At 40.2% G+C, this 1,153,433-nt stretch overlaps 2 protein-coding genes, 1 long non-coding RNA gene and 1 pseudogene across 4 annotated transcripts; 3 read left to right on the plus strand and 1 right to left on the minus strand.

The window, feature by feature from the left end:
• The first annotated feature begins 131,260 nt into the window (after nt 1–131,260).
• Nucleotides 131,261–131,377, plus strand: LOC140739635 (U6atac minor spliceosomal RNA; annotated as a pseudogene).
• Nucleotides 131,378–145,866: 14,489 nt separating this feature from the next.
• On the plus strand, nt 145,867–831,963 carry LOC140739343 (pro-neuregulin-2, membrane-bound isoform-like). Of its 2 annotated transcripts, XM_073067557.1 has the most exons (11): nt 145,867–146,438; nt 716,490–716,652; nt 724,651–724,769; nt 787,099–787,225; nt 803,033–803,091; nt 814,906–814,929; nt 816,508–816,610; nt 816,822–816,945; nt 820,126–820,253; nt 826,640–826,858; nt 830,022–831,963. In XM_073067557.1, exons 1-11 carry the CDS (start codon nt 145,880–145,882, stop codon nt 830,668–830,670), a joined length of 2,274 nt encoding a protein of 757 aa, XP_072923658.1. In that variant the 5' UTR covers nt 145,867–145,879; the 3' UTR covers nt 830,671–831,963. The 2 variants fall into 2 exon arrangements, with proteins under 2 accessions (XP_072923658.1, XP_072923659.1); XM_073067558.1 differs by lacking the exon at nt 814,906–814,929.
• LOC140739597 (uncharacterized) lies at nt 174,343–177,300 on the plus strand. Its single transcript, XR_012101682.1, has 3 exons — nt 174,343–174,530; nt 175,571–175,729; nt 177,213–177,300. It is a non-coding gene; the product is annotated as an uncharacterized lncRNA (long non-coding RNA).
• Nucleotides 831,964–957,090: 125,127 nt separating the features above from the next.
• Nucleotides 957,091–1,125,210, minus strand: LOC140739344 (PH and SEC7 domain-containing protein 2-like). Its single transcript, XM_073067559.1, has 15 exons — nt 1,125,110–1,125,210; nt 1,090,687–1,091,390; nt 1,078,823–1,079,320; nt 1,060,385–1,060,579; nt 1,055,317–1,055,397; nt 1,045,994–1,046,106; nt 1,041,066–1,041,124; nt 1,022,047–1,022,136; nt 1,013,687–1,013,730; nt 1,008,924–1,009,114; nt 1,003,131–1,003,201; nt 1,000,401–1,000,558; nt 992,328–992,472; nt 969,990–970,133; nt 957,091–959,011 (listed from the first exon to the last, which is right to left on the minus strand). The coding sequence occupies exons 2-15, from the start codon at nt 1,091,289–1,091,291 to the stop codon at nt 958,796–958,798; spliced, it is 2,610 nt and encodes an 869-aa protein (XP_072923660.1). The 5' UTR covers nt 1,091,292–1,091,390; nt 1,125,110–1,125,210; the 3' UTR covers nt 957,091–958,795.
• Between the last annotated feature and the right edge of the window lie 28,223 nt (nt 1,125,211–1,153,433).

Genomic DNA, 1,153,433 nt, shown 5'->3' on the forward strand with positions numbered 1-1,153,433 from the left:
TCTGCGCCTTCTTCCTGACCGCAGCAGCAGAAGAGAGCATGATCTGAGTGGGTCCCTAATGCTACTTAACTTAGGTAAACTACAACATTTTGTTTTATTTTTAGCTTTCCTTAGCAGATGCTGATGCCGTCCTGTCAGATACAGCAGGTGGTGTAAATATTTCATTCTCTTCACTGACGAGACACTTCAAATCCCCTCAGAGTCCCATTTATGTAATAGGAACCTCCAGTTCTTACCTACCACCAATGTCTATTAATGCAATAGACTCCTATATGACACTTCATCCACACACATGTGGCACTGGTGCAAGTCTTCCTACTTGGACACACTACAGAGATATTCCTCCATGATTCACATTGCCCAGACATATTGGTCAAAGCTCAGTGATGTACATCCCACTCTTTTGGTAGAGATGGCCCATAGCTGAAGACATTTGGGTTGATTTTCATGGGAAAGGCACATATGTATAACCCAGCCTGCCTGGAACAAGTGGTGATGGCCTTTGTTGGAACGTGTATCACTGAGGATGTGAGCAATGGAATGGCTGGAACTTTCAAATAAGATTTTATCTTCATGATTCATACCTAATCCTTGTTCTCACCTCTTCCTCCTCATCCCATGATCTCTTGTGAATTGCAGGGTGTAGATGCTGTAAGCATGCATGGTGTTGCAAGCATGCAACTCCTACTTTCCACACACCTATTTCTTTTTCAGCACTCATATAGATACCCATATGTACAACCTGGTCAGATAGTACAAGATCATTTACTTAATTTCACATTGACCCATCAGCTCCAATACAACTCTGCAAGTAATTTAAAAGACAGGAGCCAGTTAGAACCTGTATTTTGTGTGACGTTGGTGATATGCAGCTAGGGCAGGGGGCAATATAGGCAGTGGTGCCAGTTCAACAGATGACACAAGGATTCCTCTACATAGGTTCCCATGAGATATTCTGTAAAGAAAAGCCAATAAGCACAGACTACAAAATATCTGTTGTACTTCAAAGCCTGCCAGACTGCATCAAAAACCATTGAGGAGCCTGGCACAGACTTGGTGCAGGGCCATGTGCACAGCTTGGTCACTTCGTCAGCGACTGATAATGTAATCCTAGCTCCATTTTGAGATTGCAGTTGTGTCTGGAGAAGGCAGCAGATTTCAATAAGGACATGTTTATTAAAGCTTGGATATCATAGTTGTTTGTTTCTGTGGTCCAGACAGGAGAAATGTTCACTAAGTACTCTGAGTGCATATAGCCAAGTGGTGAAAACCATACTCCTTTCTTTGTACTCAATTACTTAAGACACCCAGCCTCATAATTTGTTTTTGTTGCCCTTTCTCCTTCTAAATGTTTGGGCTGTATTCCAAGTTTAGACCGAAGGGAACTATCTAGTTAAGTGTCCATTATGTCCGCTTAAGTATCAGTGCAGAAGCTTTGAAGTTAGCATCTGGCACAGCAATCTCTGAAAACAATTACAAGTTCAAATGTCAATGAAATGCATAAATGCTCATCACATTGCAACAATTTCTGTTCAATTCTGGTTCCATCGACTTCAAACCAGATTTTTAGGATCTTATGCTCTTGCATTTATCAGAGATTTGAGACTTGCGTGTTTCCAATCAGGGTTGACCTCTGACTCGAGAATGACATGATATTATTCTGTATTTCCTTGTTTTCCTCAACATGCATTTATCCCATACAGACCAAAAGCATTTATATTTTACAATATAATAAAATGCTTTGATCCAAGTTTTTAACAGAAATATTTGTATAGATAAAATTATAATTGTCACATTTTAACAAGTGTTTGTACTTCAATGGTATCAAATGGAATACAATAAACAATGCGTTTATCATGCAAAATATTTATTCCCAATAAATTTATAGAAATAAATATTCCTCAAGGAATCTCATATGTACATGTTTTGTAAGTTTATTGAAACCCTTACAAACTTTATAAATAATAACATATCAGCTAGTGCAATAGTCAAGTTGAACAATATAATAAATACAATTTGCATGTCATAAAATTACCATGTCACAGAACAGGAGGAAATATCAAGCTCAGTTAAGCTGCAGCTGCCAAAGTTATTTTCTCCACAGGTCATTAAGAAGCAGGAAAGAGTCTAAGCATTGCAAGAAGCACAGAAAATGAAATGCAATTTATTATTTTGTGGAAGCATTGCTGAGGACAGTTGACAACCTCAGTGACTTTTTGTATTGGGAAGTTCTGCTCCATCAGCCTGCGACTCCGCAGCTTTCAGCAGAGTTTAATCTGTCATAGAGGGTGCATCACTGCAGGGAGGACATGCTGACATTTTCCACTTGAGAAAATCAATCCTGTCAGTTACTGATAGGTTCCAGCTGAATCTGCTGATAAGAAAACTGCTGGAGGGAAAAGAACAGCAGAAGCACACTAGAAGCAATGGAAAGTATATGTCCTTCAAAGGCTCAGGGGGCAGGTTTTTTTGATGCAGAGGCGTAATTAGTAATAGTTATGCTTTACGTGGAATATTTCACATCTAAAACATTGTTTGGTTCTTTAATATATAATATTTTCAGAAATAAATTTAGCATTTCCCCCCTAAAATTCATTAAAATAATATATCAAAGTTTGAATTTCAATGTCGAGGCTGCTTTGTTCAATTGAACATTTACTTGCACAAATTTCTGTTGATAATTCTTTTAATTTAAAATAGGAATGTATCCTCACTATTCAAATACTTCTATTTATTTTATTTCCTGTCTTAGTAATGAATAGTTTAGCATGAATATAGTAAGAGAATTGAATACAAAGGAGTAACAGAAATTATGCTGAATGTGTGGAAATTGATTTCTGTATTTTTGCAGCAACACTTTGGCCAAAGTCCTTATGGAATTTATTTCCAAAACATATAATGTGATAAAACTGGAAGTACTGAGCCATAGCTTTCACATCTGTCTATCAGCAGGTATACATACTCCTGAAGTATTTTGCTTATTTTCCTATATTACTGCATAATTACACATTGAATTACCTCACTGGCAGTATAGTGGTTTGAAAGTAAGGTGCAAGGAGTTGAATAAATTTACATCTCCCTACTTTTCTATCCTTTCCTGCCTCCCACTCTCCTTTGACCTTTCTAGAAAGCCTAAGCCTGGCCAACATCCCTTTTCCCAGTAGTATGTTTGAAAGTAAAAATGCTTGATTTCCTAAAATATATAACGAGCAGGTTTCTCGCCCCAAGTGTAGTTGTTTCGCTGCATTTCTTATATTTTACTTATATGGAGAATATTAGAGGGCTTTATAAATATTAATTTTTTTAAACTGAAAGCTTATCTGCACATACAGAGAAGCACAATCAGATATGCTGGCCATGCTGACAATGAATGTGTGTTAGGGTCCAGTCCGGAGCCCGCCTTCCGGGTCTTGTTCCAGTCCGTGGACTCCGGACTCTGGGCCTTGCAGTCAGCCCTCCTGTCACCCAGAGCCATTGGATCATCTTGGCTTAAGGAGGTACACCTGTCGCCTATTAGGGAGCAGGTGTTTATAAGAGGCTCAGCGACTGAGCCTAGTTGGGGGGGTGTCGTGTCACTCTGAAGCTGGTTTAACCCGTTCTGTACCTGGTCCGCCAGCTCTGAATCCCGCTCTGTACCTGGTCCGCCGGCTCTGAATCCCGCTCTGTACCTGGTCCGCCGGCTCTGAATCCCGCTCTGTACCTGGTCCGCCGGCTCTGAATCCCGCTCTGTACCTGGTCCGCCAGCTCTGAATCCCGCTCTGTACCTGGTTGCTGGCATGCTCTGTATCCTATTCTGCCCTGGTTGACGCCCTGCTCTGCATCTGTTCTGTCTGGCTGGTCTTGTTCCCCTGCTTCTCTCGTATGCGCTGGTCCCGCTGTTCCGCCTTATTCGCCTTGCCCATGCTGTCACACTGTCGGTTGCCTTTCCCAATTTACCGGTGTATCACGGTAGTCATGCTGCTCACCCTGGACCCAGCTCCCTTCTGTTCCCTCGCCTCCGTCGGGTAAGCCAGGCTGTCGCCGTTACCCCTCGGGTGGTTCTGTCTCTTCCTGTCCCTTGCCCCCGTCAGGTAAGCCAGGCCGTTGCCGTTACCCTATGGGTAGGTTCTGCCCCTTCTGCCCCCTGCCTGCATCGGGGAAGCCAGGCTGTCAGCCATTGTCTGGCAGAGGGACTCCGTTCCCTTCCTACCCCTCACCTCAGATGGGTTGTGCCCTGCACCTGCCCAGGCCTCCGTGTCTCCGCCTGGGAGGTGGTCCTGCCCAGGATGCGGCCTGCCCTGAGGACTCCTACCCTTTCCTCCCCTCATTCCGAAAGGTTGTGCCCCGCACCTGCCCAGGTGTCTGCGCCTTGTCCAGGCCTCTGTGCTTCTGCCTGGGAGGCGGCCCTGCCCGGGATCCACGCGGCCCACCCTGAGGACTCCGACCCTTTCCACCCCTTGCTCCCTACGGGTTGTACCCGCACCTGCCCAGGGTTCTGCGTTTTGCCCGGGCCTCCAAGTTCCTGCCTGGGAGGCGGCCCTGCCCAGGAGTTATGCGCCCGCCCCAGGGGGCTCTTCTGCCTGTCTGAACTCTGGGATCCTCCTGCCTCGCCTGACCTCCGGGATCCAGCCCCACCTGCATTACCCCTTGCGTGCCATGACATCCCCATCCTGTCCTACCCCTAGTACTTCAGTGCCTGCGTCCTGCATTTGGGTCCATTCCATGTCCGCTCATAACAATGTGAGAGAACTTTAGTGATTATTTTAAATGTCCAAACAATATTGATCTAGAGTTTCCTGGGAAATGTAATAGTGTATGCATGCTACTCTCCATTATTACAGATTTATAGAATGATAGAGTTGCACAGCACAGAAATGAGCCCTTTAACCCACCAAGTACATGTCAACCTTTCTCCCATTTAAAGTAATCCTATTTGCCCACATTAAGACTTTGTACCCTATCTAAGTGTCTCATTAAATGTCTCTCTAATGTAGTATCTATATTTGATCCCACTACCTCCTCCGGGAGTGCGATACAGACACGAACTGTTTTCTGCAAAAAGCTACTCTACCCCTTTAACACATCTGAAAACAATGCACTCTTGATTTTGATACCGATAACACGAAAATAGTTTTGACTATCTAAATTGCCTATGCATCTGCTAAACCTTTGTACTTGTATCAGGTCACCCTTTAGCTCCTTCATTCCAACAAAAACAAGTGCAACGTATTCACTCTCTTCTGAACTCCAGTCCAGATAACATCCTGCTAAATCTCTTCTGCACTCTCTCCAGTGCAATCACATCCTTCCTATAGCTGGGCAATCAGAACTGCACACAACCAGTGTTTTTTCAAAATTGCAATGCAACATAATGTCCCCACATCTATACTCTATGCCCCAAATCTATGGAGGCAAGAATGCCATATGTCAGAAACTACAGACTTTGCTATTTTCTTCTCTATTCCAAAATGTCATTAATTAAAGAGATGAATATTGGTGCCTTTACAGAATGCCAGCACTGGGAGATCTCAAAATAAATACAGATGGGTTACAATTCTAACCTTTATGACCAAACTCCAGTAACTTTTCTGCTTTTATTCTTTCCCAGCAAAAAACATCGAATTGCATTTTTCGAAAAACAATATTTTAGCTTGTTTACACACAGAACATAAGAAATAGGAGCAGGAATAGGCCATTTGTTCCATCGAGCCTGCTCTGCCATTCAATAAGATCATGGCTGATCCGGCCATGGACTCATCTCCACCTACTTGCCTTTTCCCCATAACCCTTAATTCCCCTGCTATGCAAAAACCTATCCAAACTTGTCTTAAATATATATACTGAGGTGGCCTCCACTGCTTCATTGTGCAGAGAATACCACAGATTCATCGCTCTCTGTGAAAAGCAATCCTCCTTATCTCCATCCTAAATCTACTCCCCAAATCTAGAGGCTATGCCCACTAGTTCTAGTTTCATCTACCAGTGGAAACAACTTTCCTGCCTCTATTTTATCTATCCCTTTCATAATTTTATATGTTTCTATAAGATCTCCTCACATTCTTCTGAACTCCAATAAGTACAGTCCCAGGTGACTCAGTCTCTCCTCATAGTCTAACCGTCTCATCTCTGGAATCAACCTGGTGAACCTCCTCTGTACTGCCTCCAAAGCCAGTATATCCTTCCTCAAGTAAGGAGACCAGAACTGCACACAGTACTCCAGATGCAGCCTCAACAGTGCCCTATAATGTTGCAGCATATCCTCCCTGCTCTTGAATTCAATCCCTCTGGCAATGAAGGCCAACATCCCAATTTGCCTTCTTGATAGCCTGTTGCACCTCCAAACCAACCTTTTGTGATTCATGCACAAGCACTCCCAAATCCCTCTGCACAGCAGCATACTGCAATATTTTACCATTTAAATAATAATCTGTTCTTCAATTTTTCCTTCCAGGTGGATGACCTCACATTTACCTACATTGTATTCCATCTGCCAGATCCTTCCCCCCTCACTTAACCTATGGCTGTATTTCTCTGCAGACTCTCCATATCTTCTGCACTATTTACTTTTCCGCTCAATTTAGTGTCATCAGCAAACTTAGATATATTACATTCAGTCACCCTTCCAGATTGTTAATGTATATCGTGAACAGTTGTGGGCCCAGCACCGACCCCTGTGACACACCGCTCACCACTGATTGTCAACCAGAGTAACAGCCCTGTATCCCAACTCTCTGCTTTCTATTAGTTAACCAATCCTCTATCCATGCTAATACTTCACCCCCAAATCTATGCATCCTTATGGATGAGTTTTTTATGCAGCACCTTATTGAATGCCTTCTGGAAATCCTAGTAAATAATGTTCATCTGTTCCTCTCTATCCACTGTGCTTGTTATATCCTCAAAGAACTCCAGTAAGTTTATCAAACAGGAAATAAAATATTACACACTATTTTACAAGTGAAACTTTGGATAGAATATATTTATTTAACTCCAAAGAGCAACAGGAACAGTGAAAAAGAGGTAGGCATTAAACTATTACTAACATTTACAATATGAAAGTAATTTATTTTGCACAAGCTTCTGGTTGAATAGTTGGAGAGACAAGCCACTTGGAATTCCCTCTATGATATTTTCCCCTCCGGGTTCTTAAAAGTGGGGATGGAGCATTTTGGATTTGAGTGAGAAGCACATGAACAATGAATGTGACTGTTAGTTTCCTCATCTGATCAGGATTAAGGGTTTGTGAAAGTAACAGCATATAGTTTGACAAAGAATTATGCTAATAGTAAAATCTGTATCAAATCAAGTAGAGAAAGAGAAATAAAGCAATGAAAAGTAACAAGGATATATCATTTATTTTTAACAAAAAAAAGGAATCCTGAGGGAATTTGATTTTGTGTTTATAACAATTAACTTTGTGTCAGAGTGGTTGTTTGATAGTACTTAACATTATCAATTTGTCAATAAGGGACACACACAGTAGCAGGTAAACTCTAGCTTTGTGGGGTAAGCTTTGTTTGTATGCAACATGCATTCCTCCTTGAGTCTCTAGAGAAAATTCATTATGCCTTCTCTTTCCCTTTTATGCTGTCTTTGTCAGCCACAAATGAGTCATTTTCTCTTTAGAATACTTCCTCATCTTTGGGATGTATCTATCCTGTGCCTTCCAAATTGCCTCAGAAACTCCAGCCATTGCTGTTCTGCCATCATCCCTGCTAGTATCCCCTTCCAATCAACTTTGGCCAGCGCCTTTCTCATGCCTCTGTAATTCCCTTTGCTCCACTGTAATACTAATACATCTGAGTTAGATTCTCCCTCTCAAACTGCAAGGTGAATTCTATTATAATCAATTGATAATTATCAATTATAATCAATGGCTCCTAAGGTTTACTTTACCTTAAGCTCCCTGAATAAATCTGTTTCATTACACAACACCCAATCTAGAACAGCCTTTCCCCCAAGTGGGCGGCTCAATCACAAGCTGCTTTAAAAAGCCATCTCGTAGGCATTCTACAAATACTCTCTCTTGGGATCCAGCACCAATCTAACATTCCCAATCTACTTGCATATTAATTGCCCCACAACTATCATTGACCTTTTTACAAAACTTTTCTATCTCCAATTGTAATTTGTATCCCATATCCTGGTTACTGGCTGGAGGGCTGTATATAAATTCCATCAGGATCTTATTACCTTTGTAGTTTCGTAACTCTACCCTCAAGGATTTTACATCTTCTGATCCTACAATATCTCGCCTCTTTCTAAGGATTTTATTTTATGTTTTACCAACAGAGCCACCCCGTGCTCTCCACCTACCTGCCTGTCCTTATGATAGAATGTGTATCCTTGGATGCTGTTTTCAACTATAATGTTCTTTCAGCCATGGCTCAGTTTTGCTCTACAACATCATACCTGCCAATCTTTAATGATGCTCATAATATACTTTCCTCTGTATATTGCGTGCGTTCAAATACACCTTCAGCCCTGTATTCATCACTTTTCTCACTTCTCCTTGAACCCATCCACGAAAACAGAGGAGTGCCCCAAGGAATGAATGACAGTTAAATGTTAGAACCCCAAAGTCCCCCCCAGCTACCCTCCCTCCCGTGCGTAAACGGCAGCAACAATCCCCCCTCACTCCACCAGCAAAAAAAAGCATTGACACCCGCTACCGAGCACTCAAGTGTGAGCAAAGCAATAGCAAAGACACAGACTTGCAGTTACCCCAGAGACTTTGCATTTCACCTGGTGTTCGACACACCAAAGGCTCTCTCTTTCCCTAACAAGGGAGATGGAGGTGTCTCTGTTTTCACAGCGGGCGGAGCGACTACAAGCAATTCACGAGTTTACGATGTTAAACGTCTGTTATGTCACCTTTTTTGAGTTCTGTGCCCAAAGATCTGGGCACACAGCTGTAGATATTCTAACTTCCCTGACAACACACTTGTCTCCTGCCATGACAACAACCTTCACTCTGTTTAACTCTAGGGCCCCGAGATCCTAGGCTTCCAAAGTTCCCAGTACCTATTAAAATATCCCAATGGTATGCATCTCATGTGAGGCTTAGCTACTAATCCTGGCAGAACTGTTTCTACTTACAGGAGAAAGGGCAAAGGTGGGTTACTGCTGCCTTAGAACCTGTCACTTTGAGCAGATGGAAGCTCATCTAGGAGAAGGAGAACTCCTCATCTCAAACCTCCGCTGCATTGTACTCACTCACGGGGAAGGCTTTGGGAGTAAACGCAGAGGGAAAATTTTGGAGCTGAAGTCCATACTCAATCTACCATTGAGTTCAATGCTAATTGGCAACTCCTGCCAATGATGCTAAACTGTACCTGTCTCTGCTCTTCCTTTGGGGTCATCAGCTGTGTGGAGAGGGGGAGCCTCCTGCAAGGGCAACAGCCTGCTCTCCATATCACACTCTCCTTGCCTGCGTATCACATAAACAGCAAGGGTGCAATATTCATGGGCAACCGCAAGCAACAGAGGGCCTCACTGCACTCCTCCTCTCCCCACTTCCCTTCTGAGGGAAGAACAGAGCCAGACTCAGTCCCAAAACCTTTCCCTGGTAGACCTTCCTCCAACAGTATACAAAGTGGTACGCTTTTTATTGAGGGGATGGGCCACAGGGGTACTCTGCACTGGCTACGTCCTCCCTTTCCCTCTCTTGCCCAAGATACCTGCCTCCTGAAACCTAGGGGAGACTACCTCCCTACAGCTTTTACCTATCACATACTCATTCTCCTGTGCAAGCCAAAGGTATCCAGCTGCAGCTCTAGTTCCTTAACACAGTCTCTAAGGAGCTGCAACTCGATGTACTTCATGCAGGGGAGAATGGAGTTCTCATATTTCATACAAAGAACCTACCACTAACTATGGACCCATTCAAAGTTCATTAGCTATGTACTAATAGACAGAGAAAAAAATGACCAGAAAACCTACTTAGAACCCAAGCCTGCTTTCACCTAAGACTGTCAAGCCAAAGCCTGACCACTCTAACACTGGTCACTCACACAATAACCGCTTCACTTACAGCTCACTTCTTTTTATAGGCCTTTGCTTAAAATATCATTATGATTGCAGCCCGTTGGAAATCTCCAAAATTCCCTGAGCTCTATTAAACCTTGCCACCTCAGCCAATCAAGCGACTTCTCTTGATGACTGCAGCTTGCTGAAAAGTAAGGACGAAGGGATGAAGCAAATCAAATTAACAGCAGCAATGCAAAGATTAAATTCCTGTATAGATCTTTTGATCAGACTGGTGAGGAATTGACACTGGATCAGGCTACTTTAGGTCTAATACTGTAAAAAGAAATTGGGCTAAGGAATTATCATGCTGTAATGGGTTCCCTAGGAATAATGGCCATAATATGGCAGAATTTTACATTAAATGGAGAGTGCTGCAACTCAATCTAAAGAACAAAATCTCTGCAGATATAGGAAGGAAGTTGGCTATGTTAGATTGGGACACTACTTTGAAATATGTGACTGTGAAGAGGCAAGGGCTAGCATATAGATGTTTCTTTAAGGAATAGGAAAATATATTCAACCATGGATTACAAAATAATTAAGAAAGATATTAAATCTATGGAAAAGATTATACCATTGCCAGAAATATAGTGTTACGTACCCCGTAACTGGGTCACTTACCAGCAAAGATAGAGAGGTCTGTTGAAGTCTGATGATACTATTTTTAACAGTATTTATTGGTAAAAATACACAAAAATAATATCAATGCAAATATACAGATAATATATGTCATCAATACTAAATCTAAAAGTGCGGGTATAATAATAATCAATAAGAAATAAGCTCTATCGTTGTCTAGGGGATAATGTATTGTCCGATGGAAATATAAAAGTCACTCAGTTCATTCAGGCTGCAGCTTTTGGGGACCGCTGGGTGGCAATGGTTGGAGAGAGAGAGAGATTTGGGAGAAAAACTTGCCGGCTTTCCTTTTATGATTTCAATCCGTCAGGAGTCCCGTTGGTGTGGCCGTTCACTTGTGGCCTCTCCTTTAGCTAAGCCGTTCTTCCGTGGTGAGTCCACCAACCCAGGCAAGGGAGGACGCACACGAGCCCCCATCGGCTGTCGCTATTAAACACTGTCATGGGATTTCTAGCGTTTCTCCTGGTGCGTCTAAAGGGGTTGTTCCCCAGACCCTCTTTTATCCTCACTCACGGGGTCTCAGATGTCAATCAGGTTGGGATGATGCAATCCCTCAACCAGCCCACTCTGGTTGTCCCCTGAGGGGTTTCAATGAATAGTACAGTACTCAATACACAATTCCTTCTCCAAGAGACAATGGCCGTTATCAGTGGTTTCGTTTCGCTGAGGCCAGGACACATTCCAAACCTTGTGTATTCTGGACATCTCTTTCTCATTTCTTGGGTCCCAGACCCGAATTAATAGCGATCTTGCGATTCTCAAAAAGGAGGGGGCGACTTTATACCCTTCGGCCCCTCAGAGTTGCGTCACATTCGTAACAATAGCAACTCCAAGAAATGTTTTAGCATCCACCAAAGAATGATTAAGAAATTTACAGGAGAAATAGAAAACAGAATATGAGGGTAAACTAATAAGAAACATTAAGAATTTCCATAGGAATGTAAAATGAAATTAGGCAGATCATAAACACAAGAGATTCTGCAGATGCTGGAAATCCAGAGCAACACACAAAGAGTGCTGGAGGATCTCGGCAGGTCAGGCAGTATCAGTGGAGAGGAATATATTTTCTGCCTGACTTCATGACATAAAGTACAAAAAAATCCCAGAGATGCTGGAGAACCAACGGTCAAGCGTGATTGAAGAAGTGAAAGAAATCTGTGATTTGTATAGAAATTCTGATAGAGAAATCAAAGAGCTTGAAAGCCAATATATCCCAAGAGCCTTATGATTTACATTCTCAAGTTAGAAAGAGGAAGGGGAGGAATTCAGTAGAAAATAGTCGATGTAGTATTTATCAGGGTAGTATAGTAGTTAGCACAACACTATAATAGTGATAGAGATCAGAGATTAGGGTTCATTTCCTGTCGTTGTTTGTAAGTTCATATGTTCTTTCCATGGGATTCCTGCAGGTGATCTGGTTTCCCCCCACATTCTAAAGACTTACGGGCTAGGGATAATGAGTTGTGGACATGCTATGTTGGCAATGGAAGCACGGTGACACTCTGTGTTGTCCCCAGCACACTCATGATACAAACAACACATTTCACTATATGTTTTGATATACATGTGACAAATAAAGCTAATGTAATCTAATCTATCATTTTCCAAAGTTCTTTTGATTCTGAAATGATTCTTGCAGCATGGAGGATGGCAATAAAGAGATTAAGAATATTCTTAAGAGAGAAATCTAGAGGGCAAAGAGAGGGCATGAATCTGGCAGGAAGCATGAAGGAAAACCCCAAAAGGTTCTATATCTATATTAAGACTATTAAGAGAGATAATTCACATTATCAGGGAGGAGCCTTTCACCACATTAAGCTAGATAACTCCCCAGGGTCTGATTGAAAGCATCCTCAAACTTTGTGGGAGGCTAAATGAGGCATTGCCTATCCCCTTCATCATTAGCTACTGGTGAAGTTCACGAAGTCTAGAAAGTGGTTAACATTGGTCTATTGTTTAAATAGGGTAGCAAGACAAACTAGGGAACTATGGTTGGTCAGTCTGACATCATCTGTGGGGAAGTTACTGGAGGGAATTCAGAGGGACAGGATCTACTGGGATTTGAATAGATAAAGTCAGCATAGATTAGGAAGAGTCAGCATGGCTTTGTGAATGGGAAGTTGAGCTTGACAAACATTTTAGAGTTATTTGAAAAGGTAATCAAAAAGATAGATGAGGGTAGGGCAGTAGGTGTTGCCAATATGGACTCCAGCAAGGCTTTCAACAAGGTCCCACATGTTAGGCTGGTCTGGAAGGTTAGTTTCCATGGAATCCAGTAAAGGCTAATTTGGTGGATTCAAAATTGGCTCAGAGGTTGGAAGAAGATGGTAGATGAAGGTTGTTTCTCTGAATTAAAGCAGGTGACTTGTGCTCTGCCAAGAGCTCAGTATTGGGACCCTTGTTATTTGTTATTTCTATAATTGATTTGGATCAGTAAGCTTGTGGGTGACATGAAATTAGGAGGTATTGATAGTGAAATAGATTTTTGTAGATTACAATGGACCTTGATTCGTTAGAGAGTGGGCTGAGGAGTGGTTTCGGTACAGATAAGTGTGACGTGATGCATTTTGGAAAGTCAAACCAATATAGGAGTTATACTATGAACTGTAGGACACTAGGGAGTGTAATGAAACAGAGGAATACAGAAGTACAATTGCAAAGTTCATTAAGAATGGCATCACAGGTAGACAGGGTAATGAAAAAGGCATTGAGCGTGTTGGTCTTCAATAGTCGGGTCATCGAATATAGGAGTTGGGATATTATATTGCAGTTGTTTAAGTTGTTGTTGAGGTTGCACTTGGAGTACTGTGCACAGTTTTATTCACCCTGTTATAGGAAATACATGATTCAATTGGAAAGAATGCAAAGATGATTTAAGAGGATGCTGCCAGGATTAAGGGTTTGAGTTATGGGGACAGGATGACTAAGCTCACTCTTTAGAACTCCTTGGATGTAGGAGAATGAGGTGTAACTTTAGAGAAGTGTTGGAAATTATGAAAGCCATAGACAAGTCTTTACCTGGGGCAGAGAATCTTAAAACTAGGTGGCAGAAATTTAGGGTGAGATGGGAAAAATTTAAAAAGGACTTTTTCCACCAAAAAATAAGTATATGGAATGAGCTGCCAAAGGAAGTGATTGAGGCTTGGGCAATAGTATCACCTAAGAAAGACTTGCATAGGTACATGGAGGGACGGGGCTTAGAGAGAAATAGGGACAAAATGCAAGAAATTGAGATTTGCTGGGTGGGCACCATGACTGGCATGGACCCATTAGGCCAAGGGGCCTGTACCCTTGCTGTACTGTATTGCTCTATGTCTCTATAATATAAAGTATGACAGAAAATACCTATTCAAGAAAAATAACATTTACCTCACAAACTTCAGGTGTGCTCTGTAAATGACACCTTGGCTTGGAACACTATAGAATATTGCAGTGGATAGATCAGTAGATTGCTGCCAAACAGGTCCACTTTAATCTTTTGAGGGACCAATGAACTGCACAGTCAGGAAGTGTATAATAATGACACCTTATAATTGTTTACACAGTTTTCCAAGGTTTGTGGAATCTTACCTTCAAAGTTCTAGTAAAAGTCTTGGAAACGGGTAATACTACTCAAAATGTATTTATTCACTAACATCAATCACCAGTGCTGATATTGCATTTTTACCTGCATGGAAAATTAAGCAGCTTCCATTACAAAGTATCCTTCAACTCACCTTTGAAATTCCATTGCTATCTCATCGCATATAAACATACTGTAATTCATAATTTGATGTTACAAATAAATGTGATTTTATTGTGTCTTAGTGACTAGAAATAGTGTTGCAAAATCAATAATGGTATTGTCTTTAATTGTCAAGAATTTCCTTAGGGTTAAAAAAGAAAATCTGTATTTTGTATGGACTCTGCCATACCCAACCTTAGTTTAAAATAAACGACAGAAGCAAATATCCACTGAAATGTAAACAACAGTGAAGCACATTTAAAACTTCAGATATGTGGAGATTCTGCAACAGTGGGATATTGGCCTGGATTCTTTTTTCTCTTTGTTCGGTGTTATAGCAGGTTGGCATTGTGCCTTTGTTATGACATTGTCACATTATCCAAGACCATGAGCCATTAATTATGACTGGGAAGTTCTCTGCCACCAAATGGAAGTTTGTTACTGAAAGGTCACATGATTCCTGTGGTGCCATAGGAACCCTGCTTCTACAAGACTTACGTTCAGGAGTCGCTTTATTAGGCACAGCTGACAACCTGCTCGTTAATGCGAATATCTGATCAGTCATTCACATGGCAGCATAAAAGCATGCAAACGTGGTCAAGAGGTTCAGTTGTTGTTCAGACCAAATATCAGAATTGAGAAAAACTGTGGTCTAGGTTACTTCTGACTGTGGAATGATTGTTGGTGTCAGACGGGGTGGTTTCAGTATCTCAGAAACTGCTGGTCCCCTGTGATTTTCACACACAGTCTCTAGAGTTTACAGTGAACATTGCAAAAAAAAATCCAGTGAGCGTCAGTTCTGTGGGTGTGAATGCCTTGTTAATGAGAGAGGTCAGAGGAGTATGGCCAGGCTGGTTCAAACTAACAGGAAGGCAACACTAACTTAAATAGTATTACAATAGTGCTGTGCAGAAGAGCTTCTCAGAATGCGCAGTATGTTAATCCTTGAGGAGGATTCGCTACAACACAAACATACACTGAACGGCCATTGAGTGTATGTAGGCAGCCCTAAATTTGAAAGGCATGAAAGAGACCTTATGTTGGTAGGTGGATATTTTAAACCATTGATTTAGTTTGGAAGCCACGGCAGTGATAAGAATCTTTCATGCACAATGGAGAATAAGTATGTAGCTGTGCAGAAGAAACATCTGGCATGCAGTCTGGTTGTTCAGTTTTACCAAAGATGAATTGAAAATTTGACAGGAATTTATCAGGCAGAGGACAGCTTGATGAACTTCGTGGGTTTTTATGTCCAGGCATTGCAAGTCTTACTTTGTCTTCATCATACTGATTGCTGAGAATGTTGACTTTTACAAGACACATCGGATCTGTCCCTGCTTGCCTGCCTGAATTTGATTACATACTCTTTGCTTCTTGCTGCGAGATGACTTGTTCTTTATTGTGTGTGCCTCGTTCCTTTCAGCAGGACTGAAAGGTCCAATTGATTCTTATCATGGTGGCAGTTTCTCTCTGCATGCAACGTGCTGTTGGGGACAAAGGGTAAGGAAATGAGTTGTGATTGTGATCAACCTGGTCAGGTCATTATGCATTTCCCTGCAATATGTGACCTTTCTAGTTATGGTGTGGGTTATGCCCACAATTTTGCCACATTTGTTCATAAAGTTTGAAACACCCATTTAAGGTACTTTTTACTAAGCTCCCAGGACACTGTTGTTTGGGTATCTCATTGAAATGCCAAAGTGCCCTTGATCACACTGTTCCCATGATGATATGTGGTAGGAATTATTACATCCAACTACAATGAAGGAAAGGAAAAGAATCAGTTGATACTTAATTGCAGGAGAGCTTGGAGGTGATGATTAAATCTTTCTTTGGTGCTGGGAATGTTAGAATATAAGAGCAATCAATTTTAACCCCTACTACGGCAATCAATCCAAATGAATTCAATAAACTTTTTTTTTACATTTCTGGGACAGGTTTGGAAATGTGTGGGAATGATGTAAAAATAGACCTGGATTATTAAGATCCTTGTGGGAAGGAAACTGGCTCAGAATCACACTATTTGCTGGAGTCTTAATATTGCTTGATGTGGTGTAGCAAGCCAAATGTTACTGCAAATTTTCTAAAGGTCAGTGCTTAGCAATAGCCCCAAAGGTTTCATCAGTTCCAGTGGAGATTAGATAATTTTTGAAATGGCAGTCCAACACATATGAACCGATGAAAGGAAAGGAAAGAATTGTTTGTTTGATTCAACCTTCGTCAAAGTATTGATCCATTCCCTTAAAAAAATACAAAACTAAGTTAATGTCACATTGAGTAGAGAGTGATAGGAATGTATAGGTAATGTGCAGCTTCTTCCTGTCCAGGAAAAGATATGATTTCAAGGTATATGCCTAATTTTTCATTTGGTGGTTGTCACAGAAATCAGTTGGTACATTTTTAAATTCTGCTCTGATCTTTGCTAAATGTAAATTTTGAAAGCATTCCTACTGAACATTTCATCAGTAGTTACATTCGAAAACTTTCCACATGGGATTACTGCATATGAAGACTTGGTAAATATATGCAAATTTGATTTAATTATGATTGATGTGGAGGTATTTTTAGATAATGTATTTAATTAAGTACATCCAATATGATAATTGAAGTATATGAATAGCAACTTCACAGTCAGGTTGTAAACATTGTTTTAGATGGTGAAAGCAATGCCCAGCTAAATAGCCTATCTATACAGTATATAGTCTTCATTAATTCTGCAAATCAGAATCTGATAAAAAATCATTGGCATACATTGTGAAATTTGTTGGTTTGCAGCAGCAGTACATTACAAATTCATAATAATAATAAACTATAAATTACAATAAGTATATATTCAGAAAAATAAATTAGATAAGTAGTCAAAAAGAGAGGAAAATGGTGAGATCTGATGGCAGAGAGGAAGAAGCTGCCCTAAAGCATGGAGTGTATGTCTTCAGGCTTGTGTACCTCCACAGAATCAGAATCAGAATCTTTCTTTTGCCAGCATGTGAAACATACCAGAATTGACCATGGTTCGGTGCCAAGCATAAAACACAGGACAATATCATAATAGACAACACAATAGCAACCAATAAGTTACAACACAGTAGTGCAAACAGCCATGAAAAATTAATTAGCAAGTAACCATTAGTAGAATGGTTACATGCGCAAAGTCAATGATCAACTTAAATAAATGTGAACATAGGAGCAGACTCAATAATTATCAACAGAACAAGGAGAGCAGGAAAGATCAGTTAACAGATGTTGTGCAGGGACAGTTATGGTATTACACCTGAGTGAGTTATATTTGGTGCTGGATAGCTACAGGAAAGAAGCTTTGGAGATGACGTGTAGCCCTGGTGGTGATGGACTTGGGGTGTCTCCCTAATGGCAATTTGGTGAATAGGTGGCTGCTAGGGTGGGTGGAATCAGCAGTAATTTTTTCAGCCAAAGACCTTCTCTGCTGAGTGGACTACTCACTGCGACCTGAACGTGGAGAGGGGGGAGGCAGTGGGAGACCGAACCTTGATAGAGGTGTTCACAACACGCTCAGCTATGACTGAGTAAAAATTCATTAGATTACGCTCTGAGACATTAAGTTCCCTAAGCTGGTGTAGGAAGAATAGTCTCTGCTGGGCTTTCCTAGTGATGACTGTAACATGCTTGTCCCACTTCAATGGTAGTCCCCGGGAATATGACCACAGACACAGCCTGTTATGGTCCGGTCCAGAGCCTGCATGCAAGGGCTTGATCCGGTCCGCAGACTCCGAACTCCGGGTTTTGTGGCCGTCCCTCCTTTTGCCCTTGAGCCCAATTAGTCACACCTGTGGATCATCATGGCTTGTTGGGGATCAAGGAGACACACCTGATGCCCATTGGCTGGCGGTGTATATAGGGGGCTCTGTGAGTGAGTGGAGTTGGGGGTTATTCAGCTCTGGAGTCACCATCATTAAAGATGAGTTCTTTGAGTAAGTCTGGCAATCACTCTGGACCTAGTTCCCTTCCTATCCCTTGCCTCTGTTGGGCAAGCCTGGTTGGACTGCTGTTGCTCGGTGGGGGACTCCGTCCTTTTCCCTTCCTTGCTGCTGATGGGTTGTGCCCCACAACCTACCCAGGAGCCCCATGACCTGCTCAGGCCCCTGTGTTCCTGTCTGGGAGGTCTGGGCCCTGCCCAGGAGTTATGTGGCCTACCCAGTGAACTCCTAGACCTTGCCTGAACTCTGGGATCCTCCTTTCCTGAACTTTAAGACTCTCCCAGAACCCCAGAATCACCTTAAATGTCATGTCCCTCACGCACACCATGGTCACCACATCTTGTCTATTGTTTAGTTGTTCCTGTCCTGCCCCTAGTACTTCAGTGCCTGTGTACTGTGCTTGGGTCCAGCCTCCTGTCCCCTTATGACACAGCCTGATGATTAATTTCCAAGGGAGTGGGGATAGCAGGTAGAGAATTGTCAGCAGAAGTCAATCCTGTTTTCTACTCTTATTAGACAGATCTTCAGAGATATTGATACCCAGGAACTTGAAAGTTCCACTGCTGATTGCTTGATGAGGACTGGTTTGTGTTCCCAATTTTTTTTTGTGACCCAAAGTGAATTTCTCTGTGGAAATCTAATGTAAACAAACTGTAGCCTGATTGTAGTTAATGTGCTTTGTTTTAAACTCTGCTAGACAAATTTCTGACCTACATCAATATTTTCTGGAGATTACTAAATTAATTCAGTCATATTAAACAGAAAAAATATATAAAAATTAACAATCTGTACCAAATGAAACAGCAGTCATATGAAGTTCCCCAAATTATTCTGTTCTCTATCTGAGAGGATTAATTTCTGGTTTAAAGAAGTTGGGGTAAGAATGGTACTATTGGTAGATCATATGGCAGTGAACATTTTTTTTTCTTGAAACTTATTAATATGGCCTCTTTTGGGTAGAGCAGGCCTGACAAGAAAGATGGGATAGGAGAAGCTCTGGCAAAATTCCAGTTTCGTGATCTCCCTCCAAATCCTTGATCAAAGTGCAAACCAATTCCTCCTAAAACACCCCATATTTCTTCTCAGTTACTGCTACTAAAAATACGCCTGAAGAGATGTCAGTGCTGGGTCCATTGCTGATGATTAGGTGGAAAGAGTTTGAAGAAATGAGGAGTTACACATTCACACATACTGCTTGTTCTTCCTGTCAATAATGTTGAAATTGTGAATATTCAAAGGACACCCTCTGAAAGATCTTGACATCCTAAAGTAATGTAATGCCATTGATAATATGATACCATTACTTTGAAGAGGATGATAGTGAACATCGAAATAGTTACTCAACATTCAGTGGATGGTATATTTAGTGAAGTGGTCTCAGCATAGGTAAAGATAGAAATGGCTGACCACCAAGCAGAGTAGAGCAAGACAGGTAGTGCAGGGCAATATATCTCTTTGGATGGAGTTGAGAAGATGGCCACTAAGTTGACAGATGTACCATGGAGAGTATTCTGATAGGCTGCACCACTGTCTGGTATGGGGAGGGGGGCTACTGCATAGGACCAAAAGAAGCTGCAGAGAGTTGTAAATTTACTCAGCTCCATCTTGGGTACCAGTCTACAAAGTACCCAGGACATCTTCAAGGATCAATGTCTCAGAAAGGCAGTGCCCATTATTAAGGACCTCCAGCACCCAGGGCATGCTCTTTTCTCACTGTTACCATTAGGAAGGAGATACAGAAGCCTGAAGGCACACACTCAGCGATTCAGGAACAAACCTTCTTCCCCTCTGCCATCCGATTCCTAAATGGACATTGACATTGAACCCATGAACACTACCTCACTTTTAAAAATATATATTATTTCTGTTTTTATGCACAATTTTAATCTATTCAATATACATAAACTGTAATTGATTTATTTATTTATTATTTTGGGTTTTTTTCTTCTATATTATGTATTGCATTGAACTGCTGCTTAGTTAACAAATTTTATGACACACGCCAGTGTGTAATTCTGATTCTGAATGTAACAAAAGGTCAAGTTCATGGCATTATAATGGAATTGTTGCACAGCAGGGGAATAAAAAGAATAATAGTGCTATAGTGATAGGGGATTTTAATGTCATGGGAAAAACTAAACATTCTTTGTGACTAGAATGCAGGGACCTAGGATGCCAAAGCAAGGCTAAAGAGCATCCTAAAGGGGGAAGGTGAATAGTTAATGGTTGTGGTACATGTCAGGATTAACACAATAGGTCATGAAAGGGATGGGGTCCTGCAAGATAAATTTCAGGAGATAAATTGGAAGAGTAATAATTCAGGATCTCTTTGAGTCATGTGCTAGTGACTATAAGTACAGGGGAATAGACTAGATGAATATAGCATAGAAGAAGTAGTGTAGAAATTTATTTTATTTGTTTTTATTTTATTTTAGAAATATAACATGGAACAAACCATAGGACATAGGAGCAGAATTAGGCAATTTGGCCCATTGAACCTGCTCTGTTATTTTATCATGGCTAATCCATTTCCCTCTCAGCCTCAATCTCCTGCCTCTTCCCTATAACCCTTCATGCCCTGATTAACCAAGAATCTCTCAACTTCCACCTTAAATATACCCAATAATTTGGCCTCTACAGCCACCTATGTCAAAGAATTCCATGGAATTATCACTCTCTGGCTAAAGAATTCCTCCTCATAACCATTCTAAATGGACCTCTTTATTCTGAGGCTGTGTCATCTAGTCCTAGACTCTCCCACCATAGGAAACATCCTCTCCACACCAACTCCATTAAGGCCTTTCAACATTGAATAAGATTCAATGATATCTACCCTCATGCTTCTGAATTCCAGTGAGTACAATCCCAGAGCTATCAAACCTCCTCCTATGATGAGGCTTTCAATCCTGGAATCATTTTCCTGAATTTCCTTTGAAACCTCTCAAATGGCAACACATTCTTTTTTAGAAAGGGGGCCTAAAACTGCTCACAATACTCCAACTGAGGCCTCACCAGTGCTTTATAAAGCCTCAACATTACATCCTTGCTTTTATTTTCTAGTCCTCTTGAAATGAGTGCTAACTTTGCATTTGCCTTCCTCACCACAGACCCAACCTGAAAACTAACATTTAGAGAATCCTACACAAGGAATCCCAAGTCCCTTTGCACCTCAGAGTTTTGAATTTTCTCTCCATTTAGAAAATAGTCAACCCTTTCACATCTTCTACCAAAGTGCAAGACCATACACTTCCCAACACTGTGTTCCATCTGTCATTTCTTTGCCCATTCTCCTAATCTGTCTCAGTCCTTCTGCAGCTTCTCGGCTTCCCCAACACCTCTCCAGCTAACTGTGTGTTGTCCACAAACTTGGCCACAATGCCATCAATTCCATCATCCAAATCATTGACTGCTAACGTAAAAATGATTGGTCCCAATACAGACCCCTGTGGAACACCACTAGTCACCGGCAGCCAATCAGAAAAGGCTCCCTTTATTCCAACAAATATTTCCAACAAATTTGTCAGGCAAGTTTTTCCCTTGAGGGAACCAAGCTGACTATGGCGTATTTTATCATGTGCCTCCAAGTACCCTGAGACTTCATCCTTAATAATCAGCTCCATCATCTTCCAAACCACTAAGGTCAGACTAACCTGCCTATAATTTACTTTCTTCTGCCTCTCACCTTTCTTGAAGAGTGGTGTGACATTTGCAATTTTCCAGTCCTCTGGAACCACGCCAGAATCTATTGATTCTTGAAAGATCATTACTAATGCCTCCACAATCTCTTCAGCCACCTCTTTCAGAATCTGGGGCGAAGACCATCTAGTCCATTTGATTTATTTACTTTCAAACCTTGCAGTTTCTCAAGCACTTTCTCCTTCATAACAGCAACTTCATTCACTTCTGCACCCTGACAATCTTGTACTTCCAGAGTAATGCTAGCGTCTTCCACAGTGCAGCCTGATGCAAGACACTTACTCAGTTCGTCTGCCATTTCTTTGTCTCCCATTACCAGCTCTCCAGCATTATTTTCTGGCAGTCTGATATCTACTCTCACCTCTCTTATCTTCTTCATATGTCTGAAGAAACCTTTGTTTACTTTTTAATATCATTGGCTAGTTTAACTTTGTATTCTATCTTTCCCCTCTTTACGACTTTCTTAGATGCCTTCTGTTTGTCATACGGGGAGCGTTGAGACATGACCCAAATGCAGGGTGCAGACACTGAAGTACTAGTAACAAGATGGGACAAAACTAAAGGACGGGACAGGACGCAGACAGGGCTGGGGAAGCAGGACCGGGACGAGGGACTGGGAACAAGGAACCTGGGGTGGACTCTGAGCTCGAGACTGGACACAAACCCAGAACCTGGGCCTTGACTCGGGCTCGGACATCCAACCTGGTGAAGACGTGACAAGGCCTGGGTTTCAGGAGTTGGAGACTTGGGTTCCTGGAGTTCTTGGAGACTTGGATTTCGTGGAGGCTTGGAGTACTTCGCGCTAGCCTCCTGGGCAGGCCGCGGGAGTCTTGGTCAGGTCGTGGGACTCCTGAGCAGGACGCAGGACACAACCCGACAGAGGCGAGGGACAGGAAGGGAGCTCGGTCTGGGGTGGCTTCAAGACTCGAGGCGTCTGGTAACCTCGGCGGGCTACGGAACAGCTAAATCCATAACTCACTGAATGAACTAGCCTTCCACCGGTGGGTTACTCCAAGCGGAGACTGACGTGACAAGACGACTCCACCCCCAACTACACTCAATCCCAGAGCCACTTGCATGCCCAGCCAACAAGATGAGCATCAGGTGCAAATGCTTGAGTCCAACTGAAACAAGGGACAGTCGGAGGACCCGGAGTATGGAGTCCGCGGACCGGAACGTGAACCGGAATGCAGACTTTGGACCGGACCATGACACTGTTGCTTTTTAAAAGCTTTCCACTCCACCAATTTCCCAATATTTTTTGCTCTATTATATGCCCTTTCTTTGTCTTTTATGCTGGCTTTGAATTCCCTTGTCAGTCATGGTTGTGTCATCCTGTCTCGAGAATGGTTCCACTTTTTCAGGATGTATCTGTCCCAAAGAAGAAGAAGCATCCCAGATGTATCTTCCAGCTCACCGAGCCGCGGTGCCCAGCACAATCACCCACCATTGATTTAACCCAAGCATAATCAAAGGGCAATTTACAATGACTAGTTAATCTGCTAATGGTATGTCATCTCTGTGGGAGGGAAGCAGAGCAACCAGCAGAAACTGCATGCGCATGGAAAGAAGGTACAAACTTCCTCACAGAGGATGCCAGAATTGAACTCCAATGCTCCGAGCATGTGTGATATTGACAGTAGTTCCGGGAAAGTTGATAGCTGCATAAGGGGAACAACTTAGCTCACAAGCAGGCCCATGACGGAGGTCCTCACAAGGGATCTGCTTATACTACAGGGGAAAGTTTAATCTATAATGGCAGGTGGACGGCAACTGAGAGAGTGAAATGATAGAAGGAACAGCAGAACACACATTTGGAAGGCAGGGAATTCCAGAAAGTGAATTAAGCTGGATCAGGGCACAAAAGGAATCTGTGATGAATAAAAACAGCAAAATAGCAAGTGTAAATTCTTTATATGTTAATGCACAAAGTATTTGTAACAAGGCAGATGAACTAACAGCATAAATATTATTTGCAAGGAGATTAAAGCAGAAATATTTATCTTTCAGGAAGGCTAAGTGAGAAGAAAAAGGTGCTGGGGCAGCACTGAAACGATGAATTAATGTGTTCAGAAAATGTTGTAAATAAAAACAGCAAGGGGAAAAAACACTGGCTGGAATAGTGTATAGACCTCCATACTCAGAAAGGGCATAGATTTTTAAAAAAGTGCCTGTGCAATAATTATGGGAAACTAGTTTTCATGGTTGTGTTAATCAAGTTGGAAAGAGTAGCTTTTTGAATAGGGAACAGACCATCTTGGATCTGGTAATGGGTGAAAAGACAGATTTAATAAGTGAGCTCAGAATTAAACATCTTGAGGAAGTAATGATCATAACTTAATAGAATCTTGTATTTCACTTGAGAGCAGGAAACTTGGTCAGAAACAAATGTGTATAACTTACATAGCAGAATTACAAATGAGGATAGATTTGGCTAAAGTGGGCTAGATTAGCAGAAAGATGCCAGGAAAGCTGTAGTAGATGTTCAAGGAATTAATTCATGATGCTAGGCATAAATGTGTTCCAATGAAGATGAAAGATCTTATGGAAGTATTAAACAACCTTTTCCCTCCCTTGGAATCTTTCATCCTCATTGTAATCAATTATTATGGAAGTTAAAAAGAGTATTAAATGAAAATATTGAAACAGATGTAAATTAGCAGTAGACTTGACGACTGCGATAAAGGTCAAAAAAGATAATAAACCATGAGGACAAACTGCTGAGGAGTATAACAAGAACCAGTAAGAGTAGCTTTAAGTACGGTATATAAAAAAAGAGAGGTTCAAGTGAATCCAAAGAGCAAACACGAGGAAATCTGCAGATGCTGGAAATTCAAACAACAACACACACAAAATGCTGGTGGAACACAGCAGGCCAGGCAGCATCTATAGGGAGAAGCTCTGTTGACGTTTCGGGCCGAGACCCTTTGTCAGGACTAACCAAAAGGAAAGATAGTAAGAGATTTGAAAGTAGTGGGGGGAGGGGGAAATACGAAATGATAGGAGAAGACTGGAGGGGGTGGGATGAAGCTAAGAGCTGGAAATGTGATTGGCAAAAGTGATACAGAGCTGGAGAAGGGAAAGGATCATGGGATGGGAGGCCTCGGGAGAAAGAAAGGAGGGGGGGAACACAAGAGGGAGATGGAGAACAGGCAAACAACTAAGTATGTCAGGGATGGGGTAAGAAGGGGAGGAGGGGCACTAACGGAAGTTAGAGAAGTCAATGTTCATGCCATCAGGTTGGAGGCTACCCAGCCGGTATATAAGGTGTTGTTCCTCCAACCTGAGTTTGGATTCATTTTGACAATAGAGGAGGCCATGGATAGACAAATCAGAATGAGAATGGGACGTGGAATTAAAATGTGTGGCCACTGGGAGATCCTGCTTTTTCTGGCGGACCGAGCGTAGGTGTTCAGCGAAACGGTCTCCCAGTCTGCGTTGGGTCTCACCAATATATAAAAGGCCACACCGGGAGCACCGGACGCAGTATACCACACCAGCCGACTCACAGGTGAAGTGTCGCCTCACCTGGAAGGACTGTCTGGGGCCCTGAATGGTGGTGAGGGAGGAAGTGTAAGGGCAGGTGTAGCACTTGTTCCGTTTACAAGGATAAGTGCCTGGAGGGAGATCGGTGGGAAGGGATGGGGGGGACGAGTGGACAAGGGAGTCACGTAGGAAGCGATCCCTGCAAAAAGCAGAAGGGGGGGGGGGAGGGAAAAATGTGCTTGGTGGTGGGATCCCGTTGGAGGTGGTGGAAGTTATGGAGAATTATACGTTGGACCTGGAGGCTGGTGGGGTGGTAGGTAAGGACAAGGAGAACCCTATCCTGAGTGGGGTGGCGGGTGGATGGGGTGAGGGCAGATGTGCAGGAAATGGGAGAGATGCGTTTGAGAGCAGAGTTGATGGTGGACGAAGAGAAGCTCCTTTGTTTAAAAAAGGAAGACATCTCCTTCGTCCTGGAATGAAAAGCCTCATCCTGAGAGCAGATGCGGATCCGCACTTCCCGTTTCTACCTCCTACCTGAGATCCACAAACCTGCCTGTCCAGGCTGACCTATTGTCTCAGCTTGCTCCTGCCCCACTGAACTCATTTCTGCATACCTTGACACTGTCTTATCCCCCCTTGTTCAATCTCTTCCCACCTATGTTCGAGACACTTTTCATGCTTTGAATTTTTTCAATGATTTTAAGTTCCCTGGCCCCCACCGTCTTATTTTCACCATGGACGTCCAGTCCCTATATACCTCCATCCCCCACCGAGATGGTCTCAAAGCTCTTCGCTTTTTTTTGGATTCCAGACCTAACCAATTCCCCTGTACCACCACTCTCCTCCGTCTAGCGGAATTAGTTCTTACTCTCAACAATTTCTCCTTTGGCTCCTCCCACTTCCTCCAAACCAAAGGTGTAGCCATGGGCACCCGTATGGGTCCCAGTTATGCCTCCCTTTTTGTTGGCTTTGTGGAACAGTCCATGTTCCAAGTCTATACGGGTATCCATCCCCCTCTTTTCCTTCGCTACATCGACGACTGCATTGGTGCTGCCTCCTGTACGCATGCTGAGCTCGTCGACTTCATTAACTTTGCCTCCAACTTTCACACTGCCCTCAAATTTACCTGGTCCATTTCCGACATCTCCCTCCCCTTTCTTGACCTTTCTGTCTCCATCTCTGGAGACAGCCTATCTACTGATATCTACTATAAGCCTACAGACTCTCACAGCTACCTGGACTATTCCTCTTCCCACCCTGTCTCTTACAAAAATGCTATCCCCTTCTCACAATTCCTCCGTCTCCGCCGCATCTGCTTTCAGGATGAGGCTTTTCATTCCAGGACGAAGGAGATGAATTCCTTTTTTAAACAAAGGGGCTTCCCTTCATCCACCATCAACTCTGCTCTCAAACGCATCTCTCCCATTTCCCGCACATCTGCCCTCACCCCATCCACCCGCCACCCCACTCGGGATAGGGTTCCCCTTGTCCTTACCTACCACCCCACCAGCCTCCAGGTCCAACATATAATTCTCTGTAACTTCCACCACCTCCAACGGGATCCCACTACCAAGCACATTTTTCCCTCCCCCCTCTTTCTGCTTTTCGCAGGGATCGCTCCCTACGCGACTCCCTTGTCCACTCGTCCCCCCCATCCCTTCCCACCGATCTCCCTCCTGGCACATATTTGTAAACGGAACAAGTGCTACACCTGCCCTTACACTTCCTCCCTCACCACCATTCAGGGCCCCAGACAGTCCTTCCAGGTGAGGCGACACTTCACCTGTGAGTCGGCTGGTGTGGTATACTGCGTCCGGTGCTCCCGGTGTGGCCTTTTATATATTGGTGAGACCCAACGCAGACTGGGAGACTGTTTTGCTGAACACCTATGCTCGGTTCGCCAGAAAAAGCAGGATCTCCCAGTGGCCACACATTTTAATTCCACGTCCCATTCCCATTCTGATATGTCTATCCATGGCCTCCTCTATTGTCAAAATGAATCCAAACTCAGGTTGGAGGAACAACACCTTATATACCAGCTGGGTAGCCTCCAACCTGATGGCATGAACATTGACTTCTCTAACTTCCGTTAATGCCCCTCCTCCCCTTCTTACCCCATCCCTGACATATTTAGTTGTTTGCCTGTTCTCCATCTCCCTCTGGTGTCCCCACCCCCCTCCTTTCTTTCTCCCGAGGCCTCCCGTCCCATGATCCTTTCCCTTCTCCAGCTCAGTATCACTTTCGCCAATCACCTTTCCAGCTCTTAGCTTCATCCCACCCCCTCCAGTCTTCTCCTATCATTTCGCATTTCCCCCTTCCCCCACTACTTTCAAATCGCTTACTATCTTTCCTTTCAGTTAGTCCTGACGAAGGGTCTTGGCCCGAAACATTGACAGCGCTTCTCCCTATAGATGCTGCCTGGCCTGCTGTGTTCCACCAGCATTTTGTGTGTGTTGTTGTTCAAGTGAATCCAATCCCTTAGAAAAAGAGGCTGCGGAGAAAGTAATGGGGAAGAAGGAAACAGATATTTTTAGGTAGAAGATAATGTAAACGTCTCATTTAATTGGAATAATGGTACAGAATAGCATCTCATTTGTGTTTAATTTCTTTTAAATTGATCTGGGTTATTGCAGGACCTGGTAAATTACAAAGTCAAAATCAATTCATGTAAAATTAGATGTTTGGCAAAGACAATGCAAAACACAAATTTTTGTGTTGATGTGACTGTTACAGTCCAATTGAATTTTGATTGATTTGGTGTACTCATAGCTTAATGGAATTGGCCAAGAAAGACCGGCCTTTGCATAACAAAACAGGGAGAGAAAACATTACTCTGCTGTCTTTTTAAGAGAACTGGCTCATCAATTTTCACAAAATTCAAATCTGTATAATCGATCTTACCCAAGCATAAATTCTCTAAAATTCTGTGACTGCTATGTTTAGATGTTAATGTTCTTATTACCAGATGAATATTTAGCAGTGCAATGTATGCAGACAGAAAATACACAGGTAGAAATTGTAAGCTTGAAGGCAGAGACTTAAATTATTTAAAAACATTTGGATTAAAAGATTCCTTTGTGACATTAAATTCTGCTATGTGGAATGAGCTGACACATCACTTGATATTCATATTTCCTTACCTCTTCATTAATGTGATTAAGATAGTCTAACATATAAATATTTTTTATCTTTTTCACATTGTCATCTTCCTTTTCACCACTCTCTGCTTCTTGTCAGTATGATGGACCTACAAAAGCAGGAGAATGAAGATGCAGTGGCAAGTATCTAGGCATCCATCTAGTTATTTTAATAAGCTACTTTCCATCAATTCCATCAGTCCCCATGATTAGGCTAGCGTGCCACTCCATCAAGTGTTATACTGTATAAATGAAACTGTTCTTTCCTAGAGAATGCAAGTTTTAGTAATAAATTATTCATATCCACATGCATATTATGGTGAACAAAACTTCTTCCTTGATATACTACAGAATCCTGGTAAATTCATGTAATTTAATGTTGTCATTTACTTAAATTTCAAGAGGTGTAGATATAGACAAAGCCCTGCATTCAAGTTCAAGTTCAAGTTCAAGGTCTTTCTTTTAAATCATAGGCATATAGTACATGACGAGGACAAACATTATTCAACATAAACTCAAAGTAACATAAATGATACGTAATTCACACATAACTTGTGTTGCTGTTCTACCGACTGTGGCAGGATCTAACCAAAACAGAAGTCAGCGTGAAGTATTTGAGCAGATAATATTGCATTTTTGCTGAAATCCTTCATACTAATAGGTTGGCTTTTTCATTGTTTTAATATTCTGACTGGATAAAGAAAAGATTATCATCAACAAATTGTATTGTTGCAACGGTGGTCATAATTGTAAAGGATATTGGAATCAAACCTCTAAGAAAATTGGCACTATCTTACAGAGGTAATCGGATTATTTGGAATGGATGGATCTCCTAGCTAATGATGCTCATCACTGACATATCATGAGATAAGTCCATAAACCTTTGGAAGGTTTCATCGGCAATAGACTTTTTTTTTCGGAAATAGCCAAAGCCAACTATAAATCTGTTCCAATTGGAAGACCGTGAATAAAACCTAGGCTACAAAGCAAAGAGAATTAAAGGAATTCAGTGACTGTGAATCCCAAATAAGAACCACATATCCAGACAATATAAATGTAAGGAATGATCTGACAGGTTTAACTGGAGTTTTCATTGTATGTAATTGTCCTTGATCTTTTTCTGAAGCATAAGGCTGTTATACCATGAAGCACATTGGCTGATTTCATCAAATGAAGAAGAAATCTCCCCTGAAAATCTGTAGTCAAAACAGGTAGACAGAAATATAATATAGCAATGGTGGATGGGGTAGGTAATTAGGTGGTGTGGTGTCTTCAATGAAGAGAAGGTTCAGGCATATTTCCCATAAGAGGGAAGGAGGGAGTGTGAAGCAAAGCCAGAGGTCCCACACCCTGGATGATAAAGAGGTTTGAGAGTAAAGCAATCCAAGAACATGACCTTAATGATGCAAGATAAATTAAGGCTAAATATAAGAGATCCTGATGGGAAAAAGAAATAATAAAGCAAGTACGAGTATAGCATAGGAGTAGCTATGCAATTCACATGAAAAAGTCAGATTCTCTCCAGTCACAAGAAGTTTATCAGAGAAACAGCAGAGCTGATCTGGTGGAGGTTAAAAAGCATGGGTAAGTTTAAAAAAAAATGAGGTTAAGCATATGGAAGTATAGAAGACTACAGATATGAAGGGATCACAGAGATTCTAATGAGATACAAACCGATAAAGAAGAGGGAGTTCCTTCTTCTTCTTCCGTTGCTTTTTTTGGCGGCTGGCAGACCAACTAAAAAGGTGAATTGCCGCGGTAGTGTCTGTGCACAATAAAAGCATGCATGTGGGAGATGGCACTGACCGGTGTGTTCATGTTGCAGTGAGAGCGAGAGAGCAATGAGGTGCAAGAGAAGTGCTGCAATAAACCTGAAGGTCTCACACACTGGCATTGAGGTAAGGGTGGGCCGGAGGGCGAGGGTGCAGGATGCAGTTGAACAAGCCAAAGCACGTGTGCTGGTGGGCTCAGTGGCTTTGGGTTGGGAGGGCTTGGGTTGCTTCCCAACAGTCTGCTACGATTATGTGCAAGGAAGAGCAAGACACCATTTGGTCCAGCAGGAGGAGCGAGCTTCTGTGGAGGAGCTACGAGCCAGCAAGATTGCTGGTATGTGGCAACAAGGCATATGGTCAAGATGGAACCAGGTAATGGAGCACAACATCTCGTGGGGGCAAACTTAGCAACTGAACCCCACTGCATCAAGTTCCTGATCCAATTGGTCTATGATGTCTTGCCAAGCCCAGCGACCTTCTACTGAAGGGGCAAGGCTGAAACACCAGCATGCTCCCTGTGCCGAGGGAAGGGGACACTCAAGCACATCCTCAGATGCTGCCCAAAAGCCCTGGGGGAGGGGCATTATCAATGTTGCCATGACCCGGTGCTGAGGACAGTGGTTGACACCTTGTGCAACAGCCATTGCCCAGGCCAAACACAATCGCTCAGCAAAGCAAGCAATTGTTTTTATCAAGGCTCAAACCCAATCCAAGGAGCATACCAGCCTTCTAGGAACAGCAAAGGACTGGCACTTGAGAGTTGACCTAGGGAAACAGCTCATATTCCCTGAGCACATCTCCTTGACCATGCTTAGGCCAGACATGGTGCTGCTGTCAGAGTCATCTGGACAGGTGGTCATGTTGGAACTGACCGTTCCCTGGGAAGACAGGATGGAGGAGGCCCGTGAAAGGTAGAAGACAAAGTCCCAAGACTTAGTGGAGGTGTGCAGCAGCAAGGGGTGGTGGGCACACTGTAGTCCCATAGAGATGGGGTGCAAAGGGTTCACTGGTAATCGCTCTGCTGAGCCTACAGCTGGATGCGTCTCAGGAGACCAGAAGAGGAAAGCCATCAGGAACACATAGAGGCAGTAGAGCGAGCTTTGGGATGGCTGTGGATCCGGAGGAGTGATCCATGGCAGAATGCTACTCAGACACAAGTTGGGGCCTGATCAACCCTAGCAGGGTCTTCCGGGCAAGGGTGTCTGTTGTTGTAAGACGGTTACATCACTGATGGTGCGTCTGAGTGCACTGCAGGATGTATAATACTATCTATGTACTAAATTAAAGCACGCATGTGGGAGATGGCTTTAACTGGTGTACTCACATTGCAATAAGAGAGAAAAAACAATGCACATGCTCAGACATCAGATCAATACATAGTGCAAAGGGCGGGAGGGGTCATTGCTCTAAAAGAAATAAATCTGTACATTACAGCCACCACTCCTGAACTGGAGTATGAGGAGTGATACTAACACCTACCACCACCCCAGGAAGAAATAATATTATAAAGATAATAATTTCAATAAATGAACACCCAATGCTATTGACTTAAATTGTATTAACGACCCAGTAAGTTTCAAGAATTTAAAAACTCCTCCAAACTAAGCACCAATATTGCTTCCCAGGGTCTGCTGTCTCTCCCACTCAGATGCCCTACATTCCAATAACACATGGGAGACTGTCTCTGGAAGATGACACTGTCTGCATTCACCTGTAGCATGCTTACCAAGTCTAAACAATGTGGCATTTAAACCAGTATGGTCAAGACTAAGCCAAGTAATTATAACTTCCCTCCTTCCAGGCCCTCCTCCCCTCCAAAGTGAAGTAACCCTTTTCTGAACTCCACATAAATGTCTCCCCTTCAATTATGTGTACCACAGTCCCTGGCAGAGTGAGAGAACATGGTCCTTAATTAAAACCTTTGCCTCCCCCTTACTTAGTGGGATATCAATATCAATAGCATAGATATTCATAGATTGTTTAGTTAGCCTATCAAATACTTCATTTCCTTCCACCCCTATACGAGCTGGGACCTGTAAAAAGCAGACATACACTCCTAAATACTGCAGTTTAATGATAATGTTTCCACAAAGAGGAGAAAATCTGCAGATGCTGGAAATCCGAGCAACACACACAAAATGCCGGAGGAACTCGGCTGGCCAGGCAGCATCTGTGGAAAACAGCCCTTCAGCGGGACTGGAGAAAAAAGCTGAGGAGTAGATTTAAAAGGTGGCCGGGGTGGGGGGGGGGGGGGAGGCGGAGAGAACCACCAGGTTATAGTTGAAACCTGGACGGGGAAGGATGAAGTAAAGAGCTGGGAAGTTGATTGGTGAGTTGAGGTGAGAGAGGGAAAAGGGGATGGGAAATGGAGAAGGGGGGGATGGCATTGGTTTTTCAAACTTCCAGTAGTGCCCAACCCAACCCAACCTAATGGGCCAAATGATCCATTTACTAAAACAAATAACCTGACTCTTTGCCACTGTCTACCCCATTCGTCCACTTCCCGTACAGTAGGCCGAACCTTGTTAATGACAACATTTAGATTCCTGCCCTGTCCTTTTTCCATACAGCCCTCCATCAGCATACAAGGACTTAGAAATGTCAGGATCAACTTCAGAAAAGATTTCATTTATTCTGATCATTTGTCAGGATAGGACTACAAACACTCCCTGTGGAGTACCATTATCTATAGGATAAACCTCAGAATGCTCCTTACCCACCCTTACCTGTACGATCATCTGAAACAAAATAATCTTTAACCCAATTATATGTAACCGGGTGACTATCGAACGCTATTCAGTATCAGTAAAAGTGTACATAGGCATTCATCCGGGTAATGCTACAATAGGTGTCTGTGCCTTTAAGTGGAGACGGTGACATCATTATGCACGTGCAGGATAGTGGGGAGACCATTTTGCTTTCTGCTGCAGGAGCTGGTGGGGCTTCAGAATCAAGTTCCCCCAGAGGTGCTAGGCATGGTGAGGAAAGGTGAGCATTAATTGATGATATCCATGTGAATTTGTTTATGCTTGTTGGCGAATTGAGAATATCGGTAATATGACATGTTTTTCATGTGGATGCTTTAAATTTTCACGAGTAAAGAACTCGACACTGGATAGCGTGGCTTGCAAAGTTCCTCACCGGCCAAGTAGGTCAGTCTTCCAGTAATTTAACTACCAGGCAATATCTTGTAAAAGTTGTGCCAAAGTGTACCTTTTGTCTAACTTTATTGTATCATGAATGATTGTGCATGTAACAGGGTAACGTGAATGTTTAGTCTCCGTTCGGAGGTTCAGCACGTGTGTACTAAAAAGTAGTAGACTTCTTAGATGAGGTGTATTCGCTTACATCTTTCGCTGCTACGTATAAGGTACAGGGTTGGGGGGATTCTAATGTTGTTTGCATTGTGTTCTTTCAGAATTGCCACAACTTATTAGTACTGTATTAGTTTTGTGTGATTTTCTTTGTATTTTTATACTGCATACACAATTGGTCGAGACACAAGTGTGTGGATTGAATGTTATACGGAGATCGTAATGGCAGGGTCTGATTGTAAAGTTTGTTTGTTTTGTTTTAAGACCCTCTTCTGGCACTTAAACATCTAAAACAGATAAAGGAATTAAAACCTGAAAAAGTAGTTGTTGTCCTGAGTGTGTACTTTTCCCCGGGCTACAACATATACATTTGTTTACCAATCCTAGGACTTTCCAGCTTTATCAACAGTCTCTCCTTTCAAGGCATATCATAAGCCTTCTCAATATCAAAGACTGCCACTAGAACCCCTTTATTAACCTGTATCTTTCTGATATTAGATTTCAGACACAACAGAGTCTAGAGCCATCTTACCTTTACAAAAGCCACATTGATATGGCAATAGTCATCTTCTACTTTCCAGTAAAATATGAACCTATCATTCACCATTCTCTCCGGAAGTTTACACTCATTTGATGTCAAAGAAATTGTCCTGTAACTAACAGGATCTGACTGTTCTTTGCCTGGTTTCAGGAGTGGAATTATTACTGCTAACTTCCATGCTGATGGAGGGCGTCCAGTAGTCCAAGTTTGATTGAACAGATCTATAACCATTTGAAGCTTGCTATCCAACTTGTGGGAAAACATGCAATAACAAAACCCATCTTTTCCTGGTGATGTATGTTTAATAGAAAATGCTTGTTTGAGTTCAGATACTGAAAACTCCACATCAAACACTGAATCAATGCACTGCCTATCCTTGTTAACCTGGAGATTATTGTCAAGAAATGCTCTCTCTATTTTGCTTAGCCTCTTCAATTGATTTTTCAGAACTGTGTACTTTCACAGAAGCTTCAGCCAAAAATTCTACCTTTTCCAAATCTGTAACAGCTCTTTTCTCCCCAGAACATAAGACTGGAAGGACTCTGCTCCATCTCACGCCTCCCATCTTCTGAAACAGATTCTACACTTCGCCTACTGGGATCTCCCTGCCAATAGTGCTACGGCATTGCCTACAGAACTCTTTTTGCACACTTTACAGTTTTTACAACCACCGTGCCCTTTTATACAGAGCCAAATATTCCATAGGATAAAACTTTTTAATTTTCTTAAAAGCCTTATTTCAATCTTTCACTTTCTGAACACAGATATCTGTCCACCAAAGCACAACCTTTCTCCTGCCATAATCAGCTACTTTAGGAATCATGTCTGCATCTATTTGCTATAGGACAGTATTAAAAAGTTCAAAATTATTATCAATATCCCACTCTAAAAGACTATACTGTAACTTCTCCTCACACAATTTATGTCATTCTGCATGCCTAAAGTTCCACCTAAGAACAGAAGAGCTCACAGTCCTCCTATACAACTCCACACCTACCACACCTTGATCAAGAAATGATCACTCCCTAACAAATTCTACTTGTAAAGATCCCACTTTGCGAATCCTGGATTAGTATCCAAGACCAATGTGAGATCAACAGCAGATACTGAATAATTGCCAAATGTCAAATCTAGTTCCTTTACCACCATTGAGAGTCACCAAAAAATGACTATCCAAAAAAAAATCCTCCAACACTGAACCATTAATGTTTGTTCTACTGCTACCCCATAGTGTACTGCGCACATCGGGGATTTCCCTCTTTTGCATGCTCCTTTTCCTACCCGTCTCCAATTCAGTCTCACCATTACCCTGAGATAGCCAGAATGAGTTTGGCAGGTCTATTGAGTAAAGGCTGCTGTGTGTACAGGAAGTGATTGTGCCTCAGGGATTGCCGTTGAGTAATAAAAATATCATGAATTGCACAACAGTACCGACAAAGAAAATAGTTGCTGTCAGTACAACTCATTATCGTAAACAATGACCCTAACAATAATGTGCTGCCTCTCATTTAATTGCAATTGAAATAAATTCCAATGGTCCAGTAAGTGAACAGCTTTACTGAGACTATTATTTCTCTGCAGGAAAAGCATTAAATATAGATCGGGCTGGCAAACTCCGGATTACTTTCTAGGTTACTTTGACTCAGTTTCAATAGGTATTGATCATGGCTTCAAGAATGAGAGCTCAGGGGAATGCTTGTTTTTTTTGGATAATGTAGATTAGGGAAAACAATCCTTCTCTGAAGGTGAAAGATGAGAAAATACAATGATTTGTGCAATATGTCAAAGCAAAAGGTATGTACGGTCTGTATGGTAAAATCATCCACAACTGCAGTTTATTTTACCGGCACGTTATTGCGCTTAACATATATTCTTAAAAAAGTGGTAAATCCAAGAAATATTTTTTTTTCATCTCAAATGCTTCATTAGTACTTTTAAATAAATATTTCAGGTGAAAAACTATTCATGATTTTTTTTATGATGTCCTTTGTTAATTCCTTCTCCTGTGGAACATACAATTGCATTTTTTTTGCATAGTGTGGCTGACAGCACACAGACAGGAGTGCACAGTAGTACTGAGTGTTTGGATCCAATGCTGTAACTCAGTATCACAGTCCAACCTTACTGTGCCAAGTAGCAGACATTTGAAGGGGATGTTGTGAAGATGCTTCCCGGAGATTAATGCATTTTCAGCCTGGGAGATCTGCCTGGGGTATGAAGATGGTTTAAATGTTTGGATTGAATGTGTACTTAGTTGCTGAAACAAATAAGGGTGAAATTTGTGAAAGTGCTTACAAAAAAACTTACAGTTTTTCTAAGATAAAAAAATTTGTGCAAGGGGACAAATGTTACTCTCTTACTCAAAAAAATGGAAAGGGGATGTAGGATGAATTTTGAAAATAATCACAGCAGTTTAATAACAGTTTGAAAGAAGATAAAGAGTCACTTAGGAATGAGACCTAGGATTCAACAACTCCCTCCACAACTGGATCCTTGATTTCCTGACCAACAGACTACAATCAGTAAGCACACCCTCTCCACAATTGTCCGCAACATTGGTACCCTGAAATGCTGCATCATCAACCCCTAATTTACTTTCTAATCCGGCTTAGCTGTGTAGACAAATTCTGCTTGAACTCCATTTACAACTTTGTAGATGACACCATCATAGCCTGCTGCATTTCAAACAATGATGAGACAGAATACAGGAAAGAGATAGAGAACCTAGTGCTAAGGTGTCAACATGACAGTCTCTCCTTCAACAAAGAGATATAGTTACAGAGAAAGTGCAGTGCAGGCAGTCAGAAAGGTTCAAGTCAGAAAGGTAGATTGTGAGATAAAGAGTTCACCTTTTCATACTAGGGAACCATTCAATAGTCTTAAGACAGAAGGATAGAATCAGTCCTGGTGGTACGTGCTTTCAGGTTTTGTATCTTCTTCCCAATGGGAGTGGGGAGAAGAGGTACATCTGGAGTGTGTGATTATGTTGGCTGCCTTACTGTTGGAGTGGAGAGGGGATGTTGGTTTGTGTGATGTGCTGAACTCTGCAGAGTTGTACTAGGTTTTCTTGATCTCCCAATCTATAGTACTTCTTTATAGATCCTGCATTTTACTTATTTACCTACACTTCAGTTTCTCTGTAGCTGCTGCATTATTTGCTTTCTTTTTACTATCTTAATATATTTACATATGCATGCCCTGCCTGGCTTCACATGACTACAGTAATAAACCAATAGACTGATAAAGGGTAGATGGGAAGGATATAATAGTGAAATGGACATTTACATGTCCATAAGAACATAAGATATAGGAACAGAGTCTGCTCTGCCACTTCATCATGGTTGATCCAATTTTCTTCTCAGCCTCAATCAAGAATCCAATCAAGAATCAATCACATCTTTGCCTTAAATATACATAAAGACCTGGCCTCCAGAGCTGCCTGTGGCCAACCAAGAATTCCACAGATTCACCATTCTCTGTTTAAAGAAATTTCTCTTCATCTCCATTCTAAATGGAAGCCCCTTTATTCTGATGCTGTGTCCTCTGGTCTAAGACACTCCCACCACAGGAAACATCCCCTCCACATCCACTCTATCAAGGCCTTTCACCATTCAATAGGTTTCAATGAAGTCACTCATTATTCTACTGAGTTCTAATGAATACAGGCCCAGAGCCATCAAATGCTCTTCATATGTCAAGCTATCAATCCTAGAATCATTTTCGTGAACCAGAAACCTCTCTGGTTTCAGCACATCCTTTCTAAGATAAGTGGCCCAAATCTGCTCACAATACTCCAAGTGAGGCCTCACCAGCGTTTCAACATTACATCCTTGATCTTATATTCCATTCCTCTTGAAGTGCTAACATGGCATTTGTGCTCCTCACCACAGACTCAAGCTGCAAATTAACCTTTAGGGAAACCTGCACAAGCACTCTCAAGTCCCTTTGCATCTCATTTTTTTGTATTTTCTCTCCATTTAGAAAATAGTAAACCTTTTCATTCCTTCTACCAAAGTGCATTACCATACACTTCCTGACACTGTATTCCATCTGCCACTTTATTGCCCCTTCTCCTAGTCTGTTTAAATCCTTCTGTAGCCTCTCTACTCCCTCAAAACTACCTGCACCTCCACCAATTTTCATATCATCTGCAAATTCTACAACAAAATCCATCAACCAAATCATAGACAGAAAACGCAAGAAGAATTAGTCCCAACACAGACATCTGTGGAATACCACTAGTCATCAGCAGCCAGCCAGAGAAGGCTCCCTTTATTCCCACTCTTAGCCTTTTGCCAATCAGCCGCTGCTTTATCCATGCTAGAATATTTCCTGTAATACCATGGGCTCATAGCTTATTAAGCAGTCTCACATGTGGTACCCTGTCAAAGGCCTTCTGAAAATCCACGTACACAGTATCCACTGATTCTCCTTTGTCTATCCTGCTTGTTATTTCTTCAAAGAATTCCAACAGATTTGTCAGGAAAGATTTTCCCTTGAGGAAACCATGCTGACTATGGCCTATTTTATGATGTGCCTTTAAGTACCCTAAGGCTTCATCCTTAACAATCAACTCCAACATCTTCCCAACCACTGAGGTCAGACTAACTGAGCCATAGTTTCCTATCTTCTGCCCCTCTCCCCTCTTAAAGAGTGGAGTGACATTTATAATTTTCCCATCTTCTGGAACCATTCCAGATTCTAGTGATTCTTGAAAGATCATTATTTCCTTCATTATTTCTTCAGCCACCTCTTTCAGAACACTGGGGTGCACACCATGTGTCCAGGTGACTTATCTAACTTCAGACCTTCCAGTTTCTCCTCCTCTCTAGTTATGGTTATTTCACACACTTAATAACACCTGACGCTTGGAACTTCTACCATACTGCTAGTGTGTTCCGCATTGAAGAATGATGCAAAATACTTATTCAGTACGTCTGCCATTTCATTGTCCTCAGTACTAGTTTGTTTTCCAGCAGTCTAATATCCACTCTCGCCTCTCTTTTACACTTCATGTAGCTGAAGAAACTTCTGGTATCCTCTTTAATATTATTGGCTAGCTTACTTTTGTATTCCATCTTTACCTTCTTAATGATATTTTTGTTGCCTTGTGGTGGTGTTTAACAGCTTCCTAGTCCTCTAACTTCCCACTAATTTTTGCAGTATTATTTGCCCTCTCTTTGGCTTTTATGTTGGTTTTGACTTCACTTGTTAGCCACAGTTGTGTCATTGATGCACCATCAATAACTCTCGGAGACGTGAGGCGAGATATAGGCTTTTATTTGCTGGAAGAGAGCAGTCAGCAGCAAGAGACCACCACACAACATCCTGGAGACTGAGGGAGGAGCAGTGCCTCCAATCGCCTTTATACAGGGGTCTGTGGGAGGAGCCACAGGAGCAGTCAGCGGTGGGGGGGGGGGGGGTGTCCAGACAGGTATATGTAGTTCACCACAGTCATCTTGCCTTTAGAATACTTCTTCCTGTTTGGGATGTACATATCCTCTGCCATCTGAATTGCTTCCAAAAATTCCAGCCATTGCTGCTCTGCCATTATCCCTGCCAGTGTACTTTTCCAATCAATTCTGGCCTACTCCTCTCTAATGCCTCTGTAATTCCCTTTATTCCACTGATACATCTGACTTTAGCTTCTTCTCAAATTTCAGGGTGAATTCGATCATGTTATGTTCACTTGCTCCGAAGCTGCTCTGAAAAAACATCTCATATGCACTCTAGAAGTTCCCCCTTCTGGAATCCAGCAGCAGCCTGATTTTCCCAATCTACCTGCACATTGAAGTCCCTCATGACTATTGTAACACTGCGCCATTTGGCATGCATTTTTTATCTACCTTTGTAACTTACAGGCCACATCCTTACTACTGTTTGGTGGTTTAGATACATCAGTGTCTTTTTACTTTTGCAGTTCCTTAGCTCCATCCACAATGATTCAACACCTTCCAACCCAATGTCACCTCTGTCTAATGTCAATCTGCAACTGTGCTACAAGTTCATCTACCTCATTCCGTATACTGCGTGCATTGAACTACAACACCTTCAGTCCTGTATTCACCCCTTTCAATTTTGTTTGATTTTTACATTGCAACTCATGCTGTTGACTACAATTTTGCCCTAGCACTAGCTTCTCCTCTCTACACATTGCCTCTGTTGCAAAACAGTTACCTCATCTTCAGCACTATTATCCCCCTTTCGTATGATACTTCTTGCATTGAAATATATGCAGTTCAGGACACTATTCGTACCATGCTCAACCTTTTGATTCCTAACTTTGTCTGAGGTCTTTTCATTATCTGCCTCCACAACCTCTCCACTAACTGTTCTGACATTATGTTTCCCATCCCCCTGCAACTCTAGTTTAAACCCCACTGTGCCACATTAACAAATTGCAGGCTTCAGAAACAAATTTTAGAAAGATGTATGTTATTGCTAGATCTTTGTGAGTAATATATTTCATAGGCAATTGTGACATGCCATTACTTTGCCACTTACTGTAAGTTCTAGATAAAGACAGACAGAGACCGATTGTGCATCTGGGATCTGAATGAGTAGAATAACAGACTGGTATTACTTTAATCAAAAGAGATTGAACTATGGGAGATAAATAACAGAAGATTTGTTAAGACAGCAGTGGTGGTCATAGGGTGTGTGTGGAAAGAAGGTGGTGATTAACAAAATTAATGTTAAAAGAAGTTCAGAAAGATACAGAGAGGGAAAGATGCACTGGAAATAGAAAATGAAAACTAAAAGGAAGGAGGTGAGAAACAAACTTTTAAATCTGAAGATTTCTTCTTATCTTTAAAAAACGAGTCATTTCTTTGTGGGCTTGAGATAGCCCACATTTAATAGTGAATTTTCAGTGACAAAGAGGTTGATTGGCAGTCATTAATATTCATTACATCATTCAATGTCTGCTGGGGGATTAGTTTGTATCCACCAAGAAAAGACAGCATCTTCACAACATTTAAACATTTCAGCACTGATGCGGACAGCAACATTTTGCAAACCTAGTGGCAGAAAGCATAAATTGGACTGCAGATTTTGGATATTTGCCTGAGTTTTTAGTCCTGATCACAAATATTTATGGCCACTTTCCAATTGTCTCATCATTACTTCGTATTTAAGATTGTCCAATTCAACTTAGTCATGGTAATATGAACTGGGTGTCCATTTTATTAGGTACACCTGCACCCCGCTCATTAATGCAAATATCTAATCAGCCAACAGCTCAATGCATATATACATGCAGACATGGCCAAGAGATTCATTTTGTGGATAGAGCCATTCCACTTAGCAAATCAGAAGCTAACGGGTTGGTGGGGTTAAGAGTTAGCAGATTATGGCAATAGTTGTGGGACCATAGGCATAAGGGGAGACACCTTTACAGAATACATAAAACTATCAGATTGATGGGAGAAGGAGGCAAAACAAGAAGGGAAGGAATTATATTGACTTGACTTAGAATTGGGCATACTATGTTTAATTATTCCTTGTATTTTGTTGGAAACCATCACTTTGGGGTGTGTAGGTGTTGTCATCATTATGAAACAGTTGAACACATTCTTTTACAATATGAAGCATATAAGGGTGAAGGAAAACAAATGCAACTGGTACTACTATCTTATGGGTGTTGACAGTTTTCAATTAAAAACTTTAATAAGTTATGGAAGTGCCTTTCATTTAATTTACAATATTGTCTTTCATTATTTATAATCTATAGGGCTTTTTAGGGTAACTTAGTTTTCATTTGATAAAGAATTGGGAGGGATTTTATTTCCCAACTCTCTACACCACACTCGAGTTCAGTTGGTGGTGGTAATGCAGCTTTAAATTGGACTGCCAACCACCATTGAAAGGAGGAATGACAAGGAGAAGGAAAAGGAGGAAAAACAGAAGAAGAAATAGCTGTTCATTTGTTATTCAGACCAAACATCAGAATGGGAAAGGAATTTGATGTCAGTGACTTTGAACGTCGAATGATTGTTGGCGCCAGGTGGGATGGTTGAGTATCCCAGAAACTGCTGATCACCTGGGACTTTCACACACACCAGTCTCTGGATTTTGCAGAGAACGATGCAAAAAACAAAATACACCCAGTGAGTGATAGTTATGTGGGCAAAAAATACCTTGTTAATGAGAGAGGTCAGAGGAGAATGGTCAGACTGGTTCAAACTGACAGGTTGCGACAGTAACTCAAATAACCATGTGTTACAACAGTGGTGTGCAGAAGAGCATTTCTGAATGCACAATATGTTCGACCTTGGAGTGGATGGACTACAGCAGCAGAAGAGAGTCTGTGGTCACTTTATTAGGTAAAGGAGGTATCCAATAAAGTGTCCACTGAGTGAATTATTCTTGTTAAGATACAATCATCAAAGAGAGGGACATCACTTTGAAGGAATGGTCATCTTTCACTGCAAGCATCCACTATCGACATTGAATATTCCAAGGGCAGATGCAGGGAATCTCTAGACACAAGAACTCCACTGCCAAATTTAGAATCTTCTTTTGCACCAGTATTATATTTATACCTACCTCGTAACAACTGTCTAACTCACCAGAGCAGCAAGGGGCAAATTAAGTTTTGCTCTATTCTGTACATCTGTAGAAACTGGATGAATCACTTAAGATGTTTCATAGGAACCTTATATGTACTATTGGGTCTCCGGAGAAGCAAAGAAAAGACCTAGAGAGACTATCTTCAATAATCTTATGTCATACAGCTCTAGCAGTTTATGGAAATGTTTCCTATCCTCTCATTTTCTGCTGTTCTAAAGAAATCCTCTTGGGCTTTCCAGTCAATCGAACCATTATTTTAGGCCACCAGTGATTTGCTTTGCCATTATCCCATTGTTTTATGGGCTTCATTATAGTGTGATGTTGATGGAAGGCAGTTGATATAAGGACAGCCATACTCTGCTGGGAATATTGGTGCCTTTCCTTAAGTCGGGAACAATTGGAGTGCAGCTGAGCAAGGGAAAGATGCTGAGCCAATGGAGCCATAAAATCACAAATAATTTCATACAAGACAGGAGACAGATGTACACATACTGACTCACTGGAGGATTGCCTCCCACGCGCTAGTCCCATACATATCAGTCTCCGTCCCATGTCTATCAACTCTACTTGGAGAGGAAGTCTCCCACATTGACTCTTAATGGATGATTGGTCTTTGGGTATTGACTCACTGGAGATGTGTCCCTCAGATGCTGATTAATACAATCTATTTGATTGAACTCGGTTGCTGAATTCATTAATTTCTCATTGTAGATCTCAAATAATATAATAAAATACATGAAACTAGGAAAACTGCATAATAATGTACCCAACAGGCTGAGTATCAAGACATTAGGGATGCAGGATCAGAAAGGATAGCAAACACGGTACTCCAGGTGTATCCAAATATGCGTAATATGAGAAATAAGGTGGATGATCTTGTTGCACTATTACTGATTGTCAGTTATAATGTTTTGGCAACCATGAATTGTGGCTGAAGGATGGTTATAGTTGGGAGCTGAATGTCCAAGCTTACATGTTATATTGGAGGGATAGGAAGGTAGGCAGAGAGGGTAGTGTGGCTCTACTGGTAAAGAAAGGCATCAAATCAGCAGAAAGATGTGACATAGGATTGGAAGATGTTGAATCCTTGTGGGTTGAGTTAAGAAACTGCAAGGGTAAAAGGACATTGATGGCAGTCATATACAGGCCTCCCAACAGTGGCTGGGAGGTTGACCACAGATTACAACAGGAAATAGAAAAGGCATGTCAAAGGGCAATGTTATGGTAGTCATGGGAGATTTTAACATGCAGGTAGATTGGGAAAATCAGGCTGGTAATTGATCTCAAGAGAGTGAGTTTGTTGAATGCCTAAGAGATGGCTTTTTAGAGCAGTTTGTTGTTGAGCCTACAAGGGGATCAGCTATACTGGATTGGGTGTTATGTAATAAACCAGAGGCAATTAGGGAGCTTAAGGTAAAAGAACCCTTAGGAACCAGTGATAACAATATGATGGAGTTCAACTTGAAATTTGATAGGGAGAAAGTAAAGTATGATGTAATGGTATTTCAGTGGAGTAAGGGAAATCACAGTGGTACGAGAAGAGTGTTGGCCAAAGTAAATTGGAAGGAGATGCTAGCAGGGATGACAGCAGAGCAGCAATGGTGTGTGTTTCTGGGAAAAAATAAGGAAGGTGCAGGATTTATGTATTCCAAAAATGAAGAAATACTCAAATAGTGAAATAGTACAACCATGGCTGACAAGGGAAGTCAAAGCTATTGTAAAATCAAAAGAAAGGCCACACAGCAAAGCAAAAATTACTGGGAACATAGAGGATTAGGAAGTTTTTAAAAACTTACAGAGAGCAACTGAAAAATCATTAGAAGGGAAAAGATGAAATATGAAAGCAAGCTAGCAAATAATATCAAAGTGAATAGTAAAAGTTTTTTCAAGTATGTTAAAAATAAATGAGAAATGAGAGTGGATATAGGACTGCTAGAAAATGAGGCAGAAGAAATAGTAATGGGGGACAAGGAGGTGGCTGATGAAATAAATGAGTATTTTGCATCAGTCTTCACTGTGGAAGACACTAGCAGTATGCCTGATGTTGTAGCGTGTGAAGGAAGAGAAGTGGGTGCAGCTACTATTACAAGAGAGAAGGTGCTCAAAAAGCTAAAACACCTAAAAGTACGTAAGTCACCCAGACCAGATGAACTGCACCCTAGGGTTCTGAAAGAGGTAGCATAAGAGATTGTGGTGGCATTAGAAATAATCTTTTAAAAATCATTGGTCTCTGGCATGGTGTCAGAGGACTGGAAAATTGCAAATGTCACCCATTCTTTAAGAAATGAGGGAGGCAGCAGAAAGGAAACTATAGACCAGTTAGCCTGGCCTCAGTGGTAAGGAAGATGTTAGAGTTAATTGTTAAGAATAAGGTGATGTGCTTAAAGAGAAACACTTATTAGAAAAACAAGATTTTTATCGGTATTTACAGAAGCGACAATATGTTAATAAGACGCTTAAAAATGTAACCAAGGCAAGTACATGCTTGATAGAGCTCTTTAGAAAAGCATATAATTCAGATAATGGTAGTAGAATAATTTCAAGCATGTATAAAGGGTTGTCAAATCTTAAAACACATTCGACTTCATACATTAAAACAAAATGGGAGAAGGAAGGAGGGATAATTATATCTGAGGAAGAATGGACAACAATATGGAGATATCAATGGAAGTGTACCAGTTCACAGAAATGGAGGGAGTTTGGATGGAAAAACTTGATAAGATATTTTATTACACCTTCTCAGAAATCCCATGTTTAGTAACCTCCCTGTTTGCTGGAGAAATTGTGGAAATCAAAATGCAAATCATTATCATATTTTTTGGGACTGCCCTGTTATCAAAAACTATTGGCAGGGAATACACAATGCCCTACAAGACATCTTTAAATGTGAAATACCCTTAGAATATAAGACCATATATTTTGGATATATACCTCAAGAATGGTTGAAAAGAGATAAATATTTAATGAATATACTGTTGGTGGCTGGTAAAAAGACTCTTACTAGGAAATGGTTATCACAGGAGAGCCCAACTTTAAATACATGGATGAAAATTACAATGGACATTTACAAAATGGAGAAGATAACAGCATCTGTTAATCATAAGCTGGAACAATTTGTTTCATACTGGGAAAAATGGTTTAACTACTTAATGCCTCATAGGCCTGATTTTATTCTCACAAATCAATGAATCTGTCGTAAAAAAAAGATCACTCCCTACTTGTACATAGTTCTTTCCTTTTGCTTGTTTTTTTCTTTCCACTCTTTTCTATAAGTGTATACCTCAGATAAATACTTTGTGGAGATTTGTGATATATATGATTATATGATATATATGTACAATGTTTGAAATACATCTTATGGAAATGTTTGTTTGATGATGAACTTCAATAAAAAAATGAATTACAAAAAAAAAAGAATGAGGTGATGGAGTACTTGGTGACACAGGACAAGATAGGACAAAGTTAGAATGGTTTCCTTCAGGGAAAATCCTGCCTGATGTACCTGTTGGAATTCTTTGAGGAGCTTACAAGTGTATAGATAAAGGAGATGTAGTGGATGTTGTATATTTGGACTTTCAGAAGGCCTTTGACAAGGTGCCACATATAAGGCTGCTTACCAAATTAAAAGCCCATGGTATTGCAGGAAAGTTACTAATGCAAGACTCATTGCCTCAGGTGGCATGATCTCGGGGGTGGTGCCTCCTCCTCAACCAAACTTTAGCACTCTTGTTTGGGTGGATGCTGTGTGTTGTGTCTCCTGTGTAACATCAATACCCTGAAATAACATTCAGTCCACAATGTGCGGTTAAATGATTAAGATTTTATATTTAAGTATCAGGTTAGTAGAGAAACAAAAGAAAAGGAAAACAAATAAAAGGTACCAATAATCTCTTAAACATGTCCAGTGCTCAAACGTTGGATCTCACGGATTCTCCTTCGCTGATCCTCCTCCGCTTGTCGTCGACCCCTGGGCTCCTGCCTCGCGCCCAGGCCCAGCGGGTCCGGCAACCGTCTCCTCAAGCTACGTCTTCTCTCTTCATCCTCCTCGCGCCTTCTCCCCCAAGCCCGTGCAAACTAACAGCTTTCACACAGACAGAAAGAATAACATCTATCCCAGTTGGTTAGCAAATGAATTCAAGTCTCGTTATCACTAATCATAACCCAAACATGCTGCTATAGAGAACCACTGCCTCAGCAATTAACATTACAGAGAAGCCATTTTATTAGCCTTAGCAAGTAACATGAAAGAAGAAACCTCTTACACTAACATGGTTGGAGCATTGGCTGATTGGTAGGAGGCAGTGAGTGGGAATAAAAGGATTCTTTTCTGGTTGACTGCCAGTGACAAGTGGTGTTCCACAGGGGTTGGTGTTGGGACCACTTATTTTTATGCTATACATAAATGATTTAAATGATGGAATAAATGGTTTTGTTGCCAAACTTGCAGATGGCATGAAGATTGGTGGAGGGGCAGGTAGTGTTGAAGAAACAGGTAAACAGGTAGGATGCAGGAGGATTTAGACAGATAGGAGAATGGGCAAGAAAGTGGCAAATTAAATACAACGTTGGAAAATACATGGTCATGCACTTTGGTAGTAGAAATAAATGTGCAGATTATTTTCTAAACGGGGAGAAAACCCAAACATCTGAGATGCAGAGGGACTTGGGAATCCTTGCGCACAACACTCTAGATAGATAGATAGATAGATAGATAGATACTTTATTCATCCCCATGGGGAAATTCAACTTTTTTCCAATGTCCCATACACTTGTTGTAGCAAAACTAATTACATACAATACTTAACTCAGTAAAAAATATGATATGCATCTAAATCACTATCTCAAAAAGCATTAATAATAGCTTTTAAAAAGTTCTTAAGTCCTGGCGGTAGAATTGTAAAGCCTAATGGCATTGGGGAGTATTGACCTCTTCATCCTGTCTGAGGAGCATTGCATCGATAGTAACCTGTCGCTGAAACTGCTTCTCTGTCTCTGGATGGTGCTATGTAGAGGATGTTCAGAGTTATCCATAATTGACCGTAGCCTACTCAGCGCCCTTCGCTCAGCTACCGATGTTAAACTCTCCAGTACTTTGCCCACGACAGAGCCCGCCTTCCTTACCAGCTTATTAAGACGTGAGGCGTCCCTCTTCTTAATGCTTCCTCCCCAACACGCCACCACAAAGAAGAGGGCACTCTCCACAACTGACCTATAGAACATCTTCAGCATCTCACTACAGACATTGAATGACGCCAACCTTCTAAGGAAGTATAGTCGACTCTGTGCCTTCCTGCACAAGGCATCTGTGTTGGCAGTCCAGTCTAGCTTCTCATCTAACTGTACTCCCAGATACTTGTAGGTCTTAACCTGCTCCACACATTCTCCATTAATGATCACTGGCTCCATATGAGGCCTAGATCTCCTAAAGTCCACCACCATCTCCTTGGTCTTGGTGATATTGAGACGCAGATAGTTTGAGTTGCACCATATCACAAAGTCCTGTATCAGATTCCTATACTCCTCCTCCTGTCCATTCCTGACACACCCCACTATGGCCGTGTCATCAGCGAACTTCTGCACATGGCAGGACTCCGAGTTATATTGGAAGTCTGATGTGTACAGGGTGAACAGGACCGGAGAGAGTACGGTTCCTTGCGGCGCTCCTGTGCTGCTGACCACCGTGTCAGACCTACAGTCTCCCAACCGCACATACTGAGGTCTATCTGTCAAGTAGTCCACTATCCAATCCACCATGTGAGAGTCTACTCCCAGGTTGAGTTGGTGGTGAGGAAGGCAAATGCAATGTTAGCATTCATTTCAAGAGGTCTAGAATACAAGAGCAAGGATGTGATGCTGTAGCTTTACAAGGCACTGGTGATGCCTCACCTTGAGTATTGTGAACAGTTTTGGGCTCCTCATCTTAGAAAAGATGTGCTGGCATTGGAAAGGGTCCAGAGGAGGTTCACAAGGATGATTCCAGGAATGAAAGGGTTATCATACGAGGAACGTTTGATGGTTCTGGGTCTGTACTCGCTGAAATTCAGAAGGGTGAGGGGGGATCTCATTGATACCTTTCAAATGTTGAAAGGCCTAGACAGAATAGATGGTGGGAGAGTCTAGGACAAGAGGGCACAGCCTCAGGATAGAGGTGCACCCTTTCAAAACAGATGCGGAAAAATTTCTTTAGCCAAAGGGTGATACACTTGTGGAATTTGTTGCCACATGCAGTGGTGGAGGCCAGGTCATTGGGTGTATTCCAGGCAGAGATTGATAGGTTCTTGATTGAACATGGCATCAAAGGCTACGGGGAGAAGGGCGGGAACTGGGGTTGAGGAGGAGAAAAAAAAGATCAGCCATGATTGAATGGCAGAACAGACTCAAAGGGCCAGATGGCCTGATTCTGCTCCTATGTCTTATGGTCTTATACATAGAAGACTACAGACTTTGTTCTCTATAATGCAATGAAGTGAAATATATCTTACTTGGGGCCACGATAAGACCCGTGGCTGACTCAAACTCATGAATCAATGAGGCATGTTATATTGAGGTTGCACTTCATATTGTCCTTCAGCTTTTATCCTGATCAGATCTTGAACACCAGTAAATGGAGAACTTGCTAAAAAATAAAGCTGATTTGTGCTCTCGATCTGAAGAATAATGTGCAAATCTAAAAATGCAGAAATATTCAGTAATTTGTACATTTTGCTTTCTAGGTTCCTTAGGGAAATTGCATCGATGATGTGGCACATTAGATTTTGTAAAACAACGAATGAATGTCTGTCATGACAAATGACAGCTTAACTCTTGCTGAGCTGTTAACTTGTGGTCTCTGCACATCTGTAGAATGTTTGTTAGGTGGCTTGCTAGCTAGATTTTTTTCCCTCTGGCCTTATCACTTATATGTAAACGTTAATGCCCTTTTGTAAGTCCAAGGAATGCAAGGAGTGACCATTAACATGTCTAATTGATTTATGAGATTATGCTGAATGCTGTGTTAATGGACTAGAACAAAAAGTTTGGTTGCTCTGCACTTGTGGATCTTGTCTAAATGAAAGAGTTTTTCATTCCTTCTTTGGACTTCACCAAGGGCCAGGTTGTGACTAAGGGTTTCGGAATTTTCCCTGACAACAGCAACGATGAAATGGTAACTAAGAATCGTGAGCCTAGAAATCTTTGTGACTTGCTATATAGTATTCTGTGTGGTTTATTTGTGATTTGAGTTGTGATAATAAATTAGGCTTAAGTTACTTTGTTGTGCTTGTAAGCTTATTACCAGATCTCCTGGACACTCAAATCATTGGGTCTGATTAACCCAGTCCATTACAGGTAGTAGATCAATTTAGAAAAGGATTCTGATTTTGGTATAGGACCTTTATTGGTATATTTGAAAGATGCTTGTATGGTTTCTGTAAAGCAGTAAGGATGTCTACTGAATGCCAAAACAAATAGTATGTCAAAGGCACTTTGAATACGAACTCACTGCAGAATACTGCACTACAGAACTCAACAACACGGTAGCTCTTTTAAACACATAACAAAATGCTTAATAGTCACTACCCCAACTTGAAAACTTGTTACACAACAGCGTAAGAAATATGGAAATTACCTGACTAGCTCCCTCTGCTGGTTTAGTTGCAATTTACTTTCTCACTTTGCACACTTGCAGCAGGTGAAACTGGCAGCAGAGATGGGCAAATATGTAATTCAGAAAAAGAAAGATAATAATATACCCTTGAATGGTTATTTTATTTTGATGACAACATATTAATTTGGTTCTGTCTATTGTGAACCTGGTTCTTATTAACCATTCTGCTGATCTTCAACAAGCTTTAACTTTAGGTTGCAAAAGCAAAAGCAGGACTTGTATTCAAATGAAAGCCCCTGACTCTCTTTGATGTGCAAGTGCTATTGACCGAAAGTAACATAATTTTCCAGCTTGGCAGAAGAGCATGGAAAATTTCTGGAAGGGTAAAAAGATGTTCATTTATACCATGTCTTCCAGAATCTAAGGACACACTAAAGGTGTTATTGTTTTAAAGTACTTTTTCAAGAATAGTCACTTCAGTTTTGTAAGAAAAGTAGCAGTTCCCAAAAGTGATCATGTGATCAAGACTAATTATATATTTTTTCTCATGCTAAGAACTTCCACACTAAGAAATTTTACAATGAGAACCCCACTGTCTCATCAAGAGGAATTTATAATTCCCAACACAGTACCTTAGTTACACACCTTTCCGAATAAAATCTATAGAAAACCTCCAAAACAATCTTCCATTCTTATCTCCAGACTCCTGCATCTCTAATCACTCCTATCACAACTACCTAAACTCTTTATTGTAAACAACATTCTTATTTACTCAACTAAAATACAATGTAGAAACAAAAAAGGAAATATCAGGTTGTTCAGATAATGGCTGGACAGAGAAGAAGGAGAATTTGTTCTTGATTTCTTGTGCTAAATCTTTGTACATAGTTACGGCTGTACATTGTACAAGGCTCCAAATTTTGTTTCATTGACCTTCATGGAGCCAATTTTTATAACATACATTTAGGCAGAAATGTACATTCAGTTAATGTAACCAAAAATGAATTTGATCTGTCATTAGAGTCAGCAATGTTTAGAGATATAGCTGGTTTTAAACAAAAACAGAAACAGAGGAAGAGAAAAGGTGGAAGGAAAGAGCGATATAATGGGAAAATCTGCAATGGATTTGAAAGCAGGACTGATTAAATAATAATAAGGATGATGAACCAAAGCAAGTAGGGATGCAAGTAGAAGATAAAGAAACACGATAGAAGTCTAGAAGCGCTGTAAATAGCAGCAATGACAGCTTGTATTTATATAGCACCTCTAATACAGTAAAACATGCCAAGTTGCTTTATCACAAAGAGAATGATGTAAGGATAATGGAATATAACCAAAAACTTGGTTTAAAAAAATCAAGCTTATGATTACAGTTTACACTTGGTAGACTGTCCAGGCCTGTTGATAAAAAGGAAGTTTTGAACAAACTTGATCAATTTCAGACAGTTTCCAAAGATGGAGTCAGTATCAGGAAACAAAGTCTGTCACAAGGATCAAAGAAAACAGATTTTGCCTTCCCACTACTTGGTTGGAAGTTTAGTGCTCATTGAGTACTGGTGACAAATACTTTATACGCCAGTGTGGAAACAGTGGCAAGACTGAGAAAGGCAGTGGTGAGATTCAGCTGAATGGAGCATACTGTACATGTGGACATCTGTCAAGGGACAGGACGCAGATGAGAAAGTGAGGTAGCCAAGTATTGATCCTTGGGTGACACCAGTGCCCATGGTGCGGCGGCAGGAATATATAGTGATTCTGTTTCCTGCGAGGTAAGAATGGAACAATGTGTGCAGTCACACTTTAGAGGATAATATTGGCAAAGCATTGGAGGAAGGAGATGTGTTCACCACTTTTCCTGTCTGTTCTAGTTTTATCATTCATTTTTCTGCTCTGACAATTCCAGCCTGAGCCATTAACTCCATAGTAGTGGTTAGCACCATGCTTTACAGTGCAGGCGACCTGGGTTCCGTTTCCACCGCTACTTGTAAGGAGTTTATACATTCTCCCTGTGACCACGTGGGTTTCTTCAGTTACCTCCCACAGCCCAAAGACATACTGGTTGGTAGGTTAATTGGCCATTGTAAATTGCCCCGCAGTTAGTCTACGATTATATTGGGGGGAGGGGGTTGCTGGGCAGCGTGGTTTGAAGGTCAGGAAGGGCCTATTCCATGCTGTGTCTCAATAAATAAATAATTTACAAATCTCTTTCTCCATAGATGCTGCCTGACCAGCGAAGTAGTTCCAAAACTTTATAATTCAATTTCAGCTGTTCTGCTTCTGCAGTATTTTTAACACAAGCAGAGGTAGAGCACTGGAGGAGCAGTCTTCATATGATGATTGACACTGAAAATGGGGGCTAATGATAGCATGCTTTGGCCGAGTGTACCACCCAGCATCTACAATATCATCCTGGTGTTCCAACTACGTCAAAGCTTCATATCCTCATCTCTAGTCTGAGAAGTGGTTGTGGAAAAGCACTGTGTGTTTTGGAGAGAGAGAGAACAATGGCAAAATGACACAAATGCTGCAAGCAAACACTGTGGCTATTGCATGCAAAACAAGGTCTTTGTAATGTGAAACATTATCAAATGCATCATTGGTTAAATTTTTTAAGAAATGAATAAACAATTATACATAAAGAATGACACATTGACTTCATCATATACCGTTCCAAGACATTGTTTAACTATAAACACCCAAAGGTTTCATTTTAGTGGTTTTCCAAAATCATAAGTGTCACTAGCATTTCCTGCATGTTGACAATCAAATAAAACTAATAGTGCTGCTTCACATGAGTAAAATGGGTGCATTTCAAGTTCATTTTGCCTTGTTTGAACATCTTCCTGGACAGAAGCCATGTTGTAAATCTCAGTGAATCTCTTTCACCCAAGGAGTTTAGTTTCTGTATGATTTAATTTGTTGAGCACAGGCACAGAACACAATGAATCATCTTAAAACAAGAAGTTAATTGTATTGAGGTACTGCCAAAGCTTTTGTGTTCAATTGACTATTTGCAATTGATTTCAAAGAAGGATCTTTGATCAGTATTCCAGAATATAGAGTGCATTTAATATTTGAATAGAAATTACAATTGAGGTTGTGCTCCAACTGCATGAGAAAAATATCTGAAACATCAGGAGGTAACAATTATTGCTTAAGAATCAGGGGTCTTATGTAATTAGCACTTACAAGGAGAGTTTAGTTTTGAGCTTCTTTATTCAATGTTTTCTAGACTTGTAGGAGGACATTTGGGTTGTTAACTGGCAACACCGTTGCACAGTTCAGCCTGCAACATTGCGATTTGCCATGTGATATAGCAAATGCCACAGGTCCTGGTTACATTCTGATGTTGTTTCTTAAGTTTTAACAAACAAAGCCATTTGGTTCACTGGTCATGCTCTTCCTGGACAGTTGAAAGAGTGGCATCTTCGACACAATGAGAAAGACTTCCCTGGTATGTCTAATACATCAATTCATCATAGTCAATTATTAAGCTAATAGACTCCTCCTAAATCATTCATTGTTAACTGCCTAATATATATCCACCAAATAGCTGTGGTTACCATATGAGGATTTGTTGACTAATGTAGCCGTAAATAATCTATATGATAATCCATATCTGTAATAAATCCATGTAGTAGAATGCTCTGTTAAGATATGAATGCATGTGAATTATATATTTTTCTTAATTTTTGAAGAAGTTGTCTGGATTTAGCTCCGAAGTCTAACATCCCAGGGGCTGCCAACATTTTTTTATGCCATAGACCACTACCATTAATCGAAGGGTTCATGGATGACAGATTGGGAACCCCTGCATTAGACTATCTGGACAACTAACAAATTGAATTTGGAGACATTACAATGCATTAGTTTACATAAAAATTAAATAAAATGTAATACAAACTTTTTACTTCCCAGAACTTAGGTATGTGAAAATGTTTCATGACAATTAATTATGTACTTTCCTGTGAATCACATTCAACTTCACTTTGCCCAGGATGAAAGCAACATTTATCTTCCTTTTAATCTTTTCAAATGCTTCCTCATTTTATGAATTGTAAATGTACCTAAATGTTGAAAGAAGAAAGGTAGATTTATTTTGATTGTTCTTTAACCATTAAAATGTCTAAACTTTATCAAGGCAGTGAAGTACAGTTGTTCCCTCGAGGTTCTGCTACATTTAATAACTCCACAAATTCTCATATGCAAATATTCCAATTTTCCAGTTATCTACCTTCTTTTAGGATATTACAAAACAGTACAAATTTATTCATGAGGAATAACAGGTGGTCTGATGCAATCTTTTTTCTATTGGCCAATTTTGAAAACATTGCAGAAGAAATACTAGGTGTGAGTTTTCAGGCCATTCTTTGGAATCAAAGATGATTTGCTTTCACTCCAGTTCTATAGGTTCTGAGGTGGCAGTAGAGGCCAATGTGACATCTGCAGACTCCTCCATAGATGAAGCAAGTGGGGCTTGACAGAGTGGGTAGGTAGATAACTTGAGTGTTTCTCAGCATTCAGAATACTCTTGATGACTCTAGATTCCACCCTGAATGCTCCTTCACCATTTTGACCTGCCATAGGCCAGGAATTTCCAAGAGCTGGTGTAGCTGTTACAATTTTTCAATCCTGAATCTTCTCCTCTGGTAATATCTTGTTGTCAGTAGCTCTGATTCAGTGTCTGGTATGTGAATGACATCACTTACCTATTAGTCTGTAAGTGGTTATGGTGTGAATGCTGTGGATGTTGGCTTGGGAGAAACATTGACATTGGTTTGCTTTTCCTGCCAATGAATTTGAAGGTGACAAAATTGTTTGCACTTCATTACTGGATTAGACATGAATTTTAGAACAGGAGGAAAAGAAATCCACATTTGTAAAGAGCCTATTTCTACCTTGACTTGGCTGGTGAACAATATATTTACAGGCTCCAATTTTTGAAGTCTGACATGAAAGCAAAAGTATGCATGAATACTTTTGGAAGTGCTCTCATGGCTGGATTTCTCTCTCTCTGGAGATCAAGATGATGGTAACTCTCATGTTCCTGTCACTAGGTCAGTCCAGACAGAAGAAGCAGATCTATGCCATACCTCTCATTTGGCTGCTAACCACAACATTGGGGAGGACATGATGGCTTCCTCATCTTCTTTCTTTATCAAAGGAAGTAGAGAATGACATCTTGGACATTAGGATTTTTGCCAGCATTTCTAGTTTCCCAAGAGTAACAAAAGCTGCACTTCTGGGTCTGTTCACGCCTGTTTGTACTCCAACCAAATTGCAGAAATGTTATAAACTGGTTGGAATTATTCCTGGATATCAGTGGTGCTGAGAAAGAGGATTAACTATGATCCTACTGATTGGTGGAGCAGATGGAAGGGCAGAAAAACTCACTCCTGCTTCTGCTTGTGACGATCTTGTTCAAAATCCATTTTACCCACAGGTAATCTCTGAGTTAAATTGCACATGTATCTGGTTTCGAGCTATAATATGTGCATGAGCTTTACCTGACCTTATAACATCAATATTTCCACAATACATGTTTCTGCTTGAATCTAATGGATAACAAGAACTTTAAGTGAATCAACACAGAAGATATTTGTTCTGTCCATTCAGATATCTATTCATTTTTATCAACAGACCTAGATATGAATATCGCGCTCAATATCAGTAAGACCAAGGAATTGATTGTGGACTTCAGGAAGAGGAAGCCAGTAGAACACATGCCAATCATCACAAAGGGGCCAGTGATGGAAAGGGGTTAGCAGCTTCAAGTTCCTGGGAGTCAACATCTCAGAAGTCATATCCTGTGTCCAACCCAACATATTGATGCAATTATGAAGAAGGAATGGCAACAGTTCCAATTCATTGGGAGTTTGAGATTTGGTATGAGAATTCGGACTGGTTACATCACTACCTGGTATGGAGCCTACAATGCACAAGATTGAAAGAGGCTGCAGTGATTTGTAGACTCAGCCAGTTCTACCAGGGGCACAACTCTCCCCACCTTTGAAGACATCTTCAAGAGTCAGTGCCTCAGGAAGCGTTCATCATGAAATACCCTCACCATACGGGATACATCCTCTTCACAATTTTACCATCGGGGAAGGCACAGAAACTGGAAGACCCACTCTTGACATTTTAAGAACAACTTTTGCCTTCAGATTTTTCAATGGTCCATGAACCCATTCACATTACTTCATTATTTGTTGTTTTGTAGTATTTATTTGTTTTGTAACTTATAGTAACTTTTGTGTCTTACCTTGTACTGTTGCAACAAAACAACAAATTTCATGGCGTGCGTCAATGATAATAAACCTGATTTTATTCTGATTCTTTTGACCCATTACTGGCACTGTGGAAGAATTCCTGTTTTGCCGGGATAGCATGTCAATAGATAAATTCCACTTCTAAAAAGCAGAATTACTTAGCTGGTCAAAACCATCACTGCCTTGAAATTCTTTGCAATGGAATTCTTTCAGACAATATCCCATAGAACTTTGTCACATGAGCCAAAAAGCAGCTTCTCAATATTGTGTTCAGAGAGACAGTGCACCTCATTTACTCCCGATGGAAACAAGAACAAAGACAGTCTACTATTCAGTTCTCCAGACTGGCAGAGTTTCTACAGGTACAAGGAATTAACAGAACATATGTGCTACTCAAAGTGCCATATGACAAATCCTCACTTTCGTTCAATTAATGTGCTACTTGTGTGTGATGCCAGTCATCTTATCCTGCTACCCAGGAAGCTGTCAAGATACTTTCAATGTGTGACAATCTGCTTTCAAAAGCATGCATGAAGATTGTTGCTTAGTGATCAGTGTAATCCTTTCCAACCATGACTTAAGATTTCCAAAATCAGTGTTGGATAAAAGAAACTAAATGGTGTTCAGGTAGAGTATATTGCAATCTATAATCTATCGTTCTAAGGGTTATTTTTGATATATAAGATAAATTTGCTGGAGTCTATTACTCCCTTGAGAGATGTTAAAACATTGCAATTTAGTGCATACTGTACAACATTATAGTTAGAAAGGTTCATCGAATCTAGAATCACTGGGACTAATGGATGTTGGGAGGTATACAACATCCAACAACAACAAGCTAAAAAGACTGTGGAATAAAAGAGCCATCAGTTAGCACCAGAGAGAAGACATAAATTACAGTTCTGGTTTCAGTGAACAGAAATTGACATAGAAGTTATTCACCTCAGACCAATTTGTACTTTTCACCCACCCTAATAGTCCATCAATCCTCCACCTGTTTTCTTTATAGGATGGGTGCTTTTTGAAATTGTTTGATAGTAAGCATATTTTTCTTACTATCAACCAATCTTATATAAAAACTACGACAAATTCACAGCTTTATTTACGTTATAGATCAACATTCACTGAACGTTATGAACAAGTCCCAGATGATCTGAACTGCAGGTCATGTCTCTTAGTGTGTCAGCTAACTTAATTGTTCCAGAACCATTCCTTTTCTTGAAGAGGAAAAGGTCAGTAATGCTGGAGTCCTAGAAATTTGAGGGAAATTTTATCTTCCCAGGATGACAAACTATGGTTTTGTGGCTGGACTGAAGAGGCTGGGGTTGTTCTTCTTGGAATTAAAGATTTTGTGAGGGGGCCTGAAAAAGGATTTAAAAACATGAAGAGGACAGAGCGACTAGATCATGAGGTACTGTTCCCATTGATAGGAACATTATGACCAAGGCATGCAGAATGAAGTTTTTATTTTATAACAGAAATTCAGGTATTCAGCAATCTGTGGAAGGGAACAGTTGACATTTCAGGCTGAGATCCTCCATCAGGACTGGAAATTAAGGGAGTAGAAGCCAAAATAAGAAGGTGGCTTCTGCCCACTTCCATTCTAATCCTGATGAAGAGTCTTGACCTGAAATGTTAAAACTCTATTCCCCTCCATGGATGCTGTCTGACTTGCTACATTCCTCCAGCATTTTGTAAACATTGCTCAAGATTTTCAGCTTCTGCAGTATGCCTTGTGTTTGTGGAGGATAGGTCTAGGGTGAATGATGAGCTGAAAGAAATTAGCATGACTAGGGAAATAGTATTAAAAAATTCAATGGAACTGAAAATAATAAATGTCAGATGCTATGATTTGCACCCTAATGTATTGAAAGATGTGTGAATACAGATAGTTGATGCACAGCTGTATTCTTGCCAAATTCTATAGATTCTAGAAGGGTTCCGACAAATTGGAAGGCAGGAATTGTAATCCCATATTTAAGAAGGGTTCACAAGAAGTACTTAGTAATAACACTTTCCTTAGACAGTTGGAATGCAACAGACTGCTACTGGGATAGCATCAACTCTACATATTTTCCAGACAATAACTGAAGAGTTTGTTCTTAGATTAGAATGACAGAACATGGAGGCACCTTCACAAATTCCAATAGCCCATGACAAACTTGTGATTTCGGTCTCTGAGGCTGACGTGTGCTTAACAAAAGTCACACCCCTTTACTTCCATTACAAAGAAATAAAAGCAGTCACCGATGTCGTTATGCCAGACACCATCTCTTAAAGTGAACACAACAACTGAATGATGGTGGTTGTGAACTTTGTAGAACAGTTTCTATTTTGGGCAATGCCAGTTTTGAGCAGTTACCCATTACGCTACCCTACACAGGTCCCTCCAGAATTCACCAAAACTGGCATTGTGAGTTTGTCTGGAGCTCATACAAGTCGCCTGGCTCGAGTCCTATGAGCCTTGATTGGAGGAACAGCAGATGCCTCTGGTTTGTCCAGGGGTGTGCTGACATTCACATCGCCATGTCGTGATGCAGGGGATATGGTGGTGGAACCGTCTAGGTCTTGGTAGGTTGGATTAAGGCGATCGACTGAAGTACATTAAGGTTTACCCTTCCTAGCTATAGTAAAAATCTTTTTGCCCCATTCTGAAATACAGAACGGGCCATCATAAGGGGGCTTAAGGGGCGTTGATGTGCATCATGGCGAACAAGAAAGAACGAGGCAGAACGTAGGTCAACTGGAACTCAAGACTGCTGTACACCACGATGGGAAGTAGGAGTAGGCGTAAAAGAACTGAGTTTACTGAGGAGGGTGGAGCGCTGCTGAGATGCTGGCCAGGCAGTCATTTCTCAGGGAAAAAAATCACCCGGCACCTGCCGCTGCTGCCGATATACCACCTCAGTTGTAGAGGATTGCAGGTCCTCTTTAGGAGCCATTTTGAGGGCCAGGAGGACCCATGGGAGACAATCTTGCCAACAGTCATCCATTGTGGAGGCCATCAGAGCAGCCTTTAAGGAAGGGTGAAACTGTTGGCGTGGTCCATTGGACTGCTGGTGATATACCATGGCGTGCTGTAACTTAAACCCGAGGTTCTGGGCCATTGTGGCCCAGAGGTCTGAGGTGAATTGGGGGTCCAGAATTGGAAGAAATATCAGATGGGGTGTGGAATGAGTTAATTAGGAGTTGATGAATGCCTGAGCCACGTCCGTGGCCATTGCTGATGCTAGAGGGACAACCTCTGGTCCCCTGCTGGTTCAATCCACCGTAGTAAGGAGATATGTGAAACTGCAGTCCACATTGACGTGGTCACTATCAGTCAGGGACCTCGAAAGATGCCGATGGTGCCTGAAAGTGATGGTTAATTTTCATTCACTCTCACACAACACAGGCAGCACTCCAGTCTCACACAACCTTCCTAAGGCCATGCCACATAAGCTTTAAAGCAACCAGTTTCTATGATGTCCTCCTACCCAGGCATGTGAGAGGCTGTGAATGGAGTTAAAAGCAGAATGCCTCCAGTTGGCAAGCACTATGGGGCAAGGGTGACCAGTTGGGACATCACACAGGCGAGAAACTCCCGCGTCCCTGAACTTGACGTCAGCCAACCGCAGGCCCATGAGCTGTCCTATGAGCCTTGGGGTCGATAGTTTGGTGTGCTGCCAATCTGGCATAGTCAAGTCCAATCTGTATAGCATCAATGGTGGGCCGTGAGAGGCAATCAGCTACAGCATTATTGTTCCCTTCGATGGGTCAGTTGTGAATTCTGAAATGTAGGCCAGGTGGTGTTGCTGCCGTGCAGACCAACGGTCTGATGCTTTGTCCATCGCGTACACAAGAGATTTGTGGTCAATGAATGCTTCAAAATGTCGACCCTCCAGTGGAAAACAGAAATGGCGGACAAACAGATAGAGACCGAGAAGCTCATGGTCAAACATACTGTACTTCTCGGGGATCGGAGCTGGCAGCTGCCTCACGCCTCCAAACAACTGTTTGTGCACAGCACCCACAGCGTAGTCTGAGACATCAGTAGTTTGGCTATGGGTGCACTGGGGAGTGGGTGCACCAGTATTGCTGTGTACAAAAGAGCTTATTTGGTGTCATTTCTAGTCATGTCCACTGACCACTCAAGCATGCAATTAGGGGCACTGCCTTTAAGGGCACTATACAAGGGGAGCATAAAGCAGCTTGCAGAATGAAATGGGAATAGTAACAATAGTAATGGTAACAACCTTTGCAATGTTTTGGTGGTGCAAGTCCATAACAGCAATGAATTTTGACGGCAGTGGAGTCACACATTCTGCAGAGATGCCGTGGCCGAGAAAGTCAACAGTAGACAACCCGAACTGGCACTTAGTGGGTTTAATAACCAGCCGATATTGGCATAAGGACTTGAAAAGTGTGCCGGGGTGTGATAAGTGTTCAGATTTGGATGCACCAGCGACAAGTATTTTATCCAGATAAATAACAAGAATATCTAAGTCTTTTAACACAGTCTGTTAGTTGCTGGAAAGTCTGTGCTGCATTTTTCAGCCCAAACAACATGTGCAGGAACTCAAAGGGGTTATAACAGAAGTTTTGGGAGCATCCTCAGCACACACAGACACTTGATGGTAGCCCAATAGTAGACTAAGTACACTTTACAAAAAATAATCTTCCCGGCTAAATTGCTGAAAAGTTTTGAATATGTGTGACTGGGGTTGGTGGCCTCGTTAAGGTAAATCACTACATGGATGGTGGCCACCGTTGGGCTTAGGGACCATGTTGGGGAGTGTAGCCCAAGAGCTATTCACCTGTGTACAGTGCATTTCCATGTTGGCAGACTCAACCCTCATGCTGGTCAGCTTTTCTGAGTCCAGTCAATGCACACAGACATGGATCAGTGAGCCAGTGCTTGACTCCATGCTTTGCCACTGTAGTAGAAAGTGTGGGCTTGGTGAGGTTTGGGAGTTCACCCAGAAGCCTACACAGAATTGTCATAGGGAGCTTACCGGGGGTAGAGGGTAACGACCCAAAGTCCCTTGTATCTCCAAGATCTCCATAGGATCTATTTACAGTCCTTTGGTGCACAGGAAATCTGTGCCAAGCATAGGTCTAGCAAAATTTAACCAAGACAAAGTCCCGTGTTTAACGTCATCCACTGAAGCAGAGAGTCACTTGTCATGTTCCTGTTGCCATCGGCAGCCTCCAGTGAGGGTCCGTCACTCTCTGACATATAATCAAAGGGTGATGCTGGCAGAACACACAGTTGAGCGCCGTGTCACACAGGAAGTGTCGCCCTGAAAGGCTGTCTGTAATGAACAGTAGGCGACCCTGGCAGCTGGAACCCTCGGTGTCCTGATGCGTGGCACTGTCAAAGTACGTGACAGTTGGTACTTCTTTACATTCGCGCTGAAGCATACATGGCATAAACATAGACCTGGCGGTGTCTGGTTCGGAGCCTTGGGCATGAGTTATCTGAAGGTTCTGCTGACAGGGCTTGTTGAGACAGGGAAAGGAGGAGGAACGATGCACCTCTGCCTGGCTGAGTGTAAGCTACCAGCCATTTTAGCAAACTTCGATTTGTCCTCCTATTTGTGAGTGCGGTGTGAACCCAACCATGCATTTGTTGCATAAAGAGTTCTTTAAAAATAAAGCAAGGATAGAGATTGCCCAGGAGAGAAAGCACGTGGTCCATTAGTTCTGAAGGCCTTGTGTCACCCAGGCCAAGCAAGGAGAACAATTGTTCAACACACTCAGCCACAGTCAGTCCGAAAGTCTGTGATAGGTGAGTTTTCAGAGTGATAGATTTATCATATGCAGGCGGGTCTTCTAATTATCTCACCATTCCGGCTGCAGTGGAATTGCTTATGATGTAGTAAAATCTGATATTCCTCCTCGTCTCTGTTCTGAGGTCCTGTAGTCCTAGACTCTCCCACGAATGCAAACATTCTCTCCATATCCAGTGTACCCAGGCCTTTTGTTATTCAGTAAGTTTCAATGCGATCTTTCCTCATTCTTCTAAATTACAGTGAGGACAGGCCCAGAGCCATTAAATGCCCTCATGCATTAAGCCTTTCATCCCAGGATCATTCTCATAAATCTCTTCTGGACCTTCTCCATTGCCAGCACATCCTTTCTCCATTCACTACAGCTACCCATATTTATGGTCCATGTGTTTTTCCTTCCACTCTACTTCATAAAGTAGATTATCCTATTCCCTTCTCCCTTGTGCACTCAGTTAACTTTCTGTTGAATGGGTTTAATAACATTTGATTCAACTTCTTACGTTAGAAACATCCACAGTTTAATCACTGTTTGAATAAGGCAAATTTATTGATTTAGAACTGAATATCTTACACCATAGCCTTATAGTTTTATATAAAACTAAAGTTTCCATTCAGAAATGATTTTTTTATTCCAACCCTCTCAGACACCATTATAATTTTAACCATTCCAAGTAGATTACACCCACTTCAACTTACATTCCTCCAATCACTTTCCCATATATTAGAAGAGAAGTAATCCTCCCCACCCCCATCACACCACCACACACTTCTCCAGCAAAAACAAGCTGACTATTGACTTGCTGACTATTTCGTTTTGAATGTAACCCTGTCGTTTCTGGTATCACACTTGTAAAGAATGCATCTTCTCCTGCGCCTCTATTTCCTTTGTGTAAAGACTGCAAAATCAAAATTGGGTTTAATATCACTGGCATATGACATGAAATTTGTAGTTTTGCAGCAGCAGTACATTGCAACACATAATAATAAAAATATATAAATTAAGTAGTGCAAAGAGAGAGGCAAAAGTAGTGAGGTAGTGTTCATGGGTTCGTTGTTCATTCTGAAATCTGATGGCAGGGAGAAGAAGCTGTTGCTGAAACATTGAGGACGTGTCTTCAGGCTCCTGTCCCTCAGAGAAGAGGGCATGTTCTGGATGATGGGGGACCTTAATGATATATGCTGCCTTTTTGAGGTCTTGCATTTTGAAGATGCTGGGGTGGCTAGTGCCCATGATGGAGCTGGCTGGGTTTACAACTTCCTGCAGCTTTTTCTGATGCTGTGCAGTGGCCCCTCCTACCCTAGTGGTGATGGAAACAGTTAGAATGCTCTCCGTGATACATCTGTAGAAATTTGCAAGTGTCTTTGGTGACATATCAATTCTCCTTAAACTCCAAATGAAAAATATACCTCACCCTTTTCACTTCTGATCCTGCGATGAGGTGTGTATTCCCTTGACTTCCCCTTCCTGGTCCGCAATCAATGTTTTGGTCTTACTGACGTTGATTGCAAGGTCGTTGCTGCAACACTGCTCAACCACCTGATCTCTTGTGCTCCTGTACCCTTCCTCCATGCCATCTGAAGTTCTGCAACGATAGTTTTGCTGTCAGCAAACTTACAGATGGCATTTGAGTTGTGGCAAGCCACACAATCGTGGGTGTAGAGAGAGTAGAGCAGTGGGCTAAGCACACATCCATGAGGTGCACCAGTATTGATTGGTCAGCAAAATGAGCCCAGCTCTCTCAGTACCATCCAGATTCCTAAATTTGACAAACTTTGTCCTGGAGTCATCAGTTCCTCCCTTGTTATTTATATCGCAACTTATTAACGCTCATTAGCACTCATGAAATCATTTCACTGATCATCTGACGCAGTTTGTTTAAATTTCACAAGCCTGGGATATTTCTGGAACTGCTTTCTTATGTTTTTGGAGTCACTGCACAACTGACAATTTAGAATGTTAGTATGGAAAGCAAGTAAAAATAAATAATGTAATGAGCATTTTCTGTGTTTCTGAGGATATCGTATTATGCTGTTTTAAGAGTCAGCTGTAATGAGATTTGAAAGGATTCACTATTAATCTACTCTTGCATCCACACTGAAATATAGCTCCACAGCAACTTTTCTCAAATGTCATTATTTATTTGTGAGGGTTGATTCCGATTGTGGCAGACTACTGACTTCTGAAAATATTGCAGCTGAACTCAATTTAATTCTCACTTGATTTCTGTGTGCCTACAATTCTAGATCACCGGATTCTAAGTCACTGGATAGAAATTCTCATTTCTCCCCTTGTTAGAAACTAAATAGCAGGATATTTGAAAGGTATGTTCTACCAACTTTTTCTCAATTGATTTGCGATTTTAAAGAATTTGATTACTGAGGCATATGGGATACTTGCCTGAGAGGTTCATGCATCAATGCAATTTTTGGCCAGAATATTTCGAAATGATCAGGACACCAATCTACAGCAAATAGTCTGGTCAAATTTTAGAGGAGTAATATACGGTAAATTCTATTCTTTATTCCTTCCCCATATTCTACAAAATGGTTTGGGGCCTTGTCTGTTCAGACATTTACAGCTTGTATCTTGAAACAATCACTGTCCAAAATCATAGTCCTCCCAATGCTTTTACTGTAAGTCTGACAGGAGATTGCTTGGTCCTCATTGTTTTCTGAAGATCTTCTGATCATTTTGGTTGAGCAATCAGCTAACAGCAAGTCAATGCGGCCTCATACTTCTGTCCCAACTGTTCAGTTAGATACTTTCTTGTCTTATAGTTACAATTTCCATATGTAATTGGGAAGTATATTTGCTTTCTCCTTTAAAAATCCTAGGGACCGAGATAAATCCAGTTTAATCACAGGAATTCCCTTCTGAACAGTGTAGGGCTGATTCTTCTGACTTCGATCCACTGCGATTTGGATCTTCAACATCTTGTTTCCTCTTACTGCTGTTCCCAGGTGCAGTATATGTTTTCTGTTAATCTCAATGGCTGAACCTTGGACTATATAGAAATCAAAATCAGAATCAAGTTTATTACTACTGACATATGTCATAAAATATTTTGTTCTTGCAGCAGCAATACAGCACAAGACATAAAAAATTGCTGTAACTTATAATAAAAATAAATAAATTGTGCAAAAGAAGAAAAGTGACATAGTGTTCGTGGAATGCTCAGAAATCTGATAGCAGAAGTGAAGAAGCTACTCCTAAAACATTGAGTGTGCATCTTCAGGCTCCTGTATCTCCTTCCTGATGGCTATAGAAAATCTGAAAGGATGCGTTCCACCACTACTTGTAAGGAGCTTGTCTGTTCTCCCCGTGACAGTGTGGATTTCCTCCAGGTGCTCCAGTTTCCTCCCACATTCCAAAGATGTACTCTTTGGTAGGTTAATAGGTCATTGTAAATTACCCCATAATTAGGCAAGGGTTGACCCTGCAAGATTGTGGGCAGTGTGGCTCGAAGGGCCTACTCTGTGCTGTATCTCAATAAGTAACATATAAATAAATAAACATTAACATATTTTTGGCAGTGCATTTCTAAGCAGGTTGATTTTTTTTAAAAATCAATAGAAATTCAATATTTCAGGCAAAAGTTTCCACTGAAGGTTATATTGACAGGGTCCCTGGTGCAAACACTTTTAGCTATTAATAAACTTCCTCCATCTTAGGGCCCAGTGGAACATTTAATTGATTCATTGCAGTATACTGTTGCATTTGCACTCCTCCATGTTATGTTGGTAATGAAATGAATAATACTAGGAATGGTATCAGAAGAGCATTTTGATAAAAATATGAAATTTTGGTCTGGATTTCCTAGCAAATAGTCTTCTATGGAACGGAGGCAAATATATTGCACAACAGTTGGATTATGATGTAGGAAGTAGAAGGCGAATAGTTGGAGACTGGAGTCTGGAGACCTGTCCTGGGGTTAGAACACTGTCCGTGTGAGTTGGTGGGAGGGAAGGGGCTTGTCTTGACGTTGTTTAGTTGCTTGTTGCATTCTGCGTTGTTCTGCTAAGCATTGTGGACATGCAGTGTTGGTTCAGAATGTGTGGCAATGCTTGTGGGCTGCCCCAGCATGTCCTGCATGTTTAGATATACTTATGGTAAATGAATGAATATGAATGTGAATATGAAATTCTCCATTTTGACTGGAAGAATAAAAAATAATCACTGTATTATTTAAATAGTGTCAGATTATAAAGCTCTCAGAAGGATTTGGAAGTCCCTATCCATGATTGCCAAAAGTTTTGACTGCAGCTGCAGTAAACAATTAGTAAAACAAATTAATTTTTTTTTGCTTAACGATGGGGGGGGGGGAATTGAATATAAAAATAGGGTGAGTGTATTGGTCATTGGCAAGATCACATCTGGAGAATCATGTACAGTATTGGAATTCTTATTTTGGCAAGGATGTAAATGCATTGGCTGCTATTCAGAAGGTTACTTGCATTATACCTGGAACATGCAGGTTATCATACGAGGATTGGTTGATCAGTTAGGTACATCTTGGCTGGAATTCAGAAGAGTGAGACAGGACCTGATTGAAACATATAAGATCCTATGAATTTGAGGATGTTTCCTCTTTTGAGAGAATCTAAAATTAGGAGTCACTGTCTAAAAGTAAGAGGGCTCCCATTCAAAACAGAGAAGCGACTACTTCTTTTCTCAGAATTTTAACTCACTTTCTCAAAGATTCATATAAACAAAATGTTTGAATATTTTAAGCCAGGTGTAGATGGATTTCTGCTCGCCATGGCGATGAAAGGGTTACCAGGAATAGATGAGAATTTGAAGAGGAGGTCAGATGCAGAACTGAGAACAGCTATGACATTTTAAATGTTGGAAAGGATTTGAAGAGCAAATTCAACTTCCACTTCTAATTCATATGTTTGAAACATAGAACAAACTGTTTAGAGTAGCTGAAAAGCAGTGCCCTGCAAAGAGGAAAAAGCACACATAATATGGATTGGAAAAGTATTTCTGCATGTAGCATTTGGGAAAGTAGATGAAAATGGAATGGATGTAATGAGCCATGGAGTGACAGAAATAGGATACAGTACTAGTTGAATACAATGTATCTGGTGCCTGATAAGTCCAATTTTGTAAAAGGAACACTCACTAACTGTATCTATGCCAAGATGTTGGAGCAAGGGCAATCCGTGATAATTCAACTGAATTTGGGAGTAACCTGTAATGTCCTCCTGAAGCAAGTCAATGGCATTGAAGTAGTGCAGTTAAAATGAACCAACGGGTACTATTGATGTGTATGACTTCAGTGAAGACATTTAGCTCTCTGAAAGTGGTGTTCACAATACCTTCAACATAGCAGGCATGAAAGCTCATCCTTGGAAATAGTACGGCACAGGAGGCATAGCAACACACAAGATACTGGAAGAACTCAATAGGTCAGACAGCATCTAAGAAGCGTCAATGCTTTGGGTCAAGACCCGAGATGGGACTGGTAAAGATAAATCATGAGATGATCATAAAGATTACTTTAACATGAGCAATTGTTTCAGCTGTTTAATATAAAGATTAATATAGATGTTGTTCACTCAACAGAGAAACAGAAATGCAAAGAATGCAGGAAGATAAATGGAGACAACAAAACAAAACATTGCCAAAACCAGAGGTTCCAAAGACCTATCACTGCCATGATTTGAAGACAAAGTGAGGATCAGTTCCAACTGTGAATGGCTGAAGGCATTGGATACTCAACACACACTGCACCCTGGAACACATGTGCAATGACCACATCTGCAACAAGTGTTAGTTGCTCAAGGAGCTCAGGCTCAAAGCTGATGACATGGAACATGAGCTCCAAACACTGTGATGCATCAAGGAGCGGGAGAATTACCTGGGCACTGCGTTTCAGGAGATGGGCACACCCATTAGATCAACTACTTCAAATTCGGTCTGTGACCAGGGACAAAAGGAGTAACTGTGAGTGAGGCAGGTAGGGGAATCCAAGAGGTAGTGCTGGAGAAGCTTTAGCCTTTGAACTTGTTCAAGGATTGTTTCTCCCTTTGAGGATAACTATGGGGGTGTAGGAAGAATAAGTTGGGAATGTAACATCCAAGAATACATATTGTATCGAAGGGAGAGGCAAGTGGGCAGAGGGGGTGGGGTGGCTTTGTTGGGGAAAAAATCCTTAGAAAAAAGTGACATTAGATTAGACGATATAGAATCTTTGTTGGTAGAGTTAAAAGTCTGCAAAGGTAAAATGACCCTGATAAGAATGATATACAGGATTCGGAACAGTAGCCGGGGTGTGGAATGCAAATTACAATGGGAGATAGAAGAGGCATGTAAAGAGGGCAATGTTACAATAGCCATAGGGGATTTCAATATACAGGTAGATTGGGAAAATCAGGTAGGTGCTGGAATCCAAGAGAAGGAATTTGTTGAGCACCTATGAGATGGCTTTACAGAGCAACTTAAGGTCAAGTCCACAAGAAAAAATCTGGCTTGGGCATTGTGTAATGAACCAGATAAGAGAGGGCATGGAATAAAAACAAAAAATTAGTAGGAAGCTTTTTAAAACCAACAGAAATGAGAGAAAAGATGAAATATGAAGGTAAACTAACCATCAATATAAAAAAGGACACCAAATGTTTTTATCAGAAATATATAAAGAGTAAAAGCGAAGTGAGAGAGGACATCAGGCCACTGGAAAATGACACTGGAGAGGTGGATATGGGGAACAAAGAAATGGCAGACAAACTGAATAAGAATTTTGTGTCAGTCTTCACAAGCAACATGCCAGAAATTCAAGAGTGTCTGAGGGCAAGGGTGAATCTAGTTGCTATTACTAAGCAGAAGGTGTTTGAGAAGCTGAAAGGTCTGTAGGTAGATAAGTCACTTGAAATAGAGGGACTACAACTCAGGGTTCCAAAAGAGGTAGGTGAAGAGATTGTGGAGGCATTAGTAATGATCTTTCAAGATTCATTGGATTCTAGAATGGTTCCAGTGGACTGGAAAACTGCAAATGTCACTCCACTCTTTATGAAGTGTGGGAGGCAGAAGAAAGGAAATTATAGGCCAGTTAGCTTGACTTCAGTGGTTGGGAAGATCTTGCAGTCCATTATTAAGGATGAGGTTTTGGGGTACTTGGAGGTACACGATAAAACTGGCAAAAGTTGGGATGGTTTCCATTCAGGAGAAATCTTACCTGGTAAATCTGTTAAAATTCTTTGAAGAAATAACAAGCAGGATGGACAAAGGAGAATCAGTGGAGTTGTTTACTTGGATTTTCAGAAGGCCTCTGACAAGATGCCACACTTGATACCACTGCCTATGGTATTACAGGAAAGATACTAGCACAAACAGAAGACTGGGTGACTGGCATGAGGCAAAGATGGGACTAAAGGGGATCTTTTCTGGTTGGCTGCCAGTGACTGGTGGTGTTCTGCAGGGGTTGGTATTGGATCCAGTACTTCTCACATTAAATGTTAAAAATCTGAATGATGGAATTGACGGCTTTGTGGCCAGGTTTGTGAATGATAGGAAGATAGGTGGAGTGGCAAGCAGTGCTGAGGAAGCAATGAGTCTGCAGAAAGATTTGGATAAATTAGGAAAATGAGCAAAGAAGTGGCAGATAGAATACAATGTAGAGAAGTGTATGACCATGTACTTTGGTAAAATAAAATAAAGGCATAGACTATTTTCTAGACTTGCAAAGCACTTGGGGCCCTCGTGTAGAATTCCCTAAAGATGAACTTTCTGGCTGAGTCAGTAATGCAATACTAGCATTCATTTTGAGTGGACTAGAATGTAACCACACAAAGTATTGTGAAGAGTTTTGGCCCCATATCTAATAAGCAATGTGCTGGCATTGGAGATGGTCCATAGGACATTTACGAGAATGATTCCAAGAATGAAAAGGTTAGCAATTGAGCAGCATTTGATGGTGCTCAGCCTATAGTCAGTAGTGTTTCAAAGAGCGAGGAGCACTCTTATTGAAACCTACCTAGATAGGGTTGATGTGGAGACGATGTATCCATTAGTTGTAGAGTCATGGACCAGAGGGCACAGCATTAGAATTCTTTAGAACAGAGATGAGGAGGAGCTTTAGTCAGAGTGGTGAGTCTGGGAAATTCATTGCCACAAATGGCTGTGGAGTTCAAGTCACTGGATATAGTTAACACAAGAGTTTTATAGGTATTTTGGTAAGGGTGTCAAAGGTTATGGAAGGAAGGCAGAAGAATGAGGTTGAGAGGGAAAATAAATCAGAATCAGGTTTAATATCACTGGCACAGGTTTTGAATTTTTTTTGTTATGTGGCAGCAGTATATATCAATATAATAATAAAATATGATGATTATAATTATAGTAAGAAGTTTGTATGTATTATAAAAGTTAAATAATTCTGAAAGAGAAAAAAAGTAGTGAACTAGTGTTCATGGGTTTAATGTCCATTCAGGAATCGGATGGCAGAGAAGAAGAAGCTGTTCCTGAATCGTTGAGTGCGTGTCTTCAGATTCCTGCTCCTCTTCCATGATGGGAGTAACGTGAGGATGGCATGCTTGGGTGATGTGAGTCCTTAATCATGGATGCGGCCTGTTTGAGACGTCACTCCTTGAAGATGTCCTGGATGCTGGTGAGGCTAGTGCCCATGATGGAGCTGACTGAATTCACACCTTTCTGCAGCTTGTTTTGATCCTGTGCGGTTCCCCCCTCCCCCCCCCCACCCCCATGCTGGATGTTGATGCAGCCAGTCAGAATGCTATCCATGGTAGATGTGTAGAAATTTGTGAGTGTGTTTGGCGACATACCAAATCTCTTCAAACTCCTAATGAAATGTAGCCACTGTCGTGCCTTCTTTGTAATTTCATCGATATGTTGGGCCCAGGCTAGATCCTCAGAAATACTGACACCCAGGAACTTGAATCTGCTCCATTCCATTTCTGATCCCTCTATGAGGACTGGGGTGTGTTCCCTTTCTGAAGCCCACAATCAACTCCTTTGGTCTTACTGACGTTGAGTGCAAGGTTGTTGCTGTGATATCACTCAACCAGATGATCTATCTCACTCCAGTACGCCTTCTCGTCACCATCTGAAATTCTTCCAGCAATAGTTGTGTCCTCAGCAAATTTATAGATGGCACTTGAGCTATGCCTGGCCACAGTCATGGGTGTAGAGAGAGTAGAGCAGTGGGCTAAGCACATGAAACACTCCAGTTCCGTTGGCTGTGCAAGTCGAGGGAAGACAATCTCTGGCCCCGCCAAACCTGGAAGACTGAAGCGCAAGACACCCTGTTTGTGTGGATGCTGCGTGATTCGTTATCCTGTTACAAATGAGTACCACAAAATAACGGACAATGCATCGCATACAATTAAACAATTTCTCTTTATAATTCTTAATTTGACTAAAGGGTTCGTAAAGAAAAAGCAAAAAAAGAAAAGGGCCCATTTTAATGAAGCATTCTAATGTGCACAGGTTGGAGCTCACGGTTTCCCCTTCGCCGATCCTCCTTCGATCTCCCCGGGCTTCATTGAAACGTGGTCCTGTTCCGGTTCGAGTTCTACGACCTCTTCTCTCCGGTGTTTTCTCCCTTCATCTTGCACTGAGTCAAACACCCAACTCACACCGGTGTCAGGCACATGACACGGAAAACACACTCCCTTCATTGGACAGCTCACATTCCAAATCATCCATTATCTCTAACCATAACCCAAACACTGCTTCTACAGATAGACCATTATGTTAGCAGTGAAACCTTTCCCAGGGTGTTACACACACATCCACTGTTGATTACAAGCGAGGTGGAGATGTTATTTCTGATCCACGCAGACTGTGCTCTTCTGGTGAGGAAGTTGAGGATCCAGTTGCAGAGAGAGGTACAGAGTCCCATTTTGGAGCATTTTGAACAGAACTGTTGGAACGATTGTGTTAAACGCTGAGCTGCAGTCAATAAACAGCAGCCTGATGTATGAATTAGTGTTGTCCAGGTGACTTAAGGCCACGTGAAGAGCCAATGAGATCGCATCCGCTGTAGACCTATTGTGGTGATAGGCAAATTGCAGTGGGCCCAAGTCTTTGCTCATGCAGGAGTTGATTCGAGCCAAAACCAACCTCTCAAAGTACTTTGTCACTGTAGATATGTGTGCCACTAGATGACAGCCATTCAGGCAGCTCACCCAGCTGTCCTTGGGCACTTATATGTTTGGAGTCCTTTTGAAGCAGGTGAGAACCTCCAAACATAGCACTGAGAGATTGAAAATGTCTAAACATGCCTGCTAGTTGGTTGACACAGATTTTCTGAGCCCTACCAGGTACACCATTGGAGTCTGTCGTTTTGCAAGAGTTCACTTTCTTGGCCTCCAAGATAGAGATTTCAGGATCCTCATAGCTGTAGTTTTGTTCTCCGTTTCAAAGCATGCATGATCAGCCATGACCAATTGGCAGGACAGACTCAATGGGCCAAATGGCCAAATTCTGCTCCAATGTCTGTGATGAAAGGAGGAAGCATATACTGGATAATGTGCTGACATGTTGTCTATTTAAAGAATTTTGTTTGGAGTAGAGACTGGGCAATTATCTTGGATGAGTTTCTCCATTTTTGTCATTGTTAAAGGAGGACATAAACACATTTAATCTTGGTGGTAACACTTTAAGAATTGAAGCATGTGATTAGCCGCACTCTCTATGTAGCTACAAATGTTTCAGTGTAAGGATTTCAAGAGATCTGTTTATGCCTCAGGGGAGAAGGTGCCTGCTTGCGTGGTTGTAAGCACGGAATAGTGAGATGTTGGTTTACAAAATGAAATTTTTTTATATAAATTATTAGTTCAGATTACTTGATATTCCCCAGTACCTTAATGACTGAATATGGATAGGCTGTCAAGGCTTCCTTACTACGATGCAGAAAATCCCTAGCCCTCTACCATCTGCAAGACTTTGATGGTGTCTCACATAGAAATAAATGATCTACTTGCCAGATAGAGGGAGTGCAGTGAACATTCAATAGACTGGTTGCAGGAATTCGTGAGTCATAGTCATACAGAACAGGAGCAGAATGTTTAGCCCGCTAGGTCTGCATCGAACATCAAACGTCGGTTTACAGAAACCGTACACTGATTTCATTTATCAATCTTACATTTGGAATTTGGAAGGATGGAAAGTAATCTCACTGAAGCTTACAAAAATATTAAAGTGTTTGGCATGCTCAATGAAGGGGGGATATTTCCCCAGACAGTGGGTTCTAAGGCTAGGGGCACAATTTAAGAAAAAGGGGGTAAGCTGCTGTGGATTAAGATGAGGAGAAATTTCTTTCCTCAGAGGGTGGTCAACCATTCGAATTCTCTGGCCTGGGACTCTGTAGAAACTCCGTGGTTATGTTGATTTGGGACAGAGTTCAGTCAAAGGCTGGGGTTATTGCTGGAAATTGAGGTTGAGAATCAACCATGATCTTAATCAATATTGAAGAAGACTTAAAGGGCTACACTCAGTGGCACTTTATTAGGTACCTCATGTTCGTGGCCTTCTGCTACTTTAGCCTATCCACTTCAAGGTTTGACATGTTGTGCATTCAGAAGTGCTCTTCTACACTGTTGTAATACATGGTTATCAGAGTTACTGTCACTCTCCTGTCAGCTTGAACCAGTCTGGCCATTCTCCTATGACCTCTCTCATTAACAAGGTATTTTCGCTTATCAAACTGCCACTCACTGGATGTTTTTTTTGATTTTTGCACCCTTTCTCTGTAAACTCTAGAAACTATTGTGCATGAAAATCTCAGGTGGTCAGCACTTTCCGAGATAGTCAAACCACCTTGTCTAGCACCATGAATCATTCCACACTTCTTCCAAATTTTGATGTTTGACCTGCACAACTGAACCACTTGACCATATCTCCAAGTCTTTTTGCATTGAGTTGCTGCCACATGATTGACTAATCAGATATTAGTATTAACAAGCTGGTGTACAGATGTACCTAATAAAATGGCTACTGACTGTATATGGCCATTGGCTTACTGCTCCTATATTGTAAAGTTCTTGACGACAAAGTCAGCAATTGTTTTGGTGGTCGTAGTATCGGCAAGGTGGATGCCAAGTTATTTACCACTCTAAAATTGAACTATACAGACCTTTCCATCTGCTCATTCATTCACCAAGTTGTACCAGTCCACCCGGTATCACTGTGCTGATGGCTCCTTCACCACAAAAACTGCAGCAGAGCAAGAAGATGAATTCTCCTTACTTTTTAAAACAACTAGGGATTCTCAATTCATGCTGATGTCCTTGTGGAGCTCATCTCCCATGGATGCTTATGAACAAATAAACCCAAATCTCCCGAGCAACACAGTTCCGAATTCTCGATCTTTGTTTTTGTTTATCTTATTCTCTGCTTGAGCACAATTAAACAAAAGCACTGGACAGATAATGGTTTCTGTTTCATCCAGTACTCCCGTAGTGGCTGCTGCCCAGCCAGTAAATGGAGCGAAAGGCAGCCCTAAGTCGTTTCAGGCCCAGATGCATTTTCTCTCTGAACTGGAGCAGTCTGAGCTATCTGACTGTCAGGCTTCACAGTTAGAGAGTCCTACTGTTGTGCACATGCAATCATCCTGACAGAAGTCAACAAATTACTACAACCGGTTTGTCTGCTGAAGAGATCCTCATAGTTCTTACCAGCCAGGGAGTTCATAGGCATGGTGGCTTTGATTGCACAGTGACATTCATACATAGATGGATTCTGATTGTACTGGAAGCTAAACTATTAAACAGCAGAAGTTGTACTATGGCTGGCACTGCAAATGTGAATGTGAAGTTGCCCACCACTCCCAGACTGGAAGGAATGGGCTTAGGTTCTACCCAATATCATTCGGGAAGCTGGAATTGTATTCCAAAGAGACACAACCATCTTCAGCTATTTCGTCACTGACCTTCCTTCCATCGTTTGGTCAGAATTAGGGATGTTTTTTAATGTTTGCACTGTGTTCAATTTCATTTACAATTCATAAGCACATGAGCAGCTCAGACAGCAATATGTAAACAACATTCTGTCAGGAACTTCAGAGGAGGCTTGGCCCAAAATGAGAGCAATGGAGACGATTCAGCAATGAGTGATAATTTTAATAATAGACTTCAAAAATAATAAGTCATAAGTGACCACAAATGAGAGAGAACAAATACTAAGTACCACAGGAAACCAAATACAGAAGTCTAGGAGCAACTGGATGATGCTGTCTGGTTCGATGTTTGAACAAAGACTGTAGGTGAGAGTTAGGTTTCAATAGGCTGCAGGTGATGAGTTAGAAATGACTGGCAGGTGACTCCTGTTAGCTGGGTGGAGGCACTTGCCTGTGCAGGCCTGACAGGACCCTCCCTCCACCACCACAGCCAACACTTGATGGTCCAGGACAACCTGGTGGATCCAGAGGAACTCCTCGAAGATTGATGGATCCAAGATGAAATTGATTGGCATCCGAGATCTCACTCCCAGACCATACCCTTCCCAGTTGATCAGATAATACACATCCCAGCCACGATGATGCAAATTCATAAAATGGCGAGCTGTATACACTGGGCCACCTCTGTCATCCTAGGTTCCAGAGGTGCAGGCTCAAGAGGGTTGAGTGGCCCATAGACAACAGGCTTGAGGCAAGACATGTGGAAGGTAGGTGTGATTCTGAGGGATGGTGGCAGATGGAGATGGTTAAGTGACTGGATTGATGTAATGGGTAATCTTGAAGGGACCAATGAACAGGGGCGAGAACTTGCAGGAGTCCATGTGCAGGGGCAGTTCTCAGATGGACAACTAGACAGGGTCCCCAGGCCAGAGTAGACTCGCTGGGGACTGTCAGCAGTTGACCTGGCAGCTGTAGGCATGGTAGGTGGCTAGGATGTCCCTCTGTACCCCCTTCCAAGCATCCCAGCAGTGGCACACCAGGGACCTGGCAGATGTGTTCTCCACCATTAGCTCTTCTGCAGGGAACAATGAGGGTTGGTAGCCATGAAACACTTCAAAGGGTGACATACCCGTGACAGGGGAGGTGCTTAGGTCGTGGGACAGTTTAGCCCAGAGCAGATACGTGGAATGGTTATAGGGATGAAGCATCGCAGAAACTTCTCCACTTGCTGATTGGCTCATTCTCACTGACCCTTATCTGTGGATAATAGCAAGAAGATAAACTCACTGAGGTGGGGAGGAGGGATCAGAAGCCTCAACTGAGGTGAGAGATGAATTATGGACCCCTTTCTGACACAATGTCCTGAGGGAAGCTGTGGAGGCAAACTACATGTTGGAGAACCAGGTCTGCTGTCTCAGCAACTGACATTAGGTTGGCAAGAGCAATGAAGAGAGCTGTCTTGGAGAACCAGTCCACCACTGTCATGATCACCATTGCCCCATCGGAAGGTGACAAACCTTTAATGAAGTCTGTGGAGATGTGGGAATAAGTGTCGAGGGAATAGTAGGGGCCACAGGAGCCCAAAGAGCCTCTGTTTGGCTGTATACCTGGTATACGTACATATTCAGATGAAAGAGAATTCTAGAAGGATATTCAAGCAATGAATCTGTTTCTTTGTCTCTATGCAAATAGCAGAAGACTTCACTTGGCAGGTTGTGGCTTCTTAATACTTGAGCATCTTCTGAACTGCTGTTACCAATATGTCATGAAAAATTGTCCCCCATTAAAGTCTGCGTGCACAGACTTCCAGTAAGATGGCGATTGTTTAGCTGCTCTGAACTTTTGTTCCGTTATTGTCGCTATCTTTGCACTAAATGTCTCCATTTTTTAAACCTTAGGAACTTTTTTGGTTTCTTTTACTTGCCTGTGAACACATCTACCTTACAATGTCTAGCAAGAGTTCTAAATCCGGGAGAAAGGAAGCTACGGCTCTCTCAGACGAGACCCTGGCTGCGCTTGAACAGCTCCGAGATGATATTTTAAAGGAATTTAGAACCGCTTTCAAACAGCTGGAAGCCAAACTGGATCGGATCAACGATAGAGTGGATGAACATGCTGAACACTTATCTCGCATCGATTCGACTTCTGAAGATTTAGAAAGTCGTATTCGATACTTGGAGATTCTTTGTTCCAGCCTAGAGGGAAAATGTAACAAACTCCTTTCCAAAATGGTGGATCTCGAAAATTGCAGCAGACGTTGTAACCTTCGAATTCTTGGGTTGCCAGAGGCCACCGAACAGGGATCAACTGTGAAGTTTTTCGCCGAGTTTCTCTGAGAGATATTCGGGAAAGATTTGCTTCCGAACCCGCCTGAGCTCGAAAGGGCACACAGGGTCTACGTTCCCCCCGGAATTCTGGGCTCCCGCCCGTGACCAGTAATTTTGTGCTTTCATCAATACCAGGTAAAACACCGTCTGATTATGGAGGCACATCGCAGAGGTACTTTTACTTTCCAAAATACAACCATTCGCTTTGTGGAAGATTTTGCACCCCAGACCTTAAAGATGCGCGCTGAGTTTAAAGGCGTAATGAAAGTGCTTTTTGATTGTGGTTTTAAACCCTCTCTTCGCACTCCTGCCGATTTACGAATCACGCTTAATACTGGAAAATATAAGTGGTTTAAGTCAATGAAGGAGGCTGAAGCATTTGTTGCAAGTCTTCCGGCTATCCAGTCATCTTCGGAAGCCGATCGGACCTCCTAAAATGATGGATAAGTACTTCTCGTAGCAAAATTACTTTTTCTGGACTCAGACTTTACTTGAATCACTCAGACATTATTCATTGAAACTCTAAGGGCTGTTGACAATCTCTCCCTGGATTTGGTGTGTCTTTTTTAAATAGACATTCTGTGCTTAATGTTTCCCTATGGACGTTTAAATAGTACTTGTGTAATCTATTTTATTCTTCTATAACTTTATCTATAGAGTTCTACAATTGACTCTAACTTGTTTTGGAGGTTTGAAGTCTTTATGGAAGGCCCTGTTTGTTGGTTCACAGTTTAACTGCTGATTTTTTATTTATTTATTTATTTTTTCACCTTTTTTTAAATCTTTGATTTTTTTTCTCCTCTCTGTAAATGGTTGATAAGTACTCTTCTTGAATTTATAATTTCCCCCTTCCTCCTTTTTTTTCTTCCCTTTCTCTTACTTTATTCTTCCATAATTTTTCGCGGGTAGGTTAGTTTTGGTTTTCTTCCGATTTTCTCTGTACTAAGTTTTATATTTCTGCAGAAGATGTTCCAATTTGTAGTTATGTTTTCTAGTGCATAAACTAGTTACTATTTGCTATAGTATTTATATGGAACTGCTGTTAATGACACAGATCTGGAAGTTATATTTGGGTTAATTTTTTTGGTAGAGCTAGCTGCTTTTTTTGGTAGCCGTCTAGTTTTGGGTTGTGTGGGTGGGGTGGATTTTCCAGTTCCAACATCACTCACTGTATTTATTGTTTTTCTTTATTGCTCAGGACATGTTTATGTTTTGATTTTATGAATCTATGTTTACATTTCTGCTCCCAGACTGCTATTGTATTGCTTGACTTTTTATATGCCTGCTGCCTTTTATGCATTAGTAATTGATAATGGCTAGTGCACTTAAATTCGTGAGCTGGAATGTAAAGGGATTGAATCACCCTGTTAAAAGGAGGAAGGTATTCTCACATATTAAACAACTCAAAGCTGACATTGCTTTCCTTCAAGAAACTCATATTTGTTGTTTTGATAACTCCCGGCTTCTGTCAAAGTGGGCGGGTCAGCATTTTCATTCATCCTTTGCCGCTAAAGCTAGGGGAGTCTCCATTCTTATTAACTCAGATATTCCTTTTGAACTCCATAATAAAATATCTGATACAAATGGCCGTTTTATTATTGTTTCTGGTAAACTATATAACACTAAAGTTGCGCTAGCAAACCTGTATGCCCCCAACTTTGATGATGTTAACTTTTTTGAACTTTTTTTTCCTCACTACCAGACTTAAACTCATACTCTCTTATACTGGGTGGTGACTTCAACAGTTGGTTAGATCCTAATCTGGATCGATCGTCCTCTGTTACCAGATTACCTACTAAATCTGCCTTAGCTATCCAATCGTTTCTCTCTAATTTTGGTATCTCTGATATATGGCGTTTCCTTCATTCTACTGAAAGAGATTATTCTTTTTTTTCACATGTTCACCATACCTTCACTAGAATTGACTATTTCTTACTCGATAACCAACTTATTCCATTTGCCTACTCTTGTGACTATCAGAGTATACTGATATCTGACCATGCCCCAATTACTCTCTCTCTGAACTTTCCTGGTCTCCCTCAGAGGAATAAACACTGGCGGTTTGATTCAACTTTATTATCGGATGATGATTTTTAAAAATTTATTAAGGATCAGATAACCTTTCATTTTAACACTAATACATCACCTGAAGTGTCATCCCAGGTTGTCTGGGATGCCATGAAAGCATATCTGAGGGGTCAAATAATCTCTTACACAGCAAATCTCAACAAAAGATCCTGTGCAGATCGATTAGACCTCATTAACCAGATTAAAGAATTGGATCAACTATATGCTCAAACTAAGAACCCTGAACTATACAAGAAGCGTGTTGAACTCCAAACTAAATTTAATCTTCTGACTACTCAACCTGTCGAATGCCAACTTCTCAAAAACAAGAGTCGCTTTTACATTCATGGGGATAAGTCTGGTAAATTTCTAGCCAATCAGCTGAGGCATTCCAAAGCCAAACAACATATTACAAAGATCCGGAAGGAGAACAGAGACTTTACATCGGATCATTTAGAAATTAATGACACATTAAAAAATTTTATTCTCGGCTTTATTCCTCTGAATCTTTGAATGACAATATCTCTGTTGATCAATTTTTAAAGAATCTGAATATCCCTTCACTTTCATCTGATTTTAAAGCCAAACTTAATGCGCCTATATCATCAGAAGAAATATCTTTTGCAATTTCTGCACTGTCCTCAGGGAAATCTCCTGGACCTGATGGGTTCCCTGTAGAATTTTATAAATCATTCTCTTCACTTCTTTCTCCTCAGTTACTTTCAATATTATCTGACTCGTTTAATTATGGCAAATTGCCACCCTCTTTCAATGAGGCATCTATTCTTCTTCTATTAAAAAAGGGCAAAGACCCAACAGAGTGTTCCTCGTATAGGCTGATTTCTTTGCTCAATGTTGATGTAAAGATCTTAGCTAAAGTTTTGGCTCATAGATTAGAAACCGTTATTCCCTCCATTATCTCTGATGACCAATCAGGTTTTATTAAGAACCGTCTCCCTTTTTTTAACATTCGGCGTTTATTTAATATCTTATACTCACCTCCAAATGGGATTCCTGAATGTGTTATTTCCCTCGATGCGGAGAAAGCATTTGATCATATAGAGTGGAACTACCTTTTTGCAGTCTTAGAAAAATTTGACCTTGGATCAAATTGCTGTACCTGTGTCCTACTGCTTCTGTTTTAACTAATTTTCAGAAATCCCAGGTATTTAATCTCAAACGTGGCACCCATCAGGGATGCCCCTTAAGTTCCTTTCTCTTTGATTTGGCTATAGAACCTTTGGCGATAGCATTTCGAAATTGTCCTGAATTGACCGGGATTTGGAGAGGGGGTGTTGAGCATAAAGTTTCTCTTTATGCTGATGACTTATTACTCTTTCTCTCAAATCCATCCACATCCTTACCTCTAATATTTTCACTTCTTGACCAGTTTAGCCAGATCTCTGGCTATAAACTTAATTTACATAAGAGTGAACTTTTCCCAATTAATAAAGAAGCACAAGAACTAACATTTCGTGATCTCCCTTTTAAAGTAGTCCATAATCAATTTACTTATCTTGGAATTACAGTCACAAGGAAGTTTAAAGATCTCTTTCGTGAAAACTTTGCCAATCTTTCATATACTATAAAACAGAGTCTGGTACAATGGTCACCTCTATCTATGTCTTTGGTAGGTCGTATTAATGTTGTTAAAATGTATGTTCTCCCCAGATTTTTATACTTATTTCAATCTATCCCAATTTTTATTCCTAAATCTTTTTTTGATTCCTTAGACTCTATTATTTTGTCATATCTGTGGAAGAATAAGCACTCTAGAATTAATAAAATTCATCTCCAAAAATCTAAAAAAGAGGGTGGCATGGCTTTACCTAACTTTCATTTATATTATTGGGCAGCTAATATATGTTGTGCTACCTTTTGGTCTTTCTTCCATGGCCAACCCGAGTGCCCTAATTGGGTGGCAATGGAGTTGAGCTCCACTAAAGAATTATCTATCTCTGCACTTCTTGGCTCTGCATTCCCTAGTAGTCTGTCCAGATTAATAGCTAATCCTCTTGTTAGACACACTTTGCATATATGGGCTCAGTTTAGGAAATGCTATGGTTTCCATGGTTTTTTTGTTTCCAGCCCTGTCGTACATAATCACCTTTTTTTACCTACTACGTACGATTCAGCATTCCATGTTTGGTATAGGAAGGGCATTAGACATTTTGAAGATCTTTTCATTGATAATCGCTTCGCTTCTTTTCAGCAGCTCTCTGTTAAGTTCAATCTGCCCAATGCTCATTTTTTTAGATATCTCCAAATTAGACACTTTATTGCTCCTTTAATTCCTAACTTTCCTGAAATGCCTGCGAAAAATGCTATGGACTTATTTCTTTCCATTAATCCACTAGGTAAAGGTTTAATATCAATTATTCGAGATAAATTAGCAGCCTTATGATGGGCTCCTGTGGATAAAATTAAAATGGCCTGGGAGCAGGATTTAAATACCTCCTTATCCGATGAGAGCTGGGACTCAATTCTCAAATCGGTTAACTCAACCTCTCTTTGTGCTCGCCATTGCCTTTTACAGTTTAAGATTGTTCATAGAGCCCATATGTCTAAATCTAAACTATCTCGAATCTACCCTAACATTAGTCCGCTCTGTGATAAATGCAAGAGGGGCGAGGCCTCTCTCATTCATATGTACTGGTTCTGTCCTAGCTTGGAGAAATTTTGGAAAGATGTCTTCACTACATTATCGTATATTCTGAATCAGCACCTAGAACCAAACCCCTTAATTGCTTTGTTCGGTTTCTGGGGCGAGACAGATTTCTGAGTCCGACCAAATGCCGAATATTATCCTTTGCCTCTCTCCTGGCTAGACGCTTGATCCTCCTTAGATGGAGAGATGTTGCCCCGCCCACTCATGCTCAATGGCTTAACGATATCATGGCCTGCTTGGACCTCGAAAAAATTCATTATTCAGTTCTCAATTCGGATCTAAAGTTCAATAAGGTCTGGGGACCTTTTATCGAGTACTTTCATAACCTTCCTCTTGACTAGGGTTTTTTTTTTTCTTTTTGGTCCCTTGCTTTCAGCTCCCTTTTTTTTCTGGTAGTAGGCATTAATATCCTCTGTTGCTAAGTGTATTCACAGTCTGGGAGTTTGATTGTCCTGATTTATATTCTCTATATTGTGTTGTGGCTGGTCTGGAGTTTTTTTTTGTGTTGTGGGGCTTGGGGAGGATACTAAGTTTACTTGTCTTCAATTTAGGTGCTTTTTTGTTAAATTCTCTTCCTTTGTAGCATATTGTCATTGTATGCTTAATTTTGCACTGTATTAATGTTCCTCATTGTGATTTGGGTTTTTTTAATTTGTAAAATGTATAGAAAAACTAATGTTAAAAAAAAGTCTGCGTGCACAGCATGGCATCTGCCCTCCAGAAATCCTCTGTTATTTGAGAAGCAGCCTGCTGCAGTTCCCGAGGTTCTTGCAGAATTGCAGTGCCCCAGTGGGGAGCTGGAAAGTGAATTGGACAAGTGGGAACTGAAGTTTGGGAATGCGTACAGCAAGATCTACTAACTTAGCTTATGATAACTCTGGCAAAGGAACAGCAAGTAACTTCAGATTCTGGAAATTTGCAGGTTATTGAGTCATAGAGAAGTACAGAACAGAAACAGGCCCTACGGCCCATCTAGTCCATGCATCCCATTTAAACTGACTAAGTCAAACTGCATCTGTGGAAGAGGACCATGTATTTTGATGAAAGGCCTTTAATGTGGGGCATGTAAGAGATGCCTTGTGTAAAAAATGGATCTATCAAGTGCGAAGGAAATTGACATGTGCTGATTATGACAAGTGCTCTCAAAGTAAGTCTGCTATGATGGAATGGTGGAGCAGACTTGATGGGCGAAATGGCCTAATTCTGCTCCTATGTCTTATGGTTTTTTTTAGTAAAAACATCAAAGGTTATGGGGAGAAGGCAGGAGAATGGGGTTGAATGCATAATAAGTCAACCATGATGGGATGCCAGAGCAGAGATGATAGACCTATTCTGCTCCTATGTCTTATGATCTTACGGTTTTAAGTATGGATTCCTTAGTCCATCTTGCAGTAGGTCATATTATAAAAAGACACAACCTGCCAAATGAAGTCCCCTGCTATTTGCATAGAGTCAAAGAAAGAGATTCATTGCTTGAATATCCTTTGTGTTGGATTAACCGCCCTTCTGGAATTCCTTTTCATCTGAATTTGTACGTATTCCAGGTGGTCGCTGATGCTACATCTGCGGCTGCTTCTCCCCTTGTGAAACTTGTGTAATAAAATCCATCGTAAGCAAATAAAGCTTATGGAATGCAACAAGAGATATAAAGAAACCAGGAAGAAACAATCCAAAACCTGGAAACTTTGCTGAATATCCAGGTCTCCTATAGTCCTCTTGGCTTCAGGTGAGTATCTCTGTTGGTGCTATTTCAATGACTGGACCAGGTAGTGGATGGAAGAGTGAAGCCCCATGAACCTTTTGGACCAGTGAGGGTCACCAGGTAGCGGCAGGTCTTGATACACCTGAACATCATTTATTTGAGTTTATTAGTAGCGTAGTGACTGCTTTTATCACTAAGCTGTTGCTGTGTTTTTTGTATCACTCATTATCTGGATACAGTTTCCTTATGCTTCTTAAGTGATTAGATTTTTATTTCAACCCACCCAGTTTCCTGTGTTTTATGTTTTATTTAAAGCTATTCTGGACCAGTGCTCATATCTGAGTGCTAGATTGGAGTTCTGTGTGCCCAGGTCCTGAGTAAGTGAGCTCTTAGTTTGATTATTCCCTGTAGTATTTCTGAATAAATCGTCATCATTAATTTCTACTGTCAAGGCCTGAGTTTGCTCCTCACCTGGGCCCGCTCAACTGAAGATCATTACAGCAGGACTCAGCCAATCAAGGACCAGGCAGGCATTAATCAATCTTGCATGGCATTGGCCTGCCAAAGTCAGGCAGATGGACAGCATGAGCAGTTTCTCCAAAAGATACTTGCACCATTGCAGAAGAACTCTGAGACCAGTAAGCGGGATTTACGTTCCTCAGGGTTGGACTCTGCTTTCAAGCATTCTCTTGTGTGTCCTTCTATATATTCCCGGAACTGCCATGGAGAGTCAATTAACCTGCCAGCCCCAGAGCAGTACATTGGGAATCCATGGGTTCTTAAATCAATGCTCCCTAGTCTTTGAATTACAGCTCCCAAAGATCCCCGGAACAGGAATTAGGTGGCCTATATATTTCCCATCCAATCGGGCAGGGGCCTTCTATTGACAACAGCTTTATGTGAGAAGGATGTTTCTGTGTGTTCTGATATAAATTTATTTCTAAGAATGATGAGGAGCATATTCATTCATGCTGCGGAGGACTCAGAGACAGCAGACCACTCCAGCTGTGTCAGGGAGTGTGATTCTTGGCCAACTATTCCATTGATTTCTGAGAGGCCTTTCTAAGGTTCCCAGATGCCTGAATGAGTTCCCAAGGTGCCTATCAGTGTTTTTAAGATGTCTGCCTGAGTTTCGGACTGACCTGCTGTGAACCATTTTGAGTTGTCAGTTAAGTTGCTTCCTGACTCCTCAGGACTGGACTTGAACTTAATGGAGTTATATGAAGTGCCTTCTGAGTATTTTCATTTGTAGGAGGTGCTCAGCAAGAGAAGAGCCACTATACTTCCCCCACATAGGATCTACGATTGTGCCATCAATTTACTACCTGGTTAGAGTCCTCCCCAGAGAAGGCTTTATATTTTGCCTGCTCCTGAGTGGCAAGCTATGGAGGATTACACTAAGGAGGACTTAACACCTGGAGTTACCTGACTGTCCACTTCATCTCCCGGACTGGGGTTCTTTTTCATATCCAAGGACGGTGGACTAAGGCCATGTATCGATTACAGAGGTCTAAACAGAATTACCACTAAGAACCAATATCCACTTCCTCTAATGAACAAGGCATTTGAGTTAAGGAGCCATGGTCTTCACTAAACTAGACCTCTGGAATACATGAAACCTGATCCAGATTCAAGCAGAAGATGATTGGAAAACAGCCTTCAACACTTGATGCACCATCAATAACTCTCGGAGACATGAGGCGAGATATAGGCTTTTATTGGCTGGAAGAAAGAACAAGCAGCAAATGACCACCACACTACATCCTGGAGACTGAGGCCGGGGCTGTGTCTCCAATCGCCTTTATACCGGGGTCCGTGGGAGGAGCCACAGGAGCAGTCAGCAGGGGGCGTGTCCAGACAGGGATATGTAGTTCACCGCAACACTCCTATCAGATATTATGAGTACCTGGTGATGCTATTTGGGTTAGTTAATTCTTTCAGAACTTTAGTAGTCTTTCAGAACTTCATTAACAAAGCATTCTGGGAGATGCTTAACCACTTTGTCTTTGTTTATTTGAATGATATATTGCTTTTTCTTGGCTGCTTCAGGAACATGTCTCTCATGTATGGAGTGTACTAGAGATCCAACTTTTTGTTAAACTTGAAAAGAGTGAATTTCACATCTCTGAAATTTCTTTTCTTGGTTTTGTCATTTCCAATGGGAATTTACAGACGGAGCCTGAGAAGACCCAAGCGGTATGAAATTCACCACAGCATATATCAGTCAAACAGCTCTAATGCTTTTTAGGGTTCACCAATTTATATCAACTCTTCATACACAAATTCAGTGCAATCGTAGCCACTTACCAACCTCACTAAAATATCTACTGGGCCTTTCTGTTGGACTCCAGAGGCAGAAGCTGCTTTCTGTGATCTGAAGAACAGATTTACCACAGCACCTTCACTTGCTTCTCCTGACCTGGTCCTCCATATTGTAGTGAAGGTTGATGCCTCGAACATCGGTGTTGGAGCTGTGCTATCTCAACAAACCATCTCAGACCAGAAGCTACACCCATTTCTCTCCAGATGCCTCTCTCATGCCGAAATGAACTATGAAATCAGCAACAGGGAGTTGCTTGCTGTCAAGCTGCTACTTGAAGAATGGAGGCATTGACTGGAGGAAACCAAACACCCCTTTTTGGTTTGGATTGATTGCAAGTACCTAGCTTATATCCAGAAAACCAAGACACTGCGTCTCAGCAGGTACTGTTCTTCAATAGGTACAATTTTATCAATACATACTGACCTGGTTCCAAGAACTGGAAACCGGACACTCTTTCTGGGCAGTTTGAAATGACAGATAAGGAGGAAGTTCCAGAGACCATTCTCCCCAAATCAAGGCTGATGTCTCCCATTAGATGGGGGATCGATTCCAAGGTGTGGAGAGCCCATGAATAGGTCATTCCCTGCAAAGGGTCACCTAGTTGTATCTTCGTCACTGAGGTGGTCCAGACTAAGATACTGAAGTGAGGGCATGTCTCCAACATGGTTGGTCACCCAGGAGTTTAATTGGAGTTTGGAGTTTGGAGTCACTCTGGAGTTTATAAAGAGGTGGTTTTGGCGGCCAGGCTCAACCAAATATATCAAAGACTACATTTCGGCATGTGATGTGTGTGTTTAGAATAACCCAGAGCACTGCCCTAAGGGCTCTTACAGCTTCTACTCATTCCTACTTGTCACTGGTCGCATATTTCAATGGATTTTATCACCGGCCTTCCTCTGTCCCAAGGGAATACTGTCATTATGGTTGTGGTGGACTGGTTCTTGAATGCTTGTCACTTTGTTCCTCTTCCCAAACTACCCACGGTCCGGAAATAGCTGAGCTGATGATGCAAAATATCTTCTAGATTCATGGCTTCCTCCGGGATATTGTCTCAAACTTTGGAGGGCTTTTTGCCTTCTCATTGGAGCAACTGTTAGTTTATCCTCAGGATTCCACCTGACAACTAATGGGCAGACAGAGAGAGTGAATCAGGGTTTGGTGAATCAGTGCTGCCCAATACATCAACTGAACTTTTTTCTCATGGATGCTATCTGGCTTGCTGGATTCCTCCAGCAGTTTGTGTGTGTGGCCAGGAGTTGGAGACATCTCTATGGTACCTGGTCTCAGGAAATCCAACCACATGGAGTGACCATCTTACTTGGGCAGAATTTGTGCATAATAACTTTTTTCACTCCTTCATTCGGTTGTCCCTTCTTGAATGTCAGTTAGGCTACAGTCCACCACTACATCCAGAGCAGGAATCCAAGGTGGATGTCCCCACCACTGATAAATTGGTTAAGAGATGCCAGCAGACATGATCTAAGGTAAGATCAACTTTAATGGCCAACTCTCAACAGCAGCAGCTACAGCGCCACCAGGTTCTTTGTTCTGTCCAGGCCAGCGGGTTTGGCTTTCCACCCGGGGCCTTTCCGTGAATTGTATTTGAATTGACTTTATTTCTTACATCCTTCACATACATGAGGAGTAAACATCTTCATGTTACATCTCCATTTAAATGGGCCATGTGCAATCATTGTAATTTATAATAAATAGAAACAGTCAATGTAATATAGAGTACACTCAAATCAGCATGAGTTCATCAATCTGATGGCCTGGTAGAAGAAGCTGTCCTGGAGCCTGTTGGTCCTGGATTTTATGCTGTAGTACTGCTTCCCGGATGGTAGCAGCTGGAATGGATTGTGGTTGGGATGACCTGGGCCCCCAATGATCCTACAGGCCCATTTTTCACACCTGATTTTGAAAATGTCCTGAATCATAGGATGTTCACAACTACAGATGCACTGGGCTGACTGCACCACTCTCTGGAGAATCCTGTGATTAAGGGAGGTACAGTTCCCATACCAGGCAGTGATGCAGTCAGTCAGGATGCTCTCAATTGTGCCCCTGTAGAAGGTTCTTAGGATTTAGGGGCCCATACCAAACTTCCTCAACCATCTGAGGGTGAAAGAGGCGCTGTTGTGCCTTTTTCACCACACAGCTGGTGTGTACAGTCCACATGAGATCCTCGGTGATGTGGATGCCGAGGAACTTAAAGCTGTTCACCCTCTCAACCCCAGGTCTATTGACATCAATAGGGGTTAGCCTGTCTCCATTCCTCCTGTAGTCCACAAGCAGTTCATTGGAGGTGGGGTGTGGCTTGTCACAAACTCTTTGGACCAGTAAGGGGCTCAGGGTAGCAGCAGGTCTCAGTGCACCTGAACGTTATTTATTTGAGTTTATTAGTGTTGTTTAATGAGTACTTTTATCATTAAGCTGTCACTGTGTTTTTTGAGATGCTCATTATGTGGATACAGTTTCCTTATGCTTCTCATTCTGAAGTGAATGCTTTTGATTTTGAGCCATAGGTGTTTCCTGTGTTTTATGTTCTACTTAAGGTTATTCTGGACCAACTTACATCGCTGAGTTCTGGATTCAAGTTCTGTGTGAACCATCGTTCTGTGTGCTCAAGGCCCGAGTTAGAGAGTTCTTAGTTTGATTATTCCCTGTATTATTTTCTGAATAAATATTCATCCTTATTTTCTGCTATCAAGTCCTGAATTTGCTCCGCACCAGGGTCTGCTTGTCTGAAGATCGTTCCAGTGAAGAGTGTGATTTGGAGTTAAATCATTCCAATACCAATACCAACACTCAGTTTCTATGTTCTCACAAAGTCTGCCTCTAGTGGCCCCCTGCCCCATATTTGAAAATTGTGCAGTTAGAATGGTGATGAGAGCATCATGGTAAGTACTATTACTATCCAATCAGATGGGCAGAGTTAAAACAAAGAGACTATCTTCATGATATTAATGTGGTAGAGGGACAAAGTGGATGGGATAAGAAAATCCACAGTGATGGGCCTCATTATGGATTGGCAATGATCCAGCGTTTTAGTCCTGTGAAGGTTGTTACACCCGGGTATAACAAAAATTATTTTTTTTCAACAGTCTAGACAGTAAGATCATTGATAGCCCGCTTCAGAATGTAACTAAGGATTTGCATTCTGAATCAAACAGTTGGTGGGGCACGTCGGATGCATACAAAGAGCCCTTCTTTTATCAGATACAACGCTTGTGAGCAATGCAGGCTGCTTATTGCTGTATTGCTTCAGAAATCTATAGATGGATCTACAGCAGTTACCCATTATATTGACACCTAACCCTTTGGCATGGCAGGATTCTCTAATCTCCAATAAAATTCTGCAATATCAGCAAGAACTTTATTTTATTGTTTTAATTTTGTAGATGGTTCAATTCTCTATTATGAGAACATCAAAATTCTGCTGCATCAGACTTGAATCAATATCAAGATCAATAACAAAAATATTTTTTGTAATTAATCTTTTAGGTACGTGCCTGTTGTAATGTGTTGTTCAGTAACTCATCTGAAAAAGGTTTGGGGTTTGCTCACATATAAGGTACATTCTATTGCAATTCAATGATTAGTAATTTCTTTCTTTCCGCTCAGCAGTTTGATGGCAATTGTTCTCCAGCTAGGTGGTCCTAGATTGAAACAAAAAAGGTACCAGGAGGTTAAAACAGTTTATTGCAGAAACAAAATTAATTTTCAGCAATTTTCCAGAAGCACAACACTGCATTCACATTTGACCTTGATTATTCGGCATTCAGAGCTTAATGGAATAACTAAACCAATTAAAAAGAAATTTCTGGAGGAACACAGTGGGGGAAGCAGCATCTGTCAGGGTAGAAGGATAGTTAATGTTTCAGATCAGGATTGAGCAAGTAAAGGGGGAATAGTGAGATTAAGGAAGTGAGTGTGAGGGGTAAGACTGGAGGTGGCAGAATGATAGGTGGTTTTAGGTGAGGAGAGGTTGATGGTAGATAGAGCCAGGTGGGGAAGGAAAGTATGGAGGCAGAGACAGGAGGCTGGGATATATCAAAGGGCTGAAGACAGGACACAGTCATAGAGTCAAATTACATGGAAACAATCCCTTCAGGCCATCTTGTCCATGTCAATCAGAGTACCTACCTGAGCTATTCCGATTTGCCTCCATCTGGCCAATGTCGCTCTACATTTTTTTCCATGCATCTGTCTAAATGTTTTTAATCATTATAGTTGTATCCACATCTACCACTTCCTGGGGCAGTTAGTCATATACCCAACCCTCAGCCTGTTACACTGCAGGGAAAACAGCACCAACCTATCAAGTCTGTGCTTATAACTCATGCTGCCCAGTTCTGGCAAGATCCTTGTGGACCTTTTCCAGCTTAATGAAATCCTTCCTCTAGCTAGTCGACTCAAACTGGACACAATACTTCAAGAGTTGTCTCATCATCTTCCAGGATGAGACCAAATGCAAACTTAAGGAACAGCACCCCATATTCTGCCTGGGTAGGCTACAACCCAATGAAATTCTCCAATTTCAGTTACCTGCAACTCGAGTTTCTTTCTTTCTTCTGCTCTATCCAGGTCTCCTCATCCATCCCCCACTTTCTTTTGAACACACAAAGCCCCCCGTTACCTGGATTTTCCCCCTCCCTCACCTGATGTTCCAACTATCATCCACACTCAGCTTGCTCACTTCCTCCTCAATTGTTCCCATTTCCCCATCATCATTCCCTTAGCTAGTTCAACTTACCACCTTCCATACAACAAATTCCCGAATCTGTACCACTTGTCTCCACATCACCTCCCAGCATGGCCTGTCACTAGCTCTATTCTTCCTCCCCACTTCGCTCCGTTTACCCATCAATCCCAGCTCACCTGTAGCCACCTCTGGCTTGCTCGCTCCTGCCTCTCCACTCCCCCTCACCTTTTCACACTGTGTATCTCTCTTCTGCTCTCAGTCCTGATACAAAAGACATTTCTGACAAACATTCTTTAATTACAATCTGATAATGTCCAGAAAGTGTTCTTTCTCACAGAGTTAAAGACAGTATAAATATTGGCCAATATTCCAGGAACAACTCCCTTGTCTTTGCTTCTTTCTTCAGCACTGCAGGATCTTACACTCTCTTCTGAGAGAATAACCAAACATTTGAACTTGTCTGAAAAACCGTGCAGCCTTTTGTTGTACTGCTCTGAAGTGATGGTTTGCAGTATACAGTGTATTTAAGTCTCGACAGTGGCACTTCAACCTGTAGGCTTCAGATTCAGAAGCTAGAGAGCTATCTTGGAACTGTGATTGGTACATAGAAAGTTAGCTATCAAGCAGGGGACTGAATGGGGAATATCCCTTGTCAAAAGGACATCTCACTCCCTTGATAGGCACTCCACTATACCCAATACTTCACAGTTGCAATTCACTTTTTGATGGATGTATTCTGAAAGTTCTCATGTGTCCTCTGGAGCAGAAACAGGATATGGCCCTGAATCGTGATTGCAAAGAAGTTCACTGTTGCCCCCTGGTCAATCATTACATTTCTTTCCAGAGCACTATGCCATAAGCATTGGTACTGTACTGCCTCAGTCAAAGGCATGGGCAGCTTAGTTTGGTAACTTTCTCAAAACTCAACAGACACCCCTGAAGTGGCATTTGAAATCTGATAAGTTATTCTGCACATTCTTTCAAGAGGCACAGGCCAGCTTTGAGTTTCTTTGCACCCACCCACGTTCTTTCAATCCTTAATGGACAAAGTATCCATAAAGCAACTCTTTCACACTGTCCAGTTTGCTCATCATATTGAAATGAAGTAGGTGTCCATAACTGGTTAGTACCTGCATTAACATCATCAGGCAAGCAACATGACCACTTAGATATTGCACCCATTTCAAGTAAAACTATTCCTCTTAATCCAAGGCAATATTGACCCAAGACTGGCTCTTCTGTTATTTCAGTTGTTTAAGCAAATGGAAAAAAAATAAAAATGTCTTTATGTCAAAGCTTGTCCATTATACACTAATATTTATTTACATGAAAACCATTGAAATGCTCTCCTGAGTATACATATTAGTCAGTGAAAATAGATCTCAAGTTCTTTAGGGCAGGAGGGTACTAATAGCATTTAATTAAGTAATGGGTCTGTGCTGTGAACTCCAATATGCAGACAATTATACATAACCTATAAATATTTTGCTGGAGATTATGGATTAATCTTTTGCACTTATGAATCAGTTTTGCACATATAATAATCACATACAAGGATTTATAACAAGAGTGGGATATTTTGTTTTGGGTTCATTGTTCATACTGCATAGAGCTGGTCCTAATTAAAAATGGATGCTCCTGGCTACAAGATACCATTGTGTGCGAGCTAAATCAATAATCTAAATTGCTTTAATAAAGTAATTTAGTTTTAAAATGCAATAAATTGTTCATAATTTTATTGTTTCTCTGTATTTTGTTAAAGATTAGCTGCATATTTGTCATATGTACAGTACATACAGTGAAAGGCATCATTTGTATCAATGGCCAACACAGTCCAAGAATTGTTAGGGCCAGTCCACAAGTGTTGCTATGCCTCCAGTGTGAGATACATACACCAGGATGCCTCTTATCAAGTACAGTTCAGCACTCAATACTATCATCCCCTTAAAACAAATCAACTAAGACTTTGACCTTGATACCTCCTTGTGCAATTGGATCCTTGATTTCCTCTTTTGCAGACCCCAGTCAGTTCAGATTGGCAATAATCTCTTCTCTACAATCTCCATCAGCATAGGTGCACCACAGCACTGTGTGCTTAGCCCCCTGCTCTACTCGCTTTATAGTTATGATTGTGAGGCTAAGCACAACTCCTTTGCCATTTTCCAGTTTGTTGACAGCACAGAGTCTTTGCCAGATCAATGGTGGTGATGAATTAGCATATAGGAGGGAGATAGAAAGTCTGGCAGTGGTGCCACAACAACAACCTCTTACTCAATGTCAACATTGCGGATTGACTTCAGGAGGAGAAAACCAGAGGTCCATGAGCCGATCTTCAGCAGTGGATCAGAGCTGGAGAGGGTCAGCAGCTTTAAATTACTTGGTGTTACATTTTCAGAGGACCTGTTCTGGGCCCAGCATGTAAGTGCAATTATGAAAAAAGTATGGCAGTAGCTCTACTTCCTTAGGAGTTTACTAAGATTCAGCATGACATCTAAAACTTTGATAAACTTCTATAGATGTGTAGCGGAGAGTATACTGAACAGCCTGGTATGAAAACACCAAAGCCTTTGAATGGAAAATCCTACAACAAGTAATGGATACGGCCCAGTCCATCACAGGCAAAGCCCTTTCATCCAATGAGCACATCTAGATGAAGTGTTGTCACAGGAGAGCAACATCCGTCATCAGGGACCTTCACCACCCAGGTCATGATCTGTTCTTGCTGCTGCCATCAGGAAGAAGGTACAGGAGTCTCAAGATGCACACCAGCAGCTTACTACCCCTCAAGCATCAGGCTCTTAAACCAGAGTGGATGACTTCACTCAACTTCACTTGTCCCATCACTGAAGTGTCCCCATAACCTATGGACTCACGTTCAAGGACGCTTCATCTCAGGCTCTTGATATTTATTGCTTGTTGATTACAATTTCTTTCTTTTTGTGTTGCACTGTTTGTTGTCTTTTGCACACTGCTTGAGCACCCAGTTGGTGTGGTCTTTTATTGATTCTGTTATGGTTATTATTCTATTATGGATTTATTGAGTATGCCTGCAGGAAAATGAATCTCAGTGTTGTATATGGGTACTTTGATAATAAATTTATTTTGAACATAGCTTGCCTACTACTGACCTAGACATCTTTGGACTGTGGGAGGAAACCGGAGCACCTGGAGGAAACCCATGCGGTCACTGGGGGAAACGTACAAACACATTACAGGCAGCACTGGGAATTGAAGTCTGATTGCTGATCGCTGTGCTGACCACTATGCTACTGTGCTACCAGACAGTTATACATTAATGCATATATAAAAAACTAAAATATTCATTGTAGTTACTGACAGAGGCCTAGAATGATAAGTGCTTGGCAAAACAAATACCATGGCAAATTGCCATTGTTTATGAAGGTCCAGATGAACCCTTTAACCCTTTAACATGTTTAAAGGTCATCACATTGTTCATTCTGAAAGCAGTAAATTCTGAAGTCTGGATAATGGGTGACTGGTTGCAATATTAATAATGTAAAGGTTTGCACTGAATCTAAACATCTGGTCGTAGGAGGGTTAAGACATCATTTGGAAGGGGAATCATTTGTTTAGGACATGGGATCTCTTCTCCTCGTTCCAACCCACTGGTATCAGTTTTATTGTGGCTCTTTGATGATCCCCACCAGAAGGAGTCTCAACACCCATTCACCTCTAGAATTGAATGTTCCAAATTCTGGTTGAACCAAGACTGTACACATCAGTGTCCACTTTATTAGGTACCTCCATACCTAATAAAACGGCCACTGAATGTGTGTTAATGGCCTTCTGCTGCTGTAGCCCAGCCACAGCCAATTCAGATGTGCTCTTCTGCACACCACTGTTGTAACATTTGGCCATCTGAGTTACTGTTGCCTTCCTGTCAGTTTGAACCAGCCTGGCCATTCTCCTCTGACCTCTGTCATTAACACGGCATTTTTGCCCACAGAACTGATGCTCACTGGATGTTCTTTTTCACACCATTCTCTGTAAAGTCTATGGACCGTTGTGTGAGAAAATCGCCAGGGATCAGCATTTTCTGAGATACTCAAAATCACCCTGTCTGGCATCAATAATCATTCCATGGTTGAAGTCACTTAGATCACATTTATTCCCCATTCTAATGTTTGGTCTGAACAACTACTAAGCCTCTTGACCACATCTGTATAGCTTTATATGCATTGAGTTGTTGTCACACGATTGGCTGATTAGATATTTGCATTGATGAGCTAGTGTACACATGTATCCAATAAAGTGGCCACTGAGTGTCTAACGATGAGTGGACCAAGTAGCTCTGAAGTAACACAAGTTATGCTTCCAACTAAAAGATTTATTTCTTTGATCCAGAATTTGAAAGTGACCATAGGCAAAGAACCATGTAGTAGAGTGATTGCTTTAACCTTAATCATAATGGTTTGCGTTCCTACCAGTCCTCCTAAGGTTGAACAAATCATTGAGATTTTACAATATTAGTTCAGCTTTCTGGAAAGATAAGGGGTGTTTCTTAGTACTTCCTAACACTACTTCAACCATTCACAAACTACTAAAGGGAGAAACACCAGAGGAAGAAGATTAAGTGATGAATAGCAAGAAGAAAACCTAGTAATGGAAGATACAGACATGTAGTTCAGTCCAACCAGATAGAATACAAAAATAACTGGAAAGAAATCTTGAACCAAATTCCACAGAAATGATCTAGAAATCCCCAAATAGTAGAACTTCATGAAAATTATTCCTATAATATTAAGAATATTAAAAAAATCATCAACAATAAAATATTTACAAAATACTTCATTGTTCTTCAGTTGACACAGTCACTTCAATTTACCTAAAGAAATAATAATTACATTTGTAACCCAGACATTTATTAAAGCACTTATGAGCTCAATGTTCTTTTTTTTTGTTTTGATTGACAGGGAGGCACCTTCTTGAACTCCCACAGTCCACGGTGACTCTATGATTTCAGTGTCTGAGGCCAAATGCTTCTGGAGGACGAACCGATGAAAACATTTGACCCAGATGTTGTACCTGGGTGAGTACTTGAAGACCTGTGCTAATCAGCTGGCTGGAGTGTTCACTGACATCTTTAAACTCTCACTTCAGTAGTCTGAGGTTCCCACTTGCTTCAAGTAGGTTTCAATAATACCAGTAGCACATACATCCAACTGCAATGAAGCATATCAACTCCTGCCTGATTGGATTTGCTCCAATTTGCCTACTGTTACAACAGGTCATCTGCAGATGCCATTTCGTTGGCTCCCCACTCAACTTTGTAACATCTGGATAGTGAAGATGCAGATGTTAGAATGTTCTTCATTGACTACAGCTCAATATCTAACACTATTATCACCCCCAAAACCTGCTCTGCTCACTTTATACTTGAGTGTGGGCTAAGTACAGCACCAAGGCATATTTAAGTTTGCAGACACCATCATTGTTATCCGCCAAATCCTAGGTGGTGGTGAGTCGGCATATAGGAGGGAGAATGATTTATTTACTTATTATTGCTTCCTTTTGTATTTGCACAGTCTGTTAGCCTTTGTTTGAATGTAGTTTTCTATTGATTCTATTGTACTTCTTTGTTCTACTTCATGCTACAATCAACAACCTCTCACTCAACATCAGCAAAACCAAAGAGCTGGTTATTAACTGCAGGAAGAAGAAATTGGGGGTCCATGAGCCAGTGCTCATTAGGCGATCAGAGGTGGATGGGGCCAGTAACTTTATCTTCCTGGGTGTTACCATATCAGAGGATCTGTCCTGGGACCAGCATGTAAATGGCATTTTAAAGAAAGCCCAGCAACGCCTCACTTTCTTAGAAGTTTGTGCAGATTCGGCATGACTTCTAAAACTTTGACGAACTTCTATGTATGTACAGTAGAGAGTATCCTGACTGGTTTCATCATGGCTGGTATGGAAATACCAATGTGGAAGAACAGAAAAGCCGACAAAAAGTGATGGATACAGCTCAATTCATCACAGCAAAAACCCCTTCCCACCACTGAGCACATCTACAAAGAGCACTGCCATAAGAAAGCAGAATCCATCATCCGTTCCCTAATGAGCTCTGGCTGATGAACACCAAATGTCTTCCTCCTGTAGTCAATAACCAGCTCTTCAAGAAACCCACCATCCAGACCATACACTTTTCTCACTCATCAGGAAGGAGGTACAGGAGCCTTAGGACCCATACCAGCAGGTCAGGAACAGTTATAACCTTTAACCATCAGGCTCCTCAACCAGTGTGGACATCTTCAATCACCACAATACTGAACTGATCACTGAAGACATCTATGGGTTCACTGCCTCGGCATTATTTATTTATTTATTATTGCTTCTTTTTGTATTTGCACAGTCTATTGGTCTTTGTATGTAGATTTCCATTGATTCTATTGCACTTCTTTGTTCTACTATGAATGCCTGTGAGAAAATGAATCTCAGGGTAGTATTTGGTGACATATACATACTTTAATAATATATTTACTTAGGACTTTGAAAAGTTCAGACTGGAGTGGTGGGTGTGGGTATGACGATTGCTTTTGTGATCAGCATGCCTATAGCCCATTGGAATACACTTTGGGTCGTGTGGTTGTCGGGAGTAGAGATTGCATGCAGGGAGTGCAATAATTTGGGTGATGTGAGGAGCTCAGAGTTTAGAACAGACCTGGTGGTTTGTGCAGGTAGTTATAAATCACAGGTAATGAACAGAATGTGGAGGAAATTGGAGAGATGGGTGTTGGAGATGGCGGTTCAGTCGTGGCAGTTTTCAAGAATAGACGGTAGTTAGAGATGGGATGAAATCTCTTTGGTAATCACAGGCATGTCAGGGATCATGTAACGAGTTGATAATGGAGGGGTGTTTTGAGGAATTTTGGCTTGTAGGATCTATAGAAATCAAGTCTGCTCTTCCTGTCACGTAGACAGTGCAGTTAGGCCCGTTATAAAGCACTGGCCCTTCTGTGCTTCCTTTTATCTAATAGGTTTCTTACGGTTCAGTCAAACTGGTTAAGAAAAGCCTCCTTAAATTATATGGCTCCTCCTTGTGGATAGATTAGTTGTTTTTTCCCTTGCCCTATATCTGTTAGCGTTTGACAACTTCGTGTTGGTGGGATGAAGTGGGGTGAGGATGGGGTCTTAATTTATCACAGGTGCACGGGTGCAATGAAAACGTGCTCACAGCAGCATTACAGATGTATCGCATCATATAAGCAGCCTTCACAGGAATAAACATAAATTAAACCCAATTTGTATATGAAAGAACAATTAGAAGAACAGCTAAACAGTGCAAGTTGATGATAGTGTCACTGAACTACAGTGATGAGGCTCTGCCAGTTGGTTCAAGAATCAAAATTCATTACTTACTCTCTGGCATAGTTTGGGAAATGAGTGTAGGTGTAAGTCTTCTAAAGCTGGTGAATAATTTAATCGGTGTGCTGGGGTCAGACATCAAGGTCAACCTAGTTGACTGTATTCATTTTCTGCAAATTTTCTAGCAGAATCATTGCAGTATTGAATAGGATCAATGAAGCAAATGCAAAATATCTAATTCCAAGCACATTGTTTCCAGTTAAATTCTGCAATGCATGCTACCACCAGACTCTGGAAAGTACAAGTCAGTGGCCGCCAGTACTAGTTAACACTGATCCTTCAAGCATTCACAAGAACTAAGTTATGCAGAGCAAGGGTGTATGCATGAATGACAACCCAGACTTCCCCGTTACCAAGATTTAAGACATTGGTAACTTAACCCACATTGTCTCCCAGGAACTTGTGAACATATGTACAAACTCTTATAGGATGTGAATAACCTTAAAGGAAACCCCTGAAATGAAGCCTTTATATAGAATGAATATCTGATTTGCAAAACAACAATGAACCATTAGGTTTTGACTTGCCACAGGAAAATTAGAAGGCATTTCATCTGGGCTTAGCGGCTGCAATATAAGTATCATGCCCAAAACCTGTGTAAGAATTTGTGGAGAATGCGACTGTAGCAATACTGATCCACTTCATAACACTCCATCCGTTACAAACAATGATGGTGACATCCTAGAGATACATTTTCTTCCCTCAAGAGCATTGAACTAGTTAACTGCAATTGTAATTGTTTCTCCCATCAGTCTAATCAAAAAAGAAGAATGAATTTGGTAATTGTTTTCTAAACTCGGGAGTGATTTTAATCCTTTGTCTGCCAGAATCAGCCTAATTGACCCTCTGGATATGTAACAGGAACCTGTCATTCTGAATTTTATCTTGACGGCGAGGGAACCCCACAGTCAGCGGAATCTTTGTTAGCTATGCAAGGCAAATTCCATCAACATCATCGGGAACCACCATCAGTTTCAAATGAAAACCTGAGTGGACATATCCTTGAAGTTTTTCATTGACCAAAGAGGTTAATTTGTTTTACTTTATTTCTTAGGTCAAAAGAAGCAGGTGAGGTCCCCAGGAGTTCAAATGGAAGGAGCACATCTCTAATGTTGCTGTAAACTGTAGAATGTCAAATCTAGCAAAATGGTTCACAGAAGCAAATCCCATTATGCATCAAGTAGACAGTCTTGAGTTCACTCTATTTTCTGAAGCTGTTCATCACATAGAAAGCACAACAAATGGGAAATTGTCCTCTGGGAATTAATGGAGGTTTGAGAGTTAAAATAACTCATTTATAACTCACATTGCGTTTTCTCAACCTGAGCAAAACAGCCACAGATAAAATCAGTTTCCCATTTTAATTGGATTTTTAAAATCATCTTTAAACTGTAGAGATTATTATATTCTTTGCTGGAATTTTTTCATAATTAAAAAAACATTGCAGTTCTAATATTTAATATTTAAATAGGCACATAGTCAACAGAATTTTGTACAACAAAGGACTGAAATGAAATTTTTAAGAATTAAGACAATATGATTATCTTAAACCCTTGACAAAAACACAACTGCTCTATTTGATGTAGATCGAAAAAGGCAGAGCTCACTGAAGCTCATATGATAAGAGTCTTAAATGTAGCCTAAATGGAATAAGCTAATAAGTGAAGTTCCAGAGCCACTGAGTTTATACGAGTTCTGAATTGAACAGCAGCTCTGTGTTATTTTAAGTGCTTATATATTTTCTTTGAGATGTCTATTTTTATCATTGATCTCCTAAAAGCTAAAATAGCTAAAAATGTTGATCCACATGTGGGAGCATAAATTATAGAGAGTTAGCACGGCATACAACTGCAGTGGTAGGGCACAGTATCACTCCAAGTTATCACAAGATGTGTTTATCAAACTAGATATTCATCAAGCTAAAATCTTCCCTTTCATACCTGCTGTGCCTTGTTCTTAATAAAATCACAAAGGGGAATAAACAGGAGTTATTACATTTTCACTTACTAAATCATATTGAAAAACAAATTGGACATATTAATAATTCTAATGAACTTCCATAATTTCTAAATATGAAGAAGAAATATCAGCTAATGGCTTATGGATTTTAATGGTCTAGGTTGCAGGTAAAGCATAATATAATTCTGCACAGACTGAAGAAATTTAAATATAAGAAAGTACTTGCGATGAAAGGAAGCAAAACCTAGGTAAACTCACATTTATTATTTCAAATTAATAAAAAACATACTATTATGGTATGAACTTAATCTCCATGAAGTCCACAACCTTGTCATAGGGTCTGGAGGCTTGAGTCCCTCAATAACCTGGAGAGTTATGTTACCTGGAGCAACACACACAAAATGCTGGTGAAACACAGCAGGCCAGGCAGCATCTATAGGGAGAAGCAGTGTCGACGTTTCGGGCCGAGACCCTTCGTACGTCAGGCTGACAGATACAGGTTTCAATTGGGAGATGTGCAACGTGGGATGAATGTGCATGGATCCGGGCAGTTTGAGTCTGACCACCTGACACTCTCAATCTCGAATGGTCCCAGATAGCGAGGGGCGAGTTTCTTGGGTTCATTCCTGATGTCTTTTGATGAGAGCCAAACCTTCTGCCCAGGCCAATAATTTGGTACAGGAATCCGATGGCGATCGACAGTCCTCTGATTGCGGTCGGCTGAGCAGAGCAGGGCCATGCGTGCATCCTTCCAGATCTTGTGGCACCAGCGGAGATGGGCCTAAACTGAAGGCACAGCAATGTCATCTTCATCTGTGGGAAACAGAAGAGGTTGATAGTCGAGGGAGCATTTGAAGGAAGACATTCAGGTGGCAGTACTGACCAGGGAGTTGTGGGTGTACTCGACCCAAGCGAGATGGGTGCTCCAGGAAGACGGGTTGCTGGCGTTTATGCTGGTTTGCTCGTTCTGTTTGACCATTAGTCTGTGGATGGAAACCGGAAGACAGGTTTACTGAGGCTCCAAGGGCTTGACAAAAGGATCTCCAGACTTGAGAGGTGAATTGGGAGGCCCAGTCAGAAATAATGTCAGAGGGAATTCCTTGAAGGTGGAAGACGTGATGAGGCTGGTGAGCCCTTCCTTTTGGCCAAAGGGGACAGGTAGCTCGGAAGTGGCCGGACTGGCTGCAATAGAGATACACCCCCGCTCTCAATCTCCGAAGTCATTCTGTGTGAGAAAGACGGTTCCGTCCCTGCTGCATGGGTTCCTCTCCCGGGGCGGTGGAAATGGCCGGGCTGGGAACTATTCTAGGAGCAGGAGGAAAAGAGAGGCTTGTGGTGGTGGGAGACGGTAACGAGTGCTGTGGAGTGGCCAAAGGTGGTGGACGACCAGTTCTTTCTCCATGGCGTTCTCGAAGACGATTGTCCAACCTGATGGCTAGGGAGATCAAGGAATCCAGGCTGTCAGTGTCATCTCGTGCCGTCAGTTCATCTTTCACCATGTTGCTGAGACCATTCTGAAATACCCCTTGGAGTGCCTCATCGTTCCACCCCGAGTTGGCTGCTAACGTCTGGAACTCCACGGAATATTCGGCAACACTGTGTGAGCTCTGATGGAGAGTAAGTAGACACTTAGCGGCATCTTTATCACGGACGGGGTGGTCAAAGATCTTTCTCATTTCCGCGATAAAGGTGGGGAAAGAAGAGTAGATATCTGGATGATTATCCCAAACAGCTGCAGCCCACGCTAAGGCACTTCCCCGCAAGAACCCCATGATATAAGCAATCTTTGACTTATCCGTGGAGTACGTGGATGACTGCTGTTCGAACACCAAGGGGCATTGCAGAAGGAAGGCCCAGCACTTCCCCAAATCCCCAGTGTAGTGTTCTGGATCCGGTATTTGTGGCTCTCTTGGTGGGGGTGTTGCTGACATGTAGGGGGTTGGCACTACAGGCTGTCTGGGCTGGTTAGACAGAGTTCCAGGAGGGGATGAGGTAAAATGAGTGGATACACGGTCCACCTGCTTTCACATTACGTTAACAGACAGGGAACGGAGGTTCTACATGACATCCCAGAGAAGCTGATTGTGCAGACCGAGAAGGGAGCCCTGGCTGGTGAGGGCTCATTGCAGGGTATTCGTGTCCACTGAGTCCATTGTGGCCAGATCGAGAAGGATAGGGAATTAAGGATTGGGACCGTGACAGAAAGACTGGTGGAATTCTGTGCCATGAGCAATCCAGTCATGGGAAGGATTCTCTTTCCACACTGCGCAATCTACAACAAGAACTAGACTAACCACTTGATGATTAATGGTACATGGAGATGATCCTTGCAGGATGTAAAGATAAAGAGAGAAACAGATACAGGAAGTGATCACCACTTTCTGCTCTTAGGATGAGGCTTTTCATTCTACAACGAATGAGATGTTCTTCTTTTTCAAAGAAAGGGACTTCCCTTCCTTCACCTTTAATGCTGCCCTCACCCGCATCTCTTCCATTTCATGCACATCTGCTCTTACCCCATCCTCCTGTCACCCTACCAGGGATAGGGTTCCTCTTTCCCTTCCCCGCACTTCCTGCTTTCAGCAGGGATCGCCCCCTATGCAACTCCCTTGTCCATTTGTCCCTCCCCACAGATCTCCTTCCTGGCAATTTATCCTTGCAAGCAGAACAAATGCCACACCTGCCCCTACACCTCCTCCCGCACTACCATTCAGGGGCCGAAACAGTGCTTCCAGGTGAGGCGACTCTTCACCTGTGACTCTGTTGGGGTCCTATACTGTGTTCGGTGCTCCCGGTGTGGCCTCCTGTATATCAGTGAGGCCTGTCGTAGATTGGGAGACCGACCATACATGCTCCATCTGCCAGAACAAGCGGGATCTGCCAGTGGCCACCCATTTTAATTCCGCTTCCCATTCCCATTCCAATATGTCCATCCGTGGCCTCCTCCACTGTTGTGATGAGGCTACACTTAGCTTGGAGGAACAACACCTTGTATTCAGTTTGGGTATCCTCCAACCTGATGGCATGAACATCGATTTCTCAGACTTCTGATAATGCCCCCCCAAGCGACCACCCCCTCACCTTATTTCATCCCCTTTTCCCTCCCTCATCTTATCTCCTTGCCCACCTATCACATCTCTCTGGTACTCCTCCCCCCTTTCCTTTCTTCCATGGCCTTCTCTCTCCTTCATCCCTCCTTCTCCAACTTTCACCTATCACCTGCTGTTTCTCTGTCCCATCCCCCCACCTTTTAAATCTACTCCTCAGTTTTTTTTCTCCAGTCCTGCTGAAGAGTCTCAGCTCGAAACGTTGACTGTACTTTTTTTCCCATAGATGCTGCCTGGCCTGCTGATTTCCTCCAGCACTTTGTGTGTGTTGCTTGGATTTCCAGCATCTGCAGATTTTCTCTTGTTTGTGATCACCACTTGTTGTAGCAGTGATGAAACCCAAGCTGCAAAGCACTGAGACCAGAACACATGTACAAAGATGTTTTGATGTTGAGAAGCTCAAGAATACCAGTCTGAGATCTACCATCACCATTCATCTTAAGAATAGATTTCAGGCCTTGCAGGACCTTGATGAGAGTGTGCCAGTAGACAAGATTGGCACAATGTAGAAATGGATTGCCTCAGTCTTCAAGGATACAGAGCTGGAAAGAAGAACAAAGAATGGATACAGCAGGAAACATGGACAGTCTTAGAAGAAAGGTGGAGAATTCAGAAGAAAGTGCTATATGCGAAGTCAACATGAATTAAGGAGAAACATCAACTAACATACACAGAAGCTAACAAGAAAGAGAAGAGACTTGGAAGAAAGATTAAGAAAATCTATATGGAAGATGTTGCAGTGGAGGTCAAAGCAGCAGCCAGCTGAGGTGATCAGGAAAAAAAATATAAGATTCCAAAACTGGTATAGCGCAAAGCTCCAGGCCAGATCTAGTGGTCTCGTGAGAGATAAGAACAATCTGCTTCTGACATCTGAGGAAGAGCAAGAAGCACGATGGACAGAGTATTTCAGAGAATTACTGATTAGATCACCACCACAGGAAGGACCTGACATAGAAGAGGCAACAGAGGACCTCAACATCAACACAGATGCACCCAAGAATGAGGGGATTGTTGCTCCGATTAAGCTCCAGGACATGACAATTTGAACACAGAACTATTCAAAGCTGAACCAAACATTGCAGCAGCCATCCTGCAACCACTGTTTACTATCATCTGGGAATGGGGACAAGTACCCAAGAGTGGACCAAGAGGGTAATTGTTAGGATCCCCAAGAAAGGAGAACTAAGTGATTGAAACAACCGGTGGGACGTCACACTTTTGTCAGTGCCCAGCAAGATTCTTGCCAAAGTCACTGTCCAATGGATTACGGATGTTGTCGATGTGTGCCTGAGGAAAGAGAAAGCTATCTTCAGGATCAGAGGCTGTGTTCACCAGAGCTTCATTCTGTGTAATATCATGGAGCTGTGCACAGGGCGGCAGAGACAAGTGTATGTGAATTTCATGGACTTTCAAAAGGTTTTTGATATTATCCACAGGGAGAGCCACTGGTAAATTCCTGAATCATATGGGATCCCTTCCAAAATTGTCCAATTTATCCCGAGTTTCTATGCTAATTTCACCTGCACAGTTGGGGATAGCAATTTGTCAGGAGTCGGGCAAGGGTGTATGATGTTGGTAATATTGTTTAACCTGGTGATTGACCAGATTATGAGACAAACAGTGAAAGATAAGCAGAGGGACACAAGGTGGACTCCATTCTCTAATTTAGAAGACCTAGAGTTTACGGATAACCTCGCATTACTATCACATACACATCAGCACAAGTAAGAGAAAACTCAGCCACCTTTGGTGGACATATTGGACTCAGAGTGAGCCAGAGAAAGACCAAGACCATGATCCTCAATGTAGGGTCTTCTCCTCCCATCAAGGCATATGCTGATTTACCCAGCATTGGCAGATTTACCTCCCTAGGCAACTTCATTTGGCAAGATGGTAGAATGAAAGACAACATCCCATGCAGACTCAGCAAAGCTAGAAATGTCTTCAGATTGATGAGCAACATTTGTGGATCAGCCAAGTACTGTGTCAACACCAAGGTGAACCTGTACCAGAGCTGTGTTCTGTCCACCCTCTTGTACAGGTCAGAATGCTGGTACATGACAGAGAATGGTCTTGCCAAGCTGTTGTCATTTCACATCATGAGCCTCAAGAAAATCCTCTGTATTTTCTGGCCAAGAAAAATCTCCAATCATGCCTTACTCCTTCAGAGTCATCTAGAGGACATAGCCACAATCATCATCAGCAAGCACTGGAGATGGATAAGGCATGTGATGAGAAGACATGCCAATTCCATCATCAAGACAGTACTTCATTGGATCCCTGAAGAGTGGTAGAAACACTGGAGACCAAAGACAACTTGGCACCATACCATAGAGATAGAAATCAGAACCCTGAACCACAACTGGAGCACAATAGAGAAGATGGCCAAGGACAGACAGAGATGGAGGACCTTTATTGCTGTCCTAAATGCCAGTGGCTTAACAGTGAGTAAATAAGTTAATCAGCAGTATTTTCAGTCTATTTCCAAAGAATATAATTTGCTGCAAAAACAGTTATTAAGAATTATTTTTAATATACTTATTTTATTATTTCTTTCTCTCATTTCCTGTCTCAAGAAAGATCTCTTAAATTTTAAATAATCTTCTCTCCGAAGGAATTATAGTGAAGCCTAGGATTGGTCAGTGAATTTCTATACATTAGAGCAAAACAAACAATGGAAATATTTTCCTCTCCTCATATAAAAAGATTTGCAAATCTCTCCAACTACTTGCTTGGCAATAAAAACTAAGGAAACTCATTCCAACCACAACAGATGGATTCACAAGTCTATAGTCTTGGTATTTGAAATCTGTGGCCATCTGGTTGACATGCTGTGTTGTGACTATTAAGTTACGAGAGTTTTCAAAGTCTTTTTGTTAAGTAATTTCACAGTCAGAATCTTAACTCACCAAGCCCAGTAAAAATAGGTTAAACATGAACCCTGTCAATTCACCAACTTCTCTAGTCCCAGTTTCAAGATCAATGTGCAAACTCAGCGATGGGGGAAATCAGATTTGAAGGAAAGTTGAATTACTAAAGATTTAGTAGCATTTTCAATATATATCAATAATACATCTTTGTCTTCGGTATATTGAGACCAGTTGTTTGGTAGGAATAGAGACAAGGGATTAGAGGTAGGTCTCATGAACCAGTTAGCTTAGAGAAGGCAAGAAAGGAAAAAAGAAGAGAAAGTCAAGAAGGATTTTGAGTGGAACTGTATTAAATGTGGCTGCAGGTATATCTCCCATGTGGATGTCTCACTGTTCACATGGAGAAGACTCCAGAAAAGAGTAGCTGAGGTCTTAGAAATGACCGTAAGTGTGACTGGTCAAGGTACCTCTATAATGTAACAGGCAGCAAAGCTCTTTCTGTCATGGTCCCGATTGTTAATTTCCCAAATTGCTTCCAATTCTCTTTGATGATGGCACATCTGGTTTCCATCAAAGACTCAGTATAAGAACCCTTACGTCACAACCACTAGTTACCAGTTCGTTAGTCTTTTTTCCTGTGAATAAACTATGTTTCCCGACCGCTTAGAACTGTTTGTTCCAAGTTTAGTTCCAGCTTCAAGGTTTACCTATGAGACTCCATTTCTCTGAGGCAAGGTTCTGTGTCAAGGTTCCATATCAGGGCTCTGTGTCAAGATCCCTCCTGCTTGTTGTTCGGCGTTCATGCCTGTGTAAACATCCAAACTCAATCTCCGCACCTGTGTCCTGCACTTGGGTTTGCTCCAGTTGCTCACTGCAACAGAAAGGACTGGCCACTATGGACCCAGCAGACACAAAGATCCTGCAACAAGTCCTTGCCAGCCAGGGCTCCCTACTGGGCCTGCATGATCAACTCCTCCGGGATGTCGTGGACAACCTCTGTTCCCTGTCCGGTAACATAACGAAGATTGGTGACCAGGTGGACCGTGTATCCACGAATCTTACCCCATCCTCTCCTGGAACTCAGTCAAACCAGTCCAGACAGTCTGTAGTGGTAAACCCCTACGTGTCAGCAACATCCCCGCACATACCGGAACCTGAACACTACGCTGGGGATCTGGGGAAGTGCCAGGACTTCCTTCTGCATTGCTCCTTGGTGTTCAATCAGCAGTTATCCACTTACTCCATGGACAAGTCAAAGGTAACCTACATCATGGGGTTGTTGCGGGGAAGTGACAGCGTGGGCTACGGCAGTCTGGGATAATCAGCTGGCTATCTGCTCTTCATTCCCCACCTTTATCACAGAAATGAGAAAGATCTTTGACCACCTCGTCCATGGTAAAGATGCCACTAATCGTCTACTCACCCTCCGTCAGGGCTCCCATAGTGTCACTGAGTATTCTGTGGAGTTCCGGACGTTAGCGGCTGACTCGGGGTGGAATGATGAGGCGCTCCAAGGCGTTTTCTGAAATGGCGTCAGCAACATGGTGAAGGATGAGTTGCGGCAAGGGATAACACTGACAGCCTGGATTAATTGATTTCCCTAGCCACTAGGCTGGACAACTCCCTTCGAGAATGCCATAGGGAAAGCTCTATCCCCCTGGGAGGGGATCTCCTGCAGCTGGGATGGAACCACCTCTCTCCCGCTGAGTAACTCCGGAGATTGAGAGTGGGTGAGTGTCTATATTGCAGCTAGTCCGGCCACTTCCGAGCTACCTGTCCCCTTTGGCCAAAGAAGGAAAGCTCACCAGTAGAAAGGGGGACCATGATGAGCCAGACAACATTCCCTTCCATTCCCAGATCCCAGCAACTTTATGTTACAACCAACAATCCCTGCTTCTGTCAGCTCTAGTGGACTCCGGTGCTGAGGGCAATCTTCTGGATAAAGACATAGCTTCCCAGGCCGGAATTCCTCGGGAGCCATTGACCGCTCTTCTGGAGGCCCGGGCACTGGATGGCAGACTTCTGGCCCGGGTCACATGCTGCACACCACACCTGTCTCTAATTCTCTCCGGGAACCATTGGGAGCACGTACAATTTAACTTAATTTCCTCCCCTCAATCTCCTATAGTTCTTGGGTATCCCTGGTTGGTCCGGCATAATCCTCACATCGACTGGTCTACTGGGAAGAAAGCCAGCTGGAGCCTGTTCTGTCACTCCACTTGTCTTTAATCGGTCCTTTCCCCTGTGAAAGTCACCATGACTTGGTCTGCCACTGAGACCCCCAACCTATCCAAGGTTCCAGCAGAATACCACAATCGGGAGAAGTATTCAGCAAACAACGGGCCCTTTCCCAGCTGCCACACCACTCTTATGATTGCGCAATTGACCTTCTCCTCTCTACCCACCAGTTGGCTGTATAACTTGACCTGGCCAGAAAGGGAGGCAATGGAGGCGTACTTAAATGAATCTCTCGTGGCGGGCATTATCTGGTCCTCGGTGCAGGTGTCTTCTTTGTGGGGAAGAAGGATGGCTCACTGTGTCCCTGCATTGGTTACCGAGGCCTAAATAGCATAACCATAAAGAACAAATATCCACTGCCCCTTCTCAACTCTGCTTTTGAACCACTTCACGAAGCCACCATCTTCTCCAAATTGGACCTACGAAATGTCTATCATCTGGTCAGGATAAGGGAGGGAGAAGAGAGGAAAACAGCGTTCAACACCCCTCTCGGTCACTTCAAATACCTGGTCATGCCATTTGGCCTCACCAATGCCCCTGCCGTTTTCCAAGCCTTGATAAACTATGTCCTTAGAGATTTCATTAACCACTTCGTGTTTGTTTATTTGGATGACATTTTAATCTTCTCCAGCAATCTTCAGGAACACACCCACCATGTCCGTCAGGTTCTGCAGAGGCTTTGGGAGAACAAACTATTCGTAAAAGCCAAGAAGAGCAAATTTCACGTTCCTTCAGTCAGTTTCTTAGGATACATCATCGAGAGCGGGCAAGTGAGAGTGGATCCCAAAAAGATCCGGGCGGTAGCGGAGTGGACAACACCTACGACACTCAAGCAACTCCAGCGATTTCTGGGGTTCGCAAACTTTTATCGTCGTTTCATCAGGGATTACAGCCGGGTGGCAGCGCCCCTTACTCTACTCACCTCTGCAAGACCCCTTTTCACTGGGACCCTGAAGCGGACGCTGCCTTCTCGGAGCTGAAGAGGCGTTTCACCTCCGCTCCCATCCTGGTTCAACCAGACCCCTCTTGTCAATTCATTGTCTCTGACTCTGGGGTGGGAGCAGTCCTCTCCCAACATTCAGGCCCTGACCAAAAACTTTATCCCTGTGCCTTCTTTTTTCACCGGCTGTCTCACGCTGAAAGAAATTACGACTTAGGGAACTGGGAGTTACTGGCGGTCAAACTTGCTTTAGAGGAGTGGAGGCACTGGCTGGAGGGAGCTGAACATCCATTTATCATCTGGACCTATCACAAGAATCTTGCATACATCCAAACCGCGAAACGTCTGAATTCCCGCCAGGCCTGTTGGGCATTATTTTTTGGTCGGTTCAGATTTACACTCACCTATCTTCCGGGGTCCAAGAACGGGAAGCCCGATGCCCTTTCCCATCAATACATTTCCAAGGAGGGCCTTCCCAACCCTGAAACCATCCTTTCGCCTTCCTGGGTAGTGGCTGCCCTCACCTGGGAGATTGAGGCCATAGTCAATTAGGCCCAATGGACTCAGCCAGACCCAGGCAATGGACCCTCCAATCGCCTTTTCATGCCCAATTCCATTTGGTCTCAGGTTCTCCAGTGGGGACACACGTCTCGTTTTGCCTGTCATCCTGGGATCGATCAGACTCTGTCCCTCCTGAAGAGATATTTCTGGTGGCCCTCCATGGACACTAACACCTGTTCCTTTGTATCTGCCTGTTCTGTTTGTGCCCACAGAAAAGCCTCCCACCAACCACCTGCTGGGTTGCTTCATCCTCTACCTGTCCCTAGCTGCCCCTGGTCACACATTGCACTGGATTTCATTATGGGACTACCCCCTTCACATGGTAACACTGCTGTATTCACCGTGGTGGACCGCTTCTCCAAAGCCGTGCACTTTGTAGTCCTTCCCAAACTCCCTACAGCCCATGAAACAGCCCACCTTCTCGTCCATCATGTCTTCTGCCTTCACGGGATTCCCTCGGACATTATTTCTGACCGGGGCTCCCAATTCATCTCTCAAGTTTGGAGATCTTTTTGTCAAGCCCTTGGAGCCTCAGTAACTCTGTCATCCAGCTTTCATCCGCAGATGAACAGTCAGACAGAATGGGCAAACCAGGATTTGGAAGCAGCACTGGGCTGTGTAACCACCAACAACCCGTCTGCCTGGAGCACCCATCTCGAGTACGCCCACAACTCCTTGGTCAGCACCGCCACCGGAATGTCTCCTTTCGAATGCTCCCTCGGTTACCAACCCCCTCTGTTCTCCGTTCAGGAAGATGACATTGCTGTGCCTTCTGTTCAGGCCCAGCTTCGCCGGTGCCACAAGATCTGGAAAGACACATGCGCAGCCCTGCTCCGTTCAGCTGACCGCAACCAGAGGATTGCTGATCGCCGTTGGATTCCTGCACCTGATTATCAGCCTGGGGAGAAGGTTTGGCTTTCTTCTAAGGAAATCCCTGTCAAGAACGAGCCCAAGAAACTCACCCCCCCCCCACCGGTTTCCTGGGACCATTCAAGATTAAGAGTATTACCTCTCAGCGGTCCGACTCAAACTACCCAAATCTATGCACATCACCCGACATTCCATGTTTCCCAATTGAAGCCGGTATCTGTCAGCCTTTTATGCCCTCCTGCCAAACCCTCTCCACCTGCCCGGGTCATTGATGACTACCCAGCATACACCATCTGGCGATTACTAGATGTGTGCTTCCAATACCTGGTTGACTGGGAAGGATGTAGCCCAAAGGAACATTCCTGGATTCCCCGCTCCTTCATCTTCCTCATTCGTGATTTCCACTGGGGCCATCTGGACAAGCCTGGTGAGTTGCCTGGAGACTCCCGTTGAGGGGGGTGGGGGGTACTGTCACAGTCCCAATCATTAATTCCCTATCTTGCTCCTAATTTTCTTTGATTATGCCAGGTTCCCCGTCATTAATTTCCCAAATTGCTTCCAATTCTCTTTGATGATGGCACACCTGGTTTCCATCAAAGACTCAGTATAAGAACCTTTACATCACAACCCCTAGTTGCCAGTTCGTTGGTCTTTTTTCCTGTGAGTAAACAACGTTTCCTGACCGCTTAGAACTGTTTGTTCTAAGTTTAGTTCCAGCTTCAAGGTTTACATATGAGACTCTGTTTCTCTGAGGCAAGGCTCCGTGTCAAGTCTCTGAGTCAAAGCTCCGTGTCAAGGTTCCATATCAGGGCTCCATGTCAAGATCCCCCCTGCATGCTGTTCGGTGTTTACACCCGTGTAAGTATCCAAACTCAATCTCCGCACCTGTGTCCTGCACTTGGGTTCACTCCAGTCACTCATTGCAACACTTTTAGCTGAGAACATAGTGAAATTTTCCCTTGAAGAAATTACTATAAACTACAGAACCACTGCTATGCTTCGAGAAAGCCCAGAAAGAAGAATGGAATGCCACACAGCCCCTTTCAACCTTCTTTTACCTGTTTACCCTCTGCTGCTTATGCTCCTGTTGATTAAAACTACATATTGCAGAATCAGATAGTTTTCTTCAAAATTGCTGGTTTTTCCCTTTGGAGGGTGGAAAGAAAGTTGCTTAGATATTCAGCAGGCCAGGCAACATCTATAGGAAGAAGCACTGTCGACATTTTGGCCGAGACCCTTCGTCAGGACTAACTGAAAGAAAAGATAGTAAGAGAAATCTCTCACTATCTTTTCTTTCAGTTAGTCCTGACGAAGGATCTCAGCCTGAAACGTCGACAGCACTTCTCCCTATAGATGCTGCCTGGCCTGCTGCGTTCCACCAGCATTTTGTGTGTGTTGCTTGAATTTCCAGTATCTGCAGATTTCCTCGTGTTTCCTTAGATATTCAATTGTGTTGCTATGTTTTTTTTTCAGTGTTGTATAATTGAGAATTGATTTGTTTTCAGAGTGCAACAAGCCAACAACCATATCTAGGTCATTTTGTTCCTCATGGAAAAATCCACTGGACACTTGTTTTGAAGGATCCATGCAATTCTGATAGGAGTTCCGTGTTATTCTTTGCACAATGTTCCTCATAGTGTATTGCAGTGGACTTGGATTAGATCACCTATAGTTAAGCACTCCATGGAAACTTATGAGGTAATGTGGAAAATCTGCACATCCCAGGTACATTAAAACAACTTACTAAACACACCTGGTGATCCCAGATGATTCCTCCAACCACCAAACCCCTGCCAATATGCCCTCACCTCCACAACCACACATACCTTTTGTTCACTACTGATCCCAGCACACTTACCCTATAACCTCCTAGCCTCAGATATTGCCTCAAACTCCACTCTAGTCTTGTCCACCAATCCCACCCAACAGCTTCCAAGTCCATACTCCAAATTGCTCTACTTCCAATTCCTACTCATCAGCCCTATTCCTAATTCTCTCTCACAGATCCCTGCATCTGATCCCTGCATCTCACCCTAAATTCCAGGCTCTATTACCACCCCCCCCCCCATCCAATTGCAAAGCTGCTTGGCTTTGGTCTCAATCATGGTTGGGTCAATAACCAAAGTGGTATCTGTCTCACTGTGCCCCTACCATTTTAGTACGATATAATGGGTGCACTGGAATTTATGGGCAAATAATAAGGCATCAGAACAGAAGTAGACTATTTAGACTATTGAGTTCGCTCTACTATTCCATCATGGCTGATTTATTATCCCTCTCAAACTCATTCTCCTACCTTCTCCATGTAACTATTAAAGAACGTACTAATCAAGAACCTATCAAATGCTGATTTAAATATGCCCAATGATTTAGTCTCCACTGCTTTATGTGGCAATGAATTGCACAGATTCATCCTCTGGCTAAAGAAATTCCTCTAATCTCCATTCTAAAGGGGCATCTTCTATTCTATAATTGTGCCCTCTGGTCCAAGACTCCCCCAATAGAGGAAAAACCCTTTCCATATCCACTCTATCTAGGCCTTTCAATATTCGATTCATTCTTCTAAACATTCTTCAGGATTATAGGTGTAGATGAAGCCACAGCTCATGAGAAGCTAGCCGTCAGTAGCTTACACCACAGACGACAGGTTGCTGCAGCTACTGTGTATACAAAATGCACACCAGCCACAGCCCTCAGACCTTCACACCACGCTGCCTTCATCTAACGAGAGATGGCGCATCACACGATCAGGTTTATCTATGCCTGCTCGTGCTGTTTCTATGCCTGATGCGAGAACCTACACACTGCATAGAAGCCTCCTTCACTGTGCTATCAGAATTTGGAACAGCCTTCCAGATGCTGTGGTTGGAAACATCTGCGACATTGGGGTCCAAGCCTTCAAGAGTCAAGTGCACAAACATTTATCACCTCTGGGAGGGAAGTCACATGCTTCTTCATAAGCTATCATGAAGGGGATCAGGATGGCAATTCTTCGTTGTTGGCAGGTAGGGTTAATACCTGACTTTCAAGAGCACTTGTGAGTTATGTTCCGGCTGGACTTAGTCCTTAAACTGCTGGAGAACAGTGTGGAAAGATCAGGTGCTGGTTTCTCCTGGTAGGGATTAGTTTTCAGTTCCAAGTGCTCCTGCCATGTGTTGTCACCCTGTAACCTTATCCTTCAATCTCTCTGAATTATGGAGGACAGCATGTGTATAAACGTCTCTCTCCAGCAGACTTCATCATGATCATCATGACTCCAGTATTTCTACTATTTTTTAAAGTTTCTTAATTGTACGTATAATCTTTTTAATGTTCTATCGCTGAGCAGCAGTGAACCATCTGATTGGCCTATCAGTGTTCTCTTTGGGAACTAGTTGACTTGATCATCATTTCTGATCTGGCTATCGTTCATGATTGCATTTAATAAAAAAAAAACTGTAACAAGCATAGGCTCAGAGCCATCAAACGTTCCTCATACACTAACATTTTCATTCGGGACATCCTCACAAACCTCCTCTGGACCCTCTGCACTGTCAGCACATCCTTTCTTAGATGAGGGGCCCAAGTATACTCACAATAACGTAACATGCTGATGTGATGTCTTGCCACAAGAGATAAGGCTTACCATGAAGATGAACAGCAAAGGTAATTTGTTTCACTGCAGTGAGGTCTCCTGGAAGATTATCAGCATTCATTACAGACAGTAATATGAGAAGAATTTTGTATAAAGAAGAGACTTGAATGTGAAGTAAAGTATGTAAACAGATAAGACGAGCTGCCTTGCTGTTGGAAGGTGTGGACTTGCACCAGTGCTCAAACAACCTTTGCTCCTATGAACATCTTCCTGTAAAATAAAGAAGTCCCTGGTAATGTGGTGGTTTTATTAACTACTAATACCATGTGAAGTTAAAATAGCCCCTCTTGGAACCTCCTGACCTTCTGTAGAGTCCCTTTGGCATTTCAGAAAATGTTGGCACCTCCTATCTGAGGACATATTAGAGGATACAATTTCGATCACTATTATTCTGTAAAATGATGAAGCCCATAGGCCAACTTCAGCCTTTTAATTGCTGCATCCAAGCTATGTTTCACCGTCACTCAGCAAACAGCATGTATTTTATGGTCTCCAGACTGTAGTGAATGGTTAATAAGGAAGACATTGCAATGAGTTTTATGGTGGCTACATTCTGAAATCAAATCACAAAAGTGAATGCAAATTGGCTCAAGAGATTCGCAAAACTCAACTTCTTTGACTCGAGATTTTGAGAAAATAGCACCGTAAATAGTTTAGTATAAACTTTTTATTTACAAGTGGAAAAAAGTACAGTGTTTATCATGGATGGTGCAGCTTTAAGTACATGAGATCCAGTGGCAATAGTTACACACTTGATTTGAAATTATGTATGACATCCATGAAACAGGGCTCTGCTTCAAGATCTATTGTAGAATGTTTATGCCAAGAAATAGGGTTTCACCTGCTATTGGTAAACCAAAACAAGATCATGTTTAGTGATAACAACAGAAAATAGATTAAACTGCTCAATTTAAGAGCATAATTTGTGTTTCTCATGGATTCTATTCTATTTAAGGCCGTAAGATATAAGAGCAGAATTAAGCCATTTGGTCCATTGAGTCTGCTCTGCCATTTCATTATAGCTGATCCAATTTTCCTCTCAGCCCCAGTCTCCTGCCTTCTCCCCGTATCCCTTCATACCCTGACCAATCAAGAATCTATCAAACTCTGCCTTAAACATACATAAAGTCTTGGCCTCCACAGCCACCTATGGCAAAGCATTCCACAGTTTCAACACACTCAAACATCCTTGCCACAGCCACTTTATCAAGGCCTTTCACCATTCAAACAGTTTCAATGAGATCACCCCTCATTCTCCTGAATTCTAGTGAATACAGGCCCAGAGCCATCAGATGCTCTACATATGACAAGCCATTCAATCCTGGAATCTTTTTTGTGAACCTCCTTTGAATCCTCTCCAGTTTCAGCTCATCCTTTCTAAGATAGGGGCCAAAACCCTGCTGACAATATTCCAAATGAGGCTTCATCATTGCTTCATAAATCCTCAACATTATATCCTTGCTTTTATATTCTAGTCCTCTTGAAATGCTCACAGTGCATTTGCCTTCCTTACCACAGATTCAACCTGCAAATTAATCTTAGGGAATCCTGCACAAAGACCCTCAAGTCCCTTTGCACCTCAGTTTTTTTTTTGTATTTTCTCACCATAAAGTAAATAGTCAACCCTTTCATTTATTTTACCAAAGTGTATGACTTCCTGACATTATATTCCGTCTGCCATTTCTTTGCCCATTGTGCTAATCTGTCTGTCATTCTTCAGCCTCTCTACTTCCTCAAAACTATCTGCCCCTCCACCTATCTTCACATCATCTACAAACCTTGCAGCAAAGCCATCAATTCCATCATCCAAATCATTGACATACAGTACTGTATAACATAAAAAGAATCAGTCCCAACACTGACCCCTGTGGAACATCACTAGTCACCTGCAGCCAGTTCATAAAGACTCCCTTTATTCCCACTCTTTGCCGACTGTAAATAAGACACTGCTTTATCCATGCTAGAAACCTTCCTGTAATGCCATGGACTCCTAACTTGCTAAGCAGCTTCCAAGTACATAACATCAACCAATTCATCTTTGTCTATTCTGCTTGTTATATCTTCAAAGAATTCCAACAGATTTGTCAGGCAAGGTTTTTCCTTGAGGAAACCATGCTGACTATGGCCTAATTTATCATGTGCCTCCAAGTACCCTGAGACCTCATCCTTAACAATCAGCTGCAACATCTTCCCAACCATTAAGTTCGGACTAACTGGCCTTTAGTTTCCTTTGTTACGAATGTGACGCGACTCTGAGGGGCCGAAGGGTACAAAGTCGCCCCCTCCTTTTTGAGAATCGCAAGATCGCTATTAATTCGGGTCTGGGACCCAGGAAATGAGAGAGAGACACGCAGAATCCACAAGGTTTGGAATGTGTCCTGGCCTCAGCGAAAATGGAACCATTGATAACGGCTATTGTCTCTTGGAGATGGAATTGTGTATTGAGTACTGTACTATTCATTGAAGCCCCTCAGGGGACGACCAGAGCGGACTGGTTGAGGGATTGCATCACCCCAACCTGATTGACATCTGAGACCCCGTGAGTTAGGATAAAAGAGGGTCTGGGGAACAACCCCTTTAGACGCACCAGGAGAAACGCTAGAAATCCTGTGACAGCGTTTAATAGCGACAGCCGGTGGGGGCTCGTGTGCGTCCTCCCTTGCCAGGGTGGTGGGCTCATCATGGAAGAACGGCTTTAGCTAAAGGAGAGGCCATGAGTGAACGGCCACACCAACGGGACTCCTGACGGATCGAAATCATAAAAGGAAAGCCGGCAAGTTTTTCTCCCAAATCTCTCTCTCTCTCCAACCATTGCAAACCCAGCGGTCCCCAAAGGCTGCAGCCTGCATGAACTGAGTGAACTTTATATTTCCATCGGACAATACATTATCCCCTAGACAACGATAGAGCTTATTTCTTATTGATTATTATTATACCTGCACTTTTAGATTTAGTATTGACGACGTATATTATCTGTATATTTGCATTGATATTATTTTGTGTATTTTTACGAATAAATACTGTTAAAAATAGTATCGCCAGACTTCAACGGACCTCTCTATTTTTGCTGGTAAGTGACCCAGTTACGGGGTTCATAACACCTTTTCTTCTACCTCTCTCCCTTCTTGAAGAGTGGAGTGACATTTGCAATTTTCCAGTCTTCTGGAACCACTCCAAGATCTAGTGATTCTTTAAAGATAATTACTAATGCCTCCACAATCGTTTCAGCCACTTCTTTCAGAACTCTGAGGTGTACATCATTTGGTCCAGGTGACTTATCTACCTTCAGACCTTTTAGTTTCCCAAAAACCTTCTCTTGTAATGGTAACTTTACACACTTCATGCCCCAAACACTGGAAATTCCATTGTCCTGCTAGTGTATTCCACCATGAAGACTGATGCAAAGTACTTATTCGGTTCATCCACCATTTCACTGACCCCATTGCTACCTTGCCAGCATCATTTTCCAGTGATTTGATATCCACTGTTGCTTCTCTTTTACTCTTAATGTATCCGAAGAAACTTTTCGTATCCTCTTCATCCTTACCTTCTTAATGAATTTTTTAGTTGCCTTCCATTGGTTTTTAAATTTTCCCAACCTTCTAACTTCCCACAAATTTTTGCTCTATTATATACCCACTTTTTGGTTTTTCTGTTGTCTTTGACTTGTTTTGTTAACCATAGTTGTGTCATCTTTCCTTCAGAATACTTCTTCTATGGGATGTATATATTCTTTGCCTTCTGAATTGCTTCTAGAAATTCCGGCCATTGCTGCTCTGCCATTATCCCTGCCAATGTTCTTTTCCAATCAATTCTGGCCAACTCCCCTCTCAGGCTTCTGTACTTCCCTTTACTCCACTGTAATACTGATACATCAGACTTTAGCTTCTCCTTCTCAAATTTCAGGGTGTATTTGATTATATTATGATCATTACCCCTAAGAGTTCTTTTACCTTAAGCTCTCTGATCAGTTCTAGTTCATTGTACAACTCACTGTATGTCCAACTTAAACACTGTATATCCAATAATCTGGCCTCCACTACACTTGGGGGCAGAAAATCCTATACATTCACTACCCACTGAGAGAAAAAAATTGCAATGCAACTGCGTGCAATGCCACTACAGTTGACATCTTCTGGACAGATCATGAATTTCACTTTTATTTTTTTTACATTTGTTTTTTGTCTTGAATGTGATTCTAGAGCTGTTGGAGCCTGTGGTTTGTGGTTTGGAGATCGTTTGAGTGTTTCAGCCCTTTGCAGTCTCCAAGAGGATTCTGGGAGGGAGAGACATCATGCAGGAACTCATGGCAAGATGGCTGCAGCTGTAGGGCATGAGCCGATGTTTAACTCAATTTTGCCAATTAAAGCTTTCAATGCTTGCCGATTAAAGCAATTGAAAGATCAAGGCGAATGCGGGTGGTGAGCGCCAGCTGTCTGCCTTTTGATCGCTGGTGACATCACTTTGCTAGGGAGAGCGGAGACTGCCTTTTGATTGTTGGTGGGTTCACTCACTTCCAGTGAGGAAAAGGCCTGCAGCTGTGCCCAGCTTGCTCTTTTTTTTGTACAGAGAGGAGAGATTTGGGAGTTGATGATAATGAAGCCGTTCTTTTCTGTCTTGGTTTTTTGGCTATCTGGAGAAGAAGAATTTCAAAGTTGTATACTTTAATAATAAATGAACCTCTGAACTTTTGTGTGAAGAACTTGCTCTATAGGTCACATTGAAATTGCCCCCCTCACCTTAAACCTACGCCTTCTAATTTCTAATTCCTTTTCCATGGGAAAAAGACCATAAGACTAGAAGACATAGGAGCATAATTAGGTAATTTGTCCTATTGAGTCTGCTCCACCATTTGATTGTGGCTGATTTATTTTCCCTCTCAATCCCAATCTGCTGCCTTCTCACCATAACCTTTGACACACTGACAAATTAAGAATTTATCAAGTTCTGCTTTAAATTTACTCAATGATATAGTCTTCACAACTGTCCATGGCAATAAATTCCACAGATTCACTACCCTCTGGCTAAATAACTTCCTCCTCATCAAGACCACGTGCATTCACCCTACTTATACCCTTCATGATTTTATACACCCATTTATGGTCACCCCTTAGTCCCCTATGCTCCAAAGAATGAAGTCCTAGTCTGTCTAATGTCTCTCTGTATATCAGGCCCTCGTAAATTTCTTTGCAGTTTAATGGTGTTTTTCCTATAACAGTACACAATACTCCAGATCCTGCTTCACTAAAATCTTGTACAACTGCAAAATAAAGTTTCAACTCCTATACTCAGGACCCTGACTGAATGATGGCTGAGTTGTGACAAATGTCTTCTTTGCCACTCTGTATATCTGTGACTCCACTTTCAGGGAACCATTTACTGTACTCCCAGGACCTTCTGTTCTACAACATTTCCCAGGGGCCACTACAATTGTCCTATCCTGGTATGATTTTCCAAATTGCAACACTTCACTGTTATCTGATTGAGAATGCCAGAGTGAGTTGCAATGAAGAGAAAAGGTGGAATAGTGGTACAGGAAAGGAGAAATTTTGATTGGAAATTAGTAGGCATCTGGCTCTACTAAATCAATCTCATATTTTGATACTGTGGTTCTACCAGAAATGGCAAGGGGCTCTTTTGGCATTCACCTGCCCTTTCCATTCTGACATCACAGGACAAGTCAAGATGATATCAGCCATCTTAAATCTTCATATTTCCCCCATTATATGATGTGAAAGCATAACATAGGTATACATTACAGGAGCTGAATTTTGCTTATGGTAGCCAGAGTTCAGTAGGAAATCACTGACTGGAAACAGGACAGTTCATTTGGAATTTAATGAACTCTGAAACTTCATGAAGGTCAGATTCTGGCATGTCTGACCTTATGTTCTGCCATTGATTCCAGGAACAGCGATGACATAATGAAGATAGGGACCAGAGAAATTTCACATCCAAGCAGATCACCAATATCTGGAGATAGGTAAGTGCATATAAGTGCTTGTATTATTTGTTTTATTTAATATTTAAAAGCTTTTTGTTTAGAATTTTGACATGTTTCAATCATTTTAATTCCTTATTTTTATCTGAATGGCTTTAAAATGTTTGTCAGAAGATATTTAAAATAATTTCCTCTGCCTCATAAGACACTCTTCAGTGCCAGACCAGAATCATTAGAAAGTGGACCTGGACTCAAGTTATAGTTTTATTAATCAACACCGTACCTGTTTTTGGATTTCTGTATAACTCATAGGAAAATTTCCAAAATATTCCTGCTATTTTTATCCATAAGGAAAAGACTTTTAAGTTTGATGATAAATGTTTCATCAAGTTGGATATCCAAGTTTTCAAAGGTGCCCTCTTCTGCTATATTCTGTGCATGCTCTCCCACAGAAGTCATTTGAAGAAATCTTCATGGCAAATCATAAAGATCAGCCAAAATGAATTACATCAATTTTTCGATGCCTTAAAGCTGTCACAAGCATAAATGGAAAATGGAAATTCACAGATGAAGATTTCAGGCTGTGATGTTCTCCATCTGGAGTGAACACTGCCCCCACAGTTTTATTTTAATAATAGTTACACCATCCTGCCGTTTTCAGTGACACTCTCTTCTGCTTCTACAGTTTGTGATATGTAGCAACAGAAAAATTGGCAGTATAGAGTGTTTGAATTCCTGCTTCTGCTGAGCCTCTTGACCTGCTAACTACAACACTGCTGTTACCTTAACACCAGCCTTTGCTATTAATCAGATTTTCTGCAGTGTTTTTTATACTTCAAAACATTCAGAGGTCTTACACTTCACATTTTGATTTTCAGATAATGAAATATTTTATTTTGCTTTTTGTACTTTCAATCAACAATATTTTAAACAATGAATTTTTAACAATGCACAGTAACTTATGTTACCTTATTCCAGTAGTTCACATGCAATGCATTAATTTATCCAGGCTTAATGATGATGTTCCTATTTTAATTATGGGCATTTTGGGAGGGCAGATTGCCTGTACTCTCTGATTAAGTCAAAACAAGTTGAATGGCCTCATAAGAGTATCAAGTGTGAGCTCTTCATTGCTCCATTCTCTTTCAGCAGAAATTCACAACTCTTCTTTTAACTTGTCTCGTCAAGAAGCTATTCCCTTCCATTACTTTGTGCAAGTTTATATTCCTACTTTAATCTCTAACTTTGAACTTTGAACTTATTACAAGCACATAATGAGTTCAAACTTCCTTTCCCTGGGCATCCATGTCACTATTTTCTTCATGAATTCAATCACCAGCTCCTCTCCCATTCCTGCTTTAGTTCACATCACACACACTCAGTTCCTTTTGTTATGCTTTGTAACTCCAAAACTAATTGGAATAAAAGCATGGGAGTAAGAAGATGAATATCTACTTTGTTTTACTTTTAGCAAGGCACTCCCTTATGGTGTGGTGTCCTTAATATTTCCAAGTACCCACTTTTGAGTAAGACCCTGCAGTGGATAGTGAAGTCAGCTGAGAAGATCATCGGGGTCTCTCTTCCCGCCATCACGGACATTAACACTACATGCTGCATCCGCAAAGGAATCAGCATTATGAAGGGCCCCATGCACCCCTCATACAATCTCTTCTCCCTCCTGCCGTCTGGGAAAAGGCTCCGAAGCATTCGGGCTCTCACGACCAGACTATGTAACAGTTTCTTCCCCCAAGCTATCAGACTCCTCAATACCTGAAGCCTGGACTGACACCTTGCCCTACTGTCCTGTTTATTATTTATTGTAATGCCTGCACTGTTTTTGTGCACTTTTGCAGTCCAGTGTAGGTCTGTAGTCTAGTGTAGCTTTCTCTGTGTTTTTTTTTTATTACGTAGTTCAGTCTAGTTTTTTGTACTGTGTCATGTAACACCATGGTCCTGAAAAATGTTGTCTCATTTTTACTATGCACTGTACCAGCAGTTATGGTTGAAATGACAATTAAAGTTGACTTGACTTGTAGTCCCTCACTAGGTTTGCTTGTACAAAAGTGAAATGTCCAACCTCCTTGTTTGAGGAGCCCTGAATTTGCCTCAGCTGTTTTCCTGCATAGTCCTTCTGAGATTGGGTTTGAGGAGCTCTAAGTGTGAGCGCCAGGGACTACCTAGGGACAGCATAGCTGATGAGCTGTTAACTATGGAGTGTGTTATACAAGTAAGAAACTGGTAAGCATCTGATTCAGTGTCAGTGTAGTGTGTTCTGTTGACATTCCCTGCAGTGCCTTCTTTAGACTCTGGACAAACCTTTTCCCCAAGCCATTTGTAGCTGGATGGTATTGTGCAGATAAATATGTCTTATTCCATTCATTTCCAAATGTCTGAAATTGTTCCACAACAAACTGTAGTCCATTTTCACTGACCAAATGTTCTGGAACACCTTGAGAAGAGGCTACTCAACATATCAGCAGTGTGTGAGTCTGCAGTGGAGGCTATTGGGAACATTTCTGGCTACTCAGTAGCTGCATCCACTACTACCAAGAAATTTGTACCCATGAGTGGTCTGGCAAAATCCACATGAATCCTCTGCCAGGGCAATGCAGCCCATTCCCAGGGATGTTGAGGCATTGCTCTTGGCATCTTCTGGACATGTTGGCATCCCAAACAGTGCATGGCAAGCTGCTCAATCTGCAGATCTATTCCAGGCCACCAGATAAAGACTTGAACCAAAGCTTTCATTTTGACTATGCCCAGATGACCGGGATGTAACTTTGTGAGTGTTTATGGTGAGAAACATCTTGGACTCTTCTTCCATCTCCATCTGTTGTAGCCGTCAGCTAAGTTCACTTTGAAGTGTTTTCCTCTAGAAATTTTGGAAATATGTCCTCTTGATCTACTTTCAGCATAGAGTTGATGATTACCTTAAAATCACCACAGATCCTGACAGACCCATTCTTCTTGGCTTCTGGGACCACCAGCATTGCCCATGCTCCACTCAGTCTTGGAAATAATTCCTTCAGCCTCCATGCAATCTATCTCACTGGCTACTTTATCACAGATGGTCTCAGGAACTGGAAGGGCTTTGGAAAACTGGGGTGTGGCATTTTCATTTAACACTATTTTATGCTTGATATGTTTGAGTTTTCCAATGGCAACTTGAATACTGCTGTGGCATCATCCAATACCTTTCTTAATCTGCAATCATTTGACTCTATTGCAGGAAATGGGGCATGCAAATGGTGGATGGATCTCCAATCAAGTCTCAGCCAATTACGGCCCCACAATGTTGCCCCTCCTATTTTTTTTTACCACATACACACCCAATGTGGCTGGTTGATTGTTGCATTTCACTGTTACAAATGTCACTTCCACAGGAGTTTTCTTTCTTGTCTAGTATAAGTTCTTAGTTAGATATCTGTAGATATTTGGTTCAGTATCTTTGAAATGCCATTCACTCCCTTTATGGAATGACTGAAACAGCCAAGCCGGCGTCCAATTTCATTTTAATCAATTTGATGTTTACTTGTGGTGTAAGCCACATTGCTTGTCTCCTGTTAGTTTTCACATTGTAAATCTTAAGGTACCCAGTTTTTTTTCTCTCACTGCAAGATTATGTATTGCATTGAACTGCTGCTAAGTTAACAAATTTCATGTCACATGCCGGTGATAATAAACCTGATTCTGATTCTGATTCTGTGTCACTCTCATCATTATCTGATTTTTCAACAACAGCTGCATACTAGTACTCTTCTTGAAACTGCAACTTGACTTTTTAGTTTTTTCTCTTCCCCATGCAATCCATTTATTTTTGTCTGCCTGACATGCTCTTTGCACTCAGCCTTTTTTCTTGGAGCGACTGAGGATGGGAGGTGACTTGATAGAAGTGTATAAGATGATGAGAGGCATTGATCGTGTGGATGATCAGAGGCTTTTTCCCAGGGCTGAGATGGCTAGCATGAAAGAGCACAGTTTTAAGGTGCTTGGAAGTAGGTACAGAGGAGGTATCAGGGGTAAGTTTTTTACGCAGCGAGTGGTGAGTGTGTGGAATGGGCGCCAGTGACAGTGGTGGAGGTGTATACGATAGGGTCTTTTAAGAGGGTAATCCTAGATAAAATCTAAGGTAAGAACATGTTTGGCACAGCTTTATGGGCTGAAGGGCCTGTATTGTGCTGTAGGTTTTCTATGTTCTATGTTTTTTCATTTTCTGCAAGTTTCACCTTTAAATCTACATTGGTCTGGTGTATATGTGCCCCTGCTACAAGGGTAACACAATTTATTTGGCCAGGCTGACCTGTGCAGATGTTGCAATTTTGTTCACATTTAGTTTCATTCCTGACTGCAACTCTATTGCCTGTCTGGCTGCGCTTTCCATTGACACAGTAATTTCAGCTGCTCCTTTTGTATGACTGGTGCTTCAGTTAGGAGCCATGTTTGAATACTTTCTTGTAAGATTCCACAAACTAAACGATCTCTCAGTGTGTCATTGAACCCATCACTGAACTAGCAATGCTCAGACAACTTCTTTAATTCACTCACATAAACTAAAATGGTTTTCACTTCTTTAATTCACTCACATAAACACTTGCCTTTTGATTCCACTTATGAAACCTAAAGCATTCTGCAATCAACAATGTTTTGGTTCTAAATGTTCCTGCATTATGTTCATGACATCAGCAAAGTTCATTTCAGCTGTTTTGGTTGTAGCAATCAAACTTCTAAGCAACCTGATTAATCTTCCATCAATTGCACTCAGCAAAATTGGCTATTTCATTTGCTTCAAGATACTGCCCAATTCATTCACTATTCACTATACATCAGCCATTTATCTGTTGTGCAATCAAATGCATCTATCTTTCTGATATATGCAGCCACTTCTGCTCTTTTTTATATATGATTATTTTCACCTGTTACTCACTACTTATGAATTCATTAATTTCATCTGTTTTCTGCCTTTTTTCAACTTGACTATCCATGTCTCCTTCCAAAGAACACATGCCATGCTTTTTAAAACTTGAATGTCTCCAAGGAAGAAACCATGTTGCGCTTTTTAAAAAGCTCGAACATCTCTTTGCACTTCAATGGGTAGGTAATCATCTCAGTTTCATTTTAAACATTACTCATCACCACTGTTACATTTTGTAACTGCAAAAGTAATTGAAAGAAGAACACAGTTGTGTCTACTTCAGTTTTCTATTAGCAAGGTGCTCCCTTATGATGTGATGGTATAATGACATATGCCATTCACATACTCTTTACATGTGCACAGAGAATGCTTGATCAAACAATATGTTTACAACATTACTTAAATATTCCTGAAACATTAAATTCCCAACAACTTTTACATTCATCACATCCCTATTCCATTTCCATTTCAGTGCCTTATCTTTTAGCCTATCTATTTTTAAAATATATACAGACATACAAACATTTATCATTAACACAGGAGCACAGGAGATTCTGCAGATGCTGGAAGTTTTGAGCAACACACACACACACACACACACACACACACACACACACACACACACACACACACACACACACACACACACACACACACACACACACACACACACACACAAGTCATGGAAGGGAATGTACAAGTTGATATTTAAGATGGAGACCCTTCATGAGGACTGAAAGGAAGAGGGCAGAAGCCACAATAAAAAGGAGGGGGCAGGAGGGGAATGAGTCCAAGCTGGCAGGTGATAGGTGAAACCAGATGAGAGCAATACTCCTGCTCCATTTGCGATGGAGCTTGTGCATTTCACATTGGCCTCATCTGTGGCTTCAGAACGCACAGAACCATCGTTAAAATCAAGTTATCTTCCATATAAAGGGACTACTCAGAAAGAATACAGAAGAAAACAAACCATATTTACCTTTTCAAAGGGCAGCCGATAAGTTGCCACACCTAAATATGTTCTATAGTGTAAGCACACTTGAAGTTGGAGGTGCCATATTGGCATGGAGAGAGGACTGACTTTCATTAAAAGAATTCGTTATTCAGGATTCGGGCAACAGGAACAAAGATTGTATCCTTGATCTGTCTCTAATGGTGAAAATGGTGGTGAGACTTCTTAAAGTGCTAAAATCTTATTGAGAGACTCCTACAGTCATGTGGGTTATTGTGTTCCAGGACTTTGGCCAATGGTGTTACACTGCAAGTTGGGGTGGAACGGGGCTTGGAACAGAAGCTCCAGTTCATGGTGTACTCACGAGCGTGTGGTCCTTGAGCTTATTGTTGGAGTAACCTCTCTCAGTAAACGTGGTATATTTTGTAGATATTATCCACCATTACCATAGTGTGCAGTCATAGTCCCGAGCAGTGCTTCAACCCAAAGCATCAAGAATTCATTTCTTCCCACGGATGCTGCTTGACCAATTGGGTTCTTCCGGCATATTTTTTGTTTGTTGTGCACACAGATAAAGCACTACATGATTAAGTTGATTATGGTAATTCTTAACAATAGAAATGCAAAAGAACATAGTAGGAACACTTGGCAGGTCAGAATGGAGAAAGAGTAGAGTTAACTCTTAGGAAAAAAGACCCTCCGTCGATATTAACTTTATATATCTGTGCACAGATATAGCCTGTCTATGTAGACTTTCCATTATCTTCCATGCTCTTATTTCCAGTTTTCATGATGTGCACTCATTGTCACATGACTTTAACTGACCGCTGGTTTGTGGCAGGAATCCACACTGCCTACTCCATTTCAAAAGGCATAGTTGTTTATGAAGATTCAAGAAGCCAATTCACAATCCACCTTATATATCCAGTTTTGTCTTTCAAAGTGCTCACAATGATGAAAGAATGGTGCAAGGAACAAACTGCTGGAGGAACTCAGCAGGTCCAATAGCATCTATGGAGGTAAAGGGACAGTCAATACTTCAGGTTAAGATCCTGCATCCAGAGTGTGGGGGGGGGGGCAGGGAGATAAGAGTAGAGGGGGAGGAGTGGTGCAGGACCTGCAAGTGGGGTGGATCCAGATGAAGAGGGTTAAATGGGTAGATGGAGTTATTTGGAGGAAGGAGGTGGAGGTAGCAAGTGGCTGGAACCAGATACTGTAAGAGTGGGATGCTGGGTAAAAGGGGAACAGTTGGGAGAAGGGATAGGGAACTGGGGATTGAGTGATAGGAGATCGAGGTGGGGCGGGGGAAGAAACCGAGGCCTGAGGGGAGAAGGAGGTGTGGTTTGAGCAAAATGAGTTTGTGAGAGGACCTAGGTGGAATGGAAGAAAGAAACGGTGAAACGGGGTGCGGCCTATCTGTGAAGCTGGATAATTCAATATTCACACCTTCCAGTTGTAGATTCGTGTGCAGAATATGAAATGAAGTTTCTTTAATTTGTGTCTGGCCTCGACCTGACAGAAGAGGAGGTGAAACACTGACATGTTGGTGTGAGAGTAGGGAAAGGAGTTGAAATGAGTTGCATCTGGGGGATCCGAATGGTCAATGAGTACAGAGTACAGATACATGGCGAAACAGCTGCTACATTGAGAGTTGTGAATGCAGCAGACAAGGTTGGGGGAGCGGCATGAGAATCTCTGCCAGGTAAAACATAAGGACCAAGAGAACTTTATGGTTGGAGGTGCGGTGAAAGTAGAGGTGCTGGAATGGAAGGATTAGAGTTGAAAGAAGTGGTGCTGGTTAAAGAGCAGCAAGTCTGATAAATGATATACCTGCACATTGGAATCTCTACTGGAAAAAAACACCATCAGACAATGAAAGGCAGCACATTTGTACTTAGACAATAAATTTACTTAGAATTCTGTTCAAGTGCCCTTTCCAGTCCCAGTTGTCTTCTATCAGCGGATTTTCCTGCATGCAAGCTCCATAAATTTGGAATACCCCTTAAAAGTACGTATCATGTTACTGTGTCTATTTTATGTTTTGCATTTATAATCAGATACCTCCTGGAGTTATTTTCTCCACAATAACAACCATATAAAGAATAAGGTGGAAACAGCCATAAGTGATTATTGCATCTATGGAGTGAAAAATTCAAAAATCAAAGGTGCAAAGGGATTGTGAATCATCATGCAGGATTCCCTAAAGGTTAGTATGCCGGTGGGGTCAGTGATGAGGAAGGCAGATGTGATGTTAGCATTCATTTTGAGAGGACTATAATATAAACACAAGGATGTAATGTTGAGAATTTATAAAGCACTGATGAGGCCTCAATTGAAGTATTGTGAGTAGTTTGGGCCCCTTATTGAAGAAAGGATGTGCTGACATGGAGAGCATTCAAAGGAGGTTCAGGAAAATGGTTCCAGGATTGTACAGTTTGTCATATGAGGAGCATTTGATGGCTCTGGGTCTCTACTGACTGAAATTCAGATGAATGAAGGGTGACCGCATTAAAACTTACCAAATGATGAAAGGCCTTGATTGAGTGGATGTGGACATAGTCTCAGAATAGAGGGGTGTCCTTTTTGAATGGAGGGATTTCTTTAGCTAGAGAGTGGTGAATCTGTGGATTTTGTTGCTACAGGCCAAGTCACTTAAGGCCTATTTAAGGTATATTTAAGGCAGAGGTTGATAGATTCTTGATTGGTCTGGGCATGAAGCAATATAGACAGAAGGCAGGAGATTGGAGCTGAAAGGAAACATGGATCAGCCATGATGAAATGCCAAAGCAGGCTCAATGGGCAAATTGGTCTAATTCTTCTCCTATATTTTATGGTCTTATGAGGTCAATTAGAATCCAAAAAAAAGGCTTTCACAAGTATTATTTTCATGTGTTGGTCTTTCATCTGAATGAAAATAATTAGTGTAATAGGACAAATGTAATGCAAGTAAGATGTTTAGTTTCTCATTTCACCACAATCAACTATTCTAACTGCAATTCAATCAGAAGCAGGACAGAAACAATGCAGAGTCTCACTTAACCATTGAGTCAAAGAGGTCGCAGAGCAAATATATAACTGAATGTTATTTGCAATTGCTTTAAGAACTTCACAGCAGATCGACACAGTGCTAAGTTTTGTAGTAACATTTTGCTTTATTTTGTTATCATATCAACTCTCAATTGGTCTCATGATTCTACTCAGCAGCATTCCATTTGCATAGACCAAGATATACAAATTTTATTAAAAACACTTGGTGGAATTTTGTATATTACATATAACATTATTACTGGAAATGTTAAGTAAATATTTTAGGGGTGTTGTGCAAACTTTTGTAGAATTACTTGAGCAATAATTTAAATATTTGCTGTGTTCCGAAATGATTTTGCTCTTAGCAAAAGCACAGTGGTATCCAATGGTGTGGATTCTTCTACATTTTCCCACAAGTGAAAAAGAGATGGCCAATCAAAATCACCCCGTTATACACTACTAAGTTAGACTAATTTCACCCCTTCTTTGCAATTAATTCAGTTGTTACATTTGCTCCCTTCATATTTTACATAAAAAAAGGTGGAGTACAAGACTGTGTGCATTGAAAATATAATGCTTAACACCTAAACAAATCAAATATACCAGTTAGTATTCTGGAGTAAAATATTGTTTTGCTGAAGTTCTGCTGACAAGAACTTATTGCAAAAGAGTCTGTATTTAATGCTACCCCAGTGGTTCAGGAAAATAAATGAGTGAAGGCAAAGTGTGTTGGAAAATGCTCAGATATGTTATTTCATCAGTTTATGAATAACATGAGGAGCTGACAGGCATTGGGACAGAAACATTAATTCTTTTTCTCTTTCCATAGAAAGACACCCACTCAGTGTTTCAGTACTTTATTTTTTTATTTCAGTTTTTCAGCATTTGCAGATTTTTTTCATTTCCAGCTAATGCTAATAAAGGGCTTTTGGTTTTATAAAGCCTTTTAACTGTTATGTAGTTATTGCAAATTTATTGCAACATTTTGACACACTTGATTAAGGAAAACACTTTTGTAAATACTTTTATTCTAGCACAAAAGGCTACCATACTATCAGTTAGCAAAGAGGCAAAAAATGTGGTTACTGGAATTCTGAACCGAAAAGAGAAAACACAACAAGGATTACTGACCTCAAACATTAATTCTTGTTTAGCTCTCCTCAGATGCTGCCTGGTCTGTTGGATTTCTTTAGCACTGACTGTTTGTATAATTAAATAGCTCAGTTTGCCCTCTACAATCATATGAAAAAGATGACTGATGCTTTGCTCTTTATTTATTTATTCATTCACAGGCTGCAGACAATGCTGTTGCTAATTCATACTGAATCGAGGAACAGTTAAGAGTGAACGACACTGCAAGATCTGTGGTTACACTGTATATAGGCCAGTCTGGCCAGCAATTTCTACTGTGAAAGACATTTGTGAAACTGATGGATTATATCAACAACACAGTAATGACAAGGTTACTCTTACTGGAATTAGCTCTTTCTAAAAGTAATGATTCTGGCTGTTGCTCCAGTAACTTAACTATTATACTATCTAATCCATTTGAGAAATCTCTTGTTTCCTGTTGACCAACAATGCAGCATAATATATGTGTCCAGATCTGTTCAACTGCCAACTTTCTTACAGAACATAATTAGAATGTTATCCTTTGCTCAAACAATGCAAATCAGACAGAAATTTTGAATGGAAAATCGTATTGTTAATATTCTGTTAAATTCTCCAAAGCGTTGCTAAATAATTTTAACTATTTGGAAAGGAGACAAGGTTTGCACTACCCTTGATGAGGATGGAGAAGATCCCAATGGCTTTACAACACACACAGTTTTAAGGCCTTGCAATCTATTTAGACCCTAAGATATAGGAGTAGAACTAGGCCATTTGGCCCATCACATCTGCTCCACCATCTCCTCATGGCTGATCCAAATTTCTTCTCAGCATGAGGCATTTAAGTACAGACATTCCATGAGGAACATGGCAGACAATAACTGGTACTCTAAGTCTTAGAGATAACCATGCTCCAGGGAATTGGAGTGCCGAAACTTGGGTGCCAGTTGGGGCCATGACAGAACCCTGATGGCCTGGGCGATCAGGAAGGTGCTGGTGAGTGTGTTCTGTCAAGGTAGGATCCTAGATGACCCGTGAAGGAATCCAGCTTCTTTCTTCTGGGCCCTCCCAATCCACAAAGTATTGCCTTTTACCTTGAACAATGTGAGAGTCCAAAAGTGATCGCATTGTGTAGGCAAGTTATCCTTCAACAACTCTGGGAGGTGGAGGAGGTTTGGGAACCAGAGCCAAGGGGTTGGTTTTCAAGGGCTGAGGAAGGATACATGGAATGTGGGTGAATCAGCATGATGCTCAGGAGTTGGAGACTGTTGTTGATGCATCGCAGGATTTTGAAAGGACCGATGTTAAAAGCGGCCAATTATCTGAATTCAAACCACATGGAGAGATCTCTAGTTGAGAGCCAGACCTGCTGACTGGGAAGAAGTGCTGGTCCCTGTCTTCTCTAATGGCGTGCTTGGTCTGTTGTTGCCATGAATTGGCCAAGAACGTCTCTCTCACCTTAACCCATCTCCGGTGACATCTCTTGACTGTTGGTCTGCTGATTGAACCCCCACTTCCGCTTCTTGTTCTGGGAACAGTGGAGGATGATACCCAATCTGACATTTGAAAAGGGACATTTGCTGAGTTGTGGTGTGAGCAAGCTCTGTCCAGATCAGGTTGTCACTCCAGGTGGTAGGATTCCGAGGCTAGACATCTGACTGTTCTCTCTCTGAAGTTGCTTCGCAGAGGTGTGTCGCGGCAAATTCTGCGTGGCCTAGGTGTTATCAGGGTCCACTTGTAAATATAACAAACCCAAGGAAGGAGACTGGCTACTTGGAATTCACTCTTCTTGAGCTTGATGAATAGTTGTTTCTCAAGAACTTGTTATAGAACCTGCTGGACATGCTTGACGTGTTCCTGAGTGGACAGGAGAAAGTGAATTTATTGTCTAGGTAGACAAAGGCAAGGTGGTGTAGCATCTTCCAGAGCACATCACTGATGAATGCTTGAAATACTGCTGGAACGTTTGCGAACCTAAAAGGCATGAACTGGTATTCATAGTGGCCCCGAGGTGTGTTGAATGCTGTTTTCCTTTCGTCTCCCTCACAAATTTGGATTAGGTTGTAGATGCAATGGAGGTCCAACTTGCCAAATACTGTTGTTCCTGGAGAATCTCTAAGGCCTGTGTTCATGAGAGGGAGAGGATACAGGTCTTTAACAGTGATCTTATTCAGACACCTATAATCTTTGCAGAGCCCTACTCCACCATCCTTCTTGGTCACAAAGAGAAACCCGGTCCCAGTGGGAGATTTGGATGGTTGTATAAACCTAGACGTCAGAGCTTCTCAGATGTAGTCCTTCATGGATTTTCTCTCTGGGGTCGATAGAGAGTGGATCCTTCCCCGAGCAGGACAAATACTCAATAGCAGATCGATGGTGCAATCATGCTCCCGGTGAGGTGGTAGAGCGGTGACCTTTTACTTGCTGAAGACCTCCAGCAGGTCTGAACATTATGGAGGTACTTTAGGCAAATCAGACGCACTGGGGTTAGAGGTGAAAGGTTGGGAAGCGTGTCGGAGGTTGAACAGCCCAGGAAAAAGTCAGTGGTCTGATTGACTCTTGGGTTGTGGGATGACAGCCAGGGATGACCCAAAATGAGTGGTATATCTGGGAGCGAATGAGATGGAGCTGGATTGATTCCACATGCCTGGGCCTCTGTACCTCCCTCTGGAACTGGATCCTCAACTTCCTAACCAGAAGACTACAATTTGTGCGGATTGGTGATAACATGTCCTCCTCGTTGACGATCAACACTGGTGCACCTCAGGGGTGTGTGCTTAGTCCACTGCTCTACTCTCTGTATACACATGACTGTGTGACTAGGCATAGCTCAAATACCATCTATAAATTTGCTGATGATACAACCATTGTTGGTAGAATTTCAGAAGGAGATGAGAGCGCATACAGGAGTGAGATATGCCAACTAGTGGAGTGGTACCACAGCAACAACCTGGCACTCAATGTCAGTAAGACAAAAGAGCTGATTGTGGACTTCAGGAAGTGGAAGATGAAGGAACACATACCAATCCTCACAGAGGGATCAGAAGTGGAGAGAGTGAGCACTTTCAAGTTCCTGGGTGCAAGATCTCTGAGGAGCTAACCTGGTCCCAACATATCGATGCAGCTGTAAAGAAAACAAGACAGCAACTATACTTCATTAGGAGTTTGAAGATAATTAGTATGTCATCAAAAATGCTCAAAAATTTCTATAGATGTACCATGGAGAGCATTCTGACAGGCTGCATCACTGTCTGGTGGGAGGTGGGGGTGGGCTACTGCATAGGACCGAAAGAGGCTAAAGAAGGTCGTAAATTGGGTACTAGCCTACAAATTATCCAGGACATCTTCAAGGAGCTGTGTCTCAGAAAGATAGAGTCCATTATTAAGGACCCCAGCACCCACGGCATGCCCTTTTCTCACTGTTATCATTAGGTAGGCACACACTCAACAATTCAGGAACAGTTTCTTCCCCTCTCCCTACTGGTTCCTAAATGGACTTTGAACCCATGAAGACTACCTCAGTTTTTCGATATATATTATTTCTGTTTTTGCACTATTTTAAATTTCCAATATACATATAATGTAATTGATTGATTGATTTTTTTCTTCTGTATTATGTATTGCATTGAACTGCTGCTGCTAAGTTAACAAATTTCACAACACATGTCAGTGATAATAAGCTTGATTCACGGTCCAGTCCGTGGACTCTGGACTCCAGGTATTCCGGCTGTCCCTTGTTCCAGCTGGGCTTAATCACAGGCACCTGATGCTTGTCTTGAGGCCGGGAATATAAGTGGCCGTCTGCCACTCTGAGCTAGATATGGATTTGGCTGTTTTTGTAGCCAGTCAAGGTTGCTGGCTGCCCTGAGACTCGGAGCCACCCTGGATTGAGCTCCATTCCTGTCCTTGCCTCTGTTGGGTAAGTCAGGCTGTCTTTGCCTTTACCCTATGGTTGGATCTGTCCATTCCTGTCCTTGCCTCTGTTGGGTAAGTCAGGCTGTCTTTGCCTTTACCCTATGGTTGGATCTGTCCTTTCCTGTCCTTACCTCTGTGGGGTAAGTCAGGCTGTCTTTGCTGTTACCCTGAGGCAGGACTGTTCTCTTCCCTTCCCCATATGAATCCCTGACAGTTTCCTCGGCGGTTTACCTCGGCAGTCATCCTGGCCTGGCGTCCAAAGAAGGGACCAGGCCCTGCAGAAGCATCCCAGCCCTGCCGTCCTAGGAAGGGTCCTGGCCCTGTGTTCTAAGAAGGAGTACCTCATCATGCCCAGGAAAGCCTCGAAAAACCCTAGCCTCATCCAGTCCTGTAGCCATGTCATGCCCTTGCCTAGTTCTGGGGTCCGAGCCCGAGTCGAGACCCAGGTTCTGGGTCCTTGTCCAGTCTCTGGCTTGGAGTCCAAGCCCAGGTTCCTAGTTCCCAGTTCCTTGTCCTAGTCCTGCTTTCCTAGCCAGTCCTAGCCCAAGTCTGTGTTCCTGTCCCAGCTCCTAGTGTGTCCAGTCCCGTCCCTAACTCTAGTCCAGTCCAGTTCCCAGTACTTCAGTGTCTGTGTCTTGCATTTGGGTCCATTCCCAACACCCCCTGTATGACAACCTGATTCTGATTTGGACATGCTGCCTAATCTTGAGCTTCAGTGGGGATATTTGGTGGTTGATCTGCCCTGTTACTGAAGGTATCCTATCTAGGGCTATGGCTGGTTAAGAATCAGAAAGGGGATTTTCAAACATCTGCCCAGTCTGAGCTCCCAAAAATTCCCTGCTGCACTGCGGTCAATAAAGGTGTTTAGGGAATCTTTTGGGTGTCCCCGTGAAAGCAACACAGAGAACACCACTCTGGAATGAGCTGAACCGATAGTGAAGTTCACAACTGTCACAGCCCTCCCTATGCTGGACAGTCCTGTGTTTCCAGGTAGCTAGGACCAAGAAGTCTGATCATGTTCAGCCTCTCCAGAATAAATGGAGCACCTCTCCCTCCATCTTTCTTTCTGAGCTTGAGAAGGCCTGGTCTGGACTATTTGCGTAGGCTTCTTGGAGGCTGGGATTGGTGCAGTTAAGGAAGGGTTCTAAGCTGGGGAATAGGAGAGGATGGAAGATTGTCAGGGGAAAGAATCTCTTCGGAATAATCCTCTTTATCTTTCTCCTTTCTATTAATTGGTTATCAAGATGGATCACCAGGTCTCTAGATCATCCACCAGGTCTCAGGCTGCAAGGACATCCTTTAGCTCGTCACTCAATCCCTTATTGAATAGAGTGCTTAGTGCTTCCCATATTCCAACTCCTTTCTGCTACCAAGCTACAAAATTCTATGGCATAATCAGCCACAGTCCAATTCCCCTGGTGCGAGTTGAGGAGCTTTATTACTGCCCCATGTCCTCTGGTGGGGTGATAGAACACCCTCCTGAAGGTCTCTGAGAAGAGATCTGCACTGACAAGAGAATCCTTCTCCCAGAGTGCAGTGGCCCAGGCAAAGGTTCTTCCAGTAAGGAGTGAGATGATATAGGTGACCTTACTGTGTTCCGACAGGAACCTGGCTGGCTGTAACTTGAAAGGCAAGGAGCATTGTACCAGAAGTCCTTGGTATACTTCAGGGTTACCATCATCCTGCTTGGGAGTTATTAGGTGCAATGATCCCTCATGAGTATTGATGGAGTCTCCAGCTTGAATACACGTGGAACTAATTTCCTGCCAACGGAGTCAGAGAGTTTCTGGAAAGTGGCGTGGATCTCCTGAAGCATGTTATCATGTCTGCCTACAGCTGCTCCCTGGTGGGCCAATGCGGTTCAGTAACATTCATATTCTGCTGGCTTCATAATGGCTCAATCGTGCTGTAACGAGGAAGCAATGGATGGTGGAGGACACAGGTTTAGAGTAAGGTCCAGACTCAGACTCAAAATAAACAAGATTATACAAACAAAATTGAAAGGACCAATCACAAAGCATAATGGAGCTCTTACAACTGAGCACAGAGTGCTCAGCATGAGGCTTTTAACTACAGACTTCCTATGAAGGAATGTGGCAGGCAATACCAGGCAGTCAGAGTCTTGAAGGGGCAGTGGCAGCTAACCATACTCTGGGGAACTGGAGAGTTGAAACTTGGATACCTGCTGCTGTTCAGTCGGGACCTTGACAAGCGCCAGGCATAAGCTTAATTTATGATATGTCACCATCACTGTTCCCACAACCACATCATTCCTGAGAGATTGTTGCTGGATCCAACTGGTCTAAATCAGTTGGATTTAGACCAGTGAGTCAAAAGTCATCTCTACCTACAAACTTTTAGAAAAATTACGCACTACCATCAGAGCAGCCTACACAAAGTGACATTACATAAAAAGTGTGTCTTGCTGCCATTTTTGCCTTCAGAAGCATTTACTCCTGATACTGCCATTGGGATCTCATACTGTCATCCTGTTGTAAGTGTGCAGATCACCTGCAAATTGACACCAGCCTGTCAGCTTCAGAAGCTGCCTGCAGAATTTCATGTGACCTTTGTATTGACACAAACATGTGTTAATCTATACCTGTATATCTTTATGGGATGTAATTGTATTTGGAGACAAATTCCTCTAAATTTACAAAAATGGTCATACCTATCTCAACAATGATATGGGACAGAGGAAGTAATGGACAGCATAAATCCACATTTCTCAGTTGGTCTTGATTTCCACTTGATCCCATTCACTCAATCCCATTAAGTTGTTACTACAATCAGTGCTTTGAAAAATTATCTTAATTGGAGTTGGTATTAAATAATTAAATGGCCTTTGCATATGCTTATATAACAATAAAGATAATTGCATTAAATTCATTTCATGTTTTGACATATGATCTAAGAGTAAAACTATTGTTCATCTATCTTAGCATCTGCTTGGATGTTTAGCTATGAATCGCTGCCAAGTATCAATTAAAATAACTTTTGTAGGTTAAGTTAATTATGTCAGATATAGTACTAATGTACAGTGAAATTTTATTTAACTATATTAGAAGACCAAAGGAGAAGAACCAGGTGAATCTTAGGATTGATCTGCACATTATTGGCATAATGGAAAACTTAATATTACAAATAACCTTTGCTGCTGGAACAGTTGATACCTAATATTGTAAGGCAAAATATATTTGGATTTCCAGATTTATTGTTTTGCATTTGGTGTATAAAAAGGGATTAACCTTGTATGAAGCTTATAAATCTGAATCATCTAAGTTATACTGCTAACTGGTTCTACAATTTACATTAATACATCTCCACAATAGGCAATGTATTCTCATCAGTCTTAGCTGAAATAAATATTACTGTACATAAACTAAATGATCATGAACAAATCTTACTGATTAAAGCTGTTAATAATGAAACAGATTAAAAGATATAATTGCTAAAAATATAAATGCATAGTATTAAGCATTCTATCTTCACATTTATAGAATAAAATTATTTGCGCCTGACAAATGAAGGCAAAATAAAATGCAGATGCTGGAAAACTGAAATGAAAGAAAAAGTGAAGATGCAGGAAAGATTCAGCAGACCAGAAAACATCTGTAGAAAGAGAAGCAGAGTTATTGTTTTGGGCCAAAGACTAACTTGTTTGTACCAGGGATGCATCAAAAAGGTAAATTCTGCAATAAAAATTGTATTATGTATGTCTATGTTCATATGGTATATTTATCTCCTTCCTTTATATTTTAACTAGTATACTTCTCTAAACATTCTGCATTATATCTGCTTAGATAATTTTATAAACTATAAGGGATTCTGCAGATGCTGTAAATCTTCAGCAAAACACATACAAAATGCTAGAGGAACTCATTCAGAAGGTCAGGCGGCATCTATGGAGGGGAAGAAACAGTCGATGTTTTGTGAAGGGTCTCAGCCTGAAATGTCGACTATATATTCCTCTCCATAGATGCAGGTTAGTTTATATTATTTTTCCTTGTATGAACCTTCCTAAACCTTTGACTGTTTCCATATTTTTTTGAGTGCCCCACTGAGAAGATTCACGGAGTTTTTTGCTCTTCTATCTATGGGTTGCTTAATTCATTTTGTATGAGTCATCTGAAACATATGGTTAGCATAGCATGCTTGACAAGAATAGGTTTCGTTGTGACCCTAGTTCCCAATGCTTTCCACCACTGGGGTTCTATTTGCAGCATTTCTGGATCTGCAGTAGACTAATAGGATGTCATAATTAGTCAACAGTTCTCTTATTGTGTGTTCAAAGGGTATTAGAGAGGAACTAATCTGGTCTTAGTCTGGCCATTTTGCAGTTGCTGCTTTCCTATAAATATTCTGTTTATAATTATTGCAATTGTTCTCATTTCCTCCTACCATTTTTTTCAAATCCTCCTTGCTTATCATTTAGCTTTCTGTATGACAGATTAACTTGCATGTTTTTGTCTTTGAAGCTACTGATTGATTTACTGTGCATTTTAGCACTTTTACTTCAGAATAGAAATATCTCTCTACTTGGAAAAGACACGTTTGGGATGCGATTGTTGCTTGCACAATCAGTAAATGCCCATGGAAATGTAGTAATGAGCTAGTTTTCTTGAACCATTCCAAATAAAACTATTACTAGAAAGTTGGTGAACAAGTGATTTCAGACATATTAACCTGGCAACAATGATAAGATCAAGTCAAGAAAATGTGTGATTCAGAGAACCTGAAGTGACTTCCATGTGCTGTTCTTAATAAACTAAAAGTTACAGGTAAATGTAAGAGGTTTAGGTAGTGTCTAGGTAAGTAACTGCTGTGTATTTTGTAGATGATATACACTGCTGTTAGAATATCACTGTGGTGGAGAAAGGGAATGCTGAGTTGGTCGATGGGACACCAATCACGTGGACTCTTTGTCTGGATAGTGTTGAATCTTCAGCTCGAAAGCTCTTAACTTTAAATCAATATGTAATACTGTGATCTTAGAATCAGTTTGTTTTCTATATAATATATTAAAGCATTTTTACAATTATCATGAGATAAATCTAGAATTACAAATTGGTTATACACTTAATATAAACAAAGAACAGATGATGATAATGAAATGACAAAAATGATGGTCACTGACAGAAAAGTTACTTCTATCTTATGAATTGTTTTTATTTTTATCTTTCAGAAATCACAGACTAAATAAAGTACTTCTTTTTAAAAAGTGACATACATCTGATAAGAGATGGGTTACAATGCACTAGAAGTCAATAAATAATCCTTTTCTTTTCGTTAATTCTGAGTGTTGCTTTTTTTTGCCTAGCAGGGGAATGAAGTGTTATGGGGAAAAAAGGCAGGCAGAAGCTGAGATGATGGTCAGATTAACTATGATCTTATTGAATGGAGAAGCAGGCTTAATAGGTCAGATAGCCTACAAGTGCTCCTATTTTTCATGTTCTTATAATTTCTGTGTACACCTCTGATATATTCATAGTATACAGTACGGAAAAGAACAAGGATGGTAAAGTGTTTTTTAGTGGTAGGACCAAAAGGAAAATTGACCTGAAATGACCAACTTCAACAAAAGATTGAGGAGGTACATGAACAATAGGGTACCTGGAAGCAGAACAGTCCAAATTATTTGATCACTTTGGGGAATTGATGTCTGTGGCTGTGAACCAAGGAACTATTTTCTGTTAGCTGAATGGATTCTAATAGCAAATGGAGATCTGGAGTCTGTGTGTGCTCAAGGGGTTGGGTATATGTTTTAGAGAGTACAAGATAAGGGAGAAAGAAAATAATTTGGTGGGGTAAATACTTAAGATGCAGGAAGCATGTTGAAACCAAACTAATGGCAAAAGGACCTGAGAAACAAGTTGTGAGTAAAACATAGCAATAAAGATAATTCAGCTTGTTGAGAGTGAATTGTTTCTTGCTAGAAAATGTAGTGGAGACTAAGGATGGGAGCCCTCATGCAATGTCTGCAGATGTATGAATTTGACTTTGAAATTAATGAGATGAAAACAGAGCAAGTTCACAACTTTATAATCCAACCATTGAAAGTAAAATTTACTTCCAGTTTTTAGTAAATGTAAAGAAACATACTTCTCCTATTTTCACTATTATGGTCTTATGGCTTGTCATATGAAGAGCGTTTGATGGCTCTGGGACTTTGTTCTCTGGAATTCAGAAGAATGAGGGGTGACCTCATTGAAAGTTATCAAATGGTGAAAGGCCTTGATAGAGTAGATGTGTAGAGGATGTTTCCTATAGTGGGGAGTCTAAGACCAGAGGACACAACTTCAGAAAAGAGAGGCGTTCTTTTAGAACGGAGATGGGGAGGAATTTCTTTTGCCAGAGAATGGAGAATCTGTGGAATTCTTTACCATAGGCAGCCGTCGAGGCCAAGTCTTTCTTTCAAGGCAGAAGTTGATTGGTCAGGGCATGAAAGAATATGGGGAGAAGGCAGGAGATTGGGGTTGAGAAGAAAATTGGATCAGTCATAATGAAATGGTGGAGCAGATTCAATGGGCCAAATGGCCTAATTCTGCTCCTCTGTCTTATGGTCTATTCTCTCTAGAACCCATGTTTAACTATATCAGTTAACAGCACAACAACTGATTGATATTGACTAACCCTGAAAACTTTGCTGAGAAGTTGGACAAAATTAAGTAGTTTCCTCTGGATCAGAGGAGGATGAAGGAAGACCTGATATAAGTTTATAACATTATGAGAGGCAGTCTGCCAGTATCTTTATCCCAGGGTTTAAATGTTTAATACCAGAAGGGATGCATTTAAGGTGAGAGGGGAGAAGCTCAAAGGAGGTGTGCGGGCAAGGTTTTTATTTCCATAGAGAGTGGTTGGTGCCTGGAATGCCCTGACAAAGGTGTTTGGGAGGCAAATATGATAGAGACGTTTAAGAGACTGGTAGTTAGACACATGAATGTGCAGAGAATGGAGGGATACTTACATTGTGTGGCAGGAAGGATTAGTTTAGTTAGGCACTTAATTACTATTTTAATAAGTTGGGCATAACATTGTGGGCCAAAGGACCTGTCCCTGAGCTTCACGTATCTTCTGTGTATCGGAGGAATACGGAGGCAGAGATTTCACAGTGAGTGTTAACAGCATGGGCACACTGCTGGGGGTGGTAGGAGAGACAGATATATTACGGACATTTCAGAGATTCTCAGATAGGGTAGGAACATAGATGAAAAAAATGGAGCGTTATGTGGGAAGGAAGGATTAGATTGATCCTGGAATAGGCTCAAAGGTCCGCAAAACTTTGTGGACAGAAGGGCCTGTACTATGCAGAACTGCATTACGTTGTATGTATAAAATATAAACCTAAAGATTTCGCTTTCATGATTTTGATGACCTAAGCATGCAATCAGTGGACTCCCTTATGCAGATACTCAAGGCCTAGGACAAAGCAGTTCGGGTTTTAATGAGAAAAAGTGGATATGTTTGGACTATTAGTTCCACATTTCTCTGGAAAATAAATCAATTTACTTCTTTGTCACAGAGTAAGGACAGAAGCAAATCTTTTGTAACAAGAAACTTGATAACCACTTGGAGTATCAAGTGGTCTGGAAATCTAAAACTGGTGTGAGTGGATTTTCCACCATGCTGAAGGCATTTGCTGATCATACACTGATGATCAGACTCGGAGACTTGTGAAGAAGTTTATTGGATGGTTAACGTGTACTCTCCCTGGAGAGTCTAGTCTCTACCAGAGAAGCAGACAGTTGCTGTTGAAGCATTGGAGATGTTTGTCCTGCAGAGTTATTTGTATGTCTATGCAGTTATTAGGAACATGATGGAATAAGCATAACATTAAGTGAAACAGTCGTCTTAATTATTTTCTGTTTTTTGATAGCTCTAACCTAACTTTGGTGAGAGAAATGCAAGGAATCTTTGTTCACTTTGGGCTAAATTGGTTCCAACATGGCATGTATACAGGCAGAAGACTGAAGTAGATTCCAAGATGGTGGTAGACATAATATATCACACCTGGACCTTAGCAAACATCCAGTAACTCTGGACACTGTCACTGATGAACCATTGTTCATGAAAATGGTCCCGGCAATGAAAAGGCTGACATATGAGGAGCATGTGATGGCTCTGGGCCTGTACTCGCTGGAATTTAGAAGGGGGAGGGGAACATATCAAATATTAAAAGGCTTAGATAGAATGTTTCCTAGAGTGGGGGAGTCTCAGACCAAAGGGCACAGCCTCAGAAACAGAAGGACATTGCTTTGCGCCAGAGATGAGGAGGAATTTCTCTAGCCAGACGGTGATGAATCTGTGCAATTCATTGCTATAGATGGCTGTAGGGGCCGAGTTAGTGGAGTTTGATAGGTTCTTGATTAGTACAGGTGTCAAAGGATATGGAGAAAAGGGTGGAGAATGGGGATAAGAGGGATAATAAATCAACCATAATGTCTGTACAGACTTGATGGGCGAATGCCTGAATGCTGCTTCTATATCTTATAGCATCCTGACTCATCCAAACGATTCTGTTTGACAGCCAATATTCAATCCCTTTAGGTCCAGATCATGCTGTGAATCAAGCCTCTTAAGTGGAAGGTGATCCTAACTGGACAGACAACTTGAAGAGTTGAACTGGTTAATCTTTAAGTCTTGAATTTACATAATTTATTTCACTACACCTGGATGTCTCATCTGCTCTGTAACTAACAAAATACTTCTGAAATGTGGGAGGAGCAGCAGATAATTTGCCCGCAACAGGCTTGCAGCAATGTAATGAGCCCTGATTATCTGTTTTATTGATGCAGATTGAGAGGTAAATATTGACCAGAACTCTGGGGTTATTCCCTTGTCAATGACAAAATATGTGATATAGGTGAGGGAGCTGCTGGGGTCTTAGTTTCATTCTTGTCTGTGGGATGGTATATCTGAAATGCAGAGCTTCCCCCAGTGCTGCACTCGAATATCAATCATGATTGTTGTGTTTGGATTATTGGATTGAGATTTGAATCCAGGGTCGTCTGACTGTTGGGTGAGAGTGCTCCCCACCGAGTCACTGGTAAAATTCCTGTGCTTTGGTCTTTGCCCACTTGAGTGAAACTCGGTTAAAGATATGCAGGATGCAAACTTGTAGAGGAAGCCTACACTCCACACTTAGTATCAGCTTACAGTAGTTAATCAGATTAAATTGGATTCTTGACCTTCTAACTGGAAGGCCACTGCTCTACTCTCTGTATACCCATGACTGCATGGCTAGGTATAGCTCAAATGCCATCTTTGAATTTGCTGACGATACAACCGTTGTTGGTAGATTTTCAGATGGAAACAAGTGGGTGTACAGAAATGAGATATACCTACTAGTTGAGTGGTCTTGCAGCAGCTACCTTGCACCCAATATCAGAAAGACCAAAGAGCTGATTCTGGACTTCAGGGAGGGTAAGATGAGAGAACACAAACTAATCCTCTTGGAGGGATCAGAAGTGGAGAGAGTGAGCAATTTCAAGCTCCTGGGTATCAGGATCTAACCTGGTCCCAACATTTCAATGCAGCTATAAAGAAAGCAAGATAGCTATATTTCATCAAGAGTTTGAGGAGATTTGGTTTGCCATCCAAAACACTGGCAGACCTCTGCAGATGTACCATGGAAAGCATTCTGACAGGCTGTATGGGGGGAGGGGGAGCTATTGCACGGCATCGAAAGAAGCTACAGAAAGTTGTAAAATTAGTCAACTCCATCATGGGTGCTAGCCTCTGTAGTATCCAAGACATCTTCAAGGAGCCCTGCCTCAGAAAGGCGGCGTCCATTATTAAGGACCCCCATTGCCCAGGACATGTCCTCTTCTGGTTGTTACCTTTTGGAAAGAGGTACAGAAGCCTAAAGGCACACACTCAGCGATTCGGGAACAGCTTCTTCCCCTCTGCCAACCGATTCTTAAATGGACATTGAGCCCCTAAACGCTACTTCACTTTTTAATATTATTTCTGTGTTTGCACTTTTATGTAGCTATTTAATATAAATATAGATACTTACTGTAAATGACTTATTTATTTTTTCTATATGATCATGTATTGCATTTTACCGCTGCCGCTAAATTAGCATATTTCACGACATATGCCGATGATACCTGATTCTGATTCTTAATTTGGAGTATTTTAAACAATTTAGTAAATTTCGAACTGATATCCTACAGACCCTCAGAAAATTTCCCGCTCATTGATACAGTTTCTGTGAAGTAAATGAATTCTCTTTGTATCAGTCCCAAATCAAGAGTGTAGCCTCCGGGCAGGGTTGGTCCACCGATTTTCGGTGTTCTGACCATTTGAAGGAAACACTTTGCCTCGGAAACGCAAATTGCAACCCTTACGCTAGGTGTCGCTGTGCATGATTAAAACAGCTCACTGGTGGTCCGCAGTCATCAGCTGTGTAACCTATCAAACCTGTGCTCCACACTCCACTATAGTGTTCATAGGAATATGATTTAAAATTAAAAACAGATATAATCCAATACCGAATAACCAATTTACATGTGTACTCTCCGCGTTTATAAAACAACAAAGCGCTGCATTAAAAAGTGCGGTATTTTCATGTAGTCATTTACATGAAAACCCGTGCTTCTGTTTCGTGGCTGTACGGTTGCATTTTTAAACACTCCTCCTATATTTATTGTTTTCCATAGCTTGTGCTACATTTTCTGTGCAGATGTGAAACGGCTAAGATCCCATACCCATAGGTCTGTGGTACATCGTGGATGTGATCAGAATGCATCCAAGTGGGAAACAGATCAGAGAAAAATATACGTGGAGATAAATAAATATTTACAGCGAAAAGATACCGAGCCTTAGCCGGATCCATGTTAAAATCACTTGAAGGATTTTCCCCTTGCCATCTTCCAGAAAAATGAAGGTTTGAGTGCAAGCCCTTTGATTTGGTTACCTTCGGATTTGAGATGTGCCTATGCAGAGCCGCAGAGCAACTGTCGACTATAACATCTAATGCAACGATCCACTGCCGCCGCTGATTTGAGATTCAAGGAATATAGAAGCTTCAGTCCTAGGAAACTAGTTGTCAGTTTAGTTACTATAGCGACAGCATTATTAGCATCATTTGAACTTAATAGAACTGGAAATCATAAGGCGATGTGGTAGGTGTTCGGGATCTCAGCGGGATCCAGAGACTGCGCCGGCTGCATGGCCAACATTGAGAAGGAACCGCTGTTCTTAACGAATGACGGTAAGTGCATTGTGTTCGATTAATAATAAAAGTGGATCTTGATGATATTTGCCAGTGGTTGCAGTGACAGGTTTAAGCAGCAGTACAGTATTACGCCGTTTCCGGTTCCGAGCGGTGTTTCCCTATGCAAACATCCAAATGCCATGGACACTTACGCAAGGTCTCTTGCTCAGCCGTGCAACTCGAGGCGATTTGCAGTCCACTTTGTCACAACTCTGCCTCCCAACTCAGCAACGCTTCCCCTCACTGCAGCCGAGCGCGGGCGTGCATTTCAACGATGAGGCTTGGTGCTATCCATTTTGCCATGCTAGTCGTCGGGGTGTCGCTTGCCTGCTATTCCCCGAGCTTAAATTCTTTGCAGGACCAAGCCTACCGTTCAGCGGTGGTGATCGAAGGCAAGGTGCAGTCTGTCCCAAATAATGCCACCGAGCCCTACAGTGTTAATGTCAAAGTGTTGGACGTGTGGCCAGTCAATAGCGGGGGACTCGAGAAGGATCAGCTCATCACAATCGGGGATTTCGGATCAAAAGCACCATGCACCAAAGTAAAGATGAACCAGAAATATATCTTTTTCATGGACCCAACAGATGAGCCGTTAGTATTCAAGACATCATTTGCTCCACTAGACACTGGCAGGAAGAACCTTAAAAAAGATGTTGGGAGGATCTTGTGTGAGGACTGCGGTAAGTTTTTTTCCTCTCACATATTTTGCTGATGCCTATTGAAATCATTTTTACTTCGCACCAGGACTGTTTTAATTGCATATAAAGTGGTTGCTGCTTGAGTCAACCTTCAGCGCAAGTGTAATATCTTTTTCACTGATAATAGGATGGACTGAGGCTATATAACAGGGAGCTCTGTGTTGGTGGGGTGGTTTCGTCATAATCTTAGCGTGTTGATATCGCAATAATTTAATGCCTATGTGAAAACTTTACCACAATTTCTCTTGTGTATTTCGACTCCGGTCTTATTTTCTGTTTAAGAACTGCTTTCCGTTACAATGACTTTGTGCGACTCACTGTTTTGAAAGTAGGAAGAAATGGCATTTCAGCATTAAAACAGACACTTGTTAAGTTTCGAACCGTATGTTTTGTTTTGGATATCTTGCTGGAAGAATGCTGTTCAGCTGCAGACTGTGGGGCTTTGAATGAGCTTAATAGGACACTGCATCTGGTCGGTGTTTGTATCCATTGTTTATCATTATGCAGGTGGGTGGCTCGAGAGCGCTAACTAGACCGTGAGCATTTCACAGTGTAGCGTCCGGATTAAATTAGCAATTGGTGCTTGGAAAAAACAACCACCAGCTATTGGATAAGGGCGGGAAAAAAACTGGTGCAGTTCTCCTTTATGGATTTTGTTTAGTGCGGTCCTGGTGGAGATACAGGGATTTCAGGGATGTTTTGTTGCATTCTGTTGCACTTTAAGAATGTATTCAGGACAGTTTGTAGCAATGTGATTAAATGTAAATAGATGCGAGTCTTACATTTTTATCAGGTTCTATTATTAGCAGATGCACTGGCTCTACAAACACTTAAACTTGTATTATGTGTATGTAGCTTGTTGTAATGTTGATCAAGGTATCCTTTTAAGTAAAGTTCTGTGACAAAATCCCAGTGACTAAAAATGGAGTAGAAATATTTAGATTGACCTAAATGGCTGGCACTAAGATTTCGTTTACAAGCCAATCACTGCATTTCATTGCCCACATTACTTGGTGTACCCATGGCGCATGGTGAGTGGAATTAATACCTTTAGAAAAAGCTCTAATGTTCTTTAGTGTCACGCACCACATTAATTTTCTCTAAATCCTATCATTTTGTACAGGTGACCCATTTTTCGAGTATAAATGAGTAATTATATGTAATAGCTAAGGGCTTTAGGATGTCTAGCCATAACACCTCAATGCTTCTGCACCCTTTCATATTTAATCTTTCTAATGCAACATTCATCTTTATATTTAATTACTTGGTTCACGCTCAGCGTGCACAATTTTTTCCTCAATTCCTTAAACATGACTTTAAAATACACAGTATCAAATTGGTCAACTGAAACATGAAGTATTTGGCTCACTTAATGATGTCCATCTTTATTAAACTAAAATTCATATGTTGTGCAAGGTTTTATAGTTGACATTGAGTCAAATTTCCATGGTTTATCTCTGTGATGTTAATCATAGCAAATGACTATACACTGTAAAGAAAATAGTTCGACATGGTCACATCATCCTTTCAGCTTAAAGGGGGAGAGGTTTCATGGTAACAAAAAGTAAGTCCAGGTAAATCTTTATACTGAACTCCATATAATCATTCATCATTGTTAAAAAGTAAGGCGTACAAGTGCATCATAATAACTAAGCCAAGGTTACCAAGATGAGATTTAACAATTTGTAATATAAATTTTAAGTTCGTGATTATATACAAATGTGTTGTTAACAGAAAGCTGCATGATGTAATTTTGTCACTTCATTTGAAAATATATATGCACTGTTATCTTTCTATAGTGTCTGCATTTACCTGCGGTTAAAATGCAAACTTAATAATCTTATAAAGCAGGGCATTATAAGGAGCAGTTTAACTTTTAAGATTTTTTGCAAATTTGTATTGTGTCATAGTTACATGACAAAAATTGTGTGTTGTACTTGCGAAGTATCTCTGATCCTTGAGGTGATGTATTTGGGGCTGGAAAATAACTTTATTCATGGCCTTTTTTTGATTTTGAAAGTATTTATGATAGATGATTATATTGCATTGAAGTAGTTTTGGAAGATTGTGCAAGCAGGCTAAGTTAGTTTTGCGTGCTGTACTTAAGATGATATGATCTTCACACTGAGACAGTTAGCTGCTGCTGTTTGGATTATTTCTGAACTGTGCTGATGATAGTGTGTATATTCTGCGCTACCAGTAAGAAGAAACGAGTGTCACAATTTAATATTTTATCCTGCCTGAAAGATAACTGTCATTGGGCAAGTTGTATGTTGCAATCTTCAAATAACAATTTTTAAAAGAATTATTGGTGCATCTCTTGAAAGGTTTGAAAAAGGCAGAAACATGATATAAAATACTATTAAGTTCACTTACTTTGTAATAACGAGGTTATGTCAATATTATCAAATTGTAAAGAAAATTGTTCAGCCAGTTGACTAATGTTAAATTGTGGCTAATATTCTTCATCAGATTGCCTTTTAGAATGCTTTACTTGTTGATTCTGCATGTTCTCAAAGTTGATACTCTTTCATCCAAATATCATTATTTTTAACATCAGCAATGCCCATTACATCATAAAAATGTAATACAATTGGTAGACGTGAAACGTATGCTGAATCTTTCATCATGCCTACCATCCCCTGCAAGCATTTGCAGAATAATTTCTGGAAACTTCATTATTCAATTCTTCCGTATTTCTTCAGTGTTTTAATTTTATTTTCAGCATATCCACATGTGATACTGACACTATAATAAGAAGCCATTTTCAGTTATTTTGAATAATTTTTCAAATTAATTCAGATACATTACTTCAAAGAGAATGTATTTTTAATATTTTGCAAAAAAAAATCTTAAGTATTTTCTGTTAAGATGTTCTTGACCAATTGAATCCATAATTGGTTTATAATAAAATTTAGTCCTTCAATTATTCAGTTGTCCAATTTATTTTATTGATGAATAGATTGACTATAGCTTCTGCTTCATTTCATCTGTGACTCCTGTTTCACTAACATTTTATCTTGAAAGCAATTTTCAATGTCAGGGGAGAACAATGGGCTCAAGATGTTACTGTGTTTTATACCTTTGTGCAAGGTTGTCCTTGATTTTACCTTGAATTGCATTGAATGAAATAAACAGAAATGGGCCATTGAACCCAACTAATCCCAGTTAAAGTTTAGACATGATGAAATACCCTTTTCCATCTATTGCATTTAAACTTACAAATACGGTTAGAACACAAAGCAGCATAGCAGAGAAACAGGCCCTTCGGTCCACAATATTGTACCAAACCAGTTAAATTAGTAATCAAATGGCTAACTAAACTAATATCTTCCCCCTACACAATGTCCATATCCTTGCATGTTCCTCTCATTCATATGCCTAATAAAATGTCTCCATTGTTTTTGGCTCTGCTACCACCCCAGGCAGCACATTCCAGGCACCCAACTTCCTCTGTTTTTTTAAAAAAAAAACTTGTCTCCCACATCTCCTTTGAAATTTCCCCCTCTCACCTCTGGTATTAGATGTTTCTATCCTGGGAAAAGTGTACTGTATGTCTTCCTTTTCCATGCCTCTCATTATCTTATAAGCGTCGATCTGATCTGCCCTGCTCCAAAGAAAACAGTCCAAGTATGTCAAATCTCTGGTTACAGCTCATGCCCTCTAATCCAGGCAACATCCTGGTAAACCCCTTCTGCACTCTCTCCAAAACCTCTATCTTTTGTTCTTCTCTTTGTTTTTCTTTTTTTGTTCAAGAACATCTATCTTATTTGTCTCATGTGGTGGAAAGTGCCACATTCAATCCATTCGCTTGTTAGGAAAATAAAGTAAGTGCTGTTGCTGGAAATCTGAAATAATAAAAAAAAGAACATGCTACAAAATCTGAGCAGGTCAGGAAGCATCTATGAAAAGATAAGCATTCAATATTTCATGCCCAGGAAAATAGAAGGAGAAAACTGGTTAAAAAATGAACCTATATTCCTTACTGGATTCTTTTTAGCAACATTTTATTATTCAGAACCCATTCTTTGTTTCTTCCACATGTAGCAGCATCTTTCCCAAATTTGCTATTTTGTAATGTTACAGACTTTCATATGACAGTCTATTTCAAGTTTTATCATGGCAAGAGATACCATGTGGCAGATGAAAAGATTCAAGGATGATTTAATAGCCACCTTAAAGGAATGCATTATTCCTATTAAGAATGCCTGGGCAAAAAAAAAATGCACAGATAAGGAGAAGTATATGGGATGTGACTGGTAATCCTGAGGCCATGGGAGCACATAGATGACCTACATAAGCATGAGGAAGACCAGATGCTCATCTCACAAGCCACTGACCCTGTCAGCCTCATCTGCCCCAATATTCCAACATTGGTTTCATTATTCACCTCAGAGTTCAGAACAAATGCATGTAATTCATCCTTCATGCTGAGGTCTGTTGTGGAAGATATTATTACATTCATCTTTACTCTTGCATGGAAAAAAGTACCTTTTTGTTCTTTAATAGAGTGTAACCTTCACACTTCGCAATTCTTTTTGAACCTTCACCAATGGCATCATATGCTTATGGAGAGCAGGACTATACAGAGTATTCCAAGTATGCTGTGTAATCAAGGTTTAATATAGGTTTAATATGCTAATAATTCTATTTGAGCAGGCGTGAGCACCTCTGCATTTTATTTGTTTGCTTATAGTGGTTTATCTATATGAACTTGAAGATCCTTACTTCCCTTTATCCTGCTCAGATTCTTAGAGTAGGATGTTTGGATTATCCTAGCTCGAAAAGACATGGTCAACTCACTTTTCTTGCCATAATGTGCTTTTTCAGGCTTGATTAATTTGCTTGTGATTTGGTCATTTTGCAAGTTTATTAATATCTTTATATTTTGTTTTAATCTCTCTTTTTATAAACCATGTCTCTAATTTTTTGTCATTCGTATGTCTTAAAGTAGAGGTCGGGATGCAAGTCATGCAGATATCAAGCAACATTGATCCCTGGCACTGATCCTTTGATGCTTTCTATTCCACCATCAATTATTTTTGCCAGAGATTCAGTCCACATGCCTTGACTTTGCATGCTCTGCCCTCAATTCATGAGTGGACTATAAAATACTGGATGTGAAGGTTTTGAAATGCACAAATATAACATCTTCTACAACCTTCACCTTGCCAACTGGTTTAGTTCTTCAAAAGGGACTGCTAAAAAATCATTGCTATCTACAAATGCATTTTTATCCTCTAGGTATTTTGTTTTGAATAAAGATTCTATCTTTCATGGCATTGAACTTGATGGTCAATAGTCTATGGACTTGGTCATACGTCATCTTATGTAAATGAATTGTGTTAGCTGTCTGTTATGAATAGATGGCTCTATTCCCCATTTTTGATGGTGCCTGTTTTTTTAAAATATGAAAATGATAAAATGAATAGGACATTTTTTGGATTAATTAATAAGGAACACTATGGTACATTTTGATTGAATTGTATATGAAAAAACATTTAAATTGAAGCTTAAGAATAGTTCAAAGGTAAGGGACTATTTTCAGACATGGCTACTGACCTTGGCTAGATTTAGATCTAAAAGCTTTAGGTTTTCATCTGACATATCAAATTAGGAAAATGTGTAGCTTTGTTCAAGAACTTCATGATTGTGTGTTTGGTTTGCTCACTGCAAGGTTCTAAACTCAAATGAAGGCCTTAATCCCTTACTGGATATAAATACCCATGAGAACCCACACTATAGACAGGTTATACTGTAACCACACAATCTTCAGAAACTAGTTTACTTCCCTGTTTATTCTCCACAGTGAGTTTAGCTGCCAATATCTACTATTCAAGTGATGAGTCCTCCTCCCTACCAAGGAAGAGATGCTTCCAGCTATCAAAATAAATTAAAACACTCTTCACCTATTTACAGTGATCCATGTTTAAATCCAAACAACTTTCTTAAAGCACATCTGAAACTCAGATTTCTGTCTTAAGCATTTGCAAATTACAAAACACAAAGGATTTCCAAAACACAGGTACAATTCCTATAATCTTAAAAGGACATACTAATGATCCAGACAAATGAATCATCTATCACCGAAATCAAAGCCAGAGGAATGGATTCAAGTTCACCCTGTGTTTCGTCTATTCTTCTTGATGTTCTTTACCCCATTCCTAATAAGCCTGAACTGCTCTTTACATCTATACAATTTCTTTGCCACGGGTGGCTTTACACATACAAGATACTTCCTCAGGTACCTTTTTTATTGCTGTGAAGCTAACTTCCCTGAGTACATATATCTTCCAACTATAACCATCAGTTAATTATACGTTAAATAATAATATCCATTTGGTCTGCAAGCTTCTTTGAACTAAGCAACTTAGTCAGCTTGCCTGTTTTGAAACAAGCCAAATGGAATAACCTTATGCTGATCCTCCTGAGCAGTAATAACCAGGTGCGGTGAGCAACACCCTACTTTTGACAGACAGAGCTTGTTTGCAAAGGTGTTCTATAGACAATGCTTTATTTTAACTTCAAACTGATTACTACTTTCCATTTTCAATTTAAGAACTGAAGACTGGCTCCTATTTATGAACGGAAGCTAAAAATAAATGCTTATAGTTGGAAGTTAAACTTACACTGCTTAGTCTTACAAATGGCAGCTGCTGTGTTGAGAAAGCTGAGCTTGGCAAATGTGAGAGAACCTCCCCCAGCTCAGGAAGTGAATATAATCACACTAGAAAGTGTGGATGTATTCAAAATCAGACACAAAAATTGACATTTTCACTATTGAGCAATATTACCAAAGATAATACTTGTAATTTTCAGCCATAGATTTTCTAACTCCAAGATTTAATAACTTTTTGAGGAAATTAGTTCAAAAGGTTTAATTTATAAATATTTAAATTTGATTAATATGTTACTACTGTACATGGAAAGCATTTCCATAGGAATTTAAGTTTGTCACAAGAATATTGTTTGCCATATGATATGGCAAAATGATATATCTTTTGTATTGCAGTGTTGCCTGATTGTACAGAGAGAACACCAAAGTAAAATTCCCAATTGTAATTGAGGAGGAGCAAATGTAAAAAAAAACCAGTATTAAATATATGGAGGGAAATTTCTGATTTCAGCTATTTTATGAAAAGGTGTGTGTGTGTTGTGAATGGTTTTCTGACTAGTTAGATCAGAAAGTTATACGTAACTGCAATCCTCGTGGAAATATTTTTCAAAAAGTTAGTTACACAGGTGAAGTGTTCATGGTGTTCTAACATGTGGGTAAAGATAAATCTTAAATGCATATAAATTCATCTCCATTTATCATTTGAAGTACTCTATATGGTAGTAATGGCATGTTCTGAGCTTCATATGAAATTTAATTTCATTAACCATACACAATTCATATTGACTTAAATAGAATTTTAGGAGCAGCATGTGTAGCACATTTCATGATACTGATTGTGGGTGTATTTGGAATCTATATGGAATTCTGAATGTGTTTTCATGGTAAGTATAAACATTTTTTTTATTCTTGAAGTTGTAACCTTTCTTACACTATGCATGCTGAATAACCAGTAATATTTTGGAATTGTCTGAGTAGCAAAACACAACACAATTTCATTTTTTGTGGCATTCTCTAATGTGTTTACTGGTTTGAGTTTAGCTGTGTGAAACCTGTATCTGACTTTTGAGCAAACAGTTATCAATGCAATTCCATTTAAAATTGCTACTATTGACACTGCCTATGGGCAGTGAAATCTTATTTCGGGCTTTTGTGGGTAATAGTATATTGTCACTGGCAGAAAAGTTAAATCTTCTCATTCATTTAATAAAGAAAATGCAATGTTTTATTGATAATGTCACACATGATTTCTTAGAAGATCTTCCTAATAAGAAGTGTATAGATATTTTCTGAAGGGGATAAAATATTATATCTTATGACTAGAAGCTATGCACTATTGGAGCCAGAATTCTGAGTAATTGATTCACAACCCTATACTTGTACTGGCTCCGAGTCACTGACATATTCCTAAAGCTATGAATTGGAAGCAGCAATTCAAATAGCAATAAAAATATTGAATGGAACAGCAGGTGATTTTTGAATTTAGTTTTAGAATAGAGCATTTTCTTGTTTTATGCAAAAAATTTTTTCTGTTGATTTTCAATATTCACTGTGCAACATGTGGACGCAGGAAAGTAGGTAACCCAAAATGGAATGTATAACTTTCTCTTGAAAGACAAAGCAAAACTAGAACTGGAGATATCCCTGGGGCCATGTGCTACATCAAGCTTAAAGCAGGAGGGAAAACTGACCCATTATTTTCCCACATCTCCGTATTATGGAAGATATGTGACATTCCAGAAGTTTAAAAACATTTTAACTCATCTGTAGAAGGGTTTTGGCCTGAGTTACTGAATTACTGATAGTTGCAAATTGGAGTTATTAGAAAATTACTTTGATTAAGAGTATCTTGCTAAATAAAATGCTTTTAAAACAGAGATCTGTTGCAGACAGTGTTACTGGGACAGCGCGGTAGCAAAGTGGTTAGCACAACTCTTTACAGTACCAGCAACTCAGATTCAATTCCCGTTGCTGTCTGTACAGAGTTTGTATGTTCTGCCTGTGATTGCGTGGGCTGCTTCTCAGTGCTCCGGTTTCCTCCTACAGTCCAAAGACCTACCAATGGCTAGGTTAATTGGTCATTGTAACTTGTCATGTGATTAGGCTAGGATTAAAGCAGTGGTTTGCAAGGTGGTGCAGCTTGAAGTGCCGGAAAGGCCTATTATGTGCTCCATCTCAATAAATTGATCAATAAACCATAACATTAGAGTTTCTAGTCCATTCAGAGTATCCATTGTAGGTATGTGCACTAACCTTTGACATATAAAGTAACCTAACTCAAATAATCAGTTTTTTCTTTTACTTCTGGTTTCTTACCAGATAGACCAAATAGTTCTCTTCCTTGATGTTATCGCTGATGTGCAATGTTCATTCTTTTAAGAGTGTTATAATCATAGATTGTTATCATCAATGCAGAGGCAATGGCGTGGTATCATTATCACTAGAATAGTATAGATGATACCAAGGAAGTTTGTCATCCTTAGCTGGTCTGGCTTGCATGTGACTCTGGATACATAGTAATGTATTTACTTTTAGTTGCCTTCTGAAGTGGCCTAGCAAGCTATTCAGTTGTAATGAAACTGCTAAGCAACCACAAGGTAATGAAACCAGACAGACAGTTCACTTAGAATTGTCGTAGGTATTAGAAATGATAATGCAAAAACTATCCCGTCAGCCCTCTGAAGTCCTCCTTGCCAACGTCTGGGTGCTCTCCCAAAATTGGGGCGCTGACTCAAAGGCAAGTCAATCATGAGCTTGACATACTCACAGAATCATTTGTTACAGTCAAAGTTCAAGACTGGGACTTTGACTCTAACATGGATATGTTTGTGTTTATCTCTTGTCCCACTGTCAAGACATCAGGCTAAACTTGGGCAAGGAAATCTTCTGTTAATTGCTGCCAACCAACTTCCTTTGATTGAGGAATCAGTATTTCATATTGAAGGAAGTAGTGAGAGTGGCAAAGGTACAGGATGTACTCTGAGTGAGGGATTTCAGCATTCTACTCAACAGTGCCACGGCAGCATCACAACATATCAAGCTGGTCAAGTGCTAAAGGGCATTGCTGCTAAATAGGGATTGAGTCCTGTGGTGAGAGAACTGCAAGAGGGAAAGTCCACTTGGTCTCATCCTCTATAATATATCTATGGTTGATGCATTTGTTTTTGACTGCATTGATCGATGTGACAACTGTGCAGTTCTTGTGGAGATGAATTTCTATAATTTCCAAATGCACTTCATCGTGTTGTATGGCTCTGCAACCTTACTGTATGAGGCAGACTTCAAACTGATCTAGCATCTCAGTATTGGACATCCATGAGACTATGGGCCATCAGTAGCAGCAGGATTATACTCGACCACAATCTTCAACTTCATGGCCCACTCTACTATCTTCATCAAACCTGGGGATCAACCCTGGTTCAATGAAGAATTCAGGAGGAAGTATCAGGAGCAGAACCAGGCAATCAACAGGAATGAGCAGCCAGCCTGGTGAAGATAGGACTATTTCATGCTAAACAGCATAAAAAGCATGTTATAGACAGAGCCAAGTGATTCACAACCAATGGATCTAAGCTTTGATGTTCTGCCACACCGTGTTGCAATTAGTGGCACTTAAAGAACAGACCTGAGGAACAGGCCCCACAACTATTTCTATTCTCAGGTATGGAGATCCTTGCGCAGCAGTGCAAGTATCTTCAGCCAGAAATGCTGAATGGATAATCCTTCTCAGCCTCCTGCAATGATCTCCAGCCTGATAGATGCCAGTCTTCATTCAATGGGATTCACTCCATGGTATCAAGAAATGGCTAACGTCATTCAACAAAAGTTACAGGACCTGAGAGCATTCTGGCTTCTAACTGAGCCAAACCGTTTCAGTATAGTTACGACACTGGCACCCAACAGTGCAGAGCATTTCCCAGTTAGGTCCTGTCCACAAGAAGCAGGACAAATCTAATTCGGTCAGTTACCACCCCTCTTTTGATCATTAGCAAAGTGATGCAATAGATCATTGATCGTGCCTTGCAACAAATTGTTTATGGAAGCTCAGCTTGGGTTCTTCCCAAGTCACTCGGCTCCTGACACATTTACAACCATGTTCCAGGCATGGACAAAAAAGCTGAACCCCAGAGATGGAGCGAGAGTAACTGCCTTTGATATCAAGGCAGCATTTAATGGAGTTTGGTGTCAAGGAGCTCTGGCCGAACAGGAGTTGGTGGGAATTGGAGGAGGAGGGAATTCTTTACTCTTGGCATAAAGGTAGATAGTTTTGTTGACTGGCAGTCAATCATCTTGGCCACAGCACATCTCTGAAGGAATTGCTCAGTGTAGTGTCTTAGCCCCAACCATCTCAGCTGCTTCATCACTGGCCGTCCTTCAAGGCCAGAGATAAAAAGTAAGCATGTTTGCTAATGATTGCACAAAGTTCAGCATCACTTGCAACTATTAATCCACTCTTTAAAGAGTGAGGGAAGCAAAAGGCAGGAAATAATATACCAGTTTGCCTGATGTCAGTGGTTGGGAAGATATCGGAGTCCATTGTTAAGGATGTAGTTTGGAGTACTTGGTGGCACATGATAAAATTGGCTGAAGTCTGCATGGTTTCCATAAGGGGAAAACTTGCCTGAGAGATCTGCTGGAATTCTTTTGAGGAAATAATAGGCAAGACAGACAAAGAGTTGGTGGATTTTGTTCACTTGAATTTTCAGAAGGCCTTTGCCAAGGTGCCACACATAAGGCTGCTTAACAAGGTAAGAGCCTAATGTATTACAGGAAAGATAGTAACACCGATAGAAGATTGGCTGACTGACAGGAGGCAGAGAGTCTGAATAAAGGGGACTTTTCTGGTTGCCTGTCGATGTCTAGTGTGTTCCACAGTAATCAGTGTTGGGGTTTGCTATTTTCAAATTGTACATTAATGATCTGGATAGTGGAATGGATTGCTGCATGGCCAAGTTTGTGATGTTATAAAGACAGGTGAAGGGATAGGTAGTGTTGAGTAGCAGGGAGTCGGCAGAAGTACTTGGATAGATTGAGACAATGGGCAATCAAGTGGCATATGGAAGAGAGTGTAAGAGAGTATCTGGTCATGCACTTTGGTAAAAGGAATAAAGGTGTAGACCCTTTTCTAAACATAATGTGAATTCAGAAATCGGAGGTGCAACAGGACTTAGGTGTCCAAGTGCAGGATTCCCTAAAGGCTAACTTGTAGGTTGGGTTGGTGGTAAGGAAAGCAAATGCAATCTTGTCATTCATTTGAAGAGGAACAGAATATAAAAGCAAGGATACAATGCTGGGACACTATAAGGCATTGATCAGATAGCATGTGGGGTATTTAAAGAAAAGGATGTGGTGGCATTTGAGAGGCTTTAAGAAAATGATTCTGGGAATGAAAGAGATAACATTTGTGGAATGTTTGATGGCTCTGGGCTTGTGCTCACTGGAATTTAGAAGGATGTGGGGAAAGGGGAAATCACATTGAGACCTACCGAATATTGAAAGGCCCAGTGGATGTGAGGAGGATCTATCCAAAGGTGGGTGAATTTGAAACGAGGGCAGAGCCTAGAATAGATGGAAGTTCCTTTAGGACCGAGATGAGGAATTTATTTAGCCAGAGGGTGGTGAATCTGTGGAATTCATTGCCAAAGACGGCTGTGGAGTCCAAGTAATTGGGTATATTTATTGATTTGTAACTGTGTCAAAGGTTATGGGGAGAAGACCCGAGAATAAGTTTGAGAGGGAAAAATAAATCAGACATTGAATGATATCACACTCGATGGGTTGAATGGTCCAATACTGCTCGTTAGTTGTCTTATGGATTCAGATAATGAAGCAACCAAATGCAGCAAGCACTGGATGATATTCAGGCCTGGACTGAGAGATGGCCAGTAACATTTGTGTCACACAAGTGCCAAGCATTGATGATATCCAACAAGAGAAAATCCACCTGGCATTCAATTGCATGACCAACACTGAAACTAGTATTATCCATATTCCAGGAATTTCTATTGGCCAGAAACTGAACTGGATTCACTAAATACAGTGTATGTACAGGGACAGGTCAGATGTTGGAAGTATTGTGGCAAATAACTCGCCTCCCAACTCTCCAAAGCCTGACTGCCATCTGCAAATCTCAAGTGAGGAATGTGATGGAATACTCTCCTCTTGCAACTTCAATAACATTGACAAACTTGATATTGTAGAAGACATAACAGCCAGTTTGATTGTCACCCCGTCTCCAAGCATCTATTCACTCCCACCACGACACACGATAGCAGCAGTTAGTACTATCTCTGGATGCACTGGGACAACTCACGGGGTCCCCTTTGAAAGCACTTCCCAAGTTTATGACCTCTACAAGCTGGATGGATATGAGCACCAAAAGTATAGGAACACCAGCACTTGAAAGTTGTCCTCTAAGCCACAGATCTCCCTGACTTGGAAACGTGTCACTGTTCCTTCACCATTACCGAGTCAGGCAGCCAGAAGTTGACCCAAAGGCCAATCAGAAGTCTGGAAAATGATGTGGGGTGGCTGGAGCTCTGGGTCTGAGAATGTCTGCGAGTGCTCTGGGGAAGTTGAAGGTGCAGTGTCTGTGAATCCACATGTCTGAACTCGAAGAAGACATCCTGTACTAGAGTTAGAGGACTTGTATGTGGGTGGAAGGAGTAACTGGGCTTGTTACTTTGTCGCTTGGTATTTTCTGTTTGTTGTGTTCTGCTGAAAACTGTGGGCATGCTACGTTGGTGCTGGAATGTGTGGTGACGTCTGTGGACTGCCCAGAACTTCCTTGGGTGTGTTGGTCGTTAACACAAACAATGCATTTCACTGTATGTTTCAATGTACGTATGGTAAATGAATCTGAATCTGATGTCCCTCACAAGCAGCAATATGGCTAAGTCCACACTTGGGGGACTGCAGCGGTGTGAGAAGACAGCTCAGCCCTACCTTCTCAAGGGCAGTTAGAGATGGACGATTAAATGCTGGCTCAGCCTGCAGTGCTCGCAAGCCTTGAGTGAATAAATAAAAATTGTGGAGTGCCATTGAAAATATTTTGTTCCTTTATTCATTTTAAATGGAGTTACATAATTTATCTACTCAAACAAAATTTAAAGCAATTCAATACATTTTAATGAATAGCAATGATTACAATCAATACACCAAGCTCAGCTAATGAGAAGATGGAACTCAAATGTTGCTGTAACATAGTTAAAAGCAATGTAATCCCTAAGAAGCACAGAATGCTGCTATTATATTTCTGAGTATTTAGATATTAGTGGTCAATGAGTGACTTGCTTAAAAAAATCAGATAAGTTGAGGCAGTATGATAAGTGGAAAGAAATTCCCATCAGTAGGGCAAAAAGCATTAGCAGCACTGATTTTGAGTATGTCCTTTACTCAGTGATGTAGCCAAGTCTCTAAAGACATATTCATTATATTTAAAAATAAGTTACTAACGAATAATGTCTGAACCTTTAACCTTGTGCGGTTAGTAGTTGCCTTTTCAAAAATTTAATCATGTTCATGTCACCCTAATGCATTTAGTTGTCTGATGTCCAGGAAGAGAGCAGTATCTTGAATGTTCACATGAACCTAATCCTCATTCCAGTTTGCTGTTCCTTACAGTGATGTTGCACGAATAAACAAGAAAATGCAGTACTTATTCTTTGCTCTATGCTGCCGACTTCTGAATATCATTTTATTCGTGACTTAGAGATTGAATCCTCATGGCTGGGCTGTTTCATTTATCAGTGTTTAATAAATGTTTGCAGCGATGCTTTTCAGTGTCTACAGCATCTGCATGTTTTATTTTCCAGCTTTCATATGAAATGGATTGTGCTATAAAGAATGGGTGGTCAGAATTAGAGTTTACCTCCCCATAAGGGAGGTAACAATTTATGTAGACAGATTGTGACTTACCTTGGAGTTCTAAGGTTGATCAAAATACTCCCTGAACAAATAAATAAATAAATACAGACTTTTCATTTAAAACTATATTTTTGCATTAAGGTACTAAAAACAAATGGAATGCAATGACAGTACTATTGCCAAGAGTTGTACCAAAATAGTTTTCCTTATTGTTCTGTTGTCTACAGTACTTTTCCCCTTGCCTACTGCTTTCAAATTGACTTCTTGAGAATGCAACCTTTTTATAATTGACCACTTGGACCCTGTCCCTGAGTTCAATGCACCACTTTATTTGGCAATTTTATTTTAAGTTGCATGGAATGTTGCATTTACTGATAGTATTGTGAGCAAAGTAACTTTCTGCAGTGAATATATTACGTTAATAGTTAGAATACATTTCCTGTTGTGTAAAATTGTGAAATGTGGATGTGGTTTTATTGGAGGTTCATGAATCAAGAATATACTGCTTAGAATAAGACCCAGACATAGGATTCATATGCCACTGAGTATCTTTTAAGACTATTTCATGTCTACCCTCTCTTTCAAGGCTGTTGTGAGGTGTCTGCTGACGAAATAGTATTAGCTGGCATTTGCATTAGAACTGCATTGCAGCAATGCAAGTGACATCTGCCTGAAATATTTTGCCCCTGAGTCTTTCCAGGTAATCCTTTTCCTTTTTTTTTGGTCAGGGAGCACTCTCTCTCTGTCTAAAGGAAGTAAGATAAACATTGCATTTTCCTACCATATCTATGAAATATTTCAATAGAGATGTACTCATATAATTCTGTATATTGGCAAGGCTTTCACAGGTGCATGGATCAATTGGCAGAGCAAATGTGGCCTTTCCATCTGATACGACTACTTCAACTCATTAATCACAAATGCTTCTATTTATTAATGATCAATCTGGTGTGTATACCATCATACATATTAATACATATTATCCACAATTGGCCATGGAATCTTTTAGCATGCCACTGTTCAAAATAGCATGCCTGGTGACTGAGAATTATTCATCAGAATTTTTTTGTGTAAAAGGCATCTCTTGCGTTTGGTCTGAAACTGCATGCTCGGACAGGAGCACACAAGAACTACAAGGAAGTCTCTGGAAAAGATCATTGATATTTTAATAATTCATATCAGATCCCTGGTGGAAATCTGTATATGGTCCTGTTAGTATTTGCATAATTATTGCAACTTCTATTACTGCACAAAGGTGTTGCTACCCCTAGAATCTGAATATTAGTTATCTATTTCTGTTACAAAGAGGTTATATAGCAATGAAATCATAGAGCAAGCAAGGTATACAGCTATGGAGATGCAAAAGACTGCAAATACTGGAATCTGGAGCATGATATGCAGCTGTAGTCTGATAAGAGACAGAAGTTATAATTGAGTAATTTTTCTCATTGCAGAATTAAGTATGATTTCTGTTCCATGAATTCTTTACCTGGCACATTAATAATGGCTTTATAAGATGATATTCCCAGATATTTCTGGAGCTCGCCTCATTAATAGAAAAGTATGACTGCAGTTCATGGATGTCAGCTTGAATGTATGCATCACTTTTTGTTCACAGAAATTAGACCCACCTCTGCCACTTCTGTGGGCAGCTGGTTCCACACTCATGCTATCATTGCATGAAGTTTCTCCTCAAAATCCCCTTAAACATTTCATCTTTCATCCTCAACCTATGACCTCTAGTTCTAGTCTCACCCATCCTGAAGGGAAAAAAGCTTTTTTCATTCGCCCCATCCATATCCCTCAATTCTGTGTGCCTCTATAAGATCTCCCCTCATTCTTCTCTGCTCTAGGGAATATAATCTATTCAACATTTTTCTCTCTCTCAGGTCCTCAAGTCCATGTAAATCTTTGCTGCTCTCTTTCAAGCTTATTGATATTTTTCCTGTAGGAAATATGATGCAGAAGATAAACAGAAATTTTGGAAACTATGAATCTTTAGAAATATTTTTCTTAATTTCCATGTTTTTTTTAAAAAAAAAAGCAAAATTCTACCAAAATCAGTTTTATTTGAAATGGTTCTTTGATATGTTTTATTGCATTTTTTGCAAAAAGTAAATACAAAATGAAGTTTGGATTCTACGCCAAAATTTGGCACAAAATATTGAAGGCTGAACTTCTCCAGTGTCATCCTTGGTTCATACGTTGTCATTGAGCTTTTGTCCAGACTGTCGAAATCACCGCACAAGATGATTGCCAGGATGTCATGTCGAAGCAGAACAAAGGTCCTGGGACGGCGACACAGCTGCTTTTCCGCACCACCTAACCAATTTAAGTGTAAGTAGTCAAACCTATGTCTTTCTGAAGTGTGAACCGGTATTAGAGTAATGGGTAGATGTGAATGTTCTGCTTAATGGAGAATAGTTTTGTGTTGATAGTTAGTACAGTAGGAATGTTTGGTGTGGTTCAGCAGTTGCATGGTTTAAAAATCTCTTGAACTTATTCAAATCTGCAAAGCTTCAATGAGATCTTTGAAGTACAGTAGATCAGACTGTGGATTAAATGATGTTAATATATTGCTCATTCCAAACAAGGTGTATTGTAAGGCTGGAAATTGCAGATATACACTACATTAGTCATTCAAACTGTATTCTATATGCTGCAAGGAACATCGGCTGAAGCAATGATTTGCAAATTTTTCTGCAAGCCAGTTGCTTTAATTGTAGTTTAAATTGTGTTTGAAGGAGCAAGTTTATGCAGGAGATAATTAAGGATATTTTACATATGCTTTAACTGAAGCATACTCTTGTAAAATTTGTTGCTGCTTTAATCCAGTTTTAAAGTTTATCTCCAGAAATATGTGGTTCATATTGTACCTGTATTGAGAAATCTAGCTAAGTAGCCTAGATTCTTAGCAAATAACCACTCCTCACTGGGGAGCAGAAAGGACAAATAAAGACAGGGAGTTCTAAATTGTGATTTTAAAAGCCATAGATTGTTGAAAGAAAGGCTGACTAAAGAAGAGAAGCTTTTTGACCTGAGTGGCAGTGCATCAAGAATGGCATTTTTTTGGGTACTGGCCTAAAAGGGTATCTCTGCTGCAAGGTTGAAAAACAGGCAGCTCTTTTCTCTACAGACTAGGCTGAGAACTGACCTGATACTGATCTGTGCAGTTACAAGCGTGCCCACTATGTAAAAGGGTGTGCTTTGCCCCTCTGGGTGGCCCCAGCTATTGAATCATATGAAAAGAAATGTGTTAAATATTAGTGAAGACCAGTTTTTCCTTAAAGTAGATAAGAAAAGCAACAGAGGTCTAATGCAAAAGAAAAATCTGCTGTGGTTGTGAACGGTTATATTCTTATGGTAATACTCTGTATCAGAGGGATTCTTTAATCAAGCTATTTATCGTTAGGCATCAAGAAATACCTTTCTGTTGTCCTAATTCATTTCTTATTTGAATACAATTGATTTGTATGATCCAATTGGGATCTGGAATTGTTGCCCAAAATTTTTTATCTTCAATACAAAAAATACCTTTTTCCTAGTCCCTCAAAAAACAACAACCACCAATAAACTCATAATTTTGATCTTTCATTTTATGAAATCTACCAGAGTTCATTTAAAAATGAAAACTATCACTGAATACCAAGGCTTCCTGACTTGCTCTTTAATTCAGGTCCAGTTTAACTAAGCAGAACAGGTATTGTCAGAAGTTTGACTTCTCAGTCTGATAACATTGAATCATTGGCCTCTATATTTAAGTGGGTCACCTTCCTCTGGGCAGCATGAATGTTTGACCTATTTCTGCTGGTGAATCTGAATTATGCATATTTTGGACTTTGATTTCATTTCTATGAGAAACATGGGCAATGTGCTGTTGTCTACTCCAGAAATGGCCTTAAAACCTTTTTCCAAACTGTACTTTTACTCATCTTTATAATTCAAAAATTGTTTACCCTCTTGCTGGTGCTTGCTTGCCCTCTTGCACCGTACATCTCCTGACCCTGGCCAATATCACTTACTGCTGTAGGCATAAGCACATAGCATACAAAAATAAAGCTAAGGTATCTGTCTCAGATGACCTGAGGCAGGAATGCATGGTGATTGTTGTTTTCCAAATGTTAAATATACCCTGTTGTTTTCCAAAAGTTAATGTTACTTGGTCAAGAAATAGGAATATTGCCAAATTGTACTGATATTCTACATATGGAGTACAATGTGGAGATGCTGTGCCCTTTAGGGTCCATAAAGCTCAAGCCCATGACATACCATTGAGCGTTTCCCTGGCATAGTACCATATTGGTACAATTGATCATGGAATACTTTTCATGTGTTTCCTTTAATCACATTCTGTTGGATCTGTAATATAATTCATATGAGTGCCATTGTCAATTGGAATTTAATTCATTGTACTCAAAATTGCCTGATTCAGTCAATTCTTTTGAACCAGAGTTACGTCCAAATGATATTGGCAATTTATATTGTGTTTTGAATTGAACAAATCTAAATTTGAAGGAATGACTAGCAGTCAGTGTGTGCCTGAATTCTATGGTGCCCATGAACCACTGGGTGTGGAAGATTACTAGGTAAAGTTTCCACAATTCTCCAACAGTTGGAGAAGTAGTAAAACCACAACAGGCAGGCTGGTTCCACAAAGCTCTTCAGTTATTCTAGAACAGGTGTTCCACAGACCCCTCAGATAATGCTAGGGGTCCCTGGCATAAAAGAAGTTTGTGAATCCCCTGTTCTAGAAGAAAGGATAGATACAAGTGACTATAGTTTTACATTGACATTGGTATTTTCCTGTTTTCTTACTGTGATGATGGAAACCTCCAACTATTACTGTTGGGCGGTGGTACTTGTACTTGAGAAAATTGACCACAGCATTGTAGTCGGTTGGGAACAAATTCTGTAGATAGTTTCTAGGTTCCCAAATGCATAATGGTTAACCTTGCCTTTAAATAGGCACTCTGGGTAATCATTGAATATCCAAACCAACACAAAATGCAGCATTAACAAGGCATGGAACAAGTATGTTTGTACTGTATCCTAATTATGTCCTTTTCAGGGTCAGTGTACAATATAGAAAATTAGTATAATCCAACCTAATTTCTTGGTTTTTAAAATTTATTTGGTAGTGTTATGTTTTGTTACTCCAAAACACAAAACTAGCTGAAAGGAAAACATGGAGCCAGGAGACACACATGCTTAGTTTTGTTTCACTTGTAGTGAGGTGCACATTTATGATGTGTTGGCATGATGACATATGCCATTCACATACTTTTACATATAACCTGTAATGAATTATTTAAACAATAAAGAATGCTTAATCAAGCAATGTATTTACAATATTACTGAAACTTTAAAAACACAACATTCCTCCCTACTTAGCTACAAACTCCAATTCAGTACAGAATGCATGTCAGGTGGATGGTACAACAACTCTCAATCCCCATATAAGGCCATCTTCATCAAGGGCAAGTTCACCCTAGCACTGGTTAAAAATATGGGAAGTGGAATTTCTGCTGGTCTTTCCAGCCATTTTGTATTGTCATGTAGACCTGAATCAATGTGGAATCTTTTCTGGTTTCCCTTTGCATCATCTCTGCCTTAATAGGGAGAATGCATAGAGGAATGTCCACTTTTGTAAATTTTTCAGGTATTTACTTTTCCCAGTGTAAATGGGGCAATCAGTCAGCATTTCCATGATTAGTTGTCCTGTTGAATTCGATCTTGTACTTGTGTCCTCCAAGAAAAAGAGTGCATCTCTGAATCCCTGCTGCTATTACTGAAACACCCTTCTGTGGTTTGAAAATGGAGACCGATAGTTGATGATCAGGACTGAGAGTAAGCTCTCTCCTATACAAGTACTGATTGAAGCCTTTTACACCCCAAACCAGACCCTGGGACATCTACCACTGCTTGAATTTTCTGATCACACATTTAATACTTCTGTGTCAGTGGTGTGGCATAGTAACAAATTGACATTCTTAGTGAAGAATTGGTTTAAAGAATTGGCATTTGTTGCATCTTGCGCTGAGCCCATAATCTTCTCAGCTTTGAAATACTGTCTTGTGATTTTGGAGATGTTTCTTGTCATCCTTACTGATAACACTGATGTCATCCAGGTAACGCTGAGTGCTTAGGCAGCCATGCAGCACCTGGTCCATAGCTTTCTGTCAGAATACAGCTGCAGATATTACTCCAAATAAAAGCCTGTTATAGTGATAAAACTCTTTGTGAGTGTTTATGGTGAGAAACACTTTGGACTCCTCTTCCATCTCCATCTGTAGGTAGACCTTGGCTAAGTCCACTTTTCTGAAGTGTTTCCCTCCAGAAAAGTTTGCAAAGATATCCTCAATCCTGGGCAAAGGGTATTGATCTGTCAGTATTGAGTTGATAGTAACTTTAAAAGCACCACAGATCCTATCAGACCCATTTGTCTTAGCTACTGGGAACACTGGCATTGCCCATGATTTCCCCTCAACCTTGGAAAGAATTTCTTCAGCCTCCATGTGATCTAGCTCACTGTCTGCTATATCACAAATGGTATAAGGAACCTGATATAGGCTTTGTAAAACTTGGGTGTGGCATTTTCATTTAACACTATTTTACCCTTGATGTGCTTGAGTTTTTCCAATGCTGACCTTGAACGCTGCTATGGCATCTTCCAGTACCTTTGAGTTGCTTTCAGTTGACTCTTGCAGGAGATGAGGCACGCAACTGGTGGATGGGACTCCAATCAAGTTGTAGTCACTCACGACCTGACAATGTTGGCTCTTCTGTTTTTACCACATCCAAGACCAATGTGGCTTGTTGGTCATTGTATCTCACTGTAACAAATGTTATTATTCCAACAGAAATAATTTTCTCCAGTAGAGGTTTTTCATTGGATATCCACAGGTGTCTATGTAGTAGCTTTGAAATGCCGTACAAACTCACTTTGTGGAATGACAGAAGGAGCCGAACCAGTGTCCAATTCCATTTTATTAATTTGCCATTCATTTCTGGTGTAAGGCATATTACATATTCTTTCTTGTTAGTTTTCATATTATAAATCTCAAGACTACATTATCACAATGTCACTATTGTGATAATCAGATTTTTCATCAATAACATGCAGATTGGTGCTCTCTTTGAAACTGTAACTTGAATTTTTATCTTTATCTCTTTCCAGTGCAGTCCACTTATTGTTGTCTGCCCTGTATGCTCTTAGTATTTGTCCTGCTTGTAGCATTTTCTGCAAGTTTTGCCTTTAAACCTGCATGGGTCTGGTATATGTGAGAGCCTGCCACAATGGTAACACAATTTGTTCAGCCAAGCAGGTTTCTATTTAGATGTTGCAATTTAGTTTACACTCGCTTTCATTCCTGACTGCAACACAATAGAGTCTCTACTGTTTCTATTGATACAGCGATTTCAATGGCTCTTTTAAATGTGTTTTGTGGTTTAGTTAGGAGATTGTTTGATTGCTTTCTTGTAAGATTCCACAAACTAAATAATCTGAGTGCATCATTAAGCCCACTACTGTACTGGCAATGCTCAGATAACTTCTTCCATTCAGCTACATAAATTGAAATTGACTCTCTTTGATTCCATTTCTGAAACCTAAAGCAATCAACAATGGTTTTGGCTCTAAATGTACCTATACTACTTAGATGACATCCACAAGACTCATTTTGTCTGGTTTGGTTGGAACAGTTTAAGCAGTCTATATGCTTTTCCACCCAATGCAATTCAGAAAAATTGGCACTCACTTTCCATTGATTATTTTATTTGCTTCAAATTATTGCTCAATTCACTCAGTATCCAGTCAACTTCTCTGCAATCAAATATAGCCAGCCATTTGCTTTTTTAATTTATAATTATTATCTCCTGGTGCTCACTGTATATCAACCCATGAATTCATCAGTTTTCTGACTTTTTAAAAAATTCTACTGACTCTTGTCTTTTCCCGAAGATGTGCGTGCTAACCTTTATTTTAAACGCAAATGTCTCACTGCACTTACAAAGGTAGGTAGTCATCGCAGGTATGTTTTAAATCTCACTTGTGCCCACTGTTATGTTTTGTAACTCCAAACTTAAAACTAATTGAAAGAAAATCATGGAGCCGGGAGATACATATGCTCAGTTTCACTTTACTTTTTGTGTAGAATGCACTTATGATTTGGTGAGTGATAACATGTGCCAATCATGTACTTTTACAAATAGCCCATAATGAATTATTTAAGCAACAGAATGCTTAATCAAATAGTATTTTTATGATATTACTTAAATATTACTGAAATATTAAATACACAATAGGTAGACTAACTCATGTCGTGTTATCGATGTGGAAGTAAAAATTTGAACTAAATTGATTATAGAGTTAATTTGGTTGTTAGGAAATGTTTATAATTTTGTTAACTTCCAACTAAATTTAAATATCATGTTGCTCTTAATTGCCCAGACAAAATGCACAATCCATTTGAATTTCAGAAAAGGATTACCCTATACATATTTTGTGTTTAGCATAGGAGATGAAAGAGATTCTGCACCTTGACATTTTGTCTTAAAAAGCAGAAGAAATTTGGAATTTACAATCAAATGCAGAACTTCATGACCTTCATGCGAAGGTTGAACACCTTAGCATAATCAAAAAATTGCAGATGCTGGAAATCCAATGTTGCAAATACTGAGCATTTTCTGTTTTTTCTTATCATGATGTTAATTTCTGTGACCACAGCATAATTGTTATCTTGCATATTCAACTATTTGCTAATTTTTAAAATCCTTAATTGAACTTTGCAAGTTCATATAGAATAAAATGTACTTAATAATCAGAAGAAATTCTGCAGATGCTGGAAATCCAAAGGAACAGACAAAAATGCTCAGCAGAACTGGCAGCAACTGGAAGAAACAGTTGACGTTTTGGACTGAGACCCTTTTTCAGGACTGCAAAGGAAGCGGGAAGATGCTTGGAAAAAATGGTGGAGGATGGGGAGGAAGGATATCTAGAAGGTGATAGATGAAGCCATGTGGGTGGGAAAGGTATAGGGCTGGAGAGGAAGGAATCTGATCGATGGTGAGTGAAAGGGAAGAAGGAGGAGCACCAGGAGAAGGTGATAGGCAGGTGAGAAGAGATCAGAGGCCAAAGTGGGAAATAGAAGAAGACGGATGGGAGAGAGAAAAAGAAAACAGGAATGAGAAATAGATGTTCATGCCATCAGGTTGGAACCTACCCAGGCAGAATATAAGATGTTGCTCCTCTATCCTGAGAGCTGTCTCATCTTAGCACAAGAGGAGACCATGGACTGGCATGTCGGAACGGGAATGGGAATAGGAATAAAAATGGTTGGCCACGGGAAATTCTGCTTCGGCAGATGAGGTGGAGTTGCTTGTCAAAGTGGACCCCCAGTTTACAACAGTTCTCACCCATGTCAATGGAGGCCACGTTGGGAGCACTGGATACAATAGACAGATTCACTGCTGAAGTGTTGCTTTACCTGGAAGAACTATTTGGGGCCTTGAATGGATGTACGGAAGGAAGTAAATTGGCAGGTGTAGCACTTTGGCTGCTTGCGGGGATAAGTTGCAGGGGAGATGTCGAGATGTGTTTAGTGACAGGATCCCTTTGGAGATGGCAGAATGTATGGAAAATTGTGTTGGATGTGGATGTTCATGGGGTGGTAGGTGAGGACAAGAGGAACAGGCAGCATGAAGATGGGGTGAGCATGGAAATGGAGATGCGGGTGAGGACAGCATCGATAGTGGAGGAAGAGATAGTGGAGGACATCTCTAATGTCCTGGAAGGGAAAGCTTCATCTTAGGAACAGATGTAGTGGAGATGAAGGAACTGAGAAAAGGGAATAGCATCTTTACAGGAGACACTGTGGAAGGAAGTATAGTCAAGATAGCTGTGGGAATCAGTTTATAAAAGATGTTTGTAGATAGTTGTCAAAAATAGACCAAGTGAATTTAAGGGCAGGGTGGAAGTTGGAGGCAAAGTTGATGAAATTATGGCCTTAGTATGAGTGCATGAAGCAGTATCAATGCAGTTGTCAATGTAGTGGAGGAAGAGTTGGGAAGCATTACCAGGGAGGGCTTGGAACATGGACTGTTGTATGTAGCAAGTGAAAAGGCAGGCATAGCTGGGGCCCATGCAGGTGCCCATGGCTACTCCTTGAGTCTGGAGAAAGTGGGAGGAGCAGAAGGAGCAATTGTTAAGGGTGAAGACCAGTTCTACTAGATGGTGGAGGGTCGTGATGGATGAGAACTGGTCTATTGTTTTGTTGAGAAAGAAGCGGGGCAGGAACAGGCAGAGACAATAGGCCAATGCAGACAGTCAAGCGTGTGGATCTTGGGTAGGAGGAAGAAGCAAGCAATGCAGGGTAAGAGTACTGTAAGTTGGCAGTGGGTGGGAGTTCTCCAGAGTCAGTGATGTCAGAGACAATTTTCTGATGATCGAGAGTGGGGTTCTCTTCAAGAGGTAGGTCAAAAGAGGTGACTGAGAATTGCTGCTTGGCCTCAGCAGGGTGGAGGTCAGTCAGTCACACTACAGCAGCACCCCATTTGTCTGCAGGTTTGATAGCTAGATTGGGATTGGTGTGGAGAGAGTGGAAGACAATGCTTTCTGAGAGGGTAAGATTTGAGGAGGAATGAGGAGTTCTGAACTTGAACTGGTTGATGTCACATTGGCAATTAGTGATGGAGAGGTCTAGGGCAGGTGTATTTGCTGTCATGTAGGTAATTTGGACTTCATGGCATGATGATTAGAGACCAACAGAAGAACACATTTTTAATATGCGAAGGAAGCATTTGACTAAGTGTGACCTTCTGGCGAAACTGAAGTCAATGGACATTGATGTGAAACACTTTTTTTTTTGAAGTGATAGCTCACACAATGAAGATGGTTGTTACTGTCAAGAGTTTAAATTTTCTAGACCTAGGATGTCACGACAGTAATTCTTCAAGGCAACATTATAGATCCAATAAGCTTCAGTTGCTTCATTGATGATCTTCCTTCTGTTGTAAAATCAGATGTGAGACTGCTTCCTTATGATATACTGTTTGGTTCAATTCATAACTCCTTAGCTAATGAAGCAGCTTATGCCTTCATGTAACAAAGTCTAGGGAACATTAGTGACATTTTGATAAGGGTCAAGTAGCAATTGGACCAGAGAATTATCAGGCAGTGACCAAGCCAGCACAATCAACACAATACCATTGCAGAGTCATCCAGGTTAAAGAACCTGAAAGTAACCATTTATTAAAAACTCACCTGCCCAGTCATATTTTGTGGCTATGAGCAAGGCACTGGCTAGGTTTCCTGTGGGGAAAAAACACATCTCCTGATACTGCAGTCTTTCTACCATCTGCAAGGCATGTCAGGAGTGTCAATGAATACTTTCCTCTTGCTTGAATCATTTATTGCAGATCCAGCAATTCTCAAGAAGCTTGACATTAACTAGGATAAAACATTCTGCTAGGTTGCTATCCCATCAATCGCCCTCATTACCTCCGTGACTGTCACAGTGCATACCATTTACAAAATGCATGGCAGGCCATTCTGAGATTTGTTTCCAAGCACCAGCAGCAAAAGCAGCGGGTGCATAGGCACAAAACAGCCACAGTTTCTTTTGACTTGGAAATGCATCATCACTGGGTATCAATCCTGGAACGTTACCTAACAGCACCCAAAGGCTGCAATCATTCAAGGACGTGCCTCATTGCCACCATTTCAAGGGCAGCGAAGGATGGACATTAAATGCTGTCCTTGAAAGTGGCAACTAGATTCAAAAATGAATTAAAAGAATGATGTCTTAAAATTTGATCATGAAGCACTCTCTTTTTCTGCATCAGATGTGCAGCTGAAAGCAGTAATTTTCATACATTGCTACTCTTCAGCAGTTATGAAATGGATTTCCCAGGTCCAGGAAACGTTTAGTGTTTATGAATTTAAGCATAATGCTGCATACTCTGAGGCAGAGGTTCTCAACCTGGGGTGCATAGACCCTTTGCCTGATGGTATTGGTCCGTGGATTAAAAAAGATTGGGAACTTCTGCTCTAAGGGATAGTTGGATTATAAAAGGAAACTTCAATATACAGCTTTAGGGTTCCCTAGAATATGCTTTTAGACAATTCAGTCAGTTGTATTGAAACATTTGCACTTGCATTGTGTTTCTTAGTGGGCCAATTAACTCAAGTGCCTAACGGCCAACTATGGTCCTTCATAGAGCTACAGAAGCATCATTCCATTATGCTATTGCCCGAGAGGCTAGAGGCACATGTGCCACTTCAATGATAGCCTTGAAGAACAATGCCCAATTAACCTATTGTCACATCTTTGGTATGTGGGAGGAAACCGATGGAAACCCCTGTGATTACTGGGAGAATGTGCAAACTCACAGAAGTACTGTAGATCCAATGTCAGAATTGAACTCAGTTCTCTGGAGATGTAAGACAGCATCTTTAACTCTGATATCACTGTGCTGAGGTTAACAATGCTAAAGTATGGTGGTAGTGTCACATCACCAGAGTATCAACAGATCTCTCAGGAGACAATATTGCAATTTGCTGTGACCCAGTTTGTACTAGAATTGACTCTTGCTGTCACTGTCAACACCTGCAGATCTCCTTGACCAGTGGTTTGTTGCACCTGGCGAAGTTTCTAAATGTGAGGTTTTTCCATGTCTTTGGTAAAGACGACGAGCTTGCTGGTGGCCTGTTTCGGTTGTTGCTGAACAGCAGTCTGCCCATTTGGCCTTCCTCTGCTTGACTAGAGAAAGGAGCTGATAAATAGCATCACTTTGTAGGTGATGAACAACAATTTACTTCTGAGTGACATCTTAACATCCATGGGAAATGGCAACCTGGTCCTGGGGAATGGTGGGCAGGCCTCCATTTTGTAATGGGATTTGTGCTCTAACCTTGAATTTAGCTGAGCACTGAACTTGTGCAGAACAGGGCACGTTCACCTGCATTACGCTGGGGAACACCAGCAGGTTACTGCTCAACTTTTGAACTCTTCATGAACTACATAGATTGAGGGGTATCATGACCAATATGACATAGCCTAGATTCATCAAGGAGCAGTTTTAAGTTTGCAGCCATCACGTGTTGGAGCTGCCATGGAGAGTGTCTCTTTTAAGGGTGACGACCTCCCATAATTTTGTAAATTTAAATGCCAGTTGCTGCCTGAAGTTCAAAAAGAAAATGGGAGGTTGCACAAATCGCACATACAAGCATTCTCAAACATAATCTTGTTTGTATTTTCACATGCTACCTATGGTCTAAAGAGGCAATACAGGAGCACCAAATACCAACTTTATAATGTTCCAGAAATAAAATGGGAACTTCTAGCAATAATCATGAAATAAAATAGTATCAGTTTTATTTATTTATTCATTCATTTACAGGATGTGAGCATCGCCAGCTAAGCCAGCATTTATTGTCCATCCTGATTGCCCTTGAGAAGGTGGTGATGAGCTGCCTTCTTGAACCGCTGCAGTCCCTGAGGTGTACGTACACCCACAGTGCTGTTAGGGAGGGAATTCCATGATTTTGACCCAGCAACGATGAAGGAACGGTGATGTGTTTCCAAGTCAGGATGGTGAGTGACCTGGAGGTGGATTTCCAAGTGGTGGTGTTCCAAGGTATCTGCTGTTCTCATCCTTCCAGGTGGTAGTGGTCGTGGGTCTGGAAAGTGCTGCCTTAGGAACCCTAACATCTAATGTTTATCTTTTTTTCTATAGTTGTTATAATTTCAATAAGAAATAATTCAACTGTGTACACATTAACCAGGAAATTCAATGGCTAAAAATGTAACTATTTTCAGGCATTGAATGCAAATGTATCCATTTCTGGTTTAAATGGCACCACTCTGGAAATTCGATCAAGCACTTCTGCTTTAAATCCATTTCTACAAATCTGATGTGATTTCAGTGTCAAATGCATAGCAATTGATATAATTCCTCATGCGATACTTTTTATGTTCTTCTTGTTCTGAAAATGGACCAAGCACCGATGATATAAAAGCATAATTCTGGCTGGAACCCCACTGGGTTAATTTCTATTCTTACCATTTCTTTTTCTGTTACACCGCCCTCCCTGATGGCCATTATGTCCCCTGAGACTCCCTTACTTTTTTCCCCTCAGCTTCCCCTCATCATAGCTCCAGGTTCTGATCATCAGCAAGCAACACTCTTCTGTATCTCCTCTGTCCCACCCTCCTGTCCCCACACCTGCACAGACAAAATGATCCATCCTTGCTTCCTCAAGATTCTTTCCATCATAGAAGTTGTCTTCAGGCTTTCAGTAAGTTTGAATTGCTGTTTGTGATGTTAAAAAATGTCTGAAAGCATTGGATGCTGCATAGACTATGGAAGTAGTCAGCTCCCTGCCTGCCTTGCTGAAGATTTGGACTTCAAGAATAGCTATTGCTACTAATCAAGTACTTCCAAGAGAGTTGCACATTTACCCAGCAGTGCAGAAAATTGTCCAGGTATGTCCTGTCCACATTAAAAAAATCTACATAATTAAACTTTCTTCAATCATTAGCAAAGTGATGAAAAGAGATGTTACAGTATTCTACTGAGCAATACCTATTCTAGTTTTCAATAGACAGCTCACCAAAGTCCATTTGTTTTCCAGGAGACCTAGGGGCAGAATTAGGCCATTGAGTCTGCTCCACCATTCAATCATGGCTGATCCTTTTTCCCTCCTCAACCCCATTCTCTGGCCTTCTCCCCATTTTCAATAAGGTTCTCATCACAAATGTGGACCGGGATATATCAGAGTTCTAATCTAGAGGTGAGATGAAAGTTGTTGCCCTTGACATCATGGCATCATTATCCTAATGTGTCATAATGGAGTTTGGGTAAAACTAGTCTATGGCCATCAAGAGGAAGATATTCCAGTTATTGGAGTGACACCTCATAAAGGCAAATAGCTTTGATTGTTAATCATCCAAGCCATAGGATGTGACTGTAGGAGTTCCTTAGTGCAGATTCCAAATCCCAACCACATTTGGCTGCAACATCAATAACCTTCCTTCCATAATAAGGTCAGAAATTGAGATCTTCTTTGATGATAACACAATGTTCTGTTCTATTCACGTACTGTTGGCAAATCACTCAGTCCAAGTTCACAAACAGCAGGACCTAGACCATGTTCTAGGTCTAAAATGCACACAGCTTTCTGAGCACAAATCTGATGGATAGTGCTCATCTTCAACAAACAAATTTGGCTGCCTAGCCTTAATATTTATTCAGTGTCATCACCATCACTGTCTACATTCTGTGGTCATCATTGATGAGAATCTCAAGTGGATCATTCAATTCATGCAAATTCTACAATCACACTAGATAGTCGGACAATAGTTATTTTGCATTGATGTCACTCCTTTGACGTTCAGACAGACAGACATACTTTATTGATCCCGAGGGAAATTGGGTTTCGTTACAGTCGCACCAAACAAGAATAGTGTAGAAATATAGCAATATAAAACCATAAATAATTAAATAACAATAAGTAAATTATGCCAAGTGGAAATAAGTCTAGGTATTTTCCGCCATCTCAAAGGTTCAAGTTAGGAACATTCTGTGCTTACTTGGTTGAACGAAGCTTAAGCAACACTGAAATTTTAAGACCAACCGGGACATTCATTCTTTCCAACACCAGTGCACAAAGGCCAAAATTTGCCTAGGCTATCCTTTCACCAGACAGTCATGGTGCAAGATGGCAGTTTATTGTCACCTTGTCCATGAGGTTTACTGAAGGGCACCATATGCTTACACTGTTAGCACATCCCACATCCCAAATATTGAATCTATGAATTAAAAGAATTCTTTCATGTACTCCTATACCAGTGGTTTGAGCATGAATGAAGTTTACAGTGGCAGACCCATGGTTAGCACTGTTGCTGACAAGTGCACAATAATCCTATCCTATATCTTTATGGATGCACAACTATTTCCAGGTGTAAAGAAATTTGTCCTTTTTCATATGAACATTAGATGTCTGTTCTGTAACTCTTTGGCACATTCATGTAAGAATGGCCACTGAAAGCACTTTATCCAACACACTTTTCAGCTAATGAAATGTGTACATATTATTTATATTAATAAGTCAATGATGTTAAAATATTTGACTATACTTTGGTGATTTGTACTGAGGATAAGACTGTGTCAATGCACATTACATCTAGAGGTACTTGGAAAAAGAAATTACTGTATTTTAGTTTTGAAAAGCTGTTTTTAAAGATGTAAGCTTATTCACCGGTTCTTTCTTACAGTGCTTAGGTTACGGGTCATGGTGAAAAACAGCTTTTCTCCAGCAAACAGTAGTACTTCAGCACCAGCAGAATCAGCCCATTATTACAGTGAGTAACCACATATGCAGATCTAATATCAAAACAAGTATAATCTGTGCTAGATCCACATTGCATTATGTGTGACACCAGCAAATTGCCAGAAGACAGAAGTTTACTTTTGATGTGAATGAAGTTATTTGTATTTCGGTACCAAGGCAATATTAAAACTAGCTCCAGTCATAAAGAGGTATTTACATTAAACTTTCCAGTTTTAGGTAACCCACATCTTATGTTACTTTCCTGTTGCTATCTGTCCCCCATTTCCATAACCACATTCCACTGGCTCCCACTCAGATTCATTTACCATTGTTCCCATTCTCATCTGGCTCCACCTATCACCTACCAGCTTCTCTCCAACCCTTCTTCTGCACATCTATATATGGAGCATTTTCCCCTTATTTCTCCCCAACCCCAAACCCACCAATTTTAATGCAGGAGTTCGACCATAAACATTGACGCAACCCCCTTTCTTTCATGGTGCTGTTTGATCTGCTGGGTCTTCCAGCAATTTTTTTTGTTCCAGATTCCAGCATCTGCAGAATTTTGGGCTTCTAATCACACAATGCACTGTGCATTTCTGTTCGCAATTCCTTCCAAAATTTCCAGTGGCAAATAGAGTTTTCAGTAGCGATGTGCTTGAGGTAGCAGTTCATTATGTTCTCAGAGTAACAAGCTTGTTCATTGAGTTACTTGACAAGCATTATGAGGTGCAGGAACCCATATCTTCCATTTATTTCCTTCGTGTTAATATTATTGAATAGAAGAGTTCATGCGAATTGTTCTTCGTAGTTTTGCATCTACCAGGAATTGGCTTGAGATTGGCCAAGCTAATTTCACTCTGGGCACTTTCAGACAAGATTAGCATCTTGCTTGACTGGATTGGATTAATGCCAGCACGGGAATAATGGATTAAGATTTATGTTTGTGCCTAGGATTTATTGAGGCACTGAAATTGGCTCACCCTTTGAGTCATTTCTAAACAACCTAACATAATTACAGGAACTTTCAAGTCACGACTTTCTGAATGATACAGCACAGTTTGATGTATAACTAAGTTTTTATCCTTGCCATATTCCTAAGGATAAGTGAATTGTTAATTGAATGACCATGAAGCAACAATTTAATTCAAGAATTACAATCAGACAATCATGACTGTCTTGTATATTTTATCTTAATTTTGTTCAGAAATGCAGAAAAGCAGGTTAATCTCATATTAATGTAGTAGATAGTCATTGCCTAGCTTGAAAGATTGTGATTAATTTATTTGTTTGGAAGAAGTAAATGATGTATACTGTCAATATCTACATAGTATTAATAAAAAAGTATTTCGATTTACCAGTAGCCAAGTGTGGAAAACTAATTTATTTTAATTTGGATCCTTTATGTAACGTTTGCAAGGAAAGGAAAGAAGGTGCTTATTGAAAACTATCTTATAATGTGGCGTCCGTGCATGGTTGGGAGCTGACCTCTTGCATCAGTGCTGCCCTCCAGTGTTCGATAGGTGGAATTTTGTCTGTGGACTTCTGGGAACTGTACCATAAATTTACGGGACATGTTTGGCTGTATTCGTGTATGGTCGAATGATAATTAAACTTGGATTTGATTTGAACCTTTAAATTTCACAAAGTGCTTTATGCACAGCGAAGTACATTGCTGTCACCCGCTGCGGTGTAAGATACCCATGGCAGGCAATTTGCAGAGAGCAAGGTGAAAGTAAACAGATAATTTGTTTTTTTTGTGATATTGGTTGAAAAAATGACATGGGTTCTTTTGCATTCACCTGAGTAGGATCTGAAAGACTTCTTCAATACTGGACTGGAGTATCAGTTTGGGGCTTTTGTTCACGTCTCTGGAATGGAACATTCTCTCAGAATGTCTGGTCTTCATTGTAGGATATAAAGAGAACTAATATAGGGTAGGTTTGATGCAACATTGCAGAACACTGGTGTACAGTTTTGGCCTCCATTTTTTTTTTTTAGAAGAAATGTGCCTGCATGTACGCAGTGCAAAAAGGATCACCCAGTTCTTTCTTGGGATGAAGAGTATAATCATTGTATTTTTCAGGAGAGCGCTTGGAACAGGGGAATCAAATGGGAAATTATAGACATGTTAGAGAAGTATCTCATTGGTCAGGACTGTTTCAGATACAATTGAATGGAGGTACAGGAAAATGAAAAGGGCTAATGCATGTGCAACAGTCAAAACTTGCATTTTATGACATTTTTTATACAGTAAAATTACACAAGGTGCTTCACAGAATCAGTGTCAAACAAAATAGATACTTAGCCATATGGGACAAGAATGCGTTTTGCATTAAAGGGAAAAATGAATGTAGAGAAATGAAGAAATGCGGGGAAGGAATTCTGTAATCTCAGGCCTCAGGAAGGAAGGCATTGCAATATTGAAATAATTAATGTTTGGGAAATGTAGGAAACTGGACTTGGGGGAAACAATCTCAAGAACATGAAAATCTTAAGGTTGTTAGGCTAGAGAAAGCTGCAGAAGCATTGGAGACATTTGAAAGACAAAGGTGTAATCCTGGGACGATATGAATCAGCAAACACAAGGGTCAATTGATGAGTGGATGCAGTTAGGATGCAGACTGCAGGATATTGAATGCAACTTGTGTATGTTCAAGTTTAAGAAGGTGAAAGGCCAGTCAGCAAAGCATCAGGGAGGTTAACTCTAAAGATACAGTGTCATTGATGTTGGTTTCAGGAGCAAAGGCTGAATGTGTTTATTATAAAATAGAAGTAGACAATCTTGGTTATGCAGCAAGTATGAGGTCATAGGCTATGAAGTTTCATAAATACTGGTTCAGGCCAGGTTATTAAACAGGAAGTTCAGAGCTATGGGTGGAATTTGTGTAAGGGACAAAAAACTGATTTTGCACTTTCTAATATGTAGAGATCAGTTCTTCTCATTTATGACTGGATGTCAGACGAACAAGATGATAGATTTGAGATGTTGAAGGATTGAACAAGTTGGAGATAATGTCAGAAAACAAAATGAATTTGAAAAAGATCCATCAATGTTGCTGCATTTCATGTTAACATCTCAAACCACAGTATTGTAGTAACACTGGACAATGATATTTTTTCAAAACTGTTGCTTTCTCAGATTTTTTTTCTTTATGATAGACTTCTTGAAGCTGAACACAAAATATAATTTCAGACTACTTGTATCATGTAGGAATTTGAAGAAACAAGAAATTAATTTTATTGAATATAATGCTTATAATTGAATAATGGTGCTGACGCTTTGCAATAGTTCAACTGTGCTAAAAATGTTTTGTTGATAATTTTTGTTTGTACTCAGTGTCTGAGGCTTCTTGCTTTAAGTGTCCAACAGTAATCAGCCATCATTGGTAGATTCCAGTTGCCCTGATATCATTTCTCCATGACAGAGCCAGGATTTGCAGGGAGGAATTCTAAAGGGGAATGCGGAAAATGAACGTTTAGTGACATGTTGCACTTCATGGTTTTGTATGCTTGTAGCATGTTGTCAACTGGCCTACATGTAGGTTGGTGCTCTGTAGTTACCATGAAAAATTTCAACAATATCCTTGAATGTTTTCCCCATGATTTTCTCCGGTCCCACTAGAAGTTCTTCGAATTGTCTGTAGCTGATGGACTGTTTGATTTGTGAACCAACAAAAATGCCTTCCTTAATCTTGGCATCAACTATTCTGACTTGAATTATGAATTGAAATTGTTGTGTTGATGTAATCACCTATATTAACATATAGCTGATTTTAATAAATGGTGTGTGATAAGGAAATTTCATGATGATTTTCATGATCAGCAGCCCAAAATCCATAAGATACAGCCAAAAGTATTCAGGAAGCAAAATCTTTGTTGTTAAGTGTAATCTGTAAAACCAAAAGCAGAATGTTTCTGTAGCAACAGTTTACAAGAAGTCTTCATAAAGCTCTAGGTAGTTCTGGTCAGATCATATCTTAAACACTATGTCCAGAGATGGTTCTTATGATGTAAAGCAGACAGTGAAAGTAATGTATTGTAAAGCCCTAAGTTTGTTCTGCGAACTAACTTTGCTGACAGCTCTCAGCCTTGAATTGATGCATCAGTGAGCAGAAAAATATGGAAATTTATTTTAAATTGCTGACAAACAAGAGAAGCAACGTACAAAATTGCATGTCATATTTGGGACAGTTCATGATATTATGAAATTGTACTTAATTCACACATGTCAAATAACGCGTAAAAACCTGGTGCAGATGTGGTTGCAAATGTCCTCATTGGTCAGTAGTTCACCAGAACAGATGTATATTGTTACACAGGCATGGTTTCTTTTACAGTAGAGATGAAATGTACTTCAGGGCACCATGTTTGAGATTGATGGGGTAGGGGAGTTGGAGATGACCTTGAAGTTCAGAATTTAGTGGGTGTAATGGGAATATTGCAGTTGGGAGCAAGGACAGGATTTTGGTGTATCGGTGAGGAATAGATAGTGGAGACTTGCATGGTTTTGTTTAGGCAGGTTGGGGCAGAGATTTGGATTGGGAGTGTTACACTTGTGGAGTGCTAAAAGTGGATTAATTATGAGTGGGGACTGGTGGATACAGATAAAGGTGGTGAGCATGATGGGAGTTACTGAGAAACAAAGAACTTGATGTTAATGTGCGAACAAATGGTGAACTGGTGGCACGCATGTTTAGGACTTCATGTAGAATAGAAAGTAAAAAGTAAAATCCCAGGTGATTTGTTGTAAAAGTATAAACAGAAAGATATTCTGAAGGCAGTGTCACTTACAAGAACATTGAGAAATATTACTTAAAATGTGGTTTTAAAAAACCCCCCGAAAAGTTGTTTTGTCAGACAATGTCAGCAATGTTACCTACAGAATAAAACTCAAAAGTTTTATCTGCATTTCAGGAAAATGAAGCATATCAGCTGTCATAGGAGCAATGCTCATGAGTGACAGCTGTCTTTTTTTTAAAGCTTTTTCTTCTTTGAAGCTGTCCATCTCCACTATCTACACCTCTCTTCAGTTTCCTGATCACTGTCAGTTAGAAATTCAATTACATAACACTGTTATTTTCAGCATTAAGTAATTGAATTTTTTGCTGCGTAACATGAAATCAAGAATTACTGGGCTGTTTTGACTACTTATATGTATCCTGCACACTTTTAACTCTGTACAAGGCAATTTTCCCTGTCCTAGTCTATGGGAAGGAGTAAAACTTTTATTTTCAGTCCTTGAAAGCTTTTGTTTGATATATTCATTTTCCCTTCCAAAATCTTGATTAAATTTACTTTTGTAATTGCCTTGGATTGCTCTCCCCAACACTTGAGCTCAAGCTAATTGTGCACTAGATTAACATCGTGAGATTATCTTTAAACAAAATAAGATGAGAAATAAAAAGAAATGTGGCAAAATGGTAGTAAACACGAGTTTCTGCAGATGCTGAAAATCCAGAGAAACACCTACAAAATGTTGGAGAGACTCAGCAGGTCAGGCAGCATCAACGGAGAGGAATAAAGAGTCATTGTTCTGGCCTGAGCCCCTTCATCGGGACTGAACAGGAAGACGAAAGAAGCCTGTAGAAGGAGTACAAACTGGAAGGTAGTGCTTGAAGCCAGGTGAAGGGAAAGGTAGGAGAGCTGTCGGGGGAGGGGATGAAGTGAGAAGCTGGGAGGTGATAGGTGGAAAAGGTAAAGGTCTGAAGAAGAAGGAATCTGATAGGAGAGGAAGGAGGTAGGCAGGCGAGGAGAAGAGAAGAGGTGAGAGGAGAGTCAGAATGGGGAATGGAAAAAGAGAGAATGGGAAGGGGGAGAAATTAATGGAAGTTATAGAAATTGATGTTCATCCCATCAGGTTGGAGGCTACCCAGATAAAATATGAGGTGTTGTTCCTCCATTCTAAGAGTGGCCAGATTGTGGCAGTAGAGGAGGCCATGGACCGACATGTCGGAATGGACATGAGGAGTGGAATTAAAATGGTTAGCCATTGGGAAATCCTGCTTGTTGCAGAAAACGTGAAGGTGCCTGACAATAGTAATATCAATTTAAGCTGTTAGTTCTCATTTCAAACTTGGAGGTTGCAGTTTCTAGTTCAAGCACGGAAACAGGCAGAATTCTGATGAGAGGATATCAACCTGGAGTGTAAATTATTTTCTTTTTCCATGCTTAATCTAGGAATTTCTTTTTTTTCCCTATTTTATTTCTAACATCATTATCTCGTTTTAAAACTGGACAAATGGTGCTTGAAGAAAATTCTTAATTATTACTTGTGTTTTTCTCTGAACGTGATATTAAATTGTGATCTTTTCTACGTGTTGTGAGCATGCCAAAGATCTCATTTGCAACTAAAAGAGGAATAGACTGTTCTTTCAATCGTCAGGTCAGTATTCACTCTTCAAATAATGCTACACAAATTCAATTCTTGTTCACTTTCTTGGGACTTCAGTCATACAGTAACTAAAAGTAAAAGCAGTTAACATTCTTGTACATCACCAGGGCAGGAAGCTGGACAGGTACAAAGTGTACCAACAGGAGAACATCTTAAACTTGGTGATCGCTATTTAGTATTAAGAGCAAAGAGAATCCTGAAACAAATGATTCTTAATTGGAGTAAGGCCAGTTTTACTAGGCTGCAATATGATTTGGCAGAAATGGGCATGAAACAGTTGCCTGAAGGTAATTAGGTTTTGGAGGGGTGGAAGTCTTCGACAAATGAGATGTTGAAATTTCTAAACAAATACAGTATATGCTAATAAGGTAGGATATCCTAGACATATCAATGAGCCTCCTTTATTTTCCTGTTCACTAACGTACCCCCCCACCCCCACTATTGCTAGATGTTAAAAGGCATGTATAAAGATAAGGCTCGATAGATACCAAGAGATCAACACTGCAGAAAGCTAAAAACATTATAGAAATTTTAGAGCTGAAATTAAGAAAAAACTTAGGCATGTAATGTGAAAGTGAAAATGATGGTGGGTAAAGAAAAGTAAAGTTCTTCTGATACTTTCTTAAGTACTTAAATGAAAGAAGAGCATGTCCTAGATGTTTTTTTTAAAAAGGGGAACTTGAATATGGAGATGATAAATGTTTGCATTCAGAGGACCACTTAATCTGTTTTCATAGAAGAGAGGCCTATACAAAGAATATTTCAGGAGGAAGGTTCCTGTGTGTATGTGTATGTGTATATGTATATGTGTCTTGTACAAACATATATTGCAAATAAATGTCTATATACATTATATAGTATAGAGAGAAGTGGTCAAGCATCTTTAAAAGTGAATAAACCACCATGTTCAAACAAAATGAAGAACAAGGGAGGAACTAGAAGAGGCACTGATCATCATCTTAGATTACAGGCAGTGACAGTGGATTGGAAGTTCACTAGCACATTGAAGGACAGGCCACAATACTTCTAGTCAACATAATGATCCTGGTGGGAAAATTATTGGAAAGACACCCCGAGGGCCAATATAAATCATAAATTAAGAAGATACAGTTTAATTAAGGCACACGATGATTGATTAAGGATTGAATTAATTTGTAGCGATAACAAGAAGAATTCAGGAGTGTGAGGTAGCTAGTGTAGTTTAATTTGGATTTAAGCAAGGTAATTCACAGGGTGAATTATTGAAGAGAATCTTTTGGGAACGTGGCAGCCTAAAACAAAGGTAATAGTGGATTGTTTAATGTGTTCTCTGGACTTCAGTGCCAGATATGTTGTGCTTAATGGCATACAAGAATAATTTAGATTAAGTAGAGGAGTATTAATTAATATGTTTACTGATAATACCAAAATTCAGTAAAACATTGAAATATACAAAAGCTGGGAGGCTAAACCAATTAGGTCACAGCTGGAGTTCTCAGTGCAGTTCCAGTTACCCAACTGCCTAGAGGATGTGAAGCATTGAATAAGGAAGCGGTATACTACCAGGTTATTAGGGAGAATTTTTGTTAGAAGTTGAGACTGGCAAAGATGAGAATAAATTTATTTGGGGTGTCTAAAACTAAAAGAAGCTTGTAAGTGGTATTCAATCTTACCAGACAGGTCAATTAACAAAGGGATGTAGATTTGGTAGAGAACTATAGGGATTTAGTTACAATCTTTTCACCTGTTGAATAGCTGGATTGGAGGGAGAAAGCATTATTGCATCTAAAAAATAACCTGGGCTAAAACAAGAATTACTGCACCCTGAGCAGCATATGCAGAATCTTAGAGGAACTCAGCAAGTCAGACAGCATCTGTGAAGGGGGAAAATATAGTTGACGTTTTGGGCCAAACCCTTCCAGCATCTGCAGAATTTCTTGTGATTATGATTACCGCGCCCTACAGGGTTATGGACAGAGGACTAGCCAGTAGGATCTGGCTGAATAATGTTCTTTGTGCTCAGTGTGAAAACAGTAGACGCAAAAGCCACCTTGTGAGTCAAACATGTGTGAGTTATTATTTCGGACTGACCAGCTTGTTATTTCACCCCTGCAAGTTTTATCTGCAACAAACTGTTACTGTTCCGTCTAGCAATCTCATCAAAATCTGTGTTTAACATTTATTTCTTGTATTTATTCTTGTGTATTTCTTTTCAAATAGTCCCTGATCCTCTCTACATAATAGTTGTCTAGCAGGGGTATTTACAGTATTGTATACCCTCAGGTTCTGTGAATGTCACATCCCACAGATCCATTGGTCATATGCAAGTAGCACCTTCAATTAACAGGCGAACCTCAACAGTACTATGCTACTTGGTTCGCATTCACAGTAACAATTCTAAACTGAATCTGAGTTTTTTTTTCTGTCACTACTTTCTAAAAGTTAACCTTTCTTCTGGTTCATGGCCAAAAATGTGGCAAAATTGCCACAGGTCAGGATGACTTAGACTTCCTATCCAGTGGGAATCTGTGTTCAGGGCTTAGGAGCAAACTGATATCAGAGATAAATATTTTTGATAAGTGGACTTTTCTCGTGTTCATGGACACATATCCTGAATATTGAAATAAAAATTGTGGGCTGTATGCTCTGTGGTACAGCCGATTAGTAAATTTCTTACTAAAGGCAGTCGACACTCAAGCAATTACAGTGTATCAAAAGTCATACCACATGTTTCACAGAGTTCTTAAAGAAACATCTTGGTAGATATTGCACAGCCTTTGTTTTAGGGAAAACTTAAAAGTAAATTTATACCAACAGTCACTATTATTAGATTAATGCATCAGTCAACTATTTATATATATGTATACAATTAAATCTTAATTAATGTTTTAATGATTTCAACTAAAGGCTCTACTGCAAAGACTAAGTTTAATCTATTGACAATATCTGATATTAATATCACAAACAAGAGAAAATCTGCAGATGCTGGAAATCCGAGCACCACACACAAAATGCAGGAGGAGCTCAGCAGGCCAGGCAGGATCTATGGAAAAAAGTACTGTTGACTTTTCGGATCAGTATCTTTTCTCCAGTCCTGCCGTACTGTTTCAGCCCGAAGCATCGACTGTACTTTTTTCCATGGATACTGCCTGGCCTGCTGAGTTCCTCCAGCATTTTGTGTGTGTTGCTCAGCTATTAATGTTCCTGGTACTGAGAATCTAAATGGATCTCCTCTTCAATTTGCTTTATGCATAACAATTTTCACATTCAGTATATTAGTTGTTACAATATACGCTATTGCATAGATTTTCTGAATGTTAATTATAAGTCCAAAACACCATTAACATTACATTAGCTAGAATTATATGTTGTTTCTAAATACATACGAATATCAACACAATCCTCCCACAACCCATCCAGCTCGAAGCAGCCCATTTCAGCATCCTTGGGCACTATAGGAAGTCAGTGGACACCAAGCTGTTTTCAAAAACTTGCTTGTATTGATTGAAGTGGACAAACACCATCCTATGTTTGCCTTCTGCCTTATCTTTGGATTCTAGCAAAAGCTGAACTCTGATCCTGATATGCCTGTGCATTGGCTGTTTTGGTTCAACCAGACAAGTACTGACATCTCTAATGAGACTGGGGTGTGTTCCCAATTTTCTAGGAAAGTAAAATCACTGTCCAAGTGGAATTCTAAATTTGTCTGCTCCATGTGGCGTGTGCTTCATTTTAGGACATCTCACCACAGCCCACTCTTCCTGCTCAGTGGATGATTTGCTCTGCAGATTTGTCTTTTTGATGGTGGCTTCTGGTGACACTCCTATCACGTACTGCCCATGCGCTCAGCTCTCACTTAAACACAGCATTTTCCTTACTTGGTGTTTTGTAGTGACATGTTTTCAGCACTTGCTACCTGATACCTTAATACCAAAAACCTCTTGGTCTTGAAAACATTCTTAGGATATTTTTAATATCCCAAAGATTGCATGACAATTCTAATTCTGGGAATATCACCATCATATAATTTAATAACTGTATATCACTTGATCTTTTTGGAAGTTTGTTGGTGTGTAGATACTGCATTATATGCACTACCCCAATTTCTGGCTTCTTCCTTGAAGAGTCACATTTAGTTGCTCGGTTTGCCTTCTACCCAGGCTGTAGTCTTCACTTCTGATAGGCTTTCTTGCACATGATCTGTAATGGCAATGGTGGGTTGCTAACTCTATCTTGATCCATTGTCTCTCCTCCCAACTACACTGCACTGTTCCAACAAGTTATACTTCCCACCACCTTCTTCGGTAGGGGAACAGACTGCCTGATCATCTTGTTTGAATTGCAGCCAGCAGTCTTGGTCAACTGCATCAGTAAGCTCTTAACCCCTTGGTGTTTCTTAAGCCTACCATCCCAATTGGGTCAACAGTACAAGGCTTGAATGGCTATTGGATTTCTTTGTTCCCCAAAGCTTGATTCTTTGAAACACACAGTTCCTCAACCTGAGTGATGTATTCAAGTCAAATTCCATAATCACTACTTCATGCTTTAGCTTATTAATGTGATATGTAAAAGTTTGAAGGTATTATCTTTTTTTATCTTTTAGTCAGTGACTTTATCTGACAACAGCAAAGTTTCTTTCAGTCCCTGATTGCAAACTTGTCACTCTCAAAAGTTTTTGAGGCCATCAGGTTAAAAAGTTTTTCTGCAGTATTGTCCGTGTAAGGAAATCTTGTCCATGGTTCATGCCTGAGCCCAAAAATATAATGTTGATTTCCTGTTGGAATGTATGGCCTATTACACTCATCTGTGTCCTTTCCTGAGACTTAGTGACATTGGTTTCTCTTGTAGTATCTCCACTTGTCTCATGTACAAAGTAAATGCCTGAACCCTTTTGAAATTCACCACCTTTCCAAAGTATGTTGTATCTTCACTGGTTGCCATCAATGCTCTCCAGAGAACAGTTTTCATTTTTCCTTGTACTTGATTACAACCTTGCTATTTCCTCAAGTGGAACATCCTATTCTCATCAGCACTGTAGCAGACCAAGTAATGTGATAGAGCTACAGGTGTGCATTATTGAAGGTAGTTTTCACTCTTCTAAAAACAGATTGGAACAGCAATTCAAAGGAAAAGCATGGTATGTGTGATTCTTAAAGGTACATTCAGATTCAAAAAATAACTTTTAAAGTGTTCATTACTGTTTGCAGGTTCTTTGTTCTTACAAAGCTTTATCTCCTCCAATTCGTATAAAGAGCTCATAATTAAAAATAGTGCTGTTTACTGAAAGTACAAAGCAATTGTTACTTTTGTTTATTTTTAAACTTGTGTTTGGCATTGGAAGAGTTTATAACCAGTTTGGTGGAAGCATTATTTTATTGCTATTAGGCTAAGTTTGTCTCAGAATTAGTCATTTGCCTGAGTCAAGGCTTTCATTTTCAATGTAAACAGTGATGCATTTTATTTATTTGTATATTTATTTGGCATTTCTTCTGGAATGCAACAAAAAAACCTTGAAGGTAATTCTGAACTCAGTTTGCATGCCTAAGCTCCATAATATTAAATTATTACCTCATATTAAATTAAAGATAAAATTTGAAGGAAAGAACAGATGCAATTTTAAGACCATTTTTCTCTCAGTTCAGAGTCATTCATCCAATAGATTTATACATCATTGTGAAAGGTTGTCTACAAATTGGACAATATAGTGCTGTCTTTTTTTTCCCAGAGCTCTGCAATTTAAAATCAATTCAACCTGGAATAAATTTTATTTGCAACTATTTCCTGATCAAATCATACCAAACATGAAATTTGCCTGAGGGATCCCTGTCATAATTGTATTTGCTATATCGCTAAGATCTCTGTGTCAGGGATATCCACAATGATGTGATTTGCGGTGCCACCCATTCCTCGGAGAACTGAAGGTGATTTGGCCATTTTGTCCCCTGGCATCTGCTGTTAGATGCTTCTGAAATAATGATGTCTTAAAGGACTGTGTAGCCAATTGCCAGATAAGTGAAATGCTTGCCTCTTTTCCATTCTTCTCAGCACTAAATCAAATCTGCGATTGAATTTTAGCTTACTGTGTGAACCCCACCCCCACCCCCCAATCTATGGCTCCTCAACTCTGCAATCTCTGTGCATTTTTTTTGTGGCTGCTCTCCTTATTTCCAACCAGCACTGTGTCCGATCCCTCCAACCTCAATGACATCTCAATCTTTCCCCCGGCAGATGATGACTATCTGGTTCTCATATGCAACTTCCTTTCTTCCCCCACTCCATCCATCACACGAACATGCCAAGACGCTACAATCTTCTACCTCACTGACCGCAAAAAGATATCGCTGTTACGGATGCTAAGTGTATGGCCCCTCAGCCCCTCTCTTTTAGGGTTTAGTTCCAGTCAGGTTTATAGCTGTACTCTTGAGTTATATATTTTTATTTTTTAAAATGTATATATTTTAAATGGCTATCACCATTTTATTCTGTCCAATTAAGCACATATTGTATTTTGTAGTGGGTAATCAGTTGGAAATAGGCAAATTCAGACCACAAAGCCATTTCAATGCCTGATATTATAGCCCCATCTTGTGATCACAGCGACGTTCTGTGGGCTATGTACAATAATTCTAAATATACTTCTGTATTACTCTTGCTGCAGTCTGCAGTGTGTAATTTCCTTTTAAGCAGTTACTTTTAAATGGACTTAACGGACTACAGATTTCACGATTTTTTTTGACTCTTCATCTCTTGTTCTCAATATTTATTGCTTGTTTATTTATTATGCCTTTCTTTTTGCGTTTGCACTGTTAGCTGTCTCTTGCACACTGGTTGAACATGGAAGTTGGTTCTAATTCCAATTCATTGATTCTAATATTGTTCTTATTCTATTAGGGATTTATTGAGTATGCCTGCAAGACAGTGAATCTCAGGGTTATACATGATGACATATGTGTACTTTGATAATACATTTACTTACGACTTTATTTAAGATGAATAAATTCAATCACCATATCGCTTTTTGTATGAATATGGCTCTTGGGTATTTCAACTCTGTGCGTGTTCCACGTAGGGGATGGCTGGTAGGGGCTCATTACTTTTACTGTCATGAGTTTCGTTTAATTTGAGTGGTATTGCCCACTTTCAATTGCTTGCTATAATATCTGGAGGTAAATGGATTAAGTATAATATTAGTGCCCCAAAATCCAAGAAATTATGGGAATAGCTAACCCTGTATAATAAATTGAATGACCATTATCAAATTTTGACAGCTTCTGGAGTTTCGTTAACAGCAGAAGATCTTGTATTGTGTTTTAACCAGATGTCCAGTTTATGATATCAATTTCTGTAAATCACAGGAAATGACATAAGATAGGTAGCTCTCAGTACTTTGTAATTGACTGTGACCCAATTAGGTAACTGTTGCCTTTTGCCACTTCGTCAGTAAAATCCACAGTACTCTTAATGCAGTATTCAATTGTAAGACAGGTGTGCCGTCAAGGGTGCTAACTTTTGCATGTTTACTGATAAGAGCCTCAGCTACATTCTCAAGATGGCAGTTAAAGATCCTGAGGTACTTGTGTGTATTTAATATTTCGGTAATGTTTGAGTAATATTGTAGATACGTTGTCTGATTAAACATTTTTTGTTTGCATAATTCATTATGGGTTATCTGAAAAGGTATGTGAATGGCATACACCATCACACCACCACGTTATATATGTGCACCTCGCTAAAGTAAAAACGAAGTTTACACACATCTCTTGGGCTCCTTTGTTTTTCTTTCAATTAGTTTTATGTTTTGGAGTTACAAAACATAACAGTACTGTCATACAAATGAACTGGAAACTTCCTGACATACTGCTGCTAATTATCTCTCTATCAACTTTCCTAACAGTTTATTGACCATTAGCGTGTTGCGGTTTGTGAGGCTTGCCTGTAGACAAAGGAACAATTCTGTAATTCTGTTTCTTACATTTCCACAGTGACTGCATTTTCTAATGCACCTCATTATCTGAACATTGCAATATAGCCGTGACTTTTTATTTTTTTAGTACACATGTTGTGGTGAGCTACATATACCTGTCTGGACACGCCCCCTGCTGACTGCTTCTGTGGCTCCTCCCACGGACCCCGGTATAAAGGCGATTGAGGCCTGAGCCTGGCCCTCAGTCTCCAGGATGTAGTATGGTGGTCAACTACTGCTTGTTCTTTCTTCCAGTCAATAAAAGCCGATAACTCGACTTCACGTCTCAGAGAGAGTTATTGATGGTGCATCACATGTTGAGCATCCCTTATGTGAAATTCCAAAATCCAGAAACCTCCGAAATCTGAAGTTTCTTTGAGTGCTAACATGACATCACAAATGGAAAATTCCATAAGGTGCTGGGAAGGTTCCCAGGTGATGTGCAGATCTCTGTACTCCACGGACAGTTCTGAGAAATGACCTCGTGTAAAGAAGAGGTTAATGAAAAATAGAAAAACACTGCATAAAGTGAAAAATGAGGATTTTGACCATGTATTCAAAGAGTGAATTTGTCAGCTTTGGAGTGAACACGTGCAGCTTAACGGTATGCTGATTATGAAACAAGCAAAGATCTGTCACAACAAACTGAAAATTGAAGGTAACACACAAAATGCTGGAGCAATTAGCAGGCCAGACAGTATCTATGGAAAAGAGTAAACAGGTGACATACCGGGCCAAGACCCTTCATCAGGACTGGGAAAAAAAGATGAGAAGGACCCCAGACTGACCTGCTGAGTTCCTCCACCATCTTGTGTGTATTGCTTTGCATTCCCAGCATCTGCAGATTTTCTTTTGTTTGAAAATTGAAGGTAATTATGAATATTTAGTAGATTGGTTACAACAATTTAAGAAAAGGCATGGCATTAAATTTTTAAAGATTTGTGTCTATAAAATGTCTGTTGGTGACAAGGCAGCAGATAAATTCATTGATGTGTTTGCTAAGATCGTTGCTGATGAAAAGCTTACCCATTGAATGGCTACATCAGTACATATGTCTGATGAGCAGCAGTAAGACAAGACTACTCGATGATAGCACATAAATTCAGAGTTGTTAATAATGGTGATGCCAAACAGCTACTGACTGTCCACCTGGGCAGCCGAGGTAGTGGTATTAATATTTTTAATTATTAAAAGTGTTTTATAAAACTACCTTCAGGGTATATATACAGAATAAGCTGTATATGTAATGGAAATGGATTTTGTATTTAGATTTGGGTCCCATAGATGGAAGTATTCCAAAATCCAAAATCTGAAACAGTTTCAGCCCCAAGCATTTGGATAAGAGGTGTTTGACCTGTAATAGAAAGTCAGACATCATAAATTTGTGCCTTTGAACTTGGTGGCTGGCAAATAACTGAGGAATTCAACTTTTCCTTGATTCATGTTTTATATAATAGTGATCAAGTACATACTTCCTTAGTCATTATGAGAAAGACTCTCTGTATAATGCTACAATAGTTCAACTATAACAATTTCCTGATTGCTTAATGATATTTGAAGTACCTTACTAGTGTGGTGATATTTTATCACACAGTCTCCACTTTTGTTGTAGTTTGATCTCATCAATTTTAGTGTGAAAAATATCCAGTGAAGTCAGGTGCCTCAAAAATGATACAGTTTCCAATATGTTTGAGTTCCATGACAAGTAATTCAGTTTTTTTAAAACTGGATGAATCTCTGTTGTCGTACTAGTTCATTGGAAGTTCAAAACCCACCTTTAGATGTGGAAAGAGTAGCTCAAAACATTTTTTTTTAAACCACGACGTTTTTTTTGAAGAATGAGTATAGAAATTGCACAAACTATTTTGTGGCTTCATTATTCGGCAGGCTATCCAGCATTTGTGGACAAGAATCATGACTTTTCAAATTGGAATTAATAGCTTATCATGAAACAGAGATGAAAGGGCTTCAACCTAGAAGTTGAACGTTATTTCTCTGTTCAGAGATACCCCTATCCTGTGGAGTATTTTATGTCTCTGTTCTGAGATACCCCTGTCCAGTCAAGTATACTGTGTCTCTGTTCAGAACCCTTGTCCTGTGGAATATCTCTGGCATCAGCAGCCTTTTGCTTCTTGCTTCATTATTGTTTGTTGGGAGATGATAAATGATCAATGTGTCATTCCTCTATGCCAGCTATTCCCATTCTGAGTTTGCATTACTCTCAGATTAGTATGCTTAGTTTATCTATTAGAGTTTCTTGAATATAGTATCCATATGGAATACTATGACCCTTCACCGTGTTCACTTTCTGCTGCAGTGTCACAGTGCAAATACTCTCTCGAAGACTTCAAGTCAACATGTTAATGACGAAGTTGGTTGTTCTTCATTAGATTTGTATCTTAATTACATTAGCAGTTCGTTCCTCCTACTTTCTTTGTTTGAAAACCTCATCAGGCCATAGAAGGAAAAAAAGGAACAAATTCTACATAAGTATTCAAGCAGAGGCTCATCCTGCAGTGTTTGAAAAGCAGGGTTTCTAAAGGCTTCTGTTGTGGACACATCAACTATTGCAGCCTGGTGCAGGACACTGCTCCCTGCTATACCTTGATCCATAGTTTGGTGGTGGCTGTGAAAGTTATGTAAATAAACATTCTCTATAATTACAAGAACTAGTATGAGAGGGTAGTTAGATTTTAGCCTCTGATTAGCCATCCTCAGATAGCATAGGAGAATGAGGGGAGATTAGATAGTTGTACATAAATAGGAGAAGTATAGATAGGGAAAATGCAAGCAGGCTTTTTCCACTGAGGTTGGGTGAGACTAGAACAAGAGGGCGTATTTTGGGGTTGAAAGGTGAATATTTAAGGGGAACCTGAGGGAGAACATATTCACTCAGAGGGTGGTGAGAGTGTAGAATGAACGCTAGCAGAAATCATGGATATGGGTTCAATTTCAACATTTAAGGGAAATTTGGTAAATACATGGATGAGAGGGGTATTTGGAGGCCATGGTCCAGGTGTGGGTTAATGCAGCTGGGCAGAATAACATTTTGCCTGGGCTAGATGGACATATGCTCTATGACTCTAGCAGAAGGATCCCACTGACAACATGTAATTGGGAACTGGAGCACCCAGAGCAACCAGGACAATGGCAAGGGAGTTCATTTCATCACAGTCAGTTGGCTTATAACCATGGAAAAGTATTCATGCAGCTTTGTGTCTGATATTCTTGGTTCTGCTGTGACATCCATAATCTGTTCAAAATCTAAAACCAGTCTTAAAGGGAGTGGTATTTAACAGATTGAAAAATACCCAATTAATCTTGACTGATGATGGTTGAGTGAATTTGGCCTTTTCTCCATGGAGTGACAGCGAATGAGAGATAACCTGATAGAGGTGTATAAGATGATGAGAGGCATTGATCATGTGGATTGTCAGAGGCCTTTTCCCAGGGCTGAAATGGCTAACATAAGGGGGATAGTTTTAAGGTGTTTGGAAGTAGATACAGGGGGGATGTCGGGGTAAGTTTTTCACACACAGTGTGATAAGTGTGTGGAATGCACTGTTTTCACACACACAGTGATAAGTGCGTGGAATGCACTGCAGGCACCAGTGGTGGAGGCGGATACAATAGGGTCTTTTGTGAAACTCTTAGATAGGTAGATGGAGCTTAGAAAATGTGGTAGGGTAATTCTAGGCAGTTTCTAGAGTAGGTTACATGGTCGGCACAACATTGAGAGCCAAAGTGCCTGCAATGTGCTGTAGATGTCTATGTTTTGTGTTTTTTGTTCATGATACTGGGTGAACACAAGAAACGCTAATACAGGGTGTTACTGAAGAATGTCAGGAGCATGACTATGTTTTGTTTGAAGTACCTCAGTAGATCTGGAGATGGTCAGGTCCTCAGGGTCTCTGGAAGAATCATTTGATGTTGTGCTCTGATGAACAAGTTATTTCTGAGGAATTGGAGTAGCAGAGAGAACAAGCTCAGTGAAGATTCCAGTGAAGACCTGGTGGAAACATACGGTGAGGAAATTTATAAATTTAAGGAGAAATGTTGAGATGAGGGAGCTTAAGAGAAGTGAGAGAGATCTGGTAATGTTACTGTGATGAATAAGATGAAGTATGGAAAAAATGGCCAACAAATGAAAATTAGGCCTCCATTCAAGTACAGAAGACATTTGTAGCATGATAAATGAATTAAGAGAACAAATAAAGATGAATGGGTCTGATCTAATGGTTGTTAGGTGATGAGGTTGCATGCTAGGCAAGATAGTGAATTAAATATTCCCAGATATATGTTTCAAAAGGCTGGACTCCACAATGGACAAGTTACAAATTAAAAATGAGGGGAGCACTGGCAGTAAAGCATGAATTGGGGCAACCGAGAGAATTATCTTAGCTTGTGAAAAAAGGGATTCTCAATACAGTAGTTGGAAGTAGGAGATAATCCAGGATGTAAACTTAGGTGGGAGTAATTTTTTTGGCTCTCCAAGAGTATGTGTTCTTGATAGACCAGTATTAAAGAACAAGGTATTTGACTAATAGAATTCAGTATCATCTCCCCTTCCACTGTTGGGTATATTTGGCCCAGTGGAGGAGAGTAGATCAGTCAAGTCCAGTGACATCATAGTATCTATCACTCTTTTAAGGCTTGGGTTGGTATCTATGCCTACCAGACATTAGATCATTAAAGGGAGTGATGATTGTACCATGATTCAAGTTCCACAGTTGGTCCTCCTCTCAAAAGGAGACTATTTATCAATGACTTGCAGAATCTTTCCACAAATCTTTGAAATCTGATGCACTCTGGGAGGCTGCCTTCAACGTCAATGTACTTCATATATTTGGCATTGACCCGTTATTACTTTCTTAACTGATGGTTCCTCTGCTTCAGCTCTTTCTTTACATGATTGGTAAGGAGAACGTGTATTATGCTGCAGGATATACAGTAGGTGGATGTACAAATAAGTTAGCTTTCAGTATCTTGGCTATTGAAATACGTACAAACAAGAACAACTTACTAATAGGTACAGCCTTTCCAAATACACATGGCATACAGAAATCAATAAGTGAAAAACACCAGAAATATGCTGAATTAAAAGAGGAAATTGAAAGACTTTGGAACATGAACAGGGTATATATCGTCCCAATCATAATATCTACAACTGGTATCTTCACAGGAGCACTACACAATGGGCATTAAACAATTGCTACACAGCAATATCTATGTAAATTTTCAGAGAGCCACAATACTAAACACCACGAGAATAGTCCTAAAGTTCCTAGCAATTGAGAAATGAGTGTGCTTGACTATGCCTGTACCTCAAATGTTACCTGTTTGAGCTGAGAAAAAATAAACAACATTAAAAACTTATTTATAGAGCACTTTTCATACAGACAATGTGTTTCAAAGTGCTTTGCAATGGGATAAAGTGCAAATATGGTTCTTTCCTTTTGCTTGTTTTTTCTATCCACTCTTTTCTATAAGGGTATACCTCAGATAAATACTTTGTGGAGATTTGTGATATATATGATTATATGATATATATGTACAATGTCTGAAATACATCTTATGGAAATGTTTGTTTGATGATGAACTTCAATAAAAAATAAATTACAAAAAAAACAAAATTAAAGGGAAAAAGCAGTTAAAAGCCAGGTTAAATAAGTACTGTAGGTTTTGAGCTAGTGTTTGTAGGTATCAACTGAGTCTGCATTCATTAAGAGTTTTAGGTCTCTAATTCAACAGGTTGGGAGTGTAGAGGTGTTGCATAAAGCTTTAAACGAAAATAAAAGGTTAGTTAATACCTCAAGGTAACATTCCATCTGTGTGTTGCACATTTACACTCAGTTGCCACTTTATTAGGTAGCTCCTGTAACAAAACAAAAGCACCACTTAGTGTATATTCATGGTCTTTTGCTGCTGTAGCCCATTCACTTCAAAAGTCCACGTGTTGTGCATTTAGAGATGATATTATGCATACCACTGAGTTACTGTTGTCTTCCTGTCAGCTTAAAACAGTATGGCCATTCTCTGCTAACCTCTCTCATTAGGAAGGTGTTTTTACCCACAAAACTGTCACTCACTGGATTTTTTTTTTGTTTTTCTCACCATTTTCTGTAAACTCTAGAGTCTGTTGTGTGTGAAAATCCCAGGAGATCAGCAGTTTCCGAGATATTGCCTAGGACCAGCAATCATTCCACAGTCAGAGTTACTTAGATCACATTTCTTCCCCATTCTCATGTTTGGTCTGGACATCAGTTGAACCTCTTGACCACGTCTGCATGCTTTAATGCATTACATTCCTGCCAAGTAATTGGCTGATTGGATATTTGCATTAATGAATAGGTGTACAAGTGTACCTAATAAAATGGCCACTGAGTGTATGTCTCTTACTTTTACATCCATTATTCTTTTTATTGTATTTGTCCATTCTGAATTTTTTTTACATGATATACAACCTCTACTGAGTACTCTTCCTAAGGTTTTGGCTCTTCTGTTTCTATAGTTACTTGTAACTATTAAGTGTTTTGCACTGTCTATAATTCTAGGTCACTTTTGTTTACCAGAACATGAGAAATCTCATGGGACTCTGTGAACTCAGTACCTTCTCCCATTGTGAATTCCATCTACTTTTATTTTTATACAGGAGATTTATTTTACTTATTCCTAAAATAATTGATTTGGACGTGTGCTCTGACTAGCTGCTGATGCGATTTAACTAACCCCTCAGCAATCTATTTCAACCCTTAAAATGGTTTCGACTTGCATTCTGATTTGCCAGATAATTTTGTATGCAGCTCACTGACTATGCTTGTGAATGCTCCACATTATTCTCTCCAGTTTGGAGCATAGTTGGGGGGAAAAAAACCTGTACCTCACCAATCCATAGCCCTCAAAATTTCAGCAGCCATTAGTTATGAGTTAGGTGTTGCCTCTCTTGGTCATTTGACTGTAGATGATGATTGCAAGTTAGGTCTTTTTCTCACCCATTATTTTCTCTTTTTCAACTTAAATTCAGTGTTTTTTTCTCTTCTTTTGGAGCTGAAATACTTTTCCTTACTATTCTTCTTTCCCTTCATGGACTATTTTATTTTCACTATTTTTGCACTTGCACCTGGAAATGCTAATGTTATGCAAATAATCTAACCCATAAAATTTGAATGCTACCTGCATATTATAATTCTAATAAGATTTGCACCTCTTCTAATCATTTTTAACAATTTACATTACTAATACTTGTTTTTTTAAGCCTGTATCTTAAATAACTAAAGCTAAATCACCATATATTTTAATCATGTTCATATTGTTGTGGTTATATTTTGTTTCATATTGGCTTCTGTGTTTATTGTGGAACAAAACTTCTTTCAGAAGTGCAAGTCTATAATTTTAGAAGAGTGAGGGGAGATCTTGTTGAAACTTATCGGATATTGAAAGGCCTTGATAGAGTGGATGTGGAGAGGATGTTTCTTATAGTGGGAGTGTCTCTCTGCCATCAGATTTGTGAATGGACAATGAACCCATGGATACTGTCTCACTTCTTTCCCTCTCTTTTTGCACTTATTTAATTTGATTTTTCATGTGTGGGATTGTGTGTGTATATACTTGTTGTGATGTTTAGTTTTTAAATAATTATGCATTGCAATGTACAGCTGTCACAAATCAACAAATTTCATGATGTAATGTTTGCCAGTGATATTAACTCTGATTCTGACATCTCCTTTGGGACAGAGACGAGGAAGAGTTTCTATCGCCAGAGGATATCGAATCATTGCCGCAGATAGCTGTAGAGGCCAAGTTCTTGGGTATATTTAAAGCAGAGGATGATATGTTTTTGATTAGTAAGAGTGTCAAAGATTACGGAAAGAAGGGGTTGAGATGGGGCAATAAATTAGCCATGATGAAATGGTGGAGCTGACTCGATGGGCTGAATGTTCTTCACCCTGCTCCTGTGTCTTATGGTCTTAATGAAAAGTGTAAAAAATCTGAGTTTACCTTTGATCACTAATCATAGAATTTTCTACTTGCATTGAAGTTGTATACGTATACAGTATTTATCAGACACTACAATGCCAAACTATTGTAAATATGTGGTGCATCAAGGATAAAAATACCATGTGTTTTGTTCATTATACATTTATTAGAAGGAAATATTTTGTCTTGAACATCACAGTAATTAAGAGGATATGCCAAGTATGTGTTGTTATTACTGATACCTGTTTTATAGAAATGCTGCAACTAAAAAATAAAAACAATTAAATTGATAAAGTTCTTCATTTCATAAAGCCTTTCTTTACAGCTTTTGTCTTCAGTCTTCAATTTCTTGTGGTTATTGGTAATAACTTACGGAATAATTATCATGACAGGGGAGTTAATATGCCTGGGAATGATAAAATTGTCTGGTTTTCCCAATGGCATCAGTGGCACAGCTTTTCTATGAAGCTTCTTTAAAAAAGAAAAACAGTTCTTTACGTGTTTGACGTTTTTTAATCCATGATCTGAGAGATCTCATATGGTGTTATTTTTGAAACCAAGGCTGCAGTTTTACTGTTTACTGCAGTGCTACTGCAGCCTCATTGTAAGTATGGCTTTCCCAATGCTGCTATACAGCAATTTACTGAAGAGGTATGTTGCTAACTGTGTACAGTGAATATACCCCTTATACCGAAAATAACAGTCTTACAAATATAAAATAACAATAGATGTCTTGTGTATGTAGGAGGAATATTATAAATGCCAGATTTTATTGCATAAGAGCCTTATGCAACTTGAGATGCAAGTTTTTTTGTTTTATATTTGTATCTGCTCTTATAAGTTACCATCTCAAAATATTCCTGCAGTGAATTTAGGTACTCTAATCTCTAGCTTTCCTTTCTAAAATCTCTTTTTAGTTATTTACTTGAAATTAAGAGCATTTTTTCTTACCTCTTAAAATAAATATAACTTTTTGTGAATATAAAATGCAAATTTATGACTTGTAACAATGTACACCTTTTATTTTAGCACCTTGCTATTAATAACTAAATTAATGCTGAGCTGGTGATTTTCTGGGATTAAGAGAACATCTCCATAAGGTGTAATGCTTATGTAAGCCTGGTAATTACAACTATTTTCTGTTTCATTTTCATCTCCTGTGGGTTTTCAACTGTAGATGGTTTGAATTTCATGGGCTGCAGGTTTCACAAGATAATTACAAGTGAAAAAAGAGTTTTTCATCTTAGTTCATCCTTCCAGAATGACCACAAAATTTCCATTGCATCACCTGATTAATTCCTAAATGATTTCTTTAGAGTTCACTACCAATTTTGGAACTTTATGTATTGATTACTCTGTACATGAAGAACTTTTTAGTATCAAATTTGTCTTTTACTTACTTGAACCTTTGCATCATTGTCCAAAAAATCTTAATTGAAAGTAATTTTACAGAGTAATCTTTTTGATGTAATTTACTATCTATATTCTATTCCATGAAGTACTTATTAAACACTAATTGCATTTTTGCCAATCTGTGGAATAATTGTTCCTGAGAGTCCAGAAATAAAAAGAATTATTTCCATTGATGTTTCCTTGGACAATGGGGCTGAGGTATTAGAAGGGAAGCAGTGTAATTTAGCGCTATGTGATTAATAATAATTATTAGACAGGGTGAAATTAAGTAACACCGTCTCTAGATTATTTTCTGCCATGGTGCTAGCATCTGCTAGGCATTTTTTGGTGTGAATCACCCTTGTTCTAAAGTCAGATGTAGATGATGTTAAAATACAGTAGAGCATCAATAAATAACAGAACATGTGCACAGGAATTATGGTCATTAATCACTTCCTGGATAAAATGTGTTTTCTTTATTTATTTATTTTTTCTTTATTTATAATATTTATTCGTGCCTTCATCCTTTCAGCATCTCCTATAGTACTAATTGTTTCCACTCCTTAGTCATCACCATACCTCTGAGTTGACTTGAGCTTCCCAGGACATGGATTCAGATCGCCAAACCCTTTGATCCACCAAGGACCATGAATCCCCGCATCCCACTAATGGCAAGCACCCTGCCAGATCATTGACTTGGACTGCTCCCATCCTTTTATGTGATTTCAGACTCCTCAATCTTCATCACTGAACTGATCAGCCTGCCCCATATCATCTTTATTATATTAGCAAAACTACCACCCAATCCCTCTATGTATACTGACTTTCCTGATTACCAACTCAGTTTATCTCTTGTCTTTCTACATGCTTACAATCTTTTTTGATTACCATTAAATAAACTTACTTTTAGTAATAATAAAGAGCAATAAATGCTCAGAAGCATAAAGCATAAAAAACTACACTACAACAGTAAATTGTACATATTACAGTTGAGAACTGCAACCTTTACATTTGTTCTATTTTAAATCATAATTAAGGGAATGAAAAAGTGTGCAATCTTGGGTACAATTAATATGTCAAGTTCACTGTTTAGGAAGCCAAAACTGCAGAAAATGAAACAAAAGACATAGTAATAATAAGCTTAGAGCATTTGATTCTGAGGCTGAAGATGAGAGAAGTAATAACTTTCTTCATCAGCAGAGAGCCAGATGTGATTGAAAAGAGATGGCGAAAATATTAAGACGATAAGATATAGGAGCAAAGTTAGGTCCTGAGTCTGCTCTGCCATTTCATCATGATTGATCCACGTCCCTTTCAGCTGCAATCTCCTGCCTTCTCCCCGTATGGCTTCATGCCCTGACAATTCAAGAAGCCTTAAATACACCCAATGACTTTGCTTTCACAGCTGTCTGTGACAACAGATTCCACAGAATCACCACTCTCTGACTAAAGAAAATCCTCCTCATCTCCATTCTAAATGGACGTCAGTTTATTCTGAGGATGTGTCCTCTGGTCTTAGACACCCTATCATAGGAAACATCTTCTCCACGTTCATGGTATCAAGGCCTTTCAACATTCAAAAGGTTTCAAAGAGATCCCCACCCTCATTCTTCTGAATTCCATTGAATTACAGGCCCAAAGGCATCAAACCCAACTCATATGATAAGTCCTTCAATCTTAGAATCACTTTTGTGAACCTCCTTTGAAACCTCTCCAATTGCAGCACATCCTTTCTTAGATAAGGACCTCAAAACTGCTCACAGTAGTGCAAGTGAGGACTCAGCAGTGCCTTATAAAGCCTCAACATTGTGTAACACCTATCCAACAGGCTGGTATATGTCTAGGGGAAAAGGAGATCCAGCCACTCACCAACCCCACCTCCCGTACACGCAGGTGCTGTGGGAATCAAGTTTATGCCACACGCACACACACCATATCAAACTCACACCAGATACCGTTATGGAATACACTTTAAAGATTTTACTAAAACTAAAAGAGTACTATGCAATACAATATATATGAAGGAAGAGAAAATAAAGTAAAAGGCGCCAACTTATCAAAGTTCAGTCAGTTTAGTGCACATCGTTGGAGCTCAACCATCGAACCATTCAAACCCCTCGTCACTTTCCTCCGACCTCCACGTCCTCGCACCTGGGACCACCTGGGTGGTTGATCGAACGGTGCAGCGCACGTCCACCTTCCTCGGCGTCTCCTTCCCGCCTCCCCTGAAAAGACCGCAAAACCCCCAAGCTCCCAGCCTCACAAGACAAAATAACATTCCCCATTGGTCAACAAATGAATACAATCCCGATATCGGCAAGTCTAAAGCTAAACAACTGCGAGAGAAAGCACTTATCATACAAAGAAGCATTCCTACTCTTAACAAAACAAAGAAGCCATTTTGATTAACATACACAGTGCATTGTACAATTGTATCCTTGGTTTTATATTCTAGTCCTCTTGAAAAGAATGCAAACATTGCATTTGCCTTTGTTACCACTGACTCAACCTGCAAATTAACCTTTAGGGAATCTGCACAAGGACTCCCAAGTCCCTTTGCACCTCAGAGGTTTGAATTTTCTCTCCTTTAGTAATAGTCCACACTTTTACTTCTTTTACCAAAGTGCATGATTATGCAGTTCGTGACACTATAACATCTGTCAGTTCTTTGCCCATTCTCCTAATCTCTCTAAGTCCTTCTGTTGCATTTCTGCTTCCTCAAAATTACCTGCACCTCTAGCTATCTTCGTATCGTCTGCAAACTTGGCCACAAAGCCATCCATTCCATCATCCAAATCATTGATATATAATGTTAAAAGAAGTGGTACGACCACTCTCCGTCACCGGCAGCCAACCAGAAAAGGCTCCCTTTTTTCCCTGTGTTTGCCACCTGCCAATCTGTGAATACCCTATCTGTGCTGGTATCTTTTCTCTAATACAATGGGCTCTTAACTTGTTAAGCAGCCTCATGTAGTACCTTGTCAAAGATCTTCTGAAAATCCAAGTATAAAACATCTACTGATTCTCCTTTCTCTATCCTGCTTGTTATTTATTTAAAGAATTCCAACAGATTTTTCAGGCTGACCAGCCTATTTTATCATGTGCCTCCAAATACCCTGAAACCACATCCTTAGCAAATGACTCCAACATCTTCCCAACCACTGAAGTTAAATTAATTGGACTATAATTTTCTTTCTTCTGCCTCTCTCCCTTCTTGAAGGGTGGGATGACATTTGCAATTTCTCAGTCCCCTGGAACCATGCTAGAATCTATTGATCTTTGGAAGGTCATTCCACAGTCTCTTTGGGCACCTCTTTCAGAACCCTAGAGTGTAGACCAGCTGGTTCAGGTGACTTATTTATCTTAGACCTTTCGGTTTGTGAAATACCTGCCTAGTAATGGCAGCTTCACACACTTCCACCTCCTAACTCACTCGAACTTCTTGCATACTACTAGTGTGTTCCACAGTGAAGAGTGAAGCAAAATATTATTCAGTTCATCTGTCATTTCCTTGTCCCCCATTACTATCTCTCCAGCATCATTTTCCATCGGTCCAATATCTACTCCCACCCCTCTTTTATACTTTACATATCTGAAGAAACTTTTTGTATCCTCTTTAATATTATTGGATATGTTACCTTCATATTCCATATTTTGTTTCTTTACAACATTTTTAAAAACTTCCTAATCCTCTAATTCCTCACTAATTTTTGCTCTATTATATGCCGTTTCTTTGGCTTTTATGTTGGCTTTGACTTCCCTTGTCAGCCACGATTGTGTCACCCTGCCTTTAGAATACTTCTTTGGTATGTATCTATCCTGCACCTTCTGAATTGCTCTTAGAAATTCCAGCTATTGCTGCTCTGCCATCATCCCTGCTAATGTTCCCCTCCAACTCTGTAATTCTCTTCACTCCATTGTAATACCGATACATCTGACTTCAGCTTCTATTTCTCAAATTGCAGGGTGAATTCCATCATATTATGATTACTGTTACCCCAAGGGTTCCTTTACCTTAAGCTCTCCAATCACCTCCGGTTCATTGTACAAAAACCAATATCGAATAGCTGATCCCCTAATGGATTTACCCATGAGCTGCTCTAAAAAGCCATCACCTAGGCATTCTGGAAATTCCCCCTCTGGGTTCCAGCATCAAACTGATTTTCCCAATCTACCTGCACATTGAAATCTCCCATGACTATCGTAACATTGCCCTTATGATATACATTTTCTATCTCCCGTTGTAATTTGTGCAGCACACCTTTACTACTCTTTGGAGGTCTCTATTTAACTTTCATTGGGGTGTTTTTACACTTGAAGTTCCTTTGCTCTACCCATAACAATTCTATTCCTTCCAATCCTCTATAATCTCTTTCTAATGATTTGATTTTTTTTACCAGCAGAGCCACCCCACCCCCTTTCATGCCTGTCCTTTCAATACAATGTGCACCCTTGGTGTTAAGCTCCCAGCTATAGTCTTCTTTCAGCCAGGAGGGAGTGATGCCCATCTCCTGGCCATTGTCCATCACCAAAATTTTTTTAAAAGGCAGGAAAATATTTTTTATGTTTTTTAGGATGTAGGCTAACTTAAAAGTTTCAAAAGCAAGTGGAGTGGAGAAAATATGGCATATGACAGTACCCTTTACAGAGAACTACTAAACTGGTTTTCTTGATTCTGATCCATGTGGTACAGTTGATCTTACCTTGTCCTTGTGTAATCCTGATCATGTAGATGGTTGATCCATTATGTAAACTGCTGAATTTCATAAGACACCAAAAATGTTTATATTGAAGAAACATAAAAATAAATTGTTTAGTATGTTTACACTTCTTAATGGAAAAATGAGGTTAATGACATGCTGTCTGCAAAGATGCACCTGATTTTAATAATCTCACATTTCTAACTTGAAGAAGATTGATTATATCAATTCAGAGTATTTCTTATAAGCAGTCAGAGGTCAGATGTTGGGAGGTTAACTTATGCCAAAGATACTGTATGTTCTTCCATTCAAAGTGAAGAGAGAATACTTGTATGGCAGAACTGGCTGGACAGTTGCATATTCTTGTACCTTGGGCCAAATGCAGTGAAGGGCAGACATTAAGAGTTGGGTAGGCTGGCTCGTGCATGGCATCCTAGGTAAATATTCATGTGCTAATAGGATGGGAAAAGGGCTTAGAAGTTCAGAGGATATCTTCAGGATGGGAAGGATTCTTACATATTTGGCCAGAATTGCAAAGAAAATAGATAGCTTCCATGATTGTGTTTTGAGTCCATTAAACTTGTTCTGTCAATTTGTTCATTCATAATGTGGCTTTGGGATAGAATGCGATGGCCACAAAGTATTTCAAATGATTGGATGACCTGCTCATTTTTATTATAATTTTATTACATTACCTGTGCCATATTCTCTTCTATTTATTTGAAGATTATATCCACAAGTAGGCTAGTCAAACTTTCCTCACCATTCACAAACCCATCTTGCTTTATAACATAAGCAAATACATGCCATTTTGTTCCTGTGGGCAAAAGGATGGTAGTGCTCATGAATAACCAAATCCTGTGGTGCTACGTTAGTCACAGCCTGCCAACTTCTTTTAAATTCCACTTTTTTGCTTTCTGTCTTTTAAGGAGTTCTCTCTGCAAGTCAGCGTAATATTTCCAAAATATGTGTGCTTTAACCTAATTGGCCATCCTTTTGTGTGGGATCTTATCAAAAGCCTTCTGAAAATCATATCCTGTGGTCTTCCCTTATCTATTCAACCAGTCATATCCTCAAAGAACTCAGCCAAGTATGATTTTCCTACCATAACACCTTGAATAGAATGATAGGATTGACCAGTATTAGCATGGATATCTTGTATTATATCCTTCAGAATAGATTCTAGAATTTTCTTTGCTACTGAATTCGGGTGAGCTGGTCGGTAGTCTGCTCTTTTTCTTTCATTTTCTGAAATAGTGGACATACGAATTTGCTACCTTTCCAGACTTGAAGAAATTGTAATGACCTCAATTCATTCTCTTTTATAGCTCTGGGATATAAGTTATTGAGTCCTTGGGATTTATTGGCTTTTAGCTTTACTAACTTCTCAAGCACTAATTTTACTTGTGAAATTTCCAATTATGTTTCCAGTACTGTATTATTAAAGGCTCCCAGACTCCCAGTAATCCTCAGAGTCCTCAACCTCCTGTAATGGTTGTGAACCCCAAGATGTGAGCCACTTCTTCAGACACATCTCTTGTTTCCTTATTTGTCATCTTTTGTAATGCATTTTGTCATTTTGTCTCTTCTGCATTGCACCTTAGCATTCATTTTCTCTTCGTTCTTACAGTTTTCTTTATCTGTCTGTGTATTTGCTTAAAACCTGAAACATTTTGAATCTTTTCTAGTTTTGCTGAAAGGTTAATTGATTTAAAACATTAATCCAACTTCTACCTTTGCAGCTGCAGCTTGAATTGCTCAGTACTACATTAAAAATTTTTTTTTATCTTTAAAATAGCTTCCTGTCTTGGGGTAATTCTCTTTTTAGAGCCACTTCTTCTGATTCTTGAACTGACCATTTTAGTTTTCATTTTGCATCTTTGGCTGAAATACAACAGTTTGGGGAAATTTTGGGAACTGAGTTGCAGTGTAAAACTATATTAAAGCTAAACTGAACAACAGGATTAAAACAAATGTCTAAACTGTAGAAGACAAAAACTGGTTTTAGAGGATTAATAGATTGTTCTATTTAAATGTAAAAAGATACTCATTATAGGTAAAACATGAGTTGGACCCAATTAAATTTTTTTACCTATTAAAAGAAATAATGATGGTAGAGTATGCAAGCGTTTGGCATACACTAACATGATGTCATTCACAAGAATTTAGTATCTGCCAGAAAACAGCACCAAAATTCGTCAAATTCTGCTTTATGGATTAGACTTGTATTTTTTTAAAAAACCGCTTTCCTGTAGAAAGTTAGAGTTAATGTTATAAATACAATTTTAATTATTATAAAAACATTAGCTAAAAATCTGAGAACACTTTGTGATTGTGTCACTACTAATAGGATGTTTGATCAGGTCCTTTGATGGAATGACATTAGTGCACTTGAGGCCATTGGGGTTTTTTGTGCACATCTGTTGAATGCATGATGCTACATTTAAGTGCCTTATGTCTATCCAATTAACAGCATTTTTGTTGCAACCAATTAAAGATAATTTTCTTGCATCGTTTTTGCACTTCTGTTTGCATAATAAATTGAATGAAGTCTGGTGTTTTGAAAACTGGTAAATGGACATGTTTGTTTTTGGTTCCAATTTAGCAGTTTAATTATGAACTGGAATATATTGTATACAGTGTCTTTATAATGCAAAATAGGCAAAAAACAAATAGCGGGCACACATGCCCTCGGATAAGTACCAATAAACAGTCAGCTGTTCAGATTTAAATTCTGCCTGTGTTTGATGCAGCTGAAATGATTATGTGATCTGTGACTGTGAAATATTTTACAGCAGTGGTATTGTATTCAGTCATTCTGGATTCACATCCATTGAAGTAGCATTCACATTGTATGAATAAGAAAAAAAAAGAACTGAGTACGTTGATTGGTGTGCATATGTTTGCTGAAATCTCCATTTCTTTTATAGTTCCGGGTAGTTAAACTAGTGAAATTTTGCTTGACGTTTTTGTAAAAAGGGCGAGGCAGATAATATGCTTGTGAGAGTCATGCAGACCAACAGCACGGAAACAAGCCCACCATGCCATGCCAGTCATTGTTCCAAACTATACTTGTGCCAAGTACCTGCACTTGGACGAGATCCTTCTGTTCATCGCTGACTCATGTACCTATGGATTCTTCCAGCTTACTTCTTGTAATTACGTTATGCAGATCCTATGTCTGGTTTAGGTGATGATATATTAATTAATTGTTCCATTGTGTTAAAGCCGTTAAGGACAATCTGTTGGTGTGATATTTTAACATTTAAGTTTTGAAGAGAATAATGGTTTTACAATGTTGTTGAGATCTATGTTTGCTTTTGCATGTGCTAATACACTGCATTTTGATCTGATAGATATTTATAACATGCTAGAGATCTAGATAGTCACCTCATCCACTTGTACTTTGTACAAACACATTATCTGCCCAACCTTTCTTTTGAAAATGCGAGGCAAAATTCTCCAGTTTAACTATCTGTAATTATAAAATAAATAGATTCCAGTATTGTGCATCAATCAATATATTCAAGTTATTTCTTTCAATTGTTCATAGGATTTGTATGTCACTGGTAAGATCAGGTTTTTTTTTGTTTATTGTAATTACCTTCTATGTGGAGCGAATGTGTCTGGGGCAATTTTCCACATCACTGGGTAGATTTTTGTGTTGGAGGGAGACACTCTTTAACATTACAGCCACAAAGTTTTCAGGTCTTTTAGTGTTTGCTTAATTTACTATCACTTTCACTTGGGAGAAGCAAATTGGCCAAATATTGCAATTGTGATGGTGGAAACTTCCAGGAGGGAACAGATAAATTTACTTGAAACTTCTGGCTGAGAATTGGTGCAAATCCTTGAACATTGTCTTTTGTGCTTGTTGATGATGGCAGAAACCAAAACACAATGGGATTGATTTTGGCTTTCCTTTCCCTGAGAGTTTTGTAATTATCTGCCACTATGCGTGACAGAGTGTGGCAAGACTGTTACAAGGGAGTTTGGGGGTTTAAGCGCGGTAGGATCATTTACCTCTGTTGTGCTGCTCAAACATTTAAAATGGCGTACAACTTTTCCAGATTGGCAACTTAATTTTTGCTATTCCAGAAAGCATGTATGCATTGTTCTTTGAGTCATGATTGGTTCCTCAGCTTCTAAGAGTTGAGCATGGGATATACCACGACACGGGATTCAGCATTGTGTGAAGAAATGGACGTGCTGTTGATGCTGCTGCCTCATGGATTCCCAGATTAGAGTTCCTTTTCCTTCTCACATTATCCAGTTTTGCAGTATGATGGTTCCACATTAAGTAATAAAGGACTGAGGCAGGACTTTGACTCTGCAAGGTCTGAGTGCTGGGCTCTGCTGTCTCTACTTCAGTGCATCTGCAGTATGTGATTTTATTTTTGGAGTATCAAGTCAGTGCACTTCCTCATTGATTCATTTGCTGCCTGTCATAGATCCAGGCTTCTCTGCCCTTCTAGACAATGCCTGCCAGAACAGCGGATGTGCTACCAAACCAAGGTTCGTTCGTGAGCTTTGGACTTCCACCCAGCATATTTTCTGTACCTTCGCTGCTCAGACATGCAAATGTTAAACATGGAGGAATAATGGCCTAGCAACTGAGAGATTGTAGCTGGTAATATTCGAGATGACTCCTTTGCTCACGTTTAACCTGATGTTGTGAGATTTCATGGTATTTAAGTCAAATTTGAAGGAATCACTTGGCGCTACCCTCCCATCTGAATGCTGCTGTACAGCTGTCCCTGGTGGATGCGACTTGCTGTTGGACAGGACATATTGTGACAGCGTGGTAGTGTAGTTTCTTAGCACGCCACTATTACAGCTTGGAGCATTAGAGTTTGGAGTTTAATTCAGAATCAGAATCAGAAACAGGTTTAATATCAGCAGCATATGTTAGGAAAATTTTCCGGCGTCCTCTGTAAGCAAGTCGGTACATTCCTTCCCATGTGCGCGTGGATTTCCTCTGGGTGCTATGGCTTCCTTCCACAGTCCAAAGACTTGCCAGTCGGTAGGTTAATTGATAATTGCTAATTGTCCTGTGATGAGGCTCGGTGCATTGCTCGGTGGTGGTCTGTTCCATGTTGCATCTCCAAACTGATCAAATGAAATATGTAGGTTGTGATGGAACGGGCTGTAAGGTACAAGTTTGTAAGTGCCACTATGTTGAGTATTCTGTGGAACAGCACTTCCAATTTCAAAATCGACCCCCCCCCAAGTATTTAAGAAGAGGACCTTGCAAGGTGTGGAGGATTGATAATGAAATTGCCTTAATCTGAACAGGGTATGTAGGTCAGTGCCAATGTCTGGTTTTCTTATTATTTTGTTTTAATCCAATAGTTTTGATTTCACAGCTCTGTTTAAAAAAATAAGCATATTTCTTTGGATCTGGAGTTAAATATAAGCAAAATTTCCAACCCTAAAGGATTAACCAAGTCCATAATGCAAGTTCACATCTATTCCAGGATTTTTGTGATCTCTCTGTTTGGGGAGTAATCACCTGTGTTCTCCATCCCAATGTCTGTGCATCCCACCACTAAGTGAAACTGTACATCAAGTGAAGTATTGTCCTCAGAGCAGATGGCTGAGTGTGTCAGACTGAGTAATGTCATGTCATTGTGGTTGCAGTCTGGCGGCTCTGGCATTGATCCCTACCTTGTTGAGGGTTTTTGGATCGTATTGTGAGAACAAAGTTTGAGCATGTGCGCTTTGGAAATACATAGTTCAGGTCTGGTGCCAGAAGGTTTCCTGCCTGACATGGATTGAGTTTTTTCAACCAGACTCTTCAGAGTAGAAAAGAAAATATTTCTCAAAGGTAATTGTGTCCTGTCCCTCCATATCTGGCCTGTCATATCTTCAACCTAACTGCTAAATCATGAGGAACGACTTCCCTAACCAATTGCAGCTACAGGTCCCCTCCTATTTAATGTATGACTTGGCTTTTATCATCATTGGGTCACATGAGCTAAAGCTGGTCCCCACTGTCTACTAAACACTGGACACTAAAATTATGTTAATGAGATTGCAGTGGTAACCTTTTCACTGAGTTAAATAGAATCATTCTGTATTCTGATCCCAGAGCCCATTTTCCCAGCACCATTCAGTTTCACATCCGTAGTTTTCTTAGGAGTACTAACTGCAAAGTTATTACTTAAGGTAATCTTTAAATTAGGTATAATTCAGAAAAAAATGTGTTTTAATATTTGCTCACTGTCACACTGGCAACAGTGGAGCAGAGGTTCCCTTCATACGGATGGGAAAGAAGTAGAAGTAATGGGTGGTAGATTGTTTTACACATTCAGAGCAAATGTCATGGTTCACAGTGCAGAACACATATAAGGTTAGAGAAGACTCAATAATTCAAGTATTAATGATGAGATGACATGGCAAATAGATTTTAAAATCCTTAAAACTGAGGGGGTTTGAGACCTCCATCATCATGAAAGAGCAAATAGTTTTGAATAATTGACTGTGAGAGCAGAAACAGTGCATCTGTTCAGCTTGGAAGAAGCCATAGAGAAAAGCTGGAGAAACTCTTGTAGAATAGAGATTGTGTAACCAGGAAAAGAAGAAAACTGAAGAGAAAGAATTGGTGGTGAGTGAGTGAGGTTGAAGGCTTGACATGCAAGAAGAGTTAGATACGCCACAGAGTTTTGTTTTACTTGGCTGAGTGCACAAGTATTGTAGAAGCTTTTCTACGTATTCAAGTAGCACTCAAAACTTTGGCTTTGTGAAAATTGGAGTGATAACAAGGACAAGGGAGTTTAGAATGAGCAGGGAAGCCAAGGAGGTCATATAAGTGTTGTTGCATAATTGAAATGGTTTTGGAATCAATTATCATCTGATGGTTGTGGAACCCATCTATTTATCACCCAATAGGCTGTGGTCAAGTGAAATGGCAAAGCCAAGGGCAGTGATGGATTAAGTTGGTTTCAAGGATGAATCAACCATAAAAGGTTGAAATCATAGTGACATTAGCATTAGAAGCAGGAATTGATCACTTGACATTTACATCTGTATTGTTATTCAATAAAATGTTTTACCTCCATGCTATTTCCCAGTATTAAAGATGTATCTCTTGATTTTTGTAATTTCAAAAATCTATCTTTTTTTTGTATGGAACTTACTTGGTGTTTGTGCCTCCACAGACCTCAGATAAGCCGTTTCAGTGATTCACTTCCCTCTGGGTAAAGAACCTGCTCTTCATCTACGTCTTGGAAGGCTGATATCTTGCTTTATTCATCCAACCTGTGGTTCTACATGCCATGTAGTGTGCATCTATCTACTAAAACCCATAATAACATTATGTACACTAATGAGCTTGCTTCTCATTCATCAAATCTGGAAATCAAATGGCTAAGGTTACTGAATTTCTCATACAACAATACCCCCTATCTCAGGAGACAATTTGGTAAACCTTTACTGCACTCCTTAATGTTGCAAGGATATCCTTCCTTGGGTTGGGAGACCGGAACAAACATAACATACCAGGCATTCAGAATAAGGTGGATGAACTCGAGGTACAATTAGAGATTGTTCGGTATGACACTGCGGGCACTAATGTAGGTAAGAGATGAAACTATTTCTTTAGAAGGAGGTGACATAGGGTCAGAGAATGTTGAATCTTTGTGGGTGGAGTTAAGAAATTGTAAGGGTAAAAACACCATTATGGGAATCATATAAAGGCGTTCAAATAGTAGCCAAGATGTGGGGTTGAGATTGCAAAGGGAGTTAGAAAAGGTACGTAATAAGGGTAATGACAGTATTGTAATTGGGGACTTCAATATGCAAGGGGATTGGGGAAATCAGGTTGGTATTGGATCGCAAGAGAGGGAATTGGTTGAATGCCTACAAGATGGCTTTTAAGAGCAGCCTGTGCTTGAGCCTACTCAGGGGAAAGGCTGTCTTAGATTGGGCGTTGTGTAAGAACCCAGATCTTATTAGGGAGCTTAATGTAAAGGAACCTTTAGGAGACTGTAATCATAATATGATTGAATTCATATTGCAATTTGAGAGAGAGAAGCATAACCCACATGTATCTGTATTGCAATGGAATAAAGGGAATTACAGAGGCATGAGAGAGGAGCTTGTCCAGGTGGATTAGAGGAAGATACTTGCAGGGAAGATGGCAGAGCAGAGTTGGCTGAAGTTTCTGGGACTAGTTCACAAGACTCAGGATAGATATGTCCCACAGAGGAGGAAGTTCTCAAATGGCAGAGGTAGGCAACCATGGCTGACAAAGGAAGTTAAGAGCGGCATAAAAGCCAAGGAAAGGGCATATTAAGTAGCAAAAGTGAGCAGGAAGTTGAATGATTTGGAAGCTTTTAAAGTCCAACAAAAGCAACTAGAAAAGGGAAAAGATGAAATATGAGGGCAGAATGCCAATAATATAAAGCAGGATACTAAAAGCTTTTTCAGTTATATAAAGAGTAAAAGGAAGGTGAGAGTTGAAATTGGACCATTGGAAAATGATGCTGATGACGCAGTAATGGGGGACAAGGAAATAGCAGATGAACGTATTGAGTACTCTGCCACTGTCTTCACTGTGGAAGACACTGGCAGTGTGCCAGAGATCTGTGAGTGTCAAGGAGCAGGATTGAGTGCCATTGCTATTACAAGGGAAAAAGTGCTAGGCAAACTGAGGGTCTTAAGTTAAGTCACTTGGACCAGATGGACTACATCCCAGAGTCCTGAGAGAGATTACTAAAGAGATAACAGATGCATTGGTCATGATCTTTCAAGAATCATGTGATTCTGGCATGGACCCAAGGACTGGAAGATTGCAAATGTCACTCCACTCTTTAAAAAGGGAGGAAGCAACTTAAAAGATCTTCTGTTAAAATAGGAATGCTCTGTCTGTGTATGCACTACTATTCAGTTGGTGGGGGGAGAGGGAGGGGCGAGGGGTGGAGAGGGTGGATGAGGATGAGGGGTGGAGGGGGGATGGTGATGAGGGTTGGGGGTGGCTGGGTTAAACAGTCAAAATGTAATCGGCAACTGGTTGTATTGAATGTAATTTGTTGGTGTTGCAATAAAAATTAGTGATTTAAAACAAGAAAGGAGGAAGGCAAAAGAAAGGAAATTACAGGGCAGTTAGCTTAACCTCAGTGACTGGGAAAGTGTTGGAGTCTATTATTAAGGATAAGCTTTCTGGTTACTTGGGGACTAATGATAAAATAAGTCAAAATCAGTATGGTTTCTGTGAAGGGAAATCTTGCCTGAAAATTTGTTAGAGTTCTTTGAGGAAGTAACAAGCAGGGTTGACAAAGGAAAGGCAGTGGATGCCATTTACTTGGATTTTCAGAAGGTACCACAGATGAGGCTGCTAAACAAGATAAAATCCTATGGCATAACAGGAAAGGTACTGACATGGATAGAGGAATGGCTGACAGCCAGGAGGCAGCAAGTGGGAATAAAAGAGACCTTTTCTGATTGGCTGCAAGTGAGTAGTGGTGTTCTTCAGGAGTCAGTATTGGGACCGTTACTTTTCCCATTGTTTGTCAGTGTTTCGGATAATGGAATTGTTGGCTTTATGGAAAAGTTTATAGACGATACAGAGACAGGTGGTGGGATAAGTAGTGCTGAGGAAACAATGCAATTGCAGCAGTACTTAGACAAATTGGAAGAATGGACAGAAACAAGGTAGATGGAATAAAGTTGGGAAATGTATGATAATATATTTTGGCAAAAGGAACAATAGCACGAACTACTATCTAATGGGGAGAAAGTTCAAACATCAGAGATGGCGAGGGGCTTGGGAGTCCTCATGCAAGACTTGCAGAAAGTTAATTTACAGGTTGAGTATGTGGTGAAGAAGGCAAATGTAATGATGGCATTTATTTCAAGGGAATAGAATATAAAAACAAGGAAATAATGCTGAGGCGTTATAAGACACTGGTCAGGCCACCCTTGGAGTATTGTCAACAGTTTTGTGCCCCATATCTCAGAAAGGATGTGTTGTCTTTGGAGAGAGTCCAGAGGAAGTTCATGAGGATGATTCCAGGAATGAAAGGGTTAACATATGAGGAGCGTTTGGCAGCTTTGGGTCTGTACTTACTGGCATTTAGAAGAATACATGGGGATCTCATTGAAACCCATCAAATGTTGAAAGGACTAGAAAGAGTGGATATGGAGAGGATGTGTCCTCTGATGGGGGTATCCAGAACTAGAGGGCACAGCTTCAAAATTGAGGGGTGACCTTTTAGAACAGAGGTAAGCAGAATTTTCTTAGCCAGACAGTGGTGAATCTGTGGAATGCTCTGCTGCAGACTGCTGTGGAGGCCAAGTCACTGGGTATATTTAAGGCGGAAGTTGATCGCTTCCTGATTGGTCTTGGTACCAAGGGATATGGCAAGAAGGCAGGTGTATGAGTTTGAGTGGGATCCGAGATCGCAGAGCAGACTCAATTAGCTGAATGGCCCAATTCCGCTCCTATGTCTTGTGGTCACAGAATTGCCGTAGGGCTTCTTTAGGCTTATAATTCATTTGTCTTCCTGATTGGTTGCTACACATGCTGAAACTAAAAAACGTAATGTCAAAGATGGTTATCAGGAATTATAGAGGGATCTTGACCTCTGTAAGTGGGCTGAAGAATGCCAAATGGAGCTAAATTCCTGTAAGTGTGGGGTGTTAAGTCAGGGTAGGCTTTGGACTCTGAATGGTAGTGCCTTGAGTGTGTTGTAGAGCAGAGGGACTTGGGACTATAAGTACATGTAGCCCTTCATTTTATTTTTGCCTTCAATGTTCTTCTTACACTTGTCCCCCCCCCCCCCCAATTTGGTACTTTTGCTTCCACCCCCTTTCCCTCTTCCTTTCCACCTTCCTTCCACTTTCCTTTTCTGTACACCTTTCTTCACATTTTGCTCTCTGTTCATAATCTCCTCCTCACTTCTCCTGCAGTTACTCTTACCCAGCTGCATCACCCTGGGCACTCCTCTGTAATATGGCATCTTTTGCCCTATCTGAAGTCATGAGATTTTTGTTTTATTTTCCCCATGCTGAAGTTTTGTAGTACTGCAGAGAGACTGAGATAAAAGTGGAACAGCATGATTGTTTCTGTGCACTGCTAAAGGGTAATAATAATAAAGTCCAAGCCAGCCAAGGACTGTAACCATCAGGGCTGAATGCAAGTTTACCTAAGAGTGAGCAGTCTGCTGACCTGCAACAGGTAGAAGTGATCAGGACATTCATGCAACAAACAATTCTTTTCATTTTTGGTGCCATTTGAGACTGTGCCCTTTAAAATAAACAATGAACAGGTTTTCCAGAGCTTAAATCCAAGTGACTGACCCATGGTCTTCAACAAAAATCTCCTATTCCCACTGAAGAGAAGATTCTAAATGGAAATTTACTTTTAAGTGTTAATTGGGCAGAGGATGGTTGACTTTTTAGTTCATGATGTGAGCCATTACCCTTATGGTGCCCAAGTGGGATCAAGAAAATTTAGATAGTAAGTTCATTTTCATGGTTCCAGAAACCTAACTTGTTGTTACTTGGTATGATGATACAAAGATGGGCAGGTTAGTAAGTTGTGAAAGAGGATATGGTGAGTCTGCAAAGGGACAGAGATAGTTTAAGAGAGCGGGCAAGAATTTGGAAGATGGAATATAAGTGGAAAAATGTGAATTTGCCCACTTTGGAAGGAAGAATGAAACTGAAATTGCTATTTCACTAGAGTGAAACTGTGAAGTGTGGGTACAAAAGGAGCTGGGATTTCCAAGAAAATGGTTGGCAAAAGGGTAGAGGAAATAATTTACACAGTTGAATGAAATGACCTACATTGCAAAGGGTATGGAGTATGAAAGTATGGAACTTTTGCATGGTATAGTCCAGGAATATTCACACCTAGAGTACTGCACACAGTTTTGAATCCTTATTTAAGGAAGGATGGATTCTTGCATTAATGGACATTCAGAGTTAATTCTGAGTTGGCATTAACAATGGTACAATCTATTTACATTTGATCTCTTAAAGTGCAGCTCTTAACATTTGGCCAGGTTAAACTCTATGTATCATTTCTCTGCCCAAATCTGAAACTGATCTGCTGTGTCCTTTGCTAGTCCCCTACGCTATCCACAACGAGCTCTCGATGTGTAGCTGATGGAGATAGAGCAGGAAAGTGATGCTGAAGGCAAGGTTGGATCAAGTAATCTCATGTAATGGTGGAGCAGGCGTGAGGGGTAAACCAACCGACACCTTCGATTTCTTTTGTTCTATAAGCGGGAAAGAATTATTTCAGTAAATAAATCGAAGAGCTGCTGACTGAAGTAGTATATTAGATTATAATGTTTTGACATCTGGATCAGAAAGGGCAGATTGGCTGCTAAATATTCTAAGCTGCGCAATGTTTTAGCAAGAATTGGAAAGAGCAGAGTCGAGATTGTGTAGCAACACCGAAGAGAATTTTACAGTATTGGATGACTTGAGTTCTGGGTGTGGGGGGACAGAGGTGGTCAAGGACAGAATTGACATGATCAAATTTACAAAAACAATTGTTGCGTGGTGACAGAGCTATGTATTCCAGAGGCCAATGAAGGTGAAGTAAATATAGGGGGAGTTAGAGAACTATTGAGCAATAATAATACGCTATTCTAATGCAATGTGAGGCATTTGTAGCATGAAAGGTAAAAAGGATTTATGAAGCAAGCTTGGGGCAGTACCAGGGCATAGCAGTTAGTGTAATGCTTTACAGCTGTAAGATTGAAGTATGATTTCTGCCGCTGTCTGTGAGGAGTTTCGTACATTCCCCCGTGACTGCATTGGTTACCTCCCACATTCCAGAGACATACAGTTTGGGCTAGTGAGATGGGTGCATGGTATGATGGTGCCAGAAACCTGGCTACACTTGACGGGCTGTCCAACGCAATCCTCACTCATTTGATTTGACACTGTATATTTCAATGTACATGTGACATAGAAAGCTAATCTTTTAGCTCAGAGAAACATCTTTGATAAGTACATCTGCTTCGGCAAGAAAGCAATCTTGTTCTGCTTTTGGGGAACGTGATGGATCATACAACCCAAGTGCTAGTGGGAGCGTTCAGGAAATGTGATTATGGAAAAGAAACAATGAGAAAGGAGTTAGTGCAGGCAAGAAAGAAAGTGTGTAATTAATTATTTAATTGGTGGCCAATTTGTAAAATGGTCAAGACTCAATGGGCGCAAATTTAAAACAATTGGAAATAGATGAGCAGTAACTTAAGGGGAAAAAATAGTGCAGTGAGTAATTATGACATGTAATTTATTATCTGAATGAGTGGTGGAAGCAATTGAATTGTCACTACAAAAATGACAGTAGATAAATATGTGAAGGACGAATAGACCGTGGAGAATGGGACCATTTTGTTTGCTCTTAACTTGGCATAGATGGATAGGCTCTTTCCATGCTTTAACGATTTTAAGATGCTGTGAATTTTAATTTCCAAGCCAGCGGTTATGGGTTGAGGTTGGGCATCAAAGCTTGAGAATATGTCAAGCATGACTTCAACCTTTATCTGGCTGGTGTGTTTCATGGGGATGGGACATGGCAAGAAGCATGTCTGGTGTGCTGCCAGGAGGTAGGCTGGCATATTCAAATTTTCTAAAAGCTGGCAATCTCTTAAGCTGCTTTGTCCAGCTGAGATATCGTGCCTGCAAGAAGCATTGCAGCAGACAAAATGAAAAGAGCTTTGGTGAAAAGATTGGGTGTCAAGGCCACTCCAGACTTACCCTTCACATCTCCTGCCCTGTTGGATTGTAAGTTGAAGCTTCCTTCCCACATTGCCACCCGTGGACACAGAAATTGGCAGAGGAATATTTTATATCTTTGGAGGCAAGATACAGCACGTGACCAACAATGATCTTCAGAAAAACTTAGCACCCTGTCATTTAGCTGCCCACAACCGTGCATGCATCTCAGCAGGATCCTGTGCTAGCTAGATTGGTAGCCAGTCGGGCTGGAATGCCTGTTTCCAAATGCTCTTTCTTTAACTTCTTAAGGATGGGATTTTGGGGTATTTGGAGACACATGATAAAATGCTCCAAAGTCTCTTGAGAGGAAGTCTTGCCTGACAAATCTGTTAGAATTCTTTGAGGAAATAACCAGCAGGATAGACAAAGGAGAGACAGTAGATGTTGTTTACCGTACTTGGATTTTCAGAAGGACTTTGACAAGGTGTTTCACATGAGGATGCTAAACAAGATAAGATCCCTTAGTATTACAGGAAAGATACTTGCACGGATTGGAGATTGGCTGACTAGGAGGAGGCAAACAATGTGAATAAAAGGGACTTTTCTGGTTTGCTGCTGGTGACTAGTGGTTTTCTGCAGGAGTCAGTGTTGGGACTGCTTTTCACGTTGTATGTCAATGATTTGCATGATGGAATTGATGGGTTTGTTGCCAAGTTTGTGGATGATGTAAATATAGGTGGAGGGGCAGATAGTGTTGAGGAAGCAGAGTCTGCAAAAGGGCTTAAACAGATTAGGAGGATGGGCAAGGAAGTGGTAGATGGAATACACTGTGTGGTCATGTACTTTGGTAGAAGGAATAAAGGCATAGACTACTTTCTGAAAGGGAAGAAATTCAAGAATTAGAGGTGCAAAGTGACTTGGGATCCTTGTGCAGGACTCCCTGAAATTTAACTTGCAGGTTGAGTCATTGGAAAGGAAGGCATTCACGTTGAGAGAACTAGAATATAAAAGCAAGAATATAATACGGACGTTTTATAAGCCATTTGGTCAGAAAGCACTTGGAGAATTACAGACCAGAGGGCACAGCCTCAGGGTAGAGGGATATCCATTCAGAACAGAGATAAGGAGAAACTTCTTTAGCCAGAGGGTGGCGTTTCTGTAAAATTCTTTGCCGCAGATGGCAGTGGAGACCAAGTCATTGGGTAAATTTAAAGCAGGGCTTGATATTTCTTGATTAGTCAGGGCATCATAGGTTATGGGGGAGAAGGCAGGAGAATTGGGTTGAAAGGGATAATGAGCCAGCCATGATGGAGTTGAACAGACCTGATGGCATTGAATGACCCAAGACCCGCGTCTTAAGTTTTTAGTTCTAGGTCCCACCATTTTCCCCCGATTCTCATCTGCACAGGATACTTGATGTTCTTTGCTCCATTATTTATAACTAACCACACCAACAGCTGCCTCAATTTGAAGCTGCAAAATTCATTTCCTAAACATTTTTGTCTCCCCATCTTTAAGAAGCTTTCTAAATTCTATTCCCTGATTAAACTTGCAATTACTTGCAATCATGACCGTGTCAAATTTTTGTTGATCCACACTTTGATGAAGAATCTGAAGACACTTTATTGTGTTGAAGTTGCTACATACCTGTGTACTTTTGGTAGCTCTCTTTTTCCAAAGTGAAGATCAGTAACAAAAAAAAATCTTAAACACTAAAGGAACATTGAAATCTTATTAGGTGTTTTATCTTCTTGAACTGCTTCCATTACTTAATGGCTCATCCATGATGCAGCTACTTTTTCTCAGTACCCTTTATGAAATTACATTTCTAACCAAATTTAAAATCTACTAAGCATTAACCAAGTAAACTGGAAAACTTTTCCAAGAATTACCTACTCTTGGCATGCAGTATTCATTATTTAATTGAAACAAGGTTGGCCTATTAGAATTAGAACTTGGCTTTATAATGAAACATCAACTCTAAGAGCTTGTTGCAATGTTTTAGATGCCATTTTGTTCAGGGAACTTAATGGAATTATTTATATTGAATGGTTTTATGGAGAAAGCAAAAAGCACCAATGAGCTGGAAGTATTTATTTCCATTTTGGTTTTGATGTCCCTTGAGGACAAGAGCTTGCAATTATTTCAAAGGTCGGAATTAAATTAAATTGCACAGACCTATTTCACCGTCATGTGTCCCTTTCAAAAAATGGGCCACTGTCTGGACCTAAATTGCAGCTTTGCCATATTTTCTTTTTGTGTAACCTCAATAGTTATAAAATATAGGACATCGCACTAACTTTGTGTATCTGGAGTAAAATTGGTACACACTCTCAAAATGAACACTATCACTCTTGTCTAGCTATTAATAATTCAACATTTTAAGGTGGAGAAATAAAGTATTCATATTCAAGCATTGGGTATATGTACAGGGCCATCATTAGCTTAACCTTTAATCCACTGTTACATACCATGAAATCTAATTAAAGTAACAATATATCAGGGCCAGACTTCTGTGAATATCTGCTAACTTTGTGCCTGGGGTTTTTTGTGTCGGATATCCCTCTGTACCCGGTCCTCAATGTGTCACACAAGTAGACATTATATGAGGTTGTGTAATTAACATTATCTTTTGGCAAATTGTTACTACTGTTTGCAGTGACTTGTAAAACCCATGGCATAGTCTATTGCCTTTAGTAATCTTTTTTTTATTGTCCATGTTAGCGTTCTCACTTTGTCCACAAGCTTAGTTCATGTGACTGTGTAATGTATTTGAATACCACACTAATTGATATCTGGTGGGATTGGAAAATATGACTGTTCTCTTCTGAACTTTATGTTCTGTTCTGCTAATTAGTCATCAGGTATTGTTTTAAAAGATTAAGATGTATGGAATTTTAAATTTTCTTAGTTTTTAATCATATTTAATTTATTCGATATTTCAATAATTGAAGGGAGAAAAATAAATGGGGAAACATTCTGAAAGGAATTGGCTACTGCTGTGTTGCACAGTTTGATATCTTCCATTGAAAGTATTTAGCACAGTGTATAGAGGCACGTAATTGACAATTGCATGACATTTCAGCCTTGGCTTTGTTCATAGGTCAAACACCAGTAAATTTAATAGTATCATGGGTTTATGAAGGTCCAAGAACTGCAGGGAAGAGGCTGCAGGTTTGTGGGGTCATCAGTGAGATGGTGATAAGAGGCAAGAATCAAGTGGTTGATTATGAATCTGTGATCAGCTTCTGGAAGAGGGGAGGATGTCAGTGTATCAGAGCAACACACACAAAATGTTGACGGAACTCAGCAGGCCACGGAGCATCTATGGAAAAAAAATGAACAGTCAATGTTTCAGGCCGTGACCCTTCATTAGGACTAAGCAAAGATCACAGAGGGGGAGCAGTGAGAGAGGGTTTCAATGAACTCCCATCATGAAGGGTCTCAGCCCAAAATGTCCACTGTTTACTCTTTTCCATGGATGCTGCCTGGCTTGCTGAGTTCCTCCAGCATTTTGTGTGTGTTGCTTTGAGTTCCAGCAGGATTCTTTGGCAGGTGACGTTGGAGATTGGTCAATGAGTCAGCAAATGGTTGGGGAAAGGTCAGGTTGAGGGAATTGATGATGGGGGTTTCAGGTTGGTTGAGACAAGGATTTTTAGAATTTGACTGATGATTGTACTCAGGTGATTTGGGTAACTGGAAGGTATTGGGAGGTGGTCATGCATTTGTTGGGTGTGTTAGATGAGAATCATAACTGTTGTGTATTTAATATTTCAGTGATATTTGAATAATCTTATACATACAGGTCTACTTATTGATTAAACATTTGTTTAAATAATTCATTATAAGGTATATGTATAAATGCGTGAATTGCAATGTCATCTTGCTACCACGTGATATATGCGTGCCTCAGTTAAAGTAAATACAAATTAACACTTCCATTTCTGACTCTTAATTTCTTCCTTTTAATTATTTTAATGCTTTGGAGTTATAAAACATAGCAATAAGCTTGGTAGGAGAGGAGAGGTCCAAGAGCAATGAAGGCTCCTTACCTGATGGGCTTCTCAACACCACACAACTGCAGGTCAACAGCATTATGATTGGCTGAGAATGCACTGTTATGGGCTCACTTTGAACCAAGCTGATGCAGTTTTTTCTTGATAATATCCTGAATAGGGAGTGAATACGGAAATGACACCATGACATGAACAACGGTGATTCTTCACCTGATAAATCCAGCAGATTTTCTCGTGTGGCGGCATAGATCACAGAGGGCGAACAGTGAGAGAGCATCATTCCTTTCCACTTAAGGCTGTATATATTTTAATGCATGGGTTCTGTAAAAAGAAAAAAAAGGGCTGAACCAGGGAATTTTTCCATTTTAAAAGTTTCAAAGATATTTCAAGAAAAACAATACCATATTATTAAATTTAATCCATAATTCTTAATTCCTAAGTGACACAAAAAGTGAATGATCGGGTGTGATTGTAATGAATAGTGAAGTGGTCCTGCTCCTGTTGTTTTGGGTGTTACTATGCTTCTATAAATGAATTTCAAATGTCCACAATAGTGATATTAATTGATTCATTGAAGTACTTGGGTTATCCTTGAGTCCTGTACGCCAGGTTCTGTGGAATTTGAGTAAGAAAATGAAAATGAAGCTTGTGACCATATAAGGTGAATTAGAAATTGGGGGTAAATTATTTGTACAGCATTTTATTCAGACTTTTGAAAGATGGATATGGTAATACTGAGATTCCACAAAAACTGTAGTTGACATTGGAAGTTCAATATTCTTGAATTAATGTAGGACATTGAACACTTTACACAGCCTTGGTGATTTTGTTCTCTCTGGCCTTCATACATTCTGATAGGTATTGCATTGAAAAATGTTACCACAAGTGCAGTTAATTTAGCCTTCGTTTTGCAATCACCAATAAAAGAAAAGCAATGCTAATATTTTTCTTAAGCCTATTATCCCTTCTTGGTATTCAAATTCTATATATTATCATATTTTAATTAATTGGAAGATGAACACTATGCTTACACATCTTCAGCTTCCAGCTTCAAGGTTGTCCTTGAGAATAAATACCACAGCAATTTAGGATGGCAATGTTAAGAATACTATTCAATTCTTAAGCGCAGTCGCAGCAAATTTAAAATGAACTTTTCGAGCTATAGTTAAGGGAGACACTGATTAGAAAATCAGTGAGTAAATGTCGTGGCTTGTGTCCAGGTAAATGTAATGATGGATGTATAATAGTTTAAAATCAATTGCATCATTAAATGACTTACTCCATTTTTCTTTAATGGCTGAGCAAACTATTATCTGTTTTACTCATCAGTATTTACTTATAGGATAAAAATTCCTATTGTCTTTTTTAAAATAGAGAAGATGTGTTACATACATGGAAGATATCATTCTTTTGATGGTTCTGAAATTTAATTTATTAGTATGTAGTTATTTCTTCCTTTTAATGAAAGCTACATTTCAGAGCTGACTACCGAAGGCAGAATTTACTAAGTCTCCTCTGTATAATCTAGCATTTGGATCAATGACCTTGATTGTAAGAGCTGAGCTGCCCTTCCCCTAGTCACCTTGCAATACCTGGGAGAGGTGCTAGAAATCAAACGAGATTCACACTTGTTGAACATTGAGGACCTTGTGTTTCTTTGAAGTTATGCACTAAGACATTGATGATTGTAAAGAGCAATGTATGTTTGATTGCATGCGTTATGGCCAAGGTCCTTATAGCCTAATACTGATCCTATGTCCCATAACCATCTGTGGACAATCCTTGCAGAAATATAGTGGTCCAGAAATTCAGTTGTATGATGCTCTTAGTTAGCATAATGTAGCAGAAATTGATTTCAGAGTGAAATGCAACAGCAAATGTATCCAGGTCCATAAGACCATCAGACATAGGAGCTGAATTAAGCTCATCAGGTCTGCTCTGCCTTTCTATCAAGGCTGATTTATTATCCCTCTCAACCCTATTCTCCTGCCTTCTCCCCATAATCTTTGACACCGTTACTAATCAAGAATCTATCAACCTCTGCTTTAAATACACCCAATGACTTGGCTTCCACAGCCATCTGTGGCAATGAATTCTGGAGCTTCAACACCCTCTGGCTAAAGAAATTCCTCCTCAGCTCTGTTCTAAAGGGATGTCCTTGAATTCTGAGGCTATGCACTCTGGTCCTAGACTCTCCCACTACAGGAACCATCTTCTCTGCTCCCAATCTGTCTAGGCCTTTCAATATTCAGTTAGGTTTCAATGAAATCCCCCCTCATTCCTCTAAACTCCAATGAATACAGCCCCAGAGCTATCAAGCTCTCATATGTTAACCCTTTCGTTCCTAAAATAATTCTCCTGAACCTCCTCTGGATCCTCTCCAATGCCAGTACATTCTTCCTTAGATATGGGACCCAAAATTGCTCTCAGTACTCCAAGTGCTGTCTGACCATTGCCTCATAATGTTTCATCATTACATTCTTGCTTTTGTATTCAGAACCTCTCAAAATGAATGCTAACATTGCATTTGCCACTAACTCAGCCTGCAAGTTAATCTTCAGAGAGTCCTGCACGAGGACACCCAAATCCCTTTGCACCTCTGATTTCTGAATTTGCTCCCCATTTAGAGAATAGTCTATGCCTTTATTCCTTCTACCAAAGTGTATGACCACTGTTGGAATCCTCTGTTTTTTAAAAAATAAATGTTTATAAGTTATTAGATGAATTAATGTAAGACAAAAGTTGTAGTTTATTCATAATTTGCACTTTATTTTAACAAACTCAGTATGTGGTGGGTCATCCCCACTTACTGGCAGAAAGTGGTATAGCAGTTACATAACGATTTATCACCTTTCTCATTTTTCATTGACATTTTTCAAGTGTTGGTATATTACCCACATCATCTAATTGTTCAATGATTGATTGGTTTATTCTTCTCCAAGGAATTTCTATTCACTGGATTGTAAAGGTGATGGATTTTTCAGAAGCACCATGTTATCTTTTTCTTCATCTTTTCATTGAATCTATGCTTTGCTTCTTCAATTAGTTTCAAATGTCTGTATCTTTGTTTAAATTTTAAAATAAATGCTTGTTGACAATTAAAACCCCTTGCCAACCCCCGGAAGAACCCCAAGGATCAGAAAAATAACAGAGATACAACACCACACTGTATTCCATCTACCACTTCACCCATTCTCTTAACCTGTCTGCCTTTCTGCAAACCTTCTGCTTCCTCAACACTACTTGTCCCTCCACCTACCTTTGTTAGTTTACATCACACTGGAAATTGGTCAGCTTTCACCTGGATTTTCCGACCAGTGATAATGTTATTCCTCATTCAATCCTATTTTTGAACTAAATTATCCTGGCATCATCATTGTTGGTCAAACCAGGAGGAAAATGGATAGTCCCAAACCAATGTTAGAATGAGACCTCTTAAGTTCCCTGCTTTCATCCTTCCATCCCCACCATTGCTGACCAGATAGTCATTCTAAACTTTATTCCCATGCCATACGTGAGTTCATGTATTATAATAGCCTGGGTTTATTGGGCTTAGATGCATCACCGTCTAGTCCTGGAATTGCAATGCATCGTACCGTAAGATCCTACAAAGGATTGTGAGGACTGCTGCAAGAATCACTGGGGTCTTCCTTCCTCCCATCCAAGATACCTACCAGAAGTGCTGCATACACAGGGTTCTTAGCAATGTCAGTGATCCCTCCCACCCATCCAACAATCTCCCCCCCCCCCACCATCAGGCAGGTGGTGCCATAGCTGACAAGGGCTGTTAGGATGGGAAGTAGCCTCTTCCCCAGGCTGTGAAATGACTACACTCCCTGCCACCATCCCAGGTCTCACTACATATGAAGCCCCAGTCATGTTATATTGATTACTTTTTAACTTGTGACATAAGTGCACCTTATTATCTGTGAATTTATTTGTGGTGTGTGTGAGTTATACGTACAGTGTTGTGCACCTTGACCTAGGGGAATGCTTTTTTGTTTGGTGGTATACATGCATATGGTTGAAGTGAAAATAAACTTGAACTTGTAAATGACAATCTCTATACCATAGCAAAAGACACAAAATGCTGGAGGAACTCAGCAGGTCAGGCAGCATGGAAAAGAATAGACAGTCGATGGTTCAGGCCAAAACCCTTCTTCAGAACTAGAAAGGAAAGGGGAAGATACCAAAATAAAAAGGTGGGGGAGAGGAAGGAAATTAGCTAGAAGGTGATAGGTGAAGCCAGGTCGGTAGGAAAGATAAAGAGCTGGAGAGGAAGGAATCTGATAGGAGGGCATAAACCATTTTTTTTTAGTGTAATTAACTTGGAACATCTTGGGCTATTTCTCACCTGCAATCTCAACTGGGCAAATGTCTTAATTATAAAATTTTATGTAACTTTTCTCTTTGATCTTTCTGCAAGTAGAAAAGACAGTTCTTATTCTGAATTCGGGTCTGGCTATTTCCTTTTGTAATAGTCTTTACTTTCCAGTTATCCTGTTTTTAAAGTTCTTAAAATATACTGTCTAATAGTTCTTCAGTCTGCTCCCCTTTCTGCTAAGCTGGCAATACACTTCCAAAATCTTTTAGTCCATCTTTCCATTGCCTGACCCCTCAGTTTAGTGATGGTACTGATTGCTTTCTGCAGTCAAACTCATAGGTAAGTGGTTCAGTGCTCTGCTTGAAGTACATGACTTCAGACCTTCTGCTGAGGCAACCCCATTAGTCTTAATCCTTTGCTTCCTTTCTAAATTGGACCCTGTGGATTGATGTAATATTTCCTTTCTTTGTATCCTAGATTTAAGATTTAATAACTCCTTATTCAAGTATTTTCTTAGACTATAGGGAAGTAACAATTCTTTTAGTGTAATTCTAAGTTGGCTTCAATTAGGCTGGAGTCTGTGCCAAGTCTTTGATGCAAGTTGTGTGAAACTGAGTGATTTCCTACCTTATTCGTGAAGGAAAGTGCATTTTCAATCCATATTAAATGACCCTTTAGAAATATTACTTTATATTTATTACTCTTTAGTAATAGATCTTGTATTTTGAAGAGAGAGAATGCTCATGTAGCTGGTGTGTGTATATAACTGAAGTACAAATTTCCCAAATTGGAAATCTAAAATAGGAGCCATATGTGAGCCAGCATTTGTAGTAAACAATCCATTCTTTCTTCAGTATGTTCTAATAGCTAGAATGATTTTCTGAAACAAATACTTAATATAAATATTGGGTTAATTGAGCATAAAAAGAATATACATTTGTACAATGTTAGAATACCCAATGCACCATGAAATATGTGTAATATCTTGATGATTCATTTCATGGATTAATATGTATTGATGATGAGATTTAAGTTTTAGTCATAAATTCATTTGTAATGATGGATAATCTTGCATTTAACATGCTAAAATTCCTCCCACTTCCAGTTATTCCTTAACCAAAGTTAAGTAACGCTGCTGTGACTATCGTTAAGCTGCTGAGATAGATGAGGCCCACCAAACTTGTGGCATTAGAATCCAGCAAGTTAGCATGGCTTCAGAAGATGAGGTCAAACCTTAAAGTCAAATCTGCTTACCTGGCTAGTCTTCAAGCGATTGGCAAAGTACCTTGACGTAAATTTTATGTGGTGCCCATTTTCTTCAAAAAGCAGGTTTGCTTGAGCTAACATAACTGTGTACCATGTGTTGGAAACCTGCACAATGGAAAAGTGAGGAACCTACTGACTTTGTAATCATGACCATATTTGCATCAGATCTAACAGGGGCAAGAACTTGGATCACTCAAAACAACAGATTTGTTTTTGCTGCTGTATCATGTACCCCTAATTCACTGTGAAACAAGTTGGTGGGATTAGGTCTAAATACCTTCTGAAAACTAATCAAGTAGCATGTAAAAATCCCTAATTGAACTCATCCCACTATGATGAAGCCCCGATGGTGTACCTGGCAGGGTACTTAAATCCTGTGCCAACAAACTGGCTAAAATGTTCAAGGACATCTACAACTTCTTACTACTGCAGTCAGAAGCACCAATCAATCTGGTGACCAAGAGAGCAGTGACCATCACCCAGTAGCACTCACATCTACTGTATCAAAGTGCTTTGTGAGGTTGCTGATGTCTCGAATTAACTCCTGCCTGAGCAAGAACCTGGCCCTACTGTTATTTGCTGAACCCCATAGCAGAGCTACAGAGGGCATAATCTCATTGGCTCTCTATGTAGTCTTGGATCTTCTGGACAGCAACAATATCCATGACAGGCTGCTGCTTATTGATTACAGCTCAGCGTTCAACACCATCATCTTCTCATTAATTAACAAACTTCAAAACTTGGGCTTCTGTATCTCCCTCTGCAACTGGATCCTTAACTTCCTCATTGGGAGGCCTGAAATCAGAGCAGCCTCCATATAATCAACAAAGGGAAACATCACGGATGCCGGTGTAGCCTACTGCTCTACTCACTCTACTCTGCACTCAGGACAGTGGCTAGGTGCGGTACAAATTCATCAGTGACACCACTGTTGTTAGCAGAATCTCTGATGGCAACGAGGGATGTACAGAAGTGATAGACTGGCTGCTTGGGTGGCATCACAACGACAACCTTGCACTGAATGTCAGAAAGACCAAAGAATTGGCTGTGGACTTTAGACCTGGGAAGTCTTGTGAACAAACACCAATCCTTACTGAGGGGTCAGCAGGGGAACAGGCAAGCAGCTTCAAGATCCTAGATATCAACATCTCAGAGGATCTCTCCTAGGCCCAATATACTGTTGCAATCGTGAAGAAGGCACGCCAGTGACTCGACTTAATTAGGTGTTTGAGATGATTTGATATCTCACTAAAAACTCCAGCAAGTTTCTACAGATGTACTGTGGAGAACATTCTGACTGGTTCAGACCTGTGCCAGCCAACTGGCTGGAGTGTTCAAGGATATCCTCAACCACTTACTGCTGCATTCAGAGTGAGCAATTCTGTCATCCAGCATCACCGGCTGGTATGAAGGCTCCAATACACAAGAGCAAAAGAGGTTGCAGAGGGTTGCAGAACTCCCCACCATTGAAGACATCTTCCAAAAAGGGGTGCCTTAAGAAGGCATCGATCAGTAAGGACATCAGCCATCCAGGACATTCCCTCTTTTCATTATTACCATCAGGGAGGAGGGGTAGGAGTCTCAAGGTGCACATGCAATGTTTTAGGAAAAACCTCTTCCCCTTTTATATGCAGCCCATGAACACTATCTCACTATTCCTCTTCTGCATTGTTTACTTACTTGTTTGAATTGTATCGTTCGGGTGTCTACGGCAGATGTGAGTGCAGATGCGATTACTAAGTAGAAGTGCTTGGGAACCTGAAAGATGTGAAGGTAGATAAATCACCTGGATTAGATGGACCACACCCCAGGTTTCTGAAAGAGGTAGTTGAAGAGATTGTGGAGGCATTAGTAATGATCTCTCAAGAATTCTGAGAGATTCTGAGAGGCTGCATCACTGTCTGGAATGGTGGGGCTACTGTGAAGGACTGAAAGAAGCTGCAGAGGGTTGTAAATTTAGTCGACTCCGTCTTGGATACTAGCCTACAAAGTACCCAGGACATCTTCAAGGAGTGATGTCTCATTTAGGCAGTGTCCATTATGAAGGACCTCCAGCACCCAGGGCATGCCCTTTTCTCACTGTTACCTCAGGTAGGAGGTACAGAAGCTTAAAGGCACACACTCAGCAATTCAGGAACAGCTTCTTCCCCACTGCCATCCAATTCCTAAATGGACATTGAACCCGTGAACACCACCTCAATTTTTGAATATATTTTATGTCTATTTTTGCACAATTTTTAGCTATTCAATATATGTATACTATAATTGATTTACTTATTTATTTATTTTTTTCTCTGCTAGATTATGTATTGCATTGAACTGCTGCTGCTAAGTTAACAAATTTCATATCACATGCCGGTGATAATAAATCTGATTCTGAGAATCACTGGATTCTGAATTTGTTCTGGAGGACTGGAAAGTTTTAAATATCACTCCATTCTTTAAGAAAGGAGGGAGGCAGAAGAAAGGGAATTATAGGCCAGTTAGACTGAGTTCAGTGATTGGGAAGATGTTGGAGTCCATTATTAAGTATGAGGTTTCGGGGTACTTGGAGGCACATGATCAAACAGGCCAAAATCAGTATGGTTTCCTTATGGGGAAATATTGCCTGAGAAATCTGTTGGATTTTTTTCAGGAAATAACAGGCAGGAGAGTCAGTGGACGTTTATACTTGGATTTTTGGAAGGTCTTTGATAGGGTGCCATACACGAGGCTGCTAAACAAGATAAAAAACCTATGATATCACAGGAAAGTTAATAGTTTGGATAGAAGATTGGTTCACTGGCAAAAGGCAAAGAGTGGGAATAAAGGGGGACTTTTCTGGTTAGCTGCTGGTGTTCCATAGGGTTCGGTGTTGGGACTGCTTCATTTCATGGAATTGATGGCATTTTGTCAAGTTTGTGGATGATACAACAAAGGGGTAACCAATGAAGAGATAACCAAAGCCTTGGTCAAGCTGCACTTGGTGTATTGTGAACATTCTTGGTCTCCTTATCTAAGAAAGAATGTGGCATTGGTGAAGCTCTGGAGGAATTCACAAGAATGACCCCGGAAATGAAAGGGTAAATGAATGAGGAGTTGTGGGCCTGAACTTGCTGGAGTTTAGGAGAATGAGGGGAGATCTCATTGAAACTTAGCAAATATTGAAAATCCTAGATAGAGTGGATCTGGAGAGGATAGTGGGGGAAGTCTTGGATCAGAGGTCTCAACTTCAGAATACAAGGATGTCACTTTAAAACAGGGATGAGGAAGAATTTCTTTAGCCAGAAGGTGGTGAATCTGTGGCACAGATCATTGCCACAGATAATTGCTAAGGCCAAGTCTTTGGGTGTATTTAAAGCAGAGGTTGATAGGTTCTTGTTCAGTAAGGATGTTCAAGGTTGCGGGGAAAAGGCAGGAGAATGGGATTGAGAGGGATAATAAAGCAGCCATGGTGGAATGGGTGAGCAGGCTCATGGACCGAAAACTTAATAGTGCCCCTGGGTCTTATGGTCTTATAGTATTTTTTTGTCTTGCACTGTATTGCTGCCACAAAAAAAAACATTTTTTTTGCATATTTCAGTGATGATAAACCTGATTCTGATTCTAATCCTATTATCCACCAAACTTCATCTCAGCAGTGGGCAGAAAAGGGCTTACTGACCATGCACTATTAGTCCTTAATGGATCATCGACAGCTGAACCTAATTTTAACTTGCCTGCCAGGCCAAACTGCAGCAAAGTGGATCATCTTAAGAGCAGTCCAAATTATTTGCTTTTTAATTTTTGTGGAGAGATGGTGTAGGCGTGCCCCTGCAGATCCACAAATAAAACTTGGACTTTCTCTTTTCAAATGCAATACCTCCTTGTGTTTTGTATGTAACCCTTAGGTGAAGCAGTTGTGCATTACTTTCTGCTGACATTCCAGCTGTTCTGGGTTAAAATCAGGTGGCTAGATTTATGAGATGACATGTTAAAATTGGCCATTTGGTGGGAAATATTACCTTGTGTCTGTGAGTCCTGCTAGAAATGTGTTTGCAGGTAAGTTCATGGGATTTGTTCTTGATTAAATAAAGTAGGTAATACTCATGGTCATTGATGTTCCTATAGAAAAGTTCAGGTCTTCGGTCAAAAACTTAATCATTACCCTTGTTTAAATATTTATTTGATAAGTTGATGGTTGTGAAATCCTTATTATATGTAACTGTGCACTAAAGTGACCATGAAAGATGTTGTGTCTGCATTAAAACAATATCTAAGCATCTCACTGACTATGTACAGTGACCAAGCATTGCTTTCAAAAAAGAAATCTGCTCTTGTAGTGGTACTTTTAAAGTATTGTAAGTAATGAATAATCAGGTCATGGTCACAGCGCATTTAGAAATGTGTTGATAGGGAGGAAGATGATGTCCCTGAATCATTGAGTATGGATCCTCATGCTCCTGTTCCTCCAACCTGATAGCAATAATGAGAAGAGGTCATGTCTCAGATGGTGAAGGTCCTTAAAGATAGATGCCGCCTTTACGAGACTCCCCGTCTTGAAGATATCCTCGATGCTGGAGTTGTGCTCATGGTGGGGCTGCCTCACTCTACAACCTTCTGCATCCTCTTGCAATACCAAGCTGTGATGCAACCAGTCAGAATGCTGTCCACTGCACATCTACAGAAAACAGTCATTGGTAACATACTGTACAAAACCTTCTCAAACTCCTAATGTAGAGCCAATGACATTTCCTTTTTCATGACTAGAGTCTAAGTAGAATGTCTCAGTGCACACACAGTGCCAGTCAATTAATTCTACTTTTTAAGTATGTCACATTTTGCGTACATTACACAATTGCACCAGAAATTGTTTTATTAGAAAGCAGAGAGCTTTTTCTTGATACATATTTATTTTCATTTGTGGAACATTTTACAGCATTTTATAATCAGCCATATAGTGGATTGTTTCACATTAGCTTTTTGCAAACTGTCAGTCTTGAAATATGTTTCTTGTAGAACTTTGGTGATGGATGAAAAGTTCAATTATATATTTGCTAAATGTTCTTGATGGCCTGATCTCGGGCAATTTGATAGCTGTAGCAGTGGAGTACTGGGCTACCAGCCAGATGATTGTGGATTTGAATCTCCAGCTTCACAGATGTTTGAATGCCTATCACGTTGATCAGTACATCCATCACTTGCATTTGTCCATGACCATCAATGTACATCTCAATGCCTTCAGGGTACTTGCAGGTCCTGCCCTGTGGTTAATTTAGTTTAGTTACATGACTCATATTCCATCTTGAAAGTGGCTCTGATTGCGAAGCATTGAAATCTGCATATATATTAGGTATTATGTAAAAATTATTCCTTAAGCTTTTGGATTGCAATGTTACACAGTCCAAGGCTCTTCTTTAAGTGACTGAATTTTGAAGCTGTTAATTTATTTTTGGATGTTCATTGGAACATTTTCGGACCAAGGGGCAGATACACAATTGTTACATTTGGCACCACCGGCCTCAAAGTTTAACTGGTGGTCTTATTAATGCAATAGCATCATCAGTGAAAGGCTTTCCCTCAAGGACCAACCAGTCATTGGCTTCCCCCTTACTGACTGAAGGGCAGCCTTCGAAATGAAGGACACCTCATCTGGGTGGCTGCCAAGCTTGCTGTATGAGTTGGTTGCTTCACAGTCAAAGACAGCCCCAGTCCGCTACTCCATACTGAAGAGGAATAGTGCCGGAGCATCTGTGATGCAAGTACAAATGCCTTCAACCTGAGTGAGTCCAGAGGCTCTTTCCACATGGACTCACACCACTGCTGTACACACCATTGCTCTACTCTAGTGTAGGTTGCCAGAGCGCAGATTTTGTTTATCACATTTCAAAATAAACTTTATTCATGACAATATGTAAGGGAAATGCAAATCAGTGAATGGTTTCCTTTGCATTGATTGTGTTATTGTCAGTACATTTTATCTATAATAACCATTCATCTGAGGGGCACAGGACTCAACTTCTCATTGTCTAATGGTGGCATGACCTTAGATTGCAGTCCTTCACTGCAAAACTTTTGCATTAGTGCACCAGACTTCAGTGTATATCTTTTGGCATGTACTCTTGCAGTCATTTACAGACATCTTGTTACACAAGAAGACCAACGCCTTTGCAGACCAAAGTGCATATTTACTGGCTTTGATGATCTTATGGTAGTACTTAATGGTTGTCTCAGTATCCCCCTGGGCACAGCCCATAGGTCAGGCAATCCTCTGCTAAGCAGCTGCTTGGGATGAATCCTTATATCCTTTTCCAGACCGTCTTTCCAAATACTCTGTCCACAAAGAGGTGGATGGTCATTTGGTCTTTATTGTATCTATCTTGAGGGTAGTGTGTATTCTACCATACAGGAAGGGTCTGATGGGGCATGTCCTTCGTATTGGTCATTTGATGGGGTGTCATGACACAATGAAGTCCCTTCTAACAGTGAAACCCACTGTTATGACAGACAGACATACTTTATTGATCCCAAGGGAAATTGGGTTTTGTTACAGTCGCACCAACAACGAATGGTGTAGAAATATAGCAATATAAAACCATAAACAATTAAATAATATTAAGTAAATTAGGCCAAGTGGAAATTAGTCCAGGACCAGCCTATTGGCTCAGGGTGTCTGACACTCTGAGGGAGGAGTTGTAAAGTTAGATGGCCACAGGCAGGAATGACTTCCTATGATGCTCAGTGTTACATCTCGGTGGAATGAGTCTCTGGCTGAATGTACTCCTGTGCCTAACCAGTACATTATGGAGTGGATGGGAGACATTGTCCAAGATGGCATGCAAATTGGACAGCATCCTCTTTTCAGACACCACCATCAGAGAGTCCAGTTCCACCCCCACAACATCACTGGCCTTACGAATGAGTTTGTTGATTCTGTTGGTATCTGCTACCCTCAGCCTGCTGTCCCAGCACACAACAGCAAACATGATAGCACTGGCCACCACAGATTCGCAGAACATCCTCAGCATTGTCTGGCAGATGTTAAAGGACCTCAGTCTCCTCAGGAAGTAGAGACAGCTCTGACCCTTCTTGTAGACAGCCTCAGTGTTTTTTGACCAGTCCAGTTTATTGTCAATTCATATCCCCAGGTATTTGTAATCCTCCACCATGTCCACACTGACCCCTTGAATGGAAACGGGTCACCGGTGCCTTAGCCCTCCTCAGGTTCACCACCAGCTCCTTAGTCTTTTTCACATTAAGCTGCAGATGATTCTGCTCGCACCATGTGACAAAGTTTCCCACCATAGCCCTGTACTCAGCCTCATCTCCCTTGCTGATGCATCCAACTATGGCAGAGTCATCAGAAAACTTCTGAAGATGGCAAGACTCTGTGCAGTAGTTGAAGTCCGAGGTGTAGATGGTGAAGAGAAAGGGAGACAGGACAGTTCCCTGTGGAGCCCCAGTGCTGCTGACCACTCTGTCTGACACACAGTGTTGCAAGCGCACGTACTGTGGTCTGCCAGTCAGGTAATCAATAATCCATGACACCAGGGAAGCATCCACCTGCCACATTGTCAGCTTCTCACCCAGCAGAGCCAGGGTGGATGGTGTTAAACGCACCGGAGAAGTCAAAAAACATGACCCTCACAGTGCTCGCTGGCTTGTCCAGGTGGCCGTAGACACAGTTCAGCAGGTAGACGATGGCATCCTCAACTCCTAGTCGGGCTGATAGGCGAACTGGAGGGGGTCTAAGTGTGGCCTAACCATAGGCTGGAGCTGCTCTAGAACAAGTCTCTTCAGGGTCTTCATGATGCGGGAGGTCAATGCCACCGGTCTGTAATCATTGGAGCCACCGAGGCGCGGCGTCTTCGGTACAGGGAGGAGGCAGGACGTTTTCCACAGCACAGGAACCCTCTGGAGACTCAGGCTCAGGTTGATAGATAGATAGATAGATAGATAGATAGATAGATACTTTATTCATCCCCATGGGGAAATTCAACATTTTTTCCAATGTCCCATACACTTGTTGTAGCAAAAACTCATTACATACAATACTTAACTCAGTAATAATATGATATGCATCTAAATCACTAACTCAAAAAGCATTAATAATAGCTTTAAAAAAAAAGTTCTTAAGTCCTGGCAGTTGAATTGTAAAGCCTAATGGCATTGGGGAGTATTGACCTCTTCATCCTGTCTGAGGAGCATTGCATCGACAGTAACCTGTCGCTGAAACTGCTTCTCTGTCTCTGGATGGTGCTATGTAGAGGATGTTCAGGGTTTTCCATAATTGACCGTAGCCTACTCAGCGCCCTTCGCTCAGCTACCGATGTTAAACTCTCCAGTACTTTGCCCACGACAGAGCCCGCCTTCCTTATCAGCTTATTAAGACGTGAGGCGTCCTTCTTCTTAATGCTTCCTCCCCAACACGCCACCACAAAGAAGAGGGCGCTCTCAACAACTGACCTATAGAACATCTTCAGCATCTCACTGCAGACATTGAATGACGCCAACCTTCTAAGGAAGTACAGTCGACTCTGTGCCTTCCTGCACAAGGCATCTGTGTTGGCAGTCCAGTCTAGCTTCTCGTCCAACTGTACTCCCAGATACTTGTAGGTCTTAACCTGCTCCACACATTCTCCATTAATGATCACTGGCTCCATATGAGGCCTAGATCTCCTAAAGTCCACCACCATCTCCTTGGTCTTGGTGACATTGAGACGCAGGTAGTTTGAGTTGCACCATATCACAAAGTCCTGTATCAGTTTCCTATACTCCTCCTCCTGTCCATTCCTGACACACCCCACTATTGCCGTGTCATCAGCGAACTTCTGCACATGGTGAAGTACTCCACATAGCTGGGGGGCACAAGCTTTGAGCATCCTGGGGCTGACACCATCCGGACCTGCAGCCTTGCTTGGGTGGAGACGTTTCAGCTGTCTTCTCACCTGTTCAGCTGCGAAGCCCACCCTTCACTAAATATTCAAAAGATTAGCCAGGCTACTATAAATCTCACCTGAGTTTCATGAAGGGGAACTATTATGAGGCCGTGACCTCTGGAGAGTGGACACTAGAAATACCATTGTGTATAGAGCAGATGGAAATGAATGTTAGATGCAGGAATTTGATGCCAGCTCCTTTCTCCCTGCAATGGGACAGATCTGCTTTCAGATTCTGTGCAGGTGGAACGGCTTTTGTACAGCGTATAAAGTGAAAAATCGCCAAGGTGTTGCTGTGCTGAAGTGAGGGGCAGGCTAAAGTTATGCACTTAAAGCATCTGCAGGATGAAGGGGAATGTGGAAGAGGACTGGATGCTAATCTTCAATGATTTTCTACGAAATTGGCAGCATAGCAGCTGAACTCATAATAGCTAGCACTCTCTCTACCTGATGAGCCCCAGTTCAGTCTGCTCCTGCTGTCCATAGTTGCATCCCATCTGCCCCTGTCAGAGACTGAGGTGTGAATTGAGTGTACTTTAATATACATATTTAAATGCTACCATGGCTGAATATTACAAACTATGTGTGAGTAATGGTTACACTATTTACAGTTACTGCAAATGGGATTTATTGCTGCTTCTTGAACCAGTACGCAGATACAGTGCAAGACAAATCTTAGAGAGTGTACCTAGCTGAGTGATAGTGATGTCAGTAAGAGAGCTCTGCAGTTTCAGAGTAGTTATTGGAAGGGGACGGGGGTGCTGTGCAAATTAAAGTCTCAATTGGAGGTAAGACTGATGGAAACATTAAACGATTTGTGGTAAAGTTGATCTGGGAGCAGTTACTTGCTGGTAAGTCTATATTTGAGAATTGAGCAAAAGTGAAATAGTGAGAACAAAGGACCAGCTCATTTCCTTGAAGGTATGGTCAACAAGTCCCAGGAGTTCCGGCTGTTAAGCAGTTAAGGGATATGGAGATTGTGTGAGTGTGTGTATGCTTGCGCGCCCTTAACTCCTGGTGGAGTCGTTGGGGCTTCGTCATGACAAGCTTTTTGCACCGATCTTTTTGGTGATTGCTCATTGTACGACGTGTCTTGGGCATCTGAAATCTGGCGGAGCCTGTCCCTCTAGGTATTTTGGAGCCGGCTGGATTTAAACTCAGGAGCCTTTGCTCCGAAGTCCGGTGCTGATGCCACTAAGCCACCAGCCGGCCTAATATGGAGATTATGATAAGAAATAAATATCATATGGCTGTTTTTTGAACTGAAAGTGGTGGAGTCCTGATAGGTCCTGAAAAATAATTAGGAGGCCAAAAAGGGTTATGATAGATCTGTGCTAAACAGTATTAATGAGATTCTCAAAGCATTTTGTAAGTATATTAATGACAAAATGATAACCAGAGAAAAGGAGGGTTTATCAGTGCCATAAAGGCAGTCTGTATGTGTGGAGCCCAAGGATGAAGGTGAGATCTTGACTAAATGCTAGTGTTGCTCATGTCCCAGAAAATGAATTAAAAAGTTGGTGTGTGGAACCTTAATTAAAGACTGTGCAGTGCATAAAAATACTGAGCTGTTGGAAAGGATGCTTAGTGCGAAGTAGTTTTTTTATTGAATTTTGTGAGCTTTTGCTTGAATAATGATGTGACCAGGTGAGAGAGCTGCAAAAATATACTTGAACTTGCATTGAAACTTAAATGTAATTTGCACCTCCCTCAATTTTTTTCTCTTGTGCACAAAGTTGAATTGGATTAAGACTATGAACTCCCAATGCTGAAGACTGTTACTGCTTTTGAACATCTTCTCACTGGTCATCTCCCAACCCAAGATCTAGAATTTATTTCTTGAACTGATCTATCCACATCTTCTCCTGCTTAATAAACCTTTCTGAGTCCCTTTATGTCAATGGAACCTTTGGTCATTCTTGCTTGGCATCTTAGTTTTCTTACAGCTCTGTGAAACATTTGGAGCTGTTTTTCCATATTAAGGGCAACTTTTAAGATGGATTCCCAAGAATATGATAACACTGGCTGGAAAATGATTGCTTACACCATTTCCATAGGATTTTACTGATGTTCTGCACTATGTAATGATTTTAAGATAATTTCAGAAAAGTTGTAATCCATATATGTGCAATGGTAATCACTGGAAATAGCTGATTACCCTGGTTGAATGATCTAATACATTATTTATTGTGACAATTTGTTCAACAAATAGGAATCAAAAAATTAAAAATAAAGGAATACAAATTCTCAAAGGTTTTGTTGAAAATTTTCAGTTGAATGTTTTGGTAGAAAGCAGTTGAAATGGAATAAAAGGGTTTAAGAGACAAAATGCACATTTTGAAAGAGGCAGAATTGTGTGATATGATTGGAAGACCAATAGATAGTGTTGTCCTTTGGGTTAAAAAACAAGATTTTACAGTTATTGTTTCATCTCTGAGTATTGAAAGTAAGTTTATATTCACGTAATTACTGATGAATTTGATGTCATTAGGTTTAGTCGGGATCATTTATATACACTTTCAAAGAGTGCCAAGCTGGTGCAGCAAGACACTTTTTTTCCTTCTTCAATGCCAGTAGTGCCTTAATTCCCATGTAAGCTGTTATTGGAAATCAACAATAGCACATAGCAGAATATAAAGTACATTCTGATTAAATTTGGTTCTGGAAAATGACTTGGAAGGATGATGTTGAGCTGCGACTGCTGCAAGACCTTTTAAGGCAACACTTGATGAAGCTCCTGTAAGTGCTTGGCAGAGAAAAAAAAACTGATGCATCAACCATGCAGGCACTTACTGGACTTATTTTTGCCTGGGTGAACCATGATTGGAAACTGACGCATTGCAAACTGAATTGCAGATCAATTTGTAGACTTTACCTTCCACTTACTGATTAGCTTTTCCATTAGACTAATAGACATTCTTACTTTAAAAAATGACCAATTGTTTTAATTTCTTTATATTTATATTTAATTTTTAAACTTAATTTTGAAATTGAGTATGTTTTGTAAAATGTATTATTTTCATGCTAAATCAGAGCATGGGCATCATCAGTACTTCTATTAACATAATATCACATAAGTGTAATTTTGATAATTCACTTATTATCTGTTATTTTAAAAGTTGACAGAATTGATCTCTGTATTAGCACTTAAGGTGACATTGGAAATAATGTATTTTATGTTTGCTTCCACAAATCTATGCTTTTCTGAGAACAGTGGAAACTTCACTTTTTCCATATTTCTTGATGTAAATTGCATCAAGAATAAAATTGTTCTGCCTGTATCTAAAATCTTCAAAAGGACAGGATGGAATTATGTGATGTAATCATCTGTCATTTCACCTTGGGGATTAGGGCTTCCAGCTCACTCTGAAAGCTCATGCTTTTCCCTGCATGCTGGTACTTAATTCCATTCATAAAGTTTTTTTTGGTCATTTCCAATCCATTAGAAAGGAGACTAACGCACAAAGTGCACTGTAATTCTTTCAGACACTAAACTGGCAATTTCGGAGAACCATTGATTTTGAGTGAGGATTGGAAATCTTGAAATAGAGGGTACGAAATGATTGGAATGAGAAACATTTTAATAAGGAACCTGATCATTAATCATTATTGGTTATGCTCTACCAGACCTTGGTGATGGAATAGTAAGGATGTTCTATTCTTCCCAATGTTCCTAGCAGTTTTGACATTATTTTTCAGTCCTCACATCATTTCAAGCTAAAGACACACCCCTGCTGTGTCACTGTTTTGTCAGCACCACTGCAACCTTCTGTTACCATGGTGCTATTTTGTATTGACTTTTTTTAAGCCCAGGTTATTTTTCACACTTTAATAATGAGAATATCATTTTACAGACAGCTTCTGCGCAATTTTCTTTGTGTACAAATCTTGTGGAGAATGTGTGCTTCAAAAATCATCAGTAACCTACACCGTAATTTTCATGGACCAGGCATTCCCAACCGTTTTAATGACATGGACCAATACCATTAGGCAAATGGTTTGTGGGCCCCAGGTTGGGGTTGTCTGGATAGACCATCATTCAAACTTCATACTTGGCCTACAAAGTTTAAGCTATTGAGAAGAAGTAATTTTAGCAAATTTTTCTGCGTTTTTTTCATGATGATTTTGATATTTTATAGGATAGATTGAACTGAAGAGACTTGTTAATTGTTGCTGTGCCTGTGTATCCAGTAGTAAGGCCCGAAAGGACAATACCAGTAGCTGCAACACTGGAGACCCATTTTCTGAACTGCACTTTTTGCAGCTGTGGCTCCCAGTGTTTCTTGACAATATGCTGCCCCCTAGTGACATAAATGGTCTAAAAGACTGAGGAATTCATTGTTGGGAGGGCATCGTCATCTTTGGTTATGGGCAAGATTTGCCTGCACCTAACAGCCACGTTGGGGGAACAGGGTGGAATGGTCCTTGGACGGTATGAGTTTGACAAGGGGCCTGGCCTGCTTTCCTACCATGACCGTGGCATTTAAAGTCTAGCCCTGACTGCAACAAAAAACTTCTGAGATGGGATTTCAGATTGGGGATTAAAAGGGGTGGTCAGAACTAGTTTCAGTAAGAATCAGGGGAGGGTGTAAAAGAGAGAAAGTAAAAAAAAAAGGAAGTTTAGTTCAGTAGGGCTTATTCTCAGACTAGCTAATGACTGAAGTTCACTTAATTTTTCAGTCATTGCTGTTAAGGAATGTTGCATATGGAGCAACGTAATTGCAGATGTATGCATCTGATGTGCAGACTGCATCATTTGTGCCAGCATGATTTGTAACTGCAATTGGCACAATTTAGCGCAGATGGAAATCAAAGTCTACTGCATAAATAATAAGTCCTGCTGTAGGGTCTCAGCCCGAAAAGTCGGCTGTACTCTTTTCCATTGACACTGCCTGGCTTGCTGAGTTCCTCCAGCATTTTGTGTGTGTTGCTTTGATTTCCAGCATCCGCAGATTTTCTCTTGTTTGTCCTTGTTCTCCTTGTTCAGTGGATCACCCACACAAATTTCTACCTCCTCCAACAAAATTCCACCAACCTGTCCTTTTTTGGTTAAGCTCTCTGGTTACCTTTTTGTATCCCCTCGCCACACATTTTTCATAGCGTACAGAATACTATGATAATCACTATGCACTAAAATGGATACAGTATTTTTTGTTCGTGTTGTGTCCTTGTAGAAATTGTGTGTAATTTACAAGACCATTAGACATAGGAGTAGCATTAGGCCATTTGGCCCATCGAGTCTGCTCTGCCATTCAAACATAGCTGATCCTTTTTTCCCCTCCTCAACCCCATTCTGTGGCCTTCTCCCTATTATCTTTGATGCAGTGTCTAATCCAGAACATATCAATCTCTGCCTTCAGTACACCCAATATCTTGGCGTCTGCAGCTGCCCGTGATAACAAATTCACCACATCTCTATTTTAAATGGACACCCCTCTATCCTGAGGCTGTGCCCTCTTGTCCTAGACTCCCCCACCATCTTTTCCACATCTACTCTGTCTAGGCCTTTCAACATCCGAAAGCTTTCAGTGAGATCCCCCTTCATCCTTCTGAATTCCAGCGAGTCCAGACCCAGCACCATCGAACGTTCCTTGTATGATAACCCTTTCATTCCCAGAATCATCCTTGTGAACCTCCTCAGAACCCTCTCCAATGCCAGCACATCTTTTCTTAAATGAGGAGTCCAAACTCTTCCCAATACTCAGGGTGAGGCCTCACCAGTGCCCTATAAAGCCTCAGCATCACATCCTTGCTCTTTGTATTCAATACCTCCTGAAATGAATGCTAACATTGCTTTGCCTTCCCCACCACCGACTCAACCTGCAAGTTAACCTTTAGGGTGTTCTGCACAAGGACTCCCAAGTCCCTTTGCATCTCAGATTTTTGGATTTTCTCCCTGTTTAGAAAATAGTCTGCACATTTATTTCTATTACCAAAGTGCATGAACATGCATTTTCCAATATTGTACTTATTTTGCCGCTTTCTTACCCATTCTCCTAATCTGTCTAAGTCCTTCTGCATCCTATCTGTTTCCTCAACACTATCTGCCCCTCTACCAATCTTCGTATCATCTGCAAACTTGGCAGCAGAACTATCTATTCCAGCATCTAAATCATGGAATATACAGCATAAAAATGCAGCATTTATGAAGTGAATGCTGCTGATTTGATGCCACATGCCTCTGGTGTTGTTGTGGATAAGTTTTCCATTGTATCTGACCATCTAAGTACTTGTATATATGCAGATAAACACAACTTTGATTTGAGCTGTCACTCCTGAACTTCCTCATTTTTACTTTCCGCCATCCAGGAACCTAAACAGTACTTCCAGGTCAAACAGTGTTTCTCTTGCCCTTCTTCCAAATAGGATGAAGTACTGTATTCTATACTTGGTGTGATCTCTGCACTGTGACCATTGCACTGGACTTCTTGTCAGATTGCTGCCAGTTAGTAAGAGTGGGCTCCCTCACCTCTGACCCTCAACACAGGTGCCCCTCAGGGCTGTGTACCAAGCCCCTTCCTTAACTCTCTCTATACCCATGATTGTGTCACCACCCACAGCTCGAATCTGGTCATTAAATTTGTTGACGACACTACACTGATTGGCCTAATCTCAAATAATAATGAGGCAGCCTACAGAGAAGAAGTCATCACCCTGACACAGTGGTGTCAAGAAAAAAACTTCTCCCTCGATGTTGCAAAAACAAAGGAGCTGGTTGTGGATTACAGGAGGAATGGAGACAGGCTAACCCCTATTGACATCAACGGAGCTGGGGTTGAGAGGGTTAACAGCTTTAAGTTCCTCGGCATTCGCATCACTGAGGATCTCATGTGGTCTGTACACACCGGCTGTGTGGTGAAAAGGTACAACAGCACCCCTTTCACCTCAGACAGTTGAAGAATTTTGGTGTGGGCCCCCAAATCCTAAGAACTTTCTATAGGGGCATAATTAAGAGCATCCTGACTGGCTGCATCACTGCCTGGTATGGGAACTGTACTTCCCTCAATCACTGGACTCTGCAGAGAGTGGTGCGGACAGCCTAGCATGTCTTTCTGCTATTCAGGACATTTACAAAGACAGATGTGTAAAAAGGGCCCGAAGGATCATTGGGGACCCAAGTCACCCCAACCACAAACTGTTCCAGCTGCTACCATCCGGGAAATGGTACAGCAGCATAAAAGCCAGGACCAACAGGCTCCGGGACAGTTTCTTCCACCAGGCCATCAGACTGATTAATCCATGCTGACACAACTGTATTTCTATGTTATATTGACTATCCTGTTGTACATACTATTTATTATAAATTGCTATAAATTGCGCATTGCACATTTAGATGGAGATATAACAAAGATTTTTACTCCTCATGTATATGAAGGATGTAAGTAATAAAGTCAATTCAGTTTAATGTGTTATTGGAAAGGCAAAGCACAGATTTGGAGAACTCATTGTAGAACTCCTCTGTTCCGTCTGCAACGCCAGCTCTAAACTTCCGGTTACTGGACATTTTAATACCCCATTGCTACTCAGTCTGACTTCTGTCTTTTTGCCGTCTGAAGCAGCCCCTCAGGATGAAGGGTGACCTAGTTCTGATCTGGTTTTATGGGTTCTGAGGTGGCCAATCATTTGTTCTCTCCATCTCTATTGCTCTCAGTGAATTAAAACTTGTTTATCCCGTTCCTTTCCAGCCTGATGAAGGGTCATTAACCAGAAGCACAAACTTCCTTACTTCACCCGTGCATACTGCCTGATGTTTTTCCTCCATTTTCAGTTTTTATTCGTACAAATTCTGTTGCTACTATTCCAACTCAAACAAGTTTTGATCACCCATTATATGTATTCTGCAGAGATCTGACAATTCTCAATTTTTTTCCTGAAAACCTGTTGTGCCCTTGTTCTTTAGATTCTCCCTTGCCCTTTAAGCCTTCAACATATTTCCTTTCCTCCGATTTGCCCTCTTGCAAATCCATACTTGTGTGTTCTACCAGCTGTGGCTGCCTGGGTTCCAGACTCTAGAATTCCCTCCCCAAACATTGAATATAGAAGCTGGGATGTTATGTGATACAAAACATTGCTGAGGCTGCATTTGGAATATCGTGTTCTGTTTTGGGCAGCCGGCTATAGGAAAGCTGTGATTAAGCTTGAAAGAGTGCAGGAAAGGTTTTTGAGAATACTTCCAGGATTTGTAGGACTGAGTTATAGAGGGAGCTTGACCAGTCTAGGACTTTATTTATTGGAGCAGAGAACACTGGGAGGGTTGATATTATAGAGCAGGGATTCCCAACCTGGGCTCCACAGACCCCTTGCTTAATGGTATTGGTCCATGGCATAAAAAGGTAGGAAACCCTGTTATAAAGGTATGTAAAATCATGAGGGGCATAGATTAATAGGAGACTGAGGAGGAACTTATTCATCCAGAGGGTGGTCCATACATGGAATGAGCTGCCCGAGGAAGTGGTTGAGGCATGGACATTAACAACACTTAAAAGGCACTTGGATAGGAAATGTGGATCGGAAAGGTTTTGAGGGATATGGGCTAAACACAAGAAAATGAGACTCAGCCAGAATGGACCAGTTGGGCTGAAGAGCTGGTGTCCCTGTATGATTCTATCTAAACCTGCTCATACTTGCCAATTGGAATGATCCTGTGAAGCTGCAATATAAATGTACTGTAAGTTAAATTACTTGCACAAGATGCAACAATTGATCCCTTTATAAAAGCATTAAGGTTATTGTATAATAAATCATTAGCACTACCTTGCAAGAATGTTAATTCACCAGCATGTCAGCTAGAATATCTGCATTAATTTTGTTTAAAAAGGAATCTTTTCAGTTTAGTATTTTCAATTGAGATACAGTAAGCTGAATGCAGGTTCAAAGAAAAAATCAAAATGAATCAACATTAAATTGATTTGTTTGAAAACAGATGAAGAAAAAACAGAATAGCTAGTGCAGTGAGATAAATTTATCTTCTGGAATGTTCAGCTTGACACAGCATTTGGTCTTGCTGGCTGGAAGGGTCCTTTTGAAAATCCATCATTATAGCCATAGTGTTTTCTTGTTTATAAAAAAAATACTCTTGCAGCAGCCTCAATAGTCAGACAATTCAGTCGCTGAAATTATGGTTCAGTACTATAAGATCACTGCACTTGACTAACCAATTTTCTTGCACACTTATAATAAATCTAACCTATAATCTCCATGAATGAGCAGTGAGGCAGAACCATAGGTGGCTAATCCAGGAGGTTTTTTTGTTTGTGAAAGGGTATGTACGCACTGGAGAGGGAGAGATGGAAGCCATCTGCAAAAGGTAGTTTGTTTTAAAATATATAGTCTCTGATGATAGTATTTATTGAAGTTTTATTTTTAATTTTGAATAGTTACTTCCTCATTTAACCACCTTGGTAAATTCAGTGCTACTTGTTTGTGTATGGGTGTGTGTTAAGGGAGGGGGAATGGGCCCGGGAAGTAGGGTTGTTAATATGGGTTATTCATTATTTGGACTAAGTTGCTTTGGCTTGTGTGCTAAGTCATAGATTTGCAGTTTCTAATTTTGTGAATTTTTTAAATGAATTTGACACATTCCCATTCATTCATTGACTGTATTTCAGTATTTATTTCCAGAGATTGTAACTATTTTTGATTTTGTTCTCTTTTTCACACAAAATGAATCAAACCTTTCTCTCTCTGAGTTCTCTGTTCCATGTGCTTGGGGAAGGGGATGTAATTTGTATCCAAAGTAGTTGATTTCTACTTATTTTAAAGCTAATGGAGTTGGTGGTGCAGTGATGGAGAACATAACTTGCAACAAATTGATTGTGAAATAGGTTTATGCAGGTTTTTTAGGATCTGGGGTCACTATATGCAGGTCATGAGTTGATCATTTGACATTGAGGAGGTGGCTTTGCCTGAATGAATATTGACAAATGGTGAAGTCTTATTGCTGTTTTGCCTTCCAAGTGAGAGTCATGCTTGAAGGCACAATTCTTTGAAGTGCCCTACCTTTGGGCAGAGCTCTGCACTGGGAATGTACCCTTCTCTGACTCATTGTTAATGGAAAATTGTGATATAAATAGCTCGAGTCTTGAATGCAATTTGTGGCAATTTTTACAGCTTGCAGACAAGTCTTCACTTTAGTATTTTACCCTACAATTAGATAATCATTCAAACATTTTATGTCATGCAAGGAAATAACAGGTAGTAAGGTTATGGCATTAGTAATGTGGAGGCATGTATTTACATCCCACCATGGCAGCAAGAAAATTAATCTAGAATAGTAAGTATATAGAGAAGTTTCAGTAGTGATGACCATCGTACTACTGGATTGTTATTAAAGTTCCTGCTTTTCACTACAGCAGGTTCAACAAAGTCTTCCATGTTGAGCAGATCTATTGCATGAGAATCATGAAGCACAGCTGCATGATTGTTGTCCCTGAATGGGACAATTAATTGTGAAAAATCAAAGCTGATCTTTACAGTCCACGGGTGAAGATGGCACATAACAGAATGGGTTGTGATAATGAGAGGCACTCACTTATGGTCTTATGTGGTTTTAATGCTAACACTCCAGAAAGAAATTGCACCATTCTTGATGCTTCACATTTTCCCTCACCCTGAGTTTTAACGTTTGTGTGATTGTTCATTTTTATTAACAGGAATGCTCAAGTGGGCCAGAATATGACCAGTTATCTCCAAGCATATGTTACACATACATAATCAAATGAAATGTTTGCATCACATGCACATTAAGATATTTCCTGGTGCTGGGGAAATTTGATCACATCTACTGGTCGTAACCATAATTGAACAACTGTTGGGACAAGGCCTCTGTTGTTCAATGGCAGATCTGGCTCTTGCTTTGGCAACCCCAATACTTATAATTTTTGACCATAATTTCCCACAAACACTTAAGTTCTGCTGGTGAGTTATTTCATTGAAAGCCATGATTATGGCTCTGATATCCAACCCTACCACCCTATCGCTCATGGGTCCACTTCCCAATGACTTGATTTGTCAACCTAACTCCGGGCTCATATGAGACCCACGATAACCAGTCCTTTTTCCCACTCCTACGTAGCCACAAAGTAGGTCCTTTGGGACACACTAAAATTTTTAGGTAGATTATTTTCTTCTGGATTTCTCAATAACACTTTATGAGTGATGTCATTTTCAGTATTCCTTTCTGAAGTTCACTATTCACATTGAAGAAGCATTGTTGATCACCCAAGGGGATTTTTCAAGCCTTCATCATTGGTTGTGATGTCTATAGTTGTAACTGAAAATGATGCAAGTCCATTGAAATATTTTTGATCTCTGTTAGGTTTTCATTGAACCATAACATTTTAGCTCTGTGTTTTTGATAGTATTTATAACTAAAAATGGTATTCCCATTTGTACTTGTCAATAAAATTATTCAGAATTATACAGCTTTTGATGATGCACTGTGGGAGACTGACCTTTACCAAAGTTACCCCATAGTGGCTGTTCTTCAGGCTGGAGTCATTGAGTGGAACAGCAAATAAACAGGCCCTTTTGCCCATCACGTCTGTATTTATCATTACACTTAGGCATATGAGTTCCATTTACCTATATTTAATCTGTAGTCTTCTTTGCCTTGGTACTTCAAGTGCTTATTGAGATTTTTTTTTAAATATGGTGAGACTATGCACAATCACCTCCTTGGGTAACACATTCCATCTGCGTCCCATGTCGGGGGAAAAAACTCCCCCTCAGGTTTCCTCCAAAACCACCTGCTTTCATCTTGTATTGTCTTGTTGTTTCAGACATTCCAGTCAGGAGAAAAAGTTTCTTACTACTTACCCTCTCAATGGCCCCTCATGATTTTGTGTATCTCTTTCAGCTTCCTGCTCAGCTTTCTCTACTCTGGGGAAAACAAACCTGGGTTATTCAATTTCTCCTTATAACTGAAAACCTTCAAATCAGGCAACATTCTGGTGAATTTTCTCAAAACTCTCTCCAGCCAATCATATTGTTCTTTTGGGCACTGATCAGAACTCTTCTCCAGGTGTGGCCTAACCAGAGTTCTCTGTCACTGATGAAGGCAAGCATTCCATATTCCTTTTTCACCTTGTTAGCCACCTGTACCGATAGCTTCAGAAATCTGTGGACTTGCACCTAAAGGTTCTTCGACTCATCAGTGCTCCCAAGGGTCCTGCCATTTACTGTGTATGTCCTATTCTTACCTGTATCACTTTGGATGGCTGAGATTAATCCCATCTGCTATTCCTCTGCCCAAGTTTCTGTCTATAAATATCATGTTGTAGCCCAAGGCAATCTTTCTCACCATCCACACCATGAAAAGTTTTAATTGAACATATAGAACATAGAATAGTACAGCACAGTACAGGCCCTTCAGCCCACAATGTTGTGCTGACCCTTAAACCCTGCCTCCCATATAATCTCCCAACTTAAATTCCTGCATATACCTGTTTAGTAGTCTCTTAAATTTCACTAGTGTATCTGCCTCCACCACTGACTCAGGCAGTGCATTCCACGCACCAACCACTCTCTGAGTGAAAAACCTTCCTTTAATATCCCCCTTGAACTTCCCCCCCCCCACCTTAAGGCCATGTCCTCTTGTATTGAGCAGTGGTGCCCTGGGGCAGAAGTGCTGGCTGTCACCTCTATCTACTCCTCTTAATATCTTGTATACCTCTATCATGTCTTATCTGCAAGCCTTTGAATTCTTGTTTTTATTCTAGATAGTTTGTTTTTGTGCCGGACAATAAGTTTATCATTGGAGATGGTCTGTTCCACTTGTCTAGCATGGTTCTCCAAAGGCGTCATTAATATAGGATGTTTAGGAGATCATTGCATCATCTTTCTATATACAATTAGTGGCTATTTTATTAGTTACCTCCTGTAGCTAATAAAGTGGCCACTGAGTGTGTGTTTGTGGTCTACTGCTGCTGTAGCCCATCCACTTGAAGGTTTGACATGTTGTGCATTTGGGAGATGTTCTGCGCACAACTACATGGTTTTTTGAATTACTCTCACTATCCTGTCAGCTTGAGCCAGTCTGGCCATTCTCCTCCGACAAAGTGTTTTTGCCCGCAGAGCTGCTGCTTAATGGATGTTTCTTGTTTTTTGCACCATTCTCTGAAACTCTAGAGACTGTTGTGAGTGAAAATCTCAGGTCAGCAGTTTCTGATATCGTCAAACTGGCCTATCTGGCACCAACATTCATTCCACGGTCAAAGTCACTTAGACCACATTTCCAAGTCATTCTGACGTTTGGTCAGAACCTCTTGACCATGTCTACGTGCTTTTATGTGTTCAGTTGCTGCCACATGATTGGCTGATTAGATATATGGATTAGCGAGCAGGTGTACAAGTGTACCCAATAAAGTGGACACTGAGTGTATTTATGCCTAAATAGACAAATCCTTTGAAAATATTGAAATATTGATCTTTTTGCTGGGTCTTGCTGAACAAGAGATTAACAGGGCTAATATTTAGAAATGCTTGCTCATTTCAGACAATGCATATATTTTTATGGATAGAAGTTTATTGTTTGAGTGGATTAGTTCTAGAAGATGAATTGAAACAGAAGGCCCAAGTTTGTTTAAACGCAGGCCTTCTGTTTAATGCACCCAGGGGAGCAATTGCAGATGGACACGTAGATCTCAGTAATCAGTGGCAGTATTGACTCCTGCGGACATTTTTATGAATTTTTCATTAATGTTGCAACGATTTAAAGTGTGCACAATTCCATGAATCAATTAACCTTTATATTTAGCAAAATCTGCAGAAGGACATGAAAAAGTCAAACATTTTTTCAGGGGCTCATTTTAATGAAGTAATTGAATTTTTAAAAATTTAAGAGCTGCATTTCTGTTCTCCTCCCCCCCCCCCCTCCCCACTACCTATAGGTTGATTCTCTATTTCAGAAATTGATTTAATGACTAACTATAGCCAAGCCCTGCTGACTGGTAGCAGTGAAAATTTATCTTTGGAATGATGTGCATTAAGTACGTTGTAATACGTAGATATATCACAGGGAGAGGAATGAATATGCTTTCCTTGTATTGTAGCTGTAAAGACATAATGAAATGTTCGAGTGTGGTACAAGATGTGACCACTTAATGTTCTGAAATGAGTGTACATGTTTTGAAAATATGCAGAGGAGGCAAGAACACTGATAACATTTCCCACCAACATTGATCTCAGATGTTCACTTTGTGTCTTGATGTTCTCCACTCCACTGTGAGCACTTCTCTAATTCCTGCCAGCCTGTACTAATGCAAATTGTAACCTTCTCTTCCACTGGAGAGTTTGAATTCCACTGTGCTGTTCCGACCCAGCGAAATTGAGAGTGCTGGCCAATGTAGCTGAATGTATTGTTGTTTTATAAATGAAATAATCAAGTGCACCTGTGGACAAGTGGGACCAATTTCCTTCTCTTTGGACGCTGGTTTACTTGTGATTTGATGTAACAAACAGACATTGACCTTGTTCATGGAGGTCCCAGCGTAAGCAGTCCTCTTTTGTGGTCCCATCCTTTAACATTAATGGATGTAGAGGCTCCATTGGCAAGAGACGGTCACAGGATTTTATTGGAAATCCTTTGGCATTCCAAGGGTTTTAATACTTAACAAACTGTCATCGTCCAATAATATGTAATTTAAACAAGTCAAAATCCCAACAGGATTAGTTTCATCATCATTAAGGAAAGCATTGACCGGCAGGTTTCGATGACAACTGAAAAGCCAAATTTATATACTTCAGGATAGTATGTATAGAGGTGGAATTGACCACAGACATTAGTTAAGGATTGGGTGTTTTATAATGGAGCGATCAAGGTTTATCTGGCAGCCCAGTTGACTCGGGAGTGAGAGAGGAGGCAACTCACAGCTCTGTGATTGTGATCTTAAAAAGGAGCTTTCATGGGCATTTGGTGTTTTTCTGGCCGCCCAATCAAATTGCGATTTATTAGCAAGGGCAAATAAAAATAAGGCAGAGACATGCTTTTGGAGTGGACCAGTATTAGAGTGGAGAGGCTGTGGCTCATCAGGCTTCAGCTAGAACAGGCTTGAGCATTAAAATTCTTGTAAGTTTCTTCTTTTCATTCTTCCTGTTTAGCACATAGTTAGAGCACTGTGAATGGCTCCAGGGCTGCATTGTATTCCTTGTGTGAGTTGTGGGAATTGTGGAAGATTTCCAGCCTCCTGGATAACCACATCTGCACCAGACCCACTGAGTTATCTCTCATCACAGAGCGTGTTAAGGAACTGGAGCTATGGCTTGATGACCTTCGTCTCAAATGGGAAACTGAGCAGCTGACAGATAGAAGCTACAGGGAGGTAGTCACCCCACGCTTGCAGGAGGCAGATACCTGGGCGACTGTCAGGAGAGAGAAAGGAATACCCCTGGCCATGCCCTGCAGTAATAAGCATACCGCTTTGGGGATGAGAACCAGGGTGATAGAGCAGCAGGTTTATGAGTAGATGATGGGTGTAACACGAATGTAAGGAAAGACAAGCCAATGATTCGGTACAAGCACAGAGTGAGCAAAGAGTCAAATTGTACCACAGAGGCAAAATTCAAGAGGGTGAATAATGCAGAACTGAAGGTGCTGTTTTTAAACGTGCATAGCAGTTTAGAGATTGCATTGATGCTGTTAGAGATTGGTTGGTATCACATTGTGGACGTCACTGAGCCATGGCTGAAAGAAGGCCATAGTGGGAGCTTAACGTCAAAGGATGTACTTTGTTTTGAAAGGACAGGCAGAAAGGCATAGGGGGTTGTGTGGCTCTGTTGGTAAGAGATGGAATTACATCTTTAGAAAGAGGTGACATAGGGTCAGAGAATGTTGAATCTTTGTGGGCGGAGTTAAGAAATTGCAAGGGTAAAAAAAATTATGGAAGTCATATATAGGCCTTCAAATAGTAGTTAAGATGTGAGGTTGAGATTTCAAAGGGAGCTGGAAAAGGCAAGTAACAAACGCAATGATAATAGGGCACTTTAACATGCAAGGGGATTAGGAAAATCAGGTTGGTGTCAGATTGCAGGAGAGGGTATTTATTTAATGCCTAGGAGATGGCTTTTCCGAACAGCTTGTGCTTGAGCCTACTCTGGAAAAGGCTATCATAGTAATTCAAAAGGTGTTATGTATAACCCAGACCTTATTAGGGAGCTTAATGTAAAGGAACCCTTAGGAGCCAGTGATCATAATATGATTGAATTCATACTTCAACTTGAGAGGGAGAAGTAAAACCCGCATATATCTGTACTGCAATGGGATAAAGGGAATTACAGAGTGGATTGGAGGAGGATACTGGCAGGGATGACGGCAGAACAGAGGTGGCTGAAGTGTCTGGGAATAGTTCACAAGGCACAGGATAGATATATCCCACAGAGGAAGAAGTTCTCAAATGGCAGGGTTAGGCATCTGTGGTGGACAAAGAAAGTTAAGGACTGAATAAAAGCCTAGGAAAGGACATAAAAGGTAGCAAAAGTTGGATGATTGGGAGGCTTTTAAAGTCCAACAAAAGGCAACTAAAAAGCTATAAGAAGGGAGAAGATGAAATATGAGGGCAGACTAGCCAATAATATAAAACAGGATACCAGAAGTTTTTTCAGTTATATAAAGATTAAAAGGGAGATGAGACTTGATATTGGACCATTAGAAAATGATGCTAATGAGGTAGTAATAGGGGACAAGGAAATGGCAGGTGAGCTTAATGGGTACTTTGCATCTGCCTTCCCTGCAAAAGACACTGGTAGTGTGCCAAAGGTCCGTGAGTGTCAAGGAGCAGGAGTGAGTGCCTTTGCTAATACAAAAGAAAAATTGCTCGGCAAACTGAAATATCTTAAGGTGGATAAGTCACCTGGACCAGATGGACTACATTCCAGAGTCCTGAGAGAGATTGCTGAAGAGATAGCCAATGCATTGGTTATGATCTTTCAAGAATCATCTATTTCTGGTGTGGGCCCAGAGGACTGGAAGATTGCAAATGTCACTCCACTCTTTAAGAAGGAAGGAAGGGAAAAGGAAGGAAATTATGGGCCAGTTAGCCTAACCTCAGTGGTTGGGAAAGTGTTGGATTCTATTATTAAGGATGAGGTTTCTGGTTACTTGGAGACTAATGATAAAATAAGTCAATTTGGGGGGAAATTAGAAGGTGGAATATAGTGTTGGGAAATGTTTGATAATGCATTTTAGTAAAAGGAACAGTAGTGCAGACTATTATCAAACTGGGGAGAAGGTTCAAACATCAGGGGTGTAAAGGGACTTAGGAGTCCTTGTGTCTGCTCCGCCATTCCATCATGGCTGATCTCAGATCCCACTCAACCCCATACACCTGCCTTCTCACCATATCCTTTGAATGCCCTGACCAATCAGGAAACAATCAACTTCCACTTTAAATATATGCATGGACGGTCTGTGCCAGGGCATTCCACAGAAGATTGTTTCTGATGTTGGGGAAGTCCAGAATGAGGGGTCACTGTTTAAGGATAAAGGGGAAGCCTTTTAGGACCGAGATGAGGAAAAACTTCTTTACACAGAGAGTGGTGAATCTGTGGAATTCTCTGCCACAGGAAACAGTTGAGGCCAGTTCATTGGTTATATTTAAGAGGGAGTTAGATATGGCCCTTGTGGCTAAAGGGATCAGGGGGTATGGAGAGAAAGCGGGTACGGGGTTCTGAGTTGGATGATCAGCCATGATCATACTGAATGGCGGTGCAGGCTCGAAGGGCCAAATGGCCTACTCCTGCACCTATTTTCTATGTTTCTATGTTGTGGGCATCATTGATTTGTGGCTGAAAGAACATTACACTGCATTTAATGCAGAATCGTTGTGAGTAGTCTTAAGGAACTGCAAGGGTAAATAGACCCTGATGGGAGTTATATACCAGGATATTGGCTACAAATTGCAACAGGAGGTAGAAAAAGCATGTCAAAAGGACAATGATATGATAGTCATGGGGGATTTCAATATATAAGTAGATTGGAAAAGTCAAATTAGTACTGACTTTGGATCCCAAGAGACTGAGTTGTAAAATGACTGCGAGGTTGCTTTTTAAAGCAGCTTGTTATTGAGCCCACTAGGGGATCAGCTATTTTAGATTGAATATTGTGTAAAGAGACAGTGATCATAATAAGATAGAAATCACCCTGCAAGTTGAGAGGGGAAAGCTAATTTCAAATGCATCAATATTACATTTGAGTATAGGGAATCAAGGAGGTATGGGAGAGTAGCTGGCCAAAGTTGATTGGAAAGGGACACAAGCAGGGATGACAGCAAACCAGCGATGGCTGGAGTTTCGCGGGAGAAATTTGGAAGGTGCAGGGTATATATATCCCAAAGAAGAGGAAGTATTCTAAAGGCAGGATGACATAACTGTAGCTGTCAAGGGAAATTAAACCCAACATAAAAGCAAAAAAAAGGGCATGTAATAGAGTAAAAATTATTAGGGAGTTAGGGGATTGGGAAACTTTTAAAAACCAACAGATGGCAACTAAAAAATCTATAAAGAGGGATAAGATGAAATATGAAGTTAAGATAGCCAATAATGTCAAAGAGGATACTAAATGTTTTCTTAGATATATAAAAGAGTAAAAGAGAGGCAAGGGTGGATATTGAACTGCTGGGAAAGATGCTGGAGAGGTAGTAATGCGGGACAAGGAAATGGCAGATGAACTGTGTAAATATTTTGCATAAGTCTTCACTGGAAGACACTCGCAGTGTGCCAGAAGTTCGAGAGTATCAGAGGCATAGGTGAGTGAAGTTGCTATTACTAAGGGGAAGGTGTTTGGGAAGCTGAAAGTCTGAAGGTAGATAAGTCACCAGGACCAGATAGACTTTACCACCTGAAAGAGGTAGTGAAGAGATTGTGGAGGCATTAGTAATGATCTTTCAAGAGTCACCAGATTCTGGAATGGTTCTGGAGGAGTAGAAATTTACAAATATCATCACTTTTTAAGATGGGAAGGAGGCAGTTTGCCTGACTTCAGTGGTTGGGATGATGTTGGATTCATTTATAAGGATGAGCTTTCAGACTACTTGGAGGCAAATGGTAAAATAGGCTAAAGTCAGCGTGTTTCCTCATGGAAAAATCTTGTCTGACAAATCTGTTGGAACTCTTTGAGGAAATAATAAGCCGACAAAGGAGAATCAGTGGGTGTTGTGTACTTGGATTTTCAGAAGGCCTTTGACAAGGTGCTACAGGTGAGGCTGCTTTAGAAGCTAAGAGCCCATGGTATTACAGGAAAGATACTAGCATGGACAGAGCACTGGTTCTTTGGCAGAAGGCAATAAGTGGGTATAAAGGTAGCCTTTTCTAATTGGCTTCTGGTGACTATTAGTGTTCTGCAGGAGTTTTTGTTGGGACTGCTACTTTTTATGTTGTATGTTAATGATCTGGATGATAAAATTGATGGCTTTGAAGTCATGCTTGCAGAGTTTATGAAGTTAAGTGGAGGGACAGGCAGTGTAGAGGAAGCAGAGAGGCTGCAGAAGGATTTAGACAGACTGGGGGATGGGCAAAGAAGTGGCAGATGAAGTGCAGTGTTGGGAAGTGATTGATCATGCACTTTGGTAGAAGAAATAGAAGCAGTGAAGACTATTTTCTAAACGGGGGGATATTTCAAACATCTGAGGTGCAAAGGGACTTGGCAGGATTCCCTAAAGGTTAACTTGTAGTTTTAGTCAATGGTGAGGAATGCAAATTAATGTCAGCATTCATTTTGAGAGAACTAGAATATAAAAACAAGGATGAAATGTTGAGAATTTATAAAGCACTGGTGAGGCCTCACTTGGAGTATTTTGAGCAGTTTTAGGCCCCTTATCTAAGAAAGGATGTGCTGACATTGGTTAAAGGAAGTCAAGAAAATGATTCAGGGATTGTAGGGCTTATCATATGAGGAGCATTTGATGACTCTGGGTCTGTATTCACTAGAATTCAGAGGAATGGGGGGAGGGGATCTCATTGAAGGCTATCTAATGTTGAAATGTGGATGTGAAGAGAATAGTTCCTATAACGGGAGTGTCTAAAACCAGAGGTCACAACCTCAAAATAGAGGGACGTCCATTTGGAATGGAGATGAGAAGGCATTTCTTTAGCCAGAGGTTTGTGAATCTGTGGAAGTCGTTGCCCCAGGCATTTGTGGAGGCCAGGTCATTAGGTGTATTTAAGGTGGAGGTTGGTTGATTCTTGATAAGTCAGGTCATGAAAAGCTACAGGGAGAAGGCATGAGAATGAGGTTGAGAGGAAAATGGATCAGCCATGATGAACTAGTGGAGCAGACTAGATGGGTTGAATGACCTAATTATGTTCCTATGTTGTATGGATAATGAAAACTCACATCTGTTCGTTTGCCAGTAACGTGGTGGAGATGGAAACTTAGTTAAATATAAAATGTTTTCAGAGAAGGAAAGGCAGAGTGTCACTCCTCTGCAGGTTGCTGGTATCCTCCAGAACATGAGCAATTAAGCTGTCCAAATTGGCAAATAACAGTGTGGACTAATGTTGCTGCCTGCTTAGTTTTCACAAAAGAATTTTATGTTTAGATCTTAAAGCAAACAAAGGCAGGAAGTATTTAAATCCATGCCCTTAGTTTATCTGCAAATGTAAATTAGGTATTCAAAACAGAGTTCTAGGGTTTCAGTGTCTTAGAAAAGCTAGGTCTTTCTGTTATTATGTAGATAGTCCACCAAGAGGAAGGGCTGTATTGGACCTTGTGTTGGACAATGAGCCTGGCCTTGTGACTGTCCTTTCAGTGCGTGGGCAGTTCAGAACAGTGACTATAAATCCTTAAGTTTTAAAAACAAGAGAAAATCTGCAGATGCTGAAAATCCAAGCAACACACACTAAATACTGGAGGAACTCAGCAGGCCAGGCAGCATCTATGGAAAAGAGTACAGTCTATGTTTCGGGCTGAGTCCTGCCGAAGGGTTTTGGCCTGAAACATTGACTGTACACTTTTCTGTAGATGCTGCCTGGCCTGCTGGGTTCCTCTAGCATTTTGTGAGTGTTATATAATCAGTCTGATGAGATTATATTATAAACCGCCAATAGCCCATGGGATATTGAGGAATAGATATGTGGGTAGATTAGGGCAATAGAGTTATTGTGGAAGATTTCAACCTCCCTCATATGAAGTGGGACCTCCTTATTGCAAGAAGTTTTGATGGGGCAGAATTTGGTAGGTGCATCCAGGAGAGTTTCTTCAATCAACATTTAGATAGTCCAACAAGAGGAGTAGCTATGCTGGACCTGGTGAGCCAAGCCCGGTGACCAATCTTTAAATAGGAAAACCGTTAGGGAATAGTGAACACAACTCCTTAAATTTTAAGCTAGTTACAGATAAGGCTAAGTATGGACTTTGTGGGAGAGTATTAAAATGGAGCAGGACAATTGCAAGACGATTAAGCAGGAAATGGGAAGAGCCATTTCAAATAGCTGTTTTTGTGCAAGTCCATATCTGACATGTGAAGGGTGTTTAAAGACCAACTACAGAGAGTATAAGACAGGTATGTTCCAATAAGAAGGAAGGACAGGGATAGAAAGGTAGGACAACTTTGGATGTTGAGAGTGGTGGGGAATTTAGTTAAGAACAAAAAGGAAATGTATGTTATTCCTCCATTCAAGAAAGGTGATAGGAATAATCTAATTACTTATAATAAGCACAGCAGATAGAGTAGCAGCGAGTATAATGCTTTACAGTGCCAGTGATGAGGTTCAATACTTGCCACTGTCTGTAAGGAGTTTGCACATTTACCCCGTGACCACGAGGGTTTCCTCTAGGTGCCCAGATTTCCTCCCACATTCCAAACACGTGGATTTATAAAGGTGAGCATGTTATATTAGTGCCGGATACATGACAATGCTTGAAGGCTATCCCCAGTACACACTCAGATTGTGTTTGTCTTTGATGCAAATGACACACTTTACTGTATGCTTTGATGGACATGTAACAAATAAAGCTAATGCTTAATCTTTAGGATTTATGGGCATTTGGAGATTCAGCAGAGTCAGCATAGCTTTTTGAGAGGCAGGTTTTGCCTCATGAGTTTGATTGAGTTCTTTGAGGAAATGATTAAAAAAAATTGATGAAGGAAGAGCAGTGGATATCATGTTTATGAGTAAGGTGTTGAGCAAAAGTCCTCATAATAGCCTCATTTCAAAAATCAGAAGGCATTGGATCCAGGGAAAATTGGCCAATTGAGAATTGGCATGCCCACAGAAGGCCGAGGTTGGTAGTTCATGGAGCGTATTTTGCTTGTGTTCTGCTTTGATCTGTTCTGGAGCCCCTGTTGTTTGTGATTTTTATAGATCTTAGCTTTCCAGTTAAGATGGCTTTACTGAACGTATGTGACAGCTTCCTGGTAGTCAAAAAATTAAGAAATCTGACAAAAAAAATCACTAAAAATACTTTTTCTGAGGTAAATTGTTCTAAATTATTGCTGCAAACAGTGAAATGGTGAGTAATGTTGAGACAAGTTTCGGGGATGAATTGTTGCAGATGGAGATTCACTATCTGTGCAGCTGGCCCGGGTGCGAGGTTGAATTACTCTGGGCAAAGTAAGGAGAAATTGGGTCCAGGCAGAGGAGGTTTGATTTTGATGCTCGTTCAACTGGCCTGGATGCGAGGTTGGATCACTCTGGGTTCCATGCTGATTTGAAGAGCTTGAGAGAGGCTTCAGGCTGGGCGATGAAATCTGGGTCTGGAGTGAGTCACTGGGCAGTGTGGTCTAGGCCCAGGGCCCTTCGCAGCAGTGGTGCCTGGGTCCTAGTGTTAGGTACGTTACGGTGTTTAGACAATTTAAATGCTGGCCCACATCAGAGGAAAGAGCTGATTTTGCTTGCTCTTTGCAATGTTCACTCCTCTGTATAAAGTGCTGTAGCCCTTCGCTGTTCCATTGTTGGGTCAATTTAAACACCGGCCTAGATGGACTGAAAAGACGTGTTGTCGGTCAGGATGAGAACCATCCATGCCCACAGATATGATGAGCTGATAAGCGAGGCTTTGGGCCTACTCTGGGCTGCTGCGGGATTTGGATCTGAGGACTCAGTTTTGGTTCAGAATGCTGTTGTTCACTTCAGTTGTTTGCTTGACTTGTATGTTTTTCCTTCTTTCTCTTGCACATCGAGTGTTAGTCTTTTTCATTTTATTTTTTTAAAATTGGGTTTTTTGGGTTTATTGCTTTGTGGCTACCCGTGAGCAAGCAAACCTTAAGGTTGTATAATTTATACATTCTTTGATTATAAAAATACTTGAACCTTGAATGATTTAGATGAAGAAATGGAAGGGTGAGGGACATTTAAGAGACATTTAGGTAGGCGCATAAATGAAAGAAAAATGGAAGGCTATATGGGAGGGGAAGGTTAGATTGATCATAGAGTCGGTTAACAAGTCGGTATATCAAAAGTGGACCAAAGAATCTGTGTGTAAGGTTTAGGAAATGAAAATCAAAGAGAACCCTTGAGGATAATAAAAAAGTCAGAAAAAACTCAAAGAGGGAACTTTGAAAGCCAGAAGGGGCCATGAAATGTCCTTGGCAAGAGAATCTCAAGGTCTTCTCTACATACATCAAGAGCAAGAGAATAATTATGAGAGGTGGTTTGAGTCACTGCCTTCAGAAGGGCCGCTGGGTCCCAATGCTCTTGCAGGTGTTATCAAAATTCTGACATTTATGGATTGGACTATAGTTCAAAGTAACTGTAATTCATATTGGCCTCTTTCCCATAGATGCTGCCTGGCCTGCTAAGTTCCTCCAGCCTTTTTTGTGTGTTCTTTGGATTTCCAGCATCTTCAGATTTTCTCTGGTTTCTTTCAATTCTATGTTTTTTTTTCGCGTTCTCACCTTTTCTTTTTGCGGATTGGTAGGCTGGGGTTTGGGTGATCTGTTAGTTGTTGTGTGAGGGAGGGGTTGGGGGCTTTAGGGTTTGCCAGTTTTTGTTTCTTTTTCTTTCGTATGGTGGGGGGGGGGGGGGTGGGGAATTGATGTCTTTCTCTCAATAACTTATAGTTTTCTGTATTCTATGGCTATCTGGAGAAGTCCTGCTAGAAGGTCTTGGCCGGAAACGTCGACTGTACTATTTTTCCATAGATGATGCCTGGCTTGCTGAGTTCCTTCAGCATTTTGTGTGTGTTGCTTGGATACACTCCAGCTTATTGAGAGAAGCAAGAGATGAGATTGCTGGGAACTTAACCAATATCTTCATATCCTCTCCAACCACAGGTGAGGTCTCGGAGGACTAGTGAGTAGCTCATTTTGTTGCAATATTCAAGAAGAAAAATGGGGAAAATGCGGAAGCTATAGACAGTCTCACATTGGTGGTAGAGAAGTTACTGTAGAGTACTCTTAAGGATAGGATTTATGATCAATTGGAAAACCGTAGCCTAATTAGGTGCAGGTGGGATGGCTTTGTGTGGGGAAAGTTGTATCTTATTAACTTGATGTTTGTTGAGGGGATGACAGAGGCGATCGATGAAGGTAGAGCTGAGAATATTGTCTACCTGGATTTTAGTAAGGTATTTGACAAGGTTCTTCGCAAGAGCCTCATCCAGAAGATTAGGGTGCATGAGATTGGACATTTGGATTCAGAATTAGGTTGACTAGAGAAGTCAGAAGGTCGTGATTTTGATGAGACTTATTCTGGCTGTAAGTCTGTGACTAGCAATGTTCTGCAGGGATCCATACTGGGACATCTGCTGTTTATGATATATAAATGACCTGGATGAAAGCATAGATGGGTGGATTGGTAAGTCTGCAGATGAAACAAAGATTATTGGTATTGTGGATAGCATAGAAGACTGGCAAAAGTAACAGAAGGATTATAGATCAGTTGCAGATATGGGAGAGAAAATGGCAGTTGGAGCTTAAACTGGCCAGATGTGAAGTGTTGCATTTAGAGAGATCAAATGTCAAAGTACTGTACAATGTCAGTGGCAAAGCCACTGTGCTGATGTGCAGATGGATCTTGGATTCCAAGTCCATTCCTCTCTGAAAGTGGCTTCACAGGTTGTTTGGTTTGTAATGAAGGCATATGGCATGTTTTCCTTTATTCGTCAAGGAACTGGGTTCAAGAGTCATGAAGTCATGTTGCAGCTTTGTAAAACTCTAATTGGGCTATATCTGAAGGATTGGATTTGAAGATTATGAGAGTCATAGATAGAGTACATAATCACTATCTTTTTCCAAAGGCTGAACGGTCTAATACCATAGACCAGGGGTGTTAAACTCATTTTAGGTCACGGGCCGGATTGAGCAAAATGCAGCTTCATGCGGGCCGGATCAGTCGGACGCGTGCGAACGCAGCTTTCGTTGCCTCCGTTTTTTCAGCCTGCTCTCATGTGTCTCAGTCTCTGCTATAACTACAAAGTGTTTCACTTTACAAATTCCGTTTCTTATGAAGAAGACTGCCGAGCAAGACTGCCGAATAAACACTAAAAACCCTGAAAACCTGGTACCTGAATAAACTCAGCATTAGCCATATCATACGCCATAGGCGCTTCGATTACTGGGGCCAGCTTTAATAGTAATTAGATATTATCTCGCGGGCCAAAGATAATTTCACCGTGGGCCAGATTTGGCCTGCGGGCCTTGAGTTTGACATATATGCCATAGACCATGCATTTAAGGTGAGGGGAGTAATTCAAAGGAGATGTACAGAGGATGTTGTTTTACACAGAGAGTGATGTGTGGAGACCAATAAATCAATAATATAGAGATACTCTGGAGGCTCTTAGGTAGGCATATGGTTGTGAAGGAAATGGAAAGATGTGGATATCGTAATGGCAGAATGGATTAGCTTAGCTGGGCATTTGACTACTAATTTAATTATTTTGACATGATATTGTGGGCTGAAAGACCTGTTCTTTCGCTATATTGTTCTGTGTTCTATGTAAGCAGTTCCAAATGCTCCCTGTTATATCTTGTCAGTAAACAAGCACAACAGAATGAAACAATTTTTCAGCCAGTACCTACATTTACTTTTCTGACTTTCCAGAAATCCAGTGTTCCATTGAATGACCTAATGATGGCTGGTCCTTTGTTAAGGGTCTGAACAAACCTAAGAAATTCAAAGATGTTTTTCTTCTCCATTGCTTAATTGAATTTTTCTTTGTAAAAGGGATGTAATAGAGTTTCCTTTCAATGGTATTGAACACTGCTTAGGTGAAAGATTTCTAAAGCTTAAGAAGCCAAGTATTAACTGCTTGACTGAAACCTTTTCTGTGTCAATCGGAAGAATTAATTTCCTACTGAACATTAGGGCTTGTGTTTTATGCTGATATATGATGGAACATGTGCAAAATAAGTTACATTGCTGGACTGTTGGTGGATAATTTGATGTTATATTGACCAAATCCATTGTGATTTCAGCAAACACATTAAATTTGCAGGCTGCACCATTGAAGGAGGGTTCCTCTGCATTTATGTTACCAATTAGCTCTACTTTTGCCCTTGTGAGGATTGTAAATATAGTTTATAATCTTACAAGCACTCATTGAATGTTTTGGATTTGATATTCCATTGTGTGGGATTCCAACATATTCCTAGAGGATGGTACTTGGCTCACTGCCCAAGACAACACTGATCCTAATTAATATTCCGGGGTCGGGCTCTTTTGTGCTCTTTAGTTGACTCCCATCAGTAATACGGCTTGACGCAGATCTGCTGCAGCGTTTAAGCTGGTTTAGCAGCTTGTTTTAATTTCCCAAATTTAACACCCTTTGTCTTCTTTCATTAAGAATGTCATCTTATTCATCAAGAACATAGAAATCCCTTTATGTTTAATTCATTGCTGAAAAAGTCTTTTGCAAAAAATTACTCTTCATTGATTTTTGTATGCTCTGAATTTAACATTAAGATGTGCTAAATTATTTTTCCAGGATATTAACAATGTCAAATACTTGCAAAATGTCTTTAGTAAATGGGTTTGTTTGATTTGAGACACTATACAGAAAGGAAAATCTCATTGAAACCCATCACTTGTCTATGATGTCATAATATCAAATTGATGGCAACTCCTTTGACCTCCTTTGGTTTCTTAAGAGGAAAAAAGTTGCTGAAACATAATGCCCTGTTAAGGCTGACATGTTCACTTTGCAATTACTACGCAGGAGCTTCATAATTTCTGACACTTGGGGATACTGCATATACTGGAATCATTTTTGGCTGCCTTGGCTGTTTTTAGTGGTGATAGTGAATAAGCCTTGTTCCAAGAGTCACAGGGGCCTCTTTACCTCTGTAATGACTAACTCAACAATTGAGTGCATTTAACTTTAGCCACTGTGATGACAGATAATGATATCTATTCATTATTGCCAGAAGTGATCTAGTTGCTCCATTCCACAGGGTATAATTATTTTTATTAGTGTACTTTACATTGAGTTATTGCTTATGAGGCTGGGATCATTTAGGAGGCGTGGCTTTTGCACCTTCTTTGTATGTCTTTCCTGTGGGAACTGGAAGTTAATCTCACACCATTGACAAACTTTTCCAGATGGAAAAAGACCAGAGTCGGGAAAGCCTAGTACACACTTTGTAGAGCTGTTCATAGATGACGTTCATGTCATTATGTTTTCTGTTCGTACACAGATGAGCAAAAGGTTGCCAAACATTATTTCAAAATTTTCAGAACATATTTTTTGAAGACTGCATGGAAAACAACATAATTGAGAGCCTGTGAAAGGGGAACAGTTCACTCCATATGTAAATCTTTTATTCTTGCTTTACAAAATAGATATCAGATAGCAATTTGTGCCATATAATTAAAGAAGTACTGCTGGCACAATTTCTTTGTTCATAGCTTTCTGATGTCTGCTTGTAAATAATTAACAGCTATTTATTGAAGTTGCTGCTGCGCTGCGTGTAAACAGTTTGCAGAAAGGAATACTTAACTCTTACTTGAAGGTTCAATGGTTTGGAGTTTCCTTTCAATTGTTCAGACTTTCATGGTACCTTTGGCCAAAAGATCTCTCCAGATTTTAAACACAATTTTCAGTCAGTGTAACTGAAGCTTCGGTTACCATTTGAGCTAGTTTAAGAACATGCTGTTGTAGAATTAGGCCACATCTACACGATCAGCAAGCAAACAAAGTCGATTTCATTGACAGTGGGAGACTTAGATCATCATACTGCTTTGATTGATACTTCAAAAATTGAACCTGGAAACATTTGAATGCAAGGAGACCATTTGATGTATCTTGGACAGAAAAGTTACAAAAGAGCTCAGTGAACCAATTTAACCAGAAAATAATTCAGTGAGATATTTAGAAGTCATTCCAGTAATGCACTTACAAGTGTTGGATTGAGATTGTGATATAAATTTTTTTTATATTTTTGAGATCACATCCAAATCCAGCTCTACCATCTTACCAATTTTAGATTTATTATGACATTATTTAAATTAAAAAAAATAAAGATTTTGAATAATTTGTCATGTTTTGGCTCATCGATCTGTAGATGAGTTTGGTTGGGAACTCAGAGGCGAGGGGGATATCCGTTTTGAAAGTGGTTACAATTTTGAGTGCAAATGAATCACAGTCAGTGCAGTGAATATTTGACGTAATGACATTACTGGCCAGAGCTCCCAGTGCCCTGAGAACATGTAATGAACCATGTAATTTCTTCTTGGGTTCTGCCACTGGAAGGCTGGCACCAATTTATTACTGAGACTCTGAGACTCTTCCAGCCCAGGACGTTGGCTGTACAGGTGGCCCTCGTTTCTTGAACATTCGCTTTACAACAGCTCGCTGTTACGAAAGACCTACATTAGTACCTATTTTCGCTAACCAAAGAGGATTTTTGCTTTTACGAAAAAAAGACGCCCGCTTTATACGTGTGTTTACCTCAGAGAATGTTGCCATGACAGTGAAGCCTTGTGTGGGCAGTTGTTTGTGTATGTGTGTACGTGCACATGCGTGTACATGCCGATTTTTTTTTCTCTCTCCAAATCGATTTTGGCTCGCTGTCTTCCCGATATTTGATAAGTGAAACAACACCGTACCTACAATATTTCTACTTTATATAGGGTGTATATTTATCATATCATTCCTGCTTTTACTATATGTTAGTGTTATTTTAGGTTTTATGTGTTATTTGGTTTGATTTGGTAGGCTCAAAAAATTTTCCCATATGGTAATTGCTTCTTCGCTTTACGACATTTCGGCTTACAAACGGTTTCATAGGAACACTCTGCCTTTAGATAGCAGGGGAAACCTGTACCGATGAAGTGACTTTGTAAATTGGCAAGGACCTTTCTCCAGGCCCCAAATGAACACACCAGTTATTTAAAATGATAGCCAATGTCTTTGACAAGCATGGATTCAAAATTGCCCAGGAACTGCAAAAATGAAAACTTGGTTTGTAAATTAGCATAATTTTAAAAAGTTAAAATATAAAAGCATTCTTGCTCATACAGCATTAAGAATATATTTGTTTTATTTAACTGAGTTAGTACATGAATACGTGAAGTTTAATTCACTTTCTCCTTATTTCAACAATTTAGTTCAAAGGCCTTGCTGTACTCAGCCCAGGGTTCAATATGAGACTTGTAAATATTGCACAGCCCTTTTGTCATATGAGGAGTCCGCCAGTGCAGCGCAGATGTCCTGTGTTTGGCAATATACTGAGAGTACTGCATTCAGAGCCCGTGAAATGGAACCTTAACTTTTCCACAGACATTTCAACTGTGTGTTCACTCAGTCACATAAGGATTTAGGATCAACTATTTTGGCCGCCAACTTTTGGTTTAACTAACTTACTTCAGAGGTTTTTTTGATGTTTGAAATATGCTGTGATTTCCTTTCTGCTATTTGATGATATCTAATGTATTCCTAAAATAGTACTTTTTCTGAACTCTGTCAAGACAGAAGTCTTTCAATATTTTCCAGAAAAACTATTTCAATTCATTTTATGAATTTGAATAATTTATTTTCTGAATTTTACTAAATGCTGTTATTCATTATCATTAGTTAGAATATAAGCTGAGTTCTTCAGTGCCATTGTATCAAAAGAACAAAGGGAATTTTATAAACAATTACAGGGACCTTTAATTCAAAATTTCTTAAGTTGCTAAGGTCAAATCAAAGCCATCAATGTTCTGTTGAAAGATGTTCTAGAAGTAGTTGTTGAAGTTGTGTTATATTTCTAAGGACTACAAGGAGTTCCAGGAGGTATGCATTTAGTAAATAAATCAGCTGTAGACATGAAATTAATCCCTTGTTATTTGTTTTCATTGATAATTTTAGTATATTGCAGTGACTTTCAATGTGCATCAAGAAGGTTTGGGGCTGAATTGATGATCTCCATCCTTTGTCCATGATTTGAGCAGTAAAGTTACTGATTCAAAACAGAGATGCGGAGAGATTTATTTAGGCAGAGGATGGAGAATTTGTGGAATTGATGACCACAGGCAGCTGTGTAGGCCAGGTCTTTTGGTGTTTTTAAGGCAGAGCTTGATAGGTTGTTGATTGGACTTGGCATCAAAGGTTCCGGGGGAGAAGGCTGGAGAGTGGGGCTGAGGAGGGGGAAAAAAGGATCAGCCATGATTGAATGGTGGAGTCGTCTCAATGGGCCAAATGGCCTAATTCTGCTCCTATGTCTTATGGTCTTATGATCACAAGCACAAGCAGAAACAATCAGAAGGTGAAGTTTCAAACTCTAATATTATTTAAAGAAGTGTTTTGTTCTTTCTCTCAAAAGAAAAATTAAACTATGTAGCTGCTAAGGGACACAACTAGACCAGAAATTAAAGGAAGGATTATATATTATTAAAATGAAAGGAAGAGTGATAAGTTCCTTGCACCAGGATATTTATTAGATGGATCATAATCCAACAGTATGGATTCACAAGAATCAATTTTGAACTAATTTAGTTAAATCAGTTCACTTGTTTTTTTAATTTTCCCAAGACAAAACTGTAACAAAACTGATACTGTCAGCTCATCTTCTGAGAGCAATAATGAGTTGGTATTGACTCATCTATTCATCATACAGCTGGATTCACTTTGCTCCCTTGAAATAAATGAGGAATTTGACTTAGTGTACAACTCCATTTATCAACACAATTCCCAGTTTGCAAACGCGGCATCCGGCAATAATTTTAACCCATGGAATTATCTAAATGTACCATTTTTATTTTTGAAAATGGGAGAACTAGAAGTACTCTTGCAATGAACTCTTGGTAAGTAGGTAAATCTTGTTGCATTGACAAATTCCCAATCAGCCTCCAAATCAGTCTGGTCAATCAGCCTCTGTCCTGTTAAATAAGTAAAAATTTCAACCTTATTACCTTAGAACTTCCAGACTGGTCTTATTGATGAAGATGCACTACAAGGTACAAGTCACTTCGAGCATTCATGTATATCCTTATTTACACTGATATTTGGGTCCTTTAAGAAGACATACATGTTGAACACATTTGATATATATTTACCCATGATATATCCATTTATATATAGTTATATATCGCCCAATTTTACACCCCAAACTGACCCCCATTGGGGTTTGCAGAACTGGGAGTTGGGATATATTCTCAGATGTACTATGTTAGAGTGGTTGATGATAAGTTGAACTTCCTTACCTCCTATGTTTCACAGGATTTTGAGGAGCTGTTTAGTGAAAACTATAACTCAGGGTACTTTTTTTATTACACGTGTAGATGCACTGGCAACTTGGAATGGATTTATGATGCTTGCAGTTCAGCTGGTGATGGTTGGTAATGATAAAGGGTTAGTGTGAGTTATCTGCTAAAAAGTGTGAAGGAAATGACCAAAACCATTGAGATCACCCAATTTTACACTCAAAACTGACCACGTTGGGTTTGCAGAACTGGGAGTTGGAATGTTTACATCTCATTTCCATTGGGTAGAAGCTTGGTAAAAAGTCAACTAGCTCTTGTTAGCTTTGATATGGACAAGTACCTGGTTGCATAGGTGTAAAACAGCAGCAACATCACACCAACATAGCATAGGCAAAATTCTTAAAAATGAAATAAATTAATCATAAATTATGCACAGTTATTATAATAATACAATTAGTAGAATAAAAATCCCACAAAACCCATTTTACGGCAAGTAATCTATGTGGTCATGTTGTTGCTAAACTCCGGTGAGTAGGGGTGTGCCTGCTGGTTGAAGAACTGAATGGATGAAGGGAAGTAGCTGTTCTTGTACTTGGTAGTGTGATACCTCATGGTGGCCATGAAAAGTTGGCATGGCCAAGATGGTAGGAACCTTTAATGTTAAATGTTGCCTTGAGGGAGTACCTCCTGTAGATACTACCAGTGGTGGTTGGGCAGAGTCCTGTGATGCACTGATCAGAATCCACTACCTTCTACAGCTTCTTCTGTTCTTGTGCAATCAAATTGCTGAACCAGACCATGATGCAAACAGTTAAGGTTCCTTCAAAAGTACATCTGTAGAAATTTGTTAGAGTGATCGATGACAAATTGAACCTCCTTAAGAAAATAAAGAGGATGATGCATTTTCTTCATGATTGTATCTATGAGCTAGTCCCAGGACAGGTAATCCAAAATGTTGATGTCCGTAAATTTAAAGTTGCTCTCTCCACTGCCAATCCCCATTGTCAATGGGTGCTTGTTTGCCCTCCTTTCCCTTCTTGAGATCAACAACTAGCTCTTTAGTTTTGCTGATATAGAGTGAGATGTTGTTTTTGCAGCATTACTCAATCAGCTGGCCCATTCCTAAACTTGAAAAAGGTGATGTGTGTGGAGGGGCATGGGTGAGTGTATTTGAATGCTAGGTGAAGAAGGTTTACCTGGTTTGATCAACCAGTCTAGTATTCTTTTATCTCCTACGGAGAAAGTGAAAATTTAAAAATAGTTTCAGTCGTCCACTGAGTTGTGGAGGAATCTATTGTCCTACTTCCTTTTGAAGGATTTTCTGTAACTGATACAGGCTGGTCCCCTTCCAGTTCATTTAACATTTTCTTTTCAATGGTACTATCACAAGGTCATGAGCTATCAGCTGGTTAGCCATTTACAATGGAAGTTCATTTTTTTTTGTACAGGAAATAACTTTTTATGCATGGCTGCACACAAATACTGTTCCCCCTAGAACATTTAGAAAGTGTGGTCGGCTTTGTGTGCATGCTTGGAGTATTTGATTGAACTGCAATTTGGTTGAAAAAATGTACAAAGATGTAAAGGATCCTCTGGGCTTTATAAACTTGATAGAATAATGCAAGAGATTTGCATTCCATCTGATGCCAATATGTGCATACTAGAGGAATAGTGAAGGGAGTTCAGGATTGATGAGGCATCTAGCACTGCTGGTAGATCCTTCTGAGAAGGAGAATCTAGTTTTAAATAGATTCTGGTAAAATATTGTTGATTGGTAAGTATGCCTTTCCATGTTTCCTAATAGAAAATGTAGTATTGACTGAACTGAAGCAAGGCATGCTATCTTTGTTCCATATAATTAGGAAAACATTTGTCTCATAAGGAAAGTTAAATTTTCTGCAGTATTTGATAATATTCATTTGGAAGGAGGGTCTTGTGTGTTTATTTAGTGAATGATTGTGAAAAGAATTTGAAGAAATGCAACAAAGAAGGTGACATCGGTCATCTTGCGTCTTCCCATATTTTTACGACACATAAATTCATGTTTACTGCTATTGGGGAGAGCTGTAAAAAGAGTGTTGGTAATAACAAAAATAGAATTGTTTTATTTTGTAGATTTTTTGGGGAATTGTACCAGTCCCAAAAAAGAAGCATTGTAATTGCAAAAATCACTAACGTGTTTTTGTGGAAGTGACTATTTTGGGGATCACAGAAGGCTCATTATCTCGCGTCCTTGTGTCAACATAAAGAATATAACAAGATTCGTTCAAAAAGTCTTAAAGGCCTTTGCTTGACCTTAATTTTATTCACTGATAAGCAAAGATTTTTTGAAACAAAATCCCATTGCACTGTCAGAAAAATGTTATAATTAACAAAGATTCAATTTTATGTACACATCTTGCAATTTGTTATAAATATATATAATTTGATATTTTACTTTCATTAAGGAGTAATTGTGCTTAATGTTATAATTTTGAAATATTTCAAAATTACAATGGTTATTTGATTAAAAGGTCTATATTTATTCTGGCTTCATTTACATGTTGGTTTATTGCATTATGATTAGCTTAGTTTCAAGTACAAAAACCTGAAATGAGGATGGTTGTTGTAATCAACAGAATATTCAAAATTCTGATATGAAATGTTCATCATAAAATGAATAGTATATTGTTTAAAATCACCTGAAAAATAAAGGAGGTAGTTTATTGTTTTTAGAGCTACTGGCACTGTGAGTGAAGCCCTAAGCACTGCCAGAGATGGAGGACCTTCATTACTGGACTAAATGTCAGTGGTGTAACAGGCAGATGAAGAAGTTTATTCTTTCAATAGGAAGATGGTTACTTTGACAAAGGTTTCCCTGCCACCTTCCACAAGGACGGACACCATGATCAACAATGACTCGTTGGGCTGTAGGGGCTGTATCCATGCTGTGTTTCTCTGAAATTCTATGTACCATAAATAGGAATGGGAACCTGTTTCACAGTGATCAGAAGATCTTTGCTTCTAGGTGTCCAGACAATGTAGATACACCATAATAAAGACTACTTAGAAAAATTATTGTGATTAAGCCTAGGTTACGATGAAGACATGTTTGTTTTTTAAAAACAAAACAGATCTCGATCAGTATCCAAGTACAGTGGATTGCAATGTCTGTTGTATTTCACCATTCACCCAAAATGATGGACTTGGAAACTTGGCCAAATTGTTTTGTGCAAAGCCATGGTCCTAGATGTGCTTTTGTTGCATCACAATACGTATGTGCACCAACACCGATGAAAGGTCTTGACCCCGTAACATTGAGTGTTAATTCCCCACCATAGATGCTGCCCAACTTGCTGAGTTCCTCCAGAATTTTGTGTTTGATGCTCAAGATTTCCAGCATCTCCAGAATTTCTTCCGTTAGTATCACTCAACAACACAACTGAACTGTCCATAATTCTACTATTTCACAGTGGTTGTTCTCCCTACTCTGTGCACAGTGAACGATCTTGTACAGTTTCACCTTTTGCTGTGCATATTTGGCCCAAGGTATTTTGTACAGCAGGTTGGGCCTTGCAGCCTTTGTGCAAGAAAGGTTTTTACTAATAATTATGGTGGAGTGGGTCAGAATTAACTTCCTTAAATAATATAGTGGGGTTTCAGCTTTCCACTTAAGTCTTGATACAATGTGCAAGTCCCATTGTATGTTGTTGTTTGTGAACTCAAACCCTTAAAAGAATTTATGCAAGTGATGTCAATATATTTGTGTTGCATATTTAGTGGCCAAACTGTATGTGTGTCATACAGGAGGACCTGTTCTGAATTTGTGGAAATGAACACACAATGTATCAGACTGTGGAGCAGTCAGGTTTTTGATAAAATTCACCCAAAACTCAAAAACCGTGCACCACACCGAAGGCATTCTACAGCATTGTACTTATGAACATTTATGAGAAAATACTTGACAAAGACCTGTACTAATTGCTTAACTGATACCATTTATAGACACAAGAACATAATTTGTTTCTCCTAACTTCTTGCTTGGGGAATTTAATGTCAGAACCACTCATTCACATAACTGAATGTGTTTCGGAAACTGTTGGAGCCCGTGATTCACCAATTTGGAGGTCGTTTGGGTGATCCAGCGCTTTGTTGTCTCTGAGAAGATTCTGTGAGGCAGTGAGCCTTGAGGGGAGGAGGCTGTGGTGTGTGAGAGCCAGTGCTCAACTCTATTTCGCTGATTAAAGCTTCTGTTGTGTCATCGATTAAGGCGAAGAGGGAGATTGGAACATTGTGATGGACGTGGAAGGTGAGCGCTGGCTGCCTGCCTGCTTGCTGGTAGGATTGCTCTGCCGCCGGAAAGGGGAGCCTGCGCGGCCTGCCGCTGTGCCCGCACGATACTACCAAGAGTTTTCTGCATTTTGGACATGGATCTGGATTTGGACTATGGACTTTTTTTTCAGTCTTATTTTTATATTCTGTGCTTTTCATAAAAACATAGAAAACCTACAGCACAATACAGGCCCTTCGGCCCACAAAGTTGTACCGAACATGTCCCTACCTTAGAAATTACTAGGTTTACCCTTAGCCCTTTATTTTTTCTAAGCTCCATGTACCTATCCAAAGTCTCTTAAAAGACCCTATCGTATCCGCCTCCACCACCGTTGCCGGCAGCCCATTCCACACTCTCACCACTCTCTGAGTAAAAAACTTACCCCTGACATCTCCTCTGTACCTACTCCCCAGCACCTTAAACCTGTGTCCTCTTGTGGCAACCATTTCAGCCCTGGGAAAAAGCCTCTGACTAGTCACACGATCAATGCCTCTCATCATTTTCAGCCATTCTTTCTTGATTTTGTTTGTGCGGGTGAGTGGAGTTTGAGGGTTGATGTCCTTGTGATGTTTTGTGTGGGGGGAGTGGGGTCTGGGGGGGTGCTTGATACTCATTGCATTTTTTGTTGCTTCCTTTGTGCAGGGTGACGAGAATTTGGAAGACGGTGTTCTTTTTGTATTTCTTGTTGGGGGGGTAGGGTTTGGGAGTTGATGTTCTTGTTTTTTTTGTGTGGGGAGAGGGGTATTTTGGAGCTGATGTTCTTGTTGCATTTCATGTTGGGGAGGGGTTTTGGGGGTTGATAATCGTGTTGCTATTTTTTTCTTGGTTTCGTGGTTATCTTGAGAAGAAACTTCTTTGATAATTTGCTTTGATAATAAGTGAACCTTTGATTCTTTGAAATTTTTCGATTTTTGAATGGTTTAACTTCTGGTACAAATAAGGTGCCCTTTGGATTATAGAAAGCAACTGTTATTTTAACTGTTGAGTCATTTGTTTCAGTATTAATTCTGTAGCCTTTCTCACTTGTCCAGTAGCCATTAAGAATTTTGTGATTACATTTTCCTTGAAGCCCTGCAACCGTTAGTTTTGTCAGAGTACTACTGTAAATATGTCGTTAAAGACAGTAGTGGTAATGTAATAGTTCTGCATCAGAAAGTACTGGCCGAGGGTGAACATGCCTACATCTGAACTGTCAGGAGGTCATAAACATGGGCCACTTATACCTTGGGTAGTATTGCTGATCAAGCATTGCATCATACAGAATTGTGAGAACAATATTCAAGCACTGTAATTGGTAATCAGAGCACACCACAATAGCACAAAGTAAATAGTAGTTTTAGACAATGCCCAATCTTAATTTATAGGTATATGAAGTTGAAAAAAATCTCCATTAAACTAAAAAGAATCTTGCTTTCCTAAACAGCAGTTTGCTTTTGTTAGGTTTACGGTATAAGTGGCTCGATTGTGTTTTTCATACATTTAGTTTGTCAGAGCTGCATTACTTTTCTCAGTGCTTTGAATCATTAATGTAACAGAAATTGCTGACTATGGAATTAGACTACAGACTGCCTATTTTGGTGCCCCAGGTGATGACTTCCAATTTGTTTTCAAATTGCAGGAGTATATCTGTAGTGCAAATACTGTTTTGGTATTTGTGCAGTGTTCCCTGGAGCGGAGTGTGAGTGATAGAATAGGACTTGTATGCTTGGAAACACGGAATTATTAGAAAGAATGAATCATGCATCAGGGCTATTGGGCTCATCAAGTCCATGCTGCTCTTTGCAAGAGCAATCCAACTCTCATCATCCTGTTTTTTTTATCCCCAAGTATTTAAGCAACTTGAGTGAATCTGCAGATGCTGGAAATAAATAAAAACACAAAATGCTGGCAGAACTCAGCAGGCCAGACAGCATCTATGGGAGGAGGTAGTGACGACGTTTCAGGCCGAAACCCTTCATCAGGAGTGAAGTAACATGGGACGGTCGAGGGGGGATAAGAAGTGGGGGGAGGGATAAAGTAGAGAGCTGGGAAGTGATAGGTTGGAGGGAAATGGGCTAGGGGGAAGGTGGAGAATTATGGGAAATAAAAGAGAAAGAAAGGTAGGGCTAGGGGGAGATTATAGTGAGGGGGAAAAAAGAGAGAGAAAGAGAACCAGACTGAAATAATAGATAGGAATGGGGGTAAGGGGGGGGCAGGGGTATCAACGGAGGTCTGTGAGTTGGATGTTCATGCCGGCAGGTAGGAGGCTACCTAGGCGGGAGATAAGGTATTGCTCCATCGACCTGCGTGTGGCCTCATCTTGACGGTAGAGGAGGCCATGGACAGACATGTCGGAGTGGGAGTGGTCTGTGGAATTGAAGTGTGTGGCCACAGGGAGATCCCGCCACTGCTGGAGGACTGAGCGTCAGTGTTCGGTGAAATGGTCTCCCAGTCTGCGGCGGGTCTCCCCAATGTATAAATGGCCACATCGGGAGCACCGGATACAGTATATCACCCCAGTTGACTCGCAGGTGAAGTGGTGCCTCACCTGAAAGGACTGTCTGGGGCCTGGGACTGCATCGGCGCTGCTTCCTGCACACGTGCTGAGCTCGTCGACTTCATTAACTTCGCCTCCAACTTTCACCCCGCCCTCAAATTCACCTGGTCTATTTCCGACACCTCCCTCCCCTTTCTACATCTTTCTGTTTCTATCTCTGGAGACAGCCTATCCACCGACGTCTACTACAAACCTACTAACTCCCACAGCTACCTAGACTATTCCTCCTCCCACCCTGTCTCCTGCAAAAATGCTATCCCTTTCTCTCAATTTCTCCACCTCCGCCGCATCTGCTCTCAGGATGAGGCCTTTCATTCTTGGACAAAGGAGATGTCTTCCTTTTTTAAAGAAAGGGGCTTCCCTTCGTCCACTATCAACTCTGCCCTCCATCGCGTCTCCCGTATTTCACGCACCTCTGCCCTCACCCCATCCCCTCGCCACCCCACCAGGGATAGAGTCCCCCTGGTCCTCACCTATCACCCTACCAACCTACAGATCCAACGTATAATCCTCCGTAACTTCTGCCACTTCCTACGTGATCCCACCACCAGCCACATCTTCCCCTCGCCCCCTCTCTCGGCTTTCTGCAGGGATCGCTCCCTACGCGACTCCCTTGTCCATTCATCCCCCCCATCCCTCCCCACCGACCTCCCTCCGGGCACTCATCCCTGCAAACGAAAGAAGTGCTGCACCTGCCCCACACTTCTTCCCTCACCACCATCCCAGGCCCCAGACAGTCCTTTCAGGTGAGGCACCACTTCACCTGCAAGTCAACTGGGGTGATATACTGTATCCGGTGCTCCCGATGTGACCATGTATACATTGGGGAGACCCGCCGCAGACTGGGAGACCGTTTCGCCGAACACTGACGCTCAGTCCTCCAGCAGTGGCGGGATCTCCCTGTGGCCACACACTTCAATTCCACAGACCACTCCCACTCCGACATGTCTGTCCATGGCCTCCTCTACCGTCAAGATAAGACTGCGCGCAGGTCGATGAAGCAATACCTTATCTCCCGCCTAGGTAGCCTCCTACCTGCCGGCATGAACATCCAACTCACAGACCTCCATTAATACTCCTGCCCCTCCTTACCCCCATCCCTATCTATTATTTCAGTCTGGTTCTCTTTCTCTCTTTTTTCCCCTCACTATAATCTCCCCCCAGCCCTACCTTTCTTTCTCTTTTATTTCCCATAATTCTCCACCTTCCCCCTAGCCCATTTCCCTCCAGCCTATTACTTCCCAGCTCTCTACTTTATCCCTCCCCCCACTTCTTATCCCCCCTTGACCATCCCGTGTTACTTCACTCCTAATGAAGGGTTTCGGCCCGAAACGTCGTCACTACCTCCTCCCATAGATGCTGTCTGGCCTGCTGAGTTCTGCCAGTATTTTGTGTTTTTATTTAAGCAACTTGGTTTTTTTGAAATAAATAATTATATTTACCTCTCAAAGGCCAAGTCCTGGACATTAATCTCTCATTGCATAAACAATTCTTCCTCTTGTGATTTTAGGTTCTTTTGCCAATCTCCCTCATCTTGTGTCCTCAGGTTCTTGATTCTTCTGCCAAAAGAAATACTCTTTGTTTCTCTCTCCCTCTCTTTTTTTCTCTCTTACACATTCATAAAAGCTATTTGAATCATGCCTTTTAGTTTATATTGTCTCCTTGTTATTCCAATTAAAATTTTATGTAATATATGGAATCAATATAAAGAACAACATTTTCCAGCTTTCAAATTAGATTATGGATAGTAGTAGTAGTAGGCCTCCGTTAGTCTCGATAGACCATGAATTTGCACCTTGGAAAGTTTCCAGGGCGCAAGCCTGGGCAAGATTTTATTTTATGAAGGCCAGCAGTTGCCCAAGCTTCAAGTCTCCCCTCTCCACACCACTGAAGTTGTCCAAGGGAAGGACAGTAGGACCCATACAGCTTGGCACTGGAGTCATCGCAGAGCAATGTGTGGTTAAATGCCTCCCTCAAGGACACACACACAGCCTCAGCCAAAGCTCGAACTAGTGACCTTCAGATCACTAGATGAACACATTAACCACTTGGCCACGCGCCAACACGGATTATGGATAGTTACTCCCTGAATATATATTTTGTTAAATTTCTGGATAAGTTAGTAAAATATTATAACTTACTCCCCAAGAGAACATATTTCACTTTTACACTGAAACAAATTATGCAGATGCTAAAAATCTGAAATAAAAACCAAACATCCGAGAAATGTTCAGTAAATTTTACTTTTTTTTAAGTAGATTCCATCAATTCCTTGAAAGTGGAATTAACATTTAAAGTTAATGGCCTTTTGTTAGAATATAACAACCATTTCTACTGAGAGGTTGACAGCCAGGAACTTTGTTTGATTACGCACAATTATCTTCATCAGACTATGTTTGAACTAATCACTTACATTTCAGTTTAAAAAAAACAAAGTGATTATTTGGCTTTCCCTGTTTGGATTCTTCAAATATTAATACCTTGAACTTATTGGTGAAGTTTGATGAGTTGGACCTGAATTGAGAACAATAGCTTTTCTTTGAGACAGTGAGAGATGAGCTGTGCAATTCTCATATTTCTTACATTTGCATTAATATAATTTTCTGTTTTAATATACCAGCGTAGAAGATGGATTTTCAAAATCTATTGTAAATTATATTGTTTTCATAATACTTATGAAGTAACACTTTGTAATTAATTCCGAGTCACAGATTTTCCATGTACCTTGAGAATCATGGATACCTGGCTATAAAAAGTCCAGTTTAAAGGAGAACAAAATTATACTCATTTTAATAACCGCGATCCAATAGAAAATCAACTACATGAAAAACTATTTTTATGTTCTGCTTTTGACATCTTAATATTTTGTTAGTTGCTTCGTTCTCAATAATTGTGCTTCTTTCACAAGTTTGGTTATATTGGAGTCTTGAGCACAGCAGTTGAAAGGTATCTTAATGGGTGCCTCAGCAGGATGTTTAGAAATTTTACTCAGAAGGATCAGTGAAAACTTGCAGCCAGACTCCTGAGTATCAGTTAACAGTAAAGTATGCTCCCCTATAATTTAGGGAATTAAATCCCCTATTAATTATGCTCCCCTATAATTTTTCCTTTGGCTCCTCCCACTTCCTCCAAACCAAAGCTGTAGCCATGGGCACCCGTATGGGTCCCAGTTATGCCTGCCTTTTTGTTGGCTTTGTGGAACAGTCCATGTTCCAAGCCTATACGGGTATCTGTCCCCATCTTTTCCTTTGCTACATTGATGACTGCATTGGCGCTGCCTCCTGACGCATGCTGAGCTCGTTGACTTCATTAACTTTGCCTCCAACTTTCACCCTGCCCTCAAATTTACCTGGTCTATTTCTGACACCTTCCTCCCCTTTCTTGATCTTTCTGTCTCCATCTCTGGAGACGGCCTATCTATTGATGTCTACTATAAGCCTACAGACTCTCACAGTTACCTGGACTATTCCTCTTCCCACCCTGTCTCTTGCAAAAATGCTATCCCCTCCTCACAATTCCTCCATCTCCACTGCATCTGCTCTCAGGATGAGGCTTATCATTCCGTTTCGTTTGGGGACAAAGGAGATGTCTTCTTTTTTTAAACAAAGGGGCTTCTCTTCTTCCACCATCAACTCTGCTCTCAAATACATCTCTCCCATTTCCCGCACATCTGTCCCCACCCCATCCGCCCGCCACCCCACTCGGGATAGGGTTCCCCTTGTCCTCACCTACCACCCCACCAGCCTCTGGATCCAACGTATAATTCTCCGTAACTTCCGCCACCTCCAACGGGATCCCACCACCAAACACATCTTTCCCTCCCCCCCCCCTTTCTGCTTTCCACAGGGGTCGCTCCCTACGCAACTCCCTTGTCCATTCATCCCCCCCACCCCATCCCTTCCCACTGATCTCCCTCCTGGCACTTATCCTTGCAAGCAGAACAAGTGCTACACCTGCCCTTACACTTCCTCCCTCACCACCATTCAGGGCCCCAGACAGTCCTTCCAGGTGAGGCGACACTTCACCTGTGAGTCGGCTGGTGTGGTATACTGTGTCCGGTGCTCCCGGTGTAGCCTTTTATATATTGGTGAGACCAGACGCAGACTGGGAGACCATTTTGCTGAACACCTACGCTCTGTCCACCAGAGAAAGCAGGATCTCCCAGTGGCCACACATTTTAAATCCACGTCCCATTCCCATTCTGATTTGTCTATCCATGGCCTCCTCTACTGTCAAGGTGAAGCCACACTCAGGTTGGAACAACAACACCTTATATACCGGCTGGTTAGCCTCCAACCTGATGGCATGAACATTGACTTCTCTAACTTCCGTTAATGCCCCCCCTCCCCTTCTTACCCCATCCCTGATATATTTAGTTTTTTTTCCCCCATCCCCTTTTTTTTCTTTCTTTCTCTCTCTGCCCATCACTCTGCCTGTTCTCCATCTCCCTCTGGTGCTCCACTTACCCTTTCTTTCTCCCTAGGCCTCCTGTCCCATGATCCTTTCCCTTCTCTAGCTCTGTATCCCTTTTGCCAATCACCTTTCTGGCTCTCAGCTTCACCCCACCCCCTCCAGTCTCCTATCATTTAGCATTTTCCCCTCCCCCTCCTTCTTTCAAATCTCTTACTATCTTTCCTTTCAGTTAGTCCTGACGAAGGGTCTCGGCCCGAAACATCGACAACGCTTCTCCCTATAGACGCTGCCTGGCCTGCTGCGTTCCACCAGCATTTTGTGTGTGTTGCTTGAATTTCCAGCATCTGCAGATTTCCTCATGTCTCCCCTATAATTGTCCATTTCTAATACATCTCAGAGTACTTCAGTGCATTTAAGTGTTGGTGTATATACAGAAGAGCAAATAAGTTGTTTTGGACAATCCAAGCATATTGAAAATCAGCGTGATGCCCAGTTGTTATGAACTAAAGGTTTATAAGTTAAATGCTCTGTTGCCCCATGGATACTTGTGAAAACAGTGTTAACAGCTGGACAAGTTGCACTGAAGTCAGCTTTCATTATATTAGGTGCAGGGCACGTTTGCGAACAATCAGGTACTGAAAGATTCTGGTAACTTCAGTATTGGGACTATGATAATCAATAACCCAGCTCCTTTTGACTGGAAATGTTAGAAAGGATGACCTGCAGTTCCCAGAGAAGGCACTTCATGAAGAGCTGATGGATGATGGAACATGGACAACAGAGACACTGCAAGGACATGCTGACACTTCAACCAACCTGTCAGAACGGGTCAGTGATTTTTAAGAAACTCTGGTCATTGATAGATAACAAATTGCTCTGAAGTGAAAGAAAGGCTTTTGATTACAGCTCCTATCAACAAAGGATTGTAATGTCAGATATGGAAAGATCAGCTAGGGTTGGAGTGATCAGTAGTTGAACCCATTGTTTGTTAGGTTTGTGTGTTGGTGTTTCAAAACACAAACTACTGAATAGCAACCTGCCTAATCTTCATGCATCCCACCTACCGTGAGTTATTTCCTATATTGTTGTAAGTTACATTGAAAGCAGCTCGTCATTCTTTTGACTGAGTAATTCCAGGTTGGATAGACTGTTGGTATACCCAGTTTATTTCATATTGCACCATGGTCGACAAGCGTGCAACCTGGCTTAACATTACATAGACAGTAGATGTAGAGGAGTTGAGTATAAATTTATTATTTTGTTCCCAATTCCTTGAGTACTATAGGAATAAGCCACAATAACTATTTTGAGTAGCAGAGCTAATATTGAAAGTTGAACTGAAAGACTCAGATTCTGTAATTTTTTTTGTTTTCTTTCACTCAGATTGTGTCATCAGGGCAAATTTTCTTCCAGTATATTTATTTTAAATAATTTGACAGTGAAAGATCACTCCCATTATTTCTATGGGTCATGTATGGGCAAAAAAAAAGATGAAGTATGCAGATTTGACCACAAAGAGGCAGTAAAATATAGGTAGGTGATCAAGTATGTAACACATCTTGAGAATTGTAGAAATGTCTGTAAATTTAAAACTTGTGAATGAATTTAATAACATTTAAAATATTAAACTGCAAACTGTCATTTGTTAATTAATATGTAAACATCGTCTTGTTTTTGGTATGTTACATGTTAAATCTTTGCTCTTATTTAATTAAAAATCTGCCCTCTCAGCTTGTCGAGATGTAATGATTGGCCCCACTCACCATTGGACATGATCGGCAGCATTAACATAATTTGCTTGTTGGTGATGCTTGAATTCATACAATGAAGGGCAGATGTAGTCGAAAATAAGTTGTAACGCAAAGCAACATAATATGTCAGTATTGTAATGAAGCGGATAAAGGTGATTATTAGGAAAATCCAAACGGAAATGTTTACAAAAGAATCTGATAAATTTATGCGTCTAGAAGGGAAAATTCTGCTGCAGCATTTTTTTTGTACAAAAATATTTCTATAAAAAAGAAAATAGTTTGCAGTTTGCGTATGTTGTCATGTGTCAGTGCTGTCAAGAATGATACTATGATATTACTTTAATTACTTTGCTTGGCAGAAAAGTCATTGTATAGAAACTTAATTAAATATCTTTAGATCTCTATTGTTCAACTTGAATTTTGTCCAATTTTCAGGCTTTGATGAGACAAATTTTAAATCCCAAGGATTTTTTTTGCTATCCTTTAAAAAGCAATGGGATTTTCCAATCTTGCTGGAATCTGGCTGTATTTAAATGGAAATTCACACACTAGACTAGAAATTTGATGGGGAAAATGTGCATGTTTTAATGCCTCAGTCATACAAGTGATTTGAGAATGTTTTTCAGTGTTTGTGCCCACTTCTGAAAGAAATCACTGCTTTTGAAAAATTGGAGAAGATGCTTCCTGCAACACTTCACATTTTGTACATGTGGGGATACCAGTCACCTCTGGTTTCTGACTAGATCAGAGATTAGATCAATTATCAGGACAAAACGATACTCATTTACTGTAAAGCAGAAAAACACATAGCAAGTCAGGAACTGTATGTGATTAAAGTACTCTTTGATGCGACATCAATTTTCTCATTAAGGGATTCAACACATTGATTTCTGTGTGCTGCCCGTTTTGACATTGGTAGCAGTGATTAAAAATTACAGCAACAATGCACTTCAGTGTGAACCTGTGATGGTTGCCTGATTCCTTGGCCACCTCAAAGCATGGGGAGCCCACCGTGTGAACAATTCCGTCTCCTTGCCCTGATTCCTCCCTCATGGGTGTCCTCCACAGTGCCTCGATTCTCTCTCTATGGCAGCCTGTGAAGTGAGTGCTCGCAGTGCCAGTGAGTGACGGTGACCCCATTGCTCTGCATGCAGCTGCTGTCTGTGAACACTGGCAGGTTGCACAGTGCCTGTGATTACTTGTACTACCTCAGTTTTGATATCATTTGTTGATCATTATTTTGGCATTTGAACAAAATGCAGCACCCGTTCAGTGCACCAAAAATGGGTGAACCCTTATTGCTGGTGATGCACCATCAATAACTCTCGGAGACGTGAGGCGAGAGATAGGTTTTTATTAGCTGGAAGAGAGAGCACTATCAGCAATAAGAGACCATCACACAACATCCTGGAGACTGAGGGAGGGGCAGTGCCTCCAATCGCCTTTATACAGGGGTCTGTGGGAGGAGCCACAGGAGCAGTCAGTGGGGGGGGGGGGGGGGGGCGTGTCCAGACAGGTATATGTAGTTCACCACAGCTGGGCTACAAATTTATCTTTTCTTTAGTGTCTGCTTAACATCAACTGCTTATTAACATCAGTCCCACACATCTAATACCTCCCAGCTCTTATTGGCTGAGCACTCAATTATCTTTAGGGATCCTTGGAATTGTACACTGACGTCCTCGTGTTCCTCTGTGCTCTGTAAAACTTAGCCATTCATCCATTCATTGCAATTTTGTTTTACTCCTCTCTAACGATGGCTTTAAAGAAAGAATTTGGAAGATGGAGCTGTTTTACAATGGAATCCTGGAGCACAGTGCAACACAATTTTAATCTGTAGGTAGTAAAGTTAAGAAAAGTAAAGAATAGCTGTTTAAATGGTTTCACAGTTTAGAGGTCACAGATAACGGAGAAATCACTGAGATGTTAGATTTCAAGGATAAGCTTAGTCCTCCTAATGTGTTTAAATTACGCATCAGAATTAAATTCCACTTGTCATTGCTGTTTCTCTCCTTTTGGTTAAGTCTGTTCTAATAGCTTTCCCAGTAGCTTAACATCAATTTTTTATTTCTGACTAGAGTAGGAGAGAAGTAGAGTCATAGAGGTCATAGTTATAAATGAATGCAGCTCAGGAAAAGGCCCTTTGCCCACTGAGTCCCTGATGCCCATCAAATTATTGTTTATTTTCTCCATTCACAGAACAGAATTATGCTTTGAATGTATTCTGTCTACACTTGGAATTACAATGAGATAATAATCTCTTTTATTCATAAATTTTATTTTTTGATGTTTTATTGTTAGTAGGTGCCTGTTCCCCAGCTAACATAATTCTGGATACTCAAAACAAATTGGTTTTTAATCCGACAACTACTGTTAGGTTCTGGAAAATCCCAGGCTGTTCATTTAAATGTTCCATTTCCAGTCATGTTCCAGTTCAATATGGCAATTCTGCATTCCACGTTATCATTATAGTAACTGTTGAAACATTATGAACTAATAGAGCAATATTTCAGTTTTCTCTCATTCCTACTTTTACATAACACTTTTTTCTTTTCCTATTTTCATTTTAAAATTTCCTAAATCTAATCTAAATCTATATATTTCTCAGTTGTTCTCAATTAATAAACACCCAGGCCCAGAAATATTTCCAAAATTTATTTCCGAGTTCAGCATGCATTTGTCGTACATGTGAATGGAAATGCGATTTAATGTCATTTATACAAAGTCCATTAGACCAGCTTTCTATGCTTTAGGCTGTGCACGCTAATGCTGGTCTCCTTTAGAAAGTTGAGGGCTGCCTTTGTGTTAAGTTAACGGAGCTTCTTCACCGGGCCCTGGGCCATTGGTTCCACCACGTGACAGGTACAATGTCCTGTAAGACTTATACTTCCGTACCTACCTACTTCCTTTCCACTCCATACCACAGTCCTGATCACTCCTCAACATCCATGATGTTGCTTCTCTGAAACCCTTTCAAGCCATTGGACCCCGTACGTGTATTTCCATGAATCTTCTCATATCCATATCTCATCATGTCCAACTGTGGATGCTCTGACATGCTCAAAGTATTGCATTAAATCACACTTCCTGGTATCAACCAGAATTATCAAAAGACAAAGCCCCTCCTCCCTAACTTGTGTAATCTTGTCTCCACGTTACTCCTCGTAATAACACCCCCCTGACTTGTAACAGAGTGTGGCAAAATAATGCGCATTGGACAAAATAATGGCAAGCTTTCCTGGCATTAGAGTGTTCAAATAAATTGCATAAGCACTGCATATGATGAGACAAAGGACAGACTGACAATTGCCCTTGAACCCCCACCCCACCCTAAATAGGAACACAGCAGCACCTTATCTGGATTGATTCAATAAAACAGCAGTGATTCACCATAATTAGAATCTGGTGGAGGTGAATTGTCACCTTAGGGAAAAATTGCAGATAGAAATAATGTGATACTCCACAGACTGTATCAGCAAAGAACAGATTGAACCTAGGCATTTAATGAGCTGCTGAGTTTTTTGTCATAATTACTTTGGAGTAGTGAGATAGACATGCAAGAATGGTTGGGAAAGCCCTCTTGCACAGTAACAAAACCTGCCCATTTATAAACGATTGCTCAGATCTGGGAACATAATGTACTTAAGTCTCAGCAGGCAGCTTGAGCCTCTAATCAATAGTTTCTTCTTCAGTGATATGAGAAATTAGTAATTTGTAATGATCTTTATGAAGTGTAGTGTAAATTGAATGCTTTGTCTAATAATAATATCTTTGTGTTTACCATTGGCGGGATGCCTGCAGGATGCACACATGACATCCTTTCTGAATTATTCCATTTCCCTGCTGCTCTGAAAACCTCCTGTTTAATCAGAATAAAACAGTGGCTGAAGTAGCAAGGTGAGTCAGAGATGGAGAAAATTATTAAAATGTTATAGCTCTCAGATTTCATTACCAGTGAAGAAAATTAATTTACCATCGAGCAATCTGAATATATCATAAAAATGGAAAATCTTCCAGGTACATTCCATTACATCTGCAAAGAGAGAAGGCGTATCAACCGTATGAGTTCTTTTGTCAATAAGATCAGTGAACCCATTTTTCCGATGGAACTGCAGAGAGGAGGGGGAATAACAAGTAGGTGCCTGTCTCATTTAGTGAAAAGCTTCAACACAAATCCACTTGCTTTATTCTGCTCCATTGTTTGGGACTACAATACTGCATCCAGGGGAGAGCAATTTTTTACTTCCTATCATCAAGAATATTATGTTTGCTGCTTACTATGGGGCAGGAAGAGGGGTGATAGATCTCTGTAATGGGAACATTTGTTTGGTTGCTGTTGAGAATCTCCTTATTGCTTACAAACCTGATACAAAACTCCTTGCAGTCATTTTAACTTCCTCTAACCATTTTGACCTTTGCTCTTAATCTCTGAAATTCCAAACAATAATGAAGACACTTTCAGGAACTGCAGGAATGCTTTTAATAAAAAAACAGAGTACTCAGCAAATCTGGCAGCAGCTATGAATATAGAATCAGAGCTAACATTTCAGAACAATAACTTTTTTGACTTCTCATTGTAATTCACAATGTTAGCATCTGCAGTGATTGGTTTAGAGGTTATTTCAACCCTGCTTGCCCACTGGAGAGATTGAGGGCTCAGAATGCAGAGGAGACCTGTTAGTCATTGTTTCTTTCTCTTCATAACTGGTATAACTTTAACCATTGCTTACAATTTAAGTCATACCTAAAGAGGTGCTTTTTAAACATCTTTACTTGCCGCTCCTCTATGACCACAAGATTGCCCCAGTGTCCCTTAACTTGAGCACCATATCTACTTACAGGAAGTCCTCTCGTCCTGCATTGTGCTTTCCTGAGGAAAATTGGCCAAGGCCGTGCTGATAATATCTATTAGGTTAAAATAGAATATTGTGAGTCAGCGAAGATAAGGTGAAGAAATGTCGAGTTTTGATCGTTACCTTATCTGACCAGTGAAAAGCTTTCAGATAAGCAGATAAAATTCCTGGACTACTGTGCAGAAATGATGGTTTTTCACACTTCTGATGTTTGCCAGCATAATTTCATTCAGGTGGGGTTCTGAATTCAAGGTGTTCAGTCATAATCACATTGAATTTCTTCACCTTGACTTCAGGGCACTGGGCAGAAATCATTTTGTGTCATCTGCTGAAAACTGCTGGTGTCCTCTCTTAACTGTGCTTTTTAGGATTAGGTAATGTCATCGGGCTCCTAGTGCAAGCTTAATTCTGGCTGAGTGGAGAACTTGGTGCAGATGACCTGAATGAGTGAAATAGAAATGAAAATGAAGGGCTTGGGTTTATCCTGCTCACTCCTCCGGTCTGCTTTATTGCAAGATCATTCTAATTGCTCTGATCATTCATTTTCATAATTGTTTAGGTGCTAAGTGTAGGTCAGGTATGATGGCAGAATGTAGTATTAATGGAAAGACTCTTGGCAGTGTGGAGGATCAGAGGGATCTTGGGGTCCAAGTCCATAGGACACTCAAAGCTGCTGCGCAGGTTGACTCTGTGATTAAGAAGGCGTATGGTGCATTGGCCTTCATCAATGATGGGATTGAGTATAAGAGCCAAGAGATAATGTTGCAGCTATATGGGACACTGGTCAGAGCCCACTTGGAGTACTGTGCTCAGTACTGGTCACCTCACTACAGAAGGATGTGGAAACTATAGAAAGGGTGCAGAGGAGACTTAAAAGGATATTGCCTGGTTTGGGGAGCATGCCTTATGAGAATAGATTGAGTGAACTCGGCCTTTTCTCCTTGGAGTGATGGAGGATGAGAGGTGACCTGATAGAGGTGTATAAGATGATAAGAGGCATTGATCGTGTGGATAGTCAGAGGTTTTTTCCTAGGGCTGAATTGGCTAGCATGAGAGGGAACAGTTTTAAGGTGCTTGGAAGTAGGTACAGAGGAGATATCAGGGGTAAGTTTTTTACGCAGTGAGTGGTGAGTGCGTGGAATGGGCTGCCAGCAATGGTCGTGGAGGTGGATATGATGGGGTCTTTTAAGAGATTCCTGGATAGGTACATGAAGCTTAGAAAAGTAGAGGGCTATGGGTAACCCTAGGTAATTTCTAAGGTATGGACATGTTTGCCACAACGTTGTGGGCCGAAAGACCTGTATTGTGCTGTAGGTGTTCTATGTTTCTAACTCATAACTAAAGGCTGATTATTTTCTGTCAGCTATTACCTGCCCTTCACCCATTTTCTTTTTTGTATAGGTTTGGCTGGCAAACTTCACATTAAAGAAGTGGTTAAAATCATGTTGTCTCATTCTGCTGAAATGGGGGATATGTTATCTTTCCCACTTGGATGCCTCCTTTCAGTCAGTTTTGAATTAAGATCTGCCCTTTACCTTTCACTGCTGGTCATAGTTACCTGTAGTACTTCTGCAGGTTCAGTAACCAAGCATGGATTGTTAGGGCAAGAAGGTGTCTACCTGTAATCAATAATCCCAGTATTCCAGGACTCTGTCAAAACTGATCAATAGCGATGCATTTCTGCATGAGCAATAATGCTGTTCTCCACTAAAGGTGTAAGTGAGGGGAGTTCCCCACATTCAGAGGTCCATAGCATCTTCCAGTCAGGTATGACCCTGTACTGTTTTGGGGCAATGTGAACTCCCTTAATTACAATATAAGAGCAGGGCAGCAATTAATAACAAATTGATAATCTTCTTTCCTCTTTCTGACCTTTTTAATATTTCTGACCTGTGGTAAGATGTGGCTTGGTGATTTCAGCGTCAGGGCCGTTAGTAACCCTGAATGAGTTCCATGTACCCAAGTGGAAACGGGGAATTGTCAGTGAGACTGCTGCGGACTAGTCAGCACAGAAACTTCCAGGAGGTTAGAAATGCCCAGCCACAAAATGTTTCACAACTCTGCTCCTGGGCTTTGCTGCATGAAGCTTCTTTTTGATGGTGGCTTCTAGGTGCTCCTTCACACTGTTCTTGGTCACTGCTGCCCTTGGCCAGCTTTACTTGCTACACTGAAAGCTCTTGCTACAAGTTATGATCTTGTCTTCTTCCCACCAAAGGCTTAAATTTGCTCCGTTTCTTCACTCTGGAGACAATTTTTATCCCGACTCTATTGCTTCTATTTTACCGTTATGACTGGCAAATTTTCAGTTAGGTTTTATCAATCTGCAGCGAAAATCACATTACATTGGAACCTGTAATGAGGGTTTCTTGCCTAACAATAAAAATGACCTTATTGTTACAATGCATTTTTCTTTTTCAGCACATCATCTGGAACATGTGCTGCTGACATTTAAATATTGTAAACTGAGCACCATTTGCAGTTAACAGATGAGGGCATTTATTTAATTGTACCACCTAGTTTTCCCATGATAATGCCCAGAATTATTTACCTAATCGATGTTAATAGTTTTAGTAGAGTTATAATAGAAAGTGAATGAAAAAGACTAATCAAAATAACACATTTTTGATTATGATTTATCTTGACGTATCAGGGTTAATTTTAGCCTGACCTCTGTGTGAAACTCATGGGATTGGATTGACTGCCTACATTATATTGTTTGATTTACTTTGAAGGTAAAATCAGTCATGGTTGCACAAGACAGCTGATATAATCTCATCTGTTTTATAGCAAGATAAATTATTTCAAAGTACACCTGTAATTTCTTATTGTCTTTTTTTAAGCTTGTGGAAGTCAAATATAGTTTGTTATGTTAATGTTCAAGTAAATTAGAGTACAGGAGGGAGATGGTCAGCCTTGTGACTGGTTGTCTAGGCAACAACCTTTCCCTCAATGTGAGCAAAACCAAAAAAAAGAAGCTGGTCATTGATTTCAGGAAGTGGGGGTGGGGGCAGTGCACATGGTCCTATTTACATCAGTGATGCTGAGGTTAAGAGGGTTGAGAGCTTCAAGGTCCTCGGAGTAAGCATCGCCTATACCATGACCTGGTCTAATTACATTAACACCATGGCCAAGAAAGCTTACCAGTGCCTCTACTTCATCAAGGGGTTAAAGAAATTTGGTGTGTCTCCTTTCAGCTTCAATTTTTATTGAAGCACCTTGGTATGATCGTAGCTCGGTATGGCAACTGCTCATGGTAAGAAACAGTGCGGAGAGTTGTGGAACAGCTCAGCATTATTACAGAAACCAGCCTCCCTTCGTGGACTCCATTTGTACTTCTTGCTGCCCCGGTAAAGCAGCCAGCATAATCAATTACCTCACCCACCCCCAAAACTCTCTCTTTACCTCCCTCCCATTGGGCAGAGGATACAAAAGCCTGAAAGCACACACCACCAGACTCAAGGAGAGCTTCTGTCCTGATGTTATAAGGCTGTTGAACAGTTCTCTAGTACAATAAGATGGTCTCTTGAACTCACACACTACCTCATAACGTTGTTCCTTATTGCCTTCCTGCACTGCACTTTATCTGTAATTGTAACACCTTTATTCTGCATTCTGTTTTACCTTGTACTATGTCAAGTTTTCACTGTATCTTGGTACATGTAACGGTGATATACCATTTATCAATTTATATTTGTGGACACCCAAGCTGAACCAGATACATTGTTAGGTTCTGTTGGCCTTGAACCAGATCACTCAGGCAATTGCAGGCCTACCATGGGATTGGGAAGATGAGCTGGTTATCGGTGGTTGAGAAGTATCGTCACTTCTGAATTAGTCAGTGGAGTTTAGAGTCAATGTGGAAATCTGGTGGGTAAGTTGAAGAATGAACTAATTCATTTACCTGATAGTCTGACATTGGATTGGAACACCATTTTCCTAAATTTGGCTGTTCCCAGGGCAACATGAGGTACTCATCTGAGTTGTGGAAATCATGTGAACAATGCAAGGATGCCCTGATGTGCCCACTCACATGTCATCCTATTTCCCATGTGGTGAAAGATGACCTGAAAATGGCCGCTATATTGTTTCAGTTTGGAGAAGGTTTATCCATTTACATATGACTGAAAGAAAGGTTTATGCTATTGAATTTTAAGACTTTTTTTTAAAAAAATGCAGGTGGGTGGTGAAAGGGAACTGAGAAATGCCACCAACAGTTTTAACCACTTCTCTATGATGTGCTGTCATGCAGTATGATATGGTTCAGGGCCAATCAAACCAAATAATCCTTGTGTCCTTACCTTCATTACTTCCAAAAGATCCCCATCTCAACATTTGAAACATAGAAACATAGAAAATAGGTGCAGGAGTAGGCCATTCGGCCCTTCGAGCCTGCACTGTCCTGCTTTCTCTCCATACCCCCGATCCCTTTAGCCACAAGGGCCATATCCAACTTCCTCTTAAATATAGCCAATGAACCGGCCTCAACAGTTTCCTGTGGCAGAGAATTCCACAGATTCACCACTCTCTGTGTGAAAAGATTTTCCTCATCTCAGTCCTAAAAGGCTTCCCCTTTATCCTTAAACTGTGACCCCTCGTTCTGGACTTCCCCAACATCGGAAACAATCTTCCTGTATCTAGCCTGTCCAATCCCTTTAGAATTTTATACGTTTCAATAAGATCCCCCCTCAATCTTCTAAATTCCAGCAAGTATAAGCCTAGTCAATCCAGTCTTTCTTCATATGAAAGTCCTGCCATCCCAGGAATCAATCTGGTGAACCTTCTCTGTACTCCCTCTATGGCAAGAATGTCTTTTCTCAGATTAAGGGAACAAAACTGCACACAATATTCTAGGTGCGGTCTCACCAAGGCCTTGTACAGCTGCAGTAGAACCTCCCTGCTCCTGTACTCAAATCCTTTTGCTATGAGTGCCAACATACCATTTTCCTTTTTCACCGCCTGCTGTACCTGCATGCCCACCTTCAATGACTGGTGTACAATGAATGACACCCAGGTCTCGTTGCATCTCCCCTTTTCCTATTCGGCCACCGTTCAGATAATAATCTGTTTTCCTGTTCTTGCAACCAAAGTGGATAACCTCAGATTTATCCACATTAAATTGCATCTGCCATGAATTTGCCCACTCACCTAACCTATCCAAGTCACCCTGCATCCTCTTAGCATCCTCCTCACAGCTAACACCGCCGCCCAGCTTCGTGTCATCCGCAAACTTGGAGATGCTGCATTTAATTCCCTCGTCTAAATCATGAATATATATTGTAAACAACTGGGGTCCCAGCACTGAGCCTTGCGGTACCCCACTAGTCACTGCCTGCCATTCTGAAAAGGTCCCGTTTACTCTCACTCTTTGCTTCTTTGGATGCATTTGCTGCTATTGTATCACGTTTCCTCTTCCATGGTCTCTTGTTATTTCTTCCCTGTGGTGTCAATGGCCTTGAAGTACATCAAGTGAGTTTTAATCCCAACTAGTTGATGAGCCCAGTGACAGTGAATTTTCAGCAGGAAATGCCTTTTTTAACATGTTATAGCTGCTGGTTGTTTACTAAATACTGAAGTGGAACACAATTAACGATCTATTTTCATTAGTGCTTTCTACAGTGTACCAAAACAGTGCTACTGTTACCCCATAAATGACACTCCCAACATGATGGAACTGAGGGTCATGAGCATCTGCAGAAGGCACTGGCACACCAGCTGCCTCCAAGCAGGGTGACCAGAAGGTGGCAGTAGCTTTACATGTCTGGTGTCTCCTCAACATTTGAGAAACCATGAAATCTGAAGAAAAGTGGAGAAAGTTTTAATTACAACATATTACTTGAAGGAAAACAAACTGCAAGGGAAAGGGATATGCACTAATTGTATTACTCTGTGGCAGTAATATAAATTTGTGTCAGAAATTTTTGAAGTCATCTCTGAATTGAACATTGATGTTCTGTTGGTGAGGTATCTGCTGGGCTGGATGGGATACCTGCTGAGGAATGTAACCTGCTCTGGAGATTTAGCAGCGCTTTGAGTCCCAATAGGCTTGACAGGTGGGAAGCCAACTAGTACCAGGTGCCCAAGAGTAAGGATAGCCTCAATGGATATTAGATTATTTGGACCAAGGATTTATGTTTCTCTTGAGCAGCAGAAATTTGGGTTGTTCAATATCTAACTAATATACATCTGCAAGATGCGTAGTAAAATATATTATGTTACAATGGCACATTTTGTATTATTTTACTCTTGCTTGGACAGTCATGCTGTTAAACAGAGGTGGTTGTAATATGGAAGCAGGGGAGCAGTTCCCATCTGAAGTTTCCATCTAAATCTATAAGTATTTAGATAGACAGAGACTTATTAGGGAGAGTCAACACGGCTTTGTGCGTGGTAGGTCATGTTCAACAAATCTGTTAGAGTTTTTTGAGGAGGTTACAAGGAAAGTGGATGAAGGGAAGGCAGTGGATGTTGTCTACATGGACTTCAGTAAGGCCTTTGACAAGGTCCCGCATGGGAGGTTAGTTAGGAAGATTCAGTTGGTCGGTATACATGGTGAGGTAGTAAATTGGATTAGATATTAGCTCAATGGGAGAAGTCAGAGAGAGGTAGTGGAGGATTGCTTCTCTGAGTGGAGGCCTGTGACTAGTGGTGTGCCACAGGGATCAGTGCTGGGTCCATTGTTATTTGTCATCTATATCAATGATCTTGATGATAATGTGGTAAATTGGATCAGCAAATTTGCTGATGATACAAAGACTGGAGGTGTAGTGGACAGTGAGGAAGGTTTTCAAAGCTCGCATAGGGATTTGGACCAGCTGGAAAAATGGGCTGAAAAATGGCAGATGGAGTTTAATACAGACAAGTGTGAGGTATTGCACTTTGGAAGGAAAAACCAAGGTAGAACATACAAGGTAAATGGTAGGGCACTGAGGAGTGCAGTAAAACAGAAGGATCTTAGAATACAGATATAAAAATTCCCTAAAAGTAGCATCACAGGTAGATAGGGTAGTAAAGAGAACTTTTGGTACATTGGCCTTTATAAATCAAAGTATTGAGTATAAGAGTTGGAATGTTATGGTATGGTTGTATAAGGCATTGGTGAGGCCGAATTTGGAGCATTGTGTGCAGTTTTGGTCACTGAATTACAGGAAGGATATTAATAAGGTTGAAAGAGTGCAGAGAAGGTTTACAAGGATGTTGCCAGGACTTGAGAAACTGAGTTACAGAGAAAGGTTGAATAGGTTAGGACTTTATTCCCTGGAGTGTAACAGAATGAGGGGAGATTTGATAGAGGTGTATAAAATTATGATGGGTATAGATAGAGTGAATGCAAACAGGCTTTATCCACTGAGGCTAGGGGAGAAAAAAACCCAGAAGACATGGGTTAAGGGTGAAGGGGGAAAAGCTTAAAGGGAACATTGGGGGGAGGGACTTCTTCACATAGAGTGGTGGGAGTGTGGAATGAGCTGCCAGATGAAGTTGTTAATGCGGACTTAGTTTACTTTACTGTCACCAAACATTTGATACTAGAGCGTACAATCATCACAACGATATTTGATTCTGCGCTTTGCGCTCCCTGAAGTACAAATCTAAGTAAGTGTAATAAAAATTTAAATTATAAATCATAATTAGAAAATAGAAAAGGGAAAGTAAGGTAGTGCAAGTCAGGTATTTGGAAGGTACGGCCCAGATCCGGGTCAGGATCCGTTCAGCAGTCTTATCACAGTTGGAAAGAAGCTGTTCCCAAATCTGGCCGTATGAATCTTCAAGCTTCTGAACCTTCTCCTGGAGGGAAGAGGGACAAAAAGTGTGTTGGCTGGGTGGGTCGTGTCCTTGATTATCCTGGCAGCACTGCTCCGACAGTGTGCGGTGTAAAGTGAGTCCAAGGATGGAAGATTGGTTTGTGTGATGTGCTGGGCTATGTTCACGATCTTCTGCAGCTTCTTCCGGTCTTGGACAGGACAACTTCCATACCAGGTTGTGATGCACCCTAGAAGAATGCTTTCTACAGTGCATCTATAAAAATTTATATTTGATGTATGCCATAACCAATCGCTTGAAGCAATTTAACATTTAAGAAAAACTTGGACAGGTACATGGAGGAGAGGTGTATGGAGGGATATGGGCCAGGTGCAGGTCAGTGGGACTAGGCAGAAAAATGGTTCAGCACAGCCAAGAAGGGCCAAAAGGCCTGTTTCTGTGCTGTAATATTCTACGGTTCTATGAAAGAGCAAATTTTTAAGAGTGTTCAAGCAAATGTGAAGAATGGGATTTGAATAATATAACATAAATGGAACATTTTTTGTGATTGGGAATTTGAATTTTGAGTATTGAAATTAAAATATAAATAAATTTAGCTTTTTTGATCCTTTAAATGCATTATAGGCCATAACTGTCTGAGTTATTCCTGCTTGAATCCTATTCAAACTGGATTATAACCTTGGCTTTCTGCGTTTAGTACTCTGACAATTCTTGCCAGCAATAATGTAATGTTAGTGCAGAAATACAGTACATATTTTGTTGTCTTATTCAGTAAGTATATGCAACTGTACTAGAATATGCTCTCACATTTTCAAGTCTGGTAACTATGAGGTATTTTTGAGGATGGTACCATTGCTACAGTTTTGAAATGCAGTATTTATATGTTTCCTATTTTTTCAATGAAAATACGAACAAAGTTATCTTATTCTTTGATTATTCTTATTTCCTGTTCTTGAATAGAAAAACGAGATACGGTTTATCATGAAACATTACATTTGGTTCTATCTCCAAATATACTATTTTATCTGCCTTTTTCTCCCAGGTTTTTTTTTGTTGTTTTTATTTCAGATTTTCGATGTTGGTGATAGTTCACTTTATAATGAAAAATCACATTCTCTATATTTATCCTCTAATATATCTGGAAGTTCAAGAATGTCAGAGGGCAGAAGTGTGTGAAGTCGCCATTATTAGGGAGATGGTTCTTGGGAAACTGAAAGGTCTGAGGGTAGTTAAGTCACCTGGACCAGATGGTCTACACCCCAGGTTTCTGAAAGAGGTGGCTGAAGAGATTGTGGAAACATCAGTAATTGTCTTTCAAGAATCAAATGATACTGGCATGATTCCAGAGGAATGGAAAATTGCAAATGTTGCTCCACAATTCAAGAGGGAGAGAATCAGAAGAAAGGAAATTATAAGCCAGTTAGTCTGACCTCAGTGTTTGGAAAAATGTTGGAGTCTATTGTTAAGTATGTGATTTCAGGGTACATGATAAAATACGCAGTAGTCGGTGTGTTTTCCTCAAGGGAAAATCTTGTCAGACAAGTCTGTTGGAATTCTTTGAAGAAATAACAACCAGGATAGACAAAGAAGAATTGGTTGATGTCATGTTCTTGGATTTTCAGAAGGCCTTTGACAAGGTGCCACACATGAGGCTGCTTAACAAGTTAAGAGCCCATGGTATTACAGGAAAGACACTAGCATAGACAAAGCAGTGGCTAATTGGCAGGAGGAAAGAATGGGAATAAAGGGAGCCTTTTATGGTTGGCTTCTGGTGACTAGTGATGTTCTACAGGGGTCTGTGTTGGGACTGCTTTTTTACGTTATATGTCAATGACTTGGATGATGGAATTGATGGCTTTGTTGCAAAGTTTGTGGATGATAGGACTGGTACTTTTGAGGAAGTGGAGCAGCTGAAGAAGGACTTTGACAGATTAGGGGAATGGGCGAAGAAATGGCAGATGGATTACAAATTTGGGAAGTGTATGGTCATGCACTTTAGTAGAAGAAATGATGAAAGGGTTGACTATTTTCTAAATGGAGAGAAAATTCAAAAATCTGAGCTATAAATGGACTTGGGAGTCCTTGTGCAGGATTCCCTAAAGGTTAATTCCCTGTAGATTGAGTCTGTGGTGAGGAAGGCAAATGCGATGTTCTCAAGAACATTATAGAAGCAAGGATGTAAAGTTGAGGTTTTATAATGCACTGGTGAGGACTCACTTATGAGCAGTTTTGTTCCCCTTATCTAAGAAAGGACGTGCTGATGTGTTTGATGGCTCTGGACCTGTACTCACTAGAATTCAAAAGAATGAGGAGTGAACTCATTGAAAGCTATCAAATGTTGAAATGCCTCAAAAGAGTGGATGTGGTGAGCATGTTTCCTGTGGTGAAGGGATCTTAAGATCAGAGGATACAGCCTCAGAGTAAAGGAGCTTCCTTTTAAAATGAAGATGAGGGATTTCTTTAGCCAGTGAGTGGTGAATCTGTGGAATTCATTGCCACAAGTGGCTGTGGAGGTCACGTCATTGGGTATACTTAAGACAGAGGCTGATGGATTCTTGATCTTTTGGGGCATGAAGGGATACAGGAAGATTGGGGCTGAGAGGGAAAATGGGCCAACATGGTGTGTGTTCTCCTGACTTTGCCTTCCTGAAGGGGTGCAAGGGCTTTGTGGGGCCACTCCATCAGCTGATTTACTCACACATCTTAAGATTTGATTTAAAAACCTCAATGTATTACCTATAGAGAGTAGATGTTCTGGCTCTGGAATCATATTTTCAATTAGTACATAAATAAGCTTTTCCCTTAATAAATCTCAATATTTTATTTTTAAATATATATGGCACTTGCCACTTCAGAAACGTGTGTACTCATACATACTTGTATGCACAAATTATATATTTTTTGATATTTGTATACATTGCTCATTACTATTTGTCATATTATTCAATGTGCTGTCAAATGCAAACTTCAAATGTAATTCAGTCTTTTAAATTTCAATGAAAGTTAGAATTAACTGAGTACTGCTGACCTGCACTGCACACTTAGAACAGCTAGTAGCAGGCATAATATCAACCAGTTTATTTCTAATCACAGCTCTTTTCTCATCTTTTTAACTGAAGTGATCTAATACTGTATTGTGTTGTGCGGGATAGTTTCAAATACCTTTCTCAGATTTTTGTATTTATAACTGAAAATGCTCAAGGAGAAAACAAATGTTAATATTGATTTAGATGGATTGTGTAAATGCCTCCTGAAGTTCTTTTCAGTTTACATGCATTAAAATGATTCCATGAGATTCTCTGGAATTTTTCATTGATACACCATGATGAAGAAATGGCCACAGGTAGATCCATCCAGATCTTGCTCTAACAGTGGTCTGTCAAAATGTATCTGCAAGTCTTTTGCTTATGTTACAGCTGTAACGTGTAATGTGCCATTTTAAATGTGTTTGGCTGCTAGTTGTATGCTAATGTGTCCTGAAGAAGGGTCTCAGCCTGAAACTTTGACTGTCTATTCACTTCCATAGATGCTGCCTGACTTGTTGAGTTTTCCAGCATTTTGTGTGCATTGCTTTCGATTTTTAGATTCTGCAGACTTTCTTGTGTTTATAGTAATGTAACTGGTCTGCACGAGTTCACTGTTTTGGCCTATTTCAGTTTTGAAAGTATTTTAGTTTTGAAAGAATATGCATAATATTCTGTGTAATTTATGTATTCATACATTATTTTGTCTTCAGTTTTGTGAATATAGAATTGCAGCTAGTCAGGTGCAGGAGATTTGCATGGATATAATTATCATCAGGAATTTTGACACAGTATAATTTTTAACAAAAGCAATGTTGTTAAACTGTGGATATTGGATTGGTTATTATACTGCTTGGCTTATTTTTCCACTGAATTGAGCACATTGCCTTCAATTAACAATATGAAAAGAAACAAAGATAACAAGCTGTGTATTTTTGCTGAAAAAGGTTAACTAAATGGTTTTAATATACTGGCCAGTTTTTGTTTCAGGAAAAAAACCCAACAGTTGCACCAGGACGTTAGTGACTCCAATAATGAAAACACGGATATCTGAAACTTCCTAAAGAATGTTCACTATTGTTTTGCTAATTTTGCTCTGTCACTGGGTTTGTCATGGAGTCCAGCAGGAGAGCATGGATTGGCCTGAAGTTGCTCAACATTTCTGCTGTAGAACCTGCACACCATCCAGGCTAGGGCTGCTCTGTGCAGGACTAACGCTGAGAACTGGGACTCTCCTGCTGGCTGAGGGTGAATTTTGAGATGGTGAGGTTGTGCAAGTTGCAAGGAAATCATAGTTTTTTGCTTTAATGTCTTTCTGTGTGATCTAATCCGTGTTTTCCCTGGCTGGTTAGAGACTTTTCCTCATGCCTTCTATTTCTTATTGGAGAGCTTTTACTGCTTCTGTGAGCCCATCTTATCTCCTTGAAGTTATAAAGAAAAGATAATTGAAATATGGGAACAATTGGGAAAGCCCTTGCATTAATGAAGTTGACAATAAAACAAGGATAAATTGCATTCATGTAACAACGAACAGAATGAACAGTCCCCTTCCCATCCTTAAGTGTTGAACAAGAGCATTATTCAACATAAATTTAGCATAAATTAATTTTAGTCCTTTGGAGGTAGGGGGTGGGGGAGGAAAGAATCTATATTGTAGGGATTCAGACATGAACCAGAGGATTCATTAATGTGGGTTTAGAGGCAATGTCATGTTGAAGGTCTGATAGTAGGGAAAAGAGGTTTGAGATGAGCTGGTTGTACGCTGGGATGAAAAGGTTCAGGGTGATTTTGTTTGGGAGAGGAGTGGGAATGCTGATTTCTGTCTAGGAGAGTAAACCAGTAATGTTAATGACCAGCAGAAGCCCACAAAATGGATTTTGAGTGATTAACACGTTGGTTGGAACAGGACCAAGTATGGCAGCAGCCTGGGCAGCCTTCTCTTCTGTTGTCTGTGTGGTGACTGTGAACGAGGTCACCGCAGAGACACTGAAACTGGTGATATAGAAGTCTTTGTTCATCGCAACACACTGGCATCATTCTGGAGACGCTCATGGCAGAGGCTCTCAAACAGAACATCACATTTTATACCCTTTAGATCGATGGTAACTGCCTGATTAACATATCAGAGGCTTTCACAGACATTTACCTACAAAATCTGTTGTAATCAGACCACTGATTTTCTCGTTTTCACAATTCATCTGGGCAGCATGATCCTTCCTTGGTCCAATATGATTTCTAACCAGAGGCCCTTAAGATCTATTAACAGCAACAGCTGTTTCTATTCTGCTGGGCAACAGTTCATACTGTATAGCATGGAGACAGTTGTGGCATCATCCAGGACCTTTCATAATTTGCTTTCAGTTGACTTCATTGTAGGAATGTGGCATGCCAATGGTGGATGGATCTACAATCAGGTTGTCGTTGTCTCAGGCAATCATGACCCCAAAAATGCTGGCCCTCCTGTTTTTACCACACACAAGCCGAATGTGGCTTGTTAGTTGTATTTCACTGTTACACATGCCATTCCCACAGAAGTTATCTTTTCTCCAGAATAGGTTCTAAGTTGGATATCTGCTGGCTTCAGCTTTGTATCTTTGAAATGCCATTCAAAATCATTTTGTGAAATGACTGAAGCAATCAACCCAGGGTCCAATTTCATTTTACTTAATTTGCTATTCACTTCTGATGTAAGCCATATTGCATGTTTATTGCTGGCTTCCACATTGTAAATCTCAAAGGTACCCAGTCCTGTGTCACTATAAGATTTTTCATCAACAGCATGGAGATTAATGCTCTTTCTGAAACTGCAACTTGACTCTTTATCTTTTTCTTTTCCTTGTGCCGTCTGATAATTTTTGTCTGCTCAATGTGTTCTTTATATGAGTGCTACTTCGTTGCATTTTCTGCAGGTTTCATCTTTAAACCTGCATTGGTCTGGTGTATATGAGGCCCTGCCACAGTGGTAACACAATTTCTTCGGCCAGGCTGGTTTCTGTTTGGACTTCGCAATTTTGTTCATGCTCGCTTCCATTCCTGACTGCAACTCAATTGTGTCTCTGTCTGCAGTTTTTATTGATACTGCAATTTCAACTGCTCTTTTAAATGTATGTTGTGCTCAGTTAGGAGCTGTTTTTGAATGCTTTCTTGTAAGATTCCACAGACTAAATGATCTCTCTGTGCATCAATAAGCCCATCACTGAACTGACAATGCTCAGGCAATTCAGCTATGTTTGCTGAAATGGACTCCACTTGCTTTTGATTCTGCTTATGAAACCTAAAGCATTCTGCAATCAACATTGGTTTTGATTCCAAATGTTCTTGCATTACTTTCACAATATCAGCAAAGCTCATTTCTGCTGGTTTGGTTGGAGCAGTAAATCTTTGAAGCAAACTGTATGCCTTTAAATCCACCATACTCCACAAAATTGGTGCTTGTTTCTCATTGGCTCTTTAATTTGTTTCAACATACTGTTCAACTTGCTCAGTGTACATGAGCCAATGACCTGCTGTGTAATCAAACACATCAATCTTGCTGATGTAGCCAGCCATTTCTGCTCTTTTTATTTATGGTTATTAGCACCCAGTATTCACTCCTTATGAACCCTGAATTCTTTCCTTTATGGCCTGTTTTAAAACTTGACTGTCTCTGCGAGTGCTAGGCTGTTTTTTTGTTTATAGTTGCTGTTCCTCTCTGTGCTTCAACAGATTGATAGCTATCCTGGGCTCGTTTTAAAAATACCTCATCACCACTGTTATGTTTTGTAACTTTAAAACATTAAACTAATTCAAAGGAAGGCACTGGAGTCTGTGAAATGTGAGGGTAACCTTGTGTTTACTTTAAGCAAGGTGCACACGTACCATGTAGTAGAGTGACGCAGAAGGCAATTCACGTACTCTTCATATACCTCATAATGAATTATTTAAACGAACAAGAATGCCTAATCAAACTATATATAAACAAGATTATTCAAATATTATTGAAATATTAAATACATGACATCCCCAAATCTAAAATTTCCTAGTGGTCAGAGCTCCTTCAGCATTTTCAGGAAGACTAATTGCAAGATTCCTGAACTTATTTACATTTACAATAAGAAATGAAGACTGGTTCTTGTTTGAATTAATATCTGCTATATCCACCTAACTCCAGAATACACCCTAACAATCTGGTTGGATTCCACAAACTGCTAGGCATGATTGATGGGACCCTTATTGTTACTTAAGCCCACGTCCAAATTTAACAGCCTTCATAAAGAGAAAGTGATTCTGTTCTGGAAAAGTGCAGCTGGTCTCTGATTATGGATACACATTTGTGGCTGTTGCTTCTCAAGGACTGGCAGTTGTCATCGTTCATTCACTTTACTCCTGTCCTTGGTGCCAACATTAGTTATAAGGCCATTAAGTCTAAATGGAAAGCTGTCTATTGGAACACAGATGCTTCCTGCATCTGTAAATTCAGAAACAAGATTTCCTGAAAAATTATAAAGTGTATTGGAAAATGAGTACCTTGATGCAATACCTTTAGCCAAAGTTTATAATCTTGAGCTGATCATGGGAAAAGCTGCACTACAGAACACCCAAAACTATTATTTTCTGTAGATTCTCAGTTTAGGTTGAGGAGCAGACTGGAGAAGAGGGCCAGAATGAATCAATTACTACAGAGTATTCCAGTCAAAAATAAATGAAACTGCAGTTACCCAGAGAACCAGGGCATATTTTAGCAAATGTCTATAAGGGACTTGAATTTAATATCAGCTAAAAAACAATTGGCATGATCCATACAGCACAGATTCGAGGCATGGCAGAGCAGAAAATAAAATTGACTTGTATCGGTCGTCACACACATTGTCTTAATATGACAAACTAGCACCGTCAGAGAATGAAGAGTTTTATCCAGTTCAGATACTTGCTAAGATCACAAGATAGTATGTGGCATGGGATATGTGATCAGGGTGTGTCAAGCATACACAGACAATAGTCTTCATATGGAACAAGAAGCTTGGGTCTCCACATGAAGTGAAGGTTTAAAAAAATAACTCTGTTCAGTGCCCAGCTGTACTTCGAAAACATTGTAGAGCAGGGGTCCCCAGCCTGGGGTCCATGGACCCCTCTGTTAACGGTAGTGTACCTGGAATAAAAAGGGTTGGGACCCCTTGCTATAGAGCTTGAGAAAGCAGTGTCAGCTTCATCCATTTCAATTTTGTGAGCAGGTCCATAAATGACTGCAGGAGTATCATCATAAGGTTTGTTTCATCCTGACTTCCATTTTGTTACTTTGGTTACGTGGCCCAATCTTATGTTGCCTAGTTGACTGTAGCTCTGCAATGTTTGATCCTATTGCATTAAGCCTGCAATTCCAGATTTCCTTCATTTAAATTCTTGCTGTTTTTAATGATTAACACAAGGGATTCTGCAGATGCTGAAACTCCAGAGCAGCATATACAAAATGCTAGAGGAACTCAGCAGGTCAGACAACATCTCTGGAAATTAATAAGCAGTTGAGATTTTGGGCTGAGACCATTTTTCAGGACTGGAAAGGAAGGGGGAAGAATCCAGAATGAAAAAGTGAGGGGGAGGGGAAAGGAGGTCCAGCTAGAAGGTGATAGGTGAAGCCAGGTGGCTGGGAAAGATAGAGCTGGAGAAGAAGGAATCTGATAGGAGAGGAGAGTGGACCATGGGAGAAAAGGAAGGGCAGCAGTACGAAGTGATAGGCAGGTGAGAAGAAGTTAGAGGCCATATTAGGGAGTAGAAGAGAAAAGGAGGAGGGAAAAAATTAACACAAGGAAAATCAATGTTCATGCCATCGGGTTGGAGGCTATCTAGACGGAACATAAGGTGTTGCTCCTGCACCCTGAGAGTGACCTTATGGTGGCAAAAGGGGAGGCCATGGACTGACATGTTGGAACGGGGATGAAAATAGGAATTAAAATGGTTGGCTAACAGGAAATTCAACTGCTGGCAGATGGGGCAGAGGCACTTGACAAAGCAATCCCCCAGTTTATGTTGAGTCTCACTAGTGTAGAGGATACACCCGATACAATAGATAACTCCAACATATTCGCAGGTGAAGTGAATTTTCCATGACTAATCACTTCTGACTAATTTATTTGTAATGACTAAGTAAATAATGTCTAACATAGATTTTCAAATATGTTTAATAAAATGCCATGTATTAACCTTGTTTGCTAAGTTGAAGCCTATGGGTAAAACGGGCCACAGTAACATGGATACAAAGTTGACTGATGGATAGGAAAATGAGTGTGGTTTATAGATTTAATGAGGTGTACAGTAAAGACCCGCAAGGTTCTGTACCAGGAATACTGCAGTTTCAGAAATATATTAATGGTTTGCACTTGGGGAAAAAAAAAGGTTTGAAATTTGTGAATGTTATAAGCCCTGAAGCGGAGTAGACACTGAGGAACAAATGTATATACTTAAAGTGGGCATAGTCAGGCTAAACAGAAGTATGAACATGTGGAAGCTGAAATTCATTGCAGGAATACATGAGATGTTATGGGAAGAATGAGGAAAAACAATGCATGTAATTGGTATAATTTTTAAAAGGAGACAAGGAGCAGGGCCTACTCAAAATTTTGAAGGCAACAGGGCTAATTCATGCAGATCTTATTAAAGCATACATAACCATATAACAATTACAGCACGGAAACAGGCCATCTCGGCCCTTCTAGTCCATGCCGAATGCTTACTCTCACCTAGCCTCACCGACCTGTACTCAGCCCATAACCCTCCATTCCTTTCCTGTCCATATACCCATCCAATTTTTTTTTAAATGACAATATCGAACCTGCCTCTACCACTTCTACTGGAAGCTCGTTCTGCACAGCTACCACTCTCTGAGTAAAGAAGTTCCCCCTCGTGTTATCCCTAAACTTTTGCCCCTTAACTCTCAACTCATGTCCTCTTGTTTGAATCTTCCCTACTCTCAATGGAAAAAGCCTATCCACTTCAACTCTATCTATCCCCCTCATAATTTTAGATACCTCTATCAAGTCCCCCCTCAACCTTCTACGCTCCAAAGAATAAAGACCTAACTTATTCAACCTTTCTCTGTAACTTAGGTGCTGAAACCCAGGTAACACTCTAGTAAATCTCCTCTGTACTCTCTCTATTTTGTTGACATCCTTCCTATAATTCAGTGACCAGAACTATACACACTACTCCAAATTTGGCCTCACCAATGCCTTGTACAATTTTAACATTAGATCCCAACTCCTATACTTCATGCTCTGATTTATAAAGGCCAAAATACCAAAAGCTTTCTTCACCACCCTATCCACATGAGATTCCACCTTCAGGGAACTATGCACCATTATTCCTAGATCAGTCTCTTCTACTGCATTCCTCAATGCTCTACCATTTACCATGTATGTCCTATTTTGATTAGTCCTACCAAAATGTAGCACCTCACACATCAGCATTAAACTCCATCTGCCATCTTTCAGCCCACTCTTCTAACTGGCCTAAATCTGTCTGCAAGCTTTGAAAACCTACTTCATTATCCACAATGCCACCTATCTTAGTATCATCTGCACACTTACTAATCCAATTTACCACCCCATCATCCAGATCATTAATGTATATGACAAACAACATTGGACCCAGTACAGATCCCTGAGGCACACCACTAGTCACCGGCCTCCAACCTGACAAACAGTTATCCACAACTACTGTCTGGCATCTCCCATCCAGCCACTGTTGAATCCATTTTACTACTTCAAAATTAATACCTAACGATTGAACCTTCCTAACTAACCCTCCGTGTGGAACCTTGTCAAAGGCCTTACTGAAGTCCATATAGACAACATCCACTGCTTTACCCTCGTCAACTTTCCTAGTAACCTCTTCAAAAAATTCAATAAGATTTGTCAAACATGACCTTCCACGCACAAATCCATGTTGACTGTTCCTAATCAGACCCTGTCTATCCAGATAATTATATATACCATCTCCAAGAATACTTTCCATTAATTTATCCACCACTGTCGTCAAACTTACAGGCCTATAATTGCTAGGTTTAGTCTTAGAACCCTTTTTAAACAATGGAACCACATGAGCAATACGCCAGTCCTCTGGCACCATCCCTGTTTCTAATGATATTTGAAATATTTCTGTCAGAGACCCTGCTATTTCTGGACTAACTTCTTTCAATGTCCTAGGGAATATCCTGTCAGGATCTGGAGACTTGTCCACTTTTATATTCTTTAAAAGCACCAGTACTACTACTTCTTAAATCATCATAGCTTCCATAACTACCCTACTTGTTTCCCTTACCTTACACAATTCAATATCCTTCTCCTTAGTGAATACCAAAGAAAAGAAATTGTTCAAAATCTCCCCCATCTCTTTTGGCTCCACACATAGCTGTCCACTCTGATTCACTAAGGGACCAATTTTATCCCTCTCTATCCTTTTGCTATTAATGTAACTGTAGAAACATTTTGGATTTATTTTCACCTTACTTGCCAAAGCAACCTCATATCTTCTTTTAGCTTTTCTAATTTCTTTCTTAAGATTTTTTTTACATTCTTTATATTCCTCGAGCACCTCATATGCCCATATGCACCTCATATACCTCATATGCTTGCATGCTGCCTATATTTATTGTAGATCTCTTTTTCCGAATCTAGTTTCCAATATCCCTTGAAAACTATAGTTCTCTCAAACTTTTAACCTTTCCTTTCAACCTAACAGGAAGATAAAGATTCTGTACCCTCAAAATTTCACCTTTAAATGACCTCCATTTCTCTATTACATCCTTCCCATAAAACAAACATATGTGTGCTCATGCTTTATAAATTGCAATTTATAAATAAACCTCAGGAGGTAATGCTAAATTATATTCTAGGATTACCAAATTGTAATGTGGGGGAGACTATTCAGTCCATTGAGGACAAGCATAACCCCAGCCAGATGAATGTGTTCAGATCTGGCCCTAACACTTCAAGAAGGACTTGAAGATCGGAGTGAAGGATGAGAGATTGAAGTTGCTTTGTTGGCTAGGAAACAGCGATGTTCTTCCAGGACAGGGATTCCCAACCTAGTGTCCATGGACCCCTCAGTTAATTGTAAGGCCCATTGGCATAAAAAAGGTTGTGACTCCAGCTTTAGGAGAATTGAAACTTAAGGGACGTATGGTGGAAGTGTTTTATATTACAAATGGAGTAAATAAAGAGAAATAGTTTCTATCATTTTAATGGTGAATAACACGAGATGCCATGATGAAAATCTTTTCAAATAATTGGACTGTACCATCGGATTGATGATTTTAATGGTCATCTTCAAAACGGTATTCAAAATGCTTTAAAGAGAAGAAACTGCAGGATTAAGGAGGAGGTATGGAAGAGTAGACTCACTCTATTTTACAAAAATGATGGTGTAGTGTTGATGAGCTGGGTGGCTTCCATTTGCACAATAAATACTGTGGTTTTCAGATTCTTTCAGGAAGGTAGAAGAATCCCTTCTTGGTCACAGAACTCATGGCCAGCAATTAAAAGCAACAAACAACATAGGAAAAGCAATGAACTAGGACTGATGTAAAAATGTCAAATGTTTCCAATTTCTACAATCTGTTACCATTTCATTCATGGAGATCAAACTGGTGTGTACATAGAAAGGGTAGAGTTAATTGGTAAATTGTAGAAAGTTTGTTATGTTAGCTAACATTAATTTTGTTCCTTTAGTTGCCCTGTTGTATTGTAAATTCATTATTTGAATAGCTTCGGCTTGTAGTGTTGGAATATGTTAAAGAACTTGATTATTTACTTGTACAGTTCTCGTTGAATTTTAAAATATATATGCACTGCATTGTTCAGTCATTGACTTGATTCAGTCGATCTTTCATACATAGCAATGAAACCATTAAGTGTATTTGTGATATTGTGCAGTTGTATTTATTTTTCAGCTGCAGCGTGAGCAAACACACCACATTTCTTCAAATTTCTGTTTCTGATCATTGATGAGATTGCAATCTCGGAAGTCCATTTTGCTCTGAAAACTAGCTGTTTTTATCAGAATTTGACAATACCAATGTCTGTGTGAAAATTTGCTATTTTGGTAAAACAGTTTTGCATATTGTTATGCAAATGCTACATTGAATGAGCAATATAATAAGTTGTTTCATTCTGTGCAATCGAAATTCTATTGCCGAGAAATTAAATTGCATAATGATCTCTTTTCAGCATGCTGAAATTGAAAATTGACTTTATTCAGGGTGAAATGCAATAATGATCAATTCCACCTCATATTGTACCTCTCTGGAAATTTGACTAGGCACTTCTTGGCATAAGCTGTCTTTACGAGGCAGGATAAATTTCTAGAGTGGTGCAATTGACCACGAGAGAGGAGTAAGAGGAGCTTAAAGACTGACACTCAGTGAGTTATAAGTCGCATCTTCCCCTCTGACATCACATGAGCACTGCCTCATTATTCCTTCATCTTGCACTATTTATTTATTTCACAATTTTTGACTTTATGTATTATTGTAGTTGTAGAACAGCACATTTCACATCAATGATAATAAACCAGATTTTATTTCATCCCTGAAATGGTGACACTGTACAAATGAACATCTTCAGCATAGTACAAAGGAAAACATAAATGGGATTTTTCAAGGCTGTTGAGTTAGTTAATTGGGCTCAAATTACCATATGTGATGTTACCATTGGGTAACATTACACCTTTTGATATGACAGAATGTACCTTTCAATTGCTTATCTTGTGGAACTGAAGAAAATATCCACTGCAGTTCATGCATGAAAGCTACACAAACTGATTTTCTATATTAAAATAAATAGAGGAACAATTGCTTTTCCAGGGTCATCAATTTCCACTTGAAGAGTCACAATAAATTCTCTGGAGGATTAGTGTTTTAAAACTCATAAAACACTAAAGCACAGAAATAGGCCCTTCAGCTCATCTAGTCTGTGCTGAACTATTATTCTGTATGGTCCCATCAACATAGCTCTCCGTTCCCTTCCAATCAATGTTCTTCCCTTTCAATCAGTGTCCTTATCCAAAGTTCTCTTAAATCAAACCCACATCTACCTTTTCCACTGGCAGCTCATTTCACACTCTCACCACCCTCTGAGTGAAGATGTTCCCACTCATGTTCCCCTTAACACTCACACCTTTCACCCAAAACCCATGACCTCTGTATTTGAAGACAGAATACCTATGATCACCAGACCTTACACATTTAGTATTTTAATTAACTTCACATTTATTGTTACTTTAAAAATGTTTGAGAAGAAATTAAATATTTATAACTTATCCATTAAAATAAACAATGATGTGACCATTACAGCAAATGTTCAAATTCTTTGTTGAAAAGTAGAAAAGAAAACAAAGACTTTATGCTCGGTAGGTTCAAATAAGCTCTTAATGCCATAACATCTTAAAGTACTAACTAATGGAACAGTCTAGAGAACAAATATTTAATGTAGAAAATACTAGTTTGGAATGGAGAGAATTTAGCAGTGACATTAGTTTTTGATCAATCTATCAAAGGACCTGCTCCTATTTGTTTCTTAAACAATGGTTTTTAAAGCTTTTCAGGTTTTTGATGATATTATCCATCAGCTTGTGTATCTACTGCAAATGACATCCAATTTTCTCGTGTTTCTTATTGTGCAGCAGGTGTCCATGTTACCTGCCAAGTCTATGTTAGCTCTCAGAGCATTGCCACTCATTTCCCTATAACCCATCCGCTCTCTCACTCACATACACCAATTCCACCATGATTTCCTAAAAGCCACTGCAACACGAGGGGTAACTTAAAGCAGACAATTTGCCTAGCAACCAGTTAGCATTTGGAATGTGAGACGGAACTTGTGTGGTCACAGGAAGAACTTTCAAACTCCACACAGACAGCACCAGAGGTCAGAATTCAAGCTAGGTCCCTGGAGCTAGTAGGATGTAGCACTGTCTGGATGGGAGTATATCAAAGGTAGGAGCTCTCTCCAGAGAGCAGATGTTGTGATCAAGGCAGAGGGAATTTGATGTCAGTCCACCCGAAGGGGAATGCGAAACTTGGGTGAAGAGATGAGCAAGACTACCCTTGAAAGTGCATACCTTCCATACTAATAAGATTAAGAAAATGTTCAGTGATGTGGACTCAAGAATTGTGGTGAATGGAATGCTGATTTTCTTTAAAGTAGTTTGTTCATGAAAAATTGTAAAATCAACAGAGTACATACTTTCATAACATAAAAAGGCACTCTTTGAAAGATATGACTTGCGGCTCTGTCTGATCAGGTGCCTGCCAATAAGACTTGGATGCATGTCTATATTGCCACAAGACAGCAAGCAAAACAAGTATTGCAACATGATGTATGTGGCCAGCAGGGCAGAACACACTCATTATGAAGATATAAAGAAAATTACACCAAAGGTATCCAGTGAATTAGTAGAGGGTGAGGTGCCTCTGAATAGGCTATCCAGATGTCTTGAGGTCTGTCCAGAGAACCATTTGAACAATGATTTAGCATTTTCAGAACAATTGGAAAACTTACAATCATCAATAACAAGAACTTTGAAGCAAGAGCTCAGATACATTCAGTAGTTTCAGAACAACAGCTGCGCCACAACCCAAATCCATAGGTAAGAAGGATGGCAAAAGGCTCGGTATTGAACACTATGGCAACACAATGTTTATTATATTATTATAGAGGATGTTGCCATAGAAAATGAGACTGCGAAGAGTCTGTGATAGAACACGGTGTCCAGTGAGTCACTTCTGCATATAGGCCTTGTAAGTAAGTTCATGTAAAATTGTAGTGAAGATAGTAGGTGATAATTGTTATTTGTTTGTCAAGTTTAATGTTGATATTTGGTCGTTGGAAAGAACGTGCATAGCTACAGATAGTGATTATTGTACAGGATATGAGGCCTATCTGCAGAAGAAGTTATTTGGAGCTACAAGTAACTAGAGTCCATATTTGGGAAATGTTAAGTAGAGTTCACAAGTAAAAAATTTGTAGTTGAAAAGCTGAAAGAACTCTATTTTACTTCTCTCCCCCCAAATCTGAGCATCTTTCAGTAGACCAGTGTTTATGGCAAAATACAATTTGAAATAGTGGTGATTCACCAGCACCTTGAGTAACTGCCATAATTCTGTTGAGGGAGTTTTGGAATTCAGTGACAGTGAAATAAAACTGCAGGTATACTTCTAAGTCAGTATGATGTTAGATGAGAAGATAAAGATAGTGATAGGGATATGGAAGATGTTATTGAGTAACTAACATTGGTACATTTGAAATTGGCATACTTTGAGCCTCTGGAATGGGGAATGGTGAAGGAGGGTGGGCATTATTGGAAGTTCAAGAAATTGATGTTCATGCCATCAGGTTGGAGGCTACACTCTGTGGAATGCCTGACCTCACCATTCCCCATTTCCATTTCCCTCTTGCACCTTATCTCCTTACCTGCTAGCCACCTCTCTCTGGTGTTGCTCCTCTTCTCTTTTGTCCATGGCCTTCGGTCCTCTCTTATCAGATTTCCCACTTCTCCAGCCCTTTATCTCTTTCATCAGTTGACTTCCCAGATCTTTACTTCACCTCTTCCCTTCTACTGGTTTCACCTATCAACTACAACCTTGTAATTCTTCCTCCCCTCCCCAACACCTTTGTTTATCAGATTTCCCCCTTCTCCAGCCCTTTATCTCTTTCATCAGTTGACTTCCCAGATCTTTACTTCACCTCTTCCCTTCTACTGGTTTCACCTATCAGCTACAACCTTGTAATTCTTCCTCCCCTCCCCAACACCTTCTTACTCTACTTCTCATCTTTTTTCTCCAGTTATGTTGAAGGGGTTTGGCCCAAAATGTTGACTGTTTACTGTTTTACATGGATGCTCCCTGGTTTGCTGAGATCCTCCAGCATTTTGTGTGTGTTGCTTGAAAAATCTTGGTCTGTATCCCAATGAGAGAGTATTAATCCTCCAGAGTGGAAATTAACACAACATTCTAAAATAGCATGACTGGCAGGAAAATAATAGCAAAGGCTATTACTAGGGTTGTTTTCTTGGCAAAATGCTTAGAGCACTGCCAGTTCATGATGAACAGTCTATTTTATCGGAGAAATAAGCACAAGCTTTAATGATAAAACCCTGGTTTAAGTGCTGGCACCTGCTAGATAGAATCAGCCCAAATGAGAGATGAAAAGAACTTTGCACTGTGACAGGCACTGATGACTGTTGAACTGCCTAATCTCCACTCTCTCCATCAAAGCTGATGTGAACATGAGTATCAACTGAAGTTTTACCACATGAATATCAATTTTAAAGCACTCAAAAGCTCTGCAAAGATAACTCTTCTAAGGCCAAGCCTAACCAGCAAATTGACAACTTCCAAGCTACAGGAACCACCGAACGTTCATAACCTTAGCCTGCTGTGAAGGCCACCTGAATTGGTAGCTGTGAAGAGACTCTTGGCATTGCAAGGCCCTGTGTAAATGGTGGAAAAAGTAGACTATTGAAAAAAATAATCTCCACCCACCCATCCCATTGGCCCCATCTATGGATGAGTCTGCAGTTCACACAGTAGCTTCACTTACCACAACAGAACCTAGAAAATCAGGATGGAAACAAGTCATTTCCCCATTAGAGGGTTTGCTGAAAAACTGTTGTTGACCTCACTGACTCACCAATGGTCACTGCATCTGCCAGCATGGCTCTGAAGTTTGAGATCTACTTTTAGCTTTCATTCCTTGACAGGGATTTTCCATTTTCAAAGTAGTTGCAAATTTCGCTCTTCCAAATGTTTTTAGAACCATTTCCTCAGCTTCTGCATATTTTAAGAGGTCTCATCACTTTTTGATTTGTTTTGCAATATCAAGGATGTTTATTGACTTAAACAATGTCTGGAGAAAAAATGGTATTTTCTGTTTTAATGTTTTATGTAAGAATACTATTACCTGATCTGAAAAAGGAAATAAGAAAAGAAATCAGTTAATATAAGTAATTTGCTACAGAGTGAGATGTAAGCAGCAGTATTCACTTTGCCAATATTCTGTTATAGAGCATAGTACATATGTGCCCTCCTTAACCTAAGTTAGTGTTCTTGGAGGAGTGAAACACATCGGTACAATAATGGCTCCATAAAAGACTTTTGCATTTTGGAACAAGACCCTTGAATTCAGTTCAAAGTTGTTTCATTACCTGGGAATAAAAAGGATATTATCCAGTCACTGCTATATTGAAACCATTTCTTTAGTGAAAATAATCCCCTTACTACAAAACAAACACAAGGAAATCTGCAGATGCTGGAAATTCAAGCAACACACACAAAATGCTGGTGGAACACAGCAGGCCAGGCAGCATCTATAGGAAGAAGCACTGTCAATGTCAGGAAGGGTCTCGGCCCGAAACGTTGACAGTGCTTCTTCCTATAGATGCTGCCTGGCCTGCTGTGTTCCACCAGCATCTTGTGTGTGTCCCTAACTACAAAAGATGAGTGCACACTTTTGATAATTTGAAAACATATACCTGAGTTAATATAGATTTAGTGATCATATGGACATAATAGCAGTTAAAAATGAAACAAATAATTTCAGAGTGATGTCTTCTAGGGTAGATAAAGGAGGGAGTTTCAAACTGTAACCTTGCCTGGACATAATAAAACTTCACAACTGAAGGTATATAAAGAAGTGTTTTGTTGGAATTCCATATGCGGATCTGAGTTCTTCAAATGACATAAATGTATTGCCATTATAAAGTTCAGACAGCTTAGCTATGCCTCAGGTTGACCAAGTTTTAAAGCCAGGGTCTGCTGTGCTGGGCTGGAATCTATCATTACCAAAGATAGGAGTGAACTGGGATAACTGTGATGTCTCTCCCAAATGTGCAAGAGCATCGTGCCAAACCATTATTGTATTTTTTTAAGAAGGGGTTTTTGGTTTGTTTCGCCAGTTTTTTTTCTTATCTGCTGAATACTGCTTTTTTAATGGTGGGATGTTTGCTTTTTTTGTGTGTATTTTTTTCCCTTTAACTTTGTTGCATTTTCAAACCTATGGATAATCTAATGTGTTTTCTTTTCTGTAAAAGCAATAAAGAGATGCTAAAAAAATGAACAATTTTTTTTACCATTTTGGAGTCATACTGACTATAAATCATTACATTGATACATTTTAGATTTTGCAGAAAGTTATTTTTAATATATAATTAGCATAAAGTATTAGTGATTTTTTTGTATAGCTTTATACAATATATAAATAATAAAACAAAACCAATTCTAAGGGTCATAAAGCACAGAAGGAAGTTATTTAGCCCATTGTACTTACAGTATATATTTGAAAGGAACTATAGAATTTTACTCTTAGAGTGTTCATTTTAGAGTCACAAAAACACACTACACTGTGGCTACTCACCCAGGCCACTGCAACAGTAATTCCTAAGCTGCTATTTGCACCATGGGAGCATCTGCTGAATCTAATGATCTCATCACCTTCCCTAAATGTTGGAACTCTACCCAGAAAAACTGTGGTGGCCCACCACCATACCTTTTTTTAAAAGAGAAATTTGGGAAGAGCTTTGCTAGTGGTACCCAGTTCTTGATAAGTTAATAAAATAATCTGTCCTATCCATGTTTTTGCATGGTGTGGATTTCTATTTGTTTCTTGGGAACAGCACAGGGATGTAATTTTAGAATGAGGTGTTGTCCAACAAAAATGGTTCTAGTGGTTGTATACATTGGTTGCATACCAAAGTATGGACAGTAAGCAGACCGAAGTTGGTCATCCTAAATTGCTGCTTTATGCTAAATTGGGCTGTGAAGATTCTGCCAAGAGTAAGCACTCATAGAACGTTTGGTTGGAGGAAGAACCTCTCTCAGCTACGATCTTTAAGGGAATCGCTAAAGGCTGCACAGTTTTGTTTACTGATTAACTGCAAAGAGAGCTGATTGTTCCTTATAAATCCCAACAGCTTTTCATGATGACCACTCTATCAAATTCTCTCAGATACCTTCTACACTACAGTATCCAGAGTACCAGCTTCTGAACTGGTGGCTGTAAGTGTCACATTGGGTGCTGAAGTTTCTTCAACATCCTTCCCTTGTGGTTGAACTGCTGCTGCAGAAGGGTCATGGTGCATTGAGCAGTCTATAACACTACTGGTGCAATGGTGAGAAATGAGAACTGAAGGTGACCTTTGTGAATTATGTTATCAACCCATTACTTGCTTCGGATCCATTTTGTGACTAAATGCTCAAATGCTCTGCAGATAAAAATCCAACATGAGTGGATGTGACTTTGTAGTTACTATTAAGACTAATGTTAAATCAATGTTAAAATGAAATTTAATTTTTAGATTCTGATTTTAACTTGCTTTCTTGAACACCAGTTTATTATTTACTAATTACTTTTCAGTATATTTTAACATGTTCAAACACAACCATCGTGGTACACATCTGAAATGAATACAGTTCTTCCTTTTCACTGTTATACTGCAGTAATTGTTTTGCTATTAGCTAAGAATAGTAATCTTGGCAAATTGGATGCCATCTATTAAGTATTCACCTTCCTGATATAAAAGCAATTAACAGGCAAGGTAAGGTCAGTGCTATGTTGCAGGCAGGCTATAAATTTAAATTGTGTGTGCTTGTTTATCAAGAAAATCAGAATCAGGTTTAATATCACTAGCATATTGTCATGAAATTTGTTACTTTGCGGCAGCAGTGCATTGCAATACATAATAAAAACTAAATTTAATTGGAAAATATAATTAAAAATTAAATTAAATAAGCACAAAAAGAGAGCAAAAAAGTAAGGAGGTAGTGTTTATGGGTTCATTATTCATTCATCAATCTGATGGAGGAGGGGAAGAAACTGTTCCTGAAACATTGAGTGTGTGTCTTCATGCTCCTCCTTGATGGTAGCAATAAGAAGAGGGCATGTCCTGGGCGATGGAGGTCCTTAATGATGGATGCCACCCTTTTGAGTCTTCACATTTTGAAAAGGCCCTCGATGCTGGTGAGGCTATTTCCCAGCTGGTTGATGGAGCTGGTTGAATTCTTGACTATCTGCAGCTTTTTGTAATCCTATGCAGTCGCTCCTCCATGCCAGATGGTAATGTAACCAATTAGGATGCTCTCCGCAGTGTATCTGAGGAAACTGGCAAGAGTCTTTGGTGTCATATCAAGTCTCCTCAAACTCCTAATGAATTATAGCCACTGTTGTGATGATGCAGACCAAGTATATAAAGGTTATTCTCTTTCTGAAGGGCATCAAATTACAGAAGAACAGGATTTCATAAACAACTTGAAGAAATGTCATTTTAAGGTTATAGTTATTTACTAACTTGCAGAAAATTGTTACTGAATGTAAATATTTGTAAAGAAACATTAGCTTATGTTCAATCATAACAGTTCTGAAGAAGCTCCCTTTCCAATCCACGCTCCATTCCAAGCACGTGATGTTATCTGATCAGAATCTGTTGGCGCAGAATGTTTGTGGATAAATCAAGAATAATAATACTGTACTGTATGTATAGCATTAAGTCCCTGCTCTGCAGGCTATGCCTTTTATTCCCATTTACTCAAAAGGTCTTAAACTGATAATATTTTAAAACAATTCAGTGGGTCTGCTTAAAATGTGCTATTTACTTGCCTCTTTAGGATCTGAGATTATTGCTTAGTCTGTTGTAAGTGGTAGACCAAATGAGGCAAGAGTGGAGTTTCAATGGTATCTACTAATCTCCCACCATGTCCATAGCAAAACTTTGGCTAAAGAATGCCTTGGATCATTTGGGTTTCTCCCATTTGTAACATAAAAGGAATTGCAGTGATTAACTAAACAGTGCCATGAGTTAGGAACTAGGGATTTGCTTCTGAGACATAAATCAAAGTTCAAACTGCATTTATTATCAAAATATGTATAAATTATACAACCTTGAGATTCACCTGCTCACAGGCAGCCACAAAGCAAGAAACTCAAGAACCCAATTTTAAAAAAAGACTAACACCCACATGCAGAAGAAGAGGATAAACAAGTCATTCAAACAATAAAAGCAAGCAAATGCAATCCAGCCTAAGCTAGTGAGATCTCAGTCTTTTATGACATTAAAGTTCTGTGTGAAATGAACTGGGTCAGTTTTAATCTGGTTGTGGAAAATTTGAAATGGAAATCAGTTCACTAGTATATTATAACTTGATCAACAAAGATGGAAAGCGGGATGCATTGATATAAAGGCATCACTATGAGATGTTATCCAACAGATATTTTACTGGGCTTGGTTAATAATATATCTATAGGCTTTTTTACATTGGCTTTGTTCATCAACAACATGTGCACAGTGTGCAATGTAAAATTTTCTTCTGTAGTAAGTAATCATTTTGTCAAATTGTAGTATGGAATCTGAGCTGAATTTTGAGCTGAAATTTGGAAAGGACAAGTGACCCCTTTATTTCATTTGAGATATCAGTTCCAGGGCATTTCTGATGTATAATAAAAAGTTATATCTTCAAGCAGGCTGACCAGCCTAACACATTGAAGATTTCTTACAAACAGCAAGCCAGGGATTAAAAGGCACAATTTGGAGCTAATATTTAAACATCTTACAATGTGCAAAATAAAAATTAGAATTTTACCTCTAAAGCTAAAACAGCAAACAACTAAATAAAAATTACTTTTTTATTATTTCACATCAATTATGTTTTGAAAGATCTAATGAATATCTAGTCTATTTCTATAAAAGTATAATATTTAGAGCCAAGTTAAACAAGCAGTATTTATTGTTGGCGGTGTTGGAATTATTTGTAGTTTTTGTTGGTATGATTCTACTTCAACTGCAAATGTAGATGCATCACAAGGATTTGTTTTATGTGACTGTAATGGGAGGATAAATTTTAAAAAAGCCCCATAGTTTTAAAGTACCTAGTGGATAAATGATAATCACTGGTCTGTTTTATCCTCTGGTAGACTAGATCTCTTATGTCTTTCATGTAATGCAATGAGAGGGTTGTTTGTTTATTGCCAATTGATTTTTTAGACATACTTTAAATATGATTGGTTGAAATTTTGGTACAAAATTCATTTCTAAAGGGAATCAATATTTACAACACACACACACACAATGCACATATTGAACCATTAGGTCATACAAGTATATATTAGATCTGTGAGTTTGTGCAGCATATATTTGACATCACACCTGTCACATTGGTCCATACTCGGGTAATAGTAAAACATACAATGACACAAGGAAGCAGCCCTATAATACTAAAAAGGATGCACCATTGCAATAAAACTCCATTAATCTGTTGTCCATCTATTTAGGAATCCCAGTGGTTTGACCTCTAGCTCATAGATGAATCTTCCTGTGCTCTGCTGTAACACATCGAGGCCTTGAGAATTCATGGGTTAAACATCAGGGTTGAGTTTGGCCAAGAGCATCCCCTCCTTTCTGTACAGCACAGTACTGGCACCTCTATTGGGTCCGTCCTGCAGCTGGGACAAGATATACCTCCTGACATTGACTGTAAAGTATTGCTCTGTGAGCTCAACCATGCCAGGCTGCTGCTTGAATAGGCTGTGGAATTGTTCTTCCAATTTTGGCACCAATCCTCAGCTGATTTGCGAGGAGGACTAGCAAGGTCGATTGGGCTGAGAGGGACTGTTGTGTCTGAATTTGGTACCTAGGTCCAATCTGGATGGTGCATCCACTTTTATTTCTTCTCTAATTAAACCCAACTTTACTGCTACAGATTGGCTTGAGGGGACCAGTTCAGAAGGCATTTAAAAGTCCACTGTGTGGTGTGGGGTGTTCAAGAGTCTCATGAGGGTTAGGCTAGACAAGCTGGAAGATTTTTCCCCTGAAGAACCAGATTTTTTTTGACACTCTAGTAGTTTTCATGGTCATTATTGCCAAGACTATATTTTTGCAGGTTTCATTTAAGTGAATTGAAGTTAAATTACACAGCTGCTATGGTGCGACTTGAATTTGAGTATCTAGTTAATTCATGTCTCTGGTTAGTGGCCTCATAACCTAACCACTGTATACCTTTGTGCCAACTTTTCTAACCTGGAACTGACATTATAATTTATGATATAATTAAAGTGATATTACGCACAAGTTATTTGTGTGTATTATTTAGGAAACCCTTCATTAGATGGCTGAAGTTGAAGCGAATGGATTTGAAGGCAGGAAACTTAGATTAGCGCTAAAGGACAGCATTTTATCTGGTAAGATGTTTGACAATCCAAGGTGCCAGGCAATATGGAGCAATACAGGTATCGGAGGTAACATTACAGCTCAGCCATGAATGAATCCCAAGGTTCCAAGTTATTCCATCTTTTGAAATTCCCTTACTCACAATATGAAGGAATTTAATGTTTATATTTGAACTTTTCCATTACTATTTGACAATCAGATTTGTGTTTACTAATCTTTACTTCACACTACATACAGCATGATGTTATGATGTCATTGACAATTCCTTAACATGATTGGTTGATCATCACAGCTGTTCAGTACTTGAGAAAACCTCAAACAGCTGCCTATTCTGTGCAAGTTGTGAGATTTTGTGACAGCTCTTATGAGACTGACAATTCATTTGTCCTCTGTTCCCACAGATCGTTGGCCTACATTTTCTTTTAATTTGTTAAATATGTTATTGGTTACAATAAGCTTATTTTGCGTACCTGTGGAATATATTATTGCATTACAATTTATATAAAACAATAATGTCGAGAAATTAATGACTGAAAAAATTTAATGACTCTCTTTCAAATGTAGTCCAAAGGTAGCTGCCTTGCTAAAGACACATAGCTCATTAATTTTCATGACTGTTAATGTTTGCAAATGGAATGAAGGTGAGTATTCATATTAAACATTTTGATTTATGGTAGGTGTTAAACTGTTTCAATAATTTAAACAAAAATGAATTCCATATATAATGATAACAGTTTATTTGGCTAAATTTTTCATAAACCTTTCTGTTTAAAATATCAGAAAGCCTAACCTAATCCTTAAGTTAACTATTTTACTGAATATAGATAATTAAGTATCTTTGGATGAATTTTATTTGTACTTTTGTTCACTTTGTTTGTGATGTTTGCTCAGAAATAAAGCTGTGCTGGAGTGAAGGTAAACAATATTCTTGCTGTACTAAAACTTATTTCCAAATCTTCATTATGGATGCTATTTTCTTAGATGCAAAGTATGCATTGTTTTATTTGGGGCCGGATCATTTTGGACCCAACACGCAGTCCATGTTTGATTATTGTGTGGTTATGTGGCTTCTAATGTTGTGTTGCTCTCATTTCTGTGAGTGGGAGCTGACTGCTTTTTTATGTTGCCATTTTAGGTCCTCTCCCTACATTGCACTGATGGCCTTTTGACAGCTGGCTCTGTGGCTTTGGTAGATCAAGAATGTCCAATATTGGCTGGGGCTAAAACACTTATATAAGTAAAAACAACTAATAAATGTATTAATTTAACAAACTATATCAAAAGGAAATTACATTAAAATATATTAAGTAAAACTAATAAAGTAAATACTTAGCTCAAGTGACTGACTAGTTTAAAGCTAAGGGATGAGACATACTGCCTCAGTTCATTGTATTCTGTGTCAATTGGGGGATTTAGTATTGAAGAGGAAAGTGATAACGCACCACCATCTGTCTCCCAATGTGTTTAGTACTTCTCCACTGTCAGCTGCATTGATAAGTGCTGCAACTACCCAGTGGCTCTTCTACAGAACAATTGCTGAACTACCTGTACAATCCGGCCTGGTGTTTCCCTTTCCCATATTTGTCCAGTTGTACGGTTGTATGTTTTATGATGCCCCTAATATTTAAGACCCATGGTAACTGAGTACAAGTCATTGAGTTTTAGTATCATTTAGCACCACTGAGAGTTTGAATTTATGCTTTTTGATCTTGATGACCTGTATTGCTCTCTTGTTAAACTACAGCATTATCATTCTGTGGAATTGTCGCAGTTTGTCATGAACAGAAGAAAAGCTAATGCATCTATAACAGCTACAAAGTGATCTGTTATACTGCACATGATGGCAGGTGTGCACATGGAAACCCTGTATCTCCCTGAGCTTCAAAGATTTAACCATTTTTCCTTTAAAGATACTATAGTTCTTGCCTTAATTGTGCTCTGAGTCTAAAACAAAGTGAACTAAATTAGAGATAAACTCTTTGTCACTATTTTAATATTAGCTTTTGCTCTCCAATATAATTTTAAATAAGGCTTGAAGAAAGCCCAAGTAATATTACAGTTAATCTCTCCGACAAATCTGTTGTATCTTGTAAATGTGTGTAGTATACTGTACTTTACAAGATGATTTTTAAAATTTGATTTCTGTCTGTTCAATAAAAAAATCTAATAATCACAGTATAAAAGCTAAGTTACATACCCATAGGGATAAATATTTTATGGATAATATACCAGTATATATTTACTATGACAAGTTAAGTATCTGAGCTCAGCATGGTTAATATGAATGTTTGATTGACGTTCCTGTTTTAGTTTAGAGGACACATACTTAAATTTCAGTTCTGATGAGGGGTCTTGGCCAGAGATTTTGACTGTTTATTCCCCTCCATAGGTGCTGCCTGAAATATTGAGTTCCTCCAACATTGTATGTGTTACTCAAGAGTTTGAACAGATACAGAATCTCCCGTGTCCACTTAAATTCTTACATTTTTTCACTGATGATAAAGAATTTATTGAATAATTTATGTGTAGGAACTAGGGGAAGAATGGGAAATATGTCAGATGAAGATTCTGTTGCTGACTGGCAACAAACTGCCATTTAAAGAATAATCAGAGAGCTATATCTGTTTAATATTGATATTTACCACAGAGAATGCAGCTAGTGGTTATTTTCCATCTTCTAAGGATGTGTGGTTAAGATGTGACTACAAAAACTGGACTGTTTGTATTGTCTCTGTTTATTTTTACATTGACTGCTTACTAAAGCTAATTTGCATCTAATCTTTATTCCATTGCTATCTGCAGTCAGTACAGGGATATCATCTAACCAATAAACTGACGTACAGTGACAGGGTCCCTTCTTTGATCTGCGTGCTTGCTAGAATTTGCTTAGATATTGGGCAGGTAATTGTGCATTCTGCTCTGTAAAGAGAAAGGCTTGCTTAAAAAGGATTGAGGCAATTAATGCAAGATAGATATCTGGCCAATTTAACAGTGGTGTTGGAGAAGTGATTTATTCATTTATGTGGTTTTACTCTTGTATGACCAGAAGTATTATTTAGTGATTTTGACCATTACCCCAGAGCTCATCTTAGTTAAGCGCTCTCTCTCTCTCTATATATCCTCCTTGAAACCTCGTGCTGAAACACTAGTAGGGCAGTCCTAGTAGCAATTACTTATTGCCTAAACAACGATTTTGTTATTCTTCCAGCATATTTTTAATGCGGAGATCTGAATTAGTCCTGGCTGAAGATCATGAAATGGCTTTGGGGAATAACCTTCATTGCAAGCATAATCCAAAGGGTAGAAAGTTTATGAATTGTTTTTGTAAACCACTTCAGCATCTCTGAAGTTTACTCTTCAATTTTCTTCTGCAATAAGATTATGATGATAAAAAATCTGTCGAGTTGTATGTGGACCATAAATGCTACTAAAAGAAAATAGCTAAAATGAGCAATAAATTCATCGGGTTACTTAGCTTGGTGGATTTAGGACTAATTCTGTTGGGCAACTTACACAGTACCTGGTGATGTCTGACTTGCCTATAATGTACAGATTTGCAAGATGGTGTACAGCTACTGCATCCTCTGCTTTCTCTGAGAGTCCTGTCTGCCCATCGCAGGACCCAGCTTAAAATTTGACCTGTTGCTGGTCAATAACTTGCCATGGGATCATTATTGTGAAGGAAATCAGTAGGCGGCTCTGGCTTTCCATTGGTACTTCATATCTGACTCTATTGATCTATAACTCTGTTTATCTAATCTTTCTTAACATCAGGAGTGCGGCATGTCAGGGCTATGAATAGTGTAGTGATGTATATAGTTGAATCTGAGGTATATATGCTGTTTTCCTTCATGATGATTATGGAGTTTAACCTTATGTGACCGTTGTGTGCCTCAGTGGATACGGTTTTGGTTAATCTGTGGAAGGACTGTGTGGGCAAGGACATGCGTTCAGCGGCATAGAAGAAAATAATAAACTTCATAAAGGATGAAACACATCCTTCCCATCTTCAGTATGTTGAGGTGTAACACTTAGAAGTCCCTTAAATACATGGTTAGGCTAATCTCATCCAGAGCCTCTCCAGAGCTTGCACTACAGTTGAGGAAAATAACTCCTGGCTGGAGGAGAATGGCAGAATTCACCAGGGAAGGTGCCTATTGCCCTTGCACTTTCTGCTGCAAGACTGGTCACAGACTTTAGATAAATCAACTAGTTTATGTAACTCATAACATTCATCCTAAGCATACCAAACAATGTGAAAGAGTGTCTCCGCTGCATCTGTTCCTAGGAATCAGCTTTCTTTTCTCAGAGATGTCCTCCTCCTTCAAAGAATGGGGCTTCCCTTGCTCCACCATTGATGCTGGCCTCACCCGCATCTGCTCCATTTCCTCCAAATCCACACTCACCCCATCTTCCTGTTGCCTTAACAGTGATAAGTTAACTTCCTCTTGTCCTTACTACTCCATCAGTCTCTGCATCCAGCACATCATCCTCCGCAACTTCTGCCATCTGCAAAAGGATCCAACCATCAAACATATCTTTACCTCCTCCCCTCTCTGCTCTCTGCTCCCTTTGTGATTCCCTTGTCCATTCATCCCTCTCCATTAATCTCCCTCCTGTCACTTTTCCCTGTAAGTGGCCTAAATGGTACACCTGCCCACTCACCTCCATTCAGGGCCCCAAGTAGTCCTTCCAGGTGAGGTAGCACTTCACCTGCGAATCTGCTGGGGTTTTCTATTGTGTCCGATGTTCCTGATGCAGGCTCCTCAACTTTGGTGAGACCTATGGTAAATTGGGGGACTGCTTTGCCGAGCACTTCTGCTAAAAGCGGAGTCTCCCAGTGGCCAAACGTTTTCACTCCCATTCCCATTCCCATTCTAACATGCCAGTCCTTAGCCACCTCTCCTGCCAAGACAAGGCCACCCTCCGGGTAGAGAAGCAACACCTTATATTCTGTCTGGGTACCCTCCAACCTGATGGCACGAATATTGATTTCTCCTTCCGGTATAAACATCATTTCTCTCCTCCCTTCTATTTCTCCATTCTGACCTCTTACCTCTTCCCACCTGCCTATCATCTCCTCCTGGGTCCCCTGCTACCTCCCTTTCTCCTATGGTTTACTGTTCTCTCCTGTCAGATTCCTTCTTCTTCAGCCCTCTTGGCTTCACCTATCACCTTCTAGCTATCTTCCTTCCCCTCCCCTCCCTCCGCTTTCTTATTCTGGCATCTTTCTGCTCCCTTCTCAGTCCCGATGAGGAGTCTCAGTCCAAAACACTGTCTGTTTATTTAATTCTGTAGATGCTGCCTGACCTGCTGAGTTCCTCCAGCATTTTGTGATATGTGAGGATATGTGACATAGAATTGCATAGTGTAATGTATAAAGATTTTTTTTATAAATCCCCTTTTTAATTTTTTCTGATTAACTTGATAACTCATCATCTCTACCACACCAGTCTCTAAACATCTCAGCTGCAGTAATCCAAAATGTTTAAATCTTCTACTCTCTTTTTAATGATAATGTAAAGTAGAATAATCTCGAATGCAAATGAAGGTTGAAAGATCTGGAGGTGTGGATTTGTCCTGAGCATAGAGCAGTACAGTATAAAGATTAAAGGTGAACTTTATTTGTCACATGTACAGTATATTGAAACACCGAACTATACAGTGAAATGTGTCAATGAACAAACCCTGTCAGAGGGTGAGCGGGGGGCATCCCTCAAGTGTCATCATGTTTCTAGCATCAATAGAGTGTGTCCAAACCTCACTAGCCCTAACCCCTATATCTTTGGAGTGTAGGAGAAAATCGGAGCACCTGGGCAGAATGTACAAGCTCCTGACAGTCTGTGACAAAATTGAACCTTGGTTGCTAGCTGCTGTGCTAAGGCCTTTCATTCCACACTGTCTGTGCTGTACACTATGCCAAATTAAACCTTCTGCATGTGTATGGTACATTTCCCTTATTCCCCACATATTCATGGTTGTTGAAAATATCACTGCATATTTGTCTCCACTACACGTGACAGCCCATTCCAGACACTTACAACTTTCTGTGTAAAGACCCATCCAACACTCCCACCGTCACCCCCCGACACACACATACACACATATTCTTTAAGTGCACGTTGTCTAGAATTTGACATTTCTACTCTGTCTACTCTCTCTATGCCTCACATTTTTATAAACTTTCTCCCCTTAGCCATTGACTCGCCAGAGAAAACAACCCAACTTTGTCCAACCCCACTTTATAGCTCATAGCCACTAATGCTGGTAAGCAGCTTCTGTACTCTTTCCAAAGTCTTCTTATTTTTCCTATAATATGGTGACCAGAACTGAACACAGGTTTTTTTTCTCCGTGTTAGTATCACCTAATCTGTACTTATCCCACAGCCCTGCTTTTATCTGCACATAACTTAGATGAAGAGTCACTCATCCTATCATAAAATTTCCTTTGTCCCAGCACTAGAGAAGACAAGGAAAATATTTTCATCCTGAGCATGATGCCATGGGGAACAAATACCAGAAAGGATGATAGAAGCAGAAACCTATCACATTTAACACATTCCTAGAGTAATGACCTATGCTGGAAGGTTTGATTTGGCTGGAAATCTTTATTTTGATTGGCATGGACACGATGGCTCAAATGGCCTGTTACAAATTTTCTTTGATTCATTAAAAGCTCTCTTCATTGTTAACTTCTTGGAGAACCTGAGTTAGACTTTCTCCATTAGCTTCAAACTCTTTTCTGGAATGGAGAAGCAAACTAAGTAGTTATCAAATGTGTCCAATGGGCTGTGTGTTGATATTTTGCAGGAGGTGGTTTAATCTGCCTACTGAACTCATTTGTATGATGTGGAAATATAAGTTATTTCAATTTAATAAATATTAGCTGAAAATTCTGTTACTCCTTTTGAAGCAGAGAAATACATCACCCTCACTTTCTTAACACGTGCAGCTGGATACTATTTCTATCAATGTGAAAATAACAAAAGAAAATGTCAGTTATGGTTGTATTGTTGTCCCAAGGGTAAGTTTTAGATCAGGTGTAAAACAAAGCCCTCTATGTCCCATGGTGTCCGTCTTCAAAGGAAATATTGGCTTGAAGGTTTGTAGGTTTCTCCTAATGGATTGTGTGATGTGTTTATCTTTAGTAACGTTACTTGTACTGGAGCTGAAGTTGTTGAAGACCAAATGGTGTAAAATCAGATACTATCACAAACAAGAGAAAATCTGCAGATAATGGAAATCCAAGCAACAAACACCCACAAAATGCTGGAGGGACTCAGCAGGCCAGGCAACATCAATAGAAAGAAGTACAGTCGACGTTTCAGGCAGAAACCCTCTGGCAGGACTGGAGAAAAAAAAAAGCTGAGGAGTAGATTTAAAAGATGGGGGGAAGGGAGCGAGGAATATAGGTGATAGGTGAAACCTGGAGGGGGAGGGATGAAGTAAAGAGCTGGGAAGTTGACAGATGAAAGAGACAGAGGGCCATGGAAGAAAGAAAAGCGGGGAGGAGCACCAGAGAAAGATGATGGGCAGGCAGGGAGATAAGGTGAGAGAGGGAAAAGGGGATGGGAAATGGTGAGGGGGGGTGGAGGGCATTACTGGAAGTTTGAGAAATCAATGTTCATGCCATCAGGTTGGAGGCAACCCAAACGGAACATAAGGTGTTGTTAGTCTAACATAAGTGTGGACTCATCATGACAGTGGAGGAAGCCATTGATAGACTTACTGGAATGGGAAGTGGAATTTAAATGGGTGGCTACTGGGACATCCCACTTCTTCTGGTAGACAGAGCATAGGTGCCCAGCGAAGCGGTCTCCCAATCTACGTCGGGTCTCACCAATATACAGGAGTCCACACCAGGAGCACCGGACACAGTATATGACCCCAACAGACTCACAGGTGAAATGTCGCTTCACCTGGAAGGACTGTTTGGGGCTGTGAATGGTAGTGAAGGAGGAAGTGTAGGGGCAGGTGTAGCACCTGTTATGCTTGCAAGTGCCAGGAGGGAGATTAGTGGGGATGGCCAAATGGACTAGGGAGTTACGCAGGGACCCCAGAATCTTCCTTTGTGAATCTCCTATGAAACCTCTCTAAGATCAGCACATCCTTTCTTAGATAAGGGGGACAAAACTGTTCACAATACTCCAATTGAGGCCTCACCATTGCTTTATGAAGCCTCAACACTACATCCTTGCTTTTGTATTCTAGTCTTCACAAATTGAGTGCTACCGTTGTATTTGCCTTTCTCACTACCAACTCAACCTGCAAATTAACCTGAAAGAAATCCTACACGAGGAATCACAAGTCCTTTTGCGCCTCAGATATTTGAATTTTCTCTCTATTTAGAAAATAGTTTACTCTTTTATTTTTTCTTCCGAAGTGCATGATCATACACTTCCCAGCACTGTAATACCCATTCTCCTAATCTGTTGTAGTCCTTCTGAAGCCTCTCTACTTCCTCAAAACTACCAGCCCCTCCACGTATCTTCACATCATCAGAAAACTTGACCACAAAGCCATCAATTCCGTCATTGAGATCATTGACATATAATATAAAATGAGCGGTCCTAACACAGACCCCTGTGGAACACTACTACTAGTTAATGGCAGCCAACCAGAAGGCAACCTTTATTCCCACTCTTTGCTTCCTGCCAATCAGCCAATGCTCTATCTATGCTAGTATCTTCCTTGTAATGCCTTGGGCTTTTAACTTGTTGGGCAGCCTCATGCGTGGCAGCTTGTCAAAGGCCTTCTGTAAATCCAAGTACACAAAATCCATTGAGATACTTCTTTGTCTATCCTACTTGATAATTCTTCAAAGATTTCCAACAAATTCGTCAGGCAGGATTTTCCCTTGAGGAAACCATACTGACTATTGCTTGCTTTATCATGTGTCTCCAAATACCCTGAAACCATGTACTTAACAATTGACTCCAAAATCTTCCCAACCACCTAGATGAGACTAGCTGCCTGTAATTTCTTTTCTTCAGCCTCTCTCCTTTCTTGAACAGTGGAGTGACATTTAAAATTGTCCAGTCCTCCAGAACCATGCCTGAATCAATTGGCTCTTGCAAGATCATTACTAATGCCTCCACAATCTCTTCAGCCACCTCTTTCAGAACCGTGTGGTGTAGACCATCTGGTCCAGGTGGCGTATCTACCTGCAGACCTTTCCCAAGGACCACTTCCTAGTAATGATGACCTCACACACTCCTGTGCCCCGGCACTCTCGAACCTCCTGCATTCTGCAAGAGTCTTGCACAGTGAAGACTAATGCAAAATACTTATTCAGTTCATTTCCTTGTCCCTCATTATTACCTCCCCAGCATTGTTTTCCAATGGTCCAATATCTACTCTTGCCTCTCTTTTACTCTTTACATATCTGAAGCAACTTTTGACATCCTCTTTACTATTATTGACTTGTTTACCTTCATATTTTCCTTCTTTGTGATTTTATTAGTTACCTTCTGGTTTTTAAAAGCTTCCCAATCCTCTAACTTCCCACTAAATTTTTCTCTATGATATGCCCTCTATTTTGCTTTTATGTTGGGTTTGGCTTTTCCTGTCAGTCACGGTTGTGTCATTCTGCCTTTAGAATCATTCTTCCTCTTTGGTTTGTATCTATCCTGCACCTTATGAATTGCAATCAGAAATTCCAGCCATTGATACTCTGCTGTCATCCCTGCTGTCATTCCTTTCCAATCCACTTAGGCCAGTTCCTCTCTCATGCCTTTGCAATTCCCTTTATTCCACTGTAATACTGATATATCTGACTTTAGGTTCTCCTTTTCAAATTGTAGGATGAATTCTATCATATTATAGTTACTGGCCCCTATGATTTAGGCCTTTCAATATTCAATAAATAATAATAATTATTTATAGAGCACTTTTCATACAGATGATATGGTTCAAAGTGTTATAAAATAGGATAGAAGTACAAACATGGGGATAAAAGTACAAACATGAAAATAAAATAAAAAATAAAAATAAGATTAAAGTAAACATGAAAAGCAGACAAAAAGTTGGTAGTTCAATGCAAGGTTATTTAAATAGGGTTTGACCTGTTTAAAAGTGTCAACTGAATCTGCACCCTGATAGTCTTAAGTATTGAATTCCACAGTTTAGGAACATAGGTCAACAAAGATGGCCTGCCATTTATCTTTTGAGGAAAATTGGTTAAATTTAGGAGACTGATGGAAGAAGACCTCAGAGCTCAAGCAGGATTATAAAACAAAAATGAATCTGTAATGTACTCTGGCCCAAGATCGTTAAGAGCTTTAAAGACGAGGGAGGAAACGTTGAAATTCATTCTAAAGATACAGGAAGCCAGAGCAGAGTAGCTATTATGGAAGTGATCAGTTTGCTCATTCTGGTTTGGGTTAAAAGTCTAGTAGCAGCATTCTAAAGCAAGTTTGTCAATAGATTGCTTTGGAAGGCCAGTAAAAAGTGCATTGCAGTAATCTAGTCCATTCGATATAAAGGCATGGATTAGATTTTCAGCATTGTTACGTGACAGAAATAGACATACTTTTGCAATATTTCTAAAGTGTAGAAATGTTGTTCTGGCTACTTTCTTTATGTGGGATTAAAATTCAAATCCAAATTACAGATAACACCCAGGTTTGTTAATTCTGACTCTGCAAGGGGAGCTTGATAAACTTCCCAAGTTTATCAAGAAGTTTATTTCTTTTCACTTTGGGGCCAACTGAAAGTATTTCAGTTTCAGTTTTATCTTAATTTACTTCTAGCATATTATTGCTCATCCATGCTTATTGCAGTCATTCCAGAAGATAGGTGTTATCATCATCAGGTGTAACCAGATATACAATTGTGTGACATATGCATAATTGTGTAAATCATATTTATGCTTTCTCATGATATCTCATAAGGGTAACGTGTAAGGAGAAGAGTAGGGGACCAGGACAGCTTCCTTGAGCAACACCAAAAGGTACATTGTATCTTAGTCCAAGATTGGCAAAACATTTTCTATCTAAGATATATGGACAAAATCAATTAAAGGCATTACCAGAGTGACCAATTCAGTTCTCAGGGCAATCTAGGACAATATTGTAGACAATTGTGTCAAAGTCAGTACTTAGATCTAGAAGAATTAGAATTGAGACTCTGTGGGCATCAATGTTGAGCTTAAGGTCACTGGAAGTTTTGATAAGGGCTATCTCTCTACTGTGGTTTGCTTTAAAACACGACTGGAACTTTTTCTAGAACATTGCTATAGTTCATAAAGTTGTTGGGTTGGTTGAAAATGACTTTCTCAGGAATCTGGCCCACAAAGGGAAGAGTTGATATAGGCCTATAGTTAGCTGTTAGCTCACTATCAAGACTAACTTTTTAAGTAGGGATTTGATAGCTGCAGTTTTGAAGGAATCTGGAAAAACTCTAGTTTCAAGGGATGTGTTAATAACTTTGCTAACTGAATTGAAAACACTTTTAGGTTTCAATGAGATATCCCCTCATTCTTCCTAACTCCAGCAAGTACAGGCCCAGAGCCATCAATTGTTCCTCATATATTAACCTTTTCACTCCTGGAATCATTTTCATCAACCTCCTTCAGACCCTCTGCAATGCCGGCACTTATTTTCTTGCAGAAGGAGCACAGCACTACTCACAATTGTCCAAGTGTGGTCTGACCAAATCCCAGCATTATAACCTTGCTCTTACATTGAAATGAATGTTAACATTGCAGTTGCCTTTCATAGCATTAACTCAACCTGCAGGTTAACATTTACTGAGTCCTGCAGAAGTACTCCCAAGTCCCTTTACAACTCTGATTTTTGAATTTTCTCCCCATTTAGAAAATAGTCTGTCCCTTTATTCCTTCTAGCAAAGTGCATGACTGTGTACTTCCCTACGCTATATTCCATCTGCCACTTCTTTGCCCATTCTCACAATCTTCTGTCCTTTTCCAGACTACCTGATTCCTCCACACTCCCTGCCCCTCCACTTATCCTTGTATCAGCTGCAAACTTGTCCACAAAGCTATAATTCTGTCATCCAAATTGTTGACAAAGTACATTTTTTAATCAAAGTACATGTATGCCGCCATGTACAACCCTGAAATTCATCTTCTTGTGGAGATACACAGTAATCCTAGAAACACAATAGAATCAATGAAAGAATGACCCCAATAGGACAGATAACCAATGGGCAAAAAACATCAGACTGTGCAAATACAAGAGAAAAAGAAAAGAAAATTAATTGCAATAATTATAAATAAATAAACATTAAATATTGAGAACATGAGATGAAGAATGCTTGAAAGTGAGAGAGTAGGTTGTGGAAACAGTTCCGTGATGGGGCGAGTGAAGCTGTCCCCACTGTTTCAAGAGCCTGATGGATAAGGGGTAGTAACTGCTCCTGAACCTGGTAGTGTGGGTCCTGAGGCTCCTGTACCACCTTCCTGTTGGCAGCAGTGAGAAGAGAACATAGCCTGGGTACAAACAAGCTGGATGAACTCAGCCTGGGTAGTGGGGTCCTTGTTGATGGATGCGACTTTCCTGTGACAGCGCTCTGTATAGACGTACTCAATAGTGGGGAAGGCTTTACTCATGATGGACTGGACCGAATCCACTACTTTTCAAAGGATTTTCCATTTGAGGGCTTTGGTGTTTCCATACCAGGGCATGATGCAACCGGTCACTATGCTCTCCACCACACATTTATAGAAGTTTGACAAAGTTTTGGATGTCATGCCAAAACTTCACAAGCTTCTAAGGAAGTAGAGCTGCTGCTGTGCTTTCTTTGTAGTTGCACTTACCAACTGGGCCCTGGACAGATCCTCTGAAGTGATAACACTGAGGAAATTAACGTTGCTGACCCTGTTCACTGCTGATCCCCTGAGGAGGACTGGCTCATGGACGCCTGGTTTCCTCCTCCTAAAGTCAATAACCAACTCCTTGGTCATGGTGACATTGAGTAAGAGGTTGTTGTTGTGATACCACTCAGCCAGACCTTCAGTCTCTCTCCTTTATGCTGATTCTTAACCACCTTTGTCAGCAGTGTCATCAGCAGTCTTAAAAATGGCATGACTTATAATGTGAAAAGAAGCAGTCCCAACACCGAAGCCTGTGGAACACCACTAGTTACCAGCAGCCAACCAGAGTAGGTCCCCTTTATTCCCACACTTTGCCTTCTACCAGTCAGCCGATCATCTATTCAGGCTAGTCTCTTTCTTGTAATACCATAGGCATTCATCTTGTTAAACATCCTTGTACAGCAAGCACCTTGTCAAAGGCCTTCTGAAAATCCAAGTAAACAACATCCACTGACTCTCCTTTGTCTATCCTGCTTGTTATTGCCTTAAAAATTGCAACAGGTTGTCAGGCAAGATTTCCCCTTAAGGAAACCATGCTGACTTTGCCTTTCTTTATCCTGTGCCTCTAGGTGCCCTGAATCATCCTCCTTAATAATGGACTCCAGCATCTTCCAAACCACTGAACTCAGGCCAACTGGCCTATAATTTCCTTTCTTCTTCCTCCCTCCATTCCTAATCTTGCAACTTTTCAGTCATTTTGAACCATTCCAGAATTTAGTGACTTTTGAAATAATCATGCCTTCACAATCTCTTCAGCTACATCTTTCAGAACACTGGGGTGTGTTCCATCTGATCCAGGTGATTTATCTGCCTTCAGACCTTTCAGTTTCCCAAGAACCTTCTCCTTAGTAATGGTATCTACACCTACTTCTGACCCTTGGCTTTCTTCAATTTCTGACATACTGTTAGTGTTTTTCCACAGTGAAGATCAATACAAAATACGTGTTACGTTTGTCTTCCATTTCTTTGTCCCCCATTACTACCTCTCCAGCATAATTTTCCAGCTGTCTGATACCCATTCTTAATCGCCTTTATTTTTTATGCATCTGAAAAATCTTCTGATATTCTTTTTCTATGTTATTGGCTAGCTTACCATCACACTTAATCTTTTCTCTCCTTATGCCTTCTGTTAGTTTTTAAAAGCTCCCCAATCCTCTAATTTACCACTAATTTTTGCTATATTATGGGCCGTTGCTTTTGCTTTAATGCTGTCTTTGATTTCCTTTGTCAGGCACGGTTGCCTCATCCTCCCTTTAGAATACTTTTTCATCTTTGGGATGTTTCTGTTTTGCACCTTTGGAATTGCCTCCGGAAACTCCAGCCACTGCCATTATCCCTGCTGGCATCTCTTTCCAATAAACTTTGGCCAGCTCCTTTCTCATTCCTCTGAAATTACCTTCACTCCACTGTATGAATTAGTCCTCATATGATTCCACGCAGGAAACATGGTTGCAGGTCAGGGATGCAAGTGTGTTTAAGGAAATGAGGTTTTAAACTCCCAATACGACTACCTTGCTGGAAAACATGCAGTCTTTGGTGAATAAAGTCGATGATCTCAGAGCTAGGGTGCTGAATCAGAGGGATGTTAGGACCACGTGTGTCCTTTGTTTCATGGAATCCTGGTTAAATCTCGAAAGCAGTGGTGGAGGAGTATGCCTCATGCTCAGCTCTTTTTGGTGCACAAATATATCACTGCTGTCCTAATTCTGCTCACCAGACCTGGAATATCTAGCAGTTAAGTGCCGTCCTTTGCACCTATCACAGGAATTTCCAGGATCACTTTAGTAGCAGTATACATACCACCTCAGGCCAATGTCAACCAGGCTTTAGATGACCTTGAGCAATGCGATCAACATGCACAAAACAGCGCACCCTGATGCCTTCACCATCATTCTGGAGGATTACAACCAGGCCAGCCTGAAAAAAATCACTAAGCAATTACCATCAACAGATCACTTACAATACTAGAGGAAACAACACACTAGACCATTGTTACACTATCACCAAGAATGCGTACCATGCTATTCCGTGCCCTCACTTTGGGAAGTCTGATCATCTGGCTGTACTTCTAGTCCCTGGGATTCATCTTTGAACATGGATGAGTATGCTGCAGTTGTATCGACTTCATTAAAACCTGTGTGGATGATTGTGTACCTACAAAGACTTACTGTACATTCCCAAACAAAAAGCCGTGGATGAACCAGGAGGTACGTCGTCTGCTGAAGGCTAGATCTGTGGCATTCAAGTCTGGTGACCCAAGCCTGTACCAGAAAAGGAGGTATGATTTGCAGAGGGCTATTTCAATGGTGAAGAGACAATTTTGAATGAGGTTGCAGGCGACATCAGATGTGCGACAACTCTGGTAGGGTTTGCAAGACATTACTTCCTACAAAACAAAATCCAATAGCATGAATGACAGCGATGCTTCACTACCAGATGAATTCAATGCCTTGGCTTCTATGCCCGCTTTGAAAGGGAGAATATAACTACAGCTGTGAAGATCCCTGCTGCACCTGATGACCCTGTAATCTCTGTCTCAGAGGCTGATGTTAGGCTGTCTTTAAAGAGAGTGAACCCTTGCAAGGTGGAAAATTCTGATGGAGTACCTGGTAAGGCTCTGAAAACCTGTGCCAACCAACTGGCGGGAATATTCAAGAACATTTTCAACCTCTGCTACCGGCAGAATTTCCCACTTGCTTCAAAAAGGCAACAATTATACCAGTGCCTAAGAAGAATAATGTGAGCTGCCTTAATGACTATCACCCGGTAGCACTCACATCTACAGTGATGAAATGCTTTGAGAGGTTGGTCATGACTTGACTGAACTCCTGTCTCAGCAAGGACCTGGACCCACAGCAATTTGCCTATCACCACAATAGATCAATGACAGATGCAATCTCATGGCTCTCCATGGCTTTAGATCACCTAGACAACATAGACACCTACATCAGGATGTTGTTCATCGACTATAGCTTAGCATTAATTTACTACCATCATTCCCACCACCCTGATTGAGAAGTTACAGAACCTGGGCCTCTGTATCTTCCTCTGCAATTGGGTCCTCGACTTCCTAACCGGAGACCACAATCTGTGCGGATTGGTGATAGCATCTCCTCCTTGCTGATGATCAGCACTGGTGCACCTCAGGGGTGTGTGCTTAGCCGACTGCTCTACTCTCTATATACCCATGACTGTGTGGCTAGGCATAGCTTAAATACCATCTATAAATTTGCTGACGATTGTTGGTAGAATGTCAGGTGGTGACGAGAGGGCATACAAAGTGAGATATGCCAACTAGTGAAGTGGTGCTGCAGCAACATCTTGGCACTCAACACCAGTAAGATGAAAGAGCTGATTGTGGACTTCAGGAAGGGTAAGATGAAGGAACACATACCAATCCTCATAGAGGGATCTGAAGTGGAGAGAGTGAGCAGTTTCAAGGTCTTGGGTGTCAAGATCTCTGAGGATCTAACCTGGTCCCAACATATTGATACAGTTATAAAGAAGGCAAGACAGCTGCTATACTTAATTAGAGTTTGAAGAGATTTGGTATGTTAATAAATACACTCAAAAACTTCTATAGATGTACTGTGGAGAGCATTCTGACAGGCTGCATCACTGTCTGGTATAGGACGGCTACTGCACTGGACCGAAAGAAGCTGCAGAGGGTTGTAAATTTAGTTGGCTCCATCTTGGGTACTAACCTAGAAAGTAAGGACATCTTCAAGGAGTGGTGTCTCAGAAAGGCAGCGTCCATTATTAAAGACGTCCGGCACCCAGGGCTATGCCCTTTTCTCAGTGTTACCATCAGGTTGAAGGTACAGAAGCCTGAAGGCACACAGTTGGTGATTCAGGAACAGCTTCTTCCTCTCTGCCATCCAATTCCAAAACGGACATTGAACCCTTGAACACTACCTCACTTTTTAAATATATATTATTTTTTTTTGCACGATTTTTAATCTATTCAATATACATACATCGTAATTGATTGATTTATTTATTATTTTTCTTCAACATTATGTATTTCATTGAACTGCTGCTGCTAAGTTAACTAATTTCACGACACATACTAGTGATAATAAACCTGATTCTGATTCTAATACTGATAAATATGATTTATCTTTTCCCTCTCATACCCAGGGTGAATTTTATCATATTATGATCACTGTCTCCTGAGGGTTCCTTTATCTTAAGCTCCCTAATCAATTCTGATTCATTACACAACACCCAATCCAGAATCACCTTTCCCCAGAGGGCTAACCACAGGCTGCTCTAAATAGCCATTTTGCAAACATTCTGCATATTCCCTCTTCTGGAATTCAGCACCAATCTGATTTTCTCAATCTACCAGCATATTGAAACCCCACCCCCCATGACTATCATAACATTTTGCCCTTGTTTAGTATGCCTTTTCTGTCTCCTTTTGTAATTTATATCCCACATTCTTGATGTGGGTTACTGTTCAAAGGCCTGAATATAACTCCCATCAGGATCTTTTTACTTTTGTAGTTTCTTAACTCTACTCATAAGGATTTTGCATCTTCTGATCCTGTCACCCTGTTCGAAGTATGTGATTTCATTTTTTACCAACAGAGCCACCCAGCCCTCTCTGTCTGCCTGTCTGTGCTTTTGATGTTCAGCTCCCATCTTCTTCCACCCATGACTCAGTGATTGCCACGTCATCCCTGCCAATGTCTAACTGCACTGTTAAATTAGTCAATAGCAATGTAGTTCCTTATGGGATTTGAAGATGAATTAACCTTTACAGATAACTTATTTGTTCACTGATTCCCTTGAAAAGCTTATCAAGTGCCCAGATGATCTTGATCTGAAGCATTGAAAAATATGAATGTCTCCTGTCCAAGAGGTAAGATGGCACTTGCAGGCTCTAGAAACACTGCATATCCATTTTACCTCCCATGCCTACACAAGCAATTTCTGAACACCTGATAAATCCTGAGCTTTGCTCTTATGTCACAGCAAGTTAAATTCCAGTGTGAACCAAAGCTGATGCTTCATCCTCTGACAAGGGGATTCCAATTTTGACGAATAAGCAGTGTGGATGGCTTCTCCTGCCTGGTTCGTTCTTTGTTAGAGGACCAGGTTGGGCTACTTTTATCTCATTGCACACCATGTTCTGGAAAATTAGGTTACAAGAATCTCTTCCCTGAGGGGAATGATGCTTCTGAATTCCCCTGTTAAGGGGATTGTGTAGGCTCAGATGCTGAGTGTCCTCAAGATTTGAATGTAAAAATTTTAGATATTAAATGAATAGAAATTTCTGGGGTTTGTGCTTGTATGTGTGCTGAGGTAAAATATTGGCCATGATAATAAATAATGGAGTAGAGATGAGAGGCTAAATGTCTTACTCACATTTCTGTTCTTAATGTTCAGGTAACTCCTTCGGGGAAATTATTTAATTTACTGTTTGGCTTTCAGACTCCCCAACAAAATAATTGGTCTATTTTCTTATATATAATCACAAAATTTATGTTTTGTGGTTTATCCACTGCTCTATATTACATCCTCAATATCGCAGGTTTGATTCAAAGTATAGAACTTCCTCCTTGCAATATCTTCTCTATTTCACTATGTAGGGTGTTAAAAATTAATTTTGAATTCTTAATTTCTTTCACTCTTTCCTTTTTTGTTTTATATTATAGAAATTTTCTTATACAATCATAGTTGTAAGCTTTCATTTTAACATTTTATTTTGTACCTATATATCATTTGTACTTAGGCCTTTCACTGGAATTTTTATGGCAATATCTGGGTTGACATTTCATATTAATATACATTCTTTATTTTACTTTCTATTTGTTTAATGACTCTTAAATCTCTCTCCGGGTTTCTTAGCCATTTTGTTATATCTTGTAATATTAATGATCTTGCATGTAGATTTGACAACTATAAGGTCTCCCCAAGGAAACCATTGCTAATGACTCATTACAGCAACTGATAGTTGGGCCTGGTCTGAAAACTGGGGTTTACTTACATTGCTTTGAACTGTTGTAACTGTATTCGTCAAAACATGCAGGCACTATTCTGGAAACACTTTTGGTAGAGGCTCTCGAACTCAATTAAAATATGGGAACTCTTGACACAGCCCTTGCATTAGTGAAGTTTACAGCATAACAAAGACAGAATTGCATTCATGTAACAATGAACAGAATGAACTGTCCCCTTCCTTTTGCTAAGTATTATTCAATGGAAATTTTGCATAAAGCAATTTTAGTCCTTTGGGGGAGGGCAAGATTCTACGTTGGGGGATTCAGACTCAAACTGGAGGATTAACTAAGGTGGGTTTGGAGAAAATAACATGTTGAAGGTCTGATTATAGGTAAAAGAGGTTTGAGATGAGCTGGTTGTATGCTGGGGTTAAAAAGATTCGGGGTGATTTTGTTTGGGAGAGGAGTGAGAATGCTGATTTCTGTCCAGGAGAGTAAACCAGTAATGTTAATGACCAGCAAAGGCCCAAAAAATGGATTTTGGGTGATTAGCTAGCTAGTTGGAATAGGACCAGGTACGGCAATAAATTGGGCAGCCTTCTCTCCTGTTGTCTGTGTGGTGACTGTGAACGAAGTCACCGCAGAGACACTGAAACTGGTGATATAGAAGTCTTTGTTCATTGCAACACGCCGGCATCATTCTGGAGACGCTCATGGCAGAGGCTCTCAAACAGAACATCACATTTTATACCTTGAAGATCAAAGTTAACAGTAGGTGATTCAATATAATTTCAATAGTTACAATGACATTGTTTACTTCAATTCTTTGGGTTGACAAAGTGGTTCCTTTAAGATTCTTATTTGCAGTGGAAACATGTTGTAATTGATAAGATAGCTTTGAAGGTTCAAATGCTCTTGCTGGAGGAACTATAATTAGCACAAATATTCTAAAAACTTCTGATGACAGATGGAGCTAAGTGATAGTATCAGCCCAGTCTGGAGGCTTCCTAGAAGCTGTATACAATGGTGCAAATTACTAAAACCCATTACTCAAACCGTGGATTGATACAGGCCAATTAACACAACCCCATTGTCTTCACATTTGGCTGTTGCATATGCAAATCTCGTCATCACCACTTTGCAAACCATATCTCTTACAAGACGGTATTATTTATTTGCTAAGGTGTGCGTTTAATTTCAATTTACTGCTCGCAGTTTACAATTTGCATTATGAAGGTAAATATGTGGAGATTTGTGGCATATATGAATTTATGATATATATCTACAGTATCTGAAATACATCTTATGGAAATGTTTGATGATGAACTTCAATAAGAATAAATTACAAAGAAAAGAACTGAAGACTGGTTCTTTCTTGAATTAATATCTGCCATATTCACATAACTTCAGAATTCTCCTGAATAGAACTATTCTATTTAAATGATGATAACCTGACTTATCAATGTTCATTCTGCCTTTCATACACATGACCATCTTATTAATTATTTGAGACAAATAAGAAAGCTCACGAGTAATGAAATGCTTTTGATTGCATGCATTTTTTAAGTGCAGGTTAAACTGAGAAGAGTATATTTTTTAAAAATGCCCACAGTTTAATCATGAGCTCATAAATTCTGAAGGATAAAGCATAATGTTTTATTTTAAACAGCATGCACAATGCAGTTAACTTTTACAAGTAGTGTGGTTGCCAAATTTAGAAGTAAAATCCAAGTTGCTTCTAATGCTGTAGCATAGCATTCCAATTACTGTCATTGCATTTTGGAATCTTATCAGGTTTAATTTTCTAGTGCTGATCAGCAGTTTCATGTTTAGTTTTTCCAATGGTACAGGAAATGTAGTAGTTATATTTGGAGATAGTCTTCAAGCCCTAGGTTTTAGAAGACAGTAATTGGCATAGTAAAGGAAATTGATAGCAGAAATATACCAAGGTTTATTGGATGGCTCCATCTTGAATTGTAAAATTTTTGGTTTCTCAGCATGTATGATATGCTCAGATCAGCATTGTCTAGTGCAAAGCACTGGTTAGTTCCAGGTATATCACTGAATGGACCATTTCTCTCTCAATGGCAGAAAGCAAATCTATGTGCAGCTTGAACAACTCTACACTTGGAAGAAAATATTTTTGCCATTGACTTTAAAGTTAGAATAATTGGACTTCTGGGCTAAAAATGACACATTTGAAATGTAATATGAATTATCAATTTAGCTTGTGTAATGAATGAAATACAATAGGATTGTATGAAAATTTGAGAGCAAGCATCAGAATCTCCTGAATGATTGTTTGTCCATTTGCTACAGTGATGGAAATAGGACTTTATGAAATCTGAACTCCTTTTATCGGTTTCATGTTTTATAGATTTCATAGTGTGATTTTCTTTTTGCTGATGTTTTCTTTCCTCCTGTAGTATTGTTTTTCTCCTTTCCCTAAATTTACTCCACATAATTCTCTTGGCCAGGTTAAGGGGAAGACATTCTTGTTCATCACTCTCAGTCATTGGTGCTCTGTTACTAGTTGATAAAAAGCAGATGAGCATGGAGAGTGTTCGGCCTACTCTGAACAGTCACTCTGTTGGAAACCTGCCATTCATTTTGGATTTTCTTGAACTGCATCTATTAAAAATAAAATAAATTTATTTTTTAAGAAATTGAGAGGTGTTTGTGTGGCAGTTTGCAAGTATCTTCAGTATAGTACACTTTACCAATGAAGAAATGTAGAAGTAAATGTTTTGGTTAAATTAGAAAATGGAATCTGATAATGAGATTGCAAGATGCATAATTTGCCATAAATATCACACAGATAATTTGAAAAGTATACAGTAGAACCAAATCAACCTAAGTTTTGCTCAAATAAATCATGGTTGGCCCTGTCCCTCATGCCTACATTCTGTGTAATATATCACCATATCTTTATATTCCTTCAGTCTAAATATCTGTCATTCTCTGCTTTGTGCATTCTCAATGATGGAATGCCAACAGCACATCATTTAGAGAATTTGTAACTTTCTGAGTGAGGAGGCATTCACTTTGAACACATGGACATTATCTGTATGGTTAACTTCTTGCACTTCTGCACAATAACTGCATTTTGAGCAATGGTGTGTAAATTTGACACTGCAATAAATTAATTCCACTATAATGTATTATGTTTTGCAAAAGTTCACACAATGTCCATATTAAGGATCCAAACTGAATGGAACATTTAAATCTGTATTTTAAAAATCTGATAATCAGATTTATAGTTCCTTCTTATCTTACAAGATATCTGTAGTAACTAACTTATACTGGATTTAAGTTTCTGACACACACATACTGTATCTGAACATCCCTGTTTAATATCTGTCCTTGGGATTTGAATCCCACCCTTGCTTTTGTCAGATAATTTTGCCTAGTTAGGTCAGGGACACTTAGCCCAATCCTAAACATCCATCATTTCTTCTAGGTTTAGTCAGGAGTATGTACTTATAGGAATTTGCTTCAAGGTAGATAGGCCCAAGGAATCTTTTCTTGCCAGCAGTAAGAGTGTCCACTGCATGAGGTGTTAATTTTCACCTTGGGTGGTAGACCATATTTCATTCTGCCCAAGAGAATCACATTATCTTATTAATATTACTTCTGCTTTTTGTCCCTTACTATTATTTCCTCTGGATTTCAGAATCTTAGCTTGGATCCTACCCATCTATAAACCTTTGGTCCCTTTCTCCAAACACTCCAGTTAATGATCCCTGGGCTCCCATTTCTGGAACTCTGTCCCATTTATGAACTTGATCTTTTATGGGCATAAACCTCTCAGCGGTTTGTTCCACCATTTTCAGGCTTCAGGAATTTACTCCTAGTGTATCCTCTTGGGAACCCTTTCTCTGGCCAAGGACATACAGTACTTTCCTGATTAGCTGGATTGATACGGATTTGTTTCTCACCAGGGCTCCACACGAGGTGGGCAATGGGCAGTCAGTAGTTCACATTAGGTTAACAGCTTTAAACTGCTCATCCATGTAATGTTTTGGTTCCATCATGTGTCCAGAGAAGGCAGGAGGGGCTGACAATGCACTTACTGTGGAATATGAAAATCACTCACACAGTCATGGTAAGCAGAAAAGTACTGTTGAGGTGACCTTTCACCTGGAGAAAGAAGAAAGGGCCTTTTCTTTTCAGTGTATTTCTCCTAATGTTCACTAAGTGGCCACTTTATAAGGTACATTAATGCAAATATCTAATCAGCTAATCATGTGACAGAAACTCGATGCATAAACATTGAGAATATATAAACATTGGGAAGAGATGTGATGTAAGTGATTTTGACTGTGGAATGATTGTCAGTGGCAGATGGAGTGGTTTGAGAATCTCAGAAACTGCTGATTTCCTGGAATTTTCATTTACAACAGTCTTGAGTTCACAGGGAATCATGCAAAAAAAAATACCCAGTGAATGGCAGTTCTGATGGCAAAAATGCCTTGTTAATGAGAGAGGTCAGAGGAGAATGGCCAGGCTGGTTCAAGGTGGCAGTAACTCAGATAACCACTTGTTACAACAGTGATGTGCAGAAGAGCATCTCTGAATGCATAACATGTTGAACCTTGAAGTGGATTGGCTACAGCTGCAGAAGACCATGAACATACATTTATTTGATGCAGGTGATATATAATGAAGTGGACAATGAGTGTTTAAAGCATGGTGTCTTTGTACACCAGGTATGACATCTTTTTTAATGTATAGATTATAGGCCAGAAACTAAAGAATAAAAACTCTTGAGATTATAGGTCATTCCTCAATTGTTGTGGTCAAAATGATCACTTGTGCACAGACTGATCAACCAGGGTTTCATCAGAAGTCCAGGAGAAGTAACATCTTTAATCAAGAAACAAGTTCAGCCTCTCAGGTCAATGACCTTCCATCAGTCTGATGAAAGGTCACCAATCAGAACTGTTAAATCTGTTTCACTCTCCTTGGAAGCTTCCTGACTTGCTGAGTGCTTCCAGGATGTTAATTTTTTTTTAGAATTTCCTAGCATCTTCATTTACTGGTTTTATTGAGGATTGGGAATTTACTGAGAGGACTTGAATTAACATTTTGTTTCAACAGGATTCAGTGACTGAGCATGCTGAACATGAGGCTGGCTCTGCATTGCTCTGCCTGCCCTGAGAATGGATGTGCAGTTGAAAGATATTCCTCTTATGATACTAACGTTATTTGTCTTGCTGATGAGCACCAATACATCTGCACCCAAAAATAATTTCCATCCAAGTAAAAGCAATTTCTACCCATTTCAAGCATTCTGCTTCTCTCACCAAATATAACATACCATTGCTGTTAAGCTCTTGTTTTTTGAAATTTGCACATTTTTTTATGAAAGCTGTTAATTATGGTACAATGCAAGTCTCTGGTTTCTAGGCAACCCGATGCAGTAAAAGCAATTTTAACAGATAGACAGCAGCAAACAGTTAGGCAAAATGTACCTAACTGCATGACAGTTTGAAAAATTCAAGACTGTTTGGCTCAAATATTAGTTATTTACATCAAGATAAGAACTTATGTGATTTAGGTTTGAATTTATTCTGATTGAATCAATGTTTCCTTCAGTATCATGGCTCAAGTTGGGTATTCATGAGAATCAGGCTCTTTTTTTTAAAGATATATGAGATGAGCTTTGAGGTTGACATTCAAGTTGGTGAGGATGACTGGGAATGAAGATCCAGATCAGCTTCAGTGGAGGAGCCTTTTGACTCCCTAATATTCCTTCACTTCTTCCTGGTTAGAACAATTGTGTTCCCAGTGTTAAATTGTCCTGTACCTCACGCCATTACACAAGAATAAACTGGTCCAGATTCTTCTGCAGGAGTCAGAACATTCCCAAGGTGACATAGGCCTTGATATTTGTATGAGACTGACCTGACAGAAAATGCTTAATGTCTGTGTACATTGCACCCTGTGGAACTACTGTTGTCTGGAATTTCTGGTATACCTGAATACTTGTGCTAGGGAGGGAAGCAGAAAAAAGGAAATTACAGGCCAGTTAACTTTGCTTTAGTGGTTAGGAAGATGATGGATTGCATTATTAAGGATGAGATTTTGGGGTACTTGAAGGCACATGATAAAGCATCACACAAAAAATGCTACAGGAACTCAGCGGGCCAGGCAGCATCTATGGAAAAGAGTAAACAGTTGATGTTTCGGTCCAAGATCCTTCAACAGGATGGATGAAGAGTCCTGATGAGAGTCTTGCCTGAAATGTTGATGTTTACTCTTTTCCATAAATGCTGCCTGGCCTGCTGAGTTCCTCCGGCATTTGGTGTGTGTTGCTTGGATTTCTAATGGCTGCAGATTTTCTCTTTTTTCTGCCCTCCACACTAATCCCAACCTCACCATCAAACCCACAGACAAGGGGGGGTGCAGTAACAGTCTGGTGTACTGACCTCTACCTGGCTGAGGCCCAGTGACAACTCTCATACACCTCCTCTTACTTAGCCCTCAAACAGGACCCCACTAAGGCCATTGTCTCCCACACCATCACTGACCTTATTAACTCTGGTGATCTCCCATCCACTGCCACCAACCTCATAGTTCCTGCACTCCGCACCTGCTGTTTCTACGTCCTATCCAAGATCTACAAACCCGCTTGTCCAGGTAGACCCATTGTTTCAGCTTGTTCCTGCCCCACTGAACTCATATCTGCATATCTCATTCTAGAACGAAGGAGACATCTTCCTTTTTCAAAGGGGCTTCCCTTCCTCCATCAATGCTGCCCTCAACTGCATCTCTTCCATTTCACACTCATTTCCCACCACCAAACACATCATTCCCTCTCCTTCTCCCCCTCGCCCCCAAATTTCTACACTCTACACGACTCCCTTGTCCATTTGTCCCTCCCCACTGATCTCCTTCCTGGCACTTACTTTTGCAAGTGGAACAAGCACTATCACTGCCCCTACATCTTGTCCCTCACTACCATTCAGAGCCCCAAACAGTTCTTCCAGGTGAGGCGACACTTCACGCTTGAGTCTTTTCAGGTCATATACTGTGTCTGGTGCTCCTGGTGTGGAGTCCTGTATATCGGTGGGACCCAATGTAGAATGGGAGACTGCTTCGCCGAGCACCTATGCTCTGTTCATCAGAGAAAGCGGGATCTCCCAGTGACCACCCATTTTAATTCCACTTCCCATTCCCATTCTGATATGTCAGTCCATGGCCTCCTGTACTGTTGTGATGAGGCATGCTCAGGTTGGAGGAACAACACCTTATATTCTCCCTGGGTAGACTCCGTTCTGATGACACGAAGATCAATTTCTTGAACTTCCAGTAATGGCCCCAAGCCCTTTCACTATTTCCCATTTCCTTTTCCCTCTCTTACCTTATCACCTTTTCTGCCCACTCTGGTGGCCTTCCCTCCTTTCATTCTTCCTGTCTGCTCCTATCAGATTCCCCCTTCTCCAGCCCTGTATTTCTTTCACCAATCAACTTCCCAGTTCCTTACTTCACCCTCCACCCTCCTGGTTTCATCTATCACCTTGTGTTTCTCCCTCCCCCCACCCCAGCTTTTAACTCTACTCCCCATCTTTTTCCCCTGCCCAAAATGTCAACTGTACTCTGTTCCATTGATGCTGCCGGACCCGTTGAGTTGTTCCAGCATTTTGTGTGTGTTGCTTGGATTTCCAGCATCTGCAGAATTTCTCCTGTTTAAGAATGGCAATGCCATCTTTGATTTTGATTCATGCTATGACCTCACTCAATTTTCCCAGCTTTCAACAATCCTACCGGTCCTACAACCCTCTCCAACCTATGCACTCATTTATTTCTGGCTTGTTTCACTTTCCTGTCTAGATTTTAAATTCCCTATCTAAATCTCTGCTCAGCTGAACAATATTTCCATGTCTGCCCGTGGTAACCAAACCAAATTGGAGCAGGATAGTGGAGGAACAATCAGGAACTCACTTTAAGAAGTTTGTATGCCCTCCCTGTGAACCAAGATGAGAAAATCTGCAGATGCTGGAAATTCAAGCAACACACACAAAATGCTGGAGGAACTCAGCAGGCCACCAACATCTATAGAAAAGAGTACAGTCGACCTTTCAGGATGGGTCTCGGCCCAAGAAGTTGACTGTTCACTTTTTTCCATCGACGCTACCTGGCTTGCTCCAGCATTTTGTGTGTGATGTTTCCTGTGAAACATGTGGGCTTCCTCCGGGTGCTCCGGTTTCCTCCCACAGTCCAAAGGCATACTGGTTAGTAGGTTAATTGGTCATTGTAAATTGTCCTGTGGTTAGGCTAATGTTAAATAGTTTGGTTGCTGGGTGGTGTGACTCATTTAGCTGGAAGGGCCCGTTGCACACACTATGCCTAATTAAAATAATAAGATTCCTTGTCACTTTTAAGTACAAAAACCTGGTAGGAATTTGTTATTGGAAGAAGGATTCAAACCAAATATTCATTGCTACAGAACCAAAAACAACTTAAAAGCACAGATATGTTGCAATCAGTACTGGAATATTTTATTATTGATTTAGTCCTTCCAGGGATTTCCTGTCAAGACTGTTGATTCCCTTATACTGGTGCTGCATATTTGATTCACACTCTGCATATCTCTGTATTACAGCTTCTCAGTTTTCTTTGGACTAGGAGCAACAGTAGCTTGTTTGTTGACTTGAAAAAGAATGAGTGTTACCTCTTCTGTTCCTGTCAAAATCCACCTCAGATCCATTCCTCCAATGTTATCTTTGAGTAGGAGATTCATTGCTCTGATCCTCCGAAGTGGCTTTGTGCTGTATGAAATCCCATTCCCTTCTGTTATCTGTGTCGTAACTTGCCCTGCATGTGTGGGAGGTAATTCTCAAACAATGGGAAATGATTTGGTGCCTAGAATGTTCTGGACTGTGTGCCAGTAAGATTTTTTATCCATAGGGCCATGTTTCAGTAATCACACTTTACCCATGTTGTAGTTAAAAGTGAGAATTAATACACATTAATATGATATAAATATAATTCTCCTATGTCATCTCCTCTGTATTCCTTCATTTTCACAACCTCACTGTATTCAGTGCTTTTGTTTTACTACCCCCAGACTCCAACCTGCAGAAGTTTGCTTACTTTCTAGCTCCATTGATCTTAAGAGTGTGCCTTACTTCTAGGATTATTCAATAAAACTAGCAGCAAAGCCTTTTATTCCCCACCTGCCCTTTAAAACTAACTTCATGTCATACTTCAAGAGCAAACGAATAAAAGAACAGAAACCCAATGTCTCAATTCATCGAAGGTATTGAAGATAACATTTATTTTGTCAAATGCCTAAAGCCTGGGGCTTTTTTAAGAGTACATCACCTTATCCAGAGAAGGAATGGACAAGATTTATGAGAGTGTTTCCTGGGATGAGGAAATACAATTACAAGAATGAATTAGAGACATTGGAACTGTTTTCTTTAGGGAAGAGAGGGCCAAGGAGAGATGTGATTAGAATATAAAATGCAATAGAGTCTGGACGGAATGGATGGTGGGAGACGTTCCTTATGGTGGACAAGTCAAAGAATTCAAAGGAAAAGAAGAGGAGGAGTGACAACAGAAAACAGTTTTATTTACATGATGGGCTGAATGGTCTCTTTCTGAGCTGCAACCACTCTATGGTTCTAAGTAAAAGCATTATGCATTTGAATAATGATTTTGCACGAGAAAGTTGAAAGATAATCCCCCTTCGTTCATGGACACTTACGAGCTGTATTAGTTAAACTAGAGATGGTTTAACATTCATCAGCTCAGAAGTCTGGAGAACTGATTTTGAATTACATCGATGGACTTGTTGTTCAACAACTCGAGAGCCTTGTCTCCATCCTGTATGATGCTCCAGGCCGAGGCCTGGACCTGCTCTGCAAATCAACACTAGCCTAGAATCACATGTTTGGATCCATAATTTCTCTGGTTCCTTTGCACCTTTTGTATGTTTTAGCTGCTTGCCAGTGTTAGGATATCTAATGGCTACACTGCTGACCTCGCTTACTCTCATGCGAAATTAGAAGACTTAAGTTATCACGTTGGAAAGGATTAAACTCCAATAATTGGTTCTCATTGGTACCGTGGCTCTGTGTGGAGGAATTAGTCCTATTTGGATTGTATTAGCATACTGTATTTGGAATGGTATTTTATTTCAGACAACTAAATGTTTTAGTGTAACATTTTTCATGTTTTGACAGATCAAGCTGATCTAACCTGGCTGCCTACTTTTAGTTGCATTGTTTTCAGTGATGATGTTTTGACAGTAGAGTGCAATTTCAGAATATATTAGAGATGTATTAACTGGTTGACTTATTCCTTGTTCCAGATTAACATAGCCATACTTCATGTCCATATTACTACCCCGAACAAAATTACATAAACTGAATTTTCCAAATGCATTCTGCAGGGGAATGAGATGCCGAAAGCATGTGGTGACCAGTAACCAATTAAAGCAAGGTTTAATCTGTTAATAGAACTGTATTCAGTCACTTGAAGGGACCGTGAAAAAGGGCATCTGTAGTAGCCTGCCAGTCTAACACAGGAAAAGACTATTCACACCTCCTTCCAAGTTCATAGCTGACACACATCCATCATTGTGGATTAAGTCGTGCAGTTGTGATAGGGGCTTCCACAATTAGAAGAGCAGACAGGAGATTCTGTGGACATGAAAGAGACACCCAGATGACCCAGAAGGGTGTCGGCCCGAAACGTCGACTGCGCTTCTCCCTATAGATGCTGCCTGGCCTCCCGAAACATCGACAGCGCTTCTCCCTGTAGATGCTGCCTGGCCTGCTGTGTTCCACCAGCATTTTGTGTGTGTTGTTGTTTGAATTTCCAGCATCTGCAGATTTCCTCGTGTTTACCCAGATGGCACGTTGCCTCCCAGGAGCCAAGGTCAGGGACAATTCAGAAAGGGTCCACATTATTCTAAAGGGGGAATGTAAGCATCCAGAAGTTGGAGCACATATTGGTACCAATGACATTGGTGGGAAAAGGGATGAGAACCTGAAGAAAGAATATCGGGAGTTGAGAATATGTATGCAACGCTGGAAGAACTCAGCAGGTCAGGCAGCATCGGGAGTTGGGTAGAAAGCTGAGAAGTAGGACTTCAAAGGTAGTAATCCCTGGACCAGTGAGGGTAAGAATAGGATGATTAGGCAGATGATTGTGTGGGTGGCTGGGTTTCAGATTTCTGGATCATTGGGATCTCTTCTGGGGATGGTATAACCTGTACAAAAAGGACGGGTTAAAACTGAATCCGAGGGGGACCAATATCCTTGCAGGCAGGTTTGCTAGAGCTTTAGGGGAGGGTTTAAGCTAATTTGGCAGGGGAATGGGAACCAGAGTGAGAGGGCTGAGGATGGGTTAGTTGATATGCAAGCAGTGGCAGTGTGTAGTGAGACTGTGAGGAAGGACAGGCAGGTGACAGGGCAAATTTGCAGTCAGTGGGATGAATTGAAGTGTAACATGGGAGCAAAGTTTAAAAGGGCAATAAATACAGGAGTGAAGGTGTTATATATGAATGCATGCAGTATACGACATAAGGTAAATGATCTCCTAGCACGTTAGAGATTGGTAGTTGTGATGTTGTGGTCATCACTGAGTTGTGACTGAAAGAAGATCATAGTCAGGAGCTTAACATCCAAGGATGCACATTAAATCAAAAGAACGGTTAGGTAGTCAAAAACATAAGCAAATCTGCAGATGCTGGAAATCCAAAACAACACACAAAACGCTGGAGGAACTCAGCAGGTCAAACAGAATCTAAGGAAAAGAGTAAAGAATCAATGTTTTGAGCCTAGAGGGACTGAAAGGGAAGGTTGGGGGGGGGTGGTGGAGATGCCGGGATTAAAAGGTGGGAGAAGGGGAACAGGTACGTAGGCAGAGGGGATGGGATAGCTTTGTTGGTAAAAAAAAACAAATCCTTAGAAGTGATTGGATCAGAAGATGTAGAATCTTTGTGGGTAAAGTTAAGCGGCAAGAGTAAAAAGACCTTGTTGGGAGTTAAATTCAGGCCTCTGAACAGTAGCCAGGATGTGGGATAGAAATTACGATGGGATACAGAAAAGGCTTGCAATAAGTGCAGTGATATTTATGGGGGATTTCAATGCGCTGGTAGATTGGGAAAATCAGAATGGTGCTGGACCCCAAGAGAGGGAATTTGTAGAATGTCTACAAGATGGCTTTTCAGAGCAGCTTGTTGTCAAGCCCCCTAGGGTAAAGGCAATTATGGATTGGGTGCTGTGTAATGAACTAGATTTGAGTAGGGAGCTTAAGGTAAAAGAACCCTTCAAAGCAGTGAACATATAATGTTAGGATTCATCCTGCAATTTGGAAATGAGAAGATAAAAGTCAGATGTATCAGTATTACGGAGGTATGGGAGAGAACCTGGCCAAAATTGATTGGAAGGGGATACTAGCAGCGATGATGGTAGAACAGCAGTGACTAGAGCTTTGGGGAGCAATTTGGAAGGTGCCGGATAGAAGTATTCTAAATGGAGAATGATGCAACAATGGCTGACAAGAGAAATCAAAGACAGCATTAAAGAGAGGGCATATGATATGGCATAAGATATAGAATTTGGAAGCTTTTTAAAAAACAGAAGACAACTAAGAAGATGAATGGAAGCTAACTAATAATATGAAAGAAGATACCAAGTGCTTTTTTCCAAAAATATAAATAGTCAAAGAGAGGCACAAGTGGATATCGGACCTCTGGAAAATGACACTATAGAGGTAGTAATGGGGAACAGAGAAATGACAGACAAAGTTAATAAGAATTTTGACATTTTGGGCTGAGATCCTTCATTTGTACAGTTGAAGAGTCCTGATGAATAGTCTCAGCCTGAAACATCAACTGTTTACTCTTTCCATAGTTGCTGCCTGGCCTGCTGAGTTCCTCCAGCACTTTGTGTGTGTGTTGCTTGGATTTCTGGAATCTGCAGATTTTCTCTTATTTGACACATGATAAAGTAGGCCAAAGTCAGCATGTGTTACTTAAAGGGGCAATCTTGTCTGACAAATCTGTTGGAATTCTTTGAGGAGAAAACAAGCATTATAGACAAAGGAAGTCAGTGGACATTGTTTATTTGGATTTTCAGAAGGCCTTTGACAAGATGCTGTTCATGAGACTTGTAACAATATAAGAGCTCATGGTATTACAGGGAAGATACTAGCATGGATAGAAGATTGGCTGACTGTCAGGAGGCAAAGTTTGGGAATAAAGGGGGCCTGTTCTGGTTGGCTGCCAGTATCTAGTGGTGTTCCAAGGAGTTCTGAGTTGGAACTGCTTTTCATCTTATATGTCAATGATTTGAATACGAAATCAATGGCTTTTTGGCAAAGTTTGCAGATATAAAAAGATAAGGTGGAGGGGCAGGTAGTGTTGAAGAAGCAGAGAGTGCAGAAAGACTTAGACAGATTGGGAGAATGGGGAAGAAGTGGCAGATGGAATACAATGTCTGGAAGTGTATGGTCATGCACTTTGGTAGAAGGAATCAAAGAGTTGACTATTCTCTAAATGGAGAGAAAATACAAAAAAAAAACTTAGGTGCAAAGGGACTTTGGAGTCCTTGTGCAGGATTCGCTGAAGTTTAATATGCAGGTTGAGTCTGTAGTGAGGAAGGCAAATGCAATGTTAGCATTCATTTCAAGAGGACTAGAATATAAGAGCAAGGATGTGATGCTGAGGTTTTGTAAATCATTGGTCAGACCACACTTGGAGTATGTGAGTAGTTTTGGGCTTTTTATCTACGAAAAGATGTGCTAGCATTGGAGAGGGTCCAGAGGAGGTTCAAGAGAATGAATCCGGGAATGAAAAGGGGAGCCATTGATGGTTCCGAGCCTTACTGGAAGGAATTTAGAAGAACTAGGGAGAGATCTCATTGAAACCTATTGAATATTGAAAGGCCTCGATAGAGTGGATGTGGAAAATATGTTTCATTTAGTGGGAGAGTCTTGGACCAGAGGACACAGACTCAGAGTTATTAGATGTCCATTTAGAACTGAGATAGCGAGGGATTTCTTCAGTCAGAGGGTAGTGAATCTGTGGGATTCATTGTCAGAGATGACTGTGGAGGCCAAGTCCTTGGGTATATTTAATGCAGAGGTTGGTTGATAGGTTCTTGGTTAGTTAAGGTGTTAAAGGTTATGGGGAGAAGGCATGAAAATGTGGTTGAGAGGTGTAATAAATCAGCCATGATGAAATGGTGGAGCAGATGTGATGGGTTGAATGGCCTAACTCTGCTCCTATCTCTTACGGTCTTCTTATTTAAAGTATTTTATGAACAAAATCAGTTGTAAAATGTACATGGCCTAATAATTAACATTTTTGTTTGATCCATTTTTTAAAAAAAATAACATCTTGCTTGTTGTCATTTTGCCTGTAGTACCTGTACTCAGGAGAAATAATAAAAAGGAAAAGAACAGCCAGTTTACTTAAAAGAAAATTAGCTATATTGGGCATGAAGCCTATGATCAGTTGGGCTAAACTATATTGTAAACTCACTTAACATAAAATGTTTTGCATTGTTTTTAATAGTTTTTCCTTGTGTTTGACAAGGAATTCCGATTGCCAAGTGTAACTGGCTCATTTGTACAGGGTTTGCAAAGGTTACTAAAATTGCTTGATATTCATGATGTGCTTCTGCTGGGTGGAGTTCATGTATGAGTCATTTGCATTCTTATTCATTGATATAGAACAAGCCTACATGCAGTCAGATGGCTAAGGTTTACCACTAAACTGGTATTACCTGATCTGTGGCCCACTCACCTCCATTCCTTTGCTGTAGATGTGCTTCAGAATGAAAAGAAACAGGTTCCAGGCTAATCTTGTTATTGACTATTTTATTCCACAAAAACTCCTCTTTTTTTTCATATTTCAGATCTGACTTTAGAGGGCACAACCCATCCTCCAGTTCTCCAGAAATGAATTTTCAGTAGGCCTAATTTCCACCCAATTCAATTTGACTGAAAGTATAGTCTACCATAACTCCCTCTCCACTCCACCAGACAACCCTCAAATACCTCTCCCACCCACCCAAAGCCCACACTCCATGATTTCTCAATGGCACTCTGAACCTCATACTGTAGAATAATACCATGCTTCGTAGGCTCCCAGCAAATCCTCCAAATCTCCATTACAGGGCACAGGGTTGTGAACTTAGCCCCTGCTCTACTCACTTTACTCCGATGACTGTGTGGCTAAGTACAGATCCAACACCATATACAAGTTTGCTGATGACACCACTGTTGTGGGCTGTACCAAAGGTGGTGATGAATCAGCATTCAGGAGGAAGATTGAGTATTTGGCTGTGAGTGTCATAACAACCTGTCACTCAATGTCAGCAAGTCCAAAGAACTGATTATAGACTTCAGGAGAGGTCTATGAGCCGGTATTCATTGGAGGATTAGAGGTGGAGAGGGCCAGTAACTTTAAATTCTTGGGTGTCACTCTCTCAGAGGACCTGTCCTGGACACATCATATAAATTTAAATACAAAGAAAGCACAACAGCACCTCTACTTAGGAGTCTGTGGAGATTCGTTATGACATCAAAACCTTGACAGAATTCTGTAGATGTGTAGTGTGCAGACTGGCTGCATTACCTCGTGGTATGGGAATACGAACACCTTTGAGTAGAAAATCATACAAAGGGTAGTGGATTTGGCACAGCGCATCATGGGTAAAGCCCTCCCAACCACTGTGTACATTTACGTGAAATGCTGTCGTCAGAAAGCAGCATCCATCATCAAAGATCCCAGGCCATACTCTTTTCTCAAACGAGAAAATCTGCAGATGTTGGAAATTCAAAGCAACACACATAACGTGCTGGAGCAACTCAGCAGGCCAGGCTGGAAAAGAGTACAGTTGACGTTTCGGGCCGACACCCTCTGGCAGGACTGGAGAAAAAAAAAACTGAGGAGTAGATTTAAAAGATGGGAGAAGGAGAGAGAGAAATACAAGGTGTGGGTGAAATTGGGAGGGGAGGGATGAAATAAAGAGCTGGGAAGTTGATTGGTGATAAAACAGAATTGAGGTTTTTACTTAACAGCATTTTGTGTGTGTTGCGTCCTCTTTTCTCGATGTTACTATCAGGTAGAAGGTACAAGTGCCTCAGGACTTGCACCTTTCAAGAACAGTTACCACCCCTCTGCCTTCAGGCTCTTGAACATAAAAGGATTATTACAGTCATCTATTGAGATGTTTCACAACCAGTGATCTCACTTCAAAGACTCTTTAATTTCATGCTCTTGTTATTTATTGCAATTTATTTATATTTGCAGTTTGTGGTTTTCTATGCTGTTGCTCTTTCATTGATCCTGTTTACAGTTACCATTATATAGATTTGCTGAGTATGCCCGCAGGCTAGAGAATCTCAGGGTTGTATGTGGCGACATGTGCATTGTATGTCCTCTGAGAATAAATTTTACTTGGCACTCTGAACTTTAGGTTGTGAGGGAAACCAACCACAAAATCTGAGATTCACAGGATTAGCTTTTTGTTTTGAGGAATGAAGCAATTTCTAGACCCAGCTGTCTTTACTTTGCAAGATTTGAAGATAAAGATATTCACAAAAGGCAATCACGCCAGGCCTAATAATAGAATTGTAGAAGAACTTAGATGAAAGTGCGCTCAAGTTAGCTTTGAAGGAATTGAGCAGTTACAACGGACTAGAGCAAGCATAATCCAGTCAGTAATAAGTGCCCTTTTGGAAATCAAATAGAAGATGAAAGAATTAACTAAGTACTTTAAGACGAGTTAATCAAGGTAGGATGAAGGGAAACTATTAAAATTTAATACACATGTCCTAGTATCCTAAAATGGGCTCTAACTCAATAAAAAAACAGACTGCTCCATGGCTGTTTAAAGGTGAAAGCAGGAGAATAGAGACATTGAAACTGGAAGAGTTCCTGGTGACTGAAGAAAAAGATGTGTTTTCAATGCAAAGAAAATAATTTTCCAGAGGAAAATTCAGCAATGGGTGTTGCCATATGGATTAAATACTGCCCAACATTAAGATGAAATGAAGATGGCATGTACCTATATTTGAAGATTGAAGAAGATGGAAGAGTGACTGAAGAATTTTCAGAAGTAAGAACAGTAAGGGATTTGAAGACAGAAGAAGTTAAGTGAATTGTTCTAAGGACTGGGGCAGTGCTCATAAAAATTAACATGAAACCTTGCCTTGAGTGCTTCTGACAGGATATCAGGGACAAGGCCTAACGTAGTTATCTTTCAGAAGGAACATGTCTGAAATTAAACTTGTATTGCTTTCTTGGTCAAAGTTATTTGCAAAATATTTTGGGGAAGTACTGCTTGAATGAGGTGTAGGCGTGGTATCCAGGAAGATACCAAACAACAAAACATTGAAAATAATACAACAGTCCAAGTGAGAATCTAGGATATGTTTTATTAGGTGCCTTAATATTCATACAGAAACTTGAGCTGTGAAAGAACTATGAAATCATAGCTCAGCATATGATTTGAAAATATAAGAACTGTTGCTTTGCAGCTGCAAATGTTTTCAAAATATAATTTCCCTGGCTCTATACAAATCAGGTTCTTTTTCCTTGATTCATACCACAATGCATTTTCAATGCATATTAGTTTTTCTCAACTGAATATGCTGGCTACCCACAGCATAGAGCACAGAACAGTATAGCACAAGGACAGGCCCATGCTGTCTGTGCTGATGAAGATGCCAATTTAAACAGATTCCAAATGCCCAAGTTTGGTCTCTATCCCTGCATTCTTTGCCTGCTTATGTCCTTGTCTGAATACCTCGTTAATGTTGCTCTCATTATAACCGCAAACTGTGCTGCTACCAGTCGGCATTTGTGTACTTTTATCCATTTCATAGTGAAGAGTTTTGAAAGGCTGGTCATGGCAGTTCTCAAGTCCCTAACTCAGAGCCAACCGATCTGCAGATGATCAGTCTGGACTTCATATTACAGTACCTCGACTCTTCTCCATCATCCCTGAGCTTCTGCAAGAGAAACTCCCCAAACTTAATGTACCATGTTCCATCTGGATGTACATTAAATTTGTGATCTGGTGGATCGCAAACTTCCTCTCTGACCATCTTACACCAGGCAAGCAGATCTCCACATCCCACTCACTCTGCATTGGTGCACCACAAGGGTGTGTTTTCTCCACTCTCCTATTTTCCCACTACACCAATGAATGCATCTCCAGTGATTCATCAGTGAACCTGATAAAGTTTGTGAAAGATGCCTCTTGTCACTGGACTAATCACCAGACGCAACAAATCCACTTACCACTATGAAGTAAACATGCTGGGAATCTGCTACACTCACCACAACTCGAAGCTGAATGCTCCCAAAATGTTGGAGGTGCATGTCGACTTTAGGAGGAATGTGTCTCTTCTCCATTCACTCATCATTTACAACTCTATGGTTAGCACTGTTTAAACATTCAGGTTCTTGAGCATCATTATTTCTCAGGACTTCATGTGAGAGAACCACATCTCCTTCATTAACAGAAAGGCTCAGCAGAGGATGTACTTCTTTCCGTAGTCGGTAAAATATCATCTTCTTGAAAACTTTCTAGTACAACTCTACCCTGCCATCATAGAGAGCATCTCACAACAGCCATTACCGTCTGGTTTGGTGCAGCGTCTTCTCATGATACAGTGAAACGTCAGGTCAGTGGTAAAGGCCATTGGCTGCAGTATTCCATCACTGCAGGACTTGTCTGTGTCCAGGACAAAGACACAGGCAGGAAAAATCACTGTGTACACCACTCTCTCGGCAAGCTCCCTTTGGAAAGCGTTATAGGGCTATTAAATCAAACACTTCTTGCCATCTTAAAATCCTCTTTTAAATGTTTTAAATAACATTTTAAATATTTAATAGCAATAGTGGTGTTTATATATTGTGCTTTTCTGTCGCTCAGAGCTTGCATGTCTGTATTGGGAATGTCAGTCATCATGTAAAGCAGCTCGTTGCCGCTGTTGCAATGCTGGAACACAAAATGGTGTGCTCCATGACAAGAAAAGCAGGCCCACTAAAGAGGTATACCAGGACCTGTATCATTTTGGGGGTGTGCATTAGAGCAGATGGCAATGGAAACAAAAAAGCGGAAGCATTGGAAGAGGTTTCTATTGATTATTCAAGTGAGACCTTCTGTGCTTTCTTTGGTGTGCAAGTGCTCCAAGTGCCCCCCTGGTGTCATAAGACCATGAGAAATAGAGGCAGACTTAGATCTGCCATCCCTTCGTGCTTGCTTTGCCAGGTCGCAAAATCAATGTTAATCTTTCACTTCAGTAAAAACCCGTATCTTTGAGTTCTCTTCATAGTGAACAGTAGAGCACTGGAACAGACCCCTCAGCCCAGGGTGTTCTGCCAATCTAATTATAACTAGTATAATGCCCTGGGGAAGGGTTCACTGCTAATGTAATGGTTTCTCTAGCTGCAGTGTTTGGGTTACGACTAGAGATAATGGGGGCTTTGGAATGTGTGCTGGGGAGCTGTTTTTCTTTCTTACGTGCCTGAGAGAAGGAATTTCGCGGGCTTTTGTTCAGGAGAGATGCCAGAATGGGGAAGTCACAGACTACGGAACTGAGAAGAACTTGGAATGGGGTTGGGATTCGACGATGCCCAGGGGAAATTGGTGGAGAACGAACAGACGGGAAAACAGTGAGCTCCAACGTGCGCATCGGACTGTTTCATTAAAATAGGCCCTTTTTCTTTTTTTTCTTTACGAACCCTATAGTCAAATTAAGAATTATAAAACTCAATCGTTTAATCACATATTGTGTACTGTTTGTTATTTTGTGGTACTGATTTGTAACGGGAACACATCACACAGCATCCACCCAAACAAGATTTCTCAAGATTGGCCGGGCCAGAGGCTGTCTCCCCCTAGACTAACACCGCTGGCCGAACCTGAGGGCTACACAGGTAATTAAACATCAAACTAAAGTAATCCCTTCTGCCCACACAGTTCCATATCCCTCCATTCCCATATGCCATTCTAAGAGCATTTTTAACACATCTGTCATATTTGCTTCTATTACCAACCTTGGTAGTGCATTGCAGGCACCTACTGCTCTCTGTGTTCAAATAAAACACTTACCTGCACATCTTCTTCGAACTTGGCCCTTTTCACCTTAAGAAACACCCTCTTGTATTAGACATTTTAAGCCTGGAAAAAGCTACTGGCTGTGTGTATGTATGCCTCTTATAACCCTCTAAACTTCTATCATTAGCGTCTCTCCTGGGGGAAGCTTATTAGAAATGAGGGGTACCTTTGGAGCAAGAAAGTTACAGAGAAGTGTTAGGGTGATGAAACTGTCATGCTCTAAACCTTTCCACACTGACATTTTATACTGTTTGAAACACTGATTACCACCGAGCAGAAGTCGTAAGATGGTGACGTATTTCTGAATACCATACTCACTGGACAAAGCTGAAGACTTTCGTGAGAGCAAAACAAAAATTATGAACATCAGTTGAGACAACTCCATGTGATTCACTCAGGATTGATATGCTAGGAAGATCAGTATTTAAACAAGATGAGCAGTAATCTGATACATGACTAGGTCTTCCATTGCCATACATTTTCATCACATCTGTACTTGCTGCATTAATTGGATGCTGGATACACTTCACCTTTTATGTGATGCTTTCCAGGTTTACAGCCCTCTATATGCACGCCTCCATTTCTGGTCTTTTCAGCATCCTGGATTTTGGTTACTTCACTGTTGGTAGTCATATCTTCTCTGCTGCCAAGCCTGTGCTCTGAGATCCCCTCCCAAAGCATCTCAGGAAATATTTCTCTTTCCTCCTTGAAGACTCTCTTTGACTAACTTTTCAATTCATCAGCTCCTCAACACATTTTATGTAGTTCTAAATTTCAGTCGAAAATTTAGTCTAATTTTTTATTTGAAAATGCTGCTGTGAAGTGCCTTGGGATGTTTTAATACATTAAAGATGTTAAATAAATCTGAGATGTTCCTATTAAGAGCATGCAGGAGAATCAGTATGCCTCCAGCCCAAAAAGGAATGACATCTTGGTCTATCTGGTTCTGGGGAATAAATTGAGCTGGGTGGTATGTGTTTTAGTTAAAGAATATCTGGGTAAACGTGATAGCAGTATAATTATAGGAAAAAAAGCAATGTAAAAAAATCAGCATTGGAAGTGCCGAAGTCAAACGGAGCCAGTTTCAGTGTCTGTCAACATAGCCAGTTAATATAGATTGGAAATACAGGCTAATAGAGAAAGAACAGCAATGGCAGACTTCCCAGGGGGACAGATTTTGAGTACAAATCAAGCACACTCTTATAAGGATTAATGCTGAAGATTAAAATAAAATTAAAATATAGAATGTGATATATGTGAGGTCATACTGTTACAGAAGACCAACCTGAAAATGACAAACTAATACAGCACAACAGCGAACCCCAGATGTTGTTTTCCATTGACAAATGGAAAGGACAGTTAGAGGAATAGTGGATCAGATTGGGAGAGAGAGAAAGAAAATCAACATGTATTCCTGGCTGTGAATGTGGAACTGTATGAACAACTGGAACAGGGTCACAGCAAAAAAAAATGAGGTTAATTTTGGAGTAGAGAGAAACAGATCTTGCATGGAAGGAAATGAGTTGTAAAAAATGTCAGCATCTGTAGTATTTAGCAAGTCTAACTGGAATATATCGTGCATTCATAGCATAATATTGATCACAATTTTTCAGCCATCTTTGGAAGTTGGAGTAGAATCAGAGAAAAGGTTTTTGAAACTGCCGTCTCTGTGTTATAAGAGAACTGGGAAAATTAATTGGAGACTTTTGTTAAAGACAGTTAAATAAGGGACAACCAACATTGGGTTCTCTGTTAAAGTAACACAGATTATTGCAAATGGTATAGTAGTCTTATATATGCACAATTTTGGAACATACAGCATTTGAGAGGTGCTGAATAACAGAGATACTTGGAAAATGAAGCAAAATGAATGAGGTACCCCTGCTTCAAGCAGGTTTCAATTATACCAGTGCCTAAGAAGAACGTGGTCACCTGCCTCAATGACAATTGCCCAGTAGCTCTCACATCCACTGTGATGAAGTGCTTTGAGAGGTTGGTGATGAAACATATCAACACCTTCCTGAGAAGTGACTAGGATCTGCTCCAATCTGGCACAGCAGATCCATAGCAGATGCCATCTCACAGGCTCTTCACTCAACTTTGGAACATCTGGACAGCAAAGGTGCATAGATCAAGATCCTTTTGAACAGTTACAGCTCAGCATTCAACACTATCACCTCCTCAAAACTAATCAATACACTCTCAGAGCTTGGCCTTAATACCTCTTTGTGCAATTGGATCCTCGATTTCCTCACTTGCAGACCCCTGTCAGTTTGAATTGGCAACAACATCTTCTCCACAATCTCCCTCAGCACAGGTGCACCACAAGGCTGTGTGCTTAGCCCCCTGCTCTTCTTGCTTTATATGTAAGACTGTGAGGCAAAGCACAGCTCCAATGGCATATTTAAGTTTGCTGATGATACCACTGTTGCTGGCTGTATCAAAGATGGTGATGATTTAACATATAGGAGGGAGATTGAAAATCTGGCTGAGTGGTGCCTCAACAATAACCTCTCACTCATTTTCAGCAAGACCATGGAGCTGATTATTGACTTCAGGAGGAGAAAACCAGAAGTTCATGAGCCAGTCCTCATTGGGGAATTTGAGGTGGAGAGGGTCAGCAACCTTAAATTCCTATGGTTTATAACTTCAGAGGATCTGTCCTGGGCCCAGTGCGTAAGCGCAGTTATGAAGAAAGCACATAGAAGTTTGCAAAGATTCAGCATGACATCTAAAACTTTGACAATCTTCTGCAGATTAGTGGTGGAGAGTATATTGTCTGACTGCATCGCTTCCTAGTATGGAAACACCAATGCCTTTGAACAAAAAAAATTCCTACAGAAAGTAGTGGATTTGGCCAGCCCATGACGGGTAAAGCCCTCCCCACCAATGACAACATCTGCACAGAGCACTGTCACAGGAAGGCAGCATCCGTCGTGAAGGATCCTCACCACTCAGGTCATGCTACTCTTCTCTCTGCTGTCATCAGGAGAAGGTACATATGGTAAACCTATATGTACTTTGATAATAAACTTACTTTGAACTTAAAACAAATTTGGTTTAAGGCAGTGTGAGAACTTGCCGTGCATAACCGGGACCAGAAAGAAATATTTTGCAGGGAATGCAGCTGCCAGCATCAGTATTTTGTTTTGTGAACTGGTTGATGCAGGTAAGGCATACATTTATTGTCCTTACCTAAATGTTCTTGAGAAGATGCTGATGAGCCTCCTTCTTAAGTTGCTGCAGTTGTTTGGGGAGGGTATTCCCACAGTACTGCAGAGCAGGGAATAATGAAGGACTCGGCGCTAGATTTCCAAGATGGGAGTGTGTGTGACTTGGAGGGGCTCCTGAAGGTGTGGACAGAACGGAACAACATGAAAACAGGCCTTTTCATCCACAATGTTGTGTTGAACGACACTAGGCAAATGCTCAATGAAAGTAACCCCTTCTGCTTACACACTGTCCACGTTCTTCCATCCCCCTACACAATCATGTGCCTGTCAACGATGCTCCTGATCGCCCCACTTGAGTTTGTCTCCACCACCATCGCAAACATGCGGTCAGGCACCCAGCACTCCCTGTGTAAAAATAAACTTGCCTTGCACATCTCCTTTGAACTTACCCACTCTCACGTTATAATCTGATGTTTCAAACTTGAGAAAGATACTGGCTTACTGCTGTATGCTTCTCATTATCTTCTAAATCCTTATCAGATCTCCCCTCAGCCTCCACTACTTCAAAGGCAACAAGCCAAGTTGGGTTAGCCCATACTCTCTACTGAGTTAAGCATCCAGGTAACCTCTTCTGCACACTCTCCAAAACTTTGGCATCCTTCCTTTAATGGAGTGACCAGAAATGAATGCAGTTTTCCCGATGAGGCCCAACTAGAGTTTTATTTTCTGATTTCCTCCTGTCTTTCTCCCATAATGCTGCTACCCTTGTTTATCTTGGTGATAGATATTAAGGACACTAGAAGTTACATTCACTGTAGCCTGGGAAAGTATTGACAGGGCATTTTGTGAATGGTACCCACTGTAGTCAACTGTGCATTTGTGATGGAGGATGTAAAGGGTGACTCCTTCCCTGGGATCCTTTCTCTCTCTCCACCATAGTTCTTTCTCTGTCTTGCTCCTCTATGGTTGCATCTCTCCTTCTGCCGAGCCCTCACCTTCTGTGTTCCTCACTCTGATCCCTGCAATATTCTTTGCCTCCCCTATTGACTCTCAATCCACTCTTACAACCTCCATTGTCCACAGACAAAAGGCTGCTGAGAAAATTTCTTCATTTAGAGGTGTCACCACATGTGACTATTTGGGCCATGTGTATGTAGAACAGTCATGACTGGAGACCTTGAGGGGATGACTGAGGTGAGACTCCTTGTAGTTTTATCATGACCCCTCAGGGGTCTCTCATTTCTAGGCCAATATATTTGAAAGTGTGAAATAAAAAAGGAAATGCAGAAGTTACTCAGCAATCAGGCCCCTCATGATTAAAAAAAATATCATCAACCTGAAACACTGACTTTATTTTCACTCCACAGATACTGCCCATCCTGCTGAATAGTTATAATGTCTTCTACTGTTTGATATCTTCAGTATCATGCAGAATTTTGGTCACTCTATCTTGCATGTCCTTCAAACTGGAATCATGTAAGTTAACATGGTACTATTTTAAATGGCATGCAAGATGAAGTAAACTGACAATTTTAAAAAGAGTTATACAGTGTGAATAAGCGCTTTTGATCCTAAAGCTACCCTACCCCAACAACTCCACAACCCCAATTAACCCGAACCTAATCACAGGGTGATTTACAATGGCCAGTTAACCTACCCAGTACGTCTTTGGACTGTGGGAGGAAACCAGGGCACCCGGGAAAAACCCACACATTCAATGGGAGGACAGAGAGTCCTCACAGAGCAGCACCAGAAATGAACACTGAATTCTGGAAATCTCTGAACTGTAATAGTGTTGTGCTAACCGCTAGGCTACAGAGGTGCCCAATTCATACATTGTCTACTTCCCCACTTCTCTCCCCCCCTTGCCTCTCTCAACCCTCCTCACTCCTCCTCTTCCCCCTCACCCCCTCTTCCCCCTCTTTCACCCCATCCCTCAACCTCCTCTCACCCCCATCTCTCATTTCCCTCTCAGCCCCCATCTTTCCCACTTCACTCCCCCCCCTCCGCCTCTTTCCCTTCTACCCCTCTGCCCCCACTTACCTTCCCCACTCTGCCCCCACTTACCTTCTCCACTCTGCCCTCACTCCACTCTCTCCCCTTCCCTCTCTTCCCCTCTCCCCTCCCCTCTCCCCTCCTCCCCTCTTCTCCCCTCTCCCCTCCTCCCCTCTTCTCCCCTCTCCATCCCTCTCCCCTTCCCCTGCCTCTCTCCTTCTCCCCTTCACCTTCCCCCTCTTGCCCCCTCCCCTTCCCCCTCTACTCCCCTTCTCCCCCTCTCTAACCCCTCCCCTTCTCCCTCTCTTTGTGCTTCTTCCCCTCTCCCCTTCCCTCCTCTCATTCTACCCACCCCCTTCTCCCTCTCCCCACATCTCCCCCTCCCGCTTATCCCCCTCTCCCTCTAACCCCTCCCCTTCTCCCCTTCTTCCCCTCCTCCCCTCTCCCCTCTACCTCCTGCCCTTCTCCCTCTCCGTGCTTCTTCCCCCTCTCCATCCCCCTCCTCCCACCCTACCCCTCCCCTTCTCCCTCTCCCCTCCCCTCCCCCTCTATCCCCTCCCCTTCTCCCCCTTCCCCCTCTCCCCACCCTCTCTACCCCCTCTTCCCCCTCTCTCCACATCTTTTCCCCTTCTCCTCTCCCCCTCTCCCCACCCTCTCTAACACCCCTTCCCACTCTCTTCCTACCCTCTCCCCCACCCACTCTCCCCTTCTCTTTCCCCCTCTCTCCACCTTCTTCTCCCTACTTCCCCAACACTCCTCTCTCCACTCCTCTCACCCACCTCACTCTCTGCTTTAGAAGGCTCTCTATAACCTGCTCTAAATATTGGTAACAGACAAGCAGTAAAAAGGTGACCAACATTTCTTGTAATAAAGGTTGTCACTTTTAACCATTTGTGCTCTTCTGAGGTTCCGTTGTTCTGTTAAAGTTGAAGCACGGTGAGAGTGATGATTGTTAGATGGTTGCAGAGTACTGAAATAATTTTCACATTTTGGTTACATCAACAGTTGTGTTCAGACTGCCTTCTGCAAGTGATTCAATTGTGGTCTGTTTAGTCATTTTGTTATGACTGTGACGAGATGATCAGTCAGAACCCACTTTGTCTCCTTCAGTTCAGTAACGAGTGAATCAGATGAACTTGCACAATTAACTTTCTGGTGAGTCACGGCTTCACCTTGCGGGCAGCAAACAAAACTACTAACTATTCTATTAGTTATACTTTTTCTGGACTGTGATCATTGCAATCCATAGCCTGTAATTTCCCTTTGGGAGATGTGCTTTTGAACTGCCTTTGCCATCTGGCATTTCTAAGGTATCCTTAAGGATTCAGCAAACTGGACTCATGATGAACAAAGGTGATGAACTGAGAGCTTGGATACATACATGGAATTATGATGTAGCGGCCATTACAGAGACTTGGCTGGCACCAGGGCAGGAATGGATTCTCAATATTCCTGGATTTCAGTGCTTTAAAAGGGATAGAGAGGGGGGGAAGGGGAGGAGGGGTGGCATTACTGGTCAGGGATACTATTACAGCTGTAGAAAGGGTGGGCAATGTAGCAGGATCCTCTTTTGAGTCAGTATGGGTGGAAGTCAGGAACAGGAAGGGAGCAGTTACTCTACTGGGGGTATTCTAGCGGCTCCCTGGTAGCAGCAGAGATACCGAGGAGCAGATTGGGAGGCAGATTTTGGAGAGGTGCGAAAATAACAGGGTTGTTATCATGGGTGACTTTAACTTCCCTAATATTGATTGGCACTTGATTAGTTCCAAGGGTTTAGATGGGGCAGAGTTTGTTAAGTGCGTCCAGGATGGATTCCTGTCACAGTATGTTGTCAGGCTGACTAGGGGGAATGCCATACTAGATCGAGTATTAGGTAATGAACCGGGTCAGGTCACAGATCTCTCAGTGGGTGAGCATCTGGGGGACAGTGATCACTGCTCCCTGACCTTTAGCATTATTATGGAAAAGGATAGAATCAGAGAGGACAGGAAAATTTTTAATTGGGGAAGGGCAAATTATGAGGCTATAAGGCTAGAACTTGCGGGTGTGAATTGGGATGATGTTTTTGCAGGGAAATGTACTATGGACATGTGGTCGATGTTTAGGGATATCTTGCAGGGTGTTAGGGATAAATTTGTCCCAGTGAGGAAGATAAAGGATGGTAGGGTGAAGGAACCATGGGTGACAAGTGAAGTGGAAAATCTAGTCAGGTGGAAGAAGGCAGCATACATGAGGTTTAGGAAGCAAGGATCAGATGGGTCTATTGAGGAGTATAGGGTAGCAAGAAAGGAGCTTAAGAAGAGGTCATGAGAAGGCCTTGGTGAGTAGGGTAAAGGAAAACCCCAAGGCATTCTTCAATTATGTGAAGAACAAAAGGATGACAGGAGTGAAGGTAGGACCGATTAGAGATAAAAGTGGGAAGATGTGTCTGGAGGCTGTGGAAGTGAGCAAGGTCCTCAATGAATACTTCTCTTTGGTATTCACCACTGAGAGCGAACTTGATGATGGTGAGGACAATATGAGTGAGGTTGATGTTCTGAAGCATGTTGATATTAAGGGAGAGGAGGTGTTGGAGTTGTTAAAATACATTAGGACGGATAAGTCCCCGGGGCCTGACGGAATATTCCCCAGGCTGCTTCACGAGGCGAGGGAAGAGATTGCTGAGCCTCGGGCTAGGATCTTTATGTCGTCGTTGTCCCTGGGAATGGTACCGGAGGATTGGAGGGAGGTGAATGTTGTCCCCTTGTTCAAAAAAGGTAGTAGGGATAGTCCAGGTAATTACAGACCAGTGAGCCTTACGTCTGTGGTGGGAAAGCTATTGTAAAAGATTCTTAGAGATAGGATCTATGGGCATTTAGAGAATCATGGTCTGATCAGGGACAGTCAGCATGGCTTTGTGAAGGGCAGATTGTGCCTAACAAGCCTGATAGAGTTCTTTGAGGAGGTGACCAGGCATATAGATGAGGGTAGTGCAGTGGATATGATCTACATGGATTTTAGTAAGGCATTTGACAAGGTTCCACATGGTAGGCTTATTCAGAAAGTCAGAAGGCATGGGATCCAGGGAAGTTTGGCCAGGTGGATTCAGAATTGGCTTGCCTGCAGAAGGCAGAGGGTTGTGGTGGAGGGAGTACATTCATATTGGAGGGTTGTGACTAGTGGTGTCCCACAAGAATCTGTTCTGGGACCTCTACTTTTTGTGATTTTTATTAATGACCTGGATGTGGGGGTAGAAGGGTGGGTTGGCAAGTTTGCAGATGACACAAAGGTTGGTGGTGTTGTAGATAGTGTAGAGGATTGTCAAAGATTGCAGAGAGACATTGATAGAATGCAGAAGTGTGCTGAGCAGTGGCAGATGGAGTTCAACATGGAGAAGTGTGAGGTGGTACTCTTTGGAAGGACAAACTCCAAGGCAGAGTACAAAGTAAATGGCAGGAGACTTGGTAGTGTGGAGGAGCAGAGAGATCTGGGGGTACATGTCCACGGATCCCTGAAAGTTGCCTCTCAGGTAGATAGGGTAGTTAAGAAAGCTTATGGGGTGTTAGCTTTCATAAGTCGAGGGATAGAGTTTAAGAGATGCAATGTAATGATGCAGCTCTATTAAACTCTAGTTAGGCCACACTTAGAGTACTGTGTCCAGTTCTGGTCGCCTCAGTATAGGAAGGATGTGGAAGCATTGGAAAGGGTACAGAGGAGATTTACCAGGATGCTGCCTGGTTTAGAGAGTATGGATTATGATCAGAGATTAAGGGAGCTAGGGCTTTACTCTTTGGAGAGAAGGAGGATGCGAGGAGACATGATAGAGGTGTACTAGATATTAAGAGGAATAGACAGAGTGGACAGCCAGCGCCTCTTCCCCAGGGCACCACTGCTCAGTAGAAGAGGACATGGCTTTAAGTTAAGGGGAGGGAAGTTCAAGGGGGATATTAGAGGAAGGTTTTTCACTCAGAGAATGGTTGATGCGTGGAATGCACGCCTGAGTCAGTGGTGGAGGCAGACACACTAGTGAAGTTTAAGAGACTACTAGACAGGTATATGGAGGAATTTAAGGTGGGGTGTTATATGGGAGGCAGGGTTTGAGGGTTAGCACAACATTGTGGGCCAAAGGGCCTGTAATTTGCTGTACTGTTTTATGTTCTATGATAATGCAGGTACGGCTGCGATGGCCATTGCTGGAGTAGATTTGGGCCTGAGCTGGAGAGCGAAAAATGTCTGGCCGTTGCTGGAGCGGATCGAACCAGTGGGGCCCAGGCCTGAGAGTGAAAAAGAAAACGATATTTGGTTAATTTAAGCACTGAGCCAGATTAGAAAGATCAAGGTGTCAAGGCTGAGGGCAAAGGATGAAGTGTTTTTTGGCTCACTACTCAGTGGGGTTTACACGCCTCAATACTAAGCTGACTCTGCAGCTGTGGCCTGCATCCATTGGCACTTGCCTTGGTACTGAATGGCCTGCAAACATCAGGCTCCTGGACCGACTTTACTTGCCTCAGTGCTGAACTGGCTCCATGCCTGTGGCCTGCAGCCATCGGCACTCACCTCAGAACTGAATGGCCTGCAAACATCAGGCTCCTGGACTGGGTGCAACATTGAAATAACTGTGGATTCACTTTTGGGGACTTTGCTGTTCATTTTCTCTGCTATTTGTTTACTTTTAATGTTTGCATGATTTGTTTTTTTTTTCACATTGGGTGTTTGATGGTCTTTGTTGTGTGGGGTTTTTAATGGGTACTATTGTGTTTCTTCGTTTTGTGGCTGCCTGCAAGACAATGAATCTCAAGGTTGTATATAGCATGTATACTTTGATACTAAATGCACTTTGAACCTTGAACAGTATTTCAGGATCATCAGTACTAATGCAGATTGGGAAAGGAAGAGGTCATGAGAGTAAAACTCATAGTGTTGGTAAGAGTCATAAAGCATTATCTGTCTGTTCCATTATTCTGTCTAGTCTCATCAACCTGCACCTAGACTGTTGTCTTCCATACTTCTTCCATCTGTGTACTTGCTAAAATTTCTGTTAAATGTTGAAATTGAGTTTGCATTGGCAGCTTGTTCCACACTCTCACTGCCCTCTGAGTGAAATTCCCCTTAAACATTTCACCTTTTACCCTTAACTCATGGCCCCTAATTCTGATCTCACTACACCTCAGTAGAGAAAGCCTGCTTGCATTTACCTTATCTATACCCCCCTCATTATTTTATATACCTCTGTCAAATCTCCCATCATTCTCCTACAGTCCAGGGAATAAAGTCCTAACCTATTTGACCGTTCCCTATCACTCAGTTCCTCAAATCCCAGCAACATCCTTGTAAAATTTCTATACTCTGCTGGCTATCCTAAATACAGTTGGTTGAATACTTGCATCTTTTTTGATGCAACAGGGCAGCTCAGCAGCAATCAGTGTGACTGATTAAACATATAGATGCTCTTGTTTATTGTTGAATGAAGCAATGCTGAAACATTTTCAGAGTAGAGTAGTCCTATACCGCGGGGTGCCACGCTAGCACGGTGGGGCTTTGGAGCTTGGAGCTCAATCCAGGCATCTTCTGTAAGGAGTTTGTATAGCATCCCCATGGAATACACGGGTTTGCTCTAGTTTAATCCAGTTTCAACCCACAATCCAAAGATGTACCATTTAATCGGCCATTGCAACTTGTCCCATGATTAGGGTAGGACTAAATTCAGGGTTGTGAGATTTCTGACAGAGTGGCTCGAAGGGCCAGAAAGGCCTATTCTGCATTGTATCTCCAAATAAATAATTACCAGAGATATTTAAGGACAAACAGAGGATGGGCTTTGGTTGTGCAAGAACACATTAGGAGAGAGGAAGAAGCAGGAGCCCGGTTGAGACACGTTAAGGGAAGGAATCCAACAGCAGTTAAACTGATTAATGGAGAGTCACAGCTTAAAGGTTAAACCATAGTAACATTGCAGAAACTTACCAATAGACTGTGAGCATTTTGAGGAGCTGAATCTAGGAAAGAAGGTAGAATAACAATATTGATGGCAGATACTATGATGATAGTCAAGAGGTTGAGCAGGGCAGGGTGGAACAATCTGTTTTAAGGCAAACAGGAGAATAAATCACTATGCATGACCCTGAGGTGGTCAACATTCTGATGGCAAATAAGCATCATGCTGTTGCTATAATGCAATTAAAATTAATATTATCTCATTTCTTCCCTTTTCAATTTAATGACTCAATGAACTGTGCCCTAAAGTACATACAAAGAGATCTATAAAATTATAGAATTGCAATAAATCATTAGCCTTGGTGCTCCAATGGCATGACTGAAGTTAAGAGGATTGGCTGATTTTGGAGGAGGATTCCATTACATATTTCTGGGGGGAAATAACCATATAGCAGGCTCTGCTGTCCTTTTTAACTCCGATTAGTGCCAAGTTTTCTCCAGAAAATCAATGTTATTCACTTATACTGAAGTATTTGAATAGACCACATTTATATTCCATGCAACTTGTGTGGTATTGCCAGAGGACGTGTGTATTTTATCTTTAAGGCTGGATTTGATCTGTATTCTCTTTGTTATAGTGCTGTGAATGGTGCACAAAATGTATCTGGTTAGGCATAAGAGATGAGGTTGCAACCGTTAATAGATCCAAAGCCTCTACAGAAAAAAAAGGCCTCAGGGAATCAATGCAGCCAGTAAAATTTATAGCTTTCCGTGGTCATATATTGCATTAGAGACTAGTATTGTTCATAAAATCATTGTCCAAATCTTGCAATTTGGCTCCAGTTATGAAGGATTCATATCCAAGTGCGACTATAATGCTTGAATGTTGTTTCATATTTTCATACTAAAATAGAATTATGAATGTAAAAGCTTTAAATAATAAATTGAAAAATGTTCACCCATTTATACAACCATTTAATATTAATTTCCTAATGTTTACTGTTACTTTCAGCATGTGATCACAGTAGGCAATTTGCACATTGCGCTTTCAGACAGTTGCTGGCAAATGGACATCTTGGTCACAGGGTGCCCAGAGAGAAGGATTGAGCACAGTGCTTCTCTGAGTCATCTGGTTTGTTACCTCTCACGCCTATTGCCAGTGATTTTATCCTCCCAGCTTTACAGCTCCATTTGATTGGTTGTTTTTCCATTATGACATTCAGAATTTGGGTTGCTTCTTGAAAGTGGCCTCATCTTGACATTACAACTTTTGTTAAATATTAATTACCATTATTAAGTACATACTCCTTTGAGCAGTAAAAGGTGCCTTTTATGGTGTCTCAGAGGCCTACCTTTAGCCTGACCTCTTCCTGATTCAAACTGCAGACAATTAAGATAAAATATGTACCTTGTTTGATGCAGGTAGTGACAATGCCAGTTCTGTTCCTGTCTTTTGTTGACAACTTACCAAAAATCAAGTGGATTTTGCAGGACAAACTATCAAACCATTATTATGTATGTGCCTTCAGTATTGGCTGCATTTTTCTCTTTTTTGTCTTTTAAAATCAACCACAAAGGATCTCTTAGCAGATTAAAAAATGCTGAAGTGTTATTTCCATGATGTCCTTATCTATCTCCTTACCTAGTGCTATATTATGAGTAGTTTTTTGTGTTAGAAAATTAAGTTTAATAGGAATTGTGTTGAAACTTTACATATTTATCTTGCTTAGGACCTAGTATTTGCAGAGGGATCAGAAGTGGGAAGAGTAAGCAATTTCAAGTTCCTGGGTGTCAGTGTTTCTGAGGATCTATCCTGGGCCCAACATATCAGAACAGCTACAAAGGAGGCACGACGGTGGCTATATTTAAATCAGAGTTTGAGGAGAGTTGGTATGTCACCAAAGACACTCACAAAATTTCTACAGATGTAATGTGAAGAGCATTCTAACTGGCTACATCACCGACTGGTGTGGGGGTGGGGGGGGGGGGGGGGAGGTTGCTATTGCACAGGAATGAAATAAGCTTCAGAGACTTGCAGACTTAGTCAGCTCCATCATGGGCAGTAGCCTCCGAAGTAACCAGGACATCTGCCTGGAGCGATGCCTCAAGAGACGACATGTATCCATCATCCAGAACATGCCCTGTTCTCAATGCCACCAGCAGGAAGGAGGCACCCAGTGATTCAGGAACAGCTTCTTCCCCTCCGTCGTCTGATTTCTGAATGGACAGTGAACCCAGAAACACTACCTCACTATTTTAAAATTTTTATTTTTGCTCTACTTATTAATTAACTATCTAATATATGAAAAGGCCTTGGTGAGCAGGATTAAGGAAAACCCCAAGGCATTTGACAAGTATGTGAAGAGGAAGAGGATAACCATATAACATATAACAATTACAGCATGGAAACAGGCCATCTTGGCCTGTTTAAGACATAAGACATGAGAGAATAGGACAAATCAAGTGTAACAGTGGAAAAGTGTGTATGGAACCGGAAGAGGTAGCGGAGGTACTTAATGAATACTTTGCTTCAGTATTCACTACGAAAAAGGACTTTGGCGATTGTAGGGATGACTTACAGCAGACTGGAAAGCTTGAGCTTATAGGGATTATGAAAGACAATGTGCTGGAGCATTTGGAAAGCATCAAGTTCGATAAGTCTCCGGGAACGGATGAGATGTACCCCAGGCTACTGTGGGAGTCGAGGGAGGAGATTGCTGAGCTTCTGGCAATGATCTTTGCATCATCAATAGGGATGGGAGAGATTCTGGAGCATTGGAGGGTTGCGGATGTTGTTCCATTATTCAAGAAAGGGAGTAGGAATAGCCCTGGAAATTATAGACTGGTAAGTCTTACTTCAGTGGTTGGTAAGTTGATGGAGAGGATCTGAGAGGCAGGATTTATGAACATTTGGAGAGGCATAATATGATTAGGAATAGTCAGTATGGCTTTGTCAAAGGTAGGTTGTGCCTTACGAGCCTGATTGAATTTTTTGAGGATGTGACTAAACTCATTTATGAAGGTAGAGCAGTAGATGTAGTGTATATGGATTTCAGCAAGGCATTTGATAAGGTAGCCTGTGCAAGATTTATTGCCTCCTTCTCTTTGTGATTTTTATAAATGACCTGGATGAGGAAGTGGAGGGATGGGTTAGTAAATTTACTGATGACACAAAGATTGGGGGTGTTGTGGATAATATGGAGGACTGTCAGAGGTTACAGTGGGACATCAATATGATGCAAAACTGGGCTGAGAAGTGGCAGATGAAGTTAAATCCAGGTAAGTGTGAGATGGTTCATTTTGGTAGGTCAAATATGATGGCAGAATATAGTATTAATGGTAAGACTCTTGGCAGTGTGGAGGATCAGAGGAATCATAAGACACTCAAAGTTGCTGCACAGGTTGACTCTGTGGTTAAGAAGGCGTACGGTGTATTGGCCTTCAACCGTGGGATTGAAATCAAGAGCCAAGAGGTAATGTTACAGCTGTATAGGACCCTGGTCAGACCCCACTTGGAGTACCGTGCGGAGTTCTGGTCACCTCATTGCAGGAAGGGTGTGGAAATTATAGAAAGGGTGTAGAGGAGATTTACAAGGATGTTGCCTGGATTGGGGAGCATGCCTTATGAGAATAGGTTGAGTGAACTTGGCCTTTTCTCCATGGAGTGATGGAGGATGAGTGGTGACTTTATAGAGGTGTATAACATGATGAGAGGCATTGATCGTGTGGATAGTCAGAGGCTTTTCCCCAGGGCTGAAATGGCTAACACGAGAAGGCACAGTTTTAAGGTGCTTGGAGATGTCAGGGGTAAGTTGCTTATGCAGAGAGTGGTGAGTACGTGGAATGGGCTGCCGGCGATGGTGGAGCCGGATACAATAGGGTCTTTTAAGAAACTCTTGGATAGGTACATGGAACTTAGAAAAATAGAGGGCTATGGGTAACCCTAGGTAATTTCAAAAGTAAGTACATGTTCAGCACAGCATTGTGGGCCGAAGCACCTGTATTGTGCTGTAGGTTTTCTATGTTTCTATATACCGTATATATATACTTCCTGTAATTCATGTTTTTTCTCTATTATTATGTATTGCATTGTAATGCTGCTGCAAAGACAAACAATTTCACAACATATCCTGGTAATATTAAATCTGATTCTAATTCTGATATTTAGAAGTGAAAAAGTTCAACTTTGGATATTTCCCTGCCATCAGCTATGCTTTGAAATGTCTATATTTTTCTTTAAGAGAATCTTGGTTGTATCTGTTAGGTACTTGGGATAATTGAGTGAGTAACCAGCATAAACAGGGAAGCTGGGTGTTTTCCTGAGATGTAAACCTATTTTGTGTAGCCTGTTAGAAGTTAAATTAACAAAATGCCTAAGTGCTTCATCATGAAAACATTTTGGAGAATGAATGCTGAGTCGTGGAGTATGATTGGAGCAATGTATGGAGAAGTTGGCCCAGCAAACTGGGCACCAAGCATGTGTATCTCAAAGGGGTAAATATAATAAATTATGGACGAGCCACCATATGTTGCTAGAACCTCACAAGTACAGAATGTTTCTATGTTCAACTCTGCGGTACTTAGCTTGTACTGTTCTAAAGTAATGTACATAAATGCAACAAATACCTTTTGACAATGAAAAGCAGTATCTTTTAGCACCGCTGAATCTTTTTACTTCCTCAAATTCAATTGCATGATTAAGAATTTAGTGTGTTCATGAATTTAAAAAGCTTCCCATTTATTTCCCGCATTGCATTAAAGAAGTACATGGTAAAATACTTCAAGCTCCTCTACTTACGCGCAATCCTCTCACACACCTGAATAATTGTTCTCTCTATTCTTTTCCTATCGTATTTAGACCTGAGCATTCCTAAATGGGGGCACCAATAGCTGGGCTTTGGGAGAAATACTGAAAATAACTGAACAGAAGGACTGTGAATGGTGATGCCATTGATAGGCAGGGCCATCAGATGGGGGAGAAATAACTTTTAGACTCAAAACTCAGTCAGGAAGGAGAATCATCAGCACAGATACAAAAAAAGAATCTCCACCAAATCCAGGTTCACAGATTCATAGTTAAACATTATGGAAGCAGGCCTGTTGAACCAGTTTGTCTGTGTCAACCATGATGCCTTTCTATGCTAATCCTATTTGGCTACATATTGCCCATGTTCCTCTAATCCTTTCCTATCCACGTACCTGTTAAAATATCTTTAATATTTTTTATTTGTACTTGCCTCTACTATTTCCTCTGGCAGATCATACTTTATACCCTTTACCATCATCCGTCATAGAGTAATGCAGAATGAAAACAGGTCCTTTGGCCCAGCTGGTCTGTGTTGGCCACAGCATCCTCCCTGCTAGTCACAGTTGCCCATGTTAAGTCCAGGACCCTCCAAGCCCTTCCACTCCATGTACCTATCTGAATGCCTCTTAAGTGTTGCAGTTGTACCTGCTTTGACCACTTCGTCTGGCATTCTAGGTACTCACTACCATCTGTGCAAAGAAGTTTTCTCTCAGGTCTTTTTTAAATTTCTGCCCTCTTGTACTTATGACCTCTAGCTTTGGACTTCCCAGCTCCAGGGAATAGACTATGACAACCCAGTTTATCCACACCCTTCATCATTTTATAAACCTCTCTCATTCTCCTGTGTTTCAAAAAATAAAGAATAAGAGTAGCTAACCTCTCCCTGTAACTCAGGCCCACTAGACTAGTCAGCATCATTGAAAATCTCTTCTCAGCACCTTCTCCAGGTTGACGATATCTTTCCTATAACTGTGATTTAAAACTGTACACAGTACTCCAGTGCAATCTCACCAATGAATTGTATGACTACAACGTTCATACACCTAAACATGATGCCCTGACTGGTGAAGAACCTGTATGCTAAACACCTTTTTTAGGCACCCCATCTACTTGTGCAGTCATTTTTAGTGAACTGTGCTCTTGTCCCTTTGTTTCTCTACACTTGTCACATCTTTGCCATTCACAATACAGGTCTGACCCTGGATTGAATGTCCAAAACTCATCACCTCATCTAATTTGAAATCGATTTGCCATTTTTCACACCATTTCCCTAAATGAACAAGATTCTCAGATCCCCTTTATTTCTTTCTTCTCTTACCTTAAATCTACTGCCGTAAGTTTTAGACTCCACTACCTTGGGGGGAATATTACTGTCACTATCCAATCTATCCCCTCATAATTTTGTAAACCTCTGTAAGATCAGCCCTCAGCCTCCTTTGATCCAGTGAAAATAGTCCCAGACTCCTATCTGGCCTTATAACTGAAGCCCTACATTCAAGTCACCATCTTTGCAAATCTTTTTTGTGCACTGCTAGATTAGTCACACCTATCCTCTGGTATAGTAACCAGAACCCATACTACCAGTTTATAGAGCTGAACCTCAAAATCCCTTTGTGCATCAGTGCTCCAAGAGGTCATGACATTTACTGTGTATTTTCCATTTGCATTTGACCTCCCTAAATCATTCCACACTTGTTCAGATTAAACACTGTCGGCCATTTCTCTACCAAGTTTCCAACTGATGTATATCCTGCTGAATCATTTGATGATCTTCATCTCTATCCACAAAACCACCAATTTTCTTATAATCTCCAAACTTATTAATTAGGTTGTCTATACTTTTACTTAGATCTAGAGATCCCAGCGGTGATCCTTGTGGAACACTATAGGTCACAGACTTCCAGTCAGAGAAATATCCCTCCTCTACTACCATCTGTCTTCAATGACCAAGTTTATTTTGTGTCCAACTTAGAACCTCACTGTAGATCAATCCCATGTGACTTAATCTAGACCAGCTTACTGTATGTAAGGTATTTTGTCAGTATTGAGGCTGTTTATCTTAAATCGTTGAATTCAGTGTTGAGGCTGGTAGTTTGAAGTATTCCTGATAGAAAGAAGAGATTCTGATCCTTGCGGTTATGCTAAGCTTTATCGGAGCACTTAAGGTTGTGATAGCTGAGGAGGGGCACAGAGTGTGGATAAGATTATTAATATTCAATGCTCCCAATGGTATGTGTCTAAAATAGCCTCTGACAACCGTCCAGCTTCAGGCCTTCACGTGTGGCTTAGCTACAAAGCCCGGTGGAACCACTTCTACTGACAGGAGAAGGGTCAAAGGCAGATTACTGGCGCCTCAAAACCAGTTGCTCGTAAACTATGGTCGGCTGCTCATTCATCTCCGCTGATTTGTGGCTATACCAATTCTTGGGGAAAACTTCAAGAGTCAACTCTGAGGAAAAATCTGGGGCTGGAGTCCCTAATCCAGTACAGTACTACGATGAGTTCAATGCTGACTGGCCACTCCTGCAATGCCACTGGTGCTAAACTGTATCAGTCTCAGCCGAACCTGGGGATTTATCAGCAGCGTGAAGAGGGGCAACAGTTGCACTGCACATTGTACTACCTTAGTTTGAGTACTGGCTTGCATTTTGACTTTGATGTAGACAGATAGGATGCAACATTCATGGTTGACCCTGACTAGTGGAGGGCCTACAGGTCAGAATAAGAGCGGGATGGAGTATTACAAGCAACTGGAAACTCAGGTTCACCCTTGGAGACTACAGGTGACAATGTTATGGACCAAAACCTGGGATTGGGGTTGAGCTGGGAACATTTATTTTTTGTCCATTGTGGATGTGATGGGTCCAATTATTGTGCCTTAAGCTTCAATGTTTTATGTCAAATGACTATAGTAATTAAGGTAGCAAATGACCCCACAACACATTTCTCACTTGTCTCTGGACACACATCTGAATCACATCCACTGTTACTGTGTTAGCTCTATCTTATTGATGTAAATTGTTGAGCAGGAAAATTTCTGATAAGCTGTTTTCATATTTCTTAGGATCTGGATATCCTTATTAATCTGTGATGTGAGCAAAGTTAGTATAATAATTTCTGCATCTTTTTTTATTTTACTTTAAGTCCCTATGGTTTATTGCATGTTGCCTACCTTATAAAACGTAAGTCTGCTCGGCAATATCGTTGTAGATTTTCACAAATAAAACGAGGCGAGGCTTAAAAAAATGACACATTTATTGAGCTCCGAAAGCTCAATACAAAGCACGCTAATCCTTTACATAATTACTTCATCAGGTCAGATCAGCCTCTTAAAGTGAACCTCAACCCAATGTCGGTGGTTGTGAATCATGTACGCTTCCAACAATTACATTACCTACACTGCCCCCCACCCGGTCCAGAATTCACTGGAAACTGTCTAGAGCTTGGATGAGCCAGCCACTCAGGTACAATGTTCCATGGCTGGAGGAACAGCAGATTCCTCTGGCTCATCCACAAATGGGTCGACACACTCATGGTCATGTCCTGATGGCAGGGACATGATAGTGTAATCCTCCAAATCTTGGTGGGCTGGTTTATGGCAATCTACCGAAACTCATTCAGGTTTATCCCTCTTAACTATAACAAAAGTCTTTCCTCTTTGTTCCAAAACATGGAATAGGCCATCGCAAGGGGGCCTAAGGGGATGTTGGTATGCATCATGGCAGATGAAAACAAACAGGTGAAATGTAAGTCAACCGGAACCCAAGAGTGCTGTGTGACAGGAGGTAGGAATAGGTGCAAAAGAATTGAATTTACTGAGGAGATGGAGCACTGTTGAGAGGCTGACCAGGTGGTTGTGTCATCAGGAATAAAATCACCTAGTACTCCTAACAGCTGCCTTTATAACAATTCAGCCGTGGACAATGTCATATCCTCTTTTGGAGCTGTCCTGAGCCCCAGCAGGACCCACGGGAGATGATGATGCATGAGGAAAGGCCACAGAGCAGCCATTAAGGAACGGTGAAACTATTCACATAGGCTATTGGACAGTGGGTGATATACCATGGTGTGATGTAGCCAAAACTGAAGTTCTGAGCCATCACAGCCCACAGGTCTGATATGAATTGGGGACTGCAGTCACAAGAAATATCAGATTGAGTGCCAAACCGAACAACCCAGGTGCCGAGGAATGCCCAATCTACATCTATGGCTGTAGTTGATGCTGGGGAACATCCTCTGGCCACCTGGTGGTACAGTCCACCATGATAAGGAGACACATGAAACCGTTGGAGGGGCGTAGGTGCCCAACAAGGTCCACATTGATGTGGTCAAACCACTGCTCAGGGACCTGAAAAGGTGTCAATGACGCCTGAACATGACGGTTAATTCTTGCCCACAGGCAGTTTGTGCAAGCTGCACATCCATTCTAAGGTCATGCCAGACAAACTTTAGTGCACGCTTGGGGTCTCCCAGCCCAGTTGGGAGAGGCCATGTATGGAGTCAAAGCAGTCCGCCTCCAGTTTGTGGGCTCTATGGGGCAAGGGGACTGGTTGAGACATTGTACAGCTTCCTTGAACTTAATGTCAGCCTGCTGCAGGTCTGTGATTGCTGCTTGATAAGCCTGGACCTCTGGGTCCATGCAGGCATTGTCAACCCCTATGTGTATAGCTCAATGGCTGGCTGTGAAAGGCAGTCAGCTACAGTATTATCTTTCCCCCTTGAAATGTAGTGTATCAGTTGTGAACTCGGATCTGTAGGCCAGTGGCACTGCTGCTGTGCAGACCAAGGGTCTGATATTTTGGCCATTGTGTGCATGAGGGATTTTGTAGTCAATGAATGTTGTGAAATGGTGACCCTCTAGAAAAAAAAATGACAGACAGCTAAATCGAGATCGAGGAGCTCAGTGTCGAACAGGCTGTTCTTCCTTTCAGGGTGACAGAGCTGCCGGCTGAAGAAGGTGAGCACAGCACCCACAGCATAGTCTGAAGCATCAGTAGTAATGGCTATAGGTGCATTGGGGAGCAGGTGCGCCAGCAGAGTCACGTTGGAAAGAGTTTGTTTTGTGTCATCAAGTGCTTTGATCATGTCCGCTGACCAGTCGGACACGGTGATTAGGGTATGCATTTAAGCACACTTTGCACGGGAAGCATAGTTTCGGTAGCTTGTGGAATGAAGCAGTGATAGAAATTCACCATACCTTAAAAACTCCTGCAGCTTTTTATTAGTGCAGGGCAGTGGGAAATCCATAATATTGGCTATTTTTGATGGGAGAAGTTTTGCATCTTCTGTGAAGATACGGTGGTCAAGAAAGTCAATTCTAGACAACGCAAGCTGGCACTTAGCAGGGTTAATAACCAACCCCCTGTTGGTTTAAATGCTCAAAAAATGTGTGGAAATGAGATAAGTGTTCAGATTTGGATGCACCAGCGACTAATTTGTCATTCAGAAAAACGAAAGAGCAGCAACCACGACTTAGGGACCATATGGAGGGGCGAAGCCCAGGGGCAATTCAACCAGCGTACAATGCTAAGTCTTTCCATGTTGACAAACACAGCCTTCGCAGAGTCCAGTCTACATGTGTGGGCGTTGGCTGGTGGGCCTGTTATAGAAATGTGATGCTGGGCCCTGTGATTAATGACTGTAGTGGAGAATGTGGGCTTGGTGAGGTTTGGGAATTCACCCAGCATTCAAGTAAACTCACATGCAGTGGTGCATGCACTTGACAGAGTCATTGAGGGGAACTGGCTGCATGATCAGGGTAACGACCCAAAGTCCTTGAGATCCGTAAGCCAGCAGTTCTTAAGATTGATTTGTAATCCTTGGGCACACAGGAAATCTGCACTGAGCAAAGGTCTAGCCACTTTAACCAGGACGAAGTTCCATGTACAACATCACCCACTGAAGCTGTTGTGTTCTGTAGGTCTGGGTCCTACTGCTGTTGGAAACCTCCAGTGAGGTTTCCTCGCTTTTTGTCTGCTCATCAATAGGTGATGCTGGCGGCACACTCACTTGAGCACCCATGTCACACAGGAAGTATTGCCCTGAAAGGGTGTCCATAATGAATAGTAGATAGATAGATAGATAGATACTTTATTCATCCCCATGGGGAAATTCAACTTTTTTCCAATGTCCCATACACTTGTTGTAGCACAACTAATTACATACAATACTTAACTCAGTAAAGAATATGATATGCATCTAAATCACTATCTCAAAAAGCATTAATAATAGCTTTTAAAAAGTTCTTAAGTCCTGGCGGTAGAATTGTAAAGCCTAATGGCATTGGGGAGTATTGACCTCTTCATCCTGTCTGAGGAGCATTGCATCGATAGTAACCTGTCGCTGAAACTGCTTCTCTGTCTCTGGATGGTGCTATGTAGAGGATGTTCAGAGTTATCCATAATTGACCGTAGCCTACTCAGCGCCCTTCGCTCAGCTACCGATGTTAAACTCTCCAGTACTTTGCCCACGACAGAGCCCGCCTTCCTTACCAGCTTATTAAGATGTGAGGCGTCCCTCTTCTTAATGCTTCCTCCCCAACACGCCACCACAAAGAAGAGGGCACTCTCCACAACTGACCTATAGAACATCTTCTGCATCTCACTACGGACATTGAATGACGCCAACCTTCTTAGGAAGTACAGTCGACTCTGTGCCTTCCTGCACAAGGCATCTGTGTTGGCAGTCCAGTCTAGCTTCTCGTCTAACATGTCCCTGGCAGCTGGAACCCTCGGTGTCCCGATGCGCTGGCACTGTCGAAGCTGCAAGGTGGTTGGCACTTCCTAGCATTCATACCAAAGCAGGTGTGGTAAAAGCACAGGTCCGAAGTCATCTGCTTCACCACCGTGGGCGTCCTTATGTTGGGGGCCTTGCTGAATGGGCTTATTGAGGCAGGGAAAGGAGGAGAAATGATGCATGGCTGCCTAGCTGAGTATAGACTATCAGCCATTTTAGCGAACTTAAGTCCTTCATGGGTGTATTAACGAGGGCGGTGCAAACTTGATCAGGCATTTGCTGCATGAAGAGGAATTTTTTTTAAAAAAAGATGGTGATTTCCCAGGAGAAGACAGCACGTGGTCCATTGGCTCTGAAGGCTTAGCATTGCCAAGGCCTGGCATGGAGAGCAACTGTTTGGCATGCTCAGACTCTGATAGTCCAAAAGTCTGTAAAGGTGAGTTTTCAGTGATTGGTATTTATCATGTTTGAGCTAATAACTCTGGAATCGGGGTCACCAATGAAGGTTTTTGCAAATAAAATGATATGAGGCTTAAGAAAACCATAACAACACACTTACTGAACTCCAAAAAACTGAACACAAAGCGCTCTAAAAATCCTTGTTACTTGTGCAACCCTCTCACCGGGGCTGATATACCAACTCGGCTTGCTAGCTGAGTCTGCTAACAGCCACGTGACTCAGTGCTGAGGAGATCTCCTTTCATAAGCAATGCACATCTAGGGTCGGTATGATTTGGGGTTCAACCAAATAGGAATGTCGGTGTGTTCTAATTAAAGGAAACTCAATTTGAGTGAATGCTGCCCATGCAGTTATCAGTAGCCCAGAAATGACCAATCATACATAAGCATAAAAGTATAAAGGAAGTATATTTTCAACTTTATCAAATAGTTAACAGAAAAAAAGGGAGATAAAAGGGCCCTTACAGTTAAACCAGTCTAAATGTGCACATAAACGGTGGAGCTCATCTCTGTAGTAGCTGGGAGTAGCTTTATGAATAGCGCTGAATTCTCCTCACCAACCACTGGTAGAACTTCCCTTCTTGGAATCCTATGCCTCGCGAAGCACTCCTTTCAATAGGGCCTCCCATTTGGATGGGATCCTCCAGGTGTCAGCCCGGGTGCTATTCTCTCCGTACCTGCCATCAAAAGACCCCAAACCAGACTACTGCCCTTCAGAAAGACTCCTCCCTCCCACCTCTCGAGAATGTTCCAGGCTATCCCACTCCTGATTGGCTGAGACAACATTCCTAAGCTGGACAACATGGCTCCTTATCTTTAGTCAAAGCCAAAACACACTTACCATCAGCACACACTGCTTTAACAGAAAACTGCAAACATAAAATACCTCACAGCCTAGAAGTAGAAATCTTAACCAAGGCAGTACACATAATTACCTCGTCATGTCAGACCAGCCTTTATATAGTGAACCCCAGCGCAATGTCGGTATTTGTGAATTCTGTATGTTTCCACCAGTTACATTGCCCTACAGCATAATTGGATTAACCTTATACTGCTTAATTACCCCAGGGTTGTATAATCTGATCATATAGCACACTCATTAGAGTTTAAAGCCATTTGATGATCTTTCATAATTTCAATCAATTATCGACACGGTTCCCCAAGTATGAAAAGAACATTTGTGTTGTATCTAGCTGTGTATTTATTTTGAGGGTTTAAGATAATATCGGAATGATTGATTGGATTATTAATGGCATTCATGCATGAACTATTTTAATGCCCAGAATGAGCATCATTCAGCTTTTCTGAATGGAGAACATTGTACAAACCAAAGCAACTCTGAAATATGAAAGCTAGTCTAAAGTAAATGCAGGGCTGGAAGTGCCATTGTTTGCTCCCAGAAGTGTTGTGTAACAGGCCTGGAACTGTAATTGACAGCTCTGTATAAATTCATGTTAGTTCTTGTCATGGATTTAATATATAGTTAGATGTGAAAACAAATGATTCAAAGTTGAGTTAAATTTTAATACATTAACTTGTTTACCTTGGCTATCTTATATTTAAAATGGACTTGTCTATATGAAACAAGATTAATTGAATTTGTTTAATAAGAGTGCCTCTTGGAAGCACCTGGGATTTTGTTTCATATGTTAAAGATGCTATATAAATATAGCATTTGTGAGGACATGTTATTTTTCAGTGGGATTCGTGTGAATAATTAAAGTGCGTGAGATTCTGTGTTGCTGGAAATCCAGAGCAACAGATACAAAATGTTGGTCGGGCAGCATCCATGGAAAGGAATAAACAGTCGATGTTTCGGCTGCACTGGAAAGGAAGGTGGGGGTAGGAGAAGGAGTACAAGCTAGAAGGTGATAGGTGGATCGAGGTAGGTGAGCGAGGGGATGAAGTGAGAAGTTGGGAGGTGAGCGGTTTAAAAGGTAAAAGGCTGAAGAAGAATGAAGCTGATAAGAGAGGAGAGTAGACCATGGGAAAAAAGGAAGGGAGAGGGGTACCAGGGGAGGTGATAGGTAGGTGAGGAGAAGAGGTAACAGGGAGACAGAGTGGGGGATTGGAAGAAGAGGGAAAGGGGAAATTACCAGAAGTCAGAGAAATCAATGTTCATACCTTCAGTTTGGAGGCTACCCAGGTGGAATATGCGGTGTTGCTCCTCCAACTTGAGAGTGGCCTCAACGTTGAAGTAGAGGAGGTCATGGACCAACATGTCAGAATGGGAATGGGGATTGAAAGTAAAATGGTTGGCCACCAGGAAATCCTGTTTGTTGCAGATAGAGCAAAGGTGCTCAACAAAGTCATCCCCAAACTGCTTCAGATCTAGCTTGTACTCTATCCCCTCCTCCAACCTTCTTAGACTGGTTTTTTCTCCCTCCTTTCTAGTCCTGATCAAGGGTCTTAGCTCAAGATGTTGATTTCTTGTTCCTTTCCATGGATGCTGCCTAACCTGTTGAATTCCTCCAGCATTTTGTGTGTGTGTTACTCTGAACAATCAAAGTCAAGGTTGAGTTTATTGTCATTTGCATAGATGCAATCAAAAACTTACAGCAGCATCACAGCCAGATAGCATCATATAAGTAGCATTTATAAGAAAAACATAAACTAGATCTGCATTAGAAACAAAATTAGAACAAAACATGTCCATTTTAGTACAATAAGTTTAAAGTGGTCATCCTGTTGCTAAACTGACATGATTAGGGTTTTGATAGTTGGTCCAAGAATGGTTGGAGGGAACTATCTGCTTTTGAACCTGGTTGTGTGGGACAGGCTACTGAATCTCATATCTGATGGTACTGCAAAAAGATGGCATTGCCCAGATGATGGGATTCTTTGATCAAGGAATTATAAGAAAAAATTATATTCAGTTCAAGTAGAAGGAACAATTTTTTTTTGCTACTTGTATTTCAACTTTAATGGCCAAGGATTTGGACAGTGTAGGAATTCACTGCAGAGTGGGAAGGGGATATTTGTGGTTTATTGTTTGTCCTGGTTTGTTGAGGTCAAACTTGGATAGTTTCTGGGAATTATAATGGATGAAAAGATAGCTGCAACTTTCTGGACAAATTAATGGAGTAATATTATACTAAGTGAATCGTAACATTAAGTAATTGAACATATGAAATGTGGATCAAAATGAATAGTAGAGCATCCATTTGGGAGTTGGGAGAGACTATCTGCACCAAGTGATTTTATCTTGAGAATTTTCAGTTGAGCTGAAGCCCAAGTTGCAGATTTTATGATGTTTCCATTACACCATACTTTATGTAGGGCTGGAGCTTGGATTCAGTCAGTGATGAGGCACTAAGGTCACTGGCAGAGAACCAGAATGTAGCGATGCAGGAGCCGGAATCATTGACCCTGCTGCTTGCAGGGATGTGGACAAAGCATATAGAAAGGATGCTATCATGATACAGGAGTCATTTTGTCTACCTGGTGCCACTGCATATCCTTAAGGCTGGAAAAGAACTTGGATGGAGGATTAAGAGTTGAAACTCACAGTCCACATTGAATAACAAAAGACACAAATGCCAATTGGGAAGGAGATTCTATTGAAAGACATCTGCGAGCTAAGGACCAAATTAGACACGAAAAATGGGATGTGCTACCTGAGCTAGACTGAAATTAGCCTCAGTTTGCATGGATGAAAGTTAAATACGTAGCTCAAAGAATGGAGTAGGAGGAAAGGGTTTCATTTCACAGCACTGTATCAGAACTGAAGAAAGGGGAATCCATTTCGTTGCCAAGGTCCTCATGAATCAATTAGTGAGGGCTGGCAACTAGGGTTTTAGGGTCAGATTAGTGAAAGGTTAATATTTGTAGGGAAATGTTAAGTCCTGAAAGCAAAGTAGCAATTTGGAAATGATAAACGGGGACAGAGCACTGGGCTTAGCAGGAGTTTGACTTCATAGATTGCATAGAGATGTAGTTGCATAATGATTAAAATAGGGAATTAAATATTTCTGGATACCTGAAGTTAGAAAAAAGGCCAGAAATAATGGAAAGTAAGCATTGGTGATTAGTGTGTGGAGAGGAAGGTTAGGTAAGGGTAGAGCTGGGGAATGATCTTGACCTTGAAGGGAAGGGAAGGAAGGAGAATACATATGGGTATAAATAGGGTTTTTGTTTAAGTGGTTTATAGGGTCCACTAAAAAAAACTGCTGAAATAACTGACAAAGATGATATATAGGGAAGTATGGACTTGGGATGAATATAGCCTTGCTGTAGCTACTCTATGTATTACACAGGAAAAGTTTGCAACAAAGGTTATGCAAACTTTGGGAAAGTTGAATTGTGTAGACTGAACAAATCATTTGGTTAATATAGTTTGCCAGCATTGGTCGGTACATTTGGAATAATTTTCTGGAACAATATATCATGGAACCAACTAGGGAATGAGCTTTTTCAGACCTTATCTTGTTCAATGAGACAAGATTAATTAATAATCTTGTAAGAGATCCTGTGGGAAAAAGTGATCAGAACAGGATGGAATTTTGTGCAGAATTCAACAGAGATGCATATCAGTCAAAGGCTAGTCTTGAATTAAATCAATTTAAGAAGGGGAATTGGTTAAATTATGTTTGAAAATTAAATCACAATGTTTGCCTGTAAATAAACACTAAAAAAGCACACACAATTCTTAAATACCTGTACTTTTGACAGTTGAGCATTCAATTGCAAAGTAATAATTCTGTTGGAAAATGGTTTCTGACAATTAGGGTTGGTATTTGATTAAAAGATAGTGCAAGTAAATACATAACAAGTATAAGGAATGGTACTGAATATAACTGTGCATATCAAGAGAGAGAGATTAACAAAAACGTGATAGTAATGTTGGCATGAATTATATTGCGGAACAAATAAGTAGATGAGGCATAAAATAATTATTTTGTATTTGCCTTTGTTGTAGAAGGGTCACTAAATGTAGTTGGAGCGGAGAGGAAGCAGAACCAAATAATGGGTAGCAACTGAATATTACACTGGACAACAACTTTTTTCAGAAGTGTTGCTTCCTCAGACTTTTTTTTTGTTTGTGATAGACCGCTTGAAGGTGAACACAAATATAATTTCAGAATACTTGTATCACGTAGGAATTTGGAGAAACAACAAATCAACTTTTTTTGAATATAATGTGTTTAGTTGCAAAATGGTGCTGATGCTTTGCAATAGTTCAACTAAGTTAAAAATATTTTGTTAATGATTTTCATTCATACTCGGTGTCTGAGGCTTCTCGCTTAAGTGTCCAACAATAATTCGCCAGCATTGATGGATTCCAGTTGCTCTGGTGTCTTTTCTCCATGACCGCAATGTCCTGGTGAAACCTTTCACCATGCTCGTCACTAACAGCACCAAGATTTGCAGGGAAGAAGTGTAAATGGGAATGCAGAAAATGAATCTTTAGTGACATGTTGCATTCCATGGTTTTATATGCTGGAAGCATGCTTTCAACCAGCTGCATGTAGTTTGGTGCTCTGTAGATGCTGAGAAAAATTTCAACAACTTCCTTGAATGCCTTCCATGTGATTTTCTCCGGTCCCACTAGAAATTCTTCAAATTGCCTGTCATTGATGACCTGTTTGATTTGTGGACCAACAAAAATGCTTTCCTTAATCTTGGCATCAGTTATTCTGCGAAGCATCTGTCTCAAATATCAAAACCCTTCATAGAAATTTTTGTGCCTGGTGATAGCAAATTCCATCTGTACAGTCCTGAACCCAGTAATTATTACTAAAACCTGCCCTGCCATGCAGCAGCCATGCCGCCTAAGCATGCCCAAGTGTGCCTGGACAAGATAGGAAACTTTCCAGCTTACATTGTAGGCAACATTTTAATTGACTTGAATTATGTGCTGAACTAATAAACCTAAGTGGTTTCAAAAATTGTGCATGAAAGGGAAATTTCATGGTGAGTTTCATGATCAGTAGCCCAAAATTCACAAGATAAAGGTAAAGGTATTCAGGAAGCAAAATACTTGTTGTCCAGTGTTATTAAGAAGGTGCAACAAGGGGAACAGAACTAGATGATACCCTAGACCTCAGACCCTAGGTTCTAAGATTTCAGAAGCCTTGGCTGCGGAGATATATGGTGCACTAGTAATGATCTTTCAAAATTCCCTAGATCTTAGATGGTGCCAGAAAGGTAGCAAATGGAATGCTGTTGTTTAAAAATGGAAAAGGAGAAGAAAAAAACAACTGAAGACTGGTAGGCAAGCATCTGTTGCCAGCAAAATGCACAAACCTATTATTAATGAAAAAGTAACAGGGCAATGAGAAATGCTCAAGATGCTTAGGCCAATACGGTTTTCTGAAGGGAAGATTGTTTTTGACAATTCTTTTGTTTTTTCAACAAGTAGTGTGTGAATGAGTGAATTTTCAAAAGGTACTTAGTAAGGTACCACCCAAGAGAATATTAAATAAGCTGTGGATTCACATGACTATGGATGATATATTTACATGGACGGGGGCTTGAGACAGAAACCTATCAGAATAAGTAGGTCATTTTCAAGTTGGCAGACCAGTAAGTCAGATCACAAACATTAATGGGGCTTCAATTATTCATCATATACTGCATATTGAAATTTTAAATAAAGAGAGAGAAAGAGTGCCTTACCCAAGGCATTAGGGGAAGTGTACTTTGGGGTCAGCACTGTATCTGTAATGGGATACCGACAAAGACAGCATTAGAGTATGAAATGGGAAAGTGTATGTTAGCATTTTTATAAGAAGAGAAATAAAATAGGATGACCTTGTTATGCCTTTATATGTTTGACAGTCGTTTTCAGTATTACTCATGTGAAAGTAATTTCCAGAGTGGAAGATGAATTGATCAGGACCCCACTTTGGAAAGGTTATCAGGGATTACTGTTTGCAGATATTGCTTGAACAATGACATGAATTTATTATGAAATAACACTTTTTCCCCATGCAATGCTTCTTTAAATAATTGACTGAAAATAGGTCATATGCAGTGTTTGCTGGACACTTGTAGAACCAGTATTTAGGCTGAGAATTCCATTCAGATAGGTTCCCTTGCAAATATCCTCACCTTCAGTATTCCTCTGCACCTCCTGAACCCAAGTACTGAGCCTCCAACTAACAGCCTCATTCCTGAATTGTAGTTCACTACAGGTTTTGAATAGATATCTTATATGTGAACATATATTTCAATGTATTAATATTTGCAAGAAGGTACATCAAATTGGTTTTTTAGAGAGAAAGCATATTTGATAACTGATGTGTAATTCATAGAGGCACATCTTTATGAGAGAGCCTTACCTTTGGAACTTTTGAATGTTTAATGTTCTAAGAATGACAATAATTTACTGAAAAAGAATAGGGAATATTGCTATAATTTTATTCTCCAAAGATTCTTTGATGAGGAATAATTGCTCAGGAATTCTACCATACAGTGTAATCTTACTGTATATGGTAGAGTTTAATTAGTAAACTTAGTCCAGTATGGGTACATGTTACAATTTTCTCAAAGATTGCTAGATGGTTCCCCAAGGCCCCTACATAGTGTGTTTACAAGTACAGAATTATCAGAATGTAGCATGTGTTTGGATCCCAGTCAGTACATATTTTATGCATTTGGCCATGGGTGGTGTGGACCGTGTGCAAAGTAGGCTTTCACAATGAACTAGCTGACACTTTAGCATATGATAAGGAGGACACTTCTGAACTGTTGGAGGTTATGAAGACTGTCAGTTGAAAGTTGTGAAGCCCATTGAAAGTGAAGTATCATTTTTACTGGCAATCTGCCTTGGGCTGATGGTGAGCATTACCATCAAATTTCAACTACCGCCATGTCATCTTGATTTTGGCCCCCAAGATGGAATAATCTGGAAGAAGTCATTTCATAGGACAGTTAAATGTTTTTCATTGGTTAAATCTCTCGTCCGGTTTATTTTTGGCATGTCATCAATTTGATCATTAGACACTTTGACAGGCCCAGACAGGGTACCTGGCTGAGTGCTACGTGTGCTGATCAATTGGCTGGAGTATTCACCACTATCTTTTAACCTCTCGCTTCAACAATCTGAGGTACTTCCCTGTTTCAGGCAAGCTTCAAATATACCAGTGCCGAAGAAGAACGTGGTCACCTGCCTCAAAGTCTATTGTCTGGTAACAGTTATATCCAGTATGCTGAAGTGCTTTGAGAGGTTGATGGTGAAATGTATCAACTCCTGCCTGAGAAGCAACTTGCATTCACTCCAATTTACCTACCGGCACAACAAGTCAACATCAGATGCCATTTCATTGGTTCTTCACTCAACCCTGGAACATCAGGACAATGAAATTGCATACTGCAGATGCATTCATTAACTACAGCTCAACACTCAGTATTATGATCCACTCAAAACTACTTTTGCTTTTCTCACTTGCAGAACCCAGTTAGTTCTGAATGGCAACAACCTCTGCTCCACAAGCTCTCTCAGCACAGGTGCATCACAACACTGTGTGCTTAGCCCCCTGCTCTACTCGCTTTATACTTATAACTGTGAGGCTAAGCACAACTCCAATGCCATATTCAAAATTGCAGATGATACCTCTGACATAGGCCGAATCATAAGTGGTGATGAATCAGCATATAGGAGGGAGATTGAAAACCTGCCTGAATGGTGCCACAACAAAAACCTTTCGCTCAACGTCAGCAAGACAAAGGAACTGATTACTGACTTCAGGAGGAGGATACCGTAGATTTATGAGTCAGTGATTAGAGATGGAGAGGGTGAGCAAGGAGTTGATTATTGACTGTAGGAGGAGGAAGCCAGAGATCCATGACCCAGTACTCATCAGAAGATCATCAGTGGACAGGGTCAGCAACTTCAATTTCCTCAGTGTTGATCTTTTCAGATGGTCTGTCCTGTGTCCAGCAGATAAGTAACATTACAAAGAAAGCATGGCAGCGTCTCTACTTTCTTAGAAGTTTTCAAAGATTTGGCATGTTACAAAAAACTTCGACAAGCTTCTGTAGATGCGTGGTGGAGAGTATTTTGACTGGTTGCATCATGGCCTGGTATGGAACCACTAATACCCTTGAATGGAAAAGCCTACAAAAAGTAGTAGATACAACCCAGTCTGTCATGGGTAAAGCGCTCCCCACTCTTGTGTATACCTACACGAGTGCTGTTGCAGGAAAGCATGATCCATCATCAAAGATCCCCACCATCCAGGACATTCTGTTTTCTCATCACTGCAATCAGGAAGAAGATAAAGGAGCCTTTAGGAACAATTAGCCCTTTACCCCTCAATTAGGTTCTTAAATCATAGTGGATAACTTCACTCAACTTCACTTTCTCCATCACTGAACCATTCCCACTCTAAGGACTTCTCAGCTCATGTTCTCAATATTTATTGCTTATTTATTTATTATTATTACTACTTTTTTTTGCACTTTCAGTTTGTTGTCTTTTGCACATTGATCGTCCGTCCTGCTGGGATTCCATTGTGTTTCTTGTATTTACTATGAAAGCTCACAAGAAAATATATCTCAGAGCTGTGTATGGTGACATTTAAGTACTTTGATAATAAATTGACTTTGAACTTTGAACTTAAATATTATTCCATGTGTTAAGTATTCTGAGGTAATCTGTAGGCTTTTTTGGCTTCTCTCTGGTCTGTGAATATTAAATGGCTGCAGGATGCAGTCAGGTAAATACAGGTCCCCCCCCCCCCCCCATTATAAATGTAGAGTGTTCCTATGAAACCTTTCTTAAGCCAAAATGGCATAAAGTGAAGAACCATTAAATTATATCGGAAAAATTTTCGTAAAAGTGAAAATCCTCCTTGTAATGCGAAAACACGTTACTAATGTAGGTCTTTTGTAAAAGCGAAGTGGCGTAAAGCAGGAGACACCTGTATATTGGAAATTAAGTAATGATAAATTCAAAAAGATCTCATGAGTCACAAAACCTTATAACTTCTCAAGATATTGCTAACGTTCCAATGTTTTGAAGAGCTTATCTTCTTTACGTGGGTTAGAATACACTTCAAAGTGACAAGAAATCATACTTTTCAAAATACGCCGTAAACCCGGAGAATGATGAACTGTTTCCAAACTTAAAGTCTGTCACAGCTTCAAAGCACATACCTGCTAATGTTAATTCTTGCAGAGAGAGCTGTATTGGTGAGAAGAAACATCATGCAACTTGTTAGCAAATGAACAGGCGGCTCCTACAACTGGGAATGGTATTTATTTGAATGAAATTATTTTGCTTAGTCTGATAGCACATAGAACAGAGTAGCGCAGGAACAGGCCCTTCAGCCCACCATGTCTGTACTGACCATGGTGCCATTCTAACTGATCTCATCACCTTGCATCAGGTCCAAATCACTCCTATTTCCTTCCTACATGCGTGCTTGTCTGAATGTATCCTAACTGTCACAGTCATATCTACTTATACTGCCTCCCTTGGTAGCAAGTTGCAGGCACCTACCACTCACTGTGCAAAATAAAAAATACCTTGCCTTGTAAATCTTCATAAAACTATGCCCCTGATACTTGACCTTTCCACTCTGGGGCAGTGGTGGGGGGAGGGATTGGGGAAGATCACTATCTATCTACTCTATTTATGTCTCTCATAATCAGATACGGTTCCATGTCGTCACCCCTCAGCCTCCAAAACTACAACAACAAAAATCCATGTTTGTTCAAACCCTTCTTTCACCAACACTATCAAATTCTGGCACCATCCAAGTGAACAACATCTGCAAGTCTTATCTCATGGTAAACTGATGGAGGGCCTTTTTTAAATTCAGTTCCCCGGCAATAAACAGCAATAGTCTGTAGTTTTTCAAGGCATGAAAATCCCTCTGCAAGTTGGATCACTCTCACCATTTAGATAATTTTTCTTGCTGGCTTACATCATCTCCACAACCAACCTTCTTGCCTATCTATGTGTATTATTAATATTTCACAACTGTAACTTTTCTGTCTTTTTCCTAGTCATTTATAATGAATCCATAAAATTTCAGTTGTAATTTCCTTAAGTTTGCATTTGTATATCTGTGTTTGAGAAAGGTTTGATAGAAATAATTTCTCAATTTTATTTGCATTTATGGATCTCCATTTCAATGGGTAGCGAATAAATATTGTTCAGTCTGTTCTTCTTTATAACATCCCTCTTGTTCCATTCTGATATCCCACCATATGAGATGATAACCAGAATGGATACATGGGCCCATCTCGCCTGTTCCACACACCACTCCCCAAAAAGTGAGGGAATGTCATCCCGGGAGAGGTAAAAATATCGTAATTCAAAAATTAAACAATAGTTTGTTTTCTGATCTAGTTCATTCTATTCTTTCCAAGGCTGGGTCACTAAAGTGTAATTCTAGCTATATTATCCTATTTTGATACTAAGTTGCTTTCCGAATTCAGGTTTCAGTACTGACTGGTCAGGAAAGTGGATTAGAGACTGAAGATCAAACCAGCCATGATCTTAATGAATGATAGAGCAGGTGGCATCCTGTTTTCTTATGTTGTGAATGGAAATAATTTATTTGATTCTCTCCTCTGCATCCTTTTGCAAACCTTAATATCACTCACTATATGAAGGCTCTAGACTCAAAATCACAGATAAAGCATGACCAAATCTTTGGCCAAGGACAGAACAGTATGCGCTGCCTCCTCATTTGTTCTGTGTCTGCAGCATTTAGCCTTGTCGGCTGTAACATGTTTCATTGTATTCCTCATGATTTTTTAGAGATCTGAACAACAGAATGCCCAGATCTTATACGTTACCTTGCATTAATTGGTGCTTGGCCTAAATGGTGTAGGAATGTTGACTCTTCCCTCTTCTCAAATTTCCAGAAGTAATTATTACTTGCTAATCACAACGATAATCCCTAATATTTCAAGGTTGCCCTGAAACAGAGAGCATCATTTCCAATTGTAACACTAGCAAATATTTGAGTATTATCATATAATTAGGATTATTACATTAAATGTGGCCCCAGCACCAATTTCTGTGTCACTTATAAAAATAGCAAAGAGGAATTATTCCAACTCTGATTCCTGGGGGATACTGCTGTTTTCTCTGAAGGTCCAAATCCATCAATTTTCTGCCTGTGCAGCCAGTTCTCAATCCAGCTCAATCTGTTACTGCTTTGATCTTTTTGAAAAGCCTTGTGTGATACCTTATCAACAGCTCTCTGGAAGTCTTATTGGAGCATATTTTGCTCATCTATTGTTTTATTCTCCTTTAAAAAATACAACTCACTTTGTGACATGAACATTATGAAGCTGTGTTCCTTGTTCTTAACATAACTGTCCATAGTTAAACCTGGCAGATAGTTATGTACTGCTTTCATAATGATTCTTTCCAACTTATTTCCTAGTACTGATACCAAACCAAGACTCTGTAATTATATCTTGTTTCATTTTTAACAATTTAGGCACTTCATCAGTCAGCTTCCAATCTGCAGTTCCTATCTCAGAGGTCAGTGATTTGTTAAAAAATTATTGAGTGGGACTTAGACACAAGGTGTTCCATCTCCCTGTGATAGTCCCTGTTCAGCCTCACAGTCTATTTTTAACTTACAGAAATATCTAAATAATTTATTTGCACACTTTTGAAACCTAATGATGGAATAAATAATAATAATAAACTTAAACAGAAGGTAATTACTTGGAGAATGAGGTCTGAAACAAACAAGTTATCCATTTCATTAATATGAGATTCTGCAGACGGTAGAAATCCAGAGGAAATTATACATTTTGTAGTTTTGTCACACCCTTATGTCCAAGCAGATCATCTGTGCCAGCCCTTTAAGCTCTTGAATGGCCTAATACAATCTTTGACAGAACCATTGTTCAAAATCAATGAAGAAAACACCTTTCCTGTTACTACCACAGTAACAAATATTCTTCTCCATTATTCAAATCAAACCAGCTTTTTTAAATGTTCTTTTTTACGGTACTCTGTTAAGATAAATAATAGAAGATTTTTTACTTGAACTTATGTTTGAACTTGATGATGGGGCAGTCTCATTTATAGCATCTAATCAAGAACTTTTGTCTTGACAATGGGTTGAATATATTAATCTGTTTTCTTTTGATTTTAAAGGCCAAATTAAATGTTAACATTCAACAGGGGATGAATCATTTATTTTTTTTTAATTTAAGTGACTAACAACTATCTCACTACAATTTATTTTGTGATTTCTTTCTGGAGTATACTTCTGAGGGTTTGTTTAGAGTTGTAGTTTTCACTCATTAAAGACTCTGCTTAGTGAATACTGTAAATAAAGGATTCATAGGAAGAATGGCTGTACTAAGCACTCATTCCATGGCCTTAACTATCTTCGTATGAGTTGATCAAGTAGGTTTCTCTATATTGTGGAAAGAAAATGAAGCCTATTACTATCAATTTAATGAGAGGCTAATTGCAGCTTCCATATCCAGATGTACCCTTTAGTAAGGAAGAGAGATTAGCTTTATTTTTGTAACATGTACATCAGAACATACAGTGAAAAGTGTCATTGGTGTCAATGGCCAACACATTCCTAGGATGTGCTGGGGCCTCAAAAGTGGTCATGCTTCCTGCATGTCCTAACCACACATCCATACGTCTTTGGAATATGGGAGGAGACCAGAGCGTCCAGAGGAAACCCTTGCAGTCATGAAGAGAAAATATGAACTCCTTAGAGACAGTGGGAATTGAACCTGGATCTCTCGTAAAGCTTTATGCCTCAGAATTTGGAGCTGAAGGTTTGTTCTTAACACACTGGAATTGTCCAGAGTAGTGTTAGAACTTGTGATAATCTATTTTCCCATGAGGTTTAACATTCCCATATTGATAATAATATAGGCACGGTAACAGAAATTTTTGTAGCCATGTCTTAACATTTTCCCTTCAAGGCATCAAGTCAAACTTTCCTGTTTACGCAACTTCTATTCACATCACAAGTGTACTTGTCTCCTCTTGCATTGTGTTGCCTCTTAATTATCCAGAGGGCCGGAATTGTTTGTGTTCTGAGAAATGTAGCTGTCTGTGGCTTTTTCATGAGGAAGTAGCTTCTTCAGCAAAAAGCAGGATCAATATAAGTGATTCAGTGGCTCGGTGAGGTGGGACTAAAGAGATCATTTGCTGAAATTATAGTTTCAATAATATACTAAGATGGTCCTACAACACTGCTCAGCCTTGAAACCAGAGTTTTGTCATGTTTCTGTGTACAGAAAACCTGACACAGCTTATTCCACTGTTAACATTCTGTTAAGTCAATAATTAACTCTCAAATGTGCAGTCTTTCAAATCTCATTGAGTTGACATGCTGTTTCACGAATGGATAAATGTATTTAGATGACAAAGTAACATGGAACTTTAAGTAAAAACATATAGTATGTTGGAAAAAACTCAGCCAGTCAAGCAGCATCGGTGGAAAGAGAAACCAGTCAGTGTTTCAGATCATCATCCCGCACTTAGTTCTGAGGAGGACTATGGATGGGCTGCTGACCAGAAATATTGAGTGATCTCTCTTTCCATTAATGTTGCTTGATTAATGGGTTCTTCCCAAATTTCTGCTTTTGTTTCTGATTCCGGCATCTGTAGTTTTATTTGTTTTCCTCTTGGAATTTAAAATGGCCTTTTTGTCTTAAGGGTACAGCAGAATTTGTGAAACCATCACGTGGCCAGATAACAATGGGACAGAATGTGTCTGCATGCAGAAGTAGAGTTGAACCTAACTGGGCCAAAGGAATCACGAGCTCTTGGCCATTCATTGCTCAGTTCATCCTGGATTTTGGACAATATCAATGAGACGCAGCAGACATATTTGAAAAAACAAACAGGAGAAAATTTGCAGATGCTGGAAATCCAAGCAACACACACAAGATGCTGGAGAAACTCATATTTGAACATTAAGATATTTTTGAACTTTCATTCCCTTGCAGAGCACCATTGAACTATCAAAGGCTGCTGGAGATAACGGACAAATTATGCTGGGGATGGGCTTGCTAATTTGGTAGCAGGAGTTAAGGGGGGGGGTGTGTGTGTGTGTGTGTGTGTGTGTGTGTGTGTGTGTGTGTGTGTGTGTGTGTGTGTGTGTGTGTGTGTGTGTGTGTGTGTGTGTGTGTGTGTGTGTGTGTGTGTGTGTGTGTGTGTGTGTGTGTGTGTGTGTGTGTGTGTGTGTGTGTGTGTGTGTGTGTGTGTGTGACTTTACAATACTTCATCTTTACTTAATTATTTTTAATTTTCTTAAAATAATTTTACTTTCATACCTGTATAGATCTGTTTGAGTAGTTTTAAAATATCCCCACCAAAGAGTGTCAAGACGGTCTGGGAACAAGGCATCAGTGGTATGATGTACAAGGTTGCTCTGCATTTTAGAGCCCAGTCTACTCAAGGAGAAAAATACCAGCTTGATCAGTCATCCATATCAGTAAGAACAAGTCTGGTTGGGCAGGCATCACAATGACAAATACAGCCAACTGCTTAGGTTGAGTAAGATCCCTCCCAATGTACTAATGCTTCAAAAATACTGTTTTATATGACCATTTGACTCTTAAGAAGGATGATATTATTCTGTTTTTTGGTTGTACTTGTAAATAAATATGAAGCAATATTTTTATAGCTTAGAGGAAAGGGAATGTAAGTGCTGTTGTTTTCAGTCATGGCAATCTAGAATATAGGTTTTGCACAATAACAATCTTTTAAAGAATTGTTGTAGTGGAAATGCCTAAAAGGTTAAAAGTTCTTCCACATTTTATAAATAGAATTTTACAAAAAGCAAAGGGGCTACTTTTCAATTGAGAAAATCACCATTCAAAGACTATAGGTCTAAGAGAGGGCTCAGTAGTTTCATTAAGACACCCTGATAGGCATGCTGTGTTTTCATGTGCAGTCAAAGGCCTACAGACTTTCTGATGTTGATACTGATGCAATAACTTGTTAATTAGGATATCAGTTTGATTTTTAAGGTACCTTAGACCAGATAAATGGTCTTGAACTGAACATCGACTGTCCATTTCACTCCACAGATGCTGCCTGACCTGCTGAATTCCTTCAACAATTTTGGCCTCTGCAGACTCTAAGATCTCTCTGAGTTTTAAGAACAGAGCGTGCAGTTCTCACAATACCCAAGCCTACTGCTGCCTCCCTTACCTCATGTATTTTTCCACCCTCTCTTGATGGTCCACCAGTGGAAATGAGTTGAAATAAAAAGTACAAATGATAATAAAACCAGAAAATTAACTGATCAAGCTATTGTTTTCCACCCCAACAGAAGATGTACTATGTACCAGAAAAGCAGAAATTTATGAGTAGCAAATTTAAAATATAGGAAAATATACTGTAAGTTCCTGAAAAACATTGAGGTCTAATTCAAATCAATAGGAAAACAGTTCTACTGAAACTCATGGAAAGAACAATTTGAATAAGTAAGCTGATGTTTGCTCTTCTGTTACCTTATAGTTGCAAAGGAACAAAGGCACATTTTAAATGACTTATTTTAGAATTTTGACTGGGTTTTTCTTAAATTCAATATTTGTCATAATTAGTAGCAACTGCAGCCTGTTCTCTTTAAAAGATCTAAGGCAGGCAGTCACCCAGGAACAATAGATATTTCTAAATCTTCTCCAGCTACTTTTTAAAAAAATGGAAGATGATATTCAATTAAATGAATTTTGCAATATGGACATGGTTAAAGTTTAGTAAAATGTTGTGGAACTATTTTACAGACCTGAACAAGGGAGATGGGGAGAGGGAACTTCCAAATGCATTTGCACTTTATTTCCCTTTCATCTATCTTCAGATAGGTTGTGGGACAAAGATGAAGCACTTGTCATTTCCAATGACTGCATGCAAAAGTGGATGCTTAAACATTTTTTTAAAAACTTTAGAATTTTGAAGCAATTGATTGACAAGAGGAAAAGACTGAGAACTGATATACAGAAATTGGCCAAATTGGCACAAAATAGTGAGGGATTTGGAGCACCAATTATGTCCACACAATTAATTTTCTGTGATCTTTTTGACTGCTTAAAAAAATTGTCTGAGTGCCAATCTTGCCTATCAACACAGGGCATTGTAGTGATTGAACAGGTCACTTTAGCAACCAGTCAATCATTCAATATTTCTGGTCCTCCAAAGTGCAGTACACCTTGAAATGAATGTTTTTGAAGACTATTTATATACTTTAGGTGCAGTCAACCTTTCTTTCATAACATTAGCTCATCCAGAATCTCAGCTTTGTCCTTTACTGTTATTCCAGCAGTATTTTCTTCCATGTTAAAGACTGATGTTAATTACTCACAAAGCACCCAATTTGTGCTCTCAAACTCCAGATTTCCTTTTTTTAAAAAAAAAAATTTTTGAATTGTGATTGGTTGCACTTCCTTATAATTCTCTTCCAGTTCAAATACCCATAGAAAATTTATAGATTCCCTTTTATGTTTGTTTGTATTCCTTCTCGTGTTCTCTTTTTACTTTTTGCTTCTCCTCTGAGGTTTCTGCAATCAGCCTGGATTCTCCCTTGTGCTTAAAATCTGAAACTTGTTGCAGGGTTTGTTTTCTTTACTCTGTTTTAATCTCTACCTTTTTGGTCATGCAGGGAGTGTTGGCTTTCACTTTCTTACCCTTCTCTCTCATGGGTATCTATGCAGCTTGTAACTGAAATGTCAGTGCCTTAAAAACTTCCCATTGTTTAATTACAGAACTGCTTGCAAACTTGGAATTCAACTTACATGCTCTGTATCTGTCCTCACTCCTATAACTTTGTGCTTCTCCAATTGACTGTAAACAGTTGGAGTGATCCATTTCCTTTTTACTTTCACTAAAACCCTTCAATATTGCACATGCTGTTTCCTCAAGTTATTATCATTATACTTTATTGTCACCAAACAATTGATACTAGAGCGTACAATCATCACAGTGATATTTGTTTCTGCTCTTCGCGCTCCCTGAAGTACAAATCAATATAAATATAATAAAAATTTAAATTATAAATCATAATTAGAAAAGGGAAAGTAAGGTAGTGCAAGTCAGGTCCAGATATTTGGAAGGTACGGCCCAGATCCGGGTCAGGATCTGTTCAGCAGTTTTATCACAGTTGGAAAGAAGCTGTTCCCAAATCTGGCTGTTCGAATCTTCATGCTCCTGAACCTTCTCCCGGAGGGAAGTTGGACAAAAAGTATGTTGGGTGGGTGGGTCTTGTCCATAAATCCACCAGAGTTCACTGCAAATTGATGCTTGACCTGGCTGACTCAGTCCCCAGAACCAGATCAGCAATGCCAACTTTTCATTGGGCCTTGCGTATCCTGGTGAAGAAACTTTCTCATACCACTTCCGAAACTCCTCCCTCCCCTGTTTACCCTTTATGATATTCTAACAAACAATATTATAGGTAACCCAGCTAGAGGAAGGATGTCTTTAAGCTGGAAATGTGCAAAGAGATTCACAAGGAATTCACTGGGATTGGAGGGCTTTGCTTATAATGAGAGTGGACAAATTGGAACTTTCTCCCCTGGAGTGTAGGAGGCTGAGTTGTATAAAATCTTAAGGGGTGTCGATAAGGTGATAGTCTTTGTCCAAGGGCAAAAGAGTCTAAATTTACTGGCTTAGGTTAAGGTAAAAGGTAATCATATAAAGGGCATTGAAGGTGGTGTGTATGCAGTATGAGCTGCAAGAGGAAGTGGTAGAAGTGGGTACAATTATAATATTTAAAAGATATCTAGATAGATACGTGGTTCAGAAAGTTTTAGAGGGATATTAGCTAAATGACACTTCCTCAGGTAGACAGCTTGATCAGGATGGACAAGTTAGGTTTCCTCATTGTACAACTTTATGACATCATATAAATCACATACCTTCCTTACCCATGGAATGAAAAACCAAGATGACTGTCCAGATTCTGTGTACTCTGCTTCGGTACAAAGCCTTCTTGGGTTGATCAACTGTACTTTTGGATTTTACTTTACTGTCACCAAACAATTGATACTAGAGCGTACAATCATCACAGTGATATTTGATTCTGTGCTTCGTGCTCCCTGGAGTACAAATCAAAGTAAACATAATTAAAAAAATTAAATTATCAATCATAATTAGAAAATAGAAAAGGGAAAGTAAGATAGTGCAAAAAGAAACCGAGAGACAGGTCCGCATATTTGGAAGGTACGGCCCAGATCCGGGTCAGGATCCGTTCAGCAGTTTTATCACAGTTGGAAAGAAGCTGTTCCCAAATCAGGCGGTACAAATCTTCAAGCTTAACTGGTCTTAACTGGTTGAGTTTGCCAGGGCTGTAGTTAACTGTGGTGTTGTATTCTGCAGAGTGATATAGAGCATGCAGTCTTCCATCCGCTCTGTCCAGTTGCCACTACCCAGTGGCTCAGGCGACTGTATTCTCAGGTGAATCATGGACCGTGGTGTGTATCAATGAACATACCCTCATTATGGCCGTCATAATGCTTCATGCCCAGCATTCAAAAGTTAAAAGTAAATTTATTGTTGAAGTATGTACGTGTTACCTTGAGATTCATTTTCTTGCACGCATTTAAAGGAACAAAAGATAGAATTTATGAAAAACTATAAATAAAGACTGACAAACAACCAATTTGCAAAAGAAGACAAACTATGTAAATAAAACTAATACTGAGAATAATTCATAAAGAATCCTTGAAAATAAGTCTTTAGCTCATAGAATCTGTACAGAATAGTAGTGATTGAAGTTATCTGTGCTGATTCAGGAACCTGATGGTTGTAGGGTAATTAATATCTGTTCCTGAACCTGGTGTTAAGGGACTTAATGCTTCTCTGTCTCCTGTAGTGAGGAGAAAGCATGGCCTGGATTAAGGGTGGTTGTGGGGCTGCGGGGGTTTGGTCTTTGATGATGGATGCACTCTTCTGTCCACTCTATCCAGTTGCCACTACCCGGTGACTTAGGCGACTGTATTCTCAGGTGAATCATGTGGCTTTCTTGGGGCAGAGCTCCATGTAGTTGTACTCTGTCGTAGGAGGGCTTTGCCTTTTCCTCTATAGTCTTCCTGCTATCAGTGCTTTCATACTAGTCTGTGATGCAACCAGTCGGGATACTCTCCATTGTGAATCTATAGAGGTTTGTCAAAGTTTTTGGAGATATGCCGAATCCAAGCAAACTTCTGAGAAAGACTCCAATTCAGACAACATCTGAATTTCATTGTCCTACTGATGTTATCTCAGTAGCTTTTTCAGTGAGCAGTTAGTGATTCCTATTAGTTGGTGATCACTAACATAAAAGCTACAATATTAGTGGCCATTTTCTTTAAATCATAACTTTCTCTATAAAGATGAACTAAATCCTGGCAAGTTCCACATTTAACAATGTTGCAACATTTAAAATGACTGGTCACATGATTTTATTCTTAAAGTGTTAACAACCAATATCTTGAGTTGTATATATTGTAATATGTTTAAAGCTTGCACTGTGAAATGCTGGTCAGTAGTCCCAGGTCATAGACAGCTTTTTATGAGATGCAACTGAGTGGAAACTTGAACAACAAAAACATATTTCTAAAAGCTTGATCAACAACTAAGACTAAAATAGAAACAGCTTCATTTATTTCTCAGCCAACCTGTTACAAATGCTTGGGCTAGAAGTTCATATGTGCCAAATTCTTTGCACTAAGCCAGTATTATATGTCTCTCTGATGTGGTTTAGAAACTCTTTTCAAAGATTCTTTTATTACACAGTGCCATTTAGTCTTGAATTACCAACAAACCTGGCATTGACATCAGGAATGTTCACTCCTACCGAGTGCACTTCAAGGAGTGGTTGTCCCTTCCTTTTAATGAATATCTGGGTGTTCAGAATAGGAGATGTATTGCCCTCATCAATACATTCTATTAGTGGCTGCACTTTGGAGATAACTGTATCAAAAGCAAATGTCTGTGGCCGAACTTCTGCTCCTGCAGATGGTGGAGAAGTGGATGGTCTTGAGGAGCAGAGAGTGTTTGTGACCTCTGCAGCATTGAGTTGAGCTATGCATTATAAAGTTGAGAGTGAGGGTAAGAGTGATATTGACTATGAGAACAACTTGGACACGTGTGTGAGCTTGTACTTCATGTTTCAGGAGTTTAGAGGTGTGAATAGATATTACATTATGGAAGCACAGCTTGCAATGGCATTACATCTCTAAGAAGTACAAACAGAGAGAGTTTCCTGCATAATATGGTGGATAAGGTATTGGAGGCTGAGCTCTTATCCATCTTCTGTGATGTAGTCCTGGTTGTTGTCTGAGTGGAGGGTCAATACATAAAGAGGAATCTCAGAGTGTGCATCTCAGAATCTCAAGAAATGGCTGTTGTGAGCTGGTTGATTGGAGTTCAGTGTGAGCAGAGTAAGCTGGAAATTTGTCAAATTCACTTGGTTGATTATGGCTCTGTGTAAGTGCCCTTATAAAAAATGACGTCTTTCATTCAGATGGAGGGTCCATCCATAAGGGGAAATATCTGTGGTTAAAAAATGTCTGTTGTAGGTTGCTTAATTTTGAGATTGCAAGGCAAAGCTTGGAGTTCAGATTGAGCAGATTAAATGGGGAGCATGTTGTCCATGTGCCTGATTACGGTTTGGTGTAATTAACTCTACATAGAAACCTTACAGCACAATACAGGCCCTTCAGCCCACAAAGCTGTGCCGAACATGTAATTGCTTTAGAAATTACCCAGGGTTACCTCTATTTTTATAAGCTCCTTCTATTTATCCAGGAGTCTCTTAAAAGACCCTATCATATTCACCTCCACCACCATTGCTGGCAGCCCAATCCACGCACTCACCACTCTCTGCGTAAAAACACTTACCCCTGATATCTCCTCTGTACCTACTTTCAAGCACCTTAAAACGGTGCCTTCTCATGTTAGCCATTTCAGCCCTGGGAAAAAGCCTCGGACTATCCACGTGATCAATGCCTCTCATCATATTATACACCTCTATCAGGTCACCTCTCATCCTCCATTGCTCCAAGGAGAAAAGGCCAAGTTTACTCAACCTATTCCCATAAGGCATGCTCACCAATCCAGGCAACATCCTTGTAAATCTCCTCTGCACCCTTCCTATAGTTTCCACATTCTTCCTGTAGTGAGGTGACCAGAGCTGAACACAGTACTCCAAGTGGGGTCTGACCAGGGCCTTATATAGCTGTAACATTACATCTCCGCTCTTAAACTCAATCGCAAATTTGATGAAGGCCAATGCAACATATGCCTTCTTAATCACACAGTTGACCTGTGCAACAGCTTTGAGTGTCCTATGGACTCGGACCCCAAGATCCCTCTGATCCTTCACACTGCCAAGAGTCTTACCATTAATACTATATTCTGTCATAATATTTGACATACCAAAATGAACCACTTTACACTTATGGGGGTTGAACTCCATCTGCCACTTCTCAGCTCGGTTTTGCATCCTATCAATGTCCCACTGCAACCTCTGACAGCCCTGCACACTATCCACAACAGCCCCAAACTTTGTGTCATTAAGTTTACTAACCCATCCCTCCACTTCCTCATCCAGGTCATTTATAAAAATCACAAAGAGATGGGGTTCCAGAACAGATCCCTGGAGCACATCACTGTTCACTGATCTCCATGCAAAATATCACCTGTCTACAACCACTCTTTGCCTTCTGTGGCCAAGCCAATTCTGGATCCACAACGCAAGATCCCCTTGGATCCACAACGCAAGGTCCCCTTGGATCCCATGCCTCCTTACTTTCGCAATAAGCCTTGCATGTGGTACCTTATCAAATGCCTTGCTGAAATCCATATACACTACATCTACTGCTCTACCTTCATCAATGTGTTTAGCAACATCCTCAAAAAATTTAATCAGGCTCATAAGGCAGGACCTGTCTTTGACAAAGCCATTCTGATTATTCCTAATCATGTTAAGCCTCTCCAAATGTCCTTAAATCCTGCTTCTCAAGATCTTTTCCATCAACTTACTAACCACTGAAGTAAGACTCACTGGTCTATAATTTCCTGGGCTATCTCTACTCCCTTTCTTGAATAATGGAACAACATCTGCAACCCTCCAATCCTCTGGAACCTCCCCCGTCCCGATTGATGAAGCAAAGATCATTGCCAGAGGTTCAGTAATCTCCTCCCTTGCCTTCCACTGTAGCCTGGGGTACATCTTGTCCAGTCCCGGAGACTTATCCAAATTGATGCTTTCCAAAAGCTCCAGCACTTTCTTAATGTCTATATCCTCAAGCTTTTCAATCTGCTGTAAGTCATCCCTACAATCGCCAAGATCCTTTTCTGTAGTAGATACTGAAGCAAAGTATTCATTAAGTATCTCTGCTATCTCTTCCAGTTTGATAGTATCTCTGCTATCTCTTCTGGTTCGATAGTAATGCATGAAGTATAAGAAATAAAGTAGATGAGCTTGAGGCTCAGTTGGAGATTGGCAAGTACGATGTTGTGGGAATAACAGAGACATGGCTTCAAGCGGACAGGGCCTGGGAAATGAATATTCAAGGATATACATTTTATTGAAAGGACAGACTGACGGGCAGAGGGGGTAGGGTGGCTCTGTTGGTGAGCGATGATATTCAGTCCCTTGCGAGGGGGGACATAGAATCAGGGGATGTAGAGTCAGTATGGATAGAACTGAGAAATTCTATCTGAACTGAACTGAGAAAAGGGTAAAAAGACCCTAATGGGAGTTATCTACAGGCCCCCAAACACTAGTCTGGATGTAGGGTGTAAATTGAATGAAGAGTTAAAATTGGCATGTCGCAAAGGTAATGATACAGTTGTCATGGGGGATTTCAACATGCAGGTAGACTGGGAGAATCAGGATGGTACTGGACCCCAAGAAAGGGAGTTTGTGGAGTGCCTCCGAGATGGATTCTTAGAACAGCTTGTACTGGAGCCTACCAGGGAGAAGGCAATTCTAGATTTAGTGTTGTGCAATGAACCGGATTTGATCAGGGACCTCGAGGTAAAGGAGCCATTAGGAGGTAGTGACCATAATATGATATGTTTTAACCTACAATTTGAGAAGGAGAAGGGAAAATCGGATATGTCAGTATTACAGTTGAACAAAGGGAACTATGGAGCTATGAGGGAGGAGCTGGCCAAAGTTCAATGGAACAATACCCTAGCAGGGAAGACAGTGGAACAACAATGGCAGGTATTTCTGGGAATAATGCAGAAGGTGCAGGATCGGTTCATTCCAAAGAGGAAGAAAGATCCTAAGGGGAGTAAGAGGTGGCCATGGCTGACGAGGGAAGTAAAGGACAGTATAAAAATAAAAGAGAAGAAGTATAACATAGCAAAGATGAGTGGGAAGTCGGAGGACTGGGAAGCTTTTTAAGAGCAACAGAAGTTAACAAAAAAGGCAATACGCGGAGAAAAAATGAGGTACAAAGGTAAACTAGCCAAGAATATAAAGGAGGATAGTAAAAGCTTCTTTAGGTATGTGAATAGCAAAAAAATAGTTAAGACCAAAATTGGGCCATTGAAGACAGAAACGGGTAAATTTATTATGGGGAACAATGAAATGGCAGATGAGTTGAACAGGTACTTTGGATCTGTCTTCACTAGGGAAGACACAAACAATCTCCTAGATGTAATAGTGGCCAAAGGAACTAGGGTAATGGATGAACTGAACGTAATTTATGTTAGGCAAGAAACGGTGTTGGATAGACTGTTGAGTCTGAAGGCTGCTATGTCCCCGGGACCTGATGGTCTGCATCCCAGGGTACTTAAGGAGGTGGCTCTAGAAATCGTGGACGCATTGGTAATCATTTTCTAATGTTCTGTAGATTCAGGATCAGTTCCTGCTGATTGGAGGGTGGCTAAAGTTGTCCCACTTTTCAAGAAAAGAGGGAGAGAGAAAACAGGGAATTATAGACCAGTTAGCCTGACGTCAGTGGTGGGAAAGATGCTGGAGTCAATTATAAAAGAGGAAATTACGACACATTTGGATAGCAGTAGAAGGATCAGTCCAAGTCAGCATGGATTTACGAAGGGAAAATCATGCTTGACTAATCTTCTGGAGTTTTTTGAGGATGTAACTTTGAAAATGGACAAGGGAGAGCCAGTGGATGTAGTGTACCTGGATGTTCAGAAAGCTTTTGATAAAGTCCCACATAGAAGATTAGTGGGCAAAATTAGGGCACATGGTATTGGGGGCAGAGTACTGACATGAAATGAAAATTGGCTGGCTGACAGGAAACAAAGAGTAGTGATTAACGGGTCCCTTTTGGAATGGCAGGCTGTGACCAGTGGGGTACCGCAAGGTTCAGTGCTGGGACCGCAGCTGTTTACAATGTACATTAATGATTTAGATGAAGGGATTAAAAGTAACATTAGCAAATTTGCCAATGCCACAAAGCTGGGTGGCAGTGTGAAATGTCAGGAGGATGTTATGAGAATGCAGGGTGACTTGGACAGGCTAGGTGAGTGGGCAAATGTATGGCAGATGCAGTTTAATGTGGATAAATGTGAGGTTATCCACTTTGGTGGCAAGAACAGGAAGGCAGATTACTATCTAAATGGAGTCAAGTTAGGAAAAGGGGAAATACAACGAGATCTAGGTTTTTGTACATAAGTCAATGAAAGCAAGCATGCAGGTACAGCAGGCAGTGAAGAAAGCTAACGGCATGCTGGTCTTTATAACAAGAGGCATTGCGTATAGGAGTAAAGAGGTCCTTCTGCAGCTGTACAGGGCCCTGGTGAGACCCCACCTGGAGTATTGTGTGCCGTTTTGGTCTCCAAATTTGAGGAAGGACATTCTTACTATTGAGGGAATGCAGCGTAGGTTCACAAGGTTAATTCCCGGAATGGTGGGACTGTCATGTTTTGAAAGATTGGAGCGACTGGGCTTGTATACACTGGAATTTAGAAGGATGAGAGGGGATCTGATTGAAACATATAAGATTATTAAGGGATTGGACACACTGGAAGCAGGAAGCATGTTCCCGCTGATGGGTGAGTCCAGAACTAGAGGCCACAGTTTAAGAATAAGGGGTAGGCCATTTAGAACAGAGATGCGGAAAAACTTTTTTACCCAGAGAGTGGTGGATATGTGGAATGCTGTGCCCCAGAAGGCAGTGGAGGCCAAGTCTCTGGATGCTTTCAAGAGAGAGTTAGATAGAGCTCTTATAGATAGTGGGGTCAAGGAATATGGGGAGAGGGCAGGAACGGGGTACTGATTGTGTATGATCAGCCATGATCACAGTGAATGACGGTGCTGGCTAGAAGGGCCGAATGGCCTACTCCTGCACCTACTGTTTATTGATATACACTTTTCTACTGTCACACTTGATTGGTCCTATTCTCTCATATCTTGTCCTCTTGCTTTTCACATACTTGTAGAATGCCTTGAGGTTTTCTTTTATCCTGCCTGCCAAGGCATTCTCATGGCCCCTTCTGGCTCTCCTAATTTAATTCCTAAGCTCTTTCCTGCTGGCCTTATAATTTTCTAGTTCTCAATCATTACCTAGTTTTTTGAACCTTTAGTAAGCTTTTCTTTTCTTCTTGACTAGATTTTCAACAGCCGATGCACACCACGGTTCCTGTACCCTACCATCCTTTCCCTGTCTCACTGGAATGTACCTATGCAGAACACCGCGCAAATATCCCCTGAACATTTGCCACATTTCTTCCGTATGTTTCCCTGAGAACATATGTTCATAATTTATGTTTCCAAGTTCCTGCCTGATAGCCTCATATTCCCCTTTCTCCAATTAAACACTTTCCTAACTTCTCTGTTCCTATCCCTCTCCAATGCTATGGTAAAGGAGGTATAATTGTGATTATATCTCTATCACTATCTCCAAAATGCTCTCCCACTGAGGGATCTGATACCTGCCCAGGTTCATTTCCCACTATGAGATCAAGTACAGTCTCTCCTCTTGTAGGTTTATCTACATATTGTGTCAGGAAACCTTCCTGAACACACCTAACAAACTCTACCCCATTTAAACCCCTTGCACTAGGAAGATGCCAATCAATATTTGGGAAGTTAAAATCTCCCACCACGACAACCCTGTTATTATTACACCTTTCCAGAATCTGTCTCCCTATCTGCTCCCCCATGTCCCTGTTACTATTGGGTGGTCTGTAAAAAACACCCAGTAGAGTTATTGACCCCTTCTTGTTTCTAACTTCCACCCACAGAGACTCAGTAGACAACCCCTCCATGACTTCCTCCTTTTCTGCAGCCGTGACACTATCTCTGATCAGCAGTGCCACACCCCACATCTTTTGCCTCCCTCCCTGTCCTTTCTGAAACATCTAAAGCCTGGCACTCTTAAGTAACCATTCCTGCCCCTGAGCCATCCAAGTCACTGTAAAGGCCACTACATCATAGCTCCAAGTACTAATCCATGCTTTTAGCTCATCTGCTTTGTTCATGATGCTTCTTACACTAAAATAGACACATATCAGACCATTGGTCTGAGCGTATCCCTTCTCTATCACCTGTCTATCCTCCCTCTTGCACTGTCTCCAAGCTTTTTCTATTTGTGTGCTAACTGCCCCTTCCTCTGTCTCTTCAGTTCAGTTTCCACCCCCCAGCAAATCTAGTTTAAACTCTCCCCAGTAGCCTTAGCAAACCTCCCTCCCAGGATATTGGTCCCCCTGGGATTCAAGTGCAACCTGTTCTTTTTGTACAGGTCACACCTGCCCCAAAAGAGGTCCCAATGATCCAGAAATCTGAATCCTTGCCCCCTGCTCTAATCCCTCAGCCACATATTTATCCTCCACCTCACTCTATTCCTAAACTCACTGTCGTGTGGCACATGCAGTAATCCTGAAATTACTACCTTTGAGGTCCTGCTTCTCAATTTCCTTCCTAACTCCCTGTAGTCTGTTTTCAGGACCTCCTCCCATTTCCTACCTATGTCGTTGTATGTTCCACGACCTCTAGCTGTTCACCTTCCCGCTTATTTGAAGACTATAAATAATGCCATCTTTCATCATTCAGTATCAGTTAAAGATAGTGTTTCTGTGACTGAAAGGTGATATTTTTCATTTTTCAGACGTGGTTGAAAATCTTGCGGAGAGCAAATTTTGTGTGTTGTGTATCTGTCCACATAATTTAGGATTAATAGAATTTTGGAAATGTAACCAGTGATACAAAAATCTCACCCAAAGATAAGGATATTTAGTGACTGATGCCAACAATTATTTTGTTATCCTTTACAGTTGTGTACTGGAAATGACATTAAACTACCTTGGGTCTTGAGACACAGCACACAAAAAAATTAAACCAAATTGCCTCGTTTGACATTAATGTGGTTTTCAACATCACACCAACTTTGATTTGGCATTGTCAAATGAACTTTTAGCTTTTTATGTGGCTGTGGTTAAAAAGTAGTACTTTAAAAAAATTAGAAAGATCAATGCACACAACCTAGAGCATAATTTTAAACAGATTCCTTTAATTTATTAAATATTCAATTTAATTTAATTTAAGTATTTTACAGTAGTTTATTGCTACAGCAATAAAATCAAATACAGAGTAGGAAGCAATTTTTTGACAGTTTAATTTTATCAATAAAACTAATACTCGGAAGTATGAATGTAAGTAATAAAGTACACATGCCAGATGACTAAAGGAAATTAGCAGTTCAGATTCATTAATTTTTAGAACAGCAATATTTGTTGAGAAAGCGCTAACAAGGAAGAATGCTGACTATTCAATTCTATTTAAAGACTGGACATAGAATACAAAAGGGAGAAATATAATGACCAACTTGTGTTTGTCACTGGTCAAACTGCAGTTACAACCATAAGTACTGGAATTCTCTCTGAAACCAGTAAAGGCACTATGAATCTGAAGTACATTGTGGGCCATCTCTTCTTTAAGGATCTGTCATTGCAAATGTATCATTATCAGATCTATGATGTTGTGTGCAATTAAACAGATTTTCCTTAGCTTGTTTTGTTAAGCCAATCATAGGATCTAGATGAAGTGAGGAGTCTATGGCAGATAGATGCTTGTGCTGTGGTGAGAGAAAGATGAAAGCAGATGGGGTGGGATTGGGCTTCATAGATTAGTCAAGGCAAAGGAGATGGGATGTATTCACAATTGTTTGCTGTAGAGAGGGAGTTTGGGTCATGGTTGGCATGATGGGCAAGGAGTGAAGCTTGCAAAGTACATAAGTACAAAGTACATTGTCAGAGTATGCATACTATATACATCCTTGAGGTTTGTCTTCTTACAGGCAGCCACAAAACAAAAAAAAAAACAATAGAACCCATTAACAAAGATCCTCAAACACCCAATGTGCTAAAAAAATAACATTACGAGTTCACAGCATTACGATTGCAATCAGATTGGCATGGTGGTTAGTGATTGGCAGCCTGAGGAAGACTAAAAATTACAAACCCCCCCCCCCGCCCCCCAGAATTTAAAGGGGCATCTATTTGCAACTGATTCCCAATCACAGACATTAGAATCCATGGTCAAGGAGCTGCTCAGACAGGTCCACTTTTAGTGAAAATCACTGTAGTCACTGGAAATCTGAAATAAAACCAGATGGAAACTCAGCAGATCAGGAAAGAATCACAACAGTTCCAACATTTCCTGTTTCCATTTCAAGTCTACATTACCTATCACCAATGTAGGCGTTCCTTTCATAGTCAAAAACTGTTTCTGTGTGCCACAGGTGGCATGATCCTTGGAGCATGTTCAGTTACCTCCACGCTTTGTGACATTGAGTTAACAGAGGACCCTGAAGCAACACTGCATGATGATGCAATAGGTTCCCAATCACACAACAGGATGGGTTTTTTGATTAAATTCTATCCCATCGTACAATGCAGTATTTAATTTTTTGTGCCTTATAGTGTGAAGAACGTCAGATTCATGAAAAGATTACAGAGATTCTTTCAGTTTCCATAAGGACTGAGAAGCTTTAATAATGAGAAAAAAAAATCACATTTAAAAGGAAATTATAAATAACAACTAAAGGGTATAAATTTAAGATGATCACCAAAAGAAGATGATTTTAAAAGAAGGGTTTACAAAAACAATGTTTTACAGATATGGGCTGACTAGCAAAAGCAGCTGGGGTAGAAGAATGCATAATTGTCTAGAAATTCTTTCATGTTCAGTAGCATTAAATGTTCTTTTCAGGGGCAGGGTAGAGTATAATATTGCTATTATGTACTATGCTACAAAATGGAGATCCATTTAATAACTTCTTATTCTTGTGAAACTTTTTGATGAGTATTGAGATTGGAACTAAGGATGGCACTTTCAGAGCTGCTAGTGGGTCACACATTTCTGTGGTGTAAGAATCCTGATTGTTAGTTACAGTATTATAGATGTTGCAGTATAAATGCAATGCATTACCAATGGTTTTACTTATTTGCCTCTTGTAAATGTTCAGAAAGGCCAGTTCTACGTTTGATAACTATGCCTGTCATTAGCAACAGCAGGAATTGTAGGTGCAGTTTTCAGGAAAATAAATCCATATCTTATATTGTTGAACTATTACTGTAACTTGCCCAGTCATGTATTTCCAGCAGTGTGATTCTCATTTTGTATTATACTTGAAGGGATTTTAGTGGACCTCATTAATTTTGTATTGAATCGTTGACTTTTTTTATGTTGAGGCACAATGAAGCTTAATTTTTTTTAGATTCATAAAGGTTACTGTTGGCCCAAAAAGAAATGCCTTAGTTTTTGACTGATTCAGATAAGATAAATGAAACATAGAAGAACGGTGATTAGTATGATTGAAATCTGAGAATTGCTATGTTACAGTAGCCTTAATAATGTATTGCAGTCTCAAGGAGACTAGGAAAGCAGTTCACATTTTGGATCTGTCTTGGATATTTCAGCTTTAGTTTGCAGAGAAGCAAACTTAACCCTTCACACCCAGTTGAAACCATTCACTTAAGAGATGAAAGTTCTCCCAGGGATACCCTTCTACCTGTTCTGTACCAGCCACCTTCTGTTTCAACTATTGGTCTGACAAGTGACAGAGGAGTCCTCCTTTAATTGCTAACTTAAACATTGGTGTGAATGGGCAACTGGTGTGTCTAGCATTGCAGATGAAGTTACCAGAAGGTGAAGAAGGTTCTACTAGGGACACAACTGTAGACTTTTATTTGGTTGTATGTCCCATTCTTCTCTAGTACTTAAGATAGACCATAAGATATTGCAGCAAAATTAGGCTATTTGGCTTATTGACTCTGTTCCACCATTAAATCATGGCTGATATTTTTTCTTAAGCCCATAAACCATAACTCCCTCAGCAATCAAATATCTATTAGTCCCTGCCTTAAATATATCCAATGACTTATCCATGTCCACACTGGTAACAAATTATGGATTCACCACTGTCTTGCTGAAGAAATTCCTCCTCATATTAGTCCTGAAGGGACATTCCTTTATTCTGCGGCTCGAATCCTAAACTCTGCTAATAGAAACATTCTCTACACATCCACTCTATCCAGGCATTAAAGTATGACTTCTCCTCTATTGCATAACTCAATGATACTGGTCTTGCTCTTCTTAACCCTTCATATCCAGAACATCACGTATCGTAATTCAGCTGTGGCAAGAACACTGCCATCTTTCCCTGCACCTTGGTTGTCACTTCTGGAGTTTGTCTAGGATATACTGGGGCCTTTTTCTCAGCTGTAAGCAGTTCTTGATGATTCTGCACATGCTGCAGGGGTGGAATTTTAACCTGAAAGTCAGCTAGATTTGAGGTGGGTGTGAGAAAGGAAATCATGTTTATTGGTTGTGCATCTCATATCCTCTCTAACTCTGTCCAATTCCAGATGAGATCATAAACTCCTCAACCTACACCTGTGGAAATGAGCAGTCAACGTTTCGGGCCGAGACCCTTCGTCAGGACTGAAGAGGGAGGGGGCAGAGGTCCTATAAAGAACCGCAGGATCTGTAGTGCACTTTATGTTTGGAGGTTTAGGGATTGGAATTGGGATAACACTTGGGGAGCATGGCGAAAAGTAGAGGCAGCAGTTGTGTCAGCCGATAAAAAGACTGGAGTTAGTTTGGGTTAGGATGAGGTGGGGTGACCAAGGGCAAAGAAGATTTGGGATTAGCGCCTTGGAGTTATCAGATGATTGTGGCCACTGTTTTGTGCTTGCTGTTTGGAGAGTTGGTGCCATATGGTGGGGAGATGCCCTGTAATGTGAGATTTACTTCATAGTAGTCCCAATCAAGCACAATGCTATAAAAACCTAGTTCTCTTAGTTAACCAATGATGGTTACTCCATGGATATTGGAGTATAATTTTACAAGCAGTTCTTCAGAAGAAGCATTGCATGGGGAATGAGGCTATCTCTGCTGGTATGGAAATTGTATTTGAAAGAGGTTGCACCAGTTCAGTTTCTATCATGAAGCAAAATGTGCCATTAATAGGTATTATTGCATTTCCCTTCAGATGTAGGCAAGTTTCTCTCACACACTATAATGATGAAAAATCAGCTGTTTAAGACAGTAGAAGTTCTTCACCTTGCATCTTCTTGTACTGTAAATCTTTTGACAGTTGAATTGCTCAAGAGAACCCAATAGGCATCTTGTGAAATGGAATTCTATAATTTCAATCATCAGGGTATCAAACACAATTGATTGAAGAGTGTGATAATAGGATTAGGTTGAGTATAATTGTTTTTTACACGTGGTCAGTGTTACACAGGTTTCCCTGACCAAACTTTCCCCATTTGGCAATGTGCAGCCTCCTGTTAGCTGAGATTTCACACACGCAGCATCATCTGACACTTAGAAATGTATATTCTTTACGAGTGAGCTCAGATATCATAACTTACCCAATTTGGAATTAATATGCAAGTTTACTACCTGTGAACATTTCATGAAGTATTGATTGTCATACTCAGATTTGGACACTCCTTTTGTCTGCTGGGGCTCAGTTGGTGAGTGTTTGATATCCATTCAGTCATGTGAAGTGCCACGCTGCATCTAATTTTGTATCCACCAACATCCTGATGAGCACACATTCCTGCGAGAGTCTCCATCTGTGAGCAAAGCTGGGGAGCATCCAGTAAATTTTGCTCCCTCCAGGATTGAAGAGGATTTGTTGATGGATAATTAGACAACTAATGAGATAAAATGGCTCCTTGAGCATCTCATCATTAACAGTGATGAGGCTGGTATAAATACAAACAACAAAATCTAAGCCATAAGCTACTGATATCTCCAGGGCCTTCCTCCTCCTTCAACCCTTTTATTGACAAACACCTTTAGCAGCTAAGACACAGATTTCATGATTCTTCATCACTTCAGTAGGAGATCCCAGTCATCACTGTTATTTTGATTTTCAGGTGATGACAGGAAGTAGCCAAAGGCACTGAGTTGACTTGACTTGACTTGACTTGAGTTGCAGCAACAACTGTGAATCCTGGCAAAGTCCTGGATATGATACCAGTTCTCTTAAATTAGCCATGTCATTAGTTAAGTTGTTCCAAGACTATTTAAATACTACCATCTACTAATAGGGTGAAAATTTGTTTGGGTTTTCCCTCCAGGTGCACAAAAACAGCTTACCCAATCCAGTCAATCCTTCATAACCAATCAACAGAAAAGTAGTAGAAGAACTTACCAATATTTCTTTTATGTGATACCCAGTGATCCATTCACTCATTATCATTTTGTTTTAACTCTCAATATCATTACTGCCTGAAATTTAGTATGACATTGATGGAATGTTTCGCCACGTCTAGAATAGTCCTATTAAATCAGAAACAAAGGGTATCAGGAATAACCTCTGCTATTCTTGGCATTATTATTGGTTGTTTAAGAAGCATCTTACTCAGAAAGCTTCTTCAATGAGCTTCTGTATTTTATAAGGCCAGCAGTGGGATTTTTTGTGTGCATTATATAGAGGGTTAAAGAGTTATTAAATAGATTTAAAGGAACTTCTGTGATGAAATGGTTTAGATTAAGGGAACATAAGTTTAAGAACAGAGCCAAGACTTTCAGGAAACAATCTTCACAGAAAGACTGATAGATGTGTGAAGTACCATCTCACATAAAGCTTTGGTTGCTAACCAAACCTATAACTTTAAATTAATGGTGTATTTCTGCCAACTTGAAGCTATAAAATTACAGAGCACAGCTGAGCTAGGGTCCCACTGAATTCTGAGACAGGTTCAAGAGCTTGAGAAGGCTCCTCCATGTTTGTGCTCTTATTTTAGTTCATTCCCAGTTCCTCAGAAAGTAAAATGGATGATGCCAACATACAGTAAGACTTGAGAAAGCATGTAGCTCTAACTGATATTAGGCATATATCACATTTGGTTATAGAAGCACAGACAATGACTGTCTACAGCATTGTGACTTAAATTCAACAGCATCACAATCACTGAGCTCTCACCATCAATGCCCTGGTGTTGTCAGGAGCAGCCACACAGATGACAAATGGGCCAGAGATTGCATATTCTCCGAGAACGCTTCCATTTTCCCCATAACCTCTTTTCACCTACATTGCACTTTGCAGGAATGTTAGATTCTCTACTTGTCTGGATGCTCATCTACCTAATGCTCATAGGTAGCAAAAGATGGGGACAATAAAGCTCAGTTAAAGATATTGAAGATCTATGGAGCTCCAAGATGTTGAAAGAGAGACCTTACAAAGAGGTGTAAGAAAAGCTATGTGAACGGTACTTGTGACCACAAAATACTATGGAGGTGGATTGTCCAATCAGCATCCATCTGCCATTCACTACTTGGGCGTGGTTGTAAGATGCATCACTCAACAATTGCTAGTGAGTCTGACAGGCTGACACTGTGGCAGATCTGCACCCTTTGGCAGTCATTGGTGTGCAGGCATGGTTATGTGATTGACACTCATGCACTCTGATGTAATTGCTTTTCTTTCACAGAAAACTCGGTGATGGTTCTCAGCTCTGTCCTTTTTAGTGGAAATGTGAATTTGAAAAATTTGCTAAATATTGTTTTTTAAAAAGTGCCTGTTTCTTAATCTACAAACTGCAACTGAAATCTTGAAAAATAGTGAACATTTGATTTTGCGTCAAGAATGTATTTGCCATGTTCCAGACAATGAATTTCAAAAGGTCAAGATAATTAATAAAATGAAAAGGCAGTAATTTCCTCTTGCTGTTTCTGACATGCAACTAGAAAATTGTCACTAATTAATCTGCTGATAACCTCACAATTCGCAAGCAACCTCAAGCTGATTTGAATCTGCATCAGTCGATTTTTTTAAGTGTCTTTGAAAACTGGTGCACTGCATCTTGGGGCAGAGTAATACAATGCAGACAACATTTTAAGCCATAACATAAAAAGACAAAAGTGAATATGACACTTACATTATCTTGGATGAATGAAGTATAAAGGTACATTGTTGTGGCTAAATTAATTGCTCTGTTCAGATTAAGCAAATGATGTAGTGGTTACAAGAAACTTTCACTCACAATCCATACATAGCTTCATATTTGTTTGTAGATAACCAAATTTGCAGGTTGCTATTTTAGTATTGAAAGCAAAAAAAAACCCAAAAGGAATAGCTATGATGCAAGGAATTGCTTTGACTGTGTGACTAAAAAAACTGCACATCTTTCAACACTGCAATGCTAGTTATTCAATGGATCGACCTATAATGTTCTGCACTTGAACATATTTTGTTCATTGATTAATGACTGTACTACTTGATTGCTTGTGGCTATTATTTTATTAACTGGATAAGCATAATGTTTCAAAATGGAGCCAAATGCATCTTCAGATCCCCAGGATCTGACCGAGTATATTCTAGGGAAGCAAGAGTAGAAATTACTTGGACTCTGGCAGTGACTTTTGTATCTTCCTTATTTCTGGATGAAGAACCAGAAGACTGGAGGGTGGCTAATATTGTCCCTTTATTTAAGAAGGGCTGCAAGGGCAAACCAGTGAACCAGAACTGTTGACCCTTATACTAGTGGTGGGTAAGTTATTAGAAGGGTTTCTGAGAAACAGGATCGATCTGCCGTTGGAAAGGCAAGGACAGATAAAGGATTGTCAGTATGGCTTTGTGTGTGGTAAACTGTGTTTCTCGATTTTGATTGAGATTTTCTTTTGAAGAGGTGACCAAAAAGATTTCAAGGTAGTAGTCATTGCCCAATGGGCTTTAGCAAAGCTCTTGATAGGGTTCCACTTGGTAAGCTGGCGCAGGAGGTGAGATTAGAGCGGATCTAGGATGAACAAGCCAACTGGATACAAAATGGGCACCACGGTTGTGTAGCAGTTAGTGTGATGCTATTATAGCTCAGAGAGTCGAAGTTCAGAGTTCAGTTCTGACATCATCTGTAAGGAGTATGTATGTTCCCCCCCCCCCATGAACACGTGTGTTTCCTATGGGTGTTCCGATTTCCTCCTACAGTCCAAAGGTGTACCGGTTAGTAGAGTTAGATCAGTGGGCTGCTGGCGGCGTGGCTCTAGGGCTGGAAGGGCCTATTCTGTGCTGTATCAAAATAAAAATATTAAAATGAAATTTTCTTGGAGGAAGGGCTCAAAGTAGTATTGGAGGCAGTGGTTTTACAGATTGGAGGGCTGTGATTAGAGAAGTGCTGCCGGGTCCTCTGTCATTTCAAATATATTAACGATTTGGATAAGAATATAGGAAGTATGCTTAGTAAGTATGTGGTGCAGTGGACAGTGAGAAAGGTTACCTGTGGTGAACTACATATACCTGTCTGGACACGCCCCCTGCTGACTGCTCCTGTGGCTCCTCCCACAGACCCCTGTATAAAGGTGATGGAGGTCTGAGCCCGGGCTCTCTGTCTCCAGGATGTAGTTTAGTGGTCAATCACTGCTTGTTCCTTCTTCCAATCAATAAAAGCCGATACCTCGCCTTTATGTCTCAGAGTGAGTTATTGATGGTGCATCATTACCTAAAATTATAGTAGGATCAACTATAAAAATGGGCAAAGGAACGGCAGATAGGATTTAACTTGGAAAGGTATAAAGTGATGCATCTTAGACATTAAACCTGGACAGAGCACAGGCCTGGGGTGTGTTGTAGAACAGAGATACCTGGGGGGGGGGGGTGGGTACAGTACATAGTTCCCTGAAACTGGCAGCGAAGGTAGACAAGGAGTTGAACAAGGCATATCATCAGGCATGGCAGTGAGGACAAGCATTAGGATGCCATGTTGCAGCTGTAAAAATGTTGGTAAGACCTGGAATATAGTGGGTGGTTCTGATTGCTATGCTACAGAAAGCATGTGATTAAAATGGAGAGGATGTTGAATGAACTTGAAGGCTTGAGTTTTAAGTAGAGACTGGTTAATATGGACTGTTTTCCCTGAAGCAGAGGAGGCGAAGGGGTGACCTTATAGGGATTTTAAAGATCATTGGGGGGGGGGGGCATAAACAAGGGATGTCACTGATACACCGGATAGGTACCTCAAAAACTTAGCAGGCATAGAATTAAGGTGTGAAAAGGAAACCTGAGAGGTAACATTTTCACACAGAGGCACTGTGTATGTGTGACAGGCTGCCAGAGGAAGTGATAGAGGTGAGTACAATTGAACTATTTAAAAAACATTTGGACAGATTCATAGGTAGAAAATGTTTAGAGGGATAGGGACCAAATGCAGGAAATAGCATTAGCTCAGGAAGACACCTTGGACAAGTTGGACTGAGGGGCTATTTACATTCTGTACAACTCTTTACTTTAGTGTGTTGATTCAAAACAATACATATTGTTTGTGATTGGAATACATATTGTCTACTCTATCAAAGTGACTTATGAGGGTAAAACAAGAACATAATCAGTTTTACACCTGAAAGTATCAGAAAGTAGTTTGTGGAACTTTGTTTCTTTTATCACTCAGTTTCTTAATGCAATATTCTTAAATACTTGGATTACTTTCCTGGCGTGGATTTAGTTCCTCCAAAGTACAGAAATATTTGCCTAGATTTTTAAACATTTGCAATAAAGTTTCTTGTAAGCTGCAATGGTAATTCTAGTTTCAGCCAATTGAAGTCCCAACAACATACAAGATCAAGGAATTTTAAGTACAATTTACATTTAGCCCGAATGGTGTTTCACATATGTTATGTTTTGTGACTTCAAAACCTAAACTAATTCAAAGGAAAGCATGGGAGTCCGAAGTTTGTGTCTGACTTTGTGTTTACTCTAAGCGAGGTGTGCACATATCACGTAGTAGTGTGATGACGTATGTAATTCATGTATTTATATACATAACCTGTGACAAATTATTTAAACAAACAAGAATGTTTAGGAATCCTTGGTCAGGGCCAGGAAATTGGAAGTGTGTGAGGAGATGGAGAGCAGGAGAAGTGTCACAGATGTTGGTAGGAGGGGACTGCAAAAGAGGGATAGAATAGAATTGAGGATGGAATTGGTCTTTGCATCTACTTTTATAAGCAGCATTTTATCTGCCACTTGAAGTTCATGCAATAACATTAATGAATGCAGAGTAGATTCTGGTTCATTTTACTCACAAAAGCTGAATGCTTGCAACTTTCCAAAAGCTCCTTGAACACTTTACTAGTTTAATACCAATCCACAATTTGTAAGTAGCTGCCTGATTAATATATCAGAAGCTTTTTCACATACGTTGCCTACAAAAGCTGTTGTAGTTGGGCTACTGTTTTTGTCACTTTCACGAGTCCACTGAGCAGCATGGTCCTTTCTTGATCCAATATACTTTCCAACCAGAGGCACAGTGGTTGACACCAATGCCTGTTTGCCCCCTGTTTGACACGGTTCATGGTGTATGTCATTGAGACAGTCGTGGCATCATCCAGTACTATTTTTAATTTACTTTCATATGGCTTCATTGCAGGGGATGTGGCGAGTAAATAGTGGATGGATCACCAACCAAGTTGTAGTTGTCTCAGCCAATCATGTCTCCACAATGCTGGTCCTCCTGTTTCTACCACAGACAAGCTCAATGTGGTTTGTTGTTTGTTGTATTTTACTGTTACAGATGTCATTCCCACAGGATAAGTTCTTTTTTTCCCAGTATAAGTTCTTAATTGGATATCTGCAGGCTTCAGTTTAGTATCTTTGAAATGCCATTCCAATTAATTTTATGGAATGACTAAAGCAGATGAACCAGTGTCTAATTCCATTTTAATTAATTTGCCATTCATTTCTCGTCTAAGCCATATTCCTTGACTATTGTTAATTTTCAAACAGGAAGTCTCAAGGCTACACAGTCCTGTGTCACCCTCATCATTATCTGATTTTTCATCAACAGCGTGCAGATTCATGCTCTTTGTGAAATTGCAACTTGACTTTTTATCTATTTCTCTTCTCTGTTCAGTTCACTTATTTTTATCTGCCTGGCATACTCTTTGTATGTGTTCTACTTTGTTGCATTTCCTGCAAGTTTTGTCTTTAAACCTGCTTTAGTCTGGTATATGTGAGCCACTGCAGCATTGGTATGAAACTTTTCTCTGCAAGGTTAGTTTCTGTTTAAATGCTGCAATTTTGTTCACTCTCATTTTCATTCTTGACTGCAACTCAATTGTGTTTCTGTCTGCAGTTTTTATTGAAACAACAATTTCAACTGCTCTTTAAAATGTAAGTCATGCTTCAGTTGGGAGCCATATTTGAATGCTTTCTTCTGAGATTTCACAAACTAAATGATCTCTTAGTGTATCATGAAGCCCATTACTGAACTGACAATACTCAGACAATAGAATTAATTCAGCTATGTATGCTGAAATGGATTCCCCTTCTTTTTGATTCCACTTATGAAGCCTAATATGTTCTGCAATCAACAATGATTTTGGTTGTAAATCTTCCTGCATTACTTTGACAATATCAGCAAAGCTAATTTCAGCTGGTTTGGTTGGAGCAGTTAAATTTTGAAGCAAGCTGCATGCCTTTAAACACAATGCACTCAGCAAAATTGGTACTCATTTCACATTGGCTATTTCATTTGCTTCAAAATATTGTTCAATTAGCTCAGTATACATGATCCAGTTATCTCTTGTGGAATTAAACATGCTGAACTATCCGATATAGCCAGCCACTTCTGCTCTTTTTTAAATAATTATTATCACCCAGTACTCACTGTTTATGAAGCCTTGAATTCTTCCATTTACTGCCTTTTTTTCATGTCTCTGCACGTGCTGGGCTGCATTTTTAAGTCACCATTCCTTGCTGCATTTTTTCAGTTCAAAACTTTTTTTAACTTGCCATTCCTTAATGCACTTCAAAGGTCAGTAGTTGTAATGGGTTCATTTTAAAAATATATAATCGCAAATGTTACGTTTTGTAACTTCAAAACATTAAACTAATTCAGTAGAAGACACAGGAGTCCGAAATGTGCGTCTGATTTTGCATTTACTTTAAGTGAGGCACACACATATCATGTGGTATTAAATACACAATAACATACCATCTGTACCTAATAATGTAGCTACTGAGTGTATCCACTTCAATATTCAATGTGTTGTGCATTCAGATATGCTCTTCTGCACACCACTGTTGTAATGTGGTTATATGAGTCACTGTTGTCTTCCTGTCAACTTGAATTAGTCTGGCCATTCTCCTCTGCCCTCTCTCATTCACAAGGCATTTTTTTCCAACAGAACTACTGCTCACCAGACGTTTTTGGTTTCTCACAGCATTTTTTGTAAACTCGAGAGACAGTTGTGTGTGAAAATCCCAGGAGAACAGCAATTTCTGAGATACTCCATCCACCCCATCCAGTACGATCAATATTTCCATGGATAAAATTACTCAGCTCACAATTCTTCTCCATTCTAATGTTTGGTCTGAACAGTGATGGAACCGCTCGACCAGGTCTGCATATGGTTGTGCATTAAGTTGCTGCCGCACAGTTGGCTGATTAGATATTTGCATTAAGAAGCATGTGTAAAAGTGTATCTAATAAAGTAGCCACTGAGTGTGTATTTTGCACACATTTAAAACAAAACATTTGGTACAGTAACACAGTGATGCAACTTTTCAGTGCTTTGTGTTAGAAAGAATAGATATGGAGTGGAACGTGATTACAGTTTGCCGAATTTCACCATTTTGCAAATTTGACCGGGTTGTTCCAGTTGTGAAGTAGTCAATGTTTGCTTCAAATTCCAGCTGTGAATTGCACTTGTGTAGGTGATGTCTTTTCCACATCAGTTGCTCATCAAATGACATTATTCTCTGTTCAATGTTCTTTTAAAGAAGAATGGGTAAATTTTAACACATGGTCCCGTAACATGGCTGTCATTGGGCAGTTTCTGAGGTTAGGCAACTGGCTTCTTGTTGTACTATTTGTTCCAAACCAATGTGATTTGAAGAGATCTTACTGTACAGGCCTCGCCCAGTGCTGGGAATGTGCCTCAGGGAGTTCTTTTTTAGCTTAGTTCCTTACCTGCACTACTTCCTCCGCTCTAACCCATAGCTCCACAATAAATTTGAATAAAGGTTTAAGCAAAACATTCCTTTGATCATGTTTTCTTTGTGATCAGATCTCTGCCTCAAGCAGAAGCTCTTTCCTTTTGTGCATTTCTGTTATCAATGGGCCAGTGTAACAATATGGGTATTGTATCAATCCCCATTGTAACGGTTTACCAGCATGAAATAAAACTTCTTTTGCTCTATTCAAAACAGCCTTTTCTGAATTAATCTTTTAGGAAGAAAGTAGTTTAAATGCTACCTATTCTTCTTTGCTTTGTTAATTGACATCTTTAAATGTTCACCAATTTACAGTGTATATACACTGAGGACCAATTCTTCAATTGGTTTGTTCTCCGATAATTTTAAAGCTGAGCTCTCTGCCATACTTGCTTCATTAATTATATACAAATGCTTTACTTCTCCTAAATTACCCTAATTGCCTCAAGCTTCAAGTGGGTTAGAAATGCCATAAAATTAATTGTATTTTTTACTTAAAAATCAGCAGAATTAATTTTGTTATTAAATGAAAACTACTTTTCAACAATATATTACATTTTTGTCACAGTTTCCTCTTTTGAGAAACATTTTCTTACTTAAAACACTTTTTTTTTTTTGCAATTTCATGCTCAGTATTTCTGTGCCAGCTGTTGTACTGAGCTTGAAGCTAAGTGAAAAATAATATCTCAAGATCATGAGAATTGTCAGAGATTTTAACATGGTTGATGATGTCATCCTCTTTCAACAGCTCTGGCATGCACCTGGATTCACCTAGGTGAATCACTTGGGTCAATTCTTATAAATCTACTTATTGCAAGGAATTACTTACAACAGTATCTCTCCCCATTCTCTGATCATCTAACTTTAAGATATTTGGATTCCCTGAATGTTGACCTCTTGTATAAACCCAAATTGAATGATTTCACACCAGATGACCCATGTGTTCTAAATTGTGGAATTCCTTTGCTAATCTCCCCGCCTGCTGATCTCTCTCCCCTCATTTGTCATGCCTTTAAAGCTACTTTTTTGTCCAACATTTTTATCATCTGTAGTAAAATCATAAATGAACGTGTACCACATTTGGTTTGATGATATTCTTGGAAAGCATTTTTAAGGTATTACAATATTAAATTGTAAAATAAGGATATTTTCTATTTCTGTTTTCTGGTTTTATTCACTAGGTAAAGCAAGATACTCTGTAGTTAACAAGATTGTATGCACATTCCCTCCATTCCACGTATAACATCACAGCCAAAATGTCTGAATTGGGAATATATTGCTAGGAGTCCTTAGTTGTGACCATTGCTTGCAGCATGTTGCTTAAAAGAGGTTTGAAGGTCAAAAGAGATAAATGGTATTTAGAAAATTTGGAACTTGCCAAAATGCCCACAAAAAAACCCGATGCTTTCACGTTTGTATGATTTGGTTGTACAAGAACATCTTTCATTCACTGGAGATTATCTGGCTATTCAATGGCAGTTTTATTATATTCTGGTTGCTGGTAGACTGAGTATTATAAGTGGAATATCATTTCCAGAGGAATGGTTTATGCATCTGTGAGTTATCTTGAGAATTCATTTTTTTCTTACTAATCCGTACAAATCCCTCTCTAAAAGTTGCTTAATTTGGTAGGTCAATGAGCCTCAACCCTGAGGAAAAGAACTAGCATTTTTGTGAAAGTAGTCTTTATTGACTGTGTCCTCTTAAATTCTTCTGGGCTTTTCCCACTTCAATGGTTCTAGAGAGTTCAAGGGGTCAGAGATGCCACAATGTCAACAGGGATGTTGATCTTCATGGATGCTTTGAGCATGTAATTGAATTTATTTCTCTCTTTGCCTCATAATCTCAACTTGTGACAGAGCTCAGAATCAAGTGTCCTGTTTCGCAAGGCTGATGGCAGACATGAAACTGATTTAAACTGAAAGTGAAGCATGCTTAAACTAATTTGGAAGCGGGGTGGGAACCGTAGCGTTAGGACTGAAGATGGGGTAATTGGTCTACAAATAGAGGCAGTGTGCAGTGAGACTGCTATCAAGGTCAGGCAACATTGCAGTGAGTGGGATGTTGCAATGTAAAAGGGGGACAAAGTCAAAAAGTGTGATGAATGCAGGACTGGAATGTGTCATATTTGAATGCACACAGTACATGGAATAAGGTATGTGAACTTGTAGCAGTTACAGACTGGCATGTATGACAATGTGGGCATCACTGAAAGAAGATTATAACTGGGAGCTTAACATCCAAGGATACACATTGTATTGAAAGGACAGTCAGTAGGCAGAAGGGGTGGCATGGCTTTGTTGGCAAAAAAATGAAATCAAATCCTTAGAAAGAGATGACATATGATTGACAAGTGTAGAATTGTTGTGGGTAGAGGTGAGAAATTGCAAGGATAAAAAAACCCAATGTGAGTAATACACAGACCTCTGAACAGCAGTGAAGATGTACACTACAAATTACAATGTGACATAGAAAATGCATGTCAAAAGGGCAGTATTGTGTTAGTCAAGGGGGATTTCAATATGTCAGTAGATTTGGAAAATCAGGTTGGTGCTGGATTCTAGGAGAGGGAATTTCTAGAGTGCCTTTGAAATTGCTTTTTAGAGCAGCTGGTGGTTAAACTCATTTAGGGATCAACTGTTCTGGATTAAGTGTTCTGCAATGAACTGGGATTGATCAGAAAGCTTAGGGTAAGGGAACCATTAAGGCCAGTGATCATAATATGATAGAATTCACCCTGGAATTTGAGAGGGAGAAGCTAAAGTCAGATGTATCAGTATTACTGTGGAGTAAAGGGAATTACAGAGGCATGAGAGAGGAGCTGGCCACAACTGGTTGGAAAAGAGCACTGACAGGGATGATGGCAGAGCAGCAATAGCTGGAGTTTCTGGAAGCAATTTGGAAGACAGAGTACAAATAAGGATTATATACAGGATCACAGGATATATATATATATATAGGATCTCAAAGACGAAGAAGTATTCTAAAGGCAAGTTGACGCAACCGTGGCTAACAAGAAAAGTCAAAGCCAACATAAAAGCCTTATGGAGTTTTCCATCCAGTGTAACCAATGAGGACCTGAATGCTAGGAATGACGTAGAATTGCATAGTACAAACATTTGCTCAGTAGACACATCCAGACATTTTGTCAGCTGCTGAGGCCCTCTCTCCAGGCTGGGGGGCAGTCGAACTTGTTAAAGCTGTTGACTATGACTGTCAGAGATAAGGATGCTGTCAAGCAGTCAATAACATTTTCACCTTTTTATAATATTTTTATTTCTATGCATGTTGCAGCTATATAGGACCCTGGTCAGACCCCACTTGGAGTACTGTGCTCAGTTTTGGTCGCCTCACTATAGGAAGGATGTGGAAACCATAGAAAGGGCACAGAGGAGATTTACAAGGATGTTGCCTGGATTGGGGAGCATGCTTTATGAGAATATGCTGAGTGAACGCAACCTTTTCTCCTTGGAGAGACAGAGGATGAGAGGTGACCTGCTAGAGGTGTATAAGATGATGAGAGGCTTTGATCATGTGGATAGTCAGAGGCTTTTTCCCGGGGCTAAAATGATCAGCACGAGAGGGCACAGGTTTAAAGTGCTTGGAAGTAGGTACAGAGGAGATGTCAGGGGTAAGTTTTTTTACGCAGAGGGTGGTGAGTGTGTGGAATGTGCTGCCGGTGACAGTGGTGGAGGCAGATATGATAGGGTCTTTTAAAAGAGTCTTGAACAAGTACATGGAGCTCAGAAAAATAGAAGGCTGTTTGGTAACCCTAGCTAATTTCTAAGATAAGGACATGTTCGGCACAGCTTTGTGGGTTGAAAGGCCTGTATTGTGCTGTAGGTTTTCTATGTTTCTACGAAACAGAAAAAAATGTATGCACTAAAAATGTATTAAAATTGAAATTAAAGTAAGCAATAATAAAAGTTAACTTTTGCTCACATCCAGTGCCTCTCTCTCATGTGAATGGGCTCTAAGGTTCTGCACCGAGCTTAGCCCAGTACAACATCAATGGTAGATTTTTCAGCCTAATATTTTGTGGACATTCACTTTGACCTATTGATATTCATGAGTAGTCCAGGGGAAGCCACCATGGGTGCTGGTCATTGACATCGCTGGAAACTGGGACTTGGCCTAAATTCATTTTGGTTTACAACCAAATCATTGCGCAGTCTGTGATCTTTATAACAGAGTCACAAAGTCATGTAGCACAGAAACAAGCATTTTGGTCCACTATGTCTTTGCCTAGTATCTATCCATATTAATCCATTTCTTCAGCACTTGTTCTCAAGTTTATTGTCATCCGACTGTACACATATACAACCGAATGAAACATTTCTCTGGACCACAGAACATATATCACAGACATTATAAAACAAAATGTTACCATAAATAAGTTATGGTATTCACTATAAATACCTTAATGGTAAAATAAAACATTACTATAAATAAGTTAATAAAATATCATTCAAAATGCATGTAGTGCTCAGCACAGGTAAACAGCTCGCTGTCCTAGTGATGAGACATCGCTGGTGGCAGAGTGTTCATGGTCTCACAGCCTGAGAGAAGAAGCTGTTACCAAGTTTTGCAGTCCTAGTCCTGATAATCTCATGCCTCCTTCCTGATAGTTGTGGGTCAAAGAGAGTGTGAGGTGGTTGATAGGGATCTTCAGCAATGCTTTGGGTAATTTGTCTACAATCTCGATGGTGCTCCTGTAGAAGATTGTTAGAATGTGGCTGGGAAGCCTTGCACCCTTCGCGCTCCTCAGAAAGTGTACAAGGTGCTGTGCCATCTTGATTAACAAGGAGGTGTTTTGGGTCCATGTTAGATCATCTGTCATGTACATGCCAAGAACTTTGTGCTCTTCACTGTCTCCACAGCAGAGCCATTGATGTGCAATGGCGAATGGTCAACTTGCCCCTCCCTGAAGTCCATAATCATCTCTTTTGTTGTGTCCACACTGAGACTCAGTTTGCTGTTCTCATACAGTTTGACAAGCCTCTCTACCTCTTTTCTGTATGCAGTCATGAGTCAGTAGCATGAGCAGCAATGGGCTGAGCCTCCTATGCCTTGGCAGTCCAAGTGCTTGTCTGCATGCTTTTACAATGTTGTGATGGTATCTACCATTACCACCTTCTCAGTCTGTGTATTCTAAGCATCAGTGATCCTTTTGGATGAAATAACTGTTCCTCAAATACCTTCTTAATCTTTTGCTCCTCAACTTAAACCTTAGTACTCTGGCCTTAGATGCCACTGTCATGGGGAAAAAGTTTATTGTTCTTGACCTTATCTGTGCTGTATATAATTTAGTATAATCACTTGCTGTTCTCTTCTCCAAGGTAAACAAACCCGGCCTAGCCATTCTCTTCTCACAACTGAAACCTTCAGTGTTTTAGATGTAACTGTTGTTCCTCAAATATCCTCTAAGTCTTTTGCTCCTCACCTTAATCCTTTGGCCTCTAGTCTTAGATTATTCTCCCACAGGAAGAAACTTTCTTGCCTTTGACCTTATCCTCACTGCCTATAATTTAGTATAACCCCTCGGTCTCCTCTTCTTTAAGGAAGGCAAACCCAGTCTACCCATTCACTTCTCACTACTGAAATCTTCCACCTGAAGTAATGTTCTGATGAATCTCCTCTGCAGCCTCTCTTGTGCAATCACATCCTTCCTAAATTGTGGTGATCGGAACTGCACTAAGTAGTTCACAGGTGTTGTGATACAAATGGCCTAAACAGTATTACATTTTAATCATATATATGGTTTGCAAGATGTATTATGAATTCTTTAGTTAAAGTTCTTAGACAAAAACAAAAAGGGAAGTAAACTATAGAGAATAATCTTTATCAGTTTTATAGGACAATACACTATACAAGTGTCACTGATGAAGTCGTGCTTTTGAAACCTCCAGTCAATTTTGAAATGCACCAATAAATGAGACTGAATTTTAAATTCAATTTTCTAAGTTACTATAAATTTCTCTGTTCCCTTGAGATAAATCCTAGAAACCTAATTTAAACCTGATCTCTTTTTATTGTATCAGTTTTCCCAAGTGTCCTACCTAGTGCTAAGACTATCCAGAGCTAAATGCTAAATGGCTTCTGGCATTCATGAATGTTTTTTGTGAAATATAGCAATATCAGAAAATGACTGTAATCTTCTTGGAGCAATACATGCTTTTTGATAATAAGCAAAATGTGCTCATTTTTCATATCTGAAAAATGTTAAAGAATAAATGATGAAGAAGGTATCATGAATTAACACAGTAGAAATGCCCTTTTGAGGTGTTTTAGCACTGAATTCGTCAGCAAGGTTGATGGAAGGCTACTAATACAGGGATGAACTGCTAGTAAAGAAGTCCTTGGCTTCAGACCATTTGTATTGAAGTATCTATTGAGCCTTCATTGTCATTAGGAATTTCCTCATGAGCTGATGGAATGTCCTCTTGTACAGGCTTTGTTATTGTCCCCAAATTAAGTAAAATAATGAGGAATGCGCCTCAATCATAATCTGATATAAGATTGGTTGAAACCTGAACTATTTCTAGGAACAAGCTCATCGATGAGTGCGTGAAAAAAAGACCAGCCCCTATCACTGATACTGACTTTGTGAGGCCAGGTGAGGATCTGGGATCCAAATGTCTTTAGAATCCATGATTTAATTGTCCTGTTGAGTCCCCCACTTGCATTAGGCAGGGGATGATTTTCCCCAAAGGTGATCAGTGAACATTTTGTAGCACTGGAGTGAATATGTTTCTAAATTGTAGCCTGCTTTACAATTGCATCAGCCAAGGACTTCAGCTTACTCCTCAACAACAATGTTCACGCTGATAAATAACATTGACTGTCGATGTACCTCTATAGATCAAAGGTTTCAAAGGTACATTTAATGTCAGAGAAATGTATACAATATATATCCTGAAATGCTTTTTCTTTGCAACCATCCACGAAAACAAAGGATTGCCCCCAAAGAATGAATGACAGTTAAATGTTAGAAACCCACAGTTCCGCCCGCGTGTAAGTATCAGCAAGCAATGATCCCCCCTCCCCCCACTGTCAAAGAAAATAAACATTGTCACCCGCCACTGAGCACTCAAGTGAGAGCAAAGCAACAGCAAAGACACGGTCTTGTAGTACTCCAAAGACTGCTTGTTCACCTGGTATTTGACATACCGCAGACTCGCTCTCTCCCTAATAAGGGAGAAAGAGGTGTCTCCATTTCACAGCGAGAGAGGAGACATAACAGACAGCTTGCTGGTTTACAATGCTAAAAGTCTGTTGCATCACTTTTTCCAAGCTCTGTGCCCAAAGATCTCACGTCTCTGGGCACTCAGCCTTAGATCTTCCATCTCCCACGACACACCGACCTCCGACCCCCCATCTCCAGAGCCCACAAAATCTCAGATTTCTGAAGGCGAGCAAAACTCTTAGGTCATGCCCTTGGCGTGCCAATTGTGAAACCCCGAAAGCAGGTCCCATTCTCGCAAAGAATGGTAATCAGCGTGTAACTCCAGGTCAGGGTTTTCCAAGTAACCCTGAAAGGAAAAAATAGAGATATTAAAGATGGAAACAGATCTGTTTCCGAAGGTGCAAGCAATGGAGTCGCCATTAGGAGCCATTGTCTCCTCCTAAGATGCTGCCTGAACTGCTGAGTTCCTCCTGTAGTTTGTTTCTTGGAATATATGGTCACATACTCAGTGATTCAGAACCAGTTTCTTCCCGTTTGCCATCCGATTTCTAAATGGACATTGGACCCATGAACACTAACTCACTACTTTTTTTTATTTCTGTTATTTTGCACTTCCTATTTTAACTTAACTACTACACACACACACACACACACACACACACACACACACACAAAATATAACTTAGTGTTTTCTCTATATTTAATCTATCATGTATTTCATTGTTCTGCTGCCGTAAATTTAACAAATTTCACGGCATATGCCAGTGATATTAAACCTGATTCTGATTCTTACTGCTTGTGGAAGTCCCAATGAGAAGTTTCAAGCATCAATGTGCTTTTGGAGTGTGTATTGTGCAGTTTTGAATTCAAATGAATGGTGTAAGTTATACACTCGATAAGGATGAAAAATTACTACTCACCTCAATGAAATATTTATTGTTAGCATCGACTTGGCTACTAATCACTGAGAATGCTGGCTAAGTAAAATCATAGCTGGCTAAGCAGACAGGATTTATTTAAACTACCATCATCTTGTGACTGAAGGACTGAAAATGCCATAAAATGGGATATCAAATTAACAAATCCTTATTCTGAATGAACAGGATCTCCAACAGAATGGCCACACCTAAGAGAATAGATCAGACATAAACCTTTGAGACAATGGTAGCAGTCTGTGCTACTTCATAGAAAAAATGTGATTAAATAAGTAATCTTTCAAGTAAATTATTATAATTAGCTTTACTATTTCTTTGTGCATTTTACTGCTTGGGTTGTTGAGAAATCTTAAAAGCCTGCTCCAAGCAATGCTGAAAAATTTCATCGTAACATTGAACCAGGCCCTTTGGCCATCCAGCTGACTTTCCTCTCTAAACAGTCCCATCAATTTCCAACTCTTAACTGATTCAACAACCCACCCACCACGTTCCAGGAGTTTTTGCAGTGATTAGTTACCCTACTAACTAAAGTACTTCTTGGGTGTGGGTAGGGACGGAGCTGTTAAGGCCCACAGTCACAGGGACTACAAACAGTACTGAAGGTCAGGACTGACCGCTGGTTACCATGAGGCAGCAACTCTACTAAATGACCCATTATGGTCTTTTAAGTTGCGTACTTTATCACAATCAGAATCAGAATCAGGTTTATTATCACCGGCATGTGACGTGAAATTTGTTAACTTAGCAACAGCAGTTCAATGCAAAACATAATCTAGCAAAGCGAGAAAATAATAATAATAATAAATAAAATAAAACATAATAAATAAACAAGAAAATCAATTATGTATATTGAATAAAAATGTGCAAAATCAGAACTATTGTATATTTTTTTAAAAGTGAGGTAATGTCCAAAGCTTCAATGTCCATTTAGGAATCAGATGGCAGAGGGGAAGAAGCTGTTCCTGAATCGCTGAGTGTGTGCCTTTCCTACCTGCTGGTAATAGTGAGAAAAGGGCATGCCCTGGGTGCTGGAGGTCCTTAATAATGGACACTGCCTTTCTAAGACACTGCTCCCTAAAGATGTCCTGGGTACTTTGTAGGCTGGTGCCCAAGATGGAGCTCACTATATTTACAACCTTTTGCAGCTTCTTTCGGTCCTGTGCAGTAGCCCCTCCATACGAGACAGTGATGCAGCCTGTCAGAGTGCTCTCCACAGTACAACTGTAGAAGTTTTTGAGTATATTTGTTGACATGCCAAATCTCTTCAAACTCCTAATAAAGTATAGCTGCTGTCTTGCCTTCTTTATGATTACATCAATATCTTGGGACCAGGTTAGATCCTCAGAGATCTTGACACCCAGGAATTTGAAGCTGCTCACTCTCTCCACTTCTGATCCCTCTATGAAGATTGGTATGTGTTCCTTCATTTTACCCTTCTAGAAGTCCACAATCAGCTCTTTCACCTTACTGATGTTGAGTGCCAGGTCGTTGCTGTGGCATCATTCCATTAGTTAGCGTATCTCACTCCTGTATGCCCTCTCATCACCATCTAAGATTCTGCCAACCATGGTTGTGTCATCAGCAAATTTATTGATGGTATTTGAGCTATGCTTAGACACACAATTATGTGTCTATAGAGAGTAGAGCAATGGGCTAAGCTCACACCCCTGAGGTGCACTAGTGTTGATTGTCAGTGAGGAGGATATGTTATCACCAATGCACACAAATTGTGGACTTCCAGTTAGGAAGCTGAGGATCCAATTGCAGAGGGCGGTACAGAGGCTCAGGTTCTGCAACTTCTCAATCAGGATTGTGGGAATGATGGTATTAAATACTGAGCTATAGTCGATGAACAGCATCCTGACGTAGGTGTTTGTGTTATCTAGGTGGTCTGAAGCTGTGTGGAGAGCCATTGAGATTGTGTCTGCCATTGACCTATTGTAGTGATAGGCAAATTGCAATGGCTCATATTAACACTTCTGCTAATTAAATCTATAATATATTAAAACTCTAGCATTGCGATCCATTTTGTTCATAAAACTTTAAATACCTTTGTCATATACTTGCCATATTTTTATACCTTTTGGAATTTATATACCAATGTTGATAATAGAAACTTCCTTGAAAATAAAGGTTTCTGTTTTTATATATCATGATGCCATGTAAATAGAGTGACTGTGTCTCTATACTTAGAAAATTCTTAGAGGGCTCTAAGAAAGAGAAAAAAATATCAGGGAGGATTCTCCCTTAGCTGAAGGGTCCCAAACTGGGTAGAAATTTCTTCACCCAGAGGGTAAGAGATCTTTGAAATTCTTTACCCTGTGGGCTGTGTTCAAAGCAGAGACTGATAGAGATGCAAATATTAGCAGAATCAAGAGAAATGAGCTCAAAGCAAGACAATCATCTGAAGTAGATCAGCCATAATCTTGTTGAATGTTGAAGGTAGTTTGAGGAGACAAATATTCTAGCTCCATTCATCAAGTCTTGTTCCCATTTCTCATGACCTTCAGAATCAGAATCAGGTTTAATATCACGGCATATGTTGTGAAATTTGTTGTTTTGTGGCAGCAGTACATTTCAATACATAATAATAAAAACTATAATTACAGTAAGAAATATATTTTTTAAAAATAATTAAACAGGTAGTGTAAAAATAAAGCAAAACATTGAGATAGTGTACATGGGTTCATTGTCCATTCAGAAATCTGATGGCAGAGGGGACGAAACTGCTTCTGAAACATTAGGTGTGTGTCTTCAGACTCCTGCACCACCTCCTTGATGGTAGCAATGAGAAGAGGTCATGTCCTGGGTGATGGGCGTCCTTAATGATGGATGCCATTTTCTGAGGCATTGCCTTTTGAAGGTACCCTTGATGCTGGGAAAGCTAGAGCCCATGAATAAGCTGGCTGAGTTTATAATTTTCTGCAGCTTTTTTCAATTCTGTGTAGTTGCCCCTCCTTGCCAGATGGAGATGCAAAAGTTAGAATGCTTTCCACAGTACATCTGTAGAAATTTGTGAGAGCCTTTGGTGTCATACCAAGTCTCCTTAAACTCCTGCTGAAATATAGCCTTTGTTGTGCCTTATTTGCAATTCCATCAACATGTTGGACCCAGATAGATCATCAGTGATGTTGACGTTGAGGAACTTGAAACTGCTTGCCCTTTCCACTGCTGATCCCTCGATGAAGACTAGTGTGTGGCCCCTCAACTTCTCCTTCCTAAAGTCCACAATCAGTTCCTTGGTCTTACTGCTGTTGAGTGTCAGGTTGTTGTTACAAAACCACTCAACCAGCTGATCTGTCTCACTCCTGTATGCCTCCTCGTCACCATCTGAAATTCTGACAGCAATAGCTGTGCCATTAGTAAATTTAGAAATGTCGTTTGAACTGTGCCAAGCCACACAGTGTTGGGTGTATAGAGAGAGTAAAACAGGAGGCCAAGCCCACATCCTTGAGATGCACTAGTGTTGATTGTCAGTGAGAAGATGTTATTTTTGATCCACATTGACTGTGACTTTTATATTTCCAAGTTAGGATGAGGTTTGATTTTGAGGGGAAGGCTGCATGTGGTGATACTCTTGTGCACCTGATGCCCTTGGCCTTGGTGGTACCAAGGTTAATAACTGCAGTGCACTTTAAACAATGTTTATTCTAAAGCCACTTATTCCTTGGGGGTGGTGAATCGGGTACCAGTGACGAGTTCTATCCTAGATTGTGCTGTTGGAACTGCGTTAGTTTCCGCAAGTGGAAATTATTCCATCACAGTCCTGAGTTGCTCTTTGTAGACAGTGATGCAGCTTTGTAGTGTCAGGGCATAATGAGAGAATCTTATTGAACAAGATTGTTGAGGAGAAATTAGGGACTTGGAATTATAATGTTGTGGCATTAACAGAGAAGTGGATGTAAAATAAGAAGTGGTAAGAATTCCTGGATACAATGTGTTCAGCCTTCAGCCTGGACCCGGTGGGAATGTTATGTGCTGAGGCCTTGCTCTGCCTCTGTGGATGTTTCTTGGTGTAGTTCAGTTCCATCAACACTGAGCTTCAGCTGTGTAAGTGTGGGCAGCTGGGTTCAGGGATGCTCAGCCAGGGTAAATAAATAGGACCTAATGTTACAAATGGTGTGGCACTGGATGAGTAAAAGTATTTGAAATAAAACTCAATCTTAATTTTGAAGTATTTATCCTGTTATGTAGTATGTGTGACACTGGTTGTGAATGTTGATTGTACTTACATGCTACCAGCTGTTCTGGGGATTGTGAGTGATTCAGATCAACTTCCCAGTTGGTACAACGGCATTTTATAGAAAGTTCCAAAGATACAGTGTGTGATTGGAACCCGAGTAATTACACATTTGCTTAAGTTCCTTTCACATCCCATGTAGAATACTATACACCTATCATACTCTGTTTAAGTATTATACTGTATTTAAGAAAAAAACAACCACATTTTCTTTGCAACCTACTCTGAATAACAAGAGTTATTTCCTAAAGCATCTTTTTCCGCTGAATTTGCTTGAAAACGAACACCAGTTAACCATCTGGCAGTTGGACTGTGCAATCAAGTCAATCAAGATTTGAATAACTCAGACTCAGCAGAAAGCAGCTGATTGGGCAATCGAGGTCAGGTGACCAAGCAGTTTGAAAAGCTCAAACGAATAAAGAGAGGGTTACCTCAAGTGGAGCAGCCTGTGGAAAGTGGCTAGTGAGTGAGTGGGCCAGTGAAGGAGTGGAGATTTGAGGCTTTGACTCGAGAGGCTTCGACAAGAAGAGGCGGAGGATGAGCTTCACTCCAAGTGAGTTAAGGCCGGGTAAGTTCCTTTCAAAGGAGAAGGTTTCAAAAGTTGAGGCAAGTATTGGTTAGGTCATGGCAGCTGAGATCGGCCCCGTGGTTTGTTCATCCTGCAGCATGTGGGAAATCAGGGATACTTCCAGTGTCCCTGACGACTATGTGTGCAGGAAATGTGTTCAACTACAGCTTCTGGCAGACCACATTGAGCGTCTGGAGCTGCGATTGGATTCATACTGGAGCATCCGCGATGCTGAGAAAGTTGTGAATAGCACATTCAGTGAGTTGGCCACACCGCAGGTAAAGGCTACACAGGCAGAAAGAGAAGGGGTGGCCACTAGACAGCGTAGCAGTAGGCAGGTAGTGCAGGAGTCCCCTGAGGTAATCTCCCTCCAAAACAGATATACTGTTTTGGATACTGTTGGGGGAGATGTCTCATCAGGGGAAGGCAGCAGCAGCCGAGTTCATTGCACCATGGGTGGCTCTGTGGCACAGGAGGGAAGAAAAAGGAGTGGGAGAGCTATAGTGATAGAGGATTCGATTGTAAGGGGAATAGATAGGCGTTTCTGCAGCCGCAAACGAGACTCCAGGATGGTACGCTGCCTCCCTGGTGCAAGGGTCAAGGATGTCTCTGAGCGGCTGCAGGACATTCTGGAATGGGATGGTGAACAGCCAGTGGTTGTGGTGCACATAGGTACCAACGATCTAGGTAAAAAATGGGATGAGGTCCTACAAGGTGAATTTAGGGAGTTAGGAGATAAACTAAAAAGTAGGACCACAAAGGTAATAATCTTTGGATTACTACCAGTGCCACGTGCTAGTCAGAGTAGAAATAGGAGGATATTTCAGTTGAATACGTGGCTTGAAAAGTGGTGCAAGGGGGAGGGATTCAAATTTCTGGGGCATTGGAACCAGTTCTGGGGGAGGTGGGACCGGTATAAACAGGACGGTCTGCACCTGGGCTGGACTGGAACCAATGTCCTAGGGGGAGCGTTTGCTACTGCTGTTCAGGAGGCTTTAAACTAATGTGGCAGGGGGATGGGAACAAGTGCAGAGAGACAGAGGGGTGTAAAATGAGGGTAGAAGCAAAAAGTAGTAAGGTGAAGAGTAAAAGTGGCAGGCAGGCAAATCCAGGGCAAAAAGCAAAAAGAGCCACTTTTCAGCATAATTGTATAAGGGCTAAGAGTGTTGTAAAAACAAGCCTGAAGGCTTTGTGTGTCAGTGCGAGGAGCATTCATAACGAGGTGGATGAATTGAATGTGCAGATAGTTATTAATGAATATGATATAGTTGGGATCACAGAGACATGGCTCCAGGGTGACCAAGGATGGGAACTCAACATCCAGGGATATTCAATATTCAGGAGGGATAGACAGGAAAGAAAAGGAGGTGGGGTAGCATTGCTGGTTAGAGAGGAGATTAACGCAATAGGAAGGAAAGACATTAGCCTGGAGGATGTGGAATCGATATGGGTAGAGCTGCATAACACTAAAGGGCAGAAAACGCTGGTGGGAGTTGTGTACAGGCCACCTAACAGTGGTAGTGAGGTTGGGGATGGCATTAAACAGGAAATTAGAAATGCGTGCAATAAAGGAACAGTAGTTATAATGGGTGACTTCAATCTACATATAGATTGGGTGAACCAAATTGGTAAGGGTGCTGAGGAAGAGGATTTCTTGGAATGTATGCGGGATGGTTTTCTGAACCAACATGTCGAGGAACCAACTTGAGAGCAGGCCATTCTAGATTGGGTATTGAGCAATGAGGAAGGGTTAGTTAGCAATCTTGTCGTGCGAGGCCCCTTGGGTAAGAGTGACCATAATATGGTGGAATTCTTCATTAAGATGGAGAGTGACATAGTTAATTCAGAAACAAAGGTTCTGAACTTAAAGAAGGGTAACTTTGCAGGTATGAGACGTGAATTAGCTAAGATAGACTGGCAAATGATACTTAAAGGGTTGACGGTGGATATGCAATGGCAAGCATTTAAAGATCGCATGGATGAACTACAATAATTGTTCATCCCTGTTTGGCAAAAGAATAAACCAGGGAAGGTAGTGCACCCGTGGCTGACAAGGGAAATTAGGGATAGTATCAAGTCCAAAGAAGAAACATATAAATTAGCCAGAAAAAGCGGCACACCTGAGGACTGGGAGAAATTCAGAGACCAGCAGAGGAGGACAAAGGGCATAATTAGGAAAGGGAAAAAAGATTATGAGAGAAAGCTGGCAGGGAACATAAAAACTAACTGTAAAAACTTTTATAGATAAGTGAAAAGAAAAAGATTGGTCAAGACAAATGTAGGTCCTTTACAGTCAGAAACAGGTGAATTGATCATAGGGAACAAAGACATGGCAGACCAATTGAATAACTACTTTGGTTCTGTCTTCACTAAGGAAGACATAAATAATTTTCCGGAAATAGAAAGGGACCGAGGGTCTAGTGAGATGGAGGAACTGAGGGAAATACATGTTAGTAGGGAAGTGGTGTTAGGTAAATTGAAGGGATTAGAGGTAGATAAATCCCCAGGGCCAGATGGTCTGCATCCCAGAGTGCTTAAGGAAGTAGCCCAAGCAATAGTGGATGCATTAGTGATAATTTTTCAAAACTCCTTAGATTCTGGATTAGTTCCTGAGGATTGGAGGGTGGCTAATGTAACCCCACTTTTTAAAAAAGGAGGGAGAGAGAAACCGGGGAATTATAGACCGGTTAGTCTGACATCGGTGGTGGGGAAAATGCTAGAGTCGGTTATCAAAGATGTGATAACAGCACATTTGGAAAGAGGTGAAATCATCGGACAAAGTCAGCATGGATTTGTGAAAGGAAAATCATGTCTGACGAATCTTATAGAATTTTTTGAAGATGTAACTAGTAGAGTGGTTAGGGGAGAGCCAGTGGATGTGGTATATTTAGATTTTCAAAAGGCTTTTGACAAGGTCCCACACAGGAGATTAGTGTGCAAACTTAAGGCACACGGTATTGGGGGTATGGTATTGATGTGGATAGAGAATTGGTTGGCAGACAGAAAGCAAAGAGTGGGAATAAAAGGGACCTTTTCAGAATGTCAGGCAGTGACTAGTGGGGTACCGCAAGGCTCAGTGCTGGGACCCCAGTTGTTTACAATATATATTAATGATTTAGATGAGGGAATTAAATGCAGCATCTCCAAGTTTGCGGATGACACGAAGCTGGGCGGCGGTGTTAGCTGTGAGGAGGATGCTAAGAGGATGCAGGGTGACTTGGATAGGTTAGGTGAGTGGGCAAATTCATGGCAGATGCAATTTAATGTGGATAAATGTGAGGCTATCCACTTTGGTTGCAAGAACAGGAAAACAGATTATTATCTGAACGGTGGCCGATTAGGAAAAGGGGAGATGCAACGAGACCTGGGTGTCATTGTACATCAGTCATTGAAGGTGGGCATGCAGGTACAGCAGGTAGTGAAAAAGGCAAATGGTATGTTGGCATTCATAGCAAAAGGATTTGAGTACAGGAGCAGGGAGGTTCTGCTGCAGTTGTACAAGGCCTTGGTGAGACTGCACCTAGAATATTGTGTGCAGTTTTGGTCCCCTAATCTGAGGAAAGACATTCTTGCCGTAGAGGGAGTACAGAGAGGGTTCACCAGATTGATTCCTGGGATGGCAGGACTTTCATATGAAGAAAGACTGGATTGACTAGGCTTATACTCACTGGAATTTAGAAGATTGAGGGGGGACCTTATTGAAACGTATAAAATTCTAAAGGGATTGGACAGGCTAGATACAGGAAGATTGTTTCCGATGTTGGGGAAGTCCAGAACGAGGGGTCACAGTATAAGGATAAAGGGGAAGCCTTTTAGGACCCAGATGAGGAAAAACTTCTTCACACAGAGAGTGGTGAACCTGTGGAATTCTCTGCCACAGGAAACAGTTGAGGCCGGATCATTTGCTATATTTAAGAGGAAGTTAGATATGGCCCTTGTGGCTAAAGGGATCAGGGGGTATGGAGAGAAAGCAGGACGATGCAGGCTCGAAGGGCTGAATGGCCTACTCTTGCACCTATTTTCTATGTTTCTGTTGGCAAACAGATTACCACTATTTTGTTGGCACAATAACTTCGTAACATTTAAGGTCTAATGTGAACAGCTGACGTTTATGTCGCCTTGATGGTACGAGAAATGCAGAAAAAGGACACATATCTAGTCACTGTGGTATAATCAGAGATACTATTACTCAAACTTAATACTTACACTCAAAAATTAACCCATCTGTCTTGCATAATAACTAAGTATTCTGCAAGCATTTTTGAGTCCATATAAATGTGATTGGGTTATTTCAGAGTAATGTTTATGTCAAATCTTAATACTGTCAAACCTTGCATGCTGCAATTATCTGTGCTTCTGGCGTTCTGCTTTGTTACTGAACTCATCATTGAGTCGAGAAAAGGACCACTGATGTGTTGAAGGCAGGCCTGAAGAATGAAGAGTCTGTTCACTGACCTTATGGAAGAAGCTAAATGCTGGTAAAGCCTTGAGCTGCTGTATTTATTTTAACATTTTAATCACATTTATTTTTTTTAACTGTTTTCAATTAGGAGGCAGCCGTTGATCCCAGGGGATCATGGGCTTGTGCTTCTGGTGGAGTGTCTTCTCCCAAGGGCAAGCCTGGGCGGGAAGATTTGAAGAACCGCTTGTTGCCCACACTGTGGGTTCCCCCTCTCCACGTCACTGATGTAGTCCAAGGTAAGGGCAAGCGCCAGTTAGAGCTTGGCACCAGTGTTGTTGCAGAGTTTGATAGAGTGAAGTTGTAAACAACATCAAACTGCCTTAGAGACACTGGCTCTGGATTTCTTCCTCCAGGTTTACTCCCAAAGCCTTTCCCATGGGTGGGTATGGCAGCAAGGCAGTGGAGGTTTACAATCAGAGTTTTCCTCCTTCTAGGTGGGCTGCCATCCAGGGCTAACAAGCCCCACCTGCCTGAATGTTTTCAATTGTTGAAGTCTATTTGAATAGGGTTTTTTGAATATATAAAAGTTGTTCAAAAACCTTTAAGAAAATTACAGTCCAAGGCCATCAACAGTCTACTGTCTAGGGTTCCGTCACCTTGAAGGATGTCTCTTGGGTATAGATGGTCAGCTCATTTGGCCTCACACAAATAGAGAAAATAAATTCGTGTGGGCAGCAAGTTCAGCTAAGGGACTGTTCCCAGCATGATTTGGCCCATTAGTTCAAATTCATCAGTTCCGCTGCAATTGAGATGAAGCAACACTTTTTATAAATCATGGAATGTTTTTGTTTAGCTAATGTAAAATAACACAAAACTAAACTACTAACTAGGCAATGTTTTGGAATGTACTTAAAGAAGGCACTTTCTTGCATTGCTTACAAACAACGTTCATAGATGAAAAGCAATGTTTAATGTTGATTTTAGTCCTTACGCATCTATATTTTATCAGGAAAATACCATGTATTTTTGTGCTAAGTGGGTAGAGTGAATTCAGAAAATAAGGGAGTTGTCATCATTTACTCCCAATAAATTAATTTTATGGAGGCTGAGCAATGTGTCACATGTTACGTTATATTAAATTCTTGGTTCAAAATGAATCAATAAATTTTACCATGGCAAGGCTTTCAAATTATTGCTAGAATATTTGCATCTCTTACTTTTCTGATAAATAATGTTGATACTTGTTTAGAACATGCATTTTTATTGGATATTACATGTTCTGATTTTTAGTTGAATTATAATAATTCTATGAATTTAACTGACATTTAGGAATCTGTGATATTAGATTACTGGATTAGCAATCCGGTGGCCTAAACTAGTAATATAGAAATACTGATTTAAATCCCATCTCAGCAGCTAGGTGCAGTTGTAACTCTTGCTTCAGCTAGCAGCTTAATATTGGGGGTGATAGTTCCTGGCCCTGCCAAACTTAAGAAATCTCATTTGGGTGGATGCTGTGCTGTGCATCCCCGTTACAAATCAGTACCCCAAAATGTCAAACAATACACAACAGGCAATTAAACGATTAAGCTTTATAATTCTTACTTTGACTATGTGGTTAGTAAAGAAAACGGGAAAAAAAAGAAAAAAAGGATTCAATCTTATGAAACGGTGTATTGCGCAATGTTGGAGCTCACTGATAAGCTGATTGTCCACAATCGACCTCCTCCATTCACCGCTGCCCTTCAGACCCTCGCTCCAAGTCCACCCCATCCGGCGGTCTACCAAATCTCTCCATTCACGTCTTCTCTCCTCACCTCTCCCTGGCAAAAGCCTGCAAAAATCTCTCTTTCAGACTCACAAGAAAGAACAACAGCATTTCAAACCCTGTTTTCTCTAGTTATAACTCAAACATTGCTGCTACAGAGAAACCATTACATTATCAGTGAAACCCTACAGCATGTTACACAGTTAATTATCTAATCAGTAAGTAAGATCTATGGTGGTGACCATGAAATTATTGGATTCTTGTAAAACTATCTGGTTCATACTGATCATTCAGAGCAGTAAATTAGCCATCATTATGTAGTTTGAACTTCTGTGATTCAACTCTTATACCACTGTCATTGACATCTACCTCTGACGTTTCTAAGTTGAACAATTGGTTGTTTGTCTAGGATTTGTGAAATTGGACAGAACATAGGTTTCATCATAGGCAGCAGATTTAAGGATAACAAAGGCATACAATAGCCAAATAAGTGTGTTCCCAACTCAGTCAATGTTTCACGCAAAGAGCCTCTAAACAAATATGTAGAGACTGATACCTAAATAGGAAGAATAGTTCCATAGACTGATCAGTCAACAGTCTGACTTAGTCCAAGTCACAGAATCACATGTTTCAGCCCACATCTCAGATTTCTCTATCATGACCTGTCCTAGGGATGGCTATCTGTTAGGGGTGCTGAGGCAGTACTGCTGAGAGTCAACACTGATGGAGAATACATTAGCCCAGTGGAATCACATTGAAAGGGGCAAGGATCCTGCTTGCCGATTATTAATCATACTTCCTCCATTCACATCACATGATGAATAGTAAGGATCATAACACTGATGCCTGAAGTATTCCACTGGCCACAGGTTTCCATCATGAGAATATCCTCCACCTTTCCCCTCAGCCTCCTTTTTACCAAGGCACGTTAAGGTCTGATTTTCCAACTTACCCTGGATTCCATGGGCTCCAATCTTTCCACCCTATACCACAATTCAGTGTCTTTTATTCAATATATGCCTTCACCAGAGTTGTAAGGATAAAACTCTGACCCTGGTCACTTACACTAAATGCACATGTTAAGTACGGCTGCACGTTATACACCTCCTCTGTTCAGTTTTATTTTGGTAATTCAGTTCCAACATTTTCAATGCTGCTCTGTATTATGGGTAGCATCCAGAACTGACCATGTACATCTGGGAATGTGGATGTGACCAATTTCTGCCACAACTACTTTAGATAGAAACATCCAAGTGCAAATGGACCATTCAGCCCAATTCATCCACACCAAATGGAGGGCACCATACGGTAACAATCCCATTGACCAGCACTTGGTCCACCTCTTCTACGCCAAGCTATTCATGTGTCTGTGTGGATACTTAAATGGTGTGAGTAACACAGCTTCAACTCCTCTCTCTTAGCCTCTACATTCCAGATGATTACCTCTGTCTGGATGAAGAAGGTCCCTCTCATATCCCTTTGAGTCTCTATCCTCCTACCCGAGATCTATGTTCTCTAGTTTTATCTACCACTGATAGTTGAAAATGTTCCCTGCAGTCTACCAATGTATATCTTTTTTTTACCTCATTCATCCCCCTTCTTTGCTACTGAGAGGAAAAACCTGGTTTCCTCAGTTTCTCATAACTGAGGCAATATCCTGTTGAATCTCTTGCAGCCTGTCAGTGCTAACATGTCCTTCTTATAGATGCTGTACATCAGCTGGAGAATAACTTCTCCTTTTCAGTATTCAGTGTCCTGGTTAATTAAGGCCATTATCTTATATACCTTTCTGACCATGTTGTTTAACTGTTTTGCAACCTTTGACGATCTATTGATTTTTACTACAAAGTTCCTCTGTTCCTCAATACTCACAAACATCCTACCATTCATTGTGTATGTTTTACCCTTATTTTTGCTCCCAACATGCAGCCTCTCACATTTTTATCTATTAATATTCCACCTGCCTTCTTTCAGTTCATTTATCCAAAGCATTGCTAACTATGCGGCCTAAAGCTACCTTCCACATGATAAACAACTCAACCAATTTTCATACCATCCACAAGTATATTTATCTAGCCTCCCATATCCAAACCATTTATGTACTGTACATTGTAAGCAAGGGTCCCAGCACTGACCTTTTTGGGACAGTAGTAGAAACAGGTATCTGTTGCAAGAACAGCCCACCACCATCATGTGTTTTCCCCTATTGCAAGTCAATTTTGGATCCAATTTGCAACTTGAATCGCACAAGGCCCTAAACTTTTGAACCAGTCTCTCGTGTGGGATCTTGCCAAAATCCATGCAAATCACATCAATTGCCTCACCCTCATTGATACACAATGTCTCTTTAAAGAATTCATTCAAATTGGTCAAACAGGAATTGCCCTTCGCAAAGTATATTACTTGTCCTTGATTAGTTCCTGCCCTTTCCAGTGATTATTAATACTCTTCCTCAATTTTTTTCCTGTATCTCTCCTTTGACTTATATTAAGCTCATAAGTCTATTGATAGTCATTCCTTAATTAGTTGTGCTTTATCAAAGTATCATTGCTGCAGATAAGTGGTTTAACTCCTATCTAATGCATCATGAACTTCCCACACCAAAAAGGATGTCCAGACACTGCTCATCTTGCTTGCCACTGAGCCACACATTTCACTTCAGTTCTAACCCCAAGCAAAATACTGAGGAAATGCAGGGCTCCATGACACTGATTGAATTCAGTTCGAGGAATGAAGCCAAAAATTGGGGGGAAATGTCAATGAGCTCATTTACAAGATTTTGTACATCTGACAATCTCTCTTAATTCTTGAAATGGCTTTGGTTAACTTGCAAAACTGTCCCTGAAGATTCTATTGGATGGATCTACCTGGTATCAGGGGAAATTGAATCTGGTGTTTTGAAATTGCCTCACAGAACTATGGGATATTGTAGAAACTACTACACACACAAAATGCTGGTGGAACGCAGTAGGTCAGGCAGCATCTATAGGGAGAAGCGCTGTGGACATGGTCTCGGCCCGAAACGTCGACAGCGCTTCTCCCTATAGATGCTGCCTGGCCTGCTGTATTCCACCAGCATTTTGTGTGTGTTGTTGTTTGAATTTCCAGCATCTGCAGATTTCCTCGTGTTTGGATATTGTAGAAAGATAGTTTGCACCACTTCTGTCTCCAATTAAGATTAATTGTACCCCTAGATAACACAACTAACTACTAAACATTCAGTTTAAAGTTTATTCAGTGGAACAATTTAATGCTACACTGCAAGTTCACAGAATGTTTTTTGAGGAGAGCAAATTCATAGTAAGTAGTCATATATTGAGTATTGGTATGTATTATGCTATACAGTACTTCAAAATATTCAAGTTTATAGCAAGCTAACTTAAATCTCTTTCAAGAGTCCAGAGCATAATTGCATTGTTAGTATGTTTCCCTGGGCCAGATTTCACTCTGAAAAGGATGGTAAACCTAACAGCACTTGGTGATATTTATGAACAAGTAGCATAAACAGGGATAGGTAATCGCAGGTGTTCGAAAGCTGCTGTGTGAGATGTATCCCTCTCCTGTTAGCTTTGCAGAAAACACCATCTTGATGTTTGAGTCACTATTGAAATGCATCGAATGTTGCTGTAATTATACAGTAGGTACAGAACAAACAGCACGCAATTTTGTATTGACACACCATAATTTGCTGTAATCTGTCATCTAACAGTGTTTGCCATTAGTTGGATTTGTTCTTAAATGTTTGGTAGAGTGAGTACTGTAAGTATATTCTGTGAAAGCAAAAGACAAGACACAGACATCAGAAATTCTGGAATGGTTGTGAATAGTTTTGACAAGTGCGCTCTGAGGTCTTAGCTGCAGCATACTAGGTATTGAATGATGGTCAGTTGGAGGTAAGGAGCTGAGGAGGGTTCAGGAGCAGAGGCAAGCATATTGTGATGGATGTAGTAGCAGTATGGAGCATTGGTTGGATTGGAGGCCAATTAATTGTGAGGGGTTGTATGTTGTGAGCTGGTAGCTGGATAAGATAGGGGTAAGTGGAAAGTGTAGATCTGATAGGACACTGATGTTGGAGAAGAGTCTGTCATCATCCCTCCAAGTAACTGTCATTACTGTTAATAAAATAAAATAATTAACACGCACTCTTATGTATTCTTTTTGTATTTTACTTGTGCCCATGGAGAACAGCATGGTCCCTGTCACCCACGCTGTTCTGAAGCCAGGACAGAAAACTGCTCCTTTTGTAGAGAATTGGCTTATCAGTTATGGATATTGACCATTTTGTATAATGTATATGTTTGAATCCCTTACTTGCAAGATCAATTGCCATTCACAACAAAAAGTTAAATGTCAATGGAAGCTTCAAGCTGACAACTGTTGATATTTTGAAGTTAGTAAAGCAGTTGTCCATTAGTTGTTGGGTGCATTTTATATCCTTATTCCTATTTTGTGTAAAGGGAGGCTTTGTTCTTTTTGGTTGATTACACACCACCACTGTCATTTTCACCTATCCGTCTGCAAGGGGCAAGGTTAGCTCTGGCAGTCTCACTTGAAAGGTCTCCCTTGTCTGGGTTTGACAACACACTACCGCAGTTATCCTCACTTGGATGTTGTCTTTAACCCTTGTCTTACCGCAACTTCCATACTTCCTCCTCTTTGTCTTTTAGAAGACAACATGAATCTTACTGAATTTTAATAGTGCAGACTTTCTGAAACTCCATGACAGTCTCATCAGGGATAGTAGGCTGCTGTTATCTGGAATGTACGTGCAACACTCCTGGCTAATAAGGCATAAGTACAATCTCTCTTAGACAACAGAAGGTCTGGTGCTTGTTGATTTTGAATGGCAACAGTGTGCATTGCCAGCAATGTCATTGGATGCCTGTCTTGCATCATGAGCCAGTTTCTCCAACAGTGCTGAGGCCAAGTTAATGCTCTCACGAGCCAGTCTGGTTGGCTCGCAGAACAGGAACACTACAATCCAGAAAGATTCAGTGTCTATTGTCCTTCAATGGCAGCCTCACATGGTGGGATGTAGAGAGAGAGCGGGCACATACTACATAGACCAAACAACGAGAACCTCAGCATGCCTTTGGTTCGGGCTGAAGATCCCAATCTAGAGGGGATGACCCTGGAAGCCAGTGACAGGATTGACAGCCATATACTCAGTAAGTACAGTTAACAGGATTCGGAGGGTCACCAGTAGTATAGACGTTGCATGTGCTGTTATGCAAGTCTAGACCCATCCCTTGATGTAACTACTTCATCCCTATCACCATAAAGCAGCTTCAGAGCAGAGAGGCTAATGACCCTCAATGGATACTAACCCTCGAAACAGTTACTTTGACGAGAATCATTCCTACAGGCAGTGCAGTTTCATGCTCCCTCACAGTTCTAATTTCATTATCAAAGTAAGACACAAAATCAAACTCACTATGATTCAGGAGAATAAACACACTGTTAAGCTAGCTTCTGAGTGTAAACCCTCTCCAGAGCATACCGAGCAATCTGACTGGTTAGGACGCAATACGTATTCATTACTAAGGTGAAGAAAAGTGTTAGGAGTATTAGTGTTATGGGAGACTTCTGCATTTAGGCGGGAAATATATGTACAGATTACTCAAAACTTATTAGTACATAGTGATTATTTAAGGTGGCAAATAGCAAAGATCAAGAGTTCAGTCTTTGTTCTTCTGGCCACATGATCCCTAGTCTGGTGCCACAGCTGGCTTAACATGCGAGGTATGTATCCACATCAGCATTGCTAGGACCTTCGTAGTGATGTATATGGTAGGTAGTTCTTGGAATTGATTTTCTCAGCAGGGCACCTGTTTTTTTGATTGGTAGACGCTCACCTGTACCCAATCTCCCAGTTGGTAGATATGGAACTCTGAGCTTTCAATACCTGTTGATAGAAACCTTTAGGAGCTTATGATTATGCTATACAATGCTGCAACATGTTTTCACTCATAATATGGATGTCAATCAGTTTAATTCCACAAATTCACCACCCTGTAGCTAAAGAAATGTCTCCACATCTCTGTTTTGAAAGGGCACCCCTCCATACTGAGGCTGTCCCCTCTTGTCCTAGACTCCTCACCATGGGAAACATCCTTTCCATATCTACTCTTTGTAGGCATTTCAACATTCAACAGGTTCCAATGAGATTCCCCACATCCTTGTAAATTCCAATGAGTACAGGTCCAGAGCTATCAAATGTTTCTCATTTGCTCAAGGTGAGGCCTCATCAGTGCCTTATAAAGCGTCAGCATCACATCCCTGCTCTTGCATTCTAGACCTCTTGAAATTAATGCTAACATTTTACTTGCCTTCCTTACCACTAACTCAACCTGCAAGTTAACCTACACAAGGATTCCCAAGACCTTTTGCATCTCAGATTTTCTCCCCATTTAGAAAATAATCTGCACATTTATTTATTCTGTCAAAGTGCATGACCTTGCATTTTCCAACATTGTATTTCAATTGCCACTTTCTTGCCCATTCTCCTAATCTGTCTAAGTGCTTCTGCAGCTTGCTTGATTCATGAACACTACCTGCCCCTCCGACATTCTTCATATCATCTTCAAACTTTGCAACAAAGCCATCTGTTCCATTATCTAAATCAACATAAAAAGAAGTGATCTCAACTCCGACCCCCGCAGAACATAACTAGTCACCGGTAGCCAACCAGAAAAGGATCCTATTATTCCCACTCACTGCCTTCTACCAATCAGCCAATTTTCTAACCATGCCAGTATCTTTCCTGTATTGCCACAGGCTCTTAACTTGGTAAGCAGCCTCATGTGTGGCACCTTGCCAAAGGTCTTCTGAAAGTCCAAATATACAACATCCACTGCATCCCCTTATCTATACTACTTGTGATCTCCTCAAAGAATTCCAACAGGTTCATCAGGCAAGAGTTTCCACTAAAGAAACCATGCTGACTTTGTTCTATCTTGTCCTGTGTCAACAAATACTCCATAACCTGATCCTTAACTATTGACTCCAAATTCTTTCCAACCACTGAGGTCAGGCTAACTGGTGTATAATTTCCTTTCTACTGCCTCCTTCCTTTCTTAAGGAGTGGAATGACATTTTCAAATTTCCAATCCTCCAGAACCATGCCAGAATCCAATGATTCTTGAAAGGTCATTACTAATATCTCCATAATCTCTACCGATAACTCTTTCCGAACCCTAGAGTACAGTTCCTCTGGTCTGGGTGACTTACGTACCTTCAGGTCTTCCATCTTTCTGAGCACCTTCTCCCTTGTAATAGTAACGGCACCCACTTCTCATCTGTCACACCATTCAACACCTGGGATACTGCTAGTGTCTTCCACAGAGAAGACCGATGCAAAAATACACATTTAATTAATCTGTCATCTTCTTGTCCCCCGTTATTATTTCTCCAGTGTCATTTTCTAGCAGTCTTATATCCACTCTCATTTCTCTTTTATGTTTTATGTACTGTAAAAAGAGTTTTCTACCCACCCTGATGTTGTTTGCTAGCTTGCTTTCATATTTCATTTTTTCCCTTCTAATGATTCTTTAAGTTGCTCTCTGTAGGTCTTTAAAAGCTTCCCAATCCTTTATCTTCCCAGTAATTTTTGCTTTGTTGTGTGCCTTCTCTTTTGATTTTACATCAGCTTTGACTTCCCTTATCATCCATGTTGTACAATTTGATCATTTGAGTATTTCTTTGTTTTTGGAATACACCGAAATGCACCTTCCTCACTTTTCCTAGAAATTCAAGCCATTGCTGCTCTGCTGTCATCCCTGCCAGTATCTCCTTTCAATTTACTTTGGCCAACTCCTCTCTTACACCACTGTAATTTCCTTTACTCCACTGAAATATTGCTCTGTCAGACTTTACTTACTCCCTATCAAATTTCAATTTGAACTCAATCGTATTGTAATCACTGACCCTTAAGGGTTCCTTTACCTTAAGCTCCCAAATCGCCTCCACACCCAATCCAGTATAGCTGATCCCCGGTGGGTTCAACAACAATCTGCTCTAAAAAGCCATTTCATAAGCATTCAACAAATTCACTCTCTTGAGATCCATTACCAACCTAATTTTCCCAATCTACCTGCATATTAAAATTTCCAAGGCTATCATAACATTGCCCTTTTGACATGCCTTTTCTATTTTCTGTTGTAACCTGTAGTCTACTTCCCAGCTACTGTTTGGAGGCCTGTATGTAACTGCCATCAGGGATCTTTTACCCCTGCAGTTTCTTAACTCGCCCCACAAGGATTCAAAATCTTCTGATCCTATGTCACAGCTTTTTACTGATTTGATGCCATTCTTTACCAGCAGAGCCATGCCACGTCCTCTGCTTCCTATCTCTCCAATACAATGTGTCACCTTAGATGCTCAGCTTCCAACTACAACCATCCTTTAGCCATGATTCAGTGATGGCCACAACATCATACCTGACAATCTGTAATAGTGCAACTAGATCATTCTCCCTATTTCTGAGACTCCATGCATTGAGGTATAACACTTTGACTACAGTATTTGCTACCCTTTTTGATTCTGCATCCATAATGCACTGATACTCACCCTGTTGGCTATAATTTTGTCCCATCTTCTGTCTGTCCTTACTGACAGTCTGACTGCACACTATATTTGCTTTTTTTTACCATTTGTCCTATCCTGAGTCCCTTCACTCTGATTCCTATCTCCCTGCCAAATTAGTTTAAACCCTCCCCAACAGCTCTAACAAACCTGCCCACAAGAATATTGGCCCCCTCAGGTTCAGGTACAGCCTGTCCCTTTTGTACCAGTCGTGCCTCCCCCAGAAAAGATCCCAGTGATCCAAGAACCTGAAGCCCAGCCCCCTGCACCAATTCCTCAGCCAGTTTTTAATTGAATTGACTTTTTTTTCTTACATCCTTCATTTCAGGGTTCTGTTCTGTCTTTTAATTGCCCTGTAAGTTTGAGGGTAGTAAGGGCAGGTGAATTGATACTTACTCTACAAGGCTTTCATCCACTCATAAAACTTTATCAATAAAGTGAAAACCAGGATCTATCGGGGACCCTAAACCTAGGAATTAGTTCTCAATGAAAATTATCAACAGATGTGGCATCATTTCTCTGAGTTAGGTTAGCTCCTATGTTTTGGGCTCTTTTATTTATGGAGATAACAACTAAAATAACAAGTGCATAATCACAACCTGTACATTTAGGTAACAGCATGAAGTCCATTTGGAAATGTCCAAATAACTTCTTGGGGAAGGGCCCAGCAGCAGCAGATACCAGCAGGGTCCTTCTTTGGGATTATGTCCCTGGCAATTCATACAGTTGCTGCTACTTTCCTGGCTATGGTCAAGAATCTTTCATTTTTGATTATCCCTAGCATCCTTTATAGTCTTGCACGTAGTGTCCATAAAGTCTGTTAAGCCTGGCACATCATGTTGTAATTATACCAGTTCACCAAAGTATTTGGAAAGTATTGGCAGGCTGATCACACTGGAGTGCTACATTGCCATAAAGATCTGCTGTTGCTGCCTGAGCAGAGGAATCAGCTCATTTATTCCCTCTAGTTATTTCTTCCTCCCGTTAGTATGATCCGCATAGTTTATAACAGCAATTACAGAAAGCAATTGAAAAGCAGGAAAAGGCTCATAGTTGTTTTATTGGAGTTCCAAAGAGGAGAGAGACCCAAGTTCCAAAGAACATTTATTATCAAAGTATGAATGCAGATTACAAGCCCAAGATTCGTCTTCCCACAGACAGTCACAAAACAAAGAAATACCAAAGAAAACATCAAGCACCCACTGCAGAAAGAAAACCACGCAAATGGCAAAAAATGAGTGAAAAACACAGAATGTAAAACATCAAGCCACAGAGTCATTGAAACAACCTAGGAATGTTCAATTTAGATCAGTTCTGTTTAATTTAGTGCTGAGTCATTCATTGACTGTAGACTTCAGAGCAAGTCCTCCCTGATCAGAATCGCACAAAGTAGCAATAAAAAAATCAGAATAACTAGAAACACAGAGAAACTACAGAGTCCAATCCACAAACCGTGTCGATTAGACCTTGCCCAAGACCCAAGACTCCAGCATCATCCTCTGGAGGCATTGGGAGCCTGGTCAACCACAGTCACCTTCCTCCAACAGCAGCGAGTGAGAGGAGAGAGAGAGAGAGAGACCAGTCAAATGCAGTCAGATGACGCTGCACATCCATTCTCCTTCTGCTCTCGTCCTCGTTGATCTTAACCTTGCTCAATGCTTTAATCAGCGAGTTCAGTGAGAAATGAGTCGCAACCCTTTTCCAGGCTTCTTGACCTCCAGGCCTCACACTCCAGTCGAAACAGGTTACAATAGTAGTAGATTCATGTTTGAAAGAAGTAGTTTCGTGAACTATCTGAAAGACGTCATATTGTTCGCTGGCGCCATCTTCTTCCGCCATACCGATGTAGTTTCCTTATCGTCGATGTTGTAATTGCTTTTGGCAATATTGCAAAACACTCACAATTTTAGTTAACTCTCTCATCTCATAAACGTAACAAACTTTAAGTGAGGTTGTAACTTATCTGCACTAACATGTATAAAGATGGACATCCACGTATGCAGAATTAATCCTGATCCTTTTGAAAATGTTTATGCATGTGTTCTACATGTTCATAACATCGTTGTCTCCTGCCCGACAGTCTTCTTTTATGTCAATCTACAGTGCAAGGGAAACATACTCTTAGAGATCAGTTTTTTACAAGATCAGTTCAAGGTACAATTAAACCAACATATTGCTTATCCCCTCTGCACTCATCCCTATCCTATCGTGCTGTTAGAAACTGCTGCCTATGGCAGGGCACCGGCTGACACCAGGCTCCCCAAGTACTTGAGGCATCACCTGACATGGGCTTTGTTGAAAATGTGTCTGGGGAAGGCAGGGGTATATCATCTAGTTAATCCTCAAATTCTGGTACTAATTATTTGTTTTCAAACAGTGTAATAGCCTTATCCTTTGCCTGTTCTTTATGCGTATTTCCTTTCTTTAACTTTTTCCCAATTTTTTCTGCTTGTTATAGGATTCATTTGACCATTTTTCCATTTCATGTCTGCATTAAACAATCATAGGCCACCCTCCAGTCTTCTCACATTTTCCTTTCTTTAACAATGTCTGTAGGCACTCATTTAGTCCATCCTATGCATACAATATGCTTCTCAGCATACTTAATGGATTCTGGTACAAATCTGCAAGCTACCAGAGCCCTTTAGAGGTCCAGGACAAGGGACTTTTACACTGCACTTGCACGTACATATTTTGGTATTCCTTTTTTCCTTTTTTTGAACCACACACTTATCAGATTTTCCTGTGTTTTGTGTGGGACTTGACCTGAACCATGACGACTTTGTCAGGGTCCCAGCCTGGACTACAGCAGCTTCGTGTGAGTCCCACCCTGGACCTCAGCAACCTCATGAGAGTCCCAACCCGGACCACGACATCTGTAGCGCAGTCCAGGTCAACGGGTGGGAAACAGACAGCTTCCCCAAAAGGTCTGGAGTCAGGCAGGGCTGCCCTCTCTCCCCTGTCTTATTCGTGTGCTGCATAGGACCCTTTGCCGAGGCCATCAGGAGGGATGGGGGCATAAGAGGGTGACACTGCCAGGCAGTGGAGGGACCCAAGTCAAAACCTCCCTGTACATGGACGACGTCACCGTCTTCTGCTCTGATCCGAGGTCAGTTCGCAGGCTGATCAGCATCTGCGAACAGTTCGAGCAGGCGTCGGGGGCCAGGGTCAACCGCACGAAGAGCGAAGCCATGCTCTTCAGCAACTGGCTCGACTGATCCAGCATCCCCTTCACCATCAGGTCTGATCACGTGAAGGTGTTGGAGATCTAGTTCGGAGGGGCCAAGGCGTGCAACAAGAACTGGCAGGAGCGGACTGCCAAGGTCAAACAGAAACTGGGGAGGGCGCTCCCTATCGATAGCGGGCAGGAACCTGGTCATCAGGTGTGAGGTGCTCTCAGGGCTGCTGTACTTGGCGCAGGTGTGGCCAGTCCCCCGCTCCTTCAGCTTGGAAATGACCCGAGCCATCTTCAGATTCGTCTGGGGATCGAAGATGGAGCGGGTCAGACAGACCACCATGCACAAGTCCCTGGACAATGGGGGCAAAAATGTTCCCAATGTCGCCCTCACCCTGATGGCCAGCTTCGTGTGTGGCTGCGTCAGGTTGGGTGTGGATCCCAGGTACGTGAGCACCAAGTACCACTATGTACCCAGGTTCTACCTGTCGCCCTGGCTACGAAGGATGGGTCTGGCCCCTTTACCATGCAACACCCCTGTCAGCTGGTCGTTGCTGCCATACCTGTCCTTCGTAGAGAAGTTCTTCCAGGACAACGTCTTTGACCACAGGGCCATTAGGCAGTGGTCAGCACGGAAGGTCCTGCAGGCACTGTGGGAGAAGGACGTGATGGACACGGTGGGGTGGTTCCCTGAGCAGACCGTCCAGTTCATCTGGCAAAATGCCTCATCGCCAGACCTCACCAACAGGCACCAAGACCTTGCCTGGCTGGTGGTGAGAGGGGCCCTCCCAGTCCGATCCCTCCTGTACGCCCGGAACGTCGTCTCCACACCCCTCTGCCCATGGGAGGACTGCAGTGAGGAGGAGTCAGTGACCCACCTCTTTGCACACTGTGGGCTCGCCGAGAAGGTGTGGAAGAGGATGGAAGGGGCGGAGTTGAGGTTCATCCCCAGCAACTGCGTAACAGAGGACTCTCTGATCTATGGACTGTTTCCGGGGACGCACACAGAGCCCAACATCCAGTGCTGCTGGCAGATCATCAACTCGCTGAAAGACACTCTTTGGTCGGCCCAAAACTTGATGGTCTACCAGCACACGGAGATGTCCGTGGCGGAATGCTGCCAACTGGCACATTCTCGGCTGCTAAAGTACGTTGTGAGGAACCCACTCAAACTTGATGCAGCCACCGCAAGGGCCCGGTGGGGAAGGACCACAGTCTAGGGTTCTTCTTCCGCGGGAGTTGAGGGGTAGGGGAGGTGGGTGTATACCCCTGAACAAGTGTATGTAAATATGAAGTAACAGAGTGCCACCTGGGTGGCAAAAGTGTGGGAATGTAAAGACTGTAATGGAAACATTTGTAAAGGACTGAGAGTCATTGAATGGTTCATTGTACATAATTTTACTTTTGATTAAAGTATATTTTGATTAAAAAAAACACCTTGCATGGGTCCCAACCCGGACCACGGCAACCTTACGCGGGTCCCAAAATGGACAACAGCAACCTTACGTGGGTCCCAAACTGGACAACAGCAACCTTACGCGGGTCCCAAACTGGACAACAGCAACCTTACGTGGGTCCCAAACTGGACAACAGCAACCTTACGCGGGTCCCAAACTGGACAACAGCAACCTTACGCGGGTCCCAAACTGGACAACAGCAACCTTACGCGGGTCCCAAACTGGACAACAGCAACCTTACGCGGGTCCCAAAATGGACAACAGCAACCTTACGTGGATCCCAAACTGGACAACAGCAACCTTACGTGGGTCCCAAACTGGACAACAGCAACCTTACGCGGGTCCCAAACTGGACAACAGCAACCTTACGCGGGTCCCAAACTGGACAACAGCAACCTTACGCGGGTCCCAAACTGGACAACAGCAACCTTACGCGGGTCCCAAACTGGACAACAGCAACCTTACGCGGGTCCCAAACTGGACCACTGCAGCCTTTTTTAAAACACTGCAGCTTTCCTATGTCAGCAATTAACGTGTTGGCATAGCTTGACTACTCCACACAGGAGGAAACGTTTGTTCCAGCAGGACACTCGGTCCCTTGCTCAAATATGAGCAGTCTAGAATTTAGGATTGATTGGCTACCAGGGTTGAATTGTTTTCTCCCACGTAATGAAGCCAAGTGGAACCCCCACGTAACTGTTTTCTCTGACAAGAAAATAAAATAATTGGGCCCAGAACACACACATTCTTACAACTCAAGCATTCTTTTTTATTTTGCTTGTGCACACAGAGAACAGCATGGCCCCTGTCACCTGCAATGTTCTGAAGCCAAGATAGAAAACTGCTATTTTTAAATAGAATTGGCCTATCAGTTAATGGGTATCGGCTATTTGGTAAATCGGACATGATCGAAGTCCTTATTTGCAGAATCAGTCGCCATTCGCGATAGACGTGTTAAAAGTTAATTGAAACTTCAAGCTGACAGCCAATGATATTTTGAAGTTAGTAAAGCAATTGTCACTTAGTAGTTAGAAGTGTTTCCCTTACTCCTATCTCGTCTGTCTCTGGCACCCCCCTATCGTGTAAAAGGAAGCTTTGCTCTTTTTGGTTGATTACACACCACCACAGTCATTCTCACCTATCTTTTTGCAATGGCCAAGGTTAGCTCTGTCAGTCTCGCTTCAAAGGTTTCCCTTGTCTGGGTTTGACTACGGCACTACTACAGTTACCTTCTCCTGGATGTTGTCTTTAACCCCTGCCGTACTGCAACTAACACACATGTCCAAGTATATAGATAAATAATTATCTGCATTTCTACCAGGAATGCATCACAGGAGGAGACCATGCACCCTAAGTTCCCTCATGATGCCTGAAAAGAAGGTTTGCCTGGGGAATAACATCATCATGACTTATCCCAACAGGAAAATTAATTTGGGCTCTAATATTAGATTGACAACAACCTGTACGCAGTTGAATTTTCAGAGGGAGGTCAAATGATCAGATGTAGATGACTCTGAATGAAAATAGGCTGAAAGGATGCAGAATTAAGAAAAAGTCTGCTAGCATGGTTCGGGAGGGTTTAAATTCATTTGCAAGGGGGATGGGACCCGGAGCGATAGAGCAGGGAAAGAAGTGCATGGAGTAAAGCCAGATGTAACATATAGAGAGGCTTGGAGGAAAGAGCAGCAGAATAAAGGGTGTAAAAGTAGTAAGGTAGAAGGGGTAAAGTGTGTGTACTTCAATGCAAGAAGCATCAGGAACAAAGGTGATGAACTGAGAGCTTGGATACATACATGGAATTATGATGTAGCGGCCATTACGGAGACTTGGCTGGCACCAGGGCAGGAATGGATTCTCAATATTCCTGGATTTCAGTGCTTTAAAAGGGATAGAGAGGGGGGAAAAAGGGGAGGAGGGGTGGCATTACTGGTCGGGGATACTATTACAGCTGCATAAAGGGTGGATAATGTAGCAGGATCCTCTTTTGAGTCAGTATGGGTGGAAGTCAGAAACAGGAAGGGAGCAGTTACTCTACTGGGGGTATTCTATAGGCCCCCTGGTAGCAGCAGAGATACCGAGGAGCAGATTGGGAGGCAGATTTTGGAAAGGTGCAAAAATAACAGGGTTGTTATCATAGGTGACTTTAACTTCCCTAATATTGATTGGCACTTGATTAGTTCCAATGGTTTAGATGGGGCAGAGTTTGTTAAGTGTGCCCAGGATGGATTCCTGTCACAGTATGTTGACAGGCCGACTAGGGGAATGCCATACTAGACCTAGTATTAGGTAACAAACCGGGTCGGGTCAGGTCACAGATCTGTCAGCGGGTGAGCATCTGGGGGACAATGATTACCGCTCCCCGGCCTTTAGCATTATCATGGAAAAGGATAGAATCAGAGAGGACAGGAAAATTTTTAATTGGGAAGGGCAAATTATGAGGCTATAAGGCTAGAACTTGCGGGTGTGAATTGGGATGATGTTTTTGCAGGGAAATGTACTATGGACATGTGGTCGATGTTTAGGGATATCTTGCAGGATGTTAGGGATAAATTTGTCTTGGTGAGGAAGATAAAGAATGGTAGGGTGAAGGAACCATGGGTGACAAGTGAAGTGGAAAATCTAGTCAGGTGGAAGAAGGCAGCATACATGAGATCTAGGAAACAAGGATCAGATGGGTCTATCGAGGAATGTAGGGTAGCAAGAAAGGAGCTTAAGAAGGGGCTGAGAAGAGCAAGAAGGCCTTGGTGAGTAGGGTAAAGGAAAACCCCAAGGCATTCTTCAATTATGTGAAGAACAAAAGGATGACAGTAGTGAAGGTAGGACCGATTAGAGATAAAAGTGGGAAGGTGTGCCTGGAGGCTGTGGAAGGGAGCAAGGTCCTCAAAGAATACTTCTCTTCGGTATTCACCACTGAGAGGGAACTTGATGACGGTGAGGACAATATGAGTGAGGTTGATGTTCTGGAGCATGTTGATATTAAGGGAGAGGAGGTGTTGGAGTTGTTAAAATACATTAGGATGGATAAGTCCCCGGGTCCTGACGGAATATTCCCCAGGCTGCTCCACGAGGCGAGGGAAGAGACTGCTGAACCTCTGGCTAGGATCTTTAGGTCCTCATTGTCCACAGGAATGGTACCGGGGGATTGGAGGGAGGCGAATGTTGTCCCCTTGTTCAAAAAAAGGTAGTAGGGATAGTCCAGGTAATTATAGACCAGTGAGCCTTACGTCTGTGGTGGGAAAGCTATTGGAAAAGATTCTTAGAGATAGGATCTATGGGCATTTAGAGAATCATGGTCTGATCAGGGACAGTCAGCATGGCTTTGTGAAGGGCAGATCGTGCCTAACAAGCCTGATAGAGTTCTTTGAGGAGGTGACCAGGCATATAGATGAGGGTAGTGCAGTGGATGTGATCTACATGGATTTTTAGTAAGGCATTTGACAAGGTTCCACATGGTAGGCTTATTCAGAAAGTCAGAAGGCTTGGGATCCAGGGAAGTTTGGCCAGGTGGATTCAGAATTGGCTTGCCTGCAGAAGGCAGAGGGTCGTGGTGGAGGGAGTACAATCAGATTGGAGGGTTGTGTCTAGTGGTGTTCCACAAGGATCTGCTCTGGGACCTCTACTTTTTGTGATTTTTATTAATGACCTGGATGTGGGGGTAGAAGGTGGGTTGGCAAGTTTGCAGCCAACACCAAGGTTGGTGGTGTTGTAGATAGTGTAGAGGATTGTCGAGGATTGTCGAAGATTGCAGAGAGACATTGATAGGATGCAGAAGTGGGCTGAGAAGTGGCAGATGGAGTTCAACCCAGAGAAGTGTGAGGTGGTACACTTTGGAAGGACATACTCCAAGGCAGAGTACAAAATAAATGGCAGGATAATTGGTAGTGTGGAGGAGCAGAGGGACCTGGGGGTACATGTCCACAGATCCCTGAAAGTTGCCTCACAGGTAGGTAGGGTAGTTAAGAAAGCTTATGGGATGTTAGCCTTCATAAGTCGAGGGATAGAGTTTAAGAGTCGCGGGTTAATGATACAGCTCTATAAAACTCTGGTTAGGCTACACTTGGAGTACTGTGTCCAGTTCTGGTCGCCTCACTATAGGAAGGATGTGGAAGCATTGGAAAGGGTACAGAGGAGATTTACCAGGATGCTGCCTGGTTTAGAGAGTATGGATTATGATCAGAGATTAAGGGAGCTAGGGCATTACTCTCTGGAGAGAAGGAGGATGAGAGGAGACATGATAGAGGTGTACTAGATACTAAGAGGAGTAGACAGAGTGAACAGCCAGCGCCTCTTTCCCGGGCACCACTGCTCCGTACAAGAGGACATGGCTTTAAGGTAAGGGGAGGGAAATTCAAGGGGGATATTAGAGGAAGGTTTTTCACTCAGAGAGTGGTTGGTGCGTAGAATGCACTGCCTGAGTCAGTGGTGAAGGTAGATACACTAGTGAAGTTTAAGAAACTACTGTACAGGTATATGGAAGAATTGAAGTTGGGAGGTTGTATGGAAGGCAGGATTTGAGGGTCGGCACAACATTGTGGGCTGAAGGGCCTGTAATGTGCTGTACTATCCTATGTTCTATGTAGAAGCCAAATGAGTTGGCTAAGCAAGTACATGGGTTAGAAATCCAGAGTTTGTTATATATGCATATACATGTTACATGGAAGCCAGGGGAATTGGGTTTCAGCAGCAGAGTGCAACTGCACCCACCGTTATGACTGTGCATTTTGCATGCTGTCTTTAGGGTATTTTTGATCAACTGAATGTATTGCATGCTGTCATTTGACAGATTGTTGTTCCAGACACTGCTGTTAGTTGTGAGTTGACTGTCTTCAGTAAAGGATATTTACTTTGACCCCTTGACCCCTGCTAATTGCTTCAGTAAAGAGCAACAACAAAGAGCCTGTAAACACACCAAATTTCAGCCCCTATTTCTCCATAAATAATCATATTGAGATTTTGTGTAATTAGCAGGAAAATTGTGTAGGAAGCATCAATTAGATTGGGAGCAGCAATGTCAGGTCAGATGCAGAAGTGAAGATTGGTTTGAGGGAGAGTTGCACATTTGGGAAGGAGGTAGAAGGGGATCTACCACAGAACTCTCTCAGTGGTAGATCCACTTTTGAGAAAATTATAAAGCTTATAGCATTATTTCCTGCTCCTGGCGTTTGTCAGAGTTTCTTCTATCAGATCCCAGCCCAGTCACTCCACTGTCTACCCTTTGCATTCTGTCATAAAATTATTAGCCAGTTGTAACCACAGAAAAACCCACCTGTTTCTGCACTTGAGTCCAGGTATGTGAGTATGCGACCTTTGGTACACTCTGTATTTCCAGGATGCATGACAAATATTCAAAAGTAAAGTGTCCACAGACTTGCACCCTGCAAGCAACCAGTGGCTCCACACTTCCTCACAATTCAGCCCTTTGAATAATACATAAAAGTGCAGGAGTAAAAATGCGTATAAATCTCATTTTACATGAAAAGTGTCAGTGTCGCTTTGGATGATTTGTATCAAACGAGTGTCACTCTTCAGATCTATGCTGAGGCTATGCTTGACTTGGATTCAATAAGCTTAGGTTCACAAGGGTAAAATCACTAACAATTATTATTCCTGATCACTATCCAATGATCGCTAGATCAAAGGGACAGTCACGCAGCCAAATGACCTACTCTGATTTACTGCCTGAACTCGTAGATACATAATGATGACTGGGCCAAGACACAGAAAGATAATTGGAACTTGCAGAAAGACATCTCATTAACAACTCAACATCTTCAAGAAGCCAGCAGAGGAGAATGTCATGGCAAATAAAGTTAGCAGTACTGGATTTTATATGCATTGAGTTAGCTTAGACCTGCAGTGCAGCTTATATCAAATATGCATGTCATTGTATGCTCCTTTGAATCTCATTGTCCACCTTGTATTGATCACCTTTTAGCAAAGTGTCCTTGATTTTCTATATTTGAAAGACTTCCTGTGTATATTTTTGGTTGTAGGAGTTCTCCTTACTTTGTTGATGTGTCCATGATGGGAAAAATTATTGTTGGCATCTGAATGAGTTTCTTGTCTATGTCGGTGAGCCTACCTCAGAAACAATCATAGCTCACAAGCAATTGGCTGAATTCTCTGCACCTCTTCTTGCTTCCTGGTTGGCTGATCTGCAGACACTTACATCTTTTCAATAATCCTACAATTGAGCAGATTTATTGAAATCGCCCAAAATTTGCTGTGGAAAATGCTATGATTATTGGGGAAAAATTGAGTAGAACTAGAAGAATGTTTTGCCTCCTCTCTGAAGTTCTGCTCAGCTGCCAGAAGCTGATGTGAGTGGGATATTTGAGCTCAGGAGGCACACAGTTGGACCTGAGCCTGCTTTCATCCAACGACTACACATTCAGCACGTCCTGAAGATTGTGGTCGGATTCCAGCTCCTACCTTTCCTGAACATGTTGAAGCCAGTTGTGGAATTTCCGGTATCATTCTGTTGAGTCCAGTGATTAAAATACAGAGAAACTTTGAGTCTGGATCTTTCTGATGTTCTATTTCACAACACAACCAGCACTCAACATGCTTTTAATGTTTTCACCTCAACTTCAGATGTTCCTGAATCCACATTTGCTGATAAATGAAATTAGTCCTTTAACCATTGACACACTATAGGTGCTCAAAATTGCAAAATTCATCAGATTAAAATTCTTTGTGCAATAACAAATGTCTCAGCGTGATTGATCTCAGTTATTTATTTAAGTTAATGCCTTGAAGATGAACTTAAATTGATAAGAGATCAATCAGGGTAATTTGCCAATGGTTTTTGGCTAGAATCAAACTGTATTACATTTCAGAAAATATTTAGCAACTGTTGAGTAATGGAATCAGTTTTGATTTTTAGCCAAAATAGAGGCCTTTTCCTTGTGCATAAAATCAAATTACAGTTTTCTTGGATGTAAATAACTGGAGGAATTGTGGAACGATGCTTCTTGTGACACATGAACATTATATACATTCCTCTCAGAGAACTTATTCACAGTTCAAAGTGAATTTATTCTCGAAGTACATATATATCTCTATATTTAACTGTAAGATGCCTTTACTTCTGGGCATACTCATTAAATCCATAATTGAATAATATTCATAACAGAATCAATGAAAGACTGCACCAACTTGAGTGTTCAAAATAACACAAACTGTGAAAATACAAAAGGAATGAAATCATAACAATAAATAAATAAGTAATGAATATCGAGAACATGAGATGAAAAGTCCTTGAAAGCGAGCCAGTATTTTGAGACAACATGCTGGGACAAGTGATGTTGAGTGTAATTATCCACTTTGGTTCAAGAGCCTGATGGTTGAAGGCTATTAACAGTTCCTGAACTTGGTGTCCCGAGTCCTGAGACTCCTGTACCACCTTCCTGATGGCAGCAGCGAGAAGAAAGCACGTCCTGCTGGTGGGGGTCCCTGATGATGGATGCTGCTTTCCTATGAGAACACTTTGTGTAGATGTGTTCAGTGCTTTATCCATGATGGACTGGGCTGTATCCATGACTGTTTGTAGGATTTTCTGTTCAAGGGCATTGATGTTTCCATACCAGGCTGTGATGTAGTCAGTCAAAATGCTCTCCACCACATATCTATTGAAGTTTGTCAAAGTTTTAGATGTCATGCTGAATCTTTGCCAAATCGTATGGTAGTAGAGGCACTGCATGCTTTCTTCATAATTGCACTTACGTGCTGCGCCCAGGGCAGGTCTTCCAAAATGAGAACACTGACAAATTTAATGTTGCTGACCCTCTCCACCTTTGATCCTCCCATGAGGACTGGCTCACGGACCTCTGCTTTCCTTCTCCTGAAGTCAGTAATCATTTCCTTGGTCTTGCTGACTTTCAGTAAGAGATTGTTGCTGTGGCTCCACTCAGCAGATTTTCAATCTCCTTCCTATTTGTTGATTCGGCCAATGACAGTGTTGTTATCAGAAGAATTGAATATGGCATTGGAGCTGTACTTAGCCACACAGTCATAAATATAAAGTGAGTAGAGCATGTGACTAAGCACGTAGATAGCTGTGTACACCCATGCTGATGGAGATCATGGAGTAGATGTTGTTGCCAATCTGTCCCGACTAACATCTGCAAGTGAGGAAATTGAAGATCCAATTGCACAAGGGGGTATTGAGGCCAAGGTCTTGAAACTTATTGATTAGTTTTGAAGGGATGATGGTATTGAATGTGAGCCATATTCAATTAAGAGCATCCTGGTATATGCATATTTGCTGTTTAGATATTCTAGGGTTGAGTGAGTAGCCAATGAGAAAGCATCTGCTGTTTACAGACATTTTTAATCTCTCCCGCTCCCACTGTAGAGTGCCCCTCCCACTTCAAAACATTCACCATTGTCCCTGTACCTAAAAAGACCAAGGTAACGTGTGTGAATGACTCTCCTCAATAATAAGCAAATGCTTTGAGAAGCTGGTCAAAGACTACATTTGCAGCACGCTACCACCCACACTGGACCCCCTTCGATTCACCTACCAACACAAGCAGTTGACAGATGACAGCTCTACACACTGTCCTTACACATCTGGAGAAGAAGGATGCTTATGTAAGAATGCTGTTCGTGGACTGCAGTTCAGCATTTGACACCAAAATTCCCTCCAAGCTCAACAGGAAGCTTAGAGACCTCGGCCTTCACTCTGCTTTGTGTAGCTGGATCCTGGACTTCTTGTCAGATCTCCGGCAGGTGGTAAGAGTGGGCTCTCTCATCTCTCCCTCTGACCCTCAACACAGCTGCCCCTCAGGGCTGTGTACTAAACCCCTTCCTTTACTCTCTGTATACCTGTGACTGTGTTGCCACCCACAGCTCCAATCTGCTCATTTAATTTGCTGAAAATACTAAATTTATTGAGCTAATCTCAAATAATAATGAGGCAGCTTACAGAGAAGAAGTTATCACCCTGACTTAGTGTTATCAACAAAATAACTTCTCCCTCAATGTCGCAAAAACAAAGGAGTTGCTTGTGGACTACAGGGAGAATGCAGACAGGGTAACCCCTATTGACATCAATGAATTTGGGTTGAGAAGGTGAACAGCTTTAAGTTCTTTAGTATACACATCGGTGAGGTTCTCACATGGTCTGTGCATACCGGCTGTGTGGTGAGAAAAGCACAACAGTGCCTCTTTCACTTCAGACAGTTGAGAAAGTTTGCTGTAGGCCCCCACATGCTAAGAACTTTCTACAGAGGCACAATTGAGAGCATCCTGACTGGCTGCATCACTGCCTGGTATGGGAAACTGTAGTGCCCTCAATCACAGGAGTCTGCAGAGAGTAGTGTGGACAGCCCAGTGCATCCGTGGATATGAACTTCCCACTATTCAGGACATTTACAAAGAAAGATGTGTAAAAAGGGCCCAAAGAATCATTGGGGATGCTAATCACCCCAACCAGAAACTGTTTCAGCTGCTACCATCCGGGAAACGGTACAGCAGCATAAAAGTCAGGACTAACAGGCTCTGGGACAGCTTCTTCCAGCAGGCCATGAGACTGATTATTTCAAGCTGATAAAATTGTATTTCTATGTTATATTAACTTCCTGTTGTACGTACTATTTATTACAAATTACAAATTGCACATTTAGACGGAGACATAACGTAAAGATTGTTACTCCAGGTATGTGAAGGATGTACGTAATAAAGTCAGTTTAATTCAACTGTTGCTCCAGTAGGTAAATTGGAGCAGATCCAAGCATTTCTCAGACAGGAGATGATGTGTTTAATCACCACCGTCTCAGAACACTTCATCACTGTGGATCTAAGTGCTACAAGATGATAGTCATTGAGGCAGGTTACCACGTTCTTCTCAGGCATCGGTGTAAGTGAAGTCGGGTTGAAGCAGGTGGGTACCAGGTTCACTGGCACCATCTTTTAACTTTTCATATTTATAATAAAAAAATCTTCTTTAACATAACCTACTTCTGGCTTCAATAGCAGAGTTACAGCAAGAAGTGCTATCAAATATTACAATGACAGTCCAGAAATCTCTTTAACTTGGTTAGGAATTGGAGCATGGAAGCATGAACTCTCAATCTGCTTCGAGTTGTTTGTTTGATTGAAATAGATTTTGGTGAGTGTTGAGTGACAAACCCAAGAGAGGAGGAGGAGGAGGGACAGGGCACTCACTCGAGGCCCAACTGAAGGAGGCATAGTCAGGACCATCACATTATGATCAGTTTGAGTTTATTGCCATTTAACCAGCCACATGTATACAACTAAATGAAACATCATTCCCATGGGGTCAAGATGCAAAACACAGCACATATTGTCAAACACAGTGCGTATATTTATGATCCAGTATATACAGTCATAAAATATTAGCACAAGTCCCTGAGTGACATGGCCTGAAGATTGACAGATTGACAAAAAGGGCAAGGTGCATTCTTATGTAAGACAATAAAATGTTACTGGCATTAATATAATAAAGTAAGCAGTAGTATAAATATGTGAAACAGCAGGAATGAAAGATGACCAGCACAGGATAAGAATGTGTCTGTGCGATCTGGAATGCCCACTGGACGAAAGGCGAGAAGTCTGCTTGCGGGTTGGTAAGGATAAAAAACACTTATTTTGTCATTAGCTTGGCCTTGCCCACTGTGCCTTGAGCTTTATTAACAGGCAATTGCTCAGCACATTCTGCCTGTCATCCATACTGCGATGCCTATCTACACTATTCAAATTTGCTTACGAAAGGCTCTTATCCCTCCGTTCCTTTTCTATCCAAGTGCTTGGCCAAATGCCTTTCAAATGTTGTAATTTTATTTTACTTTTTTTATATAATTTATTTTTTTATTGAAGTTCATCAAACATTTCCATAAGATGTATTTCAGACATTGTACATATATATCATATAATCATATATATCACAAAATCTCCACAAAGTATTTTTACTTTTTTTAACTGAGATCTAGCCCTTCTGATCCTTCGAGCTACACTGCCCAGTGATCCTTGATTTAACCCTAGCCTAATCATGGGACAATTTACAATGACTAATTAACCCTGACAACCGGTGTGTCTATGGTGATATATATGTACTTTGATAATAAATTTACTTCAAACTTTTATAAAGACTTATAAATGTAATACAAGGAGTTACATTTATATTTGTTTCCAAGTCACTCAACCCCGGTGCAGTCTTTGCCGTGGCGACATCAAAGACCTAACAGATGTTTATGCCGGAATAGTGATAATTACCCTTTACCTACCACCTCATATCACTACCATCCTTTGTGTGGAAAAACTTGCCTCTCAGGTCTCTTTGAAAGCTCTGCTGTTTCAGCTGGAACTGGAAGTGGTTTATTGTTGTCATGTGCTGAGATACATGATAAACTTGTCTTGCCAGCTGCTCATACAGGTCGGATCATTACACAACACATTGAGGTAGGAAAAGCTAAAACAATAACAATGCAGCTGTATAGAAAGTGCAGTGCAGGGAAATAGTAAGGTGGAAGATTATAATAAGGTCAAGAGTCCAACTCATCATACTAGGGAACTGCTTAATATTCTTTTAAGAGCAGAGCAGAAGATGTCCTTGAGCCTTGTGGGACGTACCTTCAGGCTTCTATACAAGTCTATGCGTTACACAGCAGAGTGTATCTCTCTCTGCTGCCATGCAGGTGAACAACTGACTATCTTCATTTATTTCTACCGCCATCCAAATCCACATGACAATTTACCTTAACCCAGAGTGAGGATGTGCAACACAAATACAATACGGACGGACAATATATCGGTACATGATCTTACATCCCAGGTCCTAATTATTACAACACTACAATAATTACATCCACATATTACAAAATAGGAGACATGAAATCTTCGAGGATAAATATTCACATGTTATCAACATGTTCGAATATTTATGCAAATGGATTTTTCTTCTTTCTTCTTCAGACCAAGTCATGTAACAGTTATCTAGGCCAAAGGTTACGAGCACTTAGTCCAGTACACACTGATCTTTACCACCACTCTCTGTCAATTCAGTAACTTAAGTCAATGCCATGAAGTCAGACAACAAAAGTAAGTGGAGCTACTAGAGCTGTACCTGTAGCTTCTCAAACCTCTGCCTCTTGTAGAAGACAGAGCCTGATTATAATAGGCCAGTCCAGACAGCTGATGCACTCCTGCACAGATTCTCTTCTGTCTGGAAAGGCTTGAATGACTCGTCCCATGATCCATCAGTTGAGAGGCACTGTGTCATCAACTATGAGCACAATGTCTTCTGAGAGGAAATTGCACTTTATACCTGACCACTTCTGATATTCCTGTGACTGTAGTAAGGACTCCTTGACCCACCATTTCCAAAACAGGTTTGACATGTATTGGACCTGTTTTCATCTTCCTTTTGGAACTCTCCTGGTGGTAAGCCTTCAGAAGCAACAGACAGTTGAGTGTTAGTGCTTCCAAATCATTGGAATCAGAGATTGCCTTAGTAATTGGATAACCATTAATAATAGCCTCTACTTCGTAAAGGACAGCGTGAAAACCCTCTTCATCAAGGTTTTGTACCTAATCAATCTCTCCCATTTTCTTTCATGATGTGAGCGGGTTGGTGGGGGGGGTTTAAAAATCCACCTAATTCCTTTCTGAAGAGGGACATCACTGATCTGCAAATGGTTCCCCTTCTCAATGGCTTCTGTCAAATCAAACAAAGCTCCAACAAAGTTTGTTGCATATCAGAGCACAGTTCTCCCCTTTGCCATATCCTTTCATAGGCTCAACATGTTGACAAGTCTTAATAAGTTCCTTGGGCAACCCTTTGTGTACCGTTCTAGGAAATAGAAGCAGTCACTATGGCCGTCAGTCTTGCTCTCAACACTGTTTTCTAAGGTCTTCATGAATGAATGATACTGTAATGGATCACCATCGAAGATCTGAATCTATCTCTTAGGTAAAGATGAAAGGTGTTGTTGTGCCAATATTCATTTTATTTCCTCATGACATCGAGAATACTGTTTTGATCCCTATCGTCTGAAACAAGAGCGTTTCCCTGTTCTTAGTGAATGTCCCTATGAGCACTTTGAGCTGTTAGATTTTGTTCATGGCAACACACACACAATGCTGGAGGAACTCATCAGGCCAGGCAGCATCTACGGAAAGGAATAAACAGTTGACATTTTGGGCCAATACACTTCATAGGACTGAAAAAATAAAGAGGGAGGCATTGGCTCTTAGGGTCTGAAGTTTGGTGATGAGTTTGCTTTTAACCTGAGCCCTCTAGACTCCTCTTCAAGTATTGCCAGATATTGGGCCATTCCATTAAAAAGGTTCACTTTTTGTCAGAGTAGTTTCTCTGGTTCTGTACATTGACCAGGCTCACCAGATCGAATAGATTTCTTTTGCTCCAAACAGATGCCATCCCCAACATGGGACTTCACAGCACTTAGGGCACTGTAGCCACTCAGTTTGGAAGGGAGTTAGACTGGTGGATTCTGGCATATGATTATGGGAATGTGGGGCAAATACAATGGCATAGCATGGATGTTGATGAACTCAGGCCTGCCTCCATGCCAGCTCAATCTAGGACATAGAAAATGAGTGCTGGATGCAGAGAAGTCAACTATTATTGTTTGACTTTATGCTTCTTGTGACAGAGGAGAGCAAAATCTCAAAATCCAAAACTGCACACGCCAAACAAGAAATATGTGTTTTGTTCAGCATTGCTCTCTGCTCCCTTCCCCTTCTCAGGCATCCTGTAGTGGATAGAATCAATCAAAACCCGAGGGAATACAAGATGGTTTGTTAACAGAGATCAGGCCTCTATCTCCCCCCATCTGATCATTAGACAGCACTTTGCTGAATCGTTCTGCAATACAGAGCTCGTTTCTCACCTTAGGATCACTGACTAGAAAGAACTGCTGCCAGATTTGTACTAGTGCCCTCTCAATACTATTCTCATTCACATCTATTGTCCTGGTGAATTCATATCATTACTGATCACTCAGGCTATTGTTAGACTTCCTATTATTCTGGAGAGCCAGTCCCAAAATGTCATTAGGGTGTGACAATATTATTTAATCTTGTCTCTCTTTCCCAGGATGGGAGTCTTTCCATGTTTGAACTACAGAATAGCAATGCGTCCGCCTGTATTATCTCTGTAGGTGGTGAGTGGGTGGTGTACGCTGGCTGATAAATTTCATGCCTTCCACATTCACACCCACCTTAAGATATTTCTAATTCCTTCATTGCTGAAAGCTGAAACTAATCTTTTGTATATGCTTGTGGCTTGTTTTGACAAGTTTTCCTATTTGATTTAACTGTTATTCTTCCATCACACAATACTTAATTTAGAGGTCTTTTGAGGAATCAGATTTTTTTGTGGTTAATAGTTGTTGTTTGCCTTAAGGCTATGAATATCTTTGACTCCTAACAATGTATGAAGTCTGGTGCAAAGAACTTGCTTCAGGAGACAGCAGCAATCTGTGGATCACTTGGTGGAAGATATAGTGAAGTTAATGACATAATTGGGCTAGCTAATTAACAAGTGTTCTTCTGTGTTCCTCCTGTAGTCTCTCTTTCGATGCCTTACTTTTTGTATGACTTTCCACCTCAGTATTTCAGCACCTGTGCAGCTGTCTTTCTTCCGCTCTCCCAATCTTTCTTCTTGGTGTTAAAGGAGCTTGCTTCAGAGACAGCTGAAACTAAATAAGTGAGTTTTATTGGAAGATGGCTCCAGTAAGCTGAAAGCTCACCTGTACAACCAGGCGTGTTAAAAAGAAAAAGGCAGATTGGCAGAAGCATTGAAATATGAAATAAAAAATAAAAAGAGGAAAACAGATTTCTATGTTAGGGTTACTGATCAATGATGAACCTATGGGCAGGCTTGCTGGGTAAATTTGATCTTTTTGAATGCGTAATGTTTTAATATATTCAGAAAGATTTTTCATTTTGAAATCTGACATTTGCTTTTTGAGAAGGAGAAGTAGAACCATTAGCATTTCAGTTTACCATCTTTATCCTCTTGTGCATGTAAATTTTTAAAAATCCTGCTTGAGGCAATTCAATAGATAGGTGTGACAAATTGTTCCTACTTAAAAAATAAGCATATGTGTATCACTTTAAGAATGATTTGCATCTCCATTGACTTTCTATCTGGTCCAGTGATAATTAATCAGATTGGGAGACTGAAGCATAAAACTTTGGAAATTGCTTTTTATTCTGAATTAAATGCAAAAACTAAAGAGGTTAAAAATTGCTTTATCATTACTAATAAACTTTTTATTAAGTAATACTGAAAACAGTTTGAGAATCCCGTGCACAAGAAAAATTCTCTCTGTTCCACCCCACCTATATCCGGGACTTCAGAAACAAAAGCGGATTTGAACTCTGCAGAAGTGGTTAGTGCTGAATGGATACAGATTTAAAGGAGAGATGTGGAATTTTTTAATGCGGTTTTTGTTGTGGTTTGGAGTATATTGCATGTAAAGTTGGTGAAGCAGTTGCAGTTGGAATTTTGAAATTGAATAAACACACAAAGGATTAATTCATAGAGCTCTGGAATAAGGGCAGGGGAGGGCAACTAATTATAGAACTGTTTCAAAGAGCTAACATAAAGGTCATTTGGACTATCATGCCTATCTATATGAAATAATTCTATCAGACGACTAATAGAACTATTTGAAATGCTAGTTGTATTTCTTTCTCAGTAGATGCTTCCTGGCTTGCTGAGTATTTCAAAACATTTTATTGTTTTAATTTCAAATTTCCAGCATCTGCGATATCTTGCTGCTGGACTACAATTGCATGACTATAAATGGAATTGATTTGTAATAATCTGATTCTATTTTTTGTTTTGATATTAATAATCACATTAACCCAGATATTTAACTCTGTTTCCATTGTGTAATGAAAGAGTGCACTACATTGTAGTGAAGTTAAGCAGGGAGCTTATATTTTGTTATCTTCAGAAAAGAGTTTTACTTTTCATGTTTAAAACTCTCTGAAATTGTTAAACTGATGGAGTGTAGCTAATGGCCAGTAATTGTCTGCAGATGTATTTACATATGACTTTTATTGGGCTACTTGTCAGTGTCTGCATACCTATTAGGACGATCATTGACAGGAAACTTGTGTGGGAAGCAGTAATACTGCCTTTAAATTCAGATTTCAGTAAAACACCAGCACAACTGATGAGAGCTGTCATCACCTCTCCAACAACATCTAAATCTATGGTTTTCACTCCTGTCCAAGCACTATTATGACTCTGGTCTCTCAGCATAAGACTAGCAATTGTTTAAAATAATCAATAATGCATCTGTTGATGACGGATGGTCAGAAGGGCTGTATTTCATGGCATAGAGCACTCCATGTTCTTCCTTTACAGAAGCTCTTGATGACTTTAGCATATACTGAACATGCATTAAAGGTGTGAATGCAGTAAATCCTGAGCTGCACTACACAGGACCTCTTGCCCTTCTAGGCACAGAAAGACATGGGTGTAAAGCAGGCACATGAGAATAGCCTAGGTGGGCATAGAGTTGGTGGACCTATGGGCTGAAGGGCTTGGTTCTCTACAGGACAACTCTGACTCTGTAACTCATGAAGTGTGAAAGTTAATTGGTTTGGTACTCTGCAGTCTGACAACAGGGATGACCTGAAGTTACGACTTCAGGGGGGGGGGGGGGGGTAGGGGTGAAAATGGAAAGAACTTCCAGTGAAAGGAATATGTCCTGTTAAAAGCTGAATTTATGCTGAAGATACAATGAATCTTTGGGACTGAGTGTTGAATACAACCTATTTGCAAAACATCAAACTGGAAGTAGGCCTTTCAGCTGTTGAGATTTTCCTGCATTTCAGAGACATTGTTTTCGCCTGTGGCTGTTTTCTCTATAACAAACATATAATAACAAACATAAATCAACCTTTGATTCAATATTATCAATTGACCTGTCACCAGTTACCATTTGTAGAAGAGAATCTCAGCCTTCCAACATATTTTACCTCAACTCTGATTTTTAAGACTTTGTTCCTTTAATCTTAAATTTCCCATACTGTTTCTCAACCTACCCAAACAGTTCTCCTTATCAATTTATAGTTCATTTAAATTGTACTTAAACCTTTTAGCTTCCAGGGAAATACACTTTGGTTTGTTCAAAATTCCTTGTAATTTAAATCTTGGAACCTGGGTATCATTACAGTATGCTTCCCAAGGGCTATAGGTCCAGGATATGTGTTGTAGGTTGGTGCAGGACATTGACAGGATGCAGAACTGGGCTGAAAAGCAGCAGATGGAGTGTATCCTGGAAACGTGTTGCATTTTGGAAGGTCAAATTTCAAGGCAGAATACAGGCATAATGGCAAGATTCTTGACAGTGCAGGGGAACAGAGTCTATTAGATTCCTGAAAGTTGCAGTGCAAGTTGATAGAGCTGTTAAGAAGGTGTATGGTGTGCTGGCCTTCGTTAACCAGGGAATTGAGATCAAGAGCCAAGGTAATGTTGCAGATCTATAAAACTCTGGTTAGACCACACTTGGAATATTGTGTTCCATTCCAGTTGACTCATTATAGGAAGGATGTGGAAGTTATAGAAAAGGTGCCGAGGAGATTTACCAGGATGCTGCCTGGATTAGGGGTTATGTCTTATAGATGGTGCAAGCTGGGGCTTTTTGTGTTGGAGTGAAGAAGGATGAGAGGTGACCTAATATGGGTGTACATCATGATAAGAGGACAGCCAGAGACATTTTTCCCATGGAGGAAATGGCTAATACAAGGGAGCATAATTTTAAGGTGATTGGAGGAAAGTATAGGGGGGGGATATTGGAGGTAACTTATTAACACAGGGTGGTGGGTGAATGGAATGCCCTATCAGAGGTGGTGGGGGTAGAGGCAAAGACTTTGAGCATTCAAGAAACTCATAGACAGGCACACGAATGATCAAAAAATGGAGGGTTAGATTGATCTTAGACTAGGTTAAAACGTTGGCACAACATTGTGAGCTGAAGAGCCTGTACTGTTTTGTAATTTTCTGTTTTAAGGCTCTTCAGAATTTAAACTTTAGCTTTAAAAAGCCGTGCGCCCTCCACAGATGCAGTACTGTGAAGCTACCACATCTCAAGAGAGATTGCCTTGGGTTTTCAGTAACTCGTACTCTGTCTTTGCTCTCATCATCTTGTGCACATCTGTCAAATCTCCCCTCATCATCTTTAGCTCCAAAGAGAAAAGCATTAGCTCGCTGACCCTTTCCTCATAATACATGTTCTCTAATTCAGGCAGTATCCTGGTAAATCTCCTCTACACGCTCTCTCAAGCTTCCATATCCTTCCTATAATGAGATGACCAGAATTGAACACAATTCTATAAGTGTGGTCTAACCAGTTTTATAGAGCTGCATCATTACATCGTGGTTCTTGAATTCAATCCCCTGACCAACACATTTGGGAATATGGTGGAGAGGGACGAAAATAAAAAAAAGACATGTTTTGATTTAAACCTAAAGTAAGCAAACTTTATGGATTCTTTAGACAAAGGGTTCCCAATATTGTTTATGCCATAGACCAATACCATTAAGCAAGGGGTCTGTGGACCCAGTTTGGGAACCCCTGCCTCAGACCAGGCTTTGAATGAAGCCCATGTATGAGTGGCGCTTTTAATTGGAACATACAATTCTCTCTCTCATCGCCTTGAAGTTGACATTGCTTAAATCTAGAAACAGTCGTTCTGCATTTCTTGTTCCAAGCGCAGCATTGAACTTGAGTTTTATTCACAATTAGAGTGTATCAAAGCATTTGTTGAGGCTCGATCAGCCTGCATTTCTTCCCTTTGTAATGAACGGAAAGAACTATTGTTTGAAGAACAGAAAGTGTTTGACTTAACTCAGTTAGTATAAATGTGTTTACGTTCAAAATGTGCTTTAATTATTTTTAATAATTCTACTTTTCAGTAATTCCTGGATCTTTTTGCATTAAAGATATTGCCCATTATTGACAGATTGGACTGGGGCACCACGCTGAATGTCAGTGCAGTGGCACCAGGAAAGGTCATGAGCAGCTCCCAAACAGAAGCTGCTGAGAGAGATTGCATGGGTCGCACCAGTGATGTCAAAGGCATAACAGCACTTCCCTTTCTGCAGATACTCAATGATGGCTTAAGCCTCGATACCTCCTTGTATATCTGTATCCGCAATTTCCTCACTTGCAGACCCCAGTCACTACAGATAGGTGATCATGTCTCCACCACAATCACCATCAGCACAGGAGCCATGCAACGCTGTGTGCTTAGCCCCCTGCTGTACTCGCTTCATACTCATGACTGTGAGGCTAAGTACAGCTCCCATGCCATATTTAAGATTGCTGAGAACACATCTGTTGTTGGCCAAATCAAAGGTGGTGACCAATTGGCATATAGGAGGGAGACTGAAAATCTGGCTGAGTGGTGCCACAACACAACCCTCTTACTCAATGTCAGCAAAACCAAAGAGCTGATCATTGACTACAGGAGAAATAAATTGCCGGTCCATGAGCCAGTGCTCTTTAGGGGATCAGAGGTGGAGAGGGTCAGTAACTTTAAATTCCTAGGTGTTACCACATCAGAGGATCTGTCCTGGGATCAGTACTTAACTGCCATTTCAAAGAAAGCACGGCAGTGTCTCTACTTCCTTAGATGTTTGTGCAAATTCAGCATGTCTTCTAAAACTTTGTCAAACTTCTATAGGTATGTGGTGGAGAGCAAATTGACTGGGTTGCATCATGGTCTGGTATGGAAACACCAATGTCCTTGAATGGAAAATCCTACAAAAAGTAGTGGATCAGCCCAGTCGATCACGGGTAAAGCCATCCGTGCTATTGAGTATGTGTACATTGTGTGTTATCACAGGAAAGCAGCAGATCCACCATCAGGGACCCCAGCCACCCACCTCATGCTCACTTCTTGCTGCTGCCATTGGGAGGAGGCACAGGGGTCTTAGGTTCCATACTATCAGGTTCAGGAACAATTATTACGTGAACTATCAGACTCCTGAATCAGCATGGGCAATTTTACTCAGCACAGCATTGAAATTATTACTGAACTCAGCTACAGACTCACTTTCAAAGACTTTACTAATCTTGTTCTCAGGATCTATCTTTTGTTTGGATTTGCCGAGTGTCTTTTGCACATTGGCTGCTCATCCCTTTGTTTTTGTGTAGTTTTTCATGATTCCTTTGTACTTCTTTGTTCTTTTGTAAGAACAAACAAAATGAATCTCAGTATAGTATATGCTGACATGTATGATCTTTGATAATAAATTTACTTTGAGCTTTGAACTTGAACTTTGAAGGCTGAATATGAGTACATAGGGATTAGGCTTTAGATTTAGAAAGAAGAAATTGTGTAAAATCGAATATGCTATCTAAATCAGCTATAAAACACAGGATAAAATTGTGATAAATATCAATGCACAGATGCTGTAACCTTGTATTTCCTACAGCAAAGGGAAACTTTACCATCATCTTTTATCTTTCCCTGAACATTATATGTTTCACCTTCCCAGCAGGGCAATTCCTTAGCAAGACAAACCACATAGCTAATGCTCATTTTGTCATGAAACAATGTGTTCATTAAAGCTTCCTTCAGTACATTTGAAGATTAATGATCCATGCTTCAAAAGCTTATTACTTTCTTCTAGGTTTGTTGTAGCATTAAAGCCATTTATCCACATTTGTTTCTATAATTAGTTGAAGAGAAATGCAAAGGATGTCTGATCATTCAGCTACAAGGCAAAAAACGTGATGGCTTGAGAATGTATTGCTGCTTCACTGCTTTGTCTTATTGTGAATAACGAGGTTGCATAATATAGGAAGCTGCTAAGAAATGAAGACACTGAAGTGTATAACATTTTACCAATCACATCACCTATTACTGGAAGAAATCCTTGTCATGAAGTACTCAACTATACATTTTTGCTCACGCAGCTCATTCAATCCTCTTCTATCTTTAGCATCTGCAAAAGATACAACCTCAAGAAAGCACCATCTACCGTTAAAGATCCCCACCATCTGAGCCATGCTATCTTTTACCATTGGGAAGCTGGTACAGAAGTCTAAAGACCCACACAACTAGCTTCAAGAATAGCAAGAACTTCCCTTCAGTCATTCATTTTTTGACCAACCGACATAACCCTAATCACTACCATTTAGCAACACTATGACCACTTAGATCACTTCACACTAAAATGGGATTTGATTTATTTTGTTCTAATTGTGTTCTTGTAAGAATTGTGAATAATTTATGTGTAATTTATATTGTTTTCATGAATGTTGCTTATATGCTATGCGCCTGTGATACTGCTACAAATAAGGTTTTCACAGGACCAGTCCATACAAGTTCTTGTGCATATAACTATGAACTCGTGACTTTGTGAGGGGGGAGAAGCGTAAACTTTATAATCATGACAACATGTATTGTATTATGTACATGCTGTGCCTGTGATGCTGCTGTAAGTAAGTGTTTCATTGCACCTGTGTATTTGACAATAAACTTGACTTTGACTTTGATCAAAAGGAATCTTTTGCCTGGATTCCCTATCAGGATGCATTTTGCACTGGACTATCTTAAAGATAATGGTTTGATGAAACACAGATTGTAACTAATTAACACCCTGATACGTTGTCTGTCAGGTCATTGTATGGTTGAAGAAATGTAAGCGTAATAATATAACTTCTAAATGCCAAGACATCCCAGGCAATTGTGCAGGAATGACTGCATTCATCCATCATTCAAATGGGAATGCTGGAAGTTCTATTAATGGTATCTAATCAATAAGAATCATGCTATGATATTTAGTCAAATGCTAGAACAAATAATTTAAATCCTACCTATTTGATGAGAAAGTGAATATTTTCTGTGTCTGAACATCTTCTGAATATTAATGTACTTGAGGTATAAAATTGATAGTTATCTTGAAAGACAAACATCTCTTCATAAGATGTACCAGAGCTAACCTGGTTGTTTAATTAATTAAGTTTAAAAATGCTGAAATCCTGCATAATTCTCAGCCTTACTGAAATAATGAGAACTTGTTTCTTTGAAATGTTTATTATTTATATGCTATAAATTGAATCTATAAATAGTATGGCTGAATCTCCTGAAATGCTACTTGTTAGCTATTTTCAAAGTACCTCCAACAAAGCTGTATGTGTTCCTTCACCCCTGCTGACTCTGTGACATGTCCAAGATTGTTCAAGGGTTAGTGCATCTGATAAATCTAGTGCAATGCACAATGTCGTCATGTGCTGAAAAACTCTTGTCCTGTTCTTGCACACACCGACAAAGTCAGTTTTAAAGGCATGCCCAAAAGCCATTTAATTATGACAATAACAGTGGAGATAAAAGCAATTCTAAAGGAGTTGTGTTTTTGTTTTTTGCAGTTAGTCTGGTTAAATATCAGAGCTGAGCCAATAAAAAGACCTCATCAGAAAATGAATTGTTTTCTGGTAGCAATGCCAAGCTCTAAACTACCTTTAGATGAAATTTGCAATGACAAGACATGCACATTTGCTTTAAGCTACTGTATCTTCTGGAAGAAGTCTTCTATGTGATTAAGGGCTTCCCTGTACAAAGGTAAAAACAATCATTGAGTCAGTGGCCCCAAAACTCAGGAGTTGGACAAAAGTTTACTGTGGGAACCCATTGTCCCTTCATCTGCTGAAAACTTCTTGCTTTGTTGTGATGTTGACTAGCAACCTCTGGTTGTATAAATGTAAATAATCCACCTTCTTTTCAGTTTTAGGACATGGTTCATCCACTCAAGTGATGTTCTGCCAGTGCAAAGAGTTATTTAATAAGTTTCCAAAAACCATTGCTTGTTTTTGGGCTGGTATTAACCAAGTTCCTTTGATTTGTATCAATAATTTGTTTAATGACAACAGGTGTACCAATTTGCATTGTTGGTGCTTGTGAACTGTGCTTTCTCCCAGATAAAAATAAGGCCTGTTGTCTAACACGTTTTTGTTCTCGAAGCCCTTATTAATCATATTAGTGAAAAGTGGCCCAGCTTATTCACCATTTCATGATGCACATACACTTAGTGGCCACTTTATTAGATATATTGCTCATTAATGCAAATATCTAATCAGCCAATTATGCAGCAGTAACTTGATGCATCAGAGCATGCAACCATGGTCAAGAGGTTCAGTTGCTATTGAGGCCAAACATCAGAAGAAATGTGATCTAAGGGACTTTGTCCATGGAATGATTGACGGTGCCAGATGGGGAAGTTTGAGTGTCTCAGAAACTGATGATCTGGAATTTTCATGCACAACAATCTCTAAAGCAAGGATTCCCTACCTGAGGTCCATGGACCACTCAATCAAAGATAAAACAAATTGGAAACCCTTCCCCTAGAGTTTACAGAGACTGTATAAGCGAAGAACATTCAGTGAGTGGCAGTTTTGTGGATAAAAGTGCCCTGTTAATGAGAGAGGTCAGAGGAGAATGGCCAGACAGGTTCAAGCTGACAGAAAGGTGGCAGTAACTCAAATAACCACGTGTTAGAAAAGTGGTGTGCATCTCTGAATGCACAGCATGGCTACAGCGGCCCTCCCCCCTCCCACACAGGGTTCCAAGGTGTACTTAAGTGTAAGATTATCCTTATATTATCATACCCGCCCCCCATTCTAGTGCCTTTCTATTCTTCTCTATAAACTGATGATCAGAAATAAAGACAGGGCTCTAAATATGCTTTAAGCATGGTTAAGTACACATTTAGCATAACCTTTCCACTTTTAAATTCCTCTTCCCATTTTGCTCCCTAACTTTCTACTATAATTGAATAAAGAAAAGAAGACAAACACAAATAATAGATCAAAGTTTCTTCATTTTCTGACCTTCCTACTGTCAGCTCACCAATTTCACCTCTAAGTAATCCCTATTTATTTTCCTTGGCCCACCCACCTATTTTCTAAATTTCATCTGAACAGCTCACATTTCTGCATGTAGAATTATATTACTATATTGTTTTATTTCCTTTTCAATTTATCTTCACAGTTCTTAACAGCTCCTCCTGCCTTTTTAAAATTTCATTCCCCACTATTTTACTGTTTGCTGCTGTCCAAGTGCTAAATGTATAATTGTTCCTTTTTGTTTTCCGTGCTGTCTCATTGGTGCTTACTTTGTCCTTGACGGTTTTTTTAGCCGAATATGCTTTTCCCCCATTTCAATTGTTTCTTTTTTGCTGTTGTTTCGTGTCACAAAACTGATTCAAACCCAGTATAAATATAGAGATTAGTCAAGACATTGTCAGTTCATTAGTAATAATTAGTGTCATAAATGATGCAACAGCTTTGTAGAATTCAGTCAGAACAACCGAAGTAAATTATGTGAGAGAATAATTTGCTGAAGGAAGATCAGTTTTGTGGTGAATATCCCAAACTTTACTACCTCTTGTATCTCACCTTCTTGAAAATTAAGGACACATATGGGGTGACATTGTCCACAAAAAGATAGTTTCATATTATTAGCACATAATTAATGGGGAATTGTTCATGTGCAACCTGTTCTCTTTGGACTGTGGAGGATTTAATAACACCATTACCAGAGGTGGTAGAAATGACAGGTTGTTATTTAGTTGCATCTATCCTGACCTCCAGCCTGGCTTCTCCTTTAAAGGTAAAATATAACGGATCAGTGTTCTTAGTCCTTTGATAGATAGCTTGAGTCTTAGGAACTTTTTCTTTTCCTAAAAGAATTGCATTCAATATGCTTTCTTTTCCTAGAAGGCCATGAGTTGTGCTGTGTCAGAGAGGAAGTGCTTGATAAGAATAATAATGAACATTTGGCTGAAATCTTACAGCATCATTCATGTTCAGGTTTGTATATCTGAACTAAACCTGTCTCTTTCACTTAAATACATATTTTGCCGTTCTACTCCTTATATATCTTTACAGCTAGAATTTTATAGGATGCAGTTTAGATCATTGATTGGTAAGTGGGTCCTCAAGGGGAAGACATTTGACAATATATTTTCCTAATATAGAACTTCTGAGTTATAGGTAATTTGTATTGATTGTGCACTATTTGCATTTGGTGTGAAAATAAACTACAGCATATATTTTTTCAGACTACCTAATTGGTTTACAGAACCGAGAATGTTGTAGATATATTGTTGTAGGTATGGGGAGATTATTCAACCAAATTGGAAGCTATTCACCCGACATTGCTTCATTCATGAACCAAAGTCACACTGACTTCAGTCATCAAGGTACAACATATAGATGATGCTTACAAATGCACATATTCCAAGGCTGATCTGCAAGTCCTTGTTAATTCCAGTGCCTGTATAGGAAAAATAGCTCTTAGACTTAATGTCTGCAAAGTAGATGTCCTTTGCCAACCTGTAACTGCTACAGCTGTTAGTAAGGGTCAGATATGCAACACTGGGGAAAAGCAAAACCAAATGGCATACTTAATGGAGCCATCTTTCAGAGAGCTGATGATGTCATATGTCATTCACTGTTGCTCCAGTGTGCCAGAATAGCCATTGTTCATGTTTAGCCATCTGATGAAAAATGTTTGAAAAGTAAGATCTCAAACTGGCACTCAGAACATGGTCTGCTAGGCAGGACTGACCCCTGCCTTTCTGTATGCTTCAAGAGATGGACTAGGGACATGGAATACCGACCATCAACTCTGTCTATGCAAAATCTTCCAAATTTACTGCAGGAAAGGCAAGGAAACATCAATGTCTTCTCTCAGGCCAGTATTCCTTACTTTGACGTTCCAATAGGGACCTTTTGTCATACATATGCTCAATGCAGGATTCCAAGAACACAGTATTCCGAACCATCCCATAGCTGGACGGGAGACATAGTTGAGGGATGTTCTCAAACCTTCCTGTCAACAATCCCAGAAAATGTGGGAGTCCCAGGCACAAGACTCTTCACAATGGAGAAGGGATCTTCAGGATGATATTGAAAGTCTAGAGCCAGTTCCTCAGAAGTATACAAAGCACTTGGTGAAAATAGCAGATGGAGCCTCCCACTTTGCCCTTTTGAGCATCTCCTCCCTCACATGTGGCAGAGTTTGTGGATCACATGTTGGCCTCATTAGAACACGAATTCTGAGTTGGAAGCAAGTTGATGTGAAGCCAAGGGTCTGCCTTATTTCAACATTAAATGATGCACTCAAGAAATGAAATAAGTTGATGGAATAAAGGCATACCATTAAAACAGGCTGGAGCAAAGTGAGCTCATTTTATCCAAAGCACACAGGTGAAGAAATAAGGGGTGATTTAGTATATGGTTATATAGCGTTTAAAAGGTAAGGATCAGATTATAACTTGCAGTATTAATTTTTTTTGCTTGTAACTTATAGCTCTGCCCAATTAAAATCAAAGAATTACTATTTGCCTGAATTAACATCAGCTTTCACTGTAACTGCCTCATTTTGTCAATTATAGTGATCTGGCATTAAATCATAATTTTTTTAGTGTCATGATTTCAGCTTTTCACTATTAGTGCTTCCAAATGTTCTGTAACTTGCAATGGAATTTACTTGGGTGAATTATTCTGAATATAATTAAACAAATGCTACTTATAATTGGACAGATCTGTGCACTTAAAATTCTTGTGTTAATAGTAATTAAAGTGCAGCATAAGCAAAATGGATGGGAAAAATTAGTTTACAAGCCATTAAAATAATGTAAGAAATGAGTTATATTAAGATTAATGGTTGAAATAATTTATTTCTTAGTAGGTTTACTGTGAAGTTTAAAATTACTATTGGCCTAATCACTTCTGAGAATAATTGCTGATTAAAGTAACAATCTTTCATTGTCTCAAAACTCAGAACTTGTAAGTGAACTAAGCATTTGGGTATAATCATTGCTGGAAACTTCATGACAACAAGATCATGAATGCATAACTTAAACCAATGGACGACCCTATTGGCTGCTCTTGTGTGTTATCTACTTTCATTACAATCAGAGATTAAAAGCAAGAATGTTTGAGAGAGATCTGCACAACATAGTACCATCAGCTACATCACAAAAACAATCAGTGCTGCAACTTCGAGTCTGCTGCGCCATTCACTCATGGCTGATCCTTTAACCCCTTCTCAGCCCCACTCCCTGGCTTTCTCCCCATAGCATTTGATGCTTTAGTCAATCAAGAACCAATCAATCATTAAATACACCCAACAACCTGGCCTCCACAGCTGCCAGTTGTAACAGATTCCACAAATTTTGCACCCTCTGGCTAAATAAATTTCTCCACAACTCTGTTTTAAATGGATGACCCTCTATCCTGAGGCTGTGCCCTCTTGTCCTAGACTCTCCCACCATGGGAAACATTCTTCCCACATCTACTTTATCCAGCTCTTTCAACGTTCAAAAGGTTTCAATGAGATCCCCCTTCATCTTTCTGAGTTCCAGCAAGTACAGGCCCAGAACCTTCAAGTGTTACTCATATGATAACCCTTTTATTCCTGAAATCATTTTTGTGAACTTTTTCTGAACCCTCTCCAGTGCCAGTATATCTGTTCTTAGCTAAGGAGCCCAAAACTGTTGACAATGCTCAAGGTAAGGACTCACCAGGGCCTTATAAAGCCTCAGCATCACATCCCTACTCTTATATTCTAGACCTCTTGAAATGAATGTTAACATTGCATTTGTCTTCCTCACCACTGACTCAACCTGCAAATCTGTCTAAGTCCATCTGCAGCCTTCCTGTTTCATCAACACTACCTGCCCCATCCACCAGTCTTCATATCATCTGCAAATTTGGCAACAAAGCCATCTGTTCCATCATCTAAATCACTGATATACAGCATAAAAAGAAACAGTCCCAACACAGATAGCTGCAGAACACCGCTAGTCACTGGCAGTCAACCAGTAAAAGGATCCTTTTATTCCCAGTCTTTACTTCCTACCAATCAACCAATGCTCTAACCATGCTGATAATTTGACTGTAATACCATGGGCTCTTAACTTGGTAAGCAGCCTCAGGTGTGGCACTTGTCAAAGGCCTTTTGAAAATCCAATTATATAACATCCACTACATCTGCTTTATCTGTGCTACGTATAATCTCCTCAAAGAATTCCAACAGATTTTCCCTTGTGGAACTCATGCTGCCTTTGTCCTGTGTTATCAAGTACTCCGTAACTTCATCTTTAACAATTGATTCCAACATCTTCATAACTACTGAGGTGAGGCTAACTGGACTATAATTTCCTTCCTCCTATCTCTCTCCTTTCTTAAGGAGTGGATTGAAATTTGCAATTTTCCAATCCTCCAGAACCATGCTAGAGCCCTATGATTCTTGAAAGATCATTGCTAATGCCTCCACAATCTCTACCGCTACCTCTTTCAGAACCCTAGTGTGCAGTTCATCTTGTTTGGGTGACTATTGTACCTTTAGGTCTTTCAGTATTTTGAGCACCTCCTCTCTTGTCACAGTAACTGCACTCACACCCTTCAACACCTGGCACACTGCTAGTGTCTTCCACAGTGAAGACTGATGCAGAATACTTATTTAGTTCATCTGGAACTTACACTTCTAAGAATTCACTTTCAAGTTTGGCACATAATTTGAATTCTTTTTTAGAACTTCAGGGGTGAGTGATACTTGCAGCATATTTCATGTTGTTCCGCAAAGATATCACTCACCCTGAAACTCCGACCAATCCTGAAAAGCCAAGTATTTTCCTTCAGGGATATTTGGCTCCCTGTTTCTAATTGGCTGCTGCCTTGCACATATCCTGTATATTTTGTCAGATGACTTTGGTGTGAATTTGACAGACTTATTTTTGAGGCACATGTAGTTAGATTTTACTGAGTCTTATTGCAGGGAAATCCAGATCATAGTTTCAAAACTGGTGTTAGTATTTCAGGTCCTAATTAGTAGCAGATGTGGACTTCAGATCTGAACACCTTTCTGTCACTTTTTATATGGCTTCATCACTAATATATGCCCACCCCCCCACTTCAACATGATAACTGGAATTTCTGTTGCTGAAATAAAAATCATTGACGTTTTCCTCAGTGTACCTTCTTGTATTTCTCTAGAGACATCCTATACATCAGAGGTTTCCTTGTGAAGCTGACAGCTAGAATAGCTTACAGTGGCAGGACACTGAAAGTTATTATTGTAATTATTCTGTAACCCACTCAATCAATTAGCTGTATTATGAAATTTATCTTGAGGAATTTCAAAAGCTATCAAGTAGAACTTGGAAATCTACCGTTGTCGTCAATCCATCGTCATTAATCATTGCAATGGAGCATGGATGAGAAAATCCATTGCCTGCAAGTGTTGGACACTTTAGGAGATAAAGTGTGGATGAATACTAGATTTAAGGGAAATGTAAGGTTATTATTTAAATAATGTTTTCAATATTTTCAGATCAGCTCATGGTATCCTACATGCTTTTGTAGGCAAATGCAGCAAACATTTTTCCCCCAGTAAAGAGTACGTCAGCAATACATTGACCAGCATATCACTTGGAACTCCCAATTCTTTGAAAGGTTTTGTCAGTTAACTTGCACAATTCCATCTGGACTGACTGGGGAAGTTAACATTCTTGTTTGAAAAAGAACACTTTGCAATACAACAATTCCTCCACAGGTAACTGGTTGCAATTCTTCCCCATAATGGGTCCAGAGGAATGGAGAGGTATTGGGGGCAGTAGAGTGCTCACTGCCAAAGGATAGGAATTGTGCTTTAGATTTGGATTAGTGAGAAAGGGAAGAGACTGTACTGGGTGTGGATGTGGTGGTAGAACATTCACTGCAGAATGTCAAAGCATGGGGTTGAAGGTTGGGTCCCCCATTGCAGCTGTCAGCATATTAAGGATTGATCTGCTGGAGGTCAGTGGATCATGGCTAAGGTCAATGGGTGAGAGCAAGGCAGGGAGGCAAGGAGTTACGGAGAAGACCAGCTGGTCAAAAACAAATCGCTGGAAGAACTCAGTAGGCCAGGCAGCATTTGTGAGACAAAGAAATAAACATGAGTCCGAATGGAGGACAATTCTGCTGCCTTCACAGATACTGCCTGACCTGCTGAGTTCCTCCAGCAGTCAGGTTAGTATCAAGAAGATCCAGTCCACCTACAGGGGTACAAGTGTTAGAAGGACTGCAACATCTCAAAGTGATAGGATCTACTTGTCCCATAAGTGGAAAAGAACTAACAAAACTGGAATGAAAGCAAGGCATGTTGGAGCTTTAAGGACTGTTTTAAAGAAAGTCCTGCTTTCTACAGTAATTTTAAGGTGAAGATGTTGCCAACGTGGCAGGGGTTAAAGATTTGTTAAATTCAGGCTTCTGAACCTGGGATCATTAATTGTTGGTTGATGTTGTTTGCTCATGCCGAGTGGAAGAAAGACCCCCTCTTTAGAAATGGTGATTATTAATGGTGCACAAGGCTTCAGGTCACAAGCAAAATGTTACTTAAGCTACGTATTAATGTGCCATTGCTGCTGCCAAATTCTTGAACTATGTATTTATAAACACTTGGATATTAGATTGCAGAACATCATACTTTCATGTAATAAGTGATTTGATCTCACTAAATAGTCAATTAATGAGGAAAATGGTGAACGGAGGAAGTTCCACAAAGATGGTGATGTTCAAACAGAATCAATGTGGCCTACTGAAAGGGGAGTTGCTTTTGACAAATTTTGTAAAAAAAACTTAAATTATATAGAATACAACAAATAGAGTGGGTAAAAAGGAGCCTAGTAGCTATGGTATGTTTAGATCTCCAGAGGTGTTTGATACGATGCCAGTTAAAAGTTTACTACATTAGGTAAGAATAAGTGTGATTTGGGTTAAAATGCTAACATGAATATGAGAACAAGCCAACAATTGAACACAGAGACAGGACGTATGGACCTGGATTGGCAGTCAGTAAATTGTAGGGATCAATGTTTATAATCTATATGACTGACTTGGATGAAGAAGTTGAGTGCACTGTACCCAACTTTGCTGATGCTACAAAAAGTGAGCAAGCTGTTAGTAGGACACAAGCTGTAAAGCGATATAAATTGGTTTAGTTTGTGGACAGGAAAATGGAGCATATGGTTACTGTGGTGAACTAGATATACCTGTCTGACTGCTCCTGTGGCTCCTCCCACAGACCCCTGTATAAAGGCGACTGTGGGCTGCTGCTCTCCCTCATTTTCACCAGGATGTAGTGTTGTTTATTCTTCCAGTCAATAAAAGCCGATATCTCGCTTCCTAAGTCTCAGCGTGAGTTATTGATGGTGCATCAGTTACATAAATGAATTAAGTTTGTAAGTATTGTGGAACAAGAGGATGTGTGAGTTCCAATAAATGAAACACAAAAAGTCAACACACACAGCAAATAATTAGGAAATCTACTGCAACATTGACTTTTTTTGCAAGGGGTATGAAGTTTTGATGCATCTTTATAGGTCAACTTTACAGGCACGTATAATGCCTGTAATACTGCATGCATTTTGTGTCTGAATATACTTGCATTGGAACTAACACAGAGGAGGTTTGTTGGGTTAATTCCTGGGATAAAGAGGTTGGTGCAACAAGGAAGTATTAGCATCATACTTATTGGAGTATAGAAATGAGAGGTAATCTTATTGACAGAATTTTTTCAGTAATAAATTCAAGGTTGGCTACTGAGAAGATGGTTTCTCCTAGTGCTTTTGGAATAACTGGTGTTACGAACCCCATAACTGGGTCACTTACCAGCAAAGATACAGAGGTCCGTTGAAGTCTGATGGTACTATTTTTAACAGTATTTATTGATAAAAATACACAAAAATAATATCAATGCAAACATACAGATAATATACGTCGTCAATACTAAATCTAAAAGCGCGGGTATAATAGTAATCAATAAGAAATAGCTCTATCGTTGTCTAGGGGATAATGTATTGTCTGATGGAAATATAAAAGTCACTCAAGTTCGTTCAAGCTGCCGGCTGCAGCCTTTGGTTGGGGTCAAGAGAGAGAGATTAAAACTTGCCCATTCCTTTTATGATGTCAATCCTTCAAGAGTCGTTGGGGCTGATTTCTCTTTTGTTGTTAGCTAAAGCCGTTCTTCCGTGGCAAGGCCCACCAATTCCGAGGCAAATGGAAAAGGACGCACGTGGCTTTCCACCGGCTTTCGCTATTACGCTGTTACAGGATTTCTAGCGTTTCTTCTGGTGCGTCTGAGGGGCTGTTTCCACAGACCCTCTTTTATCCCCACTCACGGGGTCTCAGATGTCAATCAGGGGGAGGGATGCCTCCCCTCAACCAGCCCACTTTTGGTCATTCCCTGAGGGCTTCGAATAAATAGCAGCATACTCAATACACAATTCCGTCTCCAAGAGACAATGGCCGTTTCCCGTAGCTTTGTATCGCCGAGGGGCCAAGACATTCCAAACGTCTCTCTCCCATTTCCTGGGTCTCCTGACCTGAATTAATAGTGATCTTGCGATTCTCAAAAAGGAGGGGGCACAGGCGTAACACTGGTTACCAATTTAAAATAGATGAGTTTTTGTTTCCTCTCAGGGTGTTGTGAAACTTTGAGGTCCTCTATCCTGGAGAACTATAAAAGTTATAAGAGGTGTAAGGGTATGGAGAGTGAGTGAGGCCAAGTTTGGATCTTATTGAATGATCGAGTAAACTTAAGGGGGTTCATGTCATGTCATAGAGGCATGGTGACATACCACAAAGAAAACTGTCCTTTGGGCCATTGAGTCTGTACAGAAGCAACCCATCAATGTCCATTAGATTATAATTCTCAACTTACAGTGGCTAATTAACTGACTAACCAGTGTCTCTTAAGGGTCTGAAGGAAACCAGAGCACCGGGAAGAAATGCATGCAGTCAGAGGGAGAATGTGCCAATTCCATGAAGTCATTCTCAGGATTGAACCCAAATTATTGAAGCTTAAGAGGGCAACAATTCAATTAGCTGTGCATTACACCACCCTGTTCTTAATTTGTTTCCAGTTCCTCCATGAATCTGATGTGTTGTCCACGTGGGAGTCAGATGTGTGCTCAGAACAGAACACTGGACAAACTCAGGGTCAGGCAGCATCTGTAGGGCCACAATATATTTTGGGTTGAAACCCCGCATGAGGACTGATGGGGAAGAGGAAGGGTAGTCAGTATATAGCAGTAAATGTTGTAATGGGTTGGGAGAGATAGCAGCTGGTAGGTGATAAGTGGTCCTGGCGGGGAGGGGAAGCTGGACAGATGGAGCTGGGTGAAGAAGGGGATGGGAGAGGTGGACAATGAGAGAAGAATACTAGGTGGACAGCTGAGTGTGTCTGGGAGGAAACCACTGTTGGGGGAGGGAAGTGCGATAGGTTCCCTGAAATTGAAAACTTCATTATTCATACCAATGGGTTGTTAGATACCCAAGCAGAATATGAGGTGCTGTTCTTCCAGTTTGTGTTTGCCCCCTCACGCAGTGGAATTAGCCAGATCAGTCTTGGATTGGAAAGGAGAGTTAAAATGACTTGTAACCAGAGGCACAAAATGACCATTGCAGGTGTCCTACAAAACAGTTAGAATAGATAGAATGCAGATGTTCTACAGAACAGTTAGAATAGATAGAACGCAGATGTTGTACAAAACAGTTGCCTGGTCTATACTTGGATTTGCATTATGAGCACCGATTGTAGTATACCAGGTTGGAAGAGGTGCAGGTGAAACTTTGACTCACCTGGAAGGACTGTTTAGGTTCCTGGCTGGGCATGGGAAGGATGAAGTGACAGATCTTGCACCTCCTAGTTTTGCAGGGGGAAGTGCCAGTGTCCAGGACTGTCCCCAGGACAGAGCAGTCTATTTATGCATAAAGTGATATTCCCAATTATTTGAGAGGCATGATTTGTTACTTAAAGTGATCCTGCCTGAACAAATTTCTGGCTTTGGGATCCTCCCCTTAGAATGTGCCAAAGGTATATCATCTTCCTGCTAAATACTTGTACGTTTGGAAGGTTCTTTTTTACCCATCTTTGTTTGTGACCCATTCCTTCAAATCAAGACCACTGCCTGAATACAAACTGCTGATTTTGCACCTCCTCCCTTCCCCTATGATTGACCGTTTACTGTGCGTGAAAGAAATTCCTTTCATAATGATGAGCTTTCAGTTGTGCCACAGAAATTTGCTTTGATGACCTTTGTTCACTTTCATGTGAGTTCTGCTCCATTAACTCTCGTGAAGAATGTCATTCTGATTTCTTTTGGGATTTTAATTTGCTGTTGGCTGCCTGTCTTTTTCTTTACTTCTCTCCACCTCCAATCGTAGCTTTCTCAATACCTTCCAAGCTGCTTGTCAATCTGTACCTGGAAAGATAATTTCATTAAACACAGAACTTCTTTCTTGCTCATTCATTGTGGGATAGAATCTTTCATTTTGGGTGAAATATCTTGGTTGCTTGTTGAACTCAGAATTGATTGTGTTTAATAATACATCATTCACCAGTCTGGAGCAGATTTTCCACATAATTAATGGGCTTATTGCTGATTTGATTGAAATTAAAAGAAATTTATGCTATGCCCACTCAGAACATAGTTGTAATCTTCTTTGCTGTTAGACCTGTAATTGTTTTCTTATAATCTATTTATGTTCCCTATACAAATGAATTGGTCAGATGTCTAACTTTTTATATTTATTGATCACAGTAATGAAGTAAGTGTATCTCCAATATTTTAATTTGTTCAGTGGTTTGGTTACCGGCAAGGGCCATCCTTAATTGCCCTTGAGAAATTGTAGACACAAGAGATTCTGCAGAGGCTGGAAATCTTGAGCAACAGTTACAACATTTGTGTGTGTGTTGCTTTGAACTTCTAGCATCTGCAGACTTTTAGCCTGAACTGCCAACTGATTATTCATTTCCATAGATGCTGCCTGACCTGCTGAGTTTCCCCAGCATTTTGTGTGTGTGGCTTTGGATTTTCAGCATTTTCTGACTTTCTCACGTTTGTTACATACAAAATGCTGCTGGTGGAACTCATTGAGAAATTCTGCTGAGATACCGTCTTGAACTGTTGCAATTAAGATATTGAAGGAATTCTTATATTGCTATCATGGAGGAGGAAGTGTCTGGAGTTTGACCTGGTAAAGGATCAAATTTATACTCAAATGTGTTAATTGGAAGAGTTTGCATGGTGCCCTGCTGACCTAAAACTTCCAAATGGTGGATGTTAGAGATTGGGAGATGGTATCAAAGCAGCTTTGATGGGTTGGTACAGTGCATCTCGCAATTGGTGTACACTTCATTTATGATGTGCTGATGGTGAAGGAGTGATAAACTTTTAAGGGGCTGCAATGGGTATCAATACATTAAATTACTTTTCCCCTGATGCTGATCATCTTGAACATTGTTGAAACCACATTTCTCTGGGCAAATAAAGAATATCCCATCGCTTTTATGGTTTATACATCCTAGCCACAAAGTAACTTTGTCAGGTGATTTGTGGAAAAAATCTATTGCTTTGCTGATTGAAGCCTTCATATTTTGTGTGATGGGTCAGTGGTGAGCTCCTGGATGTGGAATCTGTTGAATTCAACAATGGGAATGCTGTTCATTGTCAAAGGTGTCAGGTTAGATTTTCTCTTGTTGGAAATCTCATTGTTAGGCACTTTCTTGACAAACAATGATTATTATTTAATTTCACTTTTTTGATTTTCTATTTGACTGGAATGCAGAGGTTAAATTTTATTTGAGACAATATTTCAAATTGCTTAGAAAATAACCCCCTGTAAATGGAACACATGCGTGTTTGCACCAAATTTTCCAAGTAGCTTTAGAATAATTGTTTAAGCATTTACAGATTATCTGAACATGGATACAACAAATTAGTTTCACTCAAAATCAATTGATCATATTCTATTTTCAAATAGGAGGATTTTCTAAACTACAATTGTTATGTATCCAGTAAAGTGGAAATTGGATACTTGCCAACATTCAGTTTTTTGACATGTTCCCGGTAATTGGTAGTTGTAGAAATAAAGACTGCTGCAAATACACATCATAGACTTTTTTAATAAGTTGAATCAAACAGATATTTTTAATATGGTTTTAAAAAACTTGAGATTGTTAGTTCTTGTGGTCTTCTGCTGCTGTACCCTATCCACTTCAAGGTTCAATGTGTAGTGCATTCAGAGGTGCTCTTATAACGTGCAGTTGTTTGAGTTACTGTCACCTTCCTGTCAGCTTGAACCTGTCTGGCCATTCTCCTCTGACTTTTCTCATTAACAAGGCGTTTTCGCCTCCAGAACTGCTGCTCTCTGGGGTTTTTTTTGTTTTTCACACTTTCCTCTGTAAACTCTAGATATTGTTGTGTATGAAAATCCCAGATGATCAGCAGTTTCTGAGATGCTCAAACCACCCCATCTGTCGCCAACAATCGTTCCATGGTCAAAGTCGTTTAGATCACATTTCTTCTCCATTCAGATGTTTGGTCTGAAAAACAAATGAAACTCTTGACCATGTAGCATTTAAATGTTGAGTTGCTGCTACATGATAGGGTAATTATACACTTGCATTAATGAGTAAGTCTATGAATGTAACTAACAAGGTGACCACTGAATGTATAGACTCTACAGCATTTTAGAATAAAAGATTTGCATTTACAGCCTGTTTACTGTTGACATGTTATTAATGTAGTTTCAAAACATGTGCTATGTCTCTTACATAACTTATTGGTGCACTCCAAGGCTAATTATGAAAGCTGAGTCCACTGTATACTGAAGATTGTGGGCCCTGAAAAAGTCCTAGCTGTAACCTTGAAGGCTCGGTGCCAAAACAGTATCTGTATTGCAGTTGCATGTGCATAAAAAGATGAAACGTACTTTATTATGTTCTATTCATAAATAAATGAGATAAATATAACCAGTCCAATTAACAGTCCTAACAAACTCCTCAGTTCTTCAGTAAAGTGATCCAAACAGTTAACTATAGTGTTATCAGACACTGGTTGCTTGGACTTCTGGCAAGCCATTTGAATCTGAATGTTATCATTGCCTTGACCAAATCGCAGCTAGAATAGTTAAATGTCAGAAGAAAAATGAGAAGAGATGGCCTTTGATACCTGACACAAGTGTTTAAGAGTCACACGGGATGAGGGGGAAATCGTCTGTGGTTGCTGGACATCAATGACAGCGGTTCTAAGACCCTCATTGCTAAAGACACAATTTCAAAGAAAGCTGTGTCTTATAATTATTCACTCCTCGCTGAACCATCTGTAGGTGCCCTTGGTTGTGCTTTGAGCTTCCTAACTTCTGTTTTCACCAAGTTCTATGGGACCCACCTACATGTCAATCTTGTGGTTGTGAGCCTCTTCCTCCTGCCTTTACTCCCAGAATGGGATGAATATCTGCCTTAACCTGGAGTGCACTCTCCTACTGCTGAACACTCAGCTGCTCATTCCTTGACTTCTCTAGTGCCTTTAACACCATCCAGCCCAAGATCTTAAGGCACAAACTAACGGAGATGGGAGTAGACTCTCACATGGTGGATTGGATAGTGGACTACTTGACAGATAGACCTCAGTATGTGCGGTTGGGAGACTGTAGGTCTGACACGGTGGTCAGCAGCACAGGAGCACCGCAGGGAACCGTACTCTCTCCGGTCCTGTTCACCCTGTACACATCAGACTTCCAATATAACTCGGAGTCCTGCCATGTGCAGAAGTTTGCTGATGACACGGCCATAGTGGGGTGTGTCAGGAATGGACAGGAGGAGGAGTATAGGAAACTGATACAGGACTTTGTGATATGGTGCAACTCAAACTACCTGCGTCTCAATATCACCAAGACCAAGGAGATGGTGGTGGACTTTAGGAGACCTAGGCCTCATATGGAGCCAGTGATCATTAATGGAGAATGTGTGGAGCAGGTTAAGACCTACAAGTATCTGGGAGTACAGTTAGACGAGAAGCTAGACTGGACTGCCAACACAGATGCCTTGTGCAGGAAGGCACAGAGTCGACTGTACTTCCTTAGAAGGTTGGCGTCATTGAATGTCTGTAGTGAGATGCTGAAGATGTTCTATAGGTCAGTTGTGGAGAGCGCCCTCTTCTTTGTGGTGGCGTGTTGGGGAGGAAGCATTAAGAAGAGGGACGCCTCACGTCTTAATAAGCTGGTAAGGAAGGCGGGCTCTGTCGTGGGCAAAGTACTGGAGAGTTTAACATCGGTAGCTGAGCGAAGGGCGCTTAGTAGGCTACGGTCAATTATGGAAAACTCTGAACATCCTCTACATAGCACCATCCAGAGACAGAGAAGCAGTTTCAGCGACAGGTTACTATCGATGCAATGCTCCTCAGACAGGATGAAGAGGTCAATACTCCCCAATGCCATTAGGCTTTACAATTCAACCGCCAGGACTTAAGAACTTTTTAAAAGCTATTATTAATGCTTTTTGAGATAGTGATTTAGATGCATATCATATTTTTTAATGAGTTAAGTATTGTATGTAATTAGTTTTGCTACAACAAGTGTATGGGACATTGGAAAAAAAAAGTTGAATTTCCCCATGGGGATGAATAAAGTATCTATCTATCTATGAGAATCTGCTAGGATTGTCAATTGTGTCTGCTGCTCCCGATACAGTCTCCTCTACATTTGTGAGATCCATCGTAAGTTGGGTGACCGCTTTGTCGAGGACCTCTGCCCAATCTGCCAAAAGTGGAACTTCTTGGGTGCCAAACATTTTAATTCCAATTCCCATTATCACATGGCCCTCAGGGTGGAGGAGCAACACTGTAAATTCCATCAGGGTAGCCTCTAACCTGATGGCATGAATATCAATCTTTTTACTACAGGAAAGTTGTTAAGTTGCTGCCCAAGTAATTGTCCAAAACAAATTGATCAATATACAATTAATATTTATATTTTTAAGTGCATAAGATGAATAGTTATCTGCCACTGATGATCTAATATTGGCCTTTTGAACTTACTGGGTGTTTTAGTTTTTATTGTGAATTCCCAATGCATTTGATCATGAAGAATATATGAGCTCTGTTTTTCTATTTGGTTTGTTGAGTTCATTATGTGAGAATGGTGAATGTAACTGAAAATCTTTTAGATGGGACTCAATATAGTAAAAGTTAAATTACCGCTCATGTCAACATGCTTAATCTTCGTGACTTATAGAATTACTTGTTATTTGAATTTGTCCAAATCGCTCCTTTTAATTTAAATGATATTACTATCTCTTAAGATATTTCGATACAAAACAGGCATCATGATGCCCATTATCTGGGCATTGATTGGTGTGCATGCCTGCAAATCTGTAACACATTTAACGCCAAATGCCTTGATCAGAGGGAGAAAATAGCTCAAATGTTGCTTGAACATGCCAGAAGAATGCATAATAGACAGATCATCATTTCAGTCCTCTTCCAGCGCAGTATTGACATCAGAAATGTAGCTGACGTGGTATTTACTGGCAGGAGGAATCCACTCCCACCACCTCCTAAGTTAATCAAAAGGGCCTAATGAAGTTTGTTGGTGATTGATTTGAAGTATAGCTAGTTTTGAAAGAATGTTACTGTTAGAAGAATGAAGTAATATTACAACTTAAGTCAGACTAAAACTTAGCTTAAAGTGATGATCACCTCTAGGATTTCTAGGTTGGTGCAAGTTGTGCACTATTTTGAAGAGATGGTGGAGATGTTATGTTTCTTCTTTAATAAAGGCAAACTTTGCATGAGTTTTCAAATGCTGGAACATATTTTATTTACAGATTTACAAAGTGCCATCAGCTTAACCGCATTTTACTGGGGATACTCCAGCCTCCCCAGAATGTGTGTGGCCCATTCACTATCTACACTTCTAGTTCCAGGTGAACCTCCCACATTGCACACTGTGTTCTTTATTATGTACACGCATAATAACACATCTTCCCCCTTTAAAAAAAAAACAAAATACAGCATCCCCGTAAACTTGCAAGAAACAATACTGTTTTTCAACAAAGATATTTACATTACTGTCAATTATAATGAGCAAATACAGTCAGCCTTATTCACTCAGCCACTCTCAATTCATCTGTGTGGTGGTGTAATGATCCCTTTTGGACTGCTATTTGATTCCATGGATGTCTTGCTTTAATTTGCTTCGGTAATACCTGTGTCATTTTGAGAACTTTGATCTATGTGTTCATTTCTTTCACATCCTTCTGCCAAGATCCTACTTGTTCATTTTTGTTCTTCTTCTTGCTGTGTGACCATAATTCACTCCTCATGCCTCATAGTGGAGCCTTGACTCAATGTGATCATTGAGTCTTTGCATGAGTTCCAACTGAGTCTGTTACAATTGTAGAGCTCTTTCTGTTGGCTGCATGTCATATATAACAGCTCCTCCCGTTGGTTTGTCTTAAATTGTTGCTGTTGTTCTGATCTTGGGTCTTTCACTGTCTCCCCATGTTCCCTTTTATTTTTCCTCTTCAACTTCAGCGAGGATCGTAGAGATATTTTTGATTTCCAGTCTTTAACTGTATGTCAATGAGAGACAAATGTTGAAACACATGCATGATGTTGAAACAAGATTTCTCATGATCACTCCATTCAGTACTGGAATCCTGGCTGTCATGCCAGTGTAGCTGGTACAGATGTCTATGGAAGGTGCAGTTCTTGTGCTCCTCTTGCATAACCTCTCTGCAGCACTCATGGGTGCTATTACGAGTATCTCAGGCTAATGCAGGTAAACATCCAAGCCTCTCAAAGACATCTACATGCTCCTCCATGAGTGTTGCATGGTCATCTTTGGACTGTGATGCCACAACAAAAACACTTTTCAGCACGTTGAGCTTTTCACAAGCCATCAGACCTAATATTGGCTGAACTTACTTTTCAACCATCAGTAGCTGAGCCTTTAGGTGGTGCCCCTTGTACCTGAAGGTCACTATACAGCCTCCTTTTACTGGAACATTCTCTCCAGTATAGCCTGGATAACTTCTCTGGGTAAATCTTGCTGTTTACTTTGAGAGTATTGTTTTCATTCACAGGTAACAGATTCAACTGGGCTCCTATGTCAAGCTTGAATAGAATTACTGTCTCATTCACAGTCATTGGAACGATCCAGTCAATATGACAGTACCAGCAGTCTGTAGAGAATCTACGAAGACTTCCTCCATTTCCTCAGCAACCGTGTGCACCTTTCTTTTGGTAGTCCTAGCTTTGGAGCACCTTGCAAATGGAGTCCTCTTCCAACAATTATTGCAGGACTTTCCATAAGCAGGACACTTCTCCATTTGCTGCATTTCTTGTTTGAGCCTATCTCTTTGGTGTGTGGTTGCTTTGCAGAATGCCTTGTTGTCTACCCCTCTGTTTTCACAGCATGTACTATTGTTTCTGCCATGTGTAGCTCTTAAGCTTGATATCATGTGGTTTCTGCTGCCCTACGTATACTGTATTCACAGCCTTTTCTAGTATAAAGTCTTTTTCACAGAGCAAGTCTTTTTCTCTGAGCTCTTTATCTGGGATTCCACAAACTATTTTGTCTCTGACTAGAGAGTCTCTCAAATCTCCAATCTCACAGGACTTACTCAGTGTGTGAAGCTCAGCTAAGTATTGGTCAAAGCTAATACTTTGTTTCTGTTCATAGGGGAAGAACCTATATCTCTGAAACATACTTAGGACAAAATACTCCTCAAATTTTGTCATCATAGTGTCCAATATTAAGGCTGTCTCATCAGTTTGAAAGCTGTTAAAGATGTCCAAAGCATCTTCGCCAATTACGTGTAGAAAGACAGACACTTTCAATTTTTCCTCCACCTCAATGGCTCTAATCACTGCTAAATATATATTGTGTCGATGTTTAGAGCATTTCCAATTATCAGCTAGATTGACAGTAAACTGTGTAGGTGCAGGAAGACTCAGGCGATCCATTGAGTGGATTTTTAGGCTCTCACCTGAGTTTCTTGGTGAACTTCAAGACAATGTGCTCTCTTGCCAGCAGCATCTCTTCACTGGAACCAGTGTCCTTTTCTTAGTCACTTGTGGTATTTATTTATGTGCTGTACTTACACCTCACACTGCCTTCTGACACCATGTTAAGTTTGTTCTTTATCAAAGATGAACTTTGCATGGATTTTCAAATGCTAGAAGATATTTTATTTACAGAATGGCTTCAGCTCGACCACAGTTTACATGGGACATGCCAGCCTGCCCAAAGCATGAGTGCCCTGTTCACCAACGTCACTTCCAGTTCTGGGTGAACCGCCTCCATGGCACACTGGAAAATACAGTGCTTTATTATGTAAACACGTAATAACACAAGAGGCTCCAATGTTCAGGAGACCATGATTCATCTGAATCAGCAAATAATACATACACATAGATCCTGAAGGACTGAAAACTTCTGAAAGGTTTAACATCTGTATTTGGTTTACAAAGGATTAACAAAGGATTTGGACCAGTTGGAGGAATGGGCAGTAAAATGGCAGTTGGAGTTTAATGCAGACAAGTGTGATGTATTGCACTTCGGAAGGTCAAACCAAGGTAGAACATACAAGGTAAATGGTAGAACACTGAGGAGTGCAGTAGAACAGAGGGATCTGGGAATACAGATACATAATTCCCTAAAAGTGGCATCACAAGTAGATAGGGTTGTAAAGAGAGCTTTTGGTACATTGGCCTTTATAAATCAAAGTATTGAGTAAAAGAGTTGGAATGTTATGGTGAGGTTATATAAGGCATTGGTGAGACCGAATTTGGAGTATTATGTGCAGTTTTGGTCACCGAATTACAGGAAGGATATTAATAAGGTTGAAAGAGTACAGAGAAGGTTTACAAGGATGTTGCCAGGACTTGAGAAACTGAGTTACAGAGAAAGGTTGAATAGGTTAGGACTTTATTTCCTGGAGCGTAGGAGAATGAGGGGAGATTTGATAGATGTGTATAAAATTATGATGGGTATAGAGTGAATGCAAGCAGGCTTTTTTCACTGAGGCCAGGGGAGAAAAAAAAGAGGTCATTGGTTAAGAGTGAAGGGGGAAAAGTTTAAAGGGAACATCAGGGGGGGCTTCTTCATGCAGAGAGTTGTGGGACTGTGGAATGAGCTGCCAGATGAAGTGGTGAATGCGGGCTCACTTTTGACATTTAAGAAAAACTTGGACAGGTATATGGATGAGAGGGGTTTGGAGGGATATGGCCCAGGTGCAGGTCAGTGGGTCTTGGCAGAAAAATGGTTCGGTACAGCCAAGAAAAAGGCCTGTTTCTGTTATGTAATGTTCTATGGTTCTATCTATCAACTATATTAGCATCATCTATGGTGGATTGTATCAAAGTCCTGCAACATTCAAATACCAGAAGCTCTTCCCTTCCACCAGCTCCAGTGGTCTGCAAACATTTGCAAAAGATTTTGACAACCTTTGGCTGATACCTGGGGTGCATTCATGACTCATTCTTTCTGCAACAGATCACATGCCTTCTGTACATGACCATAAAACATAGGAGTAGAATTAAGCCATTCAGCCCATCAAGTGCTTCACCATTCCATCATGGCTCATCCCAGATCCCACTCAATACCATTGGCCTGCCTTCTCGCCATATCCATTGACCAAGAAACTGATCAAGAAACGATTAGCTTCCGCCTTAAATATATGGATGGAATTGACCTCCACCGCAGTCTGTGGCCGAGCATTCCACAGATTTACTAGCCTCTGGCTAAAGAAATCCTCCTTACTTCTGTTCTAAAGGGTCGCCCCTAATTTTGAGGCTGTGCCCTCTAGTACTGGACACCCACACAGTAGGAAATATCCTCTCCTCATCCACCCCATCTCCTTTAAACATTCCGTAGGTTTCAAGGAAATTCCCTCCCCCCCCCCCACATTCTTCTAATTTCCAGTGAGTACAGGCCCAAGGCTGTCAAACACTCCTCATATGTTAACCTCTTTATTCCCAGAATCATCCTTGTGAACCTCCTCTTGACTCTCTCCAATGACAACACATCCTTTTTGAGATATGGAGCCCAAAACTTTTGACAGTACTCCAAGTGTGGCCTGACTAGTGTCTTATAAAGGCACAGCATTATCTCCTTGCTTCATATTCTATTCACCTTGAAATAAATGACAACATTGCATTTGCCTTCTTTACCACAGACTCAGCCTTTAAATTAACCTTCTGGGAGTCTTGCATGAGGACTCCTAAGTCTTTCCTGCACCTCTGATGTTTGAACCTTCTCCCCATTTAGATAGTAGTCTGTACTATTGTTCTTTTTGCCTAAATGCAATATCATACCTTTACCAGCTCTGTATTCCATCTGCCACTCTTTTGCCCATTCTACCAATTTGTCTAAGTCCTGCTGCAATCGCATTGCTTCCCCATCGCTACCTACCCCTCCACCTATCTTCGTATCATCTGCAAATTTTGCCACAAAGCCATTGATTCCTTTTTCTACATCATTCACAATGTGACAAGTAACAGTCCCAATACTGACCCCTGAGGAACATCATTAGTTACTGAGCCCAAGTCATTATGTAAAACTCAAGAAGTGCAAATCATTTGGATCATTATAGGAAGTGAAGTAAGTGCAGGACCACACTTGGGATTAATAATGAGAGAAATGATCTATAAATTTAATTATATTTTCAAAGAATGACATTCATATTTGTAAAGTTCATTTTAAGGGCCAAGTGTACTGGTTCTGTCCTAGCTTGGAGAAATTCTGGAAAGATGTCTTCACTACACTATCGGGTATTCTGAATCAGCACCTAGAACCTAACCCCTTAATTGCTCTGTTTGGTTTTTGGGGCGAGACAGATTTATGTCTGGGTCCGACCAAATGCCGAATACTATCCTTTGCCTCTCTCCTAGCGAGGCGCTTGATCCTCCTTAGATGGAGAGATGTTGCCCCGCCCACTCATGCGCAATGGCTTAACGACATTATGGCCTGCTTGGACCTCGAAAAAATTCATTATTCAGTTCTCAATTCGGATTTAAAGTTCCATAAGATCTGGGGGCCTTTTATCGAGTACTTTCATAACCTTCCTCTTGACTAGGGTTTTTTTTTCTTTTCGGTCCCTTGCTTTCAGCTCCCTTTTTTTTTCTGGTAGTAGGCATTATTATCCTCTGTTGCTAAGTGTATTCACAGTCTGGGAGTTTGACTGTCCGGACTTATACTCTCTATATTGTGTGGTGGTTGGTCTGGAATTGTTGTTTTTTTTCTTGTGTTGTGGGGTTTGGGGAGGACACTAAGCTCACTTGTCTTTAATTTAGGTGCTTTTTTGTTAAATTCTCTTCCTTTGTAGCATATTGTTATTGTATGCTTAACCTTGCTCTGTATTAATGCTCCTCATTGGGATTTGGGGTTTTTAATTTTGTAAAATGTTTTGAAAAACTAATAAAAAAAAAAAAAATTAAGGGCCAAGAAGATCGTTTGGCATGTTACGTATTCAGGCAACAATAAATATATGTGAGTTAGGCAAAGGTTTTTATAACAAATAACACGTTTATTAAACACTGAAAACAAACCCCCCCAAAAGTAAACAAACACTAGCGTAACCGGAAAACAGCTGCTGTGCGGTAGCTCAAACAGTTCTTAAAGCGATGCAGCAAAAACAGTTCTTAAAGTGGTATTGAAAAAAAACAGTTCTTTAAAGCGGTATGCCGAAAGTTCAAAAGCTCACAGTCCATTTAAAAGGAGAGACTTTTTAAGGCGATTTAAATTCTCTTCCACGTTGTTGTCCTTCGATCCCCGGCGTCGAACTCTTCCCACGTAGAATTTTTATGAAACGTAATGGTTTAAAGGCACTAACCTCTTCTTCCACACTCTGTCCTCAATCTCCTGCTTCCCGCAGAGATTAACACGAGAACAGTCAACAAAATCCTCCCGAATGAGGATCACACGAGGTCGAAACCATTCCACCGTCGAAAATCGATTCTCCTCGATCTTTAACTTCTGAACTCCGATATTCACTCTCCACTAGCAGTATTGTAAGAAACTGCTGGCAATGACCTTTTAAACTTTAGGCATTAGATAAAACTTCATCTTTTAACTAAACTGTGTCATCACATTAAATCATGCAGTGGCATGAAGTCAGCTTGGCAAATCCAGCCACGAACTGCCCCACCCCACAGGGTGGGTCTTCTTTTTATAACCTGTAAAAAAAACCTGTCACATGACCTCTACTGGCGGGAAAATGACAACACTTCACCATCACAAGACCATTACCTCAAGTCCAGTATAACTTCAACCCCAGACACGTGACAAGGGTACCACTGTCACGTGTCACGGGTACGTAACAGGCAATATATTTCAAAACTATTTCTGCTCATGATATATATAAGATGTAATATTTTTAACTTCCCCTTGTTAGAAAGACTAGTGGCTATGTACCACAAATTTTCTCCGTCCATTGATGAATGTGTGGATTTAATGGGTAAAGTTCCTCACAGATAGCACAGCATGTGCATGAGAAGGAATGGAACATTATTGACAACAACAACAACTGGATTGGTTCTCTCCAAATGCTGAGGGAACTCTGCAGATCAACCAGCATCTATGAGGAGAAATGAATAAGCGATGTTTCAGGCCAAGACCCTTCATTAGGACTGGAAAGCATGAAGGCTGAAACCAGAATAAAAGGATGGGAAGGTGGGGGAGGAGTTGGTGGCTGATAGATGAATCCAGGTGAGAGGAGGAAATGGGAATAATGTGAGAAGGTGGGAGAAGGAAGGTAGAAGAGGAAAAAGGACAGAAGAACAAGAAATTTGAGAGGAGAGGACAATAAAATAAAGGGAAAGAGATAAGGAACAAATGGGAGGAACATGTGAGAGATAGATAGGTTTGAGGTTGGGGAAGGGGCATGATAAGAGGCAAAGGGGGCAGAGAAATAAGGAAAAACAAAACGGGGAGAGGAGAACAGAGTAGATTGATTACGGAAGTTAAAGAAATCTATGTAGAAAGTGTCAGTTTGAAGGCTACCAAGATGGATGGAATCAACATCAGTTTCTTCAACTGCCAGTTACCACTCCCTATAACTTCTTTAAAATTTGATTAGTTTAATGACAAGAACGGTCATGAAGGTTGAACACGTCAACATGTATCACAAAACCTGCATTGTATTTCAGATAACTTTCAAATTAATGGTGAAGCATTTTGGGCTTTAGTATGATTCATGGTATCACTCAAAAGATGTGTCAGTACAACAGAAATGAGATTAAGCAGAGTTTTGTGTTGTGGAAACAGTATGTTGCAGTCTGCAACTTTTGCATAACATTACAATCCAGTTCAGTGCTTAGTCCAGCAAAGGACTGGAAGTGGAGGTACAGCTGCAACAAAAGAAAGGAATTCTAGCCATTGGGAGAAGAATGGATACATCAAATGCCATAATTAAATGGATGTTGGTTGGTCAGCAAACCAGTAGGAAAGAGCAGCACTGTTTATCAATTCAGACTTCATAACATAGAGAATTCCAAGTTCAGCAATTCCATCTGATCTCTCAAGCAGGAGAACATAAATCACCAGATTAGTAATAACATGCAGTCTTACATAATATTTACTTGTCTTACAAAAGTCACAAAGGTCAACATAAATCATTCCTCCAATGAGTGAAAATATAAATGCACTCGTTAGTATCTAACCATCTAAACATTTTTCAGTTTTCTCAATCAGATTCAAAATCAGGTTTATTATCACAGACACGTGTTGTGATGTTTTGCAGCAGCTGTGCAGTAGAAGACATAAAATTGACTATAAGCTACAAAAATATATAGTGCAAAAGAGGAATAATGAAGGAGTGTTCATGGGTTCATGAACCATTCAAAAATCTGATGACAGAGGGGAAGAAGCTGCCCCTAAAATGTTGAGCAACACACACAAAATGCTGGAGGGACTCAGCAGGCCAGGCAGCATCTAAGGGAAAGAGTAAACAGTCGACATTTTGGACCAAGACCCTTCTTCAGGACTGGAAAAGCAGAGAAGTCCTGAAATGTTGAGTGTGGGTCTTTGGGCTGTTGCACCTCCTCTTTGATGATAGGAATGAGAAGAGGGCAAGAGGGTCCATAATGATGGCTGCTTCCTTTTTGAGGCACCACCTTTTAAAAGTGTCCTCAGTGGTGGGGAGAGTTGTTGCCCTTGACGGTTTTGGGTGCAGCCCCAACCCTCTGCAACCTCTTTCAACCCTGTACTTTGGAGTCTGAACACCAAGTAGTGATGCAACCAGTTAGAGTACTGTCCAGCATAGATTTGTAGAAGTCTTTAGTGACATACCATATCTTCAAGCTTATAATGAAGTACAGTACTGTGTGCCGCCTTCTTGATTTCATCAATGTGTTGGGCTCAACACAGATACTCCAAGACGTTGATGCCCAGGAATTTGAATCTGCCCAGCCTTTCCACCACTGAACCCTCAATGAGGCCCGTTATGTATTGCCCTGACTTTCCTTTCTTCAGTCTACAATCAATTCTTTGGTCTTGCTGACATTGAATGCGATGTTGCTGTTGAGACATCACTCATGCAGCCAGTGTATCTCACTTCTGTTCATTTCCACATCACCATCTGAGATTCTGCCAACAACAGTGGTGTCATCTGCGAATTTATAGATTCTGTTTAAGCTGCACCTAGCCAAACAATCATGAGTACAGGGACAGTGGAGCAGTGGGCTAAGCACACATCCTTGAGATGTGAACAAGGAGATATTATTACTGATCTAAGCTAACTGTGGCCTCCTGATGAGGTAGTTGAGGATCCAGTTGTGGAGGGACGTACAGAAGCCAAAAAGCTTGTTGATTTGTACTGAGGAGATGATGGCATTGATTATCATCTGTAATCTATAAGCATCAGCCTGATGTATGTTTTCTTCTGTTGTCAAGGTGCTCCAAAGCAGAGTGGAGAGCCAGTGAGATTGCAGACCTTTGTAGCTGCTGGCAAATTGCAGTGGGTCCATGTCTTTTTCCAAGTAGAAGTAGCTTCTAGCTATAACCAATCGCTGAAAGCAGCTTATCACAGTAGATGTGAGTGATACCACTTGATAGTCATTGGGGTAGCTCACCCGGTTCTATGTGGACCCACTGGGATTAATGTGTGTGTTGCTCAAGATTTCCAAGATCTGCAGAACCTCTTGCATCGACAAAAACATGTCTTACTTGAGCATATTAATATTTTAATGGATTTTGCATTGACAACAACAAAACATTGCAGATGCTTTATATCCTGTAGCACAGGCATAAAAAATGCACATATCGATTTTAGTTGAAAGGCCAAGTGACATATTTAATTCATCGAGCTTTCACTTGTTCAATGTCTGACATTGTACCCTCTCATTCCTATCTGTCATTACACTTGTTGGCTGATCACAATGTTTCTTCCCCCACTCAATCCTTCAATCTTATGCAAATTAAAAATGATAATAGCTGCTAGACTCAGAGTGCTGCAGCTAATTTTACATGAATATAATACTTTGAAAAATGCCCCACAACGTGAAGAGCCCATTGTGGTGTAATAAATTTAAGATCATTTACATGCTAAATTTTAGAGTGACTGATGGAAAATTGAAATGCACTGTAAAGTTCTGAATCATTGCTTGAGAACCAGTGTAAATATATTTCAACAAATCTCTCCCAACTGTTTGCATTGACTGAACTTGTATTTAGGAGGGACTGTCATTCATCTCTATTTTGGCATACCATGCGATACACTCAGTTATTTACACTGTAATTAATCAATGTTCCTTTTGACATTATTGAAGAATTGTTGTAAGGTAATTAAGACAAGGGAAGCTGTGATTGAGGGTAAATTACATTCTTCAGAATACAAATATTAATAAAGAGCTCTTGATAGACGCTAGATCAGTCATCTCTTGAGAAGCAAATGGTACATTTGGTGTATTTCATCAATACAAAATAAATTAATGGTTAAGGTATTATTTGGAATAGTGGTGCATAGAAATAACATAATTGTCAATTGTAGTCATTCCATTTCACTGTTGTCATAATCTAGGATGTCTGAACAACCATACTCCATTTTCTTCAAGGTACCACTGCAACTTAATCTCTCATCCCAGCCATCTCTCCCCTCTTTCTCTCTCGCTCCCCTCTCCCTCTCTCCACTATTCCCATCTGTGTCCCTTTGATTTTTTTGCCATTTACTTACGCTATGGGATACGTTTGTGCTGGCCTGTTGATTTGGATGTGAAAGGAAAACTGAGCACAGTGTCACAGGGAAAATATACAATCTCCACATACAGAGCACCCACAGTTGGGACTGAACCCAGCTTCCTGACATTGTGAGGCAGCAGTACTAGCTGCTGTACAAACCAACTGCTCCATTCTTCAGCGGGTACATTGATAATAAAAAGCCAATGAATAATTAATGTCAAGGATCTTCCAAAATGACAGATATTACAATCTATTAAATTATTAATTTAGTAATATATAGCCATGAACTCTGTATAATCTATGCATTTCTAAATCTGAGTTGTTACATGTAAAACATCATACACCAGTGCACCCATTAAACAGAGAGAGCAATCATACATTATCTGAAAATTATTAGCAGCTATCACAGACCCAAATAGTAATGATTTGGAACTAGTTTGTCTTAATGTATCTGATCTTGTTCCCTTCATACACACTGTTTAACATCTCACCTTCGACTATGGCTTCTCATGGGCACTGGACTTTTCCTCTTTCCCTCTGGCTCTTTCAAAACTAGGAACTTGTAGCTTGTTACTTTTGACTTTCATTAATTCCCTAGTTTCTGCAGAGTCAGTGGTTCTTCACCTCTCTCTTGTCTGCATGTTGGCTGCCGCATAGTGAATGGACACTGATAACATCCAGACCTGAGTTGATATCATGAGCGGATTCTTTAAATTGTCTTCACATGACACAGTTCTTGCACATCCAGCTCTTGTGGTTCATGGATCAACCCACTGAGCAAGTTGTTGGACAGAAGCTATGTAGTGTTCTGTTCTGTTCAATCACTTCCACCCTGGTAGAACCATCCAAAGTGTTACAATTGATCTTCTCCCCTCCCATCATTACAATGCAATCTGTCTAAGACTCGGCAGTTGTCTAATGGCTGTGGTCCTTTGAAGCACGCAGCTGCCTGGCCGCTGTGATTTGATCCAGTCGATGGTCATGATTGCAGGGTAGCTCCGGCCAATCGCCACAATGTATAATGGGACCCGTTAAAGTCTACCTTTTTGTATGTACACAGTGTCATGTTCTTTTTTTCCCCCCCGAGAACCTCAAGTGCTACAAGCTGCTTCCATTAACATTTTAACCCATTTTATGTACAGAACAAATAACTTCAACCACTCATTATTTTCCATTTCCAGGAGCCATCGGATAAGGTAGCACATAAAAAGTTGCGGATTGTCTCTCTCTCTTGCTCGCTCATGTTTCAAACAGACCTGTTTAATTCTGTGGTACTAGTAAGATTTATGAAAGTTATGGAATATTAATTTACAAATTGCAGAAGCTCTTGCCATCCTCTACCACAGAAATATCTGTACTATATTCGAACCAATGAAGCTAACTATACAGGTTGCCCACTAAACACTTCTCTACTTGATCTAGAATTGGTGACATGGTCCAAATACCTGCACAGTTAAAGCTTTGCAAACTCCTTTTTAAAATGGGTCACGAGTTTCCCTTTGCATGGATGTTAGATAACCCCAGATGATTGATAGTGGTCAAAATAATTGTTCTGGATTGAACCCATCCAATTTCCTGTGGAGGGTGTCCTGATATGGTCTATTGCAGAATAAGGAGCAAGCTGGAATGTAATGGCTACCTTTCATTGGCTCTTATCTTCTTTCCTGTGCAATCTTTGTCACCATCCATGGTGTTCTAATCTGTAGAGTGAGAGTTTCTAAACTTAGGATTCTATTATTTCTTCACTGTTTTTCTCACATTTATCTTTGAAACATCGTAGATCATTTTGTACAATCACAATAAGCAGCTTTGTTATGACCCACCTTTCCCGTTATTAAGTGATGTCTTGTTTTAGAAACATGATGCAAAGAGCGGCACGTCCTTAAAGGTAAATGCCAGCATGGGGAGCATTTCTGAAAAACACACAAAATGCTGTGGGAACTCAGCAGGTCAGGTACCAGCTATGGAAGGAGATGAACAGTCAATGTTTCTGACCAACAGCCTAGGACGGGCCTTTGAGTACCTCCAGTAATTCTGTATATGTGTTGCTTAAGATTTCCAGCGTCTGCAGGCTCTCTTGTGTGACAGTTCAGAAAAGCTATTTATTTGGTAAAAGGATATAAGTTATGGAAAGATTCTAGTTGAAGGCAATCTTATGATATGTTGTGCAATTCCATTATAATCATAAATAAGTTGTTTAGGTGACTTAACAAAGGGCATGCAGCAAGTGGCACGTGCATACAATAGAAACAGGGGCAGCTTTAGGCTGTGCTGCTGTGCAAACCTACTCTGCTCCTGTATCTCAAATCCACTGTTCTGTCTGATTTCAGTAACCCTTGGTTACCCTTGTCCTCATATGGTTTAGTACAGTGCAACTTTTGGCAGATGTAGCTCTTGGCTCGGTCACATACTGCTGTTCAGTCACAGCAGCTCTGCTTAAAATCTTTTATCACTTCCAAAGCAGACCCCACTTCAGTCCAACCTCTTGAAAAAGGCACTTAATCATTAGGCTCCACTGTCCTGCACTAGACCTGACAAACTTTACAAGCAGAAAAGTTTAACTGTGTACCAGACTGTGCTTGTTGGCTTCAATGAAGCACTATATTGTGGCAACATCCAGCTTTCCTTATTATTGTTAAAGGCCTTTATAAAACCTTGAGCTCATGCATAACAATCTGACAGATGAAGAAAGTATAGACAATTCCATACCTGCACTCTGAACAAGTGAGAGTCCTTGTTCCACCTTATCTCGATACACCAATTGTGATAACATGGCTCTTTTTTTGTAAGATGATGATTATTGTCAAAGTTATGCAAATTACTAAAAGCAGTGAGCAATATAATTACTTGAATTAATTGGAAAAATATTCGCCTTTCATCCTAGACAGATTTAGAACTTTGGCTCATTACAAAATTATGCTCACTCATACATAAATTAAGATATTTAGTGTTTAAAAAGAATAATTTGTTTTATCAACTTACCTGTTTTTATCCAAATTGCCTCAATTGCATTGTATCTTAGGCATGTAAACAACAAATTAAGTAACTGAATATTTTTCCTACATCATTCCGCATTATGTTTTCAGAATCCAAAATAAAAAGATTGAAATATTATGGAATAGTATCATGGTTATTCTAAACATGTAGCAAACTAGAGTATTATTTTAATTGACATTACTGACTCTCAATCTGTCCCTTATTATCTGAATTAAATAATAATGCAAAATGACATTAACATTATTAAGGAACACATTCACCCAATTTTTAATTTTATAAATATTTCCTCACATTGGGAAGCATGAGGTCTTGTGCTAAGTTTGTTTTGTACATTATTAATCTTTAATGACTCTTTCTCCATTAGTATTATTCCATGTTCCTGAAGTCTATCAAATATCAGAAGTAAAATGCAATGTGCAACTGCTAAGATGTTGTCTATTTAACTAAAACAACTGAATCCTTCACAGTGTAAACCAGGAAACATGAACAAGTATGAACAATCAAAGAAAAGGATGGTGGGGGGGTGGTATGGTGAGAAATAAATCTTAAATGTTCATTCACCTGTGAAGAAATAAGGCACCTCAGTTATAAAATTAATTTTTAGAGCCAACACAGTTTTGTGGTATTTCTTTCTGAATACATAGCCCCTGTTTCTTCTGACATATTAAGTGTCAGGTAAACTAAGTTCATGGTATTGCATAACTTTAGAGCTGAGTTTGTTAGAAAGGATTGTTATACCACACAAGTATAAAAGGGTAACTAGCATGTCTAATACAGTTAACTGTGTAGTTGCATGTGAGGGACATTTATTTCATTGAACAGGTGGAAGAACTATTCACAATGCCATTGTCATTAATGCCAAATTGAGGCCAATAGAGTTTTGCCCCCATATGGCAGGGCTAAGTCCTGAAGGAATGAGCTTTCTTCTGTTTAAACAGGCAATTGGCAACTCCTTTGCAGTTGCGTTGGAAGCTTTGTCCAGCCATTTCCCAGGCTCATTGACAGAAAATGGAAAGGTGCTGTGCTTTACCCTCCTGTTATATTTGTACCTTTGCCCAGTGAAGGGTAAGCTGGTGGCATTCTCTGCTCCATTGCTGCAGTGAAAATCTCAAATGGGCTACAAATGCATTTGGAGGCTAACTTTCTCTGACTTCCAGGTGGCATAGTGGGGAATATTCTAGCTGCACCAATTGTTGTTGTCTCAATTAGTGAATTAAAAGGACAGCATCATTTAAACCTCTTTCCCATTGGGAGAATTTAAAATATATTTTTATTGTGGTTGATGCACCATCAATAACTCTCTCTGAGACGTGGGCGAGATATCGGCTTTTATTGACTGGAAGAAAGAACAAGCAGTAGTTGACCACCATATTACATCCTGGAGACTGAGGGCCGGGCTCAGGCCTCAATCGCCTTTATACCGGGGTCTGTGGGAGGAGCCACGGTCAGTGGGAGGGGCCACAGGAGCAGTCAGCAGGGGGCGTGTCCAGACCGGTATATGTAGTTCACCACAGTGGTAACAGTAGCTGCAATATTAATTTGGACTAAACAGACATTGTTATCTGGTGACATAGTTTGGGGCAGCAAAAGGTCCCACCTGTGATACATGGAACAGTAGTTTTACATTAGATAAAACTAAAGCCTTCTGATCAGGGAAAGTATGAAGCCTGGACCTAGAGTAAGCAACACAGGAGCTGGAAGATCAGCTCAGCTTTCCCCCATTCTTTCATAAAGAAAACAATGAAATAAAAGTTTGTGTTCTTTGTCTAATGCATGTTCCTGGCCACCTGCTGCAAAGAGTGATGGGCTGCAGTGGTTCACCACCGTCATTTAGAAATGATGACACCACAGATCCTCCCTCGGAGGAAGGGTACCAGTAGTTGCAGGTAGGTGTGTTTACAAAACAATAGTGGACAAGTTGCCTCCCCACCACTACCCAAATAATTATAGCAGCTTCCCAGCCTTGTTTCAGCCCAGCAATAAGTGTTAAAGTTGTCCTTAATATCTATATTTGAGTGGGATGAATAATTCTTGCATGCATGTGATAAAGTACTTCTTTGTCCATTTCCCCCACCCATTGCTTATATCCATGTACATTCAGTTCGGGGACTTAAGGATTCATTTCAAACAAATACCTGTGTTATTGTTGGCACTTGTTCCATGTTCACTTTGCATTCTAAATTGTTGCCCTTGCGAGATTTTGTTCACACCTGAATCGAGATATGTAATCATATATGCGCTGTTAAAGAATAGGCTTTTAGTAAAATATAAAATATTAGAAACAAAATATTAAGAGTTAGAAATAAAAGTCTGAAATAATTGTGATTTAAAGGGAGCCTTACAGGAGAGGAAAGCAGTAGAGAGTCAGAAAGAGGAGAGCACTCTGGGGCCATGGTTTGGAAGTTGTAAGGTAGAGCAGAGGTGGGGGGGGGGGGTGTGTGTGTGTGTGTGTGTGTGTGTGTGTGTGTGTGTGTGTGTGTGTGTGTGTGTGTGTGTGTGTGTGTGTGTGTGTGTGTGTGTGTGTGTGTGTGTGTGTGTGTGTGTGTGTGTGTGTGTGTACGCGCACACACACAAGTCAGTGGTGTCCTATATGCTGAACAGCTATAAACCAAAACCCACCAGCTGTAAATGAGCACAATACAGCCAACTTCTCTATTTGGAAAAAAAAGACTGAAACCAAATAAGATTACAGTAAATTGAGAAAATAGGGCAAGGCCAATTTTTAAATTGCTATTTCTGGCATATTAGTATTACAGTGATAAAGCTGCTTCTGTGAAGTAATAATTTAATGGGAGATTTTCCTTGGCATGCTCGGCTGTTCTCATGTTTTCTGCTATTTATTGAGTTAGAGAAGTTGATGAGTCGGCCATCTACATATATTGCTCAAACCACTGTGACTTGAAAATTAAAGTTTGCTAGAAGGGTATTCTTTTTATCAAAAAACTACACTCTATATTCTGCTTCTACATCCAGTAAAAGTTATTCTGCAAGTTTCCTATTTATTCTCGGATCTTTCTTCAGTTTTGTTGTTAGCTGTTTGCAGTTTCTTGAAAACAGTTTGGATTGAGTTACTCAGATGTTTTCCCCTTGTACAGAAATGTCCGGGCTCTCTTTTGTAATTATATAAAGCTCGTAAAGAAGCAACAGCTCTTGGGATATCACTGAAATAGTAGATGGTGCTGCAAAAAGGTTGAAGTATGATGTAGGCACTTAGCAACCAATTTAACGGACTCTCGCGTCTCATCTGTAGTTGTTCAATTATCCATTTAAGTTATAACACTGATCACATGGGTTCCTTCTTCACTTTTTATGTGTAAGACTTATTACAAATCTGGGTAGAACGTAACTAATGACTACACAACGTTCTAATTGTGTACATTTATAGCTTGGATAATTTCTTCTTGGAATGGATTTTGGTCTTGAGTGGTGTGTTAAACATAGCCGTTAATATAAGATGATTTTGTAGAGGTTTTTAAAGAGAAGCCACAAACTGCACGTGTTGAGATTGTTTATCTATGCCTGATAAGTTAGCCAGAAACAGTCACATTTGACTTCAGAGTAATTTGGGGATGAGCTGTCTTATCCCAATGCTATTAACCCAGGTGAACAAGGATATCGAGCAATTCAACACCTCTGACGATGGGCATTCAGAACTGAAGCACATGATGGTGAACACAATTTTTTAAATGTCAATAAGATGCGCAATGTTTGTGGAGAATGTGCCAACAAAACAAGATGTTACTCTGAATTGACATGCATTATAGCAAATTTATACATGGGAAGTTTGCATACTAAATGAGGAGAGTGATTTGAATCACAAACAGGAGAAAATTTGCAGACGCTGGAAATCCAAGGCAACACACACAAAATGCTGGAGGAACATCAGCAGGCCAGGCGCTTTGGGCCGAGACCCTTCATTGGGACAGATGAATGGTCGATCGTTTATTCCTTTCCATAGATGCTGCCTGTCCTGCTGAGTTCCTCCAGCACTTTGTGTGTTGCCAGAGTGATTTGAATTCCTAGGCCTCAAACTAAAATGAGCTGCTTACTCGACATATCAAAGAACAGGAAGCATCACGCATGTTCTGAGCTCACTATGCCTCCTTCTAAAGTGCCTGCTAAGATCATATTGCAATTGCTGAAGCACCTCTTTGTCCTGATACTGCTGAATATTTCAGAAGTTAGTTACAGTCATGTGGTGAACTACATATACCTGTCTGGACTGCTCCTGTGGCTCCTCCCACAGACCCCTGTATAAAGGCGATTGAGGCCTGAGCCCGGCCTCATTCTCCAGGATGTAGTGTTGTTCATTCTTCCAGTCAATAAAAGCCGATATCTTGCTTCTTACGTCTCAGAGTGAGTTATTGATGGTGCATCAAGTGGTGATACCTGTCTGACATTGTCATGGAAGAAGGGGGACTACTGTGTTCAGGGAAGTACAATTTCACAAACTAGGAACATCCACAGGATAGTTGTTCACCAGACCCAGTCAAAAAGAGCAAAGTAACAATAAGACCTGGCTTCAGAATTGGGAAAACCTGATGATCATAAAAGGCAGCAAAGTGAATAACCCCTAATAACACCTCACACACCACGCTCAATAATTTGCTTTGTTCCTTGGTATCTTGAATCATACAATCGATGCTGATTACTTCACATTTGAGTAGACCTCTACCAGCAGCAGTCCAGCTCTTACTGTTGTCTAGTCTCCACAACTTCAAGCAGCCTGACAACACTGGCCACTGGCATTTCAAGAGCCTCCATGTAGTCACCAGCTTGGATGAGATGGGATTAGAAGGCAATTTGATAGAGGGGAGATTTGATAGAGGTTTACCAAATTATGAGGGGAATAGATAGATTAAGTGCAAGCAAGCTTTTTCCACTGAGGATGGGTGAGGCTAGAACTAGAGGTCATGGGTTAAGGTTGAAAGGTGAAATGTTTAAGGTGAACTTCACTCAGAGGGTGGTGAGAGTGTGGAATGTGTAGCCAGCGGAATTGGTGGATGCGGGTTCGATTTCAACTTTTAGGAGAAATTTGGATAAGTACCTGGATGGGAGGGTTGTGGAGGGCTATGGTCCAGGTTCACATCGATGGCACTGGGCAGATTAATAGTTCAGCACAAACCAGATGGGCTGAAGGGATGGTTTCTGTACTGCAGTGTTCTATGACTCTAATATGCTAAGAACTGAATCCTTACATTTAATGATTTGTGCACAAGGTTACAGCACAGCATCTGCACACATAGTGCCAGTACGTCATTGATATATGTGATGGCTGACCGATTTTAATGTGCCTCACTGCAGGCTTAAGGCAGCAGCGAAAGATGCTTCAAGGGCTGTTAAACCGAATGGTTTTGTATAAGTTCTGCAAGCTGAGAGTGAGCATATTAACGGGAATCACTGAGCAATTAAATCTTGTTGGTGCCAGGATGAAGTAAAAGGAAATGACCTCAGTGTGGTTACAGAAATGAGGTCACAGGGTGACCAAAGCTGGAAATAGTCCGGGCATTCAGCATTTAGGACGGGAAGACCAAAGGGAAGGAGAGGTGAGATAGTGCTATTAATAGGGATGACATCAGTAGTTAGAGAGCATCTTCCTTGCAGTTCTTGGGAAAAATTAGAATTGGTTTGAAAAACCATGTAGGGAGGTTGCTAATATGATTCTGAATACTAAAGCATCGTACAAATGAGGAATTAAGAGGTGTGTTTAACAGTAGTAATTCAGTAATCACATAAATGGAGTACATTAACAATATAGATGATAAATTCTTAGTGATGGATTTGCATGTCAACAAATGAACTAGGAAAAGGCTACTTCTAATGCTTCACAATTAGAAAAGGTCCATTAATAATCGAATCATAAAGGAACTCCACTAAAAAAGTCACAATATGACAGAATTTTACATTAGGTTCAACATTGATTGAGTTCAGTCAAAGACTAGTGTTTCCAATCAAAACAAGAGAAACTGTGAAGTAACAAGGAGCAAGTTGCTGGGGGTTGATTGGGAAACCACACTAAATGATAACGGGCAGGCAGTATCTAGTATTGAAATAAAGACTGTGTGATTTTCAACATACCGTACATGTATTTAGGCACAACAGCACTATAGGAATAGTGATCCAATCATGGATTATGGGAGAAGTTAAAGAAAACATTAAATGTAAGGAAAATCTTCAGTGTTGCTTGAAAAATGCTGTAATTTGGTAATTTGGTCTGTTTTAATATTCAACAGAGGATAACCAAGAAATTGTAAAAAGGAGGGGAAATTAGGGCATGACACTAGTTGTCAAAAACATTGACATACCTATATAGTTGTACAATGGAGAGCATCCTAACTTGGTTGCATGACAGTAGTGTGTGTAAACACTAATGCCTTGGAACGGAAAAGGCTACAGAAAATGGTGGACACAGCCCAGTCTCCCAGAGGCAAAGCTCTCTCCAGCACTGAATGCATTTTCATGGAGCTTTGCCAGAAGAAGATAGCATCCATCATCCAAGGTTCCCACCTTCTTCTCACTACTACAATCGGGGGAGGCATAGAAACCCTGGGTCTTACATTATCAGGAACAGTTATTATTCTACAATCATCAGGCTCCTGAACTGGCACAGATGACTTTAATCACCACTGCTCTGAACTGACCCTATGACTTACAGACTCACTTTCAAGGACTCTACAATTCACGTTCTCAATATTATTTTTACTTGCACAGTTTGTCATCTATTGGACTTTGATTGTTTGTTTATGTACAGCTTTTGGTAAATACTACTATATTTCTTTTCTTCCCTGCAAAGGCTTGAAATAAATTGAATCTCAATTTTATCTATGTTATCATATGCTACATAGATATACCCTTTGAAAATAAATTTACTTTGAACTCATCTGTCTAGTAGCAAAAGCAAAGAGATACATTTATCCAAAGCAAATGTAAGTCCATCTACTGACATAGATAGGATGATTGTTAATGGTAAGGTAGAATGTGGAAGGGGGATTAAATGGAGTGGATGGAAAAGTGTTGAGAACTAGTGGTCACACTTTCAAAATAAATGGTGAGTTATTTTTGGACAAATAAGGAGAAAGCTCACTCAAATGTAGTTGAATCTTAGGAATTCTCTATCCTGAAGGCCTGGGGAGCACAATCACTGACCAATCATCAAAATATATTGATAAGTCTCTGAATTTGAAAAACACTTTTATGGGGATATGCCATTGAGGTAGGAAGACCAAGCCATATATTTTTATGTCAGAACAAGCACCAATGGCTAAATGGTTAATATTGCTTAGATTTCTTTATGCATATAAAATCATATAATTGGATATTAAGCATTATGAGAATCTTTTTGAATATAAAATGCTACACTTATTTAAAGGCATGACCAATAAAGCTGTATCTGAGAGAATGAGAGAGTCAACTTGTAACGATACCTATTTGTCTGTTTCAGTGCTAACATTGATTTCAACATACAGAAAAGGATAGGTTTCAGTGAAAATCATTTGGTTTCAATGGAATCACTTCAGAAGAAACTTAGTGCTTCCAATAAAGGTGTAGGTATTGGTTTCATGTTAACGATAGCTTTAGTAACCAAGGAACCAAGTAAATCTATTTGTGTTTCATCTGGTTTTGGTTTCTTTGGTTTCTATGGAGACACCTGGTCTTGGATAATAAATGTCTGCTTTCCTTAAACATGCATTAACTTGAATGAACCTGCTTTTGGTTGCGTAAGAATTCATAGCGTGAATAGAAATCTAACATGCCGCTTTAAAGATAAATAGGTTATGTATTTTACTGTGGGAGCGTACATTAATTCAAGACAACATCTTAATGATATGCTGCTAAAAGAACTTTCCTTTTATATATTAATGGAATGTGAGAAGGAGTAATCAAGGCTTAAAAAGAATTTCATGTTCTGAGGTATTTGCCATTTTAGATCAGTGTCTGATTAAAAGCCTGAATTTAAAAGCTTTTGTAAATTGAGCACAAAGACTTCTAAAAATGTTATGCCTTTTCTTTCAATGTGTTTTACACCACATTCTTTCAACTTTTGAAATTCCTGTGTGCATCACAACATGAAGCAGGGCATTGTTTTAACGAGAGTATTTCCAGCTTTTGAATTCTCTCTCCATGAGACTGAGACACCTCGACGTTCAATAGCACAGGTTGGGACAAGGAATCTGTCACTTCTTTATTTTTCAGTCTTAATATTAGAATATAAATGTAAAGTCGTGAGGATAGATACACAAAAAAAAACAAAATAGTGCTTCTCTTGGGAACAAATCTGGAAGTGTATGATAAAATCAGGCAGAATTTCAAGCAAATAGGTGATCTGAAATCTGGTTTTCATCAGATTTGAAGTAAGTTTCAAGATGGGGATAATCTCCTCAAAGTGTTGGAGAAATGTAGATTGACAATTGCCAGGTTCCAAAGAGATCTTTCCTAATTTGCAATGGGAAGCAAGTGGGGAGGCAGATGGGGTCCAGTAGATTTAATTTAATCTTGAGATACAGGTGAGGTGTCAGAAGACTGGAGGATGGCTAATGTCTTTCTTATCTAAGCCAGGTAACTATAGACTGATGAGCCCTATGCCAGTCTCAGTACTATTAATTATTTATTTAGTTATTTATGTTTTATTATTTTTTTTCTATTTGCATAGTCTTTCTTCTTTTGCGCATTGGTTGTCATTCATTTGTATGCAGTTTTTTTATTGCCTCTATTTCATTTCTTTTTCCTACTGTGAATACCTGCAAGAAAATGAAAATGTATATGGTGATGTATATGTACTTTGATAACAAATTTACTTTGAAATTTGAAGAAAGTGTTAAAAAAATCCTAAAGGAAAAGATTTCTGTACATTTGGAAAGGCAGAGGCCGGTCCGGGATAGTCAGTGTGATGAACCAAAGAGCCTTTGTCTGTGCTGTACAACTAAGTCCATCACTATACCTCCACTGAGTAATGGGAGCTCCTGTTCTGTGACTTCTCAAAATAGAAATAGGGCTTTAGGCATTCCATTGAGAACTTGGGGTCTGGGGTGTTAAGCACACCGAATTCTATTGTAAATGGGGAAGGGAGTACAGAAGTAGGAGAAGATCATTTGGCCTAAATGTGCCTGCCTTGCCATTCACTGATATGATGGCTGCTTTCCTATCTCAATAAGATTTTCCTGCACTTTCTTCATAACACTTCAATTACCTAATATCAAAAAGCCTACCATCCTCTATTTTGAAAGGACTCGACAACTGAACATTTAACACTCTAAAAAGAATTCCGCCAGCTTCCCTACGAAGTCATATCAGTCCAAAATGAGTCGATGACCCCCGGTTCTGGTTATGTGCTAATTATATGAATATGGAAGTAGCAATAGGTATTTAGCCAACCAAGTTATTAAAATGTCACTGATTTGCTTGGAGACCTGATGTGGTAATTAGCTTCTTGTCCAAAGCTCATGCTGGTGCATTCCCTCTCCAATCAAGAGTGAGCCTGATTCTGTTAATACTGTAAATTACTCAGTATATAATTCAAAGCTAAATAACAATCTGCAAGGTCAGGCAGTAGTTGTATAACATAGTTAAATAACATATTGCAATAGTTCTTTTTCTAATATTTTAAAATTTGATTATTTTTAAGTAATTTTTCTTTAAGTTAATAAATTTTCTTAAACTATCTTCCCTAAATCTCTTACAGTATTTTTTTTTGAGTGAAATTTAGTTTCAGTATATTATCCGTTTAGTAGGAATAGATTTCATTGTGAAATAAGCAGGCCAGATACTATGATAAGAGATTGCAATATGCAAATTATGTGGCAACCTGAATGGAAACTGAAGAAGGTAAACCAGGAGAAGGTCAGATAATAAGAAGACAAACTAGATTATACTATGTGTCTCTGTAAGGTAGCATTGTGGGTGGAGATTCTGCCTCACAGCTCTGAGGGTCCAAGTTCAATCCTCAGCTTCAGTACTGGCTGTAAGGAATTTATACATTTTCTGTGTGCCAAAGTGGGTTTCAAGTCACTTTTTATTGTCATTTTGACCATAACTGCTGGTATGGTACATAGTAAAAATGAGACTTTTTTTCAGGACCATGGTGTTACATGTCACAGTACAAAAACTAGACTGAACTACATAAAAAATCAACACAGAAAACAACTACACTAGACTACAGACCTACCCAGGATTGCATAAAGTGCACAAAACAGTGCAGGCATTACAATAAATAATAAACAGGACAGTAGGGCAGTAAGGTGTCAGTCCAGGCTCTGGGTATTGAGGAGTCTGATAGCTTGGGGGAAGAAACTGTTACATAGTCTGGTCGTGAGAGCCCAAATGCTTCGGTGCCTTTTCCCAGACGGCAGGAGGGAGAAGAGTTTGTATGAGGGGTGCGTGGGGTCTTTCATAATGCTGTTTGCTTTGTTGATGCAGCATGTAGCATAAATGTCTATGATGGTGGGAAGAGAGACCCCGATGATCTTCTCAGCTGACCTCACTATCCGCTGCAGGGTCTTGCGATCCGAGATGGTGCAATTTCTGAACCAGGCAGTGATGCAGCTGCTCAGGATGCTCTCAGTACAACCCCTGTAGAATGCGGTGAGGATGGGGGGTGGGAGATGGACTTACCTCAGCCTTCGCAGAAAGTAGAGACACTGCTGGGCTTTCTTTGCAATGGAGCTGGTGTTGAGGGACCTCCAGTTTTCTTCCATATCTCAAAGACTTCAGGGTTAGTTGGTCACTGTAAATTGCCCAGAGTATATAGGTGAGTGATAGAATCTGGAGTGGGTTGGTAAGAATGATGAGGGAGGGTGACAATTACAAACAAGATTAAATTAATGTTGGATTAGTACAAATGGTCAGCAGAGACATCGAGGGCAGAAGGGCCTGTTTCCAGCCTGTGTATTTCCATGATATCAAACATCTTTAAAATAGCAATCCATATTATTTAAGAGAAAATGTTTTCACTCAAAAACAAAAACAAATCTAATCGTAAAAGAATTTAAGAAAAGTGTATGCCGAAAGTTTTTTAAAAATGCAGTAAACAGCTGGGAATTAAAGAGAAAAGTGAAAGCTGCTGCAAGTAGTCTTCAGAGTCCAGGACCCCATCTGCATCCTTGTGTCTGAAGGGAGGAGCCTCGCAGCTGATTGGTGAGGCCACATGCAGTGTCAGGTGCATTGACCCAAACTGTCCAGCTCTGCCTATTTATTGCCTTAGTAGCCAGTCAGGATCCCCAATTGCCCACTCCAGGTGCATGGCTGTCAACCGGCCAGCAATATAAGATGCAGCCAAAATTGACTGCTAAGTGACAAGAACTGCATGTTGGGGGAATTTAAAAAAGTATATATTTTTTAACAAATAGTCCATGAAGAGCGGCTGGGTTGCAATAATCCCTTACAAGAGAAAATCTGCAGATGCTAGAGATCCGAGAAGCACATACAAAATGCTGGAGGAATGCAGAAGGCCAGGCAGCATCTATGAAAAAATGTACAGTCAACGTTTCAGGCCGAAATGTCAGCATTTAATACCATCATTCCCACAATCCTGAATGAGAAGTTGCAGAACCAGGGCCTCTGTGCCTCTCTCTACAGTTGGATCCTTGACTTCCTAACCAAAAGACCACAATCTGTGGGGATTGGTGATAACATCTCCTTCTTGCTGGTGATCAACGCTGGCGTACCTCAGGGGTGTGTGCTTAGCCCACTGCTCTGCTCTCTGTATACACATGACTGTGTGGCTAGGCATAGCTCATGTACCATCTATAAATTTACTGATGATACAGTCATTGTTGGTAGAATCTCAGGTGGTGATGAGAGGGCGTACAGGAGTGAGATATGCCAACTAGTGCAGTGGTGTCACAACAACCTGGCACTCAACATCAGTAAGACAAAAGAGCTGATTGTGGACTTCAGGAAGAGTAAGACGAAGGAACACATACCAATCCTCATAGAGGGATCTGAAGTGGAGAGAGTGAGCAGTTTCAGGTTCCTGGGTGTCAAGATCTCTGAGGATCTAACCTGGTCCCAACATATCAATGTAATTATAAAGAAGGCAAGACAGCGGAGTACATTATATTAGGAGTTTGAAGAGATTTGGTATGTGAACAAGTACACTCAAAATTTCCATAGATGTACTGTAGAGAGCATTCTGACAGGCTGCATCACTGTCCAGTACGGAGGGGCTACTGCATAGGACCGAAAGAAACTGCAGAGGGTTGTAAATTTAGTTGGCTCCATCTTGGCTACTAGCCCACAAAGTACCCAGGACATCTTCAGGGAGCAGTGTCTCAGAAAGGCAGTGTCCATTATTAAGGACCTCCAGAACCCAGGACATGCCCTTTTCTCACTGTTACCATCAGGTAGGAGATACATAAGCCTGAAGGCACACACTCGGTGATTCAGGAACAGCTTCTTCCCCTCTGCCATCTGATTCCTAAATGGACATTGAACCCTTGGACGCTACCTCACTTTTTAAATATATAGTATTTCTGTTTTTTGCACAATTTTAATCTATTCAATATACGTCTACAGCTATTGATTTAGTTACTTCATTTTTATTATTATTATTTTATTTTGTTTTTATTCTTATATTTATGTATTGCACTGAACTGCTATTGCTAAATTTACAAATTTCCTGTAACCTGCCGGTGATGATAAATTTGATTCTGAAACCCTTCGGCAGGACATGTTGCAATCATCCCTTTGCTATTTATGACTATAAGGCATGGGTCCACCCATTCAGCAGTCAAGCTAAACAGACTTACAGTCAGAACTGCCTGCAGTGAGGTAGTGGCGATCATGCAAGGGCCAAGAGATCTCCCTGATGAACTGAGGCATATGGGGAACTCTGCACATTTGCCTGGTTGACGTGAGACTGACTGGATTGGGGGGGGGGGGGGGCGCGAGAAAGCAGGCAAGCATGTGCCTTTGCCTTCTGCCCATCGTACAATATAGGAAAAAAATCTGGTACTGGCAATTGCTGATTTCCCAGATGAAAGACAAATAAATTTGAATGTCAATAACTGCGAAGTGCCACACTTATGTGAGAAATGTGGAAAATAATGAAATGGATTTGGGGGTATTGATGAGCAAAATTTTATAAGCAGCATTGTTAGCGTAGTGACTACTTGAAAACAAACAAAGTCACTGAGAGGTTAAGTGAGGGAGTATCACGCAGTATGATCTGCTTCCAACTAACTGAATTCCAAGTCGAAAAAGTACGTTTAATCCTTTATTGCAAGCCAACAATAAAATCATTCAACTCTTCTGTAATTCGTGTAAAACAAAGACGAGTGTATTTGGATCAAATTCAAACATAGATGAGCGGTCACTGAAAAATATGAGCTCCCTACTCACCCCCTCTCTTTCCCAGCAAGCAGAACAGATGACCATTTCCATTTATTTCTACTGCAACCCAACGCCGTGCGCTGCCCACAAACCGCTGCTCAAACCTTAATTTACCTTAACCCAGAGTGAGGACGTGCAACACAAATACGATACAGACAGACAATAAATAGATACATGACTCTACAGTTGGTTAGTAAAGCTATTCAATCCCATTGCTTTTTGAGCATCTTTATTTTCTGTAAATTTAATCATTTTGAATATAATATTACACTCAATGACCACTTTATTGGGAGCATTTTACACCTGTTCATTAATGCAAATATCTACTCAGCCAGTCATGTGGCAGCAACTCAATACTTAAAAGCATGCAGATGTGGTCAAGAGGTGCAGTTTTCTGTTATGCCTGAGAATCTGTTGGTTCATCAATATATTAAGGAAAATTATTATGATATATTAACCAGTTTTAAATAAATGGATCAAAAGATAATTTGACTGGGAATGCTGGTGTGGCCGTTTTTGTGCCTGATATACAGGTCAAAGTCAAAGTAAAATTTATTATCAGAGTACATTCATGTCACCACATACGATCCTGAGATTCTGTTTCTGCAGGCATACTTAGCAAAGCTTTAGAACAGTCATTGTAAGCAGGATCAATGGATAACAATAAATAAATAGCAATTATACAACAATCATGAAATAACAAGATTAGAGTTCTTAAATGAGTGTAGTTATCCCCTTTTGTTTAAGAGCATGATGGTTGAGGGGTAGTAACTGTTCTTGAACCTGTTGGTGCAAGTCCTGTCCTAAGGCACTTGTACCTTCTACCTGATGGCAACAGTGAGAAAAGTGCGTGGCCTGGGTGGTGAGGATCTTTGATAATGGATGCTGCTTTCCTATGGCAACGTTTCATGTAGGTGTTCGCAATGGTTGGGAGAGTTTTACCCATGATGTACTGGGCTGAATCCACTACCTTTTTGTAAGATTTTCCACTCAAAGGCATTGGTGTTCCCATACCAGGCTGAAATACAGCAAGTCAGCAGACTTTCCACCACTCAGCTATAGAAGTTTGCCAAGGCTTTTCATGACATGCCGAATCTTCAAAGACTCCCGAGGAAGTAAAGATGCTGTCGTACTTTCTTCACAATGATATTTATGTGATGGGTCCAGGACAGGTCCTCTGAGATAGTGACAGCCAGGAATTTAAAGTTACTGACCCTCTCCAACTCTGATCCTCTAATGATTACTGGCTCATGGACCTCTGGTTTCCCTCTCCTGAAGTCTACAATCAGTTCCTTGGTCTTATTGACATTGAACAAGAGGTTGTTGTTATTACACCACTCAGCCAAGTTTTCAGTCTCCTTCCTGTGTGCTGACTCATCACCACCTTTGAAACAGCCCACAATAATGGTGTTATCAGTAAATTTGTATATGTTGTTGGAGCTGTACTTAGCCACACAGTCATAGGTGTGAAGTGAGTAGAGCAGGGGGCTAAGTACTCATTACCTGTGGTGCTCCTGTCTTGGTGGAGATTGTGAAGGAGATGATTTTGCCATTCTGGACTGACTGATGCGTTTACAAGTGAGGAAATTCAGGATCCATTTGCACAAGGGGGTATTGAGGTCTAGGTCTGATTAGTTTTGAGGGAATGATGGTATTAAATGCTGAACTGTAATTGATAAAGATCATCCTGATGTATGCATCTTTAGATGTTCCAAGCTAGTGTGAAGAGCCAACAAGATATTCCTGTCGTAGACCTGCTGCGTTGGTAGGCAAATTAGAGCAGATCCAAGTCACTATTTAGACAGGAGCAGATAATCTTCAACACCACCCTCTCAAAACATTTAATCACTGTGGATATAACTGCCACTGGGCGATAGTCATTTGGACAGGTTACCATTCTTTTCTTGGGCACCGGTACAATTGAAGCCTGCTTGAAGCAGGTGGGTACCACACGCTGCCAGAGTGAGAAGTTGAAGATATCCATGAACACACCAGCTGGTTGGTTAGCACAGGTCTTCAGTACTCAGCTTCGTACTCCGTCTGGACCCGATGCTTTCCTTGGATTCACTCTTTTGAAGGCAGCTCACACGTCATCCTCAGATAGTGAAACCAAAGGATCATCTGGAGACATGGGGGTGTTGATTGTTCCTCCTTGTTCTGGTGATCAAAGTGAGCACTGAAAGCTCAAAAATAATAATAAAACAAACAATTTACTAACCAGTTATCAGTATATACAACAGAATTCGTCACTGTCATTTTAGGCTTACAGTGGGTAGGAGAAATTTGTCCATGTAAAGTTGTAATGTGTTCAGTTTCCTTTTCAGTTTTGATGAGCCTTAAAACAGGTTGTTCTAGCAGTAGGTCAGATTTACTGTTGGAAGCTTATCAAATATTACTTCATATATAAAGTATCGACATACACGTTTTCTTCCTATGGATCACTGCACATAGAGATGTTGAGGGGAATGAGCAGGTTGACTGTTTAGCTAAAAAGCTGTTAGAAGTTCATCAGTAGATATAGACCTTTCACTTAGCAAATCAGAAGCTAAGGGGTTGGTGGGGTTAAGAATTAGGGAATTATGGCAAGACTTCTGGGATAATGGGCATAAGGGGAGACACCTTTACAGAATACTTAAAACTGGTGGGTTGATGGAAGAAGGGGGTAAAACAAGAAGGAAGGATTCATATTGACACGACTTAGAATTGGGTATGCGGTGCTTAATTATTCCTGATATCTTGATGGAAAACATTCTGGGTTGTGTAGGTGTTCTCATCATTATGAAACAGTTGAGCACATACAATTACAGTGTGAAGCATTTAAGGTTCAAAGAAATCAAATGCAGGCTTCATTGCAATCTTTGGGGGTTTGATAGTTTTCATTTAAAAACTTTTAAGTTATGAGAGTGACTTTAATTCACAGTATCTTCGTTCATAACTTACAATCTAGAGGTGTTTCGGGATAATTTAGCTTTCCCTTGAAAGAGTAGTAAGGGTTTTTTCCCCCCAGTTCTTTATGCCACACTCCAGTTGGTGGTGGTAATGCTCCTTTACGTTGGACTGCCAACTGCCATTAAAAGTCAAAAGGAGAAGAAGAGGTTCAGTTCAGGAGGCTGGTATGGGAGCAGAGGGCTAAGCCTGCTGTTGGGAGTTGCTCTCAGGTAGGAAGAATGGTGGGGGGGGGGGGGTAGTGGTTAGGGATGGCAAGAAGTGATGGAGAAGATGGGTAGTCAACGGGATGCCAACACAGATGCCTTGTGCAGGAAGGCACAGAGTCGACTGTACTTCCTAAGAAGGTTGGCGTCATTCAATGTCTGTAGTGAGATGCTGAAGATGTTCTATAGGTCAGTTGTGGAGAGCGCCCTCTTCTTTGTGGTGGCGTGTTGGGGAGGAAGCATTAAGAAGAGGGACGCCTCACGTCTTAATAAGCTGGTAAGGAAGGCGGGCTCTGTCGTGGGCAAAGTACTGGAGAGTTTAACATCGGTAGCTGAGCGAAGGGCGCTGAGTAGGCTACGGTCAATTATGGATAACTCTGAACATCCTCTACATAGCACCATCCAGAGACAGAGAAGCAGTTTCAGCGACAGGTTACTATCGATGCAATGCTCCTCAGACAGGATGAAGAGGTCAATACTCCCCAATGCCATTAGGCTTTACAATTCTACCGCCAGGACTTAAGAACTTTTTAAAAGCTATTATTAATGCTTTTTGAGATAGTGATTTAGATGCATATCATATTTTTTACTGAGTTAAGTATTGTATGTAATTAGTTTTGCTACAACAAGTGTATGGGACATTGGAAAAAAGTTGAATTTCCCCATGGGGATGAATAAAGTATCTATCTATCTAGTATTGGGTAATGAGGGTTGTCTGGAGGAAAGCGATTGGCTGGTTTTTGGGAATCAAAAAAAAGCAGCAAATTGAGGATTGTAGTGGCTTATCATCCAGTGATGAAGGCAACAGGGGGGAGGTAAATACAAGAGGGAAGGAAAATTGTAAGGTATTTCTAAGTTTTGATTGTGGACCTGTTTCTGATATCAATCCAATTAGATTAACAAAGGATTTGAAAAAAAATCATTTGGAGATATTGTGGGTGCAAGACCTTTAAGAGATTAATGGTTTGGCTAATCAAATTGATGGCTTTCTGGCAAAGTTTGCAGATGTTATGAAGATAGGTAGAGGGGTAGGTAGTGCTGAAGAAGCAATGTGATTGCAGCAAATTGACAAATTAGAAGAATGGGCTAAAAAGTGGCAGATGGAATACAGTGTTGGGAAATGTACTATAATGCATTTTGGTAAAAGGAACAATAGTGCAGACTATTATCTAAATGGGGAGAAGGTACAAATACAAATACAAAAATACAAATACTTTATTGTCACCAAACAATTGATACTAGAGCATACAATCATCACAGTGATATTTGTTTCTGTGCTTCAAACATCAGAGGTACAGAGGGACTGAGGTAGGAGTCCTTGTGCAAGACTCCCAGCAGGTTAATTTACAGGTTGAGTCTGTGGTAAAGAAGGCAAATGCAATGTTGGCATTTATTTCAAGGGGAACAGAATATAAAAACAAGGAGATAATGCTGAGCCATCATAAGACACTAGTCAGGCCACACTTGGAGTATTGTCACAGTTTTGGGCTCCATATCTCAATAAGAATGTGTTGTCATTGGAGAAGGTCCAGAGGAGGTTCATGAGGATGATTCTGGGAATGAAGGGGTTAACATATGAGGAACATTTGGCAGCTTTGGGCTGGAATTTAGAAGCATGTTTGGAGATCTCATTGAAACCTGTTGAATGTTGATAGGTCTAAATAGGGTGGATGTGGAGAGGATGTTTCCTGTGGTGGGGGTATGCAGAACTAGAGGGTAATCTTTTAGAACAGAGGTAAACAGGAATTTTTTAGCTTCATGGCAGGTGAGGTAAGTTGTGTGTCACAAACTAAAAATATAACAATTGTATTAGAAGCTGCAGGAAAATATATCTAGAGATAAAATACTTAACTCTAGAAGTTACTAATAATGTTTTAAAAGGATAAACAAGATAAATAATATTCAGACTTAAAAGGAGGGTTGTCAATAGTTTGTCTATTCATACAATGGAATGCTAGAAGTCTGATAGATAATGATCAAGAGTTTAAGAAATTTGTTGAAGAAAAGGGTTAATGATGTGGGGTTTTTAATGTTTGTAGGATTATGTGGGGCTGTAGTGACAAAAATGTGATTGTGACAGTGGGGGAAGACTTACTGGAAGAAAAGTGGTGTGTCTGAATGATGGTAGAAGTACAAGGATAAATCTATTTAACACTATTTCAGCTACAGATCTGCACTGGTATCTGGGGTTATAACAAGTGTCTGTAACTGGGAAGTGTGTAATGATACAACAATGGGGAGTGATCATTTCCCCATTATCTGCTCAGTGGGAATAGATGTGTTCTCCTATCTCCAGGTGGAACTTCAAAAAGGCTACTTGGGATGTATTTGATGATTTATGTGAAAGTAGATTTCCTGATCACAAACAAGAGAAAGTCTGCAGATGCTTCCTGGCCTGCTGAGTTCCTAAGCAATTTTGTGTTGCTTAGAAATCCTGATCATTTGCTTTTGGATGATATCAAGCAGAGTAATAATGTCTTGTGTTCTGTATTCAACTCAATAGCTAAGGAAGCAATTCACAGATTGTTGGGAGATAATAAAAGGAAGGCTGTTCCCTGGTGGACAGATGAACATAAAAAGAGCAGAATAATGGATTTAAGAAAGTGAGGCAGTGTTACTCCTACTCGTCTATCATACAACATGAAAGAGCTCAAGCCGTAGTGAGAAGGACAAAGAAAATGGAGAACATACAGTGATAGTATTGGGAAAGAAATCCAAGGTAGGGGAAGTTTGGGATCGATACAGAAAATGGGAGGAGCTGGAAAACTTGATGTATTACTGGTATTGTACGGTGGAAGAAGTTTGCAGTTACGGACTCTAAAACAGCAGCATTATTAGCAAAAACATGTTTCGTGTACATAGTTCGGTGAATTTACATAGACAGGTCTTATAGCGAAACGGTTCGGGCAAAAAATCCTCAGATTGCTGAGAAAAAGGACTTTTCCAGTTCCTGCTTGGATATTGATTTTACATTGACTGACCTATTAATGGTGCTGGTCAGACATCACCTGGGAAAGTTGATATTTACACAGATTTGAAGCTTACGTTGGTTTTGGAATTTTTAAATACAATATGGATTGAAGGGTGATTTCCTCCCTCCTGGAAATTAGTGTTGTTATTCCTATATTGAAATCTGCTAAGGATCAATTAGATCCTTCCTGTCAAAGACCTATTTCACTAACTTCACATTTACTTTAAGTAGGTAATAGCAAAGCTTTCTTATTTTGTAGACAATAGTGGAAAATTAGCTATTTACAGTACCAATCTAGATTTTGCCAAGGAGATTGACCTTAACTTGGTGTTAAGTTTGGAAGCAGATATTCAAAAGGCAGTTAATTAACAACCAGCGGTAGCAGTTTTCTTTGATGTTGAGAAAGCTTATGATATGTCATGGACTCAAAAGTTGCTACTTAAACTTAAAAAAGCTGAGAACAAGTGTAGAATTTTCAATTGGATTCAAATTTTTTTATTTGTAACAGCAAGATGCAAGTTATGGTGGGAACAACTTCTAAGGAGTATGAAAAAGGAAATAGGACTCCACAGGGGAGTGTGTGTACCCCTCTCCTTTTTAATATTATAATTAATGATATTTTCTTTAAGGTTAGCTCGGACATTCCAAATCGTTATATGCTGATGATGGCACAGTGTGGTAGAGAGGCAGTAAGTTACATAGTTACAGCTATAATGAAGTAGAGGAATGGGGATGCCAGTGGGAGTTTACATTTTCTTTACAAAAACTCAAGTTATTCGTTTTTCTAAAAGGAACATTACATCCACAATTTGTCTTAAGTTATATGGTAAATCTGTGAATCAATGGTAGAGTTTCTAGGTACAGTATGCGGTTGGACACCATCATGGATAAAATTCTAGAGGTCCTTAAAGTGTTCATGTGTTTAGTTGATTGTAATTGTGATGTGAGTAGGAGGTCACTTAAGCAAATATGTATTGCTTTAATCAGATCTGACTTTGATTATGGATGTGTTGCTTATGGGTCAACCTCACCAGCGGTCTTAAAGGCTCTAGATAAAGTTCAAGCTCACCATTAAGATTATCTTGTGCTATTAAGTCATCCAATTTCAGTATTACAGGTAGAAATGGGTGAAATACCAATACATCTAGGCAGATAACAGTTAGCAGTGGTTTATTCGACTTAAAGTTGGTCATACAATATTAGCAACATTAGTAGAGAGTCAATAAGGTGTTCAGTTTCAGGTGGATGGGAAATGAATGGGCACAAAATCTTGGGCTGTTTAATGTGGAATATGGTCCCAGTGTACCCCTTCCTGTCACTCCTCCATGGTTTCTCCCTTTGCCTATGGTTGATTTAAACCTTCATGAAACGATCAAGATGAAGAATGATTGGATATCTGTGGCCCAGAACGTTCAACAATATATGCAAGGCAGATGATATGCCTTCTTACATATCTATCCAAGTGGTTCAAAAGATCCAGTGACAGGTCACTAAGCTGTTTATGTTCCAAAGTTTCAGGTGACTATTAAGAAAAGATTCTCAGTATTCACGCATGAGATGATTGCTATTATTTTAGCCTTGGAATGGGTTGCAGTAAACCCTGAGTATGTACTTCTGTGCTCTGATTCATTCTCAGTTTAGAAACATATTAAAACAAGTATTTTAAATTATAGGCCAAGTATTCTTCTTGAGATTGGACAATATTTATTGAGGCTGCAGGGCTAATGCTTGTATATACATTTCTAATGGCTTCCTGCCCACATTGAGGTTGAAGGAAACAAGTGGGCAAACATTCTCACCAAGCAAATGTAGTAGTGCCTTTTCATGAAGGGGAGGTGAAAGCCATAATTGAAAAGTCGATTCAATCACTGTGGCAACAAATTTACGAGGAGGAAAGAAAGCACAGCATTAAAATAAAATTCAGAGGATGGTGGGAACTCAAATACAGGTGGGTTTAACAGGAGGGAACAAGTTAAAATTACATGTTTATGTATTGGACATACTAGTTTGAATAATTCCTTATTCAGAACTAATATGCATTTTGCAGATATTTATAGGAAGTGCACTTGTCAAGAAATGGTGCAGCATGTTGTATATTGTTCGAGTGCAGATCCAGTGAGGTGCAAAGGAAACATCTAATTGATAAATTTAGATCCTTGGGGACAGACAAAGTTTAATATGGACATTGAAAGCATCCTGACTTGCTGCATCACTGCCTGGTATGGGATCTGTACTTCCCTCAATTGCAAGACTCTGCAAAGAGTAGTTACATTGACTGTTCTATTTATTAAAAGTTATTATAAATTACTATGATTGCACATTGCACATTTAGACGGAGATGTAACGTAAAGATTTTTACTCCTCATGTATGTCAAGGATGTAAGGAATAAAGTAAATTCAATTCAATTCAATTGTTAGGATATCCCTGCTGGAATCTGTATGTGTGTATTTGACTTTCTGAAAACCATTAGATTTTTGATACTTGAATTATTTTGGGGGAGGAGTTAAAGTGTATTCTTCCTGTCGCTGCTCCACTCCACACTCCAGCTCAGTAGGTGGCAGAAATGCACTTTATGTTGAAATGCCAACCGCCATTAAACTTTACAAGAATGAGAAGAGCAAGAGGTTCAGTTGTTCAGACCAATGATCTGAAGACTAGAGAAGAAATGTAATCTAAGTGACTGGCCATAGAATGACTGTTGGTGCCAGACAAGGTGGTTTGAGTATCTCAGAAACTGCTGATCTCCTGGGATTGCACAATAGTCTCTTGAACAGTGTTTTCCCAACTTTTTTAGCCCAACGCCCCCCCCCCAGCACTTTCGGACTTGTGAAAGCCCCCCAAAGCACTTTCATACTTGCCAACACACCTCTTAGGCACAGTATACTTTCCAGTGCCCCCATGTCTACCATATGCTAACATGAAAAAAATAATTCTGCTTTAAATTTTTATTTGTCCAAGTCGTTTCTGTTTTTTGAGAGTATGTGGTTCACTACACTAAAGCCTTTTTCAAAAAGGTAGGAGGGTGGAAATTCAATGAAGAGCAGTTTGATAGACTTCATCACCAACCTCTCAAAGTTCTTCATCACAGTGGATATAAGTGCTACTGGATGATAGTTACTCAGGCAAGTTACCACACTCTTTTTGGGTTGAAGCCTGTTTTAAAATAGGTGGGTACCTCAAACTGCTGAAGAGAGAGGTCAGAGATACTAGTGAACACACCAGCCAGTTGAATAGCACAGGACTTCAGTACTCAGCCATTACATTGTGTGGGCTGAATGCTTTCCGTGGGCTCCCCCTCCTGAAAGATGCTCTTACGTCGTCCTCAGAGACTGAAATCATGGGGTCATTAGGGGCTGTGTGAGTTTGTGAAGGTGCCTTCATGTTTTGACAGTCAAAGAAAGTATAAAAGGCTTTGAGCTCAACTGGGCATGGAATCTTGTTGTCACATATATTGCTTGGTTTTACTTTGTAGGAGGTGATAGCATTCAAGCCCTGCCACAGCTGTTGAGAACCCCTTAGTGATTCAAATTTGGTCCAAATTGCCACTTTGCACATGAGATAGCTTTCCTTAGGTCATACCTGGATCTCTTATATTTTAATTGGTCACCAGATCTGAACTTCATTGATTTGGCTCTAGGCAGATTGTTTATCTCTTGGTTCATCCAAGGCTTCTGGTTGGGGAAGACTTATGGAGACACACTTGTGTTTATAAAGTACATAACAACAAGATGTATTCGTTCAGATCCTCTGATGAGTCCTTGAACGTGGCCCAGTTCACCGACCCAAAGAAATCCTATAGCCGTGCCTCTGCCTCCCTCAACCACCTCTTTGTTGTTATTATCTCTGGAGTCTTGCTCTTTAGCCTTTGCATGTAGGAGAAGGGCAGACAAATAGTCAGATTTCCTGAAGTTCAGTCTAGAGATCTAACAGTAGGCATTCCCATTCGTAGGATAATGTTTGGTCGAGTGAGTTGGAATCCCTGGTGCTAAAGTTGATATGTTGACGATAATTGGGCGGAGATTTCTTCAAATAAGCTTGATTGAATTCCCTTTAAAAAATTTGAAAAGCATCGTGGTAGGCTGTTTGCTGTTTGCCACTCGTGACACTTGATACCTTAAGTGCTTGATTAACAATGGGCTTTTAAAAACCAACAGAAGGCAACTAAAAAAAGCCATAAGGAGGGAAAATATGAAATATGAAGTTAAGCTTGCCAGTAGTATCAACGAAGAATGGCTGAGATGGCCTGTTTCTGTGCTATAATTGTTAAGATACCAAAAGTTTTCTTTTTCAGATATATAAAGAGTAAAAGAGAGGCAAGAGTGGATATTGGACCAATAGAAAATTACACTGGAGAGGTAGTAATGGGCGACAAGGAAATGGCAGGTGAAATGAAGAAGTACTTTGCACCAATCTTCACTGTGGAAAACATGAGCTGTAGGCCAGAAGTTCAAGAGTGCCAGGGGGCAGAAGTGTAGTTGCTATTACTTGGGAGAAGATGCTTGAGAAACTGAAAATTCTGAAGGTAGATAAATCACCTGGTCTAGAAAGAGTATATCCCAGGGTTCTGAAAGAGGTAGCTAAAGACATTGTGGAGGCATTACAGTAGTAATGATCTTTAAATGGTCAATAGATTTGGGCATGTTTCTGGAGGAATGGAAAATTGTTAATATCACTCCATACCTGATGACCCTGTGATCTCTGTCTCAGAGGCCGATGTTAGGCTGTCTTTAAAAGAGTGAACCCTCACAAGGTGGAAGGTCCCGATGGAGTACCTGGTAAGGCTCTGAAAGCCTGTGCCAACCAACTGCCAGGAGTATTCAAGAACACTTTCAACCTCTTATTGCTGCAGGCAGAAGTTCCCATTTGCTTCAAAAGGCAACCATTGTACCAGTGCCTAAGAGGAATAATGTGAGCTGCTTTAATGACTATCGCCTGGTAGCACTCATGTCTACAGTGATGAAATGCTTTGAGAGGTTGGTCATGACTAGACTGAACTCCTGCCTTAGCAAGGACCTGGACCCATTGTAATTTGCCTATCCCACAATAGGTCAATGGCAGATGCAATCTCAATGGCTCTTCACACGGCTTTAGACCATGTGGACAACACAAACACCTGTGTCAGGATGCTGTTTATCAACTATAGTTTAGCATTTAATACCATCATTGCCACAATCCTGATTGAGATGTTGCAGAACCTGAGCCTCTGTATCTCCCTCTGCAATTGGATCCTCAACTTCCTAACCAGAAAGAACCACAAACTGTGAAGATTGGTGATAACATCTCCTCCTCACAGACGATCGACACTGATGCACCTCAGGGATGTGTGCTTAGCCCACTGCTCTACTCTCTCTATGCCCATGACTGTGTGGCTAAGTATAGCTCAAGTTTCATCTATAAATTTGCTGTTGATACAACCATTGTTGGTAGGATCTCAGGTAGTGATGAGAGGGCGTACAGGAGCAAGATATGCCAACTAGTGGAGTGGTGTCGCAGCAACAACCTGCCACTCAGTGTCAGTAAGACGAAAGAGTTAATTGTGGACTTCAGGAAGGATAAGATGAAGGACCACATACCAATCCTCATAGAGGGATCAGAAGTGGAGAGAGTGAGCAGTTTCAAGTTCTTGGGTGTCAAGATCTCTGAAGATCTAACCTGGTCCCAACATACTGATGCAGTTATAAAGAAGGCAAGACAGTGGCTATACTTCATTAGGAGTGTGAAGAGATTTGGTTTGTCAACAAATACACCCAAAAACTTCTATAGATGTACTGTGGAGAGCATTTTGACAGGCTGAATCACTGTCTGGTGGGGGGGGGGGGGGGGGGAGGCTACTGCATGTGACTGAAAGAAGCTGCAGAGGGTTGTAAATTTAATCAGCTCCATCTTGGCTACTACCCCACAAAGTACCCAGGATATCTTCAAGGAGCAGTGTCTCAGAAAGGCAGCGTCCATTATTAAGGACCTCCAGCACCCAGGGCATACCCTTTTCTCACTGATACCATCAGGTAGGAGGTACAGAAGCCTGAAGGCACACACTCAGCGATTCAGGAACAGCTTCTTCCCCTCTGCCTCACTATTTAAAATATATTATTTCTATTTTTTGCACAAATTTTAATCTATTCAATATATATATACTGTAATTGCCTTACTTATTTATTATTATTATTATTTTATTTTGTTTTTTTCTTCTATATTATGTATTGCATTGAACTGCTGCTGCTAAGTTAACAAATTTCACGACACATGCCAGTGATAATAAATCTGATACTGAGTCTGATTCTGAAGAAGTGTGGGAGGTAGAAGAAAGGAAATTAGAGGCCAGTTAGCCTGATGTCAGTGGTTGGGAAGATGTTGCAGTCAATTGTTAAGAATGAGATTTTGGGGTACTTGGAGACACATGATTAAATAGGCTAAAAGTCGGCACGGTTTCCTTAAGGGAAAATCTTGTTTGACAAATCTGTCAGAATTCTTTGCTGAAATAACAAGCATGATATACAAAGGAGAATCAGTGGATGTTGTATACTTGGACTTTCAGAAGTTCTTTGACTAGGAGCTGCACATGAGGCTGCTTAACAAGATAAGAGCCTATGGTATTGCAGAAAAGACACTAACATGGATAAAGCATTGGCTGATTGGCAGGAGGCAAAGAGAGGGAATAAAGGAAACCTATTACGATCAGCTGCTGGTGACTAGTGGTCTGCAGGATCAGTGTTGGGATCGCTTCTTTTTACATTGTAGGTCAATGAATTGGATGCTGGAATTAATGGCTTTGTGATCAAGTTTGTGGATGATAAGAAGGTAGTTTGAGGGGTAGGTAGTATTGAGGAAGCAGGGAGGCTGTAGAAGGTACTAGATTAGGAGAATGGGCAAAGATGTCATGCATTTTGGTAGAAGGAATAAAAGCACAGACTATTTGCTAAATTGGGAAAAAAATTTAAAAATCTGAGGTGCAAAGGGCCTTGGGTCCTCATGCTGGATTCCCTAACAGTTAATTTGCAGATTGAGTTGGTGCTAAGGAAGGCAAATGCAATGTTAGCGGTTATTTTGAGAGGACTAGAATATAAAAGCAAGGATGTACTGTAATGCTGAGACTTTTCAGCACTGGTGAACAGCTATGGGCCCCTTATATAAGACAGGAGAGGGTGGAATTGTATCTAAAAATACTTTGGAGAGGGTTCAAAGGACAATCACAAGAGTGATTACGGGAATAAAAGGGTTATCAAATGAGGAGTGTTTAATGGATCTGAGCCAGTATGCACTGCAATTTAAAAGAATCGGGGGGGATCTCATTGAAACCCATCAAATGTTGCAAGGGCTAAATAGAGTCGACATGGAGAGGATGTTTCCTATAGTGAGGAAGCCGAAGACCAGAGGGCACAGCCTCAGAATAGAAACACGTTCATTTAGAACAGAGGCGAAGAGAAATTTCTTTAGCCGGATGGTGCTGAATCTATGGAATTTGTTGCCACAGGAGGCTGTGGATTCCAGCTCATTGGGTGTATATAAGGTGGAGGCTTTTAGGTTCTTGATTAGTTGGAATGTGAAAGGTTATGGGGAGAAGGCAGGAGAATGTGGTTGAGAGGGAAGTAGGATCAAATGGCAGAGCAGACTCAATGGGTTGAATGGCCTCATGCTGCTCATATGTCTTATGTCTTTGGTGGTATGTAACCAACACTACGGATAACTCTCTCGGTAAGTAGAATGAACAGCACTTAATCATTAGATGCTCCGGGATGTGTGAACAAGAGTGTGACAAGGCCGCTACATACCAATACCATAAATCTTTATCATGAAACACAGATCCACACCTTTTACCTTCCCTGAATGTTCTAACAATTGATCCAGCTGGTAGATTGAGAACCCCTTGAAATGGACGCCATATCCATCATGTCTTGAGTGAACCATGTCTCTGTGAAACACAGAATGCAGTAATCCCTCAATTCCCATGATGCAGCAATCTTTCCCTGAGGTCCTCAATCTTGTACATTTGCTAACAAGATACTGGGTAGAGGAGCTTGTACACGCTGCTGTTTTAGTCTTGCTTGGAGTCCTTTCTGCTGTCCACTCTTCTGGCCATGGTGGTGTATCTTTGTCCTTTAAAGGTGCTGTACCTGCATTCCTATGAATTAAGTCTATTGAGTCCTTCAGAAGATTGTGAAATCAATAGTTCATTCAGATGGTTCAAAAGTATGTTACTTAAAGGGAAATTACAGGATGCAGGTTGCAGTGATAGTTGTGAGAAGTATATGTAGAAGTTTTATAAGCATCCCACAAAATGTCACCGTTGTTCACTAGCGCTATCTTGTCACAGTTAACAAAATTAACTCTTCATGTGGCTAACCTTCCATCAGAACACCGTTGCCATTATTTCCTCTAAATGTATTATCCCACTTCAGCTTTTATCTAAATACAAACCAGTTTGATTATTCTGGCTCAATTTTGAGAAGCCTGTCAACTTGCGTATGATTTATCCATATATGGATCGGCCTTTTTCCTGAAACCAATCTCGATTTTCAGTGTAACTCAATTCTTCATTGTGGCATTGCCCTGTAAATTTATGCATTTTTTCAAGAGTATGACACCAAATTCATCAAAGAGCAGTTAGTAGAGTAGTTCTGTGAATCGTAATTCACTTTTGAATCTATATTGAAAATGAATTATAACACACTCAAGTGGACTGCTTCCGGCCTGATCTTTGATCAGTGCCTTGAGTTGAAAAATGACAAATTCTGTTTATTTTACTTCGGACATTGGAAGTGTAGGAGACTGGACAAAGTGAATTCTCACTTTCTTTGCACTTCAGTGACAATCAGTGCAATGTATAGTGCTTAGTGTAAAAGTCTGGAAATTATAATGCATAACACCTCATTTTAGTGCCCAATGACATTTAAAAATAAAATAGACAGGAAAAGTGTGGTCATTCTGTTGCATGAAGGTCACAGCTTTCCTTTTGGGTCCAGTGCACCTGAAGCACTAACACCTGGAGGAACCTTGGCACATGCATTACAAGATAGCAGCACTGTATTGCTGTTGTAAAACAACAAATTGTAAGACATACAGATCAGTGATAATAAATCTGAGTCTGATCACTTCCAGGACATGTGGCTATGCTTGCGTCCCTGTAACATGTGGGCCGCTCATGAAGAAGGAGGTCTTTCCCACAATTACGTCAGGAAGTTTCAGCGGTACTTAAAGGTGACCTGTTAGAACAAGCCCATCCTTGAGTTCCAGTGTCAGGAACTTGTAGTGTGATGGTATTGGGTTTGCTGACCGCGGTTCTAAGCCCTATTCAATATCAATAGCTACAGGTTCCCTCAATAAAGGGAGGTTATACTGTAGCCACCTACTCTTTAAAGACTAGTTCTCCATACCGAGTTTAGCTACCAATACCCGCTAATTGAGCAGTGGGCCACCCCTCTCTACCAAGGTGAAGGTACTTCCAGCTAACAAAGTAGTTTAAGCACAGCTCATTTAAATTTAAATAAAATTCTTAAAACACATTTTAAAACTCAGAGTTTTTCTATCTTATACAAGATTTCCAAATTATAAATGATTTCTAAAACATAAATGATTTACAAATCAGAGATATAATTCCTATAAGCAAAAAAGGCATAGCAATGAGCTGCAGCTGTACAAGTCACACATCGCAGAAATCAAAAGCAAAGGGATGGATTCTAGTTCACTCTGTCTTTCTGTCATTCTTCTTGACATTCCTTGTTCATTCCTAACAAGCCTGACTGCTCTCTTACATTTATACTTTTTTGCTCCTTGGGTGACTTGAACCATGTGATAGTTTTTCAGATACCTTTTCACACAGATGGCCTAAACGCTTTCAGTGGCACAGTTCCCAAACATCCAAAATTAATGCTGTGAGCGCTGACCCTCTGAGTACACAAATCTTCCAATTACTGATAGATCAGCTTTTTGATGTGCCATCAATCTGGTCTGCATGCTTCCTTGAACTAAATATTTGCCAGTGTTGCCTGGTTTGAAACAGGACAATTAACAAAGCCCTATTGTCTTACACTGCAACCAGAGCCATGCAGTGTGCCTGCAATCTGTGCTGTAAGGACATTGCTGTTTGTTTGCAAAGCTGTCCTTTTAACTTCAAATTGATTATTGCTTGCCGTTTATATTAAGGACTGAAGACTGGTTCCTGTTTACGATAAGATGCGGTACAAAGAATATCGGTTGGAAGTTTAATTTACTCAAAAACAACTCTTTGATCTCTAGAAGTGTTAGCTGCAATGTTTGAAAGCTGAGCTTGGCAAAAAAAGGTCCCCTGGCCCTGGGCAGTGAATATCCATCACAGTAGTTTCCTTTAAGCTTTGTACATACCTTGGTCTAGCCTTATAATCCTCAGTTGAAGTCTCTGACTCTGCCCTATATGTCACATCTGGCATTTCAACCAAAAGCCCAGCAGCAATACTGAACTAATCCTTGATAGCCAGCACTTGCTCTGGTCCACACAGCAACCCAACTTCCCGAATCCTCTTCTGAACCTAGCCCAACAAGACTTTTATTCCTCATCCCTTTCTCCTGAATTCAATTTGATTTCTCAGCCCACCCCCACCATCCTCCTTTGGGCCCTCACACCCTGTCTGTTTTGCTATTCAATAACATCATCACTGAGGTATTTTTTTTACCCCAGCATCACCTTCCTACCCTGATCTGTCATCCACTGATTCCCTTAATATTCAAGAATCTACTGATACTGTATGTCCCTTGAATAAGCCCAGTGGCTGTATTTTCATAGCATACTGAATTCCAAAATTTCACCACCTACTGGGTAAAACAAATTCTGCTAATTTCTGTTCTAAATGTTGAAGTCTTACTTTTTAAGACTGAAGAAACATTAAGGCAATGAAGTCACATCCCTTAAGAATTTTGATTCAATTCTATTATTTCTTATTCTCTGTTGAGGTGATTACAACTGGTCTGCTTGGTCTTCCCTCATAAAAAATCTATCATCCCAGGAGTTAATGTACTAAATCTTCACTCCAATCTCTTTATTGTAAATCCAGTGGATTCTGTTTAATTGAGCTGTTGGTTAATTAGGACAACCACTTATTTGTGCCAACTCTTAAAGAACAAAAACTAATCAAGAAAATAGCCAGAATTCCCTTTGTTTCTTTGGGATACTATGCTGCTTAATTGGGACAGGGGACTGTTGCTGAATAGCTTCTAACTAGAGTCAGTCACATGCACTAATGTGGTTGTTAGGTACAACACTGTGCTTAAAGCGAACAGTTTTAAAATAGCACCATTTATGTGTGTTTGTGTTTAAAAAAAAAGCTATGATTTTTGTCACTCATAGTTGGTGAGAAATGTGCAGTAAAGCAATTCAGAACTGTTTTGCTCACTGCCGTTTCAAGCATTCAGGCTTGGAAATGCCAGAAGTAGCCAGGCGTGAAATGTAAACGATTTCACTACTTCATTGGATTAGGAACTACAAAGAATTTTAAGGTATCAACAGCCATCTTGAATATTACAATGAAAATGAAGATTTAGAGGATGCAACATCAAGCACATGAAGATAGTCCATTATCTGTCCGGGGAGGGGAAGCACCTCTGGTGAAGGGGCTTGTTGTATCCATCCTGGGACATCATCCTTTGGTCCTCACCAGATACTCAGCTCTCACAATGTCTCCAAGTAGCTGTTTGCATGTGAAAGCAGCCACACTCTGGTACACCGCTTTGACAGGTGGGCTAAACCAGGTGGTCTTCATCCACCCGTGAGACAGGGACATACCTGTCCTAGCATGAGAAGTCAGCTCTGGCGGACTTGGGGGATACGATCAACACTGACATCCAGTGGCCCGGAGGTTATTCTGCAGCACTTTGTGGCAAGCAAAGGACACGACAAGGCACAGAAGTAGTCATGGTCATTCATTGCAACCAAGGAAGTTCCCAGTTTGTGATGACTACTCAAAACACTGGACTCGGACTTTCAAGTTCAAGCAAATTGAACTGCCCCTGTGGAACAGCTATTACACTTAAAAATCTCTCCTGCACAGAAATCTCTCCTGTTATTGTTGGATACAACAAATAACAAACATCTGCATTGGACTGATTTTGTTCATTTGCAGCCATTCAAAAGAACACAGCAGCGTACTGCGAATGAATTCCTGCATTGATAACTCTAGGAACTAAAACACAGATTCAAAGTGCTGTAGAGGTATTGCTAGAGGTCTAATTTGTTCTGTATTTCATCTAACTACATACTTTGTTACTCAGTTAAATGGTAGTTTGTCTTTTTTATACCTTTTTAACTATTTCAATGTTGCTTCAGTTAATTGGCTGGTTGGGGCAGTCGCTTAAATGGGCCAAATTGTACTGGTACCAATATGTGTCCCAATTAATTGAAATCCACTTTATATCCTTTCTACGGTAGAGAAACCAGATCTGCACACAATACTCCAGATGCAGTCTCACCAGAGCTCTGTGTATGACAAAGATGCCTCTCTGGCCCTTAAATACTCTTACAATTAAAGCCAGTATACTATTGCTTGGTACATTATAGTTGACCTTCTCATCCAAAGTCTCTCAGTGCAAAAATGACCCACTTATGTGTTCTGTCTGTTTTCTGCCCATTAATCATCAGTCTGCACATCTAACACACACAAAATGTTGGTGGAATGCAGCAGGCCAGTCAGCGTCTATTGGAAGAAGTACAGTCAATGTTTTGGGCTGAGACCCTTCGTCAGGACTAACTGAAAGAAAAGGTAGTAAGAGATTTGAAAGTAGGAGGGGGAGGGGGAAATATAAAATGATAGCAGAAGACAGGAGGGGGAGGGGTGAAGCTAAGAGCTGGAAAGGTGATTGGCAAAATCTGCCCCTCTCATAATCACTCCTTGCCTGTCCTCCATCTCCCTCTGGTGCTCCCCTCTCCCTTGGCCTCCCGTCCCATGATCCTTTCCCTTCTCCTGCTCTGTATCGCTTTTGCCAATCACCTTTCCAGCTCTTAGCTTCACCCCTCCCCCTTCTGTCTTCTCCTATCATTTCAGATTTCCCCTCTCCTTCCCACTTTCAAATATCTATCTTTTCTTTCAGTTAGTCCTGATGAAGGGTCTCGGCCCGAAATGTCGACCGTACTTCTTCCTATAGATGCTGCCTGGCCTGCTGCGTTCCACCAGCATTTTGTGTGTGTTGCTTGAATTTCCAGCATCTCCAGATTTCCTCGTGTTTGAGTCTACACATGTATATTAATTCAGATGCCAATAGATTAAACTTTGTTTAATACTCCGTTGTTTGGCATTTTATTGAAGACCTTCCCTTTGTTCAAATACACCACATCAGCTGGTTTATCCTTCTCTCTTCCATTTTCAACATTTGACTAGACCAGGGGTTCCCAACCTTTTTTTATGCCATGGACCCCAAGTTGGGAACCCTGGAATGGACTTTTGACAAACGCTTCCCTTTCATTTATCCTCAATGATCCATTCAATCCTATTATTAATTTCCAGCAGTTATCAGTTCCTGAACAAGAAATTCAGCATTTCGACTCCTACTGCTGTCATGCTGCCTGATCTGTAGTTCTTTGTCTTTTTTTCTTCTCTGCCTTTCTTTCTAAATATTGTGATTACATTTGAGACCTTCTAACCAGTATGTTCTGCAGTGGTGCAAAGTAAAGCCCTTCCCAAGCTCTTCCCCAGTGTAGAATGTGCTTGGTAGTGCAGAACACCTTGCAGCTTATGCTCCAATGAATTCACAAGGGGAATTCTCCAAGAAAACACTTACTGGCCTGCAGCATCTTGATCGTTGATCACATGTAAGCTAACTCCTTTCAACTTGTTGGTATCAGACTATATGACAGGTTTTAGGATTCACCATTTCTTTCCAACAGTAATACATTTTTTGGTCAGTTTCACATCTCACCGACTACTTTTCATTTTGATTTATTAGGAAAGGAAGACTTCCATTTACCTACTGTAAAGACTTTTTAAAGCACTTTAGAGCAAATGACATCTGCAAAGTTCGTGCAAAACAGCCATGGCTTAGCTATTTCTATAGTGTTCAGGGTCAATAACCTGCTTGTAATTCAGATCATTGAAACCTTGAAAGTAGCAGGATGTTCGAGGATATTTTTCCATGAAGAAGTGGAATTTCCCAGTTCATCAGGCATTGGTGTATTGTTGAGAGTGCAGGCAATTTGAGTAGTAATTTGCAACAAAGGAAGAAATGGAATAGACTGATGAATGTGTTACCTTTACTTTCCCCATGTTTTAGGTGGATGAGTCATTGCTTTCACTGGTTATTGTCTGTACATATCTGAAATTGGATCAAGGATTATTGTTTTGAAATACCTGCTTGGTGCTAATATATTCAGCAAATGGTAGGAGAGGTAGAGTTTTGTTTAGACAGGCCGCAGTGTCATAGAGTAATACAATGCCAAAACTAGCTCTTCGGTTCAATTGGTCCATACTGACCACAGCATCTTCCCTGCTAGTCCCAGTTGTCCTCATTTCACCCATGACTGTCTAAGCCCTTCTCCTCATGTGCCTATCCAAATGCCTCTGAAATGATGCAATCATACCTATCTTGACCATTTCCACAGGCAGCTTATTCCATGTACCAGGTACTCTGTGTAAAGAAATTTGTGTAAAGCATAAGTGATATAGCATGTTAAAGTTTTTTGCTCCTAAGACTGCAACCTTCTGAATGTTATCTAGGAACTGTCAGTAATTTAAAAACAAGTGTCCTTGAATTCTTCAACAAACTGGTTTAATTTTGTATTTGTTCTGTAAGGGAATTGAATTTGGTGGTGCTCAGTTGGATTGTAATAAGCTGTTCAATCTAAATTCAAATCAGCACAAACTTTTATTGTCATATCGTCAATTAAGATATATTGCTGCTGTCCATACTCCGCAGATTATGATTCAATAAACTGAAGGAGGTTTTCATTCAATATCTACTTTATCAATAAAAAAAAACCTTGTGGCTGGATACCAATCATCAAAATTCATTAACAGCTGTTGAAAGGACAGATTAAGAACTCACTGGCTCTCTGATCTGACAGTTCAGATTTTTACTGCTTTCAAAAATGAGTTTCAGCTGCTTGTGTAAGAGTGTAGAATTCCCAAAGATGAGGTATATATATATAATTTTTCTTTTTGTTTCATTTGTGTAAAATCCTGGGTGCTATTGAATCCTATTAAATAACACACTAGGCCTAGTGTTTTATTGCATTTGCAATTGTAATAGTTATACATTTATTCCAGAGATGGTATTGCTGATTTAAATTGGGGAAAATGAGTAATAGCTTCACAGTGTCACATCTGATTTAGATCAGTTTCTTACAGCACCAATTCCATAGTCTTGAACAATTATGTCAGGATATGTTACGCAATAAGATCTCCAAATGAATGCTAGTGACAGAGTTCTACAACAACTGTCAATAGAATCCTCCCAGTTGATAATGTGCATTGAATTGTGAGGTATGGCTACAATTTACCAAACCATGCAGCAGGCAGTACAGCTGAACTGAGAAGTCTTTTAGCATAGAGTTTCAGTCAAAATAGCTCTGACAAGCTGGTTTTCCTGTCCTATGAGGAATGGGTTGAATCACAATTAAACAGCATTTACTATATTTTTTGGTGTTTAGGTTATTGGAAAATCTAAGTTGTGTTGCAACATTCCTCTGATGTGGTGGGGGTGGAGGGGAGTTGCCTGAAGTATGCAGTAACCTTTGCGTTCCTCATTAAGAATTTATGAGGTAAATATTGTGTTCAACGTAAATCCATTCTGTTTATACTCTCAGTATTGAGGACAAACCGACACTGACCTTTGTGGTCTATGAAACTTTGTTAATACCAGAAAAGACTTGTGTTGATTCTGCAAGCATCTTGTTGCTATGAATCAGGCATTTAAGTCATCAGCATCGAATAATTTGCTAGATTAAATCATTAAATTACAGCACATTCATTTAAATTGCAGATATGCATTGCAAATTAAAGCATTCTGAATAAATCAGATATCAAATAATTTTCAATTGTGTATATACCTGTCTTGCTAATTGAATTGTATGGCATTCTCAAAGATGAACATACTCCATCACTTTGAACCTAAACAGTTCCTTTTACAGTGAAGCAACACACACAAAATGCTGGAGGAACTCAACAGGGCAGGCAGTATCAATGAAAAGAGTATAGTTAACATCCCAGCTCTTTATTACATCCGTCTCCCCTCCATATCACCTTGTGTTTATTCCTCCCCTCCCCTCCACCAACCCCACCTTCTAACTCTGACTCCTCATCTTTTTTTTCTCCAGTCCTGATGATGGGTCTCAGCCTGAAACATCGACTATACTCTTTTCCATAGATGCTGCCTGGCCTTCTGAGTTTCTGTAGCATTTTGTGCGTGTTGCTTGGGTTTACAGCACCTGCAGATTTTCTCTTCCTTTTACAGTGTGGTATCATTGTTGAAAGGCTTCAGTATTGACAATAATGAAACCTCCTCTACACTGCTGAAACCAATGCCAAATTGGGTGACCAGTTTACAAAGTAACAATGCTCAGGAGTAATTCTCCTCAGGAGTAACAATCCTCAGAAGTAATTCTCAGCTATCGACTGCCTGCAATTTTAATTCCCCCTCTCACTCCCACTCCCACTGGGCTCTTTCTGTACATGGTCTCATGCAATGTTACAAAGAGGCTCAAGGCAAGATTGCGGAGCAGCGTCTCATCTAATATATAATTGTATCCTGCAAGATTGTCCATTGCTATCTCGATTCCCTTCTACCATCTCCACTACCAAAAATTAATTTATTTTCTCAAGCTTTGATGAAGGGAAAAACAACTTTCCTTTCCATTGATGCTGTCTGAGTGTTTCCAGCATTTTCTGCATTGATTTTGTAAATGTCAGTATTGCCTTATAAACAGATCTAAATCATTAAAGTGTAAATTATTGATCTTCATGGTTAAGATCACCTTGCTGTTCAAATGGTGGTCCTGAAAAGATTTTATGCCAGTTTTAGTGCGAGTTGGTCTGTTATTGCAGACGTTGGCAATAAGCTGACTGGTACATTTAACCTCTCGCTCTGGCACCAAGTCCAGAGGTGAAGCAATATTCCTAGTTCCATACTTTATACCACTGATGGTTATGTTTATATCTGAATGGGATTTCCTACCTTGATTGAAAAAGAAGGTTTGACTAATATACTGTTTCCTTTATACTACATGATCTTAATGTTTTCAATTAATTTCTGGCATTTAAAGATGTTATGTAAAAACAATTTTTACTATCATATTTAAAGGCAGTTCAAAGGCTTTGAAGCAAACTGCCAACAGTCTATTGGGGTGTCTGCTGTTAGTTGTGAGGCTTAGTTACTGCTTGTTGTTCACTGTGTAGTCTTGTCAATGGATAACAAGAATAGGCATTGGCCTAATTGGGATTGATCCTGTATTTCAGTATCTTGCTTTGGAATATTCTTATTTAAGCCAAAGCAATATCAATCTGAGATAAGATTCAGACCAAGTAGCTACATTGTACCAAAGAATGATCCTAGACCAGCTTAGCAGAACCCCTCATCCATAACTTTGCTGGATCTAGGGTGTCTATTGCATTGATTTACTGGCTGGCTATTTTTGTTCTATGCTCTTGAGATTATCCAAAACTCTACAACCTGGGCCTTAACCAGTGCTAAGTTTTGGTTTCTCTCTCAACTTTCCCTATGTGCTTCTCTATTTCAGTGAAGATCTGAACAGGCAGCTTACGGTATTCATTTTGAACTTTATTTGGTAAGGAAGAAAGGAATTACACTGTCCTTCCCACAACAAATCACTCTGGGTTTTACTTCATTTTCTCTGTCAGAACATCACAGGAGAAAATTATCCTTGCAGATGTAAACAGGTCATCATTTTCAGACCAAAAGTTTGTTCCATTGAGTAAACCATGTATCCCAATTGAATAGGATGGCTGGATAAACTAGGAGTTTTCTGGAGATTGCTGTTTATATAAAGCATTTGTTTTGGAAAAGCACTTTTCAGCAGGGTCATCCTCAAACAGTATTTAAATTCTCTATATTTTAATTTTCTCCCTGAATTATTTTGACCTTTTAAATTGTTTATTTCCTCCGGATGAGGTATTCAGTAATATAAATTTGTGTAGGTGTTAGTGAAAAAGAAAGATCAAAGGTACAGACCGTTCGTGAAGTGGCCCAAAACTGTTGACAATGACTTGATGAAAACTTTGAAGCAATTAAAGGAACAGCAGAAAAGAAGTTGGAGATATCATCTACTGCTGTAGGGAAGAGTGGTTTAGAGTTGAGCAAGGAAGAGTGGAAATACTTCATCACTACCAATGAAGCCCAGGAGGCAACAGGAGATTGAGTGACTGGTTCGAGAAAGGAGACAGCTGAGGAAACAGTGGAAGAGAGCCCCAGGCAGTGAGAAGGAAGGTCTCAACCAACTTCAAGCAGACATCAAGAGCCAGCTGACAAAGTTGTGAAGAGCTGAGAATCTAATGAAGCTACGCAGAAAGAAAGAAAGAACAAACAAAAACACAGTTCTACAAAGACCCCTTTAAGTTCATTAAAGGTCTCTTCAGATCAGAAAAAAGTGGAATTTGAAAACATCAAAGCAGGAATTGGAAGAGCACCTGTAAGAGATTGACACCAACTTGAAAAGGCAGGAACATTTGATCATTTTATCCAACATCCCACCAACCACCTGGATTCTGACCCTCCACAATGGAGAAAGGTGGAGAAGGCAGTCCGAAGGGCAAGAGTGGCATCTGCTTCTGGGCCTAATGGAGTACCATAGAGTCCTTATAAGAATGCATCGGATGTCTTGCAGTTTCTCTGGAGGCTCATGAGGGTAGTGTGGCAGAATAATACCCAAACTGTGGTGAATGGCTGTCGGTGTCGTGATTCCAAAAGAAAAGGATGCAGAAAATATCAGTGAGTTTCGACCAATCTGCCTTCTGAACATCGAGGGGAAAATCATCTTCACTGTAATAACGTAGAGGCTACCTGGAGAGAAACAAGTACATTGATACATCTGTACAGAAAGCAGGAATTCCAGGCTCCTCTGGGTGTTTGGAACATACAAGCATGATATGGCACCAGATCAAGGAGCTAGGAAGGACAAAATAAATCTCCGTGTGATCTTCCTGGACCTCAATTTGGCTCAATTCCTCATGCATTCCTCTGGGAAGATTTGACTTCTTCGAGATACCAGAGCCCATCACAATGCTGGTGAAGTTCTACTTTGAAAACTTGCGTTTGTGCTTCACAACGGCAGATTTTACCACAACATGGTATCAACTGGAAGTAGGTATTATGGCAGGTTGCTCTTTGTCGCCCCTGATCTTCACAATGGCCATGGAGGTCATTATCAGGGTTTCAAGATGGGCGGTGAAAGAACAAGTGCTGGACTCACTCTTCCCCCTATCAGGGCATATATGGACGATATCATAGCACTTACCACTACTGCAGCATGCACCAAGTGACTACTTGGAAAACTGCAGGAAAATATCAAGTGGGCCAGAATGAAAATCAAACCGAGCAAGTCAGAAAGCATCTCCATAGTCAAAGGATTGCTGAAAGACATGAAGTTCTTCATCAGTGTTGACCCAGTTCCAACAGTGTCTGAACAGCCTATCAAAAGCCTGGGTAGATGGTATATGGTACATTGTGGCTGATGTGAGAAGAACCCTGTGCAGGGTCAACCCATGGAAGGCTGCTGGACCAGACAACATCCCTGGCAGAGTGCTCAGAGGATGTGCAGACCAGCTAACAGATGTTCTCACTGACTTCTTCAACATCTCCCTGAGCAGCTCCACTGTTCCAACGTGCTTCAAAGCCACCACCATAGTCTCTGTGCCGAAGAAGTCCTCAGTATCCTGCCTAAATGACTACCGTCCCGTTGCACTCACATCCATCATCATGAAGTGTTTCGAGAGGCTCGTCATGAGGCATATCAAGACCCTGCTGCCCCCCCTCACTGGACCCCCTGCAGTTTGCGTACTGTCCCAACCGTTCAACAGATGACGCCATTGCCACCACCCTCCACCTGGCCCTAACCCACCTGGACAAAAAAGACACATACGTTCGGATGCTGTTCATAGACTTCAGTTCAACATTCAACACAATCATCCCTCAGAAACTGATTGGAAAGCTGAGCCTACTGGGCCTGAACACCTCCCTCTGCCACTGGATCCTAGACTTCCTGACTGGGAGACCTCAGTCAGTCCAGATTGGGAGCAGCATCTCCAACACCATCAAACTGAGCATGGGGGCTCCCCAGGGCTGTGTGCTCAGTCCACTGCTGTTCACTCTGCTGACCCACGACTGTGCTGCAACACACAGCTCGAACCACATCATCAAGTTGGCCGATGACACGACCGTGGTGGGTCTCATCAGCAAGAACGATGAGTCAGGTTACAGAAAGGAGGTGCAGCGGCTAACGGACTGGGGCAGAACCAACAACCTGTCTCTTAATGTGAACAAAACAAAAGAGATGGTTGTTGACTTCAGGAGTGCACGGAGCGACCACTCCCCACTGAACATTGACGGCTTCTCGGTAGAGATCATTAAGAGCACCAAATTTCTTGGTGTTCACCTGGTGGAGAATCTCACCTGGTCCCTCAACACCAGCTCCATAACAAAGAAAGCCCAGCAGTGTCTCTACATTCTGCGAAGGCTGAGGGAAGTCCATCTCCCACCCCCCATCCTCATCACATTCTATAGGGGTTATATTGAAAGCGTCCTGAGCAGCTGCATCACTGCCTGGTTCAGAAATTGCACCATCTCGGATCGCAAGACCCTGCAGCAGATAGTGAGGTCAACTGAGAAGATCATTGGGGTCTCTCTTATTGGGGTCATACTCAAATAATGATGAGTCAGGTGTAGAAATGAGCTACAAGAGAGCTTAGTGACAGGCCATCATGACAACAATCTTTTCCTCCTTGTCAGCAAATAGAAAAGAGCTGGTCATTGACTTCAGAAAAAGGGATAGTACACATGCTCTTGCCTACACCAGTGAGAGTTTCAGTTCCCAGGAATGAACAGCACCAATAGCTTGTCCTGATTCAACCACGTCTACACCAAAACCAAGAAAGTTACAAATGTTCAACATCCTCAGGAGGCTAAAGAGATTTGGCATCTCCCCTTTAACCCTCACCAATTTTTATCAATGCACTATAGAAAGCATCCTATCTGGATGCATCACAGCTCAGTGTGGAAACTCCTCTGTCCATGACTACACAGCTCAGCACATCACGAAAACCAGCTTTCCCTCTGTGGACACTTCTTGCAGACTCAGTAAAGCACCCAGCATAACCAAAGATCCAACCACCCTGGACATTCTCTCCTCTCACCCTCCCATCAGGCAGAAGATATAAAAGCCTGAAAGCACATACTACAAGGCTTAATGACAGCTTCCGTACCACTGTTTTAAGACTACTGAATGTTTCTCTAGTATGATAAGATGGACTCTTGACTTTACCATCTATCTTGCTATGACCTTGCACCTTACTGTCTATCTGCACTGCATTTTCTTTGTACTCCATGCATTATTCTTTACTATTATTTACCTTCTGCGTCCTCAATGCACTGCTGTAAGAAATTGATCTGTATGGGCAGAGTGCAAGACAAGTTTTTTCACTGTACTTCGGTTTACATGATAATAATAAACCAATTTACCATTATATAGTGGTAAAATGCTTGGATAAGTTCCATAACTTTAATTTTGTTAGAACATTGAAATCAATGGAACTGCATTTCAGAAGCTAAGTACTTTATAGCAAATGACTGAGGACAGTATTCTATAATCAGTTACTTTATTTAAGGGACAGAGCTTATTCTGAAAATAACTGATACATAATTCCTATTTGATCAAATTTGACTAATCTTTGTTCATTATTCACATGACGTTCATGTGGGAGAAATGATATGCAATGAAATTTGAATTAAGTTGCAAGATTTAATAATGTTCAGAAATTTAGTGCTGATGTGATCAATGGATAAGTCCCGATTATCACAGAAATTTAAACTTCTTTTGAGTGATTTAATAAGGCTTTTATGATAACAGAGAAATATTACATTCTTTGTGATAAAGGCCACAGTAACATCAATACAAGCGTTTATATGTATTTAAACATGTTTCAAGCATTGTCTAAAGAGTTATTTGACAATTGAGGTTTTATGAAAGTTGATACATGGAATAATGTTGCACTCTCATTTGATTTTAAGAAGATTTGTTTTTCTTTATCTTTGGAATTTAATCGTATTAAGCAAAATGAGGATGCCACTTGTTCTTTTGAAGATAGTTGTCTTTCTCACAATATTTTTTGAGCCATCTTGAATTCACTGCAACATCATTTCGAAATTGTTTTCCTTTTTCTGACACTTCGCTGTTAATTTATGGCACTATGAAAATTTGGCTGCTTATAGTTGACTGAGATTACCTTTAGATATTCTTGAAGAGTATCCTCAAAGCGCTGGAGGGAGACTGCCAAATGCTGTCTGCACAAAATCCTCCAAATCCACTTGCAGGAGAAACAAAATGATGTCAGTATTCACTCTCTGGCCAACATCCCCAGCATTGCTAAGAATCCTGCTATTAATCCTGTATTCTGCCTTCAATTTCAATCTTCCATGTTATATCACTTAACACTTCTCTGGATTGAAATCTATTTGCCATTTCTCTGCCTAACTCTGCATCCTGTCTATATTCCTTTGTAACCTTCAACAATCTTCTACACTATCCACTTTGCTGCCAACCTTTGTGTCATCCACAAATTTATTAATCTACTCTTCCACTTGCTCATCCAAGTCACTTATAAAATTCAAAAAGAGCAGGGGTCCCAGAACAGATCTCTGTGGAAAACCACTGGCTACGGACCTCCAGGTAGAACACATTCCATTTATAACCACCCTGTGCCTTCTCTGAACGTGCCAATTCTGAATCCATGCATTCAACTTTCTCTGGATTGCATTCCTCCTGACGTTCTGAATAATCCTACCATAAGGAGCCTTTTTGAATCACCTTACTAAAATCCATTTACAGCACATCCACTATTCCAACTTCATCAAATTGTTTTCCTCACTTTCTCGAAGAATTCAATCGGTCTCAGCTCCTCATAAAGCTGACTATCCCTAATCAGACAATGCTCCTCTATACTGCTCATAAATCCTGTCTATAAGAATTGTCTTCAATAGTTTGCCCACTGCTGATGTACAACTCACTCGTCTATAATTCCCAGGATTATCCCTATTACCTTTCTTAAACAAAGGAATAACATTTGCCACCCTCTGGTCTTCTGATATTACTGTGGTCAGTGAGGACGCAAAGATCATTACCAAAGTGTGACTGTATAAATTTTTAATGGACTATTCTGCAATGCTGCAAACTACCACTTAAGCAGACGATGGGAGAGCCAGAGAGGAGTTCATGTAACAGGTAAAATAAGTAGGGAATAGAATTGATAGGAATTGTTGAGGAACAGCATATAAGTAATGTGCTGAATCTTTGCCATTATTGTCCTAATGGAACATAAAATAAAATGTAAAAGAGCTATTTGTTAGGAACATTCTCACTACTTGATGTCTGCTCATTATCATTCACATTCTTGTCATATTCATCTACATTTAGAAGCACACTGCCAAATATCACAAGCTATTTCTGTTCATCTAGTCAGGCCCTATGAGTTTAACTACAACTGTACTATACTACCTACTGTCATATTGCTCGTGCTACCCTTATCATTTTCTCCTATAAAATGTGATCCTAAAACCACAGTATTAGTTCCAGTGCAAGTATGTCATTTGGAGTAATGCATGTTAACTCATTCATCAGCTTAGTTGGTCTCGTATTGTGATGCAAGTGGCTGCATGTATGCTTTAAGAATAGATTCTTCTCCTGTTAGCATGCCTAACAACAACACCAAGAATATTGCCTTGGTTTGAAGGAAGATTTTGTCATCAGGTTTCATTGACCAGATTGAACTCTGATTTACAATTCCATACAGGGCAACTGGTCACTTCCTCATCTTTGACCTCTATACCTGAGCATTAAACCTAACTGGAGGCCAAGTGTTGGCATTTAACAACCTGCTCTCCTATTGGATTTGTGTACATAGCCGTGTAATGTAATTCCAGTCAACAGAATGGGTTACTTATTTTGATTAATAAGGAAACGAAGGTGGTGAGTTTACTTAATCAGCATTTTTAGTAATTTCTTTTAACTTTTTGTTTCTTTAAGCATATATTAGACTTCAAATATGAAGTAGTAACCTTACCAAAATGCAATTCAGACAACATTCTAGGCAAGTACAGGATGAGCGCTGATTCCCACAAACTTGCCATCTCCCGTTTGAATACCTTATATAGCAACCACAATAAACAATGCAACAGAACTATCCTAACCTCAGGTAAACTCCGTACTGAAATAAATATAATTAATCCCTCTTTTCCATTGAGATTGGCACTTTGCATTAATTGGCATGACCTGTCCTGTGGCTTGCTTTTATTAGATTAAATTCTGAATGATTCTAAACCAATATGCCTAACGGGTATCCTTTTTGGAACAAAGTTCTTACAAAACAATGTATGACAGGTCTTTGGGACTATAGCAACAAGAGTCAATAACTGCAGGCTAGAATGACTAAGTACGTAGGTTTTTTATAGTGTTCTCCAATTACTACTTAGGAGATCCAGGTGTAACATTTCTCAGAGGAATTGGGCCACACCAGGCCGTCTTTCATTTTGATACACTGACTGGGGAGGCATTCATTACAAAGTGCCACTGTGGCAAAATCTGGCCTCAAGTTACACCAAAGCAAGTCCAGCTGGAAAAGGAAGGTGACTCAAGTGGACTCAACATCCAGTGAGACGATGGAGACAGGAAGCAGCCCACAGGGCAGAAGATTTCTCCACACCTGAGCCACCCCAGTGCCAATGAAGAGACCAAGTGAGTGTTTCCTTTGTTTCCAAGGAAGAAGATTCCTCTACAATAACCTAATTTAGGGTAATCTCCCTCCTTAGCGTGGAATGTAAGATATTTTTCTTGGTGCTTGCGATAAGGCTGACCTCTTAGTTAATGGAGAACCGCTATTATCAACACACCCATCTAGAAAAATGGCATCCCAGGTTTTTCTGGGTGCCTTGAACACACCTCAATAATCAGCCAATTGATCTGTAAGGCCAGGCAGAAGAAAGATGACCTAACAGTCATCTGGTTAGACCTAGCCAACACTTACAGATCAATTCTACATGTCCTTATCCAGCCTGGCCTGGACCACTACCATATCCCACCAGTAACACAAGACATGATCAGCAGCTACCTAGGAGGATTCAAGCTATGCTTCACTTCAGCCCACTTTACAACCAGGTGGCAGGACCCCAAAAAAGAGATCCTAACTGGCTGTACCATCTTGCCCATCTTGTTTGTCATGGGAATGAACCTCCTCATATCAGCAGCAGCAGCCGAAACCCGAGGTCCAGTGTTGGAGCCCAGCATCTAACAACCTGCAGTACGGGGTTCATGGATGATGTCACAGTAACCACTGTTACCACGTCCAAGCAAGACAGGTATTGGAAACCCTGGATAGTGTGGCTACCTGGACTAGGACAACCTTCAAGGCCAAGTCCAGATGCACGGTGATCAAAAAGGGCAAGGTTACTAGCAAGTTCAGTCTGCAAGTACGGGGGAGAAGTCATTCCATCCATAGAGTACAACCCAGTAAAGTGTCTTGGAAAGTGGTTTATTGCAGCAATGACAGACAGCGCCGACTTCAATGACACTGGAAAGCAGATTGAAGAGTGGCTGAAGAAGATCGAGAAAACCAGACTCCCTGGTAAATTTAAGACATGGCTGTACCAACATGGCCTTCTACCGTGACTGCTCTGGCTTTTCACGGTGTATAAGTTCACCAAGACCACTGTGGAAGGCATCAAGAGGAAAGTCAACAAGCACCTGTGGAGGTGGCTGGGGAACCCCCCAAGTTTTTTTTCAGTGGGGTTCTACATAAGACCAGGCCTGCTGCAGCTCCCATTGTCATCAGTAGTGGAGGAGTTCAAGGTGACAAAGTATAGAGTTGTGTTAACACTGAGGGGCTTTAATGACAAGCTAATAAACCAAGCAGGAGTCACACCAAGATTGGGCCACAAGTGGGCCACCAGCTTGGCCATAGACCAGGCAGTGAAGTCCCTGCAATTGAGAGACATCATTGGCAACCCATGCCCAGGACAGTAAAGCCTCGGCCCAGCACACTTCCAATGATGAGGGAGTGCAAATGCAAGGGATAGGTGTGATATGGTCCAGGCAGAGGTACAGAACTGTAAGGACGAAAGGCAGCTATTGAAGACAGTGGAATTAGGATCACAGGGCACCAGGATGAAATCGGAGCTTTCCAGGTGCAAGGTCACTGGGGAAGAACTTTGGAGACTGGAGCCCTTCTGCATTTCTTTCCTCCTGCAGTCTATGTATGATACTTTTCATACACCATTACAGCTGCCTAGATGGGGGCTGAGAGAGGACCTAACTGCAAGCTGTGTGGTCAGGATGCAAAACAATTTTATCACAAGGATGGAATAGGTGGCACCATGACAAGGTCCTGCTGTCCCTTACTGACACACTGGAGTGGGAGAGGTGTAAAAAGAGACCAGCTGGCAGAGAGGCCAACAGGGCAGTCACTTCCATCAAGGAGAGGGCCACACCAGTCATATCAAAGAGGCCTAAATCCAATCTGCTGCCAACTGCCAAATCATGGGAGATGAGGGTCAATGTGGCGAGGAAGCTGCAGTTCCACATACAGTACAAACCACACTTTGACCAGATATCATACTGTGCTCCACTGAAGACAAGAAAGTCATCCTGGTGGGGCTCACGGTGCCACGGGAGGAAGGATGCGACGAGGCTCAAAAGACGAAGGACCTGAAATACCAGTCCTTAGTCCAGGAGTACAGGGACAAAGGCTGGCAGATGTGGCTATTTGCCATGGAGGTCAGCCGTTCAGGGTTCCCAGCAAGTTTGGCATGGAGTTGCTGTCTGCACTGAGCCTTAATGAAAAGAGCAAGGACACAAGCAGCTCACAGGATGGGTGAGGGAAGCAGAAGGAGCCTCTTGCTGGATGTAGAGCATGTAAGAAGACTTCAGCTGGAAGTCAGGAGCAGATAGTCAGTGACTTGGCCACCACTGCTGACCTGCCAACTGGAGAGTGTAGTGGTTAAGGGTCAAAACACTCTGTGAAGGTTGGGCACCACCTGATGACATCTGCTCCTGGCCAAAGGCTACAGTTACATTATTAGGTAACCGAAGCACCCCAGTGTATGATGCAAAAACAGCTGATATGTCAGGGACATTTGTTTTCACCCAAGATAGTTAATTGCTTGACTGTACCAATTCTGGGGAAGTAAAGAAAGTCACAATTATTTAGTATTTAGCGATCATACAAAATGCGTAAATAATTGGTTACGTGCTAAGCAAGCATTATTAGCTTTGCACATACTTTCCAATGGTGATGGTGTATTTTGTCCACTTTTTTTCTGTTTTTCACAATGGGCTGCACTGAGCTTCGAGGTATGTTCAGTGCCTTTGAGATGGTCTTGTACCCTTCCCCAGGTTTATGCTTCGCTCTTCTCATTTCCTGACTTGCCTTGAATGCTCTTTTGTCATCATTTTGGTTTGGTCTGTTGAAAAGCTGGACCTTATAGAGAGAGGGAGTATTTATTTAGGTGATCCTCCAATTTTCTACATCAACAAATTGGGTGAGTTTGTCTGGTAGTATATAGTATAGCACCTGAAGAAAATTAGCATAGTAATTTCAAAGGGGATGAATACTTTTTCAGCCTCACAACTTTGGTTTTTAGTTTTTAGTAAATAGTTGACGGGTTTTGGAATTTATCTTTTGATTTGACATGATGTACAATGTTTTGTAGATTAAATCAAAAAATCCTACTTCAATATATTCTAAATTTAGAAAATGAGACAGTAAAATGTGAAAATAGTTATGAGGGCTGAAAACTTTTACAAGGCACTGTAGCATATGCTATCGTAGTAAATGGAAGGGGATTTTGGAAAAATATTAGGACACACATGTATTAGTAAGTTACACGCAACCAAAGTCAGGTTTCTCCACTCATGACATTCAGTTACTCACAGCAAAAGACCAAAGAAGGAAAAGGAACTGATGTCTTGTAAGGGAACAGTCAGGGTTACATCACTACAACCACATAGCACCAAAGCTCCACCGAGGTAGAAATTTGAATACTTAATGTTTAAATACAAGCTTCATCTGAATTTGAAGTTTTTACTAAATTTCATAAAACATATTTGAAATACCCCCCCAACCCCCCACCACCCCCAGAGAGTTGTGGTATATGGAATAATGATTTCTCATGCTACAAGTCAACATGCTCATAAGGGAGTTAGGGAGTTCAACAATGATATAAAGAATGAATAGTAAACCTTTGGAATTTGAACAGATTTTACCAGCAATGTTATTATTGGATCGAGGTTAAGAATTCTTTTTTGTTGGGCATTGTAAACAGTTCAACTATTATCCCTAGTGTTAACTTACAGAAAAGAATTTGCAGACTAGTATCTTGTGCTCATGGGGAAACCTTAACTTCTTTTCTGCCTTAGCCAAGGTTATTCAAAATGTATCACATTTTGGAATGAAATACAAGATGAATACCAAACAACCTCCTATCTACTTAGGAATAATTCTTGTGGATTATTCAACTAAAACATGGCACGGAACATCTTGGGCCTTGCAAAAAGGACCAGGTGAAGCCCTGCTACAGCATTGGCGCAACGGGCTGACAGTTCCCAGCTCCTTCATTTTGGCATAATTTTGCTGTATTTTTCTGATATTTCCATTTATTTCAGGGACCTAATCTTATTAAATTATTGAGAGTGATTTTGGCACTGGATTAAACTACACCAACTATTGCAAACTAAGTTGACATTTTTGGCTTTTTTGTGCAAGTTATGGTAGTCACCTCATACTCTCAGTGCCAGTATCTACCTCTGTTCACCTGTTCAAAATTATGTCATCAGTATAGAATGATAACTGCAAAAGAAGCTGGCAAATTTCTGAACATTCTGTCTGTGATCATGTAGGTTTCCTACCATAATCCAACAATGTACAGGTTGGTAGGTTAATTGGTCATTGAAAACTGTCTTGATGATTAGCTAGGGTTAAATCCTGGGTTGCTGTGTGTTGCCGCTCAATAAATAAATAAATAACATGATATCACGCATTAATTAGGCTAGCACATCTCGGCTAACATTACAACCTTCCTCAGATAACAAAGGCACCTTCTTCTCAGATCATCCTTCACCATTGGGGATGACTTGCTAACAGGGTATTCTGAGGTTACTGTGAAGGTGCTTGACGTGAAAGGCACAGGTAGGTAGCTTATGGAGTAATGTCTGCCTTTCAGATTGGGTACCTGCAAGCTCCCTGCAAATGATCCAAGTGTTCCTTTCCTTTCAATGGGCATGGGCCAGTGATCATCATGAGTTGGTAGGTACATTGGCATTTTTAAGGAAGCATTGAGGTTTTGAGAATCTTTACCGCTCTTCTGTGCATCTGACAATCTCTGCCCATGCTATGATTGAAGTTGAATATCTATTTCAGGAGAGTGGGATCACAGTGGCTAGCTATTTGACTCTTCTGAATGTAATTAGCGACTTACTATGTGGTAGAAGCAGATTTATTGGAGACATTCAAGAATCTCTTAGATAGGTACATAGATGAAAGAAAAATGGAGGGCTGTGTAGGAAAGAAGCTTTAAATTGATCTTGGAGAAGATTAAAATGTCAGCACAATATCATGGGCCAACTGGCTTGCATTATTCTTTGTCAAATTCATGGAAAATGTATAAACTACAGTTAGAGGGCAGTGTAGGTCAAAATCAACCATGGGAGGTAGCAAAACTATTGCTATGTCAATACTTCTGCCTGCGGTTATCGAAGGCTAAGGAAGCCATCACTGAATGAAGATGTCCTGTATTGGGATCTTGGACTGATCATGTCATATTACGGGAACGAGACTCTGATCAAGAACTTATCTTTGGCCATGAATGCTAGTCTTGCATTTGCTTCCAGCAAAGTCAAGCCTGTTCAGTGCTAGCAAAGATTAAGTTGTACTTTCAACTTGTTTTATTCAAATGGTGACTATAAATGGGTAATCTTCAACATATGGTCATCACATAAATGTGATAAAGCACACAGGTCTGTAAGATATTGTAGAATAGGAAGATATTTCTCATATTTCATCATCATACATGGAATCAGCTACTTCTGTCAAATCAAACGTACCAAGATACTGTTCACTCTAAATTTCCTGCACCTAATGGGTTGAGAAAACGATCTGTTTGAGATGTCCAATGGTTGCAATGGTTTGCTGGGAGAACTTTTCCACCAACGGTCCATTTAGTTAGTAGAACCAGAAAATATGTCCAATGCCAAGGTACACATTTGGAGTGGCTTTATTGTTATGCATTTTGAGTTGCCCTTTTTCATCTCTAGAACAATTGAGTTGTGGAGGGGGGAGCTGCTGGCTAAAGTACAGGACCAATGTGGCTGAATCAGACAGATTATCTTGTATATTTAGAACCGGCAACATGTTGAGAACAGGATTATTTTGCATTTCCATAGTAAGGAAGCAGAACACAGCAGCGATGGACCAATTGGTTTCCTAGTGTTGCTAACATGGATGATCTTGTATAGTGAAACAAGTATAGAAAAATGTTTAAATGCACCTTGTGCATTTTTAACAATCATTTAAAGAATAGGTGTTGGAAATGTAATATGTTTCTGTGATTGGTCTCATTTGCTGAATGACCACCCACAGGAGGGGTATTTTGCAGGCCAAAGTTATTACTTTAGAAATGATAAATAAAGCTTGCACAAGGAAATCTGCAGATGCTGGAAATTCAAACAACACACACAAAATGCTGGTGGAACACAGCAGGCCAGGCAGCATCTATAGGGAGAAGATGCTGAGACCCTTCATCAGGACTAACTGAAAGGAGAGATACTAAGGGATTTTAAAGTGGTGGGAGGAGGGTGAAATGTGAAATGATAGGAGAAGACCGGAGGGGGTGGGATGAAGCTAAGAGCTGGAAAGGTGATTGGAGAAAGTGATACAGAGCTGGAGAAGGGAAAGGATCATGGGATGGGAGGCCTAGGGAGAAAGAAAGGGGGAAGGGGGAGCACCAGAGGGAGATGGAGAAACGGGCAGGGTGATGGGCAGAGAGAGAGAAAAAAAAACAACTAAATATGTCAGGGATGGGGTAAGAAGGGGAGGAGGGGCATTAACGGAAGTTAGAGAAGTCAATGTTCATGCCATCAGGTTGGAGGCTACCCAGCTGGTATATAAGGTTGTTCCTCCAACCTGAGTGTGGATTCATCTTGACAATAGGGGAGGCCATGGATAGACATATCAGAATGGGAATGGGACATGGAATTAAAATGTGTGGCCACTGGGAGATCCTGCTTTCTCTGGCGGACCGAGCGTAGGTGTTCAGCGAAACGGTCTCCCAGTCTGCGTTGGGTCTCACCAATATATAAAAGGCCACACCGGGAGCACCGGACGCAGTATACCACACCAGCCAACTCACAGGTGAAGTGTCGCCTCACCTGGAAGGACTGTCAGGGGCCCTGAATGGTGGTGAGGGAGGAAGTGTAAGGGCAGGTGTAGCACTTGTTCCGTTTACAAGGATAAGTGCCAGGAGGGAGATCGGTGGGAAGGGATGGGGGGGACGAGTGGACAAGGGAGTTGCGTAGGGAGTGATCCCTGCAAAAAGCAGAAAGAGAGGGGGAGGGAAAGATGTGCTTGGTAGTGGGATCCCATTGGAGGGGCAGAAGTTACCGAGAATTATACATTGGACCTGGAGGCTGGTGGGGTGGTAGGTGAGGACAAGGGGAACCCTAACCCGAGTGGGGTGGCGGGCAGATGGGGTGAGGGCAGATGTGCGGGAAATGGGAGAGATGCGTTTGAGAGCAAAGTTGATGGTGGAAGAAGGGAAGCCCTTTTGTTTAAAAAAGGAAGACATCCCCTTCGTCCTGGAATGAAAAGCCTCATCCTGAGAACAGATGTGGTGGAGACGGAGGAATTGTGAGAATGGGATAGCATTTTTGCAAGAGACAGGGTGGGAAGAGGAATAGTCCAGGTAGCTGTGAGAGTCTGTAGGCTTATAGTAGATATCAGTAGATAAGCCGTCTCCAGAGATGGAGACAGAAAGATCAAGAAAGGGGAGGGAGGTGTCAGAAATGGACCAGGTAAATTTGAGGGCAGGGTGAAAATTGGAGGCAAAGTTAATGAAGTCAACGAGCTCAGCATGCGTCAGGAGGCAGCGCCAATGCAGTCATCGATGTAGCGAAGGAAAAGAGGGGGACGGATACCCGTATAGAGTTGGAACATGGACTGTTCCACAAAGCCAACAAAAAGGCAGGCATAACTGGGATCCACGTGGGTGCCCATGGCTACACCCTTGGTTTGGAGGAAGTGGGAGGAGCCAAAGGAGAAATTATTGAGAGTAAGAACTAATTCCGCTAGACGGAGGAGAGTGGTGGTAGAGGGGAATTGGTTAGGTCTGGAATCCAAAAAGAAGCAAAGAGCTTTGAGACCGTCCAGTTGGGGGATGGAGGTATATAGGGACTGGACATCCATGGTGAAAATAAGGCGGTAGGGGCCAGGGAACTTAAAATCATTGAAAAAATTCAAAGCGTGAGAAGTGTCATGAACATAGATGGGAAGAGATTGAACGGGGGGGGGGGATAAGACAGTGTCAAGGTATGCAGAAATGAGTTCGGTGGGGCAGGAGCAAGCTGAGACAATAGGTCTACCTGGACAGGTAGGTTTGTGGATCTCGGGTAGGAGGTAGAAACAGGAAGTGCGGGGTGTGGGAACTATGAGGTTGGTGGCAGTGGATGGGAGATCCCCAGAGCTGATGAGGTTGGCCTTACTTGGGATTAAGAGAATCCTGTAAGAATATTTCTGTGTGTAAAGAATTTTAAAGAAAAGTATTCAAACTCTTTGATATTTTCCTTTAACTAGGCAAAGTGGTCAAACTCAGTTATATTATACTCCAGGAACTTGCCTTCTTTAACAACACTTGTATTGCATTCCTGACGTAACAGTCTGTCACTTGGGAGGAAGTAACATTGAAAAGAATTGATAAACAGCATTTGCTACAAGGCTTTCTAACTTAAAATTTCCAGTGCCATGTTGATCAAGTGTTGTTGCATTAAATCACCAAGACTCATCTGTGCTTTTATACTCTGTCTTTTATTTGCATCCATTAGTTTGTTTCTTTATATCCATTATATCAAGGATCATAGTAAAGGCAGAATGATAGTAACAGATGATAGAATGTGATTGAGAATGTGATGTGAATAGATTGAAATGATAGATGTGAGAGTAAGCGTTTGGCACGGACTAGAAGGGCCGAGATGGCCTGTTTCGGTGCTGTAATTGTTATATGGTTATATGATATGATTGGAAGAGGAATTAAAATGATGGTTTAGAATTTCTATTTCTGAATCAGAATCAGGTTTAATATCACTGGAAACTTGTTTTGTGGCTATAGCACATTGCACTGCCTGATAATAAAAACTATAAATTACAATAAGGAGTATGCATAAAAAAAGAAAATTAATTTAAATAAGTAGTGCAAGAAAGGGTTAAAATACTGAGGTAGTGTTCTTGTGTTCATTGTCCATTCAGAAATCTGTGGCAGAGGGGAAGATAATGTTCCTGAAATGCTGAGTGTATGTCTTTAGGCTCCTGGCCCTCCTCCTTGATGGTCATGCCCTGGCCAATGGGAGTCCGTAATAACAGATGCCACCTTTTCAAGGCATCACCTTTTGAAGGTGTTCTGGTGCTGGGGAGTCTAGTGCCCATGATGAAGAAGGCTGAGTTTGCAATTTTTTGCAGCTTTTTCTAATCCTGTGCAGTGGTGATGCAACTAATTAGAATGTTCTTCACAGGATATATGTAGAAATTTGCTAGTGTCATTGGTGACATATCAATTCTCCTCAAACTCCTAATGAAATATTGGTGTTAGTGATGGCCAGAAGCTTGAAACTGCTCACCCTTTCTACTCCTGATCCGATGAGGACGGGAGTGTGCTTCCTTGACTTCCCTTTCCTGGTCTACAGTCAATTCCTTGGAGTTTGAGTGCAAGGTTGCTCCTGTAACACCACTCAACCAGGTGATCTATCTTGCTGATGTACGCCTTGTCACCATCTAAAATTCTACCAATAAATGTGCCATCAGCAAATATATAGGTGACTTTAGAGCCATCACAATCGTGGGTGTAGGGAGAGTAGAGCAGTGGGCTAAGCACACACCCTTGTGGCGTATCAGTGTTGATTGTCAGCAAGGAGGAGATGCTATTTCCAATCTGCACAGACTGTGCACTCCCAGTGCACAAGTCAAGGATCCAGTTACAGAGAGAAGTGCAGTAGCCCAGGATTTGGAGCTTGCTGATTAGAACTAAAGGTATGATTGTGTTGAATGCTGAGTTGTAATCAATAGACAACAGCCTGGTGTTGGTGTTACTATTAAGGTTCTATTTCTGATTCTGGTTTAAATTGATGCTTCCCCAATAATATTCACCTCCCTAGAGGTTCTGCTCAAGCTAATTTGCAAATTGCCCAATACTAAATCTGCTTTGAAACCAATCAGTCAGGTACTATTTTAAAACATTTTAAAAATATTGATTTATAAATATTTTTTCTATTTCAGAGTGGCAGTGGTAAAATTGGTCGAGCAAAAATAAAATCAGGGGAAAAATCATGACTGATAATACAATTTAGTTTAATACATTGACTATTAGAAGTACTGTCAAAGAATTGGATATTTATTAAATGCTTGGTGCATAGCTGAAAACTGAATTCACAAAAAAGCATTTCAAATGATTGTGTCAATCCATCATGTGAGTAACTTGACTATAAAACATTAAAAATGACTGGGAAATGTATGAAGCTAGTTTACAGTCAGATTGCAGGAGAGAGTTCCATAGTGCAGGACGAAACAAAAAAATGTCAAAATCCTTTAGGAGTATTTATAGCTGTCCTTGTACTGAAAAGTTACAGCCCAATTTCTTGGTGTGTGTTCTGATGCTCAGAAGCAATACAATTTGCTAAGTTCCTAAAATCAAATAATCTACCTTAGGGTTTTGATGGTTGTTGTTGAGGCCTGCTTGAGTTACAGTGTCTTTTAAAATGAATGTAAATGATCATAGAAACTCAGTTGGGGCTGAATAGAATCTGTGCTTTACAATATCATCATCATTGGCATCAAGAATACTAATCTCAGGGGAACTGCATCAGAAATCAAAGTCACAGAGAATAGAAACAGGTCCTTTGGCCCACTGTGTTTCTGTTGACCCATCAATTACCATTTAGTTTAGAAATTGGTCACATACAGTCTGTATATATTAAAACATACAGTGTTTGTGTCACTGACCAATGCAGTCCGAGGATTGTGATGGGGGCGCCAACAAACTCACTAATCTTAACTATGCATCTTTGGAATACTGGAGGATACAGGAGCATCTGGAGGAAACCCATCAATCACTAGGAGAATCTACAAACTCCTTACAGACAGCGACAAGAATTGGACCACGATTGGTAATCACTGGCGCTGTAAATCAAATAACTTTTACGCTACCATGCTGACCATAGTTTCACCTCATTTAACAGCATTTCATCCATCGCCTTCTGTTTCGACTAGATAAATGATATGGAGTACCTGCCTCCCGCACCCACTTTGGCAGTGTGTTTCAGATTCCAGTCCTCTGAGGGTAAAAAGGTTATTCTCCAGTATTCCCCAGATTCACGCTAAACTCTAATCCTTCCCTTACCATATTTATGTGCCCTCAAGATATTGCTTACCTCCAGAAAAATAACTCCAGCTTGTTCAGTCCATATTCGTAACTGCGGTGATTTTCTCAGATAGCGTTCTGGAGAATCTGCTTTGCAACTTCTTCAGTGCAATCACATCCTTCTTAAAATGGGCAGACCAGAATGATTATCAGTACTCCGCCTGTGGCTTAATAAATAATTTATAAAGTTTTTCCATAATCTTCCAGCTCTAACATTCTGTGTTCTAGCTCATGAAAACAAGTATCCCATATACTGCCTTTACCACTTTATCTTCCAGTGCTGGCACCTTCCATTATCCTTGAACGTGATCTCCAAAGATTCCCTATTCCTCAGTATTCCCTAAGACCTTAAGTCCTTTCATTATTTGTCTTCTACAAATGATTCTCCTTACACTTATCAGGATTCATTTCATCTACCATTGTTCTGGCCATAATCTTACCAAATGATCAATATTATCCTGTAACCAATGACTATGATTGTCACAGTCAAAAATATTAACAATTTTAATATCACCTGAAAACTTACGAATCACAATCACGTGCATAACAAATAATAAGGATCTAAGCATTGATCCCTGTGATTCACCAGTGTCACAAGCTTCCAATCACAAAAACAAACCTCTGTCGTCACTTTCAGTTTCCTATTCCCAAGCCCGCTTTGGATCCGATTTTCCAACTTGCCAAGGATCCCATGGGTAGTAATCTTTTGGGTCATTTTGACATGTGGGGTTTTGTCAAAAGTCTTATGAAAGTTGTGCAGATTACCTCAACTGTATTGCCCTCACCCACTGAATGCTGGGTAATCCTGTCCTTTAGAATTTTTATTCCTAGTAACTCCTTCTCACTGACAACACACACAAAATGCTGGTGGAACGCAGCAGGCCAGGCAGCATCTATAGGGAGAAGCGCTGTCGATGTTTCGGGCCAAGACCCTTCATCCTGATGAAGGGTTTCGGGCCAAGACCCTTCATCCTGATGAAGGGTTTCGGCCCGAAACATCGACAGCGCTTCTCCCTATAGATGTTGCCTGGCCTGCTGCATTCCACCAGCATTTTGTGTGTGTTGCTTGAATTTCCAGCATCTGCAGATTTCCTCATGTTTGTCCTTCTCAGTGTTATTGGATTAGCAGGCCTGTAATGACCTGGCTTATCCTCATCCCCTCTTGAATAAAGGTGCTACACCAATGGCCAGGAGAGATTAAAAGAAAAAGGCTGAGCGAATCCCAGCAACCTTCTCCCTTGCCTCCCACAAAAAACCTGACATGTATCTTATCTGGCCCTGAGGATTTATCCAACTTTAAGAGTACTAAGACAGTTTAATACCTCCTTCATTTAAATGTTAACATATTCTAAATTTTCACCACACTCCTTCCTAAATTATTCAACTGCAAAGTCCTTTTGTTGTGAATACAGTACAGATAATGACATTTAAAACATCTGCTACATCCTCTGACTCTCTGTACAGGTTGCCATTTTGATCTCAATGTGCACTATTGTTTCCCTGGTAATACTCTAGCCATTATTAATCTTGTAAAATGCTTTGGAATTTTCTGTAATCTTGTTTGTCAGTGATATTCCGTGCCCGCTCTTGCCTTTGCTGAAGTCCTCCTACCTTCTTCCCGCACTTTTGTATTCCTGAAGGGCTTTCCCTTACAAGGATTTGCATATAAGCATCCCAGGTTATCCTGCTGCTGCACTCTCCTTCAGTTTACCAGCATCCTCAGTACTTTGCTTTGTACCATTTAGTTAACATGTCCCTCCCTGTTCTTCATATCAGCTTCACCATTCTCTATTTAATTTTTATATGTCATGTGTCCACCAATTCATCAGCCTATCTTCAATTATGATCTTCCATCATTACCTACAACTTTTACAAATTCTGTATCCTGTACAATTTTTTTACATTATGCCTCTCTATTATCTGATGATTATAAAAATGAGCAGTAGTCCTGAAGCCAAATCTAAGTAACTCACTCCAATCTGAGGATCATTGGATTCCCAGCTCTGTTTTGTCTCCTTAAGATAATTTTGTCTCTCTGCTGCTGTTGCTTTTTTCATTCCCTACTAGCTTCATTTTTTTCTTTTAAAAAACTATTTGAGTTATTTTGCCAAATTGCTTCTGAAAATTCATTTACAAAACATTAAACACACTGCCCTTAGCAGTTCTCTCTGTTACCTTATCAGATCAAACGCAGTCAAGCATGATTTGCCTTATCAAATCTATGCTGACTTTCATATACATTCCCACATTTCTATAAATTTTGTTCAGTTACTGCCTCAAATATTTTGTTTTGGAATATCCACATTTCTTTTTTATGTTGGGACCTTAAAGTCTATCTGTTATGGCTTCTTTGTGATATGGAATAGCAGCTTTAAATATCTACAGTGAAAAAAATTTCTGTAACTTTCAAGTGGAGATTGACAGCAAGCTTCTGGTTTGGTGAGACTAATGTCAATTGTTGCAAATTGCCTTAAGATCGGGGTATGAAGGACTTGCACAATGGATCAGTTGTGTGGCACTTGCGAGTGCAAGGAATATAATCATTGGTTCGTCTGCTTGCGTTTAAGAGGATTGTGCATAAAAAGAGGAATTGTATTTGAATCATTCACATTTTCCTAATGATATAAAAAAATGAGTTAATTTTGTTCTGGTCGGAATGTAGCAGCCAATTAACAATAAATTCCTGCAAGCAGCAATAAGAGAAATAACCAGGTAATCAATTTATTAGTTGCTGAACTAGTTTTGGCTGGAGCATCAAGAAAACTCCCTGGATGCCCTGAAACCATGTGCAGCCATTTTAGGAGACAGACAGACCCACGATCAAATGGCAACATCCCCACCGTGTAACATTCCCTCATTACTGTGTGTAACTGTCAATTTAGATTATATGCTGAAGCAAGATCTAGGTCCACCCCTTTCTGACTGAGAGGCATTGATTCATGGCTGATTTTTTTGAAATCTTGCCAATAATATTGAGAGGGTGTGTGGGATTAATTTTCACCTTCAGTGCCTTGGTGGCAACTGGCAGAACGGTTGCTGCAGAACCTGGCTGATTTGCATTTTCACTTAAGTTAGTTTGGCAGCTTTTTTTTTTGTTTTTATTACAAAAGGAAGTAATCAGGTCCATGTATTCGCACCAGTCAAATGGTGGCAATCCACAGAGCGTAATGCGTTGCTGTCCCAGATTTCAGCAGTTCTGATGATGATGATCTGTCAGTCAGCTTGAAATACTGCATCTGTCATGCTGATGTGAAAAAGTGACACCTCAATATCATTCCAACCAGTTGAAGCCAAAGGGAAAAGAAATTTTGGTTTTGAGCTAACATTGATCTCTTGCAAAACTCTGTCAGGCACGTTTTTTAATTTATGCTGCAGGTTATCAAAATAGAATTGTACCTGCTGGATGCCTGTCATATTGTCATGAATCCCGATACAAATATCACTTCCATATTTTTTACTTATGGCAATTCAATAAATAATTAGAGCAATTAGAATTGGGCTTAATAACTGTGATGACTAACTGACCTTTACAACTAACTTTGGTCAGTTTGGCTTTTAACAGAAGTGCTTTGTGTGATTTGATTGAAGATGGTAATTGAAATTTAGAGCAGTCAACAGGATAGTCCAGAAGGGGCTCAACATCTGTCCATTTCCCTCCACTGAAGCTGCCTGACCCATTGAGTTCCTCCAGCAATTTGTTTTTCGTTCCAGATTTCAACCTCTGCAGACTTCTGTGTCTGCAGTCCCCATTACATTGTGTATAACGCCTGTCTTAAACTGAGCCTCGTGCTCAAAGGATGAAAATTGGTACAGCAATAAACAAAATGACAATTATGTCAGGGTATCACAAAATACAGCACTTAAAACAAAACCTCTAGTCTTGACGAAGGGTCTCGGCCCGAAACGTCGACAGCGCTTCTCCCTATAGATGCTGCCTGGCCTGCTGCGTTCCACCAGCATTTTGCGTGTGTTGCTTGAATTTCTAGCATCTGCAGTTTTCCTCGTGTTAATTTTTTTTTATTCTTAAAAAATCTACCATTAGTTTTGCTCATTCTTAGTAGCAATAAACAAAAAAAAACCTTCTTTGCAACTTGTGTTTCTTTTTCTCATGTTTTGCCATCCTCCTGTCAGTAATCTCATTATTTACTACTTGCCTGTGATGATGGTCTCTCTACATACGTTTGCAACAGTATGCAGTGCCCTCAGATGTCGTAAATGTTCCCAGGTACATTACAGAAACATGATCAGCCAAAAGAAATGACAGCCTCTAGTCCATTACAGGCTCAGGATACACTACGTTGTTTTTACTCCAAATCCAGTGAGATCGGAAAAAAACTACATCAAGTAGAAAAGTGCAATTGTGTATTCCCAGGACACTTTTGTATGTTTCTGAATTTGAACAAAATAATTGAAATAAAAAATATCACAGAATAGTTCATATTCGCAGCAAAAATAAGTTATATCATTTGCAGTAACGGAAGGAAAATTGAGCAAAGTGCATAATAGGCACCGAATCAGCTATTTGCCTGTTTAAACCTTCCCTGAAAGCTGTATTATGTATTTGTGATTGATGGGCTCAAGTTGTTTTGTTCTAACTTGCGGAGCCACTGAACAAGATTCATTCAATACAAAATTGAAATGGAAAATGCTGGAAATAGCATTCTGTATTTGCAGATTCCAGTATCTGCAGTTTTTTTTATTTTCATCCAATTCAAAATGCTTTTTAAGGATTTGAACTAAAATGATAACCAGGGAATAAAGAGAGAAAATAAAAGGAAGGAGGGAGAAAATGGAAACTGGTTGTGACAATAATGAAAAATGGTCTGGAAATGCCTGTGGTATTGGCTACTGCTGCTCACATGTTACTGATATGTGGAATAATGAAACCATCATGATTTAGGATGTTATTGCAATTAGCAACAGGAAATATAAATTTTGGGTGATAATCTAGCTTTGTCACATAAAATGGAGAATTAGGGGTCTGAATAATGTCTGAGAACATGAATAAGAAATCACAGAGGAGAAAATCCCAGAAGTCGTGAAAGCACTGAAACTCGTGCATTTTATATCCCTCCATAGATAGCAATCCACTGATTTAATCAACTGATGTTGTTTTACTTGAGGTCAGCTAATTATTGAAGCCTGAGAAATAATGCTAGTTCACTGACGGTAAGATTATGTTAAAGTATAAACTGAATTAAAGCATTTTTAGACATGCCAACAAGGGTTCATTCAGACCTGTTTCAGAGACCTAAGCACAAATGTCTGAGCTGCACACTACTAAGCACTGCACACAAAATGCTGGAGGAACTCAACCGGCCAAGCAGCATCCATGGAACAGAGTAAACAGTCAACGCTTTGGCCTGAAACGTTGACTGTACTCTCCTCCATAGATGCTGCCTGGCCTGCTGAGTTCCTCTAGCATTTGTGTGTGTTGCTTGGATTTCCAGCATCTGCAGATTGTCTCTTGTTTGTGGCTGCATATTACTGCCATGTTGAGGACGTGTTATGCTGTTTGAGGCGTTATCTTCTGGGTAAGATGTTAAGTTGAGGCCCTATTTGCTTTTTAAGGTGGATGTTAAAATTCACAGTATACACATTTGAAGAAGAGCAGGGGACTCTCCTTTTACCTTGGCCAGCAGTGCTTTCGAATACAATGTCACTTGAAACAAGTTAGCCCAAAAATTTCAACATATTGTGATTTGAATTTGGTTATCTTGGTGCATTCACATTCATTTGCATCCATTTTAAGTCAAATTGTGCCTCTCTAGAGAGATGACCAGACACTTGTGTGCATGATCCATTCTTGAACGTGCATGATTTTCCCTCATCACCTCTCACGTGATCCCCAGTCTCACGCTTGGTTGGTGAATCAGCTGGCTGCTCTGTCTGAGGTGATGCGTTCCTTCCACTCCATTGGCAGGGCTTCTCCATGGTCATAATGCATGACCTTCAAAGTTCAAAGAAAATTTATCATCAAAGTACATATGTGTCACCACAGCTATCCTGAGGTTCATTTTCTTGTGGGCATACTCAGTAAGTCTAAGAACCTTAAAGAATCAATGAAAGACGGCACCCAACAGAGCGGACAAACAACCAATGTACAAAAGACAACAAACTGTGCAAATAAAAAAGAGAAAATATAATAATAAATAAGCAATAAATATCAAGAACATGAAGATGAAGAGTCCTTCAAAGTGAGTCCATAGGTTGTGGGAACAGTTCAGTGATGGGGCAAGTGAAGCTATCCTTACAGGTTCAAGAGCCTGATGGTCCTGGGATAATAGCTGTTCCTGAACCTGGTGGTGTGAGGCCCAAGACTGCTTTACCTTCTTCCTGATGGCAGCAGCAAGAAGAGAGCATGACCAGGATGGTGGAGGTCCTGATGATGGATACCACTTACCTGCAGCAGTGCTCTATGTAGATGGACTGGGCCTTATCCAATACTTTTTGTTGGGTTTTCCATTCAATAGCATTGGTGTTTCTGTACTTGGCTATGATCGAGCCAGTCAATATACTGTACTCTCCACTGCTCATCTACAGAAGTTGTCAAAGTTTTTGATGTTATGTCAAATCTTCACAAATTTCAAAGGAAGTAGAGGCACTGCCATGCTTTCTTTGTAATATTGCACTTACATGCTAGGCCCGGGACAGGTCCTGCAAAGTGACAACACCGAGGAATTTAAAGTTGCTTGCCCTCTCCACCTCTGATTCCCCAATGAGGACTGGCTCAGGGACTTTAAGTTTCCTCCTCCTGAAGTCAATAATCATCTCCTTTAAGTAAGAGGTTGTTGTTGTGACACCACTCAGCCAGATTCTCAGTATCCCTCCTATATGCTGATTCATCACCACATTGATTCACTGTGGTGTCATCAGAAAACTTGAATATTGCATTGGAGCTGTGCTTAGCCATGAAGTATAAGTATAAAGGGAGTAGAGCAGGGGACTAAACACACAGTCTTGTGGTTCACCTGTGCTGATGGAGATTGTGGAGGAGATGTTGTTGCCAATCCAAACTGACTAGGATCTGCAAGTGAGGAAATCAAGGATCCAATTGCACAAGGAGATGTTGAGGCCAAGGTCTTGAAGCTAATTGATTAGATTTGAGGGGACAATAGTACTGACTGCTAAGCATCCTGATGTATTCATCTTTGCTGTCTAGATATTCCAGGGTTGAGTGAAGAGCCAATGAAATGGTATCTGCTGTGGACCTGTTGTACCAGAGCAGATCCAAGGTGCCTCTCAGATGAGTTGATGTGTTTTATCACTGATGCACCATCAATAACTCTCGGAGATGGGAGGCGAACGATAGGCTTTTATTAGCAGCAAAAGAGACCACAACATCTCGAAGACTGAGGGAGGAGCAGTGCCTCCAATCGTCTTTATACAGGGGTCTGTGGGAGGAGCTACAGGAGCAGTCAGCAGAGGGGCGTGTCCAGACAGGTATACATAGATTACCATAATCACTAACCTTGCAAAACTCTTCATCAATAGTTATTGAGGCAGGTTAGCATGATTTCCTTAAGCACAGTATAATTGAAGCCTGCTTTGAGCAGGTGGATATCTCAGACTGCTGAAGGGAGCCTTGATTTTGAATGTCATTCCTGATGCATCCTATTGACAAAGATTCCCAGGATCCTTTGGACTATTGCACTTTGTATGTATCCAAGAATCTTGCTGTTGATCCCCCCAGTAATCTCGTCTCATGACAGAACTTGAAATAAAATGTCTGCTGTGGTAAAGTAAATGAACAAACAAGAGAAAATCTGCAGATGCTGGAAATCCAAGCAACACACGCAAAATGCCGGAGGAACTCAGCAGGCCAGGCAGCATCTATGGAAAAAAGTACAGTCGACATTTCAGGCCAAGACCCTTATCAGGACTGGAGAAAAAAAGATGAGGAGTGGATTTAAAAGGGTGGGTGAGAGGAGAGAGAAATACAAGGGGATGGGTGAAATTGGGAGGGGGAGAAGGGAAGTAAAGAGCTGGGAAGTTGATTGGTGAAAGAGATACAGGGCTAGAGAAGGGGGAATCCACTAGAGAGGACAGAGGGCCATAGAAGAAAGAAAAGGGGTGAGGGGCACCAGAGGAAGTAAATGGGCAGGAAAGAGAAAAGGGGATGGGGAATGGTGAATGAGAGGTGGGGGAGGGGGAATTACTAGATTTTGAGAAATCGATGTTCATCCCATCAGTTTGAAGGCTACACAGACGGAATATCAGGTGTTGCTCTTCCAACCTGAGTGTGGCCTCATTGCGACGGTAGAGGAGGCCATGAATTGACGTATTGGAATGGGAATGGGAAGTGGAATTAACATGAGTGGCCACTGGGAGATCCCACTTCTTATGGTGGACAGAGTGTAGGTGCTCGGCAAAGCGGTCTCCCAATCTATGTCAGGTCTCACCGATATACAGGAGGCTACACCTGGAGCACCAGATACAGTATATGACCTCAACAGACTCACAGGTGATTTGTTAGCTCACCTGGAAGAACTGTTTGGAGCCCTGAATGGTAGTGAGGGAAGAGGTGTAGCACTTGTTCTGGTTGCAAGTATGAGTGCCAGGAGGGCGATCAGTGGGGAGGGACAAATGGACAAGGGAATCGCATAGGGAGCGATCCCTGAGGAAAGCAGAAAGTGGGGGGTGTTGGGGGGGTAGTGGAAGATGTGCTTGGTGGCGGGATCCTGTTGGAATTGCAGTAGTTCTGGTGAATTATGTGCTGGACTTGGAGGATGGTAGGTAAGAACAAAGGAGCTCTGTCCCTTGTAGGGTGGCAGGAGGATGGGTTAAGAGCAGATGTGCATGAAATGGAAGAGGTGCAGTTGAAGGCAGCATCGATTGTGGAGGAAGTGAAGCCCCTTTCTCCCCTCTCCCCACCTTTTCAATCTACTCCTCATCTTCTTTCTCTAGTCCTGCTGAAGGGTCTTGGTCCAAAACATTGACTGTACTCTTTCTCACAGATGCTGCCTGGTCTGGTGAGTTCCTCCAGCATTTTGTGTTGTTGCTACAGTAAATGAATGCTGCTTTCTGCTCTACTGAGAGCAACTCGGATCTCAGCTGGCCTGGGAAAGGCTATGATAAACAAAGGAAAATCTGTGGATGCTGAAAACATAGAACAATACAGCACAGTACAGACCCTTCAGCCTACAATGTTGTGCTGACCCTTAAACCCTGCCTCCCATATTACTCCCCACCTTAAATTCCTCCATATACCTGTCTAGTAGTCTCTTAAATTTCACTAGTGTATCTGCCTCCACCACTGACTCAGGCAGTGCATTCCACGCACCAACCACTCTCTGAGTAAAAAACCTTCCTCAATATCCCCCTTGAACTTTCCACCCCTTACCTTAAAACCATGTCCTCTTGTACTGAGCAGTGGTGCCCTGGGGAAGAGGCATTGGCTGTCCACTCTATCTATTCCTCTCAATATCTTGTATACCTCTATCATGTCTCCTCTCTAGAGAGTAAAGCCCTAGCTCCCTTAATCTCTGATCATAATGCATACTCTCTAAACCAGGCAGCATCCTGGTAAATCTCCTCTGTACCCTTTCCAATGCTTCCACATCCTTCCTATACTGAGGCAACCAGAACTGGACACAGTACTCCAAGTGTAGCCTAACTAGAGTTTTATAGAGCTGCATCATTACCCCGCGACTTTTAAACTCTATCCCTCGACTTATGAAAGCTAACACTCCATAAGATTTCTTTAACTACCCTATCTACCTGTGAGGCAACTTTCAGGGATCTGTGGACATGTACCCTCAGATCTCTCTGCTCCTCCATACTTCCAAGTATCCTGCCATTTACTTTGTACTCTGCCTTGGAGTTTGTCCTTCCAAAGTGTACCACCTCACACTTCTGTGGGTTGAACTCCATCTGCCACTTCTCAGCCCACTTCTGCATCCTATCAATGTCTCTCTGCAATCTTCGACAATCTTCAACACTATCCACAACACCACCAACCTTTGTGTCATCTGCAAACTTGCCAACATACCCTTCTACCCCCACATCCAGGTCGTTAATAAAAATCATGAACAATAGAGGTCCCAGCAGCCTAGGGAATATTCCGTCAGGCCCCGGGGACTTATCCATCCTAATGTATTTTAACAACTCCAACACCTCTTCTCCCTTAATATCAACATGCTCCAGAACATCAACCTCACTCATATTGTCCTCACCGTCATCAAGTTCCCTCTCATTGGTGAATACCGAAGAGAAGTATTCATTGAGGACCTCACTCACTTCCACAGCCTCCAGGCACACCTTCCCACCTTTATCTTTTATCGGTCCTATCTTCACACTTGTCAATCTTTTGTTCATCACATAATTGAAGAATGCCTTGGGGTTTTCCTTTACCCTATTTGCCAAGGCCTTCTCATGCCCTTTTCTTGCTCTCCTCAGCCCTTTCTTAAGCTCCTTTCTAAGCTACCCTACATTCCTCAATAGACCCATCTGATCCTTGTTTCCTAAATCTCATGTATGCTGCCTTCTTCCATCTGACTAGATTCTCCTCCTCACTTGTCACGCATGGTTCCTTCACCCTACCATTCTTTATCTTCCTCACCAAGACAAATTTATCCCTAACATCCTGCAAAAGATACCTAAACATCGACCACATGTCCATAGTACATTTCCCTGTAAAAACATCATCCCAATTCACACCTGCAATTTCTAGCCTTATAGCCTCATAATTTGCTCTTCCCCAATTAAAAATTTTCCTGTCCTCTCTGATTCTATCCTTTTCCATGATAATGTTAAAGGCCAGGGAGTGGTAGTCACTGTCCCCCAGATGCTCACCCACTGAGAGATCTGTGACCTGACCCGGTTTGTTGCCTAGTACTAGATCTAGTATGGCATTCCCCCTAGTCGGCCTGTCAACATACTTCGACAGGAATCCATCCTGGACACACTTAACGAACTCTGCCCCATCTAAACCATTGGAACTAATCAGGTGCCAATCAAGATTAGGGAAGTTTAAGTCACCCATGATAACAACCCTGTTATTTTTGCACCTTTCCAAAATCTGCCTCCCAATCTGCTCCTCGGTATCTCTCCTGCTACCAGGGGGCCTTTAGAATACTCCCAATAGAGTTACTGCTTCCTTCCTGTTCCTGACTTCCACCCATACTGACTCAAAAGAGGATCCTGCTACATTACCCACCCTTTCTGCAGCTGTAATAGTATCTCTGACCAGTAATACCACCCCTCCTCCCCTTTCCCCCCCTCTCTATCCCTTTTAAAGCACTGAAATCCAGGAATATTGAGAATCCAACATAGAAAGCCTACAGCACAATACAGGCCCCTCCCCCCCACGAAGCTGTGCCAAACATGTCCTTACCTTAGAACTGCCTAAGCTTAACCATAGCCCTCTATTTTTCTAAGCTCCATGTACACATCCAGGAGCCTCTTAAAAGACCCTATCATTTCCGCCTCCACTACCGCCACCAGCAGCCACTCTCACCACTCTCTACGTGAAAAACTTACCCCTGACATCTCCTCTGTACCTACTTCTGAGCATTTTAAAACGTGCTAGCCATTTCAGCCCTGGGGAAAAGCCTCTGACTATCCACACAATCAATGCCTCTCATTATCTTGTAAACAATGGAAAACAAAGCAGTACACACAATGTTGGAGGAACTCTGCAGACCAGGCAGCATACATGGAAAAGATACAGTCAACATTTTGGGTGAGACCATGGTATTGGTTTGCTTATTCTTCCAGTGAATTTCGAACTTTTGTTGACCCATGTTGATATTTTCTCCATGCCTTGAGATGCCTCCTCAGTAGAGATCATTAAGAGCACCAAATTTCTTGGTGTTCACCTGGTGAAGAATCTCACCTGATCCCTCAACACCAGCTCCATAGCAAAGAAAGCCCAGCAGTGTCTCTACTTTCTGCGAAGGCTGAGGCAAGTCCATCTCCCACCCCCAATCCTCATCACATTCTACAGGGGTTGTATTGAGAGCATCCTGAGCAGCTGCATCACTGCCTGGTTTGGAAATTGCACCATCTCAGATCGCAAGACCCTGCAGTGGATAGTGAGGTCAGCTGAGAAGATCATTGGGGTTTCTCTTCCCGCCATCACGGACATTTACACTACATGCTGCATCCGCAAAGCAAACAGCATTATGTAGGACCCCACGCACCCCTCATACAAACTCTTCTTCCTCCTGCCATCTGGGAAAAGGCACCGAAGCATTCGGGCTCTCACAACCAGACAGTGTAACAGTTTCTTCCCCCAAGCTATCAGACTCCTCAATACCCAGAGCCTGGACTGACAACCTTACTGCCCTATTGTCTTGTTTATTATTTATTGTAATGCCTGCACTGTTTTGTGCACTTTATGCATTCCTTGGTAGGTCTGTACTTTAGTTTGTTTTTCTGTGTTTTTTTTTACATAGTTCAGTCTAGTTTTTGTACTGTGTCATGTAACACCATGGTCCTGAAAAAACATTCTCTCATTTTTACTATGTACTGTACCAGCAATTATGGTCGAAATGATAATAGAAGTGACTTGACTTGACTTGCCTGAAGTAGGAGGGCAGGGGGCATAGCTGACTGATAGAACAGTTTTTTCTCTCTGCCATCAGATTTCTGAATGGTCTAAGAATCCATGAACACTACCTCACTGTTCTTCTTGTGCACTATTTATTTATTTTATTTTTTGTCGTAACTTAATAGTAATATTTTATGTCTTGTGTTGTACTGCTGTCACAAAAACAACAAATTTCCTGACATATGTCCTGATAGAAATCCCAATATTGATTGTAATAACAGGGTTGTTGTGGCGGGAGATTTTAATTTCCCCAATGTTGATTGGCATCTCCCTAGAGCAAGGGGTTTAGATGGGGTGGAGTTTGTTAGGTGTGTTCAGGAAGGTTTCCTAACACAATATGTAGATAAGCCTACAAGAGGAGAGGCTGTACTTCATCTGGTATTGGAAGTGAAACTGGTCAGGTGTCAGGTCTCTCCGTGGGAGAGCATTTTGGAGATAGCGATCACAATTCTATCTCCTTTACCATAGAATTGGAGAGGGATAGGACCAGATATGTTAGGAAAGTGTTTAATTGGATAAGGGGAAATATGAAGCTATCAGGAACTTGGAAGCAGATAAATTGGGAGCAGATGTTCTCAGGGGAATGTATGGCAGAAATGTGGCAAATGTTCAAGGGATATTTGCGTGGCGTTCTGCATAGATACCTTCCAATGAGACAGGGAAAGGATGGTAGGGTACAAGAACCATAGTGTACAAAGGCTGTTGAAAATCTAGTCAAGAAGAAAAGAAAATCTTACAAAACATTCAAAGAGCCAGGTAAAGATAGAAATCTAGAAAATTGCTTCAGTATTCACTACAGAAAAGGACCTTGGCAATTGTAGGGATAACCTACAGCAGACAGAGAAGTTTGAGCATATAGATATTAAGAAAAAAGATGTGCTGGAGATTTTGGAAAGCATCAAGTTGGATAAGTCTCTAGGACCAGATGAGATGTACCCCAGTCTATGGTGGGAAGTGAGGGAGGAGATTGCTGAGCCTCTGGCAATGATCTTTGCAACATTAATGGGGACAGAAGAGGTACCGGAGGATTAGAGAGTTGCAGATGTTGTTCTCTTGTTCAAGAAAGGGAGTAGAGATAGCCTTGGAAATCATAGACCAGTGAGACAAACTTCAGTGGTTGGCAAGTTTATAGAGAAGATCCTGAGAGGCAGGATTTATAAACATTTGGAGAGGCATAAAATGATTAGGAATAGTTAGCATGGCTTTGTCAAAGACAGGTAATGCCTTACGAGCCTGATTGAATTTTTTGAGGATGTGCCTAAACACATTGATGAAGGTAGAGCAGCAGATGTAGTGTATATGGATTTCAATGAGGCATTTGATAAGGTACCCCATGCAAGGCTTATTGAGAAAGTAAGGAGGCATGGGATCCAAGGGGACCTTGCTTTGTGGATCCAGAATTGGCTTGACTACAGTAGGCAAAGAGTGGTTGTAGATGGGTCATATTCTGCATGGAGATCAGTGACCAGTGGTGTGCCTCAGGGATCTGTTCTGGGACCCCTTCTCTTCGTGATTTTTATAGATGACCTGGAATAAAAAATGGATGGATGGGTTTGTAAATTTGCTGATGACCCAAAGGTTGGGGGTGTTGTGGATAGTGTGGAGGGCTGTCAGAGGTTACAACAGGACATCGCTAGGATGCAAACTGAGTTGAGAAATGGCAGAAAGTGGCAGATGGAGTTCAACCCCCATAAGTGTAAAGTGGTTCATTTTGGTAGGTCAAATATGATGGCAGAATATAGTATTAATAGTAAGACTTTTGGCAGTGTGGAGGATCAGGGGGATCTTGGGGTCTGAGTCCATGGTACACTCAAAGCTGCTGTGCAAGTTAACTGTGTAGTTAAGAAGGCATACGGTGTATTGGCCTTCATCAACCATGAGATTGAGTTCAAGAGCTGAGAGGTTATATTACAGCTATATAGGATCCTGGCCAGATCCCACTTGGAGTACTGTGCTCAGTTCTGGTCACTACAGGAAGGATGTGGAAACAATAGAAAGGGGGCAGGAGAGATTTACAATGATGTTGCCTGGATTGGAGAGCATGTCTTACGAGAATAGATTGAGTGAACTGATCCTTTTCTTCTTGCAGTGACAGGATGAGAGGTGACCTGATAGAGGTGTATAAGATGATGTGAGGCATTGATTGTGTGGATAGTCAGAGGCTTTTTTCCAGGGCTGAAATGGCTAACATGACTGGGCACAGTTTTAAGGTGCTTGGAAGTAGGTACAAAGGAGATGTGATGCACCATCAATAACTCTCTGAGACGTGAAGGCGAGATATTGGCTTTTATTGACTGGAAGAAAGAACAAGCAGTAGTTGACCACCATACTACATCCTGGAGAATGAGGCTGGGCTCAGGCCTCAATCGTCTTTATACCGGGGTCTGTGGGAGGAGCCACGGTCAGTGGGAGGGCCCACAGGAGCAGTCAGCGGGGGGGCGTGTACAGACAGGTATATGTAGTTCACCACATTCACCCCCCCCCCCTTTGTTTTAAAAGAGAGTCCCCATGGGGCGAAGTTTCTTACAAGTATATTTACAGGTTAAGTCTATCAGGTGGTCGAATCTGTCGCTGTGATCTACGTAGCACCGGCTGTGATTGCACAGGTGCTGGTGGTGATTGCACCGGAGACGGAGGTTGTGCTGGTTCTGGCCTAACTGGAGGTGTCAGCCCACTAGGCGTAAGTGATCCCTCATGTGCGTACGAGATGCCCGGTATAGGAGTGTCGTGAGGAGTCTGTGTAGGGCTCGGTGTGCACGGTGTCACCTCGGGTACAGGGTTCATAGTTACTGTGGAGTGTTCGGGGTAGTGGTCTGCTGCTCCTGCGGGCGCCAGGTCGCGGACGGAGACCGTGTCCTCCCGCCCATCAGGTAAGACCACATAGGCATACTGGGGGTTCGCATGTGGAAGGTGAACCCTCTCGACCAACGGGGAGTATTTATTGCTCCTCACATGTTTCTGGAGCAGCACTGGCCCTGGGGATGTCAGCCAAGCCGGTAGGGTGGTCCCAGTGGCAGACTTCCTGGGAAAAGAGAATAGGCGTTCGTGAGGGGTGGCATTGGTGGACGTACATAACAGGGAGCGGATAGAGTGGAGTTCCTCGGGGAGGACCTCCTGCCATCGAGAGACCAGCAACCCTTTTGACTTAAGGGCTAAAAGTGTGGCCTTCCACACTGTGGCATTCTCCCTCTCAACCTGTCCATTTCCCTGGGGATTATAACTCGTGGTCCGACTAGTAGCAGTGCCCCTAGCTAGCAGGTACCGGCGCAGCTCATCACTCATAAAGGAGGACCCTCTATCACTGTGGATATAGCAGGAATATCCGAACAGAGTGAAGAGCTGGCACAGGGCTTTTATGACGGACGTGGCAGTGGTGTCGGGGCAGGGGATGGCAAAGGGGAACCGCGAGTACTCGTCGTTAATGTTGAGAAAGTAGACATTGCGGTCGGTGGAGGGAAGGGGGCCCTTAAAGTCAACACTCAGTCGCTCAAAGGGGCGGGTGGCCTTGATAAGTTGTGCCTTTTCAGGACGGTAGAAGTGCGGTTTGCTCTCAGCGCAGACTTGGCAGTCCCTGGTCATCGTCCTGATGTCCTCAAGGGAGTACGGCAGGTTTCGGGCTTTCACAAAATGGTAAAATCGGGTGATCCCCGGGTGGCAAAGATGTGCATGGAGGGCGTATAGCTGGTCGAGCTGTGCGCTAGCACACGCTCCCCGGGATAGGGCATCAGGGGGCTCATTGAGCTTTCCAGGCCGGTACAGGATATCATAGTTGTAGGTGGAGAGTTCTATTCTCCACCGCAAAATTTTATCATTTTTGATTTTGCCCCGCTGTTGGTTGCTGAACATGAACGCAACTGAGCGCTGGTCGGTCAGCAAGGTGAACCTTTTGCCGGCGAGATAGTGCCTCCAGTGCCTAATAGCTTCCACTATGGCCTGGGCTTCTTTCTGCACCGCGGAGTGCCGAATTTCAGAGCCTTGAAGGGTACGAGAAAAGAATGCTACTGGCCTGCCTGCCTGAATGAGGGTAGCAGCAAGCGCGAAATCGGAGGCATCACTCTCTACTTGGAAGGGAATAGTCTCGTCCACCGCATGCATCGTTGCTTTGGCAATGTCCCCTTTAAAGCAGCTGAAGGCCGCGCAGGCCTCTGCAGAGAGGGGAAATGTGGTAGACTTGACCAGGGGGCGGGCCTTGTCTGCGTAATGGGGGACTCATCGGGCATAATAGGAAAAGAAGCCCGGGCACCATCTGAGGGCTTTGAGGGTGGTGGGAAGAGGGAGTTCTAACAGGGGGCGCATACGGTCGGGATCAGGGCCAGTGACCCCGTTTTCCACGACATACCCAAGGATAGCGAGTCGGGTGGTTCCGAGCACACACTTGTCCCTGTTATAAGTAAGGTTCAGGGCTTTGGCCACTTGGAAAAATCGTTGGAGGTTGGCGTTGTGATCCGGCCAGTCGTGACCACAGATGGTGATGTTATCCAGATAGGGAAATGTGGCCTTCAGTTGGCACTGTTCCACCATCCGGTCCATTTCCCTCTGGAAGACCGAGACACCATTTGTGACACCAAATGGGACTCGCAGGAAGTGATAGAGCCTGCCGCCCGCCTCGAAGGCGGTGTAGGGGCGGTCCTCTGGGCGGATGGGGAGCTGGTGATAAGCGGATTTCAGATCTATTGTCGAGTACACCTTGTACTGAGCTATTTGGTGGACCATATCCACGATGCGGGGTAGGGGGTACGCGTCAAGCTGCGTGAATCTATTGATGGTTTGACTATAGTCCACGACCATCCTATTTTTCTGCCCGGTCTGAACAACAACCACCTGGGCCCTCCAAGGACTTGTGCTTGGCTCAATGATCCCCTCCCTGAGCAGCCACTGCACCTCTGACTGAATGAAGGCCCTGTCCCCCGCGCTGTACCTCCTGCTTTTAGTTGCCACAGGTTTACAGTCGGGGGTCGGGTTGGCGAACAGCGGTGGGGGAGGGATCTTGAGGGTGGAGAGGCTGCAAGTGGTGTCAGTAGCACAGCTGTCGGCATGTTGCTGGGTGGGATGTGTGGTTCGGTGTGTGTGAGGGCAGTAGCGGGGTATATGGCGAAGTCCTACAAAACTGAGGATTCCTGACAGTGAGTGTTGGGAGGGGCCCGTCATATGCCATAGTCACACTTTCGAGATGGCTCTGGAAGTCCAGCCCCAATAGCACAGGCGCACACAGTTGAGGCATGACCAGTAGCGCAAAGTCCCGATATTCTGTGCCCTGCACCACCAATGTTGCTACACAACCCACCCGGATGTCTGTGGAATGCGACCCAGAAGCCAAGGTGACCCTCTGGCTTACCAGCCGTGTCACGAGTCTGCAGCGTTGCATTGTGTCCGGGTCAATAAAACTCTCAGTGCTGCCCATGTCAAACAGGCAGCTAGTCCTGTGCCCCTCCACCAGGATGCCCATCATTGACCTTGCAAGTTGGTGTGGGGCGCTTTGGTCGAGGGTTACGGAGGCCAGAGTTGAACTGCCGTCTTGGTGCCCGGTAAGCACCGGTGGGTAGGGGGCGGGGCATGTTGGCGCCGACAAAGTTGGCCGCCCCTATCCGGGCATGCAAGATGGCGGCCCCCCATGTCTCGCACGAGGCGGGCAGGCAAGATGGCGGCTCCCATGCCTCACATGCAGCGCTGCCCGACCCCGCTCGTGGTTCAGACTTACAGACCTTGGCAAAATAGCCCTTCTTCCCGCAGCTGAAACAGGTTGCTTCTCGGGCTGGGCAGCGTTTTCGGGGGTGCTTTTCGAGTCCGCAGAAGTAACACAGCTCGGACTTTCACCTGGCCGCAGCCGTGGTCGGGTTCGGGGAGTTCGTGGAATCGCGAATGGCAGTGGCGTTGGCGAATTTGTTCGCGGGAACCAGCGGCGGTGAGTTCTGAGGTGTCCACGGAACCGGTGGGGGATCGCGCGGCTGGACAGCATCAGCATTGTGCAGAGCAGCCTCCAGCGTGTCGGCCGTCTCGATCGCCGAGCGTAAGGTAAGATCGGCATTTTCCAGCAACCGCTGGCGCACGTACACTGACCTGATCCCCGTAACAAAGGCGTCTCGTACGAGGAGCTCCGCATGCTGTTCCGCCGTGAGAGTTTTGCAGTCGCAAGTTCGCACGAGTGTCTGTAGGGCTCGGAGAAACTCGGCGCTCGATTCTCCAGGCCGCTGTCGTCGCGTAGCTAAGCGATGTCTTGCGTAGATGGTGTTCACCGGCCGCAGGTACTGTCTTTTGAGGGCGTCCAGTGCCCCTTGGTAGGTCAACAGGTCTCTGATAAGTGAGTAAACTTTCGGGGTGACCCTTGAGAGGAGAATTCTGTGCATAACAGCGGGTTCAGTTGCACTAACCTCCTCCAAGTATGATTGGAAGCATGCAAGCCAGAGTTCAAAGGCAAGAGCTGCTTCAGGGGCTTGGGGGTCCAAATCCAATTTTTCCGGATGTAAAATACTTTCCATGTTTTAAAACTTCCAGTCAATAAAATTGATGCACCATCAATAACTCTCTGAGACATGAAGGCGAGATATCGGCTTTTATTGACTGGAAGAAAGGACAAGCAGTAGTTGACCACCATACTACATCCTGGAGACTGAGGGCTGGGCTCAGGCCTCAATCGCCTTTATACCGGGGTCTGTGGGAGGAGCCATGGTCAGTGGGAGGGGCCACAGGAGCAGTCAGCAGGGGGTGTGTCCAGACAGGTATATGTAGTTCACCACAAGATGTCAGGGGTAAGTTTTTCACGCAGAGAGTGGTGAGTGCATGGAATGGACTGCCGGTGACAGTGGTGGAGGAAGACACAATAGGGTCTTTTAAGAGACTCCTGGATAGGTACATGGAGCTTAGAAAAACAGAGGGCTATGGGTAACCCTAGGTAATTTCTAAAGTAAATACATGTTTGGCACAGCATTGTGGACCAAAGGGCCTGTATTGTGCTGTAGGTTTTCTTTGTCTGTGTCTATGATTCTGATTTTGAGGTCCTGATCTTCAGTACCCTTTCCCTCACCCGAGTAATCACATTCTCAAGTTTGTCAATGACATGACCTTGGTGGGTCTCCTCAGCAGCCACGATGAGACATCCTACAGAGAGGAGGTGCAGGTGCTCGAGGCCTGGTGCCAGGCAAATATCTTCTTCCTCAATGTCAGTAAAACAGAGGAAAAGGTTATCAACTTCAGGAGGACTCACACCCCTCTTTGCAATGGCAGCAGAGCAGAGGAAACTACAGGTAGTTTCAAAGTCCTGGGAGTGCACATCTAGCATAAGCTCTCATGGTCCCAGAACGCATTCTACACAATCAGGAAATCTCATCAACTCCTCTGCTGTCTGAAGAGGCAGTGAGAGCTGGACTATACACATCTGTACTCACATCCTTCTACACGTGCACAGTGGAGAGCATCCTGACATGCTGCACCACTGCATGGTAACACAGCTGTACTGCAGCGGGTGGAAGACTCTACAATGGGTAGTCAAAACTGCCCAACATATTACCGGCACTAGCCTACCCACCATCAAGGATATACAGTGCATACGGAAGGGTGCCAGAAACAGGCCAGTAATATCATGATGGATCCCATCCACCCTGTTCATGGGTTGTTTGTTCCACTCCTAGCAGAATGGAGGCTCCGTTGTATCCACGCCAGGACCACCAGACACAAAACCAATTTCTTTCCCAAGAAGTAAGTTTGATCAACACATCCACCCACTAACCCATCCCTCCATACCCCCCACTACTATCATTTCCTGTCAGAGTCACCTTATATACAGATACTCTTGCGCTAGAGTCATTTTGTCAACATACAATCAATCTATGTATATAAGCTATCGTCGGTGTTTATATTTATTGAGTTCTTCTTTGTTATTGTGTTCTTTATCTCGTTGAGGTTTTTTTTTTGTGCTGCATCAGATCTGGAGTAATAATTATTTATTCTCCTCTACACTTCTGATCCTGATATTTTGACTTGGGTGGGGGGGTGGGGAGAAGGGTGATCTGTGGTGATAGGGGATTTATTAGTTAGGGGAACTGACAGGAGGTTCTGTAAACGAGAATGAGGTTCCCAGATTGTATGTTGGCTCCTGGATCGAGTCTTCAATGTTCTTAAGTAAGAGGGTGAACAGTCAGAGGTCATGGTCCATGTAGGTACCAATGATATAAGTAGGAAGAGTGATGAAATTCTGCATTGGGAGTTCAGGGAGTTAGATGCTAAGTTAAAAGACAGGACCTCCAGGGTTGTGATCTCAGGTTTGCTACCCGTGCTATGTGCTAGTGAGGCCAGAAATAGGAAGATTATATGGTTTAACATGTGGCTAAGAAGTTGTAGGAGGGAAGGCATCAATTTTTGGATTATTGGATTACAGGGAAGGTGGAACCTGTACAGGAGAGATGGTTGCACCTGCACTGGAAGAGGAAGTGAGGCAAAGCAGTATCAACTTCATGAACCCTGTACAGATTTTGGAGGAAAAAGTGTTTGCTGTCCTGAGGCAAATTAGAGTGGATAAACCTCTAGCGCCTGACAAGGTGTTCCCTCAGACCCTGAGGAAGGGAAGTGCAGAAATTGCTGGGGCCTTAGCAGAGATATTTATATCATCCTTAGCAACAGGCGACGTAACAGGCGTGGGGGATAGCCAATAATGTTACACTGTTCAAGAAAGGCTCTAAAAGTAAACCAGAAAATTATAGACCGGTGAGCCTGATGTCAGTGGTGGAAAAGTTATTGGAAGGTATTCTGAGGGACTGGATATGTAAGTATTTGAATAAACATGGACTGATTAAGGACAGTCGGCATGGCTTAATGCATGGTAGGTCATGTCTAGCCAATCTTATAGAGTTTCTCGAAGAAGTTACCAGGAAAGTTGATGAAGGCAAGGCAGTGAATATTGTCTTCATGAACTTTAGCAAGGAATTTGACAAAGTCCCACAAGGGAGGTTGATCAGGTGCTTGGCATTCAAGTTGAGTTGGTAAGTTTGATTAGACATTGGCTTTGTGGGAGAAGGCGGAGAGTGGTCGTAGATAACTCTCTGATTGGAGGGCTGTAACTAGTGAAGTGCCAAGAGACCGGTGCTGAGTCCATTGCTGTTTGTCATCTGTGACAATGATCTGGATGATAATGTGGTAGATTGGATCAACAAATTTGTGGATAATACCAAGACTGGGGGTGTAGTGGACAGTGAGGAAGGCTATCATGGATTGCAGCACTAGAATAAAGGGATCGGGGAATGCAGGTTCATAAATAATTGAAAGTGGAATCACAGGTAGATAGGGTCATAAAGAAAACTTTTGGCACATTGTCCTTCATTAATCAAAGTATTGAGTCCAGGAAATTGGATATTATGTTGAAGGTGTACAAGACATTAGTGAGGCTTAATTTGGAGTGTTGTGTGCAGTTTTGGTCACCTACCTACAGGAAAATATAAATAAGGTTGAAAGAGTACAGAGAAAATTCACAAAGATGTTGCCAGGTCTGGAAGACCTAACTTATAAGGAAAGGTTGAATAGGTTAGGACTTTATTCCTTGGAACGTAGGAGATTGAGAGGAGATTTGATAGAGGTATAGAAAATTATGACGGGTATAGATAGAATATATCCAAGCAGGCTTTTTCCACTGAGGTCGAGTGGGTCTGCAACTTGAGATCATGGATTAAGAGTAAAAGAGAGGGAGCTCCTTTACACAAAGGGTGGTGAGAGGTTGGAATGAGCTGCCAGCATAAGTAGTGCATGCAAGCTTGACTTTCACATTTAAGAGAATTTGGGTAAGTACATGGATGGTAGGGGCATGAAGGGCTATGGTTCCTGTGCCGGTCAATGGGAATAAGCAGTTTAAATGGTTCCGCACGGACTAGATGGGTGAAAGGACCTGTTTCTGTGCTGTACTTTTCCATGACACTCTGACTATGACTTACGTACTGCAAGTGATATTAAGCAATGTGGAATTGCAATTGATCAAAGGCTACCGGTGGACTGAAGACAGTCCTTTCATAATTTGTCTATCTTCACAGAGAGATGGTTCCCAAGATATGGAAAATGGTCTGTAACTTTCAGGATCTTTCAATAAAGAATTATTTTTGGAGGCCCTCATTTCAGTCTTGCAAATGTTGAGTGCAAATCAGTGTTGGCTTTAATATCTTCGAGCATACACACTTACAAGCATTGTCTGCATAATGCGCATTGACCACTGAGCTTTTGGTAATCTTGATTCTGGAAATTGAACAGTTTCCCGTGGATCTGAACATGATCTCCAGTTCTGAAGGAAGTTTGCCAGAGGTAAGGTGTGGTATTGTGGTTGGGAAAGGTGAAGCATAGCATTGTGGTGAGGCATGACTCTGGCGAGGAGAGCGGAGTTGGGGTCTGTGATGTGGATGTTTTGAAAAGTGGTGGGAGAATAATGCAACCTTGTTTGACTGCTGAGTTTCACTGAGATAGGTTTACATGAGCACCTATTGGTTGGTATGATGACCTGTATGCTATTGTGGTGCAAGTGTAAGATAGGGATACATTCATGTGGGCTTCCAAATTTGAGGAGTATGTTCAATAGCCCTGCCCAATTGAGGAAATCAAAGGCTTCATGCATGTCGAGGTATGTGTGCAGTCTGGAGTCAGGTATCTGATTGGGGGCAAGGCCACGTACCCAGTTGCCAGTACCCCTATTCCCACTATGACCTGAATCTCATTTGTAGAGTTTCCTTCCCAGGTTTGCCAGCCATGTGCTCAGCTGGAGACTGCTGTGCCTTTTTGGTTGTGTCCAAGATTACTAAAGCGCACAGTCGTGGGCTCATGATTAAAGTTATCATTGATAGATTGATGCCTCAACCACTTAACGTGCCCACTTTGCTGTCCTGGAATCTGTGTCGCGAACCGGCCAATCGCATTGCTATGTGCGGGAACTTTATTGGTACAAATCAGCAACTGCTGATAGCTTGTAATCAGCAAGTTTGTAATCAGCAGTAAAACAGCTTGGTGCATCTAGGTGTTGTGAAAGGAGCATGTCAGTGCATCTTCTTTTCCTGTATTGTGTAGGATAGGTCTCCTCATTTATTTTGAATTTTTGCCCTGTATAATATTAAATGTGCTGTCCTTTTGGTTTGTAAGCGCTCTGCAGGGCCTGATTAAGGGCATGTTACATTTTTCAGTTCCTGTTTTCAAACGGATATATGGAGTATGTTGACATCATGGTTAGTGGGCTCACAACCAGGGTCTTGCACCTTCAAGGATCAACTTTACTGCCATATTCACGTGTATTAGGAATTTGCAGTGCTGCAATGGCTAAGGTGTGACATGTAACAGGAAACAACAACATTCAACATTTATAAAGAGTAAAGAATTATATATTCATTGATCCAGGGACACGGGTTCAAGTGGCACCAGGGCAGCTGGGGAATTCAGATGCATGTAATTAATTAACTTACCCCCTGTAATGGTTATGATGAAAAGTTCTGAACTGTCATTAAATACCCTTTTGCTTCACTCACTAACTAATGTACTACAAGTTGAAATCTGCCATTCTTAGTAAGTATTACTGGCATGTTTCTCCTTCCTATCCTCTTCCCTACAGGTGAACTGTGAGGAGTGATTAGGGATGGGCAATATTGCCACTGCTCTCCATGAATAAGAAAATACATTATATTCTTACTTACTAGTAATATTGATTAAAATGCTTACTGTATAGAGTGTTATCAGAATACCTAAAACCAGGCAGAGTCATGCAACAGTAAAATAAGGCATTCAGCTCATTGAGTTCATGTCAGTCATCAGTTATCCATTTATATAATCTTACACAGGTCCCATTTTATTCCCCCCTTTCCCATCAGATCCAACACTCAAGAAAAAATTTACAGTACCCATTTAGCCAACCACCAACCTATATATTTACTATACACATAAATACCTACATAAATGTGGAATTTCCTTAGGCAGAGGGTGTAATCTGTGGAATTCATTGCATATATTTGAAGCAGAGATGACAGGTTCTTGAATAGTAGGGGTGTCAAAGGTTGTGGCGAGTAGGCAGGAGAATGGGATAGTAAATCAGCCATGATAGAATCATGGATCAGACTCAATGGGGAGAATGGACTAATTCTTCTCCTATGCCTTATGGATTTATCTTTGGAAGGAAACCCTTGCACCTGCAGGAAGCCCATGTGCTCACAGGAAAAATGTACAAACTCCATGCAGACAGCACAGAATGTCAGGACCAAAGCTGAGTCACAGAAGATGTGAAGAAGCAGCATTACTAGCTGCACCACTATGATATATCCATAATATAGCTTTAGAATAAATAACAAACCAATTGCCTGGGAAGAAGATAGATTTAATGTTGATTTGTGATGCTCCAGAAAACTGGGACAAGTCTTCTGTTAATATCCATCTGGATCTACTGGCAGCCTTGCTTATAGCTGGGTTATCCAGAAGAGATGTTATAGTGCACCTTAATGCTGGACTGAATATCGCCTGTGAACACCACTGACTCTTGATGGCGTTCAAGCCAAAGATTGCAGTCTATAGGTCCATCAGAAGTCGAAGTCTGCCTGTCTGCTAGGAAATCTGAAGCCCGGTGTCTATGAATCCATGAGCCTGGTGGAGGCCAAAGACGGCCTTGTCCCAGGATTGGAGGACTGTGTGGGTGGGTAGGAGGGAGGAACGTAGCTTGTTTTGCTGTTGTCATTTTGTTACTTGTTGTGTTCTGTGTTGCACTGATGAGCATTGTGGACATGCTATGTTGGCGCCAGAATGTGTGGCATCTTATTTGGTTGTGTTGGTTGTTGGCACAAAAAACACATTTCATTGAATGTTTCAATGTACATGTGATAAATAAATTAATCTGAATCTGAACTCAGATTTTACCCCAGAATCTCTGTAGAGTTCCCATTTCTGAGGCCAGGAAACCCATTCACTGAACCCACTGAAGACAAGACAGGACAATGCTAATGTGCTGGGATTGGCCTAGCAGAAGACTGCTCGTGGGGTCTCACTAGAAGAAAAGGAGTCCATGGTTCTTGAGATCTTACGAGAAGAAAAGGAGTCCATGGCACAGGTGACCAGCAATCATGGGCCAGTGGATTATCTGCCACAGCAGGTTATTCATTGCAATTCCTGGACTTGATGGTTCCATGTTGATTTTTACTTTTTTTTTTGAAACGATTAGAGCAGTTGGACCTGTGAATAATATGGTCAGGGCAATAATTTATAACTTTGTTGGTTGTAAGTTTCTTTAATAATTTTCATATGATCAACTGCATTTTAGTAGTTGTAATATTTCAGTTAAATATGATATTTTTCAAGGGGTTGGTTTGACTGGAGGTCATTGTCACTACTGACTTCTACTTATCATAAAAAAGCATGTTTCTGTAAGCAACAGCAATCTTCCTTTGAGCCCACAAGTACAAAGCAGGTGTTAGATGTCTGTCTGAACAATAATAGTTCATGAATATCTCTGCTCTATATTAATCACCACAATTCCTCAGTGTGATGAAGTTTTACAGATCTCTTTGTTCAAAACACTATTATTCAAATTGTAAATTTCCTTCAGTCTAATGTGTCATTATTTTTTACATATCTTTTTCAAAGTTTTTGAAAGACCTATTTGAATTTAGTTTACCTATTATTTGCTTGAATAGCTGTCTTTGGTTGGTTATGCTTGATTTACCTTTTAGAAGCATGCGCTAATTGGCCCTGATTAATCATTTCAGTCCGTCTTGCCATTCTGGCAAGGGAGACTCATTTAAAATACAAGGTGAGGATACAGTCAAAAAGGGTAGAGAGAAGAGTGAGACAGAAGAGCAACTGGGGATGGAGATCAGCTACAAAAGCAAGAGGGAGTCCTGAAAGCAGACAAGATGGAATATAACTGAGAAGCAAGATACTGAATGGCATTGCCTTTGATAAATTGATGTTCAACATTCTCTGTGGCTGTAATAGATTTTTTTATAATGCATAGTACATGATACTTCAGTATTGGGCCAATAATTCCCTTCCATAATTCAAAGGATTCTGGCCTATGTTGACATGAATATTTCTGACCATCTGCAAAATAATTACATGGGTGTAGTGCTAAAAACTTCAAATTAAGCACTCTAGACCCAGTTCAAATTATTCTTACTCAAATTATTGTTTTGAAATTTAGTGTAATTTCACAATGCTACTATGTGCAATAATTTGGACATATAAATATAATTAATGTCTAAAAGTGAAAAATCAATAATATTACAAATAGTTGTCAGAGCATCTGCATCACATGTCAACAAAAGGAAATTCAAATACATGATGTAACAAAGCACAATGTGCCCAATAGCCTGAAACCCAGAGAAGGAGAAGAGCTGTGTAAAAAGGAAAACACTGAGCATTCATAAAACACTGAACACCATTGGAGTATTGTCCAATTACAGACATCTTGCTTTGGGAAGGATGCAAAGGCCTCTAGAGAATACAGAAAATACTTACTGGATCAGTTCCAGGAATGAGGGTTTTCAGTTGCTAGATTGGCCTGGAGAAATTTGTTCTTAGAGCAACCAAAACTAAGAGTAGATTTGATGGAGTTGTATAAATTCATGACAGGCTAAGACAGGGTAAATAGAGAAGAGCTATTTCCTTTACTTGATTGTTGAAGGCCTAGGGACCTAGTGAGATTGTGAGGAAATACGTTTTGGAATTTGCTGCCTTTCAGAATGATGGAAGGAAAAACAGTAGGATTTTCAAAAGGGAATTGTATAGATTGCAGGCCTATGAAGAACGGGTAAGGGAATGGCTCACTTTTACACCAGAATAATGTTATCATTTTGTAATGATCGGTGCTATCAGAGGGGACGAGGCAGATCACACAAATAGCAGTTTTCAGTTTTAAATCAGTACAGTAGAGTTTGGAAGATTCTGTAAGCCTTGAATGAGCTAGGCAATATTTGCCATTGTGCTAGGATTCCTTATCATTATGGTGGCAAATCTCCTCTGGGGTCCTTTGCCAGCCAGATATTGCTTATAGTCCTGAAGATTAGGAGCAAAAGGTTCACTTTATTCTTATTTCTCTTCCTTTCAAATAACTTTTTTAAATTATAGTATTTTAATGTCTGTAACTATCTTTATATTTTTAATCTTTTGAGGCAATTTTAGTATATTTTAAGTATCTGAGTATTAGAGACTGTTAAAATTGCTTTCCAGTTTTGACAGTGCAGCTCTGCTCTCCCTCTTGATGTTTAAGGGCAGGACTTCAGTTGCATGCTGCCCAAGGTCCCACCCCATCACCCAGTTCTCAAGGCTGAGACTATTAGGTACTATTTATTCTCTGCATCCAGTACAAACAAGTGTGGGTGGGCAAGTGGTAAGTCCGGCAGATGGGCCAATCCTGTTCACTATGTCTCACTATTATGTGAAACACTTGTAGTTGTACTGCGGCAGGGACAACAATGATTTGACATTTATGTTTAACCATGAATGTGTGGTCACCAAAGATTTAACAATCTGTGGTTGCTGGAAACACTCAGGATGTCCGGCAGGGTCTTCGGAAAGAGAAACAGTTAAGATAAGGGATCTACGCTTCTGATGAAAGCTCATGGAACTGAGAAGTTAACAGCTATTTTTTCCCACAGATGCTAATTGTTTCTACCAAAGGCTCTTAACCAAGCTGTCTCCTCCCTCCAAAATAGTCATAGTCTATAGTGAATTTTTCTAATGCCAAATCTGGGCCATAAAAATGAAAGTCAAGGCAGTTATTTAATAAATGGTCTGGCCCATATTGTGTGTTTAAAAGTAATGCCTAACATTAAAATTATCCCAGGTAATTTAGTCTTCGAATTGAAAGCACTGGCACATTTTCAGCAGTGGGTAAGAGAATAGAGCAGGAAACTGTTTTATTAGTCTTTCACCAAAATATAACCTGTCCTGATGCAGCATTTGATTCTAATGCTTCGACAATTCCCTTCACCCACACACCCACTCCTCCCCCGCCACCTACTGTACAGATGCTGTGTGGCCTACTGTGTTCCTCCAGTCAATTGTGTAACTTGTGCCATAACTAGCATGCACATTCAGTAACGGTTTTTCAAAAACAAGGGGAATATTTCATAAAAAGCAAACTACAGAAATTAATTATTCATTACAATAATGATTTTAGTAGCCATCCACTCTTAAAATCTGGTTAATACTTATTAACCCATCAGGTTCAAATTCACAATTTATGACCTTGTCAAACTACTTACATGGTTTCAATTAATAAATGGCAATATTTTGAATAACAGCCTTAGATGATATGACTTGTTTTCTATCATTTACACTTTCTGTTTTACTTGTGATTTTGAGTTCATCGCTGAGCACTGCAGATATTACCCATGTAATCGAATATTCAGGTAACTACTGCAGTCTATACTGCAATGAAACTGTTCCAAAAATAAGGATTCGGAGATTGGTTTTCTTTTAATACTGTGTGCCAAAAGAAAGTAGGCATAGTAATTGCTCAAGGTGCTTTATAGCTGAGGTATGTTTGCAAGTGCAGATGCTTCATTTAAGTCAGAGTAAACAAACTTGGCAGTTGGTGCTGAAATTGATTTTCACCTTAACCACTGCTGCAAAAACATGTGAAATATTTATATTTGTCTGACCAGGCTGAACCGAGAGCACAAATATGTTTTGAAAAATATTCTGATCTGTCTTTGTTTGGAACTGCGCTATGTATAATTTCTTAATAAGACAGTGCTATTCTTATTGAATATTCATTGCTCTCTCTATACCTGCAGTCTCATGTCTCGTGAGTCCTATTCTAAGATATTGGCAAAGTGACTGATAAGCAAATGTTTGTTTTATGATGAAATGGCATCTTCTATCTGCCCAGGACCATGATTCCAAAATGGAATCTTTTTACCTGGACAATTTTCCTCCTGCAGATTGCACATTCTGTGTAGCCCTCTTCTCCATTCCTTGCAAGATAAACAGGATTTCCAAATATTCTGATCATTTCAGCACGTTTCTTTCTCCTGTTTCTCAAAGACTATAGTATACCACCTACCTCTCTCACCTACTTGGCCTTTCAACTACTCGATTTTCAACAATGATTTAATTTCCTTCACCTGAATATTCTGCTTGATAGCCACCAGCCCCCTCTTTTAGCCTCCATAAGCAATGCATCTAAAACTACTTTTTATATCCAGACTAACCCATCTGGCAGTCATAATTTGCTGTCCTGCATTAGTTCTGTGCTCAATGATGCCTTAGTATAGTTATGCTCATCCTTCCCCATCTGTGTATTCTTTAATTCTCTGTAGTTCCCTGTTTTCCTTCAGCCCTGTCACATACATTCTCCACTTCCTGGGACCATGGCTTGAACTGTTAAGGCTGTAAATTGGAAATGCCCTTTTTCACTCTACTTTTCTACCTCCTTCTCCTTTTTTAAAAGATAATCTCACCAAGCTTTCAGCAAACATCTATCCAATTGTGCCACTATGCAGTCGTTAGTGATGCTGGGATGGTGTTTTTCAATAGTCATTCTATAACTACAAGTTGAAAGTTTTCAGATTTAATTTTTCTCCCCATTTTCATCCTTGATGCCTCTGACTTTTTCTGCCACTTCACATATTTGGGTTTGGCAAACCCAAGTGCCTAATTTTGTACCATTGCATTTTTTTTTCCGCACGTTGCACCAGACGGTCAACCATTCTAGTGTGACGCGTGGTGTCAGGATTGGTCTCCTTTCCGATTAACCAGGTCATGATATGAACGTTCTTGATTCGACCCTTTTTCTTTTAACAGGGGCGAGTGGCTAGCTCAACGCACAACCTGGCACGGATGGAAAGCGTGCTTGGGGGTGGGGTCCGACTTGGATCCAAACTCAGGAGCCTTCGCTCCAGAGTCCGGTGCTGATGTCACTGCACCACCAGCCGGCCAAAATTTTATACCATTGCATAAAATGCTATTAATACCTTAATCTTGTCTGCATGATGCCTATTTGTTCCTTGAATGGCTGTCCAAACAATCCATCACCACCTTCCTTGCCTGGCTGAACTTGTGCTCACCCTGAACAATTATCTTCTTAAAACTCCATTCACTTTTCCAGAGCAAAAGTGTTACTATGGCAACACTAATGGGTGTCAACTCTGCTTGCAGTTCTTCCAGATGTGTTCTTGTTTTAATCATGCTCATGGCCCTTCCTGGCTATTATTTTTCTATTGTGTGCCTCTTCCTGTTCTTGTCTTGATTGAAAGACAAGTCATTGTGAGATTTTTTTGAGGCTGCATCTAGTCGAATCGATAAAGGCAACAAATAGATGTTGTGATTTTACACTTCTGAAACAACATCGATAAATGCTGTGAAATTGAACCACATGGGATTGAGGTCATGTGGAGTTATTACCAGGCACGCTCAGGTCTTTGGTGCTGGATTATTTCCGGACTACTGGGTGTTACCTCTGTTTATACCCTAACATGACTTTAATTTATATTTTTAGACCATAAGACATAGGAACAGAATCAGGCCACTCAGCCTACTGTGTTTGTTCCACCATTCAATCATTACTGATTTATTATCCACCTCAACCCCCATTCTCCTGCCTTCTCCCCATGCAATGACTGTTGGCCGCAGGTCCCCTTGTTTTTTTGCTAAGTTTATCTTTCTAAACACAGCAGCTGCCATTAGTAAAGATCAAACAGTTGTAAGTTAAACTTGCAACTAATTTTCTTTGTTCAGCTTTTGATCATAAATGGGAGCCATTCTTCAGTTCTAAATGTAGATGGAAGGAGTAATCAGCTTGATGTTGAGAAAATGCAGCTTCACAAACAAGCATTGTATACAGCATGAGGTTAACTGCTGGTGGGTGCAGTGTATGACAATGAGTTATTTAATTGGGCTTGTTTCAAACTAGATAACACTGACTAAATTGTTTAAATTAAGGAAGTTTGCAGACCAGATGGAGACAATGACTTAGTACATCAATAACTGATCTATTAATAAATTGGAAGGTTTATGTACTCAGGGAAGATAACTGGGGTCTGTGTCTCCAAGAAGCTTTTAGACCATTTTTGTACAAATGGTATCTGAGAAAATAACATATGTGTGGAAACCAGACTAATGAAGAGTGCTGTTCAGGCTGATTAGGAATGGGGTAAGGGACATCAAAAATCATGAAGTGAAACACAGGGTGAACTCGAGTCCATTCTTCTGCCTTTTGTTGCTGTGATGGACAACTCGTTTGGCTGCATTGTTGGTATGTCTTTTTAGCTTATAGGAATTGTGTCTCTGTTTTGGAAATCCTTTGTGTTTAAAAAAAAATGAAATTGTAGTTTGAAAGTTCTTTAATAAGATAGAAATTATCTGTGATTTTTAAACATGTTTTAAGAATGTTGTCTAGATTTAAATCTGTTCACTGGAAATAAATGAACAGTGTTTTAAACTATTTTGTTAGCTGGAAGTATCTTCTCCTTGATTGGGAGGGGGACCCACCAATCAAATAGTAGCTCTTAGCAGCTAAACTTACCATGGAGAATAAACAGGGAAGTGAGCTAATCTTTGAAGATTGGAAAGTTACAGCATAACCTCCCTTTAGTGAGGGTACCTGTAGCTACAGTATCTATATCCAATAGGGATTAAGGACTTCATTTGAGTTTAGAACTTTGCAGTCAACAAACTTAGTGCCATCACACCCATGACCTTTGACACCCTTACAAATCAAGAGTCTATCGACCTCTGCTTTAAATGTACCCAATGAATTGGCCTCCACACCCTTCTGTGGCAATGCATTCCACAGATTCACCACTCTCTGGCTCAAGAATTTCCTCTTCATCTCTGTTCTAAATGGATGTCCTTGTAGATGTTAAAATGAATCATAATAAATTTTCTAGTGAACCAGACAAGTATAAAGCCAGCACAGGCATTGGGCTTCCAGTGAGTTCAAGGGCTGCTACAAACCTAAAGATTGGAAGGAGCATGTGTCAGATAGGAGCCTACTGAGGGGAATAAAAGAGCAGGAACATAGACAAACTTTACCTTGCGATCGAAATGCCAAACCATCTGGATTTCAGATGAATGGATGGCTTTACCTGGAGTTTTACTGGATGTGGATGGATCGTTTGTTAACAATAGAACATATGAACAACTGGCTACTGATTGATTTGGAGTCTGTAGTCAGTAGGGTTCCTCAGTGTTTGGTTCTCTTCTTAATCTATATCAATGATTTGAGTATGGGGACCAGGTGAAATATATCCATTTCACTAATGATACAAATTATGAGGAGGTTACAGAGAGAGAGGTTACAGGAGATATGGATGGTAAAATGAATTGACGAGGACATGAAGATGAATGTAATGTGGGTAAATGCAAGGCTGTACACTTTAGTAGGAAAGAGTAAAAAGCAACAGTTGTTCAAATGGTGAGAAATGGAAAACTCTTTGGCTTCAGAGGGACCCATGTGTCTTTCTGCATAGATCACTAAAAGTTAACATAAAGGTGTAGCAAACAGCTAGTTATTCTTGTTACCAGAGATATGAGTAGAAGAGTAAAGCTGTCCTACTAAATATGCAGAGAACATTGGTGAGACTGCATCTGGAATATTGTATACAGGTATGGTGCTCTATCAAAGAGGATGGAAGGAGGACAACAAAGATTTACTAGTTTGTTTCCTGAATGGAGGAATTATGCTATGTAGAGAGATGATGCAGACTGATTATATACGAAGTGTTGAAGAGTGAAGAGTAATCTTATTGACAGATACAAAATTCATTCAGTATGAAAGGTTGGGTGCAGGGTTAATGTTCCCCGGGTGGGATGTCATAGTGTCATTGAATCATTAAGCATGGAAGCAAATCTTTCAGCTGAACTTATCCAAGTCAACCAAAGGGCACATTGCTCAGCAGTTAATCTACCTGCCATGTGATTCAAGAGTTCATCTAAAAACTTTAATGGTGCTAACAACCTAGATTCACCCACTCTGTCAGGCAGTGCATTCCTGTGTGAATCCCTGTAGCATCCAGTGACCCTGGGATCTTTGTCTTGGAGGATGATGTCGGAACACTTTTCAAGAAGGTGAACCCTCGCAAGGCGAAGCTAAGATGGTGTACCAGGTAGAGCTCTGAAAACCTGTGTCACTGAACTAGCTGGAGCGTTCAAGAACATCTTCAACCTCTCTCTGCTGCAGTCAGAGGTTCCCAGCTAACTCAAAAGGGCAACGATCATATCAATGCCTAAGAAGAGCAGGGTGAGCTGCCTCTATGACTATTGCCCAGTGGCACTCAGATGAAGTGATGAAGTGCTTTGGGAGGTTAGTCATGGCTTGTCTTTAATTCCTGCCTAAGCAAGGATTTGTTGCCTCTGTAATTTCATAAGGCAGCACCTTCCAGATCCATGACCACTACTGTTTAGAAGAACGAGAACAGCAGATACCTGGGAGGAAATCCCCCTCCAAGTCACTCACCATCCTGACTTGGAAACATATCACCGTCCCTTCATTGTCACTGGGTCGCAATCATGGAATTCCCTTCCTAACAGCACTGTGGGTGTACCTACACCTCAGGGACTGCAGTGGTTCAAGAAGGTAGCTCATCACCACCTTCTCAAGGGCAACTAGGGATGGGCAATAAATGCTGGCTTAGCTGGCGATGCCCACATCCCATAAATGAATATAAAAATTTGTATAACAACAAAATAGATATAAGCAGATGCAATCTCACTGGCTCTCCAGTTGGCCTTGGATCACCCGAACAATAGTGATACCTATGTCAAGCTATTGTCCACAGCTCAGTGTTCAACATATCCTCAGATCTAATCAATAAGCTCCAAAACCAGAACCAGTTTCAGTGTAAAAATAATCCTCATAACCCCACTAGATCTCTTTCCTCTTACCCTAAATCTGTGTCCTCTAGTATTATGTACCTCTGATATGCAGAAAGGTTTGCTACAGTTTAACCTGTCTATACTCCTCAATTTTGCATGTTTCAGTCGTATCCCTGAGTTAAACTCATTTGCTCCAGAAAGAACAGACCGAGCTTCTAGAGTCCCTCTTCATAAAAGTACTGCTGCACCACAGACTAGAATCCTGCTGAAAATCCTCTGCACCCTCTCCAGCACTGTCACATCCTTCCTATACCTTGGTGCATGCATTTGAACAAGGTTTTATAAAGTTCAGGCATAGCCTTCTCACTTCCATATTCAGAGTCCCGATGAATGAAGGTCAATATCTTCACATATTTACCTGTAATGCTACCAACAAGAATCTATAGATTTTTAATTAAATGTTCCCCAGTGTTGTGTATTAATGATTTCAGTATTATTTGAGTAACATTGTAAAAATATTGTTTGATTAATCATTCTTTGTATAAATAATTCATTAATGGGTTACATGTAAAAGTACGTGCATGCCATACATAATCACCCCACCACTGTATGAGTGCATCACACTAAAAGTAAAAATGAAACTTAACAGCAGACACATTTTCCTTTGGGCTCCCATCGTTATCTTTTCAAATAATGTTCTTCTTTTAAGTTACAAAATATATCAATGGCAACGAGGTAGTTTAAAATGAACTGGAGATGGCTACCTACCTGTTGAAGCGCAGTGAGACGTCTGAATTACAAAAAAAGTGATGCCACACGTCTCTTCCGAAGGCAGAGAGAAAGAACATGGTTGAATTTTAAAAAAGGCAGAAAACAGACAAATTCACAAGTTCATAAACAATGAGCATCAGGTGACAATAATCATTTAAAAAAGCAGAAATCGATGGCTACATTGGAAAGGTAGGTGTGTTGGATTCCACAAGAGATAAGTGGAATATGTATACTGAGTGAACTGGGCTGCATATTGAAGCAAATAAAATAACCGATGAGGACCGAGTGTCAGTTTTGCTGAGTGCATTAGGTTTAAAAAGTGTACTTAGAAGTTTGACTGCTCCAACCAAACCAGCCAAACTGAGGTTTGCTGTTATCAGGAAAGTAATGCATGAACATTTAAAACCAAATGCATTGTTGATTGCAGAATGTATTCGTTTTCATAAGTGGAATCAAATGGAAGGAGAGTGCATTTCAGCATATATGGCTAAATTGAAGTGATTGTCTGAGCATTGTCAGTTCATTATGGGTTTCATGATGCACTGAGGGATTGTTTAGGTTGTGGAATCTTACAAAACATCAAGCAAAAATAACTCCTAACTGAAAAACAACATATTTAAAGAGTGCTGTGTATTTAATACAGCAGTAATAGTTGAGTAATATTGCAAGTGTATTGAATGATTAATTATTCTGTGTTGTTTTAATAATTCATTATGGTTTTATGTATGAAGTACATGGATGCATACGTCATCACGCCACCAGGTTGTATGTGTGCACTTACTGGAGTTAGACTTGTATTCTGAACTTGCCGCACTTTCTTTTAAATTAGCTTTACCTTTTGGAGTTACAAAACATAACAGTGGTGGCGAGTAAGTTTTAAATGAACCTGAAATGACACATACCTGTTGAAGTGCAGCAAGATGTTCAAGTTAAAAAAAGGACAATGAGAAACAGTTGAGTAAAAAAACAGTGCAGCACGTGCTTCTTCGGGATGACAAATACCGTTGAGTTAAACAAAAAGGCAGAATCTGCAACAATTCACAGGTTCATAAACAGTGACAACCGTGTGATAATAATCATTCTTAAAAAGTGCAGAAAAGGCTGGCTATGACAGAAAGATAGACAATAGATAACTGGCTCATGTATACTGAGCTAATTTGAAGCAAATGAAATAGAAAATGATAAGTGGGTGACACACCCGCCTTGGCCCGAAACGTTGACTGTACTCTTTTCCATAGATGCTGCCTGACCTGCTGAGTTCCTCCAACATTTTGTGTGTGTTGCTTAGATTTCCAACATCTACAAATTTTCTGTTCTTTGTGAATCAGTTTTGCTGAGTACATTGGGTTTAAAGGCATATAGTTTGCATAGAAGTTTAACTGCTCCAAGCAAACCAGCCAAAATGAGTTTTGCTGCTATTGTGAAAGTAATGCAGAAATATTTAGAACCCAAACCTTTGTTGTTTGTAGAACACTTTAAGTTTCATGAGCAGAACCAAAAAGAATCAGTAATCAACATATGTGGCTGAATTGAAGAGATTGACTGAGCATTGTCAGTTCGGTAACAGGCTTAATGATGCACTGAGAGATCATTCAGTTTGTGGAATATTACAAGAAAGCGTTCAAAAATGGCTCCTCACTTAAGCACAACTTAATTTAAAAGAGCAGTTGAAATTGCTGTATCAATGGAAACAGTAGACAAATGACCTGGCTGAACAAATTGTGTTACTGTTGTGGCAGGGTTTTACATACACCAGATCAATGCAGGTTTAAAGGCAAAACTTGTAGAAAATGCAACAAAGTAGGATAGGTACAAAGAGCATGTTGGGCAGACAAAAATAAAGGCACTGCACAGGGAAGAAAAAGAAGATTAAAAAGTCAAGTTGCAGTTTCAGAAGGCGCACTAGCCTGCATGCTGTTGATGAAAATATCTGAAAATGATGAGAGTGGCGCAGGACTGGATAGACTTGAGATTTAAAATGTGAAAACTAACAACAGACAAGCAATCTGGCTTATACTAGAAGTGAATGGGACACTTTAATGGGACATTAAGTGAATGGGACATTTTAATAATTAAAATGGAATTGGACACGAGCACAGCTGTTTCTGCTATTTCACAAAATGAGTCTGAATGGTGTTTCAAAGATACTGAACTAAAGCCTGCAGATATCCAACAAAGAATTTGTACTGGAGAAAAGATGTCTCCTATGGAATGCCATTTGTAACAGTGAAATACAACAACCAACAGGCCACATTGGATCTGAATGTTGAAAATGTGGAATGTGACGGTGGAAAAGTGTGTATGGAACTGGAGGAGATAGCAGATGTTCTTAATGAATACTTTACTTCAGTATTTACTACGGAAAAGGACCTTGGAGATTGTAGAGATGACTTAATGTGGACTGATAAGATTGAGCATATAGACATTAAAAAGCATCAAGTTGAATAAGTCACTGGGATGGGAGAGCTGTACCCCAGGCTACTGTGGGAGGCAAGGGAGGAGATTGTTGAGCCTCTGGCAATGATCTTTGCATCATCAATAGGGACAGGAGAGGTTCCTGACGATTGGAGTGTTGCAGATGTTGCTCCCTTATTCAAGAAAGGGAGTAGAAATAGCCCAGGAAATTATAGACCAGTGAGTCTTACTTCAGTGGTTGGTAAGTTGATGGAGAAGATCCTTAGAGGCAGGATTTATGAACATTTGGAGAGGTATAATATGATTAGGAATAGTCAGCATGGCTTTGTCAAGAGCAGGTCATGCCTTACGAGCCTGATTGAATTTTTTGAGGATGTGACTAAACACGTTGATGAAGGTAGAGCAGTAGATGTAGTGTGTATGGATTTCAGCAAGGCATTTAACAAGGTATCCCGTGCAAGTCTTGTTGAGAAAGTAAGGAGACATTGGATCCAAGGGGACATTGCTTTGTGGATCCAGAAATGGCTTGCCCACAGAAGGCAAAGAGTGGTTGTAGACAAGTCATATTCTGCATGGAGATCAGTGGCCAGTGGTGTGCCTCAGGGATCTGTTCTGGGACCCCTTCTCTTCGTGATCTTTATAAATGACCTGGATGAGGAAGTGGAGGGAGGGGTTAGTAAATTTGTTGATGACACAAAGGTTGGGGTTGTTGTGAATAGTGTGGAGGGCTGTCAGAGGTTACAGGGGGACATTGATAGGATGCAAAACTGGGCTGAGAAGTGGCAGATGGAGTTCAACCCAGATAAATGTGAGGTGGTTCATTTTGGTAGGTCAAATATGATGGCAGAATATAGTACACTGTATTAATGGTAAGGCTCTTGGCAGTGTGGAGGATCAGAGGGATCCTGGGATCTGTGTCCATAGGACACTCAAAGTTGCTGCGCTGGTTGACTGTGGTTAAGAAAGCATACATTCCCGAGGACAGGATTACAGTATGTTCACCAACCTCACCCCCTCTTCTTTAGGTCAAGAATCAACTCTATCATCTTACAACACACACGAAATGCTGGAGGATCTCAGCAGGCCAGGGGGCACCTATGGAAAAGAGTAAACAGTTGATGTTTCAGGCTGAGACCCTTCATCAAGATTCTTTTGTCTTGCTTTCGCTAAGGGTTATGTATGAAGTGCATTGGCCTTCATCAACCAAGGGATTGATTTCAATAGTTGAGAGGTAATGTTACAGTTGTATAGGACCCTGGTCAGACCCCACTTGGAGAACTGTGCTCAGTTCTGGTCAGCTCACTACAGGAAGAATGTGGAAACTATAGAAAGAGTGCAGAGGAGATTTACAAGGATGTTTGCTTGGATTGGGGCGCATACCTTACGAGAATAGGTTGAGTAAACTTTGCCTTTTCTTCTTGGAGCGATGGAGGACGAGAGGTGACCTGATAGAGGTGTATAAGATGATGAGAGACATTGATTGTGTGGATAGTCAAAGGCTTTTTTTCCCAGGGCTGAAATTGCTAACTGGAGAGGGCATAGTTTTAAGGTGCTTGGAAGTAGGTACCAAGGGGATGTCAGGTTTAAGTTTTTTACACAGAGAGTGGTTTGTGCATGAAATGAGCTGCCAGCGACTGTAGTGGAGGTGGATACAGTAGGGTGCTTTAAGAGGCTCCTGGATAGGTACATAGAGCTTAGAAAAATAGAGGGCTATGGGTAACCCTAGGTAATTTCTTAAGTAACTACATATTTGGCATAATATTTGGGCTGAAGGGCCTGTATTGTGCTGTAGGTTTTCTATGTTTCTGTGTTTTTAATGTGGTAAAAAACAGGAGGGACAATAATGCGGGGCCGTGACTGGCTGGCACAACTCCAACTTGATTGGAGATCCATCCACCATTTTTATGTCACATCCCCAGCAATAAAGTCAACTGAAAGGTACTGGATGATGCCACTGAAGTGTTCAAGGATAGCAATGGAAAACACAAACATTTTAAGGGTAAAGTAAAAATGCCACACCCAAGTTTTGCAAAGCCTGTCTGGTTCCTTATACCATCTATGATAAAGTATCCAATAAGCTTAGTCGCATGGGGCCTGAAAGATTTCTTTCCAAGGTTTAATGGAACCCACTGGCAACTGATGGTGTGACCACAGTAGCCAAGGAATATGGGTTTCTCAGGATCTGTGGTTAGTTCAAGGTCACTATCACCCAGTACTGAAAGCACGTCAATACCCTCTGCCTATAGCAGAGGTAATTTCTGAAGTAAAACACTTCAACAAAGTGGACTTAACTGAGGCCCACTTACAGATGGAGATGGAAAAAGAATCTTAAGTGATTCTTACCATCAACACACACAAAGGACTTTATTGCTATAATAGGCTTATTTTTGGATAGCATCTATACCTGCACTCTGGCAGAATGTTATGGACCAGGTGCTGCCAGGAACTCGTGTTAGCTGGATGACAGCATTGTTACTGATAAGGATGACAAGGAACATCTATAGAATCTCAAGGCAGTGTTATAACTACTAGATCATCGGCTCAGAGCACAATACAAGTGTGAATTCTTTAAACCACACATCACTTGCTGTGGTCAGACCATGAATGCACAGAGATTACACAAGTGTGCTGAAAATATCAAGCAGTGGTGGATGCCCCAAAGCCAAAGAACATGTCACAGTTGCAATTCTTTTCAGGATTTGCCTATTACTATAACACATTCCTGCCGAACCTGGCTACTGTACTCCAACCCTTGAACTCATCACTTCAGATCAGGAAGAAATGGCAACGGACACTGCAGTGTGACATGGCTTTCGAAAAGATAAAGGAAATGGTGACATCAGACACTGTACTCACACATGTTGATCCACTTCATCCAGTGAAGCTTGCCATGCACTGTTTGGGATGCCAAAACGTCCAAAAACAAGGCATCTAGAGCTGTCAGAACCACTTCCTGGAGTCCCAGTTACAACTCCTACAACCAACAAGGAGGAAGATTGTTTTACAGCCGCAAGTCTCACTTGCCAAGCAAAGTGACACCCTGTGTCAGGAATGAAATTATCCCACAAGAGTGAAAACCACCGAGCACTTTGCACAGATTGTGGTGTTACTGTTAGGAAGTCGTGGTTCCAATCGCAGAGAGAGGTATAGCGGCTCAGGTTCCGTACCTTATTGATCAGGAATGTGGAAATGATGGTGTTAAACACTGAGCTACAGTATGGTCAACAATCTCAGCATCCTGACATTGGTGTTTGTATTTTCCACGTTATCTAAGGCCGTGTGATGAGCCATTGAGCTTACTTCTGCTATAGACCTGTTGTGGCGGAAGGCAAATTGCAGTGGGTCCAGCTCCTTGCTGAGGCAGCAGTTAACTTTAGCCATGACCAACCTCTCAAAACATTTCATCATCGTAGACATGAGTCCTACTGGGCAATAGTCATTAAGGCCGTTCGCACTACTCTTCTTAGGCATTGGTGTAATTGTTGTCTTTTTGAAGCAGGTTGGAATTTCTGCCCGTAGCAATAAGAGGTTGAAAATGTCTTTGAATACTCCTGCCAGTTGGTGGGTGCAAATTTTCAGAGCCCTACCAGGTACTCCATCAGGGCGTTTTGTGTGTCAACTAAAACTCATAAAAACTTCTATGGATGTACCATGGAGAGCATTCTGTCTGGTATGGGGAGGGTGTGATGCTACTGCACAGGACCATAAGAAGCTACAGAAAGTTGTAAAATTAGTCAGCTCCATCTTGGGTACTAAGCTTCATAGTATCCAAGGCATCTTAAAGGAGCGGCGCTTCAGCAAAGCCACATCCATTATTAAGGACCCTCATCATACCCTCTTCATGCTGTTACCATGAGGAAGGAGGTACAAGCTGAATGACTTAATGGATTGAATGAACTAAACTGATTAACTAAAACAGAAACAGGTGGATAATGAATCAAACTGGGCGAAAGGGAGCCAAACCAAAAGCGAGGGTGTGGCAGATGTGACAGTTTAACCTTCAAATCATCAATTGTTACATCATGGCAAGAGTGAGCATAACAAAAAGACACAAGGTGGTCATTCTGCATCAGCAAGTCTCCCCCAAGCAGGAATTTTGTGGCAGACAGGAGTTTCAAGGTGTGCTGTCCATGCTCTTCTGCAGCACAAAGAAACAGGAAAGGTTGAGGGCCAGAAACTGAGTGTAGCAGATTAGAGAAACATTAAACTAATGTCTCTTCTAAATTGGAAGAAGTTCAGCACTGCTAACATCTCTGAGCTCACAGAAACCACTGGAACCTAGGTACACACCTCTACAATCTGGAGAAGTCTTATCTGAAGTGGTCTTCATGGAAGAGTTGCTTTAAAAAGACATTCCTCTGAAGTGGAAACAAAGCCAAGAGAGTCACCTACACACAAAAACATAAGGACTTGGGTGCTGAACAATAGTAGCAATTGTTCTGGGGTGATGAGACAAAATTTGAAATTTTGGGCTCAAACAGGCAGCAGTTTATCCTTAGAAGAGCTGAAGAATGCTACATCAATGAGCAAACAGTGAAGCATGTCAGAGGTTTCCTACAGGTTTAGGGCTGCATTTCTGCAAATGGAGTTGGTGATCTTGTCAGAATTAATGGAATGCTTAATGCTGAGAAGTACAGGCAAATTCTCATCCATCACGTGACATCATCAGGGAGGTGTCTGATTCAACCCAACTTCACTCTGCTGCAGATCTATGACCCCAAGCACATGGTCAAGGTCATAAAGAACTATTTTCAGGGAAAAATAGAACAAGGAGTTCTGCAACAGATGGTGTAGCCTCTACAGAGCCCTGATCTCAACAACATCGAGGTTGTCTGGGATTACCTGGAGAGACAGAAGCAAGTGAGACGGCCAAAGTTTGTAGTAGAACTTTGGCAAGTTCTCTGAGATGCTTGAAACAATCTTTCAGCCAATATTCTTATAAAATTGCACAGCAGTCTACCTAAGAGAGTTGATGCAGTTTTAAAGGCAAAGGGTGGCCACACCAAATATTGATTTGATTTAGCTTTTTACTGTTTACTGCTCTTTATAGTAATTTTTTGCTATTTAGAAACTTATCATTTCATCATTTTTGAAAGCATCTTTGCTTTACAGACATGTGCCTAACTTTTCCACATATATCTGTTTGCTCTATCTATCCTTATACACATAGAGACACGCACGCACACGCACGGACGCGCACGCACACACACACACACACACACACACACACACACACACACACACACACACACACACACACACACACACACACACACACACACACACACACACACACACACACACACACACATATATATATATATATATATAAAGTTGAGATGCATTCTATATTGAGTTTATGGCCAAGCAGGGGAGGATTGTTGTGCATTTAATATTTCAGTAAAATTTCAACAATATTGTAAATATATTGTTTGATTAAGCATTCATTGTTGTTTAAATAATTCATTATGGGTTATATGTAATCACACCATGTTATATGTGTGCATCTTGCTTAATGTAAAACCAAAATTAAAAGTTGACATGTTATTCTCTGCGCTCCTGCCTTTTTCCTTTCAATTAATTTTTATGTTTTGGAGTTACTAGACGTAACATTTTGTTCCTCAGTACCCTCCAAGATCCTATCATTCATTGTGTCTGTCTTGCTCTCATTAGTACTCCCAATTTGCATCGCCTCACCTTGTTCTGGATTAAACATCATCTGCAATTTTCTACATGTTAATATTTTTCTGTAGGCTGACTGCTTTCCACATTATCAAAAGCTTTGTCAATTTCCAATATAGCCTCTCACATTCATATCCAAATAATTTCTGTATATTACAAACAGCAGAAGGTCCCAGTACAAATTGTTGTAGCACACCACTAGTCACAGGCATCCAATTAAAAAACAACCCTCTTCTGATTGCCCAGTTAGTTTTGGATCCAATTTGTCAATTTGTCCCGGAACCCATGTACCTTCACCTTTTGTACCAGTTTCTCTTGTGAGAGCTTGTCAAAACTTCTACTAAAGTATATGTAAATCACATCCACTGCCTTGTCCTCATCATTGTCTTCGTCACTTCTTCAAAGAATACAAATAAATTTATCTGTCCTTGAGAGTACTATTTTGGCTGTCTCTGGCTAGTTCTTGGCTTTGCAAGTAATTGTTAGTGCTCTCCCTTATAATTTTTCCTAATATCTTCCCTATGCCTGACATCTAGAACCAAGAGTCAGAATCCCAAAATAGGGTATCAGCCATTCAGAACAGGAAAGCAATTTCCTTATCCACAGGGTTGTGGATGTACCCAAGAAGGCTGCAGAGGTTCAATAGCTGGGGATGTTCAAGATAAACATTGGTAGATGGTTGGTTAATAAGGCCTTAAGGGATATTAGGCATACAGGAAAATGGCACTGGGGTTAAAGGTCAGCTATGATCTGAGTAACAATCTACTCTCACTTCTATATTTGTATGTGGCAAATATTTTTGGGAGATAAAGGTTTGAACCAGTGGAAACCCTGCTGACTGGGCATCAGAATTCAGAAAAGGGGTATGTTGTTCAAAGAACAATATTTGACAAAAGATAAGCAATCTCTTCTTGGTAGTGAAAATATTGGCACAATACGTGCATGTGCTAGGAATGATTTATTCTGTTTGCCAGGTTGCACATTCAGTATTTGCCTGATGAGACAGCAAGTCCATGCCAAAAGTTTTAATGGGAAAATAGGGAAAACCAGTGTTAATCCCAAGGGCAGATTGGGGTAAATATGTGACCTTTGCCAATGAACATTGGAATAGTTTTAAATATCTGCCTCCAATATTTAGGACACACTTGTATAGATCAGCCAATCTGCATCATTACTGGCAGGGTGGGGGAGGGTATGTGGGGGTTTAACCAATTGCTGCACTCTGGGATTCTTCTCACTCTACTTCCGATATACTGGAAATTAAGTACACGTGGCTCTATCAGTGTTTATTATCATATACACATGTGTACATAGGTGTAATGAAAAACCTATTTGCAGCAGCACCGCAGGCACATATCATAATCAGCACCAACAAGAAAAACAAACATAAATTATACCTAATTTTGGAACAAAGGATACAATTAGAACAAAAAAAATACACAAAGTGAAGGATCTTAACCCACAACATTGACTGTTCACTTCCCTCCGTAGATGCTCCTTGGTCTGTTGAGCTGCATTTTGTGTGCGTCGCACAAAAGACCGTCATAGTGCAAAGTGATCAATGTTGCCATAGCGTTGTGGTGATTATGGGTGTGCCTTTTTATTTCAAGAACCAACTGGCTGAAGGGAAGTAGCTGTTGAACTGGTGGTGTGGATCTTCGATGATGGATGGTGGTGATCTAGGAATCTGTCAGGTTCATGACTCTCTGTAGCATTCTCCTGCCAGGTTCTGCTCTAATTCCATCAAAAAGTTTGTAGAATGGGCCACATTTCAAATAACAATGAATTGGAGTACAGGAGGGAGATAGAGATATTAGTGACAATGTCAATGTCAACACAACAAAAGAGCTGGTCATTGATGTCAGGAAGGCGGGTGGTGCACGTGCTTCCATCTACACCAATAGTATTGAGTTGAGAGGGTTAAAGGCTTCAGGTTCCTTGGTGTGAACATCACCAGTAGCCTGTTCTGATCTAACCATGTTGATGCCACCACCAAGAAAGCTCACCAATGCCTTTACTTCCTCAGGAGGCTAAAGAAATTTGGCATGTCCCCATTGACTCTTACAAATTTTAATTGATGCTCCATAGAAAGCATTCTGTCTGGGCACATAATGGCATTGTGAGACAACTGTTCTACACATGACCGCAAGAAACTCCAGAGAGTTGTGGACACAGCTCAGCACATCACGGGAACGAGCCTCTACTCTATGGGCTGAGCCTATATTTGCTTCCTCAGCAAGCAGCCAAGATAATCAAAGATCCTGCCCACCCTGGATATTCTCCTCACCCCTCCCTTACCGGGCAGCAAATGCAAAAGCCCGAAAGCACATATCACCACATTCAAGAATAGCTATTTCACTGAATAGACCTCTTGTAAGGTGGACTCTTGGTTTCACAAACTACCTCATGATAATCTTCATTTATTGTTTACCTGCACCCTGGAGAGTAGGGCTGCTTTGATTACTCCTGAAAAATTACAGGTATACATTGTGTTTTTTAAATGCATATATTCTATTAAAAAAACAATTTTTCATTCTGTATTTGAAATACTGTAGTTTATTAGTGATTTGTGAATTTTGTCAGGGCAAATTTCCGAAACCCAAGCTGCCATTAAGCAGAGGATGCCAGTAGGCTTCAACTTTGGAACTGGCAGCAGTACACCGAGAAATATGGGTGAGAATTGCCCTTAAAGATGACTTGTTACACAGCAGCTAAACTCCAAGAATTTAACTGCCACATGTCCTTAATGGAAGGAAGATTGCATTTGGTGTAAGGTATGTTAAATCAAAAAAGCTGAGATGCTAGAAATTGGAAATAAAAATAGAAAATGTTGACAACTCTTAAAGGTCAGGCAGTTCTATAGGAAGAGAAACAGAATTAGTGTTTTGTGTCGAAGAATTTTCATTAGAACTCTGTTAAGAGAGTGCAACTTATTCTGATCTGAAATGTTGCCCTGTTACTCTTTTTACAGATACTACCTGACCTGCTCCTACCTATTTCTTGGTAGCTTAATTTGGAATACAGTGTATCTCTGAATTTAGATTGCCAGCTGATTCAATATAGAGCTATTCACATTTGGATAAATCGAAAAAGGTTTGTTTCCTATAATTCATGTTGTTTATGTAGTTTGATGCTCCTTTAAAAGAAGTCCAACTGTTACTGAGAAGATAGGTCACTTACTATTAGAGCTAATTCCACCCCCACACCCCATTGAGAAAAAACATGTAGGACCAGAAGCTACAATTTTTCCAACTCAAGTGTTCTTTATGCTTCCAGATAAAAATTCTCTAGAATTTTCCTATTCCAAACATTTATGATGAAATAAAATCATGGCTTTACTTCCTTCAGATTTAAATGGAGTGCTACAATGACTGTGAGCTGACAGCAAGATTATACAGAAAACAAAAAATAGCTGCATTAATGTTTTATGAATACTTAAAGTTTGAGCAACATGCACAAAATGCTGGAGGAACTCAGAATGCCAGACAGTGTCTATGCAGATGAATCAACAGTTGATGTTTTGGGCCAAGAAAGGAACTGGAAAGGAAGGGGGATGATACCAGAATAAGAAGGTGGGGGAAGGGGAAGGAGGGTAGGCTAGAAGGTGATGGGTAAAGCCTGGTGGTTGGGGGACAAACTAAGAAGGTGATAATTGGAAAAGGCAAAGGGCTGGAGAAAAAGGAATCTGATTGGAGAGGAGTGTGGACCATGGGAGAATGGGAAGAAGGAGGGGCACCATGAACACATGGAGCACCGGATACGGTATATGACCCCAGCAGACTCACAGGTAAAACGTTACCTCACCTGAAAGGACTGTTTTTGGGGTTCTGAAAGGAGTTGGAGGAGGTGAATCGGCAGGTTTAGCATTTCTGTCACTTGTAAAATGAGGGGTATATGCCAGGAGGGAGATTAGTGGAAAGGGGCGAATGGACAAGGGAATCATAGAGGGAGTGATTCTTGTGGAAAGCAGAGAGAGGGAGTGAGGAAAAGATGTGTTTGCTGATAGGGTCCCATTGAAGATGGCAGAAGCTGTGGGGAATGATGTTTTGGATGTGAAGGCTCATGAGGCGGTATGTGAGGATGAGAGGAACTCTATCCCGGGGAGGTGCCACACATGAGACTTCTTAGCAAGGTAGGAGCCCATGGAATTACAGGGGAGTTACTAGCATGGGTGGAGAATTGGCTGATCAGCAGAAAACAGAGAGTGGGAATAAAGGGATCCTACTCTGGCTGGCTACTAGTTACCAGTGGAGTTCCACCGGGGTCAGTGTTGGGACCGCTGCTTTTTACGATGTATGTCAATGATTTGGACTATGGGATCAATGGATTTGTGGCTAAATTTACCGATGATACTAAGATAGGTGGAGGAACAGGTAGTGTTGAGGAAACAGAGATCCTGCAGAGAGACTTGGATAGTTTAGGGGAATGGGCAAAGAAGTGGCAAATGAAATACAATGTTGGAAAGTGTATGGTCATGCCCTTTGGTGGAAGAAATAAACAGGCAGACTATTATTTAGATGGGGAGAGAATTCAAAATGCAGAGATGCAGAGGGACTTGGGAGTCCTTGTGCAGGATACCCTAAAGGTTAACCTCCAGGTTGAGTCAGTGGTGAAGAAGGCAAATGCAATGTTGGCATTCATTTCTAGAGATATAGAATATAAGAGCAGAGATGTACTGTTGTGATGTTGAGGCTCTATAAGGCACTTGTGAGGCTACACTTGGAATATTGTGTGCAGTTTTGGGCTCCTTATTTTAGAAAGGTTATCCTGACATTGGAGAGGATTCAGAGAAGATTCACGAGAATGATTCCAGGAATGAAAGTGTTACCATATGAGGAACGTCTGGCAGCTCTTGAGCTGTATTTCGTGGAGTTCAGGAGAATGAGGGGGGATCTCATAGAAAAATTCCAAATGTTAAAAGGCCTGAACAGATTAGATATGGCAAAGTTATTTCCCATGGTAGGGGAGTCTAGGACAAGAGGGGATGACTTCAGGATTGAAAGACGTCCATTTTGAACAGAGATGTGGAGAAATTACTTTAGTCAGAGGGTAGTAAATCTGTGGAGTTTGTTGCCATGAGCGGCTGTGGAGGCCAAGTCATTGGGTGCATTTAAGGCACCCAGTGGTTCTTGAGATAGGTTCTTGTTTAGCCAGGGCATCAAAGGGTTTGTGGGGAAGGCAAGGGAGTGGTGATGACTGGAAGAATTGGATCAGTCCATGATTGAATGGTGGAGCAGACTCAATGGGCTGAATGACCTACTTCTGTTCCTATATCTTATGGTCTTATATATTGTATATAATGAATAGAATGGAGTCATGGTATGTGGATATGAGTTCAGTGGGACAGGAGCAGGCAGACACAATGGACCTAATTAGTTAGAGTTGTGGATCGTAGGTAGGAGGTAGAAACCAGCGGTGTGGGGTAAGGGAACTATGAAGTTGGTGGCAGAGTTGATGAGGTTAGAGATGGGGCTTGAGACAGTTACCAGATAGCCCGGAGTGGGATCATTTGTAAGGGGAAGGTAAGACAAGGTGTTTGAGAGTTGTCACCTGGCCTCAGCAAGGCCGAAGTCAGTTTGCCACACTACAGCAGCACCCCTTTGTCTGTGGGTTTGATAGTGAGTTTTGGTTTGGTGCAGAGAGTGTGAAGGGCAGTGCGTTTCGAGGGTGTAAAGTTTGCTAAGGAGAAAGGAGTGCTGCAGTCAAGCTGATTGATTTATCATCAGTAATCAGTAAAAGATCCAAAACAAGTAGAAAACCAGAGCTGGATCAGAGAAGGGAAGAAAGTTGATGGTTTCAGATGAGAGGGTAGGTTTGGTGTGTTCAGGAAAACTGGGGGGAGGAAGATGGAGGCACTGAGGACCCAGGAGATGATGGGAGAGCCTGGGAGACCTGAGTCTGAGAGTGATGGAAGAAGAGAGCCCAGGGGCCCAGTGACAGTGAGAAAGGTCTCAATCTGGAGGTGGAGGTGACTGGGTCTGTAGCCGGAGCTGGAGGCTATGTAATTCATGGTCTGAAAACACTAGTGGTCATTGAAACTAGAGTTAGCGCAGGTGGGAGAGTTTGAATTTTGATTAGAGGTTTTTTTGCTTTTAATAGATGATATATCCACTATCTGTGCTGCAGGCTGAACTCATCATCTGAGCTTTTTAATATCCTCTGGCTATTGAAATCTGTGTCGCTTTACCTTCTGTTGGATTTGTGATTTTTTAGCATTGAAGTAAGGCTCTGTTATGATAAATCAGCTTTACTCTGCCATATGTAACAAGAAAGCTTGAAGGCAAAGTATAACTACTTGTTGAAGTGATTGACTAAACTTAAAGACTTATCAACTTATTATGCACATTATTCAACTGAATTTAGAGATGTTAATTTCCCTGCTGTCTGTTTTGATCAATATTTTAATGAAGTGGTGTTAATAAATGCTCAATATGAGTTTTATATATTTTGAAATGCCACACAAATGTATTGCAAGCAAATAAAGCTAGTTGATTTTGAGGATTTGGAAAAGGTCAAGTTTTATTTTATTCATGTCGTTATAAAAAGATTTCAGCTGTAATCATATCAACATTTCTATGTGGCATGGCATGAAACTTTGTGGCAACTGATCTGTACAAGCAACCAGGCTCAAATCCAGGTTGGTCTGCTGCAGTGGAAATGTTCTTCCCTGCTGATTGGACAGGACCTTGTTAGAATGACTTTGGACAATTCCCATCTGGTTCTTAGGAAAGATGGGATTACTGCACAAAACTGGGCAGAATTTGCCATCAGTTGTCAATTAACATATTTTCCATCTCAGGAGAGATTTCTGTAGGTTCAAGAGTGCTGTGATCACATGATATTCTGCCACATGAATGATTTGTGCTGTTTGCCTCGATGAAGTGAAGCTGTATATGTCAATGTGTTCAAACATTGATTCCCACACCCAAGGTTATATTACAGATGTAATTGTGAAAGAAATGCCAAAGATTAGTCACCATTCATGCCCTGACTTCTTCTTGAACTCTGATTCAGAGTAAAAAAACACTCAGAAGCCACTTTGTTAGGTAGCTCCTTCACCTAATAAAGTGACCATTGAATGTATGTTCATGGTCTTCTGCTGCCGTAGTCCATCCACTTCAAGGTTCACCATGGTGTACATTCAGAGATACTCTTCTGCACACCACTGTTGTAACACATGGTTAATTGTGTTGCTGTTGTCTTCTTGTCAGCTTGAACCAGTCTGGCCATTCTCCACTAACCTCTCTCGTTGACAAGAAGTTGTTGCCCATATAACTCATTATGTTTTTGTTTGTTTTTGCAGCATTCTGTGAAAATGCCAGGAGATCAGCAGTTTTGGAGATAATCAAACTGCCCTGTCTGGCACCAGCAATCATTTCACAGTCAAAGTCACTTAATCACATTCTTACCCATTCTGGTGTTTGGTCCAAGCAACAATTGAACCTCTTCACCATGTCCCCATGCTTTGATGTATTGAGTTGCTGCTACATGATTGGCTGACTAGATATTTACATTAATGAGCAGGAGTACAGGTGTCCCTAGTGTCTACTGAGTGTACTGTGTGTAGTATTGGTTACACAAAACAGTACAACACAGGAACAGGCCCTTCAGCTCACAAACCAATTAAATTAGTAATCAAGTGTCTAACTAAAGTATTCTCTTTTTCCCACACAATGTTTATATCCTTCAATTTTCTTGACATTCATATGCCTATCTATATTCCTCTTAAAAGTCCCTAGTGTTTCTGCCTCTGCCACTACCCCAGGCAGTGCATTTCTGTGCATGCCCCTACATCTCCTTTGAATTGACCCCCTCTCACCTTAAATGCATGCCCCCTGGTATTAAATATTTCAACCCTTGGAAAATGACACTGTCTGGCTACTCTATCTATGTGTCTCTTAATCATCTAAACCTCTATCAGATTTCCCCTCGAGTACGCCAGAGAAAACAACCCGAGTTTGTCCAACCTCTCACTATAGCACATGCCCACTAATCCAGGCAACATCCTGGTATACCTCTTTTGCGTCATCTTCCAAGTCTTGACATCCTCCTATAGTGGGACAACCAAAACTGTATGCAGTATTTCAGATGCAGCCTAGCTAGAGTTTTATAAAGCTGCATCTTAATTTCCTGACTTTTGAACTCAGTGGCTCCACCAACAGAGGTGTGCTATTTGCTTTCCTAAGAACCCTATCAACCTTTATCCACTTTCAGTGAGCTGTGAACTTGGATCCCAAGATACCTCTACTCATCAACACTTTTAAGGGTCTTGCTCTAACAGTGTGCTCTCTCTTTACATTTGACCTACCAAGGTGCAAGACTTCACATTTGGCTGGATTAAACTCCATCTGCCTTTTCTCTGCCCATATCTGCAACTGATCTATATCCCATTGTATTCTTTTCCAGTCTTCTATGCTATATACAATACCACCAATCTTCGTATCAGACATCACCAACTTACTGTTCTCCACTTACTGCTGTTGATTTTTCCAAGCCCATTGTAAATCTATAAACAACAGTTCTGAGCCTGAGATATCAGGCACAGTTATCTGAAGTTGTCTATTTTGAAGTGAATTTGCAAATTAGTAGTCAGTTTTATATCTGAAATCACTCTTTCTGGGACATTATAACGTCATTTATTTGTTTTCAGTGTTTATCCAAACCACTTAATTCCCATTTATACATTTGGAAATCCTGTCTTTGATTAATTTGGGTCCTGATTATTCTTAAATATTGAATGAATTTGGTAAATCAGAACTTTTAAAACAAAATCAACAAATAATGAAACTGCACACACAAAATGCTGGTGGAACACAGCAGGCCAGGCAGCATCTATAAGGAGAAGCACTGTTGACGTTTCGGGCCGAGACCCTTCGTCAGGACAGACGGAGTAAACATCAGGAATAATGAAAATGTACTTGTTGAAACCCTGCCTGCCTACTTTTGTAGCTGTTAATGCTATCTTCCTATATGGAGACACAAGAAACCTGAAGATCCATCTTCCCTCAAGGGAAAAGTAATAGCTTTATAGATATTTGAAGGCAGGGTTTCAGGAAAATAACACTAGATAGCCAAGGAGGAGATTGTGGATGAAGAGGGCACAGGAAACACACCAATTTATCAACAGCTATGACGAGTGTATATTCTTCAGTGCTGTGAAATCTACCTTTTATACTCAAGGCCCCACCCCACTGACAGCCAGGAATGGGGTTAACTTAAGAAAGATGGAAAAATTAGTATCCAGTGGAGTGAACCCTTTGAAGACCACTTCAGTGAGAACACTATCTCTGAATTGTGATCAAACCAAATATTGGATGCATCTACTGTACTCTGATTAATGCTGTTTTGATCAACTCCAGGAAAATTGGAAGGAGCAGTACTCAGCCCAATACATCAACTATTTATTCCTCTCATAGATGCTGCATTCCTCCGGTACTTTGCATTTGTTCCTCTGGATTTACAGCATCTGCAAAATCTCTTGTATTTAGAATTAGCACCATCTTTTCTGATTTCATCAAAGCCCCTGACTCTAACAAATAGGGAGTGTGGAGTACAATCCTCAAATTTTGTTCCTACTGAAATTGTTTTCCATTTTTTATTAAATTAGTGGCTTGCAATCCATTATAATAACCAGTGGATATTCAGCAAAACCTTTCTTGGTGAAGACCAGGTCAAATAAGACAGCACTAAAAGCCCAACGCTTCTCAATCTTTTTGTTACGATATTTTATTTCCCCATCAATAAACTTCCTGTGGGAGTGCAACCAATGGGAAGCCACTAAATCTAATGTGTGTGGACTTCATTCCTACGACTACCTCAAGCTGAGTAGTCAAACTGCAACACAGAGGTAATGCTTGCATTTTTGCGCATCATTGTGCAAGCTCTGAATTATTGATGCTCTTCTGTGATGGTATCTGGTTGCTGACTGCAATGTTCTGAACTTAAACAAAAATCTGAAACCTTACCTGAAATACTTAGTTACAGTATGGGTACCCTCACTAAAGTGAAGTAATACTGTAGCCACCTACTCTTCAAAGGATAGTTCACTTCCCTGTTTATCTGCTGCAATGGGTTTAGCTATCAATACCAAATATTTGAGCTGTGCATCTCCCCTCCCTACCAAGGATGAGATACTTCCAGCTAACAAAGTAGTTTAAACATAGCTCATTTATTTTTAGTGATACACATTTAAATTTAAATAAAATTCTAAAAACATATTTATAATTCACAGAGAATTTCTACCTTACAAAAGGTTCTCAAATTACAAATGTTTTTTTTTAAAGAGAAAGGATTTCCAAAACACAGGTACAGTTCCTATAAGGTAAAAATCTATCAACAAGTTGCAAACAAATGAGCCATTCGTCAACAGAAATCAAAGGCAGAGGAATGGATTCTACTCACCCCATCTTTCTGTCATTCTTCTTGATGTTCCTTTGACCATCCCTAACAAGCCTGATTATTCTCTAACACTTATTCTTTTTTTTGACACTTGACTGTCTTCTGGTTTAAGTTGGCACTTGTGAAGCACGGTGACTATTTGCTGGTAGCAAACAAATCAAAAAATTACAGCATTCATCGCACTTTTTCCTGGTTACAAATCACAACAATCAATAGCCTGTAACTTGCCTTTCAGAGTCGAACTTTTGTACCGCTTATACGACTTGTAATTTTTGTAGTGTGAACTAAAGTCTCAAAGGTGCAGGATGACTGTGGCATGGCATGTACAGGCCAAGCTGAGACGGCATGGTCTGGGCATGAGCCGATGTTCAGCCAATGCTGGAGTGGAGTTGGAGGTGATTAAACAGCAGAATCAAGGCCAGGTGAGCAGAGTTGGCAGGGCCCAGGCCCGAGCATAAGAGTGAAGAAAGTCATGAGGTTTGATCAAGTTAAGCACCAGGATGAATTGTTATCCGGTCATTGGGTCAAGTATGAGCCGAATCAAGGCGTTGGGGCTTGGACTTGACAGCATATTGAAACAGCATGACTCAGGTCCGAGAGCGAGGACCGACCATAGATTGGGCCATTTTAAGTGCCGGGACCAGATTGAAAAGGTCAGAGTGTCAGGACCAGAGGCGAGGGATGGGCTGGTGTTCAGCTTGCTGCCCTGCGAGGTTTATTTGATTCTGTGCTGAACTGAGGCTGTAGCCTGCAGTTAATGGGCTCCTGAATTGGCTAAAGTGATGACTGGCTTCGTGGCTGTGGACTCATTTTAGTGAACTTCAGTTCTGAATGTTATTTGCTTGCTTTTATTTTTTGCATGATTTGTTTACTTTCTACATATTGTATATTTGACGGTCTTTTTTTAATGGGTTCTATTGGGTTTCATTGTTTTGTGGCTGTCTGTAAGGAGACAAATCTTAAGGTTGTATATAGTATGCATATTTTGATAATAGATGGACTTTGAACTTCGAACATGTGATAGTTTTGTCAGATACCTTTTCACACAGATGACCTAAAAGCTTCTGGAGACAGAGATTCCAAACACCCACAATTAATGCAGTGAGGGCTGACTGTCTGAGTGCCACGGTCCAGTCTGTTGATTCCTTATTTCTGTTAATTTCCTCTTCCCCATGTTTTACCTGGTTCCTTGATTAAGGCACCTGATTTTTATCCAAACCAGCAGGATAAAAACTCCAGCTTACAGCTACTCGTGGCTGGTTTGTCTCTGGGGTTGTGCGGCTATGTTCGAATAAGGGACCGTCTTCATGAGCTTCTCTGCGTCAAGATACGTATTGTCTGTTGTTGTTTGGTTTAGTCGTCTCATACCGAGCTGAGTAGGTCCGGCTGCTTGCCACTATTCCGAGTTGGGGATTCCGTCTCTTCGGGTCCAGCTGAGGATTGCTGGCTCCTCCGAACTAAGATATGAATCATCTGTCTTTGTTTGGTGTTGTCATCTCCATGTCCAAGTCTAGGCTCTGTGTACCTGTCAAATCCAAGTCCAGGCTCTGTGTTCCAGTCAAGTCCAAGTCCAGGCTCCAAGTCCAAGTCATGTCCAAATCCTTCCCCGTGTCAAGTCTCCATGCCTGTGTCCTGCACTTGGGTTCTCCTCAGTCGCTGCTCATTGCAACACTGAGTGCACAAATCTCCCGACTATGATAGGTCAGCTATTTGATGCGCTAAGTGATCATATCAATCTGTTCTGCAAGCTTCTTTGAACCAGATGTAACCTTCTCACCAGGGCTCGTGTACAAACTTGGCTTGTTAGCTGACTGCTAACAGCCACATGACACAGTGGTGAGAAGGCCACCTTTCATAACTAATATATGCCCAGGGTCAATACGATTTGGGTTCAACCAAACAGGAACATTGTGATGTTCCGATTAAAGGAACCTCAATTTGAGTGAATGCTGTGTAAATATTGCCCATACAAAACTATTGGTCAGCAAGTAATAACAGATCATACACCGCATAAAATTATAAAGAAAATGTATTTTCCAGTGGCAGCTTTATCAAACAGTTGTAAAGAAAAGAAAGAAAAGGGCTCATAACAGTTAAAGTAGTCCAATTTGGATATAACGTTGGAGTTCATACTGCAGTGTGTATCTCTTACTCGCATTCTGGACCTGCAGTCTGCATAAAAACACCTACCACGTGCCAAACTTCCCTCGGAGTCCATCGTGAGTAAGCTGGCTCTCTCTCAGGAGTACTGGCCTTCCTCCTTGCAGACATTCATCTCCACAAAGCACTCCTTGCTACGGCATATTCTCTTGTGCCCTGCTCCACAGCTCCCATCAATAAAACCCCAAACTTAGACTACTGTCCTTCAGAAAACTCTCCCCCACCGCTCTCTAGAACCTTCTCTCACATCCCACAATTTTGATTGGCTAACTCAAATTAGATAACATGGGTCCTTATCTTAGCTGGAGCGAAAACGCACTTTCCAGCAGGACACACTGCTTTAACAGAAAACTGCTAATATAAACTACCTCACAGCATTTAGCGGAAATACTAAGCAGGGCATTACATAAATAATTTAGCCAGTCTTGCATAATTAGTGTAATCCCATTGTTTTACTCTGTAACTAACCCCACACTGTGGGCCAGCAGTCTCTGCTCTATCTACAGTGATTTTTTTTTCAAAGCTATCCTTTTAACTTCAGACTGATTATTGTCTGTTATTTACATTAAGATCTGAAAACTAGTTCCCATTTATGACACAAACTGAATAAAGAGTATTGTTTGGAAGTTTAACTTACTCAAAAACAACTCTTTGATCTCTAGAACTTCATAGCTTCTGTGTTAGAAAACTGAGCTTGGCAAAAAGGCCCCCGAGCCCTGCACAGTGAATATCCATCACATTTTCATTGAACCACATGGGAGGATGTGCTTTATATTTATATGAGGAAGTTAGATATGGCCCTTGTGGCTAAAGGGATCAGGGGGTATGGAGAGAAAGCAGGTACAGGGTTCTGAGTTGGATGATCAGCCATGATCATACTGAATGGCGGTGCAGGCTCAAAGGGCCGAATGGCCTACTCCTGCACCTAGTTTCTATGTTTCTATATTCAACATCCAAAGGTCCTCTACCAATTTGCTGTTGCTGAACCATGCTTTCAACAATGAAGTTTCACAGCAAGATATCGGTAAGCACAGCCTGTTTCCCGTATTGCATTCAATTCTATTCACTCCATTATACATATGATGTAGGGACTGTGGAGAGGATCCAGAAGAGGTTTACCAGACTGCTGCCTTGATTAACGGTTGGGCAAACTTTGGTTGTTTTCACTGAAGTGCTAGATGTTGAGTGGAGGCCTGATGGAAGTTTATAAAACTAATAGTGGTCTCTATTGAATAGATAGCCAGTATCATTGTCCTAGTGTTGAATGTCTGATACTAGAGGTCTCACATTTAATGTGAGAAGGGAGAAGTTCGAAGGATATATGCAGGGCAGGTGTTTTTACATAGAGAGTGGTGGATGCCTGGTGTGTGCTGGCAAAGCTGGTAGTTAAGGCAGATATGATAGACCCATTTAATAGCATCTTAGATAGGGACATGAATGTGCAGGAAATGGAGGAGATGGATCACTTACAGACAACTGGGTTTAGATGGTGTTAGAGTGGGGAACAAGCATTCTCCTAGTGTTGATAACCTTGAGGCTCTGCATCAGAAACACACAGAGCCCCTGCGTGACCAGTTGACATGGCAGACCAGCTTACAATTCAGCCACATGCCAGCCCTGGAATTCAGCCACTGCTTCATTGATGGAGGAATTTGCTGATCCCATGTTGGTCCCATTAGCTACCACAAAATCAGAGAGGAAATGAATTATTCTCTATCCCCTGTTTAAGGGACTGCCCAAGAAAGATGGGGGACAATTACATTTTTTTGTTTACTGCTTGTGGTGTTTTCTCTCTTCCGTGGAACAAAACAGGATTGACTTCCTTTATTTTGACTATGCAGCAGAAGTAGTTGTGGAATTTTCTATTACGAAGTCTGACAGTGGGTGGAGAAGGTTATGAATGTCTTTATTAGGTGGTGATGACAGGTTTTAGACAGTGTTGGTGCATTCCCTGGCACTCAGTATGTCAGTATTGTTTTCTGCTGCAGTCCTGCATCCCCATAGTTGCTTGCTATCAGCAGGGACTGCAGTGGGCAAAGGGCAGCATCCCCTTGCTGCATCTGCACATGTCTCTTCAAGACTAATTATTACTGTGACTATAAAAGGTAAAATTCAACTTAAATCCTTTTAGGTTAAAATAAAATTGATCAATTTGCCTTGATTGAAAAATATCTCCAACATTTTCACAAATCTTTCCTGCATCACGCCCCAACTCTGCCGGTGTACAATTATGAAGTAACTATTTCTGAATTGGGTCACTAGGTTCTTTCAGCAGTTCAATAAACTGCTGATGAATTTACCACATTAGTTCAGCTGAAAGCGGTGATGTTTACAACAGTTTTCATTGCATCTTTCTTCATGAATTATAAACAAAGGCCTATGATTCTTGTGTGCCTCTGATCTTACTCAGTCAGTACAGTGAGTTTCAACCAGCCACACCTGTTGTAACATTTGCCACGACCAATCCAGTGTACCCCTGAGTAGCTAAAAGTGTTCACCCGGCAAGTTTTATTGAAACCGTTGAGTAGAAATACAAAGAAATAAGGATGACATTTCTAAAATAATGCTTATGCTTTCACTGGAGTATTGGGTTCAATTATCAGACCAAATTTTAGGAACAGTGTTGAGGAGCTGAAGAGGATTTTGTGATTAATTTGAATTAACTTGGGCTTTAGTAAAACAGGACACTTGGAGACACCTGTGTTTCTGTTGCTAGAAAAAAAAGGAAATTTAACAGGAATGTTGTGAATTCTAGTTAGTTCTGATTGTGTGTCACAGAGACAGTGAAGAAGGTTACAATGCGATTTTGATCATGTGGGTCAGTGAGACAAGGGAAGGCAAATTGAGTTGAGTTCAGGTAAATGCAAGGTGTATTTTGGTAAAACAAATAAGGGCAGGACATACACAGTAAATGGTTGGCCCCTGGGTTGTGTTGTAGAACAGAGAGACCTACAGGTGTAGGTACATAATTCCTTGAAGTGATGCACAGATAGACAGGTTGATGAAGAAGGCATTTGACTTGCTTGCCTTCATTGGTCAGAATACTGAGTACAGGCGTTGGAGGTCATGTTACTGCAAGGTTTTGGTAAGGGCACAATTGGAATACTCTGTTCAGGTTTGGTTGCCTTGGTAAAGGAATGATATCATTAAACTGGAGAGGGTACAAAAATATTTGTGAGGATGTTACCAGGACTGTAGGGTTGGGCTATTAAGGTGAGGCTGCATAGGCTGGGACCTTTTTCACAGTACCTTAAGAGGCTGAGATGTGACCCTATTGAGGTTGTAAAGTCATGATGCACATGAATAAAGAAAAAAGCCAAATGTTTTTCTCAGTGGTAGAGGCATCTAATACCAAAGGGCATAAGTTTAAAGTGAGACAGAAAAGATTGAAACAACAATGTTTTTACATCAGGGGGTTGTCAGTGAATGGAGTGAGCAGCCAAAATCAAACACAGAAAAGTGGGCAACTGGATTGGCATGATCAAGGTGGGTAAAGGGCTTGTTTCCATGGTGTATAACCAGTGACTATGTAGGGAGAGGCAGCGAGGTTAATTTAATCTGAGAGCAGCCCTCAGTTTACTGGGCAGAATGGGTTTACGTGACTTGTTATCCTTCTGCATCCATTGAATTAGAAATTGAGCTGGAAGAAACTACTTGTTTCCGTGTAAATGGCACTTTTAAAATGTTTTGTGTGTGTTTTAATTGGTGCTTCTTTCTAGCAGATATCCTGCTCATCTGCTGTAGGTTTAGACATTTTTTGCTATGACTCAGCTATTCTATTCATCCCTCTCTGCTTTCTGTTCCATTGACAAGACCCCAGGTCTCCTTCATCTCCCCGGCAGGCTGTGTGACTGCCACAGAGAGAGCACTTTAAAAACACTGATCCACTTCTACCCAAGTGCCTGAATGGACTCAGCAGTTGAGTTTTTAATGTGAGGATGTTCCAATTCAGAAATTCTTATTTGGTTACACCCAGTTTACAATTTATGTAAAATTTAATTCCTGGTTAGTGCAGTGAAAACCAAATACTTAATTCAAAAGCTTCTAGTGGGCACCAACAGCTGGTCTCCCATTCTGAAGGCTTGGCCACACTGCTGAAGTCGCAATATTTACCCAGTGCAAATGAAAATGCAAAGAGGTGTTTCTGCTCCTTGTCACTTCATTAAAGTGAAAACAATTTTGTCAGTGTGCAAGCTACAGCATTGTTTAAGGTGTGTGTGGTCTCCTCGAGTAGCTTTGACTACCTATGGTGGTTGAAAAGGAGCGTCCCTAATATATTTGAATATCCAGAAGGAGTCAGTTTTGTTTTGCAGTGTTTTTTAATCTCTCCAAGTTTGGATGTGATGGGAAATTCAGTACTGTGATGTGCTTCAGATCACAACTCCATTCTGTTTTTTCTTGCCAATCACTTTCAGAATGTTTACAGTTCAGCTTCTAGCTGACAACCAGATCCAACAAACTGACTTGCGAACTGAATTATAATCCTCTGTTTCAGGACATTGCTTCTCATAGTTAATTCATGGTTCTCTGATTGCATGTTTTTCACTACCACCATAACTCCTTTCAGCATCTTTCATCAGAAGATGTGGAACTGAGAAGTGGGGGACATGCCAGAGTAGAAGGTGGGAGAGCGGTAGGTCATGGAAAGTGATAGGTAAAGTCAGGTGGGTGGGAAAGGTCAAGGGCTGGAGAAGAAAGAAACTGATAGGAGAGGAGAGTGGACAGTAGGAGAAAGGGAAGAAGGAGGGGGCCCAGGGGAAGCAATAGGCAGGTGAAACAAAGTGAAAGATTGGAGTGAAAAATGGAGGGGGGTGGGATTTGTCACCGGAAGGAGAAATTGATATTTATGCTATCAGGTTTGAGGGTACCAAGATAGAATATAAGATCTTGCTCTTCCACCCTGAGGGTGGGCTCATCTTAGCACAGAGGAGGCCATGGACCAATATGTACAAACGGGAATGGAAATCGGAATTTAAATGGTGGCATCAGGAAGACTCACTCGTGGCCGATGGCTCGGAGGTGGTAGAAGAAGTGGCCCCTCAATTTACTGTGGGTCTCACCACTGTGGAAGAGGCCACATCAGGAGCACCGGATACAATAGACAACACCAGCAGATTTGCAGGTGAAATGTTGCCTCACTTGGTAGTTCTGGGGCCCGGAATGGAGGTGAGGGAGGAGGTGTATGGGTAGGTGTACCAAGAGGGAGATTAGTGGGGAGGGACGAATGGACAGGGAATTGCTGAGGGAGCAATCCCTGCCGAAAGCTCAGTTGATCCTTCATTTTCTTTAGTGAGGACAAGTTAAACGGAATGCCACTCTCTATATCAAGTATTCTCTATAATTGACCATGATCTTCGTAGTTGGAGTGGCTTGCTATTGGTTGAGCTATCTCTTTTACAAGAGATTTGTTCCCTAGTTCCTTGCAACATAGAAGGATGTAATTTAAGCTCATTGAGACACCGCTGTGCGATAGAGCAATCCCATTACCCTAAAATTTTCCCTGTAACTTATTTTCTTTCTATCTGCATAACTTCAGTACAGTTTCTACCACTTACATACCACTTGGGGCAATCTACAGTAGCTATTTAACCCAAATTGGATAGTAGCAGGAAATGGGTGCGGCAATTGCAATATTGCTTAGAAAATGTATTTTACCCTTTTCTGATGTCCTACTTGTTTAGATTAAGCACCTAATTTGGGTGATCCTGCTAAAATATTGCAAAACTAGTGAAATTTACCTTTCAGAAATCTTGGATGCCTTTCTTCTGTATTTGTGTGCTAAAATGAAATTCCCAACAGCAATTGCTGAGCCATTGTTATTACAAGTCTTTGGAAGTGAGAATTGGCCTCAGCACTCTCTTCATAGCAGGCTCTTGCGTCAGTGTGGTGGTTGCTATGGAGAGAAAACACCTTGGAGAAAATCCATCGCATGCTGTCGTTGACTGCACCCCTCCCCTCTCTCCCATCCTACACTTACACATCTGTTCCCATGCACTAGGTGGCCTCAAGCCATCATGAGCCATATTTTCATAATGCAGCCAGAGGCTAGGTCTCCAGTATCTTCAGTGAAAAACTGCTGCAGGTACTCAAACTCATGGTTCCATGGTAGGGTGAATGGAGAGTGTGTTGTTCCCAGAATAAATATAGTCAGCTGCAGAAGTCTGTATTCTAGCTCGTCCACTCCTTGCAGTTTGTCTTGCTGTGTGCATCCTCCTCTCTTTTTGCAATGCTGCATACTGAGAGGAACATCTGCTTTAGTATCCAAATGGGTATTGGAGGCCTTGAAGTCAACACATACTCTTTCACTATTCCTTGCAGCTTTAAACACTACCACCATCTGATTTGTATGAAGTGTAAATCTGTTGAATTTGCACTTCATGTAAATCACTCCTTTAAGTAGCATGTATAGAAGTTCCTACAGGTGTTAGCCATGTGTCCCTCCGTGGGTAATGAATACAACAGTGTTTGCTGTGTCAAAGCAACATTGTCTGCCGTATCTGGGGATTAATGCTGAGAACAAAAAGTGCACACACAAATATCCTGCCAGAACGGTAGGCAGCAGTGTTCATATTGTATAAATGGTATGCTTAAAAGTATATAAATCAGCTTCTGAAGTGAGTTTTGAAGTCAACCAGCACACACAAAATGCTGGAAGAACTTAGCAAGCCAGCAGCATCTGTGGAAGAAAGTACGGTTGATGTTGCGAGCTGAGACTCTTCTGCAGGACTGGCTCTCTGCATATAATGTTGCTACTACTTTCTTGTTTCCAAACTCCAGTGTTTTCAGATTCAGTTTATTGTCATTTAGAAACCACAAATGCAATGCAGTTAAAAAATGAGACAACGTTCCTCCAGAATGATATCACAAAAGCATATGACAAAACAGACTATACTAGAAAATCCACATAACGTTTGGCAATCCCTAATCCAGAGTCCGGAGAGGCTGCTGCGTATTAATACCGCGCTACCATCTTAGCGCGTTCCCTGGAAAGGAGCTCCAAATCCACCAGACAAACAAGACCAAAAACTATAGCTACAAGACCTGCACAAAGCCACATAGTTACAACATATAGTTACAACAGTGCAAACAATAGCATAATTGATAAAAATCAGACCATGGGCACAGTAAAAATAGTCCAAAGATGTTAAAGGACTGTAAGTTCAAAAGAAATCACCACACAGTTTCCACAAGTCCCCAGGGTCCCGACAGACTCGCCATCCCACGCCAGCAGCAGAAGTGAATACCCCCGCTATGGACTTCCATGGCGCTGCCCGACTCAGCCTCGCAGACGCAGCACACAACAAAAGCAACCTGACCGCAGCGGACTCCGAGTCCGTCGAACCTCCGAGCCAATGACCATTCCCTCCGGCACAGCTTCTCCGAGCACCATCCTCTGCCGAGCATATTAAGACAGCCCTGCCAACGGCCATCGGCAACACAACCCCAAGGACTGGGGGCCTGTTCTTCCCAGCAGAGACCCGGACCTCACAGCAGCAGCAGCAACAAAGAAGGTCTTCCTGGAGATTTCCCGATATTCCTCCGTGCTCCCACGTCCATTTTCAATCGATTATGATTGCGCACGGCACCTGACTTCACAAATAACAGATAATCAGCTCCGGAGTGGCCGCTGTAAGCTGCGTCGCGCCGCCATCTTGGAAATTGGAAGTTTTCAGCTTGTTACTGGTTTATCTGGCAACCAAAGAGCAGTAAGCAAGGAAGTGAAACTAAAACAGTTTTGCCTTTTACTTTCTTCTTGCTACTTTAGCAATAAATAGTCAAAGATATTAAGATGATATTGGTACACTGATATGGCCAATGGCAATGGCCACTGGTATTCATTTTCATTAACCAGTACAGTATGCAGTGAAGTGCATTTGAATTCCCAATGGATTATATGGCTAGTCACTAATATTATTGTTAGCACCATTCTACATGGCTCTATCTAGTTCTAATACCACCAGCAAGTAGAGAAGCAAGAATTGGTATGTTACAATACACATTTTCTCAATTATGGAATCAGTGTAGACGTGACCCTTAACATGGGCCATCTTTTAAGTGGATTCATTAAACTCGGTTTGTTATTAAGAATAGTAACATTCTTTTTTTTTTCACTCAGAGAGGAATTAAGAGCTCTGAAGAATGTTCTGGCATTTTGGATGAGAAATTAGAGTTGATAATCGTTACTGGTATGGCACCTGCTGATTTGTTCACTCAAAGTTACATTAGTGCCCCAGAATCACTGATTTAAGAGTGGAATCTGATCTGATTTGGAACGTAGCCACTGTGAAGTTAAGCTCAAAGTTGTGTATGTATGCGTGCATAAGGGGGAATTAAAATTATCCCACAGCTATCCAGCATCAAAGCAGACTAATTACTTCAAAGTTATGCAGTATTTACAAGTAATTTGCTAAAGAGAAACATATAAAGGCTTGACTTACAAAGGTAGCTTCTTGATTAATAATCTGATCCCCGTAGAATGATTTGGCCATACTGGAGGCCAATATGGCTAATTCTGTAGGCTGTCCACCTGAATTATGAGAGTTTTCATCTGGCTTGTTAATATTCACAAAAAATATATGACATTTGTTTAAATGGGAAATGTAATATCAATGTAAGGTAAATAACCTTTTTTGTGGTTTGCTGATGTTCTAAACAAGAATATGCAATGTGTTAGAGTAATCTAAAATAAGTAATTCTGTCATTTCAGGAAGCAAGTAATTTTAGCTGTCACAATCTTCATTCAGAGGATACGATATGCCTGCCTTTGAACTTTTGGCAAATGAAGATGATAACATTAAAAAATAGGTTCAAGTGTCTAAAGTGAAGTTCAGCCATCTGCGCCCTTTATTATGCATATAGACACTGTGTGCAAGCCCAAACACAGCTTTGTGTGAGATCATAAACAGGAGAAAATGTGCAGATGCTGAAAATACAAAGCAACACACACAAAATGCTGCAGGAACTCAGCAGGTCAGGCAGCAACTGCGGAAATTAATAAACAGTCGACATTTCGGGGCGAGACCCTTCTTCAGGATTGTGTGAGATCTGTTTTTTTTTGTTACGTCGACAGTTTAAGGTTATAGTGGCTAGAATCTAAACTGCAGGTAATTATTATGGGCTATTATTGTGCTTATGGTATTCTGGTTCAAATGTAAATACCATGACGTTCATGAAGGCAAAGGATAAATTTATCAGAGTGAAGGTGCTCGGCGACTGTGAACTTTCATAAGCAGCGGTCAGCTTTGCTTTACTGTAATCTGTAAATCTGTGTTTGGGTTATTGTAGTTGGAAGGCAAAGTATAAAGTCCTTGAGGCCCAATCAGTCTACTCTGTAATTATTGAAGTAATGGAAGCTCCATTCTATAAGACCATAAGGTATAGAAATAGAAGTAGGCCATTCAGCCCATTGGGTCTGCTCTGCTATTCAATCATGGGCTGGTCCAATTCTTCCAGTCATCCCCACTCCCCTGCCTTCTCCCCATACCCTTTAATGCTAATCAAGAACCTATCTATCTCTGCCTTAAATGCACCCAATGACTGGCCTCCACAGCCACTCTTGGCAACAAATTCCACTCTCTGACTAAAGTAATTTCTCCACATCTCTGTTCTAAATGAATGCCCTTCAATCCTGAAGTTGTGCCCTAAAGAGGTATCAGGCAGCATGTACTCACCAAAGTCATCTTCACTAGCCACTTATGCACTAACCTCCTCAAAACCTTGGTCCAAGCAGTTCTAGAGGTGAAGTGAGAATGATTTCTCTTGACATATCAAAGCAGCATTTGACTGAATATGGCATCAAAGAGCAAAATATCAAATGATTAGAGTGATAGTTCACAGAAAGGAAGGTTGCTGTCATTGTTGGAGGTTAATCATTCCAGGCTCCAAGACATCACCACAGCAGTTCCTCAGGGAAGTGCCCAGGGCCCAAGCATTTTCAACTATTCTGTAATACACATGGTCAGAAATAGGAATGGACATTCATGCTTGCACTCCAGTTCCAACTCCTGAACAAATAAAACAGCTCCTTCAGGAAGACCGGGACAACACTTAGGCAATGACTGATAAACACAAAAATACAGCTGCAGATGCTGTAGATCAAAGAATACGTACATGACACTGGAAGAACTCAGCAGGTCAAGCAGCATCCGTGAGAAAAGAGTAGCCAACGTTTCGGGCCGAGACCCTTCATCAGAAATGGGGGGGAAGAGAGGGCTGAAGCCCAGTAATAGAGATAGGGGAGGGGGAAGGGCTAGAGGCACCAGGTGAAAAACCAATCAGAGGAATGATTAAGGGGTGGGGGAGGGGATAGGCAGGAGAGGTGAAGAAGGAATGTAAGAGGAAAGCACTATGGGTAGTAGAAGAAGGCAGAATCATGAGAGAGGTGATAGGCAGCTAGAAGAGGAGGCAGAGTGAAGGTGGGATGGGGGAAGGGAGAGGGAGGGAATTACCAGAAGTTGGAGAATTTGATGTTCATACCAAGAGCCTGGAGACCACCCAGATGGTATATGAGGTGTGATTTCCAGATTCTTCCTAATGCTAAATGTCCAACCGTTGACATACAGAGAGTCGCCACTGGATGAGCCACTTAAATACTGTTACTGCAGGAACAGATTGGGATCTGAGTATCCTACAATGAGTAACTCATCTCATGATATTTCAGGGTCCTTTCACCATGTACAAGGAACAAGTCAGGTGCATATTGGCTACCGCTCCATTTGCTTGACAAGCTTAACATCACCCAGGATGGGGTGGTCTACCATTCTTAACATTCATTGCCTCCACTGTTGTATCATTGGTATCATTCACAAACTCCACTGTAGTTACTTGCCTGAACTATTCTGACATAATCTCGCAAGCCTGCGACCTCTATCACCAAGAAGGACAATTACAGTAGGTGCTTAGAAACATCACTCCCATCATCCTGATCTGGAAGAATGCCACCAGTTCTTTGTTGCCGTTGGATCAAAGTCCTGGAACTCCCTTCCCAAGAGCATTCTGGAAGTACATTCATCAGAAGTTCAGGTCTACTCAGAAACTCACCTTCTCAAGGACAATTAGGTATGGGCAAGAACTTTTGGCCTTGTTAGCTATCGTTGAGGTCCTGGAAATCAGTTGAAATGAAGAAGGCACCACAGTGGGCGGTGCTGCCCTTCAGGAAAGTGACACATGCTTGTATCAGATGAATACAAATGCATGATGCAAATATTTGCTCCTTACCTGTTACCTCTACACTTACGCAACTGTAATGGAAGTCCATCCATAGAATAACAGATTCAACCTTAACTTCTCACATGTAAAGTTCAAACAAGTTTCTACAGTTAACTCCTAGATATGGAGTAATTTTAACTTTTGATGACAGAGCTAAGGGTAATATTTGAGTTAATGGCCTTCATTAAAATGCCAACAGCCAACTTCCTGAGTTGAATAGACAGGAAGCATTTGGGAAGCAGCTGCCAGGTGATCGAATGTTGTGCTACCGTTGAGCATCTGCCTTTGTAAAGAGAGGCGTGGTGTGGAGTAGTCACAGAAGTTTGAGGTGTGGAAATAAAGTAATGGCCCAAGCAGCCCATGATTTTGTAAGAACTGCTGAACCACTCCTAATTCTCCTTGAACTCAGGAAAGAGGAGAGATTTAACTGTTTGATCTCTTACACTTTCTGGAAAATTTACAGCCTGTTGTGAAACCTGAGTTTAAAAAAAAAGTGTTGGTGTGCAATTAAGTCATTAGACTTCATCTGTGCATTTAATAAAAGACACAAAATGATACTGAGCAAATCGTTCGGCATCCCTTCTAGAACTTTGAGTGACAATTACAATTAGTTGGTTCATCTGAGCAGTAGGTCAGTGATCTGGGCATTTTCCCCAATCATCTACTTAGCTATGCTGGAGAAGTGCAGTTAAAATTGACTCCAAGTGCTAATGCAACATGTTATGGTCCATTTCCTATTTTACTGTATATGGTGCATGCCTTTTAGGATTTAATATATGCTTTCTAATTATTTTACAATCAAAGCATGAAAAAAGTTGATGGCTTGTCAAAAGTCCTTGGAATCCTTTGTGATGTTGACTGTTTTTTTTCTTGTGCTAGGTCAGTAAGTTACCCTGCAGCTAGTTATGTCACATCTAATATTCTGTTCACTAGATGGTTCTGCCTTCACTGTGAAATATTTCTGTATCGTTTGAATCTCAAGGCAATAGTTGGCTTGCTTACGGCTTAAACACAACAACTCCTCAGCGGCCACATTTGCCTGTGGGGTTCACTTCCATTACTAATCTCCATGGGAATAGATTTCAGTGCTACAATAAATTTTGTGAAATCTCGCTTGATCTTATTTCGTAACATATTAAAAGCAGACAAGAATGCTTATTGTAAATCGGAGACAAAGCCCCCAACTGCATCAATGTGAGCATTTGTTCAGGAAACTCACTGTGTGAAAGATCTTTGACACTGCTGAGCAACACAAGGTCCCAGGAGTTCCTCTGCACTTCATGGTAGAGCCCAGATCTGGAGAATAATCGTTCACCACTGAATAATCACCGTTTTCTGACTATTCTATTATAATTGCTCAGATTTTGCAAGTTCATGCACAATCTCAAATGGCTGTTCAGTTGCAAAGGAAAATGTACCTATCACAGGCAAACTGGAGCACACATCAATGACAATCATAACAATATATTACCAATTATCAAAACATATACTGTAATCTGACCTATTCATGGGAAGTTCAGCAAATTAAGAATATATTTAATCAGTAAGAGAGCTGACAAAACAGTTAAATGCCAACATCTTCTTGACAAATTCATGATCAAGCTATGTGTCTAAGGTTAGTAAGTTCCACTCATGCAGTTGAAATGCTTGGGTTCCATAATTGAGAAACAAGGACAAGTGTGTTGTATTCTAGCTGCACAGCTATAATGCTCCTGTCATTTAATATATGAGACCTGGCTTTGGGTGTTGCCTATAAGGAGTTTCCCTCTTCTCCCTGGAACTTCACGGGACTACTCTCGGCATTCTGACTTTCTCCCACATTCCAGAGATGTGTTTTGGTAGGTTAATTGGTGACTCTAAATAATTCTCCCTTGTCTGTAAGTGCAGTATGAAAGTAGTTGATCAGTATGTGAGAAGAATAGAAGATAGGTATTAACATGTATACTAGGGTTAGTGTCAATGGGTGGCTGATAGTCAGGGTGAAATCTGTGGCTGAAGGGCCTTTTCTGTCTTGTATGTTTCGATGAAGTAAGGGAAAATGTTACCGTTGGATATGTGTGTAAACTAGATGTTAGTTTACTAGAAGTGGTCACCTATGCATTAGTACTACTACTACAGTGTCGACTCAGGCCTAGGGGACCGGCGTCAGGCACCTATGCATTGCACATTGTAAATTAAAACTTGGAAAATGAAAAATGAAAAACAGATTATTGATATGATATTGTCTATTAGGCGATTGTTAGTCAAAATGACTCTTGAAGTTTTAGAATGCATTCATTAACGGTTTAAAGTTCTAGGGTACACAATCTTCCATTGAAGTATGTTATTATGCTGAAACATCCTCTGCAAATTCCTGTTTGCATGTGATGTTCTTCAATGACATTATTTAGAAATCATTGGTTTTTGCCCATACTGGTGAGCCTGATTCATGTTTTGAGTTTGTGTCCAAACACCCACAAGTATTATCAGAGCTCCTGCCCTACCCTTAGCTAATGCTGAAACATCTAATGAAGCTGTAAATATGTTATAGTGTCACGCATGCCTGCTGGCACTAAAAGCCATTAAAACTTTCATAATAATTATCCGACTATGAATTATGCTATTGCTTTAATATGGTCTATTTAAAATAAAAATAATATTTTTTGCAATATTCTTTCTCGTGTGCAAATAAAACTTTAAGGGGCTATCCAATATGAACCTGGTTTTGGTAATTAAGCTAGTAAATTCCACTAATCTCTGGTATTTTATTAAAAAATTCCATTGTTTTAAACTTACTTATGAACCTGTTCAAGTTTTTACCATTGCTTCTCATAAGAAATGCATAATATAAAGTAAATACTCTAAAGATTGATAGAAAGGCAAAGCAAATATAGAATTGAAAACTCAGACAGAATAACGACAGAGGTAATCTGTATATCATACTGATTTTTGCTTCACATTTCTTTAGTATCTTATGATTTTTGCCTTACATATTTGTGGATCTTGGATCAAAACCATGTTTGGGGAAGCCACCATGTTTATGAAAATTGTTGAAATTATGAAAGCTAATAATGAATGATTGGAGAGGGAGAAGGATCAAGATAATCTCTGAACATGTAATACTGAATGTGTGAAAAGTATGATACATGCTCCTGGGAACACTGAGCAGGCATCAGCACTGCAGTAAATTTTAATGCACAAGGCTAGGCCTGATGTAAAGGTGTTAACAAGACTTCAGGATCTAGAGAAGCTCTAATTGTTATATTTCTGTAAAATTTAGCCAGATCTATTTTCTCATGAATATTTCTTCCTTTAAGGAACACCCAAAAATATAGGCAAGTCCAAAATGGAGAAAAGAATAATAGTTTAGCAAAATCTGTTTGGACCTCAGTTATTCCACTGTTGACAGATCACTAAAATTCTCAGTGCAATGGGTACAAAATACAGGAGGAACTCAGCAGAGAATGCAGCATCTGCAGATGAAAATGAAGTCAACGTTCTGGGCCAAAACTCTTCATCAGGACTGGAATGAAAGTGGGCACAAGCCAGAATAAAATGGTAGAGAGAGTTCATGGGGGAGGATCACAAGCTGGTGGGTGATAGATAAATCAAAATTATACCAAGAGGTTATAGGTGAAGTGTGAAAGAGGTGATCCAGATGGAACCTGAAAAGAGGACAATAGACCATGGAATAAAAGAGAGGAAATGGGGAACAAGAGACAGGAGGAAAGAAGGTGTGGGTGATAGACTGCTCATGAAGGCAAGAGAAGGGAAGAAAAAGGATTGTAAGGGCCAGAGGAATAAGGGAAAGAAAGGTGGGGGTGGGCAGAAACAGAGAAGAGAGGTGACTTGAAGTGAGAGGAATCAATGTTGATTACATCAGGTTAGGGACCATTGAAACAGAATATGAGATGCTGTTTGTTGTGTTTGTCCTTTATCAAAGACAAACTTGTGTGGGTAAAACACTAGAACTATTTTATTTGCATACTTACAGAATGGTTTCAGCTTGACCACATTTTATATTGGATACCCAGCCTACCAAGAACGTGTGTGTGACCCATTCACCAATGTCCTTTCCACTTCTGGGTGAACTGCTTGCATTGCACCCTGGGAACTGAAGAATTTATTATGTACACCTGTAATAACACAACTTCCCCCTTTAAAGAAATCAAACACAATAGTATGTCGATATAAACCTGCAAGACTCAATAATGCTCTTAAACAAAAGTAATTACCAATTGTAATAAACAATACAGTCCCTATTCACTTAATTACTTTCAATCCACCTCTGTGGTGGTTTAATAATCCCTTACAGTCTGCTATTGTTTCCACAGATGTAAAGCTTTCATTTGCTGTGTTCAGTTTCTGATCTTGTTCTTGCTGTGTGGCCATTATTTGTTCCACATGCCTCATAAGGAGCCCTGGTCTACATCCATGTGATCACTGAGTCTTTGCACAAGTTCCAACTGATTCCATCGTAATTCACAGAGTTCCTTCTGTGGTTGTGATTCATAGATAATCAACTCCTTTTGCTGGTCTGTGCTAACCTATTGCTGTTGTTCTGACCTTAGGGACAACGAGTTCTCTCCATCTTCCTTTTTAAGATTGGTGACATCTTCATCATGATCACTCTATTTAATACTGGCACCCTGACAGTCAAGCTGGTACAGATGTCTATGGAAGGTGGGGTTTTTGTGCTTCTCTGGCATAACCTCTCTGGCGCTCTCATGGATGCTGTTACGAGGTAAACATCCAAGTCTCTCAAAGACATCCGCGTACTCTCCCATGAGTGTTACATGGTCGTCTTTGATCTGTGAACTCTTTTCACCAGGTTTAGCCTTTCACGTGCACTAGAATGGAACTACTGTCTCAATTACAATCACTGGAACAATCTACTCTGTCTTACCAGCACCGGCAGTCTGTAGAGACTCTGCAAAGGTTTCATCCCTTTCCTCAGCATCTTTCTCCTGGTAGCCCCAGCTCTGCAGCACCTTGCAAACTGATTCTTCTTCTTTCCACGATTGTTGCATGACTACTTTGGGATGTGCCTGCTTTCACATTTGCTGTTTGAGCCTAACACTTTGGTTTGCAGTTGATCTGTGAAATGCCTTGTGCTCTGCTCCTCTGCTTTCACAGCAAGCACTGTTGTATCTGCTCTGTGCGGCTCTTTAGCTTGTGTGTGTGTAGCTTCCACTGCCCTACACATATTCACAACATTTTCTAGCCTGAGATCTTTTTTATACAGCAAGCTTTCTCTAAGTCCATTATCTGAGAATCTACAAATTACTTTGTCTCTGACTAGAGAGTCTCTCAAATCTCCAAACTCACAAGATTTACTCAGCGTGTGAAGCTCAGCTAGGTATTGGTCAAAGCAAACTTCTTGTCTCTGTTCATAGAAGAAGAACTTATATCTTTTAAATATGTCGCTCTTATATGGGACAAAATACCCCTGAAATGTCATCATCAGACTGTCCAACATCAAGGTGAAAGCTGTTAAAGATGTCCAAAGCATCTTGGCCAATTACATGTAGAAAGATAGATGATTTCAATTTTTCCTCCATCCCACTGGCCCTGCTCACCATTGAATATACATTGATTAGCTGTTTAAACTGTTTCCAATTATCAGTTAGGTTGCCAGTAAATTGCATAGGTGTGGGTGGACTAGGCTACCCATAACTGATTGTTTTTTAGCTTTTCTCACCTCAATTTCTTGGTGAACTTTAAAGCAACGTGTTCTCTTGCTGGCAGCTTCTCTCCATTTAACTAGTGTTTTTCTCTTAGTCAATCTGTGGTATTCAGTTACGCTTTATATTTAGACCTCACACCATGTTATGTTTGTTCTTTTCATGAGTAAAAACGGTAGAACTATTTTATTTACAGATTTACAGAATGGCTTCAGCTTGACCACATTTTACTCACCAAGGGTGTGTGCATGTGACCCATTTAGCAATGTTACGTCTGGCCTGTATTGCACACTGGGAACTGAAGTTCTTTATTGTTTACACACCACACACATAGTAATATATTGTTTCTTTAATATGTAGTAGAGGAGGCCGTGGACTTGTGTGAATGGGAAGTAGAATTAAAATGGCTGGCACCGGGAGATCGTGGTTATTATGGTGGATGGAGCAAAGGTGTTCAATGCACTGGTGAAGCCAGATCTGTGTGGGTTTCAGGGATGTAGAGGGAGCTTCCCCAGGAGCAGTGGATACAGAAAATGACACCGACAGATTCAGATTTGAAGTGCTGCCTTGTCTGGAAGAATGGTTTAGGGCCCCAAATGGTGGTGTGAGAGGAGGTGTAGGGGCAGGAGTAGTACTTAGCATGGTTGTAGGTCTAAACACCTGAAGGGGTGTCAGACGGGAGGGGTGAATGCATAAGGGAGTCATGGAGGGAGTGATACCTTCAGAAAGTGAAGAGGAGAAGGGAGGGGAGGAAGAGCATGCCTCGTGCCGGGATCTTTTAGAAGGCGGTGGAGAATGACACACGTTGGATGTGAAAGTTCATGGGGTGTAGGTGAGTAAATTCCAATCTCTGTATTTATGTTTGATCCTAATAATCTACTGGCTATCTCCATACCCATGCTATTCTGCTCAATCTTCCTCCGTGCTTTGCTTCAGTTGGCTCTATTTTAAAACAAAACAACTCAGAAGGGACATGGTGGATGAAATATAATATGAACAAGTATGAGTACAAGAGCAGAGATGAGTTTCTCCACAAATAATGACTTTAGATGCAATTGTATCTGCACTATTGTGTACATTTGTTTTCTTACCCAAAGGGGTATTGATTTGGAATAGAGGAATTGCAGTGAAGATTTATCAAATTGATTTGGGTACAGAATTGTTATGCAAGGAGAAATTAAGTATACCGGGGTAGTACCTCACATTTGGAAGAATTAAATATGATTACACTGAAAAGTACACATTTTTTAAGGGGCTCGATAGGGTAGGTGCAGAGCTGATGTTTTCTCCTGCTGGATTGTCTAGAACCTAAGATCTGTCTCAAAATATAGATTCAACAAATCAGGATAGAGATGAGAAAATTTTCTCCAACCAATGTGTAATGAAGTATTCACTGCCCAAAAAATACAGTGGAGGCTCAACTGTGAGTACTTTCACAAAGAGTTCAACTGAATTTTAAACATTAAGGGAATTAAAAGATGTGGAGAAGTGAAACTAGATTAAAAGGAGAATTATAATGTTATTGAATATCAGAGCAAATGCAAGGCTGAAGGTCCTGTTCTTACTCCTATTCTCAAGTTTTTACAGAAGAAGTCATTATTTCTTCCACCATTGGGGTTGAGGATGACTTGCTTCCATCAGTGGCTGATGAGGCTAACATTCGACCAACAGTTTCTGCCACAGCTGCATTGGAAGGTGCTAAGTAGGGCAGGCAGATGAGTAGCTTTGCAGGTAGAGATGTCTTCCTGCTATTTGCATTGAGCTTTTTTGTGCTCCTAATGAAGGGACCCTGTCTCAGGCCACCCTGAATGCTGCTCCTGTAAAGCATTTAATACACTGTATAACGTTAGCAAAATAAATTGCTGAAGGAACTTAACAGGCCAGGCAACATTTGTGGAGGGAGATGGATAGTTGATGTTTTAGACTGAGACCTTTCATCTGAACATCATCCAGTATCTGGCTCCTAATGTACGTGGTGAATTGTCAGCAGGTAGAATTGCAGAGTTGGAGACAAGTTGGTGGAGGACCTTCATTTTACAGATATCCACACCCTCTTATGCTTGATTAACTGAGTAAATGACATTGCAGTTTGCCCTCAGAATAAGTGCAATTACTAATGCTGACTGCATGCTGAAGCTTAATGAAAGCAGTGGAAGTAACATTGGAACTGGCGTGGAGTGACATCGATCTGATAATTGCCTTTGAGAGGAAGGGTTATTGGAGATGACATTCAGTTTTATTCAAAATTATTGCAGCAAAGGCATTTTGAAAGGCATTTTGGAGAAATGAGGCAGCCTTGTCTGATGCTAGTCTGGTTAAGATTTAGTCCAACAGTGAACATTATAATGAGCAAGGCATCATGAAACCAATCATAGTAACCTCAGTGCCTGATATTGTGACTGTATAAGGCAAAATTATACTGACCCTGTTTGTGGGAGAAGATTAACAAAAGTGCAGTAAAAGTGCATTCTCAATAAAGCATTTCTCCATCCAGGCTAATAGGCTGATGGATCCCTATTTTCTCTCTTTCTTTATTAGATTATAGAAAAGTATTTGCAACCCTTCAAATTGCAAAAACCATTGAATAATCTGTATGATTATGTAAGATTATAGCCAGAACATTTTTTTCTTCTTCAGTATTTCCACAGGACTGAGGTTGACTTCCAATCTGGTTTAGTGCGGCTCTTTTTATCTCAAAACACTGGGGAGTAGATCAAAAAGTCCTTGGAATGTCTTTGAATAACTTATATAAAAGTATTTATTTACAAACGTTATTTACTTGTTTGTACTGGAGTTGTTTTAGGTCATTTCTTAAGAACCAAACTATTTCATTGCCTTTAACTCAATTATAAATGCTCTATCTTCGTAAGGAACATGCATTTGTTCTGGTTAATTTTTTCCTTCCCACTAGCTAAGGAAGTTCTCAGAATCTGCATTTTATGTGTCCTGCTAGTTTTCACACTAGATGAATTATTGACATCATCTTACGGCTGGTTTCTAGAGAATGAATAGTTGGAGATAGGAGAAGCAGCTGTTTGATCATAACTTTGAGTTGAAACCAGGTTTTTTTCTATTTCACTGTCAATCTTTTCACTTCTGCACAACGCTACCTCCTCAGCATACATATTCTCTTCTTACCATGTGTAGGGTTCTCCTATTAAATGAATAAAATAAATAAAAATGCAAATCTTCTTGTATAAGTATGAAGCCCAAAAGAAGCTGTGCTCATATTTGCATATGCCATATTGGTTCAGCAAACTAGAAGCACTGTCAAAGAGATCAGTTGTGGAGTCAAGGGATGTAGTGGAAAAAAATATGTTTCAAAATGTAGCATACTGTATAAAGAACATAATTGGGAAGAGTCGAACTTCTGCGCAGATAGGAATGAATGTTATTGTGTAAACCATTAAAGTAAATTAGGGTGAAATACCAAAGGAATTTGTGTCCCGCAGTCATGATGATTTAAGCTGTCAGTGCTATTGTGAATCAGAATCAGGTTTAATTTAATTTCAAAGTTCAAAGTAAATTGATTATCAAAGTGCATATATGTCACCATATACAACCCCAAGCTTCCTGTTCTTGCAGGCAATCGCAGTAAATGCACAATAGAATCAATGGAAGAACACACCCAACAGGGCAGACAATAACCAATGTGCAAAAAAAAAGAACTCTACAAATACAAAAAGAGAGGAAAAAAATAATAATAACAAATAAATAAGCAATAAATATCAAGAACATGAGATGAAGTGTCCTTGAATGTGTGCCCAATTCAGTGAGAGAGGTTCAGGGATGGGGTGAGTGATTACTGGCATGTTGTGAAATTTTTTGTTTTGTGGTAGCAGTACAGAGTAATATATTAAAAAACATTAAAATTATGTCAAGAAATGTACTGAAAAATGAGTGGAAAAGGAAACTGTGAGGTGTGTTCTTGAGTTAATTCATTGCCTGTTAAGATATCTGATGGTGCAGGGGAATCTAAAACATTGAATGAGTGTCTTCAAGTTCCTGTACCTCCTCCCTGATGGTAGCAAAGAGAAAAGGGCATTTCCTGGGTGATTGATTCCTTAATAATGAATCCCTCATCTCTTGCAATGTAGCCTCAGGACATTTCTCCAATGTTCATATGTGATATGCATTAGATTGCAAATGAATTAATATTCAAGGTGACATATCTGCATTGCAATGAGGTTGTTCTTCTTTTCTATGGCAGCATAAACATTCAGTCTGCTGTTTAACGTAAAGTTATTCATAGAATGGACAAATTTGCATTTCACATGGAGCTTGTTCCCATACAGGGTCAGAATACAGAGAGTATTTTCCTGCTAATCAAACATTTTCTAACCCATGTTGTCACTCAGCTGTTTTATTTCAATAATTAGAAATCTTATGAGATTTTTACTATTTTTAGGTTTTGTAAAAAGGTTAGTGTTATATAGATCAATGTCAGTTAAAAGCAAATGTACAAAAGAATGACTATAACAATTAGCCTCATTAACCTTTGGAGTTAATTCATTTTGTATATAACTCGATGAAAGTGTGTCTCTTGTATTAATCCATAATAATAGGAACAGAGGCCAAGCTAGTAAATTTAAAATGATGGACAAATGGCAGTTGGAAGTATGAAATGCATTAATGTATCAGTTAATCATTTTGCCAAATGATTTTTATGACAGAATACTGTTTGCTGATTAAAATCTTCAAAAGCTTATCATGCTGTCAAAACTGTACCATTACAATAAGCCAATAGGCTTGAAAGAAGTTTGAGAGTCATTGTTTAGGTTCTACAATTAGAAATATAAACCTCCTCCAAGGCCCCACTGATTGCAATGTAGAGCATCCCACCATAAGGTATTGTCTATGCTAATTCCCCTCTGCAATTACAACATGAAATTTGCAATTTCCCCCTCCAGCCCTCTTGTCATTTTTGAAAAGATGAATTTCATTCTGATCTATCCAATACCAACTCATGATTGGTCAGATAGGGCAGAGGTTCTACCTGCCACTTGATGCCAGGTTGCTGCTTGTGGCTTCCTCCACTCATGGGGTAACCATAGAAACCATATACAAAGGATAGCTGGACTTGCAGAGCCGCAAAAGGTATGTACAGCTGTTAGAATAGTGTAGAAGGCAAATGTAGGTGACGAACCAGGTGAAGCCATGACTCAGCACAAAGTGACTCTGGGTTCCATGGTTAAAGTGTGAATATTATACTGAGTCAAACCATAGCAGTAACTTGCTAACTTCCATTTGGTCTTCAGGTGTGAATATCATCAAATACGTTGGTTTGAAATTTGCTTCACCAATGTCATCATTGGTGTTGTGATCCCGATGAAGAGTCTCGGCCCGAGACTGTATACTTTTTTTTCCGCAGATGCTGCCTGGTCTACTGAGTGCCTCTGACATTTTGTTTGTGCTGCCTTGGAGTTGTTGATATATCAGATAGCACAGACACTCATGTATACATTTATGGAGTGAATCATACTGAATGCTATATTGGCGAGACAGTTAGTACCCATATATTATACATTTGGCATATACTTAGTAGATAATGAAGTTGGTCATTGTGGAATGTTGATTTTGTTCTAGCACTGCCATTTTCGAGTTGTGTCTTCCCTTAACCACAGCTAAATGCTGAATACACACAATGCACCTTACTCCCTCCAAACCATCTTTTTATTTAAAGGATTGATTCGAGGCTTAGGATTTGCATTCTGGTTTATATCTTCTGTTCAATGATGTGGTTTGGTGATTTCTATAGCTTTTTCAGATCTGATCTTCAGGTTCCTGCACTAAAAGGGCTGAAGTAAGAAGAAGTAGAGATTGATAGTGCACAGTTCTAAGCAGGAGGTTACATCCACACAGGCTGATCAGAGAATGATCTCTGGGCGCAGTGTGGCAGAGTTGTGGGATGTCTACCTTTTACTGAGGATGTACCACTACTAAGCTGAGAGGCTGAGTAGCTGTCACTTGAATATTTGGAGAAATAGGATAATCACAACAGTGGAGAGAATCCCAACTGGTATAGAAACACCAGGGCCCAAGAATGGTTAAACCTACAAAAAATGTGGATACAGCTCAATCCAACACAGGCAAAGTGCTACCCACCGTTCATCACAATTACAATGATTACTGCCGAAAGAAATCAGCCTCTATCATCAGGAATCCCCACGATGTAGGACCTACTCTCTCTTGCTGCTGCTATTGGGAAGGAGGTACAGACAGGAACCTTAGGGCCCATACCAACAGGTTCAGAAACAGTTATTACTCTTCAGCCATCAGGCTCCTAAACCAGTGTGGATAACTTCATTCACCTTAACACTGAACTGATAACTGAACACAACCTGTGGCCTCACTTTCATGGAGTCTCCAACTCATGTTCTCTGTATTATTTATTTACTTACTTATTATTTCAGAGTACATTTACATTTATTAACAAAGTATGTGTTCAGTATAAATCCTGAGATTCGTCTTCCCCACATACAGCTACGAAACAAAGAAAAACATGGAACAAGTTTTAAAAAAAATCAACCTCCTCCAACACACGGAAAAAAAAGACAGATTGGGCAAATGGCAAATAAAACAGGTGAAAAACACAAAATCGAAGGAGTCCAGGCATATTCAATTCAGCTCAGTTTATTATTATTTGTCTTTTCGTGTTTACACAGATTTTCTTCTTTTGCACATTAGTTGCTTGTCTGTCTTTGTGTATTGTTTTTGTTGATTATATTGTATTTCTTTGTTCGACAGTGAATGCCTGCAAGAAAATATGACATATATGACATATGTGTACTTTGATCATATATTTACATGGAACTTCGAAAGGAAGCAAGAAGCAACTGGAAAGTCACTTCCTACTCTAGCTACCTGTGAACTTACCCAGTGCTGTGTATTAATATGAACCCAAGTTCCTCATTTACAAATTGCCCTGTATCTAACCTTCCTCAGTCACTGTCCTCCACAGAATAATATTCTTAAACTATATATATAAATGAAGTCCTGTCTTACCACACAGTTTATTACACTTGCTTAGTTCCTGTATTCAAGGTGTCCCCTTTGACTGCAGAAGAGCTGGAAAAATTCTAATGATTGCCACTGAAAGAGGCTTTAAATAGTGGCTATAAACACAGTACATTCAGAAGCATCATCTGTCGACTGCAGCAGCTTGATACATGCACATGTTGTCAAGATAGTTGTCTGAAAATCTGTAGAGTGGCGGTGGCAGTTAAAAATACTGGCACCCTGAGAGAAGATATTGGCCTACATTTTGCAGGACAATGCCAGCAGTGTGATATATAACTGCCAGATTTTAACTAGATTCGGATAACAAGTTGGGGATTTCTTTGCATACAATTGTATACCCAGGAGATCCAATTTTTATGATGGATCACTAGTTTTGCTTCAAATGCCCTTTTAAATATACAACATAAGTGCTAAACATTGCAAAATTCCCTTCCATGTGGAGAATCTACTTCAGACACTGTACCTGCTTAATCCTGCTCCAATGAGTTTTCTTCTATTGATTTCGGTAGAGGAAGTAGCCATTAGAGGCTGTATGTTTCTGAAAATCAGAAATATTTAGAAGCATTCATCATCAGAACAGCTTTAACAGCTGGCTAAGCTGGGAAGCATCAAGGTATAGTTTTGTCAATGTTCAAACTTTATATTAGCATTTGCATTCAATGCCTTATCCCTGAGGTCTGGCTAGCTTCTATGTACAAGTTTCTGCTACGGAACTGTGTGTGTTGCATTTAACGCTTTTTCAGTGATGAGTAGAAAGTATAAACAACACACCTTCATCACTGTCTTCTGGGTCACTGAATTCATGCTTCATCTGTCAGTAGCCTGGCAGACAGCTGTAACCCCTTGTGTGCCCCTTGGCAATCCCTTATCTGCAACAGCAGCTGTCTCACTTGATGGCAACAGGTTGAACTTATGTGACAGCAGTTTGAGCATCAACTTCAATGCTCAGATGTGGCATGAGTGTTGTCTGTGCTCCAATGGAAATCGCAATGTCATCATCCAATACTGTGGCAAGGTTAATCCTACAAATGTCCAATAGTCACCTCTTCCTGGATCTGTATTCTACTCAAGGCCCTATACTAAAATGATGCACAATCTGTCCTTGACAGTGAACACAGACTTGCTGTGATTCTTGATGCAGGTAGATTTCAGTAAACTGCCCCATGCATTTGAATGCTGTAGAAAAATTAACAGATTAATCATCTGCCTTAAATTGTCCATCAGACATATCAATGAATAGTGGAGTCTTTGGTAGTAGACATCGTTGAGAAAGTTGGATGAGGTTAAGTGCGAGGATGATGATGGCACAGACTCAGTTGACCAAAGTGCCGTTTCTGTGCTCTATCTCTCTTTGACTATCAGTCTTGGACTCTGAAAGCTGACTATTTGTAGGTCTCAACTTTATGCTATTTTGTCAGTGCACATATCTAATCTAGTGACTATAAGTAAGACTGGGTCCTCATTATCATTGTTTTCTTTCTATTTTTGCTATGTTTTTCTATGGCCAGCTCCTTGGTGATTAGGATATGTCAGTTGGGCTGCTGGTCTTTAATCTTCCAGGTGAAGACCACTGTGTGTGTGTGTGTGTGTGTGTGTGTGTGTGTGAAAGAGAGGGGGAGAGAGAGAGAATGTGTTATTTTGTTTTTCAATCTTGATGATGTAGCTAGATGTATTGCCAGCTGTGAGTGAAATGTGGTGTGTGGTTTCAGTGAAACTAGATCTGCCATAATGTGGTGGAATGGGTGAGTACAAGATTGAAGTTTTGATGATAGATTGAAGGAGAGTGGTAAATTGAAATGTTTGTGGTTGGTATCACTTGAAGATCCATTCACTGATCTTGACCATTTGTATGAGGTCATTGAACTTATTCCATTACTGGGATCCAATCTTTTGGTGGCCAACACCTGCCACTGCCACTCAGCTTATCTACTTCAGCTATATTCCAGATGTGAGTCTGAAGGCTGTCCTTGATCATGGGAAATTACTGCTAATTTCCGGCTGTGTCACCAGAGGCATCTGGAGAAACATTCAAATATATTAGAGCGCATTCTCAGCAATGTAGTCCTATTCAATGTTTGGTTCAGTTTGGTTATTTATTTATTGAGATACAGCATAGAATAGACCCTTATGGCCTTTTGAGCTATGTCACACAGCAATCCCAGATTTAATTCGAGCCTAATCACGGGACAATTTACAAAGAACAATTAACCTACCAACCAGTATATCTTTGGACTGTGAGAGGAAACTGGAGCACCTGAAAACCCACGTGGTCGTGGTTAGAATGTACAAACTCCTTACAGGCAGCGACGAGAATTGAACTTGGGTCGCTGGTGTTGTAAAGCATTGTGCTAACCCTTAAAGTGGTGTCAACTCCTTTACAGAGACAAAGGGGAATCCTATGTTTATTCCAATCTTGTCTCCCCACCAAAAAACAACCATAGGGATCCTCAGTTCTTCCTTTTGTCCCCATTAGCCTTAGAGATCCTGTAATTGTCACTACCATTTTCAGAATCCAGAATGTTCCTTGCTTTATGCTTTTAGTATTTAGGGATTTTTCCTCTGTGACTTTCTGATTCACTCTTCCTTTTTCAGCTACACCTGTTCTCTTTCTCAGTGCACCTTTCATGCCGCTTTTGGAGATGCAGAACCTGCACATTTATCTCTCCCTACTATCCAGATGCCCAAACATTCCTTCCATCAAAAGCAGATATTTGATCACTGGTTTGGTGTAGTGCATTCCATCTGTACAATGTAGTTTCTCCATGTCAGAAAAGCAAACAGATTTGATGACAACTTTGCAGAACATAAGAAATAGAAGCAGGAGTAGGCCATCTGGCCTGTCAAGTCTGCTCCACTATTCATTAAGATCGTGGCTGATCTGGCCATGGACTCATCTCCACCTTCCTGCCTTTTCCCCATAACCCTTAATTCCCCTACTATGCAAAAATCTATCCAACCTTGTCTTAAATATATTTATTGAGGTAGCCACCGCTATGTCATTGGGCAGAGAATTCCACAGATTCACCACTCTCTGGGAAAAGCAGTTCCTCCTCATCTCCATCCTAAATCTACTCCCTGGAATCTTGAGGTTATGTCCGCTAGTTCTGTCCTACCTACCAGTGGAAACAACTATTGCCCCTCTATCTTGTCTATCTTTTTTATAATTTTATATGTTTCTATAAGCTCTCCTCTCATTCTTCTGAATTCCAGCGAGTGCAGTTGGTGAAGAACTCCACCATATATTCTTTAAATGTGACCCTGAACTTCTGGTTACCTGTCACTATAATTCACCATCTCAACCCCTTTCTGCCTTTGGTTTCTCCTGTTTCCAACAAAGCTAAAAGTAAGCTTGAGAACAGTACTTTTATTTCTGACTGTGTAGATGACATCACTCAAAGTCTCAAAATTGAGTTCAACACTTTTAGATCATAAACCTTTTCAATTTGTAGCAGAACTGGACAGCTTGATGGCTAAGCATTTCTAGGATTTCTGTTTTTGTATCTCACCACTCTAGTTTGTTTGTATTTTTTTCTTGATTTCCATTCATCTCCTTCTGTTTATATCTCAACAGATATATCAGCTGCTTTCACTATGCTTTCTCAGGTGACACCACCACCATTTGTCTCACTCAGTCTCTCTTGGTCCTCAGTTTATCTCAATATTTCCATTTTTATCTCCACTTCATCATCAGTTTCTTTAAAATATGTTTGACTGAGCTGAAACTGTGGCTCTATTTCCTTTTTACAGATGCTGCCAGACTTTGATCATTTCTAGCATCTATAGTGTTTTGGCTTTCAAATGGAGACCTCCCATTGCAAAAAAAAAGAGTATTCTGTTGTGTCCCATTTATTGGAAAATACAATTACACTACTTCCTGTCGTTCTTCTTCTTTTTCTTCTTCTTCTTCTTCTTCTTCTTCTTCTTCTTGTTTTACGGCGGTTGGCACCCAGCCTAATGGTACATTACTGCCACCTTCTGCTCCGGAGTGTGGATCAGACGATAGACTTGCATTCTAAATCCCTTCACCCATTCACACACACACACACACACATTCCCACCCTAATCTAAACCTTATCCTTCCTTCTTTGGCCATCCTAGTACCCAATTCCTGCTTATCCATCATATCCTATTAAAAAAAACCCTGTATTCCTTAAGAAAGCTAAAAGTACCCTGACCTGTGCTCTCTCACCCATGCCCAGTAACCCTTTTAATGTGAATTCATGTACCCCCAATTCCCTTAAATAAATTCTCATGATCTCTCTCTGTATCCCATACTTCCTGCAACTCAGAAATACATGTTCTACTGACTCCCCTTCCTGACATTCCTCACACAATCCTGTCTGGTGTTTCCCTATCATTTTCAATGTTTTGTTTAGTGTTTCCTGTCATTCAAAAAATGGCAATGTCATACTAGATCACCCATTGGAAAATGGAAAAATCTGCCTTTTGCTGAAATATGTAAAAAGATCAGTTTGGGTCTGAAATAGGGCCTGAAATTGTGAAAATCATAATGATAGGAAGTCTTCGTACATATTTTCTTTTTAATCAGACCATAGATTTGTTCCTCAGTGGTATGATGTTCAGGGGAGATGTACACAATTTTCAGCTGTAGCAATAGTGAATAAATTAGGTGAAGGCTAGCAATTGTGGTGCCTTCATCAAATTAAGTTTGAGAGCTATGATTTGAAGAGGAAGGAATTTTATAAGAATTGGGTATACCAGGATATGCTGCACTATGAAGTGGTTAGCCATACTGCAGATTAATGAGACAGAGCACAAACACCTCAAAATCTGAACAACATTAATTCTGGCAGGTGAAGTATTTGGAAGGAAAGGAGACTGCTGCCCTGTTGTCCCTTAAATTTGTGACTTGAATCTGTGCTCCTGGAGTCCAGAAGTTTCCTTCTGATTTGATGCTCTTCACTCTTCTGGTGTAATCTACGGAAAAAGTATTAGAATCAGAATCAGGTTTAATATCACCAGCATATGTTGTGAAATTTGTTAACTTTATGATAGCAGTACAATGAAATACATGATAAGTAAATAGACAATAAACAGTAGGTGCAGGAGTCGGCCATTTGGCCCTTCAAACTTGACACCATTCAGATAGTAACCTGCCTTCCTGTTCTTGTCACTAAAGTGGATAACCTCACATTTATCCTCATGAAACTGCATCTGCCATGCATCTGCCCACTCACCCAACCTGTCCAAGTCACCCTGCATTCTCCTAACATCTTCCTCATATTTCACGCTGCCACCCAGCTTTATGTCATCTGCAAATTTGCTAATGTTACTTTTAATCCCTTCATCTAAATCATTAATTTATATTGTAAATATACACCGAGCCTTGCGGTACCCCACTAGTCACTGCCTGCCGTTCTGAAAAGGACCCGTTAATCCCTACTCTTTGTTTCCTGCCTGCCAACCAATTTTCTATCCATGTCAGTACCCTACCCCCAATACCATGTGCTCTAATTTTGCCCACTAATCTCCTATGTGGGAAATATAGAGGGGAAAAAAACCTGAATTACAGTAAGTATATATATATATATATATATAAAGCAGTTAAGTTAAAATAAGTTGGGTAAAAAACAAATAAAAAGTAGTGAGGGAGTGTTCATTGGTTCATTTCAAAATTGGATGGCAGAGGGGAAGAAGCTGTTCCTGACTCACTGAATGTGTGCCTTCAGGCTCTGTGCCTCCTTCCCAACAGTAACAGTGTGAAGAGGGCATGTCCTGGGTGGGTGAGAGTCCTTAATGATGGACACCATCTTCCAAAGACATGGCTCCTTGACGATGCCCTGGATACTCTAGAGTCTAGTAGCCATGATGGAGCTGACTAATTTTACAATCTTCTGCAACTTACTTCAATTTTGTGCAGTAGCTCCCCACCCCCCATACAAGACAGTGACGCAACCTGTCAGAATGCTCTCCATGGTACATTTATAGAAGTTTTGTTTAGTTAACAAACCAACTGTCCTAAAACTCTTAATGAAAGTATAGCCGTTGCCGTGCCTTCTTTATAGCTGCATCCATATATTGCATCCAGGTTATGTCCTCAGAGATTTTGACACGCAGGAACTTGAAATTGCTCACTCCCTCCACTTCTGATCCCTCGTCTGACCCTACCTGAAGTCCACAATCAGCTCTTTGGTCTTGCTAACATCGAATGCAAAGTTATTGGTGAAATGCCACTCAACTAACTGGTATATCTCGCTCCTGTATGCCCCTTCATCATGATCTGAAATTCTGCCAACGATGATCATATCATCAGCAAATTTATAGATGATATTTGAGCTATGCCTAGCCACATAGTCATGGGTATAGAGAGAGTAGAGCACTGGGCTAAGCACACACCCCTGAGGTGCAGCAGTGTTAATTATCAGCAAGGTGGAGATGGTATTTCCAAATCACACAGATTGTGGTCTTTCCGGTTAGGAAGATGAGGATCCAGTTGCAGATCAAGGTACAGAGGCCTAGATTCTGCAGCTTTATGACCAGGACTGTAGGAATGATTGTGTTAAAGGAACCTGATCTTTGCTATTTAATTTCTTATGTTTTAACAACATTTTAAATTGTCAGTTTTCCTATGGTTATGCAACCATACTGACCAAAGATGCACCATTTTAGATAATTATCAAAGATTGTGAGACAATGAGGAATATTTTCAACTGAACTGACATAAAAGTACCAATAGGAAAGTGGTTCCTGAATTATTTCGGCTGAGCTCATTGATCTGAATTATATATCATGAATAGGAACGATACAGAGAACATGCAACACAACCCTTTAGATGATTACGTAAGGGAGAGTTTATAATCAAAGTTTTTTTATTTTTTTATTTATTTTTACATAAAAAGATAGATCGAGAGATAGATATTGTAGATAGAAACTTTAAGGATCCCAAAGGAAATTATAGTGTCACAGTGGCGTTGTAAGTGCACAGATATTCAAGCATACAAATATTAGAAGAGAAGTAAGAAAGAATAAAAAGTAAGTTGCCTCAAGCAGTCTAACAGTTGGGGGTCATCACGTCCCCAGCTATAGGTTGACTCATTATAGAGCCTAATGGCTGAGGGTAAGAATGACCTCATATGGTGCTCTTTGGACCAGTGCAATTGTCTTAGTCTAATACTAAAATTGCTCCTCTGTTAAGCCAAGGTGGCATGCAGAGGGGAGAAACATTGTACAGAATTGCCGGGATTTTCTGTAGTGCCCTTTGTCCTATCACAGCCTCCAGTGTGTCCAGTTTGACTTCTATAACAGAGCCAGCCTTTCTAATCTGTTTATTGAGCTTATTGGCACCACCCATGTTGATGCCATTGACCTGGCACACCACCACGTAGAAGATTGTACTGGTGACAACAGACTGGTAGAACATGTGAAGGAGAGGCCTGCATACTCCAAAGGACCCCAGTCTCCTCAGGAAGTAGAGATGACTCTGGCCCTTCTTGTTCACAGCCTCCCTGTTGGTGCTCCACTCAAGTCTGACATCCAGTTGCATCCCCAGGTACTTGTAGGTCCTCCCCACATCCACGTCCTCACCATCAATAATAACATCCTTCACCAGAGCCCTGTATTCATTCTCCCATCCTCCCTTTATACACCCAACTATGGCTGAGTCATCAGAGAATTTCTGCAGATGATATGACTCAGTGTTGTATCTTGTGAGGTACACCCCATCCCCATGCATATCCATGTCTGAGTTTCCCCAGAGAGTAAGAGTAAGTCATTTGACTATTAATCCTATCTCAACATTCAATATGATCAATGGCTGATCATTCAAATTTCCTTTCCCTCCATTCCTCCATTTCACTTCCTCGCTTTAGTCATTATCACTAAATCTAATTTTGTTTTGAAAGAGTTCATCAACTTTGGGTGAACAAATTTCTCCCCATTTCAATTATAAGATTCTTCCCCCATATCTCTGAGCTGTGAGCTCTGCTTCTTGATATCCCCATCACTGGGAACATGCTTCTTGAATCTATATTGTACTGTGTGGATTTTGAAAGTTTCAGTAAGCTGCATTTACATCCTTCTAAACTCAGGCAAATGTAAAGTTGGGAGGGGACACATTGGAGGGCTTATCTCAATCTTTCTTTGGATATCAGCTCCTTCATCACAGGATTAGTCAGTGAACTGTTGCCACTCTCACTCCAAAGCAGGAACATTCTCCATCAGGTGAGGAGACCAAAGCAGTTCACAATAATCAAGGCCCTTCAAATTGTAGTAAAACATCTCTACGGCTGTACTTGAATCTTCTCACTGAGAATATTGACAAATTATTGCTCTCTTAACTTCTTGCTTCACCTGCATGCTTACTTTAGTAAGCTGGTGTACAAGCTGAAGCATGCCCCAGTGCATCTCTCCTTTTCCTTAATAATTGACTCTGAGATGATGCTGATGCCGTTGTTTCAATAGTTATCTCTGCGATTACTTTATTCCACTTGTTCATTAATTATGAGTTATGAATGATAGTAGGAGTAACACAAGATTTCAAATTATTCTCCTGTTAAGTTAATGGTGGTCCCGCTTGGTGGCACAATAATATCAGCGCCGGACTCTGGAGCGAAGGTTCCCAAGTTCGAATCTAAGTCAGGTTGAGTGTTGAGCTAGCAACTCGGCCTCGTAAAAACAAGAATAGCTTGCCAGGGAAACACCGTCAAAAAGACAGTGCCCCGATAACTCCACTGCCGAGTTAAGGGCTATTTTTCTTCTTCTTCTCTTTCTCCTTCTCCTCCTCCTCCTGCCCCCTCCTCCCCCTCCCCCCTGACTTGACTTGCTGGCTTAGAGATTAGAGATGAGCTTTTATTTGTCTCATTTTCATTGAAACATTGAAATGAACAGGGAAGTGCATTGTTTTTGCGTCAAATCAAATCGTCGAGGATTGTGCTGGACAGCCCACAAGTGTCACCATGCTTCTGGCACCAACATAGCATGCCCACAGCTCACAGACTCCTTATAGGGTGCTGGTGGAACCTGAGAAATTTGTATACGGATTAGCAAAATCAACATAGAACTAAAATATAGGGGACTATGATTGGAGAGGGTTAACTTGTACTTCTGGTATCTTTGCAATGAAATTCCTGTCAGATCTGAAGATTTATGAAGGATATTGTAGATAATTCTTTGCTCGATCCCAAAATTGGATTACTTGCTCAGGTATGTGGTGTAGGCCTCTCTGGAGATAAAGGGGAAAGGTTGATTTTTGTTTCGTTGAGGCCCAGTTGCACACTTATGGATAATTTTTGTTTTGCTTGGACAGACTTAATGTTTATTTAAATTTTTATTTATAAAATTATGAAAAAGTAATTAATATTTTTGTTTTTCCTATGCCATAAGCTAACCTAAATTTGATGGAGGTTTACTGTGATTGGTTTGTGATGGAGGACAGACATTGCAATACAGTTCGTTGAGTGTCAAATGTAATCCATTTTATATTTCATTCAGCAATCCTAACAGCATTGAGCACAGCAGACTGCAAATTGCATCAGCATCTGTGCAGGCAATTCAAATGCTGGTTTGGAAATCACCTTACAGACTATAGCCAGAATACTTCACCTTTGATCAGTTCTGATAATGACATCAAATCCCAATAGATTGAAATGGAATTTCCAATTTTAAATTGGGTTGCGCTGTGCCTTTTCAAACTAAGCACAAAGGTGAAAACAAAATTTTATTTTTAAGCAGTTTGTAGTCTTCAAAAGCTCATTGTTTAATCTCCCCCTCACCTCTGCAATTATCATAACCATTCCATGGATGCTGTGCTAAAGAATCAAAAAACAGACACAGCCAGAACTCCCTTTAGTAACTCGATTACCAGTCAAGCTAGAAAGGCTGAAAGCTGTTGTTCCTTGGAGAAAAGTAACTTGAGTGAAGTGATTTCACATTGAGACAAATTTCAATAGGAAGGCAGCCAACACCTCAGCCTCCACGAGTGTAATGAGAAATAGCACATCATCACCCCTCCACCACATCACATGTCAGGCAGCTGGAGAAGATGGTTTTCTAGAGGTTACTTTTCCACATCAGCTGTCTTGTCACTGAAGAATGCAGAAGGTAACACGTCAAAGTGCCAGTGTTTTCTCTTATATGTGTGTTTGTGTGTGTGTGTGTGTGTGTGTGTGTGTGTAATCTGTGTGTATGCATACTTACTTATGATTCTGATTTCCCTTTGAAAATCTTCTACATATAGCACCTGTGATGCAGAATGATCCCAAAGCACTGTAGTGGTGCATTGGAATGCAGAAAAATTATGCCAGGCCGCATTCAGAAATATCAGGGAGGCTGATCAAAGAGGTTGGGTTTAAGGAACATATTATAGGAATAAGAGAAAACAAGGGGACTCCAGAGCTTAGGGTTTTGGCAGTAAGACACAGTTAAACTCAGGAATGATCAAGGGATCAGAATTGGAGATGTCAGTGGGCTGTAAATCTGGTGAAGCTTGTCAGGATATGAACAGGGCAAATTATTAAAGGACTTGAAAGCAATCATGGGAACTTTAAAATCAAAGCATCAACAACTGCGTAGGGCAAACAGAAGTTGGTGCAACTTAGGACAAAGTCAGCATTTTGATTGATTTCAACATTGTAGAATAAGCAAGGCAGGTCAAGATGTCAATGGAATGGTTGTACCTAAATATAATCGATAATCAAGGCAGAGATGAGGAAATCGATGAGCAAAGTTTTGAGTGGAAACAAGCATTGCTTTAGAGATGAAAGTAGATAGATTGGCAATTTTTTTCTGTTTTCATACTCAATCTGGAGCTGAAAATGGCACCAAGTTTGCAAACAGACTATTCCAGTTTTACATTTTTTTGGAGGTGGAGGTGGAGGTGGGCAATATTTGAGATGAAGATTGAAAATGGCTTTGATCTTATGAATGATTAGTTGGAGGAACTTTTTGTTTAATTTTTTTTAAAGCTGGTTTAAAGTTTGGATTTTGCAGGTCAGCTTGGCTTCAGAAGTATGAAGTAGGAATCAGGAAAGTCAGGGTAGAGAAAACTGAGAATAAGAAGAAAATATGGTTGAGGATTTTATCTTATGCATCTAGATAAAGTACAATCACAGAGGAGATAAATCCAGTCACTGTTAACCTGACTTTTCAAACCTCCTAACATTTGAACAATGGTTGCCAAAGCTCCTACAACATCTTAATTCCTTTGTCAATGTTTGCTGAATGTTCTGAGCCTGCATGTGACAAGGACAATTTTATTTGTGATCGAGTACATATCGTGCAATAAATTTCATGAAACCTGAAATACATCATCTTAAAGATGTCATGCATTATGTGTGAAACTGTAGTTTCAGGAACAATATCTTTCTGCCATTTGGGACGTGATGAAATAGCGTGACTTGCATCAATCATATTGATTTACCAATTTACTGTTTGGAGGTAAATAAATACAGTATGAAGTAATATGCTTTGCATTTTAAAACATACTTTTATCAATACATGATAGAATAAAGCAATTTCTGCATAAAGCAAACCTAAGGCATATAAGCCTTCCCCATTGAGCTTATCTCTACAGAGCACTACCACAAGAAAACATCAGCAAATACCCCCACCTTGCAGGCCGTGCTCTCTTCCCACTGCCATTGGGAAGAAGGTGCAGGAGCCTTGCATCCCAAACCAGCAGGTTCAGGAACGGTAACAGCCTCTGACCATCAGGCTCCTGAACCATTGTGGATAACTTCACTCACCACAACTCTGAGGTGATTGCCGAATCCAGACTGTGGACCCACTGGCAATGCCTCTACAACTCATCGTCCTAGTACTGGTTATTTATTTATTTGTCTTTTGTTTGTATTCACACAGTTCATTTTCTTTTGCGCATTGGTTATTTGTTAGCCGCTGTGTGTAGGTTTTCATTGATTCTCTTGTATTTCTTTGCTCTGCGGCGAATGACTGCAAGAAAATGAACCTCAAGGTGACATATAAATACTTAGGTGATAAATTTACTCTGAATCAGCATATCTTACCTTGATTACTTGACAATCTTGTACATCTTTGATGGAGGTCTTGAAGGGCAGATGGACATTTTGGAATTATATGGAGTAATTCCTAGTTTTATGCATGGATGTGCTGTGATTTCCCTGTAGCTAAAAAAGAAGAGAACTATCTGGAGATTGAACATTCTGAAATGTCAGCAAGGATTTTAATTTCTCTTCTTGTCTGTGATTTTATTTTAAAAGATCATCATTGAATGTTTTCTGCCCCCAAATGAATAATATTGATTTATTATCATAGCAGTTTTGTTTCACCATAGCAAGTACTGTATATGAACAGCATCCTTGCACATCGGAATGAAGGAGCAGTGATTCTGAGCTTTTTGCAATGGCTGGGACTTTCAACCTCACTGAATAATAGCTAGCAGCTCTGTTAATAAATGCACAGATTTTACTATATATGTTGGCTGCCAATATGGTTGATGTACTTCTAAATGTCAGCATGTTTCTGCACATCATATCATCCGTCACACTGGAGTTATCAAAAGCATATCTTTAAAAAATTCTCACATGCAAATTTAAATTGAAGTACCTGAATCTTTAGCCATGTAATACATTTTAAAAAATCAAATAACACCTTGTGCAGAAGAGAAAGCATGACGTTTTCAGAATCAGAGGAAAATGATCATTTCAAACACGAGGAAATCTGCAGATGACGGAACTCCAAAGCAACACACACGAAATGCTGGAGGAACTCTGCAGGGCTGGGCAGCGTCTGTGGAAATGAGTAAACAGTCGACGTTTCAAGTCTAGACCCTTCAGCGGGACTGGAAAGGACGAGGAGAAGTCAGAGTAGGAAGGTGGGGGGGGGGAGTAAAAGGTGGTAGGTAATAGATGGAACCGGGAGAAGGGGAGGGGCAAAGTAAAGAGCTGGAAAGTTGACTGGTGAAAGAGATAAAGGGCTGGAGAAGGGAGAAATCTGATATGAGATCATTGAAGAAAGGGAAGGAGGAGGAGCACCAGAGGGAGTTGATGGGCAGGTAGAGAGATAAGCTGAGAGAGGGAAACAGGAAAGGGGAATGGTGAAGGAGAGGAGAGGGAGAAGAAATTACCAGATGTTCAAGAAATCGATATTCGTGTCATCAGGTTGGAGAATACACAGACAGAATATAAGGTGTTGCTCCTTCAACCTGAGTGTGGCCTCATCGTGCCAGTAGAGAAGGCCATGAATGAAATGCCGGAATTGGAAAGGGAAGTAGGAATGAAATGGGTGGCCACCGAGAGATCCTGCTGTTTTGTGGTGGACGGAGTGAAGATGCTCGGCAAAGCAGTCTCCCAGTCCATGTTGGGTCTCACCAACATACAGGGTATTGTCAGAGAACCACAGAGATCACAGAAGGGGTGCAGTGAAAGTGAGTTTCACTGAACATCTGTTGAGGGGAAGATTTAAACTTCTTCAGGGTAGGCATCCCTTGAAGAGACCTCACAGTAGTAGCAGTAGAAAATGGTTATTTGACTTGTTGCCTTTTCAATAGAACATACCATACTATCTATATTATTCAGCAACTTATGGTGTGAAAGGGATCCAATGATATACGAGTAACCATTAATGTTCTTTAATTGAGTTTTCTTTAACATTAGACTTGCAATATGTGTTTCATGAAGATATTATGCTTGCTTAATAGTGTTTTCCCATCATTCTGATGAAGAAGTGAGGCTGGTGGTGAAATTCCCAAGTTGTTATATTCAGTGTTAGGGCCAGAACCTTGTGAAAAATTAAGTTGCTGCTACTCAAACTTACACTGACTGTCACATCATGTATGTTCCCTTGCAACCAGGAAGGAGTCAATGACAATCAAAGACACAAAGACTGAAAGCAATCGATGTGCAAAACTGTGCAAGTACAAAAAACAAGCAAATAATAAATAAATAAACACACTGAGAACTTGAGTTGTAGAAACTTTGGAAGTGGGTATATAGGTTCTGTTCAGCGATCAGTTCCATATTGTGGTGATTGAAGATGTCCACGCTGGTTCAGGAACTGGGTGGTTGAAGGGCAGTAACTGTTCCTGAACCTGTTGGTTTGGGATCTAAAGGTCCAGTACCTCCTTCCTGATAGTAGCAGTGAAAAGAGAGCATGGCCTTGATGGTGGGGTTCCTCGATGGCTCTTTGTAGAAGTGCTCAATGGGGGGAGGGGTTTTCGATATGATTAACTTGACTGTAACCATTATTTTTGTAGGCTTTTCCATTCTTGCATGCTGGTGTTTCCATGCCAGGCTCTGATGTAACCAGTCTGGAGAGCATCCACTGTGCATCTGTAGTAGTTTATCAGAGTTTTAGGTGATATGCCATATCTGTGCAGATTTCTAAGGAAGTGTAAGCACTTCCTTTGGAAAAGTATTTACTTGGTGATCCCAGTACAGATCCTGTGATATGATAATATCCAGGAATTTAAAGTTACTGGCCCTCTCACTCCTCCGATCTCCTAATGAGTACTGAGTCATTGACCCCCCCTATTTCTTACTCTGGTAGTCAATAATCAGATCTTTGGTTTTGCTAATTTTGAGTGTGAGGTTGTGGCTGTGCTACCGCTCAACCAGATTCTCAATCTCCTTCCTATATGCTGATTTGTCCCCACCTTTGATTCAGCCAACATAGTCACTGATTCAAATCAATGACTGTATTGGCACTGATTTCTAGACATAAATAACTCAAAATTTTAATTAACTCTGCGAATTTCCCCTCTTCACATTCACACCATCCATGTCTGACCCTTCCCTTTCTTAATTCTGAGCTGCATCTCACAGAAGTTTATAGCCAATATCCATTATAGGCACTTAGACACTAGACTACACTTCCCTCTCATTTCATGTAAAGATTCCATTCCATTCTCCTAACTTTGCCGCCTTATATGTTTCTTCTGATCCCTGCTCTTTTATCTTGTTCCTTCATATCATTCTGGCAGCCCAGTCAGTCCTTCCAAGTGAGGCAGCAATTCACTTGTACTTGCTACAATTTCATGCTTTGGATTTCCTTACAACAGCTCAACAAGTAGGAGGAAATAATTTCTCCTGGAACGTATGGCCTGAGCAAATGGCTATGTATGTCTGAGGGCAAGAACTTTATTTGTGACTTTCTGAATTTCACCAATTTTAGATTTTTTTAATTAGGGTTATGATTTGTATACTTAAACAAAGATTTTCAGCAGGTGGGCTGGCAGACTGTCTTTCTAACCAAAATCGTAACAATAACTGGTTAGCAGTAAGCTCAATCTATTATTATTTTTACTATTTTTTTCTTATTATTAAGGTGAAGTATGCCTGCACAGAGTGATGGACAGCATATCAGTCCAATTCTCAATCCTCTCTCTCTACCCCCACCCTCACACATACCACTGTTGCACTCATTTGCAAATTCCTTACATTACCAGATCGAGGAAGGGCATCAGCATTTCTAAGCAAAGCTGTTTTTACTTTAGTCTGTTCATGTGGCGTAACTGCAGGGACAGATAGAACTCCCTGCAGCTGCAGAATTATTTTTCTCTCAGTTCCCAGACTGGCCTCCTTTACTGCTCCTCTCAGACCATAAATTAAATTTCAGAGTAAATATTTTGTAAATTATAAGGTATAATATTGATGAATATTTTGTCAATATATTTTTCTGTCTCTGACATCAGTGACTGAATGAGACTGCCTGCTTAGTGTCAATTTGTGCAAAGTTATGTGCTGTTGTGCTTTTCAGGACCAATATTACTGAAATTGGGATTGAGATAGACCAGACTCATTTTACAAAGACCTTTGACAGTAACCTTGAGAGGAGGTTTTCCCTCATTAATTACAATTAGATGATACAGCTTTTCACAACATCATCTGTGCATCTTTGCACCCAGGTGGGTCTGATATTCAATACTGACCATCCTAAACGCACTGTCTGGTTATGGATCTTTGCAAAACTGGTACCATAGTCTAGTGGTTGAGAAGGAGGCTGCAGCCCACTCCTCCTAACTCTGCATGAAGTTACAAACCTGATCGACAGTGATTCTTCTGTCCCTTCAATAACCAGTAGCTAAACTGCCAAATTATTTGTTCCACCAAATTCAGAAAGTGATTACAGTAGAAAAGATCTTCTATTGAAATTCACCCTGACTTGGTGTCCTACAATACTGTTAGTTGGGAAATCCTAAGCAATATAAAGCAGTGTTAGTCAGACCATTGACTCTGAGTGGACTGGCACAACAGCCTTCTCAGTTTGGTACTGGAGGAGGCACTTCAACCCAGCAGATGCATGTTGGCTCCCAGAAGTATGATCCCTTCAGTGCCAGTGGTCCCTGCAACTCATGCCTTCACCCCTGCCCCTAGGTTCACTTCTAATAATTTATTATTTCCAACTAGCCTATCAGTTTACCTTTGGGATGATGGAGGAAGCCTGGCAAGCATTCACTCAGTTACGGGAGATTGATAAAACTCCACAAGATTGCACCTGGGGTGAGGATTGAACCCAGGCCCCTAATGTTGTGGGACAGCAGCACTAACTGGGAGAGTGACCAGCAACCTTTGGCAAGCAGAAGATGCTTCACGAAAATAATGTTGAGGGATCTTGACCAGAACCCAGCAGTGACTAATGGGACATAAGATTTCAATGTGTTTGCAATCTAACATGTGAGCTGCAGAGCTCTGGCCAAATTCTCTGAAATATTTCCTTGCTGCTTGAGTTGAAAGTATCTAGTTTCAATATGTTGCCTCCAATTAAACCATCTGAACTTAGGCCATTACTTTGCCTCTTGCTAATCTGTTTTCCGACTGTTTTACTGGGTAACTTAGCTTTAGCAATTAGGTTACAGAATTAACTTTGCTTATAGCCAAATCTACTACTGCGAGGAACAACTCTGCATCAATCTGCATTTCTCATCTATGTTAAATAGTCCACGACTTTGCAAACAGTCTGTGAAGGTTGTGTTTGAATTAGCAGAAGCAGTAGTCTTGCAATTCAGCGAATTAATGGGGAAAAAATCCAAGAAACTCCATATGACATTTTTTTCAAGTTCATTGGAAGTCTGTCATTCACTGTATACAATATTTGAAAATAGTAATTAATAGCGCTACACTATTGCTTGGAACAGTTGGTTGACTCTGAACCATAATTTTCCAGCTTCTTGTGAAGTGGACTTTAGGGTCCATGTTGTGATTTGTATAAATAGACGCTCGAAATAAGTTAATGAAAGTGATGTACTAGTGCAAGTGTATGATTTTGAATATACATACATTCTAAGCTGTGCCAACATTTCTGGAGCCGAGCAGGGAAAAATCACAATTTGATTTATGACTGTTAAGTGGCTTTCTTGAAAGGTTTGATAAGTTGTTTCAAATTTTGTTGTGAACTTCTCAACAGCAGGTTAATAATGGTACAAGAAAATTGGTATACAATTCACAAGCTTTTAAGAAATGTTGGGCAATCAATATTATGTGGTCAGTCAGCTAACAAAGAGTTCCATGTGTTGCAAGAGTGATGAAATGTAAAGGATAATGGTGGTTGGTGGTTATAATTATATAAAGATGTATCTGCAGGACAAATCTACTATTGGTGATGCAGCTAATGCATTAGACCATGTCACAAGTAATGTAAAATATAGAAAAAAATGATGTGATAGCTTCATTTTAAAGATCTCTTACTGAGAATATTGCATTCAAGTGTATTTGTCAGGATAAAAACTTTGAACTGTTGCAGACTGTACAAATGGCTTAAGATTTACACTTCCCTTGCCCGAGACATTTGGGAATTTTCCATATAACCATAAGGATTACTGCATTTAAGGTGATAGCCTTCCAACACGTTTTTGAGGTCAATTAGGGATTTGCATGAACGAAAGAAAAACTAGACTAAATCTTCTGCAGCTTTCATGCATTGTTCTTTTGTAATATCACATAAAATCATAATCTCTTGAAAGTATTTCTATTTTAAGTGCCATTTTTGTTTTCCATAATAAAAACGTTAGTTGAAATTATATATTTAATTATATTAAATCCATTAATTCCCCCCACCTTAATCATTTTCAAGTCTCTTTATGTATGTTGCACTTTGTCCTCTTTCTCTGCTGTAGAACATATCCATAATACTCATTTAACCATTTTGCTGTTGTCTGATTATTTAACATAATCTTCTGCATTCTGAAATAACCTTGGTAAATATCTACACTAAACATATTCCTATGTCACCATTGATTTGAGCTGGACTGGGACTCTATCATAGACCATGTCAATCAGTATACAGTGGGCCACACTCCTCCTGGTTCAGTAATTACAGGACTAGCAGTTGTCTGCACCATTGATTCAGAGACATTAGGTTGGATTCCAACTCAGTTGCTGGCTAGTTTAAATAATGAAGAATGTTACTCTGACTGATAGTAACCATTAACATATGACCCCGCTATAAATGTTCCCAAATGCCTTCATCTGCCTGACTGATGAGTGGTTTCATAGAGTCTTTAACTCGGAAGCAGGCACTTCAGCCCGATTCATCCATGCTGACCAATGTGCTCAGCTAAGCTAGTCTCATTAGCCTGTATTTGGCCTACATCCTATGTTTGGTCTATTCACCTACCTCCTAAAGGTAAAGCCACTTTAAAAAGTTACCTAAGCACACAAAGCAAAAGTAGCAGGGCGGTAAGAGATTTATTTAAAAAATAAACCTGGCTCTCTGACAGTTCAAGTTCAAGTTTATTATCATTTAACTGTATTAGAAAACCTAAAACACAATACAGGCCCTTCGGCCCACAGTGCTGAACCGAACATGTACTTACTTTAGAAATTACCTAGAGTTACCCATAGCCCTCTATTCTTCTAAGCTCCACGTACCTATCCAGGAGTCTCTTAAAACACCCTATTGTACCCATCTCCACCACAATCACCGGCAGCCCATTCCATGCATTCACCACTCTCTACATAAAAAAACTTACCCCTGACATCTCCTCTGTACCTACCTCCAAGCACCTTAAAACTGTGCCCTCTCGTGATCGCCATATTCTATCATATTCTTGTATACCACCAAACGAAACAATGTTCCTATGGACCAACATGCGCATCACAGTACATATAACTCATCCACAACATATAAACTTTTATTACTATAAATACATTAACAAATACTGAGGTGCATTTATGTACAATTGGAAACCCTACAGCAGAATAACATGGTGGTTCTTGTTGCTTCAATGAGGAAGGGGACTGATAGTGGAAAGACGGTTACAGGGATATGTAGTAATGGAAAGGGGACTGTCAGTGCATGGAAAATGAGATTATGGAGGTAGGCATGATTATTAGAAAGAGTCAGAGAGGTAAATGGGAATAGAATAAAGTGGAAGCAGTCAAACAGATTATGGGAAGTTATAAGTAAGATTATTGCCAAAAATGCTCCTGTTAATTTAGTATCTCAAGCAGTGTTGTAAATACAATTGCCTTATGGCCCAGTCTTTCTTGCCTGCTTTTATCTGACAGGTTCCCCTGAGGCCAGACAATCTTGGTTGACGTAAGTGAAAATTTGACAGCTTGTGAGGATAGAGGCGTGCAGCCTCCTTAAATCCTTTCCGTCACTGATCTACCTCCTGGGAACCAGTGGTTGCGCGTCCCACCCTGTCTTTGATCAAAACCAAAGTGGAGAAGGAAATAGCAAGGCTTGAGTAACCTTTGATGATTCTTTTCACTTCCCTTCTGACTCTCAGTTGTTATTTATTTGTAAGATTGCACTGCACTTCCTTGTTGCTGTAAAGTCCAGGAAGCTTAAGCTTGACATAGAACTTATCAGGTAGGTCCTGTGTTCTGGGGCCCTGAATTATCCACCTATCCTAGCTGTTGACTTCTTGTTGCATATCCTCCCAGGAATGTCCAGACCCCTTGCACCTTGGAGCTTTTGGCGTCATTGTGGTGGCCGGAATTCATTTCCCAAGACTTGGCTAGAATTTAACTTGCTGTGTAAACAGGCTTCATGGCTGTGACCTGTGTTGTCATCTAAGACTAATTTGGTGACATAGCATTTGCTTCCCTTTAACTTTTTACCTTTAACTTCATCAATACCTTTTACTTTTCCCTACTTTCCCAGTTTGACGTACTGCTCCCTTTATTTAGAAACTCTCTGCAGAAACTGAAAACAATACAAGTGAAGATACTCCTGCTACTCTCAGCCATTGATGATTTTGATAAATAGGGAGAGGTGTTGGTAATGACTCAGTCAGTGAAAGGTTATGAAGCTAAGTTATCCTGCTTGGATTTTATCCAGTGAGAATGTGAATGTGAGCTGTTTTATCTCTTGAGTATTGTTTGCCCTGCACGATGTTTGGTTGTACCAGTGTTAAAGTACACCCAGTATCACATAACCTTTGGGTGAGTCATTCTGATTTAATTTAAATTTTGAATAAGGAGACAGAATATTCCTTGGATTTCATGTCATTGCATGCCTTACAAACTCAAACCATCTGATTTGCTGTTTTCCCACCTGCTGCTCTGCTCACCTCACTTTGCCGCACTGATCCCTACTGTACTTGCAAGTTCACGAACCCAGATCCTCCTTTGCCCTACCACAGGGCCTTCCGTGCAACTGTTCAAAGATTTGGATGCATACCCCTACATACCTCTACCCAATCTGCCCCCCCCCCCACATTCTCAGATGTGACTTGCCCACCACAGCATCCCTGGGCTATAATTCTCTAGCACAACAATCCCAGGCCTCGATGCTGACTGCTAGGCCTCACTCCTCGGGACCTTCTTTCAATACTCCTTCCTGCTTGCTGTAATTAAATAGCACACAGAGGGAAGATCTTAACCTTCTGTAAAGGACTTAGCCTTTCTCTATACCTTCTTGCATCCCTACAACAATGACATGTCTGTCTTCTCCTGTTGGAAATTTGAGATAAGATCTGAAGATGCTGGAAACACTGAGCATGTCAGATAGCCTTTGTGTGAGGGGAAACAGAGTTGATGTTTCAGGTTGGAGAACCTTTGTGGTAAAGAGAGAAAACATATTAGTTTTAAATTGCAGAAAGATTAGGGTGGTTGGGTAGGATAAAGGGAATATCTCTGACTGGATGAGGCTACACTTGCCCAGTTTACAGAGCCATTTAGTTATTAGATTAATGAAGGCCATGAGTGAGGGAGAAAACAAATTCAGTTTATATTACAGAAGGATAACCTTGCAGCTGAGTTGACCAGTTCCAATACCAACAGATAGTTAGAAGCTCAGTTTCATCATTGTAGACTGCACAAAGGGGGAGCCACAGCTTCTAATTGCCAATTAGTTTAATTTTTCATCCATCTCCTACTCTTACTTTTCTGTGAGTAGCCTCCTGCACTGACCCAACAAAGTCCAATATCGGCCTGGGGGCCAGCATCTCAACTTCTGTTTGAGTAAGTTGCAGCCTTGATACTGACATCAACAATTTCAGGTAACTTAATGTTTCCTGTTTATATCAAAACTGGCCAGTTTTTATTTATTTGTTTTATTTTTATTTATCTGTAATATTAATGCACATTTTCTTTCCAGACACTGTCTGATCTGCTGGGATATCTCCAGCATTCTCCAGTTGGTTTTGAATTTCAGCAACATGTCTAACCTGTATTTACAGTCTCCCTTCTCTCTCTTCCTTCCCCAGCCATCTCTAACCGTCTCTAGAAGTCTCCCCCAATCCCGTCCCACTAACGTGTCCTCCTAACCCCTCCTCCCTCTCCCACCTGTTCTTTAAACTGGGTAACTCACGTCACCAATTATCCCTCCCCCACTTCCTCAGCCACTGAAACCTAACTTCTTTTCCCCCTTCCTTAAATCTGATGAAGATTATTTGACTAGTTTTTCTCTCTCTCTACAGATACTACTTGATCTGCTGTGTGGTTCCTGTATTTCTATATTGATTTTACTGGTTCCACTAATAGTAATCTCGCCTTCAGCTGTAAAGGACATAAATACTTCAACTCTCTCCCTAAAATCTCCTTTCTGAACCTCCTAGAAACTGACACTTGTGATCAAGCTTTCTTGTGGAATTCTATTCCATATTGGATCTTGTGGGGCTTTTTGCATTCAATATTTATTTCAAGTGCAAGTTGTTGATGCTTCGGGTGCGACTTTGCCAGTCGCAATTATGCAAAGAAGTGCAGGAATTAAACTATTCACTGGGCGTCCTCAATGTTATGACTACGTTGCACACAGGAAGCTCAGCTGGTCTCTGCTGCAGGTTTCCATAACACCAGTGCTCATTCACTCACTCAGAATTACAGAATGCTTCTCTATACGTGAAATGTCTTTTGAAACAATGGCTTCATTTGTTTTCCTTTAATAGCATACCGTATTTGTCAGCTACGCTAGAGCATCAAGGATTTTCTGCATGCAATCTTTAAGCCAGGTACAGTTTCCATTGGAACAATTTGGCAATATTCTTGTTTTTACTGTGCAGAGAGCTCCCTCATCACAGAGAGCTCCAGGTCACACAGCTATTTGGTATTCCAGTCATTTCCTTGGAATGTATAATGGAAATAAAGGCATCAAATAAGTTCCAATCAATGTAACATCTCACATTTACAATGAACATCAATGACATGGAGCAGATAATGGACAAAGTAGCTCTATCAGCAGTTCAGTATTCCAGAGTAGAATAAGGTTGATTATTTCATCACTAAACAATCTCCTATTGTCTCAGCCCAAACTTTCCCAAGGAGGATTATTTCTGATTCAAAGGAAAAGTATGGGACAGATTCAGTAAGATACTAGTGGTAATCAAAAGAGACATGTAGAAAAGTAGCAGCAGATACTTACAACAGATTAAATTAAGTCATACCAAATGAAACAAAGAGCAAAGGACAGAAGAAACAGAGAAAATTAGCAGTACAATAAAATATGTTTCATTTGATACAAATTGCTTTAAATACCTTTTGGGAAAGTCTGAGTGATGATTCTGTGCTGAATCATCTTTATATTACTTTCAACCTGTGTTCACAGATTATTTCTTGTTACCTGTAAATTCTCTGTACAATACTACAAAGCTGGACACAAGGTCTTTATGCAATGTTCACTGAGGTGGGAAGATGGTTGAATAATCTGTTATCATATCTGTGTAGCATACATTGTCCTCTCCCTCTCTTTCTGGTTCATCTATGAGCCACTTGTGTCTCTGAACATTGTAATAGGACATCCAAAGTTATGATGTCAGTTATAGAAACTTAGGACCTCTAGGGGATGGAGCAGCAAAGCTCTTTGAACCCAGCAGAGTTGTAAGATTGGTTGTACATCTTGGCCTTGAGTCTATCACGTTCTTAGTCATTTAAAATATAAATCAAATGGCAGTTTGTAGAACTTATAAATAAAAAGTAATTACCAATAAAGGAATACATGATTCAATTCCTATACAAAGTTATTGAGTTGCAAAGTTAATTCTTTTTCTGTCTTCACAAATGCTGCCTGGCTAAGTGAACATTTCCACTTCTTTCTCCTTTTATTTCAGATTTCTAGCATCTGCAACTGTCTATTTTTCAACAAAATTAGATTAGTTTGATTGGAGGCAGATGACCAAATGGTATGATTAATCCTGTACCTACGAATGTCAGAAATGGAACTTTGACCTCAGTAGACTCTTTAGCTCGGTCAATCTGTTTATATGTTGGCAGAAAGATGAAGGGTACTGACTGAATGGCTAACATGTCATAATTTATAATTCATTTCCTTAGATGTTTTATGAACCTTTTATATAATCACTTTGTTAGTTGCAAAGCATTGAAAATAAAATAAATCATGCAATTGGTACAACAAATATCTACATTAAAACTAGCCTTTTAGTTCTTTTCAACATTCCTGAATATTCTTTTCAAATGATTACATGCGATGGGCTCAATCGCCATGAACAAAGTATGACTATTACTGGAGCACTCAGTGCAGATGCACTCCATGACATCCATTTCAATTTTAACAGGCATTACCATTTCTGATGATACTTAACACTAAATAATAAATTTATTGTTATTTTAGAAATAGATTTGAATGCTGTATAAAGGATGTGTTAGTTTCCAGGAACTTTTCTTAATGTACTGTCCTTAAGAGATAAAATGGCAATATATACAATATGGTTTACTTATGTGGAGCCAACTATCATTTAGTATTTAAGCAAAAAGGGGAATCCAGTGCATTGTAAATGTTGTACCTAGGCTTGTACTGCAAACAAATGTCCATGGATCTGGTTACACAAAACTGACTACAGTTTCACAACCTCCTCAAAGGAAATGTCTGACAGTGCATTGGGAGCGATTTGTAAAAATGCAGAAAAAGCTAGATTGCACAATATTTAAAGTAAAACAAAGTTATTATCAAAGTGTGTGTGTATGTATATATATATATATGTATATTTACACATATACATACATAAATATATATACACACACCTTGAGATTTATTTTCTTGCAAGCCTTCACAATAGAAGAAAGAGATACAATAGAATCAGTGGAAAACTACACATGAATGACTCACAAGTGACCAATGAAGATAAACTGTAAATATACAAAAATTCATGGGAAATAAATAAAATTGAGAACATGATTTCTAGAGTCCTACAAAGTGAGTCCACAGGTTGGGAATCAGTTCATAATTGGGGTGAGTGAAATTACTCACACTGGTTCAAGAGCATGATGGTTGTAATGTAGTAACTATTCCTGAGCTTAGTGATGTGAGACCTGGTCTCCTGCACTTGCTTCCTATTGGTAGCAGTATGAAGTAGATGGTGAGGGTCCTTGATGATGGATGTTGCTTTCTTGTGGCAGCACTCCTTATAAATGCGCTCAATAGTGGGAATATTTTATCAATGTTACATTAACCATTAACCTATTTTTAATATAGCCACTTCATAGCCTTTAGGGATTAGAATATTGGCCACCATCTATAAAATATTGTTAACTCTTCTTAATATCAAATTGTAGCTTTCATTTTTTTCCATGAAGGATAAGCCCTGCATTAATGTTGTTAATTTTAAGATGTGAAGTGAAAAAGAGTTATCCCAAATTGTAAGAGCAAATCTTTTGTTAATAATTTTTGGACAATTGAATAAATGTAAATGGACCTTGGAATTCCACTCGATCTGAAGAAAGTAACTTTTCGGCTTTTGGAAACGTGAAGATAATGGTAGTGTTGGTTAATTGGACACAGTGGAATGTTGAATTAAGCAGAGAGCCATTTGCTGAGAACTCTGTTCCAAGGCATTTCCCCTTTGAAAACAAATTATGAAAGACAGATATACATCAGGGAGTTATAGAGTTAAAGCAGGACATTCTTACACAACTCCAGGTGTGTGTGTGTGTGTGTGTGTGTGCGCGCATGCGCATGCCCTTAACTCCTGGTGGAGTTGTCGGGGCACCATCATCACAAGCTTTTTGTACTGATCCTTTTGGTGATTGCTCATCGCACGGCGTGTCTTGGGCATCTGAAACCTGGAAGAGCTCATCCCTCCCCAGGTTTTTTTTTATGAGGTTGAGTTGCTAGCTCGACACTCAACCCAGGCACGGATGGAGAGCGTGCAAGGGAGCTGGCCGGATTCAACCCCAGGACCTCTCGCCCCGAAATCCAGCGCTGATGACTCTATGCCACCAGCCGACAACTTCAGGTACAAATAGTCAACTACCTATTTTAAACTTGTTTTTAGCAGCTGTATAGAATTAAAAGTTGTTCTTTTTTAATTATGTCAGCAGTTTGTAAACAACACGAGACAGTGAATTGACTATTCATGGCAAATTTATGGCAACTTGTGTATGTTTGAGCAATAAAGCAACCATGGTTTTAATAACTTGTAAATCAAGAACAAATTACGTGCTTGAATGTTTATAAAGTGATTCTACAAGGCTGTATGGTCCTGTAAAATAAAAGTGTTGGAACCAAAGGAAGCAAAATAGGGGGCCAGTAGGGAACAGTTGCTACCTTTTAGAGGGAGTTGTCAAGAAAGATACAGGAACAGCTCTTTGGCCCACAATGTTTGTGCTGACCATGACACTAATCCATACTAATTCCATTTGCTTGCCCATGATCCATATTCCTGCATTCCCTGCCTGTTCATGTGCTGGTCTAACTGCATTGTTGTCATAACTTCTTAAACCAATTTTGTTATTTCTGCTCAACACTCTCTCTCTTCTTCACACCCATTTCCTCCTATTCAGCCTGCTGTCCCTCATCTCCAGCTGCTCTTTCTCTCTCATCCTCCCTCTGTATCTTCCTCTTCCTTACTCCCATCCCTACTTCCTTGCCTTCATTAAAACTCCCTCCCACATATGTCCTGCATTCTTCCATCTCCACTCTTCATTTCGTTATCACATTATCACTCATTTTTCCTTGTACTTTTCCCATTACATTCATCTCTCACTCTCTTTGTCTGCCTGCCTCTCTCATTCCTTCCAACATCTTGCCACCTTTCCTTCTTCTTCTGTACTGCTGCGGCAACTTTCATTGACAGGAAGTATTTGACACCTGCTAAGGTTACGGATGTGACTTACCCAGCTGGAAAAGCTTTGGAGGATAGCCTGCCTTCTTCCTTTCTCCACAATCTCCATCAGCACAGGTGCACTACAATGCTGTGTGCTTAAGCCCTGCTCTACTCACTTTATACTTATAACTGTGATGCTAAGCACAACTCCAAAGCCATATTTAAGTTCGCTGAAGACACAACATCGAAAACTTAGACAAACTTCAATAGATGTGTGATGGGGTATATATTGACTGGCTGGATCACAGCCTGGTATGGAAATACCAATGCTCTTGAACAGAAAATCCAACGGCTATTACCCTCCCCACCATTGAGCTCCTCTACATGGAGCACTGTCGCAGGAAACTAGCGTCTGTCATCAAGCACCCCCACTACCCAGGCCTTGTTCTTTTCTCGCTGCTGCCATTAGAAAGAAGTTACGGGAGTCTCAGGACCCACACCACCAGGTTTAGGAACAGTTTTTACCCTTGAACAATCAGACTCTTGAACTGGAAGTATAACTTCCCTCAACTTCACTCGCCCATCACTGAACTATTCCTACACCATGTCGAATTTTCAATACTTATTGCTTGTTTAATTTTTTTCTCAGCTCAAACTGGTAAAACCTGACATACGGGTATAGTCAAGGACACACACTTGTCAATTGCTAGGAGCTTTCAGACTATTCTAGAGGTGTGGCTTTCTGAAGATTTCCATAAATCGTCAGTAAGACGAAAGAGCTGAATGTGGACTTCAGGAAGGATAAGACGAAGGAACACATACCAATCCTCATAGAGGGATCAGAAGTGGAGAGTGTGAGCAGCTTCATGTTCTTGGGTGTCAAGATCTCTGAGGATCTAAACTGGTCCCAAGTAGTTATAAAGAAGGCAAGACAGTGGCTATACTTTATGAGAAGTTTGAAGAGATTTGGCATGTCAACAAATTCACTCAAAAACTTCTATATTTATACTGTGAGAGCATTCTGACAGGCTGCATCACTGTCTGGTATGAAGGGGCTACTGCACAAGACTGAAAGAAGCTGCAGAAGGTTGTAAATCTAGTCAGCTCCATCTTGGGCACTAGCCTACAAAGTACCCAGGACATCTTTAGGGAGCGGTGTCTCATTTAGGCAGCGTCCATTATTAAGGACCTCCAGCACCCAGGACATGCCCTTTTCTCACTGTTACCATCAGGAAGGAGGTACAGAAGCCTGAAGGCACACACGCAGCGATTCAGGAACAGATTCTTCCCCTCTGCCATCTGATTCCTACATGGACCTTGAATCTTTGGGCACTGTCTCACTTTTTTTAAAATATACAGTGTTTCTGTTTTTGCACATTTTTTAATCTATTCAATATACATAATTGCTTTACTAGTTTATTGATTATTATTTTTTATTTTACTTATTATTTTTTCTCTGTGCTAGATTATGTATTGCATTGAACTGCTACTGTTAGGTTAACAAATTTCACATCACATGCCAGTGATAATAAACCTGATTCTGATTCTGAAATAGTGCTGTGTAGGCCTGATTGCTTAATGCTCTTTCGTAGTAACTTTGGGATGATCCCAATTGTAGATATTACTACTGAGACATTGTATACCATGTTTGTGTAACGTAGTCTTTTAATTTCCTCTTTTAATTCAGCATATTTCTGATGTTATTCACTTATGACTTCTGTATGTTGTGTGTGTTTGGAATGGCTATATCTATTAAGTAGGTTATTCTTTCTTGTTTATCCTGTAATATTATATTTGGGTGGATATTATGAATTGTCCTATCTGTAATAATGGATCAATTGTAGTATAATTTGTAGGACTTTAATACTGAATCAAGCTTGTATTTATAGTGGTAAGGTATGGTGTCTTTTATAAGTTTGGATTTTAAGGCAAGATTTTGGAGAATGATATTTGCCACTTGATTGTGTTTGTATAAGTAATCAGATTGAGTTAAACAGCTGCAGGACCCTGTAGTGTGTTGGATTGTTTCTGGTTTCTCTCGGCATTTTCTGCATTCATTGTCTTGAGTTTGTTGATCTTTTATTATGTAGTTTCGATAATTTTTTTGTCTTACCACCTGGTCCTTTACTGCCTTCTGTTTCTGGGAAGAGGTCTCCAACTCTGAGTCAGGCATTCAATGCTTCCTTGTCGACATCCTGTCTGCTGAGATCATGGAGATGTCTTCCATGGATGCTCATGCTCTTCCATTGGTTAACTTTTTCTTCTATAGTGATAACTTCTTCATTTTTCTGGGTTTTGCTTTCATTTAAGCTTAGTGGTATGTACTTCTTATCAGGATTACATATTATCGCAGAGTATATTATTATTATTGTTGTTATTATCATTTATTTCATATTTCCGCAGCTTGTTGTCTATTGCACATTGGTTGTTTGTCCGCCCTGTTGGGTGCATTCTCTCTCTGATTCTATTCTGTTTCTTGGATTTACAGAGTATGCCTGCAAGAAAACTAATTTCAGGGTTGTATATGGTGACATGTATGTACTTTGTTAATAAATTTGCTTTGAACTTCTGAGGACAATTCCATCCAGCAATTCCCAAAAATTAGCATTGTAAAGAACACTCCAAGATATGTTTCCTTTAATTTCCTACCATTCTGAGTGTCCAGTGACCCTAGAGCACATATTGTCCCAGGCTTCTTAAGCTCTTGGCTGACAGAACTTGATTTTGTTCTGGTGCCTGGGTCGGGAATATTAGACTAGAGAAAGGTACAGAAAATTTTTCATTTAACTATAAGGTGTCCATGCAACCTGAAATGGCTGAAAAGTCTGTTGGTACAGGCAGAAGAGACAAATTTTGGATTTTCAGAAGGCTTTTGACAAGGTGCCACACGTGTGGCTGATAAACAAGATAAGAGCCCATGATATTACAGGAAAGATACTAGCATGGGTAGAAGATTGACTGACTGGCAGGAGGCAGAGTTGGAATAAAGGGGATCTATTCTGGTTGTCTGCCAGTGACTAGTGGTGTTCCACAGGGGTTGGCGTTGGGATCACTTCTTCTCACGCTATATGTCAATAATTTGGATAACTGATTTGATGGCTTTGTGGCCAAGTGGGTGTGTAATATGAAAATAGGCGGAGGGGCAACAGGGTTGAGAAAGCAGGATATCTGAAGAAGGATTTAGACAGATTAGGATGGGCAAAGAAGTGACAGATGGAATATAATGTAGGGAAATGTATGGTCACGGACTTCGGTAGAGGAAATAGAGGCATAGACTATTTTCGAAACAGGGAGAAAATTCAGAGATCAGACTTGCAAAGAGACTTGGAATTTCTCATGCAGGATCCCCCAAAGGTTAACTTGTAAATTGAGTTGGAGGTAAAGAAGACAAATGTAATGCTAGCATTCATTTTGAGAGGACTAGTATATAAAAGCAAGGAGGCTTTATGTGGCATGATCAGACCTCACCTTGAGTTCAAGTTTAATTGTCATTCAACTATACACATGAATATACCCAAACAAAATGCCATTTCTCTGGGGCCAAGGTGCAAAACACAGTATGAACAGTCACAAACAGCACAAGGCACATACAGCACATATAGTTACGGTAGCTGTACAACATACAGTCACAAGAAAATGTAACATAGCCTAAGTCCCTGAGTGTCATGCCCTGTAGATTGAAGGTGCGCGGGATGTCACCGGCAAGACCAAGCAGGGAGCAGTCCTCATTACATACTGGTGAAGCCACGGACAAGGGCAATCCAACTTGTCTTTCGCCAAGCAAACACTGGAGAGCTGCAGCGAAGGGAGGAAGCAACGTCCAATAGGGTCTTGCGATCAGAAGAGGAATGTCCAAGACAATTATTTGCACTGTTTGTTAGCTGGCAACTACTTCTGTGCACTGCCTCTGATGCTTTCCTCCTTGGGTGGCAGTGGCAAGCAGCAACATGGTACCCAAGTCCAACTTTTGGAGTATTGTGAGCAGTTTTGGGCCCCTTTTCTAAGAAAAGATGTGCTGGCATTAGAGAAGGTTCAAGAGTATGATTCCAGGAAAGAAAGGGTTACCGTATGGCTCTGGACCTAAACTCAGTGAAGTTTTAAAGAATGAGAGGGGGTCTCATTGAAACCTATCCATATTGAAAGACCTGGACAGAGTGAAGGTGGAGAGGATGTTTCCTATAGGGGTAGAGTCTGGGACCAGGGTGCGCAGCCTCAGAATGGAAGGACATCCCTTTAGAACAGAGATGAGGAGGAATTTCTTTAACTAGAGGGTGGTGAATCTGTGGAATTCTTTGAACAGACAGCTGTGGAGGCTAAGTGATTGGGTATATTTAAAGCAGAGTTTGATAGGTTCTTGATTAGTAAGGGCATCAAAGGTTACAGGGAGAAGGCAGGAGAGTGGGATTGAGAGGGATAATAAAGCAGCCATGATAGAATAGCAGGGCAGAGGCTCCTATGACATGCTCATATGCCTTATAATCTAATGTGATCTAGGTATTGAACTTATTTAATCTAAAACTCGATCCATTAATAACCTGAGTCATCAATTCTCCACTTCTGTCTCTAGTATTGACTGATTGAAAATTAAGTCAGCTTTATTTTCACAATCCAAAAGTGAAATACTGTGGCTGCTGGAAGTCTGAAACAGAACAGAAATGGTACAAACACTCAGCAAGTCAAGCAGCAGCATCTGTGGGGAAAACAAACAACTTCATGACATTATTTCTTCATCCTGATTCAAGTCATTGACCTTAACTATTCAGTCCATTTTTCTTTTCACTGATCAACCAGATCTGCTGAATACTTACAATTTTTTATTGTTATTTACTTGCATGTTTAAAAATCTGTATATTTTATGAAAATAACTGATGAATACTTTGAACAATAACATTATCCACTGCATTCATTGAATGTATTCTTATCATGCATTTCAGTTTGTTTTACTGTTCAGGAACTGTTCAATTGAAGCCTTAAAAGCACTGTAGATGCTGGGATCATGAGACAAAGAGGAAAAAAAATGCTACAGACAGTCACTCAGTTTACCAGGCAGCATCTTGACTTGTTGACTGTTGCTAACATTTTCCATTTTGTTTCACTTTTTAGTATCACCAAGCATGTGTCTCACACTCAGTGGAAGATTGCTCGGGACTAGATTTTGTTCAGTGTTCACTCACTGCCCATCTGCGGACACGTGCTCACATGATTGGCCCTTAGCCCCATCTTGAAATGTTTTTAAACAATTATACACATATGTGCATGCATAGATTGAGGAAGCCACCACTGCCTGTATAAGTAATGAGGATTGGTGATCGGTTTCCATGCCACTTACGCTAAGTGGCACCCTGTTGAGTAATGGGGAATTGTCTTTCTTTGTACAGCTGCATCTTTTGATTTCAAAGCTAATCTCTGTTGAAGCATCAGATCTGTCAATTGAAGTATTTTGTTCACAAAGCATTTCTTTCTTTTGGATATTTAAACCTTTAGAAGTGTTAATTTAATGTATTTGTGTATGTTGCTGCTTTTTGAATATTATAGGGTTCAATTTTGTTTGAACATGTATTGAGTACTGTGGTGAACAAGATATACCTGTCTGACTGCTCCTGTGGCTCCTCCCACAGACCCCTGTATAAAGGCGACTATGGGCTGCTGCTCTCCCTCATTTTCCCCAGGATGTAGTGTTGTTTATTCTTCCAGTCAATAAAAGCCGATATCTCGCTTCCTAAGTCTCAGCGTGAGTTATTGATGGTGCATCAAGTACAAAGGAACAGGCCCCAATGGTATGTTTTGTTATAGGCAGGAAGCACATGCCCGTACCTCATGGGTCACAAATCTACGAGGGGTGATTGATAAGTTCGTGGCCTAAGGCAGAAGGAGTCAATTTTAGAAAACCTAGCATATTTATGTTTCAACATAGTCCCCTCCTACATTTCCACACTTAGTCCAGCGGTTGTGGAGCATATGGATCTTGGACCTCCAGAAAGTGTCCACAACAGGGGTGATTGATAAGTTTGTTGCCTAAGGTAGAAGGAGATGAGTTATACAGCTCTCGTTACATGCACATGCAGGTCAACTCTTTGAGTGATTACGCAGAAAGTTTGAAGTTAATAACTCATCAAGGGTAATTGATAAGTTTGTGGCCTAAGGTAGAAGGAGATGAGTTATTAACTTCAAACTCTCTGCATAATCACTCAAAGAGTTGACCTACATGAGCATGTAACAAGAGCTGATAACTCATCTCCTTCTACCTTAGGCCACAAACTTATCAAATAACAAAGCACAGGAACAGGCCCTTCGGCCCATCATGTCTGCACTGAACATGATGCCAATGTAAACAAATACAATCTAGCTGTATACAGTCCATATCCCCTTATTAGCTGGTCATGTGTCTGTCTAAATGCCTTCAAACATTGCCTCACTCCTATGTTCTCAACATTCCCTCTCACCTTAAAGCTATGCCACTGATTTCTGCCTCGAGAAAAGGTCTGATTATATATTCTATCTATGCAGCACATAATCAGATATCCTTCTATAAGGTCACCTGTAGTTCTTCATTGTTCCAGAGAAAACAATTAAAGTTTGTCCCAACATCATACATTTAAAGTTCATAACTCAGTTTTTTGTTTGCTGGCTCTGAAGTTCCATAGGTAGAAGGAAAGCAGTTGGATCGTGAGCACAGATGCTTAATGCAGCCAAATTCTGTCTCTGAATTTTGATGAATGAATGCTGACTTTTGACAGGTCTACAAAAGAACTCCATTTGGAAGGCTATATGGACACAGGAGCCCAATTGGAATGCTGCTTTGGTGCCAGATTGTAAACAAAGGTGGGCGGGGCACCTAATCAGGAGAATATCAAAGAATAGCAATATTTCAATGTTAGTATTACTTGTTAGAGCAACTTCTGAAGCTAAATAATTGTCTGTGAAAGGTGTATGTTCTGTTTTTCTCAACATCTTCACAATTTAGTATTGCATCTAAAATCTGTCTTGCGATTTTGTGCCTTTTTATTTTAGAAAGTTCCTGTTTCTGGACCCAATGCTAGCCAGTGAGTTTGAGCTATCTGATAACATTTTGGCAGCACTATTTTTCATTGGCAGTTAAGTCAGGACCTTGAATTAATTCATGCCCCTGTCTCGAATGCTGTGCCTGCATCAGGAATCCTGTGGAATGGAATTTAATGTCCATGGTTTGAATGAATTCACCTTAAGGTTTTTCATGTTTTAAAATCAATGAAATAACATTCTGGGTTAGGATTAGAGTTGAAAAATAAGATGGTTAAATTGTAAAATTAATGAACAAATAAGATTTGCTCCATCTGTCACATGTATATCGAAATACACAGTGAACTGCGTCATTTGCATCAAATCATAGAGGGCTGTGCTGTGCAGCCGACAAGCGATGCCACACTTCCAGCATCAGCATAGCATGCCCAAAACATACTAATCCTAAAGCAAACACCTTTGAAAAGTTTGAGGCAACTCACGTGGCCACAGGAGAACATGACAAACTTCCACAGACAGTGGCAGGAATCAAACCATAATCTTACAGCTTGTGAGGTGTAAAGCATTGCCCTAACTGCTACACTACTCTGCTGTCCCAAATAGTTGTGGCACGTCCATTTTTTTTTACAATATTAACTAAATTGTTAAGTAGCTGGAAAACAATAAGTAGTTGTGATGTGCAGCAAAGTACACTTCATTGCCATTTAAGGCATTTACAATATATTTGTCTGAATACTGAAACTATCCAACTTTCCTAAAAGAAAATTTTCCATCTAGACTGAAATTTGCTGAATTTCCGATTTAAAGATCACACATTTAAACTGAAGTGTTAAACTCAGAGAGAGAGAACTAAAATAGCTCTTGAAAGTATGCAAATTACATGGGTGAACTCTATGAGATATTTGCATCTGAGATGAATGGAGTGCTACCACCTTGTAGAATAGCATTTGTGATATAATGGGAAGTAAAATAAGATTAGGTATAAAATAGGTGGCTGATCCCAACCCGTTTCCTATCAACTGGATTTGGTTAAAATAGCAACTTCTGTATTAATTGTGTCTCAATATACCAGCACTGTTTTGTGTCAATGAAGCTGCCAAAGAGTGCCAGTGTTATAAAGAATGCAAGAGACAACATTTTAATATATATTAGAATAAATGCTTCATTCACGTTAAGACTGTGAGAACACGAGTTCAGTGGGGCAGGAGCAGGCAGAGACAATGGGCCTACTTGCACAGTCAGGTCTGTGGATCTTGGGCAGGAGAGAGAAGCGAGCAGTGCAAAGTAAGAGAACTATGAGTTTGGTGGCAGTGGATGGAAGTTCTCCGGACTGATGGTGTCAGACATAGTTTTCTGATGGTCCAGAGAGGGGTCGTCTTCATTGGGTAGGTATGAGGTGTCTGAGAGTTGCTGCCTGGCCTCAGCAAGGTAGAGATCAGTGCACAGCACTTCAACAGCACCCTCTTTGGCTGCAGGTTTGAGGAGAAGGTTGGGATTGGTGCAGAGAGAGTGGAGGGCAGTGTGTTCAGAGGGGTAAGGTTCGAGGAGGAGAGAGGAGTGCTGAAATTGAGCTGGTTGATGTCTCATCAGCAATATAAGGTGAAAAGATCCAGGACTGGCAGAGAGCCAGAGTGGGGTGTCCGAGAAGAGGAGGAGGGTTTGAGACGGGAGAAGGGATCATCAGTGCGGGTTGTGGAGCTCATGACCAGACTGCTGAAGACTCACATTGGCATGAATGCAGCATTGATCATTTGCTGAAATACAAAAGCACTGCAGCAGAAATTCAGCGTAAGGATGACATCAGATTCCAACTTTTTCAGTGCAGCTCTAGCTTCAAGGCACTGATTATCTCATCAGTGATGCAGTACACATGATAATAGTCCTGATAATTAAACTATCATTTCGAACTCTGTACCTTTCGCATCTTTAATTGTGAAGGACATACTGAGATTATAATCCCAGAGTACAATGGAAGTTAATACTATATTTGTGCCACGAACCAGTGTTTGAATTCCATAGATTTAATAAACCATGTTACCTTAAAGAACTATGTTTTATTTATTATCATGATCAGTGCAAACTTGATATATGCATTAGGCCAAATTAAAAAAAAGTTGCTTTGAAGTTATCTTTCAGCTGTGTGATATCATATAACTGTCTATTAATTACCATGTTGAAACTACTTATAAAACAATTTGAATGACTTATTGTGGTGTGGTTTCATTGTTGCCGATCAACCACTGAAACCAGATTCTCATCATATTTTATGGCTTTGTAGTTGCTACTTCCCCTTTCAGATACTAGAAAGAAAGTACGTGAATGTTGCCCAAACATTCTCCCTCATGATATTGCATAATGCTGTAGGGCCAACAGTAAAAAAGAAAAGCAGCTTCAATATACCTTTCAAAACACCTCAAAATATTTTGCATTCTGTGGAGTATTTTTGAATATTTGAAAATAACTCCTCTAAAGTAGGAAAAAAGGCAGCGAATATGTGTGGAACAAGCTCCCAAATACAGCTACGGATAAAGAGCGGACCATCAGTTTAGTTAAGTTGATTTACATGATGAATATTGGCCAGTAACCAGGGATTATCTTCCTCTTCATTGACAAATGTAAAAGGTTTCTTCACGTTAGAAAGCCAATGAAGTGTCTCATTTGCAACCAATATCTCCAAACTGTGAAACTCGCCCAGTAAAGCATTGCAATGAAATCCAGGAACTGCTTTACTCAAGATGGGCTTTTGGTTTAAACGTAAGAGCTTCTACCCAGAAGATGGAGTTTCACTTACTGAGGCACAGGTGACGTAATTTGGAAAAGCCCAGGTGTAGTGTTCTTAAAATTTTAATTCTGGGTGGTAAATATAGTAAGATGAAGAGTAACATGCAAGCATTATTCCACTTTGTTTCTTTGACAAGCAACGTTTGAGGTATATTACCAATGGATTTATAGTGCAATTATTTCTGATGTGCTAATATAGCTTTCCTTACTGGAAGAAAACCCTGTGGGTAAAAGGTTGTTAGTCTGATTGCACTGTTTATAACTGTGCAGATTGAATTGCAGTGTGTTTTATTATATGGATTATATAATTAATTTCAATATTGTTTCAAGGAAATCTGAATCACATAGTCTGAGCAAAACCCCGTGATTTGGCTACTTTGTGTTACACGATTACAAAAAAATTCAGTAAAGATAATATAGAACAAAAGGAATTAGCTAATAAGTAAATTTGATTGAGATTGTAGCAATGATCTAGTCTTTAATTATAAGGAAATAATTGCACGTTCCTGAAGAAGTAAGGTCTTGGCCTAAAATGTTGACTGTTTATTCATTTCCATAGGTATTGGCTGACCTGCTAAGTTCCTCCATCATTTTGTATGTATTTGGACATTTATCTGATGTATGTTTAACCTAAAAAAAAACATTATTTTAGCCAGATTTTACACAGTACCAGAGTTAGTGCAAACATTATTTTGACATGTTGCATTATGAAAACTAAGGAATAAATATTCAATATGGAATTGGGAATGAACATGACAAATCCAAAGGAATCAAACTTGTGATACTTAAGTACAAAAGTATTTTTTTATGATTTCTATTTATTGTAGACATTTAATCAGATGACTTTATATCTTAAATTGCATTCAATTGTGAATAATATATTAATTAAATATGAAAAACACTTTTAGATTTAAATTTGATTTTTTTCTGAAATGTACAAGAAGTTTCAAACTTGGTTGTCTATTTGTGAAGATAGAATTAGGATTTGTGCAATTATAAATCATGGACATGAATTGTACTGCTTATGAGGCTGTAGGTGCTCAAGCTGAAAGGAGGATTTCTGTCTAGAAATTCTAGTGTATCAAAGGAGTTGACTAACATTGTAGTGATGACAGACACCCCTCCTAACTCCACAAATTTCACTGCGTCAGTCCCACCTCCTCAATGTCCATTCTGACTTTGGATAGGAACAGTAGACAACAGCACTGAATATATTAGCCGAAAGTTCCTGCCAACCTACCATTGTCATGATGTATTAACATCTCAGGGACCCTTGGACAGGATAATGGACCAAATTATACATTAAATGACTTGCATGATGAATTACAACTAAATATATTTCACTAGAACATTTCAGAAGCTCTGCCAAAGACTCTTAAAAGGTAATTATAATATTACTTTATGGATTAAAATCAATTACCATTTTCAAGCTCTCATGTTGCTACCATTGTGCCACAGAAATGATGGCACAAGTGACCTGATGCTGGAGTGATTCACTGGCCAGGACTGGGTTTAAGTTACCAGTTCTTCAAGAAGAATTTCTGTTATAAAGGTTGGATTACATGAATATGGGTAAGAGGATCCTCCTGGTAGAGCATAAACACTGTGGTTAAACCAGTTGGGACAAATGACTTGCCTTTGTATTTTACACTGTATGTGATCTATATAACTGTAACCTTTTGGTATTAATTTGCTACACCAGTGATTGATTTCTAGTTTAAAAATCTCTTCACCATATCTTTGAAGTCTGCTCAGTTTGTTGTTCCATTGTGTTCATCCTCTGTGAAACCACGAGCAATGGAAACTCACTGATAAATTGCTCTTTGATTACTATCTCAAAGAATATTAACATAGATTAGAATTTACCTCTTGAAGTTCTCCAACTTGTTTTTGATTATTCTTTTTATGAATCATAATGGAGAACTTGATGGACAGAAAGAGACAAAACATCTACTCAGAAGAAAATGTATTGTTTTGCAATTTTCTCCAGAAAATTGGAAAATTAAAAGTTCATTTATGTCCTCGTTGTCCATTTAAATCAATCATTGTTTTAAATTGGTTTATTATTGACACATGTACTGTGTGTTGCATACCACCCATACAGGGTGTTTTACATCAATGTATAAAGAAAGTCCAAGAAACAACAGTATCAGAATGCAGAACAGTGTTAGAGAGGAAGTGCTGTGTGTAGGCTGACAACAAGGTGCAGATCTATAATGAGGCAGATTATATCAAAAGTCCATCTAATTGTGTTAGGGGGCTTCAGCAGCCTCATAACAGCAGGAGGGAAGCTGTCCTTGAGCCTGGTGATGCATCTAAGAAACGATGTGCTGCCATTGGAGAGGGTCCAGAGGAGGTTCAGAAGAATGAATCTGGGAATGAAAGGGTTAACATGTGAGGTGCATTTGATAACTCTCAGCTTGTACTCATTGGAGTTTAGAAGAATGAGGGAGGACCTCAGTGAAACCTATTGAATATTGAAAGGCCTAGATAGAGTGGACGTGGAGAGAATGTTTCCTATAGGGGAGTAGTCTTGGACCAGAGCTCACAGCCTCAGAATAGAGGGACATTCCATTAGAACAGAGATGATGAGGAATTTCTTTAGCCAGACAGCCAAGTCAATGGATATACTTAAAGTGGTGTTTGACTGGTTCTTGATTAGTAAGGTGTCAAAGGTTACAGGGAGAAGGCAGGAGAATGGGATTGAAGGGATAATATATCGGCCACGATGGAATGGTGGAACAGACTACTGTATACGAGCCTAGTTTCTGCTCTTATGGTCCCTTCTGGTCTACATACTTTCAGGCCATTATGTCTTGTGCTCAATGGGAGGGCAGCGGAAGGTAAGGTTGTGTGTGTGTGGCCTTTGGTGATGATGGTTGCTTTCCAATGCAGTGAAAAATGTAGACAAAGTCCTTGGAGGGGAGGCTCGTTTCCATTACATGATGAGGTACATCCACAACTTTGAAGCTAGGTGAGGGTCAAAAGGGACATGCTAGGTGTCTTTGGCCTCCTTAGGAAGTAGAGGTATTAGTGCCTTTTCTTGGCTATGGCTCCTGGAAAACTGGCAGCGCGTTTGGATGCAGCAGCCTCTTAGGGGCCAACCAAAAGTTTTTTTTTCCTTTGTTAAATGGATTTTTTATTATCTCAAGACTATACTGAACTCCAAGAACTTTGGGCACTGTAGGTCTACCGCATCAGTGAGCTGCTCGTTGATCAGAGTAGCGGACGGCATGTCGGAGCAGCCGACCTGGGTGGAGACTAAGTTGGTGCCTGCTACTCGAAGGCATCAGAGCTGGTCTGTGAAGGTGGATGCAGCATAACCATGGGTGATTGTCTTGGACATTTCTCTTGCAATTGCAAGACCTTGTTGGATATTAATAATGTAAGACGTTGCAGGCCTGTTTCCTTTATTTGGTAGCAAGACAGGTGACGTAGGAGCTGCATTGCCTTTGTTGTAGCAAGGACAAGGCCTCAAGCCATGGTCTTGCCTGCTGCTACAGTCCAGATGAGAAGATGCCAGAGGCAGTGTCACATGGCATCCATGCTCGGTTGGGGGATGGCCTCTCCCATCTGTGCTGCCCTCTAGTGTTCAATCGGTGGAATGATAGGTTTGATTGTTGGGAATTGTACCATTGATTTGCAAGACATGTCGCTTGGGCTTTTGGATATGTGTTTTTTTGTGTGACTATGGATTATATTTTGCTTGCTATTTTGAATGTGCTGCATATGTTTTGCACCATGGCCCCAGAGGAACACTTACGTTCAGCTGTATGGTTGAATGATAATTGATCTTGATTTGATTTGATGACATCCATTAGTTGGACCAGGACAGCTATTGCTAATGATTTCTCCTAGGAGCATGAAACTCTCAAGTATTTCAACCTCAGTGCCATTTATCTAAACAGAGGTATGTGTACTGCCCCTTCTTGTAGTCAATGTCCAGCTCTTTTGTTTTATTCTGTTGCTAGGTTCTCTATCTCATTCTCGTATTCTGATTGTTTTTTAAGATGTCCCACTGCTGTGGTGTCATCTGCAAACTTGTAGACGGAGTTAGAGCAACATCTGACCACGCTGTTGTGAGTGTATAGGGAGCAATGCAGGGAGCTGAGGATGTAGTTTTGGGAGGCAGCATTATCGAGGATATTTATAGCAGAGGTGCCTAAAGTACCAAGAGATTTTAATATAGACCACAAAAACTCGGTGCATAACAATGATTTCATTTTCATGAATGTCCATTAATGGCACCTTAGATCTTCTCTTTCTTGACCTCCATGCTTCCATTCCCACTTTAGCCTTACTGAGCTCTTGCCAGATCCATTTCCTTCTCAGGCTCTGCAGCACGCAGTAAGTCATCTGTTGTGCATGATGTCTTTGGGTGAGTACTGTTCAATTTGGCTGTGATATGGACCAAATCCATAATAGTTATTAGGATACCATGCACCAGTCATTTAGCATGCTTTGGCTTATTGAGATTAGGTTCCGTGGCATAGTGTGGAATTAAGTGTGGAATTCGAGGCTGTGAAAGTGAATTATGTTGAATATTGAAAAGTAAATCCAAGTATAAAATAATTGGAGATTAAAGATTAATTAGTTGCACATTCATTTACTGAAACTTCCTTAACTCTGGATGGTGAATGAGCTGTGACTTACGCTATCATAGTGGTACTTGTTTCTACAAACGATGCACTCTGTTCTAATTAGAAAATGACAAATTTCATACAGTTGATACTGGTAACAAGCATGCTGAATCATGAAATATCAGAGTAAGCCACCTATCTCAACAACGCAGAGTAAGGTGAATCAATGTTCTGGGCAGCATCTGTTGACGACTTACAGCAGGTGACGAGATTTTTGAATGAAGTCTCCCAAATTCGTACAGATTCTTCATTCATTCCAAAGCTATAATATTTATGCTAAATATTTAATCAAAACAGTGATAAAACATTAAATTGAGGACAGGCTTTTGCATTTAAGACATGGAATGCTGCCTAGAAATTGATTTTTTTTATATCAGGCAAAGTTAAAGCATATCAAAATATACCACTACTTTAGATTGAAAATGAATCATGTTTGTACTGCATAATCAGGCTCACAACATTCAGTTCCTGGATAGCAAATAACTCAGCCTTTGCTTTGTATTCATGTCCTGACAAAATGGTTCTAAAAATGTACCTGAGGATGTGAACACTGTACAGATAAGTGATATTTTTAAATCAAACCTTTCAGTGGAGAAAATAACTTGCTCAGGGTAGAACGTAAAGAACTAAAATTTTTCACAACATCAATATCCATCTGATACTTTTGGAAAAAATCACCCGGAAAATACAAACACAAGAGATTTTGCAGATGCTGGAAGTCCAGAGCAAAACACACAGAATGTTGTGGGTACTCAGCCAGTCAGGCAGCACCTATGGAAATGAATAAACAGTCGAATTTTGAGCTGAGACCCTTCTTCAGGACTGGAAAGGATAGGGGAAGATCACAGAGTGAAAAGGTTGGGGGAGGGGAACAAGGACTAGCTGAAAGGTGGTACGTGAAGCCAGGTGGGTAGGAAAGGTAAAGGGCTGGAGAAGAAGGAATCTGATAGGAGAAGAGTCAACCATGACAGAAAGGGAAGAAGGAGGGGCAGTATGGGGAGGTGATTGGCAGGTGAGGAGAAAAGGTAAAGGGCTGGAATATGGAGGAAAGGAGAGGGAAGAAAATTATAGGAAGGCAAAATCAATGTTCTTGCCATCAGATGGGGGGGGGACGACCTAGATGGATTGTGAGGTGTTGCTTCTCCACATTGAGAGTGGCCTCATCATGGTAAAAGAGGAATGGATCAGAACAGGAATGGGGATAGGAATTAAAATGTTTGGCCACCAGGAAATTCCGCTTTAGGTGGATGGAGTGGAGCTGCTTGACAAAGTGGCCCACCCAGTTTCTGTCAGATCTCACCAATGTAGACGAGGTGGCAATGGGAGCACTGGATACAGTAGATGATCACAACACATACACAGGTGAAGTGTTGCCTCGCCTGTAAGGACTGTTTGGGGTTCTGAATAGAGGTAAGGGAGGAGGTGAACGGGCAGGTGTAGCATTTCTGTCACTTGCAGGGATAAGTGCCAGGAGAGAGATTAGTGGGGAGAGATGAATTGGCAAGGGATTCATGGAGAAAGTGATATCTGAGTAAAGTGGGGTGGAGGTAGAGATATGTGTAGTGGTAGAATCCCGTTGAAGATGGCAGAAGTTATGTAAAATAATGTGTTGGATCCGAAGGTTCATCGGGTGATAGGTGACAATATAAGGAACTCTATCCCTGTTAAGGCGGCGGGAAGATGGGATGAATATGTTTATTTCTGTGCAGGGTAAAGAAGTTTTCTTTCCTGAAGATGTGTTATACCTTCTTGTAGCAGTAAGTAATTCATTTTAATGGTGAGTCAAACATGGTCCAAGTTTGTTTTCTACCTTTGGATCACCACATAAGTTTCTTTCCGATGTTTATAAATAATGTTTCAGTTAAAAGTCACGTATTCACTGTTATAGAAACTGCACTTTACAGAGCGTGAGAACGAAGCAGAAACCTATTATAAAGTTTTTGTTGCCACCTACACGGTGCATAAGTATCTGTACTCAGTTTAACTGAAGTTTGTTGTGATTGGGCAAAGTTTAGCAGTGGGAGAAGTTAATAAGCAGTTTCAAAACACAAATGCCTCCACACACATGTCCTTGCTTGCTTTTTAAGGGCGGAAGCATTTTTTTACGGAAGGGCAAGTCTTCGATTTTAGTTTACCAGTGGATGCGGTGTTATGAATATTGACAACATCTACACTGATAAAATATTGTCTAATTGATTTTAACCTTACAATGAACAGCATTAATCAGATAATGTCCTTTTAACTCTTAGTAAGAACATCAATGGTGTACTTAGTTGACTTTTATGTTTTAAAAAGAAAGTGATAATTTTGAATTAATTTTCTACTGCATAGTATTTTCCCATTTAAAGATTGCTATAACCAGTTTTGGCTTGAGTCTGGGTTGCTTCTAATCCTATAATAGGAAAAAGGTGTGATATTTTGGGGTTTGCTCAGTCACGAAAGTATGTACCAGCTCATTCATGACTTATATAAAAAAAAACTTTTAGTTCAATCATTCAGAGAAATTGCTAATGCTTGGCACATTGACAAACAAAATACTGTATTATCTGCGTAAAATCTTAGTAATTTCAGCAATCAAAATTTTAATAACACATAGTTGTATTAAAGGCATGAATGCTGGATGATACATGACAATTGAATGATTTTCTAGGTGTTCCATGAAAGGTAAACATACAAGTGGAAATAAATAAAAATATGTATTCAGATGATTACTTCATAGGTCGTTGGCCATTGGACTTTAAGTGCAATTTGGCTTCAATGTGTTGTATTGAAATGATTATGCATCTCAAGTTCAGTTTGTTGATGTGTTCAAGGAAAGGCAACCAGTAAAATAGTTCTGCAGATCTTCTGCACCCGTGATTAGCAAACTGCACAAACATATAGATCCATGCACGCACCTACATTCAGTAAGTGTTTATCCCCACAAAGCTAGTTTAATTAGTGTTGATTATTTGTATCCTTAGAGAACGTTACAGTGTCAACATTGGTGAGAAAAAATAAGTTTGGTACAAATATTATTTATATTCACCTTTGAATCAAATTTTTTTTGCATGAAGAAAACTGTTCGAAAGTGGACCACATGAAGGTCACCAGGTATTTAATCAACAAATCCTCCTAATCTACTTCTATTATCTATGGAGGAATTATCTCTGATTAGAAAATCTTTGTTGAGTCATGCCTCATGTTTACTTATGTTTTCTCTTTGAAAACCTATGCACCTTGAAATTGGATCATGTGGTGCTATTTTTATTCTCTATTTGACTTGATTCCAATTAAAACTAAAGTATAATTAAAAATTAGAGACTTAATGTGATTGTAAAGTCTATGATTTTCCTTCCAAGTCCTCCATGTGTCCAATACATTAACACATTGGAAGACAGACACATGCAGTAGCATCTAACAATATACAAGGCATTCCTAGATACCAGTTCTATAATTTTCACTGATGCATATTTGACCCATGTTGTCCATGGCACATTGATGCAGAAAGACTTTCCATGCATCTGGAATTACCTGCACTACGACTTAGAAGGAATGAACGTACAAACCACAATCTAGTGCTGGGAATTGGTTTCGTTACCTGGCTCCCTTGAGCTATCTTTATCTTCACTTACACCCTCTACCTCCTTCCAACCTGCCCCCCACCTTCATCTCCCCCACAGAGCGCTTGGTTCTCAGTGGATCACCCTTCTGGCAATTTGCCAGCCAACGCTGACCCAATAGCCTTCGATCAACCTACTGCTCTGGCCAGCTGCCCTGCCTCTTCCCAGCTCTGCTCAATAGTCACTATCACTAGAGTATACATTTTAAATACTTACCTTGAGTGAATTTTCCGCAGAACCTATTCCAGATAACCTTTGGCATGAATTGAATGGAAAGGTCAATGAGCATTATTAGTTTTGTGACTGATAACAGTTGTACATTACAACAATGTTTTCTTTTCCGATCTCAAAGACCTTGCAAACGTTCTGTAAGAAACTTTTGGTACTGTTCGGTATGTTTGCAAAGAGCAAAAACGTGGACGTTCTCACAGATTTATAAATTATTCTTTTAAGGGAATAGTTATTTAAATTTATATTTCAAAGTCTGTAGCAATCTACATTTATCTCAGTGTGGTTGTAATAATTCACTTTCTAAAACCTTAAAGAATTCTAAAGAAATGCTTAAGAATTTATTGTACCACAGATAGAATTCAATCATAGTTGAAGTTCAAGAAATGAAGCTGCAGTATAGTATGGATACTGCTCAACAGGCATCCCACTTATGAATATTATTCTAAATTATGCTTTCAGTAGAATATTGGCTTCTTTGAATATCGTTTTGCTTTTCACATTGTCACTTGAATGAAGGTAGAATTTATTTTAAATTAAGGAACAATAGGAATGGTTTTAATGCCAAAATGATATGATACAGAGGAAAATGAAACTCTGATTTGTCAATGCCAGCTATTAAAATAAACCTCGTACAACTTTATGTGCCACTTGTTTCAGGGTGTTCTTCATGAGGTGCAGTCAGCTGCATGTTCCTTCCAGGGCTCAATGCTGATGTCCAGCGCCTTCGTGTCCTGCTTGCAGACACCCTTGTAGCTCAGTTGTGGGCTACCAGCTCACCGCAGAAGGTGCCATTTGGGGTGTGGCCAACCTGCATGTGGCAGACATGCCCCAGACAGCCTAGTCTACGCTGCTTGAGTAGGATGCACACACTAGGGAGGTCAGCAAGAGAGAGAGCCTCAGCATTGGGTATTCTATCCCTCCAGGAGATGCCCAAGATGTGACAAAAGCACCTTGAATGGAAGCACCTTCTCTCCTGCTTAATATAAGTTGTCCAGGTGTACGACAGTGCGCTGGTGACACAGGTGTGGTACGCTGCCATCTTTGTTTTGACCGAGTCTGGAGTTCTCCCAGACTGGTGTGGAGAGGCAGGCAAGATTTGCTGCAACCTTCCCGAATAGCTTGTAGATTTATGCATTGAAGGAGAGGTTATGACTGATGATGGACCCCAGGTATATGAAATGAGGAAATATATCCAGTTTGGTTTTATCAATTGCTTCCACATCTTGTCCCAAGACATTTATCTTTTTCAGTCTAATAGTCAGCCCAAATTCCTTGCAGGCCTGAGAGAGGCAACCCATCTCACTCTGGAGGTGCTGTGGAGTGTGGATTGCAACTGCTGCATCATCAGCGAGCAACATGTCTCTGATCGTAGCCTCATTTGCTTTAGTTTTGGTTCTTAGGTGGGCAATTAAATTGGTTGACGTGACTAGCCACTTGCTGTAAATGCACTGGCTCCAAATTTAGTTAGTTACATCATTAAGTAGTCAGGCAGAAGTAGTTCATGGCGTCAGAGGAAAGATGTAGTTCAGCAATCCATCAGAAGGATGCTTCTCCAAGTTAATTAGGACCTAAAATGACTTAACTGGATGTGTCCACCTGCTGAATGCAACTCCATGGGATTGGTTCAGATATTGCCAAATTAACATAAGTGGAAGTAGTGAAAGGGTTTTCTGCTGAAGTCAACAGAATCCTGGGAAGTTTCTCCAGTCTCAGTTTTGCCTTTTTTTAACTTGGTTAATCTTGCCAGAGGAAGTGTCAGTTCTAGGAAGAGAAACAACAGCAAAATGATCGAAGGTGGAACAACAGGGGGCCTGTTAGAAAGCAGCAACTGTGGAACCATCCCATAGAAGACCTTATTCAGCTTGCAGCGTCTAAAGGCCAAAAGCCATCTTCCTGCAACTTGACCTGCTGTCTTTTAGTTTATGATACTGGATTTGATGTAAGATTGTTGGTAATTTATTTATATTAACAGGGGTCTTGGTACAATCAAATGAATTCCTAGTTGAAATTGTCAGCATCAATCACCCTTACAGAGATGTCTTTGTGCAGCCGATCCTATGTCTCCCTGTGCTCCTAGCTGGGAGCCTGTAGGCCAAATGGCCTCTGGGTAAATGCTACAGTCTCCAGAAGTGGTATTCAGGAGAACAGATGTTGGGAATAATTCCCATGTTCACCACTGCCTTTTATCTTTAAGGCAGTGCATAAATCGATGAGTGTATTTATTCATACATTTTATTAAATGTTCAGGCTCTCAGATAGAGCCAGTGCTTGTGGAGGGAGCTTGCAGAAGTCCTTTGTTTTGCAGCTTCATGCTTATCACACATGCCGTGGTCAGTTTATTAGGTACACCTGCACACCTGGTCATTAATGCAAATATCTAATCAGCCAATCTTGTGGCAGCAACTCACTGCATAAAAGCATCTAGACATGGTGAAGAGGTTCAGTTGTTTTTCATACCAAACACCAGAATGGGGAAGAAATGTGATCTAAGTGACCTTGACCGTGGAATAATTGTTGGTGCCAGATTGGGTGGTTTAGACTGACCTCCTGGGATTTACATGCACACCAGTCTCTAGAGTTAACAGAGAATGGTGTCAAAAGCAAAATACATCTAGTGAGCAGCAGCACTGTGGGTGAACATGCCACATGTTATTGAGAGGCGTTAGAGGTGAATGGCCGAACTGGTTCAAGCTGACAGGAGGGTGAGAGTATCTCCGACAACCATGCGTTACGTGTGGCTTGATGGATCCATTTATATCAGAGTATGTATACAGTACACAACCTGAAGTTCTTACTCATCCACAAAACAAAATAAAACCCCCAAAGGATGAATGACAGGAAAATGATAGAATCCTCAAAGACCCCCTCCCCCCTCACACACACGCACAGCAAAAGCATCAACCCTTCCCCCTCCCCCTCCCCCATCTGCGTCAGTGAAAAGCAACAGCCCCCACCACCCAATATTCAAGGAATAACAGCTCCCCTCCCCGCCCAAGAGACCATGATCTAAAACCCATCAAAAACCACTGTTCATCCCAACAGTTTGAGGTATCGCTCCTGCCACTGTGAGAGGGAGACCAACAGCTTGCTGTTTCAATGTTACAGCATTGCTTATTTTGACAGCAGCGTACACTGCTGTCTCGATCTTCCACAACACTTCAGTTGGTGATACCGCCGTGGAACCGATTAATCCGCAGGGCTGCTCGCCGAAGGTGTCTGTCCCCTGGACATATCAAAACGGCTAGGCCGCTCACTGAGAACCCACTGCTGTGAAGAACTGCAGTTTGAGTGCAGCTGTAGATCACAGTCTCCAACAGGGCCCCAGCCACCCTGAAAAGGAAAGAAGGGACATTGGAGAGAAGAATTTTAAACTGTTTTGCAGATGGATGCCCTCTAGCACCATCTTTAGCTCCTCCCCTTCAGTGGTGTGCAGAAGAGCATCTCTGAATGCACAACACATCAAACCTTGAAGTGGATGGGCTGCAGCAGCAGAAGACAACACAAGGTTCCACTCCTGTTGACGCTTTATTAGGTGCACTTCGGTACCTAATAAAGCAGCTACTGAGTATATTTCTGCTGTAAGTGGAAAAAGTAATCTTTTGGAACTTCATATCTTTGATAACGAACCGAAGAAAACATCGGAAAATCTGTCTCAATGCTGCTGAACATTTCCTTGTAGTAATTCCTGCCCGGCAGCAAGGGGTTCTGTCTTTAAACAGAAAGTCCATCAGAAATGACATTTCATGCACTGAATGACATTTCATCTCTGCTCTGAAACCCTTCTCAAATGTCCTTGAGTATTTTGCCCATCCTGCATCCCTCCAGCTCTCTGAAATGTACTTAAAACTAACTGACTTGTAGTGTAATTTTGATACTTTGCAATGATTGTAGAGATGTTTTCAATCGTTTTCCCAACATGGCCTTTAGTTAGCTATTCCACCAGGATTCTTTCTGTAACCTTACTGGATAATCATTGGAGATAACTCGATGTTACATTGGTGGGGCTTTGTTAATAGTTTCTCATGAGAAAGTAATAATGTAGTTGAAACATCTTCAAAAATGCATTGCCTGGAAATCCAATTACTTTACATTATTCATTTCAGCATTATAGAAAATTGGCTTTTCCGCCAGGACACGATAATGACCCGGTTGTTTTGAATTGCTCTGGAAAATCATTCATAAGCTTCTGGAATGTTTCAGCTTCATGTGCCTGGTGCAGTTGCACATGGATTGTCACCATTTTTTGTGCAATGGTTCTTTTAGAGCACAGTCGGGGGACTTAAACCAAGCTGTCTCAAGAGCAACCATTGCTGGGCATTTATGGAGCAACTTGGCATTGATGTCACCACACACTTCAAAGTTTAAGTCCATAGTAATGTTTGATCATTTGAACAATCCTCTTCCCATAACTGTAGGGTGTCAAAGCACTTCATTCTCCACCCTGGTACCAAGGACTAGTCTTGCAACACCACGTGCCCTCACCAACACTTCCCTCACTACATCACTCCCAATCGTCCAATGGAGACAACTCTCCAATTCCACTGCGTACCCAGGCACCATTTCTCTCAAACCAATGTTTCAGACCTCTTAATCTGTACATGTTCTTGACACCACCCTCCTCATCGAACCTGATCCCTGACTATTTGAGTGTTTGGTCAACAGCTGCTGGCTCTTCCTTCACATCCCATACCCTATGCCTCTCCAAAGTAAAAGCCAACTTTGGTTATGGATAGCATACTTTTTTCTTGCACTAATGTGTATTGTGCAACACAACAGAAATGGCCATTGTATTGCCCCAGTGCCTATCCAGCACGTGCATTTAGGCAGTCTGGAGTTTCTGAGCCAAACATCATAAGCATGAATGTGCTTGTTCTGCTTTGTTTACTTAGTTTATCATGTTTAAAAAAGCATACAAATAATTTGTGTTAAAGCTAGTGTAAAAATATGTGTCCATTGAGTTTTGCTTTTTAGCAGTTATTCAAAATTACCTGTACGCTACTCTAAGCAAAATAATTAAAATATTCAGTCATTAAGTCACTAGCAATGGTTGGGTGGGGGTGGAGGTTGGAGAAGCTTGTTTAGTGAATGGTCGCTGCGTGGGAAACCCCCATCCAGACAGCCTCTAACAGACGTCATCTAGTAGTAGGAGGTGCAACAGTGGGTGTTGAATAAACATAAGGGACAAGGAAGTTAAGCCAGTCTTCATACAGGATAGTCTGTTGCGTCTCTGCTAGGATTAGTTTCCAACTACACAGCATGTCTGAGAACAAGAAAAAGAACAGAGGGAAAAAGAAGGGTGAAAGACGTGGTAAAGGAAAGGGACGTAAACAGAAAGGTAATTAATTTGAAACATGTCACTTTAATGTCAGTGAAGGAACTAATATATTGCAATTCCTCTCACTGCTTTTTAAGGTTGTACCCTTTTGCAAAAATGGACATGTTTCTGCATATCAAGACATTTTGATTCTATGAAAAGTTGATGTGGTTTAGCATGTAAAACATGCCTGTAACACTTGTCTTATTTTGACAGCCTTGAAAGTTAAAACTTGTACGATATAAAATGACAAATGTTACTGAAGGTCGTAGTAGAATATTTAAGAAGTAGCTGTTTACACAAAATGCATTCTGAAAACTGCTTGCTAGGAATGGAAGAAAAGTAAATCAGTGCAGCACAAGTTGTTCAGTTCTCAAAGATGTTTGTTAAAACGTGGGCAGAGTTCCCTCTTTAGGAGTAATCTGACACACTGTAAAGTCCATGTTCCATTGTAGTATCTGAAAACAGCTTGACTCAAGTGCATTGATTTACTTGTGTGATGTTTGAAATTATAGTGTTTCTTCTGGTACTAAATGTGTTCCTTTATTTAATGAAAGTTAAGCATGAAAATGTCACATTGGATTTGAATTAACCTCTTCCACCGTTATATTGACAAAACATAATAGTAATTTATAATCGGTGAGAATGTGACTTGCAGCTAGTTTCCTTAGAAGAGTGTGCAGTACGCCTGAAGGAGGGCAGACCCTCTGTGCATGTTTAGATGTACTATGTCTGCAAAGCGTCAAGTTAAACATCTTGCTTTATGTGTTCTTAGCTTCTGTGCTGCTGATGATGTAAATATTTACTTTCAGATGTTTAAGATAAAGTTTATCAAAAGAACTTTACATTATGCGGTTGAATTCGAGCAGCACGATGTTTTAGTGATGTGTGACTTTCAAGCAGAATATGTTTTCAAACACAATGTAATTGCTTTAATTGATCACTTTATAGCGAATTCATCTTAGTGTTGATAACTGAATGAGTAACCCTTTCCTGCTTCTAAACTTTTAGAGTGCTGACCTGACTGTTTCACTATAAGTTAGCAAGGCATTATTTAATATGAATGGATTACGTTCTTGTTAACCAGTCACCCAGGATTGAGGATGGCTTCCTTTCATTCACGTTTATGGGTTTTGTGATGACTGGTGTAGAACTTGCAAGCTCTTCCACATATAGCGCAGGAGATTAGGATAGTTTGTTCTCTTTCTACTGATGGGCTCGTGTTTCTCAGTGGCATTGCAAACATACTTTGCGCAGGCCAGGGATCTCCGGTGGTTAACAAATCCATCGGACATACCCTAAGGAATATCAAGAGAGTAGATGTACAACTGCTCTCAGTCTGGGTACCAACACAGCTATGTGGCCGGTTGCTGGGTGGTAAATGAAACCAGTCAGCAACCAGCCACATGTGGATGCACCGATCTCCAGGGAGAAATACTTGAATTTGGCTGAGATTGACAACTCAGTTAACAGGCTGCCTTTGACTCTCAATAATCCTGTCTATTGGGCTTTAGTGTACTAACACACTCTCTGGTCCTTTCTGTGGCTGCGTGCCATGACTTCAAAAGACTTTATATTATTGAAAATCCAGTCGCATTCAGATTTATTAATCTAACTGCACCATCTAGTAATAAAATAAGTAAAATGAAGACTCAAAAGTGGATTTGTTGAAAGCAAAGAATTGTGGTTTCAGTGCCAGGAGATTTTAAAGGAGATCTCAGCCTGCTGTAGTTTCTTACTTTTGAATCAGCATCTGGTCCTCCTGCTCATATCAGCATTTTCCCTTTTAATTCCCTCACTGCCAAGCTTGTAGGCCAATTCCATCCCCTGATTCCATGCATAGTATTGAATGCTTGCTAATGTATCCCTAGATGGAGGTAAGCAATAAAATCTGAAACTCATTTTGTCTGGTTTATGTCCAAATGCATGACACAAGGCAGTGAGCTTTGTAACAGCTGATATTATCTGCTAAGGTATATGTACTGAAATAAGAATGTGTGAAAACTCTTAAATGTCAAAAGGCTTGCTCACAATAATATTTCTGCTGCCAAAGGTGTCATTGAGAGCAAAGCTTCAAAATGCAAGTTACTTGCCTATATCCACAGACAGAATCAAAATATAGCGCATTAAGGTAACAACAATGCACCATTCCTGGGTTGTATTCAGAGAAGGTGCATTTTGTGCAGTTATTGCTTATGATAATATGCATTCGTACAATCTGAGCAGCATTTTGAAATCAAAGGTTTTCTCTGATTTTATATAGCTGTTTACCTGAAATAGCCAAACTCAATGTGTTCATATTAATATTGGAACAACTTACTGGTTGAAACTATTGAGACTAAGTGTTCTTGTTGAGTAGTGTCTGGCAATTGAATCCATTTACACCTGTGTTTTATGCATAAAGCATCTAAAAGCAAAATCCTTCAGTTTTGAAATGTTTGCATCCATTTGTAGCAAACATCACCCTCTCTAAACATTTAGATTGGGGAATTTTTGATCCTTACACAGGTTTCACTTGCCTATTACATTTCCCCACACCTAATGAAGTCATCAAAGAACACAGCTTAGTTTAACTATTTAATGGAAAATGACGAAAGGTTATGGGCCTCTGTCCATTGTAATTAACTCACAATAAGACTGGGAATATATCAAGCCAACAGCTCAGAATTAAGTATGAATTAAGGTACCAGAAAAAAAATCAAAGTTTCTGTGAATTCGGCAATATAATTAGTGAAGTTAATAGATCCCATGTTTTGTTAACTTGACGACTGCTGCCAACTGCGGATGTTTAGGATGACCTTCGAATGTTGGGTATCATTGAACTGACCAGCTGACCAGGGAGTGGGGAGGTCACCCTGGTAAACACAGAAAAATGTTCTAAATAATTCAATATTAGGTAATAATGCTTATGTTTAACTAGTCTAAAGTACAAAAAAAGAGTCAGAACAAAAGTAACATGCTGCTGCCCTCAACCTGGATACCAAAAGCTCAATTTTTCACTTCGCTATTCATTACAAGGTAGCTGGCACAACACGACTGAAGAAGAACCTAAGATCAGGCAGAACAGTGACTAACCATATTGTGGAGAGGACGAGAGGCATAATCAAAGGTCTGCCTGAGGTGGGACTGTGAGTGGAGGTTCATTTCCTTACAGTCCAGCATACTCCATTGGTACATATTGAAGCAGGCATGCTTGCTGTTAAGATTTAACTGACTACTGCTGACACTGCTCTGTTGCCTTTGGGGAATCATTTTGATTGAACTCAATTAAACGTTCTGTTCCTATTTCCATATACAGTACCAATAATAACTGTTTTGGATGTGGGTGTTGGACAACAATTTTTCTTTCTTTCCCAATAAAAAGGGGAATACGTAACATCGTAATGCTATGTAATTTCAATACTGTTTCTGTCAAAGACTGTGCCAATAGGGTTATATTAATAGAAAAACACGAGGTCGCAGATAGTCCTTGTGCAAGGTTTTGACCTGAAACATTGACAAACCCTTATGCCTCCCACCCATCCACACCCGCCACTCACACGCACATTCCCACCCCCAGATGCTGCTCAACCTGCTGAGTTTCTTCGGCAGATTATTCATTGCACCATATTTTTTGACATCTTGTTGAATATTCCAGGTCAGTATTACAAAGATGAAGATGGGAGACATCACTCTGCTGATGAATATGGATTATGCATTGTTGGAAACCAAAATTGAAACTTAAAATTTTGTAGAATTGTGGCAGCTTTCAAAATTTAAAATCTAAAATTCAGATATGTTGCATGCTGAACTATTTGCCTAGATTTTGAAAAACTTCCCAATTTGTTCAAAATGTCTCCATTAACTACATGACCATAACTGAGGTAGACTGCTTGTTGGAATGTTGTGTAACATGAGGCACCCTCAAGACCAAAACTTTAATGGATTTAAAAGATATTCAAGAAGGAAACCACATTGTATATTTTTTTTATTTTGAAACAGCAGCCAAAGCTTACATATGATGTAAATATATTTGCCTAATAAGAAAATCTACATCAGAATCATATGCATTTTTTCACGAATAGTTAAAGAACAATTAAGAACCAATATTTACAGAGGGCTTTCCTTAATTAAATACTGCATCAAAGTGTTACAAAGACAATGCCATATGTGTTGCTTTTAACACAACTAACTATTTGTATGTAGCAAGATATCTGCTGTTAGTGGGACTAATCCCTTGGCGGTGGTCTTTGAAAGCTGATTGGTGCCTGGGGCTCCAAGAGAACCCAGTAGATTCTGGAAAAAGTTCTCTGGGATCTTTTGCATCCACATAAAGAGTAAGACTGGGCCTCGTTTTAATCATTCTTGGCTAGATGCATGGACTTGAAGCTGCCGATCATTTGTTTGTTGTCCAAAAAATGAACAGCCTCAAGTGATGGTGTGAATTTGAGCATCCACCCTACAACGTGAAGGAGTAAAAGTCTGTACAGAAATGTGAATTTATAAGTCTAATGGCTTGTAGAAAGAAGCTGTGCTGTAGCCTGTTTGTGCTGGCTTTAATGCTGCAGTATCGTTTGCCAGACAGAAGCAGCTGAAACAGTCACTGCTCTCCCCAATGATCTTCCAGGCCCTCATTAAGCACCCACTGCTGTAAATGTCCTCATTGGAGGGAAGTTCACATCCATGGATGCGCTGGGCTGTCCATACCACTCTCTGCAGTGCCCAGTGATAAAGGTTGGTGCAGTTCCCATACCAGGCAGTGATACAGCCTGTCAGGATGCTCTCAATGGTACCCCTGTAGAAAGTCTTGAGGATTTGGCAAACTCATAATGTCCAATGTGAATGTGATGCAATTTTTACCTAATCCTGTAGATTTATGAGAACCATGCAGAAGACTGTCTAAATATGTAAATCATGCCCCCACTCCATCTCATACCATTTCTTCCTTACCCAAAGATGTGACCTGATGGACAGATCTGCTTGTGAGTGAGGGTGAGGTGTTTTTGTGCTCTTTAGGGAATAAAGTTTCTTTTTGGTGCCTGCAGTTCCATAATGTTAATAACACCAAGGCCTCAAAATGTTTTGGACATCCACTGACACAACTTTTAGCATGCTCAATATGAACACTTTTTTTTTCCCAAAATTCCCCGCGTATCTCATGAAACGGCTGCCTTTTCAGAAAACGTTAACGTTTCAGACAAATAGCAGTCTAGATTCATGAGTGTTTTTTGAACCCATGACATAGTGCCATTGGTGAGAGTACTATCACTGAGTGAAACTGGCACTTAAGAAGGAAATAACAGCTACAGCAATCACTGGAATAAAAATCTACAAGGCTTTAAGTTGCTTGAACAACAAAAGATTTCCAGACACTTTCATGACTTGAGACACTGATCTTTTTAGATAAGTCTCTATCACGTTATGGAATTTCTGCCTGGCTGTTGAAGGAAGGAATTGAATGAAAGTACATTTATTCAGATTGTTTTGGTGCGTGCGGATGATTCAAAACAGCTCAGTAAACATTTACAAGTGAGATGTTGGAATTGCTCTGTTCATTTGACGTCAGCTGGGGTTCACAGGCAGGAGTTCTCACCTGGAGGGTGGTAGTCCTATTTAATTGGAAGCACTGCTAGTGATCTCCGAGGCACACTGAGCTGGGAGATAAACATCCCTCAAAGTTCAACAGATTAGATAGCAACTGTGAGAAAAGGATCAAATTAACATTCTTTTCTTTCAGATTGCCTTCATATTGTTGAAAAGTAACTCTTTCTGACTTTCCATTAGCACAAAATCTGTTGCTTTCAGTGCTTTAGTAGCTTTTATTTCAGAGTAACAATATGCAAAGTATTACATGTTTTATTTTGGGAGATTTGGAAATGGTTAGAGAGCTTTAACTCTTGACTTCCTACCTACTCTAAACTAATAACACAAGGTTCATTAAAAATAAGTTAAAGTAAGCTGAGCTGTACTATGAAATGTTGCTCATTTTGTAGAATGGATCAGCATGTTGATCCATTATTATGTCAATAAAGTATCAGCCTGCGTTTCAGAGGATTGGAGAAACTTACATAATAGACCAGATGGAATTAAATATCTTGTTCATACAACAGTGGTTTTTATTGTTACAATTCTGGGTGAATAACAGGTAACTAGATATTGGACTGTAATGTTGATCTCCCCATTGTAAGGGGTTCCAGGATCCACTTACCAGAAACATTAAACCCAAGGGAGCATCTCGTGCTGACTAGAAATTTCTTATTGGCACTTAAGTGTGGTTATTTTATTTCTTGATTCAGTTGTTTCTTTCATCCTTTCTCTTCGGGCTCTGTATTTTAAAATGAATCTTTATCTGCATCTTTCTAAAGCCAAAGGGAACCATTTAAAGCCATGATTAAATGGATGCTGATTGACCAACAGACTGTTTTCAGCATTTCCAGCCTTCCATTTAAATTTCCATTAATTATTGCTCAAAGTTGTGCAGCAACCTGTTTAAGAATAGAAGATAAAAGAAATAGGAACAGGAGTAGGTCATTTAACCCACTGAGCCTGTTCTGCCATTAAATAAAATCACCCCCCAACCCTTCATTCACTTGGTGATTAAAACCTGAATCAAATTCATTTTTTATTTATTAAAGGATTCTATACCTTTCTGGAGCATGGAATTTCAAAGACTTGTTGCCCTTTGCAAGAGGAAATTATTCAACATACTGTCTTAAATTTCTGCCCCCTTATTCTTGAGTCCGTGTCCTCTGATCTTCGACTTTCCTATGAGGTTTGTCCTTGTGTTTGCCCTGTTCAGTCCCCTAATGAATTGTATGTTTCAGAAAATAGCATGTTGTTATCCTATAGCCTTTATGCATATTGCAGAGTGGAAAGAGGAGCGATTACAATACTAAACAGACCCCTTTACTTTCTGGTGATGTGATTGATGACTTTCTTGAAAAGGAATTACTCATTGAGTTCCACTTATATTTTGCACAATTAAATTACGCATAATTTGAAAACAATCCAGTACTCTACAGCTAATTAATGTGAAAGGCTTGCAGATAGGAATAACTTTATAAATTCCTGGATCCAAATTAGAAAAAAAATAAGCATTAACTACGACGTTTGTAATTGCTTTTATTATTATTTTTCATTATGCTCCTGATAATTCAAAGTGTGACTAGTTCAGTTCAATATTGACATTTTACATATGACTGAAATTTATTAACATTCAGCCTTCCGACATTATTGCATGTTTTGAAATTTGTTGGTTTGCAGTACAGTTGCAGTACATAATAAAAAACTATAAATTACATGAAGAAATCTGTATATTATATATATATTAATATATAACTTGTATAAGATTAAATTGAATAAGCAGTGCAAAGAGAGCAAAAAGTATCAGTGAGGTAGTGAACAGCGGGGGTTCATTGTTGGGCTGGCACCTCTAATTCCTCTGTGCTTCAATCAAACCTCTAGCCCAGCACACCTTTCCCACTTACTTTTCCTCAAAGGTGAACTGCACTTGTGGCCTGACTCTGCTGTCCAGTTCTGAGGATCGATTTTTTTTTTTAGTTATCTTGAAGTGGTTTGGCTTACTGAAGTGCCTTGGGTGTGACTATGGATTTCAGCTGTAATAGTCCTAAAAAGAAATATTTGATAATTTCTATGGAGTTGCCAATTATCAATGCCATCTTTACTGCAGTGAAATACATAAATTACAGTGAGAAATATATATATATGTTTTTGTGTGTGTGTGTGTGTGTGTGTATGTACATATGAATTAAATGATTAATGGAAACAGCTAAAATATTGAACGTTTCTTGGGATGGTTCATCATCCATTCAGAAGTCTGATGGTGGAGGGGAAGGTGTTCCTAAAACATTGAGTGTGCGTCTTCAGGCTCATGTGCCTCTTCTCTGAGGGTAGCGATGATAAAAGAGCATGACCTCGGTGATGGGGGACCTTAAAGATGGATGCCACCTTTTTGAGGCATTGCCTTTTGAAGATGCCCATGATGCTGGGGAGGTCAGTTCCCATGATGGAGCTGGCTGAGTTTGCAACCCTCTGCAGCTTTTCTGATCCAGTGCCGTAGCCCCTCCATATGAGATGGTGTTGCAACCAGTTAGAATGCTCTCCGTGGTACATCTGTTAAAAATTTGTAAGATTCTTTGGTACATACTAAGTCTCCTCAAACTCCTAATGAAATATATCCACTGTTGTGCTTTCTTTGTGATTATATCAATATGTTCGTGCCAGGATAGATCTTTAGAGAAGCTGACACACAGGAACTTTAAACTGGTGTGTGTTCACTCAATTTTCCCTTCATTCCTGAAGTCCACAATCAATTCTCTGATCTTACTGATGTTAAGTGCAAGGTTGTGTTTGTGACACCACTCAACCAGTTGATCTATCTCACTCCTGCATGCCTCCATGTCACCACATGAATGATACAACAATAGATGTATCATTGGCAAATGTATAGATGGCTGTGCAGTGCCACATTTGTGGGTGTAGAGAAAATAAAGCAGTGAGCTAAGCACACGTCTTTGAGGTGTGCCAGTGGTGATGATCAGCATGGAGGAGATGTTATTTCCAATCTGCACTGACTGTGGTCACCTGATGAGGAAGCCAAGGATCCATTTGCAGAGGTCCAGGTTGATGATTAGTACCGATTGTGTTGAACGCTGAGCTATAATCAATAAGCAGCAACCTATTGTCCAGGTGATCCAAAGCTGAGTGGAGAGCCAGTGAGATTGCATCCCACTGTGGGTCAATTGTGGCAATAGGCAAATTGCAGAGGGTCCAGGTCTTTGCTTAGACAGATGCTGATTCTGGCCTCTCAAAGCACTTCCTCACAGTAGATATACAGGGATGTACATACACCCAGGAGGAGGACACAGATAACTTGGTGATTGTTAGAAGGAATGGGATAGGCAGCCAGTTCAAAGTATGCCTGTGGCCGTTCCCTTCAGCCACAGGTATAGCGCTTTGGATATTGTTGGGGAAGAGGGTGACGACCTGGTGGAGGAAGGTCACAGTGGGCAGGTCTCTGGCTCTGTGCCTTTGTAGGGAATAGGGGAGAAGAAGCAAGCTGTGGTGATGGCAGATTCAGTGATTAGAGGAACAGAAAGGAGTTTCTGTGGATGAGAATGAGATTCCCACATGGTAGGTTACCTCCTGGGTGCCAGGGCAGGGACATCTCAGATTGTGTCCACAGCATTCTTAAGTGGGAGGTTGAGCAGCCAGATGCCATGACCTAGGGGTAGAAGGAGTGACCAGGATCTACGAGTGAGTTTAGGGAGTTAAAGGGCAGGTCCTCCAAGGTTGTGAGCTCAGGATTGCCACCTGTGCCATGTGCTAGGAAGGCCAGAAACAGGAAGATTATACAGGTAAGCACGTGGCTAAGGAGATGGTGCAGGAGGGAGGGCTTCAGATTTTTGGATTGATGTGCTGTCTTCCAGGGAAGATGAGATCTATACAGAAGGTACAGTTCGCACCTGAATTGTAGGGGGACTAGTATTCCAGCAGGAAGGTTTGCCAGTGCTGCATGGGGGGAGGGGGGGGTTTAAACTAGGGTTTCAGGGAGCAGAAAACCAGAGCAGAAGGACAGATAGTGGAATGGTTGTGGAGAAAGATGTTGTTAAGTCTGCATACAAAGTCAGGACTCAAAAGGTTGCGAATGGTGGGGCTAATGTTCTGAACAGCATATATTTCATTGAAGGAGTATTGTAGGAAAGGCAGATGGGTTTAGGGTATGGATCGGTACATGGAATTAGCCGTTAGTGAGGTTTGGTTGCAAGAGGGGCAGGAATGGCAGCTCAATGTTTCGGAGTTCTGTTGTTTTACATGTGATAGACTGGGAGATATTAAAAGGGGAGGGGTGGCATTACTAGTCGAGAAAAATGTCACAGCAATGCTCAGACAGGACAGACTGGAGAACTTGGCCAGAGAGGCTTTATGGGTAGAACAGAGGAATAAGAAATGTCTGACCATGTTATTGGGATTCACTCCAGGGGATTTAGAGGAGCAGATTTGTAGAGAGATTGCAGACTGTTGCAAGAAACATAAGGTTGTGATAGTAGGTGATTTTAAGTTTCCGCATATTGACTGAGTCTCCTGGATGAGAAAGAATTTGTCAAATGTGTTCAACCAAATTTCCTGAATCAGACGGCACCAAGTTTGGGGGTTTAGTGAATAACGAGGAAGGCTATCAAAACTTGCTGCGGGACCTGGACCAGCTGGAAAAATTGCTTGTAAAATGGCAGATGGAATTTAATGCAGACAAGTGTGAGGTGTTGCACTTTGGGAGGACCAACCAGAGTAGGTCTTAGACAGTCAGCAGTAGGGCACTGAAGAGTGCAATTGAACAGATGGATCTGGAATACAGATCACAATTCCTTGAAAGTGGTGCCTAAATGTACCTAAAACTCCAACGGGTGATTAAGACAACTCAGTACAAGCACATCACGGAGATTCAACTCCCGGAGACCATCTACAAACCTTGATGCCTACGCTGCACTCATAACATTCTTAAAGACCTATCCCTTCCTGGACACTATCTATTCAATCTCCTGCCATCAGGTAGGAGATACAGAAACATCTTAGCCGAGACAGTTAGACTGAAAGCTGGTGTGCAGTTGTGCAATGCAACACCCCTGCTGGCCAATGGCCTTTGAATGCTATGGACTATTGAAGCCACTTGTGGCATGCAAATATGGGAATTATGTTTATATTAAGCCATACAACATGCAATCTAAATAACTGTTTTGTGTAGACTGGAGTAGCAGTACAATCTCATTATCTTGAGCAAAGATAATTCTATTCTATTCTTTTTGCCCTTCTGCATTCATCAATGTGGAGGCCAGCACTCTGTGAATACTTAAGGTCCTTAGGAGCCTTTGGATCCTCCTGGAAAATGAGTTGCCCTGAGCAAAATCAACAATCTTCCATTTCCTTGGTGAGATTGTGGTTAGGTATTGATTGCCACTGCATCTACACTTTGTTTATTGCATATGGTAGCAGGAATCACTTCTGCCAAAGTTTGCTACAGAAGATGAAGACTGATATGACCAGTCTACCTGGGTGCAATTGATGTGCAGTCTATTACACCCGGCTTATCATTTTAAAGCTGTTACGCATTCTGTCTGTTCTTTCTGCCAGTATTTCTTTTCTGTTTTGTTTAGATGCACTTTATGTATTGCCTGTAGACTTCTTTACTTCAACAACAATGTGAGCACCATGATAGTACAGCAGTTAGTGTAACACTGTTACAGTGCCAGTGACCCAGGCTCAGTACTATCGCTGTCTATAAGGAGTTTGTACATTCTCCATGTGATAGATTGTGTTTCCTCGGGGTGCTGCTGTTTCCTCCCACATTCCAAATGTGTACAGGTTAGGTTAATTGGCCACATGGGTATAATTAGTCAGCACATGCTCATTCAGTCGTAAAGGCCTGTTACCATACTGTAAATAAATTTTAAAAAAAAATATTTGAGGTTTAAAGAACCAGAATTTTGATTCTATTTTGTAAGCTGTCAATCATCTACCAGTTTGCCTGTTATTTTCCACTTCTCACGGCTAGATAATTGCAATTGACGTATTTCAGGAAACATTGCATTTCAGATTCTTAAATGTCAAGGCTAATCTGTTATGTTTAGCGTGAATAATCTCCATAGTGCTTGTATCAGTGTTATTTTAATCCAGTGTGGCTGATAACAATTGTTCATTCAACTCCTCCTGCTAGAATTCTTTCATCTGGGGTTATTGATCCTCAACCATTAAATCCTTCAGAAAATGAATGTATCCTTACTGGATTCTGTTTGCAGAAACCCACTAATCAAATTCCTTAATATTATACCTTCTTCCTACTGTCACCCTCCTGATTTGATTGGATCAGTGAGTGACTTGATCCTGCCTTCTTCCTACTGTCACCCTCCTAATTTGATTGGATCAGTGAGTGACTTGATCCTGCCTTCTTCCTACTGTCACCCTCCTGATTTGATTGGATCAGTGAGTGACTTGATCCTGCCTTCTTCCTAATGTCACCCTCCTGATTTGATTGGATCAGTGAGTGACTTGATCCTGCCTTCTTCCTACTGTCACCCTCCTGATTTGATTGGATCAGTGGGTGACTTGATCCTGCCTTTTGCAGTCTCTTGCCATTATCTCTTAAAAGAGAAGGCAGCAATCTCTCAGTGGTTGTCCATTACAATTTGACTTCTCATTCGCATTCTAACATGACTGTTCATTGCCTCCTTTACTGCCACGATGAGGCCATACTCGGGTTTGTGGAGCAACTCCTCATATTCTATCTCGGTAACTCCCAACTTGATGGCATGAACGTTGATGAAATCTTGTTATTTCTCTCCCTTCCTTCTCTTTTTTTTTCCATTTTCCATTCTAATTACTCTCTCCTTCTCTCTTCTATTCACCTGCCCTTCACCTCCCTTTGGTTCTCCTCTTCCTTCCCCTTCTTACATGGTACAACATCCTCTCCTAATAGATTCCCTCTTTGTCAGCCCTTTACCTCTTTCAACTATACCTGCCAAGATTCTTATTTAATTCATCCTCCCCCACCCACCGGCCTTCCCCCCACCTGATTTCATCTGTCACCTACCACCCTGTAATCTTTCCCCTCCACCTAATTCCTTATTCTGGTTTCTGCCCCCTTCCTTTCCACTCCTGATGAAGGGTCTTGGCCTAAAAAATCAACTGTTCATTCCTCACCATAGATGTGTTTTAACTTGCTGAGTTCCTCCAGTATTTGTTTCTTCTGTTGCTCAGATTTGTGTGCTGAAGGATATCTTCTGTATAACAAAAAAAAGAGGCTTCTCACCACACAATTGTGACTTCTGTCCCTTACTCTAGATAGTGTTTGGGTGCCTCACACTGATCCAGTTTGGTCATCTGAAATGCCAGAATATAGATGCAAACATCTCAATTTCTACAAGACACAAATTCCTCCATCCTCAGACAACACTAAAGTGTTAATCTTGTTTGAATTTTCTTTGAAAAAAAACTTGAGCAATAAGGGAAAGCAAAATCCTTTTCATTTAAATGTACTTTGTCTTTCCTTAATCCATTTCCTTTTTCGTTATTACCCCTGATAAATTTTTAGAAGTTATGAATATGTAGAGACAGGAAATCCAGCTACTATTTTAACGGACACAGTATACTGCACATTACACAATTACTAGAATTATCAATATTGAATTAGCTGAATTAATTGTCTATATATCTAATTGCCATTTGTGTAGTGCTGCTGTGTACAAACTGACCATTACGGCACTTAAAAAGTATCTAATTTTTAAAATTATTGCCCAGGGTTTAGCTGTTGGTGATGGAAAAAAATTGGAATTCACCACTTCAGAGGAAACTATCCACAAAAATTATATAAACAACATATCCAAAATTTGAAAAATCTTAACTCTCATCAGATTTTGAAATATTTATTTGGTGAATTACAAGGTCCTACATCAAACTATTGTTTTACGGGGTTTAAAGCCTAAAATGACATCAAAACAACAAAGAGTATATTTTAAAGGTATTTTGTTGTGAAAATAGTTTGTACAATTGGACTATTTGGTGGTAGGAGAGGTGTATGATAAAATGGTTAATGTATGTTTTGTGCAGGCCTGAGAGGGTAGAAATACCATCGGCTGGTAGAAGCGCCATAGGTGGATCAAAGGATTGGTCAGAAGGTTAACAGGAACTGAAGATCAAGCTAGATGGAGGATCAGATTTGTAGTTTGCTTATAGTGATGGGCTGATTGGAGTCACAATATTAGAGGGCTTGAGGGCCAGCTGTAATGAGGGTTGATCTTTCCTTCAAATAATACATTCTATTCATAACATTTGCAGATGCATGATACAGGACATCTTCATCTTGACTTTCATAGGACCAACATTATTTCATTTCCCAACCAGATTTGCATTGTAGACACAGGAGGTATTACAGATCCTGGAAATCCAGAGCAATGCACACAGTGTCCTGGAAGAGCTCAATAGGTCAGGCAGCAATAATGGATATTTTTTAAGCAAAAAATTTAGACTTCAATCTCTTAGTATACAGAGGTGAAGTGGCCATTAAAATGTAGCCTTTACCCATAAAGTATTTGTGGGAGCCCCACCAGGACGTCAAAATGTGCCAGTCTGCAACATTCATTGTGGAATGTGCCTTGCATTGCAAGAAAGCAAGTTTCAGCCAGGCTAGAGGGTGTTTTGCACTAATTTGATAATCTTCCAGCCGTGGTTAGCATGTGTCTGATTGAGTAACGGCAATGACACATGAAACTCAAAGTCTTGTGTTCTGTGGCCGCTCTGTATAAATACCTGCATTTATTTTCCAACCGCCTAGTGAGCATGCAGTCAGAAAGATGATGAATAGCAGTCTCATCTGCCACAGCTGCCTCAAGAGCAATAAGCGATATCAATGGCATTTTGGCTTTGCCTGAAAGATTTAATGGAGGACTCTTCTCAAAATCTGCCATGCACCACGTATGAGAGAAGAGATGTAGCAGAAACGGGAATTGTGGCAGCTGAGCTTCCTGTTGATTGTGGAAAGCTCAATGATGTCATACATGAATGTGGTTCATAAGTGAAGGTGATTAGAACCTTAAGGTAAAAGAACCCGAGGAGGAACTGATCATAATGCGGTCAAATTCACCCTAAAATTTGAGAAGAAGCTAAAGACAGATGTATCAGTATTACAGTGGAGGAAAGGAAATTACAGAGGCATGAGAGAGGAGCTGGACGGAATTGACTGGAAAAGGACACTGGCAGGGATGATGGCAGAGCAACAATGACTGGAATTTCTGGAAGCAATTCAGAACATACAGGATATATACATCCCAAAGAGGAAGACATATTCTAAAGGAAAAATAACAGAACTGTGACTAACAAGAGAAGTCAAAGCCAAAGAGAGGGCAAATAATAGAACAAAAAAAAAGTGGGAAGTTAGAGGATTGGGATACTTTTAAAATGCAACAGAAGGCAACTAAAAAAATTGTTAAGAAGATTAAGATGGAATACAAAATTAAGCTAGCCAATAATATTAAAGAGAGTACCAAAAGTTTCTTCAGATTCATAAAGTGTAAAAGGGAGGCGAGAGTGGATATTAGATCACTGGAAAACTATGCTGGAGAGGTAGTAATGGGGGACAAGGAAATGAAGCATGAACTAATTAAGTATTTTGCATCAGTCTTCATGGTGGAAGACACCAGCAGAATGGTGGAAATTCCAGTTGTCAGGGGTCATGAAGTGTGTGAAGTTACCATTACTAGAGAGAAGGTTCTTGGGAAGCTGAAAGGTCTGATGATAGATAAGATACCTGGACCAGTTGGTGTACACCCAGAGTTCTGAAAGAGGTGGCTGAAGACATTGTAGAGGCATTAGTAATGATCTTTCAAGAATTACTAGATTCTGGAATGGTTCCTGAAGACTGGAAAATTTCAAATATCATTCCACTCTTCAAGAAGGGAGAGAGGCTAAAGAAAGGAAACTAAAGGCCTATTAGTTTGACTTCAGTGGTTGGGAAGATAATAGATAATAGACAATAGGTGCAGAAGTAGACCATTCAGCCCTTCGAGCCTGCACCGTCATTTTGAGATCATGGCTGATCAATTACTATCAGCCAAGATGCAGCAGTGAATTGGTAAGGATGTGGTTTTGGGCTACTTGGAGGCACTTGATGAAAAAGACCATAGTCAGCATGGTTTCCTCAAAGGAAAATCATGCCTGTCAAATCTGTTGGAATTCTTTGAAGAAATAAAAAGCAGGATGGACAAATGAGAATCGCTTGATGTTGTGTGCTTGGATTTTCAGAAGGCCTTTGACAAGGTGCTGCTGAACAAGCTATGAACCCATGGTATTTCAGGAAAGATTCTAACATGGATAAAGCAGTGGCTAATTGGCAAATGGTAAAAAGCAGAAATAAATGGAGCCTTATCTCGTTGGTGGCCGGTGACTAGTAGAACAGTTACTACCCCTCAATCATCAGGCTCTTGCACAAAAAAGGATAACTACATTCATTTAAGACTTCTGTCTTGTCATTTCATGCCCATTATTTATTGCTATTTATTTATATCTGCATTTACTTAGTTTGTTGCCCACTGATCCTGTTTACAGCTACTCTTCAATAGAAAAGAATCTAGGGTAGAGAAAGAATCCCAGGGTTGTATGTAGTGACATGTATGTACTCTGATAATACTTTTTACTTTGACTTTGATCCACAAAATTCGGAGAATCTTACTATCAATGATGTGCTTCATACTTTTCTAAGGGCATCAGAGTTCAGTAGTAGGAAGGTTAGAGAATATAATTTGAGATGGGGGGTGGTGGGGGCACAGAACAGTGGAGTTATTCCATGGAGGAACAGAGATAGCAAAGTGATGTGTAGAGGCTGCAAGGAAGGAAAATGGGAACCAGTATCCAATCCTCTGAATTATTTACCAAATATTTTTGGAACAGTTATTCAGAATACCTAAGCCATGTTTGGGCCTTCCTTCTTCAGGAACATGCAGAGGATTTCAAGAGCTGCATACCATTTGGGTAAGCTTTCAAGGTTATCCATTCACGCTGGGGTTGGGAAGACAGTCAAAGCATAAAGCAGCGTGACGTCAGAGGCGTAGGACACAGTCAGCTGAAGTTCAAGTGCTGTGCATTAAGATACTGTAATTACTTGGACTGGTTACATGAACAAGGCCAGTTATCTGATCTGGTGTGTAATCCCAGTATCACCTACCGTCATCCTGTAATTAAAAGAGGGTGCTTGGCAAATCTTCAGTTAATAATACAGAGCATGTGATTTAAAAAAAATAAAAGGGCAATTACTTTGCTGAATAGAAAACAAAAAAAATTAAAGCAACAGGGAATGTTTAATAAGAGCTTCAGAACTTTAATGTTAACCTGTTAACCATTCAGTAAGACCATTTCTGTACCTAGATGTCCTTAATATCTGAAAATGGATATTATTTATAGATTACGTTATGCTGGGATTTGGAGCAAGGGTTAATTAATGGGTTTAAGGTGCCGGTGATTGTAAGTGGCACAGTCGTGGCAAGTGGAACGGTTGCTTCCCAACTCTGTTAATTTTGGTTCAGTTTGTTATTATCGTCACATGTACTGAGATACAGTGAAAAACTTGCCTTGCATACGGTTCACACAGATTAAATTGTTACACAGGGCACTGAGGTAGAACAAGGGGAAACAACAACAGAATGTAGAATAAAGTGTAGCAGCTACAGAGACAGTGCATGTAGATAAAACAAGAAGGTGCAAGATCATAATGAGGTCAAGAGTCTTATCATACCAGGGAGCCATTTAATAATTTTATATGAGTGGGGTAAAAGCTACTCTTGAACCTGGCACAACATGCTTTTAGGCTTTTGTATCTGATCTTCACTGTCTCTATTTGGAGTTTGCACATCCTTAATGCATTCACGCAGGCTTCAAAGGTGCTCTTGTTTCTCATATCCCAAAGACCTTGGCTGGTAAGCTAGCTGCTACAAATTCCCCCCAGTGTGTAGGTGAATGATAGAGTCTGAAAGGAATTGACAGGAATGTGGGGAGAAAAGGTTACAGACAGGTTAGGAAATGGGATTGCTAGGTGAGCTGGTATAGACTTGAGGAGCTAAAGGGCCTTCACTTATATTGTAAGAATCACTTTCAGTTAAACTAATTTGCTTGCTAAAAAGTAATTTGTATTCATCATGCCATTGTATGTAAACAATTATAGACCTTTAAAATGATTAAAGCTAACATAATAGACTGAATGGTGTATACACATAATTTTTGTTAGGTTACAACATGACTAAGAACGAATATACATATGGGGAGGAAATTCTACTTAAAAGCTGTGCAATCAGAGGGGTACATGCCCTGCTCAATATTAAATTCATTTTCCTTATAAAGGGGAAATCAGTGGCAAGAAGCAAACCCAATTTTCTTCATGTAGCACATATGCCAAAATCGAATTTCACCAAAGCAGAATTTTAATTTTAAACTGTAACTTTGCTTTTCAGATGCCTTATGGTGCAGATTGTTTTATAGATGCAATGGTCAACACAGAGCAGAATGAAAGAACACAATTGTGTTTGACATAGTTTCTGTGATTGCACACATTTCAAAATGATCTGCTCAAATCTACAGGAGAAATTTTGCAGTGTTAGAAATAATATTGATGTATAAATCTGTTAAATTACTGAAAAGAATTTTAAGAATTCAGTCACAAGATTCTTGTAGAATATTTAACCCTGCAATCTAGTTATTGAAAATAGTAGTTAATGATAGTGAAAATTTTTTAATAAAACTGTGAAAATTCGGGAACACTCTACATATAGTCCCATTCAGGCCTAAAGATTTAATCACTGTGGAGGATTTCACTGTGGGATAACACCTTTCCTGACAAGCGGGGAGATTACTTACAGGTGAGACTTGTAGCTGTGAAACAATCTCATGTTCTGAGCTTTTCTCCATGTTGGTTGTAGGAGTTGACTCTGGGACTGTAGGAAGAGGCTCTGACAGCTCTGGACTCCAATTTTCTCTAGCAGTTGACTTTGCCCTCCTCCACTGATTGACGTGTCACCTCCAGATGACATTAGACGCAATCTCCACTTGTAGGAGAGTGGTCCAACTCTGTCCTGAATCTCTCCAATACCCACTTTTGATTACCTCACTAATCCCCCATCAGGACTGCTTGTCCATAAAAGGAACATCAAACTTGCTGGCTTGTAGAGCCCTCAATTTGTCTCAGCTGATTGTTCTACATACTCCTGCTGAGACCGGGTTTGAGGAGGTCCAATTGTGAGCACAAAGGGATGACCAGGAACAGCATATCTGGTGAATTGTTGGTTGTGGAGTATGCTGCATTGTGATATACAAGGAGGAAGTTAGCGAGTTTCTGATTCTGTGTTGGTACAGTACGTTCTGCTGACATTACACAGTATTATTTAGACTCTGGACAAACCTTTCCACCAAGCCATTGGTATCTGGGTGGTACGGTGCAGATATAATACATCTTATTCCATTCATTTTCAGAAATGACTGAAACTATTCCACAGCAAACTGTGGTCCATTGTCATTGACTAAGTATTCTGGAACACCAGTCCTTGTGAAGAAGCTTTATCAACACATCAAAAGTGTGCGAGGCTGTAGTGGAGACTATTGGGAACACTTTCATCTACTTTGTAGCTGCATCCACTACTACCAAGAAATTTGTGCCCATGACTGGTCCAGCAAAATCCATATAAATCCTCTGCTAGGGCAATGAAGGACATTTTTGGGGATCGAGGGACATAGCTGCCTGAGTTGCTGAGTTACATATACCATAAAGCCAGGCATCACAGGCGAGCTTCACTGCATGATCTGGATCATAATCAATGTTCCCTCGAAGGTGTGCACGTGCGCACGCACACGTCTTTTGCTACCAGTACACTTAAGGAATTTAAACTGCGCATGGAAGGTTGTCACCCTCTACCTTGTTGGCATATTTCACCATTGTACACAATCACATTTCCTTTTCCGGTGTCTGATGTGGATGGTGTTGACAACATGGAGTTTGGGATGATTTGTCTGCAGATTTTAGAACTGGCTTATTTATACTGTTTTTATTAAAGAAATTATTGATTCACTATGTTGAATTCCAAAGAAGCAAAGGGCGTAAAGTCCAAGGGGCCCTCTAGTTCATTTAAAGCTGAATGGTTTAATGAAACAGTAGAAACTGCTACACTGAAAGCTCATGAGGTCAGGAACGTGCAGCTATGAGAAATATTTATGCACAATGCAGAAACTGGTGCTATTTACGAGTATTGTCACAATGCAAAAGTTGCTGGGGAATTTGCAAGTGGGAAGAAATGGATTGACATTTGAAATCATGACTTTTTTTAAAGCATCATTTAGCAATCAAATCACATATGGATGGTGTGCAAAAGCTCCCCTGATAAAATCCGTCATTACCCACTGCAGGCCTGCTACATATAATTTGTGAAAGAGCAAATGAATGAGAGCCAAAGTGCTTATTGACAGTGTTTTGCTAGCTGTAAAATGAATACCTCTATAGACAAAATTAGGTGCACACGTGTTGTTGTCACTGGGCAAAAAATGCACAGCCCAAGTTTTTTGCACACACTGGTCATTACAAATTACAGGGAACATTGGTCATAATGTGTGAGTGCAGCGTCTGAAATCACCATTTCTTTGTATTTTGGAATGCCACCTCACACTGTTTCGTCCTTTGCCATTTCTTCCCACTCTGTAATGAGTTCAAGGGTGGAGCCCAGTAGCAAGGTTTGACAGGAACCTGTTATAGTAATTGACTAATCCTAAAAAGGACACCAAATGTAACACGTCCTTTGGCCTTGGGGCATCCACCACTGCTTGAATTTTCTCAGCACACTTTTGTAATTCTTGTGCGTCAATGGTGTGACCCCTGTAAGTTGGTTTAAAGTATTAACAGTTTTTGTGTTGTGATCAGAGCCCACAATCTTCTAACCTCTTAAATACTGTCCTGAGATTCTGGAGATGTTCCTTGTCAACCTTACTGGTAGCAATGATGTCATCCAGGTAACACTGAGTGCCTGGGCAACCTTGCAGCACCTGGTCTGTAGTTTTTTGCCAGAGTGCAGGTGGATATGCTGCTCTAAAAATAAGCATATTGTACTGATGAAGACTTCTGTGAGTGTTAATGGTGAGAAACATTTTGGATTATTCCAACTCCATCTGAAGGTACACCTCAGTTAAGTCCATTTTGATGAAGTGTTTTCCTGTAGAAAGATTTGCAAAGATATCCTCTACCCTGGGAAATGGGGATTGATCTACTTTCATAATTGGGTTGATGATAATCTTAAAATCACCACAGATTGTATCAGACTCATTTTGTCTTGGCTTCTGGGACAACTGGCATTGCCCATGGGCTCCTCACAACCTTAGGAAGAATTCGTTCAGCCTCCCTGTGATTTAGCTCACTGGCTATTTTTATCATGGATTGTATAAGGAACTGAACAGGCTTTGCAAAACTTGTTTGTGGCATTTTCCCTTAATACTGTTTCACACTTGATATGTTTGACTTTTCCATTGCCATCCTTGAACACTGCCGTGGCATCATCCAGTATCTTTCTTAATTTGTTTTCAGTGGACTCTATTGTAGAAAGCATGGCATGCCAGATGCTGAATGAATCTCAAATCAAGTCACCTTGATTCAGTCCCTCACAGCCCTACAATGCTTTTACCACATACAAGCCCAAAGTGACTTGTTGATTGTTGTATTTCAATGTTAAGCATGTCATTCCAGTAGGTGTTATCTTTTTCCAGTGTAAGTTTTTAGATAGATATCTGTAGCCTTCAGTTCAATATCTGAAATGCCACTCAAACGCATTTTGTGGAATGACTGAAACAGTTGAGCCAATGTCTTTTAGTTAATTTGCCATTCACTTTGGGTGTAAGCCAGATTGCTTCTCTATTTTTTGTTTGTACATTGTAAATCTCAATGCTACCCAGTCCTCTGTCACTTTCATCAGATTTTTCAACAACAGCATGTAGATTAGTGTTCTTTTTGAAACTGAAACTTCACTTTTTATCTTTAATCTTCACTGTGCAATCCATTTATTTTTGTCTGCCTGACATGTTCTCTCTAGAAGTCCTACTATGTTCCTTCTTCTGCAAGTTTTGCCCTTGAGCCTGCATTGGTATGGTGTATATGAATCCCTGCCACAACGGTAACACAATTTGTCTGGCCAGGCAGGTTTCTGTTCAGGTGTTCCAATCTTTTTCACATTTGCTTTCATTCCTGACTGCAACTTAACTGTGCCTCTGTCTGCTGTTTCAATTGATACGGCAATTCCAACTGTTATTTCAAATGTGATTTGTGCCTCAGCTAGGAGCTATTTTTGAATGTTTTCTTGTAAGATTACACATACCAAATGATCCCTCTGTGCATCATTAAGCCAGTCCCTAAAATGAAGTATGCTCAGACAACTTCATCAATTCAGACACATATGGTGAAATGGGCTCCCCTTCCTTTTGATTCCACTAATGAAACCTAAAGCATCCTACAATTGACAATGGTCTCGGTTCTATATGTTCCTCCATTAATTTCACGATATCAGCAAAGCTTATTTCGGCTGGTTTGGTTGGAGCATTGAAACTCCTAAGCAAACTTTATGCTCTTCCACCTATTACACTCAGCAAAACCGGCACTCGTTACTCATTGGCTATTCCATTTCCTTTAAAATACTGCTCAATTTGTTCAGTATACATCATTCAGTTTAGTTTTGTGCAATTGAACCCCTCTACCTTTCCAATGTAGCCAGCCATTTCTGCTATTCTTGAAAGTTATTATTATCATACAGTGCTCACTGTTTATGAACCCATGAATTTTGTCTGTTTTCTGCCTTTTTTTTAACTTGAATGTCACATTGCATTTTTTTAAAATCGAACGTCTTGCTGAGCTTTAACATGTAGGTAGTTGTCCTGGGTTCATTTAAAACTTCCTTTTTGTCACTGTTATGTTTTTTAATTCCAAAACATGAAACTAATCAAAAGAAAAATATGGAGCTGGGAATAATATGTGTACTGTAGTTTCTGGCGTAATGACATATGACATTGACATACTTTTACATATAACTCATAATTAATTATGTCAACAGCAAAGAATGGTCAGTCAAACAATGTATTTACAATATTGCTCAAATATTATTGAAATATTAAATACGCGATGGGAGGCCTGCCAGCAGGTGAGACTGTACTCACAAAGAAAGAGAAACTGAACGTAAATCACAGATGCATCACATTCTGTATATCAAAAATGCCAGTTCTGAAATAAACAAATATAGCAAGTTAACTGACATTGCAGAATTCTGGACTCAACATTGAACTCTACAATGTGCCCAGATGATCAATAAGATGTTTTATTTCAAACTTACAATGAGCTTCACAGTAACAATCCAGGAGGTCACAGACATGGCGGGATGGAGAATTAAAGTGGCAGCAACAGGCAGCTTTGGGTCACTCCCTGTGGAATGAATGCTGGTGACCTGCAAAGCTGTTACGCTGTCACGCACTCTCCATCTGGAGTCTGTGGTCATGAAGGGGAACCAAAGAGCAGTCCAGGGAGTTGCAAAGGGAACAGTGCTTTGAGAAACAGAAAGTGGAAGATGTGTCTGGATGTGGAGTTCTGCTGAAGCTGGCAAAAGTTATTATGCCTGGATGGCTGCAGTGTCTTCTAATGAAAGATGCATTCTCTGTTTCTACAAGCATTGGCCATTTTTGCTACATCCATCTGTGATAGTGAATTAGTTTTTCCTTACCTATCCCTACTCCTCTGCATTTTGCAAGTTTTACTTTCCTTTTTTGTGTTCTTGCTCACTAACTGTTCATACTTCATATTTTTGTTCATATTTTTACTCTCTAACTGCTCCTATTAACTTACCAAACAGATGTCCTCTGCAATTATCCACATGGCAACTCCATCCTACCCATCCTTCACCACTCTGTCAGCCACAAAACTAACATGATTTCTCTTTTTTCCAATCATCACAACTTATTTTCCACCAGAAATATAGCTCTGTTTCTCTTTCCCACAGATGATGCTTCATCTGCTGAGTGTTATCAGCATTTTGTTTTTTACATTAACTATGGCAGAGGATTGGCAGAAACGTTAGCATACCTGATTTAGACTGGATTTTGCTCAAATTAAGGCAGCTGTTCAGGAGAAGCCCCCACCAGATATTTCTGGGTACTTTTTTTGCAATAATGATTGTGTTTAGATTTAAGAATAATTGGTCCATTGACTTAGTGGTTGATTTGTATCTTCACAGATGGTCCTCCAAAGTTGAAGAAACTGAAGAACCAAACCCTTCTTGAAGGACAAAAGCTTTCACTGAAGTGTGAAGCAGTGGGGAATTCCCAACCCACATATAAATGGTTCAAAGATGGGACAGAGATAAAAAGAAACAAAGCAATCAGAATAAAAACTGGAAAGTAAGTTAAAAAGAATGTTAGATTTTTTGTTTTAAGATCAGATAATCCTTTTATTAATTCATACTTCATATGTAGTCTTCTTTTAGAGTGAACTATCAAATAGCACAAACTTATTGAAAAAGTCTGGGAACTACTAAATCACAGTATCTTTTTAATAACTATGGTTGGTATAGAGTACAGCCCTTAGTATACTGATTATATGATTGAGTCGTTTCCTTCTAGTAGATAGAGGAAATCTGTCCTGAAAATGTAGCCACTTTAGCTCTACATACTGTGTGATTTCTCTGATGTGATTTGTGATTTAGATGTATTTATTTATCACATGTACATCGAAGCGTACAGTGAAATGCAACGTTTGCTTTAATAACCAGCATAACCAAATGTTCTCACAATGTTCAAACGAACATCCACTCTCACACATACACGTCTTCGCCTCTATACCTTGGACAGGTTGTGTCCGGGTTTCTGACCTCCAATCTTTGACCTTGGACTCAGGCTACCAGACATTGGGCCTTCAACCGCCAATCCCTGGCCCGGACTCGCAGACATCAGGCCTCTTACTTCCAGCTGTGCCAACCCAGGGGCTTTGAGCCTCAGGCCTTGACCTCCACACTTTCAGATCACTTCAGTGTTCTTCAGAAATTCCGTTAAATGTTCCCTCTGTGAGTCGAGATTAAGCATCTGAATTGATGCACAGAAATGCATTAAGCCAGATCATTCCCTATGTGATGTCAGAGAAATTAGACCATGCTGTCCTGGGTGCAGATGTTGTAGAGTATTCCTAAGCAACCACACTTTCATAGCTATAATTCTGATCACGTGGAGGTGGAGGATAAATGCGTTGCTGAGGGATTGCAGCAGGGTCAGGGATTCAGATCTCTGGATCATTGTGACCAGGATGGGTTGCACTTGAATTCGAGGGGGACCAATATCCTGGCAGGAAGGTTTGCTAAGGCTATCAGGGAGAGTTTAAACTAGAATTGTTGGGGGGTGGGAACTGAACTGAAGAGACGGAGGAAAGGGCGGCTGGCTCACAAATAGAGAAAGCTTGGAGACAGTGCGAGAGGGAGGATAGGCAGGTGATAGAGAAGGGATACGCTCAGACCGATGGTTTGAGATGTGTTTATTTTAATGTAAGGAGTAATATGAACAAATCGGATGAGCTTAGAGTGTGGATCCGTACTTGGAGCTATGATGTTGTGGCCATTACAGAGACTTTGATGGCTCAGGGGTAGGAATGGTTACTTAGAGTGCCGGGCTTTAGATGTTTCAGAAAGGACAGCAGGGCATGGGGGGGCGGGGAGCAAGGCACTACTGATCAGAGATAGTGTCACGGCTACAGAAAAGGAGGAAGTCATGGAGAGATTGTCTACTGAGTCTCTGTGGGTAGAAGTTAGAAACAGGAAGGGGTCAATAACTTTACTGGGTGTTTTTTATAGACTACCCAATAGTAACAGGGACATTGAGGAGCAGATAGGGAGACAGATTCTAGAAAAGTGTAATAATAACAGGGTTGTCGTGGTGGGAGATTTTAATTTCCCAAATATTGATTGGTATCTCCCTAGAGCAATGGTTTTAGATGGGGTGGAGTTTGTTAGGTATGTTCAGGAAGGTTTCCTAACACAATATATAGATAAGCCTACAAGAGGAGCGGCTGTACTTGATCTGGTATTGGGAAAAGAATCTGGTCAGGTGTCAGGTCTCTCAGTGGGAGAGCATTTTTGAGATAGTGATCACAATTCTATCTCCTTTATCAGAGCATTGGAGGAGGATAGGAACAGACAAGTTAGGAAAGTGTTTAATTGGAGTAAGGGGAAATATGAGGCTATCAGGCAGGAATTTGGAAGCATAAATTGGGAACAGATGTTCTCAGGGAAATTTACGGCAGAAATGTGGCAAATGTTCAGTGGATATTTGTGTGGCGTTCTGCGTAGGTATGTTCCAATGAGACGGAAAGTATGGTAGGGTACAGGAACCATGGTGTACAAAGGCTGTTGAAAATCTAGTCAAGAGGAAAAGAGAAGCTTATGAAAGGTTCAAAAAACTAGGTAATGATAGAGATCTAGAAAATTATAAGGCCAGCAGGAAGGAGCTTAAGAATGAAATTAGGAGAGCCAGAAGGAGCCATAAGAAGGCCTTGGCATGCAGCATTTTAAAAAAAAAAACCCAAGGCATTCTACAAGTATGTGACGAGCAAGAGGATATGACATGAGAGAATAGGACCAATCAAGTGTGACAGTGGAAAAGTCTGTATGGAACCAGAGGAGATGGCAGAGGTACTTACTGAATACTTTGCTTCAGTATTCACTACAGAAAGGATATTAGTGATTGTAGGGATGATTTACAGTGGATTGAAAAGCTTGGGCATATAGATGTTAAGAAAGAGGATGTGCTGGAGCTTTTGGAATGCAAGTTGGATAAGTCTCCAGGACCGGACAAGATGTACCCCAGGCTACTGCAGAAGGCGAGGGAGGAGATTGCTGAGCCTCTGGCAATGATCTTCTCATCATCAGTGGGGATCGGAGAGGCTCTGGAGGATTGGAGGCTTGCAGATGTTGTTCCCTTATTCAAGAAAGGGAGTAGAAGTAGCCCAGGAAATTATAGACCAGTGAGTCTTACTTCAGTGGTTGTTAAGTAGATGGAAAAGATCTTGAGAGGCAGGATTTATAAACATTTGGAGAAGCATAATAAGATTAGGAATAGTCACATGGCTTTTGTCAAAGGCAGGTTGTGCCTTATGAGCCTGATTGAAGTTTTTGAGGATGTGACTAAACATGTTGATGAAGATACAGCAGCAGATGTAGTGTATATGGATTTCAGCAAGACATTTGATAAGGTACACCTTGCAAGGCTTATTGAGAAAATAAGGAGGCATGGGATCCATGGGGAACTTGCTTTATAAATCCAGAATTGGATTGCCCACAGAAGGCAAGGAGTGGTTGTGGATGGGTGAATTTCTGCATATAGGTCGGTGACCAGTGGTGTGCCTCAGGGATCTTTTCTGGAACCTCTTCTCTTTGTGATTTTTGTAAATGACCTGGTTGAGGAAGTGGAGGGATGGGTTAGTAAATTTTCTGATGACACAAAGATTGGGGGTGTCTTGGATAGTGTGGAGGGCTGTCAGAGGTTACAGTGGGACATCGCTAGGATGCAAAACTGGGCTGAGAAGTGGCAGATGGAGTTCAACCAAGATAAGAGTGAGGTGGTTCATTTTGATTGGTTAAATCTAATGGCAGAATATAGTATTAATGGTAAGACTCTTGGCAGTGTGGAGGATCAGCGGGATCTTGGGGTCCTAGACCATAGAACACTCAAAACTTCTATATAGATTGACTCCATGGTTACACAGGCATACAGTGCATTGGCCTTCATCAACCGTAGGATTGAGTTTAAGAGCTGAGAAGTATTGTTACAGCTGTATAGGACTCTGGTCAGTCCCCACTTAGAGTACTGTGCTCAGTTCTGATCACCTCACTACAGGAAGGATGTAGATTTACAAGGATGTTGCCTGGATTGGGGAATATGCCCTTTGAGAATAGGTTGAGTGAACTTGGCCTTTTCTCCTTGGAGTGACGGAGGATGAGAAGTGACCCGATAGAGGTGTATAAGATTATGAAAGGCATTGATCATGTGCATAGTCAGAGGCTTTTTCCCAGGGCTGAAATGGCTAACACAAGAGGGCACAGTTTTAAGATGCTTGGAAGTAGATACAGAGGAGGTGTCAGGTAAGTTTTTTATGCAGAGAGTGGTGAGTGCATGGAATAGGTTGCTAGCGACAGTGGTGGAGGTGGATATGGTAGGGTCTTTTAGGAGACTCCTGGATAGGTACATGGAGCTTAGAAAAATAGTTAGCTAAGGGTAAATCTTAGGTAATTTCTAAAGTAAGTATGTGTTCAGCACAGCATTGTGGGCCGAAGGGCCTGTTTTGTGTTATAGGTTTTCTGTGTTTCTATAATCTAGCCCGGTATCTCATTAAGATAAGCCCCACTCCTTGCTTTGTGTTCTTTGACTCCTCATTCCATTCCCAAGGATACAGATTCTCCATGCTACACCACCATTCTCAGCACTGGCTCTGACCTTTTTTGCTTGAACTCCACATTCAAGACCTCAAGTTCCATTTTCCACCACAAAGTGTCAACTTCCAATGCTTTTCAAGTCTCACTTAAACCCCTGACCATAAGCTGCTCTGGACTCGGCCCTTGGTCCAGGACAGTTCACTTGTGCTGAGTTTTTGCTGTGTAGTGCTTCTGAAGCTTGCAATGGGGAGCTCAGGATCCAGTCAGACTTTTTTTACAATGAGGCTTGCCACACACTACGATCAGGAGTTGCACCCTATGGTTGTTGAAATCAGTTTTCACGTGAGATCGGTTTAGCTATTGTCAATATAGGTGTCGGTTTAGTAAGGTCCAGACACTGGCTGGGAGAGAAGTGATAAATGCAAATTAAAGAGCCCTGGGTATTGTAATGGAGGATGCATTGGTAATACCTGGGTGGCCTTACTGTAAGGATTACTATCACACAGGTGTTGGCCTATCCAAGACTCATATTGCATGGGGAAATGTGGAAATGACTTGATGCTCACTTCAAATCCAATTGATTAAACAGGAGCAGTTCCAAATCTCCAACTTCTGAAGCTCTGCTGACTTTGAAGATTGTTTATATCTTCGTCATGTTGAAGGCTATAAATGCATGATTTCACTTCTACGGTCTTACGTATGACACTTACCAAAGTGTAATGACCTAAAAAAAATCATTTGAACCTGACTGTGTGTGATGCAAATGAATATCACTTTCAAGGGCCCAGAACTAGAGTTTTATTGCGCATTGAATTGTGGTTTGTGGGTTGAAGACTGGTTCTTGCCTGGTTTCACCACATCAATTATGTGTCAGAGAGGGGATCAGAATCAGGTTTATTATCACTGACATATGTCATAATCTTTTTTTTGTTTTGTGACAAATGTACAATGCAATGCATAAAATATGCTAAAAATTGTCATAAGAAATGTGCAAAAACTGAGCAGAAATAGTGAGGTTGTGTTTATGGGTTCACGGCCCATTCAAAAATGTGAGAGCAGAGGAAAGGAAGCTGTTCCTCAAATGTTGAGTGTCTTCAGAATCAGAATCGAGTTAATTATCACCGGCATGTGAGGTGAAATTTGTTAACTTAGTAGCAGCAGTTCAATACAATACATAATATAGAAGAAAAGAAAGTTAAATAATTGTAATAATAATTAATAAATAAATAAATCTTATTCGGTATACTTTATACAGTATACCTATATTTAATAGATTAAAAATAGTGCAAAATTCAGAAATACTATATAGAAACATGGAAACATAGAAAACCTACAGCTTGTTACAGGCCCTTCAGCCCACAATGTTGTGCCAAACATGATCTTACTTTAGAAATTACCTTGGGTTACCCATAGCTTTCTATTTTTCTAAGCTCCATGTACCTATCCAGGAGCCTCCTAAAAGACCCTATTGTATCCACCACCACCACAGTCGCCGACAGCCCATTCCGCTCACTCACCACTCTGTGTAAAAAAAAAACTTACCCCTGACATCTCCTCTGTACCTACTTCTAAGCACCTTAAAACTGTGCCCTCTCATGTTGGCCATTTCAGCCCTGGGAAAAAGCCTCTGACTAGCTACTCAATCAATGCCTCTCATCAATATTTAAAAAAAGTGAGGTTCCTGTATCTGATTCTTGATGGTAGTAATAAGAAGAGGGCAGGTCTTGGGTGGTGGGCATCATTAATGATGGATAGCTGCTTTTCGAGACATTGTCTTTTGAAGATGTTGGGAAGGCTAGTGCCTATGATGGAGCTAGCTGAGATGACAATCCTCTTGCAGCTTTTTCCCAGTCTTGTGCATTTGTGCCTCCACACCGCATGAAGATGATGCAACAAGTTAGAATGCTGTCCACAGTATATTGCTAGAATCATTGGTCACACCATTGTCAGGCCATTTTCTGCAGAGACTGAGGGTGTACAGTATTTGCAATCAATTGGGGAGATACAGTTGTGTTTGTGATTAGGTTGCAACATGACTGGCTAGACAGTGTGAGGCAAATCCCATTTAAGTAATGGTGAGAGTCCCTACACCAGATGAATGTAATTCACCTCTGCTTTATGTCACTGTTTTTGATCATTGTTTTGCCTCTGAAAGCAAGATCAAATTCAGTTGCATAAGTAGATGATGTTGGAAGAGTTTCTCCTAAAGTTGAATGCAGTTAACCAGAGCCCTTCATGTAACATAAACACTTGAAGGAGGATTGCACAAGCAATCAGTATCGCAAATGCAATTTCAGTTGATTACAGTTAGAATTTTACGCTGTAAACAAAACAGGCTGATCTAATGCTATGCAGCCTGAGTGAACAACCAGCTGGCTTTTCTCCTGGTTGCTATTAAAACTTACCATTAAAGCCGGAAGTAATGAAATATCTGGCATGCTAATAGATTTGCTATCTCCTTCCCTATGCCTAGATATTGGATTTTGGGTGTCATCCAGTCCAACTTTCACAAAGATTGAAAGTTTACTGAAAATGACTTAATTGGAGTTGTCATGGTATCCTCTGATTATTTGATGTTTATTAAGCAACAGGACATGTGCAGTAGCATCTGAGAGTAGATAGTGTCAGGCTGTCCCAACCCTGATGTTCAGTAGAATTTGAATGCTTGTAAAATGTGGGATTGGGACGGGCAAGCACTCATATCAACTGAAGTTTGTTGGAGCCAGTGAAGTCAGCTTGTGTGGCCATGTCATAGAGCATTGAGAAGAACAGCACAGAAACAGGCTGTTCAGCCCATCTATTCCATGCCTAAAACCATTTAAACTGCCTACTCCCATCGACCTGCACCAAACCCCCACTATCCATCTACCTATCCAAACTCCTCTTAAATGTTGAAATCAAGCTCACATGGACCACTTGTGCTGGTGCTCATCCCACACTCTCATGACCCTCTGAGTGAAGAGGTTTCCCCTCATGTTCCCCACCTTTCACCCTTAACTCATGACCCATGGTTGTATTCCCATCCAAACACTGTGGAAAAAGCCTGCTTGTGTTTACCTTATCTATCTATGCCCCTCACAATTTTGTATAGCTCTATAAACTCTCCTCTCACTCTTCTACATTCTAAAGAATGCAGTCCTCACCTATTCAATCTTTCCTTATAACTCAGGTCCTCCAGACCCAGCAACATTCTTCTAAATTTTTTCTGCACTTTTTCAACCTTGTTTACATATTTCCTGTAGGCAGGTGACCAAAACTGCACACAATACCCCAAATTAGGCCTCACCAACGTCTTATACAACTTCAACATAACATCTCATCTCTGTACTTAATGCTTTGATTTATGAAGGCCAATATGTGAGAAGATTTCTTTATGACCTTACCTAACTGTGACACCACTTTCAAAGAATTATGTACCCGTATTCCTAGATCCCTTTGTTCTACCACACTCCTCAGTGCCCTACCGTTCACTGCATAAGACCTACTCAGGTTGGTTCTACTGAAATGTAAATCCTCGCACTTGTCTGCATTAAATTCTATCTGCTCATGTGAGTTAAAGGGAACCCCTTGAAAAGGATTCCCTGGATTTACCTGTTGTATCAGAAGAATAACATTTGATGCTGACCACAAATAAACCTACCAAGAGTGATTAAGCAGGCTTGGAGTGTATAATTCCATGTTACTGGCGTTATTTGTGAACATTTGTGATTACTAAGGGAAAATCAGCTCCACTATGATCCACCTACCTTCCAGAGGTGAATTATTCTTAAAAAATTTTGTTGGAAATATTTCAGGTTCTATGCTATCCCTATTAGTACCTTATTTTATTTTTGAAAAATACTCAAAATGTTAAATAAAATTATTACTTTTTTATATCTTGGCTTGGTGTCTATGAGAATTCAACTGTCAGTTGCTCAGTCTACTCACCCCATCACTGAACCATTCCCAAAACCAATATCAAATTCTTCTTTGTTTTCTGCAGAAAAAACTCAAGGCTTCAGATAAGTAAGCTGAAGGTGGAAGATGCTGGGGAATATGCATGTGAGGCTGAGAATTCATTAGGGAAGGATGTCTCAAAAACTACAGTCAGTGTGCAGGCTGGTGAGTGTCTATACATCCTATTGTTTTGTCAACATTCCTAATGTATAAAGCAGAAAATACTTTCCTGATTATATTCTCCAGAATGTAAATACAATTGTTATCATTTTTGTGGTAAATGCTTTTTGCAGTCAATGGCATTTTACACAGAGCAGCGTTGAATAACTAGGAATGAGAGCCTCAATAAATTCTAAGAGACACAGGGAAGGCGAATGCTGAAGGAATAACTGTTTTACAGTGTCTTCATTTTTGTGATGATGCATATGATTTTGAATAGGCTATCGATTTTTCTGCATTCTTTAATAAATCATCTGACAATTTTGTTGATGAAGAGTAAAGATGTTCAGGGTTTCTGTTCAAATTTTAATAGGACTATCCAAATACTGAAGAATTGTATTGCTTCTGAAGCCATTTATGCACCTTTTCTTAGCGCTGCAGATGCCCCTCCCACTACGGGCTTTTATTCTCTCAGTTCTTAGAGCTTAGTTTTTCTTCCTTGTATATATTTTCCTCTAAATGTACATAATGTTGATTTGAATGTTCAAGCTCTTTAAACACATTTTCACTGCTCAAGTCCAACTTTGCTATCATGACCTATGTGGGTACCAGTGATGTTGGAAGAATGAGGAAAGTCACTATCTTGAATGAATGAATGGTCTTTATCGTCATTATACATAGATACAATGAAACTCTGTTATATATTGTATGATTCTGTGCTTCTTTATTAGTTTACATCCTTTTTGATGTCTGTGCACCGTTCCCATGTTCAATAACACTATTATTTGGAATATGTTTAGCTGTGTGCTCTTCCATGGTCCAACTCCAACCCTCCAAAAGCACTGGAGGATCCACTGCAGTAATGTCTCTTTGCTTTCCAGCACCTTTAAGTTGGGAGATCCCTGTGCAGTTATTCTTAGCTCATCTCTTTCCACTTCTGCATGTTGCCTCTCATCAATAGCATCTGGATACATGACACTGGAGTCTGCAGCTCTTCTGCCAATGCACAACTCTACCTCATTGATCCTTCACTGTCTTAGTGCTATAAAAACACAAGGGGGAAGTAGGAATAGGCTTGGCTTCTCAACTGCTCCACAAGATGTATTAGGGGACTATCTAACAAGATCATTGGAGTGAAAGGCATGATTAACATTTTTTTTTGCTTGACATTCATTGAGAAGCACATGTCTGACATCCAGCCTTTGATGAACCACAACTTCTTTAATTAGTAAAACCAGAGTGATTGTTCTCCATTTCAGAACAACGTTCAAAGGTTCAAATGTTAATTTTGTTATCAAAGTATGTAAGCAGAATACCACTCTGAGATCTGTTTTCTCCAGGTAGCCATAACATACAGAAAAACAATGGCAGTCATTGAAGAAAAAGACATGCCCCCACATCGCACAAAAAGAAACCAAACTCTACAACCCCTCCTTCGCACAAACACTAACAAATCAGCCGCCTAGAAAATGGCAGCTAGAACATTAAACTTTTAACCCCAATCACCCCCCCCCCCCCCATGCAAAGAAAAACAGTGACAATGTCTCATACTGACCAGACTACTCAGAGGAAATTGGAGTGGGAGCGTAAAGATCCTGTTGTCATGGTGCACGTGGGTCCCAGTGATGTAGGAACAACAAGTAAAGAGGTTCTGCTGAGGGAATTTGAGCAGCTAAATTAAAACACAGAGACGAAAAGGTAATGATCTCTGGATTGCTACCTGAGCCACATGCAAATTGGCATGGGATTAAGAAGGTCAAACAGCTAAATGTGTGGTTCAGGAATGGTGTGGGAGAAATGGGTTTGAATTTATGGGATATAGACACCACGATTAGGGAAGGAGGAAGCTCTTCTGATTGGTGGACTCCACTTCAACCATGCCAGGATTATGGTCCTGGGAAATCTCATAGATAGATAGATAGATACTTTATTCATCCCCATGGGGAAATTCAACTTTTTTCCAATGTCCCATACACTTGTTGTAGCAAAACTAATTACATACAATACTTAACTCAGTAAAAAATATGATATGCATCTAAATCACTATCTCAAAAAGCATTAATAATAGCTTTTAAAAAGTTCTTAAGTCCTGGCGGTAGAATTGTAAAGCCTAATGGCATTGGGGAGTATTGACCTCTTCATACTGTCTGAGGAGCATTGCATCGATAGTAACCTGTCGCTGAAACTGCTTCTCTGTCTCTGGATGGTGCTATGTAGAGGATGTTCAGAGTTATCCATAATTGACCGTAGCCTACTCAGCACCCTTCGCTCAGCTACCGATGTTAAACTCTCCAGTACTTTGCGTAACTAGGGCTGTGGATAGGGCTTTAACTAAATTGCCGGGGACGGATTCAATCGCTTGGAAAAGTGTGGATAAAGCAAAAGGGAAGGGGAGGGCATTGAAGTCTCAAGAATAAAGAACAAGATAGAGAGATTAGAAAGTGATAAAAAAAATTAACTTCAGGCAGCATGGATAAACAAATTGAAAAGAATGATGATGAATACAGGACTGCAGGTGTTATACCTGAATGCATGCAGAAAATAAAATAGATGATTTTGTAGTGCAAGCATGAGTGAGTATCACTGAATCATATTTGAAAGAGGATCAAAATTGGAAGGTTAACATCAAAGAATGCACATTGTTCTAAAAGAACAGAAAAGTGGGCAGAGGGGGTGGGGAGGCTTTTAGGTATAAAATGTAATCAAATCCTTAGAAAGAAGAGACATAGGATCAGAAGATGTAGAATCCTTTTGTGTAGAGTTTAGAAACTGCAAGGATAAAAAGACCCTGATGGGATTTATGTACAGGCCTCTGAACTATAGCCAGGATGTGGGATACTAACTATAGTCAGTTCATTATTTTGTAGCTATTCCACTTGTTCAAGATTCCTCCATTTCTATGATATTCCAGTTCCTCTTCGGCTCGTTTGCTGTTGAAACCTGCATTCTTTCTTTCTTTACTTGTAGATTCAACCCCAGTGATGCTCTTCTGGCCAGGCTCACTTGTTTTACCCTCTGTAAGCTGAAGTTTATTCAGAGTAACAGTACGTCTGTCCAGAGCCGAGCCTAACCTCACTCATCACCCCAGTGTTCATTGGGCTGCATTGTGCATAATTCACCATCACGTCAAATTTAAAATTATGACCCTCATTTACAAGCTGATAATTTCTCCCCCTGTCATTGTAATTACCTCCAATGTACATCTTTCAGGAAAACACCAAAACAGTTCTCTGTGGCATAGTGGAAGCATATATTCCTCCATATCCCCATTCAATTTATTTATTTTTTATTACCGATACAGCACGGAACAGGCCCTTCTGACCCATTAAGTTGCACTGCCTAGCAACTCACCTATTTTAACCTTAGCCTAATCACAGGACGATTTAAAATGACCAATTAACCTACTAGCTGGTACAGATTTGGAGTGAGAGGAAACCATGGATTCATGTGAAAGATCTACAGACTCCTTACAGAGATTATTAAAATTGAGCTCTGAACTCCAATGCCCCGTGGTGTAATAGTGTTGCACTAAATGCTGCACTACTGTGACAATCCTTCATGCCTATAATCAACACTGAGGGATTCTTTCCCTCAATGACTACAGCCTCATTCATCCCTCTTTCCTGGTTGTAAATCTAACTATTTTTCATTCATCTTCCCTTCTATTACTTGTGACTTGTTTTAAGTTTGAGTGTGACCACATTGCTGAGATGGAATTGCTCAAGACGTTTCATCCAAGTAGAAAGTTGCTTCAGTTCCTTTGAGAGAACCTAGTGTTTGTGTATTAGCATTTATGAGCGTTATGTGAAAGAGCAATGTGTAGAGAGAGGATATGTGTGAACTGTTGTTCGATTAGTGTAGTGCCACACCCAAATGATTCCTCAATACTCCATGACGAATTGTTCAAGCCTGAGATTCATTGAGTTTTTGCAAAAATTCTTCTGGTCCTGTGAGAGGTTAGGCTTGGAGGAGTCATGACATTGGATGTTCTTTCAACAGCAATTCTTTGTGCTGTCTGCCAGTGAAATTATGGTCACTCTCATGGGGATTTATAATCCAGCAACACGGTTCTTACCTTGCGATGCTTAGTTTTGCTTAAATACCGGTTTGAATATATTAAAACATGACGGAAAAATAGCTTGCACGGTGGAGATCAACACTCATCAAATTATAGGGGCCGACCTTACTTCTGTCTGGGATCTGGTTGCATGTTCTTCTGGAGTAGAGCTTTTCCAACTAAAGGCAAGATTTTACCCTTGTTCTAAGCAGAGGCAGTTGAACAGACAAAACACTTATCACCTATAACAGATAAAACCTTAACATCTGCACCTATTGCTAGCTACTTCATTATATTACCAGATGGCTTTGCGATTTCTGCCTGTTCTGTCGTAAAATGGAAGCACATAGGATGGACTTCCACTTGACCAATAAATCTGATTTTCATTGCAACTCATTGGGGGAAGATCAGGTTGCCGTTACATTCACCACCTTCTCACAACTTGACGTTAATTATTAAACTAATGAGCCTTGGGGTTCTGTCGCTATAGAAACCTGACCAAAAATATTTATGTTGCAGTTCTTTGGCTTTCTTTCCATTTCTCTTTCTGTTTGGTGGATTGTTGGTAACAATTCATTTACATTGATCAATCAAACTCAGCAATCCCTGAGGGCCTATCAGATCTAACCTTTGCTTCTATCGGAATAACATCTTTTAGCTAGTAAATTCTGATGTGTTCTACCTTTGCATTTTGAAACATCTATTCAACTTGCAGGTGATTTCACTTTCAGTTGTTTTTTAGAGGACTCCTAGAAAAACATAAAATTTCAGTGAAGTGTATGTTTGGCCAAAGGTAATAAATCACCTTCACTGAAGAACAAATGTGATGAACAATGAGTCTGTTTCCCTTTAGTGTACTGCTTTGAAACTCAGAAATAGGGATTATTATAGGCAGAGTTAAAATGCTTAAATAGCTATGTGTTTGACTTATTGTTTGCAGCAGTACTAAATAAATATAATTAGTGTGATAAATATAAATTAATCTTGTTCATAACTACAAATCCATGTTGCCTTTGTTAAAGGAGATTACTGAACTGTCCTGTTCAACATCCCTAGGGTTAGTAAAAGGAAACTATATTAGGCTATATAGAAATCCAAGGTGATAACTCCTCTAAATCATTTTAACCACACCAGATCTTACTTCTACTTCACACATGGTCACATGGTTCACAGAGAACTGGATCAAACCATAAGGAAATATAAACTTGAAAGTTCCATTTATCGGCATTCAGTTTCAAAAAGAGTAACACAATTTTTTTCCAAAGTTTGTTTCTTTGAAATATTAAACTGAAGTTTTACAGAACTAAAATTAACAGTGATTTTTAATTTCCGCACTGATTAAGCACACATCTGTTATTTATAATAACTTTGGCTTCAAATCAGTGATCAGAGCCAAGATCCGTGTTTTGATATTATGGTAAAGTGTGCATATTAGACCTTTCCTGATTTTTTTTTCTCCTGGCAGGTCATGGCATGACATAAAGCATTTTGTTAGAGAGGAAACAAGTATTATGGCAAATAGCCATTTTGTGAAATTACTTTTTGATTGATTTATCATTCTCAAATTTAGAAGTAGTATCGCTATGCAATTCTACTCAACAAAACTTTATGGTAACCTCAAATGATATGAAACATAGATATGTTGTAACATATAGTTCTTGAGATAAAAGATCTGAATGCCCAAACCACTGTACCATCCTTTAGAGGGCAGTGTAGGCTATTACCAGTGCATGCTATGGAAGCGCTACATCTATGTTTTTTTAATATAATATTTTCTTGGCCCAAATATATTTTATTCATAAAGATGCAATTATACAAATTGAACATTCATTTGTCACCATTTACCGTTCTTAGCACAACATGACATTTGTTTTCAAATTTTACATTATGCCAACAATAAACAAATTCTTCATTCTGAAATACTCATCAGTGGTTCAGGGCCCAGATTCTGTGTCCGGGAGCACAAGGACCCCAAGCTGTGTCCTTTCTCCAAGAAACTTTACTGGCAGCTGCATCATGTTTCAGTGCCTCTCTGACGCATAGTCCTGCACATTGGAGTATGCCAGTTTACAGCATTCGGTTGCAGATAAGTCTTTCCACCGGAAGAGCAGTAAAATTTGGAGAAGTTAAAGCAGGTCATCTTCCAGCAACAGTCTGAATATGAGCAGAATCCATTGTTCCATGGCTGTTGCTGCCTAAGAGGAACCTTGACCAAGACCACTGCATATTTCTTTGCAGACCTACAGTATTTGGCATGTGTGCTCTCTAGAAGGAGATGGATGATGGACTAATTTGCGATACAGTTGCCTTGAGGATAGAGTGCAGTGGCATCGAGATTCCAGCTGTGCATGAAGGATCTGACAGCTTAGGGGCCTTCACACCACCAGCCAAGAAAGGCCTTGATGCTGTTTGAAAGTTCTGGTGATGAGGCATTCTGCCAAATGACTTTGACAGTCTGCTCAGGGAACCGTCGGACAATATCCACTGTTTTCTTTTCTCACAGGGCTTCCCAGACATTTCATGCAGACCATTGCATGATTAATGTGTGGTTAGAGGTATTTTTTTTTCTCCAGCTTACCATTACCCTTGGCCAAAAGGTGCTGAGGCAAAAAGAAGCTGCTGTTGGAAGTGAGATGTGCTGTCAGTAACAAATTCTCTTCCAAAAAAAAAGCGTGCGGGTGACTCTCCTTTTCATACTGTCACACCGGATTGCATTACAATGCCCTTGCAAGATATTGTCTGAGACAGGCTGGTGCAAATGTTCAAATTTATATTATTTTAAATCAATAACAATATTTATTATGTCCAAGTGGTTCACCATAAGTGCTGCTGGTAACTAAAGGAATACAGCCTTTCAATAGGCAGAAAGAACATATTGTATGAAATTCACAAGGCAAAATCAAAACGATATATTAAAATTCAGTAAATTTGATTGAAAAAATGGTATGTGCTTGATTCTTCCATTGTTATTCTTTTGCCACAACTTAAAAGCAAAAGCTGGGAGCATTTATGTTCAGTGATTTGTGATCAAACTACAATTATTGGTGGTCTTTTTTCCTCTTTCTTGTCCTTCCCTTCATCATATACAGCCTTCTATTTACATTAGTTGTGCAATAATGTAAAGTCTGCACTCTGTGATAGCAAAACTGCACTCTCAGGTAATGGAAGCTATGTGGTTTTTTTGAGAAATACCAGTAATTTAAGAAAGATTCCTAGAATAAAAATAATTTTAAACCTATAATAGCATGATTACCCAGCACAAATGTACTCCTGCTGAGGTACCGTCACAAATAGCCTCCAATTTTCTCTGATACTAAGTCTAATACCGCTGTGTATTTAGGTGTGAACTGAATTATTCAGCTGATATTTTGCTGAGGCAAACTTAACCAAATCGAAGTCTTCAACCTTGGCAGACGAGGCAGTTTGACTAACATCAATTTGTAATTATATTTGGTTCTTTGAATATAATAAAAGTGTTGATTTTTTGGGGACAGTTGCTGGTAGGCAACTCAGAGCAAATGAATGCAATTAGTAACCAGTGCAACAATGAAAATCTCTGACCAGTCTCTTGTTAAATTTATTAATGGTGTTAAAGAGTTACATTCGAAAATAGGTAGGTGTACCACTTGGCAGTATATACTGTAAAACCATTCTAGATATTTATTTATTTAACGATACAGTGCAGAGTAGGCCTTCCAGCCCTTGGAATCACACTGCCCCAGGAACCCCCAACAACCTCAACTATCCTGTGATTGGGTTCAGGTTAATTTACAATGACTAATTAAACTACCCAGTACAACCTTAGACTGTGGGAGAAAACAGAAACAACCAGAGAAAACCCACACATTCCATGGGGAGGAGTACAGAGACTCCTTACAGATGATGCTGGAATTGAACTACTAACTCCGATGGCACAAGCTTTAATAGGTTCACACTGACCGCTACGCTACCAGAGCTATCCATAAAACTCTCAGTCATCTATTTCAAATTTAATCATCTGGTTCTAAACTGGGGATAAAGTTGTGCCACTAAACTTTTATGCAGTAATGTAAGTTACAATTGTTGAGTAACATCTTAGATGGATAGGTTAAGTATATTCTGAAGCTTATTGGAAATGAGGTTTTGAATAGGCTGCAATTGCTTTCTACTCCATCATACATTTAAAGCCAGCAGTTTCTTTCCACTAATGTCAGTTACTGGCTTGCAAGTAGAAAAACTTCAGAAAATGTAAAGAAAATAAATTGCTCATTCAGAAGGAGCAATGACTAAATATCTAAAGTACTTTCATTGAAAGCGTATGGCTGAATATTTGATTTTACTGAAATCCATAAGTGTCAGAACTCTAGGAGCATTTCATTTGTAAGAAGAGATAACTTACTAGTCTTACTGTGGAATCAACTCCTTTGTATTACTCCAATATGTTAGCAGGAAGTAATAGGATAGTCCAAGTGAAAAATTGCATTAGTAACCTTTAGACAGTATCTGTGACCAAATGACTGAAGTTTATATGCCAAAGTTTGTGAAATATGTCGATCTCTCCCTTGCTGATCATCCTTCAAGGTGTAAAATCAGAGTATTTGTTTTCAAAGACATGAATTGAGCCTAGTACGCCATTGTGGGAAACAAAAAGCTAATAACAAATTGGCAGCCTCTACCTGAGCACACCGAATTGTAAAGATAATGGAAAATAAAATAAGACACAATGCACAATGGCTGCATTACTTTCTGAGCTGTGTTTATCTACAATTAAGCTTAATTTCACCCCTAAATTACACTGAGGCACAGACATGATGCAGAGTACAACATTAATTAGGTTTTGAAGAAAACAATTAATGTCAGAAATAAGCCCATTGATTTATCAGAGAATCATTGTTCTTGAATAGGCATTTATATGAATAGACTTCTGGGACTGTAAGTTATAAGAGCATAAGGTATAGGAGCAGAATTAGACCACTTGGCCTATCAGGTCGGCTCTGCCATTTCATCATGGCTGATACAATGTTTCTCTCAGTTCCAATCTCCTGCCTTCTCCCTGTATCCCTTCATGCCCTGACCAATCAAGAACCTATCAACTTCTGCCTTAAATATACTTAAAGACTTGGCTTTCACAGCTGCCTATGGCAAAGAATTCCACAGATTCACCATTCTCTGGCTAAAGAAATTCCTTCCTATCTCTGTTTGAAAAGGACACCCTTCTATTCTGAGGCTATGGCCTCTGGTCTTAGACTCTCCCACCTTAGGAAACATCCTCTCCACATCCACTCTATCAAAGCCTTTCACCATTTGATAGGTTTCAATGAGATCACCCATCATTCTTCTCAAATCTAGTGAATAAAGCCATCACACGCTCTTCATATGACAAGGCATTCAATCCCAGAATCATTTTTGTGCATCTCCGTTAAACCCTCTCCAGTTTCCTTTCTAAGATAAGGGGCCCAAAACTGCTCACAATACTCCAAATGAGGCCTCTCCAGTGCTTTATAAAGTTTCAGCATTACATCCTTGCTTTTATATTCTAGTCCTCTTGAAATGGATGCTAACATTGCACTGGCTTTCCTCATGACAGACTCAACCCGCACATTAACCTTTAGGGAATCCCGCAGAAGGGCTCCAAAGTCCATTTGCACCTCAGTTTTTTTTGTATTTCCTCTCAAGAGTCAACCTTTTCATTTCTTTTACCGAAGTGCATGACCATACACTTCTCGAAACTGTATTCCATTTGCCATTTATTTGTCCATTCTTCTAATCTGTCTATGTCCTTCTGTAGACTTCTACTACCTGCCCCTCCACCTATCCTCATATCGTCTGCAAACATTTCAACAAAGCCGTTAATTCCATCATCCAAATTATTGACATATAATGTAAAAATAATTGGTCCCAACACAGACCCCTGTGGCACATCACTAGTCTCTGGCAGCAGCCAGAAAAGGTCCCTTTATTCCCATCTTTTGACTCCGGCCAAACAGTTGCTACTTTATCCATACTGGAAACTTTCCTGTAATACGATGGGCCTGTAGCTTGTTAAGCAGCCTCATGTGTGGCACCTTGTCAAATGCCTTCAGCAAATCCAAGTATGCAACATCAACCAATTCTCCTTTGTCTATCCTGCTTGTTATTTCTTGGAAGAATTCCAACAGATTTGTCAGGCAAGATTTTCCCTTGAGGAAACCATGCTGATAGTGGCCTATTTTATCATGTGCCTCTGAGTTCCCTGAGACCTCATCCTTCATAATCAACTCCAAACTCTTCCCAACTACCGAGGTCAGACTAACTGGCCTGTAGTTTCCTTTCTTGTGTCACTTTCCCTTCTTGAAGAGTGGAGTGACATTTGCAATTTTCAGTCTTCCAGAGCCATTCCAGAATTTTATGATTCTTGAAAGATCATTACTAATGTATCCACCATCTCTTCAGCTACCTCTTTCAGAACTCTGGGATGGACACTATCTGCAGAGTCCAAGTGACCTATCTGCATTCAGACCTTTCAGTTTCCCAAGAATCTTCTCTCTAGTCATGGTCAATTCACACACTCATGCCCCCTGACACCTGGAACTTCCAGCATACTGCTGGTGTCTTCCACAGTGAGGACTGATGCAAAATATTTATTCAGTTCATCTCCCATTTCATTCCCCCCCCCCCCCCCGTTACTACCTTTTCCACTCCATTTTTCAGTGGTCTGATATCCACTCTCACCTCTCTTTTACACTTTGTGTATCTGAACAAAATATTGATATCCTCTTTAATATTATTGGCCAATTTACTTTTGTATTCTATCTTTACCTTCTTAATGACTTTTTTTAGTTGCCTTCTGTTCGTTTTTAAAAGCTCCCTAATCCTCTAACTTCCCATTAATTTTTGTTCAATTATATGCTCTCTCCTTTGCTTTTATGTATGCAAAGTCGCTATTTGAACTTGCAAAGTCTAGGCTGGATAACTGAAATAATATTATTTTGTGCAGAAGGGGAGGTGTACATTTTCTTTTCACTAAGCAAAATATTGTCATTAATATGAATCTGATTTTGCTAATGCTAATATTTGGGGAAAATGTGGTTTGGATTATCTTTAATAATGGTGATCATGGATTTAATTTCATTAGTCTTTGCTTGTGTATACGCTTACCTGTTCTTGATATCTTTATTTTAACAGAATGAATAAATTATCTAGTCTCCAGTGAAACAGTCGGAATAATTCTTGTCCTATTCTTTAAGTAACTTTATCATTTGGGATGTAAGAGATATTCATTGTTATTTATTTTTGTTTAGGTCTGGAACTTACCAGGTTTTTACTTTGATATGGCACCTGAACAAACTGTTCAAGATTTATGATAATGTTTTGCACAGATAACATATTCCGTCTTTACTGCCATGACATTCAATTCTATAGATTTGCCCATCATCCACATGTAACTACATTCTAATGCCACAAAAAATATAAGATGCTTGGAAATGAATGCCTGTGTGTAATATTCCTCTTCCAACTGAACTCAGTAGACATACAATATACATAGTCTGTGTATCTATTAGTACATAGATTGATTTCACCAGATTTGAATTGGATCTCCATTATTTACCAAATACAAAAGCAAATCTTGAGGGAAATTGGACTTATAAATTCAATGAGTCAAAAACATACAGAGGTGTCACTGGATCCAATATTTATTGAACAATTGCACCTGACATTAAATTACAGACTCCATTTCTCTTTCCAACCCAGCCTCACTTTCCTCCACAGTCATTTCAATAGAAAGAAAAATCTGACAAGGTGTTTAATGAAGGGTTGATTTGATACCATGCATATTGCACATGCACTGAAATTGAATTCAATCTTTTCATTACTGGAGTGTTGCATTTTGCAAGGAACGTCTCACAAAATTCTGTATCTAGTGAGATTATGGTATGCACCAAATAATTTTTAATAATTTCTCTAGGTTTCGTGTAATTATTGAAGGACCTGGTGAATCAACCCTTGAATTAATTAATTTTAATAGGGTTCTATTTGGTAAATTGCAGGCTTTATTGTTCCTGTGTTGTAATTGCCCTTTAACTGAATTTTTTTCTGCACTAATGACACTCCCGAGAATATTCATGAAAATAAATTTCAGCTATTGGCAAATAAGAGATATAAAATCCCATCTAGATGCTTTACACCTTTTTGCACGTTCAGGATTGATGTTAGGTAGTTCTGGAGCATGATGGATAGACTCCGGCCTGTGAGTATCAGTTCAAACAGAAACCACACATGGAAGCTCACAGCTGCAACACATCTCCATATCCAATAAAACCCCCACAGCATCGGTGATTAGATGACCATGGACTTTTCCATAACTCAGGAGCAGCGTCAGTTTTTATTCCTTGATTCTTATTGTTCTTTGTTTACACTAGTTGCCTGAAATTTAATCAGTATGTGCATAAACTGTGCTTTCTATTCCCACAGGAAAGACAAACTGGGATTGCTATTCCCCACAGTGTAATCACATGCCATTCATGTCAGTTTACCAGCAGCTCTCCATATGTGTTTCTTTGTATTAGCATAATCGATTACTCACCCTTTCTAGTCTAAGTGATATATTAAGTGCTTTTTCTTTGCATCCTAATTTGATAATATGTTGGTTGAAGAATGCATAGCCACTGATTACAATTGAGTGGAATACTTTGATCTCAAATAGCTTTTGATGGGAAAACATACTTTCCGGCGTTGCTGGTTAGGTTTTAACGGAACTGACAGCTAAGGTGTTCAGAGACTTTGTTCATCTGTTAGATGTTAAAAATTTCATCAGTTGTGCATATTTGTGAAAAAGAACTGTTCTTAGCAAAAGGAACTACAATGTTAAGAAATGTTGCACATTACAAAGTATTAATTCTTGTTTTCAGCATATCCTTATTCTATTATGTCAGAAAAACAAACCAGTGACCTATTATTAAGTTATGTATTTTTCAATTATTCTGTTTACTTCCCTGGAGGAAGCACAAACTATAGAGATTGACATAAATTGTGCAATTTCTCCCAGTATTTATGATACCTGTGCTTTTTGACTTTAAGGATGTAATATTACATTTCAGCATCTTGCTGATGGCTGAAGAAAGGTCTCCTCAGACATTGGCACATCCTGTGCACCACTTCCCTGTGTTCATTCCAATTAATGCCTCTGGTGAGAATAAAATGAGCCAACCCCATTTGAACCTGCTACCAAGCTTTTTTGTTGTGCCATTGCATACAAGAGCCAAAAGTATTCAGGTTTGGAAAAGATCTGTACCATCTTTGTCCTGGTGTTTTTGACTTTTTTGTTGGTGTTCTACTGGCACAAAATGGTTTATTGTGACTAGAATGTATGATAATGAAATGTCAAGTTTCTTTGATCTAAGAAGGAAAAGCCCCATTGGCTTCCACATTGTCTAGACCTTTAAATAATGTGGCCTCAGTAAGGCCAGCTCTTGGGACTCAGGAAGAAGCTATAATACTTATAGGTATGCTCACAACAAATTTGTTCAAAAGCTCCTCCATTTTCAAACTTCACCATCTCCCCTTCAGCCTTTTCCTTAGCCATGATGTCAAGTTACAAACGCCTATGACAGAGAATTCAACACAGTCCTTTATCTACTGCAGATCTCAAGTTGATATCAATGAAGAAACGCTAAGTAATCTCCTATACGCTTCAATTGACTAACATCCAGCATTGTTTATTGTAAGAACAAGGCAAAGAAAAATATCCAGCGGAGTTCTATTGCACTCTAATATATTTTAATGATTCACACATGTTAGGTCATATTTGAATTCAATTTGTCCTCTGTACTCTTCATTATTGTTACTTCTGTCCTAATTAAACAAAAATTGTTATATTTCTGTGGTCTACTGACCATAGTATTATCATTCACTGGCTTATTGCCCAGTCTGTGATTTAAAGAGCATAATATTTTCATGAATTCTTCAAAATGTCAGAAATACCAGATGTGTTTTACTTTGTTAACTTTTAAAAGTACAATGAATTTGTAGATATCTAAACATTTAGATTAGAGAAAATGTCAAAATTAATAGATTGCAAAAACCAATCACTGAAACTGAATTCAAGAAATAACTAAAAGGAATCTGTGTTTCATCAGAATGTAGACAAAAGGTTATGTCTGTCACTTAGAGGGTAAGAGATTGTGCAGTTCATACTAATACACTGAGGATAAGAATGACATTTGACATCCAGATTTTAAATTGTCTTGTACTAAAATGCATTAGTATTTAAAACTCTTTCAAAAAGGTTATATTTTTCAAAAACAATCACTGAATTGGTATTGTTTTCTGATCTGGGTTTAATCTTTCTGAAACACACATCAAGGTAAAATGTAGAATTTTTAGTGAAGGAACAGATTTTTCTTGAACGGTTACCTGGCAGCTGTAGTAGGAAAGTATAAGCAGAAATAGTGATCAACTTTTCTACTGAAAACTGTAAAGCCGAAGAGCAGGAATTAGCAGATCACTAAATCCAAAAATAAAATATATAGGTTGAGTGACTTCAATTTTAAAATTCAGGTGTATACACTCGAGGTGTTTGAAGAATAATAAGATTAAAAGCAACACACACAAAATGCTGGAAGAACTCAGCAGGTCAGACAGCATCTATGGAAGTCGATGTTTCAGACCGAGACCCTTCTTCAGACTGAGAAAGAAAGAAGAAGACACCAAAATAAAGAGGTGGGAGAGGGGAAGGAGGCTAGCTGGAAGGCAATAGGTGAAGCAAAGTGGGTGGGAAAGGCCAAGGGCTGGAGAAGAAGGAATCTGATAGGAGAGGAGAGTGGAGTATGGGAGAAAATGAAGGAGGAGGGGACCCGGGGAAAGTGCTAGGCAGGTGAGAAGAGGTAAAAGGTCAGAGTGGGGAATTGAGGGGGGTGGGGGAATTTTTTTTAACCGGAAAGGGAATTCCATATTCATGCTGTCAGGATAGATGATACCCAGTCAGAATATAAGTTGTTGCTCCTCCACCCTGAGGGTGGCACAAGAGGAGGCCAGGGACTGACTTAAGGGAATGGGAATCAGAATTAAAACGTTTCGACTCGTTGGAATAGGAATTGACATGTTGGAAAAGGAATGGGAAATCTACACCTTCATGAGTTTTTATGCTTGGCAGAGAACTTGCACCTGTAGGTGGTGTTGATCACATTCCACAATTCTGGCTGTGTGTCCTTCCTCAATATTCAAAATTCCATTCATCCATTGATGATTGTTTCTTCAGCTGCATTAGCCATTACTCCTGGAACATCTCTGCCTCTATCTTGATTATCCCCTTAACTTCTATCTGTCTGGCCCAGCTTTTGCTGCTTTTCATCATATTTCCTCATGTTGCTTGTTGGCAGATTTTCATTGATAAAGCTCCTGTGAACTTCCAACTGCCTATGCCGTTTGTGGGAATAAACAGAACACTGAATAAAATCATTGAGTTGCCCTGATCGTGTAGGTACCTGCTTTCTGCATATTGAGCATTCTCAACATTTTTTTCCTAATTAGATATATGTGGAAGATTGCACAGAGTAATAGTCCATTCTCCACAATTAGACCATGTTAGCCTTTATGAGAGGAAATGGCCATAAGAACTAAATAGTTAGTTCTACTGTAAAAACCTTTTATCTACATCTACTTATATATTCAGCCTGAACACTGAAATAACATTTGATTTGATCAGATATATGGGAGGCCAATTCAATCTGTGCAAATGTGTAAAAAAAAAAGCCTGGAGGACTGAAATAAAAACAGAAAATGCTATAAATATTCAGCAGGGTATATTAAGTATTCCTGGTTAGCATTATGAATGTTTCTCTTTCCACAGCTGCCTAACCTGTTAAGTATTTCCTGTAACATAATAATATAGCAGAAATATAGTAATATCTGCCAGTGTGCTCCATTTCTGCAATTTACATCTGGCAGTGAATTTCCAAAGCAGAATTTAAAATGTAGTTGCAACCTAATATGTGAGTTTAGTGCAAAAGGTTGAAGATAAACTACTTCCATGCAGGTTTTAGGTGATTCTTCAGATATCCTATATTTATTTTAGTTCCCTCTAAACAAAATCATCTTCCTGTTCCTCAAAATTCACTAATATTTTGTTATTTAGAGGCAATCAGAGGTTGCAGGGGAATTTGGACCAGCTGGAAAAATGGGCTGAAAAAGAGCAGATGGAATTTAATGCAGACAAGTGTGAGATGTTGCACTTTGGTGGGACCAACCAGGATTGGTCTTACACAGTGAAAGGCGGGGCACTGCGGAGTGCGCTACAACAAAGGGCGCAAGGAATGCAGGTTCATAATTCATTGAAGACAGTGTCACAGGTAGATCGGGTTGTAAAGAAAACTTTTGGAACCTTTGCCTTCATAAGTCAGAGTATTGAATGGATGTTAATTGAAAGCTGAAATGTCAATGAGGCCTAATTTGGAGTATTGTGTGCAGTTTTCATCACCTACCAACAGGAAAAATGTAAATAAGGTTCATAGAGTACAGAGAAAATTTACAAGTCTGTTGCCAGGACTGGAGGACCTGAGCTATGAGGAAAGATTGAGTAGGTTAGGACTTTATTCCTTGGAACATAGAAAATTGAGGGGAGATTTGAGAGAAGCATATAAATTATGAGGGGTATAGATAGGGTAATTGCGAGCAGACCTTTTCCACTGAGGTTGGGTGGGACTATAACCTGAGGCCATAGCCAAGGGTGAAAGGTGAAAAGTTTAAAGGGAACATGAAGGGAAACGTCTTCACTCAGAGGGACTTGAGTGTGTGGAATGAGTTGCCAGAGAAAGTGATGCATGCGAGCTCAATTTCAATGTTAAAGAGAGGTTGAATAGGTACATTGAGGATAGGGATATGGAGGACAATAGCGCTGTGGTAGTTCAATGGGAGTAGGCAGTTTAAATATTAAGTACAGAATAGATGGGCCAAAGGACCTGTTTCTATGTTGTACTTTTCCTTAAGTCTAGAAACAATCTGCTGCTTTCTGCTGTATCTTTATGTCATTGTATTAAACACAAAGTTCTGTCAATTATATTATCATATGGTGGAATTATGTTTTTGGTCACCAGCATTAAACAGTAATATAGTAGTATCTACCAGTTGTGCTCAATTTGTGCAATTTACTTCTGGCAATGAATTTCCAAAGCAGAATTTAAGTTGCAGCTACATTTCAATATGTGACTTTAGTGCAAAAGTCTTCCCTGCAGGTTTTAACTGATTCTTCATATTTATCAGTTAGTATCTTGGTATGTATGCATGGTATTCTCAATAATTTATCAAAATAGTTCCTATATTGTGAAACTTAACTTGCACGTGGTAACTGAAGGTCTTACTACAGTTAGATAGAGGGATATTATGTCCTTTTGGCCTTTGTATTCTGAAACTTTTGAGATCAAACCTTAGAATTTCAAAAGAGTGTCATTTTCTGCAGTCAGGTTATTGAAAAAATGCTCAAGGAAAGCATAAAAGGATGAGTTGAGATAGTACTGAATGAGCAATGTTACTCTGTGTGGCAAACAACTAAGCTGTATATTTCTCCTACTAGCATTCTGGCAGGCCAGTTAGCTCCACAATATCACAAGCTGATTAGTTGTACAAGATCTCCAGCAAACTGGTTAATAGTATTAAAAAAATAGAAAAGCAAAATTTTACTTGGTAATTTTTTTTGTACTCTAAGTCTTTCTGACTAGATATCAAGCTTGTACCTTCTGTTTTGATATTTGCACATAATTTTTTGGCATTGCATTGCTATTTCCAGAGTTTTTTCGATATGAAGCTGACAGATTTTATATGTCTAAATGGTGATAAATTATTTAGTTTGAATTATGTTCGCTCTGATCAGGTTGCATTTGAAATCTGCTTTAAATCTGATCTGGTATCTGCATTTAGACTTCTAAAGAGAAGTGTGGGACACTTGCAATCTGTTTGAACTTGTCCATTCCTATGAAGTTACATATTTTTAATGGTATGCAAGTTGGAGGCTGCTCCCACCTAACTCAATGCCCCTAAACTACGCCCTTGAAATATTTTCAAGTGTGGCAAAACTTTAGTGTAGATAAGGTGAAGTAGGTGTTATGCTTAGTCTATGAAGTGTAGAAATGTATACGGATTTTCCCATGATTTCCTTTACAAACTTAAATGATTCTTAGTTTACTTCACATGAAGTATTGTTGAAAGTGAAGTTAAGCAATACAAAGAGCAAATAAAGGGCAAGGCAACCTCCTGACTACTTCAAAGGCCCTGCACATTTTCTGTGAAATCTGTGGAGATCCAAAACTATAATGACACTTTATTTGAGTGTCAACATAAATGTAACATTACTTCTCTCAACAGAAATGGTCAAATTACCCATTCCTTCCCATTGTGTAACTTGATCTGCTATACCATGAAATTGCACATACTCTTGAATAAAGCAGTAAGTGGGAAAATAATCTCTCATTCCAATCATCTCTTGCAGTGATATGACCTGATGCCCGTGCTGTATGTGATTGTTGATAATGTCAGGTGATAGCAGAAAACTGTGTGAAAATAACTGTGAACATAAAAGAGCATATAACAAAATAAACACACCAAAAATTTGCATTCCTCTATAGATATTCTCTAATTGAATGCTGGTAACATTATTAATTTTTCTACATATTTATGAATTATAAATGCTTCATCATCTTGTTTCATAGCAACCTACTTACTTTGATAAGTAGAATTTTATTAATCATTGCAGCAATCACCCATCCCAATTAAACTAATTAATTCATAGGACAAGAGGCCATGTAAACCACTGTTCTCTTTCGGGTGTACCAAAGCCAAGTGTAAACTATAAATTGGTTCTTTTCAGAAGAAATCCTTACTGACTTGTTTAATCATCACATTAATTTCACATTTCTTGATTAAAATTGAATCTACCATTGTCCTGCAAGTAATATTATTCTTTTTTCTTCCATGAATAATGTTAGATGAGCCGAAGGGTCTTGTTTGGACAGGAATGCAATGTTGTAATACTGTTTTATTAGACCGTGCTGTTAACTGTTAATCACCACATATATCTTCAGGAAAGCCTAAGTAATATAAATTCCCATAGATATGAATTATCCCCAATCAATTAATCATGATCATTGTACTATTTATGTTCTTATCCAATAATCTGCTGGAGGAACTCAGCGGGTGGTGCAGCATCTGTGAGAGGAAAGGAATTGTCGATGTTTTGGGTCAAAACACTGTCTCCCTCACATCTAACTTGTGTACCTAAATGAAAATGTAAAAAAATGTAATTAGAGAACAAAAGAAGTTTAATAGGTCTACCTCTTTTCCCATGTTGCCTTAAACCTTGCTGTAGTGCCCATTGTTTCCATGAGCAAGGATTTTGTTTAAGGTCAACTCTGTTCAAACTCGGCTGGTGTTCTCTAAAACTGATCCACGGATTCTAAATTTATTGCCAGTTCCTGCAAGAAGACATTTGATTCACCTGTTCTGATCGCATGCTGACACAAGTAATATGTCAAAAAAAAGAGCAAAAAAAAACTGCTGGTAACCTGAAATAAAAACAGAAAATGCTGCAAATATTCAAAGAAGAATTATGCTTTCTGGTCAGTGATGTTTTATAGTATGACCTGAAATATTGACAATATATATCTCTCTCCATGGATGCTACCTAACTAGGTGAGTATTTTCAGCATTTTCTGCTTGGGAAACTCAAATGTATAACTGTACTAATGGGACTACTGCTTTATGAATAGATATTAATAAGCAAAACACATGGAATACAAGCTGATATTTTAAACAATCACAGAAATACAGTAAAAGGTGAAATGTGTTAGTAACAAGTTTGGGGAGGTGAGATTTGCATATGCTGCATATGGAGAACTAACACCCCCCCCCCCCCCCCCATCAGCAGTATAGGAAGAGGAGGGAATAAAAAATAAAGTTAGGGGGCAAGGTGTTGGAACAGAATGGCAATGGTGGAGAAGCTTAAGGAAAATCCCAAAACATTTTATTAATATATTAAGGGCAAGAGAAAGAAGAAAGAATAGGACCCATTAAGGGCCAAAAGGCAAAACTGTTCAAGGAGCCAGAGAATGAAAGAGAGATCTTTTAACAAATATGTCTCATCTGTATTCACTGAGAAGGACGTTGTACTTTAAGAATTCAGGGTCTGAAACAGTGAAATTCTCGAAATGCTAACTCGAGAGCAGAGGAAATATTATACTCTTGTTGGGTGTAAAATTTGATAAATCTGCAGGGACTGATGAGTTCTATTCCAGACTACTTTGTGGATGAGTTTGCTGGAGCCCTGATGGAGGTATCAAGCCATATATCTGGTTCCAGAAGAAGTCCCAGGTTTCTAGAGAACAGAACCATTGTACCTTTATTCAAGAAAGGCAGCAGGGATAAACCAGGTAAAGGCCGATGAGTAAATATCAGTAGAAGGGAAGTTACTTGAAAAAGTTTTGATGAACAGTTTAGCTGTACATCTGAAAAGACTGGAATTAATCAAAGGTAATCAAACAAAATTTGTTAAGGGAGATCCTGTTTGACCAGTTTGGCTGAATACTTTGCAAAGGTAACAAAATGTATTTATAAGAGCATCCTTGTGACCTTGGCGTACTAAGGTTGCAGAACAGGTAGATTAGGTGGTGAATAAAGCATTTGGGATACTTGTCTTCATTTGTCAGAGCATAACATATAAATTTCATAAATCTTTAGTTAGACCAGCTCTAGTACTCTTTGCAATTTTGGTTACTAGTAGTTAGTAACCAGAATTAGTTCTCCATATGGAGAACTAAGTTCTGGGTTGAAGACCCTTCTTTAGAATTGAAGAAAAAGTTTTGAAAACCAGTTTAATATTTCTTTTCCCAGTTCTGACAGAAGGTTTTCAGCCTGAAATTTTGCTTTTGTATTTCTTTTCACGGACTTGAGGAATTTCTAAAACAGTGAGAACTTTAAAAATGACACCTTCCTTAAATGGGTGCAGGTGAAAGGTATCAGGTGGGTTACTGAGATCTCCTATGAATTAGGAAGGAACGGAGCTGGGTTTAATGGCTCTTTATTTCACAGTATCAATTCGGAGCATCTTCAGGCAAGTAGCCTACAAATTTAAGGATCTTCAAGGAGATAGTGGTTCAGAGAGGTGGTAGTGAGATAGAACCAGGTATCACGAATGGGCAAAGAGAATTGATCATATATTTTTGCAGATGTTGCCTAGGGGCAGCAGCTAAATCAGAAATGGAGACATCCTGAAATGGATAGGTTGTGGATGGGGCTCAGAGGTAAGGGTGCAGCAACACAGAATTTTCTATGGTCAACCATGAAAGTGGCAGCATTTAAGGTGCTTTGTGACATATTATCTGAGACATCATCACATACGATTTCATCAATGACTTTGATAAGAAGCAACTTTTGAAATGAGTGGAAACCCTGCAGCTGTTGTTGGAGAGATCTATCAACTCCTGGGGCAGTGGGTTTACTCCATGAAACATCTAATGCAGTCAGCATTTGCAAAGTAGGAGGTCCTCCTAGATCGGCTGTTGTAGTAGATTTATATACTGCATTAATGGTTGATTAATGAGGTCAGGTAATATGCTTATTTTGCCATCTTGCCTGAAACCAGCTTTTGATGGTCTTTTCCATGTAATCAACAGGAACTTGAAATCTTCTGCATAATAATTCTTGACATTTGTAGAATCTAACCAGTATAATCAGGTCTATGCCTGCTGAATGGTACTGTGGCTAGAGTCCACTTTATTGATATTTCTTCTCTCTTCATCACCGATGACTGACCTTTCCAGCCAGCTCCTGGAGGTGCCTGCAGATGTCAGTGATCACTTTAGAAACAGGCTGCTCCCTTACTTGCAGCTGCAATAGAATCTGTTGAAGATTTCTTTCAGGTAGCATAATGCCTGCCAAACAAAGTCATTACACAGCTTCACATTTTGTATGAAAATGGCTTGGCTTTAATTGATTTGCATGAAATGCTAACAAAGAAGTATGCAGTTATTAATAATCTTTATTAAATATTTATTACCAATTTAAAATAATAAAACAAAGACAGCTTTAAACTGCAGGTTTTCTTTTTAGCAGATCATAAATTATGTACTCCACCAGTTATGGATGAAATCAAAATAATTTAGCCCTTAACAAATTAACTTGCAGTATAATCTCAAGGTTTATACCAACATAAGACGAGATAATTAAGAGCAAGAAATGGATCTGTGCTTGAACTGATGATCTGTATCTGAATAAAGCAACTTCATCTGAAAAACAAACTAACCCATTAACAATGAGATAACTTTGCCCATTAACAACTGGAGCAGTTTGTAATATGACTAATTGGCATATTGTGTCTTCTTTTAAAGGAAAAGATACTTGCCTTTTGTAGATTGGAATAGATTTGTATTGTTTAAAGCTTTATTTTGTATCTCCAGACTGGCAGTTATGTCAGCAATAGAAAGATTAGCAATATATATCCTGCAGAGCCACTCTCACCATTGTTAACATCCTCCACATTCCTCCGCATTTCTAATTAGCGTAGGGCACTGGGAATAAATATAATTCAAAACCAAGTCCAAAGCCACTGAGCTTCCACATGTCAAGACACTGGACCCTTCTGAAATGTACCATCTGCCAAACTAAAGTTTAGGTAATGCAACAAAATATGTCATAAATCTTAAACTCTTCTCTAGAAGGAACACCCTTAACTATTAAATCACTACTGTCTCTTCTTCACTTTGGCAGCAGTCACTGAGCTGAAGTTGATAACCTTGAGTTCAGGAACTTGATAAACTTGTTCAGCATGAAGTGCTTGGCCTCCAACAGTCTTTCATTCTCTGCAAAGTATATCAAGTGAACCAGTGTCTGTTGTTGTAACTAAAAGAAGGGGAATCCTTCCCTGCCTATAAGATTACAGTACCTATTATTGTGGGGAGGGCATTAACATTATTCCTGAAGGGTATATTCACCAGGAAGCAATTGTAGCCATTAAATATGTAATTTGATTGCGCTGATGCTTTAGGCACTTGAATCAACAATTTTGGGATAAATTATGAATGAAATTGCTGGGTAATATTAATACTCACACAGATTAGGAATCTATCCCTGAAAGCTCAACTGTTTGAAAGTAACTTGTGTTGGAGGTTGGGATATTAATCTCAGCATCTAGCTAGTCACCATGCAAAGCCATGAAAGCCGGTGTTAAACCAGTAAAATTGTAATCACCGTTAATTTTAATAAGTGCAGATCTATGATAATTAACTTCTCTTTATTATAGTGAGTGTAAACAGGTAAGGCAAAAATTGGAAAGTTTGGAATGGCACCATTAAAGACGCAAGACAATCATTACGTACTTCAGAGCCATTGCCATCACCCTGCTCCATAAAATACAGCAGAGGGAAAATTATAAGGCAAATCTGAACCAATTAGTTTGAAAAGGAGAAAAATTTACTTTAAAATGTTTTAATTTGAGCATTTTCTTAAATATCACACTGCAGGTTGATGAACCCTTTTAAAAGTAATCTTGCATTAATAAAGCAGACCAGGTGCATTTAGGCATGGAAAATTATCTGAAGGCTGTTTACCAAGATGCAGACTCCTCAAAGACATTACATCAAATAGAAGATGAGCTGGAGGTGAACAAAACTGGTGGAATGAGGGATGATTCTGAAGGAGAAGAAGAGGATAGATGGGTTTTGGAGAATAAATCTCAAGTAATTCCAAGTTGTTTGGAATTTTGGTGCTACTGGTGAAACAATAAGCAAGGGTTGCACATAAGAGCAGATTTCCATTTGAGGGGCAGATGCTGAATTCCGTAATAAAAAGGAATAAGGACATGGATGAATTTACAGGTGCAGAAGAGAAATATTAATGAGCCATTGGAAAACCGGAGCTAATTTAAAGTAGAAAGCATGTGGTAGAATTCTGGAATAGAACACAAATATTTGTACTTAATAACAAAGACAACCCCCTTGGAACCTGCCTGTTAAGTTGAAATCTGATGCTACCAGCCTTTAGTCAGGTACAAGAGAAACAAAAAAAATATTAAAGGAAGTGCCACTGTACTCGTTACCTGTTTAGATGCTGAATTAAATGTATAACTGTATAGCTCTGTAGTGACACGGAAAGCTTGTGTATTGTGTTAGATTCTAAAATCCTGTAAGACTCTGTACTACTTCGTTTCACCGCTGGTGAAAACGCTTTGAAGAAAGGGGGTGTTATGAATGTACCACAGCTCTGAGGGGCCGAAGGGTGCGGGACCAGCCCCCTCCTTCCAGAGAATCGCAAGATCGCTATTAATTCGGGTCTTGGACCCAGGAAACGAGAGACAATGCAACGGATTTGACCATTGTTCTTAGAGGCACCTGTGTGAATTGCAACTCTGTAGTACGTGCCAGCTATCAGGGACATGGACACCCTCGGGCAATGTGGGGTGGGGATTGTATCACCCTACCTTGATTGACATTTACAAATCTGCCAGCCATGATAAAACGGAGACTGCAAGAGGCGGTACTCCAGCGACGCACCAGACGGAGACACCATCGCTCATCGCTCCCGTAAGGATGGGAAGCTGTTCGGGAGCCACGTGTGATTTGGTTCCCCTAGCTAGGGAATCGAGTGGCTGATAACCCCGAAAAGGATTCCGAACTGACAACGGCGAACTCACCTTCCCGATTCCACGATTTGAGTCCAACAGGCTGGCAAGTTTATTTTCTCTCTCCAACCCGTGAACACCCAGTGGTCCCTCAAACGGCTAAAAGCCTTCATGAACTGGCGAGACTTTTTATATTTCCATCGGACAATAGTTTTACCCCTAGACAAACGATAGAGCTCCTTTGAATTGTTGATTATTACTATACCCGTGCTTTAGATTGAGTATTGACGACGTATATTATCTGAATGTTTGTATTAACCTTACTTTTGTGCCCCTTTATAAATAAAAACGTTAAAAAATGGTGCCATCAGACTTCAGCGGACCTCTCTATCTTTGCTGGTAAGTGACCCAGTTATGGGGTTCTTAACAATGTGGGGGCTCGTCAACAACTTGCAGGCAGCTGAAAGTTCTTTGAAACAACATTTGCAGATGTTATGAGTTCAGGTCCGATAATTGTTACCTTGTCAAATCCAGTACAAATAAAACACCCTGATTATTAGTACAAGAACATTTATTTTTTAAGAGTTCACTTGCATTGCTCTACATCATTTTCTTGTGAGAATCTAATGAAGAAATGTAACATCAAAAGGGTTAGTGAACTACCTCTTGAGCCATGACAATCCTTACAAAAGTTGTCTCACAATATCATTAGGAAATCAGTTTCAGGATGAATAAACAGTGATAAAATTCAAGATAGTTTTAGAATAGTTAGTAAATTGAAGATGAAGTTGCTGATAGTGGTGTTCCTGTTCGTTGTTGTTCTCTTTCTTGGTGGCAGAGGTTGCAAATTTGCAGGTGATGTTGGAGCAGTCTAGGTAAACAACTTCAGTGCACATTTTAGGCTGCACGCATTTCGGTCATGGGTGAACTGCTGACCGCAGAAATGAATGTTTATACTGCTGGATGGAATGTCAATCAATGACCTTAATGCTGGATAATGTTGTTTCTCTAAGGAGTCTAAAATTAAAGTTCTAGATGAGTTAGATGTTTGTGCCAAGTAGTTAGTGCAGGAGAGAGAAAATAAACTTGGCAGGTCAAGTTGTCAGATGAGCAAAGTGCAGATAATTTTAGTAGCATGTGAGTTGAAGTAGGCAACTCCCATTTAGTAGAACGCTGGCATTGCCTACTTGAGGGTTCCGTCTAAGTGAGGAGGAAGATAGCAAAAGTATTGTATTTAAGAGCTAACCAAAGTTGTTTTCATTGCTGCCTAGCTTCAAGTAACTTAAGGAATTTATTTACCTTAATTAATCACATGGATTTTGTAATATTCAAAAATATTCACCTTTATGTAAAGAGTGATTACATTATTTAAGTCTGAGTGGTAAAACTAATCAACTAATGCATTGCATTTCTGAGGAGTGTCTGATAAAGATATCACCAGTATGTGAGCACTTGTGCTACAGTTTAATAAATTGACAATTGAATTAAGTGATAATTGGAAATTAAGAAGTAAAATGTTTTATTTATTGAAAATAAAACAATGCAGGAAACTAGATGTATGATTTGTGATGGAATTATGATCATTAAAAGCCCGCATGATTTATTTTTGCTGAAGCTGCTATCTATGCCTGAGATAGATTCATTTTACTTGGCACATATTTAGGAAGCAAGGATCAGACAAGTTAGTTAGGGAGGAGATTAAGAATGGACTAAGGAGAGCTAGATTAAGTTTGAGAAGGTTGAGTAGGAAGACCCCAAGGGATTCAATGCAGACATGAAAAACAGTAGGATGACGAGTGGGAGTAGGACTGAAGAGGAAACATTTTTCTGGAGTTAGAGGGAGTAGGGTAGGTCCTTAATGAATACCTTGCTTCGGTATTCACCTATGAGATAGATATTTTATGAATGTGAGCACAGCAAAAAACAGGCTCAAATGCTGGAACATGTTAATGTTAAGAAAGTAGATGCTCTGAAATGTTTGAAAACCATTAGAATAGGAAAGTCCTCGGAGCCAGATGGGGTATAACATAGGTCAGGGGTCACCAAACTTTTTTTCACCACAAACCGGTTTAATATTGACAGTATTCTTGCGGACCGGCTGGTGGGGGGGGGTGGGGGGTGGGAAGCAGTGTGGGTGTTAATATTGACCAAAATATAGGTTATAAGTCACTTATAAATGGCTAATACACTCAATTTCGATTCTAAAAGGGTTTATCTAATGAATTTAATATTAAACACACAGCGAATATTTTCCTCGCACGAACATAGTGATAAGTCAATAGCATCATAACGTTTTAAGTAATGTTTGGATATTAAACACACAGCGCATATTTTTCTCGTATGAACATATACAATCATTGTAACACACCGGTGAGAGGACATGGTAAGGGCTGGAGGTCCCCGTACCGGGGCTGTGGCAGTCGCCATCTGGAGAGAGCGACTGACCGAGTGAGGAGTGTGACAGGGTGTGTGCCGCCCCCCTTGTAGGTAGGTAGGATCTATCAGCCGACAAAAGTTTGGCTCGAGGGATGACTTTCATTAGATTGCAGCGGGGTAGCTGCTCTGCTACTTACGAAACCCTGAGCCCGAATTAGGTCATCTGCGAATATTTTAGCACCGGGTTCCCCAAGAACATTGAGTGCTAAACAGGTTTAGAGGCGACACCCATCTATTTGCGCTCCAGGCCAGTAGCACTGGCACTTCTCACCGGCCGTGTGAGGTGGCCGGTTACCTGACGCCAGCCAGTGATCCCTGGCACTAGGGTATCACTGCATTTAGGTGACTGATGACCTCGCATGGGTAATGACTTCACGTGCGTAATGACCTCGCGTGCGTTCAAATTCAACAGTGGGTGTGACAGGGAATGAGGAAAGATGCAGCTGACTCATATTGTTTCATATTGTTTCCTCGTGGCCCGGTAGCATATGCTTTGCAGCCCAGTTATTGGGGACCACTGGCATAGTTTACATGGTGTGATTGCTGCATCTTTGGTGATGATTTTTGCCCCCTTACTGGCCGCAGGGTTGGTACCAGAAGATTGGAGAGTGGCAAATCGGGGCAGCAGGCAGTGTTATGGTTAGTGTGACATTATTATAGCAGAAGCTGTAAAGTTGAGGTTGAGTTCCCACCGCTGTCTGTGAAGAGTTTGTATGTTATCCCTGTGCTTGTGGGATTTCTCTGTGTACTCTGGCTTCCAACCGCGTTCCAAAGACAGGTGTCGAGTGTTTGTGAGCTGTGGGAATGCTGTGTCAGAAGTGTGGCAACACTTGCATGCAGCCCAGCACAATCCTCACTGATCTGATTTGCTGGACATTTCGATGTACATGTGACAAATGAAGTTAATCTTTTTTAAAAAGAATTCTAGTCTTTAAATGTTATTTCTGTGTTCAAGAAAGGTAATAGGTATAATCCTGGAAGTTATAGATTAGTCATTCTTATTTCAGTGGAGGGAAAACAATTGGAGAGGATACTTAGAGACAGGATATGTGATCATTTGAGAGAAATGTCATCTGATTAAGGATAGTCAGCATGGCTTTGTGAGGGGCAGGTCATGCCTCTTGAGCCTGAGTGACTTCTTTGAGGATGTGACAAAACAAGTTGATGAAGGTAGAGCAGTGGATATTGTGTATATGGATTTTAGCGAAGCATTTGATAAATTTCCCATGGTGGCATGGGATCAGGAAAACTGTGTGGGTGGATTCAGAATTGGCTTCGCCATAGAAGGCAGAGGGAGGTGACTAGTGTGTTCCTCAAGGATCTGGGACCACTGCTCCCTGTGAGTTTTATTAATGACTGGGATGAGGAAGTAGAAGGGGGGGGGGGGTTAGTTAGTTTGCAGCTGACCCAAAGGTAGTTTTGTGGAGAGTGTAGAAAGTTATCAAACATCACAATGGGACATTGATAGGATGCAGAGCTGGGCTGAGAAGTGGCAGATGGAGTTCAGTCTGGAAAAGTGTGAAGTGATATTCTCTGGAAGATTGAAATTGATGCAGGGTTAATGGCAGGATTCTTAGCATTGTTGAAGAACAGAGGGATCTTGTGGTCCATTTCCATCAATCCCTCAAAGTTGCTGCACGAGTTGATAGGGTAGGTAAGAAGATGTAGGATCTGTTGGCTTTCATTAGTCAGGGGATTGAGTTCAAGAGCCATGATTTGAAGTTGCACCTCTATAAAACTTTGGTTAAACTACACTTGGAGTATTGTACTCAGTTTTGGTTGCCTTATGATAGGAAGGATGTAGAAGCTTTAGAGAGGGTGCAGAGGAGATCGACCAGGATGCTGCCTGGATTGGACAGCATGTCTTACAAGGTAAGAGGCATAAATCAAGTGGACAGTTAGAGGATTTTTTTTCCCCAGGGTGGAAATGGTTAACGTAAGGGGGCATCCTTTTAAGGTGATTGGAGGAAAGTATAGGAGATACATCAGAGGCAAGTGTTTTTTTTACACAGAGTGGTAAGTGAATGGAACGCACTGCGAGGGCTGGTGGTGGAGGCATTTACATTAGTGACATTTAAGGGGTCGTAGATAGTCACATCAATGAAAGAAAAAATGAGGGCAATGTGGGAGGGAAGGGTTAGGCCGAAGGGCCTGTATTGCGCTATACTGTTCTGTGTTATGGTTCTTTCTCCCAAGAAGAAAGTACCGTATATACGTTTTTATTTAGGTTTTCCTGACTTTTAAGCATCTTTATCTTTTGACTTTAGAGTCATAATTCCATCTATTTTTAAGATTTGTAAGGAGAAGTAAAAGACTTTCCCCTCCTGTAGCTGTGCCTCTGCTTTTACCCACCACGTACGTTGTTAACTGAACTGTGAGCAGTCAGAATCACAGAATTATCGGCAACCTGCTGACTGTTACTTAAATGCTGGATCTGACAGATCAGAGACCTGAGGCAGGAAACAGATTGGTGCCTTATAAATAAATTCACACTTGCTTACATTGTTTTGAACCTGATGTGATTTTAATTGGACAGGTCAAATGTTCTGCCTGTCACAATCACACATTAAAACCTGGCAGTGTCGGTTTCACAAAATAACTGGTATTACTGGAGGGTGAAATTAAAGGGGCATTCACTAGCATGGCACTTGGGTCATTAAGAGCTGCATAATCACTGTAAATGATGCACTTCCAATCAGCTCTGAACTCCTATACATACAATTTCAGCTTTTATATATACTCCATGAGCACTGACTAGGTTGGGCATTAATGTGCTTGTTGAATGACTAGTTAGAAAAGCAGCCTGAAGACCCAAAGCAATCAGCAGATGGAGATGTTTGAAAGAAATTGTTAAGCAATCTGCTTAGATCTTACATATTTCTCCCCGTTCCTGACTGGTGTCACCTCTCCAGAACTTTTTCCTTTCCTGCTCAGTGGAGCTACATGGACACAAAGACATAACATACAGCTTAGAACACCATAATTGCACTCGAAAGCAAATGTTTCGGCTCCCTGAATCCCCTTTCATTGTGGCCTAGACAAATTATTGTCTGCAGTCTATGCACGCTGCAGTGCAAAATGAAAGATCAACATGAGGACATGGCCTGAGGCTGAAAGTGAGAGAAAAAAACAAGAATATTGTGACATGCTGTCCTTAGAAGATCCATAAGCCACCAATAAAGCAGCAATTTAGTGATCGTAAAGTCAGAGAAAAGCGTAACTTTAACCTCTTCAAACTATTTATGTTGTACATAGCTTTGCTATCATTCAACCACTGTCTAATTGTTTCATTGTCTGACAACGTAATATGACCAGATTGTTGAGTTTACTTCTAAATAAAATTTTACATAGGATTAATTTTTCATCAACTGGTCATCTTTTGTAAGTTACAAAGAAGTTTTGCTGATGCTTCTTTTTCCATGTGATGCTCACCCAAATGTGTGAGTTGGTGGAAGGCCACTGTGGCTTCTGTTGAGGTAGTTGTGCTGCTTGTTGGCAGCAGCATCTGACAGCCCAGCCCAGTTACAGACTGCAAGACTCTGGCAGCTGGCAAAACAACCCAGCCCCACTGATGTTCTGGCATTGTGGTTTGCGCTGGTGTGAGATGTGGGGAGGGAAGCAGTTGGTGATAACCTGAGCAAAGATAAAATGTACTTTGCCACTGCCACTTCCACTGAGCTACAGGAAAACAAATGACAGAGCAGAAGTCAAGGCTTAAAAGTCCTTCTGCCTAGATCAGGGATTCCCAATCATTGTATGTGCCATGGGCCAATACCATTAAGCAAGGGGTCTTTGGACCCTAGGTTGGGAAGCCTAGATGCAGATTGGTCTCTCCGGGGGAAAGCACACAGCAAACCAACTAATCAAACTATCTCCAAACATTCAGGAACCATAAATCTTGGCTGCTGAAAGTGTCTGCAGCATTTCTGAGCTTGTGCTATTCCGAGAGTGCAGGATCTGCTGGCAGCTTCAGTCACTCCTTGACATGCACATGAGAACCATACACAGAATGATGCTTTTTCTATTGTGCCTTAGCATTAGAAAACCAGCCCTACTGCATCAGCATGACATTCTCATTTTGGAGTATTGCTGTATGCTTGAGATTAAAAACCAATGCAAATCTGCATCCACATGGCAAATGTTGTCTGTCCATTTTGCCTTTATTCTGACAATCCAATGATTAAAATGCAACTTCAATGGAGACAAATACAATGGTAGCCATCACTTTAGTGCCTGTTTAATCCCTATATCTGTACCCTTGATTTTACCCACCAGGAATTAGATTGGTGTTTTTTAAAACAAAGCTTCTTGCAACCACTGCACTGTAGAGTTTAATCCCTTTGCCTGATTTTGTTCCATTGTCAGAGCAGTTTGGTATCTGCCATGGATAACGATGAGACTTTAAATGACTTGCTGATTCATTGTGGAAAGGCACAGGCTGGAAATGACAATGGTTGACAAGACAAAAGTTTGTTGAACAGTTACTTCATTGCTGCTAGGTTCAATAATCAACTTTTATTGATCTCATTCCATTGCAGTGAAGTGGGCTGCTCACACATGCAAATACCTAACTGGAGCCTAAATTTCCTTGGATCCTATATCCAAAAAATAGCAATGGGACATAGGACCTGGAAAACAGAAGGAGACACCGATTTAACAGAATATTTTAAAGGCTGCAAAGGACTTCCTGCGTATTTTATCTTTGCCTGCTGATGAAGGGTCTTGGCCCAAAACTGTTTATTCCTCTCCATAAATGCTGCCTGACCTCCTGAGTTCCTCCAGAATTTTGCATGTGTTGCTCTGGATTTCCAGCATCTGCAGAATCTCTTGTGTTTGCCTTTGTCTCTGTTGCATTCAATTTCTGCCTGTAAATACCATCCATTTTATAGTGAAGGATCTAGAAAGATAAAATAATGAAAGCCATCCAAACATACCATTCAGTATTTATGTTTTGTTGAAATACATTTCATTTTTTTAATTTGTCTATTGTTGTGAGATTATTTTTAGATTTCCCAGAGCTCTATCACTGCCAATAGATTCAAAGCTTTCATAGAAATATAATTCCATTAAACAAACAACTATGAGAGAACTGTCAATACTGGAGTCAAAGCTTACATATCATGATCAAGGAATAATTTAAATATATTGTTCAACCAACTCTTACCTTCCTCTTTTCAGGAACTTTACTTTGTGATTCTCTTAATATTTATTCCTCTTTCACATTAAATAGTGGGTAAATTCAAGGTGCTCCATCTGGCAGTAATGAAACAACACCAAAGAGCTCCAAACCATCATGATTGCAGCAATCCCGTCACGTCAGTATGATTCAGTTGCGAAGTAAACATTTATTGACCTTGAAATTTCTTGTAAGTTTTGCTGGACTTCTGTCACAACTCAAGTGAGACTGTGCCACGAGCTCAGAACATTGGTTCTCAGCTAACACTGGAGATCCTGACCAATATTGTGAGGGACTAAATTTGCTTTTCAACCTGTAGGAACTTTAGGTTAAGTATTAAGGGCCACAATGCCTCTGATAGGTACATATGAGCACACTGTGGAGAGACCAGATTCCTGGAATTCATTTATTAAGATCTTACAGATTGGCTCTCTTCCATATCTTATTCCGAGATATCTCTGTGAAAATGAAAACAATCCTGCTACCTTCTATGACATAAACATGTACTGAATTTCTCCAAGGTATGGCAACAGGAAGATGTTTTCAAAGTTCTCATCCGGTAATTTGGTGAGAGCAGCTGCTATGTCAACAGAGGCATTGAGGCTCCTGAGCTCATCTGTCAGCATCTGATGAAAGTTTCATTTGAAAATGCCAAATATTATACAGATACTTAGGTTGGCATTGCAGTTCTCTTTTAGAATTTGCACACCATTACTTTTGTTATTTTCCACACTTAGTGCATAGATGATATTTTAGGTGAATATGCTGTTGGTAAAAAGTTGCAGTTATCCTTGATGTAGAAAATTAATAATGTGCAACTTGGATGGGTCCTTACAGGTAGCCTTCCCATGGATTCGTAGCCTAAATGGTTGGACAAACTAGAATTGATTCTCTCTGTAGCAGCAAAGGCTGAATGGAGACTTAATAAATTTATAAAATTATGAGAGGCAGAAATAGAACAGGCAATTAGTATCTTTTTCCCAGGTTAAAATGTCTGATACTTATAGGCTGCACTTGCGTAGATTAAATTATTAATGACAAGGCATCCATTACATTTCAATGACATCGACCGTCCATGTATTAGTGCTGCAGATACATGGAGGATCCAGAAGTAAGATCACAGAGTCATGGAACTCACAGTAAGTCTCTTATTTCCTTTACCATTGATTATTTTTGAAATTGAAACTGTTAGAAAACAAACGTTACCTTGCACAATCCATCTAACAGGCCAGTGTGTGTGGCCTCCTGCATATCTGACTGTGAAATGGGGCAGCACAGCGCTGAATATTTAGATCCATGTTACTTGCTGTGTTCAATGTTTAAAAATATTTCAAACATTTCTAATACTCAAATATACCAGATAGTTATGCATGGATAGTCACTGTAATATCATTTATTATGTTTGATTATGCCAGAAGGAGAGAGGGGAATATTTGAACTGTAAGACCACACTGGAGTGAGTCCTTTGACCATTAATCTTGGATTCAGTGCCAGACACCTATTTATGCATGCAAAAATTTTGTGTGGAATTATCATAATGCAATGCTTAATATGTCATTATATATTTTCCATTTTGTACATATTAAATTACAGAACAGCTTCAAGGCATTATTATATTACATTAACTCTTTAAAGCGTAAAGTATGAACTAAGACTAATAAGTAGACTTAGCAGGGAAGAGTAAAGGAATTGCTATATGCTGGAATAATGGAACTCAAATATTACTGTTTCACAGTAGTAATAACCTGCATGTATCTCATTCAGTACTCTACTAAAGCATTCTGAAACAAAATTTGGCACTGCCACAGTATGGTATTAGGACAGAGGTAGACAAGAGTTCTGAAGGTTATAGATAGGTCAGCTAGTCTTCAATAGTGGAGCAACTAGAATTGGACATGTAGCAGAGGTCACTGGTCTTCACCCTTCCTTTCTAGTCCTAACGAAAGGTCTTGACCTGAACTGTTGACTCTATTCTTTGCCATAGGCTCTGCCTGACCTGCTGACTTCCTCCAGGATTTTCCATGTGTTGCACTGGATTTCCAGCATCTGCACAATTTCTTTGCATAGTATTATTGTGTGTGTTTTTTGTTTTGGGTAAATACTGTTTTTTTAAAAATAGGGTAATGGATTTAATTACAGCAGAAATAATAGTCAAATGGATTTTCCTCAGATTGGGGAAATTAATAAATTGAAGTGCAGTGACATATCATCTCAATCTCTTGTCCAACATAGAAAGAGTCGTTTAAAATGATGCAACCATTATTTGTTATGCAACTGTTACAAGAAACTCAATCAGCAGAAGAACACCTTCCTTTATGGCAGAAGTGCTGCTTTCTCAGTTTCCTTTCCTGGATTAGGCTGTCACTAATAATGTTTGAGCATGCAAAGGAGTGTTATGATTTGGATTATCTCACTGCCTTTTGGGCAGCTCACAATTTTACCGTCTATCTTATATGATGATAATTGATGTCATTTATAAATTAATATTAAGTGCTTGAAGGGAAGGCGTGGTATATTTGAATTTATCATGTTAAAGCTGAAGGAACTGTGTCAGGAGTTTGTGTTCCCACAGAATAAATTCAACACACAGCTGTTGTTGATCTTTGGGCAAAAGAACTGCAAAAGGCCATTATAGTTTACTTGTGTCTGCATGTGTAATACTGAAGATTTCTTACATTCAAACAGGCACTGTCTTTGCTCCAGGGTTACAGTTTAGATTTGAAAACATGAAATCCCCTATTATGAAGTAATTATACGGATGAACTGTACTATCCTGAGACATTGTAGATCAACCCACAATTTATACACTGTTTTCTTACAGAACTCTACAATTTGCTCATGGCCTTTGTGGGAAACATTTGAAATTGGGGAGGTGGAGATTGAGAAGGCAAATTATGAAGACTAAAGCTGGAGGAACTCAGGAGGTCAGGCAGCATCTATGGAAATGAATAAACAGTGTTTCAGGTCAAGACCCTTCATCGGAACTTGGAAGGAAAAGGGAAGAAGCCAGAATAGGAAGATGGGGGTGGGGGTAGGAGGACAATCTACAAGGTGATAGGTGAAGCCAGGTGAGTGAGAGAGGGGGTGGTAAGGGAAGAAGCTGGGAAGAGATGTGGAAAAGACAAAGGGAGAAGAGAGTGGATCATGGGAGACGGTGAATGAGGAGGCACACTGGGGGAAGTGAAAGGCAAGTGAGAAGAGGTAAGAGGCCAAAGTGGGGAAATGAAGAAGAGGAAAAGGGGATGAGGAAAATACCAGAAGCTGGTGAAATCAATGTTCATGTTATCAATTTGCAGGCTACCTGGAGAGAATGAGGTATTACTCCTCCAACTTGAGAGTGGCCTCATCGTGGCTGTGGACCAACACGTCGGAAAAGGAATGGGGATAGGAATTAAAATGGTTGGCCACTGGGAAAATCTGCTTTTTATGCATGACAAAGTGGTCCCCCGATCTATGTCGGGTCTCACCAATATAAAAGAGACTGCATCAGATACAGTAGATGACCCGTAGATTCACATGAAAAGTGTTGCCCCACCCAGAAGGACTGTTTGGGACCCTGAATGGAGGTGAGGAAGGAGATGAATGGGCAAGTGTTGCATTCCTGCCACCTGCAATGTTATGTGTCAAGAGGAAGATTATTAGGGAGGGATGAATGGACAAGGGAATCACAGGGGATCGCTGTGAAAAGCAGAGGATGGGGGGGAGGTATAGTTGTGTTTGGTGGCAGGGTCCTCATGAAGATGGTGTAAGTTGTGAAGAATGTTGTGTTGGATGCAGAGGCTTGTGAGGTGGAATGAGAGGACAAGAGGAACTCTTGTCCTTGTTAAGGTGGCGTGAAGATGGAGTGAGCATGGATATCGGGAAATGGAGGAGATGCGGGTGAGGGCAGCATCAGCGGTGGAGGAAGGAAAACCCCGTTCTTTGAAGAAGGATATTTCTAATGACGTGTCAGTCCATGGCCTTCCCTTCAGCCATGATGATGACACTCAGGTTGGTAGAGCAACGCCTCATATTCCATCCAGGTAGCCTCCAAAATGATGGCATGAGCATTGATTTCTCCAATTACAGTAATTTTCTGCTTCCCCCTTTCTTCATTTCCCCACTCTGGCCTCTTACTTCTTCTCCTCATCTGTCTATCACTTCCCCCCCGGTACCCCTCCTCTTGCCTCTTGCCTTGCCTTGAGAGGATTCATTCTCCTCTCCTATCAGATTACTTTTGCTTCAGTCTTGGTCTTTTCCACTTATCAGCTCCTAGTTTCTTACTTCATCTCCCTTCCCCCACCCATCTGACTTCACCTATCACCTCTAGCTTGTCCTATTCCGCTTCCTCACATCTTCTTGTTCTGGCATCATTCCGCTTCCTTTCTTGTTCCGATGAAGGGTCTCGGCCTGAAACATCGACTGTTTATTCATTTCCATAGAAACCACCTGGCTCACTGAGTTCCACCAGCATTTTGTCAGCGTTGCTCTGGATTTCCAGTATCTGCACGATCTCTTGTGTTTGTGAAGTCTAATATCTTTCTCTCATTCCATCAGCAAAGGTGAGGAATAGTAACATTGAGAAAAGTCAGTGATGAACTATTATTGTTGTCATCACTTATCCAGCCTATCAAAAGGCAGCACAACAATCTTTGGACTCAGTGGAAGTCTTTTCAAATGGTCAAAAGATGTCATGATATACAGGATAAAGGATACATGTTTAAGGACACAGAGACATAAAGGACCAAATGAACTTTGATAATGTTGGGCATGGTGAGTGAGCAGATCTGTTGCACTGAATTGGCAAGATAAGGCTAGTAATGACATTCAAGAAATTAAGTGACCAAAGAGATATCAAGTTCTGTCAAACAATGACTGAACAATCACAGCTTCAAAATTAACAACTCTGAATAGGTATCTCAAATATGAAAACATTATTCTGGGTTAGTATTGGGTTAAAGTCAGTGTAGGAAGAAAAAAATTTGCCCATCATTGATGTGATGTGGAGATAGCAAGAACAGGATGTTCCGTTGGATGGCCTGCCAAATGCCAAAACTGATTGTTATTTCTGGAGCAAGAACTGAAAGTACTCAGCAGGTTATCTTCAATGCTGCTTGAGCATGAAGTAGTTATTTCTGAGTCTGTAGAAATGCTTCTGAATCCCTGGAGCTCAAGCTGAGACAAAAATATTTTCTGCTAACCTGGCATCTTAGTTGGGATTCTGAACAAATAGGCCTTGAAAACTTTGTGGAAGAAGGATACAAATTACAAAATGATTTGGAAGGAATAATTGCACGAGTCATAAATTTAATAAAATTTAATGTTGAGCAATGTGATGTATTAGGGAAACTCATATGTACTTTTTAAATTTCCAAGACAACCTGAGATGAGATGAATCAAATCACACTATCTTGATCTGATGACCAACAAGCCCAATAAAGCAGCGGTTGACAGAGCCATGAAACTAGATAGGCAAAACAGTGAAGGGTAAAGCAGGTGCAGCTTTGGTGAAATATATATTGTTCCAGTCAAAGCATATCTTGACACGTATTCATGTATGAGAGTGATTTTCAAGCACTGGAAATGAAAATGTGGCAGAGAATCAGCACAGGGCACATTTCTGGTGCTGGGATCTGAGTTATTTTTTTTTTAAAAAGATGGTATAAATATTTTTAAGCAATAGGCACTTCTGGCAATGTCAGTATTTATTGTGCATACCAAACAGCCCTTCAGAACATGGAATTTAATTCCACTACCAGCTCTGACAGTAAGTTCCACTTCAATTGTTACAGGAAAAAATGCCTTTCCTCTCAAACACCCCAGAAACTCTTCTCTTTCAACCTATGTTATGTTGATTTTGATATATCTGTTATTGAGGAAAAAATTCTGACTATCAGCTTTACCTATGCTCCTTATAATCTAATATACCTCTGTCGTTCACCATTCATTCGCCTTCACTCCAGGAAAACACAAACAAAGCCTATCAAATCTTTCCCTATAATTAAAGACCTTTAATCCAAGGAATGACTTGGTGAATCTTCTCTGCATTCTCTCCGGGTAACATCCTGGAGAGAATGCGTTCCACCAGCATTTTGTGTGTGTTGCTTGAATTTCCAGCATCCGCAGATTTCCTTGTGTTTGCCTTTGTCCCTCCCTCTGCATTTGGATCCGTGACTCCCTCACTGGGAGAACACAATCAGTACAGATTGGAAATAACATCTCATCCTCACTGACAATCAACATTGGAGCACCTCAAGATGTATGCTCAGCTCATTGCTCTAACCTCTCTACACACATGACTATGTAGCTAGGCACAGCTCAACTGCCATCTAGAAATTTGCTAGTGACACAACTATTGATGACAGAATTTCAGATTATGATGAGAAGGCTTACAGGAGTGAGATCAGCTGATTAAGTGGTGTTGCAACAACAACCTTGTACTCAACATCAGTAAGACCAAGAAATTGATGGTGGACCAGGAAGTGTACTGCAAGGGAACACGCACCAGTCCTTATTGAGAAATCAACAGTGGAAAGGATGACCAATTCAAGTGTCAATAACTCTGAACATCTATCCTGAGCACAACATAGTGATGCAATTACAGAGAAGGCTCAATAGCAGCTATATTTCATTGTGACTTTGAGGAGAATTGGTATGTCAATAAAGAGTCTTGCAGAGTTCCATAAATGTACCATGGAGAATATTCTTACTGGTTGCATCTCTATCAGGTATGGAGGGGCCACTACACAGAATCAGAAAAAGCTGCAGAAAGCTGCAAATTTAGCCAGCTCCATCGTGGGCACAAGCCTCCCTAGCATCAAGGATCATCAAAAGGTGATGTGTCAAAAAGTCAGCATCTGTCATTAATGACTCCCTTCTTCTGATTGCTACCATCAAGGAGGTGTTGAGGAGCCTGAAGACAGAGTCAACATTTTAGGGCAACTTCTTCCCTCCATAATCAGATTACCCACGTACATTGCCGCACTATTTTTTGCTCTACTTATTTAATTCACTTTTTAATATATATATATTTCATCTTGTAATTTATAGCTTTTTTATTATATACTACTGCTGCAAAACAACATATTTCATGACATTTGCCAGTGATATTAAACCTGATTCTGATTAAATTCCATCTGCCATCATTCCAGCCAACATTCTTTCTGATCTATATCCTGTGCTGTAAGCTTTAGACAGTCTTCCTTGCTATCCACAAACTTATTAATTATACTTCCTACAATTACATCCAAATTATTAACATGGAGTACTAACAGCAAGAGTCCTAGTACTGGTCACAGGTGGTCCTGGATGGTTTCAGTCTTTTTTCAATATCACTGGAGCTGCACTCATCCGGGCAAATGAAATATATTCCATCTTGTTATTATGATTTCTACATGGAGAAAAGGCTTTAGGATGGCAGTAGTCGAATCACTCACCACAAGGTTTTCAGAATCTTACTAGCTGAGTCAATGGCGAAAGTTTGGCAGTGATAGTGCAATGAAATATTACGGATAGGCACCTAGATTCTCTTTTTCTGTTGATGCTTATTGCCTAGTACTTGAATGGCATCAATGATGATGGTTACTTATGAGACCACGCTGACTGTCGTCTAGATCATGTTGCAACGTGTGGGCTGCTTCATTTATTGAAGAGCTTTCAAAGGAATTGAAACCATTGAATACAACCATTGGTGAACACTTCCTTTATTTGACTTAATACAGATGGGTAGTCTTTGATGAATAAGCTGCTGCAGTTACATCCTGGGCTCTTATAATTGACCTCCAACCACCACAACAATGCTTTGTGTGAAGCATGACTTCCGCCAATGCAATATTTGTATGATCCCCATACATTCCAGTCTTACCAGAACTCCTTGATGCTCCCTTGATCTCAGTAGGCTGAGAAATTTAGACAGTGTATACATCGTTGGTGAATCATAAGCTTTTCTACATTTATACATCTTAAATCTATCAGGAAAGTTTTATTTTTCTTTAAAGTTCAAAGTGAAATCCCTTTTTACTGGGTGTCTCTAGAGATGCAGCTCGTTAGCCACTGGCTAACAGCCATCGGCCTCAGAGGTGAGAAGGCCACTTTTATCAATCTCCGTATGTCTAGGGTAGATATGACTTGGGTCCCAGCAAACCCGTGAGGTTGGGATGTCTCGACCACACAAACCCCGATTCGTGTGAATACTGTGTAACTTACTTCTCCCATGCAATCGCCCGGTGACAAGAAATAACAGACTGTACACTGCATACAATAATAAAGAAAGTATATTTATGAATGTTAGCTTAACCAAACAGTCATTAAAGGAAATAAAGGGGGGAAAAAACAAAAGGGGCCATCATAGTTAAACAGCCAAATGTGCTCAGGTCAGAGCTCAAATCTTCCCAAAGGCATTGTGTTCGAGGTACTCACAATGCAACTCTATTCACCGATCCTCCTCTTGGGCTCCATCAGGTCGCGCATTCCCACTGGATCAAATCCTACGGCTGGTTGTCTCAAACTTCTTCTCCCCATCTCCCACCGAAAAAGACCATGACCCATCTCAGTGTCTGTCACAAAACCTCTCCCCCAGCACTTTCTAGAACATTCTCCCAGTTCCACCACCATTCTTAAGCATCCCTTACCTTTAATAGTAACGCAAACACTACCAGCAGAACACACTGCTTCTACACAAAACCATTACATGAAATACCCTACAATATTAGCAGTAAAATCTTCACCAGGGCATTACATAAGATTTGAAGCTTAGCACTAATGTTTCATCTGCCCTAACCTTGCTAGAGCTTGGCTATTTTCTAATGGATTGAAGGGTATCTCCTCAAGTTTCCAAACTCTTAAAGGATTCTAGGTTCTAAGGTACTCATAAGTAACTCCTGAATGACAGATAACCTTTGGATGTTGCAACTTATCTAAATGAAGAATCCTTATTGGCCAGCAAGTCTGGTGCAGCTCAGTGATGGCAGCGCTTCAAAACTAACTCTTTTATAAGCATTTATGATTGAAATTGTGCAAAATGAAAAGTAGGTGTGACACGCAGATCATCAGGCCAATCCGATTATACTGTCAGGCACACCTCCAGATTCTGGCACACTGGTATCAGAGTGATAGCGAGGGAGCAGCTATATGCTGTAGATCTAGGTCTGTTTGGAGTTGGTTGCATATCTATGCCATCTTTGCATGTGGCACTAAAATCAATTTATCCTGCAAGAATAACACCATCAGTGACAGTGAAGAATGCCTTCTTCTTTCACCTTTTCACTGCTGCAATCTGTCAGGCAGGCTGGATTGCTGACCTTGTGAAAGGTTGCAAACAACACAGCCATTTCACACCTGTTCAACCTTTCTTTAGAAACAGACAGCAAATGTGGATGATAAGTGAATTTGCAAAGAGACCTGGAAATAGTTCCTTAATATAAGTGTTCCATTTGGCGAAACTAAATGTTCCATTTGGTTCAATGTGCTGATATTACTATATTCAAAAATCTGTGAAAAGGCCAGAGAATAAATTTATACCCCTTAATGTTTTGCAAAAAAATACAAAAAGTGTAATCAGTAGGCAACTTGCAACCCATTTTCCCAGTTTTGTGTTTTTTACACTTTACTAATGTAAACAAGTATGGAGGCAAATGATTGATCCATTATTGATCCATTCCACAACCATTCTTATTCTGAGGTGTTACTTGGAAAAGATGAAATAACAACAAAACTACTGTAGTGGCAAATACTGACCCAAAGTCTAAGCAATTGCCAGTAGCTTGGGATTGGCATGGGGTTGTTATACTTGCATGAAGCATCTCAGCTCCAATGAAATGATTGTTCCGAAGACACAAATTCCTCATTTCGATCCTTTATTAGGAATTTGCCAACATGCAATCTTGAAGTGATATTGAGTGGTCAGCAGAAAGATGACCTCCACCAGTTCCAAGCTACAAACTGCCACAAAATAAGCAAGAAAACATAATTTATTCCCTTCACTTTTACCACACCACACTCATGTGACTAATTAACATAATAAATGCACAACACTGAATACAAAGTAAATAGAGAACAGATGCATGGCTCCTATACCTACGTATCCACATGTAAGAACAGTGTTTCATAACTCCTTCTTTTAGTTTTCTGAGTCTTTTAGCAAGATCCCAAAATGCAAACAAATTTTAGGCCAGCGGTTTGACAGCATAATTGATCAGGCAAAATAAAACACATGGAAAGCGACTTGTGAAAAGGTTGGCTCTCTGCTGCTTATGTCAATAGCAAACTTGTGGTGGAAAGACAAAACTGTTGGAAAAAATACTTTAAGAATACAATAAATGTGGTCTGCACACCATCTGCAGATGATGTAATTTGGATTCATCATACATTCTTTAGGTAAAATAACGTAAATGTAAACTTCCATAATAATCGTGTGGGAGTAAACACTCTGCTTCAGTTTGTGATACGGTGGTTTGGTTTTGAAAGCAAATATTGTTTACTCCAGCTGACATTACTCTGACCATTACATCCTCTAATAAGGCCCTGTAAATATTTACCTTTATTTCAGGATTCCCATAATACTAATAAATAAAGTTGAAAAACACCAAGCAATATGACAATGTCCACTTTTCAGGAAATGTTCGTACAGAAGAGGAAAGAGAAATTGTTTCCTTGAATAGATAAATTAGGATTAAAAAATTGAAAATAATACTCCTGAATTAACCTTGTTTTAGAGAAAAAATAAATGATACTGGATTTTTCAGTTGTAATGATCACTATAATTAGTAGTAACCTCAGGAATTCTGTTACATTGTAGTATGGTTTTATATGATCATAAAAGGTAGGAAAAATAAAGAGATTGACATGTCAATGAGGCAAGAGGAGAGGAAGTATGAAGTTAAGTTATCAAAGAATATAAACAAAATACTAAAATAGTTTATGACCCATCAATAAAAAGTGATGGAATGTAAACAGGGCTATTGCTAAACAGACAGGGCAATAACACAGAGGACTGAAGTAACAGAAATAGTAATTATTTTGCTTTGTTACTTGCAATGGAGATGTTGGCTAATGAGAGAAATAACGACATTAGTGTAATTAAGATTGAAGTAAGTGTTTTGTTAAATAAGCTAATCAAACACAAAGAGAATAAAACTCTGAATTGAGATTTGTTGCATTGACATTTTAAAAGAATCTAAGTAAGGAATAGCAGAGATATTACTAAATATTCTTCATAATTTGTTCAAAAAATAAGTAGCATAAAACTGACAGATTGTTGCTGTGATATCATTGTTAAACAACAAGCATGGAGCATGTCCAGGGAATTATAGACCAGTCAACTTCACATCGGTGGAGGTAAAATAACACCATCTCCACTAAGAGAGAGAACAGAAGAGCATGCAGAAATGGAGAGTATTATAATAAATTATGTACATGGATTTCAGGAAGGGTGGCTATATGTATTGATTTTTGATGAGTTATCGAAGAGGGCAGACAATCATAATTCAGTTTTTTGTTTAAAAAAAAGCCTTCAGTAGCATACCTCATAATTAACGAATAAGGAGCTGAAGGCACTATTGCTGTTCACAGTTTTCATTATTTGTTTAGACTCCAGAGATGCAGCTCGTTAGCCCCTGGCTAACAGCCACTGGACTCAGTGGTGAGAAAACCACCATTATCAGTCTCTGTTGTGGATAATACCGTACAGAGAGTGGGGAGATAATACTGAGATGAATACAATCAGAATCACTGAATTAAACAATGTGAAATTTGTTATTTTGTGGCAGCAGTACAGTTCAAAGACAAAAATCTATACATTACAAAAATAAATAAACATTGCAAAATAGAGGAATAATAATGCTCGTGGGTTTATGGATCATACAGAAATCTGATGATGGAGGAGAATAAACTGTTCCTAAATCATTCAGAGTGAGTCTTTCGGCTCTTGTACCTTCCTGGTGGTAGCAATAAGAAGAGGGTATGCTCCAGACGGTGGGTGTTTTTAAGTAATCGGGGAAATTATAGGCCAGTAAGTTTGATGTCGGTAGTAGGTAAATTATTGGAAGGAGTACTAAGAGATAGGATCTACAAGTATTTAGATAGACGGACTTATTAGGGAGAGTCAACACAGTTTTGTGCGTGGTAGGTCATGTTTAACAAATCTATTAGAGTTTTTTGAGGAGGTTACAAGAAAAGAGGATGAACGGAAGGCAGTGGATGTTGCCTGCATGGACTTCAGTAAGGCCTTTGACAAGGTCCCACGTGGGAGGCTAGTTAGGAAGATTCAGCCACTAGGTATCCATGATGAGATAGTAAATTGGATTAGACATTGGCTCAATGGGAGAAGTCAGAGAGTGGTAGTGGAGGATTGCTTCTCTGAGTGGAGGCCTGTGACTAGTGGTGTGCCACAGGGATCAGTGCTGGGACCATTGTTATTTGCATCTATATCAATGATCTGGATGATAATGTCGTAAATTGGATCAGCAAATTTGCTGATGATACTAAGATTGGAGGTGTAGTGGACAGTGAGGAAAGTTTTCAAAGCTTGCAGAGGGATCTAGACCAGCTAGAAAAATGGGCTAAAAAATGGCAGATGGAGTTTAATACAGATAAGTGTGAGGTATTGCACTTTGGAAGGACAAACCAAGGTAGAACATACAAGGTAAATGGTAGGACACTGAGGAGTGCAGTAGAACAGAGGGATCTAGGAATACAGATACAAAATTCCCTAAAAGTGGCATCACAGGTAGATAGGGTAGTAAAGAGAACTTTTGATATATTGGCCTTAATAAATCAAAGTATTGAGTATAAAAGTTGGAATGTTATGGTGAGGTTGTATAAGGCATTGGTGAGGCCAAATTTGGAGTATTGTGTGCAGGTTTGGTCACCGAATTACAGGAAGGATATTAATAAGGTTGAAAGAGTGCAGAGAAGGTTTACAAGGATGTTGCCGGGACTTGAGAAACTGAGTTACAGAGAAATTGTTGAATAGGTTAGGACTTTATTCCCTGGAGCGTAGAAGAATGAGGGGAGACTTGATAGAGGTATATAAAATTATGATGGGTATAGATAGAGTGAATGCAAGCAGGCTTTTTCCACTGAGGGTAGGGGACAAAAAAACCAGAGGACATGGATTAAGGGTGAAGGGGGAAAAGTTTAAAGGGAACATGGGGGGGGGGCTTCTTCACACAGAGAGTGGTAGGAGTATGGAATGAGCTGCCAGATGAAGTGGTAAATGTGAGATCACTTTTAACATTTAAGAAAAACTTGGACAGGTACATGGATGAGAGGTGTATGGAGGGATATGAGCCTGGTGAAGGTCAGTGGGACTAGGCAGAAAAATGGTTTGGCACAGCCAAGAAGGGCCAAAAGGCCTGTTTCTGTGCTGTAATGTTCTATGGTATCTATACTGCTGCCTCTTGATGGTAGGAAGGGTTGTCCCCGTGATGGAATTAACTGAGATATAACCCTTTTACGATTCTATATTTTGGAGGCTCCATACCAGACTCTGATACATTAAAAAAATGGACGAATGATTAGCAAAGTTCAATGGTGACATGTATGAGTGAATGCATATTGGTAAGAATCAAGCCACTTTTTATTTGGAAGGCACAAGTCTAGCTAGGCGTAGAGTCAAAGGGAACTTAATATGAATACACGAGTCACTAAAAGTTGTACACTGATTAGCAAGTTACTACAGTGTGTAATAAACATCAGAGGTTTATTTCTAAAGGTACAGAATTTAAAAGGGAGCTTATGCTAAACATATTGAACAGTTGATTTAGATTTGAAATACTCCCCATACAATTTAATTAAAAAAAGGAACCAATGGAGGGGGTTCAGAGAAATCTTACAAGGATAATTTGAAATTAGGAGGTATGAACATCAGGAAAGAATAGGTCTCTGATTCTCAGCAAGTGGAACCAAAGAGAATGGTTCACTTGTGGGGAAGAGCACGAGCAGTTGCTAGCTTTGTAAGATAACCACCAATGAGTCCTATAGATCAATCAAAAGAAATATCTTTACATAAAGTGTGATGAGAACGTGGAATTCACTACCACAGCAATTGGTTGAAACATAACACAGGTTAATTCAAGGGGAGATTAGGCAAGCACATGAAGGACAAGAAACTATGTTAGATTAGATGAGAAGAAATGAAAGAAAGTGTGTGCAACAAACACCATCCTGGACCAGTTGGATGGAATGAACCATTTCTGTTTTGTATACCCTATGAAGTTCTATGCAACATTCAGACCTTTAATTTGAAACTCCTGAAGTAGAGACACTTGAAGAAAGGTCATGCCTGAAGCATCGACTGTTTACTTATTTCCATAGAAAGTGCCTGAACTGCTGAGTTCCTCCAGCATTTTGTGTGTGTTGCTTTGGATTTCCAGCATCTGCAGAATCTCTTGTTTATAACCTTAACTGTAAGGTCTCCTTCAACAGAATTAACCTGCGATTATTCTTAGTACATTTCTAATGCAGTGAATGGTTGTCTGCTTTGTGATAGACAATATGTGTACAGTTTTAAAACTGAATAACGCTGGATATTATGCAGCCTCATGATTTCTTTTCTCATGAAGGAACACTTTAATGGCACAACATAGGCAATGTTATCTTGGATTTACATATGTAGAAGGGGAACTATATATTTCTTTCCTTTCAGAAGACAGAATAAATTCAAAAGACTGTTAAGGAACTTATTATATACTTGCCCGGTTAACACCTATTGTTCTGATTGCGTAAGTTTTGAATTTTATCGCTTTTGTATGCATGATAATCAACCCTTGTTACATTACAGATTTTTTTTTAGCTGAGACACTTAATAAACACTTGCAAAACTTTAGATATGATTTCCAATATTTAATAGCTTATACTATTTTATAATTTACTTTACATAAAACTATTTGCTGCTTGGAGTATTTTTTGCAGGTATCTCAGTAGTCTAAATTCAGCACATAAGCTTCTATTAATCATTGTACATAATTCATAACTACTATTGTTTGCTCTGGAATTCCATCTTGACTCGAATCTTGGGCCTAACATTTTTAGATGTTTTCGATATTTTCCCCATATTATTTGGGCAGCACATTGGTGCATCCAGTAGATCTGCTGCCACACTATTCCAGTGACCCAGTTTCAGTCCTGATGGAGATGGCATGTTCTTCCTATGACCATATGTGTGGTTTCTCCGGTTTCTTCTTGCATTCCAAAAATGCATAGGAGGGTCAGCTAATCAATGACAGTAAATTACCTCTAGTGTTAGGCAAGTGTAGTATTTAGGGGCAACTTGATCAGATTGGATTCGTATAGTAGGGTTGGATTAGTATAAAAATGGGTGGTTGGGTGCAGGCAGTGGACAGTAGAGCAATGTACTGCTCTATGACCGTAACTCGTACAAAATCCAGCAATTTAGGATTAATGCATAAAAGTGATGCTGCGGTAGAAGATCACTCATGCCAGAACAGGCATAATTTCTCCAAGGCACATTAGGAGTGTTGGTAAATTCCCCAATTCAAAGTTCAAAGTAAATTTATTATCAAAATATGTATATGTTTCATACACTACCTTGAGATATGACCCTTTAAGCGGTGCCACCCAGCAACCTCAATTTAACCCTAGCCTAGCCATGGGATAATGTACAATAACCAATTAACCTACCAACCAGTATGTCTTTGAGCTGTGGGAGAAAACCACACATTCCATGGGGAGGATGTTGGAACTGAACAAACTCTGATGGCCCAAGGGTCATACAGTCTGCTACAGTACCAATGTATCCTAAGAACGAGAGCAGCGGTTGTTGTAGGCAGGACATCATTCGGTTATGTCTCCATCTCCATGGACGGATCTTCCACTGGACAACTTGTATTTATCCTGTGAGGCTGAAAACACTGACAGACATTTCTATCAAACGTTGCTTGAAAACCTGCAGGTGCTCACATGTGTCCATTTGTCAATCTCCAGATATGCCCTTTGCCATTCAGCAGAGAATCTGACTGCACTGCTGACATCCTTGACGAGCTGAGCAGGCCTGTGCCAAGGGCTGGTAGCTGCAGATAGGCCTTCTCACTAGTCCAGGCATCACCAACAGTGAATCGATGCAGCAAGTCCACTGAATGCATGAGGCAATCAGTTTCTTGTAAGTTAAGAGTGCAGGCCCAGCGCTGGGTGAGGCTCAGCCCCACTATACACACTGACCATTCAATAGGTTGGTTGGGGTGGTGGTGAGAGGGGGGAAGTCCAGGAGTAATGTTGGTCTTGTGAATAATGAGAGCCCTCAAGCAGGGGTGTAGGTTTACAGTCAAGAAAGTACTACAGCATGATGTATCTCCTATATCAGAATATTATTAAAGAAACCAGGGGCCTCCTGTTATTTGTCTCAGCCAGTGACACTCCAAACTTGTAATCCTGGTCACCATGTGGTGTAGAGCTTCGCTGCTTGGTGTGAACTGCATGATTAAATGATCAGTTGCTTACTTCAGAGTGAGTTTAAAGTTCAAAGTCCATTTTTATCTAGAAAAGTACATATATGTCACTATATACTATCCTGAAATTCATTTTCTTGCAGACATTCACAGTATAACAAAGAACTGCAACAGAATCAATGAAAAATCAAGGAAGTCTGACAATCAAGTGCAAAAGACAAATCATGCAAATACAAAATAGTAAATAAATAAATAAATAGATAGATAGATAATACTAGGGACGCAAATTTTAGAGTCCATGGGTTGCAGAATCAGTTCAGTGTTGGTTCAGGAGCCTGATGGTTGAAGGATTATAACTGCTCCTGAATTTGGTGATGTAACCCCTAAAGCTCGTGTACCTCTTCACGATGACAGCAGAGAGCATGGTCAGGTCATTGAAGATAGATGCTGCTTTCAGTAGATGTGCTCAGTGGTGAGGAGTGCTTTTCCAGTGATGGGTTGGGCCGTTTTTCTCTCCTATTTGTAGGCTTTTATATTCTTGGGAATTCCAATCTAAATCATACAGTCAACCAGTTTTAAATTGGACACTGGATATTCTATTTTGCCATAGTTGCACACTCTCCTGACTTGGAAATACATAGTCATTTCTTCATCATACCTGGAAATTTTTCCTGAACTCCACCGTGACAACACCTTCCCTGGAAGGAATCTAACAGTTAAAGAAGGTGGTTCACCACCCACCTACTGAGGGGAGATAAGCAGGGGCAGTAAATACTGGTGTTGGCAGCACCACCCACCATAAAATCAACCAAAAACAATCTGTGGGTAGATTAATCTTAAAGTGTGTTTATTGATCACCTGGGCCTTTATTTCCTGCGGAGCATCAAGAAAGCTCACCTCTGACCCAGGATACCGATGGACTTTTACCACTGTACCCTTGAGAGCATACTCACCAACTGCATCTCAGTGTGGTATGGCAATTGTCTCGTATCGGAGCGCAAAGCAGTCCAGTGTGTGGTGAAGACTGCCCAGTGGATTATCGGCACCCAATTCCCACCATTGAGTACATCTACCATAAATGCTGCCTGGGCAGGGTGAAAAGCATTATCAAGGATACATCTCACCCTAACCATGGACCTTTTACTCTCCTCCCATCCAATAGGCGGTACAGGAGCCTCCGCTCCTGCACCAGCAGGCACAGGAAGAGCTTCTTCCCTGAGGCTGTGACCCTGCTGAACCTCACATCACAGCGCTAAGCAGTATTGCACCCATATTGTACTGTCTCAGTACTTTCATATTTGTGTGCTGTAGCACTTACTTTTTATTCACAGTTATTTTGTAAATAACAATATTCTTTGTATTTCTGGTTAGATGCTAACTGCATTTCATTGGCTTTGTATCTGTACTCGGCACAACGACAGTAAAGTTGAATCTAATCTAATTAGTGAATTAGGGAAGTTGCATGTTTTTAAATTAATTTCCATTAATGTTCTAATTACTTAAAAACAATTTCAAATATTTAAAACAAATATTGTTTATTTTTGAAAAGCTTTATTTTTTCCACATTTCTCGCTGTCATGAGCTTTTGGAAGGTGGAAAAGCAAAGGGATTGGCTTTTCCATGAATTAAAGATGTCCAGGGAAAGCACTTTTCCATCATGTGAGAGTGGATTCCTGCATGACCTTCTGTGCTGATTTGCATTTGCCTTTCAGTGAGTGTAGCTTTCTAGTTATGAATCAGCTAACTGTGAGACAGAATATTTAGAGACCTTGTAATTTGTTTCTCTTAGTTATCATAATAAATCTTTATTACCTTACATGCTTAATCATTTTAAATTAAGTATGTCTGTCTTTTACATTTGAGAGTGATATATTGTTGGTGTTTTTTTTTCCCAACCACTGAAGCAAGATAAGAGTTTGAGTGAATAATCTGTAATTATGCATGAGGTATGATTATCTCTGTCGTGCATATTAAAGAAAACCTTATGATTATGCAGAGCTCTGGCTTCTGTATGATTCATAGCTCTCGTAAGCTCTGTAAGATATTAGCCTAGAAACTCCAATGCATTAAAGAGGCTAAGCCAGATGATATTTTGATTGTTCCTCCCTCTACTCCATCCACTATAAACCAGTTATGCTTTCAGGCCTGCAAATGATTGTGCATTATGCATTTTGGTGATTGACACTCCTTTCATTGCTTGTGCTCAAGGCTCCCGGGTCAATAGATAGATAAAGAGTTATGAGCAATTTGGAACCCAGGGCATGGTTGGAAGTGCCATTGGCCTAGACCAGGGGTTCCCAACCAGGGCTCAATAGACCATTGGTTAATGGCAAAGGTCCATGGCATAAAAGCAGTTGGGAAGTTCTGGCTCAGACAATTGAAAGTTTTGCTGTGTGGAGGAGAGGAGGTTCAGGTGCAGTCCTTTGGCTATTGGGTCAGTGATGTGATAAATCAGAAGTAGAGGTAAGGGTGTTAGTGCAATATTTGAGAGTGGGTATGGTGGGGAGGGAAAATGGAGGTATGAAAGATAGACTTAACCAGCAGATGTGGAATCAATTGTCATGCTCGGGTGACATTATTCCCTGGCCAACAATAGCCAGTACCAGAGGACTGAATCAATAGGGGCATGATAGCAAAAGCATTGACAAACTTCTATAGATAAAGGAGCAGAAGTAGGCCATTCAGCCCGTCGATATGTAGTGGAGAGTATATTACTGGCTGCATCATTGCTTCTGTTATGGTTATTATTCTGTGAATTTATTGAGTATGCCTAGAAGCAAATGAATCTCAGGGTTGTACATGGTGACATATACACCATGTACTTTACTAATAAAGATACTTTGTACTTTGAACATACATTTAATGTGAGTGAAGGGAAGTCCAGGGGAGATGGTGGTCCTGGTGTGGATGCTGCATAGCCTCTTCCCTGATGGGAGTGGGGCAAACAGTCCATGAACAGGGTAGATGGGATGTTCATGATGTTATTGGCCTTTTTCTGGTGCATTTCTTCATTTCGTCTTACATGATAGATTAGGAAAGTAAAAAAAAACAACTAAAGTAGCTGCATAAATGGGATGAGAATGAGAAAGAAATAAAATATGGGAAGAGCGTTTCTTAAACTTCATAGTGCCAACTTCATGCTCATCTCCTTGGAAATAAATAATACTTACCGCATTCCTTCATATGTGCAGATATTAAGTTGTGATTCTTTTTATCTTTTGATATGCATAATGTCAAATTTTGAATTAAAACTTTAAACTGTTTCTGTTTATTTCTAGAAAATTGTTCTGGTGAGCATTTAACTATTTCAAAATGTATTTGAAATGAAATAAAATTGCTTAATGTGGGTTCTTGTACTAATATGGTAGGTAAATTTGGTACTTAAAATGCCTAGAAGAGGACTGAGGTAGCTTTGACAGAAGAACTCAGCTTGACCTGGTTGCTGAAGAGTCAAGAGTACAGAAAATGGAAATTATAAAAGTGAGGCAGGCCATAATATAATCAGATGTGAACGGCAATAAGTTTATTTAGTACCAGAGAAGGTGGCAGATGAGTAAAATGGAAGAAGATCAGAACTCTCTTAGTTTGAAAGCATTAGTTCACTTGGAGACAAAACTACAAGGAATTAGGGGGTGATGGAGTATATTTTGGTATTATTGGCTATCCCCTCAGAGGTTACAAAGGGGGAAATATTGCTTTTCCAAACTGGCGCCATGTTCAGAATAGGATTATTTATTTGTCATTGGTTGAAATGAAGATATCACAATAAGCAAAGGTAGCTGCGACAGAACTTTCTGGTGAATTTCTGTGACATTGGAAAATAACTTGAATTCATTCCAGTCATATCAAACTTTACAGTGACGTTGCTAGTTCCACTGTTAATTCTTGGCAACTTGTTATCCAATGGCTTATAAATCCGTTTGTTAAATTCTCTGTTTAAAATCCAATAAAACATTATTATTTGGTAACCCAGGTACAAAACTCTAATCCACTAACTATTCTTAAATGGTAGATAGTGGTTCATTTATTCTGGCTCAGCTACTTGCACTTGGTTAGAGAGAGAGAGAGAGAGAGAGAGAGAGAGAGAGAGAGAGAGAGGGAGGGAGAGGGAGGGGGAGAGAGAGAGAGAGAGGGAGGGAGAGGGAGGGGGGAGAGAGAGAGAGAGAGAATGAATGAGAATTTGTAATACTATAATCTCACACCCTCCATTACATATGTTGATTTTTGCAAAGAGCTGGTAATCCAGGCTAACAATCTGGCATACACAAAGAATCTCTGCATAGAAGCAATGGGTTGCTATTTTGTTGTTAGTCATGGAAGAGAAGGGAACAGTGATGAAATTGCAGATAGCTCTGACTTAATTGCAAATAGCAGTGCACCATTAGCATCAATAGTAGAAAATAAGGCAGCTTACTTCACAGATGTTACATTCCAATTAGCCTGCTGTTTATTACCTGTCTGCAGTGCGGCTGGATGGAATTTCCCTGCCCACTTCTTCAAATGTCATCAGGATTATAATTGCATAATGTTTACAAGGGTTTAATTAAAAGGGTCTTGTTATTGATTTAATAATTGTCAAGTCTTTCGAAAGTGTTTTCTATTAAATTGCAGGTATTTTTCACATTCTCATGCAACTATTACAAATTGTTACAAACTAGGCGAATTAGTGAACTGAAATATTTCCCTCAATGGGTTTGCACATTAATTGAATTAAAGCAATCAAATTTTAATTAAATTGCTACTTTACTAGCTGATGATTTAAAAATGGTAACAGCCCATTGCAGCACTGCTCCTGCCATGGTTATTAGCAGGCAAATGAAGGAACGAAGAAACAGGAGTAGGCCACTCAGCCTTTCCAACTGGCTCCACTATTTAATAAGAATGTGACTGAGTTATCTGTAACCTCAGTTCTGTTTTAATATTTGTTCACATTGAGCTTTTATCCCCTTCTTTATCAAGTGTTTATTTACCTTTGCCTTTAAGAAGCCCAAATACTCTGATTCTGCTGTGCTTTGAGGACGAGAATTTAAAAGGCTCAGAACCTCAGAACAAAGTTTGTCTTCCCTTGATCTTAAGTGAATGAGATCTAAGATCAAGGCAAGGCAAAAATTGTTCCAGCGGCTGAATCTTAATTTTAATCAATTACACCTACATTCTTCAACAAGAAGACCATCTCTATCCACTCTGTCAAAAACTCTCAGGATTTTTATGTTTGAATTGTTACCTCTTACTCTAAACTCCAGTAGTTACAAACCTAGCGTGTCTAACCTTTGTTCATAAGACAAGCTCTTTACATTAGTCTGGTATTTGGCTCTGAGCAGTCTCCAATGAACTAACACCAGTCCTTGGACAAGGAGAACAATACTGTGTGAAGTTCTGCCAGATGTATTCTCAACAACACCATATATAACCAAAGTATCAGCATACTGGTTTTTATTCAATTCCCCTAATGATGATTAGGAAAACTGGCAAGCTTATTTATTTGTTGTAGCTGCATTTTAGCATTTTGCAAGTCAACCATTAGAAAACCCAAATCCCTCCGCATCTTAAATTTCTGCAGTTTCTTACCACCTACATAATTTTTTTTTCGTTTTTCCAACCAAGATGGACAATTTCAGTTTTTCCAGATTAAACTCAATTTGCTAGATTTTTTTCCCCAGATTTTCTTCTAGACTATCTAAATCCCATAATGGCGTCCTTATATCTTTTTCATAACTTAACTTCCTTCCCATCTTTGGAATCGACAGCAAATTTACCAACTAAGCCTTAATGTCTTTATCCAATTTATCTGTGAAAAGATTTGTGCAATGTTGAAGTCTCTACACTGACTGTATGGCACAGCACTCACTAAATCATGCTAAGGAGAAAAAGACCCATTTACAACCACTCTGTTTCCTGATAACCAGCTAACTTTCCAACTAGACTAATGACATCTCCGGCAACATGATTTTTATAATTTTATATAATAATCTGTAATACAGTTCCTTAGCAAATTCTTCTGGAAATGTAAGCACATGCATCCACTGGTTCCTTTTTGTCCACAGACAATATTATTATTTCAAAGAACTGCAACAAATCGGGGCAAACATAATCTTCCTTGCACAAAGACCACGTTGACTTTGCCTGACTACTTGATTTTGTTTCTAAAAGACTTTGTATAACATTATTGATAATAGCTTCCAAAATTTTGCCTTGGACAAATTTAAGCCAACTGGCCTCCAGTTCTGTGCTCTGCGTCTCCCTCCCTTTCTGAGTGAAGTACTTCCAGTTGCCATTTTCAATTTAATTTGAATATTTTCTGAACCTGGCAAAGTTTGGATATTCAAACCGATGAGTCATTTCTCCAAGTAACCATTTTTAGGATCTTAAGAGGAATTCCATCAGAACTTGGATGGGTTCTAATGCAAGTGGTGCACATGAAATCTGCTGGAGAAACTCAGCAGGTTATGCAGCGTCTCTGGGAGGAAAGAGATTCAATGTTTCACATCAAAACCCTGCAACAGGATTCTTGTAGGGTTTTGACAAATCACTTCTTCCCACAGATGCTGCTTGTCTCGTTGAGTTCACCCAGCAGATTATTTGTTGCTCCAGATTCCAGCACCTGTAATATCTTGTGTCTCCATGTTAAATAAATATTGGTTATAAGGTTAATAAAATCTTTATCAAAGCTCAAGTGGCCAAGAGCTTTAAAAATAAGCTTATGGTCCTTGGAGTCGAAGGGCTTGGCTAGATCAATTCAAACCTGCTGCAAGACCCTCCCCTTCCAGTTAGCTCAAACAATCCAACAATTTGATCAGTGTTGGTGCCCCGGTAAACATAATTTTCCCTTTAATTCCTGATTAACAGATATTTTGGAGCAGTTAGCAGATAAGTTATTTATAGTTTGTGTCCTCTACGATAAAGACTGACATAATGTACTTGTTTAATTCATGGATCATTATCAGCAAGAAGTTAGCGTCCATTTAAGGATGTTTTGAGGTAGTTGGAGGCATGCAATAAAATAGGCCGAAGTCAGCGTAGCTTCCTTAAGGGAAAACCTTGCCTGGCAAATGTGTTGGGATGCTTTGATGAAATAGCTGACAGAGTTGACAAAGGAGAATCACTGGATGTTGTTCACTTGGATGGGTTAACATAACGAGATTGAAATTGCACTGCCTACTAGGTTGGGAGACCCTGGAAAGGTGGGCCATGTGCAGTACATATTTTTAGAGAAGAGGAACATGTAGCTGAGGATGAAGACTTTAAAGACAAGCTGCTCATGTTTCTGCAAAGTGAGGGAAAAGAGTTACCAGATGTGTAAGGTTTAATGGGTCTTTCAGTAGTTGATATAAATTCTGAGCTGGTTTTGCTATTACTTCACTGGTTGATAAAGGCAGCAGTGTATCTGTGGAGAGCCAAAGTTATTTTAGGCTGGGAATATTCACCGGGGTCAAGCCCACACCCAATGGTGAAGAAGAATATGAGGTTGGGCTCAGCAGACATCTCTGTTACTGTATGAATGGCAATGCTCAGAAAATATCAAAAAAACGGAGACTGGTAGAAAGCTTAAAGGGTCTGGCAGCTGATATAGTGAGGTTCCTAAAGGCAGAAAATCCATTAACTATGTTGGCTAATTACCTCCAAGCTCTGGAAGATGCTATTGGCATTGCTGAAAGTTTAGCCAATCTTAGGATGACATTTAGACACACATTCCAGGTGGAAGGAGAGAAGTTGTCTTCCTGCATTTTCAGATTGGAGAAGCTGCTACACTGTTTCTGCCTCAAAGGGGGCATTCAATTGTCTGAGAGAAGTTGCTTGATAATGGAGCAAGTTGTGAAGGACACACTGTCACATGACATGATTGCTGTACATATTTGAATGACCCGCAAGATGCGCCCTCCTCCATCTTTACCTAGTTACTCAGAGAAGTTAGAGAGAAACGTGATATTTCCAAAACCCAAGTAGCATCTCCAGTGGTAGCCTCTGTTGCGAAGGTGACCCCTGAGGCCACGGAGATGGAACTTCAGAGGAATGAGGTGGAAAAGCTGAGCTGATTTGATGGATGATTGCGAATGTTTCAGCTAAACACGAATCGTCCATTGGGAAACCTGACCAACCTGTAGGACTTAAGACACAGCGGACTGCTGCTGATAAAGGTCTCTTGACTAGAGAGGCGATGGTATTTTCTGTTACAACTGTGGAGAAGAGGGACTTTTCAAGTGAGACTGTGAGGGACAGGAAAATCTTTGAAAAGTAAGTCAGTGGTTAATCAAACAGAGAAGAAAAGAGGCAAAACTACAGAGGGACCCAGTAAAGGAACGGGCTGGCATTTTGGAGAGGATATGTTCCAATCAGTGTATCAAGGGAAATGCTAAAGTGCAGAACACTACTCCTGAGGGTTTAGTGGACCAAGCTCTGATGTATCCATATGGATTGATGGTGTTTATGCTTAGAGCCATACTTGACACAGGTTCTCAAGTTACTTTGCTTTATAGATCCTTTTACAATCGGTATTTGATGCATTTACAATTGACGCCACTTAGTGCCCTTGAGATCCGGGGGCTTAATACTGATGAGTACTTGTCATTGAAACTAGAGTTTTCAGAAGCAGATGTTAGAGTAACTGAGACTATTGACACACCAGTGTTGGTCTACCTAGATCTGGTCAAAAAGGGGTAGACCTTCCATTCTTGTGGGAACAAATACTTCCACTGTGGGAAGGTTGGTGGGAGCATGCAAGGAGAGAAATGGAAAGAACTTTTTGAAAACTTTGTACAATCTCCCTGTGTTCAGAGCTGCTTTTGAAAAGGTGCAAATTCATCCTAAGCAGGATGGTGAGCCGAAATGAGGAACTGTGTGGTACACCCAGTCTAAACCTGTCATGTTATGTCCTAGAGGAGTAGGTAGAGTAACAGGAACCTGCAAGTTTGCCAAAATGCCCAACGCCTCGGCCATCAAGATGGGTGCTCCTGATGTTCTGGAAGAAGAGTCACACTTACCTGCAGAAGTGCTGGTGAGACCTGAACTACAGAAATCTTCAAGCTGTCTACGCAAGCAGGATGACAGTGATTACCAGGAACACCTCAGGGAGAGAGGGTACCAACTGCCCCTCTTTTCCCTGTGATGGTAACCTCTAGCTTTCCTAGGGAAATAAAAGAGAAACAGTCTTCCGGATTGAGGAAGCTGACATCAAAGTCATACAACTTTGTTGACTTACTGATGCCTGAGGGAGGGAAATGGAGATTAACTGAGAAGATGTAGGAACGCGAAGATACCTTTTCTACAGACGAGTCTGATGTTGGATTCTCCATTAGTACTTGTCACACTTTTAGAGTGATCGAGGACACCCCTTTCCAAAAGAGGTCTCACTAGTTAGCACCAGCGGAGGTTGAAGATGTTCTGAAGGAAGTTAAGTTCAGTCATGGGGCAAGGAGGACCTGAACCGCAGGAAGATATGTGATAGAGAGGGGGAGACACCCTCCAGTAGACAGGAAGGGTCACAAGACGTGGTTGAAGCTGGAGAAGCTGAGGATAAGATAAGGAGGCCTCAGAGAGTCAGGTAACCCCTAGCATGGCTGGCAAAGGGTACAACTGGGAAACAGTATGATGTCCATTCCCATGATGAGAAATGCCACTTCCATTTATAAATGGATTAGGGGCCATGAAATCACAAAATTTATTTGAATACAGTACTGTTTTATTAATAATGGTTTAATAAGCTCCAAAATCATGAGGGCATGAATATTTTTGGTGAGGGGAGAGTGTAATACCTGGTTAAGATTTTTACTGCTGTACTGTGGGTATTTCATTATTAACAGTTTTCTGTAAAAGCTGTGTGCCATGCTGGAATGTGTGTTTTGACTTCAGCTAAGATAAGGTCACATGTTGTCCATCTTGGGAATGTGAGTCAGCCAATCAGGACTGTGGGGAAGAGTTTTCTGAAGGACAGTAGTCTAGTTCAGGGGTCTTTTTGGCGGGAGCTGTGGAAAGGATTGGAGGGAAGATGGCTGAAGAAGCCGTCCCTGTTTCACAAGGTACTTTGTGCAGATGAATGGCTTCAAGGAAGAAGGGGCAATACTCCCGAGAGAGCATCCATTTGTTCGAGGTGGATTTCAAGCGAAGTCCGGAATGTGGGTGTGTGCTTTCATGCAGTCCATGGGTCCAGTGTGTGAGTTAAGGACTCCAGTATGAGCTCCAATTTAATGGGCACAATTGGACTGGATTAACTGTAATGGGCACTTCTATTTCTTTTCCTTTTCTTTTTTCTATTAACTGTTTGATAAAGCTGAAATTTGTAAATATACTTCCCTTATAATTCCATGCGGTGTAGGATTTGATATTTCTTGCTGACTGACAATTGTGCATGGGCAGTATTTACACAGCATTAGCTCAAATTAATATTTCTTTAATTAGAACATCACGCCGTTCCTGTTTGGTTGAACCCCAAACCATACTAACCCTGGATGCCTATTGTTTATGGAGGGTAGCCTTCTGACGACTGAGACATGCGGCAGTTAGCAGGATGAGCCAGGTTTCTATACGAGCCCAGTGAGGGGCCTTCTCTACCAAACATTGAAAGGCCTAGATACTGGGACAGTATAAGACCAGAGGGCACAGCCTCAGGTGGAAGGACATCTCTTTAGATCAGAGATAAGGAGGTCTTTCGTTAGCCAATGGGTTGATGAATTTGTGGAATACGTTGCCACAGATGGTTGTGAAGATTAAGTCACTGGGTATAGTTAAAGCGGAGATTGATAGGTTCTTGATAAGTAAGGGTGTCAAAGGTTACAAGAAAGCAGAAGAATGAAATTAGGAGAGAGTAAATTAGCCATGATTTAATTGTGGAACAGATTCAATGAAGAAAATGGCCAAATTCTGCTCCTGTGGTCTTATTTCCCAGACTCATTGACTTTTGGATGTGCCTAGCTTATTAGCTCTTTTTAAAATTTCTATGGAACTTTGTATTAACTGGTTTTTCTATTTTTGGCTAACTTCATTTTTTTTTAAATTCAATCTTCTGGCAATCATTTTGTAGTCAAATAATTTGTCTTTTGATTAGGTACTTTTATAACTAGTCATGATGGTGAATCCTATCTCTCTCAAATGTTTTTTGATTCCAAGCATCTGCAGTTGTTTAGTCCATTCAAAATCTTTCAATTTATCTTACCATTTATGTTATTAGTTCAATTATTGACCATTATCTACTGTTGCCCTAGAACATATAGATGAAGTTGTAAACTGGACAGTATTACATTACCATACTACCTGATTAAATAAGTGTAAAGAAGGGCCATTACACTCACTCATAGCAAATGGGAATTAGTAAATTAATTTCTAGCACAGGCTCCTTCCTTGTAAATATTTAAAATGCCATTGAGATGTTTTCAGTATCAGCTTGCATCGATTGCTCAAGTGTAATTAGTTTTGGCCATGATTAATGGTTTTGCCTCTGTTTTGTATTATCTTGAAATTAACAGAACTTTACATCAAATCAAATCTGATTTTGATAATTAATCGCAAGCTAACAGAGCATAGGCCCTGCAGGAACCTATGTAAGAAATATTTTACACTTAATATTTGATAAATCAACAAAATATCTGCTCCTGACAAACTGAATATTCATTCTTTGCCTTGTGTCCATATTTTGGTCTTCTGTAATGCAAGCTCGAAAATGCTGCAAGAGCAAATTAAAGCTGCAAGACCTTTGTCCTTTCCTGATTAATTAATCTATATTTTTAAATTTGCCTCACTTTATCAATGTATGTTTCTAAGCAATGTGCTTGTACACTAAATACTAGATGATACTTGACTGGGTCCACTGACAGTGGACCAACCCACACTGGGATCGAATTTACTCAGGCAACCAGCTCACTCACTGCTGACTTCAAGGAGGACAGAGCCTTTTATAGGCCAGATCTCTCTCACACAATTGCCACAGTTCAGGTGCAAAATGTTAATCCAAATCTGCTGTTAGTTCCAATTGAACCACAGGGAACAGAGGCGCATTTAGAGGTTAGAGGGGAACTGGGGTAGCAGCAGTTAATATTATCCTTGTAGAGTCAACTACCAAAATATATTTAGACATTATGCCTAGCAATCTTGATGATGCAACAGAAAAGCTCATTTGTACCACGGGCTCCTTGCTTGTAAATATTTAAAATGCCATTGAGATGTTATCAGTATCAGCTTACATTGATTTCTCAAGGTTAATAATGTAGTGGATGCCAGCTCATCCCAAAATAGGCAATAAATGTGCTACCTCCACTTTAGCTCCTTTTCCCTACCTTAATTTTGCAGGTGGAAGGAGTTAAAACTCTCCTATTGACATGTTTGCTGTTTAATTTGAGTTATTATAATCATCATTAGGAGAGTACATCCTGCTCGCAATGGTCGTAATTTGACTGGCATGCATTAGGGATTATCCTCCAGCTATGATTGAACATACGGCTATACATGCCATCAACAAAGTGGTAGTTTAAACAGTTTTGATCCTCTATTTATGGAAAGATATTATTCCATTAAAGGTGGAATGATCCTGGATATGAAAAATGAGAATATACTCACTTTAGAAAAAAGTGATGTGTTTTTATGGAAGCGTGCATGATAAGTAGGGAGAAAACTGGGAAAATTCTAAGACAATACCTACTTCCTTTGTTGGAAGAATTAGTGACTAGTGGAAAAAATCTCTGAAGAAATGAGGTGTCCATTTGAAACTTAGAGGTGGAAAAATTTCGAGAGTTGTGAGCTTTGGAAATACCTTGTCATAAAAGTTGGGGCAGTGCTTGTTGGCGCTATGCCAAGAAAAATTGATTTGCTTAGATATTGGATGAGATCTAACTGGGTGCCCTGAAACAACAGTGCATGTAATGATATAACGCTTCTACAAAAAAAATGGGAAATTAGATGAAAAGTATCTTTCAAAACACTTCTTACCTTGAAAGAGATTCAAGTTTTGTACATTACAACAATAAGCTTACAACTGCCACAGCTTCACTGAGCTGATCACAGGGAGTGCAGTCAAACGTAAAAGAATTTATCTTAAAACTGAGGGGAAACGTGGGGTGGAGAGGCAGTGTTGTGCAGTAGGGTGGAGCACACAATTCTTCAATATTGATGGCATGACATTGATGGTGCTGCTTGCTGCCATGGGCTTCATGTCATGTGTGGATCATACATTAATGCGCACTGATCACTGAGGCATAGACCAAACCCAGTGCACCTGGCTACATAAAATAAAAGAAGTTTGCAGTGTTTTATGGGGAAAGCTGTAAAGAGTTTTGCCAATGCATAACATAGTTATTTGAAGTGAGGGTGGAAGATGCTCAATGAAATGAATTAAAGCAAGATTCTCATCTTAGTGGATACCTCAACATGGAAGATATAATTTTGGTCTTTAGCATGTGAAGGGTGTGGTGCTAACCTTGCTACCTAATAGTACTGTCTGACACTATGTACAAATTGAGCATGCCAGCTTCAATCTCAATAAAAGGTGTCCAATACAAATTTCATATCTTGTCTGGATACATCACAGCAATATGCTCTGCCCAAGACCACAAAAAAACCACAGAGCATCATGGACATAGTTCAACACATCATGGAAACCAGGGAGTTTGTGTACACCTTTTGCTGCCTCAGAACAAGTACAGATAGGCTGAATGGTCTTCTCATGTTCTATTTATAATTCTATGAAATGTGACCAACTTACTTTATGAGCCAGGAATTCTGAACTTGTCCATTTTATTTTGCAGCTGCTGCTACTACTACACTCTCACCTGAATCTGGTCATGCTAGAAGATGCAATGAGTCAGACAAATCCTATTGTGTTAATGGCGGAGTGTGCTATTACATTGACGGTATTAATGAACTTTCTTGCAAGTAAGTGAGTGCATTTTTCTATGCTATATTAGAAGGATATTATTCTGTATTTCTATTGCGATGAAGTGTGTTTTATTTGACAATGCTGAAATTGATTTGCCTTTTGAGTACTGAAGGTGATGAACAAAAGTGTTATTTTAATAATCGGATTGTACAACCATAATGCAGCTTTACAGTTGATCTTAGAGAAATATAATGACACAGATGAAGTTATAGTGTTAACTTTTCCATTGTTTTAATAGTTTTGTTTAAAAATTGGCAAGCTGAAATGCAATTGAAACTAGACACAGCGCTTCAGCTGAAGGTAGTGAATATCTTCATGGTACCCATGTCCAGGCAGTTCTGGTTGTAGTAAAACTGATCTATCCTTCAAAATGTTACAAAATAATCACCTTCAGGACTCCTGGCATAACATCTGTATGCAGGTATTGTGTAAATAAAACACTTGATTCTATATTATGCAGAGTGTACTTAGGTTTTAACAGTGTTCAATATGGCATTTTGGCTAATTCCTTGAGAAATTTTCAATAAAGAGAATATAAATTTTAAAAAGCAATAATTCATTCCAAATGGCTTATTCACTATGAAGACAGCATGAGTCCAAAAAGTCAGATAATATAGATGATGCCTGTAGGGACTGGGTGCTTTGAACTGCCATGTTCAGTCACTATATTCCTGCTACATGATTCTTTACCTCTTTAAAAGAAAAAGACAAGCTGTTCCTTATCTACTGTTACATCTTTCACTTTGAAGTATAAGGTTTTCCATGAAAATAGTTAATGAATCATTTTGTCCAAACTGCTGAAGATTTATTTTTATCTGACATAAAAATGGTTCCAAATTGCTTATGTATTTTTGTTCAAGAACAAGGTGAAAATTCTCAAACAAGTTCATTCATGGGGATAGCTTAACATTTCCCATTCCAATAGACTTTAACTCACATTAATTTAGTATTTTCTGAGCTAAATTCCCTGCAGGACATTTTACCAATCCGAAACATTATAACTGCGTAGTGCTGGCATTTACACAAGGATGAAAGATCATTTCTTTGTAATCCCTAGGTTGTAAAGCTTTCTCAATACAAACAAATTAACTACAGATGTGGTTCATAAAAATAGCATTTTCTACAAAGAATTGATCACTATGAGCATTTATAGAACCTTTATAGGTCAGCCCATTGTATTTTGTACATGTAAATGATTTTGGAATGTTTTAACTAATCTATTTTAGAAACATACCATCAGGTCAAAGAATAGAGGTGTAGATTTTGCCTGATCTGCTACAATTTATGAAGATAATGATGGAAGCAAAGAATAGATTAGGATTCACTCTCCTATGTTTGGATGTTAGGAGAAGCCAACATTGGGTTGGTTAATGGTGGACCTGATCCACTGACCAAATCATTCCATGCCCTGCTACAGAAGCTAGGACAGCACCTACTATAGATTAAATATTTTTAATCCTTCATTTCAAATTTTAAAAGTTTTAAAAACAAACCATTTGGAAATATTAATCTAATCTATATATTTTTTTAAAGAAAGTGTTACTTACTTTCCCCTTTGCTTCATAATTTGCAAGCCTAGAATCCCCATTGAAATCAATGGGGCCTCAGGTGTTTTTGCAAAGTTTGACAAGAGATTTTTCCAATATGAACCTTGGGAATCCCGGCTACCTGGACTCTGGCTTTGGATTTTACCTGAAGTCTAGCAATGTAGCAAGTAATTCACTATGTGTCACTTGGAAATTTTGGACTTGCTTGTACTTTAGAGCTAGTGCAGAAGACTGAGATTTACTGACCTTTCTTGACTAAGAGAATTGGAACTACCCTGGAAACAAATTCTGTTCCATTATGTTTGGATGAGATATGCCTCACACTTATACGAAAAAACTGTTCAAGTCTTTAGCAGAATAATGTATAATAAATGGGCATTAGATTCTGTGAGAAGAAAAAATAAGTCCTTGAAGTGTAATGGTAAAAATAAACTGATCAGTATAAATGTGCTAAATTGGCAATCAGATATTGTTGGTTGAGCATAACAGTAGGAAAGTTAAAGTACTTTCTCCCTTGCATAGCATGCAGTAGGTGCAGTATCCTTGATGAATCAGTAAATGTGAGGAAAAATTAAGGCAGAGTAAGAGGGTTGCTGAATAAATTATATTTCAAAACACAATAACTAAGACCGTTTGCAGAGTTTTTTTAAGGTGGTTACCAGGAAAGACAGTGGATGTAGTCTACATGGACTTCAGCAAGGCCATCGACAAGGTCCCTCATGGGTGGTTGGTCAAGAACTTTCAGCCATTTGATATTTAGGATGAGGTAGTTAACTAGATTCAGCATTGGCTTTATGGGAGAAGCCAGCGAGTGGTAGTAGATGGTTGTCTCTCTGACAGGAGGGCGGTGACTAATGGTGTGACGCAGGAATCAGTGCTGGTTTCATTGTTGTTTGTCATCTATATCAACGATCTGGATGATAATATGGTAAACTGGATCAGCAAATTTGACTGCGAGCATAGTGGACAGTGAGCAAGGCTATCAAGGTTTGCAGCTGCACTTGGACCAGCTGTAAAAATAGGCTGAAAATGCAGATGGAAGTTAATGCAGACAAGTGTGACGTGTTGCAGATTGAAAGGACGAACCAGGGTAGGATTTCCACAGTGGGCAGTAGGCACTGAAAAGTGTGGTAGAACAGTGGGATCTTGGACTTCCTTAAAAGTGGGGTGACAGGAAGATAGGGTCGTAAAGAGAGCTTTTGGCACATTATCGTTCTTAAATCAAAGTATTGAATATGGGACTTAGAATGTTATGTTGAATTGTATAAGATATTGATGAGGCCTTTTTTGGTGTACTGTGCAGTTGTGACCACCTATCTACAGGAAAGATGTAAGATTGGTAGAGTACAGAGAAAATTTACAAGGATATTGTTGAGACATGAAACCCGTACTTACAGAGACAGGTTGAGTACATTAGAACTTTATTCCTTGGAGCATAGTAGAATGAGAGGCGATTTGAAAGAGGTGTATAAAATTTTCAGAGGTTCACATAAAATAATTGCAAGGCTTTTTCCACTAAAGTTGGGTGAGACTAGAACTAGGGGTCATGGGTTAAGGGTGAAGGGAGAACTGTTTAAGGGGAACGTGAGTGGGAATTTCTTCACTCAGAGGGTGGTTCCAGTGTGGAATGAGCTGTCAGTGCAACTGGTGGATGTGAGTTCAATTTCAAAATATAAGTGAGGTTTGAATAAGTACAGTACATGGATGGGTGGGGTATGGTCCAGGTGAAGCTTGATAGGATGAGGCAGAATAATAATAATTTGTGTTAAATATAATATAAATCCAATAAAATTACTTTAGGTGCTGGAATAAAAAAAAGAAAACACAGCAGATGAGGCATCATTGTGAACAGTGGCTTAATGTACCAGTCCACTGACCTTCAAACAGCTTCTCAAAAGACCCAGAGAGAATAAATACTCAATTATGTGCAGGGCAATAGAAGAGAAAATACAAGAAACACTGGTGTGTTAGAGAAAGATTTGGAATGTAAAAGATGAGTAAATTGATACAGCAAAATAGAAGTGAGAAACAAGCCTGAAAGGTGAGGCAATTGTGATAAAGCTTTGACAGTTTGATGGAGAAGGCAAGCAGCAGGCTACCTTGTGGGCCATGTCCTGTTAGAGAATCCTTACCTCAAGCATCAGCTACAATCAACGTCATTCACAAAAAAATGGGACAAACGAATCTAGTTTTTAAAAAAATCAAGGAACATTTTCATTTCTGATTGTAACTGGCTTTTGTTAGCTTTCCATTATTGGCACACTGTTAGGTGGGTATCTAACATCAGCTCCCTTTTCTACACATACAATTATCTGGCTTTCAGCTTTTTGAAGTATACGGAGCTATAAATTCTTATTCCTTCCACAGAGCAATAAAATGTTTACTTGCTCTACAATCACTGAACAATGGTTTATAAAACCCTGGAATATTCACTATAATTGATTTTTTATGAAACAGATTTGATGATTTCAGAAATAATATGCTAAATAGCTGCCATTTGCAGATGCAATATTTAAACAAACATCAGCATTATGTTCCCTTTCTAACTAAAGAAAATATATTGATAGAGAAAAACAGGCAAGGAAGCTTTCAGTTCAATTTCACTTTCAAAAAGATCTGCCATTTCCACCAATGAGTATAGCTATGGAAATAAATGTTCCTTTTTAAAATGGTTACTTGGTAACTCCACCCCTCCCCCAGTACTGATCCCACTGAAAGTGCCATTGATTATACACAGTATTCAACACTACTTCCCAATGATACCAACGAATATTGGCACTCCAATGACATGGCTCGGTATAATTTCCCTGTCTCTCTTGCAAATATGATCTTCTTCAAATACACAGGAAGTTCTGCAGATGCTGGAAATCCAGAGCAACACACTCAAAACACTCGAGGAACTCAACAGGCCATACAGCAACTATGGAAATGAATAAATAGTCAATGCTGTGACCCTTCTTCAGGACTGGAAAGAAAGGGGTGGGGTGAGTGGGGAGACACCTGAATAAAAAGTGGAGGCTGAGAAGAAGGACTAGCTAGAAGGTGAAGCCAGTTGGGTAGGAAACGTAAAGGGCTGGAGAAGGTTTCTGGTAGGAGAGGAGAGTGGACCATGGGAGAAACAGAAGAAGGAGAGGCCACCAGGGAAGGTGATAAGCAGACAGATGAGGAGAAGAGGCAAGAGGCCAGAATGGGTAAGAGAAGAAGAGGGAACAGAGAGAGGAAAAAAATACTGGAAGGGGAAATTGATGCTCATGCCATCAGGTTGGAGTCTACCTAGAACAAATATGAGGTATTGCTCCTTCACCCTGAGAGTGTCCTCATCGTGGCAGAAGAGGAGGCTATGGACCAACATGTCGAAACAGAAAAGAAAATGGTTGGCCACTGGAAATGTGGCAGATGGAGTGGAAGTGGACAACAAAGGGGTCCCCAAAGCAGGTCCTCCTTTCCTTCCTCCACCTTTTTATACTGCTGTTTTCCTCCTTCCTTTGTATTCTTCTGTTTCCCCCCTTCCTTTGTAGTCCTGAAGAAGGTTCTCGACCTGAAACCTTGACTGTTTATGCACTTCAATAGATATTGCCTGACCTGCTAAGTTCCTCCAGCGTTTTGTGTGTGCTACATCTTCTTCAAATGGTAACTTCCACAGGAAAGCACTAATTCATTCCATTAAAAAAATCTAGCACTGATTTTCATTGACTCTGCAAAACTATGTCCCGTAGCAATTGCTTCTATACCGTATTTTCATTCTTATAGAGCAACATAAAACAAAATACAGGCATGTATTTTTAGAACATACTGTGGAACAGCTCAGCACAGTTCAGCTACTTCACCCCATGACCTTGTGTTGAACTAAATTAAGATGATGCCAAGTTGAACAAATTACTTTTACCTGCTTATGGTCCATATCACTCTATTCTTTGCATATTTATGTGTCTATCTAAGAGCTCCTTTCCAATCTACCTCCAGCACTCTGAGTTAAAAAAATACTTTGCCCGCTCATCTACGAACTTTCTCCCCTCACCTTCAATGCATGCATTAGATGTTTTGAATATGGATAGGAAAGGTTTGAGAGATACTGGCCAAACTCAGGCAGGTAGGATTAGCATAGATGTTCATCTTGGTCGCGTGGACAACCAAGGGCTTGTTTCTGTTGTGGATAATGTATGAATTCCAGTACCTACTGTATGCTGTTACTGCTGACAGCTTCCAGAGTTCTATAAAGCAGGAACACCTGAGCTTGAGGCTTGTGCAGCAAATCTGTGAAAAGGGCTGGTGATTTGGCATTAGTGAGGAGAAGGCTGATATCGTGGCTTTTTTTCATCCCATAAGTAATGTGCAAATCTTTCAACAGCCTCCCCATCTATCGTTCTGATAAAGAGCAGAAAAATTACAAGTAAAGATTCAGATTTAAACTGGGATCCAACTAGCCAATAATCCAACACTTTCATAGCATGTGTGCCTCACTCAGCTAACAGTGCTTGGAAAATACCTTTGATGAATCACTTTGTGACTAAGGAAAAAGGAAATGATTGTTTTTAAAACTGCCACATCTTCCAGGAATCCTCTTTTGGGATGTAGCTAGCAGTAACAACACAAGCAACACAAACTAATGCATAGTGTTGCCATGAGATGGTACAACTTACTTTTCACTACAATGCTGGCTTTTCTCTCCCCCACAAAAGCCAATAATATACATAACAAGTGCCAGCCTTGTTGAGAGGAAACTTAGCTCTATTGTAGAGATGTAAATGGTGGAATATCAAACTTATTCTGCTGAGGTCATACCTGCAATATAAAAGTAAGATTTGTCAAACAAAACAATAACATATTTCAATATGAAATATTGAAAACATTTACATGATAAACCAGTGGTATACCTATCACTGCAAATTTTGCAAGAAGATCCCATGAAGTTATAATAGACTTAACCTTATTTATGATTTGCTTTACTGTACATTAAACTGAAAGTGAAAAAAGTGTAGAAATATTCATGTTATTCTGTGTTGGGAGTGAAAGCAGATAAGTGTGCTTAACTGCATAAAATCCGCAAATAAGCCATCTAGAAATTGCTGTGTGATGCGGAAATTGAAGATATAAATTGTAATTATTTTTAAAGAAAGTATGTTATTGTACAAGTGTATGTCCTGGTTAAAAGCCTTTAATACTAACTTGCGAGCTAATTGAGCTGAAGTATTCTCTGTGCTGCCCAACTAATGTGTGTTTTTCAAAGGTTATTGCTCTGACTACTGAGTTACCAAGCATGGGTGTCTGGGTCTGATCTGGGGATAATGACAGAACAAGTATAAACTGATCACATCACGACTAACATAACCAATCATGATATCATTCTGTGTGTTGCTTTCACGTTACTGACCTGCCAAGATACTGGACACATGTTCTACTGTACTAAGTTTTGTATCTTAAAATAAATGTGTCTTAGTAATTAATCTGTTTCAAAAGATAAATAAAATGAAATATTGGCAACCATGAACATGGATGAATCAGATATACTAAATGCCTCTTGTTCTCTCCTGTTTGCCTATGTAAATAACAATCAGATTAAGTTTGTCTAACCAGTCTGACAATCAGTTTGATTGATAAATCAGGCTGTTCAATTAATCCACCTGAAGTGCTGGATTGGGAAGACATGCTCTGTCTAAAGGAATAAAGCTTTAAGATAAAATTCATGCCAAGTCTTGCAAAGATGAGCAATGGAACCGTCTGCCTCACAGAGATAAATTCTCATCAATAACGTGATTGATGAACAAGTCTTTGTGTCACTTTCAATTGTTTTAGCTCTTGTCCTGCCCTGTCCTCAATAGCATCAGAGTTGAAAATAGAACCAGATCACTGAGTTGCAATAATTTCACTAGCCATTAATCACAGTATGAGCTAATAAACAATCAGGTTGTGACATAAATCTAGTCACCAGTCAATATGAAGAACTGGTTTATTAGATTGTCGGAGCATGGTGTTTTAAAATTCAAGATTCAAAATTCTTTTAGTTATTTCCAGTCCACAAATATAAAGGAGAACTAAATAATATTTACTCTGGATACAATACAGCACAAAACATGATAAGATAAGGAACATAATAACAAAAAATCCAAAATTAATATAAATACATAAGGCAGCTTCTATACATAGAGTGATTGTATGTCTATGAAGTAATGTTAGGCCACAGGAGTGTCTGTATATCAGGTGACTCTGACAGGAAATGATAAATTAGTGGTGGTGAAGGGTGGGGAGGGGTGGGTTAGTGTGTGGAGGCGTTGATCAGCCTAACTGCTTGGAGAAAGTAACAGTTTTGAGTCCAGTGCTCCTGTGTGGATGCTGCGTAACCTCCTCCCTGATGGGAGTGGGACAAACAGTCCATGAGCATGATGTCACTGGACCTTTCCGACACTTTTCTGTATATATGTCGATGGTGGGTAGGCTGGGGCCAGGGATGTGTTGGGCAGTTTTGACTATCTGTTGTAGCGCTTTCCTGTCCACTGCAATGCAGTTTCCATGTGATGCAGCAGGTTAGGATGCTCTCTACTATGCATCTGTAGAAGGACTTAAGTATAGGTGTGCATAGTCCAGCTCTCTTCATCGTCCTCAGAAAGTAAAGGTGTTGGTGAGCTTTCCTGGTTTGGTGAAACTAACTCATTCTTCAAAAATAAAACTATCTTATAAAGGGAACTAAACATTTCTTTTGATAAAAAATGCATTCTGAAACTCAAATTTACATTTCTTAAATCTCTCTTTGTTTTATTTCATCACCACTTCTTTCCTTTTGGACTTTCCTCCTTTGCTGGTGTTGAGTTCTGCTAAAAGTGCCAATAGAGTGCCAAGTGAAAGCTTCCATAATGAGATCCTCCTGCTATCTCACTGAGCTATACTGTGAAGAAACTGCCCAAATCTCTGTCCAACTGCTATCTGCAACACCTTTTCCAAAGTTGTTTGTAGCCCTGGTCCTGTGAGTTGATACATAGTGTTATTGTTTATCCCTCATCTCAGATGGGTTTAGTTAGTCAATCAAGTCACACCACTTTTCACTTATTTAAAACAAATCAGGTCATCTCCTAATAATTCGAGTTTCTTTTGGATCAGTCATCAAATGACAATCACAAGCATAGATTCAATTATCATCCTTCCATAATTTAAACAGGATCATCAGAGAAGTAGTTTTTCCAAATTCTAAAGGGTTTGTTTCAAAGTTACACCAGATGATTCAGGGATAAAACCCACATACATCCTCTCTCGGAAAGCCACTTGCCTGCCAAAGTGTGGATATTTTCCACGAGATTCTTCTGAACATGTGCTAGTCAGCTGTTCACAGAATGTACATATATTATACATTACCCAATAGCATAACTCTTTCACTGGATGTGACTGGCCCATTCTCTAATTCACTCTGCTGGATTGCCACTCTACCTCACATAATACTATTGGGAATTTATGTAGTAAATCAGAGAGACAAAGGCACATATCACACTCAGCGACAGAATCATTTAATAATTGTCCTCAAGCTCCAACAAACTGTGTAAAATATTTTTTAAAGTTAGAGCTTCTGTGTTAATAGGATAATTGCAAAGGGCTATTTTAATAACTCAATCCATGTTCATCTTCAATTTGGAAATAAATATTTTTCTGCAAGCTTTGCAGAGAATGGCATATAACACATTAAACAGTGTCCAGTCATCTCAGCAACCTTTGGGATTAGCATTGATCATAAATTACAATAGAAGCAGAAGGAGCTGGAAATATATAGCTGCCCAGGCAGCATCAAATGAAAGGTTAGTGAATGAAACATTAACTTCTGTCAATTCTGGCTCTCTCTCCACAGATGCTGCCTGACCTGCTGTGTATTTCCAGCACTCTGATTTTATTTCAGATTTCCAGTTTTTGGTTTTTCAGCTTTCATAAATTGTACTTTTATTTTGGCTTTCCAGACTCTTTAATGCTCCTTCAAAAGCTCCACATGCTTCAGTTCATGTGTATATTATGTATCATACTTTCTTTCTCTGATGATCAAATAACCTTTGTCCTGGCTGCCACACTTCTTCATCTGCAACTTTGCTGCAATTAACAATTTTGTAATGTGCTTCACTACTGACATCAGGAACAGGTAGGACCAGCTTCTATTAGGTGGTTTTACCTCTGATCCTTTCCATTCTGACTAGATTCAGCTGTATTTATGATAATTTGGCCACTGTGGTTCTTTTTTCAGCAGTTTTAATTGTAACTATATACTTCCTAATCCCACTGTTTATTGGTAATTTTGCTCTTCTGTATATAAATGGGCGAATAGGTAAACTTTATTTTGTGTGCCACATCAACTCATTTTATGAGAATATTATAAATAATGCAACATAATGCAGATCATGACTCATTTTGGTTGTTTTTATTTACAAAATGTTCACAATTAGAAGATGCATTTGGAGAATTTTAACCATACTACCATAAGAATATTTTAAAAATGTTTTCCTACAGCTATTTTTAATAGTTTGATGATAAATGTCTTTACTTGGAATTGTGAAAGAAGCAGACACTAAATATCGTGCTCAAAGATGTCTTTTTGATAAAAATGAATATTTAAGATAAATTTAAAACACATGAGAGAGCTGCACAACTTGGACTGAAGCAGTCTTTAGAATTGTACTCCACTTAATAAGCTCTGTAACTGCTAAAGTTGCTGTGTTGACTTATATAGTTACATCTAATCACACTTAAATTTGTAGTTACAGGTGTATGGATATGATAGTTTTAAAAGATTCAAAGATGTTTCTCAGTAATTGTAATACTTTCTGAAGAAAATGTTTTCAATTACCTGCTGACATGAATTTCCCTCTTGAATAAACTTCAGTTATCTTTCCAGAAAATTCCTTCCATTTCTAACCCCTAAAAGCAGTTTTTCCCATGTCAACTTTAATTCTTCATCTTAAATTACTGCCTTCTATGATCAGCTATTCAGTCTTCTAAATTTATTGTATCCTTTTTGATTTTAAACAAAAACAATTTTCTAGTCTGATCACACAACTGTTATCCCTCATAACTGGATCTAAGCAAATCTATTTATTCTCTCCAACATTTTAAAGCTTTCTTAAATAGACAATGGACAGTAGGTGCAGGAGTAGGCCATTTGGCTCCTAGCCAGCACCGCCATTCACTGTGATCATGGCTGATCATACACAATCAGTACCCCGTTTCTGCCCTCTCCCCATATCCCTTGACCCCATTATCTATAAGAACTCTATCTAACTCTCTCTTGAATGCATCCAGAGACTTGGCCTCCACTGCCTTCTGGGGCAGAGCATTCCACATATCCACCACTCTCTGGGTGAAAAAGTTTTTCCGCATCTCAGTTCTAAATGGCCTACCCCTTATTCTTAAACTGTGGCCTCTAGTTCTGGACTCACCCATCAGCGGGAACATGCTTCCTGCCTCCAGGATGTCCAATCCCTTAATAATCTTATATGTCTCAGTCAGATCCCCCTCATCCTTCTAAATTCCAGTGTATACAAGCCCAGTCGCTCCAATCTTTCAACACATGACAGTCCCGCCATTCCGGGAATTAACCTTGTGAACCTATGCTGCACTCCCTCAATAGCAAGAATGTCCTTCCTCAAATTTGGAGACCAAAACTGCACACAGTACTCCAGGTGGGGTCTCACCAGGGCCCTGTACAGCTGCAGAAAGACCTCTTTACTCCTATACTCAATTCCTCTTGTTATAAAGGCCAGCATGCCATTAGCTTTCTTCACTGCCTGCTGTACCTGCATGCTTGCTTTCATTGACTGATGTACAAGAACACCTAGATCTCGTTGTACTTCCCCTTTTCCTAACTTGACTCCATTTAGATAGTAATCTACCTTCCTGTTCTTGCCACCAAAATGGATAACCTCACATTTATCCACATTAAACTGCATCTGCCATACATTTTCCCACTCACCCAACCTGTCCAAGTCACCCTGCATTCTCATAACATCTTCCTGACATTTCATACTGCCACCCAGCTTTGTGTCATCAGCAAATTTACTAATGTTACTTTTAATCCCTTCATCTAAATCATTAATGTACAGTGTAAACAGCTGCGGTCCCAGCACCGAACCTTGCGGTACCCCACTGGTCACAGCCTGCCATTCCGAAAGGGACCCATTAATCGCTACTCTTTGTTTCCTGTCAGCCAGCCAATTTTCAGTCCATGTCAGTACTCTGCCCCCAATACCATGTGCCCTAATTTTGCCCACTAATCTCCTATGTGGGACTTTATCAAAAGCTTTCTGGAAGTCCAGGTACACTACATCCACTGGCTCTCCCTTGTCCATTTTCATAGTTACATCCTCAAAAAACTCCAGAAGATTAGTCAAGCATGATTTTCCCTTCATAAATCCATGCTGACTCAGACTGATCCTTCTATTGCTATCCAAATGTGTCGTAATTTCATCTTTTATAATTGACTCCAGCATCTTTCCCACCACTGACATCAGGCTAACCGGTCTATAATTCCCTGTTTTCTCTCTCCCTCCTTTCTTGAGAAGTGGGACAACATTAGCCACCCTCCAGTCAGCAGGAACTGTTCCTGAATCTATAGAGCATTGGAAAATGATTACTAATGCGTCCACGATTTCTAGAGCCACCTCTTTAAGTACCCTGGGATGCAGACCATCAGGTCCCGGGGACTTATCAGCCTTCAGACTCAACAGTCTATCCAACACCGTTTCTTGCCTAATATAAATTTCCTTCAGTTCATCCTTTACCCTAGTTCCTTTGACCACTATTACATCTGGGAGATTGTTTGTGTCTTCCCTAGTGAAGACAGATCCAAAGTACTTGTTCAACTCATCTGCCATTTCCTTGTTCCCTATAATAAATTCACCCATTTCTGTCTTCAATGGACCAATTTTGGTCTTAACTATTTTTTTGCTATTCACATACCTAAAGAAGCTTTTACTATCCTCCTTTATATTCTTGGCTAGTTTACCTTCGTACCTCATTTTTTCTTGGCGTATTGCCTTTTTTGTTAACTTCTGTTGCTCTTTAAAGGCTTCCCAGTCCTCTGGTTTCCCGCTCATCTTTGCTATGTTATACTTCTTCTCTTTTATTTTTATACTGCCCTTTACTTCCCTCGTCAGCCACGGCCGCCTTTTACTCCCCTTAGGATCTTTCTTCCACTTTGGAATGAACCGATCCTGCACCTTCTGCATTATTCTGAGAAATACCTGCCATTGTTGTTCCACTGTCTTCCCTGCTAGGGTATTGTTCCATTGAACTTTGGCCAGCTCCTCCCTCATAGCTTCATAGTTCCCTTTGTTCAACTGTAATACTGACACATCCAATTTTCCCTTCTCCTTCTCAAATTGTAGGTTGACACATATCATATTATGGTCACTACCTCCTAATGGTTCCTTTACCTCCAGGTCCCTGATCAAATCCAGTTCATTGCACAACACTAAATCTAGAATTGCCTTCTCCCTGGTAGGCTCCAGTATTAGCTGTTCTAAGAATCCATCTCGGAGGCACTCCACAAACTCCCTTTCTTGGGGTCCAGTACCATTCTGATTCTCCCAGTCTACCTGCATGTTGAAATCCCCCATGACAACTGTATCATTACCTTTGCGACATGCCAATTTTAACTCTTCATTCAACTTACACCCTACATCCAGACTGCTGTTTGGGGGCCTGTAGATAACTCCCATTAGGGTCTTTCTACCCTTAGAATTTCTCAGTTCTATCCATACTGACTCTACATCCCCTGATTCTATGTCCCCCCTCGCAAGGGACTGAATATTATTCCTCACCAATAGAGCCACCCCACCCCCTCTGCCAGTCAGTCTGTCCTTTCGATAAGACGTACATCCTTGAATATTCATTTCCCAGGCCCTGTCCGCTTGAAGCTATGTCTCTGTTATTCCCACAACATCGTACTTGCCAATTTCCAACTGAGTCTCAAGCTCATCTACTTTATTCCTTATACTTTGTGCATTCATATATAATACTTTTAATTCGTTACTCCCCTCTCCTTTCATATCAATTCCTATTTCACTTGGCCATACTGTATGATATCTTCTTGAGCTTTCTACTCCACTGATTCTGTTGTCCTTTTTAACCTTTCTTATTTTCACTTTCCCTTTAACTCCATCCTTATATTTCCAGTTCATTCCAGTAAATTAGATAATAATGTACATAATCCAACTGGTACTCACCTGACATATATATTTAACATAATTTCCTGCTTTTTCTGCTTCTGAATATAAAACACAAAACCACATTGTTTTATGAACTGCTTTCTTAGCCTATTTGTACAGTGGAAGATTCGCATACAAGTATTAAGGCTTCTTGTCCTTAAGTACCCTTTAAAGTTGTGTCATTTTGCCTGCCTCACTTCCTCCTTTCTAACAAAATGTACAATCACAGGCTTTTCTGCTAGAATTTCCTCTATGAAATTTATCGGTTTATATCTAAGTCTATCACACTCAGTTTTCTTTATTATTCCACTTCAATTGTCCTCTATCATTTGCAGTCATCAAAATTCTCTGAGCTTTCTTAGTTGGAAGCTTGGAGAAAAACGTCTGTACACTTCTTTTCTAATCTAAGTAAAAAAGCAGTTGCAAAATTTTATAATTTATCCCCTAGTCCATGCTCTATCCTTATTCCCAATATCCTTTATATTTCAGGAATTAGAATGTTGCTAAATATCTTAAAATGTTCTCCCTTATCAAGCTTTTGAAAACCTATATCTGACCTCACAAACACTCCCAGTACTTTTTCAAATTCCCTCTAATTAAAATAATAATTTTCTCAAAAATAATTGTTTCTGAAAGCTTCCCCAGTGTTAAGGTAGTAATCTATAAATTCACAAATGCATCCTCTCTTTTACTGAATAATTGTATTAATTAACTAATCCCATGTGAAATCTTTACAATGACACAGAAGTATGTCCCCAGAATAAAATTGTTTGAAGCACCACTCAAGTGGATTTGGTGCCAGCCATATAACCTTGGAGGGTGAGTGACAGTTAATGCACTGGAAACATGCAAAGGCACAGACAGCTAAAACAAACAGTACTCTTTTTCATGTCACCATCTCTTCAGATTTAATTGATAGTTTTATTGGATCGTGGTGCAATGTTTTGTGCTTGTAAAGTTTCTTTTTAATCAAATGAAAAGGAAGATTAATAAGTTTTGCAAAACAGAACTGCACTCTATACACAGATTATTGCCCTGAATATACAGGAAGGTAAAATAGTATTGTGAAGTCTCAGGTCTCACATCCTAATTTAAATTTTCCTTAATATAGCTAAAGAAGTAACTCAGAGTCATTTTCCAAGAAGCTTTTAAATTAGAGCATATTTCTTTTGAATGTATTGCATGTAGTTGGTTATTATGAAATGACTATCATTACAAAAAATCTGCAGCCACTGATTAATTACCTTGTACATTACATTATTACAGTTGTACCTTAAATTTATACAAACATACAGCATACTAGACAATTTATATTTTCAGCATCTGTTTACATGACAATTTCATTTAAGAATTTATCATTTTGTGAATCAACATCACTTTCATGGTAACTTGTCTTTGCAATTTGAATTATTTTAGGTTTTATAGTTTTGACTATGTATACTACAATCCTCAGAAGTATATAGTGCAGTTTTAAATTGTATTGAACCACTAAACAAAACTATTTATTCCAAATTACTCAAACTAATTTTACTGAATTTTAATAAATATAATGTCTTGTACTTATTATTGGATTTCTAATTTTTCCTCAGAGTTCCTGCCTTCACTGGAACTATTAAAAGGAATAGTGATAACATGCTATTTGCAGCTTCTTTGCATTCTCATTGATGACATGAATGATTCACAGGGGAATGAAGTTATTTTGCAACTTCAACCTAGCATTTGCCTACATTTGTTTTGTGATTTGTCCCCTTTTCCTCCCCCAGATGCCAACCTGGATTCTTCGGACAAAGATGTTTGGAGTCTGAGCCCTTGAGAACATATAAACCCGATCTAAGTATGTTATGTAAGGAAGTGTTGCACTACTTCTAGGTATCCTTGGTGACACCACTGGAGTTATGAATTTTTATGGAGGTATCATATGAAAGCAACTAGGTTAAATAGGCTAGATTCTGTTGAAAGCTTTACATATGCTGTTGATTGATCCAGTGGTCTCACCAATGTTTATCGGATGTGTGTCCTTGATTATCCTAATGTTAAATCCTTTCTCTCTTCTTTCTTTCTCTATGGTTTTTGTTTTTCTTGTCAGGTGTCCAAATGAATTTACAGGTGATCGCTGCCAACACTACGTAATGGCCAGTTTCTACAGTATGTCTATTTCTTCTCTTCTTTAACTAAAGCATGCTATTGCTAAATCATAGCATGCTTTTCTGCTGCTGCTCTCTATTGACGATGCTATTACCTGTCCTTCCTGTATCGCAATCTTTAAAAACTTTTCAAAAACTATTAACCTTATATTTCCTAAGAGTAGAAGAAGCAAATGAAATTGGGATGATAGGACCACACAACCTGAAAAAAAATTCAGTCAAATACAAATTGAGTTATCATATTTAACAAATTACTTTTAATTTGTTTATTTTTAAATGACACAAATGAATATATATATATAAATATATATATATATATAGAGAGAGAGAATAGCATTTCAATATATACTATTCTGGGATGTAAGTAAATCCGAAATTTTCAAATGCTAATTAATCAAGTCAAAGATTACATGATTTCTTTGACTGGATTATTTGGTCAGGTTAACCATAGTTATTGTGCATAACTCATGTGAATACAGTAAGGCTTAATTTGCACACTTAACGATTTATGTAATTAAACAGAAGTGCAAGTGATACAAATTGACACGGCCAATACACAAAATGGCTAGTTTTACCTATTCCTATAATAGTACACTAGTTTTGACAAAAGAGTAGTACTATCTATGAGGCACAGCTTTATTAAGTGGCTAGTATATTCATTGAAAAATATATGGAAAACTATTAAGTCGAGGTTAGCGTACATTTAGAAGATCATTAATGATGATGATAAAGCATGACAAATCTCTGTCATGCATTTCAATCAATTGCATGATCACATCAAGTTGTTTGGAAGGAAAAAGTAATCTTTACCAAATCCTTTACAGTTTTACTTGCACCTTAGCAGGCATCTAAAACTGCAAAATATAGGTAAATGTCTATTCTGTACATGATCAATAAAATCAAAACATCACTAATAAATCATTAGTTCAAAATTGAAAAAAATATTTTTCTATGACATTTGCATGCAGTTCTGCTTCAGTTATTTATTTTATGCAAAAACAAGTTTGCAAATGGTTTATGGTGTGTTTATGTTCATCTGGATTTGTTTGTGAAACCAGCTTCCTATCGTCATTCAGTAAACTAAGCAGAAATATTGTGGGTGTACTTGCCCAATATGACAGAGGTTTCATTCAAGGCAGAGGAAGAGAAAAGCCATTTCTGATTGCACAATATTTAAAGGTTCATTTTCCTGATGCTATAAATTCTTATATGAATAATCCATTTACTTCTGCTAAAAGATGTCTTTACAAAAACAGAAATCTGATCTCTGAAAAATTAAGTTGTGATTGTAATTTAATATTTAAATGTTGATAAAGTGAAATTCTATGAAGATATCTTTAAAAACAACTACATTGTATAAAGTATGAAAATGCACATTCTAATGAAGGCAGAATGAAGCAGAGTACTTTAAAATAAATAAGAAAGAGCTAATAAATTACCATTCTAGTTGAATATTTGGTCATTTATATTAGTTTCTTCCTGAGTTTAGTTCCAATTGCAGTATCACATCTAATTTATTGCTTCAGTTACAATGGGGAAAAAAGTCTTTGATTAAAGCAAATAATTTTAATTTGAAAGATAAAACTCTAATTTCTATTTTAATCCAAAGACTTATTAATGCTCACTTAAAAACTTAAAGCTTTCATCATTCAGAGCTAAGCACACCTTCAAACAAATGTCTGGCAGCACAATGGCATGGCTAGGAAATCTGCAGCCTCATGAATGCAGCAGCCCAGGTTCACTTCTAACCTCTAGTGCATTCTGTGTGAAGTTGCACATTTTCCTCGTAACTCTCCAGGTGCTCCATCTTCCTCACATATCCGAAGGACATGTAGATTAATTGGCCACTATAAATTGCCCAGAGGATAGCTGGGTATTGCTGGAGGGCGGGAGAGTTGTTGGTAATGTGAGGAGGATAAAATATGATGATTGTAAACGGGTGCTGGGTAGTTGGTTGCCATGGAGATGGTGGGTGGAAAGGCCTGCCTCTGTCCGACATGACACCATGACTGGTAATGCTCTGTACATTTTCTATCAGAGGTCACCACTCATTCGAGATGCCTTTTATCTTCATCATTCATCCTTTCAATTTCTAGCCTGCTCTTACACTAACATCATTATCTTTGGTTACCTGTCTTTCTAAAACACTACCCTTGCCTCAATCAATTCTACTGACCTTTCTTTTACTATTACTGAGACTGAGTAGAGACTGTAAGTTCCTCGTCACTACGCATAATCACTTTCTCTCACCCTGAGTGTTAACTTGATGTGCCCACAATGACACTCATTCTCATTTAATATACCATCACTAGCTGACCTCTTGTATGTAGACAGCATCCCTTCCAACTCTTGCGATTAAATGATGGAGACCACATGATAATGTAAACATGCATTTAGTTAAATATAGTTTACTGGAAGGAAATGCAATCAAAATTTTTAAAAATTAGTTTTGGCATGCTAAGTGATATTTTAAAATTGGGTTATGTGAAATGAATTTCATATATTTAAATCCCAGAGAATTTTTCTATAACATTTCAATTCACATTGAGTGTTTTAGTCACATTGGCCAGCTTTGTAACCTGTTTAACATAACTGAATCCAATCAGTTGGTATGAATGAGACACAGTCAGGAACTAGAGTCAAGCTTTAAGAGTGTGAAGGCCCCAGAAAGTTTAACAATAACCAAGACGGAAGCTGGTGCAGGAGTTAAATCCTCTATATATCAAGAAACTCTTTGTACAAGATTTGCTGGCCTGGCTCCCTAACATTGTCCATGGGCCTTCCATGCCCTTACTTAACCAGTCCAGATAGGGAGGTCACTCACAGTGCCCTGCCCCATGAACCTGAATTAGCAGAATGAGCCTCAGAATATGATGAGGCTCTGCTCCTCCAAAACATCACAGACAGCTAGCTATAAAAATTATAAATGACCTTCATAATTTTAAATGTTTCAATCAATTAGGGACTTTAAAAATTGACATTGAAGTAAAGAATTCTTAAAAATTAAACTTTTTAGGAAAGTTAACTAAGGCACTTAAATATATAACTGAGGAAGAAGCAAAATAATTAAGGAAGTCATTTGCCTTCTCATATGTCTCTGAATCATTACCTTACAATCCCAATCAATGGGATGTGATCACCTGTCAGTCTTTCAAATCATCAGCAAATTCTGATTTTTTGATTGCATATGCAGACAAATCTCAGCACTGTAGTCTAAAAGATGTACACCCCATATTTCCGCTCCAAACCAGCTGAAATAACCAGCAAGCCTTTAAAATAAATGAAAATATGAAAAGGTATAGTCATATAACAACAAACTGCTTGGATGTTTCCATTACCCTCCGAAAATTGTCATCTTAAGTGAAAGATCAGTTGAATATGCTGGCACAGGATAGAATTAAGAAGTACTCTGGTTGGGGGACTTCAGTGCCCTGAACCAAGAGTGGATTAATAACTCCATGGCTGGCTGAGTTGGTCAAGTCTTGAACAGATTTACTCAATAAACGTTTTCAGGATGGAGTGTAAATCACAGGTAAGATGCCCTTTTGATCTTAGCTGTAGTCAATTAACCCCATTGCAAGGAGACAATACAAATAATTAGGTTTGGTGCCAATTAGTCTAAAAACTCATGTTTTGCTGCATCATTAAAACCCGCCTACACAGAATGTTCAAAATGTTATCAGGAAAACACCAAGACAGACCAACTCATCTGCTTATTTGTTTTGTTAAGTATATTATATAGATGCAAATATATGTTGTTAAAACCTTAACCAACATTTAATATGCATATGTTGGTCTAAAAGTTATTCTTCTGATCTGATTTCCTATCAAGCTTCTTTTAAAATTATTCACTAGAATCAAACTGCAGTCATCCTGTAATTTAATAAGCTTTGCTAAAAAAAATACAACTAGCCACAACCATTCTACATGTAAACCAATGAATCTTATACTTATTTTGGAATTTACCACTTCATATTTCCAAACATGGTAAAAACATGAACAATGCTTTAGCTCTTACAAGCCTCAAACAATCAATTTATAGCCAACAGGTATGATTTTGTTAAAATCTGCTCTGGGAAATTTAAATCTGCATTCAAATACTAAGTTTTCATTCATCATACCTATTAATGGACCTATTAGTAGATTAGTCTACACACCATTCTTCAAACCCATCTGCCTTTGTTAAATAATAATCATTCATCTTGTAAATCAAGTTAATGGCTTTGCCACTTGGGCAGTAATTTGAAGAAGCATTTTGCCTGTCCATTTGGAACCTGACTGCATTTTATTTCATAGATAGATAGATAGATAGATACTTTATTCATCCCCATGGGGAAATTCAACTTTTTTCCAATGTCCCATACACTTGTTGTAGCAAACTAATTACATACAATACTTAACTCAGTAAAGAATATGATATGCATCTAAATCACTATCTCAAAAAGCATTAATAATAGCTTTTAAAAAGTTCTTAAGTCCTGGCGGTAGAATTGTAAAGCCTAATGGCATTGGGGAGTATTGACCTCTTCATCCTGTCTGAGGAGCATTGCATCGATAGTAACCTGTCGCTGAAACTGGTAATATATGCAACTTTAAAGTTGATGCACAAAATTTGGTGCTCTATATGGGTTAGCAGTTAAGCAAAGTCAGTGAAAGCTGCTCGCAAAGGACAGAGTTCATCCAAGTAGCAGACATTTTGCAGGGCAAGAACAACGTGAATGCTTCTCCCGTGTCTCAAAAAAAACGCTTCCTTCATCTGAGCTGTCCCTCATCCATTAAATTGTCTTCAGATTGCCTGTGCCCCTGAAACAGCAGGCTGTCTGTCAGCAGTTGTATGGCACTGACAGCTTGTCATTTTTACTCTTTTGAAAGCTGGACACGAAAATTGTTTGTTTCATTAGCTGGTGGTAGCCTCGCTTTGCCCACTATCTGCAGGGTGAGCAGACTCATTTCAAAAATGACCTGCATGTTTCAATTCTTTTTTGGGAAGGATAATTGAGGTGAATTTCCCCTGCATACTTGATTTTCAGCCCAAGCCTAGATTTATATTCTAAGCTTTGTTTTTGAAAAGCTTAGTTGTAACTATCAGTTACAATTGGATCACATATAACTCAAATCTAATTATCCTAAAGGAATAGTTTCAAGATAACTTTATATGAAATTTATACAAGAAAGCTGAGCTCTTTAAAGTTACTGTAGTCAATTGAGAGAACTCTTTTTCCTGCCTTTTCTTATATATTGTTGGTACTTTTTATTATTTATTAACTGATACCAACATAGTTCTTTAGGTCCCTATGTCAAGGTTCTTAGTTTACTGTTCAGTAGCTGTGAAGAGGTGTAATTTTCAAGATGTGGCTCATGGTTTGCATAAAGAGTGAGCATCAGGTAACCTAACCACATCCTCAAGGTAGAGGCTGTAATACATTTGTATTTCCCATTGGAAATACCGATAGATATTAATAATTAAGAACACAATTGCTTGCAAATTTAAAATGCTTATATAAAATCCCATGGTTTGGATGATATATGATAATTAGAACAAACTACAAAGAGCTAATTCATTTTACCATTTTTAAAGTCTTGACCTAGAAGTGAACTTGCACTGAAACAGTGAATTTCATCCATCTTTGTTGTATCCACCAGTAATGTATCATTTTCATGTGTGAATATTGCGCAAGAATTTCAAATTTTAGGAGATGCCACTTGCGCATTATAACACATTGAGCCCAAGTGATTCTACGAATCCTGTGCACCTACTGAAACTAACCGGCATGCCCACAAGCTGTAAAGAAGAAATGAGCACCAAATTCTGCCACTACCAGAGGTTGCCAAGGTTGACAAAGACAAAATCAGTGAAGCCTAGAAGTGGATAGTGCACTTCACTGAAGAAGATCGAGTACCCAAAATGCTCAGGAACCCAATAGCTGAAATGAAATATCATTGAAGTTGCTGGCCTGAGGGATAAATATTGATGTTACACACCTGGTCACAATGACTAAGAAAAATGTATATACATTACATACCCAAAATACTGGAGGAAATCAGCAGGCCAGGCAGCATCTATGGAAAAAAGCACAGTCGACATTTCGGGCTGAAACCCTTCGGCAGGGCTGACTGCAAATTTTCTCTTGTTTGTGTTTACATTACAGACCTATGGTCATTCGTGAAATCAGCAACAACTTGAGTCACCACACTTTCCACCACTACTGGGCTAGTGTTGTCTTTCTTTGAGGAAGGACTGCATAGAATTGCTTTCACCTCTTAGGATGAAAGAATTTGTGCTACCCCCACTTTAATTCTGTATTCAAGTCATTGAGCTAACCCAAGCTGAAGCTCTACTAGTTGTGATCATCTGTCTCATCCATCTGCAACCTCTTGCACTGTAAGAGAACAGACATCTTCAACTTGGATGGAGCAGCTAGGTTGGCTTTGGAGAGCTTGGAGGGCTGGTTGGTGGTGGAGAAGCACTGTATTAAAAAGTAAGACAAACAAGGGTATCTGGAAGGCTGATATTAAAGGGTTAAAGTAATACACAATAGCTTGCAATAGCCTTTGCAGATTTGTACGTGGATGCAATTTATCAACTCTTAACTCTTATCATTCCTTAATCCTTGCAATTTGGGAGAAACTAGAAAGCTTTTCAGAAGAGGATATTTCAAGGAAAAGAAGTACCCATATCCTGTAGTCATTTTGATAGGAATGCTTCTCTCAGTTACTCTATGCTAAGCCCTACTTCTGTTTGGCCACAATTAATGAGGCTTTGGACCATTCCATTGGTTCGGACTTCCTTGGAGAGAGACTTTTGAACACGGAACAAAAAATGAAGTCATAGAGGAAGATCCTAACCATAGGCTTTTGCCAAGATTTAGCATGGAGGATTATCAGCTATGTTGAAATAACAATACTGGACATAAGAACTCTCATTTTGGACTGCTACTGATGAAGTGTGTAATCAGTAGTACTTTCTCTTCCCTACACATTCAGCTGTGGTAACCTTGGATGTCGACGTGGGACTTTCATTTACATATTATTAAAATAGTGGTTGTACTTCTCTATTAAGGCAGAGTTGCCCTTCAAAGGATGTACTCAAGGGTATTACAGCTGGTTCCTTCAGTTGCTATAGTGGTTAGGATACCAGGCTTGGTGAGACAGGGACAGACTGACATAGTAATCATGTAATTTGGAGTCCCTATCACCAGCACTAAATTGGACAAGCATCTAGGTTACTTTCCTATATTTCCACTCCAGATAGACAACGCAATGTTTGCTGATGGACAAATTAATACTTGGAGCAAACTCTTATTTACTGGAATTAATCCAATATGTATTTGCAAGTATCACAAGTTTGTCCCAGCTGTTCTGGATGTGGCCCACGCAGAGTGAAAGCACATAGACACGGATCAGTTTCACTTGGAAGATGCTTATCATTGTGCCTGTGCACAGGACCATGCTAGTTACAAACACAAATATCGCAAGCAAAGGCTGTATTATGAAACATGCATAATATGGGCCTTTTTTACACAAAATTTAACTGAAATGTGCTTTAAAATACAGCACAATTGAACCTCTCAGAAGCAGAAATTCCTTTGCCCAGATAATTACACCCTAACCATAGTCTATCAAGATTATATTTTTACGTATCGGAACACATCTACGGTATATAACCTTAGTCAAAAACTTGAGTTCGAAAAAAAAGGCATGGTGATTTACCTGCTAGTGAATCAGACTAATGTCTTCTTTTAAATCAGAAGTGTCTTTCCTCAAATTTATTCTCTCCATGCGCATTATTTGGAGAATGTATTGAATTTCCACGCATCAACCTAGTCCATGTTGGACCATTGATCTGCCTAGACCCATCGACCTGCACCAAGAGCATAACCACTCCCCTATTCATATACCTATCTCTTAAATGTTGAAATCAAACCCATATCCACCATTTGTGCTGGCAGCTCATTCCACGCTCTCACCACCCTCCAAATGAAGAGGTTGACCCTCATGTTCCCCTTAAGCTCATGTACTTGGAGTCTCACCCAACATCAGCAGAAAAAGCCTGCTTACATTTACATTATCTGTACCCCTCATTATTTTGTATATCTCTATCAAATCTCCCCTTATCTTCTACTTTTAAGGATAGAAGTCCTAACCTATTCAAACTTTCCTTATAGCTCAAGTCCTCATGATCCAGCAACAACTTTGTAAATTTTCTCTGTATTCTTTCAATCTTATTTACATCAGCCCTGTAGATAGGGGACCAAAACATCACACAAAACTCTATATTATGCCTCACCAACATCTTATTCAATTTCAACATAACATCCCAACTCCTGTACTGAATACATTGATTTATGAAGGCCAAAGTGTCAAAAGCTTTCTATAAAACCCTTTCTAATTGTGATGATATAGTCAAGAAATCATTATGGATCTGTATTCCCAGATCCTTTTGTTCTACTAGATTCCTCCGTGCCCTACCACTTACTGTGCAAGTCCTAACTTGGTTTGTCATCCCAAACTGCAACACTTCAGAGCTGTCTGCATTAAATTCCTTCTGCCACTTTTCAGCCCATTTTTCCAACTAGTCCAGATCCCACTGCAAGCATTGATAGCTTTTCTCACTGTCCACTACACCCCCAGTGGTGGTATCATCCACAAATTTGCAGATCCAGTTTACCATATTGTCCCTGTGATACACTAGTAGTCGCAGGCCTCCATCAGAGAGGCAACCATCTCCTACCACTCTCTGGCTTCTCCTGCAAAGCCAATGTCTAATCCACTTTACCTCTCATCTTGAATGCCGATTGACTGCCTCCCATGCAGGACCTTGACAAAAGCCTTGCTAAAGTCCATGTAGACAACATCCACTACCTTGCCTTCATCAATTCTCCTGGTAATTTCCTTGTAAAACTCAATACGTTTGGTTAGTTATGACCTACCACGTACAAAGCCATGTTGCCTATCCTTAATCAGTCCTTGTCTATCCAAATACTTATGTATCCAGTCCCTTAGAATGCCCTCCAATAACTTTGCACTACTGATGTCCAGCTCACTGACCAATAAATTCCTAGCTTATTCTTAGAACCTTTCTAAAACAACAGAACAACATTAACTATTGTCCAATCCACCAGCACCACACCCACAGCTAAGGATGTTTTAAATATCTCTGCTAGGGCTCCTGGAATTTCTGCACTTGCCTCCCACAGGATCTGGGGGAACACCTTGTCAGGCCCAAGGGATTTATCAACCCTAATACACCTCATGACAGCAAACATCTCTTTCTCTGTAGTTTGAATTGGGCCCATGACCTTACTGCTGCTTTGCCTACAGACTCTGTGTACTAGATCCTTTTTCTCCTAAGTAAATACAGATGCAAAAAATCCATTTCAGAACTTCCCATCTCTTTTGGCTCCATGGATAGATTACCATTCTGATCTTCCAATTTTCTCACTTGCTATTCTTTGCTCTTAGCATATCTGTAGAAGCCCTTAGGATTATCCTTCACCTTGTCTGCTAGAGCAAACTCATGCTTTCTTTTAGCCTTCCTGATTTCTTTCTTAAGTGTCCTCTTGAATTTTTTTATTTACCTCTACCTGCTAGGCACCTCCTTTTTCTTAAGCAGTGCCTCAATAACTTTCGAAAACCAGTGCTCCATAAACCAGTTTCTTTGCCTTTTATTCTGACCGGAACATACAAACTCTGTACTCTCAAAACGTCACTTTTGAGTGCCTCCGATTTACCAAGTACACTTTGTCAGCAAACAGCCTGCCCCAATCCACACTTGCCAGACCTTCTCTGATGCTATCAAAATTGGCCTTTTTCCAAATTCTAATATCAGGCCAAGGGCTAGATCTATCCTTTTCTATAATTACCTTGAATCTAATGGCATTTTGATAATCAGATACAAAGCGTTTCCCGACACCAACTTCTGTCACCTGCCCTGTCTCATTCGCTAATAGGAGATTAGGAACAACATTTGCCATTCTTTAAATCTCTGGGACCTCCCCTGTGGACATAAAGATCTTTGTCAAGTCCCCAGCAGCCTCCTCCTTTGCCTTCCTCAATAAGCTTTTGCAGATCCCATCAAGCCCTGGAGATTTACCCACCTTAACTGTTCTAAAAACCCAATATCCTCAATCATGATATCAAGATGCCCTAGAATATCAGTATACCATAACCTGATATCACTATCTTCCATGCCCTTCTCCTGGTGAATACTGATTCAAGATACTCCTGACTTCTCTGGCTCCAGGCATTAATTATCTCCTTTGCCCTTGAATGTTCTTTCCCATTTCCTATCTCCACTTTTCTTATGAAGTTATGTATGAATTGCCTTGGGATTCTCCATAATCCTACACACCAAGTGTATTTCAAGGTGCCTTTTAGCCCTCTTGATTCCCTGTTTAAGTTATTTAGGGGCGCTTGAATCATTGTTATTTAAGGGCATGGGATATTTTGACATTCATCCCAATTGAGATTATTCAAAACATATAAATTGTAGACATTTTTCAGGTACATAATGGAATGAGAATCCAAATATTACAACCATAAATGTGTTCTGTTCATTTGTTTGTATAATAATTATGTAACTAAGAAATAGAGGCAGGATGGGGTGGCAGAGTGGTAGAAATTGTGCATGGGTTCTTCAGATTACATGATAAAGTTTCTGAGATTTCACAACATTTCCATTGATGCAACAGCTGATGAATGTGAGAAGGGGATTTTAACAAACATTTTCATAGCTATCAAAGTAACTACTATTACATAAACCTGTATGTTCTTAGTGACTTTGGTGTGCGTGTCAAAATATAACATCTTATAATCTTGAGTACATCTCAGAGGAAATTATTTACTCTAAACCACAACATAACTTTAAACAATCCAGATTTCCCAGGTGGAATTTAATCATCAGGAAACATAATGTTCAGGAAGTTCCACCGATCAGTCCTCACTTCAGCTGAAATATTGATGCCAGCAAAGCATGGTTGAAAAGCAAATGACTTCAGTATCTCTCACCTAACAATAGCAAACATGAACATACTTTCTGTTCTTTGCTGATGGCCAGTGAAATGAATATTAAGGAGTAAAAATTATAGTATCAGCAGCGATAGTTTAATGGTAGCTTGACCACAATCAGGTTCGAAGTTTAGGAATCAATAATAGGCAGGATGTATTATTGGACAGTAGGGATTTACAGAATTCAATACTAATCAGGCAGTGGCCCCTTTAGAAAGGGAGGACAGGTGAGATAATTGACAAAGGAAAATAATAAAAAGTGCAAGTATAATTCCGTAATAAGATTTATTTTGTTTTCTTCTACATGTCAATATTGCCTGCAATAATGAATAAGGGTTAATTTTTTTATTTTTGTGAACTAAATATATAAAACTAAATAGATTTGAAATTAAGTGTTTTCAGTCCCTTTTAATGTAGTATAGGTAACATTAGCCCACTTGTAAACAGTCTTTTTACAGTTTAGGTAAATTTATCTGAAGTCATAACCATCTGTTAAATAGTCACTTTGGGTCTTTCACAGCATTGATCCTTAGAATTGTACAGGAAGGAGCAATCATTTGCAACTAACTGTATTCCACCCATTTCTGTCTTGTTTTGCATGTATAAAACTTTGCCTGTAACAGTAGTGCCCTGTACCCAAGATGGAAACACATTCCTGAACACCATTTAAATGTTACACCTGCCATATTTCTGTACCAAAGTTCAAGCTAACCACATGACATGTATACTTTTTGGTATGTTTTAAATATTCTTCTCTGAAACTGTTCTCCTTTTTTCTTTCTTTTTTGTGAACTTTCTGTATTGGCAGAGCATCTTGGATTTGAATTTATGGGTATGGAAAAACCATTCATTTTAATCTGCAAATTTAAAAGGCTGCCTTGGATTTCTAGCAACTTCTTTTGCTTTGAAGGGATGATCTGACTGCAGCTGGCTAGTGGTACTAATCCATCCATTACCAAAATAAAGGAGTCTAGTATCTAATGATGACATTGAGCTACAGATAAGCAAAGCTTTTCTATAGCAGCACTCTTTTTGACTAGAGATGAGCTGCAGCTGGCCCAACAAAACTCATGCCAGATTTATAACTGCTGTAACTAGACAGCATAAAACTTCTGCTTAATTGTTTGACGTATAAATTTCATGTTAGCTCCAGATGTGTGTAAACTTGTGTCTTCTGTTAGCTTCTCATTATGTGAAGCTGGTATTTAGACTGGAAGACCTGTTCTTTGAACTCCAAACTTGGTTTATAGCAAAGTCGATTTAACAGTAAATCAAGCAAGGCTGCAGGCCATCATGTTTCTGCTGAAGTTGGCTAATATAAACAACTTTATGTCACATAGTTTAAAAATTAGAAATGGGCCCAGCAAAAAAAAAATACAAGATAAAGTAAATTAAGCTTATTTATCAAGAGAAAACTAAACAGTATCTTAAATTTGTTCCAAATGTTACTTTGTTAACGTTCGTTTTTATCCAAGGTGAAATTGTGCAATTATTCTCGGATTTTAAGATCCATTTGTGTACTTTGGTTAGTCCTTAGATATGGAAGAATATGTCATTACTGTCATTTAACGTTTGCTAATATTAAATGCAAATGGATTATAGCAAAAGGTTAATAACAATTTCTCTCACCTTCAGCAAAATGAGTGCTGCTGAAATTCTAATTACTAATCGCAAAAATGAACTCCAACTCCCAAGCCTTGACAGGACACCACTTATTTTTTAGTCTGAAGCATCCCTTCACAGTCTGCTTTATCTTTCTTCCCTCAGTGTCGCCATTCTCTTCTTCAGTAACAAGCATGCTATGCCAGGCTGTTGACTTCCTCATTTCTCTCTCTCCCTGCTCCCCCCATTACTAGATATTTGTACTACAATGCTTTTTCTGTCTCCCATTTTTTTGTTGTCTTTTTTACTTTTATACTTTCATTGCTGAAACTGGCAGTCAAGTCTGCCTAATGTCAATTTTCAGCCTCTCTAATTGTTAGGTCACAGAAAATATGTTACATTTGGCGATTGCAATTCTGAAAATAAGAAAATTCAAACAAATGTAACTATCATTCAGAATAACTTTTTCTCCTTTAATAGTTGAAGAGTATTAACTTCATATGGTGTCATTTTAATTTTACCACATATTTTGGGCACTTTGTTTTGGGTTTAATATGAGGCCTGCAGACTGTCCTTGGTGTGTTCAAGAATGTTAATTGTGACTCTGCTGGGAATTTACTTCAGCTTATTGCTAGCTATTTTTGTACAATACACGTTATTATATTTGCAAATGTATTTCTGCATTTGGAATTAAGATGAGAATTGCTCCAGAGAAGGCTATTCAAATGCATCTGATGACTGAAATAAATTGGTGATTTATTTAGAATAAGATGTTTAACCCTCTTGTACCCTGTGTTTCTGTCAACAGAAGCTGAGGAATTATATCAAAAGAGAGTCTTGACTATTACTGGCATTTGTGTTGCACTTCTTGTAGTTGGAATTGTGTGTGTAGTGGCATATTGCAAAACCAAGTAAGTCTTTGCACCTTGCATTAACTGTATTTTGCAATTGCTAAAAGACATTTAAAGTTATTTTTTTCCATTATTGTAAAATGTGATCCTTTGTATTTTTTCCCAAAGAAGCAAAGTTCATAAAAATACTTTCATTGTAATGTTGAATTTATTGTAAATTTATGTTGTCTATCACTGCATAAAACTTACTGTATTTATTGTTCTCCCATAGAAAACAAAGAAAAAAAATGCACAGTCACTTGAGGCAAAATCTTTGTGTAGATCATCAAAATCGAAACCTTGCTAATGGTCCGAACCATCCTGGCCCTCTCCCGGAAGACATTCAAATGGTCGATGTATGTTCTTCTATTTATAGACTGATTTGAGAAATAAAAATGTATTTGTAAGATGTTTTTTAGTGATAATCTTATTTAGCATTAGGTCTAAAAGTCTTTTCCAGGGAGCAGTTCATCTATTGATTAGGCTGCCAATTCTGGTACTAAACAACATTAACCAAGAATCCACTGCAGCAGTGACTGATATTGGCATGGAATGAAATGGAATCAGACTGTGGTGTTGTTTGGTCCCTCAGAAACTGATTCACAAAACAACTCAGAATTTGCCTCACTAGATCTCCCCCATTAGGAGAGGTAGTTGGAGGAGGAGGGAGGTAGGGATCACTGGAAAGTTAGGAATTACTTTCAATTTTTAAATTCTGCAGAGCTCTTCATCTTTTTTTCCTCACAGCTGATTAACACATGGAAAAATAATTAAAACTCTAGGATGAGTATTGTTAATTACCTGAGATCCATGTCAAAATTCAATTTTAGAAGCACTGTTGGAAAAAGCCAACCAAAAAAACATTTTCCTGTGATTTTTGGATTATCCTTTACTCCACAATTGCCAGCATGTGATTTTAAAATAATATTTGCATTTTCATATTTTCAGGAATATGGTTTTCCTTTGGCCAATCTGCTTCATAATATTTAGAATTCAGATGGCAATGATGTTACAATGCCCAGATTGAAATTGTTTCAAGAAGCTTCTCATTCTGACTGCAACATAGACTTGTCGACGTTACCTTCTCATCACTTTAAGTGGCATAGTGATTGTGAAGTTTTTAATTCAGCAAACTCAGTCTTCCACCCTGATTGTAATGGGGAGAGAGATAAGCAGTTCAGCCTGTACCAGTCTCAAAAATTTAGAGTAGAGTAAATATTGGACTGAAGTACTTATGCCGGAGCGACCTACACAGGAATCCAACAAATTCTCTGTTAATGTCAGCCTAGACCACCGAAAGTTGACCAATAAAGATAAAGGATCAGCCAGAATTCCTGTTTGAGACTGCCATACAGTATTTTCCAAGGTATTAATGTGCTAAAGAGAGCATAATTCCATAATCAAAACACTATTTATTGCCCGAATTCACACAGAAAATGTTGGTATAAGAAGGAAAACACTAAAACTCTTTTCCTGAAAAAGAAATTAAAGTACTTCTTGATATTCTAAACAGGATATGTAATTATAAAGCAGAGTAAATTGTGGTACTATGAAAATTATGTACACATTCATTACGTAGCCAATTGCCTATGTATACCTGTTTATTATTTACTCTTATGGCTTGATGAAAAAATATCAAGCAGTTGTGCCTTTATATTTGTTTGTGAGAAGCTAGTAGACAATCACAGTAACAGATTTAGATATAAAGTCAATAATATGGAACATTAAGTATTAATTATAGCGATAGTTGTTATTATTGGTATCTTGTTTTTGATAAAAACCATGATTTCAGCCGTATGACTCTGAAGCAGTTTTGAATATGTATTTGGTTCCATTCTACTCAATTAGATGAATAGTGTGTGACCAACCTTCAATCCGCACCATTAATCCACTAAGTCTTGTGGGATTTATTTCAGTTGACAGTGCCTACAGTACAAGTCAGATAATTGTGAGGTGTTGCATTTTGAAAAGACAGATCAAGATTGGACTTTCTCAGGGCCCAGTGGAGTGTTGTAGAAAAGAGGGACCTTAAGAGTTCAAGTACATGGAAGTAGTATCACAGACAGACAGAGTGGCAAAGAAGGCCTTTGGCAGACTGGCCTTCAACAATCAGGGGAATGAGTTGAGAGATCATAATGCATTTGTACAAAATACTGATAAGGCCACATTTGGAGTATCATCTTCAATTTTGGTCACACTATTATAGGAAAGATGTAATTAAATTGGAAGGCATTCAGAAAAGTTTGACAACATCGTTGCCAGGACTTGAGGGACTGAGTCTGTAAGGTTGTTCAGGTGATGACTTTATTTCTTGGTGTAGGAGACTGAGAGATGATCTTATAGAGGTGTGTAAAACACCAGGGGCATTGATGAGCTAAATACAGTCAGTTTTCCCTGGGGTTGTAGAACAACTATAGGGTCCAATGCATTTAGTAAATCATTAAAACGTTAGTTAAATGTTGGAACAAAGGAGGACACCTAAATCTTACTTGCAGTATTAAAAATTAGCATCAGTATGTTGTTTAAGGGATGAAAATCAAGAGGTTCTATGGTTCTCCTGTTTGGTGTATTGGTCAGACTGTGTTTATGCTGCAGTTTTATAAGAGTCTCTCATATCTGATTTGTAGCTGCTCCGATCAATAATAATAATCAAGGATTACCTTGAAAGATTAAGGATAAATGCATTTTACTCATATCATCTAAAAATAATAATTTTAACAAAGCTGAAAGCCACAGATAGAAATGGTCTCTTCCGTGTCCATTAATACTGTTTTACCCATCCACACACCCACATTAGAACCATATTCTTCTGTACCATCCTATGCAAGTGCCTAACAAAATGCCACCTAAACACAAAGAATGTATCTGCTTCCACCATCTCCTCTGGCAGCATACTACAGAGATCAAACACTGGGTGGAAAAATAACCCCCTCTAATTTTGTTCAAAACTCCTTCCCCTCGCCCTCCTGCTTTTGATATCCTTATATGGAAAAATGATTTTGATGATCTATCTTATCTATAGCTCTCATAATTACTTTCACATTTCTGCAAAGTCACCCTTCAGCCTCTTTTGCACCAAGGAAAACAAGCTTAGCCTTGTAACTAAAATCCTCCCATTGAAGCATCACCTTGGTGAATCTCTTCTTCATCCCTTCTGGTGCATGTAGGAAAGTTTATAGAGTTGCACGTATTAGAGTTATTAATCCTTTTTAATTAATGCATTTGCAATTTAGTTACATCTAGACCAAATGTAAACTTTCCTTCCTCCCTTGACACATTTTCTCTTCTGAATTGTACCAGTTCAAGAGTGCAGGTTTCAGACTTGTGGTGAAAAGTGCACAGTGAAATTCCCCCAAAGGGAACCTATAAAACATTCAAATCTATTATCAAATATGCTTTTGGATGATAGCAATCACTTTATTCTGATTGTTTAGTGTGTGAGTAACAGGAAATGGTTTGGTTAACCAGGTGTAAAAATATGGGATGAATAATGTAATTCTTGGTATCTGAAGATGTTTATTTCTTTGATCGTGCAGTACATTTCAAAAAATGTCCCAGTTGCTGAACACGTGAGACGACATGAAACGGAAACTTCATTCTCTGCAAGCCAGCCATCGTCTACATCTCAACACTCTTCCACAGCAACTCACACGTCCAGTCATAGGTAATTAACTAACAAACAATTCCTGGAGAGTACATATTTTCACTTGTATATTTGTGCTGAGACCACCATCCTTTACCATAATTTCACTGATTAGCCAGCGTTAATAGTGTTTATTAACCCAGTACATTTCCAACCACACCCAATTATACAAGTGTTTGCAATTAGTATTTAAAGTAGCCAGTGACACGTAGAGACTTTGTGACTAGAAATGGAATGGCAACTCATTCTAGGAGATTTGACACCTTGCAGGAAATGGAACAACACAAGAGAGAACATTCTGGCTCAGGTAATGGTTCTGGTTCTGGTTTTGGAGGCCTTGTTAGATTAGTTGAGAGGAGAAGTAAGACCTTTCCTTCCCAATGTGCCAGGAAGCTGTCCAATGCATTGATTGCTGCAGATACCTATCCCTTCTCCTGCAAGAATGGAGTTTCAACATGTTTGGCTTGAGCTACTGAGCAGCCTTAATGATAACATCCTGAACTGGAGAACAGAGTTCAGGCCTACAATGAATGGCCATCGTTTGTGTAAATAGTGTAATCCATGGCTCACTCATACTCCATTTTCCTCAGCCTCTCTGCACTTTTTTTTCTATAATCTCTCGAATTTAGATTATGTAAGCGTTGCCTCTCTTAATTGCTATAATCCTACCCTAACACCTTGCTCCTTTCAGCTGGCCAGTCCGCTTGGCAGCTTCCATGCAGTGATGGAAAATGGAGAAGGCAGGTGGACACTCTGTCTTATATTTGCAATCCCTTCCTCAGATACTGACACCATGTTCTTTATAGGTTGATTCAGCAGCAGGATGTGCATGTAGTGAGTTACCAGATACAGGTGACTTAGAACCACCACAGGAACATTAAAAACCTACACCAGCTCCCTAGCAAGCAAGATCACCCACAAATTCCTCTTGAGAGGACTCGGACAGGAGTTTGGTAATGTAGGCTACTGGTAGCACCACAATTGCATCACTTGGTGAATTAGGTGGCCTGCCTTCCACTGTGTAGTGCTCTTGCTGTTGCTTATCTACCACAATTGGGAAGACAAGAAGCTCAGGTTTCTAGGCCTAGAAGTGCTCAAGATGACCCACACGTTAAACAGCAGCACAAGAAAGGCGAAAGACATTTGGAAGACAGACCTCCTTTGATAAAGCATGTTGCTTGTAAATAAAGAGCACAATGGATGGCTGGAGGCATTTCATCTATCTTTCCCACATATTGACAACTTGAAACCATCCATTCATCTTCCCTCCTGCTATGTCTGGAGCCCTACAAATTTCTCTTGTTTTAATTTTAACCAGTTTCTCTTTGGAGTACTCATTGAATGTGTTTCAGTCACCTTTTAAGACAATGCACCCCAGATCATGTTTTTGGTATCTTTTTGAGCTGAAACCACCATCATTTTACCATGATTTCATTGATTTTTATTCCATGGACACCAGGTTGGGGGAAACTCTACTTGACATCTTTCCAATTGAAATATCCTTTGAAAGCTGCAGTTGTATCCACCTCTATCAATCCCTCTAGCAGCTCATCCCACATACCCCATTATCCTCTATATGATAAACCTTTCCCTCAGAATCTCTAAATCTTTCTTCCTCTCCTTAGCTTCGTAGTTTTAGACTCCCTTGCCCTGGGAAAAAGACTGATTTATTCACCTTATCTATTCCCCTTGTGGTTTTATATAATGGTAACACCCCATCTCTCAGTCTCCTATGTTAACGGGGGGGAAAAAACAGCTTATCTGGTCTCTCATAACTCAAGCCTCCAGTCCGAGTAACATCCTTGTGAATTATTTTCTGTATACTTTCCAGCTTAATCTTTCATATAAACAGGAGATCAGAAGTGCACACAGTACTCCAAGTGAGATCTCACTAACATCTTGTACATTTGCAACATGATAAATGCCTTCTTCATATGTCTGCCCCTAAAAATGGTTCTCTCTGCTTAACCCAAAAAATCCCTTCTTGCACTTGAAAACATGACTGAATCTCTAGCTAACTTCTTCCTCATTAAGGAGAATAATAGCTCTAAATTTTCCAAATAAATCAAGCTGTCATTCTGGGTAGTATTCCAGTAAATCTCAGCTGCATCTTCCTAAGTCTTTGACGTCCTCTCTGCTTTCAGAATTAGACAGATTGAGCCTTTCTTTGGTCCCACATATCATCTTAATTGGGATTACCTATCCATTGTCCCTTCTACTTAAAATAATTAGCTACAGTCCTAGCTTTCTGTTTCTGAACCTGCTTGAAAATTGCATTTTTTAGTTTGTCCTGCCTTAGCTAACACTTCCATCTAAAACAGACCACTTGACATTTCATTAGCCGTGTTCCTGTCCCCTTGGTTTTAGGCATTAACCATCAATCTGTTGTGAATAGGCGCGGACTTGCTGAAAATTAGAAAGGGAAATCCTTTGCTGTCCATGACATCTCAGGAATTCTGGATATTGTGGCCAAAGCAGTCGAGGTATATTTAATTGGCTCCCTGTACCACCAGCAAGATAAGAGTCCTGTGTATCCACACATGCTCCCTGATGCTGTCTTCTCAGATGGGGATTAATCTGCTCCCCGGCCCCCTTGTTGCCTACATAATACAGCAATATACTACAGAATGTCAATGATAGCTGAAGCTCCAGCCCTGTAACCTCTAGAAATGAAGGAATTTGTGCTTACAATCACTATCGTAGTTGTTGGAAACACGGTTCTGGCCCTGAAATATGGCAGCTCTTTACCGGCATGCTGCTATTACATTGAGCAACTCTCTTCTGAAACGGGAGCTGTGAGGTTGATGCTCTTTAAGTTCCCTTTGTGAACAGGCCCTCCTGCTGAGTGCTCTCTTCCCCCTTCAACAGTTATACATTCCAAGCCCTTTCCTCCTCTTCCCAATGTCAAAGATTAACAACCACCACAACCTTCACTCAAGAACTCCCACCTTAAACTGGATTAAACCAAAGTAGAGCTATAACTTCAGCCACACCGCTGACTCCATGGTCATGAACTTCTAATATCTTCAAGACTGGTTCTCGAGATACGATGCTGTATGCAACCATTAACTTGCGAGTAATTCCTGATCTTGTCAAGCTGTGCAGCATAATAGATAATGGGGTCAGAATTCTTCTTGCTGCTGAACACTGAATTTCCCAAACAAGCTAATTTTATTCTAAAATGGATGGTGAAGGTCTATTTTGACAGTGTTGCCTTCAAATCAGCATCAAACAAGTATTTACTTCATGATTTGGCTGCTTCGGTAATTCTTAATGCACCTGGGTGCCACCGCCTACTTAAGTATGATGAAAGGTCAGCAGCGGGTTGAAATTTCCAGCCAAATTTGACACCCACAGAGCTCAAATAACACGAGCTAATTCTTACAGCTGTACTGAAATTCTAGTTAGGACTAAGATGAGGAGATTCTGTCCTCTGGAATACTGCTGTGCTACAAATGCTTACTTAGTGCAAATACTTACTGAACTCAATAGATTTGTTCACAGGTGAAGAATCAGTGGATATCCGGAAGAGGTAGCTGTGCGGAAGTGTTTTGGTGATAACTTTTCAAATGGCAAAACAGGCTCTAAAATCAGCACCCTTTTCTTTTGTGGCTATGTTCTTGTGTAATTCATGACAGTAAGGGTTGCTTTTGTAAATATAAATGCTATCCTATTGATATATGGCAGCATTTGCGTGTTACCTTAATGTGTTTCTTTAAATCATTCAACCTATTTTGAATCCTAAACCAGTTCACCGCAGAAATGATGTAATTAACCACTGACGTGCAAATTGAAGACCATTTTTCTTACTAAAAGATGTGTTCTTGGTTGTTTCCCGTCACTGCACTTGTAAAGCATAATTGGTACATTTTCTATTTAATGTTTAGTCTTTGCCAACAGAAAATTGCCCTCCATGGCTGAATTCAGCATTTATTTCAGTGATCATTAGCTGTTTATGAGGGTTAAATGAAAGTACATTGTGATTAATAGCATCTTTCCTAATGTCACTCCAAAATTGCACATTTTAAAGCAATGCATTTTAGTCAATCTTAGTAGTTCATTAATAATGCTTAAAATGGCAATACTAACATTAATCAAAAAAAAGATCTGTACAATCCATTGTTGTAAAACAATTCAAATAGCACAGGAGATTACAAATGACTTTCATGCAATGGTGATACTGCAACAAATCATATTTGATGCTGATGGCTCTCTTCAGTTTAAAATTATGACACTAGATAGAATCGGTATGTATTTCTTGTTGGCTGTAAATCAGAATTATCAATACCTACAATAAATTAAACCCTTTTTATTTCAACTAGTTGTTACCGTCCAAGTAAGTCCCCATAAATACATTAAAGCAAAAATATCTTGCAGTTCCAAACTACATTATTAGGACATTATAATTCATTGGATCTATAATGTGTGACTTAATATGCTCCTACACATTTTACACCAAGGCCAAAAAGTATACATTTTTACAACACAATATATTAAAATAAGCTTGACTAGAGGCATAGGTGATTCAACACTATGTAAATCATTACTGAAATCTGGGAAGTTCTCAAAGTGGAGGATAATAATTGGGACAGAAAAAGAGAGTTATTCAAGGCAGTGGAACCAAATTTTGGAAGTGAAGTTCAACACATCTGTTGTATCGCATATCTAATGCATATGATTGAGAGCGAATTTCAGCCTTGCTGCATTTAGATATGACTTAAGAATATTGCACTCTATTTTGATTTTGATTGCTGCCACTTTTGTAACAAAGGGACCAGTAGAAGGCAATTTGCTGATGATAATATTCCTGAAAACACCATGAGGTCAATAATAAGATCATTTTGTTCATTAGCGATCTTGGTTGGTTCTGCTGCTGTCTTTGAGTAGAGTGATTAAGCCTGTACCCACAATGGAGGAATTGCCACTCATCCAAAAGTCAATACCTCCATCCATGTAACACTCCCCTCCTTACTGCATCAGGCGTACAGAGTAGATTGTGAAACGATTTCCAGTACTGTTGTGTAAATGATTTAACACATTTCAGACCACAATTTGTTATTTGTAAAGAAAGATACTTTCCCAATCCTTAGAAATATTGGAGATTTATGACTGTACATAACAAGAGTAGCTCATACAGTCTCTTGAGCCGTTCAACAAGTTCATGGCTAACCTGATCAGGGCCTCATCTCCACTTATTTGTTTGCTTCCCATAATCCTTGTCCTTCACCCCCCACGAAGGACTGACTGTCCTCTGTCTTAGTTTTAAATATATTCAGTGACTTAGCATTCACAGTCTTAAGGGGTAGTGACTGGAAACTCTCAGAGTTGAAAGTCTTAAGTCAGTGATCCCCTATTCTAAAGCCGTCACAAAGATGAAACATCCTCTTATCATTCTCCCTTTGAAGCTCCTCAGAATCTTACATTTCACCTCTCATTCTTCCGACCACTACTAAGTAATGGCCCAACCTGTCTGGCCTTTCTCACAGTCTAACCTCTCTTTTATCACATGAGTCATTCTAGCCTCCAATGCATGTATGATCTGTCCTTAAAGGAAAAACAATTGTTGAGTATGATTTCCCCTGAATGAAGTTATGCTAGTTTTAGTAAATGTATTATGATTGAGTAAATCGTCCTGCTGCTACTTTCGTAACAATGGATTCCAGCACTTTCCACAATAGTTAAGGTGCAAGGTCTGCAGCTTCTTTCGGCTTCCCTTATATTTTCAGTGTTTCAGTCTGCTGGGATGATTGTAGAATCTAGTGAATTTTAGAAGATTACAATGCACATTTTCTGCAACCGTTCTTTAAAAATAAAACTTTAGAATTCTGGCAGCCAGATCTATGGGACTTGTCATACTTACAGTAGTTACATTCTAATTTGTTAAGTTTCTTCTTCGTTATGAAAATTTAGTTTCTTCATTTACTCCTATTTTTGGATCATTATTGGGGTACATTCAGTCAGGGTCTTAAAGACAAATAGAAATATCAATACCTCTGCTATTTCCTTTTTCCCTATTATCGTCTCCGTATTGTTATCTTATGGCAATGGTGGTTGATATCTGCCTTTGTATGTACTTTTAGAAGCACTTGCTGTCTGTTTCTGCATCTCTTACAAATTTACTCTGTCTATTTTCTCCCTCATTATCTTCTTTCTAGTCATCCTACTAGTTTCTACTCTATGAAATGTTTTCAATTTCCTGGCTCACACAGCAATTGATTTTTCAGCAAAGCTTGCCTTCCCTATAACGTGATACCATCGCTAACCTAGCCAGATGGATTGCCATTATCATGGTGTCTATTTATCAATGGAATACATCTTGAATGAGAATTACAAAATATCTTGGTTGAAGAATTATGAAATATCTACCTATACTTTTCAATTGTCTTTAATGTGACTCTTTTCCGTAGACATGGAAACAATACATGGAGTAGAGAGCAATCCAACAGCGTTACTTCAGAAATGCATTCTGGAATTATGACTTCATCTTTGGAAACTAGCAAGTGTAACAGTCCCATGGAACCACGAGGCAGATTAAGTGCAGTTTGTGGTTATCAGGACACAAGACACCCGATCTTCCATTGCAGAGACTCAGTGGATTCGCTCAGAGACTCGCCTCACAGTGACAGGTATAAAATCAATCATTTTGCAAATTAAATTGCGTTTCATGGATTTTTTTTTGTGAAATGAACCATAAATTATTAGACATTAATATGGCAGATTCTAGCTTTAATTCTCATGGAAATTTATTGGAGTGGCCATAAATTTAGTGGGACCAAGACATGCTTTCTTCTTGGCCCAAAATATATTACCCTGCACAATCAATCACGGAAAGGGAAGACAGAATATATTTGGAGGCTGTACACATTAGCAAATGAAACCCAATCTCTCTAGGTGCATGTGAACAGTAGCAGGAGTCACTCTCACATGATGTTTCAAGCAAGTTGTGTCCTTGACCCCGACACGTCCATTAGCTACTGATGACGTATTCAAATAACATCCAAACACAGAGCTTCAATGGTAGACAACTATTTCTACCCAATGGCAAATGTAGGATTCCAGACCTCACACCCCCCCACTAAAAAAAAGTTACTTCCTAAAAGCTATTAAAACCTAACCCCTCTCCTCACTGGATTGCTACAGACTGAGAAGCAATGTCAGGCATCAAACAAGTCCCAGATCAACTGCTGAAATCACAGCTTTGTATATTACTATATCTAAGTGTCTTTCTTTCCAAAACTTGCCTATGGAACTAAAATGCTCCTATATATTTGATACCTAATTATCCAGTGTACCCATTAGATTCCAATCTGTTCCATTCTGTTGTTAAACCTTTGAACATGGAAGTTCTCTTTTTGAAATCAATCAGATATCTTGCAAAATTTGCAACTTCTCATTTGAGAAACTGGCAGAGAAATATATTTCAGTAGCTCATCAAAGAACCTGTAGGTTGAACGATTATCAAGTAGAAACAAGGTACAGTATTTTTTGAATTGAATTGACTTTATTTCTTACATCCTTCAAATACACGAGGAATAAAAAACTTTATGTTATGTCTCTGTCTAAATGCACAATGTGCAATCATAGTAATTTATAATAAATAGAACAGTCAATGTAATATAAAGTACATTCAAATCAGTGTGAGTTCATCAGTCTGATGATGGCCTGGTGGAAGAAGCTGTCATGGAGCCTGTTGGTCCTGGCTTTTATGCTGCGGTACCAGTTCCCGGATGGTAGCAGCTGGAATAGATTGTGGTTGATGACTTAGTTCCCCAGTGATCCTACTGACCCTTTTTACACACCTGTCCTTGTAAATGTCCTGAATCATAGGAAGTTCACAACTACAGAGGCATTGGGTTGTCTGCACCACTCTCTGCAGAGTCCTGCGATTAAAGGAGGCACAGTTCCCATGCCAGGCAGTGATGTAGCCAGTCAGGATGCTCTCAATTGTGCTCCTGTAGAAAGTTCCAAGGATTTGGGGGCCCATACCAAACTTCCTCAACCGTCTGAAGTGAAAGAGACGCTGTTGTGCCTTTTTCACCACAGAGCTGGTGTGCACAGACCATGTTAGGTCCTCAGTGATGTGGATGCCGAGGAACTTGAAGCTGTTTACCCTCTCAACCTCAGATCCATTGATGTCAATAGGGGTTAGCCCATCTCCATTCCTCCCGTAAACCACAACCAGCTCTTTTGTTTTTGTGACATTGAGGGAGAGGTTGTTTTCTTGACACCACTGTATCAGAGAGATGACTTCTTCCCTGTAGGCCACCTAGTTATTGTTTGAGATAAGGCCGATCAATGTAGTGTCGTCGGCAAATTTAATTAGCTGGTGGGAGCTGTGGGTGGCAATACAGTCATGGGTATACAGGGAGTAAAGAAGGGGACTCAGTACGCAGCCCGGGGGGGCTCCTGTATTGAGACTCAGAGGGTTGGAGGTGAGGGAGCCCACACTTACAACCTGCTGGCGATCTGACAGGAAGCCCAGTATCCAGCTGCACAATGCAGGGTCAAGGCTGAGGTCTCGGAGCTACTTATCGAGCCTGGATGGAACTATGTTGTTGAATGCTGAACTGTAGTCCAAGAACAGCATTCTCACACTGGATTGTCTTTGCAACCAATACAGATTTTCATCCAGACCTCAAATCTTAAAATATTATACTATCGGTACACAATGACTGTAGTGCACACTGTCAATTATCTGTCATTAATTGCCTAGGCTACTCTGACAGCCCTTCCCAAATATACATCTTTTACTAGCTCAGAAAACAAGAGCAGTAGTTATGTGGCATCACCACTACCAGCAGGATTCTCTCCAGGTATTTCTGATCTGGAAATATATCATCCTTCAAGGATCAGTCCTTCATTGCCATGAAGTCTAGATCCTTGAACTCTCTATCCAACAACAACTTGTAGGTTCTCTGCCCTTACCCCCTTTCCACCTGCACTTCTTATCTGTTGTTATCTCTGACATCTGCAGTTTTGTTTTCTTTTCACATGGTGGCATATTTTTGCCTTATCTTGTCTGATCAAAAAATTTATCTTCAACAAAACTAATTTATGCCTGTTTCTTAATTTTTATGCTCTTACTCATTTATTTAGAACATGCCACATGAGTTACCCTTCATTTTGGGTAAAGTGATTAGTTTCTATCTCTGTGTAATTTTCTCTGAATGTGAGATTCTTCTCTTAATCTTCTGCAGTTCTTTTTAACATAGTTTAATTATGATTTTCCTATCAGATGATTCCAAATTCCTACTGCATCTCAAGATTACACCTAAATCTCCTTAATTCGCCATTTCCAATACTGTCAAATATATTGCTTTAATTCACTGTTAAAATCAATGAGCTGTTATGCTGTATACTCACTGAAAATTGTTTCTCAATTGATCATCAGGTTTGCAAAGAGATGGTAGGTTCTGCTGGAAGTCATCTTTGCGTGAATTTATTTAGAGCTCTGCTTATTAACTTTGTAAAATTTGAGGCTTTGTCAGGGCATGCAATTCATAAACCTGACATCTAAGCATAATCTCAGCTGAAAGCTTGTCAAATCCCAGTTAACAATAGGTTTGTAATGAAAAGTGTATAGGTTCACTGTCCATGTTCAATGCAGAGATCATCTGCTGAGTTCCAGAGAGAGTATTATAGCTAATGATACAATAATACTAAAAGTTTCAAAGCAAAAGGCCTTGCAATATAATTTCTCATGATGAATTAAAATAGAACTGCAATTTAATTGTACTAGTTGAAAACATATTAAATAATGCAATTATTGATACTATATATTCTCCTTAGGTATGTGTCTGCTCTCACCACGCCAGCCCGGTTATCACCCGTTGATTTACATTACTCTCTCCCTTCATATGCACCTGGTTTTGAATTGTCTCCACATGGATCTGCCCATGCGTCATCATTGCCTCCTGCAGTGGTGGGTTATTTTGTGGAAGATGAACAACCTTTGTTGAGAAGATACCACAAGCACCACCAAGACAACCTGAAATACGACCTCTACAAACAGCGCCGCAGCTATCTTCATGACAGCTTTGGAAGTCTTCCCCCGAGTCCAGCAAGAATGGTAGAAGATGATGAATATGAGACCACACAGGAGTACATCCCAGCACTTGATCAACCAAAGAAAATGGCAAACAGCAGTAGAAGGTGGAGGAAAACAAAACCAAATGGTCACATTTCACACAGAGCAGAATGCGACTGTGATTCAAACTCAGAAAGCTGCTGTTCTGACACGGATTCTGATAGTGAGAAAATAGGAGAGCGTACACCTTTCTTAAACACTCAGAACCCTCCAGCAGCAAATACAGAAACAGCTTCAGTATTCTGGTCTTCTGATAGCAGGACTTACTCATCCAATAGACACAATGTGCGGGAGGACTTACATACCCGTACAACGCGTGTAAAATCAAATCAAGACTCACTCCCTGTGTAAATGCCATAGATCTGCAACTGTAAAAATATTTTATTTTATATAATTATCAAATATTCTAAAATTAAATTAAACATTTTATTTTCATTTTAGCAAAGTTGTCTTACAGCTAACAGGAAAGTCTTTTATAGGGAAACATGTATTTATATGTAAAATATGATTTACAGTTAAATCAATGATGGTGTGCCAATTTTTCACATCATAAATAGAATAATATTGTGGTGCCTTTTGCTGTATGCTGATACCAGATTTCCTGCTGATGTTTCAATTTTGTAGTGTTTCTATTTTGGACTCATTATAATTGTACACTTTTCATATTTTTTTAATTTTTACCACAGACTCTTTTACATTTGGACAGTTTTTTTTTTGAGTTCTGGGCACAGGCATCTGTGTACCATCTATATACTGATTCCTGAAACATCAAGTAATGTTCTGGCTGAACTCAATTCTTTATTTTATTTGATCAGGAGGACAGAATATAATATTTATTTTTCTGACTCCTGTCAGATTATAATTCTTTTTATCTTTTAGAAGAAATTGATGAAAATTAGATTAATGTTTTTAGTTTTTCTCAGCATATTAATTTTTGTGGGGTAAGGTCCCTTGTCATCATAATAAGCATTTTCTCTGCATCTGTTTTACTGAATTTTTATGTTGGTGAAACACTCAAAAGTCATTACATGGCATGACTTTCAGACATCACTAAAGAGTCTGCAACATTTGCAGTTATTTGAGTTTAATTTGGGAGTTTTCTCCAGATAAAATAGAAATGCACCATGAAAAAAAGACTACTTTCATTTTAATGTTATTTTCAAGTATACAGTACTTAGAAAATGGTCAGATTGGAAACTGGAAATTAATAAGCAGCAACTTTGTGGTATTTGTTTTCGATGGAATTTTTGCAACATGTTTTTGCATGTCTTTACCACTCCAAATGGACTGATGCATGGGAAGCTAGGAATGAAAGATTTAACATGTTTTTAAATGAACTGCATAACTTTTCATTTATTGTCCCTTTTAGTGCAGGTTTATTATGGGTTCTGCAAATCTTTTATTGGTACATTTCAACTGTTTGCCATGCAGGGCTGTGAAATATGGAATTAGCATTGTCCATTTTGAAATAAAACCTATATTCTTTACTTTCAATGAACCCCAATGCTTGTGTCAAAACACTGCATGCTAAACACAATATTGCCTAAATCAGGGACTAGGAAGTATAGTGTTAACCATACACTGTTAACTACTTTCCCAAATTCCCACAATGCATTCATCTTCTGCAATATCGTGGTAGATCCAACCAACCAACAAACCATTCTAGCAATGTCACTCTCTTGCAATTGATTTTCTCCTTGATAGTTAAAACATTAGCTATAAACTCAAATAAAGAATTTGCTTTTATATGCATAGAGAATAATACATGACTTACAAATACTTAAATTTAATTGTTATCAAAGTATTTTAAGAGACTTATTAAATGTGTTTAAAAAATAAGTCTATTTTGGAGTTCAGTGACTTAGCACTGAGGTTTCTCTAGCAAAAGAAAACACATATCTTCAGGATCAGGAATAATTCTATAGGCTGGTTGTTTTTATTGAACATGCTGGACACCATTTAATAGAAAATAAAGCATGAAAAACCGTGTATTTGTTCCAGGGGTTAGGGAAAAATCTTGCTCGTATGTTCATTTTTAAAGAGAATTCATTATTTATTTGACAGGCAGTCAATTTGTAATTATTAGCAATGATATCTTGTTCATTTTTAACTTACACTTTTGCCCTTTAAAAAAAGTTTTGAAGAGTGTTTTGCATCTGAAGTTGTTTTTTGCCAATGATACAAGAAACTTGCCTCATCTTGACATTAAGTTGTCATGTTCACTGGAGATTCATCAATGAAACCAGCCTTCCTTCCATGACGTGTATTAGAGCATTTCGTGCATTCAGTTTCTTTCATTATATAAAAGAACTTGATTAAACTAAATGAACAGTTATTTATACAATGGTTATGTTAATAACAATAGGCTCTGATTTTGGCTTCTCTTTTGCAAAATGATTAAGGCAGAGCAGCTTTGAGTTTAAAATTACGAAGTTATTCACTGACAACTTCCTCATTGAAGTGTGCCTGCAGTGATTTTCAAACAGACAATTTAGGCATCAACTCTTTCTCCTGCTGGGGACAGGCAAATGCCTCATTAAGATCCCTAAATCAAGGCCCTCTGTTTCATTTAGAATGGAAATATCAATTTGGTGGCTTCTGTCATGACTTCTGCCAAAAGGTAGTATCACCACTCTGCACAAAATCCCGGAAGCCATTTAAATCGCAATCCTTGAAAGCAGGTCTGCTAGAAAACACATACTTTAGAAGACTTTTAGATTCTTAGCACACTTCATTGCACTTCCTGCTTCATACTGACAAATGACAACATAAACGCCAACAATCCTGGGTTTGCCAATGACTGGAGCCATTCAAAAACTCCAAAATGATCCGAAGATCAAAATCTGCTATAGATTAATTGATAGGACATTTGTGTACATCTTTAAGTGCAGCTATGTTGCCCTGAAATGTATTCCCAGTTAGTAGGGCTAAAAATTTGACATAGCAGCACTGTGCATTCTACTCCACTTCCAAGATTTAATTCAGCTGAAATCAATGGGGCTAAATTTCAACAGCAGAATAACACATGCAAGACATATGACAGCGAAAAAAAAGTCTAGACAAATATATATTTAAATGATGGCTAATTTGTATTTAAGTTCAATTACTCTGATCTCCGTAATCACACCCTTGCTTGCTCACTGGAATCTTTAATGCAATTACTTACTGAGCAGTTTTAGTGGTAACATGACAAACTTATGTAGACGGTAGAAGTAATATGGCAAAGAAAGCTACCTCTGTAACCATAGTGAGGACTTCAACATGAAGTACACACAACTCAGCATCTTCTGTAATTTGGCATTTAGTATACACCAATTACAGATGTGCAAAATTATTCACATTTTACAATTGCTTTTGATAAAAATGTATACCATTTATTGTATAAATGTCAACTAATCAAATCTTTGTTTGCTGAAACAAAAATCTATTGTAATTCTAATGGACTTATTTACAATATTTATTTACCTCCAGTAAAATAGATTGTTTCCTTCCTATTAATTTTGTTAGTTGGTTGTATCGTGCCACGGCCATCTTGGTATAGTATAGAGCACAAGAGTTAAACAGCACAGCACAGGAACCTTGGCTCACCACATCCATGCCAAACTTCCTTTCCTATCTACCAAAATCCCAGTCGCCCATAATGTCACATGCTCATTACCATATGATACACAGCAAGTTTACATTTTGTATTCAATTCCTACATTGTATTTTTTGCTTCTAATTGGTTTCCTTTATAATATACACTCACCCCTATAATGCTCGAGAAGTGCTTCTCCAAATCCAGTAACAAGGATGTATGAGTAAGCAGCCTGTTTACCTCCCAAATGGGAGTATTTTATTCCAAAATGCTTTTCTGCTCAGTGACTCAAGAGTTTTCATTATTTCTTGTGGAAATTATCAAGAATTTATATTTGCTTTCAATGGGAGAAAACAAAATGGTACTTTAATTTATTACAGGATTCTATTTCATTCGTTATAACACAGGTTGTATAAATTGGTGCTTTAATCTTCAAGGCTTCATTTAGTGCTTAGTATTTGATGTTTCAGATAAGACTCAAGTGCATCCAATAATTTTTATCATAATTCTTTATCTTCTTCACAAACAATTTTTACTTATGCTACAAAAATTACTCATTATTCTCCAGAAGTTTTCTTGTAATAAGACAATTTTGTCAGAAGTGGGTTAACTATTAGTAGAAAAATATTTTATTGCTAAATGTCAGCTAGTACAATATATAAGAAACAAACGAATTGCAGAAGGTTTCCAAACATTTTTCATTAATAATCACAACTTTGAAGTGGAAGTTTAACAACCACCATCCATCCTCTGACATTCTGAAATTGAACTTAGCTTATTATCACATGTACTGAGGTACAGTGAAAAGCTTTCCTGTCAATATTGTTCACACAGGTCAATTCATTACACAGGTCAACTACAGCAGAATGCAGAGTAAAGTGTTACAGTGCAATGTGAGTAGACAATAAAGCTCAAGATGATAATGAGTTAGATTGTGAGGTCAAGAGTCCACCTTATTCCACTCAGGAAGTTGTCAGGGTAGAAGCTGTCCTGGAGCCTGGCTTTTATATTGTTTGCCCGATGGGAAAGGGAGTAAGGGAGAATGTCTGACCTCTGGGTAGGGTCTTTGATTGTGCCGACTACTGAGACAGCGAGAAGTGGATATTAGCTTCTCTAAAAGTGCCTAGATGTATGTTCAGAATGTGGCAATCAGGGGCAGAGCCACTTCCCCTCTCTCCTTTCCTCCCCCCAACACAACCAACCATTAAGAATACTCTATGTATATGTAGATGTAAAGTATGCATTTATTTAAAGTGATCCTACAAAAGCAATCAAATTTGATTTTCAGAGTGAGCCCCTACAAATGCACAATGCAGAAAGTTGTTAGGCCTAAGTTTTGCCCATGTTCTTGAACAAGAGCAGGAATTCCTAATCTGGAGTTCTCATTTAATGGTAGGCATCCATGACATAAAGGGTGATATATAGTACAAATGCAAAAAAAATAATAATAATGTTAAATAAATAGGTAAATAAATAATACTCAGAACATAAATTGTAGAGTCCATGAAAGTGAGTGAGTGGTTATTGAAGTAGTTCAGAGTTGAGGTGAGTGAAGTTATCCATGCTGGTTCAGGAGCCTGATGGTTGAAGGATAATAAATTTTCCGCAACCTGATCGCATGGCACCTAAGGCTTCTGTACCTCCTTCCTGATGGCAGCAACGTGCCGAGATCATGGCCTGGATGTGGTGGTCCTTGATGCTGCCTTCATGCGGCAGGGTGGTGAATCTGTGGAATTCATTGCCACAGATCACTATGGTGGCCAAATCATTGTATGCTTAAAAAGGATGTTGATAATTACTTGATTAGTCAGGGCGTCAAAGGTTATGGGGAGAAGGCAGGAGAATGGGGTTGAGCAGGATAAAAAAATCAGCTATAATGGAATAGGGGAGCAGACTCTATGGGCCAGCTGGACTAATTCTGCTCCTATGTTTTCTGCTCACGTTCACTCCTTGCAGATATGCTCAACGATGGGGAGGGCTTTTCCTGTGATGGACTGAGCTGTATCCACCAATTTCTGTGGACGTTTCCAATCTTGAGGATTGGTGTCTCCATACCAGGCCATAACACGCCCAGTCAGGATGCTCTCCGCTGTGCATCTATAGAATTCCGTCAGTGTTTTAGATGACATGCCATATCTATGCAATTTGTTAAGTAAAAGTGTTGCTGTGCCTTCTTTGAAATGGCACCCTGATAGGATAACATCAAGGTATTTAAAGTTACTGAGCAACCAATCCACACTGACTGGAGTCTGCAAATGAAGAAATCAAGGATCCAGTTGCTCAAGGAGCTATTGAAGCCTAGGTTTTGAAGCTTATTGATTAGTTTCAAGGGGATGAGAGTGTTGAATGTGGAGTGTAGTCAGTGAAGAGCATCCTGATGTATGCATTTTCACTGTCTAGATTTTTCAGAGCAGAGTGAAGATCCAGTTAAATGGTATCTGCTGTTGAGCTGTTAGGACGGCCGGCAAATTGGAGCAGGTCCAAGTAATTCCTCAGGCAGAAGTTTATATGCTTCATGACCAACTTCTCAAAGCACTTCATCACAGTAGGTATGAATGCTACTGGATGATAGTCATGGAGGCAGGTTACCACGCTCTTCTTGGGTACTGGAATGATCGAAGCCTGCTTGAAGCAGGTGGATACATCAGAAGGCCGAAGTGAAATGTTAGAGATATTGGGGGGCACTCCAGCCAATTGTTTAGCACAAGTCTTTAGTACTTGGCCAGATGCTTTTCATGGATTCACCCTCCAGAAGGATGCTCTCACATTAGGCTCTGAGACTGAAATCAAAGGATCATCAGGCGCTTTGGGAGTTTGTGAAAGTGCCTCCATGTTTTGCTGGTCAAAGCACTGCAATTTATCCTAGGTGTAGATAGCTGTAACCTGAGTGATACTCTATAGTTTAGTTTCTCATGATAGGTTGATATAGACATTAAACTTCCTGTTGTACTGTTTTAGATCTGTGCATGAAGAGGACATAGGGACTATAACCCTTCATCACCAAGAACATTTCCATTGCAGCCCAACATTATTCTCTTCATGGTAATTCATGGATGACCTGGTTACCAGATTTAGCTTGGTCTTCTGCAAAACTCACTGAAGCAAATATTTTTATGTTGATAGAATACTTCACATTGTGTGAAAAGCAGGGGAAGTTTCGGAGGATATTATATTGAGTGTTAGAAGAAAGGGTTTAATCAAGTATTGGATGAAGATTGTTAGCAGATAGTAGAAGTCTATAGGTCATGTGCTAAGAAGTGGTACTAGTAGAAACAGATATTGGTATTTGAGGGCCAGAATGGGCAAAATGATGTTGATGTGCACTGCCAAAGAACTCAAAAGAAAATCCTTTGCTTAACTCACACTGCTTTCCTAACTGTGTTCAGAGCCAGGACTTTCTGCCACCCATTCATTGCATTCTAAAGACAAATTTTCAATGAAAACATTCAAAGGCAATACTGACAAATGGACTTCCAATTCTTTATCTGTTGAACCCAAATGTCCTGGGCAACTTCTGTTCATGAATGCATCTGTCTTAAAATGACAGACCTAAGCTGCATTTGTTGTTTCTGTGCCCCCCAGTTCCCACTGCCATATAAAATCTGCATTTCAGGCCGTCTGATCTTCCACAGCCATCTGGTTCGCGTCTCTGTCGGCAGCAAAGATGCACTCTGTATCCCATGAGGATACAAACTAAACATCTGGATGTTGTGAAGTTCCATAGCTTTCTACCGATGATTATTGTAACTGCAGAAGGTCAGTAGAACCCCAGAGAGAAAAAAAGTTACATGGCTATTTTTAGCCACTTGTCAGATGCTTTTAAATGTCCAATATGCAAAAGAAATTTTGTGGTGGTGGTATTAGTCTTTCTCAATCTTTAGTGCAGCCACTTCAACACAACCCATCTGTGTTTCATGAACAACTAGCTCACAGGAATTTACTCTTGTGACTAAGTAGCATATCTGGACTCAAACCAAAGCACGCATGGAGGCCTCGTCATGATAAATACCTCAAGATTCAGGGGAGAAGATTTAGGGCGCAGATGAGGAGAAACTGTTTTTCCCAGAGAGTGGTGAACCTGTGGAATTCTCTGCCCAGGGAAGCAGTTGAGGCTTTTTCACTAAATAAATTTAAGATATGTTTAGGTAGGTTTTTACAAAGTAAGGGAATTAAGGATTATGGGGATAAGGCAGGTAGATGGAGCTGAGTTTACAGATCAGCCATGGTGGGGTAGGCTTAATGGGCCGGATGGCCCGCTCATGCTCCTATTTCTTATGTTCTTATGTAAATGATGAGAACTCTTACCAGCAACAAGTACCTCAAAGTAAGAATGCTGAAGACATCACACTTCATTGCTGTGGAAATTAAATTAATGTGACTGGATAGTAGGTCACCATTCAGTGGTGGTTGAGTGGCTGAAAGTTCCAAGTCTCCCAGTCTCCAGGAGCCAAGTATAATGAAAGCCCACTTATCTCTAGTGCTCCTTTCTCCACACACTTACTGCGTCTCTAGGTTTTATATATTTATTTAATTATTACTCATGAGTGTCACCAGTATATGAAGGGACTTCAAGATCATGGTAGTAACAGTCATGAGCCCTTTCAGCTTTTGTTTCTCTTTTGTTTTTCCCTCCAATTCATTATATTGTGAAGCATTTTATATCTTTAACTTCTCCCGTTCTAATGGGCGCTTGAAAATAAAACACTGTAAATACTGTAAATTTAAAATTAAAATAGGAAGTGTTGGAAACTCTCTGCAGGTTAGCTCGCCTTTGCAGAAAGTGAAACAGACATTTCAGGTCCTGGACCCTTCATCAGTAGACTGACAAGGGGTTCTGCTAAAGGGGTCCAGATCTGAAAAGTTAACAGTTTCTCTTTCTACAGAGGCTGCCTGACCAGCAGAATGCTTCCAACATTTTTTGTTCTCATCAAACATTGTTGATTTGAAGGATTGATTTTTCTGACTCCATTCAACTCCCTAACAATTTCTAGTATTTTAGACTTTTCTAATAAGACTCAAGAGATCTTGTTGTTCTCAGGTTTCTAATACACAAATATATTTTGAGAATCATAATTGAATAAATAGATCTTTTCAGAGACGATTTATGAAAATGTTCAACACTTAATGGTCTTTATGGAGAATGTTTTATCAGGAAAAAGTAGCCTTCTACAGCAAATTCCAAGTAGTACAAAAGAATGCTAATACAAGGGGTGATTGATAGGTTTGTGGCCTAAGGCAGAAGGAGTCAATTTTAGAAAACCTAGCACATTTATTTTTCAATATAGTCCCTTCCTACATTTACAAACTTAGTCCAGCGGTCGTGGAGCACACGGATCTTGAACCTCCAGAAAGTGTCCACAGCAGGGGTGATTGAGAAGTTTGTGGCCTAAGGTAGAAGGAGATGAGTTATACAGCTCTCCACATGCACGTGCAGTTCAACTCTTTGAGTGATTATGCAGAAAGCTTGAAGTTAATAACTCACCTCCTTTACCTTAGGCCACGAACTTATCAATCACCCCTGCTGTGGACACTTTCTGGAGGTCCAAGATTCATATGCTCCACGACCGCTGGACTAAGTGTGTAAATGTGGAAGGGGACTATGTCGAAAAATATACGTGCTAGGTTTTCTAAACTTGACTCCTTCTACCTTAGGCCACAAGCTTATCAATCACCCCTCGTAAAACTAAGTGTAAATAAAGCACCAACTCATTCATTCTTTACAGTAAAAGGGCCAAGGGACAAGTACAGAGAGAGGAATTTGCATGTTTATTCATGCAGCTGTGATACAGAGAAAACTGGTGATTTCCAGGAATCAGTTTCAAAATAATTAGTTAAAAGTTAACCAAGTTCTATCTAGAAATATATAAATCAATGCAGCCAGACTTCAGAACCTGACTCCACCAGTACTATCAGACCTGGCCATTCTCCCTCTTGTTACTGCTAGCCTCCATGAACCAATAAGTTCATTGAAACCCAGATCTCTTCCAATGGTGTTAGAGAACCACAAAGCACAGAAGCTGCATTTTACCATTAGCTCAACATCTGATTAAATGTCATTATCACTTGCTGCACTAACACCAGAAATTCGTCACATTTTCTTGCTGGTTTTACAGTAATAGACAACAATTAAGTATTTTAATTGAAGAATATTACCCTATAGCATCTGCGTGCTGCCAGATAAATATATTTCTTTTCAAAATGTAGTGATTCTTCTGTGGACTGCTAGACATCTGTGTAAGATTACAACTCGGCTTACTTAATTGGTTGTTTTAATTAAGAGATGAATATTGCCATGCATGCTGAAAGAACAACCTTCTCTTAAACGGTGCCAAATATGATATTTTATCATTTGATGAGATAGATGTGATCTCAACCTGGGCCAGATCCTGGATTGACTGGTTCTCTCCACCTATGCTTGCTAGTTTGAAGTGTCCTGAAATTGGCATTGTCATCTCTACCATTGCAGAACCCCAGGCAGCAGGATGGGTCATCCCTAAATCATCGTCACAGCTGACAAAAGTTTGCCACCTATTAGTTTTGTAAGTTTTTTTTATAATTTCTAAAAATATCTCTGACATCCAAACTTCTATCATATGCTGAAAACTCACTCATGTTAGACTATTCCACTTTAAGAATAACCTATGAAATAGTCAGGTTTGGTGGCATGATACTTGCTGCAGAGAAACTTGTAGAAAAATACAGAATAAGCTACATCAATATCACTGGACAATTGCACCTATATAGGTGACAATGTTAAAATACAAGCAACTAAAGGAAAAGTTAAACTTCAATAAAAATAACAATCCAACATTCTCAACCAGGTCTTCTGCATGTGCACATATGGAGTCCAGGCCCTAAGATATCAACAACTTATTCACTGAAGCACAGAAAATGCACTTTCCATTTTACACCTGTCAATCAAGTTTCCAACACCAACCTCCATGCACCTACCACACCCTGCCATTCCCCCCTCCCCCCACAATAATACAGCTAGCCATCATCCCACCACCACCTCCAACCCCGTCCACAATGACAATATTGCATTATCCTTCCAATATAGAGGTCTAGGACAAGTGCTTGGAAAATGCAGAATCCATCCTACTTTAAAGGAGTTTCCCCTCACCAAAGGCCAACACTAATGATGAAATTCACCATTGGTTTCACTGTGCCAGAGCAATGTCTCACCTTAGGAAAAGAATGTTTGAAGATAAAGTGTTCTTACTAAGAATTTATACTAAAATCCTATGCAGCCCAATGGCCTGTTACCATGCCATATCTCTAATTAACTAACTGAAATGCTTTGAATTTCCTTAGTCTTTCTCAGCTGAACTCCTTCCCCACCCTTCACAAGTACACACAAGCCTAATCAGACACATAGTTGTTGCTCTCCTATTATTTTCCAAGTAACCCCTACACTTTCTAAACTTGTATGGGAACTTTCTCAGTTCTCTCCGTAGATTGTCAACTTGTCGTGGTGGAAAAGCTTGTGTGGTCCTGAGATCCCGAGAGCGATGCCTTCTGGAGCTATGCTCCTGGTAGGGTCACCCATGGTGGTAAGGTCAAGGGTGAGGTCCCTGACAAAGAACAAACCAACCAAGACCTCAACGGTGGAACAGGCGGACAAAGTTACTTTGAACTCAGTGGCTGTGAAGGCGGATGAAGGCTGCAACAAATCCATCAGCTCCAATTATTGTGCTTTCCATGCCATTGGAATCAGTTGGTAGATTTGTGAAGTATCGTGTGCTTCTTGGAGTGCAACATCAAGTATACGTTAAACAAATAAATGCACAGGTGTCTTCGCTCTGTGGAAACAGAACAAAGACCATCATCCTCGACCTTGAGGGATAGCCACGATGATGACAAAACCTGCTAAATGCTACCAATTTTCTTCTTTATCCAACCATCAGATGCTTTTGCTATCCACAACTCCTTAGATCCATTGGCCTTACTTTTAACCATAATGGGCCCTGAATTCTCACTGTTTAACGTTTGAATGATTCCCACTGCTACATGTAAACTCACTTTTCAGTAGATTATTTTTGCTTTAATCGCTTGAACAGCCTTCCCCCATCCTTCTGAGTATAAATTACCCGTCTCTACTTGTCCTTGTGTTCACATTACCTCCAAATTGTTGGCCTGCTGACATTTTCTTCACCTCTCAATCACAAAGATTAGGCCCAGCACTGCCCCTTCTTTCAGCAGACTATGTATCGACTCAAAAAGCTTTCCTAAATGTACTTCAAAAATTGGACCAATACAAGTCTTTCACATTCAGGATATTGCAGCTAATATTGGCCAAATTGAAATTGCCTGTTAATACCTTAGTTTCTTTTTAACTCTTTTCTGTTATTTACCTTAAAATCGATTCTTCTAACTCCTGCTGACTCCTTGGAGTCCCAGCGTACTTCCTCAGCAGATAAACAATTATCTTCTTTTGATTCTCACCTTTGTTGAAATTACCCCATTTGAGGATCCGACCTAGGATATACTCTACCCTTGCAATGCTAATGGATTCCTTTATTCATATATCAATGTCACCATCCTTGAAGAAGATGGCTTGAGTTTGTCATCGAAATGCCAGTTATAATCGATACCTGTACCCAGTAGGAAGCCCAAGAAGAGTTTGCACATCAACTCCTCTTATTTTAACCCAAGTCCTCATGCCCTGAAGATTCTTTACCCACCTTTATGTTTCAATATTGGTGAGTGATTACCATCAACACTCTATATACAGCTGTGGCTAATGGAGTAATCCAGTCACTTCCCATGGTAGACAGTACGTATCATTCAGAGAAAAAAAACACACACACACACACACACACACACACACACACACACACACACACACACACACACACACACACACACACACACACACACACACACACACACACACACACACACACACCACTCCCCCTTCCCTAAGTATGTATCAAACCAGTGACAGCAATGACTACACTTATATTCAATTACCTCATGTTTCCATACAACCAATTATAAATTAAGCAAATCATAAATCTGCTTATCTAATTCTCTCAAGTGCACCTCCACAATATAAACTAGACATAATAATTCAATGGTATGTTCCCTTGACAGCAATAAACCTGACATCAATAATTCACTTCACATAAAACTAATCTCATGGTTTCCACCAAAGACTTACTTTAACTGAACATATGCATAGCTACTGTCTATCACATGCATCTCTGAACATCAGTTGCAACTTCCAAAAATACAAACCAACTATTTCTGTAGATTATCCATTCTTTCCAAAACATTTCTAAATAACAATATCCTGCATTAGCAGTTCTCTAATCAGCTTTTCTTAAAGCTTCCAGGTTAGGGCTTTCACACACTTTGCAATTCTCACTTTGGGCCTTCTCAGCTCCATTTGCCACATACAGTGTTACTAATGCTGAAGTCAACATCAGTACTGTACATCTATTCACAGGTAACATTTGCATGGGGTCAAATTGTCTCCACAGAGAAACAGAAGCCTCCTTCGTGACATCCAGTTCATGCGTTTTATTCAAACCATTGAGTATTTCTTTCAACAGAAGCCTTGTTAACATGCTGTCCTGTTCCCAGACATTTGCAATCACTTTCACCATAGCAGCACCGTCCACTGCACTACAAACATAATCTATTGAGCTTCACATCTCCCATCGTTCCAGTAGTTTTCACCCAAAACTCAGCAGCTGGCCTAACAATCAAGTGGGAGTAAACTGTAACTCCTAATCAGATTATGTTAGATTGAATGAATTCATAGTGTGACTATGGGGTAGCTTCTGAGAGTAATAATTTATGGAGCCACTCGGAACAAGCTATTTTGGATCTAGTGATGTGTACTGAGATAGATTTAACAAATAATCCCAGAGTCAAAGATCCACTGGGAAGTAATGATCACAGTACAGTAGAATTCAGCATTCTGTTTGAGAGTGACAGAAGTGTGCCTGAAACAGCTATGTTAAGACTTAAGTATGGGATATTTCAGAAGAATAGCTGAAGCAGATTGGACAAATAGACCAACAGGTAAGACAATGGACTAGCTGTAGCAGACACTGAATGGGATTATTCATGATTCCAAGCAAAAATATATCAGAGTGAGGAAGTTGAGAAAAATATAGGGTGGCAGAAGTTAGTAACAGGTCCAAAGAATAGGATAAATTTAGACTTGGGCAAAGAACAAGCAGTTCTTTTTTTTTTTGCTCAGCATCTACAGTCTCTTGTGTCTCCTACAAATTTTGCATCTTAATTAACCTTAGGCAAGATATCAATGAGAGCCAATGTTATTCCTTCATTTACGAAGGTTAGTAAGGACCTATCAGGTAACAAAAAGCCAGTGAACCTTATGTTACTGGGGGTGGTCGGGGGGTGGGGGGAAGAATATTTGGAGAAACTTTTACATTCAAGATTCAAGATTGTTTAATGTTACTTCCAATACATAAGTGTAAAAGAGAACAAAATTATTGTGACATACTTGGAAAGGATGGAATGTTGAGACTTTATAAAGCACTGATAAGGCCTCACTTGGTGTATTGTGAGCAGTTTTGGGCCCCTTATCTTAGAAAGGATGTGCTGAAACTGGAGAGTGTTCAAAGGAAGTTTCTAGGATTCTAGATTGAAAGGATTCTAGGATTGAAAGGCTTATCATATGAAGAGTGTTTGATGGTTCTGGGCTTATATTGTTATGAATGTACCACAGCTCTGAGGGGCCGAAGAGTGCGGGACCAGCCCCCTCTTTCCGGAGAATCGCAAGATCGCTATTAATTCGGGTCTTGGAGCCAGGAAATGAGAGACAATGCAACGGATTTGACCATTGTTCTTAGAGGCACCTGTGTGAATTGCAACTCTGTAGTACGTGCCAGCTATCAGGGACATGGACACCCTCGGGCAATGTGGGGTGGGGATTGTATCACCCTACCTTGATTGACATTTACAAATCTGCCAGTCATGATAAAAAGGAGACTGCAGGAGGCAGTACTCCAGCAACACACCGGACGGAGACACCATCGCTCATCGCTCCCGTAAGGACGGGAAGCTGTTCGGGAGCCACGTGTGATTCGGTTCCCCTAGCTTGGGACATGCGTGGCTGATAACCCCGAAAAGGATTCCGAACTGACAACGGGGAACTCACGTTCCCGATTCAACGCTTTGAGTCCAAAAGGCTGGCAAGTTTATTTTCTCTCTCCAACCCGTGAACACCCAGCGGTCCCTCAAATGGCTAAAAGCCTTCATGAACTGGCGAGACTTTTATATTTCCATCGGACAATAGTTTTATCCCTAGACAAACGACAGAGCTACTTCTTATTGTTGATTACTACTATACCAGCGCTTTAGATTGAGTATTGACGACGTATGTTATCTGAATGTTTGTATTAACCTTACTTTTGTGCCCCTTTATAAATTAAAACGTTTTAAAAATAGTACCATCAGACTTCAGCGGACCTCTCTATCTTTGCTGGTAAGTGACCCAGTTATGGGGTTCATAACAATATTCACTAGAATTCAGACGACTGAGGAGTGACCTCATTGAAACCTATTGAATGGTGAAAGGCCTTGATAGAGTGGATGTGGAGAGGATGTTTCCTATGGTGGGTGTGTCTAAGACCAGAGGACACAGCTCCATAATAGAGGGGTGTCCTTTAAGAATGGAGATAGGGAGGAATTTGTTTAGCCAGAGAGTGGTGAATATGTGGAATTCATTGCCACAGGCAGCTGCAGAGGCCAAGTGTTTATGTATATTTAAGACAGCAGTTGATAGATTCTTAATTGGTCAGAGCATGACGGGATATAGGGAGAAGGCAGGAGATTGGAGCTGACAGGAAAAATGGATCAGCCAAGATGAAATGGCAGAGCAGAGTCGATGGGCCAAATGGCCAAATTCTGCTCCTATGTCTTATGGTCTTATAATCTTGAAAGCAATCTGGAGAATTGTAGGTATCAAACAATTAGTTTATGAGAAAATGATGAAAAGGTTAGGCCATTACTCACTGGAATGTAGAAGTATGAGAGGCAATCTAGTCAAATGTGTAAATGTTATTACATGGTCTGATGGGCTAAATGCTGAGAGGATGTCTTTGTTGTACGTAGTCATCCTCAACAACAATAGATTAGGCACAGAAGGAACCTGTATTAACTGACAACTACCTTTATTGGTTCAATTAAAACATACATGGCATATGAAACTAAGAATCTATATGCACACTCATTACATTTCTTTGACCATCTGTGAACAGTTAAAAAATAGAAAAGCTGATACCCAGGAATAGAAGTTTACACGGTTTGGCATTCCTCTTGATCCTGATATTTCCAACAAGGAGTTATCTGCTTTTGTGATGGTTGATCTTCATTATTTTTACTTCTACACTCAAAATTCTTTCTTATCAGATTGAACTGTTGTGTTTTCATTTCAGTCTTATCTGGCTAGTTTGTGTCAGACTGGATCCAACACAAGCTACAAGCAGTATTACTTTATTGCTGTCCAACCAGATAAGTGCCTCATGTCACTTTCTTTGTTCTCTCTGAATCAGGTCAGTTCCAACCAGTTTAAACAGGTCAACCAAACACTGTGCTTAGGCTACTTCAGATCACAGGTTGGTCTTTCAGCCTGCCTGCCGTTTCTACATAACCTACAATCTGCTTCTTATTTGGATATAGTCTTAGGGGTGGCAGATCATCAACAGGTCCCCTTTCAATTGCTTAGGGATGGTTTAATCAGAGCGAGAAGGATGATGACCACGAGGACTGTCTCACAAAGTTGCAGCCTCCATTCCTTTGACCACACGCAAGGAGAAAAAGACATTTGGTTAGTCTGCTTCCACACCTGAGCTCATTCCAGTTAGCTGTTTTGCCGATTCTAATTATTTATGGTCAGCATTTCTTCTTGTGGAGGTACAGAATGCATTGTTTCAAAAGTCCACCCATTTGAAAGAGAGATGAAGAAGGATTTCTTCTCAACAGACTGAGTCTGAATTCATTGCCTCAGAAACCTGGGAGCTGAAATCTTGAACATATTCAAAGTTCAAAGGAAATTTATTATCAAAGTAATATACAACCTTCAGGTTCATTTTCTCGCAGGCGCCCGTGGGAAAACAAAGAAATGCAATAGAATCCACACACAAACATAAAAGACAAATGTCTAATGTGCAAAAGAGGACAAATTGTGCAAATAATTTTAAAGAATAAAGGAATAATACATGAACATAAGCTTCAGATTCCCAAAAGCGAGTCCACAGGTTGCAGAGTTAGGTCAGTGCAGAGGCGAGTGAAGGCAGTCCAAGAGATGGTTCAAAGCTGAGGTAGATAGAATTTTGAAATTTATCTGCAGAGGGTAGAGAAAGAATACCTCAGGAAAGTTGTATCATTATCTTATTGAACAACAAAGTGTCTGATGCTATCTGACCTGTTGAGAGGTCAAAGCATTCTCGCTTATTCCAGACTTTTAACAACTGTAGTGTTCTACATCTCATTTCTAAAACATTTCTGCTGTCCTTATTTATTGTACATTTATACCTCAGACATATATCAGCTCTTATTAATAAGCCTTCAACATTCTCTCTCACCTGACACAATCACTGTCTCATTGATCCCACTGTATCACAAATGTTTCCCTTGCTTTCTCCAAAACTATCTCTACAACTTAAAACATGTTGGCTCACCTCTCAAACTCCTGATGAAGTGATCATTAGTTCAACCTATCAGCACTATCTCTCTCCACTGATGCTGCCTGACCTTCTGATTATTTTGAGTATTTTCTGTTTCTATTTTAGAGTTCCAGCGTGCGCAGCTCCTCGCTTTCAAAAACCCGTAACAGACTTCTCAAACAGGATATTCATTTCCATCATTCCATATTGATCCTGCCCAACACTTCTATCTTCTACATGCTCCAGTGCCATTTTGTTGTACAATAATGCACTATAAGAAGTGAATGGTCGCTACAGCGGAGAGTCTCTGCAGCTTTCTGAGGATGCTGTTCTTGGCCTGGGAGAGATCGGCCATCCTTCTTTCATCATTGATGTATCAACTCTTGAAAGGAGCAAGCGGAAGGCAGACATGCTGCTTAGATATGCTCGACGAGCACACTTTCCTTTAGGAGTAGGCTGCCAAAGTCACAGCTATACAGCCAAGTGCCAGGAGCTGCAAGACTTTGAGATGTAGCACATACTAAAACTGACACAGTAAGGTGTTTATAGGGAAGCTTGACAATATTATTCAGCAAACCTCACAATTAAAGATAATGATTCTTATGGCATGTATAAAATAGTGTTAAGATCACACACAACTTTTAACACCATTAAATGAAACAGAAAAGTGACTTATAGACCAGTTTCTAAGTTGCAAGATATAAATAAATGGGAAACGAAGTTTTACTTTTTAAAATCTTATAATTTAGAAACATACAGACAACTTAAAAATTGAACCATTGGTGCAAAGTCAAAATTACTGACAATGCAAGCAAAAATAAATCAGTCCTCGCCAAAACCAATTAAATTTGTGTATTTTTATTTCTAGAAAATGATTGTGCACAGTTGGAGAAGTCCTAAAGTTACTATGGACAAAGCAGTCCAAATTTTACAATAGGAATAATAGCAAAGCAATCAATACACATCTTCGGACACATTGGAAAACTGACCAAAACACACAAAATTTAAGAGGAATCTGAAGCAATCCACTTCTTAAAAATACTTAAATATGTACATCTCAGGAGCAGATTGGTTGCTCCTCCCAATTCAGCCTCTAAAGCAGTGAGAATAGTTCAATTTGAACCATGTTGGATTCAGATTTGAGATGATCTGAATTTTAAACATTTTGAATGCTTCAACCCGCCCGTTTTGTGGATTTAAAATTGCCCCTGCAAGCTTCCATGAGGTTTGTGTGGCCTCTTGAAGAGATACACTCTTGATTTTATGCATCATAGATTTCATTGTGTCTTTCTCAGTGTAGAACCATCACTAAATACTGTGAGATACCATTCCAATAACCCCTCTGCCACTGCAGGCATAGGAAATGACTATTTTAATCCTTTGTGGTATCTAGCTCAACTGTGAGTGCATAGAATTTTGAATCTCAGTACAGCAAGCGTGCATTTGTATAAAAAATAATTGCAGTAAGTGTTACAGGATGACGTTGTTTATTATTAGAACATTAATGCTTTGCTCCACCTAAAGTAGTAAAAAGGAATTTTAGAAACATCCAGGTGATACATCTGCTTGCTTAATGAATACCTACAGTACATTGAAAGATTAATTTATGGATACTTCATTGATCTCAAGCAAGATAAAGAGATTTGCCAAAATATTTTGAACATTACCAGTTGAAATGCAATATTAAAAACTGGAACAAACCTAATGATTATAGAAGAGCTGAATAAATTTGTTTAAAATACATTCTGCACAGGGGGTTTTCACTGGAGTTGCGGCGGGGGTGGGGGGAAGGTCGGAGTGCCAGAACAGATAGTAGTGTGATAAAGGAGACAGACATTTTTGAGACCTCAGACAAAGTCAGGAAGTAAAAGGTTGATAATAGTTAGACTAACGTTCTGAGTTGTGTATATATTTGTTAAAGAAGTATTGCAGGAAAGGAATATGAATGCAGAGCATGGATCAACACACGGAATTATGACATTGTAGCCCCTAGTGAGACTTGATTACAGGAGTGGCAGGCCTGGCAGCTCAATATTCCGGGGCTCTGGTGCTTTAGATGTGATGGAGTGGGAAGGATTAAAGAGAGAGGGGTGGGGTTAATATAATAATGAGGGAAGATGCCATGGCAGTGCTCAGACAGGAAAGACTGAAGAACTTGTCTAGTGAGGCTTTACGGGTGGAAGTGAGGAATAAGAAAGGTATTACCATGTTATTGGGGCTAAATTATAGGCCACCCAACAGTCCGCGGGATTTAAAGGATCAAATTTGTCGAGAGATTGCTGACTGTTGCAAGAAACATAAGACTGTGGAAGTAGGTCATTTTAACTTTCCACATATTGACTGAAACTCCCATATTATAAAAGGACTAGATGGGATAGAAGTTTTCAAATGTGTCCAGCAAAGGATTCCTTCAACTTTACATACAGGTCCTAATGGGAAAGAGTGCAATATTCGATCTCCCATCAGGGAATGAGACAGAGTAGGTGATAGAGGCGTGTGTAAGGGAACACATTGTATTTAGTGATCATAATGCCATTAGTTTCAAGGTAATTATGGAAAAAGGATAGGCCTGGTCCTTGGGTTAAGGTTCTAAATTGGAGCAAGGTCAATTTTTATGGTATCAGAATGGATCTGGCAAGTGTGGAATGGGATAGACTGTTTTCTGGTAAAGGTGTACTTGGAAAGTGGGAGGCCTTTAAAAGTGAAATTTTGAGAGCTTGTATATCAGTTGTTACGTACCCCGTAACTGGGTCACTTACCAGCAAAGATAGAGAGGTCTGTTGAAGTCTGATGGTACTATTTTTAACAGTATTTATTGATAAAAATACACAAAAATAATATCAATGCAAACATACAGATAATATACGTCGTCAATACTAAATCTAAAAGTGCGGGTATAATAATAATCAATAAGAAATAGCTCAATCGTTGTCTAGGGGATAATGTATTGTCCGATGGAAATATAAAAGTCACTCAAGCTCATTCAGGCTGCAGCTTTTGGTTGGAGAGAGAGATGGAGTTTAGAACTTGCCCGTTTTCCTTTCTATGATGTCGATCCTTCGAAATGTCGTCAGTGTCCTTTTCCTTTTAGCTAAGCTGTCTTCCGTGGTCAGTCCCACCAATTCCGAGGCAAATGGAAAAGGACGCACGTGGGCTTTCCACCGGCTGCTGCTATTACGCTGTCACGGGATTTCTATCATTTCTCCTGGTGCGTCTAAAAGGGGTTGTTCCCCAGACCTTCTTTTATCCTTTTATCTTTTATCCAACCTCAGATGTCAATCAGGTTGGGGAGGATGCCATCCCCCCAACCAGCCCACGTTGCTCATTCCTTGAGGGCATCGATGAATAGCACAGCGCTCAATACACAATTCCATCTCCAAGAGACAATGGCCGGTTCCCGTGGCTTTGAAATCGCTGAGGGCCAGGACATTCCAAACCCCCTGTGGATTCTGCATCTCTCTCTCATTTCCTGGGTCTCCTGACCTGAATTAATAGCGATCTTGCGATTCTCAAAAAGGAGGGGGCTACTTTCTACCCTTCGGCCCCTCAGAGTTGGGGAGCAGGCGTAACACAGTATAAATATGGAATCTGCTTTTTGAGAGATATTGAGGGCCTGGTTAAGAAAAAAAAGGAGGTGCATAGCAGGTGTAGACTGGTGGGAATAAAATGGGGTGCTTGAGGAGTATAAGAAACACAAGAGAAATCAGCTCTAAGGGAAGGCACGATGTTGCAGTAGCGGACAAGGTGACGAAGAATCCCAAGGGCTTCTACAGATACGTTAAGAGCAAATGGATTGCAAGGTTCAAAACTGGTCCTCTGGAAGATCAGCAGTGTAATTTATGGTGGTGCCCAAAAGAGAAGGGGGAGATCGTAAATGGATGTTTTGCGTCTGTATCTGAAGTGAAGCAAATCAGCAGCAGCATCAAGGACTCTATACAGATTACAGAGGAGGAGGTGTTTGCTATCTTCAGGCAAAAAGGGTGGACAAACACCCTGGCCTGACACGATGTTCCCCTGGACCCTGTGGGAGTCAGATGCGGAAATTGCAGGGGCTTCAGCAGAGATATTTTAATCATCCTTAGTGATATGTGGGGTAATGGAGGACTGGAAGTTAGCTAATGTTGTTCCATTGTTTAAGAAAGGCTCAAAGAATAAACCAGGAAATTATATGTCTGTGAGCCTGACATCAGTAGTGGGAAAATTATTGGAAGGTATTCTAAGACACCGGGTATATGAGTATTAGATAGAGATTTATTACAGATAGTCAGCATGGCTTTGTGTGTGGTAGGTTGTGTCTAACCAATCTTACAATGATTTTTGAGGATGTTACCAGAAAAGTTGATAAAGGCAAGGCAATGGATGTTGTCTACATGGACTTCAGAAAGGCAGTTGACAAGGTCATGCATGGAAGGTTCAGTTGCCTGGCATTCAAGACGATGTAATAAACTTGATTAGACATGGTCTTTGTGGGAAAAGCCAGAGAGTGATAGTAAATGGATGCCCCTCTGACTGGAGGCCTGTGATGAGTAGACTGCCTCAGGGGTCAGTACTGGGTCCGTTGTTGCTCGTCATCTATATCAACGATCTGGTCACCTATCTACTGGAAATATATATAGTAAATAAAGTTGAAAGAGTTATAGAGAAAATCTAGGATGTTGCCGGTCAGCAGGTCAGGCAGCATCTGTGGAGACAGAGGAATGCTGAACATTTTAGGTTGAGACCTGATATCAAGACTGAGAGCATCGAGGGAAGATTACCAGTATAAAGAGATGAGCGCAAGTGATGAGACTGGGACTGGTAGGGTAACCAGATGAGGTGTGGGTGGTGAGCAGATGAAGCCAGGTGGGGAGAGAGAGAGACAGTGAAGAAAAATGGGGCTGGTGCAGCCAGGTTGGAGTTGGAGGTGTACACAGAGACTGGATGGTAATAAGTGGAATCAAATAAGGGAGGATTGATAGGCAGATGGAACCGGATAGGGCAGGGGATAGGAAATGTAGGCCAGGCAGATGAAACACAGATGGATAGGAGTGTGGGTGATGAGCAAACAGTCTAGATGGTGAAGGGTAATAAATATAGGTAATTAGGTGGGGGTGGAACAGGAGGGGAAATATGGAAAGTATGAACAAAGTGAGAACCCTGGTGGATTGGTAGGAGTGGGAAATAACCAACACATCTATCAATTTGGTTTTCTTCCCCCATAGCCTATCTTTCTTATTCCCCTACCCCATCAGGTTCCATCTGCCTGTCCTCCCTCCCATCTGTGGCTCCACTTATCATCCTTCAGTGCTACCTTCTTCTGTCCAGCGTTATTTTCCTTATCCATTCTCTCTTGTCACGCACCAACCCGTGTCAGTACTCCCCATTCTGCCATCTGCTGCATCCACTCATCGTCTCCTTCCTCAAATCAGTCTCACACCTCCTTCTCAGTTTTATTTTGGTTATCTACCCACTACCTGAAATACTGACCACCACTTTGCCGCCACAGGTGTTGCAGCATGGTAATTTACTGTGGCATAAAATATTTGTAAATAAACAAGTAGTCTTGATTATAGAAATTAGTACTAACAGCATTTTATTCACTGAATACTTCACTTCTGAAGGTTCAACATACATTGATGTTTCTGCAGCCCAGTTGCATTTCTTCATTTCTGACTCCTGAAAATGGAAAACAATTTGAACGTCTTCTAACTACATTAAATGCATCATCTTTTTTTGATGTTATTATTTCCCTAAAGAATTAAATGAAGTAAGTCAGACATCTGTTAAATGTGTGCCTTTGTAAATGAACTGTCCCTTGGAGAAGAGTCCAATAAACTATCCACCACGATAGTTTAACTAAGAACTTGTAACCAGGATATGATTGCATGTTCCTCCTTTGATCAATGCCTTGACAAATTCCTTGAAACTTTTCCATTTTTTCCAGCCAAAGATTTTAACCTAGATTATTTTCAAAACTGGCGTTACACTAGCCATATTAGGTAAGAATGGCAAGTTCCCTTCCCTGCAGGATATTAGTGCAGCTTTTAAAGTTTGAAATTCATTTTAGAACTTTCTAAAATTTGAATCCAGATTTTTGAAATGTTATTGTGATCTTTAAATAACACTTTCTGGATTAATAATTCAAATAATATTACTACACTATACCTTGTAGATTCATAGAATTGTAGAAACAGGCCCACTGGCCCCTCTATTCCATGCCAAACCATGTACCTACCAAACTTCTCTGAACTGTTGAAATCAAAATAGCATCCATCATTTGTGCTGGCAGCTTGTTCCACACTCTCACCACCTTCTGAGTGAATGTTTCTCCTCATGTTCCCCTTAAACATTTCACCTTTCACCCTTAACCTATGACCTCTAGTTGTAGTCTCACCCACCTCAGTGGATAAAGCCTGCTTGCATTTACCCTATCTATACCCCTCATCGTTCTGTATAATCATACACTTCCTGATGCCGTATTCCTTTTGCCACTTCTTTGTCCATTCTCCTAATCTGTCTAAATTCTTCTGCAGCCTCCCTGCTTCCTCTAAACTATCTGCCCCTCTACCTATCTTTGTATTATCTGCAAACTTGGTCACAAAGCCATCAATCCCATCATCCAAATCATTGACATATAACATAAAAAGAAGCAATCCCAAGTCTGACCCTGGTGGAACACCACTAGTCACTGGCAACCAACCATAAAGGGCTCTCTTTATTCCACTCTGCCTCTTGCCAATAAGATAGTACTCTATAAATGTTAGGTTCTTTCCTGTAATACCATGGGCTCTTATCATGTCATAACAGTGTTCAGACAGGCCTAACTGGAGAACTTGTCTAGTGAGGTTCTATGAGTGGAAATGAGGAATAAAAAAGGAACAACAATGTTAATGGAGCTATATTACAGACCACCCAGCACTCCATGCAATTTAGAGGAAAATATTTACAGAGAGATCACAGACATTTGCAAGAAGCATAAGACCATGAGACGTAGGAGAAGAATTCGGACATTTGGCCCATCAAGTCTGCTCAGCCATTTCATCATGGCCGATCCAATTTTCCTCTCAGCCCCAATCTCCTGCCTTTTCCCTGTATCGCTTCATGCCCTGACCATTCAATGATCTATCAACCTCAGCCTTAAATATACAGACAGACTTGGCCTCCACAGCTGCCTGTGACAACAAATTCCACAGATTCACCATTCTCTGGATAAAGAAATTCCTCTATGTCCATTCTAAAAGGACATCCCTCTATTTGGAGGCTGTGTCCTCTGGTTTTAGACTCTCCCACCATAGGAAACATACTCTCCACATCCACTCTATCCAGGCTTTTCAACATTCAATAGGTTTCAATGAGCTAACCCCTTGTTCTTATGAATTCTGGTGAGTAAAGGCCCAGAGCCATCAAATGATCTTCATATGACAAGCCATTCAAACCTGGAATCATTTTCATGAACCTCCTTTGAAACTTCTTCAGTTTCAGCACATTCTTTCTAAGATAAGGGGCCCAAAACTGCACACAATATTCCAAGTGAGACCTCACCAGTGCTTTACAAATTCTCAACATTACATACTTGCTTTTGTATTCTAGTCTTCTTGAAAGGAATGTTAACATTGTATTTGCCTTTCTCACCAACAACTAAACCTACAAATTGACCTGCAGGAAATCCTGCACTAGGATACCCAAGATGCTTTTCACCTCAGAATTTTGAGGTTTCCCTCCATTTAGAAAATACTCTATGCTTTTATTTCTTATACTAAAGCGCATGACCCTACTCTTCCCAACACTGTATTCCATCTGCCACTTCTTTGCCCATTCTCTTAATCTGTCTCAGTTCTTCTGTAGAACTCTCTACTTTCTCAAACTATGAGTCCCTCCACCTATCTTCATATCATCTGCAGAGTTTGCAACAAAGCCATCAATTCCATCATCTAAATCATTGACATATAACATAAAAAGAATTGATCCCAACACAGACTGCTGTGGAACATCATTAGTCACCAGCAGCCAACCAGAAAAGGGTCCCTTTATTCCCACTCTTTGCCTCCTGCCAGTCAGCCACTGGTTTATCCATGCCAGAATCTTCACTGTAATACAATGGGTTTGCAGTGGTCTCATGTATGGAAATATAAGTACAGAAATCAACTGCTTCTCCTTTGTCTATCCTGCTTGTTACGTCTTCAAAGAATTCCAACAGGTTTGTCAGGCAAGGTTTTCCCTTGAGGAAACCATGTTGACTATGGCCTATTTTATCATGTGCCTCCAAGTACCTTGAAACCACATCCCTAACAATCGATTCCAACATCTTCCCAACCACTGAGGTCAAACTAACTGAACTATAACTGCCTTTCTTTTCCTCTTTCCCTTCTAGGAAAAAGTGGAGTGTCATTTGCAATTTTCCTGTCTTCTGGAACTATTCCAGAATCTAGTGCTTCTTGAAAGACCATTACTAATACCTTTACAATCTCCTCAGCCACCCCCTTCAGAACCCTAGGATGTACACCATCTGGTCCAGGTGACTTATCTACCTTCAGACCTTTCAGTTTCCCAAGAACATTTCTCCCTACTAATGGTAACTTTACACATTTTATGATCCCTGACACCTGGAACTTCCACCATACTGCTAGTGTCTTCTAGACAGTGAAGACTGATGCAAATATGTGTTTAATTCATATGCGATTTCTTTATCCCCCATTATTACCTCTCCAGCATTGTTTTCCAGTGATCTGATATCCACACTCGCCTCTCTTTTACACTTGATGTATATGAAGAAACTTTTGGTATCCTCCTTAATATCATTGGATAGCTTACTTTTATATTCCATCTTTACCTTCTTGATAACTTTTTAATTGCCTTGTGCTGGTATTTGAAAGTTCTAACATCCTATTAATTTTTTTCTGACTATATGCCCATTCTTTGGTTTTTATGTTGGCTTTGACTTCTCTTGTTAGCCATGGTTGTGTCATCTTACCTTTAGAATACTTCTTCTATGTTGTAGGTGGAGGGACTCATAGTTTGAGAATGTAGAGAGTTCTACAGAAGAACTGAGACAGATTAAGAGAATGGGCAAAGAAGTGGCAGATGGAATACAGTGTTGGGAAGAGTAGGGTCATGCGCTTTAGTATAAGAAATAAAAGCATAGAGTATTTTCTATGATGCTCTGCCATCATCCCTGCCAGTGTTCCTTTCTAATCAATTCTGGCCAACTCCTCTCTCATGCCTCTGTAATTCCCTTTACTCCACAGTAATACTGATACATCTGACTTTAGTTTCTCCTTCTCGAAATTCAGAGTGAATTTGATCATATGATGATCACTTTCCCCAGGTGTTCTTTTACCTTAATCTTTCTAAACATTTCTGGTACATTGCACAACATCAAGTCAAGAATAGCTGATCCCCTAGTCAGCTCAACCATGAGCTGCTCTAAAAAGCCATCTCATATCTCATAGACATTCTAGAAGTTAATAACTCATCTCCTTCTGCCTTAGGCCATGAACTTATCAATCACCCCTGCTGTGGACACTTCCTGGAGGCCCAAGATCCATATGCTCCACGACAGCTGGACTAAGTGTGTAAATGTAGGAGGGGACTATGTTGAAAAATAAATGTGCTACGTTTTCTAAAATTGACTCCTTCTACCTTAGGCCAGGAATGTATCAATCACCCCTTGTAACTCCAATCGGAGTCTTTTTACCCTTGTAGTTCCTTAGCTCTATCCACAATGATTAAACACCATCGGACCCTATATCAGTTCTTTACAATGATTTGGTTGGTTTTGTAGATGATTTTAAATTTCTGTATATTGACTGGGATTCCAATACTGTACAAGGACTAGATGGGATAGAGTTTGTCAAATGTATTCAGAAAAGCTCTTTATTCAGTATGTAGAAGTCCCAATGAGAGAATGTGTGATACTTGATCTGCCATTAAGGAATGAGACAGGACTGGCAATAGAAGTTTGTGTAGGAGAACACTTTGCATCTAGTGATCATAATGCTATTAATTTCAAAGTAAATATGGAAAAAGATAGGCCTGCTCCTTGGCTTAAGATTCTAAATTTCAGAAAGGCCAATTTTTATGGTGTCAGAAAGGATCTGGCAAATGTGGTTTGGGACAGGCTGGTTCTGGCAAAGGTGTACTTGGAAAGTGGGAGGCCTTCAAAAGTGAAATTTTGAGAGTACAAAGCTTGTATGTGCCCATTAGAACAAAAGGTAAATATAACAGGTTTATTTTCAAGAGATATTGAGGCCCTGGTTAAGGAAAAAAAAGTAGGTGCAAAACAGGTATTGGCAGGTAGGAACAAATGAGGTGATTATGGAGTACAAGAAATGAGAGAGAAACACTTAAGAAAGAAATCTGGAGGTCTAAAAAAAGACACAATGTTATGCTAGAAGTCAAGATAAAGGAGAAGCCATAGGGATTTTGCAGATATGTTAAGGGCAAAAGGATTGTAAGGGACAAAATCTGTCCTTTTGAAGATCAGAATGATAATCCATGTGTGGACCCGAAAGAGATAGGGGAGATTTCAAGTGCATTTACTCAGGAGAAAGACATAGAGTCTATAGAAGTGAGGCAAATCTGCAACAAGGTACTGGACCCTATACAGATTACAAAAGGAGGAGATGCTTGCTGTCTTGAGGCAAATTAAAGCAGATAAATCCACAGGCCAGACAAGGTGTTCCCTCAGACTCTGTGGGAGACAAGTGCGAAAGTGCAGGGTTCCTAGTAGAGATATTTTCATCATCCTTAGTGACAGGTAAGGATAGCTGATGCTGCTCTGCTGTTTAAGAAGGGCTCTAAAAATAAACAAGGAAACTATAGGCCAGTGAGTCTCACATCAGTAGTGGGAAAGTTATTGGAAGGTATTCTAAGATACCAGCTATATGAGTATTTGGATAGACATGGAGTGCCGAGTGTTCTCAACATGGCCTCATGCATAGTAGGTCGCGTCTAACCAATCTTATAGAGTTTCTCAAAGAAGTTACCAGGAAACTTGATAAAGGAAAGGTAATTAAAGTTGTCAACATGGATTCAGCAAGGCATTTGACAAGTTCCTGAATGGGAGGTTGGTCAAAAGGGTTCAGTCACTCAGCATTCAAGCTGAGGTAGTAAATTGGATTAGACATTGGCTTTGTGTGAGAAGCCAGAGTGTGGTAGTAGATAGGTGTCGCTCTGAGTGAAAGTCTGTGGCTAGTGGTGTGCTGCTGTGTCTGTTGTTTGTCATATACATCAATGATCTGGATGTTAACGTGATTAACTGGATCAGCAAATTTGCACATGATACCAAGATTGGGGTGTAGTGGACAGCAAGGAAGACTACCAGAGCTTGCAGCAAAATCTGGACAAGCTGGAAAAATGGGCTGAAAAATGGCAGATGGATTTAATGCAGACAGGTGAGAGGTGTTGCACTTTGATAGAACCAACAAGGTAGGTCTAACACAATGAATGGTAGGGCACTGAAGAGGAATACAGGTCTATAATTCACTGGAAGTGGCATCACAGATAGATAGTGTCGTAAAGAAAGCTTTTATCACATTAGGCTTCATAAATCAAAATATTGAGTACAGGAGTTGAGATGCTGTTTTGAAGTTGTATAAGACTTTGGTGAGACCTAAGTTGGTGTATTGCATGATGTTTTGGTCATCCACCTACAAGAAAGATGTAAATAAGGTTGGAAGAGTACAGAGAAAATTTACAAAGAATTTGTTGGGTCCGGATTATATGGAAAGATTGAATAAGTTAGGAATTCATTCCATGGAATGTAGAAGATTGAGGGGAGATTTAATAGAGTTATACAAAATTACGAGGGGTATAGATAGGATAAATGCAAGCAGGCTTTTTCCACTATGGTTGAGTGGGACTACAACTAGAAATCATGGGTTAAGGGTAAAAGGTGAAAATTTTAAGGGAAACATGAGGGGAAACTTCTTCACTCAGAGGGTCGTGGGAGTGTGGAACAAGCTGCCAGTGCAAATGGTGCATGCGAGCTTGATTTGAACATTTAAGAGAAGTTTGGATAGGTACATGGATGGTAAGGGTGTGGAGGGCTATGGTCCTGGTGCAGGTTGACAGGAGTAAGCAGTTCAAATGGCTTGGCACAGACTGGATTGGCCGAGGGGCTTGGTTCTCTGCTGTACTGCTTTATGATTGTATTTCTAATGAGCCAGAGCAACTTCTCAGTAAGGTTAATGACTAATGCAAGGTTTTATATTCCAATCCCCCCCCCCACCCCACACTGCATGTGTCCTTGTTTGAGTGCCAGAAATACAAGGCTTTTAGTCTCCAACCAATCCCATAGGTTTTAGAATGGAGACATGTGGAATAGGCTCATTCGGTCAAGCGCTCTGGAGGTACAAATAGATTTAAAAGTCATCACAGAATTCTCTGCATATGGAGTTACAAACAGGATAAAGTTTTCCTACTTAAATCAGCAAGAGATTCTGAGCATCTGTAATCATATCAAGACACATTTGCTAATCCCATAAACAACCATAAATCTATCCCTTTAAACTCAAGCTGCTAATCTCATTACAAAGGAATTTACATGCAAAATTGTAAATGTCCATAGTATGTTTGCATACACCAGCACAGTGACCAGAGTACTGATTTCACTGGCAACCAAAGTTGACTTCCTGAATAATCAAACTCCAATACTAGTTAACGGTGACTTTTATACTCAAATCCAAATAGTTCCAGTGTAACTATTTTCTATTTGGTAAGAGGTACAGCAAAAAAAACTTTTTTTCTCAATTCAAACCCCATTCTCTATCAGCCACTACAAGGCATAATGTATCCGAAAATTTTCTTGTACTTTAAAAATAATTCAGAATGACCCCACTATCCTTTTCGGCACAGAACAATTAACAAAGTAGGCAGCAAATTTTAAAATATCATTGGCTCTTCAAACATGATGGTTGAAAAAAATGCCAATTTTGACAATTCATCAAACTTCAAGTGTTTTGTTGGGCTTCATTACACACTAGCCAATGATGCAATTTGATTCTTAGGAAATAGCAACTTAATGGTTCTGGTACTGGGCTAGTAATTCAGGACACTAGTGCAGACACCATCATCATAAATTGCAACACACACAAAATGCTGGAGGAACTCAGCAGGCCAGACAGCATTCATGGAAAAGAGTAAACAGTTGATGGTTTGAGCCGAGACCCTTAATCAGTATTGGAAAGGAAGAGGAGAAGTCAGGATTTCCAGCATCTACAGATTTTTTCATGTTTGTAATCATAAATTGCAAAACATTATTGTGTTCTAGATTTAAAGGCATTGTTGAAATCTAGCATAAAGCAAATTGATGTATTTTGTGGTGGTTCTGGGAATTCTGATGGTGTGAAGTAAACACAACTTTTGCATTTTGTTTGTTCATTTGATCTAGCATGGTGTTTTTTCCATCATCATACGATTTCCAATTACAGTTATGTTAAATATAATCATACACACCCATGCCACAGATTAGCTTTAAATAGTCAAGAAGATTGCAACAAAGTTAAGGGTAGATACTTCTATGCAAATTTCCACACATTCTAAATCTCTTGTCACAGAAGTTTTGCAATGGCTTTTGAAATTGTGTTAACAATGAAATGCCATTTTATAATGGGTAGCTTCCCCGTCATTGTTTCTTGCTGTCATCTTCAGCCAAATATTCCATCTCGGTTTTGGTTTTCTCCCAAGATCCCCACCATCACAAGCGCCAATTTTCACACAGTTCATTTCACACTACATGACACAAACTTCCTTTGTTCCACAAACTACCGTAGATACCGGATTATAAGCCGCTACTTTTTTCCCACGCTTTGAACAGCTTTGAACACTGCGGCCTTTACTACGGTGCGGCTAATGCATGGTTTTTTTTCATGCCGCCAAAAACATTTTGCCTCGTAACAGTAGACCAATAAAATTGATGAGTAGTTCACAGAGGTCCAATGAAATTGTACGATAAATCAAGCGCACTTTCACAATTAAATTATTGTAAATCAGTCATTTGTACTCACCCTCATCAACATGGAAAACACTCGAAGAAAAGCATTGTGCTGCCTTTATGGCAGTTATTTAGTTTATAATATTTTTGCTTAGTAATTCATTTGTTAGTATTTTCTAGTTAAAGTTAGAAGTGTTTTAAGTATATTTGTTTTCTGTACTACATCCCGGGATGCTATGACGTCACATCCGGTTTCGCCGCGTCTTGTGGGGAAATACCGGTTTGCGATAAACGGAAAGGTGGGGGCGAGCGCATTAGACCCGCGCGAGAACGCTGCTTTTAAGTTAAAGGCGATCAATAACTTTTCCTGGTAGGCTGCAGTATATATATTTTTTACCAGTCATTAGGAGATATTGGAATGTTGTTCGTGCACTGTTCAGTAAAAAAGTATACGCAACGTAATTTGTGTGTTACTGATACGTATGTATATTTAAAAGTAGCCGTGTTACAGGCACGGTTTGAAAAAAAGCATTTGCAATATGTATTTGTTTATGTTACCATACGGATTTAATTAAAAGTTAAAAAATCCTCACGTGTAATATCTTTCTGTGTAAATATCTTATATTACAACGTGGGACACCTGCGGCTTAAAATCCGGTGCGGCTTGTACAAGTACAAAATTGATTTTCTTTCTAAAATTAGAGCCTGCGGCTTTTAATCAGGTGCGCTCTGTAGTACGGAATCTACGGTAATTATCTTGTTTGGTTAAACATTAATTGAAAGCTCTTTACTTTCTCCAGGAGCAACCAGATACTTTAAATAATCAAAGATATAGCAGTATGCTTAATATTCAACTAATACATACATCATAAAGTAGTGTACATAGTGGTAATTCAAATAAGATTATTGATAAAATGCAATATTCTCGTGCAGCTGATGGGACAGTTCTAGAAATACCTACTGATTTTACACTATTACTATCATACATTATATGTTCGTATTCCTTTCTGCACCTTGTGGCACAGCAGGCAGAAAGCTTTCCATTTCTTTAGCATTTGTCGGATTTTGATGAAGCCAGTTGCTGGCACCATGATCAACCCAGCACGGATGGAAAGCATGCAAGGAGCTGGCCAGATTTAAACCCGGGACCACTTGACTCAAAATCTGGTGCAGATGCCACTACTCCACCGGCCAGCTAAATATATTATATGTACACCATCTTTTTTTTTAAAAATTGTTCACATACCATTTTGCTTATCAAATATTATTGAGGAATATACATCCCCAAAATATCCATTAATCATTTAAATATTAAAAGTTTATATTAAAATATCAAAAGCCAAAGGAACTCAATTAAAATAAACAACTGATTACTGCTGAACCATACAAAGTACAAAAATGAAATAATAAGCTGTGCCTACAGTTTTAATATCAACAGTGCAATTTATTTTTCATTGGGCCACTGATTGTAAAAGGTTTGTCATGGGTTTGCATACATTTATGAAAATATAAATTACTTTTTGACCTTGTAAAATATTGAATCACCTTGAGTTGTCGCAAGCTTAATTATTATCTCAGTCAATGTAAGGCACCTTTATCAAAGGTGATCGTGCTCCTTGCATGAGGTATGAGTTTACCACAGTAGATGTGCCAACTGATAAGTCAAGTATTGGATTTACGTGATACACAGTTCCTCATAGAACATCTGATAAAACTATGCTGAAATATTAAGTGGGCAGAAATTATTTTATTCTGAATAAAATAATCATTCAAGTTACATTTCTGTATGCAAAACAATTTATACTGCATGTTAGTGATTGAATCAATATATTAAATCTCTAGCTCTGCCAAGTAACACAGTTATAAAATGATACTATTTCAAGATAACAAGTGAAGCTTTTCTTTATCAGTCAGAGTTTTGATTTGGACATGATGTTACAGCTGTACAAGACTTAAGTGAGACAGCACCTGGAATATTCTGGTCACTGTTCTGTAAAGGTGTGAATAAGATGGAGAGGGTGCGGTAAAAATTCATCAGGATGTTGCCAGGACTAGATGACACCAGAATCGGAGGGCTTGAGTTACAAGGAGAGGCTAGATAGGCTGATAGGCTGGCACCATATCACGTAGGTAGGGGGATGATAAAATTGTGAAGGACAACTTATAAAACTGTGGATGTCACAGTCTTTTTCCTCTCGGGTAGGTAGTCTAAAACAAGAGAGCAAAGGTTCAATGTGAGAAAGAATAGATTTAAAGGAAACCTGAAAGAAACCTCAGAGAGTGGCAGTCTTACAGAATGAGCTGCCATAGGTAATGGTAGAGGCACATACAATTACAATATCTAAAAGACATTTTTTCATGCTCATGGATAGGAAAGGTCTAGACACAGAGTTCCCAACCTACTTTATACCATGGACCAATACCATTAAGCAAGAGGTCCATGAACCCCAGGTTGAGAACCCCTGGGTGAATATAGGCCAAACAGAAGCAAAGGGGACTAACTGAGATAGGCATCTCGGTTGGTATGGAGAGGTTAGTCTGAAGGATTTGTTTCAAATTTGTATGACTATCATTAGAGTTATACTGAAATCTGAAACAAATGCTTTGTTATACATTCAACAAATGCAAGTATTCCAATTATGTTACTGTGGCAACAAAAGGTCAACCATAGCTGGAGACAATCAACAATAATTGTTCCTAATACTGCAGTGACCTTTACTCTTATTCTCTCCATTTTCATCATTGTCAGTAAAGACAGTTTTTAAATAGTTACTAAATTTCAGTTTATAAGCTGAGTCATTTACAAAATTTGTAGGTCAATTAAAAGGGAAAATTTATAGTTTATGCACCAATCAAGCAGTACCATGTTCTGTAACTGAAAGGAGCCAATCAGTAAAGTATCACCTGCCTTCCTTCAACCTCAAAGGTGTCACAAGATAACCTACTTGGTTCAACATTTTCCTACAAGTTTAGAACTATTAACTGAAAAGACCTTCAGCTGAAGATCCCTCTGAATTCTACCAGTGAGAACCATTTGCTGATTGCTCTCACCATGAATTTTTTTAATCATTTGGCATGATTACTTCTAAACTGACTAGATGTCATTTCAACTATGCATCTGCAGCAAAATTACAATATTACTCAACATGCAGGTACAAATTCTTTCTATACCTTTTAACATGAGTATTCAATGTCTGATCCTATTCCTCAGACACAATATAGTTGCTCTGAATGATACCTGGGTCAAAGTAGAAGAATAGACTTCTTGGATTAAGCTTCTACATTCCCAGAGAACTGAAAATTAATTGATCTGATTAAAGGTAGAGGACTTCAACTTGATCAGATGTTTCCAGACCATAGATTCTGAAGTCTCCAACTCTGGTTCTGATGGCCCTGAACACGTCCAGACTATAGATCCAATTGTCACCAAATACACCTTTACCTACCCACCATGCTTTACTATCCTCCGGGATCGCTTCCACTGTGATTCCCTTGTCCATTTGTCCATTTCCTCCTCGCACTTATCCCTAAGGTGCCCAAAGTGTTACACCTACAAGCGAAAACCTGCAGATGCTGGAAATTCAAGCAAGACACACAAAATGCTGGAGAAACTCAGAAGGCCAGGTAGTATCTATAGAAAAAAGTACAGTCGGCGTTTCAGGTCGAAACACTTCAGCGGGACTTACAGTCGATGTTTCAGCTGAAACCCTTCAGTAGGACTACACCAACCAATTCACCTCCTCACTCACCTCCATTCAGGGCCCCAAACAGTCTTCCCAGGTGAGGCAACACTTCACATGTGAATCTATAGGAGTACTCTAGTGTATCCGGTGCTACAGGTGTGGCTTCGTTTACATTAAAGAGATCCAACATAGATTGACAAACACCTTCGCATCATCCACTAAAAGTAGGATTTATGAGTGGCCAGTCATTTTAATTCCAATTCACATTCCCTTTCTGATGTATCAGTACATGGTCTCATCTACTGCCACAATGAGGCAACTCTTAAGCTGGAGGAGCAGTACCTCATATTCCATTTGGGTAGCTGCCAACCAGATGGCATGAGTATCAATTTCTCCAACTTCCAGTAATATTCCCCTTCACCTTTCCCTCTCCTTCATTTCCTACTGTGGTCCCCATCTTAGCTCTACTCTTCTCCTCACCTCACCCTGCCTCTCCTCCTTCCCTTTCTCCCATGGTCCACTCCTCTCTCCTACCAGATTCCTTCTTCTCCAGCCCTTTACCTTTTCCACCTGTCACTTCCAAGCTTCATCCCCTCCCCCACCTGGCTTCACCTATCACCTTCTTGCTTGTATTCTTTCATCTCTCCCCACCTCCTTATTCTGGTTTCTTCCTCCTTCCTTTCCTGTCCAAATGAAAGGTCTTGGCCTAAAATGTCAACCATCCATTTCCATAGATGCCAAGTGTTTCGCTGAGTTTATCCGGCATTTTGTGCATGTGTATAGAGCAAGTTACTCACTCACTGCCAGGAGAGAAACATGGCAACTTGTGGCTAAAGAGCAATTCCACCAGGGGACCTCCAGTCAGGTTGACAATTCCCATGAATGTGTTTCCCCCCTAGATGCTTGGTGTTCCTGGCCTTCCACAGAGAAATCAAACAGCACTGTCTACTACATTCAGCAAAATACTTGTATTTTTGGGCACTTTTCACAGCCTCCATTTAACTGTTTTAAATATGGTAATAGGATTTTTTGCCTTGAATTGCCATCATTTTCTAAAATGGAAATAGAATTATCTCAAAGGGCCTTAAAGCTGATGAGATAAATAGGACACTTGCAATTTAGGAAATTTAGCTGCCAATTTATTTACAGCACTAAGTTGTTTGATAACAGCCAGGTGATTTGTTTAAATGACATTGATTAAAGAATAATTATTGGTCAGGATAGGATGTCCTGGAGAGGACATTCCCTTCTTTAATGATGTTGGGATTTAGCACTGAGAACAAACGGTGCCTTCCCTTAAACAGCCAAGAAAGGGTGCAGGAAGTCTGAAGAAAGAAGAATTCTTTGAATACATCCATCACTCAGAAAAAGTGCTTTTGAATTATTAATGCACATGAGCTCATCTTACTATGTTGATGTTTGGTGAACTGAAAGCTGCCAGGTTCATCATATAGAAGGCCAGCTCTAGTAAATGGGAACTATGTAACAGGATAGTTGACTAATTGTTGGAGTAATCCTATGGTTAGTAACATTGTAGTAGGCAAAAAAGTGCCGATATAATGGCATCCATAACAGCAAAGTATCTTACCCTGCACAGTTTGGTAAGACTGAGCTGGAATCTCAAGGATTTAACTCTTCACTGCCACCCGAGGAAGAGGAGAGCAGGCTCCCTGGTTTCAGAAGGCTTTGACAAGGAACACAAGGACTTCCTCCGTGGCAGTTGACCACTCGATACAAGGTAACAGAACTGGTACCTTCAAAAAACAATGCTTTATTCACCAATGTGAGTTATACTTCAATAAGTTAACACTTGAATATTCCTGTCCAATTTCTTTACTGGTTGACAAGAGTGGTTACTGAGGGGGGAGTGGAACAGCTGCTCCCTGTCCAGTTCTAATTATTGGGCTTATTAAGTCTATTGTATGCACAGTGACCGTCAAGAGATTTTTTTTTTTAGTTTTAAATGATGCGCAAGATTATATCCAAAGCAGGGGTTCCCTAATTGGGAGTCCATGGACCCTTTGTAAGGGTCCAGAGCGTAAATAAGGTTGAAATCCCTGGTAGAAATGGTAAATTTTGATTTTGACCAATTGACCATCGAAAAGTCATTGGATGTCAGTCACCAAGTTTTAGGCCCTGAATCTGCAAGGCATTTCATTGCAGATATATCTGCAATAGTGTCTAGATATATTGGAAAATATTGTAGAGATTAACTTGGTATAAAGAAAAACAAGGACAATGCATGCAATTCATCCCTCCTTTTCATGCAATCTTTATTCATGTCATTGCACAATTCTCTTTAAATTGTGCCAAACTCCAGATAACCTTTCTACAATTATATACAATTTTGATATTACTTGATGCTTCTTTGTGAGGGATTTTATATCTCTCCAGCAGCTTTCAGTAAGTTCTATAATGTATATGTCCAAATAACTTCATTAATCCTATATTTCTCCCAAGAGTAAACTCTAGACTTTGACCTGTCTCTCAATCAGGACCAGGAATTCAAGGAACCAGAGTGTACAATTTCATAAAGTTGAGTGGAGTAATAAAACATGTTTAGCCCAAGTGACCAGCAGCTCAGGGGTCTGGACTTCAATGAGTTACTGTTAAAAAGCAAAGATCTTATGGACACCATTTCTCGCCAATGAACAAGTATCTTCAATAAAGAACAAATGAATGAGTGGCCGAGTGCAGGGAGCAACGTTTCAGATTTCTGGATCATTGGGATCTCTTCTGGGGAAGGTATAGCCTGTAGAAAAAGAACAGGTTAAACCTGAGCTTGAGCGAGACCATTACCCTTAGGGGTGGGAATCAGAGTGATAGGATTAAAAATGGGGCAGTTAGTATACAAGTAGGCAGTGTGTAGTGAAACCGTGAAGGACAGGTAGATGATAGAGCAAAATTGCAGTCAATGGGATAAGTTGAGGTGTAACATACAGGAAAAATTGAAAAGGATGATGAATACAGGATTGAAAGTGTTATTTTTGAATACCTGCAATATACAAGAAGGTAGATAGTATTGCAGTACATTTAAAGATGAACAGGTATGACATTATGGGCATCACTGAGTCATGGTTGAAAGAAGACTATAGTTGAGAACATAACATCTAAGGATACACACAAGTACAGGCAGGTAGGCAGAAGACATGGGGTGACTGTTGGTAAAAAATGAAATCAAATCCTTAGGAAGAGGTAACATAAAACTGAAAGATGGAGAATCCTTGTAGGTAGAGTTAAGAAACTGCAGAAGTAAAGGGACCCCATTAGGAATAATATAGAGGCCTCCAAAGCGTGGCCAGAATGGGGGATATGAATTACAACAAGAGACAGAAAAGGCATGTAAAAATGTAATGTTACACTAGTCATGGGAGACCTCAATATGCAGGTAGATTGGGAAAATCTGGTTGGTGTTGCTTCCCAAGAAAGGGAATTTGGAGACTGCCTATGAGATGGCTTTTTAGAGTAGAGTGTGGTTGAGCCCACTAGGGGAAAGGTAACCCTGGACTGGATATTGTTAATGAACTGGATTAGATTAGGAAGCTTAAGGTTAAAAAAAAAAACTTTAGAAGGCAGTATCATAATATGATAGAATTCATCCTGAACTTTGAGAGGGAGAACATTAAGTTTGATGTTTCAGTATTATAGTGGACTAAAAGGAATTACAGAGGCATGAGAGAGGAACTGGCCAAAGTTGATTGGAAAGAGACACTAGCAGGGATGATAGCAGAAGAGCAATGGCTAGGGTCAATTCGGAAGATGCAAGGTTAGATACATCCCAAAGAGCAAGAAGTATTCTAAAGAGATGATGAGGCAACTGTGGCTGACAAAGGAAGTCAAAGACAGCATAAAAACAAAAGGGAGGGTCTATAATATTGCAAAATTAGTGGAAGTTAGTGAAGCTTTTAAAAGCCAGCAGGTGGCAACTAAAAAGCCATAAAGACAGAAAAGATAAAATATGAAGATAAGCTAGCCAATAATATAAAAGAGGATTCAAAAAGATTTTTTCAGATACTTCAACAGTAAAAGAGAGGTGAGCATGGATTTCAGAGTGTTGGAAAATGACACTGGAGGGGTGAAAATGCAGGACAAAGAAATGGCAGACGAATTTTGTATCAGTCTTCACTATGGAAAACATTAAGTCAGAAACTCGAGAGTCTCAGGGGGTGGAAGTGTGTATAGTTGCTATTACTAAGGAGAAGGTGCTTGTGAAGCTGAATGTTTTGAAGGTAGGAAAGTCACCTGAACTTATCAAGGTCTTCTGACAAGATGGTGCCAGCGACCAACTATGACATCCAGCAGATAACTCACAAAACCACTACATACGCTTCTTCTTTTAACTATACATCTCTTGAACTGTGATCAATTGCATTCTGTAATTCCCAGGTTAAGGATGTATTTTTGTGCCAACTAGGTAATCTGGTATTTTTGTAATCTCCAGGGGGATTTGGTGAGGTTGAGAGTAAAGTGTGCAGGGGCAGCCATTGATTCCTAATGGAAGAACATGAACCTGTGCACATCTCTATTACTCTGTGTCAATGAAAGCATCGAGCAAGATTAAAATCTATGAGGACGAGAGCAGAAAATGAGTGGGTGTTCAGCGGTGTCTGCTGTGTTTGACTGGTCTCCTTCTGGTTGTTTCTCACTGAAGGTACAGGAGACTCGGGTCAATCTCCTCAGCAGCTTGTGACTGTGCACGCACTTTCAGAGAAAACTGCAATTTGATATTTCTGCACTCTGCAGCTGTGGAGTCACTTTTGGGAACACTGCAATTCATGTTTCACGTGCTTTTGTTTACTCTTTGTTTATAATTTGTGTGATTTGATGAAGGTGCTTTGGCATGGAACCGGCTCTGCAGCCGTGACCTGCAGCCATCATCACTGCGCTGAACTGACTGGCTCGGTGGCTGTGGCCACGGCCATCAGCTTCTGGAGCAGCTTCACTCACCTCAGCATCTCACGGCCAAGGACTCATGTTCAGGGACTTTGCGGTTTGATGTTTAATGTTCTGTATGTGTGGTGAACTGCATATACCGGTCTGGACACGCCCCCTGCTGACTGCTCCTGTGGCCCCTCCCACTGACCATGGCTCCTCCCACAGACCCCGGTATAAAGGCGATTGAGGCCTGAGCCCGGCCCTCATTCTCCAGGATGTAGTATGGTGGTCAACTACTGCTTGTTCTTTCTTCCAGTCAATTAAAGCCGATATCTCGCCTTTACGTCTCAGAGAGAGTTATTGATGGTGCATCAGTATGCTATTAGTTGGCTTTTTGTTGTCTGCACGGTTTGTTTTTATCGCATGCTGGGTGTTTGTTGGTCTTTGTTGTGTGTGCTTTTTCCTTTAAACATGTTCTATGGTGTTTCTTTGCTTCAAGGTTGGAAAATGAATCTCAGGGTTATATACTGTACTTTATGTACTTCTAAACCTTGAAATGTTGGACCACATGGACTACATCCCAGGGTTCTGAAAGAGATAGCTGAAGAGGTTGTGGAAGTACTAGTAATGATCTGTCAAGAAAGGGAGTTAGGAAGGAAGTTGAGAAGCAGGACCTCAAAGGTAGTAATCTCGGGATTACTGTCTGTGCCATGTGACAGTGAGTATAAGAATCGAATGAAGTGGATGATAAATACATGGCAGAGGAATTGGAGCAGGGGCAGGGATTCAGATTTCTCGATCACTGGGACCTCTTTTGGGGCAGGTATGACCTGTACAAAAAGGACGGATTGCACTTGAATCCGAGGGGGACCAATATCCTGGTGGGGATGTTTGCTACAACTATTGGGGAGAGTTTAAACTAGAATTGCTGAGGGGTGGGAACTGAACTGAAGAGATGGAAGAAGAGGTGATTGGCTCATAAATAGAGAAAGCTTGTAGACAGTGTGAGAGGGAGGATCAGCAGGTGATAGAGAAGGGACGTGCTCAGACCGATGGTTTGAGATGTGTCTATTTTAATGTAAGGAGTATTATGAACAAAGAGGATGAGCTTAGAGCGTAGATCAGTACTTGGAACTATGATGTTGCAGTCATTACAGAGACTTGGATAGCTCAGGGGCAGGAATGGTTACTTGGAATTCCAAGCTTTAGATGTTTCAGAAAGGACAGGGAGGGAGGCAAAAGAGGTGGAGGTGTGGCACTGTCGATCAGAGATAGTGCCACGGCTGCAGAAAAAGAGGAAGTCATGGAGGGTTGGCCTACAGAGTCTCTGTGGGTGGAAATTAGGAACAGGAAGGGGTCAATAATTCCACTGGGTGGTTTTTATAGACCACCCAATAGTAACATGGACATCGAGGAGCAGATAAGGAGACAGATTCTGGAAAGGAGTAATAATAACAGGGTTGTCGTGGTGGGAGATTTTAATTTACCAAATTTTAACTGGCATCTCCCTAGAGCAAGGCATTTAGATGGGGTGGAGTCAGATCTCTCAGTGGGAGAGTATTTTGGAGATAGTCATCACAATTCTATCTCCTTTACCATAGCATTGGAGAGAGATAGGAACAGACATGTTAGGAAACCATTTAATTGGAGTAAGGAAAAATATGAAGCTATCAGGCAGGAACTTGGAAGCATAAATTGGGAACAGATGTTCTCAGGGAAATGTACAGCAGAAATGTGGCAAATGTTCCAGGAATATTTGCATGGAGTTCTGCTTAGAAACACTCCAGTGAGACAGGGAAGTTATGGTAGGGTACAGGAACCATGGCGTACAAAGGCTGTTGTAACTCTAGTCAAGAAGAAAAGAAAAGCTTATGAAAGGTTTAAAAAACTGGGTAATGATAGAGATCTAGAAGATTATAAGGCCAGCAGGAAGGAGCTTAAGAATGAAGTTAGGAGAGCCAGAAGGGGCCATGAGAAGGCCTTGGCATGCAGGATTTAAAAAAAAACCCAAGACATTCTACAAGTATGTGATGAGCAAGAGGATATGACATGAGAGAATACAACCAATCCAGTGTGACAGTGGAAAAGTCTGTATGGAACCAGAGGAGATGGCAGAGGTACGTAATGAATACTTTGCTTCAGTATTCACTAAAGAAAAGGATCCTGGCGATTGTAGGGTTGACTTACAGTGGACTGAAAAGCTTGAGCATGTAGGTATTAAGGAAGAGGATGTGCTGGAGCTTTTGGAAATCATCATTGGATAAGTTGCCTGGACCGGACAGGATGTACCCCAGGCTACTGTGGGAGGCAAGGGAGGAGATTGCTGAGTCTCTGGTGATGATCTTTGCATCATCAATGAGGACGAGAGAGTTTCTGGATGATTGGAGGGTTCTGGATGTTGTTCCATTATTCAAGAAAGGGAGTAGAGATAGCCCAGGAAATTATAGGCCAGTGAGTCTTACTTCAGTGGTGGGTAAGTTGATGGAAAAGATCCTGAGAGGCAGGATTTATGAACATTTGGAGAGGCATAATATGATTAAGAATAATCAGCATGGCTTTGTCAAAGGAAGGTTGTGCCTTACGAGCCTGATTGAATTTTTAAAGGATGTGATTAAACACATTGATGAAGGTAGAGCCGTAGATGTAGTGTATATGGATTTCAGCAAGGCATTTGATAAGGTACCCCATGCAAGGCTTATTGAGAAAAGAAGGAGGCATGGGATCCAAGGGGACCTTGCTTTGTGCATCCAAAAATGGCTTGCCCACATAAGGCAAAGAGTGGTTGTAGATGGGTCATATTCTGCATGGAGGTCAGTGACCAGTGGTGTGTCTCAGGGATCTGTTCTGGGACACTTACTCTTCGTGATTTTTAAAAATGACCTGGATGAGTAAGTGGAAGGATGAGTTAGTAAACTTGCTGATGACACAAAGGTTGGAGGTATTGTGGATAGTGTGGAGGGCTGTCAGAGGCTACAGTGGGACATCAATAGGATGCAAAACTAGGCTGAGAAGTGGCAGATGGAGTTCAACCCCCATAAGTGTGAGGTGGTTCATTTTGGTAGGTTAAATATGATGGCAGAATATAGTATTAATGGTAAGACTCTTGGCAGTGTGGAGGATCAGAGGGATCTTGGGGTTCCAGTCTATAGGGCATTCAAAGTTGCTACACAGGTTGAATCTGTGGTTAAGTAGTCCTATGGTGCATTGGCATTCATCAATCGTGGGATTGAGTTTAGGAGCCAAAGGGTAATGTTGCAGCTCCATAGGAACCTAGTTAGACAACACTTGGGAGTACTGTGCTCAGTTCTGGTCGCCTCTCTACAGGAAGGATGTGGAAACCATAGAAAGGGTGCAGAGGAGATTTACAAGGATGTTGCCTGGATTGGGGAGCATGCCTTATGAGAATAGTTTGAGTGAACTTGGCCTTTTCTCCTTGGAGTGACGGAGGATGAGAGGTGACCTGATAGAGGTATATAAGATGATGAGAGGCATTGATCATGTGGATAGTCAGAGGCTTTTTCCCAGGGCTGAAATGGCTAACCTGAGAGGGCACAGTTTTAAGGTGCTTGGAAGTAGGTACAGAGGAGATGTCAGATATAAGTTTTTTACGTAAAGTTTGGTGAGTGCGTGGAATGAGCTGCCGGCAATAGTGGTGGAGGCAGATACAATAGGATCTTTTAAGAGACTTCTGGATGGGTACATGGAGCTTAGAAAAATAGAGGGCTATGTGTGACCCTAGGTAATTTCTTTTTTTTGTAATTTCTTTTTTTATTGAAGTTCATCATCAAACAAACATTTCCATAAGATGTATTTCAGACATTGTACATATATATCATATATATCACAAATCTCCACAAAGCATTTATCTGAGGTATACAGAAAAAAGTGGAAAGAAAAAACAAGCAAAAGGAAAGAACTATGTACAAGTAGAGAGTGATCTTGTTTTTACAACAGATTCATTGATTTGTGAGAATAAAATCAGGCCTATGAGGCATTATGTAGTTAAACCATTTTTCCCAGTATGAAACAAATTGTTCCAGCTTATGATTAACAGATGCTATTATCTTCTCCATTTTGTAAATGTCCATTGTAATTTCCATCCATGTATTTAAAGTTGGACTCTCCTATGATAACCATTTCCTAGTAAGAGTCTTTTTACCAGCCACCAACAGTATATTCATTAAATATTTATCTCTTTTCAACCATTCTTGAGGTATATATCCAAAATATATGGTCTTACTCTCTAAGGGTATTTCACATTTAAAGATGTCTTGTAGGGCATTGTGTATTCCCCTCCAATAGTTTTTGATAACAAGGCAGTCCCAAAAAATATGATAATGATTTGCATTTTGATTTCCACAATTTCCCCAGCAAACAGGGAGGTTACTATCATAATGGGATTTCTGAGAGGGTGTAATAAAATATCTTATCAAGCTTTTCCATCCAAACTCCCTCCATTTCTCTGAACTGGTACAGTTCCATTGATATCTCCATATTGTTGTCCATTCTTCCTCAGATATAATTATCCCTCCTTCCTTCTCCCATTTTGTTTTAATGTATGAAGTCGAATGTGTTTTAAGATTTGACAACCCCTTATACATACTTGAAATGATTCAACTACCATTATCTGATTTATATGCTTTTCTAAAGAGCTCTATCAAGCATGTACTTGCCTTGGTTACATTTTTAAGCATCTTATTAACATATTGTTGCATTTGTAAATACCGATTTTTTAAAAAAAATCTTGTTTTTCTAATAAGAGTTTCTCTTTAAGCATTTCAAAACTGAACAGTGTTCCTTCTTTTATTATGTTGCAAAGAACTGTTATTCCTTTAGCTGTCCAGTCCTTAAATCTAGCATCCAATTTATTTGGTGTAAAATCCAAGTCATATGCATACCATTTAAGAATTGCAATATCTCCCTCTAGATTATATTCTTTTATACTAGTTTTCCATATTTTAAGAGTCAATTTCACCCATGGGTTACCAATAGTATTTATAGGCAAGGACATGTTCGGCACAGCTTTGTGGGCCGAAAGGCTTGTACTGAGCTGTATGCTTTCTATGTTTCTATGTTTCCAAGAATTACTAGATTGCGTCATGGTTCCAGAGGACTGGAAAATTGCAAATGTCACTGCACTCTTTAAGAAGGGAGGATATAGCTGAAAGGAAATTATAGGCCACTTCACCTAATTCCAGTGGTTGGGATGTTGAAGTTTATTATTAAAAATGAGGTTTTGGAGTACTTGAACGCACATGATAAAATAGGCCAAAGTCAGCACGGTTTCCTTAAGGGGAAATCTTGCCTGACAAATGTGTAGAATTCTTTGAGGAAATAACAGGAAAGATAGATAAAGGAGAGTCAGTGGATGTTGTTGACATATTTTCAAGAGGCCTTTGGCAAGGAGCCACACATGGGACTGCTTAACAAAATAAGAGCCCATGGTACAACAGCACAGATACTAGCACCAATCAAACTCTGGCTGACTGGCAGGATGCAAAGAGTGGGAATAAAGGGGGCCTTTTCTGGTTGGCATCTTGTGACTAGTTCAAAGTTTAAAGTAAATTTATTATCAAAGTACATATATGTCACTATATACAACTCTGAGATTAATTTTCCTGAGCGCAATAACAGTAAGTACAAGAAGCACAATAGAATCAATAGGGTGGACAATAACTAATGTGCCAACAAAAAGAACAACTGTTCAAATACAAAAACAAAGAGTGAAGAAGAAAATTATTAATAATAAATAACAAGAATATGAGTTCAAGTATCCTTGAAAGTGAGACCAATTCAATGAGAACAATTCAGTGATGAGTCAAGTCACATTGAGTGATGTTATCCCCTCTGGTTCAAACGCTTGATGGTTGAGGATTAATAGCTGTTCTTGAAACTGGTGGTGCAGGTTCTGAGACTTCAAGATGGCAGCAACAAAAAGAGAGCATGATTTTGATGATGGGGATCTTTGATGATGGGTGCTGCTTTCCTGTGACAGCACTCCATGTCGATGTGCTCTATAGTGAGGATGGCTTTATCTGTGATGGGCTAGGCCATATCCATTACCTTCTGTAGGCTTTTCCACTCAAGGGCATTGGTTTTTCGATACCAGGCCATGATACAACTAGTCGATATACTACCCACCATCCATCTATAGAAGTTTGTCAAAGTTTTAGACGACATACCAAATCTTTGAAAACTTCTAAGAAATTAGAGGTGGGGCTGTGCTTTCTTCATAGTGGTATTTTCATGCTGGACCCAGAACAGATCCTATGAAATGATAACACCAAGGAATTTAAAGTTGCTGACCATTTCCACTGTTATGTTTGTTCTTAATAAAGACAAATAGCATGGGTAAAAACGCTCACTCCCGGTTCCAGGTGAACAGCCAGCCTTTCACACTGGGGACTGCAGTTCTTTGTTATGTACACACATAATAACACATGTTCCCCCTTTAAAGAAAAAACAACCACAATACTATGCCCTCGTACATGTGCAAGAAACAATAATGCTTTCCAAAAACAATATTTACATTAACTTCAATAGTACTGAGCAATTACAGTCCCTTAATTACTCAGTAGCTCTCAATCCAGGGGTTTGTTGAATGTTTTTGGTCTGCTATTTGTCTCCACAGATGCATTGTGTTAATATTAATGTCTTTCTGAGGAATTTGATCAATGAATTTATTTTTCACATCTGCTGGCTCCTTTGGTGTACTGACAGGTGACATGTCACAGCTATGGGTTGGAGCTTGTGGTTGTAGATGCACATGGTTCCTTCTCAGAGGTGTCCTTTGTTCCATCTGTATTGGGTAGGAATGTGGAGCAACTTCCTCTTGCACATATCCTTGCATGGACCATGTGCCTGAATTATGATCTCAGATTTGCACTTGATCTCCAGACTTCAGGACTGGTAGGCTTTTCACAGTCTTGTGATACTGTTTCCGCTTTTCTTTCCCTTTCTCTTTAGCCAATTCGATTTTCTGTGCTCCTTTAGGTGTCAACAAGTTTTTATGCACTGCAAGGTTAGTGCATATGCATCGACCCATCAGCATTTGGGCTGGTTAAAGGCCATTCTGCAGTAGCACAGTTCTGTTAATCATTAGACTTTTGTAGAAATCCTCTCATCTTTCTTGCACTTTCTTCATGAAGCCCTTAATTGCCTTGAATTAACTCTCTGCTAGGCCATTAGATTTTGGGTGATGTGGGCGGTGACCAATTTGCTGGATGTTGATTGTAGTGTCATCTGATCTGGGTAATTGGAAGAGTGGTCTGTTACAACAATACGATTCTTCCTATTGCAATCAAACAAATCCATTCCAACTTTGAAGTATGGCCTGTCAGGTGCAGGGTGCAGTGTAAGCAGTTCTGCTTGCTGCTTTAGTTTATAAGTAAAACATATTTCATATGAAGCAATGGTCTGGCTGATGTCTTAGTTCATTCTTGGTCAGTACATCACTTCATGATTTCTTCATTTACATTTTTCCTCACCAAGATATCCTCCATATATCTTCTAGAGCAATTCCTTGTGTGGCGGCCCTGGAATCACAAACCTGTTCCCTTTGAAGACCATATCTCTCACTACTGACAGTTCAGCTCTACATTCTCATTAATCCCAAATACACATTGGGCAGTCATTCCTAGTTGCTGTCCATTGCTTCTGTCTTGTCTCTTTGAGTATTTTCATTGTTTCATCTGTCCCTGCTGCTGTCCTAATCTTCTCTGTTCCATAAGGAGATATTGGAATGGAGATTACAATCGTGTCAGCATAGGCCAGTATATCAGCATTAATCTCTTGGTCATTCTGTTCATTCTTGTCGACTGCTCAAGACAGAGCATCAGCAGCAAACATATATTTTCCTGATGTGTAGATCATCTTCACATCATATTTCTGCAGCCTTATCAACATGCATTTTCCTCATGGGACAGTCATTCAGTGGTTTGGACATTATTGTGACCAGTGGTTTATAGTCTGTCTCCACTTCAAAAGCCTGTCCATAGATATATTGATGGAGCCCTTCATATGCTGGTGGGTTCTTCCTCCATTTGTGCATAGTTGGCTTCTGCACTTGTTAAAGCCCTTGCTGCTAAGGCCACAATTTGCCAAGTATCATTGTGCTGCTGCAGTAGTACTGCTCCAAGGCCATACCGGGGCTCATCAGCCAAGGTCCTAGTATACCTTTCTGGATCATAAACTTTAGCATGGGATGCTTTTCAGCCTCTGGAAACACTCATCTTGCTAGTAAGACTAAATCCACTCAGTTTGCTGCTCAAGAGTGAATTAAGTGGTACTGACACCGTTGACAGTCAAGGGATGAGCTTAGCCAGGTAGGTCACCATACCCAGGAAACATCTCACCTCTCCACATTTTGAGCCCTCTCCATATTCTCAATGGCTGACATTTTTCTTGGACCAAGCTTCAATCCCTCTTCCGATATGACATCTCCTATGAAAGTCAGTGTCTTAACACCAAACTCACACTATTTGATTTCATATTGGCATTCCATATCACCTCTAGCTGCTGTCTCAGTTGTCCATATTTTCCTTGGTGGACTCCCAGACGATGATGTCATTCATCATGGTCTCGACACCTGGTATGCTCTCAAACACCATGTGGACGGTTTTAAGGTAGACTTCTAGTGCAGACAGAATCCCATATGGTAACTGGAGAAAGTGATACCTTCCCTGTGGCGTGTTAAAAATACTCAGTCTTGAACTTGCCTCATCAAACTTCATCTGCCAAAACCCAGAAGCTGCATCAAGTTTGCTAAACCACTTGACACCTGCAAACTGGGACATGACCTCCTCCCATGTTGGCAATTTAAAATGCTCTCTCTTGATAGCTTTATTGAGATGTCTTGGGTCTAAACATATCTACAATGTTCCATTTTCCTTTTGCATGATGAGCAGTGAGCTCACCAGTCTGCTGGTTCTTCAATTTTCTGTATGACATTTATCCTTTCCATGTGTGTTAGTTCTTGTTTCAGTTTGGCTCTAAGTGCAAATGGAACTTCCCTATATAAATTTTGTGTACACTAAGTAAGCATCCAAGCCCTTCAAAGACATCTTCCAAAAGTGAAGTGTGGTCTGTGAAGCCACTATGAAAACTTATTCACCAGTTTGAGCTTTTCACATGCACTCAGACCTAATATTGGCTGTATTCTCTTTTCAACAATCAGTGGCTGTGCCTTTAGGTGCTGCCCCATGTACTTGAAGTTCACTATATTTATACTGGGACATTCTGTCCAGTATAGCTGGTCTTTTTTAACTTCACTGGGTAAATCTTGCACTTTACCTTGAGAGTCTTGTAATCATCCATGGAAAACAGATTCACTTGAGCTCCGGCATCGAGCTTGAATGGAATTACTGTCTCATTCACAGTCACTAGAACAATCCATTCTGTACTACCAGCACTTGCAGTCTGCAGAGAATCCACGAAGACTTCCTTCATTTCCTTAGCAACAGTGTGCACCTTTTTCATGGTAGCCCTAGCATTGCAGAATTTTATGAAATGGTTCCTCTTCTCACACATATTGCCAGATTTTCCATGAGCAGGACATGTCTCTGGGATTTGCCAACCTCTACATTTGCTGTTTGAGCCTACGTCTTTGCTGTTGCCTTGGGAAACACATTGTGCTCTGCCCCTCTGTTTTCACAGCATTCACTGTTGTTTTTGTCTTCTACAGCTCCTTAGCTTGATATCGTGTGGTCTCGGCTGCCCTATACATTCTACAACCTTTTCCAGCATTAAATCTTTTTCATGGAGTAATTTTTCCTTGAGCCTATTAGTTGAAGTTCCACAAACTATTTTGCCTCTAACTAGTGAACTCCAACCTCACAGGACTTACTCAGTGTGTGAAGTTTAGCTAAGTATTGGTCAAAGCTAACAGCTTGTTTCTGGTCACAGGAAAAGAACTTACTTATCTTTCAAATGTGATGTTTTTACTTGGGACAAAATACTCATCCAATATTGTCACCAGTGTCAAATGGCAAAGGTGTCTCATCAATTTGAAAGCTGTTGTAGATGTCCAAAGCATCTTCACCAACTACATGTAGAAAGATTGATGCTTTCAATTTTTGATCGTTCCCTTCTGCTCTGCTTACTGCCAAATGTATATTGAATCATTGTTTGAAGCATTTCTTGTTATCAATTAGATTGCTGGTAAACTGTATAGGTGTGGGGAGACTTTACATACAGAATTCTTGGGCTCCCACTTGAATCTCTCTCAGTGAACAACAGCAACTTCAGGACACAATGTTCTCTTTGGCGGGCAGCTTCTCTCTGTTGAAACCTAGCGTCTCTTTCTTAATTGTTTGTGGCATATTTACTGTCTGTGTTTAGTCCTCATGCTGATGTCTGGCACCATGATATGCTTGCTCTTAATAAAGACAAACAGCGTGGCTAAAAACACTGGCACTTTTATTAACAGTGATGGCTTCAGTTCAACCTGAGTGTGTGGCCAACTCTTCAACGTCACTTCCGGTTCCAGGTGAACTGCCTGCACTGCACACTGGGAATTACAGTTCTTTATCATGTACATACATAATAACACACCCTCCTCTGATCCCCTGATGAGGACTGATTCATTGACCTCCGATTTCCTCCTCTTGAATCAATAGTCATCTCCTCGGTCTTGCTGACAGTGAGTGAGAGGTTGTTGTTGTGGCACCACTCAGCCAGATTTTCAATCTCCCTCCTATATGCTGATTCACACCAGCTTGGTGTTCTGCAAGGGTGGGTATTTGAATTGTTCCTTTTCATGTTATCTGTCAATGACTTGGATGACAGAATTCATGGATTTGTGGCCAAGTTTGTGGACGATATGAAGATGGGTAGAGGGCAGGTAGTGTTGAGGAAACAGGGAGTCTGCAGAACTCCCAAACCTGGGAGAATGGGAGAATGGGCAAAGAAGTAACAGATGGATTATAACGTAGGGAAGTGTATGGTCATGCACTTTGGTAGAAGGAATAAAGGCAGAGACTGTTTTCTAAATGGGGAGAAATTCAGAAATCAGAGGTGCAAAGGACTTGCAAGTCCTTATGCTAGATTTGCTCCAGGTTAACTTGCAGGTTGAGTCGGTGGTAAGGAAGGCAAATGCAATGTTTGTATTTGTTTTGAGAGGACTGGAATATAAGAGTGAGGATGTAATGCTGATACTTTATAAGACATTGGTCTGACTGCACTTGGAGTATTGTGAGCTGTTTTGGGCCCCTTATTGAAGAAAAGATGTGCTGGCATTGGAGAGGGTCAAGAGATAGTTCACAAGAATGATTCCAGGAATGAAAGGGTTAACATGTGATGGCTCTGGGAGTGGACTTGCTGGAGTTTAGAAGAATGGGGGGAGGGGGGATCTCACTGAAATCTATCAAATATTGAAAGGCCTGGATGGAATGGATGTGGAGAGGGGTTATTTCCGCTAGTGGGTGAGTCTAGGACCCGAGGACACAACCACAGAATAGAAGCATGTTCATTTAGAACACAGATGAGCAGCAATTTCTTTAGCCAGACAGTAGTGAATCGGTGGAGCTCATTGCCACAGGCCAAGCCACACAGTATATTTAAAGCAGAGTTTGATAAATTCTTGATTAGTCAGGGCATCAAAAGTTATGGGGAGAAGGTAGGAGAATGGGGTTGAGAAGGTTAATAAACCAGTCAGAGCAGACGCAATGGACCGAGTGGCCTAGTTCTGCTCCTATGTCTTATGGTCTCAAACTATGGGACGTTGGAGTAAAGTCTGCAGGCATTACCAGCACAAGAATGTTTTTAGTTTAACAAGCTGCAAGCCGATTCAAAGTTAAGAACTAATTACTCAACAGCTTACTTTTGCAAGGATAAAAAGAAAGTAAGATTAATCTTAAATCAGTTCAGATAATACTAGCATATCAGACCAGTGGTCTGGAAGGATTAGCTACTCACATTCTTTTATTTCTTTTTTTTTGTAATTTACCTTTTTATTGAAGTTCATCATCAAACAAACATTTCCATAAGATGTATTTCAGACATTGTACATATATATCATATAGTCATATATATCACAAATCTCCACAAAGTATTTATCTGAGGTATACACTTACAGAAAAGAGCAGGAAGAAAAAAACAAGCAAAAAGAAAAAACTATTTACAAGTAGGGAGTGATGTTTTTTTTACAAGAGATTCATTGATTTGTGAGAATAAAATCAGGCCTATGAGGCATTATGTAGTTAAACCATTTTTCCCAGTATGAATCAAATTGTTCCAGCTTATGATTAACAGATGCTGTTATCTTCTCCATTTTTGATGGTGTTTCAAGATAGAGGATGGAGAAGTGTTAGGGTGGCAGTAGTTGATCTTCCAGGACGAAATCTCAACTATGCATGTAACGATGTGAAGGAATTGGCTCATTTCAAAATTCTGTCTTCTTTTAACCAAATGATTCCCTCTGTGATCAATTTCAATTGTGCCATTGGCACTCTGATATTGATTGGTTCTTGGAAAATAAGTACAACAGCTTGCATTCAAAAATAGATTCCATAAAGTCTGGTTGCATCTTCTGGAGTTTGCTAGATAAAGAGTTGACTGGTTCTGAGTTCTCAAGGGGATGTGTGTGTGTGTATGTGGATAAATATTTCTGATTGGTTGCTAATTTGTAACCAAGGGCACAGAGTAACAAGTAAAGCCAGGACTTTCAGAACCTTTTTTACAGGCAAAGGATAGTTTGTTTTGGAACTCTCTTCAAAAAGAAATTGATTTTACGTCAATTCTTAAACTTAATAAGATTTTAAGATTTTTTTAAAGTATTTTTCTTATACAAAACTTTAAGGTATGTACAACTAGATCACAGAGCATCGATGATATCATTAAACGGTAGAACAGGCTATGAAGCTGCCACTCCCCATGTTTTTTTCCAGGGCAATGACAGAAATTGAATAATCATCAGCTCTGATAGAAATTTTGACAGACAAATAGCAGAGGCTCACGGTAAGAATGCTGTATTTTCTGTACCAAATCAACTTTGCAAACTCAGCTGAGTGAATAAGAAGTGGCAATGCATTAATAATTGGTTAAAAGAAAATTACCAATGGATCTAGTAAATCGGGTGATGATTAAAGAGAACTTTACAAGGCTATATTAGAAACTCTCTCTGTTACTCTGTTGCTGCTACAATACAAGATTATTGAATTACTGGTACAGGCTGTCCCTGGATAATGAATGGGTTCTGTTTTTACAAACATTGATTTTGTCCACAAGACAGAAATTACACAAAAGTCACCTTTTATGGTAACTGTGCCTCCACAGTATTGTAATGAACAGCATTAAAAGAAGATAAAACTGATAAGAGAAACGATTACTAAAAGTGGAAAGGGGAAACTAGTTCAGCCGTTCGCAGAAAGGAGTGTATGCATGAACATTAGACTTTTGAATTGAAGAATATTATGAGAGTTCATTTTATTGCAGAGCATTCATTAGTTGGGAATTCTCCTGGGATGGCCTGTAGATACAACATTTGTGGCAATCCAAAATTCAATAAAAAACTGGCCAAAAACCAAACAAATTTGGCACAGATTCAAATACGTGGCATCCCAAGAGCTGCCTAATTTGTAAGCCACAGAATTTGAAAATAAGTAGTTACATGGGCTCTATTATTCAACATTTCACCATTGATGGTAAAATGCTAGAGGAAAACATCGTAAGAATTAACTTTAAAATGATGCATTTTGGTTAATCATAATATTTTCATATATCACAATTAATATATGATTAACTTTAAAAGTGTAACACAAAATAACATTTGAATTCTCAAAAGGCAATCTAGGCATTTGCATGGTTTTGTTCACAGACATCAAACCTCATCGAATTCCCTGCTTTTTATAAAAATATCAGTCCCAACATTAGAAGGGAGGTAGGGAGAGTAGGGCTATAATTGTCATTGGAAAAAGGGAGCTTTGAAAACAGTGGGAATGGGGAAAGGTCTGAATATGATTGACTGAAGTCTGTGAAGAGTTTGTTGTTGAGAGGCATCATAGGATGAAATGCATTGCAGGACATCAGCGCTGGTGACATTGAAAATATTTGTGTCTCTGATAACATCATCAGGCTGCAATTATTGATTTTTTATTAAGCCACTGAATATTTTTAGCATATTAGGACTTGAATTGCCACAGTAATATTTAGAGAATATAACTGAGGCTTAGGTTGCGAAAGGGGAAGATAGTGTTGAATGTAAGGCCAATGAACTGAATTTTGACTTTTATGGTTGCAGTAAAGTGATTCTCTTTTCTCTATGAAATCTCTTGTAATTTCTTGATGCATTCACCATTTGATTGGTAATTTACTTCTATTTTAAGTTGCTGCATCTGAGAAGGAAGCTCAATATCGATGAATTGTTTAGAAGGATGAAGCCAATTAAAGCGAAGAAAGGTAAGGCACCTTCCGTTTCCGGTGGCACAAGTGTGGGAGGGTAGTGCAACAGGAAGAAGCAAAAAGAATGTGGTCTCCTAGCTTTGCAGATATGCCTCTGCAGTTCTAATGTAACAACTGGAAGGAAGAGATTTTGAAGCCAGTGGCCAGAGCATAAGGATCATTCATGTGTGTGGAAAAAGGTGGTAGAAATGGTTTAGTATTTTGTAAACCATTGCTTGAACTGCCATATAGTACAATAAGTGATTCAGTGCCATCTCAAGGGTAGCCAAGCCATTGGAACAAAGCTACACTCTTATACAACTTTGCATACTTCTAAGTTTGCAGATGAAAGTTAAGAATACTCTCTGATGCAAAGGGCAAGCAGTGCTAGCAGTCATATAAGCCCATTCTTGTAACTCTATTTTCTTTACCAAGGCTGCATCTGTTCATTTCGAGAAAAAAAAAATCTCGTGCAACTTGCAGTATAACAAGCACATCACCTGTGGCTAAGAATGCCCTAAAGCAGGAAATCCATGAGGCATTATTTTGATAAAAATGTGAAAATAGTTGTTGAATGCATTTATATTTCCTGTAGTGTTGTATGAATCTATGTATGAAAATTTGTTATTAGGATTCAGTTTTCATCCTAAATGCTGTTTTCCATAATTTGGACTTGTCTGGAGTTACCCAAATAACTCTGGCAGATTTAGTACCCGGCCAATGGCATTTCACACTTAAAATCCTATCAATGATTGTGGAAAGTATGTTTATTGATTTATTGGGAGATACAACACGGAACAGGCCCATCTGGCACTCCACACAGCAACCCACCTATTAACCCTAGTCTAATCAAAGAACAATTTACAGTGACCAATTAACCTACAACATTGGACTGTGGGAGGAAACCAGAGCACCCATAGGAAATCCATGCAGTCACGGGAGAACATACAAATGGCACCAGAATTGAACTTTGAACTCGGACACTCCGAGCTATAATAGAGTTGCACTAACCATGTGCCTCTGTCTCTGAACTGAACTTTTCAAATCGGAACTGATTCCACAACCTATGGACTCACTTTTAAAGACTCTACAACTGATATTCTCGGTATTATTGATTGATTTATTTATTATTATATTTTTATTTTTCCTCAGCTCAAGCTGGTAAAACCTAAGGTATAAACACACTCATTTCTCAGTTGCTAGGATCTTTTGGACTATTCCAGTGGTATTTAGTATTGTGGCTTTCTGAAGATTTACATAAATATTGCTGTGTATGCCTAATTGTTTAATGCTATTGTTTAGTGACTTTGAGATGATGCTAGTTGTCAATATCATTTTTGGGACAATGTATATCCTGTTCATATTCCATAGTCTTTCAATTTCCCCTTTTAATTCAGCAAATTTTTGGTGCTTTCACTTATTGATTTACAGTGGCACACAAAAGTTTGTGCTCCCCTGGTCAAAATTTCTGTTACTGTGAATAGCTAAGCAAGTAAAAGATGACCTGATTTCCAAAAGGCGTAAGGTTACAGATGACATTTCTTTAATATTTATAGCAAGATTACTTTTTTATTTCCATCTTTTACAGTTTCAAAATAACAAAAAAGCAAAAGTTTGGGCACCCTGAATGGTCAGTACCTAGTAACACCCCCTTTGGCAAGTATCACAGCTTGTAAACGCTTTCTGTAGCCAGCTAAGAGACTTTCAATTCTTGTTTGGGGGATTTTCACCCATTCTTCCTTGCAAAAGGCTTCGAGTTCTATGACATTCTTGGGCCATCTTGAATGCACTGCTCTTTTGAGGTCTATCCACAGATTTTTGATGATGTTTAGTTCAGGGGACTGTGAGGACCATGGCAAAACCTTCAGCTTGCACCTCTTGAGGTAGTCCATTGTGGATTTTGAGGTGTGTTTAGGATAATTATCCTGTTGTAGAAGCCATCCTCTTTTCATCTTCAGCTTTTTTACAGACATTGTGATGTTTGCTTCCAGAATTTGCTGGGGTATTTAATTGAATTCATTCTTCGCTCTTCCAGCAAACTGTTCCCTGTGTCACTGGCTGTATCACAAGCCCAAAACATGATCGATCTACCCCCGTGCTTAACAGTTGGAGAGGTGTTCTTTTCATGAAATTCTGCACCCTTTTTTGTCCAAACATACCTTTGCTCATTGTGGCCAAAAAGTTCTATTTTAACTTCACCAGTCCACAGGACTTGTTTCCAAAATGCATCAGGGTTGTTTAGATGTTCCTTTGCAAGCTTCTGACACTGAATTTTGTGGTGAGGATGCAGGAAAGGTTTTCTTCTGATGACTCTTTCATAAAGATATTTGTGCATGTATCACTGCACAGTAGAACAGTGCACCACCACTCCAGAGTCTGCTAAATCTTCCTGAAGGTCTTTTGCAGTCAAATGGGGGTTTTGATTTGCCTTTCTAGCAAAGCAAACTATGAGCAGTTCTCTCGGAAAGTTTTCTTGGTCTTCCAGACCTCAACTTGACCTCCATTGTTCCTGTCAACTGCCATTTCTTTATTACATTACAAACTGAGGAAACCGCTACCTGAAAACGCTTTGCTATCTTCTTATAGCCTTCTCCTGCTTTGTGAGTATCATTTATTTTAATTTTCAGAGTGCTAGGCAGCTGCTTAGAGGAGCCCATGGCTGCTGATTGTTGGGACAAGGTTTGAGGAGTCAGGGTATTTATAAAGCTTTGAAATTTGCATCACCTGGCCTTTCCTAACGATGACTGCGAACAAGCAACAGCCCTAACAAGCTAATTAAGATCTGAGACCTTGATAAAAGTTATCTGAGAGCTCAAATCTCTTGGGGTGCCCAAACTTTTGCATGGTGCTCCTTTTCTTTTTTTCCCTCTCTAAAATCATACAAAACAAAAATAATACACTAATCTTGCTTAAAAAGTTGAAAAGAATGTTTCATCTTTAACTTTATGACTTTTGGAGATCAGTTCATCTTCTACTCACTTAACTATTCAGAGTAACAGAAATTTTGACCAGGGGTGCCCAAACTTTTGCATGCCACTGTATGTATGTTATGCATGTTGGAATGGATATATCTGTTAACTAAGTTGTTCCTGCTTGTTTATCCTGTAATATCAGATCCAGGCAGTAATTATAGATCGACCTATCTGTAACAATGGACCGGTCATATTATAACTTGTAGGACTCTGACTCTTTCACTGGATCAGGCTTGTATTTAGAGTAAGGTATGGTTTCTTTTATGAGTTTGTATTTTAAGGCAAGATTTTGGTGAATGGTGTTTGCCACTTGATTGTGCTTGTGTAAGTAATCAGATTGAGTTAAACTGCCACAGGATCCTGTAATGTTTGGATTGTTTCTGGTTTCTTTCGGCATTTTCTGCATTTATTGCCTTGAATTTGTTGATCTTTTATTTTTGTGTTTCTGATTTTTTTTGTGTTAACCACTTAGTCCTGTATTTTCACAAGGAACCCTTTGGTTTCTGGGAAGAGGTCTCCAACTCTGAGCCAGGCACACGGTATTTCTTATCAACATCTAGGCTGGTCAGATCATGGGAATGTCTTCTGTGGAGGGTCATCCTCTTCTATTGGTTAACTTTTTCTTCTATGGTGATAACTTCTTCATTTTTCTGTGTTGTGCTTTCATTTAAGTTCAGTGGTATGTACTTCTTATCAGAATTACATTTCCTCATGTGGAGTACTAAATCCTGTTTTTGTTGATGAAAATATATCCTTAGAAGTTTTATCGAATTTTATAGTCATTTTTTTATGTCTGTTATTCCTTTTCTCCTTCTGATTTAGGTAGTGTTAATCTAACTGCATTCGAATATACAGTGTTTTCTAAATTTTGACATTTCAGTTCTTATTTTTCTTTGTAAATTTTCCAGATCAGTTTCAGACTAAGATATCATGCCGAAAGCCTACATTTAATATGGATATTGCAAAAGTGTTTATTGCCCTTGTTATAGTTTTACCACTGAGCCCTGTTTGGCAGATTTTCTTTGGCCTTGAAGTAAATTTTGTCAGAAGTTTTCTCTTTATCACACTACGATCTATTTTCTTTGCTTGTTGATATCCCAGATATTTATATGTTTCCTATTCTTCCACTGGTTGTATTCTATCCTGCTGCTCTGTTTTATATTCTACTAGCTATATGGCACCTTTCTTTATGTTTAACGGTTTGCACTTATCTCGTCCAAAGTTCAAGCTTAAATCTTTCAAAAGCAGTTCTACTTTTTGAATTAATTGCTTTAGCTTTACTGATGTAGTAGTGTATAATTTCAAGTCATCCATGTATAGAAGGTGTGTCAAGGTGTAATTCATTTGGTTGTTTCTGATCTGATATCCTATTTTTGTCTAATTCAGTAAATTAGAGAGTAGGGTTAAAGCTAGACAAAGTCATAGTGAGGCTTAGAGAGTCACCTTGATAAATGCCTCAGTTTATATTGGTAAGTGCTTTTTTTTGTGGTTGTTAATAGATAACGTGATTATAGTACTCCAATGCTTCATCAGATGTTATAGAAATTTCACAAGTGCAGGTTTCCCCCACTATCCAAAAGTAGAGCATTCCTCCAAAACCTTTCGTAAACCAAAATGGCATAAAGCGAAGAAGCAGTTACCATTAATTTATATGGGAAAAATTTTTGAGCGTTCCCAGACACACAAAATAACCTACCAAAATCATACCAAATAGCACATAAAACCTAAGATAACACTAACATGTAGTAAAAGCAGGAATTATATGATATATACACAGCCTATATAAAGTAGAAATAATGTATGTACAGTGTAGTTTCACTTACCGGAATTGGGAAGATTTAGCCAAAACCGATTTGTAGAAAAAAACCAGCACATACATGCACGCGCACACACCTGCCCACGCAAGGCCTCATGGTCATGGTAGTCTTTCTCAGGGTAAACACAAGTTTAAAGCAGGCACCTTCTCTCGTAAAAGCAAAAATCCTCTTTGGATTTCTTTCAGTTAGCAAAAGCAGGTACTAATGTAGGTCTTTCGAGAAAGTGAAGTGGTGTAAAGTAAACTTTCGTAAAGCGGGGGACACCTGTATTGGGTGTAGTTTATATATGTATCATGAATTTCTATTAACCATGAATGTGGGACAGAATCAAATGCTTTTTGGTAGTCAATGTAACAAAGATTTCAGCTTTTTCTCATAGCTTGCTTTAACATTACAGAATCTACCTATCATCAGTAGTTCTTTACATCCTTTCATACCCTTACAGCATCCTTTCTGCTGTCTGTAAGTGTGGTTTGGTTATCCAAGTGAGCGGAGATTAGTTGTGAGATGCATGATGTTACAGTTTTATATATAGTTTATAAAAAAAGTAATAGGTCAATATCTTGATGGGTCATTTGCGATTTCTCCTTTAGGTAAGAAATATGTTTTACTTTTTGTCAAAAATTTGGGCATGTTTTGGGATGTTTAAGAAAAAAATTTGATGTGTATTAATAGGTACAGATGAAGGCAATTACATTTTTTTACCAATAATTATGAATATTATCACTGCCAGTACTTCAGTTGTGGGTACTTTTTATAACCACTTTTAGCATATCCATTTGTTATTGTGTGTAGTTCTTCAAATCTTTCAAGTTTTCCTAAATATTATGTTAATATAATATTCATGAGAGTGTTTTCAATTTTTGCAAATTTTGATGACATGCTTTGTAACTTCAGGGGTTTGAATATCTTCAATTGTGATTCTGTTTCCTCCCTAATCTAACCTGCTTCTTGATAATGCACCCCTGTTTGATCAGAGTATTTCTGTGATAGGGTTGGTGATATTTTGTTGCATCGAATTTTGTTTCAATATATGAACCTTTCTCATTGTTCCTGGACTGATAATTCTGTTTTCTTCCTCTGGAGCATTTAGTCTGGCTTTAGAGGTACCAAGCATTGTCTTTTGTTAGGTTGGTTGTATCTTGCATGGAGCAGTTGTAGAAGTAATTCTATTTTCATCAGTGTTTTGTGTGGGGGGGGGGGGGGGGAAGGAATGGCATCTTCAATTTTTTCTTGTATGGTGTTGTTGTTTTTATGTTGGTTTCCTTCTAGCTCTTGTGCAATGTCATGTTTTATATGGTTTAACATAACTACAGTATAGGGATTACATTATTTTTTATTATCACCCTACTCTGATCTGCCATTTGCTGTGCATTTACTTGCAGGAATGGTTATTGTGCTATAAACTGTTGATGAAGTTTGTCTCTGTATGCTGCCATGTCAGTCACACATTCCATTACTCGATAATATACACACATTATGAATGTGTTCGCTTCTAATGACTATTTCATGTGTGACTTTCTTCTCGTAACTGTTTGAGTGGTCTCAGTTGTAAGTGGACAGCTCCCCTGAGACTCCCTGCTACATTCGCAGCCTCTGGTGTTGGGGGGCTACCTTGTAAGCTGGTTGTATCTTTTTTTGAGGTTTCCCAGCGCCTATTCGCTTATTCAGCAGAGCACTGCTTGCGGTTCACTTCTTGTCATGTCCGGTGCTAGCTCCAGGCATGCCCAGGCTGCAGTCATGTCCGTCTATTCCGGAGACATCTCTTTATTTCTAAAGTGAAAGGGTATTGCTTTTTATACCACCAGCCAGGTTTTGGTCTCGGCCGCCCTAACATGGAGAACAGCTGCTGACCAGAGCACTGCCCAGTCTGAGTACTGGTGTGCCTGGATTTGTTTCTGGTTTGTTCCTTTGGTGGTATTTTATTTCCCACCTGCCTTGCATATCTGCAGAGATTTCCCCAATCACCCACACAACGAGGGACAGAAAAGACCTCACAGATCATCATTATTATTTGTATTTGCACAGTTTGTCTTTTTTTGCACACTGGCTGTTTGTCAGTCCTTGTTTATGTGTAGTCTTTCATTGATTCTATTGAATTTCCTTGTTCTACTGTGAATGCCTGCAGGAGTAAATGAATCTCAAGGTAGTATATATATGTACTTTGATAATAAATTTACAGTACTTAGAACTTTGCACCTTGAGCTTTGTCACGTTCGTGAAGTGCTAGGCCATTTATGATACTATCGTTAGTAGCTCATGATAATGTAAAGAAATGCTAAATAACTGGTAACATTTTTAGGTTTGTGATTATGCCATTAAACCTAACTGGGGATTGCATCACCACACTTTCACCTCACTGATGTTACTAATGGCTTCAGTCATAGTGTTCATTCCCTTCTTTTATGAACTTCTAACACAAGTATCCCTGCTCGCTCAGTAAGTATCTGTACGGCTGCTCAGTGGCCCAGAAGTTTCAGATTATGGTAGTAAGGGAGGAATTGTGCAATGCCTAACCAATGGCTGTCATTACATGCAAAATGCCAGGAGCTCTTACGTGAATTGTGCACCAATGTACCTGGTCCAATTTTGTAATGGGTGCAGTTTCATGCAGAACTGCTCACCAGCACGATCTAATTTAGATAAATCGCGTTCATGTGTGCATGTAAAACAACACTAATGGATCCATTTTCTGGTCCACGAGAATTTTTAAACTCATACTAAAATTTAACATCAGGCTCACTATTAATCATATAGGAGTGAACATTATTTAGATTTTGTCTGTCAGCATCTAGATTGATGTACTGCATACAGATCGAGCAAGGAAACCACTCACTAACTCATCTTTTAATGCAATCAACTTTTTTCAGTTTCTGAACTTTCATGTCAGCGTTTGTGACAGATGCGTTTAAAGGAAAAAGAGGCCCCATGCAGTGTTCCAACATTGAAGAAATGCTTAATGATGACATGAGGTAAAGAACTGTGGCTAAAATATTAATATTGATTGTAGAAAAGAAATGCACTGTTACACTTTTGACAGAGTTTTTGCTGCAGGATACGTTTTTAACTCAAGCATTCTTCTAAATTGTGATATCAATTATCATATTTTACTTTCTCCTCTCTGAAAGGATTTTTATGCTGGATAATATAAGTTGCAGGAGCTTCACAGGATGTTGGCCTGAATTTTATCTTTTGTGGGTGGCTGGGTTTGAGAATGTATGGGCGAAGGGTTTATATTGGTTGAAGGTGAGAGCTAATTGTAAAGTGATCTCCAGCCCATTAGCTGAACTATGGCTGAATAACATATGTATATATTTATGTTGTTATGATTATGCTCTGTTATATTTCTCTTTTTAAGATGATTGTGTGCATTTTCTCTGTGAATTCAGAACATGTCCATTATCTCAGTGTAGTAACAAGGAAAACAGGCATTGTTTACACCGTGCTTTGCAGTGAATCTGTATACTAAATCACAAATATAAGGGCTAAAATGGATAGAGTTTACAACTTAATTTTATTACCAGGAGCTGTGAGGATAAATTCCTTGTTTATTTTCTTCTTGTCTTATTTTGAGTTTTCCTTATTAAATAGGTTGAGCAAGAATGTTGTCAATTTGGTCCCTACTTTATGAATGGATATGACACATATTACCCAATTATCTAACATGTTAACTCTCTCCAGAATGACTGCCCTATGGTGCTAATATTTAACAGCTGTAGGATACTAGTTTTCAGCACTCCATGGTGTTCTTTCTTCTCCAGCATTGGCGAAGAGAAGAGAAGTGTAAATGAGATTAGTATCTTGCACTGAAAGGAAGAATGAAAGGAATGAAAACACATTTTTGTTATGAATCACTGCGTGGGAAAGGATTGACATTGTACAAAGATGAATAGTTACAGATTGGGTGGTAATATGAACAAGTGCACAGACAGGGAATCATTGCTGTACCTATGAGGTGAGTGATTAGAGGAATGATGTGTTTGAATAAATTAAGAAGGAATGTAGAGGGGGCTGGAGTAACTTTCCTGTTAGAACATGATTTCACATTTATATTTCAGAAGTTGTAAAACTGCTTTCACTTCTGAGTGCAGGAAATGGAAAATATGCTTTGATTGACTTCTTTTATGGTAACCTCAAGTCATGCTGAGTTTGTATCATCGGCAGGCATCTTACTCTGTCAGAGGAGAATACTATGCCTGTTCGTTATGGCAGTGCTGATCATGGTTTAATCTGATAAGATATTAAGTGTCAGTGCAACTTTGTGCTATTTGTTGTCTGTTTTTTGCACTTGGGTTAACAAGCAACAGCTTCAAAATCAATTATGCTGCAAGTTCAAGCCCCTTTATGGAAATGAGTTGAAAACTGAGCATGTACCAGGATGATCATTGGCACGTATGGGCAACTTAGCTGATCAAATAAATTAGAAATAATATGTTAATAATAAGTCACATAAAAATTTTGGTTCATGAACTTTTGGGATACCTGTGCACTACCAGGCAGCTCTCACAAAATCCCTTACACCATCTCCATAGCTCCTAGTTAAAAGTCAGTCCATTACTTTAAATTGGAAATTATAGAGTGAGACCTTGGGAAGACATTTATCGCCTCATGTATCTGAATTTCATGTGCTTGCATATATAAAATTTGATTTCATTAATTTCAATGAATTAATACAAAGAATGACTCTAAATCTCCAACTCATGCTGACAGCAGGCAGTTATGAGAAGAAATACTTGAATCAATCTTTGTGATAATTACACATGCCTGTTTGTTTCTCCATATTAATTATCATTGAGGGTTAAATATCAGGTAGGAGACTGGAAATCTTCATCTGGGAAATTTTAAGCATAAAACATTCATTCCTTCAACCCTCAAGAGATTTTTATTTCCATAGTCGGCAACATAATAATTGGTAACAAATGTATCTGTGATCGAACAGAAGACCTTTGCATTGATTAGTCATGGGAGCGTAATGATGAAAAGACACTGTACTGAATCTTCTTTCACTTTGTATGACTTCAGTATTGAATGTGGAACAGCTGGGAATGTGAGCTTGTGGAAAGTACTCAATCGGCAAAGGGATATAAAAAAGGTTCAGTAGATGAGTAAGAAAGGGCTACAAGGCTTTTCACTTAGTTTTAAAAAAAAACTGAATGTTTTTAAAAAAATTTTGAGAAAACTATTAAAGGTTCTTCAGGAGGTTCTTGATGTCATGATCTATGAAAGAGTTATGTTAGCATGCAGGTACAACAAAAACTTAAGAAGGGAAATGATATGTCGAATTTATTGCATCGGGTTGAAATACAAGGAAGTTTTTTGTACTTGTACAGAGTTTAGATCTTACTTTCGAGAATCACTTTGCAGTTTTGGTTTTGTGATTGTTCTGCAATATATGTTCAGTAGATTGAGTTTTGGCTTGCAGTGTTCACCCTTAAGGTGTGTTTGAAAAATGAGAAGGGATTCTTGAACAATGCACAAATCAGAGAGAAATTCCGTGGGGCATATTGTCAGAATATGTGGCTGGCCATTACTGACCAAGATGCAGGAATTACCTGTGTCAATTTGCCAGTGCTCAGGTGTGACCTGCTGTGAGAGGAGTTGCGGAAATTACAATGCTGTATTGAGAAAACGTAATTGTTCTGGGAGGGACTGATGACAGTTACTCCTCAGCACTATGTGATCCAGCCCTCAGGCATATCACAAGATCACGAGATGTTATGTTGAAGATGTATAAGGCATAGTTGAGCCATAATTTGGAATATTGTGTGCAGTTTTGGTCACTTACTTACAGGAAAGGTATTAAAGTTGAAAGAGTACAGAGAAAATTTACAAGGACGTTGCCAGGTCTGGAGGACCTGAGTTATAAGGAAGATTGAATAAGTTAAGAGTTTATTCACAGAATAAAGATTAAGATGAGATTTGAAAGAGGTATACAAAATTGTGAGGGGTTTAGACAGGATAAATGCAAATAGGCTTTTTCCACTGAGGTTGGGTGATACTACAACCAGAGGTCATGGGTTAAGGGTGAAAGGTGAAAAGTTTAAGGGGAACATGAGGGGAAACTGCTTCACTCAGAGGGTTGTGAAAGTGTGGAACAAGCTGCCAGAACAACTAGCACATGTAAGCTTGTTTCTGATGTTTAAGAGAAGCTTAAATAGGTACATGGATGGTATGGGTATGGATGGCTATGTATAAAAGACACTTGGACAGGTACTTGGGTAGGAAGGGTGTAAAGCAGGGTATCCCAACATTGGGTCCAAGGACCTCTTGTTTAATGCTATTAGTCCATGGCATAAGAAAAGGTTGGGAACCCTTGGTATAAAGGTAAGCAGCCTCAACTCAGGCAAATGGGATTACTGTAGAAGAGCATCAAAGTCAGTGTGGATGAGATGACCCAAAGAGGTCGTTCCTGTGCTGTACGATTTCTGTATGATTCGATGATGTACCTGGAAGTATCAGTTCACAAGGTATTAAAAGATTCACAATTGCATGGATAACACTATTAATGACAAACTTGGTCATCGATCAAGTGATATAGAATATACAAAAACAAGATGTGAAGCTAAATCTGCAAAAAGTTATTTATGATAATCAGGTTTAAAGGTTACAAAATGACTACCAGATATATCAGGTTAGATTTCCAGTTTGTTCCTGAACTTAAAAATTAGACGATGAATCCCTGCAACAAACAAGATGCTAGGGGAACTCAGGAGATCAGAGTCTGTGGAAGGAAATAGATGTTTTGGGTTAAGACCGTTCACCCAGACTAAAAAATAGAGTGGAGATAGCCAGTGTAAAGAAAAACTGAAGGGAAGGGGTAGAGAAAGGTCGGGGAAGCTGTAGGTGGATCCAAGTGAGAAGAAGTGATAGGCAGGTAGAAGTGGGGAGAGTGAAAATAGTGACAGAATCTGGGAAGAGATGCGTGGAGGTAACAAAGATCATCCAATCAGCTAGGAGAGAAAGGTGGAACATGGAAGATGATGCCTGACTCTTTGAGAGTCTCCAGCATCTTGTGTGTTGCTCCAGCTTCCAACCAATATCTGCAATATCATTTGCCACTGTGAATCTGTTGTCTATATTAGAAATGGGTAGGGGGTGGTAGTGGGGGAAGAATACGAATACACGGGGATGGTAAACGGAAATAGGGTCACTACTTGTGTGAAAGTTAAATATTTTTATGGATATGTACTATATGTGCATAGTGAGGACTCAATTGGGATGCACTGTTTCTCAATAGTCTACCAACAACTGCACGCGGAGAATGGGCGCACAATTATTTGCTGGTATCAAGGAAGCTCTTAGCAATATGTGCTGGTGACGAGTTAATGGGCTCAGTTTTCTGCCTTGCATTATTTTAGTGTTGAGTTTAACCCATGAATGTTCAGAAGGCTTTGTGAACATCACAATAAAACAAATAGGAAAAAAAATAAGCCATTATCTCCCGCGGAAGAGGAGATGAAGGGTTTGGCCTATGAGATTATTATAAACATAGTCAGGGGAAAAAAAAACTAGATCTGCTGCCACCAGGAGAGAACAATAAAAATGCAGAAATCAGCATTAAAATTTGAAAAAAATGCTTGCAGCAGATGGAATGTGAATATTCTCTTGTGTCCCATATGGAGGCATTGCAATGCAAAGAATGGCATTGCTAAGGTGATAATGGCCTCTTTTTAATGCAGACAGTAGGAGCAGCCTAATCTCTCAAACAAGTAGAAATCGGCGATTAATCACCTCTAATAAATCTATAAAGTGCATGTAAATCCTGAAGAGGTTTTGATTTTTGAGCTGGTGAAATCTCAGTGTTTGTGTCTTTAGTGCTCCAAGTTGAAATTAATAAATTCCTTCTTTCACCCTATGATCCTCCCCCCCCCCCCCCCCCCGTACAATATAAATGATAATTTTATATCAACCATTTTTCTGCAATTTAGGAGCAATGCGTGCTCTCCTCAGTAAAGTGCAAGAGAATTCAAGAATTTGACATGTGATTCATGTCTGTGAGTTAGCCTCTTCTGCTGGTGCCGTGTTTTTTTTAAGGATTTGGACTTAAAAATTCCAGATGTTCTTTTCTTTAAAAGTCACAGATGTTTATTTTTAAATAGGTTCTTATTCAACAGATTTGTGGACTCAGCACATTTTAGAGAGGATTAAATCTAAGATGGTCAGACAAGTAGGAGCATTATTTCTTTTTCAGTACTGAATCTATTCAAAGTTTTGGGTCAGGAGAATTACTGTAAGCTCCATGTTCCCCACTTATGACCTACATATTCAGATTACACATACTAAACTGGAGACAAATCACTGTTTTTATTCAGCAGAGGATAGAAGGGTATCATTTCATCGTTGGATTTTTACAAGCTAAAGTAGCATACTACAAATCAAGGAGTTTAAAAACTCTGAGAATTGTTAGACCACTTTATTTGAACATTTTTACAGCATATTTTGTTACTTAAAAGTGTGAGATCTTATATGTTAGTTAGAATGTGTTATATCTTTTGATTCAAATTAACTTTAAAATTATTTTTCCCTTTCTCATTTAGACCTTCAACGAAACATTCATCATTCACCAGGCTGAAAAGGTAGGCAGATATTGTCTTCCCTGTAACCACATTGATTCCTGGTTAGCAAATGAATAATGTTCTCAGGAAAGTATCTTCACTGGATTACACAAGTTCAAACACACAACTCTGGTTAATTGGGCCACTGATTAATCATGGCAGCTGTTTATTTGGGACAATACTTGAAGAACAAAAACTAAACCAAGAAAAAAAACTATGATTCCCTTCACTTATTTGGGACACTATGCTGCTTAATTCGGGCAAAGGACTGTTGCCAAACAGTTTCTGACTTACATCAGTCGCGTGCTCCTGTGTGGCCGTAAGACATTCCACCATGCTTAGAGAGATCAGTTTTTAAGTAGCGTCAATTGCATTTGATTGCGTTCAGTAAGCAGTGATTTCTGTCATTGATAGTTTGAGAGACATAAGCAGTAAGGCAACTCAGAACTGTTTTGCTCACTGCAGTTTCAAGCATTCAGGCTTGGAAATGCTAGAAACAGCTGGGAGTGAAAATGAATCAATTTCACTTCAACTAGTTAGGAATTATGAAGAACTTGATGGTATCGATAATCGTGAAGGTTACAATGAAAATGAAGATTTGGAGGATGCAATCATCTAAAGCATTGCATGAAAGCAGTCGATTGTCTGTACTCGATGTCTGCACTGATTTTGTTCATTTACAGTCAATCAAAAGAACATGATGGATCAAATCCTTCGTCAGTAACTATTAAGAACTAATATACAGTTTATGGTACTGTGGAGGTATTAGTAGTGTTCTAATTTATTCTGTATTTCATTTAAATACATAAATTTTTACTCAGTTAAATGCTAGTTTGTCTTTTTTATACCTATAAATTATCTTCATGCTAATTGGGAGGTGACTGTCAGGAAATGATAAAGTAGTGGTGGTGTCGGGGGGTGTGGAGGGGTGAGTTAGTGGGAAGGGAGATGTCAATCAGCTTTACTGCTTAGGGAAAGTAACTGTTTTTCTGCCTGGTGGTCCTGGTGTGGATGTTACATAGCTTCCTCAGTGTGGGAGTTGGACAAGCAGTCCATGAGCAGAGTGGGCGAGACCCTTTATGGTGTGACTGACCCCTTTCCAGCACCTTTCTGTATTTACTTAATGTCCTTGATGGTGGGTAGGCTGGTGCCTGTGATGCATTGGGGAGATTGGACTACCTGTTGTAGAGCCTTCCTGCCCACCACAGTGCAGTTTCCGTACCGTGCCATGATGCAGTTTGTTAGGATGTTCTCCACCTCTCAGCTGTAGAATGGTGTGAGTATAGATGTGCAGAGTCCAGCTATTTTCAGGTTCCTCAGAAACTGGAGGCGTTGGTGAGCTTTCATGATTGTGTGGAATGTGTTCTGCGACCCTGAGAGGTTGTGTGAGATGTGCATTCCCAGGAGTTTGAAACTGCTCGCAGTTTTCAATGCTATGCCACTGATGTACAGAGGGGTGTGAGTTCTCCTGAAATAGATAACTATGTCTTGTTGACATTGAGGAAGAGGTTATTTGCCAGGAATTAGGCCTCTTCATCTTCCACCTCCTCTCTATAGGCCATTTCATCATTGTTGACGATGAGCCCCAACACTATGTTGTGTCATCAACAAACTTGACAACATGATTATTTGGCAGTTTGGACGTGCGGTCACGTACGAGCAGAGTGTACATCAATGGGCTCCGCACACAGCCTTGAGGGCACCCATGTTGAGGATGGTGGGGAGGAAGGAGCAGTTGGCTAGAAGCTATAAAATCTTAACCTTCTTCACTGTCCTCCGCACCACCAATTTTGGTGTCCTCCTGCCACTGGCATATTAGCAGTTTGGATGAGGATATATCCCCAGCACCCGTCCCTGTGGTACTTCACTAATCACTGAGCTCCAGTCTGGAAAAATAACCCTCCGCTACCACACCTTCCACCAAACTAATTTTCTACCCAATCGGCCCTGTCACCTTGGATCCATGAATCTCACATTCTGGCTAGTTAATCATATGGAACTTTGTGAAAACACTTACTAAAATCCATTTTCACAAAGTCATTCTGACTTACTTTAATCATTTCTTGCTCTTCCAAGTGCAGATTGATCCTGCCTCTTTAGAACTCAATCACAGTTATAAAATAGTAATGCATGCTTGTGAGCCTGACTCCTTATCATAAATCATACATTCATATGTATATTAAAATACAAATTTTCAGCAGTTACCCATTTCTCATATTATTTCAACAGAGGGCAAAAGAAAGCAAAATTGAAGTAGTAATTGAGGTTACATAAAATTATGGTAATAGCTGCAGGAGACATGTTTGAGGAGGTAAATATCTCATCATAGAGTCATAGAAAACTACAGCACAGAAACAGACACTTCAGCCCATCTAGTTCATCCCATATTATTTCCATTGACTTCTACCCAGATCATAGCCCTCCATATTCCTCTCATCCATGTGTCTATCCAAATTTCTTTTAAATGTTGACGCATCCACCAATTCCACTAGCAGCTCATTCCACACTCTCAATGCCCTCTTGAACATTTCATCTTTCACCCTTATCCTATAACTTTGAGTTCTAGTCTCGCCCAACCTCAGTGGAAAAAAAATCCTGTTTGCACTTACCCTACCTAAACCCCTCATAATTTTGTATACCTCTATCAAATCTCCCCTTAATCTCCTTTGCTCCAGGGAAGCCCTGACCTATTTAACCTTTCTCTATAACTCAGATCATCAAGTCCTGGCAACATCCTGGTAAATTTTCTCTGTAGTCTTTTGACCTTATTTATATCCTTCCTTTAGGTAGGTGGCTGACCAGGACTGCACTCCAAATTCGGCCTCACCAACATCTTATACAAAACAGAGATCAAAAGACTTCTGGATGTTAAGGAACTTAAAGAATCAAGGCCATAGTATGGACATATGGTACTTAAGCAGAAGATTAGCCATGATTTTCATGAATGGCATGGTAGTCCTGGGGGAAGAATGGCCTCCTGTAGCTTCTCTTTGTTTTATTTCTCAATTGCTATATGCCTTCACATATTTATGTAGAAAATAATTCACTGCTCTCAAAAAAATTATTCACAATTTTACAGCAATTAAAGGTTGAGTTCACTGGCAGGCTTTTTGGGACACGCAGATTTTTTTGCACACCTGCTATTGCATGGGTGCTCTTTAAATTATGAAAGAATTGTGTTGCTGGACAATGTTTCATAAGTTGAAAAATCAAAATAGCTTAAAATAAAAACATTGATTGCATCTGAGAACTCAGGAGTTGCAGTCAAATCATGCAAGTACTTAAAAATATCACTTCATTAACAATTAAATCTTAAATTAAGACAGAATGCGTTATATGTACCTTTTCAAAATACAAGTGAAACATACAAGGCCATGAGGGGATTTGACAAGGACTATGTGGAGAGTTTGTAATTCTCCATTTTCAAAGTAAGTGGTCACCTACTCAAGACAGAGATAAGGTGTTTTTCCCTTAAGGTTCAATGAACCTTTGAAGCTCTTCCTTAAAGGACAGTGGAAGCAAATACTTCGTTGAGACAACAGCTTTTTGTGCTATCTCAATTATTTCTGCAGCTGTGAATGGAATGTCACAAATTGTGCAGTGAAACTGATACGCCAGCTATTTCTGTTAGAATCTCTACTTGGTAGCCTGGATAAAGCCATTGGATTGCATTTTGTTTGTGATCAATAGTACAAGATTTGCAAATTCTGGAACCTTGAGCAAAATCTGATGGAGGAACTTCATTGGAGGTCAGACCATATTTGGAGTGTTGTGAGCAGGTTTGGCTCCTATATCTAAGAAAGGATGTGCAGGCGTTGGAAAGGGTCCAGAGAAAGTTTAAGAGAATGATCTCAGGAATGAAAACATTAACATACGAGGAGGTTTGATGTCTCTGGACATGTACTTGCTGGAGTTTATAAGAATGGAAGGGGGATCTCATTGAATCCTACTGAATATTTGAAAGGTCGAGTTCGAGTGGACATGGAGTGTATGTTTCCAATGGTGGGAGTCTAGGACCAGAGGGTACAGCCCCAGAACAGAAGGAAGTTGCTCTAGAACAATGATGAGGAGGAATTCTTTTAGCTAAAGGCTGGTGAATCAGTGGAATTGTTTGCCACTTATGGTTGTAGAGGCCAAACCATTGGGTATATTTAAAGCAGAGTTTGATACATTCATATTAGAAAGGGTTCCAAAGGTTGCATCAAATAAAATCAAGTTTAATTTTCATTCAAATCATACATGGATACAGCTGAATGAGACAGTGTTCCTCTGAGGCCAAGGTATAAAAACATACATGCACATTCAAAATAACAAGAAAGGGAAAAAGAACATAGTCACACAAGAAAACAAATTTTTTAGAGCAAGTTCCTGAGTGACAAGTCCCACACATAGATGGTTCTCAGCAGTCCAGCCTGTAATTCCACCGATCACCACTGGGGTCAGCACCTACAGGAGAGGCCATCCCAACCGAGCCTGGACGGCACATTACAACACAAGTCCGAGGACTGAGGCCTAGTCCTAGCTACAACCGAGGCGATGCTGCTGCCTCACTGCCTGTCCTACCTCCAAACAAAGGAAGCAGGTCTGCAACATTCCATGTCCAACAGGGTCTTGCGATCACTAAAGAAACATCCATGACAGTCACTCACTGTTTCCCTGCTCACCGTCCTTACGCCAATTCAAAGGCCCCAACTCCAGACAGTAGCACAGTCTCCACCTAGGTCATCTCTTCTGAACCCAGTCCAGCTTCTCCTGTGGCCCAAAGTCCCAGTTCTAATCCCCCAGCCCAATGGCCCGATTCAACATCCCCAGCCCAATGGCCCGATTCGATATCCCAGCCCTACAAGCCAATTCGACAACCCTTGCCTTTCAGGACAACTTGTCTTCTCTGAGCTGCCAGCCATCTACTCCAAACAACAAGTAGCTCACTGATGTGTAGGATCTGCTCTACAGGAGGTCATTATTGTTATAAAGAAGAGTCTTACTATGTATAAAAACACATTTAACAAGGAGAAAAGCACCTTCGGTTGGCTTTTAAGAGGCTACTGCGTGTATGCGTGCTACCATCTTACAAGAAGTCATTGGTACAACATGCAGATGGTGAAGGAATGAGAATGGAGTTGAGAGGGGAAATAAATCAGCCATGACTGAATGGAAGACCAGAATCAATAGGCCAAAAGGCCTACTTCTGCTCATATGTCTTATGTTCCTGATGTTTCAGGCCCCAAGTATAGAGGAAAATAGACAGTTGATACTTTGGGTCAGACTATTCATATCGACTAATATATATGATATACTGACTCCAGAGAACACTCTCAGCCTACAATAACTTGGCTCTCCACAAGTGTACTTTGGCATTTATCAACCAGTGATGAAATTGCTGAAACCAGCTCATAATTTCTAACAACCGCTGAAGGACTCATTAGACCTTTCACATCAGACATCTCCTTTCCCTCACTTCACAGAAAAGAGATCAACTTGTCTTTAAAGTCTTCATCCTCAGCTACATTCCGCACTTCTCTAAAAAGATGGACAGCCCATGGCTCCCCTGTCCTATCCAGCAGCACAACTTCAGTTACATCACTAGTAACCTGGACAAACATGACGTCCTCACCTGCTGATTGGTCAAGATGCTGTTCAGCCAGTGTTCACCCCAATACTTCTACAGAACTCAACACGCTAAGTGGCAGTTCATTGGGTATTCTAATATCCTCCCCACTCAGAACACAAGCATGATTTGTGAATAATCACTTCGAATCTCACCAAACCCTGATCACTGCTGCATCCGTAATAAAGTACATTAATTACGACACACCTCAATTTCCCCAAATACTATATAAACTCGGTTTAAACACACAAACAAAACACCACAAGAAACCACTTAATCAATCCTTAAATTGCATTGGCACAAACTCCGAAATCTGGGATGACACCCCACAAATGCAAACCTCTCCCTGGGGCTCATACCCCAACTTGGCTCATTAGCTGACTCTGCTAACAGCCACGTGACGTAGCTGTGAGAAGGCCACCTTTCATAAGCAAAGCACCTCTAGGGTCGGTATGATTTGGGAGTCAATCGAGCTGAAATATCAGGATGGTCTGATTAAAGGAACCCCAATTTCAGTGAATGCTGGTTAAGTACTGCCCATACACTATTGTCGGTGGGCAAGAAGTAACAGATCGTACTCCGCATAAAACTATAAAGAAAGTATATTTGCAAAGTTCAGCTTTATCGAACAGTTAACAGATAAAGAAAGATAAAGGCAAAATGGGCCATTATATTTAAACAAGTTCTTCAATATGTTTGACAAGTTCCCTTCTGATTACACCCCCTCACCAGTTCGAGGCATCCAATGCTCCCTCAGCACTAATACCTCCCCTCTTCCCTCCTCCCCCCTCCAGTTCAACACGTGGATGAACAACACAGCCTACCGCTGTCTACATCTCTTCTTTGCCCTGAACCTACCATTCACACCTCCACATATCAACTGTTATTGTCCTGATCGTCACCTCCCTGTCCCCCACCTTCCACCAGCACCCCAGTCACCATGGACTCACCTTCACTACTGAGCAGGTGAGAAGGGCTTTGGCAAAACTCAGACACGACAAAACATTGTGACAGGATGGTGTGAACCCCAAGATCGCAAAGGAGTATGCTGAGCATCTGTGCGGAGTTCTCCAGCTCATTTTATGAGTCTCAGTTTCGAAAGGGTCCCAACTGTGTGGAAAACTTCATGGGTGGTCCCAGTACCCAAGAAGGGCCATTTGAAAGTCTTAAATTACTACTGTCCAGTGCCCTGCCCTCACACATCATTAAGACCCTGGAGAGGCTGACCCTGGCTCACCTCCAACCCCTGGTCAGATCAGCCCTCAATCCCCTGTAGTTTGGCATTGGAGGTGATGGTGCTGACATCTATCCCAGAAACAGAGGCTGCTCCCATTTGGATAAGCATGTGATGATCATGATTTTTGATTTCTCAAGTGCCTTCAGTATCGTGCAGCCTTCATTGCTAGGGGAAAAACTCAGTTTAGTGCAAGTTGGCACTCCAATGTATCCTGGATAACGGACTACCTGACTGGCAGACCACAGTATGTGTGGCTTCAGAGCTGTGTGTCAGACATGGCTATAAGTAGCACTGGGGCCTTGGACTTTAGCTATAACACTAACATTGAGTCATGTCATCTGCAGAAATTATCTGATGACTCAGCAATAGTTGGGTGTATAAAGGGAGGACGGGAGGATGAATTCAGGGCCCTGGTGAAAGACTTTGAAGGTGCAAACTGAATCAACTGCAGCTCAACATCAGTAAGACAATGGAGCTGGTGATGGACTTTAGGAAGACTAAGCCTGCACTTGAGTGGAGCACCAACACAGAAGCTGTGTACGAGAAGGGCCAGAGTCACCTCTACTTCCTGAGGAGACTGAGGTCCTTTGGAGTATACAGGCCTCTCCTTCACATGTTCTACCATTTGTCACCAGTACCATCTTCTTTATGGTGTTGTGCTGGGGAAATGGCATCAACGTGTGTGATGCCAACAGGCTCAATAAACTGATTAGGAAGGTTGGCTCTGTTATAGGAGCCAAATGGGACACACTGGAGGCTGTGATAGAACAAAGGATCCGATGGAAAATCCTAGCAATTCTGGACAATGTCTCTGGGCATGCCACTTTGGCTGAACAGAGGAGCACGTTTAGTAATAGATTAAGAGAACTGTGCTGTTCCAAAGAGCGCTATTAGAGGTCATTCTTACCCTGATTCACTAAGCTCTATAATGAGTCAACCTATGGTCAGGGAAGTGATGACCTGCTCCTGTTAGACAGTTTGAGGTAACTTATTTTTTTATTCTTTCTTACTTCTCTTCTAATATTTGTATATCTGTGCACTTGTAAAATTACTGTGACACTGTAGTTTCCAATGGGATCAATAAAGTATCTACCTGTCTAAATGTGCACATAAACGTTGGAACTCAATTCTGTAGTAACTGGGAGTAGGTTGAAATCTCCTCAACAACCACAGGTAGAACTTCCCTTAGAATCCTCGACCTTGCGAGGCACTCCTTGCGATAGGGTCTCCCTTTCAGATGGGATCCTCCAGGCCTCTATCCTGGTGCTCTTCTCTCCACACTCCTGCCAAATGACCTCAAACCAAACTATTGTCCTATACAAAATTCTTCCCGCCCAACTATCGAAAATATTCCAGGTCATTCCACTCCTGATTGGCTGAGACAACATTCCTAAGTTGGACAATGTGGCTCCTCATCTTTAGCCGAAGCCAAAACAGTCTTACCAGCAGGACACACTGCTCTAACAGAAAACTGCTAAAATAAAATACATCACAGCCTAGCAGTAGAAATACTAACCAGGGCATTACATAAATAGTGCAAGAGAATAAGAAGGTAGTGTTCATGGGTTGATGCACTGTTCAATAATCCGGTAGCTGAGAAGAAGCTGGTTGTAAAACATTGAGTATGAGTATTCAGGTTTATGTACCTTCTCCTGGATGGTGGTAATGTGAAGAGGGCATTTTCTCGATAGTGACAGTCCTTAATGATAGATGCCACCTTCTTGAGGCACTGCCCCTCGAAGATGTTGTTTATAGTGAAGAGAGTTGTACCAATGCATGTAAAGTGAGAGAGGGCAAGCATTTTTTTCATGCACAGAGTGTTGGTTGTCTAGAATGCACTGTTTGTGTTACACAAGCGTGGCGGTGGACGGACACATATGCAGCACACGGGCGCGGAGGCAGAGTCAGGAGGCGTTATTGACGTAGCAAGCATGGAATCCGTATCCAGGAGCGATGCTAGACTTAGAACTGGCAGTCCTAAGAACCATGAAGCAAGGTTACTCACACCGGAGTCAACCAATGAACTGGCAGCTCCTTGTTGTGATCACAGGGTTTTTATTCTGCATTTCTGATGGAAAGCAGGTGTGTGTAGTTAGTGGAACCTGGGAATGATTCAAAACTAAACAAGGAGATTGATGCCCAATTCCTGAGGTAAGAGGCAAGGTGGGGAATTGCCAGAAGGGACCATGACAGCTTGGGGTAATGGTGGAGATACAGTAAATATACTGGAGGCACTCAAGAGGCTCTTAGATAGGCATAGGAATACGAAAAGTGTGTAGGTAGAAGGGAGTAGTTTAGTTGGGCATTTTATTGCCTATTTAGTTAGTTTGGTACAACATTATGGACGGAAGCGCCTAATCCTGTGCTGTACTGTTCTTTGTCGTGAGACTGAAGCTCAATTGGAAAGAAATGCAGATATATTTTAATCATATTTGGAAGCAACTTTACTTGGGTATGAAATCTTTTAAACTTACATATTACCTGCAAGATATATCAATCCACAGCCTGACCAATAGCTTGCAAATCTCAGCTAATGCCATATTTGTCTGAAATTCAGGTGGAAGAGCTGGATGAGCTGGACAAAAGCGAAGCCTTTGTGATATCAACCAAACTGAAATATTGTGACAGTACTTAGGGTGACAAGAGAGTTTGATCAAGCTGTGACTATAAAGTGACTCTCAGACTGGCAGTGGAACAATACATATTGTTGACATTGCAAAATCTTTATACACCGAATTTCTTGGAATTACTACTCAAAATTAGATTTCTCACCTGTAACCTCAATTAAATGCAGGCAAAGAAAGCCAGCACTATTTCACCTAAATCTATCTTGAGAGATCACGGGTGGGAGTCAGCAGCTTTAAGTTCCTTGGTGTTAACATGTTGGATGACCTGTTCTGCTCTGTGCACTTAGATGGAATCACATGGTAGGTGAACAGGTTTCTATTGATGTATTGTTGAAAGTGTCCTGAGTATTTGCGTCATGGTCTGGTACAGCAATATGACCTCAGTGAAGTTGGATGCCACAGGTCATCACTGGTTGCCGGCGTTGTCTACCTGTGACTTCAGCCTGAAATATCGGCTGAGGAGTCAAAGTAGATGCATTGTTCCAAAGTTTGCATGAGGTGCTGGAAATGGACAGAGGGTGGGAGGGTGTGCCTGCCTCCGACGTTAAAGCAATGTTCCAGTTTTCCACAGTGGGGAAATCGGAGGTAAGGCTATGGCATGATAGAGCTGTGAATCATTTGGAAACTTCTAGTCATGCTGTTCCACAAGCATATTGCAACTTGACTGCTCTGGATATGAAGCAGTTGTCTGCCTTGACTCCTATGGAACTGGCAACAGCCCAGCAAGACAATCCCTTGTATAGGTGCCATTTAGTCATCTGTTGAGAAAGGGGATATGGCTCAAGTTGAGTAGACAAAACACCCTACCATACCCCTACTGATGAGGAAATGGGACAAACTGGAGTTGAGGAACAGAGTTTTATACAGGGTCATGTCTTCACCAGACAGACCTTGTGATTCCCAGTTGGTTTTGCCTGAGAAGTACCAGAGGATTGTACTAAAGTCACTTCATGATTTTGAGGGAAGGAATTTTGAGAGTCGGCTCATACAGGAGTCACTGGGCCTGTTTGGAGTCGAGAAGTCAAGGACCATGCCATATCACCCTCAGGGTGATCCTCAGTCTGAAAGTTTCAAGCAGACATTGCTAGACATGCTTAGTATCCTGGATACCAATAATAAGACAAATGGAGCCAGCATATTGGGTATTTAGTACACTGCTACAACTGTACACAGAATGAGGCTACTGGCTACTCACCATACTATTTGATGTTCAGACGCAAAGTGAGATTACCTGTAGATCTCTGTTTTAAGACCAGCAGTGAAGACTCGCCACTGAAGAATTATGTCAAGTATGTGTCTGACAGGAGGAAAGAACTGCAAAAAGCTAGCAGTTGTTTCTGCTACCAAGCAAAACCAAGGAAAAAAGAGATGATATAATCAAAAGATTAGGTTCTTTCAGCTGAAAAGAAATTTGGAGCTACCAGGAAGCATAAGTTGGCTGTCTGCTGGGTGCCTACACATTACATGGTGGAGAGCTAGATTCCAAATATGGCAGTTTTCTGGGTGAAGTCAGAGGATGCAAATGGTCCTGTCAAAATTCTCCATTGGAATCACTTTCTACTCCCAGGACAGGAAGAATGTGTTGACTCAGAGCCTGACATGGATCCTACACCTAGTAGGAGAACTCTGCACAGAAGGAGGAGAACAGAAAGGCAAGCAGCTGACAACAGTGTGATTTCAGTGGAAAGACCTGAAGAGGAACCAGCCACTGAATACTGTACAGACTCAGAGGATGAGGGAATGTGAATGCGGTATGCATTACCTAATGCAAACTCCCCAAGATTGGTGAAGAGATTTTTGAATCTCCCAGCCCTAACTCAGATGTAATGGAGAGGACTACCAGTGGACAGGCAGACGTGATAATACAGTGAGGGGAATCTGGCTTCCAGTATAAGTGGGGATGAAGCTGAGTTCAGTCAGGTGGTGTGGTGACCTGAGTCACTGGAAGATATGAATGATAGATGGGGAGGCATCCCCAAGTAAACAGGAACAGTAACGAGAAGTGCCTAGGGCTGAAGAAGCTGACGATGAGATGAAGTCTCAGAGAGTCGGGAAACCCCAGATAAGTTGGCACATGTTGTACTGGGGAAACAAAGTGCTGCATCCATCCCAATAGTGAGATAAGTTAAGGCCATTTACAAATGGATTGGAGGTCCCGAAATCACAAACTTCATTTGAATACTGTGTTATTAATAATGGTTTAATAACTTCTAAAGTTGTAAGGACATAACTATTTTTTGGTGGGGGGTGAGTGTAATGCCTTGGCTAAGATTTCTTCCGTAAGGCTGTGAGGTATTTTATTTTAGCAGTTTCCTGCAAAAGCTGTATGTCCTGTTGGTAAGAGTCTTTTGGCTTTGGCTAAAGATGAGGAGCCATGTTGTCCAACTTAGAAATGTTGTCTCATCCAATTAGGAGTGGGATGGCCTGGTATATTCTTGAGAGCTGGGCTGGAAGAATTTTCTGAAGGACAGTGGTCTGGTTTGGGTCCTTTTGACAGGAGGTGCAGAGTGAAGACACGTGGAGGATCCCATCCAAATGGGAGGCCCTATTGAAAGGAGTGCTTTGTGAGGCAGAGGATTCCAAGAAGGGAAGTTCTACCAGTGGTTGGTGAGGAGAATTCAGCGCTATTCATAAAGCTACTCCCAGCTACTACAGAAATGAGCTCCGCCGTTTATGTGCACATTTAGACTAGTTTAATTATAATGATCCCTTTTATCTCTCTCTCATTCCCTATTAACTGTTTGATGAAGTTGAAAATTGGTAAATATACTTTAGAATTTTATGCCGATAACAGTGCTTGGGCAGCAATTACACATCATTCACTCAAATTGAGGTTCCTTTAATTGGAACATCTCAACGTTCCTCCTTTGTTAAACCCCAAATCATACCAACCCTAGCTGTGCATTGCTTTTAAAAGGTGGTCTGAGCCACATGGCTGAATCGGTTGAGGTATAAGTCCTGATGAGAGGGTTACTTATACTTCTGTAACTTAAAGCAATTTTCATGTTTTGCACAGCACAGCTGCTGCAAAACAAATTAAATGACATATATCAGTAGTATTAAATCTAATTCTGAAAATACTGGGTTAATCCTTGCCCATTAAAGTATACAGAACTGGATCATATCAATCTTCCATCTTTTCACTTTCTTTTTCTAAACATGTTGTATCCTGAAATGAATACTTCCTGCAATCATGTCTCTGCAATGTCAACCTCATTTTTCTGCAAAGTATTAGTGCCCCATCTCCACAGTATTTATCAAATACACTGCGTATCTCAATGTACATTTTAATTAACTCATATTTTACTTTGCAACAGTGAGTTTTTTTTCTTATACTTGTTTCTTCAACTTGTATTTATTCCTTGCCTTAGCTTCGTCTATCCTAGGCTGCCCTCTCTTCTTTCATTTATGTTTTAGCTTGTTTCATTTTTAGTCCAGTTTAAGATTCAAGATTGATTAATGCCATTTCCAGTATATAAGTGTAAAGAGAATGAAATAATTGTTACTCGGATTCAATGAGGCAGAGAAAAAAATCAATAAGATAAAGAACACAGTAATAATAAAGAAAACATAATAAATATAAATACATAATATTGCTAGGCACATGAGGGAGTACATAAGGTGACTGATAGGAAATGTTAAAGTAGTGGTGCTTGGGGGTGCGGAGGAATGGTTTAGTGGGTGGAGGTGTTGATCAGCCTTACTGCTTGGGGAAAGTTATTGCTTTTGAGTCTGGTGGTCTTGGTGTGGATGCTACATAGCTTCCTCCCTGATGAGAGTTGGACAAAAGGTCCATGAGCAGGGTGGGTGAGATCCTTCATGATATTACTAGTCTTTTCCAAAAACATTTCTGTGCATACTGTATGTCCCTGATGGTGGGTAGGTTGGTGCCAGTGATGTGTTGCCCAGTTTTGACTACACATCGTAGACCCTTCCTGTCCACCACAGTGCAGTTTTTGTCCCGTACCATGATGCAGATTGCTAGGATGCACTCTACTGTCAATGGCAAAACTGACAATGTGATTACCCAAAGATTTCACCATACAGTCATGTGTGAGCGGAGTGTATAGAAATGGGCTCAGCACACAGCCTTGGGGGGGTACCCGTGTTGAGGATCACATTGTTCATCCTGAATATCTGAGGTTTTTTTGGTTAGTAAGTCCAACACCTAGTTGCACAGTGATGTATTTAGACTGAGGAGCAGGAGTTTATTCACCAAAGTCTGTGGAACAATAGTGTTGAAGGCTGAACTGAAATTCAGTAATAGCATTGTGACTTAGGATTGCTTAAGTCCCCTAATTTATTTGGTTAAAATCTATTTTCCCTCCTTATCTATCCCTTCTAGTAAGTGATGATCCCAATGTTATCCCATTGATACATTTCCTTCCTATCTCTATAGTGGTCCTGATTTCCAGTGTTCCTTACCAGGCCTTTGGCAACGTGTTAACTTACTTGATCTACCAGCCTCTTTGAAAAGAATTAGCAATAAATTCAGTTATATATTTTCTATTATTGTTAAAAGTATACTTTAAAATCCTTTGATATATATTTGTTTTGCTTTTCTTTCTTTAAAATTGATGGTTGATACACTTTGATCAGAATTAAAAGTTCACATTTATCATAGCCTCTTTGGTCTGTTACCTAACTCTGATGTTCCTGTTTCAATGTGGTACGTTTTGTTAGCTTTTTATTAGGTGGGGACTGGTGTTTAGGGGTTGATGACTGTGTTGCCGTTCTTTTTCTGTGCAGGGGAGTGGGTTTGGATATTAATGTTCCTGTTGCCATATGGCATGTATTGTTAGTTTTTTTGGGTGGGGAGGTTAGGTTTAGGTGTTGTTGATCTTGTTGCCATTCTTTTATGTGTGGGAGAGTGGGTTAGATGTTTTTCTTGAATGACCTCCTTGGTTTTCTTTGTTTTGTGGCTATCTGGAGAAGACAGATCTCAGAGTTGCATACTACAAACATACTTTGATAATAAATGAACCTTTGAACTTTGAACCTTAGTAATTGTACTAAACTATTATCAAGTGCAGTGATTGGGAGCAGAAGTGAATGAAATAAACCAAACTCTTATTTGTTGTGTTGATTCCCTTTTAACTTTGTGATCACCACCAGTCAAAAGTGAAGTAATTTAAAATTCTGTCAACACAAGTAACTCTTCAGTCCTTTGCTGAGTTCAGCAATGTCTTATCTAAGTAGAGTGTGACGATTGATTATTCCTTTCAGACCACTTGCAAGCCAAGAACCAACTGCTTGGCACTGATATATCAAATCCATCTGTAATCTTTTCATCTAAGCAAATGAATTCTTACTGATATTTACCATCTATGTTGAGAACTTAGCCTTAATGCACACACACTGCACTATCTCTTGCTGTGAAGGAAATTGCCACAAAGGTAATCACAGAACACAAAGAGAAAATTTGAAAGGGTTACTGTTTATCTCACAATGCTTAGACAAGTCAGAAGTGCCACAAAATTCAGTCTCTCAAATTTGTCCTCTTGGACAAATCCTAATCTGATTCTAAATGACCTAATATTAGTCATGAAAATTTCAAGTAACCAAAGAATTGGTATTTTTTTTGGGAGCATTCAGATATCCATGACACTCTATGTGGAGAAAAAGTATTTCTTCATTTGACCACTAAATAAACCTGCTCAGATTTGTTTCCTCTGATATTGTTCAAAAGCTGATATTTTACTATTTATAAATAACTTTTATCTGATCACCCCTCAACTATCTAAATTCAATCAAATGCATGTTAAGATTTTTAGTTTCTCCTCATTATATAATCCCTGGTGACTAAAATTATTCTCCGCTACATACTAAAGTATTATTGTTAAACTAAAGTATTGTTGTTAAGATACAAAGCCCAAATTCTAAAGCAGCTTCTGCATAATAGATGCGCTCTCACTTTTGTTTTCCTGCTCCCATGGTCAACATTTCATGATTGTTATTATTATGTAGCACAATGCATTGGTTATTTGGTTCCATGGGAACCTAAATCTCTTTGCTTCTAGAGTCATGGTATCATAGAAAAGTGCAGCACAGAAACAGCCCTGTCTATGCTGAAACCTTCTAAACTACCTACTTCCATTGACTTGCACCAGGACCAAAGCCCTCGATACCCCTACCATCCAAAATTCACTTGAGCATTGAACTCGAGCTCACATGCACCATTTGTGTTGGCAGCTTGTTCCACCTTAAACTTTTCACATTTCACTCGTAACCCATGACCTCTGGTTGTAGTCCAAAACAACCACAGTGGAAAAATCCTGCTTGCATTTACCCTATCTATACCCCATATCTCTATCAAATATCCTCTCAATCTTCTATGTTTTAAGGAATAAAGTCCTAACCTATTCAATCTTTCCTCATAACTCAGGTCCTCCAGATCCAGAAACATCTTTGTAAATTTTCTCTATATTCCTTCAACCTTATTTACATCTTTCCTGTAGGTAGGTGGCCAAAACTGCACACAATACTCCAAATTGGACCTTACCAACAACTTGCACTACTTCAACATAATCCCATCTCATGTACTCAATACTTTTATTTATGAAGGCCAATGTGCCAAAATCTTGCTTTACAACCCAATCTACCTGTGACACCACTTTCATTGAATTATGGACCTGTATTCCAAGATCCCTTTCCTCTACCACAATCCTGAGTGCTCTACTGTTCACTGTATAGGACCTACCCTGGTTGGTCCTACCAAAGTGCAGCACCTTGCACTGTCTGCATTTAATTCCATTGGACATTTTTCAGTCCATTTTTTCAGCTGACTTAGAATCCTCTGCAAGCCCTGATAGTCTTCCTCACTATCATTAAACATAAAACTTCATCAACCACAGATGTTTTTACTCACTTATTCTGTCCCACTTTGCAAACTTCTGTTCCCAACTAACCTTGCTCTACTTCTCAGCATAATGAAATTAGTAAACAAAAGACAGTTCAGATCCTTAACATCTCTGTACACCTTTCATTAATACTGTACACTTACCAATTCAAATCGGAACATATTGCCATTCTGTGCTACAGCATTATCTCCAATTCTAAATGCTTTCACTTCATTCCCCTGATAAACTCCCTTGCGCAATATTGATGATTTTATTAGGGAGGCACAGTACATTAACATTTGCCAGTGCTCTCTGCAACCCATTGTTCAGAATTCCCTGCTCTCTCCAATCAACTTGCATTTGTTTGACTGTTTTAGCATTCTAGCATCTTCTCTATCAACCTGTAGATCAACAGGTTTCTCACTCGTTCCTTTATTAAGAACAGTGACAATCCAAGTGTACAATTCTCAAATCTTGAGAACTTTGATGAACCATTACCAATACATATGAAATGTTCTCTTCTTCCTTTGAACAGAAATTGTCAGATTTTGGATTTCTGCCCATCATTAATTTCTGAACTGCCATTATTTAACTTATTAAATGCAGTAGATCCTAAATTTTGTTTCTTTCTAACATTGATTGTTTGCCCTTTCTGTATTATGTTAAATTTGGTGAAATATATGGATCCATCAGTGCTTTATTTTTCATTATTTCTCGGATGTATCAATGCTTGTAAAGCACATTTAATTATCCAATCAAGTTTATTTTCATACATTTACAAAAACAATTTTCATTAGCCTTTGGCTTTCATAAATTCTTGTTTTGCTGTATCAAAATGCTTCAGAAACTTCTCATGGCTAATGTTTGACAATTCTTTGGATCTGACCTATTGCTAAGGTCCAATGGCCTCTCTGCAGGAGAAGCATCCTTTTCTATTCTTGTTAAAGGTCTGAAAATGAAATAAAACAGTCTAACAACATGGTTGCATCTTGGTCACATTGAGATTGATCCTTTGTTCAACTTCAGCTTCTAGGTTGGGAATCAGACTTTCATAATGGAAATGATCAAATCTAAATTAATATTTCTACTGATTCTCACTCCAGGAATCAAATGTACATATAAGCCATGAGATTTACAATGTACATCTAGAAACAGAGAAACATAGAAAACCTACAGCACAATACAGGCCCTTTGGCCCACAATGCTGTGCCAAACATGCACTTACTTTAGAAATTACCTAGAGTTACCCATAGCCCTCTATTTTTCTAAGCTCCATGTACCTATCCAGGAGTCTCTTAAAAGACCCTATCATATCCACCTCCACCACCTTTGCTGGCAGCCTGTTTCACCCACTCACCACTCTCTGAGTAAAAAGCTTACCCTTGACATCTCCTCTGTACCTACTTCGAAGCACCTTAAAACTGTGCCCTCTCATGTTAGCCATTTAAGACCTGGGAAAAAGCCTCTGACTATCCACAGGATCAATACCTCTCATCATCTTGTACAACTCTATCAGGTCACCTCTCATCCTCCTTCGCTCCAAGGAGAAATGGCCGAGTTCACTCAACCTATTCTCATAAGGCATGCTCCCCAATCCAGGCAACATCCTTGTAAATCTCCTCTGCACCCTTTCTATAGTTTCCACATCCTTCCTGTAGTGAGGTGACCAGAACTGAGCACAGTACTCCACGTGGGGTCTGGCCAGGGTCCTACATATCTTGTGGCTTAAGTTACTTTAAGTTGAATGCTTTAATTCTATTTATTGTTGCTAAATCACAGGTTTAATTTAAACTTCAACACTTCTTGGAATGGTCATTAGATTGCTGGTTTGTGCTGTGCAGATGGTGCAAGCAATCACTGAAGGTGATGGTTCAGTGGAGAGAGCTTGTATGACTTTCTTCTAGGAACTTACAGAAATTGAATGGGCTAGTAAGGGTACTATGAGTCGTCTGTGTATGATGAACAAATTGCACAAGATGCAACCACTGCAAAGTTCAGTATTCCTGAGTTACCTTCATGTGAAGAAAGACTTTTCCTTTGTCATGGTGGACCAGATAAAGGACACTGAGCATGTGCTGGTGTAGTGGTGGTGGGGAGACATAGAAACATAGAAAATACAGGCTCTTTGGCCCACAAAGTTGTGCTGAACATGTCCCTACCTTAGAAATTACTAGGCTTACCTATAGCCCACTATTTTACTAAGCTCCATGTACTTATCCAAAAGCCTCTTAAAAGACCCTATTGTATTTGCTTCCACCACTGTTGCTGGCAGCCCATTCCACACACTCACCGCTCTCTGAGTAAGAACCTTACTCCTGACATCTCCTCTGTACCTACAGCCCAGCACCTTAAACCTGTGTCCTCTTGTGGCAACCATTTCAGCTCTGGTAAAAAGCCTCTGACTATCCACAGGATCAATACCTCTCATCATCTTGTACAACTCTATCAGGTCACCTCTTATCCTCCTTCGCTCCAAGGAGAAATGGCCAAGTTCACTCAACCTATTCTCATAAAGCATGCTCCCCAATTCAGGCAACATCCTTGTAAATCTCCTCTGCGCCCTTTCTATGGCTTCCACATCCTTCCTGTAGTGAGGCGACCAGAACTGAGCACAGTGCTCCAAGTGGGGTCTGACCACGGTCCTATATACAGGAGCCTGCATTTACATTCCTAGCATGGTGAGTGAGGTGATCTCGCTTACAATATGTAACTAAGTCACATGATTGAACTGAGATATCATTACGTGCATCGAGGATGTAGGCCTTGCTATTAGGTGAAAATACACACCTTTGTAATCAGTAAATTACAGAAACAATGTGACTTAACAGCAGCCCATTGTGAATTTCCCAGCCTAAAACGCCACCCTCTAACACACGTTCTGTGGTCCTGGCCTGCCTGGCATTTGATATGCCTGCACCCTGTAGATTTTAAAATGGTTAGTTTTGAAGCATGTGCTTAGTTTAGTGCAAGGCCCATCCAAAGTACGCTACAATTAGAAAGAAGTCTTGTCTTCTGTTTTGACAGGATCGGAACCCACTGGAAGAAAAACACTGTTACACCTGCAGATATTGCTCCTCCATTTTGCCTGTTGTGTGACTATGTGGGGAAATTCCAGGGTTATGAGGTGAAAGCAGTCAAAAGGTGGCCTTGAATATTAAATCTGCTGGGTACAGGTTACCTGTGGATCTGAGAGACAAATAACAATTATTGTTAAACTGCTGTAGCAATAAAATTAAAACAGCTATTAGTTTACAGTATACAGGAACATGTTGACTGTGAAGTGCACATAGGACGATTTCGTGTTGTGGTACTATTTTAGTGCAAGAAGCAAAACTGTGGTTCCAGCACCAGGAAGCTGTTTAGGCAGTGTTAGGTGTATAGTGTTAGGGTATTTTTGTGATTAGGTCCTAAAGGAAATAACTTCAGCCACCAAATTTCAGATCTGAATAGGGACTGTAGATTAAATTTAATATGCAGCTCTAGACAACGGGTTCCTAGAGCTTTGAAAACAGTAGCCAATTGAAGAATCATACACATTATCTGGAGTGTGGGTGAGAAGAAGGGGGTGTGAAAGTTACATGTAATTCAAAGGAAACATTGTAGATGCACTGTAAATATATAATTGTCCTTTGATTTTTAGCATATAAAATGACATGTAATGTTGGGTCAAGGGAGCCTCTTCCTCAAAAAGGGCAATATGACGCTTGTTGAGTTTCATTTTGTCGAATACAGAGACTACTTCATATCTACCAGCTCCATCTCTCCAGTGACTTTGTTCATGGGACAACACATAGCTAGGATTATGAGTCATTTACATCTGACATGGAGGTCTCGATGTTCACTATAGCCAATAATATTTGATTTAGAAGTCAGTGCACAGGAACTAAATGTTGTAGTGAGTGAATGAAAGGAAGTCCTCTGTAAGAAGTTTGTACATCCTTCCCGTAAGTGCATGGGTTTCCTACCGATGCTCCAGTTTCCTCCCACAGTCCAAAAACTTACTGGTTAGTAGGTTAGTTGGTCACTGTAAATTGCCCTGTGAGTGGGCTGGTGTTAAATAGGTGGGTTGCTGGATGATGCATCTTGTTGGGCCGGAAGGGTCTGTTTCATGTTGTATCTCTAAATAAGTAAAATAAATAATATCAGTAAATACTGTATGTAGTTTAGCACCCCCATGAATATTCATGTGAGTCATTGCTTTGAGTGATGAAATTGTTCAAGTCTAATTATAAGAATAGGTTTACTGATGAAGCTAATGATAAATGCATAGCTCACAAAAACAATCAAATACAAACTGAATATAAAATATTTGTCATCGTTAGTGCAGCAACGGGAAAAAAGTATGTTTATTTTTCTCTGATCTTTTATGGAAATGCAACAAAGCTTATTTCACATTCATATTTCTTGTACGTTCAGTAGAATAACAATAATATTTAGAAATGATGCTTAATTTTCAACAGTCTTTTTAAAAACTTAACATCGATAATTTGTGAACAGTTTTTCTATAATGCTTCATGTATTTCAGTCTGCTTCTTTCATACTTTTATTAATAGTGAAACATTGAATGCATGTAAATAAGCAGCCTGATGCACCATCAATAACTCTCGGAGACGTGAGGCGAGATATAGGCTTTTATTGGCTGGAAGAAAGAACAAGCAGCAATTGCCACACACTACATCCTGGAGACTGAGGCCAGGGCTGTGTCTCCAATCGCTTTTATACCGGGGTCCATGGGAGGAGCCACAGGAGCAGTCAGCAGGGGGGGGCGTGTCCAGACAGGTATATGTAGTTCACCACACAGCTGGACATTCTTTTTTCTTAAAGAAGTCCATAATTATTGTTCCCAATTCCTTCTTGAGAGATAATCTCTGCTCAGAATTACCCTGCCACAGGAGAGAAATTTTTAGAAGATTAGAGTTCACGGTCTGAAAAAAGGTTTGCTACTCCTGTTTTAAATCATTGCAACTTCAGATAGCAGAGAACCCTGTGTTTGGTGCAAACAATGAAAAAAATAGGGGTAACAATGAGTGCTTATATTATCATGCAGAAACATCAATCTAAGCTTTGCAAGAGAGTTTTTAAGATGTGTATCTGTGCAATGATGGACAGGTGTATGTGAGGTATAAGGAACTGAAAGAATGTGGTCTAAGCTGTTAAGCACTAAATGCCCCACTTTTCATGGAGATGGCAATCAAGTATTCTATCCTTCTCCAGATACAAGGCCGTGGGTATAGTTTTGTGAAAATAAAGAAAAGCTCTAATGCTTTGATCCAGAAATAGGGATGGAACATGTTACCACAGGTGGTGTGAGTCAGCATTATACACAGATCTGTGAGCAGTGCTCCTCTCGCAGTTGTTCTTTTATAGAATCTAATGCTCCTCAGAAAAAAGACAGGAAGTTGCAGCTTACATATTTAAACACAAGGTAAGAGACTAGGCCAAGTTATTTTTCTAATGCAGCATCAGCATGAGAGAACAGGTTTCTCATAAGAAATCACAACGAAGGAATCGAGACAGTATTATAACTGCTGCAGATGATGCAGAATTTACAGACAGACAGACAGACATACTTTATTGATCCAGAGGGAAATTGGGTTTCGTAGCATCCATGAAACAAGGTATCATAACAGGACTCCAAGGTCACAGTCCTGATTGATGGCTAGTCATTAGGAATGCAAGTAGGCACAGTTGCAAATTGTTCCATCATGGGGAATAGTTACAAGCAATTCAGTTACCTTTGTTTCATAAAAGGCACAGATAGTTGCAAGACTGTTGGGGTCATTTACTATATCCAGTGCTCCCAGTGTGGCCTCCTGTATATTGGTTAGACCCAACATAAATTGGGAGACCACTTTGCCAGAAAAAGTGGGGCCTCCCAGTGGCCACCCATTTTAATTCCACTTCCCATTCCCATTCTAATATGTCTATCCATGGACTCCTCCCCTGTCGTGATGAGGTGACATTTAGGTTGGAGGGACCACACCTTATATTCCATCTGGGTAGCCTCCAACCTGTTGGCATGAGTACCGATTTCTCAAACTTCTAGTAATGCCCCATCCCCACCTCTCCTTTACCATTTCCCATCCCCTTTTTCTCTCTCTCACCTTATCTCCTTGCCCACCCGTCATCTCCCTCTGGTGCTCCTCCCCCCCTTCTTTCTTCCATGGTGTTCTGTCTCTTTCACCAATCAACTTCTCAGCTCTTTACTTCATCCCTTCCACTCCAAATTTCACCTAACGCCTGGTGTTTCTCTCTCTCCTCCATCCACCTTTAAAATCTAACCCTCAGTTTTTTTCTCCAGTCCTGTCGAAGGGTCTTGGCTGGAAACGTCGACTGTATTCTTTTCCATAGATGCTGCCTGGCCTGCTGAGTTCCTCCAGCATTTTGTGTGTATTGCTCGGCTTTCCAGCTTCTGCAGATTTTCTCCTGTTTCTAGTCGCAAGGCTTATTCAGTGGAAGGTGAGGGTGTGGAATGAGGTGCCAGTGGAGATGGTGGATGCAAGTTTGATTTTAATACTTAAGAGAAATTTGGATAAGTACATGGATGGGAGGGGTACAGAGGGCTATGGTCCAGGTACGGGTTGTTGGAATTAGGCAGAATAACAGTTTGGCATGGTCTTGATGTTTTCTGTGCTGTACTATTCTATAAAACTATGACTCTGATACGTTTTGAGGGCATTAGGACAAATGCAGTGCATTATATAGTTGAATCAAAATCTCAACTTAACCCTCAATTTGAGAACTATATTGAAAGTTTGCACTGAGTAAGGGATGACTTGCAAAAATGAAACTTATTTGAAAGGACATATTCATTTTTTGTAGGGACATGCTAAAATCACATTTGGAGAGACTATTGTTCACACATATAGACATCATCGAAGATATCTGCACAGTATTCAGCTGATTAGACATTGTGTCAAACAGGTTCCTTGTTCCTTAAAGAGCTAATTGTAGTAACTTCTACTTTACAAAAAGACCACTTGACAACTTGATGGCCAAAAGAGCATCTTTATCTGGGACGGCAAATGATGTTTACAATACCAAGGCTTTCAGGTACCTCGTGCGGCATGGGTGGAGGAACTATAGACCTCGTCAACCCTGGATCCCGCCTCTTGCTACCAACAGCTTCCCGATTAGTATTAACTTACTTATAATAATATTCACATTACAACACTTCTCCCCCTTTAAAATCCAACATTCCCCAAATATAGAAGAATGGGGAAATAAAAATAATGGTATCATTAGCACCAGGTTACCAATTCAAAAACACCTTTTAAAAAAACATGGCAAGTTCAACATTCAATCTCACAACAAAAGAAGCTATCCAACCAAAGATTCAGTCTGTCAGGAGGTTTGCGAGGGCGCTGCGATCTACGCATTACCCCCGGTGTCCCAGCAGGCACCACTGGTGAGGATGTTTTGGGTGGATCTACTGTTGGGGACACGAGAGGGGTCTGTGTGTCTGCGTGAGAATGTCCATCCTCTTCAGGGGACTCTGCCCCCTCTGCCAGAGTCTCTCCCTCTAGCAAAGTCACTGGTGGGCATGCTTTCCTGATATGCATTAAGAGGTCATTGCTCCTTAACTGTTTCGGACTACTGAGCTTCTTTGAAATCGATGGCAAAGTATTCTCAGCATTATTGGGATAAACGGCATCTGCAGGTTTGCCACCTAGCTTGGAACGCAGGAATTTTGGTTTTTGAACCATCGTCATGACCGTGGCTCGGAATAGACCCAATTGCAAAGTTTTCATAGAATTCCTTGTTTTAACTTGGAACTATCTGGAGTTCAACAGCAGGAAATCGCAATGCGTTTCGGAAAACCTCTTGTCTGTTAAATCACAGTCATTGATTTTGATGATACATTCGTTCTCTTGGAGCAGGTTCTCTTTTCTTGAACAGCTGTTCTCTTCAATACCACAGATACTCAGGCCAAGGAATCTTCCACTCAGCGTAGAGGTACCACATGGATTCCCAGGGGGCCACCGCCTCCAGAAAATTCTACTTCCTTTGTCAAATTACTTAGAGTGCTTTCTGAATGCTTGTCTGGTGGTCCTGGAGGCTCTGTTCTTACATCGCCTGCGGGTGCCCCGTTTGCTACTGTTACGATTGGCTTCACATGCAGGCTGAGATGCACCTTGCTGTAACTGGGCAGGTGGTACAAGAGCTGGGTCACTGCTTCGCCGTACTAGAAGTGGCGTGCTGACTTTCAGTGCCGAGGGGGTAACTTCAATTGCTCCTGTAATAGGCTGAAGAGCCGCAAGCTGCGCTGTGAGCTCACTCTCAAATGTGTCCGGACTATATCTGTCACTCACATTGCCATCGGCAACTTCATCTGCACGCTGCACCTCATGCTCTTCCGTCACGTGTGCATATTTAATTTCATGCCAGTTGAGCCGGATCTTGCGAAGCCAATCGCGGCCCAAAAGACTGGGCCCACTGCCCTTAGCTATCACCAGCCTGGCTTCAGCCTTCTGGCCCCCGGCCAAAATATCCACATATAACACCCCTAAATGAGGTATGGGCTGCCCCGTATAGGTCCTGAGTTGGAGCTTAGATGGTCTGATGGGAGGCAGGTTGGATCCCCATGTCCTCCTATAGGTCTCTTCACTAATGACCGATACAGTAGCCCCTGAATCAATCTCGAACTGAATGTCCTTTCCCTTGACAGTGACAGGTGGTCCCTCATCCATTTCCACCCCAAACATGTTGTAGGCACACGCTGCCTCCTCGTCTGCTTCTCCTAGGTGGTGTGTGGCTGCCTGAGTCTGTTGAGCTTTCCCCTGCCCAGGCTTAACCTTACCCTTTATGCTCCTGCACTTTTTAACTAAATGTCCCTTTTTGCTACAAGCATGACAGACAGTATCTTTGAATTTACAAGTATTTGCATAGTGCTTTCCTCCACAACGAAAAAATTCCACCTGCTTTGCCTGTTTACCAGTCTCCCTCCTCACCTGGAGCACTGCTGTCAACTGCGACCCCCCCCCCCCCCATATCCTTTCTGTATATCCTTGGCATTATTAACAGCCAACTCCATACCTTGAGCAATCTCTAGGGCTGTCTTGAAAGTCAACGGTGGGGTTTCCCCCAACAAGCGGCATTGTACAGCGTCATTATTAATCTGTCATACTAATCTGTCACGGAGCATGTCATCCAACACGGCTCCAAAATCACAATGCTCTGACAGCTGCCGAAGCTCGGCCTCAAAATTGCCCACAGACTGACCTGGCTTCCGGACATGGCTGTGAAACTTGAACCGTTGAACTATCGCCAAAGGCTTCAGATAGTGATGGTTCCCCACGAGCTTGACCAGTTCGTCGTATGGAATTTCTCTCTGTTTCCGTGGTGTAGATATGTTCTGTATCAGCTTGTATGTCCTTGCCCCACACACACTCAGGAGAACAGAGCACTTCTTAGCCTGCTCAGTAAATCCATTAGCACAGAAAAAGTGTCCCATCCTTTCCTCGTACTCCGGCCACTCCTCGATTTGCTCATCAAACACACCGACCGTTCCGAACGCAGCCAACCGAACACGAGGCTCCTCGCCCGCACACAGCTTCTGATTGAAAACGGGGCCAACACATCCACAAAACCAGTTTTCCTCATCGCCAAAAATATGTGGTAACTTCTACTTTACAAAAAGACCACTCGACAACTTGATGTCCAAAAGAGCATCTTTATCTGGGACGGCAAATGATATTTACAATACAGAGGCTTCCAGGGACCTCGTGCGGCATGGGTGGAGGAACTATATACAATGCATACTGGGAGTAAAAAGAGCGGAAGTAAAGACCCCGCCAACCCCGGATCCCGCCTCTTGCTACCAACAGCTCCCCAACTAGTATTAACTTACTTTTAATAATACTCACATTACAACACTAATAGAAGAAAAGTTTGAGAACTAGGCAATGGAGTTTTGGTCAACAATTATGCCAGTTAGGCAACTCTGAAATAGCATGCCTAAAGCAGATAAAACAGTAAACTTGTCCTCTGATAAATCCCACCAGAGAGCCAGCTGAGTATCTTACTGAAAGGGGAGTTAACTGCAGAAAGTCCCCACCACTAAGGTTCACTTCAGTAACGAAGCTGGTGTCAGAAACTGCGTGAAGGCTTGCATGTGATGGTGCAATGTGGCCCAAGAACACTTCTTGGGTAGTTTCCCCTTTAGTCATATACTTACCTGGGACCCTCAACATTTCTATCTTAATCTGTAATGGCTGTCCAGTTGTTGAGTATTTTCATGTCAGATAATTGTAGAATCCAGAGGAAAAAAATCCTGACATGCAATGTACCCAATTTTCCTCTGTTTCATTTTTCATTCAAATTGGGTCTTGTGTAATGACATAATCCAGTTGTTAGACAAAGGTTTTTGCCAGATGAAGAAAACAAATACAGCATGACTGGTGACTGAAGTTGTGGTCTTGGTCCCTTTATTTTTAATTTGATCTTACTTTGAAACACGAACTTAATGAAAGCCATACTGATAGGATGAAACTTGTATTGGTTGAGTCAGGACAGCACAATATGACAGGAGATTCAAACCTGGGATAAATTAGGCTGACTAATTCCCTAAATCAGGCAATCTAATATATTGTATCAGTTCTTTTATAACTCTTAGTCTTAAGCCTACATCATTGCAAGCAGTTATCTCTAGGTTAATTTGCCTTGAACCGAAAGAAGTGATCTGAAAAACACTGATCCAATCCTCCTTCCTTCTTAAATTTGCTGTTCTCAGAAGTACTCAGGCTTGTGTAAGTTAAGAGGGTCTTTGTGCTTATGAAATTATATTCATCTGTCAGAAGAAGTCTTATTGGGTTCAGAAGAATGCAAATTTGAACCTGTCCTAAATGTAAAAGGAGACTGTCTTAACTAAAAGCTATGCAGTTCTGCATCGCCCGGATCTCGGTTCAGGGCTCAGTCTTATCAGGAGATAGATGTGCAGAATGTATTCAATGAGATGTCTTTGTAGGTCTGCAGATGCATTCTTCTATAGGGCTGGGCTGCTTGTGTATTTTTTCTTCTTTCTGCTGGCTGGTGCACTTCATTGCAGCAGAGTGCCATCTAGTGCCTTAGCTAAAAGAAAACAATTTTCTGTACGAAGTCAAGACAGTCCGAAGTTAATATTTGAGTCCTTCTAACTAATACTTCACTCAAAGTATTACTGCATTCCTATCCTTATCAATCCAAATGCATGTGACAAAGGTATAAAAAGAATTACTCTCAAATATAAAACAGAATACCTAAATGTATATGAGCAATAGTCAAACACGCTGAACAAAAATGGAGGCCCTGAAATTTCTGGGGCTGAAGAAAGCGCGGTCAACAAACAAGTCCAGGAAGAGTAATTGATGACTTGTATAACTAGAAAAAAATATCTGAGAGAAAGTGAGGGTAATTTTTTTTTCCTAAAGAATTGGGAAGTTATACTGTAAAGGATTTGGTATCAGATGCCCAAGAATCTTTCAAAGAGACAAACAGTTAAAGAGGCATAATATCTGAGTTATGGGGGAGACCCGAGATAAATTATTAAATTGCACAGATCTTTTAATAAGTTAGCATAGGGATAGATTCCTCCTGAGTTTTCAGAGGTGATGTTTCAATAATTATCTACTTTATGCTTCCCCCTTGCTGCTGCCACTGGGAAGGAGGAATACAAGCCTTAGGTCTCACTCGACCAGGTTCAGGAATAGTTATTACTTTTCAACCAGCAGGCTCCTAAATCATCTTGGGTAACTTCACTCATCTCAACACTGAACTGATTCCACAACCTATGGACTCGCTTTTAGAATCTTACAACTCTTGTTCTCAATATTATTTATGTATTATTAGCTTTTTTGTAATTGCACAGTTTGTCTTCTCTTGCACATTGCTTGTTTGTCCATTTTTGTTTGTGTGCAGTTTTTAATTGATTCTGTTGCATTGATTTTTATCTACTGTGAATGCCTTCAAGGAAATAAATCTCAGGGTAATATATGCTGACATACTCTATACAGTAGATTGATAATAGGTTTACTTTGAATTTACTTTGGTTCCTTTTTAGCAACCATATGGTCAATTCTGAATCTTGTCTATTAATATTAATTTTACCACAAGCTTATAGGTAACTATATTCTGTTTATAGATTCTTGTATAGAAGCAATGGTTGAGAAACACATTGGTTATATGTCCCAAAATCTGGTTTGTAAATGGTAGAGACTGATTTTTCTGCACATCCACCCGCATTCCCCCATCTCTCACTGGAGCTAATTGGAGCAAAAGCCCCCAGCTGTGTGTTCTTTATATCTCAGTATCATTTCTGCTCCAACCCTCATCTTTATCTTTATTATCTTAGACTCGGCGATTGCAACAGACCTCTGCTTGATCTTATTCTATCTTTCTTAAACTTAGGCTTATCTAAAATATGGATGCCCACAAATTTACTGCCCAATATCAGTTCTTGTTAAGCAACGCTTTGATTTCTAACCTAAACCTCTGGGTTTCAAATCCCTCTGTGGCTTTGCCCTTCTGAGTATATGTAATCTTCTTCAACCCTACAATATTTCTGTAAGAACTTTGTTCCATATTGTCCACATCTACCAACTATTCCTTCGGCTGTAATATCCTTAAAGATCTGAAATTCCCTCCCTATATTTTACACTTTCCTGACTTCCCAATAAACCCTTCTTGAAACTCGTGCTTTGATCATGATATCTTCCCTGATTTATACTTCTGGCTGAGTGCCGTTCTTTTCCATGACATCACCTCATAAAGTTCTATAGGAATGCAGGCTGTTGTTGTCATTGCTGATTTGGGTACTCAAGTCACTGATGTTGAATTCTACTTTGGTGAACCTAGATGGAAACAATATTTACAGAATATGTTCATCACACAACTTCACTTTGGCAAATTCCTTTAATGTCCTGGTCTCTTGAGTTTTGAAGTACAGTTTTGTGATGGTAGCATGCTGTAGAGTAGCTGATAACAAGTGATTCAATCTGCTCTATGATTTATTTCCGTGGGAAAAAATTGTGGGGATATGAGATGATTTATGGATTTACTTTTGCATAGTCAAAATTAACAAGGTAACCTGGTCAGCCCATTACAGGAAGGATGTGGAGGCTTTGGAGAGGGTACAGAGAAGTTTACCAGGATGCAGCCTGGATTAGAGGCCATATGCTATGAGAAGAAGTTGAACAAACTTAAATTATTTTCTCTGGAGCAGTGGAGTCTGAGGGGAAGCTTTACAGAAGTTTTTCCAGATTATTTGTTTATTTATTTATTTATATTTCTAAATATGGTGGAACAGGCCTTTCTGGCCCACTGAGCGCTTCACCCAGCAACCCACCTCTTTAACACTGGCCTAATCATAGGCCAATGTATGATTACCAATTAACCTACTAACAGGTACATCTGTAATCTGTGAGAGGAAACCGGAGCACCTGGAAGAAACCTATGCGGTCATGGGGAGAATGTACAACACCCTTAGAGACGGCACTGGGATTGAACTCTGATCACTGGAACATCCCGAACTGTAATAGCATCACGCTAACCACTACACTGCCATGGTGCCTTTAGTACTTGCTTCAGTTATAAGGGGCTTAGATAAAGTAGACCGCCAGTATCTTTTACCCAGGGTTGAAATGTCTAATACTAGTGATACTGAGGGTTAAGCTTAAGGGACACATGCTTGACAAGTTTTTTTTACAGAGATTGGTGGGTGCCTGGAATATGCTCCCCAGCGTGATGGTCGAGGCAGATACAGTAAGGATATTCAAGAGGCTCTTGGGCACAAGAATATACAGGAAATGAAAGAATGTGGACATTGTGTTGACAGAAAGGATTTGTTTGATTATTAATTAGTACAATACAATGTTGTGGGCCAAGGAACTTGCTCCTGTGTTGTACTGCTGTTATAAAATGGATAATTTTGCCATTCATATTGCAGAGGTCAATGGTAAAGAAAATCTGACAATGTGCAAAAAGGTCTTTCAGTTCTCTGTGAGCCCATTTCATACTGCTGCCATTCATGCCATCTTTTACTAGCAATTATTTGAGGATATAGTTTCCAATATAGAGAAAAAAATCATTGTTGAGTAAATCTATTCCAGGTCCTGGAGATTAGGTCACCTGCATATTCCACTGTACGATTTTTCCAGCTGATCCAGTAAAATACAGACGTCAATTGAATCGATGCCAGTGTTTGTATAGTAATTTTAATTCAGTAATTTTGCCTCTAACCCGAGATTAAAATGTTAAAATATTTTAATCAAACAGTTATATTCAGTTTTTCTGTGCATCATTGAGTTTTATCAGGAGTCTTATATTCCCAGGCTTGGGCCTTATTGATCTGTCCCTCCTAAAAGTTTACTGCAAATATTTATGAATGAGGCAAGTGGAAGAAATCTAAAAGTGTACGACGGGATTGTTATTCTCTGGTAATTCAGTTATGCTACACCCAATAATTAACATTATTTGAATTATTCCGTGTTTTCATGGACAGATCAGTCAGTCATCATTAAAGAGTACAGCTGCTACGCAATGGTCTTCGGTGATGCATTAAATTGGTTGAGTATAGGTAACCACAATCATTTACATATTTAAATGTCTAAATATTGTTAGGACTTTTCTATAGTTTTGTAATTGAAAAATATATGCAATTTAATTCATCTTGTGAATTGTAGCAAAATGACTTAGGAAGCAATTCATGCAGTTTATCTAGTTCACAGAAACTACTCACCTTCTTGATTATTCTTTGATGTGTGTAGTTTTAATGTACAAAATCAATCTAAACAGCACTCCAAATTATTTAAACTATAAAATGTGTTCGTTTGGATTTACTCCAAGTTGATTATAACCTATGGATTAAAATCTGTCAAAGCATAACTGCATTCTTCCAATGGTTTCTATGAAATTTAATTTTCTGAAACTCTACTTCTTTGAAAATATTCATATTATCAAAAATGAAAAATAATTTGACTTTTCCCAGTCTTTCAATATGAATGGGAGAAACACACAATGGTCAGACATTTTTTAGTGTAATAAATGGGATTTGATGTGGCACAAGATATGGTTCCCACCTATTTCAGGCAATGACACTCGGGAGGATAATCTGTTGAGCATTTTGATCAGGTTTAAGTCACAGCTACCAAATCTTGAGTGCATAAATTGTGCTCAAAAGCGGCACTAGAGTTTGGATTAGGGCAGTTGGTCTTGTGGCAAAAGTAAGCTACAAGCCAATTTAGGGCAGACTTTCCCTTAAATGGTGCATTAGAAATTCAAAGATTCAAATGACATTTATTCTCAAAGAACGTATGCAGAACACAACTCTGATATTCATCCTCCCACAGGCAGCCACAAAACACAGCAGCACCATGGAACCAATTCAAAGAAAACATCAAACACCCAACACACAAAAAAAGAGCAAGTAGCTGAAATAGCAAAAAGCGAGCGAACAACGCGTAGAATTTCAACATCAAACCAGGAGTCCAGGAGTACTCAGTTTAGTTCAGATCTGCACTGCTAGTCAGCTGCAGGCTGTAGAACTAGTCTTCACCAAAGTGCGCCCCAGTCTGCATCGATCGAAATTCCTTTACTAAGTTCCACTGCCATTAAAACACCCTAATGGTGTTTGTAAATATTGTAAAAACATTTTGGTTTTAAACTAGCATTGACAGTTTGCTCTGTGTTAACAGAATTCTGAAACTGACATTGTTGTTTTCAGCATGGTGTTCCCTATTGACCTGTTGCAGGTTTTTACAGCTTCTGGCATTAAGCACAGCAGGTGCCATCTTTGATACCAGTTCTTAGAATGACATACTACAATGGAAGCAAAATGCTTTACACCACAGGGCCAGTGTTGCTATTGAATGAACTGATGCTGCAATAATGGGAGTGGCATAGAGAAAATCTCCCAGGCTGTCAGAGTGACCAGGATAGGCTTGTGAAGAACAGCTGACTCAGCTGGATTGTACATGATGACTACAAAGAGTCAGGCATCAAACATTACAGATGTAGCTGTAAGTCAGGAAATGGAATTAAGGAAGGAACCTGGGAAAACTACAATCACTAGGAATCTAATATTAAATAATTTGTTGGAGTTGCTGCTGAAATGCCTCCAGAGTCTTAAAAGAAGTAGCTAGTGGGATAAGTTATATGTTGGTTTCAATTTCCCTTGATTTGGGGAAGGTCCCATTGGAATGGAAAATAGTAAATGTAACAGCAAATTCAAAAACTGAGGGAATCAAGAAGCAGGAAGCTACGGACAAGTTAATATATATCATTAGGAAAATGCTGGAAGCTATTCAATAAGTGATAAATGAAGTATCATGTGGGAAAAGTGTGAAATCATACATCTTGGCTGGAAACATTTTTTAAAAAGCACATTTTCTAAATGGTGGAAGTTTGTAGAGCTGAGTGATGTGTTAGGACTCCCAGATCCTCCACATGATTTACAAAAAGGTAGAATGCAGGTTCGGCACATGGCTAGGAAAGCTAACAGAATATTATTGTTACTGAATTGGACTGAATGTTATTGTTTATTACCTAGTTACGAAAGCCATTGGTGAGATCGCACCTGAAATATTGTGCACAGTTTTGGTTTCCTTACTTAAGGAAGAATATAAATGAGTGGGAAAGTTAGTTCCGAGAAGGAGTGCTTGTAATAATATTTGGAATAGGTGGGTAGGTGGGTTGTCTTATGTGGAACAGCGAGATAATTAAGGATTGTATTCACTGGAATTTAGAACAGTGAGAGGAGACATGATTGAAGCATATTAAGTCTTGGTTGTGGAGAGACGGTTTCCTCTTGCAGGATAATCTCGAACTAGAGGGAGGTTGATGCTGACAATACCGAGCCAGCCATTCAAGAAAGAAAGTATGTGGTAAAGTGTTTTCTCTCAGAGGGTTGTGAGCCTGTTGAGTACTCATCCTCATTAGAAGCAGCATCTTTGAATCTTGTTCAGGTAGAAGCAGTTTGATACTTGGCAAGGTAGTGAGAGGTTACTATCGTAGAGGGGTCTGAGGGTTGAGGGTTGACTCATGGACAACCATGGAGTAAAGTTTTCAAAAATAGGCAGAGGGTATTGGTAGAGAATTTTCTCTGACAGAAGATTTGTGGCTTATGTTTTCTTCAGGGGTCAGTCCTTGCACATCTGTCTAGCGCGGTCTGGACCAATGAGGATGATGCACCATCAATAACTCTCGGAGACGTGAGGCGAGAGATAGGCGTTTATTAGCTGGAAGAAAGCACAGTCAGCAGCAAGAGACCATCACACAACATCCTGGAGACTGAGGGAGGAGAAGTGCCTCCAATCGCCTTTATACAGGGGTCTGTGGGAGGAGCCACAGGAGCAGTCAGCAGGGGGTGTGTCCAGACAGGTATATGTAGTTCACCACAGAGGAGTAGGAGGATTTCAACACTTTTAGCCTTCATAAGAGGCCAGGATTCTCTTACATAACTCCAACAGTTTAATGTACTGCATCCATACAAAGACTACATTTTGTAGTCTATAACCCTGTAGCACACTTTGGGACACACTATCATAATGTTCCATGTGTATCATGAATAGAAAAGGACTTGATGGTAGGATCAGGTCTTCATCAGAGAATGAAAGTTTGCTTTTGCTTAAGTTAAATGTAGCTGGCCAGATGTATTTATTCCTTCCAGATAGTCTTGATATAAAGATTTGATGTCTTTTGGTGAACATTTTATTTACCATGATGAGCTTTTCCAGAGTAAATCTCTTTCTTTCTTCCACCAGCTCCAGGGGTATTTAACAGATCTCAACCACACTGTTCTGAATACTGGGAGCTTTTATTTCTTTACAAAGCAACCATATTTTACTAGTTCCATTTTTTTCTGAAACTATGTTATCTAAAGAACCAACATTCAAACCAAGCTCTTTGTTGTCATTGAGGTTTCTGACTTTTAAAACTTTCAACTACAGCCTCTCATGTGTGCCTTAGTGGCTTTAGCAATGGAGGGCAAGGTCACCACCATTGTTATATTCCTACACCGCCTCCCACCCCCAGGTTCTAGTCTCCTGCAGTCAATACCAACCACATCATGTAGTTTTCTGCTTCCTTTTGCACAGTGCAGTTGGAAATGTGAATGCACAAACCGACAGACCTACAAATTAGAAGCAAAAGTAGCCCCCTCAATGAATCTTGTATTTATTGAGAACATAGAAGTGTACAACTTAGAAACAGGCCCTTCAGCCCACCTCCTCTGTACAGACTATGTTGGAAATGGAAACTAGACCCATCTTTCTGCTCATGATTCATATCTTTTCATGCCTGGTCTGTTTATGTGCCGGACTAAATGCCTCTATATGTTGCTACTGTATCTGCTTACTCTAGCTTCCCAGCACATTCCAGACACCTCCCATTTACAAGGCATGTAAAAAAACATGCCTTGTAAATGTTCTTCAAACATGACCTGTCTCACTTAAAACTTTTACCTTCTACTGTTTGAAAATTCCATCCTATGCCTATACTCCCTACGACTGATGATTTCAATAATTTCAATGATCGTCCCCTGAGGTCCTCCACCACTACCCCTTGTCTTCTATGGTTAAACTAATTTTGAACCCAATCCATCAAGTCATCGTGGACCCCCATGTGCCTTAACATTTCAGATCAGCATATCATAAAGGACCTTATTGAAAGGTCCATGAGTTCAATCTACACTCAATTCTCAGTCCTATCTACCGCTTCCTGTTTCCACATGTGTATAGATCACCAACTCTTGCCTATAGTGGATGAGGTCCTAACTAACGGTCATATCCTGAGGTCCTCAATCCAATAATAAAGTATTTTTAAGTGTTTTAAGCATCTGATCATCTCAGATGGTTAAAAATTATTGAAACATATACACATTGAGTATAAATAGATTTTTAAAAGCAGTAAAGTATAATAGGTCAAATATTGAGTTGCACTTACCTGTCTCCTCCATACCCCTCCTCAGCACATCAGCCTAGGCAAGTCCAGTACAGGAACAAACGACGAGATGCACCTGCAACTGGGCCCACTCTAACCTCCATGCACACACTTAGTAGTCTGGGCTAAGCTAAGACACAACAACTGAGGTCCAGCAGGCTCCTTTAGAATTATTGGCTTTCCATCAGCATGATTTGCACTGCTAAAAATGCTTAAGGAAAAAAAACACTTCATTATTTACTTCTGTGTTTAATATCACGGCATTAATTACTGCACCATACAATCGCTTGTCCTGAAGCTATATACACTTGGAGGTCATGTTATAGCTAGTTCAGAGTTTCAGTCACAAAATCTTGATTGTGATGTAGAATAAAGGCTCCATTAGTTTGAAGTGATTTTCATTTTTATAGGTGTTGAAAATTCTGGGTCTTCCATCCAGTGATGGGAAGGCAGCAGGGCAGAACTTACGGCCATCAGTGTCGAAGGATGATCACCACGTCAGAAGTGCCCACTCAACTTGCTTTCTCAATGTTGACAGAACGCATATAGGGGTTCCACAAGCAGAATGTCTCATGCATTGCAAGGGTCACTGAAAAACTAATGGAGAGTGCACTAAGAGTGCAATTTCTCAATATGAATTTCTTTTGCAATATAAAGACTGTAGTGAGAAGGATTACTATAGAAGATGAAAAGAGTAGGAGAAAGGTGCACTTCTATCATCACAGAAAATGAGGTAAAGGTGGGTCACGTAGTTAAGAAAAGGCATTCACAGTCAGCAGTATAGGTTAGAGGAGGTAGCTGTGGTTTGATGGGCAATTTAATTATCCTGTGCCCCTTTTATAATGTGTAGATTGCCAGCTCAAAATTAGGACAGCTTACTAATAAGCCAAAAAGCATTAGGGCATATCCAAGGCAAGAAGCCAAACAAATTTTCTTACTGGATCACACTAAACATTTTCCTGAACCCAGAGCCACAGTAGCTACTTGAGGGCAGGTATGTCTAATATCCCATCACATAGTATGAACTATCATGTCTTCAATCACAGCATATCCTGGGAACACTGAACCTTTGGCAAAGGAAGCTGAGGTATGATGTCCAGGGAAGGAATTCCAGTAGATGGAATTTGTTGAGGCTAAATGCCAATGGTGGCATGAAGCGAGGAATTGATGCAAAAAGTTCTGACTTTGAGAAGCAGAGAGTGTGGAAATGGGGCAGGAAAGGCTGAGGAAATTGAAAAGATTGGAAAGAAGAATGCACACAATAGAATGAAAAATTGATGTTTGAAGACTTCTGCTGTCAAAATGGGATTTGGTGAAGAATAAGATTGGGCAAAATAAGGCCATCCACAGATTAATAAAGGAGAAATAGAATTGGAATAATTGAAATTGGACATTAGAAATGCAGAGATATCAGCTCCAGTAGTAGATGAGCTGAAATGATGGAAGCAGGTGATTGATGAGAAAGATCACGATATGGAAAGTTAGATGGAAACCAAAGCTGTTAGTCTACAGCAACTCTTATAAGGAACCTCTCCGGGCTGCAAACAGTTCAGTGTAAGCTGATGTTGGCAACAGGTACACCTTTTTTAATCCCTGTATCACTGGGGAGCAATGAATGCATTATGTTCAGTGATACCATTTCTGGAAATCAAATAAATTTGACTAATCTCCCCCATGAAGTCCAGATGGCAGAAAAAATAGAGTGTCCAAATTGGGTTGGAAATTATCCCACAAGAAAAAAAAACTTCTGTAAATAAATCCTGTTCCAATTTGTATTTCATGCTGAGTTGCATGCTATTTACTGTGTAGGGATCTGAAAGAAGATTTAGGAACTGTATGCTTTTGTTAAATAAGATATAGGATTATTCATAGCAATTTTTCAATTTTGTTGAATTATTCTTTCCTCACTTACACCTATATGCTTTTAGGACTCTACAACCTTTAAAATATACAATTACATTGAGTTCATCAGAGTATGGAATGCTTTACCAGCCTGAACTAGTGCATTTGGAGCACGTTCAGAAAACCAACTCCTGCTCCTTTGTCTCAACAAACATTCTTAATCCTTGTTTTAGAAGAGAGCTTATATTGTTCTGAAGTGGAATGTCTTGTATATTTTCCAAACTATTTTCTCTAAAGGAAAATGCCAGTTTATTGCCAATTAATGCCAATTGAAAGTGTTTGGTGAGGATATGTCCAAACCAAACTGGAATATTCCCAGATTATTCCTGTTGATTTTCCAAGATTACATATATTCTGTCAATTATTTTTAAAAATTTGCAGATTTTGAGAATTAAGGAAAATAAACAAGGGATTTGAAGAGCAAGTTACAAAACTCCATATAGCATTGCAAACCAAGTAAGAAAAATGTCAACCTAACCTTAGATTAGATTTGACTTTTGATTTGATCATGAGAGTGTTCCTGTCTGAACGGACAAAGCAGTTTTTGAAATAGCATTTTCAGGAGCTGAGCAGCTGTCGGTTTGTAATTTTCTTTGGCCAATGTACTTCCAGTGACACTTTCTGACCCAAAGATGGGAATGGCCAATGTGAAGGAATCACTGAAGAGTTATAACGCAGAGTGACTGGTGTACGAATACTTGCAGCAACATATATTTAATTTCTTGTCTTATTCTTGTATATTTCAACAAATGGAGCAGTTTTTAGAAAATTAATAATTATCCTGTAAGTCCGATTGGCAGCATCTTTTATTTACTCCGGAATAGAACCAATCTTATTTTAGTAAAATTGCTTTTTAAGTTCTGCAAAAGACATGACAAGAAATGATTGAGACAACACAACTTTAGATGGTTGGAATTGCCATCTGAGTATGATCTAAAAGATATTCTTCCTATTTCTGGCAGATCTTCAAATACATTAAAATCAAATCCATGTTACACAGTGTCATGCAAACTAGAGTAATGGTAACTTCTCAAATGTGTTTGAAGTATTATGCTTTTTCTGTATTTTAATGTAACAGAAGTAAAATTGAAAATATTTTTGCAGCCTGTGGTTGACAAAACCATATTTTTTATGTGGACTCCTATGTGTCAGCATTGCCGCATTGGTGATACAGTAGCTGAATCAAATCCAACTAGAGGTTTTTGTAGGATTTGATTCAGATACAATGCTACCAATAGGCTAGGCTGAGATTTCATTGAGTGAATACTACGTGGTCATTGACAGCTGCCTTGGATGAATTACTAAAACAAGTACAGAGAAATCAAATCACTTATTACCATGATTTTGTGCTACATATAGTCCAACATCTAAGGAAAATAAAATGTGAATGAAAATTGGAGGCTTTGGTGCACTATTTTTATTCTGCCTATTTGCTTTGTAACACATGGAGGATGCTCAATGTGTGGTGGCATCCATGACATGCAATGCACATACAGATGTTGCTCCCAGGATTTTACTTTGGGGATTGGTTCACCATGACAAAGGTGAGTCGTGCTTGACCAGTTATTACTCTGGTGCTGAAAATCCAACCCGGGCAGCTCTCTTTTAAGAGTTAATTCCCAGCTCTTCATCAGGAACACACAAAAACTTCTTCCAATTAGAGTAACCATAACACTGCCACCCACCACCACTGGCATCCTCCCCAAACTCCCAACCCTTGAACAATTTGAATATCAACATTCTTCCCTTAAATTACAGTCCATCAACTCACCAACCATCCCTAAACACTTCTTCCAGGTTCTCTACCTATCATGGAAGAGTGGCGTTAATACAATTGAACTCATCACCCTGCACTGCGTGGAACACCTGAATATATACTTTGCCACAGATTTTGGACCCATCTGATGCTTTCAGTTCCAATGAAATGACTGATGAACAGCTGAAGGCCTCTAGTATGTGTAGGGCCCTCTGACAGATCAGTAGGGACTTAACGTTCCAGAGCATTGCCACTTGAAGCAAGCAGACCAGCACATCTGTGAGCAGGACTGATTTAAAGCCAGGCCAAATAAATTGGAGCAGAAAGTTCCTATTAACACCTTCTTATAATCTCGCACAGCTGAAAACAAGTTCAGTTATAGAAAGGATTACCCAGCAGTGCCTCTTACAGGAATTATCAGCTACTTAGAAGTTGCTACTGTGTATTGTTACAATTCTGTAAGGGATTTAAGCTTTAGTGCTGCTAAAATCTACTTGCTTTTGTGTGTCTAATGGCAAAATACTTTGCTTTGACTATTATCTTCTGAACAAACCAATTGCTCACAGAAGTAGGGGTTCTTCTTGACTGGGAGATTGAGCAGAGAGCACATAGTGTCTTCAGGCAGTAAGTCTCCTTCGTGAACTTCAGGAAGAAGCAGTTGCATAAAAGGTCTGCTCTTTTTCTCATGGGGTTAAAATAAACAAATCCTCAGGCAGAGAGAGGATCACTTTGACCTTGGCTGCAGGACTTTAAATGTGTTATTTTGTTTTATCCACTGAGTTCCTCTAAGCCAAAATTAGAGATAATGTATTGTATGATTTTGCTTAAGGAGGAGCACTGGTGCACTTTGTCCCAAGAGATGTGTTTTATTCTCTTGTGTTAGAGCCAGCGTTCAGCATTGCAAGGATTGCGCATTTCCTGGAGGGTTCCCACGACCATATGCACTGCTTTTCAGCAGAAGATGTCTTCACTTTGTGATGGTTCACTAATTCCTCTGTACTTCAGTCACCTGGCTATACACGGTCCATTATTGTGCTCCGTAATCCATTCCAATGTGGGCAGCATGTGCACAATGAAAGTTATGCTGCTATACAAAATGCAGAAGAGCTCAAAACATCAATGATAAAACACCTTAACATTCAGTCAAGATCTCAACACTTATGGTGGTGAGGCATTAGATGCACACCCTCACTGTGAGTGGTCAGCTGTTGCCTTTCCCTATAAGGGAGATGTCTGCAGAGAAAGAGTAGGAAAGAAGAAAAACATGAAGGACTTCCCCTTTCCTTTCTGGTAACTGTCTTTGACCAGCTCATCCAACTAGGTCACCAACGTAAACACATTTCCCTTTTGCTAACGATTTCCCTGTTCTGCTTTTGCTCTTTTGCCAGCCAGCATAGCTTCTTCTTAGCTATAGAACCAAACTAAACAGGACCATATGAAAGAGGAGCAGAATTAGGCTATTCAGCCCATCAAATTTGATTTGTTTTTCGATCATGGCTGAATTTCCCTCTCAAACCAATTCTCGTTGCTTCTCCCCATAACCATTGATTCCCTTGCTATTCAAGGACACATCAAAGTCCATTTTACCTCTATCTAGCTGAAAAATTTCCTCCTCAAATCTGTTCTATTCTGAGGTTGTGTCCTTTGGTCCCAGACTCAACCACTATTGGAAGCATTCTCTCCAAGTCCACTCTATCCAGGCCTTTCAATATCAGTAGGTTTCAATGAGATCCCCTCATTCCTTTAAACTCCAATGAATATAGGCCCAAAGGATTCAAACACTCCTCAAACATGATCCCTTTCATTTCCATGATCATTTGTATAAACATCCTCTGGATCTTTTCCAATATTAGCAGATCCTTCCTTAGATATAGGGTCCAAAACTGCTCACAATACACCATATGTTATCTGACCAATGCTTTATAAAGCCTCAGCATTAGATTCATTTTAGATTCTAGCCTTCTTGAAAATGAATGCTAGAATTGAATTTGCCTTCTTTACTAACAAGTTAACCTTAGGGGAATCCTGCTCTAGGACTCTCAAGTCTCCTTGCATCCCCAATTTCTGAATTTGCTCCCTGCTTAGAAAACAGTCTATGTCTTTATTTGCTTTACCAAAGTGCATGACGGTGCACTTCCCTGTACTGTATTCCATCTGCTACTTCTTTGCCCATTCTTGTAACCTGTCCAAGTCCTTCTTCAGTCTCTCTGCTCCCTCAACACTACCTGCCCCTCCATCTATCTTTGGATCATCTGAAACTTTTGCCACAAAGACATCAGATCTTTCATCCAGTTCATTAAAATATAAGGGGAAAATTAGTGGAGCCAACACTGATCCCTATGGAACATCACGTATCTCGCAGCCAACCAAAAAGGCCCTCTTTATACCCAAACTTTGCCTCCTGCCAGTCATCCAATCTTCTAACCATGCTAGAATCTTTCCTGTAATACTAAAGGCTCCTATTTTCTGTAGCAACCTCATGTACAGCACGTTGTCAAAGGCCTTCTGAAAATCCCAGTAAACAATATTCGCTGACTCCTTTTCTTTGTCCTGCCTATTACTTCCTCAAACAATTCCAACAGGTTTTCCCTTAAGGAATCCCCACTGGAGAGCGGTGACTCCTTTTCTCGCATCTTCCAAAACAGCTGTATTTACATCTTTAATATCTCTATCTTTCCCCTTCGAGGACCCTGATCTAGAGTTACACGTTGACTTCGGTTCTTTGTGGGAATGGGACCCGCTCTTGGGGTTTCGACTGGCCATTATTCAACATGCCAAGGACGCAGCCAAAGAGCTCAGCTCACCTTTGTGGGTTTGAGATCTCGTGGCTCTGGAGACAGGCGGATCGAAGGTCAGTGTCCCGGCAGAAGATCGGTGTGTCGTGGGATTCCCAATATCTATGGTTGTGTGCCCAGAGACCTAAGATCTTTGGGCACAGAGCTTGGAAAAAGCAATGCAGCAGACTTTTAACATTGTAAACCAGTGTGTTTTTTGTTATGTCTCCCCTCTCGCTGTGAAACAGGGACACCTGTTTTTCCCCTGTTAGGGAGGGAGGGAGAGAGGGAGAGAGAGAGGGAGAGGGAGAGGGAGAGAGAGGGAGGGAGGGGGAGAGAGAGAGAGAGAGAGAGAGAGAGAGAGAGAGAGAGAGAGAGAGAGAGAGAGAGAGAGAGAGAGAGCGCGCGCGCCTGTGGTATGTCGAATATCAGGTGAATGAGTAGTCTTTGGGGTACTGCGAGTCTGTGTCTTTGCTCTTGCTTTGCTGCACGCTTGAGTGCCGCTGCTTTTTTTTTGCTGGAGCGGGGAGGGGGGATCGTTGCTTGCTGCTGTTTATGTGCGGGAGGGGGGAGCTGGGGGGACTTTGGGTTCTGACATTTAACTGTCATTCATTCTTTGGGGGCACTCCTCTGTTTTCATGGATGGTTGAGAAGAAAAAGCATTTCAGGATGTATATTGTATACATTTCTCTGACATTAAATGTTCCTTTGAAACCTTTGACTTTATTCTGTGCCTTTAAGTACCCTGAAACCTCGGCCTTTACAATGGACTCACGCTCTTTTCAACCACTGTAGTTGGTCTAAATGGCCTGTCTTTTACTGCCCTCTCTTTTAAAGAGTGAAGTGACATTTACAAATTTCCAGTCCTCTGGAACCATTCCAGAATCTAGTAATTTTTAAAAGATTACTACTAATGCGTCTACAATCTAATTAGCTACCTCTTTCAGAACCCCTGGTGGAGTCCATCTGCTGTTGGTGACTTGGGGTATCTGCAGTACCTTCAGTTCGTTCAGCTTTCTAAGCACTTTCTCCTTGCTACTAGTGACTACATTCACTCCTGCCCTCTGACATCCTTGAATTTTTGGTGTGTTGCTGGTGAAGTTTGTCTACCATTTCTTTGTGCCTCATTACCATCACTCCAGCATCATTTTCCAGTGGTCCGATGTCCACTCATGCCTTTCTTTTACTCTTTATGTGAATAAAAAAATCTTTTATATTATTGGTTAGCTTTAGATTTCATCTTTTCTTTCCTTAATGCTTTTTTTGGTGCCTTCTGTTGGTTTTTAAAAACTTCCCTATTCTCTACCTTTCCTCTAGTTTTTGCTATATTGTATACCTTCTGTTTCATGCTGTCTTTCATTTTCTTTGTCTGCCATGTTTGCCTCTTCCTCTCCTTTGAATGTTGCTTCTTCTTCTGGATGAACTGATCTTGTGTCTTCCAAATTACTGCCAGAAACTCCAGCCATTGCTGCTCCATTGTCATCCCTGCTAGTGTCTCTTTCCAATCAACTTCATCCAGCCCCTCTCTCATGCCTCTGCCTTTATTCATCAGTGATACTTACACATTGATTTTAGTTTCTCACTCTCAGGTTATGATCACTGTCTCCTAAGGCTTCCTTTGTGTTAAGTTCCTTAATCAAATAAGGTTCACTCCACAACACCAATTCCATAGTTGCCTTTTCTGAACTGCATATTGCTCTAAAAAACCTTCTCGTAGTTATCCTATATGTTCCTTCTCTTGGCATCCAACACTAACCTCATTTGTCCAATCAACCTGCATATTGATTATTGAAACATTTCCCTTTTTACATGTCTCTTCTGCCTCCCATTATATTTGTACTCCATATCTTGACAACTATTCAGAGGCCTGCATATTATTTTCATCAGGGTCTTTTTTTTTGCCCTTGAAGTTTCTTAACTCCACCCACAGGATTCTATATCCTCTGATCCTATGTCACTTCTTTCTAAGGATTTGATTTCATTTTTTACCAAAAGTCACCCCATCCTCTCTGCCCATCTGCCTGTCTCTTTTATAGGATGTGGATTCTTTGATGTTTAGCTCCCAGCTGTGATCTTCCTTCTGTCCGATTCTGTGATACCCACAATATCAATCCTGACAATTTCTATCTGTGCCATAAGCTCATCTACCTTATAGGCCATATGATGCCTTGGGCCCAATTTGTCATTCAGTATGGTCATAGATATGGATCTTGGCTTCAAATGTATTTTCTTGCATGTTTCTCTTTGCCTGATACTGCAAGAACCAGTCTGTTTCAACCTTGAATATATTCAGTGAATTAGACCTATTTCCATTTTAAGTGGTAATGCTTTATCTTGACAGTAGGTTAATCCATGGGTGGGTGGGGGGGGGGGGGCATGGGGAAGAATCATCTCAGCATCAATCCTTCCAAGTCCTCTCAAAATCTTGCTTATTTCAATGAGATGACTACCCATTTGTCTGCAGTTCAATAGACCCACCCTTCTTCAGAACCTAATCTTTCTCATGAGAAAATATCTTCATTCAGGAATCATTGTGAACCTTCTCTGGACTGTCTTACATAAATAGAAATAAACTGTTCATAAAAATCCAGCTATGGTCTTAGCAAGTCTTTCCACAACTTTTAAACTCAACCACTTTCCAGTTAAGGCCTATATTATTAATTGTATGCTTTGCCTGCATGCTGACATTTCATTCCATGTACAGTGCCGTATCACTATGTGTAGCAGCATTCTAAGTTTTCCTCCTTTTCGCCTCCCTCACTTCTATATTTGTTTTTCAGTCCGAGACCTCTTCAGAATCTAGAAATGGGAGAGATTCATTCACCATCTCTGATCTAAAGTTGCAAGCCATCAGTTTTCAGCCTCTAGTCCAAAAAGTTTGCTTGGTATTTTTCCAATGGTCGTAATTATTGCTTGAAGTTCTTCCATTCCCTTTAATCCCTAATTTACTACTGTAATTGGAACACATTTGATATTTGTTACCCTACGTTCCTGGTAATAAATCATAAAGTTATGGAGTGAGGCAACACCAAAACAAACTCTACTGTCCAGCAAGACTAGGCCGATCATGAAGCACCCATATACCCTAATCCTACACTAGAAAATTCAAAGTACATTTATTATCAAAGAATGTATAAGTCATACAGCCTTGACATTAGTTTGCTTACAGGTCCCTCAGATTCTACACTCATCAGCATACTAGGTTCAATTTATTGTAACCAAATAAAGCTGCCTACCAACCTGTTTGTCTTTGGGATATTGGAGGAAACCAGAGCATTGGCAGTGTGGAGGATCAGAGGGATCTTGGGGTCCGAGTCCATAGGACACTCAAAGCAGCTGCACAGGTAGACTCTGTGTTAAGAAGGCGTATGGTGTATTGCCCTTCATCAATCGTGGAAGTAAATTTAGGAGCTGAGAGGTATTGTTGGAGTACAGTGCTCAGTTCTAGTCACCTCACTACAGGAAGGATGTGCAAGCCATAGAAAGGGTGCAGAGGAGATTTACAAGAATGTTGCCTGGATTGCAGAGCATGTCTTATGAAAACAGGTTGAGTGAACTCGGCCCTTTCTCCTTGGAGCAAAGGAGGATGAGAGGTGACCTGATAGAGGTGTACAAGATGATGAGAGGCATTGTTCATGTGGATAGGCAGAGGCTTTTTCTCAGGGCTGAAATGGTTGCCACAAGAAGACACAGGTTTAAGGTGCTGGGAAGTAGATACAGAGGAGATGTCAGGGGTAAGTTTTTTACTCAGAGAGTGGTGAGCGTGTGAAATGGGCTGCCGGCAACGGTGGTGGAGGCGAATACGATAGGGTCTTTTAAGAAGCTTTTAGACAGGTACATGGAGCTTAGTAAAATAGAGGGCTATAGGTAAGCCTAGTAATTTCTAAGGTAGGGACATAGTCAGCACAGCTTTGTGGGCTGAAGGGCCTTTATTGTGCTGTAGGTTTTCTATGTTTCTATGTTTCATTCAGGGAAACCCAAAGTGGTTATAATAAATACACGCAAATCCCATGCAGGGATTACCAGAGATCGGGATCAAACTTGGAATGCTGAGCTGTGATTTGGCAGCTCTACCATCACTTCCAAGCACCTGCCATTTCCTAATTTCCTATTAGTTTCCATTTATCATCTCTGAGGGGCCATCTCAGATGATCTCTTTTTAAATACTTACACAAATATAAATGCTGTTATATTTCTTGCAAATTGCAATCAATCACAGAAACGCATCAACTGGCTGGTGTAGTCATAGTACATAATTCCTTTTAAGAGGCACATCCTAATTTTAAACTATGCATTAATGGATCAAATAATACATTTAAATAAACCTATCTAAGTGGTTGCACTGTAAAGGTCATTTTATGGCTCGTTCATGTAAAAATTGACCACGCTTAATATCTCGTATGCTGCAGATCACTTAAAGGCTCCAGAATGAACTGTTAAAAACAATGAGGTGTAGAAAGTACTGAAAGAGCTGAAAAGTATAATCCTGCAAATTGGTATTGGTATTGACTTATTATTGTCACATGTACCAAGATAGAGTAAAAGGCCTGTCTTGCATATTGTTTATACAGAACAAATCAATACACTGTGCATTGAACAAGAGTAATGTAAAACAACAATAATAATGTATAAAAGTGACTGAAAAAGTGCAGTTCAGGTAAACGATGAAGTGCAAGATCATATCAAGGTAGATTGCAGTAAAGGCAAGAGTCCAATTTATCATACAAGAAGTCCATTCAAGCAATTGATAACAGTGGGATAGAAGCCTTCCTGGAGCCTTGTGGTACATGCATTCGTATCTTCTGCCTGATGTGAGAGGCGAGAACAGAGAATGGCTGAGGTGGGTGGAGACGTTGGTTATGTTGGCTACTTCACTGAAGCAATGAGAATCCACAGAGGGGAGACTGGTTCTTGTGATGTGCTGAGGTACATCAATCAAAGTTGGTGAGAGCCCATGGGGACATACCAAATTTCCTTATCTTCCTGAAGAAGTAGAGGCATTGGTGAGCTTTCTTGGCCATGACATCAATATGTTTGGACAAGGACAGGCTGTTGGTGATGGTCACACCTAGGAACTTGAAGCTGTCAATCCTTTCAACCTCAACACTGTTCATGTAGACAGGAACATGTGCTCTGCTCCCCTTTCTGAAGTCAATGACCAGTCTTTTGTTTTGTTGAAGTTGAGACATTTTCCTAAAGGCCTTTGAAAATATTCATACTCAGATAATTAATAACAGAATCATTCAGCAGAAGAACAGGTTGTTTGGCTGACCATGTTTGCATTATCCATGATGCCAGATTAATTTAAACCCATCTGCCTGTTTGTATATAGAGTCTGTATCCATATAGTATCCTTGCCTATTTATGTGTCTGTCTTTCTTTACTGCCCATTACAATGCCCAGATAGCAACGAAGGTTCCCCATCTCTGTCTATCCGTGGCCATCTTCCTTATTTTGCCCCAGGTATGGTTCAGGGTCCTACCATTGCTCACATATGTGGAAGGATCCTTCATTGCTGTTTCTGTGCAATTTTGTTTGACCAGTCAGGGTTGTTAACCTTGAGCTGAAGCCCCGAACATGGACGACTGGTGAACTACTCTTAGTCTGGCCCCTACCCTTTGACCTGTTTGGCATGGGTGACCCTACCAAGAGCCAAAACTTAAGGCCCTGACTCTAGCCAGCATAGCTCACTGGGCCATTGAGGCACACATGCCTTCAAATTAAGACAAGGCTGTGATCTACTTGAGGAGGTGTCTGTCTCCAAACATTGCTATTGTATCTGCTTTAACACCTTCCCTGGCAGCATGTTGCAGGCACATACTGTAACATTGTTTTTTTTAAGCAGACTTGTGAGTTACGTTTTCTTCTTTTAACTTTCTGCCTCTCTTCTTAAGCCTGTGTCCTCTAATCAAGTCACTAACATCTAGATGAACATCTTCTGCATCTTCTCCAAATCTTCCACATCCTTCCAGTAAATTGGCAGCCAGAATTTCATACAGGTGTGGCCTGATAAAAAGTTGGTATACCTGCATCATAACTTCCCAATCTTTATACCTAATGGCCTGAGCAATGAAGACAAAAATGTCCTCTCCATTTTTAACCATCCCATCCACTTGTGTTGCTACATTCATGTGATATATTAAAATTGCACTGGGACAAATGTGAGGCAGACACAAGAGAGACAAGATAACAAAGTTTGAGCTGAATTCTTGGACGGGTCAAGGGCAGATGGGCTGGAGACATAACATCAGTTGTTTATAGTCAGTGATTTAGGTCATGTAAATTGTAGATGGAGAATAAAGGCATCTTATTTTCACGCGGAGTATGATTCCAACCACTGGCTGTGTTTTGCCCTCAATGTCCATTAACTTCAGTTTTACCAAGGCTCCTTGATACTACACTGATTGATTGGATTAGTTCCCTTAGATTTATCCAGGCTTTGAGAACAAGACACGCACATTGTTAGATAAATACTAGTGTCTTGGCACAGCTGGAGATGCAGTTAGTTCTGAAGAGCTGGACTTCAGCACAATAGCTGGTATGTATTTTTTGGTCCTGTAGCCATTGCTGTGTCCAGTATTCTTAGTAGTTTCTTCAGATCATGGTGAGTGAATTGAATTGATTGAAGATTTGCTCCTGTGTTGGTAGGGTGTCAGGAGGAAGCAGGGGTGGATCATTCAAACTAAACTTCTCCCAAATGTGCTTGCAAATATTCCATCTTTAGCACTCAGCTGTTGGCCTGCATCATCACTGGGGATGGGGATAGTCTTGGATCATCTCCTCACATTAGATGTTTAATCATTATCAAAAAGAGTAAGTTCTCAAAGAATAAGACCTTGGTTTAATATGAAAGGCAACAGTTTTAAAGGAAATTTGAGGGAAAGTTTTTGATGTAGATGGAGATTATTAAATGGAAACTGATACTAGTGGAGGTGGTGTTATCAGATATGGTCTGACACGATATTTGGAAAACATTTATCCAGGCACTTGAATAGACAAGAATAAACAACATAGACCCAATGGGAAAACGGAATTAGTGTAGATGGTCAACATTGACTTTGTGTGCAGAAGAGCCAGTTTCTCTAACATAGAAGTCCATGATTCAGTTATTCTATTCACAACTACATAAGGCAGTGCAGCAGAACTTTGAGGTAATCTATTGGTTGTGGAATTGCTTAACTCTTTGTTGTTTGACTCTTCTGTGTGCAACTTTATCAGCTTGGTACTTTGTGTTGTGCTTAGTGTTGCTCCCAGCAAGCTCTTCCGCACTTCTCCTTGAACCTGTGTTGGTTCCTTGATTTGATTGACGAGGCAGTGGGGGGATGTCCCAGGCCATGAGCGGGCAGACTGGTGATGCACATTTCTTTTGCTGCTGCTGGTGCACTTCATAAATGCTCAGGTTTGTGCTGCCCGATCTGTTCTGAGTCTATTCCATGTAGTACAATTGATATGCCACACAGCCTGATGGAAGATGTCCTTGGTATGAAGGTGGGACTTTGTCTTCACAAGGACTGTATTCTAGAAATGACAGCATTTCTACCTAATGCTCTCATTTCAAGATGGTGACTTTGTGAGATTTGTTCCTCATTAATAAACAGAGAATTTAGGTGGGACTAATTTTCATATTGTATTGTTTTAATTTTTCTATTGTGCTTAATCAAGCATACTCTCTCCTGAACTTGCAGCACACTATTGACCAAGGGTCATCAAACTTCTCGACAAGGCTGGAGAAGCTGTAGTTTGGTGAACGAACTCTACCTCACAGAAGTTGAACATCAGCTCTTGAAAAAATTATCATAGCTACCACTGGACAATGGCTCCACTATTAGAATATTGTCTCTCAGATAGTCATTGACCTTAAATTTCCCCTGCAATCTTTTTCCTCATATTTTCTTCAACTCCTGAAGCCCATTTCTACCTCCTACAATAAACTGTTTCATATGTTTTATTCCCATAGAACTTTTTTCTTCATTCCTTGAGTTTACCTTTTCTCTCCTCTGCTCCAGATCTTTTCTTATTTATGTCTGGCACACCTCTGATATCCTTCACTATACTGTGGTGAAGATGAGGTAGTAGAGATCAGAACCAAAAATTCCTGATTTTTGGTTCTGATCTCTACTACCTCATCTTCACCACAGATGTCCAAACTGTCTGCATTATGGTGGCCTGAGAGATCTTTACCTCATCTAGTTTGGGTCACAAAAGACTATTAGAGTTAAGGTTTGTATCATTCCATTGTAGATGCTGACATACAATAATATTAACTGCCTAACAGATTCAGAAATATAGGAAACCACTAAATCTGAAGAAATATCTAAAGTGGACAGGGTATTACTCACAACTTCTTTAAAGTTAGGTCCATGAATTGAATCAGCATCTCAAGACCCTAAGCAACACACACAAAATACTGGAGGAACTCAGCAGGCCAGGCAGCATCTATGGAAAAGAGTAAACAGTCGACGTTCTGGACTGAGACCCTTCTTTTGGACAGATGACCCTTCATGACCCTTCTCATGACCCTGAGGATTTTTTTAATAGTTCTTAAAATATCCCCTGCCAGCTGGTGGCATAGTGGGATCAACACCGGACTTCGGAGCGAAATCTACTGAGTTTGAATCCAGCCGGCTCCCTTGCACGCTTTCCATCTGTGCTGCGTTGAGTGTTGAGCTAGCAATTCGGCCTCGTAAAAACAAGAAAGCCTTCTAAAAATAAACGCTGTCATGACGGTGTCCTGATGACTCCACTCAGAGTTAAGGGCTTTCTTCTTCTTCTCCTTCTTCTTAAAATGTAGTACATGGATGTTTTTCAGTGTTAAACATTCAAAACGATGTGTTTACAATACAGAATGAATCATCTGGTGTTATCTTTGAATTGTGTGATAACATATGTTTTATTAAACTACCCACAAAGTAAGAACACCTGTGAGAACACCATAAGAGGCAGAATAGAAAACATTATTATAGCACAAATTAAACACACAAATATTTTTCCTTCTGTATCATAATCATCATGTAATCAATTTAATCTGCATTATTTTTAACTTTCTTAAACAGAGAATTCCAAACAAACCAATTATATTTCCATTGTTAATTGATTTCTAATGCAGCTATGCCATTGCTGAGCATGTGCATCACTGTCTTTAGCTGCATATCATGCAGTTTCTATTATTTTAGTAATCCATATTGTAAAATATTCATGTTGTTATTTGATAAGTTCAAAGGTAATAAATATACTGTATATACAAAACATACAATTTATAGTTTTAATTTGAACATCCAGATATCATAAGTTAGTTTTTAGAAAAAAAGCAATAACATCTTCAATGTAGTAGATTTTCTTATTTCATAGCCATCACAGTTAGTTTGATTTCTCCAATGATTATATATAATTATACATATACAGTATATTATCTTTAACAAGACAGTACAGTTTTACTGTGTATGGTTTCATCTTGGCTACTAAACAGTTTTCATTCTCATTTCTACAGTAACTAAAGTAAAAGAAAAATTAACAAGCTTAAAAAAGATCAACAAATGCATTTTTCTGAATACAAAACATTGTTTCCTTTATAAAAAAGATAAACATTCTACTTGCCGAGGACATAAAATCAATATTAAATAAGTAAAATAATACTGTTCCCATAGTATATTCTCAGTTTTTTTTGAGATTCAGAAGTCCCAAAACAATTGGTTTAATAAATAAAATCATAATCATACTGAGGGTACTTCAAAAGTACAGAGAGAAAACATTAAAAATGTAACTATTCCTTAGAGCAGTCATTGCATCAAATAACATATACACAAATTTTGCCTTTCTGCATTAATTCATTAAGCCTAATATAGAGAAATAGGCATTGGCTTTCTGCCCAAAATAATTTTATTGTCAGCAAAAGTAGATGGCAGATATTCACAATTATATCCTAAGGGTGGACATTTCAGTCAGATTATATTATCCTTACGGACACATACTGTACTGTGTGAAACTGGCTCGGATGTTCAATGGTTGGCAGACAAGAAATAAAAGTCCATTTAGAGTGAGCTTATGCAGATGCACTTAAACCAAGAGGAGGCTTTTTTTTAAAATCCAAGACTACGCTATTTCATACCTTCCAGTATTATCACCAATATCAGACAAAACTGGCAAACAGAAGAGCCATGGGTCATTTGCCATTCACCCAGATTGACCACACTCAAAATAGCTCTAGGAAGCTTTGGCTTTTGGCTTTACTGACTAATTTTATTAATTATTTTAATATAATATCCTAATAAGATGAGATGATCACATTCTTATATAGTTGGGGAAGAAAGGCTGTGGTGGGGAGGAGATAAGGTCCCATGCGCTTGATAAATGCTTCAAGAAACTTAACATGAAATTCAGAGTTACACCTTAACATACGAAGAGATACTTACACAGATCCTTCTGTTTATTTGAGGCTATTACTGTCCCACCCATGGACAAAGAAATGAGAAATAGGGAATCTTAGGATTTTATAGACAGGAGCTACAGGGAGGTGGTCACACCTAAGTTGTAGGATGCTGGTGGCTATGCGACTGTCAGGGAGAGGAAAATAAAACAGACAGTGCAGAGGACTCTCCATAACAGGTATACTGCTATGGATAATGTTTGGGGGAGGGGGAAATGACCTACCAGGGGAAAGCCACAGTGACCAGATCTCTGGCACTGCATCTGGTTCTTTGGCTCAGAAGGAAAATGGGGAGAAGCGGAGCACAGTAGTGATAGGGGTTTCAATAGTTAGAGGAAAAGTTACAAGATTATGTGGATGTAAAAGAGATTCCCAGGTGGCGTGTTGCATCCCAAGTCAAGATCAGAGGTGTCTCTGTCTGGGTACCCACATTCCTAAGAGGGAGGATGGGCAGCCAGTAGTTATGGTTTGCATTGATATAGCAGGGGCAATGGGAACCAGAGTGATAGGTCAGAGGGTGGAGCAGTTGGTGTAAAGGTTGATGTATCATGTAGAGACTGTGAGGAAGGATAGGCAATGCATAAGGCATAAATGCAATCAGTTGGATAGGTTGAAATGCATCTATTTTAATGTGAGAAGGGTGATAAACTTAGAGCATGGATAAGTAAGTGGTTGTCGTGGTGGGAGATCTTAATTTTCCAAATATTAACTGGCATCTCCCTAAAGCAAGGGGTTTAGATGGGGTGGAGTTTGTTAGGTGTGTTCAGGAAGGTTTCCTGACACAATATGTAAATAAGCCTACAAGAGGAGAGGCTGTACTTGATCTGGTATTGGGAAATGAACCTGGTCAGGTGTCAGGTCTCTCAATGGGAGAGCATTTTGGAGATAGCGATTACAATACTACCTCCTTAATCAGAGCATTGGAGAGGAATAGAAACAGACAAGTTAGGAAAGAATTTAATTGGAGTAAGGGGAAATATGAAGCCATCAGGCAGGAACTTGGAAGCAAACATTACGAACAGATGTTCTCAGGGAAAAGTATGGCAAAAATGTGGCAAATGTTCAGGGAATATTTACGTGGCGTTCTGCATAGGTACGTCCCAATGAGACAGGAAATGATGGTAGGGTACAAGAACCGTGGTGTACAAAGGCTGTTGAAAATCTAGTCAAGAAGAAAAGAGAAGCTTATGAAAGGTTCAAAAAACTAGGTAATGATAGAGATCTTGAAGATTATAAGGCCAGCAGGAAGGAGCTTGAGAATGAAACTAGGAGAACCAGAAAGGGCCATGAGAAGGCCTTGGTGAGCAGGATTAAAGAAAACCCCAAGGCATTCTACAAGTATATGAAGAGCAAGAGGATAAGACGTGAGAGAATAGGACCAATCAAATGTAACAGTAGACAGAACCAGAGCAGATCGCTGAGATACTTAATGAATACTTTGCTTCAGTATTCACTACGGAAAAGGATCTTGGTGATTGTAGGGATGACTTGCAAAAGCTTGGGCATATAGACGTTAAGAAAGAGGATGTGCTGGAGCTTTTGGAAAACATCAAGTTGGATAAGTCACCGGGACCAGACAAGATGTACCCCAGGTTACTGTGGGAGGCAAGGGAGGAGATTGCTGAGCCTCTGGCAATGATCTTTACATCATCAATGGGGACAGGAGAGGTTCTGGAGGATTGGAGGGTTGCAGATGTTGTTCCCTTATTTAGGAAAGGGAGTAGAGAGAGCCCAGGAAATTATAGATCAGTGAGTCTTACTTCAGTGGCTGGTAAGTTGATGGAAAAGATCCTGAGAGGCAGGATTTATGAACATTTGGAGAGGCATAATATGATTAGGAACACTCAGCATGGCTTTGTGAAAGGCAGGTCGTGCCTTGCGAGCCAGATTGAATTTTATAAGGATGTGACTAAACACCTCGATGAAAGAAGAGCAGTAGTGTAGGTGTAGTGTATATGGATTTCAGCAAGGCATTTCATAAAGTACCCCAAGCAAGGCTTAGTGAGAAAGTAGGGAGGCATGCAAACCAAGTGGACCTTGCTTTGCAGATCCAGAATTGATTTGCCCACAGAAGGCAAAGAGTGGTTGTAGATGGGTCATATTCTGCATGGAGGTCTGTGACCAGTGGTGTGCCTCAGGGATCTGTTCTGGGACCACTACTCTTCATGATTTTTATAAATGACCTGGATGAGGAAGTGGAGAGATGGGTTAATAAATTTCCTGGACCTTGGTCAGACCCACTTGGAGTACTGCGCTCAGTTCTGGTCACATCACTACAGGAAGGATGTGGAAATTATAGAAAGGGTGCAGAGGAGATTTACAAGGATGTTGTCTGGATTGGGGAGCATGCTTTATGAGAATAGGTTGAGTGAACTTGGCCTTTTCTCCTTGGAGCAACGGAGCATGAGAGGCGACCTGATAGAGATGTATAAGATGATGCGAGGCATTGATCGTATGGATAGTTAAAGGCTTTTTCCCAGGGCTGAAATGGCTATCACAAGTGGGCACAGTTTTAAGGTGTTTGGAAGTAGATACAGAGGAGTTGACAGGGGTAAGTTTTTTACGCAGAGTGTGGTGAGTGCGTGGAATGGGCTGCCAGCGATTGTGGTAGAGGCGGATATGATAGGGTCTTTCAAGAGACTCCTGGATAGGTACATGGAGCTTAGAAAAATAGAAGGCTATGGCTAATCCTAGATAATTTCTGAAGTAAGTACATATTCAGCACAGCATTGTGGGCTGAAGGGCCTATATTGTGATGTAGTTTTTCTGTTTCTAAAATAGGTGGTGAGTGGCTTTGCTAACCATGGATAGTATCACAGCTGCTGAAAGGGAGGACATCAAGGGGAGATTGTCTATTGGAAGTCAGAAACAGGAAGGGAGAAATCACTCTGTTGGGAGTATTCTATAGATACACCGCACTCCCAACTCATAGCATCGGATACACTGAGTAGATCATGAGGCAGAGTTTGGAAAGCTGCAAAAATAACAGGATGGTTGTCATGGGTGACTTCAATGTCCCTGATATTGACTGTAACTTCTTAAGTGCAAAAGGTATAGATGAGAACAAATTTTAGGTATGTTGAGGGAGGATTCCTGACACAATATGTAGACGGACTGACGAGAGGTGAAGCCATACTTGATCTAGCACTAGGTAATGAACGTTGTCAGAGACAGTGATTACAACTCCCTGACATTTACTATGGCCTTAGACAGCAATACAAAGAGATGGTATTGAAAGATATTTAATTGGGGGAGGGCAAACTATGATGCTATTGGACAGGAACTTGGTAATGTAAACTGGCAACTAATATACGCAGGGAAATGCACCAGAGAAATGTGGAGGTCGTTGAGGAAGTACTTGCTGGCGGTTCTGGATAGGTTTGTCCCATTGAGGCGATCTATAGTTACGTCTGTGAAGATAAGCATAGCTCCAAAGTCTGACTTAAGTTTGCTGATGGCACCATTGTGATTGGCCGAGTCAAAAGTGGTGACAAATCAACATATAGGAGGGAGACTGAAAATCTGACCGAGTGGTGCTGCAACAAACTCTCACTCAATGTCAGCAAGATCAAGGAGCTTATTATTGACTCCAGGATGAGGAAACCAGAATCCATGAACCAGTCCTCATCAAAGGTTCAGAGCTGGAGATAGTCAGCAACTTTAAATTCCTTGCTATAATTTCAGTGGGTCTGTCCTCGGCCCAACACATAGGTGTGATTATGAAGAAAACACAGCATGACATGTAAAACTTTAATAAACTTTTATAGATGTGTGGTGGAGGGTATATTGACTGGCTGCAGCACAGGTCTATGGAGAGCAGGTTGGGATCCCCTGGACTAGAGTGAAGATCAGGGATAAAATAGGAAACGTGTCTGGAGTTGGAGGAGCTAGGGAAGATCCTTAATGAATACTTTGCTTTAGTGTTCACCAGTGAGAGGGGCCTTGATGAATGTGAGATCAGTGTCGAACAAACTAATATGCTTTAATATGGTACCATTAAGAGAAAGGATGTTCTGGAACTTTTGGACACAGAAGCCAGGTATGGGCGGGATATATTCCAGGCTACTACAGGTGGTGAGGGAAAAGACTTCTGTCAATTTGGCAATGATCATTGCATCCTCACTCCCTGCAGGACTAATGCCAGAAGGCTGGAGCATGGCAGATATTATTCCTTCATTCAAGAAAGGTAATAGGGATAATCCTGGGTATTATAGACCAGTGAGTCTTACGTCCGTGGTGTTAAAACTTCTGGAGAGTATTCTAAGTGACAGGATTTATGAGCGTTTGGAGAAGCATCATCTGATTATGGATGGTCAACATGGCTTTGTGAGTGGCAGGATAGTGCCTAATGAGCCTGATTGAATTCTTCAAGGAAGTGACAAAGCAAACTCATGAAGGAAGAACAGAGGATGTGGTGTATATGGATTTACGGCATTCAACAAGGTTCTCCACAATAGTATCAAGGGAAACTTGACTGCATGGATTCAGAATTGGCCTGCCCACAGATGGCACAGAGCTAGAAAATGGAGAGTATTCTGCCTGGAAGTCACTGTTCTGGGACCCCTTCGCTTTTTTATAAATGAGTTAGATGAAGAAGTGAAGGGGTGGGTTGGTATGTTTGCAGGTGACACGAAGGATGGTGGTGTTGTGGATAGTTGTAGAAGGTTGTCGTAGGTTACAACAGGACATTGATATAGAGTTAGGTTGAGAAGCAGCAGATGGAGTATAATCGAAAAAGCTCTGAAATGATTTTCTTTGGAAGGTTAAACCTGTAGGCAGAGTACAGGTTTAAACGAGGATTCTTAGTAGTATGGAGGAACAGAGGGGTTTTGTGGTCTTTGCCCATCGATCCCTCACAGTTGCTATGCAAGTTGATGGAAGGCGTATGGCATGTTGGCCTTCACAAGTTGGGGGACTGAATTCAAGAGACACGAGATAATTTTAAATCTCTGGTTAGACTACAGTTGGATTATTTGTGCTCAGTTCTGGGAGTTTGATCATTATAGGAATAATGTGGAAACTTTACAGATGATGCAGAGGAGATTTACAGGATGCTGCTTGGATTAGGGTGCATGCCTTAAGAGGAAAGGTTGAGCGAGCTATGGCCCTGCTCTTTCTTTAGTTACAGAAAAGGAGGATGAAAGGAGGACAGGGTTGTATATGTTAAGAGGCATTGATAGAGTGGAAATTATCACTCTTTCCCCAGGGCAGAAGTGGCTAATAAGAGAAGGCATAATTTTAAGGTAATTGGAGGAAAGTATGAGGGGATGTGAAAGGTAGTTTATTTTCCCTCCACAGAGTGGTTGCTGTATGGAATGCACTGCCACAGCAGGTAGTAGAGGCAGATACATTAAGGACATTTAAGAGACTCTTAGATAGGCACATAGGTGAAAGAAAAAATGGAGGGTTATGTGGTAGGGAAGTGTCAAACTGATCTTGAGGTAGGTTGAAAGGTTGGTGCAACATTGTGCGCCTAAAGGCCTGTACTATGCTCTCCTGTTCTATGTTTATTTGTGATGCCTTTGGGCCCTCTTTTAGCTCTACAAATGAACTTTGTTTTCAGTGGGCATCTGCTAAACAGAGGAGGCATTCCTAGAAGAGCCGCTGTAAAATCTCAGCACAGTAAATTGCTTTGGGATTCTAATGGATCGGGGGTTCATGAGTGCAATGGCAGTGGCAGTGCTCTAACCTTCTAGCTGGAAACCCATTGTTGGAAAGAAGAGCAGTACCTGGGCTAAGATCAGGTTTCGTATTTAGGGAAGACCAGCTAAACAGCAGTCTATTCTTGGACATGAAATGTGATTGATTTTGCTGAAGGTGTAATGAATGGCAGTAGCAGCTCTGACTACTTCTATTGAACACACGACGTGGAAAATGCATAAACCACAAATTCCATGTAGTTACATGGGTTCAGGCCAGTGTTGAATTAAGACATTTTTCAGCTTGATTTTATTTTTCCGCTGGCTGAATTGAATTATGATGCAAATAGTCATATTTCTCATGCTTTTATCCAACTTCCAACTAAAGATAATGGTCTGACAAACCAGATTTTTTAATTACTTTGCATAAACCTTTTTCAAAAATAAAATACCAGCAACCTAAATGAAAACAGAATTAATTTGAATTGAACTGTAAATAATTCTTCTAGTGTAGCCTCAATCTAACTTTGCGTCGCAGCTACAGGTGAGAAAAAACATATGCCTTGGCAAGAATGGAGTATTTGTCCACCCCAACATATGGGAATTAAAGGGGCTAATGACTCCAATGATTGGAGTTTCTATATCCCTAGATCTCAGACCCAAGGTCAAGAAAGTTGGCCTGGTGAAAATGTTGACTGTGCTTTCCTCTGTGATCCACTGAGAAAAAACATATGTGTCTTTGCGGTTTAGTTAAATATTGGCGTCTACAGAGGAATGAAAGTCTTTCCAAGAGACTCCTTGCCAAGTTCTCTGTTCCATCCCTGTAACTAGCAAATAGAAGCCTAGGCCAAAGGCCACAGTGCAGATGGACATCTGCACCACACCCCAATAACGAAAGCTGATGCTGCTGCTGTTTCAGGTATCAGCAAGAGATTTTGACAGTTCATGCTTCTTGGCAGATTCTCAGCAATTCAGTATCTATTGCAAATTTATGTTATCCTTGGCAGCATTTTGTCTATATTAAATAGGTATATTTTGGACTACAAAAACTTGGTAAATTGTGCCTATGGGGGGGAAAAACTATTATAAAGTGAAAACTGAGGGGAATTTTAGGCATTATTTTCAGCTAAGTGTCTTTTTTCCTATTCACTTCAATTCAAAATAGCAAGTTACACATTAGCTGAATAATCCATATCTTGCATGAAGATGATAAAGAACGCTCTGTATAAAACTGCATGCAAATTCTAAAATGTACAAGGCTAAAACAGACATACACTAAAAGTGTTAGCAAATAATGCAAATAATACTTCTGCTGCATTTGGTAAATAACAGTGTTCAAAATTAGGAACTTTCCCCAATATCCTATGAATATGAATGCACAAACCCTTTAGAAAATGCCAGTCCTAAAGTGCACCCATTATTATCAACGCTTCCATAAATAGGTAAGATTATTTAGCTCGTTGCCATCTGTATAACTTGTTAATTAAACGGTCAGGCTATAAAGTTTTTTTTTTGCCTATTGAAGGGTGTGTTTGCATTTGTATTTTGTTTGGTGAAGTTGCTGAAACACCAGATGGTAATACATGTACTTGATGAAAATGATTGTTATTTAACTTTGAACCTGTCAGGCAAAGAACAAACTTTGATGCTTTCAGAAGTTATTTTTAATAAACTGAATTAAATGTTAATACATTTGGGGTAAAGGATACTGCAATTAGCACGAGGTTATATGAAAATGACAGTTTAATCTGTGAATTATTTCATAGGTCTGCTAAGTGAAACATTTCTCAAAATAAAAGAAAACATTTCATTACAGTATTTGCTACATATCACTGTCTTTATTTTCTTTTGTGTACTGTTTATAACAAAACATATTTTACTGTTTTGTATGTTGTAACAAATATGAATATAACATTATAATAAGGGTTCTAAAACAGAAGAAGCTATAATTTCCATATTAACATAGTAAAAATACTGGCACAGATTTGCTTGATACCACCATAACACACATTATATTGCACATAAATAAATTGATTGGTAGAAGAAGCACCATTACAGATATAATATTCCTTTTAATGATATATATTAGGTAGTATTCTTAAATAAAGAAACTGAATCCATTCCTCCTTACAATCATTTTCATATGCTAACAAAATCCAAGCAAGCTATCTTATGAAAAATGGAGAAATGTACTCGATTATTGAAAACTCCATTTAACATTGTTCACATCACACATACACAAAATGGTACTGTGTATGTAACAGTATTTCTGTACAATATTTGACAATAATTATTAAAGATAAAATTAAATCTAGTTGTTCATTCAAGTAAACAAGATATGTAAAATTAAATATGCAATATTAGATATTAATGGTAACAAAATGCAGTAATATGAAAAGTTAGGCTGTTCTTTCTTGTTGGCTCTAATAGGAGATTCCCAGCATGCATACTACTAGGTGTTCATATGTAATGTTAATCATAATGACAGGCAATTTAGGAATCCAAGTTTATTTGAGCTATATAATTATAATATACAATGTGAGTACTTATAAACAACATTTTAGAAACAAATGTTTATAAAACTATTGCCTGTTTTTTCCAGGAATATTAAAACTCTTTAAGCCCTGTAAAGCAGTGCAGCTTTAAAGTGGCTGAGAGCAATGCTATAAAAGTCTGTTATCCATTTAATGTTATCCACGGGAATAAAATTTTGGTAAATTATAAGCTTTAAAAAATGCAGAGGATCTTTTGAAAGTAGATGTAAATAGAAACTAATGTTCAAACATACAAGCCAATTAAATACCCAACTATAATTAAGTACCACACTGCAGAACCAAGGATAAACCAGCATAGAAGTTTGTTCTTGGTTGTTTTGCAATCTACATGCTAAATTTGATTCCAATCAAATTGAAAGTGAATTTAAAGAAAATTGGTGGAAAAATAATTCTCCTGAAAGCATAGCTCTCAGATCAATAAAAACATTGGATTCAAAGCTTTGGACAAAATGTACAACCTAGCAAAAATGAATACATGACATAACAATGAGAAAGAAAATTAGCAGGGCTGGACAAAAAAAAACCAAATTATGAGCCTTAAAATGGCCTACTAGTATTTTATTCTGACAGGTTTAATAGAATCCTAAACTGGCTTGGAGTAAGAGAATAATGTTTAGGAGAATAAGTAGTAAAGATTTTAAGGGAATACAAGAAATGTGAGATATTAAAAAATTAAAACAGAATATTAAAAATTATGTCCAATTTACTTTTGAACTATCAAAGATGTATATAATGAACTTGCCATGTTTACTCCATACAAGTTTGTAAATTCCATCTAATTACATTGATTCTTACTTGGGACAACTTTTCTGTTCTGTAATGTCCTTTTCCATTTTGCCATTGAGAGAAAAATGTCCTTGGTTTAGAGAAGGACTAGACTGAGTCTTCCTCAAGGAACTTTCATCATTTTCTGTGTTAAAAATAATTGCCTCAATTTTTTCCAGATCATCAGTTCCTACCTTTAGTTTTGCCTTCAGTAGATTAATATATGCTTCATATCGATTTTTCTGTAGAAGAAAATGACAATACAAAAGTTTAACATAGAGGACATGCTGCTAAACAACTGAAAATTATTCAAATAGATCCTTAACCCTTTGTTTAAAAGGTGAAAAACAGGGATCTATTATCTCAAATTGAATTCAATGATTATTTGATCTGTTTAAAAATGTAAACAAATTTCAGAATGTAATGAAAACAGAGAATACTGTCTGACTTGCTGAATGTTTCCAGCAATTTGTGTTCTTATTTTAATTTTCCATCTCTACAATTTTTGATTTAAGACATTACGGTGGCAATAGACAAGAGGTGCAGAAGTAGACCATTCGGCCCTTCGAGCATGCACTGCCATTTTGAGATCATGACTGATCAACTACTATCAATACCCGGTTCCTGCCTTGTCCCCATATCCCTTGATTCCCCTATCCATAAGATACCTATCTAGCTCCTTCTTGAAAGCATCCAGAGAATTGGCCTCCACTACCTTCCGAGGCAGTGCATTCCAGACCCCCACAACTCTCTAGGAGAAGAAGTTTTTCCTTAACTCTGTCCTAAATGGCCTACCCCTTATTCTTAAACCATGCCCTCTGGTACTGGACTCTCCCAGCATCTGGAACATATTTCCTGCCTCTATCTTGTCCAATCCCTTAATAATCTTATATGTTTCAATCAGATCCCCTCTCAATCTCCTTAATTCCAGCGTGTACAAGCCCAGTCTCTCTAACCTCTCTGCGTAAGACAGTCCAGACATCCCAGGAATTAACCTTGTGGCCTTGGTACTGTCCCACAATCTGATTGTGAAGAATGATCGGGTTCTGTGCACACCAGCTGTGTGGTGAAAAAGGTTTCTCTCACTCATTTCCACAAAACAACTTCTATGATCTCTTCTCTCTGAAAAGGAAGAGACTGTGAAATTAATGCTCTGTGCAAATTTGCGTATCCAACGCCTATGACCTATTCTCACCAGTTAACTATTTCCCCAATCTGTGCAAATGATGATTTTCTTATTGTGATCAGCTCTTGAAAAGACATCTATTTTGAAAAAAAAAACAGTATTCTTTGCTGCATAATCTAAAAGAATACTAGGGCTTGTTAAGTGGTAAAATAATTCTAGCCACAATGCTGTACTTGTGTCATGATGTTCCACATTACAGGGTTGAATTCACTGTATGCATATACCATATTTTCATCTGTCAAAATGTGTTTTGTTGATACTGAACCAGCAGCATTGATAAAATAGTTCAGATTGTTTTGCAAAGACTGAGTTTTAAACCACCAAGGAATTACAAAGATGTTTGACGTTGATGTGGCCATCCAGTGGCAAAGGGCAGTAGTTATTGGTCTTTGCTTAATTCTCCAGTGGAAGTGCTGATATGCCCTCTTGAATGCCCCATTCTGTACAAAGGTTTAGAGCGTAAACAAGTAGATATTGTACTAAAGAAGGCGTATGAAATGTTTGCCTTTGTAACTAGGGGCATAAAGTTTTAAGGGTCAGGAAGTAATGTTGTTGTATAAAACTTTGCTTAGGCCACACTTAGAGTGCAACTTTAGTTGATCCATTACAAGAAGGATGTGGAGGCTTTGGGGAGGTTTCAGAATAGATTTGCTAGGATACAGCCTGGATTAGGTATGCAAGGTTGGACAAATTTGAGTTGTTTACTCCAGAGTGTCAGAAGCTAAGGAGAGACTTGATAGAAGTCCATAAATTATAAGAGGCATAGATAGGCAAGAGAGACAGAATATTTCTTCCCAGCATGGAAATGTTAAACACTTAGAGGGAAAAGCTTTAAGGGGAAATGGGGGAAGTTTTAAGGGGGATGAGTGAGACAAGTTTTACACAGTGGTGGGTGTCTGGAACATGTCGCCAGGGGTGATAGTGGAAATAGATACAATAACGTTATTCGAGAGGCTTTCAGACAAGTACATGAATAAGTACGTAATGGAATGATGTGGATCATGTGCAGGCAGAAGGTTTAATTTGGCATCATGCTTCAGAATCATGGGCCAAAATGTCTCTTCCTGTGCTTTCTGCTCTATGTTCTATCATTAAGAGCGCAAGATAATTTTCAGTACTCCCATTTCAGCCAGCATAGAAATATTGATCAAAAGATCTTCCTTTAGTATTTTGAACATCTATGTGATGGTTTAAATAATGAAATGCAAATTACAGGAACAGAAATACCAGAATCCAGATCAAGTTCTTCTTCAGCTGCAGATCCTAAGGATTTAACTCTTATTGGTGATGTTAGTAAGAGAAGTTATTCACCAGAAGACTGGGATCATGGAGAAATTTGTTAGCCATATTCTAGGCAACCTCACTGGACTATAAGTCACTTGTTAGCAAGATAAAATTGTTGCATTTATAGAATGCACTTCAAAGATTCAAAGTACATTCCAAGAATACGGAATGTAACTCTGAGATTCGTCCTCCCGCAAACAGACATGCAGAAAAGGAACACCATGGAACCTGTTCAAGGAAAACATCAAACAACCAACACGCAAAAAAAGAACAAGTTGCACAAATGACAAAAAGCGAGCGAACAACACATAGAATACCAAACATCAAAGCAAGAGTCCAGGAGTATTCAGTTCAGCGCCACGCCGCTAGCAAACTTCAGGCTGCAGTGCCCGTCTTCGTCAACGCGCCCCAATCAAACCACCCAGAAACAGCAGAAAAAGGGGTAACCAGAACCCAGAAGCTCATGAACATGAACCTCAATGTCCCCCAAAATGAGTCCACAGCCACGAGGCTCACTGGTCAATCCTTGCAATGTGGAATCGAAGACTCCTGCACCTCCCTCTGACAGTAGCTAGCGAGAGGAAGAGGAAGACCAGTTAAATGCCGGCAGACAGCACCGAATACCCGCCTGCCTTCCATTCTCGTCATCATTGACTTCAACCTTGCTCAATGCCTCAATCAGAGAGAAGCAATGGAGCCAATCATGGGCTTGCTCCCTGCCTCCAGGGCCGACACTCTGCTCCCAACCTCACTGAACTCCCTCAGAGACAGCAAAGAATGCCAGATTGCTCAATCGATCCAAAATCACATCATCAAAATTTAAATCATAGGCTCCAATTGCATGCAACTTAGATCATATATGGAAATCATATTTGAAAGAAGAAGCAAAAGAAGTAATTCTGTGAACTGTCTGCAGGACGTCACCATTGTGTTGATGGCTGGCAACATCTTGCACTGTGAATCTTCAAGAAATATGTTTTAATCCACCATTTTAGGTGTTGTAATATTTCTGACAGAGCAGTTAAGATACTCAGTCTTGATGTTGCATTGGCAACATTCTTCTGGTCAGCACTGGATTAGCTGCACAGTCCTTTAGAACATAGAATGGGACTGCGTAGAACAGACACTTTGGACCCACCATCGATCTCCATCTGCATGTGATCTGTATCCTTCTATTTGCTTCTTGTTCATGTGTCTGTCTATACCATTTCCTATATTTAAAAAAACTTGAAATTTTCCTTGAAACTTTCCCCTCTCACCTCAAACCTATCCCCTCCACTAGATGACATTTCCAACCTGGGAAAAAGACTGTCTATTTAAAATGTCTATGCCTCTCATGATTTTATATAGTCCTATCAATTCACATCTCAGCCTCTAACACTTCAGAGAAAACAATAAATGCAAGAAAGTCTGCAGATGCTGGAAATCCAGAGCAACAAACAGAAAATTCTGGAATGTGATAGGAGAGGCGGTTGGTCCATGGGAGAAAGGGAAGGAAGAGGAGCGCCAGAGGGAGATGACAGGCAGGTGAGGAAAAGAGAGGATGAGAGGGGTGTTGCAGTGGGGAATGGGAAAAGAGAGAAGGGGGAGGGATGAGAAATTACTGTAGGTTAGAGAAATTGATGTTCATGAAGTCAGGTTGGAGGCTACCCAGATAGAATAGGAGGTGTTGTTCCTCCAACCTGAGAGTAGCATCAACGTGGCAGAAGAGGAGGCCATGGATCAACGTGTCGGAATGGGAAACAGAATTAAAATGGGTGGCCACTCTTTTATCTTCTTTACCACCATTTTGGTTCCCAAACAGTCCTCCTAGGTGAGGCAAGACTTCACCTGCAAATCTACCAGGGTCTATTGTATCTGGAACTCCCAGTGTAACCTCCTTTATAATTGGGGGACCACTTTGTCAAACACCTTTGCCCTGTCTACCACAACAGGTGGGATTTTACAGTGGCCACCCATTTTAATAATTCCTACATGTTGATCCATGGTCTCCTCTACTTCCTTGATGAGGCTGTTCTCAGGTTGGAGGAAGAAAACCTCATATTCCATCTGGGTAACCTCCGCATTGTGTGTGTGTGTGTGTTGCTCCTGTTTCTCCAGAGAAGATAAACTGTGATTGTTCAAGATGCTGTCCAATCTGAACAACATTCTGGTGCATCTCTTCTGCAGCCTCTCCAAATCCTCCACATCGTTCTTGCAGTATGGCAACCAGAATTGCACACAATTTTCCAAATCTGGTCTAACCAAAGTTTTATAAAGCTGCAAGATGAATTCCCAACCTTTACTCTCAAAGCCCTGACAAAGGAAGACATGTATGCCTTCTTCGCCACTTGTGTTGCCACTTTCAGCAAGCTATGGACTTACCTCCAAATATTGGTATACCTGGGGCTCCTAATAAATATATTTACCACTTGCATTTGACCTTCCAAAGATGGACTACTCTCCATCTTTCATTTCTCCATCCAAATTTCCAATGGATCTAAATCCTGCTGTATTGTTTTGGCAACGTTCCTTGTTGTTGAAACCTCCACCAATTTCTGTCATCAATGTTATAATTGTTCTTTTTAATGTCCTGGAAAATTGTGGAACATTCAGCAGATGCTCAGGACCTTAGAAAACCCCACTGGTATTGTAATTAACATCTCAGATATTTTTGGTATGTGACACATTAATATAAGGTGAAAAGGCTAACTATGATTTCCACTGAAGAATCCTTTCAATTTGCTTTTTATTTGAGTTTGCAATGCACATGCCTTTTTGCTTGGTCCCAGGCAGTATGTGAAATTAGCGCCAGCAGCTCATTACAATATGGTAGAGAGATACTATTCACCAGCTTAATGTCATTTCAGGGTGATGTCAGGGGAGATGAAGCTTAGTGTGGACAGAACACAGAACTTCAGAACAAACTGATTGTACGAAAGATTAGATTTTGCTTCATCACCTTGAATGTCCTGGCACAGGTAATGGACAGAAGATCGAATCTTTCCACATTCAGGTGAATAAAACTACTGAAACACAATCACATTATTGCTCCTCTGAAGAGTTGGTGCCTGAAAATAAAAGCTGTGTTTTATACTCTCCTAGGTAATGACCTCCTCTGTCCCTACTCCTCTCTGTATTTTCAACTGCAAAGGTAGCCCTAGCAGAACACCACAGACTGGTGTTAAATCTTCTCCTCTTTCAGTATCAGAAAAAAAATGGTGACAGAGACCAACAACCTCAAATTCAAACAGCCTTGAATTAATGGTTAATCTTGCTGAAGGGATTTTCCTGCTCATAAATGTAACAAGGCATTGACTGAAATTATTAGGTATGACAAAAGCCCTGCATGGAAATCTGAGTTTGTAGATACAACTGGTAGACTACAGGTACAGTGGATTCCAGTTAATTGGACCATCAGTTAGTTTATTAGGGAAGCAACTAACTCTCCAACAACAACTCTCAAGGAACAAAAACTAATTGGGAAAATAGCTGGGATTCCCTTCATTTATTTGGGGCATGATATCATTTATTTGGAACACTATTTCAATAAATTGGGGCAGGAGACTGTGAGCGGTTTCTAACTAGTGTCAGATGTGTGCACTTGTGTTGCCGTTAGACACTACACTGTGCTTAGAGCAAAGTTTTTAAATAGCATCAGTTGCGTGTGCTTGTGTTTTAAAAAAAAGTGGTTTTTGTCTCTGATAGTTGGCAAGAAATTGGGAGTAAGACAATTCAAACTGTTTTGCTCATTGTGGCTTCAAGTATTCAGGCTTGGAAATGTCAGAAACGGCCGGGAGTAATAATGTACCTATTTCACAACTTCAAGTTAGGAATTACGAAGAATTTGAAGATATCAACAATCATCTTGAATGTTTCAACAAAAATGAAGATTTGGAGGATGTTGTCGTTGATAGTATTGTATGGAGGCTGTCCATTATCTGTACTAGATGCCTGTACTGATTTAATTCATTTACATCCAATCAAATAAACACAATATCCTTACACTTCCTCCCTCGCCACCATTCAGGGCCCCAGACAGTCCTTCCAGGTGAGGCGACACTTCACCTGTGAGTTGGCTGGTGTGGTATACTGCATCCGATGCTCCCGGTGTGGCCTTTTATATTTGGTGAGACCCGACGCAGACTGGGAGACCATTTCGCTGAACACCTACGCTCAGTCCGCCAGAAAAAGTAGGATCTCCCAGTGGCCACACATTTTAATTCCATGTCCCATTCCCATTCTGATATGTCTATCCATGGCCTCCTCTATTGTCAAAATGAATCTAAACTCAGGTTGGAGGAACAACACCTTATATACCGGCTGGGTAGCCTCCAACCTGATGGCATGAACATTGACTTCTCTATCTTCTGTTAATGCCCCTCGTCCCCTTCTTACCCCATTCCTGACATATTTAGTTGTTTGCCTGTTCTCCATCTCCCTCTGGTGCTCCCCCCCACCTCCTTTCTTTCTCCTGAGGCCTCCCGTCCCATGATCCTTTCCCTTCTCCAGCTCTGTATCACTTTCGCCAATCACCTTTCCAGCTCTTAGCTTCATCCCACCCCCTCTGGTCTTCTCCTATCATTTTGCAATTCCCCCTCCCCCCACTACTTTCAAATCTCTTACTATCTTTCCTTTTGGTTAGTCCTGACGAAGGGTCTCGGCCCGAAACATCGACAGCGCTTCTCCCTATAGATGCTGCCTGGCCTGCTGCATTCCATCAGCATTTTGTGTGTGTTGTTGTTTGAATTCCCAGCATCTGCAGATTTCCTCGTGTTTGATCCTCCATTGATAACTATTAGGAACTAATACAGAGTTTTATAGTATGTACTAGTATTGATAGTGTTCCAATTTGTTCTGTATTTCAGTTAAATACATAATTTGTTACTCAGTTGAATGGTAGTTTGCCTTTTTTATACCTTTTTAACTATTTCCATGAAGCTTCGACTATTTGGGGCAGCTACTTAATTGGGCCAAAATGTACTGGTCTCAATGTGTCCCAATTATCTGGAATCCACTGTACATTCAGAGAAGTTCTGGTATTATGTTTCTAGCTTAATGATGTATTCAATGACATTCTGGTAGCATATAACCTCTCTTGAAAGCATTTTCTTTTTTTTAATCTCTAGTCTGATGTCCTGTGACAGAGACGGACTGAGGAAAATCTCCAGATGCTTAATGAAAATAAGGAAATAAGTAAAAAATGTTTAGTTTGAGGTAATAATTCACATCAAAAGCCACTTTCCTTTTGCAGGGAAGTAATTCAGATCTTTGAAAATAGTTTAAGAAAGTTGGCTCATTCATCCGGACAGCTTTTTGATCGAACTTGCTTTATGCAGTCACCCATCCACCACTGCCCAGATGTATTGTTTCTGGGTTGCATTAATCTTTTGCTCCTGTATAGCTCCCAAAGTCTTGAGGCCTCTGTTCTGTGGCTATACTGCACATGAAGTTAGCCATGGCTAGAGACTCGGTCTTTACATGATATATCCTAACACCACATGACAGTTTCAGCTAAAGCCTGAATGACAATGAACACGATGACTCGCAATGGCATGTAAAGCGCTTATCCAATAATTCAGGGCCATTTGCCGATTTGAGGCTGCTGGTCAACGTCTGTCTTCTTTTTGTGTTCTGTTTTCTGAGAAAAATATTTAACAATGCTGCACCAGATTTCACTGAATGTTGCGTGAGTTCTGCTAGGGCTGTTTATGTAAGCAAGGAGCAAGGAGAGAGTAGGACCAGAAGAGTATTATCCAGAACTCCATACCCACAGTTTTCAAAGCTCTGCTTCAACTGTAAAAAGAAACACTTAATTTGAGGTACATCATTATATTTTTGCTTTTGATTTATAAAAAGAGAGTGGAATAAGCAAATTAAACAGCAAACTTACTGTCTTACATTAATTACATTCAAATGAATAGATTGCACTACATTTGCCATCTATGTATACTTAACTACTTAGCTCATGCAAGGATGTATTCAGGGTCAGACTGAAAGGTCAGGTATACCAACATTTGTTCTTTGGTGTACAAGGTAATTCCATAGTGCACCGTGCATGTCCGGAAAGCCATAATACAGTACACTAATTTGTGCACTGCAGCTAGCCGCTAGTTCTCTATGGAAATAATCAGTTATTTGTCAGCGTGATCTGACACTTTATAGAGTTACTATTACTAATGAAACTTTGAGAAGTTTTGTGAAGATTCCTGGTAGATAATCAAGGCAGTCATTGTTAATCTAATTTTACATCCTGTCGTTGAAAATCATTCACCAACAAAAATTCTAGTCTAGATCAATAAAGTGCTCTGTTCAAAGATTATTAATACAGGACTTTGTGATATGGTGCAACTCAAACTACCTGCGTCTCAATATCACCAAGACCAAGGAGATGGTGGTGGACTTTAGGAGATCTAGGCCTCATATGGAGCCAGTGATCATTAATGGAGAATGTGTGGAGCAGGTTAAGACCTACAAGTATCTGGGAGTGCAGTTAGACGAGAAGCTAGACTGGACTGCCAACACAGATGCCTTGTGCAGGAAGGCACAGAGTCGACTGTACTTCCTTAGAAGGTTGGCGTCATTCAATGTTTGTAGTGAGATGCTGAAGATGTTCTATAGGTCAGTTGTGGAGAGCGCCCTCTTCTTTGTGGTGGCGTGTTGGGGAGGCAGCATTAAGAAGAGGGACGCCTCACGTCTTAATAAGCTGGTAAGGAAGGCGGGCTCTGTCGTGGGCACAGAACTGGAGAGTATGACATCGGTAGCAGAGCGAAGGGCGCTGAGTAGGCTACGGTCAATCATGGAAAACCCTGAACATCCTCTGCATAGCACCATCCAGAGACAGAGAAGCAGCTTCAGCGGCAGGTTGCTATCGATGCAATGCTCCTCAGACAGGATGAAGAGATCATTACTCCCCAATGTTATTCGGCTTTACAATTCAACCGCCAGGGGCAAGATATGTTAAAGTGCCGGGGTTAGGACTGAGCTTAAGTTACCATTCAATGTATTTTAGTAAACTATTTAAGAACGTTTTAAAAGCTATTTATTAATGTTTTTTGAGAGGGTGATTTTAGATGCATATCATATTTATATGGAGTTAAGTATTGTATGTAATTAGTTTTGCTACAATAAGTGTATGGGACACTGGAAAAAATGTTGAATTTCCCCATGGGGATGAATAAGGTATCTATCTATCTATCTATCTATCTGTCTAGTAGATGCTGGTTTGAGACTATAAATTAGTTCCAATGTACAAATGCATTCAGGCAAAATAAGACAGAATAAAACAGAGTCAATTACTATGTGGGATGTTACATAACAAGATTTTAACAAGTTGCTGTCCGGTCACGCAAATGTTATCTTTACAAAAAAAATTTGCATAATTGTATGAAGAGAATGGGAGAATTAATTCAAACATGAGAATAATATATTGTGCAACACTGCCATTAGATTGAAATAACATAACATTATGTACAATTATCTTAATTTGAGTATTTCATTATAACACAGATTACTCCTGAGTGTTCATTGTAGATCTGTTGCTCATAATAAATAGTAGTTGGGAAATAATGGCTCTGCAAATACAGTTTTCCATCTATGAAATTGAAACAGTGAGCAATAGAGATTGCAAGTTTGTCGTTTCTTCAACAACAGCTCAGTGAACTGCCAAATGAGGGAGGAAAACTCCAACTGACTGCTAGCTTTGATACTGCACAGTTCCCAACATTATGTCAAAACCTGCTCATCTGTGACTGGCTATATCACAGAGAATTGTAGTTCTTTGGCTTTGTACCTGCTCACTACGATGCCAAAGACTGCTTGTCAAATGGTACATTACCACTGGACACTATGCTGGGTCCAGGGGAGAATACGAACATGTGTTCCCTCAGCTTTAAACCAAAGTTGACTGAATGGGATAAAGACCATAACCCCATTCATTTTAATGGTATAGCCAACTTAGATTCAATATTTCATTGTTTTTTAACCTTTTTTGTTAAACAACTTGATTAATTAAAGCTAGCGGAAACTAGTAAAATTAACTAAATCTATTAACTTTATAAATATTTAATTAATTTTTACAGTATGGTCATTTATTCTGCTTGAATTGTTCTTTTTTATATTATTGGAGACAATTAAAAGCAGATTAAAGAACAAAAGGAAGATCTGGGGTTAAGACTTCAATACTTGCCACCTTAAGCCTAGTTATTGAGGCTTAGTTGTTCCATGATATGCCATGGCAGTTAAGTTTTCAATCGACTATGAAACACAGAGTGTGGCTCTAGCAAAAGCACAGAGGCAATCATGAAGGCAGTAGAAGTATTTTGTTCAATAGAAGTTAATAAACCAACTTTTGGGAGGGTTGTGAATTGAATAGTTGGCATTCTAGTGTTCGTTTAATGCTGCCAACCGAGGGCACTTTTAACTCTTCATCTTCACAATTGCTTTTCCATATTGGTGGAAATATTATAAATCATAACTTTCTTTGTGAATTAACTTACAATAATGTAGTAACTGCAAATCAAAAATCTATTTCATCAAAGATTTTACTATATGATTAATCCTATTCTTTAGCATCTACAAATAAAAAAATGGTAACAATATTTGTAGATTGAAAGTTTTGAGGGATGTAATGTAATTAGTCTTTAATGCCAAATAAATGCACAGTTTAATTACCATTTCTCTTTTGTAACATCACAGGATATCATTTGATGTTCAGTGGCCAAACACTACACATTTTATATGGATTCTTGCACTTCAAATAGCATTCTCACCTCAAATATTAAATAATGTTCTTTAAGTCGGTATTCCTCTGCTTCTTTAGATTTGACATTCTTCGCAGGAGGCTGTGTACTGTGTTCTGCTAATTCAGTTGAAATCTGTCTCCATTTGGTCTCGTGTGACTTCAGCTGCTCTTCCTATTTGTCATCAAATTATATATTAGAAAAGGCATTTTTAGAATGTAATGCAACTTAAAAGTACAGAAATAGTCCATATTTTCAAAATATTGTTGGTTCTGTTTGATTTAAAGATCCTACATATGCAACTGTTGTTATCTAATTTCCTTGAAAAGAAACCACTGCACATAAAGAAGTTGCATCAAAATTAAAGTCTAATGGTACAGTAGTGTAGTGGTTAGCACAACGCTTTACAGTACCAGCGACATGGGTTCAATTCCCACCGCCGGCTGTAATAAGTTTGTACCTTCATCCCCGACTGCGTGATTCTCCTCCTGGTACTCTGGTTTCCTCCAACAGGTCAAAGACATACTAGTTGGCAGGTTAATTGGTCATTGTTAATTGTCCTGTGATTAAGCTAAGGTTAAATCGGGGTTAGGGATGGCACGGCTCAAAGGGCCAGAAAGGCCTATTCTGCACCAGTTTTCAATAAATAAATAAATAAATTTATAAAACATTTACACAGATCTCACATGGTAATTCTTAATTTCATTAAAAGTGATTCACACTTTACATTCATGTGCTTTAGATTTTTAAATGAGTTGAATCAAAAATAACAGACTGCAGTTGAAACCAAAGTTAGCTATTAAAAGGAAGGGTGAAAATATGAGAAAATAATACTCCTATTGCAAATTAAAGTGATAATATGTTGCAGCAATTAAAACATATTTAATAAGAACTGCAGGTGAGAATGCAAGGATTCATCAGAATCATGTTTATTACTCATTTAAAGTGATAACTGGACCTGCCTTCAGGATCCCGGTTCAACAATAGCAGATTATAATAGGAATCATTAAACAATGCAGTTTCGTCTTGAGGCTACTTCATTTTGGCTATTTTCCAAGCAAAAAAAAAAGTTACGTATTTTTTGTGACCTCTAACTATTGCCAAATCCTTTGAATTACTTTTGAAATGTTGTCACCATTGTAACATAAGCTGAGCTGCACAGAATAGAACTTAGAAAATATCAATCAGATAATGACAAAATCATTTACTTATCACTATGCTGGTTGAGAAATAGATATTAGCCTTTACTCTGGGGACAATGGCCCTGCTGTTCTCGGAGTACTGCTAAGAGATGCTGTTATACCACAATTGGGACATTATGTAATATTTCATCTAAAAGAGGACACTGCCATCAGCACAACACTTCTTCAGTACAATACTGAAGCAAATGCTATGGTTATTTACTCTAATATGGATTAACATTTAAATATAATTTTTTGCCTCATATGTAGGAATGCCAGCACCAAACTAAGTCCTCACTAATGTCTTGAACCACCTAATGGTCAAATGCCATTATTCTATTTACCTAGGCAGTTCTCCTCCATAATCCTGACCCTGGTTTACATACCACCAGTGGCTGAATATAATCAAGCGCTTGAGACATTGCATGATGCAGTATCTGGAGTACCTTGTGCTGCTGTGTAGACCTTACTGGCTGCCTAGGGAGTTCACAGCTGTCTATATTCCACTGCAGGCTGATACAGACCTGGCTCTCAAGGAACTGTACGCCATTAGCACCCTGGAGACTGCACTCCCGGAGGCTGCCTTCATTGTCGCCGGAGACCTTAATACCGTGTCGCTGTCTAAAGTCTGTCTGAAGTTTTGTCAACACGTCCAAGTGAGCACACAGGGAAATAGTGTACTTGACCAACCTTTCTACAAGGCTTACAAAGCACTCCTCTGCCTGCTGTTTGGAAAATCGGATCACTCCTCCATCTTGCTGCTGCCAAGGTACAGGCAGAAGCTGAAACAAGAGGTGGCCATAGTTAAAACCATCCACTGTTGGTCTGACCAATTAGTCTCGATGCTAGAGGGCTGCTTTGATGATGTCAACTGGAATGTCTTCCATGACGAAGGATGCCTACGAGTTCCATCAGGAGTTTCATCTGGAAGCGCATCGAGGATGTTGGCCTCCAGAAATCAGTCAGGGTCTTTCCAAACGAGAAACCCTGGATCAACAGTTCTGCGCGCGCAGCACTTACCATGCTACACAGAGCTTACATTGCCAGTGACCAACAGCAACTCAAGAAATGCAGCTACAATCTGTGCAAAGTCATCAAGGCAGCAAAACAACAATCCAGGGACAAGATTCAGACACAACTCTCCACCAACAAAACATGCAGCTTATGGCAAAATCTGCACCATTTTTTTTTACGCACGATTTGATGTTGCCAGCACTGAGCACCTGAGGAAAGCCGCTGATACGACCTGCAGCTTGGTCATCTCTGAGGTTGAAGTACACAGCTGTTTCCAACGTCACAAGGCTGTGGGACCAGACAGCAGCCCAGGGTGGGAACAGGCAGGTGTGTTTACTGCATTTTTAATCTCTTGCTCTCCTAGTGTAGAGTGCCCCCCTGTTTCAAATTATCCACTATTGTTCCTGTCTGAATGACTGGCGTCCCATCACATTCAACTGAACAATAAGCAAGTGCTTTGAGAAACTGGTCAAGGACTACATCTACAGCACGCTACCACCCACACTGGATCCCCTACAATTCACCTACCGACACAACCGATCAACAGATGACACAATAGCCAGAGGTCTACACACTGTCCTTACACATCTGGAAAAGGGTGTTTTTGTGAGGAAGTTGTTCTTGGACTACAGTTCAGCATTCAACACCATAATTCCCTCCAGGCTCGACAAGAAGCTCAAAGACCCCGCCCTTCAACCTGCCTTGTACAGCTGGATCCTGGACTTCCTGTCAGATCACTGGCAGGTGGCAAGAGTGGGCTCCCTCACCTCTGCCCCTCTAACCCTCAACACAGGTGCCCCTCAGGGCTGTGTCCTAAGCCCCCTCCTTTACTCTCTGTATATCATTGACAGTGTTGCCATCCACAGCTCCAAATTGCTAATTAAGTTTGCTGACAACACTACACTGATTGGCCTAATGTCAAATAATAATGAGGCAGCCTTCAGAGAAGAAGTCATCACCCTGACACAGTGGTGTCAAGAAAACAACCTCTCCATCAATGTTGCAAAAACAAAGGAACTGGTTATTAACTACATGGGGAATGGAGACAGGCTAACCCTTATTAATATCAATGGATCTAGGGTTGAGAGGGTGAACAGCTTTAAGTTCTTCAGCATACACATCATCAAGGATCTCATGTGGTCTGTACATACTGGCATAAAGGCACAACAGCGTCTCTTCCACCTCAGACGGTTGAAGAAGTTTGGTGTGGGCCCCCAAATCTTAAGAACTTTCTACAGAGGCACAAATGAGAGCATTCTGACTGACTGTATCACTGCCTGGCATGGGAACTGTACTTCCCTCAATCACAGGACTCTGTAGAGAGTGGTGTGGACAGTGCAGTGCATCTGTAGATGTGAACTCCCCTGTTGTACACACTACTTATTATAAATTGCACATTGCACATTTAGACAGAGACATAACATAAAGATTTTTACTCCTCATATTTATGAAGGACGTAAGTAATAAAGTCAACTCAATTCAATTCGATGCCGTCACCAAACAAGAAACAGTCCGTCCCAATGCATTTCATGCCATAATCGGGAACTTCAACCAAGCTTGTTTGAAGAAAACCCTGTCCAAATATCAGAATACATCCTGGTCCCAACACTCCAGTCCACTGTCATACTAAGATAAGGAATGCCTACCGTACCATGCTCAGACAGCATTTTGTTAAGTCTGATCATTTGACTGTCCTTCTGCCTGCATACAGGCAGAGGCTAAAGAGCAGAGCTCCAGGGATTAGTGGAACAAAGGAGTGGTCACAGGCAGAAGAGATGCAGCTTTGAGATTACTTTGAACCATGCTAAAGTACTAATTTAGGGATCTGAATGAATGCACCATGGTTGTCAGGGACTTTATAGAGACCATCATAGACAAGTGAGTTCCCACTAAACCATTCAGAGTCTTCCCCAACCAGAAGCCCTAGATAAACTATGAGATCAGCAATCTGCTGAGAGCCAGATCAGAGGTATTCAAGTTTGGCAACCCTGCAAGTCAAAAGAGGTGCAGGTACGATTTCTGGAAAGCCATCTCACGGGCGAAGTGGAAATTCCAGACTAAACCTGAATCAATGTAGGATGCTCGACAGTTGTGGCAGAGCTTCAATGCTATTAGCACTTATAAAGTGATATACACGACAACAGGGCTTCACTTTCAGATGTTCAATTCCCTCTATGCTCATTTTGACCACCGAAACATGGAGGGATCATCACGAGTTCGCACAGTCCCCGATGATCCTGTGATATCAGGCTCTGAGACCTATCTGTAAATAGCTTTCAGGAGGGTGTTGTCCAGATGGGTACTAAAGTTCTATGCTGATTAACTGGCTGGAGTGTTCACAGACCTTTAACCCCATCCCACCCCCCGCTTCCGTAGTCTGAGGAACCCATCTATTTCAAGCCGACTTCACTTACACCAGAGCCTCAATAACTATCATCCAGTAGCACTTACATCCTCTGTGAGGAAGTGCTTTGAGTGGTTGCTGATGAAACAAATAAAATTCTGCCTGATAAGTGATTTTGATTCACTCGTATTTGCCTACCAGGGCAAATGCCATCCCATTGGCTCATCACTCAACCCTGGAACATCTGGATGTCAAAGATCTCCTTGTCGACTACAGTTCAGCGTTAAATACTATGATCCCCTCAAATCTAACCAATAAGCTTAAAAACCTTGACCTTAATACCTTGTGCAATTGGATATTTGATTTCCTCACTTGCAGACTCCAGTCAGTTTGGATCGGCAACAACATCTCCCGCATAATCTCTATCGGCAAAAGTGCGTAACAAAACTGTATGCTTAGCTCCCTGCTCTACTCGTTTTACACTTATGACTGTTCAGCTAAGTGCAGCTCCAATGCCTTATCGAAGTTTGCTGATGAGACCACTGTCACAGGCTGAATCAAAGGAGGCGATGAATCAGCATATAGGAGGGAGATTGAAAATCTGGCTGACTGGTGCCATAACAACAACCTCTTACTCAATGTCAGCAAGACCAAGAAGTTGATTATTGACTTCAGGTGAAGGAAACTGGAGGTTCATGAGCCACTCTTCATCAAAGGATCAGAGGTAGAGATGGTCAGCAACTTTAAATTTCTCAGTGTTATTACTTTGAAGGACCTGTCTTGGTCTAGCATGTAAGTACAATTATGAAAAAACAAGGCAGCATCTCTACTTCTTTAGGACCTTTCAAAGATTCAGCAGGACATCTAAAACTTTGACAAACCTCTGTTGATATGTGGTGAAGACTATATCGATGGGCTGTATCATAGCCTGGCATGGAAATACCAATGCCCTTGAATGGAAAATCCTTACAAAAACTATTGGATGTACCACAGTCCATTGTGGGTAAAGCCCTTCCAACCATTAAACACATCTACAGAGTGTTGTCACAGGAAAGCAGCTTCCACCATCAGGGACCACCAGGACGCGCTCTCTTTGCACTGCTGCCATCAGGAAGAAGGTACAGGAGCCTTAGGACTCCCACCATATTCAGGAGCCAAACAGGAATTACCCCTTAACTATCAGGCTCTTGAACTAACAGGGAACAACGTTACTTACCCTGCCACTGAAATGTTACCAGAACCTATGGGTTCACTTTTAAGGACTCTTCATCTCATGTTTTTGATATTTATTACTTTCAATATTACTTCTTTCTTTTTTGTATTTGTATTGTTGTCCGCACTGTAGATGTGGTCTTTCATTGATTCTATTATGGCTGTTGGACATATTGGGTACGCCTGCAAGGAAATGAATCACATGGTTGTACATGGTGACATATACGTACTTTGATATTAAATTTACTTTGAACTTTGATCTGTAGAAAGGGATTGATCATCTCTATTTTCTGAGGTTTGTTTGAAGCTGCTTATGGAGGAAGAAGAGCAAAGATCTCACAGGTCAACAGAATGACAATTGTCCAGACTGTAGCAGTAGCTGGAGAAAAAAAAAACGGCTCAGGAAATTTTGCAAGGTAAATATGGTCGACATCGCATAGTAACATATAAATAAGAAAGATATACCATTTTCTCTCAACCATAGAGAAAAACAATTTCCAAGCTGCTCGTGCAGAGTATCCAGCAACTGTTCTGCACAAGCATCTGAAACTATCACCCCACAAAGCAACTCTGTATGGAACTGACCTTCATGATGGCTCATATTTATTTACTTACAAACAAATCAAAACTGATCTCTATGAGGACCACAACCTTGTTGTAGGGTTTGGAGGCTTGCCTGCCTCAATGACTCAGAGAGCTATGTTGGCTAGAGTCAAGGCCTTGAGCTTTGGCTCTTGGAAGAGTCAGTCATGCTAAACAGGCCAAAGGGTAGAGGCCAGACTAAGAGGGGTCCACTGGTTCTCCAGGCATGGGGATTTAGTACAGGGCTAGTAATCCTGGTGCTTAAAAAATACTGAGAAACTACAGAATCAGCAATGAAGAATCCTTCTATATCTGCGTGTAATTGTATGCCTGAGTCTCCACCCAGGACTTTCACATTGACAGTAGTGGAAATTGACACGATGAAGGAAACCCTGAATACCACCATAGCCAAGACCAAAACTGGTTCTTGGAATACGAACCATGTACAACATTGGCAAGCTAGCAGATAAGTGCAGAAATGCATTGTTATAACCTACATCTACTAGCTGTCAGTGAAAGCAGACGGACAGGGTCTGGCAGTAACTGGTGAGACAGTTTTACACTCAGGAAGGGAAGATGGTCAGCATCACGATGGCATAACTGTTGTTTTGAAGAGATCTCCAACCGCGCCCTACTCCTTCAGTGCCAACAGGAGGACACAATGATTGGCCACAATCATCATGAGGAAACGTTGGAGATGGATTAGGCATGTGATGAGAAGAGAGCCAACTCCGTCATCAAGAGAGCACTTCATAGGACCCCTGAAGGGAAGAGGAAACGTGGGATATCAAAGTCACCATACTGTAGAGACAGAAGTGAGGAGCTTGAACCACACCTGGGCACAAGAGAGAAGAAGAAGAAATGAGTGAAGACACAAACAAGAGAAAATCAGCAGATGCTGAAAATCTGAGCACACACACAAAATGCTGGAGGAACTCAGCAGGCCAGGCAGCATCTATGGAACAAAACACTGTCAATGCTTCAGGCTGAAATCCTTCGGCAGGACTGATTGAAGACACTTGATTATCACTCATCAACATTCTTTTCAAACTCTGCTTGCAAAACTGAGTAATGTGCATCTTAGGGAACACATTTTATATGAAAATGCTATGTTCAATACTTGGGGACCTTAGTAAAGAGAGTTGGTATGAAGATGAAAGCATTCCAAAGTTCAAGGTGAACACTGCCTTTCTAATTCTTGTTTCTCCATTCACAATTTGTGACTAATGGCACTGACACGTTTAGCTCCTTTTTACTAGTGCTTTAAGAGTTCCAAAAAGTTAGTTCTAGACTTGCAAGCATCTGTGCATCTAATATCACAAATAGTGTCTGTAGAAATTACATAACAGACCATCAACAGAGATGTGACTGGATCAATACAGACCTAGATTAAACTAAACAACATCATATTAACCTTTCTGGTCTTACTCTATCCTTTAAATAACATCAGATATGCCAGTAATAAGATTAGCCATGCACACACAGAAATGCATAGAACTATTTTCATTGTTATCTTACAGGAAATCTACTTAAATTCATTCAGTAAAGTAATTGTAAATTAGAGGAATGGCATCATGGTTTCTACATTAACTTGAAGGCAAAAATTGAGCAGGCACGTGATTAAAATTAAGTTATTTGCGTCAAGTCTTGTTTGCTGATTGTCACATTAAAACTTTTAATTATATGAAAAGTTTACCAATACCTATGCTAGCATCTTGTATAAATCTAAACTTTCTGGATAAAAAGATGATTATCCCAGAACCTCGGGCCTCGGGTACGAACTTACCTGGGACAGTCGGGGGGCGCTGTAGACCAATTCCGCTGAGGAGGTGTCCAGGTCCTCCTTGGGGGCTGTGTGGATGCCCAGTAGGACCCAGGGAAGCTCGTCTGTCCAGTTGGGGCCCCTGAGGCGTGCCATCAGGGCCGACTTGAGATGTCGGTGGAATCGCTCTACCAAACCGTTGGACTGGGGATGGTACGCTGTGGTGTGATGCAGCTGGGTACCCAGGAGCTGCGCCAGTACTGTCCACAAACCAGACGTGAACTGTGCCCCTCTGTCAGAGGTGATGTCCATTGGGAGGCCAAACCTGGCGATCCGGTTTGCAATGAGCGCCCTGGCGCAGGAGTCAGTGGACGTGTCCGTGAGCGGTACGGCTTCCGGCCATCTGGTGAACCTGTCTACCATAGTAAAGATATACCTGGTGCCCCGGGAGACTGGCAGGGGGCCAACAATGTCCACGTGGATGTGTTGGAACCTCCTGTGCATCGGCTGGAACTGCTGGAGGGGAGCCTTCACATGCCGCTGGACTGGCAGTGTACACAGGTCCTGGCCCAGTGTCCGACCTGTTTGCGCAAACGGTGCCGGACAAATCTGTCCACTACCAGCTTGATGGACGCCCGGATGGACGGGTGGGCCAGGTTGTGCAGCGTGTCGAACACCCGGCGCCTCCATGCTGCTGGAACCACGGGTCGGGGTTTGCCAGTAGACACGTCACACAGGAGTCAATCTGCTGCCGGGCCGATGGAGACATTCTCCAACTGGAGCCCCGAAACGGCTGTACGTAAAGCCGGGATCTCGGTGTCCGACCGCTGTGCTTCCGCCAGTGCTGCGTAGTCTATTCCTGAGGACCATATGCCTACTGAGTAGAGGCAGGGTCGAGATAGTGTGTCGGCGATGACGTTGTTCTTCCCTGCAATGTGGCGGACGTCTGTGGTGAATTCTGAAATAAAGGACAGGTGCCTCTGCTACCGAGCCGACCATGGGTCCGATACCTTGGCCAGTGCGAAGGTGAGGGGCTTGTGATTCGTATACACGGTGAACTCCCTGCCCTCAAGGAAGTACCAGAAATGCCGGACAGCCAGATAGAGCGCTAGCAACTCTCTGTCAAAAGCCCTGTACTTCACCTCTGGTGGCCGTAGGTGCCGGCTGAAGAAAGCGAGTGGTCACCACTGGTCCTCAACGAGCTGCTCTAGGACTCCGCCGACTGCCGTGTCCGAAGCGTCGACTGTGAGTGCCATGGGTACATCGACTCTCAGGTGCACTAGGAGGGCCACCTTTGTCAGCGCCTCCTTAGTCTGCTCGAACGCCTCCGTGGACTCCACGTCCCATGCCACTTCTTTGGCCTTGCTGGCCTTCAGGCGGAACAAGGGTCTCATGATGCTTGCCGCCACCAGCATGAACCGTTGATAAAAGTTGACCATCACTATGAACTCCTACAGGCTCTTGACCGTGCTGGGCTTGGGGAACTGGCGGATGGCTTGGACCTTGTCTGGTAGGGGAACTGCGCCATGTCGGTTGACTCTGTGGCCCAAGAAGTCAATCTCCAACAGCCTGAACTGGCACTTCACAGGATTGATTGGCAATCAATTCCGCCCATGGTCGCTCAGGCGTTGTCAGAGCTGGTGCGAATGTGCCACGTGCTCTTGGTGCGAACTGCTGGCCACCAGGATATTGTCCAAGTCAATGAATATGAAAGCCAGGCCACGTGCCACCAAGTCCATGAGCATTTGGAAAGTTTGGGCTGCATTCTTAAGACCGAAAGGCATCCTCAGGAATTCAAACCAGCCGAACGGGGTGATGAGGACTGTCTTGGGCACGTTGTCGGGGTGCACTGGGATCTGATGGTATCCCCTGACCAGGTCAATTTTCGAGAAGATGGTCGCTCCGTGCAGGTTCGCTGTGAAGTCCTGGATGCGGGGTACCAGGTATCTGTCGGTGGTTGTGGCATCGTTGAGTCCTCTGTAGTCTCCGCAGGGCCTCCATCCTCCTGTGGACTTGTACACCATGTGCAGCAGGGATGCCCACAGGCTGTCTGAGTGGCGTACGATCCCCATCTCTTCCATCTTATGGAACTCCTCCTTGGTGAGGTGGAGCTTGTCGGGTGAGAGCCTCCGAGCTCGGGCGTGCAGCAGCTGTCCTTGCGTGGGGATGTGGTGCTGCACGCCGTGCTTGGGGTTGGCTGTGGAGAACTGCGGGGTAACTATAGAGGGGAATTCCGCCAACACCCTGGCGAATTTGTTACCCGAAGGGGTCACGGAATCCAGGTGGAGGGCTGGTAGCTTGGCTTCTCCGAGCTGGAAATTCTGGAACGTCTCGGCGTGGACCAAACACCGGCCTTCTAGGTCGACCAGGAGGCAGTTGGCTTGTAGAAAATCTGCCCCTAGTAGTGGCTGTGACACCGCTGCCAACGTGAAATTCCAAGTGAAACAGCTGGACCTGAAATGCAGTGAGATCGTTCGCGGGCCATATGTCTGAATACTGGTGCCATTTGCGGCGGTGAGTTGGGGACCTGGGACCGTGTTACAAATGACCATGTTCGAAGGGGGGAGTATGCTGACTTCAGCCCCGGTGTCTACCAGGAAGCGCCACCCGGGGTGTTGGTCCCAGAGGTACAGGAGGCTGTCTCAGTGGCCAGCCGTCGTAGCCATTAGCAACAGCTGGCCCCGGCATTTCCCGGAAAACCACATGGTGGACGGCAGCGGCGCGCGCCTGAGCCCCATCTTTGGTGATAGAAACACCATTGTTCCAAACTTTTGTCTTTTTCCCCCGTGGGTCTCGACAGCTTCGGTTGCGGTGCCTGGGCTTTGGGGCGCGTGATTGTGGCTAGGCCAATGAAGGCTGCTCCATGTTGCTTGATCTGCCAAAGGACATTTGCTTTAGCTGCAACCTTGCGTGGGTCGCTGAAATCCTCACTCACGAGGAGGAGGTGAATGTCCTCTGGCATTTGCTCGAGGAACAACTGTTCAAATAAAAGGCACAGCTTATGGCCATCCATCAGCGCCAGCATATCATTCATGAGCTGGGATGGTGTGCGGTCGCCCAGGCCGTCCATGTGTAGGAGCCGCGTGGCCCTTTCGTGGCAGGAGAGTCTGAAGGTATGGATCAGGAGCGCCTTAAGCTTAGTGTACCTGTCCTCTGTTGGTGGCTGGCGTAGGAAGTCAATGATCCGGCCTGCCGTCTCCTGGTCGAGCGTGCTGACCACATAGTAGTATTGTGTGGCGTTGGCTGTAATGTCTCTGATATTGAACTGGGCCTCAGCCTGCTCAAAGCAAACGTGGGGCTGAGTGGCCCAGAAAGTCGGGAACTTCAGAGAGACCGCGCTGTGCGAGTTGCTCGAACTCATGGCTGGTCGCTGATTCACCGGCTCCAGATGCCGTGTGGAATGTCGGGGTCACCAATGTAGTTGTGCGCAACGCACTGCTAAAGAAACACACTGAGGCAGAGAGAGTGGAACTCAGATTGCCTTTACTGATTCAAAATCACGCGTTTAAATCTCCCCTCCAATGGGCCCCTGTGACCCACGGGGTGGACGTGACGTTAGACTGTCCCTGGAAGGTCCGCCCCGAGTGGGTAGTTCCAAACGCACTACCGTGTGTCTGCCCACAGCTCCCAATGGTGGTTCGAGTCCCGCGTGTGCGGGCCGCCACAAGATGGTCATTGTGATGGTCAAATGTTTGAAAGTAGTGGAAAGGTCCAAAGGAGACAAAGGATTAAACTGGTGGATAAAACTCATACCAGACAAGTTTGCTGATCATTACCTTGGGGGCATTATCAAATATTGAACTAGATCTCAGATTAGATTTGAAACATCTGAAGTTAAGGGATTCTTGGATTAGACAAACACATGACCTACGACAGAATTATAAAATTACTCTAAGATGACGTACTCTAAAAGACGCAAAACAGAAGAAATGGTTTGGCAATTGTATCACACAAACATGAAGAGAATTTTGTTTAAAAAGCAGAATTGCCATCTCCATTTCTCGTCGATTAAAGTGCTGAGAAAGACTGAGATCACCGAGGTAAGTGAGGAAGGCGAGCGGGTGCTTAGTGCTGTCTACCAGCCTCTCACTCGCTGCTGCTGCAGGAAGGTGTCTGTGTTTGATGGGGCTTCTATTCCTCCCACTCGCTGCTCCCAAAGGAAGATGCCTGCGTTTGAATGGTCTCTCTCTTCCTCGATGCTGTCGGAGGGTGGGGCCAGAGTCCTGGGTCTTGGACACGTTTTAATCAACTAGGTTTGTGGATTGGACTCTGTAGTTAACGTTAAAATGTGTTTCTGGTTCCTTTTTTGTTGCTATTTTGGGCAATTTTGATCACGGCTGCTGCCAGGTAACAAACACTGAGCTGAACTGAACATTCCTAGACTCTTTCGATCTTGTGTGTTATATTCTGTGTTTCACTCTTTTTTCTGTCATTTGCACGATTTGTACTTTGCATGCATGGGGGAGGGGGTTGATATTTTTCTTTGAATGGTTCCAATGGTTTTCTTTGTTTTGTGGCTGTCTGTGAAGAAGACAAATCTCAGAATTGTATACTGCATACACACTTTGATAATCAATGCCATTTCAATCCTTCAATCTTTAAATCTTGTATCTTTGACTTCCTGATAGCCCAGAACATGGCTTTCAGGGAATGATACCATAAGAATCACAGGGAACTGAGTATTTAATAATGTATAGACTTCCAAAATATATTTCTAAATTTAAAGTTGTGTTTTTTTAAAGAGCTTCCAAATCTCACTTTGGGATTGAATTGGAAGTTTTTTTTTAATACAGTGAACACTTGGTCTCTCAAACCTTTTATCTCTGATCCCTTACCCCAGCATGCATTTAAGTCTGAAAATCAGATCAATTACTGCCAGTTTCTTGTGTGCAAATCATACATAAAAGCAATTAAACTCAAGTTGGATGGTGCTGGTGTTTGTATTAGGGTAAAATTGCACCCATTAGGAAATTGTCCAACACACTTTCATACACAAGTCATTTTAGCCTGTCTGACAGTTCACCAGCATCAGTCAGCATCTAATGGCACTGAAAGTTGCATACTGTGCATTTGCTCCATTAGCTACATAAATCAAAGCTTTTAGGTGCAACCTTTAAGACTTGATCATTCAAAAATAATGTTTATTTTACTGACAGAGGCAATAATAGGGTTGCTACTGGTAGTAATGAGTATCTGCAAGCTTTCAATGCTCAGGCTTATGGAAACATAGAACAATACAGCACAGTACAGGCCCTTCAGCCCACACTGTTGTGCCAACCCTTAATCCCTGCCTCCCATATAACCCTCTACATTCAATTCCTGTTCACTGTCTTTTATTTTTCCTGTAAATTATGATAGTATTTTCAGGTTAGAGATGGATGCAGTGATATCTGATCATTCACCCTGGAGAGGCTTAAGATTACTCACAGGATAGGACTCTTTCACGACATCTGAGCACATGGGAATGTTCACCTACACAAATGACTCAAGTCCCACCCTCCCTGTACTTTCTTCATCACTATGTTGTTTTATCATGAAAGTTGTTCCTTGGCTGTATCTCAAGATTTCCTTTCAGGTCAGAGAGCCATACAGCATAGAAACAGGCCATTCACCCCACTATGTCCATGCCATGCAGTGTGCACCGTCCCATGACAGAGCATACAGCACAGTAGAGGCTCTTCAATGCATGATGCTGTGCTGACTTTTTGACCTAATTAAATATTTATCTAATCCTTCTCTCCCACGTAGCCCTCCATTTTTCTGCAATCTCATCTTCCAGTACTTGAGCCACAGCCTTCAATGAGTAGGCAATTCAAGTGTTCATCTTCACATCTAGGCTGTTAATGACAGTTTTCACTGCTTCCCAGGCAGTGCATTCTCGATGCTCATCACTCTCTGGGTGAAAAAGGTCTCCGTTAGATCCCTTCAAAATACCTTATCCATTAACCTAAATCAATGTCCTCTGATGAGGGAAATGATTTATGGTTTATACCCTCCTCATACACCTCAATTTTATAACACACAGGCAAGTCCCTTCATAACCTACTTTGCTCCAGGGGAAATAGATTTTTCCTCTCCACTCTGTCTTCATAACTAAAATGCTCCATTCCAGGCAATATCCATAAGACCATAAAGCATAGGAGCAGAATTAGGCCATTCAGCTTATTGAATCAGCTCTGCCATTCCATCATGACTGATCCCAGATCCTACTCAACCCCATACACCTGCCTTCTCACCATGTCCTTTGATGCCCTGACCAATCAGAAAACAATCAACTCTCACCTTTAATATACCCGTGGGCTTGACCACCTCTACAATCTGTTGCAAAGTATTCCACAGATTCACTACTCTCTGGTAAAATGTCCTCCTTACCTTTGTTCTAAAGGGTCACCCTGTAATTTTGAGGCTGTGCCCTCCAGTTCTGAATAACCCCACCATAGGAAATATCTTCTTCACATCCACTCTATCTAGTCCTTTCAACATTCCGAAGGTTTCAATGAGATCCCCACACATTCTTCTAAATTCCAGTGAGAAGAAGCCCAAATTTGCCAAAGTCCCCTCATTGTTCAACCCTTTATTCTTGGAATCATTCCTGTGAACCTCTTCTGTTCTGACCCTAATGACAAGATATCCTTTCTGTGATATGCGGCCCAAAACTGTTGACAATACTCTAAGTGTGGCCTGACTAGAGTCTTATAAATGCTAGGCATCATTATCTCCTTGTTTTCATATTATATTCCCCTTGAAACAAATGCCAACATTGCATTTGCCTTGTTTGCCACAGACTCAACCAGTAAATTAACCTTCTGGGAGTCATGCACGAGGACTCTTAAGCCCCTCTGCACTTCTTACGTTTGAAACTTCTCCCCATTTAGATAATAGTCCACACTATTGTTCCTTTTACCAAAAAGCCTTATCGTTATCCAACACTGGATTCCATCTGCCACTTTTTTGCCCATTCTTCCAATTTGTCTAAGTCCTGCTGCAATCACATTGCTTCCTCAGCACTACCTACCCCTCCACATATCTTTGTATTATTCGCAAACTTTGCAACAAAGCCATCAATTCCATTGTCCAAATCATTGTCAAACAATGTGATAAGTAGTGTTCCCAATACTGACCCCTGAGGAATACCACTAGTCAGTGGCTGCCAACCAGAAAAGGTCCCTTTTATTCCCACTCACTGCCTCCTGCCTGTCAGCCATTCCGCTATCCATGCCGGTATCTTTCCTGTAATGTCATAGAAATTTATCTTGTTAAGTAGCCGCATGTGCGGCACCTTATAAAACACCTTCTTAAAATCCAAGGAAATGACATCAACTGTCTCTCCTTTGTCCATCCTGCTTGTTACTTCCTCTAACAGATTTGTCAGGCAAGATTTCCCTTCACAGAAACCATGCTGACTTTGACTTATTTTATCATTTGTCTCCAAGTACCCTGAAACCTCATCCTTAGTAATAGACTTCGAAACTTTCCCAGTCACTAAGGTCAGGCTAACTGGCCTATAATTTCCTTTCTTTTGCTTTCCTCCTTTCTTAAAGAGTGGAGTGACATTTGCAATCTTTCAGTCCTCTTGGACCATGCCAGAATCATGTGATTCTTGAAAGTTCATGACAAGTGCATCCATTATCTCTTCAGCAATCTCTCTCAGGACACTGGGTTGTAGTCTACCTGGCCCAGGTGACTTATCCACCTGAAGACCTTTGTGTTTGTCTAGTATTTTTTTCCATTGTAATAGCAATGGCAATCACTCCTACTCCCTGATGCTCACAGATCTCTGGCACACTTCCACAGTGAAGACAGATACGAAGTACTCATTAAGTTCATCTGCCATTTCTTTGTCCCAGATTACTACCTCACCAGCATCAATTTCCAGTGGTCCAATATCAACCCTGACCTCCCTTTTACTCTTTATAGAACATAGAATAGTACAGCACATTACAGGCCCTTCAGCCCACAATGTTGTGCCGATCCTCAAACCCTGCCTCACATATAACCCCCCACCTTAAATTCCTCCATATACCTGTCTAGTAGTCTCTTAAACTTCACTAGTGTATCTGCCTCCACCACTGACTCAGGCAATGCATTCCACGCACCAACCACTCTCTGAGTGAAAAACCTTCCTCTAATATCCCCCTTGAACTTCCCTCCCCTTACCTTAAAGCAATGTCCTCTTGTACTGAGCAGTGGTGCCCCGGGGAAGAGGCGCTGGATGTCCACTCTGTCTATTCCTCTTAATATCTTGTACACCTCTATCATGTCTCCTCTCATCCTCCTTCTCTCCAAAGAGTAAAGCCCTAGCTCCCTTAATCTCTGATCATAATCCATACTTTCTAAACCAGGCAGCATCCTGGTAAATCTCCTCTGTACCCTTTCCAATGCTTCCACATCCTTCCTATACTGAGGCGACCAGAACTGGACACAGTACTCCAAGTGTGGCCTAACTAGAGTTTTATAGAGCTGCATCATTACATTTCATCTGTTAAACTCTATCCCTCGACTTATAAAAACTAACACCCCATAAGCTTTCTTAACTACCCTATCTACCTGTGAGGCAACTTTCAGGGATCTGTGGATATGTACCCCCAGATCCCTCTGCTCCTCCACACTACCAAGTATCCAGCCATTTACTTTGTACTCTGCCTTGGAGTTTGTCCTTCCAAAGTGTACCACCTCACACTTCTCCGGGTTGAACTCCATCTGCCACTTCTCAGCCCACTTCTGCATCCTATCAATGTCTCTCTGCAATCTTCGACAATCCTCTACACTATCTACACCACCACCAACCTTTGTGTCATCTGCAAACCTGCCAACCCACCCTTCGACCCCCACATCCAGGTTGTTAATAAAAATCACAAAAAGTAGAGGTCCCAGAACAGATCCTCGTGGGACACCACTAGTTATAACCCTCCAGTCCGAATGTACTCCCTCCACGATGACCCTCTGTTTTCTGCAGGCAAGCCAATTCTGAATCCACCTGGCCAAACTTCACTGGATCCCATGCCTTCTGACTTTCCGAATAAGCCTACCATGTGGAACCTTGTCAAATGCCTTACTAAAATCCATGTAGATCACATCCACTGCACTACCCTCATCTATATGCCTGGTCACCTCCTCAAAGAAATCTATCAGGCTTGTTAGGCATGATCTGCCCTTCACAAAGCCATGCTGACTGTCCCTGATCAGACCATGATTCTCTAAATGCCCATAGATCCTATCTCTAAGAATCTTTTCCAACAGCTTTCCCACCACAGACGAAACCAAAAAAAAGACTTTTAGTATACTGCTTTATATTATTGGCTAGTCTGCTCTCATATTTCATCTTTTCCCTTCTTATAGCTTTTTAGTTGTCTTTTGTTGGATTTTAAAAGCCAACTTCCAGCTTCCCAGCAACACACACAAAATGCTGGTGGAACACAGCAGGCCAGACAGCATCCATAGGAAGAAGTACAGTCGATGTTTCGGGCTGAGACCCTTCGTCAGGACTTCTCCATTCCTCCCTTCCCTCTCCTGACAGTCACCCATTTATCTGTCTCATGTAGCCTTGGGGTGACTACCTCCCTGAAGCTCCTGTCTATCACTGCTCCACTTTCCCTAACAAGCCGCAGGTCATCGAGCTGCAGCTCCAGTTCCCTAACACGGTCTCTAAGGAGCTGCATCTTGATGCCACCTAGCACTGACATGGCCATCGGGGAGGCTCTTGAAAACTCCACATCTGACACCCAGAACAGAGCATTGGCTCTGTAGACATACTCCCTATTCTCTCATGAGTTAACAAAAAGAAATAAGAAATGAACTTACCGACTTACCTTGCCTCCAGCTGTTTGCGCCAAAGCCTTGTTGAGCCAAATCCTTACTACTCTGCTTCAGACCTCCGACGATGACCACTCCCATGATGATTGCTCCACTATGTAGTACCTCTCTTTTATAGAGACTGGGTTTTTAAAAACTCTTCGCCGGACTGTTGCGGGAATATTTCTGTTGCATCTGCGCAGTACTCCATTTCATCCTGACAAATTTCCTCTGCACCTGTTCCAGGTCTATAACATCACTCCTATACTGCAGTGACCAGAACCGTACGCAGTACTCCAGCTGAGTCCTCCCTGCTAATGCCCTGACCAATGAGAGCCAGTATTCCATATGCCACCTGGACTACGTTATCCACCTGTGCTGCCACTTTCAAGGACCTTTGGACTTGTACACCAATGTCTTTCTCTTCTGCAATAGCTTCAAAGACCTTTCTAGTCGTGGTGTATGTCCCACACTCATAAGTGCTCCCAAAATGCTTCACATCGTATTTCTCAATCCTTTTCATCAGTACATCGATATCGCCCCATAGCTTGTCTTGTCTTGTCCATACTGAACCAATCGCCGCCACTGGGCTATAAATGTGCAGGAGCATTGTGTGGTTAAGGGCCTTGCTCAAGGACACACACGTTGCCTTGGTGAGCCTCAAATTAACGACCTTCTGATCACTAGCCCAAAGCCTTAACCACTTGGCCACGTGCCATCACTTAAGATTATTCACATTGTCAATACCACTACCTATCTTAGTATCAAAGCAAATCTATCATCAAAGTATGTATACCATATATAACTTTGAGATTCATCTTCTTGTAGACAGCCACAAATCAAAGAAACACAACAGAATTCACGAAAACCCCCACACCGCAAAAGACAGTTAAACATCCACTATGTGAAAAAGTGAGGTGAACATCGGTTTTTCCTTTGCCCTCGGTCTCAATGCCTTGCTATTTTTAATCCAGTTCGGCACTTAAATCAGCCAAGTACCCATTCATTATCCACTCTTGGTCCCGGGCCCCGCTGCTTCAGTACGGCCCCAAGTCCACTCCAGCAAAAGCTGCCGTGGCCATACCTGCACTCTCGAGAGTCCAGTTGGCCTAATATTTCAGGAAACCACAGAAACACCAGGTCTTACAGATGGTTTAAAAGCACACCTCCCAGCAGGAAATCTCAGGTTGTGGATTGTAATGATTATAGCACCACAAAAGCACGTTTAATAGAATTGCAAACAACAACGCACACAAAATGCTGGTGGAACACAGCAGGCCAGGCAGCATCTATAGGAGAAGCGCTGTCGACGTTTCGGGCCGAGACCCTTCGTCAGGACTAACCGAAAGGGTTTCTTCGGTTACCGGGTCTCGGCCCGAAACGTCGACAGCGCTTCTCCCTATAGATGCTGCCTGGCCTGCTGTGTTCCACCAGCATTTTGTGTGTGTTGTTGTTTGAATTTCCAGCATCTGCAGATTTCCTCGTGTTTGCTCTTTAATAGAATTGCTATCAGTTTAGTTTGCTGCCTGCAAAGTGTTGCTGTGTTTTGCTTGCTCCATCTACAAACTTGTTGATCATGTCACCTACAGCCACCAAATCATTCACATTATTAGATAGAACAAGTCCCAGCACCAATTCCTGTCGATCAGTGATCAGTATCCAATCACAAAAGCAACCATCCTATTATCAAGCTAATCTTGGAACCAATTTGCTGAATCCAGACAGGCAGACATACTTTATTGATCCCGAGGGAAATTGGGTTTTGTTACAGTCGCACCAACCAAGGATAGTGTAGAAATATAGCAATATAAAACCATAAATAATTAAATAATACTAAGTAAATTATTCCAAGTGGAAATAAGTCCACGATGAGCCTATTGGCTCAGGGTGTCTGACACTCCGAGGGAGGAGTTGTAAAGTTAGATGGCCACAGACAGGAATGACTTCATATGACGCTCAGTGTTGCATCTTGGTGGAATGAGTCTCTGGCTGAATGTACTCCTGTGCCTAACCAGTACATTATGCAGTGGATGGGAGACATTGCCCAAGATGGCATGCAACTTGGACGGCATCCTCTTTTCAGACACCACCGTCAGAGAGTCCAGTTCCACCCCCACAACATCACTGGCCTTACGAATGAGTTTGTTGATTCTGTTGGTGTCTGCTACCCTCAGCCTGCTGCCCAAGCACACAACAGCAAATCCCATGGATCTTAACCTCTTAGACCAGTGGGACCATGTCGTAGGCCTTGTTGATGTCCACATAGTTTGTTTCTATTGCATTGTCTTCACCAGTAGCCGTTACACCTCCTCAAGAAATTCAATGAGATTAATGAGATAAGACCTGTCCTTGACAAAGCTATGTTGGCTGTCTCTGATCTGGCTTTCTAAATAATGTTAATTCTGTCTCTCAGAATTTTGTCTGATGTCATTTCCAACCAATAGCATGGCAAAGATGCTGCAATTTTATCACTGCATAAGTTTTATTTAGCACAATTCTGGTGCAAATCCCCAGTATTCTGTATTTCAATGTTTTACTGTGGACATTTTGCAATTTCTTGCAGGAATTTGATGGAGCATCAGTGCTATACACAGAATATGATTAGTACTGCATAAAAGTCTGAGATTGAGTTTCTGAGCATCACCTCCGCTGTCAAAGATGACAGCAAATCAAAGCATTTGTTCCTTTATGACAATGTCAGATTATCGATAAGAAGTGCATTTCAGATGATGTATTCAAACTGCTTTACATTCAGGCTGGTTTTATAGGAAAGTAGAAACAGGGGAGGCTATCTGAATTTATTCCATTATTCATTGAGATTGTTACTGATCTGTGACCTAATTACAGACGTCTTCCTGTACTATGTCTCTTGACATATTTGATTAATAATAATTCATCAAACTTGGACTTAGAGTTAGTCTAACAACTTGTGGAAGAAAGATCCAAACTCTCAGTATGGCTTGGTGGGAGAAGCTAGAGAGGTAGCAGAGGGTTGCCTCTCTGTTTGGAAGCCTGTGACTAGTGCTGTGTTGCAGAGAGTGATACTAGGTCTGTTGTTTATTATCCATATGAATGATTTGGATGATAATGTCATAAAATGGATGAGTAGATTTGTGGATGACACTATGATTGGGGGCCCAGTGGACACCGAGGAAAGCTATGAAAGCTTGCAGCGTGAACTGGAGCAGCTGGAAAAGTGGGCTGAAAGTGGCAGATGCAATTTAATGCAGAGAATTGTGAAGCATTGCACAAGGGGGGAGGACAAGCCAAGATAGAACTTACACAGTGAATGGCAGGGTAATGAGGCATGTGTTAGAACAAAGGGATCTGGGAATGGTGAATCATAATGCCTTGAAAGTGGCATCAGAGGTTGATAAGGTCAGACAGAGAGCATTTGGCACATTGGCCTTCATAAATCACAGTACTGACTACAGGAGCTGGGATGTTATGTTGAAGTTGTACAAGACATTGTTGAGGCCAAATTGGAGTATTGTGTGCAGTTTTGATCACTTACCTACAGGAAAGATCTCAGTAAGTTTGAAAGTAGAGAAAATCTATGAGGATGTTGCAGCACTTGAGGACATGAGTTAAAGGGAAGGGTTGAATAGGTTAGGATTTAATCCCTGGATCAGAGATTTAATATAGGTATATATCCAAAATTATGAGGGGTACAGATAAGGTCAATATAAGCAGGCTTTTTCTGCTGAGGTTGGGTGAGACTAGAACTAGAGGTCATAGGTTAAGTGTGAAAGGTAAAATATTTAAAGGGAACCTAAGGGGTAACTTCCTTACTCAAAGGATGGTACGAGTGTGGAACAAGTTGGCAGCAGAAGTGGTGGAGAAGGGATCGGTTGCAACATTTAAGTTCCAAGTTTGGATAAGTACATGGATGGGAGGGGTATGGAGGGCTATGTGGAACAATAGTTCACACAGACTAGATGGGTCAAATGGCCTGTTTCTGCTCTGTAGTGCTGTACAACTCTAAGGAGAAATGCTTTCATTGCATATCCTAATTCTGGACTACCTAAATAATTTTCAAAGAGATCTATAATTTCTCATCAATTAAATCACTAATTCCAGCATTTTTAATGTAATATACAAATGACCTTAACTTTACAGAGCTTAGAGTCAAACAAATTACAGGAAAAATATTAATGTTTAAAAATGACATGCAATAAATTACCAAAATTGAGATGAACTGATTTCCAACTTTGGTTTTACACCACTATGTATAATGCATGTATAAATATATCCCTTGTAATATTTAGACCTTAAATTGTTTCTGGGATTGGCAGTATTTTAATGGAATAAAAGCAAACCAGACGTTCACAACAAATGTTTTGAATTATAATGTCACGTTTCTCTATACTTCTTTAAAATCTGTATCATTGAATCATCATACTCAATTCCATGTAAAGATCTTTGAGGATATAGACAGTGTTTTATACTTCAGTGGATAATTGTCATGCTGCATACATCACCTGGGTAAGTTTAGTTGTAGATGAAGGGAGAAGAGGTCGGCTAAATTTTTTCAGTGATCCGATAGCAGCTGGAAACGAGGGTGCAGAGAAAATGGCAGTTACCAGATTTATTCTCAGTATCCATGAGCGCATTTCCTCTTCACTTCTGTTAGATATTGATAAAGAAATGGAAGTATTACTATTTTTCCAAGCAACTACATCTGCTGTTATAATAGTCATCATTGTCATGGAGTGATGATACAGTGCTTTTAAGAAAGGCGACCAATATATTATATACCACACCTAACTCACAGAACACAGCATTTCCCCAAGTACTCAGAGAAAGAAATGTGACACTGTGTATGGTTTTAAATGAGAAACACCTACAGAGATATCAGCTTGTACATGAATGAGCAGCAAGTTGTTTAAATAATTGTAGGTGTTTAAAACACAAAGCAAGTTTGATACATTATAGATCTAACAATGCTACTTTAACATTACAAACAAGAGAAAACCTGCAGATGCTGGAAATCCAAGCAACACACACAAAATGCTGGAGGAATTCAACAGGCCAGGCAGCATCTATGGAAAAGGTCCTGTTGAAGGGTCTCGCACTGAAACATGGACTATGCTCTTTTCCATAATTGCTCCCTGGCCTACTGAGTTCCTCCAGCAATTTGTGTGTATTGCTATTTTAATATTTTCTGTTTATTGTAATCACCATACCTTCTTTCTCTCTTAAAGCAAAAAATAAAGTGAAAAATTAAGCAATCACAATTTGAACATCAAATGTTTTAAACTTTGTAGTCCTGTTTATTTTGGGATTACTTCAAAACTAAACACTATTATTCTAGAGATGGATATTTACAACTGCATCAATGAAATCATAGTGACACATTCTGAAGGAAAATCTTTCTACTGCACATGTTCCAGTGGTTTAAAAGTTTGCTTTTAAAACTCATTCACATTGGCCTAATTCTCAAAGCACCTACAACAAATCATATAATCTTATAAAGGCAAGACAACAAATATAATTAAAATCTGTAGGACAATGAAAAAGTGATTCTCTTCTAGAAATAATATATTGTATGGATAAATAATAGATTCTAATGTGTTTGTTTGATTTAAATTGAACAGGTTAAAAACTAATGGATTTTGATCATATCTTCAGACTTTCTGAAGTAAATTGATAACGTTAGAGTTGGAAAAATAAGGTAAGTATAAGATGCAGGTGGGGAAGGAACTTGAAGGCAAAGACAGAAACAAATTTGCAATACATAAATAAATGAGGAACTGAGAAAGACAGCAGTTTTTAGAATGACACTGCATCCCTAATCCACCAAATACTTAATGAATGCAGAGATGAGCTTCAGCTGCACAAGAAATTCTCTTATTAGCTTACAGAAACTAAAAGAGATTATATGGTGTTGACATTAAGAAACCAGTTCACTTTAGAACTGAGAACATGTTGTCAACCGTATTTGTTCAATTTTCCACATATTTGTTTTCACACCCTCTCATCTCACCCAAAAGGGTAGCATTCTCCTCAACAATTTCCACAGATCATCCAACACATTTTGCAACACATATAACATGATGCCATCACCAAGTTCAAGTTCAGTTTATTGGCATTCAACTGTACCCATGTGTACCACCAAACAAAACAACATTCCTCCAGACCAACACAGTGCATACAGTATAACTCACAGTCACAACACATCATTTATTTGTGGTAATAATACTTTAACAAACAACAAGGTGCATTTATGATACAAAAAGTAAATAGTATAACACTACTGGTGCTCCACATGTGATGAGACCTGGGTGACATGAGGCAGGGCCTCATTAACCTAGCAGCAAAAGTAGCATATGCTATGGGCCCCGCATTTTTGAGGGCCCCGCCTGCACTAAAAGCTTGCAAGCTGCAGTCTGGTAAAATCGGCATTCTCACTGTATTCTCACAACTGTTAGAGTGGGTTTTGGGCAGACGATACATTTACACTTAAATAAATGACTTCAGCCAATCCACAATGTACTATGGATTGAGTTCATAACAATGCGTTTCCTAAAAGCTGTGAACCGAGTTTCATTCTGATAATAAAATTTACTTTGCACTTTGAGTTTCGGGGAACTTCCTTTGATTCTGAGAACACACTGAGACTGACAGCTCCAGCTCCCGGTAGCAGCCCGTCCTCAGACACACTCACAGCCAATCAGCGAGTACTGCTGGGAGAAACATGCTCTCATTAGCTGAGGAGTGTCAGTGGGCGGGGTGGTTTGCGCTCGGAGTGGGGTCTGGGGAGAGGCCGGAGATTGGGAGCTGCACTTCGGGTAAAGGCTGCAACACCGGCCGGGGTCTAGTTGTGCATCTATTTGTCACTCATGGTTATCAACTGCGGCGGAGAATGTTCATTTTCAAAACAGAAAAGGATTAAAAATGAACTAAGGAGCATTATGGGTCAAAACAGATTGAACAATCTCACTCTGATGAGCATTGAACATGAACTTCTGCATGAAATAGACATTTCCAGTATCATCAACAAATTTGCTCATGCTAAATCTGGAAAATCTAACTTTTAAATTGTAGTTTTGTTACTTTTGACATTTGAAATTGATATCTACATGTAAGTAATAATATTACTGAAGTGTCAGACATTTGTTGCATTATCTGGCTGTAGAGCAAATGAAAAAATTGAATTACTTTACTATGCAAGTAAATAATTTATGTTTTAATACTTCTGTGCATTTTTTAAAATATAGGGCCCCTTTATAACATATGCAACAGGCCCCGCACTAGCTTAACATGGCCCTGCATGAGGGAGTTCAGTAGGCTTATGATCTTGGCGAAGAAGCTGTTCCCCATTCTACCAGTTATTGTCTTAGCTCCTGCCTTATAATAAGGCATCAAAAAGATTGTTGGACAGATGGGAGAGATCACTGATGATGCTAAGGGGCCTGCATATGCAGCACACCCAATAAATACCCCCCGTGGTTGAAATAGAGACTCCGATAATGCTCTTTTGAATCCTCGCAATCCCTTGTAGGGACTTGGGGTCAGATGCCTGGCAATTCCCATGATGCAGCTGGCCAGGACACTCTCGATGGTGCTCCTGTAGAAAATATGTGGGGTGGGTGTAAGCCTCGCTTGTCTCATCTTATCTTCAGGACTGTGGTGACACTGCTGTGCATTCTTGACCAAAGAGCTGGTGTTGAGGGACTAGGTAAGATTGTTCATTGCTGTATATGTACTCTCAAAAATGTTATGCTCCTAAATCTCTCCACGGTGGAGCTGTGTATGTGCACAGCCACGCCTTCCTAAAGTATATAATCGTCTCTTTAGTCTTGTCCATTTTGAGACTCACGTTGTTGTGCTCACACCATTCTACCAACATCTCGACCTTCTCTCTAAATGCCGTCTCTTTATCATCGTTGATGAGGCCAACCACTGTTGTGACACCAGCAAACCTGAAGATTTCGGTTTAAGCCGGATCTAGCAGTGCAGTCATCCATCAGCACTGAGAACCCCTTTTCAGGAACATCTTTCCTTCCACTTCACTTTCAGAATTCATTACCTTTGCAATCCTCTAGACCATCCATTCAAATCCAAACAATACAATGGATAATGGAGTAGGTTTTCAAAGCTTGCAGAGAGATTTAGGCCAGTTTGAAGAGTGGGCTGAGCGATGGCAGATGGAGTTTAATGCTAAGTGTGAGGTGCTACATTTTGTTAGGAATAATCAAAATAGGACATACATGGTAAATGGTAGGGTATTGAAGAATGCAGTAGAACAGGGTGATCTAGGAATAATGGTGCATAGTTCCCTGAAGGTGGACTCTCATGTGGATAGGGCGGTGAAGAAAGCTTTTGGTATGCTGGCCTTTATAAATCAGGGCATTGAGTATAGGAGTTGGGATGTAATGTTAACATTGTACAAGGCATTGGTAAGGCCGAATTTGGAGTATTGTGTACAGTTCTGGTCACCGAATGATAGGAAAGATATCAACAAAATACAGAGAGTACAGAGGAGATTTACTAGAATGTTACCTGGGTTTAAGCACCTAAGTTACAGGGAAAGGTTGAACAAGATAGGTCTTTATTCTTTGGAGCGTAGAAGGTTGAGGGGGGACTTGATAGAGGTATTTAAAATTATGAGGGGGATAGATAGAGTTGACGTGGATAGGCTTTTTCCATTGAGAGTAGGGGAGATTCAAACAAGAGGACATGAGTTGAGAGTTAGGGGGCAAAAGTTTAAGGGTAACATGAGGGGGAATTTCTTTACTCAGGGAGTGGTAGCTGTGTGGAACAAGCTTCCAGTAGAAGTGGTAGAGGCAGGTTCAGTATTGTCATTTAAAGTAAAATTGGATAGGTATATGTATATGGACAGGAAAGGAATGGAGGGTTATGGGCTGAGTTCGGGCCAGTGGGACTAGGTGAGAGTAAGCGTTTGGCATGGACTAGAAGGGCCGAGATGGCCTGTTTCCGTGCTATAATTGTTATATGGTTATATGGTTATAATACCTATTGGGTATCATCTTACACACAGCTTACGGAGATGTAACAACTGTCCTTTAAGGTCCCATTTTCCCATTTTGCAGGCACCTAAACACAGCTTCCAGGTAAAGTAGCTGCTAATTTAGTCTACTGCATGAGGTACTTACAATAATGTTTCCTCCAAACAAAGATCAAGTGGTCACTTGGCAGAACATCTCAGTTCCATCTGCAAGGATGACCCTGAGTTTCCATTTGCTTGACACTCTAATTTTCTATCCTACTTCCATTTCCAACTCTAACCTTTTACATTGTTCCATTGATGCCCAACGTTAAGTTCAGGCAGCAGTACCTCACTTTCCAGCCTGGCATAGTCTTCAAAGCTCAACACTGGGTTTAGCAATTTCAGATAATCAACGTTCCAATGTTGAATCTCATATCCTCAACGTTCAGTTTTTTCCCCTCTCTCACTTCTGCTATTTTAGATTTCAATCATTCCCTCCTACATACAGTACACTACCATCAGACACAATGTTACTGTGCTCCTTCAGTTACATGTCCATCATTTGTGTTACTCAAATGCACCATATATCTATCCTATCACATTCCTTCTCTATTCAGGTCATTTTTGCACTGTGAAATTTGTTTCATTTTTAATGTTTCCCAGTTTTGATAAAAGCTTATTGACATGAAACATTAACTGTTCCGCTTCACTCAGTTGCTGTCTAATTTGCTGAGCATTTCCAATACTTTTTATTTCAGTTTTCCAGCATCTGCAATATTTTACTTTTGAAATTCCAAAATAAGTACAACAAAAAGGAATTTAAACAGGAATTCGCAAAATAAACCCAAAATTTGTCCAAAAAAGTGAAATGAATCTTTTTACATGGCTCTGTAAAGAATATCTCCCAGTAGCTCCTGGTATCATGCATTGTAGGTTATTAGTTAACTGCAAACAAACACTGGCTAAAAAAAAATAGAGAAATGTAGAAATCTACATGAAATTGTCTTGGGGTAATTTTTCATGTAAGTGACTGCAACAAGACAGCACATCTTGTGGATAGAAGTACGGCAAGGAGGTCCCAGCCCATTCTTCCTTTATAATTGGAACATCTACTGAACCAAGTAGAGATCAGGTGAGGCAAATAGTGCTGTACAGTATGCACTAAATCGTTTTCCCCCCCCCCCCCAAATTATGCTATATTGTGCCACCAGGATATTGACATTCAGTTGCTGAATTGATGTGACAAGTAACAGACCAAGTAAATCCTGCAGACCATGGATGAATGACTAAACCATTTTTGACTTTCTTCCCTTTGTCAAAATGCAACGGACATAGATTTAATAAAAATGTTATAAGGTTGACAAAAGTGATGAAGAAGTAGTTCTTGCCCGTTCAGTGCCTAAAAGGTGATATCTACAGAAATCCTCACCATGCTGAAACAATGCCTGATATGTGCAGGGCTACAGATCAAGTTCTGGAAACTGAATTATACTTGGTAGCTCTTTTTAAATTGACACGAGTTTAGTGGGCTGAATAGTGTTCAACTGTGCCATTAACTTGGCAGTGTGGAGGATCAGAGGGATCTTGGGTTCTGAGTCCATAGGACACTCAAAGCAGCTGTGCAGGTTGACTCTGTGGTTAAGAAGGTGTATGGTGTATTGGCTTCATCAATCGTCAAATTGAATTTAGGAGCCAAGAGGTAATGTTGCAGCTATATAGGACCCTGGTCAGACACCATTTGGAGTACTGTGCTCAGTTCTAGTCACCTCACTACAGGAAGGATGTGGAAGCCATAGAAAGGGTACAGAGGAGATTTACAAGGATGTTGCTTGGATTGGGGAGTATGTCTTATGAGAATAGGTTGAGTGAATTTGGCCATTTCTCCTTGGAGTGATGGAGGATGAGAGATGACCTGATAGAGGTGTATAAGATGATGAGAGGCATTGATCATGTGGATAGTGTTATGTACCCGTGGGTATCTTGTGCCTGTCACATGACCATGATGTAATTGAGGCTATGCTGGGCATGAGGTAATGGTCTTGTGATGGTGCAGTGATGTAATTTTCCCGCCAGTGAGAGGTCATGTGATAGTTTTTTTCAACAGGGTATAAAAGGAGAACCCCTCCCTGTGACATGGGGCAGCTCGAGGTTGGATTCACCAGTGACTCCGTTCTGCTGCGTACTCAATGTTATGACGCAGTTTTGTTTTAAAGTGGAGTTTTACTTTTTGCTTTAAGCTTCAAAGGTTATTGCCGGCAGTTTTGCTACAATACTGCCAGTTCAGTCCAGTGGAGAGTGAAGATTTATCGAAATTCAGGAAGCTGGAAGAATCAAGGAAAGTTGGTGTTGTCAGCTGTAAAGCAGGTTTGACCTTTATTTAATCTTCGTACAAGGAATTAGTAACTTGTGTCCATGATAACTCCTGCTTTGCCAAAAGAGCAGAGAGTTGGATGCAAAGTTTCGCCAAGGAAAGGTCAGTGCCTTTAAACCATTTTATTTCCTTCAATTGTAAATCCCTCGGCAAAGCATACTTTGGCTGGGATCAGCAATTACGTCGCGAAAGAGGCTTTAATTACTGCAAGGAAAGTCTCTCCCTTAACTGACTGTGTAAGTCATTTTGGACTTTTTGCAATACTACTTTAAAGAACTGAGTTTGCATTTCTCGCTTTAAGAGCTGTTCGAGCTGCCGTATTGCAGCTGACTTCCGGTTAAGTTAGTTGTTTGTTTACTTTTAGGGATTTTTTTAAACAGTGTTTAATAAATGTTTTATTTGTTATTAAAAAAACCTGTCTCAATTATACATTCATTGTTGCTGGATCGTAACAATAGTCAAAGGCTTTTTCCCAGGGCATAAATGGTTGCCACAAGGGGACACAGGTTTAAGGTGCTAGGAAGTAGGTACAGAGGAGATGTCAGGGGTAAGTTTTTTACTCAGAGAGTGGTGAGTGCGTGTAATGGGCTGACGGCAATGGTGGTTGAGGCGGATACAATAGGGTCTTTTAAGAGACTTTTGGATAGGTACATGGAGCTTAGAAAAATAGAGGGCTATGGGTAAGCCTAGTAATTTCCAAGGTAGGGACATGTTCAGCACAACTTTGTGGGCTGAAGGGCCTGTATTGTGCCGTAGATTTTCTCTGTTTCTATGTTTCTATACTTGTTATGATTCGATTAAACATTTGCTGCTGTTGATTAAGGAATTAATGTTTTGCATACAATTGAGAGAATTCCCTGGAATAGTACCATTCTACTTCCACTTCAACAGGCAGTGAAGATCTAACATTGCCACCTAATTTGAAAGGCTCCATCTTTGCTAAATTTAAATTGAGAGATATGAACCAACAATTGTCCAATTTAGAGACACAAATTTCCAAAATTTCATGCTACTCTGTAAGCTGGTGAAAAGTTAAGTTCAGAACTTGTTTTACCATAACAACTCCTACCAAGTGTATTTTATAAACATTAGAAATATGGTCACTTGCTTTTAATCACCTGATGATATAAATCTGAGTAGGCTCTGAAGATAGCCAACATCATTATTTCCAAACTAAATATGGTAACAGTATAACACAAATGCTAAAACAGATATGTACAATATTCTTACGGTGCTTGGAAAAGAAAGACTCTCCAGTCTGCTGTCTTCAATTTCAGAACATTTGGCCGTTTGCTGTACTCAGTAGCCCTTGTTGCTAATGCATGGTGTATTCGAATAGCATTTTTCAGATCCACTTCAGATAAATCCCTGTCTAGCTTATATTCATCCTATAGGAGAGAAACAATAAGATTATACTATTTAATGTTTTGACAATTCATTAAGATAATGAAAATACCTTGTGCAGTATAAAAGGCATTTTCTACTCTATGATTTAAAGTATTATTCACTCGTTTATGTTCAAGTTTTCTCCACTGCTCTGTTACTTTCAATTCATGCTCCCCAATAATTGTTCCAAAGTATGAAGCAACTAATCTGAGTCAAGATATTATTACTTGTGTTTCACATAATTATAGGGTATAACAAGGTAATCTGAGTATACTTCCTCAGATATTAAAAAATGGAGAATAACTGTAAAATTAAGGCTAGGTCACTCATGGATAATGACAACTAAGGTGTCTTCTCATGAAGGGTTCCTGATTTCTGGAATTCTTCCCCTTAATGCTCCTAAGCTAAGGACAATTGAAAGTGATAATGGTAGGTTATAGTTAGGCAAGGATCATGAAATCATGGTATATAAATAAATCTAATTTACAGATTACTGATAACCTACTTGACTAGAGGGCAGAGGCTCAAAGAGATTATTTGGTCAAAAACAATTTCCCATGCTTTTTACATTACTATTTTTGTTCTGTATTTTATTAGAAGTTCATTAATGCTTTGGCTAATAATTTTCCAAAATTAAACTTAATTATAAGCAGGATTTATTTTGTAATTTGCATTTTGCATTTACTAAGACAGTAAAAGTGCCCTTTCACTAAGGACCAATCCTAACACTGTCATTAAACCTGCTGACAATAGTGATTAATGTTGTTTAATTTACCTACAACTGTTTTTCAGAGGCTTTTTCATTTTGGCTTGAAACAGTGATCCATCTCAATACCGAACATAATTTCCCAGAAAATCACTGACTGCACTTTTTCTAGAAATCTTCCCTCCACAACCTCCAACTCAGAGTCCTTCAATATGTACAAGCCTACCCCTAATATGGATAATCCAGTGAAACAGTTCTGGTAGAACAACTGTTTTTGACCTGGCCCATCTTCACTCATTTTTCCACATTTGTTCAAACTATTTTCACCTAGATCCAGAACATTTCTACCAGCTTTCAACAATAACAGTTTTCATTTCCCTGATTCTCTCTCGCTCATGTTTACAAGTTGCATAATTCACCAGGAAGCCCTGAGGACTTTTGCTTCTTCTTTGAACAGAGGCACAACCAGTTCCCCTTTTGCATTCCTCTGACCGTCCAGAATTCTTTTCAACTTAAATGTCTTCTTTTCTGTTTCTAGTCACTTTCTCGAAATAAAAATCTTTGAGCCCAAGCTACTCAAGTCTCTTGTGGGATATGTGGGACGTTTGTTGTTTCAGTCCTGCTCAACTTTCTTTTAGTAACATAAGTGATTGAATTCATGTCATTTCCAGCGCCCAGTCTAAATCACAGATCTGTCAATTTGCAACATTCTTTCATCTTATGACTTTCAGATTCCTCAAATTCCCCATCTCCATTAGAAGGGATTGATTAAATTATAACAAACTTCCACGGCTACACTGCTACGCACTCTCCCACCTGGTCCCTATCCAACTTCATTCTCCCAATTCTCTGTCTTCATTGCATCTGTTTTAATAAAACAAGCATCCTTGGCAATATTGCTACCTTGCCTTCCCTTTCCTTTGAACATAAACTTTATATACCACAGTTAAAAGGGACTTTGTTGTATATTCCATGCAATCCTACATGTGCTCTTTCTTTCCCATTGCCAGGATGGAGAAAAAAGGGTGTTTTCCCTTTTTGCTTTCCCCTAGTTGACAGTAGCCACCATCCTCCAGATTCAGCGGGAGATCCATCATAACTTCCCATGCACTTTATACAATGTCACTATCAAATATATTTCTCCTAGCCACCTTTTTCAGAATTCCATCTGGACTTTCCTCTCAAAATCTACTCCGCCATCTCTCTGAATAACCACATACTTTCCTATAGCTTTTGTCAGGCAATCATCTGAGTAGCAATACATGTCTTTAATCTGCCCTCCTTACCTTCCAAACACTTCTCCAAGATAAATAGATGTCCTTCTTGCACTTCCTGCAATTTAAAATACAGAATCCATTGCTTGCAATGCAATCTCCGCTATAGTGTGGAGGTGTAACTAAGATTGCCTGTCTGTGGAACACCTCAATTCAATTTGCATCTATGAATATATTTATATTTTAATTTTGTATCTATCCCACACTAACACCTGTCCTCTGTCTCCTACACTATTCTACTGAGCCTTAATGTGAGCCATCATAATAGCAACTCATTTTTCTACAATAAATATGATAGCTTTGAAGACAACAATAATGGGCTCAGACAATGAGCATTTCCAACATTCTGTTTTATGTCACATTTCTAGTATTCATGTTAGTTTCCTTTAGTAACTTCAGAACAGGATGTAAACCACGTCTGTCTAAAATTCCCTGATCATTGTTCTGGTTCCATTTATTCAACTCAGTTTGCAAAGGTGTAACAGTGTTAACAAGTTGACACACTTCCCAATAAATCCAATTTTAACAAAGCAACAGATGACATTTCATATTGTTAATAACTTAAAGCTTTGTAATTCTACTATGATTTACTACCTTTTGCAAGTAGAGAATAGTTCCTTTCAGGACTGCGTAAAATTTTTTCCATCCTCTTCTTCCCCTAGGTGCTGAAAGATAAACAAAAATTCAGCCATACCTATATTTATTTGACTTACACCTCAATGATTGACGTGGGTTTTATAGGTGTAGATAATATCTTCTTAGCAAGCTTCGGTCAGACAAAAAGTAAGTAATAATGATTCCTGATATTCTATGCATACATTGGCAATTCCATTGCAGGATGTATTTAAAATCATAGATGATATATAAATGTCCATATCTGGCATAGTCTCTGTCTGCGCATAATAGTGTGTGATTCCAAAATAGTAGTCAAAATTCATGGCATATAATTGAAGTAATGGAAAACATAATGAAGAAATGGCTATAAATTCAATGACTAATTATATTTTTATAACTTATAAGCAGTTACTGGGAGAAATATTTGCTTAACTCAGCAATCACATTTAAACTATTTAACTGTTTATTATATATCATCCTAAGTTGTAAAGAGAGAGCTATAACTTATTGTATGATGCTATCAATATCCAAACATTATTGCTTCCTGCCTTAAGTACACTGAGTGACGGGAGTAAAGTGCAGGACCTTTTTCCCATTTTGGTCCTGAATGAACAAATCTTTATTTTGTGACCGTGACACCAGTTCTAGGTAGTCCATCTTGGGGAAACATCATTTAGACATGAACCCTGTCGAGCTCTGTCTTCTCATTCTTCAACACTCAAAAAACATAGGCCGAGTTTGCTTTATCTCTCTTCATATCTGCATTCCAAATATCAAATACTGTAAATGATCAAGGCACACACTTGCTAAATTTTATCTTTGTTATTAAGAACCTAAACAGCAAATTAAATAAATAATGTTTTTTGAGCCCTCCTGTATCAGTCTATGATCTGGCAGCAAAATTCAATAATAACTCAAATGCCAATGACATTCCAAACAATGTTAATTAAATAAACATGCAATTGGTTTTGATGGAGTGGAGCTATTATAGCTGTTCTGGTGAGAAACCCCAAGGCATTAATCATGCACATTAAAATTTCCTGGAATTTTTGAACCATGATCATGATGCGCATCATAATTATGTCATTATTATGATTCAGGTTTTCAACACATTTAGCCCATTTATTTAATTAGATAATAACAGGTATCTCAATACTTTTCCATTAATGTTAAAAAATAGTAATTCTGTTATTCTACATGTAGTAAAAAGACGTGTAAAATCATAATTTTATAATCACATTTCCTCTGATGACTTTGAGTGAAAGAGGTTAACTCATTCTCTTGGTAGTTTATTATTATCTTTCATAGTTTAAGTATAAATAATCCCCTCTAGTTGATGCATGATAGTTTACTGAGGAGTTATTAGGCATCTCAGCAGTGATTCTTTATAAAACTCAGTATCTTTATCAAGTTCTTCCCTTCAATTGGGGTGTAATTTTCAAACTGGATCACTTAATACAAGTGTTTTAAAAATTATATTAAGGTTGTTATACATGTGGGGATTATCATGGATTTGGAGTAGGAAATTATCAATCTTTTCAGTGAGATCCAACATAAGAACATCAGAAAATAAGACATAGGAGTAGAATTAGGCCATTCGGCCCACTGGCTCTGCTCACCATTCCAATATGGCTGATTTATTATCCTTTTCAATCCCATCTCTTGCCTTCTCCCTGTAACCTTTGATGCTCTGAAGAATCAAGAACCTATCAAACATATCCATTATCTTGGAGTTCATAGCCATCTCAAGCAATCAATTCCACACATTCACGATCCTCAGGTGAAAAATAATTCCTGCTCAACTCCGTTCTAAATGGACATCCCATATTCTGAGGCTATGTCCTCTGGTGTTAGATTCGCCTACTATAGGAAACATCCTCTCCACATCCACTCTTTAAATATTTGTTAGATTTCAAAGAGATTCCTCCCCTCTCATTCTTAGAAACTCCAGCGCACACTTGCCCAGAATAATTAAATGCTCCTCGTATGTTAACCCTTTCATTTCTGGGATCATTCTCGTGAACCCCCTCTGGGCCTTCTCCAATGTCAGCACAACCTATCTTAGATAAGGGGCCCAAAACTACTCACAATACACCAAGTATGGTCTGACTACTTCCTTATAAACCTTCAGCATTACATCATTGCTTTTATATTCTAGTTCTCTTGAAATGATTGCTAAAATTGCATTTGCCTTCCTTGCCACTGACTCAACCTGCAAGTTAACCTTTAGGGAATCCTCCTACAAGGATTTCCAAGTCACTTTCCACCTTCGTGTTTTGAATTTTCTCCTCATTTAGAAAACAGTCTATGCTTTTATTCCTTCTACCAAAGTGCATCACTATACACTTTCCTACACTGTTTTCCATCTGCCACTTCTTTGCCTATTCTTCTAAGTCCTTTTGCAGATATCCTACTTCCTCAACACTAAATCCCTCTCTACCTAAGTCTACAAACGTAGCCACAAAGCCATCAATTCCATCATCCATCTCTAACCCTTGCATACTCCAACAATGCCTGCTCCCACAATGGTAACTCTACAAACACCTCGCCTCTTTTTAATGGCTCTTGTTAAGTTATGAATAACCCAAGCAACAGATAGTCCCAATAGGCCCCACTTGTTTTTTATTCCTTTCTGGTCAAGATGGCACCACCATACAATGTTCTTTTGGTCAACTTCCTTTGGATAGATCATGAAACAATACATTTCACTTCTTTTATGTCTTTTACATTTGATTTTCATCTTGGATATAATTCTGGAATTGTTGGGGTGTATGATTGGAGATCATTTGGGTGTCCTAGCGCTCTGCAGTCTCTGCAGACAGGGTAGTGCAAGGCAGAGGTGATGAGTGTGGGTAGGCTGCGGGACAAGACACGAGCCGATGTTCAACTCCATTTTGCCAGATAAAGCTTCCATTGTTTGCTGATTAGGGAGATTGAAACATCCAGGCAAATGCAGATGTTTGGAGATCATCTGGGCGCTTCAGTGGGATTCCAGGAGAAAGAGGCAGCGTGCACAAACCCATAGTGGGCAGGCTGCAGGAAGGGGACATGAACTGATGCTTGACTCCAGTTCACCAATTAAAGTTTCCATTGTTCACCGATTAAAGCGACAAGGGATACTGAAGCCTCAAGGTGAGTGCGGAGGGTGAGCGCCAGTTGCCTATCTTTTGATTGCTCTGCTATGGAGAGGGAAAGGCCCGCCGGAGAGGGAAAGGCCCGCCGGAGAGGGAAAGGCCTGCCGGAGAATGTTGCCCAGGTTTTCTGCATTTTGCATGTAGACTTGGACTATAGACATCTTTCAGTCTTATAGTCCCTTTATATTCTGTGCTTTTCACCCAATCTTTCTTGTTATTTTTGAGTGGGGGAGGTGGATTTGAGGGCCAATGTGCCTGTTCTGCTTTATTGTGCAGGATGAGAGATCTGGTGTTTGATGTGCTTGTTCCACTTTTGTTCGATTTTTGTGTGGGGGGGTGGGGGAGGTGGGGGGCTGTTGATGATCACGCTGCCCTTCTTTTCTTTCTTGATTTCATAGCTACCTGGAGAAGAAGAATTTCAATTTGAATAGTTTGATAATAAATGAACCTTTGACACTTTTTATAACCGTAGTGTGAAGTCCACAAGGAACTTTCTCCAACTCTGATCTTCCTCTAAATGCACCACAATTTTATGAAAATTAAATGCCTGCTCCTCTTTCAAAATATTTCTATTTATTGTGCTGCAATTAAAGAAGATCTTCAAGGGCTAAGGAAAGAAGCTTTGTCTTTGAGGGGAAAACCTGTGTGTTTTTTTAAGGAGATATGGGAAATTCTCTCTGACCAAATGTACAAGATATTCATCATGAGAAGCTATGAAAGTAATGATTCTCAGAGGAACAATTTGTGGAGATAATGATAAACAAGCAAGGTAAAGTTGCTAAATTTGTGCCAAAGTACAGTTATCAAAAAAGGAGTTTGTGCATCAGTCCTATTAAGACAAATTGGAAAGCTGCTGCTAATGGGATCCTATTTGAAGCAGAGAATCATTAATGACTTGTTAGGTTTGATGGATCAACTTGAGATAACCTACTTCAGAGCTCAAACTTGCTGACCATCTGCAGCAAAACCTAATGTTGGGGGAAGACATGATGAAGCATTGTCAGTACTCTTCAAGGACTTAAGAATGATAAAATGACACGCATCAGCAGCTGGCTTATATAGATAGCAAAAATACAGAGCCATCTCAAAGTTGTACATGTCATTTGTGGCTCTATGACAAAGAGGGAGACATTAGGCTTTTTCAGAAAACTGACGAAGTTCACAAATCCAGTGCTCCAGCTAGAAACCAATTTTCCCAGAGCCACAGATCTTAAATTTTTTTTCCTCATTATCCACATTATTGCCTCAGATTGTGAAAGAAGTAATGCTGAGGTTAACCACGAGAAAAATTTGTGATTTTTGTCATTTATATGGAGTAAATTGCTCAGTTATTCTCCAACCAGCTACTACATAGTCAATCATGGTGATGTAGAAGCTGCACTCAGTTTACTCTGGTTACTCAGTCTACAGGCTCCATTCTGCTACTGCCTTACTAATAGACCTATCACTAAAATCCACATGAAGCTGTTATACTTACCCACTAATTACTTGATAAACATGCATGGAAAAGATAGGCATCATGCATTAATAATGATATTATTTTTTGTTACATGCTGCACCTTAATTACTGTGAAATTATTTTTTATGTATATGAATCTTAAAAATGTAACTACTGCTGTTTTTTAATTGTTTTGCACTTTCTTAGAACTCTCAATCCCAGTTTTCTTTCTTAATCTGTATTTTGCTTTTCATGATTTGACAAAGAATTACATATTCTAATCTATACATATATGCTTTGCCTCTGCATGTCTTGGATGCATGTTGAAGCATGTTGTTGCATGGCCTACTTACATATCCACTTATCACATTTTGAGAGCATTGGACTAGATCAAATGTTTGTAGACAGCAAAAAGAAATCATGGGGCAATTGGAAGTACAGTGAATGGCAAGTTCCCTTACCTTTGTAACTGAACACACAATCAGGGCCATAATCTTGACTCTTACTCTCTCAATATTTTTGATATTCTTCCTAAATTATCTGAGTAATTTTAAATAACAATTATTTTACCTCCTGTTCCTGGTCTTTTAAAGATCTGTGTCTGTCTGCAATAGTGAGAGCTGTTGTCTACTGATCATTGAAGTAAACAACATCTATTTCTGTAAACACGGGCATACTAATGTTAAGTTGAAATATCCTGTAATATAGTGCATTTAAAATAGTGCACTACAAATATCAGCAACAAGATTATTGGACATTACTGACACCAAATAAACTGTAAAAGTCAAAACTGCCAGAATCCTCAAATAAGCAATAACTATATTTACTGTATCTGTCATAAAAGAAAATTAAGTCACTAAAGCAAGCCAGATGCCAAACGTCCAGTACGTTGACTTCATTTATATTTGATGTATATTTTCACTGTGTGACCTTGCCTGTTCAGGAATTTAGCAAAGTGTAGCTTTCTTATAATTATTATCTATGTTGATGGTGCAGTAAAATACTTTATAGCAGATAGCCAATACCTGGGTACCGTGCACACCCAGAATACGTGGCCCCTAGCCATTTCCAACAAGCCTAAATTCCACAAGCAGACCTCAAACATGTGCCCAAAATGTTCATGGGAGAAATCTCATTTAGCCCATTGAACATCAGCTTCTACAGCCTGTCAATAAAAACAGAAAACTGGAAAATGCTTACTTCTCTTGCCATCCATGTCTGCATGTGTTTTACGATTGAGTACTCCATGTTTGTAGGTTGCTGCATTCAAAGCCTGAGGGATATCAAGGAATGGATTACTGCTATCAATTATTCTTGTCACTTTCTTTGCACAGCTATCAAATTTATCATCCACAAGCTCTGACAGTGATTTTCTCAATTCATCTTCATCCCTAAAAGAAAAGAGTAGAATCAATTTTATTGAAGACATTTGTAAATCTGTTTATTGCTGGAGAAGAAAAATACTTCAAGATCATTGTAATCACATTTAAAAATAATTGCTATGTATAGATTTTAATTCAGCATACATTAACAACATATCTAATGTATGTGTACAAAGACAGAAATTGAGTCTGAGAGTTTACAAAAGTATAAATAATTCCAGTGAATGTGTGAAAACACAGAGCCTTCTTTGTTGCAATGTACATTTAATTAACCATATAACCATATAACAATTACAGCACGGAAACAGGCCATCTCAGCCCTTCTAGTCCGTGCCGAATGCTTACTCTCACCTAGTCCCACCAACCTACACTCAGCCCATAACCCTCCATTCCTCTCCTGTCCATATACCTATCCAATTTTACTTTAAATGACAATATCGAACCTGCCTCTACCACTTCTACTGGAAGCTCGTTCCACACAGCTACCACTCTCTGAGTAAAGAAGTTCCCCCTCGTGTTACCCCTAAACTTTTGCTCCCTAATTCTCAACTTGTGTCCTCTTGTTTGAATCTCCCCTACTCTCAATGGAAAAAGCCTAACAACATCAGCTCTATCGATCCCCCTCATAATTTTAAATACCTCTATCAAGTCCCCCCTTAACCTTCTACGCTCCAAAGAATAAAGACCTAACTTGTTCAGCCTTTCCCTGTAACTTAGGTGCTGAAACCCAGGTAACATTCTAGTAAATCTTCTCTGTACTCTCTGTATTTTGTTGATATCTTTCCTATAATTCGGTGACCAGAACTGTACACAATACTCCAAATTCGGCCTTACCAATGCCTTGTACAATGTTAACATTACATCCCAACTCCTATACTCAATGCCCTGATTTATAAAGGCCAGCATACCAAAAGCTTTCTTCACCACCCTATCCACATGAGATTCCACCTTCAGGGAACTATGCACCATTATTCCTAGATCACTCTGTTATACTGCATTCTTCAATGCCCTACCATTTACCATGTATGTCCTATTTGGATTATTCCTACCAAAATGTAGCACCTCACACTTATCATCATTAAACTCCATCTGCCATCGTTCAGCCCACTCTTCTAACTGGCCTAAATCTCTATGCAAGCTTTGAAAACCTACTTCTTTATCCACAACGCCACTTACCTTAGTATCATCTGCAAACTTACTAATCCAATCTACCACCCCATCATCCAGATCATTAATGTATATGACAAACAACATTGGACCCAATACAGATCCCTGAGGCACACCACTAGTCACCGGCCTCCAACCTGACAAACAGTTATCCACCACTACTCTCTGGCATCTCCCATCTAGCCACTGTTGAATCTATTTTACTACTTCAATATTAATACCTAACGATTGAACCTTCCTAACTAACCTTCCGTGTGGAACCTTGTCAAAGGCCTTACTGAAGTCCATATAGATAACATCCACTGCTTTACCCTCGTCAACTTTCCTCATAACCTCTTCAAAATATTCAATAAGATTTGTCAAACATGACCTTCCACGCACAAATCCATGCTGACTATTCCTAATCAGACCCTGTCTATCCAGATAATTATATATACCATCTCTAAGAATACTTTCCATTAATTTACCCACCACTGACGTCAAACTGACAGGCCTATAATTGCTAGGTTTACTCTTAGAATCCTTTTTAAACAATGGAACCACATGAGCAATACGCCAATCCTCCGGTACCATCCCCGTTTCTAATGACATTTGAAATATTTCTGTCAGAGACCCTGCTATTTCTACACCAACTTCCCTCAAGGTCCTAGGGAATATCCTGTCAGGAACTGGAGACTTATCCACTTTTATATTCCTTAAAAGTTCCAGTACTTCCTCCTCTTTAATTGTCATAGTTTCCATAACTTCCCTACTTGTTTCCCTTACCTTACACAATTCAATATCCTTCTCCTTAGTGAATACCGAAGAAAAGAAATTGTTCAAAATCTCCCCCATCTCTTTCGGCTCCACACATAGCTGTCCACTCTGATTCTCTAAGGGACCAATTTTATCCCTCACTATCCTTTTGCTATTAATATAACTGTTGAAACAGTTATATTCTCGGACAAGCAATGCAACACTTCCTCCTCTTGCCCCTCCGATTCTATCACACCTGAAGCAACGAAATCCAGGAATATTTAGTTGCCAATCACACCCCTCCTGCAACCATGTTTCACTAATAGCTACAACATCATATTTCCAGCTATCAATCCATGCTCTAAGCTCATCCACCTTTCTTACAATGCTCCTAGCATTAAAATAGATGCATTTAAGAAACTTTCCACCTCTTCCTCTCTGTTTATCCCTAACGATGCGATCAACTTTATTATCTTTTTCTTCCTTCTCCCCTACATCTTCAGTCTGAGCACTCCCCTTCTCTATCACCTGCCTATCCTCCCTCACACATGTCTACTAGCTTTCTCTATTTGTGAACTAACCTCCTCTCCCCTAGTCTCTTCAAATTGATTCCCACCCCCCAACCATTCTAGTTTAAAGTCTCCCCAGTAGCCTTAGCAAATCTCCTGTAGGATTCAAGTGTAACCCGTCCTTTTTGTACAGGTCACACCTGCCCCAAAAGAGGTCCCAATGATCCAGAAACTTGAATCCCTGCCCCCTGCTCCAATCCCTTAGCCACGCATTTATCCTCCACCTCATTCCATTCCTACTCTCACTATTGCGTGGCACAGGCAGTAATCCTGAGATTACTACCTTTATGGTCCTTCTTCTCAACTGCCTTCCTAACTCCCTATATTCTCCTTTCAGGACCTCTTCCCTTTTCCTACCTATGTCATTGGTACCTATATGTACCACGACCTCTGGCTCCTCGCCCTCCCACTTCAGGATATCTTGGACATGATAAGAAACCTCTCGGACCATGGCACCAGGGAGGCAAACTACCATCCGGGTCTCCTGACTGCATCCACAGAATCGCCTATCTGACCCCCTAACTATCGAGTCCCCTATTACTACTGCCTTCCTCTTCCTTTCCCTACCCTTCTGAGCCACAGGGCTGGACTCTGCGCCAGAGGCACAGCCACTGTTGCTTCCCCCAGGTAGGCTGTCTCCCCCAACAGTACTCAAACAGGAGTACTTATTGTCAAGCCACTGGGGTACTCTCTAGTACCTGACTCTTTCCCTTCCCCCTCCTAACCGTGACCCACCTGTCTGCCTCCCGTGGTCCCGGTGTGACCACCTACCTGTAACTCCTCTCTATCAACTCCTCACTCTCCCTGACCAGACGAAGGTCATCGAGCTGCAGCTCCAGCTCCCTAACACGGTCCCTTAGGACTGCAGCTCAGCGCACCTGGTGCAGATGTGGACTTCCGGGAGGCTAGGAGACTCCAGGACCTCCCACATTCGACACTGAGAACAACAAGCTGCCCTCACACTCATACTTCCCCTTTCCTCAAATAACAGGAAAAACTGAAACCTAAACCTACCTTGCCTTGCCCGCTTCCACCTAAGCCCGTTGAGCCCAAGCCCTTAAGCCTTCACTCTGCTCCCGGCTGCCCGCTGTAAAAGGCTGTGTCCTTTTTAAATCTTCCTTGCTTCACTGCCCGCCGTCACAAGCCTGCGCAGTCCCGCCTCTCTTAACTCCGATGAGAATAAGAAAAATCCAAGATGGCTCCCGCCGCACTCCCGTTCTGATCCTCCTTAGGTGCTGATACCCAGGTAACTCCCTGAGTAAAGAAATTCCCCCTCGTGTTACCCTTAAACTTTTGCCCCCTAACTCTCAACTCATGTCCTCTTGTTTGAATCTCCCCTACTCTCAATGGAAAAAGCCTATCCACGTCAACTATATCTATCCCCCTCATAATTTTAAATACCTCTATCAAGTCCCCCCTCAACCTTCTACGCTCCAAAGAATAAAGACCTAACTTGTTCAATCTTTCCCTGTAACTTAGGTGCTGAAACCCAGGTAACATTCTAGTAGATCTCCTCTGTACTCTCTGTATTTTGTTGATATCTTTCCTATAATTCGGTGACCAGAACTGTACACAATACTCCAAATTCGGCCTTACCAATGCCTTGTACAATGTTAACATTACATCCCAACTCCTATACTCAATGCTCTGATTTATAAAGGCCAGCATACCAAAAGCTTTCTTCACCACCCTATCCACATGAGATTCCACCTTCAGGGAACTATGCACCATTATTCCTAAATCACTCTGTTCTACTGCTTTCTTCAATGCCCTACCATTTACCATGTATGTCCTATTTGGATTATTCCTACCAAAATGTCGCACCTCACACTTATCATCATTAAACTCCATCTGCCATCTTTCAGCCCACTCTTCTAATTGGCCTAAATATCTCTGAAAGCTTCTTGAAATGAAAATTAATTTTGCATTTAAAAGACAGAATTCCTGGCAACAATTTCCATGGCTAGGAGTGCTGTTGTGTAATTTTTCAGTTCCAATATAGTGAAAGCAGAAGTATTTATGATGGATCTTAAAAATTAAATAATTCCAGTCATTTACAATTTAAGTACATCAGAATTTAATTACATAAGAAAATAAAGTTTGTACTTACACAGCCCACTCCAGCTTTTCATTTTTTATTGAGTTATACAATCCCTGAAGGAAAAGAAATTCTATTTTATTAGTGAATAGTCAAACAGATGAATGCATTTAGAGGACACTATTAGAATATGCTTATCATAGAATTACTTAATCTTCATTATCATTCTTTACTACTTTGATCAGATTGATTGGAAAAATGACAAGCAAAGGGAGATGAATACTTTTGAACTGCTGATATTCCAGTTTTTGTATTTCTTAGTTTTTCATGCTTTACCATTTTCCCCATTTTGTTGGCTCTTCTGTGAAAAAAGGAGCATTTCATTCATAAATGAAAATTTTCAGTTAAATTGATCAAAATCCATGGTTGTAATATTCATTTATGTGAACAATGGGTTGGAGGCTGAATATTTTTACAAGGCATTGTGTGTCATCACATTTGCTGTCTTGTGGCAGCAGTTCAACTCAAAGCATAAAAATTACTGGAAGTTACAATAAAGTCCAAGTCAAAGTAATTTTTGTTATCAGAGAACAAACGTATATGTCACCATATACAAACCTGATATTCATTTTCCTGCGAGCATACTCAGAAAATCTATAGTATAGTAACTTTAAAAGGATCAATAAAGGAACAACCAGTGTGCAGAAGACATCAAACAGTGCACTGCAAATATAAATTTCTAGCAAGAGATAATGAGAACATGAGAGTGCGATCATTGGTTGGGCAGTTATCCCGTTTTATTCAAGAGCCTGATGGTTGAGGGGTAGTAACTGTTCTAGAACCTGGTGGTGCAAGTCCTGAGACTCTTGTAACTTCTACTTGATTATAGCAGTGAGAAAAGAGCACGATCTGGCTGGTGGCAATCTCTGATGATGGGTGCTGCTTTCCCATGACAGCGCTTCGTGTAGATGGAGGGCTATGACCCTGGTGCAGGTCGGAGGGAGTAAGCAGTTGAAATGGATCGGCGTGAATTAGATGGGCTGAAGGGCCTGTTTCTGAGCTGTACTTTTCTATGACTCTGTGCACAGTTGCTCGGAGCGCTTTACCTGTGAGGTAGTAACATTCAGGAATTTAAAGTTGCAAACTCTCTTCACCTGATCCTCTGATGAGGACTGACTCATGGACTCCTGGCTTCCCTCTCCTTAATTCTACAAGTTCCTTGGTCTTACTGACATTGAGTGAGAGGTTGTTGTTATGACACCACTGAGCCACATCTTCAATCTCCTTCTTGTATGCTGAGACATACAAGTGGCATCATCAGCGAACTTGAAAATGGTATTGGAATTGTGCTTAGCCACACAGTCATATGTGTAAAGCGAGTAGAACAGGGGGCTAAGCACACAGCCCTGTGGTGCACTTGTGCTGATGGAGATCGTGGAGGAGACGTTGTTGCCAATCTGAACTGATTGGGGTCTACAAGTGAGGAAATCCAGGATCCAATTGCACAAGGAGGCATTGTGGCCAAGGAGCTTATTGATTAGTTTTGATGGGGTGAAATACTGAGCTGGAGTCAATAAAGAGCATCTGGATGTATGCATCTTTGCTGTCCAGATGTTCCAGGATTATGTGAAGAGCCAATAAGATGGTATGTGCTGTGGATCTGTTGCTCAGTAGGCAAATTAAAGCAGACCCAAATCGCCTCTCAGGCAGGAGCTGATACGTTTCATCACCAGTCTCTCAAAACACTTCATAATTTTGGATGCAAGTGCAACTGAGCAATAATCATTGAGGCAGGTCACCACGCTCTTCTTCAGGACCAGCATAACTGAAGCTTGCTTGGGGCAGGTGGATACCACACACTGCCGAGGCGAGAAGTTGAAGATTCAGAGAACACACCAGCCAGTTGGTCAGCACAGGTCTTTAGAAGGGTGCCAGGTACTCCATCAGGTTCAGATACTGTCGGTAATTTCACCCTCCTGAAGGTTTCAGATACTGAGATCAAAGGATCATCGGGGATGTGGGGTGTTGCAATGGCTCCTTCCTGTTCTGATGGTCAGAGTGAGTACAGAAGGCATTGACTTCAGTTGGAAGGGAAGCCCTGCTTTCTCTCACATCGTTTGATTTAGCTCTGTAAGAGGTGATAGCATTCAAGCCCTGCCACAGCTGTTGGGCATCCCTCATTGGTTCAAGTCAAAAGGTCAATGTTATGATAGCCCTGGGAGATTTTAACATGTAGATAGATTGGGAAAATCTGGTTGGTAATGGATCTCAAGGGAGTGAATTTGTTGAATGCCTACAAGATGGCTTTTTAGAGCAGTTTGTCATTAAGGGATCAGCTATACTGGACTGAGTGTTATGTAATGAACTGGAGATGATAAAGCTTAGGATAAAGGAACCCTTAGAAGACAGTGATCACAATATGATTGAATTCAATTTGAAATCTGATAGGGAGGAAGTAAAGTCTGACATAGCAGTATTTCAATGGAGTAAAGGAAATTACGGTGGTATGAGAGAGGAGTTGGCCAAGGTAAATTGGAAGGAGATGCCGGCAGGGATAACAGTAAAGCAGCAATGGCTTACGTTTCTGGGAAAAATGAGGAATGTGCAAGATAGATGCATTCCAAAAAACAAAGAAATACTCAAATGGCAAAGTAGTACAACTGTGGCTGACAAGGGAAGTCAAAGCTGACGTAAAAGCAAAAGAGAAGCCATAAAACAAAGCAAAAATCAGCAGGAAGATAGAGGAATGGGAAGCCTTTAAGAACCTACAGGAAGCAACTATAAGAGTCATTAGGAGGATAAATATGAAATACAAGCTAGCAAACAATATCAAGGTGGATAGAAAAAGCTTTTACATGTATATAAAAATAAAAGAGAGATGAGAGTGGATATAGGACCACTAGAAATTGAAGCTGGAGAAATAATAATGGGGGTCAAGGAGATGGCAGCTGAACTAAATAAGTATTTTGCATCAGTTTTCATGGCAAAAGACACTAGCAGTATGCCTGATGTTGTAGTGTGTGAGGGAAGAGAGTGAGTGCAGTTACTATTACAAGGGAAAAGGTGATCAAAAAGCTAAAAGACTTAAAAGCACGTAAGTCACCCGGACCAAATGAACTGCACCCTAGGGTTCTGAAAGAGTTAGCGGTAGAGATTGTGGAGGCATTAGTAATAATCTTTCTAAAATCATTGGACTCTGGCATGGCTCCAGAGGACTGAAAAATTGCAAATTTCACTCTACTCTTTAAGTAAGGAGGAAGGCAGCAGAAAGGAAACGATAGCCAATTAGCCTGACCTCAGTGGTTGGGAAGATGTTAGTGTCAATTGTTAAGGATGAGGTGATAGAGTACTTGGTGACACATGACAAGAAAGGATAAAGTCAGCACAGTTTCCTTCAGGAAAATCCTGCCTGATGAACCTGTTGGAATTTTTTGAGGAGATTACAAGTAGGATAGATAAAGGGGGTGCAGTGGATGTTGTATATTTCGACTTTCAGAAGGCCTTTGACAAGATGCCACACATGAGGCTGATTACCAAGTTAAGAGCTCATGGAAGTTACTAGCATGGTTACAGCATTGGCTGATTGGTAGGAGGCAGTGAGTGTGAATAAAAGGATCCTTTTCTGGTTGGTGCCAGTGTCTAGTGGTGTTCTGCAGGGGTCGGTGTTGGGACCGCTTCTTTTTATGCTGTATATCAAAGATAAGATGATGGAATAGATGGCTTTGTGTCCAAGTTTGCAGATGTTATGAAGACTGGTGGAGGAGCAGGTAGTGTTGATTAAACAAGCAAGCTGCAGAAGGACTTAGATAGGAGAATGGGCAAGAATGTGACAAGTGAAATACAATGTGGGAAAATGCATGGTCATGTACTTTGGTAGAAGAAATAAATGTGCAAACTATTTTTTAAATGGGGAGAAAATTCAAAAATCTGAGATGCAAAGGGACTTGGGAATCATTGTGCAGAACACCCCTTAAGATTAACTTGCAGGTTGAATTGTGGTGAGGAAGGTAAATGCAATGTTAGCATTCATTTCAAGAGGTCTAGAATACAAGAGCAGGGATGTGGTGTTGAGGCTTTATAAGGCATTGTTGAAGCCTCACCTTGAGTATTGTGAACAGTTTTGGGCTCCTTATTTAAGAAAAGATGTGTCGCCATTAGAGAGGGTTCAGAGGAGGTTAGCAAGAATGATTCTGGGAATGAAAGGGTTATAATACGAGGAACGTTTGATAGCTCTGGGTCTGTAAGTGGTGGAATTCAGAAGGATGAGGGGGAATATCATTGACTAAACATATTGATGAAGGAAGAGCAGTAAATGTAGTATATATGGATATTAACAAGGCACTTGATAAGATACCCCATGCAAGGCTTATTCAGAAAGTAAGGAGGCATGTGATCCAAGGGGACACTGCTTTGTGGATTGAGCACTGGCTTACCCACAGAAGGGAAAGAGTGGTTGTAGACGAGTCATATTCTGCATGGAGGTCGGTGACCAGTGGTGTGCCTCAGGGGTCTATTCTGGGACCCTGACTCTGTGATTTTTATAAATGACCTGGATGAGGAAGTGGAGGGATGGGTTAGTAAGTTTGCTGATGACACTACAGTTGGAGGTGTTGTGGATAGTATGGAGGGCTGTCAGAGGTTACAGCGGGACATTGATAGGATGCCAAACTTGGCTAAGAAGTGACAGATGGAGTTCAACCCAGATAAATGTGAAGTGGTTCATTTTGGTAGGTCAAATATACTGGCAGAATATAGTATTAATGGTAAGACTCTTGGCAGTGTGGAAGATCGGAGGGATCTTGGGGTCTGAGTCCATAGAATGCTCAAAGCAGCTGCGCAGGTTGACTCAGCGGTTAGGAAGGTGTACTGTACATTGGTCTTCATCAATCGTGGAATTGAATTTAGCAGCCGAGAGGTAATGATGTAGATATATAAGACCCTGGTCAGACCCCACTTGGAGTACCATGGTCAGTTTTGGTCGCCTCACTACAGGAAGGATGTGGAAGCCATAGAAATGGTGCAGACCAGATTTACAAGGATGTTGCCTGGATTGGAGAGCATGTCTTATGAGGGTAGGTTGAGAGAACTCGGCCTTTTCTCCTTGTAGTGACGGAGGATGAGAGGTGACCTGATAGAGGTGTATAAGATAATGAGAGGCATTGATCATGTGGATAGTCAGAGGCTTTTTTCCCAGGGCTGAAATGGTTGCCACAAGAGGACGCAGGTTTAAGGTGCTGGGGAGTAGGTACAGAGGATATGTCAGGGGTAAGTTTTTTACTCAGAGAATGGTGAGTGCGTGGAAAGGGTTGCCGGCAAAGGTGGTGGAGGCGGATATGATAAGGTCTTTTAAGAGGCTTTTGGATAGGTACATGGAGCTTAGAAAAATAGAGGGCTCCAGGTAAGCCTAGTAATTTCTAGGGTGGCGCCATGTTCAGCAGCCTTGTGTGCCAAAGGGCCTGCTTTGTGCTGTAGGTTTTCTATGTTTCTTTAAAATTTTATGAATATTTAAAGGCCTAGACAGAGTAGATGTGGAAAGGTTGTTTCCCATGGTGGGGTAGTCTAGGACAAAATGGCACTCAGGATAGAGGGGCATTCATTTAGAACAGAGATGCTGAGAAGTTTTTTAACCAGATGGTAGTGAATTTGTGATATTTGTTGCCACAGGCAGCTGTAGAGGCCAGGTCTTTGGGAGAATTTAAGATGAAGATTGATAGATTCTTGCTTGGCCACTTCATCAAAGGTTATGGGGAGAAGGCCGGGGAGTGGGGCAGAGGAGGGGGAGAAAAAAGGATCAGCCATGACTGAATGGCGGAGCAGACTCAATGGAGTAAATGGCCTAATTCTGCTCCTATGCCTTATGGTTAAGTTTTGTCCAGAATCTCCTCGCCAGTGAGATGGCTTTCCAGAGATCATACTTGCACCTCTTGCAGTTATAAATAGATAACTGTGTAACAGAGGGTACTAAAAGACATGGCAATAATCATAGATTAGCTTTGATCCTATGAAGATCCCAGCGGATTAGAAAAACACAGATGTTATATTGTTATTCAAGAAGAGGATGAGGGAGAAAACAGGAACAATAGGCTAATTAGCTAAACAAGTCAGTGGGCACATGCTGGAATTCAATATTAAGTAAATGACAACACAACACTCAGAAACATAGAAAGCATAACTAGTGAATGAGAAATTGTGTTGACTATATTATTAGAGTTCTTTGTGGTTGTCCCAAGCAGTGTAGATAAAAGGGAACCAGTGGATGTCGTGTCTCTTGTTGTACAAATAACATTTGACAGAAGCAAAAGAGGGGTACTAGATGAGGAAAAGAGCACATGGGTTTCAGTGTAACAGCAAGGTTACAGGACTGGTCAAATGACAGAAAATGAGAGCTACCAAATTAAATCTACTCAGGTACCTTAAGTAGAACTGCTTAAGTCTTGGTTGTTTATATTTTATATTTGTGATTTGGATGAAGGGATCAAGTGTAATGTATTAGGTCTGTTGATGATAAAAAGATAGGTAGGTCAGAAGTTATATAGAAGATACACATGCACAATGAGAAGACTTCAAGAGATTATGTCAGGGGTTCCCAAACTATTTTCATGCCAATGAGTCTTACCATTAACTGAGGGGTTGGGAGCCCCTGGATTAAGTGAATGGGCAGCAATAGGGGAGGAAAATGGTATGTGATGTGTGGATGTGCAAGGCAATTTATTTTCACAAGAAGAATACAAAAACAAAGTATTAAAATGATGTGAGACCCGTCTATGTTTGGTGTTCAGAAATATCTGGTGTCCCTGTATAAGGAACACAGGAAGTTGGCATGGCAATGAAGTTAATGACAGCTCCTTCAATTGTTTTTCCAAGCAGCAACGCCAACCTCCCCCACACAGTCCATCCACTACTTTACATCATTTATCTATCAATATTCTGTCAGTCACGCCTCATATGTAATATTGACATACTGCATAAAGCCTGTCCATTCAATTTTTAAGTTTAGCTAAAAATGAACTCCCTGTTTAAATGTGTAAATCAATATCGCATCCCTGTTATCATCGCAACTGAACTTAATATTAGCTCAAGGTTTAATTAAACTCTTTAAATTAAAATTCTGAATAGGTTTTCCATTTTCATTTTTTTAAATTCAGCTTCAATCATATGGTAAGCAACAAAATTATAAAATTCCTTGTTCAAAAAATATATGATAATGATGCCTATCTTAAGTGTAATGCAAGAATGAAATTGCAATCAACTATCAAAGCCACCATGGAAAATTTTTACAAGATAAATATATTTAGTAAGACAATTCTTTTGGCCAAGCAATATGAGCACTTAACTCAGCGATTGCTTGAAGAATGTGAAATTCAGCCTGCAACCTAACTGCTTCCAAAATATTTACTGTGCTGTACAATGCCAGTTCTTCAGCTTTCTAGACTCCTATTAACTTTTGTTTTCAACTTTGGCATTTTCAAATGTATATTTCAACCAGACTTAAGTTAGAGTCAGTTTTAAGTTTAAAATTAATGACAATTACAGCATAGTTTTAATAATAATAATTACATAATAACCTGTGCCTAAATATCAACAGGATAAAAGAGGTGGTTATTGACTTTAGAATGCACACCACTCACAACCCTCTTTACATCTGCAGCGGAGCAGTGGAAATTGCAAGCCTGGGAGGGCACATCTCATTGTCCCAGAACACATTCTACGTAATCAGGAATGCTCACCCGAGGAAGCTGAAAAGAGCTGGACCATGCACATCTATACTCACGTCATAACAAGCTGCGTCACTGCATGGTATGGAAACTGCACTACAGTGGACAAGAAGGATCTGTAATGGGTAGTCAAAACTGCCCAACACATCACCAGCATCAGCGTACGACCATTAAGGACATATAATCAGAAAGGTGCCAGAAAAAGGCCAGTAACATCATGAAGAATCCCACCCACCCTATTCATGGACTGTTAGTCCCACTCCTGTCAGGGAGGAGGGTACGTAGCATCCATGCTAGGACCACCAGACTTTAAAACTGTTCTTATACCAAACAGGCAACTGGGTCATGATTCCCCACCATTAAGTTCTCAGCAATGAATTATAATGCACTTGTAAACAACATTAAGGAGCGAATCACAGTGGGTGAGGCTAATTCTTCTAGTGAGGAAAAGTTTCAATCTCTACTGGAAACCCATAGTTCATAAATAATTGTTAAAAAGTGAACTCATTAAATACAGCAAGTCTTGCCATTCCATTGCACAGTACATTTTTTGCATCATTTCACAGTCGTTTTCTAACTTGGCATATCTTTCATTGCACTGTAGTAACACGAGTAATCAATCATTTTATATGGAACATGGGTGTCACAATATTTAGGTTCTTGAAAGTGCATATTGTTTGGTAATAACAATCACTATTTTATTCCTGTGAACAATACCTTCAATAAATCTTTTGGAAAATCCTTCCCATCATTAAGGCCATCCAGATTAGAAATAAACTGCTGACATGACATCTTTTTCCCAATATTCTGCAATATATAGACATAATAAAATTCACTTTAATTACATAAAACAATGAAACTAATATTTGAAACCAGCAAAATGAAAATTAAGATACTTTAAGGTAGACATTAAGCACAATAATGAAATGTATATTTTAAAACAAAAGCGCTTACAGTAAAATTAAAATCTATGCGATTACAAACCTCAAAACAAAAGGAAATAATTACCCTGGAGCTTGTGATTTATTACAAAAAAATAAAGGGATGAAAAGAACAAACTGGATTGGAATAAAAGTACTGTTTAATATGAAATTCCATCAACATGGCCTTAGAAAATTGCCTGAAGCATTATGAATAAAACTGGCTTATAATAGGACCAACTGCCTGAGAAAACACATTCCTATAGCTCTGGCAGCTAAGACATGGATGAGAACTATATAATCCTAGCAATGAAATAAGGAATGGAAACTCAAAGATGAAGCATTAGAAGCATGACTAAAGACAAAATTATAACACTAAAAGTAAAACCATTTATGAAAGGCTTTCAGTATAAAGGGAAATTTCGGATGAACTGATTCAATCATTGTAATTGTGCATGGATTCTAGACTGGATGGCAATAAGTAATAAAAAATAGACTGGTATTAAGGCAAAAAGCTACAGTTTAATTAGATAAATGAAAATTGCCATCAAAAGACTTCAGCGAATATGTCAGCGAATATATTGGCTCACTTCTCTCATTTTAGCTTTAGCTCATTTGAGCAGACATCAAGAATGAATAAAGAATATGTTTGACTTTCAGATAAATTCATGATGGAAATTATTAAAGTATAAGACAAAACTGCACTTTCAGAAAGCAAATGAAAACACAAGAAATATAGGATGTCATGAACATCAAATTCCAAGATAAGTAGAACATGTTGCTGAAGGTTTGTTAAGAAAGCATGAAGTAGAATAATAAACAGTGAATTCTCATTCAGGGACAATTAAATAAATGACCAGGGATCAACTTGGAAGACACTCTCATTAAATGGATACAAGCACAAAGCATACTTCCTTAAAATTGTCTACAGTATGAAGCTGAGTAAAATCATGAGATACTCCATGACAAATGGAAAATGTGATGTAGAAATAAATAGATCTTTAAAGAGGTTGAAAAATTCTTTATCCAAACTCCTGATCCAAAGCAGTTTATATAGAGACATTGAAAATAAAAGTAAAATTGGTACTTCAAAAATTATAAATGCTGTTTTGGACAGCTATATTCAGTTAAACATCACTGTAGAAAATATATTACAGTCATGAAAAAAACACAGAATTCAAACATTGAAAACGTGTCACAAGAGACAAGAGACTCCAAAAGTTCAGAGGAAGCTAAACACTCATCTAAGAGTAGCTTATAAAATTTTGGAAGTCTTGGAAGCTAGACTGGACTCCCCACTTGCCCCCCCACTGGGATCACTGCCCCTGCTCTACCCACATCTCCATCTTACCTGGGCCTATCTTGTAGACTGTCTGCACCCCAGATGGTAACAGCGCCTCAGCCAACGCACTATCTCTTATATTCAGTGTCATTTAAAATCTATTAAAATTTAAGTAAATAATATCATTAAATAAAAAACCTCTTAAAAATAAAGTCAATTAAAACATGAAGTTATTAACAAGATCATTAAAGTATAGCAAAATATACTTCTTCCTTTATTTCCTAAATGGGGACACCTCTTTTTCCCTTATTAGGGAGAGAGAGAGCCTGTGGTATGTTGAATTACTGGGTGAACGAGTAGTCTTTGGGGTACTGCAAGTCTGTGTCTTTGTTGATGCTTTGCTGCACACTTGAGTGCTTGATGGGGGGGAGTGCTGATGCTTTTTTTGCTGGTGGGGGAGGGGGGCATTGCTTTGTTGCTGCTTATGCATGGAAGGGGAGCTGGGGGGGGAGCTTTCAAGGTCTAACATTTAACTGCCATTCATTCTTTGGGGCACTCTTCTGGTTTCATGGATGTTTGCAAAGAAAAAGAATTTCAGGATGTATATTGTATACATTTCTCTGATATTAAGTGCACTTATTGAAATGTAAATATCTGTCCTACAATACAACCTGAAATCAATAGAGACCTGATTTCCTGCCTGTGGATTTGAGGGCAATGTCCCCATGTATTTTCAGAGAATCTCGTAATTCTGGGATCATACTGTAAGTAAACTTTAAGACTTTGTCCTTCTGAACAGTATTACTGTAGGGCAACATAATTGGTGGAAACGTATATAATTCACAACCACCAGCATTGAAATGGGGTTTCACTTTAAGAGGCTGGTCTAACTTGATGACGTAGTTACGTAAAGGGTATTTAGCGTGCTTTAGTGTTCAGATTTTGGATTAAATGTATTAGTTTTTCTTGAATATAAAATGCCTCACTTCATTTTATTTTCTCAGACCTACAGTATTATCAGCTGATGATTTGAAAATATGAAGTAGAAACATGAGATGAAAATTAGAAAAATATAGTATTTAATTCAAAAGGGTATTAAAATTTTGTGATCTATTAATGCAAATAAATAAACTTATAGAAGATCGAACCGTACAGCACTGCAGAGGTCACTGAGCCCATGAAGTAATGCCAATCACCGAGCTAAGGCATGAATTAGATAATCACTTCATAATGTTATTAGGAGGCTATGGATCGCTTACGATTGGGATGGCTGGCCAGGTAAGATTGAGCAGGCTGGGGTAAGCTTAAGATCACGAGAGCAAGAAATGGCTTGAGATCAGTTGAAGGACTGAGGTCGATAAGTTTCCGAACTTCAGTGCTTCTTTGTTCTGTCTGGTTGCTTTTCCACATCAGCTGGCAGTGGCCCAGCTCTGAAAGTAGGTCTTCCTGTTTAATACCTGGGCAGCATGGTAGCGTAGCACGTTGCGATTTGCTTTACAGCACCAGTGACCTGGACTCACTTCGTGTAGCTCTCTGTAAAGAGTTTGTACATTCTCCCTGTGATTGTGTGCATTTTGTCTGGGTGCTCCGTTATCCTCCCAAATTTCAAAGACATACTGACCACCTGGGTGTAATTGGGTGGTGTGAGCTCATTGAGCCAGAAGGGCTTGTTACCATGTTGTATCTTTAAATGACAATAAAAACCTTCTAGGGCAGGGGTTCCCAAGCTTTTTTACGCCATGGAGCCTTACCATTAATGGAGGGGTCCGAGGACACCAGGTCTAGAACCCCTGTTCTAGGGGATCCTGGTACCATATGCCAAACAACATCAATTGTTAACTGTCTGACAATTGACATTTAATATATCTAGGGAAAGCTAGATGTCTCAGCAGAAGCTCTGCTGCATCAAAGGGAGCAACGAATAATGAATATTTAGGCACCTATGCTATCTCACCAATCTTTCAAAGAAAACATCCTGTGTAGTGTTCACTGTTATGAGAGCTTCAGAAGATCTAGCCCATTATACCGTATCTTGTTCATAACACTACTCATGAAATAAGGACTGCACAACATGAAGAATGCTTTAGATAATCAGAGCAGTTGCACTCAGAATATGCATGTAAAAATGATTCTATCAACCTCTTCTATAAGAGCGGAACCATGAGTTGACAAGGACCAACTTGAACAGCTCTTCTCAAAGTCCAAGTAAAGGCTTGTGTTAAGCTCCAAAGATTTTCGCTGGTGCTGTTCAAATGTAGAAGATTGTTTCAAATTGCCTTTTGTACAACCCTTGAGGGATACTGGTGGCCAACAATGCCATTTGAAATCAGTACTACAGCACATAACATTACAGTTGAGGTTGAATCTGATGCTTGAAGGACTTAGTGGAACAGAGATTATAGAAGATGCAATGTTTTATCATTGGACAAGGGCAGAATGTGCAGAGGTAGAGATGGACTGTGACCTTACTAAGTAACAGCCAGCTCTTTAAAAAAGGATGGAAATTGTGTACCAACTAGCCCGATACTGAGTGGAAGGGATAGGCTACAGTCCTAGGTCACAGTTAAAATATGGGACAAGACATCTAGCACTAAGAAGAGAAATTTCTTCACTGAACTGTTGGTAAATCTGTGAGAATCTCTACCGGTAAAGGCGGTGGAGGTCAAGGAGGAGATATATTTTTAGATACAGAAGACACAAAAGAAATATGATACAGAGTATGAGTCATGATCTTATTGACCAGTGCTACATTTGTGAGAGGCCAAAGAAGTACATAATTCTATTTATTTCTATGAAAAAAAGATGGGAACCTTTTTGAGCTGATAGAGAGAAAAGCATATAGTGTAAATTAAAAAGAGGCTCCATTCACGTGATCTCCTCAGAATGGCTCAAACCAAAACCAGCAAAACTGAAGGCAGATTGATAGCAATCCCTAATTGGCAGATTTAGCCTTAGTCCTAGAATCTGTCAACTAGTTAAGGAAATTCCTGCCCCAACTGAGACAGGTGCAGTACCTGAAAGGAACACTGACAAGCAAAGACCAACATGTGGTCACACAGAGCTCCAGTAACAGAAAATAATACTTATATTAAAAATAGGCGCCTGAGAAAAGGGTTTTGGAGTAGCTATGAAGCAAAATGGCAGATAAATAGCATATGTACATAAAGGTATGGCTGACACTGAGACATGACATTTCAGCTGAGAAGAGCCCACCAGGCCAGATTACATTGATGGATGCCAAATGCACCTCTGACAGAACTGGGAATGAGCTACAGTGCATAGCAGTCCATTTGATACTTCTGCATCTACACACTGGTGCATTGGTTTAGGACTTGCTGCTGATCAGATATGGGTGCATCTGACATGTTGAACTATCCTCACAGCTGCCCTTGTGTCCAAGGCCATTCTACAATTATCTAAGCTGGTAGCCTGGATGCACTTCCTATTTGGCTCCCTAGCTTTACGTCAGCAATATCTAGTATGGTGCCATGAATTTATTTGTGTCTTCACTAAATAGGTATGTGAGGGTAAATGAGTTTCTATATTATTTTAATTAATGCTTAACTAAATCATTACCCTGAATTGTTTTAATGTCTGATGTTAACTTTAAAAATATTTTCTGATTCTTTAATTATGTAACTTTTTTCCATTGTTTAAAGCTTTTGCTTGCACATGATGTGTTGGATAAACACTGAACACAGATAGCAACAGTTCTCATGTTTAACATTGTCTGCCAGATAATGAGATACCACATAAAATATTAATAGATAAACCCATGCACATACAAGTGCGCGCGCACACACACACAAACACACATGCACGCACGCACACGTGCACTTTGGTGCAAATGAGTTAGCTAAGTTTGTGATTAAGTGGGAATTCATTTGCACAATACTGTCAACTGTATTATCCAGAACTCAATGGAAAAACAGCTAAATTATTTTGAGATAGGCAAAAATAAATTGATACAATACATATCTTTGGGAATATAAAAAATAAACCTCAATGCCTGTGTTCACTTCTACTCCAGCTTAGAAACTGATAAACCTCTGACCAGGACAAAACTGCCAATGCTTTCAAGATGGTGAAGCCAATGTTCATAATAAAGAAAAGCTGACATAAGAAGAAAAAGAAAGAAAATCAAGCTTTCTGGTATAAAAGGACAGCTAAGTAGATGCCATTTCTTGAGGTAAGAACTCGAAAACAACACCAGCAAAAAAATGGCAGAAAGCTATAGTCACCAGACTGTTATCACAACCTAGATCTCATGAGGTGAAAGCTGAGAAAGGTGTTATATAGTAGAGGCACAGGAAGACTGCAGAAGTGCTTTGGGAATCTGAGGTGTCAATAACCTAACAGGATGCAATGTAACTACAAGGCAGAAGAATATCATAGCCAAAGAGGGAAAAATGAATGGCAGCCAAATAAGACCAGATTTGGGGGAATTGTTCACCAATGGATACACAGTACCTATAAAAAGTATTCACCCCACCACCCCCCCCCCAAAAGTCTGCATGTTTTATTGTTTTACAACATTGAATTACAATGAATTTAATTTGGCTTTTTTGACACTGATCAACTGAAAAAGACTCTTTCATGTCAAAGTCAAAACAGATCCCTACGAAGTGATCGACATTAATTACAGATATAAAATACAAAATATTTGATTGCATAAGTATTCACCCCCTTTCATATGGTGCACCAAATCGTCACTGGTGCAGCCAATTGGTTTAGAAGTTACATAATTAGTTAAAAGGGGATCTGTTTTTGGAGACTTGTGTACGTTCAAGGTGTTTCAATTGTTTGTAGTAAAATGCACCTGTATCTGGTGGGTTCAACTGCTGGTGAGTCAGTATCCTGGCAAAAATTATGCCATGAAGACAAAAGAACATTCCAAGCAACTTCGCAAAATGGATATTGAAAAGCACAAGTCAGGAGATGGAAAGAAGAAATTTTCTAAGTCTCTGAATATCCTTTACAGTAGAGTTAAGTCAATCATCAAGAAATGGAAAGAATATGGCACCACTGTAAATTTGCCTATAGCAGGCCGTCCTCAAAAACTGAGTGACCGTGCAAGAATTGCACTAGCGAGGAAGGCCACCAACAGGCCTATGACAACTCTGAAGGAATTACAAATTCAGTGGCTGAGATGGGAGAGACTGCACATACAACAACTGTTGCTCAGAAGCTTCACCAGTCGCAGCTTCATGGGAGAGTGGCAAAGAAAAATCCACTGTTGAAAAACACTCACATGAAATCTCAGCTAGAGTTTGCCAGAAGGCATGTGGGAGACTCCGAAGTCAACTGGAATCAAAATTGTGCTCTTTGGCCATCAGACTAAACACTATGTTTAGTGTAAGCTAAACACCGCACATCATCAAAAATACACCATCCCTACCATGAAGCACTGTGGTGACTGCATCATGTTGTGGGGGTGCTTCACTGCAGCAGGCCTTGGAAGGCTTGTGAAGGTAGAGGGTAAAATGAATGTAGCAAAATACAGGGAAATCCTGGAGGAAAACCTGATGCAGTCTGCAAGAGAACTTTGACTTTGGAGAAGATTTGTTTTCCAGAAGAATATGACCTCAAGCATAAAGCCAAAGCTACACAGGAATGGCTTAAAAACAAATAAGTTAACATCCTGGAGTGGCCAAATCAGAGCCCAGACATCAATCTGATTGAGAATTTGTGGCTGGACTTGAAAAGTGCTGTTCACTCACAATCCCCGTGCTGTCTTTACTGTGCTTGAGCAGTTTTGCAAAGAAAAATTACAGTGTCCAGATGTGCAAAGCTGACAGAGATCTATCCACACAGTCTCAAGGCTGTAATTGCTGCCAAAGGTGCATCTATTAAACACTGACTTGAAGGGGGTAAATACTTATGCAATCAATTATTGTGTTTTATATTTATAATTATTTTAGATCATTTGGTAGAGATCTGTTTTCACTTTGACATGAATGGATCATTTTCTGTTCATCAGTGTCACAAAAGCCAGATTACATCCACTATGATTTAATGTTGTATAACAATATAACAATAAAAACATGAAATACTTCCAAGGGGGGTGAACACCTTTTATAGGCACTGTATATTGCAGACTTTGTGCAGAGTAAACATGATTATGTATTATTTGATTAGAAACATGCTAAAGTTGTATATTGAAAACACAGCAGTTTTTGTTAAGAAGTAGTTTAAATAAATAAGATTACTAACAAAAATAAATTCATTAGGGTTTCCAGGAATTCTGGATGTATGGACTGTATTGTATTGAATGTTGAAATCAGGATCATCTTAAACAAAAATAAAAGGGATGATAAAAAGATATACACTATATCACCAAAATACAACTGTTGGAAATAATCAAGCAATTCCAGATCAGAATGCCATGGTGGAGAACATCTTGGACACTTGTGAATAACTGGACTCACTGTGAACTCATGGAATATGGTAAAGATTACTTCTTTAAATAAAGATTAGCTTGTAGGACAGTGTAACACACTACCTAGCACGAGACTCAAATCCCTCTGTCGCACAGCAATTCTTCAGTCATACAATCGCTTGTGTGAAATCTCATTTCCTATTTTCACTAGTGAAGACTGGAGAAAACTAGAGATTACTACTGTGAAAGATCCACTTTACACCTCCCTTAAAATTTACCTGCAAGCACATAATCCTTCTTTTCTGCCAACATTTCGAGCCATTCACCATCCTTAAATTAAATTTTTTTCAATTGTTTGTGATTCTATCATCGGGGGGGCAATGCACCATCAGAGAGAGTTGACAACTTAAGGAACACCTGTCTGTCTCCTAAATATTGAATCCCTATCGTTATAATATTTCAGATCTTCTGCATAAACAATCAATAATTACAAAGAATGTTAAATGATTATGTATTTCTTCATTCTGCATAGATATTGGTGATATACAGATATATTAAGATAATTGGAGAGGACATTTATAAAATTCATAAAATACCATCTTCCAATGGATGCAATTATCCCAATTACATGAATTTTTAGAGCTATAAAGTTAATGCAGTTCGGATGAAATAATCCTCTGGACTTGCCTCATGGCTTATTGTCATCATTACGTGTGACAAAGTAACATAACACACTCACATCTCATAAGAATGTTTGTTATTTTCCCCACTAGTAAATAATTGCAATAAATATATAAAACAAACTTCTTCAAGTGTCAATCCTCAACCTTACAGCCAGGAATTTTATGTGACACTGGATAAAAGTTACAGTGAAAAAACAAGGGAACTAGGATGGCTATAGAAGATAACAGAAAAAATATTAAAAGCAAATGTCAGCATGTGACATTTAAGTTTTTTAACTTAAGTTTAAAGAATTGGAAAAATAAATATCTTCTATAAAGACAGTTAATCAAAGTATGTATAAAATATTAATTTATAAAGTTGCACTCAGAGGAAAATTAATGAATGCCAGTTAGAATGTACCATGCAAAGGAATGACAATGAATAATAGTGGGAATGAAACAAGAAAAATCAACTTATCTACACATGTCTTGAAATGTTAAATATTTTATGGCTATTTAAGTGGAAATGATACACAAAACATACAATGACAAAAATGTATAATTTCTGCCAATATATCATAAATATTTCTATGACTCATGGATTAAGTACGAGAGCAAATGCATTCACACAGATCGAGATGTTCCAACAATCCCCAGTAAACATCTCAATTGTGCAAGCAAAAGACTTGCATAAAAGTAACAGTTATTACTATCAAAATTTTCTACATATAAGAAGCAATCATAAATGATTGAAGTAATGTTGATCCTTTAGACATTTAACTTAAGGTATTTTCAAAGTATCTTTAATTATGTTCGAGATCATTATACAATATTTGATATTAATATGACTCTTAAAACCAGAAATGTTAAGTAAATATTAAAATTCCCATTTTGCTTTCAACATGTCTAACATTACCAAGCCTTACTTATGCTCCATTTTTAGTTACTTATTTACTATTCCTCTGTGCACTTGCTCTTCCCCACTGCTGAGTTACATCAGAGTCAATGTAATTAGCCTGGATAGGTTTCTGAATGCCTGTGTGATTGACTTAAGCTTGCATTTCCAAACCAATGGCCAGAACGAAAACTTAATTATGCTGTTAATTAATAAAAATGCATTTACTATCAAGCTACTTTGTCATAGATTAGGAGTCTGCTTTTACATTTTCAATTAAATTAAATGGGATGAAATTTAGAAGATGAATGTTCATGAGATGGAGAGCGATGGAAGACTGCATTAACTTCAAAGATCATGCACTAAGCAGAACTACACTTACCACCTGAGAGGGGTAAATACACCAAATATGGGATCCAGGCCCAGGCAGGAAATCAGAAAGGAAACAAAAGCAAATGAAAAGGTTAGTACCTAACATGCAGCTGGTGGAATGTCCTCTAATGGAGGTTACCAACTCTAGTGGAAGCATTGAGGGAATTTATTGCAATTAAAATAAATTAGGGAAATAAAGGCAAAGTGTCTAACAAGTACAACCTTTCCCTTTTGCCTGGCATTAATAATTAAGGGCAGAAAAACATGAGGAACACTCAAATGATTTCAGGACTTTTGGTACAGGTATTCACATTTATTATCTTGAGTGCAATTTGAACTCACCTAATAGACATTAGCGGTTCTCCTAAGGGGAAGTTTATTTCAAACGTTAATCACTCATTAAAAGAAATACATTTAATGTAATGAAGCAAATTTAAATGGATGTCCTTTGGAGCTAATGATACAACACATCTTAAACTAATATTCTTAGCTCACTTTAACTATATATCACATATAATTAAATCCACTGTCACATTACCCTTACTTTCAATATTCATATTTCTCCAATGCTTCCTCATATTTTATCTCCGTTACTCCTAAGATTATTTCAAATACACTTTCCTATATTTTCAAGCAAGGTTACAGTGTCCCAGGCCAAGCTCAACCAATGTTTTATAACGTACTTGTCTGTAATGACTAAGGTTTCTAATATTTTATTTAGTTATTGTCTGGACACTGAAAGCTACAAGTTATTTCGAAGTGCTATTTAAAGTTTCTGGTGTTTATTGCATTTCTGTCATGATATATGTTATTGGCATCTTCTCCATTAAAATAATATGTTTTGTCTCACAATTAAATTACATGCTCCACCATCCTCAGGATGAAGTTCTTTTTGTTATTTTTGCCATAGTAAATTCCTGCATCTCTTTGTGATTCCAATATATTTTTTAAATCTACTTTTTCATTATCACAAACTCATTCAAAGTATGTATCCACCCAATTTATTTACACAGATTAAGTTTCTTCATTGTTTTTAGGTTTAGTGCTCTAGACAACCGGTCTATGAGCGGCTTAATTAGTTTATATTATTTGCTTTGGATATTTAAATTTACTTTGAAAAGTTTCCCCTCAGTAAAATGACCAGCTTTATTTCCTTCTCTTCACTCTCACCCATACAATATGAAAGTTCAGATGGTGCCACCTAACTTCTAACTTATCTATTGAAGAGCTGCCAATTTTCTGTTTGATGGAAAATATGCAGTTGCTGTTCAGTTTTGGATGACTGTGCCCACGACACTTCAAAATTCCTTCCTTGTCCCTTCAGTATCTACAGTTCTACCATGGTCTTATCTTCATAACCAACATCAGTCGTGAAGAAATACTGGAGCGTATGAAGAGTTCTGAATTATAGGTATCACTTGATTAGTTACAAAATAGAAATCACAATGCAAGTTGTTGTACATGAGTTGTGCAAAAGATTACAACAATAAACATCACTTGTGCTAACAATATTCTGTTAATGTTTGATCATTTTACCCATTATTACTGTATTATTTTATTTACTCATATCCCAGCTTATCCCAACAGTCTATTACTGATCCCAGTTTGTATTAAACTTTCTCTCTCTTTATTTCTAATTAAATTATCTAACTTGTTTTTTACTAAGTACCAGGATTTCTTCATCATCACTGCATTTCTTGAATATTTGACTATTTAAGAATTTACTTGTATTCTATAGAAAAGTTTCTGTTCCATTGTCAATGGGAGATCATTAATAGTTGAAGGGAGCACGACATGAAATAAAGTTGCCTCATATTAGATTAGTCATAAGCACAAGAGAGTCTGCAGATGCTGTTAACATTGAGCAACACACACAAAACGCAGGAGGAACTCAGCAAGTCAGGCATCACCTATGTCGGGGAATAAACAAGTCAATGTTTTTAGCCGAGAGCCTTCCCCAGAACCGGACAGGAATTCATTAGATTAGTCATGAGCTTTTTGAATGGTGGAGCATGCCTGAGGAGTCATATGGTTTATTTCCTCTCCAATTTCTTGTTATCATGAGACTATTAAGAAGGGTCACAAACAATACACTGGACAGCTTGGTGGAAAGGAAGGAAGGTGAGTATTTGTGGTGGTAAGCTAGATATTCTCCAGACACATGCTCAAACATACAAATAGCAGCAAAGTTCAATGCTAGGATGATGGATTCAATATCGTTACATTGCAGGAACAAGCTTAATGATTGCAAAGTAAATGACAGGACAGGCCCCCCCAGACCACCACCTCTGCGATGACCATAATCCCATCGGATAATGTATTCCATCATGCTTCTGATCCGTGAGTTTCAGATTCTAAAGAACTTGAGCAATCAAAAGTGAAGCCCTTGCTGTAGGATATTCAGCCTTTCTCCTGCTCCAGAAATGACTGCATTTATGCAAAAAACTTAGTTCAGTTTCTTGTTAATGGTGATTCTAAGGTATAGACTTGATAAAGCTGTTGAATTAATGTAGAAGGAGAGGTGGTTAAGCATTTATGGATGAAGTTATTGAACTGTACTAGTTTATTATTACCACATGTACTAAGGTACAGTGAAAAACCTTGTGTTACATGCCACCCATACAGATCATTTCATTACAACAGGCAAGTTAAGAATATACTTACAAGGGAAAAGAATAGCAGAGTGCAGAATAAAGTGTTACCGTTGCAAAGTCCAGTGCAGGCAGACAATAAGGTGCAAGGCCATGAAGAGGTAGATTGTGAGATGAAGAGTTGTGCATATGTCAATGAATGTGCCCAGGTGTTGCTGAATACAGCTAGAGACCTTTTTACTTGACGAGGAAAAGTAGGTAGAAATAAAAATTGTGCAATCAAATGCAATCATCACCAGTCCTAACTTCATGGTGAGAATCTCTGTGTTTCTGGTTTGAATGGGAGGGTAGGTGGGCTAATTCTTAAGTTTGCACATAACACAAACATTGGAGGAGTTGTTGATAGTAAGGAGGTTGTCAAAGAATGCAGCAGTATATAAGACCTTAAGACATTGGAGCAGAATTAGGCCACGAAGCCCATCCTGTCTGCTCTGCCACTCCAACATGACTTTTTATTAACCCTTTCAACCCCATTCTCTTGCCTTCTCTCTGTAACTTTTGATGCTCTGACTAACCAACAACCTATCAACCTTTGCTTTAAAAGTACTCAATGTTTTGGCCTCCACAGCCATCAGTGGCAATGAATTCCACAGATTCACTACCTTCTAACTGCAGAAATTCATTCTTATCTCTGTTCTAAATGGATGTCCCTCTATACTGAGGCTGTGCCTTCTGGTCAAAGACTCACCTATATCTTCTCCACATCCATTCTGTCTAGGCCGTTCAATATACAATATGTTTCAAGGAGATCCTCCCTCATTCTTCTAAATGCTTGCAAGTACAGGCCCAGAGGCATCACTCCTCATACATCAACCATTTCATTCCTGGAATCATTCTCGTGAACCTCTTCTGGACCGTCTCCAATGCCAACGCATCTTTTCTTAGGTAAGGGGCCCAATACAGCTCACAATACTCTGTGTAGTCTGACCAATGCTTTATAAAGCCACAGCATCACATCGTTGCTCATTCTAGTCCTCTAGAAATGAATGCTAACATTGCATTTGCCTTCCTTACCACCAACTCAATCAGCAAGTTAAAGTTTAGGGGATCCTACACAAGGATTCCCAAATCCCTTTGCACTTCGGATTTTTCAATTTTATCCCCATGCCTTTATTCCTTCTATCAAAGTGCGTGACCATACACTTCCCTACACTGTATTTCATCTGCCACTTCTTTGCCTACTCTCCCAATCTGTCCAAGTCCTTCTGCAGATTCACTGATTCCTTAACACTATCTGCCCCTCCATCTATCTTTGTTTCATCTGCAAACTTGGCCACAAAGTCATCAATTCCATTATCCAAATTACTGGCAGATTACATGAAAAGAAGCAATCCCACTACTCAGCCCTGCACAACACTGGCAAGACCCCTTTATTCCAACTCTTTGCCTCCTGCCAGTCAATCAATGTTCTATTCATGTTATTATCTTTCCTGTGATACCATGGGCCTTTATCATTATAAGCAACCTCATGTGTGGCACTTTGTTTAAAGCCTTCTGAAAATCCAAGTAAACATCATCCTTTGCCTTTCCTCCCTATTATTTCCTCAAGGAATTCTAAGTGATTTGTTAGGCAAGATTTCCACATACGGAAACCATGCTGATTTTGGCCTAATTTATCATGTGCATTCAAATACCCCGAAACCTCATCCTTTATAATGGACTCCAACATCTTCCCAACCACTGAAGTTAGGCTAACTGGCCTAAAATTTTCCTTCTTCTACCTCCCTCCCTTCTTGAAGAGTGGAGTGACATTTGCAGTTTTCCAGTCCTCCAGGAATCAGGCCAAAATCTAATGATTCTTGAAAGATCATCACTAATGCCACCACAATCTCTTCAGCTACTACTTTCAGAACAGTGGGGTGTCGTCCATCTGGTCCAGGTGACTTATCTACCATACCTTCAGACCTTTCAGCTTCCAAAGCACCTTTTCCTTAGTAATAATAACTACACTCACTTCTGCCCCGATACCCTTGAATTTTCTAGCATACTGCTAGTCTCTTCCACAGTGAAGACTGATGCAAAATACTTATTAAGTTGGTCCACCATTTTCCAGCAGTCCAATATCCACTCTCACCCCTCTTTTACTCTTTATACAGTACTGTGCAAAAGTCTCAGGCACATATATAAATCGTAGCTACACAGTACTGCAGTAATTTTTCGTATTGCACTGTACAGCTGCCAGAAAAAAATAGCTAATTTCATGACATATGTGAGGGATGATAAACCTGGTTCCAATGTGGGTCTCTGTTGTAGACTGAGAATGGGAAGGGGTAGGGAGAGGAGAATCACTGTTGGGGAAAGGCGATGGGAGAGGGGACAGAGCAGGAAGCACTAGAGAGACATTCTGTAATGATGAATAAACCAATTGTTTGAAATCAAATTACCTGGCCTGATGTCTCAGAGCTGTTTGTGTCTGCACCTGAACCACACCCTTCCCCTGGCACTCCTTCTCTGCCACCTACTCCACACCCATCCTGCACTACTCCACCCTCACCATTCCCAACAACCTTTGCACCCACCGGATTTACAAACTTGCTCTCTCTCTACATATATGTATATGTGTGCTTAAGGCATTTGCACAGAACTGTAGATCTGAAAAAATCATCTGGTATCTTCCGTGATATTTTTTGGAGTACTGTGCACAGTTCTGGTCCCCACATTACAGGAAAAATGTGAAGGCTTTGTAGAGGATCACTAAATACAGCCTGGATTAGAAAACATACGCTATAAGGGCAGTTTTGACAAACTTGGATAGTTTGCTCTGGAGTGTCGGGGGCATTTTTCAAATTTTGAACTCAGATGTGAACACTGAACCTATTTTGTTTAAGTTTCTGTATGTGGTCAGACAATGACGCTGGAAGAAGCATGGATAGTATTAGAATCAGCTTGTTGGAGTGTGGTTATACAGCAGTTCAGATGTGGTTCTGTTAGACTACAGAAGAATGGTGGATGAATATTATCAAATCCTTGGAGCATTAGAAAGCTTGCAAGAGATTTGCTGTGTAATTGTTCCTCAGATCCTTGCTGCTACCTATCAAGAGTCCCAGCTGCAAGCCCAGGCCAATACGGTGCAGTCTTACAGAATCATCAGGTGCTTCCACTGCACAAAGGAGGCCATTCAACCCATCTTGCCCGTGTGCCTCAGTAGCAGTGCAACTCATTAGTTCCCCATTTGGCCCTTTCTCTGTCGTCTTAAAACATGTTCTCCATTATCATGTATGTTTTATATATATATATACACTGCAGAATTCGACCACATGCTGTGTATTTTTTTTAATCACATCACTCATATTGCTCTTCCCTTTACTTTGTACCTCTGATCTCAGTTCTTTGAGCCTTGTACCGAGGGGCACAGCCACTCACATGCACTCTGGGCAGATCTCTCATCATTGTGCATATCTCAATTAACTCTCCCCTGAGCCTTCTCTTCTCTAATAAAATGAATTCTAGCCTCCTAACTATCCTTGCAACCAAAAGTCATCATCCCAAAAGCTCTTCTTGTTTATAGTTGCTGGACCCTCTCTGATAACCTAGCAAGCTTATAATGTAAAATTTAGATCATTTCAATGTCTTGTGCATGTTTTTGGTCCCCCTGGTTCTGCACCATTTTAAAATAGTATCCTTTATATTGTTCTTTCTTATTCTTCCTTGCAAAATGCATCGCCTTATATTATTCCACATTAAATTTCATCTGCCTATCTACTGTATATCCTGCAGTAATCTGTCACTATCCTCCTCAGAGTCAACAATTCTCCCAAGCTTAATGTTGTTTGCCATGATTTTAAGTTTTTTACCCCCAAGTCTAGGCCACAGCATAGAACAAAAGGAATGGCCTTAACACCACCCACAAGGGAAAACAACTATTTTATTTTCTCCTGACTGAGAAACAGCCATTCATCATAACCTCTGTTTGGCTTTTATTTAATCAAATTTACCTTCATGCTATCATCACCACATTATGAGGAACCTTATGAAAGGTCTTCTGAAATCCATGTACACTCCATCAATTGTATTACCCTCATTAATTCCACCCTCATCAAACCTAAACCCAGAGCCATCTGATGGCTCGTTCCAAGGCCACCTCTGCTCTTCTTGGTTGAAGGCTGGTAACCATTCACCATAGGACTGCAAGGAAATACCATGAAGGAGAACAAGTATAAACAAAGTCATGGTGGGAGAGAGTAATAAAAGTATTGCAGAACGTTGGCTAGCTTATTTTTGAACATATTATGTCATGATTAAGCCATACAGTTGGATTGGACTATGTATTACCTGGTGATATTAGCTTTAATATAGAACAATGTGATTGTCCATGAAATAACGAAAACACTGGACTGTTAAGGGTCGTGTCCCCTTTTGATCATGAATTGTTTGACCAGATAGGGCCCAGTTATAAAAAAGATAAAGGCCATACCTTCTAGTCCTTCTCCCAATTTGGGGGGATCTATTTTCTGTTGTTCTCAGCATCTCATTAAATAGGAAGTGGCAAAGCAATTTTTAATGGAAAATTTAAGTAGAAGCTGCTTAATTTGCCAGCCATTTCCAGCTTTCTCCTTTTGGTTTTAGGTTTCAACACAAGATCTGCACTCTGCGTTTCCAAGTGTTGACATATTCTTTTGTTCATTTTCTTTTTAACTGCCCTCATTAGCCCATTAACCAGATGGCACCATAACCATCAAAACTCCTGACCTCATCCTATCAGAGTTATTATCTTTGTCTTGTCTGTTTCCAGCAGCCCTTTCCTAGCCACCGCTCTGCAAAATGAAATTAACTTGTATTCTCAGTGTCCAGTTCTTTTGAAGGTTCTTCCCTTTGTTTCTCTCTGTAGATGTTGCCTGATCTGCTGAGAGTTTCCAGTATTTTCCAGAATTTGTAGTTCTATGGTTTACAAACTAGCACCAACCCTGATACTCATTCATTTTGGGACCATGAACATAGAACAATACAGCACAGCACAGGCCCTTCGGCCCAGAATGTTGTGACGACCCTTAAACCCTGCCTCACATATAACCCTCCACCTTAAATTCCTCCATATACCTGTCTAGTAGTCTCTTAAAACTCCTTCTGACCATTCCAGGTGAGGAAAGTGTTGTTTTATTCAGAGCATTTCCTGTTGTAAATACTTCTGGGTACTGATCATAGTTATGAGTTATGCCACATATGGCTAGATCTCTTCTCTCAGCATCTGATGTGCTGTGATGGTCAGATGCAGTCAGCAAAGAGGACACCTCAGAATGAAGTAATCATGACTACTGTGGGAACAACTTGATCACTTCAAGGAAAATGGTAAAGTTCATGAGGTTTATGCAGTCAACGGTACATAGTTTAATGAGGAAATCTGTAATTATTCTCTGGCCTGCTCGTCTCAGGAAGCCCAAATAAGGTGAAGATGTCTCTCTTTACATAGAAAACCTTAATAGCTAGCCTCGTTTATGAGTTGCTGTTTAAATGCCAAATGCTTCAAAGTGAAGATTCATAGTTTCTCACTGGCAATACTGAGGTTGTAATTGTGGCAAGCAGCATTATTAGATTTTAGTGGAGTAAAGATGTTCAAAGTATTTGCTGAAGGCGAGGTGAAATGAGCATTTTCCAAAAAATAACCAATGCATATGACTTCCCATCAAGAGCCAGTCTGTTTCTTTTGGCATCATATCTAAATTTGACTAGTCTCTTGATTATTTTAGGTGTACAGCTTCCAAAGAAAGACCTATGAGACGTGCCACATCTAAAAACAACTTACTTCGGGATAAGCTTAACAATCACCATTAATGTAAGTTTATATGGGTCAAACATTCCTGGTAGCTCATTCAAACTTAAGCCATGTGCAGGAAACCTCTAATACACATACAAGTATATACATACATAGTACAACAGCAACCTGAAATAAACACAACTAAGAGAGGACCTGTAAACCAATAATTTGATTATGCCCTTTTCATAGCTAATGCTGGTGAGAGTTGTGGGGAATTCTTGATTTTATTTTAATGCTTGTTCAGTTATACAAGGTAAAACAGGGTGCAGGCCGGAATGTGGGTTTCAGAAATCATGGTGCTGCAATTCTATCAGTCTTTCAATGTGATTTAATCCGCCATCTCCGCACACAGTGATTAGATATGCATGAACAACCTTGTTGCCAAGGCTGTGTCTCAGACCTCATTAATAAGTGTAACAAGATGCCACGGAATCTATAAAGTAGGTACTACATTTCCCAATTTTCCTCATCTTCCTGTATTTTCAGGATTCGGTTCAGTTATGAATTTGCTCTGCTTGAATAGTTGTGGGTTCTCATATATCTGCTGCTTTGCATACAAAAAAACACCTGTATGGTAGTCTTTTTTTTTCTCATCTGGAAAAGTCTAACTTAAAAAATTACATCAATATTTAGCTGTAAAAATATGCTGATTCTTGTTCTAAGGTTGCATTGAATAAACATCAAGCAGTAGTTGTGAATAAAAATAATTAGAATCCAAATAGTAGCGCATAAATGGTTAATGTATTTGATTTACCACCTTCAGAATTTTTACTATCAAGTTATTCTTCTTAAGGGGTAAATATCATATCCATAAAGTACTTACATGACCATGCAGGTCTGTGTTCAAAAGCATTAGTGCACAGGTTAGTGTGTGGACCCCATCTGAAAAAGAAAAAAAAACATTTTCACTGTGGATTTCTAACCCGAGCTTTCTCTGAAAAAAGAATTGAGATCAGATTGGAACATCAGAAGCACTCGAAGGCTTCGGTTAGAAACAAACTTCTGCAGCTTTACAGGTGAAGTAAGTTATACAATCATGCTTCATTGGCACAAAAGATTTCAGTGGAAGATGCATAAAGTTAATGGACTAAATGTCAGGTTTAAAAGATGCAGTCACATTAAAGAAATGAAATTACAAAGCCATTTCAACCCTTATAAAATGAGACCTATTATTCAAAATAGAATCGATGGATAAATTGTGGCTGATAAATGTCCAGTTTCTGGATGTGCTAATGAGGAGAAGCAAAGAACAGGTGGGTTACTGGAGACAGAAGAGAAGGCAGATGCTGGAATCTGAAGCAACAAACAATCTACTGGAAGAACTCAGGAGGTCAAGCAACATTTGTAGGAGAAAAGGAACTGTTGATGTTTTCGGTCCAAACTTTACATTCGACCCAAAACATTGACAATTCCTTTCCACCCACAGATGTTGCTTGACCTGCTGAGTTCCTTCAGCAGATTGTTTGTAACTAGTGAGCTAAGCCGGGAGCGGTTGCCATGAAGAAAACTGCTCGATTGGGCATAAAGACAAGAGATGGCAATCAGGCATATGTGTGTCTATCACCCAGATATGGAAACTAGTACAGAAAATGCTGTTAGAAGCTCTAGAAGAAGTGAAAACTGCAAAAAGAAGGAATTTGCAACAACAATATTTACCAGACATACAGCCGATACATACATACATATTACCGAACAGTACTCAAGTATCAAGCTAAAATAAAATCCATTTACAAGGACTTGGTGAAGCAATAAGTAGTACTGATGAATCAAACACCTGAAAGATGATAGAATGGAGAGCGGCATTGTTCCTCGGCACTTCAAGAGATTTCTGCTTTGAAGATTGTGACCTCAGTGAGGCAGGCTGAAAGGAAGATTGCTTGGGGAATACTGACATCATGTGGAGGCTGTGGAGATGATTTTCATGTTCTCAGATTTAATCCATTCTCTGTCATTTCTGTGATCTGAATTCCTTCATTTAGTTTGCTTTTCATTCTTTCTCAATATTCCTTTATTGTTAGGTTACAGTAATTAGTTTTGGTTGCTTACTCTATGCAAAAAAAAATTAAACTTATTTGCCACTATTTGGTGGATAAGGCTTTAAACCAAAGAGTAGGGAGTTGGTTCAATAGCTTTGAAAATATGGATGAAGTTAAAGGATAAGGAGTGTGCAGGATAAGTTATTGAACTCTCCAGAATAATGAAGAAGACAAAAAGTTTACAAGGGATAAGCATTTAAATTCAGACAACATGGTGACAAAATTGAAAAGAAGGCTGGTGGATACAGTACTAAAGGTGTTCTATTTGAATGCACACAGCGTATAAAATAATATAGGTGATCCGGTAGCACAGTTTGAAATTGGCAAGTATGACGTGGGCAGCATGAAGTCGTGGTTGAACGATCTCAGACAGGAACTAAACATCCAAAAATACACATTATATTAAAAGGACAGGCAGGTGAGCAGAGAGGGTGGATGGTTTTGTCAGAAGCAGGTTTATTATCACAAGCATGTGTCGTGAAATTTGTTAACTTAGCAGTAGCAGATCAATGCTATACATAATATAGAAGAAAAAAATAAAAAAAATAAGTAAATCAATTACAGTGACATATATTGATGGATTAGAAATTGTGCAAAAACAGAAATATAATGTATTAAAAATGTGAGGTAGTGTTCATGGGATCAATGCCCATTTAGAAATCGGATGACAGAGGGGAAAAAGATGTTCCTGAATCGCTGCGTGTATGCCTTCAGGCTTCTGTACCTCCTACCTGATGGTAACAGTGAGTTAAGGGCATGCCCTGTTGGAAAAACCGAAATCAAATCTGCAGTGCTATAAGATCAGAAGATGTAGAATCCTTGTGGCTAGAGTTAAGAAGATGCAAAGGTAAAAAGACCCTGATTGGATTATATGCAGGCCTCCAATTGGTAGGCATAATGTGCAGTACAAGTTCCGAGGTTTGTAAAAAGAGTGGTCATGGGAGATTTCAATAAACAAGTTCACTGGGAAAATCTGATGGGTGGTGGATCCCAAGAGAAGGAATCTATAGAATGCCTATAAGATGCCTTTCTAGAACAGCTTGTGGTTGAGCCACTAGGGAAAAGGCAATTCTAGATTGGATATTTTGTAATGAACCAGATTTGATCGGGGACCTTAAAGTGAAGAAACACAGAGGAACCAGTTATGATAATGATATTTTCTTAATAAGTAAGGATGTCCAAGGTTATGGGAAGAAGGCAGGGAAATGGGGTTGAGAAGGATATTAAATCAGCCATGATGTAATGGTGGAGCAGACAGAATGGGCCAAATGGCCTAGTTCTGCTCCTATGTTTTGTGGTCCTATGGTCTTATATGACAGAATGCAGCCTACGGTTCGAGAGGGAGAAAATAAAATTGATGTATCAGTATTACAGACGAGTAAAGGTAACAACAGTGGCCTGAGAGAAGAGCTTGCTAAAGTTAGCGAACATGAGGAAATCCGCAGATGCTGGAAATTCAAACAACAACACACAGAAAATGCTGGTGGAACACAGCAGGCCAGGCAGCATCTATAGGAGAAGCACTGTCGACGTTTCGGGCTGAGACCCTTCGTCGGGTAAAGTTGCTAAATCAACTTGCTAAAGTTGATTGGAAGGGGACACTTGGAGGGATGATAGTAGAGCAGCAATGGCTGGAGTTTCTGGGAGTAATTTGAAAGACACAAGAACAAAGAAGAAGCAGCATCCTAAAGAGAAAGCTGGGCAACCATGACTGACGAGGGAAGTCAAAGACAGCATGAAAGCAAAAGAGAAGTCATACAATAAAGCAGAAATTAGTGGGAAGAAAGCGGCTTGGGAAGCATTTAAAACCAACAGTAGGCAATGAGAGAAGCAATGAGGAGAGAAAAAATAACAAATGAAAGTAAGGTAGCCAATAATAAAAGCATACCAAACATTTCTACAGATAGATAAAGAATAAAAGAGAGACACAAGCAGACATTGGACAATAACACTGGGAGAGGTAGGGGAACAAAGAAATGGTGGACAAACTAAATAGGCATTTTGCGTGATTCTTCACTGTGGAAAACCAAGCAGTATGACAGAAATTTGAGAATGTCAGGAGGAAGTGAGTGTAGTCACTAAGAGAAATGTGCTTGGCAAGCTAAATGGTCTGAAGATAGATAAGGGCCTGAACCAGATGGATTACACCAGAGGCTTCTGAAACGCGTAGCTGAAAAGATTGTGGACCCATCAGTAGTGATCTTTTAAGAATCAATAGATTCTGGAGTGCTTCCAGACAACTGGAAAATGGCAAATGTCTCTCTAGTCTTAAATAAGGGAGGAAGGCAAAAGACAGGAAGTTTTTGGCCAGTCAGCCAACTTCAGTGGTTGGAAAGATTTTGATGTCTATTATTAAGGATGAGGTTTCAGGGTACTTGGTAGCGCAAGGTAAATTAGGCCAAAGTCAGCATGGTTTCCTTAAGTAGAAATCTTGCCTGACAAATAGCTTGGAGTCCTTTGAGGAAATAACAAGCAGGATAAACAAAGGAGAGGAGGTGGATTTTCAAAGTGCTGCACATGAGGCTGCTAAACAAGAGTTCATGGTACCACAGGAAAGATACTAGCATGGACAGAAGATTGACTGCTAGGTATAAAGCAAAGAATGGGAGAAAGGGGGCCTTTACTGGCTGCCCACCAGTGGCTACTGGTGCTCCTCAGTGCTTGGTGTTGTACCTGCTATTTTTACATGTTATATGTTAACGAACTGGATGATGGAATTGATAGCTTTATGTCCATGTTTGAAGATGTTACAAAGGAGGGCCAGGCAATATTGAGGAAACAGGAAGTCTGCAGAAGGACATTGTCAGATTAGGAGAATTAGCAAAGAAGTGGCAGATTGAATACAGTGTGGAGAAGTGTATGGTTATGCACGTTGATAGAAGAAATAAAATCATAGACTATTTTCTAAGCAGGGAGAAAATTCAGAAATCAGATGTGCAAAGGTACTTGGGAGTCTTAGTGAAGGATTCCCTAAAGTTAACTTGAAGGTTGAATTGGTAGTAAGGAAAACAAATGCAATATTTGAGAGGAAAAGAATATAAAAGCAAGAATATAACACAGACCTTATAAGGCTTTGCTTACTCCACATTTGAGGTACTGTGAGCAGTTTTGGGCTGCAGATTTAAGAAAGGATGTGCAGGCATTGGAAGTTTATGAGAATTATCCTGGGAATGAAAGGGTCATCGTGTGAGGAACGATAGGTGGCTTTGGGCCTGTATTTACTGGAGTTTAGAAGAGTTAAAGGGGATCTCATTGAAACATACTAAATATTGAAAGGCCTAGATAGAGTGGACGTGGACAGGTTGTTTCCAGTAGTGTGAGAGTCTAGGGCCAGAGAGCGCAGCCTCATTATATAAGGATATCCCTTTAGAACAAAGATGAGGAGGAATATTTTTAGCTCCAGGGTGGCGAATCTGTAGAATTCATTGCCACAAATGGCTGTGGAGGTCAAGTCATTAGGTATATTTAAAGTAGAAGTTGATAGATTCTTGATTAGTAAGGGCATCAAAGGTTATGGGTGTAGGCATGAGAAGGAAAATAAATCAGCAATGATTGAACAAACTCAATGGGCAGAATGGCCTATTTCTGATGTAATATGCACTTCAATATCTGTAAGAAATATAATTATTTAGATACATTTTTTCTTTTTTTTATTTAGAACTTAGAACTTTGGAATCTTTCAAATTCATTGATATAAGGATTTACATGACAATACCTTCAGAGTTGATATAATCAGGATTACATTGACAGTATCTCTTAGAGAAAGGGATAAGAACTCTCTCCCGCTCCTGAGTTTCACCCATCAATGGAAAAGCTTTCAAAAAACTCCTAATAGAAAAAAGAGAAATGGTTACGTGACTTATTAAAACAAATTTATATTTGTGCATGCATCTATTTGCAGATTGCAGCAGTTTAGTGAAATTTCTGTACATTGCATTGGAGAGATTAAGTTATGCAGCAGTCTAAAAGAATAAGCTGAACCAAAATAAACATTTATATCAGACTGTTATTTCACTGGATTTGAAAATACAAATGTATGATTAAATGTTATTTTATATTCCCCATTTTAAGGAGCATATACTTACAAAATTAGAGTAAACGATGACAAAAGTATAATATTGCTGGCACTTGAAAATTGAAATAAAAATAAGAACTGTTGGAAATACTGTGATATAGAAATAAGTTCATCCTATAATACAAGATTTTGGAAAGTCTGTCTCAATTTCAGAGCAATATCAGGAAGGAGGGAGGCAGTGGTCAGAGAGGTATATTTTGCCTGAAACACATGCAAATGCTCTGCTCTTCACAATAATTGTACAGTATACCAGAAACAAAGCAATCTGGCAATTTAAGGAGAATGTAGACTTCAAGGGAGGGCATGGGGTTGGTCATTACTACACACATGGAAATTGGTACTGTTGATATTCCTAAGCAGTTCATTTGTTATGTGCCACGTGGTATGACATTGTCTTTCCATGACCAAGATTGTTCTTGGCAAATTTTTCTACAGAAGTGGTTTGCTATTGCCTTCTTCTGGGTGGTGTCCTTACAAGACTGGTGACCCCAGCCATTATCAATACTCTTCATAAACTGTCTGCCTGGCATCAGTGGTCACTTAACCAGGACTTGTGATATGCACCAACTGCTCATACGACTATCCAGCACCTGCCCCCGTGGCTTCATGTGGCCTTGATCGGAGGCCACAGTGCTACACCTTGCCCAAGGGTGACCTGCTGGCTAGTGGAGGGAAGGAGTGCCTTACACCTCCTTTGGTAAAGATCTATCTCCACCCTGCCACCCTTTCCTAAGGAGCAGCATATAACTGAGAATGTGAACAAAGCCTAAAATACACTCGAGGTAAGGATGCAAACATAGGAAGAGAAGCTACTTCACGGGATACAATGTAAATGAACACTTAGGAGTAGAACCAAAGCAAATGTGATCTCACATGGATGGACAAAAAGGGTGAGGAAATGGGAGAGGTTGGTGCAGTCAACCATGTCAAAGGGAGCAGACAGGTTGAGAAAGCAGAAATGAAATAAATTATGTTGCAAACCACCGGACATCAATGGTGTTTAATATCTTCACCCAAACTCTAAACATTTCCATTTTTTTTTTTACACATTCACATTTCCTGGCTTAGAGAGAGCCCATTCGGCCCATCTGGTCCATTCCAGCTTCCAAGAAAGCAATACCAGCATTGCAATTTTCCCCTTCTTATTTCTCTGCAAAGTATTCTTTCTTGCATGCCCATTAACTCTCCTTTAATTCTAGTGCCACCTACTCACCTACCTATACTAATGGGTCATTTACTGTGGCTAATTAACCTACTCACAAAAACAAAAACCAAGAGTACTGCAACTTTTGAGGAAGTCAGGCAACATCTGTGGAAAGAGAAGAAGGGTTAATATTTCAGATCAAAAATTCCAGGTCACTCTATTCTCTTTCCACTAATACTGTCAGATTTGCTAAGTGTTTACAGCATTTTATGTTTTTATTCTGGATTTTTAGGATCCACATTTTTTTTGTACTTTCGCTTAATCTACCAGCCTATCTTTGGCAATTGGAAAGAGACCTGAACACTAGGAGGGAAACCATATTGTCCTGTTTATTATTTATTGTAATGCCTGCACTGTTTTTGTGCACTTTATGCAGTCCAGTGTAGGTCTGTAGTCTAGTGTAGCTTTCTCTGTGTTTTTTTTTATTATTACGTAGTTCAATCTAGTTTTTTGTACCATATCATGTAACACCATGGTCCTGAAAAACATTGTCTCATTTTTACTATGCACTGTACCAGCAGTTATGGTTGAAATGACAATAAAAGTTGACTTGACTTGACTTGATATTGCCATAATGAGAACGTGCAAACCTAGACACATACAGCACACAAGGTCAGTAAAGAAACACAGGTCCCTGGAGCAGTTAATAAAATGAACATAAATCTTTAAATTTCAGATATATTAAAAAATTGATGGTGTGATTTATAAATTAGCGTCAAAGTAAAAGACATCCATTCCCTCAAAAGGAAATAATAAATCTTAGTTGCCACTAACTACAACTAAATAACTTAGATTTTTCTCTGACTGATCACCTCACAATAAGAAATGTTCCTATTTAAATGAAAGCTACTTGAAATAAATGATTATTTATTTGTTCATCTCCCAAGTCCTCAGTTTGAAAAGAGATATAATTCTACAAATGTCAAGTGCTGGAAGCCCAGTGGAACTTTTCTTTCTGTAATAACATGTGTTTCCCAAATACCTAGGTTTCCAGCAACATCCCAAAGATATAGTGGAGGTCATCTCCTTGCTGTATAGTTATACTGCATTGGGTACTGTTCGGGGAGATGGTTCATTAGGGAAGGCGGCACTGGCCACTCTCACCCTGACTGGCTCTGCTGCACAGGAGGCCAGGAAAAAAGAGACCATAAAATGCAGGAACAGAATTAGACCATTCTGCTCATCAAGTCTGCTCCACCATTCCATCACGGCTAATTTATTATCTCCTGTCTGCTCCACTTAACCTTTGATGCCCTGACTAATTAAAAACCTATCAACCTCTGCTTTAAATATACCCAATAACTTGGTCTCCACAGCCATCTGTGGCAATGAATATCCCATATTCACCACACTCTGGCTAAAAGCATTTATCCTCATTTTTGTTCAAAATTAATGTCCTTCTATTCTGAGGCTGTGCCCTCTGGTCCTAGACTCCACACTATAGGAAACTGACTCAACCTGCAAGTTAACTTGTAGGAAATCCTGCATGAGGATTCCCAACTCCCTTTGCACCTCTGATTTTTGAATTTTGAAAATAGTCCAAAGTTTTCTCTTTTTACCAAAATGCACGACCATGCACTTCACACTACTGTATTCTATTTGCCACTTCTTTGCCTATTCTCCCAATCTGTCTAAGTCATTTAGTACCCACCTTGCTTTCACCTGTCCCTGTACCTATCTTCATATTGTCCCAAAACCTGGCCACAAGGCCGTCAATTCATTCATGCAAATCATTGACATATAACGTGAAATGAAGTGGTCCCAACACTGAACCCTGAAGCACATCACTAGTCACTGGAACCCAACAAGAAAATGCCCCCTGTATTCCAACAGTGTGCTTCCTGCCAATCTGTCAGTCTTCTATCCAAGCTTGTATCTTGCCTGTAATACCATGGACTCTTATCTTGCTAAGCAGTCTTCTGTGTGCCACCTTGTCAAAGGCCTTCTGAAAATCTAAATAAACAATATCCACCTACTGACTTATGTCTACCTGCCTGCTATTTCCTCAAAAACTTCCAACTCATTTGTCAGGCAAGAGAAATCCTCCTTAAGGAAACATGCTGACTATGGCCTGTTTTGTCATGTGCCCCCAAGTACCCCGAAACCTTATTCTTAATAACAGATTCCAACATCTTTCCAACCACTAAAGCCTGACTAACTGGCCAATCATTTCCTTTGTTCTGCCTCCCTCCCTCCCTCTTAAAGAGTGAGGTGACATTGCAACTTTCCATTCCTCCAGAACCATTCCAGAATACAATGATTCTTGAAAGGTCATTACTAATGCCTCTTTCAGAACCCTGGTGTGTAGTCCATCTGGTCCTTGTGACTTATCTAACTTCAGACATTACAGCTTCCCAAGCACCTTCTTCTTAGTAATAGCAACAACATTTACTTCTGCTCCTCAACACACTTTCATTCTGGCATTCAGTGACTATCTTCCACAGTGAAGACTGATGCAAAATACTTGTTAAATTCCTTCACCATTTCTTTCTCTCCCATTGCTAACTCTCCAGCATCATTTTCCTGTGGTCCAATATCCACACTCATCTCTCTTTTACTCATTATATATCTAAAAATAACTTTTATTGGATAGCCTACCTTCATATTTAATATTTTCTCTCTTTATATAGCTTCTCTTTTGCTTTTATGCTGTCTTTGACTTACCATGACAGCCACAGTTGTCTCATCCTCCCTTTAGAATTCATCTCCTTCTTTGGGAGGAATCTTTCCTACGCTTTCTGAATTTCTCCCAGAAACTCCAGCCATTGCTGTTTTGCCATCATTACTGCTAGTATCCCCTTCCAATTAGCATTGGCTAGCTCCTCTCTCATGCCTCTGTAATTCCCTTTACTCTACTGTAATATTGATACATCCAATTTTAGCTTCTACCTCTCAAACTGCAGAGTGAATTTTATCATATTATGATCACTGTCCCTTAAGGGTTCCTTTACCTTAAGCTCCCTAATCAAATCTGGATCATTACATAACACCCAATCCAGAACTGCTATTCCCTAATGGTCTCAACCACAAACTGCTCTAAAAAAAAAATGCCATCTCGTAGCCATTCCCTCTCTTGGGATCCAGCACCGACATGACTTTCTCACCCTCTTGCATATGGAAATTCCCAATGGCTATTGCAATATTGCTCTTTTAACATGACTTTTCTATCTCCATGGTAATTTGCAGCCCACATCTTGGCTACCATTCAGAGGCCTGTATATAACTCTCGCCAAGGTAATTTTATCCTTGTAATTTCTTCACTCTGCCTACAATGATTCTACATCTTCCGATCCTATGTAACCTCTTTCTAAGGATTTGATTTCATTTATTACTAACAGAGCCACCCCTTCCCCTCTGCTTCCCTGCCTGTCCTTTTGATACAATGTGTGTCCTTGGATGTTAAGCTCCCAACTATGATCTTCTTCAGTATCGACTCAGTGATATTCACAATATCATGCCTGTCTATCTCTAAGTATGCTACAAGATCACCTACTTTATTCCATATACTGCGTGCATTCAAATATAATACCTTCAGCCATGTATTCATCACCCATTTTGATTCTGGCCCCATGTTGCACTTCAACATCCCACTGACTGAAATCTTCCCCTGTCCTCACTACACACTGCATCCAGTTGTATAGCAAATGTCCATCCTCTGTCCTATCACTCTGGTTCTCATTCCTCTGCCAAATCAATTTAAACCTCCCCCAAAAAGAGTGACGGAGGTATGATGGTCGGGAATACTATGGTAAGGCAAGTAGATAGGAGCTTCTGTAGCCAGAAACGGAAATCTCCTTTGCCACCTGGGTGCAAGGGTTAGGGATGTCTCAAAGTGGTTGCAGAGCATTCTGAAAAGGGAGGGTGAGCAGCCAATTGTCGTGGTGCATGTAGAAAACATATCTGAAGCATGCAAGAATGGCAGTTGTCTTGGGGCACTTTAACTTGGACAAAGTGAATCAAATTGGTTGATGGAGTTTTGAGGAGGACTTCATACACTATATCTGGGATAGCTTTCTTGAACAGCATGTTAGCTGACATAAAAGCAAAAATGTTATCTTAGATTATGGTCTTGTGCAATGAGACAGGTAAACTTTCAGATCTTGTAATTAGGGATTCTCTTGGAGAGCATGATCACAATATGATTGAATTTCTCATACAAATGGAGAGTGCAATAGTTCGATGTAAGACCACATATTATGCCTAAACGAGAGGCTACAATGGAATAAGAGAGGAGCTGGCTAATGTAGACTGGGAACACAGGCTTTCTGGTGGAACAGTTGAGGAATAGTGGAAGACTTTCAAAGACAATGTTCATGGTGCTCACTGAAAGTATATTCCATTTAATAGCAAGGACAGTTAGGGTGGTGACAGCCAGGCTTGGATAACTAAGGAAATAAAAGAAGGCATCCAAACTAAAAGCTCATATGTACAAAGTTGCTGAGTATTGGGAAACTGGTAGAATAGGAAAACTTAAAAGCAACTAGTAAGTTTTACAAGCTTTACAACCTCTATTTACAAGGATGTTGCCAGGTCTGGAGGACCTGAGTTATAAGGAAAGATTGAACAAGTTAGGACTGTATTCTATAGAATGTAGAAGATTGAGAGGAGATTTGATAGAGGTATACAAAATTGTGAGGAGTACAGATAGGGTAAATGTGAGCAGGCTTTTTCCACTGAGGTTGTGTGGACTACAACCAGAGGTCACGGGTTAAGGGTGAAAGAAGAAACATTTAAGGAGAACATGAGGGGGAACTTCTTCAATCAGAGGGTCAAGAGAATGTGGAATGAGCTGCCAACACAAGTGGTGCATGCGAGCTTGATTACATTTCAGAGAAGTTGGATAGTAGGGATTTGGAGGGCATTGGTGACGGTGCAGGTTGATGGAAATGGGTAGTTTAAATGGTTTTGTCTTGGACTAGTTGGTCTGAAAGGCCTGTTTCTGTGCTTCTCTATGACAAAACAAAAAAGTACAAACACTAAGGAAAGGGCAGCTAGATTATGAAAGCAAACTAGCACAAAATATAAAAAAGTAGAAGTTTTTATAAATACACAGAGCATAAAAGGATGGCTAATGTGAACAGAAGTGGGTGAGCCCTTGAACGATTATTTTGTGGTAGTCTTCATATGGAGTCCATCTCTAACATGCCGAAGAGAGACCTTATAAATGTGATGGGAGGTGAGGATACCATTGTAATCACTTAGGAGGCAGACAAATCCCCTGGTCCTGATGAACTATATCCCAGGATACTGAAAGAAATGGTGGAAGTTATAGAAAATGCCTTTGTGATAGTCTACCAGACTTCTCTAGAATCTGGGTAGTGGGTTGGAAGACAGTAAATGAAATGCCACTGTTTAAAGAAGGATGTGGGCAAAAGGCGAGAAACTATATGTCCTCTAGCTTAATGTCTTAAAGCTATATTTAAGGAAGAACTAGCAAGACATCTGGATAGAGGTGGTTTCATCAGTCAAGTCTTGTTTGACAAAATTAATGGAGTTCTTTGAGATGTAATGATTGCAGTGTATAGAGGGGAACAGGTAGTTGTTGGACACTTGGATTTTCAGAAGGTGTTTGATAAAGTGCACCATAAGACACGTATCCATAAGATAAGGATACATGAAGTTGCAGGTAACGTATTAGTATGGATAGAGGATTGGTAATGAATAGAAGGCAGAAAATTGGGATATATGGGTGATTTTATGGTTGGCAGTGATAAGTGGAGTGCTCTGGCGGTCAGTGCTGGGCCCACAACTGTTCATGAAATACATTCATGATTTAGAGAGGACCAAGTGTAGCATTTCTAAGTTAGCTGATGACACTAAATTGAGTGGAAATTGTGCAGATGATGTGTAAGGTCTGCAGAGCTATGAATTGGTTAAGTGAGTGAGCAAAGGTCTGGCAGATCGAGTACAATACTGGCAAATGCAAGGTCATCCACATTGAAAGGAAAAATAAAAGACCAGATTATTATTAAAATAGTGAAAGACTATAACAAGTTGTTGTGCAAAAAGACTTGGGGGTGCTTGAGCATGAATCACAAATGGTTACTTTGCAGGTACAACAGGCTATCAAGAAGATAAATGGAATGATGGCTTTCATTGCTAGGGGGACTGAATTTAGGAGCCGGGAAGTTATGCTGCAGCTGTACAGGGTACTGGTGAGGCCACACCTGGAATACCGCATTTAGTTCTGATCTCCTTTGGAGGTGATGCAGATGAAGATCATTGGGCTGATCCTGGAGAAGGAGTTGGTCTATAAGGAGAGATTGAGTCGCCTGGGACTATACATACCAGAATTCAGAAAAATGTAAGGGGATCTCATAGAAACATATCAAAGGCACAAATAAGATAGAGGCAAGAAAGCTGTTTCCACTGGTAAGTGAGACTAGAACTGGTCACACAGGAGGATGTGGTAGAACAAAGGACCCTGCAGAAAATCCTGGCAATTCTGGGCAATTCATGCCAACCAGGCTGAAAAGAGGAGCACTTTTGGAAATAAGCCAAGACAACTGCACTGTTCCAAATCGCACTATATGAGGTCATTCTTAGGCTCTATAATAACTTGGCCGCAGTCATTAGGCTCTATAATGAGTCAGCCTATAGCCTGGGAAGTGATGGCCCCTCCTGCTTGACTGACATAACTTGTTTTTTATTCTTTCTTACTTCTCTTCTAATTTTGTATATTTGTGCACTTGTAATGCTACCACGGCACTTCATTAGATATATTTAAGACACAATTATACAGATTAATGCATAGTGGGGGAATTAAAGTTATGAGGTAAAAGCAGGTGGAGCCGAGTCAATATCCAGTTCGGCCCTCATCTAATGGAATGGTGGAGTAGGCTCAACGGGCTAGATAGCCCACTGCTGCTTCTACTTCCTGTGTTCTTGTGTTCATAGCGTGGGTGGGTAGCTGGAGATTCAGGCTGTTTGGCATATGTGAGAATAGGTTACAGTGATAATAAGTGCAGAAATGGGACTGATGGGAATGTTCTGAGAACTGTTATAAACTGGAGAGACTGATAAATGGCCTTGTTTTAATGAATAAACTCTTCTCAGGCTTCCAGCCGGGTACAGGTATGGATTTGAACCCACATTGCAATGACTCACTCCGCCTTCTTCATCAAGGATGATGCCTAGGCATGTCTAGTCCGGTAGTATATATACCCCAGTTGTCCATCCCTCCTAACTAACCAAATTCCAGTTCTTACTTAGAGCAAGACCTTCATCTTCGTTAAAATTCTTATTCTCTAGTCTTACTTCAATTTGAAATTTATTTCAATGGCTTCCTTCAACAGGTGGTACTAAAACCTATTGATGTGGCCAGTAATTTTGTGCCGTTGAAGTCAATCCTATAACCATTGCGATAGGTGGTATATCCGTCTGAGTTACCCGGTGGTAGCAGAATATTGCATTTGCAATGGTCATAGGATTGATTTTGACAGCACAAAATTACTGTGCCACATCAATGGCTTTTGGAACCACCTGATAAAGGAAACAATTGAAATAAAACTAGAGAAAAAGAATTTTAACAAAGACAAAGGTCTTGCTCCAAGTAAGAACTGGAAACAGATTCTAAACAAAATGGCATTATACAACTCGACACAGAAATAGTAATGTAATAAAAATCATTGCTTTAGAATTTTATTTTAACATAATAGATAGCTAACCACGGGAAGCTGTAAATAAATCATGGTCACTTTTTTCAGATTTTCACTTTTAATATCAGACAGCCATCTTCCAAATGATGCCTGTTACTCACCTAAGTGCTTTATCCAAAGTCAAGTCCGTGAAGTCAAAGAAACTAAGATATTCTTCAGCCACTAGCCTGCTGAAATCATTGCTATAAAAGAAGGTAAATACCATTACTGGATTAAAAAATCTAAGAGCAGTTAATGAAACTTTAACTGTTTGGTATTCAGTCAAACCCCATCTGAAGAATTGCATTCAATTTTGGGTAAAGCACCCAAGGATTTATTCACTTTGGAAAGAATATACTCCACGTTCAGCAGAATTGTACAAGAGTGAATGAAAGACGTGAGCTTATCAGAATTCTCTCTGCCTACACAATACCCATATCCTTTCATTTTCCTCACATTCATGTGCCTTTCTAAACATCTATTAAAAGTCTCTAATGTTTCTGCCTCTAACATCACTCCAGGCAGTGCATTCCAGGCACCCATCACTCTCTGGAAAAAGACTTGTTCCTCACATCTCCTTTGAAATTACTCCCTGTTCTCTGGTGTCAGAGATGTCATCCCCGGGAAATGGATACTGTCTGTCCACTCTATCTATGCCTGTCATAATTTTATAAACCTCACCTCAGCCTCTGCCACTCCAGAGGGAAAAGAAAACAAGTTTGTCCAGCCTCTTATCATAGCACATGCACTCTAATCCTGACAACATCCTGGTAAAGCTTTTCTGCACACTCTCCAAAACCTCAACATTCTTCCTATAATGAACTATATGCAATATTCCAGATGCAGCCTAACTAAATTTTTATGAAGCTGCCACATAACTTCTTGACAATTGAATTCAATGCCTCAACTTTTAAATGTAAGCATGCCATATGCCTTCTTAACCATCTTATCAACCTATATAGCCAATTTCAGGGAGCTGTGAACTTGGACTCAAAGATCTTCTGCTCACCAACACGGATCTTGCCCTTAACAGTGTACCGTCTCTTTGCATTTGACCTACCAAGGTGCAGCACTTCATATCTGTCTGGGTTAAACTCCATCCACCATTTCTCTGCCCATATCTGCAACTGATTTATATCCCACTATATTCTTCGCCAGTTTTCTATGCAATTCACAACACCACCAATCTTTATATCATATGCAAACTTACTAACCCACCCAACTATAATTTCACCCAGGTCACTTATATAGTGACAAACATCACAAACAGCAGAGGTCCAGTACAGATCACTACAGATCACCACTCATCACAAATCTTCAGCCAGAATAAGTCCCTTCAACCACTACCTTCTGTATTCTATATGCAAGCTAGTTCTGAATCCAAATGGTCAATTCATCATGGATCATCATGCATCCTCATCTTCGGGATGAGCCTCCCATGAAGGACCTTGTCAATCACATTAAAATCCAAGTAAACAACATCCAGAGCTTTATTTTCATTAATCACCCTCATCATATCATCAAAAAAAAACTCGATCAAGTTAGGAAGACACAACTTGCCCCGCACAAAGCCATGCTGGCTCTCCCTAATTAGGCCATGGCTCTCCAAATGCTCATAAATCCTATCCATAATGTTTCTTCTCCAGTAATTGCCCTATTACTAATGTAAGACTCACCATCTATAGTTCCCAGGAATAAACCTAGTTCCCTTCTTGAATAATGCAACAACATTAGTTATATGCCAGTCTTCTAGGACCTTGATTATGACTACAGAGGACATGAAGATATTGGTCAAGGCTCCAGCAACCTCTTCTCTTGCCCATCTTAATACCCTGGTGTATATCCCATCAGGCTCTGGGAACTTATCCACCTTAATTCTCTTTAAGAAACCAAAGCAACCTCCTCCTTTACTTCAAGATGCCCTAGCATGGTAATACACTTGGCACTGATCTCCCTATCCTTCACATCCTTCTCCTTAGTAAATATTTATTTAAAGTACTCATTTAAACTTTATTTTCTTTTGACTGTACATGTATACAACCAAATGTAACAACATTTCTCTAGACCACAGTGCACCCACACACAGAGAACTTAGAGCAAAACATTACACTAAAAATAAGTTAATAAAATATAAATCAAAGTTCATGTAGTAAAGTGCAGCATAAGTAAGCAGTAAACAATAAAAAGTACAGTAAACAGCTTGCTGTCCCTAGTGATGAGACCACAGTAGTGACAGGTGAAGCTCCGCTTGTTTCCTTGGCTTCGTAAATCTAGGGAATACACACTCTGGTCCTGCCAAACCCGTGAGATTGAGTTGGCTCTCCCACCCCAAACCCCGGTTTGAGTGCATGCTGTGTAATTTGCAACCCTGTTACAACTGTGCCAAGAAACAACAGATTAAACATACGATTAAAGGAATTATATTAATGAATCTTAACTAAAGGGTTAGTAAAGACCAAAAAGAAATAACAAAAAGGGCCCACATTAATTAAACAGTCAAATGTGCACCAGTTAGAGCTCAATTCACCGATTCTCAGTCGATCTCATCACCCGGCTCCATCAAATCACAATCTCCCCACCTGGTCATATCCTACCACCGGTTCTTTCCAGCATCTTCTCTCTTCATTTCCCGCTGAACAAAAGACCCAGCTCACATTCCAAAACACCCGTTATCTCTCACTATAACCCAAACACTGCTTCTACAGAAAGACCATTACATTAACAGTGAAACCTTTCCCAGGGTGTTACACGGGGTATTCATTAGTCTCACAGCCTGAAGGAAGAAGCTGTTACCCAGTCTGGCTGTCCTAGTCTGATACTCCTTCCTGATGACAAGTAGCTCAAAGAGATTATGGGATGAGTGGTAGGGATTTTCAACAATGCTCTAAGGGCTGAACCCACATCCTCCGCATACAAGCAGATGTTTCCCCCCATCCTGAGTGGCCCTCGTTATCACTAATTCCTCTTGCTCATGATACATGTATACAATGCCGTGGGATTCCCTTTAATCCTACTTTCTAAGGAATCTTCATAGCCCATCCTGGCTTTCCTACTTGAGTTCCTTTCTGGCTTCTTTATAACCCTCAATGGGTCTGTTTGATTTTAGCTTCCTGAGCTTTACATAATTTCTTTTTTGTTCTTGACATCCAAGGTATATCAAGCAGCTGCCCAACAACAGCTGTTCCCCATTAACTCACCTTAATTCCTACCAAATACTCTCCTAACTTGTCCAGCTCCAATTTAATACTATCCTGCAAGGTCCATACTTATCCCTATCCATAGCCATCTTAAAACTTAAGGAATTGTGCTCACTGTTCCCAAACTGCTCACCCATTGAAAGGTCGGTCACCTGGCCAGGCTCATTACTCTACACCAGATCCAATACAGCCTCTTGTTTGATTATACACATATTGTAAAAGAAATACTCCTGAATGTACCTGATAAATTCTGTCCCAGCTTGTACTCAGAGGGTCCAAATTTATATTATTGAAGTTGAAGTCCCACATGAAAACAACTCTATTGTCTTTACACCTTTCCTTAATCTGCCTGCACATCTGTTCCTCAATGTTCCGCTGTCTGTAGTTCAAATCCCATCAAACTGATTGTATCCTTTCTATTTTTGAGTCCTATCCACATAGACTCAGTGGACAAGCCCGCCATTATGTCCCCTGGAGTGCAGCTGTGATATTGCCCCTGGTTAGTAGTGCAACTCCACACCCCCCCCCCCCCCACCCAAGCCCCACTTTTACTTCCCTCTCTATCTATTCTAAAACATCAAAACTGTGGGACAGTAAGCACCCATTTCTATCCCTCTCTCAATCAAATCTCTGTAATGACCACAACATCATAGTTCCATGTACTGATCCATGCTTTAGGTTCAAAATACTCCTAGCATTAAAATACAAAGTCTCCAATCTATCTGTCATATTGTATTGATTACTTTGCTCCTGCCTGTTTATACTATCTCTGATGTCCAACTTCCTCTCTATTCTCCGCTTCCTGACCTTCCCATCCCCCTTGCCAAACTAGTTTAAACCCTCCTGAGTAGCACTAGTGAACCTCCTAGCCCAGAATATTAGTTCATCTCCAGTTTAGGTACAACCCATCCCTCTTGTACAGGTCACCCTTGCCCCAGAAGAGATCCAAATGATCTAAGAACCCGAACTTGCCCCTACACCAGTTCCTCAGCCACTCATTCATCTGTACTCCCATCGTATTCTTGCCCTGACTGGCAAGTGGCACCAGGCATAATCCAGAGATTACTATATTGGAGGTCTTGCTCTTCAACCTCTTTCCTGCTTCCCTATACCCACTGTGCAGAATCACTCCCCTCTTCCTACCTATGTCACTGATGCCACTCCGAGATATCCTGGACCCTAGCACCTGAAAGGCAACACACCACAGCATCTCCTGTCCATTCCCTAACTATCAGGTTTCCTTCCACTATCTTTCTGCCTGACTTCACCGTTCTCTGCTGAGCCTCAGAGCCAGCCACATTGCCACTGGTTACTGCTACTGTGCTCTGAGAGACCATTCCCCCAGCAGTATCCAAAGGGGTATACTGGTTGCTGAGGGACTAGCCACAGGGGAACTCCCCTTATGCCTCCTGGTGGTCTTCATCTAATATTTGAAGCCTGCATTCTGGGCATTATCTGACGTTTTCAGTCTCCTGGATGGCCCTGAGTATATCCAACTCCAGCTCAGAAAACAAAAAATGCTTACCTTGCTCTTACTTGTGAAACCTTTTTGAGTTTGCACTCACCTAGGTCACTTACTCAGTGTCTTCCCACCGAGCTCGTTATACCTTTGGCTCTAATTTCTCAAGCCTAAGTTCTACAATCAAAAATAAATGATAACAAATGACTCAGAAGCACCCTTAGCCTCAACCTGTTCTTGCCAAAGCCTGCTGAGACCAAGTCTCCCACTCTAACACTGGCCCACTCCAACAATGGCCACTCCGTTGACATCTCCCTTCACTTAATTGCCTAAACAATGTCCATCCTCCTCCTTTCAAAGTTTCTTTGGCTGGCTTCACATTTACAACAAGTTGGGCAAAAAGTTTTCTTATGAATTCATAAACCTTACATCCTATGTTTTGCTTTTTTTTTGGTTTATTTTCATTCTGTCAATACCAGCAGTCAGTAAACAATTTAATGCTCTAAAAATTACCAATAGTATATGTAAACTTACTTCTTTCCAAGGTGGCGTGCTACATCGCATCTCTTAAACCCTTCAAGATTATATAATCGTTTGGCAAGTCTTTTTGCAGGATCTGCATTAGTTTTGCAGCCATTGGCCAAAGTGTCAGTGCTCCCATGTTCTAGTTGCTCTGTGCTACCCATTTCTGAATCAGAATCAGATAAGACTTCCTTAAAGTTGGCATCGCTGGAATCAAATGACAGAACAATTAATACAGTCTGTGATTGCAATGGTTTACAGATATTAAACTTTAAAAAGGGTTAAAAAAAAAAAGGTACTATTTCAGCTAATGGGAATAATTTAGATGTCTTGCTGGTACGAGTAAACAGTCAAGACTGGTAAATGGTAGTTTGCAGAAACATGTCATCTTTAGTCATTTTGAGACAGAACAAGCTGTCTATTTTCCCATCTTTGTTGAATTAACAATCTCTTTGCTGATTCACTTTGGCTCTTATTGTTTTGTAGGAAACTTTACCTAGTAGGTACAAAAAGGTCCATTTTAAGACTGCATATTAGGATATTGAACAAAACACAGTTCACGTTCTCCAAAAGAAATTATTTACTGTCCATTTAAATAACCTTCCATACACTTTTCATGGATTGTCAAAACACTTTGCAGTTAAGTAATTCTTTTTAGGTGTAGTTAAAGCTGTGGTGCCGAAAAAGAGACAACCAATCTGTGTACTGCAAATTCTCATAAACAAGAATGTGAAAATCACTCATTCATTTTACTTTTGTTAGTGTTGAACTTGGAAAAGAAAATAATGGCTGGAGAACTAGGGATAACTCGTGTGGCTTTTCAGCATCACGCCATCATAACAACTTAGGGTATAGATGCAGGGGTAGGTCTTTGTGACTGCTCCGTTTAATATTATCATGGCTGATCTTTTATCTCAGTGCCGCATTCTTGCACTAAGCCCATCTCCCTTGCCTCCCCTACAGTTAAAATCTGCAGATTTGCAACAGTCTTCTACTTCACAGAGCCCCCAAGCCCTCTTGGATAGAGAATTCTAAAGATTCATTACCCACTGGGTAATTTCAACTCACCTTACTATTGAATGGTTCATTCCTCATTATCAAACTGTTTCATTTTCTTCTAGAAATAAAATCAATTTTACACATAAAAATTATTATGGATCTGGTAGATTTCAATGGCATCATCTCTCGCTCTTCTAAACTCCTGAGTCAGGCTGAGTTCTTGCTCTCCACAAACCCCCATCCCAGGAATCAGTAAAATTTTGCTACAAGCTCTCTACCAAAAGTGTACCCTTCTCAAGCTTGGGAAACCACACCTGCGCACAATATTCCAGCTGTGATCTAACATAACTGCAGTAAGATGTACTCTATGCTCAAGTTCAACACAAATAAAAGCCAACATACCACTTATTCTTTCTGGCTGCTTACTGTACCTGCCCATTCATTTTTTTAGTATTTAATTTACAAGAACACCTACTTCTCTTTGAATGCTGACATCATTCAATTTCTCACCATTTGAAAAATACTCAGTGTCTCAAATTTTTCTACTGAAGAGTCTGACCTCACAATTCCCTACATTTATTTCATTGGCTATGGCCATGCTCAATTAATTAATCTGAAGCCTCTGTGCATCCTCCTGTTATGCTGTTTAGTATTGATTCATTATCAGACTTGGATATTTTATACTTGATCCCTCATCTAAATCATTAGATTAGGTATCAACTAGAAACCTGGCATGAATATCTCTGACCCCGCTGATCGTAGCCTCCCAACCCAGCAATGATTCCTTTTGTCCATTTTCTATATGTTAACCAATCCTCAGTTTACGTTTGTATATTACCCACAATGATGTGCAATTAATTTTGTTCAATATTGTCTCATGTGGCATCATTTTGAAGGTCTAATGTGAAACAAGTTGGTTTACACTGGGCCTGAATGCTCTGCTGGTTTCAACCTCAATCAAATTTAAAAGATTTGTCAATTTATAATTTTTTCATAATTTAGTGTTGACTCTTCCCATTTTATTATTTTCTTAATGCCCTGAGGGATTTGAGCAGCCTTGAGAGCAGATGGAACCTCAATGTAATCCAAAGCACAGCTCATCCATCTTTGCTGCACACCATGGTACACATGGTATCAGCTTATGTATAAGACAGGGTTTCTCAGCCGGGGTTCTGTACAACCTGAGGGTTCAGCTACTAAATAGCTCAGGGTTTCACGAGAGATCATGATATATAAAAAAACATTGTTTTCTAAACTTCACACAACACTGGCGCTCACAGTGGTGGGCAATGACCGAGCAGCCCCCTTAGCAATTTCATTAGAGGTCTCTCAGTATGGCAGTACACAGTTGAACCGTGTTTATTTGGTTGAGTCGATTCTCAAATTTTTGATGCAAAATAGGGGAGGCCTTTAATAATCGGTGAGTGATGTTTTGCATGAAGGGGAGGCTGATGAGCAGCATGAAATGCGTTTTCCAAACATTGAATGGACCCGCTCATTTTTATACTTTATTAACCCAGTGTTTTACAGACATGTCTGATGGTCCGAAGTGGTGATTTTTAAATTACATTCTTCTGAGTCATTTCACTGCACTAGTGCAACAACAGACACAAAAAAGTCTGTCTTTACAATGAAAGCTACTTATCAATGGGTTTTGCATGGACTGGGGATCCGAGTTGTCCTGTTCCACTGTGCCTGGTCTGTGGCAAACAACCTACAAATGCAGCAATGGCTCCAGCAAAATTGAAAAGACGCTGACCTACAAATTACAACCACAGGACACATAAAAGTGCTGATTATTTTAAACAGCTATTGGAACCTCAAAGCAAACAGAGTAAAGCTTTTGGTAATAAAGTCACAGTCAGTAAAAGGACACAGGATTCTGCAGAACTTATTACCCAGGAAAGGAAAAGGCATACAGTTGCTGAGAACCTAGTAATGCCAACATGTAAAATTATAGTCGGTAAAATGCTACAATAAGATGCAGTACTAGAAATTGAAAAGGTTTCATGCTCAATGATGATGATGACTAGTTCTTCACTTGTGAAGATCAGGAGGGAAGAAGAGTCCTCAGGAGCGATGGCACGATCATTGGTGACTGTAGAGGACAATTCTGGATCAGCAGGCTCTAGAACAGTCGGGACACTGGAACAACTGGGCCTTGAGCTCTTGGGTAGTAGGATTCTTCCTGTGCCTCCTCTTCTCTTCAGCAATCACTCTTCTGAATTCTGCAAAATTCTTGTCTGCTTCTTTCACTTACCTCTTTTGTGGGCACCGTGATCTCTCTTGCCCTGAGAGAGTTCTCCATACAGTACTGCTTTCAGTAACCTGGGATTGTCCACGAGAGACACATGGCCTGGCTAGCGGAGCTGTCTGAGCAGCAACGTGGCTTCAATGCTTGGAAGTTGAGCTTTCTCTAGGACCTCGTTGTCAGAAACACGATTCTACCGGTTGATACCCATGAGAGGTTTTGTTCCTCTTGTAAGAAAAGAAAATCCTGACGGTGGCACAACACACTGCTTTCTTCACAGAGAGGTGCTGATATCAAAAACTTTTGGAGATGAAATGAAATAAGTTCTGACGATGCTACAAAAATGGTTGACTTTATTAAACAAAGGCCAGTTCACTTGAGAACTGTGAGAAAACCAGGAAAAAGATCATGCCAATCTCCTGCTACATACAGTAGCATGCAAAAGTTTGGGTACCCCTGGTCAAATTTTCTGTTACTGTGAATTGCTAAGCAATTAAAAGATGACCTGATTTCCAAAAGGCATAAAGTTAAAGATCACACATTCTTTAATATTTTAAGCAAGATTACTTTTTTTATTTCCATCTTTCACAGTTTTAAAATAACAAAAATGGAAAAGGGCCAGAAGCAAAAGTTTGGGCACCCTGTATGGTCAGTACTTATTAACTCCTCCTTTGGTAAGTATCACAACTCGTAAAAGCTTTCTGTAGCCAGCTAAGAGTCTTTCAATTCTTGTTTGGGGGATTTTCGCACATTCTTCCTTGCAAAAGGCTTCTAGTTCTGTGACATTCTTGGGCCGTCTTGCATGCACTGCTCTTTTGAGGTCTATCCAGAGATTTTCAATGATGTTTAGGTTGGGGGACTGTGAGGGCCATAGCAAAACCTTCAGCTTGCACCTCTTGAGGTAGTCCATTATGGATTTTGAGGTGTGTTTAGGATCACTATCCTGTTGTAGTACCCATCCTCTTTTCATCTTCAGCTTTTTTACAGACAGCATGATGTTTGCTTCCATGATTTGCTGGTATTTAATTGAATTCATTCTTCCCTCTTCCAGTGAAAAGTTCCCCATGCCACTGGCTGCAACACAAGGCCAAAGCATGACTGATCCACCCCCGTGCTTAACAGTTGGAGAGGAGTTCTTTTCATGAAATTCTGTACCCTTTTCTCTCTACACATACCTTTGCTCATTGCGGCCAAAAAGTTCTATTTTAACTTCATCAATCCACAGGACTTATTTCCAAAAATGCATCAGACTTGTTTAGATGTTCCTTTGAAAACTTCTGACGCTGAATTTTCTGGTGAGGACGCAGGAAAGGTTTTCTTCTGATGGTTCTTCCATGAAGGTCATATTTGTGCAGGTATCACTGCACAGTACAACAGTGCACCACCACTCCAGAGTTCTTCCTGAAGGTCTTTTGCAGTCAAACGGGGGTTTTGATTTGCCTGTCTAGCAATCCTACAAACAGTTCTCTCGGAAAGTTTTCTTGGTCTTCCAGACCTCAACTTGACTTCCATTGTTCCTGTCAACTGCCATTTCTTAATTACATTACAAACTGAGGAAACAGCTATCTGAAAACGCTTTGCTATCTTCTTATAGCCTCCTGCTTTCTGGGCATCATTTATTTTAATTTTCAGAGTGCTAGGCAGCTGTCCATGGGTCCTGATTTTTTTCAGACAAGGTTTGAGGAGTCAGGGTATTTATAAAGCTTTGAAATTTGCATCACCTGGCCTTTCCTAATGATGACTGTGAACAAGCTATAGCCTAATAAGCTAATTAAGGTCTGAGACCTTGGCAAAAGTTATCTGAGAGCTCAAATTTCTTGGAGTGCCCAAACTTTTGCATGGTGCTCCTTTCCTTTTTTTATCCCCACTCTAAAATAGTAGAAAACAAAAATAATACGCTAATCTTGCTTAAAATGTTGAAAAGAATGTTTCATCTTTAACTTTATGACTTTTGCAGATCAGTTCATCCTCTAATCACTTAACTATTCACAGTAACAGAAATTTTGAACAGGGGTACCCAAACTTTTGTATGCCACTGTATAGTAATCTGGTGGATGAAGAGTTCTCAACAGAATGTTTGAGCCAAAAGGTGAATTTCAGGAGTACTTTCAAGAAAATATTAGACCAGATTTTGCTGAGTGCTTTGAAGATTAAGAATGACTGCAGAAACTAGTTTACTTAGCAGACATTTTTCATCATATGAACCAGTTGAACAAGTCTCTGCAAGGCCCTGGAGAAAATGTTTTGACTTCAAGTAACAAGATTCTTGGATTTAAAAGGAAACTTAATCTTTGCAAAAATCTGTTGCAAAAGAACATATTGAAATGTTCCTGCTGCTGTTTGGGCTTGAAAGTGAGGAAGGATCAGAAAGTCTTGAGTCCTATTGAAAACCACCTGGAAGAATTGCAGAACAAAATTGCATAGTATTTTCCCTCCCTTTTAACACAAGTGTATGACTGGGTCCCTTTCTCTGGATCTCCTGCTCAGCCTGTAAACTTGACTTTGAGAGAAGAAGAAGAACTTTGTGAGATACATTCTGATTGTGCACTCAAGATGAGATTTACTGACCTGCCCCTGGACAAGTTCTGCATTTCTGTGAAAGAAGAGTATCCTGCCATTCATAAGAAAGCAATGAACGTTTTGCTGCAGTTTTCAACTTCTTATGTGTGAGCAATCTTTTACTTGTTTATCAAGCATCAAGAGCAAGGATAGAGACCGTCTCATTTCAGTTGAAGATGACATCCATTTGTACTTATCTCAAGTTCAACCCAGAATTGAGTATTAATGCAGCAAAAAGCAAGCACACTTTCACATGCTAGGCCTATATTTGAGCCTGATCATATCACTTAGTAAGAAAAAGCTTTTTCAAAGCCTTGTATAAAATTGAGTCTTGAGCTATATTTTTATTCATATTGCTTTGGCTTATGGTTTTTAGTAACTTTTAATATTCAACATTGTCAATAAATTTTCATGTTGTAAATAAAATTAATTAAAATCAATTTACAACCTTTATTTAAATTGAATCTACTGAGCTTACCTTCAGAAAACTTAAGTCCCATTTTGGCTTAAGCCAGTTATTTAACAGAAATGTATTATGTTCGCCTTATGAGTTTTTTAAAAATATCAAAGTGAAAGAAAAAAATTAATTTCAGGAAAGGTAAGCTAAGCTTAACTACCTGCTTATTTCAAGAATGGTTGGCTAAAACTCATTCTCTACTTAAAAGAGCATTGATAATTATTTTTGGATTGTTATATATACAACTAGATCTGGATCACACTAATAGACAATAGACAATAGGTGCAGGAGTAGGCCATTCGGCCCTTCTAGCCAGCACCACCATTCACTGTGATCATGGCTGATCATACACAATCAGTACCCTGTTCCTGCCCTCTCCCCATATCCCTTGACCCCGCTATCTATAAGAGCTCTATCTAACTCTCTCTTGAATGCATCCAGAGACTTGGCCTCCACTGCCTTCTGGGGCAGAGCATTCCACATATCCACCACTCTCTGGGTGAAAAAGTTTTTCCGCATCTCTGTTCTAAATGGCCTACCCCTTATTCTTAAACTGTGGCCTCTAGTTCTGGACTCACCTATCAGCGGGAACATGCTTCCTGCCTCCAGCGTGTCCAATCCCTTAATAATCTTATATGTTTCAATCAGATCCCCTCTCATCCTTCTAAATTCCAGTGTATTCTATATAATTCAGTGTAATTCTAATGTACCATGAGCTGTAATATAATAATTTTTATGCAGGGGTTCCCTGAGATCTGAAAATTATTTCAAAGGTTCCTCCAGGGCAAAAAGGTTGAGAAAGGCTGGTATAAGGTTTTGGAAGAAAACTTGATTTCTGTCTCAGAGGTAACAGAATATCGTCTGACCCATGGTTGACTTCTGTCACATTCACCAGATTTATCTATGCTGACCAAGTCAGGATATCTCCATGATAGTAAGGTATCTCTACTCATCTGAAACCTGTAAATGACAGCATTAAGTTAAATAAATGCACAAGGAAGAAAGGAAATGCTAATATGGGTAGCTGATGTAGGGTTTATATGGAGCATAAACGCAAACTTGGAGCAATTAAGCTGAAAGCTGTCTTCTAGGCTGCATCTCAACAGTTTACTGCTCTTCTTGCATAGCGTAGTCTCAGTAAAGATGAATAGGTGGACACAGAGTCATAGAAAAGTACAGCACAGAAACAATCCCTTCAGCCCATCTAGTCCATGATGAAACCATTTAAACTGCCTACTCCCATCAACCTGCACCAGAACCAATGCCCTCCATATCCCTACTATTCCATGTATCTATCCTTACTTTGGAATGATTTATATCCTTTTCCATAGTTACTCTATTTTGAAAATTATCACACAATGAAGGTTGTTTCCTAGATATTTTCCCATTCAATATTGCTCCATTTAGTTGTCTCTGAGCCAAATCCAGCATTGCCGCCTTCCTTCCTTACTGTGTTGGAAATATAATGATCAAAGAGGTTCTCTGAATATAGCTCAGAAAGCCCCCCCACTTCCTATTTTTGCTATTCAAAACTAGATTTGGATAGTTGAAGTCCTGATGACCTGATCATTAAAGTTTAGTTTTTGTACATCTCTACAATTACCCATCATTACTCATCACTATCACTTTTGCCAGTTGGTCCCCTACAGAAAGGGCCCAAAAGCAGAACCACAAGTTTGTTACTTCTTGACTTTAAACAGATCAATCCAGTCTATGAATGTTATAGGACATTCTTTCTTTCCAATGCTGTAATGATTCCCTAATCAATCCTGTCACACAACCTTTCCTTACCTTTCCAGGCAACTTGTACATGAATATTTCAATTCCATTATTTTTAAACCATGTTTCTAATACTGCCACAGCACCATAAATCAATATGATTAATTGTGAATACAACACAGCAAACAGATTTAATATGTTGCTTGCATTTGTATTCACATACTATTAACTTGTCTTAACACTTTTTTGTCTTCTCTTTTGCTCTGGATCTGATGAAGTCACAATCCAAAATATCAACTGTCCCTATCTCTCTCCAGATGTTGCCTGATCTGTTGAGTTCCTCCAGCAGTTCGGTTATTTGCTCCGGATTCCAGAGTCGACAGGCTCTTGTCTCTCCATCTTAACAAGTGTCCTCTTCTATCGAAAGATCATAACTAACAACTTGCAATTTTTAAAAAATGCCTTGTTCCATAATAGCCTTTACCTCCTTATACTGTTACATTATTCTTTGATAGGCAATACTCAACAAAATAATCTAGATAAAACAAAGGAAGGCCCATCTTTACAGTTATGCAGCCAACAGGAATGGAATAATCGACTTCTGTTAACAAATTGATGTTAGCAGTTCATGTTCCATAAGTAGATTACTTGTCTCTTTTTCAATCTGCACTTTTTTTCTCTTGCTGGAGGAGAGTCCACATAATGCACAGACAATTGCCAGCTGAAAGCCAGATTCCATACAAGAGTAATGACTCCACCATTCCCACTGCTGGATGCATCCTGTTAACAATCACAGCTGTTTTCACCATTCATATTGGCCAAGGTAAAACTCACTGCTATATTTTGCCCTACATTGCAATTAGCCCTTCATTGCTCTTCAGCTGAGAACCAAGACTCTCATCTACATATTGAACAATGAAGGAGACTCAATATAATAGTCAAACTCAGCAGAACATTGAGAATTACCTAACATCCTGAAGAAGGAACAAAGTTTAGTATCACTAGTTGACTCTCTTATGTCCAATATCCCAACCAGACTGCCGAGGTGCAACAATATAAGATTGTAAATTAAAGTTAAATCTTCTAGCAAAGATAAATGTAAAGATAAATCCCCTAGTCAGAAAAAACACTTCAATATCTCTTTCAAAATTGCAAATAAAACAGGGAAGAATTCTAGAACAAAGTTTACATTCATGTAAATTTAATAAAAACAGCAGATGGCAGCACTTAACCTAAACTGTTCTAGTAATTTTCTATTCAAAAATATTATAATTTGATTATAGTGTCTGGCTGATATCATCTGATTTGGTATGAGCCTCGATGCATATAGAATCAACCACATGAATCTAGAGGCAGGTAAAGTGGAACCTGTATTGAGTACTTTCACATTTTTCCCCTTTCCACAGTTATATATGAAAGGCTACAGAGCATTGTTTTACCAAACAATATATATATTGTAACTAATAGGAGGATCCCAGGCAAGCAGGTTCAATTCAAATAAAGCAATACTTAATTTATAGAAAAAAAAGTTTTAATGATTAAATATTTCCAATCAGAGTTCTTTATGAAAGCTTTCACAATTAAGTTCTACAACAAAAGCTATATTGAACAGCCATTCCATTTGTTATGTAATCCCTTGGATGTGTTAAAATATGAACTTCTGAAATAAGGCCATAAGACCATAAGATATAGGAGCAGTATCTGGCTGTTCAGCCCATCGAGTCTGCGCTGCCATTTCCTCATGGTTTATACATTTTCCCTATTAGCCCCAATTACCTGCCTTCTCCCCGTATCCCTTCATGTTCTGATAAATCAAGAATCAATCTGGGGAAATAAATATGCCCAATGACTTGGCTTCCACAGCTGCCTGTGGCAACAAATTTCACAGATTTATCATTCTCTGGCTAAAGAAATCCCCCCTCATCTCCGTTCAAAAAGGATGCACCTCTATTCTGACGCTGTGTACTCTAGTCTTAGACATAACCACCACAGGAAACATTCTCTCCACATCCACTCTATCAAGGGCTTTCACCATTTGATAAGTTTCAATTAGATCACACCCCATTCTTTTAAATTCCAGTAAATACTGGCCCAGAGCCATCAAAACGCTCTTCAGCTGACAAGCTGGTTAATCCTGGAAACATTTTTGTGAACCTCCTTTGAATTCCTTCCAGTTTCGGCAAATCCTTTCTAAGATAAGGAGCCCAAAAGTGCTCACAATACTCCAAGTGAGGCCTCACTTTATAAAGCATCGACATTACATCCTTGCTTTTATATTTGAGTCCTCTTGAAATGAATAATAGCAACACATTTGCCTTCCTCACCACTGACTCAAACTACAAATTAACCTTTAAGGAATCCTTCACAAGGACTCCCAAATCCCTTGGTGTCTCAAATTTTTGTATTTTCTCTCCATTTAGAAAACAGCCAACCTCTTTCATTTCTTCTACCTAAGTGCATGACATACACTTTCGAACACTGTATTCCATCTGCTACTTCTTTTCCCTTTCACCAATTCTGTCTGTCTTTCTGTAGCCTCTCTGTTACCTCAAAACTATCTGCCCCACCCCCTATCTTTGTATCATCTGCAAACTTTGCAACAATGCCATCAATTCCATCATCTAAATCATTGACACAAAACACAAAAAGAATCAGTCCCTGTGAAACATTCTGGCAGCCAACCAGAAAAGGCTCCATTTATTCCTACTCTTTGCCTCCAACCAATCAGCTACTGCTTTTATCCATGTTAGAATCTTTCCTGTAATACCATGGGCTCGTAACTTTTTAACAGACAGGCATACTTTATTGATCCCGAGGGAAATTGGGTTTTGTTACAGTCACACCAAGAATAGTGTAGAAATATAGCAATATAAAACCATAAATAATTAAATAATACTAAGTAAATTATGCCAAGTGGAAATAAGTCCAGGACCAGCCTATTGGCTCAGGGTGTCTGACACTCCGAGGGAGGAGTTGTAAAGTTTGATGGCCACAGGCAGGAATGACTTCCTATGACGCTCAGTGTTGCATCTTGGTGGAATGAGTCTCTGGCTGAATGTACTCCTGTGCCTAACCAGTACATTATGGAGTGGATGGGAGACATTGTCCAAGATGGCATGCAACTTGGACAACATCCTCCTTTCAGCCACCACCGTCAGAGAGTCCAGTTCCACCCCCACAACATCACTGGCCTCACAAATGAGTTCGTTGATTCTGTTGGTGTCTGCTACCCTCAGCCTGCTGCCCCAGCACACAACAGCAAACATGATAGCACTGGCCACCACAGCCTTGTAGAACATCCTCAGCATCGTCCGGCAGATGTTAAAGGACCTCAGTCTCCTCAGGAAGTAGAGACGGCTCTGACCCTTCTTGTAGACAGCCTCAGTGTTCTTTGACCAGTCCAGTTTATTGTCAATTCGTATCCCCAGGTATTTGTAATCCTCCACCACGTCCACACTGACTCCTTGGATGGAAACAGGGGTCACCGGTACCTTAGCCCTCCTCAGGTCCACCACCAACCAGCTCCTTAGTCTTTTTCACATTAAGCTGCAGATGATTCTGCTCACACCATGTGACAAAGTTTCCCACCGTGGCCCTGTACTCAGCCTCATTTCCCTTGCTGATGCATCCAACTATGGCAGAGTCATCAGAAAACTTCTGAAGATGGCAAGACTCTGTGTTGTAGTTGAAGTCCGAGGTGTAGATAGTGAAGAGAAAGGGAGACAGGACAGTCCCCTGTGGAGCCCCAGTGCTGCTGACCACTCTGTCTGACACACAGTGTTGCAAGTGCACGTACTGTGGTCTGCCAGTCAGGTAATCAATAATCCATGACACCAGGGAAGCATCCACCTGCATCACTGTCAGCTTCTCACCCAGCAGAGCCAGGGTGGATGCTGTTGAATGCACTGGAGAAGTCAAAAAACATGACCCTCACAGTGCTCACTGGCTTGTCCAGGTGGGCATAGACACGGTTCAGCAGGTAGACAATGGCATCCTGAACTCCCAGTCGGGGCTGATAGGTGAACTGGAGGGGGTCTAATTGCGGCCTAACCATAGGCCAGAGCTGCTCTAGAACAAGTCTCTCCAGGGTCTTTATGATGTGGGAGGTCAATGCCTCCAGTCTGTAGTCATTGGAGCCACTGGGGTGCGGCCCAGCAGTCCAATGTGTGGCACATTATCAAGGGCTTTCTGAAAATCCAAGTACACAACATCAACCAATTCTTCTTTCTCCATCCTACTTGTTATTTCATCAAAGATTTCCAACAGATTTGTAAGGCAAGATTTTCCCTTGAGGAAACCATGCTGACTATGGTCTATTTAATCATGTGCCTCCAAGTATCCATGAAACCACATCCTTAACAATCGACCCCAACATCTTCCCAACCACTGAGGTCAGATTAACTGGCCTTAGTTTCCTTTCTTCTGCCTCACTGCCTTCTTGAAGAGAGGAGTGACATTTGAAATTTTCCAGTTTTCCAGAACCATTACAGAATCTAGCAATTCTTTACCAGTGCCTCCATAATCTCTTCAGCCACCTCTTTCAGAACCCTGGGGTGTAGTCCATCAGGTCCAGGTGACTTATCTACCTTCAGACCTTTCAGTTTCTCAAGAACCTTTCCCTAGTAATGTTAACTTCACACACTTCATGACCCCTGACACCTGGAACTTCCACCACACTGCTGGTGTCTTCCACCGTGAAGACTGATGTAAAATACTTAATTGGTTCATGCACCATTTTCTTGTCCCCCATTACTACCTCTCCAGGATTGTTTTCCAGTGATCTGAGATCCACTCTCGCCTCTCTTTTACACTTTATGTATCTGAAGAAACTTTTAGTATCCTCTTTAATATTATTGGTTAGCTAACCATATTCCAGCTTTTCCATCATTGTGACTTTTTTAGTTGGCTTCTATTGGTTTTTAAAAGCTTGCCAATGCTCTAACTTCCCACTAATTTTTGCTCTATTATACTGGCTTTTCTTTGGCTTTTATATTGGCTTAGACTTCTCTTGTCAGCCATGTTTGTGTCACCCTCCCATTTGAATACTTCTTCCTCTTTGAGATGTATATATCTTGTGTCTTCCATATTTCATTCAGAAATTCCAGCCATTGCTGCTTTGCCCTCATCCCTGCCAGTGTTCTTTTCCAATCTATTCTTGTCAGTTCTCTATGATGCCTCCATAATTCTATTTACTCCAATGTAATACTGATACATGCAACTTTAGCTTCTCTTTTTCAAATTACAGGGTGAATTCTATCATATTATGATCATTGACCCCTTACAGTTTCTCTACCTTACACTCTCTAATCAATTTTGGTCAATTGCACAACACCCAATCCAGCATAGGTGATTCCTCAGAGGGCTCAACTATGAAAATCAATCTGGTAGGCATTCTATAAAAGCCCCCTCTTGGAAACCAGCACCAACCTGATTTTCCCAATCTACCTGCATATTGAAACTCCCCATGGCTATCATAACATTGCCCTTTTGACGTGCATTTTCCATCCCCTTTGTAATTGTAGACCACATCTTTGCTACTGTTTGGGGTCTGTATTTACAGTGCCTATAAAAAGTATTCACCTCTCTTGGAAGTTTTCATGTTTTATTGTTTTACAACATCAAACCACAATGGATTTAATTTGGCTTTTTTACACTGAGCAACAGAAAAAGATTCATGTCAAAATAAAATGGATCTCTACAAAGTGATCTAAATTAATTACAAATATAAAACACAAATAATTGATTGCATAAGTACTCACTCACTTTAACATGACACACTAAATCATCACTGTGTGGCCAATTGGTTTTAGAAGTCGCATAATTAGTTAAATAGAGATAATCTGTGTGCAGTCAAGGTTTCAATTGATTGTAGTAAAAAATACACCTATATCTGGAAGGTCTATCTCCTGATGAGTCAGTATCCTGGCAAAAACTACACCATGAAGATAAAAGAACACTCCAAGTAACTCAGTGAAAAGCTTATTGAAAAGCACAAGTCAGGAGAGAGATACAAGAAAATTTTAAAGTCACTGGATGTCCCTTGGAGTATAGTTAAGTTACTTATCAAAAAATAGAAAGAATATGGCATAGCTACAAATCTGCCTAGAGCAGGCTGTCTACTAAAACTGAGTAACCATGCAAGAAGGGAACTAGTAAGGGATGCCATCAAGAGACCTATGACAACTCTGGAGGAGTTACAAGTTTCTCTGCCTGAGATGGGAGAGACTGTGCATACAAAAACTGTTGCCCGGGTGCTTCACCAGTTGCAGCTTTATGGGAGAGTGGCGAAGAGAACACCACTGTTGAGAACACCTGACTGAAATCTTGGCTAAAGTTTGCCAGAAGGCATGTGGGAGACTCTGAAGACAGCTGGAAGAAGGTCCTAAGATCTGATGAAGCCAAAGTTGAGCTTCTTGGCCATCAGATTAAACGCTATGTTTAGTGTAAGCCAACACCGCACATCATGAAAAACACACCATCTGTACTGTGAAGCATGGTGGTGGCTGCATTATTCTGTGGGAATGCTTCACTACAGCAGGCCCTGGAAGGCTTGTGAAGGTAGATGGAAAAAGGAATGCAGCAAAATACATGGAAATCCTAGAGGATAATCTTATGCAGTCTGCGAGTAAATTGCGACTTGGGAGAAGATTTATTTCCGGCAAGACAATGACCCCAAGCATAAAGCCAAAACTACACAGAAATGGCTTAAAACTAACAAAGTTAATGTCCTAGGGTGGCCAAGTCAAAGTTGAGACCTCAATCCAATTGATAATTTGTGGCCAGACTTGAAAAGGGCTCTACATTCATGATCCCCATGCAATCTGTCAGAGCTTGAGCAGTTTTGTAAAGAAGAATGGGGAAAATTTGCAGTTTCCAGATGTAGAAAGCTGATATATACCTATCCACGCAGACTCAAAGCTATAATTGCTGCCAAAGGTGCATCTACTAAATACTGACCTGAAGGGTGTGAATATTTATGCAATCAACAATTTTGTAATTTTATATTTATAATTAATTTAAATCACTTTGTAGACATTTGTTTTCACTTTGACATGAAAGAGTCTTTTTCTGATGATCAGTGTCAATAAAGCCAAATTAAATCCACTGTGATTCAATGTTGTAAAACAATAAAACATGCAAACTTCCAAGGTGGTGAATACTTCCTATTGGCGCGCTAACTCCCATCAGAGTTTTTTTACCCCTTGTTATGCCGTTGGCCCCCTCCTTTGTGAAAATCGCAAGAACTCTAGTTAAGGGGGGGTCAACTGACCCAAGAGAGAGAGACGTGCAAAAGACCACGTTCTTCCAAGAAGCAGAATAAAAGTGACTTTGACTATTGTCTCATGGAGACCACCTGAAAAGCCCTCGGGCAAAGTGGGCTGGTTGAGAGAGAGATCGCATTACCTGCAACTTGATTGACACCTGCGATCTCGTGAAGAAGTATAAAGGCGGGTCTGAGGGGAGGACCCTCAGATGCACCAAGGAAACACACGAAGGAGAAACGCTAGAAATCCTGCGACAGCGTTTTAATAGCTACAGCCGGTGGTGGGGTTCGTGTGCGTCCTTCCCTTGCCTGGGATTGGCGACTTCACCACGGAAGACGGCCTAGCTACAGGGGAAGCCACAGATGAGAGTCCATTCCCCCAACGAGACTTCCGACTACCTCCTACAGGTTGGAAAACCTGTCGGGTAAATGCTTCATGTTCTCTGTCTTTCTAAATAAAAGTGCACCAATGCGACACTTCCGCCGACAACTAAGTGAAACTGCCGTGATCTAAAAGACTTTTAGCTATCCAGTGAACGATATAAAATCTACATTACCCCTCCGTAACCCATTACGACGATCGAGCTTGTGTTTTGAATGATTATTATTACACCGGTGTTTTAGATTGAGTTTTGATGATCTGAATGTTTTGTATTAACCATACGTTTGTGCCCTTGTTGAATAAAACGGTTGAAAATAGTAGCATCCGACTCAGCTGATCCATCTATCTTTGCTGGTAAGTTACCTGGTTACGGGGTTTTCGTAACACCCTGCAGTTCCTTAGCTCTGCCCACAATGTTTCAACACCTTCTGATCCTATGTCACCTATTTCTATTGATTTGATTTCACTTTTTTTTATCAACAGAGCCACACCACCCCTTCTGCTTACCTGCCTATCCCTTTGATATCCTTGGACATTAAGCTCTCAGCTATAATCTTCTTTCAGCCACGATTCAATGATGCTTACAACATCAGACATGCCAATCTGTAACTGTGTTACAAGTTCATCTATCTTATTCCGTATACTGCTCACATTCAAATATAACACCTTCAGTCCTGTATTCACCCTTTTTGGTTTTGTCTACCTTTTACAGTGCAACTCATGCTCTTGACTGCAATTTTGTCCTACCCTCAGCATCTCCTTGCTAGCAGTCTCACTACACACTGCCTCTGTTTGTAAACCAACTACTTCATCCCCAGCACTGTCACACCAGTTCATATCCCCCTGCTAAATTAGTTTAAACCATCCCAAACAGGTCTGGCAAGCCTGCCTACAAGGATATTGGGGCCCCTTGGGTTCAGATGTAACCCATCCCTTTTGTACAGGATTGTACCTTCCCCAGAAAAGATCCCAATGATCTATAAACCTGATCCCTATTCCCTGCACCGGTCCCTCAATCATTGCAGTCATTGATCATAGATGAGTCATTGAATATCTGAAGCAATACACACAAAGTGCTGGAGGAACTCTGCAGGTCAGGCAGGATCTATGGAAAAGAAAGAAACAGTTGACATTTTGGGCCAAGACCCTTCTTCAGGACTGGAAAGGAAGGGTGAAGATGCCAGAATAAAAAGGAGGGAGGAGAGAAAGGAGGAAAGAAGGTCATAGGTGAAGCCAGGTGATAGGAAAGATAAAGGGCTGGAGAGGAAGGAATCTGTTAGGAGAGGAATGTGGAGTATGGGAGAAGGGGAAGGAGGAGGGGACCGGGGGAGGTGATAGGCATGTGAGAAGAGGTAAGAGGTGAGAGTGGGGAATAGAAGAGAGGAGGGGGAAGAATTTTTTTTACCAGAAGGAAAAATTGATATTCATGCCATCAGATTGGAGGCTACCCAAAAGAATATATGGTGATGCTCCTCCACCCTGAGGGCGGCCTTGGACCAACATGTCGGAATGGGATCAGAATTAAAATGTTTGGCCACGGTTCGACGTAATGGTCCCCCAAGTTAAGACAGATCTCATCAATGTAGAGGAAGCTGCATCAGGAGCACCAGATACAATAGGTGACCCAAGAAGACTCACAGGTGAAGTGTTGCCTCACCTGGAAGGACTGCTTGTGGCCCTCAATGGATGTGAGGAAGGAGTTGAATGGTCAGGTGTAGCATTTTGGCCAAGGGAGCGATCCCTGCAGAAAGTGGGTCTGGTGGGGGAGGTAAAGATTTGTTTGGTGATGATGGATCACTTGTGAAATATCTGCCTTTTAATATTAAATAATTATTTAAGATTTCTTTGAGATTGATTAGATACCGTTGCAATTGCTTTTATATCCCTTGCTTTTTGTAAAAATACATAACAAAGTTTGCATGTGTGTGGTGCATCACATCCACCAATAACTAACACCAATAAGAAAACAATTTTAACCTGTTTTTTAAACACATTCACAGACCATTGTATCCTGCCTTAAATAGGTAAATACTTAACAGTCATAGAAACAGTCATTGCAGTGCTCAGTAACTGATACGACCAGAAAATGAGGAATATGGTCAGTGTGGGTGTTTACAATTCAGGGTTTAATTAGCAGGAGGTCAGCAGGCAGCCATAAGGAAGTGGGGCAATAAAATTGATTATTAGGATTACAACAATCAAGAGCAACTTGTAATGCTATGGTAACACTGTAAAGTCTCACAGTATTTTCAATTTGTCAATCTAAATCATAACTATTGCAGCAAAACAGGGAGTGAAAGGAGGAAGAAAATATTTACTTATGAAGACATAAAGGGAATTTATGGCATGGGGTTACAAGATTGGAATGGAAGTCTATGGAAGAATATAAATATATTTACTGGCACTATTATCTGCATTAGATCAATACTACTTGTAACTGTGAGATCCAGAAAAGAATTCATTTGCTCAACTGGAACACTTTACTGCTTCAAGATGCATCTCAAAATCTCTCCTAGCTTCATGCCTTCTTGATCCAAGTGAAGTATTTTGCCATGCTCTCATAGATTCAATATGGCAGATTTCTGTTGTAATGCCCCTGCATGCAGATCAAGAAAAGACTCAAGATTTTCCAACTATTAAAACTATTGGCTGTAAAATCATAGACCTGGAGTACATAAATTCTTGATTAAGATTATGACCAAAGTGGTAAATTCATAAAATCTTAATGTAATTTTAGCAAACTTACATTTAATAAATGTTTAATCTAGAAATATGCATTAAAAAGTCTACATGGAATTTGTTTCCACTTCCTCATTTACCTGACTGAGTTAACAATCCTGCCCATGTCATCTTCAGTGTCATCTCTCTCATTCTGTAAACCATTTGGCACTGACTTTAAGGAAGATCTGCTCAGCACATTCTCAGATCTGCTACTGGTGAGTGAGTGTCTCAGTGGGCTTTCAATATTTCCCTCATTCGATTTAGATTCCTCTTCCTGGTCATCACTAACTCCAGCTTCCTGGATTTCTCGTTGCTCAGCAACCTCAATCAGCTTTTGGTGTAGCAGCTCGGGGGTTTCCTTAATTCGCTGCTGAATCAGTGGTGTGAGTGGGGCTTCAAAACTAACACAACTGTCTGTTTCATCAGTCAGTGACAGTACATCCAGAGAATCCAGGCTACTGTATGATGTGCCTTTCATCAGATCAGATTCCACAATTCTTTCAAACGTTGAACTAAATCCATCTCGACTGTCCTTCACTTGGACTTGCTCTTTTGCTATGGTTGCATCATCAAGCGTCATCTCTTCAATTAACAACCTATTAACAAATCATGAGAACAAAAGAAAAGGTAATTTTCTTTATTCAACAGTATAATGAATCATTCACCATTCTATTGAAAAGGATTTGCTCACTTAAGATAATAATAAATGTATTGCTGTTCTTTGATAGCTTTAAAACATGAGTTTAATTAACACATATACATTGCATTTTGTATCTGTCAATAATATTTTCATATGTAAAATGACAGAATCAATTGTTCACTTAAATGTGATGTTACAAAACTCGTGTTCAGAGACAGAGAGCTTGGTTAACAGAACTGTACATCGACGGTTAAGACTAGTACTAAAGTTAAGAGGCAGATGATTTGTTTTTTCTTCAGCTAATCAAGGTATAAAATGTGTTCCAGGTGACCTCATAATTTTGCTTCAATATCCAACTTCTATATTTACATTTTCACTCCTGTCACTCACACTTGGATGGGAAACCTTTGAAATGGAGCACACAGTGCATATGATTAAAAAGCCACAGACGAAGCAAAGTTGGAGCCATGTAAATATGAGAAATATGAGTTGAAGTGAACAATATATCCTATCAAAACTACTCCAGTAATGAATAATAATATGGCTGAAATATTTTAACTCCACTTCCCCCCAGCCGTCACTACATCCTTTGGTTTTTAAGTACACAAAAGAATCTGTCGCTGTCAGTTTCCAATGCACTCATCAAATGAACATCCACAGTTGCCTGAGGAAAAGATATCCAAAGATTCATAACCCTGGGTGAAGTGATTTCTTCTCATATCAATTCTAAATGGCAGTCTTTATCCTGGAATTCTGCCAGAAATAACACCAGCCAGCATCTATCCTGTCCGTAGTCCTGATGCAGGGTCTGTACGCACAATTCCTGCTCCTCTAACAACTTGTCGAATTCTCCCAGCAAACAGGTTTTATGCTCTATCCTCTTAAGATGATCATGGTCATAAACTTCGGTGTGTTGTATTTTTTTTGACTGGAGATAGAAATATATTTCCTTGCCAATTCACCACTTGTGATGCACAAAGCTTATCCCTTTGAGTCTTACTTTACAGCTTAAAGACAGAGGACATCACTGGGTTAATCATTTGGTATCAAAAAAAAGAAAAATAAGTGCTATAATTTCTGAACTATACTATAACATAATCTGGAGACCTCCCATTTGAAAGGTAAAATTCACTGGCATTGCACTCATATTTGATTTCTGAGTAAAATTCAAACTTTCCTGAGACATCTATGGAGAGCTGCAATCATCTATGGACCATTACAGTGAAACTCTGTAGAGGGAGGGTCAGATTAAGGCATTTCCACATAAAATGTAAAAAACCGTGAAAGCCAATTAAGCATTCAGAAATATTAATACACTTTAAAAAATTGTTTCTTTTACATCAATGTATTTCACTGAAATCTCACAAAGCCCAAACCACTACCTGAAATTAATGTAACCCTGACCATTGAAATTTCATATCCCACATTCCAAAATTCATGTCCACTTTTCAAATTACGATTTACAAGAGGCACAATTGACACCAACACCATTATTAAACATGTATTCAAATATAAACTGCAAGATGTTTGAGTTGACAGAAACAATAGTTTTCAGTCTAATATTGTCTCCCGTTAGGCAAGGCTTCCTCAGGAAGAATGTCAGAAAATGACTGTAACAGATCAGAACAGTTGAAAATCAATAGACAATAGACAGTAGGTGCAGGAGTAGGCCATTCAGCCCTTCTAGCCAGCACCGCCATTCACTGTGATCATGGCTGATCATACACAATCAGTACCCTGTTCCTGCCCTCTCCCCATATTCCTTGACCCCGCTATCTATAATAGCTCTATCTAACTCTCTCTTGAATGCATCCAGAGACTTGGCCTCCACTGCCTTCTGGGGCAGAGCATTCCACATATCCACCACTCTCTGGGTGAAAAAATTTTTCCGCATCTCTGTTCTAAATGGCCTACCCCTTATTCTTAAACTGTGGCCTCTAGTTCTGGACTCACCTATCAGCGGGAACATGCTTCCTGCCTCCAGTGTGTCCAATCCCTTAATAATCTTATATGTTTCAATTAGATCCCCTCTCATCCTTCTAAATTCTAGTGTATACAAGCCCAGTCGCTCCAATCTTTCAACATATGACAGTCCCACCAATCCGGGAATTAACCTTGTGAACCTACGCTGCACTCCCTCGATAGCAAGAATGTCCCTCCTCAAATTTGGAGACCAAAACTGCACACAATACTCCAGGTGGGATCTCACCAGGGCCCTGTACAGCTGCAGAAGGACCTCTTTACTCCTATACTCAATTCCTCTTGTTATAAAAGCCAGCATGCCATTAGCTCTCTTCACTGCCTGGTGTACCTGCATGCTTGCTTTCATTGACTGATGTACAAGAACACCTAGATCTCGTTGTACTTCCCCTTTTCCTAACTTGACTCCATTTAGATAGTAATCTACCTTCCTGTTCTTGCCACCAAAGTGGATAACCTCACATTTATCCACATTAAACTGCATCTGCCATACATTTACCCACTCACCCAGCCTGTCCAAGTCACCCTGCATTCTCATAACATCCTCCTGACATTTCACACTGCCACCCAGCTTTGTGTCATCAGCAAATTTGCTAATGTTATTTTTAATCCCTTCATCTAAATCAAAGCAATCCAAGTAATTTTCAGTAGGGGAACCTAGTTATTAGTATCACATATAGGCAGATAAATACCTGTAATGGGAATTCCTGAACACTGAATTGTTACTTTTTCTTATTGACAACTCAAGAGCTAAAAGGAATAGATTTGATAATCTACGAAAAGCTGATAAAACAAGTTTCTCATACTTAAACAATTTTGTGTTATTAACAAATATGCTTCAGGATATTTCAGCCAATTTTCAAGAGAAACTACATTAAAATAGGGGTTCATTACAATGTTGTAATTTTCTAAGCAAGCATTCCCACAGTCCTTTTTGAATTAAGCACCTAAACGACATAAGGTAATGTTAAGTTAACTCATTGTGCCAAAGAATAACTAATTAACAATTTATTAGTTTATAAAGGTACATACTGAAGAACAACATGTACTGCAAAGTATCGGTAGTTCAACCCGCCTATGGGAGCAGATTTAAAAACTAAAGCAACATGAAATTTAAATAAAATAAAAATTGCAAAGACAATCAGGTTTGGCAAAGAAATGAAGAAACTGAGAAGATATTGGCTGAAGTAAAGAATACAAATGTAGGAGGACAGTTAGAAAACACCTCTGCTGATATGGAAGTGTGGCATGTGATTTATAGTGGATGATAGAGATAAATAGCACCAATTAAATTAAATCTGATTTGTATCAATGTTCATTGCACAATTATCCCCAAATAATACTTCATATCAGATATTCATTGGAACAACTGAATTTGTTACAAATGCTTTATGTGGAATACATAATCATCTAATCAATATCACCAGCAAGTCCAATTGTGAAGTACTGGCCTGAACTACTATAGGTGTGAATAAAAAGTTTATCAAATCCAACAAACATTGAGACATCCATATTCAAAGTTCAAAGTACATTTATGTCACCATATACAACCCTGAGTTCTACGTTCTTGCAGACATACTCAATAAATCTAATAGCCACAGTAGAATCAATGAAGGACCAGTTGTCTTAAGTTCAACCAGTGTGCAAAAGACAACAAACCATGCAAATACAAAAAAAAAGAAAGAATAAATAAATAAATGAATAAGCAAGCAAGAAATATTGAGAACATTGATGGGTTGATGGGTCATGATGGGTTCCTGAACCTAGTGGTGTTGGTCATGAGACTCCTGTACATTCTTCCTGATGGCAGCAGTGAGAAGAGAGCATGACCTGGGTGGTGGGGGTCCCTGAAAATGGACACTGCTTTCCTGCTCAATGGTCAGTGTAGATGTGCTCAATGCTAGGGAGGGCGTTACCCATGATGAACTGGGTTCCATTGCCTTTTGTAGTATTTTCCATTCAAGGGCATTGTGTTTCCATACCAGGCTGTGATGTAGTCAGTCAATATACTCTCCACCACACATCTATAGAAGTTTATCAGAGTTTTCGGTATCATGCCGAATCATCACAAACTCCTAAGGAGATAGAGGCGCTGCCATGCTTTCTTCAGAGTGACAACAGAAGTGATGAATGCTACTGACCAAAAGAGGAACAGATGGAAGGCTAAATTTCTAATACTTAATCTCTTGTGTTTATAATGCTTAAATGTTCCCTGCTCTGTCAGTCAATATGTATCGGCATGACCACAATGCTTTGGCCAGTGCATCAACAATGTAAACATCAATTGGACTATAAATGCAAATATACAGTATATGCAAAGTATATACAAATGGTAGGTGCAATAGTTCAGTCTAAAACCAGTATATTATGCCTAAACAATGGAGACTACGATGGGATGAGGAAAGATTTGGCTAGTGTAGACTGGGAATACAGGTTATATGGTGTGATGGTTGAGAAACAGTGGAAGACTTTCAAAGAGATGTTCTGTGGTGCTCAACAAAAATGTATTCCAATTAGAAGCAAGGACAGTAACGGTGGGGAGAGCCAGCCTTGGATAACTGAAGAAATAAAAGGATGCATCAAACTAAAAGCTCGTGTATACAAAGTTGCCAAGAGTAGTGGGAAACTGGAAGTTTGGGAAAACTTTAAAAGGCAACAAAGAACCACAAAGCAAGCAATAAAGAAAGGGAAACTAGATTATGAAAATAAACTAGCACAAAATATAAAAACGGATAGTAAAAGTTTTTATAATTATATAAAGCAGAAAAGGGTAGCTAAAGTGAATGTAGATACCTTGGAAGACAAGAAGGGGGTATTAATATTGGGTAATTAAGAAATGGCAGAGGTTTTGAATAACTATTTTGTGTCGGTCTTCATGGTGGAGGGCACGTCTAACGTGCCAAAGAGAGATGTTATAGATGCGATGGAAGGTAAGGACCTCGATACAATAGCTTTCACTAAGGAGGTAGTGCTGAGCAAACTTTTGGGTCTGAAGATAGATAAGTCCTCTGGTCCTAATAGAATGCATCCCAGGGTACTGAAAAAAATTTGAAGAAGTTATAGTAGAGGCTTTGGTGAGAATTTACCAAAATCCTCTGGACTCCGGGCAGGTCCCTGCAGATTGGAAGATGGCGAATGTCACGCCACTGTTCAAAAAAGGATGTAGGCAAAAGGCAGGTAACTATAGGCTAGTTAGTTCAACATCTGTAGTTGGGGGGAAATGCTTGAAGCTATCATTACAGAAGAAATAGCGAGACACCTGGAAAGAAATGGATCCATCAGGCAGATGCAGCATGGATTCAGCAAAGGTAGGTCCCGTTTGACAAACTTACTGGAGTTCTTTGAGGACATAATGAGCGCAGTGGATAGAGGGGAACAGATGGACGGTATTTATTTGGATTTCCAGAAGGTGTTCAATAAGGTGCCACATAAAAGACTTATCCAGAAGATAAGGATGCATAGAGTTGGGGATGATGTATTAGGGGATAGAGGATTGTTTAACTGATAGAAAGCAGTGAGTTGGGAAACATGGGTGTTACTCTGGTTGGCAATCAGTGGTGAGTGGTGTGCCGCAGGGGTCGGTGCTGGGCCCGCAACTGTTCATGAAATACATTAATGACCTGGAAGAGGGGATCACATGTAGCCTATCTAAGTTTGCTGATGATACTAAATTGAGTGGAAAAGCAAATTGTGCAGAAGATACAGAGAGTCTGCAGAGAGATATAGATAGGTTAACTGAGTGGCAAGGGTCTGGCAGATAAATTTCATCCACTTTGGAAGGAAAAATGAAAGAGCAGATCAGTACTTAAATGGTAACAAGTTACAGCATGCTGCTGTGCAGAGGGACTTGGGAATGCTTGTGTACGAATCACAAAAGGTTGGTTTGTAGGTGCAGCAGGCTATCAAGAAGGCAAATGGTATGTTGGCCATTATTGCCAGAGGAATTGAATTTAACAGCAGGTAAGTTATGCTGCAACAGTACAGGATATTGCTGAGGCCACACCTGGAGTACTGTGTGTAGTTCTGGTCTCCTTACTTGAGGAAGGATGTACTGGCTATGGAGGCGGTGCAGAGGAGGTTCACTAAGTTGATTCCAGAGTTGAGGGGGTTAGACTATGAGGAGAGATTGAGTCACCTGGGATTGTACTCGCTGGAATTCAGAAGAATGAGAAGAGGTCTTACAAAAACATATAAAATTATGAAAGGGACAGATAGGAAGTTGTTTCCACTGGTAGGTGAGACTAGAACTAGGGGATATTGCCTCTAGATTTGGGGGAGTAGATTTAGGATGGAGATGAGAAGGAACTGCTTTTCCCAGAAAGCAGTGAATTTGTGGAATTCTCTGCCCAATGAAACAGTGGAGGCTACCTCAGAAAATATATTTGAACTACAATGTTGGAAAGTGTATGGTCATGCACTTTGGTGGAAGATATAAATGGGAAGACTATTATTTAGATGGGGAGAGAATTCAAAATGCAGAGATGCAAAAGGACTTGAGAGTCCTTGTGCAGGATACCCTAAAGGTTAACCTACAGGTTGAGTCAGTGGTGAAGAAGGCGAATGCAACGTTGGCATGTAATTCTAGAGCTATAGAATATAAGAGTACGGATGTGATGTTGAGTCTCTATAAGGCACTCGTGAGACCACACCAGAGTATTGTGTGCAGTTTTGTGCTCCTTATTTTAGAAAGGATATATTGACATTGGAGAGGGTTCAGAGAAGATTTACGAGAATGATTCAAGGAATGAAAGGGTTACCATATGAGGAACGTCTGGCAGCTCTTGGGCTGTATTCCCTGGAGTTCAGGAAAATAAGGGGGGGGGGGATCTCTTAGAAATATTCTGAATGTTAAAAAGCCTGAACAGATTGGATATGGCAAAGTTATATCCCATGGTAGGGGAGTCTAGGACAAGAGGGCACGACTTCAGGATTGAAGGACATCCATTTAGAACAAAGATGCAGAGAAATTACTTTAGTCGGGGGGGGGGTAAATCTGTGGAATTTGTTGCTACGAGCGGCTGTGGAGGCTAAGTCATTGGGTGCATTTAAGGCAGAGATTGATAGGTTCTTGATTAGCCAGGGCATCAAAGAGTATGGGGAGAAGGCAGGGGAGTGGAGATGACTGGAAGAATTGGATCAGCCCATGATTGAATGGCAGAGCAGACTCGATGGGCCGAATTGCTTATTTCTGCTCCTATATCTTATGATCTTATATTTAAGACAAGGTTGGATACATTTTTCCTTAGTACAGGAATCTGAGTTTATCAGCCATGATCTTATTGAGTGGCGGAACAGGCTTGACGGGCCGGATGACCCAACTCTGCTCCTAATTCTTATGTTCTTATGTTCTATGCATACTTTAAGTTCACATTTCTATCTAAGCTAGTTGTTGGATCAGTGATGTAGCAGTTAGTGTTACTGTCTAATACCTCCATAGACCCAGTACAATCCTGACCTTGATGTGTGCAGAATTTGCACATTCTCCCTGTGAACTTGTGGGTTTTCTCCAGGTGCTCTAGTTTCCTTCCACATTCCAAAGAAATGCTGGTTGCTGGGTTGATTAGTTACAGTAAATTTCACCTTAGAGTGGGCTAATGATGAAAAGTTGATTGGTAATTGTGAGAGAGAATAGATTGCAATGGTAAAGGGAAATGAGGAAAAGGGAATGGGCCTCACAGGATTCTTCCCCTAGGAGTCGGCATGGACTTGATGGGCCAAATGGCTTTCTTCAGAGACATAATTAGTAAAATTGTTTTCACATATTAACAAATGGTCAAACAACTCTTTTGCAATCCCTATATGGTCATTTAACTATCAGCATGCACGCGTGTATTTGCATTACTGAAGCCAGAACAGTTGCCGACTAAGAGCTTCAATTCTTCACTCAAGAGATGATAATTCAGCAGATTTTGAGCTGTGACGGTGATAAGGAGGTATACAGCAGGGAGGTAGATTGGCTGGTTGAGTGGTATCACACTCAACGCCAGCACAATCGTAGGCATAAACCTTCACACCTTTTGAAGACATCTTCAAGATGGGTTGACTTAAAAAAGCTGACATTCATCATTAATTATCCTCACCATCCAGAACACGCCATCTTCTTGGAAATACAGGAGCCTGAAGCCCGACACTCAACAACTCAGAAACAGATTCTTCCCCATCAGCATATTTCTAAATGGTCCATGAACCAATGAACAGTACTTCATTATTCTTCTTTTGCAGTATTTATTTCATAATTTATTGTAGTGTTTTGCACTCTACTGCTGCTGTAAAACAATAAATGTCATATCATATAAGACAGTGATAATAAACCTGATTCTGAAGTTAATACAAATACAAATAGTTGATAATTAATGATGAATGTCAGCTTTTTTAAGTCAACTCATCTTCAAGATGTTTTCAAAAGGTGTGAAGTTTATGCCTACGATGGAGCTAACTGAGCCTACAATCCTTTGCAGCTTCTTGTAACCCTGTGCATTAGAACCCCTATACCAGGCTGAAATATCATCAGTCTGAATGATCTCCACCATATTGCCATAACAATTTCCTAGAGTCTTTGGTGACATATCAAATCTCCTCAAACTCCCAAGGAAGTAGAGCTGTGGCATGCCTTCTTTGTGATTGCATCAATGTGCTGGACCCAGAACCAATCCTCAGGGATGTTGACACCCAGGAATCTAAAGCTGCTCACCCTTTCCACTGCTAACCCCTCAATAAGGACAAACCCTTCCAAAAGTCCACAATCAATTCCTCGGTCGTGCTGGCGTTGAGTGTGATACCACTCAACCAGCCAATCTACCTCACTGCTGTATGCCTCCTTATCACTGTGATACTCGTGCGTACAATCATCACAGTGATATTTGTTTCTGCGCTTCGCACTCCCTGAAGTACAAATCAAAGTAAATATAATTAAAATTTAAATTATAAATCATAATTAGAAAATAGAAAAGGCCAGATATTTGGAAGGTACGGCCCAGATCCAGGTCAGGATCTGTTCAGCAGTCTTATTACAGTTGGGAAGAAGGAATAAAAGACAATAAAATGTTCTGATGTAGTTTTATCCTTTGCTTTTTTCCCCTTTATCACATTCCTATCAGATATATTCACATAAACACAGGCAAATACTAAATCCAAGCAATCTGAACTTTTGTTTCAAGTGTCTCTTACTTCTAATTTTATTAATTATGTTGTTCTTCTCGAAAGGAATAAATGGCAGCTGCATCATTCATAACACAGCTAGCTAAATTCACTCCAATTAGATATTAAAAAAATACAAGCCAAGTAATTACACTTCAACAACAAAAGGTTTAGATAGTCTGAGATTTGTTGGTATTAATGGTAAATTATGTAAAACATCACTTAAGATGTATTTTCCCTCCATACATGATGTAATTTATTTAAATGTGATGCAATTAATGTAATGCAATGTATTTATTATTAATACCAACAGATGTGATGTAAATCTTTAACAAAGATCTTTGTGTCCTTACTAGCAACAGGTGAGATTCCAGAGGACTGGAGAGTAGCAAATGTTCTGTAGGAAATAAAGTACAAATAATTGTAGGCCAGTGAGCCTTATGTCAATGGTAGGGAAGTTAAATGAAAGGATGCTGAGGGGTAGGATTTATTTGCATTTGTAAAAACATGGCCTCCTTAGGGACAGTCTGTATGGCATTGTGCAGGGCAGGACGTGCCTTTATTTGATCTAGTTGAGGAGGCAACAAAGGAAATGGATGAGGGTAAGGCAGTGAATATTATCTCCATGGACTTTAGTGAGGCATTTCATGATCTGAATCAGGCTTATTATCATTGACATATGTTGTGAAATTTGTGGCTTTGCAGTAGCAGCACAAAGACACAAAAATTACTATAATTTACAAATAGACAGACAGAGAGACAGGTCAAGGAGGAATAGGAATGTAATGTTCAAGGACCATTCAGGAATCTGATGGCAGAACATGCTGTTCTTAAAACATTGTATTGGATGGGAGCCTTCAGGATCCTATGTCTCCTCTCCAATAGTTGTAATGAGAAGAGGACATGTTCTAGATGGTATGCGTTCTTAATGATGGATGACGCCTTCTTGAGGCACCACCTTTTGATGATGTCCACAACCCTCTGCAGACTCTTGTTACCCTGCATATTAGAACAACCATATCAGGCAGTGATACAACTATTCAGAATTCTCTCCAGTGTACACCTGTAGAAACTTGCTAGAGTTTTTGATGACATACCAAATATCCGCAAACTCCTAAAGAAGTTTAGCTGCTGGTGTGTCTTCTTTGGGATTGTATAAATGTGTTGCGGCCAGGATCGATTCTCAGAGGTGACGACACCCAAGAACTTGAACCTGCTCCCCATTCTACCACTAACCTCTCAATGTGGACAGACTTGTGTTCTCCCAACCTCCTCTTCCTGATGTCACAATCAATTCCTTGAACGTGCTGATGTTGAGTAAAAGGTTGTTGTTGCATTACCACTCAACCAGCTGATCTATCTCATTCCTAGATGGCAACTGAGATTCTGCCAACAATAGCAATGATGACGGCTTTCAAGGTAGGTTGATTCAGAAGATAACAATACATAAGATCCAGGGTGAATTGCAAGTTTGCCTTCAAAACTGGCTAGACCATAGAAGATGGAGAGTAGAGGCAGAAGGCTGTTATTCTGACTGGGGATCGGGAACCAATGGTGTTCCAAAAAGATCATTGCTGAGACCCCTGTTTTTTTGTAATGTATATCAATGACTGCAATGAAAATGTAGATGGATAGATTAGCAAATTTATGGATGAAACCAAGACTGGTGGAGTTGTGGCCAATGCAAAGGGCTATCAAAGACTACTGAAGAGATATAGATCAGTTGCAGACATGGGCAGAGAAGTGACAGACAGGGTTAACCTAGGCAAGAGTGAGGTGTTGTATGGTGGGAGGTCAAATGAAAATGCTGGAAGGACCAGCAGCATCTATGGAATGAGAAGCAGAATTAATGTTTCAGGTTAAAGATCCTTCATCAGATGAATGATGCCACATTTTCTGTTTCAGATTTCCACTAACCACATTTCAAAAAATTATATTTATGTTACAACAGTAAAAGAAATGTTTTGTTTCACACTTCCAGTATCAGACCTATAATGCATTTTTTTTTAAAAAGCAGGACATGACTATGCATAATAATGTAAAAACATTATGTTTTCTTTAGTCTGCTAATATTTTTCTTGTTATACTGGCAAAATTACAACCAACATGATGATGCAAAATCAAGCACTGTTGAGATTAACATTTTCCTATGTCCAGGCTAACAAGAAACCCTGGAACTCAGAAGGCTCTCGTTCTACAAATTACCTTTTCTGCTCCTCCTCGTAACATTTCATCTGTGTGTCATTTCTATGTATGCTGCTTTCCTCTGAAAGAATATGGCAGTCATTTTTCTCAGTCATTTCCATGAGTTTGACATGTTCTGATCTTTCACCAGTGTTCTCCTCAGTGTCCAGTTCACAGCTTACTCCATTTGCTAATGCTCCAGGTAAGCTTTCAACAGTTCCACTATCAGCACATTGCATTTTTGGTTCTGCTATTACATCAGACTCAAGTGCAAGACAAAAAATGTTCTTTATGTCTGCGTTATGTTCTTGATCAGGGTCTCTAGGCATACTTAAGTCCTGTGTTTCATGTTTTTGATTAGTTACTGTTCCTAAATTTTCAGGTGCATTCATTGGTCTTTCATCAGCAATGCTTGGGCTTTGTTCAGTTGTTTTCTCCTCAGATTTTAAATCAGGAGTAAGTCCAGAGCTTAACGTGTCCATTCTTACAAGGATCTGTTCATGGCCATTTGAAGCTTGACTCTTTGTAGTCGATGCATGATGATTATTTCTGCTTTGGATAAATGGTTTCTGCCTGTTTTCAATACCATCCTCTGAGGTATAAGGTGTATTTTGGTCTTGGCTCATGTCAAAAGATGAAGGTGAATAATCTGTGTGCCTTGCAACTGTTCTCAGTTCCGTTACTTACACTCGATGGGGCTAATCAGTAGGAAAACAGAAGAAAACCTAAAGATAAATAATACAGAATAATGCTACAATTAGCAAATTGAACATAGTATAAAACAGGAAATAATTATTATCAGAACTGATGCACTTGTGATACAAGAAACATTTTTAAAAACAGAATGATTTAAATACAATAAAAGTCCAAAGAGTTCCAACCTTTTAAAAATATAACATTTGATTACACATCTATGAAATGTTCTGTCCACCTCAATAATAGACTGGCTGCAAATACTTAATCAAATTATAATTAAGTTTACTTTAACATAAAAAATAATCTATTTTCTAATCTATTTCTCTTAGATTTATCTTTTTAAAAATTAAAGTAATATATTTTATAGTATTTTTCCTAAACAAAATTCCTAGTCAAATGAATGCTCAATCTATTATCAGTGCTTGCCCAAATTTAATTCAGGGACCAAATACATAGGGTAAGCTGAAAATTCAATTGTATACAGCAATTGTTTTCAATAATTTTTTTCAGGTTACTCACGATAATGAAATGGTTCATCCACTTAACCCAATAACTAGCTAACAGAAAGTTTAGATAAGTTTGTCATTTGGAGGAACTGAATTTTTTTATTGATTGAAAGAGTATCAGGAAGCAACAAATTAAAAGCCCACAGAACTAGTTGGTGCATTGACTTCACAGAAACTAATTTCCTACCAGCATAAGGGTATACAGTCAACAAATACCTTCAAATGCTGTACGCATATACTAACCACGCATGGTTGCTGTACTAGTTAAGATTTTTATGTCAAATTAAAGAATACCAATACAGGCAAATTCTCAATGGATCTTCGGGAAAAGCAGGAGAAATGGCATAAAACACTGGTGCAAGAAGCAATCTAATGCAACACAATGTGAGCATGTTGATGTTCACAAATACAACAGGTTCTACAGATATTGGAACTCCAGAGCAACACACACAAAATGTTGGAGGCACTCACGAGTCAGGTGGCATCTATGGGAAAGAATAAGCAGTCAGTGTTTCAGGCCGAGATTCTTCTTTGGGACCGAAAAGGAAGGGGGTAGACACCAAAGTAAAAAAGAGGGGGGGAGGGGTGGAAGAACTAGCTAGGAGGTGAAAGATGAAGCCGGTTGGGGGGGGGGGGGGGGGGGGAAGGTAAATGGCTGCAGAAAATGGAATCTAATAGGAGAGGGAAGTGCAATATGGGAGATAGGGAGGGAGGAGATCTGGGGGAGGTGATCAAATGCTGAGGAGAAGAGGTAAGAGCTGCAGTGGGGATAGAAGGAGGAAGGGGGAGGAAAAAAATTACTGGAAAGAGAAATTGATATTCATGCCATTGGGTTGAAGGCTACCTTGACAGAATATGAGGCGTTGCTCCTCCACCCTGACAGTGGCCTCATTGTTGCAAAATAGGAAGCCATGGACTGACATGTTGGAACGGGAACAGAGATATGATTTAAAATGGTTGGCACCAGGGAAATTCTGCTGCTGGTGGATGGAGTGGAGGTGCTCAACAAAGTGGTTTCCCGGTCTATGTTGGGTCTCACCAACGTAGAGGAGCCTAAATTGGGATCACTAGATACAATAGATGACTGCAACAGATTTGCAGATGAAATGCTACCTCACCTGGAAAGACTATTCGGGGCCTTGAATGGAGGTAAGGGAGGAGCTGAATGAGCAGGTGTAGCACTTCTGTTGCTTTCAAGGATAGGTGCCAGCAGGAAGATTAGTGGGGAGGGGCAAATGGACAAGCGAATCATGGAGGGAGCAATCACTGCGGTAAGTAGAGAGTGGGGGGGGGGAGGAAACATGCGTTTGGTAGTCGGATCCTGTTGAAGTTGGCAGAAATTGCAAAGAATGATGTGTTGAATGCTGAGGGTCATGGAGCAGTAGGTGAGGACATGAGCAACTCTATTCCCTGTAAAGGCAGTGGGTAGATGGGCTGCACGAGGATGTCTGGGAAATGGAGGAGATGTGGAGGAGGGCAGCATCAATGGTGGAGGCATGGAAACTCATTCTTTGAAGAAAGAGGACATCTCTGGTGTCCTGGAAAGGAAAGCCTCATCTCAGGAACTGATGCGGCGGAGACGAAGGAACTGAGAAAAGGGAATAACTTTTTTACAGGAGACAAGGTGGGAAGAGGTATAGTCAAAACAACCATGGGAACCGGTAGATATCAGTAGACAGTTGGTCTCCAGAAATGGAGACAGAGAGAGATCAAGAAAGGGGAGTGAGGTATCAGAAATAGATCCAAGTGAATTTAAGGGCAGGGTGGAAGTTAGAGGCTATGTTGATGAAATTGATGAGTTCAGCATGGATGCATGAAGGAGCCCCAGGGCAGTTGACAAGAATTGAGGAGGTTACCAGGGATTAGTGATAGCATTACCATCATGTTCATGTTAATTACTGTAACCACTACAATAATCCCTTATTTGGCAACACACCAAAAACACAATGAAAAGTAAAAATGATAAGGCATTTGTCATTGAGTACTTGCTGAGGTTGGAAAATAATGGCTGTCCTGTCAATCCCCGGCTGGTCCTTTTTGAGAATACCTTCCTAGTGCCTTTCAACATACGATCACTTTCTGATGTGCTCTTTTGCTGATGGAGTTTAAGAAGAAGTTACCAGAAAAGTTGCTGAAGACAATGGATGCTGTCTACATGGAATTTGACAAGGCCCCACATGGAATTCAAGAAGGTTCAGACACTTGACATTCACAATGAGGTAATAAAATTGCCTTTGCAGGAGAAGCTAGAGAGTGGTAGTATATGGATGTCTCTCTGACTAGAGGCCTGTAACTAGTGGTGTGCTACAGGGATCGGTACTGGGTCTGCTATTGCTTGTCATCTATATCAACAATCAGGATGATAATGCGGTAAATTGGATCAGCAAATTTGCAGATAACACCAAGATGGTGTGGGGGGGGGGGGGGGGGCGGTGGATAGTGGACAGTGAGCAAGTATCAAAGCTTGCAGTGGGATCTGCACCAGCTGGAAAAACGAGCTCAAAAATGGGAGATGGAATTTAATACAGACAAGTATGAGGTGTTGGATTTTGAGAGCACAAGCCAGAGTAGGATTCACACAGTGTAAGGTAGGGCACTGCAGAGTGCAGTAGAATGGTAGAAGAGAGTGATCTGGGAAAACAGATTAATAATCCCTTCAAAGTGGTGTCACCAATAGATAGGCTCATAAAGAGATCTTTTGGAACACTGATTGGCCTTCATAAATCAAAGTATTGAGTACAGGAGTTGGGGTGCTATGTTGAAGTTGTATAAGCAACACACACAAAATGCTGGAGGAACTCAGCAGGCCAAATTCCTCCAGTATTTTGTATGTGTTGCTTGGATTTTCAGCGTCTGCAGATTTTCCCTCGTTTGTGATTGAAGCTGTATAAGATGTTGGAGGGGCCTAATTTGGAGCAATGTGTACATTTCTGGTCACCTACTGACAAGAAAGATAAACAAAAGATTGAAAGAGTGCAGGGAAAATATACAAGAATGTTGCCGAGACATGACCTGAATTATAGGGAATGGTTGAATAAATTAGGACTTTAATCCCTAGAGAATAGGAGAATGAAGGGAGGTTTGATAGAGGTATAAAAAATTATGAGGGGTACAGATAGTGTAAATGCAAGCAGGCATTTTCCACTGAGGTTGGGTGAGTCCAGAGGTCATGCATTAAAAGCGAAAGGTCCAATGTTTAAGAGGAGCTTCTTAACGCAGGGTGTTGAGAGTGTGGAATGAGCTACCAGCAGAAGCGGCGGATGGGAGTTCAATTTCAACGTTTACTGAAATTTGGATAGAAATGTGGATGAGAAGGGTCTGGGTGCAGGCCAACGTAAATAGGTAGACTAATAATTCTGCATGAACTAGATGGGCTGAAGTACTGTACCTGTTTCTGTGCTGTAGTGTTCTATGATGTGATGTTTATCTCATCAAACATATGCAGACATCTTCTATATCTAATTCCATTATTTTATGTAACCCCTGAAAATTGCTGAAAATTATTATATAAATATACATACATATGTATGATTTATGACAAGGAGTCAGCCTCACAAGCATGCATTACCATTTAATAAGATTGTGCCTGAGGTCTAAAATAAGTTAGTATCAGAAATGAAATAAAGTATAGTAGTAATAGCCATATATCATTACCAACCAATTTAAGTTCACAAGGCAAGAATCTAAAACATGTAAGAGAAGTTGCAGAATATTGCAGTGTGTTTATATTGTAAAGAAAGCTGAGACATTGTAAGTGAAGAGTTAAATTGGATTCCTCCTTGTGATATGCTAAAATAAAATGAAAGTTCCAAAAACAAAATGGTGCCATCTTGAAATGTAGCAATGCCCTATTCTCACCTTTGTAAACCAATGTTCTGTCACTAATCTGAAGAACATTTACCTTCTAACACACCTGCTGTCTCTATTTCTCAGTTGTACGTGTCTAGGCTTAAGGTCGCAAGAGATTTTAAAAAAAAGGAATCTTGAAGGGTGTAAGGTGGTGCAATCTCTTTGTGCAAGTGAGGAATCTTTTATTAGGTTGAGTCACAGCTAGTGTTAGCGCTAAGAGTTAGAAATAGAGATATGATATCAATAGAAAGCTTGCTGGATCTGTGGTTCCCTTTGGCATTCTACAGATCATCTCATTAAGTGGATGATAAGTATTATTTTGCTTTTTTGTACTACCATCTCATTAATCACTTATCTTGCTTTCTGTACAGTATGTTTTATATAACTCTGATAAAGTGATTTCTGTAACACATGTACACATATACAGTGCCTCTTTCAATTGTGAATACCTCACTCTGCTGAATCAGAAAAGAACACAAAATTAATTTTTAAATATTTTTGTTACAGACATCAACTATCAGACACTGCTTTATGGTTAGTTGGTACTGATCAGACACTGCTTTATGGCTAGTTGGTACTGATATGCCGATGAAGATAGCCATTCATTTCTGGAGTTTTCCTTTGACATTTCTGACAGGTTTCAATTGCAAATAATTTTTTAAAAATCAAGTGCGGGAAATCCGGAGTAAAACAGAATAACTCAGCAGGCCAAGCAGCAGCTGTGGAAAGAGAAACAGAATTAATGTTTCACATCCATCATCATAACCGGAAAGAGAGAAAGGGTTTTGCATATTTCTAGATATTTGGGCATATGCACCCACTAATCTTCTTCCGTGGCCCGGCCCATCATAATCATGAGTCTGCAGCAGAACTAGCATTCAAACCTCCCTCTCTGGGTTACTCTGACACTTTTGCTAGTCACCGTGCAGTCCTGTCTATTTCTCACAACATTCAGATCCTCTTAGTTACTTGTGGTGTTTATACTGCAGCTGATATCCATGCTAATATCAAGTAACATCGAGATTTACTTTCCACTGCCTCTATATTTGAAAATTTTGCAGTTCTTAGAAAAAATGTGAATGGAAAAAATAGGACAAGGTTAAGCTGACAGTAAGGAAAGAGAAAACTGTACAAATAAAACTGCTGTTTCTCAGAAAATGGGGTTGTATAGTGAAAAAGAAGTGGGCTGAAAGCAGGATCAGTTCAATTGTCTCAGCCCTTCAGTAGCCAGTGCCTTAATAATGACGGTTCCCATTATGGTCAGCTCTATCTCCTGTTAGATTATACAGACAGGTCTTTGTCTGTATCGTCATTTTCGCTGCTGTCTGCTTTTGTGGCAAATTATCTTGGAAGAGTGGGAAAAAACATCTCATCAAGCATTGCATGTCCTGTTTGGGTGATGTGCATCTTTGAACTGTAAGTTTGAGATCATTAAACGCGCTGAGTGCATGAAAACACAGTGAAGCCTTGTTGCTAAGTGTGATTGACATAGAGTTCATAGGCGAGTACTGGAGGTGTGGTGAACTGAGCAACAATAGCAGCATCAGGCAAGCACCGATGCATGCTTTCTCCTCATTCTTTCCCAATTCAGACTCACATGCACAAAGATTCCCCAAGCCTATTGCAACCGACATGTACCTCTGCTTTAAGTAGTGCAGCCTAGCTAGTGACTGGGCTCACTGCCAACACTTGCAGTCAATGGACTCATCGTGAATGCAGGCCGCACGTGGAATCACACTAATGAGCACCAGCATGAAATTGTCATAGTACCTGCTTTTCTCTCAATCAGCACAGCTTTACTGTGCGTTTTAATTTTGTTCGATAGCCAATTAATGTTCATAGCTTCAGAAAAGTCAAATTTAAAGACTACAAGATTATGCAAAGAATTGAATAAAATAATTTGAATATACGAAACAGGAAAAATAGGATTTAATATCAATTTCAAAGGAAGTGAAAAGGGTAATCCCACTGTTCCCATTTTTAACTGTTATGCAGTAACATTCTGTGAGAAATATATAGTATACCTCTGGGTTGCTTGCAACTTAGTCTGGAATTAAAGTCATTAGAGGTCATTTTTTGCCAGTGCCAATGACCTCTAAGTCTTTTCTTTTGTAATTTATTTTTTATTGAAGTTCATCAAAATGGAAATGTATTTCAGATATTGTACATATATATTATATAGTCATATATGCCACAAATCTCCACACAATATTTATCTGAGGTATACACTTATAGAAAAGAGAGGAAAGAAAGAACAAGCGAAAGGAGAAAACTATGTACAAGTAGGGAGTGATCTTTTTAACAACATATTCATTGATTTGTGAGAATAAAATCAGGCCTATGAGGTGTTATGTAGTTAAACTATTTTTCCCAGTATGAATCAAATTGTTCCAACTTATGATTAACAGATGCTATTATCTTCTCCATTTTGTAAATGTCCATTGTAATTTCCATCCATGCATTTAAGGTTGGGCTCTCCTGTGATAACAATTTCCTAGTAAGAGTCTTTTTAACAGCCACCAACAGTATATTCATTAAATATTTATCTCTTTTCAACCATTCTTGAGGTATATACCCAAAATATATGCTATTACTTTCTAAGGGTATTTCACATTTAAAGATGTCTTGTAGGGCATTGTGTATCCCCCTCCAATAGTCTTTGATAATGGGACATTCCCAGAAAATATGATAATGGTTAGGATTTTGATTTCCATGGAAAAACTCGATAAGATATTTTATTACACCATCTCAGAAATCCCATTATGACAGTAACCTCCCTGTTTGCTGGAGAAATTGTGGAAATCAAAATAACCTCTAATTCTTAGCCATTTGGCCTAATCCCATTCCCCAAGCTTATTTGTAAGAAGTTGTCTACAACAGATAATTAATGGGTTTCAGTTTGTGAAAGAGAATTACACAGTTTAATGGCATTTTGTGAAATGTTTCTTATATCTTCCTGTTGCATATTTTCCGATAAATTTAATTTTCTATTTTATTTTACTGCCTCTGCTATCAGCCTCTCCCTTCTGCAGTGCTTTATCTTCCATGATAAATTGCTACAAAAGCAGACGCAGCAAATTCAATGGGAAAGACACAGACATGTCCATATAATCTAACTATACTGTAAGAGAAAGAGCTGACTGTAATGGGAAGCATCATTAATAAGGCACTGGCCACTGAAGTGCTGCGACAATTGAGAGGACAGAAGACCATGGAAGAAAAGGAAGGGGGAGGAGCACCAGAGGAGGTGATGGTTACGTAAGAAGAGAAGGTGTGAGAGGGAAACAAGAATGAGGAATAGTGAGGGTGGGGCAATTACCAGAAGTTTGAGAAATTGATGTTCATGCCATCAGGCTGGAGGCTACTCAGACGAAATATAAGGTGTTGCTCCTCCAACCCGAGTGTGGCCTTATCGCAGCAGTAAAGGAGGACACGTACCGACATGTTGGAAGGGAATGGGAAGTAGAATTGAAATGGGGGCCACTGGGAAATCTTGCTCTTTGTGGCAGACAGAGCGAGGATGCTCAATGAAGCGACCTCCCAAACTGCGTCGGGTCTCACCAATATACAGGAGAGTACACTGGGAGCACTGAACACAGTAGATGACCCCAACAGACTCTCAGTCCTGGAAGGACTGTTTGGGGCCCTGAATGGTAGTGGTAGAGGAGGTGTACAGGCAGGTGTGGCACTTGTTCAGCTTGCAGGGATAAATGCCAGGAGGGAGATCAGTGGGGAGGGACAAATGGACAAGGGAATCGCATAGGGAGCAATCCTTGCAGAAAGTGGAAAGTGGGGGGGGGAGGGAAAGATGTACTTGGTGGTTGGATCCTGTTGGAGATGGCAGAAGTTACAGTGAATTATGTGCTGGATGTGGAGCCTATCCCTTCATAATTTGTAACACCGTTTATTGGCCTCTGTTGGCTTTGTTTTGCCAGTGAAGGGAGCTTAGTTTTCTGGTGAGCTGTATTCTCTCACTTCTAGCTCTCATCAAGGTAAAACGTTGTTATGACAGGTATTACAACAGTTACCATTTATCCCGAATCCCAACTCTCACTGTTACCTTTATGGGCCTTTAGTTTAAGATATTTGTCAGTGCCAAAGAATATTCTCAGTTCATGCTTACACTATTTTTTTTTAGTTCCTAATAACTGACAATGCTTAAGACACAGAGATACTGTATATGGTCTATTGTAAATGAGCAAGTCATGAGCCATTTTATAAACTTCAAAAATTGAAGGGGTTTTATTATTATTATAATCGCAGTGAAAAATTTTGTTTTGAATGCCAGCCATTTCATCACATCAATACATTGGGGTAGTACAAGCAAGAGCAATAACAATGCAGAATGAAAAGTTGCAGTTACAGAGAGAGTGCAGGGCAAACAGGTTATAAGGTACAAGGCCATGATGAAGTAGATTGTGAAGTCAAAGGTTCCTCTTGTTATACAAGACTTCAATGGCCTTAAAGCGGCAGGCTAGGAGCTTGCCTTGGAACATGCTTTCAGAGTTTTTTATCTTCTGCCTGATGAGAGGGGTAGTAGGGATAATGTCTGAGGTGTGTGGGATCTATGATTATGTTGCCTGCTTTAATTGAATTGAATTGACTTTATTACTGACATCCTTCATATCCACAAGGAGTAAAAATCTTTATGTTACGTCTCTGTCTAAATGTGCAACTTATAGTAATTTATAATAAAAGGCAGTGTGAATTGTAGAGAGTCCAAGGAGGGAAGGCTGGTTTCAAGTTTGTTCAGTTTATTGTCATTCAACTGTACATATGTATTCCTTCAAATGAAACAACTTTCCTCTGGACCAAGGTGCACATATGATGTAAGTTAAAAGGTACACAGTAAAACCCTTCTGGTGTTTCACATGTGATGAGACCTGGGTGGTGGTGGGGAGTTCAGTAGTTTTACAGCCAGGGGGAAGAAGCTGTTTCCCATCCTACTGGTTCTTGTCCTACTGCTATAGTACCCCCTGTCTGATGGCAAGGGATCAAGCAGATTGTTGGACGGATGGGAGGGGCCATTGACAGTGCTCCTGATAAATATCTCTAATGGGTGGAAGAGAAACCCCGATGATCCTTTCAGCAGTGCTCGCAAACCTTTGTAAAGACTTGCAGTCAGATGCCTTGCAATTCCCATACCAAACAGTGATAAAGTGGTTAGGACACTCAACGGTGCTCTAGTAAAAATTGATTAAAACGGGGGTGGGGGGTACACTTGTCTCAATGTCCTCAGGAAGTGGAGATGCTGCTTCACTGTGTTTCCATGATGTGCTGTGACCAAAACCTGCTGCAGCTTCTTGCAGATTGGGGCAGAGCAATTGTGGTACCAAGCCATGATGCAAACCAATAGGTTATTTTCAATGGTGCATCTGTAAAAATTATTGAGGATGAATGGGACATGCCATATTTCTTCAGCCTCCTGAAGAAGTGTTGGTGTGCTTCCTTGGCCATGGTGTCCATGTGGTTGAATGAGGATGGGCTTTTGGTGATGTTCACTTCTAGCGACTTGAAGTTCTCAACCTCAGAACTGTTGATATAAACTGGAGCATGTGCACCACCCCCTTCCTGAAGTCAATGACCAGCTCTTTTGTTTTGCTGACCGTGAGGGAAATGTTGTTGTCATGACACCATGTCACTAGGCTTTCAATCTTCTTGTGCCTTGACATAATGGCATTTGAGATTTTTGCCCACTACGGTGCTAGTGCCTGCTAAGTTGTAGATGGAGTCAGAGCAGAATCTAGCTATGCAGTCAACAGTGTACATGGGGAAAAGTAGGGGGCTGAGAACGCAGCTTTGTAGGGCTCTAGTATTGAGGAAAATTGTGGTGGAGGTGTTGTTGCCCACCATTATTGATTGAAGTCTGTTGGTCAATAAATTGAGGTTTTTGTTGCAAAGGGAGGTATTGAGCTTGCTTGGAATTGAAAGCAGAGCTGTAGTCAATAAATAGTAGTCTTACACAGACGTTGTTACTATCCAGATACTCAGGAGATGAGTGTAGGACCAGTTAGAGGGCATCCACCATCAACCTGTTTCAGCAGTAGGTGAATTGCAATGGGGCAGGTGATGCACCATCAATAACTCTTGGAGACGTGAGGCGAGATATAGGCTTTTATTGGGTGGAAGAAAGAACAAGCAGCAATTGACCACCACACTGCATCCTGGAGACTGAGGCCGGGGCGGTGTCCCCAATCGCCTTTATACCGGGGTCCGTGGGAGGAGCCACGGTCAGTGGGAGGAGCCACAGAAGCAGTCAGCGGGGTGGGGGGGGGGGGGGGGAGGGGGGGTGTCCAGACAGGTATATGTAGTTCACCACAGCAGCCTGGCACACTGGAGCTGATGTATCCTGTGACCAGTCTACTGAAGCACTTCATCATGGCTGATGAGCAATAATAATTAAGACATGTTACTTAATTTTTTTCCTTGGTACTGGGTTGATAATGGTCTTCTTAAGGCAAGTGGAACCTCAGATTGAACGAGGGAGAAGTTACAAATATGTGCAAATACCGCAGCAGTAAGGTATGCAGCGAAAACTGATCAAGGTTCAACATAACAGGTGGCACTCGAGAGACCTAGGAAATGAGTATTATATACTCATCACAATTTGAGTCAGAAGGAGCAAGGATTGTCAGTCTCTCTCTTCACCTGTTCAGGTAGCTGGAGAAACTCACTATTCAGTAGTATAATATCCAAACCATCAACTTGCAAAAAAAATACAACTATTATAATGTAGAGTTTTAGAACCGATTTGTTTAAGAAACATTGTCACAAAGCAGAGCAGGGACAGTGTACATGGCAGTGTATTCATTCAGCTAATTGCGCAGTGACATGACATACTGAACCAGCCAGTGCTCAGTAACGAAGGCTGTCTACACAGAAATAGAGAATCTTAATTAAAGCGTTCATTTGTTTTGTATTATAAAGCCAATGGGAGTTCACTGTGAAAATCAAGGCAGTTTCATTGCACTATATAGTCTGAATTTCATATAAAGCAAAAATTTGATCTTGATGTAACTTGTGCAGAACCAGGCCCACTGATTCGGGAGTGACATGTTTAAAATGCTTAAGCAACACACACAAAATGCTAGAGCAAATCAGCAGGTCAAGTAGAATCTATGGAAATGAATAAACAGTCGACATTTCAGGCTGAAACCTTTTATTTCAGGACTGAAAAGGAAGGGGGAAGACTCCACAATAAAAAGGTGGGTGGGAAGGGAAGGGAAGGAGGATAGCTCAGAGGTGATAGGTAAAGCCAGGTGCATAGGAAAGGTAAAGGGCTGGAGAATAAGGAATCTGTTAACAGAGGAGAGTGGACCATTGGAGGAATGGAAGGAGGAGAGGACCCGGGGGAGGTAATAGGCAGGTGAGGAGGGGTAAGAGGCCAGAGTGGGGAATAGAAGAAGGGGGGGGGGTTAAATAATTTCTTTGAAAATGCTTAAACAAGTGCAATACCTTCATCTACAATATAAAAAATAAGCACAACTCATCCTTACAAATTTTAAATAGCTTTAACATCAAACAAATACCAATGACCTGGTAATCTATTGGCATCCAAAGGGGCATTTATCTGTGACTCACCAAACACCTTTTTGATCATGGGCTTTTGCTTGAAGAATTAGTGGTGCCAGACATCCAAGGTGTTGGGTGTTATTGAATCAGGCTAAGAGTCATTGAGATATAGAGCTCTGAAACAGGCCATTCAGTTCAAGTCATCCATGCTCACCAAATTGCCTACCTGAGCTAGTCCTGTTTTGCTGGAATTTGGCCCATATCCCTTTAAACCTTTCATAACAAAGTACCCGTCCAAATGTCTTTTAAATATTATAATTGTACTTCCCCCACCACTTCCTCTGGCAATTCATTCATACATCCACCTCTGTGGATAGTTTGTCCACCTCCAAACCTCCAACTCTTAAATCCCATTTAAATCGTTCTTCGCTTAGCTTCTAGTTTACAACTCCCTTATTCTGGAAAAAAAACTGTATCTATCCACCTTTCCTATTCCATTCAGGATTTTTTCATTCTCCATGATGTCATTCTTCAACCTCCTTTACTCCAGGGAAAACATTCCCAGTCTAACCAGTCTCTCCTTATAATTCAAGCTTTCCAATCTAAGCAACCTTTCTGTCAATCTTTTCTGTATCATGTCTAGCTTAATCACATCCTTGCATGAGACAAATTCAAGCATTTGTAACATCTAAATGTCAAGAATTGGGAAGAAGTATGTTCCAATTCCAATGACCATTTCTCCAGCAGTACTCAAGAAACTTGGTATTTGTTGTGACTGTTAATAAATCACTGGAGAGACACTGAAACTCATGGCCATAAAGCATTTATTCAACAAAACAAGCAGCAGGCATCATTCTCAAGACACTCTTGGAAGAAGAGGACTGCCTGACCCAATAATTACTTGTTATTTTTATATGCTAAAGATCAAAGGACTATTCTAAGGTTACAATGTATCCAACCACTTCCTTTGAATTACATATAATTTACAAATGCCTCCTACACTCCAGACACTCAAAATGAATGTTAATCCCTGTCGTCTATCTAGCTGCATTCATGCATATGCAGACATCTCAGGTGATCAACCCCAGTCTGCAGCTCCAGGAACACCACTGTTTAACGTTATATTTCAAATTCAATCTGCAATCCACATTCAAATCTGAAGACTAGTTGCTGTTGAAATTAATATTTTTTATATACCCTAACTTCAGAATACACCCCAGCAGTATAAAATAGGGCTATGCAGTAACTATTGAGTAGCAATAGAACATTCCTTTATTCTACTATAAATCTATAAAATTCATGTATTATAAACTCATGTAAATTCAATTTGTGCACATTTCTGTCCACCCATTACTATTTAGGTCATAAGAGTCTAGTAATTCATCCTCTGCTGATCCTGCTTCTCAGCCACTCTGCAGATTGTGTGGTATCAACCTCAAAGCTGATGACAATGATCAAACTGCCAAGTTTGGATTGTGGCGGGTGAATAGGGGAACTAGTTCTAGGAAGCAGAGAAGAAGGAATGCTTAAGCATGGGGTTGCAGCATGAGGAGGCAAATAAGAGATGCATGCTTACATCATTTGCAGCACGTAAATCAGAAGAGATTGTGCAATATCAGGATTAGGAATGAGCATACCCTCATCTTCAATACCTGTATATCCACTAACGATGAATTCCCTGGCAGTCTTTCCATTCTTGTCAGTACGCTCTCCACTAAGCCGGTGAATGATGAAATGTGTTTCTCTCCTATCAATCTGTTCCTGCCAATGTGGAGAGAATATACTGCAACGTGTCTGAGTGATGTAGCTGGGGGTATGAGTGATAGCCTGAAATAGCGTAAAGATGGTGAATCTTTTATTGGACATACAAGTAGGAAATAGGATTGGTAGATTGTTAGTTGAATAGTGGGAATGTTTATTATGGAAAGGTATCAGTATCTGAGGCTCACTGTGCAGTTGTTGAGTGCTGGGATTTCATCAAATCTTCACTAACCTTGACCATTCTTGTGAGATTATTAAATTTCTTGTAAGATCCCAGCTCATTCTCTTGGGGCTTTACTTAAGTATTAACCTGGAGTATGAGCTCCTCTCACTGTTTTGTGACAATGAACCTGGAGATCAGCTAGCTCCAGCTGAAAGTGGAAACCCATAAAATTAGATTACAGAGCATATTCTAAAGCAAACAACAGAGCAGTTAGGATTGTCCAGATATTGAAATTATGGGAATAGCTGGGAGGATGAATTTTATATTTTGCACCTAACCACACATTGGCAAATCACGCATGGTGATCTCAGCATAATTTTTGCAATGCTATCTAATTTAAATTCAATCATATTCTATTAACCTCTTATGCAGAACTTAATTTACAACCACCCAACTTGATTTTTGAAGAGTAATGATCTTTTTTTCCCTCCCAGCATCCATAAGGTTTTGAATCTAATTTACTTTACAGATTGAGTTCTATAAGCTCCGGGCTCACAATCCAAATAGAGCTACCAACCTAAGACATAAACAACAAAATGATTATAAATGAGACTGATAGTACCAGTGAGAACACACTGACAGTAAATGCGAAGTAAACGCAAGTCCATTAGAAGACGTGAATGGAAAATTTATATTTGGTATCGTGGAAGCTGAGGCTTTGAACTATATTGTGGTATCCACAGTGGAAGACACATTTAACAAGAGAGATGGGAGATCGCTATCACTAAAGAGGTAGTGCTGAGCAAACTAGTAAATGTAAAAACATATCAGTTCCCTGGTCCTGATGGAATGCTTTCCAGGATAGTGAAAGAAACGATAAGAGTTATGGTACAGGCATTTGCTATAATTTACCAAAGTTCTCTTGATTCTAGGCAGAACCCAGAAGGTTGGAAGAAAGCCAATGTTTAAAAAAGGATGTAGGCAAAAGACGGGTAAGTGTAGGTCAGTTAGCTTAGCATCTGTGGTCAGGATAGAAGTAGTTCTAAAAGATAGACACAGCATTTATTCAGGAAGGACAGCTCTTGTTTGACAAACTGACTTACGTTCTTTGAGGATATAATTGTTTCAGTGGATAAAGTGGAACAGGTAGATGCTGTTTATTTGGATTTCCAAAAAGCATTTGATAAGATGCTACATAAAAGACTTACCATTAGATAAGGGTGCGTGGAGACGAAGGGGGCCCAAGCAGAACCCGGAAGGCTTGTGGAGCATGGAAGACAGTTTGTGGGTAGCGCCCACCCCTCTACTGACGATTCTGATTTCAGAAGCGCATGGGATTGACCATTGTGCAAGGGGGGAAGTGATAAAGAAAATAAGGAAGAATGGTTTTTGGTCACCTTATTTACAGGCTTCAGTGGACTTTGTCTTGTCACAGTGCGAGGTATGCGCACAGAATAATGTTCGGAAGGGAATTACAACCCCAATAGGTCACATTCCTGTACCTGAAGGACCATTTAAACATCTAGTGATCGATTACGTAGACATGATAAAGACAGTGAGAGGGAAAAGATACATGCTGGTAGTAATTGATCGATTTAGCAGATGGGCGGAGGCAGTACCTTCAAGAGATCAAGGGGAAAAGACAGTGGTAAAATGTCTGACAAATGAAGTGATCCCAAGGTTTGGAATACCTACAGAGGTTAGCTCAGACAACGGTTCAGCTTTTATCCAGAAAGTGGTCAAATTGGTACTACAAGCGCTGAGGATAAAGCAAAGATTTGGATGTGTATACCACCCTCAGTCGCAGGGCATAGTAGAGAGAATTAATGGAACCCTGAAAGCCAAACTGAACAAAATCTGTGCAGACACTAAACTTAATTGGGTCGATGCTTTACCGTTAGCATTGATAAGTTACAGCATGCAAACTAATCGAATGACATGCCTGACACCGCATGAGATGCTAACTGGGAGGCCCATGCCAGTGCCCCAGTGGAGAGGGCCGTATAAAGGACCTAGTTTGGAACAATTGGAAATAGAATTGAAACAATACATGCAGCAGCTAACTATGATACATAGGTCTATTTATGCACAGGAAAAACAGAAAGAGCCAGAGACCGTACAAGGGGAAGGACCGATCAAACCAGGAGACCAGGTTTACGTGCAAATTTTTTGGAGAAAGTGGAACGAGCCAAGAAGGGAAGGACCCTTTACGGTGACCAAGGCATCACCCACCGCAGTTCAGGTAGAAGGACGCTCCACCTGGTACCATCTGAACCACTGCACGAGGGCAGTCCCGCAAGGACAATCAGGTGAGGTGTCCGAGGTAAGTGATGCGGAAGAGCAGTTAGCAGGAGACAGACAGGAGGAACAAGAAGCTGACACTGCACCTCAGGAGTTTGATCAATTAGTAAGGGAAATTTTTGATTCTGAGGACGGGCCTGAAGACCCTCAGGATGTGGTGGTGGATAGTAGTGCTTCTTCAGATAATGGGGATGACCTGGGAACGACCAGTCGTGCCCATGGGGACAAAGCACCCACAAACTCCAGTGCAGACTTGGAAACCATTAGTGTGGCAGATATGGAATGGGACTGTTAAGTCCCCACAGAACCTACAGAAAAGAAGTAAGAGGAGCACAACACTTACCTCCTCGCCATGGTTACAGACACGTACTAATCAGTGGTATCAATGGGCAACTTACACGACAGGAATGATGAAGAGACAGAATTGTTACCTGTGCTCAAGGGAAAGCCCCACTCAGCATGTAGTTCCCATGCCTTATAACTCCTCCACTTGCACACGGTGGCGAAGAGAGTATAGGGAGTGATGTGAACGACAGTGTTCAGGTTCGATTAAGGCTTGCTTCCTGAAGCTTTGTGTTATAACAGATCCCTGCTATCAAAGCTGTATGAGAAACGCACCAATGTGCCCATATTGGTGTATGTTATATCAGGCTTCCCCGCAGTTTGATCAACGCGAGCTTGCCTCTGACTGCAACTACAGCAGACCATGGGCTGTAAACAAATGAAGCCAGACACCTACACTGGAACAGCGTATAATGCAGTATAAGTTGAGCTATGTATGTTTTACGAGGAAAGGTGATCATCCAGTGGGTCATTTCAGAGGTAGCTGCACTCAGATGTGGGATGTAACCCCAGGCGAAAGACACATAGTAGGTTCCCCTCCACCCGAAGGTGCATTGGACGCACAGACCATCCCCTTAGTGGACACCTGGTGGCTGTGTGGTAAGGAAGAATGTCTAAGATCCACGCTTCCCATCAATTGGGCAGGTACTTGTACACGTGTTATGCTACTTCAAGAAGTTATAGTATCCCCTGAAATACACTTCAACACTGATATCTCTGAACAGCAGAGACTATTGCGGAAAAGGAGAAAATATGAACCCGACTCGACTATCTGGATAGATAGTATAGGACAGCCGAGAGGTATACCTAACGAATTTAAGGTGAGAAATGAGATTGCTGCAGGCTTCGAAACATTTCTACCCTTGATAGGAACTATTAAGAATGTTGAATTGATAAATTATATATATTACAATCAGCAAAGATTCATCAACTACACCAATGATGCATTGGAGGCCTTGGGACAACAGTTAGATGCAACTAGCAAAATGGCGTGGCAGAATAGACAAGCATTGGACTGGCTGTTGGCAGATAAAGGAGTTTGTGTGATGTTTGAAGAGAAGTGCTGTACTTTTATACCAAATAACACTAGTCCAGAAGGATCGTTTACTAAGGCAATGTATAAGTTGAAAAGTCTAAGAAAGGAAGTTAAACAGAATGCAGGGTTTGGACATCAGTTATTTGACTGGTTAGAAAGTAGACTCGGAGGATGGGGAGCATGGCTGACTAAAATGGCAATAACTGTCAGTATTGTATTGTTGAGCTGTGCGCTTGTGCTGTGCTGTTTTCTTCCTTGTCTCAAGTCTCTTGTAGTGCGTGCTGCAACCAAACAATTTCCGATGCTTGTGGCAATTACTGAAGCAAGCTTAGTGGAGAAAGAAGCATCGAAGGTGTATTGTTACAGCCTACAACACCTGCAGGATGAACAAGAGCAAAACGACAGTGTGGGAGTAGATTGTAAGGGCTTCTGAGTTTTTTTTCCCTGTCTCAGGTACAAAGGGACAGGTATTTGGCTCAGCGGCCCGGGGTAACAGGGAGAGAATACTTTGAGGTCTTGGCGCAAAAAATTATAGTTTAACCCGAGATTTGGGAATAAGTGCTTGAGTTTATTGGGGCTTTTGTGTGTGGACTCTTAGTCTTCTTTCTCTGTGTGAGACCCTATGGGTCTCAAAGGAGGGATATATTGGAGTATAAAGTTGCATTGTTTGCTGTGTAACCAAAACTATGTAGTCAGCTTTGTGTTTGCTATTTGCTATGTATGTATCCAATTTAGTAGGAGAATGAAATCTCTGTATTGTCTCTGTACTATTGAACACATCAGTGACTTAAGAATGTAGCCAAATAAGAAGATAATGGTGTGTTAATGAGAGGCTAGCTAAGAGATAACTGTGGCCAGGGATGAGGTAACACGCGGCCCAAAAAGTAGATTAGAACATGATTAAGTTAATGGGTAGAAACAATAGTGGGAAGTCAGGAGCTGATGTACTGGTGATACGCAACTGTAGACCGATTGGATATGCTAATGCAACTAAACCAGGAGATTGCTATAAAAAATGCTATGCCCAAGATTGCTATAAAAAATGCTATGCCCAAGATTGCTATAAAAAATGCTATGCCCAAGATTGCTATAAAAAATGCTATGCCCAAGGATCGGTGGGCAATCAGCGACTAGCTCACTGACTGTCTCAGCTTTGATTTGCAAATTTAAGTTTAACACTTCTTGAAGAATCTTCTGCGTCTCCTGGTCGTTTGTGGGGCACAAGAAACCACGACAGCAGGGGTAATGTATTAACATGGGCAGAGAACTGATTAACTAATACAAGGCAGAAAGTTGCACTCAATGGGTTTCTCTCTGGTTAGCATTCAGTGGTGAGCAGGGTAAAGTAAAATTGAATAGGTATATGGACAGGAAAGGAATGGAGGGTTATGGGCTGAGTGCAGGTCGGTGGGACTAGGTGAGAGTAAGCGTTCGGAATGGACTAGAAGGCCTGTTTCCATGCTGTAATTGTTATATGGTTATATGGTACTATAGGAGTCAGTGCTGGGCCCACAACTGTTCTTGAAATACATCAACAATTTGGAACTGGGGCCTGGGGTTGCTGACACTAAATTGAGTGGAAAAGCATATTGTACAAAGGATATGAAGAACTTGCAGAGAGATATAGATAAGTTAAGTGAGAGGGCAAGGGTCTGCAAGATGGAATAGAATGCTGATAAATGAGGTCATCCACTTTGGAAGGTAAAATAGAGGAACAAATTAGCAGCATGCTATTGTGCAGAGGGACTTGGGAATATTGGTGCATGAATTACAAAATGTTGGTTTGCAGCTGGAATAGATTATCAAGATGGTAAATTTAACATTGGCCTTCATAGCTATAGTGGTTGAGATTAAGAGCAGGGAGGTTATGGTGCAACTGCACCAGGTACTGCTGAAGCTACACCTTGAGTACTGCAGGCAGTTTGATCTCCTAACTTGAGAAAAGATATCCTGACTTTGGAGGTGGTGCAGGAGAGAAGAACCAGGTTGATTCTGAGAAGAGAGTGACCCTATTCCAGACTGAGTTGCCTGGGACAATAGTGACTAGTATTCAGAAGAATGAGAGGGGATCTGATAGAAACGAATCAAATTATGAAAGAGGTTGATATGATACAGGCAGAAGTGGGTGAGTCTGGAACTAGGAGACATATCCTCATGATACAGGGGAGCAGATTAAGGACTGATATGAGGAGGAGCTGCTTTTCCAAGAGTAGTGAATCTGTGGAATTCTCTGTCCAAGGAAGCAGTAGAGTATTCCTCATTAAAGTATTTAATACCCAGTTAAATAAATGTTTGCAAAATAGGGAAATTAAGGGTTAAGGGGAAAAGGTGGGTAGGTGGATCAGAGTACACGGCCAGGTCACCCATGATCTTATTGAATGGCAGAGAGGGCTGAATTGATTGAATGGCCTAATCCTGCTCCTAATTCTTAGGTTCACACAATTTCCCATTCTCAGAAGTGTAACCAAATATTGGTTGCCTTTAATGTATGTACACCTAGCTGTAGGTATATTAAAAATGTTACAATTACAATCACACAGTAAAATGCAGTAATCATAAAAATCACATTAAAAATACTAAATTAAAATGGTTTGCACACTAATTTATTTGTATTTCAGAATCAGAATCAGGTTCAGTATCACCAGCATGTGATGTGCAATGTGTTAGCTTAGCAACAGCAGTACAATGCAACACATGATAATATAGAAAGAAAAGAATAAGTAAATCAATTACAGTCAGTATATGTTTATTAAGTAGATTAAAATAGTGCAAAACAGAAATAATATTAAAAAGTGGGGTAGGGCTCATGGGTTCAATGTCCATTTAGAAATCGGATGGCAGAGGCGGAAGAAGCTGTTCTGAATTGTCATAAAATAAACTATCTATTAACCCCATAGAATAAATAATGTATATGGATAAACAAATGGTTGAAATATATTTTGCTAGTTTAATTTGAAGCAAATAGAAATGGTTGTGCTTGTTTTTTGACATACAATATGCAAATTTACCTTACTTCTGTCTTCTAATCTTCTATTAATCTTCTGTCATACGAAAAAAAGGTCGCTGAGAAAGTGTAAGAAGCTATTCGTCATGAATGTGGGCAAAAGGATCTTTCCCAGGTAAAGAACATGTGACATTACATTGCCATTGATTCATCAGTCTTAAAAAAATGAATCAAATTAAACTTACTTGCTATATCAGTTATGCCTCCTTGAATGCATTTTCTTTTTTTTTGGTCTCTGATCAACTGCATTTATCCTCTTACAAACTTTTTTTGAGGTGCTTACAAACAGAATATTTTGGATTCTGCTTTGTGTAAGCTACCAATATTTCTTCATACTCTTTCTTTACTTTCTTACTTTTTTTTATAACTCCCCTTGTGAGCTGTCTACAATCAGCCTGAACTTGACACCAAAGAAATTATTAGAAATGACAATTAAGTTATCATAGCGAAAAGGTATGGGATCTAGCCATAAATTTTAAGGCCAACGTTCATTACCCAAACCTTAATGGATCTCACCTTAAACATATACCTTCTAGTAATAAACTCACCTGTCTAAAAAAAGATTCTGACTGTGTATCCTACTCTTCATAATTCTGTAAGCCTATACAATGTCATCCCTCTGATACCTGGATTTCAGTAATAATGGAGCCAGCCTATTCAATCTCTCTTTATAACTATGACCCATAGTGAGCTGACCAGAACTGCATGTAACCCTTCACTAGCACCTTCTGACTCCTATCACCAAGCCAATTTTATTTATTAATTTAATGAGATGTAGCACGGAATAGGCATTTCTGGCACTTCAAGCCAAACTGCCCGGCAATCCCTGATTTAATCCTAGCCTTATCACAAGACAATTTACAATTAACCTATCAACCGGTACGTCTTGGGTCTGTGGGAGGAAGCTGGAGCATGTGAAGGAAGCACATGTGGTCACTGGGTGAATGTACAAACTCCTTAGGGGCAGCGGCGGGAATTGAACCTGTGTCGCCTGTACTGTAAAGCATTATGCTGACCACAACACTACCGTGCTGCACCAACCGGCTAGCTCATCTTGGATCCCCTGTGCTCTACCATTCTGCACCAGCCCCTTTAGTGCATATTTACAAACCTGTTGTTATTTCAAACATCTATTAAGACAATAGTTTAGTCAAAGAATCTTGCCATGGATGTTGCTTGATCTGTTGTTTCCAGCAATTTTTGTTTTTATTTCAAATATCCAGCATCAAGATTGTTTTTCTATCACTTTATATATGATCATCCATGAAATGCTGGAATTGATATTAAACACTTGCAGAATCTAGATCCTGCCATCTGGGTCATTCACTTTTAGAAAACAAACATCTCCTTAACAAAAGGATCAAGAATCAGCTTCAGTCACATTGTTGTGCAACGGCTGGGGACAGTTAGTGGTGGGGAGAAAGTCGGTTATTGCTGCTATGGTAAAAAGCCATGAGAAATAGTGACCACATTTTTATAGCAAGGAGTGCATGTGTAAACAAAAAATCAGCAAATGGAAGAATGGCATATTCTACTTAGATCTCAGAAATTCTTCTAGAGAAACTTTAGTAAGTAAACCAATCCAGCTACTCTAGATAAGGGCTACCAATTCCATCATAACCACCAATAGTCAAGGGCCCTCCTTACAATGCCCTCTTAACTGGCCTCTAAAATTCAAATCAGGGAGGATGTGAAGAACTGATCCATTAGAATTCTTTCAGTGTTATGGGATTCAGTGATAGGGCTAAGCTGCAGTTCAAGCAAAAAGGTGGAAAGGAAATTTGATACTTGAGAAAGTATCAAAATCCCTTGATACTTTGCTGAAAATGCAACATTTTGTGTTTAATTCATTTATATGAGGTAAGGAGAAAGAAGCTATTTTCATTAGCAGATAGTCCTAGGATTAAACACAAAATGTTGCATTTTCAGCAAAGTATCAAGGGATTTTGAAAATTTATGTTTTACTCTACGAACTATAAAGCTGATGGGAACATACGTATAAATTACTTTCACAATGCAAATGGATAGTAAGAGGCAGAATAAATTCACTGATAATGGACTGGAGGAAGATTAATATCCTAGTGGGAAGGTTTGTTAATGCTGCACGGTGTAGTTTGTTCTGGCACTCTGGTTTCCATCCCCCTGCAACTCCAGTTTAGTTAGTGGAGAGGTTGTGGAGCCAGATGTTGGTAAGACCTCAATTTTGAGCATGGTACGAATAGTGTCCTGAACTGCATATATTTCAATGCAAGAAGTATCGTAGGAAAGGCCAATGATAATGCTGAAGGTGAGGTAGCTGATTCACAAACTGAGGCAATGTGTAGTGAGGAGAGGCTGTTGATAGGGAAAAACTGCAGTCAACAGGATGAGTTGCAGTGTAAAATGCAGACAAAATCGAAAAGGGTGAATATACGACATAAGGTATATTTGAATGCACGTAGTATACGGAATGAGGTCAATGATCTTGTAGCAGTTGCAGATTTGCAGGTGTGATGTTCTAGGTGTCATTGAATCATGGCTGAAAGAAGATTATAGCTGGAGGCTTAATGTCCAAGGATACACATTGTGTTGAAAGGATAGGCAGGTAGGCAGAGGGAGGCAGTGTTGCTCTGTGAGTAAAAAATCAAATCAAATCATTAGAAAGATGTTAAATCATTAGAAAGAAAGATGTTGAATCATTGTAGGTACATAGAGCTAAGGAACTGCAAGCATAAAAAGACCCTGATGGGAGTTCCATACAGACCCCCAAAAGGTAGTAAGGATGTGGTCTACAAATTATAATGGGAGATAGAAAATGCTTGCCAAATGGGCAATGTTACAAGTCATGAGGGATTTCAATATGCAAGTAGAATGGGAAAAGCAGGTTGGTGTTGGATTGCGGGGTGGGGGGGTGGGGGGGGTTAGTTTCTAGTGTGCCGTCGAGATGGCTTTTTAGAACAGCTCAAGGTTGAGCACACTGGGGGATCAGCTATTCTGCATTAAATGTTGTACAACGAACCGGAATTGAGGTAAAAGAAGAATTAGGGGAAAGTGATCATAAACCTATCAAATTTACCCTGAGTTTTGAGGGGAAGCTAAAGTCAGTTGTATCAGTATTACAGTGGAGTAAAGGGAATTACAGAGGCATGATAGAGGAGTTGACCAGAATTGATTAGAAAAGAACACTGACAGGAAAGGGAAGTGGGAAGTATTTAAAAACTAACAGAAGGCAACTAAAAAAGACATTAAGAAGGAAGAGATGGAATACCAAAATAAGCCAGCCAGTAATATTAAAGGATGATACCAAAACTTTCTTTAGATACATAACACATGAAAGTGAGTCAAGATTGGATATTGGACCACTGGAAAACAATGCTGGAAAGGTAGTAATGGGGGACAAAGAAATGGCGAATGAACTGAATAAGTATTTTGCATCAGTCTTCATGGTGGAAGACACAAGCAGTATGCTGGAAGTTCCAGGTGTCAGGAGTCATGAACGGTGTGAAGTTACCATTACTAGAGAGAAGGTTCTTGGGAAACTGAAAGGTCTGAAAGTAGATGAAGTCATCTGGACCAGATGGTGTATGTCCCAGAGTTCTGAAAAAGGTAGCTGAAGAGATTGTGGAGGCATTAGTCATGATCTTTCAAGTATCAATAGATTCTAGAATGGTTCCAGAAAAATGGAAAGTTGCAAATGGCATTCTATTCTTCAAGGAGAGAGGCAGAAGAAAGGAAATGACAGGCCAGTTAGTTTGACCTCAGTGGTTGAGAAGATGTTGGAGTCGATTATTAAGGGTGAGGTCTCAGGGTACTTGGAGGCACATGATAAAAATAAGGACATAGTTAGCATGGATTCCTCAAGGGAAAATCTTGCTTAACAAACCTGTTGGAATTCTTTGAAGAAGTAACAAGCAGCATAGACAAAGGAGAATCTGTTGATGTTTTGTACTTGGATTTTCAGAAGTCCTTTGATAAGGTGCCACACATGAAGCTGCTTGACAAGCTAGGAGCCCGTGGTATTACACAAAAGATTCTAGCATGGATAAAGCAATGGCTGATTGGCAGGAGGCAAAAAGTAGAAATAAAGGGAGTCTTTTCTGGTTGGCTGCCAGTGACTAGTGGTGTTCCACATGGGTCTGTGTTGGAACTCATTCTTTTTGCTTTATATGCCAATGATCTGAATGATGAAATTGATGACTTTGTTGCCTCAAAGTTCAGGAGGATCATTACCCAGTCTGCACTATGCATCAGATCTTAGTCAGATGGGTGCTTATGCAATCACAACCAGGGGCCTGTAAAAAAAGTCTCTGTCCATTCTATCAATGCTTCTTATCATCTTATACACCTCAATCAAGTCAACTCTCATCCTCCTCTCTGAACAGAAAATCCCTATCCTCAAACGACATGCTCTCCAATCTAGGCAGCATCCTGGTAAATGTCATTTGCACCCTCTCTAAAGCTTCCACATCCTTCCTATAATGAGATCACCAGAACTGAACACTATACTCCAAGTGTGTTCTAATGAGAGCTTTATAGAGCTGCAACGTTACCTTGTAGGTCTTGAACTCAATACTCTGACTAATGAAGGCCAACACACCATACCCTTTCTTAACCACCCTATCAGCATACGCTGCAACTTTGAATGATACAACGCATATGGATCTATGTGTTGATGGTAACAGCCTGAACAAATTAAACAGAAGTAGAGTCAACATAATAAGGAATCTGAGCAACAAACAATAATATGCTGAAATTAAGCACTGCAGCAGTCTTGTTGGTGGATTTTTGCATTAAAGAGCTGTGTGGAAAAAGTTGAGATCACAAATACCATGATAGCAATCCACACCAGCAAAGAGTGAAAAAGCAAGAGGATGCAAAATATGTTTGATAATTGTAATCCAGGGTAGATCCAAAACAAGATTAGAATTCCAGTTGGAATCCACATGGAATGTGTTGGACCTGGAGATAATCACTCAGAGGAGACTTGGCTCTGAAGGGAAGCTTTGGTAGGACATAATCTGAGTATTAAAACAGACTGGTGTTATTTAGCTTTATGCTTTGGACATGTCTGGCCAATTTTTCATTTTTGCTGGGTATGTGCCAGGATTACAACTTGGCTGGAGTGTGGCTCATTCTTTAATTCAGTCAAAGCTTGTTAGAGTTCACAGTTATTGTTATATCCTACTATCATGTTGGGAGATTTTTATTGTTTGATGCCTATTTCTCTTAGCAAAGATGGCAATATCAACGAAGCAATGGCTAAGGAAATTGTCAGCAGAATTAGTGGGGCCTGTAACAGCTTATCAATTGGTTCATGCACTGGCCCACAGATGTTACCATGTGTATAAATGCAGGTACGACATTCCTTACAAGTTACTTGAAATGTCTGAACAAGATTAATAAAATGATTCTCGAACATCATAATCCGTAGCCAGAATCAATATGGCTCACAATGGAGCACATTGATTGGAAATTTGAAGATTTTATTTCAGATTTTCAGAATTCTTACTATTTTCTTTTGGTAATTTCAGGTAATTATAGGGCTTCCAGGATGACAAATAGCATATTGCTTTTTCAGTTTCCCCATTCTTGTCCTTTAATCATCTTACTCACTCATTCCTTTTCATTATTTTATGTCTACTGTCTTTCACTTGGCCACTGACCTTCACTTTTCTTCACTGCTCCCCTCCTTCCTCTACATTTTAAATGCTTAATATCTCAAAATGGCCCTAATAAAGTGCCAAACATGTGAATGATTAACAAGAGAAAATCTGCAGATGCTGGAAATCCAAACAACATACACAAAATGCTGGAGGAACTCAACAGGCCAGGCAGCATCTATGGAAAAGAGTACAGTCGATGTTTTGGGCCAAAGCCTTCATCAAGACAGGGAAAGTAAAATCTGAAACATTAACCCTATTCTTCTCATCACAGATGGTAACTAATCTGCTGATCATGTCACATAAATGTTGATGTGGTGGTTTGTGAAAAGCTGGTTTTTATCCAAGGGAGTAAGAGTACAGAAGGCTTACTGCAAGTATAAAGGGCTTCTGTGAAACACTGCCTGTAATACTCTGCAGTTTTGGTCTCTGCCTAAAGGAGATATTTTTGTCTTGCAGACTTTGAAGTCCAAATTAAATAGAGTGATTTGTAGGATGAGGGGTTGTGCTATGAGAACAATATTCAGGAGTTGCCTGTTCCTTGGTGTATCTACATATAAGAGATGATCTAAATGAAACATACAGAACATGATCCTGGCAACTGTTTTCAGTTCAGAAGTTGGTGGTGAGAAGTTGTGTCCACAGGTCGAGACAGCAAACTTGGAGGCACATTCTTAAGGCATACATTGACCATATAGGATTAAAGAAAATTGTAAGACAGTTGGAAGGAACTGCTTTTCCTACTGACTGTGGCTGTAGAAGTAGGACAAAGATTGTTTTATTTTTCTTCAAAAATAGAATCAAGGAAAATGGGAATTGGTAAGGCTCAGTCTAAAGACACAGGCTTGAGGGGTCTTTGGCCTACACCACATTTTATTTTCTTTGTTATTCCATGCAGTGACGAACACCAGCCACTGTCCCAGTCTGCAGAGCTCATTCACCATTCTTTGACAACCTCTGTAGTGCAACAAACACGTAGCCTGCAATTTAGACATTCTTTTAGTTAACTATCATATTCTTAAACCAAAAGTGTTATAATATAATAGGTCCGCTTCTCCTCTCTCTCAAAACTACACCCAATCGTCTTGTTAAATTACTAATATGAAACTGTGGGCACACCACTTTATAGAAGAAATCAAGAACATAAATAGAATACCAATGAGATTTACTGAAGTGTAAGCACGGCTCAGCACCCAAGAATAAAGACGTCTCTAGGTAGACCTGTTCAAAATAGTAAACCTGTTCAAAATATTGCGCATTTCTTATACAAAAGGGACTGTAGCAAATTACCAGATTATTATGGTTTGGAATAAGTTGTTAGAAAATGCCGTGGAAGATTCATTAGTAATTATGAAAAGGAAACTGAACAAGTTTTTGAAGTGGTAAAACTTCCAAGACTAAGGGAACATTGAAGTGGAGTGGGATTATTTGGATAACAAGAAGTGAGCACAGGCCTGGTGGGTTGTGCAGCCTCCTCCTATGATGCAGCATTTTCTGATTTTGCCATGAACGCTAAGCAACTACTAACTGAGAATAATGCAAGAGCACACAAAAAGAGTAGGGTTAGACCACCCAGCCCATTAAGCCTGTCCTACTATTTAATATGATCTTGGCTGATCTATGCTGTCCTCAACTCCTATTCTATTCCAGTTCCCATAATCCTTAATTGCCCAAATATTTCCTAATCTCCACCATAAATATATCTAATCAGCTGGCCCCCACCACACAGAGGGACAAAATATTCAAGACATTAACTACCCTTACAGATATGCACCTCAGTGTTATATAACCAGCCCCTATTTTGTGGCGATACCCCCTTGTTCATAACCTGTCATTCGTGAAATACCTCAAATTTATGATGCCAACCTCTCTTAGGATCTAATATATGTGAATGAGGTCACCCAAAATTCTTTTAAACAACAAAAAAACATACACACCCAAATTGTCTAGCCCTTTATTATAGAATATTCCTCTCATCCCTGGAATCAGCCTGGTGAATCTCATTTGGACAGCCGCTAATGCTTCTATATTCTTTAACTGATAATGGGACCAACAATACGTCCAATAATCAAACATCCTTATTCTTAAACTCCAACCCCTTCCCAATAATGGATAACATGCAATTTGCTTTCTTAGCTAATTGTTGGGCTTGGCTGCTTTTTATGATTTGTGCACTAGAACCTCAGTCCCTCACGCATTTGTAATCTCTCTCCATTTAGATAAAATCCACTTTTTGATTCCACTTACTACAGTGCATGATCTCACACTTCCCTGCATTGTTCTCATCACAGCATTCCCTTGGAAACATTACATTTCATTCTGTTCTTCAGATAATTAAAATAAATAGCAGACAACTGAGAGCCAACAACCAATTCCTAGAGTACTCCAATAGTTATATCCCTCATGCATGAAAGGACTCATTAATTCCAACCCTTTGCTTTGTACTGTATGTGACAGCCGGTTTTCAGTCCATGCTAACACACTTCCTCCAATATCTTGAGCTCTTTATTTATACAGCAGCTTCAAATGCAGCATCATGTCAAATGCCTTTTAGAAATCTAAATACACAACATCTACCATCTCCCCTCTATTAACCCTCCCTGTCACTTTTCAAAGAATTCAAAGCAAATTCGACAAACATGATTTACCTTTCATAAAATTATGTTGACTAGATCTGATTATGCTCAGATTTCCTAAATGATTACGTACTTTGTTTTTTATTTTTGATTCTAGGATTTTGCCAACAATAGTGGTTAAACAAACTAACAGACAGACAGACATACTTTAGTCATCCTGAAGGAAATTGGGTTTTGTTACAGCTGCACCAACCAAGAATATTGAAGAAATAAGCAATATAAAACCATAAATAACTAAATAATAATAATTTAATCATGCCAAGTGGAAATAAGTCCAGGACCAGACTATTGGCTCAGGGTGTCTTACACTCCTGGGGAGGAGTTATAAAGTTTGATGGCCACAGGTAGGAATGACTTCCTATGACGCTCAGTGTTACATCTCGGTGGAATGAGTCTCTGGCTGAATGTACTCCTGTGCCTAACCAGTACATTATGGAGTGGATGGGAGTCATTGTCCAAGATGGCATGCAACTTGGACAGCATCCTCTTTTCAGATACCACCGTCAGAGAGTCCAGTTCCACCCCCACGACATCACTGGCCTTACGAATGAGTTTGTTGATTCTGTTGGTGTCTGCTATCCTCAGCCTACTGCCCCAGCACACAACAGCAAACATGATAGCACTGGCCACCACAGGCTCGTAGAATATCCTTAGCATCGTCTGGCAGATGTTAAAGAACCTCAGTCTCCTCGGGAAATAGAGATGGCTCTGACCCTTCTTGTAGACAGCCTCAGTGTTCTTTGACCAGTCCAGTTTATTGTCCATTTGTATCCCCAGGTATTTGTAATCCTCCAGTATGTCCACACTGACCCCTTGGATGGAAACAGGGGTCACCAGTGCCTTAGCCCTCCTCAGGCCACCACCAGCTCCTTAGTCTTTTTCACATTAAGCTGCAGATGATTCTGCTCGCACCATGTGACAAAGTTTCCCACCGTAGCCCTGTACTCAGCCTCATCTCCCTTGCTGATGCATCCAACTATGGCAGAGTCATCAGAAAACTTCTGAAAATGGCAAGACCTATAGTTACCCATCTCCTGCCATATTCCCTTTGTAAACAAAGCCATTACACTGGCAAGCTCTTCAGTTTTAAATTAAGTTGAAATGAATAATGAAATTGTTGCCAATTGAATTACTAATTGATTCAATTACTTGAGAGTTATTTGGCAAATAGATCTATATTTAAATGGATAACTAAAATGATTCTATGAAAACATAGCTGATTGGTTTTCTAAGATTATGGCAGGAACAGACGATAGATGTATAGGGAAATTGACTTAGCTGATAAGTTGAATAATACAGCATAGAAACCTCAGCCCAACTAGTGTATGCTGACTATGGCATGCTCCCTGCTAGTCCCAGTTGTCCAAGTTGAGTTGATAATCCTCCAAGCCTCTCCCTGTCATGTACTTATCCAAATACCTCTTAATTATTGCTTTTTCACCCACCTTGACCACCTGCTCTGCTGGTTTATTCCAAGTACTCACTACCCTCTGTGTAAAGAAGATACCTCTCAGGTCTCTTTTAAATCTCTCCCGTTTTCTGGTATCTGTGCTCTCTAGTCTTGGATTCCCCAACCCTGGGGAAAAGGCTATGACTGTCTACCTTATCCATACTCCTAATGACTTTATAATCTTCTATGAGGTCACCTCTCATTAAACATAGAAAACCTACTGCACAATACAGGCTCTTCAGCCCACAAAGTTGTGCCGAGCATGTCCCTATCTTAGAAATGATTAGGCTTACCTACAGCCCTCTATTTTACTAAGCTCCGTGTACCTATCTAAAAGTTTCTTAAAAGACCCTATCACATCCGCCTCCACCACCATTGCCAACAGCCCATTCCATGCACTCACCACTCTCTGAGTAAAAAACTTAACCCTGACATCTCCTCTGTACCTACTCCCAAGCACCTTAAATCTGTGTCCTCTTGTGGCAACCATTTTAGCCCTGGGAAAAAACCTCTGACTATCCACACGATCAATGCCTCTCATCATCTTATACACCTCTATCAGGTCACTTCTCATACTCCGTCGCTCCAAGGAGAAAAGGCCGAGTTCACTCAACCTGTTTTCATAAGGCATGCTCCCCAATCCAGGCAACATCCTTGTAAATCTCCTCTGAACCCTTTCTATGGCTTCTACATCATTCCTGTAGTGAGGCGACCAGAAATGAGCACAGTACTCCAAGTGGGGTCTGACCAGGGTCCTATATAGCTGCAACATTACCTCTTGGCTCCTAAATTCAATTCCACAATTGATGAAGGCCAATATACCGTATGCCTTCTTAACCACAGAGTCAACCTGCGCAGCTGCTTTCAGCATCCTATGGACTCAGACCCCTCAACACTGCCAAGAGTCTTACCATTAATACTACCTTCTGTCATCATATTTGACCTACCAAAATGAACCACTTCACACTTATCTGGGTTGAACTCCATCTGTCACTTCTCAGCTCAGTTTTGCATCCTATCATTCTCCTACACTACAAGAAATAAAGATTTATTGTGACCAACCTCTCTCTGTGACTTGGGTCCTCTAGTGCAGGTAATATCCTTATAAATCTCATCTGCACTCTCTCACTTGACAATGTCTTTCCTGTACAGGTTGACCAAAAGTACACTCAACATTCCAAGTGGTCTTCACCAACTATATATACAACTGCAACATGATGTTTCTACTGCTAAACTCAGTGCCCTGACCGATGAAGGCCAGCTTGCAAAATGTCCTCTCCACCACCCTGTCTACTTGTGTGGCCATTTCAGTGATCTTGCACTTATGTGCTTGTATCCCTCTGTTCCACAATGTTCATTGGTACCCTGACATTTGCATGCAACCTACCTTGGTTTCAAGGAACAAACTGCATCACCTCACACTTGTTGGTCATGCCATGTTCATTCACATCCAAATCATTTACACAAATACTGACTACTGGGACACCCCACTAGTTACAGACCTACAGTCAGAGAATTGAACTTCATCCATCACCCTCTGATTCCTATTATCGAGCCAATTCTAAATCCACTAGACAGCTCTCTTGAATTCCATGCAACCCAACCCTTCAGATCAGTCTTGCATGGGGGACCTTGTTAAAGAACTTTCTAAAGTCTATATAGACACCATCCACTGCACTTCACCTTCCAATTCAGTAAACTCCAAAATATCCGTCTTACATGACTTCCCCTACACAAAACCATGCTGGCTATTCCTGATCAGGTCTTGAAAATCCAACTGGTGGTAGATGTTGATCCCAGAATTCCCTCACATAACTTCCCTACAAATGAAGTCAGGCTCACTGGCCTGTAGTTCCCTGCCCTGACCTTGCTACTCTCCATGAACAATATTAGCCTCCCTTTAGTTTTCTGGAACTTCTCCAGTGGTTAATGATGGATTATCTATTGTAGCATCAGCTGGCCTAGCAGGCAGAACGGTGGTGAATGCTTTTCTGAAGGACAGAGACTAACATGTATAAGTTCAGTAATGTAGCTACTTTGCCTTATAGTGGATGAATCCTACTTGCTCAATAACTATTTATATTATTTGAAAATGTCAGAATTTCTATAATAATAAAATTAACTTGTAATATTACGTATTAAAATACAGTATCTCCAGTTACTCAATTTGTAATAAGAATCCTGGCTTTTCTAAACTTTATACAGAAATGGTTGAAAGTTTACTTATGCCTTCAACTTTATAGATGTTTTGATCAGAGATGAATAAAAATTAAAACAAATTTTAAGTTAAATGCTACAGTACATTTTTATATATTTAAACATGAGAACAAACTATTATTTCTACAACACTTTGAAAGAAACAGCTGCTCGATCAGTAAGCTAAAGCTTCGTTGTGGCTGATCTTGTACATTATCTAAAACCCAGATATGAGATTTCTTTTTAAATATCAACAATATCCTGCACATTATAATTTTTTAAACTTTTGCAAAACCAAACTTGAAATATTCAACATATACGAATTCTACGGAGAAAATAAGTGCATTAGCTATGTCAAATTATTACTAATTTTCATGTAATCCTTTTTATTAAACTCCGAATTTTCACTTATGAACCTTTAATAGCAAACATTTCACTCCAACCTGCTAAGAGTATTGTAATCAGATACATCAATATATTTCCTCAGGAAAGACTTCTATCCCAAGAATTCATAAAAATAAAATTTCCAAAGCTAACAGTGACTACAGGTAAGACAATTAAATAAGAGCTTTATATATTCATGTACATCAAATGCATTTCAAAGGCAATAAGATTAGCTGACACACTGAGAATTCAAAGCTTGTCTACTGCTCTTACTGAAACTGAGCAGCAGAAAAGAAAAATTATTAACATTTATTTTCATACATTGCATGTAAAGAATTAACAAATCTAACATAACATCCTTCCAGTAGTATTTAAACAAATCTTGCTTATGTAAGAGAAAAATAAGCACGTGTAGAAAGAGACAACCCCGAACTCTTCATTGATAATACGCTTGATCAGCCTTGATTGAACTATATTATTTCAGGATGGTAGTACAATCACCATGACAACGATGTGAGCTGGCAACTGCAGCCACCACCAGACTGATCTACAACTTCATAAGAATAAATCAATCTTATTGTTAAATAAAAGCAATAAATAGTGTATCTGTATGCAACTTAAAATAATGAACAATTTTATTTTTAGCAACAATTTTTATTCTTCAGAAGATACATTGGCATTGTGCATTATTTCCAGAAGGTATGCCCAATATAAAATGGTTTCAAGTACATTACACACATTCATTACAATATCCATAAAGGTAAAGATCTGGACTCATTCACCAGTAGTAATTCGTGCCCTAGCTCAGAAAATATGAGACCAAAATTCAAATGAGAAAATGCAGTCAGAAATTGCCATGTCCTACAGAAATCTTTCACACATCATTCAAGCAGCAACAGAATGTTCTAATAAAGAAACTGTGCTACGGTGAAATCATAAAATACAGTAGTGAATTATATCTGCACTTACCAGAACCAGCAGCCTCTTTCAGCACAACACCCTTTTCTCTACAGCCATCCATGCAAAATAATCAGCAGCTGCACACCGGGGCTTATCCCATCCCCCCAAACCCTGCCCAGGCACTTCATATGGTATCTTCCTAATTAGAAAGCTCCAATGCACAAGTCTTATCTTCCAGGTGTCACAGAACTGAACATGGATGTAGGACACAGAATCTGCATATAGGGGCAAAGTGAACAATGATCAGTATATTTCAGCAAGGAAAGATCTCAGTTGATAATCTATATGGATCAACAGAAGAAGGCTGACCAACATTAAATGGTAAAAGGAAGGTGTGAGTAAACTGCAGGATACATTTTAAAATAATAGGGTGTTATGATCTTCAATATTTATGCACTTACTTCCTAAGATTAATGTCTACCCTTTAGCAAAATGTATTTTGAACAGTTTATGACAAACTAATTGACAATTAAAATATACTTTGTTTTATTACCAGACAATACGCCCTGCATTAAAAACAATTTATCATCTTCATGCAATGGAAGCAACTGTATACTGTGCTGTACATTGCAGAAATGTTTCCTCTTTTTGTTACTTCATCAACTAGCAAAATTAAATTGGCAACCCAAAATAGTGCATCTAAACCATTTTCAAAACTAACACACCATGTTCAATTTGATTAAAAAACCAACACCTTCATTTGTAACATTGTATTATTAATAAATATGACAAGATAAAAATCACATTATATCAAAAGTAATCCATCGGGCATTCAGGTCAAAGCATAACCAGGAGAAAATGAAAAGGGTGGTAACAAACACCATTGAAATGCACATGGACCATTTTACTGAACTGTGGAACAAAATGCTATTACACTGCTAGACTTCATTAATCCTGCATCTTTATTTATTAAACTACAATTTTTATGTAATTAAGATAGATAATATGATAAAACAGATTTTCTTCAACCCTTGTTTTCAATACTGTAAATATAGACTAAAACTATAGCAATCATAGAACAGCCTGCATTTGACATGACAATGTTCATTTTGCCTTTTTTAATAATCAATATATTCTACCGCTCTGATGAGCAACACATACAGAATGTGCTAGTGAGGAATGCATGGACTGGTTCATCTGTTTGCAAGGTTCGATTAACTACTGTAACAGCATCTGTGGAAAAGAAAGTGGGAATTACAAAAGTTGAAATTCAACAAAAATAGTGAGTCTAAGAGCTGGGAGAAACAAAGGAATTTAGAGTATGCAAACACAAATCACTGAAATATTGTGTGCTTATTCACAAAGTGAACAAAAGGACCAGTGCAATGTTTTCCAGGCTCATAGACAGAAGTGAGGACTTCATGCAGCAGTTCTGCAGCTCTCATCAAGCTTTAACATTTCAGCACCGCACCTCAGAAAAGCAACAATGGTGTTAAGGGTACACCAAAAATCAACAGCATTTTGTTTTCCTAAGTGGTATAATACTCTCGCTTTATTGCATTCCAAGTCTTGTCACACTCCAGACTTGAATACAAAAATTCTAGGCTTATCATCAATAAGCTGTCATTTTTTTAGGCAATTCACTAAGACATTATAGCATAATTTGAAAAGAGCTGGGGAGTTGTCTCTGATGTCCTGGCTATAAATATCATTAAAGATCAACTGCCTGGTTACCATTACACTGATGTTTGTGGAAGTTTACCGTGCATATGTTGGATCTTGAGTTTCCTATATTGCAACTTCAAATATATCTCAGTACCCATAAAATGTTTTGGCCTCTCAAGGCTGTATAATAAACCACATAAAAGCAAGGGTTTGTACCTTTTGGAAAATATGAAGTCTTTGACTTATTTGTTCCCTGTTTAAAGGAAATTAAAAGGAAGATGCATTCAAAAATCATGAAATTCAAGCTAACTTTATGCATTTTTCACTATCATTTCAGTTAGTTATGCACAAGACCAGACACCAGAAAGAAAAGGGGAAGACGTCATCAAACAAAGCTCAAGGCTTGATCAGCTATACATATTAGACTAAAGGTATTTTTCCATATAGCTTAAGTTATTTGATTAAAAGCAGTACTGTTGCTTATTAAATTAAAAAAAACACAGAAAATGCTGCAAGTACTGAGCAGGTCAGTGGGTAGAGAAGTACAGTCAATGTTTCAGGTCAAAGCTGCTCCTTTGTCAGAACTGAAGGTCAACCATGCTGATGAAGGGTCTTTGACTAGTAACATCAACTCTATTCCTTTTCTCACATATTATGTTAAAAGTCTGACTCAACATTGTGGGCCGAAGGGCCTGTACGGTGCTGTAATATTCATTGTTCTATATGCAGCTAACTTACTGGGTATTTTTGCTGTTAGATTCTCAGCATGTGCAGTTTTTAATTTTGATTTTGACTTGTATCTGCATTTTGTTGCACAATGGGAGATGCTTATTCCAATTCTCCTTGCATACTATTATTTTGATGACTTTTATTCAAGAGAACAAAACATTAAAAATAACACACCCAAATGAATTTGAAAGCGTTATTACTACAACTAAAAGTCTGACATTTTATTTATCCAGTTGTTTGACAAGTAGCGGGACTTTGCTGGTGGAATTGTATAGGAAAGCCTCACTTTCAGTTTAAGGCAAAGGCACTTAAAAGTGATGCAAAGAGAAAATAGGCCTGATTACCCACTTTGGAGCTGCATTTTAAACATTAATTAAGTTAAATTTCCTCCTCACCAAGGTCTAACTATATGAGTAAAAATTAGTTTTAAGCTATACAATACTGAAGAATGGCTCAAGTTTCACCACAGGAAACAACATGATGACAACAGTATTTCTTACTTTATGGCAGAACAGAAACTCGCACCTGGCATGATTTTTCAATGACACGGGTAGGTGACCACTCTGAAGGGAAATATTACATAAGAAGAAATTGTTGTTAGAATTCTCAGAGTTACACCTGAATTGGTGCAGCTGCATGTCATGATGTTCAACAAACCAGAATTGAAAAATCTGGTTGGGTGTTTAATAATGATTGTTATTATACTGCAAATGAATGTTTCTTAAGAGGGTTTTGTGGAATGGAATTGGGTGGAATGATTTAACAAAACTATCCAAACTGCTTCAAGATTAGGGGCAAGGAAAAGGCAAGATGGGTTGAAGTCATTTCACAACATTGTAGAAATCAATGAAAATGGAAAACTTCAATATCTATTGTGCTGATTCCAACATAGCCTGGCAGTGAAATTCCTGAAACCAATGAAAAGACATTTTCTTGTACATGCCTTAATACATAATAAAAAATAGACAAGAGAAATCCATGAATCAGGCCAAAACAGAAGGAGTAAAATCAGAATTTTAATTAGATTTCAGAGTTCAGTAGCTTTAAATTATAAATATGAGTGGAAAGTCTAATAGAAGCAACTTACATAAAAACTTTAATTGCTGAAAGCTGATTTTCCTTTCTTTCAGTTTTTGATGCAATGATTGCTCAGCAACTACATTCCAGTAGAGAGTGAAAAGGATCCTATACCTTATAGAGGTCTGCTGAGTCAGTAACAATTTGGCTGTCAAGTCAGGCACCATCTTGACTAAAAATGTATCTACCTTCCATTTTGTCTCTGGGTCAATGTTTATCAATCCCCACAGTTAAAGCACAAAAGGGGTATCTTGTCCAGGAAAGTGGTTCCTCCACAACTTCTCAAGGTTCAATTACTGACTTACTTGCAGCATCTACAGACAATGAGTGAATAAAAAGTAAACTAAATCTCTTTCTCATCATAGTTCCCAAGTTACCCATCTTCTCATACTGGTTTTGTTAACATTTGTTTCACCACTGTTGATGAAGACATGATCCAGATAAATGAACATAACAATTAAACAGGCATTCAAAAATAGACTACTAATCAACCATCCTTACTGTCAATTTTTCACCTGTCTATGCTTGTCCTACAGCTGCTACTCAGTTCTCCCTGATTTTCTACAACCAAGTTGCTGAAAGGCTGTTTGAATTTAGCCTCCAGGGTTTACACACTGTACTGTATGTAAAATGTTGATATCAATTGTAAACAATATTCCTGCTTAAATGAAATGGTTTGTAACTCTGTAGCGAATACACACCTCACACTTTTCAATATTTGTAAAGAATGGAAAATCACTAACAAGGGAAAATCTAGAGATGCTGGAAATCCAAGCAACACACACAAAACGCTGGAAGAACACAGGAAAATTACTATGAAGTTTACAGCACAAGGTAAAGTCAACAGCCCCTCTCACTTCATCCCTGGCAAGGCAAAAAAAAATTTTAAAGACTAATTATATATGCAAATTGTATTTTTAGTTGTCTATTTTAAATTGTTAGCTTGTCAATGTCTTCATTGTAATAGGCATATATTCAAAATGCTAATATCTCTTCTCTTTATAGATTCCAGCTGAATTGCAACAATTTCTATTTTTACTCAGTCAATATACTCCTGAGGCTATGAAGCATAAATAACTTACAGAGGAGAGCAATTTAAAGTGAAGTCTGGATTATTTAGAATTTATCTAAATACATTAGAAATATCACAATAGCATGTTCTCTTTTAATGAGCCGGTTACACTTTCAAACATCAGCAGCACTGCTGTTCATTGTTTCGGTGTCTCAGTGACCTCATCTTGCACTTCAGATTTGTTATCATTAAAAATAAATTACAGAGTAAACGGACTTGGATCTCAAGGAACATTATTTTTAATATTCTTTGGAATCTCAATGCTAGCGCAACCTGAAGCTGTTTCTGTTTAAACCCCACATTCATTTAGTACTACATTACAGTGCTACCAAGCTGAATATTGTAGATCATAGGCAACCTAGAACTTTAAGCATCACACCACTTGTGCCTATAGTTCCAATCATGTTTCCACCTCACAAAAGGTGCTATTGATTCTAGAAAAAAAAGATCTTCTGTCCACTGCAATATACCTTTCATAAATTCATGTTGAGAGAACATAATTACCTAATTACTGTGTTGAAGATTCTTCCCATACAAGTTTTGCTCCGGGTAAGGTGAATGCTTAGTGGCAGTAGGTAAGCAGAAGCTGAACAGGTAAATGGCAAAATCTGACAGGAAAATGTTACAATTCAGCTCTTTGCCACCATCAAATGCACAGACTTTGGAAAGTCTATTCCTCTGACTATGGAAAGAGAGGAAATTTAGTCATCTCCATTCTTTGATAGAAGTTACTATAATTAGCAAGTATTTTCCAGAACTTTCTCTTTGCAATAGAGAGGCCTCTAGAAGGACCTGAATGTTAAGAAAGAGACACAGCTATATTACACCACACGTTCAAAACAACACACATTCTAAGGATTTGCTTTGCAGTAAAACAGACTCAACACAGACATTATATCCACTAAAAGATGAAGAAACTGGTAGTAGACTGCACCCAGATAATTCAGGTGAAAGCATTCACGGTGAAAACTACAAATATTTACAACTGTTAATACAGTTAGGTGTAATACAAGACAACAAAGTGCCCCCTTTATATTTATCAGAATTGCTACTCCATACCTTCTCTGTTTCATTCTTCATTGTTGTCACTGTATGATCTTTATACACAATTATATATGGACACAAAACACTTAAATTGCTAGCTGCACATTAAATCACTACAACCATCAAATATATTGCATGTCTCATGCAACATCATCACTACCCAATTTCTATGCCCAAATCACTCAGCCTAGTAATGGTTCTATTTTCTCCACACATGGGATATTCTATCTGCTACAGATGCTGAGAATAACACATATCAGCAGTTTCTATTACCTTCTTTCTGATGCTATATCCCAAAGTATTTTCCCTGCAATTCCATTTAAATCACACAACTAGTCAACCCCTCCTGCAGTATGGAACATACTGAAAGGTCTTCAGCTGAAATAGAGTTAGAAGGTTGAGGTTAACTGAGTCAAGATTTACAAATATAATGCAGGCCTACATAAAGGTTTGGGAATGATTAATATGCAAGCCAAACTATTCAAATTTTGACTGCAATAATCTAGATTCATGATTTGTTAATGGTTTAAAAATCCTAATAAGATTACAAAAGTAATACTGATCAATAGTAAATCATCTTTAATGATATGATTATCTACACCCGATAATATAAATGAAAGGCCAAGAATAAAACACAAAGTGGTTTTCTCTAGCTAAATTGAACAATTAGCACTAATCACTAAATCACAAAATACATCCACTAGAAAGTGTCAAGACAGATGCCAAAACAGCTAGGACACCATTTGATGCATTGCAAAGTGATGGTCAGAGATGGAAATCCTAAACATCAACTCGAGCCTCTATCACTTTTCCATTGGCTACCAGTCAACTGTAAGAATCCAGAGATACAGTCTCAAGAATTAGAAAGGTGGCTTGAGGATTAGCTGCCCGGAAAAAGACAGTCCCCAGGTTTCTTTTCAAGGCTCCAAAGAGATTTTAAATATTGCTTAATTATCTCCAACTCTCTGCATTAAAGTTCTAGTTATAACACAGAGCAAGATATGTCAACCTGTGGATTGTGAATCCAAATAGAGTTCTTACTTTAGCTGGCAACGTCACAAGCTGGAGGCCACATTTGGTTTACCATGTTACTGAGGTCAAGAGCCACTGTAATTGCTATTGGGACGGTATCCATCCCAACATATTCAAACCTACTCTACCTCATTCCTAATGCCACAAAAGCCCATGTTAATTCTGAGATGTCAAAGAAATTGTCTACCTGTCTACTGAGGAAACGTCGTTCTACTGTAGGTACCAGTTTCCCATCTCATGCCCCTGGATGATAATAATTCATTAAATAACAACATTGTAATAGAATATCTAATATCTAATCTAATTGCTTCTTGTGGGATCTTAATTTTTAATGTAGCTTGATGGCTGTTTTGATTGGCTTATAGGCATTATATCAAAGCTCAAACAACAAGAGAATCACGTAGAATAAGTTAAAAAGGCATACAAAATGGCCTTCATCAATCATGGAATTGAATTTAGGAGCCAAGAGGTAATGTTGCAGCTATACAGGACCCTGGTCAGACCCCACTTAGAGTACTGTGCTCAGTTCTGGTCGCCTCACTACAGGAAGGATGTGGAAACAATAGAAAGGGTTCAGAGGAGATTTACAAGGATGTTGCCTGGATTGGGGAGCATGCCTTATGAAAACAGGTTGAGTGAACTTGGCCTTTTCCCCTTGGAGCGACGAAGGATGAAAGGTGACCTGATCTGATAGAGATGTATAAGATGATGAGAGGCATTGATTGTGTGGATAGTCAGAGGCTTTTCCCCAGAGCTGCACAAGAGGGCACAGGTTTAAGGTACTGGGGAGTAGGTACAGAGGAGATGTCAGGATTCAGTTTTTTTACACAGAGAGTGGTGAGTGCGTGGAATGGGCTGCTGGCAACAGTGGTGGAGGCGAATACGATAGGGTTTTTTGGAGACTTTTGGATAGGTACATGGAGCTTAGAAAAATAGAGGGCTATGGGTAAGCCTAGTAATTTCTAAGATAGGGACATGTTCGGCACAACTTTGTGGGCTGAAGGGCCTGTATTGTGCAGTAGGTTTTCTATGTTTCTATGTCTCTATAAAAATGGAGTTATATAGGATAACAATTTGGGAAGCAGATAATTTCTACTAATTATCCATCTTCTATTATACTTTTCCCAGATCTGTCTTTTCTGATTTATGAATCCCTTTGTCATGGCTCTAACTGCACTCTAGACATTCAATCTAACCCGCTTTTCATCCTATTGTAGGCCACACCCTGTGTTCTCACTGCCTTCCTTCCCCTCTCTCCATCTTAAAACTCGATCTATTTCTAACATCTCCATTTCCAGAGAAAGGTCATCAGCTTAAAATGTTAAGTGTTTCATTCTCCATAAATGCTGCATAACCTGCAAAGCACTGATGAAAGCTGCAGTTGGGCAAGTAGAATTTTATCTCATACATTATGCTTCATAAAGTATGAGACTTTTGACTGAGATACAAGGTTAAAGGATGAAAATATTTTAAATTAGATGAAACCAAGAATATTTCAGTTTTTGAGCAAATATTTAATTCAAAGGCAAATGGTAATTTGATTTAAAAGAAAAATGACCAAAAATGAAGTTATAACTGAAAATTAATATGGTCCACTTCTCCCTATAAAGGAGGATGGGCAATCTTATATAAGTGTATAAAATTTAAGTGGTATGGATGGAGTGAATGGGGAGAGATTTACAAGGGACCTTTGGAATAATTTTTTCGTCCTAGTGGTGAGCATCTGGAATGAGCTGCCAGAAGAAATAGTTGAGACAGGTACATTAACAACTTTTAAAATACACTTTATCATGACCAGATATTGATTAAGCCTTTTTAATGTTTTGGAGATTGAGGAGAGATTTAACTAAGGTACAGTATATAAAAATATGACAAACCTACACAAAGTAAATGGGAAAGACAAGGAAGTCATTGACTAGGAAACTGAGATTTGACATAACTGGCAGGATTAGAAGAAGCTGAAAGAAACAAAAATTGCCCAAAAGGTAGTGGAAATTTGGAACTCACTGCTTTAATAGGCAATGCAGAAACTTTCATCACATTTAAAAGGCATCTGAAAAACCATTTGAAGAACCATATCCAACAAGACTATTGATCAAGAGCTAAATAGTGGAACAAATATAAGTAGTTTTTTATGGCCAGCTTGTGCATTATTGGTCAAATAGTCACCCACCATGCCTCAAATTTCAATGATTCTAATTCACTGTTAAGAATTATAATGAACAGTGTTTAAATGAATATGATTGAAATGCATTGTTGGCCTTGTATTCTGATAGCTCCCAAAATTTATCCTTTTACCTATTGGCAAGAATGGTATTGATCCTGCTAAATACTTGCACCTAGGTTCACCCAATGACTAAATTCAATTAAATATTTTATGGATCCTAACAGCACAGAAATGTACATTTCACCTGACCATATCCATGCAGACATGCATGTTAAGGAACTTGTATATTTATATTTGATTCAAGTAAATTTCTACAGATGTACAGAGGAGAGGATTTGAACTGGTTACCACATGGTAATAGAGGTGGTGATACTCTGGGTCGAAAGTGGCTGCAGAGGGTTTGATACTCAGCCAGCTCCATCAAGGAATCAGTCCAAGTCCAAGTTTTTTTTTGGTCATCTGACTGTACATATATACAACCAAATAAAATAATGGCGACCCACGAAACATATCACACACACAGCATGGAAAATAAGATATTACCATAATTACGTTAATAAAATATAATTCAAAAATGCATGTAGTACGCAGCACAGGTAAACAGCACAGTAAGCACATTACTGTTGTAGGGACAAGGCCTCAGTGGTGACATGGTATTCATTAGTCTTAGAGTCTGAGAAAGAAGCTGTTACCCAGTCTGGCATTCCTAGTCCTGATGCTCCTGTACCTCCTTCCTGATGGTAGTGGGTCAAAGAGATTGTGGGATGGGCAGCAGTTTTTCTCAGCAATGCTTCAAGCCCTTCGTACACAACACTCCCAGTAAATGTCACAAATTAGGTGGAGGGAGACCCCAGTGATCTTGCTGGTTTTTACTATCTTCTGTAGGGTCTTGTGGTCCAAAGCCTGGCAATTTAAGTACCACACAATGATGCAGCCAGTTAGGACACTCTTGACGTTGCTCCTGTAGAAAGCTGTGGAATGGGGGCGAAGAGGCTTGCACACCTCAGTCTCTTCAGAAAGTGTAGATGTGGCTGAGCCTTCTTGGCTAATCAGGAGTTGTTGTGGGTTCAGGTTAGATTGTCTGTTGTGTGCACAGTGAGGAACTATGCTCTTCATTAGTTCCACAGCAGAGCCATGGATGCGCAATGGAGAGTGGTCTTAACAGCACTCAGAAATACAATGCTAATATTGGGAGCTCTGAGGTCAGCAAAGGAAAAGATGTTGCCTTGTCTGTGGATCCAACTGAGTACAATTAAGGCTTTGATGTTCTGAGAGAGGATGTAGACATTAACTTGATTATTCAGCTAGTGGTACAGGAACATTTTGCAAGGAAGCAACCTTTCCTGTATTTTGAAATGTTTGCCATAGTAGTTCATGATTCAGAAGCAAGCAGTAATCACCCAGTGGATCATGAGTGTTGCCTTGGTTTTAGGGTCTTGATCTTCAAATGCTCTTTTCTTTAGGCTACCAAAGGCTGGGAAGTTTATTGGATAGAAGGTGCAGCACTACAGCATGGAAGAGTGATTTGGAGCCTTACTTGACACCAATCAACATTAAAGTTAATCAATTCCTCAATTAAGTTCATAACTAGTATGTTATCATGTAGCATACATATGAAGGAGACAACTTTCCATGGGCAATCACATTTAAAGCAAGAACTCCTCACCAGCAGAGTCAAAGGCAAAGGTCAAAAAAGGCCATGTTCATTGGTTAATGCTGTTCCCTACATATCTCTCAGAGCTATCTTGAAATGAAATCATATCCTTGTGCTTCTTACAATCATAGTAATAGAGCACCAGGAGCGGCATTTGCTGCTGGGAGAGAATGAGGACTGGTGTGTATTTCCTCAACTTCTGCTTCCTGAAGTTCACAAGCAATTCCTTCGCCTTACTGATGTTGAGTGCAAGGCTATTGTTGTAATACCATTCAACGAGCTGGCCTATCTCACTCCTGTACACCTCCTTGTCACTGTCTGAAATTCTGCCAAAAATAGTTGTGTCATCAGCAAATGTACAGATGCCATTTCAGCTGTGCCTAGCTAAACAGTCGAGAGAATAGAGTACTGGGCTAAGCACACATTGTCGAGGTGCACCAATGTTGAATGCCAGTGAGGAAGAGACGTTGTTCCTGATCAGCACTAACTGTGGTCTCCCAATACTGTACAGAAGTCAAGGATCTCGTTGCAGAGGGTGGTACAGCCTATGCATCTACTTTCAATGAGCTTGGAACTTGGACTCCTAGATTCCTCTGTATATCAACATTATTAAGACCCTATTACTAACTGCGTACATAAATGTGAATTTTTCAACTTCTTCCTCATCATGGATTTTAGTAAAGATCAAGATAACTACTAGGCAGGATATACTATTTGTATCCTGGGTAAAATACTCAACAACTACCCAACCCTACAGGCAATGTAGGGTGTTTAAGCGTGTTCTCATGGTGGAGGTCATGTCTAACATGCCAACGAGGATGTTATGGATGTGATGGGAGGTAAGGACCTCGAAACAATAGTTATCACTAAAGAGGTAGTGATGAGCAAATTTGTGTGCCTGAAGATAAATAAGTCCCCTGTTCCTGATGGAATGCATCCCAGGGTACTGAAAGAAATGGCAGAGGTTATAATAGATAGAGGCTTTGATGATAATTTACCAAAATTCTCTGGACTCTGGGCAGGTCCCGGTGGATTGGAACACAGCAAATGTCACACCACTGTTCAAAAAAGGATTCAGGCAAAAGGCAGGTAACTATAAGCAAGTTAGTTTAACATCTGTTGTTGGGAAAATGCTTGAAGCTGTCATTTAAAAAAAGTAGTGAGGCATCTAGAAAGAAATGGATCCATCAGGCAGATGCAGCATGGATTCAGCAAAAGCAGGTCCTATTGCCTTTGAGTTCTGGAATTTTTTGAGGATGTAACAAGCGCAGTGGATAGAGGGGAACACATGGAAGTTATTTACTTGGATTTCCAGAGGCGTTTGATAAGGTGCTGCATAAAAGACTTCACCATAAGATAAGGATGCAGAGTTGGGGTGATGAATTAGATGGATAGAGGATTGGTTAACTAATAGAAAGCAGAGAGTTGGGATACATGGGTGTTCCTCTGGTTGGCAATCAGTGGTGAGTGGTGTGCCACAGGGGGTCGGTGCTGGGCCCGCAACTGTTCACAATATACATTAACGATCTGAAAGAGAGGACCTAAGTTTGCTGATGATACTAAATTGAGTGGAAAAGCAAATTGTACAGAAGATACAGAGAGTTTGCAGAGAGATATAGATAGGTTAAGTGAGTGGGTGGCAAGGGTCTGGCAGATGGAATGCAATGTTGGTAAATATGAGGTCATCCACTTTGAAGGAGCAGATTATTATTTAAATGGTAAAAAACTGCATTATGTTGCTGTGCATTGGGACTTGGGAGTGCTTGTGTATGAATCACAAAGGGGTTGGTTTGCAGCTACAGCAGGCTATCAAGACGGCAAATGGGATGTTGGCCTTCATTGCTAGAGGGATTGAATTTAAGAGCAGGGAGGTTATGCTGCAACTGTACAGGGTACTGGTGAGACCACATCTGGAGTACCACGTGCAATTCTGGTCTCCTTACTCGAGGAAGGATATACTGGCTTTCAAAGTGGTGCAGAGGAGGTTCACCAGGTTGATTCCAGAGATGGGGTGTGGGGGGGGGGGGGGGGTTTAGACTATGCAGAGAGATTGAGTCGCCTAGGACTGTACTCACTGAAATTCGGAAGAATGAGAGGAGATCTTAGGGAAACATATAAAATTATGAAAGGGATAGATTAGATAGAGGCAGGAATGTTGCTTCCACTGATAGGTAAGACTAGAACTAGGGGACATAGCCTCAAGACTCAGGGGAGTAGATTTAGGATGGAGATGAGGAGGAACTGCTTTTTCCAGAAGGTGGTGAATCTGTAGGATTCTCTGCCCAATGATGCAGCGGCTATCTCAATAAATACATTGAAGACAAGTTTGGATAGATTTTTGCATAGTAGGGGAATTAAGGGTTATGGGGAAAAAGCAGATAGTTGGAGACGAGTCCATGGCCAGATTAGCCATGACCTTATTGAATGACAGAGCAGGCTCAATGGGCCAGATGGCCTACTCCTGCTCCTATTTCTTATTTTCTTGTGTTCTTATGATATTAGAAGGTCGAAGTCCTGGGCAAGTTCAGAAAGTAACTAAGAGTGCTCATAGTTGTAACTGTGCTGCCTTTATGGCAGTTATTTAGTTTATAATATTTTCGCTTAGTAATTCGTTCGTTAGCATTTTTTAGTTAAAGTTAGGATTGTTTAAGTAAATTCGTTGTCTGTAATATATCGCGGCATGTGATGACGTCACATCCGGTTTCGCCGCGTCTTCTGGGAAAATACCGGTTTGAAAAAGACAGGTAGGTGGGGGCCACACATGTGCCAGTCCAGCGCAAGTAAGGTTGTTTTCTACGCACCAGAAATATAGTGAAAGCAACGCTGTAAGTCATGAGATAATCGATATGTTGAATTAAAATGTTAACGCTGATCCTGTTAAAAGTAACGACGGTCGATAAGGTTTATGTTTTCGTTAGTTAAAGAGTCGGGATAGTTTGTGTTGAAGTGTATTTAAAGCAGTCAATGGCGTAGGTAGATTCTGACTGTATGCTGCACTTTAATATAATGTAGTTGTTGTAGTTTACTTTTACAAGTATTCACGATGTAAATGTGATATCTAGAAGGAAACAAATACTGTACCAATCTTGTATTGTTTTATCAACAGTTTTCACCATACGTTAATGTGGAAGAGTGAACAGTAAACGGTTAATCTTACTGTGATTCTGTCTTCATTGACAACGGTTTACCTCGACGTTTAACTCGGGTTCCGTTACACCCGAGCGAGAATGTTACAGTAACCATAATAAATACACACCATGCTGATGGCATGATGTAACAGGCCCTGTTGTCCATTTCAGGTACAAGCCAATGAGAACACCAAAAGGTTAAAGCTCCTAGGAGTATCAATTTGCTCTAACATTTCTATGTTTCTTGGCAGCTATTTACATAACTAAATCATCCTCAAAATGACATCTGCATTGCATTCTTCATCAGTGATAGTCATACAACCTACTGTATGTTGCTGTTTTAATATAAATACAACAAAAATACAATATATCACAAAATTGTTTAAAACTAGAATTATCACAGTACTTTCCCTGAATTCAGTAATAAAGAATCACTCATAAATACTAATACACAATAAAGTATTATTCTCCATATATATTAAAAGCAATGTAAGTATTATTTCACAATATGCTACCTTGTTACAGAATTGCTCCTAATGAATTTAAAATGTACAAATTGCATTTATTATGCCACTCTTCAAAAATTAAGCAAAATGAGAGCGTATGGGAGAGGGTACAAGAACAATTGACTATATTTGAACAATTAGTGTAATTCCTATGATACAAAAGGACCAAATATATTCCCTTAAGAAGTTCTATGGTTAAGCCAATTCTCACAAGTAATGTTAAGCCATCTATTGCTAGTTCAATTGTCTTTATAAAATTCATAAAACTGACTAATAAGTTAAGCACCAAGTAGTAGTAGGCCAGCTGTTAAACTGATTCAGTCTTTGGAAAGATCTGCACTCTAACTACATTCAGAATAACATACAGTAGCTTAAAAATAAATGAACCTCACATTTTAAACATGTTAAGCTACCAGACCTCAAATGATGCGTTTCTCAAATTCCCGTCAGAATTGAAAGTGACACCCCTTTGAGCTGAACTGCAATACCAGCAAAATGTTTACCTTATCTGAGATCATAATTATTTATGAACTCCTTAATCAAATTTTCACCTGAACTTTGACCTTTCAGAAAAATACCAGATGTATTCTCATAATGTCTACTCAGAATGTACTTTTAAATGTCTGATGACATCCTGGTGAGTCTGTTACACACTCTTTCCAAAGACCCTTTCACAATGTGTTGACCAGTACCACATGTAGTCCTCAGCAGATAGTCTAAACAAGGTTTTGTTTATCTACTGTAAAATTTCCTCTCATTTGTTCTGATCTTCTAATTGGAAAGGCTAACATTCAATTAATGTTTATACCACTGTTATCATTTTAGTGGTTCTTAATGTTTTTCCATAGAAGCCAATTAGTTCAATATAATTTAAAATAGTGCCAAAAATACAGTTTATTATAGCTGACATTTCACACATAATAATGTTATCAATAATTGTAATTGGATATAGAGTCACAGAGAAAGACAGCATGAAAACAGACCCTCTGTATCAACTAGGTAATAATAGAGATCTATAAAATTATACGGCTGGCAGGAAGAGGCTTAAGAATGTAATTAGGAGAGCCAGAAGAGGCCATGAGAAGGCCTTGGCGAGCAGGATTAAGGAAAACCCCAAGGCATTCTACAAGTATGTGAACAACAAGAGGATACGATGTGAGAGAATAGGACCAATCAAGTGTGACAGTGGAAAATGTGCAAGCAACCAGAAGAGATAGCAGAGGTACTTAATGAATACTTTGCTTCAGTATTCACTATGGAAAAGGACCTTGGTGATTGTAGGGATGACTTACAGCAGATTGAAAAGCTTGAGCATGTAGACATTAAGGAAGAGGGTGTGCTGGAGATTTTGGGAAGTATCAAGTTGGGTAAGTCTCCGAGTCCGGATGAGATGTACCCCAGCCCACTGTGGGAGGTGAGGGAGGAGATTGCTGAGCCTCTCTCAACAACCTGTTCATCATCAATGGGGATGGGAGAGGTTCCAGGGGATTGGAGGGTTGCAGATGCTGTTCCCTTTTTCAAAAAAGGGAGTGGAGATAGCCCAGGAAATTATAGACCAGTGAGTCTTACTTCAGTAGTTGGTAAGTTGATGGAGAAGATCCTGAGAGGTAGGATTTATGAACATTTGGAGAGGCATAATATGATTAGCAATAGTCAGCATGTCTTTGTCAAAGGAAGGTTGTGCCCTACGAGTCTGATTGAATTTTTTGAGGATGTGACTAAACACATTGATGAAGGTAGAGCAGTAGATGTAGTGTATATGGATTTCAGCAAGGCATTTGATAAGGTACCCCATGCAAGGCTTATTGCGAAAGTAAGGAGGCATGGGATCCAAGGGGATCTTGCTTTGTGGATCCAGAGGGACCTTGCTTTGTGGATCCAGAACTGGCTTGCCCACAGAAAGCAAAGAGTGGTTGCAGACAGGTCATATTCTGCATGGAGGTTAGTGACCAGTGGTGTGCCTCAGGGATCTGTTCTGGGACCCCTTCTCGTCATGATTTTTATAAATGACCTGGGTGAGGAAGTGGGGGGATGGGTTAGTAAATTTGCTGATGACGCAAAGGTTGGGGGTGATGTGGATAATGTGGAGGGCTGTCAGAGGTTACAGTGGGACATTGATAGGATGCAAAACTGGGCTGAGAAGTGGCAGATGGAGTTCAACCCAGATAAGTGTGAGGTGGTTCGTTTTGGTAGGTCAAATATGATGGCAGAATATAGTATTACTGGTAAGACTCTTGGCAATGTGGAGGATCAGAGGGATCCTGGGGTCCGAGTCCATAGGACACTCAAAGCTGTTGCGCAGGTTGACTGTGTGGTTAAGAAGGCGTACGGTGTATTGGCCTTCATCAACCGTAGGATTGAGTTCAAGAGCCGAGAGGTAATGTTCCAGTTATATAGGATCCTGGTCAGATGCCACTTGGAGTACTGTGCTCAGTTCTGGTTGCCTCATTACAGGAAGGATGTGGAAACCATAGAAAGGGTGCAGAGGAGATTTACAAGGATGTTGCCTGGACTGGGAAGCATGCCTTATGAGAACAGGTTGAGTGAACTTAGCCTTTTCTCCTTGGATCCACAGAGGATGAGAGGTGACCTGATAGAGGTGTATAAGATAATGAGAGGTATTGATCGTGTAGATAGTCAGAGGCTTTTCCCCAGGGCTGAAATGGCTAGCATGAGAGGGCACAGTTTTAAGGTGCTTGAAAGTAGGTTCAGAGGAGATGTCAGGGCTAAGTTTTTTTACGCAGAGAGTGGTGAGTGCATGGAATGGACTGCCGGCAACAGTGATGGAGGTGGATACAATAGGGTCTTTTAAAAGACTCCTGGATAGGTACCTGAAACTTAGAAAAGTAGAGGGCTATTGGTAACCCTAGGTAATTTCTAAAGTAAGTACATGTTTGTGGGCTGAAGGGCCTGTATCGTGCTGTAGGTTTTCTATGTTTCTATGAACCACCTATTTTGTTTTCCCCACATTCCCAAGAATTCCTTCCCAAATTCTACCTCATATCTTTATACCAAGGACTAATTTATAATGGCCGAACCTGCACAATTTTGGGACAAGGGACGAAACCAGAGCACCCAGAGGAATCCCAGGTGGTAATGGGAGAATGAGCAAACTTCCAAGTATATTTATTATCAAAGTATGTATACATTATACAACCTAGAAATTCATCTCCTAACAGACAGCCAGTAAAGCCCAAGGAACCCATATAAGAAAAAGACCATCAAGTACCAAATGCGCAGAGAGAAAAAAACATATCATGCCCATAATAAAGAACACAGAAAAATAAAGAAGACCATCGAATACACAATATCCAGAGAAGAGGAATACATTATGCAAACGATAACCACAAGCAGATAGTGTTCTGAACTGAAATCCACAAAGAGAGTCTCATAGTTCACCATAGTTCAGCGCAGAGCCGTGTCATGGAGCAACAAGCTGAACCAGCCTGGCCTTTGCCTTGGCCCCTGACACCCAGACCTTTTCAATCTGGCCTGGTGCCTAAATCAATGTCCAAACATTGGGTATAATCACCTCAGCATGCTCTAGGGCAAGAATCCAACACCCTCGATTTGACTTGTAGCTGACCTTTCAGATTCGGCATAGTGCTTAAATCTCCATCCAAACATCAAGTTCAGTTGCCCCAGTCCTCTCTGGTGCCTGGACTCTGGCGCCTTGATTCGGTTTGTACCTGACCTTTCTGATTCAGCCCTGCAATAAAGTCCCTGTCCAAACATTGCATTCAGTCAATTCGGTCAGCGCTGGTGCCTGTGCCTTGCCGCCTCGATTCGGCCTTCAGCATGGCACTTAAATCGATCGTACCTCAGATCTTCCTTGCTCTCAGAGGATCTGCCTCGCCTTGCCCTGGTTCTGCGGCATCAAATTGCCTCCAAGTCCAAAGAGAAGTTACAGACTATTACCTGCAATGATCGTTTGCCAGAAAAAGTGTGATTAACAAAGTATTTAGCTGTTTTCCTTGGTTTGTTAGCCACCAGCCAGAAGTCCCTGAGGTTCATCAGCGCCATCTTCAACCAGAAGGGGTCCCACTAGGGATCAGGAAAGTGCTCTACTAGCTGTGGTACTCTATCAGCCTAAGCAGGGATCAGGAGGCTTGTGTCACTTCAGAATCATTTTCACAACGTGTATCAGTTCAGTGCAATACATGAAAATATCACTACAAGTTACAAAAGAGATATATTAAAATAAATAAATCATGCAAGAGAGCAAATTAGTGAAGTAGTGTTCATGGACTCTTCAGAAATCTGATGGTGGAGGGGAAGAAACTGTTCATAAAGCATTGAGCGTGCACCCTCAGGCTCCTCCCTGACGGCAGTAATGAGAAGAGGGCATGTCCTAGTGAGAGATCTTAGTGATGGATGCCTTCTTCCTGATGCACTGCGTTTTGAAGATGTCCTCAATGGTGGGGAAGCTAGTGCTCATGGTGGAGTCGGCTTAGTCTACAACCCTCAGCAGCTGTTTTTCAATCCTGTACATTGGAGCTTCCTTACCAACTAGTGATGCAACCAGTCACAGTGCATTCATGGTACATCTGTAGGAATTCTGTAGGAATTGGCTAGCGCTTCAATGACATGCTAAAGCTCCTAATTCTCCTTATGAAATATAGCTTTCATCATGATTGTATAAATTTGTTTGGACCAAAATTGATTGGAAAGATGTTGATACCCAGAAACTTACATCTGCTCAACACACTAAATGCTGGAGGAACTCAACAGGCGAGGCAGCATCATCGGTAAAGAATATAACGACTTTTTGCACCTAGACCCTTCATCAGGACCTGGCCCGAAATGTCGACTGTACCCTTTTCCATAGATGCTGCCTGGTCTGCTGAGTTCCTCCAGCGTTTGGTGTGTGTTGCTTGGAAATCCAGCATCTACAAATTTCCTTTTGTTTGAACTTAAATCTGTACCCACTTTCCAATACAGACCCCCACAATGAGGTGTGCTGTGTGTTCTTCCTTCCCTTTCTGAGGTCCACAATCAGTTCCTTCGTATTACAGACATTGAGTGCAAGATTATATTTTACAATGCCTCTCAAGTAGTTGATCTATCTCACACCTGCATGCCTCCTCGTTACCATCTGAGCCTGTGCTTAGCCATGAACGCAGAGAGTTTTGCAGTGGACTAACCACATATCCTTGAGGTGTAAATTGTCAGTGAGGAAGAGATATTATTTCTAAACCACAATGACCGTGATCTCCTGATGAGGAAGACAAGGATTCAGTTGCAGAGGGAGACAGAGAGGCCCAGATTTTAAAGCTTGTTGATTTGTACTGAGGGGCCAGTAGTGTTGAATCTCTAATGAACAGCAGCCTGATGTAGACATCTGCTGTTCTCCAGGTGGTTCAAGGCTGAGTGGAGAGCCAGTGAGAGATTGCATCAGCTGTAGACCTGTTCTGGTGGTAGGCATCTTGCAGCAGGTCCAAGTTCTTGCTCACATTAATTCAAATTGATTGCAGGTGTACATTGACATAAACATAATTGTATAAGGTGTCAAATTGCAATCCATCTTCTAAATCCACTAAAACTCCCTATTGGATTTGCCAAATGCGTATTTGATTCCAGCCAAGAGAGAGATTTAATTTTGAAAATTCAGAGATCATCTTTTGGGAGAGCGTTAGAGTTTTATCATTCTGATTTATACATTTTATAAATCTAATTTTGATAAAGTTGTTAATCCCATCTGTAATCTCCTAACAGTAAAAAAAATCTCTATCATCTCCACGGTGAGCACTTTTATCCATGTCTTCAACACACATTCTGGCAAAACTTGATCACGAACATAATAGTCCCAGCAGTAAATCTCACTTCAGGTACAAAATAAACATCAGCAGATGTAGCTTTTGCAATATCAGAGATTTTATTTTATTTTCAGTGAATGAAATTACACTAAACTTGGCACTTTAATCTGGATGCTTAAATGCTGCGCTCCAAAATCCTAACCACTACTGTTCTCTTAAAATAATATGTCTATGCCAACCAATCTAAACAAAACCAAGGGCAGAGTAGGAGACTGCACACCTCAAGAGACGCAAACTCAGAGCATAACTTTGTACAAACCTTTGATTCATATAAGTATGATAAGCTTTATTATGTTTCTTCAGATGCATGTCAATTTACCTGTAATATTAGTGAAATGTTATTAAACACTGGACCTCAATAATCACTCAGTAATAATACATAGATTTATTAGATTGTGAGCCAAGATAAGAGACTTCCATAGATGTTTTGTTTACCCTACAGACAAACCATTAAAGTTCTATCTGAAAAATACATTAACCTTGGTTTTGTCAATATGCTAAGGCAAATAAATGAAATTTCCTCTGAATTATGTGGTAATATTAGTTACAAATAAAAAAAATAGGGCAAAAAGGGCAAAATAATCCTTTATCATTAGACTAAGGTCAAATAAAATAAATGAAATTTTCGCTGAATTATGTGGTAATATTAGTTACAAATAAAAAAAAGGGCAAAAAGGGCAAAAGAATCCTTTATCATTAGTCTAAGGTCAAATAAAATAAAGACATATATAAATGCAAGAATGTATATGGATTAGACCTTTGTTGAAACTATCTAGTACTAAGGAACAGGTTCAGCTGTTTAAGAGCACAGTAAAATAGGGGATCATTACTCAAAAATTCTAGTGCAATACATCAAGTATGCTAGATAATAACTGCAGCAAAGCACTGATGACCAAGATATTGCCCACAACTGAACAGCATTCTCTTGTCACTGAAAGTACACTGGCCTAATGCATAGATTGGCCTAGTTCAGATTTGCAGTCTGCTGAGGGCTAGATCTGTGGCATTCAAGAACAGTGATCTAGAACTGTACAAGTAGTTCAGTTACAACCTATGGAAGGCTTTCTTAAGAATGATAAAACAATTCTGATTGAGGTTAGAGATGGATACACATCAGCTCTGGCAGGGTTTGCAGGCCATCATTTCCTATAAATTGAAACCTAACATCATGAATGGCAGTGATGCTTCACTCCCAAATGAGCTCAACACTTCTAATCCATGCTTTGAGAGAATAAAACTACATCTATGTGAATTCCTGCAGCATCGGGATCTCTGTCTCGGAAGCCGACATCTTTCAAGAGGGTGAATCCTCTGAAGGTGTCAGTGCCTGATGGTGTACCTGGTAGGGCTCTGAAAACCTGTGCCAACCAACTGGCGGGAGTGTTCAGGACATCTTCAATCTCTCACTGTTGCAGTCAGTGGTTCCCCCGCTTCAAAAGGGTGACAATCATACCAGTGTCCTAATAGAGCAGGATGAGCTACCTCAGCAACTGTCATCCAGTGGCACTCACATCTACTGTGATGAAGTACTTCGAGAAGTTGGTCATGGCCAAAATCAACTCTTGCCTAAGCAAGGATCTGGACCTGCTGCAAATCGCCTAACTGTTCACCCACTGAAAGGTCAGTTTCCTGGCTAGTCCTGTCATTGGACTGTCCATGTATTGATTTAAGAAACTTTCCTGGATACACTTAAATTCTGTCCCATCTAAACCCTTTACACTTGGAAGGTCCCAATTTACATTAGGGAAGTTGAAATCCTCCATGAAAACAACTCCATTATTTTTATGTTTCCTTAATCTGATTGCATATCTGTTCCTCAATGTCCCAGTGGCTATTAGGGGGTCGGTAGTAAAATCCCATCAGTGTGATTGCACACTACCTATTTCTGAGCTCCACCCTTGCACTCAAAGTCAATAAGACCAAGGAATTGATTGTGGACTTCAAGAAGAGTAAGTTCAGAATCAGAATCAGAATCAGAATCAGGTTTATTATCACCAGCATGTGACATGAAATTTGTTAACTTAGCAGCAGCAGTTCAATGCAATACATTGTTATGAATGTACCACAGCTCTGAGGGGCCGAAGGGTGTGGGGGTAGCCCCCTCCTTTGTGAGAATCGCAAGATCACTATTGAGTCAATTCAGGAGACACAGGAAATGAGAGAGAGACATGCAGAATCCACAAAAGGGTTAGAATGTGTCCTGGCCTCCGAAAGGTGGACCCATTGATACCGACTATTGTCTCTTGGAGACGGACTTGTGTATTGCATCCTGGACGATGCAATCAAAGCCCCAGGCAATGAACCAAGGAGGTGGTTGGTGGAGGGATTGCATCATCCCCAACCTGATTGACACCTGAGACCCTGTGAGTCAGGATAAAAAGAGGGTCTGTGGGAACAGCCCCTCAGACGCACCAGAAGACACGCTAGAAATCCTGTGACAGCGTTTAATAGCGACAGCCGGTGGGGGGCTCATGTGCGTCCTTCCCTTGCCTGGGATTGGCGGCCTCACCACGGAAGAACGGCTTTAGCTAAAGGAGAGGCCACACGTGAACGGCCACCCCCAACGAGACTCCGACGGATCAAACTCATAAAGGTTGGAAAACCCACAGGGTAACTGTTCCCATTCTATTCCTATTTCTCTCTCTCTCTCCAACAAAGTGCAACACAGCGACAACCAAAAGATGGCAGCTTTTGGAACTGCAGTGAACTGTACATTTCCATCGGACAATTCATTATCCCCTAGACAACGATAGAGCTTATTTCTTATTGATTATTATTATACCCGCACTTTTAGATTTAGTATTGACAACGTATATTATCTGTATGTTTGCATTGATATTATTTTTGTGTATCTTTACTAATAAATACTGTTAAAAATAGTACCATCAGACTTCAACGGACCTCTCTATCTTTGCTGGTAAGTGACCCAGTTACGGGGTACGTAACAATTGGGGTTCTCGTCTCGAGATTTGATACCAAATTGGGGGGGCCAGTGAATCGGGCTTGTAAGTCCAAACTTGGATCTGGTTACGCGGGTAGCCAGACGGGAATCCAGTAAAGATGGACGTGGGTGAATTTATAGAAAACCCGACTCTGGAGGCACTGGAGGCGGCCACAAAATCAGACTTGATAAATTTGGCGAAGAGGTTAAACCTTGCAGAGGTGAGGTTGTCAATGAAAAAGTGGGAGGTGCGAAGGGCCATAACTCAGTACTATATTGGGAAGAATGTGTTTACAGCTGAGGTATTGGAAAATATCCCTGAAACGGTACCAGCTAGTGGGACGGCTCAGTTAGAGTTGGAGAAATTAAGGTTGGAACATGCAATTAAGTTAAAGCAGCTGGAAGCAGCTGAGAAGGAGAATGAAAGAGCCGAGAGAGAGAGAGAGAGAGAGAGAGAGAGAGAGAGAGAGAGAAAGAGAAAGAAAGAGCCAACAAACGAAGGGAGCATGAGCTCCAGCTAAAAGAGTTAGAGGTGAAACGGGAGCAGGACAGAGCTGAGAAGCAAAGAGAGCATGAACTTCAGTTAAAACAGCTGGAAGCAGCTGAGAAGGAGAAGGAAAGGGCCGAGAAAGAGAAGGAAAGGGCCGAGAAGGAGAGGGAGGCAGAGAAACAGAGGAAACATGACTTGGAGATGGAGAAGTTAAAGCAAGAGCAACGAGTTCAGGGGTCAGACCGAGAGGAGCGGTTTAATGTTAGTCCGGAGTTGAGGTTAGTACCTCCGTTCGAGGAGACGGATGTTGATAGTTATTTCTTGCTTTTTGAAAAGGTGGCAGTGAATCAGAAGTGGCCCAGAGATCAGTGGGTGGCGTTGTTACAAAGTGTGTTAAAAGGGAAGGCACAGCGGACATATACGGCGTTGTCCATGGAGGAGGAAGAGGAGGAGAATTATGACAAAGTAAAGGCGGCCATTCTCCGGAGTTATGAGCTAGTACCTGAAGCGTATAGACAAAAGTTCAGGAATTTAAAAATGGGGGGGAATCAGACGTATACCGAGTTTACCTATGAGAAGGGTGTGCTCTTGGACCGTTGGTGCACCGCAGAAATAGTGGACGAGGATTATTGGCATCTCAGGGAGTTAATTCTGATTGAGGAATTTAAAGGTTGTGTTTCGGAGGATATCCGGATGTATTTGAATGAGAAGCCGAATAAGTCCATCTCAGAATTTGCTAGGTTCGCAGATGAATATGCCCTAACCCACAAGTCAAAGTTTTCCTCGAATAAAAGTTACCAGAGAGACTGTGGGAACGATCGAGAAAGCCCGCCGGCTGAGGCAGAGGTACCGCTGGGAGCTAGTGGTAAGATTGAGGGGAAAAAGCAAGACGGCCAGAGATTTCTGGGCTTGACCTGTTTTAATTGTGGAAAGGAGGGGCATATTGCATCTAGGTGCTTTGCTCCAAAGAAAGAGACAGGAAAAGGGAAAGCAGCAGTCCCTATCGGATGTGCCGTGGTAATCAGTAAATCGACAAGAGAGCCCCGGGTAGACAGAGTACGAGAAGGGTCTGAGACTTGTCTGTCACACGGAACCATGTCTGTGAGTGAGGGAGACCCACCAGTTCCCGTGCGAATCTGGAGAGACACGGGGGCTGAGCTGTCGTTGATCAGAAGTAAGGTACTAGAGTTTGGTCGCAAGACGAGAATGGTAGCTGTGAAGGGAATAAGTAAAGGGACAGAAATGGTGCCCTTACATAAGGTCATTATGGATTGTGAGCTGGTATCTGAACCAGTTGAAATAGGGGTGCGATCAGAATTCCCGAGAACTGACGCGGACGTCCTTCTCGGTAACGATTTAGCCGGTGGTAAGGTTTGGGCAGCCATGACGATGACAAGCCGGCCGGTGAGTGCTGCGGCCCCGCCCCTAGATTCCAAGATCTATCCCGCATGCGCGGTCACTCGCAGCATGTCGAGAGAGGCAGCTGAGAACGAGAGCAGTTTAAATCTGGCCAGTTTCGATTTGGCCGAGACGTTTTTACCGACCCTGTACCACGAGGGTTTAGAGCATATATGTCAAACTCAAGGCCCGCGGGCCAAATCCGGCCCGCGGTGGAATTATCTTTGGCCCATGAGATATCTAATTACTATTAAAGCTGGCTCCAGTAATCGAAGCGCCTATGGCGTATGATATGGCTAATGCTGAGTTTATTCAGGTACCAGGTTTTCAGGGTTTTTAGTGTTTATTCGGCAGTCTTCTTCATAAGAAACGGAATTTGTAAAGTGAAACACTTTGTAGTTATAGCAGAGACTGAGACACATGAGAGCAGGCTGAAAAAACGGAGGCAACGAAAGCTGCGTTCGCACGCGTCCGACTGATCCGGCCCGCATGAAGCTGCATTTTGCTCAATCCGGCCCGTGACCTAAAATGAGTTTGACACCCCTGGTTTAGAGGGTGGTAAAACGAAGAGTAGTAAAGTGAAAAAGGGTAAGGGAGAGGAGGTAGAACTGCCCTTAGCGAGGAGAAAGGTTCTAGAGGCAGAAAATAAAGATGAGGAACCATTAGAGCGGTTAAGAGGTCCAGAGTTGGACAGGGATGATTTGTCTGGTTTGGCAGAACTGTTTGAAGAAGTTGAAAATTCTAAAGGTGTTCCCGATAATGAAATGAGGGCAATCCTAGATGAAAAGTGTGCCCTTGCCTTGAAGAAGTCTGCTGGGTTGGCAGATGAGGTTGTTTCAGCCCGCGGGGTTGAGTTTACTCCGGAAGGGAGTTGCCCAGAGAGTAACTGGGAGGGTCAGGGGAACTTAGAATTTGAAAAGGGAATGGGTATTGAAAGCCTGGAAGAGGCCAATGTCCCGTTTGAGTGTGTCCAAGATGGGGATGCACGTGGCACTGAACCTAGTAACGGAGCTCAGAAAAAGTCTGAGGTATTTGATTCAGTTGAACGAGATGGCCGTCCTTGTGGGTCCGATAGATTTGGTTCAGTGAAGAAAGGGTTAACCTCGGTAATAGTGGGAAGTGAGAGTTCCCAGGTGTTTGTGCTCGAAGGTGTGTTAAAAGTTAATGCGGAGCTCAAAAATGGGGAAATAAATATTATTATTGAAGGAAACGGGAAATCTGTAGTTCCCAAATCGAATGAAGAAATTTTAAACCCTGCAGATCGCTTACAGATTAAGCCGGGAGATGACGGGGTCCCCCGTGCTATTGTTATTTCAGAGTGTGGTGTGAAAAGGCAGAATTTGAAATGCTGCTTGAACAAAGAGTTCGAACTGAAAACACATAGCCTGAAGGGTCCTGACGAGAGGGCTAGCCTCTTGTGTAAAATTAAAGAATTGGGTGGTAAGTCAAAAGATGGTCTAAGTTTGGGACACGGTGTTGATAAAATAATTCCTATGGAAAAAGCAGGCGAGAGTTTATTTTGCCAAAGTACCCAGGCTCCCCACGTGGGAACTAACCGGAAAAGAGGCGACGGTTAATGGGGACGCCATTTTTAAATAGCAAAGCCGGTTGTACGGGATTTCGACAAAGCATGTGAATAATAAAGACAACCCCATGGAAGCCTGCCTGTTAAGTTTGAAAACGACCGAAAGATTAGTATTTACATAAACTTTTGTAGATGCTTGTAAGCTAAGATCACCACTCCTTAGTTTTGTTGCTGAGGGGAGGAAATAAAAATAGGTGGTTATTAAACTGAAGTCTGATGCTACAAGACTTTTGTAAGGTACAAGACGTTAAGATATTAAAGGAAGTGACACAGTAATCATTAACTGTTTAGATGCTGAATCGAATGGATAACTGTATTACTCTGCAGTGAAAAGAAAAGCTTTTGTATTGTGTTAGATTCTAAAATCCTGTAAGACTCTGTACTACTTCGTTTTCACCGCTGGTGAAAAGCTTTGAAGAAAGGGGGTGTTATGAATGTACTACAGCTCTGAGGGGCCGAAGGGTGCGGGGGTAGCCCCCTCCTTTGTGAGAATCGCAAGATCACTATTGAGTCAATTCAGGAGACACAGAAAATGAGAGAGAGACATGCAGAATCCACAAAAGGGTTAGAATGTGTCCTGGCCTCCAAAAGGCAGACCCATTGATACCGGCTATTGTCTCTTGGAGACGGACTTGTGTATTGCATCCTGGACGATGCAATCAAAGCCCCAGGCAATGAACCAAGGAGGAGGTTGGTGGAGGGATTACATCATCCCCAACCTGATTGACACCTGAGACCCTGTGAGTCAGGATAAAAAGAGGGTCTGTGGGAACAGCCCCTCAGACGCACCAGAAGACATGCTAGAAATCCTGTGACAGCGTTTAATAGCGACAGCCGGTGGGGGGCTCGTGTGCATCCTTCCCTTGCCTGGGATTGGCGGCCTCACCACGGAAGAACGGCTTTAGCTAAAGGAGAGGCCACAAGTGAACGGCCACCCCCAACGAGACTCCGACGGATCAAACTCATAAAGGTTGAAAAACCCGCAGGGTAACTGTTCCCATTCTATTCCTATTTCTCTCTCTCTCTCCAACAAAGTGCAACACAGCGACAACCAAAAGACGGCAGCTTGTCGAACTGCAGTGGACTGTACATTTCCATCGGACAATTCATTATCCCCTAGACAACGATAGAGCTTATTTCTTATTGATTATTATTATACCCGTACTTTTAGATTTAGTATTGACAACGTATATTATCTGTATGTTTGCATTGATATTATTTTTGTGTATCTTTACTAATAAATACTGTTAAAAATAGTACCATCAGACTTCAACGGACCTCTCTATCTTTGCTGGTAAGTGACCCAGTTATGGGGTACGTAACAACATAATCTAGCAGAGAGAGAAAAAATAATAATAAATAAAATAAAACATAATAAACAAGTAAATCAATTACGTATATTGAATAGATTTTTTTAATGTGCAAAAACAGAAATACTGTATATTAAAAAAAGATGAGGTAGTGTACAAAGCTTCAATGTCCATTTAGGAATCGGATGGCAGAGGGGAAGAAGCTGTTCCTGAGTCACTGTGTGCCTTCAGGCTTCTGTATCTCCTCCCTGTACTTTTCTCCTACAGTGAGAAAAGGGCATGCCCTGGGTGCTGGAGACCTTTAATAATGGACGCTGCCTTTCTGAGACACCACTCCCTAAAGATGTCCTGGGTACTTTGTAGGCTAGTACCAAGTTGCAGCTGACTAGATTTACAACCTTCTGCAGCTTCTTTCAGTCCTGTGCAGTAGCCCCTCAATATCAGACAGTGATGCAGCCTGTCAGAATACTCTCCATGGTACAACTATAGAAGTTTTTGAGTGTATTTGTTGACATACCAAATCTCTTCAAACTCCAAATAAAGTACAGCCGTGTGAGTTGTAGAAACGTATACCAGTCCTCATCAAAGGATCAGAAGTGGAATGGGTGAGCAGTTTCTGGGTGTCAATATAGAAAACCTACAGCACAATACAGGCCCTTCAGCCCGCAATGCTGTGCTGAACATGTCCCTACATTAGAAATTACTAGGGTTACCCATACCCCTCTATTTTCCTAATCTCCATGTACCTGTCCAGAAGTCTCTTAAAAAGACCCTATCAT

This window comes from Hemitrygon akajei, chromosome 15 (assembly GCF_048418815.1).
Source record: "Hemitrygon akajei chromosome 15, sHemAka1.3, whole genome shotgun sequence".
Lineage (NCBI taxonomy): Eukaryota > Metazoa > Chordata > Chondrichthyes > Myliobatiformes > Dasyatidae > Hemitrygon > Hemitrygon akajei.

Excerpts from the sequence above, each read along its gene's own strand:
- LOC140739343 (XM_073067557.1), top strand. The coding sequence starts at position 145,880 with ATGCAAACATCCAAATGCCATGGACACTTACGCAAGGTCTCTTGCTCA. Across the intron at positions 716,653-724,650 it reads ATCAGAATAAAAACTGGAAA|AAAAAACTCAAGGCTTCAGA; the intron begins GTAAGTTAAAAA and ends TGTTTTCTGCAG. Across the intron at positions 816,611-816,821 it reads GTGGCATATTGCAAAACCAA|AAAACAAAGAAAAAAAATGC; the intron begins GTAAGTCTTTGC and ends GTTCTCCCATAG.
- LOC140739344 (XM_073067559.1), bottom strand. The coding sequence starts at position 1,091,291 with ATGAGCCAAGACCAAAATACACCTTATACCTCAGAGGATGGTATTGAA. Across the intron at positions 1,009,115-1,013,686 it reads GAAAAGCTGGAGTGGGCTGT|GGATGAAGATGAATTGAGAA; the intron begins GTAAGTACAAAC and ends CTTTTCTTTTAG. Across the intron at positions 959,012-969,989 it reads AACATTATTTAATATTTGAG|AAAAATCGATATGAAGCATA; the intron begins GTGAGAATGCTA and ends TTTCTTCTACAG.